Source organism: Apodemus sylvaticus, chromosome 11 (genome assembly GCF_947179515.1).
Source record: "Apodemus sylvaticus chromosome 11, mApoSyl1.1, whole genome shotgun sequence".
Classification (NCBI taxonomy): domain Eukaryota; kingdom Metazoa; phylum Chordata; class Mammalia; order Rodentia; family Muridae; genus Apodemus; species Apodemus sylvaticus.
Genome location: NC_067482.1, coordinates 76,652,444 through 77,687,443, shown reverse-complemented (window position 1 = coordinate 77,687,443; position 1,035,000 = coordinate 76,652,444). Strand labels below are relative to the sequence as shown.

The window sequence follows — 1,035,000 nt, the reverse complement described above, 5'->3', positions numbered from 1 at the left end:
ACCAGGCTGGCCTCAAACTCAGAGAACTGCCTACCCCTGTCTCCTGAGTGCTGGGATTCAGGGCAGACACCTCTGCATCCTCCCTATTTATGAGTTTGTAAAGGTTTATTTTTAGTTAGGTGTGTGTGTCTGTATGTGGGTATGTGCTTATGAGTGCAGGTTACTTGAGAAGACCAGAGGTGTCATCTCTGGAGCTAGAGGTGCACTTTCAGCTGCCTGGAGTGGGTGCTGGGAACCAAACCTCAGATCCTCTGGGGCAACACATGCTCTTAACCCCTAAACCATCTCTCTGGCCTCCCACCCCCTCCCTGTTTCTGTATTAACAATTCAACAGAATTACCCACACATGTGACCTTTTTCCCCCTTCTCTTTCATTAGACATCTCCTTTCGAATTTTTGGTCTGTGCTGTATCCCTGTACATCCAAGTACCTGGCACAGAGTCATGATAAACAGCCATTGGCCAAATGAAATTCTCCACTGTCTGGTTGGAAAATTTCTTAAAACTTAGTGTCACTTCCGTTCACTTCTCGGATTCCAGCATGCTTTTCTAGGCAGGCATGTCCCTTCTTTGTTTCTGACCTACTCGTGCCTGATTGCAACATCAGCTCCTGTCCATACAGGTCCGGCGTTCTTACTGATAACTCCAGCCTAGAGTCGGCCATCTGTGGCTTCTGCATTAGCCCAGCAGTTGCTCACACCCGGCCCCGACAGCTCACTTGCAGGGTGCCTTGCATCAGAGTTGGTTTACGTATTGCTCTTCTGGTTTACCTTAGACTCCTGTGCTTGTGCCATACCCCGTGGGCTCTGCTCAAGGCTTGGTTTTCATTGGTGACCCGTTTGCCTATATTCATTGCCTTGTTCCAGAAATAAGTCATCTGTTCCCTATCCCTGCTCACTTCATCCTCCACAACTGAGGCTGCCTTCTAGTTATCCAGTGAGCAAAGTGTCACGTTCTCTCTCTCTCTCTCTCTCTCTCTCTCTGAGAACTGTCTTTAGAGTAGCCTCACTTCTGTTTGTTTTGTTTTGTTTTTTGTTTTTTGTTTTTCCAAGACAGCCCTGGCTGTCCTGGAACTTACTCTGTAGACCAGGCTGGCCTAGACCTCAGAAATCCTCCTGTCTCTGCCTCTCCTGAGCACTGGGATTAAAGGCCGTGTGCGCCACCACAGCCCAGCTCTCACCTCTGTTTTTGCTCACATTGCCCATGGCCATACTGTTGCTCAGACCTTTTAACCACATGTCCATTCACAGCAACCTGCTAAAAGGCATCCTGGTGATCATCTTGACCTTTCGAAGCTAGTGATTTCTCTGTAGTCTTGAGGTACATTCCTGTTTGGTTTCAACAGTGGTTAATTGCCTGGCTTTCCCAGGCTCACAGCCAACTCTCATTCTTCATTATTGAAATAGCTGCAGAATACTGGAACAGCACCCAAGCCTGACCCTGGTAGTTGTGTTCTTGGTTATCACATGAGTCATGTGGAGTCTTAAAGGATTCTTTATCTTTATCCACATGGGTAATATGCCCCCGAACCCTGCTCCAGGAGCCTGAAAAGCATTACCTTGAACTCTGTAAGGTGCTTAGTTTAGCATGGTTAAAGTAGAATTTTTTAAATGATTTTTTTATTTTTTATGTGCATTGGTGTTTTGCCTGCATGTATGTTGTGTGAGAGTGTTGGATGACCAGAAACTGGAGTTACAGACAGTTGTGAGCTGCCATGTGGGTGCTGGGAATGGAACCTGGGTCTCCTGGAATAGCAGCCAGTGCTCCTAACTGCTGAGCTACCTCTCCAGCCTGTGTTGTCATTTTTGAAACAGGGTCTTGCAGTCTGGATAGGGGGGAGCTCTTGAGATCCCACCCCCTACTGAAGAACTGTTGGCAGTTGGTAGCTGTTGCTGGGGGAAGTAGACTCGTTCTTCTTTATAGGTGTGGTCACTGGTCACCTACCTAGACTGGCCCCGAACTCCTCAATCTTACTGCCTTGGATGCCTGAGTGCTAAGTTCTATGGTCTTGGTTTAGGCTTCAACTTAATTGCTTTCTCTAAAACTAACTCCCACCTTCCTCCTACAATAAAGGACAGCCACTGGGGCCAGAAATGTGGAAGAAACTTTGGCCCTACCCTGCCACTTGCTGCTGCTATGACTGGGTGTGATCTCAGCGCTGCTGAGTGCATGTGGCCCCCAGGTGGTTGCTTGTTCTACCTCTACCTTGTTCTGCCCTTCATATCCTTTTGCAGATAGCTAATAGTTCATAGGCCATATGGTTTGCCTGGTGGTTCCTTAAGTAAAGGTCAAGAGTTTTAAGAGGAGTCAGCCCAGCTCATCATGATGCCTTTCCTCTACAACCACAGTAGCCTCTCTTCTTGCAGATGTCCCCCAGCCCTCCATCCTATCTCCTGGCTTCGCATTCGTGTCACCTATAGAAATGGCAATTGTGCTTCTTTCTGCCTTTTCCTTACAGCCAGTACTTCATCCACTGCACTGTTGCTCATGGAAGCTCTGCTGAAGGGTAAAGGTAATTCTACGTATTGTTCTGGCCATTCTACCAGTGCAGTGGGATGGGGCTCAGAGAACATCAGGAAGCACTCATCAGCACACAACAATATGATTACCTGCATAAGACCTGCAGAAGATCAAAGACTCAAGTTTCCTGCATGAATAGGGGAAGAGCTCTTGAGGTCCCTACTCCTTACTCAGGAGCCATTGGCAGCCAATAGCTCCTGGGGAAGTAGAAGCTTTGTTCTTTGTAGGTGTGACCATTGATAGTTTCCCCACTCGCCATTGGATAGCCCCAAGCCTATCCATATGGGCAGCTCTAATTGGATTTACTAGGTTACAAGGGATGAAAGAAAAAAATAATGAAATTGGGATGAGTGTATTAGGGTGAATATGGATCTCTTATAGAACATCATGTATGCATGTTCTATAAGAGGCCTCACAGCCATCAGTGGGCATGCCTGTGGTGAGTGTAGGCAGAACTCTAATATACATGAGTAAGTCTTTGGTTGGTTGGTGTTTGGTTGGTTTTGGTTTTTTGAGACAGCATTTCTCCGTAGCCCTGGCTGTCCTGAACTTGCTCTGTAGGCCAGGCTGGCCTCCATCTTAGATCCTCCTGCCTCTGCCTCCCAGATGCTTAGAATAAGTAAATATTTAAGAAAAAAATTGTCACTGACTTCTGCTGCTGCCCAGACACATTAGAGATACCAAGTTTTCTACTAAATGTAAAATTTTAAGTATTTGGCACAAGCAGATAAAATAAGACCATATTGAAACTCAAATATAGTCTTCTAAAGAATCCTCCAAATATAAACTAAGAATTGATTCAAATGCCTAAGAAAGAGAGGACCTTTTTTCTCTCTACAAAGCTGATGGAGGTACAAACAATTTGTTGACAAAGGGAAATGTGTTGAGTTGAACTACACAAGGTGAGTTTTTATATGTTAAAAAGCTATAATTAATGACCCTGTAATATGCAGAGGCAGTTGTTTAAAAAACTTCCCAGTTGCCTGGAATAGCCCAGTACTGGATAGCTTTACTGGTGAATTCTATTGACCTTTTACATCAACCAGTATTATTCATAGTAAAACTATAGACTAGTGTTCTTTATGAATAAGGACATGCTAAAGCCCTCAGCAATTTCTAAATCTAAGTCAGGCTGGTAATCCAAGCACTTGGGAAGCAGAAGCAGGAAAATCAGATTAGGAAGTCTATAGTTAGTCTGGGCTGACACTCAAAACACTAAATGAAATTTACCCCAGAAATGCAACGTTAGTTTAATTCGTGGAAATCAGTATAATCACATATTATTGGAATACAGGACAAAGACCATATGACCAACTAAATAAATACAGAAAAAGCAATTGACAAAGTAACACCTATAAAAGATAAAAATACCAACTTCCTCAATCTAAGGTCTTGTAAAAAAAAAAAAAAGTCTATTGACATAATACCTAGTGGTCAGTGATGAAAGCTCCCCTAAGGGCAGCAGTAGCACAGACACCACCACTCCTCACGTACAGTCACCCTTGGCCTGCTGGCTGGACAGTGCGGACAGCAAGGAGGCCAAGGCTTCCAGATGAGAGAGAGAGAGAGAGAGAGAGAGAGAGAGAGAGAGAGAGAAAGAAAGAAAGAAAAAGAGAGAAAGAGAGAGAGAAAGAGAGAGAGAAAGAGAGAGAGAAAGAGAGAGAAAAGAAAAGAAAGAGAAGGAAAGGGAAAGGAAAGACAGAAAGAAAGATTGTAGATGACGTGATCACAGGTGCCTGATCCACATCAACACACAACTAGGCTTAATAATAGTTCATTGTGTTGCAGAGTACAAAAGTGGTATATAAAATTAAGCTATATTTCTGTACCCTAGAAGTGACCAGCCTAAGAAAATTTTGGCTTACAAAAATAATACAACATGTAGAAATAAGTAGTGTTAGGTTAGCATTACTTCCTGAACTAAGGAAGGGTTGGTGTGAGCTGTATCAAAATCTCAGCTGGCTTCCCCCCCCCCCCCCCAGAAGTTTGTAAACTGCTTGTAAATCTACAATATGAGTCAGGAACCCAAACTAGCCAAGATAACCTTATAAATAGTGGTTATAGAACTTGGAGTTTTGAGTTTCAAAACTCTTTATGGAAGTGTGACCAGGTGATATTAGCAAAACAATAGACAATCTACCCAAACTGACGGTAGACATTTATTTTGCATTGCTGAGGTTTGAACCTAACACCTTACAATTTGAACTTAATACCTTGCTGAGATAGCTGGATTTTCACAAAGTGAAGTTGGGTCCCTACATCACATCATACACGAAAACTAGAAGTCAAAGAACTAGATGAAAGATCTAAAATTTAAAAAGTCCAGAAAGCTAGAACAATAAAAATGATAACTCTGACCTTGAGTTAGTATGGATTCTCAATCCCTGAGCACAAGCCTGGGTGAAAAGCTGCTCTATGGGACGCTGTGAACACGAGAAGACTGGCTTCGGAGAGTGTCCATCCCCATCCGGAGGTAATACATGCTAAAGGGCTGGCCTTGAGCAATGGCCTCTGAGAGCGGGTTGGATTTGGGACAGAGCCCCAGTGATGAAATTAGGGTTCTTGGACTTTTGTATTTTTGAGAGTGTCTTCTACAGTTCAGGCTGATTCTGAAATGTGCTTTATATCCAAGGATGGTGACATTTTCTAAGTCTTGCTGTTTTACTTTGAACATACTTCTTTTGAGTTTTATTTTAACCCCTTGTTCCATTTGCCGTTTGTTTGTTTAGGTTTTTATTGAGACAGGGTTTCTTTGTGTGGCCTTGGCTGTCCTGGAAGTTAGCTTTGCAGACAAGGCTGGCCTTGAACTCAAGAGAGATCTGCCTGCCTTTGCCTCCTGGGTGCAGGGACTAATGGCCTGCACCACCACTGCTGGGCCAATTTGCAATTTTTAAACATTTTAAAAATGTTATGTATATGTGTATGAATATCTTGCAAATATTTATGTAAGTATACCACATTTATGCCCGGTGTCTGTGGAGTCTAGAAGAGAGTGGGGGATCCTCTACAACTAGGTACAGACAGTTGTGAACACATTGGTGCAAGTGCTTGTGTCTGTTGAGCCATCTCCAGCCCTCCATGTGAATGTGTGTGTGTGTATTCGTTTTCACCCACTACCCTCTGATCCCCTAATTTCCTATCAAATCAATCTATCTTTTCAACAAGTCCCCACCTTTTTTTTTTATATGTATATTTTTGTGAACCAGCGTGTTTAATTTAGAGTTGCTTGCATGAACATGGGAGGGAATTATCTACTGGAGCATAGGCAGTTGTGGCTGTACCACTGAAGAAAGTGGTACCACTAATTGCCTGTAGTTCCTCGTGGAGAGGTAGGGCTTCATGTGCCTCTTCCCAGTCCATGATGGAATACTAAACGGGCCCCATCTTGTGCAGGTAGCCACAGCACTCTTCCCCATCCTGTGACTCTTACATTCTTTCTACTTCCGTGTTCCTTGAGCTGTGGAGGTGTGACACAGATTTCCCTTTTAGGGCCCAGTACACAACAGTCATGTACTCTCAGCACTTTGGTCAATTATGAGCATTAACTGTTGCTAGCTACAAAGAGAAACTTCTCTGACCAGGACTGAGAACAGTGCTCATCTATAGTCCGAAATACTTAGAAGGCAGCTCAACAGCATGGCCGTTTAGCAAAACAGCTATAATAAGGTTCCCACTAGAGAACTAACCATAACTTTTGACCAGGTTTAGAGTACCAAATGTTCATTCCTCCTGTGTAGTGATCCTAAAATCCAATCAGAAAATGGTTGGTTATCCTAGCTAACATTCACACCACTATTGCAACAGTAGTCAGATCTTTCCTGGAAGGGTAGTAGTGTAGCACACTGGTTCCACCGCTGAGTAAGTCTAGTGATGACTATTTTTTCCTCTCTTAGCAAGCAGGCTGTGTAGTACCTTTCAGCACTATGAAAGCTAGCCAGCAAGAAGGAAGCCTCCAGCTCAGTTTCATCTTGATTTTTTCTATTTCTGCCACCAGAGTGTGCGGTATTTTCAGCAATGGGGTCTTACCATCCAATTCTTTTTGACAACCAGGAGATGGCAGTAGAGCCTGTGTTGTTGGTTTTTGGTTTTGGTTTTTGTTTTGTTTTGTTGTTGTTGTTGTTGGGGTTTGTTTGGGGGAGGTTGTTTGGGGGGGGGTTCGAGACAGGGTTTCTCTGTGTAGCCCTGGCTGTCCTGGGACTCTGTAGACCAGGCTGGCCTTGAACTCAGAAATCTGCCTGCCCCTGCCTCCCAAGTGCTGGGATTAAAGGTCCCTAAAACAATACAGCATGAGCCTGTATTGTTTTAGGGACCTTTGGGACTTCCCTGGCTAACAACTCGGGAGGCATCCCTCATCTGGCACTGAAATTTTCATTTAATAACCTATGACTTTTGGGAGCAGTATAATTCACCAGAGCAAAGTGACTACATCCAAAGGTTTTTTAAAAATTTTTTATCACAGTGTTTAATTAGCTTATAAAATAGGTTTTCATATGACTTTTTAATGCACCCTTAGTTTTGGTTAACCCTCCCTACCCCTTCTCCTCCCTCTCTCTTCCTAAACCTTTCTACCTGGATCGCTTACCTGTTTACTGCTGTGGTATCACGAGTTCTACTACGACTGATCTTGAACTCCTGTTCTCCTGCTCCCTGCCTTCTGGGTGCTTGAACACAAGCACTCAGACCTGTGCCACCATGCTTGGTCTGTGTGATGCTGGGGATGGAACAGAGGGCTTCATGCATGCTTGCCAAGCACTGCATCCTCTGCAGCACTAATCCCAACCTGAATTAATGTGGGCTTTGCTTGTTTGTTTGCATTTGTTTATTGTGTGTGCACATGTGTGGGTATGCATGAGTGAAGATCAGCACAGCATTCAGTTCTCTTTCTGTAATATGGGTTCCAGGTATCGAACTCAGATGATCAGGCTTGGGAACAAATCCTTTACCCACTGTGCCATCTTCCTCTGCATGCATACCAAAAGAAAATGTGAGACCATAACCACCAACAAGAGAGAGGGTCTTTGCCAGACTCAGCTCTGGCATTACCTTACTCTGAGGCTTGAAACCTTTTTAACTTGGTGTAGTAAAGATTGTGTAAGCTTCCTGAGATACCCAAAACAGCTGCTTACAAAATAGGAAAAAACATTTGCAAAACACCTATCTGGTAAGAGCTAGTATTAAGAATCTATGAAGAAGTCTTACTGTTGAGTAATAATTTAAAGTTTAAAAATGAGCACATATAGTAGATAAAGCAAAGACCTCAGCCACGTGAGCTCGAGGACCTGAGTTCAGATCCCAGCAGCCACATAAAGCAATGATGTGGTAGTAGCCTACCATAGTCCCGGAGACTGAGACAGGGTATCACAAGGTGACTGGCTATGTAGACTAGCCAAATTGACAAACTCTGGATTGGGCAGGAGACCCTGCACCGATAAATACAGTAGAGACTGATTAAGAAGACACCATTGACATCAGCCTCTGGTGCATGTGCACCGACATGCATCCCCAAACCTAAAATAATGGGGAGGCTTTAAAAGATACACAGGTGACTGGAGAGTTGGCTCAATGGTTAACAGCACTGACTGCTCTTCTGAAGGTCCTGAGTTCAAATCCCTGCCAACTACATGGTGGCTCATAAGCATCTGTGATGAGATCTGACCTGACGCCCTCTTCTGATGTGTCTGAAGAGAGCTACAGTGTACTTACATATAATAAATAAATCTTAGAAAGAAGGAAGGAAGGAAAAGATACACAGATAGTAAGAGCACACAGGCAGGTGCTCAGCATCTTTAGTCGTCAAGGAAATGCAAAGGAAAGCCACCGGGACATACTACTTCCTTCTGCTAGAATTGCTACAGGAAGAAGATGTGGAGAAATTGTAAACCCTTAGACACTGTTGATGGGAGGGAAAACCAGTCATGTTACCTTTTGAAACACTAGGGATTTTTTAGGTGGTTGCTGTCCATACAAGGAACCAAAAGCCTTACTTATAATGGCCCCCAAATACATATGGTCTCAATTTGTGTGCATAGACTGAGTTATTAACACAGGATTATGCATCCAGAGAGCAGAACACGGGCTCATTATGGTTACATTGTGGGTCGGTTTCAGAAACAACATTAAGTCAAAGGTCAGGGAAAAGTCCCAATAACTTAAGGCTTCAATTGTGTGACATTTCAAGAACAGAGACAGGGAGACCTGTCTGGGTGCTTGTGCCTTGAGAGATGGCCACAACATGATTATGAAAATACTCTCCAAGTAGAAAGTAGTAATGATTTCACGACCTTGCGATTATACTAAAACCTTTTAAGTGGTACCTTTTAGGGGGAGTTAAGAGTTTGTGAATTATATACTCCTTTTTTAAAAAAAAATTTGGTAAGGGTTGCTTTACTGATAACTGAAAAAGGTACAGCATGGCGAGATGATGTTTTTTGGCTGGGGTACACAGCTCTGCATAATCAGCAGTTTTCAGAATAGGTCCGTGGAGCGCTGGTGTCATGAATCCAGGTATGAGGTGTGGCTCTCATCACATCTGCTCCACATCCGTGGTGTGAGTCCCAGAAGGTGAGTTATCCTGCGCATGCGTGTACTACACTCAGGGAAGCTGCGGACATCGGGAATGCTAGATGCTTTGAGTTAAGAGGACTCTACTTTTACAGACATAGCACAAAGAGGGGAAAAACACAATTTGATTATATAACTAAACTATCTAGATTGCATTGAATTAAAATATATTAAGAACAAATTTCACTACCCTACCAGGGTCTTGGTGCACACCTTTAGTCCCAGCACTTGGGAGGCAGAGACATGTTGATATCTGTGAGTTCAAGGCCAGCCTGGTCTACAGAGCAAGTTCCAGGATAGCCAGGGCTACACAGAAAATGCCTGTATGGAAAGAGGGGGCTTCACTTCCCTGCCTTTCAGACAGCCTTGCTGCGTAGCCCAGGTTAGCCTCAAATTTATGATCTTCCTGCCTGAGTGCTGTGAGTAGCTGGGATATGACCGTCATATTCTGCCATGCCTGGCTTCATTTAGCTTTTATTAGTGCTGGGGGTCAGTGGTGCTTTGCTGTTTATAGATGTCTGTTTTTATGATACTGGGGCAAACCTGGAGCTCAGCTCATGGTAGTTAGTAAGCTATTTTTATTGTTATTTCTGAATTCCAGCATTGTTTATAAAAAGAAAGCAGTTTTTGCTAGTTGTGATAGTATATGCATATAATTCCAGCACCTAAGATGCCAAGGCACAAGGATTATGAGTTTAAAGGCATCTTGGGCTACATGAAATCCTGTCTCAAAAAAAGGGCAAGTAGGTACTTGTTCTCAAGTTTATCTTCCTCTCTGGGTTTATAATAATGGTCATGCCATGGTCTCAGCCTTGCTGTCTCATTTGTCCCATTTTCTGTCTCTTTTTCCCTTTTCCTTCATTTCTTCCCTTTTTGTACATTGATAGAGTTGTTTGTTTGTTTGTTTTTTCCTTACAAAAGCCATAGTTCATAGCCACACCCAGTTGAGGCAAGTGAGTGCTTCACATGGGGCCAGATGCAGCTGGGTGTGCAGTGCCCAGGACCCTGCCGGTAGTTGGTCCGTGTGGGAAGGAAGGGCTTCCCAGGGAGCTGCTTCTCTGAAGGCAGGTGTGAGTAGTTTATCCCTTTGACTGACAGTCTAGTTCCTGTGGACGGGGCACCACAGCTTTACTCTCATCCCTACTGATGGGCATTGAACTGGGCAGTCTGTTCCTTTCTCAAGGATGTTGTTACTGTATCATCTGGTGGGAGTCTCTTTCCGTGAGAAACTGCCCAACTTGGCAGAGAATTATTCAGGTGCCAACAGGGCTCAACCGTTTCTCAGCTTGAATGAATTGTTCTTTGAACCAGAGTTCTCCAGAGAACCAGAATCAATAGGATGCGTTTATAGAAATATTAAAAATAGGGAATTGCCTTGTGGGAGCAGGGAAATTTCAAGATAGCAGGCAAACCAGGTCGTGGTGCATTCTCAGAAAACGAAGGTCCATGGTAGAGTTCCAATGCAAAAATGGACAGATCTAAGACCTGTGTGCAATGAGCCAGAAGGCTGAGGGCAGCGTCCCGGCTGGAGGATGCACGCACATGGGGTCATGACTGTGGGCTCTGTTCAGTTCTTCACCTGGGCAAACAAAATCCACACCAAGAGGCCATCAGCTTTACTGAGGAGTGGCTCGCTGTCTCATCCAGAAACATGCTCACAGACGTCCAGAGTCTTTGGCCAGAAATCTGGGCACCTGTGGCCTGATCAAGAATACCCACTGCCACTATATTTTATATTTCCTGGTGACAAGCAGCTATATAGATCTTCCACATGTTATGAAAGGAATTTCTTTTGAGTTCTCTGACTTGTTTTGAGAATGGGATTTTTGCTATCCTAAATTTTAATTTTTGTGTAAGCATTCCATAATTTCCTGGGAAGTGGTCATGCTAGATGTGTACCTTTCTTTCTTTCTTTCTTTCTCTCTTTCTCTTTCTCTTTCTCTTTCTCTCTTTCTCTTTCTTTCTCTCTCTCTCTCTCTCTCTCTCTCTCTCTCTCTCTCTCTCTCTCTCTCTCTCTCTCTCTCTCTCTCTCTCTCTCTCTCTCTGTTTTTTCGAGACAGGGTTTCTCTGTGTAGCCCTGGCTGTCCTGGAACTCACTCTGTAGACCAGGCTGGCCTCGAACTCAGAAATCCGCCTGCCTCTGCCTCCAAGAGTGATGGGATTAAAGGTGTGCGCCACCACTGCCTGGCTAGACGTGTACATTTCTAATGGCTTCCCTCCAGTATCTGACTCTGTTCTCTTTCCTTAGGTGGTTGTCTGCAGGGCAGAAGTTTGGTTTTGGTAATGACAGTTAATGATGAGTTTTCTTTCATAGTTTGTTTAGTGTCATTTACAAAGCTTGTGACCTTGTTCAAGGTCATGACAATGTCTTGTTTCTTCCTCAGATGATTTACAGGAAGTTTCAGCATGTATGTTCAGGTCTGTGACCTGTTTCAGGGTGGTTTTGGTAGATGGATGAGGCATAGCTTGGTTTTCACTGCTTTCAGGGAGTTCCTAGTCCTGATATTGTTGCTAAAACTAGCATTTCCTTTGGCCTTGTGGTTGGACATGTGTGGGTGGGTGTGGGGCTCTATTTGTGGGTGTTCCATCTTCATTCATTTGATCTATATCTAATCTTACCAGCACCTTGCTAAGGGCATCACAAAGGTTAATAGTTATTTCTTTTTGTTGTGGCTTGGTTTGGTGCCGTGTGGTGTGGTGATGGTATTGAGATGGAATATTTTTATGTAGCCCAAGCTCAAACACAGTATTCTCCTGCCTTGGACTCCTGAGTGCTGGGATCACAGGTGTATGCCCCCATGCTAGGTGTAATAGTAAGTATTGATATCAGGTCTCAGTCTATCAGGTTGTTTCCTGTCAAAGTGTTAGATGGGGTTTGTTTTGTTTTGTTTTGTTTTTTTGCCTCAGACTCATTATATAGTCAACAGGGATCTGATCTTGAACTTCTGATCCCCCTGCCTCCACCTTCTGAGTGCTGGGATTACAGGTGTACAACACCACTATGCACAGTCTGTTTTTGTAATGAGTAGGGATCAAAGTCAGGGCTTCATATGTGCTGGACAAGCTCTGTCAGTACCAACTGAGCCACATGTCTGTCTTATCTACCTACATACCTATCATCCATCTATCTGTCATCTGTCTACCTATCTATCTGCAGTGACAACACAGCTTAGAATTGTTACATGTACATATGTGCTGTTACTTGTGTACCCTCATAGTCTCTGGAACATTCTGTCTGTAGAACTGAAGTTTTGCCAGTAGAGTTTGACCATGCATGCTTTTGTTCTCTAAGAGCTTGATCTTTTTAAGAGTCTTGTTCAGTTGACTGAAACAGTTGTCACTTTGTGTTCAGCTCATCGTATCTAACATGCTGTCCTTAGGGTTCACCCATCTTCTGGTATATGGCAGGCTTTTCCATTGTAAAGCTGTATTATATGTATATGCTGCATTTTCTTGATTCATTTGTTGGTGAACACTCAGATGGGGATGTTGCAGTGAGCGTGTAAGCAGACATCTTGTAGAGATTGTGCTTCTGGATATATACCCTGGAGTGGGCCTGCTACTAGATGTAGTTGTCTGTCCACAGTGTTCCTCTGATGGGTCACAGTAGCAGCAGCATTCCATCCTTACCAGCAATACACTTGGTGGATACGGTGTGTTTTTGGTGTAATTTTGTTGTTGCTGCTTTGAGACAGGATCAGTGTCTGGAACTTTCTGTGTAGCCCAGACTGGGTGTGCAGCACAGTAATACTAGCGTACTTGACAGTAGAGATATGACCTGTGGCTGTAGCTTAGCCTTCCACAGAGGTGGCACAGCTTACTTGTGTTGTGCTCACAGGGGCCAGGAAATGAGAGGGGTGTGGAGAGAGGGGTGTGGCGGTGTGTGATTTGACTATTCTTTACATATTCCTTACATTCTCTTCTTCCTGTAGGAAATGGGTTGGTTTTGTTTGTTTATTTCTGCAATTGGAATAAAAATATTTTTATGGAGGAGAAATGTTAATGTTCATTTGTAATTCCACATGAAATATGACTTCACATTAACCCTGAATGATGTAAAACTTTTTGGACTGATTAATCCTGAATATTCTGCCCAGTGTGGTCCTTACCTCCAGTTCCCCACTGGTCAAGTGGGAAGGACCCCTTTTCCCTTACCTCCTTTTTAGTCACTTTTTAAACTGTTTTTCTAGATGAACTTTGGAGTTATTTTGTCCATTAAGGGTGTGTGTACGCGCATGCCTGCCTGCCTGCCTGCCTGCCTATCTGTCTGTCTGTGTAAAGACTGTGACCCAGCAGTGTTCAAGGGCTAGGGCATAATGTGCCTGTCTTAGGTCAGCGTCCCCTCCAGGCTCTGGCCAACTCTGCTATCATACTTTGTGGGTCCTGGTCCAGGGTGCTGTGAGATTTTTTTTGAGAGCTGAGAGTCTTAGGTTGCCTGTGCCAGATGTGAAGGAGGCCCATGTACAGAGCTGTATCCATGTATTGAAGGTCGGGGCTCAGGTTCTTTCTGCCTTTTCTTGTCTAGGTGCCCTATGAGACACTGAATAAACGCTTCCGAGCTGCTCAGAAAAACATCGATCGAGAGACCAGCCACGTCACCATGGTGGTAGCAGAGCTTGAGAAGACCTTGAGTAGTTGCCCAGCTGTGGACTCTGTGGTCAGCCTATTGGATGGTGTGGTGGAGAAGCTGAGTGTCCTCAAGAGGAAGGTTTGTCCTCTGGGAGTAGGCCCTGGCTAGGAGCTTTGAGACAGGCAAGCTGGGCAGCATGTTCTGGCCTTCATGCTGCTAGAGAGAGAACTGAAAGCGCCTGAAGCCTGACCCAGGAGGAAGCTAGGGCTTGCAGGCTGGTGGTTCACCCGAGAACTTGCTGGAAATGTCAGAATGACCTAGCTCTGAGGATGATTCTTTGAAGACATGAATAGTCCTTTAAAACATTGTCCCAAAGGGGTTAGAGAACTCAATCAGCAAAAGAGATTTAGTAGTCTCAGTCACAGATAGGAGTCTGATATAAGAAAAGATGCCCAGGATAGTGGTTCAGAAAACAACTTGAAAACCTGTAGGAAACAGAAAGTATAAAAGTTTGTTTAGAGTTTTAAAAAGTATGAGTGAAAATGCCAGATTAAAAAACAGTTAACCTGGGGCTGACCACTGTGGCACACACCTAATCCCAGCATCTGGGGAAGAAGAGACGATCCATTTGAGTTTAAGGCTGGCTGGTCTGTGTTCTAAGCTCCAGGCTGGCATGGGCAACATAACGAGATTCTGTCTCAAGCAAATAATAACCAGACTAGTGGAATTAGCCCTGTACCAAGACTTGGAAAGTGGTTCCAAAGAGATTGTATATAATATGGTATAAATAGAAGGGCAAACAGAGCCCAGAGAAGGGTAGAGGCAGGACAGGGTGAATGATAGGGCTACTAAAGTCATTGGCTCATACAATGAACAACGGGTGAAGATGAACTTACCTAGTGTGTTACACAGTGAGACGGAAGAGCTCACACTGAGAGCAACCTCAACAGTAGCCAAGGAAAGGAACAGAACATGATGGCAGTGTTTGAGGAAAGCAAGCCAGCAGGGGCCTGCCTTGTGGTGTCTTGCATTTAGATATTAGCTATATGGCTATAAAAAGTTACCCTTAATGAGATGAGATCTTGTTCTTTGGTGACACTGGTCTTACAGAAATTCAGTGGCACAGGGTTATGGCAGCCATGTTGGGCAGCGCACATTGAGAACATTTTTTACCTAAGATATAACTTAGAACCAAGTTGACTTTTTTTTTAAACTATTCTATTTTTAAAAAGAAAAGATTTATTTATTATTATATCTAAGTACACTGTAGCTGTCTTCAAATGCACCAGAAGAGGGCGTCAGATCATATTGATGGTTGTGAGCTGTCATGTGGTTGCTGGGATTTGAACTTAGGACCTTTGGAAGAGCAGTTTTAACTGCTGAGCCATCTCTCGAGCCCCCCAAGTTGACTTTTAAAGGATTTAAAAACCAGGCTTGGCATGTTAGTTGGGTTTTTTTTTTTTTTTTTTTTTTGGATTTGGTTTTTTCGAGACAGGGTTTCTCTGTATAGCCCTGGCTGTCCTGGAACTCACGCCCTGACTGTCCTGGAACTCATTCTATAGACCAGGCTGGCCTCGAACTCAGAAATCCACCTGCCTCTGCCTCCCAGAGTGCTGGGATTACAGGCGTGCACCACCACTGCCCGGCGACACCTGCTTTTAATCCTAGTATTCAGGAATTAGAGCTAGAAGGATTTTTGTGAGTTTGACAACAGCAGGTTCCAGCCCAGCTATGGCTTCATAGTTGGATCCTATCACAAAATGAATGAATGAAGAATCACTTTATAGTAATTAAGAGAGGAAGTACAACAAATTTCAGATTTTAGGCATCTGACAATGTAGCTTAAGCCAAAGCAAGATCCATATTTATGGTAAACCGTTTTGAGTGAAGTGAGGCCTCACATGAGCTCGGCAAGCACTGAAATGGTTGGTGCTGTCCTGCTTCTCACTGTCTCATACAAATTCACCTCAAACAAATGGGAAACCTGATTTATTTTTGTATCTAGTCCAACAACACTCCCTTTTTACTTTTCCTTGCTTTTCGTGAGCATTCAGAGGAGAGGCGCATACATATGTTTTCATGGCTGGTAGCAAGGTTCATGGGACAAACCATCTCAACTGTGTCTGTTGTGACTTAGGCAGTAGAATCCATCCAGGCCGAGGATGAGAGTGCCAAGCTCTGCAAGCGTAGGATCGAGCACCTGAAGGAGCACAGCAGTGACCAGCCAGCAGCAGCCAGCATGTGGAAGCGGAAGCGCATGGACCGAATGATGGTGGAGCATCTGCTGCGCTGTGGCTACTACAACACAGCTGTGAAGCTGGCTCGCCAGAGTGGCATCGAGGTGGGCTTTTCAAACTCTGGGTCCCCTGCCTGGGTGTGAGTACCATTGCGTTTGTCTGTTCCCACCTGTGATGGGTGCCCTACAGTCAGTGACAGTCACAGGATACCATTGACCTGCTTTTGGACAACTTGACCTTGTTATCCTGTTGTGTGTGAGGAGGCCAAAAGGGTGGTGTTCTTACCAGAGCTCCCTGGAGTCAGTGACATGGCCAGATAGCCAGGGAAAGGCATGGCTGCCTTCTTCCCTGACCCGACCACTGTTATGGCCACTGCGGCTAGACTCTGAAAGCCTGGCCTGTGCTTGGTCACCACAGAGTGCATCACTGAACCTGTAGGTTACCCTAGTGTTTTTTCTTGTAATCCATTATTATTTTGATTTTTATTAAATTTATCACCTCATGATGAATTTCTTTGGGAAATTTGCATATCTTTGAGCAGTCATGCGCATCTCTTGGGAGTCAGTTTTCTCCACCGTGAAAGATGCAGGACTTGAACTCAGCTTGTCAGGCTTGGTGGCAAGCGTCTTTACCCCCTGAGCTCTCTCAGCTATCGCTCAAGTCTGCTTAATTAAAATTGTTTATCTTGAAATGGAAAAAATAGGAGAATTTTATTATGATTTCTTTTACTTAAAGGCTGTGTCTCCACCACGTTCAGCAGCTGCACTGCATGCCCTGCCTAACCATGCTCTAGAAGGAGCTTCTCATAACCTCAGCTCCCTCCCCTGGTCATTGCCGTGCACGTGCAGTGGGATGTGATGGTAACGGAGCCCCTGCCAAGGAGTGTGGCAGGAGGAACATCAGGTCTCTAGATCCCAGCCAGAGCACACTGCACATGGTGCAGCTAGAAATTATCAGTTGTTTTGTGCTGGTTAAGTTCATCTCAGAAAGAAATGTTGCTTTTGAAACTGTTTTCAGGCTGGTGAGATGGTCCAGGAGGTAAGACGCTTGTTGCCAAAACTTAACCGATTTTGAGCCCTGTGAACCACATGGTGGGAGGAGAGAGCTGACTTTTGTAGGTTGTCCTCGTGTGTCTACCCGCTAATATATAAACCAGTGTGCTTTTAAACATTGGAAGACAGGACCTTTTTTTTTCAGGTAGCTTTTCTGCTTTTCTTGTAATGTGCATACGTCCCATTGGCCCAGACCCTCATTTTTGCTAATCTTAATAGACCCTTTGATGCAGAAGGGCGCTCTGACCCTGGGTGAGTCCTCTAGAGCTCAGCAAATGATCGCCTTTAGCCCTCTTCAAAGAGCAAAGACAGTGGGGAGAGTGGGGAGAGTGTTGTATTTCTCTCTCTCTCTCTCTCTCTCTCTCTCTCTCTCTCTCTCTCTCTCTCTCCCTCCCTCTCTCCCTCTCTCTCCCTCTCCCCCCCCTTGCTCCCTCTCTCTCTCCTTCTCTCTCACTCTCAAATGTGTTCAGAATAGAGAAACCAGAACATTAGCATAGAGGCGTGGAGGCATTGCACACCTTGCAGAGGACTTGAAGGACGTTGTACCTTATGTTGTGGGCTTGGTGGGGTTGTTGCTTTTTTTATTGTTATTTTTGTTGTTGCTACAACACAACGCCTGACAAAAGCAGGCTAGTGAAGAAGGGTTAACTTATCAGAGTTCCAGGAGATAGGCCATCCTGCCAGAGAAGGTGTGGCAGCAGAAGCCGGAGGCAGCTGGTTATGTGTATGCACAGTCAGGAAGTAGAGAGGGGGGGATGATTAGAGCGCAGCCAGCTTTCTCCCTTTTTACTTGTGAGACTCACAGCCCTTGGAATCATACAAACCACATATTAAGATGAATTTTCCCACCTCAGTTTACCTAATTATCTAATCCCTTACAGATAGGTGGAGAGATTAATTTCCATGGTGACTCTAAATCTCATCAAGTTGACAAGATTAACCCCAGAGCCTGAGCCCCTGTTGGGAGCCAGTCCAAGTGTGTGTAGTGTTTATGTTTCTTGCTAGTCCTTTACTATAACAGGATGGGTCTGGTTCCCCTAACCAGTAGGCATCTGCTATATGTAAGCTTCCCAGGCCTCGTGGACCAGTTTTGTTCCCTGGAATTTTATTGCCTTGTCTTTGCAGTGCCCTAGACAGGTTGGACCAGTCGTAGGGGTGTACGGTGCTGAGCCTAAACTCAGGGTGGGAGGCCGAGGTGTAGAGGGTAGAAACCAGCTGCCCCTGCTTGTAGGCCACAGGCCTGTTGTGACCTTAGCTGCCTCTTCCTCTAAGGACCTCGTGAATATCGAGATGTTCCTGACAGCCAAAGAAGTGGAGGAGTCCTTGGAGAGGCGTGAGACAGCCACCTGTCTTGCCTGGTGTCACGATAACAAGTCCCGACTCCGGAAGATGAAGGTGTGTGAGTTTTCTGGGCTGGGCTCCTGGTGGGAATGGATGGGTCTCTAATGGAGGAGGGGCCAAGGTTGGGTGGAAGCTATGTCACCAACCCAGGACCAACATGGTTTCACCTGCTTGTGGACTTTTGGGTTGGTTTTAGTTTGTGAGGCACTTGTTGGGTTTGGGGTGGGGTTCAGGGTGTTTAGGTGACTGTGCTTCCTTAGGAGTAGCCTCTGTATTGGTTTGGCCAGCAGTGAAATGTGTCGAGCCCTGTGACATGTACAGCGTGTTCACTCCCGCTGCACTTAAAGGTGAGGCAGCCTGTGGATTCCCCACTCGGTCAGGTAAGGGCTGCAGAACTCTGGGCTGTAGTGTCTGCTGATTAACACTTATAAAACACAGAGCCCCAGAACTTAAACCTGCTCTCTGCTTTGTAGCAGAAATGTGTTAGTTTTCATTAATAGCACTGCCTCCACCAGAGGAGCTATGTTTCTTGTTTTCTAAGCTGAGTTTGCTTTAACCCATCTGGTTGAGCTTGTTGGGATGCATATAGTCACCAGCCAAGAATGACACTCTCTGCCACTTGGCTCCCTCAAAGAAAGGATCTTGGTACGGAATTCCTAAAGGAAAGCTAGAATTGATACATAAGTCTGGCCTACTCAGTTCCGCCCTCTCTGCCAGAAAAAGAACCCTTCCATGAGTGAGTGATCTTCCTAAGCTTTGGCCTCTTCAGGGAGTATGTCCACAAGCTTGCTGAATTTACTGTAGGTGTTCCATATGGGCCAGAGATAGACATTCTGGGTAGACAAAGCCTGGAAAATTGAGGTGCTGACTGAGTGCTGAGAGAGAGGGTGAACATTGTTTTGGTGTCGAGAGTCAGCTAAGAAGGGATTGTTAGCAGTTGTCCAGAATCAGGTGATGGTACCTAGTGACAGGCTTGCCCATCACAGCTCTCTATAATCGGAGTGTGCACATGCATGCATGCTCTGCTCTCCCATCAGGGAAGCAGAGAGCCATACTGCACTGAGGTCCTACAGATCAGACACTGGTTGGATGGGAAGAGAAGCATCTCAGACTCAAGTTTCAGTAAATTGGGAGTAACATATAACAGAGATGATCTGTAATTACCTTAGAACTCTAGACTTGGCAGGACGCTAAAGAGCAACCTGGAGGCATACAGAGTGGTAAATTTGGAGGCTCTGGCTGCTGTAGAGTGAACAGGGTGGCTAGCCACCCCACTACATTACTTGGTGTTTTAGATTCAGATTTGGAGAGCTGATTTGCATGACGAATGGGCACCCTTGTGTCGGTAAGGTATTTGAAAATCTAACTGTTAGAGTGAATATTACTCCTAAATAATAGACAGATTTAAGGTTTATGTTTTGGAGGAAAAAACTGCTTTTCCTTCAGTACCTTTGCTTTTAAACATCCCACTTGTGCCCACCAACTATAGAAGGAACAGTGTTACTCCGCAACTTATAGGGCTCTAATGTGCAGGCTCACCACCTTCAGTTCTTGCCTGGGTGGCTTCAAAGTGAACAAAGCATCCACAAGCACCTCTCCACACAGTGGGGCCAGACTGGCCCTGGGGAGCTTTGGGACACCCTGTCTTTTCCTGATCATTTCAAGCCTGCCACCCACCACTCAGTCAGGGCAGCTCCTGCTCTAGTTTGGAATGTGCTGTGCTTCCAGCCTGCTCTGCCCTCAGCCTCGGGCATCAGGAGTGGACATCCCCTTCACCCTTGTGTCCCCAGACAGAGCAGTGTAGGTACGGTCTCATCGTATTGGTGGAGTAGGGTCAAAGCAGCTGCCTTGTGTAGCTGTGTGGAGTGCATTCTGCTGGGGTCACCCTGGGAGTCAGGTATACAGAGGCAGCTGGGTGGGAAAGGCTGCAGCACTGAGGTTGAATTTAAGTCTTCTATGTAGTCAGTGGCATGATTAGCCTTAGACGAGTTTTTATGTCCTCCTTCCTGTTTCTGGCAGGAAGTATTTATGTGTGCTGAAGGTTTTGAGTGGCTTTTAGGGGGCATTGCCCAGGCTAACCTCAAATTTACTGAGGCCTTACCTCTGGCCTCCTAGGTGCTGGATTTATAGGTGGTTTTGTATATGCTGGGCAAGTGCTCTACTGCCTATACCTGAAGGTCTTTAGGTCATTACTGGCACAGAAAGTGGCTTGCTTTCTGTGTGGGGTGGTAGCAGTTCCTGTCTGCTGGCCGCCTTCCTTCATTAAGGAACTGCCTGCACCACATTGTAGCACTGCTTTCAGAGTCAGCTCAGCTCTGGGCTTTTATATAAACCACACCCTGTGCTATCCTCAAGAGTCACTTTTGTGCTGACCTGAGAGCTTCCTCATAACTGCAAATCTTGGAGCTTTTGCCATTCACAGGCCCCACCTATTCTGGAGCAGTCCCCAGCTCAGGCAGTTACAGGACAGACAAATGTGCTGAGCTGAGGCCTGGTGGTAATGGTACGGAGGAAACTTTTTTTTTTAACAAGTCCTCTTTACACAGTCATGGATATATTGGAGCTAACTACTCACTATATAGACCAATCTGGCCGCGAAATCACAAGGCTCTGCCTGCCTCTGCCTCCTGAGTGCTGTCATTAAAGATGTGCACCACCATGCCAGCTAGAGGAACTGTGTTTAGAGAAATTGCGCTTCATAACATTCGTATACTGTGGGACCTGGCAGACCTCTGTCCTCTGGGGAGTTGGCAGGGCTTCCTTATACAGTTAGTTACCTTACCCCATGCAGTCTGGGAGCTGGTGACAGTCCTTGTCTGCTGCCCGTTTGGATGCAGCATGGTTGCCTTAGGGGACTGGGCTCACCATCTGCATAGTGCATTGGCCCTGCCAGAAGAAAACTCCTGCCTATTCTATCAGAATAGAGGCTCTGGTAATAGCACTTCTTCCCAGCACCCTGAGCTTTAATGGTGGAATTTGTGAGACCTGTGGATCCTCGTGCCCAGGTGCCTAGGCCACAGCACTGCTGGCAAGTGGCACCTTCTAACTCTTGTCTGTCTTTTCCCTCAGAGCTGCTTAGAGTTCAGCCTCAGGATTCAGGAGTTCATTGAACTTGTCCGACAGAATAAGCGCCTGGATGCAGTGAGGTAGGATATGCCACATACAGGCTTCTGTGTTAAGGCAGGCTCTCCATGACATTGCCCCTCCCACATGCGTGGCTGGAGGGCTAGAGAGGGAAACACACATGTTGGGCACGTCCGTCCAGTCTGATGGCCTCATCTTGCATGCCCACTGAAGCTCTGTGTTCCCAAGCCAGAGATTAGGTTAAAGTCCCCTGCTCATCAGTTTGACATGGCATCGACCTTAATAGCTGCCAAGTGAGCTAGGCTGGCATCCCAGTCCCCCATGTAACCCTTGTGATAGGTCTACACATCCCATCTTTTCCACCTGAGAAATAGTCATCAGCTTTAGCAAGTATGTCCCAAGAGAAACTGAACTGGTCAGTTCAAAGTTTCTTGGTCTAATGTTATATACGTGGCCATTTGAGAGCATGCTCATAATAGGAAAATTACCTGAGGGCTTCTGCAGGCAGATCTGAGAGTCTGTTTCTGCCCTAAGGGTACAGAGAAGAGTGGCTGGCTGCCCATTGGCCTCTACCTGGCAGGTCCTTACTGGGTCTCTACCGGCCAAGCGTAAGAGTGGAAAGGCCATCCATCTGTCACTCCTGCTTGCCCTTGTTACTGGAATGTCACAGAGAATAATGCACCAGTTTTGCTTCTCCTGACCCACTTGCCTTTAGTCAGCTTTGTAAAGCCTTCCTGGTATCCACCAGGTATCTAGTCAGTGCACACCAAAGCTGGAGCAGTAACTTCTGTAGTTGGGGTTCTTTAATTCCAGCTTTGCCAAGGCTTCTGCTCAGTTAGTCCTGGAGTGTGATCAGGAAAGAACATTCAGATGGCTGTGAAGAAAACATCCGACCAAGAAACTGATCTGACAAGTCCCTTGGCGCATACTTGTTATTTAAAGTTGATAACTATTCCCCAAGTGGAAGAGATGGGATACAGAGCCTGATCATACAGGTTTACATGGGTGGCTGGGATGCCAGCCCAGCTCACTTGACAGCTATTAGTGTTTAGACTGCCACATGAAACTGTGTGATGAGCGGGGACCTCGTGGTAGACCAGTAAAAACACGACCCTGGACATGTGCTGAGCCAGTGACATTTCCTAGCTTAGGCGCTGTAGGGATCTTCAGATGGTGTCTGTTTGTGATGGCTGAGACTCCGCAGTGACATATCCCCCAGAGAAGCCCAGGTGGGAAGCAGAGAGTCCTGCAGGCTCAGCTTTTAGTAAAACCCAAGACTGCTGTTGCTAAGGAGCCTGGGTGGATGAGGGCAGGCATGCCCGAGCTGGCTGTGGAAGCTGGCTCACTTGACCTTGTCTCATGCATTCGTGAATAGGAGATGTGAGCTACCTACACAGGTGAATGCCCCCCTCTGATCCCCTTCTTTCTAGGCCCTGAGCATGGTAGACAAGTGTTGTGTCACTAAGTTAATTTTTTCCTCTCATTTCTTTAAGACTTTGGTTATGCCTGGAGTAGTGGTATGTCTCTAATCCTAGAACTTAGAAGGTAGAAGCAAGTAGATCCCTGTGAAGTTGGGGATAGCCTGGTCTACATAGCAAGTTCCTCCCATTAAAGAAGAAAGAAAAAAATAGGCTCACGGTGAGCTGCCCAATTTCAGACTCCTGAGCTTAAGCGGTCTTCTTTTCAGCCTCATGCCTGAGACTTGACCTGTGTCTCCACGGTGGTACAAGGGACTGTCACTCTCCTCAGAGTTCTCAAGGGCTGGCTGGCTGGCTGGCTGACTGGCTGGTTTGGGTATATCATTCCTGGATATCTCTCACACTGTTATTCAAAGAATACCAGAATTCAAAGAATTTGTCAGTTTCCCACTCTGCATACCTGAGGCAAACACCTTCATGGGCAAACAGGTTCCGGCTGGCTTGTGTTTCCTGACCATGGTCACTTAGTCCCATTGGACAGACCTGTGATGAGAGGAGCCTGAGGAAAGAAGTGTACCATGAATGAAGCACAGCTGCCCAGTTCATGGCAGTCAGGATACAGAGTGGGAAGAGGCAGGGAACCACCATTCCTTCAGGGACACACCCAAGTGACGTAACTCACTCCAGTAGGCTCTACCTCCTAAACTTTCTGGGACCTCACATGGTGTCATAGGCAGGCTACCTAGCCATCAACATACAATGAAGTGCCACACAATATGTTTTTGTTTTGTTTTGGGGAGGGGGCGGTCCTTATATGGCCTGTGATGTACATTAAAGCAATATGAGTTCTTTTGCCTTGGGATTAGGATGTCAGCGTCCCAGGCCTGGTCCTAGTCTCTGTCCGCAGTTTCTGTTGAATGAAAAGCTATGTGAACCAGCTACCTATGTCCTATCTCTGGACATACCTCCCTCTTTCTCTGGCTTTGACACTATCTTGCTACTCCCTGGGGACTCTTTAGTGACATCTACCAGCTTTATTCTCTAAGCATACATACACATACTCACCTTAAGGCTGCCTCAGGTTCCCAGGACATTCTAGCTCCTTTTTTTCCTGACTTAGCACAGGGCTGATGTCTGTGGGGACTTGGTTCCATGGATTTTGCTATGGCCACTGGTTAGATGGTCTGGTTCTACAGGAGGGACTACAGATGTAGAAGATACGACAGTGGATGAAGCCCGTGGGAAGATACGACACCTAAGGGCCCTCATGGCTAATGGCCAGTCCTTCCAGGCTGGTCAGGAGCCAGCCATATGTATCACAATGTGAATGATCGTACTGTGTTTGCTTATACATGATGAGTTAGACAAGGGTTGTAGTCTGTCTGTGGGCCTGAGTTGCTTCAAACAACTTTCAATTGAAACTACTAGACTAGAAGTCTGTGGACATGAAGGGTAGGCACTCAAGGCAACTGGAATCACTCAAGGGCTCCAGCAGTAAGTAATTCTAGCCATAAGTGAACCCATCTCCTGATCTCTTGACCACCACCACCACCACCCCCTCCACACACACACACACACACAGTCCCCCAACCCCAAGCACATCTTTTGGGATGGTATTCCTTTTTGTCAGACTCTGAAAGACCTGTTAGTCCGGATCCTTAAAATTGGAGATTTGGGCATTAGAGAGTTTGGTTCAGCAGCAGGTGAAGGTACTTGCCTCCAAGCATGACGTCCCCACTTTAATCTCTGAGACCAACATGGTAGAAGGAAAGTTCTAACTCTTGACAAGTTGTCATCTGACCTGAATTGTTTAATTAATTATTAAAAAGTTGGGAATATAAACCTAAATGTGCCAAAATGTTTTTTAGACATGCAAGAAAGCACTTCAGTCAGGCTGAGGGGAGCCAGCTGGATGAGGTCCGCCAGGTCATGGGCATGCTGGCCTTCCCACCAGACACACACATCTCCCCATACAAGGTAATGTTCATGCCTATTTACTTGCCCCCCTGCTGGTCCTTGGAGTCAGGAGTCCTGTGGGGTGGGTGGGAGAGTGCTGGCCAGCTCCTGGGGGCTGGCCCGTCTACTGTCAGCTTGTTCTACTACTTAGCTGAGGTGCTCTCGCGCTCTTCCCGTCTAGCTGGTGGGAACTTGGAGGCAGAGGTCCAGAGGCTTCAACCTGGGAGGCTCTGGGTCTCCACACCCTGCCAGCCCTCCTTGTTGTTCTCTTTCTGTCACATCAGCAGACTGGCCTTCTTGCTTTTTCTGTAGTCCAGAGCTGTAGGACTGAAGAGCACTAGAGGTCAAGGTGCCCTTCTTTGGCTGCTCCTGGTCTCTTTCCCTGGTGCAGGTCTGCTGCTTTCAGCCCGCTGATCTCTGGCCATGGTGGAGGAGGTTCTAGGAGAGGATATGATCATGCTCCATTGCTCAGACAGCTTTGTACAAACCTCGGTCCAAGTTTGGGCTGTCTGTCCTTGGCCCCGAGTGAGCAGTGAATGGTTTTTACCCTTGCTCAGTATACATTCTCCGAAGGCATTAAGTACAGGTTTTGCTCATAGTTATATACTTTGTTCCCTGAGCCTTGAGACTGGTTTCTGTCAAAGGATTTTGTGTCTGCCCTTCAGCCTCATCCACAGTTGACCTAACTCTAGTAGCCAGCAGAAGAGAGCTGTGTGTTCCTTCCCCAGAGAATCCAGTTAATACTGCTGATTTGCTTTGGGCCCTAGTCAACCCATATAACTTTGAGATGTAGGACGTCTTATATTAAAATATCATCAGGCCAGAGAGTGTTGGAAATATCTAAATTCATATTTTAGTGTTTTAAATTTCTCTTCACTGTACTGGAGGTTTGGTTTGGGCCTGAGGCATCCAAGTTAGAAAATGAACCAGCTCTCAGATGCTTTAAAAGATGGTTCCAGCAGATTACAGCAGGTTGGGGTACAAAGTACATAGGTAGGTACGTGGTACTTACACCTGCTGTCCCTCCCACCAGTGAGCACTAGGAGAAGCCTACTAGGGGCAAAGCCAGCAGGGTAACAGGCTTAGCCTGTCAAGTCCTATCAGTGACAGATTTTTGGTGACCTGATAGAGAAAGACCAAGATCACACCAGAAACCCTGGTCTTAGGGGCAGACTGGAAATTTAGGGTACAGAGAGTTAAAAGAGGGGGCTGGAAGAGGGCTCAGTAATTAAGTGCACTCACTGCTCTTCCAGAGGTCTTGAGTTCAAATCCCAGCAACCAAATGCTGGCTCACAACCATCTGTAATGAGATCTGACACCCTCTTCTGGAGTGTCTGAAGACAGGTATAGTGTACTTATATATAATAAATAAATTAATTTAAAAAAAGAGAGAGTTAAAAGAGAACTGAAAGAATGGCTTTGATAAATTAAGGAGGGAAGAGCCAGGGTCAGTGAGGGAGGCAGAGAGGAAACTTCCTTTAGAGGAAAGTGATGGTTGAACCTCAGAAGGGCCCTGAAGGCTGATGCTGTCCCTTCTATTAGAACTTCTCAAGCTGGGCACAGTCCTCCATTGACTGCTTCTACAGAAGTAATACTGAACAGTTAGTTATAAAAAAGGTGGAGGCGAAGTGTGTTCTTGCCCTAATGACGCGGAGGCTTTATCCCTTGTTTTTGTACCTGTGGATACCGTATCTAAGTCACAACATTAACCAGGAATAGTTCTGAGCTGAGGTCATCTGTTATAATCTGTCCAGCATTTCTTCTCTGGAGTGACCTCTCTTTCAGCTTTAATTCTCTGCAATTCTGTTTCATTGTTTCTAGACCACAGGATACGAACCAGGCAGTGTTCTGGGCCATTAAGCCAGCAGATGCCTTGTATGGCTGTGGGGGCATCTGTACTGGCTGGGCCTCCTAGTAACTGCCAGGGGAGGGCCCCAGCACCTCTGCATTGTCTTTCAGGACCTCCTGGACCCAGCCCGGTGGAGAATGCTGATCCAACAGTTTCGATATGACAACTACCGGCTGCACCAGCTGGGAAACAGCTCCGTCTTCACCCTCACCCTGCAGGCTGGGCTCTCAGCAATAAAAACACCGTATCCTTTTTGTTCTACTTTATTCTCTCGGGTAAAGGTTGAGAGGGCCTGGGGCCTGCAGCTTCATTTTCTTTGGTTTCTGTGTCCTCTGTGGCTTTTCAAATGTTGCTGTGTACCTGATACTGGCTTCCCAAGAGTCCTCAAGACTTGAGCCTTAACTGTCTAGCCAGTTTGACTTCTCAGCTTGGCTCATAATGGTCATGGCTCCCAAAAGGTGGCAGCCTCCCTCTGTAGGAAAGACAAGAAAGGCTGACCCTTCCTTGTTAATAGTTGGCCTACTTTGCTCTGAAGGCGACTGACCCATCCCTTGTATGACTCCCATTGCATAGCTGATGTATTCCTTCCTGTGATGGACGTCTCCCAATCTTCCGACCCCCCACGGTAGATTTTCATCTTTGGGTGGCTGATCTTATCCCTTGTGTGGTTGCTTGTGTATTTGACTCCCCTCCCTTGTCTGGTTCCTATAGTCAGAGCTCAGGCTAACCTTTTGTGGGTCTGACCCCACCACCACCACCACCACCACCACCACCACCAACAACAACAACAACCAAGGGTGATTCTCTTTTGTATGGCTAAATCTCTGACTGAACCTGTGCCTTGTGTGCCTGACCTGATTGCTACATGTAGCCAAACCCTTTCTGTATGACTGTCCCTCAAGGTAGTGACATTTCTGGTATCACAGCTGGTACGTGTTGTGCTGTGCTCTGCTCTGCTCTAAGCTGAGGCTCAAGGACCATCCTTTTCACCATCTCTGGTGGACTGGAAAGTAAGCAGGTGCTTGCCTGCCACCTTCTGGCGATCCACCAGAACATCCCTGTCCCACACCACGCATTGGGTGTGAGGGTGCCAGCAAGTGGGTTCCCCCTAGGTGGCAATACCAGTGGCTTGTCTTGCCCTATGTCTCTGTGAAAACTGACATTGAATGACTATGGCATTCTTTTAACTTGTTAGCTCTGTTGTTTTCTGTTTGGTGTCCCTAAGGCAGCCCTGTGGCTAGTCACAGCATATCTGCCTTGTTGCTGACCTTGTTGGTACAGCCTTTCCTTAATCCTGTGTACAGACAGTGCTACAAGGAGGATGGCAGCTCCAAGAGCCCTGACTGCCCTGTGTGCAGCCGCTCTCTGAACAAACTGGCGCAGCCCCTGCCCATGGCTCACTGTGCCAACTCCCGCCTGGTCTGCAAGATCTCTGGTGATGTGATGAATGAGAACAACCCACCCATGATGCTACCCAATGGCTACGTCTACGGCTACAATGTGAGGGGCCTGAATATCAGGGCTGTGGGTTGGGCTGGGCAGGGCAGCTGTGTTGAGAATAAGGGTACCAGGGTGAAGGGGTGCTACATGTAACAGGTATGCCTTCAAGAAGTGACTCTGTAAGATTAGATGGCTTGAGGTTGAAGGGATGGCTCCAAGGTTAAGAGCATTTGTTGCTCTTGCAGAGGACCTGGTTTGGTTTCAAATACCTTCTTGGTGGCTCACAACCATCTGCAACTATCTAGTGCCAGGAGTGACTTAAATTCTATGAGATCTGACATGCTGTTCTGATTTGCACAGGCATCAGGCACACATATGTACATACATGCAGGCAAAGTACTCAGAAGTAAATGCTATCAAATGATTTATTCTGCAGTAACTTATTTTTTGGAATGAACCTTAATTCAGATATTAGTTTGCATGGGATTTTCTCATTTTAATGCATAACTATGGTCTTGTTTTCCAGTCTCTGCTTTCTATTCGTCAAGATGATAAAGTTGTTTGCCCAAGAACCAAAGAAGTCTTCCACTTCTCCCAAGCTGAGAAAGTATACATCATGTAGGCCCTGCGTTGCCACATGCACGCCCTCGGCCAGAGGCTGTGGTGGGTGGGAGCCATGCCCTCCTGCCCTGACCCCTGACCCCAGACCCCAGCCTGCCTTGGCATTTGTTTCTTGCGACCAAAGATCAGTGAGCAACGACAAATACTCTTAGAAAAAGAGGAAGTGAGATTTAATAAGTCTGTGCTTGAGAACAAACAGCGTTTGATTGGTAGGATTTGTAACATAAGTCGACGATGCCTCTGCAGGTTCTTGCACCTGTCAAAAGAAACTTTCTCTACAGTGTGACCTGAGCGTTCACCCAGGAAATCCAGAGCATCTCAGAAGTAGGAATTGGTTCATCGGTTATTTCCCTGTGTTTCTCCGTTTGCTTCCTTTTGCTAGTGATGGGACTCAGGGGAGCTTGAGGAACAGGCTGGTCCTTTGCCAACTCCTGTTGGTCACAGCCTGGGCAAGGTGCTGGCCATACCGGTTGGCTGCAGTGACTTGTGATGTGGTGCCGAGGCCTTTCCTGACTTCACTGTCTAGCTGCTGCCAAAGCACCGTGCACCTCATGCACCTGGGCTGCTACTTGACGAGGCTCTGCCCACATGGCCAGGGTGTCTGGGGCTGTGTCTGTGCACAGGTTCAGTATCTCACCTTCCAGCACCGCCTTATCTCCTGCTTTGAGAATGTATTCACGGGAAAGCCACTGGACTGAGTTTCTGCAGAGGCCTTGCCAGGTGGTTCCGTAGTCCTAGAGTGTACATGCTTTTCATTACAGAAACTTGATAGTTCAGCTAAAATAAGTACTGACGGGTTTTCAAAACAAATGAACCATTGTAATTCACACACAACCATATTGTAGAGGTTTGTATCTAGCGCTTATTTTTGCATGTTGATGTTGATTAGCTAATGAACTGTAAATGTAAAGCGTGTTAATAAAATAGCTTTCTATTTCTCATTTTTTTGTGTGTGTGAGGTGTTTGTAAGACCTCATGTCTCTTGCTAACCCTGCCAACCAGTAGGCTATGCAGCACCTCCATGGGACCTGAGTTTGTCTGTCACTGCAGTGAAGGGCACTCAGCATACCTGTTTTGGCCCAGTAGACAAAACATTGCCTACTAACCTCCAAAGGGGTTTTCTTTTCCCTTTTTTGTTTGTTTGTTTTGAGACAGGGTTTCTCTGTGTAGGCCTCGCTGTCCTGGAACTCACTCTGTAAACCAGGCTGGCCTCGAACTCAGAAATCCGCCTTCCTCTGCCTCCCAAGTGCTGGGATTGCAGGCGTGTGCCACCACCGCCCGGCTCAAAGGGCTTTTCTAAGGAATGAGGGCATAAATATGTAGAGTCCTACGGGTGACAGTTGGCTCCTGGGTCTAGCCAGTGCTCACCTGGAGCCAGAGCGTTGCAGGCTTGTTGGAGGACCAAACTGGATCTTGAAAGCTGTTCTCGAGATCTCTGTTCTTGGGGTCCTAGGGGCCGCTGTTGGAGGCAGGGGATTATGCTGTACACAGTGCCAGGCAGGTGCTCTGAGTGTTCTCCTCACTTCCCTTACCCACTCGGGTCTGTCTGTAACTGCAGCTCTGATTCTTCCTCTGTGGCAGCTGCATTGGTAGGTGCTCCATATCACCTACTTCTGCCAGTGTGGCCAAACACATGTACCCCAGTTCAAATTGATGGGGGTACCCACTGCTTCCCAGTGCTCTCTGGAGCATCTTAGGCCCTGTTTTAGGGTCTCTGTGACCTAGCACCTATTGACACCTCTATCATTCTGGAGCCACAGCCTGTCTGGGTCTTCTACCCACCATACCAATGAGAGGCAGAGCACAATGACCCCAGCCATTTTATTTGTTTGTTTGTTTATTTTACCTTCTTGCAGTGTAGCTGTCCTTTGGGTCGAGTTTGACTATAATGAAATTACCTGATACGACGTTCATGTGGTAAAGTGTATGAACATTCTCTTAGGGAAAGGGGAGGTTTAGGAGGCTTCTCCCCTCCCCGAGGTTCTCCAGGACAAAGAGATAAAGGAGGGGAGAGTTCCAGCTACGTATAAACTACACAGGGAGGTGGTGATACACACTTAATCCCAGCACTCGTAGGCAGAGGCAGATGGATGATCTCTTGTGAGGTCTTGGCCAGCGTAGTGTTCCAAGACAGCAAGAGCTACACAGAGAAACCCTCTCTTGAAAAACAACAAACTACATGGGGGAACTTCTTGGTACTGAAGGTGCCTTCATGTTCCTGTCAGTAGTCCACATAACTCATTGGTTCATGAACCTGGACTTGAATGGAGTCCTTTCTCTGCTGCCGCTGCCGCCACCGCCGCCGCTTTGGTTTTCTCTGTGGTATAAGTTGGCATGTCTCTCTGCTGTAGTGGCAGTTGCAGGATTTCTGCTTTGGGTGAAAAGACAGGTGAAGCTGAGCTTTCTGCCTTGCATGAGGGAGGAATGACACATGGAAAGGGACATGCAGGCGACATCTTTCTGAGTTGGCAGGAAGTAGATAATAGGGCAAAATGAAGATACAGACTTACTTGAAAGGTTTTAGTCTTGGTTACTTTTTTCATTGCCATAAGATACCAATGGAGACAATGTACAGAAGAAAGCCATTTAATTTGAGGGCTCATGGTTTCAGAGCAATAGAGTCTGTGACTATTATGGTGGAAGGTATGGCAGCAGGCAGGTGTCCTGGAGCAATACCTGCCTGAGAGGACACATTTTGAGGTAAGCATGGCAGAGAGAGAGAGAGAGAGAGAGAGAGAGAGAGAGAGAGAGAGAGAGAGAACTAGGGATGTTACGGACTTAAAACAAGGCTCACCCCTCACCCTCAGTGACACACCTTTTCCAAGAAGGCCACACCTACTAATTCTTGAACAGTTTTCACCAAGCATTCAAACTTGAACCCATGACAGCCATTGTCACTCAGACCACCACAGATTTGTATGTGCATAGGTGTGTATGTACTCATTGGAGGTTAGAAGAAGGTACGGTGGTCAATGTTGCCTGCAGGTGAGGATTTTTCAGGGTAATCCAAGGTCCCATGTTGAATTACATGTTTGTTGGTCCTAATTAGCAAAATTTGGGATAGTGGGGCCAACTCTATGGTAACACCCAAAGCACCAGGAACAAGGGTCATTGATTAAGAGTACTTGTTATTCTAGCAGAGCACCCAGGTCTGGCTCTCAGCATCCACATGGTGGCTTATAACCATCTTTGATGCCAAGTTCCTAGGAATTCAGTGCCTTCTAACCTGGGGCACCAGATACATGTGTGGTGCACACATGCTTGCATGTAAAAAATACATAAAATATTAAAAAATTAAAAACAGGAAATAATGTACTGCTGGAACACACCATGCATACAACCATTGGAGAATCCTGCTTGAGAGATGTTTGGATACATTGAAGCCTATAAACATAGGTTACTGTGCCAGCCCAAGACCTCTTTAGAAAAAAGTTGTGTATGAGTGGTTCCCTATATATGTATATACAAATGTGTGTGTGCCACATACACAGTGCCCACGGGGCCAGAAAAGGGGATCAGATCCCTGGACTGGCGTTATACTTGTGAGCCACAATTTCCATGTGGGTGTTGGGTTGAATTGAACCCAAGTTCTCTACAAGAGAAGCAAGTGCACTTAAGTGCTGAGCTATCTCTCCAGCCATCCCCCTCCCTCGGGCCTTGTAAACTTGAAAGTGTGATTGAAGCCTGGCAGTGGTGGTGCACGCCTGTAATCCCAGCACTCTGGGAGGCAGAGGCAGGCAGATTTCTGAGTCTGAGGCCAGCCTGGTCTACAGAGTGAGTTCCAGGACAGCCACAGCCAGGGCTACACAGAGAAACCCTGTCTCAAAAAACAATAAAAAAAGAAAGAAAGAAAAAAAAAAACCTCAGGGCTGAGAGCAAGTTGTCTGATGAACTGTTAGCTGTCCCACCTACAGGCTTTTGCCTTTGTTGTTTTGTTGTTGAGAACCTCCCTCTGCACCCCTCCCCTCCCATCTCCCAGTAGCTTTCCTGGAACTCACTATGTAGACCAGGCTGGACTTTAATGTTAAAAGATCCATCTGCCCCTGCCTCCTGGGTTTGAGAATTGAAAGGCAGGTGCCACCAGATCTGTCTTTGACTTGTAACTCTTCCTATAAAGACTTAAGTCTGTTATCTGATACTTGTTTCCAATTTGTCTCATCTGTTGTTACCTTTTCCATTTTCACCTGTATCCATTTTGTTTATTTTAAATTAATCCCATGGGGAAGGGGGTGAGATAGAGTTTCTCTGTGTAGCCCTGACTGTCCAGAACTCACTCTGTAGACCAGGCTGGCCTCAAATCCACAGAGATCCTCTGCCTCCTGAATGCTGGGATCAAAGGCATTTGACACCACACCTGGCCTGTCTTTGCAATCTTACAAGTTAAATCCCACTTTTCTGTGGGATCAAATCTAGGGCCTCACACATGCTGTGTAAATGCTCCACCAGTAAACTATTCTCCGCCCTGCTGCATCTAATTACTTTTGTTACTTTAGGGGTTCTCTTGTTGGTAGTGGTATGCTCTGAGAAATGAGTCATTAGGCAGTTACATCATTATGTGACCATAGTATGTCCTAAAGTATCTGCTATATCATTAGGTGTTGAATTTGGTTAGGTATCAACTGAAATGACATTATATACTATGTGGCTGCTTATCATAATATACCTTCAAGTAGTATACTGATTTATGTAAGAATACAACTCTTGGAACATAAGACTAACCATTTCCCCTCCATATCACTTGAGTAGCTGTTGTCATAATTTTTTCCTTAATATTAAACTCCAAAATCTATTGAACTGTGGCTTATAAAAGAAATTTGAAATCATTTCATCATTTTATCATTTCCGGTTCTTCAGCTGCTCAGAATCTGATACGTGTCCTTCACAGACTCCCTGTGACATGCTGGCATGCAACTGCTTGCTCCTGTGTGCAGCAAGCCTGGCTTGACGGAACCTTTTCCTTTACTTTTTAAAAAGATATTTTAGAACTACTGAGATCACTCAGCTGCTAAGCCTGGTAACTTCCATTTGAGTAGGAACCCACACGTGGAGAGAACCAGATCACAGAAATTGTCCTGACCACACTAGGGGGGGGTCCCACCTTCTAACCCCCAATAAAAATGTAATAAGAATATCTTAAAGGCATTTCATTCTCTTTAAATTGGGGAGGGGCAAATCTGTGCCTTATCTTGGTGTGCATGGAAATGGGAAACTACAGTCCACCATCACAACCCCACGAGTATATGGAGACTGGGACTATGGCCACAGAGTGGTGGGGATTGCTGATTCCAAATTCAGAAGTTGAGCTGTCAGATTCTTACATATTGAACACAAATGAGGAGGGGGAAAGTCCAGTTGACCGTTCACTGGCCCACATTCAGGGAAGGGTGGGTAAGTGGGTGGGGCAGTAGGCACACAAAGCTTTTAACAGTCTAGTCCAGAAGATCAAGACCGTACTGCAAGACACAAACTGGCTGAATGCTCGCTCTGTGGGGTGCAGAATCGCAGCCCAAGATGGGGTACACAGTGCATGCTTCTCCTCTAAGCGAAGCAGGAGCTGACAGCGGAAAGGCAGAGCGAGTTGTGAGACAGCTAAGGCTCCAGTGTCCGGGGTCTGTGCATCCAAGAGTTGGGCTGAAGCAACGTGAGGTCCGCAAGGGTCAGAGTCCTGAACACTGAAGGGGTAGGGAAGGGAGCAAGCAGCTCTAGCCGTGAGCCGCCATGTCTTTTACAATCATTCTACGTTGAGACTGAACTGACACTTTAAAATATGCAATCAGTGCAACCACCACCACTATCCCAGGGCACCTGTAACGGTGCCTCCCACAATGGCTTGTCCTGGGCTGGACAACTGACCCGGTCAGAGAGGCGGGCCGACCCCTCCCAGCCGGACTTGCGCCCAGACTCTCTTCTGAGATTTCTCAGCAGATATACAGAGGCTGTACATAGACCGCGAGCCTCCTGGTGGCCGAGGAACTGATCCCCAGATCACAACTTCTTTCTGCACCTCAGTTTCAGACTCCTGACCCAAAGCCACCTCCCCTTTAAGAACTTGCTGGGCCCTCCCGCCTCCTTTTTCTCGCGCTTCGTTCTTGGCGAGCTACCCCGCCCACTGGAAGCGCGCTGCGTCACCGCGTTGCCGCGCCCTCGCGCCTGCGTAGTGGAGTCACCCGGGCAAATGACGGAGACGGGTGGCGGCTTAACCAGAGCCGGGGCGTCGCGGCGACTTCCGCTCTTGCGCCGCGGGTCTTGGCGAGCGTGTGCCCGCTGCTCTCTGGGGCCTGGAACAGAGCTCTGCTGACACCGGAAGGGGTGGGCGAAACAAGCTGCTGCATCCTGCGGTCCGCGTCCCAGGCGCTGCGGAACGCGGAGGGTCGGGCAGCGAGTGCGGCGGACGGACGGAGGGAGGGTCGGGGCTGGTCAGACTCTCGGCCCGCAGGGTCGGATCAGTCGCGCCCGCAGTTGTTTAGAGACTGTCGCTTGCAGAGAGCGAGTATCCTGCGCGGCCAGTTTGAGTAAAATTTAGTGACATTTCCCCTTAACCCGCGGTAACGTCACCCACACAGCTGACCGAAGACTGCTTTAGTCTCTTCTTTAAAACCTTAGCTAATTATCAGCGAAGGGCTTGCTGGCCTTCCTCGCCTGGGAGGCACCCTACAGAGACACCCTAGCGCCTTTGCCATAATCCCCAGTATTTGGAGGCCCCCATAAACTGCTAAAACTAAGACTGTGAAGTGTTGGATGTTAACTCGACATCTCCGCGTCCCTTGTTTCTAGATATGGATCAGAAACTTTCACAGTTGATAGAGGAGCTCACGACTTCAGGAGAATCCCAGCTGAATGCTCAGAAAATGAAGGAACTGAAGAAAATTTGCAAGTATGTATTCAGACTAAATGTGCCATAATGACTGGTCCACTGAGCGCCCACCCCGTGGAGATCGTGGGCCCTCCGCCCTCTTGTACACCTCTGCTACCTCCTGCTTTCACTACCTAGAAAGGAATTATCTGATCACCAAGGCATGGTGGCACTTGTCTGTTGAGAGGTAGAGTCAGGAGGAGTATGAGTTCCAGGCAGTGTGGGCTACATAGTAAGGCCTTAGGAACCACTAAAGGAGTTCTGGGGCTGTAATCCCGGTGTACCTGGCTCCAGAGTGTAGCACAGACTCTGAATGTGGTGCCTCTGGCCATTTCACTGGCAATCACACTATGTCTGTATATCATCTTCTGTTGGAGTAAAGAGTTCATGATTGGGTCAGCCCTCCCCCTCCCCCCACCCCACCCCCACCCCCAGGGATGAGCTCAGGAGGGTCAAGCATGCTAGACAAACTGTGTCACTGAGATCCCCGCCTCCCTTTCTCTGAAAGATTCTCATGTAGCCCAGGTTGACCTCTTACTGTGTAGCTAAGGCTGGCTGTGAATTTCGGATCTTCCTGCTTCCGCTTACCAAGTGTTCCTTTGGGATGACGGGCATATGTCATCATAGAACCCAATCTTTAAGATAGTTATTCTCATCCTTATTAATCGTTTCAAAGAAAGCACCGTGATGGTCCCGCCTTGCTACTGGAGGCTCAAGTATTTGAGTGCTTGGCTCCCAGGTGGTGGAATAGTTTGGGAAGGATTAGAAGGTGTGGCCTTGTCTATGTGAAGGAAGAAAGGAGGAGATGTGTCATGCATGGTGGACTTCGAGGTTTTAAAAGACCACTCTATCCCTAGTTAGCTTTCTGCTTCATGTTGTCTCAAGATCCCAGCTCTCAGCTATTGTTCCGGCTCTGTGCCTGTCTGTCTGCTGCCATGTATCCCACCGTGATGTTCATGGACTCACCCTCTGAAACTGTAAGCCCCAATAAACTCTCTTCTATAAGCTGCCTGGATTGTGGTGTCTTATCACAGTAATAGAAAAGTAACTAAGAGTTCAAATCCCAGCAACCACATGGTGGCTCACAATCATCCGTAAAGAGATCTGATGTTCTTTTCTGGTATCTGAAGACAGCTACAGTATACTTACATATAATAAATAAATAAATCTTAAAAAAAAAAAAAGAAAAGTAACTAAGAGAATGACTCATTAGCATCTTAAATTCCCCCAGGGATGTACATTTTTTAGTATTCTATTGAACTACAGACTATTCCATAGATAATCTATTATTATTCTACAGATGACCCTCAAGACACTCTGGAGTGCCTGTGTTAATGATTCCAGTCAGTTTTAGTTGGTCTTAGCCAGGAGGATTCCAGTCTTCCTCTTTGCCAACTTTTATTTTTATTCTAATTATGTAAGCTTTGTATAAGGCCTTTTGGACTTCACTTTCCACTTGAGATCTATGGTTCTGGGAATCTTTTAGGGAAGCTAAAGAATGCCAGTCTGGTGGCTGCTGAGATGGCAACCTGAGTTTAATCCTAGGAACCTGTGTGAGGGTAGAAAGGACGGACTCTGTAGAGTTGTCCTGTCTTCTCACATGTGGTGTGGAGTGCACACCCACTCACAGAATCAAACACAATAACTTCTCAGGTTAAAAAGAAATTCCATCTAGCTTCTATAAGTGCTTCCTTGATAGCTCAGGCCATGTAAGAGGGACCACAAAACTGCGATCCAATGTAAGGGAGAAGAATGTATATTCTCCAGCTGAAATTCTTTTATCTTAGACCACAGTGAGTTGGGTGTTCTCACGTGGCTTGCTTATAGGTCAATCTACTGGAGGCATTTAAAAAAAAAAGATTTATTTATTTATTTATTTATTTTATGTATATGAGTACACTGTATCTGTACTGATGGCTGTCACCCCTCATGTAGGTACTGGGAATTTGACTTCAGGACTCTGCTCACCCCACTCACTCTGGCCCTGCTCTGTTTGGCCTAAAGATTTATTATTATATCTAAGTACACTAATAGCTCTCTTCAGACACACCAGAAGAGGGCATCAGATCTCTTTCCGGATGGTTGTGAGCCACCATGTGATTGCTGGGATTTGAACTCAGGACCTTTGGAAGAGCAGTCAGTGCTCTTAACCACTGAGCCATCTCTCCAGTCCTGGAGGCATTTTCTTAATTGAGGTTCCCTCTTCCCAGATTAACTTAGCTTGTGTCAAGTTGACAAAAAGACAAAAAACCAACCAAACAAGCAAACCACAGGCCTCCAAAGGGCAATAATCAGGAAAACCATGACCATGTGTTTGCCCAGGAGAGCCATCTTGGTACAGCTTGTCCCCAGTATATCTTAAATACTGTTTTGAACTTGTCTTAACCTGCTGACCCCAAACCAGCATTTCTCTTTGAGCATTAGAAAGGCTTACCTCTGGGCTGTTGCTAGCTTCTCAAGAGCCATCAAGCTTTGTAGGATAGCGGACCTCATCTTAACTGAGTTTAGGAGTGAGACATATCCCTTAGGCTTAGAAAAGAGAAAACTGATGACTATATATTGAGAATTTTACAAGATGCAAAAGAATAATTCCAAGAAGGAATCCAGTGTTAGAATAGGGAAATAGTGTGTAGTATTATTGAGTTTATATTATACAACAGTATAAAAACTGTAATGAAGGGCAGGAGAGATGTCTTAGTTGATCAGGTACTGCTGAATAAACATGAGAACCTGAGTTTGGTCCCTGTCGTGCATGCAAAAGTCTATGTATGCGGTGGCCTACGTTGTAATGGCAGTGCTGGGAAGACATGAGGACCCGTGGCATCCACTGGCCACCTTAGTCATTGAACTCCAGATCTCAGTGAAAGACTGTGTGTCAAAAAACAAAGTAGGCAGCATCTGAGGAACAACACCTGATCTTGGTCTCTGGCCTTCACATGCACACACACATTCATGCATATACACACATATGTGTACAGATACACATGTCCACGTACCTAAACACACATGAACAAAGACATCCACCTGCATATATCCCCACAAGTAATGAAGAAAAACATAAGGTTACAACTATTGATAGATTTGTAAATAGAATTTACCTTTATATTTAGGAAGTTAAGATACTTTTTTTATTTGTTTGAAGAGAAGTTTTACATTTAAAAAGCAGTTTGCCTATGTAAACAAGATTTTCTTTAAGGCATTGTTATTTTTTGAAGATTATTTATTCACTTTATATGAATACTTTGCTCACATGCGAGTATGTGCACCATGTGTGTGCCTGTTGGATTCCCTGGAGTTGGGGTTACAGATGGTTGTAAGCCATCGCATAGGTTCTGAGAATTGCACTCAGGTCCTTTGCAAGGGAAACAAGGCCTCTTAACCACTGAGTCATCTCTCCAGACCTTCTTTAAGGTATTTGGGAGACTGAAGACTCAAAATAGGTTTTATCCTAACGACTAACTTCTTTTATTAGTTAGTTGTTAGACATAGTGAGTAAATTCTTAAGTTCTTTTAGTCTGGATGGAATAGGCCCCCGTCTACCCTGAGAGGTTATCAGCAAACAACAGAAGGCATTTACATCTTTAGCAGGCTCATGTCTGAGCCTTGCTGTGCCTGGTATAGCTTGCGAGTACCCTGGATACTGTAGAAGTAACCTATGGATGTAAGAAGGCTCCTGACTTTTGGGTGAGGCCCCCAGTGGTATCCTTGTTATTGGACCGTGTCTTGGGCAATTGCAAAGGTAACTCCTTTGGCTTTTGAGCATTCCCATCAACCCTGGTTATGCACAAGTTTATTTAGTAGGGATCTGGGACTATCACTTAAAGGCTGTGTTTACATCTTCTGTTGCTGTCATAAAAACACCATGACCAAAAGCAACTTGCGGGGGCAAAGTGTCCATTTAACATGAACGGGTCACATTCCCCATGGAGGAAAAGCAGGGCAGGAACTGGAAGGAGGAAGGGACCGAAGCAGAAGCCGTGGAGGAAGGCTGCTCACTGACCGCTCACCGTGGCTTCCTCAAGCCCATTGCTTATAAAGCTCAGGCCTGCCTGCCTCAGGGTGGGGCACCAGCAGTGGGCGGGGCTCTACCTCACCAATAGTAATCAAAGGAATGCCCACACAAACTTGACTGCGGGCAACTGCATGGAGACATTGTCTCAAACTAGGTTTTATCCAGATAACTCTAGAGTGGGTCAAGCTGACCAGAAGACAAACCCAACAATCAGGACAGAAAGAAAACAAAGCAGCATGGGAAGTAAAATTAGCATTTCCCAGCCACATTGGTCATTTCCTGAGGACCTCGACAGCCGTTTCTCTTAGATGAGCTATGTTACCCAGCAGGCTTTGAGGCCCCGAGAGCATCCTGCCTTCCCCAGTGCTCTCTGCCACCTGCTGTGGTTAGGATGTGAGCTCAGCTACACTCCACCGTGTGGACTCGAGCCCTAACTCTACCTCTGACTCTGTAAGTCACCTTTGTCGTGGTGTCTTATGAAACCGGAACAGAGACTGAGACATGGGACAACTTCTCTGGTCTGTCATAGTTAACAGGTTTCCTAAGTTTTCATCCCTACAAGGAGGCTTTCTGTCACCAGTCTACATCTGTGGGTCCCTGTTGGAGTATCATGATCCCAATTGGTGGGTTCCTGATCTGAGAGGGTATTCACTCAGAATGGATAGAGGTGAGCGTTTGAATAAATAATCTGTTACTATACTTCCTCCTTTCATCCCAGATCCTCTACTATTTGTCACGAGTACAAACAGTGAAGACCAAGCCTTCCACCCTTTCAAACCTCCCGCCAGCCAGCCTATATTGAGACCAGAAGATGTTACAGTAAAATATAAGCCTCTTTAGGTTCTCAGGATCAAATATATTTCTTTGTTTACATTTTAAGGTGTATTATTTGTATATGTGTGTATGTGTACACACATGAGTACATGTGTATATGCATTCAGGTGCATGCAGATAGCTCTGTGAACTTGTGAAGGCCAGAGGACAACTCTGTGGAGTTGGTTCTCTAGTTCCACATTTATGTGGATTCTAGGGATCAAACTCAGATCTCCAGACATAACCAGCAAGCACATCTACATGCTAAGCCATTTCAACAGTGTGTGATTAACATAATTTCAGTTCTTGAGGATGCACTGTAGCTGTGCATTCAAAGTAACATAGGGTGTACCCTAATAGGAGAGACAAGAAGCAGTCTCTGGGAGTAGGAAGATACCTCCCTCTGTATTGTGTAGACTCCTCTAGGAGGCTTGCCAGATTGGGATGTCCCCAGGCTATCACACTGTCTGGGGGCTCTGGTGAGTTGAGTGTAGCTTACTCAATGGATAGAAACACTGCTTTGAGCCCCAGCTTTTCTGTGATTCTCCTCAGCTGGCGTTGGAGTCAGCTAGTCCTGTCTCTTCAGGGACCCTGTCCTGTTTTAACTTTGCTGGGAATGGAATGCAAGTCCCTGCCACAGGCACATTTCTTTGTACCTCAGTGGAAAAAGGCTTCTCATGAGCGCTTCTACAACATCCCAGGCAGCTAGGTTTATCAGAGAAGAGGTTTTCCTGCATGGGTAGCTCTGTGTTTTTCCAGATTGTCATCCAGGTTAAAAGTGGAAACAGGCAATGTTTTTCTTTGTCTCTGGGCCTCATGTGTAAGGGAGTATAAAATATCTGGAAAGCTCAATCAGTGGCCTAAGAGATGGATTGTCTACTGGAAATGATTAGGGTGAACAAGCGAAAGGGGTAGAATATGGGTGGCACAGGAAGGAATGTAGTAGTTCAGAGCAGCGACACAGTCTGTGACAAAGGATAAGACTGGAGAGAAGCAGCTTCCATGGTGCAGGAATGTACCAGGAGATAGCAGCTTGCACCAGCGCTAGTAACCAGAAATGTCCCAGCTGGAGCCACTGCTAGAGCTCTCTGGACAGATGCTTGCTTGACTGAGTCTCTGCTCATCCTGCCAGCGCCCCTTCTACCCTCAGCCTGCCATCACCTAAGCCTCAGGGCAATGAAAAGAGGAGGCCCTAGAAGGTGATCGCTGATGTGTGTGTGTGTGGGGGGGGGTTTAATGGGCTCCTTTGAATTTGTCCTTTCCAGGGAGTTGCCACAGAACAAGGTGTTATGTGACTTTTTATTTTAATTTGTTTTTCTTATAATTTGATTCCAAGTCTCACTATGTAGCTTTGATTGGCTTGGAACCCACCATGTAGACCAGGCTAGCCTCAGACTCTTAGAGTGCTGAGATTGGTATATACCACCACCACCACCACTACCCCTGGAAGTGTGGCTTTTACAGCATAACAGCATACCTTGATTCCTGCAGGGCTAACTTCTCTCTGCCCTCCCCCCCCCCCCCACACACACAGGGTTTCTCTGTGTAGCCCTGGCTGTCCTGGAACTCACTCTGTAGCCCAGGCTGGCCTCGAACTCAGAAATCTGCCTGCCTCTGCCTCCCAAGTGCTGGGATTAAAGGTGTGTACCACCAGAGCCTGGCCAGGGCTAACTTCTAACCTCTGCTTAGAGCTGGCCAGATCATCTTGTGACAGGCAGCAGCAGCAGCAGCAGCAGGCACACTAGTGGTGCAGTGTGTGAAGGCACTCACCTTAAAGCGTAACAGCCTGAGTTGGCTCTGGCAATGAGAGAACTGGCTCCTGGAGGTTGTCTTCTAACTGCTACATGCATGCCTTGGCACATGTGTGTACCTGTGCGTGTCCTGTTCTGAATGCAACTTCATGTGTTACAGGTCTCATTGTTAGCATCTTAATTTCTACCCGGGGTTGTGTATTTTAGTATTATAATGAACCTTTGGCTACTCTCTTCTGGAGTACTTGTGTTCCTGGGCCAGTAGCAAGCTGAACTTGTTTTTTCAGATGCTAATCCTGTGAGGCTTTGTACCAGGCCTTATGCACCCCCCTCCACCCTATTCTCCTGGCTTACTGCTATCCTGTGAGGAATCTGTGCATACTGTGGATGGATGTCAGCTGTCAGAGTAGCTGGGGACCATCCTGGGATAGATGTGTTTCAACAAAAGCCATTGGCATTTGCTTTTGAAAATTTATTTTATGTGTACAAGTGTTTTGCCTACATATATGTTTGTATACCATATTCATGCCAGCTGCCCAGGGAGGCCTAAAGAGTATGTCAGATCTCCTGGAACTAGAAGTAGGGATGGTTGTGAGCTGCCATGTGTGTGCTAGGAATTGAACCCAGGTCTTCTAGAATTGCAGCTAGTGCTTTTTAGCACTGAGCCATCTCTTTTGCCCCTGATATTTGATTTTTTAAAAATATTTATTTATTTATTTATTCATTCATTCAATGAATGTATATGAGTTCACTCTAGCTATCTTCAGACATAACAGAAGAGGGCATCAGAATCTATTTACAGGGAGTTGTGAGCCACCACGTGGTTGCTGGGAATTGAACTCAGGACCTCTAGAAGAGTAGTCAGTGAACTGTCTTGTTTTTTGTTTTTGTTTTTGTTTTTTGTTTTTTGTTTTGTTTTGTTTTTTTTTGTTTTTTTTGTTTTTGGATTTGGTTTTTTTCGAGACAGGGTTTCTTTGTATAGCCCCAGCTGTCCTGGAACTCACTGTTGTAGACCAGTCTGGCCTCGAACTCAGAAATTTGCCTGCCTCTGTCTCCCAGAGTGCTGGGATTACAGGCGTGCACCCCCACCCATCGCCCAGCTTGAGCTGTCTTTCCAGACCTGACATTTGATTCTTTTTTCTTTTCTTTTTTTTTTTTTTAAAGATTTATTTATTTATTGTTATATGTAAGTACACTGTAGCTGTCTTCAGACACACCAGAAGAGGGCATCTGATTTCATTACGGATGGTTGTGAGCCACCATGTGGTTGCTGGGATTTGAACTCAGGACCTTCAGAAGAGCAGTTAGTGTTCTTACCCACTGAGCCATCTCTCCAGCCCTGACATTTGATTCTTAATGTAACGTTTGTCTTCTTTTGTGTGTTTTAACCATGTTTATCCTTGCAGTGCTAGAGGTCCAGCTGCGGACTTCACACAAGCTAGTCAGGTGCCACTGTGCCTCATCAACAGCTGCTTTAGCCATTTGAAAATGTAGAAAATGCTCTTGGCTCATGGGCGGTGCAGAGACAGGCCAGGAGTGGGTGTCTTAGACACTGATATGTCCACTCAGCCTTAGAAGGGAAGAATGGAGATTGGATGCTGAGCACAGCCCCTCCCCACACGCAGACTGGTAAACGTAGTGTTCCCACACAAAACGGGACAGGGATTTGTCTTTGTTGAGTAAGCGTGTAGTTGGACTGGCTTGTGTTCCCAGGTCTTCAGAGGAGCAGCTGAGCCATGCCTACCGCCTGCTGATGACACAACTGACCCAGGACCACGCCGAGATCCGCCTCTCGGCCTTCCAGATCACGGATGAGCTCTTCACCCGCTCCCATCAGTTCAGAGTGCTGCTTGTTTCCGACTTCCAGGAGTTCCTAGAGCTCACTCTGGGCACAGATAGTGACCGTCCCTTGCCACCCCCTCGGGAGGCAGCTCAGAGGCTAAGGCAGGCAGCCATGCAAGCTGTGGAAGGTTGGAATGAGAAGTTTGGGGAGGCCTATAAGAAGCTAGCCTTGGGCTACCACTTCCTAAAACACACCAAAAAGGTGAGTGGGTCTTGTACAGTAAAGCCCACTTCCCTGGGGTGACGAGGGAGCGAGCGCATCTCACCGAGTGTTTCATTGAGTGATCACAGGCTGGGTGGGTAGGGCAGCTGGCTCAGCATGTCAGAGACTGGAAGGTGCTCTAAAGGTCGGAGCAGCCTTGGGGAAGAAAAGTATACCTGGTGCCCGCCTGAGGGTGGAGCTGAGCCTGTAGAATCATAATCCAAGATACCCTCTGCTTTGGGGTGGGCTCCCCTTCCTGGGACATACCCTTTTCCTGACAGTAAGCAGTGCTCAGTGCTTGCTGTGGGCTCCAGATGGTGCTGTGCTTAATAAGACACCAAGCTCTGTTAGTTCATTCACCCCTCCTGTCACTACCCACATGCGACCCTGCGCCTGTCAGCAGCCCAGGCAAATGGCTGGGCCGTTCTATATGGGTGTGGTTCCTGTATGCTGTCCCCTATTCTCTGGGTGGTGGTTAGCCTCTGGGTCTAGCTGGTAACCCCTGACCTGCAGTTAGAGGAGCACGTAGTTTCCTAACATGTTACACTTTGCATTGGATGTCTTCCCTCTTCTATCTGCTGAAGATGTGACAAGGTAAGGCTGTAGACTAACAGCCATTGAGGTCCTGGCCTTGTGTTGATGACAATATGTCTTCTTTTCTCCCTTCTTTGGGTTTGTGTTTGTTGTAGGCAATCCTAAACTTCCTTCTCAATTTCTCAGGTGGATTTTCGGGATATAAATGTTAGGACTGTGGCAGAAAGGAAACGAGAAGAGGAGAAGCAGAAGCACTTGGATAAAATCCACAGAGAAAGTGCTGATCGGGCTAAGAGGGAAATGGAAGGTAAGTTCCAAGGCTACGCCCTTAAACAGCCCCCATGGTCCTGGGTTTGTTTCCTAGTCTTCTCTAATCTAGTCTGAGACCCACACAGGCAGGTTTGCAAGGCAAGAATGCTTCGGGATGGGGTCGAGCCTTTACGAGCGGCCTGTAGCACTATGTCTCCTGCTGATTTGGTCTGCCTGTAACTATTTGACTTCAGAGTCCCTGAGCAGAGAGGCTGAATCTAGGTGGGAATCTAGGAAGAAGTCTGCGCTAGCTGGAGGCCATCTTGCCATTCTTCTTATGTCCAGCATCTGTTCTTGCTAGGTCCCTTCCCCAGATCCTCCTCCTTCCTGGCGGCTAGCCCTGCTCAGCTGCTCTCTGTTCTCAGAATCAGGTCTTCACTTCTTTCTGTGTCCAGAGCCTCCTTCACACAGCTGCCCTGGTCATCAGCCTTGAAAGCCTAGGCCTTGGAGAAGGCTAAGCAGACAGCTGTGCTGTGGATGGCTTACGGGGCTCTGGGAGGGAACACCCTGTAAAGTGTGTGGTGGTGATGGTATGGAAGTGTGGCCTCCCTGGGACTACCACTGTGAGTGGAACCTTGGCCATTGGTGATGGTCACATCAACTCCCATGAGCTGCCACACAACCATAATGAGAGATCCACTTCAAAGACAGACTTTCTGCGCTCGAGAGTTCATTGAAGAGTTGAAAGTATTATAATTTATATGCCAGGCCTTTTGCTTTTTTTGGAAATATCATGATCCTTTGGTGTTCTGGGGAGCAGTCTTGACCATCTGTTGCTCTTTGGCTCAAAACTGACAGAGTAAATAGGTATCTCATTGTCTGCAGAAATGTCTGATGAAATTGGATGCTGCCTGACAGAAGTGGAGAACTGCTTTAAACTGCTGGTGCCTTTGGATTTTGTTCCGTACCCAGATGATCAACTCTTTAGCGAGGTGTCTGGCATAACAGAGAGCCATGCTCCTTGCACCTTGAGCCCAGAGCTGGCAACTCCCTGTGAGTCTGGTCTCTCTGGACCCCAGGACGGAGAGCAGCCATGTTGTAGCAAGGACCTGCTTGCCCCTGCATACCATGGAGGCTCTGTCGTGGGTCTGAAGACACTAGCCCAAACAGCCACACAAGACCCCTGCAGGGACGAGGATGAACACAGCGACCCAGAGGATTTCCTGCGGAGCCATGGGCTGGGTTCCCACAAGTACACGCTAGATGTGGAAGTCCCCTCAGGTAACTGGCTGCTGGTGCTGAGTCTCACACTCTGCTCTGGCCAGGTCTGGAGCTCTCTCACTGGTAGTGGGTTATCCCGTGGTAGAATTGAGACGTAGGGACAGCAGCTCCTGGGATTGTGCTGTGAGAGGTAGAGGGACTTCCATCTGGTAAGTCTTTCCTGCTCTGGGTTTCTGCCGCCGTGAATCAGCTACGTGGGATTCTTTGCCATTATAGTCCTGTCCCAGTGAGGACAGAGTACAGAGTACTCTGTACAGGGTCCCTGGCAGGCTGTATGGGCATGCACTTGGAGGGCCACCAGGGCCACCTTCTAAGAGGAAAGTGTGAGCAAAACCTGATTTCTTGCTGTGTTTAGAATGACAGACATGTGACAGACAGCGTTGTGTTTGGCCCTGGCGTTTCAGTCTTGGGATACAGTCTTGTTCATCCATCCGTCGTTGTTAGACCAGGTGAACTCAGAGGTGCTCGTGTCCACCATGCGGCTGTCCAGGATCCACAGCTTCACGTCAGTGTCTCTGAGGCACCGCGCCTTGCCGGTGCTCGTCAGGCACTGGTGAGGTCCTCCTGGAAGCCTGCCTGGCAGAGCTTGGGAAGGAATTGAAGGCCCTGTCAAGGAAGGCAGAACAGCAGGGGTCACTGAGACCCTGGGGCTAAGAGCTGAGGACTTTCCTGAGGGAAGAGACAAGAGAAGGTGGCTCTGAGAGATCTCACCCTCTGGGTGGGAAGCCATGTCTGCCTGGAGCTAGAATGATTGCTATTGTCCTAGATTTTTCCAAGACTATTTCTCTCTCAGGGTTGACAAGTGTCTGAGACAAGCTAGGAGTCACATTTCCAATGGGTTTGATGGCCTCTGCTATGTGGCCAGCCGCAGTATCCCTCTGTGACTTACTGTTTTACTTTGGGTCTTACTGCTATGAAGAGACACCATGACCAAGGCAACTCTTATAAAGGACAACATTTAATTGGGGCTGGCTTACAGGTTCAGAGGTTCAGTCCATTATCATCAAGGCAGGAGGCACAGCAGCACCCAGGCAGGCATGGAGCTGGTGGAGTTTAGAGTTCTATATCTTCATCCAAAGGCAGATAGGAGAAGACTGGCTTCTAGGCAGCTAGGAGGAGGGTCTCCAAGTCCACCCCCAAAAGGGATACACTTCCTCCAACTAGGCCACACCTCCTAATAGTTCCACTCCCTGGGCCAAGCATGGTCAAACCAACACACTTACTTTGCCGTGTTTAGATGGTCTGAAGGTACAGGAGAATGAAGACAACCTTGCTGTGCTCCATGCTGCTCGAGACTCACTCAAACTCATCCAGAACAAGTTCCTGCCAACTGTATGCTCCTGGGTCCAGGTGAGGCAGGGCATCTCGCCTCCAGCAGTGAACCTAGGCTGAAATCCCAGGCAGAGCAAGGCTGTGGACAGCGAGAACCCTGGCCTGGGTGGGAATGACCATTCTCCCTCTCCCTGGCATTTTATCTCTTCCTACAAGAAGGGGCATGGGCTCTCTGGGGACTGTCTGGTACCTTCGTGAGTCATCCTTTGTTTTACAGCGGTTTACCCGTGCAGGAACCTACAGTGGACATTTAAAACAGGCCATTGACCTGAAAATGGAACTGGAACTTGCTCTGAAGAAATATGAAGAACTGAACATTGAGCCTGGGAGAGGACAGAAGAGCAGGGTGAGTTCATGAGGCTGAGGCTGGAAGGTCCCAGGACCCTCCGCTCCGCCACGTGAACAGGCAGCCCTCAGATTCAGTGGAATCTGGCTTTTTCCTGTCTAAGTTCTGTAGTGGGAGTCTCAGATCAGTCTTTCCCAAGAGAGGACCCATCTGCTCTTCGTGGTTGGGGTTCTGTCCTGTCCCTCAGCAAGTCCTCCCATGAAGCCACTCATACTCAGGCTGTGGTGGCTACGTTCTTGCTGCTGGTGTCTGTTCAGCCAAGGATACTTTCAGAGTACTGAAATGTGTCAAGAGTTCCTCCCAAGAGCCCAAAGAATCAGGCTCTGTTAAATAAGTGGGGATTTCTGGCGAGTTCTAGCAAATAGGGAATTGTGTCTTTGGGCAGGTCAGACAAAATGAAGACTACATAGTGCTCAGGTGCAGTCAGAGGTGAGCATGAACACTGTGCCCTTTGGGGTGGAGATCTGAAGACTGCCAGTCTGTTAGGCCAGGTTGTTTGCAAGCAACAATAGGGTACTGGTGATTCAGGGGCTGACAAGGTACTGTATCTCCGAGTGAGGATCGGGTGTTAAGATAGAGCAGGGATACATGGGTCCCCTTGCTGAGGCTAGAGAGATGGGAGTCCAGGCAAAGCCAGAGAGAAGTGTAGGCTTACGTTCTGGGTCCCTGGTGTGAGCAAAGATGCAGTCTTTAGTACACTGGAGCTGGCTGGAAGGCGGAGTCCATTGCTGCGCCTGGAGGGGGTGCTGCCCTTGGAGTGAGAGTGGAGCGCCTGTGCCTGAGCTACATGGAACTGGGGTTCTGCATAGGTGACCACAGAGCTGAGGGGATGACTGGTCCTAGGGGAGTTGGGCATCAGGATTTTGATTGAAAGACAAAACTGTTGCAGTCCAGGCTCTCTGTGGCACTCAGTACTTTTCAGAGCCCCAAGCTGACGGTCATCATCATCCCATGTTTCTCTCAGCTAGTTTTAGTGTGTGTGTGTTTGTATGTGTGTGTCTGTCTGTCTGTCTGTCTGTGTCTGTGTGTGTGTGTTCTTGTACCATGTAGGTCGAGGGACAGGACTTAAGTCCTTGGCAAACGCCTTTTCCTGCTCAGACGTCTCCCTGGCTCCTCTCAAATAGTTTACAGAGAAAGCAGACATCAGAGCTGCCACCTCCCCGTGGAATCCTGTTCTGAACCCACATCCCAAACCTGGTCTGTGAGCTTAGTCCCTGACATGGCCTTAGCACAGAGATTTTCTTTTTCTTTCTTTCTTTCTTTTTTTTTTTCTCAAGACAGGGTTTCTCTGTGTAGCCCTGGCTGTCCTGGAACTCACTCTGTAGACCAGGCTGGCCTCGAACTCAGAAATCTTACTGTCTCTGCCTCCCGAGTGCTGGGATTAAAGCCGTGTGCCACCACCACCAGGCTGTGCAGAGATTTTCAACATGTGGGTTGCGATCATTTGTGGGGTCAAATGGCCCTTTCACAGGGGCCACATATTCTAAAGGTAGCTTTGAGGTGGACTTAACTGTGTCTTTACTGAGGGAAAGATTGGATTTAAAGCCATCCATTGCTCCAGCCTAAAACCAAAAGCACTCCATGTCTAGCACCCCGCTGACCAGTCTGTGGCAGCTAGTAGGTACATTGACCATACAGTTCAGATGCTGGCTCCAGAGGACATAGGAGGGAGCTCCAGACTGTTCTGCAGCTGCTCAGCGTCCCAGCTTGGTAGCGGGCATGTGTGATGTGGCCAGCAGAGGGCGGCCTTGCTTCTCCTTCAGTCAGCCAATGCTTCCTTTCTGGCAGTCCTGGGAATACAGTGCCGTAATTGAGGCTGTCTGGCAGTGTGTGGTGTGTGTGTTAACATCTTATGAGAGTTGCATTTTGTTGTGTCACCTAGCTAAATCAGCTTTATGAATTTTGAGCAATATATTTTCAGTGGAGAGCATTTCTATAGCCATAAGGAAAGTGATAGCTCCGGCCCTCACTGCAGCTGTCAGGAAGAATTTTTTTTTATCTCTACTCTCAGTGTCCATAGTCATCAGTGATCAGCTTGGCCTAGACTGCACCATTTGGGGCTACCTTTCAGGGTAACCTAGCAACTAGCCTGTGAAGTGGGGTCACCTCACTCTTATGCTGTGTACCCAGTTCCTCGCTGAAGAACTCATTCTGTGACCTTACTAGTGGGCCTTGGCAGTGTAGGGACATCCTTGGATAGCTAGTACTCCAGGGTGTGGCCACAGAGCTCAGAATACTCTTGGGTAGCACAGAAGGGTTTTGCCAGGCCTAGGTATTGCTAGCTTGCATTTCTTCACTGAGACCAGCAGCAGGGTTGGGGCTGGCAGGACTCCAAGCCCAAAGGGTCTTAGCAGCCCGGCTGTTCTTGTCTTGTATTTAAAGATATTTAAAGCTGGGTATTGTGTGCTATTGCCTTACCCTCACCTATTATCTCCATAGTTCCTGACTGCTGAGTGGTTGGCTGCTGGAGGAGACCTGGGCAGTCTTCTTCTGGCCTACAGGACACTCATGAGGCCTTTATGGGTAGTGGTGGAAATGTGCAACTTCCTGGGTCGGGGTTCTGCATTTAGTTCAGCCAGCTTCAGGGGTAGCAGCTCGCATTTGCAGAGCCCAGATGCAAAGCCCCGTGTTGGGCCTTATGCCTGTGTGGTACCAGCTGTGCAGGGAAAAGCTTGTCTTCCCAATTACTTGAAAGGCTGAGGCAGGAGGATCATTACTTCAAACCAGCCTTAGTTATAGAGTGATTCCAAGGGCTGTCTAGGCAATTTAGCAAGCCCTTGTTTCAAAATACAAAGAGGCCTGGGAATTTCGCTTAGGGGCAGAATGCAGCTTAGCATGTTTGAGGCACTGGTTTAACCCTAGTATTACACCCCAAAGAGACTAAGCAGTCACCCCGACTCCTGCTAGTTCTCCTCATCCAGCTGCAGTCCCAGGTTCCTGTTGTGCCGTAAGGGGTATTGGTCTCATAGAGGGTCATCACATCATAGCCTGACTTTGTCAGTACTTTGGCTGCCAGGACTGAGGGCATTTTCACTGGACATTTCCTAACTCCCATGAGACAGATATGGGAGTTGAAACCCAGCACTGTAACACTGTGAACACAGTCTTTCTGTGGGCACTGTCCCTTGTTGCATCCAGTGGCTACTAGCCTGGTCTTACCCAGATTAGTACATATACCCCTTGTGCATCTCAGCAGATAGATGGCAGCCCTCACAGCTGAAGCCTGGCTACTTCCACCCATGCCTGCAGGACTGCTGTGAAGGCAGGCCCTGCACGGTGTTATGGGAGTCCTCTGGTCACACAGGTCACACTGGTCACATTAGCCCAGGCCGTCCTGTGAGTGTGTAGGGCTGCCCAGGTCTAACAAGGTGGTAGCCCTTGGATTGGTGATGCCTGCCTTCAATGGGAGCAGATACTGCTCGGCTCTGCGTCAGTGGAATGGACACCTCCTAGACCTGTCTCTACAAACTGATTTGTAACGAAAGGCACTGCTCTGAAGTCCTTGGAGATTTTGCTTGCTGCAGCTGGAGAGCGAGGGAGCCGCTGTCTGTAGATGAAGTGATTGGCGGCTCCCGGACTGTGAGTGGCAGCGCCCAGGCTCAGGTGAGCAGTGCTTCCCAGAATAGATACAGCAACTGCCTATCTGCACATCGCCCGCCCTTCCTGCAGCTGGTGGGCAGCTCCTTGCAAGGCTGCTGCACCACAGTGTCTTGTGGGGGAAGGGCAGGGAGAGGGCTAATGAATGCCTATGTTAATTAGAGCTGTTTTAATTAGAAATCATGATGAGGTGTTCACTAATTTCCAAATAAAATTTACGGAGGGTTTAAATCATTTCCTAGTGTTTCCCCATTTAGCACGGGATTGGCATCGTTAACTTCTCATGTAGAACAGGCTGAGCAAGGAACACTAATTCAATAATGCATGATTTAAACATTTTAGAACTTCTAACAAATGTGTGAGATTGAAACAAATACAGTGCTACCAGTCATAAACAGCAGCTGAGACTTGGGATGGGTGCAGGCTATCTTTGGAAGGCTGGCTTGGTGCGGGCTGTGCTGGTTGGACCCTTCCCCCTCAGGCATGGTGGAGGCCAGCGCCTCCCCCCACCCCCCATTCTCTTTGAATGTTGCTATTTGTTTCTTAACAGTATTGCTTTCCTTTTGACATAGATGGTCTGTCTTCAAAAATACTTAAACCAGTTTAAACACGTCTAAGCATTTGCTTTACAGAGTGTGCGCACTTGAGCTCAGTCTGGAGGCAGGCTAGGGATAAATCCTGGCCCGATCAATGTGCAGGGCCGTTTGGTAGAGTTAGTTTCCACTGCTCTGTTACAGAAGAGCTGTAATAATCCATGGCGGCCTCATTATTTAAACTGATAAAAATCCTTTGAAAACTTTTAAATTGCCTGCCTTTTCATTATGTAGCTCTGATCATGGTTAGTTTGTATTGTGTAATTAACAAAATACAAATTCCCACCGAGTGGTGGTCAGAGCGGTGATTTCAGACGTCAGCATGTCTGACTTTCCACAGCTTTCTTTCCTTCCTGGACTGTTGGTCTGTGTCCGTATGGTTATAAATGCATCGTTGTGCAAGCCAGTCTTGGGCCGTGGCAGCCACTCTGATGGAGCCATGGCCTCGTCATCGCCTTCTCACGGCAGTGGAGATCCATTTGGTGCATGCTGTGCAGCTCTGCTTGTTTTCCGTGTTGGGTGCCCGCCGGCCCACCCACCTTTCAGATGGGTCTCACTGCCAGGCCTAAGGGTGCCATGTGGTAGGTGCCATGTGGAGCTTCCCCAGGCCCAGCTCCTCTCCTGAGAATGTTAAGAAAGCTCCCCGGGCTCTGCAGGATTTGCTTCTTGTAGGTGAAAAGGACAGAAGCAGAAATCCCAGGGAATGAAATGTTGAACCGTCAGGCACACCCGGGGAAAGCAGGGAAACTAAATCAGCCTGTGGGACCTTGTGCAGCAGCAGGGCCCGTAAACAGCCTCCTCAGGGCTGTGCTCCCTCCATCACACTGAAGGCCAAGCGCGCCCAACAGCAGAGTGTTGGGAGGGGTTTGAGCACAAGTTCTTATGAGGTCGGCCCACAGGATGGCAGAAAACAGCTCAGCAGCCTCTGCCCCAGCCTGTACCCTCCCACCCCACTGTATGGATCTAGTCTTGGTTTTCCCTGGCTCCAGTGTCCAGCCCAAGCATTTGGCATTGCAGAATGAGCTAGCTCTCCACACCTTCTCAGAATTATTTCTTTACTCTAGGAGTCTCCTATCAGATTACTTCCTCCATTTTACAGTTGAGAAGGCTGTTCAAGGACGTAGGAGTCCTGGCCTCTCCTGAAGCCCCAGACGCAGTGGGCAGGATGCCTGATGAATGTAGCCCGGTATCTTTGAAGCAGGTCACACAGCATAGCATGGGCTTGTGTTTGCAGAGGCTAGCCACCTGCTCTCCCCTGAGATGGCAGCCAAGGCACAGGGAGGGTCCTGCTCTGACCTAGAAGGAATCTCTTAGTTGTAGGCCCAAACAGGTGAGGCTGCAGTTCTCTTCTGTGTCGTTGCCTTTCTCTGCACACTCCTAGGAAGAATGGTTAGTGGTTTCCCATTTCATTGGATGTTAATGTGTGGAGTTCACATAACCTCATTCATGAAAACTCTCTCTGCCCCTGACTGCTCCCACAGCCCATGCATATATGGTCCCCAGAACAGGCTAGTCTGAGTATATACATTAGGGAAACCAGAAAACCCAGAGCACCTTGCCTGTGGCTGCCCAGGCTCCCAGCTCTCAATTTGATTGACAGCATGTGACTTCCTTAGCTGTCTTGCTAACTGCTTGTTTGGATCTGCTGAGAATTCTAGCCTTAGCCTTGCTGTGGAAATGGACATCTGGGCATGTGTGACAGGTTTCTTGCCTCATACTCCTGGGCCCCACTTCTAGGAAGTTCCCTGACAGTGGGGTTCTTGGTCAAATTAAATTCTCAAGGGCAGATTTTGGGGAACTGTTGTAGGAGGAGATTAGGAGAAAGAGGAGGAGGAGGAGAAATGCTGCCCCTGTGTGTTCTGCAATGCTGTTTGTTGTGAGATCTTTCTTGCGAATGAGCTCTTTATAGAGATGGTCATTCCAGAATATGATGTTTTGTTCCAACATAGTCTTTTGGACTTGAGTGTATGTTCTGGTGCCCTGCTTGCATCTGGGCAGGTTTGACTCAGTGCTGGTCCGCCTGGCCACCAGGTGCCTGTTCTGTGTTATCACATGGTCAGCACCACAACGCCCTCTGTCCTCTGAAGGTGCGTCCCTGGCAGCCGAGATGCACATGAGATATTGGCCTGGCCGGGCAATTTGCACGGCCTTCCAGGGAGGGCATTAGCATATAAATAGCAGATGCAATGACGGCCATCACAGCTGAGCACGTTTAATTTTTAGTTTATAAGATAGAATGGGTTTTTAAATGCATAGCCATCAAGCCGCTGAGAGACAAATGCAGTTTGGAACTCACTTGTCTGACGAGGCCTTACATCATTTTTTTTCAAAAGGGAAATAGACACACATAAAACTGAACAAAAGTGATTTCTTGGGTGAAAAGTAATTGAGATTGCTCACCAAGTTAATTAGATCACACAAAATTTATTTAATGGTTCCAGCTGTATCTCTAGGCCGTGGGCTTGGTGGCCATGGGTTTTCTGAGTGTCGAGAAGCTCTTCCCATTCCTTCGCAAATAATTAGCACTCACCACCCCACTTCTGTAAGCTGATTGCGTTGTATATTTTAGCCGTTTTATTGCTTGTTTAATTATGATCATGACGACTCATTTTTCTAAATCCTTTTAACTGTGGGTGAGAATCAATTTGTATAAAACCAGCAGTGCCCCTACCACACAACAGCGGTGGCGAAAGCTTGTTTCTGTTTTGTGGGTGGATGAGTTGGCTCTCTGTAGGGGTCTGTAGCTCCCACTTGGGGGACAGCTTAGGAGAAGTCCTCTGATTGGCTGGAAGGGTTTCTGACCACCTGCCATATCCCTCAAAGGCACCCAAGGATTCCACCATCCAAAAAGGTCTGAGTGAGAAGGGCAGCCCGTGCTGGCGCTGGCGGTGTGTGGCCCTGTGCAGGGCTCAGCCAGGGCCGCTCCTCCTGCCTGCTTTCACACAGTTCACTTTGTGTTGTTTCACAGTAGAACACTTGGCCCTCACCTGGGATAAAAGTAAACTGTTCTTGAGAACATTTCAAAAGTCTGGTCTCATTTTGAAGAGATCACTAATCCTGCTGCCTTTTTACCAGGTGAGCTCTTTCCCGGGACTCTTGGCATCTAGGACCTCTAAGTGGACTCTGGATGCTGGCGTGACTTCCCAGAACACAGTGGGCTTGACTTCTTAGTTATTTAAATTCCAAAGTAAGTGAGTGGAGGCTAGCCAACTATGATCAAGACCATTCTGTGAAAGCCTTCTCCTCTCTAGACTGTGTTGCCTTTCCAGGGACTGCCCCTTGTGACAGTATTCCTGGTCAGGCTCCTGAGCAGGTCACAGGAGTGTCCCGACAGCTAGGGCTTAGAACATTTCCACAGCAGAGTACTTTCCGGTCCCTCAGTATGACTCACCTGTCATCCTTGGGAACCTCGGCACCAGGAGTTATTTAGTGTTTACCACGTGCGATTTAAACTTCCCTTCAGTTCACTTAAGTATGAACAGTGACATCTCTAGATTGTAGCTGTTGCAGCTTGAGTTCTCCATTTCCAAACAGTTGCTCAGTAAAGTGTAGGAATGGCTGGTGGCTCTCTCTATGGCCCCGGAGAGATACGGGGTCTTTTTCGAGGCAAATGCATGTGGTGGAAAAGCAGACAGTCAGAGGCCTTTATCAGTGCTAATTTAAGAACAAGGAAGAACCTGGAGCCTCAAATTTAATCTAAAAATAAATGATTGTAGTTGGGGAGGAAGAAGATAAAATTATAATAGTTACCTAAGCAGTTGAGTATTTTTTTAGGGAATGAAATTTTGATAAAAAGTCCTCAGCAGAACTCAAGGGTGTGACCAATAAGCATAGTATTTTATGAAAATGACCCCATATTTAAAGCCTGGCACTATATGTTATGCATTGTAGCACCCAGCCCACATCTACCTTTTAGAAAATTAAAACACATAAATTCTGTTTAGTGTTTGATACGCACTGCACTAGCTGAGCCCGTAACGCCCTCAAACCTTGGGCTGCTTTCCACCTTTCATAAATTCCTGGGTAGATTCTATACAAAAATAATTTTCAGGTCCGTGGCTCATTGTTATTCAAACGTGATTGATCGTCGTCATTTGCTCGGCTCGGGAGTTAAGTGCCCCTGTCATTTCCAAAGAGTATAATTGGGACGTTTCACAGGTCAGCGGTGGAGACAGGCTTCCCTTTTGATCAGTGTTAGACTGATAACAAAAATTACAGTTTCCGATGATTAATGTCTCCTGTGCTTCCCAGATGCACGACTGTGGGCTGCACCAAAACAAAGTGCATTTGCATCTGATTATGCTCTCCCTGGGCAGCAGTCTCCCAGGCTGGGGCATGGGGCCAGCGGGCATGGCCAGATGTGGCTGCTGATGGTTCCTGCAGCCCCACGAAGAGCCCGGCTCTCCCTGGGCGGGCAGCATGCTGAGCTAGGGCATAAGCAGGTGGCGCACTGGAGCCCTCCTCCGTGATGACTGTCATTTGCTTGTCCTGTCTTCTGACTAGAAGCTACTCCTTAGAGTAGCTATCCTTTCTTCCTTCAGGAAAGGCAGAACCAGGGGAAAACATCTGTAAATTCAAAGTTGCTTTTGGAAATGGTTTTAAAATTTAATGTTTAAGTTTTTCAAAGTTTTTCATATAATTCTATGAAGGTCCCATAAGTTAGCATTCACTTGACAGTACCTTCCTTGTCTCAATTCTGCCCTGAAGCCCTATCTATCTATCTATCTATCTATCTATCTGCTGTTTGAAACAGAGTCTGTCTATTATCTCTATTACGAAACTGTCCAGGAACTTGCTACATACACCAAGCTGGCCTCCTCAGACTCACAGAGACCCACTGCCTCTGCCTCCCAACAGCCCTGTCCACTCTTAGACATTGATGGATACTCAGTACAGAGCTCCTGCTGGTCAACCAGGGCAATATGGATTGTTATTGTAATAGAATCTTCTTTTTATCTCACCCCTTATAACTTCCCTTTATTTTATATACAGACATGCACTGAGATTAAAGGTGTATACCAGCATGCCCAGCTTTGGAAACTGCAAGGGCATTGAAACTTGTTGGGGGTGGGGGCACCAAAATTCAAGGGACCACCACAGTCTAAGAGGTTCCACATCCCTAGGGGTGTGTACTTCCTTGCCTTGGTGAGCTGAGCCTGGCTCCCTCATATGATGGGTGGGCAATGGAGTAGATCTCAGGAAGATTGGGTTTCTGGCTTCATATCCAGGGTGTGGAAGATTCTGGAAAAATATGAGGCCAATGGGAAGTAGGGTAGGAGCAAACTCATCAGAGGATATTTATGCAGTGAGGCTTGAGGAGCAATGGGTCTGAGGCATAGCAAATGTTGTGACCTATGAACTTGGTGGTTTCCTGGACATGGAAGAGCAGCAGGTAAGATGGCAGCACCGTTACTTCCAGCTCTGCTGCCTGCTCAGTGGGGATGAGCAGCCATGCAGGTACTTGGTGATGGCCACTGCAGCAGGCACGGGAGGGTTGGTGGTAGCTCGGGAGTGGCTCCAGGTGGGAGCTAAGCAAAAACACCATGATTTAAGATTAAGAACAGCTTTAGGGACATTGTGATTAAAGACTATCAACATCTGTTGTTGAAGTCCTAAACTGGAGAGACAGCCCTATAGGAAATGACACCTGTACAAGTCCATGGACAGCTGCTGCTGGATAGAACTGGTGACCTTATTTGTATTTGGGGATATTTCCACAGATAGAAGCACTGGAGGACAGCGATGATGAGGATCAGGACTTCGTGGAGGTCCCAGAGAAAGAGGGTTATGAGCCTCGAATCCCTGACCATCTCCGAGCTGAATATGGTGAGCTGTGGGCCCACAAGGGGCAGTATTGGGCATCAAGGGTACTGGAGAGACAGGTTTCCACTCTGGACAATGCCTCTAGTTGTGATACTGACCCAAGGAGTTTAGCTGTCAACTTCCCTTGTACAGCTGTTGTGTCAGTAATTGTTGCTTGTATTTAAGTTGTAGAGTTTTCCTTTTGTGCCCTGAGTCCCCCTGTGGCCAGATCATGGCCAGATATCACACAGGGTCTTCTGGGCCACTTGACGCTCTGGCTATGGGTCAGGGATGCAGTCTGATGGGGTGCCTTTGCCCACAGGGCCCACACCAAGGCAGAGGGGAGGCAGACATGATAAAAGCATTCCTGCTTTGTGTCTTCGAGGTCACAGACATGGCCTCTGGCTCAGGAATGTCTGGACCCCGTAGCAGGAAGCAGCTTGTCACACATAAGCACTGCTGTGACAGACAGGCACTTCCCATCTAGGATCTTCCTCTTTTCCAAGACAGCTCTAAGAGCCACACTCTGTCTTGTAGGCTTGTGCCCTCCAGAGAGAACATGTAGACTGAAAGGGGATCCAGGGCCCAGGCCACTGCCTCAGGTTATGGCACCACTTATGCCAAGGGGAAGCAAAAAACAAAAAACAAAAACAAAAAAACCCCAAGTCATCTGGCTTCTGTGCAGAGTACACAGTGGGTTTGAACTACTGGTATTTAAGGGGTGGAATTTGAATTTGTTAAGAAAATTTAGATGATTGGATGACTTGTGTGTAAAACCATGACCCATTAGGGTCAAGCCAAATTAGCCCAGGCAGACTCACCCCTCAATCCTCAGCCCTTCGCCTAGAATCGTCTCTGGGCAGGCCGGGTGCTTGGGGAATCAGTGAGTGTGTGAATGTCAGGAGAAGCCTCCCACACTCAAGGGCTACTGGGACCCCTTGGCTGAGCACAGTGGCCTGGTCTGGCCTACCCTGCAGAAGTCCTAACAGTCTGATGCCCTGTGAAGAGCTGCCTGCCTAGTAGAGCTGTCCTCTGATGCCTGCCTGCCTCCCCTGCTGCTTGTGGGCAAGCCTGCCTTGCTGAGTTGTTATCTCTTACAGCTTCTCCAGCCTCAGCCTCACGCTCTCACCGGTTCTTCAGCCTGCAAACCCCATGACCTTCCAAACCTCTCCTCACATGCTTCTCCAAGCGCCAGTCTCTACCTGAGGTAGATGTTACTGTCTCCCAGCTTACCTTTCTACCTGGTAGGGTATATGTCATGGCCAACACCTGGAACACCAGGAAGTGCTTCAGGTTTATATGGGATGACATGGCCATCCTCCTGTGGCCAGAATGGTTTTTGCCTCCTGTTTCTTTTTACCCTCATCTCATCTTTGCTGGTGTGGCTGTGGCTATATCTGAGGCCATCAGTCTGGAACTGTGGGCAGTGAGGGCAGGTGAGGCAGTGTGGCTAGCACCCACCTATGTTCTTAGATGCCCTGATGTCCATCTGTCCTCCTTGGAAGCCACACTTTCGTTCTTAAGCTGGGGGACTGACTCTGGTTCCAGGAGTCTTCAGGGGATCCTGGGAGCCAGCACTGATTCAGGGATCATGGTTGCACCAGAACTTTTTAGCTTGTGCCTCTGCATCCTGTTGTGATGTTCCATATCCTTCCAGCAGACATGGTAAGTCTGACTCTACACAGGTGGGTCCAGGTCATGTGTAGCAGGGCCAGCAGTGACAAGCCAACACAAAGGATTATCCTCAAGGAACAAAACAGATTCCCTTCATTCTAGAAGAGGATGTCTTCGGCCCATGGCTTGGTCAGTGATGGTGCCAGTGAGGACAGCAGCCCCTGTTCACAGATGCTTCCTTACCGTCACCTCTGGAAGACAGGAACACATAGTGTCCCCTTTGCAGTCCCTGGTGGAAATAGGCAGGGCTAAAGCAAATTCTTTAGTCCTCCTGGTCAGAGACAGCCGTGTTTGCCTATGTCTAGATGCTTCTTCTGACTGTTCGCCATTTGAGTCCAGCAAAAGATGCTGAGTCATCAAAACACTTCTAGGCATATCCCACCACCACTGTCTGGGACACTGGCTGGGACAGCCCGCTGTGAGGCTACACGGGAAAGTGGCTCTGGTTTGGCAGCTACAACCCGCATTGACTCGTGATCGTCACAGCCTGCCTCAGGCCCCACAACAGAGTTGTGCCGCCCTGCCACCTGTTCCTAATGTAGAGCAATCCATGGTTTTCAACCGAATACTGCAGGTTCTGCTCCTGAGTGTTGGGTCATTTCTCACAGGAGCTCCTGCACCCAGTGCCCACCAGCCTGTGTGGAACTGTCTTTTCTTCAGAGCCTTCCATGTATACCCAGAAGTGCCTACAAAGCTGTTAGGGGCTTCCTTCAGTTCAATCTAACAGAAAGACAGAGACCCTGGTGGCTTGCTTCACTGTCTGTAATTATTCCCTTCTTGCAAAGCCTCTAGGCATCTGTTTGAAACCTAGAAGGCAATAATTGCCAGTGTGGTCAGAGCTAGCTGTTGTTCTGTGTTTTCAAAAAGATATCAAGTGGAGAACATGGCAGTCTGGGAGGGTTGGTATGGTGTACAGGTAGGCCTACAGCAGCCATATTAAGTACATACAATCTGGCTGTCAGTGCCACCATTGGCTGAGGGCAGGGACCTATGACTACCTAGGATTCCTGGAGCATTCACGGGAGGGGTGGGGGCGAGAAGGGCCCATGGGCCCGACCTGTGGCACGGATGGAGGTGGGAATCCTCCATCATTATACCACAGGGAGGCTCCCTGCAGAGCAGCAGCCTAGGCCGGAGGGTCTGGACAGACAGACAGTGTGCAGGGAGCTCAGTTCATAATACTAGTTTATAGTCCATCACTGTTTTTCCAATTAAACACAGGCGAATCTGAAGTGTTAGATTCAGTCTGAGTCCACACGGCTGAGGAAATCAGGCTCTTTTTTCTTTCTCATTTCTTTCTCTGAATTTTCACTGAGGGGCTTTTATCTTCCCCTTAATCCTACCATTTCTGTCAGGACATAATCTCTTTCTCAAATTTACATTTTAATTACAAGGCCAGCTGAACTAGGTAAAATCAATAATGTCAGCGCGCGGCAGCCTAACTTTGTGCGGAGCCCCAGCCTCTCCATTTCCTCCTATCGATCCATCTCGCCCGCACTGTCTGCTTTAGTGCTTCAGGCAAATAGGTGCCACTTGGCCAATTTAAACAAAAAAAGGAGCTTTGGACATTTTTATGACTCTTTCTAAAAGCAGCTATGGGAGTAAATTTTGGCCAAGGGACTACTGGAGTCAGGCCCCGAAAGGCAGCAGGGCCACAGTGGTCAGCAGGACAATGTCTCATTCTTTCAGGGTCACGTCCATTCCGGCCTGAGGAGTGTGCTCTGCTTTTTGGGTTTTAACTTTGAAAATATGTCAGTGACATTGATTTTCTACGACGGTGTGAAAACAGTGGTGTGTTCGGTGCCCTGAGTGTTTACCCTGCTCCAACACGCTTACCCATCTTCTTAATGGTTTAAAACAACAAATCAATGAAAAATATATTTCATTCTTGTAACTCTTAGGAATTCTCATATTGATCTTTTGGCTGCGATTGTATCTGTCTAAATGTCACATTGTTCACTTACCAGCCTCGCCTCCCTGCTGTGTTCACAGGGCTCGGCTCACCTGCTGGTTGCCACATTACCAGGAGCATTGTGCTGAGAAACACTGGGGTCATGCTTGCCACCAAAACCTGGGACACTATTTTTTGTTTTTGATTATTGGTTGTTTTTGTTGTTGTAGTCTTCATTTTTTCAGACAGGGTTTCTCTGTGTTTCTATCTGTGGCTTACTCTGTAGACCAGGCTAGCCCAGAACTCCAGAACTCACAGAGATCTACCTCTCTGCTGCCCAAGTGCTAGGATTAAAGCTATGAGCCACCACTGTGTAGTGGTGTTTTACAGTTGGACCAGAGAAAGGGCAACCAGGTGTCTTCTGATACACAGTGCACAGAGCTCCAGAGCCTGGCAGGAGCTGTCTGTGACTCCCCTACCCTCTCAGAGTGGCCCTGCCCGTGCTCCCCACTCAAGAGAATCCAAGAGTCGGGGTCCTCCCTATGCACAGGGTGATCCAAAGCAGAGACAGCAAATGTTCCCATATAGGGCCACAGAGTAAATATTTGGCTTTCTGGACTGCATCAGGTCTGTCATAGTTCCTTCTGAAAGTACACAGATAAAGCTCAGACAAATGGCGGTGTCTGGGGACCAGTAACACTTGTTATAGAAAAACAGCCAGTAAAGCAGATTGGGCCTCAGGAAGCCCTAAAGAGCGGCTGGCTGTTTCTGTACCATATCAGGCTGATCTCTACTACAGCAAGCCATGGTGAGTCTAGAACTCCTGCTGCCTTAGGGCTGTGGCCTTTCAGAGTGGCAGGCTTTGCTGTCCCAAGGCCTCAGGTAGAGAGAGTGCATTGGCCTTCCTTGATGGATGTCTCCTTGTTGCACAGACTTCAACTTGAAATCCTCTTTCCTCAGGCCTTCTGGGAACTAGAGTCATTTAATTATATCACATGCCCAAACCTTGACCTTGATTAATATCATTGACCTTGAGTCTAGATATTAATGCACAAACTTAGCATTTTTAAAGCTTGATTTAGGATCTTACTTTGTAACCCAGACAGGCCTTGGCCTTGAGACTGTCCTACCTGAGTGCCCCAACTTCTGGATGACAAGTGAAGTCTGCCTGGTGCCTTGACTGTTAGGAGAGGCTCGCCCACGTTCATCACACCCTCCTGCAGTCTTTCTTTGATATTACTTTAAACTTAAAATCTGCTTTCCTGGTATTAACCTGTTTTTCTCAGTTATCCTTTGATTGTTTAACTTTTTTATTTTAGCCTCTCAATAGATGTCTATTGGCTAAGTGTATTTGACTTGCTCAGTCCCTCTGTTCATAGCTTATTAGTGTGTTTGACAGGTGGTCCTGTCTGTTCAGAACTGGGGGCCTTATGTTTTCTTGCTTTGCTGCTACTGTTATTGTTTGCGTTTTTTTTGCCTACTTTTTTTTTTAAATGTATCTTTGTATCATTCTGATAGCTATCTCCAGTTTTTTGTTGTTGTTTGTTTGTTTGTTTGGTTGGTTGGTTGGTTGGTTGGATTTTTTTTGAGACAGGGTTTCTCTGTGTAGCCCTGGCTGTCCTGGAACTCACTCTGTAGACCAGGCTGGCCTCGAACTCAGAAATCTGCCTGCCTCTGCCTCCCAAGTGCTGGGATTAAAGGCATGTGCCGCCACCGCCCACCCGGCTAACTCCAGTTTTAAGACTTACATATTTTATTATCATTGACTGTTTCCATCATGTAGTTCTGGGAACAGATTCTAAGGCCTTACACATGTTAAACATGCTTCCCTCGCCCAGCCCCGCCCTCAGCCCCCTAAGTCACTCTTTTTTATGGTTTGTGTACAGTCCTCTGCATAAGACAGGTGAACAAGGACTCTCGTGTCCTACCTCCATGGCATTGGACCATCCTGGTACCCACTGAGTTTTGACTCAAAAGTCATTGACTCCTTGTTATCTTGTGTGCTGCGGTTTAGATGTTCTTTTTCTTGATGGATTGCCTATGCTAAGAATGTTCTTAAAGAATCTGCGAGGGGTGGTCCTTGTAAGGCCTTATGTCCATAAGACTCCCTCCTGAACCTGTGTGGTGGGCGTGGCAGCTCAGCTGTGTACTCAGCCTTAAGCTTGACTCATTTTCCTACACTTTCCTTTCTCCTTTCTCTCTTTTGTGGTATTGGGGGTAGGGCATCGCCGTGGACATTCTCAGGACGTGTTGTGCCACAGCACTGCCTCCCAGCCCTTCCCTGTGCCCTCCTAGATGACTTTTTCAGGCCCTGAACTTGCCGCTTGGCTGAAAGTGCGGCTGCTGTTGGAATTTTCAGTTCCTCGCCTTTCTCTTTGTTATTGTTAATGCTCTCTAATGTCCTCTTTCAACCACATTTGCCCCTTCACCTCCTCTGGCAGGCGGTAAAAACTGTCTTGTTTCTTTAACTGTTTCCTATGCTCCAATTATATTTTCCTTTCTCTGGAATTCCAGAAACAGGAACTCCATGCCTGTGCGTCTGCCCTTCACAGCCCTGCACTGTGCAGTTTTGCTCGTGTGCACCACGACTGCTCCCTCTGCCCTTCAGGCACCCAGCGAGTAACCATTCCTCTGCAGCGTCTCCTGATGCGCCTTTTTTTAAATTTTTTTTTTAGTTTTTAGTTTTTAGTTTTTAGTTTATGTGATGGGTGTTTTGCCAGCTTGTATGTTTGTCACCATGTGTGTGCCTAGTGCCTGAGGAGGCCAGAAGAAGACAGCAGATCCCTGGGAATGGAATCAGATAGTTGTAAGCTGTCATTGCTGTACTGGGAACTGAACCTGGGTCTTCTGAAAGAACAGCCAGTGCTCTTAAGTGCTGAGCTCCCCGCTGCTCCTCAACTTTAATAGAAGATGTCTTCACCTCTTTCCCTTCTGACTGCCAGAATGGTGCTGTGCTGTCTTCCCCGGGTGACTTTTCCTTCTGCCTCTATCTCAGCTGTAGAGTCTGCCCAGTCTCAGAAATGGTGCATCATCGGGTCTGCCTTTGATGGCAGCGTACTCAGAAGTCTGAGCTTTGGCATCAGTACAGGGCTCGCTGGCAGGGCTAGTGTTCAGCTGAGGTTGCTCCTGCATTGAATGTGAGAAGTCGGGTAACAAGTGGACACTGCCTCTGAAGTCTCAGTTCTGACAATGCTCTGGGGCCAGCAAGGATCAGAATTGGCCCTATATGCAACCTGCTAAGAGCCAGACCTAGGAGTCTGGAAAGATGACTCAGAGGTTAAGAGTACTGGCTGCTCTTCCAAAGGTCCTGAGTTCAATTCCCAGCAACCACCTGGTGTAATGGGATCCAATGCCTTCTTCTGAAGACAGTGACAGTGTACTCATATACATAAAATAAATAAATAATTCTTAAAAAAAAAAAAAAGACCCAGACCCAAGAGTGAGCAGGAATAAACTGGCAGGGTTCTGCCTTTGAGATGTGAGAATGAAACTGGGCTAGGATTGGTGTCATCGGCCATATCCTATAGAAACCCTGGTGTCAGCATCATAGCCTTCTCTAGTTGGCAGAGGTAGGGCAGGTGTTTCAGGGTGGGATCCTGTAGTCAGGGGCTTGACATCTGCAGCCAGCCTGTGGCTTTTGAAGTTTTGGGCAGAAGTTGGGATCTGCTGTGGTGAGCACAGGGGAGCAGAACCCCTCCACTTGAATTGTCACCGTCATACAGAGGCTGGGTTGCTGTTCCTTGCTCAGTGACAGGAGGCCCCTGTTGGGGAAGGCAGCCTCTCTTTGGCATGACAGGTATTATTTGTAGACATCCATCCTCTCACCGTGGGAAGCTGTGGGCAAAGGTGACAGTGTTGTCAGCTGTGCTGTGAACAAGTCTGGGTGGGCTCTTGATGACCATCCCTGTAGGCTACCCGAGGCCTTGCCCTGTGCCCTATGGAAGAGTGTGGCCTGTATCTGACGAGTTGGGATGACAGGCATCTCTTGTGCTGTCATGCATGGATGCGCTGAGGCCTGACCACATGCCGCTCCACCATCTTCCCCGGGTGATAGAGTGATGTTAGAGTGGACGTGTGTCATTTCAGGGCTGGAGCCAAAGGCCCCACCAAAGACTCTGGAGAAAGCTACAGCTGCATGCAGCTTCCAGGAGAGGGCCAGGATGAGAAGGGAAGAGGAGGCCTCAGACCCTACCTCTGCAGCTGCCCAGATGTTGCGGTTCCAGGACTGCTTGTCTTCTTCCTCCCCCTCCTCTACCAGGTGACTCTAGTTGTCCCATGTCACTGGGCCCACAGCCTTGTACTGCCACCACCTGTCTGAAGCACTGGCTGGTCTGAACATGTTGCCCGAGAACCCTCCTTTGAGAAGTATCCTGGAATGTGTGTAGCTCTAGCCAAGTAGCACCTGCTAATGTGGGGCATGGTGCTCAGCTGGCCTGTAGCAGCCCTGTGGAGGTCCTGCAGCCAAGCCGTATTCTTGAAGGAAATGTCCGGCGACCTCTGAGCAGGTTCATATCACAGATCAGAGCCAGTACTTAGCAGTGCCAGCTTGTTCGCTAGATGTCAGCAGCCAACTTGATAGCTCAGGTCCAGCATAGTATATTAATGCTGACCCCAGGCTTCTGGTCTGCAGTGGGATGTGGAAGGGAAGGGCGAGCAGCCCCTCAAGGAATGGGTAGCCCACATGTGCTGATCTGTTTTCAGGGCACTTCCTGGGCCAGAGGAAGCCCAGAAGCAAGCAGAGCGAGCCCGAGCACCCGTTGTGCCCTTCGGAGTGGACCTGTGCTACTGGGGCCAGGAGCAGCTAACATCTGGAAAGATTCTTAAGTGAGTCTAAGGTATCTGGTCCCTAGGATTCGGAGCACGACCTGGTCTTAAATATCTATTCTCTGGCCCATAGGATGCTGGGATCTGAGCCTTACTGTTGCTTCTTCAGGAGGTGCCCATGAAGGTTATCTATTACTCAGTGTGAAGGAATAGCTGAAGCTCAGTTCTGAGATCCTCCTCCTGACAAGTGTGGCTCCCCAAGATGCTGGAGGCAGATGGGCCAGGGTTAACTGAGTCAGAAGCCGGATTCTTGTTCCCCAAGAGCCTTCTGAATGGGTCTACCCCAGCAAAAACCAGGCTGCAGGTAGCTAGTGAAAAGCGGAGAGAGAAAGACACATCTAGGAGTACAGGTGAAAACTTAGCGAGGAGGAGGAGGGAGTCGGGTAGCTGGAAGAGCCCAGCTGCATTTGCTGGCCCTGTACTTCAGAGCTGGCACCGAGAATCTAAGGCCAGTAAAGCTAATGGCGTGTGAACCTCAGGCTGGGCTGCCTGGATGCTAAGCTTACATGGCAGGAGCTGGGACTTCAGGAAGCCTAAGGAAGGGAGCCTGGTCTCCATGTGAGAGAGAGTCCTGGTTCAGGGCTTCGCCCTGAGGCTCCATGATGTTAAATATTGGCACAGCTAGGCTCGTGTGAGGACCTTCCTCAAGTACAAGTCATAGCCAAGTCTGTGCTGCTGCTGCTGCTGCTGCTGCTGCTGCTGCTGCTGTCGTCACTGCCGCCATTTCAGTTCACTGGTCAGTGCAGTCTCACCCAATACAGTCAAGACTGGTCGGGATCCTAGTAGTCCACAGAGGTGCCAGCTCGCGAGGCAGCTGGCATCCATGTGTGGAGCCCAAAGAATCTGCTGTACATTGTTGGATCAGAAGTTGAGCCTTTGCCACAGAGTGGCAAAGCCTGCCCCATTCTCTGGCATTCAGAGGAAAGTGGCCTTCATAAAGTTTGATGATGGAATGACTGGTCCTGCTGCTTGCTCACTGGTGTAGTGCTTGCCTAATCCATGAGCCCTAAGTTCAATCCCTAGCACTGCCAGAAAAAGGGAAACAAAGGAAACAAGGTTTGGTGGTGACCACAGAGCAAACGCTCCATCCTTTGGGCCCCTTAACACCGAGTGAAGACTGGGTATGACTTTACCCATGCTTCTTTCTCTGTGCATTGGTGCCGTGGCCATGTCAGAGCCTATATTCACCCCTCAGAGGCAAGGAGACCCTTAACATGGACTCATTACTTCAAAGCCAGGGCCTCAGCGCCCTGGAGCTGCTGCCCTCTTTGCAAGGTGAATCTAGCCTTAGGCTAGTAGTTACACCCATCTTTGGTTGCTTTCTGAACTTCAGGATTTGAACCCAAGTGTAGTGATCATGTTCTCTAGACTAGGAAGGCCTCAAGGCCACCAGGGGCAAGTGCTCCCCCAGGATTGAGGGATAATTGGGGTGCATTCTTTTGGTCCAGAGGAGCTACTTTGAGCGTTTCTGGTGCACCTTACAGATCTGACTCTCAACACCGCTTCTGGAAGCCCAGAGAGGTGGAGGAAGAGGTGGACAGCGCCCATGTTTCCGAGCTGCTCCACAGCCGCCACATTACCTTTTCAGGGAAGTTTGAACCTGTGCAGCACAAGTGCAGGGCGCCGAGGCCTAACGGCAGGCTCTGTGACCGCCAGGATCGACTGAAGGTAAGGCCACGGACATGATGCTGTGCCTACCCGGGCCGGGGCAGGGGGCGGGGCCACGACTAGTGGCCTGGGAAGTACTGGCCCTCTTTGCCTCCATTCTAGACCAGGGATATTTGTGAGCCCTGAGGAGCCCCGTAGAGGGAGGTTTATAAGCAGTGTCAGGATTGCTTAGCCACTGGCCATTAGAGAATCACATATGGGGTTCTTTGTCCCGGGCCCCAACATTGACTTCCGAGAGACCATCTATAATAGCCAGAGCACCGCTCTGCAGCTAGAGTCCTGTGTGGGCCGAGACGTGAGGTTGGGGAAGTGCGGACATGCGTGTAGAAGTAGAAGACTAGAGAGACGTTGCTTTGGAAAAGCAGAGTAGTCCTTAGATTCCTGATGCTGTCTCTCCCCAGACCTCCCCCTCTGTGAGGAGAGTACATGACTAGAAGGCTTGGCTATTCCACCCTCCCCTTGAGCTACTTGTTCGGTCTCCTGGCCATCAGCTGCTTTGTGCTTATTGTATAGTGCCCATTCCATGGGAAGATCATCCCCAGAGATGACCAGGGGCAGCCTCTCAACCCGGAAGACAGAGCCCGTGAGCAGCGGCAGCAGCTTCAGCAGCAACAGGCACATCCAGGTAGGTGTGGGAGCAGGAGGGGGGCTGGAGCATAGGCCTGGAACTGTGGTCACCAAGTTGCAAATTCTGTTTGTAACTGAGTAGCAGGTTGGAGGCTCCATGGGCAAGGTTGGGTACACATGGCTAGTGAGGTATTTATCTTCAAGGCTCACATCAGGAATGTGGATACTCCTGACTCCATCTACCCCCATGTCAACATCTGCACAAAGGGGCTGAACCCAGAGTGCCTTATGGTAGATAAGCCTGTGACCCCTGAGCTATAGTCCCCAGGTTCTGGTTCCGACTCCTGCTTCCTGATGGAGCTGCAGCAGGCTGTCTCTCCTGATAGTCATCCACTCTAGTCCTCACGCCAAGAGTCTAGGTGGTCTCGTCGGCCAGCTCTGACTTGCCCAGCTCCAGCCCCTCTCCTGCTCCCACATACCTACATGGGTAGTCAGACTCAGTCTAGTGGCTACCTAGACTGTTTGGGGGGCTGTACTTAGCCCATGGAAGGCCCTTCTGTGAAGGGGACTTGTCTGCAGGCCCCTTCATAGCTTTTTGCCCTGTGGTCATAAGACACAAATACCTGTTTCATCTTGTGCCCAGAGACATGTCTGGGTTGTATAGCAGCGGGGAGGGCCTGACCTGTTCATCTGCGGGAGAAACCTTCCCTGGTGGCTCACACTCAGGAGCAAATTAAGTGCCTATTTTTGTGTCAACCCTGAAGAGTATCTAGTTTTCCAGCCCTCGGTGGCTTGTTAACAAACAGGTATCAGGCCACGGGCCAAGCCCGGTGCTGGCCAGTCAGATGTGAAATAGCATCTCTTTACTAACTGCAGTATTGATCCCGCCTCCCTCGCACACGGGGCAATTTTCTTTTCCCTGGTGCTAACCTCGGTGACAATGCACACGGTGCTCCAGAGCCCTTCAGCGCCCAGGAAGGCCGCGCAGCCCCAGCATCTATTGATTTTCTTCAAAGGCTTTTAAATTGCTCCTTCATTTTCCTGAGGTACTCATTCCATCTCCACTGGATGCCAGCATTTTTTCGTTGTGTTTAAACAATTGCTCCATTCACCAGGTTCCTAAACTGTGACGCCTTCTTATTACTGGGAGATAAACTGTTTAGACAGTTTTCCTTAATCTTGGATTAATCGTCCCTGTATCTGAATCGTGCAGTCCTGAGTTCCTTCACTTCAAAAAAAATCAGCTTGGAGAGGCCACACCATCCGTCTGTCTGGTGTGCTGGTTTCTCCCTCAATGGACGTGCTCCTCACAGTCTGGCTTTGCTGCCACCCTGTTTCCAGGCGCTCTGTCCACTCTGCCCCAGCCCACGGGACCTCTTTGGCATTTGGAGGCCCTTATAGAAAGGATGCCAGGTCCTTCTGCATGCTAGGCTCACCCATAGGCCTGCAGAGTCAGTGTTGTGAGCATAGAAAGAGAGAGGTGTGAGAATATGGAAGGCGTGCCTCAGTGGGCTCGTGCCAAGGCATCCCTTCCCCCTGAGGGACCAGACACACGACGGCATAGCTTAGAATAGAGTTTATTCAGGGCATTAAGGGGGGAGTAGAGGCAGAGAAAGGCAGAGGGAGGGAGAGAGTAGAGAAGTAGAGGCCGCCATGACCACGTGGAGAGAGGGGGAGAGGAGGAAAAGAGCCCAAGAGGGCCAGAGAGAGAGAGAGACTAAGAGATGCTAGAGAGAGAGGAGGGCTGAGCACCTACTTTTATAGTAGGCCAGGCCTACCTGGCTGGTGCCAGCTAAGTGTGGGGTGGGGCTTAGACAGATTCCTCACACTCAGGTTTACTTGCCTTTATCTGATTTGCTAGTCTGTCTTTCCCAAGCCAGGCTGGAGCCACCGGTGTCATGCTACTGGGGCTTAGGGCCTGTGGGGTGAGCCAGCAGAGACTGAGGAGGGAGCTCAGGAGGCCTGGGCTCTAACTTCCAGAAGGGCCTTGTATTATTTACATGGCTAACAATCTCAGCAGCCCTACATAGGAGCAGTAGTCATGCCAGGGCTCTGGCCTGGGTGCTGTTCAGTTCCCTCTCATGTTCCACAGACACTTGTGACTACAATAGGCAGAGCCCAGCTTACAGGTGGGGTAACTCTGCTCTGCACTCGGAGGCCCATAATCACGTTTCCTGTGAACCAGAGACCCATCTGTAGCCGACCATGCACCTCAGCTCTGGATCCCCTTGCTTCACGTGCCAGTTAGGTACCTGCTGTGTCTGGAAGCACCAGAGTCGGCCTGACTGGCAGGGACGTAGCCTGTAGACACTCTGACTCCATGGCCAAAGGCCTTGACTGCTGTCCCATCTGAATGGTCAGGAATGTCAGGAGTAGTGGCTTTGGGGGTAGGCCTTCTGGATCCTTCCAGTCTGTTCAAGTTGAGGGGACCCTTGGGATACTAGGGTACTAAGTGACAGAAGGAGGAATAAGGGAATAAGGAAAGAGATGTCTCTGGGTGGATTTCATCCCAAGATAGCCATGTCACTTAGCACAGACCCTCTCAGACTATGGTACCAGGGTGTGCAGCAGGCAGGCTCCAGCCCTTCTTCCTGAAGAAACCCATAAGGGTCACCCCTGGTTGGTGCCAGACACCAACCATCAAGTTGTGCTCAGATTGGCAGGACCCTGAGTTTATGAAGGACGTGGAAGCAGCCACAGGGGTGGACCTTGGTTCATCCAGATATAGCAAGAAGGGCAAAGGGAAAAAGAAGAAGCACCCCAACCTCACCGACCTGCGAGAGCGTGCCAACACTTCCCGGGCCCGCCTTGAGAAGAAGGTCTTTGCCAAGTAAGAGCTATTCACTGGCCCAGGGCCCCAGGGCCCCAGGCTTTGGTCTAGGACATGTTGGGGGAAAGCTGTTAAGTCGATAGGAGCTTCTGGTGACTGTATTAGTCAAGGTGATATCCAAGGTCAGCTATCACAAGTGACCTCCAGCCCTGAGCAGTGACAGGTTGTGCCAAGAGCTGGTTGGGAACAGAGCTGCAGCTGTGTGCCCTGAGCACTCTTCCTAGGAGTCTGGAAGTAGAGCTGGTTACAGCAAAATGGCCCTGAAGCCAGGGCCGGCTTTGCTGCGCCCTGCTGCGTTAGTGTCATGCTGTGTACAGGAGTAACCTCAGAGAAGACAGGCATGGTGCCAGGCAGTCCTGGGCAGTAAGCTCCTTACTCAGCCCTTGGCTGGGGTGGAGGCTGGTCCGCATTGGCCTTCTGCTTTTTCCTGCAGCCCTTTCTGGGGACCCTTACCTCTGGACCTGCAAGCCATGTTCAGTTGTGCCTCAACCTAGGGTGCAGCCTGGGATTAGCAAGCATGGGGTCTTGCAACTGCCTTCAGTTGCAAGGAGACATAGCCAAGACTTGTGGTGGTAACAGACTGGTGAACCCTGCGCTGTCTGAGCACTACCTTACAGAAGTCCCACCAGAAGTCTTTATGAGGTCCAGAGGCAGCAGGCCAACCTAGAACCCCAGAGTCCTGTCAAGTCCTTATTGTCATCTTCCTGTGCTCTCTCCATAGGGCAGCTGTGCAGAGAGTAGTTGCTGCCATGAACCAGATGGACCAGAAGAAGCATGAGAAGTTTGCAAACCAATTTAATTATGCACTGAAGTGAAGTGTGGCTGTGCTGAGGCCCCGGGTGGCCGTCAGCCCTTTCCCTCCCATTAGCTTACTAGGATGGGAAGGAGAAAGACTTAAGTCTGAATCAAATCAGAGGCAGTTTTTTTCTGTATGTAACAATGGAGTGATGTATTAAAATACTCTCCAGGTGGCCAGGGAATATGGTTTAGTGGTGAGGCCAGGGTGTGATTCTCAACTATTTTAACTACACATGTGGTACCACACCTATAATTCCAGCACCTGGAAGATGTAAACAGGACCAAGTCCTAGGCCAGTATGGCTTACAGAGCAAGACTACTAGAGAAACAAGAACAAAAAGCCAGGTGAGGCGATGCACACCTGTAATCCTAACACTTAGGAGCAGGGCAGGAAGAGCAGCACAAGTTAAAAGCTAACCTTTTAGTTGCCGGGCATGGGAGGCACATCCTTAATCCCAGCACTCAGAAGGCAAGGCAGGTGGATCTCTGAGTTCGAGGCCAGCCTGGTCCAGCCCAGTCTGAGTTCCAGGACAGCCAGGGCTATTCAGAGAAACCCTGTCTTAAAAAAAATCAAAAATCAAAAAAAAAAATTAATAATAATAATAAAATTTAAAAAAGAAAGAAAGAAAGAAAACAAACAGCTAATCTAGTCTAAGTTGTAAGTTCTAGGCCAGCCAAACTTACATAAGCAGAGTATGTCTGGGAGGAGGGGGAGGAGAGATTCCTTCAGGATAACATCCCTGTATTGGGATTGGATAGGGGCAGGTACTCTGCCTGGTTGGAGGTCAGCCCTTGGGCAGTGAGTGTGTCCCTAGTGGTGCTGTGCATTTGGTCATGCACCCTTTCATGTATGTGCTGTTTCATACACTGTCCAGCTCCTGGCAGCACTGTGGACCAGCTCTGTGGAGCCCTAACTCACTTGTCATGTAGTCCACCTAGGTTATGCACAGTGTATAACCAATGACACCATCTGCTTGCAGAACTCTATTACTCAGACAAACTTCCTGGACGCCTCTAAGCCTGCTTTCTATGTCCATAAAGACACTCTAAAGATCAGGGCCAAGCCAGGCGTGGTGGCCTGTAATCCCAGCACTTGGGAGGCAGAGGCAGGCAGATTTCTGAGTTCGAGGCCAGCCTGGGCTACAGAGTTTATGTTGTTCTGGCAGTCTGAGAGCCCACAGTGTAGGCCAGGCTGCTCTCCAGCTCACAGAGCCTCCTGCCTTTGTCTCTTCAGGACTGAGATTAAGGGCACGGGTCACTACGCCTGGCTGAGTGTGTGGTCTTTTGCTTCTGGCTACTTTGCCTTTGTTTTAAGGTTCTTCCATGTTGTAATATCAATACTTCATTCCTGTTTACTGCACATAAAAAACCACAGCAGAGTACTAGGAAGATGGCTCAGTAGGTGGAGCACTTGCCATGTAATTATGAGGACTGAGTTGGAATCCCCAACATCCATATACAAATCAAGTGGCTGTGGTGGTCTGCTATAACCCTGGCCGTGGTGAGAGGGCACAGGGTCCCTGGGCAAACCCAGGAAGGAGTCAGTGCGTTCTGGATCCAGCAAGAGACTCCGCCTCTGTAAACAGAGTGGACAACAATCAAGGGAGACGCTCAACCACAGCCTCTGACCTATAATATGACAATGCACGTATGCCCATAGACATCTGCCCACACATAGGCAAATACACACACACACACACAATCACAGTGGATAGAGCCATATTTTGTCATTGCCACATCCACCCTCTCTTTTGAGACATGGTCTCCCCGCCTGTCCTACAACTCATTTTGTAGATGAGGCTGGCCTTGAATTCAGAGATCTGCCTGCCTCTGCCTCCTGAGTGCTGAGACTAAAGGCGAGCGCCATGACCTGTCTCCATGGATTCGTTACTGATGTGTGTGGTCGCCCACCTTAGGGCTGCTGTGGACATCTGTGCTTGAGTTTGTGTCAATAACTGCTTTTGTTGTCACTGATGCACATAGTCACTTCCTGGGATGGACCGAGCTGCTGAATGGGGGCGGCACCATTACACTCACTCTCCAGGGCTTCCCGAGGTCGCCATGCTGTCACTGCTGTCTTTGTTTCTTTTGCTTTTTTGAGAATTGCATACAAGAGCACTGTGTTCACATCATTTCCACCTCTCCTGCCCTCTCCAGATTCTCCCATGCCCTCCTTTCAAATTCATGATCTCTTCTTTATCCTCACACATGAAGATGGCTGCTGTCATCTTCAGCAGTAAGGTCTTAGCTTCACATTTTGCGAAGGGCAACAGCATTAGCCTGTGTTATTTGGTCGTCTCTTAACTCCCCGGCCACAACTTGGGAGGCTTCCTGTTTGTGTACATGGACTTTTGTTAGATAGTGTCTACTTAAAGACAAAAAAAAAAAAAAAAAAAAAAAAAAATCACATGATTATCTCAATAGATGCAGAACCTTTGACAAAATCCAATATAATAAAATAAAAATCCTAGAGAGGCTAGGAATGGAGGGGACATGTAAAGTAAGAAGCCATCAAACAATAACGGATTTTCAGTAGAAGTTATAGAAGGCAGAAGAGTTTGGACCAGGATACTGACTTACAGTACTGTACCCAGCTAAACTTTCTGCCATAGTTGAAGGAAAAGGAAAAGAATTCCATGTTAAAAACAAGCCCAAAGGATTCATGTCCACCAAATTAATCCTACAGAGAAGCCCAGGAGCAAGTCTTTAGACTGAAAAGAGGAAAAAGGAGAACGACAAGGAAAGCCGGGCAGTGGTGGCGCACGCCTGTAATCCCAGCACTTGGGAGGCAGAGGCAGGCGGATTTCTGAGTGCAACACCAGTCTGGTCTACAGAGTGAGTTCCAGGACAGCCAGGGCTACACAGAATCCCTGTCTCGAAAAACAAACAAACAAAAAACCGTCAAGGGAAACCAGTGAAGCTGTGATTGCTGAAGCAGAGAAGAGGATGAGGACAAAGCAAGACAGCAGGAGCCAGCACACGCCGTTAGCAGGAACTAGATTTTACTGCTTCCCACTCAAGACACACAGGTTAGTTGAAGGGATTGAGAACTCAGCTTTAAAGATCAGGGCCACCTTAGAACATAAGGTAGGAAATAGTATTCTGAGCAAGTGCAGACGGGCAGGAGGCAGGCGTCACTACCTTTATTTTATTATTTTATTTTATTTTATTTTATTTTATTTTATTTTATTTTTTGAGACTGTCTTCCTATATGTCCTAGCCTGCTATATAAACCAGGTGGGCCTTGAACTCATAGAGATCTGCCTGCTTCTGCCTTCCAAGTAGTAGAATTGAAGACAAGGACTCTTCATTCTAACCAAGATAACAACCGACCAAGAATACATTAGGGTTCTGTATACACCAAACTCTAGCACACCCAGTTTCAAAGGAGACATGCTATCGAACTCAAAGACACAGATCACTCCAGTATTAGTGGGTGATTTCTGTACCCCACTTTCTCCAGAAGATGGGTCATCTGAACAAACTAAAGAATAGAGATATCAGAATTAAGTGATGTCACACATCAAATGCACCTAACACATATGTACAGAATGTTTGACCCAAAGACTAATGAGTATACATTCTACACAGCAGGCCAAATATCCAAACAGATCATATTGGCCAGGAGGTAGTAGTCCACACCTTTAATCCAAGCACTCAGGAGACAGAGGCAAGCAAATCTTGAGTTTGAGGTCAGTCTGGTTTACAGAATGAGTTCCAAGATAGCCAGGGATACCCAGAGAAACCCTATCAAAAATAAAAATAATTAAGTAGATCACACCATTTGACACAAAACATAACAAGTTCAGAAAAATTGAAAAAAATTAATTTATCTAACCACAATGCAATAAAACTTCAAGTCAATAGCAAACAAGTCCCTGGAAGCTGTACAAATTCATGAGGATTAAACAACACATTACTAAATAATGAATGGGTCAAAAAAAAAATAAAGAAAAAAGTAGTTTAATCCTGAAGTTACATAAAACTGAAAACACAACAAAACCTCTGGATACATGGAATGGAGTCCTAAGAGGAACTAACTCTACCTATTAAAAATCAGAAAAAAAGCACAAATAAATTACTTAATGATGCAATTCAATGATTTGTAAAACAACAACAAATCCAAATTGAGTAGAAAGGAATACCTAGTAAAAACAACATAAATTAATGAAATTGAAAGAAAAAAATCAGTGAATCTAAGAGCTGGTTCTTTGACAAGCTATTGGCAGATTCTAGCTAACCAACTAACCAAAATCAAAACAAACAAAAATAAAGACATGATTCAAATGAATATAATTAGAGTTGAACGGGGAGCCATCGTGGCATCAATGAGATTCAGAGTCCTGTAAAAGAACACTTTAAAAACATACTCTTCATTAAGTCAGAGACTCTAAAAGAAGCACACAAGGTGTGCATGTGGTGCACATACATGCAAGCAAGACACTCATGAATAATTTTTAATTAAAGGAATGGATGAATTTCTAGTTTAATTCAAACTACCAAAGTTAAACTAAGAAGAGGACAACAATTTCAACAGAACTATAACATTACACCACCAATGCCTCTTAAGCAGAGACCAAGAGAAGAAGAAGAAGAAGAAGGAGGAGGAGGAGGAGGAGGAGGAAGAAGAAGAAGAAGAAGAAGAAGAAGAAGAAGAAGAAGAAGAAGAAGAAGAAGAAGAAGAAGAAGAAGAAGAAGAAGAAAGAACAACAACAGAAGGAACATTTCCAGATTCTTTCTATGAAGCCAGTATTGCTTTAATACAAAAAACCATGTAGGCACCAACAACAATATATCTGATATAGGTATATATTTCTGATGGACATAGATACAAAAATCTAATAAAATACTGCCAACTGAATGCAAACATATATCAATAAGTTCCCCTAAGAAAGGACTGGATGTAGGTAGTGAACACTTCAGCCATGAAAGAAGATATAAAGTTAATTCTTTTTCTAGTTTTGACTCCTTTTTTTGGTAGTTAAGTCATAAAAATCTGTTTGATAGTGAAAGTGTAAAATCCAGTGTGAAGTCCACAGCTCCATTGAGATGGAGAAATTTTGGGTCTGATTAAATTCACTGTGTGATAGTTTTTATAAGTTTTTTGTAATAAAAATTTTTTCCTTTTGTTGCTCTTTTTTTGCTATTTTGCGACAGGTTTCCCTGTGCAGCCCTGGCTGTCCTGGAGCTCACTCTGTAGACCAGGCTGGCCTTGAACTCAGAAATCTGCCTGCCACTGCCTCCCAAGTGCTGGGATTCAAGGTGTGCACCACCACTGCCCGGCTGTAATAAAGTTTTAATAATACAAAAGATCTATTATAATCACAATAAAAGCCATATATGATAAGCCCACAGCTAACACCATCCTATGAAAAGTATGAAGAAATCCCACATTTCAAGCTCTGTTCCAGAGACACAGCAATGAAAAGAGCCTGTGCTGTTCAAAAGCAGATGTGCAGGCATGGAACAGAACAGACTCAAATGTGAGTGCACGACCACAGCTAGGTAACATCCGACAAAAGCAGATGTGCAGGCATGGAACAGAACAGACTCAAACGTGAGTGCACGGCTACAGCCAGGTAACATCCGACAAAGATCCCAAAGTATACACTAGAGGAAGACGGCATCTTCAGCAGGCAGGGCTTGAAAAGCTGGATGCCCACATGTACAAGAATGGAATTAGACCCTTATCCATCGCTGTGCACAAAAATTAGCTCCAAATGGATCAAGACCTCAACAGGAAACCTGAAACCCTGAGACTGCTAGAAGAAAACGTAGGCCATGTCCCGTGGGCTAAGGCTGCAGGGACAGTCTGGACAGGGCTCCATTTGCTCAGGAATTAAGACCAACCATTTATGAATAAGACCTTATAGAGCTACAAAGCTTCTGTACTGCAAAGGAATTCAAAAATAAGCTCACAGGATGAGATAGGACCTTTGCCAGCTGCACATCTGGTAGATGATTAATATCCAGGATATACAGATAAACCAAAATAACCTATTTTAAAGGGATATGTAGGAGTTGGAGAGATGTCTCAGCAGTTAAGAGCACCTCTTCCAGAGGTCCTGAGTTCAATTCCCAGCAACCACATGGCGGCTCACAACCATCTGTGATGGGATCCAATGCCCTCTTCTGGTGTGTCTAGAGACACCTGCAAGTGAGACCACATACGTAAAATAAATCTTTTTTAAAAAAAGATATGTAGATCTAGACTTTCTTTTTCTCAGAAAAAAATATTTTTTTCTGAAGAAAAAAAATGGTTTTAAAAAGTATTCAGCACCTTTAGCAATGAGGGAGATGCACATCCGGAGCTCCAGGAGCTCATCCCCCAAGTCTGAAGGCCGGGCTCGTCATTCCCTCCAGTTTCCCTGTTTTTGTTTAGTTTCTGAGACAAGGCCTCACTGTGCAGCTGTAGTTCTGACTGCTCTAGAACTTGCTGTGTAGTATAGGGTGGCCTTGAACCCAGCACAGGCCCATGTACTCCTGCCTCTGCCTGTGACCACTGCTCTTAAAGGTGTGCATCACCATCCTTGGCTATTTAAGAAAAAGTGTGTATGGGTGTGGGTTGTTTTTTTTAAAGAATTTCAAAAACAATTTTTTAATGTGTATGGACGTTTTGCCTGCACATATGTATGTCAGCCATGTTTATCCTGGTACCTACAGAGGCCAGGGAGAGGGGTCACATGGCCTGGAACTGGAGTTACAGCTGGTAGCTGCAAACCTGAGACTTCTGGGACCTTCTTTCTAGACTCACATCTTGTTACTTTTTTCCTTTCTTTTTTTATTTTATTTTATTTTATTTTATTTTATTTTATTTTAGTTTAGTTTAGTTTAGTTTAGTTTAGTTTAGTTTAGTTTAGTTTTTTTGTTTTTGGAGACAGGGTTTCTCTGTGTAGCCCTGGCTGTCCTAGAACTCACTCTGTAGACCAGGCTGGCCTCGAACTCGGAAATCCGCCTGCCTCTGCCTCCCAAGTGCTGGGATTACAGGCGTGCACCACCACTGCCCGGCCCCTTTCTTTTTTTAATAGTAACAATCTTAGTGGAAAGTATTACTTTATGGTTTTGATTTCATTTGATTTAATGACTAATGGTAGTGTGTGTGTTTATTGACTACTTGTATGTGTGGCCACATTTTCAAATAACTTCTCATTTCCAATTAGGTTGTCTTGTAAGAGTTTTTATATATGTTCTAAACACCTCATCCTTAAATGATTTGGAGATGTTTTCTCCTTGTCTTTTCACCTTGATAGTACCCTTTAAAGTTGTTAATCTTTTAAAATTACAGCGTGTGTCTGTGTGTCTCTGTGTGTGAGTGTGGGTGTGCAAGCGCACTCATTTCCAGAAGTCAGAAGATAACCTTCAAGAATCCATTGGCTCCTTCCACTGTATGGGTCCTGGGACTGAACTCAGACGGAAGGCTTAACAGCAAGTGCCTTTGCCCACTGAACCATCTCACTGGCCCCAAAGATTTTTATTTTAATAAAGTTCACTTATATGTTTATTTTGTTTCTTGTGCTATTGGCATCATTTCTAATATATATACTATTTGTATACAAATACATATAAACACACACATATTGCTTAACTTCAAGGCACAGAGATTTACTCATAGTTTTTTTGAGAATTTTGTTTTTGTTATATTTTTTTGAAACAGAGTTTCTACGTAGTCCTATCTGCCTTGGAACTCACTGTGTAGACCAGGCTGGCCTCCAGCTAACAGTAGTCTTATCTGCCTTGGAACTCACTGTGTAGACCAGGCTGGCCTCCAGCTAACAGATCCATCAGCCCCTGCTTTCCAAGTGCTGTGATCAAAGGCGCACGCCACTACACTCAGCTTTCTTCTGAGAATTGTATAATTTTAGCTCTGACATGTAAAACTTTGATCCTTTTGAATCAAGCCTGTGCACTGTGAGGTAGGGCCGGCTTCTTTGTTTGCATTTGGGACTTTCGTTGTTCTTGAATCTTTGATTGTTAGCCATTGGGATTCTTGGCCACTGTCATAGCAGGGTTTACCAGAACTGTGGTAAAACACCATGACCAAAGCACTCGGGGAGGAAAGGGTTTATTTGGCTTACACTTCCAGATCATAGTTCATCATCAAAGGAAGTCAGGAACTCAATTATAGTAGGTGGAACCTGAAGGCAGGTTAGGATTCACAAACTTCTGATAGTATTCTGTTTAATTGAGCTGTCATTTATTTTTAGTATTTTATAGTTTTTTATAGGTCACTTATATTTAAAAAATGTATCTCTACATGCTTTAATGCCTTTATAAATGTGACTGTTCTCAGAGTTCCATATTTAGATTATTTATTGCTAACTTATAGAAATACAGTCAATTTTTATTTTGATCTTGTATCCTGCAGCTCTGTGAAACTTGTCTGTTAATAGCTTATGTGTTTGTGTATGTTAGAATTTTTTCTGTGCACAATCCTGGTCTCCTTAAACAGACCTGTTTCCTTTCTCCTTTCCAGATACAGAGTTTGCTTGTTTTTCTACATGCACACACACACACACACACACACACACACACACACACACACGCACGCACGCACACACGCACGCACGCACACACGCGCATGCAGGAATGCACAACCCCTCCCATACTTAATTGCTCTGGTTAGCATCTCCTGTCCTGTGTTGAATATTGAATCTTCTGTCCTGACTTCCCACACAGACGGGGTATGATACCAAGTATGGATTTTTGTAGATGTTCTTTATCATGTTTTTTCTTTTTCATTTTAATGAAGTCATTTTTTTTTTTTGTTGTTGCTTGTAATTTTGGTGTCATTTCAAAGAAACCATTGCCTAATTTCGAACCACAAAGATTTGCCTGGTTTTTGTTGTTGTTAGTGGTGGTGGTAGCAGTTTTTTTGTTTTGTTTTTGAGAGTTGATTTTTTTTTTGTCAATGTTTCTTTTTAGTTTTGTTTTAAAAACCGTTTCACTATGTAGCCCTGACTGGCCTGCAACTCAAGAAATTTACCTGCCTCTGTGTCCCAAGTGCTGGTTAATGACATGGGCCACTGCCTGGGGCCTTTCAAGAGCTGTACAGTTTTATACTGTGTGTATAAAGGCTTAATCCATTTTTAAGTCAACTTTTGTGTGTGTTGTTGAGTGTTTTGTCTTAAAAGGTTCAATTTTGTAAAATCATTTCCCCCCACTGTGTCACTTATTGAGATGAATATGTGATTGTTCAGAGAGATGTGATCTATTAAATACTGGCTATATGTTGAACTAATTTTGCAGTCCTTGGATAAACTGCCTTTGCTCATGATGCCTAATCCTTTCCATATGCCTGTCCCTTGTCCCTTTTTTCTTGGTCACCTGTAAGTTTATTTATTTATTTATTTATTTATTTATTTATTTATTTATTTATTTATAGACAAGGTTTCTCTGTCCTGAAACTTGATTTGTAGATTAGGGTGGCCTCATAGTTAGAGATCCCAAGTGCTGAGATTAAAGGCGTGCACCACCACCACCACCTGGCTAGTTTTTTGTTGTTGTTGTTGTTTTTTTAATTATAGTGTTTTAGTTGTGTTAACTAGTCCATGATATTTTCCATTTTTTAATTCTATAGACTTTAATTATTTCTTTTGGGTTGCTTTGGATGTGAGTTTTCTCTTTTCCTATATAAGATAGAAACAGTTATTGATTTAAAAATCTTTATTTTTTAGTAGAGGTATTTATAGCTGCAAGTTTTGTTCTAAACATTACTTTACATTCATCCTTTATGTTTTTTTTCATATCGTATTTTGTCTTTTACATTTTTGTTTTGTTTTTGAGGTAGGAGCTTATGCTACCCAGGCAGTGTTAAACCCTGTTCCTCCTGCCTTAACTCAAGTACTGAGTGAGATTCCAGGCAGGTGGCCCCCAAGCCCCGGACTTTTTGTTTTTTTAATTTCAAAGAATTTTCTAGTTTTTCGGTTATTATTTTCTCAGTTGATCAGGAGTTTGTTGTTTAACTTCCATAAACATGTGGCAACCCATATTTTAGTGATTTCTTCAAGACATCCTAAGCGCACAGAGCTGTGTGTTGGGGAACCAGCTTTGTCCTGTTGCTGCTGGGGATGCTCTATGATGTCTGCACACTTCACCTACCTGGCGTGCTGCCCGGCTTTCCAATCAGTCCACTGATGCAGGGTGATGATGTCTTCAGCTGTTGTCTGACACCCTCACTCTGTTAGTTTTAGCCTCATGGATTTGGGGGCCTGTGTGTAGCTCTTTTCTTACGGACTTGCCCTTTCCTCCTAATGGCTCTGGTCTTTGGTCTCCCTCCTCTGGTAACAATGTAGCCACTCTGCTCTCTCTGGAAGACTGCTACATGATGTATCTTTTTCCACCCTTTCTTCTTCATTGTGTTGCTGATAGGTGGGGACTTTTACCTATTGTTTTCTGTATTTCTGTGTTGTGTTAAACAAGTATTTAATTCCTATGACCTCTCTTTGGGTTGTCAACAACATGGACACTTGTTTATCTCCCAAGCCCAAAGCTCCAGCCTCCACAAGATCCTGGAGCTCAGAACCCCAGCAGAGCACTCTTACCACAGTCTCCAACCACAAGCTATTGTTTTAGAGTTACAACTTGTCTTGGAGGAGTTTGTCTTTGAAACGAAACCCTTAATTTTTAGTGTTTCTCTTCTAAATCAGTCTGGTGATTGACAACTAGCTCCTTGGAAAGTGTGTAACTTTTGTTTAGGCAGCTGTGTTCTGAGAAACAATGAAGGTTTTGCCGCTCTGCTGAAGTTTAGAGATATAATGAAGGAGACGGAAGGAGCATCAAAGCCAAAGAACACCAAGCACTCATGGAAGTCAGGCAGAACTGGGCTGGGGGCTTGCTGTGGTTTTCTGGACTTTGGGTTTTTGAGACAAGGTCCTGGTATTTCAGGTTGACCTGCAACTCGATGGATCTCCTGCCTTAGCATCTTGCATGCTAGGATCATGGATGTGTGCTACCAGACACAGTTATATCTGTGTGTGTGTTTTTGTCTTTCAAAATTTTTGTTTTGCTTTTGAGACAGGGACTTAAGACAGGACCCAGGCTGTGTAAAACCCTGTTCCTCCTGCCTTCATCTCATGTACTGAGATTCCAGGCATGTGGCTCTGGACTGGCTGGGTTTGTGTGTCAACTTGACACAGGCTGGAGTTGTCACAGAGAAAGGAGCTTCAGTTGGAAGTGCCTCCATGAGATCCAGCTGTGGGGCATTTTCTCAATTAGTGATCAAGTGGGGAGGGCCCCTTGTGGGTGGTTCCACCACTGGGCTGATGCTCTTGGGTTCTATAAGAGAGCAGGCTAAGCAAGCCAGGGGAAGCAAGCCAGTAAGAAACATCCCTCCATGGCCTCTGCATCAGCTCCTGCTTCCTGACCTGCTTGAGTTCCAGTCCTGACTTCCTTTAGTGATAGACTGAAACGTGGAAATGTAAGCTCAATAAACCCTTTCTTCCCCAACTTGCTTCTTGGTCATGATGTTTGTGCAGGCATAGAAACCCTGACTAAGACAGGCCCCTACACCCAGGACTTTTTTGTTTTCAATTTCAAAGAATTTTCTAGTTTTTCAATTATTATTTTTTCAATTGATTAGGAGTTTGTTGTTTAATTTCCATGAACTTGTGGGAACCCTTATGTTAATGATTTCTTCAAGTCATCCTAAGCACATTGAGTTGTGTGTCAGGGAACCAGCCACTATTCAGTTCTGTCCTGAACTGAATTGAACCCAAGGCCTTGCATATACTGAGTGTGTGTGCAGTCACTGAACTGCCCCTACCCGTTGGCCATCCTTCAATAAACATCCTATTCTGGGGAAGGGGGGGGGCGGTGCGTATCAGAAACCCTGTTAACTTCCCAGCGTTGAAGTTTTCTTTTTGTTGGTTACTACTGTGCACAGTGGTCCTCACTCTCCGTCCTTGAAGGATCTCCCTGCAGGACAATGTTGTGAGGATGGATGCACTGTCCTTCACAAGGAAGGTGACTGTTCCCAGTCTCTGTCTTGCATCCGCCCTTACCCATCTCTATACAGGCGCACACCAGTGTGGAATAGGAGCTGCTGAGCCCAGGGCTTTGTGCAATTATTCCTTTTTTTCCCCTTCTATTACTTTATGCATCCATATTCACCTTTAAATCACTGACCTAAAAAATATGGACTAGGAAACGCCATTTTTACAATTCAGGGAGCTGGCTGGTCCCTGCCTTCCCCAGGACTGAAAGAGCACCTGCCCTGTGTGTTAAAACTCCGGCTGCAGTGGTTCTGGCCTGGGATGTGAGCTATCAACCTGGTGAGATGCATGCAGCCTTTTCATTTATGCAGCCTCATGATGCAATTGTAGGTCAGAGACCTCGTGTATATTTCTGTCTTAAGGTGAAGCTGCAGCATCAAGGATGGGGTAGAAGTGTAAGATATGACTCAAGTCTAACTGGCTAATTACCCTGGCGATTTCTATATTCTGTTGTTCAGTGGCTCTCCCTGACTTATTATAAGATTTGCCAGTGTGACTGTCAGGGCGGGGCTGCCCTGAGTAGGACAAGGGGAAGAAGGGGCTGTGCAGCCCCTCTCTGCTGGACCCTGTCCACAGGGCTTCTACCCAGCTCCCTGGCTCACTGTAACTGTCCTGCTTCATGGCCTCTGAGTCAGGAGAAACAGGTCAGAGTATCTGCATCCGAGGTGTACGGGGGCTGCTCAGAGTTGGAAGAGAGGCAGCTGCTGGCCCTTGGGATTCAACAGCTTCTTCACTCACTCAAGGCTGTGGGTCCGTGGGGTGGACTGAGGAGAGAGGAAGAGGCAGGACTAGCAGACTTTTGGGAAGGGTGGAGGGAGCTAGCTGCAGGCTTCATAGATGATATCTGTTCAGGTTGTGAGTAGGGTTGGTTGGATCCAGCCCCCAAGGGCCAGACTGAGCTCTGGGCCTTGTCCTGAGGGCAGTTGTCGGACTGCCATAGGAGAGTACAGACCTGGAGGTGCTGCAGCCTTTGCAGACCCAACTGGCCAGGCCACAGGAACAAAAAGGCAGATAGTTATAAAATTGAGGATCAGAATGAATTTGAAAACTAAATAGTAGGTTGTAAACCAGGTTTGAGATGTCTCTTGTCAGAGTCATACTGAGCTTGAGGAGGCTACATGGCACCATTAGGATCTTCTCTTTTTCCATACAGTGGACCAGCAGGCACGCACACGGCTTTATCCTCCTGAGCTCCCCCAGCAGCCTGGGGGAGCCGGGCTTCAGTCACCACACTGTTCCGGGAAGGGGAAAGGAGTATCTGCTTGCTGAGATGTGCCATGAATCACCTGCTGGTGCCCTATCCAACACACATCACTGTGTGGCCAGAATTTAGCCCATGTGGCCAGCAGCCCCTTCAAAGAAGCAAAACTTAGTTTTGTTTTTGAGACTGAATCTCATGTATCCTAGGCTGGCTTCAAACTCCCCATGTAGCCAAGGACAATCTTGAACTTTAAATTACCCTGTCTCTGCCTGGCGGGCCCTACGGTTTACAATGAGCCCTGGGTAGCAGGCATGTGCTACCATATCCAGGGGCTTCCAGTCTAGCTGAAAATAGACAAAACTGATCAAAGCAGAATTGTAGGACTCTGCAACTAGAGGGCTCCCCACAAACAGTATAGGGTGTAGACCAAAGTCACCAGATGTCACGTGTGGAAAAAGCCAGCAGAGAGCAAGCCTAGCAGGCCCGCACCCCAGGCCGCACCCAGCACCCTCTTTCCTCTAGACATAGTCTTCTTCTGTCACAGACAGATGACCACAATTCTGTGCTGAGTAACACAGCACAATTTCCTCAGAGATTGAAACATTCTATTCTTCAGGAAGCTATTTAAACAGAAAGGAAAACAACACAAAATACCTTCAGGAAGTTCCTATATGGGACCAGAGTCACTAAGCCCCTCCTTACCAGAGTAAAAATAAAAGCTGAGAGCCAGCCTCCTAGGAGCTGAGAGCTGGCCTCTGGCCTTCGAGGAGCTGAGCTGCCAAGATGAGTGAAGCTGCAAATAAGACTCAGGCCATTCAGATGCCTGGAAAAGGCCTAAGCTAGCTAAGCTTCCGGAAGAGGTTTAGACCAACTGAGTCACCTGAGGAAAACATCCTTCTGCCTGTAGAGCTGTCTGCAGGCTGTGCAGTGTGCTCCAAGCACCCAGTTTTTGTGAGCTGTCACCCATGCTGGAGTGGGCCTTGGCGATACAGCCATCTTTGAGTCATTTCTGCTCCTGTAATCACTCCTTACCCACACTCCTGTAAGAAACCCCAATAAAACTCATTGGCTTACCAGGCGATGATGGCGCACACCTTTAGTCCCACCACTTAACAAGCAGAGATAGGTGGATCTCTGAGTTTGAAGCCTGGTCTACGGAGTGAGTTTCAGGACAGCCAGGCCTACACAGAGAAACCTTGTCTACACACACACACACACACACACACACACACACACACACACACACACTGGCTCACCAGTTAGACCTCCCTGTACTTGGCTTTGTCATGGGTTCTCTATCTGGGGTTAGTAGATGTGTGCATTGCATCTCGCTAGAAATGTCACACAACATTCTATCACAGGCAAAGGGCTATATACAGAGTCCAGCAAGAAAGACGACAGGAGCTGGGCAGTGGTGGCGCACGCCTGTAATCCCAGCACTCTGGGAGGCAGAGGCAGGCGGATTTCTGAGTTTGAAGCCAGCCTGGTCTACAGAGTGAGTTCCAGGACAGCCAGGGCTACACAGAGAAACCCTGTCTCGAAAAAAAAAAAAAAATGAACAAACAAACAAAAAAGTGAAAAAAAAAAAGACGACAGGGACCCAGGGAGTGCCAGCAAGTAGCCACCATCCATGTCATGGCATGTGGCCGTGGACCCTGAGATGGAAGGGGATGCCGTGTGTGGTGGGCTCACTGCTTCCCAGCCTCATGGCCCTGACCGTTCCAAAGCCTGGTGTAGAGGTCGAAGTGTCCATCAGTGTAAGCAGCTGAATTTGGGACGGAGCCTTAGCAAATGAGCTAACCCCACCCCAACCCCCACTTGGATGTTGAAGAGCCCTGTCCAGTCAAAATTCATTACCATGTGCCTGAGCAGCTAGGCTCCTGGGAAGCACAGCTACCTGCTCTACCCTGTCATCTTCCAGGAGAGCTCTCGGTTGTATCAGCATTCCCAGCCCAGCCCAGCTCAGCAAGGCAGCGTAAGGAAACAGCACTGCAAAGGGGGCCTTGGGTCTTTTTCCAGTGTCAGCTGGCAGCTGCCTCCCCTCTTGTGCACAGGGTCTCCTGAACACAGACATGGAGGATGCTTGTGGTGAGGCCACCCCCACCCTCACCCCAACTCATGCTCCATGCTATCTTGCTGTGAGGTCAAGGGTTGCCTGTGTTGGCCTGGAGAGACGATCTCCATGCATTTTGGAGGTGGGCAAGATGGAGCAAATTTATGGTTTGTTCTCTCCTATTTAGGGAGGGTGTGGCTTCTGGCTGAGCAGCCCCTGCACAGGCTGAGCCTCCAGTGATTTGATTTGATACCAAGAGTGTTCTGGAATCTTCTGGCGCCTTTTAGGACAATGCTACCTATGTCTTAGAGGCCCAGCCCTCAGCAGCAAGGCTAGGAGTATCCTCGGAGCCATCGCCTCTCACAATGGAATGTATCCACAGCTCTAGCTCCCTGACCACAGGAATAGCAGCACTGCACAATGGAACTAGAAGCTGGACCAGTTGTCCACCTAGGTAGGGGCTGCCCAATAGGTCAGCACAGGAAACTCAAGGCACAGGAGATCTGAAAGTAGAAAATGGGCTGGCTGGAACCAGACACCAGGTCTCTCCTAGTAATTAAAGGAAGCTAGGGGTACCTGTCTCAAGGATATTTGGTTTCCTGCCCCTCCACCTACCAGATGTGCTGCTCTTACCTTCCCTGCCCCCACCAGATGTGCTGCTCTTACCTTCCCTGCCCCCACCAGATGTGCTGCCCCCCACTGCCAGATGTGCTGCTCTTACCTGCCCTTTGACTTTCGTGACTATGAAGCTAGTGCTGAGCGCTCTGACCAGTGCCAGTCACTGCAGTTCATTCTCAACCTGACTAGCTGACAAGCATCAAGCCCCCTCCAACAGCTCGCTGTGCTCAGGAAACAGAAGGACACCTGAAGGCGAAGCCAAGCCCCACAGTGGAGCACAGCAGGTCCCTTCCGTCTTTCCAGGGACAGTTAGGCACCCTGGAACAGTTGCCCCCTTGCCCCTTGCCACACCAACCCCTTTCCTTCCCGGGTCTCCACCCCTACCGGGTGTCCAAAATCTTCCAAAGCTAGAACAGGGTGCCCCGCATCTCCCTGCAGTCATAGGTGGTTCAGTATCTGCTTTGGGGTGTGTGCAGCCACAACTTCGGGCCACTCCTGAGCTCCTTGCGTTCAGCGCATAGGGACTACATACACGTACACACAACTGTTGCAGAAGAGTGACACACCAGAAAAGGTCCCTGGCCTTCCACTCTGGCTATTAGACTATCTGGCAGGTGCGTCCACCTCAACCCTCCTGCTTCCTCCACTGGGAAGTGCGATGTTTTTCCTGTCCACAGCAGCCTGCTTGGGGTCAGGAGTGAGGGCAGCTGGTGGGACCGGATAGATGTGGAAGACAGGGAACAACAGCTAAGAAGCGCTCCATTCAGAGCTCAGCAGTGCCGGGCTGCAAGAAGAGGGGACAGGGCCTCATTTCGGAGAGAGCGGAGAGGGGACCCATCCATGCTGGACTATCCCCAATAGAGAAAGGTGTCTGGGTGCAAGCTACCAGCATGACCATGACACACTAACACTGGCAGGAAACTAGACCTAACCGCTTCGAAGTTCCTACTCCGGGAGACGCACAGATGGGTAAGAACCCGAGGGAGCGAGCGGACAGAAGGCGGGATCGGCAACCTACGGCGCCAGAGCCTTCGGAAAAACGCCCGCGTGGCTTCCTGTGCTTTATTAAGAGTTCTGCAAAGTGCTTGAAGCAGCCCACGGGAGCCTCCCGTTTGGCCCCTGCGCACACTCGTTTATAAATTTCTCTTCTGTAGGAACCGGCTATATACAGGACCAACGACTGGGACCTTAGAAAAGAGACGGCGAGTTAGGTCCTCTGGCCGCGAGGCCGCGTGGCGCGGTCTCCACCGGGATCCTGGCACCGAGGTTCAGAGGTGGGGCGCGTAGAAGGCGGGCGCGCCGTAGGTCTGCGAGCCCAGCACGAAGGGCGAGAGGACGGCCGGGCTGGACAGGAAGGGCAGCTGCGCGGCGCACACCAGCCCCCCGGGGCTGTGCGCCGGGTACCCGGCCGGGCCGTGCAAGGCGAGCGGCGCGCCCATAGGTGGCGAGGGGCTGAGGGGACTGAGACCGCCGGGCAGCCCCGCGCCGGGCCCCGCTCCCGGACCGGGGCCCCCGCCGCCTCCGGTCGGCGCGCTGGTGTCAGCACCCGGGTTTTGCTTCTTCCACTTGGTTCGGCGGTTCTGGAACCAGATCTTCACCTGCGTCTCGGTGAGGCTCAGCGACAGCGCCAGGTTGAGGCGCTCGCACACCGACAGGTAGCGAGTGGCCTTAAACTTGTTCTCCAGCGCCACGAGCTGCTCGTAGGTGAAGGCGGTGCGCGCACGCCGCGGCTTCCCGGACTTGGAGTCCGAGCCCGTGCGCTTCCGCTTGGGCTTGGTGGCCACGGCGGCGGCGCCCTGCGGGGTGCTCCCCGCTCCCGCAGCAGTTGCAGGCGGGCCCGGAGCTCCGGGCGAGTTCCCACAGGGCCCTGGGGCCGCAGCATCGTCCACGGGGGAAGCCTCGACTTCGGCCGCTCCGGGGCAGCCCGACCCGCGGGCCCCGAGACCGCCGCTGCCTCCCCGAGGTTCCTCGGTGCCCTGAGCATCCTGCACCTCGGGCGCTTCATCCTCATCCTCGTCCTCGGGCGCTTCGTCCTCGCTGTCCGCGGTAGGGCTGCGACCGCTGCCGCTGCTGTAGCCGTTGGCCTCGGCCTCATCCGCCCTGTAAGAGTCCCCAGCGCCTGCGGGCGACGAAAAGGAAGAGAAGAGAGGGTCAGGCCCGCTCCCAGCCGCCCTGCCCGCTCCCCACGGGAGAGATTCTCTTTTAATCGTTGGGTTCCTCCTCGTCCTCGTTTGCCCCTTCCCCAGGGATTTCCTTTTCCTCCCTCCTTGCCACAGTTCCTCCTTGGTTGCTTGTATTTCCTCTCTGCCTTCCTTCGGAAGGACCCTCTCCGTGTTGAGCTGCTTTTGCTGCCCCGTCCGCAGTCCTCGCCTCTGCCTTTAGGGCTGCGGTGCAGGGTGGCCCTCGGAATGTACAGCGGAGAAAGAGCTCCGATCGATTCACGGGGCAGATACAAACTTAATTAAACTCATTTTGTGTAATGTACAAACTAGTTAAAGTCCATTTAATTTATTTCGGCGTATATTACCTTCCAATTACAGCGGGCGTGGGGCCAGCCAATTACCGCACAGTTAATAGCTGGAGGGGCTAGAGGCCTGGGGTGGGGTCGGCCGGCTGTGAGGAGGCCACTGCTGAAGACCAAAATCAGTCGTCTTGGAGCTGTCCCTACCTCAGGCTTCAGGCCCTGAAAACTAGGCGTCCTAAAGTGCAGGTTTCCCTGACGGCCTCTGGGGCCCATTAACCAGCTCCCCAGCGACTCTGTCTTTAGTGGGCTCCAGTTTCCCCTGAGCTGGCTGAGTTTGGAGGCTGGGAAAGGGCACTGTGAACCTCTAAACAGGAGCCAGGGAAGGAGTCTGAGCACCAGTCCCGCAGCTCCCAGAGAGAAGCTGCCGCCATAACTGCATGTTGTCTCTGGAATTTTGCAAGGCTGTCTGTCTGCTGTGCAGGAATCCGAGGGGCGTTCGCGCCCCTCACCCACAGGTGGTCTTTACGTGCTAGAGGAGACCTCCACGCTTTCCAGCCCAGGGCCGGGTTTCAGCTCTCAGTCTCGGCACCGACATACTACAGCATAAAATCACAACTCGCAAATACCCCAGCTCAAATGACCCAGGTCGCATGAAGACTGCGGGTGTCCTGTCCTCCAGTCCCAGGTCTTAGCAGGGCAACGATTCCCTCAGGCGACCCGTAGCCAGTCATCCATGCCCCAGCCCTGCATGGCTGCCCTCCCCAATGTGCAGCGCTCACTCCCTCCCTACACTGCTCCAGCAGGCAGCCGCCGGCTCCTCATGGACCAACCCGTTGGCGGAGAGAGGGGTCCAACGGCAGCCTGCAGGGCTTGCTCTTCCTCCCTCTAGAAACGGAAGGTCAATATAACAGCGCTGGTAGAGCTGGCGGGCCCAGTCCAGTTCTCCCTGAGCGTTCTGGTCCGTGAGAGGCACAGGGGCCAGGAAGTTAGAGGGAGGACGGGGGAGGAGCACAAAAAGCAATCAGGAGCTGGTCGAATGCAATTCGCGATCAATAGCGGCCCCTAATAAGTGTAATAGGTTTTAATCGAGTAATTATCCGAATTTTGACCCTATAATTTAGATGTTCGGGGGGAGTTTGCAAGGTGCTTGAAAGAGATATGCATGCGCCGTAATAGGATATCGACCGCAAAGGGGGCGCGGGCCGCCCCATTACCGGCCGCTTTCCGCCGCTAAGCACATTTCCCTTTAACTGTAATCGAAGGGATTTAATTGTTTTTCCAGAGATAACCAGCGTTTTGTCACAATTAGTCTGATTTGTCCAAAGGGGGAGGGCTGGGGAGGCCGCGGTGGGGGTGGGTAAGTCACCAAGCCAGCCGCCTCATGTCCCTTTGCCTCCAGCACCAACTACCCTCCAACACCAGACTGACTAGGCGAATCCTGGACCGTTGTCGCAACCCCAAAGCTCCAGAACCTTTGCAGCACTGAGGGCCCTAGAGTCCGGGTCGGGAGGAGGCGGAGGATGCTCGGGGCGGACCCCGCGCTCTGCGAACTTTCTACAGAGCCCGGCGGCGGCCCAGGGTCAGGCCCAGCTCGCCGTGGGGTCCCAGGAGCATAAACATTCCGGGGCAGACGGCGTCCTCGCCCCAAGCGCCCACCCCTTATACTCACTTGTAGGCTCAGCTCCCGCGGCCGCTGCGACTCCTGTGGCGGCGGAAAGGGCTCGGCGTTCAAGCTCTGCGCGCGGCGAACGTCCGGAGGCTGCGGGGACCGCGACGCACGCGGCCGGGGCGCACGGGGCACACGTAGCGGGCACCACAGGGCCCAGTAGCACGCACCGGCGTCTCCTGCTGTTGAACTTGTTGGGATCTAGGATGTCCAGCACGGAGAAGGAGGTGGGGCGCGGGGGCGCGGCGGGCCGAGCCGCTCCAGCCCCCTCTGGCACCGCGGGCACAGTGTCGCTGGCCGCGAGCGGTGGGACTCCAGCCCGGGGGAAGATGGGCAGCTCGGCTCGTCCGTCCATAGCGTCCCGAGCTGTGGCCGCAGGAGCCGGCGGTGCGGGCCCCGAGCCGGGCCCGGGCGGCGGTGGTGGCAGTGCGGGGACGTCCCCAGGTGCCGCCGGGCCGCCGGTACTCATGCCGGCCTCGGGCCGCTCAGGCGGCTCGGGCCCCCGCGACCTACTGGGATCCCATCCCGGCGCCCCGCAAAATCAGCCTCAGCCCAGCTGTTCTCGGCGCTGCGTCCCGCTTGGTTGGTGCTGCCTGGCGTTGCCTCCGCCCGCCACCGCTTCAGGCACCCGCCGCGCCCGGCCAGTGCATTTATGGCGGCCCCGCCGGAGGCGCCCACGCGCCCACACGCCGCACACACGTGCGCCCGTAGGCGGCCGCGGGGCTCCGCTGCCCTCGTTAGCGCTCACGCCTAATTGGCTGCGAACGGTCCCAAGCGGAGTAGGCGGGCCCGGTGCGGGACTCACGGACTGAGCCGCAGAGACGGACAGACAGACTCCCCGCTGGGAGCCAGAGCACAGTCCACTGGAGGCTGTGGTGGTCAGCGCCGTGCCGCTGCGCCTCCGCGGGGCTGGAAACCGCGTGCCCGCCTCCTCGGCGAAGGGGGAGGAGACAGCCCGGGTTTTAAATAATTGCGGGATCGGTTGGCCGTGGAGGACTGCGGAGGCCCCAGGACCTGTGAACCCACGAGCCCCGAGTTGGCCTGGACATCCCAGCTCAGGGTACCGACTAGGCAGGTCTCTCCTGCTCCGCGGCACGCGGGGTTCTGGGCCGCCGTGGCACCCGGGGCTCCCGCGCCTTCCGCCGCTGGGACGGGAAAGGGAGAGTGGGCTTCTCGCAGGTTCTAAGACTCTGCAGGGTCTTCAGCCCCTTGTGGGTTTTCGGTTTCCGCTGCCCTCGATTGCTGTTTTTCCGCGCGTCTGGAGCAATCTGGTCAGGATCTCTGTCCCTCCATCCTCACCAGCTCTGACTCCCGCCCCCTTGGCTGGATCAAATTAGGGACGACACGAAATCCCCGCAAGAGGCGGGGCTGGCGCCCGCGTGTGACGCTCATTAGAAGTGGAATCGAAATGAGCAGGGCTAGACGGCCGTCCTGGTCCCCGCCCCTCCCCGAAAGGGTGACCGAAAAATCGCACAAATAGCAGGTGGCCCACATAAAGATCGATACCCTTCATGTAACAGGAAAATATGTGTTTCTTTCAGAAATAATACGGAAACTATCCTCTTCCCCACCCCTAACAAATCAGAAGGGCCGTTTGAGGCCTGAGTATTTGTGCACGGGTCTTGTCCACAGTCTGGAGATTTACAGGACCGTCTTCGCGACCTCGGAAGGTCGAACCCGGCTTTGGAGGGTGAGGGTCAGGTAACTAACTGATGGCTTTGCTTCCGAGTTTCCCTCCTTCTCAGGCCAGTGAGCTGACCGGCATCTGAAGGACCCAGGTGGAACCCGGCGGTGGAGCTGGCGTGCCCAGAGAGTGAGTGTGTGCGCCCGACGTGTGCTCTGGCTATGCACGCCTCCTCCCACTGCGGTCCCGAGAGCCCGCTCTGCACAAGGACGGTCCTTTGCAATTACCGCGGGCAATGATCCTTCGGAAGCAGAAATTAAAAGTTAGGAGAAATAATGGGGGACCGATCGCCTGTAATTTGGGCCACGCTCGGACATGCTGAGCCTCTGGGAGGCTGGGACGGGAGGCAGGAGGAGGGGGGCAGGGCTCTCCTCCCCTCAGTTTCTTCCCTGCCCCCTCCTACCCTCACCGCGTGCTGGTCCATCCTGAGATTCTAATCAGACCCACAACACTGTGTCCTTCCTTGCCAGGACTTGATTATTCTTTATCTTTAAATTATAAATCACCTCTGGGGAAGGAGGGTGGGTAATCTCTCATCGCAGTGAGGTAATTATCTTCTTCCCGCCCCCACCTTGGGTCTTTGCTCCCTCCCGCTTCTCAGCTGAGTTTGAATATAGATGTACACGCCCCATTCTCTTTCACACTCTCACTCACACTCATTCAGAAGCGGCCAACAAACAAGCCGGAATTCATTCATGAGTACCCATACCCAGTCAGAAGATGGCTCAAAAGGGCAGTGCGCTGTACCCCGTCACCCTCCCCCACCTGCTCCTCCTTCCACTTCCGGTCTCTTTTAGGTCCTTTGGTGAGGACTGCACACAGGCCGGCTGCCAGGTCCCCATCTTCTTTGCTTCCCTGGGAAGCAAAGCCATTGGGTACAGAAGGGAGCCTCTTTGGAGGAGGGGAGGGGAAGGGAAGGGAAGGGAGGGGAGGGGAGGGGAAGGGAGGACAGGCCTCATGTGCAGACCTCTGGGTAATGGAGACTCTGCGACATCCCTACAAGCACCCCCCCCACACACACACACACAAGCACACAAACATTTGTCACTACCACAAGTCATCAGAGAGGTGAAGGTTGGCAAACATTTGACAGCAGCCGAGGCAGCCACACCTTACTGGGAGGGTGGGAGCTGGCATGGCTGTACCCTCAGCTGTCACACATCCTGGACACCTGCCTGTGAGGAAGTGCAATGACCTGTGTAGCTTTCCTTCAGGACAAGCAAATGCCAGCAAAGTGGCATTTCCTAGAATCCGTGCGCAGATTGCCGCTAGGACATAGGCAACATCATACAATGTGTTAACAGGATATGAACTAAGATAATGCAACATGTTATAGGAAAATATGCAACTGGATGTTGGGGTTTTTTTTTTTTAAATCCAAACTCACACTTGGCACTGCCAACTGCTCTGCCTGCTGATGGGTAAGGACTGGTCAGAGTGGGTGGGGTGCAGAGAAAGTACCTTGGTTGCCCAGAAGCTTGTGGGTGCCAGATTGACTTCCCTGCCCTCCCTGCGCATCTCTTCCTGCCCCCTCGATATTCTGACGTGAGTCTTAGCAGGCAGAGTAATGAACAGCCACGCTCCCAGCCAACTCCAGGGAGTGGGGTGGGCCCGAGGGCCCACAGAGCTGAGTGGGGGCACTTCTCTTCTTCCTTGGCTCTGGGAAGGACTTAGTTCTGTGGACTTAGCTCACTGTGAGACTGAGACAGCTGCCTCTTCTGTTCCCACCCTACCTCTGAGGAACAACCAAAACAGAGGAATGCCCAGTGCCCCTCCTTCTCTCCCAGATCTCTAAACAACAGCCCCATTTCAGCCTCAACCAGACTGTCTAGGGCTATAAGGACGTCCTTTAGCTCCTAATCACAATTGATTGTCAATTAGACCCTCATTTGTGCAATCTCTGCCCATCTGCCATCTCAGGTTATCTCCAACCCACCAGCTTCACTTGTGGGGCCCCAGGTGGGCACTGACAGGTGAAATCCCAGCCTAGAGTGGAGAAGGCTTTACCAGCTCAGGGGATGGGAAGCGGCCCCTTTCCTGCTGAGCCCCCACTATGGCTGGTCAGTCAGGCTGATAAGTCATGGTGGACTGGGGCGTTGAGGCAGGAATAGATGTGGTAAGGGTGAAAAGATGACAAGGGGACTTGTGACAAGAGGTCTGAGAAGTGGGCCCAGGAAAAGGAGGGGTAAGCTGACATTTTCAGCTTCCTTGCCTCTGAATTGTGCATTTTAGAATTCTGAAGGAGGCGAGAGGAGGAATCCCCAGCTTCTGTTGTTAGTTCACCTTGGATAATGAGCCACCCCCACTGTGTAGTGGTCTCTAAGATCCCACTTATTTCCCTTCAAGGATCCAAGGACTCCAGAAACAGCCGCTTACTCAGAGTAAAGGAAGAGGGACTGGTGGGCTATCCCTTATTTCTGTCCCTGGGAGCTCTGTGGACAGTCTGTAAGGGCAGTAGTGTCCAAGATCTTTACGGTGGGCACAACCACAGACAGCTCCCCTTTGGCTGCTGTTTGCCTTATGCACTGTTAACTCCACCCCCACTCTGCCCAATCGCCAGGCCCTCAAACCCTTTCTGGCAACATGCAGAGGCAGGCACGTTAGTTACCTGGTTCACCATGTGTGGACTGAAGGGCTGATGGCATTCTGAAGCCTCTGAGTGGGATGCCTCCCCGTGGAAGAATGCAATGCAGGAAATTAGGTAGACAGAAGGACAGGGGCCTTTCTTGACCCCCTGGCCATCAATATATGGTATACCCTGCCGCTCACCAGTCTGGAAAATGAATGGGCAGTTCTGCTTATTCGCTTTCTCTAAGACGTATCTCCCTTTGGGTCCTCTATCCCCTCAAGAATGGGCATAGCACATTCAGGAACTCAGAAGAAAGAAGGAGCTCTGGCGGCTGACCTCTGCTTCGCCACAGGGAGGAACCACTATCAGCACTGAACACAGAGCCCAACCAGTAAGCTGGAGGTCAGCACCGCGGACAGCTCCCTGAGCCGCGGTGAGAGCCGTCGGCTGCCAGGTCAGTACCGCGGATAGCGCTCCGCCCTCTCCCTCCTCCCCCCCCCCCCCAGTCACATTCCTACCCCCTAGCTGATCTCAGCTTCCAGGAGACTACTTCACAGACAGGTTCAGCAACTGGATCCAGCCAGCACGCTTCTGCTCTCCACTCACGCACCACCTTCACTGTCTATTACAAGTCTGCCCATCTCAGAGCTTGCCAGCAATCTTTGTGGGTACAATGAGGTGTCTGGACCCCTTGTACAGTACACACACAGATGAGATGCCCACCCATTCACCTCATACCAAAGGGCTAGGGAGTTTCTCAGGACCAACCGCTGCTGGTTTTGGCATCCTCCTGTTCAAATGGTATGGGATACATACATGCATACATACATACATACATACATACGTACGTGCGTGCGTGTGTGCATGTGTGCGTGCATGTGTGTGTGTGTGTGTGTGTGTGTGTGTGTGTGTGAATGAATTCATCCATACACCCACGTGCATCACACACACGTGGTAGTTGCTGGCTCCTATAAAAAGGTTGCTTGGAGATGCAAAGGTAAAGTTCAAATCCTGTCAGTTTGAAACCCAAATTAACAGACAGAACACCAGAACCGTCTCCAGGACTGCAGGAGTGACAAGCACTGTGCGTGGAGAGAAGGCTGCAGAGGCCGTGGTCAGCTGCTCCCTCTCTTGGGCACGACTCGTTGAACTTTTGACCTAGAAAGGTTTACTAACCTCAAGACAAGATAGGGTAAATTGAGGCCAAAGAGGAGGATGTTGTGCTCAAAGCCATCCAACCGGTAGGTGGTGGGGTTTTAATGTGAACAGTGGTCCTTCTGACTAGTGTTTAAAGGGAAAACTCACAGATAGTCAGTTTCTCAGGGCCAGGGGCAGAGGGCCGGGCAATGCAGAGCATGAGGCTGACAAAGGGTCAGGCGATTCCATGTGCCTTTCTCGACCTTTCCTCCCTCACCGTGAGGCACACCTGCTGATTACCAGTCTGGAAGTTCCAGGGTGGAGACAAGGCTGTTCGTCCATTTCTGTAAGACATCTCTCTCTTAGGCTCCCTTGCGGTGCTTAGCGGGTCCTCTTCTCTCAGGAATCCGCCCCCGTGTGTTGGCAGCATCCTCTATCTATCTAGACTTTCTGCTGGATAGAGCCTCTGACTTCCTTGAAAGGTTTTAGCAAAATGTCCAGGTCAGAGTTTACCCAGAGTGCCACCTGCCCTTACCCTCCAAAGCTCCCAGCAGTACCCAAACTCCAGACATCTCACTGTCAAAAGCTGTGAGTCCTGTCTGTTGTACACAAGCCTTCCCCTGAGGGAAAGTTTCCGACGTTATATAAAGGCATGAGGTCAGGACACCCCCCCCTCCCATGAAGGGAGAACTGGGGTGCCTTGCTACTTTGCTTCATGAACTTTTTGTTTTGTAATTTGAGAGAAGTTCTTGCTATGCAGCCCCGGATGGCCCGGAACCTGCTTTGTAGTCCAGGCTGGCCTTGAACTCAGAGATCCATCTGCCTCCTCCAGGGATTAAAGGCTTAGGCCCCATTGCTGACTTCTTATTGTCCGGCTCCTCCATTTATCTTCCATCCTTCTTAAGAGGTGTGAGCATCACAGCTGTCCCCTCCTAGAAGCTTCCTGAGGTTGACACGGCCTGGGATGAGTAACCTACCTAAGAGACTCTGCGGGTCACCCTGAATGGTTACTACATCTGAGTCCCACACCGCAAGGTCCTTTGTGATGCTAACTGCTGGAAGTACTCTTTGCCAGCTGTCCAAGAACATCATACCTGGGAGTCATCAGTTTCTTCCCAGTGAGATTGGCACCCTCTCTCTTACCCTGTCTTGCTCTAGCACATCCAGGGACATTTATCTGTTCACCTGGTCTCTTGAACACTGTGCGGCGTCACTTGGTCCTGTGACTCTCATCAAGATAGAGGTGGGATGCAACGTGCAGACGTGTTGGGACACACAAGGAAAAGTAGAGTTGGGCAAGGGTTTCAGCCAAGGGCATGCACCTTTGCCATCACCACAATGTGCCTAGCTCCTGTGGGTAGAAAATGCCCCTGGTAGCTCTGGGCTCTGCCCTCTACTCTGCTTTGCCGTATCTTCAGAATATCCAGGTACCGGGTGCTCTACGCTGCACCTACGGCTGCAGGTGGTGACTGCCCATATCCAGGCATGGCAGCACATGCTCATCTTGGCTGGTGTCAGCATCATTGTTTGGAAGGGGTGTGGCTCCTAGAGAGACCTGGAGACACAACCCCTTTCCTCCAGAGGCAAGGAGGCTGGCGTGAGTCACTCCAGAGTGCCCTCCAGTCAGGCCACATGGAATTTCACAGAGACACGACCTTCCGTGGGGTTTACCCATGCTTTGGGTTTTTCTTGTCTTGGGGATATCAGACATCTGAATCCTTGCTACGGGCTCAGCCTTTCCGTAGGCCATCAGAAGGATGGTGGAGACAGAGACCTGGGAATTAGCCTGCATGGGGGTGGAAGGTGGAAGGCAGCTTTCCAGTGCCACAGTCCTAACACACTGCCTCCAGGACCAGGTGGCATTGTACAGTTATGATGGCGCTTCTTGTCCCTCGTCCCTGGTGCTAGCTCTATAACCAGGGAAGCGTTGAGTCAGAATGTAGCAGGTTGTTAATTTGTTCGTAATTCTTTATGCTTTTCATCCCTGTACTGCACCACAGCCTTCTGGAGATCGGCTCTGTCCTGTGCTCTTGAAGCAAGGCTGGCCATGTGACTACTCAGGGCTCAGGTTGCAGAGAGGTCTCTGCTTTTGGGACTTCTACTCATGTGAAGGCATGCTTCTGGGATTGATGCTTTCCCCCAGCTTGGGTGTGGACTGGGGGTGTGGAGTTACACTCTTTTCAAAGCCTTAGTCCCAACCAATTAGCAGTATGGTAGCTGCCATTGTCCTCAGCAGGAACACAGCAGAAGCACAGCAGAAGCAGGAGTGGTGAGCTTAGCCACTGGGGGCCCAGCAGCCTGGAGTCAGCCTGTAGCCTGTCGGCACCCAACCCAGGACAGATCCTGGGCTCACCTCACCTGGCTTTTCTGTCACAGTTCCATGTGCTCACCAAGGGACTCGCCCATCTCTGTCCTGTCCAGTGGTCATGAAACCCCTACAATTAGTGTGACTCACAGGATACTCATACAGGCTTTCTTCCTTTTCTTTTCTTTTTTTTTTCTTTTTTCTTTTTGTTTTGTTTTTTGAGACAGGGTTCTCTGTGTAGCCCTGGGAACTCACTCTGTAGACCAGGCTGGGCTCAAACTCAGAAATCCGCCTGTCTCTGCCTCCTAAGTTCTGGGATTACAGGCGTGTGCCACCACCACCCGGCACAGGCTTTCTTCCATTTATCATTTGTTTAGACACCTTCAGCCCTTCTCTTGTGAGTCTGGGATCAGGGATAAGTAAGACTGGCACAGCCTTTGTCATGGGGGAGGCTCTGGTGCCCCTGTTACCATGGAGAATGTCATCCCATTCCTATTGGCTTTAGGGGAGGCTCTGGAACGGAGACAGGCCTTCTTTGCTTCACTGCCGAGGAGGGCTAGCCTGGACTGGACTGGGGGTTCTGGGAAGGGGGCACAGTGGGTAAATAGAGAGGCCCCTGGCGACAGGGAGGAAGAACACAGAGGGCTGAGTAGGAGGACATCTAGAGACTGTACCCCAACATTAAAGAGGGGCAAGAGGGCGAAGGGAGGGGGGTCAGGTCAAGTACACAGAAAGTGCTCAATAAATGAATACAACAAAGTCTTCCAGCTAACACACACGCACACGCACACGCACACGCACACACACACACACATGCACACACGCACACACACACGCACCTGCAGGGCCACTCAGGTCAGGAGGGTCACTAAGCAATGAGCTTAATTGAGGTTAATGGTTCTAGCGCAGTCCTTGATTATTAAATTATTACTATGCACATGAATCATAATTAGAAGGCTGAAAAACTATTTTACAGTACAGGAAACTAGGAAGGGGGATTTTGAGATCCAAGGAGAGGAGAATCAGCATGTTGAGGTCGAGGGATGTATTGTCAGGGTGGTGGTTACCCTCCCGAGGCGGGTTGTCCTGACGAGAGACATATCCTTGGGGTGGGAGGGTCTGTAGATAAGGGAGAAGTTTTCTGGGTGAGAGAGTGTCTTGGGAAGCAGGCGGGCATGTGGTTGGCATAGGAGGATGTCCAGGAGGCAGGGGACTGGATCTTCAGGAGGAAAGTGTCTGCGGGAGGGGGTGGGGGGCTGGGGGGCGTGTCATGGGGTAAAAGGTGTTCTGGGGAAGGAAGGAGTGGGAAGTGGGAGGGGCGTGTCCTCTGGATGGAGGTGTGCCTGCTCTGTAGCGGGTGTTTCAGGGTGGTCATTGGAGACCCGGGTGCTCGTGACACTAGGGAGGGCTGCGCCATGGAGGGCCCCTGCGACTGCACACAGGTAGACACACCGCGGCTTCGCCCGCGGCCCTGCCCGCCCCCTGCCGGCACGGCGCGGAACTGCAGCGACCCGTGTGGACGCTGGGGAGAACTGGGTGAGCAGAACCGTGTCCTGAGGCGGGAGTCCAAACGCCTGGGGTGCAGCCAGGCGTGCACCTACCCGACCGACCGACCGTGCAGAGAGCATGCCAGAGTCCTGGCACAGCATACCGGTGCGGCCGGCTGGCTTTGCGCCTGCGTCCCTGGGCGTGAGCGCGCGTGGGCTGAATGGCGCGTCTGTTTGTGGGGACCCCCACATTTTGCCCCCCCCCACCGCACAGAAGGCTGAGACCGGAGAACCCCAGAAAAGGCCGACAAGAGTGCAGGGGCAAGCCCCTCACCCCTGCGCTCTCCAGGGGTGCAAGCCGCCCTTCTCCCTCACCGTCCCGTCCCCCCACTTCTCTATTTATTTCCTTCTCTGTTGCTGAAACATATTGAAGGGGAGAAAAAGGAAACATTAAGATCCGCTGTGAGCCGAGCGGCGGTTTAACGATTTCAAATGAGGCCGGCCTGGGTGAGGCCTGACAATCCCGTCAGGATGGCAGATGACGGCTAAAATTACCCGGAATCAATATTCTCACCGGGTGTCCCGGGCTGATAAGCTCCGCCAAGACAATGTTGACTATTAAAGTCGACAGCTTGAGATATTACACTATTAGTTATGCTATTTTTAATAATCTATAATATTTGGGCGATAATTAATTAATTATACGGGTCAGATAATATCTAGGGCTGGAATGAGGTCTGAAGGACCCATTACAGCGGTAATGAGAAAGGAGAATCTAATCTGGGGCAGGTGCCGTGGTCCTGGTGCTGGGGCCTGAGGCGTGATGTCTCCTGTGCCTGGCCCTGCCACCAGCCTGGGTCCTGGCAAAGCCTGGTCCCTCAGAGTCGTGGTCAGCAGGCCAGACAATGCCTGTCTCTGCTTCCTGGGGCTGGTCAGAGTGAGTGACCAGAGATCCCGCCTGAGGGCCAGGTCCCTGGGTGTCTTCTATGGCCTGAGCTTGCTTCCTGATTTTTTTTTTCCTGATGTGAAGGCCTCGACAGGTGTGTGCTGATGGAGGGGTCCCAGTTCTCTCCTCACGCACCTCAAGCATCACCACAGCAGAATTAACTCCAGGCTGTGGCCTCAGCCCACAGCAGCAATGACTACACCCCTCCTGTATCTGGCTTCCCTGTCAGGAGGCTTTCTCGTGTATGAACCAGGTCAGTTCCTGTCTCAGGGCCTTTGCACTAGATGTTCCTTCTTCCAGAGTCTTCTCTCCTCTTCTCATTCACTCACGTCACCCCCCAGAGGCTACCGTGACTGGCTGGTCTCAGTACCACCATGGCTTAGAGGCCCCACTGGAGGCTTGCCTTGATTTTGTTGTTCTCAGAGGTGTCTGTTTAAAGTCCGGACGTGAACTCCGGTCCGGAGCGGAGCGAGGGTTGGCTGCAGGGATGGCTGCTTGCCTGGGGACAGTAGTGCTATGGTCAGCAGCTATCAGAAAATGTTCTTTTTCCCTGCAAAGGAGCTGGGCGCTCTGCCTTTTCCAGTGAGTACAGACAGCCCTTCTCCTCTGGGGTTTAGGAGAGTGAGAGAGGCCTGAGGTGAGACCAGGCTGTGACCGTAGCAGTGGCCCTGCCTAGTGGCCCTGGACTGTCTTCTGGGGACCAAGAGAGTTTCCTGGAAGACTACAAGTCCCTTTGAGGGCTGTTGCCCTTTCCCACCCCGGCCAGCCCAGCCTTCGAGGTTACACTTGACCTAGGAAGTGGACAGTGCTTTCCAGGACTCCCATGGGTGAGTCTGTCTGCTTCTTACCACCCATACTATGAGTCCCTAGCGTCTGGTGAACACGCCTTAAGAAGAAACGTGTTAGTCTATAGAATATATATATATATATATGAAATGAAGTGTGTACAGAGACATATGTTATATGTACATAAACTTCAGATTGCAGCTGTTGCTGTAAGGTTCCAATTTCTACCAGGCACCTCTGGTGGTGGCTTCAGGGTCAGTCCTACACAATCTTACCTTTGCTGGAATTCCTATGGCTTCAGGCTCAGTTTCTGTCTGTTCCCCCAGGTCCCACCTTAGCCTTGGTGCTAAGATTCATATCAGGATAAACACATAGCCAGTGATTGGAGAGATGAGGGTGCCCATACTTGTGATGGCCCAGTTGTAGGTGAAGCCATTCCCTACTAAAATTCACCAGTGAAAGTGCCTGGGCCTTGCCTTTTTTTTTAAATTAGTAACTACAAATTCACAGGACTAGTCAGGTTAGAATTTCTTGGGGGAAGCTTAAGAGTTTGTGAGCTAGCTTGGCTGTTGAGCTTGGGGCATGGAGCGCCCACGGGATGCCTGTGATCTCTGAGCTGATGGCTTGCCTCCTGTTTTTGTGGTTGGTAGCATTTACCTTCCTTGTGGAATGCTGCTGGATGACTGTGAGCTCAGGACTTACATTCCCTTTCTTGTGCCTGGCATTGAAAACCACGATCTTCTTCAAGGACTGCTCCCTGACTGTTCCGTAGTGAAGTGATGGTTTCTCCTCTGGGGTTGGGGAAGAGTATCTTACTCCTAGTGTGCACTCTGGCTGGTGTGGGCTCTGTAGTAATTGCTCCTCTCTTGTTCTCCTTGGTAACCTTCCTGCTTTTTCTTTGTCAGCCTGGCTGTAAGGCTCTTCCATTTTATTAATTTATCCAAAGACTCAATTTCTGACTTTCTTGATCTTTTACAAGGTTTTTCTGCTTTAAAGTTTTATGCATTACTGTGTGTGTGTGTGTGTGTGTGTCTGAGTCTTGACTGTTTCTGTGCATTCACTTACCTGTGTGTGTGTGTGTGTGTGTGTGTGTCTGAGTCTTGACTGTTTCTGTGCATTCACTCACCTGTGTGTGTGTGTGTCTGAGTCTTGACTGTTTCTGTGCATTCACTCACCTGTGTGTGTGTGTGTGTGTGTGTGTGTCTGAGTCTTGATTGTTTCTGTGCATTCACTCACCTGTGAATGTGTGTGTGTGTGTGTGTGTCTGAGTCTTGACTGTTTCTGTGCATTCACTCACCTGTGTGTGTGTGTGTGTGTGTGTCTGAGTCTTGACTGTTTCTGTGTATTCACTCACCTGTGTGTGTGTGTGTCTGAGTCTTGACTGTTTCTGTGCATTCACTCACCTGTGAATGTGTGTGTGTGTCTCTGAGTCTTGACTGTTTCTGTGTATTCACTCACCTGTGTGTGTGTGTGTGTGTGTCTGAGTCTTGACTGTTTCTGTGCATTCACTCACCTGTGTGTATGTGTGTGTGTGTGTGTGTGTGTGTGTCTGAGTCTTGACTGTTTCTGTCCATTCACTCACCTGTGTGTGTGTGTGTGTGTGTGTGTCTTGACTGTTTCTGTGCACTCACTCACCTGTGTGTGTGTGTGTGTGTGTGTGTGTCTGAGTCTTGACTGTTTCTGTGCATTCACTCACCTGTGTGTGTGTGTGTCTGAGTCTTGACTGTTTCTGTGCATTCACTCACCTGTGAATGTGTGTGTGTGTGTGTCTGAGTCTTGACTGTTTCTGTGCATTCACTCACCTGTGTGCGTGTGTGTGTGTGTGTGTGTGTGTGTGTGTGTGTGTGTGTGTGTAAGCCAGAGGTCAGCACCAGGGATGTTTTCTCTATCACTGTCTACCTTGTTTGCTGAGACAGGGTTTCAGGGAACCCGGAACTTGCCGTTTTGGTTAGACTGACTGAGCTGTAGGCACTGAGCCGCCAGAATCTGCCCTTCCTCATCCCTACCACAGTGCTGGTCCTACAGGATCTTGCCACCACACCCTCTGGCTTTTCTGTGAGTGCTGGGATTTCAAGTCCTCATGCTCAGCCGCAAGCATGCGCCAATGACTCACCCACTTCCTGCCTCCTTATCTACTTACTTTCTTTTGGTTGGATTGCTTGTGCAATTTTTTTTTTTGGTTGGTTGGTTGTCTGCTTTTTTTCCTCCTGATTTCTTATGGTAGAAGCTTAGATCATGAATACAATTTCCAAATGTAAAAGTTTCATGCTTAAAAATCCCCACTAAACACCACCATAATGGTGTTAAACATTTTTATATATTTTTTGAGTTAGTTATAAAGTTTTTCTAAGCCAAGCCTGTAATCTCAGTACTTAGGAAGCTGAGCCAGGAGCACTGAGAATTTGAAGCTAGCCCTGGCTGTGTAGGGAGACCCTAAAACACACTCTCTATTTCTCTCTGAGACTCCTTTGATTCATGGATTATTTTCGAGTGGTTAGCCTGCCTGTGTGTATGTACACTACATGTATGCATGGTGCTTTCAGAAACCAGAAGGCATCAGATCCTTTGGAACTGGAGGTAACTTGTGGGTGCAGGGAAATTGAACTCAGGTCTTCTGCAAGAGCAGCTCGTGTCCGTAGCCACCCAGCGATCTCGCCAACCACATACCAATTAATTTCTGAACAACTTGGTTCTAAAGATGTTTTTCTCTATTGTCAATTTCTAATTGAATTCTATTATTCTCAGAGGTGTGCCTTCTATAATTTTGACTTTTGACTCTACTGAATTTGCCTCATCAGCTTTGGAGGGCTCCCTCCATGTGCCACTGACAAGTCCCTGTGTTCTGTTGTGAGACCGTGTAATCTGCACCTGCTTCTCAGTGTCCACCCCTGCAGACCACTGACTGGCTTCTGTGACAGGTTGAGGCCCCGCCAAAAGTGGAGCCAGTTCTATTTCAAAGGTCTGTAGTGGCTTGTAAAAACATGTTTAAAGAGCATTTACTTTTATTTTGAAACACTGTTGGTGAAGGGACTCAGTATCGCACAATAGCTGCTTCCCCCTGATGACGTTTCTGCTCTGATGTTTACTGCATCTGACGTCAGTAGATGCATCGCAGCTTTCCTCTGGGATTTGTTTTGGGGCATTATTTTTTGTACCCTTAAACTTCTAATTTACTGGTGGAGGTATAGTTTTTCCTTTTTTTTTTTTGAGTATATGTATGTACATGTTCACGTGTAAGTGGGTACATGTGTGTGCACAGGTGCATGTATGCATAGGCACTTGAATGTGTGTGTGCGTGCACACACTCGAGTGTGCAGGCCAAAGGTCAACTTCAGGTGTTTTTTCTAAAGTGAAATACACCTTGGGTTTTTTGTTTGGTTTTATGTATATGAGTACACTGTAGCTGTCTTCAGACACACCAGAAGAGGGTATTGGATCCCATTATAGATGGTTGTGAGCCACCATGTGGTGTGGAGAATTGAACTCAGGACTTCTGGAAGAGAAGTCAGTGCTTTTAATCACTCAGCCATCTCTCCAGCCCCTAGGCCTTGTTTTTAACTTTAATTTATGTATATGTGTGTGTCATATGTGGACATATATATGACATATATGTGTGTCATATATGTGCCTTATATAGACAAGAAGGGTGTCAAATACTCTGAGGCTGGTGTTACATGCTGCTCTGAGCACTTGGGAGGCAGAAGCAGTCTGATATCTTTGAGTGGAAGGCTAGCCTGGTCTAGAAGGTTCCACTTTGCCACTTCAGTGGCCCATTTTGAGCAGCTAGTGGCCCATTTTGTGGTGCTATAGATTTGCCTGTGAGAAACTTTACACCAAGTCGAGCTTCTAATACTGAGGGCAAGCCTCACACATTTCGTCCCTTTCATACCGGTGATGTCCCAAGGTGTGGGCACACTGAACGTTGATTTTCTGTCCATCTGCTGAATATGTGGGATGTTTGGTTATGGTGACTACCACTACTGTGAGCAGTTTCTACACGTTCCTGTGTTTATTCCCTCTCCCTGGTGTGGACCATCCTCAATCCCATCGGGGTCTCTGTCGTCACCACCCGCAGCCCTTGTGTGCACTGACCTTTGATCCTAACCAGCGCTGGGTGTGAATAGACAATGTCTCACTACGGCTTCACTGCGCTTCTCTGACGGCCAACGGCACCGAGCAGCTTTGGTTTGGTTTTGTTTGTTTGAGACAGGGTTTCTCTGTGTAGTCCTGGCTCCCCCAGAACTCACTCTGTAGACCAGGCTGGTCTTGAACTCAGAGGTCTACCTGCCTCTGCCTCCCAAGTGCTAGGATTAAAGGCGTGTGCCACCACTGCTCAGTAACATTGACAACTTTTCAAGCATTTATTGGCTATTAGTATTTGTCCCTCAAAGAAATAGCTGTTCTGATTACCTCTCCATTTCATTTTATTTATTTTTAAGATAAAATTTGTGTGTGTGTGTGTGTGTGTGTGTACCAGCTTCAGGGGATCTATTCGAGCCTCTACAGGCCCAGACATAAAATGATATACTGACATGCATGACATACAACATAGACATTGCATATACAGTCATGCACATAGTCATAAACAACATAGAGGTTGCATATAGTTATGCATATAGTCATTTACAACATATACAGTCATGCATATAGTCATATACATCATATCAATCATGCAGATAGTCATATACAACATAGATGCTGCATATACAATCATGTATATAGTCATATACAGCATAGACATTGCATATAGAGTCATATACAACATCAAATTAATAGTAATAACAAAAGTAAAAATAAATGTTTTATTGAACAAACAGCTTTTGACAAAAAGCTGAGACAACCTAAAAGGAAGACATGTCTGCTTGGAATGTCATGTGACCTGGGTGCTTAGGGCTGCGTAAATTCAGCACATTTGCTGAGAACACATGGAGTCGGGAAGAGGAGGTGCTTCACCTCATTGTGACCAAGAAGATACAGGGACAAAAGGGGCAAGGGTCCCAGTCATTACAGTCCCCACCATGCCCAACACATGACCCTCTGGAGCCACTTAAGGCCAAGCAACAACACAGCGTACACAGCTGACAGGGCTGGCAGCACAGCCTGGTGATGGCAGAGCACTGGCTTAGTGTATCCATGTTCCTGGATCAAATGTTTACACACAAACAAAGACATGGAGACTGGTGGGCCAGAGTCAGCTTGCTTTTGACGAGCACATTAGGTGGCTAAGAAACCCATCTTTTTTTAAAAAAAAAAAAATTTATATGTAAGTACACTGTAGCTGTCTTCAGAGACCAGAAGAGGACATCAGATCTCTCTACGAATGATTGTGAGCCACCATGTGGGTGCTGGAATTTGAACTCAGGACCTCTGGAAGAGCAGTCAGTGTTCTTAACTGCTGAGTCATCTCTCCAACTTGGAAACCATCTTCTAAACAAATTGTCCTGGAGAGGTGGCTCAGCAGTTAAGAGCACTGACTGCTCTTCCAGAGGTCCTGAGTTCAAATCCCAGAAACCACATGGTGGCTCACAACCATCTGTAATGGGATCTGATGCCCTCTTCTGGTGTGTCAGTGACAGGATGCTCATATACATTAAATAAATATTTTTTAAAAAAAAAGATTTATTATTTATTATGTGTAAGTACACTGTAGCGGACTTCAGACACACCAGAAGAGGGCATCAGATCTCATTACGGATGGTTGTAAGCCACTATGTGGTTGCTGGGACATGAACCCAGGACCTTCAGAAGAGCAGTCGGTGCTCTTAACCACTGAGCCATCTCTCCAGCCCATAAATAAATCTTAAAAAAAAAAATAAACAAATGGTCCTGAGGAAATGATATCCACACTAAAAAGAACAAGATGGAACCCTTACTGGTGAATAGAACTTCAAATGAATTAAAAAACCATGAAGAAGCTAAAACTATGACGTTTGAACAGAGATAAATGGCCATGGTCTCAGGTTGTCCATGACAATGCAGAAGAGCTGGGTTCTTATGAGGTCAGCAAACATGATCCTCCAAATAGCACAAGAAATTGAAGAGTGGACTGGAGAGGTGGCTCAGTGGTTATGAACACTGGCTGACCTCCCGGAGGACCTGGGTTTGATTTCCAGAACCTATATGGTTCACACACATACATGAAGGTAGAACTTCCAAATGCATAAAAATGGGGGGAAAGTGTTTTTAAATAAAAATGGAGGGTGGCTGGGCGTGGTCAAGCACTTGTTGCTCATGTAGAAGACCTCGGTGTCTTTCCCAGTACCTGCAGCAGGTGGTTCACGACTGCCTGTAACTCCAGCTCCCAGGCATCTAAAGTGCTCTTCTGGTCTCCAAGGTCCATATGCATGTGTACATGCACACAGACACAGATACACGCACAGGCACAGGCACACACACACACACACACACACACACACACGCACACACGCACACACATGCACAGGCACACACACACACACACATGCGCGCGCACACACACACACACATCACAGCTTTCTTGTGAAGGTCAGAGGACAGCCTGCAGGAATCTATTCTCTCCTCTATCATGTGGGTTCTGAGCATAGGCCTTAGCTCATCAGACTTGGTGGCAAGTACTTCACCCACTGAGTCATGTTACTGACCCTTCATATTATTTTATTTTATTATTTTAAATACTGAGGCAGCGCTGAGTGTTTTTATGATGCTGGCCAAAGGCTCCCCACTGAACCATGCCTCTGCCTACAGTCTCCATTTTAAAAGGTTTTCTTTTTCTTTTTTTTTTATTCGATATAATTTATTTACATTTCAAATGATTTCCCTTTTCTAGCCCCCCCATACTCCCCGAAAGTCCCGTAAGCCCCCTTCTCTTCCCCTGTCCTCCCACCCACCCCTTCCCACTTCCCCGTTCTGGTTTTGCCAAATACTGTTTCACTGAGTCTTTCCAGAACCAGGGGCCACTCCTCCTTTCTTCTTGTACCTCATTTGATGTGTGGATTATGTTTTGGGTATTCCAGTTTTCTAGGTTAATATCCACTTATTAGTGAGTGCATACCATGATTCACCTTTTGAGTCTGGGTTACCTCACTTAGTATGATATTCTCTAGCTCCATCCATTTGCCTAAGAATTTCATGAATTCATTGTTTCTAATGGCTGAATAGTACTCCATTGTGTAGATATACCACATTTTTTGCATCCACTCTTCTGTTGAGGGATACTTGGGTTCTTTCCAGCATCTGGCAATTATAAATAGGGCTGCTATGAACATAGTAGAGCATGTATCCTTATTACATGGTGGGGAGTCTTCTGGGTATATGCCCAGGAGTGGTATAGCAGGATCTTCTGGAAGTGAGGTGCCCAGTTTTCGGAGGAACCGCCAGACTGCTTTCCAGAGTGGTTGTACCAATTTGCAACCCCACCAGCAGTGGAGGAGTGTTCCTCTTTCTCCACACCCTCTCCAACAGGTTTTCTTTTTTAAACGACTGCATTGTAAGAATTCTTTCTCTGTTCTAGTTACAATTCCTTGTCAGAGATACTGTGCAGAAATGTCTCCCTCCACACCGTGCTCTCCTTCACCCTCATCTCTCTGTTATCCTGTGGATTCAACCTACATCGCAGATTCATTTTCTTATTTTTTCCAGATTTATATTATTTTTAGGTGTGTGTGTGTGTTTGTGTGTGTGTGTGTCTGTCTGTCTGTGCATGTGCGTGTGCACGCGCGTGTGTGTGTGTCTGTGCGTGTGTGCATGTGCGCGCGTGCACGTGTGTGTGTGTGTGCGTGTGTGTGTGTGTGTGTGTGTGTGTGTGTGTGTGTGTGTGTGTGTATGTGTGTGTATTTGCATCATGCATAGGGTGAAGGGTATGCAGGGCCAGGAGAGGACGCCATGTTCCCTAGGGTTAAAGTTACAGGTGGTTATGAGCCCCTGACTTGGGTGCTGGAGACAGAACTCAGGTCCTCTGCAAGAGTAGCTAGCCGATGTGCAATGTGTGCTAACTGCTGTGCCACCTCCCCAGCCCCAGGCCATGCTGTCTTGATTCTTTGATTCTGTATCAAGGCTGGAGACAAGAAGAACGCACTCTCCTCAGACGATTGTCTGTAGAATCCTAGGGCATCATGGAGTGTGAGATCAATGATGACAGCCCCATCTTTACACGGTGTGGGATCGTTCAGTTTGCAGACCCGAGGGTCTGCCCCTTCAAGGCCTCCTGACTCAGGCATTCTGTTTCCAACTTTTGCACATCCTCAAGAGAGTTTATTCCTACCATAGTTTATTCTTTTTGATGCTGCCTTAAATAGAATTATTCCCCAATTTCATTTTCAGATGCTTTATTAACTTACAGGCTTTAAACTTCATTTCTTTGATTTGTAATTTCATCTTTTTTCCCCTTATGCTAAAATTCGTGGTTCCTAATGATACCAGCATAATTACTTGTGTGCTTCATCCTGCAGCATACCTGCAGTGATTTCAAATAACAGCATCAACATTTCCATTAGCCATAGGACCATCAAGTGTAGAATTTCTGTGTGCCGTTGGTCCTTACAATATCCTGTTTGGCTTGTGCATGCACACACACACACACACACACACACACACCCCACACACACAATCTAGACACAATTTTTTTTCTGTATAGCTCAGCCCATTAGTTCCTGTTTGCAGTAAAATTTTGTGGATTGCTTTCTTCTTATGACCGAGTGACTGGGACTTTTCTTCTGTGGGAAGTGAGCTCCTGATGGGTCAGGTGGAGCCTCTTCTGGCTCTGTGGTCCTGGAAAACATGAGGAGGCTGAGCTTGAGGTTGCAGCCGAGAGGAGGATGCTCTGTGAGAGACCAGTGGATCATTCCACAGCGCCTAGGCTGGGATTCTTGTACACCGGACAATCGTCCATCCCCTGCTCCCAGTCAGTGGTGTGCTGGAAGGCTGTTGTGAAAATATCTTACGGTCGGGTGATAAACCCTCACGGGACACTGATCACAGCAGGAGCAGTTTGGGGAATTTCATCCCATAAATGCAGACAGCCAGAGTTCTCACAGGCCTTATGCAGGAGTGGGGGGAAGGGGTAGGAAATCAGACTGAGGGGTGGTCAGAGCAGCAGGTAGCCTCTGGTGGGAGGAGGTGACCAAGGGCCGAGATGGGCCACCATCTGTAGGTTTATCTATGTGGCCAGGGTCTCTGGTCTCCAGGCAGGGTGAGTTTGTTTCTGGGTGTGCTGAGGGTGGGGTTGGGTAGGAGTAGACCAGTGAGAGGCCAGGGACCCTGGAGACACAGTTAGGGTTTGTCACTTTGAGTGTTGTGTCTAGTCACTTTGTGTGTGGTCACTTTGAGGAGGAAGCTCGATTTAGGAGGGGGTGTCAGAAGCTTGGGGGAGGGTCTGGGTTGGATGTGTAGCTCAGGGCCATTATTAGGGCTCCTTGTGTGGCCCAGCCATGAGGGACAGGCAGCCAATACCCAGGCAGCGTGCTTGCTGAGCACTGGGCTTGTTTGGAACCTCATCCTCAATGGTAGAAGCCCCATCCTCTCGGCCATCGGCTTTATCACGTGTGCCTTGTAACTCAGTGTCCCCATGCGCGTCCTCTCTCACAGCGTTGCTGCCTCCCCAAGCCAGACACCAGAACTGCAGGGCAGGGAGCAGATTTCAGTGTCCCTAAGCCACACCAGGTCCTTAAAAGCCAGTGGTCAATGGAAAGGCTGTGGCCCAGGTGCGCGTGTCTCTCTCCTGGTACTGAGGGAAGGTAGGTGCTCTAGACCATACTCATGGTTAGCGGGTAAAGGTGACCAGCCTTGAGGTCATATCCAAGCCAGTGTCGGGCCTACTGAGAGTCTATCTCGAGCTACCATCTACCTCGAGAGCTGCCCCTGTGTGGTATATCACAGCGTTAGCAGCAGTGGGAAACGTTGCCTAAGACCAGAGAAAACCCCAAAGGACACAGACCCCTGTCACACTGAGGTCCTCAGACATGAATGTGTGGTATCTACCTTGAAACCCGCAATCTCAGCAGAGGGGACACCGTGAGGGCCCAGAGGACTCTGTCAGCGTCTCTGTGATACCCAAGAGCCTTTGCTGCTTGGCAGTTGCTCGGGGCTTGCTACCGGCCAGCTTCAAATCAAAATATCTTGTTAGTGCTTCCCAGAGCTGTGTGGGGAGTGGGAGTCGGGAGTCCTTCTGAAGGATGCACAAGAGAAAAGGAGCAACAAGGGGCCTGAGCCCACATCGATGCTGAACACGGTTATTTTGATTTTGCAGTTACAGAAAGGACGATAAGAGGGAGCAGAGAAGCAGGGCCAGGGCTCTAATTGACGGATAGGCTTCCAGGACTCAATTCGGATCCATCAATTGCCTGCAGCAAGAGGCCTGCAGCCCACTCTCCGTGGAGTTTATTGCCTTTTGTAGCAAAGAGAAGGCTCAGTATGAAAGCCAAGGTCAAGCCTTGCACTGGACAGGCTGGGCCAGAGGATGTGTGCATGCAGATGGGAGTGTGCAGTCACACACGAGCATACACACACACACACACACACACACACACACACACACGAACACGCACACGCACACACTCACTCATGCACGCACGCACACACAAACCAAGCTGAACTTGCACACTCAGAAACACGCTTTGGTAGGTTTACACACTCAGAAAGAAGCTCAGGTGAGCTTGCCAAGATGCACATGGGTGTGTGTACACATGGGTGAGTGCATGCATTCAGCTGACCTAGCACCAGAAAAAATACACCAGAATGGGGCTGGGGAGATGGCTCAGTGGTTAAGAGCACTAACTGCTCTTCTGAAGGTCCCAAGTTCAAATCCCAGCAACCACATGGTGGTTCACAACCATCTGTAATGGGATCTGATGCCCTCTTCTGGTGTGTCTAAAGATACCTACAGTGTACTTAGATATAATAATAAATAACTCTTTGGGCCAGAGGGAGCGGGGCTGGAGCAAGCAGAGGTCCTGAATTCAATTCCCAGCAACTACATGATGGCTCACAACCGTCTGTACAGCTACAGTGTACTCATATACATTAAATAAATAAAAATCTTTTAAAAAATGCACCAGATGCCAGGCGGTGGTGGTGCACGCCTGTAATCCCAGCACTCTGGGAGACAAATGCAGGTGGATTTCTGAGTTCGAGGCCAGTTTGGCCTACAGAGTGAGTTCCAGGACAGCCAGGGCTACACAGAGAAACCCTGTCTCAAAAAAACCAAATAGAAAAATGTAAAGAAAAAAAAAAAACCAGAACAGGCTTACTCTGAGACAACTGTCATGTTGTAAAGTCGCACACATGCTGTGCCAGGGTCAGCTCTGGAGTCTCATTCTCTGACAGGGATGGCTGGATGGCAGAGTCAGGTTCTTGTCTGTGTTACTATGACTCCGGGTCACAGTGGGTTGTAGCTCTGCATTAGGCCCCTGAAGGAATAGGGGCCCAACCTTGAAGCGGCTGCCCTCGCATCTTCTCTATGGGAGTTTCCTGCCCTTAGACTCTTCTGTCTCCCTTTGTGGTGACTAACTAAAATGTCTTCTCTTGCTCCTGGTCTTCTGGTCCCAGTACCCCCAGAAGCTATTCTGAGTTCCAGGCCTATCATCTGTACACTGGCCCTGGAACAGGAAGTACTCCACAGACCAGACCCTGTTTCTAGCAGCACACTCCTGGAGAACTGAGTCCTCCCACACTCCTGGCTTTGTCTCTCTGTCTCTGAGCTCTGGTGCGACACACAGAGACGCTCCTTCTTCTTTGTCAGGGTCCACCTCGGTCTCCCCTCTCCCAGCTGAGCTTCTCTGCCTTCCCGAGATGTCCTGAGATGTCCTTCTGCTACCCCAGGTCCATCCCCGGTACACTCCACATGGGTTGGTCTTGTTGGGGAGGTGAGGCTGGTTGGAGCTGGTACCCCAGCATGAGGGCCAGTACCTTCTACACAATGCATAGACTGATGCGTAGGGTGTCGGGTTATGAGAACCCTCTCACTTTGTCTTGTCTGGCTCTGGAATTATAGAACCTAGGGATTAGGATTCTAACTCTGTGGATGTGTGGGGACAGTCCCACGTCCTGTCAATGCTGTTTGGCAACTGCTCCTTGGTGTATGGCCAAGTACTTAGGCAGTTAACCCCCGGTAACTCCTGGTAAAGGGGATTACCTAATGTTGGGCTTGTTGCCAGGATCTGAGGATGGAGGCCTGGATGTGCCGGGATGGTGATAATTCCACAACCCAGGACCAGGACGTGTTCCAGCCCCAGGCTCAGTGGAGCAGGCTGTGACCACTCTGACTCCCTGTGGGCAGGACCCACTGGACGCAGGGCTGAACACCCTTGTGTTCACACACAGCAGAGCTTACAAAGAGGCCTAGACCCTGGGTTCTTAAAACTGTAGGTTGTCAAACTAAGTGTGGAGGGTCACAAAACACTTGGCAACAGTAAAAAGGATTCTGAATGTGAATGATTGAGATTGAACTCAAAGCCAGGCATGGTTGTGTACAGCTTTATTCCCAGCACTCAGGAGGCTGAAGCAGGTGGGTCTCTGGGAGTTCAAGGCCAGCCTGGTCTACATGGCAAGTTTCAGGTCAGCCAGAGCTACATAGTGAGACCCTATCTCAAAAACAAAACAAAACAAAAAAAACCTAGAAAACAAACCCATAAGGAATCCAGTGAGATGTCACCATCATCGCCATCACCAGTATCATCACAATCACCATTGTCACCAGCAGTAGCGTCACCAGGATCGTCACCATCACCATCACTTTCTCCACTGCCCTCTCCATGCTGAGTTGGTACCTGATCAAGGATCATGTGTCTGGCGCACACTGTGTGCTTGCTACCTCTTAATCCTCATTTGTAACACAGCCCAGGCAGAACAGTGCCCTGAACCCAACTCACAACCTGGGTGGGGAGCAGAAAACAGGGATCGCTGTGTGCCCCAACAGAGGAGAGTACTCACACACAGGAGCAGGAGCCCTGCCACCTCTGGTCCGGATTATCTGGCAGGTCAGATATGGGCTGTAACATGCCTGTGGGTACTGTCTAGCAGTGGGACACATGGACGCTGAGCCCTCTCTCCCCAGCCTGCGGCAAGGCTGCTGACCATCCTCTCTGAAGTCATCTTCAGTTGGCCCCAGCCCTCTCCCCTCTCTGACCACCCTGGCTGCTCTTGCTTCTGTCCTCCCTGTCTCTGGGATGGGGGAGTTGACGGCGGTTCTGCTAGCCTCCGTTACCTGTTTAAGGACCTGGTTAACAGGCTCACTCCCCTGCCGCTGGACTTCTGTTTTCTGGCCACCTTTTCAAGGTTGTTCAGGGTTCTCCCACACTTGGAGCCAGCATCTTCTTGAATTCATGGTCTGCCGGCGGCCTGTGGAACTTGGAAGCATCTGTCGGACACTTTAGAAGGTAGGTCTGGGCACAGCCTTCTGAAGGACACAAACCGTCTGTGCTATCTCACTGACGTAACTGAGGAAGCCTGGATTTTCTCAGCAGGGATGACTCAATCCTTCCTTCCTTCCTTCCTTCCTTCCTTCCTTCCTTCCTTCCTTCCTTCCTTCCTTCCTTTCTTCCTTCCTTATCCACCCCTCCTCTCTTTCTTTCTCCAGAATGCCCCTAGGGCCTGATTTTCCAAGTTAAGATTGTCAGTGCTAATTGGCTCTATAAAAAATTTCTTTTTCTTTTTAAAAATTGTGTGTGTGTGTGTCTGTGTCTACACAATGTTGGGTGTCTTTCTCAGTTGCTCCTCACCTTACTTTTGGAGATAGGATTTCTCTCTGTCCAGAGCTCACCTTTTGGCTAGAGTAGTTGGTCACTAAGCCCCTAGGATCTACCTATTTCTGTATCCACCCCAAATGTTCCGCAGTCCTGGAATCACAGGTTTGTGCCACTGTGCTTAGCCTTTATGTGGGTGCTGAAGATCTGAATTCAGGTCCCCATGGTTGCAGGTAGCTATGGGGCTATCTCCCAACTCCCAGTGCTGTGCTCTTTAAAACATTTAATATTTTGTAAACATCGAAAAAATTCTCTGGAGCCTGGAGAGGTGGCTCAGTGGTTAATAGTGAGTGCTGCTCTTACAGAGGACCAGGAGTTCAATTCCCAGCCCCTACTTTGGGTGGCTCCCACCCCCCGTACTCCAGTTGCAGGGTTTCTGATCCTCTCCTTCGGCTTTTAAGGACACCTGCACTCATGCACACGTAGCCCCGCACACACTTGCACGCATACAATGATTTTTAACCTAAAAAGATTTATTTATCTCACGTGTTTTGAGTATTTCGCTTCTATTTGCTTCTATGGACCACATGCATATGGTGCCCAGAGGCCAGAAGATGGCATCAGACCCCCGGAAACTGGAGTCACAGACGGCTCTGAGCCTCCACATGGGCGCTGGGGTTGAACCTGGGTCCTCCGGAAGAGCAGCCAGTGCTCTTAACTGCCCAGCCCTCTCTCCACACCCAGAATTGTAACCTTTATTCAAATGAAGGGACTTTGACACATGTATATAAGATCTGTAACATAGATTTCTCTCTCTGAGCATTGATTTTTTTTTTTTTAATTTCTAAAGTAGTTACTTGAGCTGGGGAGATGGCTCAGCTGGTAAAGCCTTGCAAGCATCGGACCTGAGTTTGACTCCCCAGCATCTAGGTAAAAATAACATCATGGCGTGCATGCTTGTAATCCCAGTCCTGGGAGGCAGAAACAAGAAGATCCCCAGGGCTCACTGACCACCCAGCCCAGTAGTCAAGTTCAGAACAGTCAGAGACACTGTCACGACAAAGGTGGATGGTGTCTTTGAGAATAACACTTGAGATCGATCGTTGTTCAGTTCCTACATATATGCCACACAATGCATGAGCATTATACAGGTGCGCCGCGCGTGTGTAGAGGGGGCAGAGGGTTAGGGTGCTCTTGCCATCTCTCAAGGTTCATTCTGCTGGTCCCGCTGCAGTCTGCTCCAGACCCTATGGCTTTGGGACACAGCAGGATTTACCTAAATCTACTCTTCCAGTCCTGGAACTCATCTCACTGACTCAGACCCATTCTGTGGCTCCTCGCTAGCCAGTCCTCTCCACCTCACCCGGAAGCAGCTCCGCTCCTCCCTGCCTCCTCCCCATGTGTGGAAGCAGTGACAAAGCAGCAAGGACTCCCAGCTGCTCTCCCTGGCCTAGTAGAGTTCCTTGAGGCAGGGCCACACTCCATCAGTATGGACCTCGGTCGTTGACACAGTGTCCCACGTACCGGACGTTGTGACAACCACTGAATTAGAATGTTCATTCACATATGGTACAAAGTGGTCAGCGGATCAGCCTGAGCAAATCTAGACACGAGCAGGTCTAAATCATGCACTGGTGGTTCTTGTGTGTATGCGGCACTCCTCCATGCACGCCACAGCGGTGTGGAAGTTTCTAGCTCCCAGGGTGGAAGAGAAAACCGGGTCTTGCTCATAGTGAGTTTGACACTGGGCACAAAATGTCAAAAAGTGCCAGCCAGGCTGTTCAGAAGGCTGCAGGAGAGAAGTTTCCTCGCCATTTCCAGCCCCTGGGTGCTGCCCAAATGCCCTTCCCTGCAGCCTTCTGCTTGCTCTGGTGCCAGCAGTGACCTCTGCTCCCAGCACCACCACCCCCAGCTCTGCAGATTTTTTACAGAGAACTGTCTGGCAGGCGTTTTATCTTTCCCGTGGTGAAATCCTTCAGTAATCTGTCTTGCATTCTCTTCCCTGATGCACCTCCCGTCCCTGCCACTCATCCTGCAGTGTGTGGAGGCAGCGAGCCTGGGCTGAGCCTGGGCTGAGGTTGGGGTTGGATGCTGGGAAGCACGGGGGTGCCCTTCCACCTGCACAGTCCCAAGGGCGTCGCACTTCGTAGAATCTGGCTCTTACCCAGGGACTAGAGAGCCCTGGTGGGGCTGTGATATGTAGGGTGAGTGAGATTTAGTCTCTATGGGGTGTAATGTTTGTCTGTGTGTTCTTGATGCAGGGCATGTGTGAGACTTGAACTGGACCTGTGGTTGTGTGTTCTACATCAGGGGTCTATGGTGCTGGGGCTGGGTTGACAGGCATGGAGGAGAGGCAGCTTACCTACTGCTCTGCTGTGCAGAAGCAGACATTTCCAGGCCTATGGCTGCCAAGGAAACATCCTTAACAAGAAAATGAGACCCTGGCACTCACTGGGAGACAGCGCAGCACCGAGCCCCCACCGTTCTGTAAACACTTAAGGTCTCACGTTGGATCAGCTCCTGGCCATCACCGTTGCTGGTCTGTGAAGGACAACTACACACCCTCAAAGATCAGTTGACACAGTGGAGGAGGTCTCTGGACGTGGGAGACCACTTTATTCTTGCTGTTATTTGTGAAGCTGAGAGGGGCGGGGACTCCGTCTAGGGCAAGGGCCTTAGGGAGGCTCCCTCCTCCCCAACAGAGCCCTGTAGGGACCTCATGGCAGAGGCAGGGGCTTGGGGAATTATAGTCTGAGAAGGTTCCCTGCGCTCAGAGGGCACCAGCAGAACGACAAAAGAAGGGCAGTGTCAAAGCAAAGAAGGGTCCCCTTCTGGGAGCCTTTGATGGCCTCGGAGCCCACGAACACTCACAGAACGGTGCAGCCGGGTCCTCACGGCCCTTGACTGGACTTCATCTTACCTCTCAGCGACCTGCAGAAGCTAACCCTCTTCCAGGGCCAGATCGGAGGGGATCTCAGACCCTCTGACCTGAGTATGGTACCCCTTCCCGGCCTGTGACCACGGACGTTTCTGAACTGTTCAGCTGCACCTTTCTGTGTGATGGGGAAGGTGCTAAAGCAGGACTGTGATGGACGTCAGGCTTAGGCCCTGGGCCTCCGCTCAGTCCAGCCAGTCTTCCCGCTCAGCTGAGTGCTTCTCTGTACTGCTTTCTGCGCATGCCTGGTCCTCCCGATGCTTTACTGACCTCCCGACCCCAGTCTTCAGGGTTCCCTCTGCTCTGCTCCTGTCCATATCAAAGACTTGGCCGCTGCAGCAAGGCCAGGACCCCAGGTGGCACTGGGGTCCCTTCTTTCCTCTCCTTTCTGGCACTGCCCCGAGTGTGCGGGCATTCACAGTGACAGGTTCTATAGCAATCCTGACAGCGGCAGTGGGCCCGGCCCCAGTAATGGCAGGGTTCCCGGCAGAACTTGGAGGGTACTATGAAGAAAGGTTCCTGCCCCACTGACCCTGCCACCGGCCTGGATAATTGCCCCCAGCTGGCTGGCTGTCTCCTGTCTTTGGCACAGAACTAAGCAACCCCTCTTGGTGTAGGGAATAATGTGTGCCCCCTCCCCACAATGCTCCTGTGAGAAGGGTCTTCACTCTGGTTTCTAAAAGAGGTCCTACAGAGTCTGATCGACCATGTGGCTGCTGAGTTCACTTGTTCCCTATCCTGTGGTAGTGGCGAGGGGTGAAGCGGCAAAGGCGGTCAGATCGGGTAGATGGGAATCTCATTGTACTGCGGGGGACTTCCTGCTGGAGGAATCGGGTGTGTAGTGGGCTCTGCCCCACACCTGCCTGTGGGAACTCCTCTCCCCAACCCTATCTAGGTCGTCCTGGCTCTCAAAGCTGTCAGAAGGAATGGGCTTGGTGCCACCCCAGGGAGCCCACCTCCCACCCTCATAACTATTGTTAATTAAGACTGTCTCCATTATAGGGCTAATTAACAATTAGCATAAACATAATTAGCCAGCACTGACATTTAACTCATTACATTGTTTAAATAATTTTCAGAAATTGCCCCGAGCTTTATTCTGTCAGCTTGCAATAATGGTAGCACTTTGTCATGTAAATTAAACGACATTTGTGTTGTGACTGTCCCACTCTGTGGGAGATAGTCACCCAGTAGACACTCTGCTTCCTTTCACCACTGTCAGACCTCAGCAGCCTGGAAACCCCTCAGAGCGTGCAGGCTGGGAGAAGAGTTCGGCTGCCCTGACCTCTGGGCCCTACAGAGCCAATCCAATGGGTGGTGTTGGCATGGATCTCAGAGACATTGGGGAGGCCACTGGGTGTCCTGAGAGTGGGGAAGGAAAGCCTGGAGCCCCAGGAAGTGCTCACATCTTAGTTTCAAGAAAGTTGTAGATGAGCCCAAATCTCTGTGTGAAGCTAGCCTTCCACAGCACAGGCAGGCCTGCAGGCTCTGAGACAAAGCAGCTTCCAGCCAGCCAGGATGTGTGGAGGCTTAGCCTTGGCTACATCAGGGACTTCTCTTCATCATCAGGAGACTCTCCTGATGCCCAGGCAAATGGTTGTCCTGGGGCCTAGGGCCTTGGCTGGAGAGGGCAGAGCTAAGAGGGGCTTCTCCCTTGTCTTCCCCCAGAACTGCCCTCACTGACCTGCCCTGGGCACTGCCCTGGGGTGTTTCCAGCTGGTCAGCTGGTTCCTGTCTTTGGGATGGGACCAAGTTTGTCCTCTTGGCAGGACTTGGAACTCAGAGCCGGCTCTGGACTGGCATGTGGAGATGCCGAGTGCCCACCCACACTTGGAAGCCTGCTAGGAGTCAGAGAGGCCTCCTTTGGGACCTGGTCAGCACACAACCTCCATGACCAGGCAAAGGCATCCTAGCCCTGGCTCCTAGCCAGCACACCCTCCCGCCCCAGCTGCCTCGCCCTGCCCTGGCCTCGGCATAGCACCCAGTTGCTCAGTCTTAGGGTTCTGGGCTGTTCTTAGAGGGAGGGTGGCCCAGTCGACATTGGGCACAGAGTCATCCAGGATATGGTCACTACTCTCAGTGACTTCAGATCAATTTAGCCTGTGAGTTCAACAAGGACACTGGCTGTGCTTTTGCCCTGCCCCTGATTGCTGCTTGATCTCTGAGTTCCACTGGTGCCACCCCACACATTTGGGCACCTGAGAACCAGATCTCAGGTCAGTAGCGCCTCTCTCCCCAGCCCTGGTAGACGCCACCAGGCTTCTGCTGATGGCACGGGTGCTCCTGTCCACTCCTCTGCTTAGTTTTTCCTTCATTAACTCATTTGCCCTCCTCCCCAATTCCTTTCTCTGCCTTTGTTCTTTTGTGGTGCAGTGGACAGACTTTGATACAGGACCCAGTGCTGACCTCCCTGGAGGGCTCAGGGCTCGCTTCTTGGTCCTATATACCCTGGGGACCCACTTCCATGGCTGTTTAAAGTGCCGCTTGCCAAGTTCCCACCCAAGCACATGTGGTCATCACTCCAACCAAGGCCAGGCTGCTCTCACCAGATAGCTTGGCTTTGGTCTCGGCTGTGACTCTGAGCTGTCTTCCCCTCCAGCTAAGCCAGATGGGATATCTGAGGGTCCCCAAGGGATAAGCAACATGTACTTTTTCCTTCAAAGGCAAGTGCCAAGGAGGCCCTGGGACTCCCTGGAGGCCAAAGCTCTGGAAGGGAATCCAGTCCTGCTCTTCCACGGGGAGCACCTCCGAGTGTCCCCAGTTCCAGCTAGGCACGAACAGTCAACCTCCAGCTCTGCTTCCGAAGCAGACAGTGGCCTGCAGTGCCCGGTGGCTAAATCAAATGGCCCCAAGAGTTGTTGGGGACCGTTCTGGCTGTTAAGTGCTTGTCAGCGTCCACAGCCCTCTCACGACTCTATAAAATCCCTGAGAATTATAGGACTGCAGGGTCACATAATTCATCGCACAGTAGATTTAACCTGGCGGCCAGTAATTCATATTTGTGGCGATAATATTGTTTTCCACTTTCTGAGAGTTATCGCCGTGTCTCCCTTCCAGGTCACTATGGATATCAAAAATCAATTTGGAAAGATGGATACTGTCAGAGTGCAAAGCATGAAGGCGGAGGCCTCCCTCTCTGGCCGCTGCTGCGCCCGCTCCTGAACCTTGGCAGGGGCTCTGATTGCTCACCAGAGGACTCGACTCGGGAAGTCAGGAGGACACATTCACTGCACAGCACGGGTCAGCTTGTCTGAAGGCTGCCCTCACATCCCCCTCCTCCCTCCTGCCTGTGTGGCTCCATGCCGCCGGAAGGCTATCCCCTTGCCAGCCTTCTCTGGATCCTGCTCTGTTGGGGCACGTGTGGTGTAGCCTGGTTTTGGTTTTGTGACCAGGAGATTCTGGAGGGGGGCATCTCATCCCTGGGGGAGAAGTTGCTGTTTAGGATTCCGGATACTGCCTGGTGTAGTTGGGGCCATATTGATATCTGCTCTCTCAGGATGCCTCTTTTAGGGGCTGCCCGAGTCTCCAGGGAAAGGAGTGGGGATAGGGTCCTGGTACACAAAGTGGACGGTGGCAGAGGTTCTCACGGGTCCCTGAAGGGACAAGTCACCCACACTGTGTTCTATCCCTGTTGCCACACCGGGCTTTGAGCTGGGAGAGAAGCATTAGTTCATGCCTGTGGCCTGGACTGGTTCCGTGGTTGCTAAGGTCCAGTTCTCCTAGGGGAGGGAGCAAGACTCACCTCTCGCCTTGGGGAGTCACTCATAGCCCAGCTCTACTGGGGTAACAAGACCTACTCAGGCCCCTCAGACAGACCCAGGCTGATCTTAGGACCAAGTAGCCAATGTCAAAGGGGCGTTGTTTCAGCCGTGGGTCAGCCAGCCAATGAAGCCCCGTGGGGGCCCATACCTGCTTGCCGTTGGGATTCTGAGCAGGGGCAAAAGCCAGAGAAGAACTCCAACTAATTCCCAACCAAGGGCTGGGGTGACATTTGATGAAGTGTGAGAATCATCTTGTCAGACTTCAGTGAGCCACCAAATTGGCTCTTCCTTTGTAACTGAATAGCCCGGAGGTGTGGGGAGATGTACCACTGGCTCAGTAGCCACCTGAAGCCTTTCCAGAAAGCCTGGTGGGTGACCAGGGAGGGATTTCCAGAGTGTCCCTGCCCATCAGAGGCATAACTTGTCATTTGATAGTGTTCCACTTGTGCAGGGCAGTGCAAGAGGGCATGTGTGCAGGGGACGTGTGCACCCGATGGTAGGCATGGTTAGTGTGAGCTGGTGTGTGTGTGTGTGTGTGTGTGTGTGTGTGTGTGTGTGTGTGTGCAGGCTCCAAACACAGGATCCATGCTTGCTTTCTAGGAAGCTCCTGGGTACTGAGACCATGGGTGCTGGCAGAGTCCCAAGAGGTTCTGGGTCCAGAACTCATTGGGTCCAGTGAGTCTGAGCTATCTGTGCTCCCTGACCTTAGTGGGAACAAAGGTTCCTACTGCCTCCCAAAGAAAGACCAGTTTACTGAATTATTGGAGGTGGGTCATTGCCTGGGCCTCAGCCCAGCCTCACCTGCCCCACTATTCCTCCCAGGCCTCTGCAGAAACCCAGGTAAGCTGCTTAAAGCCAGCTCGACAGAAGCCCTTCTGCATAGCCCTAGTTCCATAGGAGTTAAAACCTCTCTTCCTCCTTCCCAGGCCTGCGGGGCCTTCCCCCCTTCTGACACCAAAAGGGTAGGGATGTGGACCAGCACAGAGCCTACGATGTTTTCAGAATGAATGAAGGGACAGGGCTGAAGTACAGGACTGAGGTACTTGGCTGTGTCTGAGCCTATGCTCAAATCTAGATGGTCTTTGCTGAAGGAAGTTTCTGGAATCATAAGGGACAGTTAGGTCTCACTGATTGATCTGTTGGCCTCTGAACTCTGCCACAGTAGCATAGCAGGTGTGGTCCTGGTGAAGGAGGGACAGACAGTGCTCACATTTCCCACAATCCCCAAAGAAGTTAGTATCCTGTTTGTACGGTGGGCTGGCCAGGGCTGGCCTGAGGTCCCTCCCTCCCCCACTTCTCCTTCAGTCATAGGCAAATGCCATGTCCCTCCCCAGGTGCCATTTACCAATCCTCTGTCCTTGCTCCCCTCTCGGGCCTCCTCACTCCTAATGTGACCCTAGAGCAGTGGTTCTCAACCTGTGGGTCTCGACCACTTTGGGGGTTGCATATCAAATATCCTGCATATCAGAAATTTACATTACGATTCATAACAGTAGCAAATTACAGTTATGAAGTAGAAACAAAAAATAAATTTATTGTTCAGGGAGGGGTGGTCATCACAACACAAGGAGCAGTGTTAAAGGGCCCCAGCATTCAGAAGGCTGAGAATCACTGCCCTAGAGAGACTGTTTTTCTAGCCTGGATGTTCTTGGAGATGACTAATAAACAGGATGAAGACATGAGATTTCTAGCTCCAAAGGGGTTGGGAGGTGCAGGCTTGGGTGGGAGCAGCAGCCTTGGGGACTGGTCCAGTGGGTACCTCCAGCCTGAGCTTTGGAAGGATTTGTGGCTGTGGACACCACCGTGCTGTCTGTTCCCTCCTTGGTGTCTGCCAGGACGGGGTGAGCGGACAGTTAATTAAAACACAGCTAATGACTGCCGGGAGGTCAGCCTCGCGGACTCTGGGGATATTGGTCCATGGATCACTGTCCTTCGAGGGCTGCCTGCCTGCCCAGCCCAGATGGGAAGAGGTATCCCGGTGGCTGGCGGGCACTGTTCCTGCCCCCACCCAGAAAGCAATTTAATTCAGGTTGCATTTAATTAAGAAAAGATCACGCACGAGAGTGCAAGCTTGAAATGGAATTAGACTCCATGGCTTCCATTAAGGCACACAGGATGTGAGGACCCTGAGGCCTCTGAGGGACACTTAGGCTGTGCGGCTAGAAGAAGGTCAAGAGCTGGACCTAGATCTCCATGGAGACTTTGCTGCCGATCAGAGCAGAAAAGCCGGTGGTCCGCCAGTGGACTCCTTGCCCATGGTTCACGCCTTGCCCTTTGATGTGTGGGAGTCTCCAGCTGGGTCTCTGCGTGGGCATGGTACCCTCACCAGCTTTAGATATCTGTACTGGGCTCCGCAGACCTCCTGTCTGGCTTCCCCTTTGCCCCAAAACCTTCAAAGACCACCTCAACAGAGGGGAAGTTGAAGAATAACTCCATCGCAAAAGAAAGGGACTGGATTAGTCACCCAGCCCCCACCTCTGCAGCTCCCCAAGGACCCTGGGTGATAGAACTTCCTGGGCTATCTTCCATCTTCTGGCACAGAGCTGCCATCCAGGGTTGAGGCCTTCCAGCGGTGCCCTCATGCTGAGTGTCCCCAGGTCGCAGCCTCAGTCAGGTTACAAGCCGTCAGCAAGGCCCTGTGTGGAGTGTAGGCAAGGCTAGCTGCCTGACTGCTGTCACACAGATGGCCCTTCATAGCCCTTCCCGCTTGGCTTCAAGGTGCAACGGCTGCTGCCGAGGGCAGAGAGAACGGGAGCCTTCTATGGGTCGCTGTTGCTTACCCTGCAGGGCTGAGACAGCAGAAAAAGGCTGACATGAGCTGAATAAAGGCCCCGGGCCAGTCCAGGGTCCTTCAGGGTGCAGCAGCCACCCTCCAGAACAACTAAGATGGCTGTTGAGGTTGACTGAGAGAGTTCACATCTCCATATGCCTCGCCCTCCTCCTGCAAGTTCTGTACTGGGCTCCAGGAATCTCATCCCAGCAAGCTCAAAGATGGGCCCTACGGACAGCCAGATCTGAGGGCCTCTCAGGGGCAGGAGCCTATAAACAGCAGAGTCCACAGCTACACAAGCCACAAGCAGTCTAAATACACCCTAGCCTGGGGGTCAGGGAGACGACTGCAGCCTGCAGGACTGGCTGCCAGCTAAAGAAACCTGTCATGCCCACTCTGCCATGGCGAATGTCTTGTTTCCTCCCAGCTGGAAGAACCTAATTGCTTCCAGGCTGGACCAGGGAGTAATGCCCTCCGACAAGCTAAATGCAGACTGAGGGAATGGAGATAGGGGATTCTGTGATACCTGGGCCAGGAGGCAACACTTGTCCCTGATGTCACCACCACCAACAGGAGGGAGGCTGGGGAGCAGGAGGCTGGACTTGGTGCCTCACACCAGGAAGGGCCCAGGGCTGGAGTCCTTCCTAGCCTTCTCAAGCAAGGCGTAAGTCTGTGTGCACAGTGCGTGTGTGGTATGTGCTGTGTGACCCAGGGTTAGTGCAAAACCTCACTCTCCCGAGCAAAGCCGCACACACTGCCGGAATCTCGCTTTGTGTGGAGCCAATCAACCTACATTTGCTTCAAGCGTGCTAATAAGCTTCCCTTCCTCCATGTGAGCTCCCAAGAGCGGGGCCCCTTGGAGCCCAGGGCAGAACCTGGAACTTGGGGGCCACTGGATGCGTTTCTGCTGAGACACTCAATGTGATTCCTACCATCCGTCTCTGAGCGTGGATCTGGGAGGAGGCGTGGGGAAGATAGGTTGTGTGGAGGAAGCATGCTTCCCAAAATGATGGGGAGGATGGCCTGAGACCACTCGGTCCCTGCTGTCCAGGATCCGCACCACCCCTTTACTGTAGGGACTGTGGCAGGAAACCCTCTGGGCCAGGGAAGGCTCTAAGACTGCCACCAGCTGGAAAAAGCCACCATGAGCAGCTCTTCTCGCCTGGCTGCGAGTTCATTTGCTCCTCTTTCACCTGGCAGCCCCAAGCTCTGAGCCCTGATGAGGCCACCGAGGGCTTCGAGGAAGACCCTATTGATTTTAATTACCCAGAAACAGCCCACAGGGACAAAGGACTTTGGCTGTTTATTTAGCGGGGCTGTGCTGCGCTATTGTGCAAGGAGAGATCAAATCAGCTGCCTCATTATTACTGTAATAATAAGGCCAAAACGCTGCTCGGGGCCGAGGGCATTTTTTAAAGCAATAACCTCCCTGCTCCGCCCCCTCACGCCCCTCCTCAGCAGGCTTGAGCAACAAGGAGCAATTACATGCTGTCGATATTAATTCAATTAAATCCAGGTTATTTATTGGGTATTATGAAAAAGGATTCTCTGGCCTTATAGAGATGGGGCGTGTCTGTGGACTGAGAGGATCAGAAGCCGCAAGCAAAATATTATGGGCACCAGGCAGAAACTCAGCGGGTTCGCAGCAGGGATGGGATAAGAGCTGCTGAGGGGCGCTTCTGTGGGGACTGGGGAGTCAGGTCGATAGACATCAAGTGCTGAGTCCTCGGTGCTCCACAATCAGCGGGGTGGCTGTGGACAAGCCACTTAGTGACTTTGGCTTTTGACATCACAGCTAGAAATTGGTTTTGGAAGATGGCGGTGATGTTGGCAACAGTGATATTGACAGCAACGATGATTCAGGAGCTCGCTGGGAGATGAATGGTGATGGTGAAGATGGTCTCAGTGGGGATAGTGGTAGTGACCAGGACAGCAGTAGTGATCATGACAGTGGTGGTGAACATGACAGTGATGGTGAACATGACAGTGGTGGTGAACATGACAGTGATGGTGATCATGACAGTGGTGGTGAACATGACAGTGGTGGTGAACATGACAGTGGCAGTGATCATGACAGTGGTGGTGAACATGACAGCGGTGGTGAACATGACAGTGATGGTGAACATGACAGTGATGGTGATCATGACAGTGGTGGTAAACATGACAGTGACAGTGATCATGACAGCGGTGGTGAACATGACAGCGGTGGTGAACATGACAGTGATGGTGAACATGACAGTGATGGTGATCATGACAGTGGTGGTGAACATGACAGTGGTGGTGAACATGACAGTGGTGGTGAACATGACAGTGGTGGTGAACATGACAGTGGTGGTGATCATGACAGTGGTGGTGAACATGACAGTGGTGGTGAACATGACAGTGATGGTGATCATGACAGTGATGGTGAACATGACAGTGGTGGTGAACATGACAGTGATGGTGATCATGACAGCGGTGGTGAACATGACAGTGGTTAGTGGTGAATGTGACAGTGATGGTGATTATGACAATGGTTGGTGGTGATCATGACAGTGGCGGTGAGCAGACAGTGATGGTGATGATAGTGGAGATGATAGTAGTGACAATGGTGATGATGGAGTAACGATGGTGAGTGATGGTGACAGTAAAGGTAATGATGGACATGTGATGGTGGCAGTGGTCATGATATGGTGGTAGTGGTGGTAATAATGGCAGTGACAAGGAGATGGATGGTGTTGATAGCAATGGTAGTGACTGATGATGATGAGGGTAGAGGGCGATAGCGAGTGTATACATGAAAGGGAGGTTGGTGTCGCCCTTGACCTGGAGTGGCATTACTGCAATCTCTGATTCCATCTCTGCCTGTCATATCACCTCCCACGTCTGTGTCTCTGCTGTCTTTTCTCCCAGGGGAACTGGCCAGTGGCTGAGGCTGTCCTGCTCCAGTGTAGCCTCATGTTAACTGATATTTGTGAAGACCCTGTTTCCACAGGTTCCAGTGGACATGGATTCTGGAGGAACACCCTTAGCCTCAGTCAGCTGGGATATTCCTGCCTGGACTGATGCCCAGAAAGACCAGAGTGCCAACTGCTAGCATTGTGGGTAGCCAGAGAGGTCATTGCTGGTCACCTTCCCACAGGTCATGACCTTGTGTGCCTTGCACTTCCAGGTGATGTCCTCTTATCTGACTCGAACCCAGGCAGAACCCCACGTCATGCAGGAGAGGACTGTGGCTGTCGTGACTCTCTTGATTGCTGCCTTTGGCTCCTGAAGTGGGCGGCATGCGGCCTCAAGCTGGACACCGTGTCTAACCGACCAAGATTGACCTGTTTGGGATTCCTCTCTGCAGATGAGCGATTTGATCTGCGCTCCAGACAGCAGTAGGGACAATAATTGGATGTTATGAAATCGGAGTGCCACTCTCTGGGAAGGGGGTAGCTCAGTGGCCGCGGGCAGCGGGGGTGGGGCTCTGCTGGCAGGTGGAGGTGGGGCGCCACTAGAGATAAGGCCCTCATCCTCAGCCCTAATCTCTCACCAGGGTCATGAATAGAGCCCAAAGCAAGACAGAATGAGCGTGGCCACAATCTGACTACCGCCCGGCCTGGCTGCCTCCAGGGTGCTGTACAATTAGTTTTAAATATCAATTTCACGGCTGCTCAGGGAAGGAGACAATCAGACAGGCATCCCCTGCTGCAAAGTTGGGTGTCTCTTACCAGTTTCCACTCTCAGTAAAAGGAAGCAGACACTGTCAGCAATGTTACTAGCCACTGGGCGTCCATCAGCTCACCTCTTTCATAGTCTTCTAAGACAGCCCCAATATCCAGGACCCCCACCTGCCCTGTTTCTTCCTCCTGACCCCAATGCTAATGAACCCCTCTCACACTGTTGGCCACCCTCCCTGATCGTCATCAGACCCCAGACTCTTTTACTTCTGGGAGGGTTGAGGATGGAGAGGGCTCCAAAGACAGGGCAGGGAGGTGAGGGGCAGTGGGGGTTGCACAGATGTCAAGGTTAGACAAGAGGATCACCACAGAGGAGAGACTTTAACTCCAGCCTTAAAATAAGGGCCAGATAGTGTAGTGGGGAGGGACACTTACTGGGGTTCCATAGGTAGGGACCAAGAAGGATGCCAAGGTTCCTAGCAGAGCTACTCACAGGGTCTCTGACTCCATAGGATGGATGTCCCCTCCCACCTGTCCCACCTTGGCTCTCTGATCTGGCCTGGCTGCAGAAAGGGATCCTGGACTTAGCTGCTTAGACTTGGTAGGTTGAGCATACCTCACTGCGGACCCATCTGTCACCTCCAAGGCTGAGACCCTGGTCACATCTAAGAGTGCTCACATGGCTGATGAGTGAAGGAAGCCATGAAGGTGCGGGACCTACAGGTGCCCAGCAGGTGTCCAGCAGGTGTGCCCAGCAGGTGTGCCTAGCAGGTGTGCCCAGCAGGTGTCCAGCAGGTGTGCCCAGCAGGTGTGCCTAGCAGGTGGTGCCCAGCAGGTGTGTCTAGCAGGTGGTGCCCAGCAGGTGTGTCTAGCAGGTGGTGCCCAGCAGGTGTGCCCAGCAGGTGCCCAGCAGGTGTGTCCAGCAGGTGTCCAGCAGGTGGTGCTCAGCAGGTGTACATATGGGTGTGCATTCATTTACTCATAGTAACTAGAAACACTGTGGATGGGGAACAGTCTCCGCTGGGACTATGGGGTCTCAGCATCTTGCTGGAAGGCTGGGGAGGCTCTCCATAGTACAGGCCTACTACTGACTTTATGCTTCCTGGGAGCCTCTGGGTAGGGACTCATCCCCTGCCCAAGCTGACCAAATGTCACCAGACATCATTGGAAAGAACGCTGGCCAGCAGGGGCGACCTGGTGTCCATGGCTGCCTGTGAGGCTCTCACCCCGATGGTGCGCTGCAGCCGCAGGCAATTTATCTCCGTCTCGCTGCTCTTAAAACGCTCTTATCAAAATTGGCGGTCACGCTGCGCTGAACCGCGGTGGCCTCAATCTTAACCGCTGTGCTGCAGATTTTAATTTGGAGAAGATTAACATGCTGCCAGCATTATACCTCCTGTTAGTTAGCGTCCTGATGGGCACCAGCATCCCCACCACACCCTCTCCTCGTGGTCCTGTGTCTTCCGGCTATCCTGTGAGTGGGTAGGAGGGGAGGCACATGGCTTTCCTGTCCAGCTGTAACTGACCCCCAATACTGAGGTACTGGCCCTGTGCTGGTCAGAATGGCTGACACATCCCCGGATGCTCAGTACAACGCCGCCTGGCTGCACCAGGTTAAGGAGCAGCAGCATCTCTCGCATGCCGACTCCCCCATATTACTGTCCCAGACGGGTGACAGAGGCCTGCTATAACCCACCTCACTTCATCCTTCACCCCACAGCCCTCTCAGCACAGAAGCCCAGGCCTGACCAGCCATGCCTGTGTGAGAGCACCCTAGGTGTCTGCATGGACCCCACCCTCAGTCACCATCTCATGCCCTGTTCCCCTCCTCTGCTCCCCAGCTCCTCCTGATTGGCAAGTCTGGTGTATGTCTGGGCCCTATGGGTCCTGACCCAGGATACACTTCCCAAGAATCCGTAACACTCCCTCTCCCAGGCCCTTCTCCTACCTGGTCTAGATAATGAGGCCTCTCTTGACCCCTCTATTTGAGCTTATGTCCCTGTATATCCTCTGATGTGTTTGTACACTGGAGCTATAGATGCCTACTAAGGCATTTATCATTTTGCACCTACCAGATTCTTAGCCAGAGAGGAGTCCCCATTGTCTCAGACCCTCCTGATCCAATGCTAGGCTAATGGGCACAGGGCCGATACTTATCCAGAGCTAGTACCTACTGGGTGGTAAGACCTCTACCCCAACCTGGAGTGGTTGATCTTAGAAGAAGTTGGGGCAGTTGTTCTGGGGCTGGCTATCAGGCTAGGGAAGGGGCCCAGAGGAGGTGAGGGATCTAGGGGGGCGGGAAGCTGGGGGGTGGGAGGCTGGATAGGAGGAGAATCTGGTGGTAGAGGTCAGTGAGGACACCTCTGACCTCAGGAATTTCTGGGCCCATCCTGGAGGGTTCTCATTGGGAGAGGGAAGGGTATTAGCCATGAGGGGTCTACACTGGAATCTCCAGCTCTGGACAACACGGACTCTCCAATTCCACTGGGCCAGCCTCACCTTGCTCATCCTAGACTTTGGGCGGGTCCTCTGTGAATGTCCTTCTGAAGGTTTCTCCCTTACTGATACTCTGGGTAAAACCAGATGGAGGTGCAGGACAGGATGTGACACATCACAGTATGGCACTCTGTGGTCACCTGTCTCTAGGTTGCTTCCCTGACACTCCAGTGTGTGCTGCTATTTATCCCCTACCTCATACTCTGCTAAGATGCCACGCCTTTGGTGTATTATCTTTCTGAACCAGGACTCCCACGATGCACACTGGCTAAACACACTATGTGTCTCAAGAATGTTAAAAGATCTGTTTTTATTATTTTAAATTGTGTGTGTGTGTGTGTGTGTGTGTGTGTGTGAATGTGTGTGAGTATGTGTACATGATTGCAGGTGCCTGCAGAAGCAAGACATCAGATCCCTTGGAGCTGGTATTACAGGTAGTTTTGAGTTGCCCAAAATATGTGTTGGGCATTGAACTTGGGTCCTTTGCAGGAGTAGTATGCACCCTTAACCACTGAGGCATCTCTGTAGCTCCAGGAACATATTTTTTTTATTATAATCTGTCTTATCTGCCAATCTCCTCTAAGGATGTGAAAGTTCTAAGGGATCTAGGAGCCCTCCTATCCTGTTTCTTAAGTCATTATGGGTTAGTGAGTGGACGGAGAGAAGGAATATTGGGTATGTAAATGAATGGGTAGAAGAATGGGTGGATGGATGGACGAGTGGATGGATAGATGACACATGGGTAAGTGAATAGGTGGGTAGAAGGATGGAGAGATGATGGATATACGGGTGGATAGATGAATGGATAGATGATAGATATATGAATGGATGCATGGATGATAGATGGATAGAAGAATTATGTATGGATGTGGACTAGTAGAAGGATGAATGGCGGATGGATGATGGCTACATGGATGAATGGGTAGATGAATGATAGATGAGTGGCTGAGTGGCTAGGTGAGTGAATGTATATGGGAGAAATAGATGAATGAATTTTGAATAAATGGATGAATGGATGAATGGACAGAAGGGTATATGGCGAATGTATAGATGGTTGGATGGCTGGATAGACAGGCAGATGGGGATAAATGGATTGATGGTGGATAAATGGATTGATGGCTCACATGGTGGATGAGTTGGTGTTTGGGTGGATAATGACTAAAGAGGGGATGAACAAGGAATGGATGAATTGATATATGGGTGAACGGATGATAAATGGTTAGGTGATGGGCAGGTAGCTAGATGGGTAATTATACAGATAGGCTAATAAGAGGAAAGGTGGGGGTAGATGGACGGAAGATGTACAGACATATGGATGGATGGATGGATGGATGGATGGATACATAAATAGGATGATGGATGAATGGGTGGATGGGTAAGTGGAAAAGCACTGTACTGGCTAGTTTGTGTGTAAACTTGACACAAGCTAGAGTCATCAGAGAGGAAAGGGCCTCAATTGAGGAAATGACTCCATGAGAATCAGCTGTAAGTCATTCTCTCAATTAGGGATCAATGGGTTAGGGCCTAGCCCATTGTGGGTGGTGCCATACCTGGTTTGGTGGTCCTGGGTTCCATAAGAAAGCAGCAATCTGAGCCAGCCGTGTGAAGCAAGCCAGTAGGCAGCATCCCTCCATGGCCTCTGCATCAGCTCCCGCCTGCAGGATCCTTCTCTGTTTGAGTTCCTGTCCTGAATTCCTTTGGTAATAAACAGCAATGTAGAAGTGTAAGCTAAACAAACTTTCTTCCCCAACTTGTTTTTCTTTTTTTGGTCATGGTGTTTCATTGTAGCAACAGGACCACCATGTCTGCTCCCATCACAGACTGAAGGGGGGTGGTCCACAGAATCTATACCTGCAGCCACCAGAGCTCGGAATCCTGGGATTACCTCCACAGAAGAGGCAGTTTCCTCTTCTTCTCAGAGGAGATCTGAAGACTGCTTAAAGACATGGCATCCAAGGGCACTCAGGCTGATGGCTGTGCCTGAGTCTCTCAGGTCTTGCCATGTGGACTCCAGAGGGAGCCCTTGCTCGACCTCCACCTTTCCATAGAAGGCCACTGGGACACCATGTTTGGGGAATGGTTTCCAGCATGAACCGAAGGAGTAATTCATGGGCTTAATTCCGTGAAAAAGCCCATTTGTTTGTTCCAAGGTCATTCACGAGATCCCTGCTTAGGACTTGGGGACCTAATAACTCATTAGTGGTGCAATGAATGAGACTTTGGGCTCAGTGGGAGCCCTGGGGCCTCAGCTCTCAAACCACTGGAGCTACAGTGCTGGGGCAGAGATGGCTGCCCCTCCTCAGAGGGCAAGGCTGCTGCAGTGCGGGGGTCAGCAAGTGTGGCAGAGTGGGCTCGGGGAAATGAATTTAGCATCTTTCAGGGAACAAAATCACTGAGCTTACAGAGTAAATTTAACAGCCTAATAGAAATATGCAGGTGAAGGTACAATTAATTTTAATTACTAGACTATACATTGTTGGGTGCACAGCCATGAGTAAAATTAAAATGGCAATCACAATTAGAAAATTGCAACCTCATTGTGCAACAAATTAGTCACAAATTAGAAGCTTGGGCAGCAGTATGGCCTTTCTTAGTGCTTGATGGCCATTCCTGCCTGGGGCAGCCTTAGTCTCCCCAGGGCTACCCACCCCTGGGGAGCTCACCTTGGCTGAGATTTCTGGCTCTGTCCCAGAAGGATCAGGCTGAGCACCTGCAGCCTCACGGAGCAGCAGGAATACCACATGTGACATCATGATAGCTATTATGCCAAATGAACGTGGGCTCTTGGGAACACGGTCCTGAGGTCTGGGCAGGTGGTACGGACGAGAGGGCTGCCTGCAGAATCTCCACCATCGCCTTGGAGGGCTGGGTGAGAGAGGAAGACCTCTCGCTTTCAAGGAGCCCTAAGGCATGGAGGGCCCTCGCTTCCCTGTAGAGAACTCAGCAGATGATCTTTAGTTACCACTTTCCTCAAGGCCAGGGCTTGACTGGCTGGCACTAGCCTGGAAGAAAACAGGACATGCAAGGCCCCTCAATGTCCTTCTTGGGCTTGGGCACATAAGAGGGGTCTCTGTGCATGCCTGACTTAGTGTCCTGGACCACGAACTTCTCCTTGCTTGACGCAGAGTTCTTAGGTGTCCCTCAAAGGTCTGTGCACTGAAAGCTTAGCTTAGTCCCTGGATGATAGTGCCATTGTGAGTGCCAGAGCCTTTAAGAGCAGGGACTGAGGCAAAATGTTTAGGCTACAGGGGCATGTCCTTGAAGTGGATTTGGGACTTCACTCCCTTCCATTCTCTCTTGCCTCCTGGCCATGAGGTAAACAGGCCTTGCTTGAGCTGTGGTAGCCTTCCCTAGCTGCCACACCCCCTCCCCTGAGCTCAGGCTCTCTATCTCAGGTCTCCAAGTTTCCCAAACTCAATGGAGCAAGCCCTGGATTGGAGAGGCTGGTGTGGGACTAGGGTGAGAATGGGGAGAACATGTCACATTCAGGTCATCAGCATAGGTCTGAGTTCCCCGATGATGACCTACAGATGCCTGGGAAATGGGATGTGTGTGGAAGTGGTCAAAACTATACCTGTGTGAGTTAGGTCTAAACCCAGTCCCTGTGAGTTCAAAGTGTGAGCTTGGCATCCTCCTTGTGAAGAAAGCTCATTAACTACATATAAGAAGACCGCCAGCCCATCTACATACGTGGCTACAGCTACCTCCATTATGTGATGTCAGGGTCAAACAGGAAGCATGTGGTGTGGTCCAGTGCATGGCCAAGTGGTTGCAGACTGTGTCACTCAGGCGTGGGCAAAGGCAAGCGAATGCCACGAGGGATGACAAGCTCGGAAGCCAACCACAAGGACTCATGAAGCTGTTGCTGGCTAGATGTCTACACAAGGAGGCTGTCCAGTAGGAGCAAGCCTTTACGAAGTTTCCTGTCACTCAGGGTAAGGTGGTGTCAGCAGCAAACACAGTCTACCATGCATGATTACCAAGGACGAACTAATGCAGGGTCAGACAAGGCGGATGCACTCCAAGTCCCTACTCCACCTCACCAACCCAGTTTCACTGACCGCCTTCGCTCCATGGCAAGCTAAAGTCAACTAGCACTACTCCTCCTACCTCACCATTCTTTTACCAAGTTGTTTTGATCTGTGAGCTGGCTTATCAATTTCTACCAAAAACCAAGCCTGCTGAGTTTAGTCTTTTATTGAAAATACACATAAGTTAAGGGAAAATTGACATCATAACAATACTGAGTCTTCTACTCACAAATATGGTTAATCTATCTGTTTATTAAAGCTTAGTTTTTCTAAGTACCATTTTGTGGTTTTTCAATGCAAAGGTTTTATACATATTTTAACCAGTTTATCCTTGGTTCATATTTTTATGACATTGTAAATACAACTTGAAAATTTTAATTGCCAGCTGTATTGCTGGTTGTAGAGGTCGGAATATGAAATGTCTCCCACGGGCTTAGACAATAATTTCTTGGTTCCTACCTTGTGATGCTATTTATGAGTGGTAACAACTTTGGGAGGTGGGGCATAGTAGAAAGAAGTAGGTCACAGAAGAAGATTATGCCTCATGCCCAGTCCTTTCCTAAATCTCTGCTTCTTGTCTTCTATCAGGCGAGTCACCTTTGCCACAATGCTCTACTGTACCGTAGAGCATCTTAGTTAGGGTTTTATTGCTGTGAAGAGACACCATGACCACCACAACTCTTACAAAGGAAAACATTTAACTGGGGCTGGCTTACAGTTTCAGAGGTTTAGCTCATTGTCATCATGGCAAGGAGCATGGTGGCGTGTGGGCAGACATGGTGCTGGAGAAGGAGCTGAGAATTCTACATCTTGATCCATAGGCAGCAGAAGGAATCTGTGTCTCTGTGCTGCACAGGGCACGGCTTGAGCATATATGAGACCTCAAAGCCCACCTGGCAGCCCTGATCCTATGGTCTTGCCATTCCATCCCACAGTTTCTCTCTTGAGCTGGCTCATCGCTATGCTAGTAGCTTAAGTCAGTAATCCCACATCCCTGGTGTCGACATCTTGCTAGGCTCTCCACTACATCTTGAACTTCTCCCTCATAATTTCCTTCATTGTCTCCATTGCAATGATCCTGACTGTACAGTCAGGTCTCTCAGGTCTTCCTCTGAAGTCTGTGAAAGCCTTCATAACCCTGTAACTCTTGGATTCTGTATGCCTACAAAACCACACCCACAAGCCAGGCATGGTGGTGCATGCCTTTAGTCCCAGCACTTGGGAGGCAGAGGAAGGTAGATTTCTGAGTTCAAGGCCAGCCTGGTTTACAGGATAGCCAGGGCTACACAGAGAAACCTTGTCTCAAAAATCAAACAAACCAAACAAACCAAAATAACAACAGAAAACCATTCATACAGGAACAATTCCAATCTCTCTTTCCATGTCTCATGGTTGCAGTGGTCTGAGTGTCTGGGCAGTTGAACCTAGTGAAATTAATTCAGAAAAGACAACTTGTTGTATGGTGATTTCTGAAGGGAGCACTTTCAAGAGAAAGTCTTTTGAATAACTTTAGCCTTTCATAGTGTCTTAGTCAGGGTTTCTATTCCTGCACAAACATCATGACCAAGAAGCAAGTTGGGGAGGAAAGGGTTTATTCAGCTTACACTTCCACATTGCAGTTCATCACTAAAGGAAGTCAGGGCTGGAACTCAAGCAGGTCAGGAAGCAGGAGCTGATGCAGAGGCCATGGAGGGATGTTTCTTGCTTCCCCTGGCTTGCTCAGCCTGCTCTCTTATAGAACCCAAGAGCACCAGCCCAAAGGTGGAACCACCCACAAGGGGCCCTCCCCACTTGATCACTAATTGAGAAAATGCCCACAGCTGGATCTCATGGAAGCACTTCCCCAACTGAAGCTCCTTTCTCTGTGATAACTCTAGCCTGTGTCAAGTTGACACACAAAACCAGCCAGTACACATAGTCTTGAATAGGTAGGGTCCAGCTAGAGGAAGTAAGTCATGGGGGAGGGACATTTCCAAAAGTTATGCTTGGTTCTCAGATCTATCATCCACCATGAGATGATCAGCCCCTCCCCATGATCCTGCCATCATGATATTTTCCCTCTCCTAGCTGAACTAAAAAAAACCCTTCTTTTCTTGTTTGTGAGGCATTTTGTTACAACAAAGAGAAGCCCAACCAGCATACCAATATATAGAAATACACTTGGTTTTTGAATCCTGATTTTATATCCAGGAGCCTTTCAAGGTTTGCTCTATCAACAGTTCTATTTCCCACTTCCCATGACAAAACATCCCAAGTGTTTTCCATGTTGACATTTGGTATCTATTAGCTGTTTCTTTCTAACCTTGGATGCTTTTTATCTTTTGTATTAATGCACTCACTGTAATAACCAGCACATCAGATGATCTGAGTGATACCTATGTGAAGTGGGAATTTCTGGTTTCCTTGGAGACTCAGTTGTGTCATGTGATGTTTTCTGGAAACTGCCTTATGAGGGGCTGTTTTGCTGAAGCAGACACTTGAGAGGATGTTTTGTTGATAACAGACGTGGTGTTTTTCTGGGAGCTGTCTGGTGAAGGAACATGTGATATTTGACTTGGGCAAACACTTGAGAGGACACATCATATTCAGAAAGAGTTTAAGTATAATCCAACAGACAGGGAATGACACTCTGGCATTGGTTCACCTTGCTGGTCTTCACTGATGATGCTCTGGTATTGGTTCGCCTTGCTTTCCTTGATGATCTTCGCTTGTCACGACTTTGTAGAGAGAAACACATCAAAGTTCTGGAGGTGTTCTGGCTGCTTCAGCAGACTCATGCCAATTGGTGAGACCTCACAGTTTCTTCTGGATCAAGCCACTGCTGCTGATTTGAGTGGACTGGACTGCTGACCCCAAGGATTAGAATTTTCCCAGAGAACTACTTCTAAACATCTAAACAGGTTTACAAACCCCTTGTCCTATTAGTCATTTTGTTCCCTTACCTCTGATGGGTGGTGGGCTAGAGGAAGGCTGAAACACTAAGAACCTGCATTAGAGTAGGTTTTGAAAAATCTAAGCCTACATCCAGAACCTCCATGGTGAAAGAAGAGAATTGACTCCAGTAAGTTGTCCTCGACCTCCACACATGCCTCAAGACCTGGATGCACCACCATGTACAAGTGCACATGTACACACACGTGCAACAAACAATGGAATGAAAAACTAGCCTTGGAGCTGTATTTCGGGGAAGGTTTTAGTTTGAATTTGATGTAATAGCTCTAGGATGACTCATTGTTTTCATCTCTTCTTGGATAAGTTTTGAGTGTGTATGTCAAGACCTTCCTGGCCAGATGCTCCCTGCCTGTGTGATGTGGGCATCTTTTCTTGTTATTTTCCCAGGAGGATGATAGTCTAGCCTTTGATCCCCTTCTTCTGAAGTTGTTTCTGTCCATTTATTCTCTGCTGTTCCACTGGTATCATCATTACCAGGGTCATAGACTTCCTGGGTTAGTCCAATAATCAGGTCTCAGCCCAGAAGCCCCCCTCCCCTCCTGCCACAATTGTCTTTGGCTCCCAGTCACTTGTCCCATGACCTCTACCTTTACCACCTCTGAATCCTAGGCTGGGTCTCCTTGTCTCCACAATTCCTTGAGAGTGGAGCCCTCATGGTGAAGCCTCAGCCCTTCTTCCTTCTATGCTATTCATTGGTGTGGAGCCCCGGACACCATCCACACATGGTAATGCCTTTTTCTGTCTCCCGTCCAGCGTGCTTCCTGGACATCTATCACAAGCTCAGCAACTACTCCACATGAATGCCATGTTCAAGTCAAGCTCTGGCATCCCTCTTCAGAAGGGAAGCTCCTGCCTTCCAAGGCACTATGAACTCAGCTTTAAAAATAAAAATAAATAAACAAACCTTTGTACTGGTTCTTTGTGAGGTTCACATCATAGACCTCAATACCACTCATCTCTTCCTCTCTTCACACTTGCCCTCCAGCCTTTCAACCTCCCCTTCAGCAGAGGGGAGAAAAATCTCATGATGGAAGCTATAGTGTGTCACAGTGAATCCCACAGCACACACTTTTGTACACACCTCTTTTTTTTTTTTTTTTTTTTTGCTTGCAAATGTTGATTGCAATGAGTTGTTGGTCTGGTCTGAGGCCTCTGGCTTCTGCTACAGCATCAATACTGGATCCTCACTGTGACACCTCCTGGACATCCTGTTGTTGCCCTATGTCAGGGAGATCCTGCAGCTTTGGCTCTGTAGGGCTGGCCCCTTTGTTCGATCCAGAAGATGAACTCACCTTTGAGCCGTCCCTTCTACCCAGGCTGTTGACAACCCCCTGGGCTCTCCTTCAAAGCAGGTCCTGATCCTGGCCCCACCCCGTCCCATGGCCTCAGGCCTCCTCATTTCTCCCTACTCTGTGCATAGAACTCAGTCGTGTTTGGGAAACTTTCCCTGAAGCACAGGAGTGAGGGCCAGCATCGGGGTGGAGATGGACGGCTTGACTGGCTATGCTGTCACTGTTCAAGTCTGCCTCAGGAGGATGGAAGACCTGCCAGAAGTGGGTTTCTGACTCAGTTTGACCCAGATGTCTTCCCACAGTCACGTGTAGTCAGAAACTCATGCACCTGCTCATGAATCTCTAGGAATGAGGGAGGAAAGCTGGGACAGACAGAAGCATGGCCAGCCTCTGTTTTGTACTCTGGGCTGAGGTGGCTAGAGCCCTTGGTGTCTTCTGCTGAGCTAACTAACCTCAGGGGCCCACAGCTGGCATGGCGGTCTCTGCTTCCTGCAGTGTAGGAATCAGAGGAAGTGTGTGTATTTTGACATAGGCACGGTCTGTTAAGAACCCCAAGACCAATTGGCCCATGGGGAATTGGTAAGGTCACTATCTGAGCTGTGCCCAAGAGAAATGGAGTCCAAGTGTGAAAGTTTATAGATGGTTGATCAATATTTACATCCTCCTGGATGTTCATAGCCTGATATTACTTATCCACAAAGACCCAACCAAAACCCCTCCCCCATGCTGTACTCAACCAACCAAGTTGTGCCTTAGTAGTAGCATCTGAGAAACCCACCTGATTCCAGTTCCTCTATCTGTGTGTCCACATGTCTTTCTTTTCTTTATTCCCTCATTGCCCTTAGCCAAGGTTCCAGGATGCAAGCCATATGGGACACAGAACTGCAGAGCGCCCTCAGCACCTTTGAATGGAGACTGAGTCCTGGGTACCAGCAGGTCCCCAACCGTTTCCTGTGAGAACAGAAGCCCCTGCACAGGGAGACCCTGAGGGATCAGAGGGTCCCCCATCAACAAACTCAGCTTAATGGGCAGACAGCCACAGGCTGGGGAATGGAGCACTGTCCAAGCTGTGAAGGCCGCTCTAAGTATGACATAGATATCTATGCCCCCAGGGGATGGGGATACAGAGATGGCCCTCTGCACCCCCTGTCTGGAACCCTGCTGGTTGCAGTGCCCATGTTAGGACTGCAATGAATTGAGTGCCCCCATGGGACATCTGAAGAAGTGCTCCTGATAAGAGAGAGGATCAGAGGTCAGAGGAAGACAGCCCACTGTGCACTCCGTCTCAAGTCCATTTTGTCCCAGTATGTCTGAGACATGCCCAAAGGCACAGGACAAGGATGACCTTCTTGCTGTGCTGATTAGCCCCTGCCTGAGGCCACTCTCTGGAGCTGGGATGGCACTGTGAGGTAGCAATTCAGCATCTGCACACCTTGGGAAGGAGAAGAGATCAGACTCTCGGTACCACTGACAGAATTCTTCATGTTCCTTGGACAAGCCACACCTTAGTGGGACACACAGGGCTCTCCCTGCTGGACTAATGGCAGAAATAAGGGGAGGTTATACCTTTCTTTGCAAGCTTGGCAGGAACTCCTCTCTCAATCATACTGGCTCAAGGGCCCAGTTACCTAAAAATGGGCAGAAGCTGTAGAGCAGCCTCAGCCAGGGCCCAGCTCAGGGGTCCTAAGCTGGCGTGGGCAGGGACAACCTTCCAGCCTCTGTTTCTGGCTCTCTAAAGTGAGCTTGCCCCTGTGGGAAGCCAAGCAACTGTGGAGGTGGGGTCCCCGCCACTCTTCTAAGACCACCTCTAATTGTATCTGAGACTGGAGAAGTTGGCTGCCCACCCCCTGCAATGCTGCTGGTGGGCAACGACCCCCTGCGGTTGTGGCACTAGTGAGGGGGCGTGGCCAAGGACGCTGAGCCTCCCCCTGGGATGGCCCTCTGCCTCCCCAACCCCGGCCCCCACCCCGGCACACACACTCACAACTATTTAATTTTGCTCTGGCAAGGAATAATAGAACCCTGTGTATCTATTACAGATGCGGGGAGATTGGGCCTCCACGGCTGCGCGGCACATTCAGAGGCCTAACAAAGCTAGCTGCAATCGACGGGCCTGCCATTACCCATTCAGCGCGTGTAATAAATGAGCCGGGCGCAGCCTGCCATATACCACCCGGCCCAGATAACGGCTGAAAGGAGAAAATTAAATTTTGCTTTTGTTGAAACATTATGATTTATGTATTTGTAATATAGGCTGCGGTGGGCAATTGGGGGAAAAAAAGATTGCTGAATATCCTTCAGGGTTACTGATGGCCCCACCGGCCACTCAGCAGTGAGCTCTCAACCCACTCCTCCCAGGGCAGGGATAATAGCAAACCCAAGTTCCCATTAACCGATGCTTCAGCGGGAGGAGTGAGGGGCTGGCCAACTGCTGCACTGCCACCTTGGGGAAGTCTGGGCCTTCCCTGTGACAGGGAGAGCAGGGGGCGGTGCCTATGTGACCAGGACCCAGAATGGGGCATTCCGATTGCCCATGCCCTATCTGGGCCCATAAAAATAATTAACTTCTCCCACTAGCCCCGGAGAGACAGACTCTTGAGCTCGTCCTGTAATTTATAGCCCTGCGGTTCTGCCCCTAATGCAGCAATCAGAGGGCTTATCTCCTTGGAGAAGGTAATGAACTTACAGCAGTCTGGTGGTGCAGTTTCTCTCAAAGGGTTCTCGGCAGTGTGGGGAGGCCGCATGGGGGCTCCCTGCTACCAGACCACCAGGAACCTTAAGTGACAGGGCACCATCCTGGGGGGCTGGCTGGGTGGGGCCAGGTAAGCCATCTTGGCTACATGGAGCCTGCTCCTGGCTAGGCAGGGAAAAGCACCAGGGCAAGGAGCCAAGGCCTGGCCTTCACAGGATGGGCTGAGGGATATGGGATGTTTGCTCCCACCTAGGGCTCCCATGGGCCATCTGAGGATCTACAGGAGAGCATGACCAGTCACCCTTGCCACACCTGCTCCTTCGGAACCCCTGCTCACAAGTCACCTTGTCAGTCTGGACACAGCCAGCTCCCCACCCAGAAAACCAGATTCCCAGAAGCTGAAGGGCTGGACTCAAGCAGTGCACGGCCCTATCAACCTTTATAGGGCCATCCCCTCCAGGGCTTCCTGGGAGCTAGTGGCCACACTTCCTTTCCCATCTATGGGTGTAGCCTGGTCTCATACATGCCAGACATGGGGTTCAGCCATATTACTGTTGGGGTGTCTTCCTATCTCAATTGCCATTTGTTCCAGTATCCAACATGACCCTGCTGAGCTCTCTTCCTGAACTCGTCTTCCCGTCTGGACCCATTCCAGCTCCTGGAACTCACCCTGCAAGCTGCCCCGAGCTGGATCAAACCTTGCCTGAAGCAGGATTCATTTGTCCACTTGGCTGACTGAATAGGAAGTTGCTGTCACAACTTTGAGAGTCAGGGCCCTGTTACCTGATCATGAGACTGGTGGCAGTGCCCTGTCTCCCTCTGGGACCGCAGTCTCTTTTGCTGATGCTGGCTCCTAACCCTCCTGCTCACCTGGTTCCATATCTAAGGCTCCGAATCTGGCTGTCCCAGCTCCAGAGATGCCCGCCTGCCAAGCGGGGAGTGGCCGAGAGGAGAAGGGGTGAGACAGGCCCTTCCTCACCACTGACCTGCAGCAAGAGGCAGACAGCTCTCATGCAGTCCTTCTGTAGAGCCAGCCGGTGTCCCTGTCAGCCGGTGTCCCTGTCAGCCGGTGTCCCTGTCCCCACTTTCCAGGTGCATGACCTAAGCAGAGAGATGACATCAGATGTGTTCACAGAGGATTCTGTCAGGACCAACATCCAAGCCCACCTCTTCCCTTCTCCCTCCCTCTGAATCCTCCCTTGGACCCTGTCACTTCTCAGCCTTCTCTATGCTTGCCCCAGCACCTGAGCAAGGTCACAACCAGGTGCACAGTCACCTGTCACAGCCAGCTGACACACAGACAGGCCTCACCCTGCACCACTGATAATATTTGCCTTGGTGCAGATTTCTTTGGTTCTTAAATCATGGCTGACAATGGCTGTGTTCCTCAGGACCCTGTGCTTCACGGTGGGTCTGGCTGCCCCGTGCGGACCATGGATTATCATGAGGTATGAGAGGCCTAGTCGTCTATACCAGAGGGTGTCTTGCTTGGGGTGGCAATTTTACAGATGTGTCCTTCAGTATTTTCAGGCACTACTTCCTGTTGGCAGTTTATCCAGCGGCAAAAGGGACCTTCTGCGATTAGAGGCCCACCTTTGTCCCTCCCCAAGATACCTACACCCAGGTTCCCTCCACTGCCCCCATGCCAGGTGTGTGAAAACCTCTGGAGCCTTGAGGGTTGGACGTGACTAGGAGCCACCAAGGACCCAGAAGGGACCTCAACCTGTGCTTTCTGATCCTCTTCATTCTTCAGGTTAGTTGGAGGGGAGGGTCCTCTTGCTCCAGAGGGACACAAGGGCCTTCCCTCCCAATAGGACAGATCCCTCCAGGCAAGATGGGACCTATGTAGGACAGAATTTGAGAGACTCCCCAAAAGGCTAGAACTACCATAATGGTGAGGCTCTGCAGTAACTCAGGGAGGGGTGCTTGGCCACCCACTGCCCTGATGCCGCCTCTTATTCCCCTGAGGCAGGGGTGGCTTTTCTATGTTCTGACCATCCAGAACTGAAGTTACCATGTGTGATACTGAGGTGCCTGGAAATCGGTCAGGCCTCTCTCGTCACAGGGAGTCTGTAGTAATGAACAGGGCAGATCCCTGTGGGAATCAGACCTTAAGGGCAGGTGCGTCCTACTGTACTTCCTACTGCAGCTTCCAACAACAGGGACCACCAATCCCATTGTGCACTGCTTGGAATCTCAAGTCAGACATGGGAAAGATAAAGTTCTGGGGTACCTGTGAGAGCCTGTGATGGCAATAGTTCAAGGGGAGCCCCCAGCCGAAGGCCTGATGGATCCCCTAGGACAGGTTGTATCACAGTCTTTCAGTCCCAATCACGTGCCTACACAGTGCATGGCGGCTGCACTCAGCAAGTTAGAGGGACAGGGGACCTGCCTGGAGACCACATCACTGAGTTGCTGGCATCTGAGGACGTCCACAAAGTCTCTGGTACCTTGGCACTAGTGACTTATAATAGGTGTTTGTTGTCTCTGCCCTCATCTTCAGTGAGGACCCTGTCACACTGAGAGGCCCACCCTGACAGCCCAGGCTTCTTGGCCAGCTCTGGCTCCCAGTGGCCCACTCTGAGGCAGGCAGGGCACAATACAGATTCTGTGTGTGAATTTAAGGAACATTGCACAATTCCACAGCCCAAAGTCAAGTCTCCACTGAGGGTAGAGCTGCCATGGGACACGGGCCACATGGTGCCAGGTGCTATGGCCATCACATACTGTACTGTACTGTCTCCTGGGAATACTGTGAACAGAGCCAGAATTGCACGAAGGGAGAGACCTGGGTTGGGCTGGGGATGTGACTCAGTGGCTGGCACATATTTGGCAGGCATGAGGCCCTTGGTCTCCGACAGTACTGTGAAAAGGCAACTGGGTTTGAGTTGCGAGTTGCAGGTACTCCTCGGTGCTGGGCTGCTTAGTGACCACGTGGGGCTCACTGGAGCTACCTGGGTCCCCACAGGTCCACACGCCCATCTTCTTGTCTCCAGAAGCTCTTGGTGTAAGTCTAGCAGGCATAAAGTGACAATTGCTTGTATCTTGATTACCAAGGAATTTCGCTTATCCATAACTCCTGTCTTCAAATTCCCTGGAGGTCTGTAACTCAGGGTACATACCCCCTCCCCCCTCACTGATGTATCTTATGAGCCCCACAGCTCTGGGATGGACCTTTCAGTTCAAACCTTATTCATGGAGAAGCCTCCTGAGTTCACTTGCTTATCCCCAAGAACCCTTAGTATGTGGGTCTTGAGTCTGGGGACAAACAGCTCACACCCATACAGGAGTTTGGGACCCATTACCTCAACTCCAAGTGCTTGATGAGTGGCCGTCAGAGCTCTGTGGGAGTGCCCAAACCAGGACAATGGCAAGGTCTCCGCTCAGTGCCTTGGTCGCTCTTGAACCCAAGGGCCATCAAGCCAGCTCAAGGACACTTGACCTCCTGCCTGCTTCTGTGCTCTCTTAAGGCCACCTCGGGGGTCCTCAGCTGGCACCGAGGACAGTCAGGGAGATGGGACAAGCATGAGGCTGTACTTTGTGGTGTGATGAATTGAGAGGTAAGGGAGTGTCATGAGGTCTCCATTCCCAGGCACTGGGCATCCGTGGTGTCCCAGGACCTCCCTCCCACATGCCCCTGTGGCGTCTCCTCCCAATGTCTGCCTCTGCTGTAGGAGCTTAGCCGTGGATTTTCCGTCTTGCTTCATCTGTCCCTGAACAACACATAAATAACGAGTGCGATAAGACAGAGATGTTAAAAGTTTCTAAGCAAGCGCGAGCGATGAGAGTTTTTCTGGTTTTCAGTGACTGGGCGGGCGGGGGCAGGGTGAACGTGTCTAGGAGGCTAACGGAGCATCTGCGAGAGCTCCAGGCAGACAAATGTCACTCTGAAGAGCATGAAATTTATACAGAGCACATCCTTTCCCTGTCTCTCAGGGCTTCTCCTGCATTTCAAGGTCAGAGGCTCTGAACCTGATGACAGCAGAAGCGGGGTTGGAGTTCAATTTGACAGTGTGACCTAGATGACAGGTAACCTAGCTTTGGCCGGGTCACATCAGCCGCAAGTCATGGGGGTGGGGCACAGTGGTCTTGAATGGCCCCCCAGACTGAAACAGCCCCTTCTGGGGTGAGTTCTCCACACTCAAGTGCCTGAGATGGCGTTAAGGCAAGTCTGTAGGAGCTAGACCATGGGCGGCTAGGACCAGTCACCATACTTGATCAGGCAGTGGGGTAACCTGCCCCACAATGACAGGATAGGGGAGCTACTCCCGCCTTGTTGGAGAAATGAACAGCACCCCTTTTAGAGTCTGGCTCCTGGCACCTCCACCCTTGGTTTGTCTGGAGACCTCTCGCAGGCACTCACTCCACTGGGGAAAAATTGACTGTGCTGTGCACAGTGTGCTGGGGCCTAAGGTGATGAACCCTGCCCTGTAGCACCCCCATAATGCAGCACAGGCAGGCAGAGAGACCAAGAGCTACATGTCACCTGGGGCGGGGGAGGCTGGCAGTGCTCTGAGCTCCCGAATGAACGCTGCATTTGGCACTGCTCTGATGGCTGTCCCCACGACGGTCAAGGGTGACCGCGTGGCAGTGGGCAATTATGTGATTTCCCAGCGAATCACTCTATGCTAGGGCTGCTGCCGCCTCAGGCCTTACCCCGGTGCTGGGGGCTTGCAGGAGACGCTGCTGACATTTCCCAGTCCACAGGCGATAATTGAGGTCCCAGAGTCTGAGTTGCTGTCAATACCCTGGCTTGCTGCATTCCGTGGGCTCCAGAGACACCTCCTATTATGGGAACCTCGGTTCTTCCCTCAAGTTGGGGGTTAGGGAAAAAATGAGGCCTGGCTAAGAGGAAGGGCATGTTTGGCAAGGTTTCCTCCTCAAGGTAGCATTGGTCCCCACTCTAAGGGCACACACGGACACTCTGGAACGTGTGGCAGATAGGATTTTGGAATCTGAGCCCATCACAGCATCCTGAGCATGGTTTAGAGAGACCTCAGCACAGCTGAGCCTCCACAGCCTCTGCCCCACCTGGCCTCTTGTGACAGACAAGTGGCCATCCTGCAGTCTCCTTATCTGCTCTGTGAAGACCTAGTCCCTTCTCACTGACCTCACAGGCACAGCTTGGCCCCTGACACATCTTCACCTTCAAGCTTGGTTCCTGTTGCTCCAGTGAAATTAGGCTCACCCTGCCCTGGCCATCGAAACATCCAAACTAGGACAGGGCTCAGTTCAAACTGTGGGGATTGGTAGGGCACGTGTGACCTCATCCACAGTCACCCACAGTGACAGTGCTAGCCCTCAGCACTGGGCTCTGAGAGGCTATCTGTCCCCCGTCAGACTCTGTCCCCATCAGTCCACTGCTGCTTAAATGTCTAGGGCAGCTTCTCAAAGGGTCAGAGGTGAGGAGGCATCCTAATGGTCAGAGAGAGAAAGAGATTTGGAGAGTCCCTGAGGGAGGGTGACAAGAATGTGTCACTAGAGTCAATCCCAGAGGTGTCCTACTCTTGGAGGGACATCTGGTCTAAGGAGAATTAGCAGGTTCCCTTGTGCTGTATGGGAGAAGGGGGAGCAACTGAGCCATCCACTACTGTGTGTGTGTGTGTGTGTGCGCGCGCGCGCGCGCGCGCTGGGGGTGACCAGCATGGACGAATAGACTAGGGAGGAGGTGTTGGCAAATGATCCAGGGCCACAGACACTGCTCTAGGACCACAGACAGTACTCTTGGCCTGGCCAGCTCAAATCCTGGGCCTGCTGGAAGGCTTACCCGCCACTGTGAGTCTGAATGACTGGTATGAACCGGCGTGGCTAGTCCCCACAGGAATGCCCAGACCGGAATGGGGAACTGCATGCTCCCCATTCAGGCTTTGCCTCCATTTTTTATGTCTCTCCCTCTAAGACAAATGCCGCGTCAGGCCAGCCGCTGGGACCCCCATTTATCACCATTTAATGTATATTAAAGCGTTCTTACCTCTGACTGAGAAAACAAACAAAAATGCTGTATCAATCACAGGTGGCAACAGGCAGGAGGCTGGCAGGACCAGGTGGGGTGTCTGGGGCTCCCCTCTTCTATGAGGCCTGTGGGTCTTGGCCAGAATCTCCCAGGGTCCTGGGCTGCCCTGGGTGTAACAGGCAGGCTGTGGCAAGCCTGTTCTGTTCCTCATAGATGCATGCCTAGTTTAGAGAAGAAAAACGAAGCACCAAGGTCCAGGAAGTCATTGATCCCTGGCACACATCTGTCCAGGTGTCAGCCCATGACCCTCCCGGGACACCTGCAGAGATGCTGTCTGGGATTTGGGGACCCAGTGCTGTGACCCTCCTGGTGCCCCTACTGAGACCCTGACCGGGATTCAGAGATCCAAGTGCAGGAATCCACCTGCTGCCTGCAGAGCACAGCCTGGCAAGATGCGGGCTGCACCCTTCCCCCAAACTAAGGCCCGTGACCTCCTCATTAATTTTAGGAAGGCTGAGATACAGCCACAATGGAGCTGCGTGGACCCAGGGCAGGTGTCCACTACGGAAAGTGAAGTCATCTCAGGGTGATATTAAAATCAACATAGTTAACAAAACTCCACTTCTGTCCATTTGTCCTGAGCTAATCATTATGACTGCTGAAAATTAGACCGAATGTAGCCACCCACAGCAGGCCCAGTTAATTCATCCTCCTCTATACACAGAAAAACTGAAGCACAAGGGTTGGCAGACTCATACTGAGGCTTGAAGGACCCGTACTTCCGCAGCCCCACCCCCAACTTGTGGACCCCGGTCACCCAACCTTAGCCCTGTCCTCACCCCTCCTGCTTCCTCTCCATCTCTCAGTAGCCTCCAACAGTTCACCCTCACATCCCATAATAAACCTGGCCGTCCCCTGGGGGTGTAAGCCCTGTGGCAGCCCCAGCAGTGGGGGCTGTGGAGACTGTGGTGGGAGGGGAGGGAGGGGCACAGACTTGGGTTACTAAATCAGTCCATGCCTGTCACCAGCTCTGGGCCGCAGGAGCTGCCGGAGTGGAAATAACAAATGGCTGTCATTGTGGAGCCAAAAACCTGTGATTATAATTATCACACCCTCGGTGACCTTGCGTAAACTTTAATCCCTCTCCAATGGAGCATTTAAATAGCGTTCTCCGGGCCGCGGAGCCCCTGCCTGCCTGCCGCGCCCCCGGCCCCAGCCAGTTCCCAGGGGGCAGAGACGCCTCCAGAACAGCAGTGCCTGCCAGAAGCCAGTCAGAGGCATTGAGCTGGGGGCACCCCCGACCCCCCATCGGCCCAGCTGGGGAGCCTCTCCCTTCATCAACCCTATTCAGAAAGAAGGATCCTAGAGGTGGAACAGACCTGCTAAAAGTGATCATGAGAGACTGTCCCCAGGATCCTGTTGCCACCATCCGGCCCACAGCAAAGACAGTGGAATCAGAAGTCACAGCTCTCCTAAGGCTGAGGACCAAGGACACGGGGACCCTGAGGCCCCCAACTCAGCCTCTTCCTTGGCCAGGATCCTGCTTCCAGACCCCAAAGCTCTGACAGACTCCAGCAGTCCAGGCCCTGGAGGACTGAAGACTGGTACCTGCTCAAGGTTCTGGGGCGGGGTGGGGGGACTTGGCCCAGATCAGTCAAGGAGATGCCTGTCCTGAAGCTCACAGGGTCTCCAGAGTGGCTCCCCTCCAATGACAGGACCCTGGGGTATGTGAGGTGTGGTGCCTACAGGTAGGGGTCAGAGAGAAGTAGGGCTTTTCACCTGGACCACTAAAGGAAGCCCCTTGTTTTATGAACAATTTAGACATGTAGCCGTTGGGCCTGACATACACAAAGGTGGCCTGGCCTCACCTTTTGCTCACAGGGGCACTGGATGTGAGATCAGATAGTTCACAGCAGTGACCCAGTAGGCTGGGCTCAGCCCCATGTTTAGCCATCTCACACCGAGTGGCCAGGACGTTAGAAGACCAGCCTACCGGGCTCACTGACATCAGATGCTCTCCACTTCTCCTTCTTGCCCTGCAGGAGGGGCAGGAGCACATCAAGCCTTACTTTGGCTTTGTAGCAAACCTTGATGACACACGCCCCTATAATTCTAGCCTGCTAGAGGCTGAGGCAGGAAGATCACAAGTTTGAGATCAGCCTAGGCATCTTAGTGAGACCCTAGCTGACCTGGGCAGCAGTGGGGGGTGGGGCAGTGGGGCGGGGGTGCTGGAAAGATGGCTCAGCAGTGAAGAGTACTTGCTACTCTTTCAGAAGACTGGAGTTAAGTTCCCAACACCCACACCAGGGAGCTCACAGCAGCCTTCATCTCCAGCCCCAGCTCCTCCATGGGCTCAATGGTTACCAGGGTACACATGTGTATACGGAGAGATCTAAAGAGGAAGAAAGAAATCTTGACTCCGGTCACTGCCCGTCTTCTGCTGTGCCTATTTCTTGAGAGCTTGGTCCCCCGGGAAGGAAGGTGTTGTCTGTTGCTTGTTTTGAATGAAGAATGGTGAATGAGGCAGTGCCAGGCAGCTCGCCTTGGCTTACCCCGCCCTCTCTGGCCTCCTTTGAAAGGCGAACTGCAGGGTCCTCCGGAAGTGTCATGCCCAGTTTTCTTAGGAACTGCCAGACTGATTTCCATAGTGGTTGCACCATCTTATAATCCCACCAGCAGTGAAGAAGTGTTCCTCTTTCTCCACATCCTCGCCAACACCTGTTGTCTCCTGAGTTTTTAACCTTAGACATTCTGACTGGTGTGAGGTGAAATCTCAGGGTTGTTTTGATTTGCATTTCCCTAATGGCTAATGATGTTGAGCATTTCTTAAGGTGTTTCTCAGCCATCCAAATTTCTTCAGGTGAAAATTCTTTGTTTAGGTCTCTACCCCATTTTTAATAGGATTATTTGGTTCCCTGGGGTCTAACTTCTTGAGTTCTTTGTATATATTGGATATTAGCTCTCTATCAGATGTAGGGTTGGTGAAGATCTTTTCCCAATTTGTTGGTTGCCGTTTTACCTCTCTTGGTCATATACCCAGAGGATTCCCTAGCATGCAATAAGGACACATGCTCCACTATGTTCATAGCAGCCTTATTTATAATAGCCAGAAGCTGGAAAGAACCCAGATGTCCCTCAATGGAGGAATGGATACAGAAAATGTGGTATATATACACAATGGAGTACTATTCAGCTATTAAAAACAATGAATTCATGAATTTTTTAGGCAAATGGATGGAACCGGAAAATATCCTAAGCGAGGTAACACAATCACAAAAGAATATACATGGAATGCAATCATTGATAAGTGGATATTAATTAGCCCTGAAGCTCTGAATACTGAAGATATAATTAGCATATCAAATGATTCCCATGAAGAAGGAAGAAGAGGGCCCTAATCCTGGAAAGGCTTGATCCAGCATTGTAGGGGAGTACCGGGACAGAGAAAAGGGAGGGGGAAATATAGGAGAATGGATGGAGAGAAGAGGACTTATGGGACATATGAGGGGGGGAACTGGGAAAGGGGAAAACTTTTAGAATGTAAACAAAGAATATAGAAAATAAATAAATAGATAGATAGATAGATAGATAGATAGATAGATAGATAGATAGATAGATAGATAAAAAGGCGACCTGCAGGTGTCCTCACTCACGTGCTCAGTTTCCTGCTCTGTGTTCTCAGGAGGGCCAGCTGGCCTTGCCCTGTGGTTTTGGTGTTTGCCTGAGGGTACCCCAGCTCCCTGCTGGTTTCTCCTGGCTATCCTTCTTAAACATTTAGCTCCATAGGAATCCTGTCAGGATATAGGAATGTCCATTCCTAAGTGAGCCGTCTGCTTCTGTTGATCTGACTCTAGAGGGCCACAGTCCCTCTGTGCTCTTGGGTCTTCTCTCCTGAGAGAGCCGCTGTTCTTCTGTTCTTCACCCCCCCAGCCCCATGTGGAACCTCACAGCTCGGCTGGCTTCCACAGGGGCCAGACTATTTTATTTTCTTATTTCACTTTTGGCATTTGCGTGCACTTGTTGGCATGTACATATATGACATGTGTACCTGGTGCCTGGGGAAGTCAGAAGAGTGTCGGACGCCCTGGAACTGGAGGTCCAGATGGTTGTGATCCACCATGTGAGTGCTGGGAACTGGACCCAAGAGCGACATGTGCTCGGGCTGCTGAGCTGTCATTCCTGCTGATGCACCTCAAGCCTGTTGTCTCCTGTGCTTTTTGCTTTTTCGGTGGTGGTAACTTCATGTCTCCCCCTCAGTCTCCTTGCTCAAGTGCTACCATTGAACTGTTTCAGTAGATTCTTCTACCTCTCAGTGTTGACACCAGAAGAGAGCTCATGTCACGAGTGGTGTGGGCAGTAGGACCTGACTCCCTTGCAGCTAAGACAAGGCTGGGCTACCTGCAGCCTCTCTCCTGGACTCATAGTGTGTTTCCAGTGTGTGCTTCTGTCTCTGGTGCCTCTCTCATGGGGCACCTGGCATATGGGACCAATCTCATGCCCTTAATCCTCTTTTAAGAGATTCTCTCTCCAGCTACATCACACTCAGGTCTGGGGCTGGGGAGCAGACACAGTTTGGCTGCCAGCCATATTTAGCTCTAAAGAGCCCATATGAGCAGCATAGGCCCTCCAGATTGCTACACCCTACATCACTTAGCATGACGTAGTAGACAACAGAAAGGCTCTCTGGAGAGGCGTAGGGAGTTACAGGACTAGGGAGAACTTTGTGGGTCACCCTTCCCTTTGAGGCTCTGCCCTACAGCTGACTTTGCCTTACAGCCAAACAAGCAGCCTAGGCTGCACCCTGCTCGTGGCTGGTGCCCTGGCCCAGGCCAGCGAAAGGCACTATATAAATGTAAATGTCTCTCCCAGCCCCCCTCGCACACTCATTCAACAAGCTATCAGCACAACCCTGTCACTCCAATTTTTCACACTTTGTGTCTGTTCTCTGTCTGGGGTAATCTTGTTTCCCTAGACTCTGGCAGGCTGGATAGGACAACAGACAGCAGGACCAGCTGACGACGGAAGGAGAGGCCCAGCATGGTCATAAGCCAGGCTTGAGGTGAGCAGTCATCTGGGTCAGGGAGAAAATTAGGGGAAGGGGCAGCTCCTATCTGGAGGCCTCTCCTGGGGCTGCACTCTGAGTCAAACAACTGTCAACCCAGGACCTTCTGTTCTCTCAGAGAACCACCACCTCAGAGAGCTCAGGGCCACAAGACTTCCAGGCACTCCAGCTGAGAGGTAGAGAATGGGAAGGGGTCCTGGGGACAGTGGTGGCCTGCTCGGGATACAACTGCGGCCTTGCAGTCAGGGAGCTGCAGCCAAGGAAGGTGGGACAGACACACTGGGGCTTTCAAAAGAGCTGGGGCTCAAAGCCAACTTGGAGTAAGATCCCTGGTGTGCTGGAGGAGGAAACAGCAGATTCTATCCTAGAGAGGACAGCGGCAGGGTGTGGCCACACTCAGAGCCTGGGGCTCAGTGCCAACATCTACACAAGAGGGTCTGACCTTCCTTCTTGCCATCCCATCCTGGACAGGCTCTGTCATACAAGGAATACCCTCCTGTCTGGATTTCCTCCTACCCACCTACCCTAGAGTACTTACCTGCACCAGGCCAAGACTCTCTTATCTTTGGTAGCTGTTCATCCCATGGCTTCTGAGAACAAGGAGAAACAAGCAAAACCAATGCCTTCAGCAAGCTAGAGTTATTTCCTGGACAGAGAAAGCGCAGGGCCAGGCAGCCCCCCTCTTCCCCCCCTCCCCCGCACATCTCCACTCCCAGATGCACAAGGGTCTGATGGCGGCACAAAGTTTCTTCGTTTTTTAAAGCCCAGTTAGGAGAGGCTTGGTCTGTGATCCCCACAGGGGAGAGGCTGAGGCAGGGGGATCTTGGTCTCCAGACCAGTCTGGACTATATACAGTGAGATTCTGTTTCAAAAAAGGGAAAGTCTAGCTTTATGTAATATGACTTACACATGACAAATTGCCACCTTTGAAGCATGTGGTTTTGGCATGATCTGCAGTGTGAGCAGCATGTGATCTGACAGGCTCTCCACAAGCCAGAAGTCCTGTCACATCCTGCCGCCTCTCAGCGACCACAGCCCCCATGCTTCTGGGGTCCGGTCCTCTATCTAGGATTTTATGCAGACTTTGCCCCCTAGCCTCTTTGGCCTTGATCTTCATCCTTTGTGGCATTCAGAGTGGCATGGCCTGGTGGTCATGTCTTCTGTTGACAGACATCCGGAGATCGTCTAGGTCTTACAGGTAAAGCCAAATGATGGTGTGTCTCTTTGATAACAAGGACTACTGAATCGAGTGGTAGATGAATATGTAGCTTTAAAAAAATTATTCTATGTATATGTCTGTGTGTCTGCGTACGTATGCTACAGGAGTGCAGGTGCCTGCAAAGGCCAGAAGGCATCCTCTGGAGCTGGAGCTCCAGGTGTTTGTGAGCTGCCTGATGTGGGGGCTGGGAACCAAACTCAGGACCTCTGGAAGGGCAGCAGCTGCTCTTAACCACTGAGCCATCTCTCCAACCCCTGTATGTGTAACTTTTAAAGAAACAGGCCCTGGGCTAGAGAGATGGCTCGGCAGTTAAGAGTGCTTACTGTTCTTTCAGAGGATCTAGGTTTGAGTCCCAGCACCCACATGGCAGCTGACAATTGTCTGTAGCTACATTCCAAGGGATCTGACACCCTCTTCTGGCCTCCTTGGGCTCTGTACCACTGTGGTGCACAGACATACATGCAGACAAAATTCTCACATGCATAGGTAAAAATAAGTAAATGTTTTTTTTTTTAAATAAAGAAATGGCCCAGACATTTACTTAACTTCTGTGCCTCCAAAACTGTCCAGCAGCACGCAAGTGAGAGCCTTCACTTCTGCCATTCCAGTGGATGTGGTTGTCATCTAATTGATTCACAAATTTGAATGCCCCTGATGATCTGTGATGTCAGGTGCTTCTGCATGTCCACGCGCGCGCGCGCGCACACACACACACACACACAGTTCCACTTAACTGTTTTGGCTGTTTCTAGCTCTTTTAAAACACTGCCTTTAAATTTTGAGTTAAAAGCTGAATGCGGCAGTCCACATCTTTAATCCCAGCACTCAGGAGGCTGCGGCGGACAGATCTCTGAGTTCGAGGCCAGCCTGGTCTACACAGTTGCAGGATAGCCAGGGACGCACAGAAAGACTCTGCCTTAAAAGGCCAAAAAAAAAAAAAAAAAGTATGAGTTAAAATGAAGAAAACATGAAGTTACTTAATTCTGTAACTGTCTTTAAAGTATGTTCACTGATTCACTGATGAGGTGGCTCAGCTGAGGACTGGGCTGCCACGCCTGACAACGGTCAGGACCACTAAGCCTGACAATGACCTAAGTTTAATCTCTGGGATCTACAGTCTCCTAGAAAGAGAAGACCAGCTACTCTGAGCTGTCCTCTGCAGTTCATACCATGGTAAACACATATTCACACACATACGGGCACACAAAGTGTAATTAAGATATTTAAGTATTGTGATGGTGTGCATGTGCTCGTCCCAGGGAGAGGCACTGTTAAAAGGTGTGGCCTTGCTGAAGGAAGTGTGTCACTGTGGGGATGGGCTTGGAGATCTTCCTCCTAGATGCCCAGTCTGTTTCTGGCTTCCTTTGGATAAAGATGTAGAACCCTCAGGTTTTCCTGCACCCTGCCTGCCTGGATGCTGCCATGCTCCTGCCTTGATGACAATGGACTGAACATCTGAACCTGTAAGCCAGGCCCAGTTAAATGTTGTCTTTTATAAAACTTGCCTTGGTCATGGTGTCTGTTCACAGCAGTAAGACCCTACGACAAGTACGCTCAGAGTATTATAACCATCTCCACAGTCTCGTTCCTGCTGGGCTGTCACCTACACTCTACTCTATAGGACCTCCTGTTCTAAAATCCAGTGCAAACTAAGCAGTGTGCAGATTTGTAGCTGGATTCATCTGTCGGTGTGTTTTCAAGCGTGCTGGTCCTAAGCTCCTATGCTCTTTTTCATTGCTAAGTGATATTCCATGGGTATATTTGTTTCTCATTCACCAGTGAATGGATAAAACTGTTCCATATCAGAGAAAACAATACTGAAGAAGGGCCCAGCCTGGCCAGCACCAAGCCTTACCTGCTAGACTTCTCTCCAGAGACTTGCTCTGCTCACCCACCTGGAAATTTCCCACCCCCTACCCCAACATGAAAGCATCCTGAACAGCTCCTAGACCTCACGCCCAGTAGCTGTCTGCAGTGATGGGCCTACCAGGGACTACTCTGGCCAAGCCTTTTGGGCCAAATTCCTCCTACCTGGTGACTGACCCAAGGGTGGGCAACTGGCAAATCTTCCAGATATTCCTGCAGCACTCAGGAAGCCTGTGGCTACAGAAACCAGAGCCCCTGTGGTCGTGTGGAGCAGATGGTTACCAAAGCCTTTGACCTCCATTGCATGTCAGTAAAGACATCCTTATGGGATGTTGCTACAGGCACAGACGCTACCCACAAGCAACAGTGCCCACAGAGTGCCTAGGGTGGGCTGTGGGGAGAGGGGGTGGGAGGAGGCTAGGGCAAGGAGGACTTCCGGGCTTCCCATCTCATCTGTGCTCCAATCCCTACAGTGAGGTGACCTGGCTGTCTGGGGCAAGAGTCCTCCCCTGCCCTGGCAGTAGAGAGCCCCTGTTAAGACAGACAGTATCCCTATGGGCACAGGCTTCCCTCGGGCGACATCTCAGCCAGGCACCTGCCACGGCAGGGAGTCCCCCACCCTCAAGGCTTGATTTATAAGGTATCTTGTTCCGGGTCATTTGCTTTCTCCAAAGGCTGCAGAAATCTAATTGCTCCTTGAAGAAGAAGAAAAAAAAAAAGCCCCAAATAAGGTGGTTAATTTCAAGTGAGCTGTTCCTCGAATGGGCACCACACAGGCCTGGAGGCGAGCACACGGGCGGAATCTGAGGGGGAGCGTGGCTGCTGCCTCGTGGGAGGGCCGGGTGGGCGGCAAGGAAAGCCTGCCCGTCCGGCTGGTAGGAGCCCAGCACAGCCCAGCAGCGAGTGAGCTCGGTGTGATGCAGAGGTTAAAACTCTCTCCAGAGACCCTTCTGGCCTGGCGGTTAATTGGAATAACAAAGTCAATACGTGTGGCTGCCAAGGGACACAATCTTCGTTTGATCTCTCTCCTGGGCAGATTAATTAAGTGTTATCAATTAATGGCCCTGGTTAAAGGGGACACATGTTAGCCACTTTCACAGGCAATGTTGGGCCTGCCGGCCTGAAGGAAAGCAGCCTGGTTTCTGCGGGTAACGTAAGGGGATGATAATGGAGCCTTGGGCCCCTCGCACCACAGCAGGCGCTCCCCAGCAGATCACCTCAAGCCTTCCAGTGTTCTCAGAACCCAGTGCTGTGGAACTGGGCAGAGGGGAGCCCAGGAGGGCATGCGCTAGCAGCCCAGAGCTCCACCCAGGACCAGCATTCATGGGTAGATACACCAGTCCCTGAACAAGTCACAAGGTCTGTTCATAGAGCCACGGCTTCTGACCTGGCACGGGGTGCCTCGAGGGGCGAGCATGCCTTTGCTCTGGCTGGCCCTGAGCCACTGTGAGCAGGTCCCCAAGGAAGAACAGGCATAGACTGCTCACTGAGCAAGGTGAGCGCCACCTGGTGGTAGCTGGCTCCATAGCACAGGGGACAGAGCTCTTGAAGGATCAGCGCGAAGGAGCCAGTGTGTACCTGCTTTAGCCACGTGCAGCCTTCTAAGATAGTCCCAATTCCTCTAGGTCCCTGCTTACAACTCTGGGACCATAGTGGACCATCACACTTGAAGTCTGGACCAAGGTAAGGTGGCCCACGGACATTTATGACTCAGAAGAAAACTCACAGGTTCCTTGTAGGAGCCCAGAACGGGAAAGAGGTGGAACAGTAGGGTCAGCTTTGGCCAGGTGGCAGAGAAGCAGCCAGAGTTCAGGAGGAGGCTGCTTCTCCTCTGTTTTCTGCTGGCCCCAGGCAATGATGGTGTTCTTTTCTGCATGTCTCCCAGGAAAGACGAGCTTTGAGAGGGAACCTGTCTGCAGCTAAACTTGAAAAAACTTGGCCTCACGCCTGGACTTTGTCATCTGTCATCCGTGCAAGCAATGCTTTTCTGATTATTATGGAGCAAATGTATAAAGTCATGCAGATCAGAAAGGAATAGCAGGAGCAAGAGTAAAGTTACGAGGCATTCGAGATGTCAGACACAAGGGTAAAAGCGATGACAGTGACCGTGACAATGAATGTGGTGCTAACGGTGGTTATGGTGATGGTGACGATGACAGTGGTGATGGGAGCACTGGTGGGGATGCTGGCCATGAAGATGGTGTCGATGCCCACGATGGTGATAGCAGCAATGGTGATGGTGATAGCGCTGATGGTGATGGCGGTGGTGGCGGCAAAGGTGATGATGATAAAGGTGATTATTATGGAGCAAATGTATAAACATGATAATACAGGTAAACATGACAGTGGTGGTGGCATTGGTGGGGAATGGTAATGGTGCTGAGGATGGTCATGATGACAGTGGTAATGGTGACGATTGTGACAGCGGTGCTGACGACGGTGGTAGCGAGGACCATGAGGGTACTTGTAATGGTGGTGGAGATGCTGGCGGTGATAAGGACGACAGTGATGCTGATGATAACGATGGCCGTGTAGTGTGTTGGTGATGGTAACAGTTGTTTGATTGTCTATGACAAATCTCCTGAAATCACAGTGGCTGAAAACAAACCTTACATGGCTGCGAACTTTGGTCATGATTAAGCATCTCTAGTGGAACTGTGGCAGCATCCCTTCCCAGCTGCCAGCGCTCGTGGTGCTCATTGTATCTTGGCCACACTGTGCCTTACCACACTGACCTTCTCCATAGGCTGCGTGAGCAGCTGTCTCCCACCAACGCAAGTGGTAAGAAAGACAGGGGAGGTGAGAGAAGGAGACCGGGAGCCAGGTCCATGACCGAGGGCACAGTCTGTTTCATAACCACAACACCTCCCTACTCTAGTACAGTTGACGATACAGTGGTCAGTTGCTGGGGGCCATCTTGATAGCTGCTGCAGAAGTGGGGGGTGGCAAGAACAAGGAAGGAGCAGTGAGTGGTTTTCACCCAACTCCTTACCTGTCAGCCTGTGCAGTCAGGCCCCAGCTCCCTAGAAAGGAAGACAAACTTGGGCCACCCCAGAGCCTGGGCCGTCTGAAGCACAGTGTGTTGTAGGAGACTTGCCTTGTCCTCTGAGCCAACTTGTGGATGTCATGTTCCAGAGCCCAAGCCTGCCACCAGATCCCACAACCTGCTATCAGGGTCCCCTACTGGGGCACCAGCTGGGAGGAAAACTGAGGGACGAGGGACTCAAGGGGCATACCACGTAGGGCATTGGTGGAAGGTCTGGGAGAAGGCTGAGGCTGTCCCTGGAAGGGACCCAATCTGAGAGCCCTTAGTCACAGCCGCCGCTCCCTGGCTCCCTAGAATAAATTCCCCTAACAATCCCATGCTGTAGTTCCTGAGGGATGAACACAGCATCCCATAATTCTCCCAATGGGACAGTTTGTAATAAACTTGCTTCTAAAAACATATTTGCAAGTTGCCACATTTTTTAAGCAGAACAATCTCCACTGCGTCTCTCCGTCTCTGTGATGAAGTAGCCGACTCCTGCACATGGATTCTGTCAGAGTCACCCGTGCAGGGAAAGTGCACTCTTCAGTAGCCCTCTTCAACAGCGCTGCAATGTGTGACTTATGGCTCTTTAAGTAGCCTGCATCCTGCAGGTGACAGGTGCAGTCTATGCCTCAGGCAAGGGCAGAGAGCCAGGCTGGCTCTGCAGAGAGCCGCATCTGGGTAATCTGAAGCTACTGGGTAACGAGACCACTGCTCCCAGTAGCTCTCTCCCCCAGTCCTAGCCCTGTCCAAGCCTACCCATGACCTCTTGGGAATTGGGGGTGGGAGTCAGCTGGGTCCACAGGAAGATGGTTCCACAGGCCTCAGATTATCAGATGATACAGTGTTGGGGGTCCAATGGCAGGACCCCTGTTACCTGAAATGCCATCACAGCCTTTTCCTTTGTGAACATGACATGCCAACCAGTCTTAATGGAACTTGTTTCCCACAATGCCTTAGCAATGGCCTCTCAGAGTCTGTCTTTCCCCCTCCATGGCCCCCACACCTTAGCTTTGCTTCAGAGATTCCTTTGCTGGAAGCGCAGGATGATAGGGCCTCCCTCACCAGAAGGTTGGTTTCAAGACCATTCCCCACGTTCTTTCATGTCAAGAGTGTGGACCTACCTGGGGTTGGGACAGCCAGGTGGGGACACTCAGGTGGCCAGGAAGAATGACCACAGTTGCTACATAGAACTAAATGAAACTGAACTGCCCACTTTTTTCTTTGAGACAGGGTCTCACTATGCACCTTGGCTGATCTGGAACCCACTGTGTAGACCTGGCTGGACTCGAACTCACAGAAAGCCTGTTCTGCCTCCGTTTCCCTGGTGTTGGGACGGTATTTGGCCTACACTGTCTACTTTTCCATGTCTATTGTCCACAGAAGCTGCTCTGCGTACACTGAGCAGGTAAAGCGCTAACCTTCCTCAGGCCACTGTGGAAGGACAAGACAGTACCCCTCCCTCACCTTCCCAACCAGGTCCGCTGGCCAAGGGACCATCGGGGCTGAGAGAGAGGCGGCGCAATGCTTGGGCAGCCCTCATTCCATCTCTGTTTCTTGTTATGACCTTGCCCATCAGTGTAGTGCGTGTCTGCATACGCTAGACGCCTACCCCAGGTGCCAATGGACAGTGGGGATTAGGGGAGAGCCGCTGGGTACTGGAAGCAGTGGTCTCATTGTGTTACCCAGTAGCTTCAGATGAAGCCACAGATGAAACCATGAAGCCTCCGTGGATGGGATAACTTGAGAAACATGGCGTGGATGTCTATGCAGCAGAAGGGTACTCAGGGCTTTGAGGGGAAGGGAAGCAGATGTTTGCCCCGGCGCATGCGCAGGTAGACCCTGAGCTCTGAGAGCGTCGCAAGGTTGTAAGAGGGTGTGGAAGCCATGGCTGTGCGCACTAGGCACAGGGATACTCTTTAGGAAACTGGGTGGGTAAAAAGGCATCGGGCACAAAGCTTCTGATGCTGTACTGCTCCGAAACGGGCTGTAACCAAACAGAACACACTGTGAGTAAACAAGGCTCATGAGCGGACGCCAGGAAGCTGACATAAAAAGAAGAGAAATTAATTTGGGAGTCACAGGTGTGTTTGGGTGACGGAAAGTTCCTCCCACTGCCTGCCTCTTCTGCAGGCTCCTGTATGTCTGGCTCTGGGCCAGTAATAAGTGCTTAGAGCGTGTGGGTTTTCTCCACAGAATTTTGGGTCAGGTAGGGCCAGAGACAAACAGGAACCCGGAGTGTCTGGGCATCCTGAAGACATAAAGTTAGTTCTTAGAAGGGCAGAGTGATGCTGTAGTTAAGGGTATGCCTCCTAGGGGAAGGCGTTTGGGGCGACATGTGGCCTTAGAGGCGACTAAGATGGCCTCACCTACCCTCCAGCTCCAAGTTCCCCAGTAGGCTCAAGGCTTCCAAGCACAAAGCGAGCATCCAGACCCCATCCTGCTCGAGGGGCAGGCAGGGTAAAACACAGCTCCAGGGGGCCCGTGTGTGCATTGTTGCCCCACAATCTTGTACCCACAGCCCACTGGTCTCTGCTAGGGTGGGAGCCCGCAGAGATATATTAATTATATTTCTCTCACTAATGGGCTGCTTACTTTATGATGTGGGGACACAAAAGTAAATTTTAAAATCAATTATACAATTACATATGTAGCAATAACAGAGTACACGGCTAATCCCCGCCGGGTCAGAACAGCAACCTTCCAATAATGCAGGTTTCATTAGGGGAAGGGCTGTTATTGCCAAGAATTACAGAAATAATGGGAGTGGGTGTATTCAGCGAGAAGTAACAAATGAGGCCGCTCTGGAGATAAGACGCAGAGCCGGCTGCTCACGAGCACCGTGCAGGCCGAGTACATCGGGGGTCACTAGCGCCGGGGAACAGGAATTAATTTTAGACGCTTCCTAGAGCCCAGCGGGTGGGAGAGTGGGGGCTTCAGTTGAGCCCAGAGGTGGGAGGACTGGTGGGAGCGAAGCGAGGGCCCCTCACTCAGCCACCCCCACCCTTCTGGTGATCTCGGGCTGTAAGCCCCGGGCTAGGCATACTGCAGCAGATCAGTCCTCGCTGTCCACACATGCGCGGCCATTCCTGATCTCAGGGGTCAATGTTAGGTGCAGGGTGGGGCATGTCTTCAACAATATGTGTTCTGCTCTGGATCAGAGGAGCCCAGGAGACCAGGTCTCCGGAAGTGTGTACAGAAGGAACAGGCCTCCGAGAGCCAGCACGGAGCTCCTCCCAGGTTTAAGGGCGATCCACCATCACGGCGTTTGTTTCCAGGTGGGGGTTTCAGCAGAGAAAGGACCCAGCAGACAGCCAGAGTAGCTGAAAGGAAACAGGCTATGAGGTGGCTCCCACAGGCGGGCAGCGCTCCTGGCACCTCCAAGCGGACCTAGCAAGGGTCAGGGCAGCAACCATGGGCCCTGATGCCCCGCCCCCGGAAGGAGGAGGGGCTTCAGCAAAAGGTAGCAGGTGGCCCAGTGAGCTGGCTCCTCCTGATTGTGCTGAGGGCACTTGAAGCTTGGCCAGTGAATGGCTCGCCAAGGCCACTACTCAAGGGTCTCTGAGCTGGGACCAGGGCTAGCGGAAGCAGCCTGCTCCATATGGCCCCCTATGCTTCTGGGTCTCTAGTAAGACATTCTCCCCCCATAACTGGAGCAAGGCTCCCCTGGTGAAGCTAGGACCTTTTGCTACAGGGCGGATAAACCTAAAGGGTTTCCAGCAACACAGAAAACCTCAGCCAGAAGCAAGGAGCACATTGCTGCCTGTCCTCAGAAGCATCCCCCTGTCGTAAGTGAGGGGTGAGACTAGCAGACCTAAGGACAGGATAGCTTGCGGATACTTTCTTCCAGACTCAGCGGCTGCTGCGGGCACCCAGATTGCCCCCCATCCCCCCTCACACACACACACCAGTGGCTGCGGCAGGTTGGTGGCTTGAGACAGGACAGAAAGAACCGCCCAAGTGCAGGAGAGTCCTAAGTGATTACTAGAGGCCACCGGGTTACCATGCATGTAAATGAAGCTAAGACAGCCCACGGATCAAGCCTTTTCTTCCAGGCGCCAGCAAAGAGACTCTGATAAGGGGATCTTTGTAATTACACGGAGCTACACTGGTCAATTCTGACTTTTAAATACTGTAGGGCCCGAGAAAGGAGAAGAAAGCCGGAACACATGTTCTCTGGGGCAATAGCTTCAGCTCCTTTTGAATTTGCCGTCTTGCCGCAGAGCCCGCAGCCACGGCCGCCCGCCTCCTTTGTGAGCGCTATCGCTCCATCACAGCGCAAGATCATTTCCAAATTAAATTTTATGGTCCATTACTTACTGCACCGACACTGGTCTAATGGAATCTTAAGTGGAACTGACTGGACCTGCGTGGGGCCAGCCTCTCAGTTAAGATGTTATTTAGTTCTAATTATCAGATAATGAACTCGGGAAATTTAATTTTTAATATTTGTATGTCAAAAGTCCATCGGGCTTTGGTTAGAGTTTAAATTAGAAGTTAACCTGGCTTGAGCACCAGTCCCAGGACTTGCTTTTCTGAGGACCAAGGCCACACGGAGCCCCTACTATGGGCTGCTTGTTTCTAGACACCAGACCTAATGTCCCCAAGGAAACCCAGCAGGAAGCATTTCAAACCCACACCCTGACTCCAGCCTGCTGCAGGGCAGCATGGTGCGAGGCAGACCAGGAGCTTGAGAGCTCGGGGCCAGGTGTTTGCAGGCATGTGAGGAAGAACCATCACCCAGACCTATGGCCATGTGCTAGGGTCACAAGTGCCCTGGTTTGCACAGGGGGCTGCGTCCTATGTCCCCGGCTGACAGGGAGGCAGTGTGTCATCCTTACAGGTGCCTGGGTGGGAAACATCTTTGGGAGGACATTGCTTGGTCGCTGGAGGCCGGCCAAATCTCTGGCTTGGTGAAATCTTCTTGGAGTCTTCAACAGACCCCTTGGAGCAGGGTTATGAGTTTGGGTACATCCAAGTATTTCCGGAAAAGCCAGGCTCTGTGCTCTACCCCACTATGGCCTAGACCCAAAGCTGAATGCTCCACCTGTTCCAGGGGGCTCACTGGTCCTCTACAGTGCAATCGGTCCCCAGGGTCTGAGGCCATAGCCGCCAGGCACACAGAAACTGGAGCGAAGGGGTGGCAACAGAGACTCCTGGGGGACAAATGGATGAGGGTGCCCCGGAGGATTATGGGACGGGCAGTGGAACTAGAGATGACTAGCTGTGGTGAGAGGCCTCCTCCAGGAGCAGATGGCCCAACCCCTTCCGCGCACAGGGTGTTCCTTGAGGCATTCTTGGGTTTCAGCCCCAGGGCCGGCCTCCTCCCCGCCTGCGCTCTGCTGTGGCTTCTGTATTCCCAGTGTGTGCATCTCTCGCACCCACACACACATCAGTTCCTGCCTCAGAAGATGGGCACTCTGACCTTCAACTGCTTTCATGTGACCCCTCAACACAGAGCTCTGGCCACTGAAGCCAAGAGTACAGGTGGCTCTGCCCTTCCATAGAGGTGTCCATGTTGCCAGCTCGGGTGTCCAGAACAGGAGTTGAGCCTTGTGTGAAAGGCAGCCCCCTCTTCCAGAGGCCATCAGGGGAGCAGTGTTCCTCCGTGGCCTCAGCTCTTGTTCCTGCCTCCAGGTTCCTACTCCGTGTCTTCCCTCAGTGACAGACTTATAAGCTGTAAGATGAAATAAACCTTTCTCTGCTCAAGTTACTTTTGGTCATCACAGCAAATCTCAAGTTCACCCCCCAAGATAAACAAACAAACAAACAAATAAATGAAATTACCTTGCAATCTCTATTGACCATTTCTCATCATGGTGACCAAATGTGTGATAATAGAATATTTAGTAGAAGGGTTATCTCAGCCAGCAGCTGAGCTTCATGGGTAATGACAGCTTGTACTGGAATGGGCTCTGAGCTCTACACAACTCAAAAGCCCCACCCCCACCAGTGACTCTTCTCCAGCAAGGCTCCACCTTCTAAAGGGTCTACAACCTCCCAAAACAGCACCGCCACCTAGGACAGAATATTCAGGGAGCCTGCAGGGCAAATTTCTCACCCAGCACACTGTGAACTCGGATGTCTCTCCATCTTGTCTCTTAGATATTGTCATGGTGACTCTACTGAGTGAAAGCTCTAGGTTGCTAACTTTGCTGAGTTTGCTAACTCACCTGTGCTGTGCACAACTGTCTTCATGCAGCCACGAGGGCCTCTCTCCCTACAGGGTCAAGTTTAGCTTTACTGTGTATGTGTACAAATGGCAGGGCAAGAGCAGATGATACAGACCATGAAACTAGACAGAAGGCCATGTGGGGGTGGGGGTGGGGGGGATGTCTGGGCAGGGGCAAAAGGCACATGTGACCAGAAAGCAGAAAGGAGGCTATGGGGTGGGAGGGCTTGAGGTGAGGGGGGTGGGGGAGAAGAAGGGGAAAAATCCACCTTTGTTTGAAAAATGTTATGCCAGGGGGCAGTGGTGCACACCTTTAATCCCAGCACTTCAGAGGCAGAGGCAGGAGGATCTTGCAGCTCAAGGCCATCCTAGACTATAGAGAGAGTTCCAGGAAACCCTGTCTTGAAACTCTCCCCCCCCCAAAAAAAAAGAAAGAAAAGAAAAATGTTATAATGAAACCAGTGTATTATAAACTAATAATCAATTAATTAAAAAGAAAGAAAGAAGCTAGCTCATCTGTGGCTTGGATCCACCTCCACCGGGCACACACCAAAGGACTCCCCTATCTGCTCGGTGTGCACTCAATGGCGTGGAGTGATCTAGACTTCTGAGAGCCAAAGTGAGCCTGTCCACCACATCTCCACCTAGTCCACCTGATGCCGTGTTCTGTGTGTTCCTCTGTGACAGCCCAACCTGAACAATGCCCTCGGGCAGGCATCATTTCTCTGGGGCTCTGGAGAAGGGCCTCCAGGCCTGCTGCTGCTGCTGTCCAGGCCTCCGGGCAGCTGCAGCTGCAAGAAGCTAACTGGGCCGGAGATCCACACCAGTCTCTTCTCGGATGCCTCAGACAGCTCTGTGTGCAGCTCCAAGTCCTGTTCTATAGCAGCTGCGGTGGGGTAGCCACCAATCACAGAAGGTTCTACCCAAGAGCTTGACAAACTTCTCCCTGCACTGAGTTCAGAGACAAGACCTTGTCGGGAGCCTTGGTCCCTTCTCTGGGCAGAACAGCTGTTCCCGTTAAGGGGCTGAAGAATCCTGGGCCATGGAAGATATGAGAAATGGATACTGGGGATCACCTGGCTCTGTTGCCACAGGGTCATACCCATCAGAAAGGAGGCCTACCTTTCACACATCGAGCAGACCAAGTCCCTGGGGCATGTGTGTCCTATGTGGGTCCCTCTTCAGGCCAACCCCTTCTCCATTGTATCTAATATCCTTGGCCCAGCACAGGCAAGCTGAGACTGAGACCTGCTGGGTGATGAAGGTTAGCAGATCTCAGCCTGGTAGGCTAGGGAGGGGCCCTATGCGCCCCACCTCCCATGGTGGCAGGCCTCATCTCCCAAGACCCTGTCAGCCCTTCATTGTGTGTCTCTTCTCTCCCTAGCCCCAATCACTGTGGCCTTTGTTTTCACCAAGGCCCACACTGGACCCATGATGGGTTCTATTTTTTCTCTGAGGTCTTATCCCTAAGACATTCTACAATCCTCTCACCTTGGTTCCTGAGGTCCCAGCTATAGTGAGAATTTTGGTTTCTTTGAAAAACACAGAAATATGGGAGTGTGTTTTGTTTTAATCCCAGGTGTGGGATGTGGGGCTGCCTCAGACTGTCCACAGCAGCTGACTATGATTTGCCTCGTGCTCCAGCAGGGGTGTGGTTTTGCCAGCTGCAGATGAGTGTCTGTGATTGTGTGATGTCTGGCAACTCTTCAGAGGGTAGATAAATGATAGGGCCCTGAGAGCTGAGGGGCTGGTGGTGGTGGGTTGGTTTGTTTGTTAAGTAGTTTTGTGTAAGAAAGAAATGAAAGGTAGAAGAAATTAGATATTCTCATGACAAAGATCAAACTTGCTCCTGGGAACTCAGTGCCCCCAATAAGCAGGAAGCAGTCTAACGATAATGTTGCCCCTTTCCCCTCTATCCTTTCCCCTCCTATCTGGTGTTAGGGTGGAGAAGGGTGGAAGAAAGAAGAACCCAGAAAGCAGCCAGAGTCCAGCTACACCCAGATCCCTGGTCACATGATATGAAGAGACAACAGGACAAGCCTACTTTGTCTCTCATGGAAGGGCAAGCTTCTGAATAACTAAGACAGAGGACTGTCACCTGAGAACGCTCTGCCAGTGGAGTCCCCCATGCAGAGAATGAGTGACCTGAACAGCAGGGCCCTTGCCTCCCACGCCATGAAGGGGGATCTTTACCCCAAGACTGTGGCCTGCGATAGACCATGTAGTGTGAGCAGGTGGTGGTGGTGAGCACTGTGGGAACATCGAATGCTCACAAGGGTGATGTACACAGGATGCTCGGTTGCCAAATGGCTTATCAAGGCAGAGTGGGGTCTCAGCTGGCGCACTGTCCTGGTTGGCACAGTGAATCCAGACTCCAAAAGGAGCAAGGTCTTCTGGAGCCACCATGCTGCCGGTATCCCACCCAGAAAAGCCTTATCTCAGCTCAAGTTGGTTCTTAATTACAATCAATACCCAGAAAGACTATTCAGCTCCGACAGCATGTCATCCTCCGTAGGAATAACCACAGAGGATTATGCAGATAGAGTGACAACCGGACTCTGGAGGAGTGGCCCCTAGCTACCCAGTGGACATTCTCCCAATTATCAGGCTGTGGCGGCCACAACTGCCCACTAAATCACAGCAGCTGGGGGCAGCCAGCCCCTGGCCAGTGTAAATCACTTCCCTACTGCCACGCAGCCCAGGAGGCGTCTCTTCCACTCAGATCAGCGCTACCGTCCCCTAATTCAGGACCCGGTGATTGATACCACCTGCTCCGCACATGCTGAAGCCACCATCTGCTTACGAGAAACATAAACTTTGAATACACACGTTCTGCTGATTTTAACTGGGCTAATTTATGGCTCAGAAGCGGAGGAGCAGGGTTTGCGGCAAATTTCTCCAGCCACGGGGGAGCCCACCGCCAGCCCTCGTGTCTGTGATGTAAGCTTGATAAGGTCATCGTCAACTGCAGCTGTGTGACACCACACCAGCCCCCCAAAAGCACCGGGGGAAAAGGGCCTGGTGAAGAACCCCCCTTGGGGGGGATTTATTTCTGAATTAAACCCCACCAGCCCTGGTGGAAACCTATTCGTTTTCACAATCAGCTTTCTTTCCAGTTGTAAACAGCCTCTTTCTAAAACTTGTGCATGATTTTAATTACAGATAAGTTTCTCTTTAAAGGCCGGGGCATTCATGCCTAGGTTGCTAAGCTGAATTCGATACATCTCTATGTTAGCAGTGTCCAGCAGCCGTACAACAGCCCCACAGCTCGCCACACACCTGGCTGCCTGGCACGCAGTCAGCTCTGGGTTCTGCATGTTCCTTGGCCTGGAGAGCCTCCCTTCTCCTTAACACTTTAACACCCTCTGGCATTGGAGGCCAGGAAAAGTCCCCACTTGGCTCTGTGTCGTGAGCCAGTAAAGTGAGCATTGCAGTGTCACTTTTCAGACTCACCAGAATGCACCCTGGCTCCCGGAAGGCTTCCGGCCCTGACATCAGGAGCAGCTCTTCTTCTACATGGGGTCAGAGGCCAGTGCCAAAATCCCAGGACTCTGAACAACCTCTCCCAGAAGCCTCCTGACCTGCCCTTCACCAACCCTGCTGGGGAACCACCACAGTCCATGCCTGGCGATCTCTGTGCTGCCCACAGATATATAATGTTGAACCAGCCCTTTAACATCATTCACATCTCTTGGCTCAACACAGAAGCTGCCAACACTGCCCCACTCACTCACACTGAGCAAAGGCCTAGGAGAGCCATACTTGCCTCCTTGTTAGGCCAGGAGGCATACTGAAGCCATCTTCCATCTCCCAGGCCCAGAAACAGGCTCTGGTTACCCAAGCATGCACCAGTGTCCAGGAGAAAAGCTTTGACCAAGAGGTGACTGTCTTGTCAGTGCTCATGCCTGGGGCCTCTGGGACTTCTCCAGGCAGCCCAGGCACTGCCCTGTCTGAAAGAGGGGAGGTGACAGCCTCACTGCCTTCCACAGTACTGGAATGAATTTTCCTGGTGGGGCACCAATGATGGCCAAAAGGAACAATTCCATTCATGTCCAGCTTGGTGAACCAATGACTCTACTGGGCTTGCTTATAGAAACATGGAGACATGGGTGAGTGGCTGTGGCACTGACAAGTCCTACTAGTGTGACAAATCTTAGAGATGGGGGTCTCCTACACTCTCCCAACCTTCTCTCCCTATGTAGGATAGCCTAGCATCTCCTAAGAGCAGGAAGGAGACGGACTCTCAGATAAGGCTCTACCGCCCTCCCCGCCATCTCCTCTTAAGTCTTATGTGGATGATCATGGCTGCTCTGAGCAACATGGCAACAGCCATTCTGTGCCCATAAACAAGTAGTCCACAGCACCGTCCAAGCAACAGTCAGACAGAGCATGCTTGCCACTTCTGGAAATGCGAAGGACCTATCCAGACACCAAAGTGCGAGATGGAGCCTACCGTAACCACCGCCCTGCCTGACCCAGGCTTCTGGGAAAAAGCTTTGGCAACAAGTATGTGAGAGAGAGATGGACAGACATGTGCTTACGTGCTGTGGTAAGCACAGAGCTAGGTGTATGCACGAAGGCTCCTTCAGGTTTTAGAGGCTGAAAGAGAACCCAGGAGAGCTTAGAGGCCTGGGTGGCCTTCCACGGGGGCTTCAGGCTTGTCAGGGTTTGAAAACACACCCTTTAATCAATAGAAAAGGAATTACCATAGACGATCTGTAAAGAGAATCTCTTATAAACATTACCTGTCAATAAAAAAGCCAATGGCTAATAAGATGGGGCAGGAAATAGGAGGTGGGACACTGGAAGACAGAGAGGATTCTGGGAAATAACCAGAGAATAAAAGGAGAAACAGGAAGAGATTTGAGAGAGATGGGGGCGTTGGATGGGGGGGGTACATCGTTGAGGAAGACACTATGGAAGAAGCAGGCTGGGACTGATGGAGAGGTAACTAACCAAGTGGTAGACATAGAATAGTTTGAATGGGTTAAATAAGGTACGAGTTAGTCAGGGAATGAGCCACAGCTATGGCCTACATGTTTATTAATAATTAATCTCAAAATTGTCGTTCCAGGAGCAGGGAGGGGCAAGAGAGGAAAAAACGGATTTATTTTATTTTACAAAGCTCATAAGTATTTTCCACTCAACCCTCAGATGAAAGGAGATCTGACTGAGCCTCTTCTGCGGGTCCTGCCTAGGACAGCACTGGGACTTGGGATTTCCTGGTGGCAAGCGAAACTGCTGAGACTTCTCTCCTTTATGGTGGCTTCACTCCTCAGAACTTTAAATCCCAATCTCATCACCTCATTCCACAATGTGTTTAGGCTGGGATCAATATATCAAGAGAGCCCGACAGTGACTGTCTGGCCAAGGCTGTGCAGACCCTTTGGCTCCATTCAGGCCCCTCCTGCCTCGCCTCCACACGGAAGATGTCAGTGACAGACATGAAGTGGGAGTGGGATACACTCCCTGTGGGGTTCATGCTGGTGGAACAGACTGAGGCTTATAGAAGCCCCTTTCTCTCATCCCCACGTCCCTTCTCTCCCAGAGACCCCAACTGTAGGACCCTAGCTTCCGGCATAGCTAAGATGGAGGACCACAGGCTAGACTTGCCTGTACCCTCTACAGTGGAGAGATGTGGTCCAAGAGCAGATAGCCACCCAGTTGCATGGTCAGAAGCCACAGTCAAATGGCCACAGATGCAGAGATGAGACCATATCACACCTTCTACTAAGGGCTCCTCCCTGGCTCAGGACCCTCCTAGTGGCTCATAGTGAGACGGGACCAAATGTAGACAACAGAGACAGTTTAGCTTTTACTGAAAAGAAAATGTTATAAAATACAGATCTCCCATTTCCATGGCCAGAGTCACTGACAGACCCGCTAAGCTTTGTATCACATAGGTAGGGAGCCTGTCCCTGCCCCAGCAGGAATCTTAGGGCCCCTGGACAGAGTGTAGATCAATCAGCAATGGCCCTCAGCTGCAATTTCCAGGAGTGTGAGGCCATTCTTTTCCCAGCAGGCAGTTAATTCTGCTTGTTGCAAGAAGCAGAACACACTACCCATGGGTCCTTGAGCTCCCAAACTCCAAGGGAAGCCATCACAGCCACTTTCTGTGTGTGGTTTCTTGAGAAGGAGGACAGTAAAGCCACACCATGCACATGTGTGCATGCACACACGTGCATGGCTGCAGGGCATGTGCCCATATGTGTGCACCAGGCGGGCCTGTACACTGCTAAGTCTTACCTGCCTGCTCTCATGTGCACTCATGTGCTCATAAACATGTATATACCCTTTACATGTATGTTAACACATGCATATGCACACTTGTACAAGTGTGTGCACACTCTAGCCAACTCCAAAGGCACAGATGTATCCCAACTAGTGATTAAGTCTGTAACATTGGCAGGCAAGGACAGCCGGGTCTATGCATCTATGAAGGTGTCGACCCCTCCACTAGGCACTTCAAGCCTGATAAATCCAGTGTATACAGCTCCTCCTTTCCTGCAACATACTGGGGGTGTGGTGTCTCTGGTCTACACTGTATGCCACGGGCTCTGCATTGCCATACTAGAGAGGCCAAGCCCCTCCCAACACCCACTGAGGTTCTATATCCACCAGACTTCTGAATAAGTTTTAGAATAGTACATCTCAGCCTTCCTAATGCTGCAACCCTTTAATATGGTTCCTCATGTTACACCCCTAGCATAAAATTATTTTCATTGCTACTTCATAACCATAATTTTGCTATTTTATGGATCATAATGTAAACATCTGATAGGCAGGACATTTGATATGCAACCCCAGTGAGAGGCTCATTCAGCCCCCAAAGGGATTACAACCCATAAGTTTCAGCCCACTGCTCTACAAGCTTGTTTTCAGTCCAAAGTCTTTTGTGAGGCTCATATAAAGAAAAAGAGACAAAAATATAAAAGGCCCAAAGTAAAAGGTAAACAGCAACCGTGCCAGCCTGGAGCCTGACTGAGTGAACTGTGTCCTCTTAGCCAAACAACTGAGCCTGCCTCCTAACACCCCTGGTGCCCCCACCTCAGATGGTCAGATGGCCCATCTCAGGGCAGCACATGAATTAATTACTACCTGAAGGCAGAGGGCTGCCTGCCTGTCTGTCTGTCTGTCTGGTGTGTGTGTGTGTGTGTGTATGTGTATGTGTGAATGTTTGAATGAGGGTCTCACCATGTATCTCTGTGTGGCCTGAAACTCACTATGTAGACCAGGCTGGTCTTGAACTCACAGACATCTGCTTGCCCCCTCCTCCCAGATTAAAAGCAGGTGCCCCCATATGGGTCATGGCTGCATTCTTGAGCAGGATCCACTCAAGTGGCTCAGAAAGAGTAGCAGGGTAACTTCCTGTCAAAGGACGCCATCTCCTCTCAGGGACACGATTCCCTCTGACTCTGAGAAGTTTGTCTGTAGTGCCTGTCTTATTACAACTTTTTAAAATTCCATTTTGTTTGTGTTTGTGTGTCCCTGCCTGTGTGTCTGTCTGTCTTTGTGCAGGTCGGAACCATGCAGGTTCTGAGGACGGAGCTCAGCCTGCCAGGGTCGACAGTGAGCACCTGTACCCCCGACCACCTGACTGCTCTGCTTTCTTTATTAAAGCTTCTGTATCAGTTCTGATCTAGGGTCCCACTGTAACTCTCTAGCTAGCCTGGAACTTGCTATGTAGAGCAGGGTGGCCTTGAACTCACAGAGTACTGCCTCCTGAGGAATAAAATTAAAGGCATGTGCCACCATGCCCAGCCTTGGTGGTAAATTCTTTCACTTTGGAATCACAGGCTATTCCTGCCACAACAGCTCAGAATGGCCCAAATACAACACTAGGAGAACTTGCATATTCTTTTTACCAGTGGGGAAACAGAGGCCCAAAATGGTGTGGTGAGCGGTCATATCACTTTAGGGTGGGTGGCGGCCTCGGATGGCACACTAAGGCACTCGGGGAGCTAAGGAAGGCAGTCTCTGACCTGACTTTTGAGTCTTTGGAGCCAAGGCTGGCCAGATCACTACCCGCTCACAGCTGTGTGCCCAGAGTCATGTCGGCACTGTGTGCTCTTGGCTAATGAGGCACTCAGGAAACAGGCCCAGCATGGGAACATACAAACCCAATGGCTATGAGAAGCTGGGAAAGGGCCAGGGAGGTGGAGGGGATGGAGAGAGTGAGGGGCTGAGTGAGGCTCCACACACTACCCCACCTGGGAAAGGGCCAGGATTTGCCCTGCCAGGGACTGGCCATTGGGCCTGCCCTCAGAGAGTCACCCCACCCTGCCCCAGCCCCGCCCTTTCTAGGCCCTCTTCCAAGTGGCTTAGAGACCCAAGGTGGGGAACTGGAGCCTTGGACCTGGGAATCTGAGCTGCCCATGAGTCTGAGGAACATCCATCCCTTCTCCCCTTTGTCTGGAAAGGAAGGAACCCTGAAGGGGAGGAGAATTGGTGTCAGTGTCTAGGTGAAGAAAGGGATGGGTGGAACCAGGGTGGCATTGGTGGGTCAGGAATGTCCTTCTTGGAGCCTCCTAGGTGCCTGGGACCCTACAGTGGGGGACTGGCAGAGAAGTCCTGCTCAGAGCTGGGCCTGGATTGCAAGAGCAGGAGGTTGGAACTGGGACACTGCCTTGTGGGCTCTGCCTCAGCCCGGGGGGTGGGCACTGCACCCCGGAGGCTAGCCGGCCTCCCGCCATTTTCAATGATTTGGAAGTGTAGAAAATGGGATTATCCAGGAACAGATGTGCACAAAGGGGGTGAAATGGAAAGTGTTACCGTAGCGCCTGCCTTTGATTACCTCTGACTGCCTGGCACCCGCAGCCCCCCCACGCGGGATGGGCTAAATTCAGCCGAGCCCTGCAAGCCGGGCCTCATTGAAATTGAATTGATACTTTGTGAACTTCATTTGTGAATAATGTGATCTGACAGGGACAAATGTGACGGGGAATTGTTTTCAAACCTCCTCCAAATGGAACTTATTATTGGGTAAATACAGATTCCTTTGTCTGGGGCCCTCCCTTCCACCCTGGTGTCCGGCTGAATATGCATCGGCTCTCCTGGTAATTGAATTGGCAGTGGGGAGGGGAACCGACTACCCTCCCCAGACCATGGGGCAGTGGGCGCAGCAGCCTCAGAGGCCACCCTGCCTAAGCACTCGCTGCTGCCCAGCCGCCTGGACTCAGATGTCCTACACATTAATTTCCCTTTGCAGAACATAGCTCGGGCGGGAGCTCAAACCCAGTTAGCTGGATTGATGAAGCTGGCGAAAGGGTGGGACGCACGCTGATTCCACCTTTTCAGCTTCGATTAGCTCAGCCTGGAGTTATTCCGCGTCAGAGCTCCATTACTTGGTGTCGGCTGGTGGCGGGCCCTGGGGAGGGCCATGCCGCGAGGGGCCCAGGAAGGCTTCAGTGCAGGGCCATTATCCTAACAGGCTGCTCCCCAAAGAGGGCGGGCATCAGGCGGGGCTCAGAGCCCTGGAAACCCGTGGTGCCTCGCACAGCCACCTGCTGACCCGCCCACCTGTGCTGTCCTTTGCTACCAAGGCCATGGAGGGCTAGACCTGCTCTCTGCTCATTCACTCATTCATTCATTCATTCATTCATTCACTTACTCGCTCATTCCCACCCTGCCCAGTGCTGGAGGAGAATGGCTGCCACCAACCCTGAAGAATCCCAGGATTCTTTGCGCTGCTGCGGGATTCCAGCTCTCACTTGGCAGGCCTGAGAGTCCTTTGTCCTTTACTTGCTGCTGTACCACAAAGACAATGACAGCGACCTGCCTCCACAAACGGGAACCAGGCCTAAGTGGTTCCCCTCCGTGAACGGTGCCCCTCCGTGAGCTTTACCACGGCCCCTAGCCACTTTCCCTGCTCCCCTGTCCCCACCAGTATGTTACCCTGCCCTCCAGAGCAGCAGGGCCTTTGTCTGAGACCCTGAGCCCAGAAGAACCCTTCGAACAGCCACTGCTCTGACCTGCACCTCTCCAAACCCATAGGACAACGACTACAAATGACATCTTCTTCCTGCTGTCCCCTCACTTCTTCCTGATCAACAACTGGATTTATTTTACTTCATTTTTTCTGTCTGAAGTGAAATTCGTGCAGCCCCAAATTAACCATGTTGGTTTTAACTTTCTGTGATATTTAGCACGCACCAGCCTTGACAACCATTGTCAAATCTGACCATTCTTCCTCTCCCACCAGCACATAGCCTCCCTGCCCCGCCCTCCACAGCCCCCTTTCACATAAAAGTAGAGCCAGGTTACACACGGCCCTCTGGGCCTGGCTTATCTCAGTGTGCTGTCCTCTAGGTTTGCCCATGAGGTGGCATGTGGTTTTTTCTTATGAGGGCTGTATACTGTTTCATTGAATAGACAGACATTTTGTATTATATTCATATATATAGAATGTCTAGGTGGATGTCGTAAGGGAAGGGGCAGGGAACACACCCACACTGTTATATGGCCACCACCAACTCTGACTTCTCTCCAGTCTTTGAAGGCCTTTTGTCCCTCTTCAAGAGCTGTGATTAGAAGAGGCTGTGGATTGCTGGGAAGGGTAACAGTCACCCCTCACCGTTGCCCAGGACTCACCAGGGTCCAACAATCACGACAGATCATCACAGGGTACTGGGAGGTCCAGTGTAGTTCAGACCCATTCCCTAGCTGACCTCAGAGCCACAGTGTCAGTTGGGCTCCGAACTGACCAAGGTAGCCCTGAACGCCAACTAGGAGTGTCTGCAGACCAACTAACCCTATATGTCAGACTTGTCTCATCTTCCACATGTGAAAACTAGTGACGTAGGAGATTGCCAAAGTGCAGAGATGCTTCACGAGGCTTTTAGCCATACTGGGGGATTCTGTCAGACCCTCAGGAGAAAGGTACAGGTGAAGCACTCCAACCAAGTCTCCTAAGACAAGCAAACCCCAACCCAGACTAGCAGAACACTCACTTCCGGCCACACTGACTTTCAGAGTGTAAGTTCACCCTTGGGATTTGGTGGTCTAATCTACAGGGTGGGAGGACTGAGGGCCGTGAACCCAGGCAAGGTCATGCCAGGCCTTGGGGTTCAGCCCAGGCAGGTCTAAGCCTCAGGTCCTAGTTGGGTTAGGGCAAGTAGGCTTTAGCTATTTGGACTCTGTGTTGGCTAGTTTTATACCAATTTGATGCAGGCTAGAGTCATTCAGGAAGAGGGAACTTCAGCTGAGAAGATGTCTCCAACAGATTGGCCTATACGGCATTTTCTTGACTGATGATCGTGGCTGGTGCCACACTTATGTAAGTGGTCCTGCATGCCATGGAAATGCAGGTCAAGCAAGCCATGGTGAGTAAACCCAGTAAGTAGCACTCATCCATGGCCTGTGCTTTAGCCCAAGGGTCTTGCCCTGACTTCCCTCAGTGAGGAGGTGTGACCAGGAATTGTACTGAAATAAACCCTTTCCTTCCCAACCTGCTTCTAGTCTAGTTACAGCAGTAGAAATCCTGACTAAGGCAGGTTCCCTGAGGCCTTGTGTTTGATATGAGAATATTGTTCCTGCAGTTTTAGAAGGGAAGCCACAGGGATGGACAGTCCTCAAGAGCTACTGTCACGAGTCATGACAGATCCAGCCTGAGGCAAGACCCTCTGAGGGCGGTGACACGAGTCCAAGGCATCCTTACTTGTGTACCTCCCCACCTGTGTCTACTCCCATCTGCCCGCCTCCCCACCTGTGCCCACTCCCACCTGCCCATTGCTCACCTGCCCACCTCCCCACCTGTGCCCACTCCCACCTGCCCATTGCTCACCTGCCCACCTCCCCACCTGTGCCCATCCCCACCTGCCTGCCTCCCCACCTGTGCCCATCCCCACCTGCCTGCCTCCCCACCTGTGCCCACTTCCGCCTGTCCACCTACTCATGTGCCTGCCTCCGCATCAGTCTATATCCTCACAAGTTAGACAAACTGGTAATTCTTTCCACTCACAGTGCCCACGTGAGGCTGGGATAAAGGAGTACTGTAAGCTGCCAAGAGTGGCAGTCAGAAAACCCAAAGGCACCCCCAATACACACATTCTTCACAGGCAATGCTGACACACTGACCCCCCACTCCAATGTCCTTGCTGCTGAGGCTAGTCTGGGACACTGCTGAGTTTCCAAGGCCTGGGCACCTGGGAAAGTGTCATTATGGGCGAAGGCAGAGCTGAATTCACAGAAACCACACCGCTGCCCAAGATATGCTACCAGGATGAGCTTCCCTTCTGTGCGTTCCCTGAACTCACACCTCAGCTGTCAAGGGACATTCTGCACCCTTCACACTGGTCAAAGTCCTTGAGAGAGCAGGACTGACCCAGCTTGAAGGCCACTGCATGGCATGGGGATCAGAGCAAAGACACTAGAAGAACCTGCACCTCAGCTGTACTGTTAGGAACTCTGTTAACAGGCAGTAAACATACAGGAAGGAAGAATGTTTTATACACTTCCTGAAAACAGTTCATAGTTGGGAGTGAAAAGCATTTTAAATTTTTGAAAATAAAAGTTATTGTATCGGGCGCACACCCCAGCATTCTAGCTACAGAGGCAGGAGGCCCTGAGTTAGAGGACCTACACAATAAGACTCTATCTTGAAGAACAAAAACTAAAATGTCACCTATTATTAATCCCCAGGACCTACATTAAGAAATAAGGTCTTTGTGGACATAGGTCCTGATGAAACCCAAGTGTATCTTCATAAACATTTGGACATGGGTATCCATGGAAACACGAAGGCAGATGTCGGGGTGATGTTTCTACAAGCTGGGGATTGCCAGCTTTCTCCAGGAGCTGGAGGGAGGCCAGGTACAGAGTCCCTTGAACCTGATCCCCGCCCTCAGCCTCCAGAGTTCCTCAGGTTAGTTCTGTGAGCAGGGAGCACCTCTGGTGAGCAGCATCCTACAATGTGCTCTGTCTTCATGCTGTGGGGAAGGACTTGACTGCCTGTCATCCTTCCCTGGGCTGTGCAGCCCTGACACCCGACAGAGCTGTGACCTCTCCACTGCCAGTGTAGTCAGTGGTGGTAACCTGACTCTTAAGATCATTAGAAACTTTCCAATGCAGGGAAATGTGTCCCCTGACCAGCCTTGAGGCCAAATCATTCTTCCATTGCTGTGTGACGCTCAATAAGCATGAGGACACCGCCCTGCCAGAGTCAGGATTTATAGGAGCAGTATGGTAGAGCCAGCCCCGCCTGGCAGGGCAGCTGTAGACCCTGGAAACAGTGGTGTCTGAGGCTGGGGAGTTACTGACCCGGCCTGATAGCTGGTGGCTTTCTGGTTCATCACCCAGAGCTGACTTTCATTAAGGAGTCCAAGTTCCCTGAATGACTCAGAACACAGAACAAATCAAATGAGATTTCTTCCCAGTCCTTCTTCCCTTTAACCCCAAACATTTTCCTACGAGTCCCGGAAGAACTATTCAGGAGGGAGGCTGGTGGCTCCGGGCATTCTGGACACCACCACTTACCCACTCAGAGGCCAGCTGCTCCTGGTGGTGCCTGCACACTCTGAGTCCTGCAGGCTTTGGGGTGCAGCCCAGTTTACTCAAGAGGGTGTCCCAACCATACTGAACACCGCCTAATGCCACTAAAGAGTCATCTCCTATGTCTGAGCAGACCTGGGGGCGGGGCCTGCAGCTGCCCTACCTCTTCTCAGGACAGACCCAATGGCCACCTGACGCAGGTGTGCTCTCTGAGGTAGGTTGTTGGGTATGAAAACCAGTATGTTCACAGATGGCAATCAGGGGTATCTGTGGGACTTAAGCTGGGAAGGAGGTGGAGGTGACTCATGCACTGCTCTAGTGTCTACAAAGATTGTAGGAAATGCATACCATGTTCAGTTTCTAGAACCTGTGTCAGGTAGGTCACAATTCCAGCTCCAGGGACCTGATGATTCCAGCCTCTGAGGGCACACCATACCATGCCCCACCCCCATTTTTTTTAAATTAAAATTTTAGGCTGGGGGAGGGTGTCACCACCCATCAGGCCACAAGTTGTTGAATGCCACCTTCTGTTTAAGGACAGAAGACACTGGTGAATACTCACTTCCCGGAGCTCACCCCCCACTCCCCATCCCCCATCTCTCAGCCCCCACAGGAACTCACTGTCAGGAGCAATCCCAGTTCCCAGTTCCCAGTACCACATGATGCTCTGTATCCTGGGAGTCAGGTTCACACAAACACCAAGGGTTGGTCTTAACACCAAATCCAAACTTTAGCCCTCGGCCCACAGAAAGCACTCACTCCACAGTGCCCTCCCCACAAGGTTGGAATTCATGGCCACAAGTGCACCTTCAGGGACATCCTGGGCTCCAGAAACTTGCTCGTGAAGGCATTTCTGGTTTTTCCATTTATAAAGCAGAGCAAGCTTATAAATCAGAACAGTATTTATAGGAGACACACAGCTAGCAATAACAGGTTCGAGTGGCCAGTGCGTTCCTGTGACTATTTCATCTTCCACGCTAACTTAAACACAAGAAGAAAAGGCTCTGCAGCCCAGGACTCGGCTCGGCTGGGAGATTGAGTGCACTTGCAATAATTCATAGACTGCTCACTTTCATTTTTCTGCTGCCCAGGAATTACATTCCACTATTAAAATGTGCTGTGACCGAGGGTAGTCTTCGCTTGTCAGGCACAGGAAGGGAGAGGACCCAGGCGGAGGGAGGGGTGAAGGTGGAATAGAGGTTCCACAGCCTCCCACCATCTGCTGGCTGCACCACACACTGCACACCCCGGCCTTGGGGACAAGGATCCACAGAACGGTTCCCTGGCACCCACTAGGAGGCCAAGTTTAAGTCCCTGTGGCAGCCTACTCCTTTTGAGGAGGCACCTGCTCTCTGACTCTAGCTTGACACACTGTCCCAATAGCAGGGACACATAAGCACTGGTTGGCACAGCCTACTGAGATAACCCCAAAGACCCAGAAGGAGCCAGAGGTTACACCAGAGGTACACACCAGAATGGTGCTTGTAGTCAGGCTGGGACTTCCATTACTACAGGAGCCACTGGGTCCCGGCTCTCTGCTTCTAGGCTCATTACAATCTCAATGCGAGCAAGGGTCTGCTAGGTCATGCATCAACTGGAGAAAAGCTGGGATCCCCTCAAACTCTCCCTCTCTCCGTGTTCCAGAGATTCTAGGCAGCGGTAGAAGGCAGGAGGGGTTGATCTGGGACCCATATTCTGTCCCAAGATCCTCAGAGACTCTATACACCTGGTACTCCCTGAGAACTCACCAGGCCTGGGGCTAGTCAGAGGCTGGCCCTTCAGCAGGACATTCGTCAGTAGGCTCTTTCCCTGTGAAGTACCCCAAGAGGACAGAGAGGCCTGCTCTTCAGGGACCCCTCTGTCCACCAGTCTCCAGACTGACAGCCTTGAAGTGACTAAACCGGACAATGCAAGCCAAGCCCAGATCCCCTAGAAATGGAGCCAATCCTGCCTCCCTCAGCAATGGCTGAGCTGACTACCCCTCTTCTGAGTCCCTCCAGCCCCGGGAGGACTCAGGCCCCAAGACCCCATGACACTGGGACATTTTGAAAGAAGTCACAGAAGCTATCTTGAAAGTACCTGGTGAGTGAACAGATGAGCAGACTACAGGATCCTACTGAAGAAAAGACGCTACAGAGCGTGGCCCGTGGAGAAACAGCCCTTCCAAATTCCCCACCAGCCCAGAAACAGAGGCAGGCAGACACCCACAGGAAGCAGCAGTCACCGAAGGCTACCCATCCTACTTCCTGCTGCCCCAAGCCCTGCAGTATCCCCTAACATCTCTCTAGAAGCTTCGGTGGGCTGTGGAAGTGACTGTGGGAGCTAAGGAGTGGGCAGGCTCGCCCTTTGCCTCTCTCTATCAGCCACTTTGCAGATACAGACAGAGCAACTCCAGTTACAGAGCACAAGAGGCTGCCATCAAGGCAACTGTGTGTGAAGAGGGATCAGGCAACCTATCCGGTTTCTCTGAGCTCCCACCAAGAGATACCCCTAGGGCACAGAGCACCACTGCCCACCCCGTCCAAGACACAGCTGACGGCCAAGTGCAGAGGGATAGAAACAGGCCAGGCCCCTTATCTGGGAGCTACACACAGAGTAAGCTGGCCAGTGCAGCATCCAGAGCCAGGCTAGACCCTATCTTAGGGGGTCCAAAGCCAGGGAAGCAATCCCTTGGTCCAGGCCCATCAGCCATGTCCAGGCTTAGGAGCTCAGGCCCTAGGTTGGACTGACCAGCAAAGAGTCTGGGAAGTCAGGAGAGGGTGGGACAGGATGTCATGACCCAAGCTTGTGACCCCCTGTGAGGCCACATGAACAGGGCACAGGATGGGGGAGCCTGAGCCCTGAGTGGCATGTGCGACCACAGGCAGCCAAGCTGGGCACAACTGCAAGACCCAGGAGGTAGCCAGCCTGGAAAGTGTGTCCTAAGGACAATGCCATACAGTCCCTAGACTCACCCCAGAAGGCTCTCTCCTTAACAGATGGCCCTAGCACAGGGTCCCCACACCTTCAGGGTGGTGTCTATATTAAAGGAGCTTGGAAGTACAATAGGACATCATATCCCAAAGGGTCCCTATATCTAGGTGCCCGTCAGAGTAACACACATATTGGCCTGCGGCTAGCAGCTGAGAGGCCCAAGTCTACGGGTGCAATGAAGGTCCACACCCACTGCCGTCCTACCCTGGGTACAGCATGGCCTGCAGCAGAACTGGGTTTGGAGGTGCCCTCCGAAGAGCTCGGTCTGCAGCTCTGAAGTCTTGAGCATAGTGGCCACCGGCCTTGTGCTCCCAGCAGAAAGCCGTGGTTGCAACAAGACTGCAAATCAGAGACTGCAATCAAAGTCCCGCTTAGCCTGGGCCCAGGCGGGGCGGGAACAGCATTCCTAGGCCAAGGTGGGAATGAGAAGGAGGCTTGCTAAGCTTCCCTGCAGAGAGCTAAGTCCTGCTCTTAAGGGCCAAGTATCCTCTACATCCAACCAAGCGAAGAAGGTCAGAAAGCTTCTTGCTGGTCTGATGGGGGAGACGAGGAGCACAGGGTCCCTCTGCTTATACCCTACCAGGCATTCCAGATCCTTCCCTGCCTCCCGGGTGCAGCACTGTCAGGAGCTAGGCAGGGCATTAAGTAGGGTACAGAAAATAGGTATGAAAAGCGCTCGGTCACAAGATGTTCCACAGCAGGTCGCCACTCCCCCCCCCCCCCACCAGCCGTCCGAGCTGGCTCAGAAACACAATATTCCTACGGTCTTTTTCATAAAGGTCTTTATAGGTTCGGAAATTTAAACACCGCAGAGCCTGAGTTGAATTGGAAAGCAACAGTCTCTAAGCTTGTACATCTTAGAGGGAAAAAATTCAATTAAGTGGGATTTTAGCTGTTTCAATAAAATTGGACTCTCCCTTTTCAAGATAAGAGCTCTCCAGCATGGGGGAACCTTTATGAGCCGTGAGTATCTGCTTCTTCTAAACGCGTAATCCGCGCTCAGGACACAATGCCCACAACAGGAAATCAATGTATAGTAGAATCAATTTGAAAATATAAAATAAACTAATATATGAGTGGAAAATTGACTTCCTATGGATTAAAAGCTGCACAAATAGGAGGGGAAAAAATCTCGCTTTTTAGCAAGAGGAAGTGATTTTGTGGGGCGGGGGCCCAGGAAAGGCCTCTGTTTGCAGAACAGGTGTCAGCCATAGCCTGCTGCTGGTACAGGAGACTGAGCTGGCTTAGGATGGAGATAAGACAGACGCAAAGGGATACAGAGCCACAAACACATATAAACACTCTCACTGTGACCACCAGTATTTTAACAGGATTCCCCTCAAAGGGACTCAGAGCTGCCCCTCCAGGCTGTAGACAGGGTTAGCTGTGGCCAGGAGCAGCCTGTGGTGGGGGCTCGACCACAGCCTCGTAGCTACTTTTAAGTGAGGCTGTTCTCTGAATCAACCCAGCTAATGGGAAGAAAGAAACATCCCTCCCCTGATCCCCAGCTACCCTGAGGCTCCCCAAGGACCCCAGACTGGAGCATGACAACTGGGAGCATGGTCAGTAATTCCCCTGCAAATCCAGGAAGCAGCATGGTGGTGGCAGCAGCTGTCATAATTAGCAATGACACAACTGTCCCTTGAGTCCCAGCTGCCCCGACATGAGCTGGAGCCCCACCTGCACTCCCATGCACATGCCATAATGACACACCAAAATAATTAAATCAAGTTTTTAAAAACTGCCCAGTGAAAAACAGCACTGCCCGTACCCCACGTCAGTTCAAGTGTGGGCTAGTCAAAGACCCAGTTGCTGGTCTGAACTGAGTCCACATTCACAAAGTGGCTGTTGGTGACTTCCAGGACTCTGCCCACTCCTAGACCATCTGACGCAGGGGGACCAGTTATCTAATATTTACAAGGTATGACCTGGCCACAGCCCCACGGTTACCATTTCTTCCTACTCACTTTCTGCCCGATTTTCTTTGGTGGCCAGGCCTATCAAAGATGACTGATTTATTTAACCTCTGTATTTGTGACACAGCCTCTGACACTCTGTAGGTGACTACTGCCCCCTGCCCACTTACAGCCACGTTATGTGGTACTTGTAATGCTACCAACACAAGCTGCTATGGTTCTGGCCAGTGTCTCAGAATGGCAGTAAGCAAGGGTTAGGTCTAGACTGCTGAGAGAGGAGAGACAAGTCCGTCCAGCCATCCATCTGCTTATTCTATGTCCTCCTCTCTTGAGGACAAGCGTGGAGACAGAGACAGATGGCAGAAGAGCGATTTACAATTTGGCCTGTTCTATTTCCAATTAAACCACAGACATTAGTTAATATGCAGGGCTGAGGATCTCGGGCGGAGATAATGTGCAGATAGCTCCATAAACCTCCTCTTGGAACAAATAATTTTGTACAAATTTGCAAACAGCAGGGTTTTTGTAAATAACTGTCATCTTTCTACCAGTGTGGCTGCCGATTGTGCGGTTTTCCTCCATGATAATTTAATGACGACCTAATTTACCTATTGTTGCTGGGCCCTGGGTGCAGCTAGTGTGATTGTGCAATTTAGTCCCAAATCCATCCTGATGGCGCTAATTCATATTGACCAGTGTTTACAAATCGAGCTCTCTCCTTGTTGAGCCTGACAGTTCCTTCCACTAACAAGCTCATCTGTATGTCCAGTGGACACTGCCTGGATGTGTCAGCCACTTGCCCATCCCGAGCTTGCAGCACACAGCAAGGATGGACCACATGCCGTCATGGAGAATGCCTGGCTCTGACTGGGCAGACCCCAAGCCTGGGGACAAGAAGCTGAGGCATGGAGGGTTAGAGATAATGGTTAGACAAGCGAGCAAGGGCGTCAACAATGACTGGCTAACTCTGCAGGCTAGGGCTTGGGAGGTGGACAGATGGTAGAAGGGTAGAGCTGTAGTTTGGATCTAGAATGCTCCCCCATGTGTTAAATGTTTGGTCCCTGTTTGGTAGAACTTTTAAGAGGCAGGACTTAGTAAGAAGTTTCTGAGGATGTTCCTTCAAAGGGACTATGGGATCCTGCTCCCTTTCTCTTTCTCATTCCACAAATATAAGGTAAGCAGTTTTGCCCTGACTTTACTCCTCAGTATGCAACTGCAGACCCAAAGCAACAGCATCAACCAATCAAGGACTAAAACCTTCAAAACTGTGAGTTCAGATAAGCCCGTTCTTTTTCATAAGTTGATTATCTCCAATATTTGCTACAGTGATCTCACACTGATGGAAAACTGACTCACACAAGTGGTTTAAGGGATGGATAGATGGATGCATGCGTGCATGGCTGACGGATGGATGGATGGATGGGTGGGTGGGTGGGTGGATGCATGTTTGGCTGACTGGATGGCTTCAGACATGCATGCATGGCTGACTGGATGCATGCATGCATGCATAGATGGATGAGTCAGTAGATGGCAAACCACATGACACATGAATAGATGGATGGAAAGTCGGTGGGTAGGTGGATTCATGGATAGGAAGAAGGGCCAATGAATAAGTGAACTGTGAATGAGTGGATGAGTGAATAGATGGATGGTTCTATGGTAAGTGGATGAATGAGTGAGCCAATATAGGGATAAATAGAAGGATGGATATAGAATGGATATATGGCCAAATACATAGATGAGTTGTTGAATATTTAGATGAATGGATTAGTGGATGAAAGGTTAGATGAATGAATGCTTAGATATTTAGATGGATAGGTAGATGGTACATGACTGAATGACTATGGATATGGATGATTAGATGGATGGACAGATGGATGGCACATAGCTGGATGATACAAGACTAGTTAACTAGGTATATGGATAGATAGACAAGCAGAGGAATAGGACATCTGCTAGTACATTATATGGATGCATAGGTGTTTAGATAGTTAATACAGATGGATGGTACATAGACGCTTGGATGGTTGAATGGATGGACACATGCATAGATGCTTAGATGGTTAGAGGCATAAATGGAGAGCAGATGAATGCATGGGTGTGTGGATAGATGTATGGATCATTAGCTGGAGGAATGGAGAAGATAAAGTAGTGTGAAGCAGGTGAGTGGATACTTGAGTAGGTAGACAGGAACATGGGAAGATTGGTGAATAGATTGGTCAGAGTGGGCATGGTTGTGGTTTAGTGAACGGATGGCTAAATGGACATAAAGATTTAAGGAGTGTTGCTATGTGGGCGGGTGGGTGCATGAACAAGGATTATCTGGAGTTGGCTGAGACTGGACTGGAGAACAGATGACAAGGGACAGAGCACGTGTGAAGCACCTGAGCTGTGAGCTTGAGAACTGACTGGAGAGGTAAATGCACGGGAGGAGAGGTAAATGCACGGGGAGGTGGGTTGACAGGGCAGGAGCGTGGGTCTTGGCCAAGTGTCAGCTTTCTGACACCATAGCAGACACTCAAGGTAACTTACTTTAAAAGTCTGTAAAGTCATGGCTGAGGAGGTTTCAGGCCCTGAAGGGGAGGAGGTGAGCGCTCGGCCCTGGGTCTGGCTGGCGCAGTGAGCAGTATGATACCTTACAGAGGAACACCTGGCAGAGAGTCTGCTTATCTCAGAACAGGTAAGAAGCAAAAGATGGGAGAGAAAATGAGCTCTGGGGTCCCAACAGGCCCTTTAAGAGCATCCAGCAATGACCTAATTTCTTCTCATGAGACTCCATTTCTCAAGTGGTTCTTGCCAATTCCCAACAGTGCCGCAGGCTGGAAACCAATCTTTAACAAACAAACCTTTGGGGCCATTTAAGAACTGAGTCCTAACATCATAGATGCTTTCTTGCCCCCTCCCTGCAGAGACAGAGGACAGGAGGCTTGCTCCATATTCAGAAACAAACCAAGAGTGAATGTGACCCCAGGGCATCACGACACCTCAGAGTAATAGGGAGACAAATTAGGGGGCCTGAGGTGGAGGCGTGTCCAACTCAAGGAGTTGAGGAGGCTCTGAGGGTAGAAATAGGCAGGGTAGGGTAGGGGTCGGGCCATATGACCGTTGAGGAGCTGAGTCCAAGATGCCTCAGTGCGCATGTGATGGGGCTATGTAGGCTGTGGGTGATGGAGGGACCTAGCAGCCTGGGGCAAGAAGTCCCTACACTGATGGGGAAGGTCCTAGTATATGGAAGTCTAGGAGCTGGGTTGGGGCATGAGACACACTGTCTTCTGTCCCACAAATGTCTGAGGAGAAGGCAGAGTATCACGGGGGCATCCATTGGAGGATGTGTTACATCACTGCAGAGACCAAAGCAGGATGGCGGGTGTCTTCCTCTACCAGTCAACAAAATGTTGACTGTGAACTGTGAGCTCATCCTTCAGCTAGGCCAGTGCGTTCTCAGGATCTCTCTCTATCCACCTGTGCTGCCACGTGCAGCTTCTCACGTATGTGCTGGGGATTAACTCAGGCCCTCGTGCTCGGGAGCAAGCGCCTTCCACGCTGAGGCATCCCACCAGCTGGCATATGCACTGATCCCGGTAGAGCTTACACGGGCAGACAAGGGCGCACTGATGGCATGAGCACGTCCAAAGCGAGGCTCGCTTGCCTTACACCCTTCTCTTCCTCCGATACACTCAGGGCAGATATGACCGAGGACCAGTCAGACTGGAACTAAGGCACTAGGTTTAATAGTCATGACCCACATTGTCCTTGGCCTGGCCAGCACTTTCATTTGGGGTGGGAAGCACAAATGTGGCAGGCCCTGTGACTGAGACGGAGACTTGGACTGGATGGGTGACTATGGGAAGCCAGCCAGGCTGTGTCTGTCAGAGGAGACGTACCACCCTGTGCCATGTGCCATAGCCCCAAACTGGTCTTGCTGGCACAAGGCCTCATGCCTGTCCCACGCCGAGTCTGATCCATAATTAGGATCAGCATCCCATCCCCAGAAGAGGGGGGGGGGCTCACGTTCCCACTCAAGCTCCTGGGCGTGGTTTTTCAAGTTTGCTCGAACCCAGCAGAGGCTGAGCTGTCACATGCTCCCTTGACTTCCTCAGATGAAGCCAACAGTGGAAGTGTGGACTGAAGGCAGAGCAGAGGCCATGGGAACCGTGATGGGTACAGTCACAAAAGGCATCAGGAAGCTCCACGTCACGACGCGTGACACAACTGGTTTTCTTGCTCTGGTTGTTTGCTCCTAGCGCTTAGATGCGACACATGATGGTGATGCAGGCTTCATTCTGGGAGTTGCTTATGTAACTTGACCTGCAAACATTTAGTGAGTCCAACTACTACAGAGCACTGCCCAGAGCCCACCTCTCCTCCGGAGAAATCAAACGTGGTACTTGTGTCTGGGAACAGGAACAACCTAACACAGGACACCAGCAACTTGGGTAAAAGCGGTCACTGCGGAAGTGATGGAGAGTGGGCGGGGCTACAGAGTGATGTAGGAAACCATGGGGACTCAGGGAGCTACTGTGGCATTCTGGGAAAAGGCAGTGAAGTAAAAACCTGAGAGAAAGGATCTTAAAGGCCCCACTAGGGACCACGGTCAGCAATTGGACAGAAATCACAAAAGTGTCACTCACTGCTGTGTAGGACGCAAGGGAAGTGAGGGTGGCCCGGGATGGGCCTGTGGAGGACACAGCATGGGGCTGAAATTGCTGTAGAATAAAGGGGAGCTCCCAGAGGAATGAGTGGTCCTGGTACGGGACAAAGCCCTTGGCGGGAGGTGTGAGGACAGAGCTCACATCTAGCCTCAGTCATGTTGGACATGAGAAGCCTGGGGGTGTCTAGGAAGAGTTAAGAGGCCTTTGGGTATCCAGCCCAGGGTTCAGGAAAGCATAGCTGGAGTAAGTGTGGATGGTCAGCGCATGCGCAGAACCCTAAGGATGACCTGAGGCGCAGTCACAGGCAGTGATTGGAGTTGGAAGCACTGAGCTCCCAGGCCACATGCTTGCTTCAGTAAAGAGGTGGTCCAGCTGTTCTCATGTGAATCCTTGTGGGAACCCGTGCATTTCCATTTCAGCATCTTTGAGCATGTGGACTCCACATGTACTCGAGGGACTCTGTGTACTGGGTGACATACCTCCAGGCTGGCTTCACACGGTCCCAAGGACAGAGAGAGCAAGTGGTCAGGTCAGAGTCAAGGCTGTCTGAACTACCAGAGGGACTTGACATCAGAGGTCGCATAACTGCTCCTACATTCCGTAAGGGGCTGTAAATGGCCCCCTCTAGAACTGGCGAGGCAGTTCCCAGCACAGCGTCCACCTTGGTCCTCACAGTCCTGGACCCCCCCTCACTGTGGAGGCTACTGTCCTCGTCACTGCTTTGTATATACATCTATCCTGGTGTTAAAAGTTGCGAGCCAGACAGGGCTGGGGTCCCGAGGTGACTAAGAACACACTGCCCAGACCCCCACGAACACAGCCTCGAGTGTCGATTCCACGTGACTAACTCATTGATCGCCTCGCCTGGGTTAATTAATTAATTAGGGCAGTGCAGAGGCCAGTGGGTTGGGCCTAGGGAACGGATCCTCCACCGGGAGTTTTATTAGTACATAAAATGAGTGTTTAAAACCCACACGGCCGCGAGTGCGCTGTCTCGGCTTTTCATTAAACAAACCTATAAAATTACTTGCCTCATTATGTATTTTCGCGACTTCCTTTGCCTCCGATGCTCCCTCCCTGCCTGCCTCCCGCTCTAAGTGCCTATTTGAAATCAATTTCTCTAATAATGGGCTTAACGAGCTCATCAATTAGGGCTGCCATAACCGAGTGTCGCCGGCTCCCGTTATCAGTTAAACTCTGGAACTAATTTCCATGCTCCATCTATCACGGGGCGTCCACGACGTCTGGCTCCTGCTCCGGGACGATAGGGAGACCCCAGGCCCTTCCCACTGGCCATAGACATCCCTGAGAGAGGACAATAAGGACAGAGAGGCCCACCTAGCGCAGGCTTGGGCATGAGGCGTGGCCTCCACCAGCCCAGCGTAATTAGCAGTAATGGATGACAGGGCGGGGCCGACAAGACGTTCCATAGAGCAAACCCCATCCTGCCTTCTCACACTCTGGGTGACCACCTCAACCCTCAGCTCTCTAGGTCACCCCATATCCTTGGGCTCCCCAAAGCAGAGCTCCTTCAAATATCCAGGCTGGAGCTGGAGCTGGGGCTGGCCCAGGAACAGTGGAAGACGCTAGAGGAGGGCAGGAGTGCAGGAATGGGACAGTAGAGTGGAAGGTTCTAGAAAGCTTGGCTGGGGATTGTCCAGAAGGGAACTGTCAGGACATCCAGGCTTCCCAGCAGAGAAGGATCCATGACGCAATAGTGACCTGTGGAGCAAGGGCCAGGACCAGGGCAGTATCTGGACCAACTATCCAGGGCCACTGTTGCTGGCTGCACCCTAGGTCTCGGGCGAGGCTTACATATATGCAGTATAGGCTCGGCACAGATGTGTGAGCAAGTCTCCACTCTAGCTTGGTGGGTCTCTCATGACGAACAAGGCCTGATGCTATCAGTTACACATCCCATGCCTTTTCCAGGCTGAAGTGGGCACTAAAGATAAGAACCCCCATCCTCCCTCCCATCTTTCCCACGGCCTGGGAAACCCAAGCTCCCCGTCCTGGACTCAGGTCAAGGCGACTGATGCCTAGAACCTGGAAAAATGTGGATACCTCTGGCCCAGATGCATGGCCAAAGGGTCACACAAAGTGTCCCTCCAGGGCTAGCTGCAGCCCCCATGCCCACCAGGAAGGTTGTTGAACAGCAGCATTGAGGGTGAGCAGTAAGGGGATAAAGATGCTGGATGGGACACAGGTAAGAGGGCCACGGGGCACCCACCCACCTGAGGACCAATCCCAGGCTGGGGAAGGGGCACTGGCCCCTCCTGGTGGTGAGGGGCACACGTGTCACCGCTTAGCCTGCTGCTCCTTGTGATTTGTCATAATCAGTCAGCTTTTCTCATTAGCGAAAAGCCATTAGCTTGGTTTTATCAGCAGCTGGAGGGATGGCTGGCAGCCCTGGCCCTTCCAGAGCAGCACCCCAGGCTGCCCCACGGGGCCACTACCAGAACAAGTTGGAGACCCTAAAATAAGTGTGGTGCCTTCTGAAGCAGCTCTGGGCACCCCTGCCTAGACTTGGGGAGCCTGAGCTGGGGTTTCAGGACACAGCCCAGGGGAGGAAAATACCTCTTGCATGTTAGTCCCTAGAAATCAAGGTCGTCACACTGGCTGGGCACCAGCCCAGAGGCCTGCCCAAGGACGAGGACTAAGGCAAAGAGAAAAAGCCTCTGGGGATCAGGGGAGAAGGTGACACCACAGGTAAGGGCAGGACCAGGGGCCGTGAGGAAGGACGCAAGAGCTGAGGCTGCCCACTCACTCACTCAAGGCTGCGTGCAGTGACCCTGACCAGCTGCAGGACATAGCCATGGTGAGGTCCACAGTCACCACAAGCGTGGGGGGAGGGGCGAGCTGGTACCCTGTGGGAAGGGAGGTGGAAAGGGTCCGGAGACCCTGTACAGGCAGAAATGTTGTGGGAGTGTGATGGGGGAGGGGGGCCCTTTGAATGAGCGAGGCAGGTCCCAGGCAGCAGCAAATACAACCACAATGGGGCCAACACCCTCAGGCACCCCTATCTGCTTGCATAAGGGACTTCTCCTAAGTCCTTTTAAAAGTCCTTGGTCATTTTCAATTATATGCACTTGCATGTGTGTGTGTGTGTGTGTGTGTGTTGGCCTTGAAAGCCAGAGGGGTTGGATCTCCTCATCCTCTATACCAGTGGCTCTCAACCTTCCTAATTCTGTGGCCCCTTAATACAGTTCCTCATGCTGTGGTGGCCCTCAACTATAAAATTATTTTGTTGCTACTTTATAACTGTAATTTTGCTTCTATTATGAATCATAATGTAAATATCTGATAGGGCTGGACTGAAGAGACAGCTCAGCGGTTAAGAGCACTGTCTGCTTTTCCAGAGGTCCTGAGTTCAATTCCCAGCAACCACATGGTGGCTCACAACCATCTGTAATGGGATCTGATGCCCTCTTCTGGTGTGTCTGAACACAGCAACTATACTCACATACATAAAATAAATAAACTAAAAAATATATATACCTGATATGAAGGATGGTCTTAAACGACCCCTATGAAAGGGTCATTCGATCCTCAAAGGGGTTGAGATCCAGTCTAGAAAAATAGCAAGTACTCTTAAAAGGCAGAGCCATTTCCCCAACCCCTCCTACTTCCTCCGAAGCCCCTCCAGGATAGGTGGGCTGGGCTTATATTCTCCGGCTATCAGTGCCCTCCCCACTCCACTTATGGGTAGACAGACAGGGCCATTATGGGGGCCTGAGAAGGTAAAGAAGCCTTCACTCCAGAGTTCAGTAGAAGCTTCTTGCCAGCTGAGAATTGGGAATCACAAGTCACCAGACATAATGGCACTTTGGAGACAGAGGCAGATTTCTGTGAGTTCACAGCCAGTCTGATCTACACTGTGAGATTTAGACCAGCCATGGTCACTTAATGAGACCCTATCAAGAAATAAAAAAAGAAAACGGAAGAGGAAACAACTACAAGACAGTTAACATTTGCTTAAGATCTTTCTCCCTTCCTAGTCGTAAGCCTATGATTTTCTAGAAATCCTATTTACAGGAAAAACATTTCCCAAAGCCAACCATAATGCAATACCAACCCAAAGCATCTCTGTAGCCACCCTGTAATCTCATTTATCCAAAAAAAAAGGCAGTGTTTCTTTGCACCCCTCTGAGATGTAACTTGAGAGGCCACCAGCATATACATACTAATCCTAAAACAATTATCTGACTCACTGAGAAGCCCACACCTGACCTCCTATGCTTCTGACTTTCATCCCAAACACCTCTCACCCTCTCAACTTTCAAGCCTAAATTCTATGCTTAAATCTATATTTAAAAAAAAATTTTTTTTCCGGGAAGTGGTGGCACATGCCTTTTGGGAGGCAGAGGCAGGCGGATTTCTGAGTTTGAGGCCAGTCTGGTCTACAGAATGAGTTCCAGGACAGCCAGGGCTACACAGAGAAACACCATCTCAAACAAACAAACACACAAAATCTTTTGATGAACTCCAGCTTGGCTTTACACTGCCTTGTCCTGAAATCCTGTCCTGAGCCAAACCTTCAGGGACCCACTTTTACCCCAGCTGAAGTCCCTAAAACATTAAGGAAACTCCTCTGCATACTGTGAGTCACAATTCCATTCCTGTCCCCACTGACAGGGGCCACCAGAGGCTCATCTTGAGCCTCTGGGCATGAATTGGGGAGCAGGCTGGAGCCCACAGAATGCTTGCTTTCATGGCACAGAGGGTGCCCACTGCATCCTAGGTGAGTCGATTAAGGATTGAAGAAACACAGAGAACCTGGGTGAGCTGACTGCTCATGCCAATCCTGTGGGAACAGCACTCACTTGGCATCAGCGGCAGGCAGGCAGGCCGGCCACAGAGGAAGCTGTCCCACCAGTGGCTTCTCATACCCTAGGCAATGCCCTTAACCCCGACTCAAACCCTGTCTGTTCACGCTTGTTCTGGGACATGGCCACCTGTAACATACACACAACTCTGCAGTCCTTTTGCCCCCGTGAGTGGTCACAGGGAGATCAGGTAAAGGAGTCAGGTCCGTGAAGGTGTGGTACTGAGCGAGGGTCCAGACCTTTATTCCCTGGCAGTGGGCAAGGGAGGGCATCATGGGGGATATTACCTACCCCTGAGAGTCTGAGGTATCAGCTCACTGTGGACCGTGGCTCAGGGAAGGAGGGAGCAATGGTTATGGCTCTTGGCCATTAACCAGCCGTCTGCAGCCAGGGTGTCTGTGACCCGACTAATGGCTCACTGGCATGAAGTGTCCTCCAAGGAGAAAGTCGTGCCTGCAGCCAGCAGGGAAAGAAGCAGATGGGAGGCAGAACAGAGATGGGTTTCTTTTTCTTCTTTTGAGACAGGGTCTTACTCTGTGGCCCAGGCTGGCCTCAAACTCACAATAACCTTGTAGTCTCAGCTTTCCAAATGGAATTAAAAGTAGGAGCTACCAAACCCCCTAGGAGCTCAAAACAAGAGCTTCCTAGGGAATAGAAATCATAACCCATTCACCACGTTGGAGCATAACTGAGGCACCCCAGTCGGAGAACAGTAGGACTGAAAGACTTTAGATCTTAGGTGAGTGGAGAAAGATTCATCTGCAGAGGAAGAATCACTTTACCGGGAGGAGCACTTGTATGGGAGGAGCATCTGCAAAGGAAGACAATGCAGGAGAGGGAGGACTGCTGGGGTCTGCAAACCTGCAACAGAGGAGTATCTGAAGAGATGGAGTATCTATAGAGAGCAAAGGTGTGTTGGGCTGGTGTCTGGACATCGGATGCTTTCTGCTGCAGATCTGCAGAGAGAGGCAGGATACCACTGCAGGGGCCCTAGCTATACATCCCCATAGTTTCTGCCAACCATGCTTGAGCAAGAATGGGACTTTTTTTTTCAGGGAACACCTGACTCCTCATACACTGTCTAAACTGCCTGTATGCCCTTGCCTCAGTTGTCCTTTCTATAAAGTGTGAGTGCCTAAGGGTGGGATTCTGTAAAATGACAGAAATGCAGTGCCCAGGATGGCATCTGTAGTGACAGCTGGGGAACAGCTGGAGAGAATAGCAGGGGAAGAACTGCACGCAGCAAGGCTGGTGACCCTCCAGAGAAGTGACAGGAAAAGGGAGCACAGCCCATCATCAGGGTCCTCCAGTGCAGGAGCACGGTGAAACAGGGAGGACCGGAAGCCTGAGCCAAAGGTGGGGGTCCAAGTGTGAGAGGACTCTTCACACGCTGGGGCCTCTAAATGATGAGACTCTGAGTGGGAATCCCAGGAGAAGAGGTCCCCAAGAGGGCAGTCCAGATATGGGAATCTCCACGGATATGGAGGTCTCCAGGTTTGGGTCTCCAGATGAAGGACTGTCCAAGCTAGGGGAGGTACCTAGGTGACAGTCTCCAGTAGAAGGAGGTGCTGTTCGGTTTTTTGTCAATTCAGCACAAATTAAATCACCTGGGAAGGAGGGGGCCTGAGAAACTGCCTTGGCAGACAGGCCGAAAGGCCTGGGTGCCATAAAGCCTACTGAGAGAGCATGGAGAGCAAGCCAGTACGCAGCAGTACTCCACCGTCTCTGCTTCAGCCCCGGCCTTGAGCGCCATCGGTTATGATGTAACCTACCATCTAGAATAAGCCTTTCTGGTAGCAGCTGGGAAGACCAATTGTGAAGTGCAGTAGACCTGTTTTTTCATTTATTTCCTCTCCGGGAATTTTCCCTCACCTCCACGTTGCTTTTGGTCACTGTTTTATCAAAGCAACAGAAAGCCAACTAGAACAAGGAGTCAGCCTCTGACCGCCTCGCTCCAGCTGTGTCCAATGGCCCCGCTTTCAAGAGTTCCAAGCTCAGACAGGCCTACCTGTGTGTGACCCTTCCCTACATCCTGTCCTAGCCCAGTCCTTGGGCAGGCACTCTGGACTGGGGGGTAATGGCACAGGGACTCCCTAGAGAGAAGTTCTGTGGATCCGAGGCCCAGCCTAGCCCTGCAACATGGAACGTGAGCCAAGATCTCTAGGATGGTTTGTGCAATTCCGGTTTCTGAAGGGAGAGGACAGGGCACAGGAGCTCACCTCCACTGAGGAGCCTCTAAGCTGCTTTTGAGGATTGTAGCAGGAATACCCCCTGTCCTGCCCCTGCCCCAACTCTGGATGAATTCTAAGAATACCTGAGTCTTCCCAGCAGCCTTCCCTGGGGCATTTGTGCCAATAATGCTGAGCCCACAGTCTGAACCAAAATTTGGAAGGGGTGGAGAACCTCGTGACAGTTTAGATTATTACCACAGGCATAGACTCCCAGAGCAGGGCAGACAGAGAGGCATCCCAGGTGTGTGTGTGGAATCTTCTCTGTGCGGGCTCCAAAAAAAAAAAAAAAAAGCCATCCCTACAGGCTAAGAGGAAAGGCTGGAAGCAGGTGTCAAGACAGCTGCTGGGCCTTGAAAGTCCTCAAAGTCCTCACCCACCAACCCGGGATTAGGGCAGTCCTACTACAGCGTCTTGTAAGCCCAGTCAGCTCGCCCCAAGCAGCAAGCTGGCAGGGACAGGGTTAAGAGCATGGTGCCTCCCCCGTTCCTTTGAAATGGCTCCCTGGTTCCGGAATGACTCTGGCTTCCCCTCTTAATCTGTATTTTACGAGTGAGAAGCTTTGCATTATGCAAATCGTTAGATAGGAACAGGTGACATTTCAGCAAAGAACATGAGCAGGCGGCGGGCCGGCAGGGCGGGCTGCTGATTTAGACATTAGTATTTGTCACTGGGGTGGAGGGGGCGGCGGGACTCGGCCGCACAGGGCTCCTTGCACCTTAAGGTGGAAATCTCAATTGGGGTAGGCCCTGAGCTGTGCTCCAGGAGCTATCCTCCCACGGGGAACAGGGGATTGTATCTGCACCCACAGCCCCCCAACACACCAACACACACACAGCAACAACTCCTGGAACCCACGGCACCTGTGGGCAGTGTCAGAACAGCCCCATTGTACTGATTAGGGAAGCTGAGGCTGAGTAGGGTTGGGCAAGCCAGAGGGTCTACTCCACAAGGTACCGTCCTGGCCCCAGCTGCGATACCCGCGCCCCTGCTTTTGCACATCCTACCCCACCCCTGCCACCTCCCAACCTCCCGGTTGGCGCTGGGCGCTTTCCTGGTCAGGCCTGTGTGGCGGCCATCCATCATCCCAGCCTCAGAGGCAACCACAGTCCGTTTCCTGGGAAGTTGCTAGAGAGGAAATGGACGGAACGCGAGGCCACTGCACTTCACAGCTTGTCTTTCAATTTTCTAGCTGCCTGCCGCTGCGCGCGCGTGCTCGCCCGCCATGCTCGCCTTTGCTCCTTGAACACCACTGAACTGGGCTGGGAATTAAAACAAATGCAGTGCTCCACCACTCTCAGGCCTCCAGGGGCCAGGCGCTCGCGACCGCCGGGATGAATTTCCTTCTGGAGACCCAGACAGCAAAGACTACTACTACCACACCTGCAGGGTGGAAACTCACCTCAACCGGCAGTGTTGTTCCCGGACCAGAGTTGCTCTCACGGAGGCCTTGTAACAGCGGGAGTCTGACCTCATTAGGCTCCTCATTAGCTGTTCGAACCCTGAGTCTGGGTGACATCTGCTGACCTCAGATGCCCCTAGTTCAGAATGGTTGACAGAGCAAAGGAAGTCCCTTCTCAGTCTTAAGGGAGCAGGAGCTGGAGCCATCAGGACTGGAAAACCAAGATGGAGACACTGTGTACTGGAGCCCCTTAGGAGCTGTGGGGGTGGGGTGGGGGGCAGTGACATCTAAATGACAATCAGAGAGATTTGCCACCATTAGCAAGACAATCTGAAAACGGGGACTCCTTACGCCTATACCTCATACTTGACTTACAAGGATCCTCACTTCCACACCCACCCACAGGCAGGAAGTCACTTTGGAGGTGAGACCTGACTCCAGGGCCAGCCTGACACTCAGAACTCTACCGACATGCCAGAAGGTTCCTTCCTGCCACAGAACCTAATCTCACCCTCCACCATGTGGAATGTGGCTCTTGTGAGTCACGCACTTTGCTTTCTGGCTAGATGAGTGGAAGTGTCTTTGGGATAAAGCTGTGCCACTGCCGAGCTCTTGACTCACCGGCCCCCTAGAGTACTAGAGTGTGCAGCTCTTCTCCACACAGGGCGAGAGCAAGGGGAGTCAGACCTAAAATACCTGCAGGGTATCTACCACCCAGCCACTCCACAAACATGGAAACACAGGTACCAGGGAGCCCAAGCCATCTCTGAGGTGGGAGTGAGGTGGGTGAGTGACCCACTAGAAGCTCAGCATTAGGCTAAGCTCAAAGTCATCTGCAAAGGCTAGAGGAGAAACAGCCTCCAGGGCACAGCATCAGCCCTGCCCAATGTGTGGGGTAGGCCACTGCAGCCTGCACCTGGCTGTCTGCCAGGCTCTCCTCTGAGTCGGAGAGGGCTGAACAATTGTTTGGTCCTGCGCTCCCTGTCATCTGTAGGAGGTTTCCAACCTGCCCTTGGGTCCTGCTTCTCCTTCCCACCTCCTCCCATCCAGCCCCTGTCTACCCAGGCTACAGAAGAGGCGACCATAATAGCTGCCAACGAGGGAGTCTCAAGCCCAAGCATTAGGCGCAACTGTATGCGCCTTCTGGGACACTGGGCAGTTCTCCGAGGAATACTAGATTAAACAGTGCCACTTAAAAGAACAGTACCCACGGGGGGGGGGGGGCAGGGCAACCGACAGAGAGCAAATGGCTCAGGTACTAGGAAGGGCTGGAGGCTGTAGAAGCCTCGGACAAACATCCCTGCTTCCAGAGAAGTGTTTGGTTGTGGCAACTCTCCCCTTAAATCCTCCAGCGCAGGGAATGTGACTCACCAGGGGGTTCTCAAGCTCAGAGCTGGGGCCATTTCAGTGCCTTGGGATCTTCGGGGATTGGACAACAAGACTTCCTGATCTTTCCCTGGTGGGTGGCACAGAGCACCAGCTGCACTTGCACTGCCCACCCTAGAAGAGTTGGGTGTTCCACAAACTCACAGTGAAGAACTCAGACCCAAACCGGAAGCACTCCTTGTGGGCAGAAGCCCTATACATAAAGGGGCGGAGGGTCTCTGCCCTACCTGCCTGGAAAGAGCTGAGGCCCCCTCAACCCCAGGGTTCCAACCGCTGAAGCTCCCACCCCCACCCCGTCCAGAGGAGGAGGGGTCTCTAGGCTCTGCAGTGACATTTAAGAAAAGAATAAAGGGGCCGCTCCAGCTCCCGTGTGGGGCAGATCTGAATTAGCATGAGAAAGGGACCGTCCTTATCACCCGGCCCTGCGGAAGGCGCGCTCTCAGCCTCTTCCCTTTGTCTACTGTCAATAATCACTTACCTTCAGGCCCATAAATGCCATTCTTGGGGTGCCCATAAGCGGGGCCAGTTCCTTTTTAAATTAACAGGTAGAGATATTTACAGGCTTCTATTGAGGGTGATGGTGAGAGAGTACTGAGCTGCCACTCCAGCTGCCCAAACACGAGACAGCCCCACCACAGCGGAGGCTGGGTATGTGTGTGGGCGTGGAACCACAGTGCCCCACTGCAGAGGGCATAGCGCAGCCAGGTCCCAGTCACAGAAAGTCAGGCACTGGATGGGGTCCCCAGTGCACACTCAGACACTCACAGTTGTACACACTCATTCCTCACAGTCAGGGCCACATCGATAGGCGCACAGCTCACATACTCACAAATGCATGTACACACTCGCATGCCTCTCAACAATCCCAGAAGCTCCTCAGAAGAAAACGCTTCTCACCCCTCTAACTCGCCACCTAGGCTGTCAGAACAATTTCAAGGCCACCCCACTCCAGCTCCTGTTCATTCACCAGATCCCCCTCATCCCCAGATCTCCCTCATTCCCCACTCCTCCTTCCTCCTCAGCTCCTTCCCTATCCCTAGCTCCTCCTTTCAGCCTCTCCCTCCCCCAGCTCCTCCCTCTCTGATAAGGTTTGGTTAGTATTTCAAGATGGGGGGGGGGGCGGGTCTCACTATGTAGCCTTAGCTAATACGAAACTCACAGAAATCCACCTGCCCCTGCCCCCTGAGTGCCATTTGGGCTTGTCTAGTATTGTCTCCCACCAAGGACAGCACCGAGCCTGACTGTAAGTACTTTGTGGGCACAGCCACACCCCTCAGTGCTCTGGAGCACACCACACAGCACCGGGCCCACCCCACGAGCCCCAGGGTGTTTCTTGCCTTCTGCTGTGAAGAGGCCTGAGACTCTTTTCAGCCAGAGATGGCCTCTAGACCTGCTTGCCTCCATCTTCTCTGATCCAGGCATTGAGCCCAACCTGTCCCAGGGACTCTCTCACGATCCTGCAGTCATGAACCCCAGGGGTACAGTGAGTCTAGGCTGCTCTGCCAAGGAGCCCGGGGTGATCTGGTCAGAATGTGAATGAACTGCCCAGCCCTTTGGCTACAATGACCACCATCCCTAGTTCCTTCTGGGGCAACCAGCACTCTTGGCAGAGAAGTTAAACATGAGTGAGAGGCAGGTGACAGGTGGCTTCACCACAGAGCCTGTAAGATGGCAGCCCAACAAGCGAGACCAGGGGCATCTCAGGCAAGAAAAGGTGCAGCTGCAGGTCCCGTCCACTCTGTCCAGGGCAGTGGCGCAGTCCACCCCTGAGCACCGTGTGCCAGCCGACTCCCAGGAAGAGGAAGGGCAGAAGGAGGTACTGGGAATCGCTGGGTATATTTAGACAGGTGCTGTGTGGGTGTGGGATCCCAGACATACCCAGGCCCTCAGGCTGCCCCTGACCCAGAGGACGGCCTTGTGGACTCTGCCCTACTCCATCTCATCCTCCCCCAGGCAGGGACACAAAGAAGTGGGGCAAAGACAACACACACACACACACACACACATACACACACACACACCCCTCCTCCATATCCCAAACAGTGAAGTAGGCATGAGGAAGATGTTCCTGGGGTTCAGATGCAAGGGAGGAGGGGGAAAGAACACAAGGCTAGGAGGGCCTCTGCAGGGAGCACTGGAGATGAGCATGCATCAGTGTCCTGGGGCCTTGGGGTCTTGACTGAAAATAGGCCCCATGCATAACTCCAGATAGAAGGACATCTCATGCTTACAACCGAGGCTGTGCTAGGCTACACTGGTCTGTGACCTGTCCAACAGTCAGCCAGGTGGTCCTTGGGTTCCAAGGAACCAATCTCCTTTAGGGCTAGAGTGTATATATATATATTGGTTTTTTGGATTTGGTTTTTTCGAGGCAGGGTTTCTCTGTATAGCCCTGGCTGTCCTGGAACTCACTCTGTAGACCAGGCTGGCCTGGAACTCAGAAATCCGCCTGCCTCTGCCTCCCAGAGTGCTGGGATTACAGGTGTGTGCCACCACCGCCCGGTTAGGGCTAGAGTATATTAAGAGATGAGGTTGGAGCAAGATGGCTACTAAGGCACCCAAGAAAAGGGATCATTTTGGAGGATGGTGAGATCCAAAGACAGGTCTGTTAAGCTCCTGGGGGTGGGGAGGGGGCTGCAGTCCTGCTGTCCAAAGGGCGATGAGCCCCTGGGCGTGGCTACAGGCTCCCTCCGGGGCGGGTAACCGCTGGGGCTACTGCAGCTGCAGCAGCCCACACCGCAAGCCTCGGCTCCACCTTAAATGGGTCCGATCAGCGCTGCACCGGTGAGCACATGCTAATATTGGCTCCAATAAAGAGCAAATCAGGACCCAAGTCGACTCGTCTTATCGCACAGTCAGAACTGATGGCTTCAGAAGTCATAAAGATCCCATTTAATCTCGCGCCTATCTATCACACGGCCGCCTTCATCCTCTTTGTGCCGGGGTAATATGTGCTCATTACGAAAGCAAAACAGATCTGGCATGAATAAACGCGGGATGAAGTGCTCACTCGCAACGTGACAGCATGATCAGTGGCGGCAGTAATCGCAGAGAATCGAGGGCTAAATTATTCCATAACCGTGATTTGAGGGGACAGCCCAGAGCACCCCATAGCTGCCTGCGGCACCATGACGTGTCCTGATAAAACATCCTTCCCAATTTACGGGGCCGCGCTTGACTAATCTGGCGCGGCGCGCACACTGTCTAATCATGCCATCAGCACGAGAAGGGGCTCAATTGGGACTCAAGTGGAAGGAGGTTGGAGAGCCACCCTCAATTGAAATTACATTTGTAAATGAGGCAGAGTTTTCTGTTCAGAGTGTGAATGTTACGGTAAATCTGCTAGAGGAGATGGCAGAGGCCTTGGGCTGATAGGGGACTGGAGGGGTGAGGGGGACTCTCCAGGGGTGGGCGAGCCGCTACAGGTACCCAGGGTGGGGAAACAGGGGAGGGTTAAGGACCCTGTTACTGAGAGACTGTGGCACTGTGGTGATGGGAAACGAGGGGTTTGGGGTGGGGGTGGGGTGGATGCCAGGTCTAGTTTGCTAAAACAGAACCAGTTCTAACAGGAACCAAGACGGCAGTCGGCCATAGGATAGATGAGTGAACTCCACGTTCTTCTCTGCCTTCCAGGGGAGACCCAACCGCCTCTTTCTGAGTCTCTGTCCCGCTACCTCCTTCCATCTCTCAGTTGGTCCGTATATGTGTTTCTCTGGTCCCTGTGACTAAAGCAGTATGGTGGGCCCATCCACTCTCCGTCGGGTCTGGGCTGCTGAGGTTGGAGTCAGAAAGGGACGGACCAGGCTCAGCACAGTTCAATGGACCACGTGCCCCAGGACCTTGGCATTTACCAAGGTCCAGGGGAACTCCCTGGAGATACTCAGTAAAAAGGTGAAGAGGAAGGAAGCCTTAGCCCTAGAGGGGGCCACGACCACAGAGTGTTTAGGTCTCAGGCTAAGGGGCCTTAGTGCCTGGACCCCAGATGGTGGCCAGAGCTTATACAGTGGATGGGGACCCCGTTTGTCAGACAGGGTGTTGTGTGACAAAACCTTTCCTGAGAAGCCATAAACACAGGTCTACTCACCCCAGATGGGGAACCCGTGACAGGCCATGGTAGGAATACCATTAAAGTCCAGTTTGGTGACCCAGTGAGTTTTATTACTTACAAGTGCAGACATGACTTAAGGATGACTACATCATCAAAGCCAACCTCGGCAGAAACCACCATGCTGGGGACCTGAGTACACACTGCCCAGCCCGCTGTCACCTGCTCGGAGGGTGTCCTTTCCGAGTGCCTCAACTGATCTAAACCTCTTCCGGGCAGCTCAGCCAGTCTGTGCTTCTTCCGGGCAGCTGGTCTGGTCTGGTCTCAGAGTCTTCTTTGCAGCCCAGCATCTTTGCTCTGGTAGGGAGGGGCCTCTTGAATCTTGTCAGTTTCTGGGGCTTCCTGAAGATATTTTCAGTTGTTTGCCTTCCTGTTTAAAGAGCTTCCCTGTAGGATGAAAGGAAAGGAAAGTGTTACACAACATGCAGTCTGGGCTGAGGGGTGGATACTGGGCTCCTGAGTTTGTTCTGGTCGTACGCTGTGGCCTTCTGGCTTAGGAGTTGGTGGTGATGGTGTCCTGGTTAGATGATGGTGGCCTGAAGTCCCAGAGGCCAGCACTGGCTGTGCCACCACATGGCCTGCAGGGGGCTCCCCAGCCTTGTCTGGCTGCCTTTGAGGCTGGCCAGTCTGGCCCCCACAGCCAGCTAGGTAAGGTGGCTCAGGCCTCCTCACAGACCTTTATGTAAATCAAGGCCTAATTAGCCCATCCGGCATTGGTGTAGAATATCATTTTTTAATTACCGGCCCTGGGCAGGTTTGGCTGCTGCCTGTTGTGGGGCCAATTACCATAAATCCCCCGGTAACAATTAACAATGCTGGAGCCGGGGCGCGTAGCCAGTGTTATAATTGTGCTCGCTCTTGTTAATTGGCCTATCTGACTCTTTACTTTTTATGCCGCTCATCTGCTCATTACCGCAGCCATTTAATTCAATTAGCACCTTAATTAGAGGAACAGCCTTGTCCAATGTCGGGGCCTTGTCAGGGAGCCGGCCTGATGAGCAGAGACAAACACACCAGGCAGCCCTGGGAGGCAGCACAGGGAACTGGGGGGCGGAAGGCTGCCCTAGGGGGTACAGCTGCCCCTTCCCCTTAGCCACTCTTGGGTACTAGAAGTCACCTAGGCGTCTCTGCTCCTACCCCTAAGACCATAGCTCTGTCCCCGAGCACTTCCACCCACCCAAGTCACTCTACTGCATTGTGACCTTCAGGGACCCACAAATCGGCCCACCCCCTCCAACATCTCTAGAGATGCCAAGCCCCTGGACACCACCCCAACAGAAAGGGTCCCCAGTGGTTTTGTTTTGTGCCAGTCTGTTGAAGCCGCCATCGCCTGCCTATTAATTCTCCTAATTAGAATTAAATGAAGCATGCTAAATTGCTAGATTAACCAATAATTAAGCAGCCAACACACTAAAACTGCACACCCATGTGGCCAGCACCCCCTGTCTCCCATGCCAGAGCCAGGGGTGGGGATGGGTAGCCATCAAAGAGGCAGGTGGTGGTCTGAGGACTGCAGCTCCTATGAGTGTGTATGCACAAGTGTGATTGAGTGTGTGGCCGGATGTGGAAGGGACAATGTAGAAGCCCCACAGGAGCATGTGGGGCTGGAGGTGGGGTCCTGAGGCAATGTCTGGGGACCTAAGGACTTGTTTGGGGACACAGGCTCTAGAAACGCATAGACAGGGCCTCTAGGAAAACCTGGAATGGTACTTTGGGGCAGCCCAGGACCCTCCTGTTGCCAGGTAGCACTGCCACAGACCTGCCAGGTCCTGCAAAGCGCAGACACAGCAGGGAAGTCCCCAGCACAGCTCCAGGAAGGAAGGGATAGCAGAGAGGAAGAAAAGGGAGGTAACTGTGAGGCACAGGGTGGGCCTCAAGGAAACACTAGCCTAGGAGCTTCTGTCCTCATGGGCACCCCACCTCATCCAGTTCCAGCTGCTATGCCTGCCTCTGCCCTGCCACCCTGCCTCCCTGCCTTGTATGCCCACCAAGATGCATCCTCACCAAAAGCTTGTCTTAGCCCGTGGTTCACACAGCGCCACGTCTGTAGGGGGCCCCCTGGTGGCAGATCTGGGTCCTGCGCAGCACCATTCGTGCCCTTGAGGAGGGTGCCCAAAGACTACCCTATGACCTTGGCTGCCACAGGAGTCAGGCACCACTCTCAAAGCCCATTCAGAGTAAGGGATTTGAGCCAGCACCTCAGCCAGCACAGAGGAGCGCAGTCCACACCACCCTTCAGCCTGCGTGCTGAGATGCTCGGCCACACTGCTCAGTCACCATGGAGGAATGTAGTCTGCACTGGAGCCAGTGTGCAGAGAAGGCAGTTCATCCTCACATCCGAACTGAGTGTTCCCGGTAATGTGGCGTCTTTGAGACCGTGGCTGATTGTCCAGCCTTGGACCACCTTAGTTTCCCATGCCTCATAAGGGGCAGCATCTCTAAGAGTCACTGCGAGTGTTGTTTTGACATAGGTGGCCAATCATCTGGCTTGGGATAGACTAAATGTACAACACGCAAGAGTGATTTCCAATTGGGCAGTGGTGGTGCATGCCTTTAATCCTGGCACTTGGGAGGCAGAGGCAGGCGGATTTCTGAGTTCGAGCCCAGCCTGGTCTACAGAGGGAATTCCAGAACAGCCAGGGCTACACAGAGAAACCCGGTTTCAAAAAACCACAAAAAAGAAAGAAAGAAAGAAAGAAAGAAAGAAAGAAAGAAAGAAAGAAAGAAAGAAAGAAAGAAAGAAAGAAAGAAAGAAAGAAAGAAAGTGATTTCCACATGGCCCCAAGATGTGGATCAGGACTGGGGTCGGAACTCCTAGTGCCTCCAGATCATGGTTTCATCGGCACCTGTGATTAGATGTGATATTGGGGAGGGGACATTGAGGGCAGAGCCTTGGCTTCCTGCAAGGGCTTGGCCCCCACCCTGTGTGGTGGGGCAATCCATCCCACAGCCCATCACATCAGGGCCTCGAGGCTGTAAACTTCCTCATAACAGCCGCTCCTGCAGCTGGAAGATATTGACTCTGAGGAGAAACAATGGCACGAATAAAATAAAAATAAAAAAGTTAATTATCCTTTGTGTTTGTAATTTAATTAAAGATGCAGTAAAGTTTTACTGTTTTTCCAGGTGATGATGTTTAGAGCCCCGAAAAGCTATTTGTGCTGGTGAGATTAAAGTGCATTTTAAAATGTTCCTCGAGTACTTTCACATTTGTTGATAGATTTTTAAATTAAACTTTAAATTGTAATCTAAATTACCTCCAACAATTCATGGCCCCTGTAATGAACTCCCACTGTTCCCGCTGTCATCCTCCGATGATGGAGTGTGAATGGGGCTCCAGACGCTTGCGCCTGAGGAACTGAAGCCAAATCAAAGCCTTAGACACCACATGCCAGACCAGGCAGGAGGGCAGTCACCCTGGCTAGGACCTCTGGGGCACAGCTATCCGTTCTGGGACTGAGGAGACATCTGTCCCTGCCCTGGGGACCCCAGCCCACAGGTCTGAGTAGGGGAACATGGATCTAACTAGAGGCATGGGAAGCCTCCAGGGACCGCAGGAGGACTACAGGGCTGAGAAGCCAGCTCACAGCCAGAGCCTGAGGCCAGTGTGACAGGGTGGCAGCACATCTCCATGGGGCAGACAACACCCCTGACAGCCCACGGCCTCCACTCAAGGCAGCATCCTGCCCAGAGCAGAGTCAGCATGGCAGGGCTCAGTCCAGAGGGTAACAGCCCTTCTCCTCCCAGGAGAGGCAGAAGAAAACAATCAAAATAAATTATAAATGCTGAATTTGCTCCAAACATTTTGCCAATGATCTTCTTCCAGTCCAGCTTGAGTTTTGTTCTAGTCTTATGTATTGTCGTTGTGACTGACCTAGAGAGGTGGAAGGCAGTGCAGGGGAGAACAGTTCAACCTCCTCAGCCGGCCAAGGGGCAAGAAAGCACCATGATGTTGCGTGTGACCCTACACTGTCCACTGCAGTGGCCTGCTCTATGAGCCAGTGAGGCAGAAGAGAAGGCACCAGGACACACGGCTCGCAGCCGTCCCTCCTCAGAGCCTGTCCTGTGGTACTCGGCATGAAGGACTGAGGAGTCAGAATTTACACAGCTGCCATCGCCAAGCCTCAGCCCTGCACATCGCCAGGAAGAAGCTCCTTCACCACAGCCAAACATGCAAGCAGGACAGACACACATGCACTGCCCAGGTGGCTTCTATGATGCTTGGCCATAAAGAACAGAAGCTGTGTCCCGGCAGAGACTCCCTTTGGAGGCTGGCGTTGGCTTCAGAGAAAATCCTCACCCAGGGCTATGCCTAGGATCACCCAATGACAAGTGTGTGAGCACCGCAAGGCCATAACTGGTGGGGTCGGCTGCAGAGTCACCTAGGCCGGGGCCTCAAGACAACCTGAGCTCTACCAAGACCTCTCCCAGCTCAGATCCTACCACCCTTGCTCCCAGGCAGCTGTCAATCCAAAACAACATCCTGAAGGCACATCCCCAGTTTGGTTGATCCACTTCTCAGAATCACTAAGATCCAAACTGGTGACAGGAGAAGCCGTGACAAAGATGGACTTCCCGGGAGTGACATGGCCGCTGGAACCCCACCCATGATTCAGAGAGGCCAGGATATTCTTTGTCCATCACATGAGTGGGAGCAGTTCTGCAGTGCAGGTAAATTGGGGAGCCACCACTGGGAGAGACACCCTGGATCAGATGGACAAACATGTACGGCACCCCCAGGGGCTGCCAGAGGTGTTGCTCCCCCTACATTGCCAGAACAACAGCGGGTGTGGTCTGGGGCCAAGGCTCCTGCCCAGGTCTATCTAAGCCATGGTCAAATGTAGGCTGTAGGTTATGGGCTGCGGGCTACAGGGAGGCGGGTCCCAGGGTGTGTCTATTACTTTTCTCGTTGCTGCAAGGTTGTTCCTGAGAGACGTAAAGTCAGGGGAGGAAGATTCACCCTAGGTTGAGGCTGGGCATGGGGGCTGGAGTAGTTTTGTTTGTAGCAGTGGGATGTAGCAGTGCCTTCATATATGACACCAACCAAGAAGCATAGAGCTCAGACTAGAATAAGAAGTAGCTATTACCCTCAAAGCCTGTCTCCAATGACCTGTTTCCTTTAACTACCCTCTCTATAACAAAGGCTCCAATACCTTCAAACTGGAGCTCCAGCTAGGGACCAAAAGTTCAGACACAGGAGCCTGTTGTTCAAACCTAAGCCATCACAAGAGGAAGAGACTTCTTCTGTGTCCTGATTCCATTCCTTCACCAAAGGATCTACACCTCTCACTCAGCAAACCACACCCTGGGAGAGGGACAAACACTTCAAAGACCAATAGACAAAAGGCCCAGGTAGATTATGACCACATTCAGGGCAGGAGTGACGGTGGTCCAGGCAAGACACATCTTGAGGAAACTGGGATTTGCAATCCATCTCTCTGGGGACTCAACTTTTTGGTACTGGTAGTATGTGGTAATAATGACACCCACGTGCATGGGGCTGGGGTGTCTGCCCTTCAAAGACAGCTTGCCCTTGGTGCAAGGCATCTGATCCTACCAGAAGGAGAGAGAGACTAGCAGTATCCCATTGAGATGGTCCAGCCCAGACTCCACCACTCTCCCACCCTGTGTTTGTCAGAGGAGACTGGAATGATGGGCACCTGTCAGGTGCCCCATGTCTCTGTTGAGCAACAGCTAAGCAACAGTTGACCAACGTGCTGGAGCTCTCATGAGGGGTGTTTCCCAGCAGATGTCAGGCCCATCACATCTGCACTCATCAAAGGACTGGTGTCTAGGGTATGTCAAGATAGTCTTTGAAAGTAAAAGACAGAAGTCACATCTGCTGTCTCTTTAAGACGAAAGCACAGTGCCAGGTTAGGACAACACAGACCACACTGTAGACATGGCTCTGACTTGGGACCCCTGATCTTTTTTTTTTTTTTTTTTTTTTTGGTTTTTTGGGAGATAGGCTGGCCTTGAACTCAGAAATCCACCTGCCTCTGCCTCCCAGAGTGCTGGGATTACAGGCGTGCACCACCACCTCCCGGCTGGGACCCCTGATCTTAAATGTTGCAGCCTTGACTGAGAAAGCAGCAGCCTAGACTACCCCTGTGTCTTCCCATAGTGTCTCCCATCTCTTCAATGTGATGACAGAGATGCAGAGATCATGATATGAGTCTATGGCCTTCTGTGACATGCACCTGATAGGAACCAGGCCCACCACTGGAGGGCGCTCCTGTCCGGGGAGAGGCACGAGGATGGGGACACAAGCCACAACCAGTGAAGCAGTTCTGGAGCAAAGACATCTATGTAGTCTGTCTATCGCACGTCCGCTGGGACAAGATCTTTCCTGTTCCCACCTGCCACCAGATGGCTGCTGTCTCAGTCTTGTGAAGAAGTCACTGTGAGTGTGCACTGAGCGAGGCCCCACCCAACTGCCACTAAGCCCCTCTGCTCTCTGATTACAGAGCCAGCAAAAGAGCTACATGAATGGCTGAGGGAGCACATCGGGAGCAAGGCTGGTCCACCCGAGTGCTGAGAGGCCCTGGAATTCACTATGTAATCCAGGCTGGCCTTGAACTCACAGAGGTCTGCTTGCTTCTGCTTCTGAATGCTGTAGTTAAAGGTGTGCGTCTACCACACTTTCTTGTCACCAACATTCCAGTCAGGATGCCATTAATCAATTCGGCATAAGCAACTCCCTTGGAGTTGTGGCTCCCTCTGCCAGGGCAGGACGTATTGCAGAGTGGACACCCCAAAGTACTGCTCCCAGCTCTTTTTTCTCCACTGTCCTTCAGGGCAGAGACCATAGGAGCTGGTTCTGACTGCAGAGCAGGACCTCAGCTTGAGGCTTCTCATCCAAGGACTGCACAGAAACAGCACTGACACACAGGGATACTTGCTCAGGCTCAGGACTTAACCCTCAGCCAATCAGTGGGCAAGGTCTGCTGGGTGACACTTAGGAGCTTGGACAGAGCCGTAGTCCGTGTGCTATCGGAACAAGGAAGGCGGAGTGTGTGCTCCCCGGGGACCCTGGGGATCATGGAGACCCTGAGAAAGCCTACAGGAAATCCTCAGGGGGCAAGGGATAGTCAAAGAAGTGGGAGAACCAGGGAGCCTGACCACATGAAGGAGAGAGATGCAAGGCAAGTGTCGCAGGGAGCTAAGATGCTGCATGATTCTAAAGATGTACCTCGAGGCCAAAGTGGCCAGAGCTTGCTGTGCTCAGACCCATGAAGGCCGTGGCAGTCTCTGTGCCCTGCATAAAGCCTACCTCTCTCACTCCGACATGGGTGCAGGCCTCCCAGGTTCACAGTGCCAGGGTCAGTTTCTCTTGAACACGTTTGGAGCATCTCTGAAGCCCACAGCCACTAGTCAACTCCACGCCCCTGTCTCAGACACTAGTGTTACCACGCTGCTTGGATGTTTCTCCAGGTCAATGCCAGTGTGATCCTCGTGCAGACCCCACCCACTTGGCTCCCGCCATGCCCTCTGCCCCCAGCCAGGCTTCCTTTGCCTCCTCCCCACACCTGTGAGTATGGAGAACATGCCCTGTCATGCCCGCTTCTCAGTGGGCACCTGGAACCCACTCCCTGCCACCAGGTGGCTTGCATGGTGTCTTCGAGAGCTAGACAACATCTCTTGCCTGCACCTTGGAACTGTACGGTGTTCTAATTTTTGCTCACCTGACACCTGCAGAGTATACACCCTTCTGTCCAGATCCTCTGACCGCTGGAGATCCCAAGAGACTCCATGGCACTTGGCTTATTGGGGTTCTCCTGGGGAGTCACCATTTCCCAGCCTCTGCCCATTTTTCTTTCGGGAGCCTTGTCATTCTCAAGGTGATTGGTGGTGGGTTCTTGTGTATTCTATCAATCCCTCGTGAGTTTCAGATGTTGTGAATACCATCTGTTAGCCCCCTGCCCATTTGTTAACATGGTCTATTGAATTCTTTATCGAGCAGAATCCTTCATTTTGATACCATCAAGTCCATCCATTCCTCACCTTATGATTTGTTCTCTTGGGTCTTGTGTGAGAAATCCTTTCTTCCAAGGTCACAGAGAAATTCCCTCGCACCTTGTCCTCCCCACCTGCAGTTCCACCATTACCCAGGTCTCTGACCCCCTTACATCTGGGCTTCCCTTTGTATATGGCCTGAGGTAGGGATTCTGTCTTCTCTTTCCCAGGTGAGGGAACTGTCCAGTGTTGTTAGTTATAGTTTTGATGACTGCATAACAAATCATCTTTGCTCCCAAGCAAATGTCTCCATCTGCCTTTGTGTCTGAGCACCAGGACTTCCAGGAAGACCCAGAAAAGAAACCCTTCACTCAGGGAGAGAGAGCATCCCCCTCTGGAAGCAGCCTCAGGTTACTTAGCTTACCTGAGTCTCCAGGGAAAGGCAGTCATGTGTCCATGGCCAATATTTAGGTCAGGTCCTCAGCTGGGCACAAGGCCCTGCAGGTGTGGCCACTCTACAGGACGGTCTTGAGCTTTTCAGTCCTCACTGATCCCGGAGTCACAGACTGGAGAAAGTCAGGCAGACATATGTGCTGTCTCTGGTCCCTCGTGTGGCATCCACCACCATTCAACCTGGTACAAACCAGCATGTCCCTAAGGCCCGTCTTCATTGAAAGAGAGCAGGCATGCACCTACTTATTTTTTGCAATCTTTAAAGTTAGTTACTTTTTAGGGTTGGAAAGATGTCTCAGCAGGTGTCTGATGTAGGTTTTCTATTGCTGTGAAGAGACATCATGACCACAGCAACTCTTTATTTTTAATTTTTACCTTTTATTGACTGTGCATTTCACATCATGCACCCCAATCGCACTCATTTCTTTGTCCCTTCATATCCACCCCTCACTCTTGCAACCTCCTCCACAAAAGGAACACACACACACATACACACAAATCTCATGGACGCTGTAGTGTCACAGCATGTCCCACAGTACACCCTTTTGTCCGCACTTCTTTACTTACAAATGTTTCATTGCAATAAGTTGTTGGTCTGGTTGGAGGCCTGTGGTTTCTGCTATCCTATCAACCCTCACCAGAACTCCTGCCAGATATATCCCATTGCTGTCCTGTGTTGTGGAGATCCTGCAGCTTTGAATCTGTAGGACTGGTTCCTTCATAGTCTCCAGCAGTTCATAGATGAGGTAGATGTTGGGGTGGGCCAACTCAAAGCCCTGTATCTGGGCCTGGGTGGAGGCTGAGCTGGCCTCCCCACTAGCTGTCTTGCACCCATACCCAGGGCAGGCTCTCCTCCAGACTGCCCCAGCTATCTCACCCAATGCTGCAACTGGCAAGGAGCAGAGCCAGGCCTCCAGGGTCAGCTCTCCAGCTTGCTGTAGGTGGTGGGGGTAATGGCAGAGGACATCTCTCCTGCTCCCATGCTACCACATGGCATACAAGGGGTGGGTCCAGCTCTCCCATGCTCATACCCTTGGGACTGCTCACCTGTGCCGCACCCCCACCGAAGCACCAGGGTCAGCTCTGCTGTGCTACCCAGGCGAGACACAGGGCCCACTCTCCTGAGTGTTCCCAGTGAGGAGCAGGGCCCGCTTTCCTGTTCTCATGACTTCAGGGCCAGTTCTCCCACTTGCAGCAGATGGTGTGGGGCAAGGTGGCGGGGGAGGACATTTCTTCAGATGAGTGACAGGGCTCTTCCATGCTCACACCCTCAGGGCCTGCTCACCTGCAACTCCCTTAACCAGGGCCAGCTCTACTGTGCTTCCTGGGCAAGGTGCTGAGTCCCACTCTCCCAAGTACAGCTGTCAAGGGATGGGACACCCGCTCTCACCCCTTGTACTGGCTGGCTTTGTGTCTACTTGACACAGGCTGGAGTTAGCACTGAGCTTCAGTTGGGGAAGTGCCTCCATGGGATACAGCTATGAGGCATTTTCTCAATTAGTGATCAAGTGGGGAGGGCTCCTTGTGGGTAGTGCCACCCCTGGGCTGGTAGTCTTGGGTTGTATAAGAGAGCAGGCTGAGCAAGCCAGAGAAAGCAAGCCAGTAAGCAACATCCCTCCATGGCCACTGCTTCAGCTCCTGCTTCCTGACCTGCTAGAGTTCCAGTCCTGACCTTCTTTGGTGATAAATAGCAATTTGGAACTGTAGGCTGAATTAAACCCTTTCCTCCTCAACTCGCTTCTTGGTCAAGATGTTTGTGCAGGAATAGAAACCCTGACTAAGACACCCCTATAAGCCAGCTCTCCCAAGATGCCCAGGCAAGGGGCCATGTGAGCTCTGCACAGCCTACTAGACATCAACATGACCGGACATCAGCATGGCCCCAGGCGGCATCTCAGATCAGGGATGTCTACCTGGCCTTTGGTGGTAACAGACCCTCCAAAGCTGCAGGGACACAAGCCCAGACATTGCCTTAGGTGGCAGCACCAGTCACTCACATCAGGCTGCTCTTCACTACCCTCAAGTCTCTAACTCTGCCTCTCTTCACAATGCCTTCTGCTTCTTTTTCTCTTCCATCTCTCCACCACTTACTTGTTCATCTTCGTTGTGTCCCAGGCCTCTGGGTGTCTGAAGTCACCAGAGGTGACTCCAGTCAGGAGTAGTCCCAGGAGTGTTATATCCTGAACAGGACCTGTGTGGCACCAGGCAGGGGTCATCTCAGGCTAGTTCCCTGCCAGGGCCCCATGGTGCCAGACTCGGGGCTCATCTCAGGCATGATCTGCTCGCCCAGGGGTCTCCTGGCACAGGACTGATTGATGACCATGGAACTCTTATAAAGGAAAACATTTCATTGTAACTGGCCTAGAGTTTCAGAGGTTTAGTCCATTGTCGTCATGGCAGGAAGCATGGCAGCACGCAGTCACAGTCAGACGCGGTGCAGGAGAGGTTGCTGAGACTCCAGCTGGATCTCCGGGCAGCAGGAAGAGACAGTGAGCCACTAGGCCTGGCTTGGGTTTCTGAAACCTCAGAGCCCACCTCCGGTGTCACACTTCCTTCAACACCTACGCCAACAAGGACATGGCTCCTAATAGTGCCACTCCCTGTGGGCCTATGTGGGACACTTTTATTCAAGCTGCCAGAGCAGGTAAAGATACTTGCTGTCAAGCCTAGTGAACTGAATTTGATCCCAGGACCCACATGGTGTAAGGAGAGAATGACAACTCCAGCACGCTACCCAGGCCTCCATACACACATGATGATATGTGTGCACATACATGTACACATACAAAAACAAATACATAAACAGAAATGAAAATTAATTTTTTTTTTTTTTGGTTTTTTGGATTTGGTTTTTTCGAGACAGGGTTTCTCTGTGTAGCCCTGGCTGTCCTGGAACTCACTCTGTAGACCAGGCTGGCCTCTAACTCAGAAATCCGCCTGCCTCTGCCTCCCAGAGTGCTGGGATTACAGGCGTGCGCTACCACTGCCCGGCGAAAATTAAAATTTTTAACTGGCCATAAATGCTGTGTATTTATCATACATACACCATTTGAGGGGCCGGCTGTAGCCTGGGTGACGAGAATACTTTGCCTGAATGTTGGGCATGCTCAAAACTCTGGCCTTAAGCTCACATGAAATGCCGCATGGTGTGTGCACACGTCATCACAGCACTCAGGAAATGAAGGCAGGAGGAAGTTCAAGGTTATCCTCAGCTACACAGTGAGTTTGAGGTTGTCCTGAGATACATGAGGATGTGTCTCAAAAACAAGGCAGAACATAATGTGAAACATTAAATTGTAAACAACACACTAATAACTGAATAACACACATATCCTCATGGACTGACACTTAAAATCCACTCTGCCACTTTTCTTTGTTCTTTTCTTTTTGTGAGGGAGTGGGTCTTTGATACAGGGTCTCACTATGTATTTCTGACTGTCCTGGAACTCACTCTGTAGACCAGTCTGGCCTCAAATGTTTACCTGCCTCTGCCTTCCAAGTGCTGGGATTAAAGGTGCTCACCATCACTCCCAGTCACTCTGCCAATTTTTAAAAAAGATTTATTTATTTATTTATTTATTCATTCATTCATTCATTCATTCATTTAATGTAAGTACACTATAGCTGTCTTCAGACACACCAGAAGAGGGCATCAGATATCACTACAGATGGTTGTGAGCCACCTGTGGTTGCTGGAATTTGAACTCAGGACCTTCAGAAGAGCAGTCAGTGCTCTTAGCCGCTGAGCCATCTCTCCAGCCCAACACTCTACTATTTTTAAAGAATGCATTGCTATCTTCTTTTTCTGCCCTGTTGTACACAGGTAGCTTAGACTTCTTTCTACCTAGCTGAAATCTTATATCTTTTAACCATCATCTTCCTCTCACTCCAGGCCCTGTCCTGGTCACCCCTTTCTACATTCTGCTTTTGTGAGTTTGGCTGTTTTAGATTTCATGTGTAAGATCATGAATCATTTGTCTTTGTGTAACTGGCCCATTCATTTCAGCCTGAAGTCCCCAAGGTCATCCATACTGTTACAAAGAGCACACACAGAACTTTTCTTTTGAAGTCTGTGTAGTGGGGTGCTGGAGAAATGACTCAGTGGTTGAGATCACTGCCTATTCTTCCAAAGGAGCCAGGCTCAATTCCTATCACTCGCAGGCAGCTCACAGGTGTCTGTAACTCAAGTTCCAGTGGATCTGACTCCCTCACATAGACATACATGTAAGGCAAAACATCAATGCACATTAAAAAACTTTTTAAAAAAACTGCATAGTGTTCTACTGCCTGTCCATTTATCTACTAATAGACATTTAGGGTGAGTTCATATCCTGGAGGTTGTGACACTCCTGTAAAGAGTATGGAAGGGGTGATGTCATTGGCTTCATTTCATCTGGACATAAAACCGAAAAGTGAACTGGCTGGGCCATGTGGTAGTTATATTTTTATTTTTCAAAGTGTGGTGGGTTTTCAAGGTGACCTCATAAGCTCATTATTTGACTATTTGGTCCCCAGTTGGTAGAACTGTTTGGGAAGGATTAGGAGGTGTGGTCTTGTTGGAGGAGGTATATAAGTTTATTTTTTTTCAAAACCTATTTTTAATGATTATTCTTAAATACTTTAACCTCCCTTTAGCCCATCACCTACCAGAGGTGGCAGGAAAGAAAGGATACAGGGAAGTGGACCTGTTTAGAAAGGTTCTTGGGAGCAACTCCCATCTGTGTTGTCTGGAAATTGGCTTCAGTTCACAGGTCAGCAGCAGCAGCTCAATCCACTCGCAACACTTCATGGATACACCAGCAGTCCAGTTTGGTAGAGTCGGGATAGCAAGCACGAATCAGCAGCAGTGGCACTACCTAACAGCCAGGCCTCAGCTTCTGCACAAGTCAGCAGGAGGGGCACCAGAAGTTCTCAGCTCTGTCTCTCTCAGGGAATCAAAGATCAGGAAAACCCACAAGATCCACAAGCACTGCACAGCTAGCTCTATAAGCAAGCCTAGCTCTGTCCACTGTCCACTGAGTGCTATTTATATCCCTCCAAACGCCACATGTCCTCCATGGGTCTTGTCTCATCATGTGGCTTGTCTCAGCACATACATCTGTCTCAGCTGATCAACTCTGTCAACTGCTGTCACTCTGCTGATCAACCCGAGTCTGTAGAAGCAGCAAGAAACTGTAGCACACCACCAGAAGTTTTTTTGGTGCATTTCTCTCTATGGAGTCCCAACAAATGCAGCTCAACTTATGCATGTAAGGCAGACCAATACATGCATGTTGTTAGCCAAGAATCCTTCATAAAGTGTCCTTTCATTAGCTTGCTTTAGCTGAATATCCTCTCTCCTGTGTCTGCTTCAGCCAAATGTCCCTTCACAAGTCTGCCTTAGTCTTTCACCTGTGTCCACTTCAGCTAAATGTTCCTTCAAGTGTTTGCCCTAGCAAAACACCATCCAACCGACTTTCCAAAGAACCCTTAAGTTTCCACTTCAGAGGTATGTCACTGGGGGTGGGCTTTGAGGTTCTAAAAGTCCAGGCCATTCCCAGATAACTCTCTTTGCCTCCTGCCCGTGGATCAAGAATGTAAGCTCTCAGCTGCGGCTCTAGGGCCATGACTCCCTGACTTCCTGCCTGCCGCCATGCTCCCGCCACTCTCTGAAATGTGAGTCCCCATGAGAAGCTTTCATCTAAAAGTTGCCTGGGCCATGGCGCCTTGTCACAGGAATAGAACAGAAACTAAGGCACGAGGGAAACTCCATGCCATTTAGCTGTACCGATAGCCTTGACCCCAGCTCTCTTCATAAAGGTCATTCGAAGAGTGGATGGTCACCCTTACTGTTTCACCTTGCAGCTTCGAGGTGATGAGTGATTTTGAGGCTTTACCATACATCTGCTAGCTCTTAATGCATCTTATCTTGAGAAATATATATTCCCAGATACTTTAGACATTTAAAAATATCTTTTTATACTTATTTGTTTACTAATGTAGTATGTGCACAGTGTACATGCATGTGTATGAGGGCACGCATGTGCCATCGTCAGGTGTGGAGGTCAGAGTACAACTTGCTGAATCTGGCCATTCCCAGATAACTCTCTCTGCCTCCCACGCATGGATTCCATGTGGGTCCTACGGGTGAAAGTCAGGTCGCCAGGCTCGGTGGCAAGTGTCTTTACCTGCCGAGTCAGCATGCTGGTCCCCTATATATGTTCTAAAGTCACATTATTCTCTTTCTTTCTACTGACTGATTTTCTTTATATACTTTAGATATTAATTCCTTGTCAGATAACAGTTCATAGATACATTTTTTTAACATTTTTATTTTTTTATTGGATATTTTCTTTATTTACATTTCAAATGTTATCCCAGTTTTCCCCCCTCCCGGAAATCCCCTATCCCATTCTCCCTCCCCCTGCTTCTATGAGGGTGTTCCTCCACCCACCCCATTCCCACCTCCCTGCCCTCGACACTGGGGCATCTATAAAGCCTTTATAGGACCAAGGACCTCTCCTCCCATTGATGCCTGACAAGGCCATCCTCTGCTACATATGCAGCTGGAGCCATGTGTACTCCTTGGTTGATGGCTTAGTCCCTGGGAGCTCTGGGGGTTCTGGTTGGTTGATATTGTTGTTCTTCCTATGGGGTTGCAAGCCCCTTCAGCTCCTTCAGTCCTTCTTCTAACTCCTCCACTGGGGATCCTGCACTCAGTCTAATGGTTGGCTGTAAGCATCTACCTCTGTATTTGTAAGGCTCTGGCAGGGCCTCTCTGGAGACAGCCATATCAGGCTCCTTTCAGCAAGAATTTCTTGGCATCCACAATAGGGTCAGGGTTTGGTGACTATGTATGGGGTGAATCCCCAGGTGGGAAATTCCCTGGATGGCCTTTTTTTTAGTCTCTTCTCTATACTTTATCTCTATATTTGCTCTTGTAAGTATTTTGTTCCCCATCTCACAAAAAGCAAAGCACCCACACTTTGATCTTCCTTCTTCTTGAGCTTCATAGCCTCACTATACAGCACAGGGTGGCCTAGAACCCTTGGTTCTCCTGTGTCAGTCACTCAGTGCTGGACTTATCTAAGTCTGTGCACCAGTTGTCCAGAAGGCTGGAGAGATGGCCTGGTGGTTAAAAGCTTGTTCTGCTCTTGCAGAGGACCTCAGTTTGAGTCCCAGACCCCACCTTAAGTAGCTCACCCCACCCCTGCCCCAGTAGCTCCAGCTCCAGGAGATCCTAGGCTCTCTGCCATTCTCCTCCCTCATGGCAGGCACCGCTGGCTGCCATGCCTTGCCCGTCATGATGTGTGTCTCCTGGAACCATGAGCCACATAAGCCATGGTTGGTTGATATTGACGTTCTCCCCTCCTTGACGTTCTGCTTGTTAGGATCTGGTCACAGCAACATGAAAGGAACACAGAGCTGCCCAGCCTTTCCTCTGTTCTCTAAGGTTTTCCACATTTCCCTGATGTTTGCTGTGTCTTTCTCCCTTATTAGTCGCCCGTATGAGTCCCAATATAGCTTTGTAAAATCTCTTGAGGGCATTAAACTTTTTAAAGATTTGTTCATTTTATTCTTATGTGTGCGTATGTTTCCCTGTGTAGCATGTGCATGGCTGGTATCCACAGAGGACAGAGAGAGCAGCTGAGTTCTGGATGGTTGGGAGCCGTGTGGGTGCTGGGATCCAAACCCAGATCCTCTGCAGGAGCATCGAGTGCTCTTTACCACCAAGCCATCTCTCCAGCCCCCTTTCGCTTTTAATATTTTTATAGCTACAGATATTGCTGTGGGCACTGGTCTAGGTACACCCTACAATTCCTAGCATGAAGTGTTTTAAATATTTTATAATAATTTCTTTGTGATTTCCCTAATTCAAGAGTTATTTAGTGCTTAAGAGTTTTTTTTCCCCTGACATCTGGATTTTCCACGATCTTTCATTATTTCTCTGCACGATTGTCATGGTATTATGTTAGTTCTTTGACATTTATGATATTGTTTTGTGTGTGTGTGTGTGTGTGTGTGGCTGTGTGGCTTTCTGCTTCCACAATCTGGTGCTTGGATGCAGACAACTTCATTCCTCCCTCTTCCTTTTCAGTCACTTCTGCCCTGGCCTCTCACAGATGATGAAGAAGCTAACCCAGTCTTTTCCAGGAGTGTATGCAAAGCCTCATTGGCCCTCACGTCTGAATTAGCTGTGGGGCCAGCCCACCTCCTCTCCTGGTGACATAACAGTGGCCTGGTGTGGGGCCCATCTTTGTGAATAAGTTGCACAAACCTGTATTCTCTATGAGTTGTGCCAGGTGATAAATAATGGGTATAATTTGACTGATTTACTATAGCATTCAAATCCAAGTAGCTCTACACATTCTCATATGTTTATTTTCATTTTATAAGAAATTGTGAGAGGCAAGGGGATCTCTGTGAGGTCGAGGCCAACCTGGTCTACAGAGTGAGTTCCAGGACTACACAGGGAAATCCTGTCTCCCTGTCTCAAACAACCAAGTTCGAAATACATAGTTTGATCATAATGTCCTTTCAGTAATAACTGTAAATATTTAGGACTATGTTATTTAAGGTATATATGACTGTACATTTTCAGTGGTTTATTAATTGTGTTGTGAGCACGCATACATGTGCATGCATGCCGTGGCACTCATGTGGTGGTGAGAGGACAGCTTGCAGGAGTCAGCTCCCTCTTTCCACTGTATAGATCCTTACGAGCATCCTCAGGTCCGCAGCAAGCCCCTGGAGGAGCGTCTCTCCAGCCCTCACTGTATCCCCGTAAAGTTTTGTTCCTTTGAACCAGGGTCTCTTTTGAATGAGTTCTAATGGCCTCTTTGACCCTTGGGCTGTTTTTTGTTTTTTTTTCTTTTTGTCTTTAGTCCTTTTGGTTTGAGTAAGGAGAGCTGCCCTGAGCTTCTCCTGTCCTCATTTGCCTGGTACGTCCTTCCCCCCCCCCCCCCCGCCCCCACCCTCGCCTCTCGGCTCTTGGCCTCCCAGTGTCCTTCCTTTAGAGTCTCCTGGGAATATTCTGCAGCAGCTTCAGTCAGCAGCACAGCGCACACGTGACAGCACTCTGTTATCATGGTCGGTCCGCCTCTGCCTCCTCTTCTGGGTTTCCTAATTTCTATGCGGCCAGGCTAATTTTTTTTTCCTCTTCTCCTTTTCTCCTTTCCTGGAGTCTCAAGATCTCAGCCCTCTCCAGGCACAGAGTGGCTGAGCAGCCTGACTTGCATCGGTGTCGCCCAAGCTCTGAGGCTCAGCACCTCTGTGCCCCAGGATCTGTTATGCCCATGGGGAAGCTAGATTCCTGGCCTTGTTGAGAGGTAAGAGAAATATGCAAGCCCCACAATATTCTGTTTTTTGTTTTTGTTTTTGTTTTTGTTTCTTTTTTTGGATTTGGTTTTTTAGAGACAGGGTTTCTCTGTGTAGCCCTGGCTGTCCTGGAACTCACTCTGTAGACCAGGCTGGCCTCGAACTCAGAAATCTGCCTGCCTCTGCCTCCCAGAGTGCTGGGATTACAGGCGTGCACCACCACTGCCTGGCTGCCCCACAGTATTCTTGCAGTAAACACCACCATGCTCTTCTGACCCCCATGGGACAAGATGATGCCCAGCCCTCAGCTCCCTGCAGTGTGTCTCTGTCATCTGTACCTACTGAAGATGAAGGACTGGATACGTGGTACTGATCGTCATAAATATGTGACCAAGCCTGAGGCTCTCACTCACCTAGTTCTTCTTCCAGGTGTCACACACAGGATCACTCCAGACCTGACAGTCCCTGGAGCAAGAGGTGACCACAGCAATGCAAGAAAACCAGAGCCCTGAGCTGAGGTTCCCTCCAGAGGCCCAGGATCCCCCGCAGGGCCTTGATTGCCAGTGGGGAGTAATCAACTGGCCCCACAGCCCTGTGTCCTAGCTGCTAGCAAGAGACAAACAGCCTCTGTTCCAGAGGCGCAGGACAGAAAGGGAGGCAGGAGACCCAAAAGTAACAGGGAGGCAGGCTTGAGCCCAAGCAGCTGACCAGCCATCGCAGACCTCAGGCACAGCCCAGCACCATTGGCGGGATGATAAATGGACACTATTTTTAACGAGAGACGCCACAAAGACCATTTCTATTTGTTTTTGTGGTTCGCCAGGGCCGTTGGGCCTGCGTATTAATGCACTCTGAAGGAGATAAACTGGGAAAGCTGAGCTCTGAGTCCACCCGATACCATCAGGCACCATGGGGAAAAATGCCTCGTAATAATCTCGTGAAGGTTTTCTAAATTAAGACCAAACAGATGACCTGCGGTGTATCGCCCCATCAGCCGCGCCCGCCTCTGTGCTCCTATCCATCTGCAGACAGAGTGACAGCCACTGGGTAGCAGAAGGAGGAGGCAGCCCATGGCAGCCACATGGTTGTGAGGATGTGGCTTCCCATGAGGTGGCTCTCTAAGGACCCTGAATATCACTCTGGCTCCCCAAAGAGGAACAGGTTCCGACCCAGTTTCTTGAGCACTGCTAGGTTGGAGGAGGCAAATGGGAGAGCCTAAGGTGACTTGTCATGGTTTCCTCCTACTGTCTCCCACACATCCTCTGAAGGCCACTTAGAAGTCACCAGTGTCCCCAACCCCAGTGCCTCTCACCTCACACTGTGCTTGCCACTTCCTGAAGGGGTCTAGCTTCCTCCTGCTCTACCAATCCCTGTTTTCTGGACCACAAGGCTGGACCTCTCCTGAAAGAGAGAACATAGCCACCAAGGGCAAGGGCCCAGGGACCTGCCACAGGCTCTGAGACAGTACCCAAGTGCCCTTGCCTGTGACTATGGTCCCAGATATTGTCTCCAGGACCACTGGCCTTGTGTTCAGCCCACTTGATCCAGAGGCAGACAGAGCAGGTTGGAGGCCATGCTGAGAGGACTCCCCACAGGTTCCAGTTCCAGGCTCTATGGATCTCCTAGGTGCCTGGATCAGCCGCCCTTGGCTTGGTAGAGCGGCTATGGGAACCTATAGCTGTGGGAACCTGTGAGATCGTCCCAGCTTTGCCCTTGAATTAACTACTTGCTTGTGGTTACAGCCACCACAGCCGGGATGATTCAGGCCCAGGTCCTGTGCATGGGAGCCACTCTCCACCCATCCCAAGAGCAGCCCCAAGTATATGCCATCTCATTTCCTCCCTGTAGAAGCACTTACCTGAGGCAGCTCCAACCCTAGACCTTGAAAATCTCAAGCTCCTCAGCTAGCTTACCATCATGTGCGTACCCCACACCCGAGGAGGTTCCCGGGCTCAAGGAAAAGAGCAGGTGGCCATGAACAGGGGTCCTGGGTCAGGGGTAGATGGTATCCAAGACCCTTCTGCTTGTTGCCGGTTCCTCCTTGGTTTCAGCAGCCTCCAAGGCCTGACTAAGGTCAGCCTTCCACAGCCTTTCCTGGAAGCTTCCGTATGACCTGAGAAAGGATGCCCATCTACAAATAGTGGCCAGGCCCAGGGAGGCACTTGCAGCCAGGCCCAGCACTGGCGAGAGGTCAATCTGGGAGTCCCACAGCCGCTCTCAGGTGCTCTGAGGTGCAGGGCAAGCCCAGGCCCTCGGGATGGCCCCAAAGCTGTTCTGAACACCCTGTCCCATGCCCCCCCCCTTTGGCAGATCAATAGCTCTGGATTCTGAAAAGAACCCAAACAAAGAAGTGGGCTTGTAAGTATCCAGCTTGTATCAGCTGATAAATGGTCCCCTCTTTAAGGGACTTATCTCTTTAGGACTTGCGGGATGAGGGATGGCGTCATTTGTCCTGTTGGCTCGTCTGGACCAGCCGAGCCGGATCTATTTAAAAGATAGTGTGATACTGTCGACAGCAATAGACAGGGTAATTGCAGAGCGACTGCCGGGGTATAAATTACAGGGCTCTAAGTGGTGGAGTGGCCGCTGGCGAGCGGGGGACTCCTGACAATTTACTTGTCCCTCTGCCCCGCCGCCTGCTTATCACGGGCCAGCAGAAGAAACGCGTTCTGGGTGAAAAAATTAAGTATTGATCAAATTAACAGTTTTTACTGATCTTTTTAAGGTAGAAAAGGAGTGCAACAATTAAATTTAGAACACAAAAGACGCAGTGGGATAACTCTTGACCCCAAATGGCAAAGTCAGTGACACCAACAAGCAGGAAATACAGCGTGGGCAGGCAGGCGACCTCCGAGATTTACCCAGCCTGCTTTTACAGGGCCCAGGCTGGAGTGGGAAGCCTGGCCTTAGACAGGGAGGAAGATCTGGGACCCCCATCCCTCAGGCCAGCCAATGGCAGCCAAGCTCACTGAGGACAACCCCCTTTAGCAAGCCACCAGGACTGACCCCCTCAAGGTGCAGACCTTGAGGACGAACAAGGGACTGAGATCATGGGCATTGCAGCCCAAAGACATGGGTGAGCCTCGGATGGACCTAGCGTGTTCTAGCCATGGGAGGACTGGGCAGAAGCTGACAGCTTCTGGCCTCAGTTTCCCCTACAGAGAGCATGGTCTCCCAGAATGAGCAGGGTTCATAGAGAAACCAAGAGAACATAGTTACACTGCCATTCCTATGTGGGGGCCTTTTCTCTCCCTCTTCAGACACACTGGTCCTAAGTGCAATAGTCTGGAAAGGTTAAAGATGCAGAAGTCCACAGTCCTACCAAAACATGCACTGGGCATCAGAGTGGACCCTGAGACATAATCATCTGCTTGAGGCCCTTGCACTTGCCCACTGGATGAAGCCCTGTTTGGCTGAATGTCCTGATGCCTTCCCTCAAGGGATGGAGAGCAGGCTCATTCACAGGTGAGCCACTGAGGCTCAGTGTGAAGTGCAGACACTTAAGCTTGCAGAGGGACCAAGAGTACCAGTACCCAACTAGGATCAGAGAACAGATAAGACATGGGACTCTTGAGCCCAGACAAAGGTGAAGGCACCTGCAAAACATGGTCCCTCCAGCCTCCCACTTTATCCTCTCTACAAAGCAAAAGGAGTCCTGAGGGGCACTGACTTTCAGGAGGCCAGGGCTCTGGGTGACCATTGGACAGTGACTATGGAAATCAGGACACCTAAGGCTAGAATGGGAAGGACTGGGAATGGAGAAAACAGACAGGCAAAACTGGGAGCCATCCCCACTGTGTCCCTATGAGAGGACAAGCCACCTCACACCTGGAGCCACCCATCATAAGCACGGAGGTACCTGGTGTTAGAAACAGGTCCCACAGCTATGGGTGAAGGGCAGGCAGGACTCCTGAGGACCAGCACTGTGGGAAATAGTGACGTTGATGGAAGATAAATAAAGGGCCCCAAGTGGAGCAGAGCCTGGTTGGAGCCATTGGTTCCCTGCCTAGGCCCAGATGGGCAGGGGAAAGCCTGGGGGTCAGAGCTCTACCCGGACTCCCACCCTGACATGCTGAGAGACCTCGGAGAGGCTTAACCGTGGCACACCTGGGTCCTTTGTCTCCTCTACCTTGTGATGTTTGAGAAGAATCATCCCAGAACCCAGGCTGTTGTTCTTGGCTGCCCAGATTCTGGGTGAGTCCCCACAGACCAGGCATGACTCCGGCTGAACTCCAGAGGGCGTCCTGCACCACTGTCCCACACGGGACTCTGGCCTATCGCTGTCCATGTGACAAGTGGGGTCACTGCTAGGCTGAAAGTGAGTGGAGTGGCAGAGTAGGGAATGGAAGGCCACCCAAACTATACCTCAGGAACTAACAGAGGGCACAACCTCAGCTACTCTATAAAGGCTGGAGCCACAGCTAGCCAGTGACCAGCCCACTCTATCAAATTAAGAGTTGACCCACCCTTTCAATCCACTTTCTGCTCCTTATCAGTTTGAGATGCTCACAAACTGAACTAATAGAGGCTGTGCCCAGCATCTGCAAGGCAAGGCCTCACTGGAGCTTGCTAAATGGCAGAGGACAGTGTCTGCCTGCCCCCACCCTCTGTGGCTCACCCACCCAGTCCCAATGTACACAAGGGAGGCAGACAGCAGCAGGAAGGGCTGAGTAGTCCATAAGTACTTATCCACCAGAGCTAGCAGGCCCATCCGAACGGTGGTGTACATCCCCGAAGTTGCTTTCTCTCCCTGGGGTTGCCCCCTGCACACCACCTAGATGTGCCCAGCACTCCAGGACTGTCCTGGGCAAAGGCTGACTCGGGGCCCTCGGGGATGGGTGTGGGATGTGGGTATGGGTGTCCCTGCATGTGGATGGGAGGGATGCTTCCTCTACATGACCCTACCATTAGGACTTGTGACACAGTGCCTAATTAAACTTTGCATCTGAAGAAATTGTAGATTCACAGAAGATTGTGGGAAACAGTATGGCGAGCCAACATGCGTGTCCTCAGGTGTCTCCCAGCATACGTCTGTAGGCCACCACAGGACACAACGGCCAGGACATTGGAATTATTTGGTTCAGACACAGACTCTTCCAGCACGTGGCCCCCTTGGCATCCTCACAGCACTATGTCCTCTTCTTCTCAGGCTTGAATCTCTCTCCAGTGCTGTGATCCCTCATTCCAGGGGCTCGAGAGATGGCTCGGCAGTTAAGAGGGCTGGGTGCTCTTCCAGAGGACCTGGGTTCAGTTCCCAGCACCCACATGATGGCTCACAACCACCAGTCCCAGGAGATCCTATGTCACAGGTACTAGTCATACAAACAGTACAGAGAGATACACACAGACCAAACACCCATACACATAAAATAAACAAACAAACAAACAAACAGCAAAAGAATCTTTTTTGTTTTTCAAGATAGGGTTTCACTGTGTAGCCCTGGCTATGCTGGAACTTGCTCTGTAGAGCAGGCTGGACTCCAACTCACAGAGATCCAACTGCCTCTGCCTCCCAAGGGCTGGGATTAAAGGCGTGAGGCACCACCGCCCAACTTAAACAAACAAACCAATATTCTAGAGCCAGGATGCAGCTCAGTTGGTAAAGTGCTTGCCTGGTATATGCAAACGCCAACATATGTAAGGGAACAAATGAACATTTGAAAAATATTCTAGGGTGGACAAGATGCCCCAGCAGGTAAAGGTTCTTCCTGCCAAACCTCTTAGACGACTTGACCTTAATCCCTAGCTCTCACAAGGCAGAATGAGAGAGCAGATTCCCAAGAGTTGTCTTCTAACCTCAGTACACACACACACACACACACACACACACACACTGTGGCATGATTGCATGTGCACACACACATGCATACACATGGAGATAAATAAATATAAAAAATAAATCAGGCCAGGCAGTGGTGGCACACACCTTTAATATCAGCACTTGGGAGGCAGAGGCAGGCAGATTTCTGAGTTCGAGGCCAGCCTGGTCTACAGAGTGAGTTCTAGGACAGCCAAGGGCTATACAGAGAAACCCTGTCTCAAAAAACCAAGCATAAATAAATAAATAAATAAATAAATAAATAAATAAATAAATGTCGGGTGGAGGTGTGGGTGCACTTGAGAGGCAGAGATGAGTGGATCTCCAAATTCAAGTCCAGCCTGATCTAAAGAGTGAGTTCTGGGACAGCCAGGGCTATACATAGAAACCCTCTCTTGAAAAACCAAAAATTAATTAATTAATTAATTAATTAATTAATTAAAATTGTATTATAAACAAGAATTCCTAGAAATGTGGCCTTAGGACTTTCACTGACTGACAGCTTTCTGAAAAGCAATCATCTCTCCCTTTCTACTGCCGTGAACTGTCCCATGTCCTGCTGTGGTCTGTCCCATGTCCTGCTGTGGTCTGTCCCATGTCCTGCCGTGGTCTGTCCCATGTCCTGCCGTGGACTGTCCCATGTCCTGCTGTGGTCTGTCCCATGTCCTGCCGTGGACTGTCCCAGGTCCTGCCATGGACTGTCCCATGTCCTGCCGTGGACTGTCCCATGTCCATGATGGTTGTCATGACTGGTTTATTCATCTGTCAGAGACATGTTTGTTGTCTCCGGGTTTCTAAAATGAAACCTCCTTACAAGACTAAAGTGGAAATTTCTGGGTTCTTTGGAGCAAAGTATATGTCTACATAAAACAGACTGATAGAGCCGAGAAGTGGACTAGGAGGGACAATGACATAGCCCCTTGGTAGAGTGTCATTTGTGGGGCTCCCAGACCGAGATCTGCCAACGGGAACTCTGTCCAGCAGCCCCAGCCTGAAGCCTCTAATGCCCAACAACATTCGCCTCCAATTAGACACTGCAGAAAGGCCCATGCCACTCTTGCTAGGATCACAGGCTCCCGAGTCCCTCCCTGTTCCCCTCATCCCTCCCAGGCTCCAGGTCCAGCTGACCCAGCCTGTCTTACACAGTTGACCTGGGAGAGCCAAGCTGAGGGCTACCTGGGCCCCTGCCAGCCCTATCCTGAGATCCTCTTTACCTGCCCACCACAAGCACTTGCTCTGGGACCCCTCCTGCTCTGGAAGAAACTTGCAGAGTCTCTGAACTGACACTAACCCCAGGAATTGAATCAAATGCTCTGCCCCAGCTCCCCAAGATGGCCCACCCACCTCACAGAAACAAGTGTCCTTTGGTGTCCCTGAACCTTTGCAGGGAGATGGTAAACCCCGAACTGTGGGGTCCCTGCTGCTCAGAAGTCATGAGTGCTCCCACTGTCTGTCGCTCTGTGGCATTGGGGGTGATGGGGGAAGTTGGTGAGGTCCTAGGCCAGGTTGTGGGATGCCAAGTGCTGAATGACACAGCCCTGAGAGATCCTGCTGCACCTCAAACCCCACCATAGAGCACACACAAGGCTGCTGCCCCTCCCACACCCCCGCTGCTGAGGAACGGTGAACACAAGGGGCGCAGCAGCCCAGGGTGCATGCCTGCACAGCAGCCCAGGGTGCATGCCTGCACAACAGCCCAGGGTGCATGCCTGCACAGCAGGGCAGATAATGATGGAGCAGATATTAAGGTCCTCAACATGAGGGCAGGAAAACTGGAACAAAGATTGTGGTCAGGCATATATAACTGACAGTTTCCTTACCTAAAGGAGTAAAGACAGGAGCTGGGACTCTGCTCCTGACTGATTGAACTCCATTTCCCCAGAGCAGAGATTATCAGACCCCACCCCCACCCCCAGAATCAAACAATGAGGGTGAAAAAGGGTGAAAATAAAATAAATAAAAAACAGACAGGGTGGAGAGAGAGAGAGAGAGAGAGAGGAAAAAACCCTTACCAGCAGCATATCCCTCAGAAGACAATTTTTAAGCATGAAGAATTGCTGTTGTAGATCTTTCTGGAAGTCCCCCTCCTGCGTTTGATGCCTTTTCTCTGCATAGTAATGTGTCTTTAAAAAAAAAAAAAAAAGGAGCTACTGATATATGTTACAAGAAGTGTATCTCTTTCACCAAGACAGAACATTTTAATTCCCCGACACCTTTTAGTGATTGCTTCAATTTCCGAAGATTTTGATAAAATCATGCGGTTTAGGAGTCACTGGATGGAGCCAGTGCGGGCAGAGCGTAATGAAACACTCCTGTTCCACAGTCTTCATTTGACACAGCCCAGCTCAGGGGCTAATAAACGCGCTGTGATGAATGCCCGAGCCACGATTGTAAAAATATACTTGTAATTGGGTTAATATGCCTTAAAATACGGCCCATCAGTTATCTTTCCTTCTCTCTGCGGCATGCGTGTGCAGGGGTGCATGTGGGCTCCCTGCCTCTCCTCTTCACCCCCATGCTGCTGCCTCCATCCCCGCCCCCTCCCCGGGCCACAGGCTGTTTACAAACCTGTCTAGATCGTCCCAAAGGTGGGACTGAACAACTGCAGCAAACATGCCTGGCACTGAGCAGGACACAAGGGGTGGGTGTCCTTCAACGCAGAGGTGGGCTGGGGTTGATTCCAGGTAACCCCAAGGATACTCTGGCCCTCTGAGGGTCTTAACAGGACGCCTGGGACAGCATCCCTTCCCTTGGCTCCACCTATCCCCGAGTGGACATCTATCTCAAGGAGGCAGGAGCCTGGGGTGAGTCTATAAAACAATAAGAAATGAAGCCAGAAAAGCTACGAGGGAGAATGAGGCTGTGCCCTGGAACAGTGTCAGAGCAAATATGCCAAGACTAAATTAAGGGGTCCCTAACCTGGGCCCCAGTAAGCCCATGGTTGAAGTCTCCAGACAAAGCTTTGTTGCTGGTCTGTGTTAAACAATGCTGTCCCCTGCACGCAGAAGTGTGGTTCCCCGAGGATCTGAGACCCTAGGATAAAGGCCTTTTGCCATCTCCAGGACTATAACCTAATCTCTCTGGTGTCCTGTAGATGTTTGTGGCTGGGTGGGTGAATGGGCAGAGAGATTGAAGGTACTTGGGTGGACAGGTAAGTAGAAAGATACATAGGTGTGGATGTATGGGTGAGTAGGGCCATAGGCAGATGGCCGGCTATATCATTTGGATGGATGAGTGAATGGATGGATGGATGGATGGATGGATGGATGGATGGATGGATGGAGTAGGTGGATAGATGAGTGGATGGATTATTGGATTAATATGTGGATGGATGAATGAGTAGGTGAGTAGATGGATGAACTGCTGGGGCAGATTGATGGGTAAGTGTATAGATGGGTGGGCTGACTGTTGGATAGTGAGTAGGTAGATAAATAAATAGGTAGATAGGTGGGTGAGTAGGTGGATGGATAGATGGTTCAGTGGATCTTGGTTGCAGAGATTGGTGAATGGGTAGATAGATAAGTGGATGGATAGGTAGATAATTAAATGCTTAGTCTGAAGAGTCTTGTTTGAGAACTACTATACAGGTATGTAGAAGGTTGAGGCAGCCTTTGACTGACACCGGGAAGCAACCCTCTTTTCTCTAGGGCAGAGGCTTTCTTCCCGTCGGTTCCTTCTCCTGAGGCGCCTCACCTGCCCCAGGCTCCATCCTTGCTGAATACCATCTGCTTCCATTTAGTTCTCTGATTTGATCATTCAGTGCCTCCCCTCCCTCCCCACCCAGTTCTATGGGTTCAGGTCTTAGGCCCCCTGCAAAGCTGAGAGTATTCAGTCTGTTAGAAACGAACATGTGAGGGCGAGACGAGGTAGAGCCTGGTAGTGCTGACGAAGAGGCCAGGGCTCTCTAGAGAAGGGCCCCTGGGTCAGTGGGGGAAGTCAGCACCACACAACTGACTCTGGTGTGCTAAGCCAGACCTCTTGACTCACTCCATCCTGGAGCACCCTCAAGGGACCAGAATGTTCTGGAAATGCCACCCCATGGGGACACACCAGCCAACCAAGAGCCCACTACTAAAGGAGTTTAATGCTTGGCCTCTCCCAAAACAGGACCAGAAAGACATCCTAAGCATCCTAAGCATTTCACTGGCCAGATGAGGTGCCAAGTGACTGATCAGGCTCAACAGCCTTGGGAAGAGTGATAATGAGACAGGCCAGGCTGGGGATGTCTGCCTGGGCCAGCTAGACCGGGTGCCAGGCAATCAGCACATCAGGTCTGTATGAGGAAGACATGTACAGTGGCCCCCGTGTTTGAAAGAAGGACCCCTCTGCTTCAGCCTGGATAATCGAGGGCCCTCAACCCCACCTCTGCCTCGTCCCAACTCCCTTGCCTCAGAAGACACTCATGACATGTGAACACACAAATGCCGTGTCAACACACACACTAGAGAGGAAGGGGGAACGAGCGAGCCATGGGCATCTGTACGCACCCTTCCTGGGGCCAATGGCCTTGAATCTTGATCCTTAGGGATAAAGGCCTGAAGAGCGAAGGGTGTTGGTGGTAGAGTGGTGGGTCTTCCCTCCTGATACAACTGACTCCCAGCCTGTGTCTTCCACATGCTCTTACCCCTCTTCCCTTAGCACCTGACTCCTTCACATACCTCCTCTCACTGCGCATAAACACACTGTGTCCCCCCCTCAGGCCAGAGCCACCTCTGTCCTCACTTGGAGGCTAGCCCTGCAGGTAGATGAACAATAAATCGGCTGTTTCCTCACACCGGGCCTGTGGAAGTCCTCTTGAGAGTCTGGGCAGGCCCAGATGGGTAAGATGTACACAGAACCCTCAGAAAGAGTCAGTGCTCTGGGCAATAGGGATCGCATGCTCCCCGCCCTCCTGGGACACACAGGGGTGGCCCTGCAGTCAGATATCCTCTAAGTAACCACAACACCATATCCAAATACAGCCAGAAGCATCCTTGAAGTGTGTGTCTTCCCCAGATCTTGAGAAGCACTCACAGGTACACTAGGGAGCCACGCGCCCATCTACCCAGTGTAATATGGACACGAATCAGTCATGTGAGTGAGCTGGCATGGCATGTATGTCACTGGGCATCTGGCCCACCAATGTAACTATAAAAACTGCCCCTTCTGCCTATGATCACAGTGGGCCCAGGCTACCTGCTCTATGGCCCACCATCCTGCCCACTCCCTGAACTGCTGCATTTCCCCATCTTGTGACAACACGTACACTATGCTAGGTGTTCTCTGAAAGTGAACACGAACTCAGGCTCAGAGGCCCAGCTGCCCTTGGGATGACCATCTGGAAGGAGGGAGGACAGACTCATAGACCCCTTCCCAGGACCAAAATCAGAACCAGCTGGTAAGGCATCCCCAGCTGCCCTCTATGACCTGTCTGTCAGTGGAGGCTGAGATCCCACCAGGTCCTGCACCAGCCACCAACATGCAGGTAAAGGTAGGACCAAACTGCACAGAAGAGCCCAAGTCCTTAGTCTCTGTGAACTAGGTTATGAGAGATGGTAGGTAAGACACAGAGACCTCCTGAAGGTATCCCACAATTCAGCAGCTCTGCTAATGGGATCTAAACTGAAGGCCTTCTGCCCAAAATTCCCAATAGAGAGAAATGGGTGTCAGGAAAGGTAAGCTGATGCAGGAGTGAGAGGCCAGGGTGTTTCGAAGAAGGAGTGTGACTCCATGCCAGGACCAGTCAGGGCATAGGTAATGGAGGGCAGCATCCTGGCCATGGTGGCTGAGCCCAGCCATGCAGGGCAATTGTAATTAGATAATTCCGCCCTAAAAGGTGGGAACAGGAGGGTCTGCAGGAGCTGAGTCCAAGCCCTGCCTCTCAGAGGCCAGAACAGAAACCCCTTAATTGGTTGTGGGGAAGGGCATGACGAAATGCTGTCAATCCCAGCCAGAAAAGAGGCGCTGGGGGTTCTCTGGCCCAGCGAAGGCTGTGGAGATGAAATGGTATTTGCCTGCTTATGGGAGGAATGATGGAACTCTGAATGAGTGGCTGACCTTCTGGAATGACAGGTGACCCGCAAGATAGCTGTGGTGGGCAGTGGCAGCCGCCTCGAAAATTGCTCCCGCTGCCCGAAAATAAACAATAAGAGAGCAAATGTGGTTTGAAAAATTGACTCGTTCCAACACTGGGGGAGAAAGTGAATTATCTCAGGCCACCGGTCCGAGTCAGCGGCCTGTGCCTCTCCTTGTAGCTGCCACAGAGAGGCCAGGCTGAGCAAGGAGACCCCTTGTAGGGCACCATGGCAGTGAATGTGGGCCATCCCAAAGGTCTCAAGCCCACCCTTGGTGGTAAAGGGAGCTCTACAGGGCTATCTCTACTCAGGAAGGGTGAGAAGGCAGGAGTACTGTCCCGGGGGCAGTCCTCAAAGCAAGTACCAGGGCTGAGGTCACAGGACACCTGAGGCTGTCTGCAGACACCCAGTCTGACCTCATGCTCTCCCAGGGCCCTTGGCTGAGCTCTTCAACAACCAGGCCACCAACCAGGCTGCCATCTGATAGATACAGAGACCATAACGGCTCCCTGGGATGCTGCAGTTGCTTCCTGGGGCTCCCTGCCCTGTGGCTCCTCCTCCAGCCCTGCTCCACCCACTTATGTCACCGCCCCTTCTGCAGGAAGACATTCTCCCTTAAGACCCCAGCATGCAGGGACAGATGTGGCATATCCTCCACAGCCTCATGTGTTTGAACACTTGGTCTCCGGAGCATGGCGTTGAGGAGGCTGTGGGACTTAGAAGTGGGGTCTTGCTGGAGGAAGTGGGTCACTGGGGGTGGGGCCTTAGGGGGCTGCTCTATTCTAGCTCTAGCTCTCTGCTTCCTGGTCTGCAGAGGAGTATTTTCACACACTCCACTATGAACCCCATGACTTTCTCACCATGATGGGCTGTACCCTCTTCCTCCTACAATTTGCTTCCATAGTAACCAATGCAAGGTGGTAGGAAGTCTGAGGGCCCAGGGAAACCAGGCCTCTACCTTTGGATCCCTGAAGTCATCTTCCTCTCTCCCGGACTCCCAGGAAGTAGCAGTCTCCATCTTCTGGGACACAAGACAGAGACCACTAGGCCATCTCCTGCTCCCTTGGCTGTTCAGCCACCCTGGGGTGGCCCTCCCCAAGGCCATATGGGGCCAACAGCCTTTGCCTGTTCCCATGGTAACAGAGTGGAAGCCTGGGATGTCCAGCACACACAGTATCCCACCCCTGCAAGCAGGGTGCCCTTCTAGAGGGACACTAGAGCGTCCCCACACTCGACGGGGACTCAGTATGTATGTCATTGGAAGCCTTCAGGGAGGGGATCCGCATCCAGAATGTTTCATATTCCAGAGGCCAGACTTGTGAAGGCGTGACGAGCCCCTGGCACCTCTGCTCAACGTGGGGATCATTTTGAAGCAATTTTGGGAATACTTTCTGGTTTTGTTAAGACACTCTAGAGACCAACCTCAAAGAAGAGACTAAAACCAAAATAAAAAAAATAAGGAAGCGTCCTAAAATGTGGCCCAGGAAACTAAGGGTGGGGCTCCAAATCAGCCATGGCTAGGAGCCCTGAGTCACTAACCTTAGGCCAGAGCGGGGCTGTCACTCTTCCTGCCTTCAGCCTCCCTGTCCAGCCACATATGAAGTAAGAAAATGCCCAGGCGGCAGGTCCCAGCCACTACCTAGTGACCAGCACATAGCCCATGGCCCTTCCATGCTTAGAGCCAAGTTAGACTCCTGGAGCCATTATGTGATTCAGAGAAGCTACGGTGGCATCTGCTGTAAGCAGTGAGCGTGGTCAGGAGCTGCACTAGCCATGACACACCTAGGTCCCACTAAGCGCCACTGCATTGAAGCCAGAGTGGGAGTCTGCACCTGAGACCTAGGGGAGCCCAGGGCAGCCCTGCCAGTCAAGCTTAGCCGCTGTGTGCTGTCCCACACTCCCATGGTGTGCTTACGCAGTGTCCTCAGAGTGTCTCCTTGAGAGGTGACAGTCGAAGGAAGCTGCAGGAAGGGCCAAGGCCAGGGACCCAGGAGGCTCCAGCTCTCCTTGCATCTCTGGCCTCGCCTCTCTCTTCTTTGACCAGATGTTTAGCTCATTCAGCTCATACCCACTGGACTATGTGGGGGACGCCTTCACAGGGAACCCTTTCCACAAGACACCCAGGACCTCTGTCTCCCCACTTCCTGACCTCCACTCCAGACAAGTCCATTTCTGTAGTCACAAAGGGACTTCCTAGAAGTCTAGCCCAGAAGGAAACTAAGAGCCCCCCACTCCTCACCCCAAGTACCCCCGTTGCTCAGCGGCTCATAGGCAAGCTCCCAGCTTCTCCCAGGCCGCCAGTGTGGAGACCCTGGCATCACACCACACCTGTGATCATGTCAGGCTCAGGGCCAATGGCCTGCCAACTAAGGTCTAGCTGTGGCTGGGGTGCCTTGAGGTCCTTCCTGGAGACCCTGCTGACTGAAGAGGAACGGCCCACCTTCTCATTCATCACCTGGGCAGACACAAGGCACTCAACTGCTCCCTGCTCCACAGATGGAGGCTGGAGCGGTAGGTACCACCCTAGCTCTCCAAGGCAGGAATTGGGTCTGCTGATAGCATCCACTTTCCTCTCCAGATGTGTAAGATCCTGGCCTCCGGCCTTGACAGCTGTGGGAAATGCAGCCACACTCTTCCAAAGGCCTCTTTCCCTTGGGGCTGAGAGAACACCATCCTGGTTCCACAGCTCCATTTCAAACCTTTTTCAGTACAGCCCAGAGGGGCCTTCTTTGCAACGGGGTTATAAAGTCAGACACCAACAAGCCACACAGGGATTCTGCCAGAAAACTTCTCAAAGGTTTTGTTGTTTCCTGATTCTTTCTGGATCTCTCTCTCTCTCTCTCTTTTTTTAAAGATTTATTTATTATATGTAAGTACACTGTAGTTGTCTTGAGACACAGGAAGAGGGCATCGGATCTCTTTATGGATGGTTGTGAGCCACCATGTGGGTACTGAGATTTGAACTCATATGACCTTTGGAAGAGCAGTCAGTGCTCTTACCCGCTGAGCCATCTCTCCAGCCCCTCTGGATCTCATCATTGGATGGAAGCCACATGACAAGCCATCTAACACCAATTCTCTCCTGTCTGTCTCAGGCGCTATATGGAATTACTAAGACATGGAGAGAACGCTCTTTAGGCTCTGTGAGCCCCGATAACCACTAAAGAGAGCCTCCATGCACCTTTAAGCAACAGAGCTCACGAGATCTGCTGGCGACAGATGGCTGAACATCTCACCCATCAGAGCAAGGCCACCATTCCAGCTTCTCCACACCCATCAGCTTCTCCCATCACTCAGATCTCAGGGCACTCCACACACCAGACCACATGCCCTGAGGTGTGCCAAAACCTGACCTGCCAATGTTCACTCAGAAAAGCAGAACCTACGGGATGAAAACTGGGCTTACCAAGTGCCCTGGGAGCTATCTCCATAGTCCACAGAGTCTGTCGTGACTCCACGATGTGGGAGCCAATGTGGATATGGAGAGGAGAGAAGGCCACCAGATGGGGTGGCCACAGGGAGAAGATCAGGCTTTGGGAAAGGAGAGGAAGCAGAGCAGGAGCCACATCTATCCCGCCTCCTCTAGGCCACAGAGTCTTGCAAAAGAAAGTGGTACCTGTTCTCATCGAGTTACCCTTGCTAACCCAGGGTTTGAAAGAACTGAAGAAGCACATCCTCTGTGTTATACACCATCACCACTACCCAGAACATCCCATCATTCCAAGATGAGAGCCCCCCCGTTGCCATGGAGACCAGCTCTCTGAATGCCTTTTGGTCTTTCTCTTGATGGACTCCTCCAGAATTTTCCCTTTGTTGACTACTTGTCACTTTAAGGACAATGTTGTGGTGAGTGTCAGGACGGCCTCTGTTTTTAAAGCCAAGAAACAAAAGTGCACTGTGAATACACAGAGGCCCCTTGGCTTGTGATGGGTTATACCAGGGAAATTCATGAGGATAATTTCTCAAGGTGAAAATGCATGGACTGATTCTAACTCTCAGGCTGCCCTAGACTGGTTTGCTTTGAACTTGCTTGGAGCCTGTGGCTGGAAGAACTAGACACAGTCTAGTTTACAAGAAATTGTCTCTTGTCACTTACTGAAAAACTACCAAAAATGAAAACCATGGAGAAGCTGAGGGGTTATGTGGTCTCCATTCACACAGTCAGGTGCACTGTGTGTCAGACCCACTGTGCTGGGCTTTTCTAGGCCCCCAATTGCTCGGGGGGCACAGGATAGCCCACCTGTCAGCGACCACTAAAACACGCTACGGAGGCGGGAGCATGAGAATCTCTGCAATGCTCTGGTCTCGGGCTTTGAGATCTGAGTGACCACAGAGCTGTGTTCCCTGCCCATCCTCTGTGCTCATTCATGCATAAGAGGAGGGGGACCCAAGGCTTGGAGCCCGGACACTGTTCCGTTACTGACTCAGAAGGACTTCGAGCCCCGGGATATCTAGTGACCTCTCTGTGTTATCCCTGTCTTCTCTTCTTCAGGATATTTTCTGAGGCAAGGAGAAACATCCTTCACCTGTGTGCCCACCTGGTCAGCAGCCAGGTTACCTCAGGAGGTGACTTCCCTAGGTGTCTATCTTATCTGTACATAATTAGTGTACTCAGAGCCGAGCCTCGGCAAGCCGTGCACAGCCTAGACCCCCTGCTTCCTGAGCCACCCTCTCAGAGCTCTGGCGTCCCCCAGATCCCTCTTACACCCCTACTTCGTGCCTCCATCTGCCCCTGCTCAGCCTCTGCCCCAGGCCCTTGCTCAACCTCGGATGAAATTGTGGAATTTCTCAATGGCCCTGTTTCTTCCTTTCCTTCCCAGGTAACCATTGGCTGTTATCCCTTTCCCTCCAGGCATTGGTGTGGTAATGGTTTTAGTTCTCTCTCATACCCTTCCCAGGCCATCACTGTGCCATTCCTTGAAGGCCCTGTACACCAGGCTGGCTGAGGAAATAGCAGTCTTAGAGCACAGGGACAGGGCACCGAGGACAATCGCCAATCTGCCTGGGAGTCACAGGGAATTGTAGACACGGCTCTGTGTCCTAGAGCAGGCGCCCTGCAGGACTCAGACCTCCTGCTCCAGTTCTCTCCGTGTGCCCCAGGATCCTGCCCGAGGACTCACAGAGGACTCGTTTAGGCAGCGGTAAGCTCATTTCCTTATTGGAACCGCCAGGTGGGAAGACCAGCTCAGGCAAGGTGCTGTCTCGCTATGGTCTACAGAGAGGGCTCAGGCACAGAGTGAGGGAGGTTGGGAGCATGTGTACCTCGGAAAAACAGCAGGAGTGAATCCTGAGTGGGCATTGGCATCCTTGATCCTTGTATGAAGTGGGGACAGGTAAGGAGGGTCACAGGAAACACTTGAGCCCCGTGAGAAGAGACTTGACAGTTCCAGCTACAGGCCAGGCCAAAGATCAGCTAAGCCCTTGAGTCTGATCCTTCCCCCAACTCCCATGCCTAGAAGGCCTCAGAAGCCTCTGCTGGGCTAGCAGCATCACCACATCTACCTCCCAGGTCTCTTGGCACTCTAGGCAGGTAGGAAGGCCATGGGAAGGCAGGGATGGGGGAAGTGCCTGCCCTCCCCACCAGCACCCAGTGACTTCATCCCATTCATCACCCTCTGTCCTTCACCACTCCCTGCTCCTTGCCCGAGGGAGAGCCATTCAGATCTGCCCAAGCTGAACAATACAATATTTCTATTGAGCTGTGGATTTGATTAATAATTTGGAAATGAAATCAATATGGGCTCTGCTTTTCATTCCTGGAGGGCCCTTGTGCACCAGGCTAGCTGAGGAAACAGAAGGACACGGGGACAAGGCACCAGGGCCAGGTGTCACTCAGCCTGGGAGTAGCAGGGTGTGGTTGCCACCTCCTGCTGGAGAAGCGGATGGGCATGGCTTTGTGTCCTGTGCATTCAGACCTCTCAGGTCTCAGGATGCCCAGGCACCCAGGCATTGGCCTCCTAGATGCAGAACCCGGGGCCTAGATCTCACAGAGCTCATCTCCTCATTCTCCTGCTCCAACAGGGCAGGTGGCTAAGCCACACATGCACTACGGCTTCCCTGAGTGTCAGGTCACCCACGACCCCCAGATCTTTGATGCTAAGCTTCTCACCAGCTTTTCTAACCATGGTTCTGGGGCCTGAAATGCTAGGGTGACATCACACACACACACTGCTCCCCCAAATCTCACCAGTCAGGTGTTGAGACAGACTACAGGTCTAGCCATGTTCCCTCCTCCCTGTCAAAGAGCTCACATCAAGGCATGGCAGTCAGGTGACGGAGAAGTGACCCTGCTGACTTCGGTAGCCATAGGCCTGAAACTGGGAGCACAGCCTGCATCCCAATCCCACCCTAACCTGCCCATGTCAATGCTAAGTGGACGGGCAGCCGGACCCTGTGAGCCATTTGGCCCACCACCACTACTTATATATAGCACAAGCTCCAAATGCCCTCCCACATCCTTTGCCCTGAAGCAGCATCAGGGAGGTGGAGGGAACAGACCAGATACCTTCCCTTCAGGTTCCCAAGGCTGAGAGACTCTACCGTGTCAGGGTGTTGAGGAGGAAGTGGTCTCAGTTAGGCCTATGTAGGAGGTGAGACTTCTTCCTCCTCACTTTACAAGGCCCATGAGAACAGCCTAGATTCTCCCAGTGGTAGAGAAAGATGCTTGATCACATGCCCTTGACCTTTGCCCAGGGACCTTGGGCACAGCCCTGGGGCCTCAACTGTGACTATGGAATGAGATCCGTCTTGATCTCTCAGCCCTAGAAAGAATACATACACTTGAAGAAGTACAGAGAGAGCCCACACATTCACACCTATACACATCTGTGCCTGCCGTAGGGCAGGGACATAGCCATGCCCTCTTCTCTTGGGTGTACCTGCCAGCCTTGGCACGGCCCTTGCTTCTCATGTTCAGCCTATCTTTGGAGCACAGCATGAACCCGGAATTGAGGAACATGGAGTCCTGTTCTCTGGACCCCTAGAGACACAAAATGGCAGACCCCAATCCATCCATCCTGACTCCTTGGGCTTCAGCAATCAGTCTGCCCCCAGCCCAGAAGTTTCCAGGTTTCTGTAGCTGAGAACACTTCAAGCCCAATCCATCCCAGAGCAAGTGTTTGGACATGGAGACAGCCATAGAAGTAGCCATCCCTGGCCCCAAAGGGCCTTCCTATACTAGCCCTCAGGACAGTGGTCACAGCTAGTCATGGCCAGGAAAGCCAATAGGACCTCCCCTAGGTAATCCCGGGCACACATGAAGATATGGTACTTGTCCCTCAAGTCCTCCACTATGTCCTGAGACACAGACGGACCTGAGGCTCAACAGCTCTGCTGCACAACACAGCCTGTCAGCCACAGAATAGGGCTATGGTAGGGACCAGCTCCTAGTCTCAGGGTCTCTGGCCCCTTGGAGAACAAATCAACAGGAGAGGTAAGGACCCCCGCCCCCAGATTCTCAGGGCGAGCCCAGAAGCAGCACCTCTGTCAGTGGGTGGTGCATGAAACCCTGACACTGCTCCCTGGGAGCCAAAGTTCCTTGACCCACATGCGGGGGAGGCGGTTTTATAGGAGCCATTGACCGGCAGCATTGATCCCCAAGAATGTATCGCACAAATCATTTTGCACTAAACTGCGGAATCGATGGAGAAATCTCCCGGAAAATTTATATTAAAAGTCTCTGTTTGCCTAAATGAGTTCCCTGTGCCCATATTGAATATTTGGCTGATGAATTGAATGGGTTTAAATTTGAACATTGCAGACCCATTAAAGAATGAATTCTTAAATCAAACCCTGCCATTTATGATTGAAATGAGATTTCTTCCGCGATGGACCAGCCACTATATAAATCAGCTGCGCATTTTATACCAAACCATAAACAAGATATAATTCTTTTAAATACACAACAGGTGCCTTAAATCTTTTGATGCATCTTGTATTTATCTGAAGTGTGGATTGCTGTATTTACACCAGGTCACACAGGCCTCTGATAGCCCTGGCTGGTGAAGGTTAAATTCAGAGGGCCACCAGAGCCTAAGCCCACAGAGCCAGAGAACCTTCTGAGGAGTCCAGGAGTGGGGCAAAGACACTGAGTTCAGGCTTGTGCCAGCAACCCCAGCCAGGGTCCACCAGGGTGAACTCACACACACACACACACACACACACACACACGTGCACACACACACACATGTGCACACACATATGTACACATATACATAAGCATACACATTCTCATACTCACAAATACACCCTTGGCACATGCTGAAATGTACATGAATGCAAATCCTTATGAACACACATATGGGCATACACATATGCACAGCACACATGCTTACACATGCCACATTACAAAGAACTAGGCACACATCAGCACTAGACACAGAGTAAAGACACATGTTCACACGTGTATACATTTGCACTGAAGTACATACACAATCACATGTACAACCAAACCCATACAATGCCCACATGTACACAGAACATATGCCTAATAAGCATATGTGCATTTCTACAAAACCCAGCAAACTGGGCATGGTAACCCAAGCCTTGGGAGTCTGAAGTTGGGCATGGTAACCCAAGCCTTGGGAGTCTGAAGGAGGGAGTTCAAAACCAACCTGGGCTACCTAGAAACTCCAAAACACAGAAGTGCACCACAGCCAGAATGATTGTATTAGGGGTTGAAGAGAGAGCTCAGTGGCTGAGATTGCTTGCTGCTCTTGCACAAGACCCGGGCTCAGGCCCCAGCACCCACAGAGGCTATCAATTGCCTGTAATGCCAGCTCCAGAGAATGTGACACTATGACCTCCACAGGCTTTCTCTCCACCTGTTCTTTCTATACTTTTTAAATTACATTTGTGGCCGGGTGGTGGTGGCGCACGCCTGTAATCCCAGCACTCTGGGAGGCAGAGGCAGGTGGATTTCTGAGTTCGAGGCCAGCCTGGTCTACAGAGTGAGTTCCAGGACAGCCAGGGCTATACAGAGAAACCCTGTCTCAAAAAAAAAATTACATTTGTGGTGTATGTGTGCATGTGTGTACCGTGATGTGCATGTGTGTGCGTATGTGTGCATGTGTATGCCGTGATGTGCTTGTGAAAGCCAGAGGGCACTTTTGGTTCTCTCCTTTTACTGTGTGAGTCTGGGGATAAAACTGGGGTTTCAGGGTCTTGACTCGCTAGTTCACCACTGTCTTGGTTAGGGTGTTACTGCTGTGAACAGACACCATGACCAGGGGACTCTTGTAAGGACGACATTTAATTGGAGCTGGCTTACAGGTTTAGAGGTTCAGTCCATTATCATCAAGGCAGGAACATGGCAGCCTCCAGGCAGGCATGATGCAGAAGGAGCTGAGTTCTACATCTTCATCTGAAGGCTGCTAGCAGAATACTGGCTTCCAGGCAGTTTGGATAAGGATCTTAAAGCCCACACCCACAGTGACACACCTACTCCAACAGGGCCACCTAAGGCTTAAAGGCTCTTGTCCCTCCAAAAGTCACATTGAAACTTAATCTACAGTCACAGGGATTCTGCCCTCAGGAAGGAGGACTGCACAGAAGGCCTTGAAGATGTGGGCTCCCCTCTACCGCATGAGGGCAGCAATCAGGGGCAATGGGAACAATGTGGTCCCCAGCAGACAAGGGTGTGCCAGTGCCTGGTTTTAGAACTCTGAGGAATGTGTGACAGTTAGTTGTAAGTTGCCTAGCTGTGGTATTTAGTGGCAGCAAGAAAGGTGGAGATTAGGGTCATCCTGTCTCCCCATCAGGGCAGCTATAGCCAACATCTGCTTCTTGGAGAACTGCTGGGCAGGGTTTTCTGAACTGACAGAAGACTGGAGCACACCCTTTCTGCTGCAGCACTCAGCACAGTGGTCTCATGTGTGTGTTCTGACAAGAGCCTTCCAGCCTTAGGTGCCCTGATGGCTTAGCATACAAAACGGAGCACATGTAAGGTGTGCACACAACTGTGACATGCATGCACACATTCTCATGTGTCTGGCTCTGTGTGTATAACACAGACTTTCTTCCTTTAAAGTGCATTTCATATTTATTTATTAATATTTATTAATAAATATTTATTAATTTGTGAGTGTGTGGGTGCACATGATACAGTACATATGTGGAAGTCAGTTCTCTCCTTCACCATGTTGGTTCTAGGACTGCCTGGCTAACTAGCTTTTTCTCCTATTTTTAAGATAGAGGCTTACTGTGTAGCCAGATGGTCTCCAATTTCCTCCTCCTCCTCTTCCTCCTTTTTGGAGGGTTTTCAAGACAAGTTTTCTCTTTGTATAGCCTTGGTTACCCTAAAGCTCCCTCTGTAGACCAGACTGGCCTCAAACTCAGAGATCCACCCGCTTCTGCCTCCCGACTTCTGGAATTAAAGTATGTCACTACCACCTGGCACACAGCAGGTACTCTTAGCTGCTGAATCATCACTTCGTCCCCTGATTTCCAATTTTCAATCCTCCTGCCTCAGCATCTGGACTGCTGGGATTACAGATATGGTTCAACATATCTGGTGATGTATATATTTTAAGTGAGATGTTACTAACTGTATCTAATGGAGTATTTTAACAGAGGCTTTATGACAAATTGGGTAGAGTGTCTTCAGAAGGGCTCCACACCAGAAAACATGTGGTGTTGTCAAGAGTCTAGGGGGGGAAAAGAGGGGGGAAAAAGAAAAAGAAAAAAAGAGTCTAGAGAAAATAAACTGCACAACTGTCTCAAAACATGCTTCATAAAACTTAATATTGGGTTTGTTTGTTGGCTTTGTGTTTGTATGTGTGTACTATACCTATGTGAGTGAATGTAGGGGTCAAAGTTGACAACAGTTGTCTTCCTCAATTACCCATCACTTTGTTTCCTGAGGCGCAGCCTCCATCTGAAGCCAGAGCTTACCAACTCTACCTGCTCTAGGAACCCCTGCCTTTGCCTCTGAGATGGAGGTGAGAGTTGCCACCACACCTGTCTGGCCCTCGCATGGGCTCTGCTGATCTGAACTCTGGTCTTCGTTGCCGCTTAGCAGGCACCTTATCCACTGAGCTCCAGAGCCTAATAATCTCTTTTTAAAAAGCATACTAAGAACAAGGAATGATCTGGGTGGTGGTGATCTATGCCTTTAATCCCAGGACTGGGGAGGCAGAGACAGGTGGATCTCTATGAGTTCAAGACCATCCTGGTCTATATAGTGAGTTCCAGGATAGCCAGGGCTACACAGAGGAACCCTGTGTTGAAAAACAAAACAAGAATGACAAAAAAAAAGAAAACTACAGATAAAAGTGAACAAGATTATAATATGGAGAAAAAATATAGCTGCATCCTTCTTCAGGCCAAACGCAAAGATCTATGTCAGAACATTTTGGAAACTGATGGGAAAAGTCATCATGGTTGGAGACCTAGCACAGTGGGCAGGCTGCTTGCCTAATGTGTCCAAAACCTCAGGTTCCCCCTGAGTACTGCCTAGAAGCAGGCACAGTGGTGCACACTGGTGATCTCAGCATACAGAGGTGGAGAAAGGAAGATCGGAAGGTCAAGGTCATCCTTCAAAGCCAACTCAGCAAGATGAGCCGGTGAGTAAAAGCACCTGCTGCACAGGCCTGACCACTGAGTTCAGTCCCTGTGCCTCACGGTGGAAGGAAAGAATTCTGAAAATTGTTCTCTGACCTCCACGCGCACCATGGCATCCACACCAGCACGCATGTGAGTGTGCATGTGAGTGTGTGTATGCACACACAAAATCTACTCCTACTACAGCTATCAATGATAATAACAATACATCAGTAAACAATGAGACCCACAGCCAAACAGTAGGTAGAGCTCAGGGAACCCCTCAGAGAACAGGGAGGAAGGATTGTAGGGGTCAGAGGGGATGAGGTCACCAGAAGAACACAGTCACAGAATCAACCAAGCAGGGCTCATAGGGGCTCAAAAAAACTGAATCAACAATCACAGAGCTTATATAGGGTCTGAGCTGGGTCCTCTGCATATACGTTGTGGTCATGCAGCTTGGTGTTGTAGGACTCCTAACAGTGTGAGTCCCGTGTCTCTGACTCTTTTGCCTGCTCCTGGGACCCTTTTGCTCCTACTGTGTTGTCTTGATATGAGGGTTTGTGCCTAGTCTAATTGTAACTTGTTAAGGAGTGTTTGGCTGACATCCCTGGGAGATCTGCTCTTTTCTGAAGGGAAATAGAGACGGTGGCCCTGGTGGAGGTGGGGGGGATTGGGAGAAGAGGGGAGAGGAAGAACTGCAGTCAAATCTAATGCATGAGAAAAGAGTAAATTTAAATAAAGGAAAGAAAAAAGTCAGAAAAAATCCCAAGAGAGAGCTACTGGGTCACTTTCTGGTAATAAAGTTCCACAACAGGCATCAGACAGATGTAAACCCGACACACTGTATCCTCAAGAGAACAGACACTTGCTCAGATCCTGTCTGATGCTGGCAGGCCCAGGAGACACTGCAGACAGTGAACCTTGGAGAGGCAGTCAGTGTCTGTGGACCCTCAGGCTCTAAAATTCTACTGTAGAGCTCATGTGGCTACAGAGACCTTTTCCAGAGACCCAAGTGTTCACTCTTGGAAATGATGGGGAAATGCAGTGCCTAGAGCACCCCTGGGACACAGCACACATGGGACTTCACAGGAATTGGGTGAGCAAGTGTCCAGTGGCAGCCCAAAGCCCCAGAGAAGCTTAAAACGCACAGTGGATGGCCGCTGATGGAGGTGTCTCTGCCGTGGGTGTCTGCAGATGCCACCCAGCATGTCCTGTGTCACTCCTTGGCTTACAGGATCAGGTGCTCACGGACCTCTGCGTCACATCCCTTGATAACTCTTCGCTCTGCTTGGCTCTTTTAAGCACATTGCTGGTTAGTTAGCACTGTGTCAACAGCCATCCAAGAACACATCATACCTTTGAACAGAACTTCTACAACATCCAAGCTTTCCAGCAAGTAACATGGAGCTGCCTGACCTGGAGCACTAGACAGCAAAGAATCAAAAAGAGCAAAGGGAAAATGTGACCCAAACTCCAATAGGACCCTTGTCACTCAGAGTGTGGCCTGCTCACCTCTCCTGGGACTCTAGTGGCTTGTCTGTCTGTAAATGACCACTAAACACAGCAGGCGTTGATTTGGCAGTCTCCAATATACTTTAACAGAAAGACAAAGTCACAAATACAGAATCTTATGAAGAGCACTTTCCCCAAAAGTCACATACAAGACATCGATGCCAATAAGATTCAGGGAGGGCTGGTGAGGAACAGAGGAAGTGGGCATAGATATCTGAGGTCTAGGGACATTTGTTTGACCATAGGCACAAAAGTTAACTGACTGTGACTTGGGTGTCCCTGTTCTGCAAGCCCCAGCTATGTGTGTGGGGAGGACAGCAGAGACTGGGTTAGGTGAGTGGTGCTGAGCCAGGCTGAAGGGGCAGCTGAGGAGAAGAGGAAGAGACATACAGGACCAATGGCCAAGTGGATAAGGACAGAGGCCTGGGGTGCAAGTCTTAGAGAAGGAAGTAAAGGGTTGTGCTAGAGTTCAAGGTGACAGACAGCCACACGGATGGACATGGGAGGGTGTGTGTGTGTGTGTGTGTGTGTGTGTGTGTGACTCTTGTTACTCCCTAACCAGGTCAGTTGCCAACTGTTTACCTGGCACCTGCCTGCTGTGGACTGTAGGCAGTCTAGAAGAGACACGTGCAGGCTCTACACAAACAATACATCCTCTCACAGGAAGGATTTGAGCATCTGTGAGCTTTAGCATCATCTGTAAGGATCATATAATGGGAGCTCTGGGGATGTTAGGGATGCATGAACACTCACATATATTTAAGAAATACAGGTGGACACAGCACACACACAAGCCCTGCCCATCTACCCTGCTGCTCAGAGCCCTTCCTCTCTGTGCTCGTCACTTCCCTCCTGAGAGCCACCTCAAGATACATATCCAATCATGTTCTCTGCTCCCTAGGGCCTCCACCCTGCCCTGTCCCAGCCAACAGGTCAACTTTTGATCGTTATTTCTCACACCCCTCCTTCTCCAGCCTCCTGTCATCCCTGGGAACACTGACCCTAGTTGTCGAGCCACTGAATGCCACTTCCTTGGCTTTTGTTCCTGCAGAGACCAGATGAGATCTGGATCCCACCCCATAGCTGGACCACATATGATGACCTTAAGACCAAGCCCAGTTAGCTCCGTACTGTCAGAGATCCTTGGACACAGAAACATAGTCAACAGTTAATGTTCTGAGCAAATAAGTTCAGGGAAGTGGCAAGATGGCGCAGCAGGGAAAGGCAAGCTAGAGGACCTGAGTTCCCTGGAACCCGTGTTAGAAGGAGAGACAGGTCTCCTGCAAGTTGTCCTCTCCTGTGCACACAAACATCATGACATGCACAGCTTCAACTCTATACAGATAAATAATGATAGTAAAAATGTTTAAAAAGTAAGTTTTGGGGTGAAGGGCTAAGGAATCCACAATATTACCACTGGAATTAATAAGTGAATTAGCGAGACTAGAGAGATAAACTCAATAGACAAAATTCAACTCTATTCTATAAGCTAGTAGAGAACAATCAGAAAAATGGAAAAAAAATCCTAATTAACACCAAAAAGACACATGGAAATAAATTGAACAATTGTGTGCAGGAATGCAGTGGTGATAATTGAGAGAACCTAAAGACAGATAAGTAGGGCAAAGGTCATGGAAAACTCAATAGTGTTAAGATGTAAATTATCCTCTAAGTTGGTATATAGATCTAACATGATACCAATCAAAATACCAATGGCCTCTTTGTAAAACTAGCTGAGCCAGGCAGAAAGTCTAGAATGACCTAAAATTTTTGTTAGAAAGGATAAAAGGCCTAACATTTCCTATTGTAAAAGCCTTTGTTATGCTTTGTGTGAAATGTCCCCACAGGGTCATGGGATGCAGAGCCCAGGTCCCCAGCTGCTGAGGCTGCTTTGGAAAGTCTGGCCCCTTCCCACCCTTCTCTGTTTTCTGCCTGCATGATGTGAACTGCCCAGCCTGCCTTCGCTACCATGATGGAATGGGTCCTCCAAAACTTTGAGCCCAAATCATTCTCCCTCCCTTAGATGGTGTTTTGGGCGTGGCAACATGGAGTCGGAGAAGCTAGGCTGTTCTTATAACAAACCCGACCTCATGGCCAATCTTAGGCCTCTGGAACTGGCTTGTGGGAGGAATGTGGAAGAGTTTGTAATGTGGGCAGGAGAAGCTGTGAGCAGAGCTCTGTGGGTGATTCTGGTGGGATCTCGGGCAGAATGCTCACAGGAACGTGAACAGTGAAGTCTACACTCCAGAGGCTTCTGACGGGAGCTAGAACATCATCAGCAACCGCGGGTGGCCACTCCCGTTATCCTCTGGCAAAGCTGTGCACACGTCACCCAGGTCCTGAAGCCCTGTGAGATGCTAAGTCCAAAGGTAGCTGGAGTCTCTGCAGAGGAGGCGTCCAGGCTGTGAGCGAGGCACTCCAGCTGTGTATTTCTAGACACAAGCCTCACAAAAAGAATCAGGGGCAAAAATTAGAGACTTGGAAAAGCTGCACTTTGGTCAGTCTGTGTAGAAGTTGGGCTAAGGAAGGCCTGGTTGCCTTCCCCCCCCCCCCCCCCATAAGAAAGGAATCTAGCAGCCGGGCGGTGGTGGCGCACGCCTGTAATCCCAGCACTCTGGAAGGCAGAGGCAGGCAGATTTCTGAGTTTGAAGCCAGCCTGGTCTACAGAGTGAACTCCAGGACAGCCAGGGCTTTACAGAGAAACCCTGTCTCGAAAAATCAAATCCGAGAGAGAGAGAGAGAGAGAGAGAGAGAGAGAGAGAGAGAGAGAGAGAGAGAGAGAGAGAGGAGTCTAGCATGGCTGTCCTCTGAGAGGCTCCTCCTAGCAGCCGACTCAGACACATGCAGACACCCACAGCCAAACAGTGGACGGAGCTTGGGAGCTCTTAGGGAAGAACAGAGGAAAGGATTGCAGGCCCAAAGGGACAGGAGCTCCACAGGAAGACCAACAGAGTGAGCTAACCTGGACCCTTGGTGCTCTTAGAGACTGAACCACCAAGCAAAGAACATACATGATCTGGTCTGCCTCACACATATGCAGCAGATGTGAGGCTTGGTCTTCATGTGGATCCAGAACAACTGGAATGGGGGCTGTCTCAAAAGCTGTTGCCTGTGTGTGCAATATGCTCTTCTAGCTGGGCTGCCTTGTCTGGCCTCAGAGGGAGAGATTTCTCCTAGCCCAGCAAAGACATGATGTGCCAGGGTCGGGGAGATACCCAGGGGCTCCCACCCACTCAGAGGAGAAAGAGGGGAAAGGATTGTGGAAGGGGGTGACCTGGAGGGAGGCAGTGAGCAGGATGTAAAGTGAAATTTAAAAAGTAATTAAAAAAAAAGTCGGGCGGTGGTGGCGCACGCCTTTAATCCCAGCACTTGGGAGGCAGAGGCAGGCGGATTTCTGAGTTCAAAGCCAGCCTGGTCTACAGAGTGAGTTCCAGGACAGCCAGGGCTACACAGAGAAACCCTTGTCTCGAAAAAACCAAAAAAAGAAAAGAAAAGAAAAAAAAGAAAAGAAAAGAAAAAAGAATGAAGCCAAGGGCTGGGACTATAGCTCAGCAGAGAACACATTCCTAGCTAGCATTCCTGAGTCTCCAAGTTCAATTCTCAGCATGAGGGGGGGGGAGGGGACAAAGATTTTGCTTCAGGACAACAGGAAAGATGCTTTGACAGCATCTCAGGAAGGAGGTAGATCTACTGCAGGCTCCATAACATAGCATTATGAGGGCATTTTAAAGACTTTTCTTTGAAAAGAGAGCTATCTCCAGGACAGCCTGCCACACAGGGCCGTCTAAGGAGTGTCTTCCTGGGTTCAGCCATCCAGGCATTTAGAAATCACGAAAGCTATGGGATCTAAAAGGGCCCATCTAAGGGTCAGGCTGACAGCAGACCCTGACATCACTCACACCATGCTGGTTCTGTGTGCATGCAGACTGTGGGGTTACAGGGTCACAGAGGTAATCAAGACAATAGGATCGAGACACGCCCAGAGATCAGAGGGGTAAGAACGGAGGACACAGAAGGGGTTGGGGGTCTGCACATACGGTCGATTATATGTGACAAGACATTAATGCTCTTTAATGGAGTGAGGAAGGACTCTCCCAGGAACAGCACTGCAACAATCAGTTAACAGCCTGCAGAGAGTGACTTTCCCCGGTATCCACACACGAACTCAGACCAACTCTGCCACCCACACACAGCATACCAGCCACTGGGCACACACAGGCCCTGCAGATGCCCCACAATCGTGGAAATCTAGGGGATAACTACATCCTGAGGGCAACACTGCTCCTCACTGTGTCCCCCATATGGGAAATGGGCTCCAAGCCTTCACAGGTGCCTCAAACCATGGATGTACAGCCTTGAATCCACACTGAGATACTGAGATGGCTAACTCGGATAATGGGTGGTTACTAGGCAACTATTCCGTGGTACAATTATCGTGGACATGGCAGGCAGAAAGTGAGAGGGCACAAGACTGTGCATGATCCCATCATGCCACTACGGACGGGTCACAATTTAAATTAGGAGTCGGTGTTTCTGGTGTAATATTTTTTTCGGATGGAAGGCAACTTCAGCTGCCACACCCTGCGTGGACTGGTCCTGGAAACCTGACTGAGGTGATGCAGGAATGCAGAACAGACAGACACACAGACACATGCACAGAAAAACTGGGATCAGGTGAGTTGTGTGCTCGCTGATAGAGATACAGTGTCAAAAGTGTAGCAACTGGGAAACTAGATGAGTTTATACCTCTGAGTAGAGGAGTTGGGCTGTGTATACAGCTAAACAAGGAGGCCGGTTTAGTTCATCTCTGTAGGTGTTTCTGTAGTAAAGCAGTTCCTGGCTGTGGAAGCTGTGGTTGGTAGTTCCTGCACGCACTATCACCATTCCCATTCAGACAACAGGAAGGCTGTGCCATCCCTCTGCATCTCACCCAGGAAGGCTTGTCACACCTATGGATCTGAGACACGGGGGTTCCTGGCATGACCCTGCCTGTGTCCAACAATCCACAGTCTCTCAGGATCTCATCCACTCACCACACTCAGGTAAGCGAGACCAGAAATGCAGAGCAGAGGATGGGTGGCAGGCAGATCCCTGCGGGACACTGTTACCTCCCTGCCCAGTCCCTGCTCAGTTCAGATCAGCCACGTGACAGAGTTCATATTGGAAGGGGCAGACACAAGGACAGAGGAGCATCAACTCTGAGAGTAACTACATCTGGATCTACCTCCACTGGCCAGTGCCTCTGTGACTATGCAGCCAGAGCAGGAGGGGTGCACAGTGCAGGGGCTGTGTGTGCCCAGAGCAGGGACTGAGTGTGTCCAGACAGGGACTGAGTGTGCCCAAAACAGGGGCTGAGTGTGCCCAGAGCAGGGGCTGAGTGTGCCCAGTGCAGGGGCTAAGTGTGCCCAGAGCAGGGACTGAGTGTGCATAGTGCATGGGCCCAGAGCAGGGTCTGAGTGTGCCCAGTACAGGGGCTGAGTGTACACAGTGCAGGAGCTGAGTGTGCCCAGTACAGGGGCTGAGTGTGCACAGAGCAGGTGCTGAGTGTACACAGTGTAGGGGCTGAGTGTGCCCAGTACAGGGGCTGAGTGTACATAGAGCAGGGGCTGAGTGTGCCCAGTACAGGGCTGAGTGTGCACAGAGCAGGGGCTGAGTGTACACAGAGCAGGGACTGAGTGTGCTCAGTACAGGGGCTGAGTGTACACAGTGCAGGGGCTGAGTGTGCCGAGTACAAGGGCTGAGTGTACACAGAACAGGGATTGAGTGTGCACAGAGCAGGGACTGAGTGTGCCCAGTACAGGGGCTGAGTGTACACAGTGCAGGGGCTGAGTGTGCCCAGAGCAGGGGCTGAGTGTGCCCAGAGCAGGGGCTGAGTGTGCACAGTACAGGGACTGAGTGTGCACAGAGCAGGGGCTGAGTATACACAGTGCAGGGCCTGAGTGTGCCCAGTACAGGGGCTGAGTGTACACAGAACAGGGACTGAGTGTACACAGAACAGGGACTGAGTGTGCCCAGTACAGGGGCTGAGTGTACACAGTGCAGGGGCTGAGTGTGCCCAGTACAGGGGCTGAGTGTACACAGAGCAGGGGCTGAGTGTGCACAGAGCAGGGGCTGAGTGTTCACAGAGCAGGGGCTGAGTGTACACAGTGCAGGGGCTGAATGTGCCCAGAGCAGGGGCTGAGTGTACACAGAGCAGGGGCTGAGTGTGCCCAGTACAGGGACTGAGTGTGCACAGAGCAGGGGCTGAGTATACACAGTGCAGGGCCTGAGTGTGCCCAGTACAGGGGCTGAGTGTACACAGAACAGGGACTGAGTGTGCACAGAGCAGGGACTGAGTGTGCCCAGTACAGGGGCTGAGTGTACACAGTGCAGGGGCTGAGTGTGCCCAGAGCAGGGGCTGAGTGTACACAGAGAAGGGGCTGAGTGTGCCCAGTACAGGGACCGAGTGTGCACAGAGCAGGGGCTGAGTATACACAGTGCAGGGCCTGAGTGTGCCCAGTACAGGGGCTGAGTGTATACAGAACAGGGACTGAGTGTCCACAGAGCAGGGACTGAGTGTGCCCAGTACAGGGGCTGAGTGTACACAGTGCAGGGGCTGAGTGTGCCCAGAGCAGGGGCTGAGTGTACACAGTGCAGGGGCTGAGTGTGCCCAGTACAGGGGCTGAGTGTACACAGAGCAGGGGCTGAGTGTGCACAGAGCAGGGGCTGAGTGTTCACAGAGCAGGGGCTGAATGTACACAGTGCAGGGGCTGAATGTGCCCAGTACAGGGGCTGAGTGTACACAGAGCAGGGGCTGAATGTGCACAGAGCAGGGACTGAGTGTGCCCAGTACAGGGGCTGAGTGTACACAAAACAGGGGCTGAGTGTGCACAGAGCAGGGACTGAGTGTGCCCAGTACAGGGGCTGAGTGTACACAGAGCAGGGGCTGAATGTGCCCAGTACAGGGGCTGAGTGTACACAGAGCAGGGGCTGAGTGTACACAGAGCAGGGGCTGAGTGTGCCCAGTACAGGGGTTGAGTGTACACAGAGCAGGGGCTGAGTGTACACAGAGCAGGGACTGAGTTGCCCAGAGCAGGGGCTGAGTGTGCACAGTGCATGGGCCAAGTGTGCACAGTGCATGGGCCAAGTGTACACGGAACAGAGGCTGAATGTGCACAGAGCAGGGACTGAGTGTGCACAGAGCAGGGGCTGAGTGTACACAGTGCAGGGGCTGAATGTGCCCAGTACAGGGGCTGAGTGTACACAGAACAGGGACTGAGTGTGCACAGAGCAGGGACTGAGTGTGCCCAGTACAGGGGCTGAGTGTACACAGTGCAGGAGCTGAGTGTGCCCAGAGCAGGGGCTGAGTGTACACAGTGCAGGGGCTGAGTGTGCCCAGTACAGGGGCTGAGTGTACACAGAGCAGGGGCTGAGTGTGCACAGAGCAGGGGCTGAGTGTTCACAGAGCAGGGGCTGAGTGTACGCAGTGCAGGGGCTGAATGTGCCCAGTACAGGGGCTGAGTGTACACAGAACAGGGGCTGAATGTGCACAGAGCAGGGACTGAGTGTGCCCAGTACAGGGGCTGAGTGTACACAGAACAGGGGCTGAGTGTGCACAGAGCAGGGGCTGAGTGTGCCCAGTACAGGGGCTGAGTGTACACAGTGCAGGGGCTGAGTGTGCCCAGTACAGGGGCTGAGTGTACACAGAGCAGGGGCTGAGTGTACACAGAGCAGGGACTGAGTGTGCCCAGAGCAGGGGCTGAGTGTGCACAGTGCATGGGCCAAGTGTGCATAGTGCATGGGCCAAGTGTACACAGAACAGAGGCTGAATGTGCACAGAGCAGGGACTGAGTGTGCACAGAGCAGGGGCTGAGTGTACACAGTGCAGGGGCTGAGTGTGCCCAGTACAGGGGCTGAGTGTACACAGAGCAGGGGCTGAGTATGCCCAGTACAGGGGCTGAGTATACACAGAGCAGGGGCTGAGTGTGCCCAGAGCAGGGGCTGAGTGTGCCCAGAGCAGGGGCTGAGTGTGCACAGTTCATGGGCTGAGTATACACAGAACAGAGGCTGAGTGTTCACAGAGCAGGGGCTGAGCATACACAGTGCAGGGCCTGAGTGTGCCCAGTACAGGGGCTGAGTGTACACAGAACAGGGACTGAGTGTGCACAGAGCAGGGACTGAGTGTGCCCAGTACAGGGGCTGAGTGTACACAGTGCAGGAGCTGAGTGTGCCCAGAGCAGGGGCTGAGTGTACACAGTGCAGGGGCTGAGTGTGCCCAGTACAGGGGCTGAGTGTACACAGAGCAGGGGCTGAGTGTGCACAGAGCAGGGGCTGAGTGTTCACAGAGCAGGGGCTGAGTGTACACAGTGCAGGGGCTGAATGTGCCCAGGACAGGGGCTGAGTGTACACAGAACAGGGGCTGAATGTGCACAGAGCAGGGACTGAGTGTGCCCAGTACAGGGGCTGAGTGTACACAGAACAGGGGCTGAGTGTGCACAGAACAGGGGCTGAGTGTGAACAGTGTATGGGCTGAGTGTACACAGAAGAGGGGCTGAGTGTGCCTTGTGTCCAGTGTAGGGGCTGAGTATGCCCAGAGCAGGGGCTGAACGTGCCCAGAGCATGGCTGAGTGTGCCCTGTGCCCAGAGCAAGGTTGAGTGTGCCCAGAGCAGGGGCTGAGTGTGCACAGTGCATGGGCCGAGTGTGCACAGAACAGGGGCTGAGTGTGCCCTGTGTCCAGTGCAGGGGCTGAATGTGCCCAGAGCAGGGCTGAGTGTGCCCAGAGCAGGGGCTAAGTGTGCCCAGTTCAGGGGCTGAGTGTGCCCAGAGCAGGGGCTGAGTGTGCCCAGAGCAGGGGCTGAGTGTGCCCTGTGCCCAGAGCAGGGCTGAGTGTGCCCAGAGCAGGGGCTGAGTGTGCCCAGAGCAGGGCTGAGTGTGCCCAGAGCAGGGCTGAGTGTGCCCAGAGCAGGGGCTGAGTGTGCCCAGAGCAGGGGTGAGTGTACCCAGAGCAGGGGCTGAGTGTGCCCAGAGCAGGGGCTGAGTGTGCCCAGAGCAGGGCTGAGTGTGCCCAGAGCAGGGCTGAGTGTGCCCAGAGCAGGGGCTGCATGCTTTGCCCAGTCAGCCATTATCCTCATCCAAAGCGGCAGGCATCGTGCTCTCAGTGTTGCAGAGATGGGTAACAAAGCACGGGTGCCACAGTTAACACCCACAGCCGTGGAGGTGCACAGCGGGTCACGTGACATTCTGCCATCGGTCCCCATGCTGGGCAGTAGAAGTGAAGCCGCCCCAGCTGCCTGCCTGGTGAGACAGGAGCTGCGAGGCCAAGAGCCTGGAACCCAACTGTGCCATAACCGGGCAGGGGCATAGGACTAGGCGGTTTTGGGGGTCTATGTGGCTGCCTAACCTGAAACTGGCCATCTCCCCCAGAGGCCTGGCCCACTCCTCTAATGTGGTGGCGGCTGCACGGTGACCTTGTAGTAACCCAAGTGCCATCCGTCAGCAGCCGGCCGCCAGCCTCCGGAACGCCGCTGCAGCTCATCTGAATTCAAATTACCCTGGGAGCTACACGCTGGTGCCAGCCATAACTCAGTACGAGGAGGAGCATGGCCGCCCCTAGATTGGACATCACCATACATTCCTGGGGCGTCGGACAGGGCTACTAATGAAAATATCAATCAAAAACTCGGCTGACTTAATGGTCAATTTAAATTAATTAATTGGGGAGGAGAAAAAAAGTTGAGGAGGACAGAGCTGCTGGGCTCTGTCTCCAGTGGTAGTGAGACGCACTGGAACTGGCTAAGCACAGTCCCCAGGCAGGACGGATGCTCCATCCCTAGGAACCCGTAAGGCATGTCCAAGGGCACTGCTGGGGAACAGGTTCAGAGCCCAGACTTCCTGTCTCTGTGGTTCCTATCCAGCTGTGAGCAGTCTGGGTTCTGCTGTTTGCAGGGATAGCCAGTGACCTCCTGCCAGGCCCCTCCTATCACTCAAGAACAGAAAACCCCATGCCCGGCAAGACTGGGAAGAGGCTGGCACCATGAGCACAGGGCAGTGCCCCCCGGCCCCTACTCCTGATACCTGGTCCTTTGTCTGGAATAAGATGCCACATCACTTCCAGGACACTGCTGGCCAAGAGCTTACCAGGTACTCTGGGTGGGTCAGTAAATATTCTTCTGCACACGAGAGAAGATAAATATCCAAAAGACTGGCCCAGGGTTGCAAGGACACCAGAGTCCTGGTTGTATGGTATTCCTGAGTATTCCTGTTGGAAGTCCTGTTAGCACCAAGCAAATCAGGATTTCGGTGAGAAGATGCTTCTACACACCCAGAGCTTCAAAGGTGACTAGTGTCCAGACATGACCACCCCAGAGGGTCTGAGAAAGTCACCCAGGAAATCCCCGTGGGAGGCTCACCCCAGACACACTGGGACAGTATGCTCCCTCAAAAGCAATGGTGGAGTCCTCTACGCAGACACAAAGGTAAGGACACCCGTGAGTCCTTGCCATCGTGCAGGACAGATGAGGTGACACACCTGCCAGGAAAGATGCTGGAATCCACACTAGCCATTCACATTAGGTGACTCAGGAATTTGACTCAGAATTGAATCACTTAGAATTGAGGGATTTGTACCACTGGTTGTAAGAACCGTCACCAGCCAGCTACAAAGCAAGGCAGACCAAGAACGGCTTTATCTTGGTGGAGAATCTACAGAAGGACTCAGGACTGTGAGGACTTCCTGGGTCCAAAAGATAACACAGTCCAGGACTCTCTGCCACCAACTATCTCATCCTACCTGGGAAGAAGCCAGCTTTCTGTAAGGTAGGTACAATGGGGGATGGGACAAGGCAGCGCATCAGGGGACCTGGACTTGAACCTTGAGGCTCCCTACCCACCAGGAGATGACTCTGACAAACAGCCCCATCTCAGCTTGTGTGCTGGAGCACCAGGCAGTGTCTTCTCATCTCTGTGTGCAGTCTGGAACACCCAGCAAGGAATGAGGATTCCACAGGTCCAGGGTTTATACCTGGTACCACACACAAGGACTTCCTCTTTCCCGAACTGAAGAACAGTCCTTGACGCGTTAGCTTCCATGGACATGGGTAGGGGTCTCCTTCCCATCCATAGCTCTATAAGGATGCCTAGTGCTCTCTTCTAGGGACAGCATCGATGCCCTCAGAGTGACCCTAGGGTCTAGACCACGCTAGAAAGTAGGAGTCAGGCCCGTGGAACACAAGACTGGTGGGAAAGACATATTTTTCTCTCCACCACAAGGGTCGAGAAAGTCAGAGCATCCACTCAGGCTGTTGTTCTGGGACACCTCAGACTGGGCCAACTACAGCCTACTGAAGACACGGGCACAGCCAGGGCTGATCTCTGCTGCCACCCAGTGGCTGCTGAGGGCAGAAAACTGGCAAGAGGAGGCAGAATCACAAGGCCTCAGTCCCCAGGTTGGCCTAAGGTCAGTACTGGGCCTGGCCAGGAAGGAGTAGGGAGCTGTGGAGTCAGGATGGTTTCTGGGCATGATCATCCCATCTATCTGGGCTCTTTCTGCCCTCAGCATCAGCTGTCCCAATGTTCATCTGCATGGTTTCAGATCGTTTCACAATGGATGACATACAACAGGGTCAGACTGCAGAGCCCAGGCTCTTAGTTTCAGAGTAGCATCAGGCTAGGCCACCCCAGGAAGGGCCACCCCTGCCTTCACTATGTCCTCAGGCCCACTGATGAGGGGTGGCTTTTCCATGGCCCTGGGCACTCCTGCTTCAGCCTTGTCCCCTTGAGCAGCTCACACAAGGTTCAAATTGCCACTGCCCCCACCGCTCCCACTAAGAGCCAACATTCCCTGATAATCCCATGATTCCTTTGGCTCGAGGACAATCACTCAAGGCCCCAAATGCCCCACTGCCCCAAATGCCCTTGAGCATGCTCTCTGTGCTCAGCGGGCCTCTACCACATCTGGAACATGCTGATCCAGTGCCTGACACAGCACAACACAGCCACCTCCACCTTACCCAAGACCGCCAGCAAGGAAGGATCCAGCACCTCTCAGGCCTGAAACTCACGTTAAAAACACCGATGTGGGACCTATGAGATGGCTCAGTGGGTAAAGGCATTTGCTACCAACCCCGATGACCTGAGTTCAATACCAGGGACCCATGTGGAAGAAGGAGAGACCTAGCTTCCACAGGTTGTCCTCTGACCTCTACACACATGTAGTACACACACACACACAGTGTGTACACACTAATACACACTAACGTAGAGCCAGTGAGATGCTCAGTGCACCTGGGCCCCATCCGTGGAACCCATGCAAAGGTGGGAGGAGAGAGACCTGACTCCTGGCTCCACAAAGTTGCCCTCTGACCTTCATAGTCATGCATGCATACTCATTAAAACAAAACAAACAACAACAAAACCCCACACTACAAGTGTGTGTGTGGATGTGCAGGCTGGGCACATCACTTTGAAGGTGGATGCAGATGGAAGCAGGCTGCTGGTGCCCAGGGCTGGAGCAGAGAACTCCAGGGGGCTTGATTTTAGGGTCTTTAGTGGGCTTCATTCTAGGGCAAAAGGTTTTGGAACTGTGAAAAGTGGTGTCTTCATAGTCTTATGAATGTACTCAATGCTATTAAATTGAGCACTTTAAAATGGTTAATTTTACATTATAGAATTTTTAAAGTCTTAAGAAGTCAGGTAGTTCACATATATAGTAATGTATAAAATTAATATCCCAAATCAGTGAGTTTTATATATATATTAGCCAAAGGGAGCTCCTGTGGCCATCTCAAGATATTATCTGTGCTAAGGAAGATGAATGTGACCCTTCACCTCAGTCCCACCCCTCCCAGCTCAGGATGAACTCCACCTGGGGAGCACCTGAGACAGGTGGGGTATGTCACTTGAGACTCTGGGACTGCAGAGCACACCTCTGACAGGCCCCAAGCTCTGCTGCGCACACTGGGGACAGTGCCCGGGTCTCCTCTGTTACACATCCCTGTGGCTTCCGGCTCTCCTCAGTGTCTCCGTGCTCCTGAAGGGGAGGGTCACTTTGATGAACAGGATTGGAAGATGTGACAGGTCACTGGAGGTGCAGGAGACAGACTAGCTCCTAGATTTGTCACTTGCTTATGAACTGTGCTGTCCTTGCTGAGGGTGACTGGCCCTGGGGGAGTCACTGGAATGCAAAGGGCAAAGAGGAGCTTGTCCCCGTGCAGAGGGGACCCATGACAGGTGGCTATGGCTCATGGAACTGAGAAAACACACAAGGAAGTCCAGGCCTTACAGGGCAGCTGAGAGGCAAGTGGCTGGGATGACAGATGGATAGACAAAGTCCTGGAGGGAAAGCAAGGACACTAGAGCCATGGGCTCTGAGATGGTATGGCTCTGGAAATTTCTAGAAAAAGGGCTAAACAAGGTAGGAGTTTATTTTGTCACCAATAGGTAGAGGTGGAAACTCCCTAACAAGGCTACAGAAGTCACAGCAAAGCACAATGTGAAACTGGTCAGATGGGAGGAGAGAGCGCTCAGTCTGCTCCAAAGCCCTGGCTCTTGAGGCTGAGGAAGCTGGTGGCCCACACCGAAGAACATGTGCTGCAGCTTCTGCCCCAGGCTGGAGCAGACAGGACAGCAAGGCCAGCTCGCTGAGGGACCGAGGGGTGGCTTGGAGAACAAGTTGGAGGGGGAAAGACTCCCAGCTGCAGAGCCATTGCAGAGACAGCAGGCATGGAGAACTGACCAGGCTTGGCTGGCAGCATGAACTACAAGTCTAGAGAGTAGGCGCTGTCTGGCCAAATCCACAGCCACAATGACTCCAACAGCAACGCGGGGGGCGCTCCCTGCAGGGGCTCAGTGAGGACTTCAAGGACAACAAGCAGCATCAGGACAGCACAGCCAGTGCCAAGCACCTGCTAGAGACCTCGCAGACAAAACCACAGCGGTGAGAATGAGCCTGGAATTCACCCAAACTGTGCAAGCCAGACAATGGGACTGCGTCTTAGAGTCACAGAAAGGGGTCTGTTGACAGACACATTCCATCCTTGGAATGCACATGGCAGAAGGATGGACAGACTCTCACAAGCTGTCCTCTTACATCCATGTGTGTGTGCTGGGGCATGCACATCACACCCCAAACACAATGATACACAATAGATGAGTGTAATTGTTTTTAAAGTTCGCAAAGAGGCAAGCTCTAGCTAGCAAGCAACCTCCAAAAATGAGGCAAATAAAGGCGTTTTCAGATCAGTTAGAGCTGAGCTGTCAGACATAGGTACAATAAACCCTAAAGAAGGCGGGTGAGGTGGAAGAGAAACGCAGAGGGAAGCTCGTGGCTAAGGGGAAGAGAGAAGCAGAGAACTAGCAAGCTTGTGCCAGGAAGGCACACCACAGTGAAGGTGGGGAGCTACAGCAACCTCTGGAAAAATAGAATTTAGGTAAAAAGTATTACCAGAGACAAAAAAAAAAAATCAACTTAAAAGTTTCAATCCAGCCGGGCGGTGGTGGCGCATGCCTGTAATCCCAGCACTCTGGGAGGCAGAGGCAGGCGGATTTCTGAGTTCGAGGCCAGCCTGGTCTACAGAGTGAGTTCCAGGATAGCCAGGGCTATACAGAGAAACCCTGTCTCGAAAAAACCAAATCCAAAACAAAAACAAACAAACAAACAAACAAACAAACAAAAAGTTTCAATCCATAAAAATGTATAATGCTAAACTTCTGTGTACTGACAAAACTGTGGGAAGGAACAGGTAAATCAGCCAGTGCAGAATCTAACTCAGCAATCACTAACTAATGTATCAGGAGGTGGGCATAAAGACACATTAAAAAGAAGAGTCCGCTTGGTCTATAGAGTGAGTTCCAGCACAGCCAGAGCTACATCACAGGGAACCTTGTGCAAAGAAAGAGAGGAACCATAAGAAAGTAGGAAAACAGATGTGAACAATATTGACTATTACAGATATACAAATGGCCCGTGGGCATGTCTGTGAGATATTTTCTGGGTTGCTGACTTATGCGAGAGAGCTCTGGTGCTAAGGGAGGTGATAGAAAGTTAGCTGGGGGCTGGGAGGGGCATTGGCTCAGCAGTTAAACTCTTCGAGAGGTCCTGAGTTCAATTCCTGGTAACCACAAGGTGGTTCACAACCATCTGTAATGGGATCTGATGTCCTCTTCTGGTGTGTCTGAGGACAGCTATCATGTACTCTTATAAATAAAATAAATCTTTTTAAAGAAGAAAGAAAGAAAGAAAAGAGAGAAAGTTAGCTGGATGTGAGCCTGGGAGCGAGGCAGTAGGCAACCTTCCTCCCCAGGCTCTGTCTGAGTTCCTGCCTTGGCGTCCGTCGCTGATGAAGTGTAAGCCAAATAAACCCTTTTCTCCCCCAAATTCCTTTTGTCCATGATGTTTATCACAACAGGCAGCAAACCAGGACACCAAGCACATGCACAATGTCCACAGAAATTGCCACATAAAGTAAAAATCAACGTGCCGCTGTAATAAAAGTAAGTTAGATATCAGCAAATCTTCCCGGGCTGTGTGTGTGAACATGAGGATGCCAAGCAAAACAAGGCAGAGACGGAACACGCTAAGTGCAGGGAGGATGTGGCTAATACGCCAGACCTCGAGCAGGACAGTGACACACACAGTGGCACAGTCACCACGGAAAACAGTGGGTGCCTCAAAGGCTAAAAAATGTAATTGCTGTTGTCTTTAGTGACTTGGCCAATCAATCATGGAGGTGAAAGCATAACATCAGGAGGGTGTGGCCGCTGGTCACGTGGTGTCTGCAGTCAGGAAGGCACGCCTCTTGCTTTCTCTGATGTCACCAACATTCAGGGTAGGTCTTCTTTCCTTATGTGTTTCCATGGTTACCCCAAATCCAACTGTTGTGACAATTTTCTCCTGGGGCAGGGTGACTGAGCAGCACTTCCTCCCAGACCCTTCTGTAGACAAACCACAGTTCAATTTGGTTGATGGTCCCTCTTGGGAAACGGTGAATTTCTTAGGCTACTTACAGAGCATAGATGAGAGGCTGGCTACTCACAGGAGCTGGGGGGCGGGGGGGGGGGACTTAAAGCTGCCACACTGGCTGGGCAGTGGTGGCACATACCTTTAATCCCAGCACTCTGGGAGACAGAGACAGGCGGATTTCTGAGTTCGAGGCCAGCCTGGTCTACAGAGTGAGTTCCAGGACAGCCAGGGCTATACAGAGAAACCCTGTCTCGAAAAAAAAAAAAAAATCCAAAAAAAAAGCTGCCACACTGTATGTTTCAAACCCAGTGTAGATGACTCTTCTGGTTGTGTAGAGGGCCCCCTTCCAGGGCTGGAGAGATGGCTCAGCGGGTAAGAGCACTGACTGCTCTGCCAGAGGTCCTGAGTTCAAATCCCACCAACCACATGGTGGTTCACAGCCATCTGTAATGGGATCTGATGCCCTCTCCTAGTATGTGTCTGAAGACAGCTACAGTGTACTTATATAAATAAAAAATAAATATATCTTAAAAAAAAAAAAAACAAAGACAAGTTAACGAGGGACCCCTTCCAGACTTCCCCTACTCTGTATACCCAATCACTTCCACCAGATAGCCAGGCACAATCTGGACAGAATTGCGTACAACTGGCTAGGACAAGTGACCGAATAGTCAGGTGAGGACATGATGACCTTCCATGCTCCCTCCTATAAGGAAATGCCAGCAGGTAGCAAGCCCAGCTGTGACAGTCATTCAGAAGCAGACACAACTGACCTTATGAAGGTGGAGGTTCTGCGCAGAGGACATCACTGTCAGGCAGATGAGGTAATTAACCATCACATGTCACCCTGCGATTCTTTTTTTTTTAATTTTTTTTCTTTTTTTAAGATTTACTTATTATATGTAACCACACTGTAGCTGTCTCCAGACACATCAGAAGAGGGTGTCAGATCTTGTTATAGATGGTTGTGAGCCACCATGTGGTTGCTGGGACCTGAACTCAGGACCTTCGGAAGAGCAGTCAGTACTCTTAACCGCTAAGCCATCTCTCCAGCCCGTCACCCTGCAATTCTACTTCTAGGGATGACAGAAAAGAATGGAGCAGGATCTCAAGGAGACACGTGCACACCACTGCTCACACCACTGCTCACACCACTGCTCACACCACTGCTCACACCACTGCCCACACCACTGCCCACACCACTGCCCACACCACTGCTCACACCACTGCTCACACCACTGCTCACACCACTGCTCACACCACTGCTCACACCAGACTCACAATAGCCCACGGTCAGTGTCCAGCCCCAGTGGGTAGGAAACTGTGTTGATAGGATATTGCTCTGCTTCAAAAAGAAATGAAAGTCAGACACTTGCACAACACGGATAAACCTTGAGCAGTTATGAAGAATGAAATAGGCCAGTCCCGAGACTGACAAATACACAGGGGGCGGAGGGGGAGGCACAGGATGGGAGAGTGGGGTGCCAACAGCCAGGAGCAGAGGCTGTTTCGGGCCGTGGTGGTGCATGCCTTTAATCCCAGCACACTGAAGGCAGAAATAAGTGGATCTCCCAATTTGAGGCCAGCCTGGTCTACAGTCCCAGGACAACAGGGCTATACAGAGAAACCCTGTCTCAAGAAGAAAAAAAAATGGTTAAAGTGGCAAATTTTAAATTTTGCCATTACTTTCACTGTCTTTGAAAAGGTTATCATGGTCTGGCCTGATCTGTGGCATTGTGTGATGGTGGCCCAAGATATCACATGATCATCTTAGCCGAGAATAAAATCTCTGCTGAGGATAAAATCCCAGCTCCACTCATGATTTTAGTCAACAAACCCAGGAGAGACTGAAACGCTGTATTTGGACATCTCCCAGTGCCCTTCCACAGAGCTCTGTGGGTTAACGGTGTGAGCCCCTTGCCAAGCTGGAAGAAAGGCACAAGGCACAAGGCCCCGGGGCAAGCCCACCTCTACCACGTTCTGTGCAGGGAACCTCACGTTCCTCAGTGACGTCTTCAGGGTGAGCCCAGTGACAATATCAAAGGTGTCTGTCTTCCACTGACTTCAGAGGATTTCTGGTAGTCCCACCCTCAGCCTGATCAGTGCCAGTGAACCTGGGACCCCTGTGACAGGCACGGGTGCAGACCCCAGCTCTCCCTGCGGATTTCACCAGACCACCCTGGATTTCACCAGAAACCCTGAATCAAGAGAACTAAGTCTTCTCACAGTCCTTGACTGGGCAGCTGTATGGTCACAGATCCTAGGACCACCCCCCCCCCACACACACACAGATGGCATGTTCACCCATAGCCACAGTTCATTCTGCATGTATGCACACATATGTGCTTGGATATGTATGTAGACTGTACCTGAGTATATACACATCTACACAGTCATACAGATGCACATTGTATATACAGAAACACACACACACATAGACGCACATGCAAACACACAGGTACATAAAAGTGTGTGCACACACACATACGTACATACGAATGAGTTTGTGACCACACAGACAGAGGCAGGCACACAAAGCCATCATCTAGGCCCATATTCATGGCTATGTATGTAAAGCTGTGCAGTGTATAAACATGAATGTGCACAGAGGCATGAGGGTGCACATGATACCTGTATGGATATACATATTGTGCGAGGTCTTCATGCACACACACAGCTTTTCTATAGACATCATTATTTAAACCAAAGCAAGAAACCTGAAAAGTTCAAGAGAGGATCTAAAAGCTAAAGCCAGATGGTTTGGAAAGTGGGAGATGCTCTCCTAAATTATTCCTAAGGCAGAGAGTTAATAAAAGGCAGTGACAGGCGATTTTACAATTATACTGGAAGAGCGACTGCACGTTCGTGGAGCAGCTTCGGGGAGTTGGCGGAGAATTCACAACCTTAAATGTTTTTATTACTGAGCAAGAGCGACTGAAAATAAATGAACTAAACATTCGACACAAGGAGGGAAAAACAGAACAATAAAGTAAATCCACAGGAGGCAGGAGGGGGGGTAAAGATAAAGGCGGATTAATGAATTGGAAACAAGAAAAATGGGAGTGCCTGTCAGTAAATCCAAGAGCTGGTTCCTCTAAATAAATAAATAAATAAATAAAATAAACAAACCTCTGGCCAGTCAAATCCACAAAGAGAGACACACACACAGAGGCCCGAGAGGATGTGGAGAGTCAGAATGGCAGAGGAGATTGAAAGTGACAAGCTAATACAGTTGATATTCTTGACAAAATTGACAATTTCAAGACAATATAAATTACCAAAATTAACTTAAAGATACATTTTTTTAAAAAGCGCCAAGTCCACAAATGCAGAAGAGTAGAAAGAGGTATGTTGTGAGGCTCCAACTGGTGGGCTTGTATCCAGTCTAACACAACACAGGCAGAAACCCACCCCTGCAGACCTCTGCAGGACCTAGCACACCTCTAAGGGCAAAACCCAGCTGGGGACCAGGGAAAGGCTCTCCGCAGTGGGGGTGGGGCGGTGGATGGCAGATGAGCCAGCTCAGCACCCCCCTCTAGGGGCAGATGGGTGGCTACTGTGAGGGATGGGGCTTCTTCCTGGCTGTGCAGAGGGCTGAGGGCCTGAGGTCATGGCGGGCACCTGTCTGTAGCCTTGATCTTGGTGGGTGATGAGATGGGCAGTTTCTATGTGCAACCAGAACCCTTGTTCAGGCGTTGGGAAGAGAGCAAGGTGTGCTGGTGGTGACCAGCTGAGGCTCTAGCTACCCTCTGACCTCTCTCCTATTGGGCAGGAGTATGAGGCCACACCCCCTCCCCCATACCATCCAGATATGCAGGGATAACAATGAGAGAGGGACAGCCTTCTGAGGGCTCACAGATTCCGTCAGGTTTCATGTGGAGATCACACGTGCCTTGTGCTATGCTTTAGGAAGGTCTTTTTCTCTGTTCTCAGAAGCTATGACATTTTTACTGAGCTTGATGGTGCATTCCTGTAATCCCAGTACTTTGGAGGAAGAGATCAGAAATTCAAGGTCATCCTTGGTTACAAGCTGAGGCCGTCCTGGGGTTATGAGACCATGCCTCAGAGAGAGAGAGAGAGAGAGGGAGAGAGGGAGGGAGGGAGGGAGGGAGGGAGAGATGAAGAACAGGAAGAAGAGGAAGAGGAGGAGGAGGAGGAAGAGGATGGACGACGACCTGGCCTATTCAAGTCACCCAGAGCGGGGTGGGTGAGTTGGTTAGGCAGGAAAAGGTGCCAGCCACCAGCCTGCCAACCTAAGTATGGTTCTCAAAACCCACATGGTGGGAGGAGAGAACTGACTCTCACAAGATGCCCTCTAACTTCCACACCCACTATGGTTCACGTGTGTATGAATGCTCATACACACACATGCACTTGGGTATTCACACGTATAAACACACAACACATATACATGTATATACACACACACACACACACACACATACATATGGGTATTTTGTCTGAATGTATGTCCATGCACTGTGTGTATGTCTAGGCCATGCAGAGGGCAGAAGGGAGCACTGGATCCCCTGGAACTGGAGTTATAGATGGTTGCGAGTTGCCACGTAGGTGCTGAGAATCAAACCCAAGCCTTCTGCAAGAGCAGTCAGTGCTCTTAACTGATAAACCACTTCCCCAGACCCATAAAAGTAATTTTTAAGTTGTTCTTTAAAGGAAATCACCCAGAGCCATGCTTATCTTTTTCAAAAGATTTTATTTGCTTTGTGCATGTTTTACTTGCATGTGTGTGTGCACCAAGTGTGTGGCTGCCAGTCCCTGGAACTAAAGCTAGGAATGCTTGTGAATGATGGGTGCCAGAAATCAAACCTGGGGCCTCTGTAGGAGCAACAAGTGCTCTTAACTGCAGAGCTCTCCATCTCCCTATAGCTTTTTCCAAAAAAAAAAAAAAACAAAAAAAAAAAACAAAAACAAAAAAAAAAAAACAGAGCCTTATTCTGTAGCCCAGGCTGGCCAGGACCTCATGGTTCTCCTGCTTCAGCCTGAGTGCTGCTATTAAAAGGTATACTCCACCATATCCAGCTCAGGTAAGAGTTCTTTGTAATAAGACTTCTACCATTCAGATGAGCTTCTGGCCACAGGACGATCTGTGGGTTCTCTTGCTTCTCCAGTCAGTTACCACTCAAGGATTTGTCCATCTCCTCTGAACTGCCCCTAATATTCTCTCTCTTTTTTGAGATCTACCCTTTTGGCACTGTCCCTCCTTCCATCCTAGAAGTGTTTGTAATTTTTAAACCTTGGATAGCGTGATGGTTAAGTTTTAATGTCAACATGACACAGTCTAGAATCATCAATGAAGAGTCTCAAGAACTTGGATGAGGCTGGGCTGGGGACATGTCGGTGGGGGACAATTTTGATCTTAGTTTGGGAAGACCCAGTCATTACGGGTGGCATCACTCCCTAGCTGTGTGTCTTGACCATTTAAAGGCAGACAGACTGAGCAGAGCAGTGGGTATGCATGCATTAACATCTCTGCTCTTGACTGTGGATGGGATGCAACACCCTTTCTAACACCCTGTCTTCACAACTATAATCAACTATCACCTGAAACTGTGAACTAAAATAAACTCTTTTCCCTGGGGTATTTTATCACAGCAACAGAAATGAAAGCAAGACTGTCTTGTTCATCCCCCAGGAATAGCCTGCTGGTCTATTTCACTGCTGCTTGGTAGGCAATCTCTGGCATCTCTCCCCTCGTCTTATTATTTAACTCCCCTTAAAAAGAGTTTATTTGGGGGAGAGGAGCTGGAAAGATGGCTCAAAAGTTAAGAACACTGGTTGCTCTTCCAGAGGTCCTTGGTTCAATTCCCAGCACCCACATGGTGGCTCACAACCATCTACACTGAGATCTCATGCCCTCTTCCGGCATGTAGATGTAGATGCAGACAGGGCATTCATAAATCTTTAAAAAGGGATAGAGGAGGAAGAAGAGGAATATGTCTGAGCACCACTTGTGTAAAGTGCCCACAGAGGTCAGAAGAGGGACCTTGGAACCGGAATTACAGTTGTGAGCTGACATGTGGACGCTGGTAACCAACTCAGGACTTTAGAAGACCGGCCAGTGCTCTGAGCCCTTCCTTGTTCTTCCTTGTTCAGTCTCATTAAGCAAATGACCACTGTTAGTAAATGTCTCCTGAGTAAAGATCAGGAGCTGAGAGTAGGGTTTTATTTATTTTTGTTAACTTTTTTCTAAAATGAGACCTTACTGTATAGCCTTTACTGCTCAGCCCCAGATGGCCTGGAACTCCATGTCAGTGGACTGGAGACAAACCTGTTCATCCTGAGAGCTAGAATTACAAGCATGAGCGACTGCCCTGCAAGCTTCACATACTTTTGAAAGGCTGAGAAGGAAGACTGCTCAGGAGGACACCTGTGGGAGGCAGCGCCAGAATAGTGCCTGGTGCTTGAAAAAAAAAACACTTGCCATTCTTGTTTTCATTTAAGCTGGAAACAGCTTATTCCTGTTCTACTCTTGATTCTTTTCTAGCACAACCACCTATTATAACCTCTCTTCTATATGAGAACTCTGGTGTAAAGCCTTCCCTCCAGCACCTAGTCCTAGATTTTCTGGGGGTTTTGGTGGGCGGCTGTTTTAATATTAGTTTTGGGTTTCTTTCTTTCTCTCTCTCTCTCTTTTTTTTTTTTTTTTGAGTTTTCTTGCTTGTTCTTTTGTTTGGTTGGTTTTGATTGGTGCTAGCGATGAACCCAGAGCCTCAGACATGCCAGGCAAATGCTCTGTGGCAAGCCGTGCCCCTCAGTGGTGGGACTCTAGGCCAGGATTCAATCACCAAACCACACCTGAGTCTGTCACGGGAATCTCTAGTCAGTACTTTATCACAAGCCATGCCTTTGCATCTTACTGGCAGATTCCAGGTCAGAACTTATGCCCCACCCTGGTCCTTCACTGGTGGCTTCTGGGCAAGTACTCTACTGCCCAGTCCCCCACCTGAGGAGGCTAGACAAGAGCTGTCACGGAGCCTCAGTCTGATAGTTCTAAATGTGTTTTCTAATTCCTATTTCTTCTTTGACCTATGAATTACATAGGTGTATTTCTTGTGAATATTTAGAATTTATCTTGTATGTGTACATATACACATTTGCATGCCTCTTATGTGGGTGCCTGTGAAGGCCAGAAGACGGTGTTGGATGCCCAGGAGCCAGAATTACAAGAAGTTGGTAGACACCTGATATGGTGTTGGGATTGAACTGAGGTCCTCTGGAAGAACAGCACCATCTCTCCAGCCCTCTTATTTTTCTTACAGTGAAGTTTTGTGTCTGTTATGGACTTACGGTCAGGTAGTTCTGGATAAAACCAATCCTTTGGCATGTGTTGACAGATTCCCCTGGCCACACTCAGATTGCCTGAAATGCTGACTTCTTCTTGTTAGGAGCATCTCCAGGGGAGGTCCGTGAGCTCAGTCTGTCCTCACCACTTACCAGAATCCCCCTTGAGAGGAGATTGGTGATTGTTTTCCTCTGTAGTCTGTCCAGTTTCGTCATGGCATACAGTTTCTGAGAACAGCTACATCTGTGGTTTCTTCCTATTCACAGGAGATTGTAGTCTACTCTTGTGTGTTTAAACCCATTTTTAATATACTACTGTATCCCCAATCCTGTTATCTCCTCCGAAGTCCAGGTTCCCTTGCTGCAAGCAGTATCCCAAACTTATCTCTTCCACAGAGCCTTTGCACCACCACCTGGTTCTCCCTGAGCAGAACATGCCTCCCCTGACGCCTCCCCCACGACTCAAGCATAGCCCCCAGTGCCCAGGAACCAGCCAGGTAATAGCACAGGGACATGCATGTCTGAGCCCAGGTTTTCTGGTGAGCCTCCAGAGTCGTCGGTGCCTGCCAGGCCTTGGTGAGAGCCACATTATGCTTGGGATCCACAGCTGTATCCACACCAGCAGGACCTGTTCCTCCTGAGCCCCACGTGGACAGGCAGGAGGCCTGCGCCCACGAGAGGATACCCGCTCTGAAGATGGCACTCAAAGAGGCAGGAGCCAGCCTAGCAGCAGAGGCTGGGAGCCTGAGCAGGTAGTCTTGGTCCATAGCAGGCTGGGCAGAGAGAAAAGCTGCCAGGGTATGTCTCTGCCCTCACAGCAGTGAGAGCCAACATCTATTCCAACAGGATTCGAGGATAAGCAGACTTCAGGCCTCCCATCTAGCCCGTCCTTGCAAAACAGTAAGTCTAGCAGACTCCAACATACAAATGCCTGAGGTCACATACAGGTCACAGACATCATAGAGGTCATCATAGAGGTCACAGACAAAACCCACACAATGCCATTGTTTGGAGACAGAGGTAGACTAGGAAATGGGGTGACACTTGGGTGACAGATGGGGGAAAAGGATTTAGCTTCTAGATATAAAAGGTTCAGCGGCTGGAGAGATGGCTCAGAGATTAAGAGAACTGGCCGCTCCTGAAGTAGGACCTGAGTTCAGCTCTGAGCACCTACCTACAAGGTAGCTAACAACCTCTGACTCCAGTCCCAGGAGACCCTCTTCTGACCTCCAAGGATACCAGGCATACATATCATGCAGACATGCGTGTAGGCAAAACACACATATATATCAAATAAGTAAATGATAACTTTAAAAAACAGTATATGGAAAGTTCTGGAGATGGAAGTCATGTAACTGTCTTGATGTCACTGTGTACTTGATGTCACTTGAAGAACTGTGTACCTAAGCAGTTATCAGACAGCAGCTCTGAGGATGCTGGGAAACTGGCTTCGCCAATGGGTCTGGGGGTAGAGGCAGGTTGTACTCCCACGCGGATGCTGGCACAGGTGAGCATACAGGAGGAAGTCTGGCAGGGTTGTAGCCAGCAGCTGCTTAGCTGCAGTGAGGGGCAGGAAGCAGGGCACCCATGCAGATCTAGGAGGGTCCCCACCCAGGCTGAGAATTTAGGCCAGGGAAGAGCTCAGAGGCCCAGAACAGAAAACAGAGGCAACTGGGGGAGGGGTATAGGGCGGGGCAACAAAGGGCTTTGGAAACAGAAGAAATGGTAGGCAGGCCCAGTAGCCTCTGTGAGGTCTGAGTTCTCTAAGAACTAAAGAAAAGCCATATATGTCTATGACAAACAGGCAAGGGGTGACAGCCCCGCCTGGGCTTCATTAAGCGTGTAGCCACTTAGGCATGCTGATGGGACATCAGCAAACCTATTGTCCCTATAGTCTTCCTTGAGGACACCGCCCCCAGTAGACCAGCTGGCTAAGAGGCCCTCGTTGGCACAGGAGACACCAAGCAGCCTTAAAGTGATGTCCTCAGGATGACAGGCCAAGGAATGTGTGATCTCAAACAGGATTCTAGTGGTCCCCAGCAAGGGAACCGTGACAATCATTATAGAGCTGAGATCAGAAGCCAGAGAGAGAGGCAGGTCTCAGTGCTCGACCACAAGCCTGAGTACCTGGTAGTATGGAAACTCATCAGCCCCGGGTAACATACTATGCTGATGTCACACTGCTCAATCCTTGGCCTGAGTGACTTCTGAGTAACACAAGCTGTGATGGCAGCTGGGCTGTTCTAGAACCAAATACTAGAAGCTTTGGTGTGGTCATACAAACTAGCTAGGCCAAGGCCTGTCTCAGAAGGCTCTTCAGATGCAGCCCAGATTAAAAAACAAAAACAAAAATGAAAATCAACAAAATAAAAACAAAAAACAAACCCTCTGGGACATCAATGGAAAGGAAACCTTGAAGGTCATGTCGCAACTGTCCAAGAGAATGTGTCAAACAAGAATCACTGAACATGGCTAGGCGGTGGTGGCGCACGCCTGTAATCCCAGCACTCTGGGAGGCAGAGGCAGGCGGATTTCTGAGTTCAAGGCCAGCCTGGTCTACAGAGTGAGTTCCAGGACAGCCAGGGCTATACAGAGAAACCCTGTCTCGAAAAAACCAAATCCAAAAAACCAAAAAAAAAAAAAAAAAAAAAAAAAAAATCACTAAACAGACCTGCGTGGGTGCTGCTGTCTGCTAATGGCAGGAGGGAGCTGCTGGCCTAACACTGGTTCCCAAGCACAGGAAAAAGGAAAGAGACCCTAAAAGCCCACATAACTTGCTGTATGCCCCAGACCATCTGAGAGAGAAGCAGGACTAATGTCAATCTTCTTTCATAGATTTTCTTGGAAGAATAAAAAAGAAAATTTCTCCAGAGGTGTTCATTTCCTGTGTTGTCACAAAGCCCATCTCATAATGCTGCTCCCTCTGTGGACAGCCTAGGGATTAAAATCCCTGAAGAGGTGCTAGCCATGCTGCTAGAAGCATCACTTTTGGGGACTGGTAATGGCCACGTCATGTCCCACTAGGCTGCTACAGAAAAGCCGCCTCAGGATTCAGCCCAACCCAGCCAGCACTTCACAATCAGAAAGCCAGGTGGTCAAGCCAGCAGTCGGCCAACTACAGCTATCAAAGGCCAAGTATGCAGAACAGCCCAAGATGGTCCCTCCCCAGAGAGCCTGCAGACCATCAGCCCCAAGACTGTCCAGAAAAAAATCACACTCAGTTTTCACAGCAGGCTTCTGACAAAAAGAGAATCTAGACAGAATCATGTTTAATAGAATGCCCTCTGAAAACCCATTTCAAAATAGAGAAGCTCTCCCAAACCATAGAAGCCATAAAAATGCAAAATACTTCTTTAGGAAAAACAATCAAAATTATGCCTCAATTGTCAAAATAACACACAAGTGATTTCCACTGGTCAGGCACCAAGGTGACAGACAGCAACCACTGCTCAGCCAGTCAGTTGTTCTCAATCTGCTCCAAGTCCAGGTCGCTGTGGTCCAGCGGGAAGACGCCCTCCTCTCCTGCGCTGTCCCAATCACTGGGGTCCCCGCTGCTCCCACCCTCGCCTGTGCTGGTCTCTGGCTCCCCTGACGCCCAGACACTGGGGCTGGAAGGGCCAGGCCGGGGAAATCTTGGGCTAGAGCTGGGTGTGATGATGCCCACCAGGCCCTGTGAGTTACACGGGGAGGGTACAACAGTCTTCGCCTGGGTGTCATCCTCATCATCTTCATAGTCCAGGGAGCAAAGGCTCTTTGAGTTTTTTAAAGTCTGCAATAGAAAACACACAGGCTGAAGGCATTTCTGGTGGGTGATGTGCAAGACAACATTGTGTCTGCCTATGAGGGTGTCTAGCCCACTCCAGTCACCAAGCACCAGTCACTGCCCTAGACTTTCCTGGACTCTGCTCATCTCATCCCTGGCCTCATCAGAAACCAGGGCCACAGAGCTCCCATAGTGCCTGCTAGGCTGTTTCTGGGAAGCCCAGCATGGACCCACCAAGACCAAAGACACCAGCTATGTGAGTGCCAAACCTGGGAAGCCCCAGAGACCTTAGAGAGGGCTGCATCCCAGAGCCTATCTTGATCTTGTTTGACAGACTACCCAGGAAGGTCTCACGTACCCCATCTCCAACACCACCCAGTTGTTCAACAAGGCTTCAGGCAAGGTTAGCCAGCTGTAACTCATCAGACCCACACACACATTATTCATCCCTCAAACCCTAACTACCTCGATCCTGCTTCCCACCACCCACTCTCATCTTCTCAAACACATGTGGAGAGCTTTTCATCCTAAAACCTCTACGTCAAAAACACACACAAGGGGCCTCTAACTACCCCTGTCCAGGTATGCACTCTGAGCCTTGCCAGCATCTTGGGCTGCCTCTAGCACATACTACCCAAGGCATACCCAGGGCAGAGCCATAAGAGCCAGCTGGGAGGCTCTGCTGTCTGCATGTCCTTTGTGAACTCACCTACCATTCTCTGCTCCAAACTAGAGCTCACCCAATTGAAAGACTTCAGTCTGTGTTTTCCCAAGTAGGACAGCAGAGTCTGGGACAACTGCTGTGGTTCCCAGTCTCCTGTGCACCCGGGGTATTGCTGGCATACTACTGGGAGTTGGGAAGGGGTAGGAGGTCCTGGTCCACGCTTCCCCTTACAGCATCCATGAGCCAGGCAGGAAGTGGAAGGAGGGGGAGTGGAACCCAGTTTGAGTCCAAGTGAGTGTTGAGAGTATGTAGGGCTGTAAGACAGAAGGCCTTCTCTGCAAGATTTAGGTGCTGCTCTTTATGAAGGCCTACCTACCACTCTGATTCTTGATGAAGAGACTACTACCCTTGCTTGTTCAAACTGCTTTGATGGTGGATGTGAATGCACACAACTTACTCAGGGTGAGTCAGGGATTAAATACCTGACTGTCATGGTCCTCTCAGTGGGGTGCTGTGGTTACATGTTCTAGAGCAGGGAGAATTAGGCAGGGAGTTGGTCCCACTCCTACTGTTCCCAATTCTGGGATTCACGGGGTTTGGGCTCACTTAACCTTACCAGTCTGGAGGCATGGTCCACTTGCCCCACAACCTTAGACTGCTGCACATGTCTCCTGGAATTCACCCATGTCCTGAGATACACATATGTTTGGGCTACCTGCCTCTGACATGGCTAGGCCTTGTTCAGCTGCCACTTCCCTGGAATGACCTTGTGTTCCCTCCTGCAGAGCTCAGTCCCTTTCACACCCCCACCTATGTCCTCACCACAATCCCCACCAGGCTCCTTTAAACTGGCTTCTTCCATGTGCCACTACATGAGGACTCTAGGAAGTATGTGGGTACCAGGAGAGCAACACAGATGCCAGGACACAGACCATGCAAGCCACACCAGCCTTCAGAACACTAGCTAATCAGTGCTACAAAATAACAGAAAAAAAAATCCTGCATGCATCTGGAATAAGGACAGACTGACAGACAAAGTAGTCCAGGGTGGCTTTAAACTTGCTATGTAGCTGAGAGTGAGCTTGAACTTCTGGTCTTCTTCCTTCTACCTTCTGAATGCTGGAGTTTCAGACATGTGCTAACTCTTGGAAAAAATCTACTTTTTGACTAGAAGATCCCTAGAAACAGGCCCATCACAGATGAACATAAACACGTAAGCCCAAGGGAGAGCAGAGCTTCTTCCTCAGAACTGTGGTTTTACAAGAATTAGTTGTCTGAACAAGACAAACTGACGGATGCTTTGTTTTTATTGTTCAGCTATAGAAAGTGGCTCCGCTGGGCATGTGGCACTCAGCTGTGCACACGGCTGTCATCTAGTGCTCAGGAGAGTTGCAGTGCAGTAGGATCTTAATTTCTAGGCTATCTGGGAGGTTAGAAACCCTGTCTCAAAAAACAAAGCAAAAGCCAGCCAACCAATTAGAGAAGCAATATTCCAAAAAGTAAATCCTTCAAGATATAAGCACCAGATAGATTTTGGTTCCAAAATGAAAAGGAGTAATTTGGTTTTTTACTCAAACCAAGATGAATTTGACTGTCACTGAACTAGCTGGAAGACTCTGCGGCGTATTTCCTGTGGCCCTGCTAGACAGCAGAAACATCCAAATACAGGACAGTAGACCCAAGGCATGCACCAGCAGTCCCAACAATAGAAGACATACCTGGGACTACAGTCAGATGCCTGCCTTTACCTCAGGACTTCTGCACTGGTCTGACATGTGTGAGAAAACACTGCTGGACCCCATTACCCTCTGGGTCAGCTCAACAACAAGCAGCAGCCTCTGACAGTCTCCTCTATTCAGAGAAATAACTGCCACTCAACGAAAAATCCGACACAAACTACCATCCCTGAGAAAACCACCAATCAGCCCACATGACTTGAACTAACACCATGCCTCAAGGGAAGCCCCAGCGCCTACTGTCCCAAAAAGAAAGAAAGGAAGGCAGGAAGGCAGACAGGCCAGATGGCCAGGGGGCCGTCTATGCCAGGAACCTTTCAAGTTGAGTGAAATGGACATACTCTGTTGTATCCAGTTACGCCTACAAACCTCCCCATGAAGAAGCCAGGGGATTCTAGAACACCACCATCTACAACTATCCTGACACTGCTGCCACAGGCATCCAAGAGCGTTCTTCTCCACATGCTGAGGAAGTCACTTGTCAAATAAAAACACTTAAACCTGTGTTCACAAGTCCTATGTCCTGCCAGCAAAGCTGCTCACAGCTCAGAGCAGAGTCAGAGCCTGAGCCAGGTGGGGGAAGCCACGCCTAGAGCCTGAGCCAGGTGGGGGAAGCCACGCCTAGAGCCTGAGCCAGGTGGGGGAAGCCACGCCTAGAGCCTGAGCCAGGTGGGGGAGCCACGCCTAGAGCCTGAGCCAGGTGGGGGAAGCCACGCCTAGAGCCTGAGCCAGGTGGGGGAGCCACGCCTAGAGCCTGAGCCAGGTGGGGGAAGCCACGCCTAGAGCCTGAGCCAGGTGGGGGAGCCACGCCTAGAGCCTGAGCCAGGTGGGGGAAGCCACGCCTAGAGCCTGAGCCAGGTGGGGGAAGCCACGCCTAGAGCCTGAGCCAGGTGGGGGAAGCCACGCCTAGAGCCTGAGCCAGGTGGGGGAAGCCACGCCTAGAGCCTGAGCCAGGTGGGGGAAGCCACGCCTAGAGCCTGAGCCAGGTGGGGGAAGCCACGCCTAGAGCCTGAGCCAGGTGGGGGAAGCCACGCCTAGAGCCTGAGCCAGGTGGGGGAAGCCACGCCTAGAGCCTGAGCCAGGTGGGGGAAGCCACGCCTAGAGCCTGAGCCAGGTGGGGGAAGCCACGCCTAGAGCCTGAGCCAGGTGGGGGAAGCCACGCCTAGAGCCTGAGCCAGGTGGGGGAAGCCACGCCTAGAGCCTGAGCCAGGTGGGGGAAGCCACGCCTAGAGCCTGAGCCAGGTGGGGGAAGCCACGCCTAGAGCCTGAGCCAGGTGGGGGAAGCCACGCCTAGAGCCTGAGCCAGGTGGGGGAAGCCACGCCTAGAGCCTGAGCCAGGTGGGGGAGCCACGCCTAGAGCCTGAGCCAGGTGGGGGAGCCACGCCTAGAGCCTGAGCCAGGTGGGGGAGCCACGCCTAGAGCCTGAGCCAGGTGGGGGAGCCACACCTAGAGCCTGAGCCAGGTGGGGGAGCCACGCCTAGAGCCTGAGCCAGGTGGGGGAGCCACGCCTAGAGCCTAGCCATGACCAGAGGATGCCCAAGAGACACCAATAGGCATCAGCACACATCCAAGAGGGCCTTCCTCAGGGGTCAGGGAGGGGAGAGATCACCCTGTCCCACAACGCAGAGGACTGAGGGACTCATGAAGCAACTATGCCTTACCAGATGATAAAGACACCATGCAGGGTTTGCCCCCAGCTCTGTCCAAGATGAGAGGTTAACTCTCAAGAAAGAATTAATTTCAAAAAATGAATAAGGTTTTAAGAACAGTGGGGATAAGAGAAGTGAAAACACCTGTACCCCAAATGCAGAGCCACTCCAAAAGACTCCACTCTCCGGGCAGAGACTGATAGTCTTCCCAGAGACTTAGACGCAAAAGAACTAACCAGAAACAGAGTCCCAACACCAGGCTACACCATAAATCTCAAAGATGGGGTGTGCTCAGACTCTTGTGTCAAACAGGGCAAATGGCAGGTACTGGCAAACACTGGAGAAAACATATCACCCGACGGCACGCCAGAGTAAGAAAACATATCACCCGACGACACGCCAGAGTAAGAAAACATATCACCCGACGACACGCCAGAGTAAGCATGGGAGGAAGCAAGCTATAAGGACAGGAATCCCCAGCCCATCCCAGAATGTCCATCCTCTCCCAACGGTGCTGAATCTCACCACAGAGGTGAGACATCCTTAGCCTCCAAGAGTCCCTGGAGCAGTAGAGTGGCACCTGGCTGACAGGCGTGGGTATGAGGGCTCGGGGAGGACCCAGCACCCTGTTCACAGCACCACTGAAGAAAACAGGGGGTGAAGTGTACTTGTAACTAAGACAGGACAGAACAGAGTCAACAAACTGTAAATTCAAAAGTCATCCCAGAAGTAGATGCTCAGCCACCAGGCAAGTGTTACTCAGGAAGATGGAAGCGTGGCCTGGGGGATGTAAGGGTAGTACCCCACACTAGGAACACAGCGATCTGTAATATCCCACTACAGACTGGGGAAAAGACAAGCGTGGGACCCTGCCCACAGCCACACCCCACAGGACACAAGGCAGTACTGGCTATTGCAGGGAAGACGATGGATAGGACTTTGCTGGATGGGGCAGCTGTTTCAGACTAACAGCATCTGGTAGCCACACACAGGTCAGATGTAGCCACAAGAGCCCAGCATCAATGAGCAAAAAAGGACAGGGGAAGAGGTGAGTCCTTGGCGTGGTGAACAACACGCTGGTCTCTCCTGCAATGAGTTACTACTTCATAAATCCAACACACTGGTGCCATGGTGCTGTGCAGAAACCTCACTCTACAAATGTGATCTCCCCACCTCCACCTTGGTTTTCTAGAGACAGGGTATCTCCCTACACAACCAACCCTGGCTGCCTGGAACTCACTATACAGACCAAGCTGGCCTGGAATTCAGAGATTCACCTGCCTCTGTCTCCAAAGTAATCCCAAGTGGGATTAAAGGTGTGCACCACCACACACACACACACACACACAGTTTAAACAATCTTAAACTGCCCAACAAACAAACAAACAAACAAACAAACAAACCTAGCAGACAATCCTGAAGTCAACGCTAGCAGGCAAGGATGAGGAGGTATGGGGATCATTAGCTGACAGGGACAGAGAGGAAACAGACAGAGGACGGGGCAAGGAGAAATGTGGAGCCAGTTTATGATGTGGTGACTTCAAACAGACAGGTGAGGAAGTGAGGTGGTGGGCATGGTCACCCATGGGTGGCAGGTCTGAAGATACAGCCTGTGAGTCAGCATGCAATCCTACCTGTGAGGGAGAGGAAGCCCTGCTCTCAGTGTTTACACCAACAGTGCTATAGATAACGGGTAGGGGTGACTGATCACGCCTCCGTGGTACTGCACAGCTGTCAAAGATGCCTAGACTATACAACCCAAGCTACAGCAGGATGTGGCCCTGTGAGGCCCCAGTGCCACTCATCACTGGAGAGGGAGACACAAGCATTCATTACTTTGCATTTTAGTAGTCTCAGATGCTATTTTAATTTGTAAGTTTCCAATGGTAAGATTAAGAAGATGGTAGCTTCAACGATACAAAAACACAGGCCTGCGCCTCTGCACTGTTGGCTGCACTGTCCAGAGTCTGCCACTGAGAAATGTGTCTACGTCAGAAACAGCATGTGCCTGTCAGGCAGAAAGCAGAGTTTCGGCACTAATGAGCAGGGTTCTGACTCCACCCAAGACATTTTAATTGATCAAAATCTAGAAAAAAGTTTAAAATCATTGTGAGGGAGGTACTTCAGATGCACTCTTCGGGACTGGAAAGATGTCTCAGTTGGTAAAGCACTTGCCACAGGCATTAGGGCCTGAGTTTGACATCCAGCACTTATGTAAACAAACAGGTATGATGACATATGCTTATAATCCCAGCACTGGGACACAGAGGGGCCCTGGGCCTCTGGTCACTTGGCCTAGCCAAACTGGTAAGCATAGGTCCCAAAGAAAAACTGAGAAACCTTGTTTCCATTAAAAAACAAAAGAAACAAAAAACAAAAAAAAGTAAAGTGGTTAGTAAATTAGCATAATCCCTAACTGTATCATAAATATTTGCCCTTACACCCACAGATAAGTGTAGTCCTCACCCCTCATCCAAGAAACTTCTCTACAACAAATAGAGAATCACAACCAATCAAAAATACAGAGTTGTAGAGCCCAGCCCAATGGACACATTTACAGAACGAGTCCCTTCACGTCAGGCTCAGGGAACACTGTGGAAGATGGAGCAGAAAGATTGTAAGAGACTAAGAATCAGGAAGTTTGCTGTGAGACTGTCTCCTACTAATGTCAGAAGGCATACAGTCAGAGTGTGACTGCCTAGGCATGAGCTAAACCAGGACAACATGCCAGAGAGGACCAGGCAAAGACCATGAGGCCTCAGGCCTACAGGAAGAACTACAGGAATATGTGTGCATATACTTACATGCACATAACAAAGATTAATGGAAAAAAAGGTCATGTATTTGAACAAGAGCAAGAAGGGGTATATGGGAGGGTTTAGAGGGAGGAAAAGGAAGGGAATAGATGTTGATGTAATTATAATCTCAAAAATGAAAGAATTAAAAAATAAAAAATGGTGTGGAAGACCGGTACAGTGGCAGACAAAGGCCTTTAATCCTAGCATTTTGGAGGCAGAGGTGGCTGATCTCTGTGAGTTCGAGCCCAGTCTGTTCTACACAATGAGTTCCAAGACAGCCAGGGATTCAAGAAGAAACCCTGTCTCAAACAAAAACGAAAACAAAAAATGAAGTAGATGACATTACCAAGGTTGATTTCTGGATTCCATATGCACCACTCACATGAACACCCATACAGAAATGAAAATAAAAACATAAACACACAAAAAACCATAGTGCTCTTCTCCCCCAGCCTCCTATACTACTCCCTGCACCACCATCTCTCTGCATAATCCCAGGTGTCTGAGTCAGTGCCTGCGCAGTTCGCAGGGCTTACCACAGCCACTGCAAGGCAGTCCTGTAAGCAGGCCAGTGTGGTACATATGGACTGCATGACACTCAGAAACTAGGTCCCTCAAGACACTGCAGTGTCTCATCGACAGCTCTTCAGATCACCCACCCTGGAAAGATAAAGAACATTAATGTGTCCACAAAGGCCAATGACCAGGAGCCACAGGAGGAGCTGGGAAGCAGGTCCTGCAGTCAAGCATGACCAGAACCTTCCTGCTGAGCTTCTGTCCCATGACCGGAAGGGGTAGAGAGGCAGCACAGCTCAGATGCCTCCAGACCAACTGGGCTCACCTGTGAGCCAGCAGAGCCAACGATACAGCAACCCTGACCTTTGAGTTTGAGTTACGATGTGCTGTGGGGACTAAGTGGAGGTGACAAGAATAGCATCCATGTCAGGAACAGAGGACATCTGAGTCCTGAGGAAAACAGCTGGGGAAGGGAGGGAGAAGGAACACCCGAGGGACAGTCACTACTCAGGAGGAGGACTGAACAATGGAGCAGAGCTGAGGTGGGGCCCCTCAGGCACCCTACCCCCACAATGAGCCTACCTAGAATGTCCTAGCACCACGTCACCCTGGCCAGATTTCCTTCCTCTACCTGCTAAGGGGCCCAGAGTGCGCAGCATCTGCAGAGCAGGACGGCGCTTGGTCATCAGCCCACCTTTGTTATGAGCCATCCCCGTCCCCAAAAGCACCAAGTCTTGACTTCTCTGCTGGCAGCCTCATCCTGTGCTGCCGCCCCCCTGCTACCACAAACCACACCCACAGCACCGGCTAGCAGGGAAAGCTTGGGTATCCAGAACTTGTTGCCAGCTTCCCAACAGTCAACCTCACGCTAAAAGCACCACCACTTCCTTTCTATCAGCCCTCTACAGTCATACCAGAAAGACTGGGCTTTCAACCCTCACAGCCACCAGCAAGACGCTTCTGGAAAACCTGTCAGACAGAGTCAACAATCACATCAGCAGGATGCACACAGGCATCTGTAGAGCCAAGCTACCTCCCACAAGACTGGGACTGACAGGTTTCTCCCAAAGCTGGTGGCAGGGGCTGACCTATCTGCACCATTCCCAATATGGGCTCACTAGACACACTGAAGCAGCTCTGCTCAGGACAGACCTGGCACCACCCACAACTCGATTCTGACATGCATCCATAGTAATGCCTACAGGAGACAAGTCAGGCCGAAAGCCCTGGGTCAGGAATGGACAATGGGGAGTCTAGAAACTGCCAGTGCCAGTCACCCAGAGAAGAAACAACACTGCCCCCCCCCAATACTCACAGTCCTGGTTCCTGCAAAATTACCAGGGTGCCATGCCTTAATCCCAGCATTCAGGAGGCAGATGCAGGCAAATCTCTGACTTCAATGCCAGGCTGGTCTGGTCTATATGAATTCCAAACTAATTAAGACTCCATAGTGAGGCCCTGGCTAGGGTAAAAAGCATGAGGGTCTATTACTTCTGCTCCTCCCTAACAACCCAGAGGGGAGCAGAGCTTCTGGGGCCTACTCCAGCTCTCAGAGGGCTTGAGAAACCCTGCCCAGGCTCCAGATGCGTCCAAGGGGACATACCCCCTAGCCACAGCGAGGCTGTTCCCATTGTTCTCGCCCCCACCGCCAGCAGTCAGCCCCTCTCTGGGATCCACATGGGAGCAAGGCAGTGGCAGTGGCAGACACAGCGGTCTACTACACCAGCTAAAATGTTCCCTCAAAACCTCAGGTACCTGCTGGTCTCTGAATGAGGCTCAGCTCAAGCCAACAGCTCTGGCTCCTGTAGCCATCACAAGCCAAGAGACTGCATTTTCAACTGTGCCAAACTCTGCATCAACCTCCAGGAATGGCTTCCCCTTTATAAACTGCCACCCCAAACTACATTTTAGGGCCCCCAAGAGATGAGGTGGAATCAAATGCTTAGTTGAAAATCCACACTCAGTCCTTCCTTGTCCTCTGAGAGCTCAGGGTCCAGGACACATGTGGGGGCTCTGCCTTGTATAACATGGCTGAGGGTTTTGAGATCAGCTGAGAAAGGTCATGCTCACCCAAGCTACGCCATGTTCCCTGACAAGCTGGCCTTACACAGCCCCTAGGCTCAGAAGAAACTAGTCAAATAAGATTACAGGAGTGCTGGCCACAACCAGCCTCACCCCAAGACCAATCAATATAAGGCGAAACAGACTTCCTAAGCACCCAAGAACTAAGATGTGGCCTCACCCGTGTCATTTTCAGAAAGTCCAAGGATGGGCGAGTCCACCTGGCATCCTCCTCTCGTCTCCGCTTGCGCCGGGCCCTCCTCCCATCCAATACACAAGGCTGTGAGCGGCACCGGAGCAGGCCATGGTGCCGGCCTAGCTCAGGTGTGGAAGTGGGGGTGCTGCAGGCTGAAGGCAGGCAAGTGCCTGCATCTACAAGGTGCTCTTGTGAGAGGGACAATCGGCGCCTGGAGGAGAATGGGCAGGGAACGGTAGAAAGCCAGGGTGGGCCTGAGCTTGTACTGCCCTCGCTGCCATCCATAAAGCCACTGCTGGCTGAAGCTGGCCGGGGCATCAGCGGTGAGGTAGGGCCGGCGGGTGACACAGGCCTCCTGGGTCGGCCGGGGCCTAGACTGCCCTGCAGGACAGGGGTGCCCAGGCCGCTGCAGCACTGCAGCGTGGCACTCCCGCCACTGTTGCACCTCCTCTTGGAGATGGGAGTCCACACCTTGGAGCTACCAGGGCGCCATGGGGAGCGGCATCGAGCTAGCTCTTCTGGTTCTGACAGGGATCGGCAGTGTCGCTTGGTTGGTGGTGCTGCAGGTGGCCCTGTGCTCTCATGGAGGTCCAGGAAGCGGCCCACATCCACGGGCCCTGGGGATTCCAGCTGCCACTTGAGACCTTCGGTGTGAGACACGCCATGTGGGCCCACTGAGAAGGGGCCTGAAGCTGCCTGGCTTTCAGTGGGCCATCCTCCGTGTAAGGCCTTCCAGGGACTTTTATCCACTAAGGAAACACAAAGGTGTGGGAAGAATCAGGTGAGCAATAGGACCCACCCTGCTGCCTCCCTTCCCAGGCTCGCAACACATCGGGACAAAATCCCACAGCTCACATGGGCCACTGCACCTGAATGGCCGGCTCCACCTGGTCCTTTTTTGTTATGTTTTTGGTTTTCTGAGACAGGGTCTCTCCATATAATCCTGGTTGTCCTGGAACTCACTATGTAGACCAGGCTAACCTTGAAGTTACAGACCCACCTGCCTCTGCCTCCTGAGTTCTGGAATTAAAGGCATATACCACCAAATCTGGCTTCACCTGGTTGTAAGGATTTGTCTCTTAACCTATTTCCTGAAAGCAATCTGATTCTGTCTTACTCCCATTTCATTAATACAATGTATCATTATAATGATTTACCGCTATCCCTGGCCAGTCTCTAAAGATAGACCTTTGGGAGCTAAGAACCAAACAAAGCTACTTCTTGGAAATAGCCTCATTTCTTAATGACTCAAGTGGCCAGCCAGTCTCAAAATCTTCTTACAGATAGAGGATTCAGCTGAACCTGGGTGTAGTGGCTCACCCCTGTGATCCTGGGAGGCAACTGCAGGATTGATGAGCATTTGAGCTTTACTGTGTCTGGGATATACAGTGAATCCCTGCCTCAGACGTGGCTCGACATCTGCCTGCTGGACAGGCTATGAGAGCAGCATAAAGTGTACTTCCTCTGCCTCCTCCATTGAATCCGTTGAGGAAGGTGAGGCGTCTTTAAGACATCTGAGCCTAGATGACAGCTCACAAGATTCAACCCCCTAGGAGCTCATAAGAATCTAGCTCCCCAGAACACAGCCCACATGAGAGCACTGCGCATACCTGTGCAGCCTAGTCCAGCTCCCCCTGGTCGGCCTGACCACTCAGGACAACTTGACACCCAGACTGTGCATCAGAGCTGCCATGGCCCTAGCTCCTGTTCCTCTAGTTGGCAGTAAGGGCAGGCACCCGCTCCAGCCCTCCCTCACAGAAGTGCAAATCCAGGTATGTGGGCGTCTTCAAATGCAGTCAGCCCAGCTATAAAGCTCAAATAGCCAATAACCTGACCAGAGGATGCTCTGACATCCTGGGAGGGCATCCAACAGGTCATTCAGCTTCTGCCTGTTGCTTCCAACCACTGACAAGCTAAGAGACACTGGAGTACAGGCCACAGAGACCAGTAAGAACAGGCAAGGTCACCTCTTGGGAAAGGTACACCAAGGGCCCTGGGGTGACCTGAGACAGCACAGAGGTAAGACAAGAGACTGAGGGGAGAAGGGAAAAAAGGAGTGCATAAGAAGCCCTTGGAAACCGAGCAGGGACTGAGGCTGAATGTGGTCTTATATGCAGGAAGGACTGGAGGGGCCAAGTGGGAGCGAGGGCACAGGCCAGGAGAGGCGGGAACCACACGCAGACTTCTCCTCTTCCTCTGCTTGTGAAAAGGTTGTCAATCCTTTAGTAATCCGGTCATCAGCAAGGTGAGCCTGACATGGTTCTACCACGTAAGGTCTTCCAACTGCCGAGACCAGCACAGAGTAACCCCACCCCCAGGGTCTTTGCTTGGATTTATCCCCACACTTAGGGACCACGATCCTCTCTAATTGCTAAAGATCGATGTGTGAGGAAGTGAGCACGGGCAGGACGGGGGAGTATTCACTGAGCCAGTGTGAACTCCCGCACAATGGCAGCCAGAACTGAGACCACCTCATCATCCGTTCTCTGAGAGCTAAAGGAAGCCACAAAGTAGACCTGTCTCTCACAGAGGTAAAGCAGTGCTCAGCTTCCTCCCACAGCAGCGCCAGCAGCCTTGATTCCTGGTCTGTGAGCAGGGAGGGTGGTGGCTCATGATCCTCCTGCCCCACATGGAGGTCACACAAAGGCTGCCCTGAACCTTCTCCAAGACCCCCTCCTGGCCAAAGGCCCAGTGCCACCATCAAGTGCTTCAGCCTTGGAAAGACCCTCCCTGAGACACTTACCGCCAATCTCCAAAGGGAACAAATGGCCACTTTTGTTCAGTTTCTCAGCAGAATACTAAAAGTGACAAGAGAAAAGTCTCAGTCTCACGTGAAAACTCAGGAGTTTACCACAGTAATGCTATTTCTCCCTAACAGCTCCACTGATGTTTAAAATTAAAAGCACTGATCTCTGGAAAATATATTTTCTTAAAAAGAATTAACATTTTAAAAAACCATTTATTTTGTGTGGAGTGGCTGTGAACATGCTAAAACGAGAAACAACTTATGGGAATTGGTTATTTCCTTCCACCAAGTGATCAAACTCAGACTGTCAGGCTTGGCAACAACACCTCTACCCACTGAGCATGTCACTGGCTCAGAACAAGCTTTTTTTAAACCTAACAAAGTCCAGCTGAACAGACAGACACAATCCTGAGCCACTGCGGGCTTCCCGTGTTACTCCTGAAGCTCGGGCCCTTTCCTCTGGATGACCTGTGCTAAGGTCTTTCAAACCTCACCATAGTTACTCTCAGAAAGACCTAGGGAGGAGAGACAGGTCAGCAGTTCCAAGTATCGGCTGATCTTTCAGAGGATGCCAGTTTAATCCCCAGCACCAACACAGACGCTCACAGCCATCCAGGGAATCTGACGCCCTCTTCTGGCCTCCTTGAGCACCAGGTACACGGTGCACATACATTGAAGCAGAATACTCATACATGGAAAGTAAAAATAAATACAACTTAAAAAGAAAAATAGGCTGAGCCAAGACCTAAGAGCCCTTCACTGCTCATGACAGTCCATGTACAGGACCCAAGCCCTAGCCTAACGGCCACGGTACTGAGAAGGGTCCCGACAGCAGGGCGACCTGCCTCCAGGAAGGTAGATAAACTACTGGCAGTCTCAGAGATTATCAGGAAATGCCAACTGCACCTCAGGTTTTGGGAAACTATTGTTGCATCACATAGAGAGAGCCAGGTGTTTGGTACACATTTATAATACCAATATTCACAGAGACCAAGGCAAGAGGAATACTCCAAGACCCAGAAACTTAAGCTACTTAGCAAGACCCTGTTCAATCAATCAGCCAACCAATCAATCAAAAAAAAAAAAAAAAAAAAGACAAGTATAGTGACACATGCCTTAATCCATCACTTGGGACTCCACAGAAATGGAAACACAAGGACTAGGAGTTTGGCTACATAGCAAGTTCAAAGCCAGGTTGGCTAGGTAAAACTCCATTCTAATAAATAAATAATAAATTACAAGTTGGGTTTGAGGCTCAGAAAAGGGTACCCCTTCAACAGCAGACAGGCTGTCAACAGACAGGCAGGTCTTCCCCTGCAGTGGATTATGTTTCCCCTAACACAGCTGAATGACCAGCCTGGGCTCTGTGGGCACGGGACCACCTCAGTTTCAAATGGAAAGAGAAAACTGCTTTATAGATACTACACAAGGTTGGAAGCTGTAATACCATCATGCATAATTAGAGAGCTACCCACACCTTTCGAAGCCCTGCAAATGCCCCAGTTTTGGGCCAGAATATTGGTTTCACCTTCCATCTGGCCGGCAGCCACTCCAGCCAGCAGTCCTGCTGAGGTCTGACCACTTCTGGAGAGCCAGTAAGTACCTGCACTGTTTTTATAGCCCTCCTCCCCCAGGCCTGCATCCCTAGTGTGCATAAGAATATACCCACCATGAGAACACAACACACTCCGGGAAGGACAGGATTTTCTTACCAAACAGAAATGGCTCCTAGAAAACTTGAGGAGCTGTGGATCTATATCTGACAAGATGTACTCAGCGCACATTCAAGGACTGGCACAGCACAGACAGACACTCACAGCAGGTATCTACAGGGCTTTGGTTGAGCACGGATGACCAGCCCAAGGACACAGGCACAGTGGGTGTGATGCGAGACAGAGTACAGAGAGCATCCATTTGCAAGGATCAGCCTCTCTATTAGACCACATCCTAGGGCCTTGAGACATGGCAGTTGCTGAGCCTCCTTAGGAGATGTGGGTGTGCTAAGACAGCAGTCTTACTGAGGGGCATAACTAGGGACACACAGGGCACCAATCAGCTGTGCTGCATCCATCTGGACAGTAGCATGATGCTCCACGCTGCTTGTTCCCAGCTCAGCCACATCACACAGTCCACTCTCCTCTTCCGCTGGCATCTAGCTCAGCCTTTAATTCTATCCTGGACCAACATTAATGGTGGTAGTCTTGGATGGCTTCTCTCTCTGCTTCCCTTGGCCTCATTATCCTCTCCCATAGCTGGAGGGGACTGCTACCCTGATCTGAATCATGCTCCTTCTGCTTCAAGCCTTTGGCACCTAAGAGTCAAGTCCCAGGACCCAGGCATATGTCTTGGGGTTTCTACTGTGATAAAATGCCCTGTCTAAAAGCAACCTGGGGAAGAAAGGGTTTGTTTGACTTACATATCTTGAACATAGTCCATTGAGAGAAACCAAGAAAAGAATTTAATCAGGGCAGAAACCTAGAGTCAGGAACTAAAGCAGAGGCCACAGAGGAATGCTGCTTACTGGCTGCTTCTGCACAGCTTGCTCAGCCTGCTGTCTTACAGGGCAGTACTGTCCCGGATGAGCAGTGCCCTTCCCATCAATCGGTAGTCAAGAAAATACCTATAATTTTATTTTCTCAATTAAGATGACTTCTTCCAAGATATGTCCAGGCTTATGTTAAGCTGACCAAAACCAACCAGCATCACATGTGATCTGGCCACCAAGCCCTTGGCCAGGAAAGCACTTCCCACACCCCTCACTGCCCACGCCTTCCAGCTACACTGGCTCCTATCCCCTCTTTAGAACGCTCTTCCAGCTCTGCATCAGAGGCCTCAATGCACAACTGAGACACACATGTAAAATTCAGGTCCCTCTGTTCCCTGTTGTCTAAAGATACTCTGGACCCCACTACCTGTCAACTACTCCTTCCTTGTTACCCCAAACCCCTCACTCACTCCTTCCATCCTCAACATATACTCCAAATCACGGCAGATCCTCACTGTGTCTCTGGCAGCATTAATACACTAGGCCACCGCATTCACCAATCCCCCACCTATGGTCATAAACCATGTGTGCCTCTCTTCCCTTGAGGTAGCAGTGAGAGTCAGGGATGACCACTCATTTTTCGAGGTCTTTCTGAAACAGCTAGACTATTCATTCTTCTTCAAGTACAAAAAGGCAACTGGGAAAAAGTGGGTGTGCCTCAGGTTCAGGTATATATTTTAGGAAAAGAGGAGCCCATGTGACCACATACAATTAACACAGATAGCAGAGATGGGAAAAGTCAGCCCTGCTGAATCAGGCGAGAACTAGAGGACACTGGCTTTAGAGAGGGACCAGAGGCATAGGTCCAAGCACACATGGTGAGGCCATAATGACAGAGACCATCATATCAGACGTCAGCCACTGTCCCCAACAAAGCCCCAAGACTGGGTGAGGTCCCTTGCATAAAGAATCCTCTAGCTCAGCTGCCTTGGGATTCAGAAGCTGAATCATTCTGGTAGCCCAAGTATAAGAACTTTGCCATTACAGGTTGTCCCCAGCCAGCACATGGGGGCTCAAGCTGGCAGCACAAATGACCCAGATTAGCATCGCAGCTATAGCGGAAACACTCAATGTTTAATGACTTTTAGTTATTATTAAAATTTATTTCTTTGAAATTTTACTTTTAAAACTTGTATCAGTTCTGTTATTAGAAAACTGCTGCAGGATGGTGGTGACACACACTTTAATCCCATCACTCAGGAGGCAGAGGCAGTTAAGTTCAAAGCCAGTCTGGTCTATAGACCAAGTTCTAGAACAGCCAAGGCTATGCAAAGAAACTCTGTCTCAAAACAAACAAACAAACAAAAAAAAAAAAACAAGAAAACTGTTAATTATGTAATTATGTTTAGGATAGCTTGAAAAATGAATCACTTTTCCAAGAGTAAATTTTATGAAAAATGCATTGGGAAGAATACCCAAATACAGAATGACTTCTGCCTGCAGTCTGGGCATGAACACTGCCCAACTTGGGCAACATCACACACAAAACCTTAAGAAGAGTATGTAATAGTTGTCTACATAGTTTCTTTGTTTTGTGTTTCTGGAATCCCTGGCTGTACTCAGAGTGTATCTGTGTTAGCTTCAAGCCATGGCACAAAAACAAAACATTAAAGTGAATCTGGCGAAAAGTAGTAAGTTACAAATATTAGTCATTAAAAATGGCAGGGCTGGAGAGATGGCTCGGCGGGTAAGAGCACTGACTGCTCTTCCGAAGGTCCCGAGTTCAGATCCTAGCAACCACATGGTGGCTCACAACCATCCGTAAAGAGATCTGATGCCCTCTTCTGGAGTGTCTGAAGACAGCTACAGTGTACTTAGATATAATAATAAATAAATCTTTAAAAAAAAAATGGGTAACCACCAGATGTGATAGCACACGCCTATATCCCAGTACTCAGGAGGCAGAGGCAGTTAGTCCAGCCCAGTCTACACAGCTAGTTTCTCACCAGCCATGGTTACACTGTGAAAGCCTGTCTCAAACAATAACATACCTAGTAAACTAATTATAAATTAATAAAACAGATAAATAATAATTGACTTCATGGTTAAAAAATAAAAAATAAAAAGATCTACTCCCTAAAGCTAAAGCAGGTGAATGAATCTGTGTTGACAAATCTTGAGACAGGTTCATGGTGAGGGGTAGCAGGATCACAGGATAACTTACTCTGGCCGATCTGGTAAGCAGGCCACAGAATTCTGTGTAGGACAGCTTTGCATTAGAGGTTGATGTGGGTTGTAGTGATGATTGTGACAGACACTGACTTCTGTCCAATGCCCCCAGCTCAGCTCTGCTTCCACCCTACAGTGTGCGCCTCATGCCTTTGGCTCTGCACAGTGAGCTGTGCCACCTCTGACCCCCCAAGCTGACTCACCGGGCCAGCCTCACAGGTCCTGCGGGTAAGGTCATCCAAACTCTGGTTCTGCAGCTTCTCCGTGATGAGAGTGACCATGGTCGGGGCTCCTCCTTAGTCCACATCTATGGGCACTGGATTTCCAAAACACTGGACGTCTGCAGGCTCAAGCCATCAGGTTGAGCTAAAACTCAGGGCTATAGCTCTGATTTAAAGATGTTGACCCATTTCCAGACTCTTCAGGCCTTTGTCTCTGTAAAGAGAAATTGCTGCATGACCATACACTTCAATCCGTATTTCTGTTATATACACAACATCCTGTTTTTAAAAATGTTCCTACTATTCCTCTTTGACAAATGCCTTCCTAATTCCAAGATAGCCAAGTATGTTCCTTCCTGAAACCTCTAGTAATATCTTCTAGACTAGTGGTTCTCATTCTGTGGGTCATAACCCCTTTGGGAGTTGAACAACCCTTTCATGACAGTCACCTAAGACCATCAGAAAACAGATATTTACATTATTAACCATAACGGTAGCAAAATTAGTTATGAAGTAGCAATGAAAATATTGCTGTGGTTGGGGTCACCACACCATAAGGAACTGAAATGGGTCACAGCATCAGGTGAGAAGCACTGCTCTAGCAAAGATCAGAGGGTAAGGTGCTTAGTGTTAGAACCAGCCTCTCAGGCCTCTCCTGAAGCATCAAGAAAGCCCTTGGCAGGCTCTGTCCCCAAGGGCAAGGAACATGTGAGGAGAAACAACAGCATCCACCAGCGTAGGCCACTGGGCTCCATCCCAGAGGCCAGGTGACCAAACTGCTCCCTAACTCCAGCCCTGGAAGCTGAGATTCTTTTTACAAAAGATGAAGGGTGGGGTGCCAGAGGCAAACACAGAGCTCTACTACCCCAGGTCCAGCCTGAGGCGAGGGACTAGGACCACTGTGGTAATGGTGAAAAGGGAGACCATGGACTCTTGGCTTTTCAGTCCTGGAAGTAAGCATCTAAGAGCATGCAGGAAGCCAATCTGTAGCCTTTACAGCTGCATCCTACAGTGCCTGTGGAGCTCTGATTCTCAGTGTTTCACTGCAGCTGTGTGAGCCAAGGGCTACCAGATCAGAAAGCAAAATACCCAAAACAATGGGTGGGAAAACACAGCAACTGGGATAACAACATGTGGAGCTGGGAGTGGAGCTCAGTGGTGAACACTTGCTCAGAGTGCAAAAGCAGACCTGGGTTCTACCACACACTGCAAAAGAAAAACTACAAATGTGAAACACCCCAGGAGTCAGGGTGCCTCAAGATGACGAGGCACTACCATGCAACACACTAGAACAAGCACATTACTCGCAAGATGAATCAGAAGAAACAGTAGAGCTCCTACACAGCCCAACATAACCATCTCAGGGCCTCTGCAGGCTGTATTCATGAGCAAAAACACACCTCCTTCCACCCAGTAAGGCATTCCAAAGGAGAGCAATCCTGGGAGTGCTTGCCCAAAGATCATTGGGTATGACCACAACACCCACACCTGCTGAAGTAACATCACAGGCCTGGCAGGGATCACGCTGGCAAACAAAATGCACCGAAACCTAGGGCTCTGTCAACAGGAGAAAATCACATGGGTATTTTTACAGATATCAGAAAGATCTCAAATAAGATCAAACACCAACTTTTCATTCTTGAAAATATATATACATTCTGTCAACAGAAAAAACAAATACTTCCTCTGTGACTTTGAAACAAGAGGCTCAAAAGCCAGCATGTGACTGAACAAGGCAAGGTTGACATGTAGCAGGCATGAGGATCAGGGCCACATGCCACCAACAGCATACTGAGCACACACTGGCTAGCCTAGAGCCTGGATGAGTTTCCATTAGTGGATGCAGGAAGCAGGTACCCAGCCCAGGCACATTAAGTGAGCTCAGTTCAATAAAAGGTACCACCAACACATGGGGCTGTTCGACCTGGGGTATATACCACACCACTCACATACTACTCCTGTTTAGTCTCTCTGACCTGAAATCCTATCCACAATGCCTAAAGGCAACAGAATTTAGTACACTCTAGCCAAGCACAGTGAACACCTTCTCCAGCTTACACCAGAGAGGAGCAGCAGGCAGAGCAGGGTCAACCTGCTTTTCTTTCTTTCAAATAATGGAACCTAAATCTGAACTAGCCATGTCGTAGAAGTACTGGTCCTCCATAAGCCTGACGGAGCCAGCGGGGCACAGGGCCACGGGCAGCCTGGCCCACTGCTCATCTAAAGGGAAAGGCTCGGGGCTGGAGAGATGGCTCAGTGGTTAAGAGCACTGATTGCTCTACCAAAGGTCCTGAGTTCAAATCCCAGCAACTACATGGTGGCTCACAACCACCTGTAATGAGATCTGACACCCTCTTCTGGTGTGTCTGAAGTCAGCTACTGTACTTACATATAACAATAAATAAGTCTAAATAAATAAATAAACAAACAAACAAAGGGAAAGGCCCCAAACCCCAACCTCTGAGCCATGCCCTAGCAGGGCAAGGGCTCTGCAGGGTCTTCTGTCAAGAAGAGTAATAACAGTGGTCTATCCTAGCCCACGTGCCACCACAGGGACTCTCAAACACCTTGTTGTCATATTTTAAGATTTACTTTTGTTTTATGTGCGTGGATATTTTGCCTGCATGTATGCCTGTGCACTACATGCATGGTGCAGTGTCCATTGAGGCCAGAGAAGAGTGTCAGATCCCTTGGATCTGGAGTTACAGACAGTTAGTAGATGCCATGCGAACACAGGGAACTGGATCCAGTTCCTCTGGACGAGGAGCCACTGGTCCAAGACAGGGTTTCTCTATGTGGTCCTGGCTGTCCTGGAACTCAATCTGTAGACCAGAGTGGCTCCAACTCACAGAGACCCACCTATCTCTGCCACCAGAGTGCTGTATGCTACAGGGGCTGGAGAGATGGCTCAGCAGTTAAGAGCACTGGTTATTCTTCTGAAGGTCCTGAGTTCAAATCCCAGCAACCACATGGTGGCTCACAACCATCCGTAAAGATATCTGATGCACTCTTCTGGTGTGTCTGAAGACAGCTACAGTGTACTTGCATATAATAATTAATAAATCTTTAAAAAAAAAAAGGTGTATGCTGCAGTTGTCACCGTACTGCTGCTGTCACTGCCCAGCTGCAGGCTCCACTGCCCAGCTGCAGACAATACTCTTAACCCCTGAGCCTTCTCCCTGGTCCTCACACATCTTGTTGTAACCTCATCACACAAAGCACACACATCAATGTAGAAAGGCCACGGAAGTATAATGCAACTTTTTTTTTTTTAAAAAAAAAAAGGGTTTTGGCTTTTTTTAATCCAACCCACAAAATGAAACAGAAGTCCTAAATCTACCTGAATGAGTCAATATCTGAGAAAAATCAATCAACATAAGTGAAATTCTTCCCTATAGCACAGTTACAACTACCAACAGAATTAACAATAACAGAAACACTTCAAAATCTGCCATTTTACAAATATCCTACATAACAAATCCCCATCAAGGATCATCTGTGAACTCTAAAAGTCAATAGAATATATGAAGTCTCCAACTATCTTCTTACAAGATATTTAATTACAAGGAAAAAATGAACAAAACTAGCTTGAACCACAGGATCAAAGGGACATAGCTAGCGCTGGGACATACAGACCCCACAAGACTCTTGAGGGGAGACCAAGGAGATCACAGCCCACAGTGGGGCTCCTCACAAAAACTCAGAAACTCCATTTAATCAGGACAATGCCAGAGAACCCAGTGAGGCAAACAACAAAATAACTGACAGATTCTTTAGAAGCAGTACATCTGGCTAGAAAGATGTTTCAGGAGTTCAGAGCACTGACTGCTCTTTCCAGAGGCCCCGGATTCAATGCCCAGAACTAATAGGGCAGCTCACAACCTTCTGTAAACTGCAGGCCAGAGGATTTGATGTTCTCTTTTGGCTCTACAAGCAATGTACACACATGTGTACAAGAATATTGCTGGCAAAGCACCCCTAACACAAAAATAACACCCCCCCCGGGGAAATTTTAAAATAAATGCTGGGTCATGAAAGAGCAGAGCAAGGCCCGCCCAGGCTGAAGGGTACTAAATGTGCAATAATGACCCTCAAAGAGACCACATCCAAAGTCTGACTAATGCTGTTAGATGACAAGAGATTACTGGCATTATTTTCTATTTTTATCAGTGACCTGGTATGTGGCAAGGTGTGGATATCTGGAAGTTCTGCATACTGCTTAGTAGGGGAATGGATGAGTATAGAACGTCACCCTGTCATAATCACAGATGTTTAAAATGTGGAACAAAGAGGCTGCTGGAAACTGCTCAGGGAGGCACGTATGCAACACAAGTCACAAGGATGGGCAACTCAAAAGCAGCTCATGGGATGAGGGTGTGGCTCCCTCCCATCCCAAACTATGGTAGCACCTGTCCCTAGATGCTCAAGACCCTGACTCTATCCCCACGACTGCAAAACAAACTGCAGTACAAATGTGGAATGGACTAACCAGGTACTTAAAAAACAGCCTTTCCTGCAAAGACCCAATCTCCAGATAAGGTCACTTCATAGATCTAGAGGTTAGAACTTGAATGTAGTTTTGGGAGGGTAAAATTCAACCCACAATGCCAAGTGAATCTCCCACTACAGGAACCAGAATACACAAAATGAGATATAGCTCAAAAGACCTATTTAGAGGTGCAATCAGAGAAGCCTCCCTGGTGGTAAGTAAGACTGACAGGTAAAGGAACATAGCCAGCGCCGGGGCATACAGACCCCACAAGACGCTTGAGGGGACACCAAGGAGATCACAGCCCACAGTGGAGCTCCTCTGTGGGGAGTATGCAGAACTTCCAGATATCTACACCTTGCCACATACCAGGTCACTGATAAAAATAGAAAATAATGCCAGTAATCTCTTGTCATCTAACAGCATTAGTCAGACTTTTAGGCCCCTCAAGAGAAGAGGGGACAAAGGCCAAGACAGATACCAAGGTAGACACACAGGAAAGACACAGCCAAGTCAGAGAAACCTGGCTCAGATGATGGAACTGACCAGCCCCCAGGACAGAGGGGCAGTGCTCTGATGAGAGCTGAGGAGAAGCACAGGCAAACCCAGGCACTCAGGGGAATACATCCAGCTGCACGCCCACCCCTCCTGAATGTCAGCTCACATAGTGAGCATGCCACAAAGGACAGGCTGCAGGCTGCTGGCGTCCCTTCCCTTTACAGTCACTAAAACTGTTTCACAAGTAAGCCTGTGGCTTGGCTATCCCTCTCCCAGCTCCCTGCTGCTCCTCAGGCACGCCTTCCAGGCCAGGGACTACTGACTCCTCAGGCCTCCTTTGACCTATGTGGCAGCCCTGGGCCTGGCCTCAGCAAGTGATGCTAGTGCTCCAGACTCCTTCAGTCATTCTTCCAGGGCTCCAGGATACAGAGCAAAATCCTCACCCTAGCCCAAGTTCTTCTCCTTCCCAAACTATGGCCATGCCAGCACCATGACTGGTACACCCTGAGCAGGTACTCTACAAAGGCAGGACAGTGCCCACCAGCTAAGCCCCACCAATGGCAGAGACCTCATTACCTAGGGAACTACCCTCAAAAATAGCATCAAAGTAGGTTCTCTAATTTTTGTTTAATTCAGTTTATCACATGGAGTTGACTGGACACTGAATGACAACACTATCAGTGTCCTCTGGTTGCAGTAAAAGTCCCACCTGAATGAATAGTCCCTCCCCAGGCTCTATGAATGTGTTCAGGATTCTGGCTCACAACCTCCATGTTCCCTCATCTCTGTGTTCAATGTCCCACTTTGCATAAAACCTTCCAGTCCTCTGGAGTCAGAGCCCACCCCATCCCAGCGTGACTTAACCAACCATGAAAACAACCCCATTTCTAAACTTAGTTCGAAATTGTGAGGTCTTGGGGTTAAGACTTTCACATACAAATTGGGGATAGTCCATTAAACCATAACAAGTCATATTTTATCTTACCATGGCCAAGACACATCACATGGTGCAGACCTAGGACTGATACCCACAAGCAGTGAGAAGCTGCAGACTCTTAGGATCCTCACTTGATGCCAGTGGCTCAGCCTCTATATCAATAACTGTACTTTCTACACCAGCCACCAGCTCTGCTGTACTGGCTCCTGCTACCCCTTCTGAGGACTGGGTGTACTTTATTTATGAGGCAGGATCACTATGTAGCCCTAGCTGGCCGGAAACTTACTCTAGAGACTGAGTATAGCCTGGCCTTGAACTCACAAGATCCACCTGCTTCTGCCTCCCAAGTGCTGGGATTTATAGGCATGCGCCACCATGCCTGGCTATGAACATTCTTTAAATTTTTTTAAACATTTATCTACGTATTTACTTATTTATTTGGGAACTGGAGATTGTTTATCAGTTAAGAGCACTTGCTACTCTTGGAGAGGACCTGAGTTCAGCTCCTAGGGCTCACAATAGCAGCTTACAAGCATGTGGAACTCCAGTTCTAGCAAATCTGACACCCTTTTCTGGCCTCCTCAGACATCATGAATATATGTGGTACACGCATGCATGCACGCGCACACGCGCACACACATACAAACACACACACACACACACACACACACACACACGCGCGCGCGCGCGCATGCGTGCACACAGAGGCAAAGCACATACATAAAATGAAGTTTTAATGTATTTATTTTGTATGTACGCACAGCACGTGTAAGAATCAAAAACAACTTGCAGGCGTTGGTTCTCTCTCCACACCATGGGTTCCGGTGCTTGAACTTGGGTTATCAAACTGGAAGGTGAACCCATCTTGAGCCATCTTGCCAGCTCTCTCTGAACATTTTCAGTAAACTATTCTCAACACCACACTACCTATGAAAAACGGTCCAATTAAACTACGTATTGAGGTCTGCCCCTAAGTCCTTTCTGTTTTCAAATACAATGCCTCTGCCTAGTAAAGTCTCCCCCACAAGTCTCCAGCAGGATTATAAAGCTCTTAGGCTAACTTCTACTGACTCACAGATGTTCCCGGGTTGTCTTGGGAAGCAGTCTTTCTTACCCACTGTGACTGGCCTCATCTTGCAGCTTCCTGGGAATGGTGCCCCTGAGACATGTAGCTGTTCTTTGCGGCTGCTCCCAGGAAGCTTACACCTCTGGCTCCTGTCTGGCTTCAGGATCTTTTCCCTCCAGTGTTAGAATAATGAGCAAGAACTTCAGGTATCTTCCAAGTACACTGGGGCCTCAGATACTTGGTGGCTACTGAGTATCCTCAGTGCTTCTCTGGAAACAGTCCCAGACTGTCCTATTCAGAGCCCTGAACTCATCTACCTCTCCTGCCACTTCTCCAATCTTTCCGACTGCCACTGTTCTGCTTTCTAGAGCCCATTCACAGCTTTGTCCTCTAAGTTTTCTGATTCATGACAACAGACACACCTAGTATGCCTGGGTTCCTCATCTCTGCTGCTTTTGTGTCTGTCTCTCCTCTCTGCCTATCCATCACCTACTCTTCTACACTACTTCTCCACACTACTCCCCGGTCTACAGACTTAAGGGTCCCTGACTTCTTGGCTTTCAGGCAGGAATTTCCTCTGATGTTTGTTATGCTGCTCTCTGTTTACACCATGAGATGGAAGCCTCCACTGCTACCATACTACAGAGGGTCTCAGGCTTTCAGAGTTACAACTCCTTTGAATGGAAAGAATCCTCCTGGCACTCCCACAGGCAGGCCACCTGATGTGGAATTTAATAGGGATTTGCAGCACAATAGGATCTGTGTGAACAACCAGGCTCCAGACCAGTCTGGAAATAGCATGGACAGGTGGAGAAAGTCACCTTTGAGCAGCAGGCTCAAAGCAGGTACCCAGCCAACACAGACCTTGACACCAAGTTCAAATCTAAGCTTGATAAGCTACTCCATTTCCTCCATTCCATATTACATAGGAAGAAAAACGTCAGGTCCTGCTTAAAGAGCTTGCTTTAAGCACAAAACCTAGAGCCTAAACCACAAAAGCTGGCCAGCAGAGAACTGTCTGTATCACGTTGCTCCCACCACAGACAAAAGCACAATGGCCTGAGGCAGTTCTAACAAAGAAGCCCACCTGATTCTGTTAAACCAAAGTCACCCCAAATTCAAGAGCAATGCCAGGCTTTCAGTTTTTTTTCTTTTTTTAGTTTTCTCTCAAAAAAACATCTGAAAGCTAAGCACAATGGAACACACCTGTAATCTCAGCTACTCAAGAGGCTGGGGCAGGAAAAGTATCAAGTATAGTGACTGGAAACTAGCCTGAGCAACACAGAGAGATTTTTATTTCTTAAAATATAGATAGATATGGATATGAATACAGATTTAGATATAGATATAGGTAGATAAAGAGATATACAGGACTGGAGAGACAGGCTCAGCAGTTAAGTGCATTTGCCAATCTTTCAAAGGACCTGGGTTCTATTCCAATCACCTGCATGGCAGTTTACCCAACTATCTATAACGCCAGTTCCAGGAGATCCAATAACCTCTTCTGGTCTCTTCAGGGCACCAAGTATGGAACTGGTGCACATACAGACATGCAGGCAAAATGCTCTCACACATACAGATAAATCTTTAAAAACTAAAATGTAGGAGGGCCAGCAAGATGGCTCAGCGAGTAAAAGGCTTACCTCCAAGCCTGACAACCTGAGTTTGATTCCCTAGAACTGAGATGATAGACAACTGATCCCTGCACTATAGCAGGTCTTTACTACTTTGTGGGTTCTTCTTTTTCCTTTTATCACACCCCTCCTCCCCCAGTTTCACTTCCTATCACTAGGTAAGAGAGAAAGAAGGATAGAGGGGAGGGAGAGAAATATCTCTGAATCTAACTTATTTCTTCTTTAAACATGACTAACAAACTAACCACCTCCTCTCCCTGAATGACCAACAACTAGCCACCTCCTCTTCTGACTCTAACATTTATATACCCTCTGAAAAGTTCCCAGAATTTCAAACGTCACGCAATTATAGAAACTATCTGCCACTGGAAAAACCACACCTCTGCTAAAACACAAGTCAAATCAATCAGTTGCTGCAGACAGCCCAAAGCAGCACCATATCCTCACACCTGGGATTAAAATGAAAACAATATTTCTGAGTGGGTTTTTGTTTTTCAAGACAAGTTTTCTCTGTGTGTAGCCCTGACTGTTCTGGAACTATCAGGCTGACCTCAAACTCACAGAGACCTATATGCCTCTGTCTCCAGAATGCTAGGTTCATTGGCATGTGCCACTACGATCAACTCATTTCTCTATTTAAAAGAAACCACGTGTGCGCACACACACACACAATAATTTTAATGTAGAGCACTTGAAAAATAACTAATAATCTGACTGTTGCCTGAAGCAGAGGCTTATGAACTGAACATGCTGAGATCCCTATACTCCTCTCAGGAAAAGCAGAGTGTATTACCACCTTGACAGTGTCAGAAGCTAGGCAGTTACAGACTCAAGTGAAAAGGGTACTCCATCTGCAGGTTCTTAGAGACAAATCCCACAGACAGCACACTAGGAGACATGACAACAGTCTAGGGAATCCCTGTATGGATGTGAGGTCTAGCCAGACCACCTGATCAACCTGAGACCCTACACATGGTGCTATCCCACCAAGCTGCTATAGATTCCACACCCCAGCAGCCATGGACAAATCAACAATTATTACTATTTCCAACTACCAGTTGTGGAGTTAATCTGTTATGCTGACACAGTGGCCCAAACAATGACACTTAATCCACATAGCAGAGCCCATGACCTGTTCTTCTCCTAGGGCCAGTCACCACCCCTGCAGGAAACCAGGAAGGCTAGAATCTCCTGCGCCACGCAGGCGTGCAAACAAAAGCAGTTCAGGCTACCAACTTGGACTGCTGTCCTTCTCTGGCAGTCACTCATCAGCTGCGGCTCAGTCCTCTTTTAAGAAATGTTACATTGAGATGTCATGCTCACTCTGGAAAGCCTGGGACAAAGCCTGGGGTGCCACAAAGCTGGTCTACTGATAAACTGAACAAGTCTTTTTTGGAAAGCATTTCCAAAACAAAATGGAGAAAGGACAAAACCTCCCCCAACAAAGAAAATCAACATACTGATAGTTGGAAAGCCCGTAACTAGTTGATTTGGACAGTAGGATGTTTATGTAAAAGTGCAGAGGAGTAAAAGTCAACTCATGCACTCCCTCACAAGCTAAAAAAGAAAAAAAAAATCACATTTTGGGATCAAGAGCTGCCAAAAAGCATTTGACAAAATGCAGCAAACAACCTATTTGTGATAAACACACAAAAAGAGACAGACAGACGAATGGACGGATGGACACAGACACAGACACACACACACAAGCAGAGTCAGGTAGTGGTGCAGTCCATTAGTCCCAGCACTTGAGACGCAGAGGCAAGAGGATCTCTGAGTCCACAAAGGCTGGCTAATCTACAGAATGAGTTCTAGGACGGCCAGGGCTACACAGAAAAATCATATCTTTAAATAAACAAATAGAGACAGACAGATAAATAAATAGATTGAAACAAAAAACAACAAAAACCCACAGGAACAGATGCCTAACACACACAAGGATCTGGGTTCCACTCCCTAGTACCAGAAGGAAAAGACAAAAAGGAAGAGGGTGTAAAAGGGTGTTACTATTTGGATGTCCCTTCTATATCTCAGGCCTTTTCAGGGCTATTACATCATGAGAGCTCTTCCCTAATGAAATCAAAGAGGCTTCTGCTTCTTTCACCCTACTGCTTTCCAGCGCATGAGGTGACATCTCTCTTGGGCCTTATTAAAACCACAGCCTTTTCTTTCCCTCCTAACACATGAGGAATGAACCTCCTTCTGTAGGCTCCCTTCCCTCCCATCCTACAAGAACATGGTCTTTCCCCCTCTTCCACAAGAGACATAACCTTCTCTCCTACCCCAGAAATACAAGGTCTTCTCTACTACGTAAGGACACAACATCCCCTCTTTTTTATAAGAACACAACCTTTCCCTCCTTTTCCACATAAGGACAACGCCTTCTCCTTCCATTCGATCACAAAATGACATGACTCTGTCCTTCCTTCCTAATGTGAGCACAGCACCCCCCGCCCCGCTCTCTTGCACTAGACAGACACATGGCCTTTCTCCCTCTATCTATCACACTACATGAAAACATGGGCTCCTCTCTCCAACACATGTGGGGATGTGGTCTTCTCCCTCCTACCACAGTAAGGGTATGGCCTTCTCCCTGCTCTCTATCATGAGAACACAACCTCCTGTCTCCATCACACTGTGAAAACATGGCCTCCATGTTTTCATGTTTTTTCATGGTTATACACCATGTAAAGGTATGGCCTTCTCCATCCATTGCACAAAGGAAGGACATGCCTCTTCTTTCTCATATTAAAGGCAAAGCTTTCTCCCTCCTACCATGTTAAGGGCAGCCTTCCTCCTTCCTTAAACCTTGTAAGGCCACGGCCTTCTCCCTCCTGCCTCATGACAACACAGCCTTCCTCAATCCCAGCAGACGAGGAATGCACCCTTCTTTCGTCTAGAAGATGCAATGGCAAGGCTTCATTTGGGAACGTGGTTTACCCTGCTGACTGACTTCTTCATTCTGAACTTCCCAGCCTCCAGAACCAGTAATATAAAATCGTATTCCTTATCACTATTCAGTGTAATATGCTTTACATATACAGTTTGGTTTTCACTTAGGTTTTCCAACTTATTATCTAAGTTATTAGTATAAGGTTAGAACAGGGCTTACAAGCAGTCTCTGTGATCTCCCTCACCAGCTAAGATCTTTTCCGCAAATAAGATAACTTAATATTAGAAACTCCAATATTAAGTTCTCTTTAGATAATGTCTTGTCCAATTGTAGATAGCAAGACCCCTGCCCTTGAGAACTAGTCATGTCCATGTGCACGAGAGAGTCATGCTCAAGATCCGGGTGGCTACATGGAGACTGTCAGCATGAGGTCACTGTCTTTGTGTCCAATCCCATTTAATATGGTTGTCCTTGCTTCTATCATGCCTATGCAACAAAGTCCCCATTAAAAACACAAAAAGACAGCCAGGGGGCAGTGGTGGCACACACCTTTAAACCCAGAACTCAAGAGGCAGAGGCAAGTGAATCTCCAGTTCCATGCCAACCTGGTCTACAGAATGAGTTCCAAGACAGCCAGAGCTACAAAGCAAAACGCTGTGAGGGCCTGAGGGCAGAAGAGGTGGTGCCTCTAATCCCCCACACTTAGGAGATAGATGATCTCTAAATTCTAGGTCATCCTGGTCTACACAGTGAGCTCTAGGCCAGTCAAGACTACAATGAGAACGTGATAAAAATGAGACTCTGCTTAACAAAAAGTCAACCAACAATTACAACAACAAGCCCAACAACTAACATCCCTAATTAACAGTCAAAAACTGAAAGCACTGAGACTAAAGCAAAAATGTCCCCTCACCATCGTTTTTTCAATATACTACAAATTCTAGTTAGTTCTAATAAAAAAGAAAGGAAAAAAAAAGCCAACAGCTTGAGAAGAAATAAAACCACAGGATCATCTACAGAGAGAAGCTGAAGAAATTAACAAAGTAACATGACATAACTGGCCATGTCCATGTGCTCTGAAATAGCATGTAGGCTAGAGATATGGCTCAGCAGCTAAGAGTATTTGCTGCTCTTGCCGAGGAGCAGAGTTCAATTTCCAGCACCCAGATGTTGGATCCAAATCATCCACAACTCCAGTTCCAGAGAACCCAGCATCCCCTTCTGACCTCTGCAGGCATCTGACACACACATGGTGCACATACATACATCCAGGCAAACCACTCAAAACATAGATACCTTTTTTTTTTTTAAAGAGACATAAACAGAAAGTCCAGTATCAACTGTAATATGCCACTCTAATAGTGATCTTGATAACAGCATAGACTAAGTAAGGGGAGGAAACAAAAGAGTTCAATTTCCTAAAACTGCTCCCAAAAATAAAGCATTACCAGACACATAGTGTATACACAGAATTCTAGCATCTGAAAGGAAGAGGCGCCATTTGCAGGCCAGCCTCTGCTACATAGGGATACCATGTCTCAAAAACAGTAAAGTTTTTTGTTTTGTTTTGTTTTTTGAGACAGTTTCTTTGAATAGCCCTGGCTGTCCTGGAATTTACTCTGTACACCAGGCTGGCCTAGAACTCACAGAGATCTGTCTTTGCCTGCCTTTTCTTCCCAAGTGCTGGCATTGAAGGTGTCTGCCATCACCACCTGGGAAGTAAAGGTTTCCTTAATTTAAAAAAAAAAAAATTGTGTTTCCAAAGCACCAGTGGAAAATACCCAAGGATTTACTTTATACCAATAAAATCATGTTCATTCTTAGACTGGAGTTCTTGATATTCCTGAACCCTGTGCATGTGTGTATGTTTGTGTGTGTGTGTGTGTGTGTCTACAATCTCTATAACTAGAAGTTGAAAGTACAACTACTATTTAAAAAATAAGAAAGCTGGGCAGTGATGGTCCTTGCCTTTAGTCCCAGCACCCTAGAGGCAGAGGCAGATGGTTCTCAGAGAAATAACCAAAAAAAAAAAAAAAAAAAAAAAAGGAAAAATAAAAAGAAGGCCTTTAATCCCAGCACTTGGGAAGCAGAGCCAGGTGGATTTCTGAGTTTGAGGCCAGCTTGGTCTACAGAATGAGTTCCAGAACAGCCAGGGCTACACAGAGAAACCCTGTCTCGAAAAAACAAAAACAAAAACAAAAGAAAAAGAAGGACAGTTTGGTCTACAGGGATAAAATAGCTCAGTGGTTAAGAGCACTGGCTACTCTTGCAGAGGACCTGTGTTAGATCCCTTGGAATCATGATGTCTCATAACCATCTGTAACTCTAGTTCTGTGGGAACAACACCCTCTTCTCTCCAAGGACACCAAGCATGCATGTGATGAAGACACACAATCTGGCAAAACACTCATCCATACCCATGAAAAAAATGCTTTAATTAAAAAAAAAAACAAGAAAAGAAAAAAGGATTGTTCATCATCTTCTGTCTCAGAGTAGCAACCAAACTGTCTTTCTTCTATGGTTGCCAAAAAGAAAAACTGAAAGGTCATCTAAGCTGGTATGGCTCCAGTCCAAATCACAACCTCGCACACCAGAGGAAAAAGTTCCAGAACCAAGACCTAAGCTCCAGGGACAGCCAGCAGAATCATTTATCAAACCATGTGAAGGGACCAGGCTTGCTATGCCCAATACACAAAGAGAAGAGGGGAACCAGGTGCCAGGCATCATCTCAAAGAATTACCACATACAGTCCTGCACTAACCAAACCCATATAAAGATCTACTCTTTCTAATCTTGGAGTAATATTCAGAATTTGGAAAAACTATCCTCACCTTCTGAGATGCTGAACTTCCCTTCCAAGACCCACTTTCCTAAAATGAGCAAATATGTATTTGAAGAAGCAGCATCAGTAAGCACAAGTCAAATTTCTTAATGTAAAAACTAAAGTACACTCTTGAAGTCAAACTAATACATCTTCAAAATTCTCAAAGTTGAGATATCATTATAAACTTAAGCTGTGGGGCTTGAGGTGTAGGTGTGCCAGGCCCAGGGTTAGAGTCCCAACACCAGGAAGAAAGAAAAAGCTACAGAAGCTTAGATTCATATTAAAGATATATCTAATGATTAAATGCTTTGCGGTGCAAAAAAAAAAATAAGCAGTGATTTTAATTTGGAGTGATATATCACAGATCTGTAATTAAGACTAAGGGAAAATAAAATCCAACGTACAAAACCAATATAGCCGTTTGGAGCGATAAAATACATCGTGAACACCGCACATCCCATCCTCCACACAGGAAGTCTTAAAGGGACTTACACACCCTCAGTCTATGCAGAAAAGTGGCTTCGGAATACACTTCCAAGTCACCTTCCACAGGTCGTTGGGGAGGCTCTGCTCTTGGGATTCCCTTAAGGGATCATCGTATCTCGTCAAACTTCCTGCTTCCTGAGTACAAAATAACAATCACTGAGTCTCAACAGCTGCGGGCTCCCAGGCCCACAGGCTCAGAATGGCGACAACAGGTCTCAAAGTCGACATGAAAAGTGATTCAACAAGTGGCAGCGCGCCCCAGGCGCAGCGGGCAGGCCTTACCGCCCGGCGTGCAGGAGCGCGCACAACAGGGGTGCTTAGGCCCTGGCCTAATTGGAGGGGTCCCGGGACTCGCCACGAGTTCGGGGAGCTGGGACCCAGGGGACTCTAGGAAGCTGGGGCCCAGGGTTCTTTGGAGATGCTGGGTCCCCGAGGACCTTAGGATGTCGGGGACACGGGACACGAGGGCAGTGCTGGGCCTGGGGCGCGCGGGGACCTTAAGGTGCTGAGGCGCCGGCCGGCCCTAGAGGGTGTCCCGCGCGCTGTGGAGATGCACCCGGCTCTCGACGTGCGGCTGCGCGGCGCCGGCCGACGTGCGGAGACTCCGGGCTCACAGCGCAAGGACTCGGCGTTCCGGTGGCTGGAGCTCTTAGCGATGAGCAGGCGAACAACGGCACAGAGCACTCTCCGCGCGGCGGGTGAGCACCGAGCTCCGTAGCTGGGGCAGAGCGCCGGCCGCGCAGGCCGCGCTCCGCGCATGGGGACGGTGCACCTCCAGCCACCGCGGAACAAAACCGCAGCCGACGCCCCGCCCCCTCCGGACGCCCTCATTGGTCGCCGCGCCGCTACCACCGCCCCGAGCCGTCAGCCGTCGGCTCGCGCACCCATCCGCGGAAGCCGCCGCAAGCAATCAACCCTCAGCCTCACCGCTAGGCGGGCGACGTCACTGCCCGGCTTGTTGTGGGCGTGGCTTTGTGGCACCCCGCCCTTACCCCCCCCTTACTTTCCTCCTACGGGTACTGTGCGCCGCTGCCGGCCCCGCCCCCTTGTGTGAGCTGGCGCGCGCCGGGTGTGACGTTAACCTACGGGTGTCGGCTGGGTAGCGAAGGCCTGCGCTATTGCCTACAAGCAGTGCTCTAGTGGCTCTCAGATTTCCGAAATGGGGACGCTGCGCCTCCAGCCTTCATCTCCCTGCCTTTTTTCTTTTTCTTTCTTGGCTTCAAACTCCTAGAGATCCTTCTGCCTCTGTCTTCCAAACCCTGGAATTAAAGGCAGACACTACCAATGCCCAGCTTCCCCTGTCCTTTGCTGGTAATGTATCTGTGGGCAAGTCCCTGTCCTTTGTGGTCTCATTTTTGGGCCTACAGTGTGATTGGAAGGCACTTTTGTGCACTTGGGCACTGCTGCTGTGCAGGCATGCGGCTCTGTAGGTGAGTGTGACTGGGGTGGAGCACTTCCCTGGGTGCTAGAGGCCAGGCGCAGCAAAATGAAACTACCTGTTGACTTGGCTAGGAATAGGCTGTAATTCCATATGCCTGTGATCCATAGAGAGCCTTGTTCCCAAACAACACAAAGTGAAAAAAGGGTTGCAGGGTTAGGTCCAGCTACTTGATGTAGAAAATGGAGTAGTTCTGAAAGCATCTGAAATAAGACCTAAAAGAAGACATTAGAAAGCCACTGGGTATTCCTGGGGCTGATGCTAGGCACGCCAGGAGTCAGGCCAGGCCACCACAGGTTATGGGCCCAGTCCTGTACAGGCTCAGAGGCCCAGCCAACTGAGGCTAGGATCAAATAGAATGCATGTCCTCACCTGCTGCATGCCCTGACCTGCTACAGACCTTTAATATCCTCCTCCAGGTTTCTTGAGGACAGGGAACTTGTGACCTGGATCACAGCAAGCAAGGGCCAGATAAGGACTGAGACATCTGGCAGGCCTAAGGTGCCTAAGAGAAACTCTGCCCAGAACAGTCTTCATCCCCACTCTCCCCGGGCAGATCTGGACCTATGGTGGCCTTCTCAAATCACCACGGTCACCTTGTGTTTCCCAAGCCCTGTGGCTGGTTAAGTTACATACACCACACAGCTCAGCTGTATTTGAGTAATTCCTAAAGGCTTTCAGTGTGTGTCCTTCTAGGGTAATGTTCATTGAGTTGATGAATTCACATAAAACCAAAAAGTATTTCAAACTCTCCTACAGATCAGATTGCAGGAAATGGCTTGCAGGCCAGTCATGGGATTTCACCCAATGTGTGATGGTCCCACCGAGGCCACATTGGTGATGCTGAGGACAGGTGCCAGCATCAAGTGTTTATCAAGTCCCAAAGGTGACCAGCCGAGGGAAAGCACTAAACTCATCCTGGGTTCAGATAAGCTGCTGCTACACCAAGGGGCTGCTTTCCCTCCATGACAAAGAGTAGCAATGTCACCAGCCCGTCTCCTTAATGCTTGGCTCCATCTCCTTCTGAGAATGTTACATGTACCACTCTGAGAGAAGTCAAGCCCTCACTGGGCCATACTAAGGGGAAGTGATGGCCTAACTCCAAACCACCACCACTTAGTGGTATACTCCTAGAGCACTGGGACAGCCTGCACTCCGGTACATGAGTTTGCTGGCACAGCTTCAAGGATGGGTGCCAGAGAAGCACACCTGGATTATCATAGCCCACCTCAACTCACCTCAACAGACCCTAGCTCACCGTGGTCCACAACAGCTTGCTTACCCCAATACACCTCAGCAATCCCAACATACTAGCTACCTTAATACACCCAAATCACCACCAGACTCTAGCATATCCCAACATACTTAAGCACAGGGTCTAGATGCCACAGTGCTTAGGATGAGGAGGGTGGTCTGAAGAAAGGCCTTTTGCTGCTGAACATTGCCTCTCCCTCCCATCTGAGGCTGGTCAGACCACGGAGGACATAGTGAACTGGCAAGTACCCCAAATGCATGACATCTCTGTACAAAACCAGCTGACCAGTGCCACCCTCCACATAATGGCTGTCACCTGCACCAGTCAGATGTCTGGGCTAATATGGAAAGACCACATGCAAACTTCTGTCCAAAGATGCTGAATATTCTACATGATAGTAATTTTATTTTTCTATAGCTTTGCCATTAAAAAAAAGAAAAACTGCTACAAGCAGACATTGCTCAACAGAAATGATTACCAAATGTGCCTGAGTTCCCTGCACTGAGGAAAGAAGACTGTAATTTCAAGGCCAGCCTAGCGACAGAACAAGACCCAATCTCACAAAATAAAATGAAAACCTTTCAGAAACCTATTCTGTGGCTCTGAGGCCAGAAGTTGTGAAATGGAGTTGTCCCACAGTTGCAGTCCCACAGGTCCTGAAGGATCCCTTCCTGCTTCTTCCAGTTTCATGTGTCCCTGTCACTTCAGTCTCTGGCTCCTCTCTTCTGCAACACTTCTCCTCTTTGGGACTGACTTTTTCCTCTTTGATATTTTTAATTTTTATGAGTGTTTTGCCTGCATGTATGCTTCACAGGCCTGCAACGAACAGAAAGGGTGTCATATCCCCTGGGTCTGGAGTTACAGATGGTTGTGAGCCATCTAAATCTTCCCTGGGTCCTCTGCAAGAGCAGTAAGTATTAACAGTTGAGCCAACTCTCCAGCCCCTTTGGCATTATTTTAAGGATACTGGTTATTGGATTTAAGGGGTCATTTGAGTAACTCAGTACTTTCAAGCTCCTTAAGTATATTCCAGAATCCCTTTTCCCAAACAGCATGAATTTAAAAAACAATCCCTACAGGGTTGTTTAGCAAGTGATCCCCAGCTGGTGCAGCTATTTTGGGAAGCAATGGAACCTTTGGAACATGTGGCCCAGCTGGCAGACATAGGCAATATCTGAAGGATATAACCCAGATTCTAGCCTTGTATCTGCTTCATGGTCTGCAGACATGTGAACAAGCTATGCATGCTCCAATTGACAAGGACAGAGCTGACCCAGCCACTATCCCTATCCTGTCATGAAAGACCACCATCTGAAACTGTTGAACCATGACAAATCTCCTTTGGCTTTTTGTTTTATTTATTTTTTCAAAAAGACTTCTGGGGTGGGGCGGTGGTGGCGCACGCCTGTAATCCTAGCACTCTGGGAGGCAGAGGCAGGTGAATTTCTGAGTTCGAGGCCAGCCTGGTCTACAGAGTGAGTTCCAGGACAGCCAGGACTACACAGAGAAACCCTGTCTCGACAAAAAAAAAAAAAAACAAAAAAAAAAAACAAAAAAAAAACAAAAACCAAAAAAAAAAAAAAAAAGACTTCTGTACTTTATTGGACTACAATTGTGATGGCTATTTTTGTTGGTCAACTTAATTACGTTTGGAATTAACTAAAACCCAAGCAGCTGGTACACCTTCAAGGGATTTGTTTGTTTGTTTTGGGATTTGGTTTTTTTGAGACAGGGTTTCTCTGTATAGCCCTGGCTGTCCTGGAACTCACTCTGTAGACCAGGCTGGCCTCGAACTCAGAAATCTGCCTGCCTTTGCCTCCCAGAGTGCTGGGATTACAGGCATGTGCCACCACTGCCCAGCTTGGGTTTTTTTTTTTTTTTTAATTACATCATTTGAAGTGGGAAGACCCACTTTTAATCCAGATTGTTTGAAATGGGAAGATCCAGTATTAATGTGGGTCACACCTTAGTAGCCTATATAAAGGACATAGAAGAAGGAGGCTTGCACTCTGCCGGCTTGCAAGTCCATTCCTTCATTGGTATTAGAGACTACTACTTCGTGATTCCGGTGTATACTGAAGACCAGCTGAGACATCTAGCCTCATGGGCTGAACAATGTACTAGATTCTTGGACCTTTTGTTGACACACAGCCACTTTGGACTACATTTTGGACCACAGTCTGTAAGCCATTCTAATAAATCCCCAATAAATAGGTAGGTGGGTAGCTAGGTGGATAGATAGCTATAGATTCATACTATCAGTTCTGTTCCTTTAGAGAACCCGGACTAGTATAACAGTTATAAACAGTTGTGAGGTGCCGGGAATTGAACTCCTTTTTAAATTGGTTCTGGCAATTATTTTGTCACTAGGGACATAACATACCAAATAAGGCCCCAGTCACAATATTCAGACACTGTGAACACCTTTTGGCATGTAATTAAAATTCTGGAAATTAAAAAAAAATCCAGGAGATAGGTCAAAGGTTATAAAGGCACGTCCAGGGGATAGATACATAGAGCCCTAAAGTCAAGATAGTTCACAGAACATTTCAACTGCAGGAGAAACCACAGGGGAAAAGGCTCGGCCTCAGCTTCCTGTTATTTGCAGCTCCAAAGGGACTGGAGGCAAAGCAGCTACCTCCACAAGAGGCCATGCCTAGCCTTTCTTTCTTCCTTCCTTTGATATGCATTCCAGGTGTTGTCTAAACTATTCAGGGACCAAAGAGACTACTGATGTGGTGTATTTTGTAGCTGCCTGCATATGAACTGGGTTGCTGGAACAGAAGCTGAAGGGGGGGGATGGGCTTGCCCAAACTGTTAAAAGGTCTGAACTCGATTAAAGTTGGGGCCTCGATCGGTAAACTATCATCCTGGCCTCGTTCTTTTCGCCGCTTCCCCATCTATCCTGCAGCTTCTGTTCCAGCAACCCAGTTTGTAGTAGCTTCAGGGAGCTACAAAATACAACACTGATGCAATCCCAGGGTTCCGTAGGATGGAGAAGGGTGTAGCACAGACTCAGTAGTATAGGAACTGACTATTCAACAGGCTTTAAGGCACAATAACTGAGCAGATATTAATCTATTCTAATCCTCTAATCAATCTATCTACTTCCCAACCAGAACCCCTGAACTCCTTGCATTTTAGTTTTGATCTGGCTCTCTGCTCCATGTGTGTCCTCAAGGTGGCCTCTGGTCCCCCACCTTGTTGTGAATCCTCTTTCCTTCTCCCTCTCCCCTCAGAAGTCCTGCCCTGTTTATTATCTCCTCTGCCCAGCCACTGGCTGATCAGCGGTTTAAATGAACAGCAGGAGATAGGTGGGGAGCAGTGTTTACGCAACATTAAGATGGGAACGTCCAATGGCATGTCTAGATTGCAGCCAGATATGGGGGCACAGAAATCAATATTTGAATAATACAAGAATAATCTTTACATAGATTATAATAACATGCCAACAATATGGCTAGGACTGGGTGATGGTGCATACAGAGGCAGAGACAGACAGATCTCTCTTGAGTTCAAGGCCTGCTTGTTCTACAGAGTTCCAGGACACCCAGGACTACACAGAGAAATCCATCTCCACACTATCCCCAACTTCAAAAACAACCTTAAATATGATCTTTGATTATTTTGTCTTGAGACAGAGTCTCACAGTGTATTCTTGGCTAGCTGGAAACTACGTAGACCAGACTGGCTTCAAACTCAAGAGATCCAGCTGCCTTTGCTTCCCAGGCTCACTAGGTCATTTTTTGCTTTTTAATTTTATAACTATAATTTTGTCTGCATGTACACATGTGTACTACTACATGCACACCTTGTACAGTGATTGGGAAAGGGCAGCATATCCCCTGGAATTGGAGTAAAGATGGTTGTGAGTCCTCCTGTGGATCCTAGTTCTAGAAACCTGCAGATACACAGGGGTGGCACATGCACATCCACTTCTATAGTGGAAGCCTATTTTCTGTGGTTAGTTAGCACCATTACCTCAGATTGGATAGTGAGTGCTCACATCACCAAGGTCTCTGTAAAGACAAAGCACACTAAAAGAGGCCTGGAGAGTGCAACTCACACTGCTTCACAATTCACTGTCCTGAGTTCAGAAGCATGGTGTTTCAGAGGCACCAGTGCAACCCTTGGCATCTTTTACCCCATGGCATTCCCATTTAATCCTTGGAACCTCCCAGGAGGGAGAGATCATGTTCTTGTGCCAATTTTATAAATGTAGTTCTGAAGACAAGCTCTGCAGCCATAAGGACACAGGACTGGGAGGAAAGATCTCACCACACTGCAAGCTCCCTTGTATGAAAGGCCACAGACACTAATGACAGAGCAGTCAGCCTGTATTGAACCCTTAGCCATAAGTCCTTAAGACCCATATTTGAAGCTTTGTTTCCTGCACACACTTCTACTTAGAGGGTTTTGTTTTCTAAAAATACCAAGGCATCTTTGTTGTTTTACTGAGACAGGGTCTTATGAATCTGAAATTTACCTAGACCTCCTGATCCTGCACCTCCCAAGTGCTGGGATTACAGACACGAACCACCATCCCAGCTTTCTTATCGAACTTTGAAGTATGGCATTTTTTTCCCAAGATTTTTTGTTGTTGTTGTTTCTCTGACAGGGTTTCTCTGTATAGCCCTGGCTGTCTTGGAACTCACTCTGTAGACCAGGCTGGCCTCGAACTCAGAAATCCGCCTGCCTCTGCCTCCCAGAGTGCTAGGATTACAGGCGCGCACCACCACCGCCCAGCTTCAAGATTTATTTTATGTGAGCACACCACTGCTCTTTTCAGGCACACCAGAAGAGGGCATCGGATCCCATTAGAAATGTCTGTAAGTCATCATGTGGTTGCTGGGAATTGAACTCAGGACCTCTGGAAGAGCAGTCAGTGTTCTTAACCACTGAGCCATCTCTCCAGCCCCTGAAGTATGGCTTCTATAAAATGGCTTATGTCCAAAGTCCGAATGTCTGAATGTTAAAAACCAAACAGCAGAGGCTGGAAAGGTGGCTGAACACTTAGGAGCAGTGGCTGCTCTTGCAGAGGATCCAAGTTTAGTTCCCAGTACTCACATGGCAGGCATCTCACAGCCATCTATAACTCCAGTTCCAGGGGACCTGATGCCCTATTCTCGCCTCTGAGCATGCTGTATTCATCTGATATACAGACATACTTGCAGTACACACGATGAAGCAATAAGTTTAAAATGACAACAAAGAAAAAAAAAACCCTCAACATTTTTAAATATATTGAGGTATTCAGAGTGCACCAGTGTAGACTCAAAAGTAGACAAGCTGACATGCCAACTTATAAAGGATGTCATTTGTCCTGCCAATGACAAGTCCATGCCAATGGACAAATGGCCATTTATTTGTTCATGCCAATGACAGAGAGGACCCTGGGCCCCAGGCGCTTACCAGAAGAACTGCTCAGAGCTCAGAAACTCCTTAGGTTCAGGCAGAGTAGATTATGTGCCTTAGAGTCTCAGCTGACAGCCTCCACCCAAAGAGACAAGTTAGCAATTCAGCAGCAGAACTGCTAAAAAGACAGGATCCTGACAGCAGTCAGAAACAAGACCAGCTTCACAACAAAGAGAGCAGCCAGAGGCTGAGGGATGACGACCCTGATAAGGTGACCCATCCACCCTGAGACACAGAGGGAGAGGAGATAGCAATCAGCCTGGGATTGTGAAGAATTAATCATGCTGGTACCAACTTAATTTAGTTCTGACATTTCTTGTCTCTATGTCGAACAGTCAAGGCAACTAGGGCTCAGCGGGTAAAGGCACTTGTTGCTCAGGCCTGATGACCGGAGTTCAATCTCAGGAATGCAGAGTGAAAGAGAAGCAACCTCTGAAAGCTTTTTCTGACCTCCACATGCACACACAATCGCACGTTTACATAGTTATGCATTAAAAAGATAACTCAGTCCCTAGCTTACTGGTTATTAAAATAGGAATTCATATGGAAAATAGATTTATAGTACTATAGTACCAGCATTGAGAGGCCAGGACTGAGCCTGATTTTTCTTGCTGTGTAATAATAATCAAAAACTTTAGAGCCAGATGTAAATCCCTTTAAGGAGGTAGAATGATGTGAGGTCAGCCTGGTCTTTCTAGACTATCAAGACAGCCGGAGCTATCTAGGGAGATCCTATCTTTAAAAAGGCTGATTCACCTCCACTGCCTATCCCTGTTACCCTAGCCTATAATATTTCTGACAATATCAACATAAAATTTCTTTAACCTTCCTGTATACATGGATGTGCTCTTGAAATGTTATATTTTTTGGAGGCTTCCCATGGGAAACAGATTTGTAAAATCATCAGCACTATGGTTTAGAGTTTTCAGTTTTCTAAATCTTAATTCTTAACAGAAAATCTGTATTCTGGAATGCACTTAATTTTTAGCACTGTTTGCTATCAGGAGAGGAAGTTACTCAGATTCCACTCTGGATTCAGCAGGCCTTCCTCGAACATATCAGTAACCATAGTATTCAGGGCAGAAGCCAGTAGGTACTGCCTGCTAGGCATGCATACACGCAGACAGCAACATCCAAGCCCAAGGACAATTTTCCAACTTTCCTCTAGCTTTTACTGTTTCAAGTCCTCCTAGCCTCCATATTTAGGCTCATATAATCAACTTATATACACCTCTACCTCAGGCCCTTTGTACTTGCTGTTTTTCAAGACATGACTCAAATGCCACCTACCAGGCATCTCTAGACCCCCCTACCTCACCCTACTCACTTATCTCAACCTGATGGTCTCAAACCTACTATAAGTCTTCAGGGCCACTACTGTGGCTGACATAGAACCTGCAGGTGGACAGATGTCAAGAATACAAAGGCAGTGCTGGGCAGTGGTGGCACTCACCTTTAATCTTCATACTTGGAAGGCAGAGGCAGGCAGATTTCTGAGTTCAAGGCCAGCTTGGTCTATAGAGTGAGCTCCAGGACAGCCAGGGCTACACAGAGAAACCCTGTTTCGAGAGAACAAAAGCAAATAAAAAAATATAAATACAAGTGCCCTTTGTGCTTAGGCACGTAATGGTGAAGCTCTTTGCTGACATGCAACCAGGCCCCATGTCAGAGCATTATAATCAAGGTCCATTTACAGATCGGATGGATGGGAACTTAACAAGTAAATAGTGACTGCACTTGGCCACTAGTCACCAGATCTGGGCATGGTTTTCTCACCAAAGGGAAATAACATTCCCATACACCATACAAGTGCTTCAGGTACAAAAGAAAAGCTTGCCCTAACCCTCCACACAGTATAGGGCAATGTTACAAATCAGTTAAAGAGCCTTTATTTTTGCAATTATCATTCCATACAAAAGCAATAGAAATGCAAATATTGACAAGTTTACAATTGAATACATGAACAGAGTATCTGTACACATTATCATTTACAGCAATATTACATGGTAAATTAACTGATCATTAAAAAAACAAAGTTCTTTCTAAGTCCCTCTCTTCTACCTCAACTCTCAGAGCACGCGATAAGATACTTACCTCACACTAATGCTATTTCAAGTTCCAAATTAAAACTATATAACTTACATAAAGCCCATTAATATAATAGCTTAACATCTTTGTTCAGAGCTCTGTATGAGGGAAAACTACATTCACATTGATAAAAGACCAGAAAATAAGTTTTTACAAAGTCATTGCAGCTGCCTGACTGAATTCTTTATCAGTTACCTGAAAGGCAGCTGATTCTAAATTGGTCCCATAAATACATGGTTAAAATCCACTGCCAACCCATTTGGAAAGTGGCAACTGAAGTCTCAAATTCTTGTGGAAAACCACAAGTATCCTGTTCTCTAACTTGGGGGGGCAGAAAGATAATAGGGTTAAGTCTTCACTGGATTTAACTTCATTTACAATTTAAAACATGCGTAACACATCACCATACATAAAAATAAGGCAAGAAAAACAATTTATCATGAGAAAATAAACTTTTAACAGAGAAAACAAATACAAATGCACAGCAACTCAAGCCTTCCAGAATTCCAGGTGGCCAGGCAGAGCCAAGTATTTCACAGAGTAACCACCAGGTGGCAGTTAACTCATGGCAGAGAAGTCTTTCAAAGGTTCAGTTAAACAAGCTTCCAAATCAAACTCATCCTCTGCTTGGCAGTCCACATGTCTGACTTTGGTGGGTGTGCCAGCATACACATCCTAGAAAATAGAAGTAGTCATACCTGCATCAATCCATCACACAGGCTTCCTCTTAGTTACCCTGAGCACAAGTGAACTTGCCCAGAAGCAAGACAAAGCCAAGAAGACCAACATCATCTTGACATTTCTATAATGTACATTCCTGTTACTTCTAGCTTGTCACAACCATTGTATGCTATGAAAAAGATCAATAAACCTGAGTACACCTGGAGTGACCCAGATGGGAACCAGAATAAGGAAATGCACCTTTGTTCATTGCCATAATCAAATACGCCATTAAGAAACAGCTTTTATTTGAAGTCTTTTGTGTTTTGCCACTTCAGAACGTAGGCATTACATAATATAAAAGGTATCTCTTTAGGTAAATTATATAAATGTGGACAGAAGTGAACAAATGTACCAGGTCATTAACTACTGAAGCAGTGAAAAGACTATTCTGTATAGCTCAGTTTAATGAGGATGAGTCCATCTCTGATCTTCCTGCCACCACTTGACTGAGTGCTGAGGTTATAAGCATGAACCACCACACCTAGCTTTAACTTAAGTAAAAACAACACAAATAAAAACCAATTATTCAAGCTGGGCAGTGGTAGTACATTTTCTTTAATCCCAGCACTTGGGAGGCAGAGGCAGACAGATCTGAGTTTGAAGTTAACTGGTCTACAGGGTGAGTTCCAGGATAGGGATTGCTATTAGAAACTCTATCTTGAAACAAACAAATAAACAAAACAAACATAATCAATTCCCTTAAGCATTCAGGTGATCCCTACACTAGGAGTTCACCACTGAAGAATGATCCAAAAGCCCAAATTGAGGTCCCCTACTCAGAATTTATGATCAATTTAGTATTTGATGGGAAAAAAGTCCTTTTTTCAGACACATTATAATCAAACTCCAATTCTAACCTCAGTTTTGTAAAGTCCTATGTACTCTCAAACTAAAATAGCCCATGTTGACAGACCCAAAGTACTTACAAAGTTATCCTGTGAACTTGTCTGAGACTCAGAGCTGCTTTCTGTGAACTCTGTCTCCATTTCCCCAAGATCTACAGGTTGTCTGAGGAATGAAACACAAGCTTGTCAGTCACCAGCTCCTGTCAGAAAGTTTGCTTGCTAAAGCCAAACACCACCCACAGCAGTGTTTCCTAAGGAACATTTCACATTTGCCAAGTTTAATATCTGACCAATCAACCTAACACAAAGCTGACGGCAACTCCAAGTGAAAGGCCACCCAGCTCAAAGGACTAGCCTGACAATCTGTGCTGTTATTTACATACACCCGGAAATATCCTTGTTTGGGTTGTTTTTATTTCATGTGCAGTGGTGTTTTGCTGCATGTCTGTGTGAGAGTGACAGTCCCTCCAGAACTGGCGTAAGGTGTAAACTGCCATGTGAGGAATTGAACCTGGGTTCTCTAGAAGGGCAACCAGTGCTCTTAACCACTGAGCCATCTCCAGCCCCTTTTTTCTCTCTATACTGGTCTGGCTGTCCTGGAACTAATTCCTGGCCCTGTACACATTCTTAAAAAGTAAGACGGTATGATAGGCCTCAATACCTTCTAAGTCAGATTTTCAAGGTGAGTCATTTCAAGGTGAGTCAGTGCTGCAGGGTTAAGAGCCTGATCAAAACACCAAAAATATAGCTAGGGATGTGGCCCAGTCTGAAGAGCATTTGCCTAGCATGAATCAAATGGGAGTCTACAGGCCCTGAAGAAATAAATGGCTTAGTGGCTAAGAGCACTAAATGTTCTTCCAGAGGTTGAGTTCAAGTCCCAGAAACTGAATGGTGGGTTATAGTCATCTATAATGGGATCCAATGTGTTCTGTTGTGCAGGCATGCATGTAAAGCACCCATCCACAAAAAATGCATAAACAAGAATAAAACAGAGGACAGGAGATAGTAATGTAGACCTTTAATCCAAGTATTCATGAGTGCAGGACTCCTGTCGCATTCAAGACCCACCACCAGCTCCAGGGATGCCAGGACAATAGAGAAACCCTATCTCCAAAACCTAAACCAAAATCACTCAGATAGGGCTGGGGAGACTGCCAGTGGAAAATAGGCAAAAGGCCCTAATTTTGGTATCCCAGAATATATGTCAAAGAAAATTCACAAGAACCCTGGCCAACACAGTAACAAACACAACCTGAGAATCCGCCTCAAGTATAAAGTAAGGACTGACACCCAAATTGTCCTCTGAAGTGCACACACAGCCAACTGTCCTAGACTGAGCTGTTTTCTAACTCTCAAAGACTAAATCTGGAACAGAAGGTAAATTCCTCCTTGGCATCCACAACTCTGTGCAATAAATCAGGCCTGAAGGCTAGTGTCTGTTCTCAACAATGTCCAAGATAATCTGTTGCTGTGACAAGAGATAAAGAAAGCAACAAAGACATACATTTCTTGCAAATCACATCCTTCTTCAGCAGGAGGATCCCAAAAATGCAAAGCCACCTTCCAGAGTTTAATCTGTTGGTCCCATGACCTCCGGCTATACTTCTTAAATTTGTTGGGGGTCCTGGGATGGATTCCGGGTTGTCGCAGGTGTCTGCAGGACATAAGATTACTTCAGAACATTTAACGAATAACACATATTCTCTTTTTATTATCAGTTTTTCATATTGCTATGTAGATCTGGCTGGTCTCAAGCTCAGAAATCCTCCCATTTCTGTCTCCTGAGTGCTGAGATGAAAAACATGTACCACCACACACCAAAAGGTGAACAAAGAAATCTATTAAAAGCATTATCTCAACCCGGCACGACCTGTACTCCTAGCACTTGGGAGGCTGAGGCAGGAGAATGGTAAATAAGGGTACCCAGCAAGAGCCTTTCTTAAAATCTTATTCTTCCTTTAAAACCCACATTCTAGAAAATGTTTTAATCCCAATTCTGAATTAATGACACAAATGGCTTTTATTCTCTCACTCTCTTAGCCTCTCTCTTGCCCCATCTTGGGCTCTCTTCCCTTCTACCTCCCCCCCCCCCCAATGTGGTCATGGCCAGCCTCTGCTTCTCCACTCTGTCCCTCTCTGCCTTTCTCTGACTCTACTACCCCCTTAACTCCCCTCCTATGCCCTAAATAAATTATTTTATACTAACCCCCCCCCCCAAAAAAACCCACAAATGTCTGTTCAAGAGCATAATAAAGCTGGCGCATGCCTTTAACCCCAGCATTCTGGAGGCAGAGGAAGGTAGATCTCTTGAATTCTGAGGCCAGCTTTGTCTACAAAGTGAGTTCTAGGACAGCCAAGTCTGCACCTCTGTCTTTGAAAAGAGAGAAAGAAAAAAGGTAGGAGGAGATGGGGGTAAGGGAGAGAGGAGAGAGAAAATAAAAGCAGAATGTGCTGTCTATAATAAACAAGGTAATGGTGATTTTCTTCTCTCAGTATCCACATAGAGGCTCAAAACCATCTGTAACTATAGTTCCAGGGTATCTAACTCCCTCATCTGGCTTCCAGAGGTACCAGTCACACACATGGTACATTCATGCAGAGAGAGAAAAAACAAAAACATGCTTACATAATCTTTTTGTTTTTTCCAGACAGGGTTTTCTCTGTGAAACCTTAGCTGTCCTGGAACTCTGTAGATCAGGCTGGGTTTGAACTCACAAAGATATGCCTGCCTCTGCCTCCTGAGTACTACAATTAAAGGCACGTGCCACCATGGCCAGGCTTCATACACATAATCATTAAAACACCATCATGCCCAGCTCTCCAATTAGATACTTGATTCTTTAACTTGACTTTTATTTTCCTATTGTGTATTTTAATAACTACATACTTGTCCTAAGGATGAAATGCTATCTAATATTCAAAGTTATAAAAACAATTACTTGTTAATCTTCGTGTCCACAGTTGTTCAGATGCCAATCCATTCTTGGTTGGTACGTAAATTCTTATGAGTTACTAATAAATACTTCCTAGCATGTGTATCTAATATAAGCAGCTCCTTAACACAATGTTGGGGGACAGGATTGGGACAGGCCTCCTATGTGATACTACCTTGGGACCTCTTTAATGTATCGATCGTAGGCAATAGTGTTCTTCCCATAGTTGATCTGCTTCTGCCTTCTCATCAAGACACTTTCATCCGTCTCCACATCAGCAGGCACTGAAGACATAGACTCCTTTGAATCAGAACTGAAAAGAATGAAGATTAAATAAACTTTTAACATTACTAGGTGCCAACGGGGGGGTGGTGGCGGCGCACACCTGTAATCCCAACATTTTGGGAGGCAGAGGCAGGTGGACTTCTGAGTTCGAGGCCAGTCTTGTATACAAAATGAGTTCCAGGACAGTCAGGGCTACACAGAGAAACCCTGTCTTGAAAACAACAACAACAACAACAAAAAAAAACCAAAAAAAAGATTACTAGGTGCCAAGAAAAAAAACCACAACAGTTCCCCCTCTCCATTTTAAACGACAGGAATCCTACCAAAATCCAGAATCAGGGCCAGGAGGTGGTGGCACACACCTCTAATCATAGCATTCAAAAGGCAGAGGCAGGTAGACCTGAGTTCAAGAACAGCCAAGGCTACAGAGAGAAATGGTCTTTAAACAAACAACAAAATCCGGATTCTGTGCTATAGGAATTTCCAATACAAAATAATGAACAAAGTACCAATAAATGCTGGGGTGATAATCCCCTCAAATTTTTCATTACCAAATTAGAAATGTTTCAGCATATACCTTCCTGATGATGATTTTCTCTCTCTTCCAAAGTCATTTATGAGTAGTTTTCTTTTGTACCTGAGAACAGAAGAAAATACTGCTTGTTTTTAAAGGTATAACACATTAAACAAACAGAATAGTGTTTCAAAAACAAAAATGAAGATTTTTCTCTGAACAGCAGGATTTGGCAATGAGAAAATGTTTGAAAGCCTGGGCTCATTATATTAGATCCTTACTAAAAAACTTTAGGGTTGTGGTTTCAAACAGGAAATGTACTACATTTAATGTACTATGTTTTCTTTAGAAACATCTTTGGGCCGGGCAGTGGTGGTGCATGCCTTTAAAACTCCTAGCACCTGGGAGTTTGAGGCCAGCCTGGTCTACAGCGTGAGCTCCAGGACAGCCAGGGCTATATAGAGAAACCCTGTCCCAAAAAACAACAACAAAAGAAACATTTTTGGACTGGAGACAAGGTATGGGTTGCAGTTAAGATCCCTTGGCGTCTCTCCCAGAGGACCCAGGTTCCATTCCCAGCATTCACAAGGTGGCTAACTCCAGCAAAAGGAGATCTGATGTCCTCCTTTGGCTTCTATGGATACCAGGCATGTGGGGCACACAAAAAATGCACATTGGCTCATACACAAGAGATTTGAGTTACCAACAGCTGTGAGCCACCATGCGGGTGCTACAAACTGTGTCCATCCATGCCATGCATGTGCAGAGGTCAGAGGACAACTGTGAGAACCAGCCCTCCCCTTTCAGATGAGTTCTGGGGGTCAAACTCGGATCATTGGGTTTAGAAACAAATTTCACCCACTGAACCAGGCCAGCATCATTTCCTTAAGTCTATTTGTTCGCAACTTATGTCCCAAGTAAGTTTTAATCCTGGCTTAAAAAACAAAACAAAACAAAAACAAAAAACAAAACAAAACTCCCAATATTTCTGAGTTCGAGGCCAGCCTGGTCTACAGAGTGAGTTCCAGGACAGCCAGGACTACACAAAAAAACCATCAACAAACCAAAAAAAAAAAAAAAAGTACTTGCTAGCCTTGAATGTGATTCCCTAGCTCCACATATAAACAGGGCATGGTGACGGGACTCTAATCTTATCACTCAGGAAGTAGATGCAGAAAGATCAGGAATTCAAGGTTAAACCGTGTCCCTTGTCCGGAGAAAACACCCACCACGAAATAAATTAGGATTAAGGCTATGAGCTACTACAACCTTCAGTAGGTTCTTCAAGATTTTCCTGAGATCTTTTTCTCTTTTGTGGGACAGAACTTCTAGATATAACCCTGTAACTTACTATGTAGACCAAGCAGGTCTTGAACTCAAGATCCACCTGCTTTCCCAATGAAGAGATTAAATGTGTGCGCAACAATACCCAGCTATTTTCTGGGGATCTCATAAGCAAGACTAAGCCAGAGTCTATCAGCTGTCTTTCAAAGGCACTTTCTATTTTCCTGAGGCAAAAAGTCTCTGCATGAACCCAGAATTTACAGCTCAGCTAGTCTATTTCATTTTTATTTGTGTTTGTGTGTGGGCCTTGTGTACTCTCATGAGGACAATTTGTAGGAGCTGGCTACCAGGAACTGAACTCTGGTCATTAGAGCCATTTGCTGGCCTTGGTTTGGTTAGTCTAGCCAGCTTGCTACTGGAAATTCCATTTCTGCTTCCCAAGTGTTCTGGTATAACAGGCAAGCCGCCATGTCCACCCGGCTTTTATGAAGGCGCTAGAGATCCTAACCTCAGGCATCATTCTTGTGAGGCAAGCACTCGATCCACTGAAATATCTCCCTATCCCGATTTAGTTTTAAACTATTAATTGAAATTCTGTCAGGCATACCTCAAAAACTACACTATGATCTTTTCAATCCTTTGAAAAATCATTCCAGGGCACCAAAATACTGTATTTGACTACCATAAAGACAACAAATGACTACTCTAGAAAGCCCATATCCAAACTCTGGAGTTTTTTTGCTTTCTTTTCCAGCATCTCTTTCTAGTAGTCCTGTGCTTAAGATCTAGGTTAGAAATGTCTTTTAATAATCTTCAACTTTGATTCACACTGGCCTGACTTAATTTAAAATTCTTTTCTCTGGCAGAGGCAAGGATCTAGCTTTACCTGAGTGGTGGTCCCTAAAAGATAAAGCAACTCCTTAGGCTACTGTGGGTGACAGTGTGGTCTGGTTTCTTTATGCCAACTGCGTAAAAAGTACTATTATTAGAGAGCATATCCAAGCATACCCTAGCATAACCCTGGATTCAACCTTCAGCATTGCCATAAAAAATAAAAAGCTTCAAGAATTTGGGGAGATAAATTCATGGATAGTTTTTTTCATACAAATATGAGAACCAAAATTTGAATCTGTACCACCTACTTAAAAAACAAAACAAAACCCTGGGTGGATGTAGTCCACTCTTAATTTTAGTGCCTGAGAGGCAGATATATGTTCTCCCCAGGCTATGCTGACTAGGTAGAATATCCAAATTACCAAGGTCTGAGTTCAGTAAAAGCAATTTGAGGGAGACACCTGATAACAACATCTGCTCTCAGTGTACAGCTGCACATGTGTACATACAAACATTAACATGAAATGAGAAAGCCCCACCACCCACAGTCCTATAACCGCTAAGACGGGGTTCTCAAACTAGGGTTTTTTGCTTTGTTTTTTTACAAAATTACCTGACCCTACCCAGCAGCTCAAGGAGCCTGCAAAAATGTATATTTCTAACAAGTTTCCAAGGGATGCTGATGCTGCCCTAAAGACTAGATGTTTCCCTTTCTGTGTTGTGGAGGGATCAATAAACTAGAGAATTAATCATGCTAGGCAAACTCATTACCAATGAACAAGAATACCAATCTCTAAGGAACAGATTTCTGAGAACCATTATTCTAAGATATCCTATGAATATGGTTAGTAATTGAAACCCTGTCTCGAAAAAAACCAAAAAAAAAAAAAAATAATAATAATAATAATAATAATTCTGGAATTTTGGGTTTTTAAAAAATTTGATATGTTTATTTACATTTCAAATGATTTCCCCTTTCCTGGATCGCCTCCTCCCAGAAAGGAATTTTGGTTACTTTAAAACACACAGAAATAAGCCAGGAAGTGGTGGCGCACATCTTTAACTCCACCTCTTGGGAGGCAGAGGCAGGCAGCTGAGTTGAGGCCAGCCTGGTCTACAGATGAGTACCTGAACAGTCAGGACTACACAGAAACTCTGGAAAAAACAAAAACAAAGCAAAACAAACAAAACGCACAAAAATATTAAGATTGTTTTCATCTTAATAGCAGGTATGGAGATATGGGGTCACTTTGCAGCAGCACTGATTTGCCTCATGCTCTAACAGAGGCATGGTTTTGACAGTTGCAAATAGTTCTATGACTGATGTTTGGAACTCTGGAAATTTTTCAGAGGGCATATAAATGCCAGGAGTGCCATGAGGCAGGGTGGGTGGTTGTTGGTCATTCAGGAGGGTTAGTTGAGGTTGTTAGTAGTGTGGGCAAAGAAAGAAATCAGATTCAAAGAGGACCCTCCCTCTTTCCCCTTTATCTTTCTCTCCTATCTAGTGACAGGGTGAAATGGGGGAAGGAGAACCCACAAAGTAGTTAAGTCCAACCACAACAAAGTGTGTACCTTGCAATCTCTTTGTTAACTCTGGTCCTCATTTCATCTTCTTCAACTGCACTTGCCCAGTCAGAACATCTAGAATGGGGCTTATGGCCTTCAGGAGTTGTAAAGCTACAATAAAATAAAAATGCATTTAAATCGTAAGTACTCTGTCTCCGGTTTGTTTGTTTGTTTGTTTGATTTTTGTTTTGAGGAAAGACTATGCAATAACTTTGGCAGAATGGGTGTGTTTCAATAATCTCAAAGCCTATCTGGACTTCCCTAGAAAGTCTACCTGCCCACGATAAATCAGTGCTAGATGTGTCAGTACCATGAAGAGGACCTACTATGGAACTTGGGCTTTATGTTCTGAGACAAGTCTTACCATATAATCTTGAAAACTCTTATGTCTCAGCTACCTCCTAAGTGCTAGGAAAATAGGTGTTAGCCACTATGTCGGCTCATTTAACTGCAGAACAAATTATAGGATTTTTAATGAAGACTCCAAATAACAAAAGCGAATAGTGCTACGCACTGTGACCAACCTACAGTGAGAGTCCAATAAAACAGATGAGGCTTATCTTTTAGATGCATAAGACTCACTATATAAGAGGCATCTCCATCAGTGTCAAATGTATGAGACTATGACTCTTGTGAATCTAAAGTTCTCACTTTTGTTTTTGAGATAAAATCTTACTATGTAGACAAGACTGGTCTTGAACTCTCCCTCCCAAGTGCTGGAATTAAAGACATTCCCCACCAAGCCTGATGCTTGTAACTTTGGCTGCACTTAAAAGAATTAGTCTATCTTTAAAATATACCCTCAATACTTATGTTAAATAAATCAAAGGGCTTAGTTTCCTGTCAAAGAAATCTTTGGACAAGATAATTTGGTGAGTAATGATAACCCACATTCCTGTAAACCAGAAAGATCTCAAAGCAGAAAGATCTCTGAGTTCAAGGCCAGCCTGGAGGCTTGTATCATGAGTTACAGGTCTACCAGGGCTACAAAACAGGACCCAAGTCTTTAAAAAAAAAAAAAAAAAAAAAAAAAAAAGGCCAATGCACTGAAGTATTCCTATCACTGGCATGATGAAGTGGCTATGTGGCAACCTACAAACTAGGGGGAATCTAGATACAAAGACTACAGAATTTAAGAATCTGACATTTGGGACTGGAGAGATGTCTCAGCAATTAAGAATGATTGCTGTTCTTACAGAGGACATGGGTTCAGTTCATAGCGCCTACATGGAAATTCAAAATCACCCATAAATCTAGTTTCAGGAGCTCCAATGCTCTCATTTCCAAAGGCACACATAAAAATATTTTAATCCCAACACTTGGGAGGCAGAGATGAACTCGAGTTTAAGGCCAGCCTTGTCTACCTAGGTCACACAGAGAAAACTTGTCTTTAAAAAACAAAACAAACAAACAAAAAAACCCTAACATTTATTTCCTTCCAGATAATTGAGAACATGACAGGGTTCAATAAGGTTTTTATTTGGTTGGTTTTGCTTTCATTGAGACAAGATAGTCTAGTCTCAAACTTACTATGTAGTAAATAAAGAACCTGAACTTCTGATTCTCCTGCCTCTAACTCCTGATCACAACTGAGATTACTGATACAAATACTCTCACCTTCCCTTTACTTACCTTAGGGCTGGCCTCTGGTCTCCCCTATATCCCCACAACTAATCTAATATCTTCAAATATATGCTGGTAATTTCATATTTTCACCTGAAAGTTTCCCCAAGGTTAACAAGATTCCCTCCCAAAATAGATCTGCACATCCTCTGCTGCTGCTACCATAGGGAATGACTGTCATCAACAGTCAAGGCTTTGAATCTGACTTTTCTATCCTCAATCAACACTGCCTGTCTTCAGCAGTCCTGTTCTTATCTTATCCTCCCTTCTAGTCAGCCACCCAGCAAACCACATACCCCATAATAAAGGTATGGTCAACATTTCTGAGATCACTTTCCTCTTCATCGATCACTACATAAAGGTCCCCAGAGAGCACTTCCCTGAGAAGTCCACATCTCCAGTTTACTCTTTAAGACACTCATCTCTGAATTACTATTTCACTTGCTGGCCCACCTCCATCAGGCTACCAAGGGACCTCACTGACTTCAGCACAATACCTCAGGAAAAAAAGAAAAAAAACAAAAAAAACCAAAACCTAAACTCTGTGGCAAAAGCTTAGGATATGGAAAAGACCCAGACACAACATGAAGTATCAATAACTTAGGGATTCAATTTTGGTTTTCACTCAGGTAATAAAACCTAATTTCTCACCCCAACACACACACACACACTCTCACTGTCTCTGTCTCCTCTCTCTCCCTCTCTCCCTCTCGGGAAGCGGAGGTGGTTTGGGAAGTCGAAACATTTTTAACAAGATGTTCAAAGTAATAGTCCTTGACATTATTGACATTATGCGTGAAAATACAAAGGCTGACCCACTCCGGATAAAACCAGTTTTGCTGCCACCTATCAGTTAAGATGCTTCTAATATGAGCAAGACTGAAGAGAACCTCCAGAGTACCCTAATCTATTCCAGCAGCTTCGAAAAGACGAGTGCCACGGGATGGGGGTCCCCTTGGCCCGCCCCCAGACCCACCGAGTGACCAACCCGTTTCCAATGAGCCAGGGCCCACCTTTCAGGTCGGTGGTCCGCAGTCTGGAGCTCGCCTTCCTCGGAGTCCTCGGGCTTCCGGTCCCTTCCGTCCGCTCTGCGCTTCCGTCCCAGACTCCATCTCGCCGGGGACCGCGGGCTGCGGACGCAGACTGCGGTCAGTGGGCGGGGCCCCCAAAGCACCGATGGTTCAGGGAACCCGACCCTCACAGACGGCTAGAAACCGAAGACCTGGAGACCGCCCGACCCGCTTACCTCGTACCGCCGTCGCGGCGACTCCCGTAGCGGGGTGGGCTTCTAGGTCTGCTGGCCATGGCGGCAGAGGGCTGAAGGGCAGCTCAGCGGCAAGAACCTCACTCGGCGACAGCGCAGACGAGGTCTGAGCTTGCCCGGCCCAACCGCCCTTAAGTGCGCAGCGGCCCCGCCCCTCAATAACTCCCGCGCGCGCGCAGCGTCGGGGGAAACCACCGGACGCGCACCTGTAGGGGAGCCGTCTCAGCTCTGCGCGCCCGCCTGACGGACCGGCTCCGACCTCAGCCTCAGAACTGCGGACAATCGCGAAACTCTAAAGCCTAGTGGGGCCATCCCGAGGGCGGGAAAAATGGGATAGCCCGGCTAAGGTGAAAAGGAACTGGCGACCTCCCCCTCAAAACCCCCAGGAGGCTGGCGCTGTAGCTACTGGGCCTCTGATTGGTTGCCCCTTCGCGGGCCCGAGGGGTATTGGCGGGACCTTGGGCAGTGCTCGCCACTGCCCACTCAAAGTAAGGAGGCGTGGCCACGGCGAGGGCGGGAACACCGAGATACAGTCCAAGATCTGCACTGGCCCCTGCTACTCACCGCCGCAAGGTTCTGGGAGCGCCCGCCCCTAGTTTAAACCTAATTTTAAAACCGTGCAAGCCACCCATTAGTAGGCAACAAACTTAGTGGCCTCTTTTTCCCTGCAAGACTGTCTGCCCTGTCTCTGGTGCTTGAGTCACCAGCACTAAGACCGGGCCCCTGCAGATCCCACCTGTCCTAGTCGTAAAAGATGTGGGCAATCATGACTCTCCCTCCTTAAGAGTACAACTGGCCCAGAGCAGCTGAAGAGAGGGTGGGGTGGTGGTCACTATGTGGAGCCATCTAAGGGCTTGACCTTCTGAAGACACTATGCACCGACATTGATTTCTAATGTAGCTTTCTGATCTGTGACTATATTCATCTGACTTTCCCAACATCCTACAGTCTCTATGTAAAATATTGCAAAAGTTTAGTTTTAATACCAGGTTAAACAAAATGATGTACATCACTTGAAAAGCAACACTTTATTAAATACTGTGGCATTTAGCTACATTTACATTTATCTGTATAAAATTAACTCTTCTGTGGTTAAAAAATAAAATAACTTCAAACCACTTAGCCTCTGATAGGCAGACAGCCCTCAAAACTGGTTGACTCCTGGTCACACTTTAGGGACAGGCAGAACTGAGTTTGCTCTGGGAGCAAATCCCTGGGGTTAGGTGTAGTGTTGGCTGGATAAGGGGCTAGCTTGGACTGTCACTACTGCTTTCAACAACTAAACACAGGTGCTTCAAGACCACAAGTTGAAGGAGAGGTCCCCCCTCCAGCAGCTACACTTGTGTCAGAGATGGAGGGTAAAGAGCAGTCTCTTCCCCACCCGTCAGTACCATAAATGAGTGAGTACTTCTATGTATAAGTACATCCATCAGAACCTTAATCACTGAGGTATCCTCTCCTGATCCAAGTACCCCACAGGGGCATTGGCTAACCCTATACTGTATTCCTGGTGGGTTTATTTCTGGATAGTGTTGTGGCTCTCTGGTCCTTGACTCCCTAAAACCCTTCCCTAGGGTTAGGAGTGTGACATCTTGGCCACCCCTGGACTAGAAAAGCAAGACCGAAAACATTGTGGACCCTCTAAAGCATATGCAACCCTCGGGAGTAACCTGGGAGAGCACTCTGTCCTGGTCCTAAGTTGCTGCCCATGCCTTCCCATCGAGAAGTGGTCCCTTGGCTAATTATGACCACCAGGATACCCTAGAAGAGGACTACACACTGAATGGCACACTGATGACCCTCTCAGCTGTCAGTATCTACCCAACACCATAGGGCCTGGGACAGACGTAGGTCTGGTTTGTAACTGAGGTAAAGGTATGTTCTGTAATAGAATTAAGGCAAATAGGCCAAACAAAGGCTCTTGGGCCAAATTCCATTGTCTTGGGGCTTTGGAGTATCTTATGTGGCACATCAGCCCCACCTGGAGGTAACCAGGAAGAGAAGATGCAGAAGGTCCAGGGATAGGGCATTCCATAAGAATTTCTTCTAAAACTCTACCTGACCATAGACTCAAGGTAGAGAGTGGCTATAGATTAAGTGTGTGCTTTAACTAGAACCTTTTGCCAAAATCAAGGACCTTTAGCCTCCTCCCATGAGTGGCTAGTGGAGACACAGAGCACACTGTGACACTCAGCGTACACAACACACATCCAGGATGCAGAAGCGGGCACGGCAAGTGGGGCAGGGCACACGGCTAGCTAGCCAGGTGTCAGGGCGCTGGGGATCCTGGCGGCTGGCAAACCACTTGCCCATGCAGGTGAGACACCACATGGGTCGGCAGTAACACTGCTGGCACTCGCCCACCGTCGGCTCCTGGCAGGTCTTCACCAGCTTCACACTGGCACGTGTTTGCATGCAGCCTATACAAGCCTCGAGCTCCTACAGAGAGGTAGTTGACAAAGGGGTTACAGAAAGGCCTACAAGATGGTCCTGGGAGGAGCCCACCTACTATCCCACTTGGACCAGCCCCCACCTGGTTGCTGGGTACTGAATAGGCTGGGTTGACCTCCACAAGGGAAGCAAATGTTTCCAGGAAGAGGTCACCAAGACTCTGGCGGATGACCACATTGGCTGCACTTCGGATTGGAGCATGGAGCTTCTCACATAGTTCACCATATTCCGATGAGTTCAGCCTGCAGGAAGTATAGCTTGATGAGTTGAGACAATCTGTCCTTGGGTTCACAACCTAAAGCATTCAGAACCAAAAGCAGGCAGGGCCAGGAAAAACAAGCCACCTCGGTGAAGAAGCCACTAAAGATGGCCATGAAGGCAAAGTCCACAGGCTCACTGGTCACTCACCCCAGCAGAGAGGATAGGAAGAGTCTGGGGCTAAAGAGTCACCTAGCTACGTTCCTAGGCCATCCCAAGAAGGTATAGGGACAGTTCAATGATAGGGCAGAAGGAGCAACAAAATGAAAACAGAAGGCAAGAGGAACCTTGAAGGAGGATGACACCAAAGGGGTCAACTGACCAATGTCATATAGGCCCCAGGAGAGCCTCAGTCCTCCTCCACCCTTAACCCCTCCTGAAGTGCACTATCCATAACCACCACGAACTTACCGGATATCAAAGGGCTGCGTACCAGGGCTGGTGCTTGCCACACGGATGGTAAGAAGCTGCACAGGCAGGTTTGAGTCTGGTGAGAGATCGTGCTGCCGAGACTCTGTCACAGTCAAGTGAACATCCTGTTGCTGAGCCACATGCACACGGTATGTGGTCACCTTCATTACCCATGTGTCTGTCACAATCACTCTGGCACCAGGTGCCCCCGTAGCAAACTTGTCAATCCGTCGGAACTCTGTGTTGATAGAAGAGGCAACCGCCTGCCATCCAGACTGTGGAAGGGCATAGAGGGCCAGTGTTTGGGCCAGTGGGTGTCGGGTCCACCTATCCCAGGACCAATAGTAGATCAGGGAACAGGAGACAAGGGGAAGGGTCACAGCCAGGAGAAGGAAGAGCTGCCAGGCTTCTGGGGCCTGAGCAGGGGAGAAGAGCTGCTTTTCTGAGGCTGCAAAGCACATGCCCATGTAGTAGCCTGCAGAAGAAAAGACATCTCAGGGCAGGCCTGGCTGCTGGGGGCTAGCTTCCTCCCACGGTAACCCATCTGAAGACCACACTGCTGTCCCTGTGCTGGGGGAAGGGAAGAGCTATTTCCTTATTATTGTCAGCCCTAAGCCTTGTCTTGGTCACCTAGGGCATGACTAGCTCCCAGGACACATTGCTTTTACTCCTGCACCTCCACAGCAGGCCTGCCTCAGCCCTTAGCCAGAGCAATGGAACCACATATTAGAGGAAAATGTTTTCAACTTACTACTATAACCTCACAGACATAGCCAAGAAGAAAAAAAAAAAAATCAAAGTTGCCAGTTCGTGGTGACTCATGTTTTTAATCCCAGCACTCAGGAGGCAGAGGCAGGTGGATCTGAGGCCAGCCTCATGTACTAAGCTAGTTCTGGGACAGCAATGGTTACACAAAGAAAAACAAACAAAAAACACAAAGAAACAATGATGCTGCATAAACTGACCACTGGGTTACTTGAGACAGTTCTTTGGGCTGTGTATCTCAATTTTGCCTCCTCTAAGGAGGCGGATCCAACGTAGCCCATCTCAGAGCTGGGACACTGTACAAGAAAGTAAGCAAGTACCCAATGATAGGGCATGTTGCTAGAACAAAGAAACTAGTTTTAGGGCCCTGTTAACTCAATAGGGAACAGCTTGAAGACGTAAATGATCTGTAGACAATAAGGTACTGTTTGAACAGGCTCCAATCTGCACAAAACAATAGTAAATGTTTACTTATAGCCAACTCACTACATGTTAAAATAACTTGTTATGGTTATGTAGCAACAGAAGACACTCCACCGTCTGTCTGCTCTCAATATAACCTCCCTGAGTGACTTCTGCTTAACTCTGGGTTCCTTGTTCAGGCATGGGAGTGCCCACTGGACAGCTCTTGGTCAGGAGTCCTACCTCAGAGCCCCACTTTCTTTATCTGCCTTGCAGGGTACTAACTAGGTTGGCAAACCAACTACATGGTCATGCCAGCTCCATCTCCAGTTCTCCAATGGCGTCTCCTCCACCCTCCTCAAAACAGATCTGAGTGATTCCATTACCACACCTGCCTCCATCTCCCTGGAGCCTAGGCTAATGCATCCTCACACCAATCATTCCTGTGCCCAGAGCTACATGTATGACAGGCCGTCAGACATGTGTTCTCCCAGACCTATCTTTCCCTGTCCCTGTATTCTCCAAAGGTGTCCTTCATCTGGATCTCAGATGTCAATCACTTATATCCCAGCAGTTCCCCCAATCTTTCCTCCAAACAGCCAGTAGATGGGCCTCTCAGAGGTCCCACTAGCACTTGGGGCACCACATACCATTGCCTTGGACAGGGCCATAGACCTAGCCCGCAAAGTAGACTCTGCATTAACATACCCAACCTTGAACATCTTCATCTCAGCCTGCTCTCCTTACACCCACCTTCCCCTCGGAGCCCTCTGACCCCTGTTGTAATGAATCAACAGGAGCCCTTTCCTAGAAACCGCCCAACACGGCAAACAGGTTGACTGATTCTGCACTCCAGCCGCAGTGATGTCAAAGACTGGAGCTTAGCCTCACTCGAGCACCACGCGCAGGACAGCGCCTGGGGCCGCCTCCTCCCAACTGGGAAGAGCGTACGGTGCCCTACGCTCAGCTCACAGCCAGGGCTGCAGAGATCCCGCTTGCTTGCACCTGCTCTTGACCGGCTTCTGCTCCGGTTCTGGCGGGGAGCATCCTCACCCTTGGGAGTCTCCAAGCGCCCGGTTAAGCGCCAACCCCCGGAGGCTCACCTAACGGCAGCAGTGAGTGACACAGTAGTGTGGCGGAAGTGCGACGAAGGTGGTAAGGCACGAAGGCGGCGTCCTCGCTGCCCAGCCAACCCGACAACAGATTCTGCACTGTGAGGCCGGCCGAGTAGAACTCGTTGGGCGTGAACACGAAGCACACTGCGAAGACCAGGTAGGCTAACGTGAAGGTGACCTCAGGGCTGTCCATCCTGTCGCCGCTCACCGGGCCGAGCAGAGGCAGGAGCGTCCAGTTCTGGACAGTTGGTTTGTTGCCACAGGCACCGCCAGACCGCCCGCGAGGCACTCTGGGAAACAGAGTCCTAATCAGGCTACTCGTGGGGCATTCTGGGAATCTGCGACGGCTGTCAAGGCACCCGCAAAGCATTCTAGGAAATGGAGTCCCTCCTCAGACTGCCCGCGGGGCATTGTGGGAGACTTTCCTTATCAGGTGACTCGAAGGGCGCCCTGGGAGACAGAGTCTCGTGAGGACGCCCCCGGCATTCTGAGTGGGTAATTCTCAGAATCCTACGCTGACCCACCAGTTGTGAGCCGCCCAGACAACCCCGTATGGGTTCAACTTCTTCCTTACAAACAGTTCGGAGGAGACACTACAGTTCGTTCCACTTATAACTGCTGAGAAAAGCCAAGTCTGGGCGAACTGCTCTCTAACCGCATTCGCGGCCTACCGTGAAATCGTCTGGACCATGGTGGATCTCACAGTCACTAGCCAACAAGCCCAGTGGCCCAGTGGGCGTACGATGTTATACGACAGTTCCCATACGCCCCCACGATCCCACGGTGCCCTCAGTCCCGGAAGCGGAACTTCCTGCGCAAAGGGCGGGACCGTTATGGCCTGCTATTGGCCGTCTGCGGCTATACAGCTTTGCAGCACGCTGATTGGCTGCGGAACGTCAACTCCCGGTATTTGAATCTGGGGCGGGCGTAGCGGACGACGTTCACGGACGTCGACTACGAGAGCAGAGTTTGTTGTGATTCCTTGGCTCAGTTTCTCCAGCTCGTTTTTTTTTCCTAGCGCAAAACAAGTGCGGCGCTTCCCCCTTGCGGTGGGCGTCCGCGCGGGCCCAGGGCTCGGCAGCCGTAGTCAGGTAAGGTAAACGGCGGGTGGGGATCAGCCCCCACGGAACTGAATTTCTACAAGCGGAGTAGCTGTTTCTTTCTTCTGTAGCTTTGCTCTCTCCCTTTGTTAAGGACTCACCCCTCACTCCAGCCTCCTCTTTTCTGAACTAAGGGATACACCTAGCCTCATAGGCAGGACTGGAACCCGCGGGCTGGGCTTTGCAGGCCCGCCTGCCAGTGCTGTCGGGCTGACCCAGTTGATGTCGTCCAAAGAGGCCGCGCCAGGTTCCTGTTCTGGTCGAGTGTGTCGTGTATGAGACTCGCGTCTCAGAGCCAGGACACCCTTCGCACCAAGTCTCTGTCTCCACCTTTTCTGCCGTACTGTTCTGTCTGTCCTCTATCCTCCTGAACCCACTGTCCCAGGGGATATTTCTTGTTCCTGGGTCTATGCCTTTATGTCCTCCTCCTGGCCACAACCTCAGAATAAATGGCTTCTCTTGAAAACGCTTTCTTCCCAAGTCCAAAATGTCCTGATAGATTTCCCTTCTCAATAGCATCCTTCTCTGAATAGAGTACTTTCAGGCTAAAGCTTTTTCCCCAATTCTAGCTACCAGGATGACCTCATGCCTATACCTCTACAGTTTGATTCAGAAATGCACATTTCCCATCGTGACTGCTTGATTGTACATACCTGCCAACTCACTGTTCCAGGTGGGAGATGTTTCGTCCTTCTTTCTCCTTCAGTCCCCAAACTCCACCTGGGAGACCATCAGTCAGCTTCAGCGTTATCATCTCCCACAGGTGCTCTCACCCCATACTTGACCTCAGAAGGACAGGTGCAGCAGCAACAACAAAACTTCCATATGCTCCCTGCCCCACCCCATAGTCACTCCTGCACGAGAAGACGTCAGACCCCAAACCTGGCTTATCAGGCTTTGTCCCCAGGAGCTGGGGACATGGCTCAGACAGTAGCATGCTTGCCAAACAAGCATGAGGACTTGTCTTCAGCTCCTCAGCGCCCACCTAAGTTGTGTGGTGTGGCTGCACTGGGTAGGCAGACTGGAGGAGCCCTGGAGCTCACTGGCCAGATAGTCTTGCTGAATTAGTGAGCTCCAGGTTCTCTTAATCTAAGAAGATGGAGAAAACCCTTCATGTCAACCTTTGACCTCCCCTTCACAGGCGCCAACACCCCCACACACATCCCCCAAATCCCATCCTAAGCAAGAGCTAAATCAGCTCTTGCCTTCTTGCCCAAAAGACTTCATCTAAGGCTATACAGCTCAGAGGCCTATGCTTGTAAATTCCACATCCATTCCAGTGCCTTTTCCCCATGCTTTCTGGCCAAAAATCCTAAACATTGCTCTTGATTTGTTTTCTCTTTACCTTCTGACCTGTGTCTACCTCTCCTTTTGCTAAGGGAACCTCTGGTTCTGTCCCTCTCCCATCTTTTCTCTAGGGCCCCTAAAGCAGAGTCAGCAGTAGCTTGCCTTGACGCTCTCCCTCCCCAGTAGCTCTCCTTACTCCTCAACCAGAGCTCCTAAGGATCCATGGTCCCCTGCCTCTACCTCCCAAGGGCTGGAATTAAAGGTGTGCTCCACTGCCACCCTGCTTATTTGGTTCTCATCAAACCTAAATTATATCCCAAGCTCTTGCCTTACAGTGTGATTCATTAATGGGAGTCATTCTGAACACGTGGTTCTCTTTCCTTCTCTTCCTGAACCCTTTTAGCAATTGTCTCAGGAAGTAGCGGTATCCATGATGCAATACAAGGGACTCTGAGGCTTTCTCTGGAAGATGACACGTCCTTGAAGTATTAACTATACCTGTAAAGGGTATTAGCTCTCTCTACCTGTCCGGAAATAGACTCTCTCCCTGCTGTACCTGTGGGACGTATCTGTACGTGTGCTGTGGCATCGTTGACCTCCTAGTGACTAAAACATACTTCTTTTCCCAGAATGAGTCTGCATATCTTAAATGACGAAAATGCCCCCAGTGAAAAGAGTACAGAATGCTGTGACTTCCTGTTTTCACCACCAGAACTTACCGGAAGATCCTCTGTTCTTCGTCTGTCACAGAAAGAAAATGTACCGCCCAAGAACCCCGCTAAAGCCGCCAAGGTAAGTGTGGACTGCAATGCTGGATTCCTCGGGTGCGCTGGGACTGGCTTTCTGAGAAGCTTGCACTGTGGCACTGTGGCTTGCTGGCAAGGGTTGTATCATAGAGCGTGTGCACTCTCCACCTTTCACTAGGTGACTTTTCAGACACCTCTTCGGGATCCACAGACACACAGGATCTTAAGTCCTAATATGACCAGCAAGCTTGAGGCTCCTTTTGCTCTGGATAACAATATTGGATTACAAAATGACCACTGTGTCTTCTTACAGAAAGAGAAGTAAGTGTTGATGCCCTTTACTGTTCTGCAATCCTATCCTCTTTGAGGGTTGCTTCAAAAGCTCCTGGCCCTGTCATAGCTAGCCTTTATTTTTCTCTTGATCACTGCCCTTAAGTGCAGTCTCTGGCACAGCTGTCAGTTGAGTGTTAATTACCAGATAGTTGGATGGTTTTACTTCAGCCTTCACTCACTCTCTTGCTGTGTCCCTACCTAACCCCAGTGAGCCCATATTAAAAACACACAATCCAGTTATTATAATTATAAGCTATAAGCCTTGATTGGGCAGTTCTAACACTATTCAAACTTATTCCCCAGCTGTAAGACCCCTTGTTACTTGCAGTTCCTCCTGGTCCATCTTGGCTTCTTCCTCCTCCTCTGCTATCCTCTCCCTCCCCTCTCATCCTCTCCTCTCTCTCTTCCTATCCCCACTCTCAAACCTCCAGTCTCATCTTTCCCCTCCATTGTCTAATCACAGGCTATAGCCTCTATTAACCAGTTAAGATGGGGAGAAGGTTTGAGGGAGATCACTGGGTACTTGATGGGCTGCTTGTCAGGGGCAGTCTCTCTTGAGGAAGCAGAATTAACCTCCGCATAGAAACACCTACCACGCAGTCTTTATTTCTATAACTGGATGGAATAATTAGATCTTATTTCCAGAAAAGATTACCTATAGTTTCCTTTCTGTTTAGTTCTGCTCATCTTTCCCTTCTGCTTAAAATTAGCATTTGGCTTCCTGTGCTCAAAACTTAGAGAGAGCAAATAGGCTCATAAACAGAAATTATCCTACGATTGATTAATCAGGACTTGGGAGATGGCTCCCTTGGTATTGTTGGCTATACAAACATGAGGACTTGAGTTCAGTCCTCAGTATGCAGATCAAAAAAGCCAGCAGTGTGCACATCTAATTCCAGCTCTAGTTAGGTGGAGATAGGAGAATCTTTCAAGCTTTCTAGCCAACTCTATGAGTTCCAAGATTAAAAAAAAAAAAAAAAAGGAAAGAATGGGGCTGGAGAGACCACTCAGCAGTTAAGAGCACTGACTGCTCTTCTGGAGATCCTGAGTTCAAATCCCAGCAACCACATGGTGGCTCACAACCATCTGTAATGAGATCTGACGCCATCTTCTGGTGTGTCTGAAGATAGCTACAGTGTATGTATTTATAATTATAAATAAATCTTCGGGCCTAAGCAAGCAGAGGTCCTAAATTCAATTCCCAGCAACCACATGAAAGCTCACAACCATCCGTACAGTTACAGTGTACTCATAAACATTAAATAAATAAATAAAATCTTTTTATAAAAAAGGTAAATGGGGGCTGGAGAGATGGCTCAATGGGTAAGAGCACTGACTGTTCTTCCAAAGGTTATGAGTTCAAATCCAGCATCCACATGGTGGCTCACAACCATCCATAAAGAGATCTGATGCCCTCTTCTGGTGTCTGAAGACAGCTACAGTGTACTTACATATAATAAATAAATCTTTAAAAAAAAAAAAGTAAATGGTTAAGCAAGATATAGCAAGTGTTGACTTCTGGCTTCTTGTACATTTACACTCACACATACACAATAGTCAAAGACCTGCATGTACTGTGTGCATGTGCACCCACATATCTGCATGCAAATATACACAAAAGAACTATTAAGAATGGGTGTAGCTGGGCGGTGGTGGTGCACACCTGTGATCCCAGCACTTGGGAGGCAGAGGCAGGCCGATTTCTGAGTTTGTCTCAAAAAAAAAAAATCAAAAACAAAACAAAGACCTGGTATAGCTGAAAGGATCCGTAGGTACAGCAGGCATTTCCCTAGTAGAAGTCCTATTGAAATGACAAGCAGATGCTAACTTGGCCTAGAGAGGAGGGCCTTGGAATTAACACTTCACCAGTCTGGCACCAAGAACACGTTTTTAGGGCTGGAAAGTCTTTCCAGAGGACTTGGGTTCCATTCCCAGCTCCCACATGGCAGCTCATAACTTATCTCCAATTCCAGTTCCAGTGGATCTAACCCTCAAACTGCTATGAATGCAGGCAGAACTCACCCAGAGCAGGAAGGGACTTTGGTAAGGTTTTGTTCCAGTTTTACTAATTCAGCTCTTGAAGTTTTTTTCTAATTTTTTGTTGTTGTTTTTTTGGTTTTGGTTTTTGCTTTTTTGCTTTTTTTGTTTTTTTTTTTTTTGATTTGGGTTTTTCGAGACAGGGTTTCTCTGTATAGCCCTGGCTGTCCTGGAACTCATTCTGTAGACCAGGCTGTCCTCGAACTCAGAAATCTGCCTGCCTCTGCCTTCCAGAGTGCTGGGATTACAGGCGTGCACCCCCACCGCCTGGCTTTTTTTTTTTTTTTTAAGAGAAAAGCATGAGAAATAAAAATATCACTCCTATATGCTCTTTAATGTCACAAGACCTCTCTGGGCTATTTGCCATCTCTGTCCTATCAAAGCACTCCCAAATCTGTAGCTTTTTTGAGGTGTCCTTGTTACTTTACAACTTCATTTTTTTCAGTCCAGTGAGATTGGTGTCGAACACTGTTGTCTTTAACAACCTCAAACACAGAGCCAGCAGTTGGCACTTGGCTGCTGTGATTCTAGCCTACATTGAGGCCAAGAATTTGTCTCTACCTGTTCTGCTGGGAGAATAGTTCTGAGTGGTACCAGTTGTCACTTGTGAGCTTCTCCATGGAGACCTAAGCATGCATGTACCATACTGCCATTCACTAAAACACTCTGCTGGTCCTGTATTCTAAGGACAGCAGGCTGCCCAGGTGGTAGGTCATGGAGTGACTTTGGTGGGGGTGGGGGTGATGGATGAATGACCAGAGTGATTGGATAGGTGTTTGATTTCTTAGGGATTATTTTCTAGTATATCCAGGGTCCCAACCTAGAGGTAGTATGGCAGTCTTGCAGTTCTTATGAAACAAGGGACTCAGTTGAGAGACATGGGCAGTTTAGATAGTTGATTTAGCACAAAACCAGTTTAGTAAAGCTAAGCAGAGTGTTCCAGACCTGATTGATAAGGCCTCAACCTCTCCCAAGATTGTAGGCACCCTTGAGCCAGCAGCAGCTGCCCAGATGCCACCCAGACCCCTTTCAGTTTATGTTCAACTAGTTCTAAGAACTCAATCCCAACTGGCCCTCTTTAGGCAGATGAGGCCACAGACCCAAGTCCCCAAGAAGAAGCCACTGGCCAAATGGTCATCCATTCAAGTCATGACTCCATAAGTCTAGAATTTGACTTCTCTGATGCTACAACCAGCACCACAAAGGTATCTTCACCAAGACCTGGCCTCCAACCTCTCCTGAAGAAATCAGAGGCCAGCGAGGAGCATTCCCCCAAGGAAACAGAAGAAAGAGATGGAACCAGAGAGAGAAATGAATGTCCCCAGCCTACTTCCTGGGGCTCTTGGCACCTTAACTGGGAGAAGTTGGATGACCCAAACTTCAACCCGTTTGGAGGTGACTCCAAGTATAATGGCAAAAAGGCTAAGCTCCCAGAAAGTCCCAAGAACAGGTTGGCCTTGCCTGTGGCTGAGCAGCAACGTGCTGGGCCTACAGACGTGGAGAGCTCTCCAAGCCAGTAAGTAGGAAAGGGGAACACTGTCCTCTCAGGAGCAGCTTCTCAATGTGTGTGTGATTTGGGGCCTAAATGCCACTTCTGTATATAGCCAGCATACTACCTTCCTTCAGACTTCAAGACAAACAGGTCTCAGGTTAGTCCAAAAGAGGCACAGCTTCAGAGTTCCTGTCCCAAGACCATAGGAGAGGTGCTCCAGAATTCTTACAGCATCTGTGCATCTGAGCTAACAGTAAAATCAGCACAGGTAGTTACCCATAACCCTAGCACTGTGGCTGAGGAAGCCAGATCAAGAGTTTGAAGCCACATATCTCTAGGTAGTAAAAGCATCTCTTTAAAAAAAAAAAAAAAAAAAAGCATAGGCTACCAATCAGGTGAAAAATGGTTGGTACCACACAAGCCACTGTCCTTAGGTACTCCAAGCAGCAGCTGTGACCTGAAACTAGGTGCTAGCATTCCAGCAGCCAGATAGCCTGTTACCTCCAGAGAAACCTCATAGTTTTCAGGACCTTTTCAGCATGAGCAATTGTTCAAGTGAATCAGCATAAGAGAGGTAAATACCAGTTCAGTGCCAGAGCAGGGGACATGGAGAAGGCCCAGCTCTGACGATTCTCTCTCCCCAGCCAGGTGCCTTTAGCCCCAGTGGATGATGTACCTGTGGTTCAGATGGCAGCTGAGATCCTAAGAGCAGAAGGCGAGTTCCAGGTATGTGTGTGTGCATGGATAGATGCTGTCAACACTATTGTATACTGTATAGAAAAATAACAGGGCATTGAGGCATAGTAGGGCATACTTTTAATCCCAACACTTAGAGTACAGAGGCAGGCAGATTCTGAGTTCTAGGCCAGCCCAGTCTTCATAGTGAGTTCCAGGGCTTCCAGGTGAGACCTTGTCTCAGAAAAATAACATGGTAGAAGAGGCCACCAGCTGTCTTCTAGTAACAGGTTGAGATACAACACTACCTCCTATCCCCTAGAGCTGCCTGCCTCCCTCCCTATCTGGGTTTATTTTAAAGAGCAAGTAGGTGGGGCTCTCCTTCACCCAGAACCTCACTGCTGCTGACTTTCCCTTTAGGGGGGAATCTTGAATTCCTCAAGCCTTTCAGCTTTCACAAGTTTTCTGGACAATGAGCTGAGGGCCCCTCCTATTGAGCCAGTGCTAGAGCCTCTCCATCAGAGACCAGAGCCTGTCTTGGATGGCGAACTGGTGACCCCTCCTATTGAACCAGTGCTGGAGCCTTCCCATCAGGGACCAGAGCCTGTCTTGGATGGTGAGCTGGTGACCCCTCCTATTGAGCCAGTGCTGGAGCCTCTCCATCAGGGACCAGAGTCTATCTTGGATGATGAGCTGGTGACCCCTCCTATTGAGCCAGTGCTGGAGCCTTCCCATCAGGGACCAGAGCTTATTTTGGACAGTGAGCTGGTGACCCCTCCTATTGTGCCAGTGCTGGAGCCTCTCCATCAGGGACCAGAGCCTGTCTTGGACAGTGAGCTGGTGACCCCTCCTATTGTGCCAGTGCTGGAGCCTCTCCATCAGGGACCAGAGCCTGTCTTGGATGGTGAGCTGGTGACCCCTCCTATTGTGCCAGTGCTGGAGCCTCTCCATCAGGGACCAGAGCCTGTCTTGGATGGTGAGCTGGTGACCCCTCCTATTGTGCCAGTGCTGGAGCCTCTCCATCAGGGACCAGAGCCTGTCTTGGACAGTGAGCTGGTGACCCCTCCTATTGAGCCAGTGCTGGAGCCTCTCCATCAGGGACCAGAGCCTGTCTTGGACAGTGAGCTGGTGACCCCTCCTATTGAGCCAGTGCTGGAGCCTCTCCATCAGGGACCAGAGCCTGTCTTGGATAGTGAGCTGGTGACCCCTCCTATTGAGCCAGTGCTGGAGCCTTCCCATCAGGGACCAGAGCCTGTCTTGGACCCAAAAGAAGAGAGCTTCAGAGACCCAGCAGAAGGTATGTTGTGTAAATGCATTTTTAAAAGTGATGATCTTGCTGGGCAGTGATGGCACATGACTTTAATCCCAGCACATGGGAGGCAGAGGCAGGCAGATTTCTGAGTTCAAGGACAGCCAGAGCTACAGAGAACCCTCTCTCAAAAAAAAAAAAAAAAAGTGATAACCTTTTCTCTGTCCCAGCTAGCTCCCAAATAAATGAAATAGAGACTGTAAGATTTATTTTATAAGCTTTACAACACAGTAACTGAGCAGTTGTTAATCTGTTACTCTAATCTAGCTACTTTCCAGCCAAAAATACCTGCATTTTAGTATTGGTCTGTCTGTCTCTGCTCTGGTGTCTCTTTCTCCTGTGGAATCTAATCCCACCCTTCTGCCTCCCTTCCCTCCCTCCCCAGTCCAGCCCTATTCTCTCTTCTGCTCAGTCATTGGCTATCAACCTTTATTAACAAGTCTGAGTGTAAGTAGAGAGCAATGTTTACACAAAATTCAGGCAGGAGATACTTAAAATAAGCATTACAATGCCTTGTCCAGATTGCAACCAGATATGGGGGGGGGGGGTGAGGCAATGAAATCAGCATTTGAATAATACAAGGATAATCTGTACACAGATCACAGTAACATTATGCCTACAATGTGGCCCCTAGGTGTCATCGCTGGTTTCTCTGAAAGTCCCTGTGGACACTTAATGTCCCTGCAGGTTCCAGGTAGTTACTCTACAGGCTGTTGTCCTGACTAGTTCACATACAAACTTTTGCTCCCAGCCATACATGGTGACATAAACCTTTAATCCCAGCACTGGGTAGGCAGAGGCAGGAAGATCTATGTGTTTGGGGCCAGCCTAGTCTACAAAGCCAAGGCTGTCACAGAGAAACCCTGTCTTTAGAAGTGGAGGGTGGAGGAAATGGGGTATTGTCTTAAGGTTACTGTGCTGTGATGAAATACCATGACCCACCTGACAGTGGTGACACAGGCTTTAATTACAGCAGAGGCTGGTAGATCTCTATGAGTTCAAGGCCTGTCTGGTCTCTAGGGAGAGTTTGAGGACACCCAAGGCCACACAGAGACACCCTGTCTCAAAAAAAGGAAAAAAAAAAAGAGAAGCCATGCCTTTAATGCCAGCACTTGTGAGGCAGTGGCAGGTGGATGTCCCGAGTTCGAGGCCAGCCTGGTCTACAGAGTGAGTTCCAGGGCAACCAGAGCTACACAGAGTAACTCTGTCTCAACAAACCACAAAAAGAAAGAAAAAATTTGTTCAAGGTCCTCTTGAGCTTCATAGAGAGCTCAAGGCTCCCCTGAACTAGAGAACCAGTTCCCAGAAAGAAAAAGTTGGGTCTTTATCCATGGGTTTCACATCTTGACATTCAATCAACCTTGGGTAGAATTTTCTTAAGTGTCTTTACTGAATATGAAGAGGGAAAGAAAGTACTTTCCTCCCTGTATAAAACTGGAGGCTCACCCAGGGCTTTCCTCATAGAGGCAGGGAAGCTGCTAGTTTGGGTGTTGGAAACACTCTGAATTTATTTCAAAGAACAGTCTTCCCGCTCTGTTGAATGCTCTGGGCCTGCAGCCCTCGGTGTAGTTGAGGTGACTGTCTATACTGTCCGCTGTCTCAGTTCTAGGCACTGGTGCTGAAGTGGATTATCTGGAGCAGTTTGGAACTTCCTCGGTATGTACTTAGGCCTTCATGCAGCCTCAACTCAAGTGTGTGATTCAGTCAGCCCAGGCCATTTATCCATGGTTCCTGTAGAGCCCTTGCCTTGCAGCAGAGTCCTGACCAGGACCCCCCTCATCCCAGATAATCCTGATCCCATGGGGTGTGTTGTAGTCTCCCCAGCCCACTTTGCTCAAGATCGCCCTGGCTTCTGGGAATGTATCTGTTAAAGCAATGATGAATCCTGCTAATTGCCGTGTCCCGTCTCTCCAACTCTCAGTTTAAGGAGTCGGCCTGGAGGAAGCAGTCTTTGTACTTGAAATTTGACCCCCTTCTAAAAGAGAGCCCTTTGCGGCCAATGCCAGTGGCCCCTGTGACAAATAGGTATGTCTCTCCTTTCAAGCTGTTAGCACAAGCCAAGGAATCTAGTGACTGTTACTGAACGTAGAGATTCGAAACTTCTGGAAAAAGGATAATCTCAACTAGAATGTGTGATGGTGACAGACAAACAGGACATGGAGCCTAGATCCAGCCTCACATATCATCAGGTAGTCCATGTCCATAAGAGCCTGCCATGCTCCCTTCACACAGGCACACAGCAATGACTGCACAGCAGGGGACAGACTGCCCAGGTCAACTTGTGTTAGGCAGCTTGGAATTGCTGTGACAAACCATAGAGCCTTCAAATCTGACATTTGTGGGAAAACCCAGGCTGGCAACTACTACTTTAGAAGAAAATATAATCAAATAATACTGAAAATTATGTGCAAAATCTAACACAAGACCCTTGAACCCAAGGAAGAAAAGATTTGCCCCCTCTAGCTGGATATTGATCCTGTAGACTCTGAGGACACCCATGGTATGGCATCTACACTGCCTCGTAGGGACAGTGAGTGGGCAGTTGGGAAAAGAGGGCACTTGAGGCAGTAACTGCCAGGCCCAGTTCTCCACTGTCAACTCCTAGTCTTTGTTTTGTATCTGTTTTTAGACTAAGACCCAAACACAAAAGCTTGTTAAGACAACACTACTGACTTTTATGCCCTCCTCAATATTCAGAGCATAAAGTGATCTTGCTGCCTGTTTGGTTTCAGTACACAGGATACAGAGCAGTCTGGTTCTGGAAATCTGATAGAAGCCAAGCTTGTTGACCTAGATTTCTTGGGAGGTCCGGATGCTCCTGTAAGTACTTGGGTGTCTTTGGTTCAATTTTTGTGATTCAAAGAGATGAGATCTTGAGAGCCTATGTTTTATCCACCCAGGTATCAGCCCCACCCCTGTGTGTTCTTGAACCTAGAGGTCTCCTTCCTGCTGAACCTATTGTGGATGTGCTGAAGTACAGCCAGAAAGACCTGGATGCAGTGGTGAGACCTAGTAGCTACATTGTAAAACTTGCCACACAGACTGCCTACAGGAATTTTCTGTATCCTTCTGTCTCAGAGATCAGTGAACAGCACCTAGACAGTTCTGAGGGCCCTCACTCTGAACTTGGGCCTGTGGTACTTGCTTTTGTACAGCCAACTGGAATGGTTTGGGGCGCCCCCTTGTGGGTACTGCAAGTTGATCCATTAAGAGGCACTCCCAAGTGCCTGCTGGGTTCCCCTCTTGAGCATGGCCAGCATCCCCACTTGGCTTCATATTGGAGTTACTATAACTCAGTAACATATCTCCAGAGACTCTTGATAGTCTGAAACAGACCCTAGTGGGAAAGATACCCCACAGGCCTGTGGCTGGTCCGCCTGCTGATCGAAGCGTGTGGTTTTGTAGGTGAATGTGATGCAGCAGGAGAACTTGGAGCTAAAAAGCAAGTATGATGACCTCAACGCGAAATATTTGGAAATGGGGTAAGAGTACAGGCATCTGACCTAGTACAGTGCTGACCTAGGTCTGCTCATAGCGTGAGCCACAGATGCTCATCCTCTCTCCTCCTATAGGAAGATCGTTGATGGGTTTGAGAAGATTGTGTACAAATCAATGGGTGAGTGCCAACTGCATCTCTCTCCATGTGTATGAGGCAACAGCATACTGTTTATTTCTTCTAACCCTGCTCTGAAGCCACTGATGTTTAATGGAGTGACTGACACTCACTGAACAGCTGGTGGCCAAAACAGATGCTGTGCAACTGTCACACCACACACTGTCCTGCCTTCCCCTCCCCAGAGGTAATAATTGCAAGTATCAGAGTGGAGACATGGGTGTTCCTGAGGAATCTGTCCAGCAGTGACTCTGACAGGTCTTCCCTCTCTCTCCTCAAGACCCATAGCCACATAGCCGGTGTTCATCTAAGCCTCTCACTGTTGGGTCTTGAGGCAAGCTCTTTTTGAGGCTGACATGGAAAAAGCAGTTGTGTAACATAGGACCTGAAGTGAGGCCAGGGAGCTTGTGTGATGGGACACTTGGTAGTGTCCATACCTGCTGTTCCTGCTGCCCATCTCTTTCCTGCTGCTCTGCCTCACCCCTTGTTTCCCTGCTGTCTCTGGCATCCGGTGGAATGGTTACTTCCTAATCCCACGTGCTTAACTTTTTTTAAGAGGAAGCTGAGAAACAGAAGGAACTAGCTGAAGACAAAATCCAAAAGGTTTTAAAAGAAAGAGACCAACTTAATGCAGACCTGAACTCCATGGAGAAGTCCTTCTCTGACCTTTTCAAGCGGTTTGAGAAGCAGAAGGAAGTGATTGAAGGCTACCAGAAGGTGTGTTGTATCTCCTTTTGGTCTTTGCTTCAGAGGGCATAGCCCATAACAGTGGTGCCATGAGCTGTGTTATATATACCTGGGTTCTTGACTGTACTTTTCCTTGGCACCAGGCCATGTGATGTCCTATCAACAAGACAAGCTGCGCCCAGTAGATTCTGTCTGTGAGACATAGGTTTTAGAGGCTTTAGGAGCCTCAGCAGAAGAGACTGAGGTTTCCCCACTCAGTGGTAGTATGTCTGGCATGCATGAGGCCCTTAGCACAATCTCCATTAACTTTTCAAACCCCGTCCCCTCCCCCCAAGGAAAAAAAAAGAGAGGGGGGAAAAAACCTTGGCAGAGTGTCATAGTTAGGGTTTCCATTGCTGTGAAGAGACACCATGACCATGGCAACTCTTCTAAAGGACAACATTAAATTGGCACTGGCTTATAGCTTCAGAGGTTCAGTCCATTATCTAGTTAGTCATGGTTCTGGAGGAGACAAGAGTTCTACATATTGATTGGAAGGCAGCCAGCCAGGAGAAGATTATCTCCCACATGGCTAGGAAGAAGGTCTTTAAGTCCGCCCCCATAGTGACACACTTCCTCCAACAAGGTCAAGCCTCCTAATAGTGCTTCACTCCCTAAACCAAGCATATTCAAACCACCACACAGAGATCGGTATTCTTAGGAGATGGAGTTTAGGAGTTTGCGGGACAACTGACAGTAGGCTCAGGAATATCTTGCAAGAAAGGGGAAACTGGACAAAACTGGACTTTCCCCGTGGTGTCTAGTAAAGAAAACAGAAGTCCTTTCAGAAACCAGCTACTGAGCTCTAGTATGCCCTGCTACATGACTCATAGTAGTCAACTCTTCACTCTTCTTCTCTCAGGGTCTGAGAGGCCCCTGAGAGTGCTCTGGGGAGCAAGGCTGAATGTATCCCTCAGGACTGCTACCACCAGCCAGTCTGTAGTGGTCCTAGTCATGGGTTGCACTCAAGTAAGAACCGATGCCTTGTAGTGAGGTCTGGGGATCAAACGCAGATCCCAGAAGTGACAATCCAGAAGCTCTCTGTACCTTGAAGGTGGGATAGACTGCTTTGGTTTTTCCAGACAGGTTTCTTTGTCTCTGGCTGTTCTACAGTTCACTTCTTAGATCTGCCTGCCTCTGCCTCTCAAGTACTAGGATCAAAGGAATGCAGACCACACCCAGCTCAAGAGGCTTTTATTTTTTTAATTTGCATTCCAAATGCTGCCTCCCTTCCCAGTCTCCCTCCCCTAGTTCTTTACCTCATCTCTCCTTTTGTTTCTGAGAAGGGTGGTCACCCACCCATTCACCCCCACCAGCATCTCCCTTACCCGGGGCATCAAGTTTCTATAGGATTGGGGAAATCCTCTCCCTCTGAGGCCAGAACTGGCTGTTTAAAAGGCTTTTTCTAAAGAGAAAATGTCAAGTTCTGTATCACTAATGTCCCCAAAAGCCTTAAGTGTCTACAGTCTGCACCTGACCCTAGGGTCCCCATAGGCCAAGCCTGGACAGGGCCCTAGCTTTGATGGAACAATGTCCTTTTTTTTTTTTTTTTTTTGGTTTTTTGAGACAGGGTTTCTCTGTGTAGCCCTGGCTGTCCTGGAACTCACTCTGTAGACCAGGCCGGCCTCGAAAACAGAAATCCGCCTGCCTTTGCCTCCCAAGTGCTGGGATTACAGGCGTGCACCACCATGCCCAGCTGGAACAGTGTACTTTTAATGCTTCCTATTTGCTCACTCTCTAGAATGAAGATTCCCTGAAGAAGTGTGTTGAGGAATACATAGTGAAGATTGGAAAAGAAGGCCAGAGGTACCAGGCGCTGAAGGCCCATGCAGAAGAAAAGCTCAAGCTGTGAGTACCAGATACCCATCCTGGGAGGGAGGGCTGGCTAGCTTGTTGCTGGGCCAGGCCTAGCCTATGTCTCTGTTTCTGCCCCCAAGGGCAAATGAGGAGATTGCCCAAGTACGGAGCAAAGCCCAAGCAGAGGCACTGGCTTTCCAGGCAAGCCTGAGGAAGGCACAGATGCAGATCCACTCACTGGAGAAGACTGTGGAGCAGAAGGTAGGACAGAGACTCCCCCAAGGCCTGCTTAGGATCTGGCTTTGATTTGATTCAGGGGTTGCCTGGACATTATCTTTCAAGAAGTCGAGGGCCAGCCTTTTCCTTTCAAGTCTCCTTTTCTCCTTCAGATGGGTGGGTCCTTCCTAGCCAGTTATCACTCCCTCTGAACCCTATAGAAACCAGCCTCATCTTCTCTCCTTCAGACTAAAGAAAATGATGAGCTGACCAAAATCTGCGATGACCTCATCTCCAAGATGGAGAAGATCTGATCACAGCCAGCTATCACCATCCCTCTTTTGTCTGTCTGCCCATTTCCTTGTCTGTCTGATTTCTCTCTTATGTCTAGTTTATTTAACGTCTTTTCATTTCTAAGTTACTTTACTTTGAAAAAACTAAAGTTTAATTTCAAATTGAAAGTCAACCCAGGTCCTGTTGTTTATAACAAGCTCACCTGCCTCTTTGTCCAGGTAGTTCAGCTTGTTTGAAAGCATCTCTCTGCAATCCTTATATAACAGTGGTTCTCAGCCTTCCTAATGTGGTATGACCCTTAAATATCCTCATGCTGTATTGAGCCACAAAATTTTCATTGCTATTTCTTAACTATAATTTTGCTGCTATTATGAATCATAATGTAAATATCTGTGTTTTCTGATGGACTGAAGTGACCCCTGTAAAAGAGTTATTCAGCCCCCAAAAGGAGTTGATACCCACAGGTTGAGAACTGCTATTATATAAACTTGGGAAGGGACCACGGTCCAGAAAATTTGGTTGGTTTCAGAGACTTCCTGAAGCTGAGTTGTTTACTTACTGAGTTTAAGGGGGTTCCCTATAGGATGGAATGGTTTGCTTCCCTTTAGAACATACTCTATCTTAAGGAGCTTCCCTCCAAGATGGAAAGTTATCTCCGAGAAGAACTGGCTATACAAAGCTCAGCACTGGCCTGAGGCTAAAGAAAGCCATTACCACTAGACCTTTCAGCCATCTTTTCTCCCTGGCTGTGGGAACCCCTTATGAGTCTGATCTCTACTGGCTAGGGAATGAGCAGACAAGAGATAGTGTGCTCAAGTCCTACCCAGTTCAGGCATCTAGTCAGCCACATAGCCTGGGAGAGAAGCACCCTATCCCAGATACATCAGAGGTCAGATAGACTCAAGTTTTCACTTAAAACCAAAAGCTAAGTAGCCAGGGCTTGATGAGTTTGGAACCACAAGGATGTAGAGGTGTCCATCTGTGGCTGCTTTAAGATAGACAGTTTAGAGTGGAGACTCCAGGTAGCAAGGAGCCCAAATGGACTTCTGTGACAGGGAAGTGCTGTCTCAAGACAGCAGCTGCAGTTCCCACTGGTTTCCGGCTTCCCACCACCCTGCAGATAATGAAGGGCGACTGTGGACCATGGCACACACCAGGGCAGACAATAAAGAACTCAGTGTATTAAACTGAGGTTAAGTAGACTGTCTCAAGTGAAACTGCAATCAGGATTAGTGCCTCAGAAGAAAGACCCCATTGTATGCTATCCTGTATGTATCCTGTAGTATAGGCATGGGGCTGGAGGCACAATGTGATGAGGGTCCTGGACAGGCCCAGGAGCTCTGCAGAGTTGGTCCTAAATTCAGCTGTGACCTAGTCAGCCCCCCAGAAATAGCCAGAAAGCTGAGGAGATCTGCATGTCTTGGAGGGACAAAGCGAGACAAACTCATGTGCTGCCATGGGGGCTAAAGCACTGCATTTGGGGACAGTTGCCCAGGCCAGTGGCTGAGCCTGAGGAAGTGTTTCAATAGGGATGAATGGGTCCCACCCAGAGAGGTCCAGGCCAAGATCTCCCACTTCAGAGGTAAGCGCCCCTTAACCAGTCCCACAGTCACAGGACCTGCTGTGAAGACAACCTAGTCTGCAGCTGGGGGCAGGAGGTTCTCAGGTAGTTATCACCAGGAGCCAAAGTCAGTCATGAGCCACAAGGCATGAAGGATGATACTGTGCAGGGTAGGACTGAGGCCAAGAATCAGGGTTAGCTATCATAGAGCTAAATGGGAGCCTTTGGAGAACAGACTCCAGCCCACAGGAGACTTGGGTTAAATCTATTTAGAAGTAGTGTCTTGCTAATCTTGCTAAGGCAGAAGGCCAGTAGAGAAGGCATTACTGAGACAACCTGATCAGCCTTTTGGGGCAGGCATCCCTGAGCCTTAGGCCTCTGTCCTCAGCCAAAGTCACCTGGACTCACTAACACGCATTTAGAGATCATGGGCCCGCCGTACTAGTCTCTTATAGGACCATGCCTCCCTGCCCTACAGAGATAGGGCAGGCACACCTCCACCCAGGGGGTTAATTGCTGAGCATGGCAGAGTCAGCCAGGCTCACAAGGGAGCTGGGGCCCAGAGAAAGCACTCACTGGATAGCCAGATGCAGGACATGACAGCGCTTCTCTGACCTGGGTTTAAGGGTCCAGCAGCACCTAAAGCCTTGGAGCTGACCCACGGCAGGGCAGCCATATGGTTGCAAGAGTTTCCTGTTACTTGGTGGTGGTATGGAGGCCTTGAGAGACCAGAGAGGCCCTAACTAGTCCTCCTCACTGGCTCTGCCTGGCTGGCTTCGCCAGTCCCTCCTAGAACTGCCCTATCCCCTGCTGAGGCCTCTCCCAGCCAAGCCAGAGTCTGTCCAGAGAAAGTCCTGAAGGGCAGCTGGATGCATTAGGGTAGCCAGCCTGGCCCGGGGCCATGCTGAGGACACGGCAGCCCAGCAGCAGCCTGGGCTGAGCCACTCAAGGACAAAGGAGCCTTGTATGGCTGAATGGGCATTTATCCTGGGGGCTGAAGGGGGCCCTGGCACTAGTCCCCCATGAGTAAACATGACCCTAGCTGGGCACATAGCAGCAGGGCCAGACTTCCGTAGCCGTGTCCCTTGACATTGCACAGTGGGTGCTTGTAGGGCCTCCTGCCAGGGCAGAGCAGGGAGTGCGCTGAGGCAACCGGAAGGAGAAGGGTTATCACAGTGCACAGAAGTAAAGCACCACAGAAGCCCTTCCCGTAACACCACAGCCTTAAACACTGGAAGATTAAGTGAATCTCCCTAAAAATTTATATGCTGAAGCCCAAGTCCTCAACAGGATGGTCTGAGGAGGTGAGACCCTAGCAGTTAGTGTCTGTGGGGTCGTGAGAGTGGAGCCTGATAAGCGGACGTCAGCCTGGCATGGCGACACAGACCTGTAATCCCAGGACTCGGGAGGCAGGCGTGTGGATCTGAGTTTGAGGCCAGCCTGGTCTACATAGTGAGTTCCAGGGCAGTCAGGGCTACAAAATAAGGACTTGGCTAAAACCACTGTACCCTATCCCCAAAAAAGAGTTGAGATCTCCTTTTGAGCCATGACTATGCGTGGTACATGTCAGGGAAACTGCTTTCCCAAACAGCGTGTGCTGGACCTTGCCTCCAGTTTCAGAGATTGCTTTTCTGTTTAAGTCCCCTCCCCAGCCCATGCTGATGTTACTTTCACAGGCCCAGTAAAATAAACTGAGCACCCAGGAGCAGCCTAGCCACAGTCTGCCCTTCAACCAGTGGTCACTGACAGGCTGGTGATGCCTGGGATCTTGAGCCCAACCAGAGGAAGCCCACTCACCTCTGAGGTTCCAAGACCACACAAGCACAAGACCAAACTGCCTCCCTGGGCCAGACAAGACCCTTCAGGGTGGCCTAAGTGGACCCTCCAAGGAGATCTCTAAGCCAACCATTATCACCCAGAAGAGAGTGCCCTGCCCATCCACAGCCCCCAGCTCCCTCCAGAAATGCCTCCTCCTAGACCAGGTGTTGCCCCTAGCCCAAGATGAACCCCAAACACTCTTGACCCCTCAAGAGTCCTGACTAGTGAAGCCCCAGCCTCTGAAAGGCGTTGAGTGGTATTTATATTAGTAGAACCTTAATACCCAAACCTAAACCCCAAACTCGCGCTTCTGAATCTTCCTCTGGCTGATGTAGCCTGAATCTTGTCTCTCATCTCTTTGGAGAAGGCCTCAGAAAAGCAGAGCACAGAAGATCACACTGGGAATGTAGACCCACCTCTCCATCTGAGATGGACTCTGCCTTTCTGGGGTGAGCTCACACCAGGCTAGATCACAGAATAGAGCTATGTCCAAGGAGTCCAGGGAATGCCTGTGATGGCCCTCCATGTAGAGACAGGCATGTCTGTACTGGTGGTACTCCAGTAGCCTCTGTTCCTTAACACTAGGAATTGAACTGTTCTATAGCTGTTCCCAAGCTATGCATCTATCAGCCGTCAGATCAGACAGCCTGCAGGGGGCACCGATGGACAGGCCTGACCCCCATGTAGGGCGCTGTCTTCACCAATCCAGCCCTATACCCCCAAGCTGCACCTACTCTCATACATATCTTGGGGCACTGAGGACCTCCAGGCCCTCCCATCAGTCTCTGAGCAGCTAACTGTAGCTCTGATCATGAATACCCTCATTAACTCACACCTCCTGTGAGGAGGACTCAGCAAAGAGGTGCCAGGCCCTCAAGGGTAGTAACTAGTCAGCTATAGCAGGCACCATTACATTGCTATAAAACAAAAGTCTATAGCAAAAGAAAACCTTGCTCAGAGCTCAGAGGTAAGCAGATGTGGATACTGTCTCCCAATACCCTGAGCCACCAGGCTCCCCCAAACTGACCCACTCACTGTTATCTATGCAGGTTTGCTACCCTACGCCCCTTCGCACAGGAGGGAGCAGGCCAGAGCTCCCTGAACCCTTGGTACCAAGTCCTAGACTGAGAGAGCACAAGTATCTGTGGTGCTCTCTCCTCCACTCAGGCCAGCAAGGGGTAGCTGAGAACAGCAAGCCTCAGCAGGCCAGACTCCTGAACGTTTCCCAGAGGAGGCCAACATCCCTGTTTCCTACAAATCCTGTGTTGAGAATGCGAAGGCCCTTGTACACACAGACATCCAGGAGAAGCAAAAATGTTAACCACACAGGGCTGTCCTCTTGCTGGGGTAGACAAAACACCTGTATTCCATGCAGGAAGCTGAGAGTGGATTTTGTTAATGACAGGGTGACCTTTTTGCTATCTGTGGAGGCAGACCTTACCCACCTTTTGCTATAGACACAGACGGCATCATCCAAATTCCCCCAGAATGTTTATTCCAGACTCTCCCTCCCTAGCTCCCAGCTAACAGAACCCACCCTAGAGATGTCACATGGTCTGCCGACCTCTGAGCTGTTGGGTAGAGACCATTCTAGACCTTTTAGCTATAGAACCCACCCTCATGGGCACTTGTGCTTTATAAAGGAGTTCCTTTTTTTAAGATTTATTTTATGCATATGAGTACACTGTAGCTGTAAGGATGGTTGTGCGCCTTCATGTGGTTGCTGGGAATTAGATTCAGGACCTCTGCTCGCTCCAGTCAGACCTGCTTGCTCCCTTAGTCCCTGCTCGCTTTGTCCCGAAGGTTTATTTATTGTTATGTGTAAGCACACTGTAGCTGTCTTCAGACACCTAAGAAGAGGGAGTCTCATCTCATTACAGATGGTTGTGAGCCACCATGTGGTTGCCGGGATTTGAGCTCAGGACCTTCGGAAGAGCAGTCAGTGCTCTTAACTGCTAAGCCATCTCTCCAGGCCTATAAAGGACTTTCTAAATAGTCACACCTTAAGCTTTACTGTGCATCTAACTTGAAATGATTATTGCCTGAACACCTAGAGGGAATGATCATTGCCTGGGAACTTTTCCTGAATTATACAGTGTTTTAAATATGCTTGTACCTTTAATTTTTTCTACTAAAAGTTTTCTTTTACTGATGGCTCTTAAATGCTTTAACTTCCCTTGTAGCCCACCACCCACCAGAGGTAGTGGGAAAGAAAGGATAAGGGGACCTGTTTAGAAAGGTCTTTGTAGCAACTCCTGTCAGCGTTGTCAGGAAATCAGCAGTTCAGTTCACAGGAGTCAGCAGCAGCAGCTCAAGAGAGTCGGGATAGCAAGCACAAATCAGCAGCAGTGGCACTACTAAGAGACACAGCCAGGCCTCAGCCAGCATGAGTCCAGAGTAGGGACCAGCAGGAACGCCAGAGGTTGTGGCTGTGTTCTCTCAACAAAGCGAAGATCAATGAAGACAAGAGACCCACAAGCGTTGCACAGCTAACTCTATAGGCAAACCAAGCTCAGCCTCTGTCATTGTCCACTGAGTCCTATTTATACCCTTGTGTCCTCCATGTGTCTTTCCTTGGCATGTGCATCTGTCTCAGCTGACATCACTCTGCCAATCAACTTGAGTCCTCAGAAGTGGCAAGAACTGCAGCACACCACCAGAAGTTTTTGGTGCATTTCTCTCTATGGAGTCCTGACAAATGGACAAATGGACACTACACAATGTAAGGTGGACCAACACATGCATGTCGTTAGCAAAGAATCCTTCATCATGCCGGGTGGTGGTGGCACACACCTGTAATCCCAACACTCTGGGAGGCAGAGGCAGGTGGATTTCTGAGTTCGAGGCCATCCTGGTCTACAGAGTGAGTTCCAGGACAGCCAGGGCTATACAGAGAAACCCTGTCTCGGAAAAAACAAATCCAAAAAACAAACAAACAAACAAAAAAAGAATCCTTCATCACGTGTCCTTTCACGTGCTTGCTCTAGCAGAACATCCTCTCTCCTGCATCTGCCTCAGCCAAACATTCCTTCATAAGTCTGCCTTAGCCTTTCACCTGTGTTCGAGTCAGGAAAACATTCCTTCAAGTGTTTGCCTCAGCAAAACACCATCCAACAGAACTTTCCAAAGAACCCTTAGGTTTCCACTTCATATACTGACAATGAACTGCCGGGCATAGACTCCTCCAAAGTCTGACCTAGGCTGACAGTCAATCTGAACTGAATTTTCATTCTCATCTCTTTGCAGCTTACTTCCTTGCTGTGACCACCTGTAGGGTCCCCCACACCTCTGTAGCCCTCCACCCCTTCTTCCCACTCCTCAAACTCTCCTGGTGCCAGTAGCCCCCTGAGCTGGGTTCATGGTGGCAAGAAGCAGCCAGAGCCCTGAGATGAAGGGTAAATCCATGGGATTAGGGTCAGGGTCAGGGTCAGGGTCAGGGCCAGGGTCAGGGTCAGGGTCAGGTGAGTCCACAGCAAGTGAAGAAGAGCTAGAAGGACTGTTAGCTAAGAGTGACAGTCACTAAGGGCCTTCTGAAAAAGAAAGGACCCACCCTACCCCCAATGTGGTCACAAGCCACCTGTGGGCTCCCTGTGTACAAGGCTGGTGGTAGTTCTGTAATAAAGACAACTCTGTCACCTGGCCTCTAGGTCTCCAAAGTATATCACTCCTGGAGGACCGGGGTTTTGTGGGGAGTCATGGGGGCTATGCCTGAGGGTTTTTCCTGGAAAGAACTACAGTGGGGGCAGAGAACCCCGGGCCCTCTATCCATTTTACTAAGGCACAGAGATTGATGGCATCCTGGGAGCCTCTGAGTTATATGGGATGAACTGGGACAGAGCAGGGTTGCAGATAATCCCTGGGAACCCTGTGGAGAAAACTCTCTGAGCCTGACTGTGGTATACCGTACGCCATCTGACAGGGCAATTCCAGAACTCAGCCCATGAGGCCAGCACTGCATGTTTCATACCTCTCAGGGCCTGAGAGAGTCTGAAGCCTGTAGGGCTAGCCCTTCTGCCTGGGTATCTGTCCTCGTCTTGGGGCTGTTCTTCCACACAATGCCAATAGTGTCTCCCACCCAGCCCTTGAGCAACTTACCCACAGTCACATAAGGGGGGGGGGGAGACCCAATGACAGGGACTGCTGGGTCTTCCAGTCTTCCATCTCTTGTCCACCAGGGGACACATCAGCCTATTTAACATGGAGCTACTCTTTCTTATTAGCTGCCCTGGCCTAGAGGACCTGGGCCTAGAGCCTTCAGGACGTCTCCTCAACCTCCTCAAGCTCCTGGGTGAATGTCCAGACAGCAAGGCTGGCTAGAAATCAGAAAATGTCACTCCTTATCCATGGTTGGGGTCAGCCAGGGCCAGGCATAAACCCCCCCACCAGAAACCCAGTGTTCTCATCATAAATGAGGGCTGGACCCCAGACTCTTAAGAGTCCTGGCATATTTAACCTTTTGTTCCCATGTCTCTTCCAGGCCAAGAAAGTGTGAATGAGGCAGAAAAGAAAAGCAGACACATTTGGGACATATTAACAGGACATGTTGTAAGGACTAGGGTAGAAAGAAAAGGATGGGTCCTGGGTCTCCTTCTGTGGCTACTAATGCCCCCAGTGCTCTCATTGTGCCCTCTGACCCCACCCAACACCTCTACCAGTAGATAGGCTCATCACTTCCGCACTTTTGAGCCACATAGATAGCACCCCACTTGTGCAAGCAAACACAGGCTCCAAGGTCCCTGGGTATTCAAGACCAGAACAATAGTGGAGCATAGGAGAGACCTTTCCCCAGTCAGGAAGAGGCTGGCTGGGGAACCTGGCAAGACCCAGCCTCTCACAGAGTGCTGGGAGACAACAGCCCCAACTAGCTAGGGTCCAACCAGAAAACAAGTAGGGATGGGAGCTACTGTCCATCTGGACGCTCAGCCACATCATACTGGACAGAGTCCACCTACTTCATATCTCTGACAGGTTCCTCTGGACCGGAGTCCACCCCTACTTCCCCACCCCCCGCAAGGCATGTAGAGGTCACTAACTGACTGATCTTGTACCAGGCCAGGCAACCAAAGCAGCCTGGCACTGGCTAGGGCCAAGTCAGAGTGCCTTTTGCACTTGATCTTCACTTAGGAGGCACTAGAAATCGTAAACATATGGCCAGCAGTGTCTCCCACCCAGCCCTTAAGCAAGTTACCCACAGTCACAGAAGGGTGGGGCCCGATGTGAAATGGACTGTTGTGTCTTCCAGCGCCCATCCACTAGGGCCACATGAGCCCATCTACCATTGAATGGGTCTCACTAGCTGCCCTGGCCTAGAGGAGCTGGGTTTGGAGTCTTCCTACCCTGTGCATTTTGTTAAGGAACCTTTTTCTTCTCTATGCTAGAGATGAAACACCGATGTCGGAAACCAGGCCTGTTTCTTACCCACCCTGTAGAGGGGACACCATGACCCAAACCAGTATGTGTAGGGCTGGGGGCAGCACCCTTTTACGTAGGGGCCTTCCCAGAGCAGACAGAATGAGACCTGCAAGCTTAGGGCCTTTCTTTAAGATGAGGCTTCAAAATGCTGGTTAAGGTTTCACTTGTCCCACCTCTGAGTCTCCAAGGGATCTGCTGTGTCTCGGGAGGCCCTGCCTGGCCCTCGGACTGCCCAAGGCAGGATGGCTGGGCCAGATCTGTGCTGCCCCAACGTGCCTGCCTGCTCCCTCAGGAGGCCTGCTGTGCCAGGTGCTGCTCTCCTGCCAGGAACATGAGCTCACCTTGACCCTGGGGCAGGATGGGAGAGGCTTTCCCCACCCCAGAGGCAACGTGACTTGCCCCGGGTCACAAAGCCATCTCTTTTGCTCCCCACCCTGCCCTAGCTGCCCACCCCACCACTTCCGGGAACGCTCCAGGGGGGCTGAAGCTGTTAGTTTCTCACAGAAGTCAGGGCCTCACGTGTGTGGTGATATTACCAGTCAGCCCTGACAGGGAGCCAGGGACATCAGGGAGGGTCCTGTAGTCTAACTAGGTAGGCTCAGTAAACTGAACTCTAGCAATTGACTCAAGATACCAAAAGATGTGAAGGCAGAATGCTCCATCCAAGGCATGGAGTGTCCAAGCCCCTTGGATCAGGCATCATAAGACGGGGAGCCTAGACCCAGCGAAACCACTCCAAGGGCAGAGGGGGCTGTGTACAAGCACAGGCCAGCGGCGGTGGCTGTTGTTGACATGTTTTGCCTCTGCTCCCACTAGCCAAGCAGGAAGCGCCAAGGGCTGTCCCTGCGGGCTGACAGCCAGGCCTCATTGGTGTTTCTGGGAACCCCCATCCCCACACGCCCAGAAAACAGGAATGTACCCTTGCCCTGAGTCTAGGCTTGTCTGGCTCCAGGTGTCCCACCAGCCCCACTGTGATGTCCCCTCCTTCAAGCTGGAGGACAACTGGGTGAGGCCAGAGCAGCCAGCAGAAAAGGCTTCCTGTAGGAGGAAACATCCGGCCCAGGGGAGGTGTGGGCTGGACCGATAAAGTCCACTAGAGAGTGGAGGGATTCATCTCAAGGAGAGGTGAGGAAGCCAAAGAAACAGGCCAGGTGGTGACAGGGCTGCAGCCTAGGCCGGGACGCTACCCATGTTTCCTAGCAGTTCCTCCTGTATAGCCATGTTCTACACCCAATCTTCCTAAAGACCCCAAACCTGAACCTCAAAACCCAAACCCCTAACCTTAACCACAAAGGAAATATGCAGCCTCCTTAGAGCAGCAGTGGTACATGGAGAGATAAGCCAGCATAGGTACCATCACTGTGAGACTGGGCCCACTTCTGTCAGCAGCAGCCCTGGGGATGAGGAAGGAGACCCCTGCCTTTACCTCCAGAGCACAGCGAGAGGTCAAGACCCTTGTTGCCCAGCCATGGAATCACCTAGAGAATAGATAGCCTTTGGAGCCTTGGAGTCCAGAAACTTCCCTATGGCAGAGCTGATAGCTTTAGGGCCTGTACTCTAAAACCATTTCCTATTCAGGAAACTTCTAGACCTTTAGAAAGTTAGTTTACACCAAATGAGTGCTAGGGCACACAGATGAAAGGATGTCTTGCTAAAGCAAACACGTGAAAGCCGGTTTTCCTGAAGCAGACATGGATGAAAGGATGTTTGGATATAGCAGACACGTGAAAGGAAGGACCTTCACTCCTTCCTTGATGAAGGAGTATAAATACAACCGCACACAGCGGGAGACAGCACTGAGCCTTGGTTGGCCATGCTGTAAGCCAGGGAATTGGAATCCTTGGTGAAGATGCCATCACACGGTAGTTTCTGTTTCCCTGCAGGCATTCCCACGGCTCCGTGAATCTTCACTTTGATGACAGAGACCTGGTCTGTGAGTGGGAGAGTGAAGACCAGCCCCTGACCATTCAGCTTCCATTCCATCTTATCCTGCATCTTGGGTGCCTGCCCTTTGACGGGTACTGGATGCCCTTGTTCCCGTGCAGGAATTCTTTGCTATGACACGCATGTGTTGGTTCAACTTACATAGCGCTGTTGAGCTCAAGTCGTGATAACGCTGCCATTGAGAGAAACTCGCCCAAGAACTGCTTGTGAGGTTCCTGTGGCAGCCTGCTGTTTCAACGGCCTTGCCTCAGGCCTGTTGCCGAGCCTGGCAGTTTCTTCAGGGTTGGACTACAGCTGCCTGGTGTCTGCTGGCTGAAAGGGCTGGGCTGCAGCTGCTGGTTTGTGCTTGGTGTCTGCTTGCCTAGAGGACTGCCCTGCAGCTGCTAAGTCATATTTGGTGTTTGCTACGGGACTGAACCACTGCCGAAGAACATCAAGTTTGCCCGCAAAGGACTATTGCTGAACAGGTCCACACCCCACATATCCTAATAATTTTTCTCTCCCATTACTTCTGCTGGGTGGTGGGCTAGAGGAAAGGTTGAACACTTAATAAAGAGTAGATTGCAAAGATGTTATGCCTACAGAAACCCATGGGCTCCTCCTAGCCATGACAGGCACTTTCCCACCGGGAGACCAGAAACAGAGACAGGCTTGGGAACAGTCCACAACTGGGACTTGAACTTGAGGGTAGAAGCAGGTGGTAAACTTTCTGGCACTAGGTTACAGATACTGGGACCATGGGGATGTTCAAATAGGGAGGCTTAAGTCCAAAGAAGTGGCAGGCTTTGGGGAGCTTCAAGGATGGGGTACAGGATATGCCGGGAGCATCTGTGGTGGTCAAAGTGGTTTCTGAGACCTGGACTGTTTGGTGCTGGGGGTGAGTGGTCCTGTGCGCTGTCTTAAAGGAGGTGTGAGTCTGTGAGTGGAAGTCTGAGTAGCAGCTGCCATGACCTCAAGCGTAATTACCAAACTCTGAGTCTCGAACACTAGGTGGCGCCCCTCTCATGGCCACACAAAGCAAGCACCCCAATGCTATGGGGAGGTGGGTGTCCTCGGCTCGGTTACTGCTGGGAGGACTGGCCAGTACTCTGCCACTCAAGGACTTCTTCCTGTGAGGGAAAGCCAGGCCCAAAGCCCTTGAGTTACTGAAAGTTTAGGGGAGGGGACATGGCCACTGACGAGGGGTTTGTCACCAGTTCTCTGGTTTGAAAGACAGTAGGGGGAAGAAGATAGTCATACTGAGGACTTGCTTCTGAGCCAGGTGCCTTGGGAGGACAGCTGGTGGGGGGCTTCAGCTGGACATACAGTAGGCACTTAGCAGGGCATGCACAGTAGATGCCTGGATATACAACACTGTACACAGCAGGTGCCTAAGCACACAGTAGGAACTGAATCCATACAATAGTGCCTGGGTACACAGTAGGCACTCAGCCTCTTTGGGGCTCTGGAATTGAGCAGTGTAGTGTAGTGAGCAACTGCCACCATCTGAGGACACGACCAAGGGGGGCAAAGACCGTCCTGGAAAGCGGCCCCCAGCAAGAATGAGGAAATCCTCCTGGTCCTCCTTCATAGGCCTGAGTTGACGGCTGGAGGTAGTTACTGCTTGAGGATGTGAGGGATCAGGGGACCTTGAACCCTGAGCTTGGGGTGGCATGGAGATAACTGTAGGCTTGGGGAATGGAAAGAGCCTTCAGGATAGACAATGCAACTCCACACAGAGGAAGGTCTGGTAAGACACAGGCCAGGAACTCTGCCAAGTGACCATCCCTTGGACTCGCCAGCAGGTGCTTCCAGTGGCTAAGTGCCTAGGAAAAGAGGTGGTAGCCCAGCAAACGGCAAAGTAGACATTCCTCCTGAGGCTCAGGACGCAGGCTTCCCATGGGGACCATGGTGGCTGCTTCTGTGAATATTCCAGGCCTGAATCCTTGCTCTTGTCCCTGCCCATGTACACCAGTTTGCCAGGCCCAGGCCCTATTCTTCCAGTGGGTACCATTGTAGAAGAAAGCCGTGAAACCAGCAGATCCAGGAAAGCTCTCTCGTCTGTGCCCCCGTGCTTGACGTCAGCACGATCTGATTTCATAACTAGTCTGGATTCTGCCCCAGTAGAGAATGAAGCTCACCACTCGATAGATTTTAATTATATCTTTGAACACCACCAGCGCAATTGTTTCCAGATGGGGACCCTGAATGGGCATTCTTCCCAGCAAACTAGGGTAGAGGAGGGACATACACCACAGACCCACCCCACACTGACCATAGCCCCTGGCACAGGGCTTGCCCCAATGTTTGCCAAGAAGTCTGTGCTGGCTAGGAGTGGCTGTTACCCTCAGTCATAGTTTCCATTTGACAGATGGGGAAACTGAGGCTCAGGGATTCAAGCTTGGAGGAGATGACCTGTCGAGTTACACAATAAGAACAGTTGAGCCGGGTGGTGGTGGCCCGTGCCTTTAATCCCAGCACTTGGGAGGTAGAGGCAGGTGGATTTCTGAGTTCGAGGCCAGCCTGGTCTACAGAGTGAGTTCCAGGACAGCCAGGGCTACACAGAGAAACCCTGTCTGGGGGGGTGGGGGGAGGCAGTTGATCAGTTGATGCCTTGACCTCAGGCTGGGAGATTGCTGAGGTGAACTAAACCAGATTCCAGATGAGTGACAGGGCAGAACCCAAGATGGCATCTGATGCAACCTGCTTAGGACTGACCCAAGGGTTCCACATATAGAGTGGACGGCTCCAGTTCTTAGCTGGGGAACAAGGAGGAAGGTCAGTAAACAATCAGTGATGGAGACCTCAGGACTTGCCAGCTAATAAGGCTTGTCCGCACTCTTCCTGTCATTTCCCATGCAAGGGCCGCCGAGACAGTCCGCCTGGAGATGCTTTATTTATCCTGCCTGTCTGCACCCACTCCAGCCTGACAGGTGTGAGGCAGAAGATGGATCAAGTTCTGTACACAGGGCATAAATGGGCAGCAAGGGACCAGAAGGGCTTCCAGGAGACCACATCCCAGCTCCATTCTCACACTTCCAGTAGAGGCTGGCCAGCTAGGCTACGGAGGACAGGACAGCTTTGAAGAGTAGAGGGGAGTCTGAGCTACAAGGCCCTGGAGGTCTCCAGGGTGTGACTACAGTGTGCTTGGGTAGTGGAAGAACCGTAGCCTTCGCCTTGGCCTAATCCTGATGATGCTTGCCCAGATGGGTGGACCAGCTTAGGGTTCAGAGTCAGCGCTGCAGGCAGTCCTGCCTCATCTCACACTGTGATCCTATGAAATAAACCTAGAAGAGAAAGGTGCTGGTCACCCAGTGGTATCCTTAGGGTGCAGACACATGGGTCCCCAACAATAACATCTAGGTCATCTTGGTCATGGGGTGAGCTCTGCTGCCCATGTTTGGCCAAAGCTAGCAAGCCAGAAGTAACCCCATCCCTGGCCTGGCTCCTTACAAGCCTCTGCCAGGAGACCAGAGCAAAGAGAACCATCTGGCTGTGCAGGCAGGACAGCCTCGCGCTGAATGTGAGGAGCTCGGACGAGCCTAGAGCTGCCCCTGGGGCAGCCTGAAGGGCAGTGGTTGGCTTGTTTGGTAGACACTGTTCTTTCTCCTTCACCTCTGTGGCCCCCAAATGACCTGAGTGCGTATAGGCTGCAGGGTCAAGGCTCAGGCATGGTGCCCTGGGCTCCAGGCCAGTCCACGCTTCCCGCCAGGCCTGGGGCACCCACAACAGACATGACTTCATTCTCCCTTAGCTTCATGCCTGCTGGGTGCAGAAGAGGTGGGGGCACCTACGGGGCCCACCAAGGCAAGCGTGGGTGCTTGTTCACATGGGCTTTCCAAGGCAATGACTCACCAGCTCCACCCACCGCAGGCCCCCAGCCTCTGTTCTAGGCCGTGGGAGACAGAGGCAATCCTGTCGACGCCAGGTATCCCCCGGGCCAGACCCTCAGTGTCTGGCCCGGAGCCCCTCTCTGCTAACACCAACAGCACAAGAAGGAGATGGCTTACACTTAACTGCATTACCTCCCATGGCAAACAGCTCCAAAAGCACCCCTGCCTACAGGTGCCAGGGTCCCTGGAGATACCAACTCCACTTCCATTCTCCATGTCCCACATCCTCAGCCCCATCCTCCTACCCCTGCCACACCTTCAGGTGCCAACTCCCAGGACCCCATTCTACTCTGTCTTCCACACTCTGTTACTCCTTCTCCTGTGACCCCTCTCCCCATTCCTAACAGGTGCTTGCCCACTCTACCTCCTAGATCCTCCTCTCCCCACATATTTGACCCGCCACGAGTTCACCCCACTACCTCATTCCCTAGAGCCCAGACTTAGGGAAAATGAAGCCATCTGTGGACCCTGGCTCCACCAGATTTCTGGCCACCACACCTGTACCCCCCAAGCCCACTCTGGAGCCTACCCACCACGTCCTCCCTCCTTGGTAGGACTGGTCCTAGCCAGTCCTATGCTGCTCACCCCACCCCCAAATCACCCCATCCATCTGCTGGTGGTCGGTCCATTTATCTGCTGGCAAACATTTACCAACTGCATATATTGTCCCTGCACTGTTGGGAATAAGCCAAGTTCTCATGGAGCCTGTCCCCTGCCTGGGTGATGTTGTCAATAAATAAGCCAAACGGAGTGGCCACCAGCTGGCAGGGATGGGTGTTCCGGTGAGCAGTATGGGTGGTACGGTGGAAGAATTAGAGAGGACAGCAGGTGTCAGGGGAGAGGGTCCATGAAGGGAAGTACTTGGAGAGACAGTCGCAGGGCAAAATTCCTGAGTGTCCACTATGCATCTAAAGTCAGGGCTGCCACGGAGGAAGCTGAGGACCATTTGAAAGCAAGCTTCTGGGTCTGTAGGAGAACACTGAACAGAACTCAGGGGTACGTTGCGCCATGTTGGGTATGTCTGGGAGCCTTCACTGAAGGAAAGGGACACAGAAGCCCTTTGCTCAGGACTATGCAGGTGGGGTGGCAGGTCACATCCATACACTGGGACATCTTCATTGTAGCCCAACCTCTCCTGTTGCTGGCATCCAGCTTGGCATGTTTTCCTGGCCGGAAATTTCAGGATCCTAAATAGTTCATGACACTTCAAGACTGCTACCGGTGGATTTCTGGCATGCCCATGGAGAACAGCAGTGCAGTCATTTTAGAAAGCCCTCATCCCTAGTGGGACTTGTGGACCTCTGGTGGCTAGGTCCTCCCAAGACATCAGCATCAGGTAAGTCTGTCCTCTGTCCTCTATGGGCTAGCCCTATATCCTCTGCTCTGGGTCTGACATGGAAGAGTATGAGTTTAGTTCTGCACAGTCACGGCCAGTGCCTCTCTCCCATCCAGGTAGGCAAGTAGGGTCCAGCCTAACCCAGAACTCTCTTCCCTTAGTGAGCCTGAGGTGGGGCAAGAAGACCCTCCCTCATCTCATCTTCTCTGGGCATCTTGGCCATGTTCACCTACCTCCCAGGCCCTGGAGCTAAGGCACTGAGAATAAGGTCAAGCTAAGCTGTGCCCCTGGGGCCTCTCCCACTGGACTCTGTGGGCTTGTTAAGCAGCTGCTGGGCTTTGGCCCCCACTTTCACTCCTGGGGAGGAAGAGAGGCTGGCTCAGTCCCACCACAGAGAGGCTGTAGGCCCTTGAGCCTCATTCATAACCCCTGCCCACCCCACTCCCTTCCTCAGCTCCCAAGTCTCTTGCCAGAAGACAGGCTCAGAGATAAGGTCTGAGGGAGAAAAAAGGCAAAACAAAAACTGGTGGCCCGCCCCGGGGCTGATTAGTTGCAAATCCCAGGAAGTTTCCACCCCATCCTGAAACCCCATCTCTTCTGCTCACTGCCGTAATTCTGTAATTCCGTAATCCTTACTATCACCACCCTTCAGCCTCTCGGGCCCACCTCCTCTCCAGAGGCTCACAGCCTTACTTTAGAGGTGAACTAAAAGAAGTGGCAGCTGACCTGTTCCATATTTGCTTCAAAACACATGAGAAATACTGTGTATCTCAACTCTGGCCAGCCCTGCATGGTTGCTGCCCAAGGAGTCTGTGGGCCAGTGAGGTGTCTGTAACAGCACTTATTTCCTACCATGCCAGACTCCCTGAGTGAGGCAGGGCCTGCAAGAAAGAATCTGCTTGACTGGACTGGGGAAACAGGGTCCCAGAGGTGGATGGACAGGGCTACAGAAAGACAGATGGGGCCAGATACCTGAACAAAGTGGCCATGTACCCACCAGCTGCTCTGTCCAGCCCTCTGGCTTCCAGGGCTGACGGCTGTTGAGAGACGGCCGGGCTGCAGAGCACAGCCAGAATTGCTGCAGACACCGAAGCCTTTGGGATGGCCAGTTCAACATGTAGACTGGGGCCTGAGGACATGGGACCAGTCACCCAGAGATCAGCAAAAGTGCTGATGAGCAGGAGAATGTCAGGCTTTAGTAGGACACCATGCACACTGGAGCAAAGACTCTACATAGGAAAGCAGATACCCAAGATAAGGGGACAGAGCTGAGGACCCAGCCCAAGGCAGGAGACTACACTAGCCACAGGGTGTGGGCAGGCCCAGCCCTTACTTGGCTGCATGGTGTGCGTGGTGCCGTCCGGCAGATGACTTAATCACAGGCGGGCTTTGTCGCTGGGCACAGCCCCCCTGTCCGGATCCTCCGCCTGGACTGGCGGCAGGCCGCACACCCCCACCCCCCACCCGGCTCCTAGCAACCTGCAGCCAAGCATGGGCAAATTCAGAAGGGCTGGGGGCTCTCATCAGGCCTGGGAACGATGTGGGGGTGGCCATGGGGTGCGGCCAGGGCGGATCCATCCAGAGCTGGACTCAAGGGACTCCCTCCCAGGCTGGCCCGTGCCAGCCCCCGAGGAGGGCATCCTGGGAGTGGCTATAGCTGGCATTTTGGCAAACAAGGCGCCAGGGCCAGGGGCGGGGGGCTTTGTATACTACGGCCCCTTCTCTTCCTGGGGCCCCCACCCGCCTGATCCTGTCAGAGCCTTAGAAAGAGAGACAAAGGCTCTGGGAGGCCCTGGGAGGGCTGGGACAGAGGCAGGAGATGGAGTTTTAATGACCATGCTATAATGGTGGGAGCAGAGGCAGCTCGTTAACCCTGTCGGGCCCTTATACTGGGCCCACCTGATGCTGGCCAGGCCCCTACTCAGCCCTTTTGCCGCACCCATCTCTGACCAAATGCGACTCAGGAAACAAGGTGCAAATTCACCTCAGGGTCAGAGCCAAGGACCCACTCTCTGTTACGCAGCCACTACCCAGTGCAGAGCAGGCTGTGAAGTGGGTGGGTCATGGCTGGACCCAGGCCTAGAACACCGCACGCCCATCCGCCATCGCTTCCTTCTATGCTTGTGACTTTCCCATTTCCTGACCTTGGAACTCAAGTCCAGCCTGGGTGTCTCCTGTGTGTGGGAACCTGCCCTCCTCTGGACTGAAAGCCCTGGCAGAGCCTGCCTGGGTGGGACTCTGAATGCTCTCCCCCATCCCCCACCCCCGGAAGATCTGACTCAGGAAGGTAGAAGAAATCCAGAGCCTGTTGTGGACAGGATTCGAGAAAGCACAGTGCCAGCCACCAGCTTATGCCCGTATGAGGGGTCCAGGCCCTACCGCAGCTCCCCGACCTCTAACAGGGGCATGTGGCCAGGAAGCAGGCAGTTGTCTTAAAGAATGAATGAGAACAGTCCACCTCAAGTACAGGACTGGTGACACAGGAGACAGGATGAGGTCCTGGTACAAGAAGCTCTGGTGACCCCAACATCCCTGCCTGAGCAAGAGAGGAGCAGCCGGAAGGCTGTGTCAGGGGCACGAGGCAGTACAGGAGCAGCACTCTGGAGTAGTCCTTCGCACAGACCGTAGGATGGCAGGGCTTATGGGAGCCTCATGGGGAAGGGAGTACAAACTGTTCAGTGGAAAAGCCCTCAGGGGAGCTGGTCTCCCCATTCCCAGGACAGATGGCAGGCATCCTAGCACAGCCTGGAAATCCACACCAGACAAGGATTTTGAAGTTCAGACAGGGTGGCATGTGCCTAGTCTCCCATTCGCTCCAGGCACAGGTTCATGACTCTGCTTGCTCACTCCAGACTCAGAGAATGGGGAGCTTTGAGTCCTAGTCCTTCTGGTCAACAGCCTCTCCACAGTGGCCTCTAAGGAAGAGGCCTGAGCAGAAAGCAGAGGAAGGCAGGCCTATAGAAGGCAAGTTTGGAGAGCGCTGAGGATGGGAGGGCGAGCCCAGACCAAGGACAGTCAAGAGACAAGAGAAGCAGAGGTCACCTGTGGTGGCTCAACAGGTGGAAGAAGCCAGCCAGAGGAGGGGGCCTGGAAACGTGGGAGGGCAAGATCAGAAGACTCCTTACGGCTGGACTTGAATAGCTGGGAACACAGATCTATCAATGGCTGAGTCTGGGCCGGGTGTAGTAGGAGTTCTTATGGACAGTTTCAGAGGCATAGTCAAGATGCCCATTGGGGTTAAGAGAGATAGCTCAGCACTTAAGAGCACTTGTTGCAGGCCTGGCAATGGCCTTTAACCCCAGCACCTGGGAGGCAGAGACAGGCAGATCTCTTGAGTTGGAGGCTAGCCTGGTCTACAGAGTGAGTGGCAGTATAGCCAAGACTACACAGAGAAACTTTGTCTCAAAAAAAAAAAAAAAAAGAGAGAGAGAGCAGCACTTCTTGCTCTTGCAGAGGACTGGGGTTTGGTACCCAGCACCCATATGATGGCTCACAACCATCTGTAACTCCAGCTCCAGGGGTCCGATGCCTTCTCCATGGGCACTAGGTACACACGGTGCACAGCATACATGTAGGCAAGACACTTAGACACTGAGTAAAATTAAAAACAAAACAAAACAAAACAACAAAAAAAGTTTTCTTAAACTCTCAAGTCCATTAGTTGGGTCCAAATACAGAGACTGCATAGGACCTGCTTATCTGCTTCGGGGGGGGGGGGGGGGCGCCTGTGTTTGTGTGTTAAACCACAGTTGTGTGCCCAAGTGATGTTAGCAGGGTAGGATAGGTCTTGGTGGCAGGTAACAATTTCCAGCCATGCCTTTTGTGTGCTTGGGGGGTTAGCAACTGCCATCAAAGTAAAGGGTCACAGAGTGTCCCCAAGTCCTAGATACCACTGCACCCATCCATATCCAGGTTTCTCCCTCTGAAAGGAGGCCTAGCCCTAAAATAAGCACCTCGCCCATTCATTCCTCTTTGGGGTGGGAGGTCTTGACATCAGATGTGGCCCTCAGGGGATCCCAGCCTGCATTAACCAGTCAAACAGCTTAATTCAGGATATCCCACGGTCACGCTTCCAGCTCCTGCTTCAAAGCTCAGTCCTCTCACCTGTGGGGCAGGCCAGGCGCATCCACATCAGGGGAAGAGGGGTAGCAGCAGCCGGCCTGTAGGCTCAGGGGCGTGGCTGACTGCTGCCAAGGCACAAACAGTCAGGTTTGTTTTCACCCATGGGGTTCCAAGGGGTTTCCAAAAGCCCGAATAAGGAACGTGGCCCGGGCGGGAACGTGGTGCTGTGAATGGAGCCTGTGAGCCATCCTGGGGCTGGCTGGGGGGCCGGGATAAAGGGCCCCAGTCATGCTGCCGGGCTGGCCCAGCGCGAGTGTGCTAAGTTGAAGCTATAAATTACCCACGGCCTCAGCCAGCGCCACCGCAGGGCGGGCGGGGCAGCCGGGAGGGGGCTCAGACTCTGTAAATCGGCCCTTTCACCGCTGGAGGCCTCGCACGAAAGAAAAACTTTGTTTTATTAAAGCAACATCAGGGTTGTGGCCGCCAGGCCGAGAGGCGCCGACAGTAAGACTGGGCACCAGGCAGGCGGGGGCTCCTGCCGCACCGGGGCCTCACAGAAAGGCCCCTTCAGGAGTGGCAGGCTTCGAAAGAGGGCCAATGGGGGGCTCCCTGTTGCACCACAGTCCAACAAGCCCGTGGCCTTACCCTTGCCCCAACAGAGGAGATCTTCTTTGAGTCGTTCAGTATTTCAAGCCAACCTATGTTTGTCCCGGACCTTGGGGCCCAGAGATGGGGGGTCTCAGGACAGCCACATCGCCCATAGGAGCTGCTCTGTCTCACTTCTGTCTGCCATGAATGCTAGAAGAAATGACGCTTCTCATGAGGGTGGGGAAGCCCAGAGCTCAGCCTGGTGGGTTCAGGCCCTGCTGGGGAGAGACAGGCATTTGCCTGTCACATCATCTGGAGGGACCAAGGGTGCCAGAGGAGGGAAAGCGAGGCTGGGCGTTTAGAGTATTTAGAGGATTTAAGTGGAAAGAGTGATGGCTGTGAGATCGTCCTCACGCCTATGTGCTCTAGGGTCTTGCAGACCCAGGGAGCAAGTGAGTGGAGACCCAGGTAAAAGAATGGGCCAGGCCCGTGACAGGATGGCCCATGCCCCAATCCTACGTTTCTCTCTCCAGGAGTTCCCTCAGAGTAAAGCCAGTCTTCTGCCCACACCCTATGCCCTCAGCCTCCCCATCCTACATGCTCCAGCAGGGTCAGCCTGTGGCTGATCCCATCCTAGCTGGTATTCATTTGTACCCCATCTTTCCTGCTTGGCCACTGCAGGAACAGAAGCCTAAGCCTATTTTCCTGCACCAGGAATTGACATGAGCTTGGCACAGAGATCAGGGTGCCAGGGTCTCTCTGTCAAAGATGCTACTGGTTTTGTGTACTCTAAGTGTGACCTGCTTGCCCTTCCATAGCTCATAGTTCTTAACTCACCACTCTAGAGTGTGACTCTATCCCCTTCCACGCTGAAAAGTATCTTGGAAAAATATGGTTCCCCGGGCTTTGGGCCACTCTCCTAAGGAACACGGACTATAGCACAAGCTGCTACTATAACTCGGTGGAAAGAGTACGGAGCCAAGAGAGGGTGGGAAATGTCCAGGAGGGCTTCTGGGAGGAGGGGACTCTTGGTTGAGTCTTCAGTGATAAGAAGCTAGGGCTGGGAGCTCTTAGGCACACAGCACTGAGGTATTCTAACCCTGGTGAGGAGGCCAAGAGGAGCTGGCCCATGACAGGTACAGATTGGAGCAGGGATGGAGAAGAGGGCACACTTGCCTCTGTAGGACGCAGAGCTAGCCTGGGGTCCCACACTCGGAGGTGAGGCTAGTCCTGGACTAAAGTCGCCAGCCCTTCCTAATGTGGTAGGCAGAACCCAAGTGGGCTGCAGGGGTGGGGGCAGGGCCTGGGAGGTGGCTGTGCCCATGGGGCTCTTCGAGCCCCAGCTACCACCCAGGAGATGAAAGTCTCTGCCCCACAGTGCCCTTTGAAGGCTGTGGGAATGCCCGCAGGGCAGACTGTGCTGGGCACAGGGAGGGGCGCTACTGGGGCTGTGACCCATGTGAGAAGCCAGAAGGCAGGGGAGGCAGAGAGACCATCCTTCTTACTCAGCTACAAAGGCAAACCCCATAACACAGGCTTCCGTCTCCGAATCTCATAGGCTGGTAGAGACCTTAGGAATGTGGCAATAGTTGGTCCCCTCCAGTTGTTGTCCCGAATAGCATGGACTTAAAGCTCAGCCAAAACCACAGGCCCAGAAGGCCCTAGAAGTCTCACCCTATTTACAGACCCACGGGCCAGCCCATATGTATACACTGGCCAGTACGGAAACATGTCCTAGACCAGGCTGTGCATATGGGGATGCCCTGGCCTGGGAACCATCACCCTGCCTCTCGCTTTGCCTTGGCGTTGGGCCCATTGAGGGCTTGAACCCTGGCTGCCTCTAGGGATGGGGTGGGCAAGGGCTCCCGAAGACCTGAGGACAGGGGCGGGGCTTGTCGTTCCTGGGGTGGGGCCGGTATTGGAATGTTTGCGCTCAATGTTTGTCCTGCGGGGGAGGTGTGCGCTCGCAGGGATGGAGGGGGGGTGCGGGGGTTGTTCAGGGCACCGAGGCCCTGCTGGGTCTACAGCTCGGTCAGCCAGGGTTAGACTGAGGGACCCTCAGCTGGGATGGGGAATTCCAGGGCCAGAGACCTGGACAGAAAAGGGTTCTTCCTGCCGTCACCCGACCACTTGTGGGCCCTGGCTGGGAGGCCTGCACACAGCCCACACGGACGTGCCCAACCCGCTCCGCTCCTGTTAGTCGCCCCCTCCCGGGGCTTCCCAGCCAGGCGCGGAGATTATGCAAATCCCCGGCGGCTCCTTAATTAAATCCCTAACGAGGCGCTGGGGCCGGGCCAGGGGCGGCGCTGAAAGCTGGGGTCACGCTCCGGAGGGGCCGCCGTCTGTGCCGCGAGGGGCCAGCGCCGGGCCAGGCCTGAGCGCTGTGCGCGGAGGGGTGGCCCGGTCCCAGTCCCGAGGCCTCGTGTGCGCACCGCTTCTCGCCGAGTCCCGGCGCATTGTGCGGGGGCCGGTCCCCGGCAGGGAGGCCGTGGGCGGAGCGGTCGTCGGGGCCGGGCCCCCCGCGCCCTGCACTCCCCTTTCAGCCGCCTGTTGTTGGGCCAACAGCTCGGGCCGCGGCCGCCTGAAAGGCCGGGATTAGCGAACATTAGCGGCCTTTGAGCGGCGCCCGGGGCGCCCCTTCCCGGCCACGCCCCACGCGGCCTAGCCCTCGCCCCCTGGGACTCTGCGCTCGCGGCCGCTGGGGCGTGGCGGGCCTGGAGCTCCAGCCAACTCCACGACCTGGCCGCCCACCCTGCGGAGTAACTCTTAGGGCTATGCCAAACATTGATCATCCATGGCTGCAAGCGGGAGGTCGCAGCCCCTTGGCCTCCAGGTTGGGGGAGATGTGTGCTGCCCACCAGGCCTCTGGCTTCCGGATCTTCCTCACCCTGCGAAGCACTGTTTCCTCCAGGCAGCCGGCTAGATTTTCCCAAGCTCGGCTCCAGGCACTGTCCTGAATAGCCCACTGCCCTTTCCCTCCTGAATAGCCTGGATTCAGGGATATTTGGGCATGTTCTATCCCCACTTGCTCCATGTCACTCTGGTCTGGACCGTTTGTCTCATAGGGTTCCGAGGCAGCATCTGTCTCCTTTCTAATGGGAGGACACTTCCCTAGAGATAGAATTTAGGCTCTATTCCCTTTTTCTGTGTGCTGTTTCCTGGACACAGGACTTAGAAAGTAGGGGAGAGAGGTGTTCTTATGGTCGTTATCACTTTTTTCAAATGGGGGAGGGGAGAGTGCAGGCATCACTGTCCAGTACAACAGGAGCAGAAGTCACCAAGGAGCCTCTGTCTCTATCCTCACCTGGCTGGCCCAGCTAGCTCCCTGCAGCCACCTGCCTTTTGAGGAGTTGGGGCCTGGGTCACCCTTACAGTGGTCCCGTAGCTCCCTCCTCAGGCTCCACCAGGGCTGGACCTCCTCTCCTTAGTCCTCAGGGCTGGGAGTGGGGGCAGCCTGAAAGCCCACCTGCCTTTCTGGCCCTGTTGAGCCACCCAGTCTCATAGACTGGGCACACATGCCCCCACACGCACCACACACACACCTGCAGCTCCAAGTGCCCCCGCCCCAGGAGAGTAAACATCTTCACCTGAGGAAGCTGTAGGCTCTGAGAGAAAAAATGTGGCCAAACCTGACCCAGGCGGGCCTGTAGAGAGCAGGCAGCCCCCACTTTTCTACTAACGCAGAGTTATGTTGGCCTCTCGAATTTGGTGGTAAGACACTGACAGCCCCTCCACCTTCCACCCGAGGGCTAGCACATTGGCACTAGGGCTGGGTAGATGGGCACCCTCCCTGTTCAGGGTAGGACTTGTTTGTGTGCACACACAATGGTGGATTGCTTCTAGTCCTGGAAAGATTCTCGTAGACCATAGAGGGTCGCAAGGCCATCTACTCATTTGCCCTGGAGTTCTGTCAAGAGAAGCCAGGCTCGGTTTATCAGTTTACTTAATGTAAATTTTGCTGCCTGTGTTGCTTTGTCTCTACAGAGGGTTAGGACCATATGAGGACCTGTATGGGGCTTAGAAAAGCCTGGCTATGGTGCCTTTCAAGGACCTACTGATGCCTAAGGCAGAAACTTACTGGTACTTTTTGTCCTGGGCCCCACCAGGGGAACCCAGGAAGCCTGGCATTGCCAACAGACAAGAATCTGTGACTAACTGACCCCTTCAACTTCTGGAACGGCAGAATGAGGAAGGCTGTGTCCCCACAGGCCCCCACTACTTTAGCTATGAGGAGAACAGGCCTGGCCAGATCTTATGGCTCTGGGGAAACCACAGGAGCCTGGGGTTTCTTCTGGAAACCCGATCAAGTAATGATAGGGTTGGTGTGGGGCAGCTGAGGGGAGCCATCCACCCGACAGTGGGCTGATCAGCAGCTGAGGACCCTCATGTCCCTGCCTTTCTAGGCTTCCTGCCTGGACCCCACCCCCACCCCCAAGTTCTTATCTGACTGTCTGGCCTCCCTGGTGACCAGTCCAGTTTATTTTCCAAACAGAACTTTCTAAAGCTCCTGGGTCAGCTGAGACTGCTCATGTGAGTCTTCTGAGGTGGGGTGTCTGGCCAGAGAGACCATACCTCAGGCATGGTTAACCTGTAGGCCCTGACTTAGACCCCTCTCACTTGGTCTGGGTGAAGACCAGAATTAGGAGCATATCAGATAAGGGGAAAAGAAAGGGTTGGTCATTCCTCTTAGAACTCCAGGACCTTAGCTGAGCCCCTTTGGGCCTAGTATCTGTCTCCTACTCAGTCAGTTCAGCAGCCCCAGGAGACACAGGACAAAACAGGTGGTCTTGGGGGCTCTGGAGTGGCTGCTCATACCCTTCACCCACTATGAACCAAGATCTGTTTCTATACATTGTTATCCCACCATTCCCAAGCACTCCGAGACAGGGCTCTGTGAACCCACCTTTCAAAAGGGTCATTGAGGAAGGCACCTTGGCATAGAGGATGCCAGGTGGGGAGATGTGGCCGCACAGGACTCCTAGGTACCAGGGCACACACCATGCAAGACAGGCCAGCAACAGAGCCCCCCTTCAACTGCTTCAGCCCAGGCGGGCAGTTTTAATTACCATCCTTGCTGGGCCCATTGAGCTCTTGCTAATCTGGGGCCTCCTCTGTGGGCAGCTCAGGCAGGCGCCCCCTCCCCCTGCGGGCTGGGCACAGGGTCCCCGGGTTCTCACGTCCAGCCAGCCCCAATTAAAGCGAGCTCGGCAAGGCTGCTGCTGTGCTAATGAGCTCTGTGGGCTGCTGGGCTCAGCGCCAGGGGGCGCAGGGCGGGGGTGGGTGGGGGTTGGAGCTGGCCCTGGAAGGGTGACTTGGGTCCATTCCCAGGGAGAGGCTCAAAAGACACCCCCCCACACTTAGCCCACCTGGCAGGATGGGCAAGCAGGATGAACTTTTTGCCCCTCCCCAAAAGAAAGGCCTGTCTGGGTGAGGCTTTGGGAACTGCACTTGGGAGTCAGGGTGCACTCACAGCAGGATAGGGGCTGAGCTTCCTGAAGGCCATGTGGCCAGCCAGGGGAAGTCGAGTATAGTGAAAGGCTGGACTCTGGGGTCCAGGGCACTGGCTCTGAGCCCCTATAATAGAGGAGGGGCAAGACCTGGCGTGCCCATCTGAGACTGGAGGCCCCTTAAAGGCTTTGATGGGTTTTGGAAACTTCCTTTTGGTCCAATATCTTCTGGCATCTTGGGGGCTCTCATCTGGACAAGTGACCAGACCTAGGCTTGGGCCCCCATGGTAAGGCCTAGCATTCATGGTTCATACAGGGAAGGGGACACTGGAGGGTCTCTGGGATGGTCCCTGGCCACATCGAGTGCTAGTAGAGTAGGCTAGATGGCTAATGGTTGCCGGCAGAAGGGCTCTATGTGCATGTATAGGGACTGCCTCTGCTAGAAGCATTGCCCCAGCAAGCTTTCTCAGCCTGCTGGACTGTGCCGTGTTGCCCTTTCTGGGCTGCATTCTAGAGGCTGAGCCCTGAGGAACCAGCACTGTGGCCAGAGACTCTTGTCCTTACCCTGTCCAATGGACAGGGCCTCGTGGTTTATCTAGGGCCTCCCTTTCTAAACTATGGCATACCCAATAGCCCCCTCCACTTAGACACTGCCATTTTGGGGCTGTAGACTTTGAAAAAGAGTAACCTAGAACCTTGGTAAGCAGATGACCACCAGGCAGCCTTAGGCAGGCTTGGTTATAGCTGAAAATACAGACTTCTTCTTTTAGGTGTCAGCAACACACGTATCATAATCCTGCCCCTGCTAATGTTGAAGACTGTGGACATGGAGGCACACATGACCACAGAGCCCCTGGGAAAGCACAGGCCTCAAGCCTGGGGTGGTGGGGGGAGGGGTATTGGTGTCTGAGCCCAGTTCTGGCTGTGTTGGGGCTCAGTAAATATCTGTGGTGTGTGGCAATGGAGACCAAATTTGTGCACTAGGATTTGGAGGCCACAGGATGACCCAGTTTACTGCACAGGCAAAGGCAGGGGGTTGACAGAAGCCAGCATCGGGCCTCATAGAGTTGTGGGTGCTTCTCACACATGCCCAAAGACCCAGAGGTGATGGGGAGCCAGGGAGGACACGTGGAACCTGAGACCCACCCCCTAGGCTAGTGTCTGGCCTGTACGTTTCCCTCCTTCTTGCCCCATCTCAAAGGGTCTGAGATCAAGGTCAAGTGAATGTGTGTCAGCACAAGATGCCCACGGTCACCTTCTCTCCGGCGCAAAACAGTGGCTGGGAGCTATGGAAGTACAGAGTTCGCACAGGTCTCCTCAGTATAACTATATAGTCTCCTTTCTGGACACTGTGTGTACAGATGAAAACCAGTGGGTACAGGGGCACTGTGTGTTCTAGAGTATAAGCAGTGCCTTTTCCCTTAAGTCAGCCCTTCCCCCTGTCCCCCACCCCATGGTTCCCCTGGGACCTCCATGCTCTGTTGAGCTAGGTGCCTGGGACTTGTTTGAGACAGGATCGGTCTGCGTCCCAGAGAAAAGCTGTTGGGACACAGGAAGAGGAACAAGCTACTGGCTTCCAGCCGGCCCTCCCTTGGGCCTTGGCCCTTGGTTCCTCTGCTCTGCCTCACTAAAGCCTAGTGCCAGCCCTTGTTCCCTGGACAGCCGGTGAGCGCTAGAGGTGTTATCTGTGGCAGCAACAGAATGGACACGTCGCGCCCAAAGGAGGTGTCGGCGCCTGGGAAGAGGCCAACTAGAAATCCAACCTCGCTGGCTGCAGATCTGGAGGGCTGTCCCGGGAGACACAGAGATAAGTGTGACCCTTGTCTCTTGCCCCTCCCCAAACTGATCAGTCCCAGATAATGACAGGGGCCTGGAGCACTTCTCAGAATAAGCAAGCCCATGGAGAGGAAGGCTCTGGGCTAGGGGGGCACCCAGAGATTGATCTCACTGTGGCCCACACCCCCAGAACCCACGGGGAGGGGTAAGCTTCCTGATCAGATGGCAGCAGATCTGGGACAGGGCTGGTGTGGAGCGGGAAGGACTGAGAAGGCTCCGGTGTTGACTTACCTGGCTGTTCTCACAACTGCCTCCTTTTGGGCATCCTAGACCCAGACTGTCCCCAGGGGTTAGCCACAGTAGGCTACTCACAGATGGACTGTCAGGTGTCAGTTCATCAGTGCCCTCCATCTGCCTCCTGCACCCCCTTTCCCGAGCACAGGGCTTTCATCACTCAGACCCTGACTCAGATGTGGACCGCTTGGGAAGATCACACCCACCGCTAGCTGACCTTAAGTCCTCACCTTGCAAAAGTAGTCCTGCTGGTCCAGCCTGGGCTTCCAGGGAAGGCATCTCAGCCTTGATTGTATGTAGGGGAGTATAGGCAGCTGTCTAGGTGGAGTGCCAGAATGTTTGCCCCCTCTTGCCCCCTCCCCGGGGACAGTGGGTGTGGGATGTGGTATGGGGAGCTGGTTGGTGGCAGCTCTCTTACTGGAAGCACAAAGCCCAACTGATTCTCACTTAAGGCCTTTTGGGAATGGAGTTGGGTGCCACAGGCTCCAGAACTCTGTGCTGGAATGGGTCTTCATCCCAGGCCCTCCACACGTGCTTCTGGAATGTTCCGAAGCTCACCTCTGTGTCCACATCTCTGCACATAGCTATTCGGTAGTACCTGGCTGATTCCAATACTGCAGCTCCCACTGACCATGCCTCCCTCTTCCTCCTCCTTGTCCTCTTAGAGGACATCTCTCGAGGTATCTCTTTGAAGTATCATTATGTTGTCCAGGCTGGTCTTGAACTCTGGACTCAAGTCATCCTCTGGCCCGATCCTCTTGAGTGGCATTATAGGCTCACCACCACACCTAGCCTGTGTTCTCTGTGCTGACTGACTCCCCACGAGGGTCTTGATGGGGCCTTTCCTCTGGGAGCGGTGTCCTAGCCACCTCAGCGAGATTTGTATACTCTTACCCACACCCCGTTCTCACTCTCATTTCAGCCTGAACTGATAACTTAAAGGAGCCCAAAGCCATGGGTACAGTGAAGAGTGATCAGATGCTCGCTGGAGTCACCTCACACTGGCCCTCTCCAGCACCAAGGGGAGTGAAGCCCAGAATGAGGCCAGAGGAGACAGAGGAGGATCAGCATCTCTGAAGAGACTCTATCCTACCTGTGCCCTCTCAGGTATCCGAGCCACATGGCTTTTGAGTGTGTGAAAGGGCCTCCTGGGCTGAGGCTACTGCTTTGGGCTGTGGGAACTGTGGTCTGGATCCTAGATCTGATTTGGTAGTGCCGGAGTGAGCAGCTGAATACAGCTTGATGCAGAAATTACTGCCTGCAAATATGCTGGCTAAGCAGATCTGTGGGCAGCAGGATACAGCAGTCTGGCCCGGGACACTGGAGCTGTGTTCCTTTGAGTAGCCTCTCACATCTGGGCTCACTCTCCTAAGTTTGTAGATGGCATCAAGGGCAGTGTCATCCCCAGAGGAAGCTACCTTTTGGGATTACTTTGGGGGTTTCTGGGTCTAGGCAGGCCTGTTCTAAGGGCTGTGTGCCAGGCTTGCTGGCTTTACTGCTTTGGCTGTAGCCTTAGGGACTGAGGACCCCAGAGTCCCACCTCGAAGTGGTATTTTCAGCTCATCAGATGTAGACACACAGACATTGGACAGACAGCTCAAGCCTGTACCCACCTAGCAGGGGGTGTTTGGGTCTTTGCCTCTGATGCCTGTGAAAGGGCCCTGTTTGTGTGAGAGCCGGCAGGAGCAGAGCCAGGGTAATGTGGCCAGTGCTGGGTCAGCATGGCTTAGCCTAAGAGTGACAGGAAGTTTCCCTCACCCCTCCCCAGTCCCCTAGGCCTGGGGCACAGGACATAGCACTGGCCACACCATGCCAGGGAGGGCCAACCATTCATCCTGGACGGATGGTCATCTGTGTTCTGCATCGATCCGCAGTACCTCCACCAGAAAGCTCTCTAGGGTCAGAAATACCTGGGCATCCCATTGTCAAGCCCACAGCTGATAGGCTCTGAGGCCCAAGGGGCCCCGTGCTGTTAGGAGGGACTATGTTCCATATCTGTATGGGGATCAGTGGGGAGGGGACTGCTGGACTCTAGCCAAATCCTTTTCCTGAACGTACCCCTACTGCCTCACACCAGCCAATCAGTCAACAATTGCACACACTCTGCCTTCAAGAATCCAGGTTGGGTTTGGAGCAGCACCAAAATAAAAGGTTTAAGTAACAGATATTGGAAGACCTCTAGCCTTCCCTGGCCCCTCTCCTGGGTCCCTCTCCTGCATTTACCACTTGGCTTATTGTAAGGACTTCTGCATCCTTCAAAATAGTATTTAAAAAACCTAGCTAGGGGATCTGGGGATGTCGCTCAGCTGCTAGAGTGCTTATCTGGCATGTAGGAAGCCCTGAGTTCCATCTCCAGCACCACGGAAGCTGGGTCTGGTAACACAGCACCTGTGACTCTAGTATACAGGAGATGGAGGCAGGCCGAGCAGGAGTTCAGGGCTTTCCTCAGCTACATAGGAAACGGAGAACAGCCTGGGCTACATGAGACCCTGTCCCTACTCTCCTCAAATAAACAAAAAATTGTTAGGTCATATCTTTCTGTCGTTCCCCCTGGCCCCCACCCCTGCTCCGTGTGTGTGTGTGTATTTGAGACAGAGTTTCATGCAGTTCAGAGTTCAGGTGGTGAGGCTGGGTTTGAACTCCTGATTTTCTACTTCACAAATGCTGGGATTTCAGGTTTGTGCCATGACATTGGCATGTTTTCCTCTTATTTTTTTTTTTAATACTTTATTTTATTTTATGAGCGTTTGTGTGCTTAAGTATGTCTAAATATATAGCACATGCTTGCAGGAGCATGAAGAGGTCAGAAGAGGACTGGATCCTCTGAAACTGGAATAATGAAGGTTGAGAGCCACTCTGTGGGTGTTGGGAACCAAACCCTGGTCCTCTGCATGAACAAGTAAGTGCTTTTAACTACTGAGCTCTCTCTGGCCTGCACACACACACAGCAGGTGTGTATGTGGCGGGGAGTTGGGGGTTGGAGGTGGTTTTTCTCTTTCTCCTTGCTGTTCCTCACACTTGCTAAGGCCTCTGGGGTCTTACAAGGGCTATTCTAGAATGGTCGGGGACCTGGGATCATTTCCTGGGTCTCACCCTGTCTCTGCCATTGTGAGGAAGGAGCCTCAAGCCTATCCAGCCGGTGGCAGGAGCGGAGCAAAGCTGCCACATCCTTTGGGGTTTTTCTCTCTTTCTTTCATTCACAGGACTGACTGGAGCAGGGGCAGGGATCTGTGTCAGGGCTCCTGAGTGTGGGTCATTTCTTTAAGGCTCACAGTTTGGCATGGGCCAGGCATATGTCGGTGTTCTGGAGCACCCCCTCGGCAGACAGCTCACTGGCTGTGCGCCCCACCTCCACCCTGACCATTCTCCCACCCCCACCAACACACACCAGACTTTGCTCAAACACAGCTCCGTTTCTATTTGTGCTGATGATTGTCTGCTTGGACAAAGGCCCCTTTCAGGGGCGTCAGAAGTTCAGCAAATAAATAAATGAATAAAGTCCAAGGGAGGAAGAGGAGGCCGAGGCGGTGGGCAAGGCAGGGGGCAGGCATCCCCAGGCTCCCATCAACTGGCCCAGCCCTCAGAGGTCCCCGGAGATGAAGGGTGTCTTCCCTGGCTGGAGGCTCGAGCTGCTTTTGTGAAGGTTTAGAATATGAATCCAAGGCCAAGGGCTTCACCCACCGAAGGATGACTCCTGATGGGGGCCTGGTTTTGTGTGGCCAGTGTCATCCTGTGTGATGTGTACAGTAGAGAGACAGTGGTCCCACTCCTGCTACGGTGGGCTGGTTGGCTTGCATATGGTTCTTGGTCTTTCAAAGCCAGGTGTCTACCACACAGTTCCTATTTGGAAATGGAAATGGGGGGTGGGGGGAGAAGGTGACACTGTTGTTGGAAGTGAGGTCTGTGATGAATCAGCAGGACTTGGAGGCCTCAGTGAAATGCCTTCCAGAATTAGAAGACGGAGTGTTTCCTTTCTTCTTAGACTCCCCACTCTGAGCGCAGAGCAGGAGGCCATTCTCCAGGAACCTGGTTTACTTCAGCTCAGCTTGGGTCAGGTCCCTGTTAAGGCCTGAAGTACCCTACCTGAGCATGAAGACTTCTCATGGTGGTCACACCCCAGCCTCCTGCCAAGCAGATTCTCAAGGCTCCAATGCAGCCTCCACCCCTTCTGTCCACTCATCCTTGGCCCCCATGCTCCTGAAGGACCACGGTAGGGCATGGGAAAGCAGACCCCACAGTTAGCACCTCCTTAGTTCATTGTCCCAAACCCATCAAAGCTGCTGGAAAGCTATGAAAGAGGGTAAGAGCTGTCCTGGAGGGCTGCCTGGAGGAGTGTGTGTGTGGGGGTATCAGCCTGCAGCAGGAGTGACTGGGTCTGGTAGGAGCTGGCTGACTGGCTGCGGGGTTGGCTAGCCCCTCCAGTCCAGGCCCGGCCAAGCCCCTAGGGCAGAGCTGACTCCTGGCCATTCCCGGGACAACAATGGCCAGCATTTAAATTCCAATTGAGTCGGCCAGAGTGGCCCCGGGCGTGAGAACAGGAGCCCCCACCCCCAGCTCCAGCCCCGCCTGCCGCATTCCTGCCTCCCCGGAGATGGCCGTGGCCAGGCCGTCTCCAGGGGGCCGGGAATGCGGCACTCAATGGAAGGGGGACAAGGGCCCATTGAGCAGTGACGGGCAGGATTGAGCTGTCAGCCCCCCAACTCAGGACCCCTCCTCTGCCCCCACCCTCTCTCCCTGGTGTAACTGATGACGGCTGCTCTTGGGGACCCCACTCGTACCTCCTGTGGCTGTCCCCGAGCGGGCATGGGCCATGTCCATCTGGCTGACTGCAGCTTCTGCCCTCTTGGCCCCTGTCCACCCAGCAGCCAGGGAGCTCTCGAAGGCTCAATCATATCATGTCACGCCCCTGTGTAAAGCCTGTTACTGAAGGCAGGCTAGCTGACCCTGCTTTCCTTTGCTCTGCGTGTTCTCCCCCACCAGCCCCACCAAAACCAGGGGCCCTTTCTCTGATCTGTGTCGTCACTGTCCCTGCCTAGCACTAGGGACACCCACACATATTTGAGTATTCCAGGTTTGAATGCCAACCCTGTTGCCCAGGGACCTGGAGGTCCTGGGACCCCAAACAGGGCATGGTGTCTTCAAGGCAGCCATGTAGGGCAGGGTGGCAGTCCCTACATCAGTTGCACTAAGTCCATGTGGCTTGAGGTCAGGGCTGTAAGGCTGACTGGAGCCCTGAGAAGCCTGAACCCCAGTTTTTGCTGGGACTTGCCCTCTGTATCCTGCCCTGTGACCCCAACACTGACCAGGCACTAAGCTGAGTCATGCCCCTGAGACTTTTATGTGTCCCAGGCAGAGCCTGCACTGTCCCTGGCTTTGTCTGCTGGGATGGTCATGCCTACCTATGTGTGGCTTTCTTCCCCTGCTCGCCAGGGCCAATGCACCAGGAGACTTTCAGGTGACTGGGATTGGCAGTCACCAGGAAGTACAGAGGTTCTACAGGGTTGCAGGGAGTCCTGGTTCTGATCATGGGTGGAATAAGGTTTGGGAACAGGCAGTCTGGCACACTACATGGACATGACATAGCAGCCACCCCTGTGTCCATCTGTATGATGAGTGGCAATAAGCTATAATAGGTTGAAAAGGCGAGTTAGGTGGTGCGCCTAACTAGCTCTCAGCAGCACCCCCATTCTACCAACACCCCTGTCTCTGGAATCGCCTGCAGGACGCTGTACAACTACCTGCTGGTCATCTTAACTCCCAGAGTGGCACAACAGAAAAGGGGATGGGGGTGTTGCTGGGGATCCCTGAGCCACACTCCCTGTACAAGGAGTCTGGTACCGAGCTAGCCATGGCTCTAGGCTAAAAGGGCAAGGCCTTAGCCAAAATGGCTTAGATGAACCCAGGGGCCACGGCAGGTGTGGGCTGGTTGCAGAGTCCACAAGCAAGTAAATGAATGAGTTCTAAATATGTATAGATATAGTGAGATGTGGGGAGAGCTAGAGATCAGGTAGGTGCCCAGGAGGCCTGCAACAAACACAGGCCTGGGAAGTCCTGCATCTGGATCACCTTTGCCCTGATTTCTCAGAAGCCCAAGACCCAAACCCAGCCAGCTGTCTGTCTCGCTGTCTGTCCCTCTCTGTGTGTCTCTTTCTGTGTCTGTCTTTCTGTCTCTGTCTCTCTCTCTTTCTCTTTCGGCAGTAAGGGTCATCTAGTTGTAGCTAACAAGATGCTGGTCCTAGGACAGGCCACAGGCATCAGCCTGAGCACTGTTGGGAAGCCCTAGCCAGGTCTATCCCTGCAGGCCTCTGTGTGTGGGTGGCCACATACGGTCTACTTCAAAGGACACTTCATCAGACATGTCTTTGAAAAAAAAAAAAAAAACCCTTGGTCAGCTGGACCAGCAGAGTGGAACGTGTGTCCTCTGGTAGGCTGGGCCCAAGAGCCAGCTTCTAGGCCATCTTTCTTCACAGTTGGCTGGGCTGGGCTGTGGGTAGGACCCAGGCATCAGCCAGGCTCACTGGGAAATGAAGTTATGGGAGAGGCTAGGCCCTATCCAGCCCGAGGGTGCTAGCTTCATCTAGGTGTTTATGCACCAGGCTGAGGCACCCATCATGCCTTGGGGCTTAGCCATTCATTCATTGATTGGGTCACTTTATGATTCTGGGTCCAAGTACAGGCTCTGCCCCAAGTCAGGTGGTCAAGCCTAAGGCAGATCCGCTCCTACAGCTGAGAGTGAGGCAGGGATTTTCCTATAAGGAGCAAGAGATGGGGCCGGGGAGTGGGGACAGCTCCAGGAAGAGGAGGAGACCAGTCCTGAGGTGGAGTGTAGGGAGAGAGGAACTTGGGCTGTGCGCCACAGATCTGCCAGAGAGAGGAACAGAGGCCACTCAGGCTTGTATGGGTTCCTGGAGGTGGAGCTAAAGGGTGACCATGACAAGGACGCGGCGTGGTTGGGGCACATGGGTCGCTAACCCCGCTGAGAGTTGCATGCCCTCCGTCACAGGTACCCCTCAGCTGTCCTCTGGACAACCTGTCTTGCCAACTCAGTGTCAAACTCAGGGTTTGGCCTCTGTTGCCAGGTCACAGAGGGTGGCTTCTTGCTGTTCTCCTGTTCTCCATGCCATGGCTGAGGATGGGAGACTCACGCTTGGGAGAGGAACAGGACATAGACTACTAAAGTGGAGATGGGGCCTACGTTTCATCTACTGAACTTGGCTGCACTGATTTGATTTGTTTGCGTGTTTGTTTTGAAAGGGTCTCATTGTGTAGCCCTAGATGTCCAGGAATTCGCTCTGTAACCCAGGCTACATTTGAACTCACAGAGATACTTCTGCCTCTGCTCAGTGCAGAGCTTAAAGTCATATGCCACCACACCCTGCTTGTTGTTTTTAAGATAGATCCCATTATGCAGAACAGGCTGACCTTGATTTTGAGATTCTGGGTGCTAGTATTTCAAGTGTTTGCTATCATGAGTGGCCACACTATTCTTTTTAGTTTTTCTTTTCGTTTCTTCTTTTTTTTGTTGTTTCCTTTCTAAAATAAGGTTTCTTTTTCTTTTCTTTCTTTTTTTTTTTAACACCCCCTCGGTATTTGAGACAGGGTTTCTCTGTGTAGACCTGGCAGTCCTGGAACTTACTCTGTAGATCAGGCTGGCCTTGAACTCAGAAATCCACCTACCTCTGCCTCCCAAATGCTGGAATTAAAAGCATGTACCACCTCTGCCTGGCAAGATAAGGTTTCTTTGTGTAGCCCTGGATGTTCCTGGAACTTGATCTGTGGACCAGATTGGCCTTGAACTCACAGAGATCTGCCTCCTGACTACTGGGATTAAAGACATGCACCACACTACTATCCAGCTTATTTTGGTTTTTGAGACAAGGTCTGGCTACACAGCCATGGCTGTACTGGATATGCTATATAGCCCAGGCTATCCTGGAAACTTCTCTGGATCCTCCTGCCTCAGACTTCTAAATGTTAGGATTATAGGCACATAACACCATGCTTGGTTTTATGCAGTGCTGGGAATTGAACCCAGGGCTTACATTCCAGGTAAACACTCTTCTATCTGAGCCCTACTCCAGCCCTTGCCCTGCTCTTCTCTCCTTGTTTTGGCTGCCACAGGGCTCAAAACTAGTTAAAGAGTTGGGTGGCGGGACACATCCTTAATGCCAGCACTCAGGAGGCAGAGGCAGGTACATCTTTGAGGTTGAGGCCAGCCTGGTCTATAGAGTGATTTCTAGGACAGCCAGAGCTATATAGAAAGACCCTACTCAAAGAAAAAAAAAGACCCTGTATTAATACCCCCACCCAAAAATTGCCCCCCAAAAACAAAATAACCTAGGCCTACCAGCAATTTAATTACCTCTCTCTGGAGTTCTGGAATGCTTTTGTTTTTGTGACCTAAATAAATATGATGTGTAAAAGCTGTATTTTCTAGGAAGTATGAGGCTCACCCTGCACAGCAGCTGTGTCTGCTCCCGCAACAGACTTTCTTCTCTGGCAGCCTAATGCCTCAACAGGCTCAGCCTCCCCTGGGAAGCCCCCAACAAAGCCACCGCCTACAAGTGAGTGTACAGCAACTGGCTCTGGATGAGGGAAGGGTCAGTGATAAGCCTGGCCTATTGTCTCCTAGTGGGCTTTAGGCACTAGGGCACACACCACCACCACCACCACCACCACCCAACTTCCCTCATCACTGAGCAGAGGACTTAAATGTACTGCTTCCTAGCATGAAGTATCATCTACTAGAGTGACCAAGCTGCTGGCATAGCCTCTCTGGCAGGCACTAGTATGGTAGAGATAGTACACGTGTAGTAGGACCAGCTGAGGTCTCAACACCAAAGCTTCCAGGAGTCCAGAGAGCCAAATATGGCGAGCTTGGATTTTGGGTGAGTTGGGAGCTGTTAGGCATCCCAAGCGCTGAGGGTTCACGAGGCTAGCATAAAGCTCTTAGACTCTTTGAGGGCCACAAATCCCTGCCCACAGGACCGGACACATCCATCCATACAGACTGGTCCCAGGTTCTCCCGATAGCAGCTGGGGGTCATTACACAGCCCTGAAGTGGGCACCTGGATATTGTTGCAACAGTTTCCTCTGAAATGGAAACACTATCTCCTGTAGGGAAGCTCTTTAAGCAGGAAGGTAAACAACTCAAAATAGCTTCAGGAAGTTCCTGAAATTGACCAGATTCACTAGGTCCCTCCCTGCCAGAGTAAACAATAAAAGGGGAGAGTTTAGCTTGGTGGTGGTGGTCCACGCCTGTAATCCCAGCACTCTGGGAGACAGAGGCGGGGATTTCTGAGTTCGAGGCCAGCCTGGTCTACAGAGTGAGTTCCAGGACAGTCAGGGCTATACAGAGAAACCCTGTCTCGAAAAAACCAAATCCAAAAAACCAACCCCCCCCCAAAAGGGGGGTGGGGAAGTTTCCCCTTGGACAAGGTAAGCTGCAAAGAAAACTCAGACAGCTACCTAGAAAAAAAACCAAGGGCTGGAGAGATGGCTCAGCAGTTAAGAACATTGACTGCACTTCCGAAGGTTCTGAGTTCAAATCTTAGAAACCACATGGTGGCTCACAATCATCCATAATGAGATACCCTCTTCTGGTATGTCTGAAGACAGCTACAGTGTACCTACATACAGTGCACTTACATATAATAAATAAATAAATCTTAAAGAAAAAAACAAACCAGAGGAGCTGCCCTATGCTGGGATGGGTTTTGGTGATGCAGTTATCTTTTAATCATTTCTGCTCCTCTAAGTAACCACAAAAAACCTCACATTTCACCAGTTGGACTTTGGTTGTGTCCGTGTTTTAACTGTTGTGAGCTCCACATCAGAGTTGAACAAGCATGTATGTTGTGTCTTCCCGGTAAATGTTTTGGTAAATAACACTGGGTCAGAATCTGGTGCTCTTCCTGGATGCATCTGTGCCAACTGTCCTTAGGGCCGCATTTGCTTCTGAAGGGCCTGAGCATAGGTAAGGCACTGGTCAAGGCCTTAACCCAGGTGTTCCCTAATAAACTGATGAGTTCGTCTTGAGTTTTAGGAGAAGCCCTGAGTCATTCCACTTCAACTTGAAGCCCCATCTACAGACCTCAGAGCGCTTCTGAAAATGCTGCTGGTCTCTGCTAGCTCATCCCCCTTTGTTAAGGAACCCAGTGGTCGCCGGGCAGTGCTGGCACATATCTTTAATCTCAGCACTTGGGAGGCAGAGGCAGGTGGATTTCTGAGTTCAAGGCCAGCCTGGTCTACAGAGTGAGTTCCAGGACAGCCAGAGCTACAGAGAGAAACCCTGTCTCAAAACAAACAAACAAAAACAAACAAAGGAACCCAGTGGTCTTTAACTGAGGACAGAGCTCCCTAGAGACGCACTAGAGACCTAGAGTGGAATAGGTACTGAGCTGAGACCAACAGCACACTTTCTTTTGCTGACTTGGTAACTTGACATCACAGACCTAGATTGTTGCTGTTTTCTAGACAAGGTTTCTTTATGTGACCCTGATTATCTTGGAACTAGATCTGTAAACCAGGCTGGCTTTGAACTCACAGAGATCCCCCTGCCTCTGCCTACTGAGTGCTGTGTTGTGTGACACCATCACCAGGCTATAAACCTAGATTTTGGCCACAGGGTCCTATTTACAGTGGTACAGAAGTGTAGGGAAGGATTCTAAGGCCAAGAGAGCAGCCTCTACATAGTTATAGTGCTGTAGTTGACTAGTAATGCCTGCCACGGGTGGGGACTGGCAAACACTAGCATACAAGCAATGGAGACGCTTCCCCACAGTGGAGCCTAATGTCCCAACTCAGTTGAGAAGCACCAGGTACACACTCCTGAGAACACACTTCTGTGTTTTTCTCATCAGTCTCTTAAGTAAGCTTAGCTGTTGGCAGTGCCTCTTACCCCTGATGCACACGGCTGGTTTGGGAGACTCCACAGGCTGAGAGATGCCAGGCCCCTTCCCTGTGGCATTGGTGGACTCTGGCAGAGGACAGGGACAGAGCTGAGTTCCTTGTGAGAGGGAGCGAGGTTGCAGACTCTGAACTTCTCTTTCCTTCATGGCCTGGTTACAGGCACCAACATGGCCCTGCGTGTGCTCATGCTCTGCTGCTGGGCCACTGCCGTTGCTAGGCCACAGCATCCTGTTTGTCTCTGAACCTGGACCTATTCCAGGTCTATCTGTCTGCTCAGCACTCGTCCCTCTATCTCCATCCACCTCTGCTTTCACACAGTCTACCTCAGATGCTTTTTGTCACATCTGGTAAGCACTTTCTCTCAATGTTCTTGGCCAGAGGTTCCAGGGCTGAGGGTGGCCTGAAGGCTCATAGATGTGATTACAATGTGCCCAAGATCCATCATGTGACCTCCATAAGTCTTCTAAGAACTTTCGTCATCCCAACTTATACATTATTGTCCACATTTTATAAATAATACTTCAAGGTAAACCTGCCCAAGACTTCTCATGAGCTGAGAACCCAGACCCAACATTGCTTAATAATGGGAAGGGTAGTCAGCGGGTTTCCTGCTGGGGGTCGAGGCTGGAAGCCAGTAGGGACCCTATCAGAGCTGGTGTTGATGGAGATTGTCATCCTGCATATTAGAGATGTTCAAGAGCCTCCAATAAGGAGCTGGGTGTGTGTGTGTGTGTGACACTCGGAGATCCAGGGTAGAGGCCGGACGGTGAGGGGCCTGTGTTAGCAGGGCAGGTGGTCTAACCTTCAACATTGAGCACACAGCAGAGACAGGTGAGTTGTGTTCACCCTCCCTTTCAGAACAGGAGGATCAGGGCAGGCCTGGAGAAGCTAAATAGAGAGGCCCTGGGGAGTGGCACCCCATCGAGTCTCCACCTGCCCAACCTGCCGGTTTCTGGCACTACCAGTTATGTGAGCCCGACAGTAGCATGCAGTAGAATCCTTTAAGCCCTTAACAAGGAGAACATGGAGTGTGTGTGTGTGTGTGTGTGTGTGTGTGTGTGGAGGTTGCGGTTGCTGCTCTGGATCCTTGGGTCTGTGGTGCAAGGTAAGACAGGGACATGTCCCTGAGAGCAGAAGCGGGGCTCAGAGTGACAGGGAGCCTCACCCCCGAGGCAGGTACAGCCCATGTGTGAATGTAGCAACAGTCCTGGGCAGAGTTTCCCTTTCTTAGGAGTTTGGGGAGGGTCTTCTAATGCTGATAGGTGGGCGGATAGGTGATCATGGTTTGTGGACCTTCCCCCTCTACAGAACTCAGTGGGGGAACTGGGGCCAGCTTCATCTGGTGGTGTGTGAAGAGCGGCAGGCCTGGGAAACCCAGGTCTCTGTGGGGCCAGAGAGTATCCCAGGGAAGGAGTAGGTAATGGGAAAAGGTATTTGTTAGGGGTAGCTACAGCCCTGCCCCCCTGCATCCCCCCTTCTGTGAGTCAAGCCACGTTGTTCCTTGTACAACCAGAATGAACATTGGGCAAAGAGGGAAACTCCTGGATGAGGCTGGCCCTATAAACGTGGGATAGCCCTTACTGGTCCTGGCATCTTCTTTAGGGTTGCCATGGGTGAAACGGGCTGTCCTGGATGTCCTGAAGTCGTTGGGTGGGAAGGTATGCTGTCCCAGGAGAATGTGGGATAGATTTTCCTAGGGCTGGCAGAAGGGGTGTTTCTAGATTTGCTTTGTGCCTTAGGGTAGGAGGCTGACTACCCTTTTAAAGACTTTAGATTCTACATCAACTACTTATCTTCTTCTCAAAGAGCTCCAGGGGTGAAGAGTCTCAGCAGGGAGTCCTTTCCTGAGAGCAGTGATGGTCCTGCTGCCCATTATATTCAGGTTCCCCAGCTTTGGTGGGCCAACCCCGGAAGTGGGATATTCTGGGCTTGGGTCAGGCTGCAGCTATCCTAAGCTACAGTAGTAGGTAGGCACGTGTGGGGCTGGAGGAAGCCTAGACTTCTAGCTGAGGCTCTTGTGGCTTCCAGAGGATCCCAAGTGATTGCACACAGGGCAGGGCTAGGTGTGCTCAGATGGGTATGGGTCCCAGGCTACCGAGTGAGAGTTCCTGCCCTGCTGTAGGCATGTGTTCTGCTATGAGATGAGGCGGTGCTGGCACAGGGGCCTGCCCAGCCTTGCTCTGACCCAGTTTTCCAGGCCCAACCCAGTTCTCTGCACCCAGTCAGGCAAGGGGCAGTGGGAGCTCACAGAACTTTTTTTCAGAAATACCAGTGCCCTGGTCCACAGCAGCTTTCTTGTCCAGGGCATTTGACTGGGTGGTCGTCACTACAGTTAGTCCCCCGGAGGACACAGGCGTCCCTAGGACTTGAGTTGCCACTGATTCCACAGGACCCTGCTTTGGGGTTATCTGTTCTGTGCCTCTGCCTCCAGATGAACGGATGCATTGCCCAGAGATAGACCCTGTAGCTCTCTAACTAAAGGTCTGGTAGTGTGTCCTGCCCTCCTAGAAGCTAGTCATGGCCTTCCTAAAGATGGGGACCCTTAGGTGACAGGTAGATAAGGAACAGGCCACAGAGTCACAAGAGTGGGTATAAAGGCTCAGGAAAACATTCCAGGGAACGGTGGGGGGGGGGGGCGGGGGGAGTCTTTGTGGACAAGGAGACTGGGGCAGCAAAGCTTACACGAAGCCTGCTGGGAAGTGGGGAGGGATAGGGAGGGGGGGACATGACTGTGGGAATCCAGCTCTGGTGGCGGCTGGATAAGCTGCTCTGATTCACATTGAGGAAACACAGACCTCAGTTCTAAGATAACTTGGGCTTGGGAACCTGGGCTCTGGCCCCAGCCGCCCTCCTGGGTTTCATCCCTGCTCTGCACTGGAGAGACACTGGTCCTGGTGGTGACTGGCTCTCTGGATGTTGGGACATCATTCTTTTCTGTTGTCAGTTTTGTTTTGTTTTTTCCCAGGACAGGGTTTCACTGTGTGGCCCTGGCTATCCTGGAACTCACTCTGTAGAGCAGGCCGGCCTTCAACTCACAGAGAGCCACTTGCCTCTGTCTCCTGAGTGCTGGGACTAAAGGTGTGTGCCACCACCATGGAACTGGAGCATGGTTCAGCTGACCTGGCAGGACAAGTTGAGGCCCATCAGTTTCCAAGGAGAGGAAAGTGGAGTGCCCACCTCAGGAACAGACAGCTCTTCCCTTGACCCTGCTCCTCGGAGTTAAACTTTCTGTCTCCCTTTCCCAGCCAGCTGTTAGCATCTTTGACTTGGGCCTGAGAGGTCATGGGACCCCCCCCTACTCCCTAGTTGAGGCCAGGAGGAAGACTAGTTTGAGTGGAGGTCAGCATGGACACATATGTGGACTGTTGGGGGTGTGCACACTGCCTGGGAACCCCATATCAGACTCCTAACCTTTGCCTCAGCCATGGTCAGTACCTTTCCACCCCAGAGGGCTGACTCAACACACCCTCATTCCCCCATCCAGCCCATGCTAGTGGACAATAAAGCTGTCAGCAGCCAGGGCGAGGGGCAGGCAATGGGCGTGGCTAGGAGAGGGCCTGCAGAAGCACAGACATCTCTATTAGGAGCTGTAGACCCTGCCTGTCCAGCCTACCCAGTGCTGGGACCTTGCAGGCCAGGAGCAAGTGGTGGCTCAGAGAGAAGAGGATGACCAGCATAGTTAGCAAGGTCAAGAAGGATGTGGGGGCCACGTGGAGACAGGTGTCTAAGGAGCCACTGCCTGCCCACCCCTCAGGCCTCTTAATGTACCTGACTTTACATGTGCCCTCTGGGTAGAAACATCGCAGGTGAACATTCGGTTTAGCCCATAAGAAGACCCTTAGAAAAGGGGTTCTCACTGGGCAGTGGTGGCGCACGCCTGTAATCCCAGCACTCTGGGAGGCAGAGGCAGGCGGATTTCTGAGTTCAAGGCCAGCCTGGTCTACAGAGTGAGTTCTAGGACAGCCAGGGCTATACAGAGAAACCCTGTCTCGAAAAAACCAAATCCAAAAAACAAACAAACAAAAAAAGAAAAAAGAAACAGAGCAAAGGGACTGTCACAGAACATGTCTCAGCTTTCCCGCTGTGACAGGGTATAGACAGACACCACTACATACCCAAGCATCAGGCAGCCTCCAGTGGAGTCCAGCAGACAGCAAAAGCACTTTCAGATGTGGGTTGAAGAGACTGAACAGGGAAGTGGCCTCTACATCTGTCTCGCCTGAATTCAACTCCCAGGTCCAGCACGCCTACTTTGTGAACTAGGGCAGAGACCCAGGTGACAGGCAAGGCTATATCCTCTTACTGGATTCTGCAGGAAACTTAGGAGCTGAAATTTGGGCTTATGACCCTTGGATCTTAGCTGGGACACTCCTGGAAAATGAGGCTCCTGAAGTGGCTATGGGTGGTGAGTTGGCAGCCTCTACCTGGTGAGCTCTCTGCAAACAGCTACCTCCCCCAGTTAGCTGTAAGCAGCCTATGTGTTGGCATCTCCAGTTCCCTCAGCATCCTGAGAGTCTCACCAGGCTTTGTGGGTGGGCTGGTCCTTTTCCTCAGGCTGATGAGGCACCTAGCCCAGGGCTGGTGAGGTCCCAACTGCTCTGAGGGCTGCCGAAACATTCCACTGTCCCCAAGCTCAGCTGAAACATCTCTGGAAGCAATGTGGTTACCTCTGGTGACTGAGTAACTGGGACAGTGCCTCTTTATTCCCCATCTGTCAAATGGGGCTTCTGTGAGGGTTCTGTCAGGAACCACCAAGACTATCAACTTCATAGTCTCCTGACCACACAAGGACCTGGATTGCTCTACCCAAGCCATCTGTGGGAGGACTGGGAACTCAGCAGTGTGCGTTCAGGTGTTCGAGAACACAGGCATGCCATCCCAGCTGGCTGCTCTAAACTTAGAGGATAGAGCTGAATGCTTGGCTGAGGGTCACACAGGGATGACGGGCGAGAGGGCCAACCAGTAGAGGGGGACAGAGCAAATCTGCCATAGGTGACACCAGGACAGAGAAGAGTGCAGTGTAATAGAGACCCACTGGGGTGGAGGAGGAGGGTGTGGCGAGGGCTGCTGGGCCCTGGGGCCTAGATTCCTAGTTCTGCTGGAGCCTGCAGAGTTAGGACTTGTTTATTCTTGGCAGGAAGGCTAGTCCTGGGGGGTGGGAGGGGGCAAGGCCTTTTCAAAAAAAATAATAAAACATTCATTTAGAAGGCTCCCAAGGCACGCTGAACTGCAAAGGGTCCTGGAAAGAAGGCTGAGAGGGTTTAAGTGTAAATGGACCCAAAACACCATAATTAAATTTCCCTTAAATTTACCAGAGTTTGGGGTCAAAGAAAAAATAAAACTTAGGGAAAATACACTTGAGGTTTCAGGCCAAGAGCTTAGGAAAATAGATTTCTGAACGGCTCAGCAGCTACTGGCCTGGCCATGCCGGTCCCTCGGGTTGTCCAGGCCTTACCCCCTCTCTGCTCGGCACTGCCCCGTGCACACGTTGTTCCTGGGGGCTTTCGAGGCACCCTAGCTGTCCCTTGACAACTCTTCCTGCTTTCTGCTGTGTAGCTCGTCTTTGTCAGCTTGGTAGCTCACCCTTGCCCTGCATCTCTCCACAGCTCTGGTCTCCACTCTTTACTTGTCCAAGCACATTTTCCAGACCAAAAAAAGTGAGGACTTGAGGTCTAGTGGTCTGAGTGAACCAAGGGGCAAAAAGGCCAAAAAGCTTGGCCTGGAATATCATAGCATACCCAGGCTCCCAATAGTACATGAATCATCTTATTGCCCTTTTTGTTCAACCTGCCAGGAAGCTCACAGCTAAAATTAAGGATCTTACCTAGTAGCTATTAGTATTGGCTGAAGGCTTTTGGAATATTTTTCTCTTCTTGTTCCATTTTTTGTTATAATGTGCAAATCAAATGTACTTTGATTTTAATCCTCAAATTATGAGACTAAAATTGAAAGGCAGAAATTACCCACATACTTTCACAGTCACATCGCCATTCAAACCTGCTCCCTGTTTCTTCTTTGGGGAAACCAGGTCAGGCCAGTCCTCTAAGACAGAGTTCTGAGACCCTTCCCCATGGTCCTGCACTGCTTCTGAACCTATGGGCACACAGTAACGATGTCTCCCAGCAGCTGAAGGAACGGGGACTCCTAGGAGGACACAGAGCAGCTTTGGGCTCTGAAAGCCTTCGGCCCTTCAAGTCAGGCCGTGGAGTCCTTTGGGGCTCAGTTTCCCTTATCCCTTCACCCAGCCTTATGGGCAGCTGCCCCTGCTGGACCAGGTTCCCTCCTTGAGTGCAACCTTGGCAGGGTCCCACGGCTTCCTCTGCCTGGGTTCCAGTTCCACTGTGGCCTGTAGCAGCTGCCACCTGCCAGGAACCCTGTGGGTAAGAGGTGAGTTGTGATTTCAGGTCTGTCTGGGACAGCCACCCCCTACTCCTCCTGGCTGACAGTATGGTATCTCACAACCGTTTCCCCAGCCTCAGCCCTGGTTTAGACGGGGAGGTCAGGGAAGGGCAAATGTCAGACTGTCTACTGCCAGCCTGTAGGGATTCCATTCTAGGGCACATGCAGCTGGGGCCTCTCCAGTCTCTTCCCTTGTTGCTTGGCAGCATAGGCCCCAGAAAGGTGAAGCTACCAAGCTCTGAGTCCCTGAGCTATCCCTAGTATGCCTGACTCGGCCTCTGCCCTCAACTCACGTTTACTGAAGAAGACTCCATCTATGTGAGCTGGTGGGTCCCCCAGAAGTGGGCTAGGAGGTGTAGGCATGGAAGGGGGCTTTATCATTGGAGATCCCCTATCATCCTGCACTGATAACAGAATGGTGGGCTCAGCCTCATCTTGTATAGGTCTCTGAGAGGCAGGTGGACTCCTGCTGAACCTACTGGTTTGGGAAGAATCACTTCAGATAATGGCACTGGAAACAGACCATCCTCCCAGGAATTACATCCTGGTATCGAGGGCAAGGCAAGCGAGCTGTAGCTACTTGGGGCTGGTACACGGGGACCAGGGACTGTACTGACATCAGATTCCCACAGAATCAGCGCAGTCTTAAAAATGCTGTGCCCCTTTTATGTAAGAGCCACCAGACAGTGGCAGCCATGTTGGAAAATCTGTAACACCTAGGCCATGTCATGATGTGCATGATGTCAGGGGACCAGGGACAGCCAGGTGTGTGGTGGGCAGAAGGTGGCTCCCCCAAAGGCAGGTCTGTGTGCGATCTCCTGGGATCCATGAGTGTGACCTTATCTGGAAAAAGAGTCTTGCAAGTATAACGGTGGGAAGAAACTTGAGGTGAGGTCATCCTGCACTTTATGAACAGCTCTAAATCCAACCACAAGTGTCCTGTGTGAGGCAGGAGGCACAGAAGCCATGGGAAGGCAGAGGCAGAGACTAGAGTGAGATGACCATAAGTCATGGATGCCTGGAGGCCCCAGAGCTAAAATAGGCAGGAAGAAGCCTCCTCAGGGCCCACAGCCAGCCCAGCTTGACCTCAGACTTCATTGTCCTGAATTGGAAAAGTAAATTTAAGACAACCAGATTTTAATCTGAAAGTAGGCTCAAGACAGGAATACAAGTTGTGAACCCCACACAGCTAATTTTTGATGAAAGGGGTTAATCCCCTCCCCCTACTGCTGCAGTTAAGCAGGGGTCTATAAGTGCTGGCCAATGCCAGGCCACAGGGTTGGGGGAGAATCAGAGGAGTACCCTGTCTGGAATCCTCTTTTCTGCATGTTTAGCCCATTAGAAAACAAGGTAGCTTGAGAGATATGATCTGCTGGGCCATGGGATTCAGAGAATAACCAGCACTGGCCTGAGATTGCTGCCTGGGTATTTCTAACAAGGAGGTCGGCTCAGAAATAAAGAAGTATTGCAGTTTGGATGGATGCTCAGATCCCAGTCACAGGGTGTGAAGGGTTCTGGTAAATCCTCCAGACGAAGGGGGTGGAAATAGGGGTCAGAGCTCACATTCTGGTTCATTTACTGATAACTAATCTGCCAATAGATTAGGGGAGAATGTCTGCTATGACCCCCTGGGTGGCATCCTGGGAGAGGACCTGTGGGCAGCTGCCTGGGGGTGCCATGGGAACCCAGGACTGGATTCTAGCCAGTCTGCAGGGAGGGGTGCTTGGTCAGTGCAGGAGTAACAGTAGGCAGAGCCACCCAGCTCTATGGTGGACACAGAGGGCTAGCATGAGGGCTCTGGGGGCAGGGCCCTGCTCAGCTATCTGGGAAAGATAAGAGTGACCAGTGAGCCAGTGGAGGTTTTCACGGCCCACCTGCCTTTTTTTTTTTTTTTTTTTTTGACATGCAGTGTTAAGTCCTTCAAGCCACACAGCCAGACTGGGCAGAAGCAGTGAGCAGAGACCCCCACATATCTGGCTCTCATAGGCCTCATCAGATCTTGTGGAGCTTGTCTGAAGGTGAGACAAGGTTCCCTGCCTTGTGAGGGGAGATAGAGAAGCCATCAGTCACAGGGTGGTGTTGGTTGCTGTTACAGAAGTTCTGCCAGGCAGGACCTACAGCTTGCCAGCATGATGGGGTGATCAGGCTGATCCTCCAGGGACCAGCTGTCAGTGTGACACTCCCCAGATGGAATGTGTCCTCATGATGGGTGTGCTGTGCTAGGACAGCCATAGACTGGAGTTCGGGCAGCCCTAGGGCAGGGCAGGCTCCCTACTCTGTATCCCCAACTCTTCTTAGTATTCTGAGGCTAGGTAGGACGTTTCTTCCAAACCTGTGTGTTCTTGGGGAAGTGTGGACATCATCCCTGAGCAGGATGCGGGCCACTGGTTGGTTTGATAAATACAGCAGTGAGTCCTTTTCTAGAGTGCAAACCCTGGGTCTTTCATCATGTAAACTCTGCTCCATCTTTCACTGAAAGGCCTCTTCATAGATTATTTGTCTTTCTGGAATACCGGCTGGCTCTGCACCTGAGGATTTACCGCTGCTCCTTGCACAGGTTTCATTCAGCTCAGGGGCTGGTCCCTAATACCTGGACCCCTACCGAGGTCAGCCCTCTGAGCCCCCCAGCACAGCTTTATTGGAGGGAGAAGCGGGCTGGTACACAGGCCTGAGCAAGGCATTGCTTCAAGGGGTCGAGTGTGCGACCCTTGCCTCGCCTGCTCCGCCCCAGCTGGGCTCCCACGCCCTCCAGGTCCGCCGGGCGCCCCCGCCTGACCACGCCTCTTCGGATCCCCCGCCCCTTGGCCGCTGGGGAAGGGGAGTGTTCGGGGCGTGGCGGGAGCAGCCCCCCCCCCCCCGCGGGCTGCTGCGCTCCGGGCAGCCCCAGTTCAGTGCACTGTGGCAGCGGGGGTGGCGGGAGCAGCTGGCGCCGTGCGGTCCGCTCCGGCGGGGGGGACTCACCGGTGGGCAGCCGGCCACTGGGACAGAGGAGACCCTGGAAGAGCGGGCCGAGAGCCGGAGTCGGAGTAGGAGCCGGACCGGCGCGTGGTGAGCTGGGCTCTAGCGGCCGCCAGGTTGGTGTGAAGGACCCGGCAGGCGCCCGGAGGGGGCCGGGCGGGCTCAGAAGCAGTCAAGGGGGTGCGATGTGCTGGAAGTGGAGCGGTCCGTAAGTGCTGCGAGGCCGGGCAAGGCTCGGGCTTCCCTCTCTGGAAAGTTTGTGGCTACTGCCGCCGTCCTGGGAGGGCTCTGCCGCAACCAGGGAGGGAAGGAGGAGGGAGGGACCGCGGCTGGGAGGAGGCGGCCGGCGCCAGGCAGCCCGGGAGAGCTAGGAGTCGGCGGGCGGGGCGGCCGGGGTCCGGGTTCAGGAGCGAGGCCGCGCTTCCCGACTGCCCTCCGGAGTAACTGGGCGCTCTCCTCTTGTAGTCTCCGCGGAGGCGTCCTCCCACCGGCGCCGGATCCGGGCGTGGGGGATTGCAGCATGCCCGCGCGCGCTGCTTGAGGACGCCACGGCCCCCGCTCTGGAGCCATGGTAGTCCCGGCCTGCGTGCTAGTGTTCTGCGTGGCGGTCGTGGCTGGAGCTACTTCCGAGCCTCCTGTTCCAGAGCAGCGAGCTGTGCGGAGAGCGGCAGGTAAGGACTGACCCAAGGTGTTTTTCCGGGGGGGGCCGGCCCTGGACCACAGGGGTTTTGGCAAAGGCGAAGAGCCCTTGGGTGAGGAAGGGGCATCGGGTTCAGTAGCACCACAGGGACCAATGCGCCCGGGTTTTGTCGCCTGCCCCGTGGATTGCTGTCAGCTGGCAGTTTCTGGGGGTGTCTGTTGGCTGGGAGCCACCACCCAAGTGCGAGGTGTCACGGGGACCGGTGCGCCGTGGCGGTGGTCCCAGGCCGAGGCGCGTCGGGAAGGCGCGCGAGCTGACTTCCCACGATTCCTATTGTTGCTTCTCGGATTTGAGAGGATGAAAAGTGCCTGTTACAGATTCCGCCGTCCTCCCGGAACAGTTCTTGCTCAGCTTCTGCTAAAGGAAGGCAGGACTTTGCTGGGTGGGTAGTAGTATCCCAGCCAAAGCTCAGCTCTCAAGTGTTTCGCATGACAAGGTGACAGCTTCAGTGCCGCCGCTCCCCTCTCATCCTGTAGGCGGACTGAGGGGTCGGTTCCCAGGGGCGCGCACGGGGACCGCCCTGCAGGCCGCACGCTGGGAGATGAGGTCCCAGGATCTTGGCTCCGCCTAGGTAGCCCCGCTGGCCGCCAAAGTCTGATGAGACAGTGAGTGCCGTCAAACGGGCCGGAGGCCAAGGATGCGAAAGGGAGCCACCGTCCGCTCTGAGTCCCTCGGCCGCCCGAGGTGCGACGCGCGCGGCCCCCGGCTGTGCCCGGTGGCAGCGTGGCAAAGCAGAGCAGCGGTCTGGCGGGAGGCCGCGCGAAGGGAGGCTTTCGCTCGGTAAGCTGTCGCCCCACCCGAGCTGAGGCCCGAACAGCCGCTCCTTTGTACCTCGGCGGCCACAGACCGCGCATTGATGGCGGCGCGGCCTCTCGGGGAGGTGCGAGTGCGGCGGGCGCAGCGGGAGGAGGCAGATGGCGGTGTGCCCCTCCCGGCGCCCCCGCGCCCCTCTCTCCAGCGGCTGCAGCCTCCGGGAACAATGTCATTTTCTTTCTTTCTTTTTTTTTCTTTTTTATGAATGAAAGTGGGCTGGGAGCTTGAATGTGCGTGTCTTTCAGCGGCGTGACAGAGGCGGTCGGGAGGTCAGCGCGCGCTTTTAGCGCCTGCTAGGACTGCCTGGCTTCCCGGACGCCGAATGGCCGGACGGGACCACATTAGCATGTGCATTCAGATGAAGATATTACTCCTTGCGTCGGGTGTCAGTGAGCTTGGGTAGGGGCGGCGGGGCGGAGCGCACACCCTCACTGTGCTCCAGGCAGTGACGGTGGCCTCCTGGCACGACCCCGGTGAGGGAACCAAAGCAGAGGCAGGCCGCTAGGGATCGGTGGGATGTGCGCCCGCCCCTCGCTTCTGCGTTTGAGCTGGTGAGACAGGTAGGGAATTGATAGGCCAATAAACTTAATCCGGTTCCTTAACGAGATGGGCCGGGCTGTAAAAATACAAAGACCTGGTAAAGTTTACAGAGGTCTGGGCTGGCGCTTTCCCTACGAACATAAATTACCAAGCAGGAGCTGGCTGGGGTCAAGGGCTGTGGGGTGGGGCTAGGTCCCCAGCCTAATCTGGCTGCCCTTGGTGGTGCAAGCCCTGCTGGTGTGCTTAGTGTGGGGGAGAGTAGTCCGTGGGGGGGGTGTCCAAAAGTTGACCCCAGGCCTGCTTGCAGAAGCAGGGCTTTCCACCTCATACCCTCATACCCCCCCCCCCCCCCCCCCCGCGAGGCTGGACTTTGAGCCCTGCTGGCCCTCCCGGTGGTTCATTAACCTGGGCTGATCTTAGACCCTGAAGCTTTGGATCCTATGCTGAGCCTAGAATCCCCTTTTCTCCAGGTTTCAGGTTTTACTTGGGACCTGGAACAATTCCACCTCCTTTTATAGTTGTGCCTAAAAGGAAAACGAGTTACCCGAGGTATGTTAGAAGGTAGATAATGTCCTGGGGAGAGGTGGCCTGCCCAGTTGAGAAATTACTGAGCTGTGAACAAAGCCACTTGGGCTTGGGGCCTGCCTCGGTTTGAGTACTCTCCTAGAACCTAAGTCTCCTCACCTGTCCTGCTAGAGAGGACTGGTAATGGCAGGGTTGTTTGGGGGATTAAACCAGATAATCCCCGGTAAGCCCTCATTAGCCCGCCCAGCCTCTGGATTTTCCTTTTTTTTTTTTTTTTTTTATTCTATCTTCCGTTCTTGACTTTTATAATAAAGTGTGGAAACTGGAATGTCTCAAGGTGGGGTGGGGTGGGGAGGAAGGAGGCAGGCAAGAGACACTTGGCTTCAAGCCCTTTGGGGGCACCCTCCTGTCTCTTGGGTAGTTTCACTCATACACCTGGCCATACCTCCCACACCAGCTGTGTTCACGGTCACAGCAGGTGTCATTCAGATCAGTGTCCTGGTTTTGCTCCAAAGTCCAAGTCCCTGGAGTTCTTTAGGATGACCAACCTCAGACCAGGTCTGGAATTGATGCTGGTTTTGTAGTGCACACGTAGATCAGCAACAGAACTCTGGACTACCAGGTCTTCCAGGCAGGGGCTGCAGCCTTCCTTCCCTCCAGCTGTGATCTCCATTGTTTGAGTCAAGGGGCTTCAGCACAGGCACCGGTCATTCTCACACCCCCTTTACATGCTTTAGACCCTTAACCAGGTCTTGCTGGACCTCAGGTGTGCACGTTGGGATTTGCACATTGTGCTGTAGTGGAGGAAACTGAGGCAGTCTAGGAGACTGTAGACCCAGTACAACCTGATTGGGATACAGTGTCCCTTAGCCTGCAACAGTGAGCTATGGTACCCAGGTCCATGTTGGTGCCATGTAGCACTGGGGATAGGTGCTGTGGGATCCATGTGGTAGGGACATTGCTCCCTTGAAGGGCACAGCACAAGTACCAGTACTTGGTGCTGCATTTGGCTCCTTTGTTGATGGGGCCTCGGGAGTTACTGGTTCACACCCGGAGGCTAATGGTGTGGGAGTTCCCCTGGCCAGTGCTCTGCTTCTACGGCCTCAGAATATGGCATACCTATTCTGCATTGTCTTAAGCAAGCACCTTCTTTCCATTCACTCCCTGACTCAGGGTGGTGGTTGGTGGTGGATATATTATTGCCGAAGGCCCCCTGAAGCCCAGGTGTCTGGTGTCACCTAGCTCCCAGTAGACAAGATGGATGGACGGATGATAGGTCAGCTCTTTGAGCTGATTGAACCATTTCCCCTCCACACCCTATACCCCCCAGCCATTTGCTTCTCCAAGGGTCTGGCTTGGGAGCTGTCATGGTCTTTTCCAGTCCATCTTTGAATGAGGTTAAAGCAAATACTTGTGTGAATGGCTTGACTGGTTGTCTTGCCCAGACCAAACTGGAACCAACTGGCTGTTGCCTTTGGGCCAAGGCGTGGACTGAGGCTATTGACCAGACTGTTCTTAGCTCTTGTGTGGAGGGAGAACTTAAGCAGCTTCCAGCACTGGGTGGTCCCCACTGGCCATGGTAGCAGGGCTGGAGGACTGGAAGTCAGGAGAGTAGGCCCCTGGCTATGATCATGCCCAGGGCAGCTTAAAGCTGTGGGGACTCCGAAGGACAGGAGCTTCGTGGATAATTTTGGGGATATATGGTTCCCTCTGTCTGTCCGAATCCTGGTGGACTTTGAGCCTGTGGGCTGTCTCCGGGATGGACAGAATTGGGCCCAAGGACTGGTGTGGCCAGAGTGGACAGCTGGGCCTCGAATCTAGGCCATGCGTCGGCGGAATGACAAGTGACATTATAGCCAGTCCAGCTGGATCTGAGGAAGGAGGTCTGCTTAGCAGGACCACCCACTCCTGTCCTGGGCCCTGAGCCCAGCTGCCTTGTGATGGGCATTGTCAGGTCCTGGCAGGGAGGCCTGGGGGAGATAGCCCAGATGGTGGTACCTCCCTGAGGGTGAAGTCTTTGGGCCTCCTCGTGAGCTTGGGCAGCACCTGGGCAGGGGAGAGGTGTATTACCTGTGTCTGTCTAATGGAGGAGCGCTGCTACTCAAGTTTCTTAGCCTTCCTTCAGGGTGGGTGGCTGGCTCCACTTGGCTCATATGGCCACTCTGACAGGTCTCTCCCACCCTCACCCCCGCCCACCTGGTCCTCATTTGGGAAATAGGGTCCTGTATTCTCAGCCAACCTGTGGGCTCGTATGAGTCTCATAGCCCAGTGACTAGAGACCTAAGAGACCAGAATGGTGTCTGTATTTTCCAGGCTGGCAGCTCTGTGAGATGGGTGTGTAAGTTGCAAGGCATGGACTGTCCAAGCACCCCCAACTGGTATATTTCAGCCTTTGAGGTGTGCAGCTCCTGTGAACAGCAGCCCTGGTGTATGCCAGCAAGGGCTACCCACCCGTGTTCTTGTGTGACTTCATGTTGTCTTCTCTCTTTCCATTTATTTTGATGTTTTTGAGACAGTCTCCCACCATAGCCAGGGTGGTCTTGAGCTTGTAGTAATCCTCCTGCTTCAGACTTCTGAGTGCATGAGCCACCATACCTAGCTTTCTCTTTCCTGTTAAAATGTGTTCTGTTCTCTGGCTCTCCATCCAAACTGGTTTAGAAGCCAAGATGAGGGTTGGGTGCAAAGAAGGTTCTGAAAGGGCTCCCTATTCTTTCTCTGAGCTTTGAGCCAAAGGCCAGGGAAGGACAGCCTGTCTCCAACCTGCTTTTGTGCCTCCCAGTAAGCTCAGGACTGATTTTACATTTCCAAATGGTGGAAGGATCAGGGGAAGAAGAGTTGGTGACTTTTTTTGTGATGCTGAGGGTGAACTCAGGGCTTCAGGCCTCCGGGCAGGTGCTGTACCACAGAGCTGTCCCAAACCCTTTTTGGCACTTTAAGCTGATTCAGGTGTCAGGAGGGCTGTTCCTCTTCCAGAGTATCCTGGAAACACAGCTTCCTCCTATAGGGTAGAGCCAGAGCCTTGCTTAGCACAGGGCATTGACAGAGCCGAGACACTGATGCCTCCAGGCTCTTATTAAAACAGTTTTCCACCCCCGGTTTGGACGCTGTCTGGCAGGACCCCAGGCTCCAGGAGCACATCACTCGCTTGCCCACCACAGCCTTTGCTAGTGTTCGCGGAGTAATGTGCTGAGTGTCCAGCGTGCTGCTTTGGAGAACCTGTTTCATAGCTTATCATTTACTCCACAGAGCTTCCAGGGCCTGAACCTAGCCAGCAGGAGCAGGTGACGTTTGGCAGTGGGGACACCGTGGAGCTGAGCTGCCACCCGCCCGGGGGTGCCCCCACAGGCCCCACTGTCTGGGCTAAGGATGGTGCGGGGCTGGTGGCCTCCCACCGCATCCTGGTAGGGCTTCAGAGGCTTCAAGTGCTAAATGCCTCCCATGAGGATGCAGGGGTCTACGTCTGCCAGCATCGGCTAACTCGGCGTGTGCTATGCCACTTCAGTGTGCGAGTGACAGGTAAGTGCGTGGTAGGTAGGGCTCCAAAGTGCATTGAACTGTTGTGTAACCAGGGAGAGCAGGACACTCCCGGGCCGGGTGGCTGCAGCATCCCTGGCCTAAGAGTATTGCTGGCTGTTGAGAGAGAGGAGGGGGTACCCCTAAGTAGGTACCGTCTGAATGAACGGCCTTGTGAAGGCGGGATCCCAACGGTAGGGAGCAGTAGGCCCTGAAGTGTGGAGAGCAGCTATGGGAAGCAGCAGGTCTTTGGATGTAGGGGTATCACAGAATCCCCTTTTGTAACCTGCAGATGCTCCATCCTCAGGAGATGACGAAGATGGGGAGGACGTGGCTGAAGACACAGGTGAGATTAGAGCCCAGGCGAACTGAGCTGGTGGGGCCAGGATGCCTCTGGTGGTTAGAGGGGAACACGGCTACAGGTGGGTAGAGCAGGGACCAGTGCTCTGGGAGCAGGGAGGAGGCAGGCTGGTCTGCAGGACGTCGGTTTTGACTCTGGTGGGAAGGGGCATCACAGGTGTGAGGCTAGCCAGGGGTGGAGCTCAGATTGTTGCTGAGGAACGATAGATCCAGGGATGAAGGGCACTAGTGGGTGTTGGTTCTGCTCTGCAGGAGGAGACAGTGGCGGTGCCAGGCTGAAGTAGACCTTGTAAAGAGGGCATCACAGAGGGTGTGTGTGTGTGTGTGTCTATAACTAGGAGCCTAGGCTGTGTGGACTGAGTACTTGGGTCATTTGGGGACTTCTAGGGAAGAGTGGACAAGGTGTTGAGAGGAATCAAAATTTATGGGAAAACAGGATTTTGTCTCTGGTGTGTGGGGGCAAGGAGAACGGGTGCAGAGGCTTGCATGGGATTCCAGAGTGCGATCTACACAGGACTCTGGCACTGAAGCCAACAGAGGCTGCTGTCTGGGGAAGGTGTCTGGCTCATTTCCCTTTTTCCTTTGGCTACCAGGTTGCTCAGAGCAAACTTTCTAACCCAGTTGCTCCCTCCCCTAGCCCCTGCCCCAGCCACATTACCAGTGACTTTGCTCCGAGTTTGGGTCTGCTTTTGCCTTCCTGGCTTTCCCAGGTTGTGTAGTGTTTATGCCTGACATGGGTTTGGGCTCTGAGGTGACTAAAGAGTCACCTTCTGGACCCTGCCTGGTGGAGGGAAGCATTAGGTCACTGCAGTCTGAGTGTGTCAAGCCTGCTGGTCCCCCTGGGAGCCTGGGAGGGCTGCTCAGCGTGGAGGGGTCCCCCACCGTCAGATGCAGACTGTCCTCTTTCCCTGTGCAGTGTCTCCTCCACCCTCAGACGCACATGGTCCTGTGGTAGAGTATAGTGAGGTCACTGCAGAAGGGGCCTGCCTCCCTGCTCTGTCCTGGATGGATCCCTGCTCTGTCCCTCAGCTGCTTCAGGGGTCCTAGCCGGGTGGCTTCCTCCACCCAGCCCAGAGGAGTCAGAGCATTCAGTGTGGGGACATGCCAGCTGAAGGGACTAGACCAGGCCCTGGGCACTGCAGAGGCTGGCTCAGGTTTTGCGGACTGGTGGGATGACCTGACCTAGCTGTCTCCCAGGATCTGCATCCTACTGGAATCTACCTTCTGGGGACCTCCACCCAGGGGCCTGCACCAAAGGGCGAGGAGGAGATATATTCAGATCTGAGAGTAGGGCAACTGTAAATGTGGTGCCCAGGCTCTGGGAGCCTGCTCAGGCAAAGCAAAGTACTCTCAATACCGAATGGGAAGCAGGCTAGCGGCAGGCAGGGAAAGTTCTGGAAGGCACTGATTACAGCTGTTGTGGGCACTTGTACCATCAGGGGCTCCTTATTGGACTCGCCCAGAGCGCATGGATAAGAAACTGCTGGCAGTGCCAGCTGCAAACACTGTACGCTTCCGCTGCCCTGCTGCTGGCAACCCTACCCCCTCCATTTCCTGGCTGAAGAATGGCAAAGAATTCCGAGGAGAGCATCGCATTGGGGGCATCAAGGTAGGGCTGGGTTAGGGGCCTGGGGGTGACGACCAGAGACAAGGTATAGCCTGCATCTACTCACGGACTCCTACCTGCAGCTCCGCCATCAGCAGTGGAGCTTGGTCATGGAAAGTGTGGTGCCCTCTGATCGTGGCAACTATACCTGCGTGGTCGAGAACAAGTTCGGCAGCATCCGGCAGACGTACACCCTGGATGTGCTGGGTGAGGGCCGGGCCGGGCCGGGTGGCCAAGGCAGGGCATCCCTGGGTCCCTTGGCCCACTGCCCCTGACCTGACTACCTCTTGCAGAGCGCTCCCCACACCGGCCCATCCTGCAGGCTGGGCTGCCGGCCAACCAGACAGCCATTCTGGGCAGTGACGTGGAGTTCCACTGCAAGGTGTACAGCGATGCACAGCCACACATCCAGTGGCTGAAGCACGTGGAAGTGAACGGCAGCAAGGTGGGCCCTGACGGCACGCCCTACGTCACGGTGCTCAAGGTAGGCTCTACCGCCACCTGGTGGCTGGCAGGGAGGTGGTTCAGCTGGAGCCGCCCTGGCCTTAGCCTATTCGTCCCTCTTGGCTGAGGGATATGTTGGGATTTACCGAGGTGTTGGAGCTTCTGAGAAGGGGCAGCTTAGTCCCAGTGCATGTCGCCTACTCTGCTCTCTAGGCAGGCTCGGTGTTGCCTGTGCCCTGCCAGGGGACTTGTCACTCCAAGGGCTGGGCCTGCAGAAGTCTTCTCTTGGGTGACAGTTATGGTGGCTCAGGGCAGGAGGATGACTGCTGAGTTAGTACCCTCTGGACCCCCGTGGGGTGGGGACTGGCTAGACACTCTCAGCTGGCCTGGATTGGCTGGTATCATCTGCTTGCATATCACAGCACTGGTTCTGTCCTGCCGTCCCTGCCTGTAGCATGGTCCATACCCCAGCATGTTCCAGTGTGCAACACTGGAAGCCCAAAGAAAACAGCTGTTGAGAAACAAGGAGATCTGGTCGGGGAGGGGGCTAGGGACTGGTTGGAACAGGAATCCTTGCTATTGAGAAAGAGACCACGGGGTCCTGGGGTCCTGTCCCGTGTGCCTCTCACCATGGGCATGAATGTTCATGAGAATAAGCTAGTTCCCCTAAAATGACCCCCGGGGCGAGGATTTAGAGGCTGTGGGTTACAGTCTCCTATTTCTCTCTTCCTTCTCCTCTCCTTCACCGCTCTCTGTATATGCGTGTATGTAAGCGAGTATGTGTACCAGTGGGAACAGACACTGAGGGAAGGCCCGCCTCTTTCTGAAACCACGCCCACCACTGCCGTGACTCGCCCCCTCCCCAGGCAGCTTTCCAGGTGTTGCTGCCCAGCCCCCAGCCCGTTTTTTGGGGATCTCCCTTGCCCTGCCTCATCCTCACGTCCTTCCGGAGCTGGCTCGGGGTGTGCCTGAGCCCAGTCTCTTGTCCCCGCAGTCCTGGATCAGTGAGAATGTGGAGGCAGACGCACGCCTCCGCCTGGCCAATGTGTCGGAGCGGGACGGGGGCGAGTACCTCTGTCGAGCCACCAATTTCATAGGCGTGGCTGAGAAGGCCTTTTGGCTGCGTGTTCACGGGCCCCAAGCAGGTAACGACTCTGTCCCATGCCTGCCTGGCACGCTGAGCTCCAGCTTCAATGCCCCAGCCGTGCACCTACCCGCATGCCCTGCACGACCCATTCTGCTTGACCCTGCCTGTGGCTCGGAACTCTACTTGTGACCCCTCAACAATACTGGTAGCCCCAGTTACCACTGACTGACCATCTGCTTCAAAGCCCCCTCCCCCAAGGCCTGTGCTGTCCTCTTGCATCCCCCACTTGCATACTCAGAAAATCTTTTGAGCCTGTTAGGGGCTACATCCTGCGCTGTGTGTGAGCATCGACCTTATGCCCGTCTCTGGCTGGCTGATGCCTTCTGGCTTCCCATCCATATGTCTGTCTGCCCATCCTTCCGTCTGCACCTCTCCTATTTCTGCACTAACTCTGCATGCTGCCTTTGTGTGGCATCGTGCTGCCCACCTGCCTGTTGCTCACCTTGGGACAGAGGACTCGCCACTGGTGGAGGGACTGGCTTCAGGCTCAGTGCCCCGGTGCAGGAGCCAGAGGGGCCTGGGCCTCCGTGGCTGTGGCAGGGCCATGGTGGTGGCCAAGGATGTGATGGTGGTGGCGGCCGTTTTCCTTGCAGCCTGGCTGGATCATCTCCATGTGGATTGCTGTGGTGCCCAGAGGGAGGTGTTGGCACTCGCCTATCGCACTCTGTTCTCTCTTTGTAGACTGCAGGCGCTAACACCACCGACAAGGAGCTAGAGGTTCTGTCTTTGCACAATGTCACCTTTGAGGACGCGGGGGAGTACACCTGCCTGGCGGGCAATTCTATCGGGTTTTCCCATCACTCTGCGTGGCTGGTGGTTCTGCCAGGTACTGGCTTCTGCTGCTGCTCACGCTGCACCTGTCCTCTTAGGGTGCTGTCTCAGGACATGCCAAAGCTGCCAGGGATTTCAGGGGGCCCCTTAATGGTTTATTGCTGCCATCCTGTGAAACTCACCCAGGCCTTGTGCTTGGTATGGGAGCATGAACCTGACCTGCCCGTCTTGGTCCTGCTAGGGCCTCTTCTCCAGCAGGGCCCCCCACAGTCCTGATCTGAGGCTCTGGCATTTCCTGGGTGCCTGGGTAGCGGTGTGGGTGCTTCTGGCTCTGCTGGGCTTCTCTCCTGGGTGTTTCTTTTCTGGGTGTATTCCCTGTTGACTCTCAGGTGTTTGTTGATTATACTACAAGGTGAGTGGGGGCCATTGGCCCCTCCTCTCCAAGTATCCCAGGTCCCTTCCCTCCCCCACTGAGGCCTGTGGTTCCGGCCTGGGGAAAGTTTGAAGAGGCTGGATGAGACTCCAAAATGTGTATCTTTGCAGCTGAGGAGGAGCTGATGGAAGCTGATGAGGCTGGCAGTGTGTACGCAGGCATCCTCAGCTACGGGGTGGGCTTCTTCCTCTTCATCCTGGTGGTGGCGGCTGTGACGCTCTGCCGCCTGCGCAGTCCCCCAAAGAAGGGCCTGGGCTCGCCCACCGTGCACAAGGTCTCTCGTTTCCCGCTTAAGCGACAGGTAACAGAAAGTAGATACCAGGTTTTGAGCTCCCTGTCCTGCCTTGAGTCTCCTAGAGTCCCAGCAGGACCTGGGGCCTGCCCCGGACATACTTCTCTGTGGTTGGGTGGAGTGGGAACTTCTTTATCTCTGATCTCCATATGGAGCTCAAGTTACTCTGAGGTGCAAAACATTTTTAGTAGTCTTCAGTCCCTACTGCATAGAGAGGTCAGAGTGGTCAGCCACTTTCTTGGCCCCACACCCTGCCTCATGGACATGACCTTGCCACCTGGAGGCTTTGCCACCCCACCCCTTTTCCAATGCCCAGCCCACGTGTGGTACCAACCTGTCCTGATGACCCAAGCAGGTGTCCTTGGAATCCAACTCCTCTATGAACTCCAACACACCCCTCGTGCGGATTGCCCGGCTGTCGTCAGGAGAAGGTCCTGTTCTGGCCAATGTTTCTGAACTTGAACTGCCTGCTGACCCCAAGTGGGAGCTCTCCAGGACCCGGTCAGTGGTGGTGAGGGACAATATGTACTTGGTGGGGTTTAGTATATACCTGGTAGGGGTTCTGGGGTTGGGTGCTAGGTGGCATGGGGGTATTTCTGAGATACTCCAGGGAGGTTCTTTGTCTTCATGAGCAAGTGCCCTAGGCTTCTGAGATTCAGTGGTATATGACCCGTGAGGGTTGAGGTTTCTAAGTGCACACTCACTGCCTCTGTTTCTGTGGTCAGGCTGACACTCGGTAAGCCTCTTGGAGAAGGCTGCTTTGGACAGGTTGTCATGGCTGAAGCTATTGGCATCGACAAGGACCGTACTGCCAAGCCTGTCACTGTGGCCGTGAAGATGTTGAAAGGTGAGGAGGGTGGGAACTAGAGGGGGCATTTGAGGGCTGTGGGGCCCTCTGCTGACACCCCTGTTCCCGGCACAGATGATGCCACTGACAAGGACCTGTCAGACCTGGTATCTGAGATGGAGATGATGAAAATGATTGGCAAGCACAAGAACATCATTAACCTGCTGGGGGCCTGCACCCAGGGTGGTAGGTCAGGTGGTGGGTGGTCAGCTGGTGGGTGGGGCTCCGGAGTCTCACGGCATCTCTGAGGTGCCTGTGTTTCCAGGGCCCCTGTACGTGCTGGTGGAGTATGCAGCCAAGGGCAATCTACGGGAGTTCCTGCGGGCTCGGCGACCTCCGGGCATGGACTACTCCTTTGATGCCTGCAGGCTACCAGAAGAACAGCTTACCTGCAAGGATCTAGTGTCCTGTGCCTACCAGGTGGCACGAGGCATGGAATACTTGGCTTCCCAGAAGGTGGGCAGAGACAGGGCCCGGGCCAGGTGGGGCCACTCTGGGTGGAAGAATGGGTGACAAGCTTGCCTGAGCTGGGGAGCGGTCAGCTTAGCCCGGGTTCCTTGTCTCCTCAGTGTATTCACAGAGACTTGGCTGCCAGAAATGTCCTGGTGACCGAGGACAATGTGATGAAGATTGCAGACTTTGGCCTGGCCCGAGATGTGCACAACCTGGATTACTACAAGAAGACCACAAATGTGAGCTCTGGTCCTGCAGGGTTGGGGTGTAGGGCCCCACCAGGAGGCCCTACACGAAAGCCAACACTTCTCCCTCTGCTCAGGGCCGGCTACCTGTGAAGTGGATGGCACCAGAGGCCCTTTTTGACCGAGTCTACACCCACCAGAGTGATGTGTATGTGTCCCCACGTAGGATGGGGGTGGGGGAGGGGAGATCTGAAGACAGACGAGGTGCAAGTTGCACTTTTGCAGCCTTCAGGGTCCTGGTCCCCTCATTGGGCTACCAGCACAGCGCTGGCATCTCCTTATCCTGGGGTCCCACTTTGCCCATCGGTGGTGTGCCCTGGTGAGGGCTGCTGCAGTAACCGGCCAGGGGTAACAGGCCTCTGTCCTCACTCCCCTGCAGCTGGTCCTTTGGTGTCCTTCTCTGGGAGATCTTTACTCTGGGGGGCTCACCGTATCCTGGCATCCCAGTGGAAGAGCTTTTCAAGCTGTTGAAAGAGGGACACCGCATGGACAAGCCAGCCAACTGCACACATGACCTGTGAGCCTCGCTTATTCCTGGTCCCAGTCTGTGGGGGTAGCAGGATTCCTACCAGGGCCCTTGGGATGTGTGTGTAGGAGACTGGTGGCCTGGGGTGAGGTGGGGATGGGCAGCAGGCCAGGGACTCATAACTGGACTTGCCACAGGTACATGATCATGCGGGAATGTTGGCATGCAGTGCCTTCACAGAGGCCCACCTTCAAGCAGTTGGTAGAGGATTTAGACCGCATCCTCACTGTGACATCAACTGACGTAAGTGTCCCTCAGTCCTGCCCCTTCTGTGGCCGCCTTGCTTACTGTGAGTAGCTTGGAGCTCCAGCGGAGGGACTGGCCTATACAGGGGGCAGAGCCTGAACACAGATGGTGTGGGATAGAAGGGGTGGGGTACATACTGAGGGACGGACAGCCCTGACAACCGTGTCCACCAAACAGGAGTACTTGGACCTCTCTGTGCCGTTTGAGCAGTACTCTCCAGGTGGCCAGGATACTCCTAGCTCCAGCTCGTCCGGGGATGACTCTGTGTTCACCCATGACCTGCTACCCCCAGGCCCACCCAGTAATGGGGGACCTCGGACGTGAAGGGCCAGCAGTCCCACAGACCAAGCCCCAGCCAATGTTTACGCGGACCCTAGCCCGCCCTGCTACTGCTGGTGTGCAGTGGACCCCAGCCAGCCCAGTGCAGTGGGCCAATAATAGACAAGACTTCCTGCGTGTTTATCCTTGGCTCCTGGGTGCAGAAGCCCCTTGGGAACATGCACTGTTGTACAGTGATCTCCTGACTGGCCAGGGCCAGGAGCACCAAACGAGAATGTAAGAGGCCCACCCTGGGCAACCGGGGTTCCGGTTCCCTCATTTCCCAGTGCTACCTTACAGGGACCATTGTAGAGAGGGCCAGACTCCATGTCCAGAGTGGGCCTTGGCTGTTTGGTGCCCAAAGCTGAGCCTGCAGGGAGGCTCTGCTCTGTGTGGCAAGCCTCTTCTCCACAGCACCTTGTGCCTGGGCTGTCCTAGCTCGGCTCCGTCAGGCTGCCTGCTTCCCCTCCTGCCCCTCAGAGACAGATTACGGGTACCTGAAGGGGGGGCCTAACATCTATCAGAAAGGTATATTCCAGAAGAAAATGTACATTTATATAAATAGATGCTGTGTATGATATATATATATATATATATATATATATATACATACATACATATATATAAGAATATCTATATGGAAAAAGGCGAAGCTGAGGCCCAAGGGAGCAAGACACTCCATGGGGCTCACTAGTCAACTGGCAAGAGAGGCTGAGAAACGGGGCTTTTCTGGCACGCAGTTCTGTTTGTACCTGGACCTGTATATTTGTAAAGCTATTTATCAACCCTCAGAGCTCCAGTCCCCAACCCCAGGTTCATAGCATTTAGTCCCAGGGTATTGCAGACATTTTACGTTGTAACTTATTAACAGCTGAAGAGGTTTATGCTGGATTTACGGAGCTGCTGAGAACGCACGTCTGGCTCTCACCAGGCTGGACGCAGCTCCTTGGCGCCTGAGTGGCTCTTCTAGTTAGAGCTGGCTCCAGGGAGCGTTTTCTGTTGCCTTTGGCCCTCTTTTGTGGGGGATTAGATTTATATAGGAGCTTTCTCTAGGAGATGTTTAAAAATTTCAAGGTGAACTGGTATTTTTCATACAGATTATTCTAATTGCTATGTATTCGAGGCAGGAGCCTGTGCCCAGGGACGGGCTGGCCCTGCAAGAAGGTTCAGATGTTAATAGATATCTGTTACAAGTTTATCTATCTATAATTTATTGTGTTTTTACAAGTTGTTTTGCTGTAGGCTTAACACTTCCTATGCAGTGCTTCTAGACTTTTATAGCCTAGACTGCTACCTTTCAAAGCTTGGGAGACAGTGGTGAATGCAATCTTGTTACTTTTTGTACTGTTCCTGGGCCCTAGGCTTGGGTGGCTGTCCCTTGCTGTCAGCCAGCAGGGTCAGGACAGTGGCTCAGGGTGACTTTCTTGGGGCCTAGCACATGGTTTGTCAGCCCACACTGGCAGATGTGGTTTTGTTAACACAGCCAACTTACTTTCCAAAAAATAAAGAGATAACTGGTTCTGATTTCAATGAGTTGCCTCACTTTCTGTTCCGAGACTGGTACAGCTGTGTCCTTGTTGCCCGAGGGGACAGGTTCTGAGGTATGTCCCCAGGGGAGGAGGGATTAATAGCACCTGGGGATTCAGCAGCCTCTGGCTGGTCCCTAGAAGAAGGTGCGGGTCCCAGGCTCCAAGGGGACTGCTTTTCCTTCTCAGGGTAAGGACAGATAAGCTGCAAACTGCCTTCCTGTGCCCCAAAGTGGCGGGCTGGTCAGGGTTACCAGAGTCTAGAGGTACCAAGGACAGGATGCAAGGAAGTTGTGTCCATAGGAGGGGACCATGGGTATGTATGTGGAGGAGGTATTCTGGGTCTCTTCAGTCCCCTGGCTGTCCTGACAGGTGAGTGATCTCATGAGGACAGTGGGTACTTAATTTGAAAGTTGTCTGGGGAAAAGGCAGGTAGCTAAACCCCCTGGTTTAAACAATCTACACTGGGCCAGACATGGTACAGGAGATCTGAGATTAAGGCAAAGCTGGCTACATGATAAGTTCCAGGACAACACAGAGAAAACTCGTGTTTCCTTCCTAAATCTATTTTATCTGTCGTACTTTATAACCTTGGGAGAAGACCTTGGGACTGGCTGACTGTCCACCCTGGTTGCACCCCTTGCTAGGATCAGGCCCACCTTCTAGGTGAGGGGAATTTTAAAATTTTTTTGTTTTTAGAGACAGGATGTAGCCTTGGATGTCCTGGGACTTGCTCTGTAGACCAGGCTGGCCTTGAACTCAGAAATCCTCCTGCTTCTGCCTCCTAAGTCCTGGAATTAAAGGCATATGCCACCACTGCCCGGCGAGGGGATTTGTTTAAAAGTCAAGATGACTGGAGTCTTGGTTCTACACTGAAATAGGAACTTGAGGATCTTCAGGGAGGTACTGGGTTTTAGGGGAAACTACAGGCCGTGGCTGTTGGTTACCCATAGCAACTTCGTGAGGGGCACAAAATAGTTTCAGGGACTCAAGCCGCATAGACACATGATGATAATGACTAGGCAGAAAGCAGCTAAAGGGTCAGACTAAAGTCTGCAGAACATCGTGTGAGCATATATGAGCACGTGTGTGCAAGTACCCGTAGGGGCGTGGCAGCAGGAGGATGCATTCTTATCCCTGAAACAAGCTCGACTCCCCAAGAGCTGTCATCGCGTAGTGCCCCCTAGTGCCTTGTTGAGCACAGCTTTGTATGGTAATCTGGAGGCCCTTTTCAAGGGGTTGGTCCACGGGGACAAGAGTGGTCCTGAGAAAGGCAGGGGCCAGTCAGGCCACTGCACCACCAGGGTTTCCTGGGTGGCCTGCCCAGTGAGGCTCTATATCATCAAACACTGGATTTGCACTCAAATCTCCCTTGACCTACCTTAGTCAGGTAGGTCAAGGGTTCCTTCTGCCACATGCAGTCTCCTCTGGAAGAATCTATTTTACTACCTTGCCTTTTGAACGTGGGTAGTAATGATGGTGGATGGTTTCCTGGCTTGCTTTGGCTAGTACCAGAAACAGGCTAGTATGAGGACACTCCTGCTAATCGCCACTGGCCTGTGGCTGGCTATCATTCCGGGTTAGGGTAGGTCTTAGTGTTCAGGGGACGAGCAGCAAGAATTATCTTCTGAGTTGGAGAGATGACTGATTTAGAGTACTTGCTGCTCTTGCAGAGGACTTGGTTTTATTCCCCACACCCAAACAATGGTCACGGACATCCGTAATTCCAGTTTCAGGGGATATAACCTGGACTGTGGGCACTGGGTGTACACATGGTACACATACATACTTGCAAGCAAAACATAAAATTAAAAAAAGAGAAAAGAATTCCCAAGAAGGGAAGAAACCAGTTGTGTGTTAAATGGCCTGTTTTTCCAGTGAGAGCCTCGGGCACAGTCACATCCCTACTCCCTGGCCCGTGAGGGTTTCTGCAAGAGTGACTTGAATTTACTGTTAGTCCATCTCATCTGAATGTTTGCTTTGTTCTCAACATAGCACAATATACACGTGCTGTGCTTTTTATTGTTGTTTTGTTTTTTGGATTTGGTTTTTTTGAGACAAGGTTTCTCTGTATAGCCCTGACTGTCCTGGAACTCCCTCTATAGACCAGGCTGGCCTCAACTCAGAAATCCGCCTGCCTCTGCCTCCCAGAGTGCTGGGATTACAGGCGTGCACCACCACTGCCCGGCATGCTGTGCTCTTTAAATGGCTGCCCTTCCTCACCAACAGCAGTTCCTACCCTTGCCCTGAGACTTGTCCTTCTTGAGCCTGGGGACCAGGGTGACCTCAATCAAGCATTCTAGAAGACACCAAGAATGGCTACAGAAGGATACACACTACATTCTAGTGTCCTGGGCTCTGGGCAGCAGTCACTGATGAGCTCAGAAGATGAATACTGTATGTAACTTTATCCTAACACCCAGACCCTCCTCCCAGCTAAGGTCTCAAAGCGAGCCTCAAGGTGGGGTTTGGGGAACTGTCCCCACCAGGCCCACTGTCCTCTGCACATCCCCATGGTTGGATCCTGTCTCTGGACTGAATATAGACTTCGTGTGGGCACAGACCACATTTCCCTGGGATTCCTCAGCCAAGGCCCTAGCTCTTGCCCACCCTGTGCAGCTCATGAGAAGAGAAAGTTGGGCCATGACTAGTCTGTGGTTATCTGAACATGGGCAGGCTGGGAGAGCCTGGTTAGGTGTGGGTACGCCCACCCTGCATACACCATTAGACAGCAGACGAGTCATCAGTGGCACTTTATTCAGTCACCTCCTTACATCAAGGTGTTTAGAAACCATCGTCATGCAACCCGCTAGCCCCACAGGGCCCTGAGTTAGCCTACGGTCTGAGAAGTCCTCCCTTGTCAGCTTCTACAAAACAGGGCTGTATTGCAGGATGGCGGTACATGGGCTTCCTCAGATAGGTCCCACAAGATATGAGCCTGGAACCAAGGTTTGAGCCCCCAGATATGAGCTAGCACTCACCTAGGGGCTGAGGTCAAGACCCTCTAAAATCTGAACACACCTGGTGGCCACAGCACAACCATTAGAGCTTAAGGTAGTCTGAGTTTCCACTCAATTTCTTGAATAGATTGCTCAGGGTTCAGAAGTATCACTTTGTGCTGTTACATGAACATGGAAGATGTCTACACACAATTTAGCTAGAGGCTCTAGGACCCCTGGAAGACAGAAGAGGGTACAGAACTTGCTCCCCTACCATGGTACTAGGAGGCACAGCCCAAGACCATGAAAATGGCTTTTAAGAACTGCATGGTGCCCATCGCATTTAAGATATTAACAGTCCAAAAGGAGTCTGGAATTTAGGTGCCAGCTTCCCAGACCCTGTGTGGGAAGGTGGTGTGGAGTGGAGAGAGGAAGCACCAGACTCCTGTGTCAAATCCTTAATTTAACAGGTGCAGACATCTCAGCTCCTGGACATATGCCCTGGGCAAAATGCTGAGGTACAGGACAGTTAATGACAGTTGAAACACAGCCAGTTTTCAAATGTTCAGTCTGAGTACAATTCTCAGTCCTGGATCTTCCATTTCTTTTTTTTTTTAGGGAGTGGTGGTGGTGGTGGTAGTTCAAGACAGGGTTTCTCTGTGTGGCCCTGGTTGTCCACTTGCCTTGCCTTCTAAGTGCTGGGATTACAGACGTGTGCTGCCATCACTACCTGGTGGATCTGGTATTTCTTTTTTTTTGAGACAGGGTTTCTCTGTATAGCCCTGGCTGTCCTGGAACTCACTCTGTAGACCAGGCTGTCCTTGAACTCAGAAATACGCCTGCCTCTGCCTCCCAGAGTGCTGGGATTATAGGCGTGCGTCACCACCAACCGGCGGATCTGGTATTTCTAATGCTGACCCAGCTGTACTACATAAAGTCAGTGAAGCAAACAGGGGGACAACTCCAAAACCCAAGGGAATCATCCACTGGCAGACCTCCTAGCACATGTGTGCTAAGGCCCTGCAGTGGGGTGACAGCGTGACCAGAGTAGAGGTTAGAGGGACAGCAGCAGTCAGTGCAGGCCACTGACAGTACCCAGTAATACAATAAAGGGTGAAGATGATGGGCAGACACAGGTCAGGCTCCAGAGTGCTGGTCACAGGAGATACCCTCTACTGTGGGGACAGACTTGGCAACCATAGTCTTGTCCTCCTAGGGACACCAGGATTCAGATGTGACCATGGAACCACTAGGCTCCTCCCACTGTTACTCTGCACAGGTTTACATGCCAGAATCATCTTATTCCTGCTTAGCACAATATGTTTCCTTTAACAGTTAAGAAAGACGTTTCAAGAAACTGAGTTCTATTGTGCTTGCTGCTTCTCTGTACATGTTCAATTCCTGTCTGGAGTAAAGGATAGTTTTTCCTGGACAGGGACTTGCTAAGTGGCCCAAGCTGAACTCATTATCTTCCTCCCTCTGTGCTCCAAGGATGGGGTTACAATGTGAAGGTGGCGGAGAGGCCACAGGCCACAGCCCTGGCCTGTCCAAGGAGCCATTTCCAAATGAGAAAGGCTGCTGGCCACTCAGCAAAGAGCTCTAGACTGTCTTCTCAGGGCCCAGTGAGCTGTTGGCGGGCAGGGAACAGCATCCTGAAAGCTCTGAGGCATCACTCACTCCTTGGTGGCTGGAGCACAGCCATGACCACTTGTGCTAAGGAAGCTGGAGTCTACGACATACATTCTCTTGTGAAGCCCCATCCTGCACATTGTCCTGTGAGATAGGACTTGAATTTTATGTTACAAGCCACACAAAGTTTTAAGTATATTCAAGTTACATGTGCCAGTTCTATCCCCCAGGCCTGTTCAGCAATGCAGATACCCAACAGGAAAGATTTCATTTTCAAAGGCTTCTTCAATGTGTATCACCCACTATATTAGGAATTACTCATGAATTAGGCAGTTGTGTATGAAAATTCAGTACTAGTCCGTTAAAGAATTATTAAGGAGATCAATGGTGAGATGAGAGACATGCCTCAGAATCCATACAGGACAGACACTGCTGTCAGGGACCTGTAGCTAAGACAACTGTGAAGGCGTGAGCAGACAGATCTACGGACACTGGCATTCAGGAATCTCAATCCCTCAGACTGACTGATGGCAGTGTCTTCAGAGCAGAGCGGCCTGCATCTGTGTTTGTCTAACTCCCATCCCAAGGCCTACGAGGACGCGCAGGCACATCCTCTTGACTCCACGTGGTGCTGGGGTCCAGTTGGCTCTCACTCTCCTCTCGGGATGGAGGCTCGCTCAGATCCTGACCCAGTAAGGACACATACAGGGAAATAAATGCCTTCCTACCAAGCCTGGCCAGAGCCATCTCTGAAGCGAGGGGCCAGTGTGGGGCTAGGATCCCATTGGCAGCTGTGCCTTAACCCAAGGGTTAGGGCCATTTAGTGCCACATCAGGGCATGAGTCCAGACACTGCCACCCTCTCTGGCTCCAGCTGGACTGAATCTTCGTGGAATGATGAAAACTAAAAATTGCTTCATTATGGAAGTTTCTGATTTATTCCAGACAAAATATTAGATTTGCCACTAAGAATCACCTCAAAGCAATCACTCTTGTGTGCCCTGCCAGGGAGGCTGGCATAGCACGATGAAGGCAGACCTTGTGGGCCGAAAGCTGGCGGCTCTAATTCTTCACTTCTGCAGCCTCTTTCTCAGCCTTTTCCTTGGCCTTTTCTTTCTCTTCCACCTTTTCTTCCTTTTCTAGTGTGGCCACAATTTCGGCTACCTGGGTGGTAGAGATCTGAACATCTTCTTTGTTCACCAAGTCGATTACCTACACACACAGGCAAGGGAGACTTAGGAGGTGCTCCTTAGGAGGTTCTCCCCCACTGCGTTCATCTGCTCACCGCGACAGCTCCAGGAGACAGCCTGACTCCTCTGAGGCATCCTTGGCTGGGCACTTGGTATTTTACTGCATGCTATGGGTACATAGGTTCCTCCTGCTGCTCTAGTACTCGAGTCTCAGACCTCCAAGGGCCATAGACTTCACAGCAAGGGTGTGGCATCAGTTCCCTATCCCAGCCAGCATGGCCCTGCCACACTACTAGAAGCCTAGGGCTTGCCCTGAACATGACTTCCCTGGTACAGCAAGGGGTGGGCATTGGGGTACATCTGCTCCTGCAGGGAGAACATGAGAAATGCTCAGCATGTATGTCTGATAGTGCCCATTTTAAAATGGAATATTTCTGGCTATATATAAAAAATTACAAATTTGCCAGGTGTACTGAGAACCTTGATGACAATGGCAATTTTTCCCCCTCAAAGCCATAACTTATAATGTAAGTAGGTTCATGACAATTTGCAGGCTGGAGTCCAGGCTTCCCCTAGAGGCTGGGTCTTGATTCAGGTGCTGTGGGCTGACAGACCTGGAGCTTAGCAACTGTCCCTACAAAGTCTACCTACTCAGTGTCTCTCAGGTCTCAGGTGGCCCCAAAAGGGGTCCCGGCAGGCGTTTACCCTGTTTCTCAGATCTAATAGGGATCAAGGACCTCAGGTACATGTGGGAACAGTCCAGGCTGCATGCTGGAGTGCACGTGCGGCAGGCCAGGGGACATTCTCTTATCTCACCGGTATGTCTGGAACTTTAATAACTTCTTAATTCCAGTGTCATTTCAAAAGAGAGCAAAGGGCTAAGACACTTGGGCTTGAAAACCTGACCTCCCAATAGCCTTCCTTTTTTAAAGATTTGTTGATTTTTATTACATACACTGGTGTTCTGCCCGTATGCATGTCTGTGAAGGTGTCAGAGCCTCTGGAGCTAGAGTTACAGACTGTTGTGAGCTGCCATGTGGGGGTGGGAACTGAACCTCATTCCTCTAGAAGAGCAGCTAGTACCTGTAACCAATGACGGATCGGCTTAAAACTCTGAACAAGCAGCCCCTCTACAAACCCCTGGGCCCTTGAACAGGAAAGCAGCCACTGACCCACCTTAACAAGGTCATCGATGTTGATATTACCATCCTTATTTTCATCCAGGGCCGAGGTCAAGCTGATGAGCTTGTGTTCTGGAATGTGCTTGATTTGTTTCATGGCGCTGATGAGCTCACTGACACTGATGACGCTCTCCCTGGGGAGTACAGTCTGCATGTGAGCCTGGCCAGGTTCTTGGTCTCGTGCCTTACCCACTGCTCTTCCATAAACTCTGATCCTGGAGTTGTGCATGAACTGGAAAGATCAGCAGGACTCCTCCCACAGTGAGATCCTAAGCCTCTTTCCCTTCAAGATGCAAGGCTAGCATACACACTTATAGAAAGCATCCTTGGATGCTGGGGAGGTTACTTAGCAGCTGTCAGTGTTCTTACTACACGAGAACCTGAGTTCAAATCCTCAGAACCCATGTAAAAAGCTGGTAGCGCTCACCCATGTCTAGAACTGCAGTGCTATTGGGTAGGGGCAGGATCATGGGTTTGTAGGCTGACAGCCTCCACGTGCAGAAGACTTGAGTTCAGTTCCTGGAACCCATGTTGGGTGGCTCACAATCGTCTATAATTCTAGCTCTAGGGGATCTGACACTTTGTTTTGGCCTCCATGGGCACCACACACATGTGCATATCCCCCGAGTGGGGAGCACCACAGGTCCTTAGCCCATGCCTCCCAGGACGCCAACGACCAATTCGAGGACCGAGAGCAGAGGCTGAGCCCAGCTGTAGCCACCTGCCCTCCTGTAGTTGATGGTCAGGACTTGTGGCAAGTCCACTCATAGCTGGGTCACAGAGCATGGGGTGTCTCAGGGTTTGCTGGTGTCTGCTCAGGAAGGCAGACTGTCCACAATGGTGTCGTACTAGGGTTAGAAATAGGAAGAAGCGGAGAAGCCTGACAGTCTGGAGTACCAGCAGCCACGTGTGGTTAAGACTGAAGCTCAAAGCGATGGAGAGCAGGGCTTGCTCTACCTCAGCAAAGCGAGCTTGGGGAGATAGAAACTGCTGTGAAGGGAGGGAAGCGAGAGTGGAGACCTCTTGTAATCCCAGCTGCTGTGGCCCCGGGTGAGGTGGACAGGCGTGGAAGTGGAGGTCACTCACCCTGTGGGAGAGCTCTCATCGGGGCCTAGCTTGCCAGTCTGTTGAGTGGTCTCCAGCTGCGCGATCAGGCCGTCAATCTGCCCGATCATCTGCTGCACTCGCTTGGACAGCCTCTTGCTAGCTGTAGATTCTTCTATGTACTTCTCCTCACCCGTCTTTGAAAGTTCCTTCTTGATCTCCTGTAAGTCCTAATTTAAAGTTTATCCCAAAAAAAGAGGGAGAGTTCTACATTAATTTGAACTTAAAAATTAAGTCATTAATTTGTGCTGGGATGTGGCCCAGTGGTATAGGGTACGACGCACAAGGTTCTGTGTTCGGTCCCCAGCTCCACAAAACAGAAATCAACCAAACAAAAGAATTAAATTCAGCCTTAGAAATTGGAGAATCTTAATCTTATTTCTCTCATGAAAGTTTATCCTTTTTTTTTTTTTTTTTTTTGGTTTTTCGAGACAGGGTTTCTCTGTGTAGCCCTGGCTGTCCCGGAACTCATTCTGTAGACCAGGCTGGCCTCGAACTCAGAAATCCACCTGTCTCTGCCTCCTAAGTGCTGGGATTACAGGCATGTGCCACCACACCTGGCTGAAAATTTATTCTTATTAATTTATTTTTCTAAGTTTAAACTTTAAAATCCATTCTGAATTTCAACTTCCTTTGTAGTTAGCAATGAACAAATACAAAGGCTCCAGGAAGCCTGAGCACGGCTTCTTTACGTGGGTCAGAGGTCACAGGGCTAAGAGCAGGGCGAGGAGTAGGGGGGAGTGAGGTGCTGCCATGTCTGGTGAAAAATGTGGTTTCTGGTGGAGAAGTCACGTAGCCAGAGAGGACTACCACAGGGAAGATGAGAACCCCTCACTTTCCCCAGCAGAGTGGGGATAATGGTATTGTTACCTCAGAGCAGAAAAGAGTGAGTGTGAGCTGAGGATGGAGCCAGGGGAAAGACTTAACTAGCACTGTGAACGAAAGGAGAAAAGGAGGGTGGCAAAGAGGGAAGTGGGCAGCCGCTAGATAAAAAAGAATACTGTGGACGGAAGTATGATTTAAGCATCAAGTAACTAAGCTGTCCCCATGACACCCACCCACACAGGCCCAATCATCTCCCCACCCTCCCCAGTGTCAGCATGGGCCCCGAGCAGACGGAGGAGGGTTACCTACAAAGGTCTGCATGCCCGAACCCATGTCCACCCACCTCACTGTAGTCCTGGACATCCTCTTTCAGCAGCTCCAGCTCCTCCTTCTCCTTGGTCAGGGACTTCTTCTGTTCCTGGAGCTTGGAGCAGGCGTCACTGAGAATGTCGATCTCCTCCTTGGTAATCTCTTCTCCCTGGAAAGAAGTGAGTAAGCAGCTACACCTCAGTCCAGGGACCAATAGCTTCTGCTGCCCCCAAATGCTGAAAGCCTTTCTGTTCACACCGCACAGGCAAGGGCTTGAGGACAGCCTCAAGTGAGCTGCACCTCAGCTCTGAGCTTTGCTGGCTCTCCCCAGATGCTTCCTTCTATTCCTCAGGATTCCATCCCCAGGAGAGACTGACCTGCCTTTTGCTCTATGGGACAGCCTTTGTTTTCTAGAACATTACAGGAGATGGATTACCAGCTCTGCTTCTTATCATCAAATCACCAATTTTGATGTCCAGTGGTAAAGTATTTCTCATCTGGACAGCAACACCATAACAGTGTTCTCCTTAGTGGCTTTCGGTAGCTACAATGACAGCTGCTCTGAGTGTCTGCGTAGGCGCAGAGCAGCTGATCACAGGGTACAAGTTTGCTGCTTTAGAAAACCATTAGAGCGGTTTCCGAAGCGACCCAGGCCCTCTGCACCCTCACCAACACCAGATGGAGGGCACATTTTTCTGTGTTGTAGCACTGGGCACTCAGCCTATGGCCCTGAGCACTCCATATAAGGAGCACGCTGTATAAGCACCCTAATGGAACCACATCCTCAGTCCTATCTGACATTTTTCTTTTTTTGGATTTGGTTTTTTGGAGACAGGGTTTCTCTGTATAGCCCTGGCTGTCCTGGAACTCACTCTGCAGACCAGGCTGGCCTCAAACTCAGAAATCCACCTGCTTCTGCCTCCCAGAGTGCTGGGATTACAGGCGTGCACCACCACCGCCCAGCTCCTATCTAACATTTTTAAAAGACTGTTTATGAGTATGTACAATGGTGTGTTTTGCCTGCATGTATGTCTATGTACCACATGTCTGCCTTATTCCTGAGGAGACTAGAAAAGGGGGCACTGGTTCCCCTGGACTGGACTTATAGACAGCTGTGAGCTGCCAAGTGGGTGCTGAGAATCAAATCTGGGTCTTATGGAAGAGCAGGCGTTGTTCCTCCTCTCCTGTCATGTAGCTCACCTTCAAGCCTTCCAGTACAGGTGCCGTATCCTTCAGTACCTCCGAGGGCAGGATCACATCAGCCATCTTGGGCTGAAGCTCGGGCCCTGGCCTTCCAGGGACAGTGGCTTCTGCTACTTCTGGCTGGATGTCCTTCTGAAATATAAGCAGTACCACACTGTCACCCCAGCCACCTGGCTTTGGTTCCACACTCAGCATGTCGCCCTGACAGGTCACACTTGGAATACTCTGCAGTGAGAGACTGACTGATCACTATCCAGCGGCAGCATTTCCCTTGACCCACAACGAGCCAGCCACCTGAGGCCACCTCAACAGATTCAGTCAGGGCATGTTGCCCTACCTCGGGGACTGAGACCAGGTAAAGGGATGCCCATGAATAACCTGTAACATTACAGCTTCCAGCAGCTTCTGAGACCATGGAAGCCAAGAGGTGAGCTGAGAAGTGTCCTGGGGAGTCAGCAACTGGCAGGAAAACAACCCTGAGGAGGTGGGTCCCTTGGTGACTCATGCTTGGTTGCTAAGCTGGCCCCTCCTATGCCAATGGTGACTAGAAAGTTAGATGTCACACCATGTCTTCTATTGCACTATCCCTGAGAGCTTTCTTCTGCCCTTGAACCATTCTGACCCTGGCAGAAAGACAGGATAGGCCTGAGAGCCATAGACACAGCTACAAGACAGGCTCTAAGGAACTTGGCTGGGAGAGCTTTGGGTCCCACAGTCAGTGTCCGTCAGTCAGTGCAGGCTGCTCACCACAGCCTCAGCAGCCCTCTTTAGTTCTTCTAGGTGTTCTTGCTTAATGGCAGCCTCTTCCTGCAGTGTGGCCTCCAGCTTCGCCTTGTTGTCCACCTGTTCGCCCTCCACCTCTGCCGCTTTTACCTGAGCCTCCTTTGCCTTCAGAGGAAGGAGAAAGAAGAAGGTAACTGCAGTGAGCCTGAGGTGCCAGATCTGAAGTGCCCTTACCTCTCTGTGCAGTGTTACCACCCAGGCTTCAGACAAAGCAACAGGGTACACAAGGGCATGCTGCCTCCTGTGTTTAGAGGTTTTTTTTTTTGGATTTGGTTTTTTTTTGGAGACAGGGTTTCTCTGTATAGCTGTCTTGGAGCTCACTCTGTAGACCAGGCTGGCCTCGAACTCAGAAATCCGCCTGCCTCTGCCTCCCAGAGTGCTGGGATTACAGGCGTGCGCCACCACCGCCCGGCCGTGTTTAGAGGTTTTAAGGTTCTAAGGGTGAGGTTTCCCTCCATAGGGGAGTTAAAGCATAAGAAAAAAAAAATAATGCATCAGTTCAGATTTGCCACATTGGCACTGCTGTGCCCGAGACTGTGCTCTACAGGAGGCTGGGCAGGGAGACAAACCATGGAGCTGACAGAGAACAGGAAGAGCTCCCACAGCTGTGAAGGTGAGGTCCCATTCCAAGCCCACAGAGATAAGGAATAGAAAGGGTCTTCTGACAATACATACCACAATTTCTGGAAGGGTCTGCAAGGTGGACGTCAGCTGGTCAGCAGGTGAGAGGGTGTCTGGAAGGTACATGGCCCGGGACAGTATGAGCAGTGACGTGGGGATCTCGTGATGCAGGTGCAAGTCCAGCCACTGGAAGCAAAGCAGTCACTGGGCACACTGTCCTTGCCTGACCCACAGCCCTAGTGCCTCTCTGCTAGGTGATGGACACCCACCCCACAGTTTCCTTCTGTGGCTCTCTTTAGTTGAGAGATACAGATTTTGGGTGCCACAAGCAAACATGACTGGAGCAAATCGGTTCATTAAGTCACTAAAATGCATTTCCCAAACATGGTATTTCAAAAATATCTTTCAGGGGCTGGAAAGATCATTTGCTGCTTCTGCAGAGGACCTGGATTCAGTACCTAACATTCACATGGCAGCTCACAACTCTTTCTAACTCCAGTTATGGGGGACCTGACACCCTCTTCTGGTCTCCATAGGCACTTGCATGCATGAGGTATACAAACATGCATTCAAATACCCATACAAACAAATCCTTCTGTCTCAAAATGTGCCACTACATTCAGGTCTGTGTGTTACGTGTATACTTTCCATCCTGTGCTAAGGATGGAATTCTGGGCATTTGTGCCAGATATTCATTCACTTGGGCCATACCCCACCTTCAGGGGCTTTCTAGTTTGAAGACCACCCCCAACCTACACAAACCAAAAAAACAAAAACAAAAACAAAAAACAAAAAAAAGGCCTATGCTGTCTGGAGCAAAGGTAGACAATTCCCAGTAGAGGAAAAAGCTATGAACCTGCCCCAACAGCCATCCTGGCCACATACCTGTTTCAGCTGGCCCTTCAGACGGTCTTCTGTGACACCGAGCGCTCGCATGCCTCGTGCTCGGCAGGCTGCCTGCAATTCCTTCACGGTCAGACTGTCCACCCCTTCCTCAGAAATCAGCTGGAAGAGAAAGTAAGCCAATTATTGCTTTGCAAGATCATCCCAGATCTATGACACTGATGTTAACACAACTGGGAAAACTATTGAATTAGGAACCACGTTCCAGGGGCCGGAGAGATGCTCATCAGTCAGGAGCACTTGTTGTTCTTGCAGACACCCTGGATTTGGTTCTCGGCACCCCACGGGAGCTCACAACCACCTGTGACTACAGTTCCAGGTGGTCTGTTGATCTCTTCTGACCTCCATGGGCACCAGGCACTCATGTGGTGCAAATGTAGGCAAAACACTCATAGACATACGATTTTAAAATGAAGGAGGAGAAGGCAGAGGAGGAATAGGAGAAGCAGCCGCCGTCATTTTCCTGATATGTTTTGCTGAGGTATTAGGCTGAGGCATAGTTCAGTGCCTTGAGACTTAAGGGTTTATCCCTGGCACCAGGGGGAAATTATATATATATATATGAGAGAAAGAGAGAGAGAGAGAAGAGAAGAGGAGAAGGAGGAGGAGGAGGAGGAGGAGGAGGAGGAGGAGGAGGAGGAGGAGGAGGAGGAGGAGGAGGAGGAGGAGGAGAGAAGTAGAGGCCGGCCATGAATCTGGAGAGAGGGTGGAAGGGACAAGAGGACAGAGCATGGCAGGGAGGCAGAGCAAGAGCAAGAGAGAGCAAGAGTGAAATTAGATATTCTGATGGTGAAGATCAAGCTTGTCCCAAGGAACCTGATGCTCCTAATCAGCAGAAAGCAGTCTAATGATAGCATTCCTTTTCCAACCTCTGACTTTATTCAGAGATGGATTTCCTTTCCTCTCTACCCCTTCTTCTCTCTACCCAGCGCTAAGAGGTTGAAAGTGTGGAAGAAAAGGGGTGGAGAAGGGTGGAAGAAGGAAGAGCCTGTAAATTAGCAAGAGGCGGCTGCAGCTGGTGTCCACAGCGGTGAGGGAGAGAGGCCCAACACCCTTACGACACCTTGGCCTCATACCCAGAGGTGTTCCCTCTTCTTCGGTCTGTGGTTACACAGGTCATCATGACTCTGATTTGGAATGCAGGTGACCTGGAGACCAGAGGGAGCAATAGGCTAAGCGAGGAGACAAGGTGAACATTGTGGTGTCACCTTGTGCTTGTCACCGCCTGAGCCTGCCATGCCTGTAACTGTACAACTGTGCTATTGACTGCACCACGGCCCTTTTTTTGAATTAAACTTTCGGAGATATTCCGACAAATCCACACACAGGCAGGACTGAGCCACATCCCTCTGAACGAGGATCCCTATGCTGCCTTTTGTACACACCATGATTTCTATGGCTGTCACTTATTAAAGAATGTCACACATGTGGAAGCACACAGAAATCACATAGTAAGAACCTCCGGAGTTCCTAAGAACACATCTGGCTGCTGTGGTCATCCACAGTGGCTCTTGACTGATGGGCAACCCCCACAGGCTGGGTGGGTCATTCTGCTCACCTGTTTCCCAATAAGATGGGGCCATTTCCAGTTAATTACTATGCAAAAGCTAATTTTAGTTGGTTTTCTTGCCTGTTTCCTCTGGCTTTTACGGCACTGTCTGGGAATATAGCAGTGCTCTGGGAAGATAGTGCATACTTATCACAGTTTACACAGTGAAGCAACGGGCAGATGCTCAGCTTCCTTTGTTTTCTTCCATTCCTGATCTGGTCATTTTATCTATTTTCTGTTCTCTTAGAGAACCACATCACAAGTGATGCACACCTCCAGCTTACTAGAAAGTAGTAGTGAAGGCTTGTAGTGGGTTTCTCTGATGCTGCTTGTTTTCTAATGCTAAATACTTGCTCTCAAGATCTGCTTGACCTCAGTGGTGACAGAGGATCCTCACAGGATGCTATGTAAACCTTGCCGGGAAAACAGCAAGTCACAGGGGACATAGTGGCTGGGAAATAAGCTGCTGTTAGAGCAGCTCCTGCCCAATCTAGGTTACAGCCTGTAAATAAAATACCTAGATTTTGTGTCTTTTTTAAACAGGCTAGATAGAATGATTAATTTACAAAGGCTGGCCACACTTAAGAGTTTTTCTACCTGCCTCCTTCCGATACTCCAAAGTCTCACCTCATACTCACATAATAATTTTGGGTGGAAAGCTCCTTCGGCATTTCTGTGTGTGTGCAGTGTTTTGTGTGTGTGTGTGTGTGTGTGTGTGTGTGTGTGTACAGTCTTGTATGTACATTATTTGCACATATGTGCGCCTGTGGTTTAGAAGCCAGAATTATACATGGGGTGTCTCTTCTTGATCGCTCTGTTTCTTTGGGGACAAAGTCTCATCAGTTAGCTAGGTTGCCTGGCCAGTAAGCTTCGGGGAGCCACTCATCTCTACCTGTAGCAGTGCTGGAATATCCAGACACATGCCCACTCAGAGGCACACACCGCTGTGCTGGAATATCCAGACACATGCCCACTCAGAGGCACACACCGCTGTGCTGGAATATCCAGACACATGCCCACTCAGAGGCACACACCGCTGTGCCAAACTCTTCTTCGCATGGGTTCTAGGGATCTGAATGCAGGCACTTTACCAACTAAGCAGTCTCCTTCCTCTGGCCACTCTTTAAGAAATCTGACAGTTCTTATATTCTTTCACTTGAGACTGTCCTGGTCATTCCTTATTCCTTTTTTCTGTCTTATTGTTTTGTCTGAGACAGGATTTCTCTATAGCTCTGGCTGTCCTGGAACTCACTCTGTAGATCAGGCTGGCCTTAGACTCAGAAATTCGCCTGTCTCTGCCTCCCAGGTGCTGGGATAAAAGGCGTGCGCCACCACTGCCTGGCTTACTCTGCCTGGAGCCTAAGGTTATTAGTTTCTCCAGGTTCTTTGGTCCTGGCCACCCTGGCTCTCCATTCTTCTGGATCCTGTTAACATGAACATTGGATGCTGACTGTGAACAGACTGTAGCACTGTTCCGTTCTTGCTAGCTTCTGCCTGCCACTGTCTGAGGCAGCTCCTGTCCACTGTCCCACCCTCTGAACGCTGCTGCATCCTACCACCAGGCCTCCTATGTGGCTCTAACTCTCCGTGTCACTTTCTAAATCCTTGTACACTCGGGGAGATGTTCACTTAGTTGAAAAGTGTGTTTGAATATCTATATAATGGCCACTTCAAGGATTCTATCAGAAGCTTTGGCAGTGGTGTGTGCCTGTGGTTATAAGAATCTGAGTTTAATGTTGGCATGAACAGCAAAGCTAGACTACTACCTTAAAACAAAGAACAACCCTCTGCAGTCTCCATCACCTCTGCAGTCTCCATCACCTCTGCAGTGTCCCCATCACCTCTGCAGTGTCCCCATCACCTCTGCAGTGTCCCCATCACCTCTGCAGTGTCCCCATCACCTCTGCAGTGTCCCCATCACCTCTGCAGTCTCCATCACCTCTGCAGTCTCCATCACTTCTCCATACTGGCATCTCTCTGCATTGTCTTTCTTTACCTACGGGCCTCCTCCTCGCTCTTGGTATGACAAGTGATTTTTCTTCCTCCCTTTCTTCCTTTTCAACTTTAAAAGACTTATTTATTTTATGAGTGTTTTGCCTGCCTATGTATGTGCACCACATGTGTGCCTAGTGCCCAAAGAAGTCAGAAGGAGGTACTGAAAATCTCCTGGAGCTGGTGGCACATGCCTTTAATCCCAGTAGATAAAGGAAGGTGACATTCCATGTTCGAGGCCAGCCTGGTCTACAGAGCAAATTCAAGGGCAGCCAGGGCTACACAGAGAAAGCCTGTCTCAAAAATCCAAGAAAGGAAAACAAACAAACAAACAAGAAAGAAAGGAAAGGAAAGGAAAGGAAAGGAAAGGAAAGGAAAGGAAAGGAAAGGAAGGAAGGAAGAAAAAAAAGAAAGAAAGAAAGACAGAAAAGCAAACTCCCGACACTGGCACTGTAGATGGCTGTGACCCACCATGAGAGCTGGGAGCCAAAGCCACACCCACTGTAAGGACAGCCAGTGGCTCACCAGTTGTTATCTCTTTGCCCCACAGGTGATTTTTCAACCAAACATAGACACATGGGTACCCAGCAGAAAAATCTGGATGGAATTCTACTTTCAGCCTCACAGGCTTCCTCTGACACTGGTGGGTTGGGGTCCCACTTTTACAGATGCTAAAGTTATGCTTTTGCAGCTAACAGCCATAGTCCCTCTGTTATGTTTTTTCTCAACCAAACACAAACTTTGATCTCTATTTCACATCCTACAATTAAAACCATCCCCTGGCTGCTTCTCCCCAGGGAACACAGGCACAGCACCAGTTCCTTGTACTCTCTATCCCATTCTTCATCGAGGTTTCATGTGGCCCAGCTGCTACAAGTCACAGAGACGTCTCTCCACATGTTAAGGGATGAATTTTAAAATAAGTGAGGACACAGCATCCTCATTTTGCACTGGCTGACTCCCTAAGGTAAACACACGCCCAGCATGACTACAGGGTTGTCTGCAAGCCTTGGTCCACTTCTGTTGCCACCCTGGCTGCCAGGGCACAAGGTCCTTGTTATTGTTACTGCTTCCCACACAGCTCCCAGTGATATCACAGGGCCCCTGCTGCCACCTGACACTTGTCTCTAGGGACCCTTACTGGGGACCTCTGCTGAGGACAGAGTCAGCTCTTTGCTACTCCCTGACACTTTCCCAGCGTAAGGCCACCCTGGCAAGGGTGGAGGTAGCTAACCCTTGGGCTTGCTCACGGAGTGAGTCCTTCCTGAAAGAAGAATCTCAGTCACTACAGTTAGTTCCTGTATTTCAGGAAAATAAAATAAGCAAACAAAGAAAACCAAGAAGGACGGCAAAGGGGCTGGAGAGATGGCTCAGTGGTTAAGAGCACTGACTGCTCTTCCGAGATTCTGAGTTCAAATCCCAGCAACCACATGGTGGCTCACGACCATCCATAATGAGATCTGATGCCCTCTTCGGGGTGTCTGAAGACAGCTACAGTGTATCTTACATATAATAAATAAATCTTTAAAAAAAAAAAAAAAGAAGGGGTTGGAGAGATGGCTCAGCGGGTAAGAGCACTGACTGTTCTTCCAAAGGTTATGAGTTCAAATCCCAGCATCCACATGGTGGCTCACAACCATCCATAAAGAGTTCTGGTGTCTGAAGACAGCTACAGTATACTTACATATAATAAATAAATCTTAAAAAAAAAAAAAAAAAAAAAAGAAAAGAAAAGAAAGAAGGACAGGAAAGAAAAAGATTCCAGAAGCCCCCACCTATGACACTGAATGCAAACTATGATTAATATGTTTGGGAAAGAAAAATAAGGACCAGGTGTGGTGATATATACCTTTAATCTCAGTACCTGAGAGGGTGAGGGAGGTAGATCTCTGTGAATTAAAGACCAGCCTGGTCTACATAACAAGTTTTGAGGTCAGCCTGGTATACAGAGGGAGTTCCAATACAGCCAGGGCCAAGTAGAGAGCCTTTGCCTGTCTTAGATAGATAGATAGATAGACAGACAGACAGACAGATGGAGAGGGGAGGGTAGAAATTACAGAGGCAGGCACACCAGGCCTGGTCATCCATCAATGATTCCCATGATTTGGGAGGCAGAGACAGGAAGATTAAAAGTTCAAGGCTGGGGCTGGAGAGATGGCTCAGCAGTTAAGAACACACTAACTGCTCTTTCAAAGGTCCTGAGTTCAAATCCCAGCAACCACATGGTGGCTCACAACCATCGGTAATGAGATCTGACACTCTCTTCTGGTGTGTCTAAAGACAGCTACAGTGTACTTACATATAATAATAAATAAATCTTAAAAAAAAATAAGTTCAAGGCTGGTCTGGTAACTGAGACCCTGTACAATAAAAAGCAAAGGAGGAGTGCTTGGGCTAAGCGAGCCGGACATGCCTGCTGTCCTGGCTCCTAGTACTTACGAGGTGGAAGCAAGAGGAACAAGAGCTGAAGGCCAGGATTAGAGACTTGAGTGTGAGCCCTGAGACAAAATGAGAGAACTAAAAACCAGGCTCATGCAAATATAGCGGACTCCACACATACAATCATACAATGTGGGGTGCCCATGCCTGTGTGCATACATACAGACACACTAAATAAATAAATGCTTAAAAAATTGTTTTAAAAGGACTTAAATGCTAGGGCTGGAGAGATAGCTCAGCGGTTAAGAGCACTGACTGCTCTTCCAGAGGTCCTGAGTTCAATTCCCAGGAACCACATGGTGGCTTACAACCATCTATGATGGGATCTGATGCCCTCTTCTGGTGTGTCTGAAGATAGCTATAGTGTTGTCACATATATACAATATATATATATATATATATACATACACACACGTACGTATGTGTGTGTGTGTGTATGTGTGTATGTATGTATGTATGTATGTATGTATGTATGTATGTATGTATGTATGTATTTAAATGCTAATCTTGACTACATAGTGAACTGGTGGTTAGCCTGGGTTATATGATACCCAGCCTTGGAAGATAGAGGACTCCTCACAGCACATGGGCTCAGAAATCAGCCATGGTGGTGAATTATGGGTTTGACTAGAGGACCCTGCTAGACTGAGCAAGATGGAGGAACAATCAAGGATGATTCCTAACACTTTCCTTGGGTTTCCAGATGCATGTGAACCCATTCAAACATTCACCTTTCCCAGACACATGCAAACACACATACACACATAAATACTACACACACGCATGAAAAATGGAAAAAGAAAAAATGTAAAAAAGATCGAGTGGGGCTGGAGAAGTGTCTCCACAGGCATGAGCCATCACTCCGGTTCCCGTCCCATGACCTCCTCTGATCTCTGCGGGCACCAGGCACACACACAGTACACATAGATTCCTACATATAAAATACAACTGTAAAAATGGGAAAAGAGGTTAAGGATATAACCTCTTAGGGTGCTTACATAGCATGTGAGGCTCTGGATTCAATCCCAAGGACTGTTCCCCCAAGGGGTAAAAAAACAAAACAAAACATAACTGAGGTCTGGTGGTTTATGCTTGTAATCCCAGTGCTCAAGAATAAGGGGCAGGAGGATTGCCAAAAACATGAGGCTAGCCTGGGTTATTTAGTGAGTTCTAGGCCAGCCTGAGTTATGTAGGAAAAAGGAATAACAAGAAAATGTAAAAGAAAAATGAGAAGACAGAGCACTGTAGACAGGGTAACCAAGATGCATGGGCAAGACACAGATGAGACGGCACCTCACGTGTCCAGACAGGACCCTACAACAGAGGTGGCCTTTGGCCCAGCTCACCTTATCATCAGCCTTTATGGACCTCAGGCGCATGGTGAGCTGGAAACGCAGGAAGTTGTTGGTGCCAATGGACTGAAGCTCCAGCAGCTTGCACAGTGCTACCAGCTGAGGCCTCGTGAGGTTATCCAGGGTCAGTTCATCCTCAAATAATTTGGAAAAACGCATGATTTCCTCATTGCTGGGTCTCTCCCCTGTCTCCCGGATCTGCAAAAGTAATCCCAAGTATTATTCAGTAGGTCCAAACTATACATTCTCCTGTCCAACAGCTAACCCTGCTCCCAGCTGGAATGAACCGAGAGTGGGTGCAGAGCTCTGGACTACCTACCACTCACCAAGCTCTCCCAGGAGCTGCCATGTCTCAGGCAGCCGAAGCCTGGGCGGGCACTGCTATACAGAGGATCAGTGCCTGTAGCATCATCCAGGCTGCTGTCTCCCAGGAGCCTGGCAGTGCCAGCTGTGGGATCAGCTCTGGTTCTTTTTCCATCAGGACTGTGGGTGTGATCTGAGATCTCATGCCACACCCCTGTTTCGCATTGACAGAAGGAGGCACCGACAGCTCCTCTGAGAGGAAATGAGCACAGGGAGTAGGCAGTTAGCTTAAGCTCTGTTCTATGGGCTTGAGTCTGCTGAGGAGGAGGAGGAGGAAGAGGAGGACGAGGAAGAAGAAGAGGAGGAAGAAGAAGAGGAGGAAGAGGAGAAGGAAAAGCAGCAGCAGAAGGAAGAGAGAAGAAAAGCCTCATAGTGCTTGACATTTGAACCATCCCCTGACTGGGGGGTGGGGTGGGGGGGAGTGCTGCACCTTCTGGAAAAATGCAGAGAAGTCTTTGGTGGCATTTCCTTTGGCTGCCTTGTTCTTCAGGGCCATTTCCTCTATGGTGTCCTGGAGAAACTTGGCTAGTTCCAGCTTCACCCTAAGCTCCTTCTTCAGCCTTTCCTCCTGCAAGAGCAAAGTGAGGGTTATGCTCCAGTGCTGCTCCGACCGCTGCCCTCCACCACTACCCGGCTCTGTCATACAAAGCAGACTGCTGCCCACTGCAAGGTAAGTCTCCTACATCCCATACCTCGCAAGGAACAAAATCTAAGCAAGATAATACTCAACTATTTCATGGTTCTAAAAAAAAAAAGTCTGTGTGAATCCCTAACCCTACCTCAATAGCAGAAGTTGGTAAACTTGTTCCATAAGGGGCCAGACAGTGAGGCTTTGGGATGTCTGGGGTCATTTGGTCTGATGCAATCACATGACTCAGCCGGTGCTTCACAAAAGAACCAGTTGACATATAGGAAACTGTGTGGCAGTCTGGATGGAATTTTAGACCCATTTTCTACTTGGTGTGTGTGTGTGCATGTGTGCGTGTGTGTTGACTTAGGTGAGAGTGGACACTGGGTGTGATCAGAGGGTACCTTGGTCCTTATCATCTACCTGTTTGAGACAGGGTTTCTTCTTTGCTGTTTGTGACTGGCTGGCACACTATCTTCTGGGAACTGTCCTGTTTCCACCTTACATTTTGCCACAGGAGCACCGAGGTTACCGGTGCACTACTCCACTTGGTTTAAACATGGCTGCAGAGATTTAAGTTCCTGTAAGTACTTTCTCTACCTGCTTTGCCATCTCCCTCATCCTTACACTAGACTCATTCAAGTGTACTCAAAGTCCCAGTGCCCTTACCTTGATAGACTGGGTCTCAAATGTGGACGGCAGCATGTTGGGGAAGAGCTTCACAACTACAGGCAGCAGGAATTCCATGAAGGGCACCACCACAAACACCAGGAAGGGCACTAGACGGAAGAGGTCCGCACAAATCCGGAGAAACTGCAAAGATGTGGGTCCGTGAGCAGCGACAGAGCAGTAGGGTATTTCTCCAGCCTCTGAGCTACAGGGTGAGGTGACTCGAGAGCTCTTGGCAGATACTTCAGAAACCCCTTTCTCTCTCAGACTCTAAACTGCATATCAATGGCCTTCAATAAAAAGGGATAGTGCTAACAGATGCACAGGGTGTATGTAGAAATAAACAAGATAGGCTCAATAGAGGACAATTTAGACAAGGTAACAATCTTGGAAAGATGTCTTGGATCACTCCTTGCAAGTAGGGGGCCTGTGAAGTTCTTCAAATGAGTTTGTAATTTTCCATGGTGGAGTCTATTATAGGCCATGGACTGGACAATTTCTAGATACTCTAACATCTTAGAGTACCCACTTGTTTTTTATGGTCCCATTATGGTTTTTTGTTTGTTTGTTTTGTTTTTTTTGAGACAGGGTTTCTCTATGTAGCCCTGGCTGTCCTGGAACTCACTCTGTAGACCAGGCTGACCTCGAACTCAGAAATTCACCTGCCTCTGTCTCCTCCCAGAGTGCTGGGATTACAGGTGTGCGACACCACCGCCTGGCTTCCATTATGTTTTAATGGTCTATGTATAATTTTTATTTTGATTTATTTATGTATATGAATGTTTTGCTTGTATGTATGTATGTACACCATGAGAGTGCCTGGTGCACAAAGAGGTCAAAAGAGGGTGTCTAAGTAGAGTTAAAGATGGTTGTGAGCTACCATCTGGGTGCTGAGATTGAGCCCAGGTCCTCTGCACGATCAACCACCGCTCTCAACCACTGAGATACCTCTCTAGTACCACAGCCTCAATCATCCTTAGCTCTAACTTTTTACTGGGTTTTCTGGCCCAAGTGCAAGTTTTCAAGTCTTTTTACTCAGTTTTTTGCTCCTGATCCTTATAAATCTGGTAAAAAAAAACTCCCAAGGAATAAACTATTCCACCGCCTGTTGTTTTTTTATTTTCTTGAAATTTCCACTGCTAAATTAGTCACCTTTAAATTCAAGCTCCCACAGTTTAAAGACATAGATGAAATTTAGACAAGTTCTTTGCCAGAATAGAACACGAGGGGCCTCTAGCCCAATTCTCAATCAAGTCCTGTTTCTGACGGAAAATTTATGTTGGTGGCGTGCATGTGCACTCGCGTGTGCGTCACGTGTGCACTGGCCCACAGGTGACATTAGGTGTCATTTGTCATTGCTCTCTGTATAATGTTTGAAGAGACTATCTCTGAACCTGGAGCTTGCTGTTTTGGCTATGCTAGCTAATCAGTGATCCCCAAGTCCTTCCTGTCTCCACAACCCCAGAGTTAGGTTTATAGATATGTACCACCAAGTCCAGCTTTAATGCAGGTTCCAGGACTATGAACTCTGCCTCATGCTTTATGGCAAATACTTTAGGCCCTGTCTAACTACCGTCTTTACTGGCCATATTTCTGTCAGAATTTTGGTCTTCTGAGCTCCCGATAGAATCACTCATCAAGCTCTGTCCAAATTCTTCCTCATACCAGTTTCAAAGGCTTAAGAACTGCAGGGTCAGGATTAATAGCACATGCCTCTGTTTCTGGCATCCACTTTCTGTATCAATACATTTTTTTATAACTGACTAAAACACCTGAGAAAACAATTTTTTTTTTGGGTGTTTTTGGATTTTGGTTTTTTCAAGATAGGGTTTCTCTGTATAGCCCTGGCTGTCCTGGAACTCACTCTGTAGACCAGGCTGGCCTCGAACTCAGAAATCCGCCTGCCTCTGCCTCCCAGAGTGCTGGGATTACAGGTGTGCGACACCACTGCCCGGCCTGAGAAAACAATTTAACAGAAGGAAGAATTTATCTTTGCTCATGGTCTCAGAGGTTTCCATCTATCGTGGTACACATGGATTGGCAGAGCAGGGAAGTTCACATTAAGGCAGCTAGGAGGCAACAACAAGGGACCAGAGTAAGTCAGAGCTACCAAGGACACACCTCCAGTGATCTATTTCATTTCCTCCACCTAGGGTTAGAGTACATTTGATCACAGCCCTGAAGATTTAATCATTTCTCAATGGCTTGATCTACCAGTTGCCTCTAAATATTTAAAGGAATGATTTGTTGGGCTGGGAATGTAACTTAATAGTAGAGTATTTGTGTATCACCTACAAGACCCTAGGCTTGACCCCTAACACCGCATTAAAAGGGAGAATTCCTTAAGAGTATAGATATGCTGGGCAATGGTGGCGCACGCCTTTAATCCCAGCACTTGGGAGGCAGGGGCAGGCAAATTTCTGAGTTCAAGGCCAGCCTGGTCTACAGAGTGAGTTCCAGGACATCCAGGACTACACAGAAAAACCCTGTCTCAAAAAACAAAACAAAACAAACAAAAAAGAATAAGCTGATGGGTTGGGATTGGGGCTGAAGGAATGGCTCAGTGACTAAATCCATTCAGTCCTCTTGCAGAATTCCCAACTTTGATTCCTACCGCCCACAGGTGAATCACAGCCATTGGCAGCTTCAGTTCCAGGGGAAGCAGCACCTTCTGACTTTTGTGAGCTCTTGCACACACGTGGTATATATAAAAACATACATTGTTTTATTTTTTCTCTGATTTATTTTTACTTTATTTATTTGTTTGTTTGAGACAGGGTTTCGAGAGTGGTGGCCTGTGCCACCACTGCCCAGCTTCTTTTTACTTTAATGTACATTGGTGTTTTGACTGCACACAGGTCTGTGTGAGGGTGTCACCCCTGAAACTGGAGTAACAGAGAGGTGTGAGCTGTCATGTGGTCCTGGAAATTAACCTGGGTCCTTTGGTAGAGCAGCCAGTGCTCTTAACTGCTGAACCATTTCTCCAGCCCCAAAATACATATATTTTAAAAATTAATTAAAAGAATAAAATTTCATAGAAACCCTGTCTTAACAAACAAACAAAGGGGGGAAAAGAAAGAATAAATCTGGGTTGGGGAGCCAGGCATAGTGACGGCATGGCATTTGGGAGGGACAAACAAGAGGATTCTGAATTCGAAACCAGCCTGGGTTACACAGTGATAACTTGTCACAAAAAAAAGTCAGCTGGGAGTTGGCCACTCTGGTCTACATCAAGTTCCAGGACAGCATTGGCTACATAGTAAAACAATGTCTAAGGGGGGGAAAAAGGTAAACAGGGCTATGGAGATGGCTCACTAATTATGAATACTTGCTGCTCTTGTAGAGGACACAGGTTCAATTCCCAGAATCCACAAGGCAACTTACGAATATGTATACCTCCAGTCTTATGAGATCTGATGCCCTCTTCTGGGCTCTGAGGATACCAGGCATGCACATCCACTCACACACATAAAATAAAAAAATAAATATTTTCTAGACACATACACACATATTTGATATTGTTAAAAAATACGATTCTAGTACATCAATGTAGAGATGGACTTCAATGCAAAAGCAAATCAAGACGCTAATTTTCTTTTTCTTTCTCTGTGTGTGCTAGGAAAGAGTCCAAGGCCATTTGTATATACGTTAAACATGTGCTTTACCACTGCCACACTCAGCCCACCAACTAGCCCATGCTAGTTGTTTACTGGCATGCAAAGTGCCAGTGGACCAGTGATCTAGAGCTGTAGGGGCTGAGAAACCAAAGCCATATACATACATATGCCCACACAATTGTGTGTCTGGATGGGACAATGCTCATGTGAGTGCCAGCTTCTAGAGAGGCCAGAAGTAGGTGTGGGGTGCCTAGAGTCACAGGTGGCTGTGAGACAGCTGCCTGATACAGGTGCTGGGACCTGAACTTAGGTTCTCTGAAAGAGCAACAAATCCTCTTCCCTGAGTTATTTCTCCAGCTCCAAAGCCTTACTTAGGCTCTTACCTTACTAGGGAGCAGGGCAGGGGTACCATCTAAATTTTCATACCCAGAAAAGTGGAGGCCTCATACTTTTGTAGGAGAGCTGGTGTGTCTTCAGCGCCCATGGGGTGGCCTGCCATGCCCATGAGAACTCAGTGACAGCGTTTCCCTACAGACACAGTAAATGCCCACATGTGCTATGGCATCAACCACTTCTAGTTTCTTTCTTTCTTCATTTGTTTGTTTGTTTCTGGTTTATTGCATCTCACTAAGTAGCCCTGGATGGCCTGGAACTCATTATGTAGACCAGGTTGGCCTTGAACTCACAGAGAGCCTCCTGTCCCTGCTTCCCAAGTACTGCAATTAAAGGTGTGTACCACACCTGGACTACCACTTCCAATCTATGCAGGTTCAGCAGGCATCTGCAAGTACCAACCAGGCTATCATAAATGTACAAGCAAGGGTCCACTGCCAACGAAGGGTCCCAGCCTGCCTACTGCAAAGGCATCAGCAGGTGATAGAGCAGGTTTCTGAGCAGCACAAAAGCACAGGGGATCTCACATGGGGCAGCTGGGCTGAGAAAGTCAGGTCAGGCCAAGGCTGGAGCACGTGCTCGGACTGCTGCTCAGAGGACCTCCTCTCCCATCCCCCCAGTATACATCTTACTTCTTTAAAAGGACTGCTGCTCCTGGGGTGCAGTCAGATAGCCCCTCTGCCTACACTGCAGGGCAAGAAGGGTAGGAAGTTGGACCTAGGTTCTATTTGAGAGCCTGGGTGGCTGCTGGGCACCTGGAGGAACACAGGTTCCCAGGGCTGCCACAGCCTGAGCCTGAGCACCTGCGAGTGTCCGTTATACTGAGTTGACGGCAGCAGAGGCTTCCCAGAGATGAACAAGAATGGGTGGGAGAGACCCAGCACTTGTTCTGGATGTGCATTCTGACCGAGACTGCACATAGAAGCCAGCAGAATCCCAGGCTGGGTGGACAGAGTTAGTGTAAGGACATAGGCTGTAGATGGGGTTTCTGTGTCCTACAAGGGGAGGCAATGCTACCTGAGCCAAAAGTCTTGTGATGTCCCACTCTAGGAGGTGTTAAGCATCACTTGCTTGAGTGGCATATATGTCTAAATAAGCCCCCTGAAGGGCCTGGCACTCAGGACACAGCTAGTGTTCCTCACAAAGCTGTGGCACCCACAGGGTACAAGGTAGGGTCCTGGACCAGGAAAAGATTATCAGTGGGAGAGTTAGAAAACTAAACCAAGCTGGAGCTCAGCAGAGTGGGAAGCTGAGCCAGCATGAAACATCAGGGGCGGAGGTGGGCGGGCCCAAGCACAGCACCTTCTTAAGAGTTCTCTGAAAATATGAAGTTATCTCGTTGGAGTGATGTGCACTGTGTAAAGATGTGTCTCTGTCCTTCCTTGCCTGCCTAAGGCACCTTCTGATTGGTAAAAATAAAAACTCTTCCTACAACAAAAAGCAGAGTAAGGTGGGACTTCCAGACAGAGGGAGGGATTCTGGGAAGGAGCCAGGTGTAGGAGATTCAGCCGGCCAGACATGTAGGAAGGAAGAAGCAGGCCAGGAAGGAAGGAGAGGTAGCTAACCAGCCATGTGGCAGAACGTAAATTAGTCTAATGGGGAGAACAATGCCTAGCTGTAAGGCCAAAAGCTTATAAACAGTCTCTGGGAACTGGGACATAAAGGCCCACAGCTACATTCTGAAGTAAAAGATTTACTTAAAAATAAAACTAAAGCCTACAAATTAAGTTACAGAAATCCCCAAGAGCTAGAAACAAAGAGGACAGACACAGATTCCCACCTAGGCCCCATCCTTACACAGCCCCACCGGTCTCAGAGCACCTAGAGAGAAAAGCACCTGTACGGAGAAAATGGCTTAGCACTTACATCACTCAGGGTTCCCATAGTTAAGATTCCTTTGAAAATAAAACTCGTAGTACAGAATCACCAGACAGGGCTGAGAATGTAGACAGGTGGTAGTGTGCTTTCCTGGCGAACGAGACTGGCCCCTAGAGGCTCAGATATTTGAATGCTTAGTTCCAGAGAGTAGCACTGCTTGTGACCAATTAGGAGGTGTGGCCTTGTTAGAGTATGTTTGGCCTTGAAGTTTCAAAAGCCAAAGGCCTAGTGTCTCTCCCTCCCTCCCTCTCTTCTTGCTGAGTGGATCTGGATATAGAGTCTGCGTGCTACCGTGCTCCCTGCACGATGATAATGGACCAAACCTCTGAAACTATAAGCCAGCCCCAACTCAATGTTTGCTTTTATAAGAGTCGCTGTGGTTGTGCTGTCTCTTCACAGCAATAGAACACCAACTCAGACACATGCATTCGCTCCACCTGGTGCTGGATAAACCAAGCCTGGCAGCATAGGCCTATAGTCACTTAGAAGCGGGAAGCAAGAGGACCAGAAGTTTAAGGTCAACATAAGCTACACAGTGAGCTTGAGGCCACCCTGAGCTATAGGAGACCCTGTCTAAAAAAAAAGAAAGAAAAAGAAAAGACAAACAAAAACCATATGAAATCACATACATACACACATGAAAATAAAAACACGCTTAGGGAAATGCAAATCAAAACAACCCTGAGATTTCACCTCACACCAGTCAGAATGGCTAAGGTCAAAAACTCAGGAGACAGCAGGTGTTGGCGCGGATGTGGAGAAAGAGGAACACTCCTCCACTGCTGGTGGGATTGCAAGATGGTACAACCACTTTGGAAATCAGTCTGGTGGTTCCTCAGAAAACTGGACATGTCACTTCCTGAGGACCCAGTTATACCACTACTGGGCATATATCCAGAGGATTCTTCAGCATGCAATAAGGACACATGCTCAACTATGTTCATAGCAGCCCTATTTGTAGTAGCCAGAAGCTGGAAAGAACCTAGGTGTCCTTCAACGGAGGAATGGATACAAAAAATGTGGTATATTTACACAATGGAGTACTATTCAGCCATTAGAAACAATGAATTCATGAAATTCTTAGACAAATGGATGGAGCTGGAGAACATCATACTAAGTGAGGTAACAGAGTCTCAAAAGATCAATCATGGTATGTACTCACTGATAAGTGGATATTAGCCTAGAAACTTTGAATACCCAGGACATAATCCACAAAAGAATGTCCAAAAAGAACGGAGGAGTGGCCCCTGGTTCTGGAAAGACTCAGTGCAAGAGTATAGGGGAATTCCAGAACAGGAAGTGGGAAGGGGTAGATGGAAGAACAGGGGGATGGAAGAGGGCTTATGGGACTTGCGGGGAGTGGGGACCCAGAAAAGGGGAAATCATTTGCAATGTAAATAAAAAAAACAAAAAAAAAACCCTGATGACAGAAATAGAAAACAAAACAAAAAAAAACAAAAACAAAAACAAAAACAAAAACAAAAAACAAAAAAAAACAACAACAACAAAAAGAAAATAAAACCACGCAAGTCACGCACCATGGACAAAGTCCATAACAACAAATGAACCCATCTCCCACAGGTGTCAGAAAACAAACATTCTCATTTCAGGAATGAAACATATTCAGAAATGTTAAAGACTCAAAAGGAAGAACTAAAAGCTAAAAAAAGGACAAAGGTCCTACCATGAAAAAACAAATAAACTGATGGTAACAAGCCAACACACACATGCACATGCACGCACGCACGCACACGCACACATACCAGCAGACCTGCTAGAAGTAAAATCAGATGCACAGAACAGCCCAGCTGTCGAGCTTGGAACACTACTTCAGCTGACAACAGAAGGAAAGCAATAGCAGCAGCCCCTAGAGACAGACAGACAGACAGACAGACAGACAGTAGGCGAATATGTCTGGTTTCTTTTTGAGAGGAGGTCTCACTGGGTTACCTGGGCTAGTTTGATATCATTGAGCTCTAGGCTCCTAAGAGGCCAGGACACAGGCATAGTCACCATGTACTTGGTTTAAGAGTCCCCTACCCCAACCTCTGCCTTTTTACGATTTATTTTTATTTTCTGTGTTTGATGTTTTATCTGCATGTACATAAGGGTACAACATGTGTGCCTGGTTTGCAAGGCCGGAAGGATTGCCTGAAACTGGTATTACAGAGTACAGTTGTAAGCCACTGTCTAAGTGCTAGGAACTGAAGCCAGGTCCTCTGAAAAAACAGCAAGTGCTTTTAATGATTGAGCCATATCTCTAGGCCCAGGAAGGGTCTTTTTATAGCTTAAGGACAGAAGGAATTACATACCAGGACCACAGAGCAAAGAAATAACTTTAAGAAACTTCCCCAGAGGGACACAGCGTCTCTGAAAACATACTAGAGGCAGAAAGAGACCCAAGGCTGCAGGAAACCAGCAAGGGAGGAAATAGTGTGTCAGCACTGACATTACAACTCACTTGTAACATGAGACAGGCTTGGGTTTCTATAAACTTTTACTGATGTTTCATCCAAAGGAGTAGAAAATAACTGCAGCAGAAAAAAAGGGTACGGCGTGTCCCATACCTGCCTGCGCTCCCGGCGGGTCAGCGTATGGCCATTGAGGATGCGCCACAGCATCCGGGCAGCGATCTTGGTGTCGATCCAGAGCAGGCGGAAGCCGTGGTAGTAGTGCTTCAGTTCATCCAGTACCTTCTGCCCAAGGGACTTCTTCACTGCCACCTGTGCTGGCGGGCTGTACACAGGGCCACCCTCTTCCAGCTTCTTATTCTTGTCCTTTAAGGACTTCAGGGACTTCTCTATCACAGAGTCCTCTCTGAGTGGGAGTGTTGAGTGCCAGCTGCGCACAGGAAGGTACTGAGGTCCCGTAACCACCAGCCTTGCTGAGGCAGGTGTCCATGTTGCCCTTGCTGCAGTGCCCCGGCACTCAGGCCTCTGAGTCCAACAGCTGAGGGGCTCACCTTTGAAGCAGAGGTACACAGGGTGGGCTGGAGTACAACAGCGAGACAGAACACTCCTTGAAAAGGAAAAAACATAAAAGCAGCAATGAGAAATTGCCACCTATCTGACCACTCAGCATCAAACATCAACCTACACTTCATAGTGGATCAAAGTATGTACCTATCTACTTCCTTGAAGGGAGCCTTTGCTCGGGAGAGCTTCCGGGTGAAGCTAGGACCTGAGCCTCATTGGCCTTACTCCTAAGTCCCCAAACACACATCAGTAGTGTGAACATGAACACACAGCAGAGCCTGACTAGACTCTAACCCGGCACTGGATGTAGGAATCATGATAGTCAGGACTTTGGGTTTGAGGATATGGTCAAGAGTCTGTACCGTTTGGATATTCTCTCTCAACAAGTAGCTCTTGTAGACAGAAGGCATTAGAATGGATGGGAAATCCCAGAAAGTCCCAGGGCCCTTACCTGGCTCGAGCATGACTCCCAACCTCTGTCCACTTCCCTCTTCGTTTTACTCTTTGAGGCACATACCTACCCAACACCTGCCCCAGAGGGATGAGAGGCACGTGTCATCAGGCCCTTACCTCTTCACCAGAAGGAAGGCTACATAATGGACCTAAAAAAGGTGAGGCCACGGCCAGAAGCTGTTAGCTAAGAGCCTTAGACTTCTCTGTCCACACTGGATCAGGCTCATAGAGTTACCTGGAACCCAAGTAGTGCCCACTCACAACATGACTATCAATAAGACCAGCTGCAGTGGGGACCATGCCCAATTAACCCGGAGCTGAGAGTTTATATACAACAAGATTGTTTCCAGAGCCCGTATAGAGCCAGGGTCAGTACTGAGCTTACCATATGACCATAAACAATTCTCCTTGACGTTTAAAATGTGTATTAGAAACCTCTCTCTTCCAGTGATTTACAATTCCATCTCTAGGTGGCCACAAACTCCAAATTCACTCTAGAGACCTGTTGTGGGTTCCCACAACCCCCTTTCTCTGCCTCTCGCACTTGGCTAGATTCCAGTGTGAGGACTGGAGCTCTGAAGTAGACTGTTTGGGCTCAAAAGCTGCAGCTCTGGGCTGTGAAATGGCTCAGTGAATAAATACGACTGCTGCCAAGCTTGATGATTTGAGTTAGACCCCTGGGACCCACAGGTAAGAGAAAACCAATTCCTGAAAGTAAACTGTCCTCTATTTCTAGCCTGGTGTCATGATATGCACCTCCTATACACAATAAACACCCTGGGCTACAGAGCAATTTAGTGAGTTAGTACTGATTTAGTAAAATTCATGTCTCAAGCAACAGCACCACACACACACACACACACACACACACAGACATACACTGCAGACACACCACACACACAGACATACACTGCAGACACACCACACACACAGACATACACACATCACAGATATACACAGACATCCCCCACACACAGACACATACACTACATACACACTGACACACACACACACACACACACACACACACCACGGTGGCCCACTTGCTGTAACTGCAATAACCTCTTAACTGACCTTCTGTGCTTCAGGAGCTTCCTCTGTAATCCATATTAAAATCCCCTCCCACAAAGGGAGCCCAAAGTGACGGCCCTATCAAAGCGATAGGAAGCAAGGTGTGACTTCCCAGAGCTACTCCCTCACAGGTGTGCTCAGAAGACCAGCAGTATCCATGGCCTCAGCTCACAGTGGACGGTGTCCAGTGAAATCTGGCACAGAGCACCACCAAGAATCCAAGCATGGGACTCACTGAGCTCCAAAGCTCCAGCTGGTGCCATCTTTGATTACGGCACTCCCCCAAACTCCAACTCTGTCCTCTGTCACAGATCATAAGCCCACATGGACCTTACAGCGAGCAGAGAAGAGTGGTGCAGACATGTCTGTGGACTAGTGAAGACAACAAGTCTGTGAGTGTATAAGCCAGCTTCTTAATCTATTTCCTGTAAAGTGTTGTCAATCTCTTTCCAAGCCCCACCCAGCTCCACAGCACCACACCTCTGGACTTCTTTGGTTCTGCAATCTTGGGACTGTGAAGAGGCCCTGAATCAACTCTGTCCTGAAGCACAGTGTTGCATCACTCAGGGTGAGGCCCCATGGAACAAGAGAGTCCAAGCAGATCCAACGTACCACACAGCTACTTACCCACAGAGAGATGCAGGCCCTATTTCCTACCTTACCTTGGCCACACCCCCAAATATAGGGAAAGACAGCTGTGCACATGGGACAAGTGCATCATCAGGCTTAAATATCAATTTCCCATCCTCAGTGAGGAAAAGTGTGGCGTCTACAGAACGCTTATGTCTGCAGGTGTAAGGGCCAAGCCAAGGCAAAGACACATAGACGAAGATGAAGCAGGCAGCACAGCATTCTGGGCAAGGGCTGGGTCAAGATCTTGTTCTTCTTAAACTCAGAGAGTCTGTTGTTGTTGGGGGAGGGTGGGGACAATTTGCAGGAGTCCATCCTTCTATCGCAGGGATCACAGGTGTCAAACTAAGGTCAACAGGCTTGGGATCACTGCACTGCTGAGCTATCATCACTGCCGCCTCTGGTAGGCTCCTAACTATAGTGACTAACACATAATGTTTTGCCATTTCAAATACGGGCAAATCACATGACAGGGTTTTTGTTTGCCTGGCAGTCCTAAGAATGGAACCCAGGGCCTCCCACATACTAGGGCAAGTGCTGAACACTAAGCTCCGCCCCAGGCCAAATTATATAATAATATTCTTAAATTTCCTACTGATGCGGAACTAATGTCAGTGCTACTGATGTTCAACTAGCACGCACAGGGGCCAGACTAAAGGCCAGCTTCCACCGTCCTGCTCCAACTGCCTCTGGTTTCTGCCTTTCTCTTTTGAAAGTCACCTGCCAAATGGAGTGAAACAGCACCAACCAAACGTACCTGGAGCTGGCAAGATGGCATAGTGGGGAGGGGTGCTTGTCATCAAGTCTCATGACCTTAGTTCAATCCCTCAGAGGTCCACACGGTAGGAGAGAGAAATGACTTCTACAGTTTGTCCTTGATCTCCACATATGCACCATAGCATAGTTTCACCCATATACATGTCTCTGCCCCCATAAATAAATAAATAAATAAATAAATAAATAAATAAATAAATGGAGGGATTAATTAATTAATTAATGCTAAGAAAAGAGAGAGACACACACTTGTCAGGGTGGTTGGCTGCTAACACATAGCACCTATCCACCTACATTACAAGGCTGGGTATTTTAGCAAGGGTGATTGTTTACATAAGGGCCCTGAGCCTATGTATTGCCTATCCTGAATTTCCAGCCTTCCTGTCAGGATCAGGAAGACTAAGGAGTACTTACAAAGGAGGAGTGTGTATGATCCTTACACTATCAGCTACATATTCTCAGCTACCTGGCAGGCAAGATTAGGAATGGGGCACACGAACTGACATAAATACACACACACACACACACACACACATACACACATCAGTGTTTCTAACTGTCACCAACACTGTACAAATGTTAAGAGGTATGCCCATAGGCCATTCCCATGAGAACAACTCCCTTGAGCCACGCCAGCGCCTCCAAGCACAGGTTACCCCTAGAAAGGCACAAAGCAAGCTAGTAGCCAAAGGAGAGGCCTAGTTAGAAAGAACACCAATCAGGATAAGTCACTCTGTTTTTCAGGAAAGTGATGTTAAGGAATCAAGTCATCTGCAGCAAAAAGAAGAACAACAGAGTAATAACTTTAACATAAAATCTCCAAAAATCGAGAAATGATTCCAGAAGTGCAGACAAGTCTACACTTGATACCACATCAGACTACACTTGCTTCCTGGCTGAGGAACTAGATGACACAGAACAAGAAAACCAACCAACCAAACAGTAAAGTACCTGGTTCCAGCTCATGACATGAGACTCTGAGCTTAGCTATCATCCTATGCTGGGCTTATGCTCTACAGGGACACCCATGAGTGTGGTATAATTTCCCAGAGCAAATTTTGCCACTGTGAGCACTAAATGGGGTGTAGACTGGTTGGCTCAGCAGACAGAGGCACTTGCTAAGCAGCCTGATGACCTAATTCACCCCTGAGAACTGCATGGTAGAAGGAAAGGTCCATCACACCAAGTTGTCTTCTGACCTCCACAACTGTATTATAATGTGTGTGTGCGCGCGCACATACACACACACACACACACACACACACACACACACAGGAAGCTAACAAGAAGGCTCAAGGTAAAGGTGATTGCTACTAAACCTGGAGACCAGAGTTCAATCCCTGGGACCCATTAGGTGGAAGAAAAGAACCAACTCCTCAAAGTTGACTGGTAATACCATGATGGCGCATGCACACTCACAGATACGCTTTAAGTACATAAATATAAACACAGATATAGCCAGCCAGCCAGCATGGTGGTATACTCCTTTAATTGTAGCACACAGGAGACAGAGGAGGTTGAATCTCTAAATTTGAGGCCAGTGTGGTTTACATAGTGAGTTCTAAGACAGCCAGGGCTACAAAGAGGAGACCTGTCTCAAAAACAAAACAAAAACCCCAAACACAATACAAAACACAAAACAAAAAACCCCAAAACACAATAAACTGATACCAATGTGTACCCTCCCATTACAAATTACCTTCAAGACTCAAGATTTCTTTCTTTTTACAAAACAACAAAACAAAACATTTCTGAGGGCTCTGTGAATTAAACTCAGGAATCTTTTTAGGGTTTATTTGTGTGCAGTATTTCGCTTACATGTTTATGTGTCGTGTGTATGATAGGTGGCCACAGAAGACAAGGGAGGGCACTGGAGTCTATGAAATGGAGTTTCAGAAGGTTACGTGGGAATGGAGCCCAGGTTCTCTGCAAGAACAGCAATATTCTTAACCAATGGGCCCTCTCTGTAACTCCAAGATTCAAGAATTCCTACATGGGTTGGAGAGCGGCTCAGTTGGTAGAATGCTTGGTGTGTAAGCATGAGATGCAAGCTGGGCTTGGATCAGCAGTGTGCGCCTGTGGTTCCAGGACAAGGGAAAGGGACACAGGCAGACCACTGGTGTTCACTGGCCAGCCAGCCTAGCAAATCAGTAAACTCCATTCACCGAGATCTCTGCTTCAAACAATAAGGTGGAGCCTGATCAAGGCAGATAGTCCATGTTACCCTGTGGCTTCCGCATGCACATACTAGCACACACATACAAGCACTCACTCACAAGTATATGCATACCATATGCACACACACAAAGACTTCTCACACCGCGCAGCTAAAATGAAAGATTTTACTGCTCATCCGTAAGTGCTGATTCAAAATGTGTAAGTTGCTCAACAGAACTTCATAGTTATTACTGTTAGCTTTTAAAGCAAATGTCCAAAAGAGTGAGAAAAAAGTTAAGGCTGGGCATGGTGGCACACATATATAATCCTGGGCTTGGAGGCAGAGCTCAGTTTGGGATTAGCCAGGATCACACAGTGACACTGTCTCACACCGACAAGGCCAGGGATGGAGAACACCTGCCTGGCAGTACAAGGACCTAGTTTTGATTTCCAGCACTGAAAAGAATGTATTAAATTAATAAAGTACAGTTCTTTACATTCTTTTTTTTTTGTTTTTTTTGGTTTTTTTTTTGTTTTTTCGAGACAGGGTTTCTCTGTGTAGCCCTGGCTGTCCTGGAACTCACTCTGTAGACCAGACTGGCCTTGAACTCAGAAATCCACCTGCCACTGCCTCCCAGGGTGCTGGAATTTATAGGCATGCGCCACCACCGCCCGGCAGTTCTTTACATTCTAATATGAATTAAAAATCTTGAATGCCAGAGAGGTACTTGACAAATCCAACATATATTCTTACGAATGAGCAGCTAGGTAGACAGACCAAGATGAAACCCCAAAGCTAACGCTGTGCCAGCCGAAGCTGGTCTGAGGCAGAGCTTCCTGCTGAGGCGGGCCCTGAAATTACAGAGACACAGGCACTGGGACTGGGACGGCTGATGCCAACAAGAGTGCAGCCCTACCCTGAGCCTGTGCTTCCAAGCGAGCTGAGCAGGAGGGAGTCGCAGTGAGGTGGCCAAACTCACTATTATCAGACTGGCAGAAGCAAGAGCTTGGCCACATGGCGGAGAGGAGAGTGAGGGCAGAGCATACCTGGGAACTGCCTTAGAGGCCATGGCCGGGACCTAACAAACGCTGCCACTTTTTCTAAAATGGAAAAGTCTTTTGGGGAGGGTAGTGGGGGGAGACAGGGTCTGACTAATAGCTCTGGCAGGCCTAGAACTCATAGAGATCTGCCTGCAGAATTCTGCTGGAACTAAAGGCATGTGCTACCATGCCTGGCTACCCTCTCTACCCTAACCAAAAATCTTGGAAATGAGGTAGCAGGATCAAGTGTTAAGGGCCAGCCTTAGGTATAGGAGATTTTGTTTAAAATCAAATAAAACAACAGCAAAACAAAACAAAAAGTTGTTCATCTTGGGGCTGAGGATGTACCTGTAGGTAGTGCTCATCTAGGAAGCCCGTGCTTTAGGTTCTATTTCCAACGCCACAAACAAAACAAAAAGCTGTCAATCTCCCGTGGTCGGGTAGGTTTGGTGGCATTTCCCAAAGACTCTATTAGACTAGAAGGACTAAGGAGTTCATCTAGGACACTAAATCCTCAGAGAATTAAGGGTGGGGAACTGGTTCCCAGTGTGCTGACTAGATAACTTAGGAAAGAAACTGGCAGATGGTGCATTTCAGTGCAAGCCGTACAAACTGCCAGCAGCAAAGGTTAATACTAGGCCAGTTCAGTCATAAATCATAGGACCTGTAACCCACACCTTTGTGAACTTATGCAGGGAAACTGAGTCCACAGAACATTGCACTAATCTTCATTTGGTGTTGGCACTTTGTAAAACTAGAGACTCTGAAAAACAAAACAAAACAAAACCAATCAACCAGACAACATAGACAACAAGAAAAATCCACCAAAAACAAAACCTAGAGACTCAATACCAAATCCTATTCAACTTGTCCTGAACCCCAAAGCAGCCTCACCAGCTCACCGGCACACCAGCTCACCGGCACACCAGCTCACCAGCACACCAGCTCACCGGCACACCAGCTCACCGGCACACCAACTCACCAGCACACCAGCTCACTGGCACACCAGGAAGAGCCAAAGAAGCTAAGCCAGGTGTGGTGGTGCATACCTTTAACCCCAGCATTCAGGAGGCAGAAGCTATGGCAAAGGTAGGCGGATCTCTGAGTTCAAGGCCAACCTGGTTTATGTAGTGAGTTCCCAGACAGCCAAGACTGTTACTTAAAGAAACCCTGCCTGAAAAAACAAACAGACAAACAAACAAACAAAAGAGACTTAAAGAAGCTCTGTACACAGACATTAATGCCATTACTTGCATAAAGAAGATTCCATGACAGCAGTCTTGAGACTATCCAAAGAGAAATCTAATGAACATCACAGCCAACAGGCCCACAGTGGGAGCCACACAAGGATTCTAAGTCAGCTGTGTGGGGATCTGACCATGATGTGTGTGCAGTAGCCATGCAGCCACAGAAATGTTACCTTGTCCAAGAACCCTGCAGGCCTTCTTGTTCACCCCAGCTTTTAACAAAAGGCATCACACCAAATGTGCTTTCACAGCTGACTTGTCTTTAATTTTTTAAAGATTTATTTATTTAATGTACGTGAATACACTGTAGCTGTCTTAAGACATACTAGAAGAGAGCATCGGATTCCATTACAAATGGTTGTGAACCACACTATATGGTTGCTGGGAATTGAACTCAGAAACTCTGGAAGAGTACTCAGTGCTCTTAACTATTGAGCCATTTCTCCAGCCCTCTGACTTGTCTTTACTTTAGGGAATTAAATCTGTATCAAAAAGAAGCACTGCTTACGGTGCAAAGCCAAGTAATTACTTAACAGTTTTAAGTGAACACAAAACCTCCAGAGACCAAAACCCGGAGAGACAGGAACAAGTGCACAAAAGTAGCACTGGTTTCCTGCTCTCTAGAGAAAGGGACAGGGATATGGAAGCAAGAGGAAATGAACATTCTTCAGCAGTCTGAGCTGATGGCAGAGGGTATCTCCTGACCCTACCCTTTTGGTTAAGACTGAGGTAGAGACTCGGGGTGCAGGACACAGTGCAAGAAGCACAGCCACTATGGTGGAAGTCCAAGACTATATACAACATGGAATGTGGGTGCCATTTTCTACAAGAAGCTACCTGATACTGGCCTTGCAATGCAACCAAACTTCATTTGAGATGCTATCACCATCTCATAGGCACTGTCATCCTGTGGGCTAAATACACCATATGCCAGTCTGAGGGGAGGCTGTGTGGATCCCTGAGGCAAGCAGGTACCCTTGAAAGAGCATAGTATCCAAGGAAAGATCTGCCTGGTCATGGACAGTTTCCCAACAGTCCCAATGCTGCCACAAACAGATGAAAAGAATCAGGCAAGAGTCTATGGAAAGCCAATAAAGACAGAGATAGGTGCGTGAGCATGGAAGATTAGCCATTCTGAATAGACAAAACTATAGTGATAATGACTACACCAAACCCAGCTCCATACATGAAAATGTCAGGCAAGGCATGTCAGAGTGCATGTGTAATCCAGTGACTGGAAGGCTAGGCAGGAGGATAGTCAAGGATTCAAGGCCAGGCCAATGTACAGACACTATATATGGAAACTCTGTTTCACAATACAAAACAAAATAAAACCAAATAAGACAAAAACAACAACCAAGAGTATAGCAAATGCCAGTTACTGCTACTGGTGTGATGAGTACTAACTCTCTTAAAATTGGCCAACATCATATGATTATAACCATCAAAATAAACAGATGGGGATTTAAAAGAAACCAAACCAGGAAATAGGGAGAAGAAGCTGCGGTTCCCTGACAAAAACGTCCAGCAGACATGGACAGCGGCGACGTCTTCAGTCCTGGGCTTACTTACTCATGGCTCGTCAGCCCCACGGTCCTCGTACAACTGAGACAAGCTCGATCCCTCAGACTACCTACGACAGAAACAAAGAAAAGGTAAGCAAACAGGTGTCACACAGGCTTCTCTGAAGATCTGAATGGAATCCCAACTGGGAAATTTCTGGGAGACTGTTGTGAATGAGGCTTCTGAGCGCGGTGGAACACAGCATCTAACCTCCCCATTTTGTAAAATGGGTCTTAGGCTAAGCCCCAGGGAGAATCACTGAAGGCATGTGGGCTGCTCCCAGTGTGGGGCCCTATCCAATCAGCTATAATTGTTGGTAGGCAGGGGGAAGGGTACGCTGACTCCTAACAAACAGTCCTACAGATCAAAACTCAATTCCAAGGGATAAGGGCTGAGAACTAACAAATGCTAAGAAGCCTCTACAGGGCAAGCAAGATGGCTCAGTGGATTAAAAACACAAAGAGTTCATGCTCAGGGCCCACCTGACCTCTATAAGCATGCCATGGATGTCCAGGCAAACACACACACACACACACACACACACACACACACACACACACACATACACACACACAATATAAAATTAAAGCAAAAACTTTAAGAGAGGCCATGTCTGGAAAACACTAGGGATAAAATACACTTTCAATGCTTTCCCTAATCCACTCTAATTCTCACATGATGTTGAAGAGTTTATTCACAACACTTGCTATGTGAGACAGGTAGGAAGTGAGAGCAGGAAGCTGGGAACCAGAGGTACCATTCTCAAAGGGGTCACATGGCCTATGCAGATTTCAGGCAATAGCAGGGGCCAACAAGGCAGTAGGTGACACCCTGCCCCAACCCTCCAAGCAACGGGAGTAGCATAAAGGCATTCATTTACCAGTTTATGTCAGGGGGAGAACTCTTCTGGCGCTATGGGGAAAAGGTCACATTTAGGGTCTGGTAGCACTGGGAAAACTGGTTGTTCCTTCACCACCATTAACAATTGATACTGGCTACATGTTGTTTTTATGATTTTTTAAAATACAAAAATCATCTGTTTTGAAATGTTATTTTGCATTTATTTATTGTATATACACTCATTCAGAGGTCAGAGGGCAATTCTCAAGATTTGGTTCTCTCTAAATCTTCTGCCGCCATATAGGTCCTAGGATTTTCAGGTCAGGAAACAAGAACCTGAGCCTCTAGCAGGCCCTCAGCTACATTCTTACAAGCGTAAGCATCAAGTGTTAAACATTTTAAGGACACAAACCTTTCCAGATTCTTCTTAATCCAAAGAGGGCCAGAATTTCCTTTCTGCCCCTTCCAATCCTACTTTTATAGGATTTGGCTCAGAAACATCCCCATAGCACATAGAAGACACCCTGGGAAAATCTTATTCTGATATTTCTGTCCTAACAGCTCCCTTCCTGGGTTCTCCCCCGGTCCCCCAAAAAAGTCTGAAGGCTGCTCCTGCTCCACAGTTGACGCCATCTTGGGTGATAGGCTCACAGGCCTATGTTCCATGTTAGCTGCTCAGCCTGCCTGCACATCTGCTCTCTGTAAACTTGGAGTGTGGGCTGAAGAGACAGCTCAGCAGCTAAAAGTACTTGTTGCTCCTGCAGAGGACTTGGGTCCAGTTCCCAATACTCATACTGGCTAGTTCATAATTACCTGCACTCCAATTCTTCTGACCTCCATGGGCACCTGCACACATAGGGTACACATTCCCACATAAACACACAAGAATGCCTACATTTTAAAGATCTAGAATAAAATAATAAAATGGAAGGGTTAAAATACTCTTGGTTTTGATAATTTGCTAGAACAACTCACAGGACCCAGCAAAGTCACAGTTTATCACAAAGGACACAAGCAAGAAGCCAGAGGAGACATGGACATGACCAGGAGAGTTCTGAACGATCTAGGTTTTTTTTGCAATATTCTTTCCTCTGCCCCCTCTATCCTCCCCACCTCCCTGGAGGCGTCTATCTGGGCCCCACTTCTCTTCTCAGGTGAGGTAGAAAGGGCTCCTTAGGAGCAACAAACCCATTGATGTCTATCACTCCAAAAGCTTTAGGAGTGTCAGACCCAGGGATAAAGACTAAACATTGTTCCCTGATTTACCTGGCCTCCAGAAGACCTTTACTTCTTCCCAGGCAAGGTTCTCCTTGACATTCATGCAAAGCCTCCAGGTCTGTCTGGTACACCTTGCAGCTGTCAAGAGCTGCAGGAACTTGTCTCGCTCCAAGCCAGTCCTCTTTTGTCTTCCTGAGCCTTGACTAGTCCTCACAGGTTTACAAAATGGCACTGTGACCTCTGGACTGAATGTTCTCCTCCACACTCCAGGATCATTCAGTCCCACATCTACATACCAAGTCTCTTTCTTTCACAGAGAACAGCACAGAAAAGGGAAGGAAAGGATCTTCACAGTGGATACCTGACAGGCACTCTTCCGCTGGGAAACCGGGTCGACTCACCATCAACAATCTACCTGTGAAACCTTGGCCACAGGTGATGAGTAAAGCACTTAAAAGCTCTCCAGAACTCATCAGCAGAGCACCAAAAGAAAAATCCTACAACACACCTAACCTAAGCACGCCTCAAAACATCAAGGTCATGGAAAACAAACAAAATCTGAGAAATGGTTACAACTTGAAGAGCCAAAAGGACTAATGAAATGTGGTGTTATAAAGAATATAATGAGAAAATCAGAATAAAGTTTGTCATACAAAAGTGAAGAATAAGGTAAGTACTCAAGAATAAGGAACATTCTGATACAATGATGGCTTCAATTTATCCACTAAGACTAAAAAGTGAGAGTACCGAGAGTACAGGGAGTCGCTACCCAGTACTACACTTGGTTCCACTCCAACCAGCTGACAGGAGTCGAACCACTGTCAGGGAAGCAGTATTTTTGTTTAAAGGGAATTGAGTTAACTACAGAAAACATTCTTGTGCTCCTGGAATAACACACACACACACACACACAATCAGCTCATTTTAAAGCCATACACATGCCACAGAAATAAGAAAGGGCAGAAGTACTTTATGGTATCCTGAACAAGTCAACAGGTAGACAGCGCTTACGGCAGAGACAGCTTGAAAATCCACACCAAACCCTGGGATACTTTGCTCTCTCCACACATCATAACTAGTTTTGCTGTCTGTTTTTAAACAGGGTCTTGTGCCCTGCCTGGCCTGAAATTCTAAATGGTCTGAAATTCAGAATTTCTCATGCCTGTACGTCGGGGTGCTGGGCTTAGAGGCGTGTGCCACCATGCCTGGCTCCACACCACACCCAACTCTCCAATACTGTTAAGGTGACAAGAAATGTACATCTGCCAGGAAACCATAAGGTCTTGGGTCCCACTCTCACAGGCTAAGTTTCATCCTTACGGTAACTTAAAAACAGGACACATACAAGTTTCCTTGGGAAGCACGGTCATCGGCCACCCCACCCCAGGGAGCGGCCCACTATGCTGGCATCAACCACAACCCAATCTCCTTGTGCCAGAGTTCTGGCTTCCCAGCCTGAACTGGCCAAAGGGCACAGCAGGGCTCGGTTCATCATCGAGGGGAGCGCCAAGGAAGCCACGGCCCTAAGGAACTTTCTCAGCGCCTCTGTCGGTAGCAGTGACCTGCGGCGACCAGGGCAACTAAGGTCACAGCGAAGCTGCGCAGCCCAGGCGGCACAGAGCCGCCGGGTGCTTGTCATGGCCGCGAGGCCTCGGGGCACTGGAGGTGGGGTCCCACGCCGGCGCCTGGTCGCCCACAACAGGTCGGGTGCGCAGCTCCCGCTTACCCCGCGGGGAGGCGGCTCCGGGTGGCGCGAGGCGGGCAGGCCCCCGGCCGCGGCAGCTCCTGAGCAAGATGGACGCCATGCGCCCGCCGCGGCGCCGTCCTATGGCAGCCTCCGCTTCCTCGGCGGATCTTCGCCGTCCGGGCGCCTGGGCCCAGCCCGTGCGGACGATTGACCGCAGAGGTTGGCTCCGGCAGCAGGCGCTCAGCTCAAGGACCCGGCATCCGCAGCGGCCATGTCCCGGCACAGACGTCCGGAGGCGCAGGGCGGGACAGGCCGGGCCGGCACCGCTCCCATTGGCCCTGCGGCACCCGCCCTGGCCAGGTGAGGGGCGAGCCCGCGCAACGGACTACCAGTCCCAGCGTGCATCCGGGAGGCTTTCCTCTGCCGACTACAAGTCCCAGCGTGCGCCGAGTCTCTCATAGAGAGAAAGACAGCTTGGGTTTGCCTGAAGAGCTCAGATCTGCCTGGAGTTCCTCTTGCTTCTTAGCAGTGCCTAACCTCTGATTTGGGGCTGCGGGCGCAGAGACTGCGAAAGAACTGGCATCTATCTTTCTTGCTACTAAACCCTATACTACGCGTAGCAGATGGCTCATGAGACTTTAAGGAAGGGTGGGTAGGGAACATAACTCCACGAGGCTTAGTTGGTCCCAGGTCCATAGTTCGCGTCTGGGCGAGCAACCTTATTTAGCGGGCTGCACTCCTGGCAGGTCCCCTCAGTAGTAGCTCACAGACACCCTTGCCCACTCCAGAATAGACCTGGTAGCATCCTCTTCTTTAAGGATTAATGACCTGAAAGGGTTAATGACCTAAACCAAAGAACCTTAGCCAAGCTGAGAAACTTCCACAAATAAGAACCCTTGCCTGACCAAAAAAAAAAAAAAAAAAAAGAAAAAAGAAAAAGAGGAAGAAGAAGAGGAGGTAGGGAGAACAGGTTGGGGTGAAGTTCCTTAAACTGTATTAATGTGTGTCTCTGTATTTTCAATTGTTGATTCTGTACCAGCAGAGAGCTAAGTGCTGGTAGGATTCTGGTATTGCTATTTCTTCTCTATGGCCCATCACTGGGTTTTCTATTTGTAAATGTTTGCCCTTCCTTACCTGGCCATAGGCAAGCTAAAAGATTTATCTGGTGTTGTGTTGCTACTGGCTGGTTGTAAAAAGATCTGATGGCCAATAGCTGGGACAGGAAGTATGAGAGTGGAACTTGTGGGCACAGAGAGTGATGCATGGAGGAAAGCAGATGAGACAGAATCTAAAGTGGACACAGAGGTGAACAGAGATGGACTGGAACAGAGGAGGGAGGTAAAGAACTAGCCATGTAGTCTGTCGTAGGTTAGAATAGTCGGGTTAAGTTTAAATGGTAACTGGAAGACTGCCCTAGCAAAAGGCCTAAGCTCTAAAATATATTGGTGCCAAAGACCAGCCTCAACTTGGAGAGAGGTTCTGGGGAAGGCCTGTCTGGGAGCAGCGAAACAAATGCCTCAAAGTTAAATTGTTGGGAATTGGTTCTAATGTTTTGTCTTATTTTGGCTCTCAAAAAGCTACGCTTCCAGCCCTGAGGGTCCTGCCCCCAGCTGGCTTTGATCGATAATAACTGCTGTACAGCAAGGGGGAACTTAGATTTTGTGGGCAAGAGACCTAGAGAGAGGGGAATGGAAGAGTCATGAAAGGGAAGCAGGAAGGTCATCTGGGAAAGGGGCCCAAGGGGTCTGGGTTAGCAGAGATGGAATGACTCAGGAAAGTTGGAGGGGAGAATGTATGCTAGGCAGAGAGATTTAGAAATGCCCAGTCATTGAGCTAGTCAAGGCATAAAAATTAGCTGGTGTGTGTGTGTGTGTGTGTGTGTGTGTGTGTGTGTGTGTCTCATCAGTGAATCCAGAGAGTTCCTGGCAGGAACAGTGCACACTGTGTGACTCATCTGGAGCTAAAGTGGTTTAACTAATTAACTGCTACATCAAATCATGGGTTAGAGCTAGTGACCTATGTCTGCCTGAGAGAACTTTCCAGCTCTCTCTCTCTCTCTCTCTCTCTCTCTCTCTCTCTCTCTCTCTGATCTGCTTTCTCTTTATGAAGACAGTTCTCCAACCAGTTCTCAGGATAGCTCATCTCTTGCAAGTCCTAAGCCCAGTATTTTATTTTACATATCAATCCAGTCATTTACTCCAGGTTTGCTTTTGATTATCCTATGAATCAGCATCCTGTGACTCCCCAAAGAAGCGGAAATTTAAGGGTTCTTTGGAAAGTCAGTTGGTGTTCTGCTGGGGCAAACACATGAAGGGGTGTTTTCCTGAAGTAGACACAGGTGAAAGACTAAGGCAGATTCATTAAGGAACTTTTTGCTGAAGCAGACACAGGAGAAAGGATGTTCTGCTAAAGCAAGCACATGAAAAGACATGTGATGAAGGAATCTTCACTAATGACACACATGTTTTGGTCCACCTTACGTTTTGCAGTTGAGCTGCATTTGTCAGGACTCCATAGAGAGAAATGTACCAAAATACTTCTGATGGTGTGCTGCAGTTTCTTGCCACAGACTCAGGCTGATTGACAGACTGATGTCAGCTGAGACAGGTGCACTTGCTAAGGCAAGACACATCAAGGACACGTGATATTTGGAGGGTATAAAAATGACTCCAGGGCTGGAGAGACGGTTCAGTGGTTAAAAGCACTGACTGTTCTTCCAGAGGTCCCGAGTTCAATTCCCAGCAACCACATGATGGCTCACAACCATCTGTGATGGGATCTGATGCCCTCTTCTGGTGTGTCTGAAGAGAGCATGTATACATAAAATAAATAAATAAATCTTTTAAAAAAATGACTCCAACAGATAGTGTGTGTGTGGGGGGAGGAGTTTGGCTTGCTTACAGAGCTGGCTGTGTGTGTGTGTGTGTGTGTGTGTGTAGTTTGGCTTGCTTACAAAGCTAGCTGTGCAATGCTTGAGGGTCTCATTTCTTTCTTGATCGTCACTTCCCTGAGAGAGGCACAGCTGAGAATGTCTCCTGCTGTTCCTGCTGGTCCCTCCTGCTGACTCCAGCCAAGGCTGAGGCCTGGCTGTTTCTGCTAGGTAGTGCCACCGCTGCTGATTACTTTTTACTGTCCCAACCCTACCAAAGTGTACTGTGGGTGTATCCATGAAGTATTTGCAAGAGGATGGAGGTTGCTGCTGACCCGAGAACTGAACTGCTGATTTCCTGACAACGCAGACAGGAGTTGCTGCAATGAACCTTTATAAACAGGTCCACTACCCTGTATCCTTTCTTTCCTACATCTGGTGGGTAGTGGACTGAAGAAAGGCCAAAAAACTGCAGCACACCACCAGGAGTTTTTTTGATGCATTTCTCACTCTGGAGTCCCCACTAATGCAGCTCAGCTACAATGTAAGGCAGACCAAAACATGTGTATCGTTAGCAAAGAATCCTTCATCACATGTCCTTTCATGTGCTTTAGCAGGACATTCTTTCTCCTGTGTTCGCTTCAGTGAAACGTTCCTTCCTTAGGCTGCCTTAGCCTTTCACACCTGTGTCCAGATCAGCTAAACATTCCTTTATGAGTTTGCCCCAGCAAAACACCATCAAACACGACTTTCCGAAGAACCCTTCAGTTTCTACTTCACACACAGACTGTTTGGATCCAAAGATGGCTTGCATTTTAGTTATTTTGCCTTCTATTTGGTCTTCCATAGACTTTTTATGCAGATAGTAGATTATCTCTTAGAATGGATATTTTCAGCACACAAACAGACTAGAAATATTAAAGACCTATGTAGAAAAAGTTTCTGAATTGATTCTAAAGGGGAAAAAATGACACTTTGTCAGTTAGCAGGAATAGACCCAGCAGAAATCACGGTGTCTTTTGCTAGTGCTCAAATTGCTTCATTATGGCAGAAAATGAACACTGGCAAAGAGTTTGCAGTCATTTTTTGGAGAGACTAACAACAAATACCCCCAAAATAAGAGACTTCAGTTTATAAAAAGAACTAATTTGGATTCTCCTTCATATAGTAAAAGGAATACCACTTTCTAGAGCCTCTAAACTGATGCAAAAAAACAAAAAACAAAACAGGAAAGGCAGGTTATGAACCAGGAAAAATAAGTAAAGTGCCCCCCTTATGATTCAGTTAAAAGTTAGAGTTATATGACATTATTATGGTATTATTAGATCTTCCTGAATCTCTTTTTTTTAATTAATTAATTTATTTGTTTATTTAATGCATATGAGTACACCACTATTACTCTCTTCAGACACTCCAGAAGAGGGCATCAGACCCCATTCAGATGGTTGTGAGCCACCATGTGGTTGCTGGGAATTGAACTCAGGACCTCTGGAAGAGCAGTCAGTGCTCTTAACCGCTGAGCCATCTCTCCAGCCCCCCTGAATCTCTTAATATAATTACTGACTTTCAATATGCAGAATGAGTTATTGTAGGCATTTTTTTTTTTTGGTTTTTTTTGAGACAGGGTTTCTCTGTATAGCCCTGGGTGTCCTGAAACTCACTCTGTAGACCAGGCTGGCCTTGAACTCAGAAATCCACCTGTCTCTGCCTTCCAAGTGCTGGGATTAAAGGCATGCGCCACCACCGCCTGGCTGTAGGCAAAATTTTTGCAGCCCACTTTTAATAAGCATTCAACCTCTTATTTAGGCCACCACCCAGCAGAGGTGGTAAAAGAGAAAAGTTATTAGAATGTGGGGAAGTGGACCTGTTCTACAATAGTTCTTTGCGGGCAAGGTTGATCTTCTTTGGCAGGACTTCAGTCCCATAGCAAATACCAAATATGACTCAAGAGCGGCAGACCAGTCCTCTAGGCAGGAAGACAGCACACATAATCTGGTAGTTGCAATTCAATCCTTAAAGGAACCAGAAGGAGAGAGAATTCACCAGAGATTCACCATGAGCAGGTTACCAGGGGAGTCACCATAGGACACTAATGGACCAGGAGCAGCCAGGACAAGATTAGGCTGGAATGTAATGGGGCACATGGCTGTGTAGTAGGCAGATTTAGATAAGTTAGAATAGGGCTAGAATAGATGAGAACCTTGCCGAGCTATAGTGCAAGAGGCTTTTTAAATAAATATACCAGGTCTCCATGTGTTTATTTGGGCACTAGACTGGGCATAGAAAAGCCAGAATCAGTTCTCTTTCCTGTCTTGCAAGATGGCAAGATGGGTAAAAAGGCAGAGAAGAACACTGTGTCCAAAGAGGCTAGCAGTGATGCTGGTGCCTGGGCCTCTAGTGTGTCCAAAAAAGGGGCAGCCTAAGGTTAAAACGCCCAGGAAGGGGAGCCATTGCAGCTGAGACCCTGTCCTGGTTAGAGGGATTGGCAGGTAATCCCGATGTGCTGTGTATTCCAGAAAGGCCTTGTACAAAAGGAAATACTCGGTTGCCAAGACCAAGGTTGATTTTTTTTTGTTTGTTTTTTGTTTTGCTTTGTTTGCTTTTCAAGATAGGGTTTCTCTGTGTAGAGCTGGTTGTCCTGGAACTCACTCTGTAGACCAGGCTGGCCTTAAACTCAGAAAGCCACCTGTCTCTACCCCCCAAGTGCTGGGATTAAAGGCATGTATCACAACTGCCTGGCTAAGACTAAGGTTGAAAAGAAGAAAAAGAAGGTCCTTGCTACTGCCACAAAAACAGTTGATGGAGACAAGAAAGATAGCACCCTGGTGGTGAAACGTTGAAAAATCCCTACCAAATATGTGCCTCAGAAGTTGCTGAGCCATGGCGGAAAGCCCTTCAGCCAGAAGTGAGAAGGCTGCGCCACAGTGTCACTCCAGGCACAGTCCTGATCATCTTCACTGGGCACCACAGGGGCAACAGAGTGGTTTTCATGAAGCAACTAGGCAATGACTTGCTACTTGTGACTGGACCACTTTCCGTCAACAGAGTCCCTCTGCGCAGAACACACCAGAAAGAAATTTGTCATTGCGACCTCTACAAAAGATATCAGTGAGGTTAAAATCCCCAAATACCTGACTGACTTACTTCAGGAGGGTGAGATCTTCGACACAGAGAAGGAGAAATATGAGATTACAGAGCAGTCAAAGGCTAATCAGGAAACTGTGGACTCACAGATTTTGCCAAAAATTAAAACTGTTTCTCAGCTCCAGAGCTACCTGTGATCTCAGTTCTCCCTGACAAACAGGATGTATCCTCACAACCTGGTGTTCTAAATTGCTAACAACCTAATTAAACAGCTTCATATGTTAAAAAAAAAAAGAAAAAGAAAATTGGTTTGCCAGACAAAGAGAGACTGTTCTAGAGAGCAACTGGAAAGATTAAGCCCCAATATAACGGACAGAGCTGCTTTAAACTTAACTAAACTTAACTAACTTCAATAAAAGTAGAGCAGCTCAAGTGGATAGACAAAGAGATTAGGAAGCTACCAGAAAAAAAATGTTGGTGAAGTGCTATAAATAATAACAGACCAAAGTTGAAACTACAGTGAGATGGAATTGAGATTGAAGTCCTACTGGATATAGGAGCTGATGTAACAATTTCACAAGATTCTTGGAATCCAGCTTAGCCCTTTCAAACAGTATCTACACAGCTTGTAGGGATTGGGACATTGTCTTTGGTAAAACAAAGTCTAAATCTGTTAAATATATAAGACCAGAAGGTCAGATAAAATGATTAAGGAATATGTGGCAGATATAGCCATTAATTTATGGGGATGAGATGTATTTCAAGAATGGTAAACATAAGACTTGTAAAGAGAATCTCTTATAAATAGAACCTGCCAATAAATGCCATGGTCAGTTAGTTGAAGCTGGAAGTAGGAGGTGGGTCACTGCCAGGAAGAGATAGGATTCTGGGAAATAGTGAGAGGCAGGGGAGATTTGAGCAAGAGGCTGAGGGAGAAGCATGGTTGCTAAGCAGAAGTTATAAGTCATATAGGTGATCACAGGTTAGAATACAAAGATTCACCTGGGAATGCTGGGGAGACTGTCGTAAACCAGCAAGGCAGTTGAATTCAAGACAGAACAATGAGATTTGCCCCAGACTTGGATGCATGAAACTGACGAGAAGTAACTAACCATGTGGAAGATACAGTTTGAAAGGGTTAAATACGTTATCAGCTAGCCAGGGGATGAGCCAATGCTTATGGCCTAGGCATTTACTAATAAGTAATTAGTCTTAGTTGTCATTCGGGGAGCAGGGGCCAGGCAAGAGAAAAAACTGTTTGTTTGTTTTTTTTCTTACACAGACTAGCGTTACTCCAACTTCAGGGACATTAATACCTGATAAAGGTATTAAAAATGTTATAAAATATAGTTACAGACTGTTCAGACTGTCTATAAAGAGGATACAGCAGAAGTTGGGTCTCCAAATTTAAAAGGCAGCCATTGCTGATAGTGTACCAATTGCCCTATTAAAATTGTTAACTTACTAGCCTGTTTGGATAGAGCAATGGCTCTTAAGGAAAAGTTCCAGCCCCTAGGACAGCTGGTTAAAGAGCAGTTGAAGGTTCTACATATAGAAGAATCCATTAGCCCTTGAAATTCTTCTATAGTTATCATTAAAAGAAATCTGTAAAATGGAGGATGTTAACAGATCTGAGAGCAGTCAATAAAGTTATTCATCCTGTGGGTTCCTTACAATCTGGAATCCCTTTAACTTCTTAGTTACCTAAGGCATGGGCTATTGATGTGTAAGTTTTGGGTTATGTCACATGATGCAGACTTGGGTGGTGTTTTGCTGTGGCAAGACCTGTGGGAGGACACATGATGTTTGGAAAGAGTATGAATAGGACTCAATGGTCAGTGATGGGGCACTTGCATAACTACCTTAGTAACGCTTCATTGGTCTTGCATCTTCACTGATTTTCAATTTGTTGAGAGAGGCATGGCAGAAAAGTTCTTCTGGTGTCTGGCTAGTCCTGGTTGATTCTGCTGATTTGTGCCAATTTGGTGGAGGTTTGGTTGTTTTTGCTGAATTGTGCCACTGCTTCTGATTCATGTTTGGTATCCTGACAAACAGAGATTATAGTCCCCTCAAAAAACTACTTCTAAACAAGTCCACATCTCCTTGTCCTATTTATCATAATTTCTCTAGTCCACTACATTTGAATAGTGGACTAGAATTGGGGTTGAAGTGTTTGAGAACTCTTATTAAAAGTAGTTTTTGAGTGCTAGAGAGATGACTCAGCAGTTAAGAGTACTGACTGCTCTTCCAGAGGTCCAGAGTTCAATTCCCAGCAACTACACAGTGGCTTACAACCATCTGTAGTGAGATCCAATGCCTTTTGTCATGTCTGAAGACTGTTACAATCCTATAATTTGAAGTTGAGCTACTTATATACATAAAATAATAAATCTTAAAAAATAGGTTTTGAAAAAAATCTAAGTCTACAGCCTACTATAGTGATTTAAAAGATTGCTTTTTCTTAATATCCCTTGAGTAACAACATAATCATTTGCTTTAACCCTTCCTACATTTAGCAATGAAAATCCAACTAAAAGATACCATTGAAAGGGTCTTGCCAGATGAAATGTTAAACATCACCCCCATGTCAATATTTTTTTTAATTTATTGATATATTTATTTACATTTCAAATGATTTCCCCTTTTCTGGACCCCCACTCCCCGAAAGTCCCATCAGTCCCCTTCCCTCCCCCTGTTTTCCCACCCAACCCTTCCCACTTCCCTGTTCTGATTCTGCTCTATACTGCTTCACTGAGTCTTTTCAGAACAAGGGGCCACTCCTCTGTTCTTCTTGTACCTCATTTGATGTGTGGATTATGTTTTGGGTATTCCAGTTTTCTAGGTTAATATCAAAGGACACCATCAAAAGGACAAATCGGCAACCAACAAATTGGGAAAAGATCTTCACCAATCCTACATCAGATAGAGGGCTAATATCCAATATATATAAAGAACTCAAGAAGTTAGACTCCAGAAAACCAAACAACCCTATTAAAAAATGGGGTACAGAGTTAAACAAAGAATTCTCACCTGAAGAACTTCAGATGGCAGAGAAACACCTTAAAAAATGCTCAACTTCATTAGTCATTAGGGAAATGCAAATCAAAACAACCCTGAGATTTCACCTTACACCAGTCAGAATGGCTAAGATTAAAAATTCAGGAGACAGCAAGTGTTGGCTAGGATGTGGAGAAAGAGGAACACTCCTCCACTGCTGGTGGGGTTGCAAATTGGTACAACCACTCTGGAAATCAGTCTGGCGGTTCCTCAGAAAACTGGGCACCTCACTTCCAGAAGATCCTGTTATACCACTCCTGGGCATATACCCAGAGGATTCCCCACCATGTAATAAGGATACATGCTCTACTATGTTCATAGCAGCCCTATTTATAATTGCCAGATGCTGGAAAGAACCCAGGTATCCCTCAACAGAAGAGTGGATGCAAAAAATGTGGTATATCTATACAATGGCGTACTATTCAGCCATTAGAAACAATGAATTCATGAAACTCTTAGGCAAATGGATTGAGCTAGAGAACATCATACTAAGTGAGGTAACCCAGACTCAAAAGGTGAATTATGGCATGTCAATATTTTGTATAACTGTCATTAGAAACAATTCATAAACAGTGTTCTGGACTATAATTTATCATTATATGGATGATATCTTGCTGGCTGATTCTGGTACAGATACCTTAGGAAAATTTTTTGATGAAGAGTTGTTTTGCTTGTTGGGGATTACAAATTGCTTTTGAAAAAAATGCAAAGAGGAGATTCTATTAATTATCTAGGATATAGGATAGATTTACAAAAACATTCAGTCACAAAAGGTACAGATCAGAAAAGATTATTTACAAACTCTTAATGATTTTGAAAAATTGCTGGTAGATACTAATTTACTACAGTCCATAATTCAGTTAACTACTCAAGAGCTAAGTAATTCATTTCAAACTTTACAAGATGATTTGGAATTAAATAGTCCAAGAAAAATTATCAGCTGAAACTGAAAAATTGCCTCTGGTAGAAAAGAGATTACAAGACGTACATGTGGATAGCTTGGACCCTAAGCTTGATTGTATTATGATTATTTTACATTCTACTCATTCTCTCACAATAATTCTCATGCATGGAGATGATTATATCTTAGAATGGATATTTTAGTACACAAACAGTAAAAATTAAATATTTATATAGGAAAGTTTTCTGAAGTAGAAAGTCCTGGTTTCTTTGGAAAGCCAATTATGTTAAACAATGTTTTGCTGGGTACACAGGTGAAAGTATGTTTGCTAAGGCAGACATGTGAAAGGATGCATGATGTAAAGAAATAGAAATATAACTCCACAGACAGTGGGAGCTCAAGCATTGATTCACTTTGCTCTACCTTGCTATTCTTGGATTTTTTTTTTTCCGAGGCAGGGTTTCTCTGTATAGCCCTGGCTGTCCTGGAACTCACTCTGTAGACCAGTCTGGCCTTGAACTCAGAAATCTGCCTACCTCTGCCTCCCAGAGTGCTGGGATTACAGGCATGCGCCACCGCCACCACCACCCGGAACTACCTTGCTATTCTTCACTGATGGCATGAATATATTGGTTCACCTTACATTTTGCCTTGCTGAGCTTTGCTTGTGGTGACTTCATAGAAAGATACTTGTCAAAGAACTTCTTGTGAGGTTCCCACGGCTTCTTGCATTTTCTGTGGAGGACTTGGGCTGGTTGGTGAGCCTTTATGTTTCTTCTGGATTGAACTGCCATTGCTGATTTGTGGTGTCTGCCGCATGAAGTGGACTGCAGCTGCTGGTTCATGTGCTTTCTGCTGAGTGGACTGGCCTATAGCTGCTGATTTGTGTTTGGTATTTGCTAGAGGACTAGACTGAAAACTTGCAGGATTGGAATCACCTCAAAGAACTATTTCTAAACAGGTCCACTTCCCCCATATCCGAGTAACTCTTCTTTCCCACTACCTCTGGTGTGTGTTGGGCTAGAGAGGAGGCTGAATGCTTATTAAAATAGGTTGAGAAAAATTTATGCCTATAGGTTTCTGATTTAGTTACGAAGGGAAGAATAAGACGTTGTCAATTTGCAGGAACAGTTCCAGCAAAGATTTTATTGCTTTTTACTTATGTTGGAAATGTTTTCGTACAATGTTTCAAGATGTGTTTCTCTCTCTCCTTGCCTGCCTAAGGCACCATCTATTTGATTAAAATGGAAAGCATACAGCCTATAGCAACAGGCAGAATAGTAAGGTAGAACTTCGGTACAGAGAGAGGAACTCTGGGAAAAAGAGGAGTACCTGAAATGTGCCACACAGACTCGTTGGAAGTCAGATGTATGAAACTGTGATGAGGTAACAAACCAGCCATTTGGCAGAACTTAAATTAGTTTAATGGGATAATTGAGTTATGAGCAAGTGGTAGGCAATCCTATCATAATACCAAAAGCACTGTAAATAAATATATGCCTATGTCATTATTCTGAAACTGGAGTGGGCCTAGAAAGACCCACACATTTACACTTGACATCCAACAGATGACACAGAATTCTAGTAAGGCAAAAGATTCAGGTATTAGAAAATGTACCAGATAGAAGATGGTTTTTCAGTGAAAGAGCAGCAGTGGGAAAGGAGCAAAAGACAGGGAAGACCTCTAGAGGCCTAATGCTTGGCTTCCTTAAGAAACCCCTGCTGAGAGAAAAGTTAGCTACTCTATTGGAGTCTCAGGGCAAAGTAGTACCAGCTTCTCCTAAGTGCTGCATGGTCCCAGAGAAGGGTTGGAGCATGTGCTTGAGATATCTATGTGGCTAGGGTACCAGGGCACTGGAGCCATGCCACATGGATGCACATGAGTACTTAAAATGCAAGCTTGGGGGTTGGTGCAGAGTACATGAGGGGCAGCTGCTGGCCAAAGCTGATTGCACTTTGAGGGAGACTGTGCCTCTGCTCAAATCTGGAACAGCAGAGTGACTGAAGTTAGTTTGTGATACTTGCAGCAGGAAGGGCTAGACAGAGCCAAGTGGGCAGAGCCAGAGCCAGAGCCAGTGCCCTGAGTTGTGAGTGTAGCTGAGTCACAAACAAAACAAAACAAAACAACCCTGCACATGCAGAGAAGGCAGAATTTTGGAGAAGCTTGTTAGGGTAGGCAGCATGCCAGGAGAAGTATACAGAGAAAACAAAAACAACCAGCAAGCATGGCAGTGAGCACGTGGCAGGAACAGATGAACCTCTGATCAAGTATAGTAACTAGCAATCCCCAGAAGTAAGAGTGTAAGCTTAGATATAGAAATAAATATCAAGTTTGGAAGTGGTAAGAGAAATAAAATAGTCTCCAATGATAGGAGAGAGAAAAAGAAATGTCTCAAAAGATGTGGGAAAAGAAACAAAATAAAACCTCCAAAGGAAGGAGAAAGTAGAAATGTCCCATAAATGTGTATAATAAAGTAAAATCTCCATAGAAAGAAGAGAGTTAAAAATAGTATATAAAAAAAAAGAGACTATTTTCCATGCTAAAAAAATAAATAAAAAAAAGTGAAACACTGGCTCAGCAGTTAAGAGCACTGACTGCTCTTCCAGAGGTCCTGAGTTCAATTCCCGGCAACCACATGGTGCCTCACAACCATCTGTAATGGGATCTGATTCCCTCTTCTGGTATGTCTGAAGAGAGGGACAGTGTTTTCACATAAAATAACTAAAATCTTTAAAAAAAAAAGTGGTCTAGAGATTGATCCACAAACCACACAGACACTGATCTTAGTCAGTCAGACACAGATGGTTTATTCAACACATACACTAATAATGATCATTCATGACCATATCTCAGAATTTGGGGACTGAGCCATAGTATTGAACATCTTTTTCTGTCAGCTTTTTTTTTTTTTTTGGATTTGGGTTTTTTTTTTCTTTTTTCTTTTTTCTTTTCGAGACAGGGTTTCTCTGTATACCCCCAACTGTCCTGGAACTCACTCTGTAGACCAGGCTGGCTTCGAACTCAGAAATCCGCCTCCCTCTGACTCCCAGAGTGCTGGGATCACAGGCATGTGCCACCACCGCTCAGGTTTCTGTCAGCTTATAAAAGAAAAAAAACCCCACAAAACCCACAATGAACTCATGTAGGTCCAGGAAGTGCTGTCTGGTGGTCAGCTCTGGCTTAAGATATTTTAGACATAACAGTTCATATTGATGCTTAACTTGATGGGTCCTATGTAAAGCTTTGTGGAATTCCTTAATATTAACAAACCTTAATATAAACCTTAATATAGGTTAATATATTATATATTAATATAAACCTTAATATAAACACACAGAACATAATGGGGATGTGATCAGCATGACCCTGCTCTGAGTCATTTTTCTGTCAATGACTGGTAGGCATATTCCAACAACAATATGAAACAGCTGGCAGACATGGAACAAAATGGCTACATATAACTTATTGTGTGACATTGTTCTGAGGTGGCATCTTTAATAGAGTTTGGAAAATTACAATACGTTCATATGTTGACACATCATTCTATGGATACATACCTAAAATTCCAGTGGACTTCTGCCTTATTTTTTTTTAAGATTTATTTATTATTACATTGTAGCTGTCTTCAGACACACCAGGAGAGGGCATCAGATGTCATTGAGGAAGGTTGTGAGCCACCATGTGGTTGCTGGGATTTGAACTCAGGACCTTCAGAAGAGGAGTCAGTGCTCTTAACCACTGAGCCATGTCTCCAGTCCTGTCTTGAGTTCTAAAAAACGTTGATTCTGAGATTTCACATTTATTACAGGTTGTGATGGCTATCTTGGAGATGCCTTTGCAGAATAAAGCTTATTTATTATATTGATGCTTAACTTGATGGGTCCTATGTAAAGCTTTGTGGAATTCCTTAATATTAACAAACCTCAGGACACACAGAACATAATGGGGATGTGATCAGCATGATCACTCCAACTTATGTATCTATTAGAATACAATAATTTTTTAGATGATATGGCATAAAACATGTTACAGATACCTCTTACAATCCTACAGGTCAAACAATTGTAAAAAGACCTAACTACACATTGGAAGAGATGTTCATCGAACAGAAGAGGGATATGGGATCTCCCAAAGATAGAGTAAACAATGATTTAATTGACTTTGAATTTTTTTTCAAGACAGGGTTCTGTGTAGTCCTGGCTGTCCTGGAACTCACTCTAAAGACCAGGCTGGTCTTGAACTCAGAAATCCGCCTGCCTCTGCCTCCCAAGTGCTGGAATTAAAGGCATGCACCACCACTGCCCAGTGACTTTGAATTTTTAAAGATGTCAATGAGACAGGTAGCACAGCTGCCAAAAACAACCCAGTGGATTTTAGAAAGACCTGCTGAATTAGATCAGCAAAAAATGGGATACTTTCAGAATTGAAGGCACGAAATGTGTTGTGTTGGGGAAAAGGTTTTGTCTTCATTTCAACAGAAGTCAATAAGCTATGGAGTCCTTCAAAATAAAGATCAGATTTGACTGGGGGCAGAGAATCTCCTGAAAATCCTGACTATTGGCATGAGGAAAGAAACCAAGAACAACAACAGGATAGGTAACATGAATGCTGATCCCTGTTCATGGGAACAGCTCTGATGCTGGCTGAGACGAAAATATCTCTACATAGCCAACAGATCTTGCTGGCTACAGAGTCCTCAGGACTTATCATGCCATCCTTTCATATAGCATGGCACCTGACTTATAAAGATGCCTTCCATTTTCAAACAAAGAGCAGAGAATCATCTTTAGCTGAATTGTGCACTGTACACATTCCATACATATGTTAATGCAAAAATGTATCTTGTAACCAGATGGGATTTTTTTTTTCTTTTTTGGTTTTTTGGATTTGGTTTTTTCTGAGACAGGGTTTCTCTGTATAGCCCTGGCTGTCCTAGAACTCACTCTGTAGACCAGGCTGGCCTTGAACTCAGAAATCTGCCTGCCTCTGCCTCCCAAGTGCTGGGATTACAGATGTGTGCCACCACTGCCTGGCCAGATGGGATTTTCTATGCCTGCCCTTCCTCCTGAATAATGACATGGAGACCTCTGCTAGGCTTGTTCCCAACTAGCTTGTAATTCAATTAACCAACTTATAATAATCTAGGTTCTGTCACATGGTTGGTAACCTTTCATCAGTTACATCTGTCTGACTTCCTCCATGTCTCAGAGGTGAATCTCCTGCACCTGACTTTTTCCCAGAGTCCTCTCTCTGTCTGGAAGTCCTGCCTTACTATTCTTCCTTTTGCCATAGGATTTTTATTTTAACCAACCAGAAGTGCCTTAGTCAGGCAAGAAAGGACAGAAACATATTTTCATAGTGTACAAAAAACATCCTCTGGGGGCTGGAGAGATGGCTCAGTGGTTAAGCACTCTGGCTGCTCTTCCAGAGGACCTGTGTTAAATTTCCAGCAACCACATGGCAGCTCACAACTGTGTAACTCCAAGATCTGACACCCTCTCATAATACAGACATATGATCAGGCAAAATACCAATGCACATAAAATGAATTTTTAAAAATCTTGACATTTCCCCCTTATTTCAATAAAGGCTTTCTTCAACATCAATAAACTATATTTAATAAAACAATTATGAAAACTATCAAGTAAGAATTACATTAACAATATCCAGTCCATATGTACTTAGCAATCCTAAGGTTGTCAAATATATCTATCCCATCTTGATGAGTCTAAAGTTTTGTACCTAATTCACTTTCTATCATAACTTGTATTTATCAACCAAAAATATCTTCTGAGATCTTAAGTTATTTTTCTTAAATTATAAACAACTTAAGCTTAATTGTGAGACTCTAGCAGTCTGACAGTGGAGAGCAGGGTGCTAGGAAAATTCATTTTTCACTAATAGAAATGGGCTTACTTGTAGATAGTCTTTGCTACTTGTTGGGGTCTTCCTTTTCCACCTTTTATCTCCATGTTTTCAACCCTTAACACTAGATAGGAGAGAAAGGATAGAGAGGAGAAATCTCTGAATCTAAGTTCTTTCTTCTTGTTTCTTCTTTGAGCACAACTATTAAAAAGTGACACCCAACCTCCCTAAACAAGTACCACTCCTGCCTCGCTTCTTGGGCCCCTAGCATTTATATACCCTCTGAAAAGTTCTCAGGATTCCAAATGTCATACATTCACCAAAACTATCTGCAGCTGGCAAAACCACACCTCTGCTAGAGCATGAGGCAAATCATAGTCAGCTGCTGCGGACAGTCTGTAGCAGTCCCATACCCCCATACTAAAACAAAAATCACTTTCTTATAATATTTCTGTGGTTTTTTTTTAAACCCAAATTTCCAAACTGCCACTTTATACTGTCATCAGAAGTGCTGGGATTACTGGAGTAGGACACCAAAACTACAAAAAGAAAAAACCTTTTTGACCTTTGTAACTGTGGGCTTTTCCACCTGGCCTCTTTGTTTCCAGAAATAATGACTCTAAGAGACTTAATTATATTTATGAATAAATGCATAGAGCATAAGCTTGGGACTGTTCCCTGACTAATTTATAACTCGATTATCCCGTTTATTCCAGTGTACGTCCTTCCATGTAGATAGCCATGTGGATAGTACCTGGTCCTAAGTTTCATGCAACAGTCTTCCTCTGTGTCCACCCAGTTCCTGACTCAAAGCCAGAATTCCTCTTTCTCTGACAGATGTCCCACCTTCTAATCCTGCCTCAGCTCATTGGCCAATCAGCATTTTATTGACAGGTGAATGCTTTTACACACTGCACAATAGATTACCTCTACAAACTTTGATTCTTTTTTTGTAGAGCTCTTTCCTCCCCCTCACTTCCCAATGCTATTATCTTCCAGTGTTTACATTGGTGAACAAACAGGGCAGAATATCCCAGCAACATAGAAAGATATTTATCATACCATTCTTTCCTTACCTATCATACCTTACTTAGAGATCATACTGGAGGATTTTGCAGGGTTGAGGGCTGCCATCCCTATAAATGGTATAGAACAGGCAGAGGTATATTTGCTTAATGACATTTTGACAGGAAATGAGGGAAGAGGCACACTGACATGGAGGGTGTATGCACATTTAGATTAGCTGGGGAAAATATTAATCTTGGTTATAGAGCTGATCTCAGGTAGCCAATTGAGGCAGTCCTTCTTGATCTGTCTTAGCCTCCTGGGTGTTGGGATTTGGGGCGTGTATTATCCATATGTTATAAAGAACTCTAAATTGTCCCTAACCTCCATGTCCTTAATCATGACACTCATGTACGCTTATGTTCACATGCATGCAGTGTGTACATGCACACACTCACACACCCTAAACAAATGTAGCTAGGTGTGGCATCACACATTTTTAATCACAATACTTAGGAGGCAAAGGGCCAGGCAGGTCTCTGTGAGTTCAAAGCTAGCCTGGTCTACTTATAGAGTTGGTTCTAGGACAGCTAAAAGGTAAGACTTTTTCCCCCACAAGGCAAGATTTCTGTGTAGCCCTGGCTGTCCTGGAACTTTCTCTGTAGACCAGGGAGGAAAGGGCTTTTTGGGTTTATGCGTCAACATTATAGTCCATCACTGAAGGAAGCTAGGACAGAAACTCAAACAGGGCAGGAACCTAGAGGCTGGAGCTGATGCAGAGGCAATTGAGGGATGCTGCTTACTGGCTTTACCTCTATGGCTTGCTCAGTCTGCTTTCTTAGAGAACCCAGGACCATCAGCCTAAGGATGGTACCACCCACAATCAGCCCTCCCCCATCAATCTCTAAGAAAATACTTTATAGCTGGGAGTGGGGGTTTCTTTTAAATTTTTAAAAATGTATTGAATGTTTATGAGTGATTTATCTGCATGTACACTTGCATGCCAAAAGAGGGTATCAGAACTCACTATAGATGGTTGTGAGCCACCATGGTTGCTGGAAATTGACCTCAGCTCCACTGAAAGAGCGGACAGTGCTCTTAACCACTGAGTCGTTTCTCCAGTCCAGGTGACAGTTTTTGGAAGTGTGGGGGGAGACAAGGTTTCTTGGTGTAGCCCTGGCTGTCCTGGAACTCACTTTGTAGGCCAGGCTGGCCTTGAACTCTGAGTTCCTCCTGCTCTGCCTCGGGAGTGCTGGGATTAAGATGTGCACCCAGCAAGTAAAGGTGCTGACACGAAACCTATTAAGTTGAATTTGATCCCCATGACCCACACGGTGGAATAAGAGAACTGACTCTACAAGTTATTCTCTGGCCTCTGTAATGCATTATGGCACATGCATGCAAAGACAGACACGTTTTAAAAAAAGTAACAAGACTTCAGAATGTTTACCCATTAAAAATATCTTATGTGTATTCATGTTTGATCATGTATGTGTGTGTACCACTTGCATACCTTATGCTCACGGAACAAGCAGAGGGCATTAGATCCCCTGGAAGCAGAGTTCAGAATGGTTATAAGCTGCCATGTTGATGCTGGGAACAAAACCCAGGTCCCTGTAAGAGCAGGAAGTATTCTTAAAAATGAAGCCACCTCTCTAGCCTCTATTTATTTATTCCTGAGATAGGGTCTTGTTGTGTGGCCCCGGCAGCCCTCAAACTTACAAGCCTTCCTGCTTCAGCTCCCCAGGTATAGTGATTTCAGGCTTGCAGTCACAATGTCTAGCTTCAGGCCTGGTTTTTATTGCTTTGTAATTGTTTTCTTAATAAGGCCTTTTTTTCTCTTTCTTTTGTATGCTTAGGGATTTGGTTATGTACTTGTTTTGTGAAGGACACTAAGGCAACTCCAAGTTGTTTTCTTTCTCTGAGAAGTGCTGATTTTCATCCTTGGTAGGCAGCTCAGTTGCCACAGTGGGACACCTTGAACTAAAGTTGTTTTGGTATGCTCTGTCAGATCATCTCTGGGTAAAGTCTAAGACATTCATAAGCCTCTCTAACTTTCTGAGAGTCAACTACAAACTGTCTTTTGTGAATTTTGTCAGAACTTATTTTTGATCTGTGCTGGGTATCCCAGGTAGGCTCAAGAATACTCCCCTGTAGGTATGCACATCCTCTATGGGAAGGCTGCAGGCTGCCATCTTTAGCCAAAAAGTATAGTTTTTTTTTTTTTTTTTTTTTTTTTTTTTGGTTTTTTTTTGGAAACAGAAGTCTAGATCTCAGGTTTCTACTGTTATCCATTTTAGATTCTGAGCCACAATCTACGGAGCCTTGACTGACCTGCAAATCATTCCATATTCCAGGATGGCATTAAACTCATGACTGCCTCTGTCTAGTACTGGAATTAAGGGCATGTGTCACCACATCTGCTTACACCCCAGTTTTAAGGTTTTCCTTTTTAAAGACTTTTTTCTTACATATGAGTTGCTCTATCTGCATGTACTCCTACATATCAGAAAAGTGCATCAGGCACCATTACAGATGGTTGTGAGCCACTATGTGGTTACAGGGAATTGAACTCAGGACCTCTGGAAGAGCAGTCAGTGCGCTTAACTGCTGAGCCATCTCTCCAGCCCCCTCTTAAGGTTTCTCAAACAATGTTTCTCTAACAGCTGTGGCTGTCCTGGAATTCCCTTGAACTTATTACAGAGATCCACATGCCTCTGTCCTGTAAGTGCTAGGACTAAAGGTGTACACCAGCCTGCCAGGCTTACCCCTCAGTTCTTGACAAAGAAAATTACAAGTCATATAATTGTTTACTGTAGTGTCAAAACAGTAAGTTTTGGGGTAATGTGATATATAGCAATGGTAACTAAGACTATGTGAATCTAAACTGCATTTTGCTCCAAGAAGCTATATTATTACTTGGGAATGGATTCTGGTTTCAACCAAATTTAAGGACATTAATGAGGCTTGAGTAAAGTCTTTCTAGCCTGTCAGGATCTCAATATGTGTAGCCCATTTCTCAGCTGAGGACAGGGGTAGCTACACCTCCTCTCCACACTGTCCCTTTCTTCCTGTGCCTTCTATGGATTCCAGCTGCCCTCTAGTTTAGCAATGTTCTCCTCACCACCTTTATTTTTCCTTTCCTGATGCTACTGGGGATTAAATGTAGGCCTTCATGTATAAAAGACAAGCACCTTACCACTGTGCACAACTCCAGCCCCAGTTCAGAAATGTCTCTTGCTTTCAGTGCTGAGAACTAGTGTTGGGTATCTTTCCCACTCAAGGCCTTGCTCATACTAGGCGAACTCTTGCCTCCTGAGCTGCATTCTGCAGTGGAAACTTAAGGGTTCTTTTGAAAATTGTATTGGATGGTGTTTTGCTGGGGCAAATGTGAGGGAGTGTTTCCCTGAAGTGGACACAGGTAAAGACTAAGGCAGATTCATGAAGGAATGTTTTTTCTTTTCTTTTTTCTTTTTGATTTGGTTTTCTCGAGACAGGGTCTCTCTGTATAGCCCTGGCTGTCCTGGAACTCACTCTGTAGACCAGGCTGGCCTCGAACTCAGAAATCTGCCTGCCTCTGCCTCCCAGAGTGCTGGGATTACAGGCGTGAGCCACCATTGCCTAGCATGAAGGAATGTTTAGCCAAAGCAGACACAGGAGAAAAGATGTTCTGCTAAAACAAGCATGTGAAAGGACACCTGGTGGAATCTTTGCTAACAACGGGCATGTATTGGTCTGCCTTACATTACATAGTTGAGTTGCATTTGTCAGGACTCCGTAGAGAAACTCACCAAAACACTTCTAATGGTGTGCTATGGCTTGCTGCAGTTCTTGCCCCTTCTTTGGACTCAGGCTGATTGGCAGTGATGTCAGATGAGACAGATGCATATGCTGAGGTAAGACCCATGGAAGACACATGATGTTTGGAATATGACTCGATGGACATGATGGAGGCTGACCTATGATGGCTTATAGGGTTTGCTGTGCAATGTGTGTGGGTCTCAAGTTAATCTTTGCTTCCCTGAGAGAGGCACGGCTGAGAACTTCTCCTTGTGTTCCTCCTTGTTCTTTCTGCTGACTTGAGCTGAGGATGAGGCCTGTCTCTGTTAGGTAGTGCTGCCGCTGTTGCTAACCTGACTCTACTGAACTGGACTGCTGGTATATCCATGAAGTGTTTGTGAGTGGATGGAGCTGCTGCTGCTGACCTGTGAACTGAAGCCAATTTCCAGACAACACAGACGGGAGTTGCACCAAAGAACCTGTCTAAACAGGTTCTTCCCCTCTATACTTTCTTTTCCACTACCTCTGGTGGGTGGTGGGCTAAAAGGGAGGTTAAAGTGTTTAAGAACCATCTTTAAAAATAGATTTTTAAAAAAAAGTTACAATTTTCTTAGCCCTTGCCTTCAGTTCAGAGAGACCACAGCTCCCTGAATGGACTTGGTCTTTCTGTGCTCTGCTCCAAATGGCTGGGGAAGTAAGGCTCACGCCACAGGGTTCCCACCTAAAGGTGGGTGTCACATCTGTTTTGTCCATATTACACTGTCACAGCTGGTCCAGGACAGGCTTCTGTGACAGCCAACATCAAGAACTGGTCAGAGTCTGCCAGGAATTATTGATTTTCCTTCTTCTACCTCCCAAGGTCTAGGATATAGGCAGATGTTAAGACACCCAGGTCTTAAAACCTTTTGGTACAAAGATAAGTGATGCTAAAATAGATATGCTCTGAGTCAAGTTTGTTATTTAGTAAACAGTAACAGGCCAAATTTATCTCTTAATTTTTTCTGGGTGCCGAAGATGAAATCCAGGGCTTTACATGTGAGGCAAATGCTTTATCCCTGAGATGCATCCAGCCCTTGTCTTTTGGTTTTGACAAAGATACTTGAGAGGTACAGCATGTTATCATTAAGATAAACTGGGCCAGAGATGGCTCAGTGGCTAAGAGCACCCTCTGCTCTTACAGAGGTCCTGAGTTCAATTCCCAGCAACCACATGGTGGCTTACAACCATCTGTAATGGGGTCTGATGCCCTCTTCTGGCATGTCTGAAGAGAGCAATGGTGTACTCATATACATAAAATAAATAAATCTTAAAAAAAAAAAAGAAAAACAGGTGAAGGAACTCTACTACCTTCGGAACGTTTCAGTAAATCTAAAATTAAAAAAGCTCCTATGGGGTGTCCCTGATTTTGTTGCCTATCTATGCATCCCAGTCCCCTAACTGGGACTCTTATTTGGCCTCAGTGGGTAAGGATGCACCTAGTCCCACAGTCACTTGATGTGCTAGGGTGGGGTGATACCTAGGGGCACCCCCCCAATTCTCAGAGGCGAAGGGGAGAGGGCCAGGGCAGGAGCTATATGAGGGGGGACTGGGAGGGTAAGGAGGACTGATACTGGGATATAAATTGAATAAATTAATGGCAAAAAAAGATGCTCCTGGACCAGCAAGATGGCTCAGAGGATACAGTCTGTTGCTAAGACTGATGACCTGAATTCTGTCTGGGGAACCCATGGTAGACAAAGAGGAACTGACTTCTACAAGCTGTCCTTTGACTACCATATGAATTCTGTGACATGTGTGCACATTCTTATGTACACACACTAAACAAATATAATTTTTATATTATTATTATTTCGAGGCATGTCTCTCTCTGTATTCCTGGCTGTCCTGGAACTCAGTATGTAGACCATACTGGCCTTGAACTCATGAAGATTCCCCACTTCTACTATTGTTGCTTTCTTGAGATCAGGTTTCTCTATGTAGCCTTGGCTGTCCTATAACTCAGTCACTCTGTAGACTATATTGGCCTTGAACTACAGTGAGCTGTCTACCTTTGCCTCCTGAGTGCTGGGATTAAAGGCATATACCACCGCCTGGAGATTTTGATTATTTTTAATTATGTTTATGTGAGTGTGTCTGTACCTTGAAGGCAGAGGTATTAGGGTCTTCAGTAAGTTACAGGCAGTCGTCAATGCCTGACATGAGTGTTGGGAACTGAACTCAGGTCCTCTGCAAGAGTAATATGTGACTTAGTGGCTGTGCCATCTCTCCATCTCACCATAAAAATAATTAAAAAAAAAAAAGCTAGGGTGGTGGTGGTGCTTAGTCTTTAATCCCAGCTCTTGAGAAACCGAGGCAGGTGGATCTCTGAATTCCAGTCTAACCTGGTCTACAGAGTGAGTTCCAGACCAGCCAAGGCTTCATAGTGAGACTCTGTCTTAAAAAATCAAATCAAGGACCAATGATGGATCAATGGGTAAAGGCACCTGAACACCAGAGTTCCTGGGACCCAAACAGAAGGAACGATTGCCTCCTTTTACTTGTCCTCTGACCTCCTCACGCTTGCCATAATGTACATGTACATGCATGCATGCACACACACACACACACACACATATGCGCGTGCACACACGCACTGAATATAGTTTAATATAAAGTATAAAACACAACAAAAATAAAACCAACCAACCAAAAACAACACAGGGATCTGCCCTGCATGGGGTAGAGGTGGGGCAGGCTGTGTGATCTGAATCACTATCCACAGGCCAGCCATCTCTATTTTTGGATTCAAACGTCCAAAGCTACTCACTGGTCTGGAAAATGTGGCTCACAGCGCATAGATTAGGAGGGGCTTAGTTATCTTCCTTCTGCTAGTATGGATTTTAACTCCCTGTCATTTTCTTAATTAGAAAAAGAAGTGCTATTTTAGCATTAAGCTCCTTTTCTTAAGGAAAAGCAGAGTGGGTGGGCAGTGCTGGCCCCACGCCCTGCTCTACTTTGATCCTTGAGCTTGTGGTAGTTCTCTGGACAGAGCAGGGGAGATAGGGCCAGGCTCCCTTCCTTGAAGTAAACCAACATCACAAAAATCAGTGTGTGGGCCACAGGGATTGCCCAAACACAGTTTGATGTAAAAGAGCTGTTCTTCACTCTCTCAAAGGGCGTGGCCAGGTGATGGGTAGAGCACACCCTAAATGGTAATGCCCGAACCAGGTGAAACCCCAGGGACCAGTGTAGGAGATTGGTTGATTCATTAGTCTGGCCAGAGCTGTTCCCTTAAGGTTCCCACTTACCCTTAAGTTGTTCTTGTGGCCTGGTGGGTGTCCTCACATCTCATAGGCCTTTCTCCATTACCCCTTGACCAAACTGAGGGAGTTTGCTGCTTGGCCTGTCTGTGCCCTCCACTGTTAAGGCCATGTGCTTGAGAAGAGTGAGCATGCTTTGTGCGTCTGGGATGGCACATACCAGATCCTTCTTTCTTCTAGTAAGAATAGGCGGGCAGAGTTAGAGCTTTCAGGGGCATGGCCCTTATCTGTCACCCTTTCCTCAGGGCCTAGAGAAACAATTCTGATTATTGCCACAACTCTACAGAGTCCCAACATCCTGACTGACCATGGGTTTGAACTGTGTTCCTTCAAAGGCATTTTCTTTTCTTTTTTGTTTTTTTTGAGACAGGGTTTCTCTGTATAGCCCTGGCTGTCCTGGAACTCACTCTGTAGACCAGGCTGGCCTCAAATTCAGAAATTCACCTGCCTCTGCCTCCCAAGTGCTGGGATTAAAGGCGTGCACCACCACTGCCCAGTAGGTATTTTCAACAATTAACCAGGGAACCTGTCACTGTGATCTTTCTTGGAAATAAGCCCTGGCAGATGAAGGCTATTGTATTTATTGGAAGAAAAATCACAAACAGGGATAGACAGACTAGAAAAGGCCACATAAAAACACAAGCACAAGCAGAGACCATGATGTTCACAGGAGCTACAGACTATAGGTAAGCACCATATATTTGGGACGAGGCAGGAGAGCCTACCCAGGTTCTGGAGTTTTATCCTCCACAACTGTAAACCACTATCAGTTGTTCAGTGTCTAAGAAACCATCAATGGGGAAACCAGCTGTCTAAATCCAAAGGTAAAACTACCTGAGGATGAACACCTACAGCCGGGATCCAGTTAAGTCTAGAAGGGTATCAAGGAAGACTTTGGGGACAGGCTTGGTAGGGCTTATCTGTGATATCAGCACTGGTATGTGTGAGAGCTGGAAGCTAGCCTCGGCTACATGGTGAGACCCTGTCTCCAAACAAAATAAGCAAGAAAACGAAAAGGAAGGAGGCTGATGAGACAACTAAGGGTAAGAATCCTTGCTCTTCCTGTACAGGACTGGAGTTTGAGTTACAGCACCCACATGATGGTTCTCAACCATCTCAATCTCTTCTGATTTCTGCAGGTACCAGGCATGTGTGTGGTCCAATTACATAATGCAGGCAAAGCAGTCATATGTGTAAAATTAAAACAAAAATAAACAGCAAGAGAGATGGCTGAGTGGTTAAGACTATACGGCTCCTACAGAAGACCTCAGTTGAGTTCTCCGCATCCACAATAGGTAGCTGACAACAGCCTGTGACTCCAGCTCCAGATGCCAGGACTTCCGGCCTCCTCTGGCACCTCACTCATATGTACATGCCCACACATGTACACATAAAATAACTTTTTTTCTCAAGACAGAATTTTTCTGTGTTGATAGCCTTGGGTGTCCTGGAACAAGTTCTGTAGATCAGGCTAGCCTTAAACTCACAGAAACCTGCTTGTTCCTGTTTACCAAATGCTGGGGTTAAAGGCACTGCTGTATCTGGTTAAGAATAAAATAAATCTTTTTTTAAAAAAAATTAGAAAAAAAGTAGTCTCTCACCTAAGATTTGGAAGAAGGTGTAGTTTTTCTGAATGACACCCAGTGAACGTTGTCAGCTGTCTCAAGAGCTCTGATGGGTTGGCTTATCACACTAGGAAGTGTCCTTGGTGAAAGATGGATCTACAGCTGTTCTGGGCTGGGGGTTTGTACCTGGAAGTGACAACTGGACCCCAGTGATAGATACCTTAGGCCTCGGAGACAGGACTTGTGAGAAGAGGGTTCTTAGCCACATTTCTTCCCTGTGTAGTTTTTATCTGACAGGGATCCTAATGTAAATAGAAAAGCCTCGAAGAGCTGCCCAAGAATCCAAGAGCATTCCTAAGGGAATTCCAGTGGCCTTTGCCTGGGTGGGACCTCAGCTGGAGGCCTGGGAAGTTACCCTTCAGTTTAGAAAGCAGAATGATCAGTTCTGGGGAGTTTGGGGGTAGACCCTTCAGTGGTTCTGGGCCTGCCCCCAAGCCCCTTTTTGGAGATAGGGGCCACCTGGGGCATGGGAGGAGGGGCAGCCCAAGCTGCATTTCCACTTGGAAGCCCTCTTTATTTGGCCTGGGACAGAGAAAGACTGGGGTCAGAGTGCACACATCTCCATGGAAACAGCAATGAGTCTGGCCCCTAGGGAACCCTAGGCGTAGTAGGGGGTCTCCGTTGTTTTTGTTTTTTTTTTTTTTTTTTTTTTGTGACTAAGGGGCTAGGCCTATCTTTGGCAGCAGCTTTCACAAAGTGCCACGAGGCCTGGAGGAGCAGGCAGACAAGTGGACTTCAGACAGGGATACATGGAACAGCAGAAGAGCAGACTGAGTTGTTCATGACTACAGGCTCCAGGTAGGGAAAAAAAAGCTTGAATGTGGAGTCTTTAGAGAAGGGAGAAGGCTTGGAGAGTCCACAGAAGAGTTAGCTGTGCTGCTGCTGTTTGTGTCCTGTCCCGCTCAGGACACACCTGGGATTTGAGTCCCACCAGCTTGCCGAAGGCTTCCTTCTATGAAAATCTCCTCTGATAGTTTCAGAACTCCAAGGTTGCCAGTGCATCTAAACAGGTGACCTGTAGAATGAAAATACTGACTTGGATCATCTGGGAGCCTGGTATGGGAAGTGTGCAAACCTTGGTGGATGAATTTCTTTTTCCTCAGGATTCTACCTATTAAGTCCTATGTAGGCCCTTTTTCTGCGTGGGAGTACTATAACATGAAACACTACTAGTAGTCAGGAGGCTCTGGCTGAGCATGTGTAGATTTACTGAAGGGGGCTTCTTGAAAGCTCAAGCAGAACAGGAAAAGAACAGTGTCAAATAACATTCAAGATAATTCAAATACCCTTGCATATTTTAAATACATGCTGACTACAGTACTTCAGATATTTTTTGGAAAATAGATCTGGCATCAAGTAAGCTACATGGTATCTCATATATGCTGAAGGGATCTAAAAGGTGCTGGGGAGGGAATAAGGCAGTGGGCCTAGTGAGGCAGAGAGGAGACTATTCCACACTGTGAGAGGAGTTTGCATTATGTTCCAGGAGCACATGGCAAGCATTGGCTAAGCATCTCAATGTAACACACATCCTGCCTGACTCACCATAGTATGTGGATGGAAAGCCTTCTGGAGCCAGAGTGTCTTTGGCTAGTCCGATAGTATCAAGCAGGTGAGTCTATTCCAGCTCATCTCTGCAATCCTGCCCCCAGGCCTTTCCTGGACTTAGAGTCTCAGGGTTTTAGGTCTTCATGGACAATGCCTGGGCTTGAAAGTTTTTTTTTTTCTCACCCCTTTCGATCCAAAGCACTAGACTAGGAACATTCCTGAGGATTGGGGGTTGGGGTCTGTAGGCTGTTAAGTATCCTTAGGAATACAGCAAAGGGATGGGTCTGGTCCCACAACAGCGCACAGAGTTGGAGTCTGGACATCACTGAACCTAACAGGAAGTGGTGGCAAGCAGGGAGCAGTGGGCAACAAGCAGCCAGCTGACCGAAAGGGATCCTGCCTCAGTCCCACGCTCTCTCTGATGCTTCTGGGAGCTGTCCTCAGGGGGCTGAGAACATTCTGCGGCTGGCTTAATCTAGAAAACTCCAGGAGGTAAGGCTCAGACTCCTGAAAGGCTAGAGGCTTAACTCGCAAAAGGCAAGTCGGATCTCCCAGGACCACCGCCCTTTTCCCGTCTCTAATCACACTTCTCCGACTCTGCGCCACGCGCACGCGCTCCGCGCAAGCACGCAAGCTACCCGGACCCGCCGGGGCTGCGTTCTGATCCCCCGTAGCAACGCATCTCCGAAGACTCTGCTTCCCGACGCCTCCCAGGACACCAAGCGGTTCATCTTTGACAAGCGATTCTCCCGGGTTGTTGACAGGTCGCCCGACCGGGCGTCTCAGAACCTAGAGCGCCCGGCGAACGCTATCAGTGACGCGCGCTCCGCCTGCAGACTACTCCGCGCCGCGGTGTCCAGCTGTCCACGCAGGGAGGCGGGCAGGCTCCTGTGAGCCACCAGCTGCTCCCGCCAGGTTCTGGCGCTCGAGGCCCGGACGCTGGGCGGGGCCGTGGCCTCCCGCGCTCTTCATCTGCCTGAGGCCGTGTGCCCGCGTCCGCGCCCACGCCGGGCTCCGGGGCCGCGCGCGGCGATTGGGCGGCGGGCGTGACGTCACCGCGCCGTGGCTCGCCGCGGTTGCGGAGCTGGCCGCCGCCCGCGCGCCGCTTGACGAGCGGGAGCGGGAGCGGGAGGCGAGCGGAGCGGGCGCGCGCCGGGCTCTCCTATACCCGCGCTCGGGATCGCTGCTTACTCCGCGCGCCCTGTCGCCCGCCGCCTGCCGCTCTCCGCGCGCGGCCCCGGCGCGGATTTGAAAAGCCCGGTCCGCGGGCGACTTGAGGCGGCAGCCAATCAGCAGAGCGCACTTTTCCCGCGGCTTCTGGGGGCGGCGGAGGCCCCGGCGGCGGCGGCGGCGGGCGGGAGGCGCGGGGGCGGGGTCGGCGCCGCGCGCGGAGAGCCTCGGCCTGGCCGCGCTGCGCCCGCCGCTGCCGCCGCCGCCCCCTCCTACCTCCCTGCCCTCGGCGGCCTCGCGCCCGCTGCTGCTGCCGCCGCCGCCGCCGCCGGACAGCCGCTGCCGGACAGCAGCCGGAGGATGCGACGCAGCGCAGGTCACTGGGGCCGCCGGCCAACCGCCGCGGGAACTAACCGCTGGCTGGGGAAGGGAGGCCGGGCCGGGAGGCCGGGAGATCGAGGCCCGAGGGCTGAGGGGGCGGCTTGGGGGGGCTGAGAGCCCGACGCTGGGGGGCAGGCCGGAGGAGGACGCGCGGCCTGAGGCGAGGGTGGAGGATCGGGAGGCTGGGAAGACGCGGCCTGAAGCGCCGGTCGGGCGCGCACGGCTGGCGACGGCTAACGGGGGTGGCGGGCGCGCGGCCATGTTGGGCCCGCTGGCCGGGGCTGCACCTGTGCCCGGCCGGCGGGCGGCCGCCTTTGTTCCCGCGGCGCCCGGCGGGTCGAGCAAGCCTTTGTGCGGAGCGGGGCGCGCGGGGCCGGGTGGCACGGTGGGAGGGGCGGCCGGGTATACAGAGAGGCGCTTTTTGTGTGCGGAAGCGTCCGGCGTTGACACACGGGACGCCGGCCGTTGGTCAGCGCGGCGCCGCGGTCGCCGGCCCTTGCCGGGCCTCGCAGGTGGAGACGAGGCTGGCTGGACCCGCGGACCCGCCCGGGGCTGTGGCCGCGCCTCACAGGGCGCGCTCCCTTGCTCGGGATGCAGCTCTCAGCCTAGAAGGCGCAGGGCGCGGCGAGCCGGACCGTGACGACCAAGCGGCTGGCTGCTGCCTTGGTTTTAAATCTCGGCATTTAAAAAGATGTTTGGTTTGAGTTTCGGTGAGAAGAAAATGGATGAGGTTGTTGCATAGGACCCGTCGCAACATTGAGCTTTTCTCCCTTCGCAGCTCAGGACGAGGTTTGACATTGACGACGAAACGGTATGAAATCGGATGTTCTGACGGGAATCATTTTCAGGTAGATAATTGGAGGGGTGTGTATTTTATAACGGACCCCGGGAAGAGATCAGCGCGAGTTCAGAATTAGGTTAGAGAAGTTCCTAAGTACTGCCAGTTTAATCCCAGACTTTGAAGGCCTTGAGTTTTAAAGGCATTAAGTCTAAGATCATGCATGGATGTTAAGTCTAATTTATGTATTTGAAATAAGATATCACCATAGAAAGTAAGTTAGGAAACATCTCATTTAGGAAGCAGAGACTTTTAACTGGCATATTTTCCATGTTTTAAGTTCTGGTTACGTACTTAAGTCGATGCTATACACACACACACACACACACACACACACACACACAGTGCACTCACAAAAATACAGAAAGTAGCATGGAGAGAGCAAGTCCTGTAAACACAGCTCTTTCTATGTGTTCTCCCATTCCTCAGTACCCAGACTTCAAATCATAACTGTTGGCTAGAGATGAAGAGGGTTCACACCTTGTACATTCGCTTACTTTGAGTCATTTCCTTTTCTTTCCTTCCATTTTCTTCTCTGCTCTGCAGCCTTCATTTTTGGTTTGATGGCTGGAAGTGTGTGGACTTAGTATTTGCTTGTCAATTTGTGTAAGCTTTTGTGAGTAACTGTTACATATTCAGAACAAAAATCTTCCCCTTTTGGCCTCTGATTCTAAGGGTCAACATAGAGCGAATTTTTTAAAAAAAAGGACAAGTCTCGTGTGTTCACAGATGTGATATATTCATTGTAATGTTATAAACTAGCATAACATGAAGCTTGTGGAGACATAAAGAGAAAAACAGTTAAGACTACAAGTGAGATTACTAGATTATTTTTGTGCAACCAAGCTATACAGGGTTGTCAAGCCACTGCCTACAGAAATGTGAGGAACCAAAAGAAAACTTAAGTCAGAACTGCTGAATGAGTCAGGCATTAGAGACCCTGTTGGTTACTTAAGGGAGGAGTCTGGCTTTTCATTTATTCAGACATCCTTCCAAGAAGTACCCAGGCTTTAAAAAAGGTTTACTCGAATGGCAGAATGTGAACTAATTAGTTACTTCCTTTTTTTTTTTTTTACAGTTTTGACAATTCAGTGTAAAACATGAATGTAGATGGAATTAGACTAAGAAGTGCTGGTGAGAAGATAGGAAACACAAGTTAAATGTTCCCTATATGAGCTGTAGGGATTGAATCTCCTTACCAAGTAATAGTACATGTAAAAAAATTGTGCTAAAATGAGCTGATGAATATAATTTGAGTTTACAATTCTTTTTATTCCATCAAATAACTCTTTTTGAGTGAGTGCTTTAATTAGTGATAATTGAAAACAGATTTTTTTCTTTTCTTTTCTCTCTCTCTTTCTCTCTCTCTCTTTTCTTTTCTTTCTTTTTTTTTTTTTTTGAGACAGGGTCTTGGTAAGGCACTACGACTGCCTAGAACTTACTGCATAGACTAGGATGGACTTGAACTTTGAACAGTTCTCATAGTACTGAAATTAGAAGTGTGAAGGGCTGTGCCCAGTTATTGTGTGTATTTTTTGAAGACTGAGCCCTGGACCTTGAGCATTAGGCTAGTTCTCAAGTACCAAGCTACATCTTTCATTCAATGACATCTTTCATTCATATGTTTACGTATTACAATATTGTGTTTTGTTGTCTGGCAAATTGCTCAAGACTATAGAATACATACAACTTTATATATGCATTGTAGTCTCCTCGCTGCGCACTCTTTCTCTTGGGTCAGTTCAATTAGAGTATCTGTCTTCCCAAGTTTGTGGTGATCTCTCTTCATTGCAGGCTTCTGTACAGGTTGTTGTTGGAGATGGACCACTGATTGTTCTACCTAGCCCAGGATACAGCTTTGTAATGGCTTTTTCACCTTTTGGGTGAATTCTTGAAAGAATTTCTTTTGGTAAATTCTCTGTTAGTTTTGGGCACCCTGGTTTCTGCTTTTCATTTTTTCACATCAGAAGTTCAGTTAAATACTATTAAGTGAACATAGTTTAGGATAAGCATATGACCTGTTTACTCTTAGCATATGACCTGTTTGCCTTTCTGTAAGCCATGTTGGATTAGAAAAGTTCCAGAATGCTGAACATGAAAGAGAATGAGTTTAGCTGGCAGTGGTGGTGCATGCTTTTAATCCCAGCGTTTGGGAGGCAGAGGCAGGTGGATTTCTGAGTTTGAGGCCAGCCTGGTCTACAGAGTGAGTTCCAGGACAGCCAGGGCTACACAGAGAAAACCTGTCTTGGAAAAACAAAACAAAAAAACAAAACAAAAAAAAGAGTTAAGCTGAGGTTCCACTCTAAGTACATCTTAGCTTGAGCTTTATCCTAGAAGCCAAACCCTGTGGTTTCTGCCGTTTTGGAAGGCCCTTGTAGGTATGATTTTACTTCTTGTGGCTTTATTTTCTCTGATCTCTCCTAGCTCAGTGGTAAACAAACAAATAAATGTATGTGGTAGTTGAGGGGCCAGTTTTCTAGTTTTTGCTCATGCCATTTTAAATGGAGATAGATTTTGAAATATTGCAAGCATGCAAGTGCAACAAATAAGGAGGAACAAGAGTCTGCTGTTTCTTGTTGATTTTTCTGTAGTATCACTGGGCTTGGCAAAATGAATTTAAGGTATAAAAGCAAAGGAATCACTTATGCACTAGATTACTCTCATGTTTACAAACTGTCAGTATGGTTTGTTAGTTTCTCTAAGAATGGTTATTTATACTGAACATTGTGGGAGAAAAAGAGATTTGATGTTAGTAAGGTTTATGTGAATGGACTGGAGAGATGGCTCAGCAGTTAAGAGCACTGACTGTTCTTCTGAAGGTCCTGAGTTCAAATCCCAGCAACTAAATGGTGGCTCACAGCCATCTATAGTGAGATCTGACGCCCTCTTCTGTAGTGTCTGAAGACCGCTACAGTGTACTTACATATAATAAATAAATAAGTCTTTAAAAAATGGTTTATGTGAGTGTCTGCTGTGTGTGTGTGTGTGTCTGTGTGTGTGTGTGCTCTGGACCCTCTGGAGCTGGAGTAAGAGGTGATTATGAACCTCTCAACGTGGGTTTTGGGAACCACACTCAGGTTCACTTGAAGAGCAGGAGGCCCTCTTAACCACTATGTAATTTCTTTGGTCCCCCATCTGTCTTTCATTTATTTGTCTGTCTGTATGCACTAGGTCAGTGAACAGTTTTCAGGACTCCTTTTACTGTGGGTTCTAGGGTTTGAGCTCAGGGCACCAGGCTTGCACTTACACTTACTTGCTTAGGCATCTTGTCAGCCCTGTCTTCTTTTGGCCATGCTTCCCCTTGAACCTTTGCATGATTAATTTTTATTACTCTTTCCCAACTTATACATGCTCTGCCATGAGTGCATGGACTCACTCTTCCTTCAGTTATATCTTAACTTGAACCTCATACAGGAAGCTTCTGTTTTGGAAGCCTCTTGTAGGTAAGATTTCAATATTTGTGACTTCTCTCATCTTTTCCTGGTCTCTGTTATTATCTATTTTAGCTATACCTCTTGCTTGCCCTAAACCCTAGTCCCACTGTGCCTTAGACCACTGGAATACTGTTTGTTCTGTCTGGAGTATTCTCCAAGTGTCTGTGTGACTTGATTTTTATCCTCTCAGAGGTTTTTACCCATTTTACTAGTTTAAAATATTCCCTTGATCCTGTGTGTGGTGGCTCATTCCTTTAATCCCAGCACTCAGGAGGCAAAAGGTGGGAGGATCTCTGAGTTCAAGACCAGCCAGTTCTATTCAGTGAATTCTAGATCAACCAGGCCTATATAGTGAGACCCTGTCTCAAAAAACAAACACACTTAACTTGCCTGGCATTTCATTTAGTCTTAGTATTTTCTCCATAGCGCTATGTGTTTTATTTGTTTGTCTTTCCTGTCTACATTGAGATATCTGTGTAGGTTGGGATTTGGTCTTTTAGTTTTTATCCTCAATAACGAAAATGATATCTGAGGACTGGTGTATTTGCACTGGTGATTTGAATGAACCATCATTCGGTGTTTGTATGATGATGATGATGATGAAGAAGTGATTTTGATGAAGGAGCTCGTGTGAACATACTTGAGAAAGGAGAGCCAGGGGCTGGTGGGGAGGTCAGTGAGGAGGCCAGCAGATGTGGAGACTAGAGTGCTAGATAAGCTAAGAGTTGGCTAGGAGGAGGGGACAGATGCAAGAGTAGGAGCTGATGTGTATGTGTTCTTAAGTTACATTTACTTATGTGTGTGTGCATGTATGTGCTCATGCCTAGACACATGCCATGGTGTGCATGCGGATGTTAGAGGACAGTTAGCAGGAATTCTCAGGAGTTCTCTTTGTCTACTGTGTAGGTTGTAGGAATCAGACTTAGGTTGTCAGACTTGCTGGCAAGTACCATAACCTATGGAACTGTAGTTTGGACTCCTAATGTGTTTTTTACAGGCTGGAAAGATAAAGAGGAGAGGGGCCCAGATATTACAGTAATAACAGTATGAAAATTGGTTAATACTGGCCCCATTTTTACCTTGTTGTAAATCAGTGAGAGAGAAGAAGAGCCTAGTTTGTGACCTACCTTTGTTCTTTCTGAAAGGAGGCTTTGATGTCTTTGTTTTGGAAAGTACCCTAGATCTATCCTGGTGTTCCATCTCTAGGTCTAGAGGATTCCCTGTCTTCCTGTTCTGTCCTCTAGTTAATCCTTTGTTGTCTCAGTATTATACTATTATGCTGCCCATCTCTCTTAAGATAATCCTGGCTTATTTCTGGATTTTCACTGTTTTTAAAAGTTTTTTATTGTTGCTTATTTGTTTTGTTAGATTTTATTTTATGTGTGTGGGTGTTTCATCTACATGTTTGTACATGCATCATGTATGCCTAGAGAGGGCATTATTAGATCTCTGGGACTGGAGTTACGTTGTGAGCCCCATGTTGGTGCTTGAAACTGAATCTAGATCTCTGGAAGACCAGCAAGTCTCTAACTGCTGAGCCATCTCTTCAGTCCCCTGTGGTAGTTTTTGATGATTCAGCTCTTGTCTCTGGGAAGCTTGCTTTCAATGGTGTTACATATCTGGAACCAAAGCCCACATCTACCAGGTGTACTTGTGCCAGATATGTCATGGTATTGTGTAGGGCACATTGCCCAGGTTTTCATATCATCTCTTTAGATAGTTTTTTCAAAGGGAGGATCCTGACGGTACCCTAAGTACCTGGTGTAGCAGGAACTCAATAAATGTAGTCAGATTTTGGGTGTTATTTACTTTCCTAAGAATTTCTACTTCACAGGAGGATTGTGTGGGTTTTGATTTTATTTTTCAATTAGAAATAGGTTTGTATTGCTTCCTTTTTAAAGATAAGAGATTAGTGTCAGTGTAGTTTTTCTCTATGCAGCTTAGAAAGTGTGTGTGTGTGTGTGTGTATGTATGACATGTGGCTTGCGGTTAGCATATAGGGATAAGTGTATAGCTTTCAGTAGTCAATCATTTTTCCTACCATGTGGATTTTGGCCTCTCTACAGAGTTTTTGAGTTGCAGATACTATTTTGTTTTTCTTGTTTCTGTTTGAAACAGTTTATCTGTGTAGTCCTGGCTGTCCTGGAGCTTTGTCTGTAGGCCCTGCTGACTGGAATTCAGGGATCTGCTTGTTCTGTCTCTGTACTGTACTCCCACCTCCATGCCTTTTTTAAAAATTTTTTTATTTCATACTTTAGTATTTTACTTACTTTAGTATTTTATGTTTGAGAGTGTATTGGTTACATGTTTGTAGATACATCACGGCGTGTGTGACTGGTGCCAAGGATGCCAGAAGAGGACACTGGATAGATACCCAGGGATGGAGTGTTTTACATAGGTGTGAACTACCATTTGGATTCTGGAATAGAATCCAGGTTCTTTGCAAGACCTCTTGACCACTGAGCCCCTCTCCAGTTCCTGTAAGTCTTTATTTCATTTTAACAGAACATCACAAAGATACTAGTTAAGTAACTTGCCCGAAGTCACTATGCTTTAGGTGATAATGATTGGGCTTTTGAAGGACCTGGAAATTATTGTTCTGCTGCTCAGGAAAGTTTTAGCCTATCTGTAAGTGGGTAGAAGGCGCAAAGGTCATTACAGTTTTGTACTTATGACTCTCATTTCCTTTTTTTTATTTATTTATTTGTTTATTTATTTATTGTTTGTTTATAGTTTTTGAGACAGTCTTGCTGTGTAACCCTGGGTGGTTTGGAACTTGGTATGTATAACAGGCTGACTTTCAACTTGTGATTGACTGATGTAGCTCAGGTTCCCAGGTGCTAGAATTGTAGGCATGTACCACCATAGCCAACTCTTCTGCCATTCATTTCTTATTTATTTTACCACCACCACCACCACCACCATCTCCTCCTCCTCCTCCTCCTCCTCCTCCTCTTCTTCTTCTTCTTCTTCTTCTTCTTCTTCTTATTATTATTATTATTATTATTATTATGTGTGTGTGCATATGAGAGCAGGTAGTCTTGTACCACAGAGTACATATAGATATGAATTTTCTCCTATCTTGTTGAGGCAAGGTCTCTCCTTTGCTGGTTTGGTTGCTCTGCAAACATCAATCTAGCTGGCCCTGAGCTTCCAGGTGGTTGTCCTGTCTCTGCCTCCTTTCATACTTGTAAGAGTGCTAGGATTATAAACTTGAGCCACTGTATCTAGCTTTTAAAAACAACAGCATCTCAGCGTATAACTCTTGCTGGTCTGGAACTCAGTATGTAGCCTAGCCTCAAACTCAAAGAGATTTGCCTACCTGGGATTATAGGCACTGCCACATCTGACCCCTGTATATAGCTTTTTTTTTGCTTACAAAGGTAAAACACACAGGTTGTTAGGTTTGCTTGGTGTGTGCTTTTACTTACTGGACTATTTCTCTCCCTCCTTCCCTCCCTCCCTCCCTCCCTCCCTCCCTCCCTCCCTCCCTCCCTCCCTCCCTCCCTCCCTCCCTCCTTCCTTCCTTCCTTCCTTCCTTCCTTCCTTCCTTCCTTCCTTCCTTGGGTCTCATGTAGTCAAGGCTGGCTTTGAACTAGCAGAGGAGCTTCACATCCTTGGGTAGTGATTGGGTAAAAATACTTGCTGCATAAGTATGATGACCTTAGAGTGAACTGACTCCAGAAAGTAATGCAGTGCCACTTTTTTGTTGTTTTGTTTTTCTAGACAAGACTTTTTTGTAGCTCTGGCTGTGCTTGCCTGTTTCTGGGATTAAAGACAACTGTGCCACTTAGTAATGTTGTGCCAGGAAGTGTTCGTAAACCACCAAGACCACCAATGAGCCGTTACCGATGTATAGCATTAGGGTCTCTTTATTGTAAGCTCGGGCTTGGGCTCTCCTCGAATCTAACCCTGACACAGCAGGAGGGGAAGGGAAGGCAGAGCAGCCTTGAACCCTCAGCAGGACAAGTTATTATAGGAAAATAAAAGGGAGGGAAGAGGTGCCAGTCTGGCAAGCATCTAATAGAATGACTATTAGTGTTAGGGTTGGGGTTAGGGGTTGGAGTTGGGGTTGGGGTTAAGGGTTAAGGGTTAGGGTTAAGGGTTAAGGGTTAGGGTTAAGGGTTAGGGGTTAGGGTTGGGTTAGGGGCTAGGGTTAGGGTTAGGGTGAGTACTCTGAAGCAAGACAGTATACAATCATAAACGGTCTGGAAAATACATCTGAAACAATCAGACTAATCTTTGATTAACTGTTGTTAGGAAGTAGCTAGGGAGAACTCTGGCCAAGGACAAGCTGTGGGTCCTTCCTGGTATGTGGGCACATGATTGCAGCTTGGATTCTGCTGCAGGTCAAGTTCTCAGGTTTTTTTTCTTTAAGATGGAGGCCAGTCCCAAGATGGAGTAGGTTTGGCCTTTCATTAACATATATCTTACATAAAACAAACAATAATAATATTTATTGTTATTATTAGAACTGCCAATCTTCTTACATTCATCTCTCAAGTGCTAGGGTTAGAGGCATACACCATCATATCCAGTTTATGTGGTCCTAGGGATTGAGCCCCAGGCTTCCTATATGCTGTGTAAACCCTCTACTACCAATTGCGGTATCTTCCCAGAATTCTGATATTTCTTTATTGAAGAAATAACTGAGATTAGCCCCGTGATAGTAATAAGCTGGAAACCTGTCCTTTATCCCATGAGGTTAAGGGACCTATCTGTGAGCAGGAGAAAAAAAGGACAAAAGATTTTGTTTTTGAAAACCTGTGGGATACTCTGGGAGGAAAAAAAAAATCAACCTCAAATTTGATGAAATAGCCATGTTTAACAGCTGATAAAACTACTGAGGAGAGAAGAATGCCTTAAACTATGTCACAGGACTGCCAGTTGCAGAAGTAAGGACAAAAACCTCAAGCCTAAACAACCTGTTTCCTTCCATAGGGAAAGACAGGAGAGGACTGTAGATGACAAGAGTTTGGAATTACACTAACAATGTGTAGGGTTTACTTGAATCTGTGTCTGGTTAGCTGAAGACATGACTAAATACCATTTATCACATTTGAGGGAATTAGACATTAGAGTACTGAGTGCTCAGTAAAAAAGCTTTAAAGCCCCTGGGTTTAGACTCTAGCCTTATCACTTCAAATAAAAAGAATTTGGAACAATGTCTAGATTTGTTTTAAAAAATGTTTAAAAAATTCTCTGATAGAGTTGTAAGCAACACAAGAATTTTTATGTTTTAAACATTTATACACACATTTACTAACAATGGTTTGCAGATTGGGATTTATTTCACACTCTTGACAGGAGAGGAGGGTGAGTGTGTGGTTAGATAAGAACTGGTTTAGTGGATGATAGTGTGAGTATGTGGTTCTGCCTGATCTATTTTATGTGTTTTCAGAACTCCCAGAACACAAAAAAGGAACTCTTGAAGGAAAGATCTAGATATATTACTAGGGATGGCATCAGGAAAAATTTCCTTATGGGTTGATTTGGAGCAGAACTAGAAGGGGTTTGCAGTGTCAGTTCAATACAGGATAAGAATTCATATTCAGGAGGTCACACCATAGGAGCAGAAAAAGCCTAGTATGACCAGAGTAGAAAATGAGGCTGGTCACATGTTTGGGATGTTGGAGAGGATTTTCATCCTGAGGCAATGAAAGGTTAGGTTCTAGAAATACTTTAAGGGAGTTAGGTCATATGTGAAACATAAATATATGTGCTTTGGAAAGCCTATTTTTTTAGAGGGTACTGCTTGGAGGTTATGAGATGAATGTTTTGTTTTTTGGTTGTTTGAGACAGGGTCTTGGTATGTAACCCTGGCTGTTCTGGAACTAGCTATATAGATCAGGCTAGCCTTGAACTCAAACAGTTATCTTCTTGTTTCTGTCTTCTTAGTGCTGGGATACAGTACTTAGTGCCATCATACTGGGTTGAAAGAGTATAATAATAGCCTGCAGTTACTGTGTTTGTTTAGGTTAGACACTTTCTATTTTTCTGTGTGTCTAATGTTTGAACATTTCATCCCTTTGAAATTTGATATGGCTGTTATTTGCTTTGGTTATTGAAAAGTGGCACTGAAGGGGGCTGAAGAGATAGCTTAGCTGTTAAGAACACTGGCTGCTCTTCCAGAGGACCTAAGTTAATCCTTAGCATCACGAACTCACAAATGTCTGTTAACTCCATTCTTAGAGGATCTGATGTTCTCTGCTCACCTCCATGGATTGCATGGGTGTGGTACACAAACATGCAGGCAAAATAGCCACACACATAAAAATAAATAATAAAAAAGGGGAAAGTAGTATATCCTTTATATGTGTATATATGTATATTTATATTTATTTGAGTGCATATGGTTGCCTGTGTAGAATCCAGAGGGTAATTAATTATAGGAGTGAGTTCTCTTCCTTTGACCATGTGATGTCTAGGTCAAAAGTCTGATTGAACTCAGGTCATCAGACTTGGTAGGGAGCATTTTTGCCTTGGCCAGCCCAACATATCACTTTTAAATGAAAGTTTTTTTATTTGTTTGTTTGTTTTTTGTTTTTTTGAGACAGTTTTTCTCTGTGTAGCCCTGACTATCTTGGAACTCACTCTGTAGGCCAGGCTGGCCTCAGAAATCCTCCTGCCTCTGCCTCCCAAGTGCTGGGATTAAAGGCATGTGCTGCCATTGCCCAGCTTGTTTTTGTTTTTAATATCTGATCATACCAGGCAAATCATAGTCTCTCTGTGTGTGTTTTGTATGTGTTTGTGTAAATGTACATGGATGGATAATAGGTTGACATCAGCTGTCTTTCTTGATTACTCATTACATTAATTGAAAACATTTTTATCATTCATCTATTCTCTGTCTATGGGTGCTTATCTACATGTTCGCCTGTGCACCACACCCTTTCAGTGCTCATGACGGCTAGAAGAGGGCATTGGACCCCTTGGAATTGGAGTTCATGGGTAGTTATTAGCCACCATGTGGGTGCTGGGAACCAGTCCTGGCTCCTCTGGGAACAAAGTGTCTTAACTACTGAAGCATCTTTCCAGCGCTTCTGCCTCCCAAGGCCTGTATTTTTTGAGAATTTCTTACTGTTTTGGCTAGACTGGCTGGCCAGTGAGCCCCAAGGGTTCTCCTATTTCCCCTGCCCAGTATTGGGATTACTAGCATACATCCATCACACCCATCTTTTTAATTGACTTTGGGGATCTGACCTCAAGATGATCATCCTTGCAAAGCAAGCCCTTTACCACCTGAGCTATTTCACCTGAGTGAAAGTTTTAAAAAATGATGTTTTATCATTTTCTTATTTCTCATTTTCATTTCTTTCTTTTTTTCTTTCCTTTTTTTCTGTTTTTTTAAGACAGGGTTTTTCTGTGTAGCTTTGGCTACCTTGGAAATCTCTGCAGACTTGGCCTTGAACTCACAGAGATCTGTTTGCCTCCTAAGTGCTGTTGCTGGGAGTAAAGACATGCACCATCACTGCCTGACTAAATCTCTTTTTAACATTTCATTCATTCATTCATTCATTCATTCATTCATTATTTTCATATGTATGTGTGTTTTGCCAGCATTTATGTGTACCACATGTATGCAATGCACAGTGGAGACCAGAAGTGGGCATTGGATTCCCCTGGGACTAGAGATATAGATAATTGTGAGCTGCTGTGTGGGTACTCTGAATGGGATCCCAGTTCTCTGGAAGAGCAGCCAGGTGCTCCCCCCCACCAGTTTTCCTGTTTTTTATTGGAAATAAATGGGTGTGGACCATGAACAAGAAAGAAGTTATTTTTTTTTAAATTTATTTATTTATTATATCTAAGTACACTGTAGCTGTCTTTAGACTCACCAAATAAGGTCGTCAGATTTCATTATGGATGGTTGTAAGCCACCATGTGGTTGTGGGAATTTGAACTCAGGACCTTTGGAAGAGCAGTCAGTGCTCTTACCCACTGAGCCATCTCTCCAGCCCCAAGAAAGAAGTTCTTTAGTGAGAGACATGTAACAAATGTTTGGGTCTGCTATTGTTCCCTAACCTAAACCTTTGGTTCTCAAACAGTATCAGTCTACTCAAGAACTGGCTAGAAATGCAGACTCCTCAGTTCCATCCTAGACTGTCACTGAGACATGAGCTCTTGTAGTGTGGCTCAGCCTCTGTGGTCTAGCAAGCTATAGTTCTGACATTGGGAGTTTTTGATAAGCTTATTAGGAGATTGCAATGTTAGACCTGGTAAAAGATAGTGATAATGATTAGCTGGCATTGTGACTATATTATGGAGAAATAAGGCTTAAGTAGGAAAGCAATTTTATTTTATTTTTGGTTTTCTTGAGACAGAGTGTTGCTAAATAGCTGTCCAGGAATTCACTCTGTAGATCAGGCTGGCCTCACTCAGAAATCTACCTGCTTTCTGAAATGTTGGGATTAAAAGCATGAGTCACTACGCCCAGTTCACATTTTTGTTTTTTGTTTTTGTTTTTTAATATTATGTGTATGAATGTTTTTGTCTGCATGTATGTCTGTGTACCGCATTCATTCCTGGTGCCCATGGAGGTAGTGAGCCTTCATGTGGGTACTGGGAATTGGACCTGCGTCCTTTTCAAGAACAAATGCTTTTAACCAACTTTCTAGCCCTTATGTATGAGACATTTTAGAGTAAAACTGTTAAGAGATGTTTTTGGGTTAATGAAATAGGGAAATAATCTCAGTGGTGACTCTGAAGTTGATTTCTGTCTTTTCTTGACAGTCAAATGGATGGAGGTATCTTTCTTTTCTCTTTCTTTTCTTTTCTTTTCTTTTCTTCTTTTCTTTTCTTTCTTTTTTTTGGATTTGGTTTTTTGGAGACAGGGTTTCTTTGTATAGCCCTGGCTGTCCTGGAACTCACTCTATAGACCAGGCTGGCCTCCAACTCAGAAATCTGCTTGCCTCTGCCTCCCAGAGTGCTGGGATTACCAGGTTTGCGCCACCACTGCCAGGAAGGAGGTATCTTTCACTCTCTAGGTAAAAGTATTATGCTAGTAAACAACTATATTGACTAGTTTAGAGCTTGTGAAACCAACTGAGAAATAACAATTTGTTGGGTTCTTTTGCTTAGATACTATTTTCTCAAGCTCACATTGAGACCTTCATTTAAACTTGTACTTCTTGGGGTTAGAATGATAACTCAGTGATTAAGAGTGTTTGTTCCATGATCTTGAGGACTGGAGTTTGGATCCTTGTACAGACCAAAACTACATACCAAACTAAGCATTTCCTGTCAATTCCTGCAGCTCTGTGTTGAGGTGGTAGAATAGGAGGATTGCTGGAGCTTGTTGGCTTCTAGCCGAGTTTAAGTCAATAGCCTAGGGTTTGAGAAGAGACTACCTCAGGACAGGTAGAGAGTAATGAGAGAATATTGAAACCCTCTTTTGTTCTCTATAAATATGCATACAGCACATAAAAGTGACCATACATTCCAATACATATATAAGTGTATATACACACATAAAAATAAAAGTAAATCTTAAGAAAAAATTGTGGGGCTTAAGAGGAGTACTTATGCCCTTGGTGAGGACTGGTTTTGGTTTCTAGCACACATACAGTAGCTCAAAACTGTTTGTAACTAGATCTAGGGGATCTTACTTTTGGCTTCTGCTTGCATCAGGCATTATATATTTCATGCACATATATGAGGCAAACATTCAAATCTAAAAAATTATGCGGTTAAGCCAGGTGGTGATGGCACATGCCTTTAATTCTAGCACTCTGGAGGCAGAGGCTGATGGATCTGAGTTTTAGGCCAGCATGGTCTATAGAGTGAGTTCCAGGACAGTAGTGCTAAAAAGAAACCCTATCTCAAAACTCAAACTAAACCAAACCAAAAAATTATGTGGCTGAAGAGATGGCTCAGTGCTTAAGAGCATTGGCTTAGCTTCTCTTTCAGAAGACTGAGCTTCAGTTCCCAGCACTGGCATGTCTGTGACTAGTTCCAGGGGATCTGGTACCCTTTCTGGTCTCTATGAGCATCAGGCCTTCAGGTGGTACACAGATACACATGCAGGCAAAACATACACATAAAAATAAATAAATAAATAAGTAAAAAATAAAAATTGTATTTTTGTGCTCTCTTTATTCTTTTAAGCTGTTCTCCACACCCTTTCCCCAACTATTGGAGTAATGTCATTTGTTTTCTTCTTGCCTTTTCAGCTTATGTGGAAGCTCTAGAGGTGGGGCATTTGCCTTATGTTCACATTTGTGTCCCTAGAATTGAGTTATATGTAGAGCTATGTAGTACATGTGGGCTGAAGGAAAAAGAGACACATCAAGATCACAAAAGAAACTTGCCTGGCGGTAAAGAGGAATGTGGCCAACTTAGAACCTTAGCGTTTTGTTTGATAATGACTTTGATACTGCTGAGCACTGTCTGGAGTCTGACCAGAAGGTCCTTGGGGACATTCCTCCTCTGTCTGCTTCTTGTTGCTTATTTGTTCCTGTTCATTCATATAGTAGCCTGAGATAAGTGTCAACTGTCATGAGAGTGAGAAGCTTGTCTAATACCTGGCAACTTACTATAAAAATTGAAGAGAAATGTATTTCAGCAGAAGCAGCAGCACTACCAAAAGTAAGAGCTCCTAGAATGAGTGAAGTGGAAGTTTCTGGACATGTCATGTGATGCGGACTCATGTGGTGTTTGAGTACCCTTATTAAAAGTAGGTTTTGAAAATATCTAAGCCTACAAATGAGATTAAGAAAGGTGCATGTAGGGAAATTCCCTTCATTTTCCTTCTGTGGTGGTTTTGTTTTTTTGTGAGACAATCTCATGTACTCTTGTCTGCTGGCCTTGAATCTGGGATCCTTTTGTCTCTATCCTGCCTCTACCTTTAAAGTTCTGAGAGTATATGTATATGATAACTACAATGTTTTCCTTTTTTTTTTTTTTTTTTTTTTTTGAGTTAGAGTCTCAGTACATAGCCTTGGCATTTCTATAATTCAATATGTAGTCCAGGCTGGTCTCAGACTCACAGAGATCCCCCTGCCTTTGCCTCTTGAGTGCTGGGATCATAGGAGTGAGCCACCATGCCCAACTTAAAATTAATTTGAAATAAATACTAGTGCTTTTTGCTTGGTATCTATCTTATCTTGTGAGTCTAACCCCAAATCTGTTTCTCCATTACCATTATGCTGTTGATCTCTCAGGGATCTCTATGTGTTCTTTCAAGGATCTCTGTGAGTTAGTGCACTAACACACTCAGTGAAGAAGCATTATTTGTACTTCACCTTACACTTTATCAAACTAAAAGATATACACTAAAGACCAGTTATTATGAAATTAGGAGCATAGGCCTTTCACTTTGCCTGTTACCAAGACAGATTTGCTTTCATCTGTTGCTTATGCTGCCAGTTTAGAAACTCTTGACATTAGGTTGCTCTATTAGAGAAGCTTACACCTCTGCTCTCAATGCTCTTGTTGTTGAAGCATTGAGCTCAATGTGTTGAAGCTGCCTTATTTTCTTTTTTTAATATTTATTTATTTATTTATTTATTTATTTATTTATTATATCATATCTAAGTACACTGTAGCTGACTTCAGACACACCAGAAGAGGGTGTCAGATCTCATTACAGATGGTTATGAGGCACCATGTGGTTGCTGGGATTTGAACTCATGACCTGGAAGAGCAGTCAGTGCTCTTAACCACTGAGCCATCTCTCCAGCCCGCCTTTTTTTCTTTTTCTGTTGTTGGAGACAGTCTTTTCTATATAGGCCTGACTGTCCTGGGACTCACTGTGTAGACCAGGTTGGCCTGCAACTCTCAGAGATTCACTTGCCTCTGCCTCCTGAGTGCTGGGGTTAAAGGTGTGTGCTTCTATGCCCAGATCCCTTTTTCTTAAGCCTAAATGGCTTCAATTAGTACTAAAATAGTGTTATTAAACTAGGTCATAGATTTCTCAAATTTATATGTTATATATTAAGTTCTATTTATAGGAGACTATGAAGATTTAGCTTTCACCTCTCTCCACCTCCCACTTCTTTACAGTATTGTAATGGTTTGGTAATGAACCTTGGTGGCCAGCAACAGGATGACATTTGTTTACAGTTATTCTTCCTTCACTGTCTCCTTGTTTGTCTGTGAGACAGGGTTTTACTGTATCTTCAGGCCAGGCAGTCCTCAAACTTCCTCTCAAGTGCTGGGATTAAAGTTGTGTGCCCCCATGCCCAACTTTTTTGTTGTTCTTTTTTGAGCAAGTCTTGCTAATGTAGTGTAGGGTGACCTCAAATTCATTATCCTTCTGTCTGCCCCTGAATGCTGGGGTTACAGGGATATACTGCCACATTAAGCTTATAGTTTTGTGATTGGGACATTGTTTACAGGATTTTCTTGTTAACTGCTCCCTTGAGATATTAGCCATATGTGACAAGCTTGTTGGTACTGGCTCTTAGCTGTGTACTCAAGAGAGATGATTGTTTTGTTTCCCACCAATATGAGCAGTTGAATGAGTTTGCTTGGATTTCCTTATAACATGGTGGCTGATTCCATGAAGGAGAAAGTGTAATTTTATTATGTTTTATTCTCTGTCTTTTTCCTTGCGTTGAGTATTGAACACAGGTCCTTGTATATCCTAAGCACATTCTTCTGCTGACTCCTATCCTACCTCCTGCAGTTTTGCTGAAGGCTAGGATTAGAGCTGTCCTGGCACCACTTTTGCCATATTGTTTTTATCTTTTTTTCTTCCCTTTTTTTTTTAAACTTTGTTTTCCTTTGTTTTGAGCTTTGACTGGCCTGGAACTCAGTATGTAGATGAAGCTACCCTCAAACTCAGAGAGCTATCTGCCTCTGCCTTTCAAGGGGTAGGACTAATGGTGTGTGTCTCACCATACCTGGTTATTTAAATTTCTTTAAATTAATTTTTTAATGTGCATGGCTATTTTGCCTTTATGTATGTTTATGTACCTATGGGTACCTGTTGCCCATTGAGGCCATAAGAAGGTATTGGATCCCCTGGAACTGGAGTTAAAAACAGTTGTAAGTTGTTATGTAGGTATCGGGAATCCAACTCTGGGTCCTCCAGAGGAGCAGCCAGGATTCTTAAATGCTGAGCCATCTCTCCAGCCATCATTTCTGTCTTTTGAGGCTGAGATTCAGTATTTATAAGCTGACTTTGAACTTGATGTGTTGCTCACACTCATCTTGAACTCAGAATTCTCCTGTATCAACCTTCCCCAGTGCTTAGATTAATAGGTATGTGCTTCTTCTGGCTGAGTGATTTTTAGTATATTTAGTGTTATGTAATCATGATCACTAATTCCTAGACACTATGTTTGTATAAAACTATTTAGTCACTTCCCTTGCTAACCTTATCTCATCTCTACCATCCACTTTATTATGTCTATGCATTTACATATTTGGGAGATTTTAGGTAGGTGAAATTATACAGTAAAATATTTTACAATTTTAAACATTCATAATGAATTTTGGTCATTTTTATCCTTCATACTTGTTCAGCCACTTCTCTTTCCTGCTGAAACCCTACTTTACAAGTTCTTTTCATAATTTCATTTTGGGTGTATGTGTGTATGACACACTGTATGTAACTATGGTTACTAGCATCAGTGTATCATTGAAGAAGATGATACACCTTTCTCAACAACCATTAACTTACCGTAGTCCCTTAGGAGAGGTAGATCCTCATGAGCTTCTCCAACACCCACGATGAAATGGTGAAGGCCCAGCCAGTCTTGTTTAGGTCTTGTTCAGGTAACCACAGCTGCTATGAGTTCATGAATGCTATGCAGTCAGGCAGTCAGAGAATCTTTTTGTGTCTAGCTCCCTCTACCCTCCCCCCCCATCCCCAAGGCTTATCTACGTACTTCAGTCCTTTTAAATTTTTACTTTTATTGTTTTAAATTATATGTATGTCTGTATCTGGAGGTATTAGGTAGGGTATTTGTTAAGTGGTGAACTGGCTAATGTCGATACTGACAAATGAACCCAGACCTTCTGCAAGAGTAGTATGTGTTCTTAGTTACGGAGCCAACTCCAGAGCTAACTCCAGAGCTGTACCCCTCCCATTATTTTTGTTGTTGTTTGGTTGTTGTTGTTTTCTGGTTTGGTTTTTCAAGACAGTCTCTATGCAGCTCTAGCTGTCTTGGAGCTTGCTCTGTAGACCAGACTGGCCTTAAACTCAGAGATCCATCTGCTTCTGCCTCCCAAGTGCTGGGTTCCCTCCCCTGTTGTAAGCCAGGTATGTAGAAGTCCCTCTTATTCCTACACTTGGCAGAAGGAGGCAGAATTCCTGTGAGTTTGAGCCAGCCTGGTCTACATAATCAATTCTGAGACAGTCAGGGACTACATAAGAGACATATTTCAATAAAACACAGTACATGCCCAACAGAAGCCAAACAATGTCAGATTTCTGGGAACTTGAGATAATGACAGTTGTCAATCTCCATGTGGAACTTGGAAATTGAATCCTGGTCCTCTGCAAGGGTAATAAGTAGCCTAAACACGGATCCGCTCTTTATAGCTCTACCTTTCATTTCTTAAAACCCTTTTTCAGTATTTTTATTTAAGTATATGAGTAGTTTTTCTACATGTGTGCCTGGTGCCCACTGAGGCCAGTAGAGGCTGCTGGATCCCCTGGAACTGGAGTTTCAGGGGGTTGTGAGCCATCATGTGGGTGCTTGGATGTGGACCCCAGGTACAAAGTTGGAGGTCCTCTTGGGGGATCAGAGACATGGCTTAACAGTTAAGAGCACTTCCTGCTCTTGGCAGAGGGTGTGAGTGTGTTTTCTCATTTCACCATTTGGGCAGCTTATACACTCCTGTAATTAACTCAAGCTTCAGGGAATCCATTGCCCTTTTCTGGACTCTGCAGGCACCTGCATTCACATATGCACAGACCTCATCCCACATGCATATGTGATTAAAAATAAAAGTAAATCTTAAAATATAAAAATTGCTTTCGAATTGCCAGCTCTCCTTACCTTTGCAGATTGATATTTCCTTCTGGGTTTATAATCTTGTTAAAATGCCTCCTAGCATTTCTCTGTGAAAGGGCCGTGTGTGAAGCTGCATATTTGGTATATGTCCTTCCTCTTTGCTTGGGCATAATATTTTAGCTGGGCATAAATTTTAGTTAAGTTTTTTTTCACATGTTGTTCAGAGGACAATTTTTGTGGATTCTCACTTTCACCTTTATGTGGGTTCCAGGGATTGAGTTTAGGTAGGCCTGTTTTGTTGTTCATCACTGATCACTTTTATCTGCTGAGTCTCACAGTCTGCAGCAATTCAGTTTTCTCCTTTCAAAATTGATCTTAGAGATCTGTGGAACACAGGGTTTTGGGCATGCTAGTTAAGAGTTCTTTCACTGAGCCATCCTAATTTAGTAATTCCATCCTAACTTATTCTTTTGGGTTGTTAGTAATAAAAATTTTGTCTTTCATGCTCTGAAGTTTCAGTGTTGATCTGGAGTCCTGTTTAATTTTCTCTGAGCATAGGAAGCTCTTAACCTGAATGCCATGTTTCCTTTATTTGCCATCCCTTTGAAAATTGCCTTTCTCCAGGGCTACACAGAGAAACCCTGTCTCGAAAACAAACAAACAAACAGACAAACAAAAAGAAAGAAAGAAAGAAAGAAAGAAAGAAAGAAAGAAAGAAAGAAAGAAAGAAAGAAAATTGCCTTTCTCCCATTCGTTCTTGGCTTCCCAAGAATTCTCTTTAGGATTTCAGCTCCTTGAAAGCAGGCTTCCTTTGTTTACTTCCAATAGAGATGTATATATAAAATTTGCCATTTTGGCTATTTAAATGTGTACAGATGGGGTGCATCTCAGTGATAGAACATTATTTACCTAGTATGTATGAAGTCCTGGTTTCAATCCCTGGCAAAACAACCAAATTTTAAAAAGCCAGGTGGGATTTCTGTGACTTCAGAATCAGCTTGGCATACATAGTGAGATTAAGGCCAGGGCTAAATAAATAGGAAGATCCCGTTGGGGTATGGGGCGGGGATTGTGGGAATAAGCATATTTATATTGTTTTAATTTTAATGAATTATTTCTGTCAATCTCTTTATGTAGACCTGGCTGGAACTTACTATGTAGACCAGGCTGACATTGACATTACATAAATCTGCCTGCTTCCACCTCCCAAGTGCCAGGATCAGGATTAAAGGCCTGAACTATACTACTTGCTCTCAACTTGAACTTCAGAAAAAAAATTTTTTTTAATTGTCCCTATTTTAGATGTATCTATAGGTCTATGTCAAGGTCAGAGGACAAGTTATGAAGTGCTTTTATTGGCTGAGCTCTTTCTCTAGCCCACCCATCTCCTTTTAAAGCATTTCTTACATGTTTGCTGGTAACAACTTTTAGTTGTATTTCTTGATGTATTTGGCTATTGGAGGATATTTTTTCTATATGAAAAGTTGGCAGGTTTTTTTTTTTTTTTCAAAAAGACTCAGGTCTTTTTTTTCCTTTTTCTTCTTAACTAAAAAATAAAATTGCCAGGTGGCTCTGGTACATGTGTTTAATCCCAGCAGAGGCAGAGGCAGGAGAGCCCTTTGAGTTTGAGGCCAACTTGGTTTACAGAGAATTTCAGGGCAGTCGGGGCTACACAGAGAAATCTGTCTCAAAATAAAATATAAAAATTCTGTTTTGTTTGCATGTATGTCTATTTAACATATGCATGCCTGTTATCCAAGAAGCTTAGTAGAGGATGTTGGATACTCTGGGACTGTAGTAACAAGATTGTGAGCCTCCATGTGGGTGCTGGCAATTGAACCCTGGGTCCTCTGGAAGAACAGTCAGTGCACTTGCATATAACCTCTGAAGCATCTCTTCAGCCCCTGGCATTGGTTTCTGTTAAGTCACAATCTGTATTACTGTTCTGTATTTAAATGGATATTTTAAAGTTTTGTTTATTTTTTTTTCCTAGAACCTTGTACATGTTAGACAAATGCCCCACCAGTGAGCTATATCCTCCAGCCTTTAATTTTTCTTTTCTTTTCTTTTCTTTTCTCTTTTTCTTTCCTTTTCCTTTTCCTTTTTCCTTTCTCTTCTTTCCTTTTCCTTTTCCCTTCCCCTCCTCTCCTCTCCTCTCCGCTCCCCTCCCCTCCCCTCTCTCCTCTCCTCCCCTCCCCTCCCCTCCCCTCTCCCCTTCCCTCCCCTCTCCCCTCCCCTCCCCCCCCCCCCCCCCAGACAGGGTTTCTCTGTATAGCCCTGGCTGTCCTGGAACTCACTCTGTAGACCAGAACTCACTCTGTCCTTGAACTCAGAAATCCGCCCAGCTTATTATTCTTTCTAAAGATTTATTTTATTTTTACTATGTGTATGTGTATGGGTTGATGCATGTGAATGCAGGTTCCCCTGGAGGCTGGAGATAGCAGATCTTCTCAAATCAGATCTCTTTGGAGTAGTAATTATAAATTGTGAGCTGCCCAGTGTGGGTGTTAGTAACTGTGTTTTGGATCCTTTGGAAGAGCAGCACACACAATTTTTTAATTTTGAAAAAGATTTGTTTTATTTTATGCATATGTGTGTTTTTCCTGCATGTATATTTTGTACTACATGTGTGCCTGGTGTCTACAGAGGTTAAAAGAGAGGGTGTTGGATTCTCAGAAACTGGAGTTCCAGGTGGTTGTGAAACCAGTGTGTATGGGTGCTGGGAATTGAACCTGGGTCCTCTGGAAGAGTAGCTAGTGCTCTGAACAGCTGAGCCCTCTCTAGCCCCCAGTAAATATTCATACCTACCTAAGCCATCTCTCTAGCCTAAGCTCTTATTTTTTGAAAGGTACTCTCTGTGTAACTTAGAATGGCCTTGAACTTAATGTGGCCTGGACTTAATTGAGTATGATAAGGGACATTTATTTACTTACGTATTTATTTTTAGATTTTTTCTTTGTTTTTTAGCAGTTTGAATTAAGTGCCTTGGTATGAGTTCCTTGTATTTTTGTCATACTCAGGATTTGCTAAGCTGACTGCTAGTTTGTCTCACTAAATTGGGAAATATCCCCCACCCCCAAAGTTTTTTTCTGCTTCATCTTCTCTTTTTGAGTGGGAATACAGACTTTATTTTGCTCCACAGCATGGTGAAACTATATTCTCACTTCTAATTTTTTTCCCTGTTTTTAATGTTTGGATATTTTAAATCTAGTTTCATTTTTTTTTTGACTCTTCTCAAATGTGCTTTAAATTTTTTGTTTTTTAGAGAGGGACTCTCTTTGTAGTTCAGACCGACCTTAAAAGTCTATAGACTGGAAAGATTGCTCAGTGTTAAGGGTGAGCACTGTTCATCTAGAGTGCCTGAGTTTGAGTTCCAAGTTGACAACTTCTGACCTCTGCAAGTACACAACATACACACATCGAGACATATATGAATAATAAAATATTATTAAAGAATGAGAATATCTACAGACCAGGCTGACCTTGAACTCAGAGAGATCATCCTGTCTCTGACTCCTGAATACTGGAACTAAAGGCAATACACCACTACAGCTGGATTTTGGTGTGCCATTAAGACAGTCTATTAAGGGATTGGTGAGATTGATGAGTGGTTAAGAACGCTTGCTCCTCTTGTAGAGTACCTTGGTTGCAATTTAGCATTCACAATGATCCTTAATTCCAGTTCTGTGAGATCTAGTGCCCTCTTCTGATCCTCATGAGTGCTGGACACACACACACACACACACACACACACACACACACACAAGCATGCGCGCAGGTAAAACACTGGTGCACATAAATCATATATTTAAAAAGTACCATTCATTGACATTTTTATTTTTAGACAGTATTTCTTAGCTATAGATTTCCTGCTCTCTTCCCATTCCCTTTCATTTTCCTTAATACATGGGATTGATCCAGGGCTTGGTGCATATATGCAATCATCCTACTACTGAGCACATCCCTAACTCGCTGTACATTTTACTTTGAGATAGAGTGTCACTAAGTTAGCTGGGAGTTTTGAATTTACTGTGACCCAGAAAGGCCCCAGACAGGTGACTTCCTACCCTCTTTTGGTATGACAACATATAGTCTTTTTAATAATATCTGCTTCTCTGTCGTAATTTTTAATTATTTTAAGTTTAAAAAATGTGTATGGATATTTTGCCTGTCTATTTATACATCACAAGGGTGCCTAGTGTCTGTGGAGGCCAGATGGGAAGTGTTAGACTCTTGGAACTTGAGTTGCAGGTGGTTGTGAGCCACCATGTAGTTGCTGGGAACTGAAACTGGGTCCTCTGCCAAAACAGTAAGTGTTCTTAATCCTGAGCCACCACTTTAGTCTACAAGTTAAACTCTTAAATCAGGCATTCTGCCTGCCGTAGTGTTGGTAGTACACTTGTCCTGACTATTTCCGCTTTTACAAATGATTCCTTGTCTTTTTTTCAGCTCTATTGCTTTTTGATGTTAAAATTACTGTTTACAGACAAAATTATTATATAAAACATTGTAAATTTTCTCAAAAGACAAAACTGATTAAAACCAGCATCAACAAAACTATAGAGATACTGACATACCATATCCTACGTTTAAAATGTAATATGTTGCTTTTTTCTTTTTCCTTTTATTTTTTATTTTTTTTAATGCTGTAGTGTTCTAAGAACCAAAGCATCTAGGCTGGATGGAATTTAGCATCAGAAAAAGTCCTCTTTCTGTTCCGAAAGTTGTAAAGTGCATGAAGATGAAGCAGGCACCAGAAATCCTTGGCAGTGCAAATGGAAAGACTCAGAACTGTGAAGTGAATCACGAATGTTCTGTATTCCTCAGCAAAACTCAACTTTCTAACAGCCTACAAGAGGGGGTCATGCAGAAATTTAATGGCCATGACGCGCTCCCCTTTCTTCCTGCAGAGAAATTGAAAGATCTTACTTCTTGTGTGTTTAATGGAGAACCTGGTGCTCATGATACTAAATTGTGTTTTGAGTCCCAGGAAGTAAAAGGAATTGGGACACCACCCAATACTACTCCTATCAAAAATGGCTCTCCAGAAATTAAACTGAAAATCACCAAAACATACATGAATGGGAAACCTCTCTTTGAATCTTCAATTTGTGGTGATGGTGCTGCTGATGTGTCTCAGTCAGAAGAAAATGGACAAAAATCGGATAATAAGACTAGGAGGAACAGGAAGAGGAGCATAAAATATGACTCTTTACTGGAGCAGGGCCTTGTGGAAGCAGCTTTAGTGTCCAAGATCTCAAGTCCTGCAGATAAAAAGGTATTTGTGAAGCATTCTGTTGGGTTATGTGACAATTAATGGTGTGCTTGAGACCTGGGTAGAATACCCTAAATGTATGACAGTAAGTGGAAGGGATGGGAAACAACCCTGATGGTGGCAATTGCTGTCTTGCCTTCGTCCTGTGCAGGTGATACTGATTGAGGCTTGTCTCCTGGTTGGTTGTTGGGCTTCCAAATATCTGGACATTAAGTACTACAGCCACAGGTTGTGCTACTTGAGAAGCCTAGTGAGGTTAACCATTCAGGATTAACATGGCTAAAAAGGCTAGATGTGCTGGTCCACACCTTTGATCCCAGCACTCAAGAGACAGAGGTAGGCAGACCTCTGAGTTCAAGGCCAGCCAGGTTGCCAGTAAGACTCTGTCTGAAAACAAAAACAATAATTTCTGAATCTAGGACTGTCAGTTTTCATGATCTTATTAGGTCTACTGTTTTTATGGGTTCTGTCTCTCAGGTAATTTTAGGCTAACTGCTCCATGCCATCTAGTGAATGATTGAGCAGAGAGCTATGTGCTATGGAGAGGTGCTGTTGTCATGCTTTCTGCATATGCCACTGTCTACTGAGTGGTCTTTTCAGCCAAGTGGTTTGGCAGCTGGCTGCCTCCTTAATAGTCAGACTATGTCATATACCTTCCTGTTTTTGGGTTTTAGTGTAGAACCAGCCAGAATAAGTAGGCATGCACTGATTCATTCATCAAAGACTGAGAAAGAAAAACCCTGACTTGAGGTGGAAGAATATGTGGTTATCATTCTGTTAGATGGTTTATGTATGTCACCGGTGTCATAAAAGTGACGCATAGGATAGCCCTGACACTTGAGTGAGTGTAAAACAGCTTAAGTGACCTTGGTCTTGCAGGAAAGAGTTAGGTCACCAAGCAGATCCCTGGTGGTTTAATCTGATGGCCTCAAGGGTGTTTTAACCTTTAGTTGCAGCCAGTGGTTTCCTGAGAAAACTCAAGATGGGTGAGTTGAATTCAAAAGACTTGTTGGCATTGTGAAAGTTGAAGTACTTAGTTTAAAATTGTAGTTGTGAAATTTTGTTTAGAATTACCACAGACAAAGAGCAGTTGAAATTTCCTTGAAATCCTTAAAATCATTTTTAAAAAAAAATTCCTTTTTTTTTTTTTTTTTTTTTTTTGATTTTTGGTTTTTTGAGACAGGGTTTCTCTGTGTAGCCCTGGCTGTCCTGGAACTCACTCTGTAGACCAGGCTGGCCTCGAACTCAGAAATCCGCCTGCCTCTGCCTCCCAAGTGCAGGGATTACAGGCGTGCGCCACCACTGCCCGGCTGGAATTCCTTTTTTGACAGGGAGTGGGGTATTGTTGCACTATGTGGCCCTGACCTAGAACTCCTAGATATCTGCCCGTCTCTCCTTCATAAATGCTGGGATTTGGGATTAAAATTTTGTACCACCATGGCTTCCCAAAGGTAAATATTTTAAAGGCCAGTATAATAACCTGGGTGGATTTAGAGGTTTGTGGACATGTCTCTAGATGGAGTGAACTTAATGTTTTTACAGTTTTTTGAAGAAGCCTCAACGTGATTATCACAGACTGGACTTTTCTTCCTAGTTTTGCCTCTTGATTTGATTAAAATTGCTCTTTACTTAACACAGTAAAGTAATACTGAAATGCTGTACAATCATTTGAGCTAACATCTCTTGAAAGTATAATATGAATCTCTAGTAGTCTACACTGCTGTGCTTACAAATCTGTAACAGCCAATGAGATTTGTGGGCAGTTATGCAACAAGAGGAGGAATTGCCCTAAGAGAGGATGTTCAGTCTGTCTATGTTCCAGAGATGGAGAAACTGAGCTTTGAACACTTACAACACATGCTCACACATAGGTGCAAACACTTGTCTCTACACAAATGGTGGGGCTAGGGCCCCTGCTTCAGCACAGAGGTCGATATGTTGATTGAGGTGTATGTTCTCAAAGACCAACTATCAGATAATGTATGTGGCCAGGGTAGGGGGCAAAATGTTTTGAAGGTTCTGTGAATAAAGCACCAACTTAGTAATATTGAAAACTTGCTGTTTGTCCGGTCCTATGATAATGCTTTAGGTGAAAATGAGAGAAAGCAATTGTGAGAAGTGATTGATATTGAAGGTAAAATCTAAAATACATAAGGGAAGCATTCTTTAGGCCCTTAATCATGAAGACAAGTGCTCTTCCAGTGAATTATACCCAAGTCCACTCCATACTATGTTTTGAACCTTTAGACTTCTTATTTTAAATTTCTGATAAATACTTGTTCTCTTATAGATAGAAAGTTGAATTTAAGGATAATTACTGAATGTTAATATTTATCTTTTGTTGTTCACTTATAGATTCCAGTTAAGAAGGAGTCCTGTCCAAATTCTGGCAGAGACAGAGACCTCTTGTTAAAATACAACGTTGGTGATTTGGTGTGGTCCAAAGTGTCAGGTTACCCTTGGTGGCCTTGTATGGTTTCTGCTGATCCAGTCCTTCACAATCATACCAAACTTAAAGGTACTAAATTTGGACTCTTTCTTTCCATCTTCCTCTTCTGCACCAAACCTTTCTAATTTACATGTTTCTTTCCCATACTTTGCTAAGTGGTCTTACTAGCTACTTTTACAGCTTTGTTTAAGGTGGGTAATTGGTTCAATTGTGACATATCCATTTTCTAAATATAAGGTTTATATGATTGAACTGGTACTAACAGGTGAATAACTTTTAAGAATAATGTTTTTAGATTTATTTATGTTTTATGTGTGTTTTTTCTGCATGTAAGTACATCAACCACATGCATACCTGGTGCCTGTGGAGGTTAGAAGAGGCTGCATTTTCTCCTTTTAAACTGGAATTATATATGGTTGTGAGCATGTGGGTGCTAAGAACTGAATTTGGATCCTCTGCAAGAACAAGTGCTCTAAACCACTGAGCCATCTGTCTCTATCTAGGAAAACACTTTTTATCTTGTATTAGCCTCAAATTTTATGACAAAAATTATTATTTAAATATGTAGTGATTATTTGTAGACTAATATTTGATAATATATTAACTTTGAATTATAAAAATTCTCCATTTATTTCAGGGAGAAAACTAGAAATGATAATCTAATTTAGAAAACTTGAATAAATTGACTAATGAAACAGCTAAAAAACATTAGAAATGTGTTATTGATACAAATAGTTAAAAATAAAAGATAACTTAGTCTATAAGTATTTTTTAAAAGATCTATTTATTTATTATATGTAAATACACTGTAGCTGTCTTCAGACACTCCAGAAGAGGGCATTAGATCTTGTTACAGATGGTTGTGAGCCACCATGTGGTTGCTGGGATTTGAACTCAGGGCCTTTGGAAGAGCAGTCAGTGCTCTTAACTGAGGAGCTGTATCTCCAGCCCCTATAAGTATGTTAATTACATAAGAACCCGCAGAAAGTGATTTAGAAGAAAAAATATTAAAGGATCATTTGGATTGATTGATTGATTGATTGATTGATTAATTGATTGAGACTTGCAGTTCAGGTTGGCCTTAAGAACTCATGATCCTTCTGCTTCAGCCCCTAGTGCTGGGATGTGTGCTACTATGCTTGGCTTTAGAAAGTTCTTTTAGAGTAAAGTTTGAATTTGATTTGAAGAAGGTAAGGTGTGTTACACAGAGTTAGACTAGACAAGGTTATGCTCTTGATATGTGTACCCCTCAGAAATGTGGACAACCACAGCTGTGATGGTCCAAGGTTGGTATTCTGCCCCAGAACTGCTGCTGACCAACCACTCAGTCATGTATGGTCCTTTGTGGTATACTGAAGTATGTGCCACCTGGTCTTTGGTTATGGTTTTGAGGTCTGACCAGAGTGGTGCCTGCTTCTATTTGGTTCTGGGTCATTCATTGTATTGCCACCTGCATACCACACATAGGCTTGTTGACTGGCTGTATGCAGGTAGTTGGAAGGAATGACAGGGCCACATGTGCTAGCAAGTTTGGACTGGAAGGGATGTGCTTAAGATAAGGAGAACCTGAGTGTCAAGCCTACCTTGCCTTGGCCTCTGCCCTAAGAGTGCAGTGTTTTACTGTGTGATGAGAAACATTCTCATTCTCTCATTCTCTCATTCTCTCATTCTCATTCTCTCTCTCTCTCTCTCTCTCTCTCTCTCTCTCTCTCTCTCTCTCTCTCTCTCTCTCTCTCTCTCTCTGATAGCTGAAGAGGAACCTGTGGCTTGGTTTTGTCTTTAACACCCTGTAGGACTTGTGATATTCTAATTTTTTCCAGAATGAGGGGAATCCTTCCCAAGAGACTCTGGAAACCCTGGGATGTACTTTAAGGTTGTCAGATCAGAAATGTATATTCTTTTGAGGGAGAGTGAGCATTATAAAGCCTTGGTGTAGGCATGTGTGGGGGTTGATTTTTGAGCTGCAACTGCTTTTTCAAAATAGTGAATCTTATGACTTTTGCATCATTTGAATTCTATAGTATCTGGAATCTTTAGTCTGTTTATATAGAACTGTGTTAAAATTTATTACCAAGGGATGGCAAGATGGTTCAGTGGGTAAAAAGGTACTTACTACCAATCCCGATGACCTGAGTTTGATATTTGGTTCTCATCAGGTGACTGGAAAAAACTGCGCAGTGTGAAGCACATAAGCACTCACACAGAATAAATAAGTAAATAAATAAATAAAAATTTTATATTTTCTTCTCTACTGAGATAGTATATCTGCCATCTTTTACTTGCATTTTTTGCCAGCTGCTACTTTACCTAGTTTGGGGCTTTGGTGTCCCACCAAGGTCTTAAGCATGCTGATGCCTCTTGTTTGTGTCTTAGAGCTCTGTGGTATTTTGTCCATATGACTTTCTCTGTGCCTTATTCTTGTTTCTGTATATACTTGGCCTTGCTTGCATTTAAGACGTTTCTTCTTTCCCAGACTTAGCTTTGAGGTGGTCTTGTGGGATCTCTACTCTGTGTATAAATGGCTACTGCAAATTCAGTAGGCTTCACAGAATCTAGAGTATCTGAGTACACTAGCTCAAAGGGCCAGGAGGACCTCAAACTCACAAGATCCTCCTGCTTCTGCCTTTCATACCACCACCCAGATACTTTTATTATCTTTAATATGTGTGTGTGCCTGTGCGTGCGTGCGTGCCTGCTTGCATGCCTGCTTGTCTGCCTGTCTGTCTTTCTGTCTATGTGCATATAAGTGTAGTACCCTAGGAGGCCAGAGCTTGAGATTCCTTTATGGGTAATTGTAAACCACCATGTGGGTCCTAGGAATTGAATTTGTGTTCTCTGGAAGAACAGCAAGCACTCTTAACTGCTGAGTGATCTTGTCACTTTCAAATAAAATTCTTATAGGTTAAATAACTCATAAAAAAAAAAAAAGAGAAACCTGGGCATGAGGTAGTGCACTTCTTTTAAGCTAGCGGAGGCAGGCAGATCTCTTTTAGTTTGAGGCCAGCCTGGTCTTCGTCTATATACATAGCAAGTTCCAGGCTAGCCAGGGCTATACAGAGACTATCTCGAAAAGAAAAGAAAGAAGAAAGAAAGAAAATTAAATTATGTTGGCAATTTAAAAAGATATATTCTTGAATTTTATGTATGAGTGCTGTGTCTTCATGCACATCTGAAGAAGGATTCAGATCCCATTACAGATTGTTGTGAGCTACTCTGTGGTTGCTGGGAATTGAACTCAGGACCTCTGGAAGAACTCAGGTGTTCTTAACTTTTGAGCTTTTTTTCTAGACTTCTGCTAACAAATTTTTAAGTAGGAAAGAACTTCAGAAATATACTCAAGCCAAGTGTGGTGGTTTATGCCTGTAATCCTAATACTGAGGAGGTGTTAAATAAAAACAGATTGCAAATTGATATCAGCCTAAGCTACGTAGTGAGCTCCTGTGTAAAAGAAAAACTGCTTGGGCAGTGTGGCACTCACCTTTAGTCACAGCATCAAGGAGGCAGAGACAGATCTCTGTGAGTTGAGACCAGCCTGGTATGCATAGCAAGTTTCAGGTTGGCAGAGACCTTGTCTCGAGAAAAAAGTAGGAGCTCAAGAAATGGCTCAGCAGTTAAGAGCACTTGTTCCTCCAGAGGGCCTCAGTTCAGTTCCTGGCATCCACATGGCTAACTGTATATAATTGTAGTAACTATACAGTCTTAACTGAAGTCTCTAGGGATCTGATGCCTTCTGAAGGTGTGTATATATGCAGACAAAGCATCCAAACACACAAAATACATATATAAATCTTAAAGAAGAAACATTTTATAAACTTTGGGCCAAGCTATAGTAATTTGTTTTGTCAACTGGTGTATCAGGATTATTTTTTCTGTCATTAACTGTTTTTATTTTTTGGAGACAAGGTTTCACTACAGCCATGACTGATCTGGATCTCTCTCTGTCAAACAGACTGACCTCAAACTTGGCAGAGATCCTCCTGAATCTGCCTCTTGAATACTGAGATTAAAGGTGTTTATCACACTTGGCTAGGCATTAAGTTTTTTCTTCCTTAAAACAACAGAAAACCCAAACTTCTTTGTGTATATATGTGCATGAGTGCAGTTTCCCATGGAAATCAGATCCCCCTGAGTTGGTGTTACAGGTGGTTATAAGTCATAGTGTGGAAGTGCTGGGAATGAAACTTAGGTCCTCACCGGGTGGTGATGGCGCACGCCTTTGATCCCAGCACTTGAGAGGCAGAGGCAGGTGGATTTTTGAGTTCGAGGCCAGCCTGGTCTATGGACTACAGAGTTCCAGGACTACACAGAGAAACCCTGTCTCAAAAAACCAAAAAAAAAAAAAAAAAAAAAAAAAAAAGGAACTTAGGTCCTCTGGAAGAACAGCAACTGTTCTTAGCTGTTGAGCCATTTCTCTACCCTAATAGTAACTGTTTTTAAAACATTATGTAAATCAATATTAATTCAGATTAATTCATTTTATGTACTATAAAAGATTCTTGGGGCTTGGGAGATGGCATTCCTCAGTGGTTAAGGGCACTGACTGTTCTTCCAGAGGTCCTGAGTTCAATTCCCAGAAACCACATGATGGCTCACAACCATCTGTAATGGGATCTGATGCTCTCTTCTGGTGTCTGAAGGGAGTGACTGTACTCATATACATAAAATAAGCAAACAAATCTTGAAAATAATAGATTTTCTTCATTATGAAACTATGATACATATCTATGCTAATTTTCATTACTAAAATTAAAGTGTTGGCAAAAACCAAACTGCCTGACAGTTTTTTGTTGTTTTAAAAAGTTTATTAGCATAAAAGTAGCTATTATACACAATGGGCTTCATTATGACATTTTTATACATAAGTATATATTTTGATGATATTCACTCCCATTTTGTCTCCATCTTATCTCTTCTTCGTGTCTGGTCCTCCTAATTTAATATCTTTTGTTTTTTGAGGAAAGCAAGGCCAATTAATTAAATTAGCATTGCTTTTAAGAGGATAGGTTATAAGAAGCAGAGACAGGTAATCTTTATGAATTCATAAAGGGTTATTTATAAGAGCATAGATATTTTAACAGTAGCTATATCACAGTTCTTGAATCTTTCCAAGCTTCATATTTCTAAACAAATCAAATTGTATTGAGTGATAAATATTTGCCTAGAATATTTAAGGCCCTGGATTTGATCCCTAGCACTGTAAAAGACACATGTGTATGTATGTGTTTATGTGTATATGTATCAGCAAAAAAATGAAAAGGTACCTGGATGTGATGGCATACTCCTTTAATTCCAGGACTGGGGGTCAGAGACAAAGGAATCTCTATGAGTTCAAGGACATCCAGTTCTACATAGTTTGACCTCCTTTCAAAACAAAACAAACCAATAAAACATCAACAAAAGATTAAAAAGTAGTCTTAGAAAATCTAATAAAAAATTGACAGCGAAAAGTTAATTTCTGCCTTCCCTCTCTCCAACTGAGAGGTAATTGCTTTTAAATCTAAATATTATTGTCTAGTTTCATTTGCTGTTATTTTACTTACTACTTAAGATATTTTCTGTTGACTTTGTGTATGTATATGAACATTATATATATGTATATATACATACATATGATATTTATATCCATTTGTGTGGTACAGAGGCGTGTATGCAGAAACTTTAAGGTCATTGGATGCCTTGCTCTATTTCTCTTCACACTTGGAGAAACTTTCTCACTCAACCTTTAGCAAGGTTGAAAGCTAATGCAAGTGATCTTCTTTGTCCCCCATTGTATCTTTGTGGTTATAGATATATTTTGTGTCAATACCTGATTTATTAAGATACGACTTTTTGATTGTTTTTGAGACAATGTGTCTCATGTAGCTCTGGCTGACAGAACTCACTGTATAGACCAGATTTGATCTCATACTAACAGAGAACTCCTTGTCTCTGTTTCCTAAGAGCAGCACCAGGCTTGCTTGAGTAAATCCTTTTCTCTGTTCATCTCTGCAAAGTCTGTTGTCTGGGTATGGGACGTCTTGGATTGATTCTGCAGGTTTCTACAGGAGTAAATACTGCTCATATTATTTTTTCTAGATTTCTTATCTTAAACCTTTTTTTTCTTTGTTTAAGATTTATTTTCATTTATGTGTGTATGTCTGCACAAATATGTATGTGGGTGCTCTAAATCTCCAACTGGAGTTGGAGACACTGGTCAATTACTAAATGAAGGTGTTGATAACTGACTGAACGTGGGTCCTTTGTAAGAACAAGAAATGTGCTCTCAACCACTGAGCCATTTCCCAGGCACTACTACACCTTTAGAAAAAGATTTATTGTTATGTTTTATGAGTGTTTGCCTGTGCATATGTATGTGCATTGTGTGTATATCTAGTGATGAATTAAGGCCAGAAGAGGCACTCCATCCCCTGATTCTAGAGTTATAGACAGTTATCAGTTACTATGTGGGTTCTGTGGACTGATCAGACGAGTCCTCTGCAAGAACAGCAAGCACTCTTAACCACTGAACTGTGTCTCTGGCCTTAAAAAGTGTGTGTGTGTGAAGTGTGTGTGTGTGTGTGTGTGTGTGTGTGTGCACACGCATACGTTTATTTGTTTTTATTTATTTTGTATGTATGAATGTCTGAATGTGTTTGGGTGCACTGTGTGTACAATGCCTGTGTACAAAATGTGTGTACAAAAGAGGGCATTGGATCCCCTGAACTGGAGTTACAGGTGGTTGTGAGCTGCCATGTGAGTACAGGGAATTGAATCCAGACATATGTGCAGGCAAAATAATTATATGCATTAAATAATAAAAAATAAAACTTAGCAGAGCATGGTGGCATACTCCTTTAATCCTAGTATTCTCAAAGCAAAGGTAGGTAGATTTCTTTAGTTTGAGCTAGCCTGGTTTACAAAGCAGGTTCCAGAACAACCAGGGTGACACACAGAAACCCTGTCTCAAAATAAAATAAAGTAAAATAAGATAAAAATATTAAAGTAACTAAAAAATAAGAAAAACTTAATACCCTCCCTTTTCCCCTAGCATACAGGATATTTTTCTGTTCAGTGTCTTTTACCTTGCACTTTTAAGTTTGTTACCCTGAGAGATTGTCTAGAACCTCTATTTTTAGATCAGTTTTTGTGGGAAGTTTCCTGATCCTGGGTCCTTATGCTAGTTTTGTGTGTGAGCATAGTATTCAGAGCTACTGTAGCCACAAATAAAACCTTTGACACTTGACCACTTTTGCTTTAGAGGATTGGTTTCACCATCCGTCACTTTACTAGAAGCATATTTGGTTAGGGTAAGGATTAGGGTTTGGTGTTCTAGCTATCCAAGAAGTTTTATTTCCTTTAGGATAAAGGCTAAAGGTCTCTTTTCCTCTTGTTACTGAAATCTTACCTTTTGACTGGCTTATCTGTGTCTATCTCTCCTTCAACCTCAGCAAAATCAGAAGTTTTGGGGATTAGTAGTCTCATTGCTCATTCCTCTGGCTGCACTGAGAGATGCTGCTTCTTCCTGCAGCTAAGAGTGACAGTAAGGAGTATCTAAGTGGTTTCCTGTGGTCTCAGGGATGCTTTGAAGTTGAATGCCCTTATTTAAGTACTGTGCCCATGGTAGCCCGAAGAGGGGATCAAATCCCCTGGAAGTGGGCTGGGGAGGTCAATAATGGCATGGGTGGGGATAGGTTACTGGTCCAGCCCAGTACTGCCCTTTCCCTGCTGCTGTTGGCTTTGGTGAAAGTGCCCTTCTGCTGAAGTCTTGTCCTGTCTAAGATCTCTTTAAGAAGATGCTGAAAGAGGGAAGATGAAGTGTTTTTATTTAGCATCTTTCTCCTCCAGTTTTCTTTTGTACCTTCTGTGTCTCTGCTTAGTGGATTTTCTTATTGGAGTATATTGAGGATAAAAAGGTAGAATTCATGTTGAGATTAATAAACACAAACAACACCAAGTAAAATAATTTCAAAGCAGTAGTATATTTACCCAATTTCATCCTAAATTCTAATGTTCATGCTTTTTATTTTAAAATTAGGTCAGAAAAAAAGTGCACGCCAGTATCATGTACAATTCTTTGGTGATGCCCCAGAAAGAGCTTGGATATTTGAGAAGAGCCTTGTTGCTTTTGAAGGAGAAGAACAATTTGAAAAATTATGCCAAGAAAGTGCCAAGCAGGCACCCACGAAAGCTGAGAAAATCAAGGTGATAGACACTCCTTTAATGTGACCTTATAGTTGTTTTAAGTGATTTCTTATGTTGGTCATTTCCTTTTTTAAATTTTTTTTTTTAATTTTTTGAGATAAGGTCTTATTATGTAGCCCTGGCTGGCCTTGAATGCATAGAGATCCACCTGCCTCTGCCTCTCTAGCCCTGGAATTAAAAATGTGAGCCAACATGCCCAGCCGACATTTGTCATCTACTTTTACCCAAGTATGTGATTTTTCTTTTACTCATTTGATGACTCACAGGAATAATTTATTTTCTGATTTTTTTAAATTTCCTTTTATAGATAGAAACTATTTGTTAAAGCTATTAGAGTTGATTGCTAGTTTAAAGAAACAATAGTTGTCATCTGAGTTATAGCTAAAATTTTAGTTGGGTTTTTATGTTTTCCTTATAATAACTGTGAAAGTGTTTTTAATTGAGTCACCTTTTATATTATGTAGTAATATTTATAATTTATTTTTTCCAGTTGTTGAAACCTATTTCGGGGAGATTGAGAGCCCAGTGGGAAATGGGCATTGTCCAAGCGGAGGAAGCTGCCAGCATGTCAGTAGAGGAACGGAAAGCCAAATTTACCTTCCTTTATGTGGGGGACCAACTGCACCTCAACCCTCAAGTGGCCAAGGAGGCTGGCCTTGTTACAGAACCTTTGGGAGAAATGGTGGACTCTTCAGGGGCCAGTGAAGCAGCTGCCGTAGACCCTGGGTCTATGAGAGAAGAAGATATTCCCATGAAGAGAAGGCGAAGAGCCAAAAGGTCTAGTTCTGCTGAGAACCAAGAAGGTGACCCTGGCACAGAAAAGAGTACATCTCCAAAGATGGCAGCGGCTGAACCTAAGAGAAGAGTAGGCTCTCCTGCGGGGAGGAAAAAGTCCACAGGCTCTGCTCCGCGGAGCAGGAAAGGAGACTCAGCAGCCCAGTTTTTAGTATTTTGTCAAAAACACAGAGATGAGGTAAGTACTCTGGTGGTTCTGAGTTGTTTGTCATGCCACAGAATTTGCAAATTTGATGAAAATTCCTTTAGTGCAGAATCTTCTGTTTCTTAGTATACAGTTTAGTTTTTAGATGTAAAAGTTACTGTTGGAACACAGCCATTTGCAGGCTTGGTTGCCACCGTGTTCCTTCAAAGTGGATAAAAAGTTGCAACAGCAGGAAGTGGAAAATGAATTTCACTGGGGCCTCTTTTTGCTGGAAACTGGGCTCAGTCCATGACATTCAGCTCTTGGTGAGCATTTTTCTCTTAACAAGCTATTTGAAGCGTTGAGTATGGGGCATGGCTCACTTATACAGATGGTGAGGTTAGCACTGAGTATGTTGAAGAGTTATGTCTGTAATACTTAAGAGGATAGTGATATATAAATGAGTAAAGTATTTAAATACTTTCATTTTTTACCATAAAATATATCATTGGTGCCCATGTCTCATTTCCATTGTTAGGATCCAAGGCTCTCTATAGTGTGAGTCATGAAGCCATCTCTATTGTAATGTCTCTTTTAATTTTACTTTCATGGAATTTTTTTTTGTTCAGAATTCCAAATACATATTAAAGCCACCAGTAATTAGTAGTGTCTGGGGGCTAGAGAGATGGTTTAATAGTCAAGAGCACTTACTGTTCTTGTAGAGGCCCTGGATTCATACCCCAATAGCTCACAACTAATAACTCTAGTTCCTGAGGATCCAATTTTCTTTTTTAGTACCAAGCACATATGTGCTACATGTGTGCTGTACATGTATGCAGGCAAACACTCATATAAGCAAATGGATGGAACTTGAAAATATCATCCTGAGTGAGGTAACCCACACAAATGAAAATATATATTTAAAAATAAAGAATGGAAGGTTTATTTAAGTATTAGAAAATCTATTGAGGCTGGAAAGGCAGATCAATGGTTAAGAGCCCATACTATTCATGCAGAGGGTTAGAGTTTGATTTTTACCACCCATGTCAATTGGCTCACAAATGTTTGCAATTTTACCTCCTGGGGACCAGTGTATCTGGACTCTATGGGCACACACAGGATAAATAATTCATTTTATTTTTATTTAGGCACTGGGCCTCACTGTGCAGGTCTGCCTGGCCTAGAACTCACAAAGATTTCCTTGATTCTGCTTCCAGAATGTTGTGATTAAAGATGTGCACCACTACCATGTCCTGTAACCATGGGTGGTTTTTAAAGGTCAATCAAAAGCTGAACGTAGTGGCACCTATCTTTAATCCTAGCATTTGGTCAGCACAATCGGGCAGCTAGCCTGTGCTACATAGTGAGGCATTGTTTTTAGAAGTTAAACAGAGGCTATAGAGATGACTCAGTGATTAAGAGCACTAGCTGCTCTTTCAGAGCTCAAGCTATGAAAGTGAGGATATAGCAATGGAGGCACAGCAAATGCAAGGACATGACAGAACGAGAACTTTCATGTCCAGCGTTTATAAGTAGTTTAATTCCATTGCAGCGGAAAACCTTAATAATACTCTGAACCGATGCATCATTCAATTCCTAGCACACACATAGTACCTTATGACTCTGTAATTCCAGTTCCAGGGGATCTGGCACTCTTTTGAACTCTGGACAACCAGGTGTGCACATGGTATGTAGACATATGCAGGCAAAACACTTGTAAGTTAAAAGCAGACAAACAGAAACCTTGGTCTATAGGAAGAGTTTTCCACCTCAGGGGAGAGTAAAGGATTACTTTTTAAAAATTTTTTTTATTATAAAATTTATTTATGTGTTTGTACACTGCTTATGTCCCTGCTGTCCTCAGAGGCCAGAAGAGGGCATTATATCCCCTGGAATTGGACTCACAGTAATTTCTGAGCCACCATGTGGGTGCTGGGAGTCAAACCCAGTCTTCTTAAAGAGCAGCCAATGCTCTTAACTGCTGAGCTGTCCCTCCAGCCCTCAAGGATAGGATTTTTTTAAATAAGTCAAATTGACTATAGATTGTGAAGGAACTGTTTTAAAATGGAGATTTTTTTTTATGTGTCAAGGACATCATACACAATTGAAATGACAAGATTTGTCATCAGCCATTCTTAAGGGACAAAATGGCAATTTACAGGTGAGCTTTAATGACTGATAAGTCTGTGAAGAGGTATTGTTCAACCCCTTACATAGACAGACTTACAAATTTATGACTCATTGCACGGTCATCAGGTGAGCAACAGTGATCCTGGAGCTAGCTGCTTTGGGGTATGATAGAATGAGCAAGGTGGCAATTTTTGAACAAAGCTGATGGGGAATAAGTACTTTATCATACTTATTTAGAGAGAAGTTTGGCAGTACCTGATATGCTTTGTTTCTTTTCTATAACTTCATGCCTAAGTATTTACTCTAAAACAATTTCACCCTTCCATCGCACCGAAGGAAAGCACAATATTCAACACTAAAAGATTGTCACTGATAGTTGTGATCTGTTCTTATAGTGTATAATATGCCAAAGTCAATATATTAGAGTTTGAAGAAGAAAGCAAGCTGTAGAATGCTTTGTAGATCCTGTTGCATCTGTAAAGTCTGAGGAATATGGGATATCCCTATTTACTTGTATCTCAACTGTGCTTATCCAAAAAGAGAAAGTGGTCAGCTGAGGAAGAGTGTGCCTCTGCCCAGGTAATGTGTTAGCATTGGTTAACTATGGTTAACTATTGAAAACTATTAAAACATGGTTAACTATTGAATCTGGTGTGTTGTAAAGTACTCAGTAGTACGTGGTCAGTTACCATGGCAGACTGTCTGTGAGAAGGTAGCAGATAAGCTCCCAATACCACAAGTATTCGACAGCTTAGCTGAAACAGAATTGATGAGGAGCCATGTGCTCTTATCCTTTGGAAGTTGGGCAGAGCTGTGACAAATAGGAACTCTAGCTAGTTTTATTCCAACAGGTTCTAGACTTTTTTTTGGGGGGGGGTATATCTATCCATAAGAAAGTAGGTGTTTGAGCATCTAGACTACTGCTTAGAGACTTCCCAGATTCATTTCAGTAAGCCCTTGTAGTGCTAAGCATTATAATTGAAAGCATAGATTGGCACCATGATGAGAACAATGTAGATAGACCAAGGTGAAGGTGTATAATTAGAGTTCACTTACATAGTCATCAATTCCACTCTACTCTAGACTTAGGCAGTATCTAAATGCCATTGGCTTTACCTCCTGGGATTATTGCCATCTGCAGTTAAAGTTGGGGGTTATTTATTAATCTTTACTGTGTACCTGAACCACCTAGAAGACTTATAAAAATGTATATTCCTTGCTGGTAGGATGGGATGGGGCATTCTGAGCATATGCCAAAGGTATTGATCCCCTATAACTGGAGAATCTGTTGCTTGTGTAGCTCTGTTGTCTTTGTGCTGGCTTAGACATAAATTGGGGCTTGCTTGTTGGTAGACTATTGTCTATATCTCTTGTTCGTTGTAGACTTGTCTGTCCATGATATGAATTGAAAGATGGAGTTACACTATTGTAGTTGGTAAAGACAACAAATCAGGATCTCACTCCATGCTTATAGGAGCATTTTTTGTACAGCTTGCCTGTTAATTTTTCAGAGATGCTTAGAAAATTGTGACTTAACAAATGATTTAGTGATTTCAGAAAAATGTTTTTTCCTCATCATTTATCAGTTATTTTCACTTAGAAATTTTTAGTGAATCATTGAATCAATTATGTGTTAGTTTTCTTTGAGCCAGATTTTCTGGGACATAATTCTGTTGTGGGAATAAAAATTCTACATACACAATTCTAAAGAACTTTATTTGGTTTTATGTAACTCACGATGAATTTTGCGAGTGTAATGTTCTTATTGCCCTCCTTTTTTTGTTCACAGGTTGTAGCTGAACACCCAGATGCCTCAGGGGAGGAGATTGAAGAATTGCTTGCGTCTCAATGGAGCATGCTCAATGAAAAGCAGAAAGCACGATATAATACAAAGTTTTCCCTAATGATCTCTGCCCAGTCTGAAGAAGACTCTGGTAAATATACACCTATACCTATGTCTTCTTCTTGGTGTAATGTATAGAGTGTGGGCACACTCACAGTGTTCAAATCTATGCCTATGTTGTTGTTCCCTCCCTTACACACATGCGGGTGTGTTTTGGATTGTCCACAGGACCTTCATTTTACTGTTTGTATGCAAAGTAGGGATTCTGACTGTAGAAATTGTAGGTGTGATGTAGGAAAGAAGAATTGGTAGGTACTTCTAGCACTCTGGTCTTAGTCACATGCGTCAGGCCCAGTAAGAGCAGTTAGTTTCTGGCCTGTTTGCTTAAGTACTCGTAAGTGAGATGACTGGTTGACCTTCACTTGGGCATCTCATTTCTAGGCTTTCAGTTTGAAAACTTTAAGACATATCAAATACCAGTTTGGGCTATGGCAAGGTGAGGAAGAAATGGAGAAAATGTCTATATGTCAGGTTTGTGGTGTGTAAGCACTTGGACACACAAGTTGTAAAAAACAAAACAAAAACCTAAAACAAAATATTCAAAGCCCTGTTAATGAAAAAATAAAGTGTGAAATATTTAAATGTTAAAGTAAAAATACAGAAACAGTTTGTAACTCCTAAGATCCATTATTGAGCTTTGGAGATGCTAGATAAGAAAGCCAAGGTGTCCTAGGAAGTCCTAGAATAGCTGCCAAGTATTAAATTATGACTATACATATATACATTAGTTGCCCCTATGCCCCTCATGGAATGTACTCATCTTGATTTAAGGTTCGCTAGGCATCTTAATTACTTTTCTCCTGCTATGATAAAGCACTATGACCAAGATAGTCTATAGAATAAAGCGTTTACTGGGAACTTAAAATTTTAGAGGAGGATTCCATGATCATCATGGAGGTAATCATGACAGATGGCAGATAGACATGGTGCTAGAGCAATAACTGTGATGTATAAGCATGTGGCACAGAGAGCTAATGGTGCAGGAATGGTATGGGCTTTTGAACCATCAAAAGCCTACCCTCTAGTAATACACCTCCTTCAACCAAATGGCACCTAAATAGTCCCAGCTGGGGAGCAAGCATTCACATTCATTTAAACACTAGAGTTCCATAGCAGCTCATTATATCGACCCTGAATAGGCTTGACCATTTTCATTTTGCTCATGCTTGTTTAGATGCTGTAATTTAAAATAGCAAGAATGTTTAGAGTTTGTGAATTTTTTAAAAATGCATATTCACCTCATGGTGTGCTAATATACTAAGTCTTAAGTAATATTTCTTTTCATTATGGTGTACTTAGAAGGGGCAGGCATTTCTGAAGCCAGGGTTAGCTGGCCCTAAACAATAAGTGTATTTGGAGTTGTAGTCAATAGTTACATAATGATGGTTTTCTACTCATACTGTCAAATGAGTGTTATTCCTAAATGTCCTTGAATCATGACTTCTTAGTCACCTTGCTGTTGACCATAAAGATGTATAATCTTTGTCAACTATTGTGCTGACTCAGTATTAGGGAACTCAGATTTCCAGAGAAAAGATTGTGTCTCATCCCAGGTAAAGTAGACAATGCTCTGGGTATTTATGGAAAAAAGTGACAGTCACCTCCCAGTGGACCTACAGCTGGTCAATACCTGGGGCTCAGTGTTAGAGCTGTGAGCACAAACCAACTGAGGTGTCTGGTGGGGATGCCACATGGCACATGTTACTCCAGTAGTGGCTGAATGAGTTAGCTCTGGGTATCCTCAGCTTTGTAGACAGACCTCTTTCTCCCCAGGCTTTGCAGCTAGTCTACAGCCATGTGGTCAGGATTAAAGCCTAGTAAAGATTTTCAGAGGCCTTGTTCATACTAGCCTAGAGCTAACTATGACTGCTTGATTCCTTCAGTAGTAACTTGAGTCCCAGACCTGAGGAGCAGCCTTGTGAAGTTGTAGGTACCCAAGGCATGGGCCTCCTGCTGAGGCCTTCTGGATATGGCCGTGCTGTGTTTCCAAATATGAGTTTGAGAATGACAGTGTTAAGTTTTCTGAATAGTGATGCCTGGTGGCAAACACTTATAGTTTCAGCTACTCAGGAGGCTGAGGCAGGAGGATTTAAGGCATTTCTAGCCAATGTAGTGAGATTTCCTATTTCAAAATAAAAGTAAAAAGATGGATGGGGATATAATTTAAACCCTGGGTTTTATCCTCAGCAACACACACACACACACACACACACACACACACACACACATACAAGTTTGATAAATAGAACTCTAATGAATAGTTGTGCAACTGAAAATAAAGAATCTGTATTCAAAATAGACATTGGCATGTTCAAAGTAGTTGACTCTAGAATTTTTTTTTGCCTTCTGTCATATCTTTCTAAGTCAGTGATATTTAAATACTTTATTGTATATTAGTGATATTTCTAGAGACACCTAAAATATGGTATTATCAAAAAATGTATAACAGGAAGGGCTTAATTTTCAGATGCAGATATAACTTTGCTACTTAAAAATTTGTTATTTAAGCCTGGTGGTGGTGGCACCACGCCCTTTAATCCCAGCACTTGGGAAGCAGAGGCAGGCAGATCTCTGGGTACAAAGCCACCTGGTCTCCCTAGTTCCAGGACAGCCAGGATACACAGAAAAAGGTCTCAACAAATAAAAACAAGCAAAAAGTAGTTATTTGAGAGAATACATAGTAGCAAGTTGTAGTTTTTATGTTTATTTTTTATTTAAAAAATTTTAGATATGTTTTTATGTGTTTGAGTGTTTTGCCTGAATGTGTATTCACACAGAGGCCAGAAGAAGGTGCTGGCTCCCCTGAAATGAATTACAGATGATTGTCAGCCACTTAGTGGATTCTGGGAATAAAACCTAGGTCTACTGCAAGAAGATGTACACCACTGAACCATCTTTCTAACCCCAAAGTTGTAGTTTTTTAAAAGTCGACTTAAATCCTACTTGTCTTTGCATGTTTGTAAGTAAATACTTCTTTTTCCCCTGCCCTGAGACAGTGTCTTGTTGTATAGCCAAAGCTGGTATTGAGCTTAAACTCTGTCATGCTAAGCCTTCTTGGGTGCTGGTATTATCATATCCAACTGTAATGGATTTGTAATTAAAAAAAGACTGGGCTGTACTTAATTTTAAATCTATAGCATATTAAAAATACAGCAAATACCAAGATAATAATCTTTAGGTAAAATATTTAGGTCTTTAGTTCTTTTTATGCTAATAGATTAGATTTTTGGCCTTGGGCATGAGTCTGGTTGTTGGTTTACATGCTAAATGCCAGAGGTGCATGTGGACTCTTCCCTGCGCATTAACTCTCATTCTTCATTTCAAGGAAATATGAATGTGAAAAAAAGAACCCACACAAAGAGAACAGATGACCCTCCAGAGAATGTGGATGTTGAAGATGCACCTAGGAAAAGACTTAGGACAGATAAGCACAGTCTTCGGAAGGTAATGTTCTAGACTTCTCTGGCCTGTGAGAGTGTATTCTATATAATTCTTGAGACCCTGACAAAATATAGGCAGTGGAGCTTTCTGGGCTCTTGCTAGAGTGGTATTTAGTAGTAAGGCCACTGAAGAAAGGACATGTTCTTTGGGACTATTGGTATGAATTTGTTCACAGGAACAGCATCCAAAAGCTTTGAGTAGTATTTTTTTAAAGATTTATTTGTTTATTATATATAAGTACATGCTAGCTGTCTTCAGACACACCAGAAGAGGGCATCAGATCTCATTACAGATGGTTGTGAGCCAGCATATGGTTGCTGGGATTTGAACTCAGGACCTCTGGAAGAGCAGTCAGTGCTTTTAACAGACACTGTCCATGCCCTTTGAGTAGTATTTTAAGTAATAATTTTTTTATTTTATGTGTTAAAAAGTGACTCTTAGATTGAAGAGCATACCTCAGTTCTTGATTGCTCAAGTAGAATGAGCTTGACCTTGAGATTCATTGTTAGTACTTGGTAAGTTTTGTCAGTAGGATTAGTATTCAGTGTGCAAATGAGGAATATGAAAACCCACTAAAGATACTTTTCACTGCAAAAAGAAGTTAAAGAATCTGTGACAGACACTGGAAATGGATTATATGAATTTACTCACTTTGTTAGTAATTCATATCTTATTTATTCACTGGAAACCCTATGTGGGCGGCACTGAGGCAAAAAGGAAACTACAGAATGGATTAAAAGCAAACCCAGGGCTTTGAGTGTCAGTTTTACTAGGACAGTGGGCCTAGTATCTGAAGGAAAGTGAAAGTGACCAAAGTCTGTTTGTGCAAATCTGTCTGCCACGTGAAGCTCACATGGAAAGAGAGTGACCTTTTAACACTACTTGTTTCAGCTGTCTGAGATAGATCTAGTTAACTTTTTGGTACATTGAGTTTAATTAGGCTTTGTGTTATGTATTTGAATTTATATTTTTCAGTAGTTCTGACACTGCTATCTATCTATCTATCTATCTATCTATCTATCTATCTATCTATCTTTACATATTTATGATTTTGAATAAAGCTTGATACTTTGATCAAGTTGCCTTTTATTTCTTTTCTTCTAATTTTGAAGAATAGAAAATCTCACCTCGCTGAAGTATAAACTATATTATTTATCTATAATTATTTTTTATCTATCTACCTATAACTATATCCTTTATATTTAGGGTTTTATTTATAGTATTTTGAACCATTTTTCTGATGCATAAAGTGTTACTTGGACTCATTTGCCATCACACAGGCTATGTAGTGGTGAAGTATTACTGTGAGTTAATAGAGTTTCAAAGTATCAAGAAGTGCATACTTAAGTCCTTTAGATATGTGTAATCAGAACATTTTAAATACTATAATTCATATAAATAGGCATACTTTTTTTTAATATTAGCCAAACAGATGAGAAAATAGCACATTTAAAAAGTAGTGGCTCTTAATTCTTGGAATACAGAGACAGACAGATCTCTAGTTCCAGGCCAGCCAGGGCTATATACATAGTGAGATCCTTTCAAAAAGTAGTCTTGTTGCTCTGGTCTGGCCTTTATTAATCTAAGTCATATTGTATACAATTACTGATATGTATTGATTACATTTAATGAGCCAGCAGCAGTCAGAAAGCTATAACAGAATTTTTGTGAGAAGTCTCAATGGATTTTTATGTTCCGCTGGATCTGCTCTGGCTATATAGGTGTCAGTGAGTGAGATCTGAGGTCTGGTACTGTGTAAAGTCCTTGTCTCTCGGAGTGGCATTATAACCATTAGGCAGCACTGTTCCTGTGCTGTTGAAGCATGGTTCTTGTTTGTTTCGTTTTGCTTTTTTGTTGTTGTTTGAGATAGGACTTCCTATAACCTAGGCTGGTTGAGAATTTTCTATGTAGCCTAGGTTGGCCTTTCAATTCCTAGTCCTTCTGTCTGTGCCCTCATGAGGACATGGATTATAGGCTTGTGCCACCATGCCTTGCTGAGGACATTTTGAACTATATTTTCCTTTCTTTTTTGTTTTTACTGTCCGTCCATTCATCCATCGATTTACTTACTTGAGACAGTCTTACTATATAGCCTTGGCTGTCTTGGAACTTGCTATATGTATCAGACTGGCCTCAAACTCACAGGGCCTGCCTTGCTTTTTCCAGTGCTAGGGTTAAAGGCTTGTGCCACCTCACTTGGATTGAAATACATTTTTCAAAATCCTAGCACAAAATATTTATGATATTAAACCTTTATTTTTGTGAGAAAGGGTCTCTCACTATGTAACCCAGACCGGCCTCAAATTAACAGATCCTTACCACCATGCCCAGAGTTTCCATTCATTCATTCATTCATTCATTCATTCATTCATTCATTCGAATTGAATTGAATCTAAGGTTATAATAGACATTTTCTACAACTAGCTAGCCCCCTTTTTAATTTTGAATATATTTTTAATGATTTATTTTATTTTTATTCATGTATGTATGTGTATATCTATGTAACTAAGAAAATAATTAGTTCAGGGTATTTTAAAAAATCATTATGGGCAACTGTTGTCCTGTTGAGTGTAAGGAGTACTTTTCCAAAGAAAGAATTTTCTATTGTGTAAATTTTTAGCAGCCTGTGTTCATTCACATTAGGAGAATTTTTTCCTTTGATTTCTTTCTCTTTGTCCACCCTTTCCCCTCCCCCCCCCTTTAAATAACAGAGAGAGACAATCACCGACAAAACGGCCAGAACAAGCTCTTACAAGGCTATAGAGGCAGCTTCCTCACTCAAGAGCCAGGCAGGTAATGTGGTCAGGCTCCTTCCTGGCTCCTCTGGGTGCTTGGGTGGGTGAGCAGGGTGGCCCGGCCCTGCTCTTGGGGACCCTCTAGTGTGGGCACCTGAGAGGGACAAAGAAAATAAAAGCAGGTCTGGGCAAGAGGGATCCAGGGTTGCCTCAGAAGAGTGGAAAATTAAGCTAATACCAAAAGTAAGTGGGAAAGTTCTTGTGGAATTGAAAAGTAACTGAATGCTCAGACTGTGAGAACTCAGTTATATTGAAGTTACTTTTCTACTGATTGTCACTTGACTTTATTATTTTTCAGTTTGAATTTTATTAGAAGAGAAATTTTAACCAGAAATTTTCAACAATTCTTTATGAGATGAGTTGTTACCATAAATTCTGTCCATCTGATTTAGGTTCTTGATGGTTCATATTTAACTAGCCAAAAGTAAAAGTCACAGTTGTTTCTGTTTCATATGATAAAGAAATCAGTTTAGAGGACTTTCTGTGAAAAACAGCTTAGCTAAGCAGTAAAAAGGAAAAATTACACCTTTTGACCTGAGTGTGAGGGATTCTGTAGAGACACTTGTCTGACAGGTTAGCACAGAAACACCATCTCCAATATAGGGTAAGCCATGATGGTCAGAGATTATTTTCTTTGTGCTGCAGAAGATGGATGAAGTTTTTAAAAATCAGCTAATTTTTAAAGCATTTGTAACATTTGTGAATGATTGGAAATTTAAACATAGGTATTGAACATTGCTATTTTAACATATGAAAGTGGTAATGTTTTACTTAAAAATTTTTAGAGGTATGCTCTAAACTTTTTATGCAAGAAATTATGTATAGTGTTTGTGTCAAATAATCCTGCAGTGGGTCATGGATCCAGGCGTGGACGAAACTGCATTGGTCCTGGGTTGTTGGTTTTGGGGCGGGGCAGGTGGTAGGATGAGGGAATCTTTGTATAGTATGTCTGTTTTATTTTTTTAAAACAGTTTTCCATGATAAAAGTTAAGCCCTTAGTAATAGCTGTTTTTAGAAATTCATTTGCTAGAAGGGGTTATTCAAAACAGTAAGGAGGAGGGAAGTTTAAGATTTTAAACTTTATAAACTTATTTTACAGCAACGAAAAATTTGTCTGATGCTTGCAAACCATTGAAGAAGCGAAATCGGGCTTCTGCAACAGCGTCTTCAGCACTTGGGTTTAACAAAAGTTCATCTCCTTCTGCATCCTTAACTGAGAATGAGGTAAAATCATGATAGTGATACCATGGCATTCATGTGAAGGCCATTATTTACTCAAGTTGCAATGTGAGTGGAAAATCCTTTTTTAAAAGAATTATGTTGGTGTTCTCCATAGGTATTGGTGAGTTTCAGGAGTTCTTAGCCATCTAAAAAATCACAAAATTGAGGAAATGGTGCACTCTTTTAGTCTGAGCACTTTGACTATAAATACATACATGCACATGGTGAATAGTAGGTGTACATACATACTTCAGTCTTGTTGCAGAGTAATCATTGTTGCAATCTGTTTTAAAATGGTATGTTCTGTAAAGCTAACTCTGTTTTCTCACATGGAAGGAAACTCACACTGGCTCTACCAGGACATGCTATATTGGCCACTGACACTTGCTCCTGTGCACCTACACTGGTGGGATGGAGGGGCTCTCGAGCCCATGGGGAAGCCAAAGGTTTCTTAGTCCTCCTGCGTTGCGTGTCTCTGGTCCTTTGTTCTGGCATGTCTCAGATGTGAGTGTGAAGGCAAGTTAGAACTGTCACTGTACTTAGAATTCCTGTTTCTGTTCTTGCAAAACACACAATAGCAGAGATGTAGATGGTATTATAATAGGCTGCTGCTGCCATCACTGTAGTGTGTAGCATGTAGCATGTAGATGTCATTACCAAATATAAAGTTTGCAAATGCCAAAATCAAGGAACAGCTATAAATTCAGGAATCATTATTTATTTATTCATTTTGGTACAGAGGTAGTTTTAATTTCTTGATTGTAGTGACTGCCTTTATGGACCTTACTTTACAGTTTTAATTTCTTGTTTTGACCTCTGTAATTCCTCATTGTAGATTGGAGGTTTATTTTTACAGTATTTGTAAGGAGGTGATAACCTTGGTCTTCATTAATAGCATAGTGAGATGGTAACTAGACAGGCCCCTTTCTCCTTTTGGATCAAAAGCAGCACTTCTTGACTGGCCTCTGTTATGGTCCTTAGTAGGATTGGGTGTGTCCTTGCTGTCCTTTCTATTGGTGGAGGGCTGGGCCTTCCATTGCATGATGGTTAGGGGTCTGGGTGGCCCAAGGAACACCGTTGAGAACTCTGTTGCTCACTGCCTGAAGTGTGGTGTAAATTTAGACTGTTCAGTAAATTCCCAGTCACACAGACTAGCTCAGTCATAATCTCGAGTGTTCATACTCATGGGACTGGGACTTCCTTATAGTTGTTATGTGTAGAAAATTAAGCATTTCTTATATTTGTACACATTTACTTCATTGCTGAGCTTCTATCTAAAATATTACTAAAATAGAAAAAAAGCTAGATTTATATATTTTTTCATTTTTCTTCTCTTACCGGTATTTACACTAGTATTTTAAAAAAAAATTAAAGATGGTCTACAGTTTAAGTTAACCATATTAAAAATGAAAGGGTTTCTGTTCTGGAAACTTTTTCATTTAGGCATTAAAGTTGGACTTTGCATTTGTGTATTTTTTTAAGTGCTGGGGTTGGAACCCAGGGATTTGTGAGTCCAGGCAAATGTCCTATTACTGAGTTACAGTCAAGCCCTATAAACATTTTCAAACAAGTTTTTCTTGCTTTATATTTTGATCTGTTTATCAGTTGTTATTTTATATATGCTGTTGTCGGACATGGGAGAGAGAAAACTATTGAGTTACTGAACTTTTTAATGTATTATTCCTCATCATCAGTATTGGGTATTGAAGGTGAAAGCAGAGGGGGAGCAGAGAAGCAGCTGGTGCTGCTCGGTAGCCAACATTTGGAAGGTCCAAGATCGAGCATTCTGTGACAAGATGTAGTTGCAACACCAGAGGCTGGTAGATGATTTCAGTACATTCGTATTACATAGTAATATTACATAGGAAATGTATTGAGTTCAAGTCCCTTCTTATATTTCCAAGGGATATATAAATCTCACAGTACACTTTATGTTCCTTAAGTAAAGTGACTTAAATTTCTAGGCCTTCTCTATTAGGTTACTTGTGTGGTTTATGTAAATATTCCATTATAGCTTATTTTATAGAGTTGGCACTGTTAATTTAAAAACTTTAGGTGAATAAGTAGATTTACCTAGTATGCATTAGCACTACTAAACCCCACAGTGAGTTTACAAGTGTATAGTGCTAAGTGTTTGCTAACACATGAGCTGTGGAGACTATTGAGTCTGGTTCTGATGTGAAAATTACTTGTTTGGGGATCAGACTTCCTCTGCACTTCAGGACACTTATGTTTTGCATGTTTATATTTTTTTCCCCTCAACACACTTGATTGAAAGAAAAGAGGATTATGTAGGGTTGGTATTCAAGACACTTTAGGACATGTTGTAGTTTAAGATCTTGGAAATGTATATGATAAATTTATATTGGAATAATTATTAATTACATGATAGTACATCACCCCAATAAAGAGATTAAAATTGCACACTTGCATGACAGAGGCCTGTGAAGGAATTGATGTGATTTAAGTGTTTTGTAACTTCATTTTTTGTTCCCTTAGTAGAGCAAATTCTTATTTTTTTCGCCTTCACTGGTAACAGCTTTTATGGGAGCCCACATCAGTCAAGTTGGACTTGAACTCAGCCGCCCTGTACTGCACTTAGAATGATGTAATACCCCAAGATGTCTGCTGCAGGTGGTGCATCATCGTATACACTAAGTGACATTTCTATCACAATCATTTTATGGAAGATGTGTGATAATCTGTTTTTACTGGTATTAATAAACACATACAATGAAGAAAACAGATAACAAATTTTAAGACCAAGGTAAGATACTCAATCAAGGCCATTTAATCAATCACATTCATCTCATAATAGAAACACATTCATATTCTAATGATCAATCTAAAGTTCACGTTGAGGAGGAGGCCCTTTGATTGAGGCTGTCCACAGCTGTGACCTTACACCATATTGAAGGAGTTATCCTGTTAATGCTCACTGTTTCCTCTGATTCATAACTTACTGAATTTTTATGGAAAATGTCAGCATCTGTTCTATCAGTAAGAAAGAACAAGCAGGACACACCGAAGGTTCTTTGTCAGCTATTTTCATTGCCAATGAAATGTATTCAGTATTGTAGATATTAAACCAGTTTTCCCACATAACAGGCAAGAAGAGTTTTGATTCTGTCCTTTTTTACGCGACAGTTTTATTATGACACTAGACCCAGTAGATTTTTAGGGAGAAACACAATTAATAGTATCACGGTGACCATCCGACTGCTGATCTAGTCACTGACATAATCAGTTTATTTACAACAGCCATGTCAGCAGTTGCTTTTGTAGGACATCAGCATCATGTTCTAAATGTTGTGGTCCTGGATGTCCAGCTGGGGCTACCCAGGTGCCAGCATGTTTGCATGGGAGGAAAGGCTCCACTTGCCCTTAGCTCAAGAAGCAGAGCTTGTGCTATGCACGGGGTGTGCGAGCGGTGCCCAGGCCGTTCCACACAGACACCTCAGTGTTGGACCTGTGATGAAAGATTCTGAGAAATACTTTTGTTCCAAGCCATTAAGTAATGTAACGCATGTAAAACACATAGAGTGCCTGGCACCTTGCAAGGACTCAGTGGTTCACTATTGTGACAGTAATGGTTATTACAATAAAAATAATAAAATCACCATCATTCTATTTTTATCCAAAAGTATAAATTTTGCTTTGGCATGAAAAATGATCCCCTTGACTGCATCATGCATGTGCGGAAAAATAAATCCAGAAGTAGCAGAACCCTAGCTCTGTGTGTGTGACACAGTAGGGTATTAGACTATGAGGTTGTGGTCTGGTAAGTCACTCAGATGGCTCTGCTCAAATATATTGAGAGACAAGACCTCAGAGAATACCTAGTGTGAACATTCTAAGTTGTACTGTTCTTAACGGACATGAAAGATCTCAGGTAAATAAAAAAAATTTTAAATATAAATCATAAAATTAAAAAGTATGTGAAGAAATATGATGGTGTAGAAATGGCCCTGGTTTAAGAAGCGATTTCTCAAAAGTAAAGATACTATCCCAGAAGATCTTGGGCAGAAATGAAGGGATTTCATCTGAAATTAGAGCATGATGAATTTTGAGCGGGTGCCCAGGAAGCAGCTCGAAGATAGGCACTTTGCTCTGTGATGGGGAAGTGAGGACGTCAGAACTAACAGTGATGTTCACAGAGAGGCACAGTTGGTACCTCCTGAGTTTAGAGAGTGCGAGGGGAAAAGGGTGGGGACCCTGGAATGTTCTTCTGCTGTGGAAGACAGAGCTCACCTTGGGGCAGGGGCAGGGGCGGGGGCAGGGTCCTCAGCATTCTGCAGTGAGTGTAGCGTGAGAGTCCTCCTTGTAGGGTGTTCCTGCCCCAGAGACCAGTGGGAGTCTTACAGTAGATGAACAGTTATGCATCAGCTCAGGGCTCACCTCTCCTCAAAGAGGTGAGGAGCAAAGAGACTCTTGTTTAATTGAGTCTAGCAAGAAACAATAGCTTGTCTGCTAAGAGTACAAAAATTATGTGACAAATTTGTTATGCTACAAATTTAACATGGAATTCCTTCATTTTCTATAAAATGTCAACAACAACAAAAAAAAGCGATGCTACCTCCAGCCTTAGGTCTTTTGAACTGCCCACTGTTGAGATGAATTTTACTTTTGCCATATAAACAATTATTACCATTTGATTCTATTTGGCTTCCTTCAGACTATTGTTTGTATACTACATTTGCTTGGCAAGGGGAGGTAGCTTTCTGTGTAAGACTGATTCTAAAGAGATGAAGACTTGTCTGAATGTACAAAGGTTTGCATTGTAGCTGTCCTAATAGGACAGCACACCAGGGAGTATACGAACTGATAGAGACCTGTGCTCAGCTGCCAGGTCCGTCAGGTGCTTCTTCATCAGCCCCTCTGGCTCCAGATGGACTTTCCCTCCCTGCGGCTTTTCCTCAGAGTTGATGAGAAGTGAATGTTGTCTTTTGGTCACGATGCCTTTAAGTGTAGTTGTAGCTCAAAACTCTTTTTAGTATTCATATCTGTTTACCTCTGTGTTTCCCAACAGAAGACAGCTTCAGTATTTTTAAGAGGATACCCTGAAAACCAATATGAAATCTAAGCATGACAAGGAAGTAAAACATAGGATCTAAGAGGAGAGGGTCCTTGCTCTTTGCATGAGGACATCCATTCCACCCACTGCCCCCAAGAGGTGTAGAACAACCTGCTTTTAGTTTGGGTGGACGGATTTTTAAGTTGGTCTCCCTGTCAAGTTATATTTAACTATGGGATTAGTTGAGGTAGTTCATGCAAAAGCACCAGAAAACTTAAAATAGGGTTCTATGGGGGAGGAAGCCAGATGAGGGAAGGGCCTTTTCATTAATGAGCGAACGTGTCACAAGAAAAGCAAGAGAAACAACAACAACAAAACCTAACCTGGTAACCACATGTCTGTGACTCCATGTACTCATCCCAGGGTTGTAACTGGAGCCTATGGGCTGGCTAGATGATATAGGTGACTGGCACCTATTAAGAGTCTGTAACATAAATGCCATAAAAAAAAAGAAATAAAGATCATAAGTAAACATCTCATTCCTCAAACAAAAAATGATGCCTCTGTGTAAAATTTGAATGATTAAAGAGTGCTCCTGACAAAGGGTCTCATAGCCTGGAGTGAGGGCCAGAACTGATTTTGTTCTGTCTGTCCTTCAGCACTGGTGTGTATTATTTATAAGCTCCTAGCTCACTCACTCACTTGAGCAGAATGAGGAACCCTGACTGAGTGGTTCTTTGTTGGCCTCAGTTGCTTTATGTAGGCCTGAGATGTCCTGTGAGGTCATAGATCCCTTCTTTAAGAACCATTTGTCCAGTGACAGGTTAACCTTAGGGTCATTAACACTTAGTAAGTTTGCTTTCTTTCTCTGTCATTTGATTCTAAGGTAACATGTCTCACACATACTCAAACATATAGGTTGCTGATCCACCTTGTATCCTGCTGTCCAGGTGGACTTGTGTTAGGGACCCAGGGGCCCTTTGGAGTGTAGTGTGCAGCACCTTATTTTAGAATCAATAAATCCATTATCCAGTTTTTGAAAAATCAATTCCAAGGATTATATTTATCTTTCAGATGATAAAATCCAAGTTGTCTTTTGCTAGAATAAAGCAGAAGGGCTTTCCTAACATGCTTTTAGAGCTTTTATTATTACTGATACTGACTTAGAAAGCTTTTTGGGTTTTGTATTTGTTTTAAGAAACATTGATTACTATGTATTTTAGCATTTTTGGTTGATTGCAATTGACTTTGTTTCTTTTATTATTTTACTTAGAATATTAGGATTTTATTTTTCACTAATTTTTCTGCCAGTGAAGGAAATGGTCATCCTTAGTACACAGAAAAGTATGTTTTCATTTTTCCTTGTTTGGGAATGGTAAGGGAAATGCTTTTTGGGGGTTTAACTAACAAGGATGTACTTCTAATAACCTGACATATCTATCTCATTATGTCAGAGTCCTGTGTGCTATATCCACATTTATATATATATATATTTTCTAGCCTATGTAGTTGTTCAGCTTTTAACAAATTACTCTGGCAGTATTTTAAACATGCTAGCATTTCAGGGGTATTCTACATAAAAAAATAAAAATAAAAAAACAAAAAAAAAAAAAACAAAAGCTGGGATCAGGTGGGAGTCCTAGTTTTGGTACAGGGCATTACCAGTCCATGAGCTAAGGAAGCAGGTGGGCTGGTGGTTCTTCTGTTCTCAAGCCTTTCAGGTGAGGACACATGGCCTGTTGCTGCAGCTGGCTGGACTAGGCTCTTCCACAGCCTGCTCCCAGGGATGGCTGCTTCTGAGTATACAACTTGGACATGGTTGAGTCAGTAAACTATTTAGAGACTCACTTAACTTTAGATAAGGGCATGCCTTTATGGGAGCAGTAGCTGTATGACTAAGTGGCCACAGCTTTCACTGAAGACTTTGCTGTCCTCTTATGCTAACTGTGTAGAAGCTGGCTTTAGATTAAATGACTATGAAGCACAATGACATTCTGTGGACTAAGTTTTTTTGTATTTTGATTCCCCCCTCCCTCTTTTATGTCCTCAGTAAGTCATACCTGGCGTTGAATTAGGAGCAGCTAGGAGGGTTCTGGTCTGTGCAAACATTAATAAAAATTATTTTGAATTCTAGGATTTTAAAATGGTTGACTTCATTTAAAATTGTCTTAATTCTACTCTTAATACTTCACTGTGATGTTACCTTGGAAGACCTGCTGAAGATCAGTCTTTTAATTTTAGACCATTATATATGCTGAGCACAGGATTTTTATCATTTGTAAATCTAAAACCGTCTGTGAACGCATTTCTATGCTTCTTCCTTTATAAAAGCATAACTTTCAAACATGAAAATAATGTTGGTTATAGAAATATTCACTGTTCAAGGTCTGTAATTGTATTTTAAAATGATGTAGTATTCAACTTGTGAAGGGATTTGTTTTGTCAAAAAAAAATTAAAATTCAGTGTGTATCAGCCCACAGAAGGGCAAGGGTCTGCTTTGTGGCCACAGTAGGGTAAACCCCAGTTGCATTTATTGAGCCTTTCTGATGGCCACATAGCTCCTGGCAGTGGGTTGGAAGATTTCTATTGGGTCACATGATGTCTGGTAATACCATCTTGAACTCCCTGTAATAGATGGAGACTGCACTTCCTGAAGGAATGTGTGTCTAAGGCAGGTAGGCAACTCGGTAATTATCACATCCCAAGTAGTGAGTAGACAAAGTATTTTCAGACTCAAGAAAACTTGGGCAAGTCAGGAACTAAGCTGCTTGGAAATCAGTGCCACAAGCATGACCTTGGTGGACACAGGAAGCCACAGAAAAATTCTTGACAGTCTGTGTCCCATCAGTCACTGCATTTTTCTTTTTTCAAATACATCCTATTGGATACTGAATAGATCATAGATGTTGTAGACATACATCTGGGACTGTGTTGGGACCATACAGGTGATATGTTACTTCCACAAATGGCATCTCCAAGTAAGCTGTCACACATGGAGGTGGAGCCTGCAGCTGGGGTGAGGTGCACACTCGACTCTACTTGCAGGTGGTTTGCTGAGCAGAGAGCTGAGGGACCCTCTTGACTGGGTAGGGGTTTGTCCATTTGTGGGGAAGGATGTGGTGAAGGTGGACCTTCTACAATCTGTCATGAACTGTGATATTGTAAGGTCTATATTCTGTATGTGGATAACAGACCCAATCAGGAAATGAGCCTTATGTGTGTCATTAACTTTTATATTTTCATTCAAAATATGTATTCAGTGTTTATTTCCTCAAACAGACTTTGTTAATTTAGGAAATATCTCCAAGTGGAAACGTGCTAACTTTCTGTAAATCTTAAATAAAAGGTGCTGTTCCTTCCTCTGACCCAGGACTGGTTTGTGTTTTCTGTCTTTCTTTCCATTCCTTTCTCTTTTTATAGTTTTGAAATTTATTTTATCCACACTAAGGGAAGAAGTGGGCTGGTGGATGGAGCATGGGCTCTCCTCCGTGGATGATGTGCTGAACACCTTTGGGTCTCAGTGTCTCCATTAGTCAGATGGGTCATCCTGTGTGGCTGTGGGAGCTGCTGTCTGAGCCAGGACAAGCTTTGTGGCCACTGATTCCGAGGCCCTGGGCCTCCCTAGTACTTACTCCTGTCTCATCTCAGAAGTGCTCAGGCCCCACCTGTGACCCTCATATCTGATGGACGTATTAAATTTGGAGTTTGAACTCAGAGCCTTTCACGTTGCCTCTTTCTGGATGTTGATGTTAAAGAAGTGGGAGGTGAGCTGATGGGAGAGGGATTGGCAGTGGGCCCTGTAGTTCCAACTAGTAAGCCTCCTGGTCACAGACCTTATGATGTGACACTAATCTAGTACTCTCCATGCTAGTTACATCTTCCCGCAAAAGGTGAGAAAATACATTGAAAGGCCTGTTTTTATTCCTTCATTACATTCTTGTTGCTATATGTGTCTAGTGAGACTAGAATGGAATCACACAAAGGCTGTCCCTTGCTCCAGTGGCCCATCAGAGCCACAGGAGTCCTTGGTAATTTATCCCACTTTAACATTGAGTTCAAATCAGAAAAAAATGCATGTTTTTTCCTCTCATTGCTCCCAATAATTTCAGTGAGATAAAGGGAAAGCTCATCAGTAAGGCTGCAGAATCAATGGGCCAGAGTCCCTGGTGAGTTGTTTTTTTTTTTTTTTAATGTGGCCTAATTACACTATCTAGCTTTGTGTTCACTGGCAAATAGCAAGCCTGTGACATAATTACTTGAGATTTTTGAGGTAAACATGAAACATAATTAATTTTTTTGCTTTGTTTTATCTCCAGAATTCAATTCTCATCACTTTCTAAGATCAGATAAATTTTTTTTTTTGGTATAGAATAATATTTATTCAGAGTAGGGGATGGGAGTTAGTGAGAGAGAGAGAGAAGAAGAGAGAGAGAGAGAGAGAAGAAGAGAGAGAGAGAGAGAGAGAAGAAGAAGAAGAAGGAGGAGGAGGAGGCCGCTGGCCATGACCATGTGTAAGGGGGAAGAGCCCCAGGGGCAGAGAGGTGAAAGAGTGTGGGAGAGCAGAGAGCAAAGAGCAATCAGGTAAAATTTAAGCACTTGCATTTGATAGATGAAAGGGATTCCTGTTTTACAGATTTAAACATTAATTGGTAGTATTTCTCAAGGGAGGACAGGATGCACCCTTGTGCAGCAAGGGTGAGGTTGTACCTAATTTTTGTTTAGTGGAGGGGAGTCAGGAAAATGGATGCTTTCATCAGCACACATACTGCATTTCCTCCAAGTCTTTTTCCTTAGGTTCAAGTGTTAAGGAAGGCAAAAATTATTTCTTGCCTTTCTGTGGGGCAGAGCAGACGAGTTGGGTGGGACCAGTTAGCTTTGAGAGGAGAGACAAGGCAGTCAGGGTTCAATGTGTGACAGTTCTAGGGGAGCGACATGCTTCTGGGGGAACATAGTGTCCTCCTCAGTAGAGTGAGAAACAGCTACTGTGAGGTCTTTTTTGAAAATACACTTTTTTTAAAAAAAAATTCATGTGGTATTTATGTCTGAGCACATTGGGTAAGAAAGGGCAAGAATATTCCAGAAGTCAGTTTACTTAGAAGAGAGATAATTGGATTTTCATAAGTTGCTTTATTTAAAGGAATATGTCTTATATACATATGTATATTAAATATTGAGTAGACTAAAGTCCACTTCTGAAGTTCTTTATGTAGCGTTTTACAAGTCTTACTACTTCCAAAGCCAGTGATGGTGTCTGTATATCACTGGGTGATAGGGCAAGAAGTAGGCCGTGTCCAAAGGATGTGGCCCCCTGTCTTCTGTGGCTAGTGAACTGTCGTCCACCTCCTTCATCTCCAGGTCTCAGACAGCCCAGGAGATGAACCGTCAGAGTCTCCGTATGAAAGTGCAGATGAAACACAGACCGAAGCATCCGTCTCATCTAAGAAATCTGAAAGGGGAATGGCTGCCAAAAAGGAGTACGTGTGTCAGGTGAGGGGTAGGTAGTGTCTGGTGCACTGGTGAGGGCTCCTCATGACGTCCTCGGACAGCGGGGCGAGCTTCCAGCATCCTCCCCTCTACCCCATTATTACTCACAGACCCCTCTCTGGAAGGGTTAGACTGTCAGCAGAAGTCTGGTATTAAGTTGCCTAAGGTAACATTGATTCTCTGGCTGGATGTGTTTCATGTACAGTACAAGTGTGTGTGTGTGTGTGTGTGTGTGTGTAAGTACTTGGAAGTATGCTATAAGAGGGAAGGTGCTAGATCATATGGTCCCTTTGCTGCTTATTTTTAGTTCATTGGGTAGGCCAGTCACTGGTGTAACTAGATCCGTTCCTACAGAGGTACTGCCTGCGTCAGTTTCCTGCACTACTCACCCTTCAGTGCCTTAGTGCGAGCACGACTGTGAGACACAGTCAGTGTCAGTATCCACATGGCTGCTGCTCACCTGTCCACAGTTGGGAATGCTTGACAGTCAGCTCCATTGTTTCTGTCTGTGGAAGGATGGCTAGTTTACGATGAAAATATGCCATGGGTCTTGGGTTTTTGTTTTGTTTTGTTTTGTTTTGTTTTTGACATTCTCATCTGAGCTGAAAACCTGAATGTATCTTTTTGGGTTTTCATCTTTTGTTTCTTTAGCCCTTGCTGAGGGGCTAACACTGTATAACCTAACCTGTCTGTAGTCTGGGATCCTGCTAGGTATTTCACTCTTTGGTAATGTTCATTCGCACGCCAAAGATGGAATCAAATTGTCCCTGTGGTGCGGAGAGCCCTGAAAGGGCCCTGACTATTCATGCTGCCCTTTGTTCCCCATAGTTGTGTGAGAAGACAGGCAGTCTCTTACTGTGTGAGGGCCCCTGTTGTGGAGCATTCCACCTAGCCTGCCTTGGACTTTCTGGAAGACCAGAAGGAAGATTCACCTGCACCGAATGTTCCTCAGGTAAGTTCCAGCTTCCGAGGCTAGGGGTTTATGTGTGGAAATCAATGCTGCTTGTCCTGTTCTGTGCTTTCTCTAGTTGTGTATGAGTCATTTGGCAGAGAACAAATCCAACACATACAGTCTCAAAGGTGAATGTTTCTAAACTGCTCTTCCACTCTACTGTATTAACTTGAATGACAGTATCCCTGGACAAAGTAGTTCAGGATACAGTGACTGGTGGAGTGAGGAAATAAAAGGCTCGGTACTTTCCCAAACCCTTTTGTGGGGCTAGCCTCAGCCTTGCTCTACAGGTGGTGGTTATGGGGCATTGAACAGTCCTGCCTAACTAGTAGACAGTTACAGAACATTGGTGTTTGTAGACTTTTACGTTCTTTACAAAGACTCAGCTTATTTCCATGTAATTCTTATTTTGTGAGTTACTCATGTAACTCAGCTTATTTTCAGCAAGAAGTTAACCGAGGGGTTGAGTACCAACCACTCTGGTGCCTCAGGATTCATCATAGAGTCTAGGGTCACAGTGAGAAGGCTAGCTGCGCAGTGGCCCTGCTCCCCACTGAACGGCTCAGGCTGTGCAGGCAGCCCAGCAGCAGTAGCAAACTTCAGATACTAGCCTTCCTACAGCCATAGCAAGTCTGCTGCATTGGTGAGTGGGCCAGGAAGGAGAAAGGCTCCCCATATTTAGGTGAAGATGGAGATGATATCAGTGAACGCTGATGACTGAGGTTTTCCTGATGAAGGCTTAAACTAGTCATTAAGGTTGGAAACAGAACTAGCTTTAGCAACACAGGCTGCTCCAAAGCAGCTTCCTTGTGCTAGCTGCTCAGAACTGCAATTTAACTCCTGTTCTCTGTACCTTTCCTTTTCTTTGACTACTTGTTAGGGATTCACTCGTGCTTTGTATGTAAAGAAAGCAAGATGGAGGTGAAACGCTGTGTGGTAAATCAATGTGGAAAGTTTTACCATGAAGCCTGTGTAAAAAAATACCCTCTCACAGTGTTTGAGAGCCGAGGCTTTCGCTGTCCTCTCCACAGCTGTATGAGCTGCCATGCCTCAAACCCTTCAAATCCACGGCCATCAAAAGGTACAGATAGATGTGTCCTTAAAACTTGGGTGTGGGTTCACTGGCAGTGTGTAGGTGCTTCTGAAAGCAGGCCCATTGATGCCCAACAAGTGTCACCAACTGTAACAGTCTCCAAGACCTTCCATTTTTCTACTGACTCATCATAAGCTAGGTCAAGTGTTGTTTTTTTTCCCTGTAATGTAAGACCTGTTTCCATTCCATTTTCCCATATCTGTTAGCACATTCAAATTTTTGATTTTTAACAAAGGATACTACCTGAGCTATCTCTGGGTTCTGTTTGCTCTTTTTTTTTTAAAGGCACTTCATATATAAGTAAAACCTTTATTTGTAACAGAAGAGGTCGAATTCTAGGCCTCACATACTAGGCACGTGCTTTACCACTGAACTTTATCCTCAGGAAATATTTTAAAATCAAATTATATATGTGAAAGAGAAGGGTGCTTGTGTGGGATTGGAGAGTGTAGTCTTGTCCTTGTCACAGGACTTCTCTGCCAAGATACATTCAGCAATATTTAGGGAGAATTTGCTGTCAATACTTAGTAGGTAGTGTGCCCAGAAGAGACTCTCACAAGTCCCAAATGATAGCAGCACTAGGTTAAGAAATGCTGGTTGACCCTGCTTTAGAATGTGATATTTAAATGGTGTCTGTGTTTTCAAACACTGTTTTGAAACCTTTGCCTTCATGGAAGATTTTGTTATTAACAAGCTCCAGAGTCTTCTATCCTAAATTTTCTAATTATCTGAGGCTTTGTGATGTTGGTCATGGAAGCAAGACTATTTGTGGTCCTCAGGGTGTTATTTCCTTTAGGTAAAATGATGCGGTGTGTCCGATGTCCCGTTGCCTATCACGGAGGGGATGCCTGTCTGGCTGCAGGATGTTCAGTGATTGCTTCCAACAGCATAATCTGCACAGGCCACTTCACTGCCCGGAAAGGAAAGCGGCACCATACGCATGTTAATGTGAGCTGGTGCTTTGTGTGCTCCAAAGGTAAGCATGGATTCTGCTGTGTGTCCTGCTCCACACACAGCTCAGCTGATACTGAAGGTGGGACCTCAGTCCTCTAAGAGTCACATAGACTGTAGGAAGATGAATTTGGGAAAGTGACGCCATTGAGTGTTGACTCAGGTTGATATACTGGAGCTTGTGCCTCTGTTGGGTTTGTGGCAGTTACAGGTTGAGGGAGAGGGCCTAGCTAGGCAGTGGTGGTGTACACCTTCGGTCCCTGTGCTCAGCAGCCCAGGCAGACAGACGCAGGCCGATGCACAGCAAAACCCTGCCTGGTAAAACCAAGAAAGAAAAGGCCTAACCTGACCTGGAGAGACGAGCTCAGGCTAGCCTGTTCTCCTTTTGTAGGGGGAAGCCTTCTGTGCTGTGAGGCCTGCCCTGCAGCCTTTCACCCTGATTGTTTAAACATCGAGATGCCCGATGGCAGCTGGTTCTGCAATGACTGCCGGGCTGGAAAGAAGCTCCACTTTCAAGACATCATCTGGGTCAAACTCGGCAACTACAGGTATGCAGTAAAAGTCTATGCTTTTATAAAGTCTTCTTGTTCAGATGTGTTTGTTTTACTTTATAGTACTAAGTATTGAAAATTTTGTCACTCTCTGAAGAATATGTGAATCCTGTTTTTAATATTTATAATAGATGGTGGCCAGCAGAAGTTTGCCATCCCAAAAATGTTCCCCCAAATATTCAGAAAATGAAGCACGAGATTGGAGAATTCCCTGTGTTTTTCTTTGGGTCTAAAGATTATTACTGGACGCATCAGGCACGAGTGTTCCCATACATGGAGGGGGACCGGGGCAGCCGCTACCAGGGGGTCAGAGGGATTGGAAGAGTCTTCAAGAACGGTATGGAGATTTCCCAATGGAGCATAGATGGCACTCTCTCATGGCTTGTTAATTCTGATTTCTGTTCTTTTGAAATTTGGTATTTTAAAAAAATTCTTGGACTAAATACTTTTATCTCTACCTTTATACTAGAAAAAAAGGAAGTTTATAGGCAAATGTATTTATTGAAGTATACTTAAGCTTTTAAATAACAATATAGCTTATAGTTAATTTTATTAAATGACATAATAATTATTGCTTTTTAAAAATTTGTTGTTTGTATGTATGTTTGTTTGTTTGAGACAACGTTTCTCTGTATAGCCCTGGCTGCCCTGGAACTCATTTTGTAGACCAGGCTGGCCTCGACCTCCCAGAGATCCACCTGCCTCTGCCTCTTGAGTGCTAGGATTAAAGGAATGTGGCACCACTGCCTGGCAGAAATAAAGCTTTTTAAAAGATACTATCTTTAGCACTAATTTCAGATATTTTCCATAGCTGGCATTTGTGTAGCATCTTTGGAGATGATTTTTCATGGTTAGACCTCAGCTTCTAATTCATTCCAATTCAGAAGACATAGTGGACCTTCGGTGCCTTACACAGTGTCAGGGTGGCCAGATTGACAGGGATGCTGTGTCTGATGCTTCAGTCTATGAGACAAGAGTATAGAAAGTTGGTTAAGCCAGATCATGGCTTGGACAGGAAGGACACAGGTTAGAGGTGTGACATTGGGCAGGAGAATTGGCATTTTCTCCAAGTGCAGAATGAGTGGAGAGTAGGAAAAGCTTAGCGTGCGTCCATGATTCATGCAGGGAGAACTAAAGTTGTGTCACTGCTGATGGGATTTGCCATGGTAGATGGAGATCTATGTCTTGAGAGCTGTTGGTTTCTTATACAGCTGAGAGTTTAGCAGGCACTAAACAGCAGCAACCTGGAAAGAGAAAGCAGTTCTGTTTCCTAATGCCTCAACATTTGGGAGCTTTAAGGAGTCTTGGCAATAATGGATAGCTATCGAAAGACTCTTGAAAATTATCAGGAAGGAGAGATCTGGTAGAGACAACCCAGTGAGTTTGATATGGTTCCAGATGGTGAAAATGGTACTCCAGGCTTCTGACTCCTGATAGTAGCCTGCTATTAAGTTGAATCCACTAATGACCAATCAGCAGCTGTCAGCTTAGCCCACCCACTGACCAGGCCTCAAAATGACATTGACACTTTGTGAGCTTTGGGTGTTGATGTAGCCTTTGCTGATCGGAACCAGAGCTTCTTGTCAAAGCACGTTTTCTTTCAAAGAGAATAGAAATTCCTTTTTTTTTTCTTAGTATACTGTGTCCCAAGCACTAGCACTGGTGCCTTGTCTTTAGAGCTCAGTACAAAGAATGGGTAGTGCCTGACAGACAGAGCTGGAGCTCCCAGTGCTTAGGCACTAGGCACTCTCTTGCCTTTTCTGGTGTTTCATAGCCTATAGCTTCCTAGAAACCAACAACAGTACTTAGCAGTGATTATGGAGCATAAAAGACAGATGTGGGTATTTACTGAAATATATTTCTTATATTCTGTTGATTTTTTTAAAAATATTTATTTATTATATGTAAATACACTGTAGCTGTCTTCAGATGCCAGAAGAGGGCGTCATATCTCTTTATGGGTAGTTGTGAGCCACCATGTAGATGCTGGGATTTGAACTCATGACCCTTGGAAGAGGAGTCAGTGCTCTTACCCAATGAGCCATCTCTCCAGCCCCGATTTTTTTTTTTTTTATAGCATTGCAAGAAGCTGAAGCTCGTTTTAATGAAATCAAACTTCAGCGGGAAGCCCGAGAAACACAGGAGAGTGAGAGGAAACCTCCACCATATAAGCATATCAAGGTGCTGGGCCTATCAGGGGAGGGAGAGAGTGAGTGTGTGCTTGTGTTCTCAACAGAAAAGTGAACGTGGCTTTGGGCCACTTCTCCAAGCTGGGCCATGAGGGAGCACACTGTATGAGTGTGAAGGGCCCAGGGCTCTCTGCTTACAAAGTAGAGTTATGATGACAATTTGCTTTTCCCTACAGGTGAATAAACCTTATGGTAAAGTCCAGATCTATACAGCTGACATTTCTGAAATCCCAAAATGCAACTGTAAGCCCACGGATGAAAACCCCTGTGGCTCTGACTCCGAGTGTCTAAACAGGATGCTAATGTTTGAGTGCCACCCGCAGGTGTGTCCTGCAGGGGAATACTGCCAGAACCAGTGTTTCACTAAACGCCAGTACCCTGAGACCAAGATCATCAAGACAGATGGCAAAGGGTGGGGCCTTGTGGCCAAAAGGGACATCAGAAAAGTATGTAATCTGTCTTCTTTTTGTACTGTGTAGTGATTCTTAGTTGTGTATGTACTAGAATGTACGTGGATGTGGATGTGTCATGGCATGTGTGTGTAGATTAGAGGACAATGTTTGGGAGTCAGTTTTCTCCTTCCATGTGAGGCCCAGGGAACTCATGTCCTCAGGCTTGGTGGCAAGGACTTTGCCTACTGGATCGATCATCTCAAGGACTTTACTCACGGGATCACCTCCCCCTCCCCCCCTCATAAGAAGTAATGGCTCTCTGCTTATTGGGTGGGGATATTTTGTTTTTGAATTTGTATAAAATATTTTAAAATAGTGTTCAGATTGAATTATTATCATTAAAAATTGTAAGCCAGGTATGATGGTACATACCTGGTATGTGGCAAAGGCAGGCAAATCTCTCTTGAGTTCAAGGCCAGTATAGTCTATGTCGTGAGTTCCAGACCAGGCAGGGAGAGCTACACAGTGGAGACTCCTTCCCCCCCACCAAAAAAAAAATTAGGAAAAAACAACAACAAAAGTTTTAAAACATACATAACTGCTGTCAGAGTTAATGCTAATAAACTTCCTTAAAGCATGTCTTCAATCAGAATTATAGTCTTCCTCTTAGGAAAAAAAGAGTCTGTGACATGATTGCTTTTCCTTAGACTGGCAGTCAGACACTCAGGCATTCCTGTAAGGGCTTAGGAGGCGTCACCATTTGGCATTGTCTCAGTATAATCCAGTATGAATTAGATAAACAAAAAGTTCATTGTCAGGACTGGGAAGATGTCTCAGTGGCTATGAGTAAGTACTAATTGTTCCTTTAAAAGGATCTGGGTTCTATTCCCAGCCACATCATGGCTCACAGTCATCTATAACTGTAGCTCCAGGGAATCTAATGTCCTTTTCTGGCCTCTAAGGGTAACAAGCACATGCGGTGTGCAGACATATATTCAGGCAAAACACCTTTATTCATAAAAATAAATAAATTCATTGGTGAGAGAGGACGACTAATTTCTGCTAACCCTGTTTCTGCTTTCAGATTCATTTGCCAGAATATCCCCTTCATAGAGATACAAGTGGGACGGTTGTTTACCTTGTCACAGACTGGCCCTGAAGTGCTTTTTCATGACCTAGGGAGCAGTAGTTTCAAACTCAAGGTCCATGACCAGAGTAGGTCCAGCATGGATAATGCATAAGCTATGGCACTAGAATGAGCCACATCGGTTTTTTAAATGATTGCGTAGATGTACCCTTCTCTAACCTTCTTCCTTGGTTGCCACAGCTGTTGCTTCATGTAGACTTGCCGTAGAACCTGCCTGTCAAGTTCTTTATAACCTCTTTCCTTTTGGGGAAATCTGCATGTAGTGATTATTTACATGGACCAGATATGTGAGATCACTTGAATTTGACCTTAACAAAGGACATCTAGGACCCCCACCCCAAGATATTTGTGTGTTACACTAGACTGATTGCTAGTGCCGTGGTGTCTTGGACCCTAATTCTGAGACTTGGTCAGTATATACTCAGTCACTACACTCTTCTGATTCCCAGGGAGAGTTTGTTAATGAGTATGTTGGTGAGCTGATTGATGAAGAGGAGTGCATGGCAAGAATCAAGTATGCACACGAGAATGACATCACTCACTTTTACATGCTCACCATAGACAAGGTAAGGGGAAGCCCGTGTCTGCTGTTCACTCCTGAAGTCTTGAACAGGGACAGGAGGGTTCACCTATAGGATTGGCCTCTGTATTTTGTTGACATTCTCATTTCTTCTCCTTAATAATTGTTTTTCCAAACATTTGCATATTTTTTCTGAATGTAGAGCTGCCCCTTGCCAGAGAGCATCCTAAGCCATGTGTGTTTAGTACAACATAAATAGTGTACCAAAAATCTCCTTCAGACCAGGGGGAGAAAGGAGAAAGCACAGACAAGCATTTCAAGCCACCTGGGCTACACTGGCTGTGATTTGATCCATTGCTTCTGAATCCTGTGCTCTGTGTGTGTGTGTGTGTGTGTGTGTGTGTGTGTGTGTGTGTGTGTGTGTGTGTGTATATACATGTATGTCTGTGTAGACTTTGTAAAACAGAAGATAGTGAATATGGCAAAAATACTAATTTATACGGGTGGATAGGATGCAGTAATGTGTATTGTGCTTCTCGATTTTCCCATGGGTTTGTTTGTTTAATTAAAAATTGGTTGCAAAAGGTGTCGACCCTCGAGTTCTAGAGCTGAGTAGCATGTCGGCCTTCAGTCCATGACGCAAGTAGGTTCATGGAAGGCCTTTTGTAGGAGGTCATTCTAGTTTGTTGGGAAAGCTAGGAAGGTAGGATTCTGGAGGCCACCAAACAGAAAACAAGAGTCAGCACTGTAGTAAGGAGAAAGGCTTTACTGCCGCAAGGATGCTCCTGTACCCTGTGTGGTGATAGCTCAAGAGGTTGCTGCTCATCTCCTCAATTCATTTCCCCCTTTCCCTTAGTTTAGAGCTATACATTAAAAACTAAGACTTTCCCAACTATGCCTAACCTGGGGAAGGCCCAGGCTCAGAAAAAGCCACAGACATCACCCACTTTAAAAAAAAAAGAAGGAAGAAAGAAAGGAGGAAGAGGAATCCTAGAACAGTAGAAAGAAAAGAATAAAACTCAGTGAGACCAGAGGAGGTAGAATAATCTGATTGCCAGAGTTACTGTATTATTAGATTCAAATGTCCAGTTTTCAGCCAAAAAATCTTAAGCCCTATAAAGAACAGAAAAGAATGTCCCATTCAGAGTAATAATTAAACCAATTTTAACTTTTTTAAAAGAAAGATTTATTTTATATATGAGTGCTCTATCTGCATGGACACCTGTGTGCCAGAAGAGGGCAGCAGAGGGATGCCCTTCTGGAGGGGATGAGCCACCAAGTGGTCGCTGTGAACTGAACGTAGGACCTCTGGAAGAGCAGTCAGTGTTCTTAAACAGCCCCCAAGTTTAGCTCTTAAAAAGATCTCTTGTATCTCTAGACAAAAAAATGAAACCGCTTTTTTTGATTTTGTTTAAGTATTGGAGAAACAAACTCTTAACTCCTACAAAGTTTATGATCTACCATGAACTACATCCCTATCCTTGATTTTGAACTAGCTTCATAGCCCAAGCTGGCCTTGAACTTGGAATCCTTCTGCCTCGGGCCAACTATTGTGGAAATCACAGACACAGGCTACTGAAGGCTACTATGCCTTTTCTAAAACCATAATTTGAAAGATGCTTAAAGAACTCAAAGGACTGGGCATGATAGCCCATGCCTATTGTAGTCTGAGCATTTGAGAAGAAGGTGTGCCCTCCTGAGTATGTAAGTAGCAAAGAATTAAAGAGGGTGCCTCATAAATGTATTTATTACAATTAATTATACATGTAATACATGTAAAAATGGTTAAGATGTGGCTGGGCATATGGTTCAGTGCTAGAGCCTCCATATACACACACACACACACACACACACACACACACACACGCGCGCGCGCGCACACCAAACAAATTTATAAATGGATATTGAAGAGAAAAACAAGACAGAAAAAGCCTTTGAGAAATAGCACCCAGGCTTGTGCTGGCCTCTGAATGCATGTACACACATGTGTACAAACCTTGATAGTTTTTGGAAGGACCTAAGTTCAGTTCATATGACCCATGTCAGGCCCAACTGCTTGTTAACTCCAGCACCAGGAGATCTGATACCCTCTTCTGGCCTCTCTGAGTAGTCACATTCATGTGATACCTATAGCCACAGAGACACACAAACACATAAATACAAATAAGTCTTTTTTTTTTTTTTTTAATTCAGTTGGAGAGCTCTCATGTCAGGGACCCTGGATCACATGGTACAATATCAGGACTCAGAAACCTTGCCTCAGAGGCAAGGTGGAAGCGGAGAACTGACTTCTAAACAGTTGTCCCCTGACTGTCACATATATCCCTATAGTTTCATACTTGCATGCCCTTTTTAAAACATATATTTACTTTGTGTGTGTATGTGTGTGATTGTACATACTGTGGTATTTTTGTAGAGGTCAGAGACAACTTTCAGAGTGTCAGTGACAACTTTCACGGTGTAGGGTTCAGGCTCCGACTGTGGGCTTGATGGCAAGTACCTTCACCTTGTGAGCCATCTCACTGCCGAGAAGGATACAGATAGAGCTGTGATTCAGCAAGCGAGGTTCTTCATCTATCATCTTCAAAAACACACACAACTGGCTAGGGTGTTAATTTAGTATACTAAAATGCAGGTCACTGAGCTATATCCTGGTACTGTTTGTGCTTTTATTCTCCTGTAGTGAATTCTGAGTCCTGGGCTCAAGTGATCTCCTTCCTTAGCATCTGAAGTACCTAAGATGATAGCCATGGCCACCAAGTTTCTCTTTATGTTTATATCAACTGATGGGTGCAAACCTTGGGGGTTTCTTAAAGCACCCAAGTGTTTACCGCCAAGAGATACCCATAAGGTTAGCACCCATCAGGTGGCACAGGTACAGTCTTCCCAAGTGTTTGCCACTCACAGTGCTCTGTGGTCCACAGGCACAGCTAGGAATACTGTTGACACAGACTCACACCTACTCAGGCATCACTGACCTCATAAATAACCACTGTAGAGCAGAGAGATTACTGAGCTATGTATTTGCTCTAGAGTTTTTAGGGGAAAAGTTACATCTGTATACCCACCTGCCATCTCCTGGTCTGGGCCGTGATTGGTGGTTCTTGTTTCTCTATTGTACTTGGGCACTTGGATTTCAGTGAATTAGTTCCTAGTGCTACTGTGTGCTCACATTTGTGATTCTGCCAGTTGCCACTTCAGAACTGTCAGCCTGTGTCAGCACAGCATCAGCGTCATGGACACAGTCCATTGTTCCAGCCATGGGAACTTGAGCATGTTATGCTTGTGCCTTACTTGCTCTTTAGGAGTAGATACTACTTGCCTATTTTTAATGCAGTTGGCTGTTATTGACAGTTCTGGTTTTCTACGGGCTCTTGCTACCCTTCGCAAATCTGTGGCACTAGTATTTCTCCTGCTTTATTTGTTGCTGGGGTGATGCTGTAGGTGCCAGCCCAATGTCCTCACCACTGCTCATTTGGGTTCTCTTTGTATTCTGGTTTTGAGCAAGAGAATTGGGACTGGTTGAGAGGTTCTGGTCTAAATGGACAACAGGATACCATGATTTTCAGTGTAATAAGCAGCATCTGATACAACCCACAGCAGGAGGAATTCCTTTGAAGATAAAATGTTATTGACTTTTCCCCTACAGGACCGCATAATTGATGCTGGCCCCAAAGGGAATTATTCACGATTCATGAACCATAGCTGCCAGCCCAACTGTGAGACCCTGAAGTGGACAGTGAATGGTGACACACGGGTTGGCCTGTTTGCTGTGTGTGACATTCCTGCAGGTACATCACTGGGGTTCTACAAGTTTCTGGTGCCATATGCACAGGCAGAGGCAATGACTGGTATTTGTTGTGGCTGAGTTTGGAAATGTCTAGGATAAGAATTTGGAAGTTTTGTTTTCGATATGTGTTTTATGAAGCAAATTGATAAACTCCGTGAGTCATCCACTATGTGCCTGAAAGGGTGAGGGGGGTGCACATTTTCTCGAGACGACTCTTAACTTTAACATTCATTGCCTCAGGAGGCGGGGGAGGGGGGGTGCTCTGACAAGCATTGTGTCTTCTTTAGGTACAGAGCTGACTTTCAACTATAACCTTGACTGTTTGGGCAATGAAAAGACAGTCTGTCGGTGTGGAGCCTCCAACTGTAGTGGCTTCCTTGGAGACAGACCAAAGGTAAGGGCATCAAAGCTTCTTTCTTTGAAGTGGAAACACATAGCTCTGGTGCCTGTGGCATCTGAGAAGACTGCTTTCTAGTAAGCAGAAGCAGTACTGCTTCCCAGTACTGCTTCCCACTGTGTGGATTAGGATCAGTGAGGCCCTCTGTCAGTGTAGGCCAGTTGTTAAGACTTCCTCACTGATAATAGTTCCTGTGAAAACTATCCTAATGAAGCAGCAACTGACGTGTGGCTTACATATCAGGAACATAAACTCAGTCTTGAACACAGGCAGGTAAAATCAGTTATTGACAGGACCATGTTTGTTCCAGAGTTTCAAGAGTCTGTCAGGCCTCTTTCCCGCTCCTGTTGATGACTGTGGCATTCCTCAGGCTGTAGAAACCTTATCCTGGCGTTCTCTTGCTGCATATGAGAGGTTCCATGTGGTTGGTGTCTGTGTTGACCATTGCCTCCACTAACTACCCTGCTACCTTTTTGTTGTTTATGTTGCTGTATGGGATCCCAGAGCCCATGCCTGTTAGGCAAGTGCTCTCCCACTGAGTCACAACCTTTGGACACCAGTCCCTTTCAAGTTGATTACAAGTCATGCTTGCTTGATGTGCCAGTGTTTTTATTGTAATTTCACTCACAATGACTTCTAAAATCATGTCTCCAAGGTCCTTGGAAGAATATTAATTTTGGAGCACCTCTTGCATGGAAAAGGCCGAGATTATCATGGGTAGCTCCACCCTGAACTGCAGACTTTAGCCCCCCTTTAGATATTTTCTGAAGGACTCTTGCTTTGGTCCCAGGTTGCCCTTATGTGTTCTGCTTATAATTGAATTCTTAGCGCAGACAAGTGGCCAGCAGGCCAATCCCCTGCCATGGGATGTCCCATGTTGTTAGCAGATCCCAAGCATGACATCGGGATTGTTGTCTTAGCAGGAGTTGCTTAAGGTGTAGTGGGTCATCCCATTGGCTATGACCCTCTTCTCTGTGTGGAGGGTATTCCCTTTTGTGGTGCTAGAAATGGAACCTACAGCTTTGAGCTATATTTCTAGCTCAGGCACCTGTATGTTGGAACACTTGAGGGATCTGTAATGTCCCTCTGGACCTTGCTTTTTGGGCATCTGTATAATTTGTCCTTTATTACTGCTTCAATCTGTATTCTTTTATGAAAACTGCTTAATTCTTAATTCTAGACATCAACATCCCTTTCTTCAGAGGAAAAGGGTAAAAAGGCCAAGAAGAAAACCAGAAGGCGCAGAGCCAAGGGTGAAGGAAAGCGGCAGTCAGAGGATGAGTGCTTCCGCTGTGGTGATGGTGGACAGCTGGTGCTGTGTGACCGCAAGTTCTGTACCAAGGCCTACCACCTATCCTGCCTGGGCTTGGGCAAGCGGCCCTTTGGTAGGTAGCCAGCACCCATGCCAGCTTCTGATGACTTACAGAGGTCTTGCCTGCACTAGGTGGTAAATGTCTCCAGTCCAGGGAACCTGCTGAAGTATATGATGGGGTCAGGGAGTAGCTTCCAAAGCCCAGTGTAGAGTGGTCATTTCATTAGCACCAAGATCTAAAGTGGGACACACCAGGCAGGACTCTGTTGGAAAAGACAGGTTCCACTGCAGCAGCCTCACCATGACTAGTCTCGTGTCACTGGAGGACCTGGTTGTTCAGTACCTCACTTAACTCCTCCACGACTTACAGGCACTATCCCTAGAGATGACAGAGCTAACAGGAATTGCTATGTAAGATGGAGCCACAGATCTGATTTCCTGGAAGACAATAGAGGCTTATTACCTCTTCATACTCAAGATCATAGCATCAGGATGAAATACAAAGACTTTACTCAAAGACAAGAAACCTAATAATGGCTTTACATATCTGTAATAGATTTGACAGCTATCCTTAATACTAACAAAGCTTCAGAGATTCATATCTAAGCAGAAAACTGGTCCCTTAGAATAGGCAAAGCACAAGCCAGGTATGATAGCTTACTCCTTTAATCCCACCACTTGGGAAGCAGAGGCAAGTAGATTTCTGAGTTCAAGGCCAGCATGGTCTACAGAGTGAGTTCCAGGACAGCCAGGGCTACACAGAGAAACCCTGTCCTGATTAAGACAAAAAAAAAAAAAAAAAAAAAAAGGGCAAGTGATAAGGAAGGGCCACTGCCCAATAGGCATCTGCTAGTGTTGGTGACTGGGTCTGCTGTGAGGCTGCAGGGATGCATGCTTCAGTCTGCTGCACTGCCTGGCCTTTGAGCACCAATTACTAGCTTCTCTTCGGCAACTGAAATGAAAAGCAGACTCTTGTATTAATTTGCATTTATTTGACTAGCCAAATAAAAAAGTGATTTTGTTAGGTATGATGGTATGTTCCAATTGGCCCAACTCCTCAAGGCTGAAGCAGGAGGATGGTTAAAGGTCTTGGTCACCCTGAGAAACATACTGAGATGGGTGTTTATTATAAGAAAAATAAGACTATGGATATTGACTCAATGTTACTGCACATGTTTTGAGGCCCTGGGTTCAGTCCCTAATGCTCCTCAAAAGATTATTCTCCACTCTGAATATATATTGAAGCTTTGATTCTGTCATTTCCTTTTGCTGATGGTGTATTTTATTGCAGGGAAGTGGGAATGTCCTTGGCATCACTGTGATGTATGTGGCAAACCTTCTACCTCATTTTGCCACCTCTGCCCCAACTCATTCTGTAAGGAACACCAAGATGGGACTGCTTTCCGTTCCACCCAGGATGGGCAGTCCTACTGCTGTGAGCATGACTTGAGGGCAGAGTCTGCAAGTAGCACCAAGACTGAGAAACCCTTCCCAGAATCACTGAAGTCAAAGGGGAAGAGGAAGAAAAGGCGGTGTTGGCGAAGAGTTACAGACGGCAAATAGCCTTGGTCATATCCAGGGTTGGTGTGGGGCAGCCAGCCCTGCCAACAATGGGAAGGCAAGCACAGCACTCCCAAGGACCCAGCTCCTAGTGCTATGTGTATAGGCCTGCGTGGGTGGGAGGCAGTTCCTCCCACCACTGAGCCATCCTCAGCAGCTGTGCTGTGTCTGCACTGATGCTTGTCAGCTGCACGCTTGGCGGTCAGGATAAACAAGCCTTACTACGCAGCATCACCTCTACACTTGAATCTGAGACCCGACGTCAAGGTGCCCCCCCATTTCTATTTTAGATTAAAGTTATGATTGAAGATTAACTGGCATGTGAAATGCTTTTATCTTACCTGAAACAAAGAATTTTCTAAAGATCACCATTAGCTCTCTCCTGATGGTGCAGGCTTCCAATCACATACTGCCCCTACTCAGGGTAGACTGGGACTCAAGCCTTTGGGTTCCTTCCCATCAGGATTGATAATTATTTTGTTGTTTTGACACAGCCTCTGTTCTTTGTATTAATGTGAATTTTTCCTCAAAGTGCTTTGTTTCCACTTTGAGTGGGTGTGGTGTTGCGAGATTCCTCTCGTGACTTCCCTTCTGTGGCTATGACCAATGCCAGCAGTGCAGCCTGTGGGGCAGAGCATCTGCCTTTGTTTTGCCTGTTTTTCTCTAATGTCTTTTGAACCCAGGTTTTTTGACCAATATTTGGGGGAAACCTTGTACATTTTCTTCACTTGGTATTTTTCTGACATTCCCAGCATATGTTTGCTAAAACTTTTACACATTATTACCAGATAAAATGTATCTAAGTTGTCAGGCAGATATAACTATTGAGTGCAGAAGGAGGAAACTACAGGATCCCAGGGGTGGAGGGGGCACAACACAGCTTGAAACCTAGGCTAATGCTTTCTGTTTGTGGGGCCCCAAGCTAGTTGCCTTTTCTCTCCACCTGGTCTCGTGGTGGTCAACTTGGGTCATACCTGTTTCCCTATGAGATTTAAGGGATTTCTTTTAAAGGCCCAGCCCCCAAGATTGTCTGTCCTTGGCTTGCTTCTGCCCTCCCAGGAGTGCTTCTTGGCCTTGGAGAGCTTGGGATACCAAGAAAGGAGGCCTCATGCTTTCTATTGGGAGGGAAGGTACATGCAATGGATGGCTTTAAAAAAAAACACCACAAAGTAAAAAGCTTAAACTAGTCATTATATCTTTTTTTGCTGTCCACTGCTGTTCTGCTGCCCTCTCGCTTTGTAGAAGTGCAGTCTCCATTTGAGCCAGGACTGAACATTCTTGGTGGGACACCTGCAAGCTTAGCACGTCATGAGCACTGACAGAGACCATCCCGTTGGCACTTCTCTAGCAGCTTTGCATCCACAGGCACAGGTCTAGTTACCTCTGGAAACACCTATTTGACTAGACGAGGTCAGGAACACTTCTCAGTTTAGAATTTAATCTGGCTCAAACTGCTCTATGAAAATACTAGATTGGTTCATAAACTTCTGTTACTTAGGGCCCAAGTTTGGAAGGCTGATGTAGTCATAGGCCAGATAGCCTTCTCATATGCACATGGTCCTGGTCTTTGGAGCCATGGCCCCCAGGCTATGTGGTGGGCCCATCTTGTCCAAAACCATCCTTTCCCACTAGCTGAGTAGCTTCTGTGAAAAATAAAAGCATCAGAGTTGATTTTGCAATACACTTTGGGAACAAATTAACTTTTTAAAAAAAATCTTAAGATTTTTGGTTTCAATTATTTTATGATCTTTTTGAAGGAAATATCGTGAACATTTTAGGTAATTTCCCCTTTCTAAAAGTATTAATGAATAAATAACACTAACTCTTAAAAACCAACCGAAGACCTTTTTACAAATCTGGGGTGATGGCTTTTCCTAAGGAGGGACCAGCCAAACAGGCCTGTGACTCTGGATGTGGTAGGTGTTCTGAATCTGACAGAGAGATGTTACTTTCTGAACATCAGCTCCAATTTCTTTTTCCTTAATGTGACATAAACAAATAAAAACTGCCCATATTCCGTACTTCTCAGGAGCCTTTGGCATCCAAAACCAGGCAGGAGCTGTTCCCCAGCTAGCACACTCTTGTGTATGCTTCTGCAGGGTGGCAGCAGCCCAGGGATACAGCCAGTGTCCACACTAGCACTGGTCTATGAAAACGTGGAACTACAGCAGTTAAAACCTAGGCACCTATAGGGCATTGCATCTGGCAAGAATGATGAGGAGCCAGGTGCTAGTTCCTAAGGAACATCCTGGTATTAACTAGTGTGTAAGGACTCCTTGGGTCTCAGGCACGCTCAGGTTGGCGTTTCTGATGACTTCCAAGTGATAACTGTAGCATGATATGCGATGCACCCATCTTCCAGAGCTACCTAATTTTCAAGAGTTAAAGATGAAAATGTTTTAAAGTTAACACAAACACTTGTCAGTTGCCAAATAACTTCATCTACATGGAGTGTAGCTGATGACTGTTAGAATAAATGCTGTGTCCATGTGTATCATGGTGTCACCATAGCCTGTTGAGATGTGAAATGCCCAATCAGAAATTAAATAGTTTAAATGTGCCTATTGGTGTCTAAATTTCATACAACAACACAAAGTCAGGTTCCTTTTAGGAATGCTGGGTGCTATCACTAGGTCTGATAGTGAAGGCTTGAAAACTTGAAGTTTGGGGGGAGGGGGGAGGTAATACTGAAATATAGATGAGAATTACCAGTTGGGGAAAAATAGCATTTAAAGTGGAAAGTTGTGTTTGGAAAACTGTATTGAGTATTTTTTTATTAAAAAATGTTAAAGGCCTTTTTCTTACACTTATTTACCACGTAACTGTGTCTGACTCGTCCACTTCCTTGATGCCCACAGCTGCCCTGCCCATTTACCTACCTGTTTTCATGCAGCCTTACCTCCCAGCCCTGCCTCGCCTCCCCTCGCCTCGCCTGGCCTCTCCCAGGTTCTGACAGCTGTATACGGAGGGGCTTGCTCTCAGAGCAGGGAGGCAAGCTAGCCTGAAACATAGCTCTGCGGGCTTTCTTTAGAAAAACTAAACTTTAATACTCATGTCTTTTTACAATGAAAATAGGAACCTAGACACAAGTTTGAAATGTTTACAACTGTACAAAAGACATACAAATACCTTGTAGGTAGTGGCATCAAGGCTGGTCATAGCCCCCCTCATACCCTAGACTGCCAGGTGTCACCTTTGGTCCCCTCAACCTCATGAGGGAGGGCATGCACAAGCAGAGAAAGAGAAAGCCCTCTCAACCAGTATTATTTTTTTTTTAAGAAATAAAAAAGATAAAAGTCAAACAGGCACTAAAATTATGAAGTTTTGGCTTGCATTCAAAACAATATTGAATAAAAAAAAGTATCTTAATCACACACAAAAAACCTAACTCATTAAAATATAAAAAATAAGCCTAAACTCCCCAGAGAGATGGCTGGGGCCCAGAAGCCTGTGGGTAGCAGGTGCTGGGAAGGGCACATCCTTTAGTCTGCTCAGGTCACTCAGCAGAACCAGAACTTGTCCTCTGGTTTGATGAGGGTCAGCAGCAGAGACGGCACTCAGGACACGTTGGTCATGGGCTTGTACTTCTTGAAGCGTGTCCACTGGCCTGTGGCATAGTTCATCTCGAACACGGTGTCCACTAGCATGGTGGTGCTGCCCTGGCCATCTGCCTTGGGCAGGTCCTCTGTGTGTTCGCTGAGCTTGATCTGGATCACATCCCCCTGTTCCGGGCACGGGTTCTCTGTGGGAGCAGGGGCTGCTGGGCAGGTGCCTAGGGCCAAGGAACCCTTCCCCCCACCCATGGGGGACACCTCCCAAGCCTGGTAGCACAGACACACCTCGAGAGCCAGCCATGAAGCCCAGGATGAGGGCCTTCTCTGGCCGAGTGACCTTGTTTGCCGTCTTGAACATCTCCTGGGCAGCAAACATCTGTTCCCTCTGTGAAGAGATGATGTGGGTGCCTGGGCTGCCAAGGCCATCTGCTCTAGCACTGGCCCTGCTCCACTCATCTTATCCTACCCCGCAGCTGCCAACAGGCAAAGCCATGCTATCCATCTGATGGCCTTGGGCCCTGCCAGGGCACCTACCGTGAGTGACAGGTTCTTCTTAGGTTGCTGCTGAACAGGGGCTGGAGCCTGGGTCTGAGGGGCCACCATGGCCACAGGGGGTGTCTGAGCAGCTGGAGTGACAGCTGGGGGAGTAGTAGGTGTCAGAGGTGAGGTAGGTGCTGCAGGTGTTGGTGTAGCTGGGCTCAGGCCACTGTTATACATAGGTGCCCTTTGTTTAAACTGTGTTGGCAGTGTGGGACTTGGGGCGTTGGGTTCCTCAGGTGGCCGGCTGGCTTCCCGGGAGGGTGGAGCTGCAGATAAAGCAGGCTTATTAAGAGTTGTCCAAGAAAGGGAACCATCATTCCTCATCTCCTCATCCTGGACACTGGTCCCAGGCTGCCTGCGCTAGACACCGTTTTCTGGAGAGGCAATAAGCTCAGCTCCACTTACGCTGCCCTGACAGCTACCCCATATCCACCTACTCTGTCTTGTTCCCATCACTGCCGACCTTCACAGCCAGTCCTCGGGCGTTTCTGGACTGGTGGATTAAGTTGTCTTAGGCTCTGGTTAGTTCCTGGCCTATGATGTCACACATATATACACTGGTACTGGTTACAGGACAGTGGAAAGCAGCTTCCCCAAGCCTAGCACTGTCTGCCTCAGCAAGGCTGCTGACCCTTGAGGAAAACTGACTCCCCCACCTACTGAGCTGAGCCCGACGGAGCCAACCCCCTGAACAAGTGACTATCCCACGCTTATGCATGCCCGAGAGAATCGTCCCTCTGCACAATGCCTCATCTGGGAAGAGAATCTCGGCTTCCCTCCTTCCACATCCACCACCTAAAGAACAGGGTGCCCAAAGTGGCAGTCTTGGCAGCTACTTGTTCATTCAAAGCAGGACGCCTGGCTTATTTCTTGGCCAGGAGATCCTCCTGCTGCCTGGAACCAAAAGACGGGACAGGTACCTTAATGCTGAGCAGCACTGGGAGCAAGGCTACTTCCTAGGTGAGTGTGCTAGGCTCAGTCCAGGTGTTGAAAGTGACCCTGTAATGCCAGGGCAAGGCCTTATGAGGGTTCAGCATACTGCCGGGCACTCACCTGGGGGAGTCTCAGAGGTGGGGATGTAAGATGAGGCAGGTACCACACTGGGTGTAGAGGGCAGGTAACTTGTGGAGGGCAGTGTTGGCTCACTGTTCAGAGATCCAAGTTTCTGGAAGACAGAGACCATGGTTGTTTGAGGCAGAGGTAGGGTTTTCAGTACACCTTCCTGGGAGTAGCCTGGACAGCCTCAATCAGCCCTTGCCCATCAACAGAGCAAAACAACAAGGACTGCTATCCCTGGGCAGGGATAGGGGCTTCTCTAACCCAGGAGCCCCTGAATTTAGTGATGCTGGACTTCAAAAAGCCATGGCCACCACCCTATACTCCCAAACTGACATCTAGAGAAAACAGTTCAGCAATGCAAAGGATACTGAAGAGAAAATGGGCTCTGAGACCACACCAAGAACGGCCACATTGCCTCCACACAGCCTATGTGCCTGTCTCTGAATACCCATTTCCACAGACCAACCCTGGGAAGGAGCCATCTGACTGAAACGCCCTTCTGACAAGCATGCAATGCCTGGTCTGCAGAGCACTGGAGCCTCAGACAGGAACCATGCCCACTGCACAGTGAGAAGCATGAGGTAACCGTGGCACGGAGACAGCACAGCAGTAATCCTAGTATGAGGCGGGTATTTGTTCCAAGTCAGGCTCTGGCTCCCTCAGCCACTAACATACATACATACATGTTCATCCATCCATACACATCTGCACACATATACACACATACTTTTACAGAACACATCTTAGGACAAGAGGGAGCACATTATTCTGGCTGTGTCACTGCATGGAAGCCCTACCTGTGTGGACACCAGGCCAGCAGCATAGTCAGGGGTGGCATTTTCAACAACTGTCTCTTCCTTGGTGGGCTTTTCTACCACTTCTGTGTCTGCCAATAAAGGAAGAGAGCTAGTTAGTGGGTCTGATCCAGCTCCAGATCAGAAGTCACAAGTGTTCTCTGTGAACACCAAATGTAAAACAGCATTGTGCACTTAGGTCTCAGGGCAAAGAACTGATTCCTTGGATCAGGTATTATAACCTGTAATCCTAGCAGCTGGAAAACTACAAGCTTAAGGCCAGCCTGGACTACAGTGTATGGACCTTGTCTCAAAACCCACATACCCCCTCCCTCAAAAAGAAAAAAAAACAAAAACAAAACACAAACAAAAAAAACCTGAGAAAAGTCCCATTATTAACGGTGTGGTAAGCTAAGACACACATGCAGACTAGGCCAGAAAAAAACATGAAGGAACCCCAAAGGACCCAGACACTACACTGGCAGAAGCAACTACAGCACACTGGGCTGCACTGCCTCCAGCCTCCTTCCAAACCGTCGATGCTCCACACACCTAAAGTCTTCCTCCTCCTCTTTGCCTCTCGGCCAGCACCAACCGTATTCAGCTCAGAAATATCCAACAACTGCCAAAATAAATACATGTCATACTTAATTATAGAGCAAAGAATCAATGCCTAGCCTTGACAGGATCATGAGAAGGAATGTCCCACCTTCACACCCCTTTCTTTCTGGAGTGGTGTCCTCGAAGGTGGTATTGGAGTCCGGTTCCCAGAAGGGCTGAAGACGCTGGGTGTGGTGGGACTTCTGAAGGGGGCTTGCTTTGGGATGCCTTTGAGAGGGGCTACAGAAAAGACACTAATGTCAGTGAAAATGTCTGGGGGGGGGGCGCCCCAGCAGCTTCTTCAGCACAGGGATGAACTAGGCGGCCTCTGGGAAACCCCACAGAAAATTAGTCTACCACATTTGGACTTTGCATAGCTCATTCTGTGCTAAAAATAACTCCAGGGGGATAGAGCAATGGCCCAGTGGTTAAGAGCACTGGCTGTCCTTCCAGAGGACCCAGATTCAATTTCCAACACCCACCGTTAGCTCCAGTCCCAGGGGATCTGATGCTCTCTCCTGTCACCCGGGAGCACTGCACACACGTACAGAGACATATATCCAGACAAAACAGCCACACATTCAATGAAGTAATTCAAAAGACAAAAAAACCCACTCAGGCTCCTTGTCAGGATCACCGTGGTGAAGTGACACGAGTGCAGAAGCTACTGAACTGACCAGCGTAACGGCGTCCCTCAAGGCAAGACCCAGGCTTGACACGGCTCCTAGCCTTTCTGAGAAGGCTAGGATAACAGATGATAACAGCTCTTTAAGACAACTGAGACCTCCAGACTTTGCAGGACAAGAACTATCTTGGTATCAAACTGCCCAGAGAGTGATGACACCCCAAACTGACATTTTTGTTAAAAACAAAGCCAAATATCTTGAGCTGTGACCTTACAGTATCAAGTCTCTCAAAACAGTGGCATTCCACTTTTCTTTCTGTCCCTCAGGAGGTCACCCAGTGTCCTCAGAGGTGTGGGAAGCAAGGTGGAGCCTATACTGCAGCAGCAGGCCACACCAATGCAGGAACCATGCCCCGCTGTGATAATGGTAGAATGGTCAGCCACACCAGGACTTCCCCTGGTTATGTGCCAGCTTTGGGGTTATGAGAACTTGGTATTCCAAGATGCCAGATGAACCAAGTGGGAGGGCCAGGCAAGGCCTGCTTTCACTCTACTAGCTGCCTTGCCCACTAGGCTCTGAATGCAGCTCTAAGGAGTCCTCTCTTGTACTTGACACAGTGCTGAGTGCACATGCATGAAGAGACAAAGTACTGTGTGACCCTCTAACTTGGAAACTTGCCCTTGGCACATGCTACCTGCTACAACTGTTACACCCAAGAGGGTAGCTACAGATGACAGGTGCTACAGATGCACACTGCCCTGCTTGCCCTCACATGCCTATGCATTACAGAGCCAGTGGGCCTCACCTCTCAGGACTACTGTCCCAGTGAGTTTTTTGCTGAGGAAAGATCCTACCTTTCGAGCCAAACCATCCCGCCTGGCCAACAGCACTGCAGCGCCGCAGCACCACAGCACCCGAGCACAGGAGCCTTACTTGTAGTGTCCATCTTTCGGAGCAGCCCCCGGCCCTTAGCATGGAACGGGACACCAGTGCTTCTCTTCAGCTGCTGAGCTGTCTCTGTAGCTGTGAGAATAAAAGCCACAAGGTCAGGGTCACTGAGCATAGAACCTCTCAGCCCACAGAGCAGCTATAGCAAGAGACTTCATAAGCAGACACGGTAGGTAACTCCTTTATATAACCTAACAGGAGTGAGCACAGAGATGCTGCTGGATTTTATAGTTGGAGTTTTATAGCTCCTGTCATGTCATGTCATGGACTCCTGTTCAACTCTGCCCCCTTCCCTCAGGACTCTGGAACAATGCAGGAATAATACCATAGCTAGTACTGCAAGTTTTCTCTTCCTGTGTCCTTAATAGAAAACACTACATTTCCCTCGAAACTGTGTGCTTTCTAAAGTGACAGCCTAATCCAAGCAAACACCACCAAGGGTAGAGATGGGCACTGAGGTGGCAGCAAGAGAGACCCCTCAGCAGAGCAATGCCAACTGTGTTAAAGAGCTCAATATTAAGATGAACAATTGAAACTGTAATACAACTGAGTACCAAACCATGAAACCCACCACAGTGCAAGCTCAGTCTTAAATAAGCCTTCCCCGTTCACCGAGGAGCTTGACTCCAGCTCAAACATGGCAAAGGCTTCCCGTGTCAGGAAATGTCCACAAAGTGGCTCGAGTTGACTGTCATAGCCACCTGTGTGCCCCCCGGGACCAGGAGGAGCCTGAGGTGTTGGTATTGTACAGGTCCCCATAGCTGTCTTTACAGCAGGCTCATACCAAGAGTCTCCTCACAGAGTTACATATAAATATGAGAAAGAAACAACAGATTTCCCTGCCGTCGCTGACAAAAGCTGGAGGGTAGGTTAGCTCGCTCCATCCACAGCGCTCCTGACTGACTTCCCGACAGCCGGCCTGGGCCGGAGCGCCACAGAGCTCCAGACGGCACAGACCCCAGACCCCAGACCCCAGACCTGCCCTGCTACAAGGCTCTTCCTTAGACTCCTGCAAATGTTATTTGCTGGCCTGTGATCCCAGTACTCAGGAGGCTGAGGCAGGAGCAGGGAGAAGGTATGCCAGCCTAGGCTACACAGTGAGACTGCTTTCCAAAACAAACAAACAAACAAACAAAAACAACAAAACAACAACAAAGAGCTATTTACAAATATTAGTAATGTTCATTGCATAGCCAAAATAAGTTTATGGAAATCCATGGTTTTAATCTTTTTCATTTGTTGGTTTTTTGTTTATATTGTTTTGCCAAAACAAGGTCTACATTGCCTTTCCCTGCCCTGTCTCCAGCAAGTAAGTGCCTTCCACACAGACTTTCATAAGACATGATTTGGAATCATTTAATAAAACCATCTAATATCTTATAATAGAGACCAGGTCAGGATACAAATAGCAGCCTCACACCAACATCCCATTCTGAGGAACCCACACCCTGCTTGACTGGCACAGATTCTATTTTGTGAGATTCCAGGTACTGTGTTTGAAAACCCTGGGTTCTCTAATGCATGTTTCTAAACAGCAGTGGTTAACACAATAACCTCTGATTGTCTTTTTGAGAAGACATGCTAGTCTCTTTTAAAGTAAAAATATTTGAAAACTATAGAGAGAATATCTTGTGTATTATATGGAAGCCTCTCTTGTCAATAAAAAAAAACCTATGGCCTATAGGAAACATGTAGAATAGAAGTTGGGACAACCGGTAGGCAGAAAGAATTCTCAGAGAGCTAGGCATGGGAAGATTTGCCCAGGGATATGGAAGAGGACAGAGCCCATGTGAGGAGATGAGCAGAGGTAACCAGCCATGTGGTAGAACTTAGATTAGAATAAACAGGAAATTAAATTATGAGCTAGTCAGAGAACAAGCCAAAGCTTATGGCCAAGGTGTCTGTAAATACATTTTGAGTCTTGGAGTTGTTATTCCGGGAGCCTGGGGCTGGGAGGAAAGCGTGCATTTTAACATATGGTGCTGAACGTGGTAGACATGGAACCCAAGCCTTCTGATTTTATATTTAGCTATTAGGTGGATCCAGGGTGAAGTGAGGAGAACAAGTGGCCCTGCTGTGCTACAGAGTACTTGACTGAGGCCCTTGAGTCTGCAGTCTCTCTTGGACCAACAGTTAGCCAGGGACAGGAATTTCACCACCCCAGAAATTGTAGGGGTCACTCATCCAGTGAGCAGGGAGCAGGATTTAAAGATTGAAAACAAAGTCCTTGGAAAAACTCCAAAGGTTTAGGGCTGAACTGGCACCATCTTCCCAGAATGGGGGAAGTCAGAGCAAGTATTTGTATGAGTATATGCTGCCCACACAGGAGCCCAGGACAGTGACAGCACAAAGACAGAATCTGATTTTTCTGTTCTCTATGAACCAGAGAGCCACAACCCACAGTGTCTCACTAGACAACACGGAGACAAAGAATACACAACAGGAATCTAAGCACACCAGAACTTGGGAGAATGTAAAGAATTGTGTTTTAAGACTGAAAAGGGAAGGACACTGGATTTAAATTTCACATATACATGTAATTTAAAACTGATTAAATATAAAGATGAGAGGCACAATGACAGAGGGTTTCTAATTTACCTGATGTTCTTTTAAATGGTTCAAAGAAAAAAAAGAACTACATGTAATTGAAACTGACATATTACTGATTATGACTATTATTGTATTATTAATCCACATATTCACTTTATTAACAGTACAGACTTTCTATATCTTCTTAGAGAAAGAAAGCCTTATACAAAAAATTTGAAAAATTTATAAATCAGACTAAGGAAAATGCTAAAATATTAGAGATGAAGGAAATAGAGAAGTGAAATTTGAAATTACAGAAACATTTTTTTGGGCTGGAGAGATGGCTCAGCTGGTAAGAGCACCAGCACGGACTGCTCTTTCAAAGGTCCTAAATTTGAATCCTGGCACCCACATGGTGGCTCACGACCATCCATAAAGAGATCTGACGCCCTCTTCTGGTGTCTGAAGACAGCTACAGTGTACTTACATATAATAAAATAAATCTTTTAAAAAACATTTTTTAAAAAAAAATTGTAAATCAGACTAAGGAAAAGGCTAAGATATCAGAGATTTAAAAAAATAGGGAGAGAAAATTAAGGCAGACTTAAGAAAATGAAGAGGCTGACAAAAACTTAGATCCTGATTGGAGACAGAATAGAGGTTGGAGGATTTTTTTGAATCAAAATAGGGAACCTTCAGAGGAATCCAATCTAAAATTTACAATAACATCAAAAGAGGCAGTTCCAGATGAGAAAAATCTACAAAGGCTTAAAGATTTAAAACAGCAGCCCATGAGAACATAATATATTGAGTTAAGATTCCAGATTCTATTTACTGAGGCTACCTTGGAGCAATGCTATACAATAAATTGTATAGAATTTGAGGAATTAAGCTATGTGTATGTGTTGATACATCACACTGTTAATGCATATTCAGAATTCCAATTGGCTTCTGCCTTGAATTCTGAAAAAGATGATTCTGAGACTGCACATTTATTAGAAGTTAGGACAGTTGAGGATAAAAAAAATCTCTCAGGGACAAAGTACTGGATTTTAGAAAGGACTGCTGAATTAGATCAGCTTATAGAAATCCTAATTCCAGAATGGAAAAAAGGAAATATGGTGTACTGGGGAGATTTTGAATTTATTCCAATAGGAAAAGAAAAGCTATGTCTTCCACCTAAATTGTTGGAAATCAGAGTTGATGTGGGGTGTGTGTGTGTGTGTGTGTCGATTCCTGGAGATCTGGTTGCAGACAGAGAGAGATGAACAGGACTAACAAGGCAGATAGTGTATGTGCTGACTCCTCTGAGGCTGGCTGAGGCACAAATAAATCCTGCTGGCTAGAATCCTCACAACTATATTTGCATGTCATTCTTTCATATGACGTGGATGAAAATTAATATTATAGTTTGGTGACATAGTCCAAACTAACTTGTAAAGAAAGATGTCTTTCACCTGCTCAAAGAACAAAGAATCATCTTTGACTGATGTGTATACATTGTGCATTCTATACCTATGCTATTGTTGAAGCATGTATTATTTGTGCATGTTTCTATGTTTGCAGACCCAAGAATCAGACACCAAGAAGACAAGACAAGCAGCACAGATGAGCAGGCTGCCTCAATTGCTTGCTTCCAGGACAGTTGTCAGGAGCCATCATGGACAAGCTAATAACTAGGTGATCATCCTGAGATGGCCTGCTTTGGATTATTATATAATCTGCAACAGGTGAGCCCTTATTCAGCAAGACTGTAAGGGACTCATTTTAGAAAAGATTCGTGTTATTAATAATATGCTTTTCCTGTAATTTTTGAACATATGTAATAATATGTAACAGCACACCCCTTTGGAACAGATCTCTTCAGACCCATGAAGATGTACTGCCTTAGAGTGAGGCTATGTAGACAAATAGATGACTTAAGTTTTAATGATGAGCCTATAAGAATTTCTAAAATTAAATCTGTGATTATTAAGCTCTTTTATAACGGGACTGCTATTAGGTCCTTTTCTGATAGTCAAAACTGCAATAAGAACTCTGCCAGTCTCCCAAGTGTCACCAGGTAATTTGCTCTTAGATGGCAACCAGACTTTTTCCTACTCAGAGCATAGTCTAAGAGGTTGTAAAACTATTAACCAAAGGTCATAATAAGGGAACTAATGATTTATTATAGGTGGTGAATGTTTAGCTGGATAATTACTCCTAATGGAAATGCATATAAACATTCTCTGTTGTAAACTTCTGTTTCAATTTATGATTTGATTTTTTTGTGTGAACTTGTGATGAACTTTGTAACATGTGATCATGTATTCTGAAAGATGTATAAGTACTAAAGACAAAGGAGAAGGACTCTCTCTCTTTTTGCCTTTCCCCATTTACAGTTAGAGTAGAACTTTTCCCCTTCCTCACTTAAACTAGGATTTTTGCCTTTCCCCACTTAGAAGAATTTTTTCCCTTTCTCCACTTAGGATCTTTCTGCGTTTCCCTCTTAGACAGCTTTCATAGGAAACTTTTTACAATTTAGTAATAAACTCTATAACCACTTCTCTAAGTGTCCCATTTTCTTCCTGAGACTCCCGACTAGCAGGCTGAAAGTTAGAGCCTAGCAGTTCCTGCTCAGATAGAACAAAGGCCACATTGCTTAAACCTCCCCTGTTAGGCTGCAAGTGTTAATCACCTAAGCCAGCAGTCTTTCACCCTCAGAAAGAGCTAGAAAGTTTTTAGGACTTTTTAGAAGTTGTCATCAGCATTTCAGTACAGTTAGAGAGTTAGGAAGCCCTGAGACCCTCAAACTTTAAAGCCATCACCAGAGTCACAGAAGGCTCCTAGCAGACAGCAGAATCACAGAGTTCCAGTCAGAGCTGCAGGTAAGCTCTGAACTTTTCAATATACAGAGTACAACTAGACAATAAATGCGACAGCTAGCTTTCTTCTTCTTCTTCTTCTTCTTCTTCTTCTTCTTCTTCTTCTTCTTCTTCTTCTTCTTCTTCTTCTTCTTCTTCTTCTTCCTTCTTCCTCCTCCTCCTTCTTCTTCCTCCTCCTTCTTCTTCCTCCTCCTTCTTTCTCCTCCTCCTTCTTCCTCCTCCTTCTTCCTCCTCCTTCTTCTTCCTCCTCCTTCTTCTTCCTCCTCCTTCTTCTTCCTCCTCCTTCTTCTTCCTCCTTCTTCTTCTTCCTTCTTCTTCTTCTTCTTCCTTCTCCTTCTTCTTTTTCTGGATTTAGTTTTTTCGAGACAGGGTTTCTCTGTGTAGCCCTGGCTGTCCTCGAACTCAGAAATCCACCTGCCTCTGACTCCCAGAGTGCTGGGATTACAGGCATATGCCACCACCGCCCGGCTGACAGCTAGCTTTCTTAAGACTGACCATTATCCAAAAATTTTTTTCTGGGGGGAGGGGGGGCTCAAAAGGAAAGAGAAACCCCAAATCATCAGGGAACTATTTTAATAGAAGGATGACAATGATGCCGGCCCAATTCCCAAGCTGGATGGCTTTTAGCCAATCAATAGATGATAGATGTTTGTTGTTGATTAAGGGGGTTGGTTACAATATGTTAATGGTTCTGGTCAGGAAAGAAACAAAATAGAGATATTGGATTCAGGGATTTCTTTTTCTCTCTTTTTCTCTCCTCTATCCTTTTTCTCCTGCCTAGTGTTAGAGGCAAAAAGGGGGAAGAAGGAATGAAAAGAGAAGGGGGAATATAGGAATAACGGATGGATGATTGAATCTGCTTTTAGGTCAAAGAACATTAATAAGCCAAAAATCTTACACTGGTATTGATTTTTGCATATTGATACATATTAAGGTTGTATTTGTTTACATTGGTATAGATCTTTATATATTGATACAGATTTAGATTGTATTTTGCTACAATACACTAAGGTACTGTACCTATGCAATTCATTTTAAAATGCAATGTTAAGTTCTAGTCCTTAAAAGCTGCTATAAGAAACTGTTGAAAATTAGAAATGCAAGCTAATAGTTAATCAAACACATGTCTTATAGTTACTACTTTAGTTATTTACAAAATTAAGCTTCATTTAGAGGTAGATGTTCTCAATGTTAATCAGATAGTAAATAGCTAGAAAGAAACAATTCAGATATACTATAGATAGATGGTCTTCAAATACCCCAGAGACCCACAAAATGTAGCATTTAAAGATGCTTTATTAATTTAATCCTTTTCTGACAATAAGATAGGTTTGCTCCTAGCAGCACCACTATTGGGCTTCAAAGCAGATGAAGAAATTGCATTGGAGAAATTCCTTAGGGAGTTTGCTTCATGTTGACAGAACCTTGCTCCATGCTGACAGAATGCTGTCCAAACTGGACAAATGGGACGCAGGGAAGTCGCCTGCTGAGGTTTGCCGAGAGAAGCCCTTTTATATTTCCTGTTTCACAAAAACGCCTGTCAGATATTCTGGGCCAGAAGGCTACAGATGATGCTCCTATGACTCAGGAACTTGGGAGGCTGTCCAGACAGACAGTCATCTATCATTGGTAGAGTCTGGAAGCTGCTTGCCTGCCCTTTCTGCTCACTCAGGAATAAATCCTTCTCAGGTCTCTGACACAGTTGAAGACTATATAGATGTTTTATAGATTTTTTTCAGGTCTATGCAAGTTATGGTAAGAATGACTTAAGTACAGAACGCTAAACTCACCAGGATAGGATAGAATACTTTATCCAAAGTTGCCAGATAAATATAAACTAGACATTATAAATATAATTCTTACCTGACAGTTTTTCATATTTGTTATTATTGTATATAGTCTACTGATAGAAAAGAAAGCCTTTTATTGGACTAAAGGGGGACTTATAGAGAATATGTTGTATATTGTATGGATACATCAACTTGTCAATAAAAACTCTATGACTTATAGGAAAGGGAGAAGGTGGGACATCTGGTAGGCAGAAAGGATTCTGGGAGAGATTTGCTTGGGAGCATGGGGGAGGACAGAAGCATGGAATCTGTCATCCACGTGGCAAAACTTAGATTAGAATAAATGGGATGTTCAAGTGTGAGCTAGTCGGGAGAATGAGCCAAAGCTTACAGCCAAGGTGTTTGTAAATATATTTTGAGTCTCAGAGTCCTTATTCCCAGGGGCTTGGGGCCTAGATGGAAAACCCCACAGAGAAAAGAAATGCGGGCACTCACATTTCTGCAGCAGTTCTGCCCGCAGTGTGGCACTCTTAGGTTTCCGCTTCAGCTGAAAATGCTTCACTGGTGGGGTGAGGGGCCCAGCAAGCGTGGTCAGGGCATTCTTGTTCAGGTACTGGCACTCCAGTGGCAGCATGGCGGATGCCTCGCACTCACTCACTGTGGAGAGCCGGAGTGTTAGAGGAAGTAGTTCTTACAACCAAGGATCATAGGTTGTTGACCCCACAGCTCACATGTAAAGGACTCCATGAAGACTTTCATTATTCACCACTGTGACAGCTTCTTTCTTTGGTTTCAAGCCCCCTATGGTCCCCACCATTCCAATTCCACCATCTCTAGAACCCAAGATCATCCAGGTGCATCAGGACCAAAGAAAAGGCCTTCCGCCCTACAAGAAAACTCATCGGAATCTCCAGGGGCTTTTTAAAAACAAGAAGTGCCTAGAAAAGAAGATAGGTTTTTTCCATCTGCAAGCCACAGGACTCCAGTGGAGGTCCAGGAACCACAAGCATCTGCACATAGCAGAATGGAGAGCAGCCTCCTGCATCCTAACTACAATGCAGCATCAACACCAAGAGGAACAAGTGTGTGGCTATCTTAGCCTTCATCTTTGACTGCACAGCCCTGGTGGTCTCTCCTTGACATTCCTCAAAGGCAGTTTTCTAAAGTCACCCACCCATATGTGCTTCCTGTTTTCATGTGGTCACCAAGAGGCTGGAGCCTGAAAAACTCCACAGAGTTATCCTAATCAGTCAAAAAACTGAGGGAGGCAGACTCATCCTCCTTCTGCCAAGACGACCAGCCCCCCCACCCCCCAGTCCAGCCCAGTGGGGATGTGACATGTGCAGCCCAATACTCCGAGTCAGCAACTACAAATCAGCAAAGCCCCAAAGGTCTCAGGGCTTCACAAGCAGGCCTGTAAGAGTGTGTGACCGCCAGCCTCCAAGTCCATCTTTCTGAGAAAGACCCTGAGGCATAGGTCTTTATTCTCCATCAAGGGAGACACAGTATCAGAGACACAGACATTTCTACTCTTACCTCTCTAAAACCAGGTTTCACCTCATAGTCTAGAAACTAATTTGTTAGTATTTTTTAATGAGTATCTACTTTAAGACAGAGAATGTTTTAGGCTCTGAAAACACAACTTGTAGGGTTTTCACCCTCGAAGAACTTATGGTGAGAGACAGTAATGACTAAGTAGATCATGGATGAGTCATACAATTGCAGACACAGCACATGCAGCAGGGACAGGGTTGTGGTAAGTCAGACTGAAGCATGTGGGGAAGGACAGCTAGTGTCTAAGAAGCCATGGCACCTACACCAACAGTGTAATGACAACACAATTTCTAAAACTCGAGCCCCTTATTCCTACTACAAAATAAAGTCTGGCTACGTACCTTTTTCTCTAAGTTCTCCTAAGATGTCTTGAACATTGGGGTTCTGCTCCTCAAGGTCCAGATTCAGGGAGCCCGTGTCAGGGAAGGACTTCAGGATGTCAGCAACCATGAGGACCCAAGGGTCTGAGTCCAGGGTGGCCAGCTGGATGATATCCATCAGAGAGCCCTTCATCTGTAGAGAAAGAAGACACCAGGAATATGCTACCAGCCCCACTTGGCCTCTTGGAACAGTGACAGCTTAAAAGTCCCCTGCTGTGAATCTACCCATTTACATATATATTGTAGCCTCTGGGTGGTCTATGGCAGGAACCTTTATAATCCTCAGGCCCCAAAGATCTACCTGGGTTTTGCTTTCTCCATCTTAACCTGTCTGAATGCAAGGCCACCTACTTCTCTGATCTCCACATTTGTTAGGCTGTGATGTCCCATTACCCAGGGTCTCCCGCGGTGTTCCAGAATCTATGTGTCTATGCTTCCTAACTCTCTCTGGTGGGCAGATATAACAAAATATAAGATTCAAGGAACCAGGCTTGCCACGCCTATACTTACAGAATATATACTGTTAATGGGAGTTCTTTTGGCATGCAGAATTGGGCTCAGGTTCAGTAGCATGGAGCACCAAGGTAGGTGGGTGACCCATCATTTCTTGGGTGCAAAGGAGGGACGGGACAAGAGCCACTGCTAGTAACATTGGTACTTGAAGATACAGTGTGCATAGGAGAAACCATAGAAAGCTGGGCAAGCATGCAGTTTATGAGCTAGGGAATCCTACCACAGAGTCAGAGGGAGGCCAGGAAGAGCCTGAGGCTGAAGATGGGAAGGATTTGACCTCTACAACCCACAGGTAAGAGTACCAAGGACAGGTGCAGCTTTGTCACAGTAACTGTGGTGGTTTGCATAAGAATGGTCCCCAGAGGCTCATTAAGAATGCTTGGTCCTCTAACCTTCAGTCTGAGAAGGATTAGGATTGGTTTTACCGGTAAGTAGGAAGCACAATTTAGCAGAGCCATTGTATCTGGCTGGATAGGATGGCTTTGAAGTAGTAGCCTTTTGTAAACAGTAATTGTTATCTGAGGTTCAAGGGCAGGTTCTTCAGAAGGATTTTCAGAGCCTTGGCATAATTTAAAGGTCTCCTGCAGCTGAGAGTTACTTAGGTAATGGTTCCTTCATATGCCTCCTAGATCAGAAAAGAAGTGTTGGTATATGGAAATTGACTTGCTAAACTGCCTTTAGAGTAACAATAAAGAGGTTCTGCAAAGCTGGTTCCTAATTTAGTCCTTCAGGAGCTGGTCCCTCTGCTGCTGAGAAGCCTAAATTCATCCTGCAGCGTCTCTCATTCTCAGCCCATCCAGTGTAATACAATACACACAGAGAGGTGTGTCACTAGGGGTGGGCTTTGAGATTTCAAATGCCCAGAGCCTCACTATCTCTATGCCTGTAATTTGTGGATCTGATGTGAGCTCTCAACTACTTCTTCAGCACCTTCCTGCCTGTCACTACACTCCAAGCCATGATGAGCATGGACTAACCTTTTAAAACTGTAAACAAGCTCTTTATAAGTTACCTGTTTGGAGACACTATGACTAAGACAGTAGCCCCGGAAAAGCAACTTACCAAGAGGGAAAACAGGTAATATTTTCTAAAAGAGCGGCTCCTAAAATATCAGGTTAAAAATTGAAAGAACATTGGTTTGAATTATTTATGTGCCCTCCAAATTTGTATTTTGAAATATGTCCTTAAATTGCCATAGACTGAGCTGCTTCAAAACAACAGGCATGGGCCAAGCACAGCAACAAGCCATGCAGGCAGATCTCTTCTTAGAGTTAGGGGCCAACCAGTCACACAGTGAGACCTTGTTTCAAAAACAAATATAAATTTCACAGGTCAAAGAGTCCGGAAGTGGGAAGCAAAGTGCTAGCAGATTTGGTGTACAATAAGGAGGCTTTCTGACTTACACAAACACATCCCATGGTCCTATAGAGGCATAAACCCATTTTGCTATACGCTGAATGGGTTAACCTGCTGAATTCAGTGTGTACCAACCTGGGAGACAGACAATGGGACAACAGTAAAGCCCTAGCTCATACATGATGGTATTCCTGTTAGGTGGCATTGCTTACTTTGTACGAAGATGTGTCTTTGTATTTTCAATTGTTGATTATTAAAATGGCAAAGAGCTAAGTGCTGGCAGGATTTTGGTATTGTCATTTCTATGCTCCATCACCAGGTTTTCTATTTATAAATGTTTGCCCTTCCTGACCCACTTAAAGGCAAAGAGATGTATCAGGTGTTGGCTTGCTGCTGATAATAAGGATCTGCAGGTCAATAGTCGGGGCAAAAAGTATGAGGGTGGAACTTCCAAGCAGAGAGAAGAATGCAAGGGAGGAAGGCAGACAAGGCAGAATCAAAAACAGGCACGGAAAGGAACAGACATGGACTGCAGCAGAGCAGGGAGGGAAAGAACTAGCTACTTGGTGGGTGGCAGGCTAGAATAGTCAGGCAGAGCTTAAATAGTAGTGTTGGTGCTGTCAACTCTTCAGACCCTTGAGTCCCATACGTGTGGATTCAACTGCAAAAACTATAAAGGGTACTCACTAACTGCGTGCATGCTTTTATTTGACACTATTCCCTAGACAATGCAGTACAATTACACTACAATTACAGTCATGAATGCTGTAAAGATGATTTAAGTACACAGGTTACACAAAAAGACTATGCCACTGAATGAAAGGCACCTGAATATCCTGGGCTCAAAACTGATCCCCCATAGTTACTGAGGGATAGCTGTACTGTAATGATAACCCAAGTTAACACGGCCATTTGCACACTGAATAAAGCCATAAACAAAAACCTACCTTTGGGCCATACTCTCCTTGTGCTTACCACAGGCACTGACTGAATGGGTGATAACCAAGCCCCTTACTCTCTGCGGGCACCACCTTGAAAGGTACATGGAAGACAAGCATCCTTCCCTGCATCTAGCTGCAGTCAAGGCTATGTGCGCCCATCCAACAAATCTAGGAGGAGGGAATAAAGTGTGTGTCTTATGCCAACCTGACATAAGATAGAGTAATCTGACAGAACCTCAACTGAGGAAATGTCTCCATAAGATCCATCTCTAAGGCATTTTTGTAAGGAAGACCTGCACCCACACATATTGTATCAAAAGGCTATGTAGGCATGCCCCAGAGCCAAGTGCTGGCAAGATATTGCCATTTCTATGGCCCATTACCTGCTTTCTAGATGTAAATGCGTATCCTTCCTCACCTGACCAAAAGATGAGATTCTTTGAGATTATCATGTTAAAAATAGAGCTGCCATCATGAAGGCCAAGTAGCCCTCAATCCCAAAGAGATGGATTAGGCATTGTCCTGCTGCTGACTGGATCAAACTGTGTAAGTAAGGAGTGAGGCTCTTTGTAGAACTAAGAACTGGTGGCTGGAGCTGGTGTGGAAAATATTTTACCTGTTAAAAAAATGGACAACACTATAGCAAAGGGTACCCGGGCCCCAAACAATTTCATTTAGTTATCATAGAGCCAATCACAATATGGCCAGTAATGATCTTCTATACCCTAAAAAAGATCAGAATAAAGAAGAAGGGAAGAGAAACTCCTTGTCCTCCTCAGAATTCACAGGATCAGACTTAGATAAGGAGAGGATTGAGAAGGCCTAATAGATACTGGGGCAGATAAAACAATAATTTCACAAGATTCTTGAAATCCAACCTGGCCACTCTGAAAGGTATCTATCTATATATCTCCTAGGGATTGGGACATTGTCTCAGATAAAACAAACTCTAAAATGGATGAAATGTATAGGTCCAAAAAAATCAGATAAGAATTAAGACCATGTGTAGCAGATATAGCCATGAATTTATTTATAGAAAAGAGATCTATTATAACAATGGGAAACACAGATTGACATTCCTTCATCTTCAGGGACAAGCTGTAAAATGGGAAATGCTCCCCATGAAGGTATTGAAAAATAATACAAAAAACAGTTACCGACAGTCTAGGCTATCCATAGGCCACAGCAAGTGTTGACTCTCCAAATTTCTAAGAAAGGCCTCTGCTGATAAGAGTACCAATTGCCCTATCATTAAAATGAGTAACTAACAAGTCTGTTTGAGTAGAGCAGTGATCCTTAAATAAGGAAAAGCTACAGGCCTTAGGTCCAAGAGCAGCTGGAGGCTGAACATATGGAAGAGTCCATCAGCCCTTGGAATTCTCCTGTATTTATCAATAAAAAGAAATCTGAAAAACTGAGGCTGTTATCTGAACTAAGAGCAATCAATAAGGTAATTCAGCCTATGGGTTCTTTACAACCTGGAGTTCCCTTAACTTGTTACCTAAAGCATGGCCTTATTAAGTGATTGATTTAAAAGATTGCCTTTTCTCAATATCCCAGCAATAGGAAAAAGAAAGAAAAACTGCTTTCATTGTGCTTACATTTAACAATAAGCAGCCTATAAAAAGATATCAATGGAAAGTTTTGCCACAAGGAATGTCAATATTTTGTATAATCATTTTGTTAAAAATGATTCACAAACAAGTTTCCTCAATCTATAATTTATCATTGTATGGATGATATCTTGTTGGCTGATTCCAATTACACACCTTAGGGAAAAAAATGTTTGTTGAAGTAAAAAGAATTTTGCTTTGCTGGGGATTACAAATCGCTTCTGAAAAATATACAAAGAGGAGATTCTATCAATATCTAGGATACAAGAAAATTTAACCACAGAAAATACAGATCCAAAGAGATCAGTTACAAACTCTTATTAATGGTTTTCAAAAAATGCTGGGAGATATTAATTGGCTATGGCCCACTATTGGGTTAACTACACAAGGTTAAGTAATTTATTTCAAACTATAGAAGCTAATTCTGGCTTAAATAGTCCAAGAAAACTATCAGCTGAGGTTAAGAGAGAACTGGCTTCTGGTAGAAAAGTGAGTACAGGATGCATATGTGGATCATGTGGATCCCAAGCTGGATGATATTTTAGGTAAATGACATTCTCCCACAGGAATTCTGCAGAAAGACAATAATATCTTAGAATTCATATGTTTAGCACATAAACAGAGTAAAAAAATTAAAAACCTATTGTGGTGATTTTGACATGGTTGGCCCATGGGAAGCAGCACAATTAGACAGACCTTGCTGAGGTAGGTGCGGCCTTACTGGAGTAAGTTAATCACAGTGGGGGGTGGGCTTGGAGGTCTTATGCTCTACCCAGTGTTCCTGGCTTCATATCAAGATGCAGAACTCTCAGCTCCTCCAGCACTATGTCTGTCTGCATGCTGCCATGCTTCCTGCCATGACAGTGGACTAAACTTCTGAAACTGTAAGCCACTTAAATATTGTCCTTTATATGAGTTGCCTTTCTCATGATGTCTCCTGACAGCAAAACCCTAAGACACCTATATAAAAAAGGTTTCTGATTTAATTGTGAAGGGTAAGGCTTTGTCAATTATCAGGAACAGACCCAGCAGAGATTATCATGCCTTATACTAATGCTGAAATGGATAATCAATTAAGATTGCAAAGAGCCTGCTCTAATTTCTGGGGAGAAATTAATAACAAATACCCCCCAAAACAAATGACTTCAGTTTATAAAAAGAACTAGTTGAATTCTACAGGTCAAGCAACTGTGAAAAGATCTAATGGCACTTTAAAGGAGATGCTCATAAAACAGGAGTGTATGAGATTTCCCAGAGACAGATCACATAATGCTTTATTAACATTAATTCTTTAAACATCAGTGAGACAGGTAGCACAGCTGCTAAAAACACTGTATTTGAGAAAGGACTGCTGAACGTGTTCACCTCAGAATGGAAATCAAGAAATGTGTTGCGCTGGGGAAGAGGCTACATCTTTATTTCTGCAGGAAACAAAATGCTATGGATTCCTTCAACGTTAATGAAGGTCCGATGTGACCATGGGAAAATTTTGACTGCTGACATGGAAGGTACAAGTAAGAGACCCAGAGAAACAACAAAGCAGATAATGTAAATGCTGATCTCCCTACATAGGAACAGCTCAGAGACTGAGACAACATGGATGTCTCTCTAGTAGCCAATGGTCCTCATGACTTAATATTACATGCCATCCTTTCATATGGCATAGATGGCAATTTATAACACTCTATTATAGTTTAGTTAGGGTTTTACTGCTATGAAGAGACACTGTGACCAAGGTCACTCTTATGAAGACAACATTTAATTGGGGCTGCTTACATGTGTTCAGTCCATTATCATCAAGGCTGGAGCATGGTACAAGAGGAGCTGAGGGATCTACATCTTGTTCAGAAGGCAAACAGGAGAAGACTGGCTTCCAGACAGCTAGGATGAGAATCTTAAAGTCCACACCTCTAGTGACACATCAATTCCAACAGGGCCACACCTACTCCAATAAGGCCACACTTCTTAATAGGGCAACTCCTTGGGCCAAGCATATATAAAACCATCACAGCCCAAACTGACTTAAGAGATGCCTTTCACATGCTCAGGCACAAAGCAGAGAATCATTACCTGATCTGTGTGCACACTACACATTCCATACACGTGTTAATATAAAAATGTGCATACAATGTTACTTTTATAAGCTATGTGCTTTCAGAGTAAAATGACCAAGCACCAGTAAAGTTAATGTGGCCCAACATGATTCACCCTTGAGGATGCTGAGACAGATACTGAATTGCTGAAACATATATTTGCTCCAGAATCCTGCCAGGTTCTGGTGTTTCCTCAAGATTCATATCCAGGACAACTTCAAAGTGGCTAACCCTGGATGGTAAAGCCTAACACACTGCTTCAGCCAGGACTTCAGCTAAGTCCTGTACTTTTCTAGCCCCAGATGAGCCACAGAACCTGAGCAGCAAATGAAACAGCACACTCTTCCAGGTCTTGGCCAGCATTCCAATTTTCTTTGGGTTGCCAAATATGCAGTTGCCCCAGCCCATAAGAAGCAATCTAAAGAACACAACCTTCATTCCTTGGAGGTGGCTACTTGTTGTTCAGTGGTTTATGGGGGTGAAAGGGAAAAGAAGGGTGGATTATTGTAGCTCCTTTTAAACTGAAAAGGCAACAATAAATTAAATGTTTTAGATTTTTTTTAAGCTACCACATACTGTATATATGATTCAACTCTTGTTGTTTAGGGTTTATTTGCATATAACTTCAGCATGCAACTCATTTAAAAATGCATAGTCCTAAGCTGGGCAGTGGTGGTGCACGCCTGTAATCCCAGCACTCTGGGAGGCAGAGGCAGGCGTATTTCTGAGTTCGAGGCCAGCCTGGTCTACAGAGTGAGTTCCAGGACAGCCAGAGCTATACAGACAAACCCTGTCTCAAAAAAAAAAAAAAAAAAAAAAAAAAAAGCATAGTCCTAGTCATATAAAGTACTATTGTTTTTTGTTTTGTTTTTTTGGATTTGGTTTTTTCAAGACAGGGTTTCTCTGTATAGCCCTGGCTGTCCTGGAACTCACTCTGTAGGCCAGGCTGGCCTCAAACTCAAAAATTTGCCTGCCTCTGCCTCCTAGAGTGCTGGGATTACAGGCATGCGCTGCCACCACCACCACCACCACCACCACCACCACCACCACCACCATCACCACCGCCTGGCATAAAGTACTATTGTAAACTGTTAAGGATAATTAAAAAAAAATACAAGTTAGTAGTCAGTAACCTATAAATAATCAAATTCTTTGATGCATTCAGAACTATACTTTAGTTATGTTAGGTACTAGTGTAATTAATTTCAGGCATAAGCCTTATGAAGCCTCCTGTTACATTTTCAAAACAAAAACTAGAAACAAGTGCAGTTAGTTTGTTTAGATATTCTTTAGATAGTCAGATGGTCCTGCAATACTTCAGAGATATGCAGAATATATCATTTTAGATGTTTTATTTTAAAAAAAGGCTTTTTTGTGAAGATGCTGGGCACAGAAGAGGCCCCACCGGGAGCTTACTTCTAATGTGACAAAGCTAGCCACTGGCTATTTGCCCTTTATCTCTACTGCTGACAGCATGTACACTGTCCAAATGGAGGACAAGGATGACACATGGGCGTTTATTGTCCCATTTTGCCTAAGTCCCCCCAAGTTCCTGCTTCACAGGAAAGCCTGTCAAGTCTTCTGAGCCTGGTGGCCCCAAGATGGATACCCCACTGACCATAGAGGAGCCTGTGACTGTCCAGGTAGCCAGTAAGTCTCTGTCATTCTTACAGACCTTGGCTGTCATTCTACAGGCTGCTTGGTCTGCCCCGCCTGTTTACTCAGGTGAAACCCTGATGTGTTTGAAGATGAGACTAGTCAAAGATATATCAGTTAACATCAGAAACCAAGGCTTAAGCTGCCTTCTCAGTTCCCTTCACATGTAAACATCAGGCCTCAGGCTTCACTCTCCTAGAGCTACATGCTTGTCTTACAGTTTTCCTTGTTACTAAATTCAGAAAGAGAAACTCACAAAAGAGGTGTAAAGTTTATGAAAGTTGAAAGACATAAAAGCTTAAGTTGTGAAGGGTCTAAAAAAATGACTGAGTCTAAAAAAGTGTTTTAAGGTTCATAAATGCAAATTCTAAAGGTTGGAGGATGTGAAAACTTAAATGGTGATAAAAAATTATTTAAGATATATATATACTTTAGGTTTCTTTCCCTTGCTCATTTGACACAAACCCTCTACAGAACTTTGGACTCAAGATAGGACAAATGGACTGGACAGTGTGAATATAATTCTAACTGTAATAGTTTGCACAATTGTTCTTGTTGTACATAGTTTATTGATGTTGGAGATAAAGGCGTTTCTTGGACTAAAAGGGAAGATGTTGAGATAACCCACACATACTGTATCAAGTGTCTCTGTATTCTCACTTGTTAACTGCTGTGCCACAGGTGCCAGGCTAACAGCATATATAAATGTCTGCTGCTTCCTCATCTGCCCAAAAAGAAAAGGCAAGCTGTCTTGGGGGAAGTTACATAACCCTTGGTACCAAAAGGCAACACAGACAGATGGACAGGTGTTGTTCTGCTGCTGATTGGTTCAGATGGAATGTGACTTTTTTTATAATAAAGAGCTGGCAGCTAGAGCTGGGGGATGAACGATCAGGCAAAGAGGAAGTGGGATAGAACCAGAATGGAAGTAGGGCAGAGAAACATAACTGGAGAGCCACATGGAGAGACTATGGCAGGGGAATCCAGTTGAGTTAGATGAGCTAGCTAAGGGGCTGCTCCAGCAAACTGGCCAGTCGCCTTACACCACACAGATAACTGTGTCATTATTACTGAACCCCAAGTTGGACACCCTCCCCCAAGCCTCACAATAATAAAGTGAAACAATTTATATGAACTCTTAAAAAAGAAAAATCAGCAAATTCTAAGACCTCCACCTGCTGTTCAGAGACTGTAACTACAGCATTCCTAGGAATAGGAACCCAAACTATACAAAACAACAGTTGAGAAGGAGGAACAGGCAAATCCAGGATGCTACTGTAGGGAGGGTCAACAGTACAAGTAGATAGTGAGTAGGGTACCAATAAACCCCGATGACACAGGGAGAACAGTTACAGCCTGCTCTTAGCCCAGGTGCTGTTCACTCCTTACCTAAAGTATTTCTATATACCCTTAGCAAAAAAAGAAAGACAGACAGACAGACAGACAGACATGTATGAATATAGGATAATCATAGAACTTAACAGTTCTAAATAACTCCCCAAACTTCTGGGTTACAAGACTTTATACTATTAAGTGCAGGCATGATGTTATTGTGCTCTATTTCTTCAATGTAGTATAAGCATTGCTCCGCACTTATTCTCTGATTTGCCAACAAAAGCTGATCAGCAGCAGGGTGGCGGTGGCGGTGTTGCACACCTTTAATCCCAGCACTTGGGAGGCAGAGGCAGGCGGATTTCTGAGTTCAAGGCCAACCTGGTCTACGGAGTGAGTTCCAGAACACCCAGTGCTACACAGAGAAACCCTGTCTCAAAAATAAACAAAACAAAACAAACAAACAAAAAAGCTGATCAGCCAATGACTGAGTAGGAGAAAGAAGAGAGGGAAGGGAGAAAAGAGAGAGAGGAAGTGGTGAATAGCTATGGAGAATCCGGGAGACACCATGAGAAAAGATCTGAAGCCCAGAGAACCAGATTAGCACTAAAATGCAAGTATCATTTTGCATTTGCATTTTGGTTGGGAGGTAGCCAGATTAGTTTAGAAGATTAAAATAGAGTAATAGACGTTGGTAAATAAATGGGAGCTAGCTAGGTGAAGAGAACTGCAACAAGCACTTACTAAAAGCAATTAATAAGGAAGACTATTAACACCATGAGTTAAGGACACGGCTTAGTTGACAGTGTGCTTCCCACGTCAAGTCTGCAGACCTAAGTTCAGATCTCCATATTCACATAAAAAGCTCTGCTCAGTGGGTACATACAGTACTAGAGATGGAGACAAGAGGAGCCCAGGGGGCACACTGGCTGGCCAGTCTAGCCAAAAGGTTAGTTCCAGATTCACCGAAAAACTGTCTCACAATAAAAGATGTGGAACCATGGCGGTAGCAGAACACCTAAGCTGGAACCCTGGCCTCACACATACTTGCAGAGGGGAGCGCACATTAAGGGACATGGAAACACAAAAATGTCACACATACACTAAGACAGACTGACAAAAGGGCTGGGGCCAAACAGCTGAAGCATTCCCGAAGATTAAGCAAAGCGTTTGCCCTGTATGTCACACATCAAAACACACTAACAATAAAGTGACAGTAAGTGACTTGGCTGGTTATCAGCAAGGCACACAAATGACTCAAAAAAAAAAAAAAAAGACAATGGGGTAAAAAATGAGTAACTCACAAAAAAAGAAAGCTAAACAGCACAATAAGCAAACAGTACAAAGCTCAACCAAACAATCCTAGCAGAATCTACATTCTTACTTGACCTACTTATCTTAGTATAATTTGATAAAAACATTTTGAAAAACCACCTGGTATAATCCTACTGTTACCTCCAATGCTACTTCTAGAGTTCACTTGAACATGTATTGTTGGATTCAGTCGCAACAGAACAAACAAACATGAAACAGAAAAAAACCAAAAACACAAAAAACAAGAATGAATGAGAAAAACCAGCCACAACCTAATCGTCCATGTGCTGTCAGCTTGAAGAATGGAACCCCAAATGCAGAGTAAATCAAACTCTGTCTGCAACAACTTGGATGAATATGTCTAGGTGCCTACCAACAGAAGACACACCCACACCACACAGAGAATGAATATAACATAGAAACATGTTGCCGTATTAAATTCAAATGAGGCAAACCCCAAATACTCCTGCTAGGAGTACACACGATTGATAACCCTGGCAAAACAAAAACAAAAAACTTCCTGCAGGAAAGAGTGAAGAATGGCGGTGCTTTGGAGCATCCAGCCTTGTTTTCTGTGTGGACATAACAGGAGTGGGTCATTTAGCTAGCTATCAGTATTTTTCAAACTGTAAATATGCATTGTGTATACGGTATAGCGCAGCAACAAAAACTAATAATATAAAAATGATATGTATAAAAATAATACAATAACTGGAAATGTTTAAAACTAAGGTAATTCGGTCTTTTTGCTATCAGATGTGGTGGCCTAGACCTGTAATCCCAGCCCTGCACAGATTGTGGCTGGAGGATACGAAGTATGAGATCAACATGGGCTACAGTTAAACTCTATACATATATTATCTGTGTATGTATCTCCAAAACTTAGTAGGTGTTAGTGCGATGCAATGTGAAACAAGAATGCACTGAAAAGTCACAAAACAGAAATGAACGCAAGCAGACTGATACTTGGTAAGGCAAAAGCAACAAAATTAAGGTCAGCAGTCACATATAAAGTTGCACTAATAGCCCCGAATCAAAAGTAGCTTCGGAACTGAAGCGTCCAGTACTCCGGGAGGGGCCGGCCTGGCTGAGGGCTGTTGTGGCCATGGCCCCGCGATCCCCGAACGCAGACAGCGCGCAGCGGCTGGAGGTACTAAAGGCGTCGGGGCTAACGGCGCCGACCCGAGCTGCGCGCGGCCGGCGGGAGGCAGGAGCCGTGCTCCGGCGGGAGAGAGGCTGGCCCGCGTCCTCACCTCGTCCACTGTGCGGCGCGGAAGATGCAACGTCCCGAGCAGCAGCTTGAGCTTCACAGCCGAGGAGAGGCGGTGGAAGCAGAGGCGGATGTTATCGATGACTGCAGCGGTGAGCAGGGACGCGATGCTGGGTGGTGCCCACAGCTCGTCGGTGGCGCCCAGCTTGTTGTGCAGCCACAGGCCCGTGTCGCTCTCCCGCATGGAAGCCATCTTGGCGGCGGCAGCGCGCGTCGGCCGGCATCTTACGCGGACGCCTACGTGTCCACAGCGAGGGCCCCCAACATGGCGGCACCCGTTGGCGTGGGGCGGGGCCTCGAGTGACAGACAAGTGCAATTGCAAATGGCCCCGCCTTCTGGAGGCTTCGAGCCGAGGCGCAAGAACCGGAGTGAGGGGAACGGGAGTGAGGGATGAGTCTCCGCGAAAAGGACTGTGGGTTTCCGTAACGCATGATGGCGGCACCCACTGAGGCGCCGGGCAATGACGCAGCCGGAGTTGAGTCGCATTCGTGCGTCGTCGAGATGAACCGCCCAGAGTACGGCAGTGGGGTGCTACAGTTTGGTTTTCTGGTATGCTGCCCAATGGAGGAAGGTCTGGAGAGTGCTCTGGCCTCATTCTCCACAGCCTAGCTCTGCAGTCTTGAATGCCCATTGCCCATCCTACAGACAGTGCTGCCTCAGGTCCGCATATAAAGGTCCGTTCTGTGTGGGAGATGCCCAAGGTCGCGGTGCCTGCGGTTAATCATCAGGAAAATTGCAAAGTGTAGTAGACAGGGCAAGATCCGTGGAGGACGTGTAATGTTTGGAAGGTGTAAATAGGACTCGACAGACAGTTACGGGACACGGGAGGGGGGTTGCTTGGCTTACTTATAAAGCTGGCTGTGTAACATTTGTGTGTCTTGTGTCTTCACTGATCATCACTTTCCTAAGAGAGGCACAGCCAAGTACTTCTGGTGTCCATCGGGGTCCTTCCTGCCTGGTTGCCTCTGCTAGGTAGTGCTACCACTGCTTATTCAGGTTTGCTATCCTAACATTACCAAACTAGACTGCTGATGTACTCATGAAGTGTTTGTGAGTGGATGGAGCTGCCACTGCTGACTTGTGAACAGAACTGCCGATTTCTAGACAACACAGATGGGAGTTGCTCCAAAGAAACTTTCTAAACAGGTCCACGTCCCCTGAAACCTTTCTTTCCTACTATCTCTGGTGGGTGGTGGGCTAAAAGGTTAAAGCGTTTAAGAACCATCATTAAAAATAGGCTTTGAAAAATCAGTTATAGGTGGTCTCCAAGTGGCTTAGGTATTATGGGTAACTGCTTCTAATGTAGAGGAAACGGCAGATTATAAGCAGTTAGCAATGTGCTTAAGGAGACTGGCAAAATGGCAGATACTGCCACTGGATGGTATCCTGCCTTGCTCCCAATAGAGATTTCTTTTTAGCTTTGCTTTGTAGTGTTCATGTATACTATTTTGGAAACGTTTAATGGGAAACCTGATGATTCTTTTCTGTTAGAGAAGGGTTTTTTTTTGGGGGGGGGGGTTGTTTGTTTGTTTGTTCTTATTTTTTGGCTTTTTCCAGATAGGGTTTCTCTGTGTAACCCTGGCTGTCCTGGAACTCACTCTGTAGACCAGGGTGGCCTCAAACTCAGAAATCTGCCTGCCTCTGCTGGAATTAAAGTGCTGGAATTAAAGGCGTGCGCCACCACGGCCTGACTGCTCTGTTAGAGAAGTTGATTATGCATTTAGAGAGTTTTCACATAGAGGTAGAAGTGGGTGGGGCACTAGGAGGAGAAAAGTTCAGGCTTGGAGAATGAGACCAGGAATGTATCGCTCTATGAAAGCAAACTATGCTGGAAGGTAACCTGCTGCCCTGCCCTGCTTCTAGGGACCTGAAAGAAGAGGAAATGGCTCAGGTACAACAGGTTAAAGTGCCGCACGGTGCACCACCAGAGGGCCTACTCAGACACCTTCAGCCTTCCCAGGCTGTGTAGCATATGCCTGCTGACAACGGTGGACAGGCTTCGAATAAATTGACCTGGAGACAGATACAAATGCTAGATTTAAAGCATTTTAAAGAGGCTGTAGTATCATATGGCTTGCATTCTTCCTGTGTCTAAGAAATGCTAAATAACTGGGCTATACAGCATAGGGTGATCCCACAAGATTGGAAGGGATTGGTGTCAGCTGTTATAGAAGCTGGACAACAGTTACAATGGTTGTTGTGGTGGAGGCACAAAGCCACAAAACTACCACAACATAATTTAGCAAGGGGAATAAATGTTACTAAAGACCAGCTGCACCATACACCTTCCTGTTTGCACCTGTGCCTGGAGCAGAGCTTCTGCTCTGGATCCAAACCTACACAGGCCACACCCCAGTTGCAGCTTGACTCCCCAGGTATTTTGACATATCCAGGATCACAGGTGGGACCCCAAACCCAGCCCCAATACCCAGTGTACCCGGACCTCAGGACACAGATACTCCGCCCAGGTGGAGACCTGCATGCCTTCTGATTTGCACCAGTGCCTGGAGTAGAGACTCTGCTTTGGATCCAAACCCACATATCCCACACCCAGTTGCAGCTTAACTCCCCAGGATTTCTGACACATCCAGGATCAAAGGAAGGACAGGCTCTAGTCAGAGACATAGAGACCAGTCAACACCAGAGATAACCAGATGGTGAGAGACAAGCACAAGAACACAAGCAACAGACACCAATACGACTTAGCAACATCAAAACCCAGTTCTCCCACCATAGCAAGTCCTGCATACCTCAATACAACTTTGAGGCAAGATTCAGATCTAAATTCTCATTTCATGAAGATAATAGAGGACGTTAAAAAGGACATAAATAACTCCCTTACAGAAATACAGGAGAACACAAACAGGTGAAGGACTTGACCAAACCATCCAGGATCTAAAAATTGAAATAGAGCCATTAAAGAAAACAAAGTTAGACATCCCTGGAAATAGAAAACCTAGGAAAGAGAGCAGTAGTCACAGATGCAAGCTTCAGCAACAGAATACAAGAGATAGAAGTGAGAATCTCAGGTGTGGAAGATACCATAGAAGACATCAACACAACAGTCAAAGAAAATACAAAAAGCAAAAAGTTCCTAACTCAAAACATTCAAGAAATCTGGGACACAATGAAAAGACTAAACCTAAGAATAATAGTTATAGAAGAGAGTGAAGATTCCCAACTCAAAGGGCTAGCAAACATCTTCAACAAAATTATAGAAGAAGACTTCCCTAAAGAAGGAGATACCCATAAACATACAAGAAGCCTACAGAACACCAAACAGATGGGACCAGAAAAGAAATTCCTCCTGTCACATAATAATTAAAACATCAATTGCACAGAACAAAGAAAGAATATTGAAAGTGAAAAGGTCAAGTTACATATAAAGGGAGACCTATCAGAATTACATCAGACTGCCAGGCTGTGGTGGTGCATGCCTGTAATTCCAGCACTCTGGGAGGCAGAGGCAGGCAGATTTCTAAGTTTGAGGCCAGCCTGGTCTACAGAGTGAGTTCCAGGACAGCCAGGGCTATACAGAGAAACCCTGTCTCAAAAACAATTAAAAAAAAAAAAAAGAATTACATCAGACTTCAAAACAGAGACTCTAAATGCCAGAAGATCTTGGGCAGATGTCATACAGACCCTAAGAGAACAAATATGCCAGCACAGGCTACTATACCCAGCAAACTCTCAATTGCCATAGAGGGAGAAGCCAAGGTATTCCAAGATAAAACTAAATGTAAACAATATCTTTCCAATAATCCTGCTCTACAGAGGATAATAGAAGGAAAAGTCCAACACAAGGAGGGAAACTACACCCAAGAAAAAGCAAGAAATTAATCTTGTCACAACAAAAGAAGAAAAACAAACATAATTCCACCTCTTACAACAAAAATTACAGGAAGCAACAATGATTGGTCCCTAATATCTCTCAACATCAATGGACTCAATTTCCCAAAAACAAGACATAGGCTAACAAACTGGATAACTAAACAAGATCCAACATTTTGCTGCATACAGGAAACATACCTAGAAGACAAAGACAGACATTATCTCAAAGGGAAAGGATGGAAAAAAAATTTCAAAGCAAATGGTCCCAAGAAACAAGCTGGAGTAGCCATTTTAATATCCAATAAAATAGACTTTCAACTGAAAGTTGTCAAAAAATGTGGGGAAGGGCACTACATACTCATCAAAAGAAAAATTCACCAAGATGATCTCTCAGTTCTGAAAATCTATGCCCCAAATGCAAGGACATCTACATTTGTAAAAGAAACATTACAGAAGGGCTGGAGAGATGGCTCAGTGGTTAACACTGACTTTTCTTCTGAAGGTCATGAGTTCAAATCCCAGCAACCATATGGTGGCTCACAACCATCCGTAATGAGATCTGACACCCTCTTCTGTAGTGTCTGGAGACAGCTACAGTAATGTACTTAAATATAAAATGATAAATCTTTTTTAAAACCCACTTAATTAAAAAAAAAAGAAACATCACAGAAGTTCAAAGCTTAAACTCATTGAACCTCACACAATGATAGTAGGAAATTTCAACAGCACCCCACCCCACCAATGGACAGATCATGGAAACTGAAACTAGAAGCAGTTATGGGCCAAATGGATTTAACAGATATCTGCAGAACATTTCACCCTAAAACAAGAGAATATATCTTCTTCTCAGCACCTCATGGTATCTTCTCAAAAATCGATCATATAATCGGACACAAAACAAACCTCATCGGATACAAGAACATTGAATTAATCCCACGTATTCTATTGGACCACCATTGACTAAGACTGGTCTTCAATAACAACAAAAACAATAGAAAGCCTACATGCACATGGAAGCTGAACAACTATCTACTCAAAGATAATTGGTTAGGTAAGAAATAAAGAAATTAAAGACTTTGTAGATGAAAATAAAGGCACAACATATCTGAACTTTTGGGATACAATGAAAACAATTCTAAGAGGAAAATGCATAGCTCTGAGTGCCTCCATAAAGAAATTGTAGAGATCATACACTAGCAGCTTAACAGCAAATCTAAAAGCTCTAGGACAAAAAGAAGCAAATACACACAAGAGGAGTAGACAGCAGGAAATATCAAACTCAGGGCTGAAATCAGCCAATTAGAAACAAAGAGAACTATACAAAGAATCAACAAAACTAGGAGCTGGCTCTTTTAAGAAAATCAACAAAGAAGACAACCCCTTAGCCAAACTATCTAGAGGGCACAGAGACAGTATCCAAATAAAAAAAATCAGAAATGAAAAGGGAGACATAACAACAGAAACTGAGGAAATTAAAAAATTAATCAGATCCCACTGCAAAAGCTTATACTCAACACAAATGAAAAATCTGGATGAAACAGATGATTTCCTAGACAAATACCAGGTACCAAAGTTAAATCAGGATCAGATAAACCATCTAAACAGTCTCATAACCCCCAAGGAAATAGAAGCAGTCATTAGAAGTTTCCCAACCAAAAAAAGTGCAGAGCCAGATGATTTTAGTGCAGAATTCTTTTAGACCTTCAAAGAAGACCTAAAACAAATACTTCTCAAACTATTCTATAAAATGGAAGCAGAAGGAACACTACCCAATTTTATTTTATTTAATTAATTTATTTATTTATTATTTTATTTATTTATTTATTTATTTTGATTTGGTTTTTACAAGACAGGGTTTCTCTGTATAACCCTGGCTGTCCTGGAACTCACTCTGTAGACCATGCTGGCCTTGAACTCAGAAATCCACCTGCCTCTGTCTCCCAAGTGCTGGGATTACAGGCATGTGCCACCATCGCCGGCTACCCAATTCTTTCTTTGAAGCCACAGTTACACTAATACCTAAACCACAAAAGACCCAACAAAGAAAGAGAACTTCAGACCAATTTCCCTTATGAATATTGATGGGAATATACTCAATAAAAGTCTCACAAACTGAATTCAAGAATTCAGCAAAATGGTCATTCACCATGATCAAGCAGACTTTATCCCAGGAATGCAGGGATGTTTCAATATATGAAAATCCATCAATGTAATCCACTATATAAACAAACTCAAAGAAAAAACACATGATTGTCTCATTAGATCCTGAAAAGGCCTTTGGTAAACTACAATACCCATTCACATTAAAAGTATTAGATCAGGAATTCAAGGTTCATACCTAAATATAATAAAAGCAATATACAGCAAACCAATAGCCACCATCAAACTAAATGGAGAGAAACTCAAAGCAACCCCTTTAAAATCTGGGACAAGACAAAGCTGCCCACTCTCTCCCTGCATTAAAATCTGAGACAAGACAAGGCTGCCCTACCTGGTCAATATAGTACTTGAAGATCTAGCCAGAGCAATTAGAAAACAAAAGGAGATCAAAGGGATACAAATTGGGAAGGAGACAGTCAAGATATTACTATTTGCAGATGATATGATAGTATACATAAATGACCCCAAACATTCTACCAGAGAGCTCCTACAGCTGATAACTTCAGCAAAGTGGCTAGATATAAAATTAGCTCTAACAAATCAATAGCCTTCCTCTACTCAAATGATAAACAGGCTGAGAAAAAAATTAGGAAAACAACACCCTTCACAATAGTCACAAATAACATAAAATATCTTGGTGTGACTCTAACCAAGCAAGTGAAAGATCTGTATGACAAGAACTTCAAATCCCTGAAGAAAGAAATCAAAGAAGAACAGATGAAAAGATCTCCCATGCTCATGGATTGGCAGGATGAATATAATAAAAATGGCCATCTTACTGAAAGCAATCTACAGGTTCAATGCAATCCCCATCAAAATTCCAAATCAATTCTTCATAGTTAAAGCAATTCTCAAATTCATTTAGAATAAACAAAAACTGGGATAGCAAAAACTAAGATCAACAATTGACAAATGGAACCTTATAAAATTGAAAAGCTTCTCTAAGGCAAAGGAAACTATAAGTAGGACAAAATAGCAACCTTCAGATTGGGAAAAGACCTTTATGAACCCTACATCTGATAAAGAGCTAATATCCAAAATATACAAAGAAGTTAGAGTTCAGAGAACTAAGTAAGTCTATTAAAAACAGAGAGTTCTCAACTGAGGAATCTCAAATGGCTGAGAAGCACTTAAAGATGTGTTCAGCATACTTAGTCATCAGAGAAATGCAAATCAAAATGACCCTGAGATTTCACCTCACACCAGTCAGAATGGCTAAGATAAAAAAAAAATTCAGGTGACAGCAGATTTTGGTGAGGATGTGGAGAAAGAACACTCCTTCATTGCTGGTGGGACTGCAAGCTGGTAAAAACCACTTTGGAATTCAATCTGGCTGTTTCTGGGAAAATTGAAATTAGTTCTACCTAATGGCCCAGCTATACCATTATTGGGCATATATCCAAAAAATGTTTCAACATATAACAAGGATACATGCTCCAACTATGTTCATAGCAGTTTTATTTATAATAGCCAGAAGCTGGAAACAACTTAGATGTCCCTCACAGAAGAATGGATACAGAAAATGTAGTACATTTATACAGTGGACTACTACTCAGCAATTAAAAACAATGACTTCATGAAATTTGCTGGTAAATGGATGAAACTAGAAAATATCATCCTGAGTGAGACAAATCAGTCACAAAAGAACACACTCACTGATAAATGGATATTAGCCCCAAAGCTCACATTGCCCATGATTCAACCCACAGACCATATGGAGCTTAAGAGGAAGGAAGATCAGGGTTTATGAATGCTTGAGTCCTCATCATAGGAAGTGGAGGAGGAGAGGGATCTGGGAGGGAGAGAGGAGGGGGAGGAAATAAGAGGGTAGTATCAGGTACTGGAGGAGATGGGAGAGAGGTACAGAGGCACAGGGAGAATGAGGAAATGGGGATAGTCACTGGAGGCTCCCAGACACAATGGGGATGACTCTGGCTGAAATGTGCAGAGAAGGGGGAGAAAGAACCTGTAGAGACCACCTCCAACAGGCAGGCACAGGGACTGGTCGAGGGATGGGGGCACCCGCCCATTTCAAAGTTGTTAACCCAGAAATGTTCCTGTCCAAAGGAAGAAAGGGGACAAAATATGGAGCAGAGACCGAAGGAAGGACCATCTGGAGACTGCCCCACCTGGGGATCCATCCTGCCTGCAGACACCAAACCTTACACTGTTGCTGTGGTCAAGAGGTGCTTGCTAACAAGAACCTGATATGGTTGCTCCTTGGAAGGTCTGGCCAGCAACTGACCAATGCAGATGTGGATGCTTAGAGCCAACCATCAGACTGAGCTCAGGGACCCCATGGAAGAGCTGGTAGATGGACTGGAGGAGCTGAGGGGGATTGCAACCCCATAGGAAGAACAACATCAGCTGGCAGGATCACCCAGTGCTCCCAGAGTCTAGACCACCAACCAAGGAGGGTACAGAGAGGGATCCATGACTCTAGATACATATGTAGCCGAGGAAGGCCTTATCTGACAGCAATGGGAGGGGAGGCCCTTGGTTCTGTGGAGGTTTGATGCCCCAGTGGAGGGGGATGCTGTAACAGTGGGTGGAAGAGGGTGGGTAAGTGAGGGAGCACCCTCATGGAGGCAAAAGGGAGAAGGGAGAAGGTGGATGTGGGATGGGTAGTTTGTGGAGGGGTAAACAGAAAGTGGAATATCATTTGAGATGTAAAGGAATGGAGTGATTAATAATAATAGTAAGAGTAATAATGATAATAAAAAGACCAGCTGCACCGGGCAGGCGGTGGCCACGCCTGTAATCCCAGCACTCTGAGAGGCAGAGGCAGGCAGATTTCTGAGTTCAAGGCCAGGCTGGTCTATAGAGTGAGTTCCAGGACAGCCAGGGCTACACAGAGAAACCCTGTCTCGAAAACAACAACAACAACAACAAAAAAAACCAAAAAGCAAACAAACAAACAAAAAACCAAAAAAATAGACCAGCTGCTTGGTGAAGGGCATTGTGCTGATTTACAAGAACAAATCCAATTTGATGGCGGTGTAATTGAACAATGTCATGTTGCTGCTTTGAGAGCTTGGGATTTAGTTGAAGTACCTGGGGGAAAAATCCACCTCATTTACAAAAATAATACAGGGTTCTGAGGAAGCCTTCACAGAATTCTTACAGAGGTTGAGTTCAGCTGTGAACAGAACCATAACAGACTCTGAAAGCAGACAGTCATTGAGAGAAATATTGGCATTTGAAAATGCAAATGTCAAATGCAAGAGAGTAATCAGAGCATTTAAAGCGTGTGGAGCCTCTATAGATGAATGGATAAGGGAAATAGCAGATATTGGTTCTCTGGAGTATAATGCCAGTACCACAGGGCAAATCATAGCTAGAAATATCAGGAATCAAAATGCTTGATGTTTTCATTGTGGTGAATTTGGTCATTTCCAAAGAAATTGTTAAGGTTAACCAGAAAAGGGGAAATCATTTTGAAATGTAAATAAAAAATTCACCGAATAAGAAAAATGCATTAAAAAAAAAAAAAGATTCAGAGCTCACTGGGTGGCGGTGGCGGTGACGGCAGTGGCCAGTGGTGCACGCCTTTAATCCCAGCACTTGGGAGGCAGAGGCAGGCAGATTTCTGAGTTCGAGGCCAGCCTGGTCTACAGAGTGAGTTCCGGGATAGCCAGGACTACACAGAGAAGCCCTGTCTCAGAAAACTAGAAAAAGAAAAGATTCAGAGCTCAAAAGAACAACAACAACAAAGATTCAGAGCTCAAAATGACAGGTATATTGACTCTAGAGAATATGGTATTAATAGGAGAGAACAAGTAGGTTCTGGTCGCTAAGATTCAAACACTGGTCAGAGGACTGCTGGTCTAAGACATAAGAGATAACCTCTTGCATCAGGAAACATAACAGGGGCCTGTCAGCTTGAGACCCCACAGCCAACAATACAAGCTGTGTTCCTTTGGTCAGGCAGGAGATACTTAACAGGCAAGAAAATTCAAAATTAGGTATTTCTGATCTTATACATGCTAGAGAAAGAAGTGAAGCTTTGGGTCTGGCTAGAAATACCTCTCTTATCCCCAAAAGTTGAATGTTACAAGTTAATCACAGGTGTGTATGTCACTTCAGGGACAGTGGGAATAATTGGGAAGAAGTGGATTTATTCTGCATCCAGGTGTAGTAGATGGGGATGGCAAGGAAGAAATTAGAATCATGGCATATGTGAGAAAGGAGATGCAAATTGATGCAGGGGATAGAATTGATCAACTGTTGTTGTTTCTGTAAAAGCATGGCTGCTCCAGTAGAAAGAACAGGAGCTTTTGGGAGCACTGGAAAATGTTTGTTCTGGCAAACAATGATTAATATATATAAATGAATGGTGTTGACAGAAGGTTTGGTGGATCACTTACTATACTTTCCCAACATTCTTGGAATGCATATTGGCCACTTCAGAAGGTTATACACAATTTATAGGAATTACTAAGTTATCACGAATAAGACAAAGTGTCCAATGGAATACCTGTGTGGGATCAGAAGGTCAAACAGGGAAGTTAGGGCCTTATGTGGCTGACAAACCCATAAACTGATGGGGAAGGGATATTTTACAACAATGTGATACTCAAATTAATATTCCTGCAATGCCAGGAAAAGAAAATTAGGAAATTAGAGGTGATATGGTCGATGCTTCTGGGGAAGGTATTTATACAGGTGATAGAAAACAATCACAAGTTCAAAAAACAGGACATCACAGGGACTGAGTTACCAAATTTATAAAAGGGACCACTGCTGGCATATCAACAGCCTTGCCCTAAAAGTGGTTATCAAACCAGCCTCATTGGCAAGAGCAGTGGCCCATCACAAAAGGAAAATTACAGGTCACTGAACAACTGGCACAAGAACAGCTGGAGGCTCAATATAAAGAAGAGTTACCAACACATGGAATTTCCCTGTGTTTGTTGTAAAAAGGAAATCAGGCAAATGGAGGATGATACTGAATTTAAGATCAGTTAATAAGGTAATTAAACCAATGAGTCTTTTATAGCCTGGTCTTCCTTTATCATCTTTATTCCAATATCATGGCCTATAATAATAATTGACTCAAAGATTGTTTCTTTCTTAATACCCTTTCATGAGAAATACAGAAAGGTTTGCTCTCTCAGTGCCTACTTTGAACTAGAAGGTTCCACAGGGAATGTTAAAAGTCCAACTTTACGTCAGTATTTTGTTCAACAACCATTAGAAATTATTTGTAAGCATTTTTCTCGATCTATCCTTTATCATTATATGGATGACATTCTGTTGGCAGATTCTGACAAAGATGATTTAGAGAATATGTGTAAGGTAACACAAAGAACTCTGCTATGCTGGGGCTACAGATTGCTCCAGAAAAATTACAGAGGAGATTCACTTAGTTACATGGGTTATAAAATAAGTCCATAAAAAATTTGAGCACAAAAGATACAGATATCTGGAGACCAATTGCAAACTCCTAACAATTTTCAAAAATTAATGGGAGATATTAACTGGCTGAGGCCTACAATTGGATTAAGTACATATTAATTAAATAATTTGTTTCAAACATTACAAGGATATTCCAATTTAAACAGTCTACAATGTCTAATAGCTGAAGCAGGAAAAGAGTTCTTGTAGAACAAAGACTGTAAAAGGAATATATGAACAGAATTTATCCTAAACTTAAGTGTATTCTGGTCATTTTAACTACTGGGATCATTGTGCAAAGGGGAGATAGTAATATGGAATTCATTTTCTTAGCTCATAAACAAAGTAAATAATTGAAGACATACATAGAAAAGATTTCTAAATTCATTATAAAAGGTAGAATAAGACTACTTCAGCTGACAGGAACAGATCTATCTGAAATTGTGGTACCTCTTACAAATGCTGAGATTATGTCATTATGGATATTTAATAAGGATTGGCAAAAAGCTTGTAGTAACTTCTTGAGTGAAATTAATAACAAATTAATATCCAAAATCAAATGAATACAGTTTATAAAAAAAAACTAATTGGATTCTTCTGCATGTATTAAAGAGAACACCAGTTCCATAGGCACCAACTTTTTGTACTGATGAAAACAAGATGGTGATAGGAGGTTATAAGTGAGATAAAAGAAGCAAGGTATCAAAAGTCCCTATACATCCATTTAAAAATCAGGATTGTATGCAATCCTATAGTGTTATTAGATTATCCTGAACCTCTTAACATAATTACTGATTCTTTATATGCATAAAGATCTGTTTTGAATATAGAGACTGCTGAATTTGTACCTGATAACTCAGAATTAACTTTGCTATTTATATAATCACAACAGGTTATCAGAAGTAGAAACCATCCATTATATATTATTCATATTCAAACTCATACAGTTTTGCCTGGTCCATTAGCTCAAGGAAATGACGAAATTGAACAATTACCAGTAACAAATGTGCTAGAAGCCTCAAAATTTCATTAGAAACATTATATTAATGGGAAAGGCTTAAAGAAAAATTTTTTCCATCACTTGGCAACAAGCCAAAGAAATAATAATAAAAAATGTCCTATATGTGTTCTTTATACAACCAAAATCTGTTATCTGTTGTAAGGGTACCAAAAGAAATGATATCTGGTAGATGGCTATTTTCCATTTTGCAGAATTTGGAAAGCAAAGGTATATATACACCATATCATTGACAGGATTTCAATGAACGATTTCCTTAAGTTCTGAAAAGGCTGATTGTGTAATTATACATTTATTGGAAATAATGGCAATTATGGGGATATCTTCACTAATTAAAACAGACAATGCTACCATATATGTATCCAATAATAAGAAGAAATTCTTTGTACACTGTAATATAAATGCCATTGGTATACTACACAATCCCACAGAATAAGCAATTATAGAAAGAGCCAATTAAGCCTGGTAGTGGTGGTACATGCCTGTAATCCAAGCACTCTGGGAGGCAGAGGCAGGCGGATTTCTGAGTTCAAGGCCAGCCTGGTCTACAGAGTGAGCTCCAGGACAGCCAGGGCTATACAGAGAAACCCTGTCTCAAAAAAACCAAATCCAAAAAAACCAAAAAAAAAAAAAAAAAAAAAAAAAACCCAAAACCAAAACAAAACAAACAAAAGAAAGAAAGAAAGAAAGAACCAATTATACCTTTAAAGAGATGCTGATCAAATAAAAAGGGAGAATGAAAACCCCCTGGGGACAAACTACATAATGCTTGGTTAACTCCTTTTTTGTTTGTTTGTTTGTTTGTTTTGTTTTTCAAGACAGGGTTTCTCTGTGTAGCCCTGGCTGTCCTGGAATTCACTCTGTAGAACAGGCTGGCCTCGAACTCAGAATTTTGCCTGCCTCCCAAGTGCTGGGCTCAAAGGTGTGTGCCACCACCGCCTGGCTTAAAGCAAACAGACTTTTTTTTTTTTTTTTAAATTTATTTGTCATTTTTTTATATGAGTAAACTGTAGCTGTCTTCAGACACACCAGAAGAGGGCATCAATTACAGATGGTTGTGAGGCACCATATAGTTGCTGGGAATTGAACTCAGGACCTCTGGAAGAGCAGTCGTTGCTCTTAACCTCTGAGCCATCTCTCCAGTCCCCTAACTCTCAATTTTCTTAATGTTGGTGAAAAAGCAGCTGAGAGACACTGGGTTATCAAGAAAAAACTAAGGACCTAAGTCAACCAATAACTACAAGGCTGTGTTGACATTAGAATGGAAACCTGCAATAGTTTTGAGATGGGGAAGTGGTTATGTTTATGTATCTACAGGGAACAAAAAAATATGGACAACAAGAAAACTTATAAAATCAAGGAAACTCTCTTACCATTTGAGACATGAATGTCTTCACAAAGCAAATAGTCCAAATAATTCACAGACTGTCTGAATAACTGATATCAACATGCATTGCAAATCAACCTCAAAAGTGCTAGCCCAAGTGATCGTGATCGATCACAAAGAGACAGACAATACATAGACTGGAGAGACAATACAGACTGGATAAATACAGACTGGGCAGTAAATGCTATAGCTAGACAATACAGGGATTGGATAAACCCAGAGACTGGGCAATAAGTGCTACAGCTAGCTAGCTTCAGACTAACCATTTTTTCCCTTGAGGCCCAAAACAGGAATTCTTCACCACAATTCAAGTTTTTTGTTAAATTATTGTATATTAATAGATATTTAAGTTTTTTAATTGATTAAGTTTTATTGATAGAAATTTGGGTTTTTTTTCTTTAATTGTATATTGATAGAAATTTAAGTTTTGCTTGATTTTTGGGGGGGAGGGTGTTTATCGAGACAGGATTTCTCTTTGTAGCCCTGGTTATCCTGGAACTCGCTCTGTAGACAAAGCTGGCCTCAAACTCAGAAATCACCTGCCTCTGCCTCCCAAGTGCTGGGATTAAAGGTGGGTGCCACCACTGCCCGGCTTGTTTGAATTATTGTATATTGACAGATAGTTGGGGTTTTTAGTTCATTGTATACTGATAGAAATTTAAGGTTGTTTGGTTAGACTATTGTTTGACTATATTGTACATAAGCCATTTATTGAAAATATGACCATTCTTATAATTATTTCTATTGTATATTGTTAACATAGGAGAAAAAGACAATTCTTAAACAGAAAGGGAGATTTGAAGTGGAAACTTAAGGGTTCTTGGGAAAGTCGGTTGTGTTGGAAGGTGTTTTGCTGTGGCGAACAGGTAAAGGAGTGTTTTCCTGAAGTGGACACAGGTGAAAGAAAGGCTAAGGCAGACTCATGAAGGAACATTTCACTGAAGCAGACACAGGAGAAGGATGTTCTGCTAAATCAAGCACATGAAAGAACAGGTGATGAAGAATTCTTTGCTAACAACACACATGTATCTGTCTGTCTTATACTGCATACTTGAGCTCCATTTGTCAGGATTCCATGGAGAGAAACACACCAAAAAAACTTCTGGTGCTGTGCTGCAGTTTCTTGCCACTTCCAAGGACTCAGGCCAATTGGCAGAGTGATGTCAGCTGAAATGGATGCACACGCTGAGGGAAGACGCATGGAGGACACACGATGTTTGGAGGGTATAAATAGGACTCGACAGACAGTGACAGAGGCTGAGCTAGGCTTGCTTATAGAGCCAGCTGTGCAATGCCTTTGGGTCTTGTATCTTCACTGATCTTCACATCCCTGAGAGAAGCACAGCAGAAAACTCCTGGTGTCCCTCTGGGTCCCTTGGCTGTGTCTGCTAGGTAGTGTCACTGCTGCTGATTCGTGTTTGCTATCTCGACTCTACCAAACTGGACTGCTGGTGTGTTCATGAAGTGATTGTGAGTACATTGAGCTGCTGCTGCTGACCTGTGAATTGTACTGTCGATTTCAAACAACACAAAACAGGAATGCTCCAAAGAACCTTTTAAACAGGTCCACTTCTCCCATATCTTTTCTTTCCCACTACCTCTGGTGGATGATGTACTAAAAGCGTTTAAGAACCATTATTAAAAATAGGTTTTGAGCCGGGTGGTGGTGGCTCACGCCTGTAATCCCAGCACTCTGGGAGGCAGAGGCAGGCGGATTTCTGAGTTCGAGGCCAGCCTGGTCTACAGAGTGAGTTCCAGGATAGCCAGGGCTATACAGAGAAACCCTGTCTCCAAAAAACCAAATCCAAAAAACAAACAAACAAACAAAAAACCAAAAAAACACAAAAAATAGGTTTTGAAAAATTAAAGTTATACAAAAACAAAACGACAAGAACAAAAAGAATATTCAGAACAATTGTAAGAGATTTTTCTGGGGGAGCTGGGTATGTCCCCTTTTACTCCTAAATATCTATTGGGGTTTCCTGCCCCAACTTTTACCCATATAGTTCCCGAGTAAATGACATAGAGACCCTACAATTTATTAATAAGCTGTAGTCACTGTGCTGGGCAGGTTCTGAGCTATGCTATCCCTTCACCTGTTAAAACCTATATAAATGCCTGTCAGTTGCCAATCTGATGTCTTTCTGGGTGCTTCTGCTCCATCAGCCTGTCCTTAGGGTGGACCGCTCTTGGCAACATGTTCCTGATCCATCCCATCTAATCAATCTCAATCTCTCTCTCTCTCTCTCTCTCTCTCTCTCTCTCTCTCTCTCCTCCCAACCCCCATCCTTCCCTCCCTCCCTTCTCTTCTTACTCCTCTCCTTCGTGGTCCTCCTGAGACTCCTCACCTAATCCTTCCTGTCTGCCCAGTTGGGGTGGTTTGAACATGCTTGGCCCAGAGAGTAGAGCTATTTGGAGGTGTGGCATTGTTGGAGGAAGTGTGTCACTGTGGAGGTGGGCTTTGAGACCCTCCCCCTAGCTGCCTGGAAGCCTCTTTGTTGTGGGTTCCCCTGGTGCTGTTTGATTCTTCTGTTAATTCTACTTCCTCAAGAGGGGCTGCTCCATCAAGGAGTGGATCATATATTCAGGTGATTTCACATGAACCTTCTAATTTAACTGATCAAATAAAGGCTAGAAGTGGTGATTGAGCAGTGGAAGGGAAAGGGGAGCCGGAGGTTTTAGAGAGTGGGGCAAGAGTAGGGAACCAGAGGAAGGAGGACAGAGAGGAAGAGGTGGGAGGATGATGGAACAGAACCACATGGCCTGGAGAAGACACAAATAGCAAGGGGTCTCATGGCTGGGGAATAGATTAGTACAGTGATAGATCTGCCCAATCTAGACATACAACTTATAAACATAATTACTGAGTTGTGTGGTTTTGATATGGGCTTATTGGGGTAAGAAATTACCACAACAAGTCATCTCCTGTTTGCCTTCAGAACAAGATGTAGAACTCTTGGCTCCTCCAGCCCCACTTTTGCCTGGACATTGCCATGCTCCTGCTTTGATGATGACGGACCCAATTAAATAACCACCCAATTGATGATTACCAGCCCCAATTAAATGTTGTCCTTTATAAGAGTTGCTTTGGTTACGGTGTCTCTTCACAGCAATGGAAACCCTAACTACAATACCAGCCAAAGGGTACAGCCTTTTATTAACCAATTAGGGATTATTGGGGAGCAATCTTTACATTATATTGGTTAATATAGTGCCCCAACATCAGGCTGTAGTCTAGTCAGGGGCACAGAACTGAGTATGACGGCACACAGTACACAGATGAACCCCACCAATCAGTGCTAAGCCTGACGTCCTGAGTTCAGTCCCCAGAACTGACGTGGCAGAAGAGATGAACCCCACTGTGTCCTCTGAACCGCCACTGCAGGCAATGGAGTGTGTACACTCTTCTCCCTCCTCATGCATGGACACATTTTCTTCTTTTGGTTTGGTTTTTGTCTTAAGACAGGGTTTCTCTGTGTAGCTCTGGCTGTCCTGGAACTAGCTCTGTAGACCAGGCTGGCCTCAAACTTGGAGATCCCCCTGCTTCTGCCTCCTGAGTGCTAGGGTTAATTTGTGTGCCACCTCAGCCCCACATGAATTAAAACTTAGAATATACAATATTCACTGTGTTATTCATGAGCAGCACCAACCTTTAAGATGTCACAATGTCACTCTGCTTCCTAGAACATCTTGGATCATATTATATCTGATCATATTGTAAGCCAAGCAGGCTGCAGAGGGACTGGGGTAGACTGCTGGCAGACACTGCTGACGCCATGCACAGGCCATAACCTCATTGAGATATTGCCCGGCACTCAGGCGGCATCCACTAGCACAGCTTTCTTTGTAATACTGAAGGCTATTAAAAGTGAAAGCTGGCTAACCTGGTGCACAGCTTGAATCCCAGCACCTAGGAGGCAGAGGGGCTCTGTGCCTTCAATGCCAGCCAGGGCTATGTAGAAAGACCCCGTTTCAAACAAACCAATAAAAAGTTCACAGACATAGAAAGGTTCATCTTTGGAGTTTCGGAGGCTGCCTTCTGACGTAGAGCCCTCTGCAGTCAGCGTGTGTTTAAGGTCACAGCATATGCTCAGGGCTGCATCACGTTTATTAACTACTCTATGCAACCTCAGCCATTCACTTCAGAATGCAAGGCCAGGGGCTGGAGAGATGGGACTTCCAGAGGACCTGAGTCAGAGTCAATCCCATTATCCAGCATGGTGACTCATAAACATCTGTAACTGCACTTTTAGGACATTCTGGGCACTAGGTACCCATGGTGCACAGACAAACAACCAGGAAAAACACACATACGTGTAAAATAAAAATATTTTTAAAATGATGTCCTTATTTATTTTAAAAAAAAGAGACTAAGCTCTGGTCACTCAGTGTGGATCCGTGCTCTTCTTCAAACACACAGCCTGCTCACTCACTTCATTGTGCACAACTATGCACTGTTACAAAACAGGTTGCAGAAGTACTTTGGATTATAGAAAGAATATCTTCTGTATTGTATGCATCCCCTACCAATTAAAAAGCCTATGGTAGCCGGGCGGTGGTGGCGCATGCCTGTAATCCCAGCACTCTGGGAGGCAGAGGCAGGTGGATTTCTGAGTTCGAGGCCAGCCTGGTCTACAAAGTGAGTTCCAGGACAGCCAGGGCTATACAAAAAAGAAACCAAATCAAAAAATAAATAAATAAATAAATAAATAAAAATAAAAAATAAAAAAATAAAAAGCCTATGGCCTATGGCTTAGGCAGGGAGTAAAAGTGCGGCATCCAGGAGGCAGAAAGGATTCTGGGAGAGAGCCAGGTGGCAGGGGTGGGGTGGTGGGGTAGGGTGGGGAGATGTGCCGAGAAGGATGCATGGTACCCGAGCACAGGTGACCAGCACGCAGCAGCATGTAGGCCACAATCAATGGGATAGTTTAAGTTGTATCTAGTCAGGGAAGAGCCTAGCTGTATGGTGAAGGTATTTGTGAATATATTTTGAGTGTTAGTCTTATTTCTGGGAGCATGAAGCTGGGAGGTAGACCAGGCCTAACATCTACATTGGTTCGGCTTCCAGATGCTTAGTCAGAGTTCTACTGCTGTGAAGAGACACCATGATCACAGCAACTCTTACAAAGGGAAGGAAGCATTTAATTGGGGGCTTGCTTACAGTTTCAGGGGTTGGGTCCATTGGATCGATGAGTATTACTGTGTTCCTGAGGCTGGCACAAGGAGGCAGCATGGTGGCATGAGGGCTGACAGTAACTGAGAGGTCTATACACGGATCTGCATTCAGCAGGAAGAGGGAGACACTGGTTTGAACACTTGAAACCCCCAGTGACACACTTCCTCCAACAAAGTCATACCTACTGTAACAAGGCCACACCGCCTAATTCCTGTCAAGTAGGGCCATTCCCTAATAGCCAAATATTCAAATCCATGAGTCTGTGGGTGGCATTCCTATTCAGACAACCATACCAGATCCATTTCTAATCCTTCACCCCAGTAGAAAAGAAATGAAAGTTCTTATACCAAGTCATAGGATGAAAAAGCAGCATGGTAAGGTTTCATTTCCAAAAAGTTGGAATGCACACTTTCCACAGTGAGGTCTGGAGAGGGCTTCCAGGGTGAAGGTGAGGGGCAGTTAATATATTCAGTTACTGTATTGTCAGACTTGTGTGAGAGTGTGTTAATATGAAAGCCTGTGGTCAACATCAGATGTATTTTGTGACACTATTCCCTGGAAAGACATGAATATACTTTAAAACAAATCTACTTGCCCCAGATAAGGAACCAATGGCAAATTAAAGTGTGGGTACCACCAAAATCCAACTTGGTGAACCAATTATTGTTATTGGGATTACTTAGAGGAATATGGGGGAGGGGTTATTTATGGGAACAAAACTGACTCAAAAGTGACAGCGTTGCCTAAGCTCATTCCTGCATGGGTGACAGCTCATAAAAGCCGGAAGTCTGGAGCACACTGCAAGCTGTTAGACGTCTCACAGGTTGGAGCGCATGCTTTCCAGGTGTCTCAGCTGCTGTGTTTTAAAGGCAGTTTGGCTGGTTGCTGCCTCTACCAGGTGTTACGGCTTGTAGGCAGTCCAGATATCCGGAAATGAGCTCAAGGATTACTGGAGTTAGATAAGAGCCAGCATTACTCAAGAGCTTGTGAAATTGGTTCCCATCTTCAGGGAAAGTGTAGGCTTAGATTTTTCAAACCCTACTTTTTATAATGGTTCTTAAATGCTTTAGCCTCCTGTCTAGCCCACCACCCACCAGAAGTGGTGGAAAAGAAAGGTTATTAGTATACAGGGGAAATGGACCTGATTAGAAAACATTATTTGGAGCAAATCCAATCTGCATTGTCAGAAAATCAGCAGTTCAGTTCACAGGGATCACTGGTAACAGCTCAATCCACTCGCAAACACTTCACACATACACCAGCAGTCCAGTACTGTCAGGGAGGCAAACACGAATCAGCAGTGGCAGCAGGACCTAGCGGGAACAGTCAGGCTCAGCCAAATCAGCACAAGTCAGTAGGAATGCCCAGGATCAGCAGGGGCACCAGGAGAAGTTCTCTGTTGTGTGCCTCTCTCAATGAAGTGAACACCAATGAAACCAAAGAATGAAGCGTTGCAAAGCTACCATGCAAGCTTCCTGTCACTGTCCGAGTCCTATTTCTACTCACTCCAAACATCACATGTCCACCCGTGGGTCTGCCTTAGCAAACACCATGAGTCTGTATCAGCCGATAGTCCTCTGTCAATTGGCCAGAGTTTGGGGAAGTGGCAAAAAGCCACCAGAGCACCATCAGAAGGTTTTTGGTGCATCTCTCTCTCTAAGGAGTCACAACAAACAGAGCTCAGCAATGCAATGCAAGGTGAATCAATACATGTGTCATTCGCCAGCAATCCTTCACGAGTCTTTTTCACATGCTTTAGAAAAACATCCTTTTACCTGTGTCGGCTTCATTGAAATGTTCTTTGACATAACTGACTTTCCAAAGAAACCTGAAATTGCCTCTTCAAAAAAGAGTAATTTCCCTTACCGCTGGCAGAAGGAACAAATGGCTACCTGTGACTGCATATCAAAGCCCATGCTGGCCAGGCTTCCTCGGTGTACAAGTACCTGTTTTATACTTCTAAGCTAAGACAGAATCCTAGCCTTTTCACCTCCCAGGATTCCCTCTTCCTAGATAGCTGTTTGTTCTCTTTATAATAGCAAGGGTTTTACTCCCCACATACTATTCACACTTCTCTCTCTCCTACTTACTCTTGTTATCTTACTCTCTGACACTATACCCTGTTCTGTATCTCTTACTATCCTACAATCTCCAGCATTCTCTCTCACTTCCCCACTTCCTTTACCCCGGCCATGTCCAGTCTATAATCTATAATCAGCCCCTCCTTTCTCAGGAGGGCTGTCAGTGAACACTGCCTCCCGGAGTTTACTGAGTGCAGCCTTTTATACCCCACAGCGCTGTGGGAAGCGACTAGATATAGCCAGCACTACTTTTTTCTCCCTCTGTTCTGGACTATTCCAGATGTCCCTGGCCGTTCTCTCTCTCATATCTCCATAAAATCTTTAATCATATCATGGGGTATTTTTTGGCAATTTCTTTGTTGCGCCCACTTACATACAGCTGTGCCAGAGCCCGTGGGCAGAAGTCAGAAGGTCCCTGAGTGGGGTGTTAGGATTAAAGAAGAAAAGAAAGAAGACATGGAGACAAGAGAAAGTTTCAGGAGGGCTGTCAGTGAATACTGCAGCCTGGAGTTTACTGAATACAGCCTTTTTATACCCCACAGCGCTGTGGGAAGCAAAACTACAGGGTAGCAGAAACAATTGCTGACATTTACACAGGATATCTGTTCTTATCCAGGCTTCCCTGTTCCTTCCACCAAGGTCAACAGAACGTCCAGCCCCTTGCCTTGAGCCTCAACTTTATCTCTTCCCAATGTTCCATGTGTCAGCAGGCCAGGGGATCTGTCTGCCTGCAAAACATCCTGTCAGACCAGCAAACCCTGACCTGCCTTGACCCTGCATAGCAGGCAGACTTTTATTCTGCTTCAGAAGCAGGCGAATGGCTCCTGACACATCTGGTGCTGAACGCCAGGAAGGGTGCACAGTAGACACCTCTCCAAGGGGTCCCGCTCTTACACGTAGCTCACCAGAGATGACTCACTCAGACACAGTTTGTCGTCAACTGAAAGTCTTTATTCTAGCCAGCTGAGATTACAAACAGGTATTCTGGAACCTAAGTCTAGGCCTAAGTGTCTATAACACAGGAATTTTAAAGGCAAAAATGACATCTTGGCTTTTTACTAGACAGCTGCAGAAGTAAGCAGTTTAACAGAAGCTAAGTTAAGCAGTTAGCTGGAGGGGTTGCCACAGAAACAGGCAGTTTAACAGAAGCTAAAGTAAGTCGGCTAGGACAACCTGACCTTGAGTTCCTAGAATAGAGTTGAGTGATTTTCCATGGTATTCTTCATGAAGGAGATCAAGCTCTAGCCTCAGTGGGGCTGGAGAGATGGCTCGGTGGTTAAGAGCAGACTGTTCTTCCAGAGGTCCTGAGTTCAATTCCCAGCAACCACATGGTGGCTCACATCCATCTGTAATGGGGATCTGATGCCCTCTTCTGGTGTGTCTGAAGACTGCAACAGTGTACTCACATTTATAAAAGAAAAAAATGAAAGAAAGAGAGGGAGGGAGGGAAGGAAGAAAGGAAGGAAGGAAGGAAGGAAGGAAGGAAGGAAGGAAGGAAGGAAGGAAGGGTCTCAGCAAGAATGCAGGCTGGTGGAACGTCTTCTCTGTCTTACCCTTACATGGCCTTCGACTGATTTGACTCTCCTAAGGCGTGAGTGCACAGTTCTGTAGGGACAGGCTTCCCTTGTAGAAGTTTTGCTTCAGCTGCTAGGAAAGTTTTCCCAGTACAAGTGTAACAGCTCTGCTTAGTCAGGGGAAAGATCCCCCAGCAGCAGAGTTACAGCTCTGCTCCAAGAGGTATCCTGGCAGCCGGGAGCCAAGGAATAACACAAAGTCACGCCACACAGCAAACTTCACACAAGAGACTTACTGGGAGGGAAAACCCAGGAAAGAGGCTGCCTCTGCTAGTGGGAGAAGCAGCAGAGAAGTAGGCAGAATGCAGGGTTTGTATAGCGTTTCTTGGGGTGCAGAGCTTTCTGGAATGGCCCGGGACTGGAAGGTTTGTGTGGTCTGAGTGTTGGAGCAAGTACAGAGATTGGTGAGATTTTTTCTTTTCTTGTAGGGTGGAGCTTGGCTTCCAGCCCACCTCGGGGCTGGAACTGCTCTTAACAAAAATTAGCCATTCTAGCTGTTAGGAAAGTCTGGGGGCGGGGTCTGGCTCCTCCAATGGGGGCCTGGCCACTTTCCTGCCTTGAGGGTTTACAAAGTTTACAAAGTCTACAAAAGGTACAAACTTTATTTACAAAGTTTACATTGGGAGTCCCTGCCACCTGAGTTGGTGTGAAAAGCCAAGATAAAGTATGGGTCTTTTGTTTCTGCTGGCTTCTGCCTCCCACCATTTTCAACTCGGATTCTTAAAGGCCACCTATTCAGCTGCTTCGTCTGGCTGCCTGCTCTAACCACTCATCTCTCCTGGCCTTCTTGTGTTCGCCTTGGAGTTTCTGCCTGTCTTCTTGGGTTTCTGGAGTCTACAACACTACAAAAGTCACGTGGGTGGGTCACATGCGTCACACAATTATCTTCTGGGAAGGGAAGCCTTTCCTTTGTAATTTGGACTCTGACAAGACTCCTGGTCCGCTTGGCTTAGAGACACCCCAGACTGAATTCTTGCCAAAGGACACTCACCACTTTGTCTCCTCTCCTTGCTTTCCCTCCACATCTGCTCCCCCTTTCCCTAAAGTCTCTCCCAACTCCTCTTGCTCTGCTCTCGGCTTCTCCCTGTCAGTGTTACAGCTCAGATGGAAAGGTATCTGGGAGATCAGGAGCCAAGGAATGACACAAGTAACCCTGCACAGCAAACCTCACACAAGAGATTTATTGGGAAGAAAAAAACAGGCGGGTGACTGGCGAGAAGTAGCAGAGACCCGATCAGAACATGGAGTTTATAGAAGGTTTCTTGAAGGAGTAGGGAGACAGAGCTTTCGTGGGTGGCCTGGGATTGGAAGAATTATGTGGCCTGATTGTTCATGGTGTGGAAGCATCACCTGTCAATAAATGCTGATTGGCCAATAAGTTGAGGCAGGAAATAGGAGGTGGGAGTTCGGGAAGATAGAGGAATTCTGGTGTAGGAAGACATTTGCCTGGAAGGCTGATTGAGACACTTGCACAAACTGAGGAGAGGTAACCAACCCGACTTGGTCCGGGTTGGTCCAAGAACAGAATAAATTGCATAAGTGAGTTACAAGCCTAGGCAATTATTTGTAAACAATTCTATCTCAGAGTCTTTATTTCAGGAACTTGAGCATTGGTGGAAAAGCCTTCAGTTACAAATGGTGTCCGCTGTCAGACATAGAATTTAAACTTGGGAAAGTCCTATGTAAAATATGCAAATAAACACTTCCCAGAGCAGTTTCCGCCTCTTTTGAGAGGAAGTCTGTGACTCAGCTGCCAGAGCTGCCCTGAGGGCACAGAAGCTGTGGCCTCTCCCTGGCCTAGTATGGTTCAAGAGAAAAGTCAAAAAGTGCACCAGAGAGAGCTAGATGGCCCAGTTTGGGTGCCTGGCAACCCGAAGGCCAGAACTGGAGCCAGCAGCCTACTGAGGTAAGGGGGTGGGGCTGAACCGCCTGAGGAGCCTGCAGATTTTCCCCGGAGCTACTATGGGATTGAAAAGCCCCACACTTCAAAACTGGAAAAGTATTAAATTTAAAAACAGTAAAAAAGAAAAGAAACCAGGTATATATAATCACTGAAACAGTTTAAAATTCGTAAAAATAAAGTCCTTAGAGAGAGACTTAAATACATTTAAAGAAAAAAGGCACATAAAGATGAGAGGTAGAAGGACACAGAGCTTTTGGACTCTATATAAGGCAATTTTAAAGGGTTTAAGGATAGAAACAAAAGAGAGATAAGTGACAGAGTTGGAACTGACACATTACCAATTACGATTACTATTATATTGGTGATCTTATTTTAATCCTGATAGCCAAGATGACTTCTTGTGCTTTTTCAAAGAAACGTGTTTTAGAGAGACAAGGAAAAGAGAAAAATGAAAAATGGAAACAAACCTTGGAAGAACATTAGAAAAGCTTATAAATAAGAATGAGGAAGTCAGGTCTGTGTCCCCTGCCATTGCATCCCTTCCCCTCGCCTGGACTGCCTGGTCGGCCTCACTGACTTTCTACAAAGATTAACTCCAGCTCTGGATACAGCAGTGTCTGATCCAACTGCTAGAGAAATTTAGATTGAATTTTTAGCTTCTGAAAATGCTAATGCTGAATGCAAAAAGCCTATTAGATCATTAAGGGTGAGATCCACGCCTCCTTATGAATGGACTGAAACTACTGAGGATATAGACTCTAATTCTCACAATTTAGCTATGGTTGGATAAGCAATTACAGGCGATGTAAAACCACAGAGCACCATTGCTGTGGCTAAGAAACATCAGGTCATTCCCTAAAGGATTGTAGGCAAACAGTTTATAAAGATAAATTATTTTATAATAATAATAATAATAATAATTCATGGAGAAAGTTTCCTGTGAAATGTAGACCATGTGGAAGTTACAGGCATAGGTTCATAAATATAGGGTATCCAAAGATATTTGAGGCAATTCCACCAGCCCTTGGAATCTCTCCTGTCTTTGTCATTAAAAAGAAATCTGGCAAATGGAGGATGTTGACAGATCTAAGAGCAATTAGTAAAATCATACAGACAATGAGCTCTTTACAGCCTAGACTCCCATTGCCTTCCTTGTTACCTAAGGCATAGCCATTTATAGTGATTGAGTTAAAAGATTGTTCTTCACAATTCTTACATGAGCGTGATAGGGAAAGGTTTGCTTTCTCAGTACCTACTTCAACAGAAATTGTCTAACAAAGAGATAACATTGGAGAATTTTGCCACAAGGAATGTTGAATTGTCATTTTTTTTCTACTAGGGCCAACTCTCAGCCTCAGCCAATAATTTTCTTGGACTATCTAAATCATTATCATCTTGTAAGGTTTGAAATAAATTTTAATTTATGCCAATATTTTGTCCAGTAGCCATTAGAAATAATGCATAAGCAATTTCCTCAATCTATAATTTACCTTTATGTGGATGACATCTTACTGGCTGATTCAGATACAAATACCCTAGGGAAAAAATGTTTGTCAAAGCAAAGAGAATTTGCCTTGCAGGGGATTAGAAATCGTTCCTGAAAAAAATACAAAGAGGAGAGTCTATTAATTATTCAGGATATGAGATAGGTCTACAAAAGATTAGACTTCAGAAGATACAAATCAGAAGAGACCAATTGAGAATTAATGATTTTCAAAAATTGTTGAGAGACATTAATTGGATAAAAAGACCAAGAATTGGATTAACTATTCAAGAGCTAAATAATTTATTTCAAATCTTACAAGGTGATAAGGACTTAAGTAGTCCAAGGAAATTATTAGCTAAGGCTGAGGGAGATTTTGCCCTGGTAGAAAAGAAATGACAAGATGCACATATAGATTGTTTGGATCCAATCATTGCTTGTATTTTAGTTATTTTTTCCTTCTACTCATTCTCCCACAGGAATTCTTACGCAGAGAGATGCTTATATCTTAAGAATGGATACTTTTAGCACACAAACTTAGTAAAAAAAAATTAAAGACATAAAAAAGGTTTCTGAATTGATTCTGAAAGGAAAAATGAGACTTTGTCAATTAGCCCAAATAGATCCATCAGAAGTTGTGGACCTTTTGCTAATGTGTAAATTGCCTCATTATTGTCAGAAAATGAACATTGGGAAAGGGCTTGGAGTAATTTTGGAGGGGAGATTAACAAAAAATGCCCCCCAAAGCAGGTGACTTCAGTTTATAAAAAGAACTAATTGGACCCTCCCTAGTATAGTGAACGGAAAGCCAAGTTCTGGAGCTCCTACATTCTATATTGATGCAAGTAAGTTAGGACAGGCAGGTCATAAATAAGAAAAATAAATAAGATGGCCCAGAGCCTTATAATTCAGTTCAAAATCACTGTTTTATGCCATCCTTGTCTTATTACTAAAATTTCAAGAATGTCTTAATATCGTTACTGATTCTCAATATGCACAAAGAGCTGTTTTGCATATAAATACTGCTGACCTTGTTTGGGATGATTCAGTATTAGCTCCAACTATAGTTTATTCAACCAAAATAAGTAATAAGAAATAGAACTCATCCATTGTCTGTAGCACATATCAGCTCCCATATGGCTCTTCCAGGGCTTCTAGCAAAAAGGTAATGATGAAGTTGATCATCTATTGATAGGAAATGTACTAGGAGCTTCAGAATTTCAGAAAAAAACCCACCATATTAAGAGCAAAGGTTTGCTGGGCAGTGATGGTGCACACCTTTAGTTCCAGTACTTGGGAGTCAGATTTCTGAGTTCAAAGCCAGCCTGGTCTACAGAGTGAGGTCCAGGACAGCCAGGGCTACACAGAGAGACCCTGTCTCCAAAAATCAAAAACCAAAAACCAAAAAAAAAAAAAAAAAGAGCAAAAGTTTGAAGAAAGATTTTTCTGTTACTTGGCAACAAGTCATAGATACACACTCAGGATTTCAATGGGCCACTGCTTTACTTTCTGAAAAGGCTGATTTGATAATTACACAATTATGGGACTACCTGTACAAATTAGGACTGACAATGTTCTAGCATATGTCTACAGAAAAGAGAAGTAAGGTTTTGCATATTATAATACAAAGCTTATTATGGGTTTGCCACATAATCCTACAGGACATTCGTTGTAGAGAGATCTAATCATACTTTATAGAAGATGCTAAACAAACAAAAAAGTGTAACAAAAACCCCAGAGATTGATTACATCGTGCTTTATTACCTTTAAATTTTGTGAATGCTAATGAACAAAATCCAACAACTGCTGAGAGACACTGGATTATGGAAAATACTGCTGAACTAAAGCAGCCTATTTATGTTAAGGTTGTACTAACTTCAAAATGGAGGAAAGGAAATGTGTTACAGGCAGGAAGAGGCTTTATATTTGTTACCACAGGGAGGGGCGGGAAGCTGTGGATTCCTTCTAAATTGATAAAAGTCAGATTTGACAGGGGGAGACACTGTGAAGATCTTGACTGCAGACAGAAAGAAAGAAATCGAGAAGAAGAACAAATCAGGTTAACTATATGCTGATCCCCTCTATGGGAACCGCCCTGGCACTGGCTCAGACATGAAAATGTCTCCAGCCAGAGCTTTAGTGCTGCATAGCCAATAAATCATGTTTGCGACAGAATACTCAAGACTTATCATGCCATCCTTTCAAATGGAATAGACTGAAATGTAAATTACAGTTTGGTTATACAATCATAACTAACTTATAGAGAAAGACAGATGCCTTACCTGCTTGAACAGAGAGCAGAGAATCATCTTTAGCTGAATTGTGCACACTGCACATTCCATACATGGTATGGTACTGCAGAAGTGTATGTTACCTGTGAAAGTTTATATTACAGACACCAGTGAAGTTAATGCAGCTCTGACAAGATTCACCCTTGGGCACCGGAGATACACTGGGACATATTTATTCCAGCAAACTGCTTGACCCTACCTCGGACTGACTCAACACATTTTCCTCAAAAAATCTGTGTGTGGGACCAATTAAAGTGGTAGCTAGATTGTCCAGCATTACAGGACTTCAGTTAAGACCTGAATTTTCTCAGCATGAATAGACAGGACAACAAATGCTACAGCTAGCTTTTTAAAGACTGACCAATAGCCAAAACCTTTTTGGGTGTAGAGAGAATATATTGTGTATTGTGTGACTGCATCACCATTAAAAATATTAAATAAAATTAATTAAAATTTAACTAAATTAAGTCTAATTAAATTAATTAAATTAACTAATTTAATTAATTTAAAACCTGAGGTGACATCCAGGTTTTAGAAGGTGGGACATCCAGGAGGCAGAATAAATTCTGGAATAGAGCCAGAGCAAGAGATTCACCCAGGAAGATGTAACAAAACAGACGCATGGTACCTACGCACAGGTAATGAGCCATGCGGCAGGATGTAGACCAGAATAAATGGGTTATCTTAAGTTAGGATTCTGGCCAGAGAAGCGCCTAGCTATATAGCCAAGGTATTTATAAATATATTTTAAGTCTGATTCTTATCTCTGGGAGGATGGAGCTGGGAGGACGAACCAAACCTAACTTCAACAAATGGGGCCCAACTTGCAGCAATTAGAACCCAAGCTTACAGCCTGAAAAGGCCCAGTGGGGAAAGTCAGCCTACCTGGACAAGAATCCTGGTCTATTATACTAGCCTGGATTACCACTGTCTTAGGGTTTCTACTCCTACACAATCATCATGGACCAAGAAGCAAGTTGGGGAGGAGCTCACACATTCACATTGCTGTTCATCAGCAAAGGAACTCAGGACTGGAACTCACACAGGGCAGGAAGCAGGAGCTGATGCAGAGGCCATGGAGGGATGTTTCTTACTGGCTTGCTTCCCCTGGCTTGTTCTCTTATAGAACCCAAGACTACCAGTCCAGGGATGGCACCACCCACAATGGGCCCTCCCGCCTTGATCACTAAATGAGAAAATGCCTTACAGCTGGATCTCATGGAGGCGCTTCCTCAGCTGAAGTTCCTTTCTGTGATAACTCCAGCTTGTGTCAAGTTGACCCACAAAACCAATCAGTACAACCACAAAAATACACATCCTTGGTAATTACAACACATCATAAATAACCAGAAGAAGATAATGTTTGTTTGTTCAGATATGCTATAAATAGATGGTCTTCAAAAAAACCTCAGAGACTCACAGAACATTGTAACTTTAATTTTTTCAAATACCTATTTTTAATGATAGTTCTTAAACACTTTAACCTAACTTTTAGACCACTACCCACCAGAGGTATGAGGCAGGGGGTGGGGGTGAAGTTTAGAAAGGTTCTTTAGAGCAACTCCCATCTGTGTTGTCTGGAAATCGGCAGTTCAGGTCAGAAGCAACAGCTCCATAAACTCGCAAACACTTCACGGATACATCAGTAGTTCAGTTTGGTATAGTTGGGATAGCAAACACAAGTCAGCGGTGGTGGCACTATCTAGCAGAGACAGCCAGGCCTCAGCCTTGGCACAAGTCAGCAGGAGGGACCCAGAGGGGTGGCAGAAGTTCTCAGCTGTGCCTCTCTCAGGTAAGTGAAGAGCCGAGAAGACTGGAGACCCACAAGTGTTGCACAGATAGCTCCAGCCAAGCTCAGCCTCTCACTGCCTGTGGAGTCCTAGTCACACCCCAGACATAACATGCCCTCCACGGCCTTGCCTCAGCACCTGTCTTCCCTCAGCTGACATCACCCTGTCAATCAGCCTGAATCTGCAGAAGCATCAAGAAACCACAGCATGCCACCAGAAGTTCTCAGGTGCATTTCTCTCTATGGAGTCCTGAAAAATGCATCTCAACTATACAGTGTAAGGTGGACCAATACATGTGTGTCCTTAGTGAAGAATCCTTCATCACATGTCCTTTCACATGCTTGCTTTATCAGAACTTCCTCTCTCCTGTGTCTGCTTCAGCCAAACATTCCTTCATGAGTCTGTCTTAGTCTTTCACCTGTGTCCACTTCAGAAAAACACTTCCTCACTTGTTTGCCTCAGCAAAACACTATCCAACCGTCTTTCCAAAGAACCCTGTGTTTCCATTTCAGAATATGGCATTAAAAGATATTTTTATTAATTTAAAGCTTTTGGATATTGAGACATGTCAGCTCCTGGCAGCACCTCATTCAACTTGTATAGGCATATATTTTTTCAACCTACTTTAATAAAGGTTCAACCTCCCCTGTAGCCCACCACCCACCAGAGGTAATGGAAAAGAAAGGTTATTAGGATTCAGGGGAGGGTACCTGTTTAGAAATAGTTCTTTGGGGCCATTCCAATCTTTTCATTATTAGTGCCAGTCCACTAGCAAACACCAAACAGGAATCAGCAGCTGCAGTCCAGTCCACTCAGCAAACACCACACATGAATCAGCAAGGGCAGATTAAACCACAAGAAACCACGAGGTTCGCCAATTGGCCTTGGCCTGAGTCTGATGAAGAGGCAAGAAGCTGCAGGAACCTCATGAGAAGTTCTTTGGTGAGTTTTTCTCTATGAAGTCACCACAAGTGAAGCTCAGCAATGCAATGCAAGGTGAACCAACCCATGTGTGTCGTCAGCGAAGACTAGCGAGGTGGAGCAAGACAAACCAATGCCCTAGTTTGGTCTGTCTGTGGGGTCATATTTATATTCTTTCTAAACATCACACATCCTTTCATGTGTCTGCTAAAAACCAGGAATTCCCACTTCAGACTTGGAAGAAAATGATGAGCATCAAAGGACCTCCATTTGGACATGGCTTCATTTCTGTTAAGCTAATCACTAGGCAACGGAAATGCCCTAAGTTCGTCTGCAGACAGTATGCTCTCCAGAAAGGACAGGCAGAGGCAGGGAAGCCAACTGCTGGACTCTACCAACACAGGGTAAACAGGTCCTTCATAATTACTGCTTCACAAAAGGTCTGTCAGATATTCTGGGACAGAGGCTGAAGATGATGCTCCAACATTTTAGAGAATATTGAGGTCTGTCTCATTCATTTGGGAGCTATCCAGGGATAAAGAAAAACTGCCACTTAAAAAAAAAAAACAAAACCCCTGCATCGCACAAATTCCAGAGGGATGGCACCCAGGCTTTGAGGAAGCCTTTTGTAAATAGTGATGGTTATTTGACAGTTTCTCTTCCAAAGGATTCACAAGGTCTTTGCACAACTCAGTCTCAAGACATACCTGATAAACCACGAGTCTCCTACAGCTGAGAGTTGCTTAAGTAGTGGTCCCTTTGGACAACCCCTAGATCAGATAAGAGGGTTTTGTATGCAGAAATTGACTTGCTTAAAGTGCCTTTCACGTAACAATAAAGAGACTCTACAAAGCTCCTAGGTGTTTAGTCCTTGAGATACTGATTCCTCTGCTACTATGAAGCCTAAACTCATCCTTCAGTGTTTCTTTCTTGAGCAGTCATCCTGAGTAACCCAGAATACCAGTATCATGGGGTAGATATGCCAGCCACACCCTGTAACTGGTAGGGAATGAGGGATGCTGGGAGAACCCAGAGGTTCCCATTGCTTCGCATGTTAAATAGGCACCTCAACCATTTGTCCTGGGTTTGAGACCTAACCCATCACAGGAGACCCACAGTCTTCTCAGCTACATTGGCATGGGATTGTGGTCTATCACTATCTTCTATTTGTCTACAATATTAATCAGAGACTGTCTCTGTTTTCCCATAACTGCCTATCTGCTGTACTTTGGGACTGTTCTTCTGCTGCTCTGGAATTCCTTTTTGATTATGTTTCAAACTGGGTCATGTTCCTTTGCTTGTGTAAGACAGGCTCTGTGACAGCTTTGATGGGGCCGGAATTGTTATTCTTCAGCCTCCTGGTGCTGGGAGTGTGCACCACTACACAGAGCCCTTTGCCACGTTGTCTAGTCTACTTTCCAGCATTTCTTGATATTTTCAACTTTCTCTTTTACAAACCACTTGGCACAGTCACTTAAAAACCAGCTCACTCTTGGTTTGCTGTGGCCTTGCCTCCGTGAGAGGCCCTATTCCTTGTGTGTCTGATTTCTCTGCACATTACTCATTGCCCAGGACACTTACCTTCTGGACGCAGGGCCTTGGTTGACCCTGATGCCTGCAAGATCATGAGGACCCACTTTAGCTGATGGTTGGAGAGTTACTGGTCCAGGCCCATCACGAATATGTCCCCCACTTCACTTTTTCCTGATAGTAGGTATAAGCTGAGGAACCTGCTTGATTCCATTTTGAAGGCAGGAACTATTATGTTGTATTGTTTAAAAAAAATTCCATTTACTAAGAGAACTGAGTTTCTGTTTTTAAATCTGTTTCCTGGAGCCTGACCTGCCTGAACCCATGGCCCTGGCTTGTTTTTGAGAATACCTTGACCCTCTGTGACTCTCTTTGATTATGTGGTGACATGGTTCGGTTGTTTTTGTTTTTATCTTGAGATTTGTCTGTATTTCCTTTACTCCATAGTCTCTCTTTTGTAAACCTACTTTACAACTACTTGTGATTTTATTCCTTAAAACGAACCCAAGAAATGGTTTTAGGGCTGTTCTCTTTTGCCCAACTTAGGAGGCAGTTGCTACCCAGTTCTTCAGTGTACCCCAATAAAATCCAGCTTGCTTCATTCAAATTTGATTCAAAATTGTGGTAGTGGTCTTATTCTTTCCCAGCCTAAAGAGGTGGAAGCCTCAGTGAGTGTGGGAGGCTGCCAGGTGTCTCAGGAAGGACCTGTCTCCAGGGATCCCTGGGGTCCCATAGGTGCATGCTTCACAGACTCACTCGTCCCATCCGGCAGCCAGGCAGGCACAGGCGATAGTCCGAAAGGGCAGGTTTCTGAATGAGTGTAGAATGGCAAACCTCTGACACTACACCCTCATCTCCCTACCCCCCAGGATATCATACAATGGGGCAGTCTCTCTAAGCAGATGGCCCCAAACCTAGTCCCCCAGAGACCCCATAACAGTCCTGAATGCCCTAGATACTGGCAAACATCCTGAGGGCCAAACTATCTCTGTCATCAATCCAACATGTTGGCTTAGATTTTTCAAAATCTGCTTTAATAAGGGTTCTTCAGTGTTCCAACCTCCCTTCTAGCCTACTGCCCACCTGAGGCAGAGGGAAAGAAAAGTTCATGGGGCAAAGGGTGAGGTGGAAACTTAAAGGCTCTTTTGAAAGTCCGCTGGATGGTGTTTAGCTGGGGCAAACATGTGAAGGAACGTTTCATTAAAGTGGACCCAGGTGTGGAAGGCTAAGGCAGACACGTGGAGGACATGTGTGGAGGGTATAAATAGGACTCCACGGGATGACGGAGACAGAGCTTGACTTGCTGGTACAGCTAGCTGTGTAATGCTTGTGGGTCTTGAGTCTTCACTGATCTTCGCTTCCCTGAGAGAGGCACAGCTGAGAACTTCTCCTGAGGTTCCTGCTGCTGCCTCCTGCTGACTGAGGCCTGGCTGTCTGCTGGGTAGTGCCACCGCCGCTGATGTGTGTTTGCTGTCCTGACTCTACTGAACTGGACTGCTGGTGTGTCTGTGAAGTGTTTGCGAGTGGAAGGAGCCGCTGCTGACCTGTGCACTGAAGCCGACTTCCAAACAACACAGATGGGAGTTGCTCCAGAGAACCTTTCTAAACAGGTCCACTTCCCTTTATCCTTTCTTTTCCACTATCTCTGGTGGACAGTGGGCTACAAAAGAGGTTAAAGTGTTTAAAGGTACAGAAGTGGCATGTGGACCTGTTTAGATATAGTTGTTTGGGGCCATTCTAATCTTCATTGTTAGTAGTCCAGTTACTCGGCAATCACCACTCATGAATCAGCAACAGCAGTTTGACCCAGAGGAAATCTTGAGGCTCCACTAATTGGCCCAAGTTTGTGGAAGTAGCAAAAAGCCACTAGAATATCATGAGAACTTCTTTGGTGAGTTACTCTCTATGAAGTCAGGTCAAGTGAAGATCAGGAACACAATGAAAGGCGAACCAATACAAAAGCATCATCAGCAAAGACTAGTGAGTGAGGCAGAGCACAATGAAGCAACGCCAGAGCCTCCTCCCACTGGGGGGGGGGTCATATTTATATTCTTTCTAACTTCATGTGTCCTTTCATGTGTCTGCTTCAGCAAACATCCCCTTATCTGTGTCTGCTTCAGCAAAACATCCTTTCACCTGCCTGCCCCAGAAAAACATCATTATGACATAACTGAGTTTTCAAAGAAACCAGAAATTTCCATATCACCCCCCCTCAACCCCAAGGCCTTGGGAGTTACTAAATACAACTGCCAGCTTATCTCATAAAATCTGAGAGGAATCTGAGTATGGTGGCACAGGCTTTTTTCCAGCACTTGGAAAGGCAAAGGCAGGCTAGCTAGGATACCACATAGTGAGATCCTGTCTACAAACAAAAAATAAACAAAAGAAAAACAAAACAAGATGAGGGAAGTTGAAAGAGAGAGGGCAGGAATGCTATAGACTAATGTTTATGGACTCCAAACTCCTGTACTGCAGCTCTGGCCCTCAATGCAGCTGTATTTGAAGGGTCCCCATTCTTTGCCCACATATGCCTACTGTGGTGTGGACCCTCCAGCAGTCCATGTACTGTATGTAGATCCAGTCTCTGACTGAGGTCCTGGAGGTGGTAGCTGCTGATTTCAGACCCAGAACAAGTGGCTGAGGTGACTATTTTACATATCGAAATGGACCTGACCTCCAGGTTCTCCCAGCATCCTTCAGTCCCTACCTGTTACAAGGTATGGCTGGCACAGCCTACCCTGTGCCCAGAACTTTCCCTAAGAGGCTCTTTCCTACATAATCCTGATGCTGGATGGTTTTGTACACTGGGCATTCAGATGCTGATTTCTATGTCCAGACATCTGGTTGCAATCTGCATCATGGTGTGGTCAAGCAGCTCTGTTCTCAGTGTTATATGAAAACTGCTTTCCATTACCTCTGATTGGCTAATTAAGGAGCTGCAGTCCCTTATAGCTGGGCAGATTCTGATCTATTATGACCCAACTAGGCTGCTACTGCCCAGCCAATGCTCCAGTGCCTGCATCTGAGTCTTGCTCTGGTCTGCTCATGTCCATGTGTCCCCATGTCTGCTCTCTCACAGTGAATCCTCCTGGTCTCCCCAAACCTTCTTCTCCTTGTGGTCCTCTATGCTTTGGTCTCCTTTTGGACCCCTACACAGGGATCAGAAGTCCTGCCCTATCTCTTCTGCCAGCTAATTGGCTGCCCAGCTCTTTTATTGACAGGTGATGCTTCCATGCAGTACACAAAAGATTCTCTCTTCATAATATAGAAATTTTGTGCTCTCTCTCTCTCTCTCTCTCTCTCTCTCTCTCTCTCTCTCTCTCTCTCTCTCTCTCTCCCTCCCTCCCTGCATTTCTCTGTATGTATACTTTCTCTTTCTAACCCCTCTCCTCTGTCTCCCTGTCTGCATGGTGATTTCTCTGGCCCCATTCTTTGGGACTGGTGAACCCACCTGAGAGATGGCCCCTGCTATTAGTAGAACTTTTAGAATTTAGGGCAAGGTGGTTAGATGTGTGATTTCTCTGCTAAGAAGGGACAAATCCTGGTCTATACCATGAGACTTCCTGGGAGCTGTTGCTCTAAGCGAGACTATAGCTTGTGATTGATCCTTCTGGATACAGTGGGTTCTCTTCTTGGCTTCTCTGCTGAGTTGTCAAACACCAGAGAGACTCACCAGGACCTAGTGCCATGCTTTTCAGCCTTCAAAAGTGTGAGCCAAACAAACCTCTTTTCTTCATAAAGCACCCAACTTCAGGTTTTGTTATAGTAGCAGAAGCAAGGCTTCTAAGGAAAGAAGTAGTTAAGGAACCTGAAGAGGATGTGACCTGGTAGGATTAGTGTCCCAATGAGGCCACATGGTAGTGTAGGGTGGGCAGAGGGTATGGGGGATGTCAGGTAGATGGTGACCTTAGCTGCATACAGTGGGCAGGGGGAGGCATGGGAAAAGATGTTGATGAGGTGTTGACCTTGAAGCTTTGAAGCTATGTCCAAGATGGTTACTTGTAGAAATAGGATGGGACCTGCAGACATGTTGGGGTATAGCATAAATGTCTGATGCCCACAGATTTCCAGAGAAACCAGGAAGGTCAAGCACACAGGAAAAGATGTAAAAATATGCTCTTTCACCCAGAAAGCAAAGAATTAGTGGTAACTAATAGTTGGGCGGTGAACTGTGTTATCTGTTGGTTCAGGCCATATTAAGTTCCCACAACCAGGACCAGAGGTGGCTAATAGCCCAAATGACCTCAGCACCATCAGTATGACCAAGACAAGGCCAGATCTTTCCATAGGTCCTTAAGCTAGAACAGGTATCCTATCTCTAGAACCCATCTTCTCAGAAGAAATGACATTTACCCCAAGGTGACTTTCAATATAATTATGGTTCCTTGTGTATTGAGGGTTGTATTACAACAGGAAACTTAATCCCAAATTATAATTATATATAATTAAGAAATTATTTCTTAAATATACTGGCAATAAACCCCCTAGCATGGGTTGCCTTGGTCATGTCTCCTTCAGAGCAATGGAACAGTATCTAAGACCCTCTAGAAGGTTTGATCCAGGTTGAACTGAGTTTTCCTTCTCATCTCTTCCTGTCTCACTTCCCTGCCTGACACCTGCAGAGCCACATCCCTCCCCCATCCCACTGCATGGAGAATGTGGACAGAGATGGGGAGCTGACAGTGATTTGAAAAGTTCTTCTGTCGTAGTAGCAATTCACAACAGTGAGAGGTGGAAGCAACCCAGGTATCAGACAATGGATGGGTCGGCGAGGTCTGAATGAAAAATGGCCCCCAGAGGCTCATGCATCTGCATGCTTCGTCTAAACCGAAACTGTATGGAAGGATACGAGGTGTGTCCTTGCTGGAGGAAGTATATCCCTGTGGATGATTCTTGAGGTTTCAAAGGCCCACACGAGGCCCAGGGTCTCTCTTTCTTTTGCCTGCTGCCTGGGCATCAGGATGTAAAGCTCTCAGCTGCTGCGCTAGCACCATGCCTGCCTGCTTCCTGCCACCATGCTCCTGCCTTGAAGATAACGAACTAACCCTCAAGCAAGCCCCAAGTGAATGTTTTCCTTTCAAGTGTTGCCTTGGTTAGGTATCTTCACAGCAATAGAACAGCAACTAAGGCACAAGGCATCGCCTGTTCACTGTGGAATACGACTCAGCTTTTCCAAGGACTGAGATTCTGTCACACACTATAGCAGGGATGTGAAATCGTCTGGGGGGCTCTGGGCTGTCTGCTCTCCAGGGCTCTTGGCTATCCTGCTTCCCTCAGCTGAAACAGAATCGCCTTGCCATTGTCTGCCTGCCACCAAGCATGATGGTCTAGTCTCCACAACACAGAAAATTTAAATATATGATAAAACGAGCCAGGCAGTGTTGGTACATGCTATTGATCCCAACACTTGTGAGGCAGAATATTTGTCTTTTCTGGTGTCTGATTCTGTGGCTTTAAGTACATACACATTACTGTGCAAATGTATTCAGATCTATCTCCAGAACTGTTATCTTCCCAGACACAGAAACTTTCCCTCTACATGACCCTTGGCACTCACCAAGGGGCCACTTCTGTCGCTATGGAACTGAAGACTCTGGGATGTCTAGTGAGAGAGTCATGGTGTATTTTCCCTTCATTTTTTAAAGAGTTTTATTGTGGTGTAGGGCGTATGATGTGTGTGTGCAAGCTTAGGAGCATGTGCAAAGGCCAGAGTGTAGCTTCTGGGAGTTAGTTCTCCCCTTCCACCATGGGTTCTAGAGATTGAACTCAGGTAGTAAGGCTTTTGTGATGTCTTAGTCAGTGTTCTATGGCTGTGAAGAGACATCACGACCATGAAAAGTCTTACAAGAATAAACACTGAATTAGGGCTTGCTTACAGTTTTCCAAGTTTAGTCTTCTGTCATCATGACAACACTCAGACAGACATGGCACTGGTGAGGTAGCTTAGAGTTCTACGTCCAGATCAGCAGGCAGCAAAAAGAGAGACACTGGCCCTGGCTTTGGCTCTTGAAACCCCAAAGCGTGACACACTTTCTCTAACAAGGCCACACCTCCTAATTCCTCTCAAACAGTGCTACTCTCTGATGACCAAGCATCCAAATGTCTGAGCCTGTGGAGCCATTGTCATTTAGACCACCACACATGGGAAGCAGTTTTCACTGCTGACCTATCTTGCTGGCCCTAAGTTGTCTGAGTGTAACTAGTTACATAGGAGATTGGCCCACCTGGTTGGACAATGTTAGGGTGGGCTCTGAGGTAAGTGGGATGCCCAAGGGCCCTGGACAGGGGCTAGCTCAGAGCCTGCAAGGCAGTGGGGTATTCAAGGGAGGCTATCATCACAGCATGGTGTGTCTCCTGTTGGTTGACAGTCAAGAATATTGATCCATCTGATAAGACTACTTTCCGTTTGAGTTTACTCTTTTCTGAAAAAATTCCACACACAAGATTAACATGTTTCAATTCAGAGTGCATCTCAACCTCCATGTGAACTTGGTACAGTAAGACTTCCTCTGATCTACTAAAATTTACATATACTTATTTATGGTGGGGGCAGGTTGTAGGACTCAGGTCTTTCCTTCCTCTATGTGGCTCCCAGGATGGAACCCAGGTTGTCAGCAAGTATTCTTACCTGCTGTCCATCATGTTGGCCTTTCTCTCTCTCAGTGTGTGTGTGTGTGTGTGTGTGTGTGTGTGGTGATGGTGGTGGGGTTTTTTTTTTGAGACAGGGTTTCTCTGTGTAGCCCTGTCTTCTCTGGAACTCACTTTGTAGACGAGGCTAGCCTGGAACTCAAGAGATCTGCCTCCCTCTGTCACCTGAGTGTCTGTGTGACGGTGAGGATGTCAAGTCCCCTGGAACTGGAATACAGGGAGTTGTGAGCTGCTATGTGGATGCTGGGAATTGAAGCCTGATCCTTTGAAAGAGCAGTCAGGGCTCTTGAGCACTGAGCCATGTCTCCAGCTCCCATGCTTGCCTCTTTTTTTACAGATAGCTTAGGTTTTCATCTTATCAGCCCTCCTTACATGCAGCTCACAAACCATTAATAACCCTGCAAAAGAAAATTCCTTTAGATAAAAAAGTAAGTGTACCAAAACTTTTTTAGGAGAGATATGGCAGGGTCTCACCATAGCTCAGGCTGTTCTAGAACTGTACATGTGGAGCTGACCTTCCCGCCTTTGTCTCCTGAGTTTGGAGTCTGGAGCACATGTCATTAGGGCAAGTAAAACAAGATGTATGTCCTTTCCCCCGGTTTATTTGTTTCTTCCTTCCTTCCATTTTTCCTTTCTTTTCTCCCTCCATTCCTCCATCCCTCCTGGTATAGGAGTATTGAACCCAGGGCTCACACACACAGTAGATAAGTGTTCTACCACTGAGCAATAGCAACAGCAAGAAAAATGCTTTTTAAAAACTTAGTCTTTTAACCTAAGATACAGATTAACAATATAGCCTCCAAAGCTCCCAACTCCCACATAAATATCAATAACTCAACAGCACTTATGTCTCAATTAAATCTAAGTTAGATCTAAGTGTATCCCAACTCACCTTATATTGACTAGTCTTGAGGGTCCGGCTGTCCTTAGAGGAACTCAGACCCACCTCCAGCCCCAGGAGCTGCCTCCCAGAGGAGAACAAGGCTGCTTAGCACCATCTTGGGGGAAGTCACTGTTCTGCAAGTCCAGATGTGCAAGCTATGGGGGGTGGGGGAACCGTGGCTCTGTTCTGCTCTGATTGATCACTGTGGCCTCTGGAGAAGGTTGGGCCAGATTGGGGGAGGGAGGGAGGGAAGGAGGGAGAGAGAGAGAGACAGAGAGACAGAGAGACAGAGAGACAGAGACACAGAAACAGAGAGAAAGACTGAGAGAGAGGGAGAGACAGAGACAGAGAAAAAGACTGAGAGAGAGGGAGAGACAAAGACAGAGACAGAGAGAAACAGAGAGAGACAGAGAGAGAGAGACAGAGACAGAGACCCAGCCAGGGTCAAAATCCTGAGGGTAAAGGCAAGAAGACAGATGAAGAAGGAGAGGGCGGCAGGCTGGGTGAGGATAGAGGAGAGTGGGAGCCAGAAAGGGGAGGAGCAGACAGGTTTGAGTGAACTGAAGTTCTCTGAAGACACTGCCTCAGCTAATTGCCCTAGGTGACTGAAGTGCAGCCTTCATGAACCCGGTCGGTGGTGACTGGTGACGGTAGAGACTGAGAGTCAAAATGAACTCGGTCTTGCTTATGCCCTTTAATATTTACCCTAATTTGTCTGTCTGACTTGGTGTCCTGGTGACCAATATATTTCCCAGGATATATCACCAAGTGTCCCCCAACCATAAAATCAGAGCTCACATTTTGCAACTTATGGAAGAGATCCTACCTGGGAGATACATCAATTTGTCTGGCCTGGGCACTCAACGTGGTTTAGAATAAATCAGTCTTTCCTTTATGAGCACAGTTCCTTCCTGTCACCGGTGACCTTTGGGGCTACTTTTGCGTGATTTGAATAAAAATCTCACCGGTCTTTCTGAAGACTGTGTGTGTGGTGGGTAGAATCAACTAGGTGGTGACTCACCTGGATCTCTCAGCGTGGCTCATGGCCATAGTCTAGATCCTGGAATGAAACAGATTGGAAGGGAGAATATATATGTAAACTGCGGAAGAGATGGGAGGGGACCCCCCCCCCCCACTTCCAGAGCCTTGCTTTCCAAGGAAAGGCGAGTTCCTCTGGCGCGTGGATGTGGATGGGCTGTGGCAGGGCAGGGCACTACAGTGACACATCAGTGAGGCGCAGAGCTCCAGGCCCTCTTCTGACCCCCATCCCCACACCCCGCACCCATCTCGAGGTTCTTAGGCTCTAGTCAGGACACTCAGGACTGCACACTCCCTCAGCGTGGGCGAGCGGTTTCTGCCAGCTCGGGATGCGCCCTGGAGGGACCCGAGGTCGAAATCAGCAGCGGTCTGCAACTGTTTGGTCTCGGTGAACTAGCACCCAGGCCGCAGGGAGGATCTGGTGGAGCATGCGGGGCCTGGGCAGGTGCTGGCCGAGGACTGAACGCTTGGCCAGAGTGACAAGGTCGCGGCCGGTACCCCGAGCTGATCTCCGTGTCCTGCGCTGCAACCCTACGCAGTTGCTCCACGGAGCCTCCGGCAGAAGGGAAGCAGCTAGAGCCAGGCGCACGCAGCCGCGGTGTTACTATGACGACGACGTCAGGGGGGGGGGGCGGGTGGGATCGGCTTTGGCGCATGCGCGCGCGTGCGGGTCGCGGTCCGTCTTCCCGAGTCGCCCGCGCTGCTTGTTCGCGGTTCCGTGAACCGCGGTAAGGGTTGGGTGGTGTCCGCGGGGCCCAGGGCAGGGTGGGGACTGGGCTAAGCGTACCTGAGCTCGCGGGACACGTGAGTAGGGCTGGGCTGTGGGTGGCGGGTTGTGGGTGGGCGTGGCCCGGGCATCACCAGTGGACCGGGCATCACCAGTGGACCGGTTCAGGGTTCAGCCTGGTGCGCGGCGCCATTGACCGCTACTCTCTGCAGGGCGGCCCGGGCTCCCTCTGCCATGGCCCCCGCGCCCAGGTCCTTGCTGTCGCCACTGACTTTGCTGCTGCTTCTACTACTGAGCCTGGCGCTGCTGGGCGCCCGCGCCGAGCCCGCCACCGGGAGCGCTGTCCCCGCGCAGAGTAGGTGCCCGCGGAGGGGGCGTGCGGGAGACGTCTTTGTTTCCTGCGAGGTCACTTCTTGGGTGGGAACTGGAGGGCGGGCGACAGGGACCGGAACGCCCTGGCAGAGGCTCTGTCTGTCCATCCTCACGTGACGCTGATTCGCGTCCCCCCAGGCCGCCCGTGCGTGGATTGCCACGCATTTGAATTCATGCAGCGCGCCCTTCAGGACCTACGGAAAACCGCCTACAGCCTGGACGCGCGGGTGAGTACACAAGGTCAGGGAAGTCTGGGTTTGGCCTGTAGGCACCCCAAGATATAACCATAGGAATCTGGGCCTAGGTCTCACCTGAAAACGCCCCTATGCCCAGCACCAAGATCTCAGGACACTATGTCCTGAGACTTGTGTACTCCAGGGATGTGTATCCCTAAACCAGATCTCCCGTGAGATGAGACCGGAGTAAGAAGAAACTGAGGTGGGGCACAAAGATTATGGTGTGTGGGAATTGGAAAGCTAAGTTGGACCAGAGATCTGGGTGTTTGTCCTGGAGTTTGTCCTCAAAGGTTGGGTGAAGTTGGATCTCTCAGTACCTGGGGCATAGCCGAGGGAGCTGACCTTGTGCCAAGAATTGCTGGAAGCAGGAGGAAGGAAAGATCCCATCCGGACAGTCCGAAGGCTACTCCCCACAGTGGGGTCTCTCCCCACTTCTCAGTGAGCAAGCATCTAGTCCTTTATGGACCGAGGGGTGAGAGTCCACGGTGGAGGTGCTCTCGATGTGGTTAAAGGATGGCTGGAGTGGCTACACTGGCGTAGGGATGAGTGTGAGGAGCGGCCCCAGCAGTGGGAGCTGCTCTGGAGGGAATGGAGGTGACAGGGCACCGAAGGGTAGAGAGATGTACAGCTGAGGAGAGCCTGGCAGGCCATCCTTATGCTGCTTCTGGTTCCTTTGCAGACGGAGACCCTCCTGCTGCAGGCTGAGCGCCGGGCTCTGTGTGCCTGCTGGCCAGCTGGACGCTGAAGATCTTTGGCCAGTGATGTTCCCTGTCAATAAATGCCTGCTAGCATGCCTGTGTCCTGTGTTTCACTCTGGCCACCAACGCCCCCCTCCCATGTTGCCCTGCTAGGGCCCTCTCTAGGTCTTGGTTTCTCTGTTACAGGTGGTAGGAAGCTGTTTGCACTGGCCCATAGAAGCACCCAGCTGAGGTGCGCCTGCCTGTCCATGTGAACACTTGGCGCTGACAGTGAAGTGAATTGGCCATCTCAGACCTGTCTCAGCCAGCATGCTCTTTTTGGAGGCCAGGGCGTCTTGATACCGGCCTGTCCCCACTGAGTTAGTTCCCTAAAGCCTCTCTGTGCTGGAGTGGGCATAGCTCTGTGGAAGCCTCGCTCTGGAGCTGTAACCTAGGACTTCTGCCTGAGGGGGGCAGCAGCGAGCAGCAGGCCGTGGGTAAACATGCCTTCCAGGAGGGAGAGGGAGGGGGATGGTTCTTTCTGCTGCACCAAGCTTGGCCCCTGGGTACCATGGGAGTTTGTGGTCCCTCTTATATTTGCACATGTGTGTTAGATGCCTAGCAGGCAAAGCTCAAAGTGAGGCTAGCTCTCTCCTTTTATCGGAAAGTTTGTGCAAGTGAAGTTAAAGTCACCCCCCCCCCCTTTTAAATCAAGATAGGGGGTGTGCACATACTATTGGAAACTCTGCCAGGAGCACACCAGGGCTGAGGTCTTAGTAACTGCCGTGCCCTAGACACAACCCTGGCCTATCTGGGCATGGTACCTTGATTACCCCCATGTCCCACGAAGAGCTAAATCATGGGGGGTGGGGTAGGGTGGGGGTGTCGTTGCTGGAGGAGCGCTGAGACCTTTGGTGGCTCTTTAGCCCGAGCGAGTGGGCGCTGTCCAGGCGTGCTGCACCAGTCAGGCTTCTGTTCTGGGTTCTCCCTGAGCAATGGAGGTGGACCCCATTGGTTGATTTTAGTGCTGACCATCCCTCATTGCAGGAGAGACCAGGAATGTATCCTCGTTCTGGGTGTAGATTGCCACACCTAGCAAGTCAAATACAGAAACAGCACTTTTCAGCACCCTTTATACAGTGTTTATGAGATGTACTTACACTAAAGGTAATGTTCACCCTAAATTCAAGATTTAACTGTCCTGTATTTTATGGATGCTGTCAGATTAGCCCTTGGTACAAATAGCCAAGAAAGTATGGTGTGGAGTCTTCCTTCCAGGCATGTCTATGGAATGAGGTAGAATTGGCCAGAAAGGCCAGGATGAAGGTATCTGGAGGTCGGTAGCCCATTGTGCAGGAGTTGGGGCTACGGGGAGCTGGAGCTGACAGAGCAAGGAGGTAGCCTGGCAGGAGCTTTGTAGTGTTTCTGAAATTGTGTGTGTGTGTGTGTGTGCGCGCGCGCATGTGTGTGTACAGAGGACAACTGGGGAGATAATTGTCTCCTTCCACTGTGGGTTCCAGGGTTTGGACTCAGTCAGGCTTGCTTGGCAGGTGCTTTTAGCTGCGGAGCCATCCCTCTGGCCTTGTGAGGTTTTGAGCCTGCAGATTGTAGGAATGTGGAAACAGGGTGCTTGCAGCAGCTAGAAACACTAGGTAGCCTGGAGGATCATATGGGCCCTTGAGATAGTTGCACCCACCATGGATGGAGGCTAGCTGGGCAGTGCCACCTGTGCTACATGAGACATGGTTGAATTCCAGATGTACTTGAAAATAGAAGTGGGGTGTGATGGCATCTACCTTTCATCCTGGCATTCTGAGAGTTCAAGGCCATCCTGGTTTACATAGTGAGTTTTAGAACAGCAAGAGCTCTACAGAGAGACCCCAGACTTTAAAAAAGAAAGAAAAAACAGAGCCAGGAGGATTTGGGAAGGGGCAGAACAAATGCATCTGTAAAGACAAGCACCTGGACCAGCACCAGAGTGGAACCATTACACTGCTGAGTCCTGTGTGGCTGAGTGAGGACAGTGAGGGAGAGAAGGGCTGAGAAGACAGTGAAGGAAGATGAAGGGACCTTGGAGCATGAGCAGACAGGAGGCAGGAAGAAGGCTGAAGTATGTTCTGGGTCTTTGTACCGAGGGCTGTAGGGAGATGGAAGCAGCTTGTGTCTCAGCTACTGTGGTTAAGCAAACACCAGGACTGGACCAACAGATTTGGTATCTTGGGCCACTGGTGGGTAAGCTGGACCTGGGTTTCCTGGAAGGAGCAGAGATGGAGAGGTCTAGCACCGTTCCCTGGCAGGGCCTTTAGTTAGACTTTCCTACAGGCCCTGCATTGTCCTGGAGCTGCAGTGAGGCTTTGATGTTTCTCATTGGCTTGGTATGGCATTCAGAAGGACTAAACATAGCCCGGATTATGGTCAAGCACAAGGCAGGCATTTTCTTTCCAAGATGCCTTTTGTTTTCTTAGATTTAGCCCAGGTCTAACCAACCTCGGTGTCTTGCTTTTTGTTGAGCTCTGAGCCCAAGCCTCGGGCACAGGATACCCTCCTATTTACCTGGGTCTCTGTTCTTGTTCCCAGACAGTTATACATCCCCACACTGGATGCCCTCTAGGGAGCAGAGGGTCCCTGAGTGTATGGTGCTGAGTGAATGTATGGAGCTTGTGCAGAGACCAGCAGAAGCCACTTCTTCCTCCTGGATACTTGAAGTGGGGACCGATGGGCCTGCACACAACCTTTTCCAGAGACTTCCTCCCCGTCTGTGCTGTGCCTACAACATGCAGAGGTTCCTGGTTCTCCAGCTAGTGACTAAAGAATCTTACATGACCCTGGCCTCATTGTATGTGTGTCTGTGCATCTGTTAGTCCTTCATTCTTCTGCTATCCCTAGCCAGGGTCCTGGGACCCAAGCCACCAGCTGCAGCACTGCCCACCTGCACTCTTCTGGCAGAGTTACCTTTTTCAAGGTTTCATGTCTTCCACTCCTGTGGCCTGTGTAGGAAGTGCTGAGGAAGGAAACCGAGTTGATCTGTCTGAAAATACCGTTTTTCATTTGTTTTTTGGAGGCAGGGTTTCTCTGTGTAGCCTTGGTTGTCCTGGAACTTTGTAGACCAGGCTGGCCTTGAACTCAGAGCTCTGCCTGCCTCTGCCTCCTGAGTGCTGGGATTAAAGGGATGCACCACCATCACCGGCTGAAGAGATCTTGTTGGCACATTCCATCCACGGTGTAACCTCCACCTCAAAGGCTCTGCACACACCGCTCGCTCTCCTCTTCACCCAGTCACCTCCTCAGTCTTGATGACCTGCTTCACGAGTCCGCCCCTTATGGCCCTCCCTTTTTTGAGGCAGGGTCTCATGTAGCTCTGGCTGGCCACCTACCTTTTGGGGGTGGGGTGGGGTTGATTCCTAAGGAATACTAGACTGGTTTCTTTCTATCCGCACATTTCTTCACTCCAGCCCATGGCTGAGTGGGATGGAATTGTGCCCACATGGGCAGGGGACTCTCAATCTGTGTGCAGATGAAGGATGAGTGATGGGGGGGGGGGTGCGGGGTAGTTTCCAATAGCATTCACTTTGCAGTTACAGTAATGCCATGCCCTGCAGCATCTAGCCCTGAAGAGGTGAAGCTCTCTGTCTGAGGAGACTTTTTGAAGGAGGACAGAGCCTGAGCCTGCCTGGAAGCATATTTTTTCCACTCAGAGTGAGTTGAGTCTGGATCTCCAGTAGTTCTGACCTGGAATTATTTTTGCAGAATTCCCATTTTGGTGGCATCTGTTAATGGCTGCAGGGCCTGTTTCTCTTCTCTGTGCTTTGGGCTCTGGTACTGCCTTAAATCTTCCCGTCTTCCCTCAGCCCCCAGGGGCTTATATCTTTCAGTAGCTAGCCCAGGGCCATTTCCCAGGATTACCTTAGCTGTGGATCTTTCCAGTACCCACCCCTTTTCTCTACATTTTCAATACAGGGTTCTTCTTCCCCCAACAGACCCTGGGGCAGTCATGCCAGGCAAGGATAAGTCCTCTGTACTCAGTATCCCTAGAGAACACACTGTGGGTGGAGGGCTGCCCTATTAAGGAAGCACCCCTACCCATGAATGTTCAGGTGTAGGGTCCAGGGCACGGGTCCCCAGTCTGCCTCTGAAATCTGGACAGACAGCCGTCTTCACCCCTGCCAGGCTGTAGGCAGGCACTTCCAGGCTCCTGGACGGAGCAATCGGGTGCAGGATGTGAGGAAGCAAGCGGGGTCTCCTGAGTCTTCCTAGACACCCAGGCAGAGGAGTGTGTGTGTGTGTTTGTGGGGAGCTCAGGAGAGGAGAGGCTCTAGACTGCTGCTTTTTTAAAAGAGGACCTTGATGCCACCCAGGAATGACCTAAGGGATAACAGCAGAGGGCGCCCCACGACAGGAAGGAAGAACAGGGCTAACCAGGGCCATGGATTGCCCTGTTGTCTGCGCAGCTCTTATGCTAACATCTTTGAGTCTCCAAGAGTTTCAAAGTGTCTGTTCATGGGCTCCAGTCCTGGCCCCTTCACACTTTCAGACGTTTCTGATGTGTTGGCTATACGGAGGGTCACTATCATGGCCATGGGGCAGATGATTATAGGAGGACTGCGGCAATGAAGGGAATGGTTAGGCAGACCAGGGAAAGGGACCTCTGCAGAACTGAGGTCCCTGGTCGCGTTGATGTGAGTCTTGTAAGGCCCCTAGGCCTGGAGGTGCAGGACAACAAAGAAGTAACTCTGGCCAGGGGTGTGGAGAGATACCCTATAGGCACGAGGCTACTTGGTTGCTTCTAAGGCTTACAGGCTCCAGTGACCCTCAAACCTAGGGTTCTGAGTCAGACAGACTTGGCTCCACCAGATGGGTCCTCAATGCTCAGCGCCCCCGCACCCCCGCACCCCGGGGCCCTTCTGTCTGACTGCCCTCAGCCCTTACAGGCCGGCACTGTTCCTGCAGACTACCCAGCCAACCTCGGGACCCAGGAGAGGTCAATGTGGCTGGTCAAGGGCCTCAGCCTATTCAGGTACTATATCAGTGAGTTCCTTTGAAATATGGAGAAATTTAGCATCAGTGTCTAGGAAGGTTGCCACTGGGACCCAGATAATATCACTGCTTCCCCCTCTCCCTCCCCCCCCCCCCCCGCGTCTTGAAAAGTGAGAAAAATCCTCTCTAGCCTGGCCCACTCATCCCGAGACCCCTTGCACTACAACCCTGGCTGTTTGATTCTCCATATCCTACTCCTATGTTCCATTTGCAAGACAGGCCCCTTCAGTCTCTAGGTGACCTTAACGGCTCTGCTGGCTCCAACTATGGTGCGGCATTACGCAGACTGAGGGTCCTCAGGCCTGGAAACGTCAGAGTCTCCGCGAGCACGTGGATGAATTCGGCTTTGGGGGTGCCCATTCCCGTGACATAGGAGAGTGGATTTGCCACTACGCATTCCCCACTCCATGCGCGCCCAGTCTGCTGCGTCTGCACGTCTTGCTCCGGGGGACTGTGAGGCCGCCGCTCAGCTGCAAGCCCCCGTTGCACCTGCACCAAGGCAACGGGGCGCATGCGCGGGCCGCGGAAGGCGGGGGCCGAGCCGGGAGGGGTCCTGCAATCCCGCAGGTCAGCTGCCGGGAGCGGTCGGGTGTCAGATTGGAGAGGGGTGGGGTTCGGCCCTGCGTCAGGAAGCGCGGGCATCATACTCCATTTCAGCCGTGTCCTCACTCTCTTTCAGTCCATTCGGCTCCGACCGCGGGCTCGGAGGGCGCCTGCCAAGGGAACAGGGGCCCCTCACGAGGACTTCGGCCCGGCGCCGCGTACAGACAAAGGGGTGGGAGATGGAGACACTTCCGTGACTACTGCCAGCGGCCGAGGAAGAAGAGGACGCATTGCTGCAGGAACGCCGGCTCGAGCGCAGCGGCAGCTTTGCGGGAGCTCAGGGGCGGGGTGGGAGGCGTCCATCACTCGCCGTCCTCCTGGCGAGCCTCAAGCCCCCACGCAGCGCCTCTCTGAGCACCCTGTCCCTGCTGCCATTCACTCGCCGCTCACTGAGGACCACTTCCTCGCACACTCTCCGCTCGGCCCCTCTATGCTCCCACGATCCGCCAGCCACGCAGCCCAAGTGTGCCATCGGGCGGGCGCGGAGGCGGCGTCTGCTCCCACCCCCGAGATCACATGGTGACCCTCGGCAGCCAATGCAGTGGACGCTAGGACCCTGCGGGACCCCGGGCGCCGCGACTGCACCGGCGCCGCTGCATTATAAATACTTCTCCAAAATGCGGCGCAGCTCCCTGCGCGCGCCCCGGCCGCCCGCCGCCTCCGCCCTGCGCCCCTGAGCCGCTGTTGCCGCTGCCACCACCGCGGGTCGGAGGGCGCCGCGCCCTTGCCCTGGGCTCGGGCTCTGCCCGTCGCCGCCGGCTCGCGTCCCTGCGCTGCGCCGCCCGGCCGGGTGCATGCATTGTGGGCCTCCCGACATGGTCTGTGAGACGAAGATCGTGGCTACGGAGGACCATGAGGCACTGCCGGGGGCCAAGAAGGACGCGCTGCTCGCCGCCGCCGGAGCCATGTGGCCCCCGCTGCCCGCCGCGCCCGGGCCGGCCGCTGCACCCCCACCCGCGGCAGGTCCCCAGCCCCACGGAGGCACTGGGGGCGCGGGGCCGCCGGAGGGGCGCGGCGTGTACATCCGCGAGTTCCGCGCAGCCGAGCAGGAGGCGGCGCGCCGCATCTTCTACGACGGCATCTTAGAGCGCATTCCCAACACGGCTTTTCGCGGCCTGCGGCAGCACCCTCGCACCCAGCTGCTCTACGCCCTTCTGGCGGGTCAGTGCCCCGCGGGGGGCGGGGGGCCGGCGGGGCTGCGGCAGTCCTACTCCAGGCCCGGCTCCAGCGGGTCCAGAGGACCCCCCCGGAGACCGTCGCGCTTGGCTCTCTCTGCCTTCCTCCTGGGTCCCCATCTCGGAGCCCCGGTGCCGCGTCGGTGCACTGGACCGGCTGGGAGGAGACCGCTTGCACCCGCGGCGCTGCGCTCCGGGCTTTCGGCCAAGGCGCCTGGGCCGGGCGTGGGAACCAGCGCGGGCTGAGTGCAGGGCGCTGCGGACTGGGAAGCACTGGGTTGGCAACTCAGTCCGCGGTGCCCGTTCTCTCCGTCGCGGGGCATCCCGGGTGGGGGCGGCGTGACAGGGCAGGTAGCGCTGCAGCTGCGGCCCGGCGCGACAACTATATATAATCTGCGGGCGGGGGAGGCCGCCTGAGGCTCAAGTGCTAATTTATGACGGGAAGACAGCCAGCTCCGCGGGGAGCCAGGGAGACTGTTCGGCAGAGCCAGGGCTATAGGGAGGATACCCTCTGCTGTCTTGAAGCACACCCCCTCCTATTCCATGCCATCCCATTCTGCAGATGAGGAGCTTGAGGCGACTCACCCAAGGTCATTCAAAGGAGGCAACTTTTGCTCTTGTGCGTTTTCCTCCTCCACTGCATAAATGAAGCTTGTCACCCGACTCTGTCAGCCTAGTGGGCTCCGAAGTTGCCCAGGGTGGGCTCTAGCTGGGTCTCTTCACAGCCTGGTGCGGGATGCCCTTCTTGGCTAGACAGTGCCTTAGTGTCTCTGTCCAGCTCTTTGACTTAGCACCAGGCTAGGTGGAGTAGGCAAGAGCCTCTTTGGAAACTGGGGGAACCAAGGGCTGACCAGCACTGGTCTGGCCTAGGCTGTATTGTGTTTGTTTCAGGTTGTGAAGGTAGCAGAGAGCTTGGAAATGAGGAAGCGTAGAGAGGGACTGCGGCCATGACTGCTACACAGAGAAACAGTCCCTGGTGGGGAGCATCCCTAAGCACTGATTTACCAAGGTGGTTTGGACTCCGGGTGCTGTGAGACCTGCCCATGTCCAGCCTGGCCGCGCGCGTGCCCCTCTGCACCTGCCACCTCACCTGTGCCCCCTTGCCTGCAGCCCTCTGTTTTGCTGTGACCCGCTCACTGCTGCTGACATGCCTGGTGCCGGCGGGGCTCCTGGCCCTGCGCTACTACTACAGTCGTAAGGTGATCCTGGCCTACCTGGAGTGCGCGCTGCACACCGACATGGCTGACATAGAGCAGTACTACATGAAGCCACCTGGTGAGTTCTGGAATCCTCCAACGCTACCTCCCTCCCCACCTCCCTCTTCATCTTCAGGCACAAGAGGGCCTGAGCGGTGGGATCGAGGCCTCTAGCTAAGTGTGGAGCGTCAGCTGGGGAGAGCCAGAAAGAAGTCCTTCCCTTGGTGGCCTAGCTCCACTGTGCCCTCTGTGGGATACCTTTTCCTGGTACCTGCCATTTGTGTGTTGGGGGGTGAAGTCATGGCTGGATCCTGTGCCAGCTGAGAGTACCCAGGGCGGAGGAATCCTGGGTGGCACAGGAGATGTCCCAGGGAGCAGAAGATTGGCCTCCTGACAAGGTATTATCCCAGACCCCAAGGCTTTCTGTAGAAAGACAGTCGGGGACTCTGGTCAACAGGAGCTGGAGACTGGTCTCTCCCTGAGGCAAGCCATGAAGCAGGCTGAGTTGTGGGAGCCAGAGGAGAGAGACATTTTGGGATGTGAGGGGCTGAGCACCGGGGACCAGCCAGCAGGAACAAGGAAGGGCAGTCTCTGGCTTGCCAGCTCCTCCCCAGCCATCCCATCTTGTAGCCCAGTGTCCTGTTTACTGGCTTTGGTGCCTGCCCTTACCCACCTGCAAATACAGCCTCCTGTCCTCTGCAGGGCCCTCGATCTACCTGCCTAGTTGGGAGGAGGGGGAAGGTGACTGAAGCGCTTTGGTAGATAGCATGAGTAGATAGATGGGCGTGGTCAGAGGTTCCTGTCATGTGCCCTGTCTGAACTGCAAGCCCCTTAGAGTGTGGCAGTTCTTGCTAACCCTCGGACATCATGTGCAGATTTATGGGAGCTCTTATGCAAGTGGGGAAACAAGACCTGGGAAGAGTGACAACTGGGTGCTGGCGGCTGTCCTGACCACTGATCTGGTTGTGTGGGTGGGTGTGGGGCAGCTGGGAAGAGGGCATATGGGTGTATGGGGTTGGGGAAGTCCTAGAGGCTCTGGGACCAGGGCCCTCCATGAGTTGACAGCTTTCTCTGCTACGCTGGTGGAGGGTGGGCAGGCAGCACCCTCAGCTGTAGAACAGAGTCCGCACTGAAGGAACTGGCTTCCCCAGAGGTGAGAAGTGTAGGTAGGAGTGCTTCCTCCTGCTAGGTGAGGGCAAATAGAGGTGCAGAGCTTTTGGGGGAAGTGTGGTCCTTTGAAGGAGTCTGGGTGGTTAAGGCCGAGGGAGGCCAGATCGCCCACAGCAAGTCGCTCTATTGACTGGGCCAGACGCTCCCTCTCCCCTATAGTGCCTTAGCCTTCATCTTTCAGAATGGTCTCTGGGTGTCCCCGTGACCGTGGACCTCTAGTTCATGAAGGTGACTGGATTCCCTGTGGCCGGTGCCCTTCAGCATTCCTCCCATCCAGACGCCTCTCCCTTCTTGTAGGGGTGAGGGTGGGGTGGCTTCCCTGTAGGTGGGGATGACTGGCCTGGTGTCAGGCTCATTGTCCAGTAGCATCTGGGTTACTGGGGTTGGGGTGTGTACAGCTGTCTGTAGTCCCTCACTGATTTATAAAACATTCTTCTGGACTCTCATTCAGTTCTATCCCTGCAAAGATCCTGGCGGAGGAGTATGGCAGGCCAAGGACTGGGATTCAGAGTATGTCAGCAAGACATACTCTGCCCTGTGACCCTGGCTGTGGTTGTCTGTAGTTTTTCAGGTGGTCTGGGGGTAGGAACCTGCTTCATCAAGGCCTCTCCAGTTCCTAGGCACCTCCAACTACTATTTTGGCCAGGACAATAGAGACTTGGGCTGGAGCTGATTGTGTCAGTTTGTGACTTGGGATTGTGTCATGCAAAGTTGGGCAGGTTGGCCTGGACTGAGGCTTGTGGAGTGTTCTTGCTGCTCAGGGGGTCTAGAGGAGGCAGATTATCTTAAATCGTGGCCTCCCGTGGTGTCCAAAAGAGCTGAAAGGTAGGTCAGGCACTAGAAGATTGAACATCATTGTGATACCCTGGCTTAGCACCCAGCTGTAATGGGCAGCTCTGAAGTCTCCAGTCTTCCATGCAAAATGTCCCTGACTGTCACATCCTTCCTAGGTTCCTGTTTTTGGGTGGCTGTGCTGGACGGCAACGTTGTGGGCATCGTGGCCGCACGAGCCCATGAAGAGGACAACACAGTGGAGCTGCTCCGCATGTCCGTGGACTCACGCTTCCGCGGCAAAGGCATCGCCAAGGCTCTGGGCAGGAGGGTGCTGGAGTTTGCCATGCTGCACAACTACTCTGCAGTGGTACTGGGCACCACAGCCGTTAAGGTGGCCGCCCACAAGCTCTATGAGTCACTGGGCTTCAGACACATGGGTGCGAATGATCACTACGTGCTGCCTGGCATGACCCTCTCGCTGGCCGAGCGCCTCTTCTTCCAGGTCCGCTACCACCGCTACCGCCTGCAGCTGCGTGAGGAGTGACCACCGCCACCTGCCCACCGCCCTGCCCCCGTCCACCTCTGCCCTCCTGCTCGCTGCCTAGTGCGGCCCTGCTTTCCAATGCTCACCTTGGCGTTTGTTTGGGTTTTCCTTTTTCAGCATCATGCTGGTTCATCACCTGGCTGGTTCTGGGGCCACTGGGTCCTGGTCCAGAGAGCTCATCTGCAACACTCTGGTGGGGTGGATTGTCTGCAGCCATGGCCCTTGCCTCCCCAGCCCATCAGAGTGGCTCATCATGCCTTGAAGAGTAGCATTGTGGACCGTCTGAACTATCCACAAGGCTGCCCAGCCTGCCTCCAGGGAAGGACTAGCCTTGCCCGTCAAGCACAGAACCTCTACAACAATCCCCAAGGAGCAGAACCCTGGCCCCCAGCCAGGCTAAGGCTCAGCTATTGGCCTCTGGAAGAGTGGTCTGCTGGGCTGGCCAGCCACTGCCCCGTGGGAGGCCGAGCTGGCCCCAGGCCCTGCTTTGCCCTGTGCATGCTAAGGACATGGCCTGGCTGCAGCATGCCGCATGTCACAGTCCCCTGCCCTGCTACCCTGCTCAGCCTGGACCTCAGGCCTGAGCTGGTGAGCTCCCTTGTCCAGTCCTGAGCTGGCCTCTGGAGGGCCTACCTGCCTGACCCTGTCTGCTCTCTGATGGGGCCTGGCCTGGCCTAACCTGGCTCTGTCCACTCCTGCTTTGCTTCAAAATCATCTTACCTCTTTCCCTTTTTGGGCCCCATGCCTCCTTGCTCTGGCTGACTTGGCTGGTCACCCGGGTTTGGTTCCTGTAGCAATCCACTGCACAGCATGGTGGGGATTTCATGGGGGTGGGGGAACACCTCCCCCAACACCTGTTAGATTAGGTGGCTGGCCACCTCCCAGCTGCCTGAGGTCCTGTGGCCTCATGCTATTTGTGGGGTCTGCCCTGTGAATGGAACTAGCCCAGGCTGTTGTTGGCAATGCCTGCCACAGCTTCTCCCAGCCTGAAACAACCCATTCTCTAATAAGTTACGTAGACAGAATAGCACTCTGCATGACTTTAATTACTGGGACAAAATGGTAGTTTGAGCCTCCAGACACACATCTGTGTGGTGCTAGTGCATGCACGGTCTCTGGCCCCATTTGATGGGGTGGGTGGCCGGGTAGATGGAAGGTTGAAGGATAGAAGGAGACTATAATTTAGAGTAAACACCCCTAAAGTGCCATCACAACACAGTCTGTGAGGCTCAGGTTGCCCCTTGATCCCTTGTATGCAGGATTGAGGGGACTGGAGGGTCCTAAAGCCTCATAGGAAGGGATGGGCACCTCCTTTGGGGCAGGAGCTGGTGTTTGAGGTGGGTCCAGCCATCCCACTACAGACTACTCTGCTAGGCCAACTGTGTTCCTGGCCTCTCCTTTTTGGTCCAGCCCACTTAGGATCCAGCCTAGATGGGGGTGGGGATGGCCTAGGCCAGGGAGAGGCAGTAGCTGGCAGTGTTCATGTGGCCAGCTGAAACTTGGACTTAGCTTTAGTGCAGGGGGTGCATAAAGGCCCATCCACGCTCCCGTGTGGGGTTTGGGGTAAGGAGTGGCAGGCTAGGCATACCATAGAGCTGGGCCCCTGGCACCAAGGCTGCATTATTAGAAAGGCTCTTTAGAGTTAATGAATTGGTGGGACAAGCCCAGCTTCCGGAGGGGCCTTTTGTCCTGTTAGCAATCGAGGCATTTGCAGACCACTGTACAGACCCCGCTGTCCCCTGTACATTCCTCCCTGGTGGTGCCCGGTCCCCACTTGGGGATGGGAGTTTTGTAGACTGTACAGAAATTGGCACCCTATTTTCTTGCAGCTCTCAGATTTTGTTAATCTGGATTATACAGACAGACGTAAAGTGTTTTAGCAAAATGGAAAACAAACAGTTGTGCCTTTTTTCTCTTTTCTGTTTGGATTGGTCTCGGCTCGGGGCTAGTTGTAGTTGTTGTGGGGTGTAGGGACTGCTGGTGTGTGAGGCCTACGGGGTCAGAGACTGCTGGTGTCTGAGGCCTGGGTGGGCCTAAGTGGGAGCCGTGTCTGCTGGACACCACCAGCTGCCTAGGCTTCTCCTGACCCTGTGCCTTTGGGTCCTGCAGTCTTTGGGGTGGAAGGTAGGGCAGGGCACTGGGATCACTTGGGCCAGGGCAGAGCTTGGGGATCCTGTAGCCACCCATGTCTCCTTGATACTGACCTGGGAGGAGCTCCTAGTAGATTCCTCCAGCCTAGGAGCCTAGGGGGAGGAGTGGCCCAGCCTCTCGGCACCTGTCTGTTCAAGGGGATCTTTTCCTGCTGAACAACTCATGCATAAAGGGAATTTTGCTGGGCTCTCAAGTATATGTTGCCTTCTGTTGCTGCCAAGACTTGGTAGAGATTCCAGGAATGGTTGGTGGGGTAGGTTCCAGCTGCATCAGGATGGAGCCTCACCAGGCAGTATGTAGCTTGGCAGGGCCTGAGGCCCTGGAGACATACATGTCTCCCTGGGTTGGAGGAAGCTGAGCGAGATGATGACTGGGTCTGACCGTGTCTACTCCATCATCCCAGCCAGAGCTCTACATGCTCTGTACATGTGCACTGATGTGAATTTTCTGTTTGTTGAGATTCTGATGTTTCTTCTACCTCTGTGGAGGCCCTTCCTCCCTACTCCACTTGGTGGCCATGTGCTTGGTGCCCCTCTCTGAGTTTGCTGGTCATCTCCCCTGCCCCTTGGGCCTCCAAGCACCTGAGATGGCCAGCAGATGTACTCTGGGCCTGGGAAGGCCAGCCTGAGGTCTGACTGTGCTCAGGATCTGTGGCTTCCAGGAGTCCTACTGTTTACTTGGAAGCTTTAGAGTAGGGAGGGGAAAGAGATAATGGAATGTTCCAGAATGTCAGTGTTGGATGACCCTACAGCAGAGATGTTGCTTGACTGTCCCCTGGCAGCTCCCACTGCCCAGGCATGTGTCTGCAGAAGCTTAGTCTCTGCTGTACGGCCAAGAGACTGGCCTGCATGTTCTAAGACCCAGCCCCTGAAGGGTAGGGCAGCACACTCCTGAGTGTAGCGAGGCCATACTCTGGTGGCCATGGCAGCCTCTTCCATGTCCTGAACTCACCCCTGTGCTTACCCTTCTCCCTAGCATTGCCCTGGGGCTGGGCAGCAGCTAAGGGATGTGCTAACCTGGCTGAAGTGGTTGGTGGCTGGCTCTGGCTAGGAGGCCCTGTGGATAGCAGGTTAGTTTCAGGGACTTGGACAGTTCCCATCTTGCACAGGTACCCTTCCTGAGATAAGGGGATAGGTCAGAGGACAGAGTCAGGGACACACCTAAAGTGAGCTTGGGCTTTGGCTTGGCACCTGGGACTTGCTAGACCACAGGGCCATAGGACTGTCACTTGCTGCTGGAAAGCACGCTGCCCATTCTTACTTGCCTTTGCCAGCCCCAGATAGCCCCAGTCACAGCTTCCTGGAGCCGGCTTCCAGGGCTGTGCCTGTGGCTAGTAGCCTGGGGACAAAAGTTTTTTGGGTCTTGCTGGTGTCCCAGGCTTCTTGGGAGCTATATGTGACTACCAAGGAACTATGCAGCGCCCATGAGGCCATCTTCTTGTCAGGCCCAAGAGGCAGCCTGAGAGAGTTGACCTGAGGTGGTTGTGCCTCCCTGTCCATGGTAGCAGTGCTGCTGGCACCCGATGCTCCTGCCCTCTTAGTCTGTTGTGGCCTCAGCGATGGTTCTGTCCTTGGCTCTTGGCTACACTGTGTTGGGTGTGGGGCAGACCCTGGGTTGTGCTGCTCTTTGGTGCTGCCATCACTGGGCTTCCAGCAAGGGAGGGATCCATGATGGTGGGCTAAACTTGCCTGGAGCTGGGTGGAAGATGAGCCTTGACTTAACCACTGTTGGATGTATTTTTTAAAAAACAGCAATAATTAGCCATTTTAAAGAAGGGGTTTACCTACATAAATGTGCATGCTCATCTGTGTATGTGCATCTGTGCACATGTGAGTGTGCATCTAAGAGTATGTGTGCATGTGTGGGCATCACTGTGCAGCACCCACAGGGCCGCCATCTTGTCAGGCCCAAGGGGCAGCTGGAGAGAGTTGACCTGATGCACACACAAACACATGCCATTTGTGATCATGTGCTCATGTGACTGTATGTGCCCAAGAAACCACATTCACGTGTTGCATGTGTGTGAGCATGTGTGAGTATGAGTGGGCATCTCCATACGTGTATGAGTGAGTGCATGTGTATGCTTGTATGTGCACATGTGTAGCGGTGGAAGGGAACCCATGGGGACAATCTGATCTGAGAGGCATTTTGCAGTAAGAAGCAGGGTCTTGTGGTTGTCTCTCACTATGCCCATTCCCTGCCCTGCCCAGCTCCATGTGAATGTAGCACAACCCCGCCAGGCCAGCTGAGCCTCTACTGGCCCTCGCCTCTGTCTATCTTCCCCTCAGCTGAGGGTATAGGGGAGAGGAGCTGGAGGGCCCTTGGACAGGACACAGACTGGGTTTGGCCAGGGTACAGAGGGTATGACACAGTGGTAAGTCTCACTGTGGTTGTTTGTTCATGAATTTGTACTGTGAGCCCATGATGGGGGTGGGGGTGTCCTGAGACCCCAGGATGTGCCAAAATAGCCCCTAGGGTCAGGTGATGATTCGAGTCCCCAAGAAGACAGGCTGGGGGCCCAAGTGGGTATGTACCCCTGCCTGCACGGCCCCCAATGCTGCTGTTTTTCAATAAAACCAGAATTGAAGGAACCAGGCTCTGTGCTTTTTTGAGGCACTTCCTGGGGTGGATATACTGACTTTCCCACTCTCTGGGCCTCCGCCTGTGTCTGGCTGAGCTGGACACTGGAGCAGGAGTGGGATCATTGAGGCAGCATTAGGGCCTTTGTATCCCTGTGGAGTTGAGGCACCTTCCAGAAACTATTACCAAGCTCAACCTCCCATGATGCTCTCTCTCCCACTAGGGAAGAGAAACTTGGACTTCTCTCTGGCCAGGGGTGGTTAGGCCCTTCACATTTCCTAAGTATGGTAGATATGGAGACAGTATCCAGACTAGGAGAACTTGGCTGTAGGGTGGAGAGGTAGTGGGGGTGGAGTGGTGGTGAGGGTGGAGTGGTGGGAGTGCCTTAGGTCCAGCAGCAACCAGAAAGTTTTACTCTACCTTTATGCCATAGATCTTGGGCAGTTAAACTCCAGGCACAGCTAAGACACCTTTGGTGCAGTCTCCGGGCTACCAAGCCCCACTGTTCTGGCCTGGCTGTGGTAGATATTTACAAGGCCAACACCCATGGGCTTATGGGGGTTGGATCCATGAAGAGTTTCATTCTTCTCTGGGCTCTTCTGGACCCTGATGGTGCTGGCAGCCTTCTGCTGGGTGGCTCCACCACAGGCTGTGTCCCCTGCTGCTTATCTACCTGTCTACCAACATGTGTCTTAGGAATGGTATGAGATTTGGATCTTCACAGGTATCAGTGATGGCCAGGTGGAGGGGTAGATAACTTGGTGAATGAAGACACATATCCTGTCAGACCCTTGTGCAGTTGCCAGCCAGCCTTGTCAATAGGGAGACCACTGGAGGCAGGGGGAGTTTCCAAAACTCAGACACTCAGCTCAGCCCCTGAATAGCTTTCTAGGAGTTTCCTCTGGAGGAATGTAACGATGGCATGGTCAGAGGCAGAGGGACTTGGTGATCATTGCCTGGACTTGGGTGACATAGCAGAGCCCATCTTCAAAACATCTAGAAGGCCACCTGCCATGGAGCTGGCCTTTTAAACCCTGCGGTGCTCTACCCAGTGACAGATGTCAGCTTCCTTATTGGACATGGTCTATACTGGATTATGTTTGGCACAGAGAACAGCCTGGGTAGATACTTATCAAGGGCCAAACTGCATTGAGGCAGTTTCCAGTCCAGCCTCTTGCTGAGCAGACTGTATGTTGTATACATGTGTGTGTACCCATAGGAAGAGCCTATGTCACACAAGGATAAAGACAGCTTCTAATTAGGCATTTACTTCAGGTGCCCCAGTTGTCTCACAAAGGGTTAATGTGGCCTGTATCAGTTTAGCCCTCACAGAGTACAAGCTTGTAACATGGGGACAGGCTGTAGGATGGATTGGTGGAAGCGAACTCTCCCATTGCACTGTTGCCCAGGGATACAGACAAACAGGATGAAAAAACCATGTCCTTTATGGGGTAAGGAATGGGGCCTCACTAGAGCTGCACTGCTACTGGGGGTGGGTCAGGCTGAGCCCACAGTCTCCTGCAGTGGGGCCAGGTGTCCCCATGAGTGGCCAACACTCAAGTTCACCTTTAGGGGCACCTGTGGAGAGACAACCAGAAATGAGTTCCACGGAGAAGCCCAGCCACCTCCCAGGCCCCATGCAGACTGATGAGGAAGGAGTGCTCAGGGAGACACTTCTACAGAGAGAGCAGCCACACATCCCAGCATACATATGGACACACATGTGTAAACTCCATTTTCCCTGTTGTAAGCTCACATCACATGCATGTACCATGGTGGACCTCCCTATCTCCCAGGCCTCAGTCAATATGTAGGCCTACAGAGCTCCTGGGCATGGTGCCTTAGGGTAGGACTGTCTTAGTGCAACTTGTGCTCACCCTGTCAGGGTTGCCTGATGCTAGGGGGCAGAAGACTCCTACTAGAGGTGGGCCTTTTCCCAAGGCATGAGACAAAGCCACCTTGTCAGAAGAAAGGGCCCTCAGCTGTTTCCCACAGTCTGCCTCATGAGGGCTCCCTGATGGCAGCTAAACTTAGTTTCCTTGGCTTCAAGCTCCTCCCTCAGCACCTACTTCTTGGTTCACTACAGGCATTTGTAGCTCTTGTAGACCATCTCAGGGAGGAGGAGTCCTGTCACTAACTGGGTAAAATACATATGTTGCTCCTTGACTCTGCCACCTGTCTAGAGGCATGCCACGCCCTGGTGTGCCACAGGGTGTCTTTCAATAAAGGAGAAGTGAGCAGGCAGAGCCTTTTCCAGGAAGGCCTCAGAGCCTGCGAGCAGGGCCAAGGCTGCTCTGAAAGGTGGTCAGCCAGCTTCTGTGGCTCTGCTCAGTCCTGAGGGGTCCACTGGGGTCTTTACTAAATGAGAAGATGTGTTTCTGGTACCATCTGGTGGCTCTACGGGCTTCACTGATCCACCCTGTACTCACTACCCGGCTGTCCACACTGCTCTGCAGAGCCTATGCTGAAACATCCAAAGGTCTTTTCTTGGCAAGAACCCAGAACTACCTCCAAGACGTGTTTAGCTAGGTGCAGAGCAAGCTTGTGTTTAGACATGTCCTGAGGTGTACTTGGAGTAGGCAGGGCCCAGTGCTCACACCTTCAGGGATATTAAGTCTCAGGGAAGGGGTTTAGCCAGAGGCTGGTAGGAACCACAGCAGATATCCATGGTGGTGGCTTCTTACCAGGTAGCAGCCAAGTCATCCAGTAGGAAAAGGGTTCCTCAGCAGGGCAGGGACAAATGTAGGCCTGGAGGGCAGTAGTCCTGGTGCACAAAACTAGAATTTGCCTTCTTCCTTGCCCTCCTGAGCTCTGGAGGTGGGGGGCTGGGGCCCGCTTGCCCACCCTGAGTTGACTCAAGGTGTAAGGGATATAGCAGTGATGCTGGGCAGATGTGTCTCCTTACCTGCAGCTGTAGTTCCAGGGTCTGTACCTGTTGCAAGGACTCCATGATCCTTCTGACAAGAGCTAGAAGAGGAAAACAGCTGCTTATGTTGTGTGGGTCAGCATCTGGCCAGCCTTCTGACTTCTAGGCCCTCAGAGTTGAGGACTAAGGAACCTTCAGGCTCAATGCTGCTTGATCCAAGTTACCTGGCTCTTTCTTGGGTCTACAAGTCTACTCAAACCCTTTATCCTCTCATGTAACCTCAAAGCTTGTTCAACTCCAAGTGTCCACATCCATGGCTCAGGCTGTAGCTTAAAGGACCCTCATCCCACTCTTCTGGTCACTGTACTGAGTGAACTGGCCCCACCCTTCCACCCCAGCTCTTCACAGCAGTGGCAGGCCAACTGAGGTGGGTAGGTGCTGTGACCACACCAGCAGTTCTAGCTGTGATGGTAAATCTAGGAGAAGGCACCAGGTTATTCTTCTTAGTCAAAATAGTCTGGGCATGGAACGCCATTATCTTCGATGCTTCTGGCACAGGTCTAATGTTCTTGTCATGCCTCTGACGGTATCTTTGTGGCCCTGACAGTACCATCTCTCTTGGGAGTTTGTGCCATAGATGCCTGTGCACAGAAGTTGCATGGCTGTTCTGGAACACTAGACATATATCTTCTCTTACTATGGTCACCAAGTCATCTGCCAGCTGGGAGAAGCCTTGAGATAGAGAGGAGAAGCTTCAAGGAGATGGCACATTTCCTAACTGTTGGACACCACCACCCACCATGCTCCCCTGGACGTACCTGCAAACTCAGGGACCTGAGGATCTTCTACTTCAAACAGCAGCTCATCATGAATTTGGGCAACTAACCTGGAGAAGAAGGAAGTCACTTGGGAGTGTGGATACCTCCACATGGGACCTAAGGTTATCCTTCAAAGTTGCTTATAGGTTGTTTGGCATTTGGTTTATGAAAGAGTGTAGCTCTGTGTGGAATAGATATAGCCATCTTGGCACTATGGTCTGGGGTTGTTTACCATCAGACAGTTCCAGGATGTGGGCAGGAGGGGCCAGGAGAGAGAGGCATGATTTCTGGAGAGATGTCCAGTTCCTGACCAGGCTGAACATTTTATGCTCATGGAAGGCTGGCAGAGCAGAGAAAGAACTCTCATGGAAAGCAAAACACATGAGACCTTTTCATGGTCCCTAGTTCCCTACTCGGCATAGCTGTGGCTGTCCTGGAACTCACTCTGCAGACCACACTGGCCCTGAACGCAGAGATTCATCTGTCTCTGCCTCCTAAGGACTGGGATTAAAGGATGTGCCACCATCGCTTGCCATGTTCCCCACTTTTCACTGACTGGGGTACGATGATGCACATAGTTGGGGCAGGAGTGCTGAGGTGGGTTAGAAGAGTCACTCAGGCTGTGAAGAGGAAAGCTAAATCTAGAATGTGGTGGGGATGTACCCCTCAGCTTAGAGGAAGTGATGGGGTAGTATTTTTTTTTAATTTCTTTTAAAGTCATAAAATATTCAACAGAACTTGAAAAATTTATAAATTTTAAGGTACAAAACCACATTGGATATGGGGTATTTTGGCCGGCCCATACAGTATTGATCACGCACTCTGGGGCACCAAACCACAGCTCGAGTTGAACTCGGCTTTGTGGGCTGCTCAGATTCCAGCCCTGTATGACTTCTTTAGCCTCTTCTGGCATCAGTTGAAATCTAGGAAGCAGTGCTTTGTTGAGTAAGCATGTTGGAGGAACAGGTACAGACTTGCACAGGATGGGAAATGAAATTCTGGGGCTATCTGAGCACTCAACCCACAGACCTATGTCAGCACATGTGTTAGCTTACTCAAACCTACAGTCTCCCAGGAGGGTGGGATCCTAGTGCCCAAGTTTCCTAGGGAGATGACACTTCAGAATCCTGTGGCTGTGTGCTCCCCAGACCTGGTGCTAGCATCTTTGTGAGTACATTGGGGTATATGTTGCATCCCTGGCTCTGAACACTCAGGGTGTGTGGTACATGTGGTAGGGATGGTCACCAGGACCTATATCCCTCAAGCAAGGGTCAAGGGCATAGAAGGATCCCATGTGCTCTGTCCTCTATGGTCTTTGCTCTGTCTCCTGAACTCTGAAGGCAACAATTACATGCCATTTGTCCCCACTGCTGTTTGCCCTGTGTTTCCCTGTGGAAGCTAGAAACTGAGTCTTCACAGGGAAGTTGTGGCAATCACCTTAATGCCAGCAGTGATAGTGGGATCTGATGGTGAACCCTGGCTGAGAGAAGCAGCAGCCTTTAAATGTCTGAGTAGCCATGGGCACTTAAGAGTAGAGTTCTATGCTGAACTGTCCATCTGTCTTTTCTGTCACCCTTTTGCTGTTGAATGGGAAAAAGAAGGGGCTATGTTCCCAGAATACATAGCATCTCCTCTACGATGGGGTGACCCAGAAGTCATCTGTTTTCCAACTTCCAGGAAGATGTGTAAAGGGTTGCTTTGACCATCATCACCCTTTTCTTGCCTGGAAGGTACTGTGATCAACAGCGCAGCTATGTCTATCATGATACCAAAGGGTAAGGGCCTGAGCTAACATAGTCAGCAACCTCTGTGCCTTGGACTTCTCAGGCAGGACAGAGGCCAACAAATGCACATCCTAAAGGCTGTGCAGGCAATGGCCATATCCTGCTGGGGCCAGACTATGGAATAGTGAAGTATACATTCACTATTCATCAGAGACATTCACAAAGGGCTATCTTTGTGCCTTATGTACTGTCTCTGGCCATGGCACCAACACTGCCCTTCCAGAAGCCTGACTGTGGCAGGACACAACAGGGACTAAGCAACAGCACTCATGTTTCCTTAAACTAACATCAAGGTTGTTTGGCAGGCCTTGACTCCCAGAGGGCTTACTTTTCAAATGGGCAGAAACTTCAGAAGAGGCACTTGCAACTCTTTCCAGATTTAGCAGAAGTGCCTTCACACTTCTTGAAATCACACCACGCGATCTGAGCTCCAGTGTGGCAGGACCTAATAAGTGTGACTGTTAGTCACTCACACATCACCATCACAGACACAGAGACATTGCACTTCTCACTGGAAGCTGGGGAACAGGGACAAGCAGGAGAAGCAGAAGAATGCAGGCCTAAACTGCCCGGGCTCCCAGAAGAAGGGCATGACCCCACAGCTTACATCTGCTCTACAGAGGGCACAGGGCTACTGTATTTGCAGCTGGTTGACCTTACACAGGCAGACAGATCCTGGTTCCTTTGAGAGAACTTTCCAGAAGTGCCTAATCTCATCCCTTTGCCAAGAGCCTGCCAGGAAGCTCCCTTCTACAGCACACCCTAGCCATGCTGAATTCTTTGTGGTTCCCTCCTAGAAGCTTTGTGTGGTGGTACAAGGTAGGAGACTCTGAAGCCCTGGGAGGATACCCAGCCGCAGCTTGGCTCTGCCTGGATTTGGACAAGGTGCGTGCTGCTTATTGCCTCATTTCCTCTTCTCTGTATCCCTGAGTCAGATTCTCTATGCTTACATTTTGGAAAGACATTGCCACCAAGGAGACCTTAAGCCTTAATATGCCAACACCTTTAAACAGTTCCAAAAAGAGCAACAGGGAGGCAACTTGCTAGCCTTGCATTTGGTACATGCAGAGTGCTGTGTGCTTTCAGAAGCTGCCAGGATGGGCTGACACAGACTAGTCCTACCTAGGTCCATTTACCTCAGAAAAGAACTGGCAGAAGATGCTTTCTAAATTTAAGAAATTTCGGAATAGCTGGGGCAGTGGTGGCACGTGCCTTTAATCCTAGCACTTGGGAGGCAGAGACAGGCAGGTTTCTGAGTTTGAGGCCAGCCTGGTCTACAGAGTAAGTTCCAGGACAGCCGGGGGATACACAGAGAAACTCTGTCTCGAAAAACCAAAAACCAAATACCAAACAAAATAAAACCTCAAGAAATTTCAGAATACAACCTTCATAGCCCAAGTGAAGCTAGAAGTTATGTCCAGAAGAGTGGGAGTGGGCTGATGAACAGACTTCAGAAATCTCAGGGAGTTGGGAGGAAATCATTGGGATTACAAGGCAGAAGACAGGGAGGATGACAAGAGAAATCAGGTGGGCTCAAACTTTGCATAGTCTGTTACCAGCTAACTCTTGGCCATGCCTGGGGTAGGGCTCAGCTGTAGTGTCTGCACCTTCCTCTGAAACTCTTCCCAGAAGAATCTTGCAGCTTCCCAACCTATATCTTTTTTAGTAAAAATGTACCTGGAACAGGGGTGCAAAAGGCAGTGGACAACAGTGCTTGGAGCTGAGCCTCCTGCCCTTGGCTATGTATGGCACCAATCCATGGTACACACTCCTGTGCAGAGGTATGAACATCACCCAAGAACACAGATACAAGGCCAAAAAGGACAGCAGAAATGTTTGAAGAAATAAAGTTTCGAAAGAAAGATGAGAGACTGCTGATAAGGGAAAATTAATGCCTTGAGTATTGAGTTATACTTCATGCCAAGAGAAAACTGTAAGCTTGGTGAGGAATGCTCATAGCAAGTAGGTTCCCATGTCCCCAAAGCCTTCTTGGGGCTGCTACACAGGGGCCATGAGACCCATTTCATTTTAGGACCTAAGGAACCTGTCTTCTTCCTATTGGAGCCTTCCTCCCAGGAACAGAGGTACTGACCCACTTAGGCAGTGATATGGGCCATGGGAGAAACTTGGGGTCCTTAGGGTAAGATGGAGGGTAGGTAGTATTATGGGTATAAGGAACAATGCCATTTTGGCACCTGACAAACCTCACTGGCAGGAGTTCAAGGCTGGGCCCAGAAAACATGGCTACTTCACTGACCTGGCTGTCAGGGTCGGGGATGTGGCTACTGCAGTAAAGATGTGAATCATGGCTAGCTTACAGAGGTCTGCGGCTGAACCTGTGGACACAAAGGATTCTGTTTTAGTACGTGAGGTATGTGGCACACAGTGTCTGAGCTGTTATTGAGACATTTCCCATGGACACTGCTCACTCCCCTGGCTAACAATGAAGGTGTTTTTGTCAGTGGAAGCAAACCAAGCATCTTCAATGCAACAGCTGCTTGCCTCTCAGTGCTGGGGAAACACAGTTTGGATGCTTTACTGAGGAAACCTGACCCTAGCCAAATTCTCAGGCCACAATAGAGGGGTCCCTTCCCATGTCAAGTAACCCATTTCTAGGATTGGCTCTATTGTTGGTGAAGCTCCTAAAGACTCCAATTTCTGCTTTTAGAGGGAAATAGAATTCCTCCATGTGTCATGGGAGGCCATCTCTATATTTCATTTTTTCCCATACAGGTCTAGCTATGTAGCTCATGATGGCTTTAATTTTTTGGCAGCTCTGCATTGGCTTTTAATCCTAGGGTTAGTGTTACAAGTATGCCTCACCAGATCCTTCTAAAAATGTCTTGAACATAAACATGGCTCTGCGACCCCAGTGTCAGCTGTTATGACACTTACTGCCAGGCAAGACAGGTGAGGGCTGTGAGGCCCGTGCAGGACAGTTTTTAGAGCCTGACTTCCACAGCAAACTTCCAAATACCTGAGGAGTAGGGGACATGGACCTGCAGGGAAGGAGCCACAAGCAGTGGCAGGCTAGGGGCTCTGGTACCTTGGACCACAAAGTTTACTGCCTGTCGCTCTGCTTGTGCCCGAAGCTGCTGGTTCTGTGCACAGATCCTTGGGAGAGGCCTCCTTCTACCCAAGATGGATGTCACATAGCCTAGGGTAGAGGAAGGAGAAGAGACAGGAACAAGTGGCAGAGCACTGAGAGTACTGTGCCTCCTCACTCTCCCCTCCACTGCTCACAAGGCTGTCCCAAGTATTCCAGGGCAGATGGCTTCTGTGGGAGAGTAAGACCCACAGTGGGATGGCCTCTGTTGGCCAGCTGTCAAGCTTCTATTGTTTTCTCCTCTGGCTTCACCAAGATCTTACACAGAATAAGGAAGGGAAGGATTTTTATTCTATGGAAATCCAAAGCCATCTGTAGGGTTTGGGCACAGGAGCCATTTAAGAGTGTATGACAAGCCAGGCGGTGGTGGCGCACACCTTTAATCCCACCACTTGGGAGGCAGAGACAGGTGGATTTCTGAGTTCGAGGCCAGTCTGGTCTACAGAGTGAGTTCCAGGACAGCCAGGGCTACACAGAGAAACCATGTCTTGAAAAAACCAAAACCAAAACCAAAACAACAACAACAACAACAAACAAACAAAAACAAACAAAAAAAGAAAGTAAGAAAGAAAGAAAGAAAAAGGAAAAGAAAAAGAAAAAGGAAAAAAAAAAAAGAGTGTATGACAGCTGGAATATAGAGCAAGGAGTTGTGAGTAGTCTTCACATGAAGGTAGAATGAAGTCTTTTGGGTCCCAAAGCTGACATGGTTTGGGACTCTTAGGAAATTCATAAAGGGCAGGGAAGAGATGGCTCAGGAGTTAAGAGCACTTATCCTTCCAGAGGACCTGGGTTTACTTCCTGGCATCCACATCACAGCTACCATCTATAACTCTATAGTCCCAGGAAATGTGACAACCTCTTCTGGCCTCTGAGGGAACTGCATGCTTGTGGTTCATAGACATATATATATATATATATATATATATATGTATATATATACATATATATATCAAAACACTTGTACACACAAAACAAGAATAAATAAATAAATAAATAAATATAAAAGCACATAAAATTCCACTACATTGGGGTATTAGTTGGGGTCTCTAGTGTATAGAGAATGAATCTCTCTTTGTATATAGAAGGGATTCATTAGAACAAAATATATACTGCACTCCAGCTAATCCAACAATGGCTGACTGTGAACAGAAAATTCAGAAATCAATAGTTTCTCAGTCCATGAGATTGGTTATCTCAGCTGGGATCTTAGTAAATGCTGGAACCCCAAAGAGGTAGGTTCTAATGCCAGTAAATGAATGGACTTGCCAACAAGGCCAAAGTACGCAGGACCTTCCTTTTCCCATGATTTTATATAGGTTTCCAGAGAAGTCTGTCCCAGATTAGGGATCCCAGCTCAAATGATTAGAATTAAAGGTGTGTTTATCTTCATATTTCAAAGATTTGGATTAAACATAGATCTTATTACTTTAATCTAAGCAAAAAATGCCTCACAGGTGTGCCCTCCATTTTTGGGTTTTAGCTTATCCTAGATGTAGTCACATTGACAACCATGAATAGTTATCACAAATCTACTCATTGTCAACTTGACACACACAATCATGTCTCTTTATATCATGATTAATTCATTTCCAAATAAAAATAATCAGGTCATAATAATGCCTAAACATAATATAATATCCAATATATGATTTAATGGGTTACAATTACACCTAACATGATATAACCATCCCTTGCACAACCATAAATGCAGTCTAAATTTAGAATAGGTGGCAATGTCCCTTGAGGGATATTCTTTTACTATCTCAAACTTAAATATGACAACCATTGATATTCTCTTGATACATCATATGAAGAAATTGAGGAAAGAAAACACAAATATCTGTAAAAATGCATATTTAACAAAATTCAGCAGAAACCCTTCAATTATAATCCTCATCTCTGTAACTAGTCATGTGGAGTTAGCTAGTCCTTATTACTTTGCTCTGCTACCCATTCTGTATTTCCTCTACCCTTGGTCAAGAACCTCAGCAGATCTTGGCTCTTTTCTGGAAGGAGTTACTCATACCTTCATTTCTGTGGTTTGTGGATTAGGTTATTGTAGTTTCCCACTGACTGTAATCACAGGACCTGGTAGTAACAAAAGACACCCTAAAGGATCTCCTGCATTCCAGACATAATCTTTCTTACCTCCATTGTGTAGAAGCAATCCAATGTCCTCATGGTAATGTGGATCAACCACCCTCTTAACAGTTATTCCTTTCTTAGCATGTTGGCTTAAGGGCATAAGAGAAACAAAGTGGCCATGGTGAAGTCTGAGCTTCCAGTTCAGTGGAATGTTTGCTGTGTCTCCTGGCAGGAGCACTCCCCACTCTGGAACCAAAACTTCTAGGACAACAGAACTTAAAGTTGAGGTAAGAAGAAAATTTTTTTCCTAGTGGGTCACCCCAGGTTCCATCCCTTGATTCCTTGACCCGTGGATCTTGTCTATGGGATATGCTGATTCAAAGCATATATTGCCTTCTGAAGAACCCTGCCCAGCCTTCCATGCTGCTGCCACCTAACTTTCAGGTCAGCTACTTCAGGATGGTGGAGAACATAATAAGACTAGTGGATTCCATGATTATGGGCTCACTGTTGCCCTTCTCTGGCTGTGAAGTGAGTTCCCTGGTCAGAAGCAATATTGTGTGGAATATCATGATGGTGGATAAGGCCGTGGATGGTGGTTTTGCAGTAGAAGCATTACATACAAGAAAGGCAAATCAATGACAAGAACAAGTATCCAGTAAGAACAAAGCATTGTCCTTTCCTCAAAGGTAGTGGTCCAATGTAGTCAATCTGCCACCAGATCTCTGGCTACTCATACTGGTAAATGATGCTATATTTGGGGTTCAATGTTAGTGTCTGCTGTTGGCAGCAGCTATAGCCAACAGCAGCTTGGTAAGTGGAAATCCCTGTTGCTGAGGACATGCATAATCTCATCTCTGCCACCATGGCCACTTTATTTATGGGCCCATTGAACAATGACAGGAATGGCTGGGGAAAGAGGCTGACTGTCCATGTAAGGAGTCATCGTATTTATTTGATTACTGAACTCCTTTTTAGTTGAAGTCACCTTTTGGTGAGCATTTATATGGGATACAAGAATCTTTACATTCTTCATTTTTTTGGAGAGATCTATCCACATACTTCTTCCTCAGATGCCTTTCTTACCAATTTTCCAATCATGTTCTTTAAAATCCCTCACCATCTAGCCAGTCCATTGGCTATGGCCCATGAATCAAATATATATCTGGCAATTTATCCTTCCAAACAAAATGTATGATCATGTGTATTGCTCAAAGTTCTGCCTACTAGGAAGCTTTCCCTTCTCTGGTGTCTTTCAGGGTTGTCTCAGAAAGGGTCTATAATGCAGCAGCTGCCTGTGTTTGGATGGTGCCTGTATAGACCACCAATAAACCAGGCCGTAGTTTTCTCTTCCTCAGTCAACTAATCATAGGAAACACTTCATGAGGCTATAGGTGAATACTCAGCAGCAGATGGTGTTGAATGGGAGTAGAAACCATAGACAGTTGGGCAACTTATTCCTGTAGCTTGATTGTGCCTTCAAGATCTGAATAGACCTGATCATGAATCATTTCCATTTGATAATATATCACTGCTGTGCAAATCCTATTTTATGACTTGGTGGATCAGATAACACCCAGCTCATGAGGTGCAGCTCTGGTCACATAGAAACTTGGCCCCTTGTCAAACATTCAGTTTCCACTAAGGTTCAACAGCAGGCCAATAGCTTTCAAAGGGAGAACAGTTATCTGTAGATGATAGTAGAACCTTGTCCCAAAATCCAGAAGATTTCTTATGTGATTCACCTATACAGGCCTATCAAAGGCTCCAAAGAGCATCCCTATCTGCCACTGAAACCTCAAGTGTCTTTGGGTCAGCTGAATCATATGGTCCAAGTGGCAGAGCAGCCTGCACAGTAGCCTGGACCTGTTAATAGCCTTCCAGTCCACATATAAAGCTAGCAACTTTCTGAGTCACTTGGTATATAGGCTAGAGTAACACATCCAAGAGAGGAATGTGCTGTCTCCAGAATCCAATAGGCCCACTAAATATTGTGATGGGAGAGGCTAGGTGCAATACGTTTTCTTTCACCATGGAAGGAATAGTTCTGCACAGCCCACACCAGTGGGATCCTAAGAATTTCACTGAAATTTTTGGTTTTATTTCCCATCTTCTGATATGCATATGTGTTACCAATGAGTTCAAAGTGTTTGCTACTTCCTGCTCACTTGATCTAATCAAAATAATATTGCCAATATAGTGTATCAATGTGATATTTAGTAAGAGACCACATCAAGATCCCTTCTAACTAGGTTATGACACAGGGATGGAGAGTTAGTATTTTCTAGAGGTAAAACTGTAAAGGTTTATTGTTGTCCTTGCAAATTAAAGCAAATTGCTTCTTGTGGTCCTTATGGATAGGCACAGAGAAAAAACCATTTGCTAGATCAATAGCTATAAACCATTTACCAGCTGCGTTGATTTGATCGAGTAAGTGAACTGGAAACTTCAGGGTATTTTTTGAGAGTCAGTAGTGTTAGATGGTGTTAAGCTGGAGCAAACACATGAAGGAATGTTTTCCTGAAGTGGACACAGGTAAAAGACTAAGGCTCATGAAGGAACATTTTGCTGAAGCAGACACAGGAGAAAGGGTGTTCTGCTATAGCAAGCACATGAAATAACACTTGATTTAAAGGATTCTTTGATAACAACATACATATATTGGTCTGCCTTATAATGCAGAGTTGAGCTGCATTTGTTGGACTTCATAGAAAGAAATGCACCAAAAAACTTCTGGTGGTGTGCTACAGTTTTTTGCTGCTTCAGTGGACTTGGGATGATTGGCAGAGTGATGTCAGCTGAGACAGACACACGTGCACATGCTGAGGGAAGACGCATGGAGGACACACGATGTTGGAGGGTATAAATAGGACTCCACAGACAGTGACAGAGACTGAGCTAGGCTTGCTTATACAGCCAGCTGTGCAGTGCTTGTGGCTTTCACATCTTTGCTGATCTTGGCTTCCCTGAGAGAGGCATAGCTGAGAACTTCTCCTGGCATCCCTCCAGGTACCTCTTGTTGACTGGAGCTGAGGCTGAGGCCTGGCTGTCTCTGCTAGGTAGTGACATCACTGCTGATTTGTGTTTGCTATCCCAACTCCCATGGACTGGACTACTGATGCATCTGTGAAGTGTTTGCAAGTGAATTGTGCTGCTGCTACTAACCTGTAAAACTGAACTGCCGATTTCTAGACAACACAGACAGAAACTTCCAAAAAACCTTTCTAAACAGGTTCACTTCCCCTGTATCCTATCCTTTCCACTACCTCTGGTGGGTGGTGGGCTACAAGGGAAGTTAAAGTGTTTAAGGGTCAGCACTAAAAGTAGATATTGAAAAAAATTAAAGTTACGAGTAAGGATACTAGATTTGGTGCAGTAGCTGCAATTGGAGTCATTACCAGATTTAGTTTTTTTTTTTTAATTTTTTTATTCGATATAATTTATTTACATTTCAAATGATTTCCCCTTTCCTAGCCCCCCACTCCCCGAAAGTCCCGTAAGCCCCCTTCTCTTCCCCTGTCCTCCCACCCACCCCTTCCCACTTCCCCGTTCTGGTTTTGCCGAATACTGCTTCACTGAGTCTTTCCAGAACCAGGGGCACTCCTCCTTTCTTCTTGTACCTCATTTGATGTGTGGATTATGTTTTGGGTATTCCAGTTTTCTAGGTTAATACCCACTTATTAGTGAGTGCATACCATGATTCACCTTTTGAGTCTGGGTTACCTCACTTAGTATGATGTTCTTTAGCTCCATCAATTTGCCTAAGAATTTCATGAATTCATTGTTTCTAATGGCTGAATAGTACTCCATTGTGTAGATATACCACATTTTTTGCATCCACTCTTCTGTTGAGGGATACCTGGGTTCTTTCCAGCATCTGGCAATTATAAATAGGGCTGCTATGAACATAGTAGAGCATGTATCCTTATTACATGGTGGGGAGTCTTCTGGGTATATGCCCAGGAGTGGTATAGCAGGATCTTCTGGAAGTGAGGTGCCCATTTTTCGGAGGAACCGCCAGACTGGTTTCCAGAGTGGTTGTACCAATTTGCAACCCCACCAGCAGTGGAGGAGTGTTCCTCTTTCTCCACACCCTCTCCAACACCTGCTGTCTCCTGAATTTTTAATCTTAGCCATTCTGACTGGTGTAAGATGAAATCTCAGGGTTGTTTTGATTTGCATTTCCCTAATGACTAATGAAGTTGAGCATTTTTTAAGATGCTTCTCCTCCATCCGAAGTTCTTCAGGTGAGAATTCTTTGTTTAACTCTGTACCCCATTTTTTAATAGGGTTGTTCGGTTTTCTGGGGTCTAACTTCTTGAGTTCTTTATATATATTGGATATTAGCCCTCTATCTGATGTAGGATTGGTGAAGATCTTTTCCCAATTTGTTGGTTGCCGATTTGTCCTCTTGATGGTGTCCTTTGACTTACAGAAACTTTGTAATTTTATGAGGTCCCATTTGTCAATTCTTGCTCTTAGAGCATACGCTATTGGTGTTCTGTTCAGAAACTTTCTCCCTGTACCGATGTCCTCAAGGGTCTTCCCCAGTTTCTTTTCTATTAGCTTCAGAGTGTCTGGCTTTATGTGGAGGTCCCTGATACATTTGGATTTGAGCTTAGTACAAGGAGACAAGGATGGATCAATTCGCATTCTTCTGCATGCTGACCTCCAGTTGAACCAGCACCATTTGTTGAAAAGGCTATCTTTTTTCCATTGGATGTTTTCAGCCTCTTTGTCGAGGATCAAGTGGCCATAGGTGTGTGGGTTCATTTCTGGATCTTCAATCCTGTTCCATTGATCCTCCTGCCTGTCACTGTACCAATACCATGCAGTTTTTAACACTATTGCTCTGTAGTATTGCTTGAGGTCAGGGATACTGATTCCACCAGATTTTCTTTTGTTGCTGAGAATAGTTTTAGCTATCCTGGGTTTTTTGTTGTTCCAGATGAATTTGATAATTGCTCTTTCTAACTCTGTGAAGAATTGAGTTGGGATTTTGACGGGTATTGCATTGAATCTGTATATTGCTTTTGGCAAAATGGCCATTTTAACTATATTGATTCTACTGATCCATGAGCATGGGAGGTTTTCCCATTTTTTGAGGTCTTCTTCCATTTCCTTCTTCAGAGTCTTGAAGTTCTTGTCATACAGATCTTTCACATGTTTGGTAAGAGTCCATACCCAAATCTATGGGACACAATGAAAGCAGTGCTAAGAGGAAAACTCATAGCCCTGAGTGCCTCCAAAAAGAAAATGGAGGGAGCATACATTACCAGCTTAATGACACACCTGAAAGCCCTGGAACAAAAAGAAGCTATTTCACCCAGGAGGAGTAGAAGGCAGGAAATCATCAAACTCAGGGCCGAAATCAATCAAGTAGAAACAAAGAGAACCATACAAAAAATCAACAAAACCAGGAGCTGGTTCTTTGAGAAAATCAACAAGATAGATAAACCCTTAGCCAGACTGACCAAAGGGCACAGAGAAAGTATCCAAATTAACAAACTTAGAAATGAATAGGGAGATATAACAACGGAAACTGAGGAAATCCAAAAAATCATCAGATCCTACTACAAGAGACTGTACTCAACACAACTGGAGAATCTGGAGGAAATGGATAATTTCCTTGACAGATACCAAATACCAAAATTAAATCAGGACCAACTAGACCATCTAAACAGTCCCATAACACCTAAAGAAATAGAAGGAGTCATAGAAAGTCTTCCAATCAAAAAAAGCACAGGACCAGATGGTTTCAGTGCAGAATTCTATCAGACCTTCAAAGAAGAGTTAACACCAATACTCTTCAAACTATTCCACAAAATAGAAACAGAAGGAACACTACCCAATTCCTTCTATGAAGCCACAATTATGCTGATACCAAAGCCACACAAAGATTGAACAAAGAAAGAGAACTTCAGACCAATTTCCCTTATAAACATCGATGCAAAAATACTCAATAAAATTCTTGCCAATCGAATCCAAGAACACATCAAAACGATCATCCACCATGATCAAGTAGGCTTTATCCCGGGAATGCAGGGTTGGTTCAATATACGGAAATCCATCAATGCAATCCACTACATAAACAAACTCAAAGAACAAAACCACATGGTCATTTCATTGGATGCTGAAAAAGCATTTGACAAAATTCAGCATCCTTTCATGCTTAAAGTCTTGGAGAGAACAGGAATTCAAGGCCCATACCTAAACATAGTAAAAGCAATATACAGCAAACCGGTAGCCAGCATCAAACTAAATGGAGAGAAACTTGAAGCAATCCCACTGAAATCAGGGACCAGACAAGGCTGCCCCCTTTCTCCTTATCTTTTCAATATTGTACTTGAGGTACTAGCTTGGGCAATTCGACAACATAAGGAGGTCAAAGGGATACAAATTGGAAAGGAAGAAGTCAAACTATCATTATTTGCAGACGACATGATAGTCTACCTAAGTGACCCAAAAAACTCCACTAGAGAGTTCCTACAGCTGATAAACAACTTCAGCAAAGTGGCAGGTTATAAAATCAACACAAGCAAATCAGTGGCCTTCCTATACTCAAAGGATAAGCAGGCTGAGAAAGAAATTAGGGAAATGACCCCCTTCACAATAGCCACAAACAGTATAAAGTATCTTGGGGTGACTGATTTGGTACAACCACTCTGGAAATCAGTCTGGCGGTTCCTCCGAAAACTGGGCACCTTACTTCCAGAAGATCCTGCTATACCACTCCTGGGCATATACCCAGAAGACTCCCCACCATGTAATAAGGATACATGTTCTACTACGTTCATAGCAGCCCTATTTGTAATTGCCAGATGCTGGAAAGAACCCAGGTATCCCTCAACAGAAGAGTGGATGCAAAAAATGTGGTATATCTACACAATGGAGTACTATTCAGCCATTAGAAACAATGAATTCATGACATTCTTAGGCAAATGGATGGAGCTAGAGAATATCATACTAAGTGAGGTAACCCAGACTCAAAAGGTGAATCATGGTATGCACTCACTAATAAGTGGATATTAACCTAGAAAACTGGAATACCCAAAACATAATCCACACATCAAATGAGGTACAAGAAGAAAGGAGGAGTGGCCCCTGGTTCTGGAAAGACTCAGTGAAACAGTATTCAGCAAAACCAGAACGGGGAAGTGGGAAGGGGTGGGTGGGAGGACAGGGGAAGAGAAGGGGGCTTGCGGGACTTTCGGGGAGTGGGGGGGCTAGAAAAGGGGAAATCATTTGAAATGTAAATAAATTATATCGAATTAAAAAAAAAAAAAAAAGAAACCTTTTAGATTGTTTGTGGGAATCTGGAACCAGTCAGTTTTATCATTAAGTTCACTGTTGTCCTTCATCTTTTATAATTTTATTTTCTATATTCTTTGTTTACATTCTAAAAGCTTTCCCCTTTCCCAGTTCCCCCCCTCATATGTCCCATAAGTCCTCTTCTCTCCATCCATTCTCCTATCTTTCCCCCTCCCTTTTCTCTGTCCTGGTACTCCCCTACAATGCAGGATCAAGCGTTTCCAGGATTAGGGCCCTCTTCTTCCTTCTTCATGGGAATCATTTGATATGCTAATTGTATCTTCAGTATTCAGAGCTTCAGGGCTAATTAATATCCACTTATCAATGATTGCATTCCATGTGTATTCTTTTGTGATTGTGTTACCTCGCTTAGGATGATATTTTCCAGTTCCATCCATTTGCCTAAAAAATTCATGAATTCATCTTATTCTGAGATACTAGAAGTTAATTTTATCATGAAACTCATCTATCTTTTGTCAATTTATCCAGAGATGCTAGGAGAAACTTTGCATTGTCATCACTTTCCTTATTTTTCTTCCAAACTGTCAAAAGTTTTGTATACAGAATCACCAAAGCCACCTACAATTGCCACCTACAATTGGTGAAACAGGATAACCAAATGTATTTGTTTCTTTAGGTTTGTAATGTAGTTCACACCATGGGCTTTCAGTACTCTCTGAGCTCCCAGGAGAGGCTTCACTAACTGGAGAGATTTGGTAACTGTAGGTTACCAAATTGAAAAGCCTAATCAAAAGAGTCATCTATATAGTCCTGTTGCTCTAGAACCAATTCTGGTACCAAAATCTGTATTAGTCAGGGTTCTCTAGAGTAAAAGAATTTATAGAATGAATCTCAACTCATCTCATCTCATCATATGTATCCTGATCTACCTATCTATGAGGTAGAGTTTCCCAGTTAAAATGATCTGGATTAAAGGCAAGTCTTCATACCTCAAAGATCTGGATTACAAGTGGATCTTCCTCTTTCCAAATATATAGAGGTAGGGAAGGATTTATTAGAATGACTTAAAGGCTGCAGTACAGCTAATCCAACAATGGCTGGCTGTGAACAGAAAGTCCAGGAATTCAGTAGGTGCTCAGTCCATGAGACTGGATGTCTGAGGTGGTCTTCAGTAGATGCTAGAATTGCTAAAAAGGACAGAGTAAACAGGCAAAGACCAAACCTTCCTTTTTCCATGTCTTTATATAGGCTTCTAGCAGAAGGTATGGCCCAGATTAGAGGTTGGAAACTAAAATTATCTGGATTAAAGGTGAGTTTTCATGCCTCAATGATCTAGATTACAAGTGGATCTTCCTACTTCAAATAATGCAAAAACCCTTCACAGCTGTGCCTCCATTTTTGGGTTTTAGTTAATTCCAGATGTAGAAAAATTGACAACCAAGAGTAGCCATTACAATTGGTTACATATGTTCCTGAGCAGTGAAGACTTCTGTTTTAACTCGGTATAGGTCAGAAGCAAGTTTTTCATTGGTGAGTTCATAGGTCTGAGAATTGGTAGAATTCTCTACATAAAATATTTATAATTTTTTGGTGGTGGTGGTAGGGTGTTAAGTACTGAAATCTAGAGTCTTTCACATGTTAGGTAAGCACTGAGCTGCCAAAATGTAATCGTCATGAAGTGATGAGGTTCTGAGTACCCCCCACTCCATGGGAGTTATGTAATACAAGGGCAGAGCACTGTGCTTCTGGGTCAGTACATCTGCTTCCCATGCTTTCACATGTCCATAGCTTCTGACTGGATGGTGGACATTGCAGACTTCATGTTGTCAGTATAAGTGTGGCTGTTCTCTGTCTGCCCGTATCTTGGCAGGGTTATGTTACTGAGGTATCTCCTTGCCTTTGAGGCCTATCTTTATGTTGGGGACAAGGACTTTAGAGTAGCCTTTCTGTTGGGCTATAAAGTTCAGCTCTTGTGATGCCTTTACTGGATGTATCAGGTAGTCAGGGAGTTTATTCTTGCTTTTATGAACTCTAGGATGATCCAACTGGCTGTTTCCAGTGGTTATTCTGTGCAAGTCTTCTCCTGGCTCATACTGTGTGCCTCTAGACATAGCCGCTTACAAGGATTCTCCTCATTTTCCTTTTCTCTTGGTAACTATATAAATAGGCTGAGTGTCTGAAAACTCATGTACTTTGACCTGCTTTATAGCTTGTCCATGTAGTGACTCTACTGTGGCCCAAATTGGATGTAATCTGACTATATGTTTCAAGCTTTGGTGTTACTCTACCCAACATTTCCAGCACTGCTGCTGAGTTCCTATTTATAGTGCAAAAGGATCTGATGCCCTGCCATTCCAAACTGGTGCTCAGAGTTGAAGCAAGCAACACTGTCAAAGTCATTTTCATGTCAGGATACTTGGCAGGCCTCCACCATGCACTTAGGAGTGAGTGCATATTGCCAATATTGGTGCAGGAATCTATTCCCTCACCCCCACCCCCAGTTCTGTTGTAAAAATGGCTATGGCTACTCTAAGGCCATCAGGCATGGGAAGAAGGTAGAGGAGCAAAAGCAGCAGCAGACTTAGTTGGTCGTAGTTGAGATATCTTGGTTTGGACAATTTTGCATTTTGTGTTAAGATACTATGTGACCAAGTTGTGGACCTGGCCTCCCTGAGGCCTTAGGAGCAACTGGTGTGGATGAGATTCTGTTTGAGCTGGGGAAGATAGAGTGCATGGACATCTAGAGCCTGACACCACTTATACTGTTTGGGCCCTAGCCTCTTGGAATCTCCTTGAGTGACAACCCTGTTGTTTGCCCTCATTTCACCTCTGCTCCTAATCTAATACCTTCACTCCATGTAGACTGTCCTCTGGTTATAGCTCTGACATCAGACTCTTCAAATCTCTTGCAACAGTGCTCCTAGACTAAGATGCCTGGTGGCATCTGCAGGCAGGCCAAGAACAAGCCTGTGGTGACTGCCCAGAACCTATGAGCATGATTTCAGGCTCCAGGCTATAATCTATTGAGTACCTGAGAACATCTGGGACTACATGTGTTTGCTGTACCACAGGGCCACATTCTAGAGCCCTTTAGGAATGGGAAGTCCTGCCAGCTCAACAAAATTTTCATTTTCATCTAGTTAGTACTAATTTGTGAATGGTATCTCTGCCAGCTATTAACCCTCCTGCTTACTGTTAATATCTGATCCTCCATTTATTTCCTTTATTTCCTTCTGTGATTTCCTCTGCTGCTCTTTCCAACAGTTTGTTTGTTTGTTTATTTATATTTTATTTTTTTCAGTGCATGTGTGTTGAATATAACTTATGCACAGTCACAAATCTTTCTTTTATAAATACTCTTGGGCTGGAGAGATGGCTCAGTGAGTAAGAGCACCAGCTGTTCTTGCAGAGAACCTGCGTTTGGTTCCCAGCACCCACATGGTATCTCACAACCATCTGTAACTCCAGTTCTGGGGATCCAGTGCCCTCTTCTGGCTTCCACAGCACCAGCTACATATGCTGTACATTAACCATGCATGTGAACAAAATACTTACACACATAAAATTAAAATAAATAAATATTAAAAATAACTCTTTTATCCTCTTATTTCCAATTAAAGCATATGTGTCCAAGTCTCACATTTTTAGTGAGACTGGTTTAAATAAGATAGCTTTCAAAAAATGTATAGTCAATAGGATTGCAATGCATTTCCAAACAAATATGTGGGCAGAGTCATACTTACAGAGTGTATATAAAGCTCCATCCCTACTGTGCTATGTTTAGAGACAAGTTTTGCTTGTGGAGATACTACATAAATATAAATATATAAATACATGCCAGCATGTAAGTATATATGGTCTTAACTTTCAGGTGTAGGGTTCTGTTTGTTTGTTTTTTGAGACAGGTTTCTCTGTTTAACAGTACTGTCTGTCCAGGAACTCACTCTGTAGACCAGGCTGGCCTTGAACTCACAGAGATCTGACTGCATCTGACTAAGTGCTGGGATCAAAGGCATACACCATCACTGCCCAGTCTAGGTGTAGGGTTTTAACTGTAGTGACAATTTGGAGTTTTGATCTCTTTAAAAAATACAGAAATACTATAGGAATATGTTTTCATTTTAATCCCAGGTGTGGGTTGTGGGGCTGCTTCAGTTTGTCCACAGCAGCTGACTACTATTTATCTCATGCTCTACAAGGGGCAAAGAAGAAACAAGAAGAAATTAGATGTCCTGACAGCCAAGATCAAACTTGCTCCAATGAATTTGATACCCCCTGATCAGCAGGAAGTAGTCTAATGATAATGTTGCCCCCTTTCCACCCCTGACTTTATTCAGGGATCTCTTTCCCTTCTTCCTTATCTAGTGTTAGGGAGTTAAAAGGGTGAGAAAGTACAAAAGAAAGAGGAATCCACAAAGTAGCATTAGGTAGCTACAAATATCTTTCTATGTGTAGCTATCATGTTAATTCAAGCTTGTTCATTTTGTTGCTATAGGTAGAAACCAGCTCTAGCCCCCTCCTTTCCACATGCAGTCTTTTAGGACTGTTGATCCAGTAGGGCTGATAGCTCAGACACCTCCACCAAACTTCACTAAGTCATACACAGACCATACAGACACTCATTTGTCTGTCCATCCACTCAGCAACAAAATGAGGAGCTATGGACACCACTGTCTGTTTCAAGAGGAGAGGCCTGGCTGGCGTTGGCTTACCTGCACTGTGACACTGGCTAATAACTGTCTGGGCAAAGTCCTTGATTTTCTTGTACTTCTGCAAAAATCTCTCCAAAAAGTGGGTGGCTTCCAAAACAGTGACTCCAAGGCAAGCAGCAAGCCGCTCTTTCCCTGTCAGTCAGGAAGATATATCATTAGAGTCCAGGCCTGCCTAACTAGGCCCGAGGGACAAAGGGCCCAGTGGTGGTGTGGGCCTTATGTGATTGGTTTGGATATTAGCTTTGGGCTTTACACACTGGATGTTGGGTGGCCACTGGCCTGAACAGGACCATTTAAAATGTATTTCTCCCAGTAGTCTTGACTGTCTGCCAGGAGCTACACATGAAGTTGGGAACAGGCAGAATCATTACTCTCAGCGTAGTCAATAGGAGATTGATTGTAGGGAAGCTATGGGGTCCACAGGAACAAGGAAGGCAGAGTAGATGGCAAATGTGGAACTATGGTACTCAGGGGCCCCTATGCTTAGCATTCTTATTTTAGAATACATGCTTTTGACCCAGATCAGTGTTTTTCTCTCAAGTAGGCAAAGTTCTTGTGAAGTAGCCACAGTGAAGTAGTGAAAGTCTCTGGTGGAGGTGGCACCAAGTTCTAGCATATGAGCCACCTGTTTGTTGGGTTCAGATACTGGGATATACAAACCTGGGTCTGACTTCATCTCTGCCAACCACATTAAGTTCTAGAGGTCTTGGGGGAAGTTGCTTAACTCTCAATAAATCTGTTTCTTCAATCATGAATTGGGACTAGAAGTTCTTAGCTTAATCCTTAGCCCTGGTGTTGGAATCCTCTGACCCAAATTCTAAACTAATGTGGCTTCTACCTGAGGTTTAATGTGTAACCATTCTCTTCTACTCCCCTTCAGAAATGCATGCCAGGGCCCTTTCCTAACAGTAGTATTACGGAGAAAGTCCTGTGTTCTTGGAGTAACACTGAGGGATTCCAAGAGCTGATTCCTAGTAGAGTCCCTACTATGGCAAGAGAAAAGCTCCTTAAGCTTTGACCTGGCCAACTCCAGTTCACAAGGGATACCCAAGAGGCCTTCAGGCTTAGGACTTATGCTCTGTATTGGTGAAGACTGGAAAGGTTTCTTAAAAGAGGAGCTAGCTGACCTCTCAATCACCTTTTGATCCCCTTTTTAGTGAGGCCACCCCTGGCAGCAACAGTGAACTCTTGGACCAGTGAAAAAGGAGATTTGCTTGGAAGAGTGGAGAGCTCATCTTTTTTTCTCAACAAAGAGGGACAGATGCCTGGGTCCTCTGCCCTTGTCCAGGCCTTCCTGGCACAAATTTTGCTGGGAGGTGGAGGAACCTCTTTAAATTCCCTTAGTGCTTAATGAAGATAGTGTGGTATCTCCATAATAAAGTTATGTGCCTTGCTGCATTTTACTGAAAAAAATTTCATCAAAACCCTTTCTTTCATCAAATTCTAATCATTATTTTCCAGTGGAAGAGACAAGTCCACTGGCTTTAAGAAAGGAATCAACAGAGGCTGAAACCCTCATCCAGCCAGTCAGAGGGACTTAAACTTGTCTTTTTTTTTCCTAGTTTCCAATGTGTTGTTAAACTTATTTGGGGAACTTTTAATTTCAGATATTTCTACTTGCAGTTCCAGGGTTACCATTTGGCCTTTTTTATTTGGCAGATTTTGTTTTCTCCCATTTGTTGTGAGCATGTTTTTACTTATGCTTTTGAGCAGCTTTGAAGTCCTTGTTTACAATTCCAACACCTGGATCATCTCAGGCCTGTGACTTTACATGTCTAGGCATCCTGGATTATATCCCAAATAAACAATTTCCCCAGGATATTTTATTGCAGCAACATACGTGTAATTTGGACAGAAACTATTACTAGTAGCTGGGTGTTCTATAATAGACTTGACCATTAGCTTTTATGCTTGGACTGATTTTATGGACAGAATGTAGAAGCATTTGCTACTTTGGGCTAGAAAAAGCCAATCAGTTACCTAGGAAGAACTTAATGAGTCATTCTTTTAAAATATTTTTGTTTTATTTTATTTTATGTGTGTGACATTTGCCTATGTGTGTGTTTGTGAACCATGAGTGTGCTTGGTGCCTGTGGTGAGCAGAAGATCAGGTGAGGGTGTTGAATGCTTTGGAGCTTGGAGTTGCAGATGCTTCAATGGACCATCCTTGTGGGAGTTTCAAAGAAAAGACTGCTGAAAGTAATACAGACAGAAGGCCCAGATCATGTTTCAGAGGGAAATGGGGACTTTATTATAAACTGGACTAAGGCTATTTGCATAATATTTTGGCTAAAAACCTGTGCGTGCTGATTGTGGACTGAAGAATCAGCTAATCTTGTGACTGTCAACAAGGTTAACACCATGAAGGTGAAACCTTCTATGACGCATTGGAACAATAGGAAAGTATTTTCTCAGCATCAGCACACAAGAGCTAATAAGCTGTGGACAGAGTGGGTGAGGCTACATACACCTCAGTAGAACTTGGTAATGTAAGTACTGGTTTTGAAGGTTTTAAAGGGAGGATTTGAGACCATCTGAGGCTTGGCACCTTATAACAGAGTTGGAGTCCCTGAAGAAGGACTTTGACTGACTATTGCTGAAGGTGAAGCCTCAGTTGCAATTAAGACCCCTCCAATATATTGGAGAATCCAGAACTGTAGGATGTCTACCCCCCAAGATTTGCTGTAGGTATAAAATGGAGGTGGTTAATAGGGAAACTATGTATGCTGCAGATGGCAGGGCTGGAGAAGTGGGGCTGCCCAAGGCCTTTGGAGCCCAGAAGGCTGTGAGTGAATCTCAGATGTGTGCTGAACTATAGGATTTGGGTCTATGGTAGATTTTAGTTTTGCTAAAATTTAAATTTTAGTTTTTGATTGTTCATTTATGTCCCAACATTTCCCTTCTGGAAGAAAAACATTTAAGGATGAAAATTGGTTTTGACTTTATAGGAGCCTATAGTTAAGAGAATTCGCAAGAGACTTTGGACTTTGAAGTGCTAGAATTTTTGAAGACATTGAGAGGATTTTGGAATTGGATTGTATTTTACATTATAAAATTAACATGATGGGCTTAGAGATGGCTCAGTGGTTGGGAGCACTGGCTGCTCTTCCAGAGAACCTGGGTTCAATTCTCAGCACCCACATGGCACCTCTCAACTGTCTGCAACTCCAGTTTCAAGGGATCTGATATCCTCACAGACTTATATGCATATAAAACACTAATGAATATAAAATAAAAATAAATAAGTCACTCCTCGACTTTGAGGTTATGGAGTGGAAAGTTCCAGTGTTTGCATGTCAAGTATATGAGCAGATTATGCTCCTTAGTTTTTAACTGCTAATTTGACACAAACTAGAATCCCCTGGGAAGAGAGCCTCAGTTGAGGATTTATCTAAGATCAGGTTGGTCTGTGAGCCTGTGAGTCTATAGAGAATTATTTTGACTGATATAGGAAGACTCATTGTGGGCAGCACTATTCCCTAGTCAGGGCTCTTGAACAGTACACAAGAACAGCAAGCAAGGACCCATATGTTTCCTCTCTTCTCTCGACTGTGCATGTGATGTTTAAGTTCCTGTGTTAGCTTTCCTGCAATAATGGACTGTATTACAACCCTTTCTTCCCTAAGTTAATTTCTGCAGGGTTAACTAGGCCATTTCTGTTTCTAGCCCTGAGAAAGTGCCTAGCTACAGAGAGCTCCAAGAGTGTTGTATGGTTTACTTAAATAGGACTTCCTATACAGCCCAGGTATTGCTGCTCTGGGCAGCTTCTCAAGTTCTGAGGTCCTGTCATAAGTACAATCCTCAGGGTACTCAGTATGAGGCTTGGCTTCACTTTGTGTTTCTCCTGGCAGAGGCAGGTCCCTTAGGAGCAGGCATGAGCCCTTATCCTCCTGCTGCAGGGTAGGCCTGGCATTCTGTATGCATCCTGTGAGTTCCTGCTGAGAGTACAACAGCTGAATATGGAGTTCACTGAGGAATCATGGGGAGGATTCAGCATTAGGCCAACCATCAGAAAGCAGGAACCCAGCAAGCCTGGGGATTAGGAATGACTTCCAGTAGGGACTAGAGTCCTGCTGAGCTCAGAGATAGTGCATTAGAGTTTCCATTGCTGTGATAAAGACTATGACCAAAAGCAACTTGGGAAGGAAAGAGCTTATTTAGTCTTATACTTCATTCACAGTCCTTCACTGAGGGAAGTCAGGGCAAGACCTCAAGCAGGACTGACACCTGGAGGCAGAAATAGGAGCAGAGGCCATGGAAGAGTGCTGTTTTACTGGCTTGCTTCCAGTGGTTTGCTCTGCTTGCTTTCTTATTCACTGCAGGACCACCATGGGTAGTACCATCCACAATGGACTGGAACCTTCCACATCAATTATTAATCAAGAAAATACCTACAGACTTGGCTTCAATTTCTTGGAGGCACTTTCTCAGTTAAGATTCCCTTTTCCCGGATATGTCTTGATTTGTATCACGTTTACAAAAATCAATTAGCAGAGATGGCTATAAGCAGGCCCAGCAAGATGCTGAATTTAGCTGGATATAGGAGAGGCAATGCGCTTGTGAGTCAGCTCTGGGTCAAGAACCTAGACAACACATGGGATACACAAATCTTAGGTGATAGGAGGCCGGGCGGGACTGCCATACCTGCTGCAGGAGACCGGGCATGCGCGCGCGCACACACACACACACACACACACACACACACACATCTCTTCTGAGTGCCCTCTCTGCTTGTCTCATAGCCCCATGGTTTTCCCTTCTGTCCTCATCACAGTTCTCACAATGATCAATCATATAACCATCTTCTAAAGGTGGCATTTGAGTTATGTTTCTCCCTGGTTAGGCACTACTATCAGCAGCTTCAGAGATGGCGTCTATAGAAACACTTCTAAATGCCATCACAAGCTGCCTGTGCAAGGTTCCTCCACTGGGTTTCCTGAGGCCCCGGTAGCACTGGAGCCTGGTGGTTTTATGTCCCAAGCCTACTCATCAGCAAGGATTGGCTCAAATAAGGGAGGGACAGAGACATCATGAACTGAACAGCAGATACACAGTAATTCTAGCTGTTAGGTGGAGCAAGAACAATGGAGCAACAGAGATAGAAGCTCAGGGTGGGAGCCCCTGTCACCACCAGAGCTAAAAGCAGAAAATTATTCCCTTCACTAGCATCTCAGCTACTGACTCACTGCTTATTTACAGTCCTCTCCAGAAAACACAAAGTGAAAGCTCAGAAGGAGCCAGTGGGTGCTGTGAGGCCATGTTTCTTTGGGAAACAACTATTGTGGTGAGGTCTGACTCTCCTACTGGCAAGGTTAAGGCCAAGTAGCACTTAGGACAGTCACACATTTATCCTGCCCCCACCCTTCCTGTGCCAGCTCCAGCTTGGAGAGTCAGGAGACCTTTGGAAACAGCCACACAGCTCACACCTGAAATGGGAGCCAGATAAACAGGAAGCAGATGACAGAGATGTAAGTTAACTGTACCACTTGCAGCTCCAGCAACCTCATGGGAGCCTTTAAGGCAAAACGAATGGGCAAAGAGGTACAGGGTTTTTTGTGAGGCCACCAGGTCAAAAAGGTGAACAGAACTGGGATTTGAGTCCTGGTGTGCGGGTGGGAGTGGGTGTGGGAGGGACAACATTGGGAGTGCAGAACTCCAGGTATGGCAGATCTGCAGGAGGATCCAAGACATCAAATTCTAGTCTGGCAGAATGTTGCTTCCCCTACCCCAGGGCAACCCCCCCTGAAGTCTGGGGACAGTAGGGAGGAAGCTGAGGAGGAAACAGGACAGGCAACACTGTGGAGCCACCAGTATCATGGCTGTACTCTTACCCTCAGTTTGATTACTGGCTTCCACACTGCTTTCTAGACTTCATAGAGCCTGATGTTCTCAAAGCCTTGTTACTTGTTCAGTGGGTGCTTTGTGCTTCTTTGAGTTAGTTATTAAGCAGAACTGAACTGATGGCCACTCCTGGACTCTTGGGCTGATGCTCAGGATGGGCATTTTACCCTGAACAAGATGAATAGGCATAAGGCTGGTACTTTACAGCCAGCCGGCTTTGAAGTATGAAGTGGTCACAGTACAGGGTGATCACGCTGGAGACCCATGGGGCCAGCAGGAAACAGAAGAACACCAGTGGAGCCTCAGGTGACAGCACGGCTCCAGTCAGCAGACCGGAGCAGAGTGTAGCCTGAATGGCAGGCACCACAGGAATCATGAGCTAACAGTGCTTTCTGTGAGAACTTACTGCCTCGCTGTGAGCAACTAACACAGTGGTGTGTGATTTCTGAGAAGGGGAGAGAGTGGGGTAAAGATGGATAAGTTTTATGCATATAGGGAAATCATTCCTGTGAAAGGAAGGGCAAGTGCAAAGCCCTGAGTACTGGGGAGGGATCTGGACAAGACAATGTTTGTGATCCAGAATATCCATTGCACTGCAGTTACAGAGACTGTGAGGTAACCAGGAGAGACAAGCATGCACCACGCTGAAGCTCACACTGAGGCTTGTGCAGTTTTGTTGGTTTTCCTTGACTGAACATTGGCTTTCAGTGGTCAGGAGGAGACTATTCTTCTCAGGGTCTATGTACAAGCCCTGATGCTCTCAAAACAGTACTGACCAAAGCAAGGGAATCCATGCAGACCTGAATGTGTGGCAGCAGATAGACTGCTCCTTAAGGAAGGAGAGGAGGGCTCACAGCCTCTTCTGATGGAGAACTAGTCCCTATTTTAGCAGAACCAGGGGTGAGGGGAGAACACATTCAAGGAGTTGGAGAGAAGGCTCACTGGTAAAGAACACTGGCTGTTCTTCCAAAGGACTGGAATTTGGTTTCTAGCACCCACATGGCAGCTCACAACCTCTCTAATGCCAGCCTTGCCAGATCCTTTGCTCTTCTGCCCTCTGGGGGGCAGTGCACATACATGGTGCACAGATGTACATGAAGGCAAAACACTCATACACATAAATAAAATATATTTTTAACAACCCACTACAGACAGAATAATCAGGAGAGTGCAAGAAATAAGAAAAGAGCAGAGTGAATCAAAGTAGAAGGACTACATTTCCTCATTCTGGAAAGAGGAGAAAGAGAAGGACAGCTCATTACTGAGTATGTACTAAGAAGCAGAACCAGATCCCACCAGAGTCCATTTTGGGTAGTGTGTGTTTAGGGATGAGAGTTTCTAAGCACAGAGATGATGACTATCACTGTAGTGAGATGTGGGATAGGGTTTGATCAGACTCTGAACCTCTATTGCTGCTCTTAAAGCAGTGCTTCTCAACCGGGTGGGTCGTAAGCCCTGGGGGGGGGGGGTTTAAATGACTCCTTCACAGGTCGCCTAAGGCAATCAGAAAACACAGATGCTTACATTATGATTCAAACAGTAGCAGAATTATAGTTATAAAGTAACAGCAAGAATAATTTTATGGTTGGGGTCCCCACACATGAGGAACTGTATTAAAGGGTCACAGCACTGGGAAGGTCTGAGAGGGTGGATAGCACTGTGAGTGGCATAGAGTGGCTTGACTAAAGTCTTATACTATTACCATGAGGTGTTTGGGCAAATAGCAGACCACGACTCACAGAGTGACTTCTCTGAGGCATGGCACACTTGAGTACATGCATTCTGCCATTGGCTAATGGATGACAACAAGTACCCAGTCCTTCCCTATGGCTCACCGGCTCCATAGACCACGGAGTACACCACTTTCTTGGTCTGTTCTCTGTCCATGTGTGTCACACGCTCTATGGGAATGTCCTTCCTGTATGGAAAAATGACATATTATCTGGCATTGTTGGCACTGTTTGCAGAGGGACAGAATCTTGTCACCTTCCCTGGAGGTCCTTCACCATTTCAAGCCAGCAGTTCAGGAGGCAGCAGAGACTTGTAATGTGTGCAGTGTTCAGCTCTCCATAGGCTCCCAAAAAGACAGTGAGGCCTTGGCCCTCAAATTCTGGGAAAACCATAAATAAATATTGCTTTCACAAAAAATGTCCTTCCAGCATTTGGCCACTATAGTTGGGGTGGGCTGGTTTTAGTCCTATATAGTCCCTCACAGGATTGAATAAGCAGCTGTTGCTTTGCTCTCCCCACAGAGAGCAGGGTGAGTTCTACTCTGTAGCTACAGCATTCAGACAAAATGAGGATCAGCTCTAGGACTGCGTGTGGACTAGTGTCTCAGAGAAGAAAGCTGAAATAGTGGAGAAGCACAGTGCCCCAAGAGTTGCTCCTCCCTCCCCAGGCACCTTCCAGTGACAGGTACCTGTGCCTAAGAAGAGCTGCCTCTCACTCTGCTCTTGAGAACACCCATAGCATGTGCACCCAGTCTCAATGATAGAATAAGCACAGATTCAAGCACCAAAGGACAGAAGCCTCTCTCAGTCTTTGTGATTGTGGCTCTGTGTTGGGTTCTTGTGATCAGATCAAAGCATTCCCAATTCTGTCTTAGCCTTCATTTCCTGTTTATACTGTGCATCAAGGTGAGGGCTCTGTCGTGTGTGTGTGTGTGTGTGTGTGTGTGTGTGTGTGTGTTTTCCTAGTATGTCACCTAGGAGCTCCCAGAGACTAAGCCACCAAACAAAGAGCATACACAGGCTTTTCCAAGGCCTCCTTACACATATGTAGCAGAGGACTGCCTTGTCTGGCCTCAGTGAGAGAAGATTTGCCTAATCCTGTAGCAACTTGATGCCCCAGGGAGGAAGGGGATGCCAGGAAGGGCACCCTCTCAGAGGGGAAGGGGAGACAGGATGGAGAGGAGACCTCTGTGATGGGGGACCAAAAGGAGGGCAACATTTAGGATGTCAATAAATAAAATAATTAATAATAAGTATTTTCAGTTCAAGACACATTGAAAAAAAAAGCCAATCAAAATAATGTGAAAGAAAGGAAATTATAAAGACAGGGCACTCCTTAATGAAATAGGAACAGAAAACAGAAGATCAAGTTGGCAAGTAGAATCTTTGTTCTTATAGCAAATAAAAAAGACAATTACATTAGTTAATTTCATCAAAAACAGGATAAGTACAAACATACAAAATAAGAAACTATAAGAAAAGTAACTCTTGGTGTGGAGGAATTAAAACAAAGCAACCGTAGAAATGCTATGTGCAACTCCATTTGAAAACCTAGGTTAGATGGACATTATCTTTTTTTTTAATTGAATATATTCTTCATTTACATTTCAAATGTTATACCCTTTCCTGGTTTCTCCCCCTCCCAGAAAACCCCAAACCTATGTTCCCTCCCCCTGCCTCTAAGAAGATGCCCCTCCACCCAACCCACTCCCACCTATCTCCCCCCTGATTTCCCCACGTTGGGGCATCTATTGAGCCTTCATAAGACCAAGGACCTCTCCTCCCACCGATGCTCAACAAGGCATTCCTCCACCACAATTGTGGCTGGAACCATGTGTAAGGTTGATGGCTTAGTCCCTAGGAGCCCTGGGGGGGGGGTCTGGTTGGCTGACATCATTGTTCTTCCCCTGAGGCTGCAAACCCCTTCAGCTCTTCCAGTCCTCCCTCCAACTCCTCCATTGGGGACCCTACGCTCAGAGATGGACACTATGTTAAGAAAATTCAAGTATACAAACTGGCTACAGAGTCAGGCAGGGGAAGCAGCTTGCTGGCAGAGGCCTTGCCTATCATTTCCAAGGTCTTGGGTTTCATCCTCAGCACTTAAAAAAATAAAATTGACCTCACATTAAATGTAGTGACATATTCCTATAATCTCAGGATTTGGGAGGTGGAGGCAAGAAGTCTCTGAATTCTAAAATAGCCTAGGGAATATATCAAAACTATTAAAAAAAGAAAAGCTGACCTCATTACAGATGAAAGTTAATGAGGTTGGATCACTAGAAAAGCACTTGGTAATCATGCATGAGGTCCTGGATTCAACTTCTAGTTCTTTTAGAAGCATGTTAAATAGATCAGTATCTATTGAAGAAATGGAGAAAATATTTAAGGAACTATGTCATCAAAACACCGTAAGTGCCCAGGCTACTGGTGGCATATGCCTTTAATCCCAGGGCTCAGGAAGCACAGAAAGGCAGAAATCTGAGTGTGAAGCCAGCCAGATCTATAAAACAAGTGCCAGGACAACCAGGGATCCACAAAGACACCCTGTCTCAAAGCAAGCAAGCAAGCAAGCAAACAAACAAACAAACAAAAAGATATTGTAAAAAAAAGCAAGCTGGATGCATTACCTACTTATTGTGATAAAATTCCTATGGAAAACAAATTATGGAAGGGTTTCTTTATTGTGGTCCACCTCGGTGGGAAGGTGTGGCAGCAAGAACTCAGGCAATGAAAACACAGTGCACCTGCATTCAGGAAGCAGAGAGAAAGGAATGCTTGTGTCAGCTCACTTTCTCCTCCCTTTTCAGTCCAGGACTCCAGTCAACAGTTGACTACATTTATAGTAAGTCTTCCCACCTCAATTCACCCAATCTAGAATGTCCCTCACAGACATACCTAGAGGTTTGTCTCTTAGGTGAGTCTAAATCCTGTCAAGTTGGCAATCTATATTAGCTATCACACTGGACATGGTGGTGTACACACATGATCTAAGATACTTGAAGTCTAAGGCTAGAGGATTATCACTTAAGCTCAGCCTGGGCAACAGAGTAAGAACTAGCCTACCCTTAGCATAAAAAGGCAGCATCATAAAGCCAATAGATTTAATGATTATAAAATAAAAATTTGGGGTTTATAAATTTGCATTACCCGGCTACTTAGATGAATGGCAAGTTCAAGGCCTGCCTAGGCTTATGCAGTGAGTTTGAGGCAAACCTGGGACAACTTAGTGAGACTATGGCAAAAACCAATTCTTTTTAAAGGGCTGGGGATATAGCTCAGTAATAGAACACTTCTTTAGTATATGTAAGGCTATGAGTTCAAGTCAAAGAACTACTCCCATTTCTCAAAAGAGGTGAGTATTAATAAAGGCCAGTAAAAAAATGGAAGAAATATCAGATCATGTCTGCCAAAGAGTTAATGAATCACAGAAGATGCCACAAAAATAAGAATGACAAAAGTGAGCAAGTTATATATAAGCAATTAATAGAAGAAAAATAAATGGTCCTGGATAAGTAAAAATTTGGCTTGAAACAATTAGGCAAATGCAAATATATGCACTAAGCATTATATCATCTACCAACTGACAAATACTAAACTAACTTGAAACATACAGCAGCGAAAGCAATGATTGGGACTTCTGATACACATTCAGATACACTTCTGATACAAAGCCAAATTAATAACTTTCTGAAAGAAATCCTTACAGTATATATGGACTCTTTACCTCATAGTTCCTCTTCTGTGGATTTTAGTTTCTAGACTTAGACTCGGTTTGGACTGTAGGAAGACATGGTCTTCCTCCATTGCAGCCTCTGCCTCACTTTGCCTTTTACCACCCGAAGCTCTCAGGCAGGATGAGGAGTGCTGACAGCCCATCTGGCACATCAACAAAAGCCTTTCTTCAGAAAACGTCCTGCCTTGTCAGCAAAGAGCTAAACCCCCTAAAGGTGAGCATCAGCCTTGATGAATTCTGTTGAGTGTCTTTCAGGTGAGGTCATGAGACTGTGGTCTTCCTTTATGTTCCATAAGCCCAGTATAAGCACCAGAAGGTCATCAAGCAAGTGCCAAATCAGGGACAGTCTAGATATATGGCCAAAGCCAGCAGAATAAATGATACCTCTAAGGTTAATCACACCCAAGTCTGTGTGGGCATGTTACCATCTCCCTCAGGTCACATCTGAGGGAACAACTTCCAGAATGTTTCTACAACAATCGCCCATTCATCTACTGGTAGTGGATGAATGCTATAATCCATCTTTCGGGGAAAACAAAAATGAAGACCCACCTTTGAGTTCCCTCAATGCCCACCCCCACTGAATCCAGGTTTGGAATTCCCAACAAATAATAAAGCTCCCAGAGGGAGCCACATGGGCAACTGTCTCTGTTTCTCTTGTGCCGTTTGAAAACTTGACATGGTCACTCTTGCCCCTGAGATCACATGAGCAGAGACAGTTGTATCTGTGGCCACAGGAGGAAGTGACTGATGTATATAGATTATGGTCCTTGCTGTAATTTCATGTACTTCTCTAACCTTGAGTCTTGTCACCCATAACTATCTGTCATCTTTGAGGACAGAACAGGAATGCTTGCTGGATTCACCTCCCTCACCATCGCTCACCACTAATCTTGCATGATCCCCTCCCTACACTCACAGATCAGTCCATTACTAGCGCTCGTTGGTTCCATCTTCTAGTAACACTGCAATCTGAACCTTCCCACCATCTCTACTGATGACTCCATAACTCTCACTAGATGATGACAAGAACGTCTTAGCCTTTCCCATGCTATATTTCTTTGCCAGCAATCGTAGAGCAGCACAGGGTGCCTCCCTGAAAGCCATTTGGTGGAAGATGGCACATCTTTCCCCCTTCTGATATATCATTAAAATAAAGCGAAGGGAAAAAAGTATATCTGAGCATAAGAAGAGAGGGATGTTTAGTAAACAAGAGTTCTACACAGTTATGAAAAGAAATAGCTGTGTATGTGCATGAATGCAAAGCGTGTGTGGGTTCATGTGTACCTGACAGCGCCCGCACTGCCACAGCACGGAGTATCGTGCATAGGCCTGGGGGATTAACAAAAAACGCAGACACAAGTCATTCTGCAAGGAGAATGCCAAAGCTTTACTGAGACACCAGCAATATGTGTACTAGAGGCCAGGGAAGGGAACAGAAAAAACAATTATAGTCATAGGGCAGGCACCTGGGAAGTCCGTACCACACCGGGCAGGAAGGCAGGAATCAAGCTAAGCCATGGGATGTTTTGCTCTCAAGAAACCTGTGCAAACAGCTCAGCTGGGGGTGTTGAGCCTAGCTCTCTGGTTCCCAACATGTACCTGTACACAAGTCTGTGTGCATGCCTTCTGGTGGCAGCTATGGGGAGATTTGACAGAGCAGGACCATGTACAACCCAAGGCAGAAGATGCAGCTAGAAATGCGGAAGGTGCTGGGCGGTGGTGGCGCACGCCTGTAATCCCAGCACTGTGGGAGGCAGAGGCAGGTGGATTTCTGAGTTCGAGGCCAGCCTGGTCTACAGAGTGAGTTCCAGGACAGCCAGGGCTATACCGAGAAACCCTGTCTGGAAAAACCAAATCCAAAAAACAAACAAAAAAAATGGGGAAGGCATGAATTCAACAATGTGTATAGAGAGGCTAGCACATGCATAAGTCTTCTAACTACCTGTTACTCTACCTCCCAAATCTAAAACATGAATCTAGCTAGACTTCTCCCTGTCCCCACATGATGCCAACTATGAAATGAGCCCCAATTCTTTCTGATGGTTTTTGACAAGCTTCCCCAATGAGCTTCGAAATGCTTAAATACAACAATCACTCTACAGTCCTCTGCCTATATAAACTGTTTACAAAGAAGAAACCTTTCACATGCTGCTTATTTGTGTGAACAAACACAGCAGTTTGTTCTCAGGCCCTACCTTATTTCTCCTAGCAAGAGTGATCTCTGTGACTTTGTCTTTTACTTAATACTAACTTATAAATTAGTCTGTTTTCAAAACTTCAGTCTTAATAGCTTAAAAATGGTACTTAAGAAAGAAATGAAGGGGCTACTCCTCTGGCCTATAGCTAAGAAGGGAACAGAGTTCACAGATCCAAGTTGAAGGGATTCTGAGTGAGGAACTGTCATGTGAAACCTTGGTGTGCTGTCCTAGAATGGTGAGCATCGTACTTGCAGGGGTCTTCTTATTCCTGTTACACATTTCCTCTTGGGAAAAGACTCCCAGATGTTAAATATGTTGCTATGTCCTGTCAAAAATGTCTTGAAAGATTCCTGTAACTCTGTTAAAAAGGTTCTTTCTTATATCAAAACTTGAAGACTTGTCTTTTCAATAAGAAGTCTGTCCCTTATAATTTCTTTCTACACTCTAGATGGTTTAAACAAAATTCTATGGCTTGCTGGGTAGCACATGCTTGTAATCCCAGCACTTGGGAGGTTGAGGCAGGAGGATCTCCAATTCAAGTCCAGCTTGGACTACACTGTGAGACCCTACTTGAGAAACACAGCAAGCACAGCAAGCACAGCACAGCACAGCACAGCACAGCACAGCACAGAATGAATTGGGGCTGTAGCTCAACAGTAAAGTCCTTGCCTGATATGTAAAGGTCCTGGGCTAACCCCCCACCCCCAGTACAAAACAAACAAAAGAACTGCAGTTTATTGCTGACTAACCAATCACTGGAGCTTTCATTAAATCAATTTCTTCTTTACTGCATACTAAACTTTAATGCATGTGTGGATCTATATATAAATGTTACTTTTCTAGTGATCGTGTTTTTAGCATCTATGCCTTTATATTTTAATATTTGTAAGGTCAGACTCATTAAATATTTTTTTGTGATTTTCATCATAGCCTGCAGATTAGTTGTAGGCCACTAGAAACAACCTATAGTATCTTTGGCCATGTTAGTAGGGCATTTCTATGTCAATGAAAACACAGGGGATGTGTTTATAAAATTCAGGGTTTCTCTTGAATTTTTTTGTGCTTTTCTAATTTTCATTTTTTCCCACGGGAATTTTGCACTTTTAAAATTCACATACCATAGGTATTTTTACCTTCTTCACTGTGACTTTTCTCCCATTTCATTCTCTACAATGATGACTGTTTATATTTAGGAGCTGGATTCTGCATTAATTTATTAATGTTTAGCTTCTGGACCCAAGTGTTGTTAAGAGCTTCCCCTTTATTGATTCTCTCAGCTTCCTGGGCAGAAATTCACAAAATTATGGCTTGCTTCCTCCTTTGTAGTGTTTATGTTACTTTGCGGGAACAAGCAGGACTGTCACAGTGACAGTGGCTTGTCTGGTTCTGAACTTCATAGAATACCTTGGTATCTTATGTTCAAGTACTATGCCTGATTTTTAGCTTGTGTCAGAGAGAGAAGTAACTTGAGAGCCAAGGAGACTGAGAGTTCCAGACCAGCCTGGGTTACAACTGCAAGGTCCTTCCTAAACAAATGAAGTTATACAAGTAGTAAATAGCATAGCTGACCTGGATCCCAGAGAGAACCAGATTTGGAGGGAGGGTTTTCTGGGAGCCATAGATAAGAAAGAGGGACAGACCATAACCTTGGGGGTCCCTCGCTGGAAGGCTGAAGGATAAGTCTCTAGTTGTTACCCTCAGAGAACAGACTTATGTGGTGAGTTGGGTGGTAGGGTGCTACCTGCTCAGTTCCAGCTAGACTCTTCTCGGGCTTCCTGCACAGTCCCCTTTCGGCTAGTTTCATTTATGTAGCTTTTCTCAGCAGATGTCCTGAGACCTCTGATATACTTGGGTCTTCACTACATTAGGCTTTACATTTGCAGGCCTAGATAGTGGCTTTTCAGAATCTTCTTGTAGGATCTGACCCTGCTTGAGGGAAGTCTCCACAACCCCATCACTCCAGCATTTTGCTGCTGCCAAGTACTTTTGCTAGTTCCAGATGTTGTCAGACTCCCTTTTACCATAGCTACAGTAGTCTCTGTGTGCCTTGGTAGCTGAATCAGGAAAAACACTTCCTGTAGCTGTTGTTTTCCAGTATGGAACCTCTTCAGCTGTTCAGGTCACTCTCTCCTTCGGATGGATTTGCATTTTCAGAAGACACTGATGTCTTTGGTTGGTGGAGTCTTGCCCAGGTGCATCTTTCCCTTTGTTCCAATGCAGAACCTCAGATATCTCTTTATCAGCACTTTATCAGTTACAGCTGATTTCTCCGTACTTGCCTTGTCTGCAACTTTATACTCACTTCTTTGCTCCCCACATTTCCCATTTTCTATACCTTCCTTCTAAACCTCACCAAGTGGAGACAGACCATGACTTAACTCAAATACTGTACTTTTCAAAAGTTCCTCCAAGTGAAGTAGCCCATTATTTTTTAATTCAGCCTCATTCAAATTTTCAGGACACAAACTACAGCCAGATCCTTTGCCAGAAATGTAACTCTAGTAACCTCTACCCCAGTTTCCAACCAGAGTGCTTGTTTACCTCAGAAACCTTATGAGCCAGGCCTCCACTGCCATATTTTTTTCAGCTTTCTGGTCCACACATGCACTAGAATGGACTAGGAAGTTCTTCCCACACCAATCTGGGATTTTTCTAGTCTTCAGTTCTATATTCTTCCCCATTAAAGCTTTGTCATAGTACCAGCTCCTCCTCTTTGTACAAAATTTCTGTACTATTTTGCTATGACAAAAATAGATGACAAAAGCAACTTAAGGGAGGAACTTAGGCTTATTTTGGCTTAGGGTTGCGGAGATAGATTCTATCATGGTGGGGACAGCACATAGGTAAGAGTGAAATGTCTAGTCACATTGTGTGCACAGTTGGGATGCAAAAACATACGAATGCTGATTGTTTTACTTAGGGGTTTCTATTACTGCAATGAGACACCATGATCAAAAGCAAGTTTGGGAGGAAAGGATGTATTTGGCAAACACTTCCATATCACTGTTCATCATCAAAGGAAGTAACACAATAATTCAAGCAGGGCAGGAACCTATGCTAATTAAGAAAATCCCCTACAGGTTTGTATACAGCCGATCTTATAGAAGTATTTTCTTAAATGAGATTCCCTCCTCTTAAATGACTTCAGCTTGTATCAAGTAGACATAAAACCACCCATCAGGCTGATCTCAGCCTACTTTCTCTTTTATTTAGTCTGTGTTTCCAGCCCACAGGATGGTTTGGCACATACCTAGAGTAGTTTCCCTTCTCAGTTAAACTCCAGAAGTGCCCTCCTAGACACTGAAGGTATGTCTTCTCAGTGATTCCAAAATCCAGTCAATTGACAATGAAGTGTAAGCATCAGTTTCTATTTGGATTCTGTTCCTCTGACCCCCAACCACTTTCTCTTGTGCTCTGCACTGCTGTGTCTCTGTACCTCTGGATCCTTGCAGGGCACTATTTCTACAGCACTTACTTCTGAAGCTCAGCTAACAATGCACCCCCAAATGCAGGAAGTAGAAAGCACAAGTCAAATTTCTTGTCCTGTGTGTCTGTGTCTGTGTCTGTGTCTTGGCTGCCATCTGGCTGCCTTGAACCTCAGCTCTTGCCTGGTCCTTCTTGGATTTTCTATATGGCTTCCACTGGCTCTGTCTCCACATTTCCCAGAGTCTAAATAGTCCTCTCTTTAAAGTACCATGTAAGCATTGATCATCTTTTCTGCCAAGGATCTTTCAGAATTCCAAATACAGGGTTAGAGAGATGGTTTGGTGGTTAAAAGCATGCAATTCTCTTGCATGGGACTGAAGTTCAGTTCCTGACACATATCAGGTGCCCCACAACCTCTGTAACTCCAACTCCGTGGGGAGTATAAAACCTCTGGCCTCCACAGGAACCTATGCTCACATGTAATTAACTGCATGCATACACACACACACACACACAGAGAGAGAGAGAGAGAGAGAGAGAGAGAGAGAGAGAGAGAGAGAGAGACTCATCCACACATGCATACATAGTTTAAAGTAATAAAAACAAATCTTTAAAAAAAAATCCAAGACTCCAAACACAGTAGCATTGACACCCCATGGCTCAAGGGCTCAGTGCAAAGGCTACAGCATACATTTGTTTGGGCAAGAAAGCATCTGTCAGCTTCCTTGGCATCTGTGCCATACATACCTCTGACTAGTTTCCTAACGCTCCCAAAAGCCTGATCTGCAGATGGGAAAAGTGTTATTAAATAAAATGGGCAGGAAACAATTTTAGATTAAGTGAGTACCCAGAAAATCAGTCACTTTTATTCCTAAAGAATGGAAACTAGAAAATGAAGGAAGAAAATACTCCTGGGCATAAAAGGGAGATGAGAAAACAGTACAAAACAGTACAAATTTGGGAAATTTTCCCCTCCAAATCTCTATTTCAGGACCTAGTTAAATTATCCACTGAACTTATAACATGTACTGTAGTCCACTAAGATTTAAGAATACATTTCATGGACTAGAGAGATGACTGCTCTTCCAGGGGACCTGGGTTTGATTCCCAGAATCTACATGATAGCTCACAACTATCTGTAACTGTAGTTTCAGAGGAAGGAATGCCCTCTTCTGGCCTCTATGGGCAGTGCATGGTTGTGGTGCATAGACATTCAAGGTGGCAAAACATCCATAAACATAAACTTTTTTAAAAGCTAATTTTTAAAAAACAATACTTATATGATAACTGTCAACAATTATTCTCCCAACTTCCTCACCATAAGCATGCAATATTGTATGATGCTTTGTGTTGACTCAGATCTGTGTCACACTGAAACTAACCAGAGGTACACACATGGGCCAGAGCCTACTGCTGCCCACTCTGTGTGGTACACACACTTGTCAGAACTTCTGTGGATAATATTGACATAGTTATGGGAATCAGGTCTGAAAAGATGCTTTCCTCATTCTCCATGAAAGGAAGGTCTTTAGTATGGAGTTGGCCTCGTGCTTTGCCTGCCCATCTAAATGTCAACCCTGTGCTGTTGTGGAAACTATAACATTGGCAGGCTCTGATGTTCACAAAGCACTTAATCATATAAAAACCACTGCTTGTAGGAATACTGGAGGGGATCAAAGCAGTCAGGAATCCAACCACTTTACTAACTTTATTTGATCTGATTCATTTCTCATCTGGGCCTGTACACTCTTCCTTAGGGAAATGGTCTTCTGCTCTCAGAGATCAGCATATTGATGCTTGACTTAAGTTTGTATACACACTCAGCCTAACCCAGAACTCCTGGACTCAAGTGAATCTCCTCCCTTGTCACTCCCCCCAGTAGCTTGGTCTACAGGCATGCACCACCATGCTCAGATATTTTTTATTTTATTATTGTGTGTGTGTGTGTGCATGTATGTATGCATGTATGTATGTATGTGCACATGCAGGTGCTTGCATACATATATGCACATGTGCATTTGGAGGTTGGAGGTCAATACTGGATGTCTTTCTTCACTCCCACCACACAGTTTTTCATTGTTGTCTTTGTTTTTCTGTGTAACCCTAGCTGTCCTAGAATATGCTCTGTAGACCAGACTGGCCATGAACTCACAGAGATACACCTGCCTCTGCCTCCTGAGATTAAAAAGCATGTACCCCAGAGGCTGAGGCATCAACCAAACAGCATGCACAGGCTGGACCAAGGCCCCGGCATATATGTAGAAGATATGTAGCTCATTCTCCATGAGGAACAACTGGAGTGGGGGGCTGCCACCAAAGCTGTTGCCTGTCTGTAGAATCCATTCCCTAACAAGGCTGCCTTCTCTAGCCTCAGTGGGAGAGGATGTGCCTAACCCTACAGAGACTTAATTCGCCAGAGTGGTAGGATCCCTGGGAAGGGTGAGGGGCTCACTCTCTCGGAGGAGAAGGGAAGGGGGAATAGAGGGAGGGACTCTGTGAGGGGAGACAAAGAGGGGGACAGTGATTGGGATGGATCGATGGATGGATAGATGGATGGATAGATAGATAGATAGATAGATAGACAGACAGACAGACAGATCGTGCTCCACAACACTTTTTGAAATAGGGTTTCTACTAAACCTGAAGTTCAATTACTGGGCTAGAATGGCCAGCCATTGAGTTCTACTGATCATCTCTGCTGAGATCATTGGCTCACCATCATGGGCTGTCTTTTTCATGGCCCGGAGACTCTGAGCTCAAGTCCTTATCCAGAAAGCACTTTCTGACTGAGTCATCTCTCCCCATCCCTAAATCAATTCTTCAATAAAAGAATCTAAAAGATTAAATAATACTATTTAGGAGGATAAGGCTGAATAAAAACCAAAACCAAAACAAACTGGTATGAAACTGAGTCATTCCTGAGGAGTTCTTTGCTGCAATTAATGAATACAGCAGATCTTTCTTATGGAAGGGCTTTGGAAATGCACATGGCTGTACACCAATAGCATAAACTGTATATTAAAAGAACTATAATTAAAAGAATACAGTTCAGCATATTATTTTAAGAGAAATTTCTCTGGCAAAAGCAATGAGACTTGCCCAGTGAATTAATGAGTTGTACTTCCTATTTCTGTTTTTAGTTTTGTCAGTTTTTGCATCAAGTATCTTATTTTGGGGAAAGAATCTTGCTATGTAGCTCAGGCTAACCTTGATCTTGGGATTCCCTGCCTCAGTTTCTGAAGTGCTGGTATTACAGATGTATGCTACAATGTCTAGCCTTCATTTAATATTTTGTAGTTTAAGATTGTTTTGTTAGGTACATTCAAATTGAGGATTATTGCATCTTCCCGATGAATCCATCTTTTATCATTATGAAATGTCTTTTTTTGGAGGTTTTACTGTTTTTATTTGTTACAGTGTTACTTCTTTTTATTGTTATTATTGGATAGTTTCTTTATTTACATTTCAAATGGTATCCCCTTTCCTGGTTTTCCCTCCCCAAACTCCCTCTCTTATACATCCTCTCCCTGCTCACCAATTCATCTACTCCCACTACTCCCTGTCCTGGCATTCCCTTATACTGGGGCATCAGCCTTCTCAGGACCAAGGGCCTCTCCTCCCTTTGATGTCCAACAAGGCCATCCTCTGTTACATATGCAGCTGGAGCCACAGGTCCCTCCATGTGTACTCTTTGGTTGGAAGTTTAGTCCCTGGGAGCTCTGGGGTACTGGTTGGTTCATATTGGTATTTCTCATATGGGGCTGCAGGCTTCTTCGGCTCCTTGAGTCCTTTATCTAGCTCATCTATTGGAGACCCTGTGATTAGTCCAATGGTTGGCTGAGAACATCCCCCTCTGTATTTGTCAGATACTGGCAAAGCCTCTCAGGAGACAGCTGTATCAGGTTCCTGTCAGCAAGCTCTTGTTGGCATCCACAATAGTGTCTGGGTTTGGTGACTATATGGGATGGGGCAGTCTCTGGAGGGCCTTTCCTTCCATCTCTGCTCCAAACTTTTGTCTCTGTATTTCCACCCATGAGTATTTTGTTCCCCCTTCGAAGAAGGATCAAGGCATCCATATTTTGGTCTTCCTTCTTCTTGAGCTTTGTTTGGTCTGTGAATTGTATCTTGGCTATTCTGAGTTTCTGGGCTAATATCCACTATCAATGAGTGCATGCTATGTGTATTCTTTTGTGATTGGGTTACCTCACTCAGGATGATATTGTCTAGCTCCATCCATTTGCTTAAGAATTTCATTAATTCATTGTTTTTAATAGCTGGGTAGTATTCCATTGTGTAAATATACCACATTTTCTGTATTCATTCCTCTGTTGAGGGACATCTGGGTTCTTTCCAGCTTCTGGCAAATATAAATAAGGCTGCTATGAACATAGTGGATCATGTGTCCTCATTACATGTTGGAGAATCTTCTGGGTATATGCCCAGGAGTGGTGTAGCTGGGTCCTCCAGTAGTACTATGTCCAATTTTCTGAGGAACCACCAAACTGATTTCCAGAGTGGTTGTACCCCAGGTGGTGATCCCACCAGTAGTGGAGGAGTGTTCCTCTTTCTCCACATCCTCAACAGCACCTGCTGTCATCTGTTTTTTATCTTATCCGTTCTGACAGGTGTGAGGTAGAATCTCAGGTTTGTTTGATTTGAATTTCCCCGATGAGTAAGGATGTTGAACATTTCTTTAGGTGCTTCTCAGCAATTCCATATTCCTCAGTTGAGAATTCTTTGCTTAGCACTGTACCCCATTTTTTATTAGGGTTATTTGGTTCTCTGGTGTCTAACTTCTTGAGTTCTTTGAATATATTGGATATTAGCACTCTATCAGATGTAGGGTTGGTAAACATCTTTTCCCAATTTTTCAGTTGTCGTTTTGTCCTATTGACAGTGTTCTTTGCCTTATAGAAGCTTTGTAATTTTATGAGGTTCCATTTATCAATTGTTGGTCTTAGTGTATAAGCTATTAGTGTTCTGTTCAGGAACTTTTCCCCTGTGCCCATGTACTCAAGGCTCTTCCCCACTTTCTTTTATATTAGTTTCAATGTATCTGGTTTTATGTGGAGGTCTTTGATCCACTTGGACTTGAGCTTTGTACAGGGAGATAAGAATGTATTGATTTGCATTCTTCTGTATGCTAATTGCCAGTTGAACCAGCACCATTTGTTGAAAAGGCTATCTTTTTTCTACTGGATGGTTTTAGCTCCTTTGTCAGAGATCAAGTGATTGTAGGTGTGTGGGTTCATTTCTGGGTCTTTAATTCTTTTCCACTGATTTATCTGCCTGTCACTGTACCAATACATGCAGTTTTTTTTTTATCACTATTGCTCTGTAGTACAGCTTGAGGTATGGGATGCTGATACCCCCAGAAATTCTTTTATTGTTGAGAATAGTTTTCACTATCCTGGGTTTTTTGTTATTCCAGATGAATATGAGAATTTCTCTTTCTAACTCTGTGAAGAATTGAGTTGGAATTTTCATGGGGATTGCACTACATCTGTAAATTGCTTTTGGCAAGATGGCCATTTTCACTATATTAATCCTGCCAATCTATGAGCATGGGAGATCTTTCCATCTTCTGAGGTCTTCTTTGATTTCTTTCAGAGACTTGAAGTTCTTATCATACTGATCTTTCACTTGTTTGGTTAGAGTCACACCAATATTCTTTATATTGCTTGTGACTATTGTGAAGGGTGTTTCCTAATTTCTTTCTCAGTCTGTTTATCATTTGAGTATAGGAAAGCTACTGATTTGTTTGAGTTAATTTTATATCTTGTCACTTTCCTAAAGTTGTTTATCAACTTTAGGAGTTCTCTGGTGGAGTTTTTGGGGTCACTTATGTATATGATCATATCATCTGCAAATAGTGACAGTTTGACTTCTTCCTTTCCAATTTGTATCCCTTTGACCTCCTTTTGTTGTCTAATTGCCCTAGCTAGAACTTCATGTACTATATTGAATAGATATGGAGAGAGAGGGCAGCCTTGTCTGGTCCCTGATTTTAGTGGGAATGCTTCAAGTTTCTCTCCATTTAGTTTGATGTTGGCTACTGGTTTGCTGTATACTGCTGTATATTGCTTTTACTATGTTTAGGTATGGGCCTTGAATTCCTGATCTTTCCAAGACTTTTAACATGAAGGGATGCTGAATTTTGTCAAATGCTTTTTCAGCATCTAATGAAATGACCTGTGGTTTTTTCCCTTTGAATTTGTTTTTGTAGTAGATTACATTGATGGATTTCCATATATTGAACCATCCCTGCATCCTTGGGATGAAGCCCACTTGATCATGGGGAATGATCATTTTGATGTGTTCTTGGATTCGGTTTGCATGAATTTTATTGAGTATTTTTGCATCAATATTCATAAGGGAAATTGGTCTAAAGTTCTCTTTCTTTGTTGGATCTTTGTGTGGTTTTGGTATCAGCATTATTGTGCCTTCATAGAACAAGTTGGGTAGTGTTCCTTCTGTTTCTAGTTTGTGGAATAGTTTGAGGAGTATTGGTATTAGGTCTTCTTTGAAGGACTGATAGAATTCTGCACTAAAACTATCTGGTGCTGGGCTTTTTTGGTTGGGAAACTTTTAATGACTGCTTCTATTTCTTTAGGGGTTATGGAACTGTTTAGATGGTTTATCTGATCCTGACTTAACTTTGGTATTTGGTATCTGTCTAGAAAACTGTCCATTTCATCCATATTTTCCAGTTGTGTTGAGTATAGGCTTTTGTAGTAGGATTTGATGATTTTTTAAATTTCCTGTTTCTGTTGTTACATCTCCCTTTTCATTTCTGATTTTGTTAATTTGGATACTGTCTATGTGCCCTCTGGTTAGCCTGGCTAAGGGTTTATCTATCTTGTTGATTTTCTCAAAGAAGCTGCTCCTGGTTTTGTTGATTCTTAGTATAGTTCTTTTTGTTTCTACTTGGTTGATTTCAGCCCTGAGTTTGATTATTTCCTGCTGTCTACTCCTCTTGGATGTATTTGTTTCTTTTTGTTCTAGAGCTTTCAGGTGTGCTGTTAAGCTGCTAGTGTATGCTCTCTCCAGTTTCTTGTTGGAGACACTCACAGTTATGAGTTTTCCTCTTAACAATGCTTTCATTGTGTCCCATAATGATTTGGTATGTTGTACCTTCATTTTTATTAAATTCTAAAAATTCTTTAATTTCTTTATTTCTTCCTTGACCAAGTTATCATTGAGTAGAGCATTGTTCAGCTTCCATGTGAATGTGGGCTTTCTGCTGTTTTTGTTGCTATTCAAGACCAGCCTTAATCCATAGTTATGTGATAGGATGCATGGGATTATTTCAATCTTCTTATATCTGTTGAGGTCTGTTTTCTGACTGATTATATGGTCAGTTGTGGAAAAGGTGCCATGAGGTGCTGAGAGGAAGGTATATTCTTTTGATTTAGGATGAAATATTCTATAGAAATCTGTTAAATCCATTTGGTCCATAACTTCTGTTAGTTTCACTGCGTCTCTGTCTATTTTGTGTTTCACTAATCTGTCCATTGTTGAGAGTGGGGTGTTGAAGTCCTCCACAATTATTCTGTGAGGTGCAATGTATGCTTTGAGCTTTAGTAAAGTTTCTTTAATGAATGTGGGTGACCTTGCATTTGGAGCATAGATAGATGTTCAGAATTGAGAGTTATTCTTGATAGATTTTTCCTTTGATGAGTATGAAGTGTACTTCTTTATGTTTTTTGATGACTTTTGGTTGAACATTGATTTTATCTGATACTAGAATGGCTACTCCAGCTTGTTTCCTGGGACCATTTTCTTGGAAAATTGTTTTCTAGCCCTTTACTCTGAGGTAGTGTTTGTCTTTGACATCGAGGTGCATTTCCTGCAAGCAGCAAAATGCTGGGTCCTGTTTACGTATCCAGTCTGTTAGTCTATGTCTTTTTATTGGAGAATTGAGTCCATTGATGTTAAGAGATATTAAGGAATAGTAATTGTTGCTTCATGTTATTTTTTATGTTATTTTTATGTTTGTATAGTTATCTTCTTTTGTGTTTGTTGAAAGAAGATTACTTTCCTACCTTGTGTTGGCGTTTTCCACCTATTATCCTTTGTAGGTCTGGATTTGTGGAAAGGTATTGTGTAAATTTGGTTTTGTCATGGAATATCTTGGTTTCTCCATCCATGGAAACTGAGAGTTTTGCTGGGTATAGTAGTCTGGGTTGGCATTTATGTTCTCTTAGGGTCTGTATGAGATCTGCCCAGGATCTTTTAGCTTTCATTGTCTCTGGTGAGAAGTCTAGTGTAATTCTGATAGGTCTGCCTTTATATTTTACTTGAACTTTTCCCCTTATTGCTTTTAATATTCTTTGTTTAGTACATTTGGTGTTTCGATTATTATGTGATGGGAGGAATTTCTTTTCTGATCCAATCTATTTGGAGTTCTGTAGGCTTTTTGTATGTTCATGGGTATCTTTCTTTAGGGAAATTTTCTTCTATAATTTTGTTATAACTGGTCCTTTAAGTTGGGAATCTTTACTTTCTTCAATACCTATTATTCTTAGGTTTGGTCTTCTCATTGTGTCCTGTATTTCCTGGGTGTTTTGGGTTAGGAGCTTTTTGCATTTTGCATTTTCTTTGACTGTTGGGGCAATGTTTTCTGTGGTATCTTCTGCACCTGAGATTCTCTCTTCTATCTCTTGTATTCTGTTGGTAATGCTTGCATCTATGACTCCTGATCTCTTTCCTAGGTTTTCTATTTCCAGTACTGTCTCCCTTTGTGATTTCTTTATTGTTTCTATTTCCATTTTTAGATCCTGGATGGTCTTGTTCAGTTTTTTCAACTGTTTGGTTGTGTTTTCCTATAATTCTTTAAGGGATTTTTGTGTTTCCTTTTTAAGGTCTTCTACTTGTTTACCTGTGTTCTCTTGTATTTCTTTAAGGGAGTTATGTCCTTCTTAAAGTCCTCTATCATCATTATAATATGTGATTTTAAATCAGAGTCTTGCTTTTCTGGTGTGTTGAGCTAACCAGGGCTCTCTGTGGTGGGAGAACCCGGTTCTGATGATGCCAAGTAGCCTTGGTTTCTGTTGCTTATGTTCTTGTACTTGCCTTTCACCATCTGGTTATCTCTGGTGTTGCCTGGTTTTCCTGTCTTTGATTGTGACTTGTCCGGCCTGCAAGCCTGTGTGTCAGTACTCCTGAGAGACCAGTTCTCTCTGAGAGGAATTCAGGTATGGAGAGCTGTGGTACAGGGTCAGCACTGGGTTGCAGACAGAAACGAGAAGGATCCTCTTCCCTCTGACCCTTGGTTCCTGTGCCCTGATGGCTCTGAGTGGGTTCTTCTTGGGCCAGGAATGTGAAGAGAAGTGGTGGTCTTACCTGTGCCCGAAGGTGTGTAGGCACTCCCAGGAGAGAAGCTCTCTCCTGGAGGTATTTGTATATGTAGCTCTGTGGCCCAAGATCAGTTCTGGGTACAGACAGAAACCAGAAGACTCCTGTTCCAGGCAGCCCCTCGGTTCCTGTGTCCTGAGGGTTCCAGGTGCATTCCTTTGTAAAGCAGTGATGGTCCTACCTGCACTCACAGGCCTGTCTGCACTCTTGGAAGGCTAGCTATCTCCCTGCGCCACCTGGGTATCAAAATGTCATTTAATCACTGACAACAGTTTTTGTGTTGTTTACTTTGATATGAATGTAGTACATTAGCTTCCTTATGTTTAGCATTTATTTTCAAATTATGTTTTGCCTTGTAATGAGTATTATAGTCAAGTATTATCTTTTTATCTAACCTGACAATTTCTGTTTCACATTTTTAAATTATTTATCAAAAAATATGAAAAATTAAAATTATCTGCCCCTCCCAGTCTCTAGCTCAGGTTGGTCTAAAACTTGCTATATAGCCAAGGATGACCTTGATTTTCTGATTCTCTTGCCTCCATATCCCAAGTGATGGAATTACAGGCTTTTATTAACATACTTTACTCTAGTTCTCTCCTTTAACTGTAAATATATATATATATATATATATATATATATATATATATATATATATATATATATATATATATATATATATAAATTTGTTATTGCTGCAGCTGTTGGGATTTGCTGACTGTTCTTTCTTTTTTGTTTTGTTTCTGCCTTGTCCTCCAGCTCACTACATAGCTGAAGATGACTGTGAAGTGATGATCCTCTTGCCTTTGCTCCCTGAGTGCTGGGATTATAAACATAAATCCCCTTGGCTAGTTCACTGAGGACTGAACCAGGGTAACAAGTAAGCTGTACACTCCTAGTGTGTGATTGTGGAATTCTTGTTCTATTAAGGTCTTACAGTATGTGTGAGAAATAGAGACAAGAATAGGCCAAGAAAAGGAAGAAAAGCATCAGACCATGAACAGAGCAACACTCTAGTTCTGTTGGAAATGGACACTGACAATATGACCCCTCCATCAAACCTAGCTGGCAAGGTAAGTGGAACAATGAGATCCTACAACATCAGCTTTCACTATCCTGACAGCTTCCTGGAAAGCAAGGAGAAGTGAAAAGTCTGTCTGGGGTCTAAGTGCCTCTGTCTGTCCAGCAGAAAAGCAACACTGGGCCAATACAGTAATCACTATTAGGTGAAGGTTTCTTTAAAAAGAGAGAGAAGTATGTTTTCATTTGCTGGTGATTTTGAATGTCCCTCCATCCCTACCTTTGGGCAGTGAGAAGCATAATAATATATTTATGATTACATGATACATATTTATTTGTGCCTTTTAACTGGAGTTTTCATCTTATTTATATTTAATGCTTATTGATACTATTAAGTTTAATTTTTCTATCTTGATATTTGTTTTTATTTATCCTATCTGCATTTTATTTTCTGTTCCTCCTTTCTTGAATAATTTTAGGTTATTCACAACATTTTTGTTATCTCATTTTACTTTTCCCATTAATATTTTAGCTGTCATTCCTTTACATATGCCTCTGTAAGACCTGACAGCCTATGTCTTAAGTACATCTCCACTTCATTGCTCTTGTCTCAACACCTGCAGAATCCCACTGTGATCCTGCCTACCCTTTTTACTTTTGGTATCTTTATATTTTACTTCCATCTGTGTTTTAAACTTTAAAAAAGGTATTACAGAATTCAAGTATTATATATAAACCACATTTATAGAACCAGGAGATATGTAAGGCCAGTCATGTAAAAGTGAGCATGTTTCATCTCTGCTCCTTCTAGTATGCTAGTCATGAAGACTCATTTCTTTTGTGATCTCATTTCTCTTCAGCCTCTGTGTGATCTCGGAGCTTTGTGTGATCTCATTTCTCAATTCTTTCACATTTCTGCATGTCTAAGAAATCTTTGCTTTGCTTTATATTTTGTAATTTCCTAGATGAAAATCCCAGACTGTTTGGACACTCTGGAAATTATCTTCTACCTATGTTTTTGCTGTTACTATACCATTTTTCCTTTGCCAATATGCCTTGTCTTCTGTTGCTGATTTTTAAGATTTTCTTCTTGTCTTTGCCTTTTACAAATTTTACTTTAATATGCCCATTGTGTGGCTTTCTTTGCATTAAAGATTTGGTATGTTTTAAAGCTTTTTAGATATATAGATTCTTGTTAATTAATATCTGAAAGTTTTCAGTCATATTTATTATACCTTACCTCTATTCTCTTCTCTCCTTGACCAATTTTATTTTATCCTGTATATGGGTTTTAAGTAATTCATGCTCTTTTACTCTTTGTGTCTCATTCTTATCTTTGTATACTGGCATAGATTAATGTATTTTTTCTAAGGTGATTTTTTTTCCTCTTCCTTTTTCTTCTCCTCTTCCTCTGTTTCCTCCTTTTCCTGTTCTTCTTCCTCTTCCTCCTCCTCTTTCCTCTTCTTTTTCAAATGGGGTCTTATTATATAGTCTTGGCTGATCTGGAATTTGCTATGTAGATCAGGCTGGATTTGAACTCATTGAAATCCACCTGTTTCTGCTTCCCAAGTACTAGAATTAAAGGTATCTAGTACTATACTTGGTCCATACTACATTTTTTGTTATTGTTCTGATATGGTATTCTTCATTTTAATTATCTTATCCCTAACTACAGTGTTCATATAGCTCTTAAAGTTCTTCTTAAAGTTCTTAGAGTTAGCATGTACAGCCCACCTTTCATCTAAAATATTTAGTTGTCTTTTTGTTTATTTTTGTTTTTGTTTTTTGAGACAAAGTGTCACTATGTAGAATGGGCTAGACTTGAACTCACAGAGATCTACCTGCCTCTGCTCCTGAATGCTGGGACTAAAGGCATGCACTATTATACCTGACATATTTTTTAGTATTATATATAATAGTACAAATTTCATATATGTGATATTATACATATTAGATGTATAATATGTATATAATATATATATATAATGCTAAAATGTCAGGCATTATCTATCATATATTATCTATCATGTATATTATATGCATTATTTATCATATATATTATAGATTAGATCTTAGGAAAGAATATGATTATATATAATTTTATATATTTATTATATATTATATATATATTATATATATTATATATTTATTATATATATATATATATATATATAAAATTTGTTTCTGAACTGAGGACCTTGAGCTAAATCCTTAATTCCTTTTAATATAATATTTTTAATAATTATTTGAGAATTTCACACAATGCATTTTGATCACATTCACTTCCTATTCCTCCCAAGTCCACCATCCTACTTTTATGCCCTTTAAAAAACCCACCAAGTCTAATTTGTGCTGCCCATCCCCACTAGAAACCATCAATATGAAGAGCTATACACTTCAGCATATCTATCACATTTTTTAAGCACTTTCTTTCACAGCTTCATATCTGGACTATTTCTTTGGGTGACTTCTGTTGAATGTTTACTCTCTTGGTTATAGGGCATGTTTCTTGTTCCCAGTTATATGAATTATTATATTATGCACATTTTACGGAAATTAACAGTGGATACTGAAGCAACACTTAGTTTCTATAAAAGACACACTACTCTAGCTAGGCCACAAAGTTGGGAGCGAAGTCAATTTTATCTGTGGTGAGGTTTGGTCTTGATTTCATCGCAATCAGTTTTTGATGCAGATTAACTACTGGCTTGGATCACTTTGTGAGTGGGCTCAGAAGCTCTCTCTATGGCGTCTGTAGTATGAGAACTATACAGATAAAGGATTTCTTAGAGCTTTCTAGTCCAGCTGTCAGCTTTTCAGATCACAGGAGATCTCTTGACAAAACAACTGCAAATTTCTGAGTTTCTAAAAGGACACTTTGCTTTCTAGTTCCATTCTGGCTTTCTGCATCTTGAGTTGAATCCCATCAGAACACTTGAGATGGGTGGAACTCTGTGATTCAGAATGCCTTCTGTTGATTTCCTGTAGTTGTCAGTCTGCTTTCAGTCTTGGTGTCTATTCCCACACACTCACAGACTCATAGGAGACCTAATGAAGAATGTGCTCTTTAAGGGAGTTGTTTTGAGCTTTAATATGCCTTGCTAGGCTACAAGTTAATTAAACATTTAGGTGGTGTCTCTTCCCTCCTCTAGAGATTAGAGTCATGCACAATGGGCTCTTTTCTTTAAAGGGCTCATCACTTTCTGGAATCCCATTTGATTGGAGCACTTTTGTTTCTCCTTTTACTCTAAGGTGGTAGGTACCTTCCTTTAAAACTAATGTTTTTTGTTTTTTTTTTTATTTTTTTTATTCGATATAATTTATTTACATTTCAAATGATTTCCCCTTTTCTAGCCCCCCCACTCCCCGAAAGTCCCGTAAGCCCCCTTCTCTTCCCCTGTCCCACCCCTGCCCACTTCCCCGTTCTGGTTTTGCTGAATACTGCTTCACTGAGTCTTTCCAGAACCAGGGGCCACTCCTCCTTTCTTCTTGTACCTCATTTGATGTGTGGATTATGTTTTGGGTATTCCAGTTTTCTAGGTTAATATCCACTTATTAGTGAGTGCATACCATGATTCACCTTTTGAGTCTGGGTTACCAGGTGTTTCTTGTAGGCAACACAGATGGATTTTGTTTCTTGATCCATTCAGTCAGTCTGTGGTTTTTGATTGGAGACTTGAGTCCATTAATAGTTAAAATTATATTGAAATGTACTAGTTGCATTCATTTTGTTTACTTATGATGTTGCTGTGTTCTCAGTGACATTTTGTGTTGAAATAATTATACTTTTGTATTTCTTTCTATAGTCATTCTCCAATGTTCATAGCTCTCTTCGGTCCCAAATACTGCTTCCTGTATTTCCCTTACGTTTGGTTTGTTGTATACAAGTTTTTTCAGGGTGCTTATGTAATGGGGAATTCTTTCTCCTTCTATCATGGCAGATTGTTTGGCTGAACATATTACTTTAGGAGTTGGAATACATTGCTTCAGGCTCTTCTGGCTTTCAAAGTTTCACTGAGAAATAAGCTATTATTCTGATGGAGTTTTCTGTATATGTGACTAATCTTTTTTTTCTCTTGTACCTTTCAATAAGTTTTGTCTTTATAGTTTTTTCATGTTCCTTGATTATTTGATCTAGAGCCTCTTTTTTATCTTTGAGACCTGATATTCTGTCTTCTGCTGATTCCTTTGAGTTTTCTAGTTGAGTGTCTGGGTTTTTCAATTCAATCTTCAGTCTTTTCTCTTTCCTGGTTGAATTCTGTTCAAGCCTTAAATTGTCTTCATCATTTCCATTAGCCCAGTGTTTGTGTTTTCTTGGGCATCAATCAGGCATTTATTTTCCTTACGTTCTTTCTCCTTGATTTCATTGAGCTGTTTCTTTATGTCTCCTTTATACTTGTTTTTTTGAGATTTATGACTGTTCCTTTAACTTTTGTGTTTGGAGTCCTAGGTAATTCTTATTGGCAAGCATTTCTATACACTAATAGGTTATTGGAGAACGATACTGGCTTGATCTTTCATATTTCTGGTATTCCTTTGATGAGATCTGGACATGTGGACTCCTTTTGTTAGTTCTGAGTTTGTTATAGCTATATCATGGTGGGGGAGAGAAAAATGGGGGCATCTTGATATGTTTTGGGTTATCTTAGGTGGAATGCAGTCAGATGGACAAAGGGGATAAGGCTAGTTTGCAGGATCGGATTCCTGTTCCAAGTTGGGAAGTGTGGAGATAGACTGGTCTGATATAATAAGCTGAATATGACATGAGAGAGTTTTGTGTTATGGTGGACAAGTATGGATGATACTGCCCTAAGACCAGAGCTCCTCTGCAGTGGAGCTGAGAAGCCCAGAGTAGGTTTTTTCACTGGTTGTGGGACCCAGGCTAAATCTGGTAAACTGTTAAAAAAAAAAAAAGGCATGAGTGAAGAGATCAAGGGTACTCAGCAGGCTAGACTCTGGAGGAGGAAATGAGAAGTCTGGGTATAAAATGGAGATTGCGGTCCTGTGGATATAGATCCTGGTGGGAGCCTAGTATAAGAGGAGGTGGTGGGACTAGGCAGGGGCACAGGATGTGGACTCAGGCTATATCTTTCAGATTGTAGAAAAACAAGTATTAGGAGGACTTTGGATGTATAGATATGGAATGGAATAATGGAGCTCAGTATGCTTCTTGCCTGGGGATTATGGCTCAAATAATCACAGAATATTTTAGTCAGCATTGATGTTTATATAGGAAGTGCATCTCTCAGAAATGTCATCAGTCCTTCCACTCAACTCCAGTCTGCTTTATGTACCTAGAACACACAACTCAAGAGATATGTCCCCTCTAGATATTGCAGGTACCACAAGTAGGCATCAAGAGTATACCCTTTTGTCTGAATTTTAGTTCACCAGCTATTTAAGGCTTATGTTTTACTGGGTAAAGATGAGAATCATTGCTATATTCAAATCTGCAAGACTCACATTTCTGGACTCCTGTATACTGGCCACTTGTTTCTTGAGTTGGCTTCTTAGTTAGGGTTTTACTACTGTGAATAGACACCATGACCAAGGCAACTCTTATAAAGGACACCATTAAATTGGGGCTGGCTTACCAGTTTAGAGATTCAGTCCATTACCAAGGTGGGAGCATGGCACTGTCCAGAAAGGCATGGCACAGAAGGAGCAAAATTGTACATCTTCATCCAAAGGAAGCCAAGGAGCAGACTGGTTTCCTAGCAGTTAGGAGGAGGGTCTCCAAGCCCATCACCACAGTGACACACTTCCTCCAACAATGACACACCTCTTAATAGTTCCACTCTCTGGGCCAAGCATATTCAAACTACCATAGCTTCTTTATCACAGTACTTTGTCAATAGCAAACAACAGTTATCAAAGCGTTTTCTTGACTTCTGTTGCCTTGCTCTGCCTAAGTGAAAGCAACAAGTTTATTAGTGTAATTATCTTTATTAGCTGTCATAGATGACAGTTTTGTGCAGTTCCACCTTCTGTCTCCAATGGCCAGCTCCCTGTTGTTGGGCACTTGGTCCTAAGCTAGAACCATGTTTTAGGTTTGTTACTGTAGCAGTTAAGGGAACAATTACTGATATACCAGATAAACAGGATATCTACCACCTTCTTGCCTCACAACAAGAACATTTTGTTACAGCTTTTTTTTTGTCTTTACTACATTTCATCACTGGCTGTGACCAAAAGGTGAGTTCTTCCCTGAACTATTTATTACAAGCTAATAAAATGCAGAAAAGACATAATACCCAATACAGACATGAACTTTTCACATCAGTTTTATGTGTGATAAACTTGACACAAATCTGAAGAGGTTTATTTTCTGCCTCATATTAAACCCTTGCCAAAAATCAGTTAAGCATTATTTGTGAGGGAACATTACGGTGCTTCCATGATTTCTTCTAAACTCCGTTTTTGTATTTAATTATACAACCTTCAAAGTTTTCCTAGGAAATTTTTACCATTTTGAAAGATGTTACTACATATTTTTGATTACTTGCTTTTGTTTGTTTGTTGCATTTGGAACAACAGAGCATTTTACAGGGTGCAGGCGTTTTTAAGTGTATTTGATTTGCATTTTTACCATGTACTATTCTGGTCCTCTGTTTAGAACATAAAAATCATTTCCACAGCAACTAATTATAGTATAAGTCACAAATGCCAGATTACTACTGCTGTGGAGGTTGGAAGCAACCATCATCCAAATACTAAAAGCTTCTTATTTTGGAGGTTCTTCCATGAACTATTACGAGCTAATAAAAATGCAGAAAAGACATAATACCCAATGCAGACATGAACTTTTCTCATCAGCTTTATGTGTGATAAACTTGACACAAATCTGAAGAGGATAATTTTCTGCCTCACATTAAACCCTTGCCAAAAATTAATTGAGCATATTTGTGAGGGACTGATAGGGCACCTCATTCCTACTCTGTTGATCTATGTTTCCAGCCCTCTACAACCTCATCATTCCTTGATCACTGTACACAAAATCTTCTTACCCAGCAGTGACTGTTTTAGCTGGTCTAGCATTTTCTCTCCATGCTTTACTTACATATTTTAGAATAAGCTCCTCCATGTGTATAAACATACTAACTGGGATTTAAAAGAATTGCATTATAAACATATGGATCTATTTAGTGGGACTGACATGAGTACCCGACTACTTCACATTCTACAACACATACTACAAACACAATATGTCTCTTGATTTATTAGATCTTTGATTCTTTGATTAGAAATTAGCATTTTCTAATTTTAGACATAAATGTTTGCTGACTGAATGATTAAGAACAGATATGCCCTGATTATGAATGGGTTTTATCTTGGAAAGCCCATTTAAAACTGAAAAATATTTTAAGTTGGAAATCAACTTTGTACAGCTAAACTGTTGTATGCCCTAGCTTAGCAGCACAGCACACAGCAGAATGTTGTCTCTGTCACTGAAGGCCTGTCTGAGGACAGCTTCTCACTACCACTGCCTTCTATGGAGGGTGTACCATACTTCATATCACTAGGAAGGAAAGCTATCAAACTCCAAACTCTGATGTCTGGCTCAATCTATGTGGTTTTCACACCAGAGTAAAGTAAGAACATCTATCTGTAGGTGGGGGATGCAGTCTCTCTATAAAGGCTATGAATAATATTGTTTCACTTTCACTTTCTACATATTGTCAGTTTAAAAAAACGTGATTTGATATTTGCATGTTGATTTGGAGCCTTATGACTTTGCTGAAATCATATATTAGTTGTAATCATAAAGCAAAACAAGCAAACCTTTTTAGAATCTGGTGGTAGAGGCACAGGCCTTTAATCCTAGCACTCAGGAGGCAGAAGTAAGCAGATCTCTCTTGAGTTTGAGGCAGCAAGGTCACTGAGTGAGTTCCAGAACAGCTAGGACTACAAGAAACTCTGTCTCAAAAAAAATCCAAAAAACAAACCAAACAAACAAAAAACCCAAAACAAAATAAAAATAAAACAAATCAAAACACCTGTTTGGGTTATATTCTTTGAATAACAATCATGTTTTCTACAAATAGAGTAGATTTGTTTCTTCCTTTCCAATCCATATGCCAGTTTTTTTAACCTTACCATGCAGTTTTCATAAGAAGTTATTCATCCCATGGGAAAGAATGTGTTCAACCAGACCTGCATTGTCCTGCCCACAGCCCTGCTTTCTTTCATGTAGAACCTCTCCCCATCCTCTGCCTGCCAGGTCCACCTGGGGCACAGCTAGCAGATGTGAGCTACATGCTGTCCCCTGATTTCCATTGTCTAGCCCAATGTGGCACTACCTGCCTCCTGAGGAAGTCTTCAGGGCTTCAGAACATTCAGGTATGCCTGGGGCACAGCCAGTAGAGGTGAGCAATGTGCTCTTTCCTGAGCTCCACTGTCAGGCTCACAGCTCTGCCTGCCTCCTCAAGGAATCATGCAAGCATCAAAAACATCTAGCCAACATGAGGGACAAAGGTACTACCATAGCCCAGGTATCCTTGTGCAGCAAGTCCTGGAAATCCTAACACAGTGAAAGCACAAGAAGATGACCTAAATTCCAGCCTCGGAAAGATGATACAGGGCTTTAAAGAGGAAAAGAACAAATCCCTTAAAGAAATACAGTAAAATACAACCAAACAGGTGAAGGAAATGAATTAAAACTGTTCAAGACCTGAAAATTGATCCTGGAGATGGAAAACCAATGAATAAGAACAGAAACTATACTGTAATCATCACCAGCAGACTACAAGAGGTAGAAGAGAAAATCTCAGGTATAGAAGATGTAATTGAAGAAACTGATAAATCAGTTAAAGAAAACGTTAAATCTAAAAAGTTCCTGACACAAAACATCTGAGAAATCTGGGACACTATGAAAAGACCAAACCTAAGGATAATAGGAATAGAAGAAGAAGACTCCTGGCTCAAAGGCCCAGAAGATATTTAACAAAATCATAGAAGAAAACTTCTCCAACCTAAAGAAAGAGATGCCTATAATCATACAAGAAGCTTACAGAACACCAAATAGATTGCACCATAAAGAAAATCTTCCCATCATATGAAAATCAAAATACTAAATGTATAGACAAAGAAAAAAACATTAAAAACTGCAAGGGGAAAGGCCAAGTAATATAAAGACTTATCAGAATTTCACCCAACTTCTCAACAAAGACTCTAAAAGCCAGAACTACCGGGGAAGTTGTCTTGCATAAGAGACCACAGATGTCATCCCAGACTACTATACCCAGCAAACTTTCAATCACCATTGGAAAAAACAAGATATTCCATGACAAAACAGTATTTATTTATGCAAATTTAAACAGTATCTATTGACAAATCCCATCCTACAGAAGATAGTAGAAGGAAAATTCCAGCCTAAGGAAGTTAATTATATTAAAGAAAACACAGGGAAAAGATTACCACCAGCAAACTAAAGGATGGGACACACACACACACACACACACACACACACTACCAACAACAACATGAAAATAACAGGAATTAACAATCATTGATCATTAAAGTCTTTTTGGGCCACCTCCTGTGCCCGGTTCATCTGTGAGCCAGCCAGGTGTGAGTCCTGTGTCCTGCAGGAAGTTGGCAGCCACCATCTTTGTGCTCAGGCTGACGGGACAGGAGACCCCAGGTACCGAGATATCCCGGGAATAAGACCCCAGGTACCGAGCTGCGGCCTGCCACCTGCACCCAGGTCCTGGGCTAAGCAGCGGATCATCTTTGAGCTGGCCAGGCATGGGTCCTGTGCCCTGTAGGATTCCCGACACAATCTTCGCGCCCTGACAGAGCAGAGAGGCAGCACCAGGTTTGGTCCACAGAGACAACCCAAGTATAACATTGCTTGGGGCAGAACACACCAGGGCTCCAACAGCATCGAAGACGAGGGCAGCAAAACAGCAATCTGTGCTAGGGGAAACCCAGTCATCCATCTGTGTGGAAATAGCCTTAACAGGAGGTTCAAGCACCAGCCAGTGACAACAAGATATACTAACACCAGAGATAACCAGATGGCAAAACGCAAACGTAGGAATCTTACCAACAGAAATCAAGGCAATATGGCACCATCTGAATCCCACTCTCCAACATTAGCAAGTCTGGGATACCCCAAGACACCGGAAAAACAAGATTTGGATGTAAAATCACTGGTCGGGATGCTGTTAAAGGAACACATGAAGGGCATAAATAAATCTCTTAAAGAAATTCAGGAGAAAACTGATCAAAAGTTAGAAGCCCTTACAAGGGAAACACAAAAAGTCATTGAAAGAAATGCAAGAGAATATGGGTCAAAAGATAGAAGCCAATAAGGAGGAAATGCAAAAATCACTTAAAGAAATACAGTATCTTGGTGTGACTCTAACCAATCAAATAAAAAGGTCTGTATGAGAAGAACTTCAGGTCTCTGAAGAAGGAAATCAAAGAAGACCTCAGAAAATGGAAAAATCTTCCATGCTCTTGGATTGGCAGGATTAACATAGTTAAAATGGTCATCTTGCCAAAAGCAATATATAGATTCAATGTAATCCCCATCAAAATCCCAACTCAGTTCTTCATAGAGTTAGAAAAAGCAATTCTCAAATTCATTTGGAATAACAAAAAACCCAGGATAGCTAAAACTATTCTAAACAGTAAAAGAACTTCTGGAGGAATCAATATCCCAGACCTCAAGCAATACTATAGAGCAACAGTGTTAAAAACTGCGTGGTATTGGCATAGTGACAGGCAAGTGGACCAATGGAATAGAATTGAAGACCCAGAAATACATCCACACACCTATGACCACTCGATCTTTGACAAAGGAGCTTAAAACATCCAGTGGAAAAAAGATAGCCTTTTCAACAAATGGTGCTGGTCCAACTGGAAGTCAGCATGCAGAAGAATGTGAATTGATCCATTCTTATCTCCTTGTACTAAGCTCAACTCCAAGTGGATCAAGGACCTCCACATAAAACCAGACACACTGAAACTAACAGAAAAGAAACTGGGTAAGACCCTTGAGGACATGGGCACAGGAGGAAAGTTCCTGAATAGAACACCAATAGCTTATGCTCTAGGATCAAGAATTGACAAATGGGACCTCATAAAATTACAAAGTTTCTGTAATGCAAAGGACACTGTCAAAAGGACAAAATGGCAACCAAAAATTGGGAAAGGATATTCACCAACCCTACATCTGATAGAGGGCTAATATCCAATATATACAGAGAACTCAAGAAGTTGGACCCCAAGGAACCAAATAACCCTATTAAAATGGGGTACAGAGCTAAACAAAGAATTTTCACCTGAAGAAATTCGGACGGCCGAGAAGAAATGTTCAACATCATTAGTCATTAGGGAAATGCAAATCAAAACAACCCTGAGATTTCACCTCACACCAGTCAGAATTGCTAAGGTTAAAAACTCAGGAGACAGCAGGTGTTGGCAGGGATGTGGGGAAAGAGAAACACTGCTCCACTGCTGGTGGGAGTGTAAGATGGTACAACCACTCTGGAAATCAGACTGGCAATTCCTCAGAAAACTGGGCATGACACTTCCGGAGGACCAGGCTATACCACTCCTGGGCATATACCCAGAGAATTCCCCTACATCCAATAAGGACACATGCTCCACTATGTTCATTGCAGCCTTATTTATAATAGCCAGAAGTTGGAAAGAACCCAGATGTCCCTCAATGGAGGAAAGGATACAGAAAATGTGGTATATTTACACAATGGAATACTACTCAGCAATTAAAAACAATGAATTCATGAAAATTTTAAGCAAATGGTTGGAACTGGAAAATATCATCCTAAGTGAGGTAACCCAATCACAAAAGAATACACATGGAACACATTCACTGATAAGTGGATATTAATTAGCCCAGAAGCCCTGAATACCCAAGACACAGTTCAAATGACTCCCATGAAGAAGTAAGGAGAGGGCCCGATCCTGGATAGGCTTGATCCAGCATTGCAGGGGAGTACCAGGACAGAGAAAAGGGAGGAGGGTGACTGGAGAATAGGTGGAGAGAAGAGGGCCTATGGGACATATGGGAAGGGGGGAAACTGGGAAAGGGGAAAGCATTTGGAATGTAAACAAATAATTTAGAAAATAAAAAAAATCAAAAGACTCAAATTCCCCATAAAAAGATACAAGCTAACAGAATGGATTCGAAAACAGGATCCATCATTCTGGTGCAGTACTAGAATTACACCTCAACAACAAAGGCAGATATTATCTCAGAGTAAAGGGCTTGAAAGGATTTTCCAAGCAAATGGATCCAAGCAGCAAGCTGGAATAGCCATTGTAACATCTAATAAAATAGACTTTCAACCAAAATTAAGTAAACACCTGTACTCCACAAAATTGGAAAATCTAAATGAAATGCATAATTTTTATAGATACACCAAATTTAAATCAAGATCAGGTAAGTAATTTAAACAGTCCTACAAATCCTAAGGAAATAGAAGTAGTCATTAAAAGTCTCCCAACCAAAAAAAGTCCAGGGCCAGATGGTTTTAGCACAGAATTCCACCAGTCTTTCAAAGAAGAGCTAATACTAATATTCCTCAAACTATTTCACAAAATACAAACAGAAGAAACAGTGCCAAACTCATTCTATGAGGCCACATAACCATACAAAGTCTATCAAAAAGGAGAATTTCAGACCAATTTCCCTTAAAAATATTGATGCAAAAATACTCAATAAAACATCATCCACCATGATCAAGTAGGCTTCATCCCAAGAATACAGGGATGGCTCACCATATGAAAACTCACCAATGAATCAATCATATTTACAAACAAAAAGAATCACATGATCATTTCTTTACATGCTGAAAAAGCTTTTTGACAAAATCCAGCACTACTTTAGGTTAAAAGTCTTGGAGAGATCAGGGATACAATGTGCATACCTAAAAACAATAAAGGCAATATACAGCAAGCCAATAGCCAACATCTAATTAAATGGAGAGAGGCTTAAAGCAATTCCACTAAAATCATGGACAAGGCAAGGCTGTTGACTCTCTATCTCTTTTTAACACAGTTCTTGAAATTCTAGCTAAAGCAATAAGACAACTAAAGGAGATCAAGGGAATACAAATTGGAAACAAAGAAATCAAAAGTATTGCTATTTGCAGATGATATGACAGTGTACATATGTGACCCCAAAAATTCGACAAGAGAACTCCAGCAGCTGATAAATACATTCAGCAAAGTGGCTAGATACAGAATTAACTCAAAAAAATTAGTATCCCTCCTTTATACAAATGATAATCAAGCTGAGAAAGAAATTAAGGAAACAACACCCTTAATAATATCCACAAATAATACATATTGGTGTTTAACTCTAACCAAGCAAGTAAAAGATCTGTATGATAAGACCTTCAAGTCCCTAAAGAGAGAAATTAAAGAAGATATCAGAAGATGGAAAGAGCTCCCATTCTCATAGATCAGTAGAATTAACATAATAAAAATGGCCATCTTACCAAGAGCAATCTACAGATTCAAGGCAATTCCCATCAAAATTCCAACACAATTCTTTACAGACCTTGAAAGAGCAATTCTTAGCTTCACATGGAAAAATGAAAACCCCAGGATACCTACAACAATCATGTGGATAAAAGAATCCATCCTGATTTCAAGCTGTACTACAGAGCAATAGTGATTAAAACCATAGGGTACTGGTACAGTGACAAACAGGTTAATTGATGAAATAGAATAAAAGACCCAGAAATAAACCCAGACACCTATGGACACTTGATTTTTGACAAAGAAGCCAAAATTACTATAGTCTAACTGGATGTCTGCATGTAGAAGAATGAAAATAGATCCATATATATATATATATCACCCTGTACAAAACTCAAGTCCATGTGGATCAAATACCTCAATATGAAACCAGATACACTGAACCTATTAGAAAAGAAACTGGGGACTAACCTTGAACTCATTGGCATAGGAAAAAACTTCCTGAACAGAAAACTTCCTAAACATATAATTTAGGCACTAAGATCAACAATTAATAAATGGGACATCATAAAATGGAAAAACTTATATAAGGCAAAGGACACCATCAAAAGGACAAACTGGCAGCCAACAGAATGGGAAAAGGTCTTCATCAACCATACATCCAATAGAGGGCTAATATCCAAAACATATAAAAGACTCTAGAAATTAGACATCAACAAACCAAATATCCCAATTAAAAATGGGGTAAAGATCTAAACAAAGAACTCTCAATGGAGGAATTTCTAATGGCCAAGAACCACTTAAAGAGATGTTCACCATCCTTAGTCATTAGGGAAATGCAAATCAAAATGACTCTGAGATTCCATCTTATACCTGTCATGATTAAGATTTCACACTTGAGTGACAGCATATGCTGATAAGGATATGGAGCAAGGTGAACATTCCTCCATTGCTAGTGGGAGGACAAACTTGCACAACCACATTAAAAATCAACTTGGTGGTTTCTCAGAAAACTAGAAATAGTTTACCTCAAGACCCACCTATACCACTCCTGGACATAAACCCAAAAGATGCTGCGCCATACCACTAGGACATCTGCTTAACTATGTTCATAGCAGCTTTATTTGTAATAGCCAGACACTGGAAACAATCTAGATGTCCCTCATCTGTAGAATGGATAAAGAAAATGTGGCACATTTGCACAATGGAATACTACTCAGCTATTAAAAACAAGGACATCACAAAATTTGCAAGCAAATGGATGGAACTAGAAAATATCAGCCTGGGTGAAGTAACCCAGACCCAGAAATACACACATGGTATGTAGTCACTTATAACTGGATCTTAGCCATAAAGTACTCGATAACCATGCTACAATCTACAGATTCAAAGAAACTAAGTAACAAGGAAGGCTAGGGGAGGATGCTTGAATCTCACTCAGAAGGGGAAATAAAACATAGACATTGGAGGTTGACGGAGGGAGGAAACTGGGTGGGAAAGGGAGTTGGGGGAGAAGAGGTAGGGATCAGATGTAGGGAGGGCTGCTGGGAGTGGACTGAGAGGGGGAGGAATTAGTGGGAGAGCATCTCTGGAACTAGATGGAGATATGGGGGTGACCATAGCTGAGACTCCGAGTAGTGGGTTATTTAGAGACCAAAGTGACCACTTCCTATAGCCACATGAGGCTTCCAGTAGAGGGAGAGGGACACCAACCCACTCACAAAACCCCTGACCCAACATTTTTCCTGCCTATAAGATGTGCAGGGATAAAAATGAAACAGAGATTGAGGGAATGGCCAACCAATGACTGATTCAACTTGAGATCCTCCCATGGGAGAAAGCCAACTCCTTATACTATTAATAATACTCTGCTATGCTTGCAGACAGGAGCCTAACAGAATGGTCTTCTGAAAGACTTCATCCCAGTAGCAGATGAAAGTCAAACATCAGGTGGAGGTGCTATACAGCTGAGCATGGGAGCATGACAGTGAGGATCAAATACGCATCTGGTAGATTCAGGAAGGCAGTATCTGAGAGGGGGCCTTGGCCAAGTTAGAAGTCACTTGTATTAAAGGGCAGCATTGCAGAAGCAGGGTACAGCTAAGAAGGAGGGCAGAGAATGGGGTCAGAAAGAAAGACAGTTGCTGGAAGATAGTAGCCAGACTCTGAGCTGATGTTTATAAGCCACATGTAGCTCCTGATCACATCCTCACTTCCAGCCAGACTCCCTCTTGTTGTACTTTGTAAGGATTCTGTTTGTCCTAGTCACTGCTTTGTTGCTGGGAAAAGATACCATGACCACAGCAGCCCTTATAAAAGAAAGCATTTAATTGATAACTTGCTTATAGTTTCAAAGGTTGAGTCCACTGTCATCATAGCAGGGAGCATGGCCACAGGCATGACAGGCATGGTACTGGAAAAGTAGTTGATAGCTACATCCTGATTGGCAGGCAGAAAGAGAGATTGGGCCTAGAAAGGGCTTTTGAAACCTCAAAGTCTACTCCCAGTAACACACTCCTTCCAACAAGGCCACACCTCCAATTCCTTCTAAAAGACTAAACCTTCAAATATATGAGACTATGGGAGTCCATTCTTACTCAAACCATACTGTTCATTCTTTGGATCTGCCTATTTTCCTGCTGCCCCAATCAAACACAATTTCCATGGTTACTTGCTCTTAAGACCAGCTTAGCAAACAGTAGTTTATTATCACCCCCAACTCTAGCTCTTTTACATAGAATATTTCCTGACTTTTATTACTCAAATAAGAGCCTGTGGTGCTGGTGTTCTGGTGAAGGCACAGCGCAGCCTAGACTCTGCACTTTCCACTTATTCAACAGATGCTTTGCAAGCTCCAGAGCTTAGTTGGGTGCAGTAGGGAACAGAGCTGCTGTCCATATATGTACCTGACAAGGAGCAACTAACCTAAGAAAAGTCAAGTTGGTGTGTCAAAAAGGGCTCTAAAAGTCATGAGTGTAGGGCATGCTTGGATGAAGTTGGGGAACAGCCTTCCTGAGTACACAGTAAGAGAGCCTTGAGTGGAGTGGACACCACTGTGTTGGGGACTAACTGGAAAACAGTAAGTGAGCCACAGCAGCTGATGCCCAATCTGGAAGTATGCAGCCCTATCCCCATAATGGTCGCATGTTCCAGGGAAGACTCACAACAACAGAAATAAATACTTGAGAGGCCAGGGCAGGGCCTGGATCACTCATTCTGTAAGGCTCCGGATGCAAAGAGTGTTCAGGAGGTGAGATGAAAGTGAGGAAAAAGGAGGAAGTCACAGGGGACAGACAGTCTGATGGAAGAGACTCAAGGTGAGATTCACTTGTGAAGGGGCAGTGACAGTTGAGGCAGGGACTTTCTACCAGCAGCAACCTGCTCCTTCATCCTTACAGCAGAGTCCTGATTCTGGTAGCAGTGGCATATCTGTTTAGGTGAGCACCCTCATGAACCAAGCCAGTTATAGCCTCTAACTTTTCCATACCAGAGCAGAGCCTCCCTTTAACTAGAAAGTGCGGTATGGCAGATGACTGCAGTGGCTTCCATGGAGGGCCCTGTTACTCCAGATCAGGGGACATGAGATTAGAATCCTGTACCTGCTCTTTTCACCTCTCTAGCAGGCAGCTGGCTTGTCTTTCACTGGGAGGAAGAAAAGTTAGTGCCCAATAATGGTGATTTAGAAAAGAAGGTAGACTCCCCATGGCAGAGAGGCACACCTCAACAAAACCTCAAATCATTGGCTGCTAGAATTCCCAGAGTAAACCACAGAGTTGGGGGATGCCACCTGAGGTCCATATATGTTCCTGCTCTCTGAATGGCATGAGTTGGGTAGGCACAGAAAGGACAAAGGCCTTCTAATCGGAGGCCCACAGATCACATACAATACCAGAGCTCCTTCTCCTGAGATTTCCTACTCTTCATCCCCCCTGTCCTTGTTTGTAGTGGGACAAGTCATCAGTTCTTCATACTTAGGAGACTTTCAGCATCCCAGTCATCTACTCTTGTTTTCAAAATGATTAACAATTACAGAAAATAATTAACTTTTTTCTTATGAAAATAGCTTTGGAATAACTTAAAATCATGTTAGCATTTCTGAAAATCTGATACTATTGTGCCTTGTTTTGTTATCTTACCACTGTGAAGTCAGGGTAGAAAATACATCATCTCTTTCAGATTCCTGGAATAACTTCAAAAGCTCTGGATCCCCAGATAAATGTGCAAGAATGCGCAATTCAATCTGTGAAAAGTCTGTGAGACAGAGTTCTGGGTCAGTTAATGGTCCCCCATCATTGACTCACCCTCAGCCACTCAGTCTGCCTCTCGGTGGGGCTCAGAGTCATCACACCTCTATCTGCCAGACTCCCTTAGTCTTAGGCTCTTTTTTTATGCCAGCAATTCCAAAGACCTGCTCTTCCGCTTACAAGGTCAACAAAGCCTCCAGAATGGGCAGTGTTCATTCTCTACATTTATCACAACTTTATGAGGGGACTCCTGTATGCCAAGATCCCCTTGTGATATGTTAGTGAACAATATAGACACAGAACCCTTCCTCCATGGAATTTACATTCTAGCAGACATTATGAGTAAATCATTTGGTATGTCAGAAGGAGAGAAATGGAAATAATGGATCAAGGTATAGTTTGGGAGAGAATAGCGTGTATGTGGAAAGCAGGTGTCTTGGTGGGGTAGCCAGATCCCTTGCTCCTAGACCTTAAGAAATTTACAATGAACAAAGGCAGAAGAGGAAAACTAGAAGGCTGTAGGGGCTTGAAGTCCAGGATCACAGTGGCTAGAGCGGGGCTGCTTGAGTCGGCAAAGGGAAGGACTTGGGTGGGACAAAGCAGGAGGAAGCAGGCTGCATGAGGAATTATGCAGGAATTATCTGGGATTGAAATACAGTAAAATGAGGGGACTCTGAAGCCAAAGACATGTTATTACATAAACTGCATAAGAAATATTTGTTTCATAATAATAAGTGTTTGCCTCAGGATTTATTTGCATGAATGAGTTCTATATGTATCTTTGCATTATTTAGTTGGTAAATATTTGAACTGCATGAAAAAGCAAGCTACAAGACAGTGGCATCCCTCTACCATCCTATGCATGTACCTGCTGCCAGGAAGGTATGGTCTTTAGAGGACACGAACAGGGTTCTTGGAGAGATGGTGATAGTCTCCTCTTCTTTAGCTGCAATTGTCATTTCAAGAGCATGTGGTGAGTTTCACTATCAGCTGATTTGTAATAATTTTTCATGCAGAGATACTTCAATATCATCCATAAATAAGTCTAATTTTTTTTATTTTTTACTTTATAGTAATTCAATTAAAAATAAATACCACTTGAAGATAACAAATTTTTCTATTATCAAAATTCTCTGCTCTGTCTACAATTATGATAAAGAAAGTGAAAAGTCAGACACCAACACCCAAAATCCCTCTAGCAAAGCACTGGAGACTAAGCCCCACTGACTGGAAGATCTATGCAGAGCCATGTAGCTATGTTGTTCCTACTGGAGACACCACAAAAGGCAGTGCTTAAGGTGTATTTAAAAAGGAGTGCTCTTAGTTTTGGTGGTATTACTGTGACTCCTGGGTCAATGCCACAGCAAAGCAACAATACTGACCTAGTCACAGCTTATTGGGAGTGGACCTCGTAGCACCCTTTACTAGACGGGAATTTTCTTTTTAAGGAATGCGACCATCAGCATTACAAGTGGGATAGCTCAAAAGAAAGAATTTTCATGTGCTGCTATATTATAAACATCTCCAGAAAACTTTAGATTTTATTAAAAGTCAGTGTTACTGTGTGTGTATTTGTTTGTTCTTTATTGGGAAGTTGGTGGGGGAGGGATGATGGGAAGGGAGATATTTCCCTGGTATAATTACCATCTATTTTAATGTATAAACTGCTAAGAGGGAGGTACTATATCACTTCAACTGCTTTTTATTTTTTCAATGTAGGTTTAAATATTGGTCATGCAAACACAGAGGAGAACTCCAGAAAAGAATAACAGTTATAAGAAAGTAACTGTAAACACTTCTAGGTTTTAAAAAAGCTCTGGAGATTTTAACAAGATAGGAAGTAATGCGTTACCTTTAAAATTCTGAGGCTTAGAAATCTGAATTGGGTGCTTGGAGATACCCTGAATATTCTATAATAAAAATAATAGTTTTAGTTGAAATATGTACTCTTAATCTGTGCCATATGTGGTATTTAAAATATATAGTATTTATTAACTATTTTATTAAATTTATAATGCCAACACACCATGCAAAAGTATATTATCATATAATATAACTGCCTAAATGAATGTTTCAGTGGAGACACCACAAATGACAATCAGCAAGTATGGGGACTGCTTTGACTCTGGCCTGCATGAACCTGTGATACATACAGTGACCTGCCAGTAACCCAAATTACTAACTTTCTTAATTGTAAAAAATTGCAATGTGCTAAAGGTAGATTTCTAGGAAATCTGTCCATTATTCTTTTATTTTAAAGTATGCCTTTTTTCATTCATTTATTCACTTTACATCTTAATCACAGCCCCCCTCCCTCTCCTCCCAGCCCCACCCGCTCACCCCACTTGCCCCATCCTCTCCCTTCCCTCCCCAGGTACCAACCCACTCTGGCATATCAAGTTGCATCAGAACTAAGTGCTTCCTCTCCCACTGAGGCCAGACAAGGCACCCCAGCTAGGGGAAAGGGATCCAAAGGCAGGCGACAACATCCAAGTCAGAAACAGCCCCTACTCCAATTGTTAGGGGATCTTACATAAAGACCAAGCTACACATCTGTTACAAATCAAACCCAGCAACACAGAAAAAGAGTTACATATCATGATCAAGAGAGAATTGTCTTAGGAATATAAGATTGTTTTCAAAATCCAAAACAATTAATATATAGTATTCATGGAATAAAAGGCTTTAAAATATAGTTATGTTGTACAGAACAGAAAAAGGCAATGACAAATCCACATTTCATTCAGACTATGTACCAGTACATACACTGAAATATCTAACTAGGAAAGGGGAAATTTTTTCCAACATAGTAAATAGCATGTAGAAAGTTCACTGATTCTGAGTAATTTCACTGTATAATCTGTCTAAAATAGAGCAGTGCTCCCCACCTATCAGAGTCAGATCATCATCAAGCCAAACTGTAGTTACCGCACACATCTGGCAGCTCTTGGAAAGCACTGTGTGGTCAGGAGCCACCAGCAAATAGGGGTTCAGGTCCAAACATTATTTCCCACAGAACACAGCATAGTAGTTTTAATGACAGAGTTGTTTTACCAAAATAAAGGAAATGTATGGGTTTTCTATTAGTGCTGAGAAAGTAGTAAGTTTAAGCTTATTGTGCTTAAATGAATTATAAAAGAATATTTTTGATAATCAAGGATTTTTTTTTGCAGTATATCAATTAACAGAATGGAAGAAAACTCACCAAATATTTAATTTATACAGCACACTAACAATTTCAAGAAAAGTTAAAACATACATCTTGTCTTTGGTCCTATGAAAGATTGTCATCCTAAGAAGAACCTTTTTTATTTCCTTGAAAGACAAGACTTTCAAGGACTCTTTCTTCTTCCACTATCATTAACAAGTACTAAGACAGATAAAATAGTGCCCTATATTTCGATATCTTGCAATGGATATTTTCTCCACTATGGACTTGCTGAGGCATGAATGGGAGTTTGGGATCCATTTAGCAGAGGACTTCAGCCAGTAATCAGTGCCTTTACAGCCGACAGGGCAGGAACAGCCACCATAAGAGTGCCATACTGTGCCCTCCAACTGATTCTATAGAAATATAAAATCACTGAACAAGAAAAAGCATTTCATCCAGAATTGCTTCTATGAAGTGTCCCCAATATGTCTATAGAGCAGAGCCATTAAAACTCAAAAAATCAACTTCTAAAATAAAAACAAGTTGGTTTTTTGTTTTGTTTTGTTTTTTATAAAGAATACCAGAAACATCCATGGGATTGTCTATTATATGGAATGGCTTTTAAAGAAAAATAACCTCTTTGTTTTAGACCAAAGTTGTAAAGATAGAAGAACTATCACATGTCCCCACCCAGGTTCAGCCGTGAGCATCTTAGAGTTGACCACAGCTAAACCAACAGGTTGTATTTCCATCCTCTAAGCTCTGTGCTTTATTCTCAATGATTTTTTAAACCTAATCTCTCTTTTATATGATACTTAGTCATCATGTCTCTTTAATGTCCTCTTGGCTGTCAGTTTCTTATCATGCTTTACAATTTTGAGGAGTGCTAGTTAGATAGGAAACTCTACCCCAACAAGTTGGGATTTGTCTTGGTAGGGGGTGGGGTGGAGTGGGGTGGGGTGGAGGGTGGAGGGCACAGAATTATGTTCTTGGGAAGATCATCGAAGTGAGGTGTCCTCCTCACATTGTTCTGTCAGGACACAGGCTGTCTACAGAACCTTCTTGCTGCTGGCACAAATCTCCACACAGTATTCTAGGCCTCTTTTAGAAAGTTACTTTTTTTTTAGAATAAAATTTTTTATTAATCATTTATTTGTTTACATTTTCAAATGATTTTTACATTTCCCCCTTCCAAGTCACCTCTCCACAAATCCCCCAAAGTAAAAGCAGTCACATTGGGTTAGTTACTTCTGTGTCACCATGACCACAAGACCTGATTTTAAAAACTTACTTTGGAAAAGATTTATCTTGGCTTTGAATTTGAAAGTGTTCATTGCATTATGGCATCTTGGAAAGAGCGTAGTAAAAGTGAACAGCTTACAGCATGGTCAGGCAGGAAGCTGACAGGAGGGGCTGTCAGTGCTCATTAGTTTGTAGTCCTTCCCCTCTTTTATCCTGCTTAGGCCTCCAGATTATGACAGGTGTTATCCACACCCAGGGTGGGTCCCCACAGCTAATCTCATGATTCTTCTGGGAATAGGGCTTGTGAAGAAAGACCATGTTCTCACCACATTGCATCATCAGTCTAGTAACATGGCCCATCATAAGCTTAGGTATTTTCTGCTCAGGCAGTGACTCACTATATAGCCAAGGTTGGCTTCAACTCTCCATTTCTCAGGTACCTGTATTCTGATTCATTCATTTTTTCCTTTTAATTTGTAAGAGCTCTTATTTTATTCCTTGTTTATGAGTGTCTTGCCTGCACGTATCTACCAGGGGATTACAGAAGAGATTTTCAGATTCCCATTCACATATAATTATATACAATTGTGAGTCACTATGTGGGTGCTGGAAACTGAATCTCAGTCCTCTGCAAGAATAGTAAGTTCTCAAAAAAAAAAAAAAAAAAAAAGAATAGTAAGTTCTCTTAAGTACTGAGGAGATCCAGTCCCTCACTCATGTCTTTTTATGAATTCATGGTCTATTCCTTTTTATCATTGAAAAATATTTCTCTGTATGGATGTAACATAGTTTACTAATCCACTGAAGAAATTTTTGTTTGCTTCCATGATTTAGCAATAATTAATAAAATTACCATCATACATGTAAGATTTTATGTAGATATAAATTTTCAGATACATTTGATAAGCTTTGGAGTTTGATAACTGGATGAAATGGCACTTTTTAAATCAAACTATTGAATTTGGGCTTTATACATTGGATCAGTAAGTAAAGGTGTTTGCTACCAGGTCTGCCTGAAAACCAGAGTTCCATTCCCTAGAACTTCATGATAAGAGGAGAGAATATTGTCCTCTGATCTACAGAAGTATGCTGTGGCACATTCACACATACACTTATAAAGAGATGTAATAAAAACTTTATCTTTCCTCCTTTAAATTGATTACCTCAGGTATTTTAACACAGTTATGGAAAACTGATGAAGGTAAAGTGAATGTTGTTTCAATTAGTGAACCAATACTGACACATAGTTATTATTAAAGACTACACTTTACTGCCAAACTTCAGAAATGACTGCATTTTTCATTCTCACCAGCAATAAATGAGAATGTCTATTGTTCCACATCCTTACCAGTAAACTCTTTTAAACAATTAAAAAACATTTTAGCTACTAGGTGGGCTGGCCAGATGGCTCAGTGGCTAAAGTACTTGCCATATAAAGCTAATGACCTGAATTTGGTTCCTAGAACCCATATAAAGGTGGAAAAGAAAATAGATTATACAAAGTTGTCTTTTGACCTCCACACATGTGCTGTGACATGTGCACATACATGTACATATACACATGCAACATACACACACAAATAGTAAATTTTCATGCTGGGGAGATGACTCAGTGGCTAGAAGGGCTTGCCATGCAACCATGACAACTGGAATTTGAATTCCTAGAATTCCTATGATTAGAACCCACACAAATTCTGGATAGGCATGGTGGCTCGTCTGTAATTTCAGGCTCAGAAAGCTGAAGCAGGAGATCCCCACAGCAAACATACTACTCCCACTAACTAGCTTTTAGTGAGCTCTCGGTTGGAGTGAAAGATATTGCCCCAAAGAATAAGGTAGAAGAGTGAAGAAACATGTTTGGTATTGACCCTGGGCTTCCACATGCAAATATACATGAGCACATGCACATGCATATGGTTACACATGCAAACACACACAAACACCACATACAATAAAAGAAGTCTCTATCAATAAGGTGCAAAATTGTTTGTTGAGGATAACTGCAAAAGACTCCTCCTCAGACTTTAGCAGAAGCTGCACAGAGACATTTTGCCTTTATACTTGAGAAAAACTGAGCAACTGCTTCCAAGATTTGCTAGGACCATGCAGGCAGTGGCAATGAGGAATGGGCAAAGATTCTGCTGGGATCCTTCCTATAGACTTTGCCTGAAGATGTTACTTTCTAAGACATCTGACACAGGAAGGCTGAGAAATATCCTTCGCTGTGTAGCCAGCTTGAGTTGAGTTTTGTGGTGATTCAGCTAAATGAATACATAGATCAGCAGCACTTTAAACTCAAGTTCTGGTTTTAGGGAACAGCGTACACTCAAGTTCACCCCACCTCCTTATTCTATCTCTACTTGTGCTCCTTCTTCCTCAGGTGGTGAGGTGGTAGGAGAATTCATAACTCCATAACACTAGTAGGAAGGTCCCATGCCACCAGCTTGGGACTACCCTCATCTTGATAGCTTTAATGTTTTCTGCCTGGACTCCATGACCTGTCTGCTTCTATAAGTAAAAAGTGTCCACAACAGGACTGTAGTCTGTGAGCTCACTGCAACAAGTACCTGACATCCCTGTCACCATTGTGGCCCTGTACTTAACCAAGGTGACCCCACTGTGTTCTGAAACTCATCTGGGCTTTCCTTTTAGAGACAGTCTTGGACTGTACCAGTCACAACTCCTTTCCAGAGTGCAGACAGAAATGAGAAGATGTAGAAACCCTTGTTTTCTACACTAGAGGCATACATGACCCAGGAGCTTATTGCTCCCAATGGATTCTGTGCAGAACAACTACAGATCTTATAAAACATGCACTGTGTTACCTTGATGCTATAAACTACTTCCTCTAAGCTTAGGGGTTTGAAAACAGAGCCCCATAGATAGCACCACTATTCTCTCCTCTGGCTCTTCCCCTCACTGGATTCTAACCCACACAGGCAGGGTTATAAGACCTTTTCAGAGTTCTCCTTCCCCCTGCCACCATATCAGCTCAACTCTGATCTCCACCATCTCTTCCCTCTCAGAACCTCTCCCAAATCCAAAGGAGCTGCTAGGACCCCTTCCCAGCAAGTGGGAGCTGCAGAGTCCAGGGTGTCCTATGTTACACTGACAAATGGCAGGCTGACTACAGGAAAACTTCTGAAATTCAATGTAGAAATTCAGAGTAAAACACTATTAGGCCTTTGGAGGATCATGTTCTTCCTAGTGCTCTCTCTCTCTCTCTCTCTCTCTCTCTCTCTCTCTCTCTCTCTCTCTCTCTCGTTGAGAGCCAGAACTGAGCAGGACTCCTTTATTCTCAATTGTATCTCCTCACTCTGTGGAGAGACAGAGGCGCAGCCCCAATGTCTGGCAGCCTCTCAATAGCAAAGAGGGCAGGAACGAATACATATCAGATAGTATTTAAAAACCATCTTTGTGCTATGAAGTATTTTGTTCAGTTAAAGCTGCTTCTGTTTCCAGGAAAGTGGCGTAAACATTCTTTCTTTTTATCATTAGGTACAACTAAAACCCTGGGCACTAAGCGTCCAGGAAATATAAAGGACTTTGAAAGCTGGATAGAAAGCATAATGGTCAGGGACTACAAAGTCCATAGAATTACACAGAACTGAGGTCCACAATTTTTCTCTAACATGTCTCAAACTGGGTCCTTAAGAAGCCAATATCCACAGACAAAACCAAACAAATAAAACAAACAAAAAAGACATCCAACAAAAGACCACTGTTACTTGTAGCTTTACAAGACAGAAAACTTTTAGAAAAACAGATATTTTTCCTGTCAAACAACAAAGAAAAGATTTGTGACTAAGTTTAGCTTGGATCCTCCTACCTAGACACCTAGCCAAATTCTTTGTAATTTTCCATCCATTGACCCTTACCCTGCCCCTGTGCTCTAAGTCCCTAACTGTCTCTGTTTGTATCCAGAGTTGAGCTCAGCCACTACATCTTATTGCAATAGTCTTAGATATAATCTTTCTAGATGGCTTAACTCTGCTTGTTTTGGTTTTTTCTTTGACAAAATGTAATATGCAAACTGTGTAGAATGTAGCTATAGCAGCACTAAGAGGGACGTTTACAGCACAAAAAAGGAAGTCTTCAGCAGCAATCTAAGCTCAAGAAACTAGAAGGAAAGAAAAATAAACCCAAATCAAGCAGAAAAGTAGAAATAATGGGGAACAGACACCAACTAATTGAAAATGGGGGGATCAGTAGAGCAAGTTATTCGAAAATATAACTAAAATCAACAAAACTCTCATTAGACTAACAAAGAAAATGGAAAGAAGAAGAAAAACATAAATATTGAAGGCTCATTGCTGTACAGAAAATGCACAGGATGCTATCGGCAACATATGTGTGACTTTCACAGGGTGGAGAAAAACACTATAAAATGGGTGAAGTGAAAATCCCTGTTAAAGGTAGACCTGATAGTGCTCACCCTTAATCCCAATATTCAGGAGGCAGAGGTGGGTAGATCTCTATAAATTTGAGGCCATCCTGGTTTACATAGTGACTTCCAGAGTAGTCAGAACTACATAGTCAGAAAAACAACAAAACAAAAACAAACTAAAAAACCCAACTTGTAACAAGGATATTGTTCCCAAGCCATGATTATTTAATCAGGCACTTACCAAATATTCAGTTATACTTTCACACATTATTGTCCAGAAATTATAAGAGAAAGAATACTTCCAAATTCATTTTATAACACTAGTATTATTCTGATACCAAAACCAGACACAGATTAATATTCTTCATGAATATACACACAAATTCCTTTAGAATATCAACATATCTATCACAGGCCTACATTTAAAAACATTTGACTCATCAATTGCTGTCACAAGCACTTATTTCATGGAGATGAAGATGTAAGATAATATGAAAACCTGTATACTGATGTTTACAACACATTTGTTTGTAATAGCTGAAAACTGGAACAAATCCAGATGTTCCTCAGACGAAAACTGTCACATTCAGATTTTCAAGTAGTGACTGAACTACCCACAGGAACATAATATCTTTTGTCAAAACATTAAGTATTTTAGCCATATTGTTGAATAAAATAATTATTTCCTTAAAAATTGTAAAAGGGTCTTCTATAAAATATATATTCACTGTCAAAAATATTCTTAGAACTTTTACCTAGAATTCATTCTATGCGTTATCAGACTCCTGCCATGTGTGGGCCACAGTGAAAAATGCTAGCTCTTCCTATACTCAACCTCCACATAACTAACACTGATGTAATATATAAGCTGCTGTAAAAGGCTTCTTTAATAATTAGTATGGGCTGTAAGAACTAATATATTAAATATTCTTCCTTACCATGATTCATTAGCAATATCTAGCACCTTATATTTAAGACCCAAGTTCCCATCCAATACTACTTTTTCCTTTAGTGACATTTGCAACATCTGACAGACATTATGCCCACTTCTGGGCATGGGTGTGAAGAATGAGAGTGCTGAATCAGGGGTGCATGAAGGAGGCACAGGGAAAAGTCTTTAATGAGACTGTACCAGGTCCAGTGTCAAAAGAGACCAATAACCAAGAGTACAGAACAGAACCTAGAATCAGACCATGCATGCCGGCACTCCTGTATGAAAACAGAGTACAGAGTGAGTTGTCATGTCAGGAATGCTATAACAAGCAGTTATCCAAATGGAAAATAATCATATCTCTACTTCACACTAGTAGGTTTTAGTGAGATTAAAGATACATTGCAAAATATAGAATTTGAGCATCTTTGTAATTGTCATGCAAGTAAAGATTCCTTAAATGGCATAGCAAGTCAGATATCATGGTATCCATTTGTAGTTCCAGATGCATGGGAGGATAAGGAAGGAGGATCACTTGAGCTTATGTCAGTCTCAAAATAGAAACAGAAAACAAGAATATGTAAGATATAAAAATTATAAGCTTGATATTGAAAAAAATCAAATATACAACAGGAAACCAACTGTAGGCTAAAGAGATACTGTAAGCAAACAAAGAAAATACCCATAGCATATGAAGAACTTTCATAAATTAACAAAAATGAGCCAAACTTCTAAAATGAAATTAAGTAAAAGACTAAACAGGCAAATAATTGAAAAACAATACTGAAAGAAAAGAGCACTCGTCAAAAGTAACAAACAAAACAAATGCCTCACCTACGATGCGGTGTTACATTATTATGAAAATACCTCTTACATTCCAAGAGATTATAACTTTTACTTCCAGCCAAAGTTAATAGCATGGTCTGGAGTCACTTAGGACTTAAAGCTGACATCTTACTATATACTCAGCCTGTTCATTTAACCTGCCTTTAGGAGACTGATGTAACAATCTTTCTTGCCTTGGACTTTCCATGTAATCAATTCTTTTTTATTGAAAATAGAAGTAAGAACATCTTATGATAAAATTGAAGATTTACATGGAAAATATTTCTGATAAAATAGACTATAGAAAAACACATTAAAATTGACAATTTTCATGGAAAATTAAAGAGTAAAGTAGTAGACATAAAAACATTGCTAAATTAATTGAAAAATGAAATAGAAACATTTTATGATAGAACTGAAGATTTACATGGGAAATATTTCTGATAAAATTGAAGAAATATATAGAAAACGTTAAAATTGAAGATTATCATGGAAATTATACAGATAATTCCAAACAGAACACAAATGCCAGCCCAGACTGCTATACCCAGCAAAGCTCTCAATCACCATTGATCAAGAAACCAAGATATTCCATGATAAAACCAAATTTACATAATATCTGTCCACAAATCCAGCCCTAATAATAAAAATAATTCTAAGTTGATTGAAAGTGGAATTATAAACATTTTCTGATAAACTTGAAGATTTACATGGAAAATATTTCTGATAAAATTCAAGAAATATAGCCAGGTAGTTGTGGCGCATGCCTGTAATCCCAGCATTCCGGGAGGCAAAGGCAGAGGCAGGCAGATTTCTAAGTTCAAGGCCAGCCTGGTCTACAGAGTGAGTTCCAGGACAGCCAGGGCTATACAGAGAAACCCTGCCTCGGAAAAAAAAAATCCAAAAAAACAAACAAAAAAATTTCAAGAAAGATATAGACAAACATATTAAAATTGACTATTTCATGGAAAAATTTATAGATAAAATGGTAATTAAAAACATTTTGTGATAAAATCAGAGATTTACATTGAAAACATTTCTGATAAAATTGAAGAAATATATAGAAAAACATATTAAAATTAAAGATTAACATGAAAAATAACAGATAAAATGGTAGACATAAAAACATTACTAAATTAATTGAAAGAGGAATTACAAAAATTTTCTGATAAAATTGAAGATTTACATGAAAAATATTTCTGTTAGTCTATGTCTTTATATTGGGGAATTGAGTCCATTGATGTTAAGAAATATTAAGGAAAGTGATTGTTGCTTCCTGTTATTTTTATATTTGTGTGAGGATCTTCTTTTGGGTTTGTTGGAAGAAGATTACTTTCCTGCCTTTTCTAAGGTGTAGTTTTCCTCCTTGTGTTGGTATTTTCCATCTATTATCCTTTGTAGGGCTGGATTTGTGGACAGATATTATGTAAATTTGGTTTTATCACAGAATATCTTGGTTTCTCGATCAATGGTGATTGAGAGCTTTGCTGGGTATAGCAGTCTGGGCTGATATTTGTGTTCTCTTGGGGTCTGTATGAGATCTGCCCAGGATCTTCTAGCTTTCATCGTCTCTGGTGAGAAGTCTGGTGTGATTCTGATAGGTCTGTCTTTATCAGTTACTTACCCTTTTCCCCTTACTGCTTTTAATATTCTTTCTTTGTTTAGGGAATTTGTTGTTTTGATTATTATGTGCCAGGAGGACTTTCTGTTCTGGTCCAGTCTGTTTGGAGTTCTGAAAGCTTCTTGTATGTTCATGGGCATCTCTTTCTTTAGGGTAGGAAAGTTTTCTTCTATTATTTTGTTGAAGATATTTACTGGCCCTTTAAGTTGTAAATCTTCTCTCTCTTCTATACCCATGGCTTTCTCATTGTGTCCTCGAGTTCCTGGATGTTTTGGGCTACAAGTTTTATGCATTTCCCATAAAACAGGACACTAACTTGGGAAAAAATATCTAGGAAAGGATAAACTGGATTTCAGTGCCACCAGGTGACATTTAAATTTTTAGACTGAATGAGTGACATGCTTATCTATGGCAGGCGTCATTCCTTGTATATAGAAAAAAAGGGACCAATAAACTGGGATGGAGACACAAAACAAAGCTTGGTAAGGCAGGTCTTCTATGTGGAGCTCAGAATCACTGATTGGGAAAGAAGACTACTCTGGAGGATATGTGCAGGGATTCAGGGGCAGAAAAGGAAATGGGAGCAGTGGCTGGTTGCAAAGGCACCATAGGTCCTATCAGTTGATTCAATAATGACCTAGTCAGGTACTAAAAAGCTGTACAAACATGCCAGTAGGTCACTTAAGACAGTCATAGAATTAACGAACACTAGAGAAGAAAAAGTACTCATAAAGAAATGAAAGTAAGAATCCAATTAATAATACATGGGATGTTAATATTTCTAATTATTCAGCTGTAACCTTAAAAAAAAAAAAAAAAAACAGAAGAAAACCAAGAACTCAGGGCACTAAAGAAAAACACAATGTGAAAGGTCAGAATTTTTGAATTTTGTAACATTGATAAATTCTGATTCTGTGCCAGCATCACGAGTAGTACTGCAGTGAAATAAGGACATTGACAAAAACTGGCCCCAATAATGTAGAAATACTAGACAGGACATCTAAGCCATGTGTGATAAGGGGTATTGAATGGAATAATGTGGATCCTGGCAAGCACAGAGAGAGCAAAGGTCCCCTGTTCCTCCCTTGAGAAGGCTTCTGTAGAGAAAATAGTGGTTCTGAATAGGACTTAAAGAGGGACTAAAAGATCTAAGCCCCAAGGCCTGATTTGGGAGAAAAGAAGAGCTTAGAAGAAAACTAAAGACCTCGTGGCTCATGTTTCAGGTAGGGAAGAGACCTAGCCATGTTTTTAACAATTCTGGAATCCTAGTGATGATCCCATGCCAGAGCAACAAGAACAAGTAATGCATTCCATAAACAGAGACTGAGGCTGAAAAGGCTTCTATTCACATGGAATTTATGACCTAACAAGATAAATAACAAGTATTAAGGCTTCTAGAAATGCAGTGCCATATGCACCATGACCAGGGAAAACCTAAGGACAAAAGACTGATTCTGACAGAAGGATCTTGACAAGCCATTTCAATGCAGAACATAAGACAGGATTTTAGACAAATAAAAATGTACTAGATGGGAGCTTTTACCCCCATTTGGGATATATACAACTGAAAGAAAATTCATTCCCATAATGCAAATGTCAGGTAATTAAAAAATCATCACTTTTTGAGTCCACCACCCAGATAAATATACAGCAGAGAGCTGATCCTTGCATATATATGAAGAAATTACCACCACCTGCAGAGAGTCATTCAAAGGACTAGAGAACAAAGTACAGGTCACAAAGGGCCAAGAGTGGTACCTGGTATTTGTGAAGGTATTTGTGAAAAGTTCAGAATTCATAGACACTTAGAAGAATATTTTAAAAGTCTTTCCTCAAGGGTGAAGAATAAGCAATTATAGTTGGAACACTTCTTTTGACCTTCCAGACAACCCATGAAAACAGAATCAGAAAAAGAAACTATTTACAAATACCTCATCCTGGGTGGAGGAGGATAACTATAAAGATCTATTACCCATCCATGTCTTTTGAGTTTCTTAGGGTTTCTTTTGATGTGGCAAAACTCCATGACCATATGCCATATTTATGTCCATGATCCTTGCTGTTACCAGAATCCATGAGGAAGTCCATGATCTATGCTCCTGATGACTGTAAAGGTCAAGGAAACTACTTTTTCAGTGGCATGGATGACTACAAACTCAGTTAAGAAAGAGGGACATACATTTTTTAAAAAAACAATGGAAATAGGGACATAGAAGGCTTCAGTGACAACCCCCCCCCCAATAAAAGTAACAGCCTAGACAGGAAACCATTAGAGATCTCTTAAAATTGTGATAAGGATGGTGAAGTGTAGCTTACCACATTTGAGGGCTTCTCACAGGGTTGGGAAAGACTCAGTTTTCTTTAAGGGGCTGAATATCGGAAGTAAGTCTGTGCTCCATTGAATATATAGGCAACACAAATAGGACTTGTGGGGTTTTGGGGTGGGGTGAAGTGGGAATTTCTGGTTTCTTTGGAAACTTAGTTGTGTCATGTGATGTTTTTCTAGAAACTATGAGAGGATGTTTTCACTGAGAGGATGTTTTGCTGAAAACAGACATGTGGTGTTTTTCTGGAAACTGCCTGGGAAAAGGGCATGTGATGTTTTGGTAGAGCAGATGCTTGAAAGAACATGTGTTTGGAAAGGGTATAAATATAACCCAACAGACAGTGGACACTGCCATGTGGCACTGGTTCACCTTGCCACTCTTTTTGGTCATTGTTTGTTGTGACTTCATAGAGAAAAATGCCACTCAAGAACTCCTGGTATGCCAATCTGCAGAGCCTTGCAGTTTCTTCTAGATCAAACTGCAATTGCTAAATGGTGAGGGTATTTGAGTGGATCGAGCTGCTGCTGCTGCTGATCCATGTGAATTGAACTGCTGACATCGCAGATTGGATTCTCCCCAAAGAACTATTTCCATACAGGCCCACATCCATCTTTGCCCTATTAACCTTTCCTTTCCACTGCCTCTGGTGGGTGGTGGACTAGAGGGAGGTTAGGTCAGTTAAGTACACTTATTAAAGTAGGTTTTGAAAAATATAAGCCTATGGGGGGAGGTCACAAGGGTTGGGGAATAATCCTGGGAGGACTGAGAAGTGAGTGTGATCAGGGTCCATGATGTGAAATTCCCAAATAGTTAATTAAAAATATTATAAAGGGGCTGGAGAGATGGCTCAGAGGCTAAGAGTACTGACTGCTCTTTCAAAGGTCCTGAGTTTAAATCCTAGCAACTACATGGTGGCTCACAACCATCAGTGATACGATATGATGCCCTCCTTCTGGTATGTCTGAAGACAGCTACAGTGTATTTACATATAATAATAAATAAATCTTTGGGCTGGAGCAAGAAGAAAAAATATAGTATGAAGAAAAAAAACCTTCCATGACCAAAAGCAACTTGGGGAGGAAAGGATTTATTTCACCTCCATTTCCACATCACAGCCCATCATCAAGGAAGTCAGGGAAGGAACATGGAGCAGAGGCCATGCACTAGTACTTATTTATCATATCATATTTCATACCATATACTGGCTTGCTCTTCATGGCTTGCTTAGCCAGCTTTCTCATATATCCCAGAACCATCTGCCAGGGATGGCACCACCCACAGTGAACTGGCCTCTCCCAAATCAATCACAGTGAACTGAGCCCTCCCATATCAACCATTAATTAAGAAAATGCCCTACAGATTTGTCTATAGCCTAATCTTATGGAGGCATTTCCTCAGTTGAGAGTTCCTTTTCCCAGATGGTTTATGTGTCAAGTTGACATAAAACTGCCAGTACATCTATCATCCTCTGAAACTGTGAGTCAAAATAAATCTTTTCTTTTTTAAGTTGTTTATATCATCATTTGGTTACAGTGATATAAAACAAACATGCTATCCAAACTGAAATAAATTCAAGGTAAAGGCAAAAGATGAGCCTTAGTGAGCTATGGGAGAAAGTCAACAGGCCTAATGTAAAAGAAAGAAAGTGGATCTTTAAAGAGAAGATCCATTTCACTCAGCTGTTAAAAAAAAAAAGAAATTATGAAGTTCACAGGAAATGGATGAAAATGAAAATATATTAAATAAGGTAATCCAGGCCCAGACAAATGTCCCAGAAGCTTTCTCATCCACAGATCCTAGCATTAAAATTCTAGATTTATGTGTTTAATTTGGAGTGTCTGTAGATGTCAGGAAGCTCGTAAGGGTCCATGATGGGGGAAGAGCCTTCAGATGGAGAGCAGGTAGGAGAACATACATGATATGAAAGCAGATGAGGGAAGTATTGGGGTTTAAGTGGGGGTAACAGTGGGGAAATGGAGTGGAGCTAAAGACATTTGAAAAGCCTATAGTGGGTCCCTCTCGTCCTCCTGTCCGCAGTTCAACAAGGGCCTGTCCTACAGGCTCTTGGCTGAGGTCAAGAACCAGCTCCTGTCCAAATATGACCCCCAGAAGGAAGCCAAACTCCGAAGCTGGATAGAGGGACTCATGGGCCTCTCCACTGGCCCTGACATCCAGAAGGTTCTGAAAGATGGGGTTATCCCATACACACTTATGAACAAACTGCAACCAGGCTCTGTCTCCAAAATCAACTGCTCTATGCAGAAGTGGCACCAGCTAGAAAACCTCTCCAACTTCATCAAGGTTCATACTGGTCAGACTCAGCATGAACCCTGTGGACCTGTTTGAAGTCAATGAAATGTTCCAGAGAGAGAGAGAATATGACACAGGTTCAAGTGTTTCTGCTTGTGCTGGCAGGAAAGGCCAAGACCAAGGGGCTGCAGAGTGATGTGGACATCGAGGTCAAATATTTGGAGAAACAAGAGAGGAACTTTGACAACGCCACCAGGAAGGCTGGCCAGTGCGTCATCGGGCTGCTGATGGACACCAAGAAATGTATCAGCCAGTCTGGCATGACAACCTATGGTATCAGGAGGCATCTCTACGACACCTGCCTCCCTTGGACCACCACACCATCAGTATGCCAGCCAGGTGGGCATGAGGGCTCCAGGGACCTGGAGGCATGTCTACAACACCAAGCTAGATACTGACAAGTGAGACAACTCTTCCATGTCCCTGCAGATGGGTACATGCAAGGTGCCAACCAGGTTTTCAGACTGGGGCCGCAGATACATGATCCCAAGTATTGCCCATAGGGCTCTGCAGCTGATGGGGCTTCTGCTGGGGGTGACAGCCAAGACAAGGTCCCTGAGTACCTGGCTTACTGACAGGAGGAAGCCAGCTACTGAGCACCTAGGGGTGCCAGCTCCCTGCATTGCATCAGCATCACTGTGTGGGTTTGGGGGTTTTGTGTTTTGAAACTAGTTATCTCTTTATATTTCCTTCTGGCTCGGAACTCAATGTAATCCTCCTGCCTCAGCTTCCCAAGGGCTGGAATGACAGATCTGTGCTATCTATGCTCCCTCCTCACCCACCATGCCTCGCTTCCTTCCCAGGATTGACCTACCAGGCCGTGAACATGGGTGTCCTTGGTGGGATAGTGAGGCTGTGCATTTCCCAGTGAGTTGTGGGAGAGGCTGGCCCCATAGTGCTTCCGGTTTCTTCATTTCTTTCACATCAGTTTGTGGTTTGTGAACCCATGGAAACTGCAGGCCATTTCAATAAAAGAAAACAAGGGGGGTTTTGCCACAAAAGTTTTGGGGTACACTGGGCTTTAAAATACTGCAGGCATTCTGAGGTACTAAATTTGCTTTCCAAAGACTCTCAGACCCTCCAGTATCCAGTGGGGAAACTGAGGCAAGGCAGATGTGACTCCAGCACATGCAGTCCTCCCTCGCTCCTCTGGTTTTTGAAGGTCTCAGTTCTTCCTGAGTCCCTGCACAGGTCTGATTAGCTATGTGAGCATCTGGACCTCGAAAAGTTCTGCACATGATCCACAGGGGGGCCCTGCACTGCCAGATAAAAACACGAATCAGAAGGGAAAGGAAGGGAAGGGGAAGGGGAAGCCTTATGGCAACCCACCACTTTGTAAACTAATTTAAAAAAAATATTTTTTAAAAAGGAGTTTTAGTGGCTACAGAGCTGGCTCACAGTTGACAGTATCAGTTGTTCTTCCTGAGGACAGGGGTTTGATTTCTAGACCCACACACAGCTTAACACTGTAACTCCAGTCTCAGGGGATTTGACACCCTCTTCTGGCTCCCACAGGCATGTGGCACATAGACATACAGGCAGACAAAACAGTCATGTATATAAAAATAACTTTTTTTTCCAGAAGAGGAGTTGCACTGTGGCCAGACATAAATAATCCCTCTGGTAAACAGCTTTGAAACTGGATCTCTAGACTTTCATAGTAGAAATGTATTATATCAATACTTCATGTCCTAAGTGATTTTAGGGTTCTATTTTTAGAAGAGAATGTCACAGGAAAGCATGTAACCCATTTCTATATAAACCAGGCCTCCTCCTATAAATCAATGTAGTCAGGCAAGCCAACTACCTGGCTAAGGAACCACCCACCAGGAAGCAGGTACTCATCTTAAGCCATACTAAAGAGAAAGGAGGAATAAGTACCCTTAAAGAGCTAATGTACCTCTCCATGTCAATTCTTACTCCTTAGCACATTCTGAATCTGCCAGGAGACTCTGTTGAGTCTTAACTCAGAAAGATGTAACTTGCCCTTTTCTTCTCTTCTGTCTCTTTTGGATGCTGGCCAGAGCCTAAGTATGTGTTTTCTCTAGTATTTTGGGGCTTTCTGACATTTTCTCTCATTCTCTCTCTCTGCTCTATGGCTGCTTGTCTGCCAGATGACCTCCATATACGCTTAATTCAAATGGAATGGATTGTTTCTTAACCATTTTTGGTTTTGAGACAGGCTTCTCTGTGTAGTCCTGGCTCTCCTGGAACTTCCTCTGTAGAACTGGCTGGCCTTGAACTCAGAAATCAGGCTGCCTCTGCCTCTGCCTCTCTCTCTGCCTCTGCCTCTCTGCCTTTCTGCCTGCCTCTCTGCCTCTCTGCCTCTACCTCTGCTAGGATTAAAGGCTTGAGCCACCATGCCCAGCTCTGCATGGCTTCTTTCCCTTCTCTATTCTCTCCTGGGCAGCTGTTGAAATTTACAACATCTCTGCCCTATTTTCTTTTTCTTTTAAATAGTAATAATATTTTCCTCAAGCTTAAAAAGGGGAGTATAATAGGGGGAGAGGTGTTGTGAGAGTGGAACTTGGAGAAGAGGAAGGATTGGGGGCTGTGATCGGGATATGAAGTGAATGAACGCATGAATAAATAAATAAATAAATAACTTTGAATGGCAGTATGTTGTTCCCAGAAGCCATGAATTATTAAATGAAAACTCCAGTGTCAGTTATGGAATACCCCCCTCATGAGTTGTTGGTCAAGGAAATTCTAAAATCCCCCACCCCTCAAAAAAATACAAGCTATTGTTTGTTGCAATATGCACTTGGTTGTTCATCAGAAAGGTAAAATCAAAATCCTATTGCTGAAGATATCACATACTTTGATTGCAGGACATAAAGAAATACAGTTAGAGCTGACCTGAAAACTTCCTTTCTGCTAGCTAGTATTCATAATGCCAGAGGTAGACCCTGCATGTTAAAAGGAAAGATGTGTTCACTGGTATGAACGTGTAGTAACCTTTGCTTTCAGGTTGGATTTGAGGCCTACTCCACTGTCTCCTTCCCCAGCCTTGAGTGGACTAATCAGACCTTAATTGTTTGCCTCAGTCTGTCTTCCACAGACCTGGGTGGAGTCTTCCGACCCAGGTGGAAGTCTCTTGTTTTGCCACATCTGCAGTTTCATGCAGAAGCAGACTGCCACTAAGCTGCCAAGCTTGTTTTGCAACAGAATCCAACTGAAACAAAGCAACAGGATCCAGCCAAAACAGGGGATGGACCTTTGGTTTTTCCCCCTATATATTCAGAGTTAAACATTAAACATTAAGCCTTGATCAGAAAGAACTTTGTCTTGGCTCATTATTTCTCTCACCTGCACATCCTATCTCATCCCCAGCTCTCCTTCCAGATGTACCCAGTTCTCCATGGTTGCTGGACGGCTACACTCCACAGAAGTAAATCATGCCTAGTACTAAAAATCTGGTCAAGAGCCCCTGGGTTTTAGATAGGTGCTAGGTCACAGAAGAACCTACTACAGTTTTACTAAATGGATGTGTTATTAAACCATCTTCTAAATATTTGTTTAGTTTATATCCATAGATTAACTCTGCTGACAAACTTGATCAGAGAAACTTCTCCTTTACAGTGAGCAGCAGGAGTGCCAAGACTCAGAACTGGTCAAAATGCTGAGAACAGGTGACTACTGAGTGCTCACCTTAAATGTGACATCTTTTCAGGGTCATGGACTGTCATAGAAGAAGGTGGAGAGAGAATGTAAAAGATGGAAGATAAGTAGGAGGACTGTGAAACACTGCCTTCTGAATATGACATAGTTACTACACTCATGAACCCATCAGCTACTGTTATCGGCACAAGACCTACACAATATCTGAACTTATCAGATGGCATGACGAGGAAACCCCTAGCTCCATCGAGGGGCCGAAGGGATAATGTTTATTCACACTGTATGAAGATATGTCTGTCTTTCCTTGCCCACCTAAGGCACCTTTTGGTTGATTAAAATTAAAAAAGCCTATGGCCAATAGCATAAGGCAGAATAGTAAGGTGGGACATCCAGGCAGAGACAGGAACTCTGGGAATAAGTCAGGCACTGGAAGATTCACCACTGAGACTCAGTGGAAGTTGGATGTATAAAACAGAAGAGAAGTAACCATCCATGTGGCAGAACCTAAGATTAGTATAAATGGAATAATCGAGTTATGAGTTAGTTGGGAATAAACCTAGCTTAAGGCCAAAACCTATTAAAAATAAAAATAAGTCTCCATGTCATTATTAAGAACTGGGGCAGGCATAGAAAGGCCTATAACAATGCTATGGCAGTAAACACCTGCTGAGGGATGGGGAATCATTCTTCAGGGATGTAGCCACAGCTATGTTGCCCATGGTCCAGTTGCTAACCCTGTACTCATATATGTTACAACCATAATTAAAATCAGTGGGTTAGGGGAAAGAGGAAGAGAAAGAAAGATATGAAAGTATAGAAGCAGGATGGGGCTATGTTGGGAGGAAACAGAATTCCAGAGGGAATCTGAGGGGGGATATGAAAGGGAATAGGAAGGAAGAATGATAAAAATATATCATATATGCTATGAATTGTCTAACAATAAATAAACAAGAGACACCTCATGGATAGGTAAATGTGAAGGGTTGACTGTGAGGCCTCCCAGATGGTAAAGCTATTGCAGAAGTTGTGCAAATCATGGAGTAGAGCTTTGCTGGTAGGTCAATAGGGAGCAATATGCTCTCCCCATCCCTCTCTCCCTCCTTCTCTCTCCCCCCTCTCTCCCTCTTTCCTTCCTTTCCTCATTCCCTCCATCTCAGGATCAACTATAGAACTGATGTCCACTGCTGGTAAGAATGTCAAGTGGCAGTACTACCCCTTAAGAAGTGAAGCACAACCATGTGGCTCAGGCCTTTAATAGAGCAGTGCTCAGGAGGCAAAGGCAAGAGGACTGCTATGTGTTAGAGTCCAGCCCTCAGAGCAGCTAAGATATAGTGATTACTGTCTCTCAAAAAAAGAAGAGATGGGGCTGGAGAGATGGCTCAGCAGTTAAGTACACCGACTGTTCTTCCGAAGGTCCTGAGTTCAAATCCCAGCAACCACATGATGGCTCACAACCATCTGTAATGAGATCTGATGCCCTCTTCTGTGTGTCTAAAAACAGCTACAGTGTACTTAGTTATAATAATAAATAAATTTTTAAAAAAAAGAAGAGAGGAAAATGAAAAAAGGAAAGCAGCACATAATACATACCTAGTGTATGACCCAATTATTATTGTATCATTACATATGTATTTTACATATATGTATGAAGAACATGCACAAATGTACATATTTATATCCCAAACAGGAAACAATCCCAAAAAGATTGATAAAAGAATTTGTAAACTGTGGTATACAGATTGAATGGAATATTGCTCAGCAATAAAAAAATAACAAAGTATCAAAGCACAAATCAATATGCATGAATCTGAATATAATAATTCTGCCTAAGAGGTAAGAAAAAAATTAAACACTATGTGACTCCACCAACTTCCTGGAAATGTAAGCGATCTATAGTGACAAAACTGGGACACACATACAAGTTGAAGGGAGGCATTATTAAGGGTAACAAAGATATTCCAGGTCATAGCTATGGCCACTATATTGATTGTCGGGACAGTTTCATGGTTGAATGTATAGATCACAATTCATCAAACTATTTATAACATATGAAGCTTCTGGTATATTAAATTTGCCTTGATTGTGCTGTTAAAAATGGAAAAAAAAAACCCAGCTTCTTTCCTTCTGCTGGGTGCCGGCTGTTTGCTGTTGAAATGGGCAAGTTCATGAAACCCAGGAAGATGATGCTGGTCCTGGCTGGATGCTACTCTGGATGCAAAGCCATCATCATGAAGAACATTGACAATGGCACCTCAGACTGTCCTTATAGCCATGCCCTGGTGGCTAGAAATGACCACTTTCCCTGAAAAGTGACAGCTGCCATGGGCAAGAAGAAAATCGCCAAGCGATCCAAGATCAAGTCCTTTGTGAAAGTTTATAACTACAGCCACCTCATGCCCACAGGGACTCTGGATATCCCCTTAGACAAAACTGTTGTCAACAAGGATGTGTTCAGAGACCCAGCTTTGAAATGCAAGCTCAGGCAGGAGGCCAAAGTCAAGTTTGAAGAGTGATACAAGATAGGGAAGAACAAATGGGTTTTCCAGAAGCTTCACTTTTAGGTATATTTTTGTTTTCATCATTAAAAAATTTTAAAGATGAAAAAATGAAAAAAACACAAAGTTTTTGCTCCTAGTAAGATATGGTGAGATATGGTGAATACATTCCACTGAATACATCTATGAAAACTAGACAGTATGCTGATAAATTAGAGCAGGACACAGACTAGAGAAGCAGAACCCAACCAGAACCCGAAACATACCAGATGGGCAGCAAGTTTATCATTTGTCCCCCTCAAGCATGGAGTATGCTTGGTACTCTACATATGATTAGTGACGGAGAATATACAGTAGCTTCAGATTATTAAAGCCTCAGGTTTCTGGTTAGAAGACCAAGAAAAGAGATTGCCAAAGACCCAGAAACAGTGAGAAAAACCACAGAAAGGCTCATCCAATCCTGCTCAGGTAATTCCTAGATTGACCACTGGGTGGCTGTCATGTGAAACTATCTAAATGGTTCACCAAAGACTGAAAGCAGGATCCAGAGGCACCACAGATATCAGAATTTGAAACCTAAGCCTACCCAGGCCACTAGAACTAAAGCACAAGCATCCCCATTTTAGGGGATTTTCAAAGTATGACTCAAACTTTCAAAACATCCAGTAAATAACCTCAAATTCCCTGGCACAAAGAAGTAGGAAAATCTCAAGTCACATGGGAAAAAACAACCCAAAGATGTAGCACCAGGAGGATACAAATATTTGTATTCCCCTTCCTCTTCCCTCATTCTCTCCCTCTTCTTTCCCCTCTCCCTTCTCCATGGCCTCACTACATAGACCTGGCTGTCCTGGTACTCACTCTGTAGACCAGATTGGCTTCAAACTCATAGACATATGCCTGCCACTGCCTCCCTGTGCTGGGATCAAAGATGTGCACCACCAGGCCTGGCAATATTTTCTAACAGCACTTTTAAGCAGCTACTGTAAAAAAAATTGTGCCAGAGTGATTATGTTATATACAATGATGAAATTTCAGCATAATCAATTAAAAATTAATGTTTTTAAATTTTTTGAATAAACCATAACCTATTATTACTTCATTGAAATGTCAAAATATGGAAAAATATGCAGGGGAACCAAAAGACAAAACACTTCACATTTTCTGTCATTAGAAGCAGAGTAACACAGAAACAGGTAGAAATGGACTTTCTCTTGGGAGGGGTATTGTCCCGCGCTATCTTCTCGCCAGCAAGAACGCACGCGGACACCAGGATCCTTCTGCAGAAAAGCTTTATTGCAATCTTGAAGAGGAAGACCAGGAGCCCAAAATGGGTGCTGCTTATATACCCCTTGGCGTGGCGTGTACACACCTGATTGGCTGTTCACTCATCACCCCATATCTACGTCACAGGATGGGCAGAGACTAGGCGTGGTTTTTGCTCTTGCACATGCGTACCTGACTTGTTTACCAAGAACGCCGAGCTGGCACAGCTGAAGCCGGCGCCATCTTGTAATGGCAAATACTGTCGCGGCTTTCCACGGGGTATATGTGAAAAAAACAATTTTCTGAAAATATTGCAGTTAAAACTGTTTTTACAAAATATTAATCAGTGACTGCAGCATTAGCTCAGCAGTTAAGAACAGTTGTTGACTGATCTGCAAAGATCAACAAAATAACTGACAACAAATGCTGGAGAGGACATGGAGGGGAAGGGAACCTTTTCTCACTTTGGTATTGAAAATTGGTCCAGCCTCTGGAAATCAATGTGGAGACCCTCTAGAAGCTAAAATTAATCTGTCATATGACTCAGCTATACTAACTCTAGGCATATGTCCAAAGGACTCAACATCCTCCTCCACACCAGGAAAGGGAAATGGGGCCATGATAGGGGGCAGTAGAAAGGGAGAGCAATAGGGTGCAAGTGATTTTAAGGGGAAATATGGAAAACAGGACAATACTTAAGGAAGGAGATAAATATAAAAGGAAGAGGAGGGTAAAACAACAGTAAGAATGTTTGATGTTTCTATTATTGTCTACCTAAAACTACATATAATACATATATAAGTCTGGGTATGCTTATACATATATAGTTTAAATGAAAATTTCCCACTAGACTGACAATGCTTCCCTAGAGAGCCATATACAATCTAACTAAAACTCCCCCACTATCCATGAGAAGCATAGACTAAATACTGTTGCTCTTAATTGATTCCTAGAGATGGGAGGTAAGTTCCTATTGCTGAAGACACCATGTACAGTAAGCATGTATCCCAGAGAGGACCTGAGATGGATCTTGGAGGAGAATCTATTACTGCCACGTTATTAAACCAGCACAATTCCTATCTGTATGCTAAATATGTTTCCTTATACCCATAGATAAGTATAGTCCTCACTGCTCATCAAAGAAACTTCTCTTTGCAACTGAGACTATTACAGAAAACCATAAATGGTCAAAATGCAAAGGATAAGAGATCATGTGCTGCCCAGTTCCAACTGATACATCTATTACACAATTCCTGCACCTAAGTTCACAGATCAGGAAACAGAAGCGTAAGAGGAACAGGAAGTTTGTTGTGACATCATGTCCCCCAGAAAAGTCTTATCAACATGGATGCCTAAATAGAACCTGAAGGATGACAATATCAACAGACATGCTAACAGGGGAATTTGCATAGGCCCCCTCTGCTGGACAAAGAAGGACAAGTAACTAAGGAATGCTGAGAGGAGGAGAAATAGACTTCCCCAGGGAAGAGTACACCAACTGGCTGTACAATACCAAGTAATATTATACAGACTGAGTAGGTTGCATTTACAGATTTAGAAAAAGTATGTAACAATAATGAAAGAAAAGAGGCCATAAATTTGAGAGGGAGCAAGAGCAGCTACATGGAGGGATACATGGCAAAGAGAAGAGGGAAGTGGGAGAAATGATAATCATATTATAATTTCAAAAAATAAAAAAATCATAATGCCCACAGCTTTAATCCTAACATTGGAGGCACCACAAAAAGATTGTAAAAGGTAGACATCTTCATGATCAGCTCCTAGAGCAGATGTGAGAACCTGAGAGACAACTGACCTGAGAATTTATAGTACCAGAGAAGAGTCCCTGAGCCTAAGAGAACATCCACATAATGCCAACCTGCTGACCTAACTCAGGTGATTATGCAAGAAGGAGAAAGAAGTTGACAACATTTGCAGTTAACTAAATCCCAAGTGTCTGGGTACACCTGTGAGAGTTTTTATTTTCTCTTAATTAAATCATATGAAGTAGAAAAGCCTCAAATTCAGAAATCCATGTAGTGGAATTTTAGTTTCTTTAAAAAAGACAGAAATATTGCATGAATATGTTTTTGTTTTAATCACAGGTGTGGGGCTGCTTCGGACTGTCCACAGCAGCTGACTATGACTGGCCTACTGCTCTAGCAGAGGGATGATTTTGCCAGCTGCAGATAGTTTTTGCAATGGTGTAATGTTTGGAATTCTGGGGACTTTTCAGAGGGCATATAAATGCTAGAGCCTCAAAAGGCAGTATGGGTTGTTTGCTATTGGACGCAGTTTGTTAATTAGTTGTGTTCAAAGAAGAAAGAAGAAATTAGGTATTCTGACATCAAAGATCAAACTTGTTCCAAGGAACTTAACATCCCTAATCAGCAGGAAATAGATTAACGATAAACACTGCCCTCTTTTCTTTCTATCCTTTCTTCTATCTAGTGTTAAAAGGTTGAAAGAGTGGGAGAAAATGGATGGAGAGGGGTGGAGAAAAGAGCCCACAAAGTAGCTAAAGACAAGCCACAGATCTGCCTACCTCTGCCTCCTGAGTGCTGAAATTAGGGTGTGAACCATCACCACCAAGCTGGAAAGACCCATTTTTAATCTAGATCTTTTAAGGTCAATAGCTTTAATCTGGGATTAAAGGCATGCACCACCACTGCCTGGCTTTATAAAGGTCATTTAAGACCATCAGAAAACACAGATATTTACAATTCATAACCGTAGCAAAAGTTATGAAGTAGCAAACACTTTTATGGTTAAGGGTCACCACAACACAAGGAACTGTATTAAGGGGTCACAGAATTAGGAAGATTGAGAACCACTGCTCTAGAGAACATTAACTAATACACCTGGTAAAATCCTAACTAGGGACTTATGGGAAGAACAAACAGAGAAAGATGATTTATATTTTCTTATTCATTAAAGAAATGTTCAACATCATTAATCATTAGGGAAATGCAAATGAAAACCCTGAGATTTCACCTCACACCAGTCAGAATGGCTAAGATTAAAAACTCAGGAGACAGCAGGTGTTGTTGAGGGTGTGGAGAAAGAGGGACACTCCTCCACTGCTGATTGGATTTCAAGCTGGTGCAACCACTCTGGAAATCAGTCTAGCGGTTCAGAAAACTAGGCACGTCACTTCCGGAGGATCCTGCTATACCACTCCTGGGCATATACCCAGAGGATTCCCTGGCATGCAATAAGGGTGCATACTCCACTATGTTCTTAGCAGCCTTATTTATAATAGCCAGAAGCTGGAAAGAACCCAGATGTCCCTCAATGGAGGAATGAATACAGAAAATGTGGTATATATACACAATGGAATACTCCTCAGCAATTAAAAACAATGAATTCATGAAGTTCTTAGGCAAATGGTTGGAACTGGAAAATATCATCCTAAGTGAGCTAACCCAATTACAAAAGAATACACATGGAATGCAGTCACTGATACGTGGATATTAGCCCAGAAGCTCTGAATACTCAAGACAATTAACATATCAAATGATTCCCAAGAAGAAAGAAGGAGAGGGGCCTGTTTCTGGATAGGCTTGATGCAATGTAGTGGATTACCAGGACAGAGAAATGGGAGGAGGGTGATTGGGGAATGGGCGGAGGGAGGAGGGCTTATGGGACATATGGGGAGGGGGGAACTGGGAAAGGGGAAATCATTTGGAATGTAAACAAAGAATATAGAAAATAATTTAAAAAATTCACATTATTTTATGTCAACAATTTCTGACTATATACATTATGTAGTTTATATTTTAATTATTCACATATGTAATTTATGTAATTATGTAAATCTAAGAGGATTAATGTATACTACAAGAGATGTTAAAAATAAAAACTGAGGCTAGGTGGTGGTGGTGGTGCACATGCCTTTAATCCCTGCACTTGGGAAGCAGAAGCAGGTAGATCTCTGAGTTTGAAATTAGCCTAGTTTACAGAGTGAATCCCATGACAGCTAGGGCTGTACAAAGAAACCCTGACTCAAAATAACAGAAACATAAAAAAAATTAAAAATGAAGAAAAGAATAATATTTTATGAATATACCTGTTTAGTGGAATGTATGAAAAGACAGGTTACTCTCCAACTTAAATAAAAGTGGTGGTTGTTATTTTGCATTTTTTTTCTGTACTTGAATAACTTCTCTATGAGAAATTAACAATCTGTGTGTATATTCATGTTTGTATAGGTGTGTGCATGAGAAGACAAGAAACCAACCTTGGCATTCCTCAGGAGTCACCTACTTTGTTTTTTGAAATGGGGTCTCTTATTAGCCCCAAACTCACTAAATAGGCTAAGTCAGCTGCCCATCAAGCCCAAGGAATCTTTCCATCCTCATTTCTCCAACACTAGAATTAAAAGCATATGCTACTAAACCCAGCATTTTTATCAGGGTGTTAGGTGATTGAACTCAGATCCTCATGCTTGTGTTGCAAGTATATTATCTAGATCAACAAGTCTCCTTTACACCAAAAATATAAGACCATCTAGAAAGATATCTGGCTGGGAGTGGTACACAACCTGTAACCCTAGCACTCAGGTGGCTATATCTAGGCTACAAAGCAAGACCTTATCTTTAAAAATTACCCCCAAAAAAGTGTTACTATAAGTGCAAGGGCATTTATAACTTTCCATTAAAAATGATCATTAGAGTCAGGTGGTCGGTGGCGCACACCTTTAGAACTAGCAATTGGGAGGCAGAGGCAGGCAGATTTCTTTGTAAGTTTGATGCCAATCTGGTTTACACAGCAAGTTGGAGGCCAGGCAGGGCTACACAGAGAAACCCTATTTAAAAAAAAATAAACAAAAATAAAAACAAACAAACAAAAAAACCAGAACACAAGACCCAAAACCCAACCTTTAGTCATTATGAAATGGAGATGGTTTTCTCAGATAGCACTTTTGTTGGAGTTACCTTCCTAAGACAAATCCCTCTGCCCTCCTCACTAAAGTGTCTGAGTTTCTGGGTAGAAAACAGCTAGTTATGAGCACATAGTTGATACCTCAATACCAGAGAATTAAAGACATAGAGTAAAACACAATTAGTGCCATAAGGTTCTCTTCTGGGAACAGAATGTGCAGATGCAAACATACACTAGGCATGGAAATGGGCAAGTAACTTACAGGATGCTTGGCTGAAAGTCTCCCTGTTACAGTTCCAGTCTGATTCCATGTAGAAGAGATGGAGCCCTTGATCAATTAAGAGAATCAATTTAAACCTATGCAATATGGTTGAAAAAGAACACACAGACCCTTTACCTACAACCCTCCCTGTTCCTCTTGAAAGTTACAAAACAGGCTTGGAATCAGGGACAGCTGAGGGATGTTCCCCTCTAACCCAAATAGAAGTGCTATAGGATAAGTAGATCCATATCGGTTATTAATTCTATATGTAGTTTAAGGGGGCTGTAAAGACAGCATAAACTCAAGTGAGATTATGACACAGCTAACTGTAGTTTTCTCATGTGCAAATTAATGTCTACCTGTGATGGATATAATTGGTTGCCAGCTTGACTATATCTGCAATTAACTAAAACTGATTGGCTGGGTGCACCTGTGAGGGATTGTTTTTATTAACTAATTTGAAGTGGAAAAACCTCCTTTTAATCCCAGTCTTTTGTGGTGGGAAGATATGCCTTTAATCCAGATCTTTGGAGGAGGGAAGATCTACTTGGCCACATCTTCTGGTGGCAGTCTATATAAAGGACACAAAAGGAGGAAACTTACATTCACTAGCCTGTTTACACTCACTAGCAAGTCCATTACTTTATTGGCATTAGAACCTACTTCTTTAGATTCTAACATATATTTTAGACCAACTGAGACACCCAGCCTTATGGACTGAAAACTACTAGATTCTTGAACTTTTTGTTGTTAGTCATTGTTGAACTAGCTGGATCACAGTCCATAAGTCACCCTCATACAATCCATGTGCATGTGTGTGTGTGTGTATGTGTGTCTATGTGTGTAGATATGTGTATGTATGTATGTATGTATGTATGTATGTATGTATGTATGTATATTCATCCTATCAGTTCTGTTCCTCTAGAGAACTCTAAGATATGGAACTCACATGGCTCCATCTACCAGTAGATGTAAAAGCAAGCCAGCTGCTGAACTGCCTCATATGAAGAATCTGATGGCATAAAAACCAACCTGCACAGAGCTGGACAGACAGCTCAACTATTAAAAGCTAGGCTCACAACCAAAACCAACCTGCACTATGTGGAGATTTAATAATACAACCACAGTCCATAGTTCCAAGAAAAAGTTCCTCCTTTACTGTAAAAGTGGTATGTGTATCTAAATTCAAAATAAATCTTATTACTAATCCCAATTTCTTTTTTGTTAAGCCTTAGTTACCTTTTTCATATAAGCTAGTAATCCATCTATAAAAGTTGACTTGATCTTGTGAACCTACATCATAAAGACAAGAATAATTATATTCTTAAACTTGTTTAAGCATTCAAAGAGACCAACTCCATAGCAGCAGTTCACATAGGGATGGGCATGTGGTGTAGAATTCACCTTCAACAACCTCAAGTAGTGCCCAGATTGAATAACCCAGATTGACAAAGAAAGATGCCAGTTTGTCATTCTTCAGTATTTCTAGGCTTTAGAGATACTACAAAATTGCACTGAAACTTTAATTTTTAAAAAAAAAAAAATCTTATTTTTAATGATGGTTCTTAAATGCTTTAATCTTCCTTGTAGCCCACCACACACCAGAGGTAGTGGAAAAGAAAGGATATTGGGGAAGTGGACCTGTTTAGAAAGGTTCTTTGGAGCAATTCCTGTCTGTGCTGTCTGGAAATTAGCAGCTCAGTTCACAGGTTAGCAGTAGCAGCTAGATCCACTCACAAACACTTCACAGATATACCAGCACACAAGCTGGGTAGAGTAAGAACAGCAAATACGAATCAGCAGTGGTGGCACAGCAGGAGAGACCAGAAGGAACACCAGGAGCCTCTCTCCTCTCTCAATGAAGTGAAATTCAACAAAGAGACAAGACCAACAAGCGTTGCACAGATAGTTCTGTAAGCAAGTCTAGCTCAGACTCTGTCACTGTCCATCGAGTCCTATTTATATCCCTCCATGTGTCCTCTGTGGGTTTTGCCTCAGCATGAGTCTGACTTGGCAAAAACTCCATGTGTGTTTGTCTCAGCTGACATCACTCTGCCAATCATCCCAAGTCCTCAGAAGTGGCAAAAAAGCCTAGGCACACCACCAGAAGTTTTTTGCATTTCTCTCTATGGAACCCCAACAAATAGAACTCAACTACACAATGTATGGCAGACCAATACCTATGTGTTGTTACTGAAGGATCCTTCATCATGTGTCCTTTTGCATGTTTGCTTTAACAGAGCATCCTTTCACCTGTGACTGCTTCAGCTAAATGTTCCTTCACCAGTCTGCCTTAGACTTTTTACCTGTCTCCACTTCAGGAAAACACTCCCTCACATGTTTTCTCCAACAAAACACCATCCAGCACTACTGACTTTCCAGAGAACCCTTAAGTTTCCACTTCACTGATTCTCAATATTATTCTCAATGTCCCCAGCAGTGGGGCTTTCTAGTTCTTTCCCCAGCCTTACATCACTCTGGGAAGATCACTAGGTTGGTACCAATGCATTCTGTAGGCTCAGTAAACAAAAGCACTGTTGTTTGGTTTGTAAATGTGGCTAATGGATAACAGAGAACATGAAATAAAGGACAGTTATATGAACAGAGAAAATTTGATTAACTAAGAGAGGAAAGGGGACATGCCAGTAAGCCCCCAGTAAATATCACTTAGAGCCTGGGAACTAGAAGAATGACAAGACTGTCATGAGAAATGGTAGATATCTTATTCTCACTTGAAGAGACTGGGTACAGGCCATCAGTCTCCTTCCCAGAATGACTCATTGGGCTCCCAATGTTGGGCAGAGTAGACTTGTACTTGAGTAAGATGAAGAAGTGAGGCTGATGAGGGCACAGTAAATAATAAATGCAATTAATGGATTATAGAAAATATGAAATAAAGTACAAATATGTGTCAGGAGACACAAGACATGATAAAGTTGGTTGAGAACATTTATCTCCTTAGAACTCTGCTAAAGCATGTCAACAAATATGGTGTTGTGAATAGACAGGCTAAATAGTTCTCCTTCATCACAAACCATTTACACACACACACACACACACAAAAACAAACAAAGAAGGGAGGAGGGAGGGAGGGACAGAGGAGGAGGGGGAGAGGGAGCAAGGGAGAGAATCAACTTACCTGTCTATATTCCAAAATTAGCTTGGGTAATGGGTGAAGGTATTGTAGAGAATTTAACTAAAAATGAAAATATGTATTACCAATATAATTTCTTCATTTCAATATTCTAAATGTTTACTTTCAATTGGAGGGTGTGCTTGCAATAAATGTAATTTAACATATTTTCCAAAATGAAGATTCTTTTTTTTATTTTTTATTTTTGGTTTTGGTTTTGGTTTTTTCGAGACAGGGTTTCTCTGTCCTGGCTGTCCTGGAACTCACTTTGTAAACCAGACTGGCCTTGAACTCAAGAAATCTGCCTGCCTCTGCTTCCCAAGTGCTGGGATTAAAGGCATGTACGACCACACCGCCCGGCTCAAAATGAAGATTCTAAACAAAGTATCTTAATCCCACATCAAGTTTCTTAATTCCAATCCCTTATAAAATCATTCTGACATCTACCCAGGAGCTAAAATTACTTCATATAAGCTGAGAAATAAGAGTCTTTTTCAGACCTTAAACTACCAAAATCTAAATCTCACATAAAGGAATAAATCAAGTGTCCCCAAATATAAAATCCAGGCTACAGCAGCACCTAACATTTGAATGAGTGAAACTTCAGGGAGCTGGCATAAGCTTTGAAATCCTAAAGCTACAGTATTGAACACACAGTACTACTGATCCTATTCTGTTAATGTGAAGTTCAAAAAGAGGAAAAATCAGCCAGCAGTTGTAGAGCTCAAGGTCTGAAAAAGGAGCGGGACCTATAAGGGAACTGGGATATTTATTCCTTGCCATGAGAGCAGGTACATGGTGGTGTCACAAGAAGTGGCTTATGTGCCTGTGAGTGCCCAACATTACTACAGGTGGTCTGATGGGATAGACTGCAAAGATCAGTCACATCTGAAATCTTTGACCTTCTTCCAGCCTCACTCACAGGGAGTCCTATGTTTTCTCCCTGCAAAATATATAAAAATCTGCTTTTTCCTTCTGTCCTTGCCTCAACATCTTTGTCCTATAGCTTATTTTCTCTCCTGGCCTCAAAGGCAAATACACTCACATGCCCAGACACACAAATATGCACACATAAATACTCACATAGGCACATGCACACACACACACACACACACACACACACACACACACACACACTTAAAAACACAAAATTGCACCAAATTGTCACTTTCCAGAAGTATAGCCAGCCAGCCATTCCTGGAGGGCAGCTACCTGCTCATCTCCTGCTGCACAACCAGAAGCATAACTCTGAGTGAGAGCAACTTGTCTAAAGGGTCTGCTGCCAGCACAGAAGGCAGGTTGTGCCTGGTGGAGATACATGGATATGTCAGAAAGACAAGGAAGACTCTTACCATGGCTTCTGATGTGGACAGCTGGTTCTGCAGCCCAGTTCTGGGAAGATGCTTCCTCTGACTCAACAGGTGAAGCTTCAACTTGCCAAAGAGGATCTTTAACAAAAGCAATACATGTGTGTAAAAAAGATCCAAATTCGAAAAAAAAAAATGAACATAACCATCACAGCTATAGCAACTACTCTGAAGATACACACCTGGATAGTACAACATGCTTAGCTCCTCATTTATAAAGACTTTGACTTAATATATCTTATAATGTTCATCACTTGTGAGAACATGAATACCTTGTATCATTTGCAGAGAGTATTATAAATTCAGAATAAACCATTTTTTAAATTCTTGAGTAAAACAGTTTTTGAAAGGACAAAATTTAACATTACCAAGCAGGTATAGTGGTCCCTGGCTGTAATCTCAGCACTTTGGGAAGTGAGACAGGAGAACTGTCCTGAGTTAGAGTGAGCATACAGCCCTGTACTACTAGGGAGTTCTAAGCAAGTCTGGGCTACAGAATGAGACAATGTCTCAAAAAAAAAATTGATCCTTACCTCACGAAGTTGATTATTACTCGTTATAAGAAACTGTTCTCCTGCAACAAAATGGGCTTCTTGCTCCAATTCCTTGAGGCGAGCCTGAAAAATCAAAACATCATTCATAGACTTTATAATTTAAAATCATTTAATCTTCTCATCAAGCAACTCTCAAAGAAAGCCTTTAATGGGATAAATAGTCATCTATAACTTACCAAAATGAACATTTAAAAGCATACATATTGACTTGTGGTGGAATTTTCAGGCCCATAAATTATTTTTCCCTAAACCTAGCTAAAACTTAAAGAAGCAAAAATAAAAGTACACCAAGATGAGAGCACCACTATTAGAACTGGGAAATTAATCCATCAGTATGAGAACTAATACAGAAAAAGAAAAGGTATGGGTTACAGGCTTATACCCACAATAGATCAAGATGTCAGTAAGAGGAAATATAAAAGACTTAGATGAAGGGCTGGCTGTGGGGTAAAAGGCACAAGCCTGATAACCTGAGTTGCATCCCTGGGGCTCACATGGTAGAAGAAAAACTGAATCCCCGAAGACCTACAGACACACACACACACACACACACACACACACACTAAAAAACATTTTAGAGACTTGATGATTGTTTTCAAAGAGAAACTAATAGTCAATGATAGAAAACAATGAATTCATGAAGTTCTTAGGCAAACGGTTGGAACTGGAAAATATCATCCTAAGTGAGGTAACCCAATCACAAAAGAACACACATGGAATGCAGTCTCTGATAAGTGGATATTAGCCCAGAAGCTCTGAATATCCAAGACACAATTCACATATCAAATCATTCCCAAGAAGAAGGAAGGAGAGGTCCCTGGTCCTGGAAAGGCTTGATCCAGCATTGTAGGGGAGTACCAGGACAGAGAAGTGGGAGGGGGTTGATTAGAGAATGGGCAGAGGGATGAGGGCTTATGAGACTTATGGGGAGTGGGGAACCAGGAAAGGGGATCATTTGGAATGTAAACAAAGAATATAGGAAAGAAAAAAGGATAAACAGACAAAAAAAAGAAAGAAAACAATTTGCTTCATCAGTAATAAGGAAAACAGACCAAACTCACACATGGTTTATGATAGTTGCAACCTGTAGACAACCAGCTGCCTCTTGCCTGGGATAGACATCACACATGGCAGAACATAGTAGCACTGAACAAAATACAGTGATAGCATCAAGGCTAAGATACAGACAATTGAGAGGCTGTGTACAAACTACTGATTTACTCACAGTTCAACAATAAGCCAAACTATATTGTTTAGAAATACTAAACACTACACTGAAATACTACACTGAAATAGAGAACAAGTGAAGAATAACAAGAATGAAATGCCTTCTAAGGCAGGGGGCAGCTACTTTGGGTAACACAATACACTTCTGTCATGAAAAGCACATAAGGCTCTAGATATCCCCCATGCTTTTTACCTGAGTGATGAATACCAGAGTTATCTTTTGGGTTATTTATATGGAATTAAAAAATATTTTTTATATATCTTTATGTACCTTTCCATATTTTCATTCTTTAAGAAATCTACTAATTCCTTGAATGAACTATAGGGAGCAAATGTCCTTACAAGAAAAATAATCTAACTTAATCTAGGCCTTGATGGCCCACTGAAGAACTGCCCCCCCCCCAGCACACACTAGGTCAATGCTTGTCCTCCCTACATGCATGTCACTCACTATTATATTGCCATAAGAGCATGACCAAAGCAACACTTATAAAAGGAAGAACTTAATTTGATTTTTCAAGACAGGATTTTTCTGTACAGCCCTGACTGTCCTGGAACTCACTCTGTAAACCAGGCTGGCCTCAAACTCAGAACTTCGCCTGCCTCTGCCTCCAGAGTTCGGGGACTAGAGGCTGTGCCACCATCACATGACTGAGAATTCTACTCTTGATCCACAGGCCAGAGAGGGGGAGAGGGAGAAAGAGAGAGCAGGGGGGACAGTGAGGGGGGAATGGAGATGGAGAGAGGCAGACAGACACTGGGCCTGATGTGGGCTTTTGAAACCTCAAAACCTACCCCTAGTGCCACACTTCCTTCAACAAGGTCACACCTCCAGATTCTTCTAATCCTTTAAAAATAGTGCTACTCTCTAGTGACTGAGCATTTGGATACATAAGCCTAGAGGGGCCATTCTGATTCAAACAACGTTTCAGTCCTTGGCCCTCATGCATAGGCTTAGCCATAACATAATGCAAAAATGTATTCAGACCAATTTCAAAAGTCCCCATAGTCTATCATAGTCTCAATACTGCTTAACAATCCAAAATTCAAAGCCTCTGAAATTCATGGCAATTTCTTAATTGTAATCCCCTGTAAAATCAAAATAAAAAGGCAGATCACATACTTCCAACATTCAATGTCACAGAATATACATACCACCCCAAAAGAAAAGAAAAGAAGCATAGGTGAGGAAATACTTGACCAGAACAATACTGAAAACCAGCAGGGTAAATTCCAAACTCTGCATCTCTATGTCTGATACCAAAGTGTACTTTAGAGCTCCAACTCCTTTTAGCTTTTGCTGTGGACTGTCCCAGCCAGGAAGATTTAGATCTGAGGGGGGATCTTTTGGATTTCAGGAAAAGGCACAGGTTCAGTGAAATGACAGACAGAAACAACCACACACAGAGGCAGTTTGAATCTGAATGTATTTAGGAGCACTAAAGCAAGGATTTTTATACACGAAGAGGTGGTAATACCATTTCAAAAGATGTAACCAGTGATGTAGGCACAATTATCATAACCATTTGGTACAAGGAAATGCAAAATCAATCAGGTACAATGTTTCTCATGTAACAGATTCAGAGGATCAATTTACAGATGCCATCAAACTTCCTGATTAGAATACAGAGTCACTTATAGTTTACAGTAAACCTTCAAAGAGTTTGAAGTTTCTTATACCCCCTGGGTCTTAACAAGTTTTCGTGAGAAATTCTTATCTAACATTTAACTTCTTGACTTAATCAATGCTTTCTGTACCAGAGTGTCAGAGCCACCCTCATTTACATACGCATAGCCATATAAGCCTGCATGTTGTTGGAAGGTTGTAATTATGTAAATGACTATAAGGCAAAGCGTTGCAATTCTTAAAAAGGAGTTTGCAGTCAGTGAGTCAGCTTCAAAGACTAGATTATCGGCTGGGCCATTAGGAATCCTTATGAGGAGAGAAAAAAAGAGGAAATTTAGAGTAAACTGCTTTTTGAGAACTATGAGCTCAGAATTTTCTGGCTAGTGACTTACTTCAAGATAGATTCTTTTACATCTTAATTTGCTTGGTTTTTTTCTTTGTCCCGGCTACTAAGAAGGGGGAGAGTTTAGGAGCAAAGCAAATTGCTAAGTGAGATTTTTCCACTTCTGAATAGAGGTGTTCCGGAGGGCTCCTGGAGACATTTCTCGCCTCAGTCTGTAAAACTTTGTCTCACAGAATCTACTGGGGCCACTGTGGCACCTTTGTTGACTGTAGCTCAATTCTCTCTCTCGGACTGGTTCTACATCTAGTGATATCCCACAACTTGGCCATCTCCAACATATTGATATCTCCAACACAATCCAGGATTCACCTTCATAGCTTCAAGAAATGGCTTCTCTGAGACTCCATGAATTGACACTCCTGCCACATAGCTTCAGTAGCTTTCCTTAGCTGGGAGAGATTCCACACCCCTTCTTGTATCTTTGACTCTAAAGCCAGAAACACATGATGTGGCCAAACACATGATGGTCTGCTGCTTGCTGGGTCTGGAACTTGGGCCTCCATGTTCAATTACATTTGCATCAGCTTTCTATTGTTGATGGTTTCCTTTATGCATTAATCCCTTCTTTAATTCCTTTTTATAAATTGGAAGCTTAGCTGGATGGGGTCTTGTCAGGAGGTCACCACTCCCTTTATTTCATTTAGCATCAGGCTTTTCTTTAAACTCTTGTTTGTTTATTTGTTGAAGACAGGATTTCTCTGTGTAGTCCTGGCTGTTCTGGAACCCACTCTATAGATCAAGCTAGTCTCGAACTCAGTGATCTGCCTGCCTCTGCCTCCAATGTGCTAAAATTAAAAGGTGTGCACTACCACCACCCGGCTTCTTTAAGCTTAACTCCTTGAGCTCAGGACCTGGCTCCTGATCACCTATCCTAGTGTTCTTTTTCTCTTCACACTGTATATTTTATATTTGTCTTTGTCCAGTTTGCTCCTTTTCAGTATAGATCTATATAAAAATTATTACTAATAACCACAGGATATAGTGTCAATACTAGCCCATCTTGAAATCTCTTCTGCTAATACCATTAATCCAAAATTCTCCAATTTAGCCTCAAACATATTTTTAGGACAAGGGCATAAAGCAGCCACATTCTTTGCCAAATGATCACAAGAACGACTTCTACGCTACTTGATAATATTCTTCTGTCTGAAGCCTCTTGAGCTTAGCCATTATAATTTACATTGCTCTCACCATTATTGTATCCATGTTCCTACTAGAATGGCCCATTAAACTCTGCTTAAAGCATTCAATCACTTTTCTCATCCAAAATCCCAAAGTCTTCCATGTTCCTCCAAACAAACAGCATGGTCAGGTCTGTCACAGAAATATCTTAGTTCATGGTACCAACTTCTGTCTTAGTCACTGTTCAATTGCTATGAAGAGACATTAACCAAGGCAACTCTGATCAAAGAAAGCATTTAATTGGAGGCTTGTTTACGATTTCAGAGGTTAGCCCATTATTATCACAGTAAGGAGTATGGTGGCATGTATGTCGACATGCTGCTGGAGAAGTAGCTGAGAGTTCTATATCCTGATCCATGGGCCGAGAGAGAGACATTAGGATTGGCATGGGCTCTTAAAACCTCAAAACCTACCTTCAGTGACACACTACCCCAACAAGGCCACACCTCTAATCCCTCTAATACTTCGAAATAGTGCCACTTCCTGGTAACTAAGCATTCAAATATGTAAGCCTATTGGGGCTATTCTTATTCAAACCATTCAGTGCAGTACATGTCAGTGGGGTATAAATACTTCAACTTATGATCCTCCCCTCTAAGAGTCCAGGAGAGGAGAAAACAGTACCAACACCGCTCTAGGGCCAAGAGTGAAAGGGAGAAAATCAGAATCTACTGAGAGCAATGACAAGTACAGACTCTGAAATGATAGCTTACCCCAAGGAGTGCTGATGTCCTCTCCATTTCTTCTTTGTCAACTGGAATCCTATGGTTTTCCATCACTGGGAAGTCAAAGTCAAAAGCAGATCTTATTTTCATTGTATTAATCAATCCTTTTCAGAAGACTAAAGAGCCCCACCCACTCTTTGATGACCTAATGATAACAATGCTCATTTACTCAGGTCTCACTGTAAGACAACCTCTGTTCTGTGAGGAAACAGAAGCATCAAAAGAATTGGACTGCTGGGGATACAGTCTAGTAACAGAACACTTCCCCAATACAAGCCAGATCCTGGGCTCAGTTCCCAGGTATGAAGGATGTGGGACTATACTTGTCCCAGTCTGGCTCTTTGCATACTCTGGATGGAGAGTCACTCCTGGCCCTGCAGTAGGACCTGGTCAGAGGTAGATAGTCAAAAGTCTCGGAGGATGCTTAAAGGGAAGGTCTTAGATACTAGAAGAGAAAAGCATAGAACTGTAGGATTAGCCTTAAGATAACACAGTTGGTAAATGGCAATGAGACCTCCTTTTGGCTAGAGAGAACAGGGAGGATCTTCATGCCTGAATGCCAGGTCTTCAAGTCCTTCAAGACCATGAAATGATGTAGCCCAAACACTCTTGTTGCAGAAGAGAAAACCATGTGCTAGCAACCTCTTTGGATGAACTACAGTAAGCACTCTATTACAGGGTAAAGTGAAAATTAATTCCTGAACAATTTAAAGATTGTCCAAAAGAATGACTATGTTTTGCTTTTATGGTCACTCACCTGCCAAAATTGGTATCAATGGAAGCTCCAAAGTACAAAATAGCTGCCATAATCCATAAGCCTGTTGACAGGAAGAGATAATATAAATATAGATTTGAGTTATTATCCACACTTTGTTGAAAAGCAACTTGACTTTGTTGTGTTATAATTAAAGCTACCTCTGTCCGAAGTGGTTTCTCTTTGTATCTTCATTTTTTTGATAAAACTCTTATTTCCATCACAGAGACTCTTTCCTTACTATCTAAATATCTGATAGATATATTCCAAAATTTCACAAGGCCTTCACTTTCTCACCTTCAAGAGTACTTGTGTGATTTAAGTCTTCCATTTTAACTACAGAATGGCTCACAGAATTCCAATAATTTTATCTAGTCTTCATTAATCTTGCATTATTGGGCCTACGGACTAGTCAACTGTGTTGGAATCTTTTATGTTAGGCCACCTGTTTTAAGAGCATGAAATCTGTCCTCTTTTATGCATATCACCTTCTATTTTTTTTTAATTTATAGGCCCTGATTTATACACAGGGTATCATATAGCCCAGTCTGGCCTCAAACTCTCCATAGATGAGCCTGCTCTTGAACTTCTTCCTACTCGCACTTTCTAAGTGCTGAGATTATAGGTATGTCCATCACACCAGATTTTCTATGATGTTTACTGTAGTATTTTCTGCTGTTGCCTAAGAATGCTGGGCCTCATCTTCTAGTTCCCCTCAATTTCTCTATCTGTCCCTGCACTCTAAGGTAGACTGATCATCTCTAGGATACATCAAATGAGCTCTTCCTCAACTCTTAGACAGTTTTCCTGTTTGGACAGTTCCTAAGAGCAGGAGAGAAGCAGCTTGACTTAATTATAGCCTGTCTTAGGAAGCTTCTCATCTTTCTAGTCTCCTTCACCTTTGCCTCAGGACATGGTCTTTCCTTCAGTTTTCCTCAGTTGTCTCTCCACTGGCTATAGCTTCCCAGTAAGAATCTAACTGAAGCAAGTTGGGTCCATTCTATTACTAACTAAAATAAACTATTAGCATCAGAAACACTCTAGTTAAATGTGAGGCTTTGAAACAATTGTTTTCAATATACAGAACATATTTTAAAACTACAGGAATTATCATTTTAATCTTGCCTTTCTAAATGAGGCACAGGTTAACTTGGCCTTAGGACAAATATCTCACTTCATGTGAGTGTGGGTAACAAACAAAAACACAGGTCTTACACAGCTAGAAATTACAGTATTAAAAAATGACTTGCCTTCAACTTAGAACAAAGATCCATTGTAAGGTCATAGAGTATCTTCATGTTCACACATACATTCTGACTCTTTAAAATGAATACATTAAAATTAGATGAACTTAGCAGAAATTCTCATCACAGTGTTGGAATGAATATCACAAGTGTTTCTAGTGACATGGGAAGATGCTCCTGATAGCTTTTGTGCCAATCACCATAGACAAGGTCCCTATAGAAAAGTACCTACATTGAGCAAGTCAGGCTGTCCACAGAGATACACTTCCCCAACCCAGTATTTTTTTTCATTGTACAGATAGAGAAATAAAGTTACTAATGCCTGTTGTAATGATTGGAAAAGACAGAAATATAGATTTTCAGATCCCATAACATCTCATTTCTGCTCTACCACACAGCAACCACTTGATGGATGGTACATTCACACTAACTTATCCATTAACACCCTAGGACAGGTAAATATAAAGCCCCTGAGAAGCCACAAACAGAGGCTATGTTCAAAGAACAGAGAGGGGAGATGGAACAAGAGGCAGCCCCTCAACACACAATCTGAGCTCTTCTTAACAGGGATCTTCACAATAGTCTCTTCAGCATCCCACTCTGCCAAATAGCCCCAAACGCTAGGATGCTCAGATTTACCTTTCTGCTAAATCCTCACATTAGAAGAAACTCCTAATGTATGTAAAAAGTATGTGGCTGCTAGCAGGACTTTTAGTAGCATAGCTCTTCAGTCTTCATGAATTTGGCTCTCTGCCAGAGGACCATATCTCTGCTACCACCTAGAACAATTATTCCTCAGCTTCCTGCAGCTCTCTCAACTTCAAAGTAATCACAAACTTCCATTTGAACCATCCCGAGACAGAACAGTTCCTTGGCATGATGGTACAGCCCCTTGAGAGGCCTGCATGTGCCTGAAACCTAGAGTCCCCATTCTCTGTACCAAACTGCCCTTGTTGTCCTGAATAAGGAGCTAATTTTCTAGGAGGCCTTACCATCCATTCCATTCCTTCTATCTGAGCTCCCTTTAATTCTGAGGAACTCAAATCACCTCTTCACAGTGGCATATAAGCAGATCCCATATACTAAAAACCCAACTTCCATCTCTCACTCTCATGTACTGCAAGGTTCTCCTATGGCCCTATCTGGCCAACAACCATGATTGGAACTGCATTTACAGATGTCTCTGATCCTCATGAAGCAAGGACAAGGGGCCTCAGGAATAGAGTATAAGCTCTAGATTGGGCTTAACAGCATCACTAAGCATCTGTGCCAACCTGCATTAAAAGAACATACCCTTTAGAACTGATTTTCATTCCATGCAGCCATCTTATCCCTCAAAAATATGTGGGAATAATAATAATAATAATAATAATAATAATAATAAAACTAGGCTTAAAGTCATAAATCCAAACTGAACCATCAAATATACTTTGGTTAAGATCAGGAACAGTAACATGTGTACATCTAGTATCCCCACATGTGAACTGAGACTGATAATACTGAGGTGGACAATTTCTTGCAGTCATATTTCAGCTTGTTTGGCGAACCTTTGCCATACTGAGTAGGATTATAATGACCTGTGAGGGAAGGATACTTTCCAAGTGCTAAAGTGGAATCTTGGCTCCTACATGGCCATTCCCCAGGCTGTCGGGACCAGATTCCCATTCTTGCAAGAACTTCTCTGATTCTGAAATCAATTTCATGACTTTCTGGTATACCTCTTTTTAAATTCAAGAATACAGTGTTTTTGGTATTTATAGTCTATCCCTCTATGGGACACAGACTCTCACTTTAAACATGGTAGTTATGAGAATGAAGGCAGGGTATGCAGGCTCTCACATCTGCTGCTGTACCTTTGGCCATCTGAATGTTCACCTATAATGTTCCACCATGTGGCTGAGTAGGGGGTCATGGCTGTGACTGTACTGTTCCCTAATATATTTCCTTCAGGAGAGGTAGTTTTTAAAAGACCAGGGGTATATGCAGTACAAGAGAGCTTGGGGAAACTCACCTTGTCTCCACTACCTAGACCGAGGTGGCTGTCCCCAAAACTCAGTCAACAAGAACGTGTCACTAGTGCTAAAGATTTATAAAAGGACAGTCCTCTGTTCACAGAGGAGGTGCTACTGACACTAGAGAATCCATAGAAGAACTATACTGTAATGAGACATGCCTGGAAATCTCTCATCTTTATTCATTGACCTCTACTAGAAACACCTCAGCAAAAAAAGAATTTGGATACAACAAATGACATGAAAATAGATGCTGGTTATATTCTTGATACTATTGGATTATTTATGAAGTAGGAAAAGTCAGGCTTGTATTAAAGTAAACAGAACCTCATCTTAAACATCTTACCACAATATTTCTTGAAGCATCACTGAATTTGCTGCTTGGTTTGACTGTGATGGACTTTTCTAGGTATTTTGCTACTAAATCTTCAAATGAAGGCGCAGTGTCACTGGGATCTATGAGCCATGCAGCAACTCTGGGATCTAGTCCTACAAAACCAGCTACTGCAAAGGAAAAGGTCATTTAGCAATTATTCAAGTCACAAGCAATTGTTGTTTTCCATCTTTACACTAAGCAGAGAGTTTTCCAAATATGAATCACAAATGACTGAGAAACATTTAAAGAAATGTGCAACATCCTTAGCCATTAAAGAAATGTAAATTAAAACTACTCTGAGATTCCATCTTACCCCAGTCAGAATGCCCAACATCAATAAGACAATTGACAATGCTGACAAGAATTCTGACAAACAAGACCATTTATTCATTGCTGTGCGAGTAAAAATTCAGCCAGTGTGAAAATAAGTATGGAGGTTCCTTGGGAAGCTGGGAATAGATCTACCTCAAGATCCAGCTATGCTTCTCTTGGACATATACCCAAAGGACTCTACATCTTACTATTGAGACACTAGCTTAATTATATTCACTGCTGCACTAGTCATAATTGCCAGAAATTGAAAACAGCCAAGATGTCCATCAACTGACAAATGGATAATGAAAATATGGATATACAATGGAATATCATTCAGTTGTTTAAAAAACAATGAACTTTTTAAATCTGCATGTTAAATGAATGGAGATAGAAAAAAAAAACCCAAGTTAGTAAGACAGACCCAAAATAGACAAATGCTACATGTTTCCTCTTATATGTGGATATTAAGCTTAAAAGCTTTTGATATGTGTACTAAAATTAAAATAACCACAGTTACCTAGTATTCTTACCTAGTACTCTTACCTAGTAAGTTAATCTTACCTAGTAAGGGGCCAGTGGGATGGAGAGGATCTTTCAAGAAAGGGGAAATAGAATATAGTGTTGTAGGGAAAAGAGAGGGAACTAGACTAGAAGGATTTGATGGGACAGAGGATGGAAAATCCAAGTTAAGTAGGGACTATGAAAGGAACACCTAACACTAAAGGCATTTGAAAAATCATATGGAAACCCACTATTGTAGAAGCTTCCTAATAGAAACATAGACAGAATGAATCTGAATGGACTCACCATATAATGGGGAGAGAATGTCCCAACTAGATATCTTATGCCTCCAAATAAAATTTCTAATGCCAGGAAAGGGTTCTATATTTTTGAATTGTTGGCCAAAGGGGTCCCATGTACATCAAACATCAGAGACTATTACCAAGGTCGGGGTTGTTTTCCATAGTAAGGTGGTAAAGCCCTATTGTTGCAAACAACATGTATTTATGTTACTGAACATGGAGAGGTCCAGTTGGTGCCAAACTAGAAGCTTATCCCCAACTGTGTTCATGGTACTGGAAGGTATTTTGCACTTTACCAAGGGTTTAAGAAAATCACTAATTAACCAGCTATAAACCCTGTTACCTTCAACAGCAACCTGCCTACAAGATATTCTGATACAAATAGTGGAACAAAGGCTATAAAAGTACTTTTAAATTGGATTTAAGTCCAATTCCATGAAATGGAATCCATACCCGACAATGCTAAAGTGCCAACAACCTGAAACTAAGTAGGCCATGGGCCCTGTGGGAAACCTATTATTCTGCTAAAGGAACATGGCAATAAAATGATTCGTAATAACACACTGATATACCCATAGATCAGTGCCTCATTCAGCCCTAATCAGAGAGGCTTCTAGATGCAGTAGATGGAAATTAACAGAGACCCACAACTAGACACTGTGCAGAGAATGAGCGATTTTAGAGTACTCACTCCTAAATGGGACATCTTCATCAAGGCCGTCCCTTGAGACTCAGGGATCCTTGAGTTAGAGAAAGGAAATGTATTCTGAGAACCAGAGATGAGGGATGACTCCAAGGAAACAGTGTGTACCAGATACAATGGACTGAAACACACATGAACTCACAGAGCCTGGACAAGTTCAAGCCAGACAGTGTTCTACCACTGAGAAGAGGACATGGGCGGGAGTCCCATCCCTAACCAAGAAACTGTCTGTGACTGGTACCTGTTGGCAACGTTATCTACACTGCAGTGTCACTGGGTATATCAAACACACTCTGGATCAAGCCTCATAGGCAGAAGTACTTTTGTTTTGTTCTGGTTTTGTGGACGTTTTGCTTCAACTTATTTTAGAACTTTTTTCTTATAGGTTTTTTTGTTTATTTATTTTGATTTTCATTTTGTGTTTTTGTGGAAGTATTTTTTGTTTTTTTAGGCAGTTTTTTTTTTTGAGACAGAGTTTCTCTGTATAGCCCTGGCTGTCCTAGAACTCACTCAGTAGATCAGGCTGGCCTCACACTCAGAAATCTGCCTGCCTCTACCTCCCAAATGCTGGGATTAAAAGCATGTGCCACCACTGCCCAGCATTGTGGAAGTATTTTTTAAGGAGAGAGAGTAAGAACATAGAATTGTGTAAGTGAGGAGGTGGGGGAATGTTGGGAGAAGTTGAGGAGAGAAAACATATTGAAATATACTATATGAAAAATTAAATAAAAATAAAACAAAAATGTTTAATTTTCCAATTAATAATATTTTGCTATCCTCTCAAATTACGGAATTAATTACCCTATACATTTTCTTGATATTTATCTGTATGTATGGTACATGTGTGTGTGCGTGTGTGCATGTGGGTGTGCACATGTGCATGTGTGTATGTGTGGTGTATCTGTGTGTATCTATTTGTATGTGTGTATACTCCTGAGGCTGATGTCAGGAGTCTTCCTCAGGTATTCTTCATCCTATTTTTTGAGGTAAGTTCCCTCAGTTGAACTTATAGTTCCTCAGTATTGCTCTCTAGCCAACCTGTTTGTCCTAGAGGTCCTGTCTCCATCTTCTGAGTGTACTAGAAAGACAGGCATACCATCACACCTATTCAACATTTACATGGGTACTAGAGATCAGAACTAGCATCCTCACATTCACACAATAAGCACTTTACCTGCTGTATCTCTATCCCTCTTCAAGAACATCTACCTTGTGGGAAGGTGGCTGGACACACCCAGGTCCTACATGGCTCATTAGTATGAGCATCACATTAAAGAAATAGAACCTAAACAGCTAAGAAGAGATAGTGAGTTCATATTCACTTGGAACATGGATCTCTCAATAATATGAGACTGAAGTCAGAAACCTAGGTCCATGTGCCTATTTCTCTCGTCTCTCAACTGTTCTCTCGCCACTTGGGTTTTTCAGCATTATAGTAGATCTTCTCTTCAAGTTTCCCCTCTGACTCCTGTCTTCACAGGCCATTTACAATGCTTCATCATGATCTCAGAATCATGACTCCTGAGTCAAGGAACACTGGTAGGAGCTACCTGAACTCACACAGTATCCTTGTCACTGTGTCAGAGTAAGCAGTCAGTATAGGCCAGGCAGAATAGGATTCTCTGACATAAGATAGTCCAATGAGACAACTAAAAGCAAAAAGGAGCTGATCTTTAAATAAAACTATAATCTTGGATCACATCACACTAAATGCCAGATTGTCTGGTATCCTTAAGTTATTATACTAGCCAGAGAGATTTATATTTACCATAGCAGCCAGTGTCAAGACTTTTCCATATTATGTCCAAGACAATTGAGGTAAATTTGGAACTTTGAATGAGTCATTCTGGCTGCTTGTGCCCCAGAACAGCAATGTTTGACTTCATATGACACTGGTAACCCTGACTGACCTTTGACATTGCAAAGGTAAGAGTTCCACAGAAAGATCTTTAGAAAAGACCTTGGAAATCGGACAGCACCAGAATGTTCTGGGTGCTGATCCCTGTAAATGCTTGCAACTGACAAAGGCACAGAAGCCTGCCAGGACAAATCCCTACTTCTAGATGTTGAGGTCCGTTCATAGAGTTCTCCATAGTGGTCATATAGATTTTCCTTCTGTGTGTGACACCATTTATTTAAACATAATAAGTATGTTTTATTCTGATGTACATGTCATTGATGGTTTATAAAGTTGACTTTTTTTGACTTAAGGGACTTTGAGCTGCTACATACTCTCCTTGAGCATTTCCTGCCCTGTACTTAGCCATTTCCCAAGTAATAGTAATAGTAATAGTAATAGTAACAGTAATAGTAATAGTAACAGTAACAGTAATAGTAATAGTCATGCTCACTGTACATACATAAGTATATATTATTTAAATATTGGCAATATTTAATATAAATAAGCAGTAAAACCAACCCACATGCTCACCATAATCATAGTTTAAAAATATTTTATATCGGTGGGCAATGGTGACACATGGCTTTAATCCCAGCACTTGGAAGGCAGAGGCAGGTGGATTTCTGAGTTCGAGGCCAGCCTGGTCTACAAAGTGAGTTCCAGGACAGCCAAGGCTACACAGAGAAACCCTGTCTCTAAAAAAACCAAAATAAAAATTTTTATATCAAGTTTTGCTGACACTGTGGAGCAATTCATTATTTTAAAGTAAAGAAAAAACCCTAAATTTCCATATAGGAGTTTCCACATCAAGTTTACTGAGGCAGAAAATGAAGGTATTCTCTCTATAGGACTAGTCTAGTTAATAAATAAAGAAAAGGGACTAGGATGACAGTTCAGTGGTCAAAGTTCTCACCTTACAAGCCTAAGGACCTGTGTAAATGTCAGATAGGTGTGGTGGCACACCTGTAATTCCAGCTTCAGAAGGCAGAGAACAAGCTGGCTAGTTACATTTTCCAGCTCTGTGTTTGACTGAGACCATACCTCAATGAATAGAGTAGAAGATCAATTAAAGATCATTCCAGCATCAACTTCAGGCTTCCATATGTATTCATATACACGAGGGTATAGATTCACCACACACACATGTTCCTCTAAACATATAAACATACACACATGAAAATGAAAAAAGAAAAAAAGTAAAGAAAGTATAATAGATTTTGGATCTGACCAGATTGCAATTAAAGGAACCTAGACAGTGACAGGCAATAGCTTCTAACATCACAAACACAAACAAAAAATAAGAACATCACAGAACAGGTGTGGGGGTTGGAATACTGTTAGAACAGCTAGTAATGTAAAGAGAGATTACTGTTCACTCAGGGGGAGGTGATGGCACTGCCTTGCACATGGGATCCTCACAATACAAATAAAAAAGCTTAATCTTACAGTGTTTGAGATTTTGCTACAAAATACTAAAGAGTCTGTGGTTTGAAAAATGGAGAGTTACAGAAGATAAAAATCAATGGTAAGGCTACCTGGGACATGGGTGGTGGTGAGAGGCAGCGGTGGCAGCATGTCTGGTGGACAGGGCTGCGGAACCGAGGCAACGGGGACCAGGCAGGTCCTGCACCTGCTACCACTGGCCACCGCCAGTCAGCTGGGCTGCGTGCAGTGGAGTTGTAGTGCTTTTTACTGCACTGAAGCCCCATAAGACCTCTGCCTCCTGCTAGCCAGTTATGAGAGGTGCTCTACCTTCTTGGCTCCCAGACGCCAGAGAGATCTGACAGCACCAAGTATGCAGACAGAGTCCAAGGCTAACATCGCTTGGGTCTAAGCCTGTCAGGTTTTTTCCTGCACCCAGGCCCTGGGCAGCTCAGTGGGCCATCTGTGCTCCAACCCGGTCTGGGGGGTCGTTTGCCATGCAGACTGCCCAGCACTTGCAGGGGTGTGCCTTGCCATCTTGGCTACTGGACACCAGAGAGATCTAACAGACAGAGCCAGCTAGCAGACATAGCCCAAGGCTAACATCACTTGGGCCTAAGCCTGTCAGGTTTTTACCTGGACTCATGGCCTGTGCAGCTTGGTGGGCCATTTGTGCACCAACCCGTTTGGGGGATCTTTTGCCCTGCAGAGGGATCAGCACTTGGAAAAGGCCCCTGCAGCATTTGCCATCATCACTCCCTGAAGGAACAGACTGGCAGCACCAGGTTCACAGAGACAAGTTGGGGCAGGACTCACTAGGGCCCCAAGGATACCCAAGAGGAGGGCAGAGCATCAGCAGTCTGTGCCGAGGGAAACCCAGTCATCCAGAGGTGCTGAAATAGCCTTACAGGCTCACAGGAGGTTCAAACACCAGCCAGTGACAAGACCAACTAATGCCAGAGATAACAAGATGGCAAAAGGCAAACGTAGGAACGATACTAAAAGAAATCTAGGCAATATGGCAGCATCTGAACCCAATTTTCTAACAACAGCAAGTCCTGGATACCCCAACACACCAGAAAAACAAGATTTGGATTTAAAATCACTGGTCATGATACTGCTAGAGGAACACAAAGAGGACATAAATAAATCCCTTAAAAAATACAGGAGAACATGAATAAGTTAGAAGCCCTTACAATGGAAACACAAAAATTACTTAAAGAAATTCAGGAGAATATGGGTCAACAAATAGAAGCCAATAAAGAGGAAAAGCAAAAATCACTTAAAGGAATGCAGGAGAAATTGAGTCAACAGGCAGAAGTTATGAAAGAGGAAACACAAAAATCTCTTAAAGAATTACAGGAAAACACAAACAAGTGAAGGAACTGAGCAAAACCATCCGGGATCTAAAAACAGAAGTAGAAACAACTAAGAAATCACAAAGGAAGACAACTTTGGAGATAGAAAACCTTGGGAAGAAATCAGGGGCCATAGATGCAAATATCAACAACAGAATACGAGAGCTGGGAGAAAGAATCTGAGATGCCAAAGATACCATAGAAACCATTGACTCAACAGTCAAAGAAAATGCAAAATGCAAAAAGCTTGTAACCCAAAACATCCAGGAAATCCAGGACACAATGAGAAGACCAAACCTAAGGATTATAGGTATAAATGAGAGTGAAGATTTACAACTTAAAGGACCAGCAAATATCTTCAACAAAATTATGGAAGAAAACTTCCCTAACCTAAAGAGAGAGATGCCCATGAATATACAAGAAGCCTACAGAACTCCAAACAGACTGGACCAGAACAGAAATAGTTCCTGTCACATAATAATCAAAACCCCAAATGTACTAAACAAAGAAAGAATATTAAAGGCAGTAAGAGAAAAAGGCCAAGTAACATATAAAGGAAGACCTATCAGAATTACACCAGACTTCTCACCAGAGACCATGAAAACTAGAAGATCCTGGGCGGATCTCATACAGACTCTAAGAGAACACAAATGTCAGCCAAGACTACTCTACCCAGCAAAACTCTCAATCGCCATAGATGGAGAAACCAAGATATTCCATGACAAAACCAAATTTACACAATATCCTTCCACAAACCTAGCCACACAAAGAGCAACAGGAGGAAAACTCCAATACAAGTTGGAAAACTACACCCTGGAAAAAGCAAGATAGTAACCTTCTTTCATCAAACCCAAAAGAAGATAACCAATCAAATATAAAAATAATATTAAAAATGACAGGAAGTAATAATCACTATTCCTTAATATCTCTTAACATCAATGAGCTCAATTCCCCCAATAAAAAGACATAGACTAACAGACTGGATAAGGAAACAGGACCCTACATTTTGCTGCATACAGGAAACACACCTCAGTGTCAAAGACAAACATTACTTTAGAGTAAAAGGCTGGAAGACAATTTTACAAGCAAATGGTCTCAAAAAACGAGCCAGAGTAGCCATTCGAATATCAGATAAAATTGACTTTCAACTTAAAGTCATCAAAAGAGACACAGAAGGACACTTCTTGCTGGTCAAAGGAAAAATCCACCAAGAAGAACTCTTAATTCTGAACATCTATGCTCCAAATGCAAGGGCACCCTCATTAGTAAAAGAAACTTTACTAAAGCTCAAAGCACACATTGCACCTAACACAATAATTGTGGGTGACTTCAATACTCCACTCACCTCAATGGACTGATCAGGAAAACAGAAAGTAAACAGGGACACAATGAAACTAATTGAAGCTTTGGACCAATTGTATTTAACAGATATATATAGAACATTTCTTCCTAAAGCAAAAGAATATACCTTTTCCTCAATACCTCATGGTACCTTCTCCAAAATCAACCATATAATTGGTCACAAGACAGACCTCAACAAATATAAGAAGATCAAAATAATCCCATGGCTCCTATCAGATCACTATGGAGTAAAAGTGGTCTTCAATAGCAGCAAAAACAACAGAAAGCCCACATACACATGGAAGCTGAACAATACTCTATTCAATGATACCTTGGCCAACAATATTCTACTCAATGATACCTTGGTCAAGGAAGAAATAAAGAAAGAAATCGAAGACGTTTTAGAATTTAACAAAAATGAAGGCACAACATACCCAAATCTATAGGACACAATGAAAGCAGTACTAAGAGGAAAACTCATAGCCCTGAGTGCCTCCAAAAAGAAAATGGAGAGAGCATACACTAGCAGCTTAATGGCACATGTGAAAGCTCTGGAACAAAAAGAACCTAATTCACCCAGGAGGAGTAGAAGACAGGAAATCATCAAACTCAGGACTGAAATCAATCAAGTGGAAACAAAGAGAACCATACAAAGAATCAACAAAACCAGAAGCTGGTTCTTTGAGAAAATCAACAAGATAGATAATAAACCCTTAGCCAGACTAACCAAAGGACACAGAGACAGTATCCAAATTAACAAAATTAGAAATGAAAAGGGGAATATAACAACAGAAACTGAGGAAATTCAAAAAATCATCAGATCCTACTACAAAAGCCTATACGTAACACAACTGGAGAATCTGGAGGAAATGGACAATTTCCTAGACAGATACCAAATACCAAAATTAAATCAGGATCTAATAGATCATCTAAACAATCCCATAACCCCTAAAGAAGTAGGAGGGGGTCATAGAAAGTCTTCCAACCAAAAAAAGCACAGGACCAGATGGTTTCAGTGCAGAATTCTATCAGAACTTCGAAGAAGACCTAACACCAATACTCTTCAAACTATTCCATAAAATAGAAACAGAAGGAACGCCGGGCAGTGGTGGTGCACACCTTTAATCCCAGCACTTGGGAGGCAGAGGCAGGCGTATTTCTGAGTTCAAGGCCAGCTTGGACTACAGAGTGAGTTCCAGGACAGACAGGGGTACACAGAGAAACCCCGTCTCAAAAAAACAAAACAAACAAACAAAAAAAAACAAAAAAAGAAAAAGAAAGAAACAGAAGAAACACTAACCAACTCCTTCTACAAAGCCACAATTACGCTGATAACAAAACCACACAAAGATCCAACAAAGAAAGAGAACTTCAGACCAATTTCCCTTATGAACATCAATGCAAAAATACTCAATAAAATTCTTCCCAACCGAATCCAAGAACACGTCAAAACGATCATTCACCATGATCAAGTAGGCTTCATCCCAGGGATGCAGGGGTGGTTCAATATAAGGAAATCCATCAATGCAATCCACTACATAAACAAATTCAAAGAAAAAAACCACATGGTCATTTCATTGGATGCTGAAAAAGCATTTGACAAAATTCAGCATCCTTTCATGCTAAAGTCTTGTAAAGAACAGGAATTCAAGGCCCATACCTAAATATAGTAAAAGCAATATACAGCAAACCGGTAGCCAACATCAAACTAAATGGAGAGGAAACTGGAAGCAATCCCACTAAAATCAGGGACTAGACAAGGCTGCCCCCTCTCTCCATATCTTTTCAACATTGTACTTGAGGTACTAGCTAGAGCAATTAGACAACATAAGGAGGTCAAAGGGATACAAATTGGAAAGGAAGAAGTCAAATTATCACTATTTGCAGATGATTTGATAGTATACTTAAGTGACCCAAAAAAAACTCCACCAGAGAACTTCAACAGCTGATAAAGAACTTCAGCAAAGTGGATGGTTATAAAATCAACTCAAGCAAATCAGTAGCTTTCCTATATTCAAAGGATAAGCAGGCTGAGAAAAAATTAGGGAAATGACACCCTTCACAATAGCCACAAACAATATAAAGTATCTTTGTGTGACTCTGACCAAACAAGTGAAAGATCTGTATGACAAGAACTTCAAGTCTCTGAAGAAAGAAATGGGAAAAGACCTCAGAAAATGGAAAAATCTGCCATGCTCTTGGATTGGCAGGATTAATATAGTTAAAATGACCATCTTGCCAAAAGCAATATACAGATTCAAACCATCAAAATCCCAACTCAGTTCTTCATAGAGTTGGAAAGAGCAATTCTCAAATTCATCTAGAATAACAAAAAACCCAGGATAGCTAAAACTATTCTCAACAGTAAAAGTACTTCTTGGGGAATCAGTATCCCGGACCTCAAGCAATACTACAAAGCAATAGTGTTAAAAACTGCATGGTACTGGTACAGTGACAGGCAGGTGGATCAATGGAATAGGATTGAAGATCCAGAAATGAACCCCCACACCTATGGCCACTTGATCTTCGACAAAGGAGCTGAAAACATCCAGTGGAAAAAAGATTGCCTTTTCAACAAATGGTGCTGGTTCAATTGGAGGTCAGCATGCAGAAGAATGTGAATTGATCCATTCTTATCTCCTTATACTAAGCTCAACTCCAAGTGGATCAAGGACCTCCACATAAAGCCAGACACACTGAAACTAAGAGAAAAGAAACTGGGAAAGACCCTTGAGGACATTGGTACAGGGGGAAAGTTCCTGAACAGAACACCAATAGCTTATGCTCTAAGATCAAGAATTGACAAATGGGACCTCATAAAATTACAAAGTTTCTGTAAGGCAAAGGACACCATCAAAAGGACAAATCGGCAACCAACAAATTGGGAAAAGATCTTCACTAACCCTACATCAGATAGAGGGCTAATATCCAATTTATACAAAGAACTCAAGAAGTTAAACCCCAGAAAACCAAATAACCCTATTAAAAATGGGGTACAGAGCTAACCAAAGAATTTTCACCTGAAGAACTTTGGATGGCTGAGAAGCATCTTTAAAAATGTTCAACTTCATTAGTCATTAGGGAAATGCAAATCAAAACAACCCTGAGATTTCACCTCACATCAGTCAGAATGGCTCAGATTAAAAACTCAGGAGACAGCAGGTGTTGGCGAGGATGTGGAGAAAGAGGAACACTCCTCCACTGCTGATGGAGTTGCAAGCTGGTACAACCCACTCTGGAAATCAGTCTGGTGGTTACTCAGAAAACTGGGCATGTCACTTTTGGAGGTCCTGCTATACCACTCCTGGGCATATACCCAGAAGATTCCCCAGCATGTAATAAGGATACATGCTCCACTATGTTCATAGTAGCCCTATTTACAATAGCCAGAAGCTGGAAAGAACCCAGGTATCCCTCAACGGAGGAATGGATTTAAAAAAAATGTGGTATATATACACAATGGAGTACTATTCAGCCATTAGAAACAATGAATTCATGTAATTCTTAGACAAATGGATGGAGGTGGAGAACATCATACTAAGTGAGGTAACCCAGTCTCAAAAGATCAATCATGGTAAGCACTCACTGATAAGCAGATAGTAGCCTAGAAATTTGGAATACCCAAGACATAATCCACATATAAAATGATGTATAAGAAAAACGGAGGAGTAGCCCCTGGTTCTGGAAAGGCTCAGTGTAGCAGTATAGGGCAATACTAGAACAGGGAAGTAGAAAGGGGTGAATGGGGAAACGGGGGGGGGGGGGAGGGGGAGGAAGAGGGCTTATGGGACTTTCGGGAAGTAGGGAGCCAGGAAAGGGGAAATCATTTGAAATGTAAATAAAAAATATATTGAATAAAAAAATCAACTGTATGTCTACTCTTGGTCAACCTTTGATGAGTAGTTTTGTGTATGTTAGAAGTTGATTATAGGGCCGGGCAGTGGTAGCGCACGCCTTTAATACCAGCACTTGGGAGACAGAGGCAGTCGGAGTTCAAGGCCAGCCTGGTCTACAAAGTGAGTTCCAGGACAGCCAAGACTACACAGAGAAACCCTGTCTCAAAAAAACCAGAACCAAAACCAAAACCAAAACCAAAAAAAAGTTGATTATAATAAAAAAATTTCTCAACATTCTATTATGAATATTTTGAAATGCAGACAACCTGAGGAAAAATGTACAATTAAAACTCAAGGATTTAACAGTGAATAGTTTTACTGTTTGGTTTTATTCCTCCCTCTCTCCCCACCCCCTCTCTTTCAATTTTCAAGATGGGGTTTCCTGGTGAAGTCCTGGCTGTCCTAGAACTCTCTCTGTAGACCAAGCTGGGCTCAAACTTAGAGACCCTCTGGCTTACTGAGTACTGGGATTAAAGGCATACACCAGCTATTCCCTACACTTTTAAAGATACTACATACCCTGCCTTGTTTGGTGCTCTCTGTGTTGTAGTTTGTAGCGTCTGTAGCCACTGATAGTATCAACAAAGCCCATTGTGACTGTGTTTCAGGGGTCATTCTTTACACTAAAGGAGTATAAACTGGTACAAATATAAGAATATCCCAGACACAGCAGGAGAAGTGTCTTTCTGCCCATAGCAGGTGAAAAAGCAGTGACTGTGTGGCCAAGAGACCTTGGAGCAGGTGATATGATGGCCTGACCACTTTTCTAAGTCTTAGGGACAATGGGAATGGTGACTTACCATGCTTCCAACTGCCATCTTCACCATAGAGCTGCAGTACTGTTCTCACAAAGTCCTTAGCATTAAAACAAACAACGGGACATTTACACCTAAGTGTCCAAAACAGTATGTTCCTAGACAAGGGAAAATATGCCATTTAGATAGTAATTTGGGTCTTGGAAAAATATTATAATATCAAATAGCTATCTATCCTTATATAGTATATACACACCTTGGTTAACTAAAGAATCCTACAAGGTGGGCATTACTTTTTTCTTTTTTTTTTTTCTCTTTTCTTATTTATTGAAAAGGGAAGTAGAAGTACTTTATGATAAAATTAAAGATTTACATGGAAAATACTTCAGATAAACACGTTAAAATTGACAATTTTTATGGAAAATTAAAGAGTAAAGTGGTAGACATATAAAACATTGCTAAATTAATTGAAATATGGGATAGAAACATTTTATGATAGAATTGAAGATTTATGTGTAAAATATTTCTGATAAAATTGTAGAAAAATGTAGAAAAACATGTTAGAATTGAAGATTATCATGGAAAATTTTATATAAATATAATAATGGTAGGCATAAAAGTATTCCTAAGTTGATTGAAAGTGGAATTATAAACATTTTCTGATAAACTTGAAGATTTACATGGAAAATATTTCTGATAAAATTGAAAAAATATATACAAAAACATGTTAAAATAAAGATTTTCATGGAAATTGTATAGATAAAATGATAGGCATAAAGATAATTCTAAGTTGATTGAAGTTTGAATTATAAACATTTTCAGATAAAATTGAAGATTTACATGGAAAATATTTCTGGTAAAATTCAAGAAATATATAGACAAACACATTAAAATTGACTATTTCATGGAAAATTTTATGAATAAAATGGTAGATATAAAAACTCTTTCTAAATTAATTGAAGGTGGAATTAGAAACATTTGTGATAAAAATCAAAAATTTACATTGAAAACATTTAAGAAAATAGAGGAAGTATAAAGAAAGACATTAAAATTGAAAATTATCATGAAAAATAATGCAGATAAATGGTAGACATAAAAAACATTACTAAATTAATTAAAAGTGGAATTGCAAACATTTTCTGATAAAATTGAAGATTTACATGAGAAATATTTTTAGTCTGTCTTTTTATTGGGGAGTTGAGTCCATTGTTATTAAGAGATACAAAGGAAAGTGATTGTTGCTTCCTGTTATTTTTATATTTGTGTGAGTATCTTCTTTTGGGTTTGTTGGAAGAAGATTACTTTCTTGCCTTTTCTAAGTTGTAGTTTTCCTCCTTGTGTTGGTATTTTCCATCTCTTATCCTTTGTAGGGATGGATTTGTGGACAGATATTATGTAAATTTGGTTTTATCATGGAATATCTTGGTTTCTCAATCAATGGTGATTGAGAGCTTTGCTGGGTATAGCAGTCTGGGCTGGCATTTGTGTTCTCTTAGGGTCTGTATGAGGTCTGCCCAGGATCTTCTAGCTTTCATCGTCTCTGGTGAGAAGTCTGGTGTGATTCTGATAGGTCTGCCTTTATCAGTTACTTGCCCTTTTTCCCTTACTGCTTTTAATATTCTTTCTTTGTTTAGTGTTTTGATTATTATATGCCAGGAGGACTTTCTGTTCTGGTCCAGTCTGATTGGAGTTCTGAAGGCTTCTTGTATGTTCATGGGCATCTTTCTCTAGGTTAGGGAAGTTTTCTTCTACAATTTTGTTGAAGATATTTACTAGGCCTTTAAGATGTATATCCTCACTCTCGTCTATACCTATTATCCTTAGGTTTGGTCTTCTCATTGTATCCTGGAGTTCCTGGATGTTTTGGCATACCAGCTTTATGCATTTTGCATTTTCTTTGACTGTTGAGTCAATGTTTTCTATGGTATCTTCAGCACCTGAGATTCTTTCTTCTATCACTTGTATTCTGTTGTTGATGCTTGCATCTATAACTCCTGAATACTTTCCAAGGTTTTCTATCTCCAGAGATGTCTCACTTTGTGATTTCTTTATTGTTTCTACTTCCACTTTTAGATCCTGGATGGTTTTGTTCAGTTCCTTCACTTGATTGTTTGTGTTTTCCTGTAATTCTTTAAGGGATTTTTTTCTGTTTCTTCTTTAAGGACTTCTGCCTGTTGACCCATGATCTCCTGTATTTCTTTAAGGGATTTTTGTGTTTCCTCTTTAAGGGCTTTTACCTGTTGACCAATGTTCTCCTGTATTTCTTTAAGGGAGTTATTGAAGTCTTTCTTGAAGCCCTCTATCAGCATTATGAGATATTATTTTAAATCCAACTCTTGCTTTTCCAGTGTGTTGGGGTATCTGGGACTTGCTGTGGTGGGAGAACTGGGTTCTGATGTCACCATGTAGCCTTAGCAGGGTTCTTGTGCTTGCCTTTCACCATCTGGTGCTAGTTGGTATTGTTGTCTCTTGCTGGAGTTTATTCCTCCTGTGGGCTTATAAGCCTGTGTCTTTACTCCTCTGAACTCAAAAGTGGGAGATCTCTCTCTCCTCGCGGGCTATGCACAGGATGCTGTAGAGTTTCCTGGCTCCGTGGTGCAAATGGTGGCAGGAAGACTTCCGTCCCAGCTGCTCCACTGATCTTAGGCCCTGTGTGCTCCTAGCTGGTCCCCACCAGAGAGAAGGTAGAGAGAGATTTCACCTCTGTGCTCAGAAGTGAAAGCATGCTGAGAGATCACTCTCTCCTGGTGGGCTATGTACAGAAAGCTGTGGAGTCTCCCGGCTCCCTGGTGCAAATGGTGGGAGGAAGACTTCTGTCCCAGCTGCTCCACCGCATTACTTCTTATGTACAGTTCACACACTATGAAGCTTTGACTCAGGGATTACCTCTGAGAAAAGCTTCTACTCCTGAAGCTCCTGTGCAGAATACACACACTGGACCTGGTCCAAGCCCCTCCAAGCATTCCACCTCTTAGTATGCCATGTCTTTCCTTCTACCATTTCACTGTCCCACTTCTTGCATGTCTACTCTTCTCTACCCACAACTCGTGCCATCTGCTCAAGAGACCTACCCCACACCTTTCACAGAAGGACCCACAAATGCTAACTGGTGCTTCCTTCCATCACCTTATGAGCTTCTGATGTGGGTAACAGTTAACATTCGTCATAGCAGATACCAGACTACCATTTCACAAGGTTTCCATAGTGAAACTTAATCACAGTACTAAAGCAGGCACTACATACAGTATGCAGATGAAGGGACTTAGATTCAGATATGTCATACCAAATAGATGGTAAGGTTGGGTTCTGATACTGTATCTTGCTACTGCCAGAAGAAAAGCCCTAAGTTCCTCTTTATGGAAAAGTACAATACATTAAAAGGAGCTCTTTGATGGGTAAAAAAGGAGGAAACCAGGAGTGAGCCAAGGATGGAAGAGGTCAAGTACATGGCGGCCTCATCTCCTAATAGCCCACCAGTATGATATGCACTCTTGCAAGATCACACTAATTCATTCATGAAGGAGGAGCCTCTGTTACCTACGCACTATCTGAGTCCTTTCTCTTATGGGTCTATTACCTCAAAACAGCAACCCTGAAGACTGAGCCTATATCTATTTGGGCAACCTTTTTTTACATTGTATGAAGCCGTCTCTGTGTTTTCAATTGTTAATTCTGTACTGGCAGAGAGCTAAATGCTGGTAGGATCTTGGAATGGTTATTTCTATGGCCCATCACTGGTCTCATAGTTTGTAAATATTTGTCCATCCTCACTAGCCTAGAGGCAATCTATAATTGTATTTGATTGGCTGTAATAAAGAGCTAACAACCAATAACTGGGCAAGAAGTGGAGGGTAGAACTTCAGAGGGGGGGAGGGCAGACGGGAGAAAGACTGAAACTGACTAGAAGAATAAATAAGATGTGGGGATTCACCAGCAGATGAACTAGAGCAGAGCAGAGAGGTAGAGTTAGGCATGTGGCAAAATGTAGTGCCAGGATTAGTTAGGTTAAGCTAGACAGCTAGGGCTGGGAGACTGCCCTAGCTAAAACGCCAAAGCTTTAAATTTTTAAAAAGCCTCAAAAGTGTCATTATTTATCTGCTGGCAGGTCCAAAAGTCCATATATATATATATATATATATATATATATATATATATATATATATATATATATATATATGCAAAATTGTTTGTTGCACAAACCACACCCAAGCCACATTTTCAGACAGCCACTCTCTATAGTAATACTGAAGAAAACTTTGTGTTCCAGGCAATGATGACTTATCCTTTGCTATAAGGGAAGAAACTAGAATGCTCATAAAAATCACCTGGAACCCTGGTAGTGGCAGTGAGTTTTCAGACTAGAGGACGAGGCTTCCCCTAACATCTCATTGCAAAGCTGTCACAATACTGGAACAGGTTCCCTTGGCATCAGGATGGATCCTCCATTCCATAAACTCTGAGGGAGGAAACCACTGCTTTCTTGGGTTTTTTTCCTTTTAAAATAATTTCATGCTTTCATAAAAAACCAAAAGTTTAAATAATTAAAACTGGAGCTTGGGAAGTTTTCCATTTTACGTAATAGATAAAGATTTCTTACCTGACAAATAAACTATGTGCTTCTTGCTTTGGGTCCCAGAAAGGGGAATGTTCGGTATGTATATAGATGCAGTGATCTGTACATGTGAAGTCCTTTCCCAGAGCACCACCATGGGCTGGGAGATTCACAGGGCTGCTGCCTGCATGGCTTTTTAATAACACCACAATTCCTTTAACAGGGCAAGTTAAAGCCTGTGAAGACAGTAATGCAAAGTCGCAAATGAGAGCAAGCTGTAAGTCAAAGGAGTAGCATCTATAACGAACTTTAAAATGCCATTTTAAAAATATCTGTGCATGTGCATGTATAAGTTCAGGAATAGGCATACTATGGCACACATATAGAAGTTAAAAGACAAACTGGGATACTGGTCTCCATCTTTCACTTGCTTGAGACAGAGTGTCTTGGTGCTTGTCACTGTGTATACCAGGCTAACGAGCCCCTGAGCTTCAGGTGATTCTCTTGTATTTGCCTCCCATTTACCATAAGAGCCCTGGGGTTACAAACACATGCTATGGCATCCAGCTTTTATATGTTCGGGGGACCCACACTTGAGTCTTCATGCTTGGACAGCAAGTACTTTATCCACGGAGCCATCTTCTGATCCCCCAACTGTGTTTTATTTTTAGATAGGGTCATTTACATAGCCCAGGCTGGCCTAGAATGTCTGCTCCTCCAAAGTATTGGGATCATAGGCATGTACTATCACATCTAGGTCTCAACTAAAATTCTCTACTCAACAAGATACTTTTCAAAAATAGAAATCAAAATGTTTCAGGGCTCTGATTCCTAGCCTGGTTACTAAATGATCTTAGGGTTACCTTTCAGAGAAAGGCATGTTACAGTAGCCTTGATCAGGGCTCTGTGGAGGCCCAGAGCTATTTCTCTGGCTTGGGTGGAGACCTAATATTCCAAGATAGCCAAAGCAAGAGAGTCAGTGAAATTGGGCCAGAAAATCAATCACCTGGCAAGGAGACCATCTCTCAAGAAGGTAGGTTCACCTTAAGCCATGCTAAATACATAAAAGGAATAATTATCTTTTCAAATTTTCTTTATTTTTTTATTCATTGGTGGGGATATAAAACTTGTCAAAGTACATTAGTTATTTTTTATAACTTATAAACTTTAATCATTTATTTGTTTTTTTAACCTTTTATTAATTCTTTGTGAATTTCACATAATTTGCCCTAGTCCCACCCTCTTCATATCTGCCCCCCTTTGCCAAAAGAAAATAAAGTAAGATCGAATAAAAAAAATCTTGTCATGGAAGCTGCAGTGTGTCCCACAGTATGCCTTTCTGTCCACACATCCTGACTTGCAAATGTTCATTGCAGTGAATCATTGGTCTGTTTAAAGCCTCTCACTTCTGCTATGCTATCAATACCAGGTCCTCATGGGGGACTCCTATAGGATATCCTGTTGTTGCCCTGTGTCTTAGAGATCCGGAAGCTTTAGATCTGGCTAGCCCTTTTATGTGTCCCAGCACATTACAGATGGGGTAGATATTGAGGTGGGCCAACTCAAAGCCCTGAATCTGGGCCTAGGAGGTATCTAAGTTGGTCAGTATGCCAGCTCTCCTACACCTGCACCACCAGGGCAAACTCTCCAGCACTGCCCTAGCTAGCTTCCCTACTGCTGCAGTCAGCAAGGGCAGGGGCAGCTCTCCTGCTCTCATGTCCTTGGACCTGCTAATCTGGGCCTTCAGCACCAGGGCCAGCTCTACTGTTCTGCCTGACTTCATGGTGACACACTTCTTCCAACAATGCCACATCTCTTAATAGTGCCACTCCCCATGGGCCAAGCATTGAAACACATGAGTCTGTGGAGGCCATTCCTATTCAAACCACCATGCCACACCTTCCCCTAGCTCCTCCCAGATCCACTTCCATTTCCCACAGACCTACTCTGAATGTGGGCAACAACATCTCATGGATTGTGGTCCTGGAATGAATACAGTAAAAAGAAGAAAGTCAGATAAGACAAGCATTCCTCTCTCTCTGCTTCCTAAACTATGAGTGCAATATGACCAACTATCTCACGCTTCTGCTACCAGGCCTTCTCCACCATGAAGAACAATATTCTCAAATTTTGAGCAAAATAAACCTCTCCCCCCCACAATTGTTTTTTTCAGAGGTTTTCTCACATTAATGAAAAAAAGTAACTAATAAAAGCACTAAAATATTTAAATTAGAGGCTGGAGAGATGACTCAATGGTTAAGAGCACTGACTACTCCTCTAGAGGTCCTGAATTCAAGTCCCAGCAACCACGTGGTGACTCACAACCATCTATAATGGGATCTGAAGCACTCTTCTGGTGTGTCTGAATATAGCTACAGTGTACTCACATAAATAAAAATAAATATTAAATATTTTTTAAAAAATTAAAAGAGAAGAGTATTTTCAACAAATAGAGCTGGGATGACTAGATAGTCACCTGCAAAGGCTGAATTTCCACAGCCTAGAAAAAGATTACCTAGAATGAATCACAGCTTTAGATTTAAGAGTTAAAACTACAAAACACTTAAAAATAAAATAAAACTGGGGCAAATCTTCTTGACTTGGGGAAGACAAACTGGAGGCAGGGGATGTGAATGTGTGAGTGTATGTGGAAGCCAGAGCAGAGAGCCAGGTATCGTCATGAACTGCTCTTTATGTCACTGCTTTGAGACAGAGTATCTCACTGGTATGCCACTAAAAGACAGGTAGGTCTTTTAGCTAGCTAGCTTGCTAGCAAGTACACAGGATCCCCAGTCTCAGGCTCCCAATGCTGAGGTTACATGCATGTAAAGCTGTGCTCTGTTTTGGTTTTTTTTTTTTTTTTTTTTTTTTTTTTGTGACTGCTGGGGATTTGAACTCAATTCCATATGCAGGCAAAGCAACTTAAACTGGGTACGTGCAGGCAATGCACTTACCCACTGAGCCATCTCCCCAAGCCCCAAGCATTCTGAATATGCTAACGAAAGCACAAAAATAGGATCATTAGATTTAAAGTTTTTTTTTTTCAAGAAATTTGAATGAGAATTCACAGATCTGGGGGCTGGAGAGATGACTGCTCTTCCAAAGGCCCTGAGTTCAAATCCCAGCAACGACATGGTGGCTCACATCCATCCATAATGAGATCTGATGCCCTCTTCTGGTGTGTCTAAATACAGCTACAGTGTACTTACATATAATGATAAATAAATATATTTTTAAGAAAAGAAAATTCACAGATTGGGAAAATTGCAAATCACACATCTTATTAGAGATCAGATCATAAAAGCATATAAAGAATTCTTACACATTCAAAATAGAAGAAATCATAACCTAAGTCAAAAATAGGCAAAAAAAAATCTTGAATTTCATCAAAGATACACGAAGAACAATAAGTACATAAAAATGTTCAATATCACCACTGTTGAGCAAATGCACGTCAGCAGTACAACAAGTAACACTTTATACCCACAAAAATGGCTTAAGTACAAAACAGAATAAAATCTCCAGCAGGTTGAGAATTTGAACCTCCTCAGGCATTACTGGTAGAAGGTAGAATGGAGCCCTCCTCTAGAAAACAGTATGTCAGTTGCCCAGAATTGACCGGAACCCTACATTGTCACAATCACTTGCCAAAGTAGAAGTAAGGCTTAATATCTTATTTCTAGCTCTTATCAAAATCAGAAAGAGGATTTGTTTTGAAATGAGGTCTTAACTATATTTCCCAGGCTGAACCCAAATTCCAGAGTTCAAGTTACCCTTCTCCCTCAGTCTCTTAAGAGCTAGTGCCTCAGGCATGTGACACTGTTTACTAACCTGCTTGGTGCTGAGCTGTGTGGAACCGTCCTTGTACATTAGTGTCACCACCAGGGCTGCTGCCTGTTTGAGAGCATCCATCAGCTGGACTTTTGCCAAATCACCCAAATATCTAACGTCATACAGCTTTTTCCCCAAAGCTCTTGTGTCCTCAGAGTTTGGCCAGGATTCCATCCCACCAGTATCTTTTACCAGGGCTGTGTGTTTATTTGCTTTTTCTGGAGAATTACTACATGTAATATATTTTCTTTTAAAATTCAAACTGTCCATATCTTCTTTGCCTATATCTTCCTTTAGGAAATGCTTTCTCTTATGCTCCATGTTTTGTAAAAGTAGAGCTTCCTGATCACACTGTGGAATTAAATAACTGGAAAGACACAATGAGCTGATGCTATTTTGTACTTGACCAGCAGAGAGCTGACATGTGAGATTAGTAATGGAGGGCTGAGGAGAAAGCTCAATGGGTCCTCTTGGTGTCAGGGTTGTTAATGACTCAGGGTTCTGCAGAAAAAAGGAAAAATATTTCATTACATGGATTCATGAAACATGTAAAAATCAAGTACATTTCTGATACAGCTTATCAAAAATAATGAGAGTACACAAGTTTTACATTATCTATGATCTTTCTCCTTTCTTTTTCTGGTGCATGCTAAACAAGTTCTACCACTCAGCCACCCCTCCAGTCCTAGAACCACACTTTCCAACAGAGTTAAACAGTCTTTCTAGACCACACAACCTTGGAGCCAGAGTAGGTACAAGCCCATGTTTCCTCTAGCCCTGCACTAGAAGTGGTTCATCTCAGAAGATAATCACAAGTGTGAGGCCTGCAGTTTACAGCTCTGAGTAGAGGGCAGGCATAGGCAAAATGAAATCATAAACAATACTTGATAATGTTAACTGACCTATTAAATCAACAAAACTATAGTTCAGCAATGCTTGTCCTCATTCCAGCAATGTGCAGTCAACAATGGCAGCCCATTCACTAGCAGGAGAAAAGCATCTCCACACATCTCAATACATGTTGTTACAATGGTTCTTTGTGCTTTAATGTTCATTTCCAAACTTATAATTTACCTCTTGCTTTGCACAACTACACATTAATATTAATTTTAAAGTAATTTTGAGCTGGGTGGTGGTGGAGCATGCCTTTAATCCCAGCACTCAGGAATCAGAGGCCAGCCTGGACTACAGAGTGAGTTCCAGGAGAGCCAGTGCTCAATCCAGTCTCAAAAAAAGATAGAGGGCTAATATCCAAAATATATAAAGAACTCAAGAAAGAGTGAATTTTAAAAGAAAATATCTTAACACTTGGTCATAAACCACAGAAAATTTAATGCATTTATTCATATTTTTACTGCAGAAGAATAGTTTATGGTTCTAAGAACAGACTTGAGGCATAAAATTATATCAATTAAAAATTCTGTGGATGAGTACTCAAGAAAAGGAGTTCAATAAGATTTTAGACTGTTGAAGACCCGTGTGTTTTTTAAATGGGTGATGATGGATATTAAACTGCCACAGTGTACTTTGAATCACAGAGGATGTTTTTTAAATTTTGTGAAATTAAAAAATTTTAAATTAAGTTTTTAAAATGTCAATATTAACAATATACTAGAATAATGTCCTTTGCAACTTTAGAAACTTATGGTGAATGTTTTAAATTTCAAGCTTAAAATATTTCAGGAAGGACATAATTTTTCAAAATCTTAAGGCCAAACAATTAGCCAGTAGAATGAGGGATAGATTGTGACAATATCTCCACTTTACTACAGGGAGGTTAATTTTAAATTAGGTTGGGGCTTGGCAGGATGACTCACTTGCTACCAGGCCTAGAGAGCTGAGTTAGATCCCTGGGACACACATGATGGAAAAAATATGCAGGGCTGAAGAGATGGCTCAGAAGTTAAGAACACTGACTGCTCCTCTGAAAGTCCTGAGTTCAAATCCCAGCAACCACATGGTGGCTCACAACCATCCGTAATGAGATCTGACCGACCCCCTCTTCGAGTGTCTGAAGACAGCTACAGTACACTTACATATAATAATAATCTTTTTTTTATTTCTTTTTTTTAATAATCTTTTTTTAAATGCAACTTCTGCAAGTTGTCCTCTGATGTCCACATGTGATCCATGGCATATATCTCTTCCCCAACAAAAATAAGTAAATAAAAATTAAATAAAACTCTAACATAAACCGGGCAGTGGTAGCACACGCCTGTAATCCCAGCACTCTGGGAGGCAGAGTCAAGCGGATTTCTGAATTCAAGGCCAGCCTGGTCTACAGAGTGAGTTCCAGGACAGCCAGGGCTATACAGAGAAACCCTATCTCAAAAAAAACAAAATCCAAAAAACAAACAAACAAACAAACAAAAAAAAACCTCTAACATAGATTTTTTGCTAGGTGTAGTGCTATATGCCCTTAATCCCAGCACTTGGAAGGCAGAGACAATCAGATCTCCATGAATTTGAGCCAAGTCCAGTCTACATAGTGTGACAATATCTCCACTTTACTACAGGGAGTACATAGTGAGTTTCAGGCCAGCCATAGCTATACAGTAAGATCTTCAAACAAAATAAAATAGCTTTTTTAAAAGGAGCCAGCAATGGTAGTTCATCCCTTTAATCCCAACACTTGGGATCAGGCAAGCAGAGCTCTGTAAGTTCAAGGCCAGCTGAATCTACAGAATTCCAGGATAGCCAAGAAACCCTGTCTGGGGAAAAAAATTAGGTTAGCCTGAATAAGCAGTTTGCTCCAGAGCCCATTTTCTCCAACCATATGAGGCAGCCTCTGCCACTGCTTCCTACACAAGGTCTTTGGTGACATGACCTCTTCTTTTTCTTGTATTACCAAAACTGGTTAGCTTACTTAAAATGTTTCAAGCTCTTTTCTCTTAAAAATTTTTCAGTATTCCTTCCCTACTCGTGAAAGGTGGGAGCTTCACTTTGACCAACTCCTGATCACCCATTACATTTCAACTCAGATACAATCTTCAAATCTCATAAAGATATCCCAAGGTCCTGCCCTTATTGCCCCAAAATGAAAACTGCAACAGCACACAGTTTAATTCTCTTCCTCTTGGTCTCAGAGAACATGAAACTCATTGCTATCACAGCACTTACTGCACACAAGGAACAGATGTGTGGGATGTTTCTGTGCCCTCCTCCTCACCACCTGTCTAAATTAAACCATGTGTTCTAGAGAATAAGAACTTTTTTTAAAAGCAGTGTGTCCGGAGTTTTAGCATATACCAGGACATTTATTAACTATTTGTTAACAAATGAGGATCATCTATTTAGAATTACTCATAACTGAAAATATTTACCTTTGTTTCTAGTAATTGATTCTTCTCATGTTCAGCTAATACTGAATAATGAACACTGGATTTCTTTGTCACTTTTGATTCTTAAAAACAGACAAAGAAACAAAAAATTAACATTGAAAACCAGGCATGGTATTAAATAGCTTTAATCCCAGCACTCTGGAAGCAGAGGCAGGTGGAGTCTGTGGATTGAAAGCCTGTCTATACATAGCCAGATCTAGACCAGACCATACCTCATACAAATCAAAATAAAAACTTATAAAATTAGCTAACAATTGAAAACATTTTAACATGCTATTTACTTATTATCAACACAATCAAAATACATAAGACCATTGTAGTAAGTGGTTACATGAAGTGTCTTCAAATTAATAGAAGACAGATCTATATAATTATGAAATGTTTATTTGTGATTACTTGTAATTTGCACTTGAATATTTTATTTTGAAAACCTAAAGTTAGCCGGGCGGTGGTGGCGCACGCCTGTAATCCTAGCACTCTGGGAGGCAGGGGCAGTTGGATTTCTGAGTTCAAGGCCAGCTGGTCTACAGAGTGAGTTCCAGGACAGCCAGGGCTATACAGAGAAACCCTGTCTCGAAAACACCAAATCAAAAAAAACCACAAACAAAAAACAAAAACAAAACAACAAAAAAAAGAAAACCTAAAGTTAGTCAGGCAGTGATGATGTACACCTTTAATTCCAGGCAGGCGTATATCCAAGTTTGAGGCCAGCTTGGACTAGAGAGCTAGTTCCAGGACAGCCAGGCCCTGGGGAAACCCTGTCTCAAAATACCAAAACCAAAAAGATAAAGAAGAAAGAAAAAAGGAAATAAAGAGAAAAGAAAACCCAAAGTTAACATTCTGGAGTCACCTTATAAGTACTAAAGGATTGAAAAAATGGTTAAAATGAATGATATTGCAACAGAACAATCAGGAACTCAGGAAAACATCACTGATGCAAACATCTAATTTAGATTTTAACTTTAATAACATTGAACTGGAAAGCTGCATAAATGGATCAGTATGTAAAATGTTTGTTCAGTAAGAATAAGGACTTCTGTTTGGTTTCCACAACTCGTAAAAAGCCAGCTGTGGTGCAAGCTTATAATTGCAGTGCTGGTTGATGTGGAGATAGGATCCCTGTGGCTTATTAGCCATCAACCTAGCCTAAGATGAGAAATCCTATTTCAAAAGAAAGAAAAAGATTAATATCTGGCTCCTGAGGACCTATAGCTTCCACATGCACACACTTGTGTACTCACACAAAAGCACACTGACTGACTGACTGACTGACTGACTTGAGCTGTACAGTAAGGGACAGAACTTAGACTCAATTCCAAGCAGTATAACTTATACTTCTGTGCTCATAGCCACCTTGAGAGGTATTCGGGGTACATGGCCCCACTTGCTCATGTGTAATTCCAAGGCTCCAGGAGTACTCATGGAAAATGAAGCTGACAACTGAGAATAGAAAACTGAGAAGGTAAGCCTATGCTTGGACTACTTGTTGATTCCGTTCAGATGAGTCACTGTGTAGGTTGGCATAGTGATATATATCCGTGGTCCAGTTGCTTGGAGGATAAGGTAGAAAGATCACCCTTGCCAGGTAGTAGTGGCTCATGCCTTTAATCCCACCATTTGGGAGGCACAGGCAGGTGGATTCCTGAGTTCGAGGCCAGCCTGGTCTATTGAGGAGTTCCACAACAGACAGGGCTACACAGAGAAGAAACCCTGTCTCGAAAAACCAAAAAATAAATAAATAAATAAATAAATAAATAAATAAATAAAAAAAAAGACCACCAAGGGCAAAACAGTGAGAAACAGTGAGATACATTCTCTAAAAGATAAAAAACTATGACTCTACCTTTCAGAGCATGGAGGTGTTACCAACCTGCCACCAGGTGACTATTCACAAAAGGTCATGCCCTGGTGACTCTGAGCCCAATCTCTGTTGTTGGAAAGTTGGTTATTTGACAAAGAAATTTAAATCAGTCCTGACTGATGGGCCCATATGCAGCCTTTACCCCAACTCCCATGGTTAGTTAATTCCACATAAGCATGTGTTCACAATGGCACACCATGGAACAGAGGCTGGTAAGTGTCAGTTGGCCAAGTCATTCTAATAACATGGCTGTTGATGCAGCCTTGTGGTAGAAATTCATAGGTCAGAGATATTTCAAGTCTGTACCCTGGAACTAGCCACTTGCCTTGCCTCGACAACTCCTTGTGCCAGAACTTCTGAACTTTCTTATTCCTGATTGGCCAACTGATCAACTTTTGTCTATAGGTCCAAAGTTTTCTAGCCTTTGTTTTCCCATCCATACAATGTAGATGACCAAGTAAATCAATGAAAGTTTTATCTCATGGCTTTATCTTCAACATGTCTTTCAGGGTGCCTGACCTGGATCCAGTATGGCACACAGGTAGTCCACCTTTGGCTTCTTGCACTCTGAGACAACACATTATGAGCCAAGCCATGCAGCTTAAGTAGCCAGTTGAATCTACTGTCTTGTACCTGAACCAAATAAACCACTTCCAGCATAAAATGATTGCTGATGACCCTCTTACTGATGCTTTGACAGAAATGGACAATGTTTGACAGTTTGAGATTCAAGGTTACTCAATGTCCTTAGAGTCTCAAGCTCCATTTCCATCAGGAGCTAGTATCATGGAGTGGGGATGGGGAATGGACAGGGCATTTGTAACTTTAATTTTTTCAAATCCTATTTTTAATAATGGTTCTTAAAAGCTTTAACCTTCCTTGTAACAACCCACCACACACCAGAGGTAGTGGAAAAGAAAGAAGATATATGTGGGGGGGGGGGGGGCGGAGGATGAACCTGTTTAGAAAGGTTTTTTGGAGCAACTCCTGTCTGTGTCTGGAAATCAGCAGTTCAGTTCACATGTTAGTAGACAGCAGCAGCAGCTCAATCCACTTGCAAACACCTCATAGATACACCAGCTGTCTAATTCAGTTGAGTCAGGTTAGCAACAACGGTGACACAACCTAGCAGAGATAGTCAAGCCTCAGCTTCTGTCAGGAGGGACCAGCAGGAACACCAGGTGTGCCTCTTTCAGGGAAGCAAAAACTCAAGACCTACAAGTGTTGCACAGCTAAGGGTACCAGCAAGCCAAGCTTGGTCTCCGTCACTCTGTGGAGTCCTATTTATACCTTCCAAACATCGCATGCCCACCTTGGGTCTTGCCTCTAAGCACGTGTCTTGCCTCAGTGCATGTCTTGCCTCAGCATGTGCATCCAATCAGCCCGAGTCCTTGGAAGCTGCAACAAACTGCAGTACACCACCACAAGGTTTTTAGTGTGTTTCTATGGCATCCCAACAAATGCAGCTCAATTATGCAATAAAAGGCAGACCAATACATGTGTCATTAGCAAAAAATCCTTCATCACGTGTCCTTTCATGTGCTTGCTTTAGCAGAACAGCCTCTCTCCTGTGTCTGCTTCAGCAAAATGGTCCTTCAAAAGTTGGCCTTAGCCTTTCACACCTGCATCCACTTTAACAAAACATTCCTTCACATTTGCTCCAGCAAAATATTATCCAACCAACTTTCAACTTTCAAAAGAACCCTAAGTTCCCACTTCAGGCATTTATAGTTTAATTTTAATCTTTTAAAAGATTTATGATATTCTGATGCTGATGGAATAGCCTTGCTTCATATTCTTACGATTCTTTTTTTAAGGCTCTAAAAGCCATGCATCTTTTTTCCCCACCTTTAATATCATCAGGTCTATTGTGCCAGCAATACACATGGCTGGGACACTAGCTTCACTGCCTGAACCCCATCTACTTTAGGCCCTACATGAAGTGACTTTTTTATCATTCACTGGGATAAGACACATTCCCAAATATGAGACATATGCCTTTATTCTCTTCAAAGTTTTCTATCTAAGAAACCCTCTTTCTTAGTGGTGGGAGGCATAAAATGCTGTAAATAGCCTACCCTAAGGCTTCTGAATCATTTAGAGTTTATCTCCCACCCATTGAACAGCAAGAGCTCCAACAGACAATATTTGTGCTACTGGACTGGCATGATGCCATCAAAACACTTCCTAACAGTCCTAGAGCAAGATGAAAGTTTATATCATCCATCCTAAGTGAACATGAACATCTTGGCTTTCCTAACTAGTTGTGATCCTGGAGCTGATCCTGTAAACGCGTGGCACAGTGCTAAATGCCGTCAGCAGAGGGTGCTGGAGGAACACTGCCAGAGGATGGACACCTCTCCCTTTTTCAGCACACTATTCCACATTAAGGGAGGTAGCTGCTCCCTATCTGCTACTTAGATCTTTTAGAGTTCTCTTTATATACCTTGGTGGTAAAATCCACCAATGCAATTGTTGTCTAGTTAATAACAATTTAAACATTCCCTGTTCAAATTACTGTGTGACCTCTGTCCTCTAAGGGGAGGAAAATAATCCATTAGCAAACCTGGTTCTGGAAGACCAGTTTTAACAAAAAGAACAGGAAGTGGAAAGAGACCCAAGAAAGAACAGCATTTAACTTATGCTATAAAAGTGCATATAAACTCTGAAAGTTTCAGATAAAATGTTTGAGTACATTAAAAAAATTTAAGAAAAAGTAGAGTAATAAGACATCAGTTTAGTTTTAGGTGTCCCTAACACATTACAAAATAAACAAACATGCCGGGTTTTTATAAGATAGATGTCCCTGCATTGCTTTCAAGCAGAAGGACAGTAGGGCCTGGATCTTCATCCATCCAGGCAACATGGCCATGGGTTAACTGCCTGGGAAAGGGTTTCTGGGCCCTTTGTATATCTGGATGGCAAAACCTCCAGAACCTTTTGTAGCATTTGGGTTTTGCCCTTTATGGTACTTCATAATTCACTCTATCTCCCATTTCAACCTACTCTGGTTCCCCCTTTCCCAAAGTCTTCCTTCTACTTTATAAACACGATTAAACAGAAAACATTGTCTGGGTTTGGCTTCTTTCACTTAATATGATCTCTAGTTTCCCTATAAATGGCAATTTCATTATGGCTGAGTAACACTCTATTGTATACATATACATTTCCTTTATTCATCGATATGATGGGTGCTCCCTCAACCTTAAGTTCCACTGGCCTAGAAGTTTTGATTTCCCATGTGGAGTGCTCCTGCCAGGAGTCACAACAAAAATGCCATTGACCTGAAAGCTCAAGATTTTCCCCTGGCCACTTTGGGTTTCTGATACCCTTAAACCAACAGACTAAGAAAGGAGTAAGATTATTAGGAGGGGTGACTGATCCAGATTACCAAGAGGAAATTGGATTGCTTCTCCATAATGGAGATAAAGATTATATCTGGAATTCAGAAGATCCTTTGGCATCTCTTTGTGCTACCATGTCCTGTAATTAAAGTCAATGGGAAACTACAGCAACCTAATCCAAACAGGACAAGAAAAGGTACAGACACTTCAGGAATGAAGGTATAGGTTACTCTTCTAGGAAAAGTGCCAAGACCTTGCCAAGAATGGAGGAAATACTGAGTGTGTAGTAGAAAAAGGTAGTTACAAACACCAGGCCACATAAGAAGCTGAAGAAATGAGGACTATAAGTGACATGTTCTGTCATATATAATGTGTTAGTATAGATATTTGTGCTTTCTTTCAATGTCTTTATCATGTAATGTAATGTCAATTAAGAGACTATCAGTGATTATCATATTTAAGTTCAAGATACTAAAAGAACATCCCTCTAGAAATATTGCTGCCTATTCTAAAAATCTGTAATATGTTTGGGGTTATATGAGGGATTGGGATGGTTATTATCATGCTAGCTCTAATTATCTGGTTATTGTTTTCATTTGGAAATTAAGTGTGATATAAGAAAATAAGACTGTGTGTCAAGTCAACAAGGGGTGGACTTGTGGTGGTTATTCTTAGTTTCCAACTTGACTACATCTAGAACTGACTAAAACCCAAGCAGCAGGGTACAACTGTGAGGTTTGTTTTGTTTTGTTTTGTTTTGTTTAGGTAAATCATTTGAAGTAGAAAGAATTATTTTTAAACTGGATATTTTGTGTGTGTGGTAGAAAGATTCACCTTTAATCTGGGCCACATCTTCTGCTGCAGCCTATATAAAAGACATAGAGAAGGAAGCGACCAGGTAGTGGTGCTGGATACCTTTAATCCCAGCACTTCGAAGGCAGATCTCTGAGTTTGAGACTTGCCTGGTCTACAGAGTGAGTTAGTTCCAGGGCAGCCAAAGAAAAGAGGAAGCTCTCTTTTTGCCTGTTTGCTCTCGTTTACAAGCCCATTCACTAATGTTAGAACCTCCCTTTTTGGGATTCCAATATGTACGGACAACCGAGAAAACCAGTCTCATGAACTGTATAATTACTGGCCTCTTGGACCTTACATTGGCAGACAGTCATTGTTGATATATTCATTCAATCAGCTCAGTTCCTCTAGAGAACCCTAATAAAATAAGCATGTATTCTGATTCTATAACCTGGCTATTGTGAATAGGTGTTCAGGTATCTGACTTTAATTTCATTGGATATATACCCAGAAGTGTAAAACTGGATCATGTGCACGTATTTGTTTATTTGGTTTTGGGAGACAGGGCTTTCTGTACAGCCCTGGCTGTCCTGAAGCTCACTCTGTAAACTAGACTGGCCTTGAACTCATCTCTGCTTACCTCTGGTCCCTGCCTCTGGTCCCTGAGTGCTAGAATCGAAGGCATTTGCCACCACTGCCAGCCATATTTTCTTTTAAAGGAGTTCCATACTAATTTCCATGGTAGGTGCATTAATTAATTCTTAAATTAATAAATTAATTTACATATCCATTAAACTGTGTTGTTTAAGGGTTCCTTTCTCCTGTATCCTGAACAGAAAAATTTTAAAAAGAAACAGGTTTTTTGTTTGTTTGTTTTGTTTTTTGGTTATTTTTCAAGACACGGTTTCTCTGTGTAGCCCTGGCTGTCCTGGAACTCACTCTGTAGACCAGGCTGGCCTCAAACTCAGAAATCCACCTGCCTCTGCCTCCCAGAGTGCTGGGATTACAGGCATGCGCCACCACTGTCCAGCTAAAAGGAAACTCTTAAAACTTTCTTTTAAAGATTATTTTATGAGTGTTTTACTTGCATGTACCTGTGTGTACCACATGCATGCCTGGTGCCCAAGCAAGTAGTAAGCTTCCATATGGGTGCTGTGAATCCTTTGCAACAAGTACGCTTAACCACTGAGTCAACTATCCAGTCCCAAATTTGTCTTATTGATGACATTCTAACTGGGGTAAGACTTTGCAACAAGTACGCTTAACCACTGAGTCAACTATCCAGTCCCAAATTTGTCTTATTGATGACATTCTAACTGGGGTAAGACAGCATCTCAATACAGTTTTGATTTGAATTTTCCTGACAGTTAAAAAACATCCATTTTTTCTGTATTTATTGGCTGCTTGTATTTCTTTTCAGAACTCTGTTCAATTTATCTGTTCATTATTCACTGGCTGATTTTTTCTTTTTAATTTCTTGAGTTTTAAAACTGTTTAGATGCAAATGCTGTTAGATGAATAGCTCACTAGGTTTTTCTCCCATTTTGCAGGCTGCCTCTTCACTACTTCCCTAAAATGTCCAAACTCCATTCTGTGTTATCCCATTCATCACTTCTTTTTTATTTATTTATTTGTTTGTTTTTTTGTTTTTCGAGACAGGGTTCCTCTGTGTAGCCCTGGCTGTCCTGGAACTCACTCTGTAGACCAGGTTGGCCTCGAACTCAGAAATCTGCCTGCCTCTGCCTCCCAAGTGCTGGGATTACAGGTGCGTGCCACCACCCACCACCGCCCGGCTCCATTCATCACTTCTTGATTTCTTTGGCTAGTGCCCTATTTAGAAAGTCCTTGTGTATATCTTTTAAGTTTTTTTCCTGTTTTCTTCTTTCAGGTATTAGTTTTAGTTTTCCCAGCACCAATTGAAGTGTTATTTCTCCAACATATTTTGGCATCCTTGTTGAAAATCAGGTGTTTGGAGCTTCATGGGTTTATTTCAGGGTCCTTAATTCTATGCTATCGTTCGTCTCTATCTGGTTTTGTGTCAGTACTGCTTTATGGTATAATTTGAGATCAAGTGCTGTGATGCCTATAGTGCTTTTTGCTCAGGATTGCTTTGACAACTTGAGGAGGTCTTCTGTGTCTTTTTTTTTTTTTTTTTTTTTTTTGAGACAGGGTTTCTCTGTATAGCCCTGGCTGTCCTGGAACTCACTCTGTAGACCAGGCTGGCCTCGAACTCAGAAATCCACCTGCCTCTGCCTCCCAGAGTGCTGGGATTACAGGTGTGCGCCACCACCGCCCGGCTTCTTCTGTGTCTTTTAGGAATCTAGTTCAAATTTTAGGAGCTTAGATGTCATTAATGTCATTGCACTTTTGATTGAGATTGCATGGATTCTATGGGTTGCTTTGGGCAATAGTTGTTTTCCTCAGGCCAGTGGATGAACATATTTGTCTCCATCTTCTCATGTCTTTGATTTCCCTTGGTGCTACTCTTCACTGGAAAAGTTTCTCACTTTGTCTATCCTTTCTTCTTTCCTTCTTTCTTGAAAGAGAATATATCTATGTAGTTCTGGCTGTCCAGGGACTTGCTACATAGTCCAGGCTGGCCTCAAACATCTTGCTTCTGCCTTTCAAATGCTGGAATTTAAGGCATGTACCACCACATTCAGCATGATTTTTTTTATCCCAACAAGTTCTTTACTGTTGTATACAAAAGCAACTGATGTTGATTTGTATCTTGCTACTTTGATGAAGATGTTTATTTGAAGAGTTTTGGGGTGGTATATTGGACATTTTCCTTTCCCATGCATTTTCTTTATTTCTCTCTTGCCTTGTGCTCTGGCTTAAGAATTCAAGAACTATATTGGAGAAGATTGGAAAATAGACATTATTTTTCTTTTTAAAACTGTTATGTTTATTTTATGGGGGTTTGTGTTTGCCATAGGATGCCAGTGGTCAGAGCACAATTCTCAATGTTAGTTCTGTCCTTATACCATATGGGTGCCAGGGACTGAACTCAACTCGTCAGGCTCAGTATTAAGCACCTTTACCTGCTGCTTTATCTCACTAATTAGACATTGTTTTCTTATTCCTAATTTTAGAGAGAATGCTTTCAACTTTTTTCCACTTTAGATTTTCTTTTATTTTTTAAAATTATTTTCCCATTTTCATGTGTGTAGTGTGTAAGTATGTATATCCATGTTTAGACACACATGTGAGTAGGTACATGAACACATGGATGCTTATGCAAGTAAAGATTCAAAGTTGATCTAAGAAATCTCCCATTACCCTTCTACCTTAACAGGACCTCTAAATCGAACTGAGAGTTGACGGATAAGGCTAGTCTCACTACTGACACACATGTACACACACACACACACACACACACACACACACACACAGCATTTACACGAATTCTGGGAATCTGAATTCTAGTCCTCACACTTGTGTAATAGTTTAACCATGGAGTCATCTTCACAATCCTTAACTTTAAAAATTCACTTATGTTTGTGTGTGAATATGCCACACCATGCACATAGTCAGGAAACAACTTTCAGGAGGAATTCTCATAGTCCACCAGGTACATTCTGGTGACTGAACTCAGGTGGTCAAACTTGGAGGGAAGTGTTGTTACCTGATGCTAACTGTCTTACTATGTTAAGGTATGGTCCTTCTAGACCTAATTGCTTCAGGACAAGTATGAAAGGGTAATGAACTTTGTCAAATATATATATCTACTGAGATGATCATTTGATTTCTGTCCATGATTCTATTTATGTGTTATATTAATTTACTAATTTGCTTGTTTTGGGCCACTATTACATCCTTGGAATAAAGCTAACTTGATCATGTTGTACAATGTTTTCAATGTGGTATTAAAATTCAGTTCACAAGTATTTTATTGAGAAAATCTGCATTCATGTTCATAAAAGAAAACCAGAACTAAAACACTGTGAACTGTGAAGGTCAAAAAGGAAATGATGGGTACAGGGAAGACAGAAAAGTGTCACATTTTCAGAGTCATAGTTAAAATCTGATTGGAACAACAGAAATGTAAGTTGAAGTTATTACTCTGCACTGGTATGAAATTCATATATTGATGCAGATTTAAGGTTTTCATTGCTGTGAATTTCTTATATTGATACATATGAAATTAATAGTTATTCTTTGATAGGTATTATACATATGCAACTCATCTAAGAATACAAGGCTTAACCCAGTCCTTCTAATAACTGCCATTACAAACTTGTTTAAAATTATTAAGTAACACAAGTTAAGGGCCAGATAGTAAACTCATGGCTATATTATATTCTGATTTAATTATAATATGCTATCTTTAATTTACTCAAATTGAAATGACTAAGAATAGTTCAGGTTTAACAGTTCAGATAAACTTTGCATAGATAAATCTTCAAAAGTGTCGTAAGTCCACAGAATGTCATTTAAGGCTGTTTCAGTATTAAAAATCATTTGACTAGAGACATGTCAGTACCCACTTCTTGGTTCAGTGAAGAAAGTGGGCATCAATGGAGTTGCTCCAGTTATGGTGAGATAGCCACTGGCCAAGAATTGTCTCAGTTCATCTATGGACAAAAATACTCTCCAGGAAAAGGACACACTATGCAGAATAGTTGACAGATAACTCTGCCAAGGCAGGATAAGCAGGCCTTAATAATTCTGCTCTGCAAAGGTCTGTCAGATGATCCTGGGCCAGAAGGCTGAAGACTGATGTTCCAACGTTTTGAGGAATAAGAGACTGTCCAGAGAGTCTGTGGACTCTGTAAATTGGTTAAGTTTCAAAAGCTATGTTTTATGCTTCCTATATTTTCAGATATATTTAAGTCATTCTTGGATTTCTGACAGAGTTGAAGACTAGTTATAGTCTAAAAGTCAACACAAGTTGTTTAGCACTGAAAGAAATTATAGATTTGAGATGATGAATTTCAGATGGTAATACAAACTAAAACCAGAACATAATTCAGGTATAGAATTGTAGCTTCTATGATACTGTTATTTAGACTAGGACTGAAGAGAAATTATCCTGAGTTCCAACTGGTAATCCAACTTACAAGCAAGTTGATCATCTTCAAGCGTGCCTTGGAAGGGGCACTTATTATCTGAGTTCACACTTTGCTGACAGGGACCTGATGCAATAAACTGAGCCATGCATAGACCTGTGTACCTCAGAAAAGTCTGGATCCCTACTAAGTAATCTCTGACATAGGTCTTTGAAGCAATATAAAATGCCTTTCATTATAAAAGTTGTAATAAGTCAGGTAGTGGTGACCTTTGAACAAAATATTTTGAGGAAAAATTAAGATTCTAGCAATGTAAGCAGTAATTTTCACTTAGGCTGGCTAGCCAGTGAACTCCCTGTATCTACTTGTCTCTTCCTTAGATACTGAGATTACAGACACATGTAGCTGGCTTTTCCATCTGAGTACAAGGAATTCAAACTGAGCTGCTTAAGTCTGATGCCTCTTTTTCACTGAGTCATCTCTCCAGCCCCAAGTACTATTGTCTCTTAACTGAGAAAATGTGTTTACTTGTTGGCATTTGTGCTAATACTTGGTAATCAATGATTTCATCTCAATATCCTTAGTATCACTTATAACTTATTTTGTATGAAAAGAAATAAGAAATTACTGGCTTTGCTGGTTTAAAAAAAAAAAAAAGCCACTTGTTACAAACCTTTCAGCTATACCTGGACCTGAGATTATACCACACATCATAAATCCATATAGACAAACCCATTCTTCTCTGATACCCAGAGTTAAACGGTTTATGGAAGTACAATGTCAGAAACACTTCTCTTATGACCATATACAACAGCATCTACTATGTACAAATAATCTGACAGTTAAGAGGCATTATAAAAGATCTCACTCATCTCCTTTGAATATACTAGAATATCTGAAACAAGGAAGAGTATGTTGTATTAAAACAATGGGATTAAAGGACTTCGAATTCAGTAAGAAATTTGGTCACAATGAATGGGAAGTCAGGGACGGAACATACTGGAAACTTCCTTTGTAGGTAACAAAAATCCCTACAAAATAAAAAGTTCTATGGAGTAATTTTATAATATTCATTTCACTTGTCTTAGTCTTTAAAATAATTAACATTCAAAACAATAAAATGAAGGCTTGTAAAATTACTTACTCTTTGTACTTTCTCCCTCATTCCTAGAATCCATTAAATCACCTGAACGCATAGCAGACATAATCTTCTGAGCAACAGTGGAGAGGGGTGTCTCACAGAGATCAAAACCTATACATGCCTCATAATTTTCCATTTTCATAAAGTCCTAAATATAAGATAAGTACCCATATATTAATTTTAAGACTTTAAAAGGATTTATGTATATTATTTTTTAAAAGATATTAAAAACTTCAAGAAACAGGTTCCAATTATGTAACACAAATAGGATGGAAAAATGAGAAGTGAGACATGTTGATGCAAGCTGAACTGGGAAGCTGAGATAGGAGGAAAACAGTTCAAGCCTGCCTAGGCAGAGCAAATTCAAGGACAGCCTAGGCAACTTAACAAGACCCAGTCTTAAATATTTTTAAAGTAAAAAATAAAAAATTCTGGGGATAGAGCTCACTTGTAGAGTGCATTTGCTTGGTATGCATAAGCCCTATGTTTAATTCGACTCGTTGGGTGGTAGAGGCATAGAGGCAGAGGCAAGTGAATCTCTGATTCAAGACCAGCCTGGTATACAAAGCTAGTTCCAGGACTACACAAAGAAACCTGTCTTGGAGGGGGAAAAATACCCCTTACTTTATAATTAACCAATTATGAAGTAAAAAGTTCTTAAATACTCCTCAGTTCTGAAAACTGCCTATTATTAATTTTCAAGCAAATGACTCTGACTATAAACATGGAAATTAAAACTGACTTGGGTCATCAAAGCTGACAAGCTGCCATCTTGGCACTGATACACCCTACGGGTCCCCGATTTGGAAAAGGTTTGGGTGAAAAGTATAGAACAAGCATCTGGTTCACACATCTAAATTAACTGTTGCCAACTTAAAACGATTTTGCTACCACCCACCAGGAAAGCAGTTAATATATTTTCCCACATTATTTCTTCCTGAAAATGACCATAACACTTTGAGATATGTCATTTTTAAGACTGGCACTCTATATAACAAAGGTAAAAAATATTCTTAGAGGCACTTACTACAGCTGATCTCTTATGGTACTTAGTATTTAACACAAATATATCATGAAATGAGCTATTTGATAACTGACAGGCAGTCTATATTAATGTGGTGATGCATGCTAATAATCCCAGCATAGTTACTACAGGACCGTGAATTCAGAGAGGCAAAGGCAAGCAGATCTCTTAAATTCAAGCTGTCTGGCTAACCAGTGCTACAACAGCACAGCACCTCCACTCTCCATAGGGATTAACAGCCAAACTGATGCAAACTAATTATCTCTATCTTAAATGTGTGGGACTAAAGTGTTTCAGATATTTTAATTTTTGTGCAAATACAATTGGATATCTTAGGGCTAGAACCCAAGCTGAAATGTAAAATTCATTTATATTTCAGACAAACTGATTCAGCGTATCTAATTTGTGACTCTGACCTGTTATGTAAGATTAAATGTAGAATTTTTCACTCATGGAATGATACCAGTTACTTACAAAGTTTCAGATTTGGAACCCAAGATTATTAGGGAAGTTCAACTTTAACACTAAATCTATTAAAATAAAAAGTTCCATTTATCTTAAATCTATAAACTTAGCAGCATTGAGGCTGACAAAATGGGCTAGTCACTGCCCCAAGACTAATGCCCTGATTTTCATTTCCGAGGTCTCATGGTAAAAGGCTAATACCAACTCCTCCAAGTTATTCTCTTATCTCACATAGCCATTATGTTACATGCTAACATACAAGACCACAACAGACACACACATCCCTCCCTGCATGCAAATAATGTAGAAAAAATGTAGTTGTTTATTAGATATAGTCTAGTACTATATAGACACAGCAGGCATAGTAAAGATTCTGTTTTTAGAAGTCTTCAGTCTTAGACGGACAGTAGTGACACATTACTTAAAAAAAAAAAAAAAAAAAAAAAACGGAAAAAAGTCTTCAGTCTTTAAGACCCGAAGCCTTAATCTTTAACTGATTTTCTAAATCTTCTACAACATCTTTTAGATAGTCTTCATTTTTAAAAAAATATACATATAATTCTCTTTCCACTTGCTTCAATTTATTAGTTGCCAAAACTCTTCTTTTCGTCTTCACATCAGCGAGAGTATCAGTAAGGAGATGATTTAGTTTATTCAACTGAGATTCTACTTGATGAAAATGCTCCATTAACCCCTAAAATGAGAAGAGAAAAGCTTTTATTTCAAGAACTTATTCCAAACATCAACTAGAAATTTAAAATATAATTTAAAAGGAAATTCTGTGATTTAATAACTCCTCATAATAAAAACCCCTATCACACACTCTTAATCTCAATGCTTGGAGACAGAGGCAGAATTATCTCTGAGTTACAGGCTAGCCAGGTCTACATAGTTCCAAACCAGCCAGGACTACACAGTGAGATCCTGTCTTTAAAAAATAAATGAAAGAAAAACAAAAATCTGCAATTAAAGATCACTGAGCTGAGCCGGATGGTGGTGGCGCACGCCTTTAATCCCAGCACTTAGGAGACAGAGGCAGGCGGATTTCTGGGTTCGAGGCCAGACTGGTCTACAAAGTGAGTTCAGGACAGCCAGGGCTACACAGAGAAAGCCTGTCTCCAAAAACAAAAAACAAAAAAACAAAACAAAACAAAGAAAGATCACTGGGATGAAGAGATGGCTCAGTGGATAAAGGTGCTTGCTATCAAGCTTAATGACCTATTGTATTGATCCCCCAAACCTACATGCTTGAAAGAAACAATAGACTTCCAATTGTTCTCTAATCTTGAGATATGTGTACACCACTCCACACACAAAAATAAATGCAATGAAAAGTTTTGGGCATGTGCTCATGTCTGTAATCCCAGTAGTAGGAAAGCTGAGACAGGACTGAGACTGGAATACATAGTGAGTTTCACACTAACCTGTACTGCAGCATGAGACACTATGTCAAGCAAACAAATAAGAAAGCAAATAAGTTTCTACCAGATTTATAGTCTATACAAAATTAACTACAATAACATCTAATAGGTAATTCTGACTGACTCAATGCAAACTCTCACTTCCTAAAGTTTACCTTGATCTGTTCCGTGTCTTCATATAATCAACAAATATAACTGAATGCCTTCCTTGTATTAAACACTGTTTTATAACTATTAAACATTGTTTTTGACACAAAAACAATGAACAAAAACTTTCTCATGAAGGTTGTATCAATGAAACTTCATTGTAGCTTAATCTGTGCCTGAGACATAAAAATGCTGGAAAAACCTTGAAATGAAGTCTAATAAAAAACAATTGCTTCAGTATGGACCCACTAATGCTTTGTTATGGGGGTGGGAGGGGCTGAGGAAGCTCTCTCCAAGAGAATATACAGGCAGTTAACAGGTGAGAGGAAGACTTTTTGGGGTAGTAGAGTTGCCAATAAGTTAACTGCCCAATAGGCCTCTCATTTAAATCCTGTTTTTGCAATTAAACTCACTGGTTCTCCAAACTAGACTCAGGGGAAATCCTTTATTCATTTCTGTCATTGGTAAGCCTCAGCTGGGTGAGTAAACTGTTTTATTCACATCACCTGAAGAATTAGATCAGTGGGGTGGATTTTGGAACATCGGCCAGACCACCAACCATTGATTTATGTCTGCCTCCACATTGGCTAAAGGATACATGGAGCCACAATCATCCCAGGGTCTCTAGAAATGGTAATGTAGGTTATTTGACTATATTATATAATCACATTGACAATAAAGATCCACAGTGGCATGCTGCTTTTAACCATTAAAAAACAAACAAACAAAAAAACCCTGCCTCCCAAAAATCTCCTGTTCTCTTTTTTCCTATCCTGTAAAATGAAAATACACAGAATGCTTGATGAAAACCATACTAACATATGTAATTCTTCTGCTTAAGAACTCAGACTTGTTAAAGCTTTAATGTTTAAAAATTTTCTTCACTTTTGGCATTTAAAGGATTTTAACGTCTCTAGAGTTGTCTCATCAAGCATTCTACTCTTCAAAACTGTAGCCAGTTACCAGCAGAGGGTCTCCTAAAGTTTGTAGCTATAACTACCTTCAACATTACAGAGCTTCTGGGCATGGCCCAAAGCAACTGGGTGTTTGTTATAAAAATACAATTCCTGGGCCTCAATCCAGGTTAAATTATTCAATCTCTGCAACAGAGCTAGGAATCAACATTTCCATACTCTGCTCCCTGGTAATTCCAATGTACAAATTAGACCTGCCACATATGCCTATTTCAGATTATTACTTCAAAAATACATTTTAAAAAATGGTAATTTTGACATTGTCTGTTTTTAATGTTCTTTAAGAAAATTTTGGTAAACAAATATTTGATATACTGATTACCTCACTTTTAATTTTAATTATATCCTAATGATCTTAAAGTGCTAATATTCCTATAGCAGGTACTAAAATGTTCAGCTTCACTAATAAAGCTGACTTGACTTTTTAAATTTCCTTTTTGGGGAGGGGGAAGGCAGGACTCTGGAACTCAGTATGTAGGCAAGGCTGGCCTTGAACTTACGCAGATCTGGCTGCTTCTGCCTCCCAAGTGCTGAGATTAAAGGTGTTCACCAATATGTACAACCTGAGTTGATTTTTTATACCCTAATGAGGTAGTAAAACATCAATGATGCCAAATAATAAGATTATAATAAAAACTATTCTTGGGGATCTACATTTTTTTTCATATCTCCACAAATCTGAAATGAAGATGCATCTTATAATAGAGACTATCATGAGATGGTTGCTGATGGTCAAGAACTTTTAAAACAATTTTATACTTTTTAGATGAGCATGGTGACTCAGAACTGTAATCCTACCACTTAGAGGCAAAGGCAAGAAGACAAGGTCTATATTGCAATTTCCAGAGCAGCAAGGGTAATATGGTGAGACTGTTTAAAAAAAAAAAAAGGTTTTCCCCCAACAGTGTAGAAAATGAAGTCAACTGTGAACAACAAAATAATTTAGAACAATTCAGTATTCTATTCATTTTAATTAGCTTATTTTTTTCCTTTTAAAATATGCTGAAGAGTATCACGGGAAGGAGATGCTCTGGGAGATTTACTAAACATATGGCTCATGCTCCAAAAACAAGAACTGATAAATGGGACCTCATGAAATTGAAAACCTTCTGTAAGGTAAAAGACACAGTGAATAGGACAAATCGGCAGCCTACAGATTGGGGGAAAAAGTCTTCATTAACCCCACATCTAATAGAGGGCTAATATCCCAAATATATAAAGAACACAAGAAGCTAACCTCCAAAAAAACTAAACAACCCAATCAAAAAATGGGGTATAGAGCTAAACAGAGAATTCACAACAGAGGAATCTCAAATGGCTGAGAAGCACTTAAATGTTCAAAGTCCTTAGTCATCAAGGAAATGAAAATCAAATTGATCCTGAGATTCCACCTAACACCAATCAGAATGGCAAGATAAAAAATTCAAGTGACAGCACATGTTGGCAAGGATGTAAAGAGGAACCCTCCTCCATTGTTGGTGAGATTGCAAACTGGTACAACCACTCTGGAAATTAATCTGGAGGTTCCTCAGAAAACTGGAAATAGATCTACATGAAGACCTAGCTATACCACACTTGGGCATGCCCCAAAATATGCCCCACTATATCACAGGGGCATATGCTCCACTGTTGCTTCATAGTGGACTTATCTGTGATAGCCAGAAGTTGGAAACAACCCAGATGTCTCACAATGAAGAATGGATACAGAAAATGTGGTTCATTTACACTATTCAGCTATTAAGTATGAGGAAATCATGAGTTTTGCAAGCAAATGGATGGAACTAGAAAATATCATCCTGAGTGAGTTAACTCAGAACCAAAAGAACATGCATGGTATGTACTCACTAATAAGTACAGAATACCTAGGATACAACCACAGAACTCAAGAAGGTTAACAAGCAGAAGGGCCCAAGTGGGGGAGTGCTTCACTTCAGTCCCACTTGGGAGGGAGAAAAAAAAAAATCACAGGAGACATAGGGAGGGAGGGAGGGAGGGAGGGAGGGAGGGAGGGAGAGAGGGAGGGAGGGAAGGAGGGAGGGAAGGAGGGAAGGAGGGAGGGAGGGAGGGAGGGAAGGAGGGAGGGAGGGAGGAAAGGAGGGAAGGAGGGAGGGAGAGACCTGGGAGAAGGGGAAGGGAAACATGATTGGGTATGGGGGTGGGGTGGGGACAGGAGAGAAGCCCTGAGGGCCAGTAGAATGAATAGAAATATGCAACTCTGGGGGTAGGGGACAACAATCCTCTAGAAAATACCAGAGAACTGGGAGGTGAGACTCCAATACCTGACATTATTACTGATGCTATGGTGTACTTACAGATAGGAGCCTAGCATGGTGGTCCTTTGAGAAGCCCATAAAAGAGCTGACTGAGATAGATGCAGACATTTACACCCAATCATTGGACTGAAGTCGGGGACCCCTTTGGTAGAATTAGGAAAAAGCTAGAAGAAACTGAGGAGGAGAGCAATCACATAGGGAGACCAACAGTTTCAACTAACCTGGACCCCTGAGATCTCTCAGACACTGAGTCACCAATCAGGCAGCAGACACAAGTGTGTCCAAGGCCCCCAACACATGTATGGTAGAGAACTGTTTGGTGTGACCTCAGTGGGAGATGCGCCTAACACTTGAGAGGCTTGAGGCCCAAGGGAATGGGGAGTCCTGGGAGGAGGACATCATCCTTGGGGAGGAGGAATGGGATTAGGAACTGTGGGAAGGGGGACCAGGAGGAGAGCCAACTCATGATTTAAGTTGCCTTTTTTCCACTTTAAGTTGCTTCTGTTAGGCAATTGGTTTACCAAAAAAAGTATGTATATGAGTTACTATGACCACAGAAAACTAGAAATTATTTTAACATCTGTCAAGAGAACAGGTAATTATGAAATTTTATATAATGGAACAGTAATTATATAAAAGAGAAAACTGATATATGTGTCTACATAGGTGAGTTTCAAAAACAATATTAAAAAACATGTATATGCCAGGTATGGTGACACACACCTTTAACCCCAGCACAGGGGAAGCAGACAGACCTCTTTGAGCTTGAGGCTAGACTGATCTACACAGTGAGTGCCAGTTGAGCAAGAAATACACAATGAGACACTGTCTCAAAAAAATAGATAAAAGGAAATGAAATGAGAACAAGTAAATGCTAGTCACTGGGAAACATATTTGTAATCCAGCATTTTCTATAAGCAAAAGAAGGATTGCAAGTTTAGGACCAACTTGAGCTACAAAGTGAATTTAAGACTACCCTGAGCACAAGACCTGTTTAAAAAAAAAAAAAAAAGTCCTTCCCTACCTCGTAAAAAGCCCTAGGTTTTATTAACAGCCTCAGTGACTAAATACTAAGTTGAGGTGTAAAGGGTTGTAGTGGGTTGAGCTAATGTTGTGTTTAAATAGGAATGGAAAAAAAGGCTTTGGACTCCTTCCAAAGAAATATGGATCAGACATGACAGAGGAAGACCTGCTGCTAAAGATCTTGGCTGCAGACAGGAAGGAAAAAAAAAAAATCAAGAAGACCAAACAAAACAGGTAACATGATTTGCTGATGTACATGGGAGCAGCCCTGAAACTGGTTGAGACATGAAAATGTCTCTAACCAAAACTTCAGCCTATAAATCTTGTTGGTTACAGAAGCCTCAAAATTCATCGTGTTATCCTTTCATATGGCATGAATGAAGATTTATTGCAATTTGGTTATTGATCAAAAAAAAAAAGACAGTTGTCTTTCACCTGCTCAAACAAGAAATAAAAATTCATCCTTAACTGATCTATGCACCTTGCACAATACACACAAATTTCTTTATAAAACTAAGTATTGGTTACAAAGTTCATATATTACAAAATAAAACACTAAAAGGACAGTTCTGACAAGATTCACCCTTAGGAATACTGAAATTACCTGCTGTTCTAGCTCCCTGCCTGATCCTGCCTCAATTTACGCTGTTTCCAAAGACTCACTTCTTACACAGTTTCAGAAAGGGCTGCTAATCCCTATCTCAGTTCATCCAGCCTTTCAGATGGTTCCAGTCAAGACTTCAGTTAAGATGAACTTTCTCAATACACAAAGATTGGACAACAAATGCTACAGCTAACTTTCTTGAGACTAACCATTTTTTCTAATTTTCTTACCACTCCCCCCCAAAAGGAATCCTTCACCCCAATTCAACAGGAAGCAATCATAAGAAAATCATCACCCAAATCCCTTAATTTGGGGTGTCTGGTTTTGGTTATTTTATAAAATATACTGTCATTTTTAAGGGATAATTTACAAATAAATTATAGTTCTGGACAGGGAAGAAACAAAAGAGAATTTAGACTCACATTCCTATCTTTCCTTTCCTCTTCTCTATCCTTCTTAAGTAAAGGGAAGGGGATAGATAAGAAAAAAGAAGCAATATAGTAATAGTATAACAAATTAGTTAAATGGGGATGGATTATTAAATTTACTCTTAAACACATTTTATAGCCATAATCTTAAACTGATAGAAATCTTTATATTTTGATGCAGAATTGAAGTTATATTTTCTTATATTGGTACAGAATTTATATACTGATACAAGTTAAGGTTTCCATTGGTATAAATTTTTATATATTGATACAAAATTTTAATTTTGTTATTCTTAGACAGGCATTGTGCATATGCAACTCATTTACGAATACAATTCTTAGACCCAGTCCTTTTAATAGCTGCTATTACAAACTGTTTAAAATAACTAAGCAATGCAAGTTAATAGAGCGTCAAAGTCATGGTCATATTAGATTCTAATTAAGTTAATTACTATAAAATGTTTTCAAGGTTATTCATATAGTAAATAGCTAAAATTAATCAATATTTAAAAATTTAGTTATGCTATGGTCTTCAAAAGCGTCAGAGATCCACAGAATATTACATTTAATGTTATTTCATTATTAAAAGATCTTCTGACTACGAGACATGTATGTTCCTGACAGTATCCCCATTCCACTTCAAAGAAGGTGATGAATACCAGTATCTCCATGTGGAATTGCTTCAACTGTGGCAAGAAATGCCCTAATTTTTTCTGTAGGCAGAATGCTGTCTGTCTATAAGGTCTGTCAGATGTTCTGGGCCAAAAGGTAAAAATAGATGCTCCAACGTTGTAAGAAATGTTGGGAACTGTTCAAGCGGTCAGCCGTCTCTTTCATTTCTATAGTTTTGGAAGCTGTGTCTTTGTGTTTCCTGCATACTTGGGTAATATTTAATCCCTTCTGAAACCTCTGACAGGGTTGAAAACTAGATAGTTATAGTCTCACAATTATATTTATGTTGTTTAACACTAAAGATGGTCTAGATCTGAAAAGATAGTTTTAAGATAGTAATACAAGTTAAAACAGAAGATAATTGCTAGGCAGTGGTGGTGCACGCCTTTAATCCCAGTACTGGAGAGGCAAAGGCAGGTGGATTCCTGAGTTCGAGGCCAGCCTGGTCTACAGAGTGGCTACACAGAGAAACCCTGTCTTGAAAAAACAAAAAACAAACAAAAACCCAGAAGATGATTTAGGTACACAATCGTAACTCATTGAGATAGGATAGATGGTTAAATACCTCACCTAAGTTACAAAATACAGACTGGACTTTTAATTGCAATTCATACTTAATAATTTTCATAACTGTTTCAAAATAGTTCCTGGCATGTATTGTTTGTTATTATAGAGAAAGAGCCTTTTTAATTGGACAAAAAGGGGGAAATGTAGTGGGTTGGCATAATGCTGCTTACATTCTAATGCTAATCTGAGCCACCAAAACTGGTTGTCCCAGAGACAAGAGAGACCACAAGACAGAGTGACCCTGCCCCCAGGTTATTCTGGTTGGTAAATAAAGATGCCAATAGCTAATAGCTGGGCAGAGGTGGAGTTTAGTTTTCCCGATCTTGGGGTTGGAAAAAAACACAATGAAAAGGAGAGGAGTAGGAAAAGGAGGACGAAAAAAAAAAAAAAGAGGAAGAGGAGGAAGGAGCTGTCATAAGTTAAGCCATAAGAACTTGACCCTGAGGCCTAGCTGATTAGAGTTAAGAGCAGCCTAGTGAAGCAGAGTAAGTAGTAAGTAATAACTCAGGGTTATGAATAGAAAAGTAGACTCTTAACAGCACAGAGTGTAGGCAGCTGCCCAGCTCTTGTGCTGTTTAAGGCCTATTGTAAATATAAAGGCTGTCAGTGTGTCTTTTATCCAGGAACTTAAATACCAAAGGCAGGGTAGAAGCCTCAGGCCAGAGTTTAAATAAATAACTATAAAACAGAGCGAGAACAAACAAGTTAATGAAATATCTAATTGAATGTATATAAAGTTTGAAAACAGAGAAGTTAATATATAATCTAATTTACTTATATACAGAGATTAGCATGGCCCTGAACAAAGATGACATGCAAATTCATGAGGTGTTTCATATTTTTAGTTTGCTTCTTCCTCTGGTGCTACATTTTCTACTGGCAATTACTTTTCAAAACTGCATCCAAGATTTGTTATAATATGATTTAAATCCTGTCCTGTTCAGAAATAATTTATTCAACAAAAGAATAGATAAAAACCATAAACTAAGAATCTGAAAAGATGCCTTTGAACTTATTTGACCTGAGCCCTAAATAAGCATTGCTCAGGTTCTAGTTCATTACATGACGACTGTTTCTTTTCCTCCTTCTATCTATTATTCATATTTGACAAAATCTTTCTCCAAAAACTTTCTTATATGTATTCAATCTGCCTTATTATATCACATATATGCTGTTATAATATTCTACAATGTGAAAAAAGGAAAAAAGTATGTACCATACATATAGAGATTTTAAATACAGAAAGGCAATCCTCTATTTGCTAAAATAACAAGTTTTCTTTCTTAACATAGTATCAACATTATATCTCCTTTTATAGTGGCTGAAAATTTTATAAATTTTCAAATTCTGTATATAAAATTCAAAATTATGTGAAAAAAATATATAAATTAGGAGTTAAAAAATTGTAAGAATTTTTTATAGTTGCATAAGCCTATAATCCTAGTACCTGGGAAATTTTGAGTTGGAGACCAGCATAGGCTACATAGCAAGACTATGTTTCTCAAATTCAAGTATTATATTAATTTAATGGAATGGGCTAATCTTTTCTTCATTAATACTTTTTATAAGAAACATTTTTAAAATTAATTTTCTAATTTGAATAAGTATGTTTGTTTGCATGTATGTATGTGTACCACGTGTACCTGGTACCCATAATAGCAGAGGACATCAGAAACAGAGTCATAGGTGGTTTTGAGCCACCATGCGCCATGTGGGTGCTAGGAACGCAACATGAGTCCTCTCTCTAAGAGCAGCAAGTGCTCTTAACTACTGAGCCAGCTCACCAGCCCCTTACAATAAACAGAACTTTTAAAGCATTTTAAATTTCTAGGTAAACACTCACCTGATCACAAAGCAGTAGCTGATTCCCTCCATGATACAAAGCATCACAAAGCATGTCCACGTCATTATTCAGTTTGGACAAAAAAGAAAAATGCTCTTGAGTAGATACTGCCAACTGATCTTGTATTAGAGAAACATCTTGTTTCAATTTCTCAGCCACTTCCTCCAGGTGTTCATGGGTTATAAACAACTCCTTTTTCTTATTGTCTCCTTCTAAAAGTTGATAAAGCCTGAAATACAAAAATATTAAAGAGAATTAAATTTAATTAAAATTAAAAAGAAAAATGTTCAAATTAGTAGTTTTCAAAATTAGAATCCACCAAATCAGGTCACAGGTAATGACAGCAAATTAACAACTGAAAAGTAGTAATTTATGTGTTTCTAATATTGAGCAATTGAAACCATCTCAGATATAATATTATTTCAGAAGAGAAATATCTAAATTTGAGTATGTATAAAAACCCTGTCATCCTGGCACTCAGGAAGCTAAGGTAGATGGATTAGAAGGTCAAGGCTACATAGCAAATTCAAAGCCAGTAAGACACTATCTCAAAAAATAATCCTTCAAAAGAAAATCTGAATTTCCAGTTTCTCCATCTTCCATATTTTAGATATAAACATCATCTTGATTCTTACCTGTCATTAGTTTACTTCAAAGTGAGCTTCAACGATATGTCCCGAGAAAACACTTCTTTTACAGAATACATCTATGATATTGCAGCAGTAACAATGATGTAGAAAAAGAAATCAATCTTTAATGCTTATTTCACAAAAATGTGATGGGATTAAAAGAGAAAAACTAAAAATGTAAGACCTATATAAATGGTCATTAACAACAAACTGCCTATTTTAATTTGTTTAGTATTTGGCTGGTAAAAATCTTGTTAATTAACAAAACCACTTTAACATTGCACTTAATGGCAGAAAAATCTATCAGCCTATAAGACAAAAGATAAATCTAAAGCAGCATATTATGCCTACCTTATAAAAAGACATGCTTTTACTCATAATATACATACATGATCACATAGCTCTCTCTCGCTCTCTCTCTCTCTCTCTCTCTCTCTCTCTCTCTCTCTCTCTCTCTCTCTCCAGGTACACAGATCATTTCCCCCCCAAGACAGGGTTTCTCTGTGTATCCCTGACTGTCCTCAAACCTGCTACGTAAACCAGGCTGGACTGGAACTCAGAAATTCATCTGCCTCTGCCTCCCAAGTTCTGGGATTAAAAGCTAAAGTATGTTATCCTGATCCTACCAAAAAATGAAGAGTAGCATACAAAATTGTGTGTGTGTATGTGTGTGTGTGTGTCCACATGCACACAGGGACCCCAAAGGTTAGTGTTGGGGGTATTCCTCAACCACTCTCTGCCTCACTTAAGTTTCTCATGAACCTGTAGTTCACCCATTCTGAGACTGGCTAAGCAGCAAACACTGGGGATCCTCCCTCCTCTACCTCTTCAGTGTAGCGATGACAGGAGTGTGCCACTGCGCCTGGCTTTTTTATAGTTTCTGGAGGGTCAAATTGAGGTTTTCAAACTTGTACACAAGCACTGCAGTGACTAAGCTATCTCCCCAGCCCTCCCCAGTCTTCATGCCAATTCTTTCTTTCTTTAAAATACAAAGTCTCATTGTGCAGCTTAGGCTGTCCTAGAATTCTTGTTATGTATCCCAAGCTGACCTCAAATTCAAGATTCTTCTGCCCCAGCTTCCAAAAAGGTTGGAATTAAATATGTAATCCTATCACCACACAGGACTTAAAACACAAGTGTTTGTCGAACATTACTGCATAGCCCATAAAGGCCTCAAACTTAGTATAGTTCTTCCCCAGCCTTCTCAGTGCTGGGATTACAGATATGAGCCACACACATTGGGCAGAGTACAGACTTTTGAACTCTAATACTTTTATCCTTCAATTCCAGTATCCTGTTATCATCAATTGCTCAGATATCCAGGAAGGGCCAGCTTTCATTTTAGAGATCGATTTCATCAGATAGGGAACTAAAGTCTTCCTGCCCTACGAACCCCTTCCTGATACAATCAGTATCATGCCCAGCAATACCTATGATATGGAGCTGTATCCAAATTGCCTGTCCCAAATCTAGGTGTCTAAGTGGGAGTAAAATATTTTATCACTTTACTCCCCTAACTCATTGACTGCAGCTTAAAGTGGCTACATTCAGACCTAACATAAACAGAAAGGGGAAAAAAAAATAAAAGATAAAAGAAAAGCAGAAATGCCAAATCTAAATACAAGTAATTTTTAAACCTTTAAAATTTCTGTTCCAACTCTCTAGTTTCACAAAAATAAAATTAAAAAAAAAAAAAAAACGCTAAGGAAGCAATGTCATACCTATGAGTAGAATGATCTTTGGTGTCGATGGGAGTCCTTGAGGTTAATTGCTCAGATGCTGGTAGGTCTGTTAACATTGCCAAGTGCTGGCAGAGCACAGTGTTTCTTTGACTGAGTTGCAGAATCAAACTCTCCAGTTGCCGATACATATCCCAGTGATTTCTCAACTCAATCTCATATGATAACTGGACAAGCTCAAACGATGCCTTCTGCTTTATCAACTCATTTAACACTAACTCTTGTCTTGCTGTGTAATAATCTTGTTTAGCAATTTGCAGATCAAAATCGCCCTTTACAACTGGCATGTTCAATAGCTGCGCATTCTTTTTTACCACAGCAGGCAGAATTCTGTCTTTTATATGAGTGATTTGTTCTTCAAGTTTTAGAATCTCACTGTTCAAGCTAGAAATTTTTGCATCCAAATTTTCTTTACCAATAACCTACACAAAGAAAGCAGTAACATTTTTAACTGTAGGTTTAAACATATTTTAAAATTATTTTCATTTTTTTGTTTTAGGTGGTCAGATAATATATGCAATGAATAAAAACTAACTTATTAGTATAAGCCAAAACTAGTTTTAAAAGAAAATATGGACTAAGTCAAGAGAAAAGTCAGCATGAACTACTGAATTTCAGTGCATTTACACTATATATGTATACAATAAAGGCTAACGAACTAGAAGATCTCATCATTATCTTAATCATAACTTTAAAAAGTATAGTACTCATAACAAATGAAGATTTTAGTTTTCTTAAAATTATGTAGTAGGTATTTTCTTAGTCCATGGACTGATTATAGTACACAAATTTACCAGACTTATTATTTCAAATTTTTTCTGATGTAGTAACTAATTTAATACAGGTACTGATTCAGAAACCTCTATATTTTTATTCAACTATCTAGTGGTTATATTATCAAGAAAGCAAGCTTCTAAAGAGTGCAGATGAACAACAGCAATATATCTACATATTCTCAACAAGTAAAGAGAAATTCATTCCATTGGATCCTGGACTTCATTAATACCATCTTCTTGTCAGAGGAAACAAGGCAGAAGCAAGTAGTTTCCTTAGTGTATACCATAAAACAAGAAACCCCAGTTTAATCTGTATTTGAAATGACACAATTTTCAAATTCATAATGTAAATTAAGGTTATTTTTGTCCAAAATTATCTTAGTAATATGACTGAGGATAAAATTCCTAAATTCTAGCAATATGATTAATAATCTATTTGTATGAAATACATACTACAAATAAGTATTATATAACTGTATATAAAATTAAAATTAGATTCCCCCTTTCTAAAGTAGTAGCAATATTAAACTGTATTTCTAACAATTACAATATGAATTCAGTCTTATTTCTTATGTTTACCTCATTGATTAGTCTATGAAGATTCTCTTCTGCCCATTTTATACTTGACTTCATGCTCAAATTACTTGTTTTCAAGTATATGATCTGTCGTTGGGCACAGATGTATGCCATCTGCAGTCTAGCCATCTCCAGTTGTTGCTCCCCAAGGATTTCTTCATTATCACAAATTGATGGTGTTTGTATATCTAAAAGTTGAAAATTTTCTTCATTTGAACTTTCTACTACTTCATGTATGCCCTGAAGGAATTGCTTTTTTGTATATAAGGTTAAGGCTGCTGTGCTCTGCTCTTCTTGGCTTATATAATTTCTCAAGGAAAACTGAGATAAAAACACCATTGGATTTGTCCTTTCACTTAAATCAGAATTTCTAAAGAATATCATCAAATCATTAATTCCCTCAGTAAGACCCTGAAGTTCACTACTAAGCTTAGTATTCACAGCATTTAGGAGCCCTTGCTTCTGTCTCAGCTTCATGGTGGCTTCCTCTTGTTTAGCATTTAATGCCAGAGACTTGTAGCTAGTTTCAGAAGCCATTATCTGGTATTTATTGCGTCGCTGAATTTTTAAGTTATTTAATTTCTGCAGAGTGTGAACCTCATCCTCTAATTTCTGTATCTCTTTTTCATCCACTTTACAGGTCTTCAAATCAAAAGTTTTACAGGTCCTAAGAACTTCATCCAATGCTGCTCCTTCAAGGATGGGCTTGCCTGATCGTTGAAGATCTCTGAAAGCTTCCAATTCTTTTCCAGACAATACATTCTGTTCATTCACGTTCCCACAAAACCATTTCAAAAATGACTCATCTTCAGCATCCTCAAACAGCCAGTCAAAATCTTCTCCATTAAGAATATCAGCTTTGGGATAACCAATTTTTTTCAACGTTTCCACAAAGTCATTTCCACAACTCATGGTTTAACTACTCCTGTTTTTTATATTTGATCTGAATCTATGGTTTTTTAAAACTAATTTCAAACAGAAAAAAAAGATGTTTACACGCAGTCCATAGAAGAAGAAAAAAAAATACCATCTATAATGTTTTCCTAGTGGGGGAAGAACACAAGTATTAGACCACAAACAAGGCAAATGCATTTTAAATATACAAATAATTTTATCAGATGACATCAGGAGACTACTTAAGTGAAAGGCAGATGCAGGTGCAATGTCTGACAAAAACAAAGCAAAACAGAAGCAATCAGGGTGTTGCTTAGGACACTATAATAGTAATGAAGAATCTAATTAATGAAGATATAACAATTAAAAACCTGATTTTTTTTCCAATGATGAAATTACTTAAAATAAACTACATTTTGTAAAATAGTTGTTTTCCCCTGTCATTTCTAGTTAGGAAAAGAAATATGCCTACCTTTCTTTTTTTTTTTTTTTTTTTTTTTTTTTTTTAGATTTGTTTTTTTCGATACAGGGTTTCTCTGTATAGCCCTGGCTGTCCTGGAACTCACTCTGTAGACCAGGCTGGCCTCGAACTCAGAAATCCGCCTGCCTCTGCCTCTGCCTCCCAGAGTGCTGGGATTACAGGCGTGCGCCACCACCGCCCGGATATGCCTACCTTTCTAAGGAAGAATCAACTAAATATTTACCTCAAATCAGCGTTCATCAGGTTCAAAGGATTCGATCTATAGATATAGCCAGCCTAACGCAGAGAAAACCAGGACAAGTTAACAAGTTTCAAAGTACCCATCAGTCATCAAGTAAAAAGTTGTATTTCGACCAGAGTCCAATGAACCACGACTTGAACCAAACGAAGGTGAGTGGCAACGACAGGTCTTAAAATCACATATATTTTACACTCTGGTAGTAAACGCTCTGGATTGGTTTTGGTTTCAGTTATCACACTTAGTTCTAATAAAACATACCCACATAGCTGTATTTACGAGATGTACCGACAGCTGTAATTACGAGATGGGTAGTAGATAAGGGTATATTTTAGGTTTAACGTTTGCCCAGTATGATTGAGGCCTTGGGTTTTATCCGCAGCATCCGGAAAAATAAAGCTACCAACGCCAGCCGGAAGGCCGGCCGAGCACCTCCGCGCGCACCCCCGGCACGAAGCCTCAGCCTTCCCGCACACCCCGCGCCCCGGCCCAGGAGCAGGGCTGTAGGAGGTTAGCGGCGCCCAGACAGCCCCGAACACCAGCCCCTTACCTCAGGAAACTCCGCCACCGCTCTCCGCAGACCTCCAACCGAGCGCGCGTCGCAGTGCCTCACGGGAGTGCCGAAAAGCGCATGCGCACAGGACACCAACGGTAAAGTGCGCAGGCGGCAAGGTACCCCGGAGAAGGCGGAGGAGGAACCGCTGACCAGCCACCGTGAAGGATCCAGGGCAAAGTGATTGGTCCTCCTGCCAGATGCACCGCCCCTTAACCCGCCTCTAGCCCATTCCTTCGGCTCAAGAGGATTGGTTCTCTCACTAGAGGCTCTGCCCTCGCTCCGCCCCGCTCCGCCCCACCCCGCCCCCGCTCCGGAGTTGGTGTCTGGGTCTCTTCCAGCTGCTGGCTGCTGTGGCCATTCCGGCCTGTCTAGTTGAGTTAGGCCTCCGGTCCTAAGTATGGCTTGTAGTGTTTGACGCCACTAGGGGACCAGAAGCTTGAGGCCGAACAGACCCCTCCTTCCACCAACAGCTCTTACCACCACCACCACCACCACTGGTAGGGTGACCCAGCGTGGTGCTAATAACAAGGTCAGTAGCTGGGTCCCTATCAGGTCTCTTGCAGGTGTAAAATACATGAGTCTTGGAATGCATTTAACTCAGCAGTACAGACATTCTGAGGATGCTAGGAGACCCGCCCTCTAAGGCTAAAGCTGATGCAAGCCTATGGTCCCAGAAAACTGATCTTTGGAGTTAGAGTTGGCATTGGTAACAACTTGTCTGTATGGGTCATAATCTGTTCATTTTTTTTTTCTGTCAGACAGCATTAGCAACTTACCAGTCTCTTGTAAGATGACATAATAATTCGCAAGGTGTGGACTTTGATCATTAAGAAATAGTATTCTCCTCCAGTCACAAATAGGGTGATGTATCAGACAAGGTTCTAACCCAGTTACTACTAGTAGAATTCCTTCTGGATCTTTCCCCGGGCTTATTTGTTTCATGAGACAAGGATTTGCTTCACTGCCCAGGCTGGGCTCGAACTCAAGACCCTCCTACTTTAGCATCTCCAAGTGCTGGGGTCACAGGTATGAATCACCATGCCCAGCTATTAATGTTTTTAAAGAGAGAAAAACTAATGTTCTAGGCAGACCATTTAAATTCGAGTTGAAGACATTTGCTATTAATTCTTATTTAACTTTTATCCTCCTTTTGAAAGTCAATAAAACCTGAAAGTAAATAAAAACAAACAGTTCTCAGAATGGTGCCTAATGGGGTTAGGAAGTCAGGGGATTGGCCCAGGAGGACCCCCTCAGATGCCAAACTGGAGGTAGGGGCTCAGCAGGGACCTGGCATTGAGTGGGTTTTGGCCAAAGGAAGTGCAGGCAGTACTTTTGGGAAATTTTGCTGAGGAGGCAAAGACTGAGAGAAAAAGTGCCAAATGACACAAGATGAGGGGGTGGGAATGCAGGGCTGAGAGGATTTTCCGTGTTGTTTTGTTTTAAAGTAGGAGGAACTTGAGGATATTTATAGACTGTGCAGAAGAGCTCAGAGGAGACAGAATTAAAGATGCCAGAACGACAAAGGGCTACTTTGCAGGACGAGGTTCCCCCCAGGCGCAACCTGGAACCCATGATACCTTCCAGAAAACCCACTGTTCTTGGTGGCTCCTGGCCCCCAGCTCTCCATCTTGAATTGCTGGCCACAGTTCTTGTTTGAAAGGTGTTTGTGAGGCCATAAGAAGCCATGAAAATGTAAAGATTAGAGCAGGATCAACCCCCTGAGTACTAACAGCAAACACAATGGGGTTAATTATACAGAACTGGAAAGTTTTCTTGGGATTGGATTAGAAACTTAAGAAGGCAAGTATGTTAAACTTATTTCCAAGACAAGAGCTTGCTTTCTTCTACTCAAAATCAGTTGTGGTTTTAGTGGGGTCAAAAGGTAAAGGGAACTGAGGAGCTAATCGTTCCTAAGCAAGCCTGTGAGAACGTAATGGACGAAACAAACCTAAATGCAGGACCATGGATACCATGCATCTTTTCTGTTGGCCTTACTTTCCTGTCATCAATATTAAAAATTATTTTATGCTTTATACAGTATCTTTTCAGACAGTTTTAAAACTCTGTATACAACTGTGATGTTGAAGGTTGGATGCAGTTTAATGGAAGTGAAGAGCTCTATTCTCCAAACAGCGTGGAGGAGGGAATGACAGCCTCAGACATGTTAGCTTGATTCTGCAAAAGAAATTTAAGTCACAAAAGGTCTGAGAAGGCTGGCCCTGGACAATTCAGGAATGGGTAAAGGGGGAGCCCCAGGAGCTGGCAGAACCCTGGGGCCATCAGCCAGTGAGTTGTGGTCTAGCAGCTTCCTCCTATTGGTCTTGTTCTTCCAGAAGAAAGTTGACTTTTTGTAAGACTATGAAGACCTTGGGGGAGGGGAAACTTGCTTTTCATTGTATTTACACTCATGTCATGAAGGTAAAAACTCAGTACGAAACTCAGAAGCATTTGTGTCTACACCACAGTGGTGTGGAGAGATGGGACCTTTAGAGATAGAAGCTGACAACCAGCGGCCTGGCAGTGCTGAGGGGTCGAAGAGTCCAGGACGTCAGGTTGCCTGAGAGGCTTGGTCAGTTGAGGAGGAACTGGGATGAAAGCCCATACTTCCCTGCAGTACCCTTCCCAGGCCAGTGGCATAACTCTGGAACAATTCAGACCTCCTGAGCCCTAACTTTCTGGCTAAAGACTGGGAAAAGAAGAAGACATAAAATGTCCCACTAGCAATTAGTCCAGATTAGGCCAGCTTCTAATTTATATAGCCATCATCTCAGCAAAAGTGGACAAAGTGACAAAAGAAAAAAAGGGACAGAGGACTCAGGGACCACTTGTAGAGAAGGCTGGGCTTCAACTAACCACGGGGTCCAAAATGAGCTGGTAAGGACAAAGGGCTCAGTGGAAGGAGGGCAGGCTGGGTTGAGATGAAGAACAGGACAGCAGGCATCTGAGTTTAACTCTGGGGAGGCAGAGGATGAGGAGCAGAAGGGCCATCTTAGACCCACTCTAGCAAGGGTTAGGATTCATACAGAGGTCTCAGGTGGGGGCAAACATGGAGGAACAGAGAGATAGGCTGTGTGTGTGTGTGTGTGTGTGTGTGTGTGTGTGTGTGCGCGTGTGTGTGTGTGTGTGTGTGCGTGTGTGCGCACACGTGAATGTGGAAGCACTGGAGTGGGGTCAGACAAGCTATGGGAGAAGCACCATATGTGGGCTTTGAGTTTGCCAACCATGAGATGGATGGACCCTGCAAGACTGTAGTAGGTGCTAATTATGCAAAGGCCCCTGGCACCCACTGCTTCCAATATGAAGTAGTATCAGGGAAGACAAAAAAAACACAGTATTAGGAATTCAGATGTTCACATTGATATGAACACCTAAATCGTATCAATTCTGAGGTTTCAATTGTGTTCACATCATAAAACTCCTTTTTCTAAGTTAACTTCAGCTGCCTCTAAGACTGCCAATCCCTTACCCTGTACCCAACAGAAGGCAGGGAAGGCAGGGATACACATTTCAAGAATTGAGAGTTGGTTGTTGCCTGCTGGGAGCACTACTCCCTCCCCAGGTTTCATGGTTCCACATTAAAACTTTCAAGCAGGTACCACTAGGTCTTCTCCATTGGGCCCTACAGAAGGTTCAGTGTGGTAACACCATGCTTTCTAGAAGTCCTGATCCAAGCCTTCTACCGTATTCAAGGTGGCAAATCCTTGAAGGACAAGCCTCAGTGTACTAATCTGTCTGGGAGGACACTGAGTCCTCCAAGAACCAGAACCAGGATTCCTAACAATGGGCTGGAGGCCTCCCTGTCGGCTGTGGGGTGTCAGCAACACTATCCTGTTTTCTCTCCAGTGTGTGTTCTAACAACCTCACAGCTACTTGAGGGCAGTTCAGAACCCTAAATCCCCATGCCAGCACTGAAGCACAGCTGCCCATACTGCCACCTCAGCACTGTAGGTCTTGAGGGCAGAAGCTAGACCTGACGCAAAGAGGGGTCCTTGAGGTGTAATCTGGAGACACAGAAACTTCTCTGCAGAGGGCATCTGGCCAGCATAGCATCCTTAAGGACTGAGCTACCTTTGGGCCTACAGTGTTCTAGTCCAACAACAAGAACACTTGGAGTACAGTAGGCTATATAGTACTTCCATTCAAGCCTTCACACAGTGCTGGTCTGCTTCCCAAGAAGTGAAGGTCGTGGTCATGTGAAGGTTGCTTCCAAAGGGCCAGGATGACCCTGGCTCCAGTGAGTCAGTCCCTCTAGCTGAAGCTAGAGAGAAAGGATCAGAGCAGAGAGAAAGAACTAGAAACCAGAAAATGAATGAGGTATAAAAATCTGTATTTATATTACAATGACAGAATGACACAGCACAGCCCCATCTGTTAGACAGGTGGGATGGGGGTCCCATTCCAGTCTGCAGCTCAGGTCTCACAACACCCACTGCACTGGCACCAGGCCCCTTGTGTTGTCGCCCCAGACTCTGGCACGGAACCTGCCCTAGTGCCCTAGTTTAGAGGCCTGAGAACTTGCTTGCTGGCCTGGGATCAAGACCCTCTGTGCAGGCACAAGGGGTGAGAGGCTAGCTGACCCACCAGAGGCAGGGAAGGCTTGGGGCACACAGAAAGGTAGGGGTTGTCCAGCCACAGTTTGGTGCACAACTCCATCTGCCTAGAAGGGCAAGCTCAAGCACCTGCAGGTTAGAAATACAGAGGCAGGCCTAGGGCCCATATAGAGACAGAACCTCTGCGTCCTCTCCTGCTAGGCCAGCTGGGCCTGCAGCAGGACAGTGGGTCTGGTACATCTGGACCACTAGTAAATAGGCCCAAGCCTGAGCCTGGAGTTCCAGACTCTGTTATGGAGCACCACATGGCTCGCATGGACAGGTGCAGGTGGAGGACATAGCAGCAGCTATTTTGGTCCAGCTTTCTTTCCACAGACACACCGTAGCCTTGGCTGAATCCGTGGCTACCAGTAATGGCCGTACTGTGCAAATGGTAGAGAGCAGGAGAAGGAGTAATAGATATGTAACTCTTAGCACCAGCTCCCATACCTATGGACCACCCCTCACATGCCTGCTAGTGGAAGGGGCAGCTGGCTAGCACCCCTGGGTGACGGAGGAGGCCAACTCCCAGGCTACATGGGATCCATAGCCTAAAAAGGCAAAGGGCTGAGCTGCCACAAAATTCAGCCAAGGGGGCCAATCTCGTCACCGGGAGTGGAGGACTCTGCTGTCAGGGGTGGAAGCAGAATCTGAGGTGCTGGAGATGGAGCAGGGAGTTGATAAGAATTCAGGGCACATCAGGAGCCCTGGAGTTCTGGGGCCCTGAAGCAAAGCCTTTAAACAGAGCTCTGTCCTGTAATAAGGGTGGGTGTGCTCAAGAAAAATGCCTAGGGGACGTGCTTAGGCAGAAAATGTTGACAGAACCAGCTTACTAGGATGTTGGCTATCTTTCTATTCCAGGGACTCCTACCCAAGCCTGCTGTCCAGCTGTCATTTTGAGTGCCCAGAGAGCAGGTTCTATGCCAGAATTGTCCAGGAACCTCATTCTGCCTATCAGTAGGCCACTCACCCTAGAATGCTCATTGGCATGACTGAAAATGAACAATTTCCCCACAGTTTGGAAATTGTTTACAAATGCACCAGAGGAGGTGGCAGGTGCTGCTGTGGGCCAGCCCGTAGCCACTACCCAAATATTGCTGTGTGGTGCTCCTAGAACAAGGTCTTCTAGTATTGAAAGGCCAACAGAAGCCTCCTGGACAGGCCTGCACTACTTCCAGAACTGTGTATTTATAAGCTGCCCATGGTCAGCACTCCAGGCCCTTGCCCAGGGTCCAGAGACAAGGCCCTATGCTAGCGGGCCTGCTGTCTCCAAACTTTCAGGCACAGCCACCCTGCCAGTTACCACGGAGGCACCACTGGAGGCCATGTCAGAGCCCTGCAGGATACAGGAATCAGCCATGGGAGCCACACAGGCATGCACATGTCCCTCCCAGGAGGCTGCAGCTGCCGGGAGGGGCTACTGTAGGGAAGCAGTGAGGGGGCACCTACCAGGAGGCCTGGTGTATCCCATAAGCCACAGGGGCATGCTGGTGGCAGTGGGTGGGGTGAGACAGGGAACACAAGGCACACTATGACGATGTGACAGAGGATGGGTCCCTGAGACGCTGGGTCGCTCCCACCCCTCAGCAAACAAGGACACAACAATGGCTAGGAAAATAGAGTACAAAAATCTCATACAGGAACTAGAGGCGGCACACACTCATGTCCCTTGGCGAGTCTTCAGAGCTTTTTTCTCTTTTTAAAAATGTTTCTGTTTTGTGTTTTGGGTAAAGCCTCTGCCAGCTGAGGCTGCCCTGGGCAGGGCTTGTGAGGCCCCTTCTGGGAGCTCCCTGTCACACTTTTTTTTTTTTTTTTCTTTTTTTTTCTTAAGAAAGGAAGTTGAGAAAGCTTGGAGGACCCAGTGGTTTCAGCTTGCCACCCAGCTTATTCCAGTCCCCTGCAGGAAAAAAAGCCCTCTCTACTTCCTGTGCAGACCCGGCAGAGCCGTCGGGACCCGCCCAGGTGAGCAGGGGCCTGAGTCAAAGGCAGGCACAGGTTAGGGGCCACCGTTTCCAAGTGACCTCAGGCCAACTATCTCAAAACATACATTCTCTGACGTCCATGTGCATTTGTGCTTGCCGGTGTGAGCCTAGGCATGTATGTGTGTATACATCTGATGGTCCTAAAAGATCAGAAGCCACCCAACTTGGTTTGAGGGTCTAGCCAGACCCCAGGAGCATCCCCATGGAAAAGGAGATGTTCATCCAAGCCCTTCATAGATCCCTTTGTCCAAACTGTGTGGACTGACAAGTAGATGGACAGATGGATAGATGGACAGCAGCACCTTCCTGCCTCCCTTCCTTCCTTCCCTCAGTCCACTCCTCTCTTCTGGGATCCGATGTTGGGGTTCAAGCTCCCCATGGAGGTCATTAAGGCCCCTACACGGATCCTGCCGAGACTTGTAGAAATGATATTTAATACTTCTGGAATGATTAGGAATCTGAGAACAGATTGTGGGTGGCTACGCTGGGCTCCGGGATGTGAGAACCTGACCCTGCTTCCCTGTATGGGGTCTTGCCCTGCGGAGAAGGGGCAGGCAACTTGAGTCCTGACCGAAGGGTGGGCAGGCAGAGGCAGGCAGACCAGGCAGCAGCTGTAGCTTCGAGAATGGCACAGCAGTAGGCCCATGACGAGGCTGGCTTCAGTCAAGGGAGGACTGGAAGGCTGAGACGCTTGGCTAGGTGAGCAGGCAGGTGGGCCGAGAAGCAAAAGACATGGAGCCTACGAAAGGCCAGGGCAGCCAGGCCGCCTGCAAGGGTGCCCATAGCTGCTGTCGCTGCAGCCACTGCTCTGTAGGCTGTAGTGGTCATCGGCATCACTGCTGCTGCCAACACTGTCCAGCTCCCCAGGGCCAAACTCCATGCCCTCTATATCCACCTCTGAGAGAGCAGAGAGAGGATGGGTCAGGGTGGCCTCTTCCAAGGAAACCAGCCTGCGGCTCCCAAGTTAGAGTCCAAGTTAGAGTCCAAGTTAGAGCCTGGGTCAGGGGAGATAAGGGGCTTCCTTGCGGCCCTAAGGTGGAAGATGCTAGGATGCTTCCAGACAGTCTTGGGTTATGAACCCAGACACTGCAGCATGCTGCCCAGTGTGAGTGAGTCATCCTCTGCCTTCACATAGCCTGACTGTCATAGCCTCTGGGCCTCACTGTCTTCACCCCATCCCTTCTTCGTGCAAGGCTGTGAGATTACTGTAGTACCACCAGCAGTTAGCTCAGGTGGCATGGGCACCTCGCACCATCCCGCCTTCGGTACTTCCTTGTTCCCCTGGAACATGGCAGACACCTACACCCGGAGGCCAGGATTGGGCTGCCCAGCTCCTACCTTGCTTGCCTGGGCTTACCTTGCTCTGAGTCGTCTGTGGACACAGCAGAACCAGTGCTGTCTGTGCGCACGCGCTCTACACTTTGCACCGATAGCTGCTCCAAACGTCTCTTTAGGAAGCGATGCTCCCGCTGAAGCTGCTCCTTGATGCTCAGTGCCCTGCGGTCCTGCTCCTCCAGTTTCTGGGGATAGAGGGTGGTCTGTGAGCCCACAGCCAAGCAGGAGCAAGCTCCCTGGGGCATAAGCTCAGAAGCTTCACAGGCAGGGTCCTTACTATAACATGGCCTCTTAGACAAACCACAGGGTGCCCAGCCAAAAGCTTAATGTGCCCCTCCTCACCCCGGCAAGGTGACCAGTTACACAGCTTGGTCTTTCACGCTCAGCCTGGTAACTTGCTATTGAATGCCCAGTGCTGCTAGCCAGGCCCAGGAAGTGGAAACACGTGGGCTTTCGAGCCCTGAAACAGTATCATCCAAACTTTGGCAGGCGCTGCTCTCCAACCCTACTCAAGAGAGTTCCACCGGCACTCAGACCAGGCTTTCCGAGGCTACCTGCCACATCTGAGAACAGAGCAGCAGTAGGAAACCCTCTGTAGGGGCCCACCTGAGACTCTGTTGTTCTCTTAAAACCCTCTCAAAGTTACTACCACCCAACCTGCAAGTCTGCACCTGTGAGGCAGCAGACCCCCTCTAAGGGAAAGAGACCTTCCAGGGTTGACCCAAATGTCCAAATTTAGTGTCCCAAGAACTCTAATTGAGCAGATCTCAATCTGAAGGCCTTGAGGGATTGCCCCAGGTAATCCCTCAGCATAACCCCATACCAACTCCCAAGAAAAGCCTCTACCACCCCGTACTCTCTTTAAATGTTGCCTACTCCCAGTCAGACTGTCTATGAAGACATGTAATGACCCCTTGCTCCTCCCTCAACTCCACCTCTCCAACTCCAACACCATCTCCCTGCCAATCACTCCTCAACAAAACCCAACACAAGTCACATAACCTCCATAGCACCAGTCAGCTCCCACTGGGTCTCCCCATAAGCTCCTGACACATACCTGCTAGGTGGCTCCACCACCCACCTCCAGGTCCTCCAGACCAATGCTGCTCAAGGCTGGGGATGGCTGGGGGACCTCAGGGTGGCTGCTGAGACACAGCGTGCGTACCTTGATGTGCATCTTAGCACGCTTCAGGAGGCTCAGAGTAGTATGGCGTGTGCTGTCAGGGCCCAGGGGTACCAGCTGCTTGAGCTGCTCCAGGTAGAGCCTGAGTTTAGCTCGTCTGAAAGAGCCAGAGACAGACTATCAAGCCAGGCGGCAGACTGTGCAGCGCTATGGCTCACGTGGCTGGTGCGGGATGGGAAGCGTCCAGCCAGGCCCACAGGCCTCTGCAGTACTGTAGGCTTGCCTGTTGGCCTGGGAATTGCCCCAGACTCTGCCTCAAGGCTGGAGTATCTGGATCCCTCTCCAGGAATTCCCTCCTGGCCTAGATAATACTTCCCCACCGGAGCAGCCTGCCACAGATACCTTCGTGGATATGGTGTCCACATGATTCCAGGGCCTAAGAGCCAGGGAACAAATACTGTCTCACCTATTTTGCCCTATACAGTGTGCTCTCGTTATCACAAAACATGAGTCAATAAGGTTAAGGGGGTGCTGAGGAGCAACTCTCTCTGCTGAGTCTGTGGTCTCGTTGGAAATTGCATTATTTTAGATTTTTCTTCCTGTATCCATTTGTGTGGATCTATTTTTTTCCACAAAGCTGGAACCGCATTCACAGTACTTGTTCATATGCTGCAAAGCTTTCCTGCCTGGTCCAAAGGGGTAGCTAAGTTCACCTCTAGAGGCTATCTCTGACATTACCGTGAACAACAGGCACTGCTGCTATGCCTGCACATCCCACCTGGCCAGGATCTGCAGAACACCAGGGTTTGGCCCAAGCAATACAGATTATGGCGCTAGCCAGGCCCTATAGAACGCCAAGGTGGCTTCTAAGTCAGCATGGCTTGCTTTGGACAGATTCTTAGAAGTGTAACTGGCAGGTCAGGGACAGATTTTTTTTTTTTTTGAGGATTTAGCCTGCTGCCAACTGGCCTCTCATGGTCAATGCCTGCATCTACTCTTTTAACAGTGCTTTCCTTTTAATTCTCCTTCTTGCTTTGTAAAGACAAGAGAAAAAGGAGACGTAGAGTTGAATGAGTGGGCAGGTGGGGGGAGATCTGGAAGGGGAAACCAAGACTAGGATATAGTGTACGAAAAATACTGATTTTCAATTAAAAACAGTAAGAGTGGCGTCATGCTGAAAGTTTTATCTGTTCCCTAGTGACAGTGCCCAAGCATACCCACAGATTCCATCAGTCCTGAAGAGGCTTTGGAAAGACAGCAGGCAGGAACAGCCATTTCTTGGACAGAGAAGGGGACCCTTGGGAACAGGAAGAGACTGTAGAGAGATGTTCAGCCACACACACAGAGGGTAGGGTGCCACCCATGGCCATTAGGCTCCTCAATCTGCACCACTGCTGACAAAGTACTTTCTCACCTAGTATCCTGGCCCAGTACCCTGAGGCCTAGAGGCCCTTTTGACGAACTGGAGTTAGACCTTTGGAAGAACTTCTTAAACACAGGACTGGGGCTGGGCTTAGCCAGGAGGCAGGGTATGAGTGAGAGCTGTGTAAGCCCTAGATTCTGTCGCAAGGCTAGAGGATCTTCAGTCTCACCATACATAGGCAGGCTTCTGGCTCCACGCTGCTGCCTGCATGGTTACCCTCCCAGAGGCCAAATCCTCGGCTCAGTTGCACAGTGAGCTTCCAGCCCTGGGAACTGAAGGGACTAGAGAACAGAGCTGGGCTAGGAGCAGAGGCGGAGCCTCCCCAGAGAGATGCCATTGTTCTAAGGCCAGCACTGGGATATGGCAAGTGTAGGCCCAGGCCATGAACCCTTCTTCCCAGGTGTGCTTGTTACACAGCAATTCCTATAACCATTTAATCATGTCAGCAGCAATGGCTTTTTGGAAATTGACAGAAAGTGCAAATTGACAAGAAACAAAGTATCCCCAAGTTCCCTTTTAAAGATGACCACACTGTTGTTTCAGTGTATCTGCCTTTCCAGTTCATGAGTGTTAAGTGGAAACATTAGGATACAGAACCACATATGTGACAAGTGACCCACTTTTGTTTAAAAAATAAAAAGAGCAGACGCACACAAGAGACTCAAGAGAACACAATGCAGCACAGAGCATGCACCTCCAGGGATGCGCTTGCAACGTTTATTTCTTTAGCGTTGTGCTTCCAGCATAGTTTCCAGGTTTTCTATGCTTTTAAAACCCCACATGTACTTTTACAATTAGAGAAAGACACATTTGTACAGGAAAAAAACACAGCAGAAAGACAAATAACAGTAGGAACGCACTTGCAATACATAGAAAAGACAAAACGATTAGTATTAGTGATATTTTGAGCTCATACACATCAAAAATAAAGAATGCTGCCTCCGTGTAACAATGAGCAGAGTTGCAGAAGACAAAGGGCAAATCTAACATGAAAATGGACTCCATCCCACAAGAAATCAGGCAATGAAAACGCAAACAAATGAGCACGTGCTCACTTCCTCCTTTGTACCAAATGGAATGCAAAGAGGTGGCTGGAAGTTGCTTAGTGGCACATGGGGAACTGTCACAGTTCCTGTGGGAGAAGCACCACCTCTGGCTCAGACCGCTGGACAGTACTTCTAGTTTACTACTACAACCTGGGTTCTACAGAACCATCCCGAGCATCTGAAGACTCGGCTCAACAATGCTCAGGTCAGAGGGAACCGGGGATCCAGTGGCTGTGGACACAGGTTTGGAGCACTCACACGGTAAAGGACTGGGTAAAGATTCCAGGTAGGGAGAGTGGGTAACAAAGGCCCCTTATCATGTCGGGGGCCTCAGGGTAACCAGGGATAAGGTGTCTGGGTGCAGGAAGCACATGAGTAATACTGTAGAAAAAGGGTTTTCTTCAAGACAAAAGTCACCTGAACATCCACAAGCAATGTAAAACTAATATGTCAACCCAAGCACACCCTAGGCTGAGCCTGTGGTTAGTGAGGGGATGAGCAGAAGGTCCTCCCCCGACCCGAGCACGAGCATCAGTCATAGCGTCTAAGATGCTCTGGGATCTCACGATATCCTCCCTAAAGTCACTATACCACACCAGACTCTCAAGACACTCATGGCTGACCCTGTGCATCCCAAACTTGTCAGACCCCTGTGCTTCTAGAGGAGGCAGAACTTCCCCCCTGGAGTTCCTGCATTTCTATCAGCAACAGCCCCATTTCTCCTCACAGCTCAGCCATTTGACACTGCAACACCTACTATCTCACCAAAAACCCCTACTCTCTAAGGAAGGCCTAAGAGCTGGGGGTGGGAGCTTGGCTCCATGCCAGGGTCCCTTAGCATATGTAGGTCCCAGTCCTGGCTGGATGGCAGAGGAAGGTTCCAGGCCAGGTTATTGGAAAAAAGGCAGTGGCAAATTCCACCACAGTCAGCGGGATGGGGAAAGGGAATCCCCATTCTTTTCTATTTACTAGCATCTTCTAGCTGGTGCTAACAAACATGTCCTTTGTGTGGTTCCACATGGCTGCATCAGGCACTTGTGGGCAGCCATGCATGAGCATGCCACGGGTACTATGGCAGGCCTGAGAAGCCATCTGGGTCAGGGTTGGGGCCTAGCTGAGAGCTTAGATCTGACCTCTGACATTTCACATACTGAGACATTCCAGGAGTGCTAAGGGCCAGGAAGAACACTTAACAGTTCTCATCAATACTAAAGACCAAATATTAGAGCTGAGTCTAAGAGGGTTTCCAGGCCCTGAGGTCAGCAGCAAATGCCACCTTGGCAAATCTACCAGAAATAGTGACCTACAGGGGTAGTGGGTAGGGTGGGTGGGTACTGTTCAAAACTCCAAAAGGGGAAGTCCCACAGGCCCACCTGAGTCTCCCTGACAGACACTTCCAGTGAAGGCAGCATCCAGGGTATGCCTCTTATGGCCTTCTGGGCAGCTAGCCAGGTGTTTCCTTCCTTCCTCAGAACAACACACAGCCCTTCCTTCAGCCAGCATCCAGGAACACCTGGCACCCATCTATAGCCAGCTGTGACTGATGTCCTTCCCAGGGCCCAGGCTTACATACTGCTCAGAGCTGTCTACATCTATGGTCCTATCAGCTAGGCAAAAAGACCCTGCCCTGAGTGAGGTGTCAGAGAGCTCTAGGATGCCCAGCAAATCTTACCCTGTCTTAAATTAAGAGCCTCCATGAGACCCAGTCTAACTATAGGCTTGTGGAGGATGGCAGAGACCAAGTCTAAGGTTAACAGATGTCTGCAGAGGTCAGAGGTCAACCCTTATCCTCCCTAGAGGTTGCGTATACCCTTACTACCCAGTCTTGCCTCAGTGGCATTCCTCATTTGTCTTCGCTATCAGGTGTCCTCCCACACACTGCTTCCAGGAAGCCCTCACATAGGCCAGGCCATTGTGTCTGAGTCTGGACAAGGTGGGTTGATCCCTTCTGACCTAGGAGCAACCCCAAGCCTGCCTCACTCTGGCTTCCATCCCTGTGGCCTGGCCCCTTGGGAACCCCCCAAACACACAAGCCACTGCAGGAAATGCATCTCCTCAGGGAACATGGTGTTCTGTCCCTGCCCAGCCACCCGCCCCAACTAGAGTCCTGAATCCCGAGAGAGCGGAAGTTGGCGCTGCACTGGGCGCAGACATGGGGGAGGGGGAAGGGGAAAAGGAAAGAACTGGCTGGGCTCCAGACGTTTCCAGTGTACCCAGGAGGGATCATCTAGGATGCAGAGTTAGGTACCCCACCCCCATCCCAAACACCAAGAAGGCAAGACAGAACTCGTCCATTTTATCGATAAAAGCAGAGGTCAGGATAGATCTACAGCCTACTACTATCTCTCAGGGGCTTTCCCTGGTCCTGGCATGGGGTCTACTGCTTATGGGGCTGCCTGGCCTAAAATACCTCTGCTTCCACTTAGGCTGCTGCTGGCAGCCACAAGTATCTCCTTTACCCCCAACTCCCAGGGTTTACCCACACCTTGTCACCACTGGCAGCGGGAAGGCAAATGACACAGTGAAGTAGCCTCGTGGGCCACCAGCCATCCGGGAGCTGACTAGGGCCAGGGCACAGGGATAAAGCCTGGCCTGCTGTGTGCCTGTGATGTTCCAGTCATGCAGAGCACCACAGCTCCTCAGAAAACAGACCCCAAAAAGGCACAGAGATAAGGGGGGAAAGGGATGAATGTCCTACCAAGCCCATGGTCGAGAGCTGAAGCAGTTTCCAAAGGGGCTTAGCATACCCAATCACAGCCACGGCCTCTCCCAGGGAGCTGCTGACAGCACCAGGAGCTCCAAGTCCCTGCCGCCTATCCAGTCCTGACCCCAAGCTAAACACCAAAGAACGTGGCCCGAGCCCAGCCCATGCCTGCCAACCCAAAATGCTTGACAACAGACCCTAATCCCCTCTAGAACTGGCCTTTCCAGAGCCTCGAGCAGAGCCTGGCAACCCAGACAGGTCAGGCCAGCCAACGTGTGGGGCAGGGAGGCAGTCACATCCAGTAGCTTGCATGGGAATGGGGGGACCACTTACCTGTGCTTTTCTAGTTCGTTGTGTGAAGACCTGTTTAGAGAGATAGAAAGACAGGGCTCACTCCAAGGCCCAACAACAGGAGCACAAGTAACAGTGGCTCTTTGTAGAGAGCTAGGAGCCCTCACACGGTGGCTAGGGTCTCTAGGTCTAGGATATTTCTGGATGCTGAGAGCTAGGGCAGGTACATAGCTGCCTATCGAAGGCTGGGGTAACCTCACACTGAACTGTGAGGATTGGGGGCAGAGGGCAAGGTACAGAGGTACAAGTACAAGTAGCTCTAAGGGCCCCATGGCCACACAGGCCTAAGGTGGCTCTAGTTGGCAGAGATGCCCAGGTGCCCAGTCCTTTCTGCTCCCCTTTCTCTGAGGCCAGCTGTGTCCTTATAAGTAATACAAAACACACAGAGAGAACCGATGGCAGGTCAGAGCATGCATCATGAAGGCCAGGCCCTCAGAAGACAAGGTGTTCCTGTCCTCCCCTGGCCACTCTGCCATACAGACAGGAATATCCAGGACAAAGCTTTGAAAGCCAAGTCAGCTCACAGGGGGCATTTGTGAGAAATGCATGCTTTCCGGGCCTGTAGGAACATAGCAGGACATAAAAGATGGCCAATCCTCCTCCTCTCAGGAGCTGCATTATGTAGAATATGTAACCCTGAGAACCAACTTTACCTTCCCTGAGAACAATGAACCCACGGGCTGTTTGAACCCCACTGGCCAAGGCCACTCACCCTGACCAGACTTCTCCACACCACAGGTGTCACTCAGGTTTCCAAGTGACTCAATCTAAGGGAATGTCACAGACTAACAAGGGCTTCTAGGTCCCTGGCTATTGCACTTATGAGCAGGAAGCACAGGACACCCAGACCAAGGCCCTCTCTCTGCTCTGCTGCTCCCCACCTGTCCCTTCCTCTGCTGCTCTAGAGCTGGATCTGGGATCTTTTACTAAAATGTGTGTAACTCTGCCTGTGCCGTCATCCGCTGAAGCCATTAGGGTACTGGGTCAGCTGTCTTCCCTCAGGCCCTGGATTCCTGGGCTCTTGTGTGTAGTTCCCAGGCTCTTCCAAAACCTGCTAGTCACAGGCTGGGCCGGGGCCTCAGAATCCCTCCACAGGCCAACCAGAGCCAAGGAGGCAGTGTAGAAGCTCCTTGGTGGCTCTGGAGAATTGTCTTTCCGTTCTCCAAATGACAGCCTGACTGGGCCTGTAGGTCTGTTAGTTTGTGTAGCAGGCTAGGGTCAGCAGGAGCCTTCAGCAGGCAGGAGTCCCCTCACCTCTGGCACCAGAGGATAATACTTGTCTTGCCAGCTCCCAATCCCTGGACTAGAGGGCCACTCTTTAGCAGCATGTGAACTCTTTCTGAGTCCAGAGATCCTGGGTTGGGGGCTAGGGGTTGTCACACAAGTTCTAAAAAGCACCTGTGCCTGAGGAGAGGCCATGGCTGTGTCAGATGCTGTCTGGGCACCACCTTGACCTGACCCTTCTGTTACATTCTCAAACAACTTGACCCTAAAGGTTGCCTCAGGCACCCTCCCATGGGTCACTGCCATTAGAGACCTATCCATCTCTCACCCTAGCCTGCTATACCAAGACCTGTCCTTCAATATGCCAGGACACAGAAGCCTTATAGGTTCAGAACTGCCCTTCCACATCTGGAATCCCAGCTTCTCAACAGAGCTGGCTGAGAACAGCCTCTGAGCAGTAACTGGAAAGGGAAGGGCTGGGTCTGCCACCCCTAACGGCTTTAGGCCTTGAAGGAGTACATTCTGTCTAAGAAGGCTTCAGGCAAGGTGCACCCAAGTCAAGTAGAGAGCCCCTTGCATCCCCTTCCCTTCACACCCAGTTCTCCATGCCCGCAGAAGGCGGAAGGCCAGGACCTCATCCAGAACAGGGGACAAAGGTATGTGGCCTACACAAGTAACTGGGTCTCTCTACGCCTTGGCTTCCCCGGTTGTAAAATGGAGATCAAAATAAGGCTTCATTTACAAGGCTGGGTCAGATTGCTTACTTATATGTACGGCAGAAGGATTCAAGGGCCTCAGCTCAGGAATGCTGCCATTCCTATCAGCTGTGGGTACTCCATGCCACAGGAACCTGAGCTCCCAACCTGGGGTTTAGGGTAGACAGAGCAGGGGCCAGGCCATCTCACTGGGGAAGCTTGCGGCAGTGAGGCCTCCAACACACTTATGTCCTTCTGCAAACTGCTCAAAGCAGGAGACCAGGGACTGGGACTCGGGCAGTTGGTAATTCAACTAGTTCTTTGCCAGGCCTAGGACACCACAGAAATGGGTCCTTGTGCCAGCCTCTCTGTTTCCCAAGAACAGACAGGCCACAGGAATGAGCTGCATCCTCTGCCAAGGGGCCCTGGAGCCCCCAGCCTGCCAGGAAAGCTCTCAGACTGACCACACAGGAGTAGCTGGGCCAAGGTTGGCCCCTAGACAGTGTCAGGTGTGCCATGGGCCACACGGCAGGAAGGTGGAACCTTTAGGAGTCCTAGCCATACCTAAACCTCAATTTCAGGGGCTGCCTCCAAGCACAAGGCCAAGGCAAAGAGAGTGTAGTTGGGTCTTGGGACTTTGGGGAGAAATAGCTTCCTGCAACTCTTCACGACAAAGCCAGCCCCTTGCATCCCCTTGTAGTTGGGAGTTTCCTTGTCAATAGGCTGCCGCAGAACCAGTAGGTACCCAGGGAAAGAGGTCTCTGTCCAGGCTCCTGGGAATAAGGTGCTGGGCCTAAGAGCAAAGCCAGCTCAGAGAAGTGCAAGGGAGGGAGGAGTTCCCAGTTCGGCCCAAACGAGGGAGTAGCGGATGGCACCAACTGACAACTCCTCTCCGGTCTGGAAAAGTCCAGAACGGCTCTAGGCGAGCACGGCCGCTGTACGCGTGGCACTGTTTACGGCGGCGGGGAGGCGCGGCCGCGGGAAGATGGCGACGCGCGGGCGGGGCCGGCACCTCCTCCAGGCCGGCCGCCCGGGTGCGCGCAGGACTGCACTGGGGACGAGGAGAGGACGGGGACACTCGGGCGGGGCCGGCCCGAGCTGGCTTGGCACAGCGCGCGGGGGTGGGAGGTGGGGGTTGGGGGCGGTACCTGTTGTTCGGGGCCTTGCGCACCAGGCTGGCCGTCTTTGTTTTCTTCCTAGCGAAGTCGCCGTCGAAGGGCAGCACGGAGGCGTAGCCGTGCTCGGCTTCTGCGGGATAGACGGTGCGGTCAGCGGCCCCCTGCGCCCGCCCGCTGCCCGCCCACCCTGGCACAAAGGGGCACGGGCTACCTCGGTCCCTACGCTCCAGGTACTCGGCCGCCTCCAACAGCAGCAGCAGAGAGTTCAGCTCCATCCTGCCGCCCGCGCACGGGACGGCGGCGGCGGCGGCTGCCGGGCGCGCTCCTGCCGGCTATGCTCGCCGCACGCCCCGCGCCTGGCGGCACACCAGCCCGACTCGCGGACTCCAGCGCTGGGCCGCCACCCTCTGCCTCAGGCCCTCAAATTGACACATAAGTCGAGCAGCAGCCGACGCAGCCAATAGGTGTGGGCGCTCCGGCCTATGGGGCGGGTTCTTGGCTAGCCTTGGCCAATAGGGACTGGCCGAACCCCTCGGGCAGGGCTGAGAATGTTGACAGATGCGAAGCTTGGCTAGGATAGGCTGGCTCCAGTAGTAACAATTTAGAAGCCCAAGCTTAGCAACAGCACGTGGTGGCCCAGCCCCAGTGCTCGCTGACTGGCGGCCATCGTGCATGTTAAGTAGGTATTGCACGCCGATTGGGCCAGATCGGTCTATGTAAATTGAGCCCTCGGACCAATGGCCGGCGACGGGGCGTGGGGCCAATGAGGACGCCGGGGCAGGACCGGTTGCCGAGAGGAAGCACTGTGTGGTGGGACTGCTGCCCGGCCTACGCCGGAGCCAGGAGGACGTGGACCGTGTCTCGGGAGACACCAGGCAAGATGCGCTGCCCCGGCACTTTGTCATGCCCATGCATGTCGTGCGCAACGACCTGTTGCCCGGAGTCAGCTGTACCATAATCTCGTGGAGGACCGGGCTTGGGGCCTGATTGGGGCAGAAGCTGGGATCTCGCTAAAGAACTGCAAATGACACCTGTCTCTGCATAAATAGTGACTTCAGGGAAGGCTAAAACTTGGGGACAGGGACGCAGACCATTGGAATCTAAAAGCTTCTCAGATGTCAGACCCAAAGTAGGCAGGATCAGCCATCAGGAGTGAAAAGGAAGGACACCAGGCTTAAGGAAGAAGCACCACGATCTACTGACACTAGTGAGCGAGAGGGATCCTGGAGTGTACTCTGCTCTGCGGTGCTTGGTCTGAGGGTAGGGCTATTCCAAGAGCCAGGCTATGGTGACAAGAGGGTGAGTTCTTCAGCAAGCTCCTGGCTGTCTTGGCCACCCTAAGCCATAATGACCCGGGTCCCTCATGCTGGCCTATAGATGCATGAGGGACAGAGTGCTCAAGATACCCTAACACCATCCTTTATATCCAACCCCTCCCACCCCTTGATCCTCTCTCTGTTATTAGGTTGAGGACAAAACAGCAGGCTGGAGAGTTCCGTGGGAAATAAGGTGACTAGATAGCAGCCCTTAAAATTCAAGGAGGCTACTGTAGCAAAGAACAAAAATTATTAACATTGAACTTTAGGACCAATGTGGATGCATTATGCACACTTCCTTGTGGCTCTCCATATGTCCAATATGCAGATAAGGAAACTTGCAGTGTCCCCTTGAAATAGAAAAATGGAGATTAGTGCTCCCACACTCAGGGCTGTTAACTATCTGGGAGTGTGGAAACCAGAGCCACCTCCCTCCCAGCCTGGGTGTGAGCCACAGATGTCTGACCTGTGGGGCCGGATTAAGAATAACAGGTGCTCTGATGGAGCCCTGAAAAAACAAAAACGAAAGAGGAACCTCATACTGCCATAAACAGTCCTGTATAGACACTGCCGAACTCCTTGGTTTTGTTTGCAGTGCCCCTCTCACTAATCCCATGATCACTCCAGGGCCAGGGCAAATAGAACGAACTAGTCTGTGGGGCTGCCCAGAGTTGTAAAGGAGAAGGGTATCCAGCTTTCTGGAGCACTGAGGGCCATGCTCAATGCTGAGCTTTGGGCCCCTGAGCTTAGCATAGGGCCAGCATTTTGAAGGGTGCACCCTTGCTTTCACAGGCTGGTAAATTGCCTCCAAGAGCTAAGGCAAGCCTGACCTCCCCAGGCTGCTGCCTCCTGCTATTGGGACGGGATGTTCCAGTGTGCTGAAGTGGAGCACAAGGGTGACCATAGCCTCCTAGCCTGGGAAAAATTTTAATCTCCACTGGGGACACTAGCTTCCACCAGCTGCGTCCAAGACAAAGCGCGTTTCAGTGCCAGAAGTGCTCTCCCTCTCCAAGAACGCTCGAAAGCTGGGAAGGAGTGGGCAGTGACCTGATAAGTGAAGGACTCTAGCGGAGTCCCAGGGGCAGGACAGCAAGCCTGCTGCTCAAGGAGGCTGCAGATGGGCTGGCTTCCCGGGGGAGATCTGGAAACCACTGCTCAGAACAGGAAGTGGCTTGCAAGTACAAAGAGCAAGTTTGTCCCCTGTAGACCAGAGGGGTCTCTTCACCCATGGCCTGCAGTTGGAGAACGGACTCCAGCAGTGCCTGTGTGCATCTGTGTCCCAAAGTTCCCAGGGTTTGGGAGAAGGAGGCATCAGGCTGGCCAACCAAGACCATCTTCCTCATTACAGGCCACTGTGACATGCCAGGCCCATCCAGAGAAGGCTAATGTCTTATATAGGTAGAGCCCAGATTTTCCCAGTTGGAAACTGCAGAGTCCAAAGTAGTGAGTAAAAAGAAAGACAAAAGACACCCCTACTCTTGGCACTGCATTACCCCAAGTCCTCAGTGCCGTCTTCCCTCACAAATGGTAAACTCAGGTAATGACCCAGGAGAAAGGACGTAGGGCCTTCCCTGGGGTTGGGTAGATGACCAGGGATAACAAGTCTTCGCTCTGCCTGGCTTTTCCCTAGCTGGCCTCCCTACCTCCATTTCTCTGACTAGGAGTGAGGCTGGTACCCATTTCTGGGACGTTTGCAGGACTGACCAAAGAGCTTTTGGTCCAGTGTGAAAAAGAGCTGCTTTGTTCCTGCTCCCCCTGCCACAGAAACACAGCGCTGAGGAACGGTTAGAAGGCTGCTCTTGGGTCTCTTCCCACGTACCCAGTCAAGGCCTCCTTTCTCTGGGACCAGGATCACCAGTTTTACGGTAGGCAGCACCATTATAGTTCCCTGTCCAGGCATGGCAACATTCCCCAGGCTTCTTAGGACCAGGGAGTGTCCCACACAGCCACAGTAGAAATGTCCACCTCTCCCTCTGATCACCTAACCCTGACTCTGCTTCCTCACCTCTCACCTTTGACCACTTCAGTCATTGTAGTAGACACCCACAGCCATCAGGCCTCAGCCCTAACATCCTTTTTTGCTTATGTCCTGGCCCACTTGTCAGAATCCTGCAGCCAGCACCTGCCTCTCCTCAGACCTTCAGTAGGTGGCTCCTACAGGAGAGGTCTGGATCTGTAGGATGGCAGGCCCAGCATGGAAAGCCATGATAAGCTCAGTCCTCCAGAAGCCTCTGCTACCTGCACACACGCGCACACACACACACACACACACAAACACACACACACACACACGGGCCAGTTGTGTACCTACAGCAGGGAAGACTATATGGAGATTCTGTTTGAGTCCCTTCCTGAGAGCCATTCTGGATTCTAGTATGGCAATGACAGTCTGGCTCTCTAAGCCTCAGTTTCCCTAACTACAAAATAAGAATGACAACCTCTAGTTTATGGAGGGGCTTAGTGGCACATTGGAGGACACATGAAAATCCCAAGGCAGCAGCAGGCACCCTGGGAAATGGGAGGAATAAGTACAGCACTCCTGTGAGGCACTGCAAAGCCATGGCCACGCCCATGGGGAAATGGAGCCCATAGGGGCAGGCTTACCCAGCCACAACCGGTCAGAATCTGGGGTGGAGCTGCTGAGGCTGCCAGGCTGGCCAGTCACAAGTACCAGGCCTGGTCTCCAAGCACTTGGAGGCCTTCCAGAAAGTTTGACATGCAAGAAAACACTGTGTTCAGAATACAAAAGGAAGACAGAAAAGTCAAAATGCATCAAGATGTAATTAACTGTCTATAGACACTAATATAGTGTCAATATTGTTTTTAATTTTGAAATAAAACAGTTCGTTGTATCTGTGCATGATTTGTGGAGTACTTTTTTATTGCAAGTTTCTCCCTACTATACTAATAGGCCATGCATAGATTAACAATGTATCTATTTAAATAAATTTTGTAGCCCCAAAAGTCCAAGTCTTTCCAAGGCTTTCACAGAGGAAAAAATATTTAAAGTCCATGAATGAAGAATGTGAGTGGATTCACTTGCTTGCTGCCTGGAGGTCTCCACAATAGGGAGGGCCCAACATGGCTGCCTCTGCCCCTGAACACATATGACTGTGGGGTCCTCCTTCTTGGAGGTCAGACATGAACCAGAGGGACTGTGTTCTGCTCTGTGTGTGCTGTGGATGGGAGTCAGCACTGCTATAAAACAAGGCTTCCTGTGCGACTGGGAGGAAGCACGGGCTTTGGAGCCAGAGATAGCACGAGTAGGGACTTAGGGTCCTTATTACCTCCTCTAGCTTTCTCTGCACATCCTAACAGCACCTGGCCCACAGAGGGTCTATAGAACCTCATGATGAAGGATGATGTCTGCTCCACCCGAACCCTACCTGTGAAAAGTTCCCAGTTCTAGCCTGGACTCTTCCTCTTGGGGTCCCAGAGCTTCGAGGACATGTCTTCCTTGCTGTTTTCCACTACTGTGCCAACTATAGGCCCCTCTGGGCCCTGCACCCATCTGCAGGATCTTGAAAACTACGACACGGCTACTGGTCTGTGCTGGGATTCTGTCTGACCATTAGGGTGCCAGTTACAGTGGGATGAATCCTGCATGGGATCACTCTACCCCACAACACACACACACACACACACACACACACACACACACACACAAAGCTTTCCTGAAGAGGCATGAAGTGCCCCCTGGTGGTAACTAGGGGCTGCAGCTAGAATTCTGGTTGAGTCAAGGACAGAGAAGGGAGAGAAGAATCAGGTTTCAAATCCATGCTTCACTTGGCCACAAGAGCTATCTTTACCACAGGACCCCAAAAGTCCTTCAGAACCCCATGTTCTGCCATATGCCCCGGCGTCACTATATGTCTGGCTACTTTTTCTCCACTCAACTGAGAATACAGTGGAGATACCATGCTGCCTTCCAGCCAGGGCTTCCTGGGGTAGGCAGATAGGGATGGAAGACAAGTTAGCTATACAAATGAGCCGCAAACGGGGGAAAATGCATCAAAGCGACCTCTAAAATCTCACATGCACAGGTGGAACCCTTAGAGGCATTTCTGTGGGCACTGAGTAGATCCCTATGGAGGTGACAAAGTGGGACTCTACAGTAATTTAAATGAGACTGTCCCCTGTAGTCTCAGATGTTTGAACACTTGGTTCCTGGATGGTGGCATTGTTTGGGAGGGTCTAGGGGGTGTGGCCTTGTAGGTTACTGAGGTGGACTTTGGAAGTTTATAGTCTTGATTGATGTCCAGTTCTCTCTCTGGGTCTTCATACTGTGATACAGGATGCACGCTCTGGGGTTCTGTTCCGACACCGTGCTTGCCGTTTCCGCCATGCTTCCACGCCATGATGGATTCATTCCTCTGGAACCCTTATGCCCAATAAACTGTCTTCTGTGAGCTGACTCAGTCATGGTGTTTTATCACAGCAATGGAAAGTAGCTAACATACCAGACGTGAACCTACAAGTGACTTCCCCTTCCCGCTGCCCATGCTTTCTCCCAAGATCAGGCAGAGCCACCTCTGCTCTAGACCCAGCCTCAGCTTGCCAGCTTCTCCTGGGCAGAGCTGTAGGCAGTTTGGTCTCTCAGTACCTGTGGCCTCCTGAATGCCACCAGAATCTGGGGTAGGAGTTTTGGAGATTGCTGAGGGTCCCTTCCCAGAGCCATGAGAGTAGTCAGAGACCAGTGAGAACCCTGCTGCCAGCTGTCAAGTATGGTGAGGTTGTCATAAGCTGGCCCAACCCCCAAATTCCAAGGATGGATACAAGCACAACTAGCTTGGACCAGTTCTCCAGTTTTTCACCTCACTGGCCACTTCTGCATCTACCTCTTGGTGGATTCTCCTTGAAGCATGCAGCTCAAGCTTAGCTGCTGTCTGACCTTCATGAGCTTGAGTTTCCCTATCCAGGCCAGGGGATCCTGTTCTCCTGAAGGACTGCCATGGGGATTAATTATTGAGGGCATATAAAAATCTGGAACAACAACAATGGTGATAGCAAGGAAACTAAGGCTCAGGAAGGATAGCCTGAAGGAGGTTCTGAGTCTAGTTCAAAGGAGCTGATTCCACACCTAGATCTCTGAGCATGCTCTGTGTTTCTGCTCCCCAAGATGGCCTAGATACAAACCCCAACCATAGATGAGGCTTCTAGAGCCTTCTTTTGTGTGCGTGTGCGTGTGTGTGTTGTTGTTGTTGTTGTTGTTGTTGTTGTTGTTGTTGTTGTTTTCAAGACAGGGTTCCAATGTGTAGCCCTAACTATTCTGGAACTTGCTCTGTAGACCAGGTTGGCCTCAATTTCACAGTGATCCTCTTACCTCTGGATTAAAGGCATACACTACCACCACTGCTTGACATCTAGGGCCTTCTTGAAGTGTCTTAATCCTGGCTCTGCTCCTGGATTCTGTGGGATAGCTCCACAGAAGAGTAGTATGACAAGATATCCTAAATTTATCATGGAAGGCCCAAAATTCCCTCATCATGGTTGAATGGGACAGTTGATCACCTTAATTGAAAGACACCTATGGCCCCAGGCCTTACAACAGAGCAGTGCAGGAAGCAGTGCCTCTTATCCAACCCACAAAGGTAGACCAGGCTGCCCCAGAAGGCCACTTATGAGCAGATCATATGGGGAAAGCACACACACACACACACACACACACACAGTTCTGACTTTCACTCCTTTCTTCCTCTGACATGGTAGAAGAAAAGAACACCCTATTTCCGATCTGGAAAATAAATGCCTGTGAAGACAGAGAGAGGTGAACTCCATGGTATATCCCATGTGGGCTCCTACAGGGCCCAGCTTCCTGGTCAGTAGCATCAGAAAGCCTTCTTCAAAAGCTCCTGTGGTACAGCTGTCGAGACAGTGACACAGACACGGAATGGAGATGAATTAGGGGAAAGTAATTTTTCTGCATTCTGCCCCAGTTGGCAGAATGATGGCATCTAGTGTTGGGAAGTGAGGGCCACTAACCTAGCTGGACTCTTCTTTCTAATCCTCCCTAGGCGTGTTCCACTCAGAGGGGACCTCGCTTTAAAACATCAACCAAAAAAAAAAGTATAGTCATTGCTGTCTCTTACAGTCTCTCTTCCCTACCCATTGTCACCAGTGTGGAGTGGCCAGAGGCACCTGCTGTGCCACTTCCCCTGGCACAGGGCATCTTAGCTGCAGGATGGTCATCAGGCACCAAAGAGCAGCTAGGGAGCCAGACATCATCCCAAGACGGAGGACAGGCTTACAGGGCCAGGGAATAGCCAACCCCTCCTGAGTGTTGACAGGAGGACAAGTTCTGCTGTTCAACTGTCCCTAAGTCACAAATGTCCCAGTCTTCCAGAAGAAAAGCCACATCAGCACCAGCACCATCACCTACACAACAAAGTCAAGGACTCAGTGTGCACAGAAGACGCCAGAGCGTGTGCAATCCTTAAATAGATTTATGGAAATGGTTTCGAATTACAGCATTTAGAAAATAAAAATAATCTCAATACATAATATTCCCTCTGTTATATGCTCTCCCCCACCCCCGCACAGAAGCCATTTTTGTGCGTGTGTATTCCGCTGCTGAGCAGCAATTGGATTTCATCCTATAAAAGAAGCAGTAGGTGTGTCATCTCTCTAAAAATAAAACTGTAATCATCATTGCAACGTGAAGCCTGAGATTGAAGCCTGAGGAGGTGTCTGTGCGTCTCAGCCTGTCCAGGCCGCACTGAGGTCTGAGGAAGTGGGTTAGAGTCCCAGTGGGTGCAGAGGAAGAAGGGAAGGTTAGTTAGCCAAGCTGCCTGCCAGGTCCAGTCCTAAACCTGAGAGCTCCGCCTATGGTATCCGTGGGTGGTCAGCCCCTGCTCCGCCGGCAAGTGGCAACAATGGAGATGCCAAGAGCACGCCCGCTTCCCCTGGAGACCACTATGTCTGCTCCCTACATTCCCTCTTCAAAAAGAAACGAGATGAGTATTTTTGAGGAGGGTCTGAGGCAGGTGTAAGTCCTCTGGAATGAGGTGTGTGGTAAACAGCAGGGGGTCCTAGCAGGCCCCCCTGGATTCTACTTCCACATTCTTGGCTACAGAAGAGAACACAGACTTGGCCCTCTCCTGCCTTGTACGCACAGCTGGAGCAAAGTGCCATGGATGGGCAAGAGAAGAAAGTCCAACCCTGCCTGACCAGGTAATGTGACCTGGAAGCAGCCACTGGGCATCCCTGGGTCCCTCCTCTGAATAAAGCTGACCTCTCATTGGCCCATGCCAGGACTGGTGTCTCCACAGTGGAAAGGCCAGCCCACAGACAGAGACTCCGAACATTCTGGAACCTGGGCAGGCCTGCAGCTGCTGTGGCATGGTGGGATGCAATGAGGCCCTCCCGCAGCACAGCCTGGACAGGGCACACGGCAGGCACAGCACCTCCTTCCTGGAGACCCTGGATAGGACTCTAGGCAGCCTGCTCAGCTGGTGCATGCCAGGCACAGCATCACATGCCTGTCTTGTCACTGTAGAAGGGTGTAACGTGGAACATGTAGCAGTGTGTGCACACCCGGACAGGCTTCACCTGTCCGTAGCGCGGAAGTGGTGCCGAATGTGATGAGCATCGGGAACAGAAGATCTGGAAGCCAAGGAGGGACAGAGGGCAGTGAGCAAACAGGGCTTTGTCAGCCCCTCACACAGCTCTCCCACCCAAAACAGGCAGGGAAATCATGGGCAGGCATCTGCCGGGCCCAGACCTTACAGTCTATGGGACTGGGGTTTTCAGGAAACTCTGGGTAGGGCTTGCCCAGTAGGTCATGCTTCTTGAAAGTAACTAGGTCCTTCACCATAGCTACTGAAGACTCCTTCTCAAACCCCTGCCCCTTCCTGTTCTCACCTTGGAGAGGCCAAGATTGTACCTGGGTACTACCTAGGAATAGCCTAAGACATGGAATCAGAGTAGAGCTCAGAACCTAGACCCAGGGTCTAACACAAGGACCACAAAAATATGACTGAGTTCCCAGGACATCAGCTCTAACTTCTAAACCCTGTTGCTATACCCGGGGACAGTCCCCACACAACCCCAAAGATACAGAGGGCCAGTGGCGCCCCACCTACCTTACCACAGCTACGACAGTGGTGCTTCCTGCGGATGACGGTGAAGGGAGCCTTACAGGAGGTGCAGAAGCCACAGGCCTCATCTGGTACCCACTCAGGAGGGTCTGTCACAACAAGAGCAGCACAACAGCAGACATGTAAAACAGTCTGAGCTGGGGGTAGGGAAGGATTGAGGTCTGGCTGCTGGACAGACACGTCCCATCAGACCTACTCCTCTGATCTCACTCTAGGCTTGTCAGTCACAGCCAGTGACTAGTGACAATGTCGGTGGACAGAGTCATACCTCAGTTGCAGGCCTGAGACCAGGTCAACTGAACTCAGGAGGTACAGCAGACTCAATTATAATCCCCCAAGACCTTGCCATCTCTGGTCACTCTGTCTAGCCATCTAGTGAGACACTAATCTGGGCCTCCACGATCCCAGGCACCACTTCAACACTTCACTAGCACACTTTGTGCCATCCTTGGGCCTTCTCCCATAAATGTGCTGTAGTATTCCCAAAAAGGTCAGGATTCCTTTCCTTTGCTAGCCAAGGGGCCTAGCTTCCAGACTACTCTGGGAAGTCTCCATGTGATCTCTCTGAAGCCCCCTTCTCACAAGGAAGGCTTCTATATCCCTCAAAACCCCCATTAACATTCCAGAGTGTCCGAGGCTGCTATGGGAGACTCTTTCAATGCAGGCGAGTGCTAGTGTATTGGATATTAGCCAGACCAGTCACGTGTAACCACAGTCAGTCCTCCTCCCCCTTCTGTAGCTTGTACCTACTAGGCTGAGCTGCTAATCACCAGGCTCGAGGTTTCACAGCAGTAAAGGAGCTGTATATACCTAGGACTAAGGAGGAGGTAGAGTGGGTGGCCTTCGCCGTGGGAAGCTGTACCTCCAGATGGCCTGGATGTGCAGATGGACACGCAAAGAGAAGCTCCTTCTGCTCAGCAGACAGCATGCCAGCTTTACACCAGAGCTTTGCACATACCTTCAAAGTCCCCATCTCGGGTTTTGGCTGCCAGTTCTGATGATGACACAGTCTCCTGGCATAATGCACAGTCCTCCAGGGCCGCACTCCGCAGGGTCTGAGTTACTGAACGAGAAAGGGGAACTGCTGGGGGTTGGTGGGCAATGCAGTAGATGCAACTGATTGCCCTTAGTGAGCACGTGGGTGCCCCTGATTTTCCAGCTCCCTACAAGCCCCCAATCACCGCTCAGCACACAGAACAAGTCACCTCAGTAGGTAGGATGTCAGTGTTGGCAAAGTTCTCCCTACCAAAGACTTCATTCTTTGTCTAGTGTGGTGGACCCTGGGGGCATGTGGTAGTGGTAGTTAGTTCCTCCTCATAGAGCAATCTACCCTGACTGGTAAGAGTTCCTAGCTATGGTTCCCAAAGCGAGGATTTTAAAGCCCTGGCATCTGAGAGCTCTGACCAGAATATGGCCAAGGTGCCTGTGCTCATCTCCAATTTGACTCATAATTTCCAGAGGCAGCCCTGCCTGGGCTGCCAGTGAGAGTCTGGCCAGGCGGATGATGCGGTAGTCACTCCTCACCAACAAGGACATTCCCTGTTAAGCCAGACTTCCAGGCCCAGCTGGGCTATTCCATATACCCAGATAGAAGCTCTTATGTGAAGATATAGCTCTCCCTAAACAAGAACCTCAGACTAACACCAGGGGTCAGAGACAGTGTCTAGGGGCTATTTCCTACCAGGGACCCTATAGGGACAGAGGGCAAATTCCCTTCCTTGCCAAATATCTATTTCCCTGTTTGTGTATAAAGTATGCATGTACATGGAAGCCTGTACATGTGCACCCATGTGTAAATATGAGAGCAAACGTGTGCCTTCAATTAGCTGAACGTATGTAAATATGAGGCAGCTGAGAGCAGCCGTTGCCACCCTCTCCTAGAGAGCTGGGCCATTCTCCTCTTTTTCACTTGTTGGATGGCCCATGGAGAACCAGAGCCAGGCACCCACCTGCAAAGAAGGTGGCATGGAGAGCCACCTCCCCAGACTATACTCATCTCCCCAAGTCAACAACCTGGCACGTTCAGTTCGGCAGATCCTGGGGTGTGTGGCTGCCTTGGTGTGGTTTTCTGCACGTGGCATGAGCCCAGAGCCTGTCCTGCAAGTCTACTCACCCTTCTTTAGCTTCTCTTTGTCATCTGTTTCTGGCTTGGTGGCCATGACTTCAAACAGTGTTTTGAGAATACTTCTCAGGTCGCTTGCATAGTTCGTCTGCAGCTGGTCAGCTACACCTGAGAGAAAAGTGGCAGGAAGACAGGAGACTGGGGTGAGCCAACCACACTGAGAGACCACACTGCCACGTGCTGTACAGGATGCACCCGGTGCTCATGGCCCAGCAAGTGCCAAGCCCTGGGGAACGGATTCCCTTGACATAAGTATAAACTCGGGGATCAAGAGATAGGAAAGAATGAAAGCTTCCTACCTAACTCCACCGTTGCTGCTCCCTGATATATAACTTATCCAGGGATCACAGCCATAACTAAACTGTGGTAGTTGCCAAGAGATACTCACAGAGGACCGCCCCCCCCCCCATAACACTGTGCCTGTGGCAGCACCGGTTGACATCATAGAAGCAAGGAAATCCAGATACATCCACATTATCCTGGTACCCCATACTACACTGGCCTTAACTTTTGGCTGTAGGGTCACAAAGCAGACTCTGCATAGCCATGGATCCCAGTGTAAACCTCACTCCCGGGTGGTATCGAGGGCCTGGCTGTTAGGTTCACCTGCCCATCACTCTCCAGCCACCCCTAGAGGAAACCCTTTCCTCCCTGTAGGACATTTCTAGCCCCACCCTAGACTTGCTCTTCAGACCGCACTGCGCTCCACTTTAGCCAGAGAAAGCTTGGACAGCCCCACTGTTCTTTCTCTCCGAGGCACACACTGCTTGCCCTCTACATCTTAGGTCTAGATCACACACCTGAGATGCAGACAAACAGGCGGTGGATCAGGTCATGGCTGCCATGGAACCTGGACCGGATCTTCTCTCTGGTGGCCATGGGGGTGACAGGCATGGCTGCAGTGGCCACCTCCAACCTGGTGTTGTCTAAGGAGCAGGAACCGGACAAGGAGCTGATGCAGAGAGGAGAGGCAGGGTAGGTAAGCAAGGGCCACGAGGGACTTGTCTCACTTAGGGCTTCCACTGCTATGATAAAAAGCATGACTAAAAGCAGAAAGAGTTTATTTCAGATTACAACTCTCAAGTCTCTCCATCACAGAGGAAGTCAGGACAGGAACTCAAGGCAGGAACCTAGAGCCAAGATCTGAATCAGAGGCCACAGAGAAACACTGCTCATTTTCTGTAGCCAGCCCAGCCTCCTTTCTTATACAATCCAAGCCTACCTGTCCAGGGCTGGCAACACTCGCAGTATTCTTGGCCCTTCCACATCAATTACTAATTAATAAAATGCCCCACATACTTGCCTACAGGCCAAGTTTATGGGTGTGTTGTTCTCAACTAAGATTTCCTCTTCCCAAACATCAAGGTTTGTGTCAAATTGACAAAAACCAAGTAGCAGAGGGCCTACGAGGCCTGAGGGCAGTGGGACAGGGCAAATCTGTCTGCAAGTTCTCCTCCAAGGAGCTGAGTTGCCTGGATGTGTCATTTCACATAAATGCATGGGTGTGTACACTTTTAAAAACCAAGGGACCTGACAGACCTTGCTCCGGGACTCCTGCCTTGCTCTAGCCTTTGATGGCTACTTTGCTGCCCTCACCCTTCCAGGGGGGCTGATGTGGCATTACGACAGCTTGAACATCTCCACCTTGCACCCTCATTGAGCATAATCCCCCCAACTGCTGTGAAGACCTTTCACCTCTCACGCCATCTGTGGGAACAGAACACAGACCCTGAAATGTGTACACACCTGAACCCCTGAGTCTGTGAGGGGAACATTATTGAAAAGAAGATCTTTTCGAATGTAATCAAGTGAAGGGTCTGGTATTGAGATTATCCTGGATTATTCAGAAGGTCCTAAATCCAAACACAAATGTCCTTCCTTGCAAGGCACAAAAGTGGAAGCACAGGAACTCAAGATGAAGAGGAGGCCACATATTCCAGAGTCTGGAACTAGAGTGATGCAGCCAAAAGTCCAGGGTTCCCTGGAGCTCCCTGCAGTTGAAGGAGGCAGGAAGGGACTCTCTCTGCTGCTTTTGGGGGGAGAACAGCCCTGCCAGATTTTAGACTTCTGGCCTCAAGACTATAATAAGGTACATTTTTGACAACTGAGGCCACTCTCTGTGGTACTTTGTTATAGCATCAACAAGATATGCAAATATTCTCCTCCTCCTAAGACCTCTCCCTTCTCCCCCACCCCCAGAGGCTAGTTTTATTAGATTTGTTCTTTAGAAATTCATTCTGACAGTACACAGGGGATTCCTAGTCAAATCTCTGAAAAGCCAGGACTCTAAGCACTAAGTGGAGCAAAAGCTGCTAACCTTCCGGCAGACTGGCCACAGAGTCGGGACAACAAGCGACAGGAAAAGTATAGGAAAGGCCATGATCTGAGGCCAAAGAAAGAGCGAGAAGATGGTTCATCAGCTAGGAGCAATGGCTACTCTTCCAGAGGACTGGAGTTCCCTTCCCAGAACCCACATGGTCCCTCACAACTGTCTGTAACTCTAATTCCAAGGGATCTGACTCCCCTTTTTGTGGCTTCTACAGGCACCAGGTATGCATATAGTGTGCAAACAGACATGTAGGCAAGATACTTACATGCATTAAATAAACACATGAAAAGCAGAAAGGTTGCTAAGAACTAGAGAAGCAAATTTACAGGCCTTGGTTGCTGGAAGTTTCAGAGAGCTGCCAAACCTAAGTGCCAAGAATCTGTCACCCGAGGCTGTAATATTACTCAATGTGGCGCTGAGCATACCAGCACCCAAGCATTCAGTAATTCTACCACCAGCTGGCTACCTCTTCACACTGCTGCCAAGAGGTGGGGCTTCTGATGGTTTGAGCCCACTGCAATAAGCCTCCAATCAGAGTGTTTAGGGTCACAAGCCTGTAGCATCTATATGCCCAGAACAATAAGCCCTGCTTATAAGCTATTAGCCTCTGGCACTCAAGGGCTCAAGACTGTCAGCACTAGGAGAGCTTTTCCTGTCCAGCACAGATTCTCCACAGGCAGAGTAAAAGAACCCCTTGATCAATAGCAACTCGTGACCTCTACTGCCTCTCTTTTCCTTTTGGTGGGAACCGATTTATTTGTTGATCTGTTTTCTATGCCAAATGCTTGTGGGTACTTGGCTATTTGGTGTACTTTAGAGGAAAGCCTGCCCAACAGGAGTAGAGAATGGTATTTGGACTTCTTGTTGGAGTGTAAACTACTGAAAACACCCGGGAAAAGTGCCATTAAAATAAAACTGTATATACTCCCAATCCTATAGCTCAATGAGCCATTTTCAACATAGCCCTGAACCCTCTGTCTCTGTCTGCTGACACGACTGATCTTTGTGACAGCATTCCAGAAGAAAACTGGGAAGAAGTTCAAACCTCCATGATAGGATTCGGAGTCCACTGCAAACCAATCACCCACTGCCGTGGCTACCAAGGCAGGGGTGGACGGGCCCACCACAGCCCACTTTAGGCGTGACTTGTATGAGCAGTGGGAAAACACAGGGCTGTGCTCATGGATACAACCCTGGGTACAGAAGCATTTGGGAAAGGCGAGACACCAGTAACACTCAACAGTGGAGGACTATGCAGGAAGAGGGGTGGTCCTGGAAGGAGGCCTTGAGCCCAGTGGCTTCCTTCATTACTGGATGGGACACTCACAGATGTGTCTCCTGTTAGCATGCGCTAATGCAGCAAATGTTTATTGGTACACAGAGAAAGCCTGGGAAGCTGGAGTCAGGGCTTGGGAATGCTGAACCACAGAAGCTGGGATCCTGCTAGGATCCTTAGGATGAGCTCCAGGCCCCCACATCTGGATGGCTCCATTCTGTAGATCCCAATGGGTTCCTATGCTCTGATAAATGCAGAGCCCTTTACTCTGTGGGTAAAGCTCCTGACTTCAGTCTGAGAATGTGGGCCTTGTTGACTCTGAGCTGATTATTGAGGAAGAGGAAGGGACTTCTTTTCAAAATTCCCTAGCTGTGGTTGATAGCCTCACCAATTGAGACCAAGCTGGGCTTGAACTCACAAAGATAAACCTGCATCTGCTTTCTAAATGCTGAGATTAAAGGCAGGACCACACCTGGCTCAAATGATCTTTTTTGAGACAGGGCCTCATGTAGACTAGACTGGCCTCAAACTAGGTATTGTAGTGAAGGAGGGCTTGAACTCTTGATCCTTCTACCTCTACCTTCCAAGTGCTGGGAGTACAATCATGGCCACCACACCTGCCTAGTTTTATTGTTTCAGGCCAGGTCTCACTATGTTACCCAGGTTAACCTCATGATCCTCTCACTTTGGTTTCCTAAGTGATAGGATTAGAGCCACAGACCACTGTACCCAGCTCCCTCAAAAGAACTGGAAGTAGAGACTCAGGCATGTTTGGACAGAAATGTTTTGAGCATCATTATTCACACGGCCAGAGGTAGAAACAAATCTGAAAGAACATCAAGGGAGGATGAGTATTAACACAAGGCAGTGAAATATTGTCCAGCCTTCAAAAACAGAAGAGACTTGGACAGACTCCGGTGCCAATGAACCTTGAAACATGCTACGTGAAAGGAAGCAGATACAAAAAGGATCTTACAAGACTTCATTATGTGAGGGCTCTAAGGCTGGCGAGTCCAAAGACACCGAAGATGGTGTGGGTAGATGCCAAGGGCTGGGGCAGGGACATGAAGACATAATGCAGCTTAGAAGAAGAAAACTTGCCGGAGAGGTAGGTAATGGTGGCTGGCTGAGGATACAAGCGAGGTATCACAGTGCAGCTCAAACCACAAGGGGCTGATGTCATGTATTTATCAAAATTGCATTAAGTGGAAGTAAAACAAGACAAACAAGAAGGGCAAGGAAGAGAGGCAAAGGCACTGAGGACAACAGGCAGGGAGGCAGGATACGAACATACTGGAAATACTATTAAGTAAAACCCCTTTCCGGTGGCTCAGCACGGAAGGGCACCACTGCTAAGCCTGAGGCCCTGAGAGGTGGTAGAATGGGACCCTGCAAACTGTCATCTGCCTTCCACAAATGTACTGTGGTACGAAGCCAAGCCCCCGCCTCCACGCCACAGAGTAATAAATAACTATAAATATTTTAAAACTAGAGTGCTGTCAGGCATGATGGTGCACACCTTTAATGCCAGCATTTGGAGACACAGGCAGGCGGAGCTCTGCAAACAGACCAACTTGGTCTAAAAAGCAAGTGACAGGACAGCCAAGGCCACACAGAGAAATCCCATCTCAAAAACCTAAAACCAACCAAACAAAAAACCTTAGAGTATCATACAAGCACAGATGAGAGATTAGGAGATACCAAGCATCTCCTTTCCGGCCAGAATCAATGAAGCATTCATCATGGTACATTTCCATAATCCCAGTTTAGGAGAAAGGTAAGTTTGAGGCTAGTCTATGCTACATAGTAAGACACAGTCTCAATAAATAAACAAACAAATGGAAATTCATTTCCAAGAAGACAATGAAGATGCAGCTGGCAGCAGCTGGCACCCTTGGGCCTGCAGATGGTGGTGGCAGCAAGAGGCGTAAAGAGGAGAGAGGTGGTGAAATAGCTAGGGCACAGTGGGTGCCCGGCCAGCTACATAGAAACATACTGCTGAAGATCTGACGCTGAGATGAAAATAGCAGGCAATCTGGCCTGACCACAAGTTAGACATGAAGGTCTTGCTGACCACACTCAAGCCCTGGACCTGGCCAGTCCCACCATCCTGGACATCTCAGTCCCCAAGAATAAAGTTCTAGAGAGCTGAAATGACCACAGCATGTTCTGGCTCTGCCTTCTTCATGAGTCAAGAGGTCAGGCAATGTGCTGGATAGTTTTGTCAACTTGACACAAGCTAAAGTCATCTGAAAGAAGGAAACCTCACTTAAGGCAATCACTTCCTTATGGTTGTGCTGTAGGCTAGCTTGTAGGGCATTTTCTTAATTAGTGATGAATGTGGGAAGGCCTGGCTCTTTGCGGGCGGTGCCATCCCTAGGCTGGCAGTCCTGGGTTCTATAAGAATGCAGGCTGAGCAAGTCAGAGGGAGCAAGCCAGTAAGCAGCACTATGGCCTCTGCATCAGCTCCTGCCTCCAGGTTCCTGCTTGCTTGAGTTTCTGCTCTCACACCTTTTGATGGTGAACTGTTGTATGGAAATAAACCTACCCCAACTCCAAGCTGCTGTAATGGTGTTTCATCACAGCAATAAGACAGGTAGGGCAGGACACCTTTCCAATAACAAGCTCTAAAAACTTCTACCAAGGTCACACCCAATTTGCAGACCAGCTGTGAACAGCAGCAGGTGGTGAGCGTGCTGTGACCATCAGACACCTTACATTCCTGCTTGGCTTGAGCAGAGTTATGTATGCTGTCCTAGGATGAGTGGGAGCCATTCATATGTATGATGAAGTCCTAGCCTGCAAACAGCATCCTAGAGGGTATTACAAACTCAGATGAGGTCATACTAGAGCAGGGTAGGCCCTGATCCAACAGGATTGATGTCTCCATAAATAGTAAATCAACACAGACACGCATGAAGGAACAGCAGCATGTGGTGATGAAGGCACAAGTTGGGAGTGATGTTTCCACCAGCCAAAAAAAGTCCAGGGATGCCTGGCCACCACCAGGAATGGGAGGGTAGCCTGGGACAGGGTCTCCCTCACAGTCCCTGATAGAACCAGCTCTGAGACTCTCTGATCTTGACCTCCTGTTGCCAAGACTGCAAGATGGCAGCTTCCCTCTGCAGCATCTACAGCTCATTGTTAAAGACGCCCCAAGACACTTTTTCATGAAGGAATGTCCTAGGTTTCAAGAGTGTCCCATGACTGAGATGAACCCAATGTCCAGACTGTACCAGGCACAGGCTGCACCCAAACACTGCACAACTCTGACCAAGACCCCACAGGTCCAAGACCCCACAGGTCCAGGACCCCACAGGTCCAGGACCCCACAGGTCCGGGGCTGTGGAGCAGGGGTGGGATGGTCCCAGGACCTACAGAAGTCGGGAGGTCTCTATTCAAATCACTCATCTCCCACACCTTTAACTTCCCTCCTCCTGCTCGCTCCTCTCAGCCTTGCTCTGTGCTATCCGAGAAACCGGGCATGATGTGGCCACAGGACCTTTCAGTGTCCCTGAGCCACCACGCTCTTCCCCTGGATCCCTTTAGGAGCTTCTCGACTAAAAACTCAGGTCCTCAGGCTTAGTAGTGAGTGCCTTTACCTGTTGAAGGAGTATCAAGTTCCAGTGTCCTGTGTGAGAAGCCACCCCCAACCAGGTCACAAACAGACCCTACGACACAAATCCCTTCCAGCTCCAACCCTGTCTGGTTATTCCTTGTGGACCCATTGTGTATTAACACAATGAGAATGTAAAACCTGTAACAGCCTTTCTTCCTGCTCTGGATCTACACCAAAAGATCCCCAATATAATAGCCTCCGTGTCTGAGGAACAGACAAGAGTCCATACTCAAGCAGGCTGTCCTCTCTGTGGGGATAATCACTTTGCAGTAACAGGTGCTATATGGATCAGGAAAGCAGAGTAGCCTGCAGGGCTTGCAGCACCCCTTCCCCCCCCCCCCCCGCCCCCAACCTCCGCCGCCTCTGGCAAGGCACTCTTCCTCATGGCGTCATCGCGGCATCATGAAGACATGTCCAATGGCCATTCTGGGAAGGAGTGGGAGAGCAGAATGGTCAGAAGCCTGAGCTCCAGATGCCATGGTGAATGTCATAGGCCCACAGAGTGTGACACATCCACATGACACCCCAGAAGGTTTCGTCAGTGTCAGGATCTCAAGAAGAGACCAGCCTGGATGACCAGTAAGTATGAGGGTAAGAAAATGAGATTTCCCACAAATCAAGGGAAATCTTGGAGCCCAGGAACTTGAGGCAGGAAGGCTCAGAACCTTCAGTGGAGTGCACTGTGACCTCAGACCTCTAGCCTCTAAAACCTGAGAGTAGAAGTCTGGCTTTAGGTCTCCTCTTACACAAAGGTGGATGTGGAATTTCTGATCCCCTCCTGGGACCAACCCACACCTGCTCCACAGCCCCGGTGAGTTACTGGTCCAGAGGTGAGATCCCTACACCCACAGAATGGCAGTCAAATGTCCTGATGGCTAGATAAAGATCCAGTCTGTGAGATAGCAGTGCAGCTGCCTCAGGTCACTAACACAGAGTGGTTTGCAGGGAGGGGATATTCATGCAGTGAAGACTGTCCACAAAAACACAGCACGCTTCAAGTGTTTGATGTCGTCAAAGGAAACAGTCATACCTAACATATAATTATAGTTTAAGTCGTTTAGGGGAGTCGGAGCTTGTAATCAATGTTTATACATCTAGGAAAGCGATCTGCAAAGAGTGTTTACTGCTGCATTCATTCCGCAAATTGAACAGCAAAGAGGTGGTCTCGATTCATGCTTCTGTGTACAGGCTTTGAATGCCACACACCTGGAGACCAACTGCAGGAAATGAAGGAAGACAGCTGAGGTCTCTTTAAGAGAAACAACATGCACACACACACACACACACACACACACACACACACACACACACACACGGGATGAGGGGAGGAGGGGCTTCTGGTGACATGGCAACTTTCACTACAGATGCTAGCTGCCCCACTACCTCTGTCAAGCCTCTCAGGGTGACCCAGAAGGAAGGTGGATCCTCACTTCCACCCCAGCACTCCAGGCTAGGGACTCCAACCCTGAGAGGGTGGCTGAGGCTGAGGGGACACTATCCCCAACCCTCTGAAATTCCCATGCCACCTGCTCCTCCCCTCCTTGCCACTCAGAGGTTCTCCGAGGCAGGGGAAGGGTTAGATTTCTAGTCCACATTCTACAGTTATCAAAGGATACCTGAGAGGCAGAAGAGTTGCTGTGGGACAGCAAATAGACCTGAATGTGAGCCAGGCAAGCACCAGGCCCGCCAAGTGCGAAATGGACTAGGTTCCAATCCCTCTAGGCAGCATGAGGTCTCTGGACTTTGAGATGGGCGGGCCATTCACCTAGATAGGAACATTCTTTACATTTTTAGTTACTACTGACCAAGACCACACATTAGGGTTCTGCTGAGGCCAAGTCCAGAGTGTCCTGCCTCAGACATGCCTGTCTGAAGACACGGAGTCAATTAGCCTGTGAATTGCACTCACACCCATGCTGCCAGTGCCCTGGTGGAGCCCTCAGTGAGGTGAAGGACTCTCAGGAAATCAGACTGTGAGCTGAAGGTCCCCAGGTATCACCATCCCTGCCAGGGCTGCAGTTTATTTAATCTACAGAATGGAGAAGTGAAGCTGTCTGACCTTAAGAGAGGGGCACTGAGCACACACTGTGGAGGGAGGAGCCTCTGGGGCTCACTCCTCCTGCTGTGAGACTCCAGACCTGCAACATGGCGCTGAGGCATCATGGGTCATCAGGCAAATGGGGAGGGGAGAGTTGAGGCCTCAAGGGAAGCCCTTGAGGTCACAGGCTGCCTCAATCTCCTATTGTCAAAGTGGGAGCCCTCTGAAGAGATAGATAGGACCACAGAAGGAAGCTGCCCAGGCATGAGTGACCGAGGGTCTACCCATGCTCTGTGGACACATTGCTCTCACAGCAAGACAACCGATCCTAGGCTTCCCAAGGCCTACGCCAGAAATGTCTCCACATCTGACTGGGAAAGCTCAGAAGGCACACAGTGAGCAAGACTCCACAGCCACACTCAAGGGTATCCGGAAGGCTCCAGTCACTACACTTGTCCCCTGGCTATCCAGGGGGAGGAGAGACGCAGACATCAGGTAGGCCTGAGAAGCCCCATCTTCACAGAGGCCAACTCTGATGACAACGGTGATAGCATGGCCTCTATGAGCAGGCAGAGCCTGCATTCCATCAGCGCCACCTATACCCACTGTAGGCCAGCAGGCTGTAACCCGAGGGACACATGGGCAGGGTCAGCTGTGGAGGAAATCCTACTCACGCTGGAACCCATTGTGTCAGAGGTATGTGAGCCAGAGTCTGCAGTCCCTCCTCTCCTGGATTGAGTGCAATAGTGCCCAATGTGGAGATTGCCTCTAAGTGGCCATAGCTATCCCTCCAAAGATGCCACAACTACTCTTGTCTACCCGCCGGGACCTGAGGCCACCTGCCCTGCTCAGTTTCATCTGTATATCAACTGACAACACTGCTCACACCTTCAGGAGACATCTGGGCTCAGAGACAGAGCCAAGACCAGGGTAGCACTCACCCCACCTCTCAGAAGGCCCATTATTATGGTATGGGACTCTAACCTCCACGTCACTACTTTTTAACTAAAGATGTAATATGTGTGTGCACTGAGAAAGTATGGAGATGCAGATAAACAAGAAGTATGTTTAGATATGTTTTATATATATATATATATATATATATATATATATATATATATATATATATATATATATATAAAACACACATGTATATGTGTGTGCATGAAGGCACAGATATGATGCACTCAGACATACCAACGCACTGCCATTCTTGTCATGCATGCCAGACTTTCCCCGAGCTTCTGCTGCTTCTAAACGCTTCCTAGAAACTGTGTGGCAGCAAGCGGGTGAGCTTGACTGAGGACTTCCCTGGTCACCCTGCAGTTTAAACAGGGGATGCCCCTTCTGCAGCCTGGCATCTGAGGACGGGCACATTTGACTGCATGTGGTCTATTTGAACCTTTTCCTTGCTCACTTACTTCTGAATCTGTGCTCCCTAAGGAAGGAAGAAGCAAGAAATGGTCTTGCTTCACACAGATAGAATACCTGCTATATGTCTTGCTGAAAACTGTCGTAAGAGCCAGGACCAGCCTGCAATCCTTCTCCAGAATAGCACAGGGCATAGTGCATGTACCATAAGGCTTGATTCTTCAGGCCTGAACTCTGCCGAGCTATGTTCTCCAAGAGTCTCCTCCCAACATTGGCACCTTCCCTACACCCACTGATACCCAGGTGAGGATCTGAGGTTCCCTAAGGGAACCATCACATGTGTGCCCTGTTGGGACTGCACACTACCAGCATGCACTGGGGATACACTGGGCAGAAGACAACAGGGCAGATACTGGGGAAAGGACGGCGGAAGTGAGAACATTAGCAATGAGACTTCAAGTCCCAACAGTGCTAGGGCTAGTGACATCTGAAGGCCCACTACCTTCCTGGCCATGATGCTGCATTTCCACTTGGCCTTGAGCCAGTGCACTTCCCTAAATGAGGATTCTAAGTCCTATCCAGATATACAGGAGATGCAACATGTTACATGGGACTTGCTGAGAGATACTATGGATGAAATCAGTTAGAGAAGACCACCGCAGCCATCCACCACCAGAGGGAACCATAGAAATGCCTGCTAAAAGGCAGCCACGAATCCCCCACAAGACTACACTGGCAAAGTGTCCCACTGGCTCAACACAGGCGGTAACTGGTACTGTGCAAAAAGCCTGGTGTAAGGTGTGTCCGAGCTGCAGCCTAGAGCTGTAAGCTTATTAACATTGCGGGGTTTTGGTTTTTGTTGATGTTTGGTGATTTGTTTGTTTGTTTTGCTTTTTTTTTTTTTTTTGGTTTTCTGTTTGTGTTTTAAAGACAGGGTTTCTCTGTGTAGCCCTAGTTGTCATGGTGTAGACCAGGCTGGCCTTGATCTCAAGAGATTTCCTGACTCTTCCTTCCAATTGCTGGGATTAAAGGTGTGATCTACCACCATCTGGCTCACACACACACACACACACACACACACACTTAAATTTATAGAGTCTTACTGTGTAGACCTGGCTAACCTAGAATTCATCATGTAGACCAGGCTGGCTTCAAACTCAGAGATCTGCCTGCCTTTGCCTCCTGGAGTGGTGGGAGTAATGGTGTGAACCATTACACTCTGCCCAACTACAGTTCTTAGGTGTGAACGTAGATAATGTCATGTTGCAATGTCAAGAGACTGAACACTGGGAAGAGTCAAGAGCTGTCTTAGCACATGGCCAAGGTCTGTGGCTGAAGGAAGCAAACCGTGATCAGAGGCAGATCACAGAGGGATGGAGAAACAAGTCATCTGGGTCGTCCAGAGAACACATGCAAGAATGAGGCAAGGCACCTGAGGAGCCCGGGCCAGCTGGTCTCCACCTTAGGAACTGGCTGACTTCTTCTATGCACCTGCTGGAGGATACAGCTACAGAAGGAGCAGGGTGTGATCATGACACATGGGAGTTACCAAGTGACCAGGCTAGAGAGAGACGCTGGAGTCAGGGCTGAGAGGCAGGCAGTAAGGACTGTTACAGGGGACTCTGTGGTCATGGCCACCCCTTTGGCTAGGCCTGTTTTACACCAGCAGGAGGCCCATTATCTAGGAGGGCAGCAAAGCTCACAGGATGGACACACACACACACACACACCACAGGCTCTGCCTCCCAGGTTAGCAGGATGTGTAGTGGGTGCCTGTGTTGGTAAAGATGGGCATACCTTGGAGCGTGTATGCTGTGTATGCTGTTTATGTGTATGTTATGTATGTGTGTGCTGTGTATGCATAGGTCAGTGCTTCTCTGGAAAGATTTTGACCTCTGTGATGATGATTCTAGACCCTGGGGTAGAGTCTAAAGAAAAAAAATGAAACTGCACAAGACTAACCTAAAACATAAATTGAAAATATGGATTAAATAGACTATGTCCTGTGACACAATACCATTTCTATTGGAGTTGTGGGTTTGGTGGTTTTTTTTTTTTAATTTTGTGTGTATGGGTGTTTTTCCTGCATGTGTGTCTATGTATTATATATTTGCTTGGGGCACCACAGATGATATAAGAGGGCACTGGAGCCCCAAGATCTGGAGTTACAAAGCTGTAGGTTGTCATGTGGGTGCTGGCAACTACATCAAGGTCCTCTGGAAGAACAGTCAGTGCTCTTGATCACAGAGCCATCGCCCCAACCCCTGGAGTTGTGTTTAACAGAAACTTTGTGGAGAAATGCTCACAGCATCATTTTTGATTATGAAAAATAATCAAAACTATTCATAAAATGTGAGAAATTTTTATTTACTTCTTTTAGTCTTTTTAATGTTTCTAAAGTTTTTACAATGCTCAGGGGCCACACTTACAGATTTTAAAAAAGGGGGATTAGTGTAGTTTCTACAGCAAATATCCCTGCATGTCCAGGTGGGAGACAGGCTTGAGTGGGTTTTGTCCTCTGACAAGCAGACAATGGAGTCTGGAGTTTGGAGCACCAAAGAATGTCTTGAGTCAGGAAGCTAAGGCTAGGTGGGAGAAAACCAGATTTTAAAACTCTCAATGCCCCCCCACCCAAAATTTCATCTCTGACCACTGAACAGGTAGGTAAGAAGCCAGCAGAAAGAACTAAAGAGCTCAGGTTCCAGAACATTCACTCAGCAGGGTCAGGACATCCATGCTGACCACTGACAATGTCCCACCACCCTTGATGCTGGGGCTGGTGGAATCAGCCAAGGCCAGAAGCCCACCCACAGAGGGCCTACTCCAGTGGGCTACACCCTCAGCCTTAGGCACCCCTGCTCCCAGCATGTGTTAGGCCCTTGGCAGGAATGGCCCTCCATGCTTATGCGGTCATCTTCTCCCTGACTAGAAACACACACTTAGGAATGTGACGGACTCCAGCCTCAAAGGCAGGCGGGTCTCTTGCCACAGCTCCCCGCTTTTTTTCCATTTTCACCCAGGTAGGACTCACCCCTGGGACAGACGCCTGTGAGCACAGGGCCTAGCGTTGGTCACTACACTTGCCATGCCACATGCCACAGGAGGTACAGAGGCACCTGCTGGAACAGCAGAGACACGGATCCTGCTGCTTGCAGAGAGTGACGGTAACTGTCACTTTCAGGGACACTGGAGTGAGGTGGACATCAGCATCTGTCTCCCAGATGCAGAAATGGAGTTGAATCATAACCCACTTGTGATGGATAACCTTGGTTGTCAATTTAACTGCATACAGAAGGCAACTGAAACCCGAGATGCTAGGCACTCTTGTGAGGTGTTTTCTTAATCTGATTATTTGAGCAGGAAGACCCACAGTGGATGCAAACAGCACCTGGTTGCAGCCCACAGAAAAGGACACAGAGGAAGAAACTTCTGTTTTTTGCCTACTTGTCCTCACTCTCACTGACAAGTTCATCTACCCTGTTACTAGTATTAAAAACAATTTCTTCAAGATTCCGACACAGACTGAAGATCAGCTACTCCTCAGGAATCCTCCAGAACCACAGCACCAGATTAGGACTATTGCTGACACATCTGGCCTCCAGACTGGACAACTACCAGGTTCTCAGCCTTACCAACATGAGGCTTTAGAATACCCAGACTAGATCCTATATAGATATATCCCAATCTAATATGGGGATTTATTACATATATAATTAAAACAACATAATACATATTATATAATGTTATATATTTATATATTTTATAGTTGCATATTTATAATGTATATGTGATATATACATATATATATACATACATACACACACAAACACACGACCTTGCTCCTTCAGAGAATCCTGACTAATACACCACCCTGTGCATGAGACTACATGTGTCATGACAAAGCTTTGTCAGATCGCTGTCACACTAACCAGACCTCCTGATGTCTCATTCCACATTTCAGCAAATGCTTTTGCCTGTGTGTGACTGGCCTCTTCTGTTTGAAAACACGCTGCTGTTGTCACCTCCCTGCAGAGCCTGAAAGGCCTGGTGCATCCCGCTGGCTCCTGGGTGGGTTCCGGCACCAGGCTTGGCCTCTGAGGAATGTGCCCATGACACACAACACTGGGCCAGCGCTCGCTCCTAGGGCGGTTCTGTCAGTGCTGGTACAGGAGTGACAGGGAATGGTTAGGCAGACCTCTTCCAGCTCCCTAAAGCAGTGCTGAGCTGACATGCCTCTGTCCAAGGTCCTGGCGCCCTGCCAAGTGCTTCTTCTTCAGACCATGGGCATCTTCTAAAATGACTTCCCGGAAGGTGGGAGGTCTTCTGAGCCAGCTGGCAGGTTTTCTCACCTTTTCATAACTGAATTAGAGTGTTTTCTGAACTGGACTGGGTTTAAATGTAGAGGCATGTTGTAAAGGGCCCTTCCTAGGGTACAAGAAGTTTTCAGATGGTAGGTGTCTTCTGCTGTTACCTGGACCAATAAGAAACAGGACAGATAAACAAACAATAAAACAAAAACAAACAAACAAACAAACAAAAACAAAAACAAAAGAAGGTCCCACAACTCCCCTGTCAAGAAATTTACAGGGTTCTTGTGTCGACCTTGTAGAAAAATAATTCACTCACCAAAAAAAACAGAGCCAGAGGTCTCAAGGTAGCCATCAGCAGTCTTTGGGAAGTTAATTCATTCCATTTGATGTGGCTACGAAGCTGGGGCTGCCTCCAAGAAAAGGCTTTCTGGAAACAGGAGAGACATCTGCACCAGCTGTCCTTAGCTGCACCATCTACAACAGCGGGGTGTGGATGAGCCTGAGCCGAGGAGTGCACACTGGCCCAACTGTGTCAGTAAAGGAAAGTGGGGATGTCTCCAACACATTCCTGTAAGGTCTCGACGAGAGGCCAGGAGGCAGGGAGAAGAGGGTACGGATCTCAGAGCTATCTAACTGGTGTCAGGGATGTGCACCCTCAAAATCGACCTCTGAGCCATAAAACTTTACATACATCTATTTGCTTAGCATTGTCTAGAAAGAATATTCTTTGTAGTAGCAAATATTCTATGTATATTTGTAACAAGTATTCTATGTAGCTATAAAGCCAAGTTAAATGTAAGCAGTAGTTTCTATAAACTGATGCAAAGCTAAGCAGAAGCATTTTCAAGTGACATTAGTTCTTGTTTGGTTGGCTTGGTTTTGAGACACATTCTCATTCTGTGGTCCAGGCTGCTTTCAAGTTGGCCACTCCCTTGCCCCAGCCTGCCCAGAGCTTAATTATGAATACTCACCCAACAAGTCACTGACTGGCTGTATGTTAAGAGATTACACCCTAAGGATAGAAAGTTGCTTGAAAATCATAGACAATGTGAAGGAGTTGAAACACACACACTTGTAGGATGTATGTAACCTTGGGTATGTTGAAAATGGTTAGTTGACATAAGACCTGCATGTTCTACTATTAGAGACCAAAAGATAATAAAAACACATGTCCACGCAAAATTGGAAATAGAATTTCATAGCCACATGATTCTTGACAGCCAAAAAGCCTCTTACAGATGGATTAACTGTGAAGGGAGAAAGACCTAGCATGGCCACTCTGCATAATGGGGCAGCACAGCTGCAGAAAGGAGTGGCGTGCTACTCTAGAGCAGTGTGGATGACCCTTGAAGACACTGCTCAGGAAAAGATGAGGCACATGGAAGCGCCTGCACTGTATGGCTTATTCTCAACGTCTATAGTCAGAAGATCATATACACCAAAAGCAGATTGGAGGTTTCCAGGGCCTAGAGAGTAGGTGGGTTTAGAACTTCTGCCATCACAGCCAGCAGCAGAGCAGAGCTATGTAGTAAGTGACTGGGATAACATTCAGTCATGACAGACACAGGATCCTGACCAGCTCTCCCCTGCATGCTTTCAGGAAATGTGACCATTTGCTATCCAGGAAAGGGTGAGTGACAGGAAATGGATATGGAGGAGGCCAAGAAACTCCTGCCCCCTCAGTTGAAAGTACCCTCCTTCTCCATCTGCTCCCTATCCTGCCCTTTGCCTTGTCCCAGCCTGTCCCCAGCCATGTGTTGGTATCCAGGACCTCCATTCTTGCCTGCCTTGCCCAGGTAAGTCTCCACGAGGCGGGGTTCTGAGGACACCACAACCACTGGTATAAAACCACTCAGGCTAGGAGATGTCTCTGCCCCTCCCTCTTGCCCCAACATTACAGACAAACTACACAATATAGTCAACACCAGCGATGCTTGTCAAAATCTGCTATGGACAGAACACTCAGGTGAGAAGCAAAGAGAGAAGGCTCAGTTCTAACGAGGCATGTCCCATCCCACCCTGACATCACCAGGCAGTGGTAGAGAAGGATGTCCGAGGGAAGGGACTCAGGGAACAGGGAGAGTGAAGAAAGGACTAGCAGGAGACAGGCGAATACTACCCAAGAAATTGCCCAATGGTAGCCTCAAGAGCTCAGTATGGCTCTGTACACAGTCAGGGTTTCTGTGAATCTCTTCTCAGCTGTGTGAGCCCAGCAGGTATGGTGGTGAGTGAAGGTCAGTGGCCTGTGTGCTTAGCTTCCCCCTACATCCACTTACTACCGGCCAGTCCACCATGGGCTATGTCAGGGGTAGGCGAAGCTACCAAGATGAAATGGAGGACCTTGTGCCAACATCACCTAAAAGAATCACTGGGCCCCTGGAGATCACGGAAAGGCAGCTTAGCTTAGTGCAGTGTGGGTACCGGGGCAGTCTATACCTCGTCCTCTCGGGCATCAATCACATACCCACCCTGGGTCCAGAACCTGTTTGGTGGCCAAGAAACTCCAAGAGGAAGCATCTCAGTGCTTTGAGAATCAGACAGGATATGTCCTAAATGGAAAAAAAAAAGTGATGTCTGGTCCCTAGCACAGAATCAGCCCTTACCTGGAGCCCGACAGGTGTTGAGGTTCTGTCTGGGCCATGTCCCCTCTTGGACTGTCCCCACTGACCACAGAGGACTTCTCAGAGTCCTGCTTTCTGGCCTCTGGCTCTGGCTGGTCTTTGACCTCACCCTCTCCTTGCAACCTGCTTGCAGTGTCCACCTGAGGCCCTGAGGTGTGCACCAGGCACTTGTTGGAAGCAGGGGCTTTGGGCTCCTGCCTGCTGGAGGCATCTTCTGCAGGCACGGTGACATCAGAAGGCTGGGCCTCATCTAGTCTCTCAGGCTCTTTGTCACCACCCTTGGCTAAGCTGACTGAAGGGTTAGAGGCACTGATGACACTTCCGGGGCCACACTTCTCCCGTAGGCGCTCTACAGCGTCCTCCCTGCTGTCCCCACAGCTTCCACAGCACACACAGGAGTGGAGGAGGCAGTTGGTGGCTGTGGTGCTGAGTTTGTGTGAATCATCCCCTGTCCCCTCTGCCCTGGGCTCCAACGGTGAAATACCATGGCCTGGGGCTTCTTGGGCTGCCACAGCAGAGTCCTGGGAGGTGGGAGACTTGGGGTTGAAGATGACCGTGGCCGACAGTTTCATTCCCCCGGTCCGGTGTGCAATCATCTCTGCAGTCTCGGCCCCCTCTGCGCTCACCTCCCAGCCATCCAGGTAGAGCTGTGAGTCTAGGCAGCTGCAGGAAGTGGAGCCCACGAGGCTGGCCAGCTTTATCTTGTCACCCTCAATGTTGTTGTTGCTCCAGTCTTCGGCCTTTACCAGGGCGGGTACCCCGACCCCCACCTCTTCACTCTGGCCATCCTGTCCTCTCTGCTGGACATTAACCTGCGTCAACTCAAATGTGTTCCCTGGAGATTCAGGCCTGGCAGAAGACTCTGCCACCTCCACATCATCCATGAAGAACACCCTTTCCTCCTCATCACTGCCTGATTTCAGCTGCGCTCTGGCTGGAGAGGCCTCCCCGCGGGGGCTAGCCTCTGAGCCTGGCCTATGCGCTGGGGACTGGCAAGCACTAGGAGGTGAAAGCAGAGAGGACATCTCATCCCCAGCCCTGTGAACCATGCGGCTGAGCTCCTCCAGTTCCTGATCATCATACTGCATTGAGCAAGCCAGTTCTGCCTCTGGGTTGTTGGCACTGGCGGAAAGTGTCTCCTCGGGAGGAAGGGATGGAGAAAAGGTGGGTGCCAGGGCACTGGGTGCCTGGGCGTCTGCCCGGATGGGGAGTTCCACATCCTGAGAAACACAGAGGCTCCGCTCCAGAGTGTGCAGCTCCTCCTCGGTCAGCGCCTGCAGCAGATCCCTACAGGGTCAAGACAGAAACGAGGCTGAGGGTCTCAGATGTCACAGCTGCCTCTGCCGACAAACAGCAGACGCAATCCCCTGAAGCTGACACCCACACTGAAGAGTTGAGGCAGCAACCACTTGTGCTTGACATTCCACATGCCCGCCACTTCAAAAGGAGACCTGGCCGGGCTGAGGTGGCACACGCCTTTAATCCCAGCACTTGGGAAGCAGAGGCAGGCAGATTTCTGAGTTCGAGGCCAGCCTGGTCTACAGAGTGAGTTCCAGGACAGCCAGGGTCGCCAGCTTTCTTCTATATCATGAGGAGTAGAAGTGTGAATAGCTGTTACTACATTTGTAAATTCTATTTAAACCTGAGATTCAGGAACCGCTCACTGGGAACGCCAAGGCCCTGGTTAGATGGGAATGCAGATCAGTGGTGAGCATTTGTGTACCGTGCATTAATAAAAATTTTTTTAAAGATTTATTTATGTTTATTTTTGTGTAGGGGTGTTTTACCTCATGCATATCTGTTTAACACATATGTCTGGTACCCATGGAAGCCAAAAGAGGGCCTTGGAACTGGGGTTACAGAAGGTTGTAAAGCCACCATGGAGGGGCTGGGAATCAAACCCCGGTCCCCAGGAGGAGCAGCGAGTGCCCTTAACTCTCCAGTCCTGATAAAAACCTTAAAGCAGTGGTTCTCAGCCTTCCCAATCTTCCACCCTTTAATGTTCCTTGTGTAGTGGCGACCCCCAGTCATGAAATTATTGCATTGCTACTTCATAACTGTAATTGTGTTACTGTTGTGAATCATAATGTAAATATTTGATACACAGGATACCTGATATACAACCCACAAGGGGGTAGCAACCAGCAGGTAGAGAACCTCTGCTTTAAAGAATAACCTCAATACTCAAGTTTATTTACCTGGGAACTTTTACCTTTTTAAAAGAACTAATTATTACTAAAAACAAGCCATATTCCTGACAGCCTTTGGACAGCAATGGCCTTGCGGGAGAAGGCAAGCAGGGCCGGCCTTGCTAGGGCTCCCTTCCAGGTGTGCGAGGCAGGCTTCAGCCTCTGTACACATAATGCATGTTCTACAGTAACGACAGTAGCTAGGAAGGAAACGCAAGCCACGAAGAGAGCAGTAGGGCCCCTGGCTGAGTTTGGGATGGTTTCCTCATAAAGGGGACCTGGGGAGGGGAGCTTGGAGGAACAACTGTGATCAGGATGCAATATATGAGAGAAAAAATTAAAACAGAGACAGAACACTGAAACTGAGCCTTGAAGATGAAGACGGGCTCTGTGACAGTGACTAGGATGAGCCTGAGGCAAGGCCAACAGGCCAACTACATGCTGCCCTCTGCTAGGGAAAGCCCAGGATGTATGTGAGGTCTGCATCCCATAGTGAAGAGTCCAGTGTATCTATGGACAGGCAGAAAGGTCGTGTATTTCTCAGAAGTGTGAGGCTTATAAAAAGCACCAGTGTCAGAGGCAGGATCCTCCCTTAGGCTGTTGGTCAGGAAGACCCAGAGTCCCTCAGGACCATTCAGGCTATTATCACTGCCTCTGCTTGTCCACGAGAACCTAATGATAAAGACCATATTGTTGACCGCACGAAGAAGTCCTGGTAGGTTGACTATGCACCAGTGAATGGCCTCATACCCCTAGTATATGGGCAGCACTGATTACACTCAGTGTGTTACTAAAAACAAACCCAAAAATGATTCGAATAAAAGACATCAAAGTTAAAGGACAGATGTGTTGGGGAGAACCCGGGGAAGGCGTAAGGAAGGTGGCGTGCATGTGATCAAATCGCATTGTATATAAGTATGAAATTCTCAAAAAATACATTAAAATATAACAAGGAAAGAACTGTAAGGCTTCTGGAGTTTCCTAATCCAAACACACTCACAGACAGTATCCACACCCAAAAATAATCAACCAGGAGCCCCGGCACACTCCCATGCCTCCGGTCTCCCTTGACTTTATGAGCAGATGTGCTTTTATCTGTCTTCATTATCTAGAGAAATGAGAATTGGCAACCTACAGGCTCTTGTGGAAGGCATCGTCCACGGATACAGTATAAATATGTAGTGAGGGTCTAGAACATACTGATATAAAAATATTTGTCATTTACCTGAAATTCAAATTTCAGTGGGCATTCTGTTGCTGTATCATTGTATCTGGTAAGCTCAATGCATTAGTGTGCTTTCTGTTGCTATAAAACATCCTGACCAAAAGCAACCTGGGAGGATAGGGTTTTTTGGCTTGTACTTCCATGCTACAGTCTGTCACTGAGGGTATACTTGGAGGCAGGAACTGAGATAGCCAATGGAGGAACACTTCATGGCTTGCTTAGCCTGCTTTCTTATACAGCCTGGGACTGCCTGCCCCGGAGTGGCCCCACTCACAGTGGACAGAGCCTTCCCATGTCAATCATCAATCAAAAAAATACCCCCACAGATCTGCCTACAGGCCAGTGTGATAGACACATTTTCTCTACTGAGTTTATCTCTTCCAAGATGACTCTACCTTGTGTCAAGTTGATAAAAAAAAAAAAAACTAACCGACACACTCAAGAAGATCCACTCACAGCAAGGTTCACTGTTGTAGATCATTCGCTCTAAGGCTACTGTCTTCTGTTCTGTAAACATACCTCAGCTCACTTAATGATATTTCCACTGAGGAGATCTGGCTGACACAGTCTGGCACTACTGCACACCTCTCCTCTAGAATATCACATGGCATTTCCACCACACAGGAAGGGACGACTGGCTCACAGAGTTGGTGTATGAACTACTTTTCTCAATGCTATAACAAAAAAACCTGATGTGGGGAAGAGACAGGTGGGTTTATTTTGGCTTGTGGTTTGGGGGGATACAGTTCATTTTGTCAAGGGAGGCATGGCAGCTGAGATGTGATTTAGATGCTCAAAATGCATGTATGGTCAGGAACCAGAGACAGTGATGTTGGCTTTTTCTCCTTTTCCTTTTTATTCAGTCCGAGATCCCTGGCCCTGCTGGATGGTGCTACTCCCATTTGGGGGTGGATCTTCTCTAGGAACTCTGTGAAAGATATATCCAGCAACGTGTATCTTAGGTGACCCTAGATCCCACCAAGTTGACAGTGAAGACCAACAACCAGTCTGTAAGCAGCCTGGACGTGCTGAGTCTATGGCCTCGGCTGTCAGCTCTGTCCCAGGCAGCACAAACCGGTGCCCCTGGCGCATGCGCAATGCGACCTCATTCAGCATCATGGAATGAAGCTGAGCTCCAGCCTGTTCTATCAGTCCTTCCACACCCTAGCTGACGCTTACTCAAAACTCATTCCAGTTTTTCTATTTGTTGATTGTCTTTATATGTTTGGGAGTTAAGTTCTTGACGGGTTCATTCTCCCGTTCTTCAGCCCACATTTCGCTCTCTCACAGGTGTCTACTGATGTGACATTTTTAATATAATAAAGTCTCATGTGTCATTTTTAGTGGTGCTGAAAATTGAACCCAGGGACTCACCCACGCTAGGTAAGTGCCCCTCGCTGCATGGTAGTTCCAACCACGCTGTTTTTACAGTTGGCCCTTCTGTGTCCTGTTTAGGGGACAGCTGCCTCCTCCACCATTACAATGATGATCTTGGCTATTTTCCTCCAAAAGCCCAATAGTCTCTCTTTTCACGTTTATACCGCTACTCTATCAGAAATTGATTTTGTACATGATTGCAGTAGTGATCCAGACAGCCAGACATCCATAAATGAGACTGTTTTCTCATATGAACACCTATTAGCTCATCCCATTTACTAGAGAAAAAAAAAAGTCCCACTCTTTTGCAACGCCTCACAGACATAAGTTGGAGAACTATATCTTGATCCATGTGATCTATTCTGTTGATAGCTTATTTGTGGGAAGACTTAAATCATAGACTAAGTTATCTTCCTACATACTGTATTATAAAATTTTGCTCCTTCTGTCAGTTTCACTTTTTGAAAATTTTGTTACTTTAATTCAAATTGTCAAGTTGATCAACATAAAATTGTTCATAGTATCCTGTTATAATTGCTTTGTCTGTAAAGTCTATACTGATGTCTCCTGTCCAGCATTTTTCTTGCTTGCTTTCATTTCCTTTCATTTTTGCACTGGCTGGACTTGAACTCAAAAACTGGAATCACAGGCATGTGCCACCATGCTCAGGTTTTTTTGTTTGTTTGTATGTGTGTGTGTTTGTGTAAAATGGAAGGTCTATTTTATGCTACTTTTAAAGTAATATACTATTTTCCTCCTCTCACTGTTTTTACAGATTCTTTGCTGCTGTTGCAACTTTATGACATGCACAGGAATGATCTGTGCTCATCTTGCTTGTCATTTGAGTCTCCTGGATATATGAGTAGATTTCTCATCAGTTTTGAAAAGCCCTGGGCCATTTTCTTTGAATATTGCTTCTACTTGTTCTCTCTTCCTTACTGGGATCCCAGTGAGATGTTAGACATCGAGTGTGCTGCACACCTCTCTCCTACTGACGCTTACTTATTATGTCTACCTGCTTTCTCACTCCTCTTTGACTCTGGGCTTTAGTTTGTGCTTCCTTCGATGGTCTAGCCTCAGGTTTGTTACTTCTAGGTTCTGCTGGGTCTGACCTGCTTTCAGATCTACACACTGCTTTTTATTTTCAGACAGTGAACATTTAGCTCTCAAAATTAATAATTATTATTATTACTAATTATTATTTGGAATTTTTTCAGGACAGGGTTTCTTTGTGTGTGGCTTTGGCTGTCCTGTAACTAGCTCTGTACACCAGGCTGGCCTGGAACTCACACAGATCTGTCTGCCTCTGCCTTCCAAGTGCTGGGATTAAAGATGTGCACCACCACTGCTCAGCTAGGATAGTTCTACTTGATTCTAAAGTGGTAAACTCTCCTTCCTCTTTTTCAACCCCCTCTTTATTGTATGTTCTGCAGTACAATGCTGATCATTGTGCTCATGTCCTTGTATGTTAAGTCTACCTTATGAGTCACATGTTTTTCTCTTGACCACAAATCATTTTCTTGTCTCTTTACATTTCTCAACAGGTTTGAAACTGCATGACAGACATCAGAAAACATCCTAACAGTGGCACATGATGCTGTGCTGTGCTAAGGGAAGTGGTGGTAGGATCCATTATCACACTGGCCCAGACATCCAGCAGGCTCACCACTGCTCTGAGGCTAGTGAGCCTCCATCTTCCCATACACCAGAGTCCTCAGACACTGCGCTCTGCCCTCTGAGCTCCAACTCAGCCTCCAGTTTCCAACCCTCCATCCCATGAACTGACAACATTTGGCAAAAATCTCCAGGGTAACAGCAGAGGGCTTTCAGCATATATCTGTCTCCTGAGAGTCTGCAGGACTACAAGAACCTCCCATGCTCCTGAGGTTTTTTTTTTTTTCCCAGACTCCTCCTACATCTGAACCCAGCAGCTATGCTGCCTGGCTTCCCCTAGTGTTGATGTGGTCTGCTGGACCACTGCACCTGGGCTCTGCAACCCAGCCTGAACCTTGGGCAAGGAAACATTTGCCTTGAATTTTCAGATGCTTTCTGGGAAGAAAGACTAAGGATCTCTGGACCTAGCTCTCTCCTGCGCCCACGGAACTTCTCTTATTACCCCAGCACCCACCCCACCCTTCCTCAGCTAAGGCCGGGATGAGCATACCCTCTTGGCCTCAGCATTATGATCTCTCCTCATTTACTGTCATCCCTTGTCTTGGAACCAAGAAGGACAGGTCCTCAGCCTCTAAGTCTTGGGTTTGCATTCCACCCAGAGTGAGAGTTAAACAGCCAAGAGCCGTCTACCAGATAAACTGAACCCTGAAATAGGCCGAGCTCCCAGTCTGCTGTCTCAAAGAGGTTCCCAGACTTCAGGGCTGCACACAGGAAAAACCACAGGAGTCTCTTCTTGAATCTGTTCTGCATAGATCTATGTTCTATGTGTCTACAAAGAAATTCTGGCCTCACTGACTGTGCCCGAGGCCACCTTGGTGCTTAAAGGTTCTAAGGAGGCTCTGGATACTCTGGTAGATTCATAGGGTGCTACAAGGACCCACCCAAGATCCACATGTAGAGCCAAAGGGGAAAACACCAGTAAGACACCCATAAAATAGGTGGTCATGGCCTCCACATTGTTTCCTGCTCATCATGAGGCCATCCATAGGATATGGAAACCCATCCCACAGAGTCCCTGGGCAGTGCTCTATCTAGTTAAAGAAGAGTTTGGCATAGAAGGGTTCCAACACATCCTCAGGAGCCTAGCTAACCAGGCCTGACACAGGGGCTTCCTGAGGGAACTTCAAAGCTTTTATGAACTGAGAGCAAACACTGAATTGTGTGGTATACCTACCGTGGGAAGGTTACAATTCCCCAGAGCTCAGCATTCGAGAGCTGCCAACCACTCTGAGACCCAGGCAGAGCAGACAAAGGCTAGCCTGAGCCACTGTAGGACAGGTATCACACAGGAGAATGTGTGGCCAGTTCTGGTGACTCAGAGGGGACTGAACACTTGACATCAATACCTGCCTCCCAGCCCCCATGAGTCGGAGTGGGCTGAGTATGTGACTTCAGCAACCCTCTTCAGCCCTCACCTTATTTTCCGCAGCAGCGTGTGGAAGGGCCGGAACAGCTCTGACATGTCCTCCACCTTTCGGTCCAAGTTCAGGGGTCCATCTGCATAGACCACAAGGCCACTGTATTCAAGACACACAAGCCAGTGCGGTTAGGCTCTGTAGGCCTGAGTGAGCCCTGTGATTTCAGCTTCAGCATCTACAAGAAGACTGACAGCCAGCTGGGACCGGGGCACCCGCACTTAGCAAAGTTATAGCTTCACACCTCACCTCCTACAAGTAAAGTTTCAACAAGTCAAGGAAAAGATGATTACGATTACTGTCCAGACTTTACCATCAAGTTTATTAGCTTGGTTCACGGCAGGGATCTAACAACCATGGTGTGCATCTGCTCACCTCAGTGCTGCAGAGAGATGAGATCAAGGTTCATTACTATCGTCTACCTCACTGAAACTTAAAGACTAGAAGATCTGCAGAGGCTTGTAAGAATGAAGCCTAAAATTGTCATGTCAAAACCCAAGCACAAGCTAGAGACCCACGTGGGTCTCTCATCACCCTCAGGGCAGGAAGCAGCCTCTTGTCTACCCACAGGCAGGACTGACTCTTCCCTGGATGCCCTCTCCACAGGTTGGAGCTTTCCTCATTGTCCGGGCCCAGCACTTAGCATCCAGCACCCAGCTCGATACCAGCTCTACTCTGGGCAGCCCTGGGTCTATCAACTCATTCCCTTGACAGCCCCCCTCACCCTCTGGAAGCTTCAGGCTTACTGTCCAGTTCTGAGCGCACTTAAGTCAGCCAAGACCCAGCTCATCGTTCTCGGAGCCCACAGGATATTCACTCACCTGCGTCTCTGCTCCCTCATCTCAGCACAGGTTAGGGCTACTGGGCTTTCCGCTTGGAGAGCCCTACTTATTTCCACCACTGTGGCGTGCTCTCCTTGCCAACAGAGTCCCAGTAATCACCATGCCACAGAGTCCCTGTCCATTTCTAACAGTCTTCTTTATAACATACCCAGTTTGGTAAGAAAGAGTAACAAGCAGAATCAAAGGTACTCTTTTCCCCTTGAAAGGTTGGGTTCTGTGTGCAGAACAAAAACTCACAGCAAAAATGTACTGTGACGCATCTGGGCTCTGTGGGCCTGCGGAGTGGTGAGCTCACACTGAACACAAGCAGGTTTGTGGTGGGGACTGTACCCTGGAAACATGAGGCCAAATAGAGAAAGAGGGGAGACAGGGAGGCTGTGTGTGTGTGTGTGTGTGTGTGTGTGTGTGTGTGTGTGTGAGAGAGAGAGAGAGAGAGAGAGAGAGAGAGAGAGAGAGGAGAACAGAGAGAACATAGGCTTACAAGACTGGAGAGCAGGGTGTAGGGTAAATTCCAACTGCACGGGGCAGGTGGCAAGCAGGCTGGGGACCTGGGAAGGGTGGTCACTACAGTCACAGGCAGAATCTCTTCTCACTTAGAGGATCTTGGCCTTTTTTTCTCCTTGGATTTCAATTATGTGAGGTCCACTGCACTAAAGAGGGCAATCTGTTGAACTCAAAACTCTATTCATTTAAATGGTAACTCATCTTTAAAATGCATTCACAACGTCCAAACTGGTGTGAATGCTAAATATCTGGGTACAGTGACCATACTGACACACAGAACCGGTGATGTCACCGAATCGCTAACAATTCGAGATGTGGCAGCCATGTCCCAGCAGCCTTCACTGAAGACAGCATTCCTTCCTCCTTAGATTCTCCTGACATTCTGGACCAGGATCTTCCATCTGGGCACAGGTGGAAGGGCTTCTGATCTCTTGATTCCATTTCACTGGCTGTCAGACCTTCCTAAGTGGACAGGGATACCATTTTTATTTCAGTAAGTTTTGAAACAGACCATGTGGATCATTTTTTTCTTTGTGTTTCCTTTCTAAAGTTGTTTTTGCTTTTTGTTTTGTTTTGTTTTGTTTTTCTGTGTAGAAGGCTCCATAAGAATTTACAGGATGGCCTTTCTATTTCTTCCATAAAAGGGGAAAGGGGATTGCAGGGATTGCACAGAATCCAAAGGCCACTTTGGAGAGCATCTGTAGCCTCCCGGTCCATGAACATAGGCTATGGGCTGTCTTTCTATCATGGTAGATTATTTTCTCTATGATTTTTTTCCCCACAAATGGTCTGCAGTCCTCAGCAGCTATGTCTTTGACCTCCTTGCCTAAATTTATTCCTAGGCATTTTGTTCTTTTTCAATGTTGTTTTTTAAGTCTTATACTAAGGCTGAGGGTATAGCTTAGTAATACAGCACTTCCCTGGCATGCTCTGAGCCCAGGGGTGATCCTTGGCCCTGGAAAAACAACAAACAACAAACACAAACACCCAAAAACCTCATGTTTCAAGCAACATTTAATTACATTCAATGGAATATTAACCTTTAAAAAAAAAGAAAGAAATCCTAACACATTTTCTGTGCTGAGAGCAAAGCTAATGCCGTGTGGTTCTACTCACAGAAAACCCCTCACGTTGTCAGCTCCACACAGGAAGGAGAGCGGTGAGTGCCAGGAGGGTCGGGAGGGTGGCATTCATGCAGACAGGGACTTTTAGGGTGGAAGGTGGCAGTGTCCAGCAACATTGAAGTGCTCACTCAGAGAGGGTTAAAGGCGGGGCAAGATGCCTCAGCAGGTAAAGTCAGCCAAGCCTCAGGACCTGAGCTCAATGCCCAGAATACACATCACGAAAGGAGAGCTGAACCTGCAGGCTGCCCACTGACACACTCACACATATGCTCACACACACACACACTCACATACTCAGACACATGTTCACACACACATATGCTCACATACTCACATACATGTTCACACACATGTTTACACACATACTTACACGCACACACACTCAGACACATGCTCACACACACACACTCACTCAGACACATGCTCACACACACACACACTTACACTCAAACACATGCTCACACACTCACATACTCAGACACATGCTCACACACACATGCTCACATACTCACACACATGCTCACACACATGCTCACACACACATGCTCACATGCACACACACTTACACTCAGACACATGCTCACACACACACATGCTCACACACACACACACTCAGACACATGCTCACACACTCACACACATGCTCACACACTCAGACATGCTCACACACACATGCTCACACGCACACACACTTACACTCAGACACATGCTCACACACACACATGCTCACACACACTCATACTCAGATACATGCTCACACACTCATACATATACACTAATAATAAAAAATTTTTAAAGGGCTAAAATGTTTTATGTTGTTTGTGGTTTATCACCAGGGCTAAAACACTTATTTCATTGCCTTCTGTTTACACAAGTGTTAACTTTTACAGAGGGCTGGGGCTGTAACCCAGTTGGTATGCATGGTATGCAAGTAACTAGCCCGGCATGCATGAGGCCCTGGTTCTAACCCCAGCAGTGCATGCCTGTGATCCCATCGTGTGGAGGTGCAGAGAGGAAGACCAGAAGTTCAAGGTCATTCTTAGATACATAGCCTGAAACGCGAGACCCTGTCTTTTTTTTTTTTTTTTCCGGATTTGTTTTTTTTCTGAGACAGGGTTTCTCTGTATAGTCCTGGCTGTCCTGGAACTCACTCTGTAGACCAGGCTGGCCTTGAACTCAGAAATCCACCTGCCTCTGCCTCCCAGAGTGCGCCACTCCCCCAACCCCCGCCCGGCAGAGACCCTGTCTTAAAAAGAAAAAAAAAAGTGAGCTGGAGAGGGGGCTCAGCGGTTAAGGGCACTGGCTGCTCTTCCACAGAACCGGGTTCAGTTCCCACCCCCACATGGCCGCTCACACTTGCTGTAACTCCAGCTCCGGGGGATCCGATACCCTCACACAGACACACAAACAGGCAGACAGCAGGGCACACAAGGTAAGTAAATCATTCTTTAAAATCAATCCCGTACTGGCAGCACTTGGCTATGATTCTGTGTTTATCACAGTGAGGATGTTTCCTTAACACCTGTGTTTCTTATGCTTTAGTGACAGGAGTGTCCCAGTCAGTGCCTTAGTTGTAGATATTCATCCCCTCAAATGTTTTTATGGGTACTTTTAAGTGCTACTTTATGGGTAATCTGTATAAATATGCATCTGAGTCTTGTCAGATCAAAGTGGCAAAATTCTACCGAAGCCCAGCATGCCCCACCCTCCAGTAGGTGCAGGAGGGGAGCCTAGCTTCTTGTGGGGATACACACCACAACACAAACCCTATTTATACAACTGCAGGACTGAAAATCCAAATAGTATGCTTGAGAGAAAAAGAAAGAGATAGAGAAGAATGAATGAATGAATGAATGAATGAATGTATTACTCAGGCATATGTGTGAATGTAGGCGGCACTCGTACCTGCAAAGGGTAAGGAATGTGAGGTGTCTGTGATACGAGTATTCTGAAGTTAGTGCCAACCAATACCCAAGTCTAGCTGTGGTAAAACTGATTGGAAAATTCATGGATGGGTTGGATAGTAGGAAGCTGTACTTATAGAATGTTAAGAACCAAATAGAGAGAGAATATCATTATGTGAACCTGGAGGTAAAGAACACAGAAGGCAGAACTGGGGAGAAGGTGGATACGCCAAAGTAAGGGGTTACTGAGGCAGAGGCCAGACTGTGGCATCCATGGGTGTGGGTGGGTCTTTCATCCAGGAGGTGGGGTCTTGGCAGGGTATGAACCGGTGTGGTGCCCTTTTTATTTGAAACTTTCCAGGAGCACTGGTACCCTAGGCCAAGAGGTGTCACTGTTCTGACAAAGAACAGGTGGGGCCAAGGGCCAGCCATGCTCACACAGCTGGCTCTAGAAACAGAAGTGCAGGAGCCAGCTACAGGTGTTGCTGTGGTGTGGACAGGCCTTCTGGGGAGATACAGATGATGCAGATTTGACCCAGGTGAGGCCAGTGGGATCCTGGGCTGGCAGGCAATAGTGACCCTATAACACAGGCCACGTTGGTCAACCAAATGGGAGGGCTGGAAAGTCACCACTAAATCTATAGGTTTTGGTTTCTTTATTCTTCTAAGGAACTGTTTTTTGAAGATAAATACCTTAAAATTATACTGGAACCTAAAGAAGAGCTGCTTTCCAGACCCTGCCCAGACCCTGCCTCTCCTGCCCAGGCATGGCCTGACCCCTGGGATGTACAGGGCCAGGCACACAATGGTCACACAATATCAATACATGCTCATCGTGTGAACACAGGAAGGACTCTCCTGGGCCTCCTCCTGGGAAGTTGCAGGGAGTGAGATGCAAGAGAGCACGGGGTTGTAGGTTGTGTAGACCTGGTGAGCATCAAGGGTGGTGGTGTGAGAGAAGCGCCCACAGTGGGACTCACTGGGTGGCTTTTATCAGACACTGCCCCTCTAGGCCCCTCAGATCCACACCTGGCTCTGAGGTTATGGGCCTTCTCCTGATGACCCTGTCAGTTGACTATGCAAGGCTCCCTGTCACAAGCCAAAGCCCCACGCTCTGAGCGCCATGTTCCTGTGTCTGCTCTCCTTTTCCATAGACCTGGGTGTGCTCCGCCTTGTGGAGATCCCTTCAATCCCCTCAGCTCTTTTCTTAGGCCTTCCTTCCACCCTGAGGAGAAGGAGCTGCACGTCTACCTCCAGGAGGAGCCGCCCATGAAGCCCACACCCACAGTGGCCTCACTCTGCTCCAGGACTAGTGTGTTCTGGGTGGGCTACTGATCCAGGTACCGGCAGTACGGCACCGGCAGTACCGCACCCATGACACCGTCCAGCGAGGAGTAGCCACTGTGCATCAGCCACGTTCATTCAGGCACAGATGGTTGTGGAACCACTGGTAAAAAGTGGAATAAACATGGAAAACAGAGTTCAGAATAAAACTGAGCATGGTGGGGTAACCCTGTGATCCCATCCTCATGGGGCAGAGGCTGGAGAATCACAAGTTCAGGGTCATCATTGGCTACATGATGACTTCACGACCCGCTTGGGCTGTATGGAACTGTCTTAACCCACCAACCAACAAGAAAGAAAACAGATTCCAGAGTTAAATCTGGAAACAGCGCAGGCAGGGGCTGTCTGACACCTCTGTTTATTTTAAAACTAGTGTGCTGCCTAAGATAAACTTGAGGGTGCTCCCAAGGACTTCTGAATAAGTTGTCCTCTGATTCCATCTGCATTCAGCCAGGAGAGCAGGGGTCAAAGCAGGGAGGCAATGCATAGCCCAAAATGGCAGCTGGTTCTACAAGGCCTCCCAGGGAAGCCAGCCCTTGGGCATCCTAGGTGTATTCTCCTGGGTTGTGGGTAAGTGCTGGGTACTGTACTTTAAAGCACTTACAGTGGTCTGTCACAAGAGAGATGGGGTTTTCTGTGTTACGACATCCATTCTCAGAGATGCATTGCCCACTGCGATAAGGGTCAGTGCCTGTTCTTAAACTCTCTCAGACCCTTGCTGGTCAGCACTAGCAAGATGTACATTCCAAAGAATTTTCTGTTTTGTTTTTCAAAGATGAAAGGAAAGGACCAAACCAGTGCACCATTTTCTCTTAATGACCAGAGACGCCTGTGAGGCCCGCAGGGCCACCTGGAACAGTCACTCCCGCCCACTTTACATGGGCTATCAGGGACTTCCAGTCCTCCAGCTCAACATGCTCAGAAGACAGGATATCCCCAGATTCTACTGACTAAGGGTATTTTAAAGTAGCATCCATGGGCTGGGATGCGACCCTTTGGATATGCTGAAGAGAAGGAAGAGACTCTGTACAGAAAGGGGGACTACATAAGGAAGGGACTGAGCTATTAGAGGCTTCTGGAAACACCACACAGTGCTCAAACATAACCCTGAAGGCCTTCCCTGAAGACATCAAAGACACTTGAGCCAGCAGCCTGGCAGGGAGGGGCTGGACTGGCACCAGCCCCTGCTCTGCTTCTCCCAATACCTGCCCCAGAGCTTGCCTATGCAGCGGAGGTAAGTGCCCCCGTTTCTGCAGGCCCAGAGCATTGGCTGTCCTGAAGCACCACCTTTCCACCCCTATGTTTCCACCCCCATGGGAGGCTGCTATGTGTCTATGCTCTAGATTCCCTGAAGTCCTGCCGTGAACCTCTGCCTGGCCTGGACTTAAACCCAGCCTGGCCTCTGTCCCCTCTTTTTCTCCTGAGGGACTCTCTGTCCCCACTTTTATCCTAGCTATGCTCCCGCAGGTGGGGCCATCTCTCAGACTTCATATCCAGCCAGCTATCACCAAGTGCCCCCAACCCCGTGAACACCCACCCAACAGAAAGATGGAGCACAGAGGAAGAACAAGCTCTAACCGTTGAGTTCTGCTCTTAGTCCCAGATACTCAGAATTCCTGAGCAAGCGAGTGAACACATTGTCCTTGAGGCACATAGGCCCCAGATCCTACATTCTATCTCGACATCTTGAACCCCAACAGACTCTCAAGTCTGACCGGTGAGTTGCTTATTCTCCCATTTTTGTTCTACCTTGCTAGTGGGAAAGGGTCCCTCGGTGGGCCCAGGCACAAGTTAGACCACAGCTTACCTGAACTAATGGTGCCATCTTCTTACAGACCAGAAACCACTCACTCAAACCATACTCTCCTTTGCAAACTAGGGCCCCTTGTCTTCCCACAGAGCCTGCCTCCCATGGCCCTGAGACCCTGCACCCCTGCACTGCGTGTGTGTACCTCACCCGCCCAGCACTAGGCCGCAGGACTCACCACTCAGTCTGCGATATGAGCGCCACCCTCCCCAACCAGGGAAGCAGGAAGTTCTTGGGACACTTGGCTCCTTTCTGCTGAGGAAGCCAGAGTGCCGACTGCTGGGGGTTGACCACAGCAGAGTCTGCAGTGTGCAAGGACCAGTACCAGTACTCAGGAAACAGAGGACACTCACCACACAATGGCCAGCCGGGGAATGGTGAACATGAGGGCAGGTTCGTAGTCATCGATCATGTCCTGGGTCAGATACCCAAAATCCAAGGCTCTGGCAGAAGGAAAGGGAGTGAGAGGGTATCCATGGGTAGATTCCAAGAACAGAGGGGAGCAGAGTACCCGATCCACTCTAGGATTCACACTCGGGGACAAGTGAGGAGGGTGACCTGTGCTACCTCAGTCACACACAGAGGCCAAGGCATGCTTTGCCAGGAAAGCCCCAGACAAGAGGCCACAGTCCGTTTTCCTCTTGTTTCACCTCTGTCCCAATAGGGAACGGAGGAGCAGGATGTGTGGGAATCTGTGCTGTCATTCTGTCAGATGTCTGTCTGTCATTGCCAGTACTTTGCCTAACCTGGAAGCAAGACAACTCAAGGGCCACGCACGGACACGAGGCAGGAATATTCCCCAATCTAGCACCTCCTATGAAATCTAGGTCAGTTCCCCACCGTAAGCAGGTGGCTTTCCCAAGACAACAAACACCCCACGAGCAGGTGCTGAGCCATCAGGACTTCAAAGCAAAATGAACTTTCAGCCACCTCGTTTTCTGGCAATTTGAAACACTTCTGAAGGCATAAACAGTGAACGTTCTGCCTTTTAAAAATAACAACTTATGGTGTGACTTAATCAGTTTCAAAATGAGCACCACAGTTGACTCTCTGTGGTGAATCTTGGCCCCAGACTATTTGGAGAATCTGACTATGAACTGCCAAACAAGGCCTCAATGGCCGCAGTCATGACCCACCCGTGGTGAATAGGCCCGAGCCCTCGCAGGCCACAGAGGCTCTGAGGTAAGAAGCAGAGAAGCAGGGAAGTGGGGGGTAAGGAAGTAGGGAAGTGGGGGAGGCAGGGGCAAGGGAAGAAGGGGACAGGGAGGGGAAGGGCTAGACAGCAGCTGCCCATTAAGGCACACACATCTTCTGTCCTGTCTGTCACAGGACTCCACTGACCGTGAGCCCAGAGCAGAGGGAACTTGGGGTGCCAGTGAGTGTGGGCTCTGCCTTCTGTGCACTGGTAGATGTGAGGAGAAGCAGTAGGTTGCTGTCTTCCCACCTGGGCATCCCTGACAAGATGCCACCCTAAGCAGCCCGCCCTTACCTCTCCACTGTCTCACAGAAGAGCACGATGACTTCCTGCTGCACATAGTACTCCCGGGGGGACTTCACGGGCACCATGGCTGAGACATAGCTGCAAGGCAGAGGCCGGCAGATGTTTGCTCCCCAGATTCCCGGCCTCCCCAAACAAGAACACGAAATTAAAGCCACAGCCCTCCATACCACCACCACCAGTGCCTATGGTTTCACAAACATACAGCTCTGGCTTTACAGGAATCCCCAGACCCCCCCAGTCCCACCCCAGCCTTGCCTGACTGCCCTGAAGCCATCACACCCGCTTAAGTGACTGTTCCCACCTTAGCTGTAAGCCAGTAATGCATTAGTCTATATGGATCCACGATGGGGAGCAAGCTCCTGGGAGACCCCCTCTCCCCATGGAGCACAAACTCCTGTGTACCTCAGCTGCCCAGGAGTGACCCCAGATGTACACAGGACTGAAAGGGTGCTGGCTGGGGGCGGGGGGGAGGTGTTGTTCACGTGATGTTTGTCAGTTTGTTTACCTGATCCCATGTAAAAACATTTTCTTTTGTTTTTTTGTTTTGTCTTGTTTTGTTTTGTTTTGTTTTTTGAGACAGGGCTTCTCTGTACAGTCCTGGCTGTCCTGGAGCTCACTCTGTAGACCAGGCTGGCCTCAAACTCAGAAATCCTCCTGCCTCTCTCTGCCTCCCAAGTGCTGGGATTAAAGGCGTATGCCACCCGTACCTGGCCTGAGAACATTCTCATGCCTTCTAAAGTAGGAACTCTATTTTTTTTTCTTGCTATGAGACACAAGAAAACCATCCTCATCGTCTGCACTCAGACTTCTGAGAGAATACTTCCTTCTAGAGGCCGGTCATGGTATCCTACAGTCAGTAGGCATGGATTTCCTGTCTGTAAGCACCACAAAGTTGGTGCATGGAGCACAGTAGGCCTCTCCGTTAAGCCTGTCCTGAGCCCTGAGTCCCAAGGGCTGAGATTGCCAGAGCCCTGCTGGACTCTATACCCTGTGTTCCCTCTTCCTCTGAAGGTTCCCTTACACCAACCCTCAAAGATCCCTGGGAGCTATCCACCCAACCCCTTCCTCATCATTTTCTACATGGAAACATCTATGTTGCCCCAAAGAGCTGGTAGCTCAAAATTATGAGCAAAAGCCATTATTCCAAATGTCTAAAGCATGTGCATAGGGCCTGCAAGGTCACCTCAGTTCAAACTCAGCAAACAGAACATCAAAGCGTCTCAGCGCCTCCCGCATCTTCTCCGTGTAAGTGTTGAGGTCTCGGAGCGCCTGGTCACGGAGAGTGCCCCGCACGTCCTCCAGGCTGCGGGTCAGCTCCTTGGCCAGCGGCCGCATAGACATGCTCTCCAGCTCACGATTCATGATGATGGAGCCAGCTGCCAGGCACTGTGGGCAGGAGAAGATGCTTCAGAGTGGCCTCAGTGCTCAGTGTGGGATTCAATGTAGGGGGACCCAGTGATGTGGCTCTCACTGCCTCCTGGTCCAGGGCGGCTGCTGCGAGGGAGCCAAAAGTGTCTGGGAAGCCACAGGTGCCTCTGCGTACACACACACACACACACACACACCTAAAGTTAATAGGAACATGCTCTCCCTGATAGCCATAATCATCTATTTAAGCATCCTGCTCCTGGCTGGTGAAGAGACCTCCATGCACCCTCAAATCCCCCACATCTGTCAAAGACCCCAGCCTGTGCTCAGAAACAGGAGTTTGCCTGCTACTCTCAAGGTGGGGACCAAGGAGCATGGAGAGCTCCCAGGTGGCCTCTTCCAGGGTAAATGCGCAGTCCAGTAGCTAGCCTTCACCAGTTTAGGCTAGCCTTCACCAGCTTAGGGCAGAACCAGTCCGCCAGCCAGTCCCGTCAGCATCAATCAGGACAAGAAGCGATTTCCTGTCAGCTGAGGGAAGGGGGCCATTGGCTTCCCAGGTGTGCCCTGAAAAGGGGAACACTGAACTCCAGGTGCCACCCCCTCAACAGCACTTCCCGTACGCACACACCAGCTAACTAACTGAGCTGGGCCTGTCTCCTTTCACAGGCCCTCACAGGAGCCTCTGCCCTGGGCCACGCTATACAGTGAATACAGAAGCTCATGAGGACAGTCTGCTGTGGCTACCCCACCAATCAGAACCTCGGGGGAAGAGCCAGCCAGGTGGTTCAGCGGAGAGGCGTGGGCAGGACAAGGAAAGATGAGGTGAAACGGAGCATGGGGTGGGTGAGGTTCACAGTGGCACCAGGAGGGATGCCAGGGGGACAGCACAGAAGACGAAGGGTGACAGGCTGCCGGCAGAGCCCTGGACCCCCAGTGCTTGGAGAACACAGTCAAGGGAGATACGCTGGAGCCTCACTTTGTTGAGGGGTACAGGAAGTTCCCAGACAAGGGGGACAGTGGTGGGACCTTGTGGGGAAGCCATCTTCCGGTGTCACTGGATATGCTAAGTGAATGCAGTGGGGTAACCCCCCCCCAAGAGCGCCCCTGCTGACGTCACGGCACTGGGTGGTGAGAACTATGCTCACACTGGTATCTGAGGAGCAGTGGCAGGATCCTGGATGGCTGGGGACCCGTGAGTCTCCTAACAATCACAGGAGAAACTTCATCTGCACCAGTGGTGGTGGGAGCACAGGGTTAGAGCTCCCCATGATGTTCCTAGGCTAGTGGCCAAGGAAGCTCAGGTCACAACTTCTGAAAAACCGAGGGCGGACAGAGCCCCTAGAGGGTTCACCAGGCTTCACATGAACATGGCTGGAAAAGGGTGTTCAATGTGAGGACCCAGAATCCCAGCAGCTGCCCACTACCTCAGCCCCGAACCACAGTTGGCCAGCCAAGTTGTCATGCCGGATCTCCTCTGGAAACTTGACGCAGAAATCCCGAGGGGCACGGTCCTGAGGGATACACTCCTCCATGATCTGATTAATGATGTTTAACACATTGTCCTGAAACAGAAAGAAAGACCGCTCAGCCGGACTACAGAGGACTACAGAAGTGATCTGGCAGCACATCCTGCCTTACCCCCTCCTGGGATGATACCCCCTAGTGGTCGCCTGCCTTACCCCCTCCTGGGATGATACCCCCCTAGTAGTCGCCTGCCTCACCCCCTCCTGGGATGATACCCCCTAGTGGTCTGCTGCTGGCACACAGCCCTGTGACTGAGCTCATCTGATGACATCACTCTTTGTAACAACTGAACCATCTTCCAAGAAAAAAGACTTCAACTTCCCTCCTTGCCTTAAATGCCTGGAGTCACAGCTACCCCGGGTACCTCTCAACACCCATACACTAGGTCAGTGGACTCCTATACAATCTTGACTCTGGGAACTGGGGAGACAGCTCAGCAGATACAATGCTTGCTGTGCAAACACAAGGACCTGAGTTTGGATCATTAGCACTACTCTTAAAAGTAGGGTACAGTAGCTCACCTGTAACCCCAGCACAAGGGGCAGGGTGGCGGCAGGACAGCCCTGGGGACTTGCTGGCTCTGATTTCAGTAGAGATGCTATCTCACACACCTGCCACGTGCACTCAGCACATGCACACATGCACGACCTTCGCTGTCCATTTCCACATCACTATTATTCCCATAACAAGCCCAGGCTATCCTCACGTGTTTGTTTACTTCCAGGGCGGTGACTGTGCTGAGGGCTACCATCCCTTTCACAATGTGAAAACCTCCCAACAGTGGCAATGTCAGCTTTCACAACAGAGTTAGCATCAAGTATGAGTAAAAGGGTCCCCAAGCACCAACTGGGGACCTGTCTGAACCAGTTTTATCACAGGAGTACAAACACACACCTTAGGACCACATAAGGAAAGTGTTGGGTCAGCACTTTCAGACCCTACTCCTTCACCAAGCAGTGACCCTCCTACCTGCTCTGGGAGCAGCAGACAGAACACGAAAGTCCCTGCCTGTCAATACCCGGGCAGCTCCTCCTCTACCCCAAAGGCTGGGCAAACTATGGCAGGACACCCGACTTTTCTGATTCTCAGCAGCAAAATGGAGAACACAGTTCCATAGCAGCCTGGAGGAGACACAAACTAAAATCTGTAAAACCTGGGAACCTGCAATGCACAGCTACTTGTTTGTTTTATTTGACACAATGTCTCTTTTTGTAGCTTGGGGAGGGGCAGGAACTTGTAGGAATCCTATCTCTGCCTGCCTCCCAAGTGTAACACCACACCACTGCACTATGTGTGTGTGTGTGTGTAAATGAGTTTTATGTGTGTCCACCTGTCCACTCACAGAGAGGCCAGAGGAAAATGCTGGGAGCCCTACTCTATCAATCTCTGAGTTATTCTCCTGCACCAGGGTCTCTCCCTGAATCTCTAGCTGGGCTGACCACCTAGCATGTCCTGGAGAGCCTCTATTCCCCGCCTTGCCTACAGCACTGGTATTACAGGCATACATGTATACAGCTCAGCTAACTTTGTATGTGATAGCTGAGAATTTGAACACAGACCTTCACATTTGTATAGCAAACACTCCTGCCCACTGAGCCGTCTCCCCAGCCCTTGACTGGGAATTCTGAACCCAGCCAAGATGGAGTTGCCAGAACTAAATTTGCTCCGCTCCAAATAGCAGAGGAAACAACGGCTCTCAGGCATGGCCATCGGATGTCAGTTGGGAACGGCCAGTGACCCTGAGATGGAAGAAAACCAGGCATGCCCTGTGCAGCACGGGGATGTGGTGACCAACAGGACCAAGGCGGTTGGATTCCAAGGACAGCAGCAGAGAGTGTGCAGCGAGGTGCCCGAGAATGGACATGGGAGGTCCCCCTTGTGGATTCAGCACAAACCACACAAAACAAGATTGTGAGCAGTGGGGACACTCGCGGGACCAGAAGAGTAAGAGGCTCTGATCAGCCTAAGACCTTAAAACACAAGAGGCACCTCCTGAGTGGCTAAGTGTGAAGGGCTGAATGTGAAACCTCCCACAGATGGGAGAGCAACCAATACTAATCAGGGCGTAGAGCTTCCCTGAGGGGCATGGCCTTAGGGATAGGTGTGTTCTTTCTAAAGACACACATTGAGTCCCAGGAAGGAGAAAATCAACAAAGTTCAGTTGAGATGAAGAGTAAAACTCACAAAGTTCTACCAACACAGTCAGGACAGCACAGCTTACACCAGGAGAGAAGACATCACTATACACTCTGCACATACTAAAAACGACTCCATTAACAATTCATGCTGACAACTTAGACGGAATTTCTTGAACTATACAAACCACCAAAACTCTTCAAAAAGGCTTAGAAAACCTGAAAAGCCTCGTACGTATTCAATAAAATGAAGCAGAAGTTAAAAATATTCCCACAGAGAAGCTTCAGAATTCTAACAGAAAAAATAACTCCAATTTGAAACAAACTCACAACCCCTCCCCCCCAAAATGCAGAAGTGAGAATCTTTCTCTCCAACACACTGTATAGAAGCACCCGATATCCCAGTACCAAAACAAGACTGGATGAGTAATCTTCATGAATATAGATGCAGAACTTCTGTTGTTTTAATTTTCTATTTTGAGGTAGAAACGTATGTGCACCCGGCTGGCCTCAAACTTACTGTGCGGCGGCAGCTGCCCTTAAACTCCTAATTCTGTCTCTCAAGTGCTGGGTCACAGGTACGTGACAGCACAGCTAACAATATTACATATAAAGATTCTTGACAGAATTTGAGGAGATTAAAATAATTCATAAAAAGCGTATTGTGGCGTGAGAGGAGAGAGAGAGGCCTGGCCGCTTCTGCTTTGTTTTTCTGTTTGCGGCTGGTCACAGGCTTGAACCCACGGCCTTACACACAATAAACACATGTTCTTATGGAGCGAGATCCCAGCCGTTCTACAGTTCCTGAGGTCTAGCTCGGTTGAGAGTAGGGTCCAATGCTGTCTTATCTTTCTGGCTCTGTGAGATGCTGGCTTGGTTTCCCCACCTCCTCCTACTGGGGAACCTGGTGAGCTTCCTGACAGGCAGCTTTCAATGCCACTGTCTTTTTGCTAAAGCATACGTAATGGTGCAATGTAGGAGTTGCTTTCTCTGAAGACACAGAGCGAGCAGGACCAGATGAGTCCAAGATTCCTTCCAAAGCTACAAAATTGTAACCCTAAATATAGAAATGGTGAGAAGCCCAAGGCTTCTCAGTATCCAAACTTTCAGCAGTTTGACACAGCTTACTGTAACGTATGTGACGCCCTGATTACCGTCAGAAAGTGAATAAATAGATAAGGGATTTCGGTATAGAAGAAAACATCCAGGTATAGTGGTGTGCAACTATGCTTAGGAGGCTGAGACAAGAAGATTATGAGTTCAAGCCCAGCCTGACTAAGCAAGGCTTAGTCCACAAAATACAAACAAACAAACAAACAAACCAAAAAACCCAAACAAACCAAAAAGTCATGGAGGCAGCGGGGGAGGAAAGAGGGACAGAAGAAAGGCGAGGAAAGGTCAGTATTTAAGTCAGTCACTCATATGATTGAATAGTGATACGTACTAGGTCCTGGGGTGACCTAGTGAGTGTTGTGCACAGAGCCCTGCCTCACAGCACCTTCATGCAGCACGACAGAGAATGGTAACAGAAACACTCAGGGTTTTGTTTTCAGTTTTTTGTTTTTTTCAAGAAAGTTTCTCTGTAGTCCTAGCTGTCCTGGAATTCAGTCTGTAGACCAGGCTGGCTTCAAACTCAAGAGATCCACCTGCCTCTGCCTCCTAAGTGCTGGGATTTAAGGCGTGCACCACCACTGCCTGGCAACACTCAGTATTTTACATAAAAGTATTCCATATCACCTGACATAAGAAGAAACTTGATTATCCCAATAGTCACAAAGAAAGTATTGACAAAACTCCACCATCCATTCCTGATAAGAGCCCTCTGCAAGATATACATAGGAGGCAACTTCCTTGGCAGGATAAAGGGAGTCTGCAGAAATCCTTCAGCTAACAAGCTTGAAGACAAACAACTGACAGCTGACTCTCCCAAGGTAAGAACAAGTCTATGCACCGTGCGTGTATGCCAAGCACTGGACAGGAAAGCCAGTCAGGTTCTCGGGAGCAGGGCATGGCACACAACACAAAATCAAGACGGCCAGGGAAGCAAGAATGCGTACTGCCCTTGCCGAGAACCTGAGTTCTCGGAACCCTCATGAGGCAGCTCACAGTTGTCTGCAACTCTAGGTCCAGGGGGATCTGACATCCCCTCTTCTGGCCTCCACAGGCACCTGTATTCATGTGCACTACACATGCATAGACATAATCTAATTAAAAATAAATCTTTTTAAAAAGAAGCACAAAACTTTATTTGCAGAAAACATTTATAGAAAAAAATCTAATAGTGCCTAAAAGAATGTCAAAACTAGTAAGTGAGTTAGAAAGTTATCCACGAAATGCATTTGGGAACCAGGCACACTTGTTAAGGCAGAAATATCACTTGATCCCAAAAGTTTAAGGCCAGCTTAAGCAACATACAGAGACCCCCCCTGCCTCAAACTGTGTGCGTGTTCTTCTTTCTCTTTCACTTTCTTTCTTTCTTTTTTCTTGTGTGTGTGTGTGTGTGTGTGTGTGTGTGTGTGTGTGTGTGTATAACAGGGTTTCTCTGTGTAGCCCTGGCTGTCCTGGAACTCATAACTCATTCTGTAGACCAGGCTGGCCTCAAACTCAGAAATCCACCTGCCTCTGCCTCCTGAGTGCTGGGATTACAGGTATGTACCACCACTGCCCGGCTTCTCTCTCTCTCTCTCTCTCTCTCTCTCTCTCTCTCTCTCCCCCTTTCTCTCCCTTCCTCCCTGTTTCTCTCTCCCTCCCTCTCTGTCTTTCTTTCTTTTTTAAGATTTGTTTATTTTATGTATGTGAGAACACTGTAGCTGTCTTCAAACACACCAGAAAAGGTCATCGGATCTCATTACAGATGGTTGTGAGCCACCCATGTGGTTGTTAGGAACTGAACTCAGGCCAGGCAGTGGTGGCGCACGCCTTTAATTCCAGCACTTGGTAGGCAGAGGCAGGTGGATCTCTGAGTTCCAGGTCAGCCTGGTCTTGGTCTACAGAGTGAGTTCCAGGATAGCCAGGGATATACAGAGAAACCCTAAAAAAAAAGAAAGAAAGAAAGAAAGAAAGAAAGAAAGAAAGAAAGAAAGAAAGAAAGAAAGAAAGAAAGAAAGGAAGGAAGGAAGGAAGGAAGGAAGGAAGGAAGGAAGGAAGGAAGGAAGGAAGGAAGGAAGGAAGGAAAAGAAAAAGGAATTGAAATCAAGACTTCTGGAAAAAATAGTCAGTGCTCTTAACCACAGCACCATCCCTCCAGCCCTTCTTTCATTTTCTTGACATACAATTAATTCCCAAACTCCTTGCAATCTCTGAGGATCTTCCGTTAAAGAAGTTACAGGTAGCCAGGGTCTAAGTAGCTTCAGGGTGGGGCCAGCCATTACAGGACACAGACCTAGATTTGCAACTTTAACTGTCAAACTCTGAGGGGAGGGGAGGGGAGCAAGCACACCTGACCGACACCTCCCTAAACAGAGGCTCCAGAGGGCTTCTGGGTTGGCACACTGATCTGCCACTGAGGACGGAGCGTCTTCCCGCTCCACAGAGACAGGAGTGCCCTGCTCAGGCAGTGTCCAGACATCACTCTGCATGCTCTTCATCCGTGTGCACACATGTCATATCACAAATATGACACCTAAAGGAAGCACTCTCCTCAATTCAGACAGGAAGCACTGGGCTGAGGCACCCACCTGGCATGGGGGGATCTTTCTACTGTCAGAAGTGGTGAGGAACCTTGTAAGAATGGAGAGCAGGGAGAACAGCTCTCCTTCCCTCGGTAAGGCCGCAGGTCACAAGATGAGTTTGTAGCTGTCCCTTATCTGCCTACAGAGCAGCACCCAGCACTCAGAGACTAATCTTGATTAAGCAACGCCAGGCAGAACACCACGAAGGGCCATGAAATTCTTGGTTCATGAGCAAAACTCGCACGGGGTGCCAAGGATGAGGGGCCTAGGGCATCTATTGGACCACCCCCAGCTGCACATGCCAGGCCTGAGCCATCCAACGACAACAGTCAGCCTGGGAAGCACTGGGCTCTGTGACTGGATTGGGGCAGAGGAGAAACTGAGTCAATACAGGCAGCATGGCCATGGAGGAGCCAAAAAGACGCAGTGAGCTGAATCCTGGGCCTAAGAGGCTGAAGAGTGTGAAAGAAGTGACAGCGGGTGAGGGTAGACAGGGGAGAGGGTCCTGTGAGCCAGTGACAAGGAAGAGCCCTGATGGATTCGCACAGTCTCTGTCCCCATGTTCCCTCCCAGACCCCAGGAAAGGAAAGAAAGTGTGTCCTTAGGACACAGCCTGGACCTACGTGTCCCCCCCCAGGCCCTTCGCACAGTACAAGATCCGCTGTGATGAGCCCTGACCGTTGACCTGAGAAGGGACACCATCTTGATAACCAAACCTATCTAAAATAATACTTTGCTGCTGACACCAATGAGCACCTCGCTCAGAGTGAGACATTAAGCTGGCCACAGCCATGTCCCAAGTGACCACAGCCGTCCCCTTCCCACAGGAACAAGGGGGAAAGGAACCTTCAGGCCCTCTGAGCATCTCTCCTTTGGAGTCTCTCCCCCTTGCAGGTGGCTCCCTAGTAACAGCCCTCACAGGAACTGCTTCTAACACAAGCTCCTGGAAGCAGGGAGGCTGGCCCTGGAGGGGCCTAGGGCATCTACTGGACCACCCACACGGACATATGGTAGGTGAAGGCTGTGTTGAACAGCGCTGAGCAGAAGAGCCCAAAGAAAGAAGGGGCAGATCACGACCTGCAGACAGACACTCACAGTGTCCTGCTCCGGAGCTCCAGGGGAACAGGCCGCACTCAAGAACAGGAGGAAACAATGCCCTAGAGGCAGCCTGGGGTGTGATCAGCTCGGCCACTTTGTAAATATCAGATGCATCAAGGCCTTGAGGACCAGAGTGACAGTTATGGGCTGGCTCTCTGTCAGGTGAGCATGCACCAGCCCACCTCTCAGAATAGAGGACCCAGGAAGAACTTGTAGGTGAAATACACAGAGCAAGTTCCTGAACTTTCGAAAGACTGTGCTCGTCACTTCATGAAACTTTGTTCCAGCTGGAAACGCCTCGTGAACGTTTGGTGCACTGGAAGAAAATGCTGCTGGCAAGGTATTTTTAGCAGCAGCTTCCAGAGCTGTCTCTGAATTATGCAGCAAAAGCTCACAGCACCATGAGTCAGCAGCGAGGGCACTGACAACCCCCACTGCTAACTCTGCACACATTACCCAGAGCAGCCACAGCAAGGACCTCCCTTCCCAAGCCAGCTGCTGTCCGCTTCACTCTGGTCTCAGCGTCTGCTCTTCCCAAGCCTCCCGGGCAGTTAGCACTTGCAACCTAAGTCCCCACCCCACATGATCATGCCCTGCCCAACACCACTCTCCTCTTCGGTCTAACCTCTTCATTATTTCCAGGGTCCCAATTACATCCCTGCAGGGCAGGATCAGATAGCAAAGCCACAGGCTTCCCAGGACAGGTCACAGCATCTATCCTTGGTTACAGTCACTTACTCAAGCAAGAACTTCCCCTAAGAACTCCCCAAGATGGACACGCACCCCATGCCCCACCGTCCCACTCACCTGACAGGAGCGGAACTGGCTGACAAGCAGTGTGCACCTCTGTGGCTCCTTCCGCCCATCCAGGCTGTCCAGCTCTGCAGCCACCTGGTTCAGCTCCTCATCAGCATAGTAGAACTGGGCCAGCAGTTGTGGGTCTGACCTCTGCAGGAGAAAGAGGTGCCGGGAACATGAGGAGGTGGGAACTGCTGGAGGAGACACATGGCTGGTGGCCTTGTTCCTAGGGGGCAGGCTGCCCCTGGGATGACCCCCAGGGCTAAGCCTCTAACCTGGACTCTTCTACCCCAAGCACTAGCCATCTCATCACATTTCTCCATAAGAACCTTGGGAATACAATCAGAGCAAAAGCCAGGCTGTGGGGGCCGTGCCCACTTAGCTCATCCTACGTAAAAGATCCTCAGTAGAATCCCAGAAAAGAGGAAGAGAGAGAAGCCCAGGACCTTGGGATAACAGAAAATCTCTTAGGGAAAATAAAAATTATATAAACAAGGCCTAGTGACACATACCTGCCATCCCAGCACTAGGGAGGCTGAGGCAGGAGGATTGTGTATTTGATTATGAGCCTGAGTTATGTAATGAGACTTTGTCCAAGAAAAGGTGTTTAATCCACAGATCTAAACAGAAAGGACAAAGACAACCACTGAAGGAAGGAGCTTATCATTATTATTATTGTTGTTGTTGTTGTTATTGTTGTTGTTATTATTATTATTATCATTATTATTTCATTCCACTGAAATGAAAATGACTGGCAGAGTTTGAGCTCAGTCCTCCCTCTGAAGACCTCCCTACGCTCTCAGCCCCATTTCTTAACACTGGGGAACACCAGTTTCCTCACCTCAGAGGCCTCCCTTCCACTAACTCATAGGTGCTCTGGTTCTGATCTTGCAACAGCTAAACTCCGAGGAGGACCCAGGCTCCCTGTCTCCCTTTCGCCTGGTATCCGCCCACTGTCTCTCTGCTGCAGCCCATTGGCTGGCGTATTTTCCCACCAGCCTAGGCCTTTGCACAATGGTGCCCAGGCTCCCAGGTGTCACAGACTCCTTCCCTAGGGCACAGTTCAGAGAAGTGAGGGAGACATGGTGAGGCCCCAGCATGTTTTGGTAAAGGGTGCTCATGACTGCAGGAAGAAAGCCATGGAGAGGGCTGAGGAGAGCTATAGAGCTCAAGAGGTAGAACATTTCCCTAGCATGCACAAGGCTCTGGATCAGCCTCCAATACCAGAAGAAAAAAAAACAAAGACCCAGGAGAGTAGAATACACACAATGTACCAACCCAAATGTGCCGTGACGATGCACATGTATGCACACACACACTCACACAGCACAAAAATGACACCTGGCCCACTCTCGTCCACCCAAGCGTGTGGCTGTGTTAATGCCTCAATGTGTTAACTTCTGGGCATTATTTGTAATTTCCCTTCCCTCCCTTAGCCTCCCCTTCCCTTCCATTTCCCTCACAGTCCTTTCTCTGTCCCTTCCCTAAGGCTCCCAAAAGACTCAGGGAGGCTTTTCCTTAACTATAAGGTGTTGATCACAGACACGAACCACCCAACCAGTCAAGGATGCTGGGGAGGGAAGGGAACCCCCAGGTGTGGCCAAGCAGCCCTGCATGGGGCTGGAGCTGGCAAAGTCACCAATCAGAATTTGCATAGCATGTCACAGACAGCTACAGTGCCTAGCAGACCTTCCCAAGGCATCCTGCAGACTGAGTGGGAACTCCCAGACCCGCCTGATCTGGACTAGATGCAGATGCAGCACCTTCCTCTTTACCTGGTTGGTGACATCCTATAGGCAGAGAGAGAAAGGCCCTTTGTGCCACATGCAGCACCCAATGCTGGCCACCTACCCCTCCACACCTGGACTGACTTCTCAAGCTACTGCCACACCCAGGAAGGCTACGGAACACCAGAGACTGGGATGAGATGAGATCCAGATGTACAGTTGTGGTCTGGGAGATGGCTCAGTGGGTAGAGGTCTGCCAGGCCCACACAAGACATGGTAGTTCACATCTGTAACTGCAGCACTCCTACCATAAGATAGGAGGCAGAGATGAGAGAGGCCCTAGAAGTTCATGAGTCAGGAAGCTCACAAGCCAGTGGGCCTGTGCACAGAATAACAACAGAGAGACGCTGTCTCAGCAGGATCAAGGGCAAGGACGGAGACTGTCCTCTGACCTCCACGTGTGTACCATGGCACACGCACCCATATTCACAGACACCAACCTGTAGCTGGCCTTTGCTACTTTGTGGTTCCTTCTTTGTCCTACTGTTTATCCCCTGCCCCCCCCCCCCACCTCGCCCTGCCCCCAGTACTAGACAGAAGTGAAGCAAGGATGGAGGGGGGAGAGAGCAATTAGAAAAGTCCCTGAATCTAATTTCTTTCCTTTTGTTTCTTCTTTGACCATAGCTACTAACAAACCACAACCAACCTCCCTAAACAACCAACAACTCCTCCCCCCTTGACTCTCTGGGCCTTCTGGAAAGTTCCCAGGATTCCAAATGTCACACAATCACAGAAGCTATCTGCAGTTGGCAAAACCATGCCTCTGCTAGAGCACATCTTTGAAGGAAACAACGAGATCCTACAAACTGACCTCCGCATGCACGTACAAATAAAATAAAAATTGTTTTTGGAAAAAGGCAGGGTGAGAGACGAGAGGCACAGTCACTCCCCTCTTCCCACCACACAGCTCCAGCTAACTCCCTGTTCTTACCTCTACATGGCCAACTCACTCTGACGCAGCCCCCAAGATCCGGGTCTGACTTGGGTTGCTCACTAGCTTCTCCTCCTAGGTGCCAGGGCCAGCTGACATTCCCTGAGGAAGGAGGGCAGTCATAGACACACCTGCTTCCCAGTAGACAGAAATACCTTCCTCCTCTTACCCCCTTCTCCTAGAAGGGGTTTGGCTCCCTCTCAAGCAGGGACAAACTTACTGCTCACACAAGAGACATGTGCTGTACACCTCAGCAACGCCATGGTCCACTTGACTTGTCAGCCAGCTTAGGGTGGTCAACCATGTCAACAGAACCCTAGTTCCCTTCTGACCTCAAACCCACAAGCCCCCAGCGAATGCTAGAGGGAAGGCTTGGCAGACAAGGCGTGGAGCAGCTGGCATTGGCCTAGGGGTGTCAGGATAATCCCATCTGTCAGTTTCCCAGGTTGAAACCAACCCATCACCCAGGAGGAGTGGACCCAGCCTCAAGAGGGCAACATGTAGGCCTGCCCACCTCCCTCCTGTCTGTGCTCTGCAGAAACCAACAGCACCCATGTGTGCAGAGGTGAGTGTGCGCATGGCCTGTGCATGTATGCACTGTGCATGTATATATTCGCACGCATTTCTATTAGCGTGTACATGCATTTATGTTTGCACAAATGTGTGACTTAACTGTTCAGCATGGGAAGGACCTAAAGTAGAAGACCTATACCCGTTAGCATTCGGAATCACATTCCCTGATACGGTGAAGGCTTACTCTCTGCCCTATATTCTCCATTGTGACCAAAGTGGGACCCAATCTCTCTCTCTCTCTCTCTCTCTCTCTCTCTCTCTCACACACACACACACACACACACACACACACGCACATGCACACATGCGCACGCGCGTGCGTCCATATAATGCACACACAGGCATGCACACACGCCTAGAGCAGAAGAAAGTAAGAGTGTTCAGAAAATGTTACAAAAACACAAAACTTTTAGCTGCCGATGGAGTGACAGTGCCAGGCCCCTCGGGACTGCGATTTCAGACTAAAGAACCAAAGTTCTTCTATGTCTCCCCATAAGCCAAAGTGTGTGAGCAGAACAGATTCTAAATTACTGTGCCAGTCACGCCTACCCCTGGCCCCAGGTGCTGAGCAAGAGGAAGCCTCCAGGCAGGGGTCCCAGGAAATGAGTTAACAAACCAAGGAGATTCAATTTGTCCTGATTAAAGAATCCCAGAGAAAATCTTAGTTACTAAGCCTATAATTGTAAGTATGCAGAGTAGGGCCCAGAAACCCAATTCTCTCAGTGCTACACCAGCCTGGTGAGCACTGGCCCCATGCAGGTTGGCTTACAGGCCTGACACAGGGAGGCGGTATGCTGATTTTGTGGTTTGGAGGTTGTTGGGTTTTTGGTTTTTTTTTTTTTAATTTCATGTACATTGGTGCTTTGCCTGAATGTATATCTGTGTGAGGGTGTCAGATCCCCTGGAACCGGAGTTCCAGACAGTTGGGAGCTGCCATGTGGGTGCTGGGAATTGAATCCAGATCCTATGGAAGAGCAGTCTGTGCTCTTAACCACTGAGTCATCTCTCCAGCCCAGATTTTAAGTGTCTTGATATCTCAAAAGAAACTGTGTACAACAAAGAGATTACTGTAAGTAGAAAGAGATAGGTACTTTGTGGAAAAGTATGAAATAAAAACTGCAACATTGTAAAAGCATACCCTAACTATAGGAATGCCTTTAAAACAATACTGTGTGGATACTGTTTCAACTACACCCACAGCCTGGAGCAGAGGGGAAAAAGGTTAGAGCAGGTCTTAGGGTTTTTTTCACTAGTAATCTCTTTCCCAACAAACCTTCAGATCACCCTGGATATATAAGTGCAAAAAACAGGTATTCAAATCAAACATTTACTCATAAATTAATTGTAAATAATTTTATTTTAAAACAAATCTTTGAGGGCTGGAGAGGCAGCTTATCAGATAAAGCAAAGGTGAGGACGTGTGTTCAGACCCCACCTTAGAAAGTCAGGCATGGTGGCACACATCTGTAACCTCAGTGCTCCTCTGGAGAGAGAGGTGAAGACAGGAAAACCTCGGTAGCTCACAGGCTGCCTATCCTGGGGTGTGCAGTAGCGAACAACAAAGAGGAGACCCTGACTGGAACAAGGTGGGTGGCAAGGAGTGACACCTGAGGTTGTCCCCTGATCTCCCTGTGGTGTGAACACACACACACACACACACACACACACACACACACACACACGCACGCACGCACGCACGCACGCATGCATCCACACACAGGGGAGAGAGAGAGAGAGAGAGAGAGAGAGAGAGAGAGAGAGAGACTCACAGATATACGGAGCAACTATAAAGTTAAAGTCACAAAGCAGAATGGACAATGCAGCACTAACTACAAGAAGTCAATTGCATTATTTATTCACTCAGATGCCTGGTCCCTGATGAGTGTGGCTATCCGTGTGGATAAATTCACAGTGTGAGCTTGGGTCCTGCTCACGGGCCCTCTGAGTAGCCATGGGTGACTCTGAAGTGTTTCCCTATAGCTCAAAAGACTTCCGTGGTTAGGACAGAGTCAGAGATCACAGCACCTGTGCCCTGCTCACCATGAGCCACTTCAGAGGAATCAGGCCCAGCCCTGGGTCAGACACTACTCATCGGAGTCTTCTGTGCGCTGGTCCTCTCCAGGCAAGGAGACTGAAGCGTGAAAGTAACAAATGGCCTGGTTTGCATGGTTTGTATGTTAGCCATGAAGCTAGGACGTCTGCCCAGGGCCATAGTGAGAACCCCCAGGCCTCTCTGGTTGAAGAAAAGGGTAGGCCAGTGCCAGGGCTAGACCATGTTCACACTCACACTCCTGCTTCCTAAATATGACATGAATACTGCAGTCAGAGGACACTAATTGATGCCCTGTAGCTCTAGGGAGCAACCCATGGTCTCAGTCAGGCTCCAGGTAAGAGAAGAACAGGCAGGCAGCAGGCTATGCGATCTGCACAGGTGGCAGCACAGGAAGCATGGTGGACCAGAGAGGACAGACAGCTCCTGCCCCAGGTCAGCCCACGAGTGACAAGGCCCAGGCAGACGCCAGCTGGGGTCTGAATACCAACCCGGAGAGCCCTTCCACAGACCCAGATAAGGGCCACTCCCTGCCCCAACACCCAGAACACAAAACCCTGGAACATTACCTTTCAGTCTCAGCCTATCCCTGGGCAGTGGACTTCAAGAAGAGATCAATGAAGAGACAGTCACCCATATGCCATCCTGGGCCCTGACCTCTCCTGGACCAGGTCTCTAGGAAAGCCCTAAACTCTGCACTCCAAGACTCCAAATCCAAACACAGAAAAGCGAGAAAAGCCTCTGGAGGTACCTCAACCTCAGCTGCACAGCAGCGACTCCCGACCTCAGCAGCTGCCCAGGCCGCAGGCAACAGATCTCCATGGCTGGAACTGCCTGATGCCTCCAAACACTGACCTAGGCCTCCCTCCTAGGGTACCCTCACCCCACTCATTCACACGAGTACGTAGAGACAGTCAGCATCCCTCACGTGCCTTCAGCCTGACCTAGATCCACAGCTGGCCCGTCCTCAGAGGTATGGGGCCACAGGGAGCCCTGTCTGTCCCTAGGTAACAGCACACCCTCTCAAAGCCTTTCACAGCACTCTCTGAAGGGCAAGTGATACTCTTGTTTTTGTTCACATTAGCAAACGCCACACTGTGGTAAAATACCAATAAACCACTTCAACAATGTGGTTAAAGGAACAACGGCCGGAGGGAGGAGAATAATCCTCAGCATAGACTTGGAAGGGACCAGATGGGCTGGCTCCAAGGTCAAATCCCAAACCCTCCACGGCTACCCCCTGCTAAGCACCCCTACAACGCGAGGCAGGCATCACCAGTGCCCAGTAAGTTCCATGTACAATCCCTAGTGTGCACTAGTGTGCACAAGAATGACAGCAAGAAACAGCTGACCAGGATAAGGAGCCAAATACTATATACTCTTCCCTCAAGAAGGTGCCCCACCCCCACGAGGCAGCCCTGACCCCAACCAGCCATGACTGGGCTGGGCTGCACGAGGCGTAAGGTGCAAAGTCAAATCAGCATCCTCTCAAAAGTGACGGTGAGAACCATGCAGACAGCAGGCAGCGCCCGTGCTGTGTCCACTGAGTGGCCCTGTTAGAGACAAACTGAGCTATCCACCTACCCACTGCAACAGCAACCTTGGACAGAGACCAAGGCACTCCTCAGGAAAGGATGAGGCAGGGGAACACGTGGCACAGAGCATCCCAGTGACAGAAAAGTAGTCTTAGAATTCCTGGGCTTCACAAAGGCAGGGAAGGTAGAGGCTGGGGTAGCCCTGAGCAGAAGTGGGCAAGAGTGGAAGGCAGCTCCATTTTAATGACATAAATTAGTGGGGGATTGGTGCTAATTCCTCCCCATGGAGTCACCATAGGAGAGGAAAGACAGACATTCCGGAAGGACAAGCAGGAAAGTAGCCAGGTGGGTCCGCCCCATGCCCACACTATACACACGTCATCACCCCCCACACCTCCCACGTGTGCTGCCCACCACAGGGCCGCAGGGTGTGGGCAGGCCCTTGGGGCTTCCCTCTCCACCCTCACACAGCAACCTAAGCAGTCACTTCACAGACTTCCCAATGTTGCCCAGTGACTCCTGGGTCAGCCCTGTCCCACAGATTCCCTGTCTCTGCTTCTGATCCACTCACCATCTGTGATCAATGACCTTTCAGAGCTTTGAACCTGACCTGGGGACAAGTGACCCCCCAGGTGCTGTCACAGAGCCCTTCTTCCACAGGCTCAAGGATGGCCAGCACTGGCTAGCTAGGCCTGGGTTCTGATATGCCCAGTGGGGCACTCCAGCTTTAGTCTTGGCTGGAGTCTGGGTTACTGAGATATCCAACACAAGTGGAAGCCAGCAAATCCCACTGTTAGCTGAATTCTAGAAAGGAAAGACATTCAAAAGAAGCTATATGTGTTTGTTTCTGGCCCCTGTGGTCCATAATATTGGAAGAGCACCCCTCTACTCCACAAAAGGTGCATAGCTATACAGGCTGGGAGTGGGGGAAGAAACCTCCTCCTCAGCTGAACAGAGTAGAAACCAAACCAAAAGATCACCCAATCTCACTTAATAGTAAATAAAGATACCCCCTGCTAAACACGCCAGCTGAAGGACCAGAGGGGGACAGCCACCAACATATGCCACATCAGAAAGATTTGAGAATGAAGGATTCTGGCCAGTGATGGTTGTGAAACCTTGTCCATACCTGAGATTCACCATAAATTCTGAGAGCCAGAACCCTACTTAGCCTGAAAATTTTTTATATCAAGTGCTGCCCAATGGGATATTTTATGAAATAGTGCTTATGCATAGCTGCACATAGGCCTCCCAGCAGGCAAGGCTATGCCTCTCTGGTTTCTCAGCAATCTTGTAAGTTAAGATTTTAGCTCCAACTGAGACACCCCAATAAGAATAATTCCCTAGACCCACTGTCTCTTGAAAATTTGCTTCTTTTCCCAGCCTCATTCTTGCTTGCAACAGATGCCAAAGCCAGCTCCGAAGGCCTTGACAGTCGGGAGAGCCAGCAGCTTTCCCGCGGAAGCTAATCGCTCAAAGGCAGCAGCAGTGTCCACGTGCATCAGCCTCCACCCTGCCCGTGAACAAAGCAGTCTTTGTAACCTCAATCTGTGATATGGAGGCAGACCCCATCTTGGAGAGAGAGGCTATGGAGAAGATCCCATCCCTGCAGGGTGGGCTGATCACATGACGATGAACAGCCCCTTCTATCAGGAGACTTGTGCTAGAGAGCTACTGGGCAAGGACCTTGCAGCAGCAATAAACCTGTGACAGCCCTGGCCTGGCTGTCATGCTTTTTCTGCAAGCCACCACAGACGATTTAGAAAACTTGGTTCTTTTCATCCTGTTTTGTTTTGTTTTTTAGAAACAGGGCCTTGTTGTATTGCCCAGGATGAACTCAAACTCCTGGGCTCAAGTGAGTGATTCTCCTGTCTTAGCTTCCCTAGTAACCCACACTATAGCTGTACATCAATGAGCCAGGCTAAGCAAAGGGTCTTCGAAAAGAAAATTAATTTTCTAATAAAACTCCCCATCAAGTGCTGTTCATACACTAACTGCCAACAGTTGAACAAAGCGGCTGTGTGGGACTAGAATGAAGTCAAGGAACCTCTCACAGGGAAAGACCACCGGCAGCGAGAGGCCCTGAAGGAGGATGCTGTCAGTAAATGAACAGCCTGCCTGCAGGTGGGTGTAGAGACTGGGGGAGACCATATGTTTTAATGTCAATAGATTAAAAGACACTTAAAGTATATGTGATGAAACTGTGGACGGCTAGTGGGTAAAAGGGCTTGCCCTACAAGCCTGCAACCTGAGTTAAAACAAGTGGATTGCTAAAGTTGGGCTTAGTAGCCAGCACAGGCACGCTAGTGTCTGCTCTGTGGGCTCAGGCCCAGCTGTCTATGGCTGCCCGTGCTTTCCACCTAGCAGGTCCATAGGCCTGGGATGCAGTGGATTGGAAGAGTCCTATCCCATAAGGCAGGGGAAAGGTCCTGGGATGACCCTGCCTGGGTCTTAGGCCCATGCTGCTACCCAGAGAAAACAGAATTCAAGGGGAGTCAGGGGCATGTTACCAGAAGCCAGCTCTTATAGAAACCTCACTGGCTGACTTGGGGCAGGTTAGCAGGCCAATGCCACCGTGAGCAAGCTAAACATACTTACTGCTAAACTTACCTCCTGTAGCCACTAAGCCCGTCCCCCAGGAGCCCATCCTCTACAACATTTCCCCCGAAGCTACTCAATTGTCTGTCTAACGGACTAGGATGCCAAGCCCTGCAGCCAGTCCCCAAAAAGAAGACACCAGCTTTGGCAAACAGCTTATTAAGATGTACCTTATATCCTGTAAATTCTCCCAGCTAGAGCTTGCACTTCATGAGATTCTGCATATTTCTAATTATGTAACTGTTACCAGGATCTAGCTATGTTTTCATTATCCTAAAGAAACCACACACAGCCAGGCAATGGTGACACACATTTTAAGTCCCAGCATTGGAAAGTCAGAAGCAAGTGGATATCTGTGACTTCAAGGCCAGGCTGGTCCACAAAATGAGTTCCAAGACAGCCAGGGCTGTTACAGAGAAACACTGCAGGGAAGGAAGGAAAAAAGAAAGAGACAAAGAGAGAGACGGGAGGGAGGGAGGGAAGGAGGGAGGGAGGGAGGGAGGGACGGACGGACGGATGGACAGACGGACGGACGGACGGACGGGAGAGAGAAGGGGCGCATACACACCCACACACCTGTCGGCCACCCTCCTGTCTGTGGATTTCCTGATCTGGGCAGTAGTATAATAGAATCATACAATATACGACCTCTGGGGTCTGGCTTCTTTGAAGGTTTATCCATTATGAAGAATTCCCAGTTTGAACACAACTCCCTAAGTATTACCTCAGTGGCATTTGAAGGAAAGCCTTTGAGAAGTAACTAGGGTTAGGTGAGGTTATGTGTGTGGGAGCCCAGAGCCACATTAACTGCTTTATAAGACAAGGAACGAGGTAGGGAGGGGTGAAGCGATGGCTCGGTTGGTAGGGTACTTGCTAGCAAGCATGGGTATCTGCAGCACCCACACAAAAGCCAAGTGATGGTGTGTACCTGTGATCTCAGTGCCTGGAGGGAGACACAGGATGATCCCTACAGTCTGTCCCTGGCCTAAAACTCAGTTCTCCACCTCCCAGCGCTGGGATCACATACACGCACGCACTACCATGCCTGTGTTTGTTTGTTTGATTTTGGGGAGTGTGTGTGTGTGTGTGTGTGTGTGTGTGTATGTGTGTGTGTGTGTGTGTGAATTTGGATCATGTCCCACGGTGACAACATCAGCTGAAGTCAGGTGCCTCTAAGTTTTATTGTACTTATTTGATAACATGAGAGGACGCTGCAGAGGAGGCAGGTGGGGCTGCCTCCACCATCTGCAGATGGAAGGGCTGGGAGGTGGCAGGCCTATGTGTGCATCAGGGAGCCGTTCTGCCTCCTCAGGCATCCCTGCAGTCGCCTCTTCCCATGACCTCATTTCCTCGACACAGGCTGACCCATGCTGACACAGGCCAACACAGGCTGACACAGGCGGACACAGGCTGACACAGGCCAGTTCTTCTCCCCACCCAGCTCTCAGCCTGAAAGAGATTTCCTACTTTATTTGTTTACTTATTTTAGCTTTTTTGAGACAGGTCTATATAGCCGGGACTGTCCTAGAACTTGTTCCATAAATTAGGCTGGCCTCGAACTCAGAAATCCTCCTGTCTCCCAAAAAATGTCTTCGGTCACATAGAAATCCATGAACTTTATACAAAGTGGGGAGAAAAAAAACCAGAAAATTGGATCTTATCACAATTAAGAGGTCTGATTCTGAAAATTCTGTTAAGAACAGAAAGCCACAGACTACGTGCTGATCTGCCTTTTCAGAGGACTTACACTTTGAAAACACAGCCTGGGTGGGGAGGGCCCAGTGACTAAAGCCCTTGCTATGTAAGCATGAGGGTCAGACTTTGAATTCCCAGAACCACATGTTCAACATACTAAAACATGTGTGTCCACACACATGTCAACATGCCCACACACATGCATAACACCCACATATACAGAAACAGGGGAAATACAATTTAGTGGGAAGAAGAAAATGATGAAAATTAATCTTTTACTTATTACTTACTTTGTATGTGTGTATGTGTTGTGACTATAGACATACAGATGCCATAGCAAAGACAGAGGTCAGAGGACAACACTGTTCTCTCCTGCCACCTTGTGGAATCTGAGAATCAAACTTGGGCCATTAGGCCTTCAGACAAGCACCTCTACGCACTGAGCCATTTTGCTAGAGGTTATTATTATTGTTGTTGTTGTGTGCATGCATGTGCATACATGTGCATGCATATGCACACATATGCATGCATATGCAAGTGAGAAGACAACTTCAGTGAGTCAGTGCTGTCTCCTCATCATAGGCTCCCTCTGGGGATTGAAGTGGACTTATCTGGCTTGCACCTCAAGCACTTCTCCACTGAGCCGTCTCACCTGCTAAAGGTTGAGCTGGATTGTTAGCAAGATTTAAAATCACTATGGAAACAAACCTCTGGGCACATCTGGGAAGGATTTTCTGGAGCAGGCTAATTGTAGAGAGAAAACCTACCTTAAATATGGGTGGCTTGCTTCCATGGCTTGCGCTCTGCCTGCCTCTGCCTCTCTCCCTCTCCCTTCCTGCCTGCCTGCAGCTGCAATGTGACCAGATGCCTGACACCGCTGCGCCTGGCAGACTGTGCACTCAGACTGTGAGCCACGGCAAACCCTTCCTTCCTTATATTACTTCTGTCAGGTATTTTTGTGGCATCAACAGGACAAAGAACTAAAGGGACAACTGAATTTCTTTTCTTTTTTCAAGATAAGGTTTCTCTGCATAGCCCAGGCTATCCTGGAACTCTCTCTTTAGACCAGGCTGCCCTTGAACTCAAGAGATCAGCTACCTCTGCCTCATAAGTGCTGAATTTAAAGGCATGCATCAGCACGGCCTGGCTTTAACAACTGAATTCTAAAGTACAAAAGTCTTAAGTGACTAATAAATCTAACTAGTGATCCACCAGTGTGGATATGCAGAGATACAACAGTGGAGAGAATGCATTGGGAAAAGGCAAACGCCAGACATTTTCACGGCAAGAAATCCTATTTCATTATGACTTGAATAATTTGCCACTCTGGAAACCCCAAGGGCATTGGATGCACATGCCCACACAAATATTTATACAAATGGTTCATCCCAACCTGAGAAACAACCCAAAATGTAATTCAGTATGAGGATGGGCTAACAGACTGAAGTACATCCATTCAGCACCGCATGACTCAGCAATAAATAGATGACTGACTTGGCTACAGCAGGGATGAGTCTCAAAACATGAAGGTTGTACAAAAGGCGGCAAACCGAAAGGCGCACATGCACACTGTTTATGTAGATCAGTGGTGGGATGGAGGTGACAGGCCAGTCCTACCCACACAGTCTTACCTCAACAGAGGGAGCCACAAAGACCAGATCCCAGCTCTAGGTTCTTGAGAAGAGGTGCAGGAGTGGGCTGTCCCTGTCGGAGACTATTATTAGTTATTTCTCCTGTAGCTGACAAAATGCGCTACAGATGCAGTTCAGGGAAGGGAAGACTGATTTTAGCCCAGCGTCATGGTGGAAACGCCACGGCTGCTATTGGCTTACACCTTTGCAATCGCTCCATCAGGACCAGGTTGTACTTCCCAAGAAAGCTGCCCAGAAACCTATGTTCTCCAACTGGCCCTACATCTGAAGAGTTTCCACGATTCCCCCCAAGTCCGCTTCTGAGGGCCATATTTTCAAACACGTGAACCTTTAGGGCATATCTGTCAATGAAGCCATACACAGATGTCTGCAGCTGTGGGACCAAGAACCACAAGGTGAGTCTGCCTAACCCACCTGGAACTACCTGGGTTGAAAACCTGAGCTGCCACTCCTAAGACAAGACAGATAAAACCAGACGGGGGAGGTAGTGGTGTCTCTAAAGGCTGGTGCCCAATGGGAAAGGGTTCACTTAGGAGTAGGCACGGTGCGGAGCACCTGCAATCCCAGCACTTGGAAAAGAGGATCAGGAGTTCAAGGTTATTCTCAGCTACACAGCAAGTCTGAGGCCATTCTAAGTTACATAAAACCCTGCCTCAAAAAAATAAAGAGTATGGAAGCGCACGCGCACGGAGGCGGAAGAGGCAGGTACAGTTTATCTGTTCTGTGCTTCAGCCATCAGGGTGCAAAGGCAATACTGCTTGGAGGCCCCTCAGCATAGCAGCAGCAGGTCACTCAGCCCTGAGGCATAAGGAGCCAGCCTGCTGGGTGACAGGAAAGGGCTGGGCTGTAGGGCCCACAGCTGATGATTGCTACAGCCAAGAGAAAGCAGCCAGAAACAGCAGAGTCAGCAGCTTGGTCTTGGCTCCATGACAATGATGAAGCAGGGGTAGCCAGGGGTCACCTCTGTAGGTGTCTAGAGAACCAGCGGGAAGTCCTGGGACACCGCCAGTTGGTCCCCAGACACACTCGGCCTGTGAGAAGAAAGGCTGGGCACAGGGTCTCCAAGGCTGTCAGGGTCGCATAGCCAAGCAGAATGGAAGGATTGAGCAAAGACCAACAGTGTGGTGTTCACCTGAGAAAGACCACGCCTTAGCCCCCCTGCCCTGAGAGACTGCTGGGTGGCACTCACCTAGCACCAGAGTCTATGCAGTGCTCACCTAGGAAGGCTAAGCACACAGGCCGCCTTGCAGAGGACCTGGTTGAAGCCCTACCTCCCATGTGGTGGCTCAAGACAGAAGTGCTGGGGATTACATTCTCCTCACCAGCCAATGGAAGCAAGACTAAGAATCCAAAGTTCTGTCCAGGCCAGCGGGGGACAGGGTGGGGGTGGAGGGGGTGTGGCTGAGAACCCAGAAGCACTTTGCCTTCAATGAGAATGAAGGGGCTGTCCCTCGGGCCAACATGAAACCTGAAGTACTCTTCTGGAAGAATCAGGGAAAAAAATCACATGGGCAGCCAAAAACACTCAATTAGGATTCCAAAATTGCAGAGGCTATGGTCTCTGGGGGATTTACACTACTAACATTTAGCGTTAAAACTGACCCATCATATGAGTCTGAGGCCAGCCTGGACCACATAGGGAGTCTGAGACTAGCCTGAGCTAATACGGATCCCCTGTTTCTGTACCCATGCACACAAACAGGCTTTTGCCTTCCGATAGCCTCCATCCTGTCTGAAAACTCCTCAACAGTTAAACAGATTCCCAGGAGCAGACAGACTCAGCTTCTCTGTCTTCTAGCAGTCTCCTTTGCAGCTCTCTTCCCATGTCATATAATCCTTAAGAACTGTATTCTTGCTTTCTGTTTGTTTATTGATTTTGAGACACAGACTCACTATGTAGCCATGGCTGACCCGGAACTCACTATGTACACCAGAACAGCCTCGAACTCCCACCTGCCTCTGCCTCCTGAGTGCTAGGATTAAAGGCATCACACTACCAAACCTCCCCCAAGAACTGTATTTATATGCTTAAAAGTGTTTTACTGATTATCTATCAAACTTCTCCGTAACACAAATTTAAATGTAATTAAATTTTTTTCAAAGTCTCTCATGACTGTTAGATCTTCTACCCTGAGTTACTGTAAAAGGATTAGCAGACAACTGAGCCAGCCACAACACGGGACAAGTCTTGGTAAGCTATGGTTCCTCGGCAAAACTTCAGCAGGAATGTTCTCAGCAGTGCGCAGACTCGGAGGCGTAGCTCAGCACCATCAGAAGGCTGACCGGAAACTTCCTCAGCACTAGTGCTGCCCCTCCAGACCTGCCATCGTGCACAGAGGGGTTTTCAGAAGGAGGTGCCAAGGTGGGAGCCATGGCCTACATCCCTGAAAAAGCGATTTTTCAAAAGATTTATTTATATTATTTTTAATTATATGTAGTGTGTGTGTGTGTGTGTGTGTGTGTGTGTGTGTAATATCAGGTACTGAACCTGGGTGTCTGGAAGTGCAACAAATGCTCTTAGATGCTAAGCTCTCTCTCCAGCCCGCCCCTACCCTGCCCCTGGCAGAGCAATTTTGAGGAGACAGGATCACAGAAGATGTGGCATCAGAGGTGGGACCCACCTAAAGGGAGACGGCTGCCGAGACTGTTAAAGGGTCTATTCCCAAGAGCCCCCTTCCCTCGGCATCTCAAAGAAACTCTTGGGAACACAGGCCCACTGCTGACAGTGAACTTGCTAGAAGAAATCCTCCTCATCTGAGAAAAGGAAAGGATTTTTTACAATGTCTGAGAGCGGCTGGACTTTGCCGATAGTCAGGTGCAAGTGACCACCCGGACAAGAGGAGGAACAGTGCTTTGTGCAGCCAGGGTCAGGGCGTGCAGAGGGCAAACAAGCCGTTGGGGAGCAGGAGTGGGCCTGAGTCAACGAGGAAAGCTCTGAGTTAAGCTCCCCACATGACGGTGGCCTGGGGACAGCAAGCACCACAGGAAGCCCAGAACAACACAAAAAAGACTGAACAGAAAGAGGAGTAAATCGCCTTGGTGACTTTTTAAAAATTCTGCAGAGGCAAAAGAGACCAAGGCCCAGAGCCATCTCCCTCACCCAGGATGCAAGACACCACCAAGCCTCACCCCTGTAATATACATGAAGCCGGCTTTGAAAGCTGGTCTCTCCCCTCTACATCAGACCCAAGCATTTTACTCTCCGAGGTCCCCAAACACCCTGTCCCTCTGGCCCCAAAGTTAACTAGCAGGCAGGGGTGGGAGGGTGAGTGTAGAACAAAAAAAGAGCCAGAGGGGAAGGCTGTGGGCTTGAGAGCGGTGGAAGGCAAGCTTCCAACTGATGCTAATGTTGTTTATCCCGGGATCCACACAGGCCTGCAGTGGGGAAAAGAAGGCAGAAGTTTGCTTATGGAGAGAAGCTCTGTTCTGTTCTGCCGGGACTTTCAATGGGGATGCCAGCTGACTGTCATTTCTGGTGGGTGACCTTAAGCATGACTGGATGCTGTTACAGTTGCTAATTTCTGTTCCACTTTAAAGCCTCGCCCTAGGGACACTCTGCTCCGTCCTGCGCTCTCCCTGGGCAGTGCCCAGTGGCAGCCCCCACAGGACTATTCCATCATTTCTGCCGGACGATTTAAGACTCTGATTTGACGGAGTGGCTGATTCGTCTGTGTGAGCCTGCTGCACTTGTCCCTGCTGGACGCTGCAAGCACCTGCTCTCATGATACTTCTTTCTGTGAGCTGCTGTTCACTGATTACTCTTCTATTACGGCTGACTATACTTAACAAACTCATTAATTGGAAACTGAAAAGCACAGATTTATTGTATATCATTCTCTGGCACACCCAGAACAACCCTACCCTGACAAGAATCAAAACAGAATCCTGGCTTTTCAATAAATGGTAGAAGTGGGAACCGGTCCTAGAACTCTGCCATCTTGGGTAGGGACTCTGTGCTAATAGTTTTAAATTTATTACAAAATTGAATGGTTCCAGCCCAGGGCATGGAACAAACAGTAAAATGGGCATTCTAAAGGCCCAGCCTGGACACATACACACAACTCTCCAGGGAAGGCCGCTGGCTTTGACTAGCCCCTGGGGACCCACCGTGTACGCCTCCTCATCGCAGGGCCCCACAGACACACCCCGTGTCCTTCCTCAGAACAGAAGCAGATGGGGGGGGGGGGTGACTGGTGGCACTGACAGGGCTGCGTAGTCTCTGCTCCCAGGCTTGCCCTCGCAGGGAGCAGCACCTCCTCCAGTGCCCCATGGAAGAGCAGGCGCCCCCTCGTCAGCTCTGAAGACATCGTCTGTGGTGGAAAAGAGGAAGAATCCTTCTATTTTCTTTTTCTGGTGCTCTTCTACACAAGTGAGATGTGACTGGCACAAAACGGTTTTTATTATAAGAAATAAAGGATTATCCACAAGCACTGCGGTAGGAGGAAAAAAATGTACATCAAGAGGCACAACTGGGGAATCGGGCATGCACGCTCACTAAACTGCACCTCTCGTCTGCGTGTGCCTGCTCTCCGGACTACACTCACACTTTGGCTGTGTGAAGCTTTACTCCATAGCGATGTAGAAACTGTGTGTGCATGTCTGTGTGTTTCTATGTGCATACATATATATGCAGGTGTGTGTGTGTGTGTGTGTGTAAGTGTGTGTGTGTGAGTGTGTGTGAGTGTGTCTGTGTGTGTGAGTGTGAGTGTGTGAGTGTGTGTGTGTGTGAGTGTGTGTGAGTATGTGTGAGTGTGTATTTGAGTGTGAGTATGTGTGAGTGTGAGTGTGTGAGTGTGAGTGTGTGAGTGTGTGTGAGTATGTGTGAGTGTGTATTTGAGTGTGAGTATGTGTGAGTGTGAGTGTGTGAGTGTGAGTGTGTGAGTGTGTGTGAGTATGTGTGTGTGAGTGTGTGTGTGTGAGTATGTGTGAGTATGTGTGAGTGTGTGTTTGAGTGTATGTGTGAGTGTGTGTTTGAGTGTGTGTGGGTGTGTGTGAGTGTATGTGAGTGTGTGTGAATGTGTGTGAGTGTGTGAGTGTGTGTGAGTGTGTATATGTGTATGAGTGTGTGTGAGTGTGTAAGTGTGTGTGTGTGTGTGTGTGTGTGTGAGTCAACATCAGGTACTCTTTACATGCACTCTCCACTTTTAAGATTTAAGATTTTTTTTAATTATGTATATGTGTGTGTGCCTCTACGTGGGTATGTGCATGTGTTTCCAAAAAACAGAGAAGGCCAGACATGCTGGATCCCCTGGAGCTGGAGTTACAGGTGATTGTGAGTCTATAACTGGGTGCTGGGAACTGAACTCGGATCCTCGGAGAGCAGCGCGTGCTCCTGACTGCCGAGCGAGTGTCTCTCCAGCCCCATGTTCTCCTTTTTTTTAAGATAGGAAATCTCACTGAGCCTGGGGATCACTAAGTTGACTGAGTAGCTGGGCAGCGAGCACAGGCTTCAGCTTCCCTCTGCCTCCCCAGGGATGGAACTGCAATCCGAGCACACTGTATGCAGGTCTATTGGTTTGCTGGGTTGTTTCGTGTGGTAGTGTGGGTGCTAGGGATAGAACTCATGCCCTCATGCTTACCGACTGAGCCCTCGTAACTGATTTTTAACCACAGCACTAATACAGCTTTCAAAGAGAGGGCTTTGCCAGCATTTTGCAATTGTGAACAGAAAGGCATCTGAACAGCCTTTCCCACATCCTCCAGTACCTACACAGCCATTTCCTTAGAATAAATTTTGAGAGGGCTGTGACTGAGGGTACTTGTCAGAGTTGAATAGAACTCACTGATCCACCGCTGGCTGTCTGCACACTGGCACTTACGGCTAACAGAGCGTGATTTGCATGCTGACTGTCCCCAAGCACCCAAGTGTTAAAGAGGGTGGTCCTCCTAGGAGGAAGAGGAATCTTTAGAAGGTGGGGCTCGGTGAGAGGCATCTGATGGGGGGCTGGCAGTTATCAAGAGTAGGTACTGAGGCCTGGCATCCACCGTAGGCAACGAACAATCTAGAACTCAGGGTTCAGCTAGATAACATATCTGGTGTCTGTGGATACCTGCGCTCACATACACATACATACATGCAGACACACACAATTAAAAGTAATAAAAATACAACTTTAAAAGAAAAACCCACTACCCCTGCAGTGGTGGCACACGCCTTTCATCTCAGCACTTAAGAGGCAGAGGCAGGCAGATCTCTGAGTTCCAGGTCAGCCTGGTCTACAGGGCTAGTTCCAGGATATCCAGGGCTACACAGAGAAACCTTGTCTTTGAAAAAGAAGACAAAGCAAAAAAATAAAAATAACAGAAACTGTGGGGCTGGAGCCTCAACCACGAGGTAAGCCTACTAATTCTCTTTCTATGTTGGTAACTAAAGTATTTGGTTACAAAGATGCAGAGTTTACTGACATGAGCAATATCCAAACCAGAAAACAGAAGCCATGCTTGGAGCCTGAAGCAGCGGAGATCCAAGGAATAGCAAAGGAGCAACAACGGTGAAATGGAGTTTGTAGTTGTGAAAAGCCCGTGGGTTACTGTCAGCAGGAAGTGGCCTCAGCCTCAGCCTGGTGTAGCAGTGGATTCTGACGGCTCTCGGAAACCATCTTGGTCTCGGAGACTATGCTACAAGCTGAAGATGGCGCTGCCCCATCTGCGCCCTGCGCGGCACTTTGCACTGTGTGCCACTAGGCCTGACTTGTGGAGGCCTTGACCTTTGTCTGCGTTTCCCTGCTGCACTTCTAAATGGCCTGTGATAGGTTTTGTCATTGTTGTGGTACAGGGTTTGCCTCTCCGACCCCTCCCAGTCTGAGCTGTTGGGACTAAGCTAGCTTAGTGACATCACATGTGCTCTCAGGCAGCCTCTCCACGTCCAACCCACTTCTCTGCAGAGCTCCTCCGCTCCAAGACAGAGATCCTTGTCTATGTATCTTTCTGTCATAATTTTGGTTTCTTTTGGTACAGTGAGATGTTTAACCATCTAGAACATATTTTTCTTATAGAGCATGGTCCTGACTTGATCTTCTTTTCCTCACAGATTAAGCACTGATTTGTGAGACACCCAAACACAAGGCTACAGTGGGCTCCCTTCAATGTACATCCAACCCAGAAAGATGGACACAGCTCATGGTGCCCCTGAGCTACGGAGAAAGCCTGTCTTGGTATATCCCAGGGATAAATTCTTTTCAAAGCCAGGAATAAAATTTTAAGATATCAAGACACATAAAACTCGGCAATTATAACGATACTAAACACAGATCCCATCAAGCGAGGAAAATGAAAACCTTTCACAAAGTCAACTCCCCAGTTAGTTCCACAAGGTCACTCCTAATAATGCTGATTCCAAACACAATTATCTCACGGAATAAAATCTCAGCAGCAAAGAAAAAGGTCACAGGCAGTGAGGAGACAGCACAGCCCCTCGGTCGGGCTTTAAAGCTCTCTTCTGAAGGGCGCTCCTTCCACTTCCTGCACGACGATGGAAGGCAAGCCCAAACCTGTACCCCAGTCTGTACCCAGAGTCTGTACCCCAATCTGTACCCCAGTCTGTACCCTGAGTCTGTACCCCAGTCTGTACCCCAGTCTGTACCCCGAGTCTGTATACCAGTCTGTACCCCAATCTGTACCCGAGCCTGTACCCCAAGTCTGTACCCAAGCCTGTACCCCAGTCTGTACCCCGAGTCTGTACCCAAGCCTGTACCCCGTTGACCGCCTTCCTGCTCACGTGACAGCTACATTTGGACAAAGGCTCTGGGGGAATGGAATGTCTCTTAAAATGACTGGTGACAGTGGTGGGTGTCACTAGAAGTCCTAGGTGTTGGGCACACTGGATGTTTCAGACATCAGTTCCCAAGGGTCAGACTGAGAACGCTACAGAGGCCCAGGCCGTGAGGCCAGTCGGCACCAGGACCAGAACAATGTCAAAAGCAATCAGCAGCTGCTTTCGACTCAGCGTGGGGTGGTGCTTTATCTCTGCTGGGGTGTGGTGCTTGGAATTGAACCCAGGACTCACACACTAGGCAAGGGCTCTGTGGCTGAGCTACAGCCCCTCTTAAAATATGTTCTGAAAGTAAGATACGCATAAAGCCGGGCAGTGGTGGCGCACGCCTTTAATCCCAGCACTTGGGAGGCAGAGACAGGCAGATCTCTGAGTTTGAGGCCAGCCTGGTCTACAGAGTGAGTTCCAGGACAGCCAGGGCCACACAGAGAAACCCTATCTCGAAAAATGAACCAAACATACAAACAAAAAGATAAGGATAAAGTCCTAAATAAGGGAGGGTTTCTTTCTGGAAGAAAACAGGCCTCCATGCTGCATTAGCTTAGGACTCCGGGAATGAGGGATCCACCTGTGGACAGTCCTTGGGCTGGTTCTTTCTCCACTTGGAGCCATTTCATATGGGAAGGCTGTCTCAGAACAGGGAGCAAACTTGAGGCCATCAACAGGTGCTCAGTGTCACCCAGGACCCCACTCAGCCATGTCCCGAAAGACCACTAACCGGCCGTATCCACCCCCTGCCCACCCTGCCCCACCCACAACTCCACTCTCCTCCGTCCCAGCCATTCTCTGCCCTTCTCTTTCCCTGCTTTCTCCTCCACCAAATGCCACGTGGTTCCCACGGGCAGCTCGGCTGCAGCTCTTTCTGGATGGCTGCTCTGGGGTGTAAATCACCCGAGGCTCCCTCAGCCCATGTTCAGATTCACGATGCCTTTCCATGTTCTGGTAAAAGCCCTGCATACCCATTCTGTCGTTCATTGGCTTGAATCCAGTGCTCCCAAGGACTCTACAGTTGCACAGGCAAGCCAGGTGTTTAGGAGCCTGCTGTGGAGTGCTGTGGCCATAGTTCAGTTGGTAGAATGCTCGCACAAGGCCCTGAGTTCAAACCCCAGCACTGCATAAGCCAGGACAGACAGTGTGTACCTATAATCCCAACACCAGGAAGTGAAGGTACAGCAGAGGTTCAAGATCACCCTTAGCTAAGTGGTGAGTTCAAGGCCAGCCTACTAGCTTTAGCCTCGGTGGAGGTGGCCTCCCGGGGCCCATGCTGACTGGGCTACAGAACTGGCCATCAGATACTGTCAAAAGAAAGCAAAGAAGGAATGAGGGAAGGGAGAGAGAGAGAGGTAGGGAGGGAGAGAGAGAAGGAGGGAGGGAGAGAGAGAAGGAAAGATTCTGATGTGGTTTGAATATGAAATAACATCACAGACTGACACATCTTCTGCCACCATGAAACTATACCCAGCCACATGGGACCAGGGGACTATGGGACTGAATCCTCTGAATCCTCTGAAACCACATGCAGGCCGACACAAATCCCTCCTCCGTCTGTTCAGCTATGCCAAGCGGCCACCACAAGAGAAAAAGCAACTACTAAAGTGGACTGTGCTTAGCATCTGCTTTTCTCTTACCCACTTCTATGGCAACCGCTCCTCTTTTCTGCCAGGCGAATGGGTCCCCAGGAAGTTCACTTACGGGAAGGGCTTGCTACCCCAAGAGAATTCAGTCCATCTGTCATCCTGAATATTTTTTATGCCAAATAACAAATTGCCACACACCTTGCTGCTTGAAATGACCCATTTTATTAGGGCACGGCTCCTGTGTCAGATGCCAGGTACCACATGCCCATGCTCTCTGCTCTGTGACAATCCACGAAGAGAAATCATGTCCAGGCCCACTCACCCAGGTAGCTGGCAGAATCCGACAGCAGGTGGTGGCACACGGGAGGGCCCTTGCTCAGCGGCTGCCAGGGGCATGTCTCTCAGCTACTGATCCTCCCACGTGCCCCTAATGTGTCCCTCCCTCAGCAGTGACCTAACATGCTCCAGTCTCCGGTCTCTACCCCTGCTGGAGAGAGCACCAGTTCCTGGTGGATACTGAGCCAGACTCCCTGGACGGCTAAGAGGTGAGTGCCAAGCCACAACATGATGAAGTCGGACCTAAACGTCACCTCACACTTCAGGGACAAGAGAGCTGGAGTGTGGGATTTCGGGGCCAGTTTTAACGTGGTTCTTGCACTGGATGATCTGCCCTGCCCCATGAGCTCAGCTCTCTGTGCAAGCTCAAGATGTACAAGCTGTCATTGTTTGCCCCTCCTGGGGTGATGTGATGTTTCCCTGAGGTTCGTGAAAGCAGCGGTCCTCCCACTGTATCTAAGACTCTCAAGTGTATTATGTCTTTAGCTTGTTTACAGACAAACAGTGTGTTTTTCTTCAGTGCTGGGTTCTATTTCCCATCACAATGCTTCGTATTTCTGGAAGCAACTGCAGATCTGCACACTTGGCTCGGTTCCCCAGGCCCTATTCACAGCCAGAGGTGCTGAAACCGACGTCGTTGATGGGGTGGGAAATGGAGGAACAGAAAAACCAAGTTCTGGTCAAAGTTACTCAGTGGCTCCTGGTACTTGTGGGGCAGGAGGGGCAGGTCCTGCCCCCTGCTGTCCTGGGATGTTCACTCTGGTCCTGTGACAAGCCATCACACACTAACATCATCTTTCTGACTGCTCCACACCGCAGCTCCTAGAAAATGTTAATGAGGGACTCAGGAAGGTCCAAGGTTAGAGAGGCTGCTTAACCAGAACAACGCTTCCTTTTGGGAAGATGCGATGTGGGGAACTAGATAAGGGGGCAGCCACATGCTGTACCAAATGCTTGAATTGTTCGCTTGAAAGTGATTAATGTGAGGCCGAGTGTAGCTCAATGGTAGGACACTTGCCAGAGTGCATGGCACCCTGCCTCTAATTCCTAGCACAGAAGAGGAAGGAAGGAAGGAAGGAAGGAAGGAAGGAAGGAAGGAAGGAAGGAAGGAAGGAAGGAAGGAAGGAAGAAAAAGGAGGAAGAGGAGGAGGAAAATCCAGGTAACATAAAAGAAGAACATTTTATGTTACCTGGATTTTACTTTTTAAAGATTTATTTTCTTGTTTTTATTTATGTGTTATGTATATCTGTGTGATCGTATGCCATGTGTGCATGAGTGTCCATGCATAGATGCCCACATAGCCCAGGAGAGTGCAGCAGATCATCTGGAGCTAGAGTCGCAGGGAGCTATGAGCTGCCCGTGTGGATAGTGGGGATCTAACCTCAGTCCTGAAAGATCATCACGTGCTTTTAACCACTGAGCCAACTCTCTAACTCTGAATTTTATTTTAAAAGAATAAGGAGGAGGAAGAGGAGGAGGAGGAGGAGGAAGAGAAGGGAAGGGAAGGGAAGGGAAGAGGAAGAGGAAGAGGAAGAGGATGAAGAAGAGGATGAAGAAGAAGAAGGAGGAGGAGGAGGAGGCACGGCTCTCCCTGTGAGAGTGCAGCCTGGAGGCGCTGCCTCCTTCTCAGCCCAACTTGAAGAGCTCAGTGTGGGTGCCTTTGGCATTTGGCACCTCCCACCTTCCCCATAAATAAGAAGCACCAGGCAATCACTTCCCAGACACATCAAAAATCCAGTAACCAATTAAACTCCATGTTACAGCAGAAACAAATAGACATGAACCAAAAGGTAGGAAACAGACAAGACAGTTACAGATCCAGTGTTTACAAACCTGGTGAGGGCAGATTTATCCTTTACAGTGGGAGGAAATAAACTTAAGCCTTTTTATTTTTCCAGCCCCGCTCTCTCCAGCCCAAAGATTTATTATTATATGTAAGTACACTGTAGCTGTCTTCAGACACACCAGAAGAGGGCACCAGATCCCATTACAGATGCTTGTGAGCCACCATGTGGTTGCTGAGACTTGAACTCAGGACCTTCTGAAGAGCAGTTAGTGCCCTTAACAGCTGGGCCATCTCTCCAGCCCAGCTTAGGCCTTTTAAAATTGTATTTTATGTGTAAGGAAGCTTTGCCTGCATGTATCTCTGTGCACCACACATGCAGTGCCTGAAGAGGCCAGAAGAGGGCACTAGATCCTCTGGAACTGGCGTTGTTACAGATAGTTAAGAGCAGCAGGCATGTGGGTGCTGGGAATCCAGCCCTCTGGAGGAAGGAGCAGCCAATGCTCTTAGCCCTCCAGCCCCAAGCTTAGGGCTCCCAACGAGACCATCTTTCTGTGTCTTACTGGTTCATGCATCCAAAATGAAAATGTTTTAGAGACAGGACCGTGGTACCTAGTCCAAGCTGGCCTCAAATTAGAGAATCCACCTGCCTCATCCTCCCAGTAAGCTGGAATTTCAGGTATGCAGCATCATGCATCACCTAAAATTATTTTAATATAGCTAAAGCCCGCAGCTCACAGTGCATCATTTATAGCTTTCTTCCCTCCTCTGAACTCTTCACATAACTGTTACAGAGGGGAACAACATCAGGTTTCTTAATTATTTTGTCAAGACACCCACCTGGCATTCCCCTCACCCAGTACTTAAACTGACATCGCTGGGGCTTTGACCTGTCAGCTTAATAAGAGCTATGTGCCACACACCTCGGCTGGGAGAACTCACGAAATGTGGAGAAATGGGCCCACTAGATCGATCCTGGCGTTCCGAGAAAAGAGTATGCCTTTCTATATTCAGAAAAAAAAAAAAAAAAAAAGCTCTTTTGCTTCTGTCTTGGAAGGAAGCAAATTTACAGAGCTCTCCGTAAAAGGACCACAGGCTGCGTCTTTCTCACCACCAAAGACGTCTCATTGATCAGAGCCAGTCAATTCTCTCTCATCTGCAGACACTGGGAGTCCCTGCGGCTCCTTGACATGGGGCACCCAAAGGACTCCCTAGCAACTCAGTCCAGGGCACCCAGAGGCCCATGCAGATAGTCAGCGCAGGTTTCCCACAGTTCCTTCCACTGGGCAAGTGGCTTGGGAAGGGATGCGGACTACCAGGTCATTTCTGCATAGCTGACCACCACACAACACCTTGTGCCTCTTCCTAATTACAGATAATTTTACTCTGCAAAAAGCTTGCTGTTTCTCTCACAGTGCTGTGGACAACAATTATTTTTAAATCTCTGGCCTGGGAACTCCCAGGACAGGAGGCTGCACAGGCTGAAGACACATTCTTTTTCAACTCTGCAAAAAAGTTAAAGGTGAAGACTCAGTGAAGCAGTATAGAGCAAAACCAGAACAGGGAAGTGGGAAGGGTTGGGTGGGAAAACGGGGAGGAAAGGGGGCTGATGGGACTTTCGGGGAGTGAGGATCTAGAAAAGGGGAAATCATGTGAAATGTAAATAAAAAATATATCGAATAAAAAAAAGTTAAAGGTGGCAAAGGTATTTCAGACCAGGGGCCCGAGTCCGTCGGCCAACACACAAACGTTGGAACTCGCTCGGCCATGTCCACCAGCCCTCATGTACCACCTCACAGTGCACACTTCACCTGAGCCCAGCTCTTCTGCCCCCTCCAGACAGCTTGGTTGTTGCCATATGTCATCCTAAAATGTATTTCTGGTTGTTTTTAACTCTATAAAAAGGATGTCATGCGTATGCGATATTTTGAGGCTGGTGTTTTGCACTTTACCACAATGCTGCAGAGACTTGTTCACACCCTGCTCCACTGTGACTCATACCACAGCCCGGCCCCAGGGTGGACACTCATGTCCATCAGCCATGCCCTGAGAGATACCTGGGACTTCTGGGTTCTTACTGTCCTGAGCAGGGCTTCATGAACTCGTGAACCCTGGTGTATCCCCAGAGGCAGGACTAGCTCCAGCAGCTGTTCTGAATCAACTGCAGCGGACTCTGGGCCTTAGAACAGTTGAACATAATGTCGTATGTGTAGAACATAGTATCGTATGTGTAGAACATAATGTCGTATGTGTAGAACATAATATCGTATGTGTAGAAGACTAGACACTGGGCTTTCTCCTGCCCCAGATCTGGGCGCTGCACACAACAGCCTCCATTTCCACACACAGTAGGCCACTGTGCCTCTCTGGCCCTCCTCTGGCCCACCTCCCTCTGACACCTCCCCTCCCCCCCCCATCTTCTACTCTCACTTTCCCCGACTACAATCAGACACTTGAAACTTTAGGACCTTCCCAATTAACTGGGGAAATCCCACTAACCCAGGACACCTGGTTAGCAGCCACAGTTCCATTCCTTCACCTTCCGTTTGGTGTAAAGCAGTCACAGTCTCCAGGGACTGGAGGGGAGGGGAGGATCTGAGGACCACTGTTACACCTGATGCGGCTGCATTGCCCTTCTCAGACCCTGGGAGCCTGTCAGGCCCTCTAGGACCTAGACCAAAGGACTTTGCAAGGCCAAAGGAAGGGCAGGGATGACTCAGTTGTGGTCCCAGAACCCCTCATGCTGCTGAGTTTCTTGTCTGAGGTGGGTGTGAGCAGAGTCAGACACCATTTGCTATAACGACTCTGTGTGCTTGGCGCCCTAAAGACACCACATCTCCTAACAAAAGTGAATGCTTGTAAGCCAGCTCATAGCCCCAAGACAGGAGTCTTGGTGTCTGGGTACGTACATGTGGACTCCTGGCATATGAATGGTCACCACACAGCACAGGGTTTGAGTCAGTATCCTCATGCTGACATCTATCTACCAAGGCACTAGGAGGTGCATAGACTTCAGAGCGCCCAGCACCCCGCATGGTGGTGGCACAGCACAGAAACCCAGTGCCAAGGATATGGCCAGCACCGTGATAGCTAACTTTCCCATGATCATTACAACTTCACTCAGCTGTGAAAAGCTATCTTCCTTCCAAGAAGTGGATGAAATTATATGGCCTCTCAGTGTGAAACACCATCTGTGCGGAGCTGGGAAGAATCCAACACTCCTAGTTAGCTTGAAATTCCCCTCTTCACTCAGATATGATCACTCCAACTCCGACCCGGAAACCCCACATACACACACATTTATATTACATACACAGTATGAACACAGTGGAGCTCCTGATCCAGCAGATTCTGAAGGCCTGTCATTGAGATATATAATCAATAGCACCAGCAATGAAGAGAAACCCAACAAATGAAGTTCTCAAGCCAGAGCCGCTATCAGAAAGATAGCCGCTTTGTCGCTGTTTTCCCATGGACCTGATGGAAAACAGCCACAGGAAGACAACAAGCAAGCAACATGGAGAGGGAGCAAGGGGCAGATGGTATCTGGCAGCCAGCGTGCACTGCTGAAGAGACACATGGACGAAGGCTAGATGTCAAAAACAAAAACAACAAAAAATCACACAACCTGCCAGGTATGGTGGCATACCCCTTTAATCCATGACAGAAGTCCTGGCAGTGCTGAGGGTCATCCCCCAAGTGCTGTAGGAGCGCTGGCCTGGCCTGGCTTGGGGGCCACCTGGGGAAGGCTTTGCGAGGGATGCTCAGGGCTAGGGAGTCCCAGCCTTACTGGGAAAGCACCCAAAACCTCTCTGGGACCCACAAGCACATCCAAAATTCAGGCATCAGAGAGACCAATGTCCTCTGAGAGGGCTCCATCTGACCCACAAAACCTGACCCCAGTCTACCGAGCTCAGAGCCCTGGCTGAGGAGACTCAGAGAACAGCTTTAGCACAAAGCTGCCTGCTCCCAGGGGCAGTGCCCAGCTGCCAGGGAAGAAAGTAGCCCTTGGGTCTTCTGGGAGCCTCAGTGTTTGGTTCAAAGCACAAGGGATCTGGCTGTCACTTCGTAGGGAAAGAAACTGATACCTGGGGGAGAACAATTCCTGGACCCCTGCGACAAATATGGACATGTCTAAGCTCACCTATGTTCCACAGAGCCCAAGCCATGGTTTAACCTTCAGCAAGAAGCCTTCACAGCAATTACAGCCTCCTTGGATTTATATCCAGAGGTGGGAAAGAGACCTGCTTAGATAAGACCAAACTGTCAGAATCCCATCAGCCTTGGAAAGTGTAGCTATTCCTGATGCCTGATCACGAGGCTGATGAGATAAAAACCTAAAGTAACAAAGTAACAGGCGCCCAAAGGAGCGCAGAGCCCTGTGACCACATGATCACACCGAGAGTGGGGTCTGAGCACTGTGTGGCCACGAGAACTAGATGTGGCCATCTCTCTCCAAACACAGATTCAAACAGGAGGAAGGAGTGCTTATTCCTGATTTGCCATGCTGATAAACTTCTGCTGGGTGTCAGGTCAGCCTGGCCCTTCCAGAAGCGTCAGGTGGATGCAAGAGGCAGTGAGGTCAATATCAATGAGAAGTATTCCAGCAGCTACAAGGACAGGTGCCCCTGAAATGCTTGTGTAGAACACGTCTACACACAAGACCATGTTTCCCAGAGCTTCTAGTGTTGTGATACTAGTGTTTCCAGTATTGTAGCCAAAGCCCCCACCCATCCACAGTTAGGGAAGGACTCCTGCATGGTAGCCCCATCTGCAACCTGTCAATCAAAAGTCAAGGAGCCTGGTCCAGCTGTGGGCTACCCTAAGGAGTCATCTCAGCTTCTAGAAACTACTGGGTCAGCTGAAGCCTCCCTTAAGCCTGCACTGTAGCCTGCCTTTCACTATTCCTAATCTTGCCTCTTTCCCTGAAAGGTTTCAGCAAATGTCCTGCAGGCTAGCCTCCCTCCTAGAGCCAGGTCCTCCAGAAGGCCAGTGACCACTCAGACACACACAGACACACACACACACAGACACACACACACACAGACACACACACACACAAACGTGCACCAGGCTTCCAGGCTCTGTAGCAGGCAGACAGCTTGCCAACACTAACGAAGACTCACTCCCTTGCTTAGGGTAATGACAAGCAGGTCATTTCCCCTCCTCCCACCATCCTGTAGATCCCAGGGATCATCTGCAGCCTACAGCTCACAGGAGGACTTTTAAACACCATCCGAGCCGGGCTAGCTTTGCTCACATCTACAACAGCCGAGGCATGTGTGGTTAGTCCGCAGCACTGCTGCGTCTTCTGATTCACTGTGCTCTGCTCTAGCGCCCCGTCACCTCGTGGCTGCTTCCGCTGGTGGCATCTTCCTGCTCATCTCCTCCTCCATTCCGGAAGTTACCAGACCCATTATCCCAGCCTTTGCTCTCATTAACTCATACAATAAAATCATGGTCTGCAGTCAGCCATCTTAGACATGCCACACCTGCTCAAGACCATCAGGCCTTCGTCTCGCTCTTGAGAGGCAGGGCCCCCAGCACTCCACGGAGCAACTGCCACTCGGCTGCGCCCACATGCGCTCAGGCATCCCGGCCCACCAGCACCGCTTGCCTCCCACTCCTTCTTTCTGACTTTGATTTCTTTTGGAGACTATTTTCCAGGGCTTTTTCAGCAAAGATTTGGGGGTGGTTACTTTTTTATCTTCATCTAAAACTGTCTTCCATTCCAGTCTTCTTTCAAAACTATAGCTTAGCTGAGACCAGGACTCTGTTCCTCTAGTCCAAAGAGATCTCATCCATCCTCTGGGCCTCCAGTCTTTACCCAACCCAGCTGTTAACACACGAGGAGACAGACTTTTACCAGCCCAGAACTTTTCTCTGGCTCCTTAGATTTAGGTGTTCTTGCTGGGCAGTGGTGTCGCACACCTTTAATCCCAGCACTTGGGAGGCAGAGGCAGGTGGATTTGTTCGAGGCCAGCCTGGTCTACAGAGTGAGTTCCAGGACAGCCAGGGCTACACAGAGAAAAAACCTGTCTTGAAAAACCAACACCCCTCCCAAAAAAAAGAAAAATCTAAGCCTACAGACAGTAGTCTCTCTGACTTCATGATTGGCAATGAAAGTTCCTATACACACACACACACACACACACACACACATAAACTGCCTGTCATAAGTAGCTCTCATAAGTAGCTAAACCAATAGGCCATCCGATGTTGGATTTAGTTCTACTTTGCCTTCTGTTACTGTGAAAATAAACACTATGACCAAAAGCAACTTGGTGAGAAAAGAATTTATTTAATTTTACAGCTTATAGGGGCTGGAAAGATTGCTCAGTGGTTAAGAACACTGACTGCTCTTCTGAAGGTCCTGAGTTCAAATCCCAGCAACTACATGGTGGCTCACAACCATCAGTAACGAGATCTGACTCCTTCTTCTGGAGTATCTGAAGAGAGCTACAGTGTACTCACATATAATACATAAATAAATCAAAAAAATTTACAACTTATAATCCATCACCCAGAGAAGTTAAGGCAGGAACTGAAACTGAGGCCTTGGAGAACTGCTGTTCACTGGCCTGCTCAGCCTGTTTCTTATAAAACCAAGGACATCTGTCCAGGATGACTCCACCCACAAAGGGCTTGGACCCCCTCACAATAAGAAATACCTCACAAGCCAGTCTGATGGGGACATTTTCTCATTTGAGGTTCCCTCTTCCCAGATTACCCTAGCTTTTGTCAAGCTGACAAAAACTAACCAGCACAGACTTAAACCTTCAAAACTATAAGCCATATAAGCTTTGTCTCTTATGAGGCTGCTGCATCTTACTGACAGTCCTACTTGGTACCACCTACCCATCTGGGACTTGGGTGTCCCAAACTCCATCATTTACCTCAAGAAACTCCCAGCCACAAGCTAAAGCACCTCCTCCTCCACTCTGCTCTCTCCTCAAATCCCATTTGACACTCTGTCCCCAAGGCTAACCTCACGTCCCTCAGCCTAAGCCAACACTCCAAGTGCTTCCCAGGCTATTTCGGTGTACACACATTTTGGTGATTGGCACCCAGGACCGACCCAGGCCACCACAGTGACACTGTCATCACAGTGATGCTGGGCTGTGTGATTTTCATGCAGAGCCTGGGAGGAGCAATGCCATCTTGCTCTGCTACCCAAAATCTCCCTTCAGAAGATCTCCAGTGCCTGGAGTCTAGCTCTGCAGTAGACTGCACCCCAGCACGTATGGGGTGCACCCCATACTCCCATGCACCCCATGGGGTGCCACCCTGGGCTCCATTTCAAGTACCAGAGGTGGGTGGTGGGGAAATCTCAATTGAGCTTCCAGCAGAATAAGAGACCACAGAATGCTGCTCAGAAGCCATCTTACCAGCCTCCATGGTCCTGTGATGCCTAACATCCTGCCCAGCCGAAGCTTCACCCACTGGACACGCTGCCCAGCTGAAGCTTTCATAGAACACACACACACACACACACATACACACACACACACACACACACACAACCTATGTCACCAGCCTTGGGCTTTAGCGGGCTCTCACTCCTGGATCTAGAGGACTTCTCTCCTGCCAGCTCAGTACTCAGAACCTGTCTGAAGTGGAACTTTATAGTTATGTCATGTGATGCTTTCCTGAAGCAGATTCCTGTGATGTTTTGCTGAATCAAGACCCCGAGAGGATCGGTGATGTTTGGAGAGAGTAATAAGTAGGACCCGATGGACAGCGATGGCACCCTGGCACAGCTAGCCTTGCAATGCTTTGTCGGTCTCCCATCTTCACTGATCTTCACTTCGTCGAGAGAGGCACGGCAGAGACCTTCTCCTGGTATTCCTGTTGGTTCTAGTCACTCTGCTGGCTCATGCTGATTTGGTGGAGTCCTGACTGTTTCGGCTGGATTGTGCTGCTGCTGCTGATTTGTATTTGGTGACACTGCTGAACTGGACTGCTGGTCTCCTGACAATAGAGACTGGAATTGCCCCCCCCCCCCACTACTTCTAAACAGATCTACACCTTCACTGTCCTATTTACCACCTCTTCCCCCTTACTTTTGGGTGCTGAGGTAGAAATGTGGTCAAAGCATTTGTGAACCTTATTTTAAATAGATTTTGAAAAATCTAAGCCTATACCTGCCCTGTGCTTTTTCCTCATATTTCAGACCATTTGCGGTGTGGCTGTCTATCTGCAATATGGACCCTCTGGCCCCTCAAACATGCCAGTCCAAACTCCAACTCCTGTCCTACTCACCAGATCCTCCAGGCCGCCCATTCTGCAAACAGTATCCTAGCTCTCCCCGTCCACATCCCCACTTACTCCTGCCCAGGCTCCCCATCCATCAGGAGCTACCAGCTGTCCCCGCGCTAACGTCACCGTCCCCAACTGCCAGTCCTGCTCTTTTCACCAGCAAGCCTTGAATGATCCCCAAGAACAGATCTGACGCCTCTGTGGTCCCCATGTCATCCCCAGTGTTCCAGACACAGAGAGCAGTTCAACCAGACACACCGACACCTCAGGAGCTCCCTGCAGTGAGGCCCTGAGCCCTTTGCCTTCATTCTGCTGACTGCTGTCTGTCCTTCCACTATCCCAGCCGAAGGGCCACCTATGTGAGGTGGCCCCCTCCCTCGGGGTCAGGTCCACAAGACCCAACAACCAGCAGATTTTCTAGGGAGCCAGCACCCTCCATACCTGCCTTACTTGCTGACAAACTGCCACAGAGCCAAGTGCTACACTCAACTGAGCAATTATGTGTGTGGTTGTAGAGGTTTGATGGAATTAACCCACAACAATCAATCCAAGACACACCATCGGCGCACTTGCATCTTTTAGAAGCCCCAGGTGAAGGCCCAGAGCTGCCCAAGCAGAAAGAGCGGATAAGCAGGGATGCAAGGATCTTCCTCCGAGTTGCTACGGTGACCCGCCCCCATCAGGGATGGCAGGGATCACTTCCAGATGAGTGGACATCAGCTGGAAAACCAGAACAGCTAGCAACTCAAGAACCAAGACCCTGAACACCTCTACCCTGGTAATCTATTAGCCTCAAAAAGTTTTACAGAGGACTGGAGAGATGGCTCAGTGGTTAAGAGTATTGGCTGCTCTTCCAGAGGTCCTGAGTTCAATTCCCAGCAACCACATAGTGGCTCATGACCATCTGTAATGAGATCAGATGCCCTCTTCTGGAGTGTCTGAAGACATCCACAGTGTACTCATTTACATAAAATAAATAAATCTTTTTTTAAAACAAAAAGATGCAACAGGGCCAGAAAGATGGCTGTGTGAGAAAATGTCCTGTCCATCAATCCCAATGACCTGAGTTCAGTCCCAGGGACCCACACTCACCTGTTGACACTTGACCTGTCCCTACCTTTTGGCTATTTACTGTTCGTAACATTGCTAAGAACACGGATGTAGTTTATATAAGAGCCTAAGTGGCGTTTATGTAGTTAATCATGATCATAGATGATAGTCGTAATATTCCTAAAAATAACGGGAACACTCTCCTGCACCGCTGGGTACTGCCTCCCAACTCCCGGAGAAGACTGACTGTGCGGCACCCTGTCTGGTTGGCAGGGGCTCAGCTAGAGAAACTCACCATAGCGGAGACACAGCACAGGCCATGTGGAGCTGGGAGAACCTCCACTCTTTGCCACTCCCCTGCCTCCACCCAGCATGAAAACAAGGAGAAATGGAAGAGCTTCAAATACTGGAAGGGGAAAAGCACCCATTCATCTGATCCCACTGCTCTACATAAATTACCATAATAGAAAATGCTCCATTCTACTTCTCCTTAATCTATTCAGATCACTTGGGGGGAAAAAAACTATCCATTTTTGTCTTTCCCCTTTAAACACTTGGATTGCCCTTCAATATCTAAGTTTCTTTGCAACCCAACTGTGGAAAGCACAAAAGTAATTGTCTCGCCAAATGGGATCCATTTAAAGGCTGACAACAGCCACTCCTCCTTCCTGCAGAAAACGGGACTTTGCTGACAGGAAAGGACAATGATGGTTTCTGTTTCAGCTCTGACGTTTGCTAGGCTGTGAGCCCGCATCAAGCTCACGTGTCCTTTTCAAGACATCATTTCTAAAAATGAAGTCCACTGGGACAGTCTAAATGTTAACAAAACCAAAAACCAAACCTCTGTGTCTCATCAACAGAAGTCTGTCTCTCCCACCTACCTAGCATGGCCATTTATACCAGACTCCTTCCCCTTACGACCTGCACCCTGTGGCTCTGGGGTCCTGCCCTGGATCCTGAGCCTCCTGCCACCAAGCAAGGGACACAAGCCATTAGAGGATGACTTGAGAGACTTGGGACCAAGCTTGACGAGATGGCCCCATTGCTGTCTTAGTGCCTACCATTCAGCCTAGCCTTCCCAATAACAGGAAGGCAGTGCCTGGTAGGACAATTACTTGCAGCCAGCACCCCCACCCTCAGAAGAACGGGCAGTGTGGCTCTCATGTACCACACGCCTCCATGGCTAAGTCCTTCAGGCCTTAACCTGCACCAAGGTCTGCTCTCAGCACTAAGTACAAAATGGCAGGGCGGTGTGCAACTGTAGGGACTCTTCCAGTCACACAAGGACCTGACAGAAGCAGCTGAAGGTTCTCATAGCCTCTGGGGCTCCTGCGGTGAGGCCACACCCTCTTTTCCTGCCCATGAATCCTATGGGCACTGGCAGGACTTGGGGCTGAGCTGCCATCATGGGCCTTTACACCAACTCTGCACGGCAGGCCCCATCACCTGACAACTAGGGAAACCAAGGCACAGAGCTGGGAAGGAGAGGAAAAGGAACCCCACTCAGGGCCTAGTGGGGGAAGCCCCTGCCGCCTTTTCTCTGGACCCACTGCTATATAGTCACAGAACCATGGCCAGAACAAAAACTCAGGGCAAATTAAAATGAGAGACTTAAAAATCGTGTGCTTCCCAGAATTTTAAGCATCTGTTTTTCTTTGAGCTGGGGTTAGCTCTCTGTCATTCACCTCTGCAGGGCACAGAACACACCTGCTCCATGTAGCTGTCAGTTCCGACAAGACAGAAGTATGCCGCACCAGTGGGCTCTTAGGTGTACATCTCTGTGCTATTAAGAGAAGCATTGCTGCTATCCTAGTAATTCTCAGTGCAGGCACTAAAGTCACCTTAAACACCATCTGGGTATATGCCCAGGAGTGGTATAGCAGGATCTTCTGGAAGTCAGGTGCCTAGTTTTAGGAGGAAATGCCAGACTGATTTCCAGAGTGGTTGTACCAATTTGTAACCCCACCAGCAGTGGAGGAGTGTTCCTCTTTCTCCACATCCTCACCCAGAGGATTCCTCACCATGTAATAAGGATACATGTTCCACTATGTTCATAGCAGCCCTATTTATAATTGCCAGAAGCTGGAAAGAACCCAGGTATCCCTCAACAGAAGAGTAGATGCAAAAAAATGTGGTATATATACATAATGGAGTACTATTCAGCCATTAGAAACAATGAATTCATGAAATACTTAGGCAAATGGATGGAGCTGGAGAACATCATACTAAGTGAGGTAACACAGACTCAAAAGATGAATCATGGTATGCACTCACTAATAAGTGGATATTAGCCTGGAAAACTGGAATATCCAAAACATAATCTACACATCAAATGAGGTACAAGAAGAATGGAGGAGTGGCCCCTTGTTCTGGAAAGACTCAGTGAAGCAGTATAGGGCAAAACCAGAAGTGGGAAGGGTTGGGTGGGAAAACAGGGGGAGGGAAGGGGACTGATGGGACTTTCGGGGAGTGGGGGCCTAGAAAAGGGGAAATCATTTGAAAAATATATCGAATAAAAAAAAAGAAAAAAAAAGAAAGACTTTATTCACAAAAAACAAAAAAAAAAAACACCATCTGTCCTCTACAGGCTGAATGAATGTAACCACTGCCCCCAAACAGTTTGTGACAGTGTGCACACACCCTGGCTCCACTGCCCCACATGACCTTCCTGGACGCCAACTCCAAATATCAATTAAGTGGCGCTTAGGACTTCCAGCTCTGAGTCGCCCATTTAACAGAAACCGTACCACATATTTCCAGTAAGCCTGATGCTCTGACGGGGAATGAAGCCCAGGCACTGACAAAGTCCCTCAGAAACCAATACTTGTGCTGCCTCTCCCTTGCCCTGCAGATTCACAACAGGAGTTGTGAGGCCCCACACTCCCCACAACAGAAACCACAGGAAAGCCTGGGAAGTGGGACCAGCTTCCTGCGGGGAGCCCTGCAGGGAAGAGACCTAAAAAGCCACTTTAAGCTCCCTAGCCCGCCCTAGACCAGCCTGAGATTGCTGGGTCTGACGGAAGGCTCTGGAAGTGGGGGAGATGAAGACAGGTGAGGGGAGCCACTACCCTTGGCCTCAACCCCAGACTTACCCCCACCTACCACTGCGTGTCCAGGTACCACACAGATTGGCCATTAGTCAAGAAGCATGGGCTGGGGTGGAGTCTGTGAGGAGGAGTTGGTTAGTGAATGGCAGCCAATAGGACGGTCTGTGGGCTGGCATTGGAGTAAGAACTTGAAAGGCCCCTGACTGGATCTGGACCCTGGCCAACTAAGGCTATGCAAAATGGCAGGAGGTAAAGAGTTGGCTGTGCAACCATGATGTCCTGAGTTTGGTTTCCCAGCACCACATAAAAGCCAGGTAGAGCACTGAACATCTGGAATTACACTGATGGGGGGAGGGGGCCAAGAGGGTCCCATGGCTCCCCAGACAGAAAATCTAGTCAAAACATCGAGTCTACGTTCACTGAGACACCGATCTCAAAAAATAAATAAATAAATAAATAAATAAATAAATAAATAAATAAATAAATAATTTTAAAAAGCAGAAAGCAATCAAATAAGATGCTCGAGGTCAATGTTTGGCCCAAACACACACACACACATATACACACACATCACACACACCACACACACACACACATACACATACACACACACACACACACACATACACACACACATACACACAAACACACACACACATCACACACACCACACACATACACACATATACACACACCCACACATATACACTACACACATACACACACCCACACATTAATTAATTAGTTAATTAATTAAAGGAAAAAGGCTGGCAAGAAGGCTCAGCAGGAAAAGCTACTTGCCACTAAGCCTGAAGACCTGAATTCTATATATTTCACATGGAGAGAGAACAAGTCCTGAAAGTTGTCCTTTGACCTCCATGTGTGCACCGTGGCAAGCACAGACCCCCGCACACTAAATACATACATACATACATACATACATACGTACGTACATACATACATACATACATACATATATACATACATACAATTTTAAAAAACTGTTAAGAGAAAAGACACCCAGCAAGTCTCCCCGGCTTCCCTTGGTGAGGGCCACCCCATGTGTAATCTGAACCCTAAATGTTTGCAAACAGTATCTCCACATGCAGTGAAGAGCTACAAGGTAACTCCACAACAAAGGAGCTGGCATGCAGGCCAATAGCCACTCCCCTGGCAGTGGTTTGGAGCTGCAACAAGAAGGCTCTTTGTGGGGTACATGTCTAAGTGCAGAAAATAGACACCACATCCACCATTCCCATACCCCCAACAAGCAGCAGTACCTGCCAATCAATTCCTCCTTAAAGATAGAAAGGGCAAACTCATCCTCCACGTACAGCAATAGCCCGCCCATGAGAGCCAAGAATTCCCGCTTAGGTGGGGTCTCAGCCTTTATCCTCTTGGGCCAGCTGCCTTCCTCTTGGTAACCAGCAGTATCACCCAGGTCAGTCAGAGAAAGTCAGCCAAGCAAAAACAAGCTTAGACCTTCCTTCGTTTCAAAGAAGGTCACCAACTGCCTCACCTGCACTCTCTAAGCAATGCGGGCAGCTCAGCCTCTGAGCTGGAACCACATACCTTTTTCTCACAGACACCAAACCCAGAATAACAGGAGTCAGATAGTGCTTCATCAAGGGGAAAAAAGATGTTCGAAGGCAGACTTTAAGAAAATCAATGAAAATATAGTGCTTTGACATGCCATTTTAGCATTAAAGATTATATTATTCACCGGGTATGTTTTTCTTCCAACTCAAATAGTTTTTAGTGCTTTGGAAATTCTCATTGCTTCTTTGGACTGTAGGAATAACAACATTTTTCAAAATATTTCCACCACAAGTTATGAACATGGTCTGTATGTGTTTGGTTTTAAAGCAGCAGTCACATTTAAATGCTGTTTAAACAGTGTATCTACATAGGAAGTGAAAGTGGATAATGCCCAAAGCAATCTCTCTGAGACACCCCCACTGTTAGCATTTAACTCTTCCCGGCCCAGAACCATCTCAGGACCAACTTTCAACTCACTTGTGCCAAAATATGTTCAAATAAGTAGGAAGGAGAAACATAATCGCCTCATAATTGGAGGCAAAAAATAAAAATCTAAGCTTTGGTTTGAAAAAATTAAAAACTACTAGGATGACCTAACACAACTCAAATACTTCAAACCATCAAGACACTGACATTCAATGACACATCTCAAACAAGAGATGCCTCACAATGAGACTGACCACAGGACACCAGCTCCGGGGCCAGTCATGGCCAGAGCAAGATCTTAGGTAAAGATGTGGCTCAAGTCCAGAGGTCAAGGACAGTATCAGACAGCTTACTGAGAAATGACAAGGGAGAAGAAGACAGCTGCGGGGAAATCTAAGCTAGCACTTCCCTTCTAAGAAGTACACGGCTACTGGGCTGAATCACCAAAGCTACTAATTGAGCTCACCACCTGCAACCTAGAAAGCCATCGACTGCTGGACAGGGAACATCACAGACATACTTAACTTTGGGGCACAACAAAGAAAGGCCACTGTGAATTAGATATGGGTGACACTGCTCCTTCCTTTCTAACAGCTGAGGAGGGTCACAGAACACACCTTTCCCACTGTGGCACTGCTGGAAATGGCACCTGGACACCCCAACGCTCCACAAGCATTCGGAGAGACGGGGATGTAGGTCGGCATACAAACAGCCCCACCTGCTCCCTGACATTTGTTACTGAAAACGTAAATCCCACCCGTGCAAGGACCTTTTCAGCATTGAACTTGTGTTGTTGTTTGTTTTGGTTTTTTTTTTTCTTGCGCTAAAAACTCACTCAATGGGGGAAAACACTACTTGTACAAATAAGCGGAGTAGGAGCTGCTGCAGCCGCTGGCAGACCCACTAATCAACATCAGGCAGGGCTGAGCACATTGAAGGGATTGCAGCAAAGAGAGGGCCAGACGCCTAGGGCGTGGCTAAGGGCAAGCAAGACTCAAACCACACCCATCGCAAGGGTCCCAAGGGTTCCCTCCACAATCCCCCAGTATATCTGCCCACTACCGAGAAGGCAGGAGCACGAACCGCTGCTGCACCAGTGTACAAGAATCCAGAATACCTTCCAGCCAGTCCAAGACTGATCAAGGGCGGGCCCCATGCTTTGTAAGCCTTCACCCCAACACTCTCTAACCCAAAGAAAAACTTCCCGACCTCGGCAGACAAAAAACAGCAGTTTCAGGTGCCTGAACGACCCCCAAACCTCGAATGCCAGTCTTCCAAACAGACCAGCTGTCTCTCCAGAACACTCGCCCCACCCCGAGAGACCATTCACAGACTCTGGGACAGAAACCCTGAACCAAGAAATGTGGCTAGTCACGACGGGAGAGGGGTTAGTTCCTTGGGTGGGCCAAAGAGAAGGAGGCCTCTGACTTCGTAGACACCAGCACGCAGCTGCTGCACTGCTCCCGCCCTTAATCTTTGCAGTGACCCCACCCAGGTCGTGACCCTCTGAAGACCTCCAGCGTTGGCGTCCCCTGACTCCGCCAACCCCCAACACGCAGCTCTGGACGCCGCAGATGCGTCCTGGATCTTCACTGGATCCTAGCTTTGCATCGTTCAACCGCAAGCAGAGCGCACCGGATCCAGCTCCCGGCTGCCAGCCCCAGGCAGGCAGCGGGACGCAGCGCCCGCAGTGCGACTGGCGCGGCTGCCGAGGCGCGGGGCGCGCCGCCGGGACCTGAACTGGCAAGTGAATCGCACCTCCAGCCCGCAGAAGCTGCAAGCTCCAGGAGCCTCACCCGGCGACTGGGCAGAGGACTGGTCAGAGATCCAAAAGAGTGCAGGCGGCTACCAGACCAGGATAGGGGTGCGAACTGGACCAAGATCCAATTAGTACGGTTTGGGATAGAGGACCGGCTGAGGGACCTCAAAGATACGCGAAGAAAGGGTCTTATCAAAGCCTAGGGATTGGAGAAAAGGGACTGAGAAGGCCCGTTCGCAAGTGCGAAGGGAAGGTGGGAGACCCACTATCCTAGGCCGGAATAATCGTGGTGCGAAAAGATAAAGGAGCCTCTGCGTTGAGGCAAGAGGGAACCAAAAGAAGTAGGAGCTCAGAGCACGCAGGCTGGGACCGCTGGGTGCGAGCTGCGGCCCATCTAGTACCCAGACGAGGAGAAACATTACAGTACACCCAGGCCCGAAAGAAAGCCCCGTCTAGTACTGAAAAGGAGCAGTCAATGTGCACCAGGTACATGGTCTGTCCAAGTCGCGGAATGCAAGGAAAGGGCATCGCATGAACTGGAGAGAGGGATTCATACAGGGCCAGGAAAGCGAGGTCTATCTAATCAAGGAGGGTCCTGCAGGATAAGGGAACTAGAAGGGGAAAAGCGCGACGCCGGGACGTGGTCCGCAGCTGGAGCCGCTCACCTTGGGTTTGTACAGCCACTTTCGGAATCTGTTCATCATCGCCGCGCCGGCCCGGGCCACGCTCCGGGCGGCCCTCGCCCTCTGCAGCGCTGCGCCCGGGTCCGGCTGCGGCGTGGGGCGGACACGCAGGCAGGGCCGGGACCTGCCTGAGCAAGCAGATCGTGAGCGCTGCGCCGAGCGCCCAGCAGCTGGCTGCAGGTGCGCGGGGCAGGTGCGCGGCCGGAAGGATGCTCAGCGAGCGGCGCGCGGCCGACCCAAACCCGCGAGCGGGCGGGCGCGCGAAAAGGCGCGGGCACAGGGCGCGCGGTGCTGCACAGCTTGCGAGCACCCCGCGCCTCCGCCGGTCACGACCGCACATGCGCCGAAGGCGCCGCACGCCCCCGGCCCGCCGCAAGTGGTGGATGGGGCGAGCCGGGTGAGGCCGCCAATCCCCGCCCAGCGCCACGCCGCACCCCACCCGGGACGCGCACCAAGGGAGGACGGCTCAGGACTACAGGTCCCAGCGCCCAGCGCGGGCAGGGCCTGCGCGGCGTTGCTAGGTGACGGCGCCTAAACGACGCCTAGGCGATCTGCCAGTGCGGTAGCTGGCCTGTGGGCGCTCCCACCCGCGGCGCCTGGAGAGACAACGCGGGGCCAGGTGGAGGCCTAAGGAGGCCAAGAGGCCTGCAGGTAGGCGGGCAGGTTAAGGTGAGGGTCCGCCATAGGGAGGCAGACATAACCCATCCTCGCGTCCTCTCGCTAACTCGTTTTCTCCAGTTCTTTGCCGAGGTTCTGGCCTTAGCAGGCTACATTTGTGCTTTTCGTCCCACCTCCTAAAATAAAAGTAGGGTGATTTCCACCACCGACTTATACCCCTTCCCCTCTCTCTCCCCTACTGTTAACAGGTGACCCAAATGACTATCTCTTAATACAATGTGTGCACCCGCTACTGCCCTATCAACTCCTGCATCTTCTCCTAGCCCCTCAGCCCTGGACCCGCTTTGTAGCCAACTTCTTACTCCTTGTAAGCTGCTCTCCACCCAGTTCTGTGTGGTTCCAGGCAGCCACGTGGTTTTACAAACATTTTTCCCCTCCAGCCTAAATGCTTGGATTCAGACCTGTTTGCTTGTTCTTCACTATTTGTACAACTAACAGATCACCTTAGGGTCAACATGTCCACAACTGTATGCTCTCTCATCATAAAAAACAAACAAACTGCTTCTGGGGCTGGGAAGATAGCTCAATCAGTGAAGTGCTTGCCTTGATAGCAGAAGAAGGTTCATCATGCCAGGACTCACCGAAAACAAACTCTAGGCATGGGTTGGGTGCTCTTGGCAAAGCTCCAGGTTCAGGTCCCAGCACCTCCATGACTGCTCACAACTTTCTGTAACTCCATCTCCAAATAATCAAACCCCGCTTCTGGATTTCGTGGACCCTGCATGCATGTGGTACACATACATACGTGCAGGCAAATGCACATAAACATAAGAGATAAATTAAAAAAAAAAAAAAAGACCGGGCATGGCAACAAACATTTATAATCACAGCACTTGAGAGGCAGAGAAGATGGACCCCTGGGGCCCACTGGTCAATCTCGCCTACTTGATGAGCACCAAGCTAGTGGGAAGCTCTGTCTCAAAACACAAGGTGAATGGTTCCTAAGGAATGACACTAAGGTCATTCTCTGGCCTCCCCAGGAAAATGCACACACTTGCATATGCACCCATACATACACGCACTTAAAAATAAGTAAACATTTTAAAACTAAAACTAAAAGCAACTCTTCCCAAAGCCACCATCTTCTCCGAGTGAAGACTTTGAGCAGACACATGAATTCTTGTCCAATAATATGTAGATTAACAAATTATCTGGGGTCTGTCCATCCTTGGTCAGCTCCAAAGCCTGGAGCTATGACTGCGCAGAAGCTGTTTCTTAGAAGTTGTGCCCAGGATACAGGCTGAGCCCATGGAGGTAGTTATATCAGGATCAGGCTTAACTATAAGCAATGAATGATCCCACATCGCAGGTTAATCCCAGAGGTGTGTGCAGAGGTAATTCTGGACGTGCAGCAGGAACCAGCTTCTCTGGCTACCATCCTTGACCTGTGTATGGCTGCACTGGTTCTAGCCATCATCTCCTAAGCCCATGAACGTACCGGAGATGAGAAAAAAAAGAATGTCCCACACTTCAGGCTAACACTCCCAAAGTTTATCCTCTAGTATTTCTCAGAGATGGAAGAACTTGTACACATGGCCACAGCCAGCCAGCTTCCAAGGAGGCTGAGAAATGTCACCGACCAGTTGGATGACAGTAGGTCCCAGTGTGAGTCAGGGCTTGTTGTTCAGGAGGAAGGAGAAAGCTGTACGGAGCGACTTCACAGCCTCTTGTAGAAATTTTTAATTCCAACCTGGGGTTTCTACACAGCCTTTGACCATTTAGTTCATAGATAAAAGACACACACAACCTTTATATTTACAATAAGCCTTAAACAGCACAGGAGTTGAGCAGATGCTTACCTCATATATGCAGTTAGAATCTACCTTCCTATGGATAACCCCGAGTTATTACTATGTTTCATCTGGGCTGCCTTAACTCCAATCGGCCAGCCCTCAGAGCCACTTTTTTGTTTTGGTTTTGGTTTGGTTTTTGGTTTTTTAGTTTGTTTTGTTTTGCTTTAGTTTTCTCCCCCCCCCCACCCCCAGACAGGGTTTCTCTGTAGACCAGGCTGGCCTTGAACTCAGAAATCCTTCTGCCTCTGCCTCTGCCTCCTGAAGGCTGGGATTAAAGGCGTGAGCCACCACCACCTGGCTCAGGGTCACATTTTTTTATAGCTCACCTTTTATGGCTTCTCCTTCCTCTTTCACCTTCTCCTCCTCATGGTTCTCCTCTGGTTCTATGTGCAGACTCCTGGTCTCGTCCCCTCCCCAGCCCCCAATTACCGTTATGATACACAGTAAAAGACAAAACCTCAACAGTAGCCACACTTAGCAGAGCAGCTTTAGTTGTGGGAAAAGAGAGCATTTTCATTAACGTGTGTTTGAGATGACCTGCCTGAGACTGTTGAAGTGGGTTGTATCTGATAGAAATGAACCCTCCTTGCTTGCTTTAGCCTGCCTTCCAAGTTACCTCAAGTACCAGACTATTGAGCCCTGTTTTGGGAATGGAGTTAAAGAACCATATAGAGAGGAAATCAATCCACTTAGGAACCAGATCTCAATTCTCACCTGTAAACTAAATGCGCTTGAGATGTGACTCCGTATTGGACCAATTTCCCAGTGCTGTGGGTTCTGTCTCTCGCACTAAAAGCAAGTCAACAGACAAATTATTTTCAGTAAAGCTGAGACTGGCTGTGTATATGTGGGCATGTTATCCTAGCACTGAAGTAGAGGCAGGAGGATGGAGAGTTTGAGGACAGCTTCCACTAGATATCAAGACCATCTTCGGGCTGGAGAGATGGCTCAGCAGTTAAGAGCATTGGCTGCTCTTCCGAAAGTCCTGAGTTCAAATCCCAGCAACTACATATTGGCTCACAACCATCCATAACGAGATTTGACACTCTCTTCTGGAGTGTCTGAAGACAGCTATAGTGTACTTACATATAATAAATAAATCTTTTTTAAAAAAAGGACCATCTTCCCCAAAACAAAAATATAAACAAGAAAAAAAAAAACAAAAGTAAACTGTAAGTAAGTGTAACGTTGAGGTGCTCGAAGCATGCTTCAGAGCTGGCTGAGCCTGTGTCTGTTCTCTGTCCAGAGGCATGACTGTCTTGATCAAGCTACAGGTGAATTTCAGAGGGGGGTCAGAGTCTACCCACCTTCACGGCCACCTGCTCTTTGCCCCAGGTGGGTATGCAGATCCCTACAAGGCAATTTCCACCCCACAGTGAGCAGAGGGGTCAGGTTGGTCCCAGGAGCTCCCTCCCACCTTCGGGTTGGTTCCTTCACTCGTTCTGTTTTAATCCTTCTGCGGAGGTTCACTCTAGCCTGGGGAGGGCTTGAGGTAATGCCTTCAGTCCTCCTTGACCCACCCTTTCAGCAGCAGTACAGGCCCCACAGCAGGGGAGCAGGAAGCAGGCTTTGCTCCCTGGCACCCAGGGCAACCCATCCTCATAAATACAGCCCAAGACCTTAGCCTCCAGATTGGAAACTTACTGAAAAAAAGGAAAGCTAATATTTCCACCAACGTATCTATCTAATGGTGGTTAGTGCGCCAACAGGATCTAGACCACCTGAAAGACCTCTGCACATGCCTGCCTGCGTGCGAGAGTGTAATCTTGGTTACCTTAACCTTGCAGAAAGACTCACCCATCTTAACTGTGGGCTGGACCACTTCACAGGCAGGGTATCCCACCAGGGATGAAGGGCTGAGAAGGAGAAGGCTAGCTGAGCTTTGAGGTGCAGCCATCCCTGTTTTCCTCTGTGCATTGGATGCATTTCCTTTCCTTTCACATTCTGCACACTGTGTGGCCATTGGCCAGGCTCCTGCCACCTTGGCTCCCTGTCTCAGACTGATGCCTTGAACCTGTGGAGAAGAGCAGCCACTCCTCTGCACTGTGTCCTGGACATTTGGTCTGTGTTCTATTCTGGTTTTCCTCGGTGCTGATGGTAGAATCCAAGGCCTGGCGTTTTAGGCTAGTGCTTCCTGGTTGAGCCCCACCCCTGGCTCGCTAACAGGGAGTCTATAAAAACTCTTGGCCTGCCTATGTTCTTCACTCTGAGTCCTGGGCTATGTGTGTACTGTTCTCCTTTACACACACTGTTCTCTTTTTCACATCTTTGATGGAGCAAATGAGACTTTTGAGGCCACGCCCCAGTCTCTCACAGAAAGGAAATCTCTTTGGGGACAGGGAACCAGATTCCCCACTCAGAGCTCCTCAACATGGGTCTTGTTCTCTTGTTTCCTTAGAAAATACTACTAGCCATGAAGTGGTGGTGCACACCTCTAATCCCAGCACTTGGGAGGCAGAGGCAGGTGAATTTCTGAGTTCGAGGCCAGCTTGGTCTACAGGACAGCCAGGACTATCCCCCAGTTAAATGAGACAATAAAACTGAATCCTGTTGAATAGAAGACTCACAGTGGTAGATGTTTAGGTAAGCAATTTATAAAGTCACCGTGCAGATGAATGTGGGTAAAGCATATTGTCCACATGTACGAAACTGTCTAATCATGAGACTTTTTTAAAAAAAGACTTATTCGTTTATGTACATGAGTACTCTATCTGCATATACACCTGCATGCCAGAAGAGGGCATCAGATCCTCTCACAGATGGTTGTGAGCCACCATGTGGTTGTCGGGGATTGAACTCAGGACCTCTGGAAAAGCAGTCAGTGCTCTTAACCACTGAGTCATCTCACCAACCCTGATTTTTTTTTTTAAAGTCAGTCTGGGCCTGGATGACGCTCGGTGACAAAAGCCTAGATGTCAGAGGTCATAGGTTCAGCCAGTGTGGTCTTCTGGACGGTTTTATCCTGGCCATGTGGCCATCACCCTCCGCTCAGATGAGGAGCCTGTTTTAGTTACTTACACCTTTTTCTGTTTTTTGGTTTTGGGGGGGGGGGGGCGGGTGTTGGGGGTTTTTTGGGGGTTTGGTTTTTTTGTTTTGTTTTTTTGGGGGGGGGGATTTTTGGATTTGGTTTTTTCGAGACAGGGTTTCTCTGTATAGCTCTGGCTGTCCTGGAACTCACTCTGTAGACCAGGCTGGCCTCGAACTCAGAAATCCGCCTGCCTCTGCCTCCCAAGTGCTGGGATTACAGGCGTGCGCCATCACCGCCCTACTTACACCTTTTTCTATTTTTGTGTTCATCCTTCATAGATCACTCCAGGCCTAGTCCTGGTTTAGGTGAGAGGCAGGGACCTGCTCACCACACTCATCATGGCTTAATGAGCTTTTAGTTGACTTCAGAGGTTTGCACAAGGGGTTCCCAGGCAGGGGGAGCAGTATGAGCCTGAAACTTGAGGTGGAGAGATCCCCTAAGCTTCCAGGTAGAGAAAGAGTGGAGGATTTGAGGTTCAGGGGGCCATACACAAAGAGCTTCTAAGCCAGCGAAAGATCCAGTGAAGGAGGAGACTTTGGGCTGAAGTTGGTGATGTGCTGAGAGACCCCTCTGGGTCCCACAGCAACAGAACCTGGGAACAGACTCTTGAGACCTCACCTCTCCTCTTCTCCCACAGCAGCGCCAAAGCCCTGGGGCCCACTGCTGTTCCCACCCCACCCAATGCCCTCAGGAACCTCAACTCAGTCTTGCCGTTGGGAGGGGCAAAGCTGGGAGACCAGGTGAATGGAATTAAGACTTAGACACATCCTCTATCTCAAAGGTGAGGCCAGGGGGAAAGGATTCCCTGCGCACAAGTCACCAACACTGGACACTCACCCACCCCCCAGCAAGGACTCTGATCCTGTCAGAGGCACCGCAGTGAGAGCCAGCACTTGCTCTGTCTACACAAGTCTTTCCTTCACTAGCTGCACCTGGCTGAGAAAAACTGTTCTGCTGGGGCACATACTGAAAACTACAGAGGTGGACCATCTTTCCAGAACTAATGTTCTCTCTAGAGCTACTTGACAGTGCCACGTCTGCCACCAGTACACTGATAATGAGGAGTTGGAGAACTTGGTAAATGCTTCCAGAGTCCAGCTATCCTCCTTCCTGCCCCCTGCAACACACTTGCGCGCGTACACACACACACACACACACACACACAAGGAGGAAGGACCTTCCCATACCCACAGGCTACCTTTAGCCAAGATTCCTGGAGCGTCTGAGAATGTTTTCTACTTAGGAGAGATCTGGAGGGGAACAAAGGACCCCAAGAACTGTTGCAGATAAAGAGGCCAAAGGTCCTGCATAGCCAATGACATCAGGGCTTGCAGAACTGGCCAGACAAGGAAGGGGTAGAGCCAGGGCAGGGACAGACCTCCAGGCCACTGACTGGCAGGTATAGTCTCAGGGAGGGCAGTAGCTCCAACTCCTTGAATAACACCAGATCACTAGGCTCACTTGGCATAGAGCACTCCCGTCACGCACACAAAGTCAGAGAGGAAGCCACAGGTCTATGGAAGCAGTGTCCCAGAAAATGAGCCTGGCTGCTTGTGCTTGAATCTACGCATGTCTGGCCTCTCTGTCTCTCCTAAGAGAAGCCACATTCAAAGAGAGGGTGAAATGCCCAGTGGCCATGAAGCCCATCTATTACTCATTCAGAGTGATCATGCAATGGGGAGCAGAGTGGGCAGTAGTTCCCCAGAAGCCTCCTCTCAGCATTCAAGTCTCTCACCAAGAAGCTCAGCAGTGGTAACTTGAGTGACCAGAGAGGGAGAGGACCCTAGGAGCCTTCAGAGTCATTCTCCTACCATGCAGCCTATAAATGGTCCTTATAAGGTGGAGTGGCTCCAGTGGACAGTCTCCGGGAGGCAGGTTTCGCAGGGTGCAGGTCAGCCCCAGACCTCTCGCTGTATCCAAGGCCACACCTGGCTGCATTTGGATCTGCGTTTGACGGATTGAATCTGGCATTGTCTAAGACAATGGCTACTGTCTCCTCCTGCCTCTTATCATCAAAGCCCCCATGACCCACGAGGAATCTACCACTAGATGGCCCTGAGGCATAAGAAAAGGTGCCCTGTTAGCTGTCATCATGGGCTGAGCAGGGATGGAATCCTAGCTGTGCCTTTCCTGGGTGCACATAGAGCTTCCTTGTTGTGCCCCTAGAACCTATTCACAGTACCAGGGCTTCAAACCTGTTGCCAGATTCCATGAGGCCTTTCTCAGAGAGGCTGGCGGTACCTGTGCGGTCTGCAGCCCTGTTGAGCCCCAGTTGGGATTGCACTGGCCCTGAATGCAGCCAGGGTGCGTGGGGGCTTTGGCCCTCAGTGATCCCAGCCTTTCCCACCTAACTATACAGTGAAGCTGCCCAGGCAGCTCCTCCACAGAGACCCCCCCCCCAAGATGGCAAAAAAAAAAAAAGCCATCCTCTTCCTCTGGCCTCCTCATCTTGGCACCCACTAACTGTTACCCTAGAGCAGTGATTCTCAATCTGTGTCTCAACCCCTGTGGAGGTTGGACAGCTCTTTCACAGGGTCACATATCAGGTATCCTGATGTTTACATTACAATTCACAACAGTAGCAAAATTGCAGCTATGGAGTAGCTCTGAAAGTAGTTTTATGGTTGGGGTTCACCATAACATAAGGCATTGTATAAGGGTCACAGCATAAAGAAGGTTGAGAACACTGGCACAGAGCCATCGGAATTTCCTCCACAACCACATTGCCTTGGGTTCAACCTCAGCTTCTCAGACCCCATGCCTGTTCCTCTCTGGACTTGCTCAGGGGTCAAGCAAGACCTTTGACAGATGACCCTCCTGTTCTAATCCTAATCCCAGCTGAGCGCGTTGGAGCATCCTAACTCAGACTGTGAGTTCTGGAGAGGCCTCGCCCTTCTGGAAAGCTGCGACCTTCAGTTCTGAGCATATTCTGTTCTCTCTCTCCTCTGTCTTTCTTAAACTCTCATTGGTACAGTGACCACTTAGAATAGCTCCTTGATCTCAGAGCTCAGCCACTAGGCCTGGCGTGGCTGCCCAGGCCTTCACACTGAGGAGCTTGCTTTCTTTTCCCGTTACTATAATGAAAGCAACTTCAGGGAGAAAAGGTTTTATTTAGTCTCACAGTTCAAGACATGGCCCATCCTGCTGGGGAGGTCACAGCAGCAGGACCTGAGGCAGCTGGCCACATCACATGCAATTAGGACACAGAGGGGCGGACGCACGCTAGTGCTCAGCTCGCCATTTAATTATTTTTCATTTTGATGTTTCTTACCGTTTCTGTTTATTGTATGTGTGAACATGGGTCATGCCATTCACATGCCACAGCACCTGGGAACTCCACAGCCTTTCCTGAATCTGTCATCCTTGCCTGCTCTGGGTAGAACCTGCTGAGAAACCAACCACCTGCCTGGACTGAGGAGTGTTCAGAAGCCTGCTTTGTGGCCTGAATCCATCCTGGGGGTGTGGGGCCTTGGGGGCTTCCTTGAAATCTAGGGCAGGAAGGCAAAGGCTGGGGCTAAGTGGTGACATAACAGCGGGTTGACCACAGCCAAACAAACCCCTGTGCAGCAGAGGCCTAAGACAAACTAAGCACAGAGTGGGTTTGAGTTTACCTGAGCCCAAACCCCTGCCTCTAAAATTGCATTGTTCAACCCAGAACCCTTGTGGACTGCCTGTTGGTGTGGGTAAGGGTCCTGCAACCACTCTGCCAACAACTAAACTGGCAACTCAGAGGCTGTGGCTAACGTGACTTGTGTCGATTTGTTTTAGGACCCTGCTCCAAAGATGGCCTACTATGAAAAATGCATTGAGACTGTGATAGAGCAGCTTGACAAATTTAAGCCTGAGAAGGACAATCCTGAGCAGTTCCTGGAGTCAGTGTTCACCTCCTTACAGCAGGTATGGTCAGAGCAGCTGCTTGGGTCCCTGGGGGGCCACATCAGTGACATGCCTTGTCTACATTTCACGTTCCAGCAAGAAACATGGGATCCTTTCCTTCCTTTGAGGAGAAGTGTGAGGCAAGGCTCTCTAGAAGGCTGGTGTTCCTTCCATAGACACCCTTTGCCATGAGAAGGCTCCCAGCATCCAGAATGCACATCAGGCCTGTCTCTGCCCTGAGCTACAAAATCTCCATGGTGCACTATGGCAGGCAGCCCCTCACAGAAAGAGCTGTGACTGTGTGGACAGTCTCAGTGAGGGAGGCAGGGACCTACCTAAGGTCACAGTTCAAGGTGGGTTGTGTCTAGCTGAAGAGGCCTCCAGTAGAGAGTCTGGGCCCTACTGAGTGCTTCCACCCTTAGGCCCCACCTCAGTCTGTAAGCATTGCTATTAACAGGCCTGAGACTGGGAAAACTGTACAGAACGTAGCTCTCAAGATTCTGGAAGCTGAGACATCTAAGACAGCAGCAGTGTGTCCCACTGCAGAAGGTGAGAGAGAGACAGACAGGCAGAGCATGTCTCTGGAATATTCCACCTGAGCCTTTCCCAGTGGCAGCTACACTTCCAAGTAAGATCTGGAGTTAAATCTCCAAAGCACATTCCCTGGAGTCTCCTTCCCCCAGAGGCTTCAGCCTCTCCTCGTCAGGGAACTCAGGAAGTCACCCTACCTGCTGATAGGTCCAGTTCCTCCATCCAGCACAGACCTCTCTCCCCAACCCTAGACTCTTTCATCCAATGGTAAGTAGCATATATTCCCGGTCTAGAGCACATATATTTTCTCTTGTGCCCCCACAAACAGCTCGCTCAGCAACCCAAGCTCAGTCATCAAGAACTGGGTCGCTTCCTTGCTCAGGTGAGGCAAGGGCTATCCCCACATCTCACCTCAGGCCTGGGGCAGCCCTTGTCCGTCCTATTGACTGCAAAAGCTCCCTCTTGCCCCTCCGTTGGAGCACTGCTCTCCTCTGCTCTTACCTCCCCACAGACATGACACAGAGGCATCCTCTCTGCCAAGCCTCTGCTCCGTCTGCTATGCCCCCCCAGCTCAACTACCCAGCCTCATGTCCACCCCACTGGCCATCCTGCCTTCTGGTCCGTTTTGGTCCTTCCATTTGTCCCTCCACTGTCCTTGCCACTCCCCCGACCCACTTGGTATACCCAGCATGCTCCCTGGACTGCTAGGTCATTTGGGGGCTCTGATAGAAGGGCCCTTTCTTTCAAGCAAGACAGAAGTTAGTGTCATTAGTCTTTGATGACCAGTACAGAAAAGTGAGTTTTAGTGGTCCATAATTAGTATGAGGCACTTTCTCTGTCAACAACCAATAGATTAAGGTAAATGAATCCCGGCTGTCACTTGGCAAATCACAAAGTCGTGACCATCTGTGTGCCTTTCTATGAGAAGCCTAGCACTATGATGCCATCCAGTGAGCTGGCGGCAGCGGATGGAGCTGATCTCTACCTCAGGCACAGAAGCAGCTCCTGCTTCAGATGTTGGTCCTTTCAGGTTCTGCCAAAGTTCTTCTAAAGCCAACATGATTTGGGGCCCTGGGTACTGACCCAGTTTGAACAACACTTTCATCTCCAGCTGTCAGAAACCTGCTGCAATATACTGACTGTCAGGTCAAGGCCAGAGATGCCACCTGCCAGAAGGTTACACAACCCCTAGACCGCTAGGCAGAGGCTGACAGAAGGCCTCAGGACAGGGCACATGATAGGCAGACTGTATACCCTAAGTGCATGGCAGCTGTAGGAGCTTCTTAATGTGGGCATGCCCTTATTTGGAGGCACTGTTACAGCCAGCAGCACAGAGCACAGGTCGGCAGCAGTAGCCTGGGTTCACCGGGGCGTGGTTGGCAGCACAGAGCATGGCAGCCAGGCAGTGGCAAAGAGTCAGACTTTGAGAAACAGTGGATCCCTGGAAGCAGGATAGGGCTTCCAGGGCAGAGGGACCTACACAAGAGCCCACGGTCCTGACCTGAGAGTGAGTAGACAGGAAGCCCAACGGGGCCAGGGTGTCTGCTTCAGACCTGGCTGCTCAGTCTGCGTGGCAAGCCCCTGGGGAGGTTGGTTGTGAGCAGAAAAAATGTCATGTCAGAGTCCAGACTGTGGACAAGTGGGTATGAGCATAAAAAGATGCTGCAGGACTGGACGAGCAAGGACATAGGCAGCCAGGGAGCTCTGGGGTTCACAGCCATATGAGAAAGGGAGAAGGTTAAAGGGACAGCCAACTGTGGGGAAACGGTTACTAACTTTGAAGTTATTAAAGAAGAGTCAGTGAACTGCAGTGAGTGCAGAGGAGCAGAGAAGGGCCAGATGTATCTGATGGCCACAGAGCCATAGCCCATGGTCTCACTGTGGTTTGCGCTATTTTGTTGTCTTGCAAATCTTAGCATAGCATTGCTTTAATGGTTGCATCTTACTGGTCAGTGGGATGGAGCAATGACGCTTGACCCTTTGGTCACCCTGCTGTTGGACCCTGCTTCCTGTTTCTACTGCTGCCCGGACCTCTTCCCCTTAGGTTCCCAGAAGCACAGTAGCTCTGTCAAAGGGCCAAGATATAAACAAAGCTCTTGAAACCTAATTTCCAAGTTGTTGTATGGAAAGGTTCAGAATCAAGTGTCCCACCAAGTTTTTCCACGTACTGGTGCTAGCAGATACCCACACCTTCCTTTTCCTCCAAAACTTAATTACTTTTCAAACCTTAATTTGAAAACCCTAATTACTTTTAAAAATAATTAGCCTGGATCACACGTGGGTCATCTCATCATTTGGGTCTGAATTGTCCCCTAAAGGCTCCTGTGGTGAAGATCTTGCCCCCGGTGCAGTGCTTAGAGGTGGGGAGATGGGGCAGTGATTGAACCCCAATAGTTCTGACTCTTGGGACAGGGTCTTCCTCTGTAGCCCTGCCTGGCCTTAAACTCAGCCTGCCTCCCTGTGAAGCACTGGAATTAAGTTGTGTACCGACTACTGTCTGACTAAGGGAACAGAACTCAGGCTGCGGCCTACTAGCACTTCCCATCCCGCTTCCTATTCAGGACAAACTCTCGCAGATTCCCTTAATCATGCAGCCTTCTTTTGGATAATGTTTCTTCATTCAAAAGCCTGTGTGAACTCATATATGAACTATTTATTTATTTATTTATTTATTTATTTATTTCGAGACAGGGTTTCTCTGTATAGCCCTGGCTGTCCTGGAACTCACTCTGTAGACCAGGCTGGCCTCGAACTCAGAAATCCACCTGCCTCTGCCTCCCAGAGTGCTGGGATTACAGGCATGCACCTCCACCACCCGGCTGAACTAATTTTTAAGTTGTGGTGAAATGCATATGACATAACTTTGGACCATTTTAACTATTTTCAAGTGGCACAAAGCACACTCACAGGTCTGTACAGACATCACATGTCTATCCATCTCCATAACCTCTAATGTTCCTGACCTGAAACTCTATCCCCATGAAACACCAGCTGCCTGGCTCCCTGTCCCCTCCCCTGCCACCCGCTTGCTGTCCTTTCTGTCTCTGTGGACTCACCCATCCTCACATAGGAGAATATTTGCACAATACATGTCCTTCTGTGTTTATATTGTCTCATTGTTTCCCATGTTTATTTTGTCTTTAGACCCATTGTCTTCATTCCCCCTGGAGGTCCTGCCTTCCCAATCACTGTGGTCATTGCCCACTACTCTAAAGAACTGAACTATCTGGCCTCTATTCAGTCATGTGGGAGTATCTGTCCCTTACCTTTGTCCTTGATCTCCTGGTCCTGGAGTGCTCTCCTGGCTTTCCTTTTCAGACTCTGAGCCCCCAGAAGCTTGGGTTTGTTTTGGAGGTTCTGTCTGGCTGCCTTGAATACCACAAGTTACTGACCATCGTGGTGGACGCCTTCTATGCACGGGAGGGCCGGCTCTGCCTGTGGTCTGACTACAGCCTCTTTGAGGGTACGTGCATCCACTCTCCACATGTCCATAGGCCCAGGCCCGCTGCTCCAGACAGGGACTCGAGAGGAAGCTACCCATAGACCCTGGACTGGCTGACTTGAAAGAGGCCAACAAGCCGGCGAGCTTCAGGACACAGAGAGTGGCTCCTTTTGCGTCCACCTTAGCTCTTTCACTTGAGTCTCAGGTGCCCATAAGTGTATGGTCCATGTTAGGTCTATTTCCTCACTTCACAGATGAGGAAACTGGGACCTGGGGGGAGCAGACATGGATCCTGCTGCCCCATGCAAAATCTGGATTCCCAGCCACTTAACTCAAAGAGAATGTCCCTGAGGGCAGCTTGGGTCAAAATACATACCTCTTGTAGTCTGTCCAGGACCCTAATCCTGTCACCTGTGAAGAGAAAAGGCCTATGCTAGTCTGGGTCATCCAGGGAGAGATTAAATATGAGAGCCACCTCTGACCACTGTCCACATTTACACAACCCAGTGTCTGTGCTCAGTGGCTAGTGCTACCCATAAGACAGAGAGGAATCTAGCCATAGGGTCTACTGTCAGCCCTGCTGCTGGCCCAGAGAGGTGGCGAGGTGAGGGCTACAGCGCACTGGTAGGCTAAGACAAGTGGCTGGTGCCAGACGCCAAGCCAGGCTGACCTCGTCAGAGGAGGCGCCTCCATCCCAAAAGGTTCAAAGTGACTCAGCTCACTCACGAAATCGGCAAAACTGGAGATGATGTCACTTTAGCCCAGAGAGATGCTGTGATTTCCGAGAATTGACCCAGCGCAGTGTGATGAGTGTGGAAGCTGAAAGCCCGAGTGGCCAGTGTCCATGGTCACTGAGCAGGAAGTGGTGGCTACCCTGTAGGCTTATTTGCCCTGACAGAATGAGGTGCCTGCAGGACTCTCCGCAGCTGCAGACTTCTCCCAAGGTCACACACAGAGCCCCTCTGCAGGGCAGCTGGGCGCTCCTCACACCACCTCTCTCCTCAGTGATCTGCTACCTGGCCACCTTCCAGCTGGGTGAGCTCGGCTTCCAGCTTTTCTGCAGCATCATCAAGTCCCAGCCTGTGGGTAAGATCTGCAAGGTGAGCCCCGCTTTCCCCGCCACAGTGCTGTGGTTGAGGCAGCCAGCCAGGAGAGACGAGAACCAGAGGCAGACGTGTGTCCGATCAGGCCCACCTTTCATCCTCCAGCTAGAGAAACTGGTGGGTTCGCCCTTTCTCTGCTTAATGTCAGATGACATGCTCTGTATAGGACAGTGTTCTCTGCCTCTGGGAAGTCTGTCTGCTTGGTTTGTGAATGACAAGCTTTCCTACCTGCACATAAACATAAGTACCCTGTGACAGATAAGCAATCAGAATTATCTTAAGCAAGGACTTCCTTTTTAGGACCAAGAAATAAAACTGATGGCGTCTTTGGAGAGATGCTTTGGGGCTGCACTGGCCACACTCAGCATGACCTGTACTTGGCTCAGGCTCTGCTGCCTCGTGCTAGAATTCAAAATGACCACTGAGCAAACTTCCACCTTGCCTCCTACCCTGATCCTGCAGTGCTGACTCACCAAGTGCTTGAGGGTATAGACCACATACTGTTCTCAGGCTATACAGTGACCATTTGCAGTAATTTCTTACCCTAATAAGCCCATATAAAAACACATGCAACCCAGTTATTATAATTATAAACTATATGCCTAGATTGGGCAAGACTATCACTATACTAACTTATTTTTCAGCTATGAGACCCCTTGCAACTTGCAATTAATTCCTCCTGGCCATGTGGTTCTGCTCCATATCGGCTTCCACCTCCTCTTCCTCCCTCCTCTCTCCTTCTGCCCCACCCCCCAAGACTTCCAGTCCTACCTCTCCCTTCCACTGCCCAGTCCCAGGCTCTAACCTTGTCTGACCCGTTAGAATGGGGAGAAGGTTCACATGAGATCACCTGAGTCTGTGATCTACCTCTCCTGTGGACAGCCCCGCTTGAGGAAGCAGAATTAACTTCAGAATACAAACATCACCAGGGCAACCCAGAGTAGTGACCCTAGGCCAGGACCTGGTCACTGACCACCCTAGGGAGCTCTGGAGACTCATGACAACAGCCCACAAAACCTTCATGGGAGCCAGGCCTTGTGGCCTGTAATCCCAGCTGCTTGGGAGGCTAAGAGAGGAGGGCAAGCCTGAGTCACTGTGTCAAAGTTAAGAATGAAAAAAAGAGAAAGACTGAAGCTTAAGCTTGGCTGTATAATAATCCCTTAGCCTGAGCGAGGTCCAGAAAGAAAGAAAGCTCGAGGATCAAGGCTGCAGAGGTGGAATGCTGACCAGCACAAGGCCTTCCCACCGCCCACTCCATACGCCATGCCCACTCCATACACCATGCCCACTCCATACGCCATGCCCACTCCATATACCATGCCCACTCCATACACCATGCCCACTCCATATACCATGCCCACTCCATACACCATGCCCACTCCATATACCATGCCCACTCCATACACCATGCCCACTAGGGACCCTCAGCCTGCGTCAGAGATCAGCAAGAAGCCAGGTGAAGATGGAGATCCGCTGTTGGCAACAGTGTGGCCTGCCTTAAGTGCTGTTGCTGCGTTGAGGGCTGATATAGATATAAGCATGTCAGGCCTAGGTTGTTTGGAAGGCAGTTTCTCCATCTGTGGCTTCCACAGAGGATACACTCTAAAACCTCAGCTGGAAAAGCTAGAAGTACCACTGGAGTTAGAGTTGCAGGCGATTGTGTACCACTTGACATAGGTTCTGAGAACTGAACTCTGGTCTTTTGTAAAAGCGGTACATGCTCTTAAGAGAACCATCTCCTAGCCCTCCTCCCAAATCAGAGGGCTTTCTGAGACCCACGGGTAGCCCCATTCCCCACTCTTGCAGGGTCTCTAATAGCGCCCCACCACATCCCAATGAGAACGGTGGCTTCTACCCTGCTAAGATGCTGCTGTGTGCCTGTGGGGAGGAATGAGGAAATAGAAAGAAGAAAAAAATAGATAGGATGTGTCCAAATGGATTGGGCCAGCATGAAGGAGGTGGAGACCCCAGAGGGCAGCTGTAGAGGCCAGTTTCACCTTCAGGGGCCAAGGCTGACAGCTGAGAGATTAGAAAAGGGTGAAAGGACACTGACTGTGGCCAGGGGCCAAGAAGGTGGGAGAGGCCACAGGGATAAATGAGGAGAGTGGGCAGGCTGCCACGGGGAGCTGTGGAAAGCTCTAGAAGGAGGCCTTAGTAGCCTCTGTGGAGACTAGAACAGTGTTACAGGCCACAAGGAAGCTAGATACTGGCAAGGATGAACCTTTTGAGGGCAGTGCTCACCCTGTGTGGCAGTAGTGACCAGAGGCACGGGATGGTCATGACCCTGCTCAGCACTGTCCTGTCCGTGGTCATGAACTTCCAAAGTCATCCCCCAAATATATTCCCTGCTCCCAAGCAGGAGCTGCAAGTACTGTGTCAGTACAATGCTGTCCTGGGCTCAGATATGTAGTCCTTGGTCCTGCAAACAGGATAATGGAATAAATGTGACCCTAGCTTTTCACTATCCCTTCTGATTGCTTTTGGAAGGTCTGTATCAAAGAGTCTTCAGGGATCCTCTAAACTGGACAAGCCCCTCTAGGCTAGGGTGTGTTTACAGCTTCTCAGGTCCCTCTAAGAGCAGCTGCAGGGGATTCAAGCCTGGTTGTCCCTCAGTTAGGGACTGAAGACCTGAGACTGCCCCAAACTGCAGGACTACCTCGTAGGATCCTGCCCCTCCTGACCAGCTGACAGCTCTGTCCTGTATAAAGGCACCTTCCAGCTCCCTACAGCAGCTGACTCCATTAAAAAGCCGAAGGCACCAGCCCTGTGCCTTTCAGAGCCAAAGCTTCAGATCTGGGGACCAGAAGCTGGGAAGCCACCAGCAGAAGCTTGCAGCACTAGTAATCTGCTAGGACTGGCCTGAGCCCTCTGAAGGCATCACGGGCCTCACACTGGGCAGCCCCTGACTAAGGATGCAGGCTCAGTGCTGGTACTGAGATCAGACACTCACTATGAAGGATTGAGTGTAAACTCACCTTCCTAGGTCTGAGGGCTTTCCCACCCTCCCCTGGTAGTGCTATAGTGGCAGGCTTACAGGACACAGGAAATAATCACTCCCAGAATTATAGATTGCCCTGTAATGGGGCAGGGCGGGTGGCAGGCAACCCTCCATGTCTCCCTGCAACATCTTGCCCAGGAGTGAGCAAGGGGCCTGGAAGCTGGATGAACGTCCGTCTGCAGTGGGCATGACAACAGTGCCAAGTCTGTCCTGGCCCTGGGAGGGGCTGGAACAGCAGTGGGTGGTGGAAGAGCCACCGCTGGGCTGCTAAGGGTTTCTCCACCTCAGTTCCTCAGATTCTTCTTTAACCCCTTGCACCTGTGCTCATGGATCAAAGACGAATGGAGCCTCATCTACGAAACGGCCCACGTGATGGAGAACTGGATCGACCCTCTGATGAGGTGGGTCGGCTGTGGGGTCGGCTGTGGGGTCAGCTGTGGGGTCAGCTGTGGAGTCGGCTGTGGAGTCGGCTGTGGGGTCGGCTGTGGGGTCGACTGTGGAGTCAGCTGTGGGGTCAGCTGTGGGGTCGGCTGTGGGGTCAGCTGTGGGGTCAGCTGTGGGGTCAGCTGTGGGGTCAGCTGTGGGGTCGGCTGTGGAGTCGGCTGTGAGGTCAGCTGTGGAGTCAGCTGTGGGGTCAGCTGTGGGGTCGGCTGTGGGGTCGGCTGTGGAGTCGGCTGTGAGGTCAGCTGTGGAGTCAGCTGTGGGGTCGGCTGTGGGGTTGGCTGTGGGGTCAGCTGTGGAGTCGGCTGTGGAGTCGGCTGTGGGGTCAGCTGTGGGGTCGGCTGTGGGGTTGGCTGTGGGGTCGGCTATGGCATTTGGGTCTCTGAAAATCGTCCACTCCAGGTGCCTCAGAGCATGCCAGGGTGTGTCTCCACATTCCTTTCCTGCTCATGGAAGCCCTGTAAGAGGCTAGATCATGCTCCAGGTTAGGGTGAGAGGTCAGAGATGTAGTGAATCTACCTACCATAGCCTGTGGCAGGGACAACAATATGAAGTGGGGATCTCTCAGATCTGCCTTGTGAGAGAACAAGGAAGGAACATCATCATGTCTTCCTGGGGACAGGCAGACAGTAGGCTGGACCCAAGTGGACTGTGTACTCACTGTGTTTAAGAGGCTGTGACCCCAAAGTGAGTGTCCTCAGAGCTAATTCTTCACCAAGAAGAGTTGCCTTGTCCCAACTGATCCCCACTGTTAGCAGTTAGGACAAACTCCAAAAGGGGGGGCAGCTGTGTACTAGTTCCACACTTACCACAGGCCTCCCAGCCCTCTCTGGGACCAGCCCCGTTCTAAGCCTACTGTTGCTTCCCCATACCTACCCTAAAGTAGGAGGCCTGGCCCAGCCCCTTGCTGGTAACCCTCGTGGCAGCCTCACTCTCGCTGGGTTGTCCTGGTTCTGGGGATGAGGCAGGAAGTATTTCAAGTCATGCATCCACCCTTGATGAGCCCCACAGGAGGAAACTCTGAACAGGCTGCTGCTGGGCTGGGTCCACTCAAGTTCTAGAGAGTGAAAGAGGGTTCATAGACCTCTGAACCACCTACCAAGACCCTTCTGCAATTCCTGCTCCACAGGACCCTTAGCGGGAAGTGACCCTCACCCACCCAACACACACAGTTCCCTCGCCCTGCCATCAACAGTTCAGCTCCTGAACGTCCGTCTCCCATTCCCAGATTCCTTTCCCTGCTTCCAGCTGCCGTCATCAGCACCATATGCACTGCCCGGATTCACTCCACACCCCAGTTCCTGCTCACTCTCAGAGATTCCTGCATCCCTGCAGTGGGGACATTTTAGCCTCCCAGCCCCTCTGTCCCATGGCCTCAGTTTCCACATCTGTGTAAAGGGTCTCCCTTTAATGTATGTACTGAGGTGTAGTTGAACTGCACCCACAAGCTAGTCGGTGAGAAAGTCACCTGTCCATTGTCACCTCACCCTGAATGACAACCAAGTGGTCCTCCAGATCCCAGGGGCAGGCTTCTTGGTGCCCTGCTAAGGATGTGACTCTATAGCCTTCTCCACTTTTCGCTTCCAGATGGGAGCCAGAGATCCAGGAGCTGATCAAACAACTGGAGGGAGTACCAACCGATCAAATTCCTGTTGTGAAGACCAAGGCCAAAGTCACAGTGCCCAAGGAATTCAACCTGACTGTCCCAAGGCCCCGCGCCATTACAATGCCTGAGCCTGTCCCCACTATGGCCAAGCCGAGACCTGTGAGTTGGGCATTTCTTCCCACACCACCAGGATGTTGGTCTGGGAGAACAGGCTGTGAAGGTCATTGGGTGGCAGGGCTTCTCCAGGATCAAGGGTGTACGGGACCAGACAGGAGCATTCAGTAACCCACAATCTACCCACATCCTGCGCACAGAGAGGCTGAAGCCAGAGCCCACTGCATTCTGGACCCACACAAGGTGCTGAGGGATACTGTCTGGCCGTGGGTTCAGACATGTCTGGATTGTGCTTGGAGTTCACCATTGTCCATGGTGCCCACCCTCCCCATAAGATAGTACACTTGAAAATCACGCTGTGTGTGCTTTTCAGGGTCAATGAGGCATGTCCGCATGAGCCCCAGAAATGGCCAGCTCCTCCTCAAGGAAGCTCACGTCTGTCTCCTGTGCTGAAAGCCTCTCAGCTCCTGTTTGTTTCTAAGTTGGCAGTCAGGATGTTCAGAACTGCAAGGAACGGAAGAGCGCAGCTCACACTGGCCTAGACAACAGAGCACTAGTATTAAAGTAGAGGTAGGCTTCAGGTATAGGTTGATCAGGATTCCAGCTCCATTTCTCTGTGACTGCCTGCACCCTAGTCTCCTCTGTAAGTGAATTTCATCTTTAGACGAACTTAGTCTCATTTTCATTTTAAAGAAATTAATCCAGGCCTTGTGTCTACGCTGTGCATTGTCGAGGACAGGAAAGAGTATATAGGGGCAGGAACTATCTGATTGGTCCAGCTCAGGCCTCATGCCTGCTTGAACTGCTCACCATCTTTCTGGGTGCCAAGTCCTGACTAGGCTGTGGATTCTCACAAGCACTGATGTAGCCCTCCTAGGTCAGCCTGGTCCTCATAGGATGAAGGACTAGAGGGGCGTGAGGGGAGGCGCTGGAGGACCTGCCTCTCATTCCGGCTCTTCTGTCTTTCAGTCTCACTGAACATTTCTCATTCCACAAGTTTTTCACAAGGCCTCAGCTCTGCTGAGTCCCTGCTCAGTTTTCTTCTTCTTGACCCGCCTTTTCCCCTAGCTTGAGCTACTGTTTTCAGTGTGTGGGTCTGCTCATCATCTGGCGCTTCGTCCATTTTATTTGTACCGTATTCCCAAAACAGGTGGTGAAGTCGTGGCTTAGAGAGGATGTCCGGTAAATACTTGTGGGATGGTAGATGGATAAGCGGCGATATGGGTAGTGGACAGATGATGAGAAATCAGATAGGTCACCAGGGCTTTGTTGCTAAGCAACTCCACAGTTACCCCATCTGCAGGGTCTCTGATGTTTCTACTGCCAATTCCTCAAAAACCAGTCCTGCCAGCCGCCTCTCTGTTTGCTCTGTTTGGCTGAGGAACAGTTCCTCTCGTCCCCTCACTAGGACAGCTTCCCTGAGCTCACGTCTGTACTTGCTAACCCTATACCCAGAACCCTCCATGCTCGGACCTGTGGCCAGGACTCCCTTTCCCCTCCTGAATATGAGCCAAGAATATGTGCTAGCCCCAGGCCTTCCATGCTCTGAGGTAGGGAGGGAGGCGAGAGATGACATACCACCTGTGAGGAGCAGGGACAGGACGTACAATCAGGTAGGCTGGGACCCACACACCTCCTTCTGGCTGTCAGGAAGAAAGAAGCCAAGAAAACAGGCCCTTTGTGGAACATTTTGAAGCAGGTAGACAGGTGCACAGGACTGGAGATGGCTATGGATGTGAGGAACACAGCCACAGAGAAAGAGGCCTTAGTGTGGGTAGTAAAAAGACAGCACCAAGGTCTCCAGGGAGACGCATCCAGCCTGGGGACAGGACAGTTGGAGGGAGGCGGGGGCTTTAGGTTTGTAAGAGTTGAGTTGGCTGTATCTGTAAAATATGCAGAGAAGAAGGCAAGAATTAGGGGGACAGGTTCAGGAATCTCGGCCTCAAGAGTGACCAGATGGCCCCTCACCTGTCCCTGATGGACACAGCTACTATAGGGACATTGGGAATCTCCTATGAGAGGACCAAAGTCTTAAGGTCCCTTCACAGGCAGCTAACTTTTTATAAAACCATGAATGACACTCTCAGACCCTCTGCCTACCCCTTGCATCCTAAGAGCTGGCTGCCTCCCCTACCCCTTGACTACCCTAGCCATCTCATCCATACTAATGGCGTGCCCTCAGTCCCTGGCCTCACAGCTCCCTCTGTCCACCTCATCCCAAACTCAACCCTAGACCCCTGTCTGCTGCCGCTCTGACCTTCTCTACTATGGTCACTAAGCACAGACCTGCTCCCTTTGCCACTCCACCAGGTCCCTAAGAGTACCTATCAGGAGCCCAAGGAGCAGAAACTTCTGCAGATGATCAAGACATACAACCGCCGGACAGCTGAGGTGGCCATGTGGGACCCCTGTCTCCCTACAGACCCCCATCGGGCTGTTAAGAGGAAGGGGAGAAGTTTTGGGGGCCTTAGACAGCGCATGCATTCTCCCATTAACCCCCGCCTCCCCCCCCCCACACACACACACAATGGTCTGAGGCCCCTGGGTTGCAGCTGGTAGGGGAAGAACAGCGTGTTGTCACGGCAGGAGCTGCTGCTGAAAGCAAACATGGAAGAGCTGCGGTGTGCCATGCCCCGGGTGCAGCGGGAGCCGCAAGCACAGGTAATGCCGAGCTTCGTCGTCGTAGTATTTTTTTCTCCTACCTTCTGGGGCTGAGGATGTAGTTCCATTGGTAGGGGCTGGCACTCATGAAGCCTTGGGTTTGATCCCCAGCATAACGTAAACCTGGTATGGTGACCGATGCCTACCATCCTAGCACAGAAGTAGAAACAGAAGGATCATCCTTGCCTTGAAGCCTCATGCGCCCCAGCACTCTAGTGGAGGTTGGAGAACAGCTTACATTAACAGGGTCTCCACCGCCCTATGGGTCCTAGAGACTGAACTCGGCCTTGGGCTCAGCAGCACGTGCCTTTATCCACTGACTCATCTCCTCAGACCTAAACAGAAAGACAAGAAAGGCTGGGTGTAGAGGTGTACGGCTTTAACTCCATCTTTTTAAGTTTGAGGCCAGCCTGGTTGACATATTGAGTTTCTGTCTTAAAAATAAAATAAAATAAAGGTGACCAGGGACCAATACAAAGAAGAGTTGTCCTCCAGAGAAACTCACTTAGGAGCAGGGTCACTTAGGGTAGCTAATCCACACAGGATCTATCGTGTAGTGCCTGGGCTCTGCTCTCCAGTCAGGATCAAGCTTGGGGTTGTGATGGCTGCCTTTAAAGACTGTCCTTCCACACGGGAACTTAAGGTTTCCCCAACCTTCATCAAGGGACAACAGGAGGCAGGGGCAGTCATTCAGCCCAAGAAAAGGGAATGTGGCCAGCAAAAGCTCAGCCCTGGGGCTGGAGAGATGGCTCAGCGGTCAAGAGCACTGTCTGCTCTTCCGAAGGTCCTGAGATCAAATCCCAGCAACCACATGGTGGCTCACAAGCATCCATAATGAGATCTGATGCCCTCCTCTGTGGTGTCTGAAGACAGCTACAGTGTACTTACATATAATAAAATAAATCTTAAAAAACAATAACAAAAACCCTCAGCCCTGAGGGATAACCGAGGAAAAGGATACTGAATCCCGAGGAGGCCATCCTATCTAGGGGCTTCTGTACCTAGGTCTGGTTCTCCGTTTTCTTTCCATGTTCCTGTCCAGGAAGTCCAACACCCTAGCAAGGCTTAGAGTATACTGGAAGACAGAATGATATGCTGTGGGGGCAGGGTAGACACACGTGCATGGGGAGCTAGAGTGGGGACAGAGGGGAGGAGTCGGTGACCGTTCCAGGGGTTCTGAGGAGGCCCGGGTGCCAGACTACCCTTGCCTGATTTGCAGGACACGGAGAAGCAGCTGTGGCATCAGTCTGTACCCCGCATACACAGGACTCCAAATCTGACCTTCTACAAGGTGAAAGGGTCTCCTGGTCCTGCAGGCCTCACCTTGGGCCTTTCCACCTGCCTTACCCAAGGAAGGTTCTGAGAGTGGGAGGTGGAGGTCCTCAGGGCAGCTTCACCCTTGAAGCAGAGAGAAATGCCTAGGTGGGGGACACGGAAGGCCTTGAGAGCTGATAGCAGGATACGTGCTCCTGAACCGCCTACCATCCATCCCTCCCTTCTGCCACAGCCTAACAATGTCCCAGTCAAGCTGAACACAGCCGCCATCCTTCGAGAAGGGGCCTTATACCAGCGGCAGGTGGAGAAGGAGCTGCAGAGGTGAGGGGCAGCTGGAGTTTCTAACTCTTTCCCGTCCACTCTCAAGAGAAAAGCCTGAGTAAGATCCTGTCACTAGGTTGCTCAGTGGAGAGGAGGGAGCAGCGCTGATAATGCTGAGGAATATGTAAGCAAGGCCAGGGTGTGGCATGCTGGTCCTTTGGTTTGTTTGTTTGCTTGCTTGCTTTTTTTTTCTCTTTCTTTCTCTTTCTCTTTCTTTCTCTTTCTTTCTTTCTTCCTTCCTTCTTTCTTCTCTCTCTCTCTCTCTCTCTCTCTTTCTTTCTTTCTTTCTTTTTGGTTTTACATGACAGGGTTTCTCTTTATAGCACTGGCTATCCTGGAACTCACTCTGAAGACCAGGCTGGCCTCAAACTCAGAAATCCACCTGCCTCTGCCTCCCAAGTGCTGGGATTAAAGGTGTGTGCCACCACTGCCCTTTTTTTCTTTTTCTTTTCTTCTTCTTCTTCTTCTTCTTCTTCTTCTTCTTCTTCTTCTTCTTCTTCTTCTTCTTCTTCTTCTTCTTCTTCTTCTTCTTCTTTCTCCTCCTCTTCCTCCTCCTCCTGCTCCTCCTCCTCCTCTTCTTTTTGGACAGGGTCTCTGTATAACACAAGCTGTGCTGGACCTCACTCTGTAGACCCTCCTGAGTGCTGGGATTAAAGGTGTGCACCACCCCTGCCTGGCTGGTGAGCCACATGTTAATCTTAGCTCTCTGAAGGGTAAGACAGGAGGATGGAGATTTCTAGGCTAGCTTGAGCTGCAGCAAGAGATTGTCTCAAAATAAACAAGCAAAACCACCTCAATTTCCCCAAGGTCTCTGTCACACATTTCTCCCCACAAGTCAGCAAACTTCGAGTGGACAGCAGCTCAGTAGCCTCTGGAGACAGCACCAAACCTCTTGGGTGTGAGGCTGCATCCCTAAGACCCCCTCCCTGAAGATAATCATTACAGTTCCCAGCTGGCTCCCTCTTCACCTCTGGGTTATGAATCAGGGTTCCAAGTCCCCTCCTGGGGCTTGATTAGCTCTCTAGAGCAGCTCACAGAACATATTTACATACACTTACTAGTTTATTGTAAGAGATATTATGACTGATGCTGATGGAGAGATGCATAGAGCCTATAGGAGAGAATATAGGGAGGTGCCTTCCTATGCTATCCAGTGTTACCACCCTCCAAGATCCTCGATCCTGCTGAGCCATCTGTCCGAGAGCTCACTCGAATCTTGGTGCTTGCATTTTGTGGAGACCTCAGAGGTAGAAGTGGTTGATTGCAATGCTGACCAAGGGGAATCAGCTCAGCTGTCGTGCCCTCTGCACTCGGATCCCGGTTTGTCTGGGTCTTTCTGGGAGCCTGCCCCACCCAAAGCTACCCAGGAGTGGCCAGCTAGCAGTCAGACAAGCAGCCACATCTGACAGCTTCACGCTTCACCTCCCCCCATTTTGAACATAAATCCCTTATAGGAAAAGGGTCCAAGACCCAGAAGATTTTTGCCTATAACAGTTAACTGTTCTCTGGTTCTGTCATGAACATCTCCCAGGACTTTCAGGCTCTGTTAGGCCAGTTCCAGAGTAGGAGTGGCTCAGTTCACACAGCCTCGCCATCTAGAGTAAGGTGTAAGTCGAGTAACTCGAGGAAGGTGACACTTCTTGCTCTGAGCCTCTCGTGAGAGTGAAACAGTATTGAATCTTTCTTGTTCTGTAACGCCTCAGTTCATTCCATCACCTACCTGGGCCTTTCCTTGGAATCTTGGAATCAGGCACTGTGCTAGTGTAGACCACAGCCAGCAAATCTAGACTAGCAAGTGGCTTTTCCTTGGTCCATCCTCATTTATAGAGAACGAGGAACTCCAAATCTTCCAGAGTAAGTGAACACAGCCTAATCCTACTGTTTATCTCATGCTTTCACTCAGTAACACCATCCCAAACGAGGATATATGATTTCTCCTCACCAGCCCGCAGCCATGTTGCAGCAATGAACAGCAACTGGGTATCTTCTTATTCATTTCTGCTGGGTCACCTTCTTCCCAGAGGGGATGTTAAATATCTTAGGCCAAAAGCTCTGACCTCCATACCGTCCATCTCAAGATGCCAATTGCAATCCTCAAATAGATTTGCTGCTGTTGTTGTTGTTGTTTTATTTTTGTTCTTGCTTCTTGGACCCCACTCATGAGTATCCTTTCATGTCTACAAGGTGGGCTGTGGTAGGGAGCTCAGATGGCTGATTGGAAAGATGAGTATATGAACAAGGAAGTGTGGACAGGGATAGTAAGTGGATAGACAGACAGACAGACAGAGCAAGAACAGCCAGAGAAGTGGATGAAGGGAGGGCAAGGAGATGACTGGTGGGTGGGTGAGTGGGTACACAGGAGAGACTGGCAGTTAGACATAGGTAGGTGATGCTTGGGGATGAGTGGTGTGGTAAGTGAATGCTCTTTGAGGCAGTCCATTCCTGAGAGAAGGGCTGGCGGCCTCCTAGTGGTCCTGATCACAGGAGGAAACCTAGCTGCCTCTCTGTCCTTCTTTCCCCAGAGTTGATAAACTTGTGGATGGAGCTGGAGACTTCTCTGTGTTCCTTGAGTGGCAGAAGAAGATGCAGGCAAAGGACCTGGAGGAGCAGCTAGCTGCAGGCGAGTGCCGGCGGCTGCAGGGGAAGCTGAGCCACGAGGAGGCCATCTTGGCCCGGAAGACCCTCATGCAGGAAAACAAGCAGAAGGCTGACCGGCAGAAGGAAGAGGTGATGTGCACTGTGTAGGAGTGGCCAGGAGTGGCCACATGTGACTTCCAAGAGTCATGAGCTATGGTCTGCAGAGAAATTATGCACCTATGCTATGTCTGGCCACAGCCTGGCAGCAGCAGTGGCCCCAGGTGATCACCTCCAAAGACCTACAGAGAGACATGGTTTCTTTGTCCCTATCTAAACAGCCAGGGAGTTTCATGTTAACTGGGCTGAGTGGCACTTGTGCTAGTGCAAAGGGGCCACCCATGGCCAATGGTTTCAGCTTTGTCTCTCCTTGGATATGTCCCTCTGAGAACCAGAGCTCAAAGGCTGCACTTGCAGGTCATTCACACTACCTCTTTGAATAGACTCACTTATTTATGTTTATATTCAACTTTAGGGCTTACTTTCTCATTCTTTTTTTTTAAGATTTATTTATTTATTATATGTAAATACACTGTAGCTGTCTTCAGACACTACAGAAGAGAGCGTCAGATCCCACCACAGATGGTCGTGAGCCCCCAATCCCACCACAGATGGTCGTGAGCCCCCATGTGGTTGCTGGGATTTGAACTCAGGACCTTCAGAAGAACAGTCAGTACTCTCAACCACTGAGCCATCTCTCCAGACCCTGCGTTCTCATTCTTTATTAACTTTGTTTTGCTTTGTTTGGTACTGGGACAAAGCTATGTGCATTAGAGGGACGTGCTGGGCTACAATGTTAAACTCTCAGCAGAATATTTCTCTCTTGAAAGTTTTATACAAATTCCATTCCACTGGAGATGTAGTTCAGAAGCAGAGTGCCATATCCTAGGTTCAGTTCCTGTCACTGTAAAGAAAAAAATACAAATAAATAGAAAAAAAGACATTTCATTTAGCAAGATGTGGTGGTTCATAGCTAGACTCAGTTCAGCACTTGTGAGGGTCAGACAGGAGGTTCAAGTGTAGACTGGAGAGTAAACACACACACACACACACACACACACACACACACGTTTTCATGCTTAACAGTTATAGAACTCTTCAAAACAATTTTTTTGCTGAGTTGTTGTGACACTTTGCATATTTTGAGGACTTGATCCATTTCACTAAGTCATCAAATTTAGAAATATGTAATATATCTCTTTTGTAATCCCTACTGTTGGGTGTGGTGGCACAGACCTTTCATCTCAGCACTCAGGAGAGAGAGACAGGTAGATCTCTGTGAATTCAAGGCCATCCTGGTCTACATAGTGAGTTGCAGACCAGCCAGGGCTACATATTGAGACCCTGTTTGTATTAGTCAGAATTCTCTAAAGGAACAGAACTGATAGAATGTCTGTCTGTCTAGCTAGTTTGCTGGCTATAAGGGAATTTATTATAATGGCTTTCAGGCTGTCATCCTGCTAGTCTAACCATGGCTGACTACTATTGGAAAGTCCAAGAAACCAGTAGTTGTTTAGTTGAGGAGGCTATGTGTCTCAGCTGGTCTTGAGTACATGCTGGAATCCCAAAGGAGTAGGCTCTAGCACAATGCATATTCTCCATCCTTTGGCTTTTACCTTCTAGCATATTTGGAATGAGTTTCCTGTAGATTTTTTGTGTTTTGTGTTTTTAATCTTGTTTTCCAATCTATTAATTAGTATGTACAGATACTAATTATTTTGGTAGAGCTTGTCTGCCATTATTTGGTTATTTTGCACAGCATGTGTGTAAAGGTCAGGGAATAACTCTCAGGAGTTGGTTATCTCCTACTGCCTTGTGAGATTCTGAAGTCTGAAATCACATCAGGTCTGTGTACAGCACTTCACCCACTGAGCCATCTCAGTGGACTGCTTCTTTTTCTTTTCTGTTTTCTTTCCTTCCTTCCTTCCTTCCTTCCTTCCTTCCTTCCTTCCTTCCTTCCTTCCTTCTTTTTTTGTTTTTTCTTGTTTTGTTTTTCAAGACAGGATTTCTCTGTGTAGCCCTGACTGTCCTAGAACTCACTCTGTAGACCAGGCTGGCCTCGAACTCAGAAATCCGCCTGCCTCTGCCTCCCAAGTGCTGGAATTAAAGGTGTGTGCCACCACTGCCGGGCTTTTTTCTGTTTTCTTTTTCTTACCTTCCTACGGATTACTGAAGGTTTTTTCAGAATCCCATCATATTATCAATGTTTATAGCTATATTAAATTTCCTGTTGTTTTTTTTGTACATGTGTGTTACGTGTATGGTATGTGTGTGGCTTATATATCCTTGCTAATATGAGTTTATGTACCCGTGGATACAGGGGCCTGTGCATACATATATGCATGTAGAGGTCAGAGGTCGATGGTGACTATCCTTTCCTCAATCACTTTTTTTTGTTTGTTTGTTTTTTGTTTTGTTTTGTTTTTGTTTTTTTGGATTTTGGTTTTTTCGAGACAGGGTTTCTCTGTATAGCCCTGGCTGTCCTGGAGCTCATTCTGTAGACCAGGCTGGCCTAGAACTCAGAAATCCGCCTGCCTCTGCCTCCCAGAGTGCTGGGATTACAGGCGTGCGCCACCACCTCCCGGCTTTGTTTGTTTGTTTGTTTGTTTGTTTTTTGTTTTAATCACTTTTTTTAAATTTTCACTTCTCTATAATTATTTCAGGCAAAGGGATGTGCCCCAGCAGGCATAGAAAGGTTAGAAGACATGTTTGTGGAGTCTGTTCTCTCCGTCTACCTCTATGTAGTTGCAGGGACCAAACTCAGGTGGTTAGGCTTAAGATGCAAGTGCCTTTACCCACTGTGCCATTGTATGGGCTTTCCATCTTCATTTTTTAGGACAAAGTTTCTACCTGCACCATTAGATAGATAGATAGATAGATAGATAGATAGATAGATAGATAGATAGATAGATAGATAGATAGCCAAGGCCTTAATCTAGGCTTATTTCCCAATAGCATGTAATTTGATTTTATTGTTTTCCATTATTATTAATTATTATTAATCCCATTTATTCTAAGTTCTGCCACATGGCTGGTTCCCTCTCCTCAGTTTCATACATTCAACTTCCTCTGCATCTCAGTGGCTATTCTTCCCACACCTGCATAGGCTTTTTATTTTAGCCAATCAGAAGGTACCCTCGGCGCGGGCAGGGGTGACACACCTTTAATCCCAGCACTTGGGAGGCAGAGGCAGGCAGATTTCTGAGTTTGAGGCCAGCCTAGTCTACAGAGTGAGTTCCAGGACAGTCAGGGCTACACAGAGAAACCCTGTTTCGAAAAATCCAAAAAAAAAAAAAAAAAAAAAAAAGGTACCCTTGGCAGTCAAGGAAGGACAGAGACAGAGACACATCTTCACACTACTCCAATATTGGTTGGTGAATAAATTTCAGTGCACAGACCAACTTGACAGAAAATTAGCAAATGAATAAAACTCAATAGTACTGATACTCAGCCAAAAGAGATGGATTTCATAGACCCCCACCAAGACCCCACATTCTTCTCAAGTGCCCACCACATACAGAACCCACAGCAAGACAACATCACAGACAAAACCCAGCAGCTCAACAAGGGGCATGGTGCCAAGAAGCCTGGAAGTCGCAGCAGCACTAGGGAGCCAAGGCGGTCACTTCTCTTTGGGGTTATTATGTAGCCCTGCCTGGCCTGGAACTTTCTTTTTAGACCAAGCTGGTCTCAGACTCACAAAGAGCCACTTACCTCTACCTCCCAACTGCTGGGATTAAAGACCTGTATCACCATACCTAGTTTTTAAAAATAGTTGTTCAAAATACTGTGTATGTGTGTGTGTGTGTGTGTGTGTGTGTGTATGTGTGTGTGTGTGTGTATGAATTAGCTGTTTTTCTATTACTATAACAAAATACCTACATAATTAACTTCATTTGTTTGTTTTTTGTTTTCTTGAGACAGGGTTTCTCTGTGTAGCCCTAGCTGTCCTGGAACTCACTCTGTAGATCAGGCTGGCCTCAAACTCAGAAATCCACCTGCCTCTGCCTCCCAGAGTGCTGGGATTACAGGCGTGCGCCACCACCGCCTGACTGCTAGGCCACAGTCTTAAAGACTCTAAAACTTCTCAAAACAGTGTCACCAAACATTCAGACAGAAGTGTGTGGGAACGTTTCAGATTGTAGACAACACTACAGAGAATTTGTTTTTCCATGCTAAAATGTCTATTTGGTTTTTCACATGTTTTCTATTTGCTAAGGGTTTTTGTTTTGGTTTGTTTTGTTTTGTTTTTCTTTTGCTGAGACTGTTTTATCTCAAGCACACCCTAACATCTGTCACCTTACTGTTGAAATCTATTCACTATCTCCTTGTTTATTTTAAGACTGCTCTGGGTCTCAGTGCATTAAGTGGCATTTCACTGACACCTGAGCATTTGGGGCATGATAAAATGAGACTGTGGAACACATTTAATCTCCCATTTTGCCTGGCTCCCCCATACCACTCTGGCAGGCAGGAAAGGCACCTCTGTTTCAACAGGTAAGTGTCAAAATCCAGGCTCCCTAGGTGGCCTCTAGTAGCCGTGGGGGGGGGGGGGAGGGGATGTCATTCCTGCTCAGGCCAGGGTTCTAGTTATTTCCATACATATCTCCTTAACTGTGGACAAAGAGCAGCCCAAAGAGTCTAGTGGTGGGAAAGCAGTGTTGGGAAGGAAGTAGCACTCAGGTCCCACTCACCTGTGCTTTTCCATGGATGCAATGCAGGGAGGTTGGGCCTTGGTGACTAGTGAAGTCACCTCTTCCCTCAACAGTCACCTCTACCTTTACACTAGCTGGCTTTACTGTCCCATCCTATAGCACCATATTTGACAAGTAACCCAAGAAAGGTCTATCATGTAGGTGTTGCATCAAGAGTGGTTGCCAAGTGGCTGCTCCATCTGTCTTTCTAGGCACCGAGTCAGGAGTGACTGCCTTACCTGTGTCTTCCTGGCCACAGGCAGGAATCTTTGCAGCCTCTTCAGTCTGGGTAACCTGACAGTGTCTCTCCTGTCACCCAGAGGTTTTATGAGTGAGTGGCCACAGGTAGAACCCAAGGATGAGAGTACCCCGTGAGGGTGACATCGAGCCAACCCTGAGGACTGTGAGCAAACCCTGAACCTAGTCAACATAACTGTCTTCACAGTCAGGTCACAGGAGGCTGTCATCCCCGACCCAGAACTGTGGCCATCAGCGTCGGTGGGTGAATGCCTTGCTAGCCAAACTGTGCATGCCCAGGGGTCTTGCCGTTGGTTCCGAGTATGCCCAATGCACACATTCATTCCTACAGCTAAAATGTTTGCCTAATGATAGGCACATTAGATGAATATTTGAAAATAAAATTGAATTTGATTTTTCTTGTGCACTGTACTGATGGCTTTGTTTTGTTTTGTTTTGTTTTTTACAATTCTAGCATGTGGTAAGCAACTGCAGCTTCTTGTTCGATACAAGGTCCCTTTACTCCCACCTGGCCACAGGTGCCCTCTGGCTTATTTCTGATGTTTGCACTGCTCCAGAGCCCCTTTTTATATCGAGAGATAAGATGCTTGGGCTTATCTTGATTTTCTGTGTTAAGACCCAGTTATTAACCAGGTGTGGCAATGCACACCTGCAGCTTCGCCACACAGGAGGCTGAGGCAGGAAGGTTAGAACTTTGAGATCAGCTTAGACTACACAGGGAGACATTGTCTTTAAAAATGACCTGATGATTCTCCAGCAAGCCCCTGTGCCTCCCCATGTGGGCCAATACTGAGTGCAAGCTCTGCTCTCTTCCACGGTGGCCAATATCAGGAACTCTATCAACAAGTGTGCAAAAGATATATTTAAAATCATGGTATAAAAATGATCATTTTGTTTGTCTTTGAGACAGGGTTTCTCTGCGTAACCCTGGCCATCCTGGAACTTGTTCTATAAACCAGGCTATTTACCTCAAACTTAAGAGATCTTCCTGCCTCTGCCTCCCAAGTGCTGTGATTAAAGGCGTGTGCCACCACGCCCATCAACAGTAATCTTTTTAGCGTGTGTATGTGGCTGGCTGGCTGGATGGATGGATGGATGATTGGATGGACAGATGGATGGATGGAAAGATTTGTTCATGCTGGTATTTGGATCTAGGTCCCTGAGTATGATGGGTGTATGTGACAATGTTATTTTAATTTAGTTTTAACACTGACTTAATTCCTGGCTGTACTTTCTTCTCTTAACTGAATGTATCCCCATTTTAAAATAATTTGATGAACCATGCAAATAATAAGCTATCCTGAATTGAGCCCACTTTGTAACCCCTCGTCACTTTTTAACCAGTGCAGCAATGTAGCTGGACACATCTCAACACTAAATCCACTAGTGAGAAACAATTCGCGTGCTGGGTGCCAGGGGGATATTTTACCACACTCTTCATTCTCCACTTGGCTGCAGTCACACCAAGGCCGCCTAGCATGCTCTGTGGCTTTGTTTTGTCCAGTGTAGGGAATTAAGTCCAGTGCCTTCTACATATGAGACAAGGACTTTCTCCCCGAGCTGCACCCCAGCTCTGAGTTGCTTTTGAAGTTCTCCCACGGTGCTTGGTGCTTCCTTGAAGAACACCCCTTATTTGTGGGGAGGAGATCTGTGGTGGAACTCAAGAGCTGGGCCAAGGACGCATTCACGGCCTCTTGCCTTTCACCAGCACCAGGCAGAACCCACGTCTGAGGTTTCCATCGAGGAGACAGCCAGGTGTCTAACCCTAGCCAGCTCGCTGCTCCCTCGCCCACTTTCCTGGCAATGCCAGTCTTTGCGTGGATCGGACACGTGTGTCTCACCAATCCCGTGCCCACCCGCCACCCCAGCCTCAGCGCCTCATCCTCCAGCAGTCCCTTTGCTCTGCTGACTCTCAGGACTGTGTTCATGCCCGTACGGTCGCTGATGGTGACCCCCACTCTCGAGCCCTCGCCAAGCTGCTCATTGTGCCCAGAGCAGCTGAGGAAGTGGCCTGGCAAAGGAAGTGAAACAAACAACAACAAAAACGTTTTAAAGAAAAAAAATTAAACGGAAGTTTAGGGAAGTCTAAAGTCTGCCTCAGGTCACATGACAAATCTCTGCATGTGTCATCAGGGTCCTGGGCCAGAGCAGACCCGACCTGGAGAGTCACAGCAGGCCTTTTAGACATTAGGCCTGCTGTTTTGGAATCCAACATGAATGCAGGCAAAATGAGGTGATCTCAGGTTTAAAACAACAACCAGAGGCTTCTTGGTTGCTGTGCCAATGGTCTACACGTTGTAAAAGCTGGTGGTTGGTCCTGGACAGGTAGCTCAGTGGTTAGGAACACTGGCTGCTCTCCCAGAGGACCCAGGTTTGGTTCCCAGCACCACATGGTGAGAGCACTATATATAATATAAATATAATATAAATGACAGTATATTCTGATAGCAACTTTCTCTGTATGTGGTTTGGCTTTTGTTATTGTCACTGTTGCTAGTTTTTGTTTTGTTTGTTTGAGACAAGGTGTCTCTGTGTATTTCTGGCTGTCCTAGGACTCACTCTGTATACTAGACTGGCCTGAAACTCACAGATCTACCTGCCTCTGCCTCCTCAAGTGCTGAGATTAAAGGCATGGGCCACCACACAGCCCTGCTAGACAGCCAGTTTCTTATACCTTATATTTCCATATAAGCATTTCTCCAACTTAAATTATGATATTTCAAAAGTGGATCAGAGGGTTTAAATCAATGAGAAGGCATGAGGAAACCCTGAGTTTCGATCTTCAGGAAGAAAAATAACTATCTAGCCAGGCAGTGGTGGGACACATAAGAACAAGGAAGATCAGAACCTCAAGGTCACCCCTTGGGCAACCAAGGCAATGCAGGCTACATGAGGCTGTCTCAAAGCACAGCCACCACCACCCCTTCCTTTGGGTCTGGAGATCAAACCCAGGCACTTGCACATCTTAAGCACATGTGCTTCTTACCAGACCCTCCCTACTAGCCCCTCCCCCCATCTTTCTTTATCAGGTTCTAGAGCTGCTACAACAAAATAGTGGAAACTCGTCCCTAGGACAACCCTGGGAAGAAGGAAGAAGGAAGGAGGACATGAAGTGGACCTTCTTCCAATAGGCCCAACTTCAAAAGGGACTAGGTTCTCCAGGGGCTGAGGCCTCCGGGACAAACTCAGGGCAAGGCTGGCTGGGCACCCCTCTAACTTCTGGTATAGGCTGGGACGGGATTAAAGGGGAGACCCAGTCCAGCCCAGCTCTCACTGTTTTGGATACTCTGTCTGAGCAGTCGGCTGAGCTAATGCTGCGGTGTGCTGAGAGGCGCCTCCAAGAGGAGAAGGCCATGAAGGAGCTGGTGGAGCAGGTCACCGAGGCCCAGAAAAATGTCAGGATCGTCCAGATGAAGCTGGTGAAGGGCCGGCAGCAGATAGGTACTGCGGGGAGTCAGGCACCGCGGGGCCTGCCCCATGTCCTTACCTCCTCCCTAATTACAAAGCACCTACTTGAGACGGCTAGTGGGGGTGCCCCTGGAGGGTAGGCTAGGACTGAATAGGGGCCAGGGCCTGAAGAAGACACTCCTGCAAGACACAGCCCCTGCCAGGCCATTCACTGTCCTCATCAGCACTCCACTTTGTTCCCAAGTTCAGGAGGTGATAGAGGAGAGCCGGGAGCTGCTCCAGCGAAGCGCAAAAGAAGCCAAAGAGGAGCAGAAGCAGCGCTGTGAGCTCATCGCCCAGCTCCGTGCGCTGGAGACACAGCCCACACGCAAGGAGAAGCTGGTGGACCTCACCCAGGTGAGACTGTGGCCCTTGGTGGTCTCAACATCAGGGTACCTCCTCGTGTGGTTGCAGCACATATGGAATTCCCATCAAGGCTAAAGGTTGGTCCTGTCCTACCCATAATCCCCTAGTCACTTGGGTACCAAGTGTGGAGGTTGGATTCAGCTGTGGGTGAACTCAGCTTATGGGATGTGCTACAGGAAGGAAGGTGGTGAGCTTCTTCCATGACCTTTCCACTAACCTCGATATGGTACCATGGTACCAATCACAGACCAGAGACAATTCAGCCCTACTCAAAACTAGTGACCCGGTTTGTTTATTTATGCTGCATGTAGGAGCATGGGGAAGGGTTAGTTATGGAGGCACAAATGTCTCAAAGGTGAGTTGACCAAAATGTTCGCCCCAGTGCAAGGAACAACTCAGAAAAGCTGCACCCTAGGTGCTGCCTGTACAACCTGCAGGCAGTTCAGCCTGCTGTTGTGTGAGAGCCATTTCCTGAGGAAATGCAACACTCATCTACTTACCACAGAAAGGGAACCCCAGACAAACCAAAGTAACAAAATCCGACCTGGTGAACCAATGGATATTTATTGGGGATCCTACCAGCAGTATGGCAAGGGGTTACTTACAAGCACCAGGAGGGCTCAGATGCATTATGTCACTGAAAAGCGTACCCCAACACAGATGACAGCTCATGAGAGCTACATCCCAAGAGCGCTCTCTGCACAATATGCAGGTAACTTGACAGGTTGTCAGGGCTGAGAATCTCCTCTATCATCCCTACTGGACAGTGTCTCCTCCCCAGCAGCTGCTCACTTATCTTACAAAGCAAGGGAGAGTGTTGAGTCTCAAGAGCCTTCCCCGATCCTACCTCCATATACCTCCTGGACTGGATGCTTCCCTTTAAAGGAAATTGCTATACAGCACTTGCCCAAGAGTTTTCTCTTTCCAGCAAGCATCTTTGCTATACAACCATAGCACACCGCCCCACCCCCACCCCAGGCTTTGTGAATCCTGTAACTTCCTAAGCTTCCTGAGCCTTGTACGTTTCCTTTGCTTCCTGAGTCCTAGGAGCCTCCTTCTTACTTGCAGGATGGAATGGTTTTCTCAAGACAGGGTTTCTCTGTATAGCCCTGGCTGTCCTGTAACTCACTCTGTAGACCAGGCTGGCCTTGAACTCAGAAATCCCCCTGCCTCTGCCTCTCGAGTGCTGGGATTAAAGGCGTCGCCACCACTGCCTGGCAGGATGGAATGTTTTTATTGAGGAAAGAGCTACCCATCAGAGATGGATCTCTGAAGGGGAGAGAGTGAACTGCATGGAGGTAGACATTTGGGGAGCTGCGTGTTGAAGGGTGAGGTCCCTGGACTCTCCAGACCCCAAATGAGAAGGGAGTAAGGAGCACCCAAATGGATAAACACCCAGAGCTGGAGAAAGCCAAGGGTTAATTAGGGAGGTGGAGGAGGCAGCAGCCTGGGTGAGAAGGCAGAGAAGAGCTAGGTTCACAGGAACAAGAGGCAGGTCTGGGAGGCTCTTGCAGTTGACTGCTGGGTCTCACTAGACCAAAGGTCAAGGTGTATCCTGAGAAGCCCAGCTCTTCTACAGGGCTCTAGACTGGAGCTGCTAATGGGGGTTTCACAGGCCGACTGAAGCAGAGGACAAGTGTCCTTGGATATCAGGGGTGAGTGGCTTGTATACAGCTGCCAGCTTGAGGCGGCTCCTGTTATTTGGAAGATCCCAGGATATGGTCTGGAAGGTGAGATGTCTGTTGTGGAACTTCGAGAACGGCTGGCCATGCTCAAAGAGACCCAGAAGCGAGAGCAAGATGAGAAGCGAGATCAAATCATCCAGGGCAAACGAGCCAAAAGCCAGATGATACAGAACACAGTGGAGCAGATCTCACTGTGCCGCGCAGCCATGGGCAGGACCGCAGCCTTGAGGTAGGTATCATGGTCCCAGGGAAGGCACCTCCATGTGCGGAAGGAGAGGGGGGCAACAAGCTTGCTGGACACCTTCCTCCATGGGCGCCCTTGCCACAGCCGCCAGACCTGCCAGACAGTCCTTTAACTCTATGTTATGGGAGTTCTGTGTTAGCAGTTCTGTGGCAATGGTTTTCATGTCCAGGATACACAACTTATGCAATGCATCAATGTTGCAAATACAACTTTTGTGCTGTATGTGCTTCACCTAGTTAGCTGTTTCTCAGTCTACAAAGTCATTTAGAAATAGGTACTGTAGAAATGGTTACCATAGAAATGGTTACCATTACCATATACTTCAACAGTGAATTTTCTACACTAAGTATAGGAACTGCAGTATGTATTTTCTTTCTTTTTTCTTTTTTTCAAGACAGGGTTTCTCTGTATAGCCCTGGCTGTCCTGGAACTCACTCTATAGATCAGGCTGGCCTTGAACTCAGATATCCACCTGCCTCTGCCTCTCAAGTGCTGAGATTAAAGGCATGCGGCACCACTGTACCACTGCGTGGCTAAACCAGTATTTATATTCCATTTAATTGTGTGTATAAATGATCAGACGTTTTATTTGTTTGAGAACATCCATATCTAGGCCAGTGTGCGATAGAAGCCAGGTTGGTCTCGTGGTCACAACCGTTCCAGGGAGGTGCTAACCAGGCCTGTTACAGCAGAACACAAGGCTCCAGAGAAAGAACCTTCTTGTGGCTGGGGAGGGATGATCAGAGGCAGAGCTCTAATTCATTGCCAGGAGAAGAGAAAGCATCACTCTTGGTCCGGGATCACCTGCTGCCCTGGCTGGAGTTCAGAGGAAGCAATGCCACTGCACCCTGCTTAGATAGGGCTAGCTGGTCACAACTCTGGAGCTTCTCAGAACACCCACATGCTCCAGATGCTGGCCTCACCGTGGCAGACCCCAAATGCACTAGTTGATGTTGAAGTGCCTCTCAAGATTCAAAGTTGCTGGGCAGTGGTGGTGCACGCCTGTAATCCCAGCACTCTGGGAGGCAGAGGCAGGTGGATTTCTGAGTTCAAGGCCAGCCTGGTCTACACAGTGAGTTCCAGGATAGCCAAGGCTACACAGAGAAACCCTGTCTCGAAAAAAACCAAATCCAAAAAACAAAACAAAAAAAATCAAAGTTCTGGGATTTCACCCCCATTCATACAGGCAACCTCTACCACAGGAATTTAATGAGAGGATTTTTGAGGAGGAACAGGGCCAGGACAGTTGGACAAGAGCCGAAAAGCAAGGAGAGCACGTGCTCATGCCCCCATGCCCCACATACATGATGTAATTGATGTATGCTTTAATGAAAGCTTCAGGCAGTAAGACCTGCCATTGGACAGGAAAAATGGCCCATACTAAGGAGGGAATGTATAGAAGTGTACAGTGTCAGCAGCTGTCACGGGGAGGGAGGGGAAGGGGAGGAAGGGAGGGGTGGGAGAGGGGAGGGGGCTGGGGGAGGGGTGGGAGAGGAGAGGGGGCTGGTGGGGTGGGAGAGGGGAGGGGCTGGGGGAGGGGTGGGAAGGGAGGTGGCTGGGGGAGGGGTGGGAAGGGAGGGGTGGGGGAGGGGAGGAGCATGAGAGAGACAGAGGAGAGAGAGTGAGGTAAAAAGAGTGTTCACACCAATTGTATACGTAATTAGAATGCAATTTTTAAAAAAAAGTTAAAAGATTAAAAGGGTAAGGGTCCAGGCAGGATCCCACCAAAACCTTCCTGGGTGTTACTCAGCCTGCTTCTAAGCTAGTGTTGTGGTCCAGGTGGGAGGAAAAGAAGGCCCAGGCTACAAGCCTGGGGACGCCCTCCCAGGACGAGCGTGTGCTGGAGCTGAAGCGCAAAATGGAGGAGAGGGCAGCTGAACGCCGCAAGCAGACAGCACCGCAGCTCGTGTCACCACCCCGGGCCCCACGTCTAAATCTGCGGGTGAGCTGAGAAGGAAGCAACCTTTCGGATCTGAGGCGATGCGGGCTGTTAGGGCGCCTGGGTACAAGACCCAGCGGGCTCCCCGACCGACCTCCCCTCCACCCCCTCGCAGTCGCAGGAGGAGGTGCAGCACTGGCTGGAGCTGGATCAGAGCCGCGAGCGCAGGCTGCGGGCGAGGCAGGCGGCCCGCCGCACGTGCCACGCTGCTACCGCTGCTACCCGTCGTCTGGAGGCCTCCTGAGTCAGCTGGCAGCCCCACGCTAACACTGCGTGCGGCTGCCGAGATGACCGCCCCCCCCCCCCCGTCCCTGCCCTTGCAACAGTGGCTCTCTTCCTGCACCCCTGCCACAAAGCCCACCCTCTGCCCAGCTCCAGCCTCCCCCTGTATGTTTGCAAAAAAAAAAAAAAAAAAAAGGTGTGGTGGCGTTTAGAAATGCTAAAAAATATGTACTCTTCCTCTGGACTGCAACTGACTACCACATTTTTACTTGCTAAACCTGTCTCTTCCCTATGTCCAGCAAGTCTTTTCACAGGACTGGAAGCCCCACTCTCCACCCAGAACCAGTGGATATGCCTGGGACCCCGCATAAGTGTGGGATTGTGAATGCCGTCAGGTTCTTAAGTTTATGCTCTGGACTGGGCCTTCTGGTGTCTCAGGTGACTCATCACAGCGATCACATCACCCAGCAACTATAGCCAACTATAGTCTCCAGTTCTGCTAACGAGGCTACCTGTCCTCAATGAGGTGACTCTTGTTTAAGCTAACTGCAGGTACCTTTCAGGGCCCTCTCTCCATTATCATCAAAAGCCCGAATCTAACAAAATTGGAGCCCTTGGGGACAGTGACTCAACAGGGCAGATCAGATGAGTTCTGCTCTGTGCTGGGGAAAGCTGGACTGTAATGGTCGGTGTGTGGAAGGAATGCCAGCCAATGAAACAGCCTGAAGAATGCGGCTGCACTGCGATGTCTGGGAAGGGATGGTGGCGAGGTGTGGGGAGGGAATAAGGCAAGGAGAAAGACTGCTAGATAGGTAGATGTGCAGCAGAGACACACCACCACCCCTTCCTTGGCCTTAGGCTGCAGAGGCCCCTCAGGTGCTGAGGCTGAACCCCAGGGTACTTCAGACCAAGAAAGACTCTCAGCATTGACAGAAGAAAATTGAGGCTGGGTGGTGGTGGCGCACACCTGTAATCCCAGCACTCTGGGAGGCAGAGGCAGGCGGATTTCTGAGTTCGAGGCTAGCCTGGTCTACAGAGTGAGCTCCAGGACAGCCAGAGCTACACAGAGAAACCCTGTCTCAAAAAAACTAAATCCAAAAAACAAAAACAAAAAACAAAGAAAATTGAGTTCTCTCCCAGCATTGAAGAATCAACAGAATTCCAAGACTCTGTACAACTCTGGCAGGGGAGTAGGAGGTGTTTCGGGGTGGTTTGGGGGACAGTGGGATCCTTGTTTCCCTGTTGAATTAGATTGGGGGCAGATTCACATTTCGTACAGGTTTTGTGTGATTCAAACTAATTTAAAATGAAGGGACGGCCGGGCGGTGGTGTCGCTCGCCTGTAATCCCAGCACTCTGGGAAGCAGAGGCAGGCGGATTTCTAAGTTCCGAGGCCAGCCTGGTCTACAGAGTGAGTTCCAGGACAGTCAGGGCTTTCCAGAGAAACCCTATCTCCAAAAAACCAATTCTAAAATGAAGGAACGATCCCGGTGATTTCAAGCAAGCCAAAGGCAGGATGGATTTAGGGTGTTGGACATGTGTGCTCTGACACCAGGCTAACAGGGAAGGTGACCATTATCACTGTTCTAGGTTGAATCAGCTGTTGGTCCAGCTCCTCGGCAGGAGCTGGAGGGCACAGTGATCTAAAGCAAATGCTGTAACAAGGCCATAGGGATTGCCTTTCACTCTAAGGCTAGCCTCTGGACAGCCCAGCACACTGGGTGGTACTAGCAGCAGTGCTGTTTGGCAGCCATCAAGGTCTCCCTTTGCCATGTCTTCTAGACTGAGCTACTGCTCAGAGACAGCTCAAGAGCACCAAGGGTGTTTGTTCCATAGCTATTTCTTAATGTTGTAGCACGTGGATCTGTGTGTGATAGAACTGTGGCCAGATGTTCATACATCAAGAGCCATTGCCTTGCAACTTCATACCGCTGGTCTTGTGGGGCCAGGCAACTTACTCTTGTAATCTCAGCACTTGGGAGGTAGAGGCAGGAAGCAGGATCAAGAGTTAAGACAAGCATGGACGATGTAGTGTGTTTCAAGATAGTCTGACGGCGTAGCAATACCTGCATTAAAAGAGGTAGTGCTGGACAGGGGTGGCATATGCCTTTAATCCTAGCACTTGGGAGGCAGAGACAGGCAGATGTCTGTGAGTTCGAGGCCAGTCTGGCCTACAAAGCAAGTTCCAGGATAGCTGGGGATACCCAAAGATACCCTGTCTTGAAAAACAAAACAAAAAACCCAAAACAAAAAAGAGGTAGAGGGTAGGCAAGTGGACCTCTGTGAGTTCCAGGCCAGCCTGGTCTACAGATTGAGTACCAGACTGTCAGTACAGCACAGAGAAAACCCACAAAAAACAAAAAAAGACAAGCGGGATGGCTTAGTGTTGTTGTACAAACCTGACAACCTAAGATCTCTGGAACCCATGTTAAAAATGGAAGGAGAGAACCAAGCCAACAAAGTTATCCAATGATGTCTACAGATGCTCCATGGCACGTGATCTCTCCTGCCACACCCATCCCCCCACTAAGAAAAAACATTAGGAAAACAGGTAGTTTATCCTGTCAGCATCTGATCCATGCCTGGCCTCATAACTTTCTTTGGCCAATAGCATACAATTATCGCTTGCCAGTTTAGATTCAGTTGTCAAGTGGCCTTGAGGTCCTGTTTGCTCTCTTGGAATCCTGTCTGGTCTCTGGTGAACAGGATCAGGGTGCCCTGCTGAGATGATACCATGTGAAGGAGTATTAGTTGTCCCTGAGAGGCTATCCTAGGACATCCTACAACCAATAGATTGGGACAACAGAGCAAGCACTTTGTTCTTCTTGTAGAACAATTAAAGACATGCTGTTTAAAGTATGGAGATCTGAGATATTTCTTCAGAAGTAAATGTTAAATGATATACCTTCTAGTCAGGGCATTTAAATCCATCTTAGGGTTTTACTGCTAGAAAAGATACCATGACCATGGATGGCAACTTTTATTAAGTTTATTTAATTGAGGCTGGCTTGCAGCTTCAGAGGTTTGGCTCATTATTGTCATGGTGGGATCTTGGCAGTGTGCAGGCACGAATGGTGCTGGATGAAGAGCTGGGCATGGCTTGTGCATATAAAACTTCAAAGCTCACCCCCCCAGTGACACACTTCCTCCAACAAGACTGTACCTCCTACTAGAGCCACTCCCTATGGTTCAAACATTTAAACATGTATGTCTGTGAAGGAGTGTACCTATTCAAAACACAATATTAGAGACCCACTGCTTTCTACTCCTTATATGCATTTTTTTTTTTTTTTGACAATGGTGGCTGGCTAGCCAGAGATCTAAGGCCCACAGGATGCGGTGGACTTTTTTTTTGTTGTTTTTGTTTGTTTGTTTGTTTTTTCAAGATAGAGTTTCTCAGTGTAGCCCTGGCTGTCCTGGAACTCACTCTGTAAACCAGGCTGGCCTCGAACTCAGAAATCCACCTGCCTCTGCCTCCTGAGTGCTGGGATTACAGGTGTGCACCACCACCACCACCACCACCACCCGGTTTTTCTGGACCTTTCTTAAGCACTGATATGTCCGGTTTTTCTCCACAAGTTAATGTTTAAAACAAGGAGACGCTATTTGTAAGGGAGCAAGTTCATTGTCAAATGATGCTCACAGAAAACTTGTTTCTGAGCATCAAAGTGTTTGTGGTTGACTTTCATTAATACATCATCAGCATATCAAATTTACCCAAAGCCAGGTGTAGCACATGCTGTGATCTCAACATCTGGATGGGTAAATTTTAATCTGGCTTGTGCTACATAGTCCATTTCATGACAGCTTAAACTATATATAGAGAGAGACTCTGTCTCAAAGCCAAACAAGAGGCTAACAGACGGCTCAGGAGGTAAAGGGGCTTGCCACTAAGCCTGACATCCTGAGTTCAATCTTTGGGACCTGATAAATTATTTCTCCACTGGTGAAACGAACCAATTCAAGCCAGATTAAAATATATAAGCAGGTTTAGTGGGAAGCTGTTCTAGGCGTTGGGGTAGGGGTGGGGGTTCACTGGGCCTAAGGACTGATACCAGAGAAGTCGCCTTGGAGGAGAAAGAGGGGAGAGAGAAATCAAGAAAGAGCAAGCTCGGAGTGGAAAGAAGAACCGAAGTGCCAGGATTGTATAGAGGAGAGCCTCTGGGGGAAGGGCAACTCAACCCCTGCCTAGAAAGTTCAGGGCTGGGCAGGGTGTGCCAAGTGGGAACTGAGGGACCCTGGAGGCCAGGTCTGCTTTGCTACGTAAAATATGCACCTCAGTCCCTTGTCCCAGGGTCTGAAATCCCAGACTTTTGATAGATAATAAATGAAGAGAGACATAATCGTATATGACTACTTCCTGCTGACTTTGGGGCATCGTTATGGGGTGGGGTGGGGCAAAAAGCTGGAATGTTGGCCTAGTCCGGGAAGAACTGGTTGTTTCACAGCTGTCCAGGCTGTGAGACCATCTGGGGGTAGAAGTGTGCATGCCCAGTTGAAGCAGTCTGTTGTGAGGCTGGGCCAGAGCACTTGTGGGTAACTGCTTTGGACCTGTCCTGGATACAGGTTCTGAAGAAATACCTGGATTTGGTAAGGTGCTAGAAGAGATTATATATATGGCAGAAAATAAAGTTAAGGAGTTTAGGGGGAAAAACTTTTTCTTGGATGTTCATTTGAAACTTCTAGGCCCATAGTCTTGGTATTTGGAGGAGGAGGGTGGGGAAGTCCTGGGACCATGGAAAAGATGTCATCCTCAGGAATAGACAGGTGGAGAGGGAGACAGGCTGTTGTTGACAGCACTTAGCTGGGGTCCATTTGACCTGTGGGAGGTGGATTTGAGTGGAGTCCCTGAAGCTTACAAGAATCTTAAGTTTATAAAAAGATAAATCTTTTAAATTTGCATTTAACCCCAGAACACCTTCCTGGACCACAAACACTTCTTAGAAGCTTCCATATCCTCAGACCATACAGGACCCACACAGTGAAAGAGGCGACTCAGACGCCTCCCTCTGACTGCCACATGAGCTCTGTGGTACATGTACTCACAATAAATAAATAAGCCAGTAAAGTGGCACATGTCTTTAATCCCAGTACTTGGGAGGCAAAGGCAGGCAGAAGTTTGAGGCCAGCCTGGTCTACAGAGTGAGTTCCAGAGACGAGAACCAGCCTCAACAAAGTAAAATAAAGTGTGTAAGATTTCAAATATTCCAAGAGTTCAGGAAGCTGAGACAAGAGATCTTGGGTTAGAGACCAATCTGTTCTATGTAACAAACTCTTTCTCAAAAAAACCCAAAAAGATTACAAATATAAAACCCACAATGGGTATGGTGGTACATGCCTTTAATAGTACTTGAGAGGCAAAAGCAGGCCCGTGTCTGAGTTGGAGGCCAGCCTGATCTACAGAGCAAGATCCAGGACAGAGGACAGCTGGGGGTAAACAGAGAAACACTGTCTTGAAAAAAGTAAAAAAAAAAAACAACAAACCCTTCCCATCAAAAAACAAAAAAACCCAAAATATGAAATCCTTTTTCTTAGACTAGAAGAGCAAATTACTCTGCTCTTGTTAGGACAACCTTTAAATCATCTGTTCAAATAGTCTTGAGAATCCCCATCCATTTTTTTTTTGTTGTTGTTTTTTTGTTTTGTTTTTTTTTTTTTTTGTTTTTTCGAGACAGGGTTTCTCTGTATAGCCCTAGCTGTCCTAGAACACACTCTGTAGACCAGGCTGGCCTCGAACTCAGAAATCCGCCTGCCTCTGCCTCCCAAGTGCTAGGATTAAAGGCGTGTGCCACCACCACCCAGCTCTTATTGTAGTTTTTTGTTTTGTTTTGTTTTTTGAGACAGGATTTCTCTGTGTAGCCCTGGCTGTCCTGAAACTCACTCTGTAGACCAGGCTGGCCTTGAAGTCAGAAATCTGCCTGCCTCCGCCTCCCTGGGATTAAAGGCGTGTGTGTGCAACCAACGCCCCGGCTCTTATTGTAGTTTTGTTTTGTTTGTTTGTTTTTTGAGACAGGGTTTCTCTGTGTAGCCCTGGCTGTCCTGGAACTCTCTTGGTAGACCAGGCTGGCCTGGAACACAGAAATCCGCCTGCCTCTGCCTCCCAAGTGCTGGGATTACAGGCGTGTGCCACCACGCCCGGCTTCTTATTGTAGTTTTAAACTTGGTCACTTTAGGATTTTGATTAGACATGTATGGCCTGTTTATAAACTGTAATTTCCTTAGACATTTTGAGATGCATTTCTATATGTAGTATCAAGTTTTATCATCTCAGTTGTCAGCCTGTTAAACCTGAGAATTCAACCAGAGCAAGCTGTATTTTGGGGTGTGAAGGGCCACTAGCCCCCTCAAGCTTGTGGCTTTGGCAGCTTTGCCTTATCCAGTCTCTGCCTTGCTAAAAAGCATTACATTACATTCCTAAAGCTAGCCCCAATCCATTCCCTTATTTGGTTATTTTCTCCTCCTGAGGCTGATTACCAAGGTTGAGCTATCAAAATACTGAAGTTCAATCAAAAGCCCCATTTGGCTCACCTAATTAACATGCCCAATTAAAATATACTACCACATCCTAGCCCATTCTAACACAGATCTCCCCCCTTTTTTTCTTCATCTTAAAAAAATCACACCTATAGGGCCGGAGAGATGGCTCAGCGGTTAAGAGCACTGACTGCCCTTCCAGAGGTCGAGCTCAATTCCCAGCAACCACAAGGTAGCTCAAAACCAACTGTAATGAAATCTGATGCCCTCATCTGGTGTGTCTGAAGACAGCTACAATGTACTCATCATACATATAAAATAACTAAAATCTTAAAAAACAATTACACCTATAAGGTCATTTCCTTCTGTTTTTCATCCTAAGTCAAAAATCAGTCCCTTTAATTTTTCTTTGCCACTTAACAAAAGGCCTTTTTTTTTTTTTTTTTTTTTGAGGCAGGGTTTCTCTGTATAGCCCTGGCTGTCCTGGAACTCACTCTGTAGACCAGGCTGGCCTCGACCTCAGAAATCCGCCTGCCTCTGCCTCCCAAGTGCTGGGATTACAGGTGTGTGCCACTACGCCACTCCCCCCCCCAAGGCCTTTCTTTGAAAACAGGTGTTTGGGTGTGGCTTGTGCTGCCAAATCAAGGTAAAAGGAGAACCCCTGCTGTTTTGGGTTTCCTTCAAAGTGTGCCAGGGACTGGCCAGGCAGCTGCCCCAGGATTTAAGAATGCCTTTGCTGGCTTCTTGAAGGTCCCTTTATGGAGAAATAAGGGCAAGAGAGTTGACTGTTATACACTGTTAGATACAATGGGAGTTGGAAAGATGTGAACTGGCTGCTCACAACTGTAATTCCAGCTCCAGGAAACCAGTACCCTCACACAGACATACATGCTGGAAAAACACAGACTCGCATAAAATGAAACTTTTAAAGGAACGGATCAAGGGTAAGGGTATACAACATGTGAATGTGGTTGTAAGCAGTTCATATTATATCTAAAACAGGAACTTATTAACTACAAAGAGAAACCTTAGCCTGCGTAGGACAAACAGAAACTAATTACAAATAGAAACTTAACTTGCAAAGACTTAACATAGGACAAATGAACTTTTTTTGAGACAGGGTTTCTGTATAGCCTTGGCTGTCCTGGAACTAGCCTATAGACCAGGCTAGCCTCAGACTTAAGAGATCTGCCTGCCTCTGCAGATAGCCCTACAGAAGCAATCCAACCACATTTGGGACAACCTTCCAATCATCGGTTCAAATAGTCTGAGGGTCCCCGTCTGTTTATTTTTCTTTCTTTCTTTTTTTTTTTTTTTTTTTTTGGGTTTTTCGAGACAAGCGTTTCTCTGTGTAGCCTTGGCTGTCCTGGAACTCAGGAGACCAGGCTGGCCTTGAACTCAGAAATCTCAGAAATCAAGGCCTCTGCCTCCCAAGTGCTGGGATTAAAGGCATGCGCCACCACAGCCCGGGTATCCATTTCCTTCAAGTTGCTATTTATCTATAATCATTTTCCAGTTGCTAAACCCTCAGCCTAGCCCAGGGCCAGGTGCTGGAGAAAAGCAGCACTGTTTTTCCAGTAGCATTCTCTCTTGCTGCTCTCCACCAGGCCCTAGCATGGGCTTGCATTACCGTTAGCACTCACATTTTTTCACAGGGGTAGGTAAAGTGGATAACCTGTAGCAGGTGTGCGTGTGTGACACGTGCCTAAAATCATTACACTGGCTTTGAGAGTCAGGTAGGAGATTCTGTAACAGGAGACGTCCTGAGACCCAATTCCGCGCCCGGGCCTCGCCCGAGGCGTCTTCTTCTTAGTTAGCCATTGTGTTCTCGTGGGGGTTGTGTTCTCGCCTGAGTCGCGCCTTCCTCGCCCCTGACACATTGGGCGGCTAACCCGCAGTCTCCTGGGCAAGCACAGCTCTACGCTCCCCCGGCGCTAACACACTGGACGTTCTCTTCCGTCTAGTCCTCAAGCTTCCTCCAGGCAGGCCTCCCAAATGTACGGGTGAGCCCCCGGACTCGGGATGACGGGATCCGTGAGAGGAAGAGTCGGGTACCGACACGCCTACTCAGAGCCTCCATTTATGGGGCGAATCCGGGCCTGGTTTCCTGTGGATTACCAGAAAATTGCGGCCTTGGGCGAGTCTCCGGTACGCCTCATTAACGACCGAGGAGACTGAGGAGGGTATGGGATCACCGACAGGGACTGTGGCTCAGGGCTAGGTGAAGCCGGAAGGCCACAGTAAAATAGGTCAGAAGCCAGACGACAAGTAAACCAACCTGTGGGCGAGCTCGCGAGGAGCCCCAGCAACGACTCCCACAAATTCTCGTGGGAGGAGCGCGATCCGCCGAACTCTCGCGAGAAATAGAAGCTCTGGTAAGTAAGAGGAGGCGTGGCCGGAAGAAGGTGCATTTCAAAGTGGTAATAGATGGTTTTCTCATCCAATAAAATTACAACCTATCCTCCTAAGCCAGTAGAGCACGGGAGTATCGGCGGGAGAAGCCAATAAGGACTGTGAAGGGCGGGGCGGTGCTGGACGAGCGGAAGTGGATCTTCGTGAGGCGGTGGAGTCTTGCTTGAGCGGGTCTCCTCGGCGGCGGCTGAAGTAGGTACGTCCTTGCTCGAGCGCGTTGGTCGAGGCGTCTGTCTGATAACACCAGCTCCAAGTAAGCCTAGGCTTCGCAGGATGGGAGCGGAGGGTCAGGGCGGCGCGGGCGTGGAGCGCGGGCGGCCTCCTGGCCTGCAGCGGGGATGGTGCCCGCCCGCGGGCCTGTCGCGAAAACCGCGCCTCTCGGGGTTGGGCCCTCTGCCTGCCCCGACCCGGAGGGCGCGCGGTTGTCGGAACCCGGAGCGGCGCACTCCTCGGAAGCAGGGAAATGTCCGTGTGGGGCTCCGCTCGCCAACCCGCGGCCGGGCCCGAGAGTCGCTTTTGCAAAGTAGAAAGGGAAACTGAGGCTCAACGAGGGGAGGGGGACGCCCAAGGTCACTTACTTGGCCGGCCGGGCGGATCGGAGAGGACCTGAGCTAGGTTTTTGTTCCTGCTGACGACGCAGCCTTTGTGTGTTGGCGTCGCCGCCCCGCCTTCTCGAGGCCTGCGAGTTGCTGGGGCACCCAGGCCGCGTGGCGCGCGGGCCTCATCTAAGCTGCGAGAGTGCTGAGGACGCTTGCGGGCCTTGGAACTGAATGGGGCTTGGGCTTCCCGGAGCCGCTTTCGGCCCTACCTATGGTTAGTGAGGCGTGCGGTTGAGACTTGGAGCCAGCCCCGGGGCCTCGGGTTCTTCCCTCAGGGCCACGTCTGTGCGCCGGAGTGGGAAACTCAACCTGATCCTTAACCTTTAGTTGTTCGCAGTGGGCGCCATTGTCCACTTTTTGATTCGAGAAGGGGGAGGAGTCCGGATTTGGGCGTTTCTGCTTTTTTTTTTTTTTTTTTTTTGCCCACGGGCGTTTTAAGTTTCGGTTCTTCGGTCTGGCGTTCGGTTTAGGTTGCCCAAGTGATTGTGAGATACTGAGGTTCACAAAGGCGAGGTAGTCTGAGGTCTTTCGGCCTGCAGATTGACTCTTTCCTGACAATGGTGAGCGGGAACCTCCCCAGCCCAGATCCTACACACACCTGGTGCTTTTTCTTTTTAATGGTTGGAGATACACTTGGGTACTGGCTTACGTGTGAATGAGAAATGAGTGGAAAGCTGTCTTGCTTACATTTGTGCCGCTTAAACGCGAGCCTCCCAAGTATAATTTTCTAAAAAGCCTCTCTCTATAGTTCCGGCTGTCCTCAAACTCACAGAGACTACCCCTGGTTCCCAAGTGCTGGGATTAAAGACACGGTTGGCAACGTTTTTTACAGTTCTCAATTAGTATTTTTCTTTTCTTTTTGAAAGATTTATTATCGTATGTAAATACACTATAGCTGTCTTTAGACACACCAGAACAAGGTGTCAGATCTCTTTACGGATGGTTGTGAGCTACCATGTAGCTGCTGGGATTTGAACTCATGACATTCAGAAGAGATGAACCATCTCACCAACCCGTATTTTTCTTTTCTATCAGAGGACCTCTTATAACAATTTTCTAAGTACTTTGAAGAGTCCTTGTGATTCTAGCCTTTCAGAGGTAGAGGCAGAAGAAACAGGAATCTAAGGTCGTGTTGGGCTCTTTGGAATCAAGGCTAGCCTGGGCTACTTGAGACCCCGTTTCGAGAACAGTTTCGGTTTTGTTTTTCCTTGCTTATTTATTTGTTTTTTTATCCCTCCCCCCCACTCCAGGAAAGTTGGCTCCTTGGTGACCATAATGTTTATTTCATTCCTGAACAAAGGGTATTGTTTTGTTGGGCCTGGAGATTGGACCCAGAGCCTCACAAATGTTAAGCAGCTCCTCTACTACTGAGTTACATCTCTGGTCCTCCTTTTGTTATTACCAAGATTGGTGGGTGTGGGTGTGTGGACACCCATGCCATGATGTGCATTTGGTGGTGAGAAGACAACTTTGTGAAGTCAACCTTCTGTTTTTATGAGATGACTTCAGTTTCTAAAGCAAATGCTTTACCTGCTATGATAAACCAACTCCTCATTTTGCTTTTTAGTTTGAGACAGGGTCTAAGTTGCCTAGGCTACCCTTGAACTTCTTGATAGTTCTGGCTGGCCTTGAATTTGGCAGTCCTACTTACTCAACTTCTGGTGTAACTAGGATCATGGGCTTATAACATCAGAGCCTGTAAGAGCCCTGCTACCAAGTCTTTGTTTCCTGATAGAGACTATAATTTTACATGTATTGAAAGGATTCTTTTCTCCCCTAAATCTGAAACTCTTCCATGTCCCTCAAGAAATAAAGTATAGCCAAACTGGTGGCTGATGCTTTTAATCCTATTTATTCCAGAGGCTGAGGCAAGAGGATCGCAAATAACTGGGGATGTGGAATGAGTTCTCGGCAAGTGAGTTAGTTAGCCTCACTCTCCTCTCTGTGGGTGTGGAGTATTATGCTTGTAGAGACCAGTGTTGCCTTATCGTTGTCTGACTTGAGACCAGATCTCTAGGCCTTAGTAGGCTTCCTCTCTTCCCCGCCCCGTCCCCCTCGAACATTAGAGTTTACAGGTGAGCAATCTGCTGTGTGTAAGCATTTGACATGGATACTAGAATCTGAACTCAGATTCTTATATAATGGAGATATATATAGCTCAGTGGTAGTTCAGTTGTTTATTAGCATGTGCCACGTGTTGCCTGCTATCTCTTCAAAGCATCTAATGATTAACATAATCGAAATGCAATTTCATTAAGCAAAATGCAACCTTATATTTTGTTTTGCCAAGTATACTAATCTATGTATCTACGGATCTATGGTATTTGATTTAGAGATGGGTGGAAAGTAATGGTGCACGCCTTTAATCCCAAGCACTTGGGAGGCAGAAACAGGTGGACCTGAGTTTGAGGGCTGTGTGGTCTACACAGGGATAGCCAGAGCTACACAGAGAAATACTGTCTCAAAAAAAAAAAAGAAAAGTTCCTTGAAGGTGTACCCAGACATTTGGATTTTGTAATTCCAGATGTAGTCAAGTTGACAACCAAGAATAGCCATCATACTATGTTAAAGGTAGATGGAAGAACTAAATCCACAAAGTTATCCACTGACCTTTACACACTATGTATGGCACATCATATGTATGCCCACATGAGTTTTTGTTTGTTTGTTTTCTTGAGACAGTGTTTATCTGTATAGCCTTGGCTGTCCTGGAACTCACTCTGTAGACCAGGCTGGCCTCAAACCCAGAAATCCGCCTGCCTCTGCCTCCAGAGTGCTGGGATTACAAGTGTGCACCACCACTGCCCGCCTCCCACGTGAGTTTTTAAATTTATTATTATGAGATAGGACCTCAACTGTGTATCCCTGACTGGCCTCAAATTTGCTATGTAGACTAAACTGGCCTCACACTCAAGAGTTCTGCCTGCCTCTGCCTTCCAAGTATTCTGTAGAGCACGTTATGTCTTGGAAAAGAGCCCTGAGTGAATGAATGACAGATATTTAGGATACTTGAAGGTGATAGGCAGTTCTACTTAAAATGCTTCTTTGGGCTGGGTGGTGGTGGTGCACGCCTGTAATCCCAGCACTCTGGGAGGCAGAGGCAGGCAGATTTCTGAGTTTTGAGGACAGCCAGGGCTATACAGAGAAGAAACCCTGTCTCGAAAAACCAAATCCAAAAACAAAACAAAACAAAAACAAAAAATGCTTCTTTGGAATTAAGTTTGATTCAGTCAATACGATAGGGAACAGTTTGCGTAGGAAGTTGTTTGCTAGTCATAGCTTCTTTGAAAATAGAAGGAAAAATCAGAAACCCAATTTAGCTGGGTTTCCAAAAGATACTACTGTTGATTTGTTTTAGAGCCATAGTTATGCATGTTTGATACTTCAGTATTCATTTACCCTCCACTTCACAATAACTTGAATGTGGGGAGGCCATCTAAGGTTCAATTCCACAAGCAAACTGACAGTATCACAGTTAATTTTGTTAGTCAGTTTATACTTGTAGAAGAACACTATGCATTTTTAAAATTTACTGGCCAAGTTACTGCGTATTGGGCCTGTAATTCTATGGTTTTATATGGAACACATTTCTGTAACTGTAAATGAAGACAGTCAGGTGAGTGCAAGTTTAGGAAAAGAGTATTGTGTATTGTAACCATATTTATTACCTTGTGAACATAAGAACAGAGGTAGCAGGAGACAGCCTACTGAGAATGTAGATTACCTGTTGAAAGTGAAAGAAAAAAAGCAACATGAGGTTTCTGTTCCTAATTTTCACTCATTCTGAATCTCTACCTTGCTCCGATTCTCTTCCATTTTTCCAGGGACATTTCACATAGAATATTTGTAACATTCTGGAGTTGTTAGTTTTTTTGGTCTACCCTCATTTAGTTTGCTTGTCTCTTGATTTTGTGGTATGTTTTTGTTTGTTTGTTTAAGATTTATTTATTGTTATATCTAAGTACACTGTAGCTGTCTTTAGACATACGAAAAGAGGGCATCAGATCCCATTACAGATGGCAGTGAGCCACCATGTGGTTGCTGGGACTTGAACTCAGGACCTTTGGAAGAGTAGTCAGTATTCTTAACCACTGGGCCATCTCTCCAGCCCATTTTGTTTTGTTTAGATAAAGGCTCACTATGTAATATCTACCTCTTAGTCTTTCTGATTTGTTTGTTCTCCCAAATTTGGAGCTTATGGGTTTATCAAACAACATGCTTTGCCTTTATTGTTTTTTATAGAATCACTCTGCTGGAATGAACAGCGGGGGTACTCTAGCATGAATGTTTCTAACTCTTACAGGTTTGGAAATGCCTGGTCTGTTCTTTCTCAGTCAGAAGTGGTCATTGTTCTACCCTAGGTGTTTCAGTGGCAAGGACACTATCACTCTCAAAGTAATTTGCCCTCAACCAGTTATCATAGTATCTGTTACGTGCAAAATACTGGGGAGGTGGAAGTAGATAAAAGCCCTGTCACATTGAGCGCTTCCTTTGCACTAAAGGATGGTGGGGCTCTTGTTGAAGTCATAGTGCTGGAGGATTGTGTTGGAAGAAAGGAAATCTAGAGTTCCTTGACATACTAAATTTCCATGTTAGAATTTTCTTCTAGAATACCTCTAATTTTGGTCTTAGCATATCAAGTAAGAGATTATAGATTCCCTTCCAGGTATGGTGGACGCTACTTTAATCAGGACTCTGGAGGCAGTTGTAGGCAGCCAGGGGTAAAAACTCTTTCAAAAAATAAAACTGCCACGCGGTGGTGGCACATGCCTTTAATCCCCCCCACTTGGGAGGCAGAGGCAGGCGAATTTCTGAGTTTGAGGCCAGCGTGGTCTACAGAGCAAGTTCCAGGACAGCCAGGAGTACAAAGAGAAACCCTGTCTCAAAAAACAAAACAAAACTGTTCATGGCACACACACAGACATTTAGATTCTTGGAACTTAGGAAAGTAGCTCAGGGATTGAACAGGACTAAAGCTATGAGTTCCATTCTTTTCTTTCTTTTCTTTTCCTTTAGACAGGGTTTCTCTGTATAGCCCCGGCTGTCCTGGAACTCACTCTGTAGACCAGGCTGGCCTCGAACTCAGAAATTCACCTGCCTCTGCCTCCCAGAGTGCTGAGATTACAGGTGTGCGCCACCACTGCCCGGCTGCAGGTATGCTTTCATGTTTGGCTTTTATGTGGGTGCTATAGAAGTTTAAAACTCTAGCCCTCTTCCTTTCATAGGAAGTCCTCTAATCCATGAAGATTTTCTCCAGCTCATTGTAAAGATATTTTTGTTATATTTTTTTCTGAAATAAGATGTGCCTGTGAGATAATATATGCCTGGGGGGACACATTTCATAGATGTTCGCTCATATGTAAGATACTTCCTAAAACTAGGAGCATTAATACACATTGGAATCTAGCAATTACAGTGGGTCTGGAACTATTCTATGGTCTGAATAGTTTGTTGGAAAGCTTTCAAAAAGTTAGTATCATCTTAGTTCCTCAGATCCTTGGAAGGATAGTGAAGTCACAGGACAAGAAGACTGACTGGCTTAGGAAGCTCTGTTCCCTTTCCTGATTGCTGAGGAGCTGGTATATTCCAGATAAGCAACTTAAACTTGTCTTTAAGCTGTTAGAGTTACCACAATACTTTTACTATGCTTGAAGCAACCAGAAAAAGGAGGCAAGGAAGAACTGCAGGAGTATAGCTCAGTGTTAGAATATAGGAAGCCTTCTATTCAATCCCAAGCACTAAAAAGGAGCTTGAGCAGAAGATGCTATTGATAGTTTGGGTTGAAGACTTTGGGATTACTTAGTTCTATATTCAGTAATCCTTTCCTCCTAAAATGAATGTAGGGTAAGGATACAAATTACAAAATGTTCAGCAAAGCATCCAGGTAGCAGAAAAAAAAAGTGAATTGTGTATGGTATATATATATATATGTGAGGTTTTTTCTTTTTCTTTTTTTTTTTTTGTTTTTGTTTTTCAGTGAGTTTTTTTCAACAGTACAAATAGCAACATTTATCAAGTTGGTATCTTTGTTTTACAGAATTTGGAAATACTGGACATCTAATTGGCTCCAAATAGTAAACCACAGGATGTGTATTCAGTGACATGAGAGGTTGAGAACATCCTATCACACCATAAACCTTGGTGTAGATCACTTCCTTTTCTGTGGATTGAAGCCAGAGAGCACAATGAGTACAGTAAGTTTTCTTACCTTATAAATGTTATTACCAACATTAGTTAACTACCTTGTTCCCTTGTAGCATATTAAAAAGGACTATAAGCCACATGTTATAGTACTGGTCTCTAATTCCAGATGTTTAAAAGTTGAGCTGCAAAGACTAGAAATTGACGATATTCTTGAGTTGCAAAGTGCTCTGTCTCTAAAAATAAGACAGTTGAGGATGTGTCTCGTGCACAAAGTCCTGATTACATTTCCCAGCAAAACTGAAAATTTGTGTTGTGATATATACCTGTCTATAACCCAAGTAGATGGTAAATAAACTTAAAATCCATTGATAAATTGAGGTACAATTGATCACAATTTTAAGTTCAAAGCCATATTCAAATATTCACAGAGATCAGACCCTAGGGCTGGGCAGATGGCTCAGTAAATAAAATGCTTCCTATGCAAGAATTGAGGACTTGAGATTGATTGGGCTCCCTTCACCCACACAAAAACTGGGTAGTAGACATCTTTGTGCTTAGGGAAGGAGGAGGCTTGATTTCCAAGGGCATAATGGTCAACCAATCTAGGAGAAATACAGTTTCTTACTACCTAGATGATCTGTTGGTTAGAAAGCACATGTTACTTTTCCAGAAGACTTTTACATTTCTGTTTTTCAGCTTGCGTGTCAGGTGGCTCAGAACCTTCTATAACTATGTGATCTACTGGCCTCTGGGCACCAGGCATGCATGTGGTATACTGATACACACAGAACTCAGACTTTTTTTTTTTTTTTTTTTTTTAAGACTTAAAAAAAAGTAGAGAGCAGCAAAGGAAAGACCTAGCCATTCATTACAAATGTATTAACTACTATTTACTGGTTTGTGAACTGGTTCGTTTGTTAAAACCACTTTCCACCAATTGAGACTACCAAAGTTATGAGCCTTGGGATCCACATGGTGCAAAGAGAACTGACACCTTTAAGTTACACTCTGACCTCCACTCATGCAATGGAATATGTGTAGGTCACACACCCAAAATAAAATAAATTTTAAAACTGGGTCTAGGGCTGGGTGGTGACTATGTGTGCCTTTAATTCAGGCACAAAAATTTCTGTGAGACAAAGCCAGCCTGGTCTGCATACAAAGTTCCAGGACAACCAGGGCTACACAGAAACCATGTCTCCAAATCCGAAACAAGGGGATAATTGGATATAGGGAGCTGGTCAGATTAAGAGCACTTGCTGCTTTTTCATGGGACCTGGGTTCAATTCCCAGCACTCACATGTCTGCTTAGAGTTGTCTGTCACTCCAGTTCAGGAGATCTGATAACCTCTTCTGGCCTTCAGTGCTGCGTAGATATACACATGCAGGCAAAATACTGTATATGGGGGGCTGGAGAGATGGCTCAGCAGTTAAGAGCACTGACTGCTCTTCCAAAGGTCCTGAGTTCAGATTTCCAGCAACCACATGGTGGCTCACAATCATCTGTAACTAGATCTGATGCCCTCTTCTGGTGTGTCTGAAGACAGCTACAGTGTACTTACATAAAATACATATAAGTCTTTTTAAAAAAAATACTTGTATATATTTAAAAAAATATTTTTAAAGAATGATTTTTCACTTTTTATTATCCCTGGTTGTGTGTAAGGCAGGTACAGGCTGGAGTCACTTGAGTTCCAGAGTAAGTATCCTAAACTTTTCCACATGTAACTTGTCTTTGGAAAAATTTTTTATGACCTCAGGTATTGACATAGATGTACAAGTGAAAGTAAGTTATATATTAATGAAATATAGATATGCTTTTTTTATATGAAGAATTAATCATGTTCTGGAAATGTGGCTAATCAAATTAAGTGGCTTACTGACCTTGACAACTGGAATATGATCCCATGCCAAACATGGTAGAAAGAGAGAATTGATTGCTGAAAGTTGTCCTCTGATGTTATCTGTGCATAGTAGCACAAATACATACGTGCATGCATATGATAAATGCTTAAAAACAAATAGTGAATTAGACAGGCATGGTTATAGAAGAGTTTTGTTTTTGGTTTTTTGAGACAGGGTTTCTCTGTATAACCCTGGCTGTCCTGGAACTCACTCTGTAGACCAGGCAGGCCTCTGCCTCCCAGAGTGCTGGAATTACAGGTGTACACTGCCACCACCCAGCGCAAATTTCTTTTTTTTCTTTTTTTTTGTTTTTGTTTTTGTTTTTGTTTTTTGGGTTTTTTTTTTTTTTTTTGGATTTGCTTTCGAGACAGGGTTTCTCTGTATAGCCCTGGCTGTCCTGGAACTCACTCTGTAAACCAGGCTGGCCTCAAACTCAGAAATCCGCCTGCCTCTGCCTCCCAGAGTGCTGGGATTACAGGCGCGCCCCACCACCGCCCGGCTGCAAATTTCTTATTTTTAAGGCAAGGTCCTGCTATATAGCCTGGAACTCAAAGATCCACCTGACTGCATCTGGAGTGCTAAAGAAAGCTCAAAAATAAATCAAGCATACTAGACCAGTATAATCTAAGGATATACTAGTTTGATAATTATATTCATAATTATAATGATAGGAAAACGCAAGTTATTCGGTTTACGTATAACAAAAACTTGTACGCGCAGTAAAAACACTAATTTCTAATTTAGCAGTAATCTTGAATTCAAACATAGGTGTCATTGGTGTTTGACACTGTACAGCGTGGCATGCTCTATGCAACTTGTGTTTTTAGAACTAAAGCTATAATGAAGTCATGATGCAACATGGACTTGATAGGAGACATGATAGGAGAAATAACAATTTATGGTGCATTTGTTTTTGAGTAAATTTTTGGGTTTTGTAGGTTCAGAAAACATTTTGCTATTGCAAAATTTGTTTTCATGCCCCCTCCCCCATTCATTTACGTGGCCATATATGGCATTATAAACCACAGTTGGTTTTGTTGGCTTACTTGTTTTATTTTATTTGATACAGGATCTCATTGAATAGCCCTGTCTGGCCTCTTAACTTCCTATATAGACTAGGATAATTTTGAACTCATAGATTCTCCTGCCTGTCTCCCAAAGTGTTGGATTAAAGGTGATCCTTAATTTTGTGTTTTTTTTTTTTTTTTTTAAGATTTGTTTATTCATTTAATGTATGTGAGTATTGTCTTCATATACATAATGTATATGAGTTGCTGTCTTCAGACACACCAGAAGAGGGCATCAGACCACATTACAGATGGTTGGGAGCCGGCATGTGGTTGCTGGGAATTGAACTTAGGACCTCTGGGAGAATAGTCAGTGCTCTTAACCACTGAGCCATCTCTCAAACCCAATGATCCATAGTTTAAGAAGTATCCATAGTAAAGAAGGATAGGTAAAGATCCTTTTGCTTACAGAGCACACTATTCAAGATTGCTCAGATGATCCAAACACAGAACAAGTGTTTTGAAACAATAAGTTTCTTATCAGATAAAAAAAATAGCATTCCGACCTGGGCACAGTGGCACAAACCTTTATGTGACCTAGCACTTAGGAGGCAGCTATGAGTTGAACTCTGATTTACAGGATAGCCAGGGCTACACAGCAAAACTTTTTGAAACAACAAAAGCCACTTCGTTTCATTTTCTCCCTGTGCTCCAGATGCCCTACAGGTTTTGGGGGATAGAGTAAGATACCTGTGTGGGTGAGTGTGCACACCTGAATAGACAAGTAAGAGGACAACCAAGTTGAACTGTTACCCTGTTTACTTATTTACTCTTCCTGAAACCCTGTCAAATCTGGAACTGATATAATTGCTTCTTTCTCCCTTGATGACCTTAGAGAAATCCTCAAAGAAAGCGGCGTGGTGGAACTGTAAATTCTAGACAAACCCAGAAACGAACTCGGGAAACAACTTCAACCCCTGAGGTTTCCTTGGAAGCAGAGCCCATAGAACTTGTGGAAACTGGTAAGAGAGCCAGAAATACTGGACTGTAATGCTGACAAGTGTGGTATAGTGGGTATGCATGTGAATTGGACCTAGTTTATGCCTAATGATTTGCCAACTTGAGACCTTAAGGGAAGTTACACCTTTTTTCTTCTTCCAATTAAAGTAAGTATTTGGCTTCTGTGTATGCCTGTGCCTGGTTGCCTACAGAGGTCAGAAGAAGACATATTCCCTGGAACTGTAGTTCCAGATGGTTGTGAGTTGCCCTGCCCTGTGGGTGCTGGGAACTGAACTTAATTTTTTTTTTAAAGATTTATTTGTATATTATATGTAAGTACACTGTGACTGTCTTCAGACATACCAGAAGAGGGTTTGTCAGATCTCATAGATGGCTGTGAGCCACCATATGGTTGCTGGGATTTGAACTCATTCAGGACCTTCAGAAGAGCAGTCAGTGCTCTTAACTGCTGAGCCATCTCTCCAGCCATGAACTTGAGTCTTTTACAAGAGCAGCAAGCATTTTGTAACCTCTGAACTATCTACCTCCAGGCCACACCTCTGAGCCTGTCTTCCTCTGTTTTAGGGAATGGTGTTAGTATATACAAGTTGAATTTGTGCCATATAGCCCTTGGGACCATTTATGGCAGATTATACACTATAAATGTTAGCTGTTGGAAGCTCTTCTACTTTCCTTATATGTATATGTAACCTTAAGTCTTACTGTTCACAGCTTATAGCAACAATGAGTAAAGCTGCCCCCTTTGGTATTGTGGCATCTTAATGGATTTTGAAGCAGCCACTTGGCTCATGAACCTGCTTAGCTTGGTGAAATACTTTCAATTTTCTTTAAGACAAAACTTCTAAAGACAAACTTGTCAACAGCTGTCATTGTCAGAGCTTGATTTAGGCAGAGGCCTATTTGGATTTTCTTCTGCCTTCTCAGGAAGTGTCGGGTGGCCTGGATTGAACCCTTTGCTCTGTTTTTTATATAACTCATGCCCAAGATGTTGAAGCAGTGAGCTGTAGATATAGTTTAGTAGAGCACGTGTTTAATATGCAAGGCTTTTGTTAATCCTTAGTGCTACAATTAAAAAAGAAAAGATTGATTAAGGGGTTAAACCAGAGCCTGGCATGGTGGCGCACGCCTGTAATTCCATCACTTGGGAGGCAGAGGCAGACGAATTTCTGAATTCAAGGCCAGCCTGGTTTACAGAGTGAGTTCCAGGACAGCCAGGGCTACACAGAGAAACCCTGTCTTGAAAAAGGGGGAGGGGGGATGGTTAAACCAGGGAATGGGTACTTCAGTTATCTTGGAGTTAAAAAGAAGCTATTTCATGTATGATGGATTTCTTGGACTTTGCAGGGTAGTGTTCAATTTCTGTTTGAACAGTTTCACCTTTTGGATTTTTTTTTAAATATGGTTTTTCTAGACGGGGTTTCCCTGTGAGAAGCAATTGGTATAAATGCATTGAATATCTGTGTGTATATAGGTATGGGGTGTGGGAAAGAAGTAGACAGACAGGCTTTTAACTATGTAGCCATCAGTAGTTTGGACTTCCTTATGTAGACCGAGCTGGCTTTGAACTCAAGCAGATTTGCCTGTTTCTGTCTATCTGTCTGGCATTAAAGGAGTGTGCCACCACACCTAGCTCTGGGAAATTCTGTTTAAGCAGAGAAAATAAGTTAGAATATATTAGACCTATGCTGTTTATAACATAAATTCTAAACTTCATATTCTTTAATAGAAAGAGCAGTCAGGAAGAAAAATACTTAGAATTTTTTAGAATGCCCTCCCTAATTAGTGAAGTTATGGTCCCTGGGCATGACTGTGTAGGTGGGGCAAAACCACTTGGCTGGAGATTTGTCCTCAAATATGCACCTGTAGGACTTCCATAATTCATATAGCCCACTTAGCAAAATGCTAGTGGCACTTTTTAGCTATTGTTTTTGAAAGGGGTTAGTCTTTTGTTTTGATGATGATGATGTCAGGGTTTTTATACTTTGATATTGGACTATATCATGTTTATAATACCAACCAAACCTGAGGATATTGTCCTCCTAATATTTGTTGAATTGCTTTATTTTGAAGTTGGAGATGACATCGTGGACCTCACCTGTGAATCTTTAGAGCCTGTGGTTGTGGACCTGACTCACAATGACTCTGTTGTGGTAAGCATTTGAGTAAAAGTTAGCTGGTTTGGGTAAGAGTTCTAGGCCCATATCTATATCTGATCTCTGGGTCATTCACTGGTCAGGGTTGGAAAGATTGTGAAAGGGTCTGTAAAGATGGTTCAGAGGTTAAGAACACTGACCAAGTCTAAATCTGCTCTTCCAGAGTTCTAAGTTCAATTCCCATTAACCACATGGTAGCTCACAGCCATCTGTAATGGGATCCAGTGCCCTATATCTGAAGACAGCTACAGCATACTTATATACATAAAGTAATTTTTTTTAAGATAACAAGACAGAAAAGCTAGGCATGGTGGCCTAAGATGTTTAATCTTAGCAATTGAGAGGCAGAGGCAGACAGTTTTGAGACCACCTGGTCTAGAGCTCCAGGGCTACATTGAGGACCCTGACTCAAAAAAGAAATGTTGAAGGGATGAGTAACCAGGGCTTGTGGTACATGCCTGTGATTTGAACTCTTGAGAGGCAGAATTCCTTGGTTATGCAGTTAAACTTTATCTCAAGGGGGGATTTAAAAGAAAAAAACATTCATTGATGGTGTAGGGATACCAGGGAAGAGATGGAGATGGTGTGTAGAAATGACTAGGTTGCCCTAATACCATCCCTAATATATACTCACAAAGTCTATGGTGAATTCCGGGGACATTGGCTCCCTTGTACATCAATGGCTTCTTTGGATATGGACTAAAACTATCAAAGATAGGAATGGGTTAATTTAAGTGGCTGTCTCTATAAAACTATACATTGACTCTTAATGTTGTTCTTGTCAATTCCCTGGAGTTCTCTACGCTCCAGTTGCAGACTAATGATGGAATCCTAATGCACCAAATACTTTTTCTTCCTCTTCTTTCCCTCCCTATCTCAAAGTAATAGAAATAGGCACAGTTTATTGAAGAAAAACAATCTCAAGAATGGGAGTGGGCTGGTTAACAGTGGAAGGGCTCAGAAAGCCCAAAATCTCTTTAGTTGAATACTCATCATGTACCTGGTCATGTACAAGGGAGCTGGTGTTCTACTTCCAAAAGATCTTCTGCTGAGTAGCAAATTAGCATTTTCCCTTTTGTGCTTTTGTCTGGACTGCTTTTCTTCCCTGGGCTTTTCTATCTTTCCACACTCTTGTTTTAGGTCCCATGCTCTGCCACTGCCCCACTCCAGATAAATCTTCAACCTTTGTAAAGACAGCTATAAGTAGAGGAGTCCTTGAATGAACCTGGGATAGGAATGGTGGGGATGGGGGAACTTTTCAGACAGCCTGAATGTGCAGGAATATAGGTCAAAGCCCAGTAGGAGGAGGAGTATGGAGATAGGAGAGTTGGGTTCTTGTTTCAGATGTACTCTTGGATTTGTTATAGAAATTACCTTGTGCTTGTCCCAGCCATAAAAGAATTGCTTGACTTTCACAGCTTTTTTTCCCCAGTCACTCTCCATTTGTTGTTGAATATAATGGTTTATCAAAGGCCATTAAATTAATTAAATTACTAACATTTTAGATAGCCAAATTTGTTAGGTATTCTGAACTGTCTTCAGGTTGATCTGAAACTCCTACTGAAACAGAGTAAAAGGTAGGTTATTTAGTTGAACTTGCTCATAACAACCAAACTATTAGAACAGATAAGTTGAGTACACTGATTCAACCGTCCTGTGACCTTTGTATCTCTGGTTAGGAATTCTTAAACAAAATTTGTGTTAAGTTTTCAACTTATCCTGAACCCTGAAAGCAGATTCCTGTGTATTGTTCCAGCTCTTAAAGGAGTCCAAAGTCCCAAAGAGTCAAAGGAAGTAAAAGTATAAGTATTAAAAGTCTCTAACCATAGGTACTAGGGATCCATACAAGCTATGAAAAGTGCTTTTTCACTGAGCCTAATTTAGAGAGCTTTGCCATATACAGTGTAGTGAGTAGACCAAAAAAAAAAAAAAAAAAAAAATGCGCCTCCTGTCCAAACATTGCCTGTGTCAGGAAATTACTGATTACTATTACTTGTGACACTGGCAAAAAGTATCAGGACAATTGACATTGATACCATCTTAGTGCAATAACCAATTCCCTTCAGATTGCATATACATAAAAATATTCCCCTCAGGCTAAAGAGAGGGCGCAGTCAGTTAAGAGTACTTGCAGAGTTCCTGAGTTCAATTTCCAGCAACCACATGGTGGGTCAAAATCATCTATAATGAGATCTGGTGCCCTCTTCTGGCACACAGATATACATGCAGATAGAACACTCATATACAGAAAATAAGTATTAAAAAGTAATCTGCGCTTACCCCCCACACCCCCATCCTGGCCTGATATCTATGTTCATATTAGATTGGCTCAGTTATTCCAGTAATACTAGGTGTCTCTGGCCTTAATTACACCTAGCCAGAGAGGGGTGGCACAGCTCTTGCCTGTCTGCCTGGAGGCCTTCTTTGAGTAGGAATTAACAGGAATAAATAGCACAGAACATAACACAGGAAGCTTACCTGATTTGTCACTGTAAATTAGTGTGACTTTCCATTTGAACAATAAAAGGGAAGAATTATCAACAGATCTTTTTTTCCTGTTTTGAGAAAGAGTTTTGATTTCCCATGTTCTGAGGCTAAGGTTTAAACTGCCACACCCCACCTGACTTTTCCTTTTCCCATTTTTTTCCTCTCCTTCCCCCCCCCCCCCCCCCCAGGGTTTCTCTCTGTAGCCCTGGCTGTCCTGGAACTCACTCTGTAGACCAGGTTGGCCTCTAACTCAGAAATCCGCCTGCCTCTACCTCCCGAGTGCTGGGATTAAAGGCATGTGCCACCAAGGCCCGGCTTTGACCACTGCTTGCCCTGACTTTTCCTTCTTTTAAAGGCTCCTCGGCCATATCAGCAGTCTAAGCTTGTATCTGTTCATCTCTTTTTTTCTTCCAGTAGACATCCCTGATACCCTGCTAACATTTACCTTGCTTCCGTCTCCCATGCCTGGCAAGCATTGTGCTATCCTAAGAGGTAGGGGGATTATACAACATTGGACACTTTTGAGATAAACTCAGGGCTGTCTAAACTACAGCTTCCTAATCCTGAAAATAGAGCATATATTCCTCATTGATGTCTCGGAGTCCAGGTCTAGCCCTGAATTGAGAACAGCCTAGCAGTGAACTGTTCTGACTCACACACACTATTGAGAATCAGTTTGCGTCCCTTGGCTCCTAAGGAATTGAGAATGTAGTGCTAATTGCAGTATATCTGCTCTAATCAGTAATCTATCCTGGGCAGCAGTGACTACTAGGCAAATTCTGGGAATACCCCAAGAACCAGCACTGTTGGTAGATCTTCCTTTTTTGGGCCTTAGAAAAGTCTTCGGGTAGATTTCCATTGTACCAACCTATAGTTTTCTAGGGAATTTTACCCTAGTTATGAGACTGTTTTCAGGTCACCAGTCATCATCTTTAGTCTTCAGGAGCAGCCGAGAATGAAAATACTTAGAATAATTTCCATGGATTTTTTTTTTTTTCCTGATTTTTGTTTTGTTTTCTTTTGAGACAGTGTCTCAGGTAGCCTAGGTTTAAACTTACATAGCTGGTCTTCAACTCCTGAGCCTTTTGTCTTCACTTCTAAGTGATTTCTGCCACTTACCACTCTTAACCTTATTCTTAATTTTTGTTTGTGAGTTGCCATTGTATTTAGTTTAGCCAAAGATCAATAATTAAATCAAGCAAGCTTAAAGGAGTTTTTAGTGTGTGTGTGTCTGTCTGTAGGGGTGGGGTGTGAGTTGGTATTAAAAAGCCTAGAAGAGTCTTCAGGCTTGATTCTGAAATACCTTAGGACTTACTAGTGTCAGCCTACCAGAGCAGCTTCTGTATGTGCTGCTTTAGACTGAAGAGCAGGCAGTGGAGTCCACCCCTGTAGGAGATATGGATGTGGGCTACCTTTCTCCATGAGTTGAGTCCTTCAGATAATGTGTGGAAGGTGGGAACTGATCTTGGGGCTTTGAAACAGGGTTTCTCTGTGTAGCCCTGGCTGTCTTGGAACTTGCTATATAGACCAGGCTGGCCTTGAACTCAACTTGCGTCTGCCTCCTAAGTGCTAGCTAGTATTAAAGCCTTGCACCACCATAGCTGGCTAGGGCCAGATATTTGCTACAAAGAGTCCAGATGAAGGATATAACAGGATGGCACATGGTTGGAACTAGGGGCTTGTGCTTTGTGCTTTTCAAAAGTGCTGCATCCTGTATGGTAAAAAGGAAAAACTTACACAGTTATTATTCCCATGACTTGAATGTTCCCCTGATCTAGAATGTGGCAGTGATCTGAGTTGAATTGGTAGAAATTGTCAGTGTAAAAGCTGAGTGTGGTGGCATACACCTCAAATCCAACACTCAAATCCAGCGATGGCAAAAATAGATCAGTAAACAAGGTCATCTTTGGCTACATTAATGTATGTTCTGAGCCACCCAACAAATGTTTGTCTAGTTCTTGTTAAAAAAGACCAACTCACAATAATATCCAATTGATCTTTTATAACATTAAATAGCACAGATCCTTTTCCAAAGGCTGTGTTGGCTGTAGATAACTATGAGCTTTGCCAATTGTTTTGTAACTCAGCCCAGGGAGGTGGACTAGGCCTTGGTTTTTGAGAACAGGATATAACTCTAGACAGTAACCTGACCTCTGGTCATGCACAGAACCTAAGGTGGTATTTAGCCTCCCTGATGTGGGTTAAGACACAGCATATTGACTCATAGGATTCATTGCCCTGGAGATGACCAGAGGTAATCTATAGAAGTACTTATCATTTTCCCTTCCCTGGGGGTAAGGGAGGACTGGGAGCCCAACAGAATTCTGAGAGGATCAGACATATATATTAGATGCAAGATGTGTTTTATCAGATAAAATGTCAGGATGTTTATAACACTCTCTCTCTCTCTTTCTCTCCCCCTCCCCCCTTCAGATTGTTGAAGGTAAGCTAGTTTCATTTCTTTTTTTTCCCCCGGGTTTAGCGAAAATTGTTATGAATAAATGCTGCAGTATTGCAGGCTTTGTCAGACTGTCCTTCTAAGATCTTTAGTCAGTGTCTTAGTCGGGGTTCTATTCCTGCACAAACATCATGACCTAGAAGCAAGTTGGGGAGGAAAGGGTTTATTGAGCGTACACTTCCATGCTGCTGTTCATCACTAAAGGAAGTCAGGACTGGAACTCAAGCAGGTCAGGAAGCAGGAGCTGATGCAGAAGCCATGGAGGGATGTTTCTTACTGGCTTGTTCAACCTGCTCTCTTATAGAACCCAAGAATACCAGCCCAGAGGTGGTACCACCCACAAGGGGCCCTCTCCACTTGATCACTAATTGAGAAAATACCTTACAGCTGGATCTCATGGAGGCACTTCCAACTGAAGTTCCTTCCTCTGTGATAACTCCAGCCTGTGTCAGCTTGACACACAAAACCAAGACAGTACAGTCAGGAAGATTATGACTTTGGTTAGACTTGTTGGTTTTACTGAAAATCTCTGCCATTGTACCAGCGGCCCAGCCTTCTTCTGAGAAGGCAAATGATAGGCCTCTGCGCCTGGACAGCTCTGAGGGTACAGCTACTATGGTGGCGGTTTGTCCCTGGAGTTCTCAAGGGGAGAGAAGGTCATCTTTAAAGGCATTGGGGTAAATGGGTTCGATAAAGATGGCTGAAAATGTGACTTATTTCCTTAGAAAGGAGAAGGCCAAGGAGAAATGGGAGGAGGTTGCGCCAAGACCATGCTGACAGCTGTGTGGTGAGCAGTGATGATGAGGAACTGTCTAGGGACAAAGATGTGTACGTGACCACCCATACTCCTCGCAGCACTAAGGATGACGGAGCTACTGGACTCAGGTAAAGAGCTCTGCTGCTGTTGTGTTCAGTGGAGGCCAGGTTATATAAATAGTGCATTTGCTGTCAGGTAAGAGTGCTGGGAGCAAAAGAGGAGGGCAAGCCTATTAGTCCATCTTCCCTTCTAGACCTGTTCTCTCTCTCTCTCATTCTCCCTTTCAATGGCTGTTGGAGCCCAACCCCTTTTTTCTCTTCAAATTTTTTGGGTACCTGTCCTAACTCAGCAGAAATGAGAGATTTGAGAAGATATGGACATGTGTGTGAAGTTGCTTTGCAGGGTGTAATCGAGTATTTGAGTTTACTTAGAAACTGATGCAAAGCACTGTGATTTTAGGCACTCCGGTACCGTCAGTTGTCCGATCTGCATGGATGGATACTCTGAGGTAAGTAGCTTAGTTGTCTCTCTTGTTAGTTTTAACCTACTTTACTCAAAAGAACTTGGAGGAAGTGTGTGTCAAAGTGATTGTGCCAGTTGGTGGTGGTTTATCTTTAGCCCCTGCCCTAACTTGAAGCTCCTGATTTTTCTGAGATTCCCCATAACCAACTATACTGCTGTACCTGGGAAAGTCCTGTCTGTCATCTGTTCACAGACAGCGTTCAAACCTCTGAGAGTGTTCTACTTTTTCTTTCTTTTTTTTTTTTTTTAGCCCCGTCCCTTCTTTGTTTCACGGATCTCCTTGGTGATGGGTGGGTTCGGGTCCTTGTAGAAAAAGTGATACTTTAAGGCTGTTCTTTTAATGTCTTCTAGATTGTGCAGAATGGGCGTCTCATTGTTTCTACAGAATGTGGCCACGTCTTCTGTAGCCAGTGCCTCCGTGATTCCCTTAAGAATGCTAACACTTGCCCAACTTGTAGGAAAAAGATCAACCATAAGCGGTACCACCCCATTTATATATGAAATGTTCACAACTGCTCAGGATAGACCAATGGACAGACTGCCGGGCTGGCTTTTCTGCATGGTATCTGCCTCCAGTTTCCTGAGCTCAAAAAGACTTTCAAAAATCAATGTCTGATATAAAGTGGTCTTTTGTTTTCCAACCCCTTAAATCCTTTTGTTATCTCCAGTTTGATGCTATGGAGCACGGTCCAGGGATCCTCCCAGATCAGCTCAGCATCTCTGCTCCTCTGGGTGGTCTGAGCCCAGAGTAGGGAAAAAGGAGTCAGGCATGTTGGAGCTGAGCATCAGGGCTCCAGCCACTTTATGGAGCTTACTTGTTGGCCAAGAAGTTTCCCTGTTGGGAAAGTTTGCCCCAACTCTTGTGGGTTCAGAACCTTCCCAAGGCACCTGCCAGTTAGCTATTCTGCCTGCCAAACAGTGACCTGGCCAGACAGTCTAAATAGCCCAAGGATACCAGTCCATAAACTGCCCATGAAAAGTCTAGCTGGTGGACTTTTGAGTTTTCCTTCCCATGAGAGCATAGGTGACCTATGATTCTGCCTAAAACTTATCATTGATGTGCAGTGTTTTCTGCAAATCAAGTGACTCTGCAGGGCAATCCTGTTTCCTAAGAATGAGAAAGTGCAATAAAGCCCGTTCTTCACCTGCTCTTCAGCAATCTGGAAGGTGTAGCACTGCTAGTATCCTCAGCCCAGTGTTGCCTATGGGAGCAGTGCCCATCCTACCCCATCTCTGTTCACCAACTGTTCTCAGGAACCCTACCCCTGCTCCAAAGTTCTTTGCCTGGCACAGGCTAATAGGACAAGCAAGTGTTCGAGTGTCTTCTCATTTCTGCTAAGTGTCCTGTGTTGTCTACAGTGCCCTCCAACCCTCAGTTTTTCAGTTCCCACTGCCTAATGCCTGCCCAAGCATAGATATCAGGAGGTGGTAGCAGTAACAATGGCCTTATCAGCTGTTCACTTAACATGCTTTTGCCCAAGTCACTGTTGCCCATGTGTCAGAGGTGTTGCCCTACTCAACCTACCACTGCCCTGGCTTTCCCACACCCTTGAATAGATATTTCCAAAGCTGCTCTTCTAGCCAGTTGAGTTGATCCTCTGGACTTTTGACTGCTCAGTAGGTTTTGGTCGGCAAAGCATGGTGCCTCTTCCCCCCCTGCCCCTCCCCAGTGGGACCACATAACAATGTTTGCTCCACTCTACATGTGTGGGAGTCTCTGGTGCTCACGGAGACAGTAAGGTGGGGAGTTGCCCCTGGGGACACCAGGCAAAGGGTGGCTTGTAGAGGATAGGCCTGGAATGCCAGCCTGCCTCCACCTCCACACTACTTCCTCAGAGGGCTTCAAGCCAAACCAATAGCCTTTTTGTGTGAAACATCTTTGAGGTGGGAAAGGGACCACTGGAGCTTTGCTAGCAATAACTGACTTTCAGTTTACTGTTCTGTAGGAGCAGGGACTCAGCACAGAATTCACTTTAAATGGAGCTGAAGGAGTGTCCCTCCTCTGTGTGAAAAGAAAATAGTTTTATTCTTCATTCTGACTTTTTAACTGTTTGACTTCAGTTAGTTTGAATGAGAGTAATTTTTTTTTTACATGGACTCAGAGGTAAAAGCATTGACTCTCATCATCGTGATGTGTGGTATGTGCCCTCCCCCTTGGATGTCAAAGCCATTGAGTTCCCTGTGGGCCTCGTGGACTTGGTCCTGTTAGTTCTGATGATAGGAGACAAGGCAACCATGCAGCCAGTTCACTGGTAAATATGGTCACACCCACTTAAAAATTCGTTTTCTCCTTAACGACGGTTTATGAAGTTGATCATAAAAGTTCTATTACTTCATCCTAAATTAAATTGAGAAAAAGATGTGTTTAGTTCTTCTAATCAGAAACTGCATTAATAGGAAAAGGTTGGTATAGAAAAGATTTTCTTTCCTTTTTCCTTAATGTATATAGTTTAACTCTTCTTTGTTACATTCAAACTATGCTCATGGGTATCAGTCTGTTTTGGACTAGTATTAAAGATGGAAATAAAACAATTTGAATTAAATATCTTTCATTTATTCAGTTATTCTTTGGAACCCTTTAGTAAGGTGTGTGCTGTTCATTGTGATTTGTACCTGGTGTGGGCAGGAAAATTTCAGCTCATCCAAAAGGTAACATAGAACCACATCTCAGGCCTGGTATGTCCAAAAACAGTTCGTTTAGGGGCTGTGGTGGTGCATACTCTTAATCCTAGCACTTAGGAGGCAGAGGGAGGTGTACCTCTGAGCTTGAGGCTAGCCTGGTCTACAACAGATAGACACTGCCTTGATAAATAATAATAACAAAGACGAGAACAGTTTACTTGAAGTGTTGCTGGCTGGAAATGAAAGTTCCAGAGACATAAACATGACCAAGATTGCAGTCATAACTACAGGTTGGTGTGTATGAGTATTTTGCCTACATGTGTACTGTGTGCATGCCTGGTGATCCCTTAAGACTTGAATTATAGATGGTTGTGGACCACCATGTAACTGCTGGGAATTGAACCTAGGTCCTTTGTAACAGCAACAAGTGTTACTTTTGTTTGGTTTTTGGTTTTTTGAGACAGGGTTTCTCTGTATAGCCCTGGCTGTCCTGGAACTCACTCTGTAGACCAGGCTGGCCTCGAACTCAGAAATCCGCCTGCCTCTGCCTCCCAAAGTGCTGGGATTAAAGGTGTGGGCCAACACCACCTCATTACAAGTGTTCTTAATTACCTGTGCTTGTAGCTATCTTTTGCTATTTTTGTGGGTTCTTTTGTCTACTCTTACTCTTAAAACCTTTCAACTCCCTAAAAGAGAGAAAAAGAGAAAAGGAAAGATCCCCAAATAAAATTGGGTGAGAAAGGGAGACACTATCCTTTGGCTACTTTCTGCTGTCTTGCTCCAAAGGAGGATGATTGGGGCAAGCGGGATCTAATTTATTGTTCCATTGCGCATGGCTATTTAATGATGCAACCAGCCCACTTCTTGGGGCTCTAGCAGTTGTATACCATCAGAATTTTGAACATCACACAAAAGTAGAAACTATCTGCAGCTGGAAAAAAATCACACCCATGCTGGAGCATGAGACAAATATAATGAATTGCTGTGGACAATCTGAAGCAGTCCTATATCCCACGCTTGGGATTAAAATGAAAATATACACTAACCCTGTTTTTAAATAAACCGTAACTCCAGAATTGTCATTACAAGTACTAGATTTTAGTTTCTAGCACCCACAGAGGGTGGCTCACAATCATCTTTTCCTCCACCTGGAAAGGTGACTTCATATCCTCCTGGACTCTGGGTACGTATGTGCCAATATACAAAAAGCATTTTTTTTTTTTTTACCTATGCTTATATATGCCTGTTTGTGTACCATGAACATGTTGGGTGTGCACAGAGCTGGGAGAGGGCTTAAGATCATCTGGAATTGTAGTTAATATAGATTTTAAACTACCCAAAACAGGTGTTGGAACTCCAACTTGAGTCCTTTGACCAATTCTCCTATACAGCCCCCTTTTATTTAGAGGATTTGGTTGATTGGCAAGATTCCTCGGTAGACTGGCAGCCTAACCTGAGTTCTCCGTGGAAAAGAGGATCACCTTCAAAATTGCCCACTGGTCTTAATGAGCATGTCCACACAATACATTCTGACAATTACAAGGATGTTAGGGGTTCATGTCAAAGAAAATGGGATTTCTCAGAGTCAGATTTTACATAAAACATTTAATGTTACTAATCCAGCAAGAGATGTCTGAAACATTGAAAATGCACCAGCATCACTACAAGTAGAAAGTACACATTACCTCATTTTGGCTCAACCTAGGGAAGTGGTTACAGGAGTATCTTTGGATCCTATCTAGGGAGGTAGCCATTCTCATCCTAGAGGTTGCTTAAGACCATTGGAAAACATTAACAATTCTACAACTTTACAGTAGCAAAAGGAACTGTGTACTAAAGGGTCACAGCATTAGGAAAAGTTGAGAACCACTGGGCTAGTAGCTTACTAGTCAGGTTAGCCTGTTAGTTGAGTTGCAAGCCAGTGGGTACCCTGTCAGTGTATATAATGTCCCTGAGGATTAAGTTTAAGATTATCCTTTTGCTTCTGTAGAGTGGCTATGTTTATTGAGATAGAGTTTCTCTTAGGACTGGCTGTCCTGGAACACTGTAGACCAGACTGGCCTTGAGCTTAAAGAAATCTGCCTTCCATTGGGCGGTGGTGGCACACACCTTTAATCCCAGCACTTGGGAGGCAGAGGTAGGTGGAGTTCTAAGCCAGCCTAGTCTACAGAGAGAGTTGCAGGACAGCCAGGGCTACACAGAAATCCTATCTCAAAAAAACCAAAAAAAAAAAAAAAAAAAAAGGGCTGCCTTTCTCTACCTTCTAAATGCTGAGATTAAAGGCATTTGCTACCACTTTTTTAAAGTTAGTATTTAGTCCTGAAGTAGGGTAGAGTTCAAAGTTACAAAGTCAGAAACCGGCGCCCAAACACCAACCTACCCACAAAAGAAAGCAAAATTGTATTCTGCAAACAAAAAGGAAAAGGTGTGAAGTTCTGTATGTATAAGTTTATGCTGAGTGTGTATATGTGCCATAAGGAGCCCTTAGAGAGATGAAGTATGTAGTCTCTCTAACACCATCTACCTTACTGCCTTGAGACAAGGTCTCAGAAGCTCTAGGTTGGCTGAACAGTAAGCTGGATCTGCCTGTTGCTTCTCCAAACCCCATTCCAATGCTGGGGTTAAAAGTATGTGCAGAAATACCTATTGGTAATGGATCTCAAGTCTAATGCATGCATAGCAAGTACTCTGATTTAGTGAGCTATTTTCTCTGATTTAGTGCTTGTTCCTTAAGTGTGTGATAGGAAATGCCTAGAGAGCAAATGATAAAGCAAAGTTAGACTTCTCATTTAAAACTGTATCAGCTGGTAGTGATGGCACAAGTCTTTAATCCCAGTACTTGGCAGACAGAAGCAGGCAGATCTCTGTGAGTCCAAGGCCATCCTGGTCCATTAAGGGAGTTCCAGGACAGCCAGGGCTATTACACAAGCGAAATTCTGTCTCAAAAAACAAAACAAACATTAAAACTGACACCAAAAGGTACTACCAATACAATGAGAAGAAGGTTGGGAATGGCACAGAAGAGCACAGCCTGGTCTCCTAGAGCACCTGGGTTCCACTTCCACCACTCAGGCAGATCACAGCTATCTGTAACTACTTCAGAGCATTTGACACCTCTGATCTCCACAGCCCTCCCCCCAGTACTTGTGTAAATACCCACATGCAGATACACTTAATTTAAAATTAGTGGAAAGACATAGTGTATACTTGAAGTGTTGGTGCACACCTATAGTCCTAGCACTTGAATTGGATGGCAGGACCATCACACATTGAAGGCCAGTAGCGAGTTCCAGGCTAATTTGTACTACCTTGTCCCAAAATAAGCAAAAAGGCAAGTTGTCTATTTAATAAGGACCAGTATCTGCCCGGCGGTGTTGAGCCTAGCTCTCTGGTTCCCAACATGTACCTGTACACAAAGTCTGTGTGCATGCCTTCTGGTGGCAGCTATGGGGAGATTTGACAAAGCAGGACCATGTACAACCCAAGGCAGAAGATATCTCAACCCCAAACAGTTGTTCTTATATGCTTAAAAACTGTCTTGTGCTGGGCGGTGGTGGCGCACGCCTGTCTCAAAAAAACCAAATCCCAAAAAAAAAGCCCCCCCCCCAAAAAAACCAAAAATAAAAATAATAATAATTTTAAAAAAAAGGACCGGTATCTAGAACATGTAACAACTAAAGTAGTGTAAAGAGGTGGGCATAAGAGTTGGAGAGATCGCTTGGTACATAAGAGTGCTTGCTGTGCAAGCATGAAGACCTGCATTCAGCTCTTAGATATGTTTATTCCTGTAACTCTAATTTGATGGGCAGGGACAAGAATCTGAGGCTTACTGGCTTCTCTGTCTTGTTCTAAGTTTAATGAGAGACTCTCAAGGGAATAAGGTGGGAAGGGATCGACATACTCTAACATATTCTGGTCTCTGCATGTATGCACAGGCATGTACATCCACATGTAACATACCACACATACAAAAAATGTTGAAGGACTCAATTCACCAAAGTTATTGGCAAAGTAATTGGGCAATTTCAGGATCTATTTCTCCTCACAGAATATAGTTTATCATACCAAGGAAGTTGTAGAAGTAGTGTCAGGAGATGGCTTTTTACAGTGCTTCCACAGAATCCAGAGAGAAAGGAATCTGGTGCTCAGCTTACTTCTTTTATTCTTTCTCTTTTTTTTAAATTAAGATTTATTTATTTTTATATATGTAAGCACACCAGAAAAGGGCTTTGGATCTCCTTACAGATGGCTGTGAGCCACCATGTGGTTGCTGGAATTTGAACTCAGGACCTCTGGAAGAGCAGTCAATGCTCTTAACCACCGAGCCATCTCTCCTGCCCCTCAGCTTACTTTCTTGTTCAGCCCAGGATCACAGCACATGGGATGGTGTGACAAAACATTTTTCTGGGAGATGCAACACCCATGTCTATGCACCACAGATAGGGATACCACAACAGATGGAAGTATGGATACCACCAAAGTCCAAATACATTGGTGAACCATGGCATATTGGTATTTTAGCTAGCACTCAGGGTCCAAAGCTGAGCAGAAAATTGGAGTTATAGGAATAGGGGAGATTGGTTTGCTTTACAGAAGCAGAAAGGCAGCTGCATCACCAGAGCCCCTTCAGCACGGGTGACATTTCACAAACACTGAGAACCTGGAGCACACAGTATAGTCCACAGGTGGATCAACAGATTGAAGAGTGTCCTTTCTAAGTGACTCCATTTGTCAACCTCTTCCAGACAGCTTAGCTGGTTTGGCCTCAGTATTTTTTTTTTTTTAAGCTTAGTTTGTATGAATCAATTTCACAACTTGTCTGAGAGGGAGGGGCGTAGTGAATCTGGTTGGGTTCAGGGACTTCCTGAAACTATTTTGAGTTGTTTGCCTTCCTGCTCAAAAAGCTTCCCTGCAGAGTGAGGTGGTTCAGTCTTGGAGGAAGCTGTCATACAGCACTCCACCACAGTTTTTGTCTTTTTCTTTTCCTTTTTTTAAAAAAAGATTTATTTATACATTTTATGTATATGAGTACACTGTCTTTAGACCCACCAGAAGAGGGCATCAGATCTCATTACACATGGCTGTGAGCCACCATATGGTTGCTGGGAATTGAACTCAAGACTTCTGAAAGAGTAGTCAGTACTTTTAACCATTGAGCCATCTCTCCGGGCCCCCCCCCCACCCCTTTTACCCTTCTCTTTTGTAATGAAATTTGAGTCTTAGAGAGGGTGACTATAGTTATTTACTTATAACAGTGATTCTCAACCTTCCTAATGCCATGACCCTTTAATACAGTCCTCATGTTATGGTGACCCCCAACCCTAAAATTCTCTTTTGCTACTTAATAAATAATTTTTCTACTGTTCTGAATCATAACTATGTTTTCCTATAGTGGTTTTTTGTTTTTTGTTTTTTTTTGTTTTGACTTTGGTCCCTCCATCCCCTCCTCCCAGACAGGGTTTCTCTGTGTAGCCCTGGGTGTCCTGGAACTCACTCTGTAGACCAGGCTGGCTTCAAACTCAGAAATCCTCCTGCCTCTGCCTCCCAAAGTACTGGGATTACAGGTGTGCACCACCACCGCCTGGCTTCCTTTGACCCCTGTCAAAGAGTTGTTTGACTTCTAAAAGGTTTGTAACCCACAGGTTGAGAACCACTGACTTAGAATTAGGCCACTCTTCATAGCCACAGTCACTTTTTCTTAAGAGCATCACCAGTGCTTATGAGTTGTTTGACAACAGTGATCTATGGGAGCACATGTTTAGAAGGCAGTTTGACAGGCACTTCGCATCCATTTAGTAAAACAATGAAGTTGTTTGTCCATTGGGACTTAGAACCTCTCCAGCCCCTCAGGTTTGGCCTGGTTTGCAGTACTAGCACCAGTTCCCTCTTGTGGAGTAGGCCATCAATCCAGTCAGCTACTCAGGATAATAGGGTCATTACTGTACGAGCAACTACATCCTGCCTGGCACGCTGGTATTTTAGCACTCGGTCCAGAGCTGAGCAAAAATATTTTTTAGACATTTATTTTATATATATGAGTACACTGTACTATCTTCAGACACACCTGAAGACAGTATTGGATTACAAATGGTTGTGAGCCACTATGTGTTTCCTGGGAATTTAACTCAGGAGCTTTGGAAGAGCAGTCAGTCAGTGCTCTTAACTGCTGAGCCATCTCTCCAGCTCCTCCAACCCCCCTTTAAAAAAAAAAATGTTACTTTTTTAAAAGATTTTTAAATTATTATATCTAAGTACATTGTAGCTATCTTCAGACTCACCAAAAGAGGGCATTAGGGATGGTTGTGAGCCACCATGTGGTTGCTGGGATTTGAACTCCGAACCTTCAGAAGAGCAGCCATCTCTCCAGCAGGTGAACAAAAATATTGGTGACAGTTCTCAACTAGCAACTTGCATGGCCCCAGATGATATGGTCGGAGATCCTTTTTTTTTTTTTTTTTTGGATTTGGTTTTTACAAGACAGGATTTCTCTGTGTAGTCCTAGCTGTCCTGGAACTCACTCTGTAGACCAGGCTGGCCTTGAACTCAGAAATCCGCCTGCCTCTGCCTCCCAGAGTGCTGGGATTACAGGCGTGCGCCACCACCGCCCGGGCAAGAGATCCTTTTAAAAAAAAAATTTATTATGTATTATATGAAAGTACACTGTAGCTGTCTTCAGACACACCAGAAGAGGGCATCCAATCTCATTATAGATGGTTGTTAGCCACCGTGTGGTTGCTGGGATTTGTACTCAAGCCCTCCGGAAGAGCCGTCAGTGCTCTTAAGCACTGAGCCATCTCTCCAGCCCTCCAGCCCCATGGTGGGAGTTCCTAGTTTAGTTCCAGATTAATTTTTCCATGCCTTGCAATCAAAGTGTGTGATGTCTTTAGCCATAGGGTGTTACTATCTAGTTCTGCCATAGAACCAATAGCAGTAGCAATAGCCTTTGATTTCTGGGGCCTCAGGGCTTTCCTAGCTAACAACTCCCAAAGAGGTAAGCCCAACCCTGGCACTGTTGTTTTCAGTCAGGAACCTTATGGCCTCTGGGAGTGTTCTTTTTAACTCACATACCACTTGGACTTTTCCCCTTTAATTAGCCCCAATAGGGTTGTAAGGTTAGCAGAAGTATCATTGCACCTGGGGTCTTCCCAGTGGCTTTTGAGATCTGTAATACATTCAGAGGATAGCATCATGTCATCCATATAATAAATGGTGGATTTATTAGAGGAGAGGCAGGACAAGACATCATGCTGAACCACCATCCCACAACAAAATTCAGCCAAAGAGTACTCAGAACCCCTGTTCTTAACCTGTTCTTAGAGTCATGTGATCCCAATAATTCACAAGTAAGAAGATACTAAAGGTGGACACAATAGTCAGGGTCTAATAGAACATGGAAAGGCTCCATCCATTTGTATTATTTTCTCCATGGATCAAACTTGGGTACAAATTATAGAAGGGACAGACATCCTAACTTGAGGCACTTCCTGTAACTCTCAGACACGTTCCCTGAGCTATTATATTTCCCTATCTCTTTCACAGATCCTCCCTACATTTTTAAAATTATTACTTCTGATGAACTTAATGGACCTGACTTAATCTACTTAGCTCTACTCAGGGCCAAAGGAGAATGTGACCCTGCCATCCCCTTTTGAAGCTGTTGGCTCCCTGGGTCAGAATAGCCCAGGGTTGGCACCATGAATGTAGTTTAGCTGTTGTTCCTCCATCCACCATGCCTGGCAGTTGAGGGAGATTCTTGTACCTGCTGGCTTTTCCAGCTGCATCCCAATTCCCAAGTAATGACTTATAGGTTTATTTATTTATGAATAAATGCCTAGGCCATATGCTTTGGCTCGTTTCCCAACCAGCTTCATTTGTTTGTTTGTTTGTTTTTTGTTTTTTGTTTTTGTTTTTGTTTTTGAGGCAGGATTTCTCTGTATAGTCCTGACTGTCCTAGACTCACTCTGTAGACCAGGCTGGCCTCGAACTCAGAAATCCACCTTCCTTTGCCTCCCAAGTGCTGGAATTAAAGGCGTACACCACCGCCAGGTGATCGCCTGTTTTCATCACTGATGTATTTTGTAAACTATTTGTTGGGTTTCTTTCAGAAGCTCCATAACACAAAATTTGGCTTTTTTATCAGGTCAACATAAATTTATCACATTTGAGCCTATTCTTCTGCTTTGCCTTTCTTATTTATTTATTTGTTTGTTTGTTGGTTGGTTGGTTGGTTGGTTGATTTTTTGGTTTTTTGGATTTGTTTTTTTTCAAGATAGGATTTTTCTGTATAGCCCTGGCTGTCCTGGAACTTACTCTGTAGACCAGGCTGGCCTCGAACTAAGAAATCTGCCTGCCTCTGCCTCCCAGAGTGCTGGGATTACAGGCATGCATCACCACCGCCCAACTTTACCATTTTTTAAAACAATCTTTTCTATGTTCTTTTCCTTCACAGACACATTTAATGTGGTGGCCTAAGTCATTGAGATCTACCAAAATGCCTTTCTCCTTTATAAAATCTTGCCCCGTCAAAGGGCTCACTCAGGAAAGATACTGACACTATAAACCCTTGAGTCCCCTATTGGATCAACCTCTTCTTTAACTCCTCTGTGAACATAGTTCTGTCTGGCCCAATGAACTGGAGTTCAAACAAAGCTTTTCTTATTTTTAGTTCCTTCATTAGTGTCTGTTTCTCCTCCGGTTTCTAGCCCCTGTTATTTGTTAGGACCTCAGGTAAACATAACCAAGTGTTCCTAATGGCTTTAATAAGACAGTGAACTAGGGACTGAATTTCTGCATACTGTCTCAGGTCTTAAATGAAGCCTTTGCCTTAAAGGATTTATCGGTATATTACTTAGTTCTTTTGAACTCCACTACAGTCTGATGGATCCCGTCTGCTCCCATGTCCTACAGCCTCACAAGAGCCACAGGCTCTTTCAGTTTTTAAAAAATCTTTTCTAATTTTAGCAGTTTATGATCACCGTGTACCAGACCATTGTAAGAGCCCCCTTCTGTATGGTGGATTGTATATTTTCTCTCTCTATTTTATTTTGACTCAAGATTGGAGTTGAAGACTCTCTCTCAATGCTTTTACCACTTCCCATCATCCTCTTGTTTATCTAATATACTTGCCAGATCAGAGGCTAACATAGAGGATGATAGCTGGATCTCTCATTACAACTGCTCCTTTACACAAACAAGTGCTGACTGGATGCTGTCCAGGCCGCAGATGCATTTCTAGCTACACTCGACAAGGACAACCTCTGCTGCTGTACACTTGACAATCTTAATTTGCACTAATTTCAAAGACTGCAAGATTTCCTCTAAACTCTTAGCTGTTTTCAGAGTGTTTCCATATACACGAGATGGACCCCTCTCCTAAAGCATCCTGGGATTCCTTCCATAAAGCCTCCTGATCCTTACAGCTCAGCTTTAGTTACACATTTCACCAACCATAGCAAGACCTATGCAACCACTGTCATAGCACAAAGGTGTATGTATTAACACAAACTACACAGCAAAGTACAACTGTGTCAAATATTCTCTTCGGACGCTTACCCCTCAGGCTGCTTTGCCTTAGCTGCATATCTTGCTGCTCACAGCCTGTTAATGTACTCACTCTTCCCCAGCTTATCTTTTGCTCTGTCGGGTCCCTGTTTGGGTGCCAGTTGTGTTGTGTGACAAAACTTTTTTTCTGGAGAGATGCAACACATATCTACCCCCCACAGATAGGGATCCAACAACAGACAAAACTATGGAGACTACCTAAGTCCAACCAAGTTGGTGAAGCAACTTGTAGAGGAAATTAGAATAACAGTTATAGGGAGCTCCAATAGAAGGAAACATTGTGGGGTTGAAGAGATGGCTCAGCTCATTATCTGGTCTTCCAGAGTCCTGAGTTCAGTTCCCAGTAGCTACATGGTAGCTCACAATCATCTATAATGTTATCTGATCCCCTTTTCTGGCATGCAGATGTACATGCAGTTAGAGCATTCATAAATAAAATGAATAAATGCCGGGCGGTGGTGGTGCACACCTTTAATCCCAGCACTTGGGAGGCAGAGGCAGGCAGATTTCTGAGTTTGAGACAGCCAGGGCTACACAGAGAAACCCTGTCTCAAAAAAACCAACAAACAAAAATAATAATAAAAAATAAAAAATAAAATGAAGAAGCCAGGAGTGGTAGCACACACCTGTAATCCCAGCATAGGCAGAGTTCTGAGTTCAAGGCCAGCCTGGTCTACAGAGTGAGCTCTAGGACAGCCAGGGCTACACAGAAAAACCCTGTCTTGAAAAAATAAAATAAAATGAATAAACAAATCATAAATAATAAAAACCACCTCTGTAATGATATGTGTGTTGAATAAAGAAAACATTGAAAAATGGGTAGTGATAATTCTACAACATTTTGAATGTAGTTCATGTCAGTGAATTATACATTTCAAGATTAAAGGAATAAGCTAGGAAGATGGCTAAGTGGTTAAGAACTCTGGCTGCTCTTCCAGAGGACCAGCTATCGCTGGACTTTCTTAGACCTGCCAGTGTTTGAATAATAATACAGAGACTTATTAATTTTTATTATAGCTTAGGCTACCTCCCAGCCAGCTTGTTTAACTTAATTAACCTGATTGTTTTAATCCACACCCTGCCATGTGGCCTGTTACCTCTCACTGCCAGTACATCCGACCTCCTTGTTACACTGGCCAACCTTACCTCCTTTTAGTTCTTCCTCCAGAGTCCCTATCTCTGCTCTGATGTTCTTCCTTCCCTTCCTACTAAAGCTATTGACCTCAGATCTTCATTCAGCCAAACAGCAGGTGAGGAAGGTGATGTTTACAAAATATATTGAGGTAGGTGATGAGTCATAAGAACAACAGTAACAAAATCCAGCTAGTACTCAGTTCTCTGCTGGTGCAGAACTAATGATTGAATTCAAAGACAGCCTTCACACAGTGCACCCCAACAACCAGGGCTGAAGTTCAACACTTCATAGAGTTCACAACTGTAACTCCAGTTTGAGAGGATCTGATGCCCTCTTCTGGCCTCTGTAATGGTGCACAGAAGTACATGGAGGCAAAACTTCCATACACATGAAAAAAAACAAACATAGTAAGTTGTGATAGACTATATTTTGACACAATCTAAAAATATGCCAGAGTGGGTTGTTGGGATGGCTTAGTTGATAAATGCACTTGATGTCAAGCCTGAGGACTTACATTTGATTCCCTTGGATTCATGGGGTCTAAGGAAAGAACCAATCCCCACAGGTTGTCTACTGAGGAAGTGTATACTTCATGTGGATATGTGCATGCATGTGCACACAGGACAAATGAAATAAACTTTAAAAATCAACAAGGCTGGAGAGATGGCTCAGTGGTTGTCAAAACTTACTGTTTGTCTTTGTTTTAACGAGAATGGCCCGTGTAGGTTCACAATTTTGAATCCTTGGTCCCTAGTTAGTAGAACTGTTTGGAAAGGATCAGGAGATATAGACTTGTTAGAAGAGGATTATCAATGGGGTTGTGCTTTGAGGCTTCAGAAGCTCAACTCGTTCCCAGTTAGCTCTGTTTCCTGTGGGTCAGGATGTAAGTTAAGCTCTTAGCCACTGCTCCAGTAAGACCTGTCTGCCTGTGCCTGCTGCCATGCTCTCAGCCAAGAAGATCACAGACTCTACTACCTTCAAGTGGAAATTTCTGGGGTTTTTTTTTGTTTTTTTGTTTTTTTGAGACCCAGTTGTGTCATGTGATGTGATGTTTTTCTGGAAGCTATCTTATAGAGGATGTTTTGCTTAAGTATATATATGAGAGGATGTGTGATGTTTGGAAAGAGTATAAATAGAATCCAACATACAGTGAACAACACTCTTGCATTGGTTTGCCTTGGAATGCTTTGCTGGTTTTTGCTGAGGATGGTCTTACATTTGCATACCTTGCAACACTTTGCTGGTCTTTGCTGATCTTTGTATGTCATGCTGTCTTAGAGAATTTCTTGTGGTATTCTGGCTGCCTTTTGCTGCTTCCATGGACTCATGATGAGCCTTGCAGTTTCTTCTGCATTGAGCCATTGCTACTGATTCACGTTTGCTGTTTACCGATTGGAATGGACTGAGGCTACTGATTTGTATTTGAAATTTTGGACTGGACTGCTGATATCCTGACAAGGAAGATTGGAATTTCCCCCAAAGAACTACCTCTAAACAGTTCTATATCCCCCTTATCCTATTAACTATCTTCTTCCTCTACCTTTAGTTGGTGGGCTAGAAGGGAAATTGAAGTGTATAAGAACCCTTATTAAAGGAGGTTTTGAAAATCTAACCTACACTGCCTCTCTGCAACTGAAGCTCCAAATTAAACATATTAACTTTTTTTTTTTTTTTTTTTTTTTTTTTAGTAAGAAACCTTGGCTGGACAGTGGTAGCACATGCCTTTAATCCCAGCACTTGGGAGGAGAAGCAGGTGAATTTCTGAGTTCAAGGCTAGCCTGGTCTACAGAGTGAGTTCCAGGATAGCCAGGGCTATATAGAGAAACCCTGTCTTGAGAAAAAAAAAAAAGAAAAAAGAAAAGAAACTTTGGTCATGCACGGTGTTATGTCGGGGTAGTAGAAAAGTAACAAAAACACTGGTTTTAATTTTCAGTACCCACATGGTATCAAAACTGTCTGTAACTGCAGTCCCAGGAGATCCATGTCCTCCTCTTACCTTCATGGGCACTACATACACATTGTGCATACATGTAGGCAAAACAACCACATACACACATGTTTAAGTATTTTTTTAAAGGAAGCCAAATAGCTAAGCATGATAGTCCTGTAACCCCCAGCATAAAATGACTGCAATTTCTAGGCCACTCTGGGCTTTAACTTAAAACCCAATACTATCTAAGGATTTGTAGCATGGTGATGGGAGTATATACCCTTAATCTCAGCACTGAGAGAGAGAGATCTCCATGAGTTTGAGACTAGCATAGTTTACAAAGTGAGTTCCAGGAGAGCCAGAGCTATGCAGAGAAACCCTGCCAAGATTTGTTTCTTCTTGAGTCTTTTCCTGTAAGCATATTTGTGCACCACATGCATGCCTCGTGCCCCAGAAACCAGAAGAGAGTGGTGGACTCCCTTGAACTCGAGTTAAAGTTGTGAGCCACCATATGGTGCTGGGAACCAAACTTGGATCCTCTGCAAGAGCCCTCTCTCCAGCCTCTCCATACCGTTTAGATGTCACAGTTTGTTCTGCATGTTGTATACATTGTTGAAACTGATATTTGATTTGGTATAGCTGACATGCTGGTTATAAAATCATATGAAATACACAGGGTCCAGAATAGTCAACACTTTTTTTTTCTTTAAAGAAACCAGACATAGCCAGGTATAGTGACATATGTCTATAATTTCAGCACTCCAGAGACTAAGACAATTGGAACATGAGTTTAAGGCCAATTTAGGTGACATAGTAAGATTCTGTCTCAAAGTGAGATTAAAAATAAGAGATTCCTGAGTATGATATGTATAAGCCTTGAGTGGCCCTTGAGTACTTTAAAGATGGTGAATCTGGACAGACATATGCTAAAAGCATAAAACATATAGAAGCTCCAAAAACTTAATGTGAAAAAAAGACGATACCTGAACTTTTATATCTAATCCTAGAATTACAGAAGCTAAGGTAGGAGGATCAGGACTTCAAAGGTAGTTAAATTGTCTCAACACAATTTTCATGCTAATAATGTTGAAACATTTTAAAGAACACTTTAGATTTTTTTTAAAGAACTGGTTCACTGGATAGTTAGCTTCTCGGGGAGCTGTCAGAGAGCTTTGGTGTTTTTGTTGTAAGGTTTGTAAGATTGATTTCAGTGTCGGTTTGCTTTTGCTCTCATTTATCTTAGCGAGGAGTCACTGAGCTTCTTGAAATCATGGGCAGGTGGAGACTTCATTAGGTAGATTATACTTCTATGGCACTGTACCCTTTTGTCCCCAGCTGTTTTTCGAGACAGTGTTTCTCTGTGTGGTCCTGGCCTCAAACTCAGAAATCCTCCTGCCTCTGCCTCCCAAGTGCTGGGATTACAGGCATGAGCCACCACACCCGGCAAGAAACACTTTCTTTTCTGTGCTATAGTTATAGTGTTTAAGTTGATTTATCTCCCCCCCTTTTTATTTTCGAGACAGGGTTTCTTTGTGTAGCTCTGGCTGTCCTGGAACTCACTCTGTAAACCAGACTTGCCTGGAACTCAGAAATCCTCCTGCCTCTGCCTCCCATGTGCTGGGATCACAGGCGTGTGCCACCACTGCCCGACTGGCTATCTTCAATTTTGTAAATCTTAACTTTTTTTTCTCCTTCTGGAGACAGGGTTTCTGTCTTTGGCTGTCTGGAACTTACTCTGTAGATCTGGGTGGTCTCAAACTCACAGAGATCTGCCTACTGCTGCCTCCCAGGTGCTGGGATAAAAAGCATGTGCCATTACAACCTGGGTCTGCTAGATATTTTAAGTGTGTGTGTGTATATATATATATATATATATATATATATATATATATATATATATATATGTGTGTGTGTGTGTGTGTATACATTTATATGTGTGTGTATTTACATATATATCATGTATATTTTAAATGTAATATGTAATATAAGCATGTATTATATATTATATAATAAAACATTATATATCATTCATATGATATTCTGGCTTCTGTTGGCTTCAGGTATACATGTAGTACATATACATACAGGCAAGCAAACACTTATTCACATAAAATTAAAAAAATATATAAAAGGAATATGCATCTCCATGGCATTAAAAGCCTTCCATGGATTTCTCTGGTGGTGGCACACACTTTTAGTCCCAGAATTTGGAAGGTTGAGAGGCAGGAGGATCTCTGAGCGTAGTATAGTCTACATATCAAGTTCAAAATCAGTCAGAAGTATACAGTGAGATGCTGTCTGAAAAACAGAAACAATAGCAAAAAAATGAAAAAACAAAACATAAAAACTCAACCAACCATGCAAACAAAACAAACAGAAAACAAACCAAACCAAAAGACCTCCTTATAGAGGCTTAGAGATTCTATAAATTCATTTGCTCTAGAAACAAAGTGTTTTTTGTAAATCAACAATGCTGGTACCCAAAGTTATACCTGAGCTAGAATCTGGGCCTTTTGTCTGAAAACTAGAGTGGCTTTGGGCAATTTCCTTAGCACCTGTAAGCCGTTTCTTATCCACAAACAATGGTTCATAGCACTTCTCAGGGGAGTATGTATGTGGAGTGAGGTATGGCAGCAGTCACTGTACTGCTGGCCACGTGGTCATTGTTATGTCATTCATTCACCTAGCAAATACTGGAGTGCTGCATGCCCAGTCCCTTGCATGCATATCCTTGCTTCCATATCCTTGTGTCCTCTAGGATACTGATGACACTTAGAAATTCCAACTCCATGCCCATGTGCCAAGAACAGAAGAAAGCAAGGGGGCTATGGGAGAAGGGAGGCATTCAGCTCGACTCTTTATATGAAACGGGGAGGGAAGGGGTAGTCCTGACACTGCCCACCTATGGAGTACTGAGGGAGTTCCAGCCTGGCATCCTGCCCATAATGTCAGGGCTATTCAAGACCTGCTTGGGTGAGGGACCTTCAATCTATTGGGAAGGTAGTCATTGAAATGGGCTTGATCACATTGGGCTGCTCAGCATTGTGGTGGAAAAAAATGGGTCAGAATTGCTGGATTGTGCCAGGATGAATAGAAGGTAATAGGAAATGGTTCAGGAGCGCAAAAATAAGCTCGACAGATAGCATTTGTTTCCACAGATGGAACCAAAGATAGGTACGAAGTGCGGGAGACCCTGTGGTTTGGGTTCTTGTACCTAGGGCTTGTAAGTGATAAGCAGAGCGCCAAGGAGCAAGCTTTCTAGGTAGTGGCCCAGAGTTCTGTCCTGAACTAAAGCCCTCCTGGTATGTGGTGAATGGGAAGTGATGAAAAGCACGGGCGATGGCTTGAGGAAGCACTCCTTTAAGTATTGAGACTTTAAAGAGAAGCGACGAGGGAGTGAGGCAGGCTCCTGCTTACTGCAGGCCTTGCCATGCAGCGAGTTACCAGTCGGCGGATGCCAGCCCTCTTCCCACTGGCCCCGGCATAGGCCAAGGTCACACAGCGGCAGGTGAAAGGGACACGCTCGAACCTAGACTGGGCCAGAGTCAGCGGGACCCACTACGTGCAGGGGGTCTTAGGCAGGAGGCCGTACCGAAGGAGGGGAGAGTTGGAACTGAGAGACCCTCTTGGACCCCGCCCGCCTTCAGCTCCGCCCGTGCGCGGACTACAGAGTCCACAGAGCCACGCGGCGCGACGTCACCCTAGGCCCACCCTCTCCCCCCGCACGACTAACTGCGCGTGGCCCTACGGGAGTCGTGGTCCCGCCCCACACGCCCGGGCGGAGTCGCGGGCGGCTGGAACTACAGCTCCCGGCGTGCCCCGCGCGTGGCGTCGGGGGCGGGGTCCCAGGCCAGGGGCGCGCCGCCCGGGAGGGCGGAGTGCGGGGGGCGGCCGCCCGCGCCCCTCCCCCTGCCGCCGCTTCCCCCTCCCCCGACGTAAACTGGGATCCCTTTCCCCTTGTGTCCGCCATATTGGACTCTTAACTCTGGTCAGCGGCGGCACCGGGCCCGGTGGACTCGCGTCGCTCTCGGCAGCAGCCGCCCCTCAGCTCCCGCCCGCCCCGCCCTCCCAGCCCGGGAGGAGACCCCCGCGCCGCGCCCCCCGCCCGGCCGGCCGCAGCGCCCGCCGCCGCCTCCGCCTGCCCGCCGCCGCCGCTGCCGCCGCCCGCGGCCCGGCGCCCGCCCGCGCCCCTTCCCCTCCCGCCGTCCTCCGTCCCTCCCTCCCGCCATGAGCCCGGCCGACGCTAAGCGCGGGGCCAAGCGCCGGAAGAACAAGCGCGGTGGCGGCGGCGGCTCGGGCGGCGGCGGCTCGGGCGGCAAGGCCGGTTCGGCGGCGGCGCTGCGCGGCCCCCAGGCCCCGGGCCCCGGCGCGGCGGGCCTGCTGGGCGGCGCGGCGGCCCACGGGCCTCTGGGCGCGGGCGCGGGCGGTGCCGCCGGAGGCTACTTCGAGGTAAGCAGCGGGGGTCCGCGGGCGGGAGCGGCCGCCGCCCCCTCACGAGCGGCCAGGCGGGCGCGGCCGGCGGATAACGGGCCGGCGGCTGCCTAGCTGACAGCTCCTCCGGGGCGCGAGCGAGCGGTGCGGAGGGCGGCGCCGGCGGGACCCCCGGGGTACACGGACTGCGGCCTTGGGGCTGACTGAAAAGTGCCCCCTAGAAGTTTCTGGGCAACGCCTGGCGCGCCAGGGGCGCGGCTGTCTTGCCCTCTGTGCTTGCTGCTGTAGGCTCTCGGGAGCCGCCGGGGGTCTCTTTCCTCTGGAGTGTCAGCTGAGTATAGTCGCAGGGGTTGGGGTAACTATTTTTTCAGGTTTACTTACGCAGGCATGCGGTCGATGGACTGCTGTCGCTTTTATTCTGCTTCAGAAGATAGTGCTGGTACGTGGGATGCAGCTGGCATAATCGTTTCCATAGATTGGATTGGCCACCGAATGATTATGGGTTTCTCTCAAGTTGCGTTCTTGTAAGGTTGCTAAAACAAGTTAACCTTCTTTTCAAGATATCCACAGTGAAGAAACCAAAGCATTAAGGAGTATTTGAGTATCAAGTCATGAGGCAGAATTTTTTATTTTTAATGAAAGATTCGGAAATTTGTGTTGACAGAGTATGTATTGAGAGCAGTTCAAAAAATTGTTGGGTATAGGCATGGATTTTGATGCTTATGCTGTTGCAAGAAAGTGCAGTAATGTATGGATGCTTAAGCTTTCCTTATTTCCTGAGTGTTTTCTGCAGTTTTGGTGCATCTTTTGGAGCCTTCTTCGCATAGTATTGTTACATTTGATTAGCATCTGGGTTTTGGCCTTGGGCTTGAGTTTCTAGAGTTTGCCCTTTTCCTTGACTCTGGACAGCAAAGCGAGCTCTAGTTTAATATGATGTTGTGCTTTTTCTTTTTGGGACTTTGAGGGACGTCTTTGCTTCTACTGGAAGGGGAAGGTGGGAGGTCAGCCTATGCGAACGCTTTATAGAAATGGTGATAGCGGTTGCTGGAGCTGGAAGTGAGTACACCCATTTCTGTACATCTAGTGAAGACCAGTTGGTAACAAATAGAAGCCTCACTTATACCTCATTCTAGGATTTAATAATTGCAACTTAACATACTATTTACCTGAAATAGCTTGCTTTTTGTAGCTCTTCAAGCTCAGATAACCTTATGCATAGTTTTGGAAGAATTGTTTGTGTTGAACTATTATGCATCAAGAGTTTGGGCTGTAACCCACTATGAAAAACAATCATACACAAAAAAGTTCCATAAAAAGATTTCCAGTATTTTCTGGTCTTTGCTGTTCTACTCCATTTCCTTAATAAAATACTTGTTCACAGATTTCTCTGTGCATTATTGAATTTAGACATACATCATGTAAAAACATTGCTTTTACTGTATTTTAAACTTAAGCTGTCTTTAGTTTAAACATCTTTTTGTGTTTTCATCATATACAAAACAAGTCTTCATGGCAGTAGGACTAAAAATATCCTTGTAACCCCAGAGATCTTTTTTGTTTCGTTTTGATTTGAGACTGGGTCTTTCTCTATTTTGGCTGTCCTGGAACTCATTATGTAGAGCAGGTTGACCTGGAATTCAACAGAGGTCTGCCTGCCTCTGTCTCCCGAGTGCTTGGGTTAAAGACATCACCACCACACTCAGCTCCACAGAGGTCTTAATGCTACTCTGAAAACCCAGTTTCCATACAAAATGGTAAGCTTTTTGGGTACCTTATGTGGCACAACACAGGTATGTATAACAATGTCAGGTAACAGTGTGTTGGGCCTGTGTTTTTCAGAGAGAAGTCTTGAGGAGCTTTCTCTGCTCTTATAGGTCACCAAACCAGAAGGTGACTAAGAGAGGACTGTCCTTATCCTTAGGGAGTCCCAATCACATTGCTCTTAGTGCTGGGCACAGACCTGTAGGTTATACTGCCTTATTTGAGGTGCCTCCTGAGGCAGTTAGCAGATCTGTGGGTATGGATAACTTCTTAAAGAAAAAAGGGCAATGGGAGGAGGAGACCAGCATGTGAGATCATTGGTCTAGATAAACACTGGTGTCCAAGGCTGGGGCACAGGTTGCACAGATTTAAGTCTCTGAGCTTCCTTTGTGCACAGTGTCAGACCTGTACTTGCTCCTTACTGGGCACTCAGATCCTAGGATTAAGATTAAACAAATAGATGTAGGGAAGATTGTGAGCAGTATTTAGTGGCAGTCTGTAAGTGGATGTGTGGTTGTGGCCATTGTTATTTCAGGATGCTGAGCTGGGCTTTTTAAGCATCTGCTTCTGGATAATATGGATAAGTTGTTGTTTTGTTGTTTTCTAATTGTGAAATGGAGAAATTTGGATTCAGGTCTTGGACTTTAATTGTGCAATGGTTAGTCCACTCATTCAGTGAACAGTTAAGTGAAGCATATCAAGAGTGTATCTAATTATTTTGCATTTCTATTTTAAGATGATTTTCATAATGTTCATGATATATTAAAGTAGAAACGATTATAGGCGCTTATAGCATAGAGCTGTTTTTGTAAAATGTTGTGTGCATATAGATTTACATAGGAAAGTCTTGTCCATAAAGACTTTATAGTGGGCATTCTGAAGCTTATTCTTCCCTTTTCCCACATGCTTCAAGCTTTCCAAACTTATGTAGTGAGTATTATTCATGGACCAGGAAAGTGAATGGTATTATAACCTGAGACCACTAACAGCGGTTTTTTGTTTGCAGTAAAACCAGCAGAGGCTTTTTCTACCACCTTTTGGCACATAAATATTTTGGCATTAGGTACAGAAACAAACATTGTCTACATAATGAGAATTGTATTTTCTTTTCTTTTCTTTTTTTTTTTTTTTGGTTTTTTTCAAGACGGGTTTCTCTGTGTAGCCCTTGGCTGTCCTGGAACTCACTCTGTAGACCAGGCTGGCCTCAAACTCAGAAATCCGCCTGCCTCTGTCTCCCAGAGTGCTGGGATTACAGGCGTGCGCCACCACAGCATGGTGAGAATTGAATTTTCAAAATAATTATCTAACATTAAGTCATATATACTTGCAATACCCAGGATTCTTCTAGTATGGAAATCAACCTGTGTTATTAGCTGTTGGAATATCAGATTACATGTGACTTATATTCACACAGGGCTGGAATGGGGATTTAAGGTTATTTTTGTAATGCTGTGTAAGATTTATAAAAGGATGCCATTTAGGGTAGGGGTCGAAATAAGTTTTCAAGCTGAAAATTAAAGTCAGAGAAACTGTCACTGACTATAGGCATTTGTAATAATGAATCCCCTTTCATCCTGATACTAGGAGTGTAGCTAGCAATGGGTTAATGCCATCATGCAAGTGCATCCCAATCTTAGAGAGTATTTAGGGCTTGGTGTGCATTTGGGTCTTTGTAGAAGGTGAAGGTACACTTGTAGTTCATATTGCTTTAGTGATCTGAGGAAGTAGCTTGACTAAAAATCTAGAACTTGAGGTGCTTTAGGATGACTGGTTTAACTTAGACAGTTTACATTAACTACCATCCAGGCTTTAGAAAAAGTGCCACCACAGAGAGCCCTGTTGTGGCGGGTTTTTAGAGTCCTTCATGACGTTGTGAGTGTTCCCAGTGCCCTGTGCTCCTTCCTCATCATTCACATCAAGGTGTGATACCTGTCTTTGCCATATCTTTCACTTGTTTGTGAGTTTTATACAAAAAGGGTTGTTTTGTGGTGCAGTGCTTTGGCTCAGCTTTTCATTTGTGGTGGCTCCAGAGTAGGATTGGGTTTTGCTGTTGTTTTATATATGATGTACACTTTGCACGGTGGAAATTCCTCAGTCTGTCTGATCTAATGTGGATGGACATTGAGATTGCTTTAAGGCTGATGCCAGTGAGTTTATATTTCTGCGTGTGTCTTTTGATGTGCATGGGCACTGTTTGAATTGGGCATGTTTCTGGGAATAGAATTGCTGAGTATGTAGAGGTATGGCTTGAGGTTCAACTGATCAGTTTTTCTAAGTGATACTGCAGTAGGCTTATTTTGAAAAGTTAATGTGTAGCAAAATTATTTTTTGTCTTGGGAAACAGATGTGTTGTTGCTTGGATTGGTCTCAGATTTCTGAATTCAAGTGAGCATTCACTTTAGCCTCTCTGAGAAGATAGGACTAAAGTAGTGCCACTGTGCCCAGCTTTGTGATCCTAGTGTTGACCTTGGGGCCTTGTGCATGCTTACTACCTATCACTCAGTTCTGCCTCCAGCCTTGTTACTCTGATTTTTACACACATGGAGTCTCTTGAGGTTACTATGTCAGTCAAGGTACAGGACAGTTTGATTAATCAGAAACACACTCCTGTTATTCCTGTACATTTGTACTCTTCCCCCACTCCATTCTTGACACTCACTGTTACTTAAGAAAGAACAAAGTCTCATTATGTAGTCCTGGCTGTCCTGTATTTGCTTTGTAGTCCAGGTTGGCCTTGAGTTTAGAGATCTGCCTGCCTGTGCCTTCGGAGTGTTGGGATTAAAGAGGTGCATCACCACTGTCCAGCTCAGAACTGCTAATTTCTGACTGGATTGTTATTTTTTGAGTTTAGAAAGTTCTTTATAATTTTGGGTGTAAGTTTTTGATACCTGTGATTTGTATACATTTTCTTCTAATCTGTCTTTTGTCAGCAGTCATTAACACTTTTTAAAAAAAATAATCTATTTCGAAGATTTATTTATTTTAAATTTATATGTATGTGAGTGTTTTCCTATATGTAATATGTGCCTATCATGTGTGTTTGGTGTTCACAAAGGTCAAAACCTGGATTCCATGTAAGAGCAGCAAGTGTTTTTAACCCCACTGAGCCATGTCTCCAGCCCTAATAGTTATTAATTGGTGTTGAGATGAAAAGAAATTAACAATTTTGTTATTCTGAAAATTATTTTTGTTTTGTTGTTTGTTTTGTTTTGTTTTTGAGGTAGATTCTTACCTTGCTGACCACACTAGTCTTGAACACAAATCGGCCTGCCTCTGCTTCTTCCACAGTGCTGAGGTTAAAGACAGGTACCACCGTGTCCAGTTTGGATCATAGATTTGGTGTCTCAGCTAAAGACTGTTTTAGCCTCAGGTTTTGAAGGCCTCTCCCCCAACTTTCCCTTTTAAGCAATTTCATGTTAATGATGAGGTATTGATAAAGTTTGTTTGTTTGTTTGTTTGTTTGGTTGGTTGTTTTGAGACCAGGCCTCATTTTGTATTCTAGGCTGTACTACAATTGGAAGCTAGCCTGGGCTACATAGGGAGCCTTATCAACAAAAACCCAAACTATCAAAAACTTAATTGGTTGTATTTTTGTTGGTTATTCTGTACTCTTTATTCCATATTGTGCCTACTCCATAGCCAAAATATTTTGACTACTGTCTTAAAATTGATTCCTCCAATTCTAACAAGAGAAAATAGTTTTTCTTTGTTTCTGGTTGTTGTTTCTATACTTTTTAGAATCAGCTTGCTGATACCTAGAAGTAGTTTTTATTGGATTGAATAGAAACACCTTAAATCTGATCATAGACAGTTAATATTTTGAATCATCCAAAAGGTGAAATGGTAGCATTTTTTTCCTTATTTGGCTGTCTTTGTTTTCTTCAGTTAACAATTTCTGCATGTAACATGGAGATCATACAGCTTTTGTTGTTTCAGATGTGTGTGTATTTCTTTCTTTTTTTTTTTTTTTGTTGTTTTTTGGTTTTTTGGATTTGTTTTTTTTTTGAGGCAGGGTTTTTCTGTATAGCTCTGGCTGTCCTGGAACTCACTCTGTAGACCAGACTGGTCTTGAACTCAGAAATCTGCCTGCCTCTGCCTCCCAGAGCACTGGGATTACAGGTAAATGCCACCACCACCCGGCTGTGTGTATATTTCATTATTTCAAATTTTACTTTTTCAACTATTTTAAGTAACTCCTTTATTTTTGATCTAGAAATAGAACCCAGGGTCTATTCTGCATGCCACATGCTGATATTCTTGCCATTTCCTGACCTTCATCTCTCGCGTTTTAGCTCCGCGCCCCAACTTTGAAAATCTTGTTTTTCAAATTTTTAATTTTCAGTTACTCATTAGTCAGTAGGTCTGTTGGTCGGTCTATCTCTCTCTCTCTGTCTGTCTGTCTGTCTATTCTATCTATCTTTCTATCTATCTATCTATCTATCTATCTATCTATCTATCTATCTATCTATCTATCTATCGGGTTGCTTGTATAGCCCCAGGTGTCCTAGAACTCACTCTGAAGATCAGGCTGGTCTTGATTTAGAGATCTGCCTGCTTCTCTTCTGCCGTCCGTTCATCCATCCATCTTCTTATTTATTTATTGGGTTGCTTGTGTAGCCCCAGCTGTCCTGGAGCTCATTCTGTAGACCAGGCTGGCCTCGAACTCAGAAATCCTCCTGCCTCTGCCTCCCAAGTGCTGGGACACTTGGAACTAAAGGCATGTGCCACCACTGCCAGGCGAACCAAATTCCTTTATGGTCATAGTATATTCATTTTAAATTTCCAGTGTTAAATTTTTTTTTGTGGGGATAAAGAACTGTTACTGCTAGTATTGATATTTCAATAAGTATTGCTGTATCATGGTGTATGTTAATTTCTAAAAAGTTATATTGCTCCTGACTGACTTATCAGTATAATGTTAGCATTATAAATAAAGGTTGGAGTTGTTTTTTTTCTTGTCTTTTTCAGTAGTTTAGTGGTGTGATGGTTATGGTTAACCTTGGTTGTCAACTTGATATACATGGGAAGACTGAACCCCAATTGAAGAATTGCCTTCATCAAATTGGCCTGTGGGACATTTTCTTGATTGATTTAGGAGGGTTCAGCCCACTGTGGGTGGTACTGTCCCTAAGCAGTTGGGTTGGGTGGTATGAGAGAGAACCAGGGTGGATGATAGCTGTTTGACATGGGCATATTAGGCAAAGGTTAGTCACACAGATCAGTGTAACTGGGGACAGCTTAGATTCACTCTCTTTTTTTTTTTTTTTTTAAAGAATTATTTGTTGAGCCGGTCAGTGGTGGCACACGCTTGTAATCCCAGCACTCTGGGAGGCAGAGGCAGGCAGATTTCTGAGTTCAAGGCCAGCCTGGTCTACAGAGTGAGTTCCAGGACAGCCAGAGCTATACAGAGAAATCCTGTCTCGATAAAACCAAAAAAAAAAAAAAAAAAAAAAAAAAAAATTATTTGTTGGGCTGGAGAGATGGCTTAGTGGTTAAGAGCACTGACTGCTCTTCGGAAGGTCCTGAGTTCAAATCCCAGCAACCACATAGTGGCTCACAACCATCTGTAATGAGATCTGATGCACTCTTCTGGTGCGTTAGAAGACAGCACCAGAAGTGTACTTAAATATTATAAATCTTTAGACTGGAGCGGGCAGGGCTGACCGGAATGAGCAGAGGTCCTGAATTCAAATTCCCAGCAACCACATGATGGCTCACAACCATCTGTACAGCTACAGTGTACTCATATACAATGAAAAGTAAATAAATAAATAAATCTTTAAAAAAAAAGAATTATTTGTTTAATGAGTACACTTTAATGAGCTGTCTTCTGACACATCAGAAGAGGGAATCAGATCTCATTACAGATGGTTGTGAGCCACCATGTGCTTGCTGGGAATTGAACTCATGACCTCTGAAAGACCATTCAGTGCTCTTAACTGCTGAGCCCCCTCTCCAGCCCTTAGATTCACTCTTAACAACATTTCTGTATGCTGAATAGTGAGGTGAAACGTCTCCTGTGTTAAAAAGTGCCCTGGTAGCCAACTTTTTGTTTCTGTTGCCTGTTATGGCTGTTGTTTGTGTCCTGGCTGCCCAAGACGTCCCTTTAATGTCCTTGTAGTGCCTAAAGAGGTCTTTAATGATGTTACTCACTCTAGTCCTTGCTCCTTTTTCATTCCTGATAAGACATTCTGTATCAAATGCACTTAATTAAAACACTTAAGTTTGAGTTGTATATTAGCATAAGAGAGTACTGTTAGAATATCAGTTGTTCACCTTGGATCTTGCAACCAGCTGTAACTCAGAGCCAACTGACTGCATTGACCACCCCTCCCCCGTGTTTTGTGTGTGTGTGTGAAATTATAGAAAAAGATGGTTTTTCCAGGTTTAAAGTAGTACTAAGTACCTACTTTGACATTATCATGAAGTTGTTGAAGATTATAAGTCAAACTAATATAAGCTAGAGATTATCTATAATTTGCTTTTGTTCATTTTTAGTACTTGATTGACCCTAGGGCCTTGTGCATGATAGGCAAGCACTTCATCAGTAGACTGTATTCTCAGCACTCTATAACTTGTTTTCAGACTCATTGACTTTTTTTTTTTTTTTTTTTTTTTGATTTGTTTTTTTTTTGAGACAGGGTTTCTCTGTGCAGCCCTGGCTGTCCTGGAGCTCACTCTGTAGACCAGGCTGGCCTCGAACTCGGAGATCCTCTGCCTCCCACAGTGCTCGGATTAAAGGCGTGCGCCACCACCGCCAGGCTCATTGACTTTTTTCTTCCACTCTGGTACTGAGGATTGAACATAGCGTCTTATTAGGCAAGTTGTTGGCCTCTGAGATTGTGTGTGTGTGTTGAACTATATCATTAGTATCTCACCCTTTATTTTTCTAAAAAAAAATATTTGTGTTATTTTGTGTGCCTGCATGTATGTATGGCTATGTACCTAGTGACCACAGAGGAAAAGAAGAGGGAACTCTCCCTCTGGAACTAGTTATGGTTGGTTGTGCTCAGGTCCTCTGTAGGAGCAGCCAGTGCTCTTAACCACAGAGCCATCTCTCTAGCCCATTATTTTACTTTTAAAAATTTGTGTGTGTGTGTGTGTGTGTGTGTGTGCGCGCGTTAAAGGTAGTGTAAGCTACCATGTGGGTGCTGGGAATTAAACTCATGTCCTTTGCAAGAGCAACCAGTGTCTTAACCACTGAGCTATCTTCTTAGCTCTAAAATTAATTTTTAAAATTAAAATTACCTTGGGTTACTTCTAGCAGTTTATGGTATTGCTTGTTCTTTCCTTATTAAGTTTTTTATCCTCATGTATATTCTTAGATTGTTATGTCAATGAAAAACATTTTTTTCTTGAATATTTTGACATTATTTACTGTTTGGCTTGGTTTGTTTTGGCTTTGAGTTTTTGAGACGGTATTTCTCTATGTAGTCCAGGCTGGTCTTGAACCTCCCATCTTCTGCTTCCCAAGTACTAGAATCACAAGTGTGTGCCACCATACACAGCTGTAAGATTTTTACATGTGTATGTAATCATAAGTAAAAGACATGAATGCCTTCCTCTAATACTTTCTACCTTTTTTTTAATTATTTAGAAAATTGTTTATTATATGTGTGTACATGCATATTCAACAGCATTTGCAGAGATCAGAAGACAGCTTTCGGGCTGGAGAGATGACTGCTCTTCCTGAGGTCCTGAGTTCAAATCCCAGCAACCATATGGTGGCTCACAACCATCTGTAATGGGATCTGATGCCCTCTTGTGTGTCTGAAAACAGTGACAGTGTCCTAACATCTATTAAATAACTATAAATAACTAAATCTTAAAAAAAAAAAAAGACAGCTTTTCTTCCATTAAGGAATATAGAAATGGAACTCAAATCATCAGGATTGTTGAGCAAGCACTATTATTACCCACTGAATCAGTTTGCTGAATCGGTTTTAAGACATCTTATTTGTTGAGACAGGGTCTCACAGAACCTGAAATTAGCTAGACTGACTAGCTGGTTAGTGAGTTTCTGGGATTTACCTATCTCCCATTGCTCAGTGTTGGAGTTATAGGCACACTCAACCATTCCCAGTTTTTGACCTCTGTGCTGGGAATTTGAACTCAGGTCTTTTTACTTGAACAATAAGTGGTTTTACTCACTAAGTCATTTCCCTAGCCCTGTTTTTTTTTTTTTTTTTTTTTTTTTTTTTTTTTTGTTTTGTTTTGTTTTGTTTTATTTTGTTTTAATTAAAAGAAATTTTTTTGTATGAGCATTTTGCCTTCATAGTATGTGTCCCATGTGCATGACTGGTGCATATGAAGGTCAGAAAGAAGCACAGGATTCTCTTACTAATGGATGGCTGGGAACCACCAAATAGGTACTGTGAACTGAACCCTGGTGTTCTATGTGAGCAACAAGTGCTTTTAACCTTCAGGTCATTTCTCCAGCCTCAGAATTTTATTATTATTATTATTATTATCGTTATTGTTATTATTATTATCATTATCATTATTATTTTGGTTTTTCGAGACAGGGTTTCTCTGGCTAGCCCTGACTGTCCTGGAACTCACTCTGTAGACTAGGCTGGCCTCAAACTCAGAAATCCGCCTGCCTCTGCCTCTCAAGTGCCGGGATTAAAGGCGTGCGCCATCACTGCCTTTAATTTTTTTTTTAGATTTACTTTTTATTTTCTTGGTGGCACATGCCCTTTAACCAGGCACTTGAAGATAGAGGCAGGAGAACTCTGAGTTTGAGGCCAGCTTAGTCTATATATTGAGTTTCAGGTTAGGTCTTCTTGAGCTGGAGTTAGAAGCAGTTGAGGGCTACCCTGGGTGGGCATTGGGAACCAAACTTCTGAGCCATTTTTCCACCCCACCCCCCAATTTATTTATTTAAGTATATTTTAAATGATTTAAATAATTAAAAATATATTTTAAATATTTATTTAAGTTTATTTTAAGTATAAATAAGAGTATATTCTTATTTATTAAGTGTTTTCTCATACAGAATTTTATTACATAGGTAAGGATAGTCTACTACCCATCGTGTGTGTGTGTGTGTGTGTGTGTGTGTGTGGTTTTTTGAGACATGTTACATAGGTGATGGTGACCTTGAACTTTGATCCTCCTGCCTCCACCTCCAGTGCAGAGATTACAAGGCAGTGCCCACCACTTTGATTCTATTTGGTGCTGAGTAGTGAACCCAGGGCTTTGTGAATGCTAAACAAACTTTCTGCCAGCTGAGCTCTAACCCCCGGGTTTTGTTTTTTGTTTTTTATAATTTATCAGTTTGGTGTTTTGCCTGCATAAATGTGTGAGGGTGTTGGATTCCCTGGAACTGGAGTTTGAGATATTTGTGAGCTATCATGTGGGTGCTGGGAACTGAATTCTGGTCCTCTCGAAGAGCAGCCAGTACTCTTGCCACTGAGCCATTTCTTACACTTGTTATTTTGGAGTTATTTTAGATTTATGAAATGGGTAATTCCTGTAATATTTGAACCAGAGGCAGGAGGATTGCTTGAATTTGGAAGCTTGAGGCCTGAGGCCAGCTTGGGCAACACAGCAAAACTTACAAAAGAAAAAAGACGGGAGAGTGAATATACAAATAAAGAAAACTTGGATTAAAGAAATAATTGTAAAAATTAAGTTTATGGGAAGCTTATTAATAGTTTGTGTTCCCTTCAGTCAACTTTCCCTTTATATTTCTCTTTTATAAAAGAGTCTCCCAGCCGGGTGGTAGTGGCGCACGCCTGTAATCCCAGCACTCTGGGAGGCAGAGGCAGGCGGTCTGAGTTCGAGGCCAGCCTGGTCTACAGAGTGAGTTCCAGGACAGCCAGGGCTAGCCAGAGAAACCCTGTCTCGAAAAAACCAAATCCAAAAAAAAAAAAAAACCTAAAAAAAAAAAAAAAAGAGTCTCCGGCCAGATGGTGGTGGCACATGCCTGTAATCCCAGCACTTGGGAGGCAGAGGCAGGCAGATTTCTGAGTTTGAGGCCAGCCTGGTCTACAGAGTAAGTTCCAGGACAGCCAGGGCTAGCCAGAGAAACCCTGTCTCAAAACCAAAAAAAAAAAAAAAAAAAATAACACCCCCAAAAAGAGCACTGACTGCTCTTCCGAAGGTCCTGAGTTCACAACCATCCATAATGAGATCTGATGCCCTCTTCTGGTGTGTCTGAAGACAGCTACTGTGTACTTACATATAACAATAAATAATTTTTTTTTTTTAAAGTCTCAAGATTGAACTCAGATCATCAGGCTTGCTAAGAAAGAGTTTTTACTCACTGAGCCATCTCATTGTCTGATGTCTTTTATTATTTATTTTACTCTATTGTGCATATGATGTGTGTGTGTGTCAATGTTATTACGTGAAACATGTGTGAATAGCCACTACACCACTTTAACAAGGACACTCCTCCTAATACTTCCCAAAAACTTTATTGACTGAGGACTAAATATATGAATATATGGGTGCTGTTTTTATTCAAGTCACCGAAGGGTGTTTTTAATATGTCCATAGGTTCTCTTGTCTGCTTTTAGTTAAACTGATTCTCAGGGTACAAGTTATCTTAGTTAGGGTTTCTATTGATAGGATGAAACACCATGACCAGAAATCAAGTTGGTGAGGAAAGGGTTTATTTGGTTTACACTTCCAGATTATAGTTCATCTGGAGGAAGTTAGGACAAGAACTCAATCAGGGCTGGAATCTGGAGGCAGGAGCCAATTCAGAAGCCATGGGGGGCTGCTGCTTACTGGCTTGCTTTAACATTGTTTGCTCAGACCCCTTTCTTACAAGAACGTAGGACCACCAGCCATGTGGTAGCACTGTCCGGTGGGCTAGGCTCTCCCCCATTGATCATTTCCTAACTGAGGAAAAAAGCCTTACAGTTGGATCTTTTAGAGGCATTTCCTTACCTGAGACTCTTTTCTGATGAATCTAGCTTGTGTCAAGTAGACACATAAAACCAGCCAGTACAAAAGCCATGGGTTGAAGATGCTCCTATTAGTAAAAAATGAAACACGGGCTCATTTGTGCAGAGCCTACACACTTTCTTCACAAGATGCTTATTAGCTGTGTGAAATTGTGAAAATAATTTAAGTAAGACTGATAATCTACTTCCAAGCATGATTTGAAATACAGCTTTATAGCGACTTTAGTTTTTTAAGATTTATTATTTATTTATTTTATGAGTATGGGTGTTTTGTCTGCCTGTATGTCTGTGCATCATGTGCATACATTATCTGATGTCAGAAGAGGGTGTCAGATCCTTTTGGAACTGGAGTGATTGTGAGTTGCCATGTGGGTGCTGGGAATCAGAGTTCTTAACCTACTTAATCCAACTCTGCCTAATACCCTTGAGAGATGGAAAGTGTAACATTTATAGTTGGCAAAATGTTTAAAAATAAGCACCCAGAAGTTAAATACCACCCATAACTTTTGCAGCATTTCTAAAGTTATGTTATTCAGTGTAGTCACTAGACTCTAGGTTTTATGAAGGTTTGTTAAAATGGCTCAAAGTTTCTAGCTTTTGTCTGTGTTTGGTGGGGTTCAGTTGTAGAAGCTGCTCTGCCTGGTGAACATAGGCAGAGAGCTGGTTGTTTACAACAGTTCTGGAAGGTCTGCTGAACCGAATCTCTGCTAGATTTCAAGAAAGGCCTCCAGTACAAAAGTGTAGTTCTTTGCTGTGGAGTAGTAGAGTCAGTGTGCAACATTGCCATACCTTTCCAGAACTGTGGGACATAGTGGCCATCTGTCATTGGGAATATGGTTTCCAGCAGGAGCAAGAGTGGGCAAGTGGCAGAAATAATGCATAGAAGCCATGTGGCAGCAACATAAGTACATTATTTTGTCAGCAAACACTTTTGGAATATTCATAGAAACATTGGCAGAGATGAGAAAACAAATGATTGAGAAGAAATTTTGGAAGATTGCTTTGAGATGATGAAAGATAGGTGTTTACAATAAGAGTCAGCCTTGATTTTGATTGATTTGTGCGTGATAGAGTATACAGATAGATTTTTTCTTTTAAGGATATGTGTTTTTTGTTTTATTTTGTTTTGTTTTGTTTTAAGGACAGAGATTTTGAAGTTGTTTCTTTGATAAACAAGATTTTATGTCCCAAACTGGATATTTGTGGTGATGGAACAGCCTTTTTTTCCTGTGAAGTTTCAGAAAGAGAAACTGGCAAAGCTTACACTCCAGTGAGACAGAGAGGTGCTGATAGCAGCGGGTTGGGTTGGGAGACTTGGAGGGAGTCGCAGTCTTTGTATTGGTTTATAATGAGGGGATTGGGGATTGTATTTGGCATGATATGGATTTTCTGGTCATCTTGTGACCAAGTAAAAAGCATTTCTTGTTTTGATTTTTTTTTTTTTTTTTTTTTTTTTTTTGGTTTTTTGAGACAGGGTTTCTCTGTGTAGCCCTAGCTATCCTGGAATTCACTTCGTAGACCATGCTGGCCTCGAACTCAGAAATCCGCCTACCTCTGCCTCCCAAGTGCTGGGATTAAAGGCGTGTATCACCACTGCCCGGGTTTGAATGTTTTAAAAAATTTATTTATTATTATATGTAAGTACACTGTAGCTGTCTTCAGACACACCAGAAGAGGGCATCCTATCTTATAACAGATGGCTGTGAGCCACCATGTGGTTGCTGGCATTTGAACTCAGGACCTCCGAAAGAGCAGTCAGTGCTCTTAACCACTGACTCATCTTTCCAGCTCACATTTCTTGTTTTGAATATGTGTTTTTCTTTTATATGAAGATAATTCATCTAAATTTGCTTACTTTTTCTAAGTGGTTGTCAGTAGAAAGCTACCTAACAAGTTCAGTATTTTTTAAAAAATAAATCCTTAATCTGTCTTCTCAAGAAGAAAGCGCCATTTTAGCAACGAGTAAAAAATTGCTTACTGAGAAAACTTGCTGTATTGAGTATTTTGAAAGGGATGTATGGAACGATCTCATTGTGTGTGTATGTGTTTGCTAAGAATAATGTAAATAATTACTGTGCTATACTTATACTAGGAAATGTGTTTTTCACCTGTTTAAAGGCTTCTGTTGTGCAGTAAGGTTTTGAATCTTTTTTGTTAAAATGGAAAAATGTGACACCTTACTATGTACGAAAGAACAGGGATCTTTTGTGCAGATGTAAACTCATTTCATTGAATCTTAACAAAAGCCCTGAATAACTGAGGGGTGGTATAGAAGAACAGTAGTAGATGCAGCTAGTGATATCTATATCACTATGTGCAATTATATGTAGTTCTATATGTTTTGAGAGGGACTGATGTTTTCAGAAGACACTGCCAATAAAGCTGCTAGTTGAATTTGACTTGTTCCCAATATCTGCTTCTCTCCCTTTTCTTCTCCTCTGTTAGTTTTTAAAAATAATTATTTGTCTATATGAGTACACTGTAGCTGTCTTCAGACACACCAGAAGAGGGCATTGAATCCCATTCCCATTACAGATGGTTGTGAGCCACCATGTGGTTGCTGGAAATTGAACTCAGGACCACTGAGCCATCTCTTCAACCCCTCTCCCCCCCTTTTTAAATAGTATTATTATTTGTGTGTGGAGATGTGGGTATGTGTGTGCTACAGCATGTGAAGGACAGCTTAGTTCTCTTCTTCAACTATGTGGGTCCTGATTGAATTCAGGTTGTCAGCCTTTGGTAACAGCACCTTTACTTTCTGAGCCATCTCCCCTCCCCTTTCTTTTACTTAGCATGTACTTTACCATTGAGCATAACGCACCAGACTCTGTGTGTGTGTGTGTGTGTGTGTGTGTGTGTGTGTGTGAGAGAGAGAGAGAGAGAGAGAGAGAGAGAGAGAGAGAGAGAGAGATTATTCATAAATTATGTTTTATATCAGTGTGGGAAATGTAGGTGCTCTTATGGATTCTCTTTTGCTTCACTATAGTGCAGTATGTTATGTGACCTATATATGCATGATTCAAGTTCTCCAGAAATTCAATTGTCTGGGTGCCTTTGTGACTTTCTGATCAGTCCCATTTGTCCTTGGGCCTGAGCTTCCTCACTTTGGCAAAGAGGCTTCCACCAACTACCAGGAACACTTAATTGTCCATTCCTATCCTTGTCTCATTTGCCTTTAAAATCCTAGCATCTTCAGGGCCTGACTTGACTCTGTCTGTTCTGATCCTTCTTACCAAAAAGTGAATACCTTTGTTCTCTATACATATTTATTGTTCTTTATGAATGCAGAAAGTATGGTACACTGTTTTTCATGACTTAAACTAATTTTTGGTAGGCTTAGAAGGTTTCTTAAATGCTATTACCTCCCTTCTAACACCAGAGGTAGTAGAAAAGAAAGGTTAATAGAGCAAAGGAGGATGTGGGCCTGTTTAGAAATATTTCCTTGGGGCAAATTCACTCTGCATTGTCAGGATATCAGCAGTTTAGTTCACACAAATCAACAGCAGCAGCTTGATCCACTCGAAAACGTCATTCATGAATCAGCAAAGGCAGTACTCACAAACACCATTTACGAATCAGCAATGGCAGGTCATTCTAGAAGAAACTGTAAGGTTTTGCCAGTTGGCTTAATCCAAGGAAGCAGCAAGAAGCTGCCGAAGGCCCAATCCACAGAAGCAGCAAGAAGTCACCAGAACACCACTAGAAGTTTTTTGGTGCATTTCTCTCTATGAAGTCAAGACAATCAATGACCAACAAAGAATGGTAAGGTGTACCACTACCATCCAGTGTCTTCAGTGCAGACCAGTGTCATCAAAGCCCAACGATGACAAGGCGTACCAATATCATCCAGCATTGTCCACTGTCCATTTGGCTAAATTTATATGCTTTCCAAACATGTGTTTTCTCAAACATCTCCTCTAGAAAAACATTACATGCTCTTTTCCAAGCTACCTCCAGGAAAACACCAAGTGTCTGTTCTTAGCAAAATGTCTTCCCATGTGTTTGCTTCAGCAAAAACATCTCTCATCAGACAGTTTCCAGAAAAATACCACATGACACAACTGAGTCTCCAAAGAAACCAAAAATTTTCACTTCAATTTCTTTTCTTTCTTTCTTTCTTTCTTTCTTTCTTTCTTTCTTTCTTTCTTTCTTTCTTTCTTTCTTTCTTTCTTTCTTTCTCTCTCTCTTTCTCTCTCTCTCTCTCTTTCTTTCTTTCTTTCTTTCTTTCTTTCTTTTTTTCTTTTTTTTTTTAAGACAAGGTTCCTCTGTATAGCTCCTGCTGGAACTCTGCCTGCCTCTGTCTCTGGAGTGCTGGGATTAAAGGCATGCACCACCACTGCCCAGATTAAATTAATTTTTTTCAGTTAGCATAAAAAATAGTGGATTTTATTATGACACTCTCTTCTCTCTCTTTTTTAAAAAAGATTTGTTTATTTATTTTTTTTAATATTTATTTATTTATTATATGTAAATACACTGTAGGTGTCAGATCTCTTTATGGATGGTTGTGAGTCACCATGTGGATGCTGGGATTTGAACTCATGACCTTTGGAAGAGCAGTCAGTGCTCTTAACCGCTGAGCCATCTCTCCAGCCCCAAGATTTGTTTATTTTATCTGTATGAGTACACCATTGCTCTTAAAGACACACCAGAAGAAACCCCATTGCGTCAGAATCCATTACAGATGGTTGTGAGCCACCATGTGGTTGCTGGGAATTGAACTCAGGACCTCTGGAAGAGCAGTCGGTACTCTTTAACCATTGAGACATCTCTCCTGCCTGACACTCTTCTTTTTTTCCCCCCTCTTCTCAACAGGGTTTCTCTGTGTAGCCCTGGCTGTCCTGGAACTCACTCTGTAGACCGGGCTGGTCTTGAACTCAGAAATCCTGCCTCTGCCTCCCAAGTGCAGGGATTAAAAGCGTGCGCCATCACTGCCCTGCCCAACACTCTCTTCTTATATGTTGTCATCATACCTTGTTTGTGATCTTTCTCGTATCCCCCTTCCCCTCCCCCTCCCTTTTTTTTCTGGTTCCTTTTTCTTCCCCAAATAGTCCCCTTATCTGTTTTCCATTTTTCATGTTATTTGAGTGTGTGTGTGTCTAAGTCTACAACACTGCATATGAATGAAATACACTATAATATAAAGAATTAGCATTTTCTTTGTATGTTTGTTTGTGTGTGGGGTTGTTTATTTGTTTATTTGTTTTGTTGTTTTTGATAGGGTTGCTCTGTGTAACTCTGGCTGTCCTAGAACTCCCTCTTGTAGGACTAGGCTGGTTTAGATTTGCCCGTCTCTGACTCCAGAGTGCTGGGATTAAAGGCATGCACCGTCACTGCCTAGCTATGAATTAGAAAATTTTAAAGAAGTTTCTTTCTTTTTTTGATTTATTTATTTATTTTATGTTAGTGCACTGCTGCTGTCTTCAGACACACCAGAAGAGGGCATCTGATCCCATTACAGATGGTTGTAAGCCACCATGTGGTTGCTGGGATTTGAACTCATGACCTTTGGAAGAGCAGTCAGTGCTCTTAACCACTGAGCCATCTCTCCAGCCCCCTTAAAGAAGTTTCTTAAAGAATTATATTTGGAGGGTAGACATAGTCTACAGTGTGAATTAAAGAGTTCAGCAATATATTTGTGATTTTTCTTTTCAGTCATAGTGAACTGAAAGATTTTATAAAACATGCAGGGCCAGCATATGAGGTGTGCCATGGTCACCAGAATTTATAGCATGTCTTGTGTCATGCTATTTTACCCTCAGAAAATGTTCTAAGCAAATGGATGAGATGAGGGGACAGCCAACTGTAGTCCACAACTGTAATGCAAGAGAGTTGGCTTATAATGATGTGGATTAGTTATAAGAAATAATTATTGTAGCCGGGCAGTGGTGGCGCACCCCTGTAATCCCAGCACTTTGGGAGGCAGAGGCAGGCGGATTTCTGAGTTCGAGGCCAGCCTGGTCTGCAGAGTAAGTTCCAGGACAGCCAGGGGCTACACAGAGAAACCCTGTCTCGAAGAAACCAAAAAAAAAAAAAAAAAAAAAAAAAAAAAGGAAATTATTGTTGAGAGAAAATCTCATATAGCGCACATTGCCTCAGACTCCCTGTGCACCTAAAACTGGCCCTGAACTCTTTATTTTCCTGCCCAGCACCACTTTCGTGTTGAGTTTCTATGACTGTATTACCACCTCTAGCTTAATTATAGATTTCTTCCTAAAGAACATTTTTGTTTCTAAAAGGCACCTTTAATCCCAGCACTCTTGGAGGCAGAGGCAGGCAGATCTCTGATTTCAAGGCTGGCCTGGTCTGCAGAGTGAGTTCTAGGACAGTCCGGGCAACACAGGGAAACTCTGCCTTGGAAAACCAAAAATAAAGAAGATTGTGTGTGAGCGCACATGTGTTTGAGGAGGTCAGAGGCATCGCCTGAAGCGAGAGTTACAGGTAGTTGAAAGCTGCCTGATGCGCGTGCTGGGAATTGAACTCCCAAGTCCTCTGCTTTTCCACCTGCGGTCATGTTTCCTGAAATGAGACTCTGAGGCTCCTTATTTGTGAATAAATGCTTAGGGCATAAGCTTGGGCTTGTTCCCTCTGGCTTGTAATTTAATTAACCTGTTTAAACTAGTCTAAATTATGCCACATGGGTAGCTACCTCACCTTTAGTTTCATGGACCATCTCCATCAGCATTTGGGATGAATCTACTTCTGCATCTGACTACCCAAGAATCTCAATCTCTCTCTCTCTCTCTCTCTCTCTCTCTCTCTCTCTCTCTCTCTCTCTCCCTCCCTCCCTCCCTCCCTCCCTCCCTCTCCCTCCCTTCACCCCTCCCTCCCTCTCTCTCTCTCTCCCTCTCTCTCTCCCTCCCTCTCTCGCTCTCTCCCTCTCTCTCTCCCTCCTTCCCTCTCTCCCTCCCTCTCTCCCTCTCTCCCTCTCTCTCTCCCTCCTTCCCTCTCTCCCTCCCTCTGTCCCTCTCTCCCTCCCTCCCTCCCTCCCTCTCTCCCTCTCTCCCTCTCTCCCTCTCTCTCCCTCTCTCCCCCTCTCTCCGTCTCTCTCCCTCTCTCCCCCTCTCTCCGTCTCTCTCCCTCTCTCCCCCCCCCTCTCTCTCCCTCTCTCCCTCTCTCCCTCTCTCCCTCTCTCCCTCTCTCGGTTTTTAGGATTTGGTTTTTTCAAGACAGGGTTTCCCTGTATAGCCCTGGCTGTCCTGGAACTCTGTAGACCAGGCTGGCCTCGAACTCAGAGAACTCAGAGATCTGTGTCTGTCTGTCTGTCTGTCTGTCTGTCTCTTTTGGTTTTTTGGATTTGGTTTTTTCAAGACAGGGTTTCCCTGTATAGCTCTGGCTATCCTGGAACTCACTCTGTAGACCAGCCTGGCCTCGAACTCAGAGATCCGTCTGCCTCTGCCTCCCAGAGTGCTGGGACTACAGGTGTGCACCACCACCGCCTGGCGAATCTTTTTCTCTCTTGAATGTCCTACTTCCTATTTCCTGCCTTTTGCTAATCGGCCATCAGCATTTGATTGACAGGTGATGCTTTCACACAAGAAATTCTCTGTGTATTTCCCCCATTTAGTTCAATAAAAGACCTTTTCTCTTGTAATAATAAATTATATACAATAATAACAATTATGAAAACTATTAGGTAAGTTTTACATTTACAATGTTTAGTCCATGCTTATTCAGCAGCTTTGGAGAAGGTATTCCACTATCTTGGTGAGTTCAGAGTCACAGCTTGGATTACCAACCTAAAGCATCTTCTTACACTTAAAACCTTTTTTTTCAAGATTTATTTATTTTATGTTTATGAATGCTGTATCTGCAGTTACAACTGCATGACAGAAGAGGGTATCAGATCCCATTATAGATGGTTGTGAGCCACCATGTGGTTGCTGGTAATTGAACTCAGGACCTCTGTAAGAGCAGCCAATACTTAATCACTAAGCCATCTCTCCAGTCCCCCTTAAAAACATTTTCTTAAATCCTAAACAACTTAAACTTATATGTAAGATTATAACCCAATCTGAGACCCGAGAAAGAATAATACTATCTGAGTATGCAGGCAAGTAACTTCCAAAACTATAGAAATGACAGAGAAAGCTGGCTGCCTCTACAATCCCCAAAATTTCTCGGTTGTTGGAGCATCATATTCAGCCTTCTGGCCCAGTATATGACAAACTTTTTTGCAAAGGAGGAATTATGAAGGATCTTGTCCATGTAAACTTGGCTGTCGACTTTCCTGCAGCCAGTTTGGATAACATACTGTCAGCAGTTGAAGCAAGGGCAATTTCTTTTTTTTTTTTTTTTTTTAAAGATTTATTTATTTATTACATGTAAGTAAGTACACTGTAGCTGTCTTCTGACACACCAGAAGAGGGCATCAGATCTCATTACAGATGGTTGTGAGCCACCATGTGGTTGCTGGGATTTGAACTCAGGACCTCTGGAAGAACAATCAGTGCTCTTAACCACTGAGCCATCTCTCCAGCCCAGGCAAGGGCAATTTCTTGTCCAGTGTCTAGCTTGCCACTTTTGGAGCAAACCCTATATGGAGGTTCTTCAATGCTCAGCATCTGCTTTGAAGTAGAATGGGGGTACTGCCAGGAGCAGACCTGTCTCATTGTCAAAAAAGGGCTTTTAATAAGTTATCTTTAAATACCATTTTCTGCAGATAACTGAGGTTTTTGAAGACCATCTATTTATGTATAGTATATCTGAATTGTTTCTAGCTATTTACTATCTGTTTAACTTTGGAAACATATTTCTGTAATTACCTAAACTAGTATCTTACATGACCATAGGTCTGACTATCTGACTACTGACTTGCATTTTTAAATTATCCTAAGCAGTTTGTACTAGAACTTAACCTTGGATTGTTAAGAATTACATAGCTATAATACCTTTAAAAAGGTTGCTACATAGTATGTTGTAACCAAATATAACCTTAATTTTATATCAGTATACAATCTAATCTATACCTTTTTGGCTAATAGAAATGCAATGTAATTTAAGAGTATATTCAATAAACTTCCCTTTATTCCTATTATTCCTATTCTCCCCCTTTTTGGTTGTTCTTTCTCCACACTTTTCTCTCTAACACTAGATAGGAGAGAAAGAAGGATAGAGGAAAGAAAAAGAAATCCCTGAATCCCTTATTATATTTCCTCCTTGGCCAAGACCATTAACTTGTAACCTACCCTTTTAATTGATGACAAACATCCATCCATGAATATTGAATGATAAAAAACCATCTACCCCATCTTTTGTGAATGAGGGCATTGCTCTCTTAAAATTGCTTTCTGGTGATTTGGGGTACCATTCTCCTTTTGCCTGTACACCCTCCCCCACCCCACTTTTGGATATTGGTCAGTTTGAAGAAAGATAGCTGTAGCATTTGTTGTCCAGACTCTGTATACTGAAGAAGTTCAGGGCTTAATTGAAGTTCTGACTGGAACAGTCTTATGATGCTAGATAATCTAGCCATTTTGAAATTGTGCTAGATGCAGATTTTTTGAGGAAAAAAACATCAAGGCATTGTAAGGGTAAGATCAAGCAGGATGTGGAATAAATATGTCTCAGCATTTGAGCATCCCTGAGGGTGAATCTTGTCAGGGTTGCTTTGACTTTCTTTGTGTCTGTAAACCTGTAAACTCTCACAGATAATATACATTTCTGCAATAACATATATGTACTGTACACTGTGCACAATTTAGTTAAAGGTGATAATTGCTCTCTGTTCAAGCAGGTAAGGCATTTGTCTTTATAAGTTAGTTTGGATTATAAAACCAAAGCGTAATTAAAATTTTCATATATGATGCTATTTGAATGAATGGCATGGTAAGTCTTGAGGATTCTCTAGCCAGTATTTATCGGCTATGCATAGCTGAAGTTCTGACTTGAGATATTTTCCTGTCTCGGCTAGTCTTAGAGCTGTTCCCTTGAGGGATCAGCAAATCATGTTACAAGTTTTGATTTAAACTTAATATTTTTTCTATGACTGTTTATATTCAGGCTTTAATTTTCCTTCCTTCCTTCCTTCCTTTCCTTCCTTCCTTCCTTCCTTCCTTCCTTCCTTCCTTCCTTCCTTCCTTCCTTCCTACCTTCCTTTCTCTTTCGTTTTTTTTTTTTGTTTTTTTGTTTTTTTGTTTTTTGTTTTTTGTTTTTTTTTTTGATTCTGGTTTTTCTGTGACAGGGTTTCTCTGTGTAGCTCTGGCTGTCCTGGAACTCACTCTGTAGACCAGGCTGGCCTCGAACTCAGAAATCTGCCTGCCCTCTGCCTCCCAGAGTGCTGGGATTACAGGCATGTGCCACCACCGCCCGGCTGTCTTTCTTTCTTTCCTTCTTTCCCTCTTTCCCTCTTTCCCTCTTTCCCTCTTTCTTTCCCCTCCCTCCTTCCTTCCCTTCCCTCCCCTCCCTCCCCTCCCTCCCTCCCTCCCTCCCCTCCCTCCCCTCCCTC

The 1,035,000-nt window shown here is 46.8% G+C and overlaps 21 protein-coding genes, 1 long non-coding RNA gene, 1 other non-coding gene and 3 pseudogenes across 58 annotated transcripts in view; 14 read left to right on the top strand and 12 right to left on the bottom strand.

The window, feature by feature from the left end:
- The window catches only part of Maea (macrophage erythroblast attacher, E3 ubiquitin ligase), a 33,553-nt gene extending 3,964 nt beyond the window's left edge, over positions 1-29,589 (top strand). The window contains exons 2-9 of the mRNA XM_052198520.1: positions 13,606-13,788; positions 15,788-15,991; positions 18,212-18,334; positions 21,350-21,426; positions 24,651-24,759; positions 26,698-26,831; positions 27,892-28,087; positions 28,554-29,589. Coding sequence (XP_052054480.1) covers positions 13,606-13,788; positions 15,788-15,991; positions 18,212-18,334; positions 21,350-21,426; positions 24,651-24,759; positions 26,698-26,831; positions 27,892-28,087; positions 28,554-28,649 — 1,122 coding nt within the window. The 3' untranslated portion in view covers positions 28,650-29,589. The remainder of the gene's footprint in view (positions 1-13,605; positions 13,789-15,787; positions 15,992-18,211; positions 18,335-21,349; positions 21,427-24,650; positions 24,760-26,697; positions 26,832-27,891; positions 28,088-28,553) is intronic.
- A 5,221-nt stretch (positions 29,590-34,810) lies between these two features.
- Positions 34,811-79,608, top strand: Uvssa (UV stimulated scaffold protein A). Of its 6 annotated transcripts, none has more exons than XM_052198481.1 (14): positions 34,811-34,957; positions 35,423-35,522; positions 43,791-44,121; positions 44,842-44,962; positions 45,790-46,185; positions 47,423-47,535; positions 47,735-47,863; positions 57,774-57,879; positions 65,507-65,678; positions 66,122-66,244; positions 67,729-67,912; positions 68,426-68,537; positions 71,135-71,309; positions 72,031-79,608. In XM_052198481.1, exons 2-14 carry the CDS (start codon positions 35,425-35,427, stop codon positions 72,122-72,124), a joined length of 2,154 nt encoding a protein of 717 aa, XP_052054441.1. In that variant the 5' UTR covers positions 34,811-34,957; positions 35,423-35,424; the 3' UTR covers positions 72,125-79,608. The 6 variants fall into 6 exon arrangements, with proteins under 6 accessions (XP_052054441.1, XP_052054444.1, XP_052054445.1 ...); XM_052198484.1 differs by having other exon boundaries at positions 34,811-34,986; XM_052198485.1 differs by lacking the exon at positions 34,811-34,957 and adding an exon at positions 34,963-35,018.
- A 9,629-nt stretch (positions 79,609-89,237) lies between these two features.
- Positions 89,238-92,568, bottom strand: Nkx1-1 (NK1 homeobox 1). Its single transcript, XM_052198073.1, has 2 exons — positions 92,103-92,568; positions 89,238-90,088 (listed from the first exon to the last, which is right to left on the bottom strand). Exons 1-2 carry the CDS (start codon positions 92,566-92,568, stop codon positions 89,238-89,240), a joined length of 1,317 nt encoding a protein of 438 aa, XP_052054033.1.
- Positions 92,569-272,622: 180,054 nt separating this feature from the next.
- On the bottom strand, positions 272,623-306,075 carry Fam53a (family with sequence similarity 53 member A). 4 transcript variants are annotated; one of them, XM_052198504.1, is made up of 6 exons: positions 305,775-306,075; positions 305,289-305,413; positions 290,434-290,665; positions 285,514-285,568; positions 282,756-283,519; positions 272,623-273,156 (listed from the first exon to the last, which is right to left on the bottom strand). In XM_052198504.1, the coding sequence occupies exons 3-6, from the start codon at positions 290,509-290,511 to the stop codon at positions 272,845-272,847; spliced, it is 1,209 nt and encodes a 402-aa protein (XP_052054464.1). In that variant the 5' UTR covers positions 290,512-290,665; positions 305,289-305,413; positions 305,775-306,075; the 3' UTR covers positions 272,623-272,844. The 4 variants fall into 4 exon arrangements, with proteins under 4 accessions (XP_052054464.1, XP_052054466.1, XP_052054463.1 ...); XM_052198506.1 differs by having other exon boundaries at positions 305,285-306,075; XM_052198503.1 differs by having other exon boundaries at positions 305,289-306,075.
- Positions 306,076-315,259: 9,184 nt separating this feature from the next.
- Slbp (stem-loop binding protein) lies at positions 315,260-327,491 on the bottom strand. 2 transcript variants are annotated; one of them, XM_052199504.1, is made up of 8 exons: positions 327,328-327,487; positions 327,095-327,211; positions 324,465-324,569; positions 320,838-320,897; positions 320,151-320,288; positions 318,547-318,696; positions 317,124-317,205; positions 315,260-316,149 (listed from the first exon to the last, which is right to left on the bottom strand). In XM_052199504.1, the coding sequence occupies exons 1-8, from the start codon at positions 327,384-327,386 to the stop codon at positions 316,033-316,035; spliced, it is 828 nt and encodes a 275-aa protein (XP_052055464.1). In that variant the 5' UTR covers positions 327,387-327,487; the 3' UTR covers positions 315,260-316,032. The 2 variants fall into 2 exon arrangements, with proteins under 2 accessions (XP_052055464.1, XP_052055465.1); XM_052199505.1 differs by lacking the exon at positions 324,465-324,569 and having other exon boundaries at positions 327,328-327,491.
- Positions 327,492-328,348: 857 nt separating this feature from the next.
- Tmem129 (transmembrane protein 129, E3 ubiquitin ligase) lies at positions 328,349-333,548 on the bottom strand. 4 transcript variants are annotated; one of them, XM_052199500.1, is made up of 4 exons: positions 332,736-333,548; positions 330,466-330,940; positions 329,879-330,038; positions 328,349-329,784 (listed from the first exon to the last, which is right to left on the bottom strand). In XM_052199500.1, the coding sequence occupies exons 1-4, from the start codon at positions 333,115-333,117 to the stop codon at positions 329,536-329,538; spliced, it is 1,266 nt and encodes a 421-aa protein (XP_052055460.1). In that variant the 5' UTR covers positions 333,118-333,548; the 3' UTR covers positions 328,349-329,535. The 4 variants fall into 4 exon arrangements, with proteins under 4 accessions (XP_052055460.1, XP_052055461.1, XP_052055463.1 ...); XM_052199501.1 differs by lacking the exon at positions 332,736-333,548 and adding an exon at positions 332,638-332,728; XM_052199503.1 differs by lacking the exon at positions 332,736-333,548 and adding an exon at positions 332,686-332,727.
- A 107-nt stretch (positions 333,549-333,655) lies between these two features.
- Tacc3 (transforming acidic coiled-coil containing protein 3) lies at positions 333,656-348,544 on the top strand. Of its 4 annotated transcripts, none has more exons than XM_052199496.1 (15): positions 333,656-333,838; positions 335,764-335,926; positions 339,333-339,766; positions 340,387-340,468; positions 340,838-341,714; positions 343,330-343,382; positions 343,648-343,751; positions 344,459-344,546; positions 344,627-344,728; positions 345,132-345,208; positions 345,299-345,342; positions 345,896-346,056; positions 347,807-347,913; positions 348,003-348,123; positions 348,327-348,544. In XM_052199496.1, exons 2-15 carry the CDS (start codon positions 335,765-335,767, stop codon positions 348,390-348,392), a joined length of 2,478 nt encoding a protein of 825 aa, XP_052055456.1. In that variant the 5' UTR covers positions 333,656-333,838; position 335,764; the 3' UTR covers positions 348,393-348,544. The 4 variants fall into 4 exon arrangements, with proteins under 4 accessions (XP_052055456.1, XP_052055458.1, XP_052055459.1 ...); XM_052199498.1 differs by lacking the exon at positions 339,333-339,766 and adding an exon at positions 336,059-336,201 and having other exon boundaries at positions 333,658-333,838; XM_052199497.1 differs by lacking the exons at positions 333,656-333,838; positions 335,764-335,926 and adding an exon at positions 336,113-336,201.
- A 48,123-nt stretch (positions 348,545-396,667) lies between these two features.
- Fgfr3 (fibroblast growth factor receptor 3) lies at positions 396,668-412,060 on the top strand. 5 transcript variants are annotated; one of them, XM_052198781.1, is made up of 18 exons: positions 396,668-396,841; positions 397,217-397,422; positions 402,576-402,845; positions 403,135-403,188; positions 404,642-404,811; positions 404,892-405,015; positions 405,102-405,292; positions 406,247-406,397; positions 407,714-407,904; positions 408,248-408,396; positions 408,621-408,742; positions 408,818-408,928; positions 409,008-409,198; positions 409,312-409,434; positions 409,518-409,588; positions 409,820-409,957; positions 410,104-410,209; positions 410,390-412,060. In XM_052198781.1, exons 2-18 carry the CDS (start codon positions 397,320-397,322, stop codon positions 410,534-410,536), a joined length of 2,412 nt encoding a protein of 803 aa, XP_052054741.1. In that variant the 5' UTR covers positions 396,668-396,841; positions 397,217-397,319; the 3' UTR covers positions 410,537-412,060. The 5 variants fall into 5 exon arrangements, with proteins under 5 accessions (XP_052054741.1, XP_052054740.1, XP_052054745.1 ...); XM_052198780.1 differs by having other exon boundaries at positions 396,668-396,867; XM_052198785.1 differs by lacking the exon at positions 406,247-406,397 and adding an exon at positions 407,081-407,225 and having other exon boundaries at positions 396,669-396,867; positions 408,251-408,396.
- Positions 412,061-414,790: 2,730 nt separating this feature from the next.
- On the bottom strand, positions 414,791-455,560 carry Letm1 (leucine zipper and EF-hand containing transmembrane protein 1). 2 transcript variants are annotated; one of them, XM_052198335.1, is made up of 14 exons: positions 455,318-455,560; positions 451,543-451,603; positions 442,190-442,640; positions 433,735-433,878; positions 432,868-433,005; positions 432,069-432,272; positions 424,725-424,844; positions 423,894-424,025; positions 423,183-423,323; positions 422,433-422,567; positions 421,267-421,401; positions 420,081-420,268; positions 418,990-419,128; positions 414,791-417,835 (listed from the first exon to the last, which is right to left on the bottom strand). In XM_052198335.1, the coding sequence occupies exons 1-14, from the start codon at positions 455,394-455,396 to the stop codon at positions 417,686-417,688; spliced, it is 2,217 nt and encodes a 738-aa protein (XP_052054295.1). In that variant the 5' UTR covers positions 455,397-455,560; the 3' UTR covers positions 414,791-417,685. The 2 variants fall into 2 exon arrangements, with proteins under 2 accessions (XP_052054295.1, XP_052054296.1); XM_052198336.1 differs by lacking the exons at positions 451,543-451,603; positions 455,318-455,560 and adding an exon at positions 445,509-445,652.
- Positions 455,561-460,466: 4,906 nt separating this feature from the next.
- On the top strand, positions 460,467-461,479 carry LOC127696770 (60S ribosomal protein L6-like; annotated as a pseudogene).
- A 19,906-nt stretch (positions 461,480-481,385) lies between these two features.
- Positions 481,386-484,124, bottom strand: LOC127696769 (translation initiation factor IF-2-like). The gene is made up of 2 exons (XM_052199706.1): positions 482,310-484,124; positions 481,386-481,779 (listed from the first exon to the last, which is right to left on the bottom strand). Exon 1 carries the CDS (start codon positions 484,122-484,124, stop codon positions 483,150-483,152), a length of 975 nt encoding a protein of 324 aa, XP_052055666.1. The 3' UTR covers positions 481,386-481,779; positions 482,310-483,149.
- Positions 483,772-557,022, top strand: Nsd2 (nuclear receptor binding SET domain protein 2). 7 transcript variants are annotated; one of them, XM_052198606.1, is made up of 24 exons: positions 483,772-483,858; positions 484,642-484,711; positions 490,450-490,615; positions 507,694-508,319; positions 510,672-510,834; positions 518,780-518,946; positions 519,437-519,919; positions 523,785-523,929; positions 527,224-527,342; positions 530,051-530,132; positions 531,234-531,358; positions 541,726-541,857; positions 542,683-542,806; positions 543,687-543,887; positions 544,696-544,875; positions 545,242-545,398; positions 545,533-545,738; positions 547,479-547,582; positions 547,767-548,036; positions 549,579-549,695; positions 553,299-553,440; positions 553,727-553,833; positions 555,017-555,221; positions 556,440-557,022. In XM_052198606.1, the coding sequence occupies exons 4-24, from the start codon at positions 507,723-507,725 to the stop codon at positions 556,709-556,711; spliced, it is 4,098 nt and encodes a 1,365-aa protein (XP_052054566.1). In that variant the 5' UTR covers positions 483,772-483,858; positions 484,642-484,711; positions 490,450-490,615; positions 507,694-507,722; the 3' UTR covers positions 556,712-557,022. The 7 variants fall into 7 exon arrangements, with proteins under 7 accessions (XP_052054566.1, XP_052054565.1, XP_052054570.1 ...); XM_052198608.1 differs by having other exon boundaries at positions 483,786-483,858; positions 484,647-484,711; XM_052198605.1 differs by lacking the exon at positions 490,450-490,615.
- Positions 557,023-559,730: 2,708 nt separating this feature from the next.
- On the bottom strand, positions 559,731-627,150 carry Nelfa (negative elongation factor complex member A). 2 transcript variants are annotated; one of them, XM_052198614.1, is made up of 11 exons: positions 627,130-627,150; positions 573,908-574,079; positions 572,508-572,669; positions 564,815-564,904; positions 563,365-563,495; positions 563,208-563,277; positions 562,659-562,747; positions 561,856-561,967; positions 560,797-561,068; positions 560,548-560,647; positions 559,731-560,450 (listed from the first exon to the last, which is right to left on the bottom strand). In XM_052198614.1, exons 2-11 carry the CDS (start codon positions 574,077-574,079, stop codon positions 560,266-560,268), a joined length of 1,383 nt encoding a protein of 460 aa, XP_052054574.1. In that variant the 5' UTR covers positions 627,130-627,150; the 3' UTR covers positions 559,731-560,265. The 2 variants fall into 2 exon arrangements, with proteins under 2 accessions (XP_052054574.1, XP_052054573.1); XM_052198613.1 differs by lacking the exon at positions 627,130-627,150 and adding an exon at positions 586,018-586,454.
- Positions 627,151-627,768: 618 nt separating this feature from the next.
- Positions 627,769-629,272, top strand: C11H4orf48 (chromosome 11 C4orf48 homolog). 2 transcript variants are annotated; one of them, XM_052198615.1, is made up of 4 exons: positions 627,769-627,874; positions 628,086-628,228; positions 628,384-628,472; positions 629,161-629,272. In XM_052198615.1, exons 1-4 carry the CDS (start codon positions 627,801-627,803, stop codon positions 629,224-629,226), a joined length of 372 nt encoding a protein of 123 aa, XP_052054575.1. In that variant the 5' UTR covers positions 627,769-627,800; the 3' UTR covers positions 629,227-629,272. The 2 variants fall into 2 exon arrangements, with proteins under 2 accessions (XP_052054575.1, XP_052054576.1); XM_052198616.1 differs by having other exon boundaries at positions 627,860-627,950.
- Positions 629,273-635,422: 6,150 nt separating this feature from the next.
- Nat8l (N-acetyltransferase 8 like) lies at positions 635,423-644,396 on the top strand. The gene is made up of 3 exons (XM_052198922.1): positions 635,423-635,956; positions 637,081-637,245; positions 639,287-644,396. The coding sequence occupies exons 1-3, from the start codon at positions 635,590-635,592 to the stop codon at positions 639,652-639,654; spliced, it is 900 nt and encodes a 299-aa protein (XP_052054882.1). The 5' UTR covers positions 635,423-635,589; the 3' UTR covers positions 639,655-644,396.
- Positions 644,397-645,642: 1,246 nt separating this feature from the next.
- On the bottom strand, positions 645,643-809,682 carry Poln (DNA polymerase nu). The gene is made up of 26 exons (XM_052199313.1): positions 809,656-809,682; positions 809,091-809,143; positions 792,335-792,479; positions 780,164-780,243; positions 776,841-777,341; positions 773,055-773,245; positions 768,503-768,615; positions 755,935-756,092; positions 753,583-753,651; positions 752,336-752,396; positions 751,567-751,631; positions 746,394-746,477; positions 745,846-745,941; positions 744,500-744,556; positions 742,600-742,653; positions 741,361-741,426; positions 713,891-713,948; positions 712,907-712,984; positions 711,931-712,045; positions 674,705-674,787; positions 667,029-667,160; positions 652,900-653,010; positions 652,111-652,189; positions 648,070-648,137; positions 647,291-647,352; positions 645,643-645,963 (listed from the first exon to the last, which is right to left on the bottom strand). Exons 3-26 carry the CDS (start codon positions 792,471-792,473, stop codon positions 645,883-645,885), a joined length of 2,601 nt encoding a protein of 866 aa, XP_052055273.1. The 5' UTR covers positions 792,474-792,479; positions 809,091-809,143; positions 809,656-809,682; the 3' UTR covers positions 645,643-645,882.
- Positions 728,394-729,498, top strand: LOC127696220 (calponin-2-like; annotated as a pseudogene).
- LOC127696512 (60S ribosomal protein L27-like) lies at positions 734,607-735,014 on the top strand (annotated as a pseudogene).
- On the bottom strand, positions 794,125-809,741 carry Haus3 (HAUS augmin like complex subunit 3). 2 transcript variants are annotated; one of them, XM_052199314.1, is made up of 6 exons: positions 809,656-809,694; positions 809,091-809,143; positions 807,496-808,535; positions 806,123-806,562; positions 803,773-804,001; positions 794,125-794,514 (listed from the first exon to the last, which is right to left on the bottom strand). In XM_052199314.1, the coding sequence occupies exons 3-6, from the start codon at positions 808,402-808,404 to the stop codon at positions 794,281-794,283; spliced, it is 1,812 nt and encodes a 603-aa protein (XP_052055274.1). In that variant the 5' UTR covers positions 808,405-808,535; positions 809,091-809,143; positions 809,656-809,694; the 3' UTR covers positions 794,125-794,280. The 2 variants fall into 2 exon arrangements, with proteins under 2 accessions (XP_052055274.1, XP_052055275.1); XM_052199315.1 differs by lacking the exon at positions 809,091-809,143 and having other exon boundaries at positions 809,656-809,741.
- LOC127696863 (U6 spliceosomal RNA) lies at positions 802,667-802,772 on the top strand. The gene has a single exon (XR_007980317.1). It is a non-coding gene; the product is annotated as a U6 spliceosomal RNA (small nuclear RNA).
- Positions 809,742-813,971: 4,230 nt separating the features above from the next.
- Mxd4 (MAX dimerization protein 4) lies at positions 813,972-827,695 on the bottom strand. Of its 2 annotated transcripts, XM_052199316.1 has the most exons (6): positions 827,463-827,693; positions 827,282-827,381; positions 824,197-824,226; positions 818,733-818,847; positions 817,590-817,752; positions 813,972-817,129 (listed from the first exon to the last, which is right to left on the bottom strand). In XM_052199316.1, the coding sequence occupies exons 1-6, from the start codon at positions 827,524-827,526 to the stop codon at positions 816,972-816,974; spliced, it is 630 nt and encodes a 209-aa protein (XP_052055276.1). In that variant the 5' UTR covers positions 827,527-827,693; the 3' UTR covers positions 813,972-816,971. The 2 variants fall into 2 exon arrangements, with proteins under 2 accessions (XP_052055276.1, XP_052055277.1); XM_052199317.1 differs by lacking the exon at positions 824,197-824,226 and having other exon boundaries at positions 827,463-827,695.
- Positions 827,696-835,062: 7,367 nt separating this feature from the next.
- Zfyve28 (zinc finger FYVE-type containing 28) lies at positions 835,063-925,144 on the bottom strand. The gene is made up of 14 exons (XM_052199328.1): positions 924,884-925,144; positions 883,859-883,999; positions 876,048-876,185; positions 874,439-874,641; positions 873,244-873,333; positions 872,108-872,197; positions 864,230-864,331; positions 856,332-857,636; positions 852,535-852,537; positions 839,586-839,737; positions 838,777-838,893; positions 837,622-837,726; positions 836,649-836,752; positions 835,063-836,169 (listed from the first exon to the last, which is right to left on the bottom strand). Exons 1-14 carry the CDS (start codon positions 924,920-924,922, stop codon positions 836,038-836,040), a joined length of 2,721 nt encoding a protein of 906 aa, XP_052055288.1. The 5' UTR covers positions 924,923-925,144; the 3' UTR covers positions 835,063-836,037.
- Positions 925,145-934,183: 9,039 nt separating this feature from the next.
- Cfap99 (cilia and flagella associated protein 99) lies at positions 934,184-964,279 on the top strand. The gene is made up of 15 exons (XM_052199418.1): positions 934,184-934,297; positions 938,126-938,270; positions 939,255-939,349; positions 942,639-942,751; positions 944,379-944,556; positions 946,822-946,902; positions 947,098-947,172; positions 948,392-948,463; positions 948,680-948,768; positions 951,291-951,495; positions 959,654-959,795; positions 960,007-960,158; positions 961,876-962,081; positions 963,876-964,038; positions 964,151-964,279. The coding sequence occupies exons 1-15, from the start codon at positions 934,184-934,186 to the stop codon at positions 964,277-964,279; spliced, it is 1,959 nt and encodes a 652-aa protein (XP_052055378.1).
- Positions 964,280-972,014: 7,735 nt separating this feature from the next.
- Positions 972,015-973,185, bottom strand: LOC127695965 (uncharacterized). The gene is made up of 2 exons (XR_007980150.1): positions 973,009-973,185; positions 972,015-972,837 (listed from the first exon to the last, which is right to left on the bottom strand). It is a non-coding gene; the product is annotated as an uncharacterized LOC127695965 (long non-coding RNA).
- A 106-nt stretch (positions 973,186-973,291) lies between these two features.
- Rnf4 (ring finger protein 4) lies at positions 973,292-994,737 on the top strand. Its single transcript, XM_052198313.1, has 8 exons — positions 973,292-973,395; positions 979,779-979,935; positions 983,693-983,819; positions 985,888-985,967; positions 990,891-990,900; positions 991,641-991,800; positions 992,132-992,180; positions 992,546-994,737. The coding sequence occupies exons 2-8, from the start codon at positions 979,927-979,929 to the stop codon at positions 992,693-992,695; spliced, it is 585 nt and encodes a 194-aa protein (XP_052054273.1). The 5' UTR covers positions 973,292-973,395; positions 979,779-979,926; the 3' UTR covers positions 992,696-994,737.
- A 16,662-nt stretch (positions 994,738-1,011,399) lies between these two features.
- Fam193a (family with sequence similarity 193 member A) overlaps positions 1,011,400-1,035,000 on the top strand; it is a 120,595-nt gene continuing 96,994 nt past the window's right edge. For 5 of the 6 annotated variants that reach the window (XR_007980218.1, XR_007980216.1, XR_007980217.1 and 2 more), the window contains exon 1: positions 1,011,400-1,011,891. Coding sequence is in view for 1 of the 6 variants with exons in the window: in XM_052198961.1 (XP_052054921.1) it covers positions 1,011,670-1,011,891 (222 nt within the window). In the remaining 5 variants the exon portion in view is untranslated. The remainder of the gene's footprint in view (positions 1,011,892-1,035,000) is intronic. The other variant, XM_052198961.1, reaches the window with a different exon arrangement.

What these genes read in the sequence shown, in the direction of transcription:
- Uvssa (XM_052198481.1), top strand. Translation starts at nt 35,425, where the DNA reads ATGGATCAGAAACTTTCACAGTTGATAGAGGAGCTCACGACTTCAGGA. An exon ending in CCATCTCCGAGCTGAATATG is followed by an intron (nt 57,880 to 65,506) that starts GTGAGCTGTGGG and finishes GTGTCATTTCAG; the next exon opens with GGCTGGAGCCAAAGGCCCCA. An exon ending in TCCTCCCCCTCCTCTACCAG is followed by an intron (nt 65,679 to 66,121) that starts GTGACTCTAGTT and finishes ATCTGTTTTCAG; the next exon opens with GGCACTTCCTGGGCCAGAGG.
- Nkx1-1 (XM_052198073.1), bottom strand. Translation starts at nt 92,568, where the DNA reads ATGAGTACCGGCGGCCCGGCGGCACCTGGGGACGTCCCCGCACTGCCA. An exon ending in CGCGGGAGCTGAGCCTACAA is followed by an intron (nt 90,089 to 92,102) that starts GTGAGTATAAGG and finishes CGTCGCCCGCAG; the next exon opens with GCGCTGGGGACTCTTACAGG.
- Fam53a (XM_052198506.1), bottom strand. Translation starts at nt 290,511, where the DNA reads ATGGTCACTCTCATCACGGAGAAGCTGCAGAACCAGAGTTTGGATGAC. An exon ending in GTTCCCTTTGGAGATTGGCG is followed by an intron (nt 283,520 to 285,513) that starts GTAAGTGTCTCA and finishes GTGTTTCCTTAG; the next exon opens with TGGATAAAAGTCCCTGGAAG. An exon ending in ACTTTCTGAAAATGACACGG is followed by an intron (nt 273,157 to 282,755) that starts GTGAGGCCACAT and finishes TTTCTATTGCAG; the next exon opens with ACTTTAAAAAACTCAAAGAG.
- Slbp (XM_052199504.1), bottom strand. Translation starts at nt 327,386, where the DNA reads ATGGCCAGCAGACCTAGAAGCCCACCCCGCTACGGGAGTCGCCGCGAC. An exon ending in GCGGACCACCGACCTGAAAG is followed by an intron (nt 324,570 to 327,094) that starts GTGGGCCCTGGC and finishes ATTTTATTGTAG; the next exon opens with CTTTACAACTCCTGAAGGCC. An exon ending in CAAGTTCACAGGATAACTTT is followed by an intron (nt 316,150 to 317,123) that starts GTAAGTACTTTG and finishes TCTATTTTCTAG; the next exon opens with GATGTGTATGCTGGCACACC.
- Tmem129 (XM_052199500.1), bottom strand. Translation starts at nt 333,117, where the DNA reads ATGCTTTGCGGGTGCCTTGACAGCCGTCGCAGATTCCCAGAATGCCCC. An exon ending in TCACTCACTGCTGCCGTTAG is followed by an intron (nt 330,941 to 332,735) that starts GTGAGCCTCCGG and finishes TTTCTTCTGCAG; the next exon opens with GCTACTACATGGGCATGTGC. An exon ending in ACGCAGCCCTTTGATATCCG is followed by an intron (nt 330,039 to 330,465) that starts GTAAGTTCGTGG and finishes TACTTCCTGCAG; the next exon opens with GCTGAACTCATCGGAATATG.
- Tacc3 (XM_052199496.1), top strand. Translation starts at nt 335,765, where the DNA reads ATGAGTCTGCATATCTTAAATGACGAAAATGCCCCCAGTGAAAAGAGT. An exon ending in ACCCCGCTAAAGCCGCCAAG is followed by an intron (nt 335,927 to 339,332) that starts GTAAGTGTGGAC and finishes GGCCCTCTTTAG; the next exon opens with GCAGATGAGGCCACAGACCC. An exon ending in AGAAGACTGTGGAGCAGAAG is followed by an intron (nt 348,124 to 348,326) that starts GTAGGACAGAGA and finishes TCTCTCCTTCAG; the next exon opens with ACTAAAGAAAATGATGAGCT.
- Fgfr3 (XM_052198781.1), top strand. Translation starts at nt 397,320, where the DNA reads ATGGTAGTCCCGGCCTGCGTGCTAGTGTTCTGCGTGGCGGTCGTGGCT. An exon ending in ATCGCATTGGGGGCATCAAG is followed by an intron (nt 404,812 to 404,891) that starts GTAGGGCTGGGT and finishes TCCTACCTGCAG; the next exon opens with CTCCGCCATCAGCAGTGGAG. An exon ending in ACTACAAGAAGACCACAAAT is followed by an intron (nt 409,435 to 409,517) that starts GTGAGCTCTGGT and finishes CCCTCTGCTCAG; the next exon opens with GGCCGGCTACCTGTGAAGTG.
- Letm1 (XM_052198335.1), bottom strand. Translation starts at nt 455,396, where the DNA reads ATGGCGTCCATCTTGCTCAGGAGCTGCCGCGGCCGGGGGCCTGCCCGC. An exon ending in TCTCTGCATTTTTCCAGAAG is followed by an intron (nt 432,273 to 432,867) that starts GTGCAGCACTCC and finishes TTACTTTTGCAG; the next exon opens with ATCCGGGAGACAGGGGAGAG. An exon ending in AGAGGGCTGCTGAGGCTGTG is followed by an intron (nt 422,568 to 423,182) that starts GTGAGCAGCCTG and finishes CTTATATTTCAG; the next exon opens with AAGGACATCCAGCCAGAAGT.
- LOC127696769 (XM_052199706.1), bottom strand. Translation starts at nt 484,124, where the DNA reads ATGGCCGCGCGCCCGCCACCCCCGTTAGCCGTCGCCAGCCGTGCGCGC.
- Nsd2 (XM_052198605.1), top strand. Translation starts at nt 507,723, where the DNA reads ATGGAATTTAGCATCAGAAAAAGTCCTCTTTCTGTTCCGAAAGTTGTA. An exon ending in CACCATATAAGCATATCAAG is followed by an intron (nt 547,583 to 547,766) that starts GTGCTGGGCCTA and finishes TTTTCCCTACAG; the next exon opens with GTGAATAAACCTTATGGTAA. An exon ending in CCAAAAGGGACATCAGAAAA is followed by an intron (nt 548,037 to 549,578) that starts GTATGTAATCTG and finishes TCTGATTCCCAG; the next exon opens with GGAGAGTTTGTTAATGAGTA.
- Nelfa (XM_052198613.1), bottom strand. Translation starts at nt 586,227, where the DNA reads ATGGCTTCCATGCGGGAGAGCGACACGGGCCTGTGGCTGCACAACAAG. An exon ending in GAGGAGGAGGAAGACTTTAG is followed by an intron (nt 562,748 to 563,207) that starts GTGTGTGGAGCA and finishes CTTTATTGGCAG; the next exon opens with ACACAGAAGTGGTAGAAAAG. An exon ending in CTGGCCTGGTGTCCACACAG is followed by an intron (nt 561,968 to 562,658) that starts GTAGGGCTTCCA and finishes TCTGTCTTCCAG; the next exon opens with AAACTTGGATCTCTGAACAG.
- C11H4orf48 (XM_052198615.1), top strand. Translation starts at nt 627,801, where the DNA reads ATGCGCGCGCGTGCGGGTCGCGGTCCGTCTTCCCGAGTCGCCCGCGCT. An exon ending in TCGCGGTTCCGTGAACCGCG is followed by an intron (nt 627,875 to 628,085) that starts GTAAGGGTTGGG and finishes TACTCTCTGCAG; the next exon opens with GGCGGCCCGGGCTCCCTCTG. An exon ending in GAGCGCTGTCCCCGCGCAGA is followed by an intron (nt 628,229 to 628,383) that starts GTAGGTGCCCGC and finishes GCGTCCCCCCAG; the next exon opens with GCCGCCCGTGCGTGGATTGC.
- Nat8l (XM_052198922.1), top strand. Translation starts at nt 635,590, where the DNA reads ATGCATTGTGGGCCTCCCGACATGGTCTGTGAGACGAAGATCGTGGCT. An exon ending in GCTCTACGCCCTTCTGGCGG is followed by an intron (nt 635,957 to 637,080) that starts GTCAGTGCCCCG and finishes CCTTGCCTGCAG; the next exon opens with CCCTCTGTTTTGCTGTGACC. An exon ending in GTACTACATGAAGCCACCTG is followed by an intron (nt 637,246 to 639,286) that starts GTGAGTTCTGGA and finishes CATCCTTCCTAG; the next exon opens with GTTCCTGTTTTTGGGTGGCT.
- Poln (XM_052199313.1), bottom strand. Translation starts at nt 792,473, where the DNA reads ATGAAAATGGAAAATTATGAGGCATGTATAGGTTTTGATCTCTGTGAG. An exon ending in TACTAGCTTATATGAAAAAG is followed by an intron (nt 741,427 to 742,599) that starts GTAACTAAGGCT and finishes TAATTGATCAAG; the next exon opens with GGCTCCATCTCTTCTACATG. An exon ending in AGTAAACTTTGTGGTCCAAG is followed by an intron (nt 652,190 to 652,899) that starts GTACCAGAGCCC and finishes TTGTGTCCACAG; the next exon opens with GTTCAGCCGCAGACCTCTGT.
- Haus3 (XM_052199315.1), bottom strand. Translation starts at nt 808,404, where the DNA reads ATGAGTTGTGGAAATGACTTTGTGGAAACGTTGAAAAAAATTGGTTAT. An exon ending in TTCATAGACTAATCAATGAG is followed by an intron (nt 806,563 to 807,495) that starts GTAAACATAAGA and finishes TTCTTTGTGTAG; the next exon opens with GTTATTGGTAAAGAAAATTT. An exon ending in AGCTACTGCTTTGTGATCAG is followed by an intron (nt 794,515 to 803,772) that starts GTGAGTGTTTAC and finishes TTCTCATTTTAG; the next exon opens with GGGTTAATGGAGCATTTTCA.
- Mxd4 (XM_052199316.1), bottom strand. Translation starts at nt 827,526, where the DNA reads ATGGAGCTGAACTCTCTGCTGCTGCTGTTGGAGGCGGCCGAGTACCTG. An exon ending in AACGAACTAGAAAAGCACAG is followed by an intron (nt 818,848 to 824,196) that starts GTAAGTGGTCCC and finishes TGGCTCTTTCAG; the next exon opens with ACGAGCTAAACTCAGGCTCT. An exon ending in CACAGACGACTCAGAGCAAG is followed by an intron (nt 817,130 to 817,589) that starts GTAAGCCCAGGC and finishes CTGCTCTCTCAG; the next exon opens with AGGTGGATATAGAGGGCATG.
- Zfyve28 (XM_052199328.1), bottom strand. Translation starts at nt 924,922, where the DNA reads ATGATGAACAGATTCCGAAAGTGGCTGTACAAACCCAAG. An exon ending in TTCTGTGAGACAGTGGAGAG is followed by an intron (nt 872,198 to 873,243) that starts GTAAGGGCGGGC and finishes TCCTTCTGCCAG; the next exon opens with AGCCTTGGATTTTGGGTATC. An exon ending in CCTGTTTGTCTGCATCTCAG is followed by an intron (nt 838,894 to 839,585) that starts GTGTGTGATCTA and finishes CTTTTCTCTCAG; the next exon opens with GTGTAGCTGACCAGCTGCAG.
- Cfap99 (XM_052199418.1), top strand. Translation starts at nt 934,184, where the DNA reads ATGGCCTACTATGAAAAATGCATTGAGACTGTGATAGAGCAGCTTGAC. An exon ending in TGTTCACCTCCTTACAGCAG is followed by an intron (nt 934,298 to 938,125) that starts GTATGGTCAGAG and finishes TTTCCTTTTCAG; the next exon opens with ACTCTGAGCCCCCAGAAGCT. An exon ending in CTATGGCCAAGCCGAGACCT is followed by an intron (nt 944,557 to 946,821) that starts GTGAGTTGGGCA and finishes CCACTCCACCAG; the next exon opens with GTCCCTAAGAGTACCTATCA.
- Rnf4 (XM_052198313.1), top strand. An exon ending in CATAGAACTTGTGGAAACTG is followed by an intron (nt 983,820 to 985,887) that starts GTAAGAGAGCCA and finishes TTTATTTTGAAG; the next exon opens with TTGGAGATGACATCGTGGAC. An exon ending in GCATGGATGGATACTCTGAG is followed by an intron (nt 992,181 to 992,545) that starts GTAAGTAGCTTA and finishes AATGTCTTCTAG; the next exon opens with ATTGTGCAGAATGGGCGTCT.